The sequence below is a fragment of the Balearica regulorum genome, chromosome 1 (assembly GCF_011004875.1).
Source record: "Balearica regulorum gibbericeps isolate bBalReg1 chromosome 1, bBalReg1.pri, whole genome shotgun sequence".
NCBI classification, from domain to species: Eukaryota; Metazoa; Chordata; class Aves; order Gruiformes; family Gruidae; genus Balearica; species Balearica regulorum.
This window is the reverse complement of record NC_046184.1, coordinates 90,995,620-92,149,052: the sequence shown is the minus strand read 5'-3', so window position 1 is coordinate 92,149,052 and position 1,153,433 is coordinate 90,995,620. Positions and strand designations below refer to the sequence as shown.

At 43.5% G+C, this 1,153,433-nt stretch overlaps 15 protein-coding genes across 61 annotated transcripts; 9 read left to right on the top strand and 6 right to left on the bottom strand.

The window, feature by feature from the left end:
- Positions 1 to 46,542: 46,542 nt before the first annotated feature.
- On the top strand, positions 46,543 to 104,345 carry BOC (BOC cell adhesion associated, oncogene regulated). 6 transcript variants are annotated; one of them, XM_075765926.1, is made up of 19 exons: positions 46,543 to 46,932; positions 79,374 to 79,547; positions 79,936 to 80,214; positions 88,632 to 88,778; positions 89,377 to 89,520; positions 89,931 to 90,224; positions 91,043 to 91,315; positions 92,013 to 92,311; positions 95,083 to 95,242; positions 96,166 to 96,276; positions 97,485 to 97,691; positions 98,518 to 98,699; positions 99,648 to 99,753; positions 99,936 to 100,058; positions 100,700 to 100,921; positions 101,357 to 101,583; positions 102,180 to 102,259; positions 102,886 to 103,079; positions 103,641 to 104,345. In XM_075765926.1, exons 2-19 carry the CDS (start codon positions 79,463 to 79,465, stop codon positions 103,823 to 103,825), a joined length of 3,318 nt encoding a protein of 1,105 aa, XP_075622041.1. In that variant the 5' UTR covers positions 46,543 to 46,932; positions 79,374 to 79,462; the 3' UTR covers positions 103,826 to 104,345. The 6 variants fall into 6 exon arrangements, with proteins under 6 accessions (XP_075622041.1, XP_075622025.1, XP_075622033.1 ...); XM_075765910.1 differs by having other exon boundaries at positions 95,083 to 95,248; XM_075765918.1 differs by having other exon boundaries at positions 95,080 to 95,242.
- A 1,263-nt stretch (positions 104,346 to 105,608) lies between these two features.
- CFAP44 (cilia and flagella associated protein 44) lies at positions 105,609 to 152,397 on the bottom strand. Its single transcript, XM_075755573.1, has 34 exons — positions 152,295 to 152,397; positions 147,071 to 147,151; positions 146,019 to 146,196; positions 144,818 to 144,980; positions 143,683 to 143,785; positions 143,149 to 143,365; positions 141,500 to 141,614; positions 140,847 to 141,011; positions 139,469 to 139,624; positions 138,819 to 138,866; positions 137,660 to 137,759; positions 136,329 to 136,423; positions 133,565 to 133,774; positions 132,531 to 132,641; positions 130,674 to 130,826; positions 127,873 to 128,091; positions 127,244 to 127,389; positions 126,077 to 126,347; positions 124,055 to 124,110; positions 123,456 to 123,618; positions 122,990 to 123,120; positions 121,866 to 122,059; positions 121,290 to 121,455; positions 120,164 to 120,341; positions 116,399 to 116,902; positions 114,783 to 114,986; positions 114,168 to 114,363; positions 113,057 to 113,167; positions 111,420 to 111,550; positions 110,147 to 110,263; positions 109,010 to 109,211; positions 108,143 to 108,303; positions 106,662 to 106,796; positions 105,609 to 106,087 (listed from the first exon to the last, which is right to left on the bottom strand). The coding sequence occupies exons 1-34, from the start codon at positions 152,395 to 152,397 to the stop codon at positions 105,812 to 105,814; spliced, it is 5,559 nt and encodes a 1,852-aa protein (XP_075611688.1). The 3' UTR covers positions 105,609 to 105,811.
- Positions 152,398 to 152,977: 580 nt separating this feature from the next.
- On the top strand, positions 152,978 to 173,100 carry ILDR1 (immunoglobulin like domain containing receptor 1). The gene is made up of 8 exons (XM_075765886.1): positions 152,978 to 153,117; positions 156,102 to 156,272; positions 158,489 to 158,638; positions 159,369 to 159,488; positions 159,641 to 159,787; positions 165,887 to 166,018; positions 167,538 to 168,337; positions 168,849 to 173,100. Exons 1-8 carry the CDS (start codon positions 153,060 to 153,062, stop codon positions 168,888 to 168,890), a joined length of 1,620 nt encoding a protein of 539 aa, XP_075622001.1. The 5' UTR covers positions 152,978 to 153,059; the 3' UTR covers positions 168,891 to 173,100.
- Positions 173,101 to 174,906: 1,806 nt separating this feature from the next.
- Positions 174,907 to 178,206, top strand: LOC104640741 (apovitellenin-1). Of its 2 annotated transcripts, none has more exons than XM_010309202.2 (4): positions 174,907 to 174,976; positions 176,447 to 176,548; positions 176,945 to 177,104; positions 177,783 to 178,206. In XM_010309202.2, exons 2-4 carry the CDS (start codon positions 176,488 to 176,490, stop codon positions 177,880 to 177,882), a joined length of 321 nt encoding a protein of 106 aa, XP_010307504.1. In that variant the 5' UTR covers positions 174,907 to 174,976; positions 176,447 to 176,487; the 3' UTR covers positions 177,883 to 178,206. The 2 variants fall into 2 exon arrangements, with proteins under 2 accessions (XP_010307504.1, XP_010307503.1); XM_010309201.2 differs by having other exon boundaries at positions 174,935 to 174,976; positions 176,450 to 176,548.
- A 17,339-nt stretch (positions 178,207 to 195,545) lies between these two features.
- GPR15 (G protein-coupled receptor 15) lies at positions 195,546 to 197,065 on the bottom strand. Its single transcript, XM_010309347.2, has one exon. The coding sequence runs from the start codon at positions 197,047 to 197,049 to the stop codon at positions 195,943 to 195,945; it is 1,107 nt and encodes a 368-aa protein (XP_010307649.2). The 5' UTR covers positions 197,050 to 197,065; the 3' UTR covers positions 195,546 to 195,942.
- Positions 197,066 to 203,694: 6,629 nt separating this feature from the next.
- On the top strand, positions 203,695 to 212,595 carry CLDND1 (claudin domain containing 1). 4 transcript variants are annotated; one of them, XM_075765867.1, is made up of 6 exons: positions 203,695 to 203,804; positions 204,917 to 205,094; positions 209,018 to 209,319; positions 210,577 to 210,684; positions 211,073 to 211,210; positions 211,320 to 212,595. In XM_075765867.1, exons 3-6 carry the CDS (start codon positions 209,031 to 209,033, stop codon positions 211,538 to 211,540), a joined length of 756 nt encoding a protein of 251 aa, XP_075621982.1. In that variant the 5' UTR covers positions 203,695 to 203,804; positions 204,917 to 205,094; positions 209,018 to 209,030; the 3' UTR covers positions 211,541 to 212,595. The 4 variants fall into 4 exon arrangements, with proteins under 4 accessions (XP_075621982.1, XP_075621973.1, XP_075621989.1 ...); XM_075765858.1 differs by lacking the exon at positions 203,695 to 203,804 and adding an exon at positions 204,292 to 204,364; XM_075765874.1 differs by lacking the exon at positions 203,695 to 203,804 and adding an exon at positions 204,324 to 204,388 and having other exon boundaries at positions 209,021 to 209,319.
- A 20,387-nt stretch (positions 212,596 to 232,982) lies between these two features.
- LOC104642204 (phospholipase A2) lies at positions 232,983 to 244,941 on the top strand. Its single transcript, XM_010311107.2, has 4 exons — positions 232,983 to 233,115; positions 236,315 to 236,480; positions 242,155 to 242,261; positions 244,715 to 244,941. Exons 1-4 carry the CDS (start codon positions 233,073 to 233,075, stop codon positions 244,876 to 244,878), a joined length of 480 nt encoding a protein of 159 aa, XP_010309409.2. The 5' UTR covers positions 232,983 to 233,072; the 3' UTR covers positions 244,879 to 244,941.
- A 1,467-nt stretch (positions 244,942 to 246,408) lies between these two features.
- LOC142600092 (uncharacterized) lies at positions 246,409 to 254,598 on the bottom strand. The gene is made up of 4 exons (XM_075742908.1): positions 254,388 to 254,598; positions 250,193 to 250,636; positions 247,665 to 247,805; positions 246,409 to 246,519 (listed from the first exon to the last, which is right to left on the bottom strand). The coding sequence occupies exons 1-4, from the start codon at positions 254,452 to 254,454 to the stop codon at positions 246,515 to 246,517; spliced, it is 657 nt and encodes a 218-aa protein (XP_075599023.1). The 5' UTR covers positions 254,455 to 254,598; the 3' UTR covers positions 246,409 to 246,514.
- Positions 254,599 to 258,207: 3,609 nt separating this feature from the next.
- On the top strand, positions 258,208 to 312,605 carry GRAMD1C (GRAM domain containing 1C). Of its 7 annotated transcripts, XM_075765822.1 has the most exons (19): positions 258,651 to 258,698; positions 260,261 to 260,389; positions 271,557 to 271,714; positions 277,139 to 277,223; positions 280,930 to 281,033; positions 282,771 to 282,866; positions 284,070 to 284,150; positions 290,620 to 290,738; positions 291,866 to 291,986; positions 295,848 to 296,010; positions 302,696 to 302,842; positions 303,623 to 303,741; positions 304,865 to 305,007; positions 306,708 to 306,811; positions 307,516 to 307,695; positions 309,205 to 309,262; positions 309,770 to 309,880; positions 310,733 to 310,838; positions 312,393 to 312,605. In XM_075765822.1, exons 3-19 carry the CDS (start codon positions 271,709 to 271,711, stop codon positions 312,468 to 312,470), a joined length of 1,821 nt encoding a protein of 606 aa, XP_075621937.1. In that variant the 5' UTR covers positions 258,651 to 258,698; positions 260,261 to 260,389; positions 271,557 to 271,708; the 3' UTR covers positions 312,471 to 312,605. The 7 variants fall into 7 exon arrangements, with proteins under 7 accessions (XP_075621912.1, XP_075621937.1, XP_075621893.1 ...); XM_075765797.1 differs by lacking the exon at positions 271,557 to 271,714 and having other exon boundaries at positions 258,208 to 258,698; XM_075765778.1 differs by lacking the exon at positions 271,557 to 271,714 and having other exon boundaries at positions 258,696 to 258,834.
- Positions 312,606 to 313,786: 1,181 nt separating this feature from the next.
- ZDHHC23 (zDHHC palmitoyltransferase 23) lies at positions 313,787 to 317,036 on the top strand. Its single transcript, XM_075765839.1, has 4 exons — positions 313,787 to 314,041; positions 314,379 to 315,080; positions 315,623 to 315,790; positions 316,625 to 317,036. Exons 1-4 carry the CDS (start codon positions 313,935 to 313,937, stop codon positions 316,890 to 316,892), a joined length of 1,245 nt encoding a protein of 414 aa, XP_075621954.1. The 5' UTR covers positions 313,787 to 313,934; the 3' UTR covers positions 316,893 to 317,036.
- An 8,710-nt stretch (positions 317,037 to 325,746) lies between these two features.
- CCDC191 (coiled-coil domain containing 191) lies at positions 325,747 to 345,777 on the bottom strand. 3 transcript variants are annotated; one of them, XM_075765757.1, is made up of 17 exons: positions 345,596 to 345,777; positions 345,146 to 345,184; positions 344,178 to 344,319; positions 341,760 to 341,891; positions 341,046 to 341,224; positions 340,319 to 340,542; positions 339,366 to 339,522; positions 337,286 to 337,476; positions 336,256 to 336,505; positions 334,421 to 334,890; positions 333,810 to 333,904; positions 332,103 to 332,185; positions 330,636 to 330,725; positions 329,347 to 329,490; positions 327,994 to 328,146; positions 327,461 to 327,615; positions 325,747 to 325,959 (listed from the first exon to the last, which is right to left on the bottom strand). In XM_075765757.1, the coding sequence occupies exons 1-17, from the start codon at positions 345,743 to 345,745 to the stop codon at positions 325,827 to 325,829; spliced, it is 2,787 nt and encodes a 928-aa protein (XP_075621872.1). In that variant the 5' UTR covers positions 345,746 to 345,777; the 3' UTR covers positions 325,747 to 325,826. The 3 variants fall into 3 exon arrangements, with proteins under 3 accessions (XP_075621872.1, XP_075621880.1, XP_075621889.1); XM_075765765.1 differs by having other exon boundaries at positions 344,178 to 344,265; XM_075765774.1 differs by lacking the exon at positions 344,178 to 344,319 and having other exon boundaries at positions 345,596 to 345,691.
- A 37-nt stretch (positions 345,778 to 345,814) lies between these two features.
- QTRT2 (queuine tRNA-ribosyltransferase accessory subunit 2) lies at positions 345,815 to 362,038 on the top strand. 3 transcript variants are annotated; one of them, XM_075765723.1, is made up of 8 exons: positions 345,815 to 346,113; positions 347,425 to 347,480; positions 349,737 to 349,813; positions 352,283 to 352,492; positions 355,046 to 355,245; positions 357,894 to 358,045; positions 359,560 to 359,677; positions 360,721 to 362,038. In XM_075765723.1, exons 1-8 carry the CDS (start codon positions 345,815 to 345,817, stop codon positions 360,980 to 360,982), a joined length of 1,374 nt encoding a protein of 457 aa, XP_075621838.1. In that variant the 3' UTR covers positions 360,983 to 362,038. The 3 variants fall into 3 exon arrangements, with proteins under 3 accessions (XP_075621838.1, XP_075621847.1, XP_075621856.1); XM_075765732.1 differs by having other exon boundaries at positions 345,871 to 345,922; positions 360,721 to 361,089; XM_075765741.1 differs by lacking the exons at positions 345,815 to 346,113; positions 347,425 to 347,480; positions 349,737 to 349,813 and adding an exon at positions 350,583 to 350,762.
- A 10,323-nt stretch (positions 362,039 to 372,361) lies between these two features.
- On the bottom strand, positions 372,362 to 388,813 carry DRD3 (dopamine receptor D3). The gene is made up of 7 exons (XM_075765713.1): positions 388,686 to 388,813; positions 385,930 to 386,221; positions 379,165 to 379,277; positions 377,797 to 377,939; positions 376,487 to 376,683; positions 375,239 to 375,584; positions 372,362 to 374,403 (listed from the first exon to the last, which is right to left on the bottom strand). The coding sequence occupies exons 2-7, from the start codon at positions 386,209 to 386,211 to the stop codon at positions 374,207 to 374,209; spliced, it is 1,278 nt and encodes a 425-aa protein (XP_075621828.1). The 5' UTR covers positions 386,212 to 386,221; positions 388,686 to 388,813; the 3' UTR covers positions 372,362 to 374,206.
- A 20,759-nt stretch (positions 388,814 to 409,572) lies between these two features.
- On the bottom strand, positions 409,573 to 925,878 carry ZBTB20 (zinc finger and BTB domain containing 20). 28 transcript variants are annotated; one of them, XM_075765517.1, is made up of 15 exons: positions 896,539 to 896,853; positions 894,044 to 894,100; positions 890,822 to 890,932; positions 889,144 to 889,300; positions 835,433 to 835,492; positions 797,012 to 797,133; positions 754,156 to 754,231; positions 718,706 to 718,783; positions 670,700 to 670,763; positions 601,096 to 601,196; positions 554,069 to 554,123; positions 471,474 to 471,570; positions 464,041 to 464,228; positions 441,372 to 442,985; positions 409,573 to 436,703 (listed from the first exon to the last, which is right to left on the bottom strand). In XM_075765517.1, the coding sequence occupies exons 14-15, from the start codon at positions 442,963 to 442,965 to the stop codon at positions 436,285 to 436,287; spliced, it is 2,013 nt and encodes a 670-aa protein (XP_075621632.1). In that variant the 5' UTR covers positions 442,966 to 442,985; positions 464,041 to 464,228; positions 471,474 to 471,570; positions 554,069 to 554,123; positions 601,096 to 601,196; positions 670,700 to 670,763; positions 718,706 to 718,783; positions 754,156 to 754,231; positions 797,012 to 797,133; positions 835,433 to 835,492; positions 889,144 to 889,300; positions 890,822 to 890,932; positions 894,044 to 894,100; positions 896,539 to 896,853; the 3' UTR covers positions 409,573 to 436,284. The 28 variants fall into 28 exon arrangements, with proteins under 28 accessions (XP_075621632.1, XP_075621625.1, XP_075621648.1 ...); XM_075765510.1 differs by lacking the exons at positions 889,144 to 889,300; positions 894,044 to 894,100; XM_075765533.1 differs by lacking the exons at positions 889,144 to 889,300; positions 890,822 to 890,932; positions 894,044 to 894,100 and having other exon boundaries at positions 835,433 to 835,489.
- Positions 925,879 to 1,066,566: 140,688 nt separating this feature from the next.
- On the top strand, positions 1,066,567 to 1,122,896 carry GAP43 (growth associated protein 43). The gene is made up of 3 exons (XM_075765484.1): positions 1,066,567 to 1,066,886; positions 1,098,822 to 1,099,449; positions 1,122,125 to 1,122,896. The coding sequence occupies exons 1-3, from the start codon at positions 1,066,857 to 1,066,859 to the stop codon at positions 1,122,211 to 1,122,213; spliced, it is 747 nt and encodes a 248-aa protein (XP_075621599.1). The 5' UTR covers positions 1,066,567 to 1,066,856; the 3' UTR covers positions 1,122,214 to 1,122,896.
- Positions 1,122,897 to 1,153,433: the final 30,537 nt, after the last annotated feature.

Here is a 1,153,433-nt window from a genome sequence, read left to right as displayed (position 1 = left end):
TTGGCTAAGCAATTTGCAAAAGATCACCCAAGGTATCAGTAGCAGGGCAGGACCTGGACCCTGGTCTTTTAACTCTGCCTCCCCATCACTGAACCGTCTCCCAGGTGGAGCCACTCCTCAGGTGCTTCAGATCAGGAAGAGCTGCCTGGGCAGCCTTTCCCACTAAACTGCATTTCTAAACCAAGGGATTTATTTCTCACACTTGTGCTTAAGGTGAGGGCAAAGCAGACCTTTACTCCAAAGCAGACCTCTACTCCCCACCTCCTGAGCCCAGGAAGTAAATCCATAGGGTGTCCCAGGAGGGAGTACCACAACAGTCTAGTCCAATGCAGACCGCAAAACTTTTATCACAAGTTGGATTAAAATTCACCTTTCAGAAAGATTTCATTTCTTTACAGACTCGGTGCAGTCTCCAATTCTGCCTCTACCCAATGCGAACTAAAGTAAATTGTAAAAGTCTCTTTAACCTGCCCAAGCAGGACAAGTGAGGTACTCCATCCCACTGGGATGCCAGCTGGTGGGATATTTCTCCTAGGCCTGTATCTCCATCAGCAAAATAAGGGAGAGCAGTTGGCTCTTCAGATATCAAACCTCTTTCTTCCTGTGTGGTGCTCAGGGCTAATGGGAATGGAAAGGAGAAGAAAGATCATCTTTCTTGCCACAAATTCTCCTACCCCCCCGTCCCAGTCCCAGGGGTCCCGTGTGATATGAGACATGTGTTTTCCTTTCATCCCTGCCTGAGAAACTCGTGTTTCTGCATTAGCATGCAAGATGGAAGAGAGCCAGCAGTTCTGTGGGGCTACTTCAGGAGGATTTCATCCCAGAGATCACTTTTACCTTCTCCTGACTGTTTCCCTCAACGTTGTGTGCAGCAGGAAACCCCCATCAATTTGTTACCTGCTCACTCCTTAAGGTGATGAGCTGGATCTCTTGACCCTGTCAGTAATATGGTGATAAACATCTTTCACCAGAGGTTGTTTGCAGCAGCTCAGGTACGAGATGCCCTGTGGGGCGGGTGGTGAAGGAGGCGTGGAGAGGGGAGGTGGCTTCTTGTCTCACCCGGTGAAGAGGTGTTAATTAAAGTGGCTATTTTGACTTTTTCACGCCCTGACATTCTTTGTCAACTTTTCTACAGCCCGATGAGAACCCACGTGCGTGACCCAACTGGCCTCCCAGCAAGCGCCATGTGAGATCCATTCTCCTCATTGGCCACTCTTTACCATCCCCCCTTCGTCATCATCTCCCGCCCCCCTCCCGCCTCAGTGCTGCTAATGCATTTCCATTATTTATGAGACATCCTTTGGTGTTTCCAGTTCGGCTTTTCTCATTCTCTCTCTTACTGCTTTTTGCTTGGCATGTGGAGGTCCATGGCCCAGAAGTCAATATGGTTCAACACTCACGTACCAAACACAGATCCCTCAAATGTTTCCTTTCCGACAAGGTTTGTTTTCAGAGACATTTAGAAGAACAATACATGATCACTGTACATGGTTGTATGAATAAAACAAAAGTGAGAAGTTCTGGGTTAATGGCCGTGGAAGTCAGTAACTTCTCAGGTTGGCTGTAAAATGTGTAACACACTGGCAGCAGTAACATGGACCAGAATCCTGTCAAAAGAGGGAAGAGAGAGTTCATCTTTCCAGGTGCAGTGCTCTCTTTTTTTTTTTTTTTTATGGTCTACTAATGAGGCAGGCAGCTGGTGCCCATTGTGATAACAGGTTTGCTCTGCATTGCTGTGCACTAGGAAATAATATGAGACATGATCAGCGCATTTTGCATGTCTCATCATCCGACAAATCCTTGACCATCACCAATCCCTTGCTCAGGATCCAGAGCATGCAGGACAAGTAGGTTTGAACTTGTTGCAGTGAGTTCACTCATTGCAGTACTGCTCTGTAGGGAAATGGTGAATATATTACTCCTTTTTATGAGGCCTGCATTTGCTCACTGAGAGAGGAGGCCCAGAGGAATGCTCCCTCACTAGACACCAGCCAGGCCTTAGCTGTATGACCTTACAGTTCACAGACAGCAGTGTTACTAGCACTTCCAAAATAAACCTATCCTTTGTCCAGATGCAGAAACTGCATGGAGGCTGTTTCATTTAGAAGCCATTCCTTGGACAGCTTATTCCTCTGCTGGCCTGGGAAGGCTGTCAGCCTCTCTTGTGAACTATTTACCACATCTGCCCTTTGTAATACTGAGTCTTTTTGCTGCCTTACTCGCTCCCCAACACCCACAGCGTGAAAATAATAGTGCACACCCAATTTAAGCCATGCATGACTCCCCCAACATCCTCTGCCAGCCCTCATGGATGTCCATGGGTTTTTCCACTCCAAGTGAAGGTTTCTCATTCCCAGTGTAATAGGCCAGAGCTTGTTGTCTAAATCTGATTTTGAATTAGGCAGGGGTCCATGATTCCATGTCTATGCCAAGCTGTGGGTGGGAGCGGAGGATTTTTTTTTTCCTAGGGACTTGAAATCTCTTCTTACGCTGTTTCTGAAAGATTTCATCTCTCCAGGAAGCAGAAGTCTCTTGAGATGAGCTGTTTGTGCAAGACTCAGTCGCTGGAGGCTTCAGATGCAGAGAAACCAAAAGACTGCTCTTTTTCTGGGTTGGGTCCAGTCATGATCCAAACTTCAGGGGAAGATTTTGGTCCAAGAAATTGAATGTGAGCTGCTCTTATCTTCAAGTGTTTCAGATGAAAGGATTGTTTGAGTCCAAGAAGGCGTGTGAAATGCAGTCACCCTGACTTAGTTGTGCCTCCAGGCGGGAGACAAAGCCATGGGCCAGGAAGTGAAGCTATTCATGGCTGGGGTGGGCACTTGATGAAGTGACTTGACAAGGGACACACAAACAGCCTATAGCAGAGACAAGGGGAAAAAAAAAAAAAAACAAAACTAAATAAAGTTTTGTTATCCCTCTTTGATCCACAGAGACTAGTTTGGGTGGGCCAAATCCACAGCTGGCGTAAAAGAGCCTCCATACTATCCGAATGTCTAGGAAAGATACAAATATGGGGATCAAGCTAGGAGTGAGTAAGCCCCATGTCTAACTGGCATTAACGACAGGAGCCAAAGCTGGGGTCCACATGAAACACATCCCGTTTCAGATCACCAAAGCCAATGCTCAGGTTGGATTTTCTTCTATACCCAATGTCAGGGCTGAAAGCGTGGGAATGCCTTCTCTTGAAGTATATCTTATTTCCACGGTCTGGCTAAGGAGGTCACTCACTCCCAAACCATTACAGCCTTTGTTTCTTTCCTAAATCTTATAGCACTGACATTTGCCATGAAATCACCGGGTCAGCATCCCCCTCTCAGCTTTGCTCCCCCTGCCCTGCAAGCTTGCCGTGTTACACCCCCAGGTTGCAGGCAGAGAGATGAGCTGCGAACACCCGGCAGCGGCGGCAGCAGATAAAACGCCGCTGTGCAAAATCCACTTGTTGAGGAGTTGTGTTTTAACCTTGCCCCATCCCTCCCCTTCCAAAAAGCCAGCCTGGGTGGGAAAGTCGGGGAGAAATAAGACGTTACACTCATCCTGGGGAGCTGAGAGACAGAGGGATTTGTAACTGGAGACCAGGATGGAGACAGGGGAGAAAGAAACGTGCAGAGATATTGATGACCCCTATCTCGGCAGGTCGGCTCTCCCTGGCGCCCCTTTCGTAGCACGTTTTGCATCTCTCGGTGCCGTGCACCCCTGTACGTGCATGTCCCTGCGTGCATGTGCGGGCGGTGGGCTTGGCGGGGGGTGTGTGGTGTGTGCCCTTAAAAAGCCTCGCTGAGAAAGGTATTTCTTGTGGGGAGAAAGACGTGGGGGGGAAGAAAGAGGGCAGGCCCCCTCGCTCCCCACTGAGCCCATTTCTCCTGCTTTGCCGGAGCTGTCAGCCTTGAATCCCGGTGGCGTCCCGTAACTAATTGACAGCAATGGGGGCCTTTGGGAGCCGAAGAATAAGCGTCCTTGCCGGGCAAGCGCTGGAGCAGGGGCTGCGCGGGCAGCTGTGGGGGGACATAAAGGGCGGCTTTTAAAGCCTTTGTGCCTGCCCGCGAGTGCGTGCGTGCGTGTGTGTGGCGGTTTTGTGGCGGAGGTGAGGGGATGCCGAGCGGGGCGGTGGGGGGCGGAGAGATGGAGGGAGAAGCCGCCGCAGAGAAGTAAGTTTCTTCCAAAGAAAAGAGAGAGGGAAAAAAAAAAAAAAAGAAGAAGAAGCTGTAAACGGCACGAGGAGCGAGGTCTCCATGCGCTTGGAGGCCATCGGCACTGCGAGGAGGGAATTTCGGTGTAAAGCCAGGGCCATTGAGAAACTAGCTCTCTGTTTTTCATCCTGCCCTGGCCCCAGTTGTAAAATACGACCTGCCAGCACCGCCGCTGAGCTGCAGCTTCAAGAAACAAAACCCCCGCTGTGTTTTTTTCTGGGCCTGGGAAATGGGCAAAGAAAGTCTCCCTTCCCAGGTGTAACCTGGGAGCTTTGTCCCTATGGTCACCTCAGTCCTTCCTGAGGATGCTCGGATACTCACTGGAGGAAGGGCTGGATTTTTGTCATTATCCCGAAACCAGTTGCACAAACACGTACCAGCATCACAGACAAAATATTGTCTGGGAGACATTTTTGTGCTTTTGGCTTGACTTATACAAAAATGCCTCATTGTCTGTGACATTTGCAGAGACAATCTGTGATAAAAGTACTCGCACATTTACAGCTGGAAAGAAATAAAAAAACCTCTTGCATTTCTCCAGGGTCTGTCACTGTGGAATTTAATAACAGAAGCAACCGAATGGGGACAAGTGTAGAAAAAACAGCTCCCAAGGCAGCTGGGCAAGGGCACGACTACCAAACATGCCCAGCACAACAGTACTGGCAACACGGGACACATATTTTAGACCCAATCTGCACCCAGCTTTTGAGAGAGAAAATGAGCGTTTCAAAGATAGGGCATCAGTTCATAGGTTTGAAGGCCAAAAGAGATCATTAGACCAGCTAGCCTGATCTTTTGTGTTATAAAGACCCCAGGATGACACTCAATTACCCTTATATTGAGCTAAATGACTTGTATCTGCCCAGTAGCCACTTTTTTTTTTTGTCAGAGTCTTTTGTCTCTGGATTTCAAGTAGACCCTATGGAAAAAAAGGATGGGCTCAGCCAGTCAAGAGGCCCCAGGCATTTGGCAAGATGTATTTTTTATTCTGCATTTGCCTCACTTAAGTAGATGCTGTATTTTTGCCACCTCCTATGTGTAGTGATAAAGGACGGACGTCCAGATCCTCATAGGTTTGCTTGCTGAGCAAGGCTAATCACCCCACGAGGCTAACAGAGGTACCAAGCTATCTCCCAGCTCAAGTCCAGAGGCCCTTGGAAGCACCCCCATCCCCAACGCTGCTCACGCCATGGGTGAAGCAGTGAGTCCTCATCCTTTCTATTGCCTGAGAGCTTTACATCATTACTGCAAAAGGGGAGCTAGCTTTCCCGGAGATGATAAACAGGTTTTTGCTTGGCAACGGGTCGTTGTGGCAATCCGGATGCTGTTAAGGTTTCTCCATGAAGCCAGAGTGGGCATGTGAAATGCAGGGAGCAGGACAAGCCCTGGGTGGCTGGTTGGACTGGCGGGCATAGCTCAGAGCAGCCAGCCCCTCTGGTAGCCGTCCGGTAGCTGACCAGTGCCTCTGCTGGTGTGGGTCAGTGCTGTTAGAAGGCAGCTGATCAGTTTGTGCTGTTAAAAAAGGAGAATTCCTTATCTAGCAGATCCTGCCACTTCAAAAAGCAGTTCCTTGTGTTTTGGGTTTTTTTAAAAAAGAAGTAGAGAAAGACATAAAAAAAGGATACTTGTTTATCAATATTTTTTGAAACATTTGTTTTTAGTTTCATGGATGGTGAGTGTTGCTTTCTCCACACCCTGGACACCCATGGGCTAAAACAGTAGATGACGCTTGGTCCATCTAGCAGCCGCCAGCTTTGGCCTGAGCTCCCAATGAACTCAGCAAAAAGATTGACTCAGCTTAAAAGGGAACATGACCTTAGTCTGTACCCTGAACAATAGTTCAGAAATGCCTGCCTGGCCGTGGGCTGCAGTGACCTGTTACCGCTTGTGATAGTTGCGCTGCAAGCTCCAGGCAGCACCGACCATCTTTGAGCTCTGTGATTGTAGTGCATCCCGTGTGGGATCAATATTAATTTTCGGATGGGCACTCCTACACGTTGCCCCAGCAGATCTTTAATAGCAGAGCCTGTCTGTGTGGGTGCGAGTGGGGATGGCACTACTTTCACCCTATAAGCTCCATAATGTCAGGGAGCTGCATGGGCAGCTGTTTTGTCCATGGAGGGGTCGCTGGTTTGTGTGGGAAGAAAGACAGGCTGTGATTGCTGGTGTAGGCATCACTTCGAGCCTCCTGTTTGCTCTTTCTCAGCTGACAGTAAAAATAATTCAGTTTCAGATAATATGGTGCTATTCTTTCCATGTGGAAAAATTGGAAAAGCATGCAAAACTCTCCCTCTTTTTTGCTGCTAATTGCCTTGATTTCTGCTTCCACACTCCCAGCTGCCTCTCCTCTTCAGGTTGCCCTTTTTGACTCCTTGATTAACTTCTTTGTCCACCCATTTACCAGTGAGGACATGGCGACCTTTGGATGTAAATCCTTGCTGATGTCCCTCCCGCTTGCGTGCTTTTGTCGGGGCTGACATATGCGAGACTCCTTGTGGCGGAGGCGTGAGGGAACCAGGCAGACGGGGGTACCGGGCAGCGCCCTCCACTGCCAGGGCTGCTGCCCCCCTCCACCCTGCACTGCCAGCTCCCCTTCCCAAAGCTCAGTGCCTCAGGCTGGGATGAAAAAAATCACAGATTTTGGTCTCCAGCAACCAGGTGGCATATGAGTGTAGATGTGGCCTACGCTTTCTGGTGTCTGCAGGCTCACGTGCTCCTGAGCTGCCGATGGACTGCCTGCTATCATCTTCTCAAGCCATAGACAGTCTGTATTCGTTAGCTTAATTTGGACAGGCATTCTTGGTGAGAGAGCAGAAGCTTGCATATGAGCCCTTCGTTGAGCGCTGGAGCCACTGCTCTTTGAAATGGGAGGCTTGTTCATCTCAGCAGGAAGGCAGAGGGTTTGGAGGACACCTTCAGAGTCAGGACAATGCATTTTCTCCTAATGTCACCTCAGGGTGAAACAGGTCTTCCTGCACAGCAAACCTCTGACAAGCCTTGCAGCTGGGAGGGGGCCAGAGATCATCGCCAAGCCCAATTGTGCACCTCAGACCAGACCTCACAGGTAGGGTGGCCACAGCATCATTTTGCGGGAGCAGGGCCCTGTGGACTTTTGAAGGAGATAGATACACAGGTCTTTCCTAAACGATGTCCCAGGCATTATTTGCTCAGAAGTGGGCTTTATTCTGCACAGGGTCTGCCTCCTGGGATGTGGAGCTCTGCCTCCTGGGTCACTATGATTTTGGTAGTATCTCCTGAACCCTGCTCTGAAGCCTTCTGAAGCTTCTGAGGCCTCAGCCCAGAGCCTCCACCAGGGCTGCGAGCTGCCAGCTAACATTCAGCTTCCTTGTGCTGTGTAGGGCTTTTGGCTTTAATTACGCAGACGCAGCCTCCCTTCCCCCAGCTTTCCACTTATCCCCAGCACAATGAGTTCGGACACCTGCAAAACTGAACTTTTAGCGAAGTTGTCCCAGTGCAGGACAAAGGCGTGAGGTGGGGGGACGTGAGGGGCAGGCAAGCAGCTGCGGCAGAGGGGGCACAGCTGGTTCCTTGCCTGCCCCTACCTCATCGTTTTAAGGCCTGTTACAGCAAGGAAAGTAGTTTCTTCTTGAACCCCACGGCTGGCACCACCGCTGCCAGGCAAAAGTCCCTGGAGAAGGTGCTTGCTGAAAGCCTCTCTGAACAGTTAAGGGAAGTGGTCTTGTTTGACGCTTATTCATTGAGCCCTTTTGCTCTGCTCAGCATTATCCAAATTGAGCAAGACAGCTTTGTGGAGATTGAAATAAATGAGCTCTCCCCATTGGACCTGTAGGCACTAGGAATGGGCAAGCTAAAAATCCTCACCTTGGTTCACTTAGATCACAGCTTTTCTTGCTTCACTGGAGGTGGCACGCAGATGACATTGCCATCCTGTGTCCAGCTGCTTCAAACATTTGGTTTAAATACTTTTCTGTACTATAGCTTCCTTTAACGTAAAAGGAACCATGAACATTGCAACTGCGCAAAACGATACGAAGTTGGACCTACGTGCTCAAGAGGTCTGTGAGTCTTACAGAGCACTGTAGGCAAATGGGTTTTAATTAAATCATATGTGAGCTGAGCTTCATCCGAGTTTTTGTTTGCCTCTTCCCACGCAAGTGAAAGGAAACAAGAGGACATACTCTTTTCTTTAAAAAAAAAAATTAAAAAAATTAAGGGTTTAGAAAGAATCTGAGAGAAAAGAGAGTGGGACTAGTAAATGACCTATGTTCTGCCCGAGATTGTCCCATGGATTAGCTGCATGGTTTTGTTCAATTCCCACCACTGTTCTGCTCCTCTGTGTTCCCATATGTAAAATGGGAAGAAAACCAATGAGTAGATAAGGAAAATGGGATTGCAGATAGGGATGAGTAGGTGGATAATGAGGGAAAAAAGATTAAAAGGGTCATCAATTCTAATGTTTCAGGATTCAGCTCAATATTTATATATTAAGCGCCAGGAGGAAATCTGGGGAGTTGTATCATTCAACTGCTTCTTGCACTTCCTATTGACATTGTGCAAGCGGGTCTTGCCCAATAGTACCTACTTTCACACAGCACTTCCCCCTAGGTGAGTAGAAAGCATTGCATGAGCATTGTATATGATGCGAAAGCATCTCTTATTAGAGATGACCGGTTGGAAGGGCCAAGTGAAGTCTCCATAAAGGTCTGCATTAGGGCAGTTACAAGGCAGCAAGTTAAGCGTGAGCTTCGGGCAGTGTTGGGTTGAGGACTTCCAGTTTAGGCTCCCTGTCCTTTAGGAAGGGGCTGTTCTGCCCTGGGAGAAAGGGTGTCAGATTTGAGGTCCTCTCGCTGTCACGCTGTGGGAATGTTGCGGAGGGGGTGCTGTACCCTCCCATCATCTCTCCTGAGGTACGACCCACACTGCTGCTGCCTGGGCTGAGAGGTGGTGGTGAGGGGTAGGGATGAAGGTGGGGGGGAAGTTGGTGGAGAGGGGAAAGGAAGCAACTTTTTAAATAAAAAAAAAAAAAATAAGTGATGAATAGATCGGCTAATCCCGGGAAACCTTGAGAATATAGAGCAGCGTCTGTGGGGCCTCCCTTTTTTCTTTTCTTTTTTTAATTTTCTTTTCTTTAATTTCGCTGCAGCACGTATAATCAATTATGGCTTGAATCGGGGATAAGGGGAGGGAAAGTACTTCAATTCATAAATCAATTTTATACGGTCATCAGTCAGGTTGTGAATGCAAATACCTCTGTCGGTTTAGGTTATTCAGAATTAATTGACTCCCACCGGGCTGGGCTGCAGATGGAGAGAAGCTTTCTCACAAAGTCTGCTCGGGCTCAGCATGGGGGCAGGCAGGCGGGCTGGCTTCCTCCTCCTCCTCTTCCTCCTCTTTCCCCTCCTGGAGCATTATACTATTGGCGCTGGGGAGAGTTTTGTGTGTGCGTGCGTGTGTGTGTGTGCGCGCTTGTGTGTGTGTGTGTGTGTGTCCCCGTCTGTGAGAGGGAGAGATGCTTGAAGAAAGAAAGGGATATGCAAAGATTAAAGTCACAAGCCCCCTCTTCAGCCCTGGCCTGCGCAGACACTTTTATGTGATTAGGAATGCTTTGCTTTCAAGGGTTTGCTTTTAAGCCTTGAGCTTCTCTTGAACTTCTCCAATAAGAAAACAAACAGCAGTGTCAAAGCCTCCCCCTGTGCCTGGAATTCGAGCTCGAGTCGTGTCATTAAAAAGCCACTTTGCTACTGGGACTTTGGCATCTGAGTCACTGTTTCAAAGCCAGTCTGGGGCAGGAGAGATCGAAAGTCATCAAACATCTAGTGGTTGTTTTGGTGGCCTATTGAAAAATGAGGTTTGGAGGGTTTCAGGGCCACCAGGACGACGCAGAATAAATGCTGCCACCTGACACCCCCCCACCACCACCCCCTGCACCTTCTCTCTACAGGCTGCATGCCCGAAATATCTGGTGAGGGGGGACTGTTTGCAGAAAGCCTGAGGTATGCATTTGCTGCAAAGGTGAAAAAGGGTGTAACCTGCAGCCCCTCTTTTCCTCCCCCATTAAAACTGCCCATCTTAGCACACGTCCAGGGCTAAATGGCGGGGCAGAGCCGGTGCTGGTCCACAGAGGGGGCTCTCGCAGGCCCCCCCCCCCTTCAATCCCTTTGTGGGGCTGCACCCAGCCTGAAGGCTGTCACCCCACGTGGCACCCCGGGGCTGTCACCCCACTCCTCTCCTGGTCCTGTGACCCTTTCCTTCCTCCATGGCTGTCTCCCTTTGTCTCACTGATTAGCTGATGCTCTGATCCTGGCTGCGAGTGCCCCCACCCGAGGGACAGTTGTCCCGGCTTTCTGCAGGGTCTCACCAACCAGCCAAGGCTTCAGACTGGCTGGTGCATCCCCCACGCCAACCACCCTGTGCTGGAGGTTTGTGTTTGGTGTTGTCCCTTCACAGATGTCATGCTGGTAGCATCTGCAGAAGGCAGCGTGGAGTGGGTGAGGGACACCACTCCACGAAACCCCGTGGGAAAGAGGACTCACAACCCTCCTTTGCTAAGCCACAGAGGACACGAATTGGTATTAACACCCAGGCACACGCCTTTCCCTCTTTGTTTTGGCTTGTCACACTTAGGGCTTTTCAGATCTGGACATCTCAGCTTCGAACTGCAGGAGGTCATCTAGAGAAGGAGGCCATCAGATATGCATCAGGAGATAGCCAACTATGAGATCAGTTGCCAAAAGCAGTCAGAGTATGTAACCCTAATTTATGCCTAGGGAAGCGGAGGCACAGATGAAGATGGGGTTCAATCCAAAGCATCGTTCTTTAAAAAGTGGCATAGCTGGGAATAAAACTAGTTCCTATGATCTCCACTCCATTATTGTACCCACCAGGATCCAGAGAGCGAAAGACCAGAGAGCTGAACACGTGAGGCATGTCCATGCCCACTGCTGTATAATGGGCTGAGCACATCAGGTTTCGGCAGGGCTGGAGGAACTGGCATATCAATGGAGTGCTGGAGCTGACCCGATAGAGCTGATCCCATGGAAACAACAGGTCAGAAATGCTGAAAGCTTGGAAGAGGCTGTGTCGGTGGTAGTAACTGGAGAGGAAGCTTGGCTATGCTTAAAGAACCCCGGGAGGAGAAGGCTGCAAAGGAAGATGAAAGGAGCTGTCTGTAACTGTTTGCAGTTAAGCGGGGAGGTGAGACACGGCTTTGCAGTTCCTCAGCAGGAAGAGTGGGGAGCAGGTCTTGGCAAGGAGGAGTGAAAGAGAGAAGGAGAACAAAGAAGCCATGCAATTTCCACTCAATGCTTTCCACCATTTTGGGCAAATCTGCTATTCGAACGATAACCAAAGAGCCAGGTGCTTTGGACAGCCTTCCACAAGGCTCTGCCAACTTCACAGCATTCCTTATCTACAAAATTCTCCGCTAGTTTTCACAGATGCAGTTTTGTCAAAGCCTCTTCCTGCAGCCCACATTCCCTCTGCCTCCACCGCAGTCCCATGCACCCCTACGTGTGCCGTCCTGCCAGACCAACAATGCAGCGCCCCCCCCCATTTCCCCTCAGTGCTTCCCCTTCACGCTAAACAGTGGCAGCCTGGCACTATGGACAGTAATTGATGAGAAGACGAATGCCCCAAATTCCTCATTCTGTATCTTGCGAAATGAACTTGTGCCATAGCCTAGAGAAGGCAAAGGTGGGTTTTTGGTAGCTCCAGTACCGACTTGGAAACCCCAGAGGATTTACCACCCCTGCCACACGCCAAAGTACAACCCTTTAGGAAGGATGGGCCTGGTATTTGCAAGCCTGTCAAGTCTTTCAGACTGAAAATGAGAATTACACAGACACTTCAGGCTCCCTTCTGCTGGGGTTGTTGTGCTTTGTGGGTTCTCCATGGTCAGCGCAGGGTCTCTGCTGCTCCTGGTCCTTAGAGCAGCCCCAGTGGGATGTCCTGCTCCGGGGTTGGCGGTGGCTGGGAGCGTGGCGTGGGAGCCCGTCGTGCGTTCTGTGCGTGGCGTGGGAGGCTCACGAGGCTTGTGGTGGTACCGAAAAGCTTTTGCCATATGGTTCTTCATGTGGGAGACATGCGTTCTCTCTTCCTGTGCCAAGCACCAGGAAATTTATGCCTTAGATAAAAAAGTATCATTGTGGCCTGTTCTGCTCTTTGTGCATGTCTGAGTCCCATGTACCCACCAGCCTGACAGTAACCAGGTCTGACTCTTGCTAAACACACGTCCCCGGGGCCAAAAGCTGGAATCTGTGCTGTCTCTGCAGAGCGTCGGCAAAACTCCCAGCTGAACGCCCCAGAGAAGGTCTGCTGGGCGTTTGTCAGGTTGGAAACCAGTTTAACACACCCCCCCCCCCCAAACTCCCTTTGGGATCTTCAAGCAGATCTGTAATCTGTGAGAATTAACCTATTTTTAATGCACCGCCTGCTTTCCCCACACTCCCTTGCTGGCCCGAGGCTGGTTCATCTTTCAGAGCCCAACAATGCTTCGTGTGTTTCTGTTTGCTCAACATTTAGAGGGGAGGCCTCCCTCTCCTCGGCGCTTTCTTAGCATTTTTTAATCATGTTTATAAAGTCAAATACCTAAGTGACCAAAAGAGCGGCGAGAACTGCTTCTCTGCTCTGCAGGGTACTGAAATCTCCCCTTGAAGTCAATGGGGAGAGCCATGCTCCGCTGAAATCCTGATCAGAGCCGGGGCTTTGGCAAAGGGGAGGAGTGAGCCCCTTGTTTTACTACATAGCCCCTTTCACAGAGGCCCGGGGAAGGAGGGGAGAGGTGATGGTGGTGGGGGGGAAATCTTTACACCCATGGTGGGACCTCTGAAGAATTTACAGTCATCTTTCCTAGAGACACTAAAGATTTTATAGCCTTGGTACCAGCAGTTACAATGCCCTACGGAGCGCAGAGCTGAGCGTATGCCAGGGACCCCTTCATCTCACCAGAGGCTGGAAGGCGGCCAGGGGCTTCACACGGGGAAGTTTATTTCAGAGAGAGAAGGGAGTGAGGAAGCGGGAGGGAGAGAAGAGGGGAGGGAGAGAAGAGGGGAGAGAGGCCGAGCAGAGGGGGAGAGGGAAGGGAAAACAAAGGCGTGCAAGACGGGGGAGCGAGGGAAAGAGGCAGGATGGAGAGCAAGGGCGGGTGAAAGGAGGGAGGCAGAGAAAGGAGAGGATGCTGGCATGGGAGGAATGAGAGGAGAGACCCAGGGAGGAGGAACAGAGGGGAGAAATGAAAGGGAGGGAGAAGAAACATTTGAAAGTGGCAGAGGGAGGAAACGTGAGAAGAAGGAATAACAGAAAAGGAGCCAGCGAGAGGGAAAGGAAGAAATAGCATATGTGAGGAAAGTTATAAAGCAAAACAGTATCTGTGAGCAGGTACAAGAGAAAGGCTCAGAAACAGCTTGCAGCCCAGTCCCCCAGGACAAACTCAGCACAGAAAATGAGACTTTTCAGCAACTGTCCCCATTCTCCTGCCAAGTCTTTAAACTGACGGAGGAGCCAGGGAGCACTTCTGCACACCTGATTCTGCATAGACCTGCACACCCAGGCTCCTCTCAGGCAGGCACTCACCAAAATGAACATATATCTATATATACACGTGTGCTTGTGCATGTACGTATGCACCCCTACATACACGTGCAAGCGTGTCTTGCCTTGAACCGTGCGACACCCATGCTTTCCCTCTCTTCACACTTCTGTGCACCTGCTGTGCATATGCAGACTCTTCACGTACCTTCACCTGCCTCCACAGCCACCCACACACCCAGCTCGAGCTCCACTCCCTCTTCGGCTGGCTGTAAAACAAGGCTTGCACTTTGTGAAAAATGCTGAGGTTTGGCCATTTGAGTTCATTCCATGCTGGGGAGAAAATGAGCCTTTAAGATGTTTCTTTTTTTCACAGGGGGGAAAAAAATCCAACAGAAAAATGAAGCCAGCAAGTGCTCCACACCAGAAAATGAAACACAGGCACACATTTAAGAAACGGTTTCTATGATCTGGTGGTCTGTGAATGCGGGGCGCAGATTTAATGACAACCATAGTGGTCAATTATGGCCTGGTCATTTATAGCCCTGTGAGGCTATGCATAGGGCCACTACCCTAGGAGTTACAGCACTACCAGGGTATAAAAGACTCATTTTATGTTCTTCCGCCTAAGTCTGGCAAAATCAACGTGGTGGCATTTCTCTGGTTGCAATGGGCTGATTTCTGAGCGCTGCATCAGCTCGGTTTGCAGATGAGGGGAATGTTTGCCGGGGGTTCCCATGCAGTGGTATGCCTCCTGTTCGTGGAGCCACGGCAAACCTGGGGCTCTAGGGCCAGAGCTACTGCCAACATCCACTGCCCATCGCTGTGTTTTTAAAGCACAATATGCCAACTTATTCTCAGGGAGGGTCAGCCACAATCACAAAAATCCCTTAAAGCAAACATTATATTCCACGTGCTTCTCCCTCATTATAATGGAGAGAGCATGGCTTGTAGCAGAACTTTTCTAGACTTTTATAGGTGTTGCCAGAGCCCAGAAAGGGTAGGGAACCAAAGGGCGAGAGACCTGGCAACTGTATATTGGGATGAAGAAGAAACAGTAGTTTAATTTTCTATTAAAATCCCTCCCCACAAGCTGTGCAAACTTTCTCCCGTTGGACAAACACTGTACGAAGGCCCTGGGTAATGCATTGCTAATGGAACTCTCCATACCGACGGCAGCCACAGCTCCGTGCTGGAGGACTCAGCAAGTCGCCAGAGGAAGTAGGCTTGTGCTGCAGGAGCACGTCCCGACATCCAAGTACCGTGGCAGAGTCACGGGGATGCCAGGAGAGCATCCTCTGCATGGCAGTGTTAGTGTCAGGCCTTCTGTGGGACCTCCTGAATGTTTTTGGATGCCTAGGGGCACGCTGTCCCCTGCCATAATTTGGCACCAGTCGAGTCCCTCTGACTTAGACGGATGAGATTTAGAGAGCCAGATCCCCTGTTAAACAGCTGTCGGGGAACAGCTCAAGGGAGGGATGCCATTATTTCAAGACCTGCCCGATACACATTTCCTTTGGCTTGTAATTCAGCCTTTCACCTGTTTGGGAGTGCTCACCTAATGCCACTGCTTTTACAGCCTCACTGCGAAACACCGCTGCTTCAGAAATGCCCCTGTCACCTTTCTTCCCCCATTATTTTTGAATTTTTTTCCTTCCCTATAGAATAACCACGAAATGCATAGGGTACAGTGCACATGTCAAGGAGGAGAACAACATGAATCAGGAGAACAACAGGAGTGAAAGTTGAGCACACCCTCTGGACCCAGCAATGGAAGTTAAATTTATTTTTACTATTCAGGCCCTGTTCTTGTTTGGTCATCAGAGGTGGCTGTAAAGTCATGGCTGTCGGCTTTGGAGACATATGGTCATTTCTGCTAGGAGAGAGCACGAGAGAGCCTACATGTCAGGGCAGGAATAGAAAGGAACTGGCTCTTGTGCCAAGACTTTCTTGGTAATCCAAGAAATTCACCTGCAAAAAATGCTAAATGAGTTCAGACTGTAGTCCAGAGGGGCCCTGGCATCCTCAAGCCGTAAAGAGAGGAGAAATGGATCTGATAAAAAGCCACATTTCTGGTAGGCTTGGAGGAACGCTACGTGCTTAGTATATGGGAGTGGGAACTGGCGTGGCTGGGCACAGGTCTTTACTCTGGGGCCGATGCACTGCAGGCTCATTAAATCTTTTAGTCCTGCTGGTGCATAATTATCCACCTGACCCGATCCACCGCAGGCAGCGGGAATACCCCATTAGTGACTTCTTCCCAAAAAGAGTGGGGCGCTGGTTCCTCGTCGGGTTCTACCTGGCCTTCGGCAATGATGCTCGGGCCAAAGGTTTCAGTGCTGGGTGCTGGCAGGGCGGTCCCTGGGTTCAGGGACCTGTGTGGGTGACCTGGCTCTCGCAGGCAGGGAGAGCACCAGGCTCCCGCTGCCTCCTGAAGGAAAGAGCTCGGCACCTTGGGAGGTGTGGCCCAGGGCCTTCGTTCTGATGTTATTTTGTTCCCTGATTTTGGAAGGAGCAGTGGAAACAATTAGGTCTCTTAATTTCTCCGAGGCAAGATCCAAATACAGAAAAGAATACATCTCCTAGGCAGGCAGAAGCGTGGAATTAACTGCCTTTTTCTGGATGAGATCAGAGAAAGCTGATTTATGAAGCAAAGAGAAAGCAAAGTGCTTTTATGGGTAAAATGTTCCCTGCTTATTTCCTTTCTGTCAGACTACGTTCCTCCCACGCTTCTGGCTGCGAGCTCGCTCCTTGGAAGCCTGTTTAAGCATTTCAGCATGTGCTGATTTAACTGGGCACGGATTCTGACAGATCTTTGCAAATAACATCACAGGAGTTGCTGGAGGTGACTGCCTCATGCTGACCCGGGGCACGTTCAGGAGGACAAGGCTGGCAAAGAGAAACTCAGCCAGCCCCGTGCGCTCGCAGCCTCTCCCAGAGCACCTCTGAGCATCAGTCTCTTGGGAGATACCCCACACCGTCCACTGAGATGGGGTGCGTCTCACGACTTGCTTTTTCTGCTCTTCTCCCTTGAGGAGACAGAGGCGAGGCCGGTCTACCGGAGAGAGGGGTCGAGAGCTGAAGTCTCACGAAGAGCGGGGGCGTTTGGTTACAGCTCAGGCAGAGCGAGGGAAAGCAGAACAGGAGAGAAATTCAAGAGGGTGGGTGGGGAATGAGAAAGTTTCTGCAATTGAATTTCCACACATGGGGCTTTCAGCTCCTGCCAATGTACATATAGGACGGGATGAACTCAGGGGAACTCAGAGAGGCTTATGTCTACTAAGGGAGATTGTAGCAAGCAACTAACGTTGAATTAGGGGGTACCAGAACTACATCTGGGGCATCTTAAATGTTGATGGTCGCGCCATGCTGTCTGCCCTGGCGGTGTGCTTCCGAGTGACAAAGATGTCCAACCATGGTAGGTCCAGGACCTGACAGACCTAGCTGCAAAGATGCATCTGCTGAGTCCGTGCATCCCACCCATGCAAGTAGAGCCCAGTTTTTGCTTAGATAGGTGCAAGCATCAATATCGTCTACACCGCCCAGAGGAACCACATATAGAGCCACATTGGTGATCTGTGGAGCACGAATGTGGAGCAGTTCAACACATGGATGTAGAGTGTTTTGTACACCCGCCAGACCATTCTGCAGGGTGGCTGAAAGGTTTTGGTACGACTGGCTGTCACTTCTGCTCAGGTACCACTCTGTTGGTGTCACCCAGAAAAGACTCCAGAGCACCCACAAGGACATCGTAAGGTTCATGGATGGGAACCATCTAACACTTGACATACCCTCACAGAATAAAACTAGCAAAGGAGGTGAAATGAAGTTATTCCACCATGAAGTCAGGCAAAACAGGAAAATATAGTTTAATAATAATGATGTAGAGAAGCCCCCACGCTCAGACCCCAAACTGCGGTAGGTTTACAGGGAGGAGGGGGGGTGGGAGGTGGGGGTAGGGAAGAGAAAGCTGTACGGATTGACCTCTCTCCCCCCCTGCCCCCTCCTTTTTCTTTAAATCCCCACCTAGTCAGGAGTGCTCATTAAAGATGGCTCTCGTTTCCCTAATTAGGCTGCCCCCTTCTCTTCACAGGGCTCCAGACCTCTGCCATTCAGCAATAACAAGAATAACAAGAAACTCGTTATTTTACAACCTGGGCTGGGGAGGAGGGGTGAGAGGGAGAAGATGGCTTTGTGATGTGCTGCTTGGAGGAAAACAAGCTCAGAAAAACCTGAGTCGAGGGAGGAGTTGCTCCTGTTAGCGAGACCTTGTCTGCTCTTAAACACTGTCTTGCCCCAGTACATGCCTGCACTAGAAGTAACGCTACAAGGAATGGGGATTTGGGTTTTTTCCCTTTTTCTGCAGGCTCATTCTTGAAAGATGTTTTTCTTTGTAGCAATCGTATGTACGTGCACGCATTTTTATGTGAAAAGTAACTTTTAGGCACAAGGGACTCTGACGAGACATGATCCATCCCAGCTCTGAACTTGGGAGGAGGAGGTGGCGGCAGTGGGATGCACGATGTGTTAACGTGGTCTATATTAAGCGTTCATCAGTGCAGGGGAGGCTGTGACGGCTCGCCTCGGGGAGGGCAGCAGCAGTAAGCCTGGTCTCAGCCTGGGTTTCCGGATTCACTTTTCCTCTCGGATGCTGACGCCGTGCACGCTCACCCGGCAGGCGAGCCTGGCGGTGCCCCAAGCGTGCCGGGTGCCCGCCTCCCGGCCGCGCCGCCCTCCCCGCCGCCACGGCGGCAGCCCCCACACAACTTTGCCATCTCCGTTCTGCATCCCGCGTGGCCCTGGCTGGTGATCCTTTCTCTCACGGCATCCCAGCAAACCTCTGCACCAGTAGATGTTCGTTTCACAAAGCTGCTGTGAAAAAGAAAAAAACCCTCATATTCCTATTTCATACCCATCGAGCGAAGGTGGAGGGTGAGTGAAATGAGGGCTCCCTGACGGACTCCTCTGGGTCCTTGTTACAGGATCGAGCAATGATCTTTCCTCTGGCCAGCGCGCTTTCTCTAAATGTCATGTTGTGTAGCATCCCGCCCCAGAAGCAAGCGTGCCAAGTCAGCACGACCAAGCATGTGTTTAAGTGTTGTTCTGGATGAGGGGAAAAAAAATAAATGCTCACCACCTTGCAAAACCAGACCCTCCTTGAGCATTTGGAATGAATTTTGTCAAAACCAGCTTATCATCTCCATAAATTGTCACAGATCCACTCTGTTTTGCAGAGCTAAACATTTCAACATTTTATCCTCATTACCAATTAAACCATCTTTGCTCAATTTGTGCCTCATTTAAATAACTTATTACATCAGATATATTTTTTTATAGTTTGGTTTTAAGTCTCTTTCTCATACTCTCTTTAAGACTTCTCTAAGTCTTTCAAGATGTTCTTTCAAGCCCTCAGACCAAATTAAAACATCATTCACTGGAGCTTCAGCACTTAGCAGTTTCTCACAGATCTGGCAAATACTCTTTGAAATACCTCGGGAGCAGAACAAATGCCAAATAGTGTCTGCCTTAACTTATACATTGACATTTGCAAGCATGAATGTCCAAAGTTATGCCTCAAAAGTAGGTGCAGGCATGTAAGCAAGTGACCCTGATTTTTTCTGAGGTAACAAATGTCCCGCAACAATGTCCTGAAGGATTTATGATATCAATTATTTGGATTTTGCCTCCAAGCCTTTCTTACAAATGATGGGTCATATTGTTTTCTAAATTCATGTTCATGCCTTAACTCAGTTACATCTGCTAACGGGTTCAGATTGTTCTGATTGTAAATAGGCAAACAAATATGTATCTGCTGGGACTGAGCTTCACTGTGCCAAACCCTCTTTAAATCCTCTCTCTTCCTCCCACAAGAAAATCCAAAACTAAAAACACTGAAAAAAACCCAGATTTAGAGCAAGGCAAATTGTTTCAGCTGAAACATAGTTTTCCCATGGTATTTTTTTTTGTGCTAAGCCCCCAAAATTTGGGTCACCTGAAACATTTAGCAAATGCACATCAATTTAGCTGATTTGTTTTAACTGAAAAAAAAAAGAAGCCCTGTCTGCAAGGATGAGAAACACTCAACCTCTTGCTTACACCCTGGCCATTTTTCTGCAAGGCGTCCCAGCAGATCCATCAGCCTTGGGAAAGGTTGTTGTTCAGCTTTTGGTTGTGATCGGCTCTCTCCCACCAAGAAGCACTTAGCGAGGGCGCGGGCTGGAGAGAAGGTGCATTACAGCTTCATGGACAGCTTGAGCTGGCAGTCTCTTCCAGCCCACGGAAACATTCAGCGTGTTCAGGACTTTGCCATTTCCTGCTGGTAAAATACAGCTTTGCTTTTCCAGTTACCCTCGTCCTCCTGCCAAGAGGAGAACTTGGATGTTTTGTCTGCGCTGACCCTCCAGCTGGGGCCGGGAGATGTCTTGGCCCCAGCAGGAAGGAAGAGACTGCCCCGGATCACACATCTGGTTTTACATCTCCTCTCACTTCTCCTGTTTCAAGCAGAAACACATGGCAGGTACCTTTACAAGCACAGTATATCTGCATTATACCAAGTGCATCTGCATTGCACTTGGAGGGGAGAAGTTGCTTTCAAAGTCAGGCTTGCTGTCTATACCAAGAGTGGACACGGGAGTGTGGGAAGGACCTGGTGTGCCCCATGCTGATCTGGAGGCATCGGTGTGGTTGCCCCGGGGCTGGTGGACTAAAACCACAATGTATTTGCATCTACTCTGGGACGCTGCATTGAAGCTGGGCAGCACAGCTAGCAAGACACGTTCCCTCGTGGCCACTGTCGCTCCTGTGCCAGTCACACACTTTTAATTTACTCCTTAGTCCACTCGTTAATTATGTGTTGCAGTCATGTCTGAGTGGGCCCGTTGGGGTCACAGCTGCCGGATACGCGGTCCTGGCCCAGCAGAGCTCACACCTCATGGAGGTGGAGGTAGGGGAGATCTTGGCTTCAGGCAACTGCACCACGATGCCCGCCACCCTCCCTTTCACACGCAGGAGCACAACGGGGAGCAAGGAGCTCCCACCTGGGAAAAGGCAATTTGCAGCTATTCCGAGCCGTACGGGTTGGATCGTGCTTGTGAAAACAAACAGAGAGAGACGTCCCTGGTTGCTATTGACTAGCACTGCTGGGACAACACAGGCGACTTTATTTGTTGAGAGAGGGGAGATGGAGGAAAAAGCCCCAAATTTTCCCCCCGCCCCGCTGCATCCCTGATGCCCCGGGATTTATTATCCGCCTTTGTCCCCGAGAAGCACGCGTGTCCGGTAGCACCGCGGTTATTTTTAGGAGGGCTTGGCCAGCGTCCACGATGGTGGTGGCTTTGGTGAGCCAGGAGAAGCAGACTTTTCTCTCTCTGCTTTTCAATGTTTGGAAACAGTGAGACTGCCAACGCAGCCCGTCTCCGGCTCTGCACTTCCAGCCTCTGGAAAGCGAGAGTGAGCCCTGAAAACCTGGCAGGACAACCGGGAGAGCCTGCCAGGCAGCCAGCAGCGCCCTGCCAACACCAGCGGCCCCTCGCCGCCACCAGCCAGGGAAAACCGGGGCTGAGGCGGTGCGGGAGGATGGAGAAGGGGAAGCAATGGCCGAGAGGCTGGAAAATTGCATGGATCCCCTTGGGGAGAGCCTTTTCATTTCCTGTGCCTCAGTCTCTGCATTCGGTATGGATGCAACTGGGGAGGGGGGCAGCGCCCCACAGCTTCAACAGCACAGTGGCTGGAACAGGAGGAGGTGAGGAAGGGAGAGGTGCAGGTAGCAGCCCATACGGGATTTTTCATACATGGGCTTGAGACCTGTTCGATCTTGCTCAGGGAAGGGAGACTGCTGCCATCGGCCAGGCTCGGGGACCAGAGCAACTTGCAAGTGGCAATGCGGCTGGCCTGGGCTGGGACGCTTGTGGGGTTGTCCTGGCCTCCTGACCCCTGTTTTGGCTGTCTCTGGTGAGAAGGGACCGAGGCGTCCCTCAGTGGGTCAGAAATGAACAGGCAAAGGACTGCAATACCAAAGGGTCCTGCAGGCCGACAGCAAGGAATGTGGGCTGTGGGCAGCCCAGCACCTGGATAACGACAGGAGAGATATTTATCTGCAGTGGAGCAAAGAGCAAGTCTAACACAGCCGGCAGCCCGCTCAGCCAGTTGTCACTGATGTTGCTATTTTTTTACCCAGCCACTTGAATCTCACCTTTGAATGAAAGCAATTCTTTCCTTAAAAAAAAAGGAGCAGGAGCTTTCTACCAAAGCATTGCCGATACCCCATGCCACAGCAGGGAGCACTCGGGCCACCAGCAAGGTAGCTGGGACCGAGGGACAAGTCTTTCTGAATTGTTTGCATCCATTTCACCCCACAGACCACGCCATCGGGCCGGCAGCCTCTCCTCTCCTGGCTGCACACCAGGACGGCCAGTCCAGGGCAGCAGGATGGAGCCCCTTTTTCTTCCAGAGCCCCACCATCCCTGGCTCTGAGCCGTGCTGCTGCCGAAAAGGCGAAGGGCTCCAGTGTACAAAGGGGAGGGAGGAGGAAAAGAGGAGGTGCAAGCATGTGTGTGTGCGCGCGCGTACGTTGGGGGGAGATGGAGACGTCGGGGAAGAACAGAACAGCTTTCAGAGTTTGGCTAACACCCTCTCCAGCCTCTTACTCAGCATACGCGGGGTCCCATGATCTGAGTAGCAGCCCCTCTCATGCCATTGTGTGCCTGACCTGCTTAAATAAACGGTGTTATTTTAAGCAAGGGCAGTCGAGCATTTGCCGAAGGTCCTTATCTTTCTTGCTCCTTTTCTCTCGTCCTCCTTCCCCCCCTTTCCCGCTGCTTCAGTTTCCCCTCCCACCCCACTTTCCTTTACACAGCGGGATTAATCCATCAAACCGAATGGGGGGGAGGAGGAGGGGCAATGAGCCTGCACTCCAGTGAGCACTGAAGAGGCCCCCATTCATGGGTCAACAAAACCAGGGAGGACTCTTGGACTTAATCAGCCAAGGAGCGCTCCAGCCCTGGAGACAATTAACATCAAAGCAATGCAGGAGAAAGAGGAGACGGGACAGCCAGGAAGCCTGGAAACCCACGTACAAATCCCGATTAAAAAGGGAGGGAGGTTAGGAAGGAAGCGACAAGAGGGAGGTTGCTCAGCAGCGTGCAAGAGGAGCTGATCCTTCGGGAGCAGGAAACTGAGGAGCGAGGAAGAGGAAGGACTTGCTCAAGGCCAACGTGTGGGGCAGCGGTGTGGCCTCACTGGGGGCAGAGTCCTGGTCTCCCCACTTCTGACCAAATCCTCTTACTGAGGCTGCCCTCAATCCCGCGTTGTCAATGGCTGGGGCACGTATCCCTTACGCCAGCTGAAGTTTTACGATCGTCAGTGGGACTAGGACTAAAAAGCAGCATGTGGCAAGGTGTTGCTAGCTTCCCACACCTCGTTTTTGAAGGTTGTTTCCAAAAGTCTTGTCATAGTATTGTCACAATCCACATAATTGAAAAACCTTAATAATACTTTATGACTACCTTTGGGCACCACATCAAAGACTGTGTGCACCTAAATATAATACTTATATTTTGCCTTTGTAACAGATGGTCACTTGACTGCTAATGTAAACCGGCAGCAGCCCTGCTCAGTTTTAGGGAGCAGCAGGGGCTCCGTGGCAAAAGCCCAGGGCTCAGGCTGGATTGCTCCAGGGGAGGGACAGCCAAGCTTGGAAACCGTCCTTGCACTGGAGCTTGGGGTTTTTTTGCAGCTTCCTTTGGAAGTAAAAGCAGCAGATGAAGTTATATGTAAAGAGGGAGCAGCTCCTGCCTCTGTGGCTGGGTTGCCCCCCCTGCCCCCCATGAGTGCGCTGAACTGAAAAGAAGGGGGTGACACACTGCTAAGGGGAAGGGTAATGGTGAAGGAGGCTGCAGGGCAATTTTCCAAAACTCTTGCTGCACGCTTCCCCCCTTCGTGGGCCTCACTTTGCAGAGATCTTTCCACACCTCGGGAGCACCACAAGGAAATGTTAGGCTGCTAGTGAGCTGTTTCAGTTGCAATTTACCATCTCCTTGAGTTACCATGGGGATATTGAATGGAAAATGAGATCCATGCCACAGCTTGCCAGTGCATTCCCTCTTCTCGGCCCCAGTCTGTTTAGACGTCTCCTCCCCAGAGCTCTGCGACAGGTAGTGCTGTCGCCAGCCTGCAGCTACAGCTACTGCCATGCTGAGATCTTACTGTCCATGTCGAAGTATCGTCTACGATGAGGTTTGCATTACATCCCCAACCATTGCATTAGCACTGACGAAATAAGCCCTCCTGGAGGGGAGCGGGGTCTGCGGGCAGTGCCCAATTAAACCCTGGCATCCCAGGTCCTCAGTGAGCAGAAGACACGGTATGCACAGAGATGCTGCCTCTCTTCCCAGTGACTCCTCCATCAGCATTTTCCCTGTCTGCACTTGCCTGTTTGAACCAGTAAAATTTCCAGGACTGGGACTTTCTCCTGTGGTGGGAAAGTATAAATCCTCGGACCTCAAAAGTTGGCACCATAATCCCACTTGTTTAAAATATATAGGGTGAGGGGGACATAGTGCATCACGGCTTAACGCCTGATTTGGGTCAATGGGGGATTCTGGCTCATGGCTTTTGAGGAAACCGTTTAGAGGTACAATTCTGTTAAGGACTCTGAACAGAAACCAGGGAAAATGGAGTACAAAGACCAGGAAAAGCTATGCAAAACCACTGCCAATATGAGCTACTTCTTCAACTGAAAGATGAGTTTCATATAAAGAAGAAAGTGAAAAAGAAAAGCTTATTGAATTGCTAGCTAGTGCAATGAAACTCTACATTTCCATACTAGTATTTACCCCAGAGTACGTCACCCAATTCAGAGTAACTTTTGGAGCATTTTGAAAAGCTTATATTATGTTTTTCAATGTAAAAATGGTACCTCCAGCCTTCTGTATGATCAAAGCGCTGATCAGCAGCAGCCTCGCTATTCGGGGGCAGGCAGCTGACAAGCTTTCCTGATGTTGATCCCCAAAGCTTTGAAGCAGGCGTGGACAGGGCTAAGTGCATCCCTCGAAAAGCAGGACCCTGAACGATGGGCTTGGGCCAAGGTCATGGCCCTGGGCCAGATCGAGCACAGGACCAAGCAGCGCACCAGATCCCGCAGGAGCAAGGGCTCCTCCCAGAGGGTTTGGGGCCACAGAGGCAGCAGGGCATCGGTCGGGTCCCGTCGCCTTGTGAACATGTAGGTGGAAGCCTGGGCAGGTCCATGCAGCCATGCAGTTATTACCCACAGGAGAACGGGCGACTTGAAAGCACTCCCCATTTCATGCCACTAAAATTTCCCATCCTGTGGGTTGCTCTGGCAAGATTTGGCAACTCTGGCCCAGTTTGGTAGCCATGCAGCAGCTCTGCACGGGCGGGTTCACGCCTGGGTGGTTGCCACCACCGTGGGCACACCGGTGGCAGGCAGACAGGCGAGGAGGAGGCGAGGGAGCGCCGGCCAGAGGGAGCAGCTCTCGGTGTATCAGTTACATCTTAATTGCAGCTGTCTGGTCGGAAGGAAGAACAGGAAGGGGAGCAAAGGGCCAGCCTTGGCTTTTGTTTCATGCGCTGAACTTTCAGGCTCCTCTTTCCTTTCTTCCACCCACCCCCTTTTTGCTCAGCTAGAGCCACCCACATGCTTGCCCCATGATTTCTCCTGATTGCTTGTTTCGTCCCGTCATGGCTCTTCTCCAAGGGCTTGGAGAGTTTCTTGAAAAAGGAAAAGGGGGAGCTGGGGTTGCACAGAGGTAAAACATCGTGCAATGCATTCCTTTACCTTCTTCCTCCTCCCTCTCCTCCTCCTCCTCTTCCTCCTCCTTTGCGCTGTCTCCTGAGCATCCCTCCCTTTTCCTCAGCAGGTACCTGCGGAAAGTGACCCCATCAACAAAACCCCAGCAGGATCGGCCTTTGGTCTTGCACGAGCAGCTGGTTCCCATTAAATGTTCTCAATCATGGAGAATTCTTTCTCTCTCATCTGAAATATTTTATTATTGCTTTTCCTTTCTTTTAGTTTCCTAAGGAGAAGGGAGGGAGTTTGTGCGTGTGTGTGCGTGCAGTGAACTAAAGAAAGGCAGTTTAGAGCTCGATCTTATCATCGTGCTCATGTGGAAGGCTGTGCGTTAGCCAGCTGTTCTAACATTTATTCCCTCTTAGCATCCACTGAATTATTCCTCATCTTTTCATTCCCCTACTGCCTCAGGTAGAGCCCCTGAGGATGAGAAAAGCTGCTGTTTCTCTGAGCATGAGCCCCATCATCTGCTTAGCTGTAACTAAGCGAGGCCAGGATTTAAAATGGGTTGGGTTACCCACAGTGGGAGGCTGAGAGGACTAAATACGAGCAGCTGAGAACTGTGGCATTCTGGTTTTGGAGGATGAGGAATTTTTTGGCTGGACCATTCGTTGATACCCTCTCTCCTGGACCGACACCATAAGGCCACTGTCTGGTGACACATGGAAGAGCAGTGTCTGGGCTCTGCCCAAATCCAGTGAGGACAGACAGGTCAGTCCATCCAGAAGGAGACTAGTCCCAGCATCACCTCCTCCAGTGACATGAGCTGAACGCGGGGGTCTCACCGAGGGTCGGGCGCTGTGCATAACCCCCCTCAAGTCGTGCTACCCTGCCTCGTGCCTCACGAGCCCTGGCAGAGGCTGCACCAGCTCTGCTGGCCGGCTCTCCTGAGGGACAGGGACTGACTGTCCCTTGCTATGAGACTCTTCTAACACTGAGTTTAACACATACAAGCCAAGGTGGACCAGGTGAGATCATCAAAATTTGCCACAGATTGCCAGCACTCTTTCCATTGGGAGATGATGAAATGAGCAGTGGGCGCTAACAAGGAGGCACATGTTTTTGGCTGGCTAGTAGCCAGGGTGGGAGTTCTTCTCTTTAAGAAGAGAAGGGTGTATATAACTGCATCAAACAACCATTTTGCTAAGACTAGTTCCTGGCCTGAATGGCTTAGGGGATCCTAGGGCTTGTTGCAGAGCTGCCATGATGGAAAGGATTATATAAATTTTCCCTGGCAATTGTTCAACCTATATTGCCTTCGAGAAGACAAAAAAGACATGAAGCCCCCTGCTCTCTAATGAGCAAATGCCTGCACTTGGTTTCCTCGTCTGGAATTTCAACTCTTTGCCTCTGCTATTTGTTTCTGCCCTGCTGCCTAGCTGTGGCCTGGTGCAACGCCTGCAATATTCCTCCTGGGACAAGAGACACGTTTCTCCTCACAGCTCATTAGTAGGAACCATCTTATCATCTTCAGCCATCTGAGAAAGTATCCATCCTCCTCATCTCCTTGCCTGCAACTGGCTTGCCAACAGCTTCCCCGCAGGGCTGGATGGCAAAGGATCCTGCAACTCTCCTGCCTTAACATGGACAAGTGAGAAAGAAATCAATCCCGGGTGCTTCGCAGTAGGGATGTAGCGCTGGAAGGGATCCCCTATTTTACCACGTCTTGTCCTTTGCTATTGTCAGCAATCACATCGTGCAATCTTTCGGACAAATGTGAAGCTCCAAACAATCCTAACAAATTTTAAGATTCTCCCACTACCCCAATTAGTAGGCTCTTCCAGAGCTTGGCAGCTCTGAGGCTTAAACCATTCTTCTTATTTCCAGTCTCAATTTATTCCTGGCTGGAGCATGCCCACTTGTTCTTGCGCCAACATTGTTCCAAGGCTTAAATAGCTCTGCTCCCTCCCTGGTGCTTATCCCTCTGATGTGTTTACCAAGAACAATCATATCCATTCTCAGCCTGCATTTCGCTGGGCAAAATAAATCAACAGTCTCCTGCCCTGCGATAGGCACTCTCTTCCCCTGACCATCCTGCTAGCCTTTGTCTGCATCCTCTCTCTTTTCAATTCTTCTCTTTCCAGTGCAGATGGCAAGAACTGGAGACTGCTCTCCATCACCTGTGCTCCAAGTAGGGTCCTGAGCAGCCCGTGGATTTTTGCTGGTGCCCCAGTGGCCAGAGAAGGCCTGAGCGTGGGGATTTTTATAGGCACAAACTGCTTTTTCCAGGGATTCTGTTTTCAACCCTTAAGAATTGGGTAGAATAGTGCCTTATCTTGGGGCAGTTTCTTGACACCGCTGAGGAGCCAGCATCCCCGCTCTGCTCTGAAGCTATTGTTGCTTGGCTGCTGGTAAAACATGCAAGACTCGCTTGCAGAACCATAGGTATAATGTTACTCTTGAGGTTTTGACTCATTTGGTGGCAGTAGCTGTCAAAGTTGCCTCTCCGATTTCCCAGCGTAGTGAGGCACCCTGAGATGTATCACTGGATAACTTTAGCAGAAGGTTTTGTTTATCTGGTGGTTTTCTTACAGAGCAAGAGATCCACGTACATTTTTCCTGTGATGCTTTCCTGGACACTCTGAATTCCTGTCAACAGGATATTGAGAGGCCCACATAAAATTATATAAGTGTGGGTGTGCTTTTTACATAATTTAGTATGTATCTGACCCTCTACCTTGTCTACAATACTTAATTTTTCTCTTATGAAAGGTGTGCAGTGTGCAGATAACAGATTTTAGGCTACGATACGCTGCAGCAGAAAGAAACAAATAGGTCTACTTTTCAGTTAAGCTAAACTTGGGCTTCAGGAAAAAACAAGCCAGTTTTGGCTCCTCAAAGTGCAGGAATTCAACCATGCTCCTAATTTTTTTTTAACTCTGTGACTCAACCTTTCTGCACAGTATACTCTATTAGTACCATGCCCTTTAGATTTAGGAAAGGCAAGCAGCTGTGGATGTACGGTGCAATATTACTTTAGGAACTGGCATTAGAAGAAGTGACTAGCTGAAAGGGAGAGACACATGGGCTGCAGTCCTTGGGGGCAGAGTCTTCCTCTGGATGCCTCTCACCAGCTCTTGCTTTGCAGACTTGCATTATTCTTCTCACTTTTACAAGGGTGATAGAAAGATAGAAAGAAATCCTTTTTTTTTTTTTTTTCCCCCCTGACATATCTTATTTTGGCCTGCAATGGACCTTTCTGGGTAGATGTCTCCAGGTCTGCAAACTTATGCAGATGTATCACTATGCTGTTGGAGGTTCAGAAATAATAGAGTATGATACTGGGAAAGAGGTGTTGAAAGGCACCCTTCTTTCTGCACCCTTTCTGTCACCTGCAAAGTTAGAGAAATTTTTCCTTACTGATAGCTGTCCATCACTTTCATTCACTTCTGCTTTGTACATCTGTAACATCACTTCTTGTATCTTGGTCAAAATCGTATGTTCTGACTTTGCTGGGTTCCAAGATCTCAGCAAACACCGCGTTGTATAGAAGCAGCGCAGCACAGAGATCTGCCTCTTGATGGATTGACTCCCTGCTTGAGAAAATGGGAGTCTCTGACAGAGCATCTGTGGCCCAAACTGATTTGGGTACTTCCCGGTGCCAGGCACGTGCTGGTGCTGTACCACGGCATGCTTTCTGTCCGCACAGGGATGCTGAGGTATAATAGGAAACAAGACTCAAAAATCTAAATGGCTTCTTTTTTCCCCCTGAAGTCTTTTGTTCCTGAAACCAAAGCACAGTAAATCAAGAGGTTCTGCCTTAAATGAATGTGAAGTGCTCTTTATTATTAAAATAAAAAATAAAAAATTAACAACCCCCAAAACAACCAAATGCCCAAGTCCCCAAAAGGAAGAGGAGGAGGAAAAGATGGGACCTCAGAGAGGATTCATAAATCACACTGCAATGGACCTGGTACAGATGTTCCTGCATTCAGCCCACCAGGCAAAGCGCAGCACCATAACGGGACTGACAGGCCACGTGTGAAAGCAGACAGAACACAGCTGACTTGGAGGAGACGTGCTCTCTCTGGCATACATGCTCGGTCCCTGCCCCGGCCTCCCTCGGTCCCTCCTGCCAAAAAATAAACAAGCCAGATCAAACCTGTCATAGTCTGGAAGTCTTCAGCTATCCCTTTATTTTAACATGGTGCGCATGGTCTGGTCTCCCAGCACTTAACGCTTTGGCATAGCACTGAAAAACTGTTCATTCTCCAGTTCTTGGACTGCGGCTTCCCACCTGGCTGTCCAGGGGGGAATGCCCTGGCTCCAGGAAGCAAGAAACTAGAAGGAGGGGAGGAAAGGGCCAGGTGTTTCTCCACAACCAGATCTTTCCCAGATTTTTTTTGAGGGGACTCCTTACTGAGTTGCCCAGGACGGCCCAGCACTGCAGCACCCGATGTCCAGAAGACCACTGCAGAAGGCTGCTGCTACTCTGCCTGCACACCGACCACAGGCGCACGAGCATGGTTAGTCCCAAAATCCTCAATCCCAACTCATCCTCATTCACATCCAAGCATTTCACAGCTCCTTCCCTAGTTCTCCAAGCAACCAGAAGGTCACAGATGATAGAACAAAACAGCTCACGCATCACCCAGCAGCCATGCCCTCCATCTGGGAACAAGGGAGGTAAGTGGCAGATGAAGTTTAAAGCCAGGTTTTTCTGTGGTTTGCCTCAGAAAATGACTTGTCCTAATGCACTTCAGAAGCCTGAAATGCTGCTGTTGTCAGAAATGGCCTCAGGGTCCTTAGGGTTTCCCTCAGTGTCCTCTGGTGGGTACCCACAGCAACAAGACTGGAAAGAAGCTAAATCTAGGTCTTACCTGTGCTGCAACAAGCTGCATAGAAATTATGCTGTTTTCTGTGCAGCCGGGTATCCCAGTATCCCAGTGCCCTGGTGAGTGCAGAGACTGGCAGCCACCTTGCCTTTGGCCCCTGAGAGGCACAGAAGCAGGCAAGCATCATGTGATTTGGGCATGCCAGTGTGGGATATGTTATTTTTCTTTTCTTTTTTTTTTCCTTTGGTTTGTCCTCATTTCAGGAAGAAGGAATCACTCCCATTAGGACTGTTTTGTCCTTTCTGTAAGGGGAGGAAAAGACACATCAGGAATTCCAACAGGCTTTGGGGTGGACAACACCTGGGTGGTGCATTGTGTTTAAAATGGTCTCCAAAAATAACCAGGACCACAAAAGGGGAAAAATTAATACGGATAATTAACTGTTTTCCATCTCCAAGTGCTTTGGAGACATGAGCTAATCAGTCTGTAGGCATATACAAGCACACACAATGTCTGTAATTAGTTTGCTCTTCTACTTCCTTACCTCTTCCCCCAGCAGATTGCCCACCGAGATCCCTATCAGACAGAACAGGTCTCTTTCTGCCCCTTCTGCAGAGGCCTGAAAGTCTTGCCTCAGCTCAAAGTGAACTCTATCAGTCTGTCTGTCTGTCTACTTCCCTCCCCTGCTGGCCACGATCAGATTTCACTAAATGAATCACAGTCTAGTGGAAACTCCCTCTGATCTTTGCCAAGAACTGCAAAGTTGATGAAAATGGGACTCGCAGCCAAAGGGAGTTTAGCACAGTTCCTTGCTGGTTCCAACCAACTGGGTTCCCATTGCAGTTGGTTGCTTCTGGTTGTCCTGTTTCCGCTTTCAGCCTGGCACCTCTCCTCCACCTGCAGCATCTTTCCCAGGATTATCATGTTGATTACTAGATGCTGCACCACAGCTCCAGGGCCCTCCTGGCAGCCATGGGTTGTTTGATCATTTCCTTCCACCAAGGTGTTCCCTGTTTGCTTTTTTTTTTTTTTTTTTTTTTTTTTGCAATGAAGAGGACCCATTGAGGCCAAGTGTCCATCTATCCAGATGACCAGTGTGGGATTAAACATCTTCTCTGTTCCCATTTGGGAATTTAGAATCATAGAATCATAGAATATCCTGAGTTGGAAGGGACCCATGAGGATCATCGAGTCCAACTCCTGGCTCCACACAGGACCAGCCGAATCAGAGCATATGACTGGGAGCATTATCCAGATGCTTCTTGAACTCAGTCAAACTCGGTCCTGTGACCACTTCCCTGGGGAGCCTGTTCCAGTGCCCGACCACCCTCTCAGTGAAGAACCTTTTCCTGATATCCAACCTAAACCTCCCCCATTGCAGCACAGTCCTGCCCTTGAACCTTATGTCCCTCTCTGACAACTTAATGACTCTGCTGTTTTCAGCACATGGTCTAGCAGAGCAGGTACCCTCTGACTGAGAACCATGAGTCCTCTCCCAGATGGGGCCCAGACTCTTTGTGGAACCCCAGGCAATGCTACTTTTCTTCTCTGAACCTCGTTGTCTCCACCAGTAAAACAAGTATAGCAAACTCTCTTTTGTAAATGCTTTGGGGAAGACACTGCATTTAGTGCTGGAGGAGTATCTCATGACAGAGAGGAACCACTGTGTGGTCTCCTGGGGCCGTCCGCCACACAGAAAGGAGGTTGCTTCATGCCACCTTTGAGCTAACCCCCAAGGAATTAGTAACAATCTTTTCCTTAGCTCCATGCTGAGCAGAAGTCCTGGGGGCTGTAGCACTGGAGGGCTTCAGATTCTCAGTCCAGACCAAGCTGGGGTGGCAGATCATTTTGAAAAGTTACTGAGAGAGAAAAGCCCCGCTGCTGTCAGCCTTAGCATTTCCTCTCTGTGGTCACCAGGAATGTGCTATGGAGTGTCACCATGGCCTTACAGAAGAGGCCAAATCAATCTCCTGGCCGCTTATGCGCTTTGCTCAGGTCTCTTTGCGTTGGTGTTGTCCACAGGTCCAGAAACAGACCTGCGCCTCAAGCAATTCCTGGGATGCCATTTGTTGTGGTTTAACCCCAGCCAGCAACTAAGCACCATGCAGCCACTTGCTCACTCACCCACGGCAGGATGGGGAGAGCATCAGAAGAGTAAAAGTGAGAAAATTCGTGGGTTGAGATAAAGACAGTTTCATGGGTAAAGCAAAAACCTTGCACGCAAGCAAAGCAAAACAAGGAATTCATTCACCACTTCCCATGGGCAGGCAGGTGTTCAGCCGTCTCCAGAAAAGCAGGGCTCCATCACACCTAACCGTTACTTGAGAAGACAAACGCCATCACTCCGAACATTAACCCCTTTCCTTCTTCCCCCAGCTTTTATTGCTGAGTATGATGCCATACAGTACGGAATATCCCTTTGGCCAGTTGGGGTCAGCTGTCCCGGCTGTGTCCCCTCCCAACTCCTTGTGCAGCCCCAGCCTACTCGCCGGTGGGGTGGTGCGAGAAGCAGCAAAGGCCTTAGCTCTGTGTAAGCACTGCTCAGCAGTAACAAAAACATCCCCGTGTTATCAACACTGTTTTCAGCCCAAATCCAAAACCTAGCCCCATACTAGCTAGTATGAAGAAAACTAACTCTGTCCCAGCCAAAACCAACACACCATTGAAGAGGAGCCTGTGGAGGTTTGCATGTTGATAGGAAGCTCTTCATCCGCGTGGCTCTGCAGGGGGGGTCCCAGGGCTCCCCGGCAGGACGGCATGCATAGTCTCCTTGGGGCTCCTGGAGTGTGGGGATGTGGGGAGGCTGCAGTCCTGTCTGGCTGCTAGCGCAGCCCCCCCAGGCAGCACTGTGGCTGTTGCAGGCTGCACAGGAGCAAGACCGACATACCGTACCTCACCTCCTAATTCTCCAGCCTTCACTTCTCCTCCTTGCCTTTCCCCTTCTGACCCTTGCCTTTTCCCTTCGCAGTACCTCCTATTCTCTCTCGTTCATCTCTCTTTCTTTTCTTGTCCTACCTGCTCTCATGTCCCCATGTCCTTCCCTCTTATTTTCTCTCTTCTCCACCTCTGATCCATATCCAATCACCCCAGCTGGCTCCTCTTCTCCTGGAGGCCACCAGGGATATGTGACAGATGCCCTGGAGGAGCAGCAGCTCAGACTCAGGCTCTGGCTCCCAGCTCTGCTCTCCCAGCTCTGCATCAGGAAAGCCCAAGCCTCGGCCGGTCCAGGAGCTGGTAAAGCCCAGGTGTACCACAGCTCTGCTTTGCCATTCCACTGCACGAGCCTCCCCTCCAGGAGCGGGGAGCAGCCCCTGGGGCAGGCATGGGGTCTCCACTGGCAGAAGGCAATGTGCCTCTGCCATCCCACACACACGACCACCTCGCCTTGGGGGACAACCACAAGCCCTTATCAGGATTCAGCCCCTTGCTGTGAGGAGGAGGGATCGTTTCCCTTTCTGGGTCTCCCTGCTCTCCCTCTAACCCTCTGCTCTCTCCTTCCCTCTCATCCATTTCCTTTGACACTGGTCCCAGGCCCACTGCCAAGTCTCAGATCCATTAGCGAGGTGCCTTGCTGACTGAAGCACAAATCAGGACAGATCCGGGTGCAATTAGCAGCTTCTAGCACCTCATCTGGAAGGCATTAGCTTGGCTTTTGGGGGAGGGGGTTATGGGTTGGGAGGAGATGAGAGAAATAAGAGGGAATGGATATAGATGCCAAACAGAATAAATAAGATATTTCTACCACTTAGGAACTACCATCTAGCATCCGACAGCAACATACAAACAGATGTGCAATAGCCATCTGCAGGGGACATAGTTACTGTACCAAGTCGATGTGACCCATAGACCTTCCTTCCTGTGAGGATGCGGTTATCGGGTCCAAGCAGGTACCAAGATGTCATGAAGGTGTGCAGTTAGCCACAGCTTGCAAGTAATGTCCCTCCTGGTTTTCCCTCACAAACCAAGGCTTGTGGTTATGGTGTCTGTAAGTGCACTTTGGTCTAGCTTGCCCTCCTCTTCCTTTGGTGCTCTGCTCCATCTGGCTCCCAGTGCGCTAAAATCCCTAATAACACGATGATGTGGTATCTGTCTTACACTTGAAGAGCCAAGATAGACTAGCACTATTAGTTACGATGGCCCATATGTGTGTTGTAGACACAAGCCCCAGACAATATACTTCTCATAACCCAGGACTCTGCAGAAAATATGTTTTCCTCAGTTTTCCTTGCCCAGCTTTGTAGATATCTTTGAGGAAACCTCTGGTATTACTCTCAGCAGAGACACAAGGCATCCCCTGCTCCCTTGCCAGCTTGATCTAGGGCGCATGGATGCACAAGGAGGCTCCACAGTCCCAAGCTAACAGGACAGAGCAAACATACTTGTAGTGTGGCCTTCGTGTTCCCAGAAAGGTCCTGCTCTTTCATGGGCACAACGGCGCTGTCACAGAGCATGTCTCTGAGGGATTAAGACATTGCTGACCCTTAGAGAAGGTGACTGTCAGAGTGAGTTTGAAAGCATCCTTGTGCTGGCAATCCGTACACTTGTTCCCTCTCATCTCTGCAGAAAAACAGGCTGTGCATTGTCCTTTAATTTGTCCTCCTTTCCCTGCCTTATGAAAGGGGCTGGAGCCAGCCTCTTCATTTCCTCTGCTTTTCCTTTCTGCAAGATCTCAGCTTTGGGGAGAAGGCAGGGTGGGAGTGGGGGAGCCAGGGGCTGTCCTGGGCCCCTCTGTGGTGATGGAGCAGTCTGCTGGGAAGCAGGACCCCGAGGGCTACGGGGGACTGCTGGCAGCAGGTGGCTGGCATGCCTCTGAAATGGCGCGTGTCGAGCTAGGAGCGTTCAGGGAAAAACCAAACACCGATCGCAGTCTGCTTGTGCGGGAGAGCCCACTAGCCGGCAAAGCAAGAGGGGACGGCTTTTATTTATTCATCCCAGTACCCAGATGCCAGATCCCCCTTGCCACAGCGCACACAGGCTGTTCCACTTTCCAGGACCACCTGCTGATGGCCAGGGGCTGGGAAAGCCAAGGCTTCCTCTGAGGCAGTGATCTCATATTATTCCTGTGCAGGCAGCAGCTGGAAGTAGCTGGAAACATCTCTTAAGAGTAATTTTTCCTATACCGGCTGTTGCCAGACGATGGTCTGTGAAGCCCTGCTGGCTAGTGAGCTCATGGAAAGTGACCTGCACCTGGGCTCAGGGGCCAGCCACCTTCTGAAGATTTTCAGCCCTGAAACTGTGGTGACATAGGTGTGGGGGTGCCTGGGAGAAATGCTGAGGGCCGATAATACTTGTTGGTTCAAAGAGTTTGGGATGTGTCATTATATTCTGTGCTCTCTGTTGTTTTCCTCCTGGTAGACACATGTACATCAAGGCAAAGGTGGTGATAGTTTATCCTGCCAAGAGAAACAGGACTGGCAACGGATGATGTTAGGATAGCTTAGTAGGACAGTGAAGGGGCTGGAGGGACTCTGTGCAACTGCCCTCTCTGCTTTTGGTATAAGGAGGCAGAAATGCAAGGCATGAGAGAAAGCCTGCACCTCCTCTCACCCCGTCCATGCCTTTCACTAGCAAGCTGTGGCAGGAGACGTCATAAATTCCCCAAAACCAGAGCCACCGAAACACTTTCTGTGAGGGCAGAAACTGTGACATGCGTCCTTTCAGCATCCTTGTTTATCCGCTCAGTGTGACAAGGAGGTGCTCCTGCAGTACTCCATGTTTCCAAACACGTGAGCAGTTGGGCACTCAGTGCCTGGAGACAAAGGGTGCAAAACAGCATCCAGGAGCCTCCTCCGGGTGAGGAACACCAAGTAGGCGGGAGAGGGGCAGAAAGGGGGGAGCGGGTGTACAATGAAGGGTGCCAGCGCTGTGGCCGGTGGGAAGTGCACCCTGTGCCAAGACGAGGGAGGCTGCATGCCCTGGGGGCCGCAGAGGCGAGCATCTGCCCTCCCTCTGGTTGCGAGTGGCTGTGCCTTGCCTACACGCTCGGAGGCAGAGGAGGACACCCGCGCACGCTCTGCTGGTGGCTGCCTGCACGTACTCCCTTGTTTTCCCGCCTGGGGTGGAGGGAGAAGGCCTGGTTTTGGTTAAGCCCTCGGTCACACGAAGATGCCTTTCCTATTACTCTTTTGTTTTTCCTTCTAAGCGACGTTCCCATTTAACTCTTCCAACTCTCCCCCGTAGTGTAGCTTGCTCTGCCTGAGGGCTGGCCCAGGTCAGAGGGAATTCAGGAGCAAGGGGGAGTTGTTGGATTCCAGGGCTGGAAACCCCCCAGCCCTGCAGAGGGGCTTTGGGAACCTCGGTGCATGGGAAGGGTGACACCGTTGAGAAGAGCTAGGAGGCCAGGATGAAGATACTCCAGTGGTGTAGTGCTGAGCATGGTAGAAATACCTAAAGAGTCAGTCATGGCATTATCATGACTGAATTTGGCTCCAAACTTCAAATCTGCAGAGAAGGAGTGGGGGAGGCGGAAAAGAAAACATGCAAAGGCCTTTTCAAAACCCAAGACCACAAGAAAAAACTTCCTATAAACAAATCAAATGGAAATATTTTTTTAGTTCTATAAACATTCCCCCTTGAAGCGTTCAACCCAAATATTGCATCACTGTGCTAAGACATAAACAAATCTTGCAGTGAAAGAGATGCACACCAACAATAGACTAGCCTGTTTGCCTTGTCCGGGCTGTGAGAAGTGCAAAAAATAAACAAACAGGGCAAAGAGTGACAAGCAGAAGAGAGACGTCTGAGGAGTATTTGTCTGAATATTCAAGGGAATATCACTCCCCCCACCCCCAAATCCCACTTAAGTTCAATCAGGAAATTCAGCTCCTTTGGGGTCCTTAGAAAATCACAGCTCTGGCAGGTCATAGGACACCAGTCAGATTTGTCTTTCGGAAAGCACGGTAGCTTCTGGTCTTTTCCCCAAATATATTATTAAAAAAAACATCTTTGACACGAATATCTCTTGGGTAGGGACGTGTTTATTTTTGTAATGGTGGTAGCAATAACTAAATTGGCCAAGCTGTGCTGTGTTTTATACTGATGCCGTGCTTCCCCTGTGGGTAGCCCAGCCACTCACTCATGGGAAGGTTGTTGTCCTCTGAGCAGCAGTTAGCAGGCGTTCAGCAGGAGGCAGGGGGTTGGGACCTGGCTTTTGGTTGGTGAAAATCTTTAGAGGCGCTCTAGGAAGAAGAATTTGGCACCAGTTTAGAAAATGTGAAGTTCCCCACAAGAAACACACCCCCAAGAAACAGTGGCATAAGGTGATGCTGGGGACCTCAGGGCTGCCGTTCGCTCCATCTTCCTGGGGTATAGGTACCCCTAATCTGGCTCTACTCTCCCATTTTTCACATTTTTGGTATGTGCCATGACCCTGCAGATGGACTACCTCAGTGATGGCACACGAAGAGACCTGCCTCCAGTCCCTCCTCTTGCTCCTGTGGCAGGGAGAGCACTGTCCCTGAGAGGGAAAGGAGAGCTGGACAAGGAGGGGCTGAGGTGGAGGCAGCTGCAAAGGAAGGCGAGCGACGGGGTGATGTGCGCCATAGCATGACTGCACTCGGCAATTTTGGTACCGCTCGGTATCGTGTGTTTAGAGTCACAATACCACGCTAGGACCAGAATTTGGCTCATCCCTCATACAGACACTGTAAGAGCTGCCGGGGATCTCCTGGCTTTGTCTCTCCCACCGAGAGAGATATGAGGAGCTGCACATGTCACTGGTGGGAGGGGAATTCACTCTTGTTCCAGTTCATGTGAAAGGCACTGTAGAAAGGGCCACCAAAGAAAAGCTGCTTAGCAGTTCAGTCTCATGGGAAAGTTCCACTACCAGAAAGCTAGTATAACTTGAAACTTCTTAGGCAGATAAACTGTCTCTGTATTCTGCTGAGATGAAACAGAAATATGATTACGCTTGATCCCTCAGCTGAGCTCACACTGCTCTGTCAACGCAACAAGCAGAAGCAGCTACAATTTCTCCGGTTGCTTAACGTGCTCCCTCCGTGATTCCTCCTGGCGCTGAGCTGTGCTATGCATGGTCCTCATGCTCAGCGACCCTGGCCCAGCTGCCTGCAGCACTGGTAGGGAACAGCAAACCTTCTGAGACCATTTGATCTCCCTAGACTCTAGACAAAAACTTCTCCATGCATGCTTTGGTCTTGAGAAAATGACTTCAGGTGCTGCTGTGGGAGCTGATTTACGAGGGGAGGCTGAAAGAATAAAGGGCCTCACACACTTCTCATGTTACATTGCATCCACGCTGGTGTGAATTCAGCGGCGTTTATGCCCAGCTAACTGAGGAAGAATTGGGCCCAGACCCAGTGTATCTGTCTGACCAACAGAGAGGATCAAAGACCTGTAAATGCTAAGCAGGGGTGGTCCAAAAATATTGGAATCAGAAGTAATGGGATGAACTATGTCAGTGCAAAATTTAAGTTGTAGAGAAAAGATTGCAGCTGACATCCATTCCCTAAGCCATTGTTCTGCCTTCCACAAGAAGCTTCTAGGTATGGCTTACATCAGGCAGGAAAGGGGATTAAATGGGTTTTGGGTTTAGCATGGTCTGACACGCAGCAGGCAGACTAGATCGTGAGTATTTTGAGTGCTGACGGCTTGCAAGACTTCAGAAGGTGGTCTGCAAGTGGATTACAGCATCCTTCTCCAAATTCCCGCCCATACGCTCACGCCTCACTCAATATCTAACACATGCAGTCAAATGAAATGGCGACAAATAAAAGCAGCTGGTAGAAATAAAAATGCAGAATTTCAAAGCTTAGCCTGATTTTTATTTGGCTATAACCACAGGCTGCTGCGTGGTATCAGTGCATGAAAGAATCTCTGAATTTCTATTTTCTTCCCTGAAAGGTTAGGTTTTTTCTTTGGATTAAAAAAGGATCAGAAACACCAGGATACATAACTTATTAAAGTTCATCTAACCCTTGTTCTCAGAGACTGTAAATTCCTGAGCACCATGGCCTTGGTATCAGCTGTGATTCTTTTTTCTAAAAGGACACCTGGTTCCTAAAGTTTCAAAGAAATGACTGGCAGGTGCTTTGCCATCCTGTTTCTTAAAATGCAAGAGAAGCGTACGTGTGCACAGCCTAATGCTATGACAAAACAGGGCATATACGCACAGAGGCACAGAGCTGTAAAAGCAGCTCTTTCTGCCTTTTGCACAGTCTCCAGATTGCAGTAGGGTGAGAGTATTCAGCGGAGACATCATGTAAAAGTAGAGAGAAGAGGATTAAATGGATGCTGCAGACAGGCAATGCATAGCCAGACTGACCCAAAGGAGAGGGACTTAAAACGGTTGAGAAGTCAGTGTCTGCAAGGGTTAACATTGGAGAACTGAGGATATTGCTGGGGATGATATAAAAGGGTCACACAAGGAATAATGAACAAAAAAAGAGAAGCTGCAGGTTGGTAGCATAATGATGTTTTGGGAGGTGTGTGTGTCTAACTGAGTTAGACAGGAGAGCGGCAAGGAGCAGCCCTGTCTCGGGGCAGTGCCTCCTGCAGGCTCCCCCAGTTGCGCTAGCTGCAGGGCCGTAGCTGGAAAAGTTAGATTTAGGGAGGGTGACACCTCTGACATTGCTTGGGAGGTCAGGAACGTCCTCTGGCCAGGTGGGCCCTCTGGGGAGAGGGAGGTTTTCCTGGGGTGCATCCTCAGGAGCTGACGGCTGGCACCAGCCCTCCTTTGCCCCCATGAGCTCTCACCTGCCCTCAGGGCACTGGGAAGCACTGGCTCGTGTCCTGGCCCTGGGGCTTCCCCAGGGGCTGAGCCCAGAGCGGGACCTGCCATCGCCGTGGGGGCTTCCCCGCACTCCCCTCGGTGCCCGGCTGTCTCCAGGCCCCGGCCGCCAGGCTGGGATGTTGGTCAGCAGATTTTTTCCACGCTGTTTCTCTGGGATCCCTGACAGAGCCCATCAGAGCTGCCTTTTATCAGCACTGCACGCCTTAGTGAGCCTGTCATGACTCTCACACAATGTGCTCTGTGCCGGATTAATCCGGATGGCTTTCATGCTCAGGATGTGGGCGATGGGCAGGGTGGGGGGGCATGGGGACAGATGCAGGGCTAGTGGGGGCCCAGGAGGCTGGGGAACCCCAACCTTTTCACTTGCTGAAGTTAAGGACTTGTTTGAGGGCTGTTTCAGGGGATGGGGTAGAACAAGCCATAGGCAATGAAAAAGAAAGAAGGAAAGGCAACAGGTGTGTGGGAAAGTGGTGAAGGAGGAGAGATTATAGGTAAATAATAGGTGAATAAATGGACTACAACAAAGAGAGAATGGGATGTAAAGGGAGATCTGCCTGCCTTAAAACATAAGCTCCCTTGTTGATAGACATGACAGGTAGCTATTTCACATAGGTGTAATTACTCAGGGACTGCACTCCAGCTAAAGGGATCTTTTCAGCCTTCAGCATTAACCTGGAACACCTTTAAGATACCTCCGTATCTTGACTGTTGATGTCTGTAAACCCTCAATAACTTACTTCAGATTAAGGGAAGCAGTGAAAAGTGTGAAATTCTAAACCCAGTGAAGTCTGTACTGACGGGAATAAGAGTCCCATTGACTACTGTAGCACCAGGTTTCCATGCAGAGTCTCCTCAGAGAAAAGAAGTGGTTCATCTAACGTGAGAAGAAGCTAACTACTTTTTCCAATAAACCTCTGCAAGCCTGGAAACAGATAGCAGGGGAACCGGATTGATAAAAGCCACCTAACCCAATACTGCACAAATGTCTCACACTCCTCGCTATGATTCCTAGCTGAAGGTGTGCACGCACCAAAAAAAGTTCCTGATTTACCATGAGCAGGGGATGTTGCAGATGTGTGTGCATACACATAATGTGAGTCTATATCCTAACACTTTATCTGTATTGCATATATACATTTATATATATCTCCTCCGATTTGAGATTTCCAATGTTAATTTGAAATTATCCATCCTATCTATTGCATCTTACCCGTGAAAGCTCTATTTTCAGCACCTACTGCCTAAGTTTCCATCTCCACTTGGAAGGGTGAACTACTTTATAACATCCTATCCTGTCTATCCACTGCACATACATCCTAAAGTTTCCAAATAATTTTCCATTCAAGGACCTGAATAAGCTTGCCTGCTGCTGAAATGTCACCTTCTCTGGAGCAAAACACAACACCTATTTAATAGCACCTAGCAACATTGTCACAGTAAAAGATGACGCGCATGGTCTTGTTTTTATGTCCTATCCATCTCGGGAACATTTCTTATCATTACTTTGACATGGATTTTGGTCATGAGCCCAAAGGCAGGAGGGCATGTTCTACCAGAACTACCTCTTTCTTTACATGGGAGGTTCATGGTGCTCTTGTATCCAGTCTCAGGACTTCCCCCATCCAGCACCGGCAGTGAGGTGTGTGGTCAGGATCACAAATGTGGTTGCATTGGCTTTCACTGCATGAGAAGTTTTAAACTGTAGAAGAGTTGTTGCTAAGTTCTGAGGAAGAAAGCAGGATCCTAGGGGGAAAAAGGCTATTTATTTAGAGCATTTGTCTGAGGTCCTTACTCAAACAAAAGGTTTTTACTCATTGCATTTGATAATTTCCAATGGACAAACCCCTTTCTTAAAGACCCAGCCTTCTGCCCAAAATGTTGTCTGACATTGTAAAGCACTCCCCAAACACAAGGAGATCTCTCTGACTACTGATCCCTGAACATTTTAAGACAAGGAAATACATGGACCCAAACTGGGTCATTTCATAGACCTGTGAGCCCACTGATTGTCCAAATAATTCATTATCGATGAACACACTACAAACAGAATGGTAGTTCTTTACAACATCCCCTATAGATACATAGTATGGACCACAGGCACAGCTGTACCCATATATAACACATTTTATACAAATATACCTATCACTGCGCAAAAGGAGAATGATACCTTTGCAGAGATATGTTTCTTTTATATTATTTTTACCGTGTCTGAAATAGGAATTGTACCAGTAAAACTGTCCTGTTGCCAACTCTTCTCCAACAGAAAGCAGAGCTAGCACCAGTTCACTGAGATTTATTTTATTTCAGAATATATACGTTACCCCTCGTGTGCAAACGCATGTATATATTCTGAAATAAATCTCAGTGAACGTATGACATTTCTGTCTGACATCAGGGTGAGCTCATCACAACTGAGTCTATGTCCCTGGCTTGGACCCTAGTGGTAAAACTAAACTGACATCAAGTTGGTTTAGTTTACACCAGCACAGATTTCCTAATATAGACAGGCCCTATCTCTTGTCCTCCTGTCCCACCCCCCCTCTTTAATTTGGCGCTCTGAGTTTTGATGGCTGAATCACTTCCCCCTTTGTTTCTCTGATTTCTTTCCTAATCTTCTGCTCCTGAAAGATGCTTAGTTCCTGAATCCCTGTACAAATACACTTTTCTTTCTAAGCTTCTCACCAGCCAAACAAGGTTTTATTTGTTTATTTAATTTGACATGCCGAGAGAGAAATGATCCCATTTCCTATGGATTATCAAAGTAACAAATAGCTTTACAAGAGGGTAAACAAAGCAAAACTCATGCTGAAACTCCTTTGAACCAGGGGCTTCCCATTCACGTCCCTTCCTAATGTGAGTCTTTCCCCTCTCCTCTACACTGCACGTGGGATGACTATTTGGTCACTTTGGACCGTGGCTGCTGCCCTCAAACCGCTGCTGGGGCTGAGCTAGTCATGGCCTCTTCATTCTTCCCTTCACCAAGCTCACCATGAAACACCCAAAATATGGCCAGACAGCTCTGAACTCACTCTGTGAAGGAGCTTTTTCTTTATCTTGTCTTTGGCTCCATAGCCCAATTCCCCCCATCAATTTGCCGCTTTTGCAAAGATTCAGAGCTATTAAAACTTGGGGGTGAGCCTGGGAGCCTCCATGGAGGTAGCGATGCCACACTGATTTTTGTTGGGAGTTTTGCCTAACTCAGGCACCAGGCATAGACACCTGAAAGCATCACTCTGCGCACGCACCTCCTGCAGTGTGCATTTCTGGAGAAAAATAAACCGAACAACAAAACCCAAGCCTGAATCTGGGCTAAAATTCAGAAGGACTCGGAACCAGGTGTGCTGATGAACTCCTCCCAGGACGACAGACTCCGGCAGTGTGCAGCTCACATTTTTTTGGGGTTCTTAGGTTTGAGGACTGGGGCCTGGACTGCTCTCCCCCCGCTCCCAACATCCCTTTCTGTTTATTACTTCTGCCGTAATTGGGAGGCATGTGTGGATGAATTAAACATAGCAGGACGGATGAGAAAACTCTCCCTCTTAGCTGGCTGAATGAGCAAATTTAACTGAGCCTGTTACCCACTGAGCATCGTGCCGACATGCCAGGGTCTGGTTTCCTTTGAGCTCGCCCTTTCATGCGGAGTCCCTCCATGCCCCCCGCCTTGCTCCGCACAATATCGAACAGCTGGAGTTTCTCCGGCCCCGAGGAGGAGCCTTTGCATCCGACGGCAGCAGCAGTGGGAATTTCACCCGGGATCGGAGAGGGACAGGGCCAATCTGGACAAGCTGAAGATCAGGGGGCTCTGGCACCTCCTGAGGGGGATGGGTACCCCCCCAGACTGTAGCTTGTGCTTGGTTACTGCCCTGGCTTTCACACTACTTTGAGCTTCAGCCAGGCCAGTGGCACCCAGAAGTCAGTTCTGGTGGGTAGTTGGAAATAAACGGGTGCCAGCCTAGAGCCAGCATCCCTGGCATAGTAACAGGGCAACTACAAGCAGGGCTACCACTGGCTTGTCCGTGGATGGTGAGGGGATGTGGCCGCACGAACCGGCATCCTGCTTTGTTCCCAAGGCATTTCTTCCAGCATTAACAACTGGGGCAGGTGGGAAGAGCAGAGTACCAAGGGCACTGCTGTGCCTCGAGTTTCCTCCTCCCCAGGGATAAAACGGGAATGTAATCCTGCAGGGCTGCAATCTTTTTTCCCTAGTGTTAAACAAGCCCTAGGGCACTTCTTTGCACAAGGTAGCTCTAATTCTGCTCCCTTGCCTCTTTCTTCCCACCTCTGTAAGCCTAAAACTATTCAGGGCTAATTCAATTCCTGTTTTAATTTAGGACAGTTTACGACTGCTCTAAATTAGGAAACCGCTGTTTTTCAGATGAGGCAGGTGCTAGAGGTCTCAGCACTTGTAAAAATTAGGCCACTTAGTGAGGTGCCTACATATGGATTTAGCACCTGAGGACTGCATTACTGAGCAGCGTAAAGAAAAACTCGGAATCTGGGAAACAGTTCTTTAAAAGATAATTAGACAGCAAAGTTAACATTGCAGAGGAAGGAAGTTTGTGTTCAACCTGATAAGCCTCCCCATTCAAATGCAAGTTGAAGAGCCATCAATACATATTCCCTTGGAACTCAAGAAACCCTGTAGAAAAAATTGATTTTGACATTTTCAGTACCCCTGTCATAAACCAAGGAAATAAGAAACCCAAACCCAAATATAAAAAACCTCAAATCCTTCAAATCATCCTTATGCATGAGAAATGGGTAATCCAGGAGCACAGGCCCCCCTACAGTGCCGCTAAGCAGGAATAACTCTGAAACCTAATAATGACATGAGGATAAGCTTTAACTCTTTCACCTTCTTCTCTACCTGAAGGACTTCAGATTTAGAAACTACAGGTAGTGTTTATAATCTATGTTCTGTGCATGGCAAAGATGTGAGAAACCTGTCCTGACCTTTCAGTGACAGCAGATTTGTTCAAGCTAGTCTTTATCAAAGGGCTTTGAAAGATGGATGATTTCCCTGCACCTCCGGGTAAATTTATGTTTTGGGGCATGTATTCATCCTTTTTGGATGTGGGGGGAGGCAGTGAGCAGGAGCTGGTTTGGTTTAATCCCAGGGAGTAGTGTCATTGCTTTTTCTGAAAATTTGTGCCCGAGACGCGTTCCCTGAGAGCAAGTGCCTGCCAGGAGGGACAGTTAGAAGAAAAGATCTTTTCCTTCTTGTCTCGATTTTCTCCACGTCACCTCCAGAGAAGCTGCACACATTATGGGTTGAGAGAAGAAGTCAGTCACCTTTCTTGAAACCAGCTGGCTAAAATCATGCATAGACTGTTTGACCACCATGGGAGGGGACTGTCTTCATTTAGCAAAATGAATTCATTGAATTTAGCAGAATGAATTTCCCCCGGCACTTTGGGGGAAAACTGCAACTTGAAATAAACATTTGGGTGCATCTTATTTAACCTGGATGCATGCAATGTTTTGCATTTACATAGTCATTTCTTCTCCTTCTCTCCTTCCCTGCCTTCACTTTTGCTTCAGGTGTCTTGATGTCCTGATCGAGATGGTCTGTCCTGGGTCCCACGACCGGGCAAACAGGAGGGGAACCCTCTCCTGGAGGGAATGAGGCTGTGGGTGATGCCAGGCAGGGAAAGCACCTCAGATCCCCTCACAAACATCAGTCATGCCTCTGTGGCAGCTAAACAGATGCTTGAACTTGAGCTGCACAACTGGGGAAACCGAGGCATGTACGTGATGAGAGGGCTTGCCTAGAGCTGAGGCAGTGCTTGCATATGGTCGCTCCTAAGTCGTTCCAGCAGGTGCCTGGCGGTGTAGGGACAGGCGTACAGAAAAGGTATTCCCAGGAAAGCGCGACAGGTGGTTGGAGCAGTTTCTATGCAACTCTCTGGCCTTGGTCCCTCCTGGGAAGAGGGGAAGGTCTCCCAACAGGTCTGCCACAAAGCGATACTTAGCAGCAGCCCGTTTCGTTACAACTAATGACTGCCCAAGGCCCCGTCACTGTCTGCTTTCACAGCCAGGACGAGGCGGGATAGCCGCTGGTGCGGGGGCACCCAGGGGACTCCGTGAGCCGCCGGGCCCGCCAGGGACAGCCGCTTCAGTCAGCGAGGCCTGGCGGCTGCCACCCCACCTCCGCCGCGGCCCCACCGACCCCGTACCCCGCCGCCGGCGCGGCGGCCTCCCTCCGCCCGGGACAAACTTTTCGGCCCAACTTTCCCGCTTCCGCCTGCCGGGGGGAGCGTGGCGGGCGGCGGAGAGGGGCCCTGCGGGTGCTGGCGGGCTCCTTTGGGGGTAGGCACCGGCCAGATGATGCCGGTTAGTGTTCGGGGGGGGGGGGGGGTGAGCGGGGGGCACAACACAGGGGACGAGGTACGGCTGCTGCCTGCCTTTTGGGGAAGGGAGTTTATTTTGCGTTTTCTCCCTCCTCTGGCTCCTCCTCTTCTTCCCTCCTCCTCAGGGGAAGGGGAGGAGGGAGGCTCTGAGGCAGGAGTAGCCAGAGCAGGGAATTGTTTGGGAGTTCAGTCATCCAAAAGCCGTCTCCCGTATGGAGGGTCTGGCTTCCCGCATCCCGGCGCCTCTTCCCTCCTCCTCCTCCTCCCGCCGCGCCTGAGCTCTGCGCGGCCCCCCATCCCCAGCGGCAACCCGCAGAAAAAACACAACCACCACCCCCAAACCAAGGGCTCCCCACTTTCCCCTTCCCCCCGAAACCAGGCTCTCCCCCTCTACTTTTCCTTATTTTTTTTTTTTTTCTTCTCTGTGTGTGTGTGTGCTGAATTCCCCGCAGATCCGGCCTGGAAGTTCCCAGCTCCTGGAGTTAAGCTTCTTTGTTGCTTCCCTTCGTTTGGGGCATCTTTTGTGTTTCCCCCGCCTGCTCCACCGGAGACCGCGGTGAGTGAAGCGAAGGGGGCCCGGGCCCGGGCCCGGCGTCGCTGGCGAGGGGGCCGGGAGGACGGCTGTGGCGGGCGGCGGGGCGCAGGGCTTTCCCCCCTTCTTCAGCCGGCGGCGGCGGCCAATCTTTGTGTCAGAGTTTGGGAAGTTGGTGTGGGGATGAGAGGAAGGGGGGACGCGGGAGACGTGACAAGGGAGGAGTGGAGTCCCGCAGGTCCCCACCAGTACGGGGCTTGTTTTCAGTCAGGCAGGTGAGATGCGGAGGGGCTCGGCCGTTTCCCTCCAGCTCTTCCTCCTCGCTCGGGCGGCGTTAATGGAGGGCCCAGTGCACACACCCCGCGGTGCTCCGGCGCTTGCCTGAAACTTCCCCGAAAACTTGGTCCCCGACATCGCCCCTTCCTCGCCGCCGGCTAGTCGAGGAGGGGACGGTGCGCGGTCGGAGAGAGGGAGAGGGAGAAGCTGTGCAAAATAACACCCGGGTTCATCCTCCGTTGCTCCAAGTCTTGTCAAAAGCTGATGGGAGTTTGCAGGCGAGACCCAGGTCCTGCAGATGCGAAGGCATTTTGGTTTGTGCCCTGTGAAGGGGCTGGTGCTGCTGCTGCACAGGAAAGCAGGGGTGGGTAATCTGCGAGTAAAATTTTTGTCCTCTTCTTGTGCGACTGTCGAGTTTTTAACCCTGGTGCGAGGATGAGGAGCGATTTGGGTCGGGGGAAGTAATTTTCTGCTCGGTGGTGGGATGCTGTAGGATTTGTGCGTGCGTGCCTTGCAGCTTGGACTGTAACTTTGGCAGATCCTCTGGATGGTAACTGGAAATAGAAAATGTCTTGGGGAGAAAGTGGGATGCGGAATTTGTACCTGTGTCCAAACGAGACTTTTGAAAGTACTCTAAAGATATTAATAATTCCATTGAAAAATAATAACAAACCTTTCCCAGTACTCCTGACTGACAAAAGGTATTTAATACAAATCCTGTATTTTTGGGCACTTCCCCAACTAATTCTGGTACCCCAAGTGTTATTTCACTGGCATTGTGGGAAAGGCAGTTCAGGTCTATTAAAGGGTTTTTTTTGTCAGCTGTTTGTTTTAAAGAAACTCTCTTGACCTCTCTGTAGCATTATGTGAGTGGGATAACAGGAATACACACACACACACTGTGCGCCCGCGCGTAATTCCTGGCATGTCTTAAATTGCTTGTTTTTCTTGGTGCCCAGTTGTCTTAATTTCTACACCGCTAACGTGGTGTCTTTTTGATACGTTCATTTGCAATCTGCCATTAAAGTTTCTTTTCCCATGGGCTAAAAAAGTTCTGTGGAAAATATTAGAAGAATGTGGGCGTTTTGTAAGTAGGATTTTATCTTAGTTTTCTTTTGAAACTAACTGCCTCAGTGTGCATATGTTTAGAGGAGGGTTCTTAGATATTTACGCATATATACATATATGCACACACTTTTATTTAATGGGTTGGATATTGAGGTTTATGGCTCCAGAAGGGATTTCAGCAGAAACACATCATGGGTTTGCAGTGAAGATTTGTTCTGTTTATTTAAGTGACCTAAAGAAATGAAGGTGAAATAACTTCCTGTGCTAATAGGAGTCATCTTGGGATCTTCTGAAGTAAATAGCACAATTAGGGAGAGCTGTGAGCTTCCTGCTGGGTGCATGATATTCTCTGACAAGAAGTAAATGGAGTTTCGTTCCATGTACTTTTCTTAACCCTCCCCTCTAGACACAATTACAGGGACTCATCCAGCAGGTACAACGCAGATGAGGTCCCAGTAGGTGTTTTGTGCGAGGGCTGAAGTCAGATACAGAGCAGTCCTCCCTTCTGGTGTGGTTCCCGTTGGGGAAAATGAGGCAGGTTCATCTGAAGGGTGCACAAGGGTCCTGTGCAGATTTGAAAGGCAAGTTCAGTTTTCTCCCTCTCTCATACATGCGTACACCCACAGGACCTTTCTTTGAGAGATATCCCAGTACAAATAGCTGAATCCACACGCATCTCTTCTCTGCTTGGCGCAGAGAAGTAGTATTACAGGTGAATGTGTGTGCCCCAAACTGGCATGTAAGTCTTATGGGTGCTCTGTATCCCTACGGTCTGGACAATACAGCGTTTCCGTAGCTTCTACTGACATGATACAGAAGCACAGAATGAGAGTTTCTTAAAGATTGCAGAGTGAAACCCAGTGGCTGGTGTTTGCAGATTTCTTTCCAGCCCTTTGGGTGTGAGACTCCCAGCTTGGAGTTTTGCTCCATTGAAGGACAGGGGAATCATTGCCCAGTGTCCCTCACTCCTTGAAGTTCTGCTCTGTCCTCAAAACTAATAGCAGACAGACCCCTCCAAGCCCTCAGCACCAACTTGCAGCTCCACAGTTTCCAGGCTGCTTGTACAGCTCCTTCCACCTGCCCAGGGCCAGCAGAGTTGGCCATTTGGGAGCTGGCTGGAGCCTCCTGCCAAGCAGGGAGCATTGCAGGTGGGGCCATGAAGCGAGCAGCCTGCTTTGTCCCCATCCTCTCCAGTGATGCAGAGGGGAAGCTTCCTGAGTTAAGAAAACTAATCCATTTAGGGCAGACCTGAATTTTTGTAGTTTCTCATCAGTGTTACTGAATACTTGACTAAAACACTAATAAATCTACCTGCCAGCGCTTCCTGGCCTCTTCCTGAGTTGGATGCCCTCAGGAGCACAGAAACCTCGCAGTCTGGTACCATGCACAGAAAAAAAACCCCAACACTATTACTTCTGCCCAGGCTGTGGGAGGGGAGGTGGGTGACAGGGCAGGAAAGACACTCTTCAGATGGAAGTATGGGTTTGGATGTGGAGTTGTTTGGGCTGGGCCCTCAGCAGATGCAAATGCCCTGTGTGAGCTTAAAGAATTTTCTCCACAGCCTTGGTTTTCCCACACAGAAAATGGAGCTAAACCCTGTGCCAGTGGGGCAGATACTGCCCTCCACGTTGACTCTTGTCAGCCGACCAGCACCTACCCCTCTGTCTCTCAGAGCAGAGCTCAGGCACACCACGGAGGACAGGACCCGTTTTGCTGTGCCAAGCTTCTCTGGGACTGCTGCAGGGCTGGAGAGGCACCTCTATGCCTCCAAAATCACTCCTTTTTCCCAGGCAAAGATGGGCTGTCTCCTCAAAACCCCCCCTTGAGTGCCTTATGAACTGGGGGGGCAGTGGCAGGGAAGCGTGTGTTGGGACAACGTTGGTTGTTTTAGCCCAGGTTGGCCTGCAGGTAGGTTTTTAAAGACCTTGGGCCCAGTTAGTCTCAGCTGAGTTGCTAAGCCCACAAGAAGTTACAGCAGCAGTAGCCCAGTGTAACTCTGAGTTAACAAAAGTTTATTTGGCAGTAAATAATGGTCTATTGGCTGTTTTAATGCCTGATGCTGAGTGCCTCGGAGGTATGAGGCGCAATTCTTTAATGTGCAAAGATGGCTCGATGTATTACTGCTGGCATGTTACAGACCAAGGCTTGCAAATCTCTTGGTTTAAACCGTTACCTCCCAGGCTAGAAACTTTGCAGTGTGAAGTCTATGGTTGGGATGGGATATCCCGCAAGGAAAAAGCTCTCTTGCAAAATCTTCGGAGACTTCCTGTTTCTGGTTAGACTGAAAATATCCTGAGGGAAAAACCTGCTGCTGTGTATTTTGGTGCTCCTGTGGTCAGTCTTGGTTTAAGAAGTTGTTACATATTCCAGTTCCTAGGCCATGAAAACAATTTGATGAGAATAATGAATAAACGAATTGCAGGTCCTTAGGTAGAATGTGGGTGAATATCATCTTCCAGTTTTCTAAATGTACTTTGGGTAATTGTTCAACAAAAGGTATCACAAGCATCTTTTTTTATTTTCTGGTATTTGGTTTAGTTCATCTTGGCCTTGAATCATACAACATTGTTTCTGGTGCATTGTTGGCTGAACATAGTGCTTGAAGCTGGTTTTCTGGAGAGAACGCTTGCAGGGTAGGAAGCTTTCAAAATTTGCTTCGTATGCATATTTGCACATAAGAGTTTTTTAAAATCTACTCTCCACAGCAGCATGTGCTCCAGCTGTATGAGCGTCCATGGGAAGCTAAGCAAGAGGAGTGTGGATGCAGTGGAAGCAAGTCGGCTGAGAGCTCAGAAAGATATTTCTTACAGGGAGAAAAAAACACCACTTGGTGCTTGCATAGTCCAAAGCTGCCACAGGCGGTGCAAGGCTTTCTACATAAACAGGGAACAACAGATCCCTGCCCTGAGGATGTTGCATGCTCCTTTTATTAAAATGTACTCTCTTCTTCCCTGCAAAGGGACAAATGGGATGGGAGGCTCAGCTGTGCTTGATGGGGTTGTTAGCAGAGCACCTGGCACAACACAGGCAGGGTGCCTGAGAGGGGCTCTCGGGGCTGCCGTTGTGTGCTCTAGGAGCCCTTCAGTAAGAGGCAGTGCCAATTTATTTTGTCTCTGGTGGGATCGATGGAGGGAAATGTGCTTCAGGGAGCATGTGGGACGTGCTCGAGCTTCTTCACCCTCCTTGTGGGCAGTGTGCCAGCACAGAGGTGAGGGCCAAACTTTACCCTTGCTTTCTGCTCAGCTGCTCTGGAGAAGCTGCTGCCCAGTGGTCGAAACCCTTCCCTGAGCTCTTCCCTTAGACGTGAGGATGGCGACTGCACCTTGTGCCCATGCAGCGGGTTGGAGGCTTGCTGGGCAGAGTCCAAACCACACCACAGCGTGTTGCCCCTATGAAAACCCACTTTTGTCGAGTTCACAGAGGTTTTGGGCTGTGGTGTCACTATATATGCCTGTGAAAGCCAGATGGTGTTTTGGAAACCGGTCATTTTTCATTAACTTCTGTGCCTGGCGTAGGCAGTAAGTCTTTCACCCTGAGCCCCGTGGCGGTGATGCCATTTTGGCTCTACAAGGTCCACTCTGGCAAAGAGATTAGCTAGCTCTCATGCAGAGCCACAGTCCTGGGGCGATGCCAAATGCAATGACTTGTTCACTAGTTGCAATGTCAGTGAGTCTGAACAAGCTTGTGCATCTAAAACTGTGCATCAGGCCCTTCTGCTGTTCTTTAAATCATAAGAGTGGAGAGGAAAAGGGTGTAAAGATCTCTGTCAGAATGGTGGTGTCAGCTTTCAAATACCGAAATGAACTGGCTTTTTATTTTTCTTCTAACTTACAAAAGGACAGGTTAGGCAAAGCCCTGTGAATTAATGTGTTGAGCTGAGTGTGGTTAAGAAAGCTTGTGGTGATATAAACCTATTGAGGTAGTTTTTGAGAAATAAACCTCAAATGTGAATACAATGGCCTAGAATATAGCATTTATATGCAAAATGCAGCTTCCTCTGATAATGTCAGTGTAATTTATCCTGGCACTTTTATGTACTAAGCCACCTTGCTTAGTGATGCCAGTGTTTTAGGGCACAAGCCTGGGATGTGAGGAGAGCTAGGTTTGGTTCTCCTCTACGTCACAGATTTTCCCCCTAGGTAGGTGCAGGTTGCTTGTTCTTCGCCTCAGCTCTCCACCTGCAAAACCTGTAAGTGGCACTTCCCTGCCTCCTTGTGGTGTTGAGGATAGGTCGGCTGCAGATCGAGGGAGACCATGGGTTTGCTGGCCCTCAAAAAGCCTCTCTGGTAAGGACCACAGTTGGTTTCGGCAGAGAGCCTCCTGCAGCATTGGCAGCCCAATGGGAGGCTCCTGTGGTTGCCTCTGGGGATGTCCGCCCTTGTGTGCTGGGTAGATGTGGGCTCTGTAAGGGCTGCGTGATGCTTTTGGTTTGGAGGGTAGGCTGGGTGTGTGGCTGTAGAGAAGCCCTTCTCTGAGCGTGACCCTTGGGAAGTCTAGCGTAGGTAGTAGCACTGCAGCTGCAGCAAATTTATGGCTCCAGCCAGTGGTGGTACAGAGAGGCCATTGTAATCCTATGTACTGTACAGTGTACATCTCAACAGGCAAAGTGGCTCCTGGGTTGTTTTTTTTTTTCTTTTTTTTTTTTTCCCCTCCTCCTCTCCATCCCTTCACGTCTAGCTTTATGAAGTTCCTCCCCTTAAATTGCAAATTTGGCCTTATCTTCAAAGAAGCCCTTTGGTGCCAAGCTTTTAAAGGTAGGGAGGAGGCGAGAGCAAAAACATCAAATCCATTAACAGCCCAGTTGCCAGAGAAAATGTTTTTTAAAACAAAATCTGAAACCTTAGTGTTTGAGATCCAAAGCTGAGATTGAATACAAGTATGGGCCTTGTCCCTGGAGAGTCGCAGCGCTGGGAATATGCTGGCAGAGACCATGGAGTGAGGATTCTTGTGCATGCACGCACACAAATAGACAATTATTTGGAAGCCAATAGTATTCTGGATGCTGAATAATAATTTACTTCATCTAGTGCCTTCTGTCCTAAGTTGCTCCCTGAGCTGTAGCTGACGTGGAGAGCGTGCTCATCGCTCCAGCCCTCCGCTGGATGGCAGCCCCCTCTGGGGCAGGAAGGTGGTGCCTGCTTGCACGTTCCTTGGCCGTGGGTGGTAAAGAGGACTAGCTGGCCCCGCTTCTTTAGAGCCTGCCGCTGTCAGTGAGAGATTCCTTTGGGCCCCCGAATGGTGATGGGAATGTGATTTTTATGGTTTTTTTCCCCCAAAAGAAAGCTGCTTGTTTAACAAACCCAAGCAGTGTCAGATTGAAGGGGTGGGTTTGAGTCCCAGTGTCAAGAGATGTTTTCAAAAACACAGTGGGTGGGATTTTTCAAAAACACCTGGGGTGACTTTAATGATGTGGTGGAGAGTCAGTGAGACTTGTGCATTGAGAGACCAGACAGTTCTCCTCTTACTTTTAAGTACCAGGTCACACTTGGTGGGTTTGTGGGACGGTCCTACTGTTACCAGTGTAGCAGCTGCCCAAATTAGTCCTGACCACTTACTCCTGCATGGAAGTGGACTCTATTTCAAAAGTGGCTATCAGGCACATCTTGGCTTGCAAGCAGTTGAAGTGCAGCTTCTAAGCCAGAGTCATCTGGGCAGAAGGAGAGCACGATGACCCAATTATCCAGCCGTAATGGGGTCTGAATCCAATGAGGAGCACCCCATCACTGACTCCTTCTGGGGCCTTGCAGCATGGCCAGCCAGACCACGGCAGATGTGGGAGGAGGAGTGCTTGACATCTACTAGCTTTTGAGTCCCTGTGGGGACTTCCCTGCCGCTCAGCTGGCCAAGCAGGGTACCTGGCTTGTAGTTATCAGCCACCTCTGGAGCTGGAGGCTTGTATGGTGAGGCAGGGCTGTGAGAAGCTGGAGCATGGAGGGCTCCTCAGAAAGGCATGCCAGCTGCTCTGGATGTGTCTGTCATCACTGTTTCATCACTGATGTTGCTCTGGGGGTGTCTGGGGCTGGCCTGAAGGGAAAAAGTCTTCGCTTCCCAGCAGGTGAGGAGCAGAGCTCCTGGTTGCATGCCAACTTGTGCCTGAATGCTTCCACAATGTTGTAGAGAAAGAGTCCAAGGCAGCACAAGGACTAGTTGCTTTTGAAGACCTTACTGCTCTGGGTGAATGTTGCAAGAGTAGTTTAGCACATTGGCATCCCAGCTCCAGGCCCTGCCAGAGGTGGCTGCCCAGCCAGCAGAGAGGGAGAAGGTCTTGGGATCGTGGTCAATTATGCTCGGTGACCATGCGGCCCATTAGCTCTGTGACGGATACTGAGAAGGGAGGTCAGTACCAACGTATGGCTGGAGCTGCTGGAGCCTGGGTGTGTGTTTGCTGACCCTACTCCCCTCTTGGCAGGGAGGTGAGTAGCCAGTTTGGAACAGCGTTAGGGAAGAGCAGTATGGTTTATATGGCTGCAGCAGGATAAGCCAGCCCTGTATCTCATAGGACAGGCACCAGTCTACAAGTACTTGCCTGGTACGCAAATATGCAATACAAGCTGTAGGATCCTGCTGATTGCATCATGAAGCCTGTAGACTTTTGTGGCAGCAAGGGTCAACTGTTTACATCATGTAGACAGTTAGGGCAGGGAACATACTTGCTAAATGTACAGTTGTCCGGTTTTCTTCATGACTGCCTGCACTGCAAATTTGGGGAGCAGGGAAAAGGAGCACAAAGAGAACAACATCAAGAGCAAAGTGGCAAGCCATGTTTATTGTTGATGCCTGACCTGCACTCTACCCTGTAATCTGTCTCCCCTGGGATAGCTTCGGACATCCCTAACCTCTGAGCCACTTCAAAGAACCACCTTTTAAAAAATTTCCCAAACTAGTGACCAAGCAAATAAGCAAAAATTTCAGCAGCCACAAAAATGTGAGCATAACCCAGTTTTTGCATAGCTCCAGCATTGAAGATAAGTAGAGGTTTCTTAACATTGACTTTCTGGATGAAGGCCTGCGAAAGGCCTGCCACGCCATCTTCCCCCATCACCGTATTCCAAAACCTAAATTATTATTTGTATTACAGTTGTGTCTACGAGTTTTAACCAAGCCTGGGACCCAGCTATGGTAGATACCATGCTAACTTGTAATGGGAGATGGTTCCTACATCCCCATTCAAAACAGCAAGACAAATGCAGAACAGGAGGTAAAAACAGAGCATGAAAAAGGACACGTGTGCCTTGGAGCGACTCAGCAGGTCAGGACTGGAGCTTAGTACAGACACTGTGTTGCCTGATGCCCAGTCCTGTGCTCCATCCTCCACCTTGCCCTGCTCTTTGGAAGAGGAGGTCAAAGTCAAGCATTGCTAGGGCTTGACTGAGAGTTACCTGCCTTGAAGCTGAGAGTTGTCCATAGCAGAGTCTCATGTTCCTTAGCCCTCAGCTCACATCAGTCAATAAAGAGTGATGTGGCTTCATGTGCTCCAGTAAATGGTTGCCCAAATGGGGCACTTGGTGCTGCAGGTGTTGTTGGTAGCATCTTGCCGCTGTGGCATGCCTTGTATTGGGGCAGGCAGCCGGCCTCGTGGAGCTGAAACTCCTGCCTGTCTTCAGAAGGCAAATGAGCAGGAGGTCTGCTGGGGCGCTGGGGGAGCGGCAGGTGGAAAGCAAGAGCGTGTGGCTGAAGGGGAAGGAAAGGAGCCAGGTATGACTTTAATTCTTTCCTGTCAGCAAGCTTTCAGTTGCGGCATTGTGCTTTGAAAGATAGCTGGGAGAGCAGAGAGCCAGCGTAATAAAAGCGTTTTGCTTGCAGCATGCAATCTCAAGTAAAGCAATCTCATTACGTAAATACTGTGTGCCTTCTTTCTCAGGGGGCCTGGAACAGTGCTCCTCCTGCTCTGGAGGCACTGGCTTTCAGCACACAAGTCAAGGGTAAACTCTAACAGATGCTGCTTGCACTTTGGCACAGGAGCAAGAGGAGACGTTGCGCACCTCTCCATGGTCAGCACAGAGGTACCTTACACTGTAGGGAGGTGCAAGAAGAGGGATGAGGAGGAGCAGGGTTACAGAGCTGCTCTTTCCAGGAGCTGCAGGCCATGTTGAGTGTGTGGTTGGGGACACGCAGGGGTACCCGAATACTAACCCGACCACTGCAGGCACAGGTAGCCCAGGATGGAGCAGCTGTGTGAACACCAGTGGCAGGACAACAGCAAAACCTGGCTTGATGGGGTAACTGGGAACTATCTCTCAAGGGGGATAGGATTGCTTCAGTGAAACCTGGGCAGGTGCCTTCACCCCTTCTTTCTTGTCTGACTTACAGCACTGTTTTGGGGAGCTGGTGGGGATGCATATGCATCCTCTTCTGGCACCTGTTTGTTTGCAAAAAGCTGTGGGCAAACTCCCCTGGAGGGGCTGCTCCTGGCCAGGCCCTGCTGCTGTCTGAATGACAGCCTGAACTGCAGTAGGAGGCTTTTTGCTTAGAGGAATGCATTGAAACATCTTGTTTTTAATGACACAGTGTTGCCAAGGGCTCTTTGTGGCTGGATGAAGAGATGACTCCTTGCTCTGCTCTTCAGGGAGAGGAGCCTGTCTGAAGCAGGACTCTCCTCCATTTTGCAAGTGGGTTTGATCTGCCCTCTGCAAGATAAATAATTTAATTACAGAAGAGATCTTGGATGAGGTGTTGGGGGTCCTTATGGTTTCTCCCTGGCTCTGTCAGTGCCTTGGGAGTGGAGGAGTGGTGGGAGGTGCCAGACAGCTGCACAGTTGTGGCTTTTCCATCTCCATTGGTCCCAGGTCACTCCTTGTGCATGAAAGACTGCAAGGAGGCACCAGTATAGCCTTTGCCTTCAATTCTGTCCAGCTGAATTAGGCAGGGTATGGGATGGAGAAGGTGTCAAAAAATGGGTTTGTGCTGCCCTTCTTGTGCTTAGGGGAAATAATCTCTTCCTCTCTCCTGGCACACGCATCCCTCTCAGTTTTGTCAGGGAGGTTTTTTTACCTCAGATCCCGCAATGGGGAGGGAGAATGGGATTGCAGCTGCGGCTGCTGGTGTGCCCCTGTTCCCTGCATGTCTGCTGCCTCCCAAAGGATGCAGGGGCCACTGCCAGCCCTCACACCCCCTTTCTCCCCATTTTCTGTCTTAAATTTCCTCTCCTCTTGCCTGAGGTCCCTGCCGCCAACAACAGTTGCCAGGGCTGAGAAAGGCTTGTTGGGCCATATCCCAGATGCCCCTGTCCTTACTTGTTTTGGGGAAGGCTGATAAGGAACAACAAGGGGTGCTGCGCCAGCCTGCTGCCGGAGAGATGCTCCCAGCCCTCACTGACCCGGGGCAAGTGCAGGGCGCTGGCGTGTCGGAGCGGGTTCGGGGAGCCCTTGCCTGGGCAGGGTGGCTGCCTGCAGTTGCAGGCAGGGCTGCTGCCTCCCCAGAGGTTATTCTGGAGAAATACCGTCCTTGAAAGGAAAGCCACGTCTCTCCTGCCCTTCTTTCCCACCCCCCCCCCCGGCTGGTGGATTGGGGTTCAGGGATTCAAAGGCAATGTTTTCAAGTCTCCACCAACGTTTCCGATCTCACAGTGTTTTGCAAACTGGGAGGGTTGGGGTTTGTGTTGACCTGTCTCCTTACACGCAGCCAGAGAAGCAGCGCAGCGGGGCCGGCGGACATGGCATGCACAGAGGTGCCGGCATCTGCAAGGGGCATGTGGGCATCAGGCCAGAACGCCTCAGTGAGCTGTTAATGAGCCACAGATCGACAGCTTTATCTGGAAGCCTGCCTCCTTGGGCTTCTAGAGCTTTCTGCTGAAGAAATGTATGAGTAAAAGCTGGTGGTAGATAAGGGTTGGGAAGGAAGACCCTAAAATAAAGATCCTCAGGCACATCGGGGGTGGACGTCAAGAGATTGCTTCCACCAGGGGGTCCTTGTGTGTTTTTTCTGAAGGTCTCCTTAACTACTTGGGGGCTGCAAAAAAAGACTCATTTTCCATGCAACTCTCTTGTAGCCAGTTAGTAAGACCAGCAGAGGTATCTCTGTGGCTTTTACAGCGGAGGCTGCCCAGAGGTTTTGCTGGGGTACAAAGCTCCAGAGGCTGCAATGGATATGTTCCCCTTTTGCACAGGGAAGGACACTCCCGACAGCTGTTTGTTATCGGCAAAGCAAAGCGGAGGAACAGACAAACTTCAGCTGGTGAGAAATACAGGGGGAAATTATTGTTGTTTCCCTGTTGGGCTTGCAGAGGGAATTCTGGAAGCTGCTTTTTGTCCCATTGTTACAGTTTCTGTTTATATAGCTTATCTCTTCCATGAGGGACTATTAAATCCTGCAGCATGTTGTGGATGTGACCATATGAGAACAGCTTGCTTTACCCATCCCAGGGCGGAGTGTGACAGCTGCACAACTGGATTTAAAATCATGGAGCAGCATTTCCTCAAAACTGAGTGCCTTTCATCCTAGAAGAGTGTATGGTATTTTCCAAATAAAGAAATGGTTGATAATTTCCCTATTGGTAATTCTGAGATTGTATTTGCCTTATATAGCTGAGTTTTCGCAGCTGCTGCAGGGAGGGAGGGAAGTTCTTATTCCTTTCCACTTCTAATATTGCATGTGTGGTCTGTAGCAAGTGACAGTATTTAACATAATTTGGAGGGTACATACTGACTGAGCTGGTCTACAGATGACTTTGCACTGAATAGTGAAAGTTTTTTCTAGGGATATTTGGTGCTATGGGACAGTCACAGACTTCCCTTCTCAAAGAAAGTGTTGACAGTCTCTGTAAGCAATTGGAGATAAATGTCCTTGAGGCAGAGGATGTCTTTTTATTGTAGCTCTGTAGAGTACCTAATACTGAGGTCTTAAAGGAGTCTTTGTAAAATAAGAGACTCAAGTACTCCTTATGTTCCTTTACTGGACAGTAATGTAAGGATCTTTGGAAGATCCAAAGAGTTTTAAATTTTTTTCTTTTTTTTTTCCTGGTAGGCAAGTTAGCAAATGTCAGAGGTTTGCTGTGTTCTCCCAGATCACTTCTGGGTGAGTCTTTGGAGAGGATGATCTGATCTTTTCTGTGAAACACCTTTTCTCAAGCAAAGGTGATTTTTTGCATTAAAAAGAGTAGATTCATTTTTGTTCTGCTTCTCATGTTGTCACCCCCCGAGGCCCAGGGGCTGGTGTCGCTGTTTCTTCCTGGTTTCCTTACTGCATACAGTTTTCTCCAAAAATGACTAAACATGTAAAACAAAGATTGGATTTTGGGATTGGTTTTTTGTTTGTTGGTTTTTTTTTTTACCTTCCCCTGTTCTAGGACAGACAGTGACCACAGTCATGTGTTTGTTTCTTTCCCTTACTTCCAACTGCAGTCACATAACAATAGCCTGGAAAAAAAATAAAATACTGGAAGCTATTTGGTCATGAATTTGTTTCCTTTTTTGGCTACAAGGAGTGAGTTAGCATTTGGGTGAGGAGGCTGGGAGCTCCAAGCCATCTCTTCCAAGGTTGAAGAGGGTTTAAATGGGCACACTCCTGGTAAAATGAGTACTGTAGAAAGGCAGCCTTTTGGACCCAAGCACTTCCATTACTCCATGTGCAGAGTGTCATGGTTGGGCCCTTTTTCTCAGCTGGCCCCAAGACATTATTTGCTTTTTTCGTAATAGTGAAGTCTTACACAGATGCTGCTAAACAGGCTTTGTCTGCCACTGGCAGACAGGGATGGGCTAGAATAGAAATGCTGCCTCCCATATCAGGCTTCTTCATAAGTGGGTGACTATTTGCTTTCCTTAACAGGTTGCTAATAGAAGGTGGTGGGTGGTGTTGTCTTTCTTATTTATTTTATGTGGGATGTCATGACAGATGGCAATTTTGAATGTTGTCCACAGCTGTAGAACCTGATATCTTTCTAAACCAAGTTGACTAGGATGGGGGCATTGGAGCTGATGAGACTTGGGATGATCTGCAAAAGAGGAAAACCAATCAGAGTACCAGTTGGCTGTGTTCTGTCATCTCTCTCCCAAGGAGCACAAAAAGAAGTATTTTGCAGACAGGGTTGGGAGATATGTTTTGGTGTATGGATCTTTGGGTCTTGGGAGGTGGTATCACCATTTACAAGGCAAATGAAAGGTCATCAGGTGGGACAAAAATGAATATGTGATTGCTGCACTGGTCAGGAGGGTGGTTGTTAAAATCTCAAACAGTACAGGCAGTGAAATCTTGACATTTTTGTGACAGTTAAGTGGATTTGGTCCTTAACGGGAGAGAAAGCAAAAGCAAGTGGAGCTTATGCATACTGGAGAGAGAATACCATCTGATGAAGGCTAGACCAGTAGGTAAAGTTTTCAAATCGCAGGAAATTTCCTTAAAGTATTTATTTACTTATGGCTTTGCTGAAAAATTTTCGACCAGCTGTGTTTAAAAATATCACAGTAATGAGATACTTAAAAAAGGAGTTAATCTCTCCCTGTCTTTGACATGCTGCAGAGCACCAGCTGTAGCACAGGCGAGCCCTGGGGAATCAAAATGACATTGCCCTGCAGCCTGTGAGCCAAAGTCACACCTTGGGAAGCCAAACCCTAGAGGGAAGCACCGGCCTGCAGCAGGTCACGGAGATGCTGGATGGGCGACCCATTGGCCATCCTCCAGGGGCAGCAAGTTCAGCCTGCCCAGCTCTTCAAGGCTCCCCAAATCTCCCTGGTTCCCACAGCCCCCTAACCATTTGCCCTTGGGGCAGCAAAACCCAATTTTGTCTGCGCTGTTGGGAAGCCTTGAACTGTCTGTGACACCCCCAATGGGGAAATGCTGGAATGAGGAGGAGGGGAAACCAAGGGCTTTTGTACTGAGGGAACAAAAAACATCCTCTGCATGTCCATGGGTTCAGCTATTACAGATTATCCAAACTGGACTAGGGTTTTGGTTTTTTTTTGCTTTTAAATGCTTCTTTAGCCAATGTGATTTTGATTTTTTTTTTTTTGGCTGGAGAGTGTCTCTTTGGGAGACGGAGCCAGTCTGGGGCTCTTCAGTTAGCCCGTCCAGCTTATCTACAGGGCATGCACAAGCCATCTCCTCCAGGCTGCTTTTCCTTTAGGATTCCCTATGGCTTTGCAGTGGCCAAGCTTTCCTGTTTGGTAGTGAAGGTGCAAAGGCCAGCAAAGGCCCACCAGCTGTGCTGTGCCCTCCAGCCCCCTGCCAACGGAGACTCAGTGTGGAGTGGGGCAATATGGAGAGGGCTACAGCTATGAGAGTGGTGAAAAATGTACGTGGTGATTGGCAGTAAACTGTTTTGAGGAAGAAGGTGCCTCTTCTGACAATGGATGTCATGGTGTGGCATGTGGTTGACTGGAAAGGTAAAGCAAGTTAGGTTTGGTGCTAGGTTGAGGATTGTGTGGAGAAGTCTTGTCTCCTGTGGAGCTACTGGTTTCAGCTTCAGGATGATGTATCACAAGAGAAAAATCTCCTCTCCTTAACTGTTTCCTTTTTCCACAACTGGTAGCTAATCAAGATTCAATTTTAATGATTTCCCTCTACTCTCTCTCTGCTTCCTCTCCCCCTGCCCCACACATGTTGGGTTTTTTTTTTATATATATGTATTTTTTAATGCATTTCTTTTTGGCAGGAGTTGAAACACAAGAAGTGTTTGGACCAAGATGAAACCAGTGGAGGAGCATGTTGGGCAGTGCAGTGCTTTGTTCTGAGTTCAGGGGGAGAAGAGGGGGAAGTGAGGAGGGGGTGGGATGTCATTTCCCAGATGGGGACCCTGCCAAAGATGTTCTTGCTTTGGAAAGGAAAGAGCGATTATTTTTGAGGTTATACCAGGTTTAACCCTTTGTTGTCCCATTTCTGTTGTGCAGGGAAACCCTGAAGTCCTGGTGCTAAAACAGGGCTGTGGTATGTTGCATGGCCCAGGTGACCTCAAGCCAAAGTGTGCTGTTGTGACTAAATGCTAAGGACAGTCCAAGGTTCTTGTTGCTGGAAACCATAAAGAGCACATGAGAAACCTGTGTTTATCTGTGAGGGTCCAGAACCAGCATGGTTGCAGTTTGAAAAACAAAATCAGCATTTTTGTCACAGGGGGTTGAGATTGCTGTGCTGTTTCCTGCCCTGCCAGAAGCACCTGGTGGGATTTGGGGTGCTGCTGAACTCTGCTTCAGCTGTTCCCGTCAGGGGGCAAGGAGTACTTTTGCCTCATGATGTGCAAGATGCTTGGGAAACACCTTGTCCTCTGGCCAAAGGAGCCCTGCACTGCTGGGACCAGGGTAGCAGCAAGCTCTGGGCCCAAGTAGCTCGTGATTGTGCTGGGCACTGCTGGGAGGTCGCAGTGCTGGTTCCTCCTCTCTGTTTTGAGCCAGTCTCCTGTGCAAGAAAATTGTGTTGTTGGAGAGTATGGGGAGTGGAAAACTTCCATAGGCATGTGCTGCTATATTTGTGATGGCCTTGGGCCATAAATATTGCATGGTGCATAGGCTGCTGATTTAATTGCCCCAGGGCTGTTGCACAGTATCAAACTGAGCGTGTGAGGATACAGGAGGAAAGCAGTGAAGGGAAAGTTAAAGCAACTCTGTCTCTTCATTAAGGTGTTTTCTAGTTCATAAATACTTGGAGCATTTGTCAGGACTCCAGAGGAGGTCATGTGCCTCCTGATTAAAAAAATGCAAGGATTTTGGTCTGTGGTGCTGGGCTGTTTGTTGGTATGGAGATCTAGCCTCTTCAATCTGGATGCGATTCTCTTGGGAAGACCATTCGCTTCCCTCAGAGCTGGAGGGGACCAATGCTGTATGCATAAAATGCGTAATGTCCCTTTGTGTCAACCCGGGCGGAGTCACTATTTAATCATAGAATCATAGAATGGTTTGGGTTGGAAGGGACCTTAAAGCCCATCTAGTTCCAACCCCCCGGCTGCAGGCAGGGACACCCTCCACTAGACCACGTTGCCCAAAGCCTCATCCAACCTGGTCTTAAACACTTCCAGGGATGGGGCCTCCACAACCTCTCTGGGCAACCTGTTCCAGTGCCTCACCACCCTCACAGTAAAGAATTTCTTTCTAACATCTAATCTAAATCAACCCTCCTTCAGCTTAAACCCATTACCCCTTGTCCTGTCACTACACTCCCTCATAAACAGTCCCTCTCCAGCTTTCCTGTAGGCCCCCCTTCAGGTACTGGTAAGCCGCAATTAGATCTCCCTGGAGCCTTCTTTTCTCCAGGCTGAACAATCCCAACTCTCTCAGCCTGTCCTCACAGGAGAGGTGCTCCATCCCTCCGATCAGCTTCGTGGCCCTCCTCTGGACTCGCTCCAACAGCTCCATGTCTCTCCTGTACTGAGGCCCCCAGAGCTGGACGCAGTACTCCAGGTGGGGTCTCACCAGAGCAGAGTAGAGGGGCAGGATCACCTCCCTCGACCTGCTGGTCACACCTCTTTGGATGCAGCCCAGGACACGGTTGGCTTTCTGGGCTGCAAGCGCACACTGCCGGCTCATGTTGAGCTTGTCTTCAATCAATACCCCCAAGTCCTTCTTCTCCTCAGGGCTGCTTTCAATCCATTCCTTGCCCAGCCTGTAGTCGTGCACTTGGCCTTGTAGAACTTCATGCGGTTCGCACGGGCCCACCTCTCCAGCCTGTCAAGGTCCCTCTGGATGGCATCCCTTCCCTCCAGCGTGTCGACCACACCACACAGCTTGGTGTCATTGGCACAACTAAACCTGCAAATGCCTTCTTCATGAGGACTAGCAGTCTCTCTGCCCCTCTCACAGTCCCTTTTGTCTAGCTAGGCAGATAAGAGCTTTCCTAATTCCTTCATGAACCTCCTGAACATGAACACAATCTTTGACTCCAAAGAAGATGTCAGTAACTTTGGGCTGGAGACCACAAACTTCCTCTTCCCAGCAGCTTTGGTTGCAGTGTGTTAATTTTTGGTCACTTGCACAAAGTGCAGCTGGCCTCAGGCATGCCAAGGGTGGTTATAGCAGCACCACTGTGGGTGCATTGGTGGCCAGTGACTAATAGAGAAGTGATGCATCCAATGCTGGCCCTGAAACATGCTATGTCTCTTTCACAATTCTTTCTAGACAGCCAAGAGAGGCCTGATCTGTACGAAATGAATATAACACCGCTCTGGTGTTGCTTGTCGGGATGAGGTGGGGGAGGATAGAGGTATGCAGATAGAAGATGTGTATGTATCATCACCTGTGATGGGTTTCAGCTTTGTTTTTTGACATGTGCAATCTCGAATACTTTCCCATGGAGGTCAGTAGACCTGGCTGGAAATTTTGTGTGCACAACATACCGCATGGTATGTCTGAACTTGCCTATTTTTTATCCCTTTTCTGGGATCCCTTAAGTCATCCACATACCCTTTTCAGCAGTCTTGTGAACCATGGGTGGGAAGCACAGACCGATGGGTAGGCACTTGGGTGGGAAGCAGAAGACCAATGTTTCCCTCCCTTGCTCTGCTGCTGACTCTGTGTGACTAAAAGAGACTTCCTTTGCCTCTTGGAGGTCCCCTTTCCTCCTGCCCATTGGCTTAGGCAACTTAAATGAAAAGCATGGAGAGTGGCTGTGGCCTTTGTGCAGCCTTGCTCACTGGCACTGAGCACCCCTGGTTTCAGGGCTGGGATCAGCCGACCTGCCCTTAGATCTGTGGTGTGTTTGGCTTGGGTCTCTGGCTCCCCGTAAGCATGGTAACTATCACCACAGGCTTCTAGGTATAGCAGGACTGAAAATAAATGTGTGATACCAATAGATGTTGAATATCACTTGTTATCTTGGAGGACTCCCTTCAGCCAGGAGTTTGCTTCATTTCACTTGTCCGGATGGTTGTGTGTGCTGCAGGAAAGTGTCCATTGAACCCACACAGACTGCTGTACCCACACCTACCTAGGTCTGCAAATCCTGTGCTGGATGAAAATATTTTGAGGGTGTGAATTTCTCCTTGTTCACCTAACCTGGTGAAGGGTCTTCCTGTAGTAGCTCACCCCCTTGGCTTCACTAGTGCCTGCTGATGGGTTGGGCTGTGACAGCCGATTATGGGGCATTTGCAAATGGTGCCACTTTGACTCTGCTGCTTTTCCTTCTCTGTTTACTTAGTTCTTGGCAGCTACATGTTTGAATGTTTGCTTGACAAACACTTTCCCTGGAGTCTGTGATTACAGAAAGTTTAGTCTGTCAAACCCCGCTGAATTATCCTGTTCTCTGTTGTCAGTAATCTCTTGGTTGCTGTCTCTCTTAACCACAATATTTTGTGTGTAGTGCAAATTCATTTTTTTCCACTCTTCTTGTAATCAGCCGGCCCCTCCCCACTTGGTTCAGTTACTGAGGCTGTATCCCAGGATGCTGACAACTGTATTTTACTAATCCAGAAATCGTGGGGCTACCAGGAAGCAGTACAGATAATAAAACTGCATACCTGTCTAGCACCTTTCATCTGAGAATCTGAAATTGTCTGACTCACGTTCATCTGGTTACTGCTTGTACCAGCTGGGGTTTGCTATTCCTGTTTTTGCAACCTGGGAAGCTGAGACACAAGGTAGGGCTGTGTTTTGTCCAATAGATGAAGAACTGATTCCAGAAATGTGACATCATAACCTCCATGACTATGAGTTTCTATCCCTCTTTGTCTTGTACTAACTAATTTGCCCCCAAAAGGAAAGAGATCAGAGTGGTTGGTTGGTTTTGAGCAACACTTTATTTGCAGCGATTCACAGCTGGTTTTTGGTTTGTTTTTTTTTTATTGGCACCCCAGTAAAACCCACTCAAGAGTAAAAAGGCAATTGAAAGGTTTCTCCAAGATAAGTTGCCTTCCTTACTGCGATCAGGTGTCCGTAATGTGCTTCATGGGAAGGGCGGTATCCAAATACTGTCTCTTCTTGTCAGTTTGGTGGTTTGAAGTGATGCTGAGGGACAAGTGTTAACGGCGAGCCTGGAGAGGGGAAAGATCTTGCCGTGTTTCAGCGGTGGTAACGAGACTGGTGAAAACATGTCTGCAGGTGGTTGGGTGGTCAGCCTGGACTGTTAATCTGTCTGGCTGCTGGCCTGTTTTGGATGAGGTCTAAGACCAGGTAGGACACTGCTGCTTTTCTTACTGCCTCCAAACACAGCTGAGGACCTTCCAAGCTAACCTGAGCCGGTTTATGGTTTTGGGTGGAAACCACAAGCAAACCACATCAAATCGCTGGATTCTACCCCAAACCAGGCAAAGCGTACGGGCTTCTGTTTCGTTTCGCTTGAGGATGACTGGGAGAGGAGGGAGATGGAGGAAAACCTGCGTGGATCCAGCATTGATGTGAGGCCATAGGTGATCTGTTCCTAAAGCATGCAAGTGCCATTGCCACAGCTAGACCAGACAGGTGAGGGCAGAATGATACCTGAGCTGACATCCCCTGGGATCTTGGGTGTAAGAGGAGCAGCATTTTGTGTGAAACCCTTCCAGAAAGGGACAGTTGAGGTGTTTGTGTGGGGGGAATAAATAAAATTAAAAAAATGATGAGGAGGATTAGTGTGAATGCATGTCTTCAATGTATGCATTCTCAGCTGAGGTGATGGGCAAGTTGGTCAGTGTTTCCAGTGCTGTGGGGCCCTGGAGCATCACCTGCAAGGGGGATAAGAAACCCTCAGAAAGAGAGAGAGAGAGAATTGCAAGCTCCAGGAGGTAAAAGTGTATTTATTTTTCACGTGTTGCACCATTACACACTAATTTTGCCTGGGAGGGAGGGCAAGCATGTGCAAAAACAGTCTGGCTTGCTAGGAAAGGGGTGAGGGAGTGTGATACCAAATAGCTCGGGAAATGTTGCTGTAGGCCTGTCTTTTCCCTCTGCATCCATGCAGGGCACAAGATCAGCATCCGTACGTACAAACCCTCCTGTGGGCATGTGCCAGGACTTTGTAACGGAGCCGCGCTCTCCCCTTGAGGTCTGAGCATCCCTGGCTCCCCGCCCTACACCCCTTCTCCCCTTCCCCCTTCTCCCATGTGCTTTTATTCCTTTTGCAAACAGCGTATGCCAAATCCGACTTCACAGCTGGCTCTGCTCCACGTGTTTGTTTTCTATGCCTGCGCGGCGCTCGCCAGCTCCGCTTGCGCCTCGGCTCAGAGGTGGAGGCGGCGGGGGGGGGGGGCGCGGGGGAGAGCAAGGGTGGTGGGGAGGGAAACAGGAGCAGGCTGCTGCTTTCCAAGCCCTTATTTGTTTAAAGCTTAAGCCTGTTTGAGAGTGCCTTTTTGGAGTGAGGGGTGAGTGGCAGGGGCGGGGTGCGGGGGAATGGAGAAAGTAAACTGTGCGTCAAGGAAAGCAAACTTTGCAGCTGGAATTGCTGCTGGTGTGAAGAGCCCGGGGAGGTGCCTCTGGCTCTGCGCTCACACTCGCTCTCCCAATGCGGGTGCGTGCGTAAATGTGCAAGGGCGAAGAGCAGGGAGCTGGCGATGGGTCTGTTCTGTGCCCTGTCGGTGGGTGTGTGGGCACTGCTGCCCGGCGAACGTTGGCACCGCGGTTGCATCAAACACCGGTGCAGGTGCTGGCCACAGCTCTCACTGGAGTATCCTAACAGTGGGCCAGGGCGCAGGCAGGTGAGCCTCCCTTTCCAGGCTCCGGGGCAGCAGCGTGGTGCCACTGCAGCACATTTGCCATCCTTTTGTCATGGAGCATCTGGTTGCCGAGAGGGAGAAACCGGATGCCAGCCCTGCCCATCTCCACAGTGATGCGAGGTCTTGCTCCATCTCCTGCCCGTGTTTGGGGGTCTCTTCAACTGGGTCATCATTTTTGGAAAGGCATATTTGTTGCTGGGATGATAAATGGGGCAAATGACATGTAGACACAATGTTTAAAAAAAACCCAAGAGGAGCGACAGTATCCTCTTCATCTGAGGCAGGAGAAGTCCGTCAGCCATCCCAAGACCCTGCTGTGAGTGTGTCCCCCATCGTTTTTCACCCCCAGGTGAGCCCCGTGGGATTTTGGAGCAGCATGGTGGCTGCTTAGGGCCACCTCATTTGGCCCCACAAATGAGGGCCGTGGCTCAACCCATCTGGGTGTTGGCAGTTGGCACTGAGCCCCTTCCCCACCTAGTTGTTTGGCACCGGCCAGAGCGTTTTCTGTGGGCAGTCATTTCTGTCCCTTCGTTTTGCTGACCTCGAGCTTCCTCTTGTGTTTTTTGGAGTAGTGACATGTGTTCCAGGGGAAATTTGTCCCGGCAGAGAATCCTAGAGGCTTTTGATCTGCTCCCATAACCAAAATTATTGTTAGTGAAAAGCATTTAAGTGACAGCTATGGAGAGTAAAAACTCCCATTTATTCCCAGGTTTATAAAAGAGAAAAAATAATAAACCCAACTATTAAATACCATCTTCAAAAGACAAGACAAATGGGCTTGTGCTCTTTTGCATCCCAGCAACAAGTCATAGCTGAAAGGAGTGCAAAGTAGAAGGCAGTTTCTCTCTATGGTGGTGATGGGGATGTCGCTAAAGCCAGCCATCTGGGGATTAAACTTTGTATTGACGTTACTGGCGAGTACTTTGTGCTGTCTCTTTTGTATGCTCTTCTGGATTTGGATGTCAACTGTGTTAAGCTAGCCTTGCGCTTGTTAATGCAGTTTCTGGGCCTGCTCCCATTGAAGTCATGGCAAAGATCAGGCTGATTTTGGAGGCAGCAGAATCAAGTCCTCTGTTACGATCTTCTGGATGTGTTGTTTCAGCAGGTATTTCTGCTGTGCTGCTGACTTACATTTAATACAAGCTTGGTCAGTTTTTTACTGCAACTGCTGTAGGTGACCCTGCTCCTCAAATACACACTGGAAGAAGGCTCAAAAGCTAGGAAAGCTACCCAAGTCTTTGCTCCAACAGGAAAATTTCCCCGTTGTGACTTCCCTCAAGGAAGGCTTAACAGTGTCACTGGCAGTTTCTATGGGCTTTTCTGGTTTGGGTCTTTGTGTATTTGTTTCACTCTATTATTGTTCCTAACTGGACATACACAAGACTTTTCTATTGTTCTAGACAAAGATGATTGGTTTTTTTTTTTTTAATTTAGTACTTAAACATAGGTTCACATTTAAGCACATAAAGAAGTGGGCTGTGCTCAAAAAGCATGTGTAGCCACTGTCTCTCTGACTTGTGATCTGCTCTGAGAGTGAGAACTTCCAAGACCTGATTCGGAGGTGGCCGTGGCTGACAGACACACCAAAATGCTCCCTGCTTCCCGCTCCCCAAGCGCTCCAGTGGCACTTCATGCAGATGCTGACCAGTGGTGTTTGTCTGGTATACTGCTCCTCTGTGCTTTGGTTTGTATTATATGGATGCTGCTTTCAGAGAAGGGAGCGTTTCGTCTGGTGGTTACCAGCATGAATGGATGCTGTGATATTTATTGTCTGTCCTGTTGCAAGCTTGACCCCATCACGTGATGGAGACAATAAAACAGAGATCAGTCTCTTCAGGGCAGCTCACTGTCACACCTTTGCCATGATTTGTGGTCCCCCTTCCCTGGGGCCTGTTCCTGACCGCTGCTCCAGCTGCAGAGAGGCTGTAGGGTGACATCAGGTAGCGTAGGATGTGGGATTTGTAGCATTGCTGCCACATCAATGGCAAAATGCTTGTTTTGGTCAACGTGGTGGCGTCCTGCGGTTGGGAGGGGTGAGGGTTGGCTCTGTGTGTGTGATCCCTGAGAGCTGCTGGGGGAACCAACGTGAAGCAGAGCTGAGCAAAAGCAGCTTTGGAGGAGAGCATCCCGCTGTCCCTGTGGAAAAATGTTGTCTCACTGACACTAGAGCATGCTATGGAAGTGCATCTGTTGATTAACTTTTATCTTGGAGCAGGATGGAGTTTCTAATGAGAACAGGAGTGGTTTTCCTGCTATCGTGAGTAACCCACATTTAAACACAGTGGAATAGTGGCAGCTGGGGAGAGATTTGCTTGAGATGTGGTGGTCTCTGCTCTGAGGAAGGCAGGGCAGGGGCTTGAGCCTGGGCTCACACCTGGCCCGCGAGCTGTGATGTTGCCCATTGCTTGCCTGCCAGCCCCTGGAGCAGTGGGGAGAAAATGGCCAAAATTCCAACTCCCCTATTTCTCCTTCTTTTTGACCTCTTCATCTCAATTTTATCTTCCTGCCACCTTTATTCCCCACTTTCCTTTGGTATCTCGCAGGGCTTTTGCCCAGCATCATTTTCCCTGTGTCTGCTGGGCCTGCCTTCTCTCTGACCTCTCCCTAACCCAAGAGGCAATTAGAGCCTCAACCTCAGACTTCAAGTTTTGGGTTGGTTTTTTTTGTTGTTGTTTGTTTGGAAAGGATGAGAAAGGAAAAACAAAAGCAGTGCCCTGACTAATGTAAACTAGCCACAGGCACATCTGTGCCTGTGTGATGACGGCTCCTGGTGGGAAGTGCCCATCCCTCCCGGCGCTCCCCTCCACTGCAGTTGCTGGCAGGAAGGGGAACAACCTGACACTCGGCTCGCATTGGTGTGGGATTCAGCGCGGTGGAGCCCAGACCAAAGCCAGCAGCATCGCCCAGTGCTCACCACCCCTCCTATGGGTCCCACAGCATCAGCCCCCAGCGGAGCCATCCCCTGGGCCTTCCTCACCCAGGTGCATGCTCTCCCTCATTCCCAGCTCCTTACTACATGCTTTGCCTCTCTGTCCAAATAGGAAAAGGTGTAGATAGATAAATCTCGTTACTGCTTGTGTCAAACATCCTGAAGTGGGTAACCCTTCTAGCCAGTGGTGTGAAGTCTCTCGGACATGGGATGGTTTTCACTCTGTGTTTAGTGTGGCATCTGTCTGCAGCTCTGACTGCATTGACACTGATCTCTGGCTTTAGTTGTGATGTGAATGAAAAAGTGGGTATTGCTTTTATATGGCAAGAGGTAGGATGCTCCAGGCAAGTAGTGCAGTAAATCCCATTTCTGAGACTGAAGGTGTGTTTTCACATCACACTTGTGTCAATGAGTGACCCTTTTCCTGCTGACTCCTCTGCAGTGTTTCTCACCATGAAGATGCAATGTTCTTCCATTGCAAAGCCTCAGATAAGTCAGACTTTCTTGCCGCACTGTGAGCTGTGTTTGTAGTAGGCATAGGGCAAACTGAAAACACTCCAGAGTAGGTAACTGATCTCCACAAGTGTGTGGCTACATTGATGTGGTTTTTCGAGGGGATCCTGAACCTTTCTCCCGACACCAACTTTGGCATGAGAGTAGGTTGAGCTGCAGCCCTGTGTACCTGTCATGTGAGACCTGTCATGGTCTCACAGGACCTCGATAACAGCAATTCTGCTGATTCTCTGATTTGACATTCAACCCTCTGGATGCACGACCTTCACCCCTTGGTAAGGACTGCAGATGTGCACTCCCTTTGGGAGTCCTCAGCTCTTTAAATTAGGACATTAGCTGGGATGCTCCAGAGTCTCCAGGTGGATCAAGGATGAGAAGGGTGAGGAATGCGGAGGAAGAGTTTGTCTAAAGCTATGGCAGCTCTCCCAGGTTGGGACTGAAGTTGGACTGAAAGGTTTTGACTGGAGAGGTATCCTGGCCTGGCCTCATGGGCAGCCCCGGCAACTGCCGCGGGGCCGCTTTCCCCCCTTTTGCACTTGGGATAAGGAGCCAGAGAGCAGCCAGCAGCTCCGAGCTTGTTGCAGCAACAACATCTGTTTCCTAGGTGCACTTTGTTTCTGAAGAGGCTGTGCAGCACGCTCCATCTGCGCCCTTGTCTTTTTTTTTTCTTTTGGTGGTGGTGGGTTGGTGGTTTTTTTTGGTTTTTTTTTGTTGCTTGTGCCACATTCGGCAGACAAGGATGGAGGCACTTAGGGGAGGCGAGCACTTCCCCGGGAGGACCCTGCGCCAGCCTCCGTGCCAGCACTGGCTGCCGGGCTCTTTGCACCCGAAGCAGCATTGTCAGCATCTTGACAGCTGGCCGGCTGCATGCTTATTAGTTGCTACTTTCCTCTTGCCCTCCACCTCTCCTTTGCCTCCATAACCACCTCCACTCTCTCCCTTCCCCCTTCCTGCTCCTGCCCTGCCGGACGGACGGACGGATAGATGGCCCTTCGGGGAGCCCCCAGCCTCTCCAGATTAGAGCTCTCCAGGGACTTGGTCCTTTTGAAAGGAAGAAAGAAAAAAAAAAAGGGAAAAAAAAAAAAAAAAGGAGGGGGGAGAAGGAGGGGAGGAAAAAAATTTATTAAAAAAAAAAAAAGAGAGAGAGAAAAGAAAGAGGGGGAACAGAAGAATGAAAACAGACCCAAGGGGCAATAGTCCCTCGAGCCATTTCACTGCATTACAATGAATATGGACTCTATTAAGCTCCGTTCTGCCTGTTAGTGTTTCCCAGGGCAACACAGCTCCCATATGGCAAGCATGCAGCAGATTAGGGTAGGCCTCCGGGCTTCATTGAGGGCCCGAGGCTTGACTGGCAGTTGAACCCCATCCTTCCCCCCCCTTCTCACACTTGACACTGCCTGTGTTTATCTAAAGCAAAAAGGGCCGGGGTGGGAGAAGGGGGCATTTGGGGGGTTATTGTCCCGGGCAATGGGAGAGGGCAGGGAGGGGTGGGGGGGTGATGAGGGAGGGAGGTGGGATGGAGGAGAAAGGGGGTGGGGGGGCGCAGCCCCTCATACATATTCAGGAGGGGTCTTGAATGGGCAGAGGAGAAATAAAGCAGATGGAATTCATGTTAAAGAACAGCCACAATCGCCCTCCAAAAACAAGGAGAGAAAAGCGGGCAGCCTTAAAGGAGCGTAGGGAGCAGCGTTTATCCAATTAGCAGGGTTGTCAAATTGAATTTACTCAGAATGGAGGGGGAAGCTGGGGGGGAAGGAGGGAAATTAAGTGTCTAGGGCATGGGGGGGAGCACGATATTGAAGAAAGGACGCGGGTTTTCTTTCTTTCGTTCTTACGCTTTAGCCTTGTCTTTTCAAGGGCTGAAGCTGTTTTCAGGGCGCGCCAAAGGGCAGCGAAAGCCGGCATGCATACTCTGTTTTAGCACAGGGCTTCTTTTCTGGTAGCTGCGGAAAAAGGGAGGTATATCCCACGACGCAAGGCCATCGTCTCATCCGTGGCCTGCCTGCAGCAGGACTATCTCAGGCTGGCAGGTCCAGCCACGCTGGGACCACTGTTCTGCAGGCATCGTCCAAGGCAAGCCGCACTCACTACGGTGCCACCACCGCGGTGACACTGGGGAGCCCATGGCTGGCATGAGGGTGGTATTTAGTTCTTCAAGTGTCCTCACGCTCGCTGGCTGACAAAACGCCACTGTGAAGGAGTTTGCTGGTGCTCAGCAAAGTCAGCCTGATCAATGCCCACTGGAAAGTGGTGCTCATTTCAGAGGAACGGTTGGATGGAGAGGTGCCAGCAAACACAGGCGTTGGGTCTTCAGAGGTGCGAGCAAAAGCCAGACGGGCGATGGGAAGGCTTTGCATCCTGTCCTGGTGATACTGCAGACTGTTGTGGAAGGGAGCTGCCCAGGGCACTAGCTTTGTCTTGAGGAAGATGGAAAAAAAGTCACAACGATCACTGCACGTTTTGTTCGGTTCATTGCTGGTTTGGTTTGCATGAGCAGTTCCGTTCAAGGAAAAAGAGCTGGTTTACCTGCAAGTTTAGTTTAGGTTTTTTTTGAGAGAGGTGTCTGTCTCCACTGAATTGCTCAGGACTTGGAGAAAATCTGTAGTTGTTTTTTACGGTCACCCAGTGCCAAAGCACGATTTGTAGTTTGCAGGCAAACTTGCTCATTGGCGTGGTGGTGGTGCCATGCCAGGTTTTGCTCTGGAGATTTTCCTTCTCCCAACTATGACCATGAATTTATCCCAGGCTTTCTCTGTTGTGGCTTCTTGATGGACTCGCTGAGCTCACAAGTAGCCAGTAAGAGAGTCTTTTTTGCCTAATCACTTAAAAAAGGAAGGGGGGGAACTCTTCACACAGTTAATCAAGGGCTATGTTAACAGAGCTAATGCACTCTGAAGTCAGGAGCTTTCAGTGCTACAGAGGGAAGCAGGCAAGCTTTTATCCCTGTTTGCACATACATTGTGCTACCTCCTTGACTTTAAACACGGCAGTGTAATGTTGGATGCTGCCTCTCTCTGCCCCCTCCTGACACCACCCACTTCCCATTCGGGATCCTGCCTCTCCCTACAGCATCTGCATCCCCATCCCCATCGGATGCCCGTGCTGGTACATGGGAGAGGGACTGTCTCTCCTGCTGCAAACCTCTCCTTTTCCAAACCCTTTCAGAGAGAGTGAATATAACGTAATGGTGTAAAATTAATACTTGGAGTAGGGGTGGGTGTTGGTAGAGGTTAGTTTTGCCCTGTGTGTGTTACTGTTTGATGTGTTTGGAGAAGCAGTCTGTTTCGGGAGGGTGACCAGATTACCATCCATGCCCAGGAATCATGCAGGGCCATTGCAGCTGACCTGCTCAGGTGTGTCACCTTGACAGTATTTTTCAGCTAGAGGATTATACAGTTGTGTGATGGATTTTTCAGATGGGATGTCAAAGATTTGGGATCCAAGAACAACTTGCTTGATGGGATGGAGGTCCCAGTCAGAGAGCTTTTGGTTTCCAGCTCTGCCACTGCTTTATTTTATAACCTTGGGCAAGGTTGGCTTCCTCTTCTAGCTCTCAAGTTCCCTCATTTGTAAAGCTAAAGGGTACTATGGCTCTTTTCTCTTTTACATTTGCTTTTTCAATGCTTTAAGCTCTGTGGAACAACAAAAAAAATACCATCTTGTATTAAAAACTAATGATTACAAGTAAAATTGGCATGCTGTACTGTGTAAGACATTGCTTTTTCTGAAGAGCTTAAGTCTCAATGTATAAAACAGAGAACTGGGAGTATCATTGTCCCTACTTGACCCGTCGGAAACGGAGACCAGCTGCAGTGAATTCTCCAGAGTCACCCAGGGTGTCCCCAGCTGGTAGCTGGACCTGAGTTGCTGCAGCCTTTGCCTTAGTGCAGAGCAGCCCCTTCCCCTTCCCACCGTTCCTCCCCCGCACAAAGAGGGGCTTGGGGCCCGGCTGCCTGCCACAACCCCAAACTGCTGTCACGTGCACCGGCACACTTGCTGTCCTGTAGCGTCTTGCCGGTGGGTAACAGCGTGGATGCATCCAACCTGACCCAGTCTGCTTCTGCGTTTCCCCCCTGCCTGTCTGCAGAGCTGGGGTGTGTGGTGCGGCGATGCTGCCCCGGAGCCGGGACAGAGGCTGGTTCCTATTTGGGAGCCTTGTAAATCACAGACAGTGTGGCAGTAACAAGGGCTGCTTGGCCAGCCCTTGTTAAGCAGGAGGGGGCTTGGGGCTGTGAGCAGCATTTCCTCAGTAAAACCTTCAGTTTCTAATCAGCAAACACCTCTCTTGCTGCCTGCGCTTAATTCGGATTCCTTTTTCCTTTCCAGCTTTATCACCACCACCCCCGCCCCACACATGCACCCGCCTTTCGTCTCTTTTATATCTTCACCTCTGGTTTTTCTTTCTTGCTCCTCTCCCTTTGCAGTGCCCTCCATCGCCACGGCACAGCCGAGGCTGTGCGCGGGGGCCTCGGTGGGCTACGGTGTGTGGCGGGAAGCCGAGCCGACAGATTTTACACCCCCACCACCGCTCCGTATCTGATGAAGCTCTCGTTAATTTTGTTCTCCTAATGGCCCCTCCTTTGATTTACTGGGCTGTCTGAAAGGGACTTAGAGCCTCAGCTCCACGACAGGAAATTGTTATTTTAACCTGGCAGGAAAGAATTAAAAATAAATAAACAAATAATTTTTGTTTTCCCTCCCCCCTCGGAGTTCTTTAAGTGACTTTAACTCTTTCTTTTCCCAAATGGCAATTAAGCAGGAGCTGTTGAGGCTGGTGGTTTCAGTGGCTGCAGAAGTCTTGGCAACCAGGGGTATCCCCTAGCATACCTGCCTTTGGGAGAGGAGGCAGCAGAGGAGGATGCTGTCACGCAGCAGCCCTGTGTCTCCTGGTGCAGCCCCCTGCCTGGGACCACTGCCTCTGGGACGGCAACCGGAGCGCCTGGGGCCTCCTCCACTCCCCACCTCTGCTGCCTCTCCCATTGCAGCCCACTCTGGCGATGGCTTGCAGGGACACCAGGCAAATCGAAAGCTGCCCGATTAATAAAGGTCCTTGCTTTGCACTACTGCAGGCTGCTTAAGGGCAGCATTTTCAAAAGAGGTCAGCTCCCATTTAGGCGTCGAAATAAGTTGGTTGCCTATTCAGGAGAGCTCAGCATGTCAAGAACTGAATGCTTTTGAAAATCTGGCTTCAATTGTGGAAGCTGCGAATTTCGAAATCTGGCCCTGGATCCTAATAGTTCTTTTGGAATTGATGTTTTCATTCATTTTCCTCATTATTTTTATGCCGGCCATTTACTTTTTGTACTTCACTCAGCTGTGAAAGAAATGGCCACATGTCCCTATTTAGAGCTCATGTTCTGCCTGGAGATTTGGGGAGGTACACTTGTTGCAGCACACCTTCTCTCCTCAGTCTCTGCTCAATACTGTTCAATCTGCCCAGTGCCGTGGCCAAATTTTTTGATCTCCCCTTTTTTTTCTCCCCACCTATTGCCCTTCATCTTTTTACAGACCTGGGGGCAGCCAGTTTAGTCGTCGGATCGATGTGCCTGGGTGGTCCTAGCTCACGAAGGGTCCATTACACATTTCTGTGCCTTTGGCTTTGCCCTTCTGGCCAGAGGCTCCGCACGACGCAGAGCTGCAGGGAGGTCTGGTTGGGAACGTCTTTGCCTGCCCCCTCCCCCAGCATGGGCTCCAAGGAACAACTCTTTTTCCGTCCAACATTTTTCCATCCTGCTGCCAAACCCATCCAGATAGGGAGAATGAGTCAGCTTTGCTCTGTAGGCTTCCAGCACTGAGGAGCAAGATGTTAAGTCCTACTCCAAAATGTTTCTTCTATATTGGTGGAAGGCTTTCTATCCCCAGCAACCCTGATGGTGCCAGGTACAAACTAAAGCTGGTTTTTAAGCCTAAACTAACTCAAAGTCTTTTCCAGGTGAGCGTAATTAGTGGCACATCAGTGATGTCAGCAGTGCATGTTCTGGTGTGGACGGACCTTGGGCACTTCTACAGCCATGGTCAGTGGTGGTTTGCCCAAGATGGCTGTAGCGTAACAAAGGGTGCTTTGGTGGCTACCTTACATGAGAAGTGAACTTGAGTAACTCAGGTGGTCTCCAAGTCAATAGCTAAAGGATCTCATAGAACTGTATGTGCTGGTTGATGGAGGAAACTCTTAAAAGACAAATTGTTGAGACTCTCTTCCCTCTTTGGGGGAGGAGCGTGATACCGGGAAGGATAGGCACGCAGGAGGGAAGTTGCTGTGTTGTCACTTTGGCACTGGAGCTTATCCACAGAGGATTCCCACGTCTAATGGGGCCGTGGGCTGCAGTAGCTAGAATATGAGTCTAGCTGATCTTTCTAGGTGCCTTCAGGGTATGCCTAGCCTGACGTCCGATGGCCAAGCTCTGTCCGTGCTCCCAGCCACCCAGAAGCCACGTAAGGCTGTGCCAAGCTTGACCTAATTTACCCTACCTATCAGCAGGGTTTGTTATCTTGGGCTCATGGCCAAACTAACCATGGCTGTGTAACAGGTGCTTTTGCACCTTTGCTGTCACCAGAGGCCAAGCAAAGCCATCTGAGAGGAGCTTGGTGAGATTTCCCCAAATGCTGTGGTTTCTTGCTAGCAGTCATCAGCCTCGCCTAGAACGACTTACCAAGCATCTCATGGGGAGTCTGTGGCAGTCCTTAGTTCAGCAGTTAGGAGATTTAATTTTGGAGGTTATGCTTGAAGGGACTTGTCCCCTCTTTTTGGCTGAGTTGAGTTTGGAAAGGACATGCTCAAACAGGTGATGGCTTGAGCAGTGACCGTGGTGGAAGTAGGAAATACTGCTCTGCAGAGTCCAGGTGCTCTTGAGGATGGTGGTTGCGATTAATTGTGAATCTGCAGGGGTTGCAGGCAATATAACTGCTGTTTGGGCTGACTGCTATGGTTGGTTTGGTCTTGAGGTTCTCCCCTTCCAATGTGGACATGCTACAGGAGCAATTCTGAAATGCCTTTGAGACTCATGGGTCATCATCTTCATGCTGCAGCTGGAGGGAGCTCAAAACCCTGTAGCTGCGTTACAATGTCCGTACAGGGAAGTATCTTCTTGACTTCAGCCCTTTGCCCTTGGCTGAAGCTCAATTCAGTCTAACATCTGAGGTGTCTCTTGGTGCAGCCACTTAGATCTTTAATCCCCCTGATTTGTCTGCTTTAGCGTTCGTTCATGACAGTCTCTCTAAAACAGCTGCTGCGGTGTGCAGCCCTTCACAGCATCCTGGGTTGTGACGGGTGGCCGTGGGCTTCAAGTTTTTTGGAGGTTGTTGATGCTTTCGAATATGAACCTGGAGGTTTGTCCAGACGAAGTAGTTCAATTCAAAATAGGCAGTGTGTTTCTGGCAGAACAGTTAATCTGAAATCTTTCCATAGATTGTGTTTCTTAGTTTAGAACAAAGGTGTATTATGCCAAATTAGCGGAATCTGCCCTCAGCTCACTGCACTCAATTTAAACAAATTTAGAACTGGCCATTTCTTTTCTCCTGAAAAAGCGTATCCTCTACTTCCTTGCAGAAATGCTCTGAGAAACTTTTACATCTCCTAAGGAGTCCCATCTGGATTGACATATAGGTCTGCCCAGTGGCAACACAGCCACTGTCTCAGGAAGAGACTCTGAAACTGTGGAATCACCTCTGTTTTCATATAGCTTGGGACTTGTACCTACTCATTGATTTTTGTGTGCAAGCTAGAATATATTCCAGGCAGGGCCAAGAAGTGGCAGCAACACTTGTCAAATATCTCCAATGACACTTTGTTGGGAATGTTTGGGTTTTGCTCCTGAAAATTGCCCAGTGTGCATTGCTGGCACAGTATGGGCATTCACTGCACCAAATCTGAAACAGAGAAGGGGACTGAGCATGTGTCAGTGTGCATATGTGTAGATTTTTACCAAGGGCTGATGATGGGGTGTCTTGGGAGACTCATGACTGTGCTCGGGGAGAGGCTGGAGGACAGAAGTGCTTGCATCAGTGTCTGTAGCCTCCTCAGGCCACCAGCTGTGTGAGTCCCAGGGAGTTTAAGGATGTTGTTAGGGAAGCCAGGGAGGGCTGGAAAGCAGCGGGAAGTCTGAAGGTTTCATCCATTGTGTCTCTTGTCATCCGCAGGAATCTGCTGCCACACCTCCACTGCATCCCCTGAGGCAGCTTATGGGACCCTTCCCTGGGCGCCTCTGCCCCAGGACACACCGCATGGGATGGCAATGACACTTGGAAAGAAGAGACCCATGCCCCCCATCCCTTGCCTCATCCTCGCAGCCGCTAGCTGCTTTGCCAAACTGAGTGAGTTTCTGTTCTTACCCGTTTGTTCTATTTCCTTTATGTTTTGCCTTGAGGTTAGTTAGCATAGCCCTGTCTCAAGCACATAGTGGTTTTCTCTCTCTGCTGCTTCCTTGATAGCCTTGACCAAAGGTCTGGGTTGAAACACTCCTTGGGAGGAGAAGGGGATACAATTGGAGTTGGACATCTCTGTCTAGTGGTGCCAAGAAGAAATGGGGCTAGTGTGCATCTCCAAGTACTAGGGTGGGTGTGTAGCTAACGGGAAGGTGCAGCACAAGCTAAAGCAATGCGGAACGCAAAATGTACCAGCATTACAGGTTTTTTTCCTCTGTCCTTTCTTTTGCTGAGTCTCACAGAACTTTCTTATTCCCATTTCTTTCCCTCTATGCAGGTGAATCTCTGCAGGTCACTGTGCAACCTTCCTCTATTGTCCAAAAGCTTGGGGGCCCAGTTAGCCTGGGGTGTGTAGTGGACCCCCCCAGAGTGAACCTCACCTGGAGACTGAATGGGAAGGAGCTGGCTGGATCGGACGAGGTGCTGGGTATCCACATTGAGCGAGGGAAACTCGTCATCACGGCTCTCAACAACCACACCGTGGGGCGATACCAGTGCATTGCTCGTGTGCCTGAAGGAGTCATTGCCAGTGTCCCCGCAGTGGTCACGTTAGCTAGTGAGTAACTTTAGTCCTCTGCCATCCCCTGCGTTGCTCGGGCCATCACACACACATCCTTGAGAGGCTTATCCACGCTCACTTGTTCACGCAGACATCAAGGGAGGGCTCATTTGGCTTAGGCCACTTTGTAGCATTTTTGATCATGGACTGACTGTCCTGTTGTAGCCCAACCATGACCCAAGCAGTCGCCCTGCATGGTAGGCTGCAGACGTGTCCTGCAGTGACAGTTTTTGCCACAAAGAGCAGGAAATACCTGAGTGATGGGGTTTGTGTGCCTGGTTGGTTCCCTGGCTGTCGTGTTGCCTCATATGGTTGCTGAGTTCTTGATTGAGGTTACCAGAAAGTACCTGCTGGTGCTGATGGCCAAGCCACTGCCTGGGCTGCTGCAGGGCTACTGCCAGCGCTCGGTCAGAGTGTGCTAGGTTTTCCTGCCTTCCCGACCCACAGAAAGCCAAGTCCCTTGCCCTGCTTGTGCTGTGATGGGACCTGCACATTTTTGTGTTGCCCCTGGATTCATCATAGCCACAGTACCATCCCTCACGCTCACAGTAAGGGAAGTTTGGTCGTGGTGAGGAGGCACTCCCGAGCACCTGCATTAAGTGGCTGGTGGCTCTCTGTGTGCTGTTGGGAAGATGCCTTGCCAAAATGCAAGGTGGGAGAGTGGCTCGTTGGGGAACAGTTGCATGGTGATGTTGAAGGCAGAGGCTGCACTGTCCTCATTTGATAAGGTAGGTGTGGAAGTTGGCAGGAGGTGGATACCGGAGAGCGGAGTATCTAAAAGCACTTGTAACGAGATTTATGTCTTTTAAGGGGCAGGAGGCTGTATTCATTACCACTGCTGTTGGTTCAGGGAGGGCGCACTCCCCTTCACCAGAGCTTTGTCCTCTTCCTACAAGGTTGCAGTGGCATGGCGATGAGGACCCCCCTTGTCTCTGAGCCACAGCTCTGAGTGAGGGACTTTGCTCCTATCTCTGAGCTCAGAGTGCTCCTCACCGCTGCCCTCTGGCACTGGCGACAGACCAAGGAGACGTGTGCATGGGAGGGGATGTCTTACAGCAGGGAACTTCTCTTACAGGTGCCTGGTTTTGGTCAGATGTTACACTCAAATATGAGAAAGTGCTGGATTTGGATGCATCTGAGAAAGGGCAGCCCACGCCTGCTTGGAGATGGGGGGGTCTCTGTGGACCTACCTTGTTTAGGCAATGGAGAGTCTGATCTTCTCCGAGACCCATGTAGTTTTTGGTGGAGCAAGTGCGTGCAGAGGAGACCGCCATCCCCTGGCAGTGATGGCCCCCAGGTGTGGAAAGGGCTTCATCTTCCCAGCAAGGGGGACTTTGGGGCTAAGTCTTAAGAAAATGAAGAAGTGAAGATGTTTGTGCAAAGTGGGGGCTGGCTTTGCTTTAAAGCCAAGAGCTATTGGCTTGTCACTGATACATTAATCAGGAGTGAAATGTTTAGGCCAGACTGGGTGGGAGGAGGAGGCGAGGGAAAGCAAGGGGAGAGTTGCTGAGCTCTGAAGCGGTGTGGGAGGGGGTTGTCACGGGGCTGAATCTGTCAGGGGATTTGGCCTGAGCCCTGGGCCGAGATTAAGTTTCGGAGAACACATTCCAGAGCAGAAAGGGGGCTGTGTGCGCTGGTGGCCTGATAGAGGGAAGGAGTGGAGGGGAGAGGTGGATGGGATTACCAAGGGCATGGTTTGCATTTAGGAGAGCAGGGTGTGCACAGCTCCTCAGCCTGATTGGTTTCTTCTTAGGCTGATCCCCTTTTCTTTTTTCCCCTCACCCCAACCCACCACCGCCAGCTCTGTCTCCTGGGACAAAGCATGGCTGTTCCTCCTATCTATCTGCTTTGGTCTAGCATCACTGGTGGACAGGAGACAGGTTCTAGAGCACCAGAAGGTCCCACTGTGTCCCTCAGGACAAATCAAAGCCACAACTGAGTAGTTCCTAAGCCCTCTCCAGGAGCCAGATCACCTTCAGCCAGCAGATTGCAACTGGAGATGGGGTGCAAAAAAGGGGGACTTACCCATTGCGGCAATCCATGCCATGGCAAAGGCACTACTGCCGCGGGGAGGTCAGGAGCACCATTCAGTGGAGCTCACAAAACTGGAGCCAGAGCTTGCTTGAACAAATAACTAAACCATCATGGAGTGCCCCTGTGCTGCGCTGCATGGGTCTCCTGTCCTCAAGGGGAACTGGGTATGGCAGAGGCCATGTCCCACGCACCCCAACAGCCTTCGGTGATGGAGGGCCCCAGGTGGGGAAGACGTGGCAGTCAATGAGTGAAGAGAGAGAGAGAGGGCAGCCCAGGAAAGACGTGGGGCTGAAGGTGTAGAAGGGAAACCTTCTGGAGGGGTTCAAACAACCAGTTTCATGTTCATGAGCTGGATGCTGCTTGCAACAGTGGCTTTGCAGTGGTCTGAAATAACAGGGGGCACCGATCTGTGGTGGGACTGAGTTTGAAAGCTATGGTAGCAGATGTGCTGCGGGCTCTCGCTCCTGCTCCAGACTTCCTCTCTGAGCTGGTTCAGTGGGGACCATGGTCCTGGGGGGTGGAGAGGGAAGCCCCTGGCAGGTCAGCTTTGTAGTTGATACATGTCTTCCAGATCACCTGCTTGGCCGAAAGAAAGCCCTCTGCAAGGCTTAGCCCCATCCAAAAAATTATTTAGGGGAGGCAGGGGGAGGGTGAAACTAGAACGTGAATGAAAGCAGTGGTGGGGGTTGTGTGTGGAAATGTTTTCAAGGTTTAGGTTTAGTTTGGAATAGGACCTGGAGTCATTGGGAAAAGTGTCTTGCTAGGTTTCGAGGGGTGTAGGTAACATCATCTGGCCAACTTTTAGGCTATTTCCACTCCTTTCTCTTCACCTCCTTTGGAGGAGACACCCTTGAATGCCCCAGGCTGTGCATGCCCGGTTCCTTAGGGCATCCTTGTGCTTTGCTGACAGTCAGCAAGTAGATAACTATCGCTGCCGTGCTGGCAGCCACAGCATAGCCTTGGGACCGATACCCCCTTCTCACGTCTGTGTCACAGTGATGCCAAGTCTGTCTCTGCTCTCCCTGTCTCAGAGGGCTGGTTGAAACTAGCATTTAATTCCTCCAGCAGAGATAAAATAGCTATTGTATAGCCGAGGGGTGGAGGGAGGAGGGATTTGCAGAAAGGGGAAGATTTTTTTTTAAAGCAACAAAAGGAGGAGCACTTCAGGCATTACTTGGGCGCTTTTGAGTCCACTTAGAGCTGACCTGGTGCTCTGTGATCCCACGTTCAACCTTGGCGGCCTGTGGCACATCGGTGCAGATAGATACCTGCTGATCACTGCTGGCCTGGCCGGGCTACGCAAGATCAGCCCTGCCTGGCCCCGAGGCAGCCCTTCAGCCCAACAGTGACAGGCTGGAGTCCGGGACGGCTTGAATGGATGAGACAGACGTATTCCTGGTTTTCCAAGCCAGGCCCTAAGTCTTCATGTGACTGAGAGCTGCAAGGAAGAGAAAGGTATTTTCTTTGCCTGCTTCCAGGTGGCAAATTTGCCATCATGCCAAAAGCCCTACTCCAGCCCCTCTCCTGATTGGAGGTGCTATATGAAAGAGGTATGGCTGCAGAGGGCTCTGGTGGGGCCAGATAAATCCACCAGGGACACGAACATGGTGCTGTGGGCGAGTCCTGCAGCAGCAAAAGGCTCGGAAGGTCGAGAGCCCTTGGTGGAGCTCACAGGGCAGCTGAAGTGTGAGGCTGGAGCAAAGCCAGCGGGCAGAGTTGGTGAAAGCTGTGCAACTCCCAGCATTCAGCTGTGTGCCTGGAAAATCAGTGCAGTGAGCACAGCAGCAAGTCTGACCTGGATAGATGTGACATTTAAAAAATAAAACAAAAAAATAAGTGAGGGGTGCAGCAAAGGGGACTCCACCCATTCCAGTGTATCCCCTGTGGCCAAGGATGAGAGGAGTGCGGGATGCCTGTGTTCCGGGGATGCTGTGGGAGACTCGTTGCCCCGTGGCCCTCCGTTGGTGCTGCCGGCAAGGGCAGCCCTCGGCTTTGCGGCAGCATGTGGGAGAAGCCGGGCCTCAGCACGAGGCACTTGCGGGCAGTGACCCTGCGCCGGGTCGGGCTGGGCATCCCCCAGGAATTTGCAGCTGCTTTCTGAAGACAGCCCCATTCATTTTCCTCTGCCTGGGCCTCTCCTCTCATGGCTCCCCGGAGGCAATGGCGGGAGGGAAGGAAGGGGAAGACTGCATGATGGAAAAGCATTTGCTGAGCAGGCACAGGGGGCTCTGGCCCCGGGGGCAGAGGTGGCGTGAGGAGGGGAGAGAAGGAAAACACAGGTGGTGTTGCTTGAGATGGTGGAGCTGTGGCATGAGTGCTGTGCAACAAGCCCAGGGCAATGTGGGGGAGAGGGGCACAGCAGGGGGAATGCACTTGGCCGTGCATGAGCAGGCGGGAGGCTGGGGGGTCTGTGCCTGTGCCCTCGGGGCGGGAGGGGGCTGGTGGGGACAGCACTGGTGCCCAGGCTCTTGTGGCTCTGACCGAATAGGGAGTGAGAGCCATAACCCTGAGCTGCTCTGACAGCTGAGGGGGGATTAGTGGAGGGTGCCTGCCCCTGGGCTGGGGGACCCTCGTCCCTGTCCATTGCCTTTCGGGGTCCCTCTCTTCCCTCCCTCATCCTTCCCTACAGCGGAAGGCTTTCACCTTGAGGGCCGGCATTTTATTTACTACTGCTGCTTCTCTGAAGTTATTTATGGTCTCCCATTCATTTAATCTGGTCTGTCTCGCTTGCCTCATTGCTTGGCCCCCAGCCCTGGGATTCAGCTGGTTTTCCTCCTGGATGACAGCGGCACAACTGGCCGCAGGGCTGACCCTCCCTGTGCCCCGGCTCACCCTGTCGCGCCTCGGAGCGGGGCACAGATGGACACAAGCGCTGGCCTTTGCTTGTGCTCCCTTCTAAACCAAAAAAAAAGGAGGAAAAAGCAAAAAAAAAAAAGGAAAAAAATTAAGCTCTGTTATCCCAGCGCGGCTGGGATTGGCAGTGCTCTGTCTGTCCGCAGCACCTCCTGGCCGGTGGCTGGTGGATGAGGTCTTACTGCTTCCCTGTGATCAAGCGTGTCTTTTAAGGACAAGGACATGGGCTGGCACGTCAGGCGCTGCCATATGAAAAGGAAAACCCAGCCAGTGGAGAGGGGATGTGGTTTATCCCAGCTGCAGCGGGAGTTAGACCCAGGGTGCAAATTGCATGTTAGACGTGGGGCGCAGCTGCTGCTGGCTGGGGAGCTGAAGGGGTGAGCACTGCACACCCCCAGCACTGACCCTCTCCTCCGCCCCTCTCTGCACTGCCTGGTGTGGGGAGGCATGCGTGGCTCCCCACATCTCGGGGGGCTCATTTGAAGCCCCCAGGGCAAAACTGTGTGTCCTAGCCCAGCGTGGCAGCCTTTGGTTTGTCGCATTGGGGCCAAGTGCAAAGGGGTGTGTGAAGCGGGGGCTCGTCCCACGCACAGAGGGTGCCCCCACCACGGGGGCTGGTGGTGCCCCCAACCACCCCTTGCCAGCTCCAGCCGACCCATCAGCGTTAATGGATGGCTGTATGTGCCCGTACCAGCGGGGAGCGGGGTGGTTGAGACTGCCTGTGGCCAAAACCCACTGGCAAATAAAACAGTCTTGTTTGCTGTGGAGGAGCAGGAATTTAGGGGAGTAGTTTGGCAGGAAGCTTTGACACTTGCGTATTGGAAAATAGTTTGTCCCGGTGCCCACCTGATGATTTTCCCCTCTCCCCTGCCCGTTTCGCTCCACTCCTGCGATGGTGCCCAGTTCTTGGTCCCCCAGCCACCCCAGGATCCCCTTCCTCCATCCTTGCCCCCTCTGTCCACAGCTTTGTCCCTTGTCCCCCAAGACTGGGACTGGGAGGGGAAAGCAGGAAGAGCCGGGGGTCCTGCTTCCCCCCATGGGGCTGCAGCACTCGCAGCTGTGACACTGTGGGGCAGAGCTGCCGTCTGGGGGGCTGCACGTGAGGGACCTCCACGTCTGCCCAGCCCAAGGTTGTCCCGGGGGTCTCCCGGCACGGGGACATCATTTTCCATCTCCGAGAGCATGGTGCTCCCCGCTGGGCTCTGCTGTACTGGGGCTGTGGGTCTGCTATTCCTCTGGGCTCCTGGGCCCCTTCTCCTCTTTGGGGTCTGCGTGCGTGCACGCACGTGTGTGTGTGTGCAGATCCCTGCCAGCATTGCTGGAGCCTATGCCTTGGCTCTGAAATCTTAATTTGGCTGTGATGAATCCAGACCACCAAGGCGCACATTAATTTTCCTGATGCTCGTTTATATTTTGTTGATCGGAGAAATATGCGTGATGTGGGCAGGCAGACACTGGGCTCTCGCCTCTTCTCCACCTCTTTCCATTTCTGTGGCTCTCACTGTTTTATTCCTTGATCAAATATAAAAGCAAAGAGGAGAAAATATCCCTCACCCTTCCCCTCCCCAGCAGTAACTTTCGTTGTTGGAGGAGCGCGAGGCGCTGCCAGCTTTTCACAAGTTAAGAGTTAACCTTCATCTGGCTTTAATACCCAGTGGAAACATGGCTCCCCTCCTCAGCTTGTCTTAAAGGATTAATCACATTTCTGAAGTTCACCCGTATTCCTTCTTTTTATTATTATTTTTTTTAATTGAATGATGCCAAGAAATTCCAGAAGTATTAAGCATGTTTGCTGCAAATCATTTTTATGACATTGCAAAACCTCCCCTTTTCAACCTCCTCCCCTTCCCTCAGATCTGGGCCCGGGAACGCTGGCTCCCCCGGCAGCCGCCCGGCAGCCCCTCTGTGCCGCACTTGGGGAGGCTTTCTCGCCGCCTTGCCAAGAGAGCTGGTTTTTATTTAAACTCCATAAAGGATCTTGCTTTAATCAGAAAGTCTGCTTGAGAAATTTCATGTCACTTTTCCATGACTGTGGGTGGGAGAAGCTTGGAGCCAGAGTTGTCTTTTGCTCTTGGAGAGCTGCTGCATTTCCCAGAGAACAAAAACACATTTTTCTGCTGGTCGGGGCTGCCAAGGGAGGCTGCCTGCCGTCCGCCCGCCGCCAGCCCTCCTGCTCCCCCCTCTCCCCAGCTCTCCAAACTGCCCGAGGTCGCGGGTGCCATGTCCCGGGTTGGGTTTTGAGGAGTGAGGGAGCTGCTGACAGTGCGTGGCCGCGCCGTGGCAATGGATGTGACGTGCTGCCGTAGCGTGGGGTTTTGAAAAGGGAGTGCGATCTCGTCCGGATTTAGTGGCGTGCCGCTCGGGAGACGTGCTAGCGCTGGGTCCCAGGGAAGATGGGCCAGCTTGAGCCTTGATGCAACATTGTGACTTTTGACCAACCGTGGGATGTGCAGTTGTCGGTAGTGGTTGCCTGGGCTGGTGCACGGCACTGTAAAAATGCCTGTGCGGAACTTTTTGCCTGGTGCAAAACTCTCTCCCTCCTAGCACAGGCTGACCAAGGCAAGCTTTGGGCTTGCACCGCCCCAGAAAGATTTGCCATCATCCCCAGGGAGGGAGAGGACCAGTATCATCTCTGGGAAGCTTGGCAGGGCTGGACTGGTGTGCTCCTTGCCCTGACAGATCCACGGGGTTTCACTGCAGTCCTCTGCTCCTGCTTTGAAAAACAGGGAAAAGAAAATGAAAGGTCCAGCGTCCCTTTTCCCCTGCCCCTGTGCTGCCAGTCCTGCTGCCTGCATTGGCCCCACCAGGGGAGCGACCCCTGTCACAGCCTGGTAGGGGACATGTGCTGGGACAGGGCGTTTTCATGGCTGCTTTAGGGAGGGGGCAGCTGTGCCGTGTGTATGAGGACCTGGTTGTTCTTGCAAGTCCCTGTGAGGTGTGGGCACTGCTTGGGCACACGTGAAGCATCACAGTTAACCGGCCTTCAACTGTGAGATATTTGATGGGAGCGAGAGTGCCTGGAGCGGAGACGCTAGTTGCTTAGGCGCCGGAGGAGCTCAGGGCAGCTCTGGGAGCGTCCAGCATCCACACACCTTCTTCCACTGTGTCTGTACACCCTTGAAGCAGGCTGGGCTCCCTGAGTTATGACTACAAAGTTAGCTTCTTGGTAGCAGGATGGCAGCCGTGTTTGAAATAGCAGGTGGCAGAGGGACCATTTTTGGCCACCCTTCAGTGCTGCATTAAGTTGGCTCATTTTTTACTCTTAGGCCAGAATTTTTCTCGCCCTGTTTCTCAGCTATGGAGCAGGCGGTTTCTCCAGAAGCTGTGTTTTAAGTTATCCATTTTGTAGGAGGGAGGAGAAAAAAAAATAAAGCTCTGAAGCCAGGCCAGTTGCCCTAGCTGCTGGGGACGGAGCGGTCCACTGCCGCCACCGCAATGAACAGCCCTGGGCTCACAGGGAGAGGATGAGCTGACACCGAGATGCAGAGCCAGCCACTGAGATGCCCCGTTGTTCGCTCTCTCTACAGATCTCAAAGATTTCAAGTTCGATGGCCAGCACGTGATCGAGGTGGATGAAGGGAACACAGCCGTGATTGCCTGCGACCTGCCCGAAAGTCACCCCAAGGCTCAGGTCCGCTATAGCGTGAAGCAGGAGTGGCTAGAGGCCTCCCGAGGTGAGTGCCATGGGGGTCTGTCCGGCTTAGCCCCCTCCCAGGGCCCTCAGTTTTACCCTTCCCTAGCAGCTGTAGCTTCCTCTGCCTGCTGCCTCCTCATTGTCACTTCGCAGCCAGTCCGAGCACAGGTTAGTTTAGGGTCTCTGCCACATCTCCTTGATGTCCCTGCTGCCTGGGACTGGGGAGCCACATGTAACACCAGCTTGCAGTAAGGCAAAAGGAAGCAGAATTAGGTGATGCATGACATCACTCTTCATCAGGCATCTTCATGTGTCTGTGAAGCATTCTTGCAGCCCAGCCTGGATAAAGGCACTTTGAATTTTAGAAATTTCTAAAATTTGGATCTGAGTTTTGCAGTTTCACTCCACCTGCTGCATGTACCTGGGACAAGCTAGCTTCACCTGAGGCTCTGTTCCTTCCATCATTGCTCCCCCTGATATTTGAACCAAAAGAGGTCATTTCAGTGCTGTCGGTATTACTGCATTGTTTTTTCCCTTCCTAGCTATCCACCTTTTCTTTAGGTCACTGTATGTCTTCCAGGAGGGTGGGCGGGAGCATATCTTGTGACCATGTGCCACCTCCTCTTCTCTCTCTACAGACAATTACCTTATCATGCCATCCGGGAACCTTCAGATCGTCAATGCTAGCCAAGAGGATGAGGGGACTTACAAATGCGCTGCCTACAACCCTGTGACGCAGGAGGTGAAAACCTCGGTCTCCAGTGAGAGGCTCCGTGTGAGACGTAAGCCTCTCTCCCTTCACTGCACATCTTCTTCATAGTGTTTCTAGCCCTGGGAGCACGTATTACTGCTATTGCAGCTGGTTTTCTGGGTGTGGAAAAACTACTTTCCAGCAGAAGACCCCAAGGGCTGCTCCTGGGGTATGTGTCTCCAACCCTGGGATTGCCGTACCTCCTCAGGATTTGTTCTTGGTGATGGGCGAGCAAAGGCCCCTAGCCCTTTGGCAAGACTGCTTGCTGTGTGCACGGATCTCTTAAGGAATTTCCCTCTAGGCCTGCCTTGCCATTTATCCCCGCAGTGCAGGGGAGCAGCGCTAGCCCTACCATAACCCCTACCTGCACCCTGCACAGAGTGCTTTTCCACCAGCCACCTTCCTTCTCACCCATGTCCTTCCTCCTCTTCTCCTCGCCAGGCTCCACAGCGGAGGCAGCCCGGATAATCTACCCCCCTGAAGCTCAGACCATCATTGTCACCAAGGGCCAAAGCCTCATCCTGGAGTGTGTGGCCAGCGGGATCCCCCCGCCACGGGTCACCTGGGCCAAAGACGGCTCTAGCGTCTCTGCGTACAACAAGACGCGCTTCCTGCTCAGCAACCTCCTGATTGACCCCACGAGTGAGGAGGACTCAGGCACCTACAGCTGCACGGCTGACAATGGGGTTGGGGAGGCCGGAGCTGCATTCATCTTCTACAATGTGCAGGTGTTTGGTGAGTGCTGCTGTAGCCCTTGTTTCAGGAAGGACTTGGGAGTTTCTCAGCTGCTTTCAGGGGAAAATACTAGTGCTACTGTACTCCCTGGACAAACCATGATGTAAGGCAAACCCCTGCTTGTGGTTCCAGTTTCTAGGAGATGGGATGAATTCTTCCTTGAGGGTGGTAGTTCCTCCTTCCTGGCTCCCACCATGAGCTGGAGATGATGGATCCTCCCTTCCCATGCAGAAGCTCTTCTCTTGCCATTTGTGGCACTGGGTTTGCTCTAACTCTCCACTCTCTAGTGGAGGACTGCCTGCTGCTTAGACATATTTAGCATTGGGATAGGAAAGACAGAGTGACTTGCTGTTTGCTCTGTTCTGTGGGGAAGATCTCTGTGGGGTGGGAAATGTAAGGGATACTACACCTTAGGTATTTCTACCATGCATCCTTCCCCTTCTCACAAGCGTTAGGGAAGCTAAGCCTATGTTTTATTGGATTGCATTTCATCCAGGTGCCAATGTGTTGCTTTGGCACAAGCGTGGTCTTTGCAGAGTAGCCTTTCAGCTCAGAAAAATGGGTCTTGTAGGTGGCTGCTGTTATCTGAGAGGGGCAGGTGGCCTTGGGCCAGCTCTCTCTGCAGTCCCTGTGGATGCTGAAGGGGAGGCGCAATGAAGCAGACCCCTGCAGGCCCCCACAAAGGGAGTGGGACTTGGGGGTGGGGTAAGGATCCATCACTCTGCCCTCGTCCCTGCCAGAGAGGAAGGTGCAAAGCCGTGACCTTGCCATGCTCCCTGCCAAGTGGCACTCAGCAGCCGTGTCTTTTCCTTGCGCAGAGCCCCCAGTGGTCACCATGGAGCTGTCCCAGCAGATCATTCCCTGGGGCCAGAGCGCCAAGTTCACCTGTGAGGTGCGAGGGAACCCCCAGCCCTCCGTCATGTGGCTGCGCAATGCCGTCCCCCTCTCTGCAAGCCACCGGCTCCGGCTCTCCCGCAGGGCGCTGCGGCTGGTCAGCGTGGGGCCCGAGGATGACGGCATATACCAGTGCATGGCAGAGAACGAGGTCGGCAGCGCGCAAGCCATGGTGCAACTGAGGACAGCCCGGCCAGGTGAGTCCCTCTCTCCAAGCTTGTGACCGTTCAATCCCAGAGCCTAACACACAGGGAAAGAGCAGGGGCAGCAGGAGAAGAAAGTTGGTGTGTAACCCTCCCGCTTGTGTTTGAGCAGCCTCGCTCTTCCCTCCCTTTTACCCTGCACTTTGAGTGCTTTTTTGACTCTCTATCTTCCTGTAGGAACAGATGTTAGCGGTTTTGCTTGTAAGTGCAGTGCCGTGTGTGCATACTTGAGCTATCTCTACATGAGAGGCATAGGACATCTGGGTGTAGCGCCTTACCCTGTGGCTTACTCAGCTCTGCCTCCAAGCTTGCGCTGAGCAAAAGCATAAACACGGGTGTGGGTGGATACACCTCGGGTAGGAGAAGTACCACCTGATTCCTTGGACCCTGCTGAACTTATCCATGGTAAGAGGGGCTTCAGAGAGGGAGGAAGCCCCATGTGGCCAAGGCTTGTTCTCAGAGAGGCCCTGGTGAAGTGTGTTAGGTTTATAGCGGGAGAAGGAGAGATTGTTGCCAACACCTTTTTGAGTGGCACAGCAGGCAGCACTGCCTGGGACCTGATACCTCTAAGGTACCTGTGCTGCAATGGGTGCATAGCGCCAGTCTTCTGAGAGGTTGAAGGGGCTCACAGCTCTGCCTTCACTGTAGACTGGGATGGGCATTTACCCTGCCTCAACACCTTGTCTTTCAGGAGCTACACTCAACCCTGGGCGAGATGCCCAGCTGGGCTCGGCTCAGCCTCCAACACCGCCTTCCAGGGACAGTGCCTTAAAGCTGCCCCTGGATAAAGCTGGACTGCCAAAGCCTGGGACGACCCCACTGGCAGCATCTCCACAGTGTGCAGCCAACAGGGAGCTGGTGTCTCCAGCCGAGGCCCCCATCATCCTCAGCTCTCCCCGGACGTCCAAGACAGACAGCTATGATCTGGTGTGGAGACCCCGGCCTGACAGCAGAGCCCCCATCCTCTACTATGTGGTGAAGCATCGCAAGGTATTGCTGTTTCACCCTGCTCCTGTCTTTCCTCTGCCCATTCCACAGGTGGGCTGGTGACCTCAGTGCATGTTTTCACACCTCATGAGCAGGTGTGTTGGGGCAGGGGCACCCACTGATCACTGGTGGCACTGGTTGGTGGGACCTCCTCAGCTGCAGCCTCAGCCTGTTGAGGTGTCACGAGTTACAGGTTGTGAGAGGAGGTTTGTCAGGCTGTCCAAGAAGAGCCCATAGCGGTGCCTGTCTGCCTAAGTACATAGGGGGTGTATGCACACACATGTATTTCCAGTCTGAAGAGCTTCCAGTCCCCAGTCGTGTGCTTACACAAGTAGGAAGTCCTGAGGGCAGATTGCATAGTGACTTGCTCTGCAACGCTTTTGTCTTGGCACAAGCCACGGGGACACATCTGCCTTGAAAGCCTTGGGCTGCGGGACACTCTGCCTGTCTCTGCTGCATGTACCTGCCCTGCTCAGCCGCACTGAAGCACCCGCGCTCAGTGACTGCGAGGAGCCGGCAGAGAGCCAGCATGGCCATGCTAAATCCTCTGGGAAGGCCCTCAGCCACCAGTTTTATTCTGGAAGCTGAAAGGCAATGCACTGTTGAGCGTGTCTCTTGGCTGGTGGCACAGCGTGAGCACAGGGTGCACTGCTGAGCCCTGCTTGAGCCTGAGGGCTCCTGCCCTCTGCGGTGCTTCTCAGCACTGCAGGCAGAGCTGTAGCCCAGCGGTTTGTCTAAACAGCGAAGTGCTGTTGAGGTAAAAATTCTGCTTTTGAGGTGTAGAGCAAATTTTCCCATTTTGCTGGGAATAAGTGGGGAAAGAAGGGCTTGAATTTATCTGTTTGCTGCTTGTATTTCCTTTGGGGAGTCAAGGAGTTGCAGTAGAGAGGCAGGTTTTGCTTTGAGGTTTGAGTACATTCCAGATCTGGCATGTTGTGGATTCCCAGCCACTGCAAGGCACTGTTTTTAATTGTATGTGAGTATATGTATCTATTTTCCTGGAATTGTTTGATTTTTGTGAAAATATGGTATAATAGGAGGCTGTTATAATCCCTACACATCCTTGATTTCTTTCTAAACAAAACCTAAGCTGAGGGTTTCAGCTAAGCATCTCTTTAAAGAGCCCTTTAAAGCAAAGGCAGAAGATGCCAACACAAGAATACAATAGGACAAGCTTAAATAAAACCCAAAGATGCCAAAAGCCTCACCAGATTATTGGCTCTTGTCGTCTGCCAAGAAGAGATTTGTCCCCCAGTGGTGTATCATGTAACTACCAATTCTGCATGCCATCTTAACTTGCAGGCTGGAGTTTGTCCATATTTTATCTGTTTTTCAGCACTTCACCTGGAAAGGGTTGTAGGGCAGTGGGGGGTCACCATGGGTCACCGCAGTTTGCAGTAATATGTTTTCAGTGTAGTCCAAATTCTCAGCTGGAGACTCTTTCTTGGGATGCTTAAGGATTGCGTGGAAAGGAATTAGTCCCAATAACCCTTAAACTTGTTTAGAAAGAGTTTCTTTCTATCAGAGATCCTTAGGATCAAGTTATATAATGATCTGGTTTTGACATCTCTGACTGGAAAAGCATGTGTGTGGAGAGGGAAGGAATCAATTCAGCAACAAAAGAAAAGGCTCTTTGTGTGAAATATGGTTATAAGTAAAACCTACTGACAGGAGGCTTACATTTGTACTGGGCAAGGGTCTCCTGCTCCTCTGGAAAATATCTGCGGATGTCTCTTTTTTTTTTTTTTTTTTTTTTTTTCCCCTTGCTCTTACACTGCCCCTAAAATCTCAGCAGCCTGCAAACAGTCAGATGCCATGCGGCCGGTACCTTTGTTTCTTAAGAATTTCTCTTTTTCTTTCCTGGATATTAGCAGTCTTTAGGGCTCCCCTCCCTGGCCTCACAACTCCGCGGGCTCAGGAATAAAAATAAAACGAGGCAAGCATTAATCAGTCAGTGTCAAACGCTTGGAGAAGATGAATGATACGACGGAGTCTTGGCATTTCCGTTTTGTTGCATTGCCTGCGTTACTAATGCTCCTTTTGGCACCGGGTCACTTCAGTGTCCTGCCTGTTTGCCTGCAAAAATATTATCCTTGCAGCTGAGGACAAGGAAGAAGGTCCCAGCCTTCCCTCCCCCTCCACATGGGGCATCGGGGCATCACCAAAAAATGAACTGTGTTTCCAAGCCTTTCTGGGGGCCACGGCCATACACAGTCTTTTCCCTGCAGAAACCTGTGCTCGAATGTTATGGTTCCTTGTTTCAGCCAGAAAGTGCCAGCAAAGAGGCTGGATAAAACTGGATAAAAATCTGTTAGTGAAATGATTTAGATATAGGTGACCAAAGTGGTATGCAGGTAAGTGGCCAGCATCTAAATGAGTAGCTCAGCAGCTGGGCTGCAGGAGAGATTTGGCTCCTAAAGCAGCTCCAGCCTCTGCTTGATGCTGCCCTTTGTGGGCATGCCTGCTCAGAGCTTTACCTGTGTTGAGGGGTAGCGGTATCAGAGGGGACCAGCGGGCAGACTGGGGCTGAATGAACCTCTGGGGTCAAGAAGACACCCTGGTGCTTGGTGACTTGTCCTGCTGATACCTGAATCCTTCGGCTTTGCAAAATCAGGCTGGTAAGATCTCCCTCCTTTGCAGTCAGGGAATTGGCCTCCGGGCAGGGAAGGTAGCCTGGCTGATACACAACCTGATAGGAAGGTTACTGAGCTCAGTGTAGGTGAGAAGCCCAGCCTGCCCCCAGCTTTGCAATGCCTGCATTGGTCTCTCAGCAGGTCACCAACACCTCGGACAGCTGGGCAGTGAGGGACGTCCCAGCTTCACAGCACCGCCTGACCCTCACCAGGCTGGACCCTGGGAGCCTCTACGAGGTGGAGATGGCCGCTCACAACTGTGCTGGCGAGGGACAGACGGCCATGGTGACTTTCCGGACTGGTAAAGGTCAAACCTTTCCCTGGGTGTTTTGCTCTGAGTCAGGGGAGGGCCCCTCTGAGATGTCCTGCCGCAGCCCTGAGGCACAGGCACCAGCCTTATGAAAAAAAAAAAAAAACCACAAACCCTTAAGGGGCTGTTTCTGGTCTGGAAACCCATCTGCCCTCAGCTTAGATTGACCCTGTCAGAAGGGAAAGTGGAGGGTGGGACCGACACAGGATGGAGAAAATCAGGTTTTCCCCTCTGCCTGGGTTGGAGTAAGTCCCTCCCTTGGTGTCTCAGTTGGACACCTGCAGAACCATAGAAAATAGGTCTGGCAGGGATGTCAAGAGGTCGTTTAATCCATCCTCTGCCTGGAGACAGGATGAGCCTGTGGGGGTTGTTCCAACAGGTGTTTGTCTAATCTGTCCTTAAAAGCTTGTCCTGCACTAAAGGAAACTCCAACCCTTCCCACGCAGTCTGCTTGGTGCCGAGCTGTCTTTGCCATTAAAAGGACATTCCAAATTTCTACGCTAAGTCCCCCCATCCCCTGGCTGCTTTTCATGTCTTCAGCAGGTGTGGGGAATGGCATTCCCTTTGTAGCAACCCTCCCCATGGTGGTGGGCTTGCTCACATCTCCCCTCAGGCCCCTCCTTTGTGCTGATTATTACCTTCTCAGGCAGTAATCTAGCAACATTTTCAAGAAAACCAATTAAAAGTTTTTGAAAATTAAATATGAGGGGGACCTGTTAACATTTTAACAAACCTGCCTCTTTAGCTTTCGTTCCTGCCTGCAGGTTGAGCACTTTGAACCTCTAGGGTCATTTGAGTCCAGGGAGTCCTTACCTCGGCATTGGGGCTGGGAATATTTTCTTTGCTCATCACAGCAAAAATTAACTCCGAGCTGCATCTCTGTGTCACTGATGCCATCTGTCCCATCTGCACAGGCCGGCGCCCAAAACCAGAGATTGTTGCTAGCAAAGAGCAGCAAATCCAGAGGGATGACCCAGGCACGAGCACTCAGAGCAGTAACCAGTCCGACAACAGCCGTCTGTCCCGTAAGACCCTCCCTGAACTGGGCAAGGAGGGAGGGCGAGGGGTGCTGGATCTCTTGTGAGTGGCAGTGGCCAGGCCGTGCTGGGGTTGAAGTCTCTGCTGGGTAAAGCAAGACTGTGCAAAGCTGGATGGGTGGTCTTCAGCTCCTGACGAGGAGAGGTCCTTCTCGGACACCCCTGCGACTGCACTCGGCAGAAAGTCTGTCTTAGGAGAGCAGGCTGATCCCACTGCCAGTCCCCACCATTGGACTTGTTAGAAATGCTCTGTCTCTTGCTGGGTGTCACATGGAGGGTTCAGAAAGCCCTGCCGTGCAGGACCAACAAGCTCCCATGCACCAGTGGGTGCTGGGGGAATCTGAAGGAGAAAGGGGAACCAAGTCCCTGCAGGTACTGCCATCCTCCTCTCTCAGCCAAGCCCTGACAAGGGGCAGTTAGTGCGCTTTCTAGGGGCAGAGACTGCTCCATGTGGGTATTTTGCCACACTGGAGAAACATCAGTTCCTGCCTGGTTAATCCAATTCCTTGTTTCCCACCTTGTGTCTGCCATTATTATTATTCACCAGTGCTGTTACCCTTTCTGTGAAATGCTCTTCTTCAATCCTTACTCTTTCTGTGAAGTCCCCTCCTTCAGTCCCCCACTCTCATTCATGTGTTGCCTTTTCTTCCATCTCTGCAGCTCAGTTAATCTCTTTCCCTCCCATCTTTTGATTGTTTTCCTACCAAATTACGTTTTTACTGTTCAGAACTTTTCTCTCTTTTCTCCTCAGCTGGTTCTCCTCAATCTCTCCAGTTTTCATCTCTTACCCTCCTCTGTCTCCAGTGTCAGTCTCCCTCTGCTCACCACTTCCACATCAGCCAGGCCTTTTGCTCTGTCTCCAGCCCTGCATCCATACTTCTCACTGCTCTCTCTCCCATGATGGGTGTACAATCCTCAAACCTTGGCTTACCCTGCTTAAGTTGGAAATGGAAAAGGAGCAAGATGCAAGCAGGAGTAAAAGATGTTGGCAGGGCGCAAACTGAAAGGAGTGAGGATTTGGGGGGTGTCAACTCCACTGAAGAGACAGAAAGAAGAGAGTGTTCAGGACTTAGAGAGCATGTGGGTGGGTGCAATGCAGGTAGCCCTGCACCCACATACCTCTGAGCTAGAGGATCCTCCAGACAGGGTGAGAGGAATGTGTTTCACGTCCTGTTGTCCTTCTGTGCTCCTTGCAGCTCCAGAAGCACCGGACCGTCCAACCATCTCCATGGCATCAGAGACATCTGTGTACGTGACCTGGATCCCCCGTGGGAACGGCGGGTTCCCCATCCAGTCTTTCCGTGTGGAATATAAGAAACTGAAGAAGTTGGGAGACTGGGTCCTGGCCACCAGTGACATTCCTCCCTCCCGCCTCTCTGTGGAAATCCCAGGCCTGGAGAAAGGTAGGCAGGTGTTCTCCTCCCTGCTCCTGAAGGTGTGTAGGAAAGCTGTGCAGTCCCTGTAGGATGCTTAGCCTTCTGTCACGTCACGCTTAGCCCCGGCATGTGCAAGCAAAACAAAGCCTTCCCAGCTCCAGCCTTAGATGCATGGGGAAAAGCTGCAGATGCTTCTCCAGTTTCTCCAGCCGCAAAGACCCACATAGATTTGACCTCCCTCAGGGAGGCTTGCACATGCTTTTCTGTATTACAGGATATAGTTACAACAGTCATTTGGTTTTGCCATTTACTAGATAGGACAGAACTTTCTTGCCACAGGCAAGACAGGTGGACACACAGTTCCCATTGCACTTCACCTGAGAAAAGATGGCATCACTGAGCTGGACAGTTTAAAAGGGCAACATATGTACCCGAACTTAAAAACCAGAGAAACTACGTTTGGGTAAAAATTATTTAGGCTTTGAGCTTTTAACTGACATTTATGTACCTAATTTCTATGTAGTAGAGGAAGGACACCTTCCCATACCTGCTTTCAGGTCAGGACGTCCTTTCAGGCATCAATGAATCCACCCGCACACCTTCCAGAACTACCACCTGACCTCTAAACTATCCAGACAGGAATTGGGGAAGGCAGAAAAAAAAAGCAGGGTCCATCTCATACATGGCTGAAATCTGGCCGTTCAGTGTTTGTACTTTGATCAAAACATCTGCGTAGGTTCTCTGCCTTCTGGAGAACATGTATTCCCTCTCCACACTCAGGCCTGTGCTGACAGTAGAAGGCTTGGAAGACTCCAATCTCTACAACTATTTTATTTCCCATTTTTTTCCCTAGGCGTGTCCTATAAATTCCGTGTTCGGGCACTGAACATCCTGGGAGAGAGCGAGCCCAGTGCAGCATCTCGGCCGTACGTGGTATCTGGGTACAGCAACCGAGTCTACGAGCGCCCTGTGGCCGGGCCATACATCACCTTCACAGATGCCATCAATGAGACCACCATCATGCTGAAGTGGATGGTAAGGTTTGTAGGGGCGGAGATCTCTGAATGTGCAGGAAGCAGGCGTGTGGGTGCTACTTTGCCCAGCTTACACGTCTTCCAGGTTACTGCACTGGAGCCTGTCACCAGCACAGATGGAGCTCAGCAGATTACCTCAGGGTCTTGACCATTTTGTTCCACAAGCACAGTTCAACAACGCGTGGGGTGGCTGCTTGCTCTTCTGGCCAAATTCTTGGAATCCATTAGCACTTCTGTCTGTCCCAGTAGTTTCCAGCAGAAATGTCCTTCACTCTCACTTGCTGGGTGGCACTCCTAAGTGCTGATAATCATTTACAGCAGTCCACTCCAGAGGATTTTAGGAGGGAGCTAGACTTTTTGGATCACAAGCCCAGATCCGAGTGTTTCCAACAGCTTAGAGCTTATTCAGAGAGATACATCACCCTCTTCTCTCTCTCGGCTGCTTCTATCCAGAAATTGCTGCACGGCAGGATGGGCACTGCAGTTCATTTAAAAACAAACAGTAGCTGATAAAATACTGGGTGAAAGATGGGAAGAACACATGGAGCCGGGACAGTACTGTCCTGGGTGGGGGAGGAACAGAGCTGTCTTCAGAAACACGAGAGTCCTACAGTCACTGGTTCATGGCAAAAACGGAGTCAAGGTTAAGGAGCGCTTGTCCTTGCCCAGCTGAGTCACTGTTGCTGAGGAATTTTTTTCTCTGCAGCATTGGCTGTGGCTGCTGGGAGGGAGCACAGAACAGGATGCTTCAGTTGACAGGACCAGATTCATGGCTTGTCTGGTACCTGAGAGAAGCAAGATGTGAGAGTATAAAATAGCACTGAACTTTTGGAAGGAAGCCCTTAGTGTGCAAACCAGTGGCAGTGCAAGGAAGATCCCCCTGCTCCTCACTTAGTACGACATGAAGCACAGCCATCTCTGCTAATTGCTGCTCTCCTGTTCTCTGCAGTATATCCCAGCGAGCAACAACAATACTCCCATCCACGGTTTTTACATCTACTACCGCCCCACTGACAGCGACAATGACAGCGACTACAAGAAGGATGTGGTGGAAGGTAGGAGATACTGGGAGACTGGTCCCAGCTGCTGGAAAAGTACTTGCCCAGAAGGAGCCCCCTGAGCACAAAAGGCAGCTGCTGCTGCTGCGCAGGCCTGCTTTACCTAGCACTGCTGCAGAGATGAGCCAGCTGCATGTTCCCCGAGGAAGCTAACGGCACTGTGTGTGTTCCCTCCTCAGGGGATCGGTACTGGCACTCCATCAGCCACCTGCAGCCAGAGACTTCGTATGACATTAAGATGCAATGCTTCAACGAGGGTGGTGAAAGCGAGTTCAGCAACGTGATGATCTGTGAAACCAAAGGTAACCAGCTTTGCAGGGCGCAGCCTGCTGCCTTCCCTGCCTGCAGCTGTCGGAGCACAGCAAGGCAGGTACTATACCTGCCTGACGGCGCATCATGCAAGCTCAGGCAAGGAGATGGAGGCAGCACTAGGGAGAAGAGGCGTAGGTTTGTTGATGCTGTTGCTCAGTACGTGTATATACCAGTACTCACAGACCCCTTGTGCAGAGTCCATCACTGTTTCCCTCAGAGTAGTAGTTACCCTTTGTTTTCCTAAGGATCACATAGATGTGACTGGAACCAGAAGGGTTAACATGCCCTTGCTGTTCCGAACTCTGTGTTTGGCCATAAGCAGGTCCCATGCTTTCTTCCAAGCAGCTGCACTATCATGATAGGAACAGCATTAAGTCCAAGTGGGTGCTTTGGAGAAGCCATTTTTCCTTTTTCCTTTGCTTTAGCAGCCCAAGAGCCTGGCAGATCTGTAAGCCAAGCACAGAGGACTGGTCTGTACTGCAATATGCATCAGCCTAGGACATCTTCGGGCATCCAGGAGCACTTCTTTAAACCCACCACTCCACAGCAATGCTGACATCCCTGGAGCATGCTGCTCTTCCATCTGCCATGTCTGTGTCTAACGTGCTCTCTCTCTCTTTTCCCTTCACAGCTCGGAAGTCTCTTGGTCTGCCAGGTCGTCTTCCACCCTCAACAGTGCCCCCCCAGCAGCATCCCCCACTCAGTGGTGGGCACAGTGGCCTGGGGACAGGAGCCATGGTGGCCCGGTCCAGCGACTTGCCATACTTGATTGTAGGCGTTGTGCTGGGCTCTATTGTACTCCTCATCGTGGCCTTCATCCCCTTTTGCCTTTGGAGAGCCTGGTCCAAGCAGAGTAAGGGTTCTTTCTTGAGGGCTGATTTACAAGATCTGCTCTGCCCTGTGGGTTAGGTCTGACCCTGAGTGTAGCTGGGTCAAACACCCAAAATGTGAGGGCTGCACATTCTTGAAAGCAGGGAGAGGGTGGGCAGAGCATAAGTCCTAAATGTCCTGTGGAACCCCACAGAGACAAAGGCCACCATTTGTCCTTTGTCCTGCTTACCTGCTTACCTTGTTGGGAAGGAACCCTGGGACTAGAACAGAAGGAAAGGGGCACTCCCTTTGCCTTTATGTAGGGCCCCTTTCCACCATTTGTCTCCAAGGGTGCTTTGGGTGCCAAAATAGCTGCCTGATAGGATAGCCTACCGCTATCCCTGCTGGCAGCTCACTTCAAGAACCTCAGCTTTGCCTCTACTTTTGGCCTCAGACTTCTTTTTTCTTCCATCTGCAGAGCAAACCATCGACATGGGCTTCCCAGGAGCTGGGCTGCTGGTATCATCCTGCCAGTACACCATGGTGCCTCTGAGGGGCATCTCTGCTCCTCGTGCCAATGGACATGCCTTTGTTAACGGGCAGCCCTATGCCAACGGGGCACATCTGAATGGCATCTGTCCCTCTGCAGGAGTGGGCTATGCAAGCACCAAGCCCCGAGATTACAGTCCAGATGAAGTGCCACAGGTAAGTCTGCTGCAACTAACAGTTGGTTTGACATGAGCTGGAGGCCATGGTTGTGGTGAGAGGACTTCTCCAGACGTGCCTGGCACTGCCCTTTGCAGCATGTAGAAGTGGCAAGACTGGCTCTTTCTTAAAAGAGATTTCCCCTTTGCAGCGGCATCTGAGACATGGGAGGAACAGGAAGGTCTCCAAAACACTGGTGAGGAGGTGGTTTCTTGGGGCAGTGGCTCCATGTATGGAGGAGGCAGTGAGCAAGGGCTACTTTTATGGGAATGGTTCCTCTTTCTCCTGAGCAAAGGTCACAGGGACTGACAATGTTGAGGACTCAGTAAGTAGTAACACAGGCCAAGGCAGTGCCACAGCTGAGACTATAAATGGGTTATCATCCCCCATTGATTCACCAGTAAACATGAAGTGAGTTTTTCAGTGCTCAGTTCTGGACTGTCCTCTGTAGCAAAAGAAACAGTTTCAGCTTTCTCTGCCTTCTGCTGCAAGAGCTTCACCAGTCTGCCCCACAGCTCTGGCTCCCAGGTCAGCACCTGCCTCTGAATGCTGCTCAGTGGCGTTGCTCTGCTGAGATTCCCTCTCTCTCCTTCCAGTCACACGAGGAGACCAATGCCTTGCTGCAGGCGAGAGTGCTGCAGAATGGGAACGCCCAGCAAGACTACCAGCCCTCCAGGTTAGTCCTGGCTTATGGAGGGGAGGGTGGAACAATCCCATGGGGCTCACAAGACTACATGCTCACAAAAGCTCACCCTCAGCACGCTCCCATCTGTCCCAATTCACTTGGGAAACAAATCGGTGCTCCAGCACTAGGCCTTCTTGGTCTAAATTCTCTTTGTACAGCTCATTCCTTTTATGTTTTGAGGGAGGGGTAATTTAATTGTAGAAATGTCCAAGGACTTCCTCCCCTCGCTCCTCAGTGGGAGACTGAAAAGTAGGATGAGAGAAGCTGACATCTATGACTGGATGCTGATAATAAACAGGAGCCCCAGAAGCTAGCCAGGGTCCAATCACAGGTACTTTGTATCTCACTGTTTGGACTTCAAGTCATCATTCCCATGCTTCTTGGGAGGCACTACTCCTCCCAGCTCCTGTGGCATTCACTAGATTTTTGAATCATGGATATCAGGTCCCATCACCTCACTCCCATCCCACAAGTACATCCCAATTTCTGCTCTCCCCCGATTTACGAACATTCTGTGTCATGGCATTGATGCAGTTGGCTGAGATGTTACATAAGTTATGTCTTTCAAGGAGGAAAGATCTGTGAATAGTGCTAAACCTCTTTGTCTGCCTCCCCAGATTGCCCAGCTCAAGAACAGAAGACAGCTCTTTCCTCTACAGTCTCCCAGATGACTCCACTCACCAGCTTCTTCAGCCACAAGATGACTGTCCTCACCTTCAAGAGCACTTTGTTGGCCTCCATCATCCAGTGATGGGCAGCAAAGTGGGAGGTCCAAGCCTGGATGCTCGACGGGATCCCCTGTTCCACCAAGGTCAGTGATCTGGAAAACTTCATTTTAGGCTGATCTTGAAAGGAAATCTCAGTGTAGAGCCTTTCTGATGGCTCTGTTCATGCTTGCTTCTGCGGTGCAAGGACAGTTTTAACACTGCATAGAACAGCAGCAGGGAAAGGCCCTACTAGAAGTTGGGGACTGAGTTGCCTCAGTCAGTTTTAGAGGACAAATTTCTCATTTCCTCAAAAGCTTGAGCTGTGTGCTGCTAGAAGGGCACATACCTACCTCCAGTTGCAGAGACGCTGTCCTTTAGTCCTCCTTAATTTTACATCTCCCAAGCTGCCAGTAAAACAAGGTCCCTGAAAAATTATGTGAATCCATCTCCCTAGGACCTGATCCATTCATCCACTCCTCCCGCAGCATGGATCGAACTCATTGTGTGCAAGCATAGGATCAAACTCCCGTGTAGCCAGGATGTTTAGAATGCAGTTCTTCCTCTTTGGTCAGAGTACCTATTCTCACAAAGTGGACTGTTGACTAGAAAGCTGCCACAGCATCTCTGATTTCTGTTTGTATTCTGTATTTCTCTCTCCCTTTCAGGAAGCCCTTGCTGCCTAGGCCTGGTGCCAGTAGAAGAGGTAGAAAGACTAGATTGCTGCCAGTCCCGAGGAGATATCCATCCCCAGAATCCAGTGATCACGTCTTTGGGTCAGGACCTACCAAGACACCTGAACAGCAGCCCACCGCCACTGAGGCCCTTAGAGACTCATTCTCCCACCAGCTAGGGACCAAGCTGCCTTTTGCAAAAGACTTATTCTAAAGAGAAAAAGAGAATGGGTATTTATTTTTGTATAACACCCCTATTTATATATTTATGCACTTGTATATAGATGTATATGTGCCTTTTATAATGCTATGGAGACAGAAGGCATCCTCAGCAAGGTCAGAGGAGGGTCCAAGAAAGAAGGCAGCAGCTATCTGTGGCACCGGGCTGTTCATCAGAGCACAAGATTGAATCAGCAGCAAGAGAGACGTCGCAGGACGTGGGTCCAAACAGAGCTGCCAGCACCAAGATGTAGCACCCTCTCGCAGTGACGGCTTTGCGAAAGATAATGCTGTCAAAAAGGTCTTTTCCTCTCCCCCACAGGAAGGCATGTTCCAGGAACGCGCTCCTGTGAATGGACTGGAGTTATGCACTCTGCCTAATCAACTTAAACAACCCTTCGCATACACGCCATCTGCAGCTGCATATCTGTAAAGTCAAACCCACGCTTTAACATCTAAAATAAAGGCTTTAGTCTTTTCTGTGGCTGCCTGTATGCTAAATCCACCCAGGGAGTGAACCTACTCTTTTTTCCCTTGCAGACACACAGCAAGCAGGACACCCAGCGAAAGGTTACGTTTTCCTGCAGTTACAGTTTTTCAGATAGCCACTCGTGAATCTTCTAAATACTGAGCTCAGGAGAAGCGGGACAGCCACTACCGGGGCCAGTTAAATGACATAAAACTTCTAGTGAGGAGCACAGCTACAGGAAATTTTCATTTCTCTCCAGGCACAGCTGCATGAGTTTGGTGATGGAGGGGAGGCAGATGGACACCCAAACCTCTGCAAATTTTGTTTTCTTACCCCCCCCACCCCCCATCCTGTGATTTTTCCAGCTTCAGATGCTTTCAGCATCCAGGCCTGTGGGCAAGGGTGGTTTGTTTTCCCTATGGAAACAGGGGATGCTCAGTACCTTCATAGGGACCCACTGAAAAGGTGCAAGTGCCATTCATTCTGTTGTGCTGGGCACAGCAGAGGCAGGTCTTGTGCCTGGCTGGGATCTGGTTGGGTCCTGGCTGAACATACACTGGACAGAGGAGCAAAGACCAGTGGCAAAAGGCACTGGAGTGGGGAGGAAGAGCAAGAGCAGCTGCAGGTTGATCAATCTATTTAAAAATCAGCAACAGCCCCCAAGCCTCCCCCTGCACCCTCAGCTACTTTGCAGTGGAAGAACAGTGCAACACAAGCCCTCCACTTTGGGGCTGAAGGAGGTTTTCACAGTAGGACAGGGTGAGTGCTGTAAATGATCACACACTGCCACCATACCGAATGCCAGAAGCAAAAAAGAGTAAAAGACCTGAAAACAGAGTCTGGCTTGCTCGCTCTCTCTGATCAGACAGGTGCAAGCCAGTGGAATTACAGGATGGCTTTGCATTTGCTATGCCCTCCTCCTGCCAGGTAAATACCACATCCTGCACTGCAGTGCAGTTTTCCCACTTCTACAGAGCAAAGGCAAGTGGAAAAGTCTTTGGTTCCATACCCATCTGAGCACTGTAGGCCCTGAGGAGAAATGTCCCTTTGTTTTCTCTACATAGCACTTCCCTTCTCTTTTTACCATGACTCTAACTAGCTCAGTTAGCAGAGAACGGCCATAGCTTGTTAAAAAAAAACAAAACCAAAACAACACACCCTTCAGGCAGACATCTTTTCCCATTTTTGAGTTATGGGCTAGATTTGCCCATGTGAAACTCCCATATCCAGCCTTCAAAAGCCACTCATTTGAGTGCACACATAGACACAGAGCATCTGCGCAGCACAAATCTCTGCAGTGGGCTGATAACAGCATTTACTGGGTGTATTTGCACTTTTTTATTCCATATCTGTCACTATAATCATGTTTTGATAGGGGAAACAAATATAACCCTTTACAACTAAACCCCTGAATAGCCAAAGCAATTCATTTTGCACTTCCAGTTATTGCTACTGCCACAGTTAACCGTCTCCATTTTTAAGGAAGAGTTGGACTGTTACTTAGCTTTTCTGATCTAAGAACAGGGAATGACTCAGTTGTTGTCTGAGAGTCCTGTGGTGACGAAGGTTGTAGAAAGAGACACCCATCTTTTCTGCTAAGGAAAGCGAGTTCTCTTAAGCACCTGTCTTTTCTGCTTAGAAGATTGATTTCTTCTCTTAGGAGGGCTGTGTCACGAGCTGTGTGCTTGAGCCGCGACTCCAGTTTGGCCTTCTCTTTGATGTCAGTAGTTCGGATGTCCTGAAATTCTGCTCCCTGTAAGGAGAGGGGAAAAAAAAAAAAAAAAAAAAACCAACTCCTATAACACATGGGAGAATGAATGGTGGAAATTTATTTCAAGTGGGAAAGCGAGGCTTTCCAAGAAGCAGGACAGCTTCATGATTTCTCCACTCCTCACTCAGAACTACTTGAAAGTCAGTGAGGGACCATTAACTTAGATTCAGACTGTCACAGATGGCTGCCTTTTTCCCCAGTACAGAGCAAAGAAAACACTTTAATTCATGTGGCTGTTTCCATGTAACAAAGGAATAATTTTGAGCTGCTGCAAGACATTTTCTAATTGGAAATTAGTTCCTTTCAGTATTAGAAAGCAGCTAAGTAAGAAAGAAATTAGTACAGAAGCTAAAGTATGGTCTCCTTGAGGATCAGCTCATTCATCTCCCTTTCTATAAGACCTAGAGCAGCTGTTCAGCCTGTGCCACAAGGCATTATTAGCCTGAACTGCAGAGCAGGATGTGAGGCCAGAGGGCCGGTGAGGAGGGCCAGATGAAGCCTTACCCATATCTGAACAGTCCCAACCCTGCATGCAGCCCAGTGGTTAAAGGCTTACCAGATCATTCTCTAGTGAATCCAGCTTCGTTTCAAGTTGCTGCTTTTCGAGACACAAGCGGTTCAGCTGCTGCAGCTTGCTAGTGTTTTCCTTCGTCAGCTTCATTAGCTGCTGCTGCAGGTCTAAGATTCTTCCCTAGAAAGATGTAAGAGGTTGAGCTGTGATGGGAGAGGACAAAACGTGTGAAGTGGGGAAGAAGTGCTAGGCACAACATAAGTGTCAGAGAAGAGAGGTAAACAACAGGCTGATGCTGCGTACACCACCAGATCCCACAGTACCTTTAGCACAATCTGTCTTCTTTTTTTCTTTCTTGTTTTTTTTTATTATTGCAAATGCCCAAGTATTTAGGTAAAGCAGTTCAGCAAAAGCATGGGAAAGAGAAACCGTTAGGTACATAGTACTGCTGTATGTGTGCTACATATTAAGCTGGCTCCTAGACCAGCCGGAAGCTAGCATAGAAGAGGAACAGAAGGCTGGGGCTATGAGTTTCCACTTTGAGATTTGGCTCTCATATCCAGATCCAGAGAGATGACAGGGGCTCTTTGCCTTGCTACAAACACAGGACAACAAGGAACTGCAAATCTGCTTGGACACTCTACTTTCCTGGAAATGTGTCATGCTGCACAAACATGAGTAGTGGCCAGGACAGTTCATTACAAACCTACTTGTGTCCTTGCTGATGTCAGTTAGAAAAGTCTTGAACCAGATCTAGGTGTGTGCTGTGTTGAAGGATACAAGAATCACTTCCCTAAGGAGCAGTGAATACCCACCAGCAAGCCTAAGCCCAGAACGTGTTGCCAACTGACATGAACAGAAAAAAACTAGAAATCACAAAACATATTAGATATATGTATAAAGGTGCTGCTGTTTTACTGCTTGGGGGAGGGGGGGGGGGGAGAAATCTTAAGTCAGTTTAAAACAAGAGGCATGATACTTGCCTCTTACTAGATTTCTCCCATCTGTTTTCTAATTTTTCTTTTTCCATATTTTTAAAAGGACAGACAATGACAGCATTCTGTAAGGGCAGAATAAGAGCATTGCCTGCTTGCACTTGCCTTAGCCCCCCTCCAGATAGAGACATGCACTTTTCAGACGGCACAGGCTGGCATCCTAGGCATGAGCCAGAGCTGCTGCCCTGTACTCAAATAGTTCATCACCAAATGTCAGCTGAAAACCAAAGGAAAGCACTCTGGAAGAACTTCAGATAGGGACTGAAGGAGAGGGATGTATTTGAGGAAAGTAAAACACAAAGGTTGTCAACTACCTCCATGAGAAAAGAGGATGTGCAGCAGCAATAGGAGCAGAGGTAGGAACGATGATGGGAAGTGGGAGTTGGACATTACGGTCTATTAATGACAGGTGACAAAAACAAATGTGAACATACTCACAGAAGATTTTTGCGTAGCTATTCAGTACCAGGCAAACGAAGCCTTAACAGATCATGGTAACACATGTGCCCTCCTCCTTTTCCTGCTCCTTACCTCCCACTCTTTGAGTTCCTGGGAGTGCACATATTCTTTCTCCATTATTTGCACTTCCAACTCTTCCACGCGTATGTTAACAGAGTGCGCTTGAACTGCTTCAAAATCAACCAACCGGCCAAACTTCTTCACCATCAGCTGATTGCACTTCTCTTCCAGTCCTAACAGAAAGGGCACGGTGCAAATGGCAGAACTGTCTTTCATTGGTTAATAAGGATTTCTGCCTTACCCCCAGCTTTTTGTCTGAGCTCTTTGGTATTTGCTCAGTAATGAATAATTCACACAAAACTACACAGAGGTCACAACTGAATATTGCTGTTTGTCTTTGCCCATGACCACGTCTGTGTTGTCACTAAGCCACAGTCTAAGCCAGTCCTAGTAAGGCACTCCCACATCAAACATTATATAGGGCCTTTGCAGGTTTGGTGGTGCTAGACACATCTTTGGGTTTGGTCCTTGGGAAAGTGTTTCAAATAGGGCTTGTGTCCTCCTCCTTATGTTACACACAGACGGAAATTGCCAAAAAAGGTTATGTGGCTTTGGGTAAAGTACTTTTTTCCTAGCAGATCTGGTTTACAGCCAGAAATAGCAATCGTGTCCTGACTTCCAGTGTCTCATCTCAGTAAACTCTCCTTATACTAAGTTCTCAAATTATTTCACACAGCCTAATGACTACAGTGCTGGAGAACTACCAGTACTTCATCAAAACAGTCCACTCGATCTGCTCTTTCTGTTTTATTTTCTGCAGTAACCAGCTGTGACATCTGGGTGAGTGTAAAGACAGACATCTGGTGAGTTACCCACACCTAGTGAGGAGGACAGAATAAGCACTAGTATGCTGTGTTGCTCAGAGTCTCTGTTACTCACGTCGAATCTTTATCTCCATCTCCTTTTTGTCCTGGACGAGCTGCTCATGTTGCTCCTGGGCCTTCTTATAGATCTCTCTTTGCATTATCTTTTCATTATGTAGGTCCACAATTCTCTTCTGCAGGTACTCTAAGGACTGGTTGGTAAATACCAAAGCCTGCGAGAAGTCACTGGGCATCTCCCCATTAACCAAGTACTCCACCTGTGAGAAACAGCCATAAGCAAGGCTGATCTTACTTATTAAGGGTGCTGGTGATCTCCGGCTAACAAATGCCTGAGCGTTAGAGAACTACTGAGTGAGGTAATAGCATGGACACAACTCTCAGGTTTTGAGCCAGTGAATCACTACCATTCAGCAAAGCTCAAAGACTACTTAAAGCTGTGATGACTCCCTGCACATAAAGCTGTCTACTCTTCTATAGCACCTGGAACAAAGGGGGAGTGAGGGACTCCCTCTCAACTGTCTCTGCTTTTGAATGATCTGGGAGCTGCAGGATTGCATAGTCAAGCCTTAGATTCTTCTGTCTTTATCACCAAGCTTTTAATGCAGGGAGATGATAGAACAAATGGAGAGAGCTGAGCATGCCTCAGAGGTATATAAGCTAGAACAGGCAGAGGCTTATCTTCTCTCTCTGAGCACAAGATGCAGCCCAGAGGAAATAACAGTATCATCTTGAGTTTTCCTCTTCATTTTCTACTTATCATCCCTGTGCTAACAGCTGTGTAGATGAGTGCATTGCATCCAATCAAACATTCTTGAATTGGGCAAAACTCCCATTAGTTTCAATAGTTCGGGGGCTTTTTTGGCTTGGTTTTTTGGGGTGGCGTTTTTTCCATAAGAGTATCAGTAGGTATAGACCTGAAGGAAAATCCCATGCCAAACCTATAAAACACTTCAAGACTATGCAAATTTCAGCAATGGACCAACCTGCTTGTCCTTACCTCTTTTCTGTGAGTATAAAAGTAGAAAAGGAAAAAATATCTAGAGGAAATAGCAGCATGAAGTTCAATTAATGGCACTTCACTCCCAGGAGACTATGGTGAATCAGGAACTAAGGGCCCCAAAGAACAGTAACACCATTGTTTAGATGTACATAGGTCATTCTGCACCTGCAGGTGCACAACAACTTCAATTACCTGATGGAGTTTCAAAGGCACAACTACATATAGTTCATTCAGTCTCTGCTGCTTCTCCCACTGGAAGGTCTCCAGTTCCCTCTCTGTGGTGTCCAGACTCGTTTCCACTACTTTTACCTGCACAAAGACAAATTGTGGACAAACAAAAATCCTGTAACACTCAAATACAGAAGGCAGCAAGGTTTTATATTGGAGTTCCTGATCCAAAGGAAAAGTATAGACAAAATGCTCTTTTTTTTTTAATATACTATGATAGATGAATTTCATAGGCAAACACAAGGGTCATCTACATATTCAAGCAAGGTTCTGCCCTGAATACCTCTGTACATGTGTATGTTCATAAATGTCTCCTTAGCAGAGAAGCCCTGTGTGTATCAAGAGAGACAGCTGCTTTGTTTAGTGTCTAAAACATTTCTAGATCTACAGAGCCTGCAAGATCTTTTTTTTTTTTTTTATTGTGTTATGCCTGGAAATGCTTATTGATTCTGCATGAGAAAGAAACAATTCAAACTCAAATGTCAGACCCCAGGGTGAATATGTGGCAGCTGGCACTTAGGACAGCCTTTAAAAACTAAACAAAAAACGTTGTAAGTTAACCATATTTGATGGAACATTTTTGAGACACAATAAAAGCAAGACTTGCATAATGTTATTTTGGCAGAACTCTCCCTCTATCCTGGATAACCCTTCAAATTAAGATATTTTTGAGTTAATATAAATCAAATGTCTTGATGAATGCAGGAGCTCAAAAAAGCTAAAAGGAAAACTTGCACCAAGTGAGTTTATTCAATGATTACTATGACAAAAAAGCAAAAGAAAATAACGAAAAGCAAAAGAAATAGATGGAAGAACAGCATTTGTACACATTTATTTTAACCTGCGTTTGTGTTAGGATAAGGATTTGTTATTCTCTCCATCCCCATGGATATGCACAGATGATGGGCCAGGCTACACCAGGTGTTTCATCTGAACCACAAAATCCAGTTTCTGCTGCTGTATGATGGTTAGACAGCTGGGAAGGAACGGGACCTAAAACCTGGATCCAGCCCCATAGCAGCTAAGGTCAGACCACCTTGATTTACCTTTTTCAGGAGGACAGGTGACCCGTGCTGAGGTGCCTCCTGCCTCTGTGCTACCAGAGATATCGCTACCCAAACTGAGTCCTCTCAAAGGGTGAGGATTTTGTTTTTAAATCCTAGTAAAAGTCACTAGCACGACATTTTCACTGTAACGGAGCCAGCTGATGGTTGCTGAGAAGAAAACACTACAATACCTTTTTGGCCAAGGCATTATATTTCTTTCTGAGGTTAGCAGCAACTTTCTTCTCCTCTGTTAAAGCTTTCTCAATGTCCAGCCGATTCTGCCGGAGCTGGATGGTGTTTCGGAAGAGTGCCTCATTGCAGTCTGAGAAGAAAAGAGTCAAAGAATAGCTTAGTTTCATTATGACTGTACTGTAGTTACAGGCTTGAGCTAATAGCTTCTCCTAATGTGCAGATTGCCCAGCATTCCTCATAGGACGACCACGGTCTTAGTTCCCTAAAGCTCTCTCAAACATAAACCACATGGGCCATGTTCCTGCATGAATGGGTGAATGTCTTGGATGGATTTTTTCTTCTTTATATTCAATCAAGACAGTTTGTTTCCAGAACACTAAATGCATCAAAGCTAATAACATTAAAGCCAAGTGCTCAAGAGTTAGCTTTTGTAAGTAACGCAGTCTCAGTAATTAATAGATGTTACAGTATAATTTTCAATTACGTGAACATGTAGTTGCTTATCCATAGCACCCTTCACTATAAATGATGAACTTACTGTAGGGATCATTTATAGCTCTATTTGTAAATGAAACTGTGGTTCACTAGGACCTGTTTCATTTGTTTCATGGTAAGGAAGATCTGTGAATTTCTAACACAGTGATTTCAGTCATATTAATCAAATCAGCATTAGTAACCCAAATCAGTGAGCATAAGGAAAAAAAGTCCAATAAAGGCAAAGCAAATTACACATAAAGAGACAAATATGAAGAGGTTAATGCAATGTGTAATTTCCCCATTAAATTAGTAATTTGGTCTTTTTCAATAAAATGTAAAAATCCTCTTCATATCTTCCTAACATTTCGTTGAAAAAGGAGATGAATGAGAAGTTAATAAAAAATTCAATTTGTGAAAATGATGTTAAAATCCAATTTAAAAAAAATGATAAGGTAATTTGTTGGTAAGTTCTAACTGAAAATAAAGCAGTGTTGTTATATGGTCATTGACATATCTCACAAAGATTTTTTTAAAAAAACTCAACACCCTAAACTAGTTAAACTCATACTAAAGGTGGGGGGAAAGGGGGAAAAGTTGTTTGCCTTTGTTGAATGAATGAATGAAGAGGATTTTGCAAAGTAAAGCTCCAGAATTTTCAGATACCCATAAGAGAGCAGCCTAGCAACAGGCAGTTACTGCACAAATCCACGAGGTGGTAAGAAAGAGCTTAATTTCACATCATGGTAGGGTCCCCGCTGAACTCCCTTCAACAGGGATCCAGCTAGGCCAGGCAGCAGGTTTCCAAAGAGCAGCTACAGCCTTGCTCCAGCTCCACGCCTGAAAGGAGCCTTTTCTCTCCAGAAAACAGCCGTGAAATGGTGAATGGTTCTTTATGCAAAATAATTCATTCTTAGTGCCTAGCTAAGTATTATTTTTCCAAACTTTTTAATTAGGGTACCCTATACTACCAACGGTTTCATTATCTTCACTGAGATTTCCAGGGAGAAATGCTGCACTCCAGAGGGGTACACACATTCTGTTCCTTAATGGCATTAATATGCAGTAAATAATGAAAAATTCTGTGTTTTCTTTTTAAACACACAATATTGCCTCTAAAGCTAAGCAAGTAGTCGATTCAAGGAAATGATGGCTTAGGTACTCTTTGGGCAAACAGAGTCATCAAAGACTTCATCTTCAGATCCAGAATTTTCTTCATCAATCTCTAAGCTGGACTCTTCATTATTCTCCTCTTCATTCTCATCTTCTTCATCTGGAAGAAAAGGACAGTACTGCTGGCTTGCAGAACACCCCCAGACCCACTAGCTGTGCATTATGCCAATGTGCTGGTGAACACAATCCCAATAATACATGAAAGATCACCCTGGTAATATGTGGGTACAGGCACCTTGTGCCTATTGCATTGATATGATAATTTCACAGAAAGAAAAAAACAGCACAAAACAAAACACTGAGGGAGAGAGATCACCTGGTAGTGCCAAATGCACAGACACAGGCACATTTTTGGGACTTCCTTCAATAATGTTTCCTTTTTTTTTTTTCCTACGGGCTAGGAATTTAAACCTTGTCGGTTACCATTCTACTACAGAGATTAATCAACCAAGCAAAATATACGGAGGCACAAAAGTGTCACAAAAGCATCACTGTCACCTGCACTTTTTGCTAATCATGTCCATTTGAAATCAAAAGCCAAGTCAGAGAGAGAGCACAAGTGTTTTAGCTCGGTAAGACTGCCTAGCCTTACCAGTTTCAAACTGAGTCACTAAGACAAATGCAATCCTTTCATAATATGTTTAGTCTTGTGACTAATAGGTGATTGCAGATTAGGTCTGTGATCTCTCATTAGTCAATGGACAAACTAAAGGAGAATGTCATGAATGTGGCAGACTAATCACTTATCCATAGCTCCCATCACTACGGCATGGGAAGCCGCTATTTAAAGCTTTGCCCCTTCTTAATACCAATTATTAGTCCTCAGTATTGACTTACAGGAAGTAAATTGCAGGAGCTGTCATCAGACCAAATGTAGTCATGTTAGAAACTGAATTGTACCATTGTTATCATTCAAAATGGCTGCCACAGAACATGGGTCAGTATGTAAACTAATCTGGTTAAGTCTGATCTATGATTTTTTGAACTGAGTTCAGAGCTGCATGTACCCAGGGCTCCAGTTAGACTGAGAGACATTTACTTGACCACATGAAAGTATATGTATTACAAATCCATAAAACAAAAACAACAGTATCTCCAACCTGCTTCTCTTTCGACTTCCTTTTTTTCCACACACTTGATTTTCTTCTTCAGAACCTTGGTCAGAAAATGGGCAAACTCATTGTTTTCTCCAAGGGATGCTTGGAAGTTGGCATAAAGAGCTTTCTCACATTCCTGGAGCTTTACTATCTCACACTTTCTATCCTCCATCTGTGCAAGGTAGCTGTTCAGTTGTGACTAAACAAACAAAAACCTACTTCAGTGAACAGGTACAACCCACATGTATGTGCATACAGGATATATCTGTGAAAATCTGGAAATTCAAAACTTGACTTTCTCCCTTTAAAATCTGTGCTTCAATCAAGCAAAACCTAGAATTATGTTCTTAAATTTAAGTATATGATTTGTCACCAATTCCACATCATTAAGTGCCTATTAAAATACACCTGTTAAGACTATGAAAGGATTAATGATTAGAAGTTAAAAGCAACCATCCTGGGTTGAACATCAAGAGTTTCTTGTTTTCCAAAATTTAGCATTAGATGCTGGATCAGTGCAAAAATGAAACAAGGAGATTCTACCATTTACTTTATGGCTCACTTTTGTTTCAAGCCATGCATTAGGTACTGTTAAATCCAGACACGCGGCCTACTTACTTGCATAGCCTCCTGCTCTCTGGTAAGGGTGTTAACACGTCCCTGGAAAAGGTCTTCATGTTTCTCAAGGTTCTTCAGGATAAGCAACTCTTCATAGCATGTGATGTGGCGCAGGTCAGCAATTTTCATCTGCACATCCAGCTTCAGTTTCTTGTGCCGGAGAAAACGAAGTTCAGCATCAAAGTTGATCACCAGTGCGTTGATCTGAAGCATGTGAGGAACAGGGAAAGTATTATTAGGAGTGGAGCTAAACATGTAAAACTAGAGAAAGGAGCTAAACCAGAGAAGGGAAAAATTCTCTCTGCCAAATCAACAACTTGGCCATGCTATTTTCTATGGATTACTGAAGCACTTAGAAAGACAAAATTAACCCTAAATGTATGTTCATTCTTAGCCCAATAGTAAAAGAATCACCAGGGCTTCACAGGAATGTCTGACTGCACCCCATTCCACCCCAGAAGTATTCTACTCTTCAGAGAATGTTTTACAGTAGCCTGAATAGCTTATGCAACAATCCCAGATGTAGCAATAAATGCAGGTCTTCTGCCTTGACAGACTTCTTTCAGAATACCTGACAGCTCTTCCCTTAGACACTTACAGTTAAATCAACACTAACTAGCAGCTGCCAACATTAGCTTGTACATATGTGATGGTCACAGCAGCATGTGGTTATTCTCTCAAAACCTTCACACAGAAATGCAAGGGTGTCTGTTGGGGGAGATCAAAGAATCAATGGCCAATAGCAGAAGTTAGAGGAAAGATGATAAGAAACGGAGCAAACAAGTGAAAAAGTGGTACACCTCTGGCACACTCCTCTCTGTCCCCTCTAACGTAGGGACATCCTGAACTAACAGTGGTATGTTTGTTCAACAGCTTTGAATGTATTTTTCTTCCAGACTTTATCAAATTGTAGCTTCCTCCACATCCTAATGCCGAATTCCAAAGCTTAATTATTGTTGGATAGGAAGACTACTTCCATTTGCATGTTTCAAGCTTTCTACATGAGCATTTCATTTGATATCTCTCTTTCTTATAAGAGGTGAGTCCCACTCTCCTTTTCTATGCTATTCACAATGTTATCGCCTTTGCTACAAACCTGTTAAGTTGCACCTTTTCCAGGCCAAAGATGCTTTATCCACTTAGATGTGCCTTTTAAAGAAGCTTTTCCACGACAAAACATTTTGGTTACTCTCCTTTGTAACTTTTCTAATTCTAGAAAATCATTTTTGAGACCAAAGTGTCAGGGCTACGGTTATTTAAAAGCTGAGAACATCATGAATCTACAAAGTTGTAGTGATGCTCCTTCTTTTCCTCTTCATCACTTTTCAAGTAATTTCTAACATTTTACTTGTCTTTTTTGGCCACTAAGCTCCTGGTTTCATAGAACAATCAATAAGAAATCTAAGATCTGTTTTTCAAGTGATAGTCAGCACACAGGTCACAGTTAGGGATTTATACCGATTTACACTGTAAATTTGCACCAGATGATAGCATTTTCCTAAATTTTGGAAAGGCAAGAGTAGCTGCAATCCTGAGACAGAAGGAAGGGATTTTGGTTTTATTTCTGAGGCAGTGAGATTGTTCAATCTGAAAAAAAATAACTTTTGATTTCCTACCTGTTTAATCAAGGTCTCCTGCAAGTATAAGTTTTTTATCATCTCCCTCTTAAAAATTTCCAGTTCCATTTCTGTTGGCTCTGACTTCTCGATCTCAAAAACCTTTCGCTGCTCTGTGACCACAGATGATGCTGTTTTCACCAGGCGTGCACCTGCAGCCTGTGCCATGGGGTCAGTCTCTTTAATGGAAGGAGCTCGGAGAAACCTATACCTAAATGCACGAGATGAGAGAGACCCTTCCAATTGTTCCTGGAGCTTTGCCTTGGCCTCCTGCTCCTCTTTGAACTTCAGAAGGATGTCACTGTCATGCTCAAATTTTTTTTCTGGAACCTCATCTGGGTGTAACTGAGGGATCAGGGGAAGAGGGAGACGTTCTGATAAATCCAAGGCTGCCTGTATTGATTTCAATTCTTGCACTAAACACTTGATTTCATCAATAACAGAAACCTTGAGATCCCGCAAAGACATGATCTCTTTGTTCATATTCACTTTCCTCTTATGGATCTGCAAAGGAGAAACAATTTTAGTAGGATTCCCTAGGAACACTGACATAGTACGTAGTCTTCCCCAACAAAAGTAATCATTAAGAGGCTTGTCATACTGACTTTCCTTCTTTTCATATTAGTTTTCTTTTCTGTACCATCTCCACACATTAGCATTTTTAAACAACTGTCTTTAAGTCTGCATGTGGTTTTAAAATCTTTGGAACCACCTTTCTTCCTCTCCTTCACAGCAAATAGCAAAGGTGTAAGAAGGGAAATGAGGATTCCCCATTCTCTCAGTTCCTGACTTGATTGTGAGTTTCTTGACATGAGATGTTGCACCAGTGCAGAAAGGAGACAGAGGCTGTGAAAATAAGCTGTGGCTTTTAGAGGATTAGACATTTGGGCTGTCTCTCATAAATACAGAGAGTATTTCCGCTTTGATATATGGCCCTCTTTTCAGGCATATAAGACAAATAATACACTAACAAAAAGAAAATTAGATCTCTTTCAGTATTTTGTAAAGCAAGTAAGACAAAAGAAAATCACCTGAGAGGACCTTTACTGTACACACTACCAAATGCACAGCTGTGCAGAAATCTAGACTTCTTTGACCTAGTCACTGAAACAAAACTGTTATCTCATATAACCTCAAAGTTACTGAAGCAGTCCTCCACAAATGTAGGTTTTGGAAGGCAGATGAGATCTTATCTTTTATACGTGACAGTGAAGCTGAAATCACAACTACTGCAGGTAGTTAGAAGTGGAACAAAGTTCTGAATTTTCAAAGTATGGTAGATAGCGATATTAAGAGCAAGAAAGTAATATTTTTTCAGATGCTTTTGGATTTCATAAAAGCCACTGGATGTCCAAAACAAATTCTCTCCAGGCCTACCAGCAATCCAGAGTCCCAAAGTCAACTCAGAAAACTTTGGCATCAGCTGAATATTTTTTCTCCAACTCAAGATGAAGATCCACTAACCTGTAAAGTGACACTTATACATCAGCTCCAAGAGGTGGGAATTAAACAGCCAAGTGCAGCAAAACCTATTTGTAACAACTTTACATCTTGCTTGGCCTGTAGGCAGACATCAGTAATAATTCTATATACAGAATTCGGTAATAATAATTCTGTTCAACATCATTAATTATGTGGATGACAGGACAAAGTGTACCCTCAGCAAGTGTGCAGATAATGAAAATTGGGAGGAGTGGCTGATACACCAGTGGGTTGTGCTGCTGTCCAGAGGGGGAGGCTGGAGAGATGGGCAAAGTCCTGCATCTGGGGAGGAATAACCCTATGCACCAGTATGTGCTGGGGGGCTGACCAGCTGGAAAGCAGTTTTGCAGAAAAGAACCTGGGGGTCTCGGTGGACACTGAGTGGCCCATAAGCCAGCGATGTGCCCTGGTGGCAAAGAGGGCTAAGAATATCCTGGGCTGTATTAGGGAATGCCACCACAGGTTGCGGGAGATGATCCCTCCTCAGCACTAGCAAGGTCACAGCTGTAGTGCTGTGTCCAGTTCTGAGCTCTCTAGTACAAGAGAGAAATGGCACTAGTGGAGACATTTCAGCGAAGGGCCACTAAGACGATTAGGGGACTGGAGCATCTCTCATATGAGGAAAGGCTGAGAGAGCTGGGACTGTTCAGTTCTGGAGAAGAGAAGGCTCAGGGGGAGATCTCATCCATGTATACAAATACCTGAAGGAAGGGTGCAAAGAGGATGGACCCAGGCTCTTTTCAGTGGTGCCCAGTGACTGGCAAGAGATGGGCACAAAGTGAACACAGGAGGTTCCCTCTGAACATCAGGAAATGCTTTTTTACTGTGAAGGTGACTGAACACTGGCACAGATTGCCGAGTGAGGTTGCGGGGTCTCCATCCTTGGAGACATTAAAAAGGCATCTGGACATGGTCCTGGACAACCTGCTCTAGATGGCCCTGCTTGAGCAAAGGGTTTGGACTAGATTACCATCAGAAGTGCATTCCAACTTCAATCATTCTGTGATTCTATGACAAGGAGATGCTGTATTAATTTACTCTTTTCATATGAAATAATAATCAAATGTGCTCTAACATTAATATAATTGGCAAAAACTTCTCTGATCTTTATAAAAGAAAACAACCCTATACACCAGCCATCTGAAGAGCCATCTGAAGTAACTGGAATTCATCTGTATAACCTGGAATTTACAACAAGAACTATTCCCTTTGTTTGTATTGGCTTGTCCTACTGAGTTAGGTTAATCACTGGGTATCTAGTAACATCAGCACCACAATGAAGTACTGGAGCCCAAGCATGAGATTAAAATGATCCAGCAAATCCCCTGAGACTGTAGCATTGCTTCTGTAATGCTTAGACCTCGCAAAAAAACAAAGCAACCCAGCCTAGAGGGTGCCTGAGATTAGGCATGAGGATAACACTGGAGAAGATTCAGGGTCACTGAGAATATAAATTACACTTCACCAGACAAAGATAAACCATGCAGTGAAGAGGCTCCTCTGTCAGAAAGCAGGGCAAGAAATAAGTCTCCCTACCAAAAAGCAACTAGAGAGTTCCAAGTTCAATAGATATATTTCCTCATTGTTCTTTCAGCTAAAGAAATTTGTCCCTCTCTTGTACTCCAGCCCAATAAAATGAAAAACAGTTCCTATAAGAAGAAGGATGGGGGGAAAGAAGTCACAAGGAAAGCAACAAAGATACTGCACAACATCTGGCTTCTTGTGTCATTGTAGTTAAAAGACATGTGGTAGCTGTAGGAGTCCTATCACAGAAAGGTGGCTCCAAAAGGCCTGGTTTCTCAGGAAGATTCCAATGCTTAGTACCCAGAAACAGTGATTGCCAAAGTGCAAATATGGAGCAGCCACACTAGAAACACCTGTCCTTGCTCCCATCCCTGTTTTTGTAAAGGTATTTCATGGCAGGGGGTATTAAGCTCATGTTTTAAGGAAAGCATACCAGTTAGTAAATGATAAGACTTTTTTAAGAATTCAAAGAGACAGATGTTCCTGCTGAAGTTCTAGAAAACGTAAATTCTCTTTCTCATTTAAAAAGAGTCAGCTGAGAGTTATCCTGGATTGATTCAGGTTTGAGTTTGGTGAAGCACTAACAGTTCAGAGAAAGGCTGATTTGTAAGTAACGTTGACTCAACAGAGTCTGTCCTTCAAGGCCTCTTCCCACATCCTCTTTAATTTCCTTTCAAAAAATGTCTTCAGTGACTAATACACTATTCTCCTGCCCCCTAAAAGGGAGAAATATATGCATCAATGAATCAGTTTACATACCAACACTTCCAGGGATGTAAGCTGCATCAACTTCTTCTCAGTGTTCATATGCTTGTGTTCAGGGACTCTGTAGTTAGCAGCAGTCTTCAGCTTATAACATCCCATATTTTCCTGTGCTTCTCTGATGTCCTCAACATCCTTGGGATTCTCATAGTCATCACTTGGTTTGCTCTTGTATCTGGTAAGTACAAAACAAAGCTGAACTTTAAGACAGAAAGCATACAGATGAACAAACAAGGTCATTTCATACCTTCTGATTTCTACAGCAAGGCTTGGGAGCAACCTAGGGATCAAGAATCACATGCCTCTTTCAGAAACCAGTGGCTACTTTGAGGAGAATATCCTTCAACATTTGAACAAAAACCTCAGATTATTTTTTGATCCCCAAAAAACTCTTATAACATAGCCATGGGACAGGTTAAAGCTCTACACTTGGACCGAGTTCTGGGTTTAGTGAGTACATGCTGCGCTCAGTCTCAGGGAGCCGTGTGTCAACACTCCACCAGCCTGCAGCACAGAATATGTGATCCAACTCTATATTGTTAAACACTTAATAACCTTAAAATGCCTTGTACTCGGAACTCTACATTGGTCTCATTCCCTGTCACTCATCTCCTAATGAAGAACTTCTGTACTTCCATGAGGATTCAAAGATGTCTTGTCCCCCTTTCTTGACTCTCAAGATAAAGATCAGCATGCAGCATGAAGGCATATCATAAACACTCACATAATGGCCATGATGTTAGCACAACTGACCTAACCCAGCTCTTACAGCATCTGCTCTACATGGTGCTGGCAGGGTTAACTGACAGTTGACTGTAATGGTCTAGGTGTCCCTCAATCATGATCAATTTAGACACCTCTTTACTCCCTACCTGAAAATGCAGCTACCTAGCTGAATTCAAGTTTTCCAATATTTTAGAAGAACCACAGAAACTAACTGAAAGAGTTTAATGCTCTCTTGAGACTCAGAGATACATGAAAACTCATCTATTTTAGTTACAACCATTAGGAATATAAACAACGAGGCAAAGAGATTATAGTGCCATATGACAGCTAAAGAGCATTACTTGACCTCAGACAAGAAGCAGAACTAAAAGGGCACAGAGTCCAATTCAAGACTCACAATTCATCCCACTCTGCCTTCCTCTTCATGATCTTAGCTTTCACCTTGTCATATTTCTCAACAACTCTTCTGATTTGCTCACGTTTGCTTTCTATATAACGTGTGGCTGACTTTCGGACCTCTGATGTCTTCAGCTTTTCAGCCTCAGCCTCGAAAACTGTAGTACCTGGATCAAAAAATAACCATGTGAAGATGTAGATACCGTGCAGCACAGTGCAGTCGTCTCAGCTACTGGAAACACCCTGGGATGGCTCCTGTAGAGCTGGTGTCAATCAGTATAGTTCCACTGCAGTGGATGTTCTGAACATATTCAGGTTCTTTGACTTGAGTCTTAGTAACGTTCTACCCACAGAGTTGACAGACAATTACTGACATCATTGACCTAAACATGGAAAACTCTGTGTGTGTTACTATGTATGTAGGTACTAAAAAAACCATACCATAGTTATATTTCTTTACCTGTACCTAAAGAAATTATAATTTCTTTAGCTTGGACTCAGGAAAACAAACTGAGATGAAAGACAGAAACCATATTACTGATAAGGTTTAAATGGTCATCATTAACCCTGTGCGTACGCCTTGTCTCTTTGACGATCTCCCTTTTTTCTGCTTGTTTCCACGCCTGTTTAAGTACTGTCCTTTTCCATGATGGACGTTCCTTATCTTGGTAGTATTTCTCAGACATTGCTAGAAGTCTGTAGGTGGAAATCTGATGATTGCTTTGAATAGCATGAACAACAACACTGTCAAATTCCAGTGAGTCCCGAAACCTGAAAAGCCAAATTAGACAAAACCATCTGATGTCAGTAGGCACAACCTGTCCTTTTGGTCAAGGAAAAAAGAAAGTTTACTAATTGCACATACAATCATTACATGTAAATTCAGAAGTCAGTAAGTAATGGCATGATGACATCTGACACTCTCTGTTGACTTTTATCCAATCGAGGAGTGGACATGCTCAAGAACAAACATATTAACACCTCTCCCAATAGTGAAACTTCCACCAGGTTCTTCATGAGAATATCTTTCATCTTCCATGAAGGACTGACTAAAAACATGTTCACTCAAGTCTTTTTCCCAGCCACGCACTCTGTGTGCCTAAGGTGCTTTTGTTATTGTGTATTATTTCTATTGTGTATTTATTTTTAGGAATTCATCTTTTGCTATATACTTAGATTTAAGAAAACCAACCCAAAATGCACCTTGTGCTTAAACTTGTCTTCTTGAGAAAGTTAATTTCATAACTAAACTGTATAGGGAACATTGTGTTAGCAATTACACTAAAATACCTGACGGACATGTAACGTGCCTGAAAAACAGGGGTTCATTTCATAGGTTGTTCTTTAAAGTTCCAGTAAGACTTCTTGGTTCTTACTGAACTTACTGGCAAAAACCCAGGCAAACTTAGTCTCAATGCCTCCCCCAGACCAGTGTTCTTCACATAGAAGTGAATCAGAATGAAGCTACTTCCTTGATTTGCATATCTGAATTTGTACCAAAGATTCAAAAGTAAGTGCACCCAATATCAATATATACTCTTGTGTATGTTCCAAGTAAAATAAGAACAGAATCATAACAGAACAGAAGAAATATTGATTATATAAGGGGAAAAAAAGAAATCACATTCTTTTTCCTTGTGGCAGGTACAACTTTGTAAATGATAAGCCCCATGCAAGGTCAGAAGGAGGAGTGGTACTTACTGATTTTGTAGTTTCTGCAGTCCAATCAAGTGTTTCTCATGCTCCCAAGCCAGCTCTTTTTGCACTAACTGGATTCTCTGTGCTGTCTGCCTATCCAGCTCCTCCAAGATCCTATGGTCCATCTCATACTGCTGCAGAAAGACAGAAAACCCAGCATCACATTATCTTGGCCACTAGATTTTGGTAATAAATATTTTTGCCTGGGTGCCAGAGTTCCATGAACATCAACACAATTCTTTATTTCAGGAGCTATTCGGATCTCCACAGAGAACCGCTTTTTTTTCCCCACATGCTTCTTAAATGGCACAAATCATTAGCTGTGATTCAGAAGTCCCGGCAAATTATATATTCATAGAACTACCTTAATCCGAAGGGTTGGACATCTTTGGCCCCAACACATCAGGTAGCAACTTTCTAGAAGAAGGTGCCTCTAAATGTAAATGATCCTTTTGAAAACCAGATGTACCTCTCTGTGCAGCTGCATGTGCTTGGGCAACTCCTGATTCTTTTGAAGAAGAAAAAGAAACTCATGCCTCAATGCAATTAACTCCTCTCTTTTCTTCTGTTTTTTTTCTTCAGCTTCCTTCATTATCCGTTCATACTCCTTTTTCTGCTTGACTTCCTCAATGCTGAAAATACATGAAAAAGGAAATGGTGTTATCTCAATGGAAGAGAGAAAAGATTACAGGTTATGTAACCTTCTAGATTTCCTTGACAGCCTTAAACTCCCAGTGAACTCAATGGCTCTGAAGGTAACTTAGAAAGGAATCAACTTTCTGTATATTTGTAAAGTCCTAACATCACAGGGCTTTGACCTTGACCTTGTATTGTCTCTGTAGTCTGAAGTTAAGTAAATCTCAGAGTACCATATTTGAATTACTACCACAGAAAAGTAGATGAAATGGAGAGAAAGGCTGAAAAAACTTTGTGTGTAACAAGGAAACAACCCAAATCCAGGCTGATCAACTTCTCCCTCCTCTTAGGAGGCAAAAAGAAATACGTGGTCTGAAGAAAGAGCTACTAACACTTGAAAATCTCTTTCATCATTATCCAAGCATGTCTTACTTGTAGGCATTGGGATCCTCAATATCTTCAGTAGCCTTCTCCTTCTCAAGACCACTCTGGAATAAAAATGTTGTCTTGCATTTAAACAAGCAATAATAGTTTCAACAGACAATAAAGCTTTTACAAACACTAAGACAGAGCTCTCACTGCCTCTCACAAAACCAAAAGAAACCTTCGTGATCAATATTGATATACAGGCCTTAAATATCAGGTTTTAATATTTCAAGAACAGAAAGCAATTAAGTTGGTTTACATGTAAAAGAACTAATAAAGCATAGTTCTTAGGGACAGAGAACAGAAATCCTATATCATCCTCACCAACACTAACCGTTACATCATTGCTTGTCCTAACTTCACTCTGTCCCCTAACATCTTTGTTTCTCTACCCCTCAAACCCAATTCTCTTGTCCCTCCCCTCACTGCCAGGTTGACAAGAGACAACATATCCTGAGCTAATTCCAAGTTAGATGTGTAATTCATCTGGTTTGCTTCTTCTGACTGCATAATGGGTTCACAATTATTAGCTGTGAAGAATGACAGATGGATGGACACTGCAGTCACACAAGCCTCATTTCCCTAGGCAGTCGTGCTCTAAAAAAAGAGGGAGGTCTATCACCTTACGGTGAATACAGTCATACTAAATGATCTGTAATTTAACTCAATTAGTTTCAGAGGATTTGTATTTGATTGTCTAAGAATCCCATTAAGTTTAATGAAGATGGAATTTTTAAAATCTTACACATGACTTAAAACTAGAACAGATATTTAATGAAGATATACTTTGATAAGGGAAAAACTCTATTAGGATGGTCATTAAGCAATGATACGAGCCTGAACAATAGAAATTGACCATAAAGATCTTTATATAGACCTACTTAGATATTCAAAATAATAAAATTGTATATATATGCTTTATAATTTTATATTAATCACTACTTGTAATACTGGAGCTAGCAAAGCTCTGATATCACAGGTTCCAATCATTCACTTAGTTTAAGAAAAAAATTTTGAGTCTATTCTTAGTGCTATGTATTCTTGTGATATTAGCAAAAAATTCCAACTAGTTGTGAACTATTTAACTAAATGACCAAACCCACAATTTCCTCTCCATCTCCCTTGCCAAGCATCTTTCAAAAAGTAGTTACAAACTAATATTAAAAAATATTTAAAAGTTGAATATTTTATGTTGACCCTTTTAAGATTTTTAAACTGTACTGAATGTATATCTACTTCAAAATTCATTGTGCTTGATAGCACTTCTTTACTCAACAGGTCTCACTGCTTCTTTCAAGTTATATTTGTTTAATTCAGGCATTCAAGAGATTTTTAAAATATGTATAATTTCGAACAATTCAATGAAGTCTGAACATTTTTAGTGTATTCTGTATTATCAGAACTGTTATCGACTTCCAGTGTCATCTATTCAAACATGTTAAAGGTGATGAGCTCTACAGTGATTACAGAATACCTGGAAAATCATTACTGCTATTGCTGTCCAAGAGTGAAAGAGCAATAGGACCAGCATCATGCTGTGCTATTCTGCAAATTTAAAAAAATCTAACTTGTGAATTGTATATGAATGGTATATAGATGCACTGAGAAACTACACATTTGGTATTATCCAATATTATTTCTAGAATCCTCATCCAGAGCAGAACCATACCTACTGGAATTAAACCCAAGACATGTATTAAGTATGACAGATCCTTGTGGTTCTTTCATTCTAGGAATGTGCATGATTAAACCCTTGAGTGGGAAAAGACTAGTAGAATATTACATATGAACAGCACATACTATGCTTGTTTGGAGAAAAACAAAAAAAAACATTCATAAGGAACAATGCAGTCATAGTGCCTATTTATTAGGGAATATTTCACAAGAGGTCTTCTTCCAAATTGTTTGGGAAGCCTCAGCTGTTGCTATGAAAGATCTATGATGCCAAATAATCGAACTGGATTTTGCCCACTTGCAGTAGCTTCATTATAAATAGACCTAAATCGGTGAAAGAGGGTAGCAACTTACCCTAGGAGAGGGGATTTTGGCTTTTAGCTCTTTGTGAACATCCTCTGGAGACAAGATGTCGAAAGTAAAAATGTTTCCATCTCCACCACAGGTAATCAGAAACCTATCATCATAACTTGAACAGATCCCCTGGATCTGGCCATAATCATTGTCATGTATATTGAAAGACCAGTATTCCTTCAGGGCATTCACTGAGAGGTCTTTATCCTGGAGAGGATAAACACGCAGTGCACCATTCTGCATCCCACAGAACATCAGTAGTCTGCTGGTACTGTCAAATAAGCAATGAGAAACAGTAATAATAGGCAACTTTTAACAAGTAAGGCCACAGCTCAAAATGTGATACTTCTTTAGAAGAGCTAATCTATCTGAATAAATGTAGCCTTCCCAAGTTTGTAGGCTGGGAGCAAAGTATTTGGACCATTTAAAGTATGTGTGATACCACTACAAACTTCCAACTAACTGGCTGCTCAGAAATGTTCCAGCATTTGCTGGGTATTATGGAACTGGTCTCAGCCTGGAATTGTGCAGCGTAGCAGACACCAAGTTCAGAGCTAGAAAAACAGTTTCCCCTCCCTGCTCCCCATCTAGTAGAGATGATGGTGAATGCCGCCAGCTGACAATTAAAGCCTGAACTAAACCTGCTTCCTTAGATGCAGATCATACCTAACCTTACAGGGAATCTAATATTGGAATTATGAAAATATTTTACCCTTTCCATTCATACAGTTCACAGAATGTCCTGAGAAGCCTGTATTCTTTGCACAAGAGGGATGGACTGATCGTTCCGTGTTCTCCTTGAGGGCTAACTGTGTCCCTCTTTTTGCTAACTACCAAAAAGAACTGCTGTTCTGACGATTAGCAGAGACTTCTAATGGGTCTCCTGGAGATCTACAATCTAGGATGTTTGAGCCCTAATCAGTACTTAATTAGAAATCAGATATTTTAATCTTTGAAGGGCTTTTAAAATTATTGTCAGACACAGTGCTCAACTGTGTCCATTAGCAATTTTAATTGAAACTTAGTGTCATGAAAACCATAGAGAGTTCCTTCACACTACAGTTGACCCACAATTAAAAAGGGACAAAGCAATGTACCATCCTCCCTTCCAAGTTCAATTTCATCAAGCTTTATCATAAAGCTAACTGTTACACTACAGTGTTTTACCAGAAGGAGATTTGGTGGATGGGATTGTTGTCAGTGTCCTCAATAGGAATTACTTCAAAGGGTTCATCTTGCCTGTTTTCAGGGTCGTCTTGGTGATCATTTGAGGAGAATTCACAATGATAGAGGAACCCTGAATCATATCCACCCTGAAGAGGAGAAGGACCATAAAGAAATGGTAACTAAAGAACACTGAAGCAGCTGACCAGGTAAATGCAATTTTCAGAATTCTTCCTCTTCTTAAGGATCTACTATAGGTTAGAAAATGTTACTTCCAAACATCTAGAGATTCTATTCACCCACAGAGAAAAATCTATCATGATCACTGGCATTACAAGCTGCCCTATCAGTATGTTAATATTCTACCTTCTGCTTGTGAGGGAACAGCTTAGTCTTTGTGCCCATTCAGGCATCACCAGGAAGTGTACCTATTGGAAATTTACTGAACAATCTGAATTGGAGTGACACTACTGATTTACTTCATAAAGACCACTGAAACTATCAAGTATGAAGGGGATTCCATGTTCTAGAGATAGCAGGTTTCAAATAATCAGTTTTCTAAGGCTCCCAGATGTGAAGGGAAGGTTGCCAAATCTTGCAAATCCATCAACATGAAGTAAAAATTTATTTACCAAGGAAAGCCAAAATTTTCCTGGTGCTGAATAAAACCCACAGAGGATGGGACTGGGCTCCTCTGGTACGTAGAGAGGTGGCAATGGCTCTTCTTTGGGTTCCTCTTCAGGTTCTTCTTCTAACTCCTTTCCCATCTCCTGTTGCTGCTTTATCCATTCAAGCTTTGCTTTCTCCTTCTCTTGCTTTTTTTTCTCTCTCAGTGCAATCTCCTCTTCCAGCTATTACAACAAGCAGAGAAACATGGAGACATGAAACCAAGGCACTCCATTCATTACTGCCTGAAGGAGTCTCATAAATGCAATCCAAGGTGGTGCTTGTGTTTAGATACAGAAGATCTGTATAAAAAGACTGGGTGGAGAATGGATTGAGAGCAGCCCTGAGGAGAAGAAAGACTTGGGGGTGTTGGTGGATGAGAAGCTCAACATAAGCCAGCAACGTGCACTTGTAGTCCAGATAGACAACTGTATACTGAGCTGCATCAAAAGCAGCGTGACCAGCAGGTCAAGGGAGGTGGCTCTGCCCCTCTACTCTGCTCTCCTGAGACCTCACCCGGAACATTGCGTCCAGCTCTGGGGCCCCCAACATAAGAAGAACATGAAGCTGTTGGAGCGAGTCAGAGGAGGGCCACAAAGATGATCAGAGGGCTGGAGCACCTCTCCTATGAAGACAGGCTGAGAGAATTGGGGCTGTTCAGCCTGGAGAAGAGAAGGCTCCAGGGAGACCTTATAGCAGCCTTCCAGTACCTGAAGGGGGCCTACAAGAAAGCTGGAGAGGGACTGTTTACAAGGGCATGTAGTGATAGGACAAGGGGTAATGGCCTTAAGCTGAAGGAGGGTAGATTTACACTAGATATTAGGAAAAAATTCTTTATTATGAGGGTGGTGAGGCACTGGAAGCCCAGAGAAGTTGTGGATACCCCCTCCCTGGAAGCGTTCAAGACCAGGTTGGATGGGGCTTTGGGCAACCTGGTCTAGTGGAGCATGTCCCTGCCTGTAGCACAGGAGTTGGAACTAGAGGATCTTTGAGGTCCCTTCCAACCCAAACCATTTTATGATTCTACTATCTAGAAAAACCTCTTTTCTTTCAACTAAGCAGACATCAACCAGACTTCTATTTCCAGTGGAAATGCCTCCATTTCCCTCCTCCGAAGTATTTTAACTCATGGTCCTTTGAAACAGAAACCATTCTGCATGAGAAGCAGGCTTCAGCATTTCCTCAGAGAGATTATTCCCCATATTAACCACTATTAGCATACTACTTCTGCAGAACTCCTAAGCCCTGTCCACTGCCTGCCCAGGAGAAAGGAAAATACTGGAATGCTGAACTCAGATTCCCGAGTTCTAATGCAACATTGATGTAAGGTAAAAAGAGAAGCTGTAATGGACTTCACTTCTTCTGAACAACGAAGGGAAGATATTTGCGGATTTGTAACACTTTAAAACCCCCTTTCCATTCAAGCCTACTTTAGCATAAACAAATATCAAACATTCTCTAAAACAGGATCTTCCTAAGAAGATATTAGATAGCAAATTATAGAGAAAGGTCTGGAAAGGATCTCAAAAGAGCATTCTTTTGTCTGAAAGCAGAATCAGGTAAACCTTTAATATTATCAGCCAATGTTTGTCTGACCTACCCTTTAAAAAGTCTGCTATGGGGACTCTACAGCCAATGCAAACTATTCCAGTGCTTCACCACCCTTACTGTTAGAAATCTTTCCTTACATCTTATCTAAAATATCCTTGTTGCAACTTATTAATTACTCTGTTTTTTCTCTAGGAATAGATCAATAATTAATATTCTTTCTCTCTGTAGAAACCTTTTTTTATTTTTAAAGATTTATAGTGTCTCCCAATGACATTATTCTCTTTTGACTAAAAAACAAACAAACAAACCCAAAACCAACAAAACTCCACACACATTCTTTCAAACGTTCCTCACAAAGCATGCTAGCTTTGTGATCATTCTTGTGGCTCTTCCTGTGAAAAAAACAACAACAAATCTTTCTCCTGAATACTAACTTCCTCATAGTTTTAACAAGAAATGACGCTTTGCCTGACATTCAGTAATGCACCACTCGGAAGACAAGAGCAGTTAATAGGGAAAGCAGAGAAACCACAGGTTAAGAATAGAATCAGAGAGGCTGCTGTATTGTGGTGGATTGAAAATGGGACTGAGAGCCTGCTCAGTGCCTAACATCAGCTTGCTCTTTTAGTTTCACAAAATTAACTAAAGCTGAGAGCTGGTATAACTCTTTTCCTTTGGCCCCACGTATCTTCCAAAATGCTGGTTCTCATTCAGAAATAAACTCCAAACCTTTAAAGTTATTACAAATTAAAAACAAAATGAAACAAAAAATCCCACAAAAACCCACAAAAAACCCAGAAATATATAACTGCTATTAAAAAAAAAGTTTCATGTTTGCCTCAAAGTGACCGCATGGGTGTTTTATGACTGTTCAAAGAGATTTCCTACAGGGCTAACATCAACCACAAGAAATACATTTTTTCTGAAGATTACTGAAATGAAAATACATGAAGAACTAACGTGCTTTATTGCCTTTCCCTTTCACTAATGCTATCTTTTAATTATAATCAAAATGCACATCATGCTTTCAGTGTGATGTATGTTCTATTTGAATAAACAAACAACAACTTGTCATTTCAAATGCTGTAACTCAGCCACAGAGGGACTCTCCCTGACCTTCCCCTTCAGGAAGCCTAGCAAAAATCCTATGATGCACTATAGGGACAGAAATCTCTGGCACATGAAGGACATGAAATTCCTCCACAGGAGACTTTACCTTCATTCGGGATTTAATACTATAAAAATGGAAGTACTGCGTTGGTAGGGTTTTTATTTGATAGGTGGACACTGTATCCTGTTCACCAGGGAGAGGGGCAGGAACCTGGAGAGCAAAGCCATTCTCACAAAGGATGAGCAGCGTGCTCGTCACCTGTACAAAAAAACAAAAAAAATACAAGTATAGGGCAAATGTATACATGGAATTGAGAGAAATGGGAAAAATTTAGTCAGACAATGCATAGGCACAAAGCCAAGCTCCAGCCAGGAGGCAGTAACTCTAACTGTGCTCTTATTTAACTGGACACTTTTAAATGGACATCAGAAATCAGCGAACTTCTTTTATACTATGTATCCTAGGCAAAGCTAAGAAATTGAAGAAGTCCTTGCCATATATAAACCAGCTATCATTCTGACACTGTCCAGCTTGGAAGCAGCATGATGATCTTTTGGGAGTTTGATTAAATTAAAGGATGGATCTGACTCAAAAGTTAGGAACTGAGGGGTTTTTTTGATAATTCCTTGAAAGTTCATACATTTCTATACTAATAAATCCCTTATAACTTTAAGACTGGGCTCAGAATCTTGCCAAATGCTATCTAGCTTTGAGTTTGTTCTTTGCTGGTACTTGCCAGGTCCTTTAAAATACAGTTAGGAAGAATAGGCGAGCTAACGGTAACAATTGTTTAGTGTTTTGAGATTTTAAAAGGCAAATCTGTATTTAGTTTCATTTTTTAAAGTGACCTAGAGAACAGAGAGAGGCTTATTTTATCTGACCTATCACTAAAAATGTGCAAAGGAGGCATATTAGAGTTGCTATGGAAACTTTAACTAGAAATGATATGGTTCTTATGTCTATAAAATGTCAGCTTACAAATGCATTCATTACATGTATAGTATTTAATCACCAAGATGTTTTTTCTAAAAGAGAAAAAAAGTAGCATAACACTCAGATACTTGTGTTTAGTAAGCATTCATATCTAGTAGTGGAGACCTGATACCAGTAGACAAAATTATTCAGAGGGAACCTAATGTCAAAGACACGATGAGTACTTTTTTAGTAAGTAGGAGTACCTTGTCCTCAAGGAAAGGACTCAAAATGTAACTGTGAGGTCAAGATTTGTCATTTCTGTGGTAAGATAGAGTTCATACCAGCAAGAGTTCTTTTGTCAACACAGTTTTTATCAGTTCCCATGAACAAGCAATAGTAGCTACATTTTGCCACTGTGCACCAGCGTAACATTATCATGCTGGCCACTTTGTCAGCGTCTAAACAGAATGCACAATTTCCCTTCTAAATAAGAATGCTTGGACCAACCAAAATTTCAGATTTTACTGTAATATTTTAAAAGTTTTAAAATATTAACAAGAATCTATTTGACTATGTCACTGACACACTTCAGACACAGAGTACGAATTCCAAGAAGCACCCAAAAGCTTTCTTAATGCGGTCTGAAAGCTTTGCAAAAGCCTGTTTTAATATGGGCAAGAGCACAGGCAATAATGCTCAAATAACTCTTATCAGAGACGACTAAGACCTTCCAAAAGCAAAGGCATAGGCTTGTTTCTTCAAGGCAGGAACTCAAAAAGTTGAGCAAAATTTTGTGCTTTGCATATGTTTCTACTCTTTAGACATATTTTGGACTTTGGATAATAAAGTGACTGAACCAGAGATACAGCTACACAGAACCTGTCATTCTGAAGCAGCATGAAGAACAAAGTAGCAAAACATACTTTGCATTGTGTACAGAGAGCATGGCTAGGGTCATGGATCTTAATTTATTTTCATTGGAAGTTCTTTTCAAAATGACATTTTAATACTGTAGGGAAGGAAAGAAAACAAACATGCATTACTCACATGAGAAGGTGGAGACCACTGTAGTGCCTGAACAGGCCCAGGGACACAGATGAATCCAATTGGCTTGTATTCATCTTCAACAGCAAAAAAGAAAACAGTTTTGTCTTTACTCTGAGGGAAAAAAACCCAAAGATGATGACCAAATCAAAGCTGACCAAAAATTTGAAAGACTGTAAAGCACTTTATGACATAAACACATACTTCAAATGTTTTGTGGCTCAGCAGGGGGACTTACAAGTGCCTTGGAACTTAGAATTGGATTTCCATGATGATTACAGGGAGGAAATAAAAATCCTGCCCTCTTTGCTCCAGGGCCCTGAGTGCACCCATAGCCCTTAATTGCCCTGATGGGCCTCACCTGACATCCCCAGCCATGAGCTTTCTGCCCATTGCACCAGGAGCTCCTTTAAAGCTCAGGCTCAGGCCTGATTTTTCAGATGAGACAGCACAGGCTCCCCGGATAACAAGAAAATCCAGAACTGGTGCACAACAGCTTAATCCTGCATTAAGTGAAATGCATGGCGATTCAGCTCAAGGAACACATAACTGCAAATGCACTGATCATGGCTGAAGGCTAGCTTTTAAAAAAGAGAGACCACATTGACTGGAAATCATGTCAAAGACTAGGAGGCACGCTGACAAACCAACTGGCCAATCCTGTTGTAAAGCCAAGCAGTGCTGGGGAGCAGCTGGTGTGCTGCCAAGGTGGCAGCACAGACTTGCTTTTACTAATTCCAAGACACTACTAAACTAATTCCAAAATGAACCAAATCCATCTTCAAAGGGGATTACAGTATTCACACTAAACAGTCCAGTAATTCACAAAATGAATTGTATGAATTGCACGGTTGCTTTCCTTCAGAAAACAAACGTGAGTGCAAACAGATCCTTCCCTTCCCCAGGCACTGCAGAGAACTACAAGAAGCAATCAACAGCAGTAACAGAAGTAGAACTGTGTTGTCAGCAAACAAGCCTTACATTATCTCTTTAAATAATCTCTGTGTTTGTGGCTCAATAAAAATAACCATACATACCCCTGTGGCAAGCACATCTCCATTTCGTTCATATGCCAAGGCTGTAACTGCAGTAGCATGAGGCTTGAAAGCTTGTTTCAGATTTCTCTCTGCATTCTCTCTATTGGTCTGTCCTGCAAGAACGGGCAGTCCTTTGGGATCATAAACTTCAATTATGCGGACAACACCATCTTCAAACCCCACAGCAATTAGACCTCCTTTAGGATTTACCTTTTGAGTGGAAGAATGAAGAAAAAAAATAAATAACAGTGTATATCTGAGAGCTTAGAATAAGAATCTGCATGGCACATGCTCTGGTGTTAATCTGTAACTCATCTTAACATGGAAGTTTTGCTAAAGCACAAAGAATGTTTCATACACAGGAAATGTTGTTTATTCTAATACACTGCCATAAAGGGAGTGGGAGGACTAGGGGTTATTTTTTGGTTTGGATTGTTTTGGGTTTTTTTACTCATAACATGCCATTGAGATTGGAAATGTTAATGAGGATGTGGTTGTAATGTCTGAAGGAGAGGTAATTCATACTGATATACAAATATATCAGTACCTTCTTAAGGAGAAGAGTTAGAACTCAAAAAAGGAATTATTCTATTACCCTGAATATAATATTGAGCATCAAATGTGAGTATGATTTTTGAAGAGGTGAGGGCACCTACTTGGGTCTGGCTGACTCCATGTAAAGTACAGTTGTCAACAGGGATAGCTACTTGAGATGGAAAGAGGAGGCTGTGGGGTCTTTACCATAGGCCCTGTAGGTAAGCCAATTGCTGACAATGTAGACAGGCTTGAACTGTGAGTGAGAAGAGCTAGCAGAAACAGGCCTGTATTTTAGCTGGATCTAGCTGGGCTTGCAGATTTAGCTGGTATTAGCTGTACATGGTAGTGTCTTGAAGTGATTTACAAGCTGAGCCAGTTCCAGACATGGCACAGATCAATATTAATGCATACCAGAAATGGGACCAGAAGGAGAATTAATGTGTGAAGAGATGAGAGTGAATGGATAAGCTCTGTGAGCAATTGGCAAAAGTATGCTCTTAGGCATGAAAAGGTTTCTTGTTCAGAAGGGAACTGGGAGTAACTGTCTTCCCATTATCTGGGGAGATCAGCCCATGATGTCTTATCTTAAAAAGCCCCTCTATAATAAGTAGGTGTACGAAAGCATTGCTCAGTAAATGACCAAGTGGAGTCACTCATGGACTTCAAATTTACGGCTCTGTGTTTGACTTCCTTCATTAATTCCGTATCTTTCCTCTACTAGGCATCCAGCACTCCAGATATGGCCTCCCCAGTGCTGAGTAAGGAGGAAGGATCACCTCCCTCAACCAGCTGGTAATGCCTGCCCTTCCTAATGCAGCCCAGGATGTTGTTGGACTTCCTTGGGTGCATTGCTGGCTCATGGTCAGCTTGGTGTCCCCTAGGATCCCACAATCCTTCCTCTGCAGAGCTGCTTTCCAGCTGGTAGGACCCCATGCGGTACTGGTGCCTGGAGTTATTCCTACCCAGATGCAGGACTTTTCATTTTCCCTTGTTGAATTTCATGAGATTCTCCTCAGCCCAATTCTCCAGCCTGTCCAAATCCCCCTGAATGGCCACACAACCCTCTAGAGTACCAGCCACTCTTCTGAGTTTTGTATCATCTGTGAATTTGCTGAGGGTGCATCTGTTCCAGTGTCCAGGTAACTCATGAAGAATATTGGCACCCATAGTGACTCCTAGGGTACACAGCTAGAGACTTGCCTCTCACCGGGCTTTGTGCTGCTGATCACTCCCCCTCTGGGGGCCCAGCCATTTAGGCAGTTTTAAATCCCTGTCACTGTTGACTTATCTAAACTGTTGCTAGCTTGCCTATGAGGATATTATGGTATACAGATGCTTCAAAGTATGTTGGATAAAATTTTCTTAGATTAATAGCACAGATTTTCAAATACATTTGAGTACCTGAATCTACGTATAAGTATCTAATGGGATTTTAAATGCAGCTAGATAGACTAAGTACCCTTGATTTTTCAAATTGTGTTTAGTACCAACGTTTGTAAAACTGAACTGAGTCAGTTTTGTAATGCTGTACAATTTATTGTGGCAGTCAGCTTACCTCTTGAATGTACAGGTCATCACCTAACAGCATCCCTGTAAGTCTTCAAGGCCAGAATTATAAGAGCACTGTCCCAGTGTAACCCTTGGCTTGGAAATTCAAGTAAGAACTTTCCGCCATAAATTTGCTTATAATTAACCCACCGGGCTTATTATGTTCCCTCAGAACATAACTAGACACTATTTTAATTAAAATTAGCAAATATGTCTAAAAGTGATAGACTCCACATTCCACAAATGATCAGTTCTGGCAACAGGTTTTTATGATTTATCTCCAAATGTTGTGGATTGTCTGGGCTGTCATTTCAAAATGTGTTAACTAATTCATGTTAATTGATAATTACTCTGCGTGGGTTAAATAGAAGCTGTTAGTCTATAAACTAAGACTACTTCCTGGGACTGCACACTGAGATCTGATTTTAAAATCTCAGGAAGATGCAAAGTAGGATACCCGATAATCCACAGTAAAGTCAAACTGTACGCATCCTATATATACATATATATATACACACACACACTATTCCACAAACTTATATATACATACTACTACAGTAAATTCCACTGGGGCCTAACAGTGACTTCTTTCAGGTCTTGTATGGTGAGCAACTTTCTTGATGCTGGCAGGCTTATAGACCCCTTATGAATTTTTGTTAACACACATGCAATAACTCACAACACGAGGTGCCCATGTCAGTGCTGTTCCTCCTTGTTTAAACTTAATTTCAAGCAGTTGACTGTTGCTGATGAAATCATAGATACGCACTGACCCTGCGTGGAAAGGAAGACAGTAAGAATTTATGTCTTGCAACGTCACTTACATTTTAAGATTTATGGAGAAATGTCTATTTATTTGAATTAAAAGCTGGATAGAATGTTATTAATTTTTCTCTTTGAGTATCAAATGCCCACCTGGAAAAACATGACTGGTGGTTACAGAATACCACAGCTAGCATGGTGCTCATGAACAAAACATAAGCTTTCTTCACTCTAACTTACACGCTCCCAAGACTTGTTGGGGTTGAGGGCTGTAATAAGAAGTCTCCTGCTGACCACCATGTGTAATTTTCAAGTAATCACACAACTGTAGCATATCATAAAGAAAGTCTGCACTGACAACATAGGAAAGATAAGCTACTACTTGGGATTGCCTAGGGTAGAAAATATTTAAATGGATGAAAATTGGAGATTGTCCAAAGAAAAGCCAGTTTCACCAAAGGTGAAATTAACAGATTTGTAGACACACATATTGATCTGCATAAAATTCCATTCCAGCTGGCATATATCCTAAGTGTCATCTGCTCAACTGGTAGAAGTTCGTCTTCAGGCTAGAAGAGCATGTACATTGTATAACACAGACAAATTGCAAGACACTGTTGACAAGAATTGAGTTAAAGACCTTGCAGCATTTTCTGAGAAGTTTCAATGACATTGTTAATGTTCTGGCCAGTGGTTCTTCTTTCAAATCATGATAAGGCTAACTCAGAGGCCTAAACTGCAATATTTATGTAAGTTAAATAAATATGTCTGTAATTACATGTTAGCTGTTGTTGCGAGCATAATAGTTATTGCATTTTCTAAGAAAGCCACAAATATTAATATTCACAATAACTTACACAATGCTAGACATGTATGTGATTCCTTACAAAACAAAAATCCCAACACATATTGATCGAGAGCCTTGAATACAAGCGCTGTTATTCAAACCAAACATCTCATCTTTTCAGCCATTCCTTCAGAACAAACAGAATTTACAAAGTTTCCCATTAAAAACTTCTCTCGTTAAAATCCCAAGCCTTTAAGATGAAGCAGTCTTAATGCATTATTTCAAAACATTAATGATTTGTCTTAACTATTAAAACTGTCCCTGGAATAACAATTGTCTGTAAAATGACTTTTCAAAAGCAAATACACAACTAAGTTCAAAACAGAATAGTTCCAAACCAAGCATAATTGCTCTTCAAAAACAACTACAGTAGTATGAAAAGAAAGGAATAGTGTACTTACGATCAAGAGCAGTGGTGGCCATAAGGTATGTAGTAGGAGAGACACTCATGGCCTCAATCCTTCCAGAGTGAAAGGTAAACAGGCATTCTGGATCATGGGTCTGCAGTGCAAAACAGAAAAACAGAAATTCTGCTACATTCTGGAGCTGCATTTACAAGGTATTACCAGCCATACCTACAGTGAACATGAAAAATCTAGACAGGTGTTTGTGTGAACGAAATTTGGCATGCATGAGGTACCTATATGCGATTCCCGTTCTTTTTATCTAAATATTCATAAGATCATGAGCAAAATTCGTGTAAGAACATTAAGTTCATTTAAAATTCCAACACTCTCTATGTGAAAATAGAGGGGAATGCCTTTCATTAAGTGGTTTCAGGCTTGGAATTAGTATTTTTAACAAAGAGCTGGTGCTCTGAAGGCAAAGAAAATGCTCTTAAGCCTAGGGCTGCTGCCTGGGAAATCATTTGATCATCCAAGGAATTCTCGGGTTTGCTATACATTTTTTAAATTAGTTTTTAAAGTGTGTTTTGTACATCTTTTGTTTACCATAAAATTATTGGAACATAATTTTACCTTCTGCCACAGAACTTTACTCCACTCAAAGGGATTGTTCCCATTTACTTTAATATGTTTGGATGCAAAAATTAAATGCCCTCATTTTAACTGGGTCATCTATTTCTCCATCAAAAACATCTTCAGCAGTAACACTAGTAACCAGCAGAATAAAACCTGTGAAGTGCATTTCATCTTCTCTTTGTTTTTCTTAGTTCTTTATGTCATTTAGAGACAACAGTAAGGATTGTTTCAAACACTTATCAAGATAGGATATATCAATACTCCTTGAACTCATTTCCTGCATCCATACAACTTTTATTACCAGTATATGACAGTAAAATTTCTTTAAGGTAACTTGAACTCAGCAGCCAAAATTTCAGGAATCAAAAATCAAATTATTTTTTATAATCCTGCACAATTATTATAATCAATAACATTATGAAAATAAATTTTTAAGGAAAAAAAAATCTGTTTCAATGCTAAAATTTTCAACTGTGCAGCTTCATAAAACACAAATCTCATTGAGATGAATCCAGTATAGTTAAAGGAATAGTTATTGCAAAGGAAGAAACCAGAAGAAAGAAAAACAAAACAAACCTACCGTATTTGAAAAAGTCAGATCCAGCTTCCAGATTGCTCCATTGGTATCCTGAAGAAGAAAAAAACCAAGTGACTTGAATATGTTTAAACTCAATTTGGAAATAAAACTGCCCACAGTGACTCCTTAAATATTCCTTAATGATTATCATTGTGAAACTGAAATAACTGAATGTGGTGATGTTGGTCCTATCAGTCCTATCCATCAGTTATGGATAACAGAACTTGGACAATACCTTTTGACATTCTCCTATTTCTATGCAGTTCTGGCTCTGAAAGTCAGAGTCTCACATGTTACTATATATGAAAAATATAGAACAGCATGGAATAGAACAGCATAGAATAGAACAGCTGGAAGGTACCTACAACGATCATTTAGTCCGACTGCCCAACCACTTCAGGGCTGACCAAAAGTTAAAGCATGTTAAGGGCATTGTCCAAATGCCTCTTAAACACTGACAGGCTTGGAGCACTGACTAACTCTCTAGGAAGCCTGTTCCAGTGTTTGAAAGAAGATTATATGTATTACCAGAAGATGACTGAATTCTACCAAAGAGAAATGTACTGATTTGTAATGGACTCCTGCTGTTACTTAACATCACCTCCCTCATTTTGTGTTTCTCCAAGAGATGCATGTACTTGAGTGTATCTTACCTGAGCGTACCAAACAGGCTGTCCACAGTCATGAACTTTTGACATGAAACTCAGACTCACATTCCTGCCAACGTGAAGTTCATTCATAGGCTCTACCTCCAGGAACCCTGTGTCATCCACAGAATCAGCAGCATCTATTGTCTCGAAGTTCCACACCTTCATGGCATTGGAAGCATTAAAAAAAAACCCAATAGCTTTTTATAAGGCCAGGTTATGTTTTCATACACATTTAATATGGAAATTCAAAATTATATGAAACCAGTAATGTGTAGATTCTACACGCAGAGTATGAAACCTGTCATATCTGCCTCACTGCTTTGAATGTAACCTAGAACAGTGACAATCAGCAACTACTATGTGATACATTTGGGTACAATGCAAAGTATATGTAAAAGTTCTCCATCCAGTTCCAAAACAATAGTAGCCTAAATTCAGCCCGAACACTAGCAGAGCTATACATGTCAGCCTCAGAACTATATAGAGTAAGTGATATCTGCCTGCTCTCAGCATTGCACATACTGAGGCAACACAAAAGAAAGAACGGGAAATCTAACACATCCATGTTCTACTCTGTGGGATAAGGACCTGACATCAGTTGGCACCCTTATAACCAAGTAAATTTTCCTAATGGGATAATATCAATTTATAAAACACTCCAGGGTGTTCGAAACCCACCACTGTGTATAACAGTCAGCTTCCCATTGATTATCTGCGTCTTTCACACATCAGCAGAAGACACATCATGTGTTCCCTTAAAGAGCAGGCAAACAAGACTGCAAAATCCTTGGTAATTGACAGATGAGATCAGAAACTGGATGAGGAAAACTTTTTGACGTTAATTTATAGAATTACATGTTAACTTCAGGATGCTTTTTCTGTTAATTGTTCCTCTATTTCAACATATGTATCTCTGAGATGCTAGTTAATTTCTATGTCATTTTAACATTAATAATCCAAGCTTTAAAATACTCAGAAAATTAATTTCAAATATTGCTGTAGTTTATCCTTTGAAATAACACCAAATGTATTAATCAGTCTGGAAATTATAAAGACTAACCAAAACTACACAGGAAAAAAAAAAGTTAGAATGCAGGCAACAACAAAGCTGTTAGAGAATCACTGAAAATTATTTTGATTTACTAGAATAAAAGGTGATTTATTTACTACTATTAAATAGAGATGTTGCGTGAACACTATCCAATTCAAACATATACACTGTGGAGATGCTCTTATACTGTTTGTTCTAAAAATCCACTCTCAGGAAGAAAATGCACTGCAAAATTGCCTCCATAAATAAGCCCTGGTAAAAAAAATATGTAACATTTACCTGCTGACCACAAAGTTGCACACCTAAAAGCAGAGCAGAAGAAAAACTCACCCGAATGAAGCCATCTTTTCCAACAGTGACAAGTTCTCCTTCATCCAGAACTAACTGGCTGATGGGGCCACTGTGACATGGCTTGTGTCCAGCTCGACAGAGCTCTACTTTAATGAGGCTCCCTTCCCAAAGCAGCAAGTTGCCCCACTCAGTCCCTGAGATAACCTTCAATGCAAATGAAGATAAGCACATAAGCACTTGCAGTTCACCATGCAGAAATATTGGCATGAATCTGGTTAACATTTGTGGCTTCCTTCCATGAAAGCATTAAATCAATAGCAATGTACAGATATTTGCAAGAGAAGGTGTAAAGGGTGAAAAGATTCAACTTTTTAGCAATGTGACATAATTTATGTGCACTGGAACGGTTAAAGACTAGGGCTAACAGTCTTTGTATTTCTTTACAGGATCCTCAGCTCTAAGCCAACAGAGATCTTTTGTGTGGGAATTACAATACTAACCGCACTTTTCAATTATTCTAAAGCAAGCCAGGTTTTGGGCAAATTAATGTCAATATTAGCTTATCAGAGCAGTGCATTGAGGGTCTAATTCAAATCACTTTGAAGCAAACAGTAACTCTCCAACCTACTCAGTAGACTTTATATCAAAACCAGAGAGGGAACATAAAATCAATTAAACTTTTTCTTACTTACCTTCCCATCAGGCAGCTCCACATAACCTATAATGTCGGTGACTGCTGTTTTTCCAAACCTGCCCAAAGCTCCTTGTAACTTGAGACCAGTGAATGTGAGAGCCATCTTCCAGAACCTGAGTATAGATAAAACATCGCTCTCTGACACACCATTTCCTAAACACACTCTTCAGTGTCTCTCAGCCATTGTCATAATCTTACCAGGGATATCTCTGAGGTAAAGGCTGTTCATTTATTATTCTTCGTCACAGGAGACCTCGGGTTTTTCTTTTTAAAATGAGATAAAGCTTTGTAACTACACAAACATTTCCCTATACTACCCCTATGAAAAAGCTAGGAAAAGGATCTGGAATGGGCAGAAAGAAGATTAAAGTGCTATTTAAAATGCATAGCTACATCTTTCCAGCTACAACCAATACACATAGTTAGGGATACCTATTTTACTCTTCCTGTCTTCAGTGTATGATGCTCAACTTTGTAAATCCAAGGGACTAAGGTCTTTACTGAATTTCACCCAAGTACCCCATGGACTTGAGCTTGACTATAAAATCTCACTGAGCCAAAGGTTTTATCTTAGATCTTCATTCTGATTTGATTATTATATTTTTAACAGTATAAAACATAACTTTAAATTACTGCATTACAGAAAAATTAACATCCACTGCAATTAGGGATGGTTCACTCTGCGTGCAGGAGACATTACATTTAAGACAGGTGTTGGAAATTGGAATTTGAGACCACATTTGGATGAAAGGTCATGTTTATCATGTTATAAAAGCTATGTCAGATTTTATTCATAGTATTTTAGCTCAAAAGAAAGTTTATAAGAGATTTTGTTTAGTCAGATTTCCATAAATAATGTATTCTAAACCATATACATTCTAAGTCTAAGTAGTCATTTGCTTTTTCAGACCCACCTTGCAACCAAACTATAGAGCAAATCTCAGATTTTGATCTGATTCCTCTGTTAAAATGCAAAGAAACTTCAGATGGGTTATAATTTGAAAGGTATAATTTCTATTACAATAGCATACAAGTCATATCTTAAGTCTCTGCTGTATTAACATTGAACACTGGATATATACAGAACACAAAGCTAATCCCTGTCCCAAAGAGCTTAAAGTTATGGTTTATTTTTTATTACAAATGGATCCATGAACTTACCAGAGAAGGGAGTGTATGGAAGCATCTCTTTTGTAAGGCTTCCGTGCAGGCTTTTGGTGGTATCAGAGGGTTTCTGATCCATGACTTGGCAACCAGTTCTAATGGCTGCCCAAACAGCAGATGAGTTTGAGAAATCAAAGATAGAAAGCCCAGGAGGCACAGGAGGCATGCATGCTATGTTACCAGCTAGAAGATATGTATATATAAATATTTTTATTAATTCTCCCCAGTGCTTGTTGAAATTACAAGAATGGAGCCAGTGGTACTGACATTCAACATCAAGCATCATCCTTTTTGCACAAAGATGTTAAAAGACTGGGCTGACTGGCTGAAGGAGTTGAACTTTCTCATTTTTGTAATTGTAATGGCCAAGTAAAATAGCATTCCTCATTGGTCCATGTTTGCTAATGATACATTCCTGTTAGTCATCTTCTACATACTATGACTACAGAGGTGATACGTATTAATCCTAATCAGTAAACCTACTTGATATGTCCTGCTCCAGATGTGGTCAGCTGCTCTTCATTATCAGCAGAAAATGTGACCTTGTAAACATCCTGTGAAAAAGCTTTTGACCTCAACACAATCTTTTCTTGTTTCCAGTCCCAGATAGTCAGCATGTAGTCAGGGCTGCTCCCAACACTGGCTAGCAAAGTGCCAGCATTGTTGAAATCACCAAAAACATAGGCTTCCTCTGTTCCACCTGAGGAGACATACAAGCCCCAACACACACACACAGAGAAGAGAGGAAGAAACAACAGGAAATCTACTTAGGAGCTCAACTTTCACTGCAATTTTTTTTTCACTAGGTAATAGCTCTCAGTTTACTATTTCTACTAAATAAAAATTTCCTCCCATGGAATAATGAAAAAGCTTGAAACTGGTGGGTTTTATTTTGCTTTGAAGGACCAAAAGATTGTGTTTCCTTCTAAACTTCTAAAATGACCCACTACTCCATCTGCTGGAATCTATAAACACTGGTCCATTTGGGTAAAATGAAAGTAGAACTTTTTACACTACCTCGCAGTATTCTGTAGGGCCTCAGTGAAGGATAATCGTAGATTATGAGGTTTGGCTTCTTTCCTTTTTCTCCTACTGCAAAGTACTGCTTAGTAGGGTGTACCTTGAAAAAGCAAAAATCCCATTGCATGCTGTAATGACACCTTTGTCTCTATCCTGCTAGTTACTGACATATCATACTTACTCACTCATTAGTCAAAAGATATTGCCATAAATACTGGGTTGGTTTTTTCTGTGTGTTTATTCTGAACAACTGCCAATCTATTGCTCAATATCAGAATGAAGCTACTATGCACGCAAAATGGTAAAAATCATTACGCACACAAAACAGTATATTGCACATATAATGCAGAACCATCACAAACTGTGAAATAATTTGCTTTATCATGAATTCTTTTACTATTCCTACCTCACTCAACCCAGTAGCTGATCTTCCCATGAGCAGCATTTGTGTCAGCGACCACCATCTACTTCAGCAGCAGAAAAGCCATCCTGAATGACTTTGTTCTGAAGAGCTAAAGATGTACAATGATTCCCCACAAAAGGCTGCTTACAAAGGAGCAGAACAGTCTGAGGCTGGTATTCTGAAATCCTTGCTCATGTGGAGTACAACTGAGAGATGGCAGAGCCTTTGACAGGGTAAGGTGCTGCAAATCCAGAGGAAGCATTTGAGAGTCCAAGCTCTTGGTAGGAGCTTACTAGAGTGAAACCAGATACTTTTTCTCTTCATTTATCTAGGAACTTGATTTTCTAAATTTTAACTGCAAGTAAAACACTATACTAATATCACCTGTGACTAGGAGAGATGAGTGTTCAAAAATAAAAAAGTTGATATAAGTTGATAAGTTGAGCCGAAATAAGAATGTACTAGTTCTAAAAATTAACCTCAGCTGGCACCTGTCAGTCCTTTAAGGTACCTGAGCCTGGGACTTAGGTATGCGGGTATTTGTCCTCTGCCAGTTATGTTGACAGGCTGAGTAGCCCATGCTGCATGGTCCATACATCCCCCTAATCAATACCACACTTTCCTATGTATACGCATGTGCAGCTGTAGAAATCTCCCATAAGGCAACCAAGTGAACATTTCACTTCTAGAAAGTGACTAACATCCTAAAACACGAAACAAAAGCCATACCGTGATAAACCCAATTCCACCACCACTGCTGCTCCGGAGATAACTTTGAGATTTAGTTTTCAGGTCCAGGAGCACCACTTGGTTGCCTGCTATATACATCAGTGTTTGGCTATCCATCAGCAGCAGGTTTACATTTCTGGTGCAGTCATATCCAAAAGAATGTCTGAGAACAGTTCAATAAGGAAAAGATTTGACACTGGTTTCTAGAAAAGATTACTAAGTGGATAGAAACACTTAAATCAAAACTGAAATGAGAATATTGAATCTGGTGACTAAAAGCCTGACGGTAGGATATAGTTTTGTTTGGTATACAGTGAAGGTAAAATATATCAAGCCTCTGTAACTGAGGAGAAGGCACAAGTGAAGATCTTCTAAAATTCATATTCCATCCTTTTGTCTCCACTTCAGGGCAAGATCCACTTGCTGGATCCTGTGGGGCTGCAAGGAATTCATACTCTATCCGTGTTCTCTTTTCAAACAAAATGTAAGAGATGTGCATCAGATTACTAGGAACTGTTCTACAGACAAAAGATCAAACCAAGGAAGTGCTCAAGATCACTTCTTAAATGTTTACAGGCAGATGTAGAGAAGGGAAAATCCAATCTTCAATAGCAGCTTGACTGTGTCTGCAGAGAAAACCACCAGCCCTTGTGAAAGTCACATATCATAGGTGACCATACCTAGCAAAGGACTCTTTGTAGCAATTAATTCATGGGCATCACTTCCTTCATTCTACCAGTTTAGATCTTCTGAGCACCAGGCTACAAATCTACCTGGTTTCTTCCCTGCTTCTCCCTTAGCAGTTGTGTGAGGAAGTATGAGGTACACAGCTGCTCTTCTCCTGCCCTCTCCTCAGCTTCTTGGGGAGCACCAGTGTGGCTACACAGAAAGGGAGAGCTTTTCAGCTGGTATTCTTACGCTAGTCTTCCACCTGGTCACATTAACTTGCCCATGATCTAGTTCTACAAGAATTCTTGTAACAGTAAGAATTATGCCCGATAAGAAATGTTTGTGAGCTTGAGACAACAGTTAAGATTAAATTCACCCAGAACCATAACTGGTCAGGATTCCTATCTGTGTCTCAACCAAAGGTATCCCACTAATGCTACATAGGCTACTCCAAATTAGACAAGTACAATCTTAAGAATATATATTAAATATCCTTAGCTTTAAATTTGCACAGCCTCAACAGAAAGGATACTTAAGAGTAAGAAGGTTAATTGGTATCCCAGAGTCTTCAGTGACAAATGGCCGTGAATATATATCTTCATAGTTATAGAAGAAAGTTTCCGAGATTTTCTTTTCTACCTCTTCAGGCCTTTTTTGTGCCTCCGAGGGTACTTCACTATTATCTTGCTCTTCCAAATCACCTTCTGCATCTCAGAAGTGGGAACATAAAGGAAATTTATATTTACCATAAATTTTAGGCTCCTTGCTGGTATTTGCACCTAATTGCAAAAGGGAAGGATTCACACATTCCTTGCCTCTGTCAACAGAATACTAGACACTCCATAGCTCAAAACAGAGGTGCCATGTGTCAGTAACAACTTGTCCTGGAATAACCTGTAACAAGTGCTCCCTCAGGCTTTAAAAAACTTTGCTGTGAATATTCAAAACTGAAGAATTGAAAGAACAAAAATTTTGAAATAGTTTTAAAAACATTGATTTTAAAACTCAAGACTTACTGAAGTAGTTCAGTTCAGCTTTCCCTGATGTTTAGACCTCAGCTTTAGAAACCAGATAAAGTTTAAAGTGTCTCTTTTCAGTAGCTATTGAATGCATATCATTATACAAAACAATTAGTAAAACCACATACAACAGACCACCATAAGACACCATTGTCCTCAAAAAGGTATTCTGCTAATGCGTTACCCAGTGTAGTTCTTCACTGCACTGTAATGCAGAATACTGTCAACTTCCAACTAGTCACAAGCACTTGTTAAAAGTACTTTTCAGTTTGATATCTCAGATCAAATCCCTATTACCTATTTAAGGAGCTTTTCACCTTGTCTTGATTTTTTCTCTCCAAGGTGTTTATGAAAAACAACCAAAGGGGTCAGGACCAGCCATGGGAAAGAGCAAAATGAAGTACACAAGGTAAGCCAGCTGAAAGGGTGCAGAGAAACTCAATAACTGTAACTTGATGGCACTGGTCTGAGATGCTGTTCATAATAACAGTGGAAAAACGAAAACTAGAAAGTACTGGGATTTTTAGGTCATGCCAACATCTCCTCAGTGGAAACCAGTACTCACCAATGTTCTCAGTGTCCGATTCCACTTGCTCCAGTTCCTCTGCCATTGGTGATTCCTTTGGAAGTCTAGTTTTGCTTTCTTCTGCAAAAGACAATTGGGATTACTCTCTTAGGTATGAATTCCTTTGACTAATTTGCTCATACATGCCATGTTAAATAAATACATAGTTCTGTAGTAGTAAAAAAATCCCTTCTGCCCAACAATGACCTTCCTGCTGTTTAGTGAGAAGTTTGCTTTCAAAAAAACATATCTTAAAACTTAGAGGAAGGAAAGAAACACATCCTATAACAGGAAAAATGTATAATAGGAAGATCAATCCTTCCAAAGTGCCACAGGAGACTCACTAGTGGATTTTGTCATCCATGCTACCTAGATCTAGTGTGTTAGATGACATGCAGAACATCTGAAACAGACACTGGACAGGCATTTCAAGATGAAAATGGTGTTAAAAAGAGAAATACAGGTTTCTAACTGAAAGAGACTGGCAGAGTTAATGAATTGATAGCAGTACTAGCTACAGAAACAGGTCTAAGCAGCAAAAATTTTCAGGGGACTTTGTGGACTGCAGGACAGCGGGAACTGCAGACACAGTGGTCAGCCCAGAATTTCACATCCTTGACTAGAGTCAAAATGAAATTTGGAAACACGAAGAGCAGCAACTGAAGATAAACGCACCCTAGCAAGGAAGGGGTGAGCGGTGGGAGAAACCAGAAGCTACTGTAGGTTCAATATTGAAATCACTATATAACAGTGGGAAATACTCACGGACACTGCTGTGATCTGCCTGTGCACCTTCCACTGGCTTCTCATCGGTTCCCTCCTGTTCTCTTGGAAAAAATGGCACATCCTCTTTACCTGGTGGTAGTGAAGAGGAACTTTTAGTATTTTTGCCTTCATCTGCCTTTTAGACCATTTTCATTTCCTCTTAAATGCTTTGAGATTCCCAAATATAATATTTTTGTTCTGCCTGTACACTACAAATATGGATAGCCCAAAGATATGTCCTAATTTGTACGCTGAATTCATTGGTTCAGGTTTTAGGACTCCAGGCTCTGGGTACATTGCTATAGAAGGACTAAATATTGTGTAACACAGGAAGCTGAAGACGGATTTACATGGTTTGGGTTTCTCTTTAATATACTGGGGGGGGGGAAATTTGTTTTTGAGACAACGAGGCTATTCCTCCACCTTTCTGGTGAACTTCACAAAAATATCGGGAGATAGATATTCTGAGACTATCTAATATCTTGAATGGAGAAACAGGAGAGATTAATCTTTAAGAAAAAAGGACTTTCTTCAAAACATTCTATATTAATGCAAAGTAAATGAATAAAATTAACACAATTTAAAAAAAAACAACCTTTAAACAGCTTAACTAACACCTTCCAGCAATTTTTCAGCTTTCAGACTATCATTTGCAGAGTGCTACAATTTCATGAGTTACCATTGTCCTCTGGAGTGGTAAAGATCCCAATTTTTTCATATAAAAAACATTGATCATTTATATAAATGTCTCTGAAAGAAGCAAAAAAGCACAAGCATTGGTCTTATTCTAAATTGGTTCTGCCTTCTGATTTCAAATATGGTATCTATTTCCAAATAAAACACCTTAAAATGAACATTGGAGCAATTTTGTACAAATTCAGAAGTTGAATGTAAAGAAACCTAACTGTTCAGAATAACAAATATTGGCAGGATGCAAACAAGTCTCTTTTTATGTGTATGCCTGACTGATACCAAGAAAAATCTATAAAATTGCGTTTCCTGTTTCTGGCTTTGGGTCAGAATCCATTTGGGAAAAGATCTTTTGAGGCATCTCAGACTTTTCAGGTATTTCAGGAAAGGCAAAGTGTCCAAACATAATTCCACCCACCAGAAGGACAGTGAGGGCAAAGAAATATTGTAGACATATCATTCTTGTCAACCTGCCCTACTCAATCTTCATCCAAAGGTTCTGAGTCTCTGCCAGAGTTTGACTTTCCTGCATAATTTCATTTAAAAATTAAAATGAGCTTTTACCCCTCAGGAGTGCTGAGAAAAACTTGAAAACAGACATGCAGGAAGTTTTACATTCAGAAAACAAATCAAAAGAAAACAATTGCAATATATCTCAATATATTTAAATGAAATTCATGAGTTTTTAATGGGGTAACAGAACTGATATCACTGAAGTTGAAGAAATAGTTACAGACTAGTTGCATAAATATATAGTAGAGTGTTCAGAGACCTGAATTCTAATTCCAAACCCGGTAATGATGTGTACAATTTGTATCAGCCATATCACCTCTGGCTGTCTCAGTTACCTCTTGTGAAAAATGAGATAATAATACTTTCCCATCTTAGCAAAGTGTTTTGATATCCATAGAGAAAAGTGCTATAAAATTTTAAATTATTATAACTAATTAGCAATCATTTATCTTCTAAAAATTAAGACTATCATAGTTTTCATTATAAATTAATTCCTATCTGGAAAATGCTTTAGGCTGAAAGAGGGTATGAACATTTCCGCCTGCGTTCATATCTGGGTTCTAGTTAAAGAAAGCTATTGCAATGTTCACTGTGCATATTACCGTGATGGTGTTCAAGCACTGTGCCAAAACAAATTTTGAATTTAAAGACTCTGAGGAGGCTTAAGGCAGGGGACATGTCGACTTCAGTTGCAGATTCTGGGTTTCATGGGTTGACTAATGCAGAAAACTTTCATGTAGATTCACTGTGACAAAGATATGCATCTCTCTGTGAATGCTGTTTTTCTTTTCCTGGGTTGGGGGGTTTTGGGGTTTTTTTTTGTTTGGTTTTTTTTTTTTTTTGTTTGGTTGGTTTTGGTTTTTTGAGACAGTTTTCCTAGTTTAACTAGAATTAAGGCTTTTGATACTGAAAACTGAGATAGTGGCAAGTAGAACTGGTGTGAAGCAGGGAAAAAAAAACCCAACAAGTTGGCAACTAGACAGTTTTGCCAACCCTAATAATACACTATGCCTCACCAGGACAGTATTATTCTTACCACCACCACCAGTCCTAGTAATTCAAGATGCTGACTTGAAACACTATACAGATCTACATCAGTTCCACCATCTAGCTTTCTAAGAACTCACTCAGGAGTGAATTCAGGTTTACTTTGTTTCAGTGGCCAGTGCTATAAGCTGTGAAGCTCCATTTTCTTTCAACTTGCCTTTCACTTAGCTACATTCACAAAAGCCACAGCTCACCTCAGAATGGAGAAATGTGTTCATTTGGGTATATTCTTTCAGTTATTTCAAAACTAAGATGTTTCTTGGCTATTTTGCCACCACACAGAATCCTTATATATAGCAGCTTCTCAAAAATTCTCAGTAACTTTTGACATTAAGAGATTTCTCATCTCAGACAATTGTCTCATTTATTCAAGATATGGGATAATTAAATCAAATGGGTGTTTATTTAGTAACACGTAAACAAATTCACTGACACCACTTTCTTTGTATTTTGTCATCCTACATTTTTCCTCTTTCCAGAAAAAAAAAAGGTGTTTAAATGTGTAAACTTCATAAATGCAGTGCTTGCCTTCATAAATCCCATGACTGACACTTCAACTGCATAAAATGCATCAAATTAAATAATGATCAAAATGCAGCCCACAATTGTACTTTAGAAACTGAACATATCTCTGCCCCACCATTAACTGTGTGACTGTGCTTAGAGATGTCACCTAACTCACCTCAGCTTTTACATCTACAGAAGAGTGATAATCAGTTTTGTCCACTAATTCAGGATATGTAGAAATAGGGAACTATTACTGCAGAACATAAGTGCAGTGCTATTAGTATCAGTAATAAGGAAGAGATTAAAAATTCATCTCTGCACTGTGCAAGTAGCAGAGTTTTGCAAAACTTACTTTCATTCAAGAAAGTAAGTATTTTAGTGCCTATATACACAAAGAAAAATATCCAAGTATCAATCAGGCATAGCTATCCAGTGCTGTCTGCATATCATTATCAGTCAACATTACTACAAAACTAGTAATAAAAGTCAGTTTTAGGCAGTCAACCCAAAATCCCAGGGAAGAAATTTTTTGTACTAGAGAATATTGCTGTCTCTCTTACACTAGCTAGAAGACTTGAGAGCAAGGACAATAACAGAAGATATCAATTCTCACAGCAGTTAAGGTTAAGTATATAAAATATTTACTAAGCAGAGAATGAGACAGCAAGGATAAAGCTACAAAGCAGGATCTAGACACATTGTCTTTAGCATAGCCCCATTGTCTCTTTTTCCCCCCATCAGAGGAAGAAAAGAAGTGGACGGGGGAGCCCTACTTAAAACCTCACTATTGCTACATTGTGCACGTTTAAAATATTTTCCTATAAAATCAGGAGAAATAAAACCTAACTGTAATTTCCAACCTTACAACCAAAGTAGTCCTCTCTATGATCCAGATATCCTAGCTCTGTCTCATGCAAGCGAAAGTTTTAAGTCTCTTGAAGTCTGCCTTGTGAATAAAGGTTACCAGGTTTTTATTAAGCAGAAACAGGTGACATCACCAGTTACTTATTAACTTACAGTATGAAGGAAAATCATAAAAGTGAACACAAGAACAGTGCCACAAATACAACAGGTAATAACTGCCTCACAATCGGTAAAGCAAAACCAACAAGTCCCACATTTCAAATGAAGTACGGGACGGTCTATCTCAGCTGCAGAGCATTCATTCCTGTTGCACTTTTCCAAAGCTAAGCATCTACATGAGAATAAAGGCTTTTCGTTTCCAGAAAGAAAAAGGCTTTTCTTTTCCACCTCTGTGTAGGAAGACTGGCCCCAGACTTCACCATGCAGAGGTGATGGCACCAGCCTCACATAGAGGTGCAGGCCCAGCACCGCCTCAGCCCGACAACTCTTCCAAGGCCGCCTTCCACCTGGACACCAGGAAAAGGCCATGGCGAGGCAGAAGCGCCCCGTGACAGGCTGTTTTGCAGGGGATAGCAAAGGGCCAGGCAGGGGACATCTGGAGCTCCTCAGGGAGAGCAGGGGAGGAAGCCTCTGAGGGGCCACGGGGAGGGTGCCATAGAGGGGACCCAGGGGGGTGCAGTGAGGAGATGCCCCGGCAGTGGGCAGCGGCGGGTCCATGAGGAGCGGGGTGACTACCGGGAGCAGGCCCACGGGACGCGGGGACACACGAGGGCCTGCGGGTCCCCCGAGAGGCGATGTGGGGCCGGAGCGAGCCCTGACCTTCCCCACCACCCCGTACCTGCGGCCTCCTCCATCGCGGCGTTACCGGTTTCCAGGCAACCGCTCCCGCGGCGCGCAAAGCGCCCCGGGAGCTGTAGTTCGGCGGGGTGGGGTGTGCGCATGCGCCGACTCCTGGGGCGTGGCGGAGGCGTCCCTCAGGCGGCGGTGGGGGCTGGCACCTGCCGGCGGCCGTTACCGGGTGTGGCGGCCGGGGCTGAGGGAAGCGCGCGGCAGTTCCCATTCCGCCATAAATTAAGAGGGGCTGGTGGGTGTTAGTTTTTTAATTGTGGGGCTTTTTTGTTTTTTTTTAAAGTAACATCTCTTTTGGCCACCGTTGCGGTCTTTTCAAAACTCAGCGGGAAAATGAAATGAATTCCCTAAACTTTCTGCCCGCGAGACGAAGCAAGTGCTTCCGCGCGCCGGTCAGTTACGGCCCGTTGCCCCAAATGGCAGAGCTGGGGCGAAACCGCCTATCTGTGTCCGTATCTTCACATACACCTGTGTGCATATTTTTTTATATACAATTTTTTTTTTCCAAGCAGTTTCCGAAGCTGGCGGCTTGTATTTTGTCTGGCTTTGCGGCGGAGGGTGCAGGTGCGGAGGAGGGAGGAAGTGAGGCGTACCTGCCGCCGGGCGGGCGCCAAGGGGCCGCGGAGGGAGGGGACTGAAGCCGGCGGCAGCGCCCGGCCTCGGGCCAGGTGCCACGGGAAGGGGAGGGCCTGTGGGCGCGGCGGGGTGGCCCGGCGCGACGTCCCCGGGCGGGCGGAGGGGAGGAGGCAGCGCCATGGCCCCGCGCGGGCGCTGCTGGTGGGCGCTGCTGCTGCTGGCCTGGCTGCCGGCCGGTGAGTTGGGCCGCACCGGGGCGGCGGCGGGGTCCCGGCCCCCTCCCGGGACCCCTCCCCGCCCCGGGACACCCGTGTGGCACAGGGGGCCGGGGCCCGGGAGCGCCCTCGGGTTTCGCACCGGGTTAACGTGGTGCGGAGGGGGGAAGGGGTGGCTTGCCCCGGGCGAGCGTTGTTGCCCCCTTGGTGTCCCTCCCCGCCGGGCGGACGAACGGGGCTCTCCCGAGCTAGGTACGAAAGCCATGCGGAGAGGAGTTTCGTTACCCCAAAGGTGCGGCCAGCTGCCCTCCTAGGAGGAAGTGGCCGCCAGCTTCCTGGCAGCCTCCAGTATCGCTCGTTTGGTATCCAGTATCGCCAGCTTGGTTTAGACCTGAGCACAGGGTACAAACACATAGGGGTTCCCCTTTCGCTTGTCACAAGCGCCCATCCCAGCCTTTGCTGCTAGCTCAGGAGCTCCATCCTCTTTAGGGATCTGGTGTAGCTGCAGTGCTTCCATACCTGCTAGACACATGTTTGTATGGACAATAGGAACTCGCCTCCGTGTCCACAGGCGGCCTTCAGCAAGCAGAGTCCTTTCTACAAAGTTTTGCAGGTTGCCTGACAGCTTCTTATCTCCTGTAGGAAATACAGTGATCATTTTGCTTCTTGGATGCCTGGGACTTTGCTGATGATTCAGCTTTAAATACCAAAGTTCAGTTTTTCACAGAGAACTAATAAAGAAGCAACAAAATATGGACATATGCTTGTTGATTGTCTTGCTTGACAGCTGCGTTCCTGCATGATGTTCTAGCTAAAACTTGGCTTCTCTGGCCCTGTGTGTCTTCACAGTGTCTTCAATGCAAAGCCACAGGCCTGAGGTAGCGGTAACTTGCTAGGTTGGTAGTGGCCAGATTTGTTCTTTCCAAGCAGGATAAGAAGGGTAGCAACATGCAGTGGAGCAATGCAGTCCAAGTTTAGGAACCGGCCTTAATTTCACAACTTTACAGTTTTCTTGGAGGAGGTTAGTATGAAACATCAGATGTACAGAGACATCGGACTGTCCTCCAGCAGGAACAGTAGGTTTTTAACCTCTTTAAAAAACTAGGAATTATCTTTCAACTCTTCACTCTTTTGCAGAACAGAGGTAATAAGAAAGGATCCCTTTCATAACAAGCTTTAGTTTCTGTAAGTGAAAAGCATGTAGTGATTTTGAGTATTTTATTCTCGCTTGAGAGATGCTGCTATAGGAAACCCTCGGAAAATCTGTTCTGTTTCTATGAGTCTCAACAGGTCAGAATTCATATGGGAATTCATTTGATCGCCAGTGAGATCAAGGTTTTGGCCAGTCTTGGGAGCTTGGATTTTGGATTGGGTTTGTGTGATTTCCTGCTGTAAGATCCTGTGGGTCAGCTATTTCACAATGAAAGCTGAAACAAGATGTGTTGAACTACAATGTAGTTAAATAAGACCCTTTGTAACTACCTGTCACCTGTTGACGTTGCCTTGCCTACAGTATTGTAAAAATTAGAGATCCTTGGTTTTGCTAGCAGTTTGCACAGCTGCTGGTATTTCTACATTTAAGTGCATGTGTGTATATTTTATTTTTCAGAAAAGCCATGGATTCAGAGTGTGCTCTGGTCCTCTTGTGTTTGTGTGGTATTTTTAAGGCAAATGAGTTTGCTCTGCCTGTATTTTGAGTTAGTTGACCAGGAGCCCATTTCCAAGCAGAAAATAAACAAGTTCTGCACTGACAATATCCTATTGCAGAATTACTTGCTGAGGCAGCGTTGCACCTCTGCAGCGTGTTTTCCACCTGGTGGAAACTGGGTGAGCTTGTATGTGCCTGGCACGTACTGCGGAGGTGCAGCCTAAGAGGACGCTGAAAGAATGGTGTTTGCAGTTGTGATCCAGATGTTACTACATAGTCCCTTGTTCCCTTGCTGTCATCCTGAAAACGTGGAGGAGAGGGAAGGTCTTTGAATATGCAATAAAAATTGAGTGCTGGTTCATGGTGACCCTTTCAGTTGATACCTTCCAAGCCTCCCCCTCTGCTCCCCTCCTTTCCTGCTGTTGTGCTCCCCAGTTAAGAAGCAACTAGCATAGCACTGCAAACCCTGCCCTATTCTCCAGGGTGTATTTCAGACAGGGCATCCCACACTTGCTCTGCACTGTTTGTATTCCCTTATCAAAGGCAACTGGTGATAACTTCGCTATTGTTAATGACAAGCACAACTTACTGTATTATCAAAGTTTAAATAAGATAGAGATGTTTCTGGAGTGTGGCTAAAATAAAGCATAGCTTATGAGAAACATTGTAAAATCTTCCTCAGTGGGGGCAGCTGCTTGGATTGAAAATGCTGTGGGGTTGTTACAGATGAGTTCTAAACATACATAATAATAGCTTCATTAAAAAGGAAAAATAGGGTAATTGATGTGTGCTGTTCTGAAGTAGCGATAACCAGATTAAGTTTAACTATGATGCTATGGCTGAAAAGTTGTATTGTCTTAATCCTGGTCACCGCTAGATAACATTCTGATGACTGTCTTAGCAAGACCTTGATAAAATTCATTTGGTGTTTATATGAGCGGATGGCGCTGCAGAACTTTCTGGGTTAGGATGACAAGCCAAGGCAATCCCATCCTGCATGCTTCTGGGCCCAATGAATTATCTCCCTCAGCTTGGAGGGACAGTTTTCCCCATGCAGGAGGAGAACACAGAGTGATAATGGCTGCTAACAGTTGCTTTGGAGAAAATAATTCAGTCCATAAGGCAGGCCAATGCAGCTGGCTCAAGCTGCCTTCTGTCAGGGAAAGATGGGACTCGCCTTCTAACCAGAATTTGTAACTCTGGATGGTTTCAGCAGAGGGGCTGGTGAGGTCCATAGGTGCAGGTCCTGGATGGGGCTGAGGGAGATATACTTCAGTTGTGGGTCTGGTGCAGAGTGAAAGTTGTGATGTGAGGTCTGTTCCTGCCGGCTGACTGCCTTCTGTGTTCTCATTTGCAGGTTGTCTCTCCCTCCTGGTGACAGTGCAGGATGTTGAGCGTTATACCACCTTATTTGCCACTGTTGTCCTCAAGTGTGACTACAGCACCTCAGCACAGCTGCAAGACGTGGTAGTGACCTGGCGCTTCAAATCCTTCTGCAAGGACCCCATCTTTGACTACTACTCAGTCTGTAAGTCAGGCTTGTCCTCCGAGGAATCCTTCTTCAAATGAAAAGGAAAGGGAGGGTAGACTTACTGGGGAATACAGGCATTTGACCTCTTCCTGCCCACAAACCAGGTTGAGTGGTGGTATTTCCCTGTCCCCCAAGAAAAAGTAGGTCATGTCTGTGATTTCCTTTGCAATATCAAGGCTTTATGATATGATGTTGTTGAAATCCCAGCCAAAGCAACTCATTTGTCCTCCTTGTCATCAGCTCAGAAGGCAGAGAGGCTTAACCATGTTTGACATGTCAATCTTGGCAGCCCCATCTTATGCTTCAGCATGTTTGAAGGCAAGGGCCCTGCAACAAGTGGACTTGATGATTTCAGGGGGGACTGCATGGTTGGAGCTAGATACCTGTGACCCGATGTTACTGATTTTAGGAAGCAGAAGAAACACGTGCATTTTGGAGGGCAGAAAGACTTCTAAGTAATAACATTTAGTACTGGTGGCAGCATTTCATGTGCAGACATTCTGGTGTATGCAGCCTTAATTCAGGAGTGTTTAAGATGGTTCTTGAAATGACATGCAAACTGCATCCTGGGGTGCATCAAACACAATATAACCAGCTGGTCAAAACAGGTGATTATCATGCTGTTTAGCATTGGTGCGGCCTCATCTTGAGTACTGTGTGCAATTCTGGGTCCCACAATTTCAGTAGGATGTGAAGGTCCTTGAATGCATCCAGAGGAGGGCAACAAAGCTGGTGACAGGGCTGGAAGGAATGTCCTATGAAGAACGGCTAAGGACTTTGGGTTTGTCCAGTTTGGAGAAAAGGAGGCAGAGGGGTGACCTCATGGGTCTCTACAGCTTCCTGAGGAGGGCAAGTGGAGAGGGAGGTGCTGAGCTCTTCTCTCTAGGACCCTCTGACGACTCGTGGGAATGATTCAAAGCTGTGCCAGGGGAGGTTCAGACTTGACATTAGGAATCATTTCTTTACTGAGAGGGTAGTCACTCTGGAACAGGCTTCCTAGAGAGGTGGTCGATTCCCCAAGCCTGTCAGTGTTTAATAACATGCCCTTAATAACACGCTTTAACTTTTGGACAGCCCTGAAGTGGTCAGGCAGTTGGACTAGATAATGTTGTAGGTCCCTTCTAACTGAACTATTCCTATTCCTATCCTATTCCTATCCTATTCTATTCTCTATAAACCCTGCAGTATGTTTAAGCTGGACAATCTTAGCTTAACTGCCCTCTTAAGACTGAGCCCAGAGTGGGGAGCCTGGACTTATTTGGTGTCTTGGTGCCCAAACTCTCCTTCATACAGTTTGGATGGGTTGGGTAGGCATGTTACCCAGTGCTCTAGAGCCTAGTCCACAAACAGGTGGGTCACTGGCTCTGCTGATCCCAGCATAATGTGAGTGCTTTGAGCCCAGGCTTAAGCTAATAGCCCCCAACAGGACCAGAAAGCATGAAGGTCACAGTGTTTGCTTAGTTGGATCTGGTCTTCATGATCCATTGCAGATACAGAAATGGAGGAGCCTTTGACAAGCGTTGTCCTTTCCTCTCTTCATTGCAAGCCCTTTACAGACAATGCTGACTCTGTGTGTCCGTTGTCTCCCCAAATCTCAGCTCCCAAATACCTGGAAAGTAGTTTAGATTGTGAGTCTGTCATGAAAGTATTGGACAGAAATTGCCTCTAGCCCTCCATTAATCCTGGTGGGTCTCTCTACACGTAATCCTTAGCTGGAATCAGATGGTGGATTCTTTTGTCTATAGGAGTTCCACAACATCTAATGGGATACAGGAGGGAAAGGGAGACAATCTCTACAGCAGTTCATGTATGTCTGGAGATTTTGTTTGGTAAATAAACACACTTGTTTTAGTTCCAGTGCTCCTGGGAGTTTCATGACTTTTTTCCCTTGCAGATTATCTTCATACTGGGAGCTGCCCTCCAGCCTACTTCTTTAGTTTCTTTCTACTGTTATTCTTTCGGTTGTGAGTACAGGAGGAATCTCCTCTGCAGCTCCTGCATTCTCAAAATCTCTGCCGTTCCTGTGGCTCCACCTGTTTGCTTTTGAGTACTCCAAAGCAACTTGTTCTTGCTGGTTTAAAGCCATGCTTTGTATTACTAAACCAAAGCAAATGCACACATGCATTCAAGAGTGTCTCTGCTGCTCACAAGGGGATAGAAATTGGTCCTTTGAAATAACTTTTGGCATCTTATTTGATGATGTCTGTTTGTAGCATACCAGGCTGGTTTAGCTCTTGGCCAGGACCCATCTGACGACTGCAATGACAGCCAGCGAAAGGTGCGCATTGTCATCCAGAAATACGGGCAGAAGGAGCCTGTGCTGGGGATCGACTACCAGCAACGAAAGATCACCATTCAGAACCGTAAGTGACTTGACCTCCCAGGCAGGGAGTGTCTCAGTAACTGTCCAATATCTGGGCCTCCCAAGTGAAGAGAAACATAAACATGGCTAATGTCATCTGTAGCTTACATATTCTGTGAGGTGACAATGATAAGAGTTGTGAAGGACCCTATGCCCAGCTGACCTGAGGGTGTTGGAGGCACTACAAGCTAGGGCTGAGCTGAGGATGCCTGAGCATTTTGCTGAAGAGTGCAAAAGTAAGCTGAGAACCCCAAGAGGCTAGAAAACAGTTCTTTCTTCTAAGTACTGCATAGTTGTCCAGGTGCATTATAGGCTCCCTGCTGTCCCTGGAGCAATAGTTGCTGCTACTGCCAGAAGAGTTATTGGGATGGCTGACCTAAGGGGACAGTGATCTGTGTTCCAAAACCAGTAGGGTTGGCAGCAGTGGGTATCTGTTAACATACATCACCCAGCAGCATGCTGGTTATTTCACTCCACACAGAACTAGTCCTGCTTCAAAGTAGCATTGCCTTCCAGCAATACAAAGAAAAAAGGGACTGGCAGTTGATGCTGTTTACAGGAGTTCTCAATGGACGCAAATGGGATTGTTTGAAGGTGATGGCTACACTTGGGAAGAGAGGCGATGCAGTACTATATCACCTGCAGGCAGAGGGCCCTCTTAGAGGGGGGCCCCGAAAGTAGTGTCTGTCAGTCCCAAATAGCCCACTGACCTCTCAGTCTCTCTCCCACAGGGGCAGACCTTGTCATTAGTGAGGTCATGTGGTGGGACCATGGCGTGTACTACTGCACTGTGGAAGCACCAGGAGATACCTCAGGTGATGCGGACAAAGAAGTTAAGCTGATTGTTCTCCGTAAGTTTCTGTGGTTTGTTGCTTGGGTGGCAGGTATCTCCTCCTGTTCTCTTCCTCCCCTCCCCAAGATGCCTCCAGCAGTGGAGAGGTGCTCAGTAACTTACTATGCCCAGGTACATCAGGATCCTCTTTCTCTCTCCGTTTTCCCGTAGACTGGCTCACAGTACTTCTCATTGTTCTTGGTGGCCTCCTCCTCCTTCTGCTGATTGGAGTATGCTGGTGCCAGTGCTGTCCCCAGTATTGCTGCTGCCACATACCCTGTGTCTGCTGCCCAACCCGCTGCTGCTGTAATCAGGAAGGTGAGATTCAAGCAAATGTGCATCCATTCATGGCTTCTGTCAAGACAAAAGCTTGACTGGGAGCTTGCTGAGCTCCACTTTCGCCCTCCAGTTCCGCGTCCATATAGACTGAGACATTTCTTTGGTCAGTGTGAACTCCGTGACCAGCTTATTTGAGTTTAGAGGAGGGGAGCTAGTATAGATGGAGCTCATCTTGCTCCTCTGTGTCCTACTTGCAGAAGTTCCTCCTCATTCACACCTTGATACCAACTTCCCTCATGCTATCCAGGGCATGATCAGCTCCCTTGTATGAGGAGCTCAGGACTTTTCTTCCCCGTCTTGTAGTTCATGTGCATGTGAGGAAGGCAAGCAAATGCCTTGGTACTACTCTCCAAACTGGCCTAACTTTCAAGTGTGTTGCTCTGACAGGTAATTATGTAAAAATTTGGAATGTTCTATCTTCTTCTTATTTTCAGAGCTGCTCCTTCCACAAGAAAAAGGTATTGTTTGGTTTTGTTTGAGGAAGGAAGGGAGGAGAAAGAAAAATGGTTTATTTTGGTGGCCAACCCTATAAATGCATTCTGAGGTTTTGAGAGTCAAGAGAATCTTTGTTGTCCATAGTTTTTAGCAGTAATAAAGATTCTGCATCCATACCCTGTTATCTTAATAAGGCCAGTGTTTGATTTTTGGCTACTCAGGTCTTACAACCTCTGTGTTGCTGTAACTGAAACTTAGTAGCAACGCAATGTGGAATAGCCCCCCTGCAGCTTACACAATCTGACAGGAACAAAATGCAACAAATACCTTTATTTATCACTGAAATCACCAGATTCTTCCCCAGATGCTAGAAGGAGAAGATGTATGAATAAGAAGCTATGTTTCTGGTTTCCTTTTACCTGCAAAGGAGCTATTTGGTATACCTTGGGTGTTAGTAAACTGTAAGCATTTTAGAATCATAGAATAGTTTGGGTTGGAAGGGACCTTTAAAGGTAATCTAGTCCAACCCCCCTGCAGTGAGCAGTGACATCTTCAACTAGATCAGGTTACTCAGAGCCCCATCCAACCTGACCTTGAATGTTTCCAGGGATGGGGCATCTACCACATCTCTGGGCAATCTGCTCCAGTGTCTCAACACCCTCATTCTAAAAAATGTCTTCCTTACATCTAGTCTAAATCTACCCTCTTTTAGTTTAAAACCATTACCCCTTGTCCTATCGCAACAGGCCCTGCTAAAAAGTTTGTCCCCATCTTTCTTGTAGGCCCCCTCTAAGTATTGAAAGGCTGCAGTAAGGTCTCCCCTGAGTCTTCTTTTCTCCAGGCTGAACAACCACAACTCTCAGCGTTTCCTCATAGGAGAGGTGCTCCAGCCCTCTGATCATTTTTATGGCCCTCCTCTGGACTTGCTTCAACACGTCCATCTCTTTCTTGTACTGGGGATCCCAGAGCTAGATGCAGTACTACAGGTGGGGTCTCATGAGAGCAAAGTAGAGGGGCAGAATCACCTCCCTCGACCTGCTGGTCACGCTTCTTTCGATGCAGCCCAGGACATGGTTGGCTTTCTGGGCTGCAAGCGTGCATTGCCAGGTCATGTTGAGCTTCTCATCAACCAACACCCTCAAGTCCCTCTCCTCAGGGCTGCTCTCAATCCCTTCATCCCCCAGCCTGTATTGATACTGGGGGGTTGCCCTGACCCATGTGCAGGACCTTGCACTTGGCCTTGTAGAACCTCATGAACTTCACATGGGCACAGTTCTTGAGTTTGTCCAGGTCCCTCTGGATGGCATCCCATCCCTCAGGCATGTCAACTGCACCACCCAGCTTGGTGTCATCTGCAAACTTGCTGAGGGTGCGCTGAATTCCACTATGTCGTTGATGAAGATATTAAACAGTACTGGTCCCAATACAGACCCCTGAGGGATACCACTTGTCACCAGTCTTCATCTGGACACTAAGCTGTAGACCACTACCCTCTGGATGTGACCATCCAACCAATTCCTCATCCACCAAATAGTCCACCCATCAAATCCATATCTCTCCAATTTAAAAAGAAGGAGGATCATGTCAAAGGCCTTACAGAAGTCCAGATAGATGACATCCGTAGCTCTTCCCTCATCCATCACAGAAGGCCACTAGGTTGGTCAGGCAGGACTTGCCCTTGGTGAAGCTATGCTGGCTGTCTCAAATCACCTCCCTGTCCTCCATGTGCCTTAGCATAGCTTCTAGGAGGATCTGTTCCACGATCTTCCCAGGCACAGAGGTAAGGCTGACAGGTCAGTAGTTTCCAGGATTCTCCTTTCTACCCTTTTGTCGTGGTTTAAAAATGGGTGCAATGTTTCTCTTTTTCAGTCACCAGGGACTTCACCTGACTGCCGTGACTTTTCAAATATCATGGAGTGTGGCTTGGCAACTACATCAGCCAATTCCCTCAGGACTCCCTCAGGATGGAGGGATGCATCTCGTTATCAGGTCCCATAGACTTATGTTCAGGTTCCTCAGGTGGTCACAAACTTGATCTTCTCTTACAGTGGGAGGGACTTTGCTCCCCCAGTCCCTGATTTGTAGTCCATCTACATGAGAGGTTGCCAGTGAAGACTGAGGCAAAAAAGTTGTTGAGTACCTCAGACTTCTTATCCGTTGTTACCAGTCTTGCTCATAATAGATTTAAGCTTAATTTGCTTAGCCCTTGCAAAGAGTGAACAGAGCATCTCTCTCACTTGCTAAAAGCAAAACAAAACACAACACTTTCTGGGGGCTTTACAAGCTGTCAAGTAAAATGCATGGTGTTGAGTAGGCTATGGAAATTTGGCAGAAAAATTAGTTCCCATGAAGGGAGAGAGAGGTGATGGAGATGAAAGACTCACACCTCCAGACTTCCTAGTTCTCATCAAAAAAGGGATTCAGAATATGTGTGAGTTCTTTTTTGTTTTTTTCTATGCTGTAGGCGATGATAGCACGTTCCAGACTGCTGCTGTTGTCTTTCCTGCCTTCTGTTGAGGATAGGTAGGAGGGAATCTTGTGGGGTTCCCAAAACCTCTCCTTGCTCACAAGAGAAGATACAGATGAGTCCAGCCTCCTTGACTGGCTGCTGGATTTTGTGGCCGTAATTTCCATTCCAGCTGCCTGTCCTCTTTATCCACTTTGCAAGGGATCCTTGTGCCTGCTCCCCTCTGCTAGTGCACGTTCTCTTCACTTCATCCTGCCTCTGACTTACTTTTTGGACTCCAAGAAATGAACTGGAGGCCGTAAAAACCACAAGAAAATAGATACAGGGGGCATCTTAAAAAACAGTCCTTAGGAGTAACAGTTCCACACAGCTCAAGAGAAGTCAGAAATCCTCCACTAAGTCAGTGCAAGCCGAGCACGGGTGATTTCTTCCCAATTATTGGCCACTAGAGGGTAGCCTAGATTTGCTGAACAGGCACAGACGCCACTGAATCAAGGTAATTCTGGGTGTTTTAAAGTCAGGTCATTAACTAACATGATTTTGAACCTAGTAATAAAAGAAGCGCATTGTTTGAGTAATTCAGAATTGGTGTACAGAAATATTAAACATGCCTCAGGAGCAAGCCAATTACATTCCCCAGGGAAAACTCTGAAAAGCCCACCAGGGTAAATATAGGTATGACCTCCTTCTGTTCCTGTTAGTTCCTTTTCTACTGTGGACATCTTCCACTAATGAATTGGTGCAAAATAGGATATACTTGCACTTGGGTCTGGCTAGGTTGGAAAATATATTTTTTTATAATTGGCCCAGCAGCTGTAAAGTCTGTCAAAGGTGAAGAACAACCTTTCTCAGCAGGGAGTAAGTGGAAGGAACAATATGACATCCTGCCAAAGTTTTATAGCAGATATGAGTTTTGGAACTAGGGTGAATCTGACCTTCCTCAGCTAAATATGTTCACTTTAAAAAGAGATCTGTAACCTTCCTTCCATTTTGCAGATGGGGAACCAGAGTACTGAGTTCAGTGTTCTATATAGATATCCTGTTCAAACTGGAAGGCAAAGTATCTGGGGAAGGAAGAGAGGATGAAGGTAGTGAAGGAAGTCCAAGGGTAGTTCTGCATTAGTTCAGCTGTAGGGAGAGATCAGAGAATTACAGGGACAGGATGACTTTGGTCCTAGCGACTGCCTTCATACCCTGAGAAGGGGAACCCTAAGCAGGTATGCCCACAGCTGCTGGGCCTTTCACTCCTCAGGCAAAGACTGTGGTCAGAACCAAAGGACATGCACTCAGCAGGTTCTAGGACATTCTCAAGGTGATAACTGGAGGAACAGGAGAGGAACATATAAGGCCTTTCCCTTCTTTTTATCCTTTTTCACTTTCTTCTTTTTCTCTTCAAGTTTGAAAGCTGAACTGCAGGAAAATCCCTTGGGAAAAAAAATAGTGAAGTAATCTTGACATAAAATGCTTGAAAGCTGCTACCTTAGGCCACACAGCTTTGAAGAAAAATCAGAGCATTAGGATTAAAATCCCTGAAATTTCGAGCTTTGTAGGTCACTCTGGTTGAAGCCAGGCTGGGGAGGGGGAAGGAGTTTGGAGTGGAGAACAAAGTGGAGCTATATGAACTGCAGGGAAAGTGAAGGATGTGTTGAGGGGCATGGTCAGTCCCTGTTTTGCTGCAAGTGGTGCTCTGGCTAAATTCAGTGAAACAGCTAAAGGAGAACATGTTTAATAACTGGAGTACTACCTGCAATGGAGAGCTTAGTCCCAAAGAGCGTGTAGTGTAAATGCTGCCTGCTGCAGATGAACCCAGGGGACAGAATTAATTGGAGCTTAGCTGTAGCCTGGTTTCTTAAAGGAGCAAGGCTTATGCAGTCAACCTGTCTGTCTATCCCCTCTTTCCCTCCAGTAGCTTTTAATTTCATCAGCCAACTTCAGCCAGATTTATCAGAGGGGTAAAAATCTCAAAAGCAATTACATTCCTGTCTTGGCTCCTGAACTGTATAGCCAGGAACGTTCTGTTCATGCCTGACCAGAGAAGAGGCTGCAGTAAAAGTCTGCCACTTCTGAAACTCCAGAGAAGCCATATAAGAGAAATTTTGCAAAGACTCTGTTGCAGAAAAGCTTCACCCAGGAATGACAGACAAACCATGCAAAGTCAGGCTTTGTAAGGTCTGGGGCTTGCTGAATTTTCTTGCTTGTAAACTTGAGGTTTGATTGTCTGTGGTAGAAGAAGAAAGTTTCTGTAAGAAGTTTTTAGGTGTTCCCAAAGAAGAAGCTGCAGTGAGTGATGGTTTTGAAGATGGGAATGGTGAGGTTGTCTGTGTAGAGAAGGTAAGATGGAAGTGCTGAAAAAAAGTGAAGTGGAACTGCAGCCTGACCTCACGAGTATGGGTCTGGAGTTAGCAGTGGTGGAAAAGCAGCAAGAGAGAGAAATTTCCACTGGGTTTGCTCTTTTGGCATACTCGACATTGCTGTTGAGAACAGGAAATTTAGTTTGTTCACCAGTTTGACCACACTGTCCTAAGGGATTTAATTTTTAGCAGTCATGCTGAGGTAAATTACAGAGAGAGACAACAAGAGTGGTTGAAAGACTAGAAAGGAGGAAGCTGGACAATGCATCTCTGAGTGCCTTATTTGTGGAACAGAGAGGAAATGGTGGAGTATGGTGAGGAAAATATGATCTGGACAGAGCCTACATGAAGATGGCAAAAAAAAAAAAAAAAGGTCTTGTTTAGCTATAATTCAAAGCCAAAAGGGAAAAGGAGCAATGATGAGCTGAAAGAGTTTTAAGAGAGAGAAAACAGTGTGGTATGTCTTGCTGTATGAAACATTATTTCCCATCTTTCTGCAAATGTACTCATAATGACAGGGCAGGTAGAAGTCTTGCATTTGTTTTTGTGCTGTGTACTCAAGCATAGTGTTGTTTGTTCCCAGTTGCTGGAACTGTCCCCTGAATGTCAGGCAGTAATGCTTTTCTTCTGGTTTAGGTATCTTTTTGAGGCTGTACAACTTCATATTGTAATTTCCTGTGCTCTGTTTTACCTTTGTCATAGGGTGGAGAGAGCTTTTCATTCTGTGAATTTCCTATATCTGATCACATCTAAAGGCTACATGGTATGTGGTCTGCAAGCTGTGCTCTCTGGATAGCTGCTGTAAGCTTTCTTCTTCTTTTACAGTACTGGAACGGCATCGGTTCATGAAGCGGGCTCAGGCACTTGCACCTTGGATGTCACCCAACATGTTCTATGGAGGTGGCGACAGGAACTCGCAACTTTCCTCTTACCAGCTGAACCCTCTACTGCAACAAGGTGAGACCACGGGCATCATTTCAGAGGGAAATCAGGATGAGAAACAGGTAGCTTCTCAGGGAGCTTCAGCAAAGGCTGAAGCTTTAGCCTCTCTACTACAAAAGAGAGAAAGATGTTCCTAGCATGACTGCATGTCCTAGCATGACAGCTCTGCTACATCTGCAGCATACTATGGACTTGCCTGGGTGGATAAATACAGCCTATCCATCTTAAATGTCTTGCTAGGCTCAGTACTGGGTGAAGTAGTTTAATGCTAACTAAGGTATGTCTGTGCTACACCCAAGTGACTGCAGGGTAAATATACCCAGCTTATCTCGCTTCATGTGGTAGAGGAGGGTACTGTCTCTTTGTTCTGCTGTGCTGGTCACGGTCAACTCCTTATAGCCAAAATTGACATGACAAGTGAGGTGCAATTTGTTTGAGTTCTTATCAAATCTCTAGTCTTCAAATGATTAAGGGCAAACTGCCTTCTGTGCAATAGATCTAGTCTGCGTGCAGCAAAACATGAAGGACTCTTTAATGAACCAGGAAGAATTTTCCAGTTGTTCTGTCCCAAAATCGCTTGTATTAGTGGTATTTATTTGTAACTTTAATGGAGGAGGGAAGATGGAGTCTCTGAAGTCCTAGAGAAATAAGTAATAAGATAACTTATTACAAGTAATATTATTTAATCACCCAAGGAAAAGAGGGGAATTCAACATAATGACTTCTCAAATAAATACAACATATTTTTCATCTGAAATTAGCTTTTCATCACATCAACAGTCTTAACTGTTGTTTGAAGAAATAGTTTGCAAACATCTTAAATGCTAGATTCAAGATGTTTGAGTATATACTTTTTTAGCCCACTAGTTAATTCTACAGTTACCATTTTTACCTCTTGCTCAAAGCAGGACTGTCACCAACCTCAGTCACATTAGCTGTGGCTTTGTCCAGCTGAGTCTTGGAAACCTGCAAGGATGGAGATTCCATGACTTCTTTAGGTAACTGTTCTAGAGCTAGACCAGTCTCCTAGTGAAGAAACTTCTCCATTTGCTACTCATATCTATATATGCATGTGTGTGTGTATGTGTGCATATATATATAAATTTCTTTTTGTTTTGCAGTATTGGTTCATATTTCTTCCAGTTTGATATAAGGGGAAACACTATGAACTTTCTCTGACTTTATTTTAAAATAAAATTTGTTATCAATACTGTAGGAAAAAAATGTTCCTCTCTCTAAAGACAAAAAGGTTTTGTCTTTTATATTTCCAGGTGTGCTGGATGAGTTTGATTTCTTACCTCTGTGCTGCCCAAAACACAGATCATGCTACAACTTACTAGTTACTATTCTTTGCACATTACCTTGTATGGTTTGGATGTGCTGGTTGTGGTGCTTGAGACTCACGCAGCTTTTGCAGTGAGGAGGAGCAGGAGAAGAGAGGCTCAAAAGGGACTCAGCCAGGATCATTAGTGCAGAAGAGCCCTCTATTTTTTTCCCCTTGACTTGCTGCGTTCTCCTGTGCTTTCATCCTTAGATGTGTCTCTGCAGAACAGTCTTCCTCTGGTGCAGCCACAAGCTCAGCTTTCCCCTAACAAGGGCGTTTTGGACTATCTGGAGTCTGAAATCCAAAACCTTAACATGTCACAGCTCCGGCCACCCTCCCACCAGCGGCAGGCTGTGCAGCCCAGCTTGCTGTCCTCCCTTGGCTCCGAGATCATGCCACCTCCTCTCGCTGATCACATCTCCTCCATCCATGGGAGCAGCAACTCCTCACGGCCACAGAGAGCTGCCCGCACCCCCAGACCCTGGGACTCTGCAGCAGAGGACAGGAGGGAAAACTGGAGGCAGCACTTGCCTTCCAGTGGGGGTTCTCATTCCAGCTACAGTCGGGAGCCCTGGGACAGGCAGCGAGAGGACCATCCTCAGAGGCAGAGGACAGGCGGCTACAGTGACAGGCCTCAGCACTCCAGACGGGATATGTCACCTCCACGGGGCAAGAGCAGCAGCAGCAGCTGCAGTTTCTATCCGGAGGAGGCCAAGGAGCGCTCCAGCCACCATCGTGGCTGGAGACAGGAGCCCAGAGGGAGGCAAGACTACCAGCACCACACCAGGAGGAGCAATAACTCAGGTCAGCGGCGGCACAGCTACTCTCCCCCTTCTCGCCGGGGGTCATGGAGCTCCTCAGAAGAGCAAGTCCGTCTCCCAGCGGCAAACCGCAGGCGGCGGCGGCAGCGGTCTCGGGAATGGCCAGAAGATAAACCCCCTAGTTATCGCTCATTAGAAGTCATCCCAGGTCAGGACAAGAAGCACAAAGACAGTGCAGGGCCACGCTCGGTGAGTCAGCTGCCTTTTCGCTTTCCCATCTAAGGGAAGAGGTGGGGTTTGGGGAGTGAGAGTGAATGTTTGTTACTTTCTGCAGCCTGTTGTCTTTCAAATGGATGGCAAAGAGCACTGGGTGCCCTGCGCAACTTCGTTATGAAGAGACTGCCGAGTTCCCTGCCTTCAGACATGTGTTGCATGGCTATAGTTCAGGGGCAAAGCGAGCAGTCAAATAAAGTAGGTCCCCTATCATGTCCCACATCTGGTGACGTGTTACATCCTCTCACTCCTGTCCCCACCTAGAACCATTTGGGGCTCTACGTGTTGGGGTTAGAATAGCTGTTCTCCTGGCACTGCCTGGGGAGAAAGCACTTCCAGAGTAGGCAGCAGTACTGAGTGCCCTTCTAGTACCAGCTGGGATATGTGTATGTAGGAATGGTTTTGTTATGGTGCTCAGAGCATGTAGGAAGACATATGATTTCCATTCATCCTTCCTTGTTCCTGAATCTTTTCTTTTCTTTTGCAGGACAGAGGAAGTTCCCACAGTGCAAGAAGCATAGTTATTTAATGCCAGTACTGAAAGAACTAAGATTCCCACCAGACTCCTCTTAGCTTTTCTACTATGTAGGTTGGGATGGTTGCTTTTGATTGAACGACAACTGGCAAAAAAACAGATGAAGCAGCTACTCCTTAGACTTACAACTCTGAAGAATCTATGTCTAGTGCCTATGAAAGCAATACATAACCCCTTTTTCTTCTTGCTGTGATTTGGAAACTTAGGTTTGCAATGGGATGTGGTATGTTGAAAACATTCTATTGGAAACAGCAGATTTTTTTTTTTAATAAATGGTGTATATACACCATTTATTAAAGAGAGATACTAGTTGTCTTTGTTAGGTGCCCTGGTACTGCAAGGAGCCCAATCCGTAGAATGCTGGTCTTTGCACACCAGTTACTGGAGAATGGCTCCAATCATCACAGAGTTATAAAGTCACAGGAAAGCAGAATAATTTAGATTGGAAGAGGCCTCTGGAGGTCAAATGATCTGTCCCCCTGGGAGTTTGGTTTAGGGAGGCACAGCATCTCCTTTCTAAGGCCCTCTGTTGTGCTTCAGAATGTGTAAAGTTTGCTGCTTCTGCCTTGTTGCTCACTGTGGTTGGGGCAGTTGCTTCCTTTTGTCCCCAGTAAGCCTCTCCCAAACAGAAGAATCACAGTGTTGGAAGGATGTTTGGCTGCCCTAATAAAGGCTCGCTAGCACATCTGCAAATTCCCAGCTTATCTGCCCTATACTGACTGAAACAACCTGCCCTACTTTAAGTTTAGACCTTAGTGCCTTAAAAGACACTTGTTCTAGCCTTCAACCCAGACTTGAATTTATTTGTAAACTTAAAGGGCTAAATTTACCAAGGTTTGGCCATCCCTACAGGGACTGAGCAAGCTATGACTACTGTCCCTCACACCGTGGACCCAAATTTCTTTCAAACTCTAGGAAGCATGGCTTTGATGGATATATCTTTCCTAAGCCATGTACTCTTTTCCATGCATTTTATATTCTCCCTTTGCTCTCTGTGCCATGTATCATATACATGGGGTGGGACAAAGGGCTCTGAAGAAGTCTTACAGTCACCGTTTTTACTATTGTCCTTGATCTTTACCCTGACACTTTTACCAGCTCTGCATATGTGGTGCATCTGATCTGCAGCTAGATTGCAGGATTTTCTCATCTATCACCTTGCAACTAGAACACAGAATTTCTGTACGCTCTGAGACCAGTTGCAAAGGAGAACAACTTGCCATTTCTCCTTGATACCATTCATTCCCTGTTCTCATTTAAAATGTGCTGGAAAAAGAGAGGTTGGTTCTCTGGGTGCTGGCTGCTTCCACGGGAAACTGGCTTGCCACAGGCACTTCTTGGATTCAAGAGACTCAAAGATTGGCAAGGAGCTTTTGGAGCATCTTCTGAATTATTTTGTAACCCAGAGGCACTAGAGATTGGCCAGTATCAATGACTGTATTGCCTAGCTTATTTCCCAACCAGTGCCACATGGGACACTTGCTACTATTTGTTCTTTAATATCCCAGTTACTGATGTGCTTATGCTTTCCCTTGGAAGACTGACTTGGAGAGGCTTTCACCTTACCCACCTCCTTTTTTTTCTTCTTTTCTTTGAACAATGATGGGGAAGCAACACATTTGGAGCAAATACTCCTAGCTGGATATTCGATGCAGTTGCTGGTCAACCAAAGGCTACTACAGAGAGTGCTCGTTTTCCTACAGTTTCTTGGCTGACAGTGCTTATTTCTAATTCCTGTGTATGGAGATAAAGCAGGGAGGACCCACTCACCTCTCTGGTTGACTTCGTTTCAGGACTGGAGGCCTATTCTTTGAAGACAGAGGGGCTGTTCACCAGCAGTTGATGGTTAGCACAAAAAAGCGCCAAAACACTAACTCCAATGTTTGAATTCAAGAAGGGAAGGCTGTATTAAGTGTAGTCCTTGTCTGCATTAGACCCAAACTGTGAATAATGTGAACTGACCCATGAGTTACCTCTGAAATATAGGGAATTAAGTGTGTTTGCAGAACTTGCAAAGCCAGTATCACTCTTGAATCTGGTTCTCAGCCACTGGCTGTGAATCATTTTTATTCTTCTTTAATGACATGGTGAGGATTTTATGCACCCCCTCTTCCATGATGGGCTAGTATTTTTATTAGTTAAGAGGAGTTTATGGTGACTGCAATGGCAGAAAATAATACAGGGCTCCTTCATCCAAAACTAGCATCCTGTTTTGACTTTAGCATTGCCCCCTGGTAACTTTCAACAGATACCCAGGGCCCTGCAGATTCTACTCTTGGAAGCTGAATTGGTGGTGTAGAATTCAACTGTCTCCTTATGCTTCCAACAGTTCCATGCATCATGCAGGACAACTTCTTCCCATCATCTCAACCCAGCCCAAATGTCCAGGTTTCAGGGAAGCGCTGCCCTTTTCTCCATCAAGAGTAGAGGCTATTGAGACATCAGTTGAGATACCAATATGGTAGCATGGGAAAGAGTTCACTTTCCTTCACATTAAAGTGTGTATAAGCCAACATATGTCCAGAAAGTATTCCCACGAGCAAGAACCTCCTCACACAGCAAGAAATCCCAGATGACTCTGTGTAACAGTAGCAGCTATTGAAGCTTGCTGCTGTAGTATGAGCACACTAACTGTAGAGGTTGTGCTTTTTTTTTAATCTAAATCCTATGAAGGAGCCCTCCATCTTTATTTGTTCCTCTAGACCCCATAATTGAGCTAGGATGACTCATTGTAGATCGTGTGAACACAATTTGTGCTGTGTGAAGTCTGAAGAGTTTTATCTTTATCGTACTTGAGCTCCTCTTCAGTCACTTTGTTCATATTTATAGAAACATTAAACAAAACTCCTCAGGGAAAATTGATTGTATCTCAGTCTTAATTCTGTAACTTCTTAAATCGCAACAGAAGTAGATTAGGTTATCTAGCAGAGAAGCAGAAATGGTACCAGGTTTACTGGTCCATGGACCACTGTGATTCATAAAACACCAGTTGGTGGGCTATGAAATAACGACAAAGGAAATCTTTATATGCATGCAAGAAGACAGAAATGTAGGAAGGAAATAGGCTTTGCTTTGAATGCTTATTTCTATTTTTAATTGGCTATAAATGAAAGCTGTGTGACAGTACTGCACAATACTATGTGGACTCTTTTTTTCTGATAAGATTACGGGGTCTTTGACTTTTAAACAGAGAGAGAGAATTGAGCAGCTCAAATACTACACACTGAAAGAAATAACAGTAGGAAATAGCCTGGTCTCATTCCTTCTATGTTGCAATTTATTCATGCTTAATTTTTCAGCCATTCCAAAGAGCTGATGTTCGTATGTCAGCCCATTTGCGATGAAAAAAGTTGAATATGTTTCACATATGGGAGCTATTGCCATTCTAGACTTTTTGTTCTTGCTGTCATGCAGTTGAAGGAATATACCTTACCCCCAAGAATGAATTTTCTGTGTCAGATAAAGTGCCTTGATAGCCACTGGAGTTATCCTAATTTAAAATAATAATGTAATGAGTAAGTGACCATGCCACATGGGGCAGATAAGGACGTCTGTGCTGCTCCTGTCAGCTGCTTTCCACCTCAGACCAGAGATTCATAAGAGAGATAAAATCATGTAATTTTTCTTTGGTTAAGAAAGGACTTGCAATATCTGGCTTTCTTGCTTGTTTGCAGAGTGCCCTGCCATCCTGAAATGCCATTCCAGGAATGGAGGGCAAGGGCTGCTTCTTGTGCAATCATTGATCTGGTCTTGGCAAGTGCCTGTTTGGCAGTAGAAAGTGCTGAAATGCCCAGTTGCTATCTCTGGGATTGTATTCATGATAGCACTAGCTAAAGTTAGGCTGACTTCGAGGAGGGTGGAAGTTACCACAATGCAAAGCTCTTCAGCGATGCATATTACTACATAGGGTAGCTAACTCACCTCTGTGTTACTACCTCCAGCAGCACATCAGCTTAAAATACCCACTTAATATGGTTACAGCCTTCCATTTGTCAACCTGACATAAGAGACAGATGACACTTGAGGTTATATTAAATTAACCCCACAAGTAATGACTGTTTGTTGCTATTTCTTCTAAGTTTAATGCCTATAATGTGCCTTGTGGTGGTCTTCTGAATATTATTCCAGGTGTAAAAGCAGATGGTAAATGTGTAGATTCTCTTCAATGACTGTCAAATGTATAATTAAAATATAAGAGAACTTTCGACCAGTTGCTCTTGTGTGTTCTTCCTAGACAATAAATTGCTTTTTAGTGTTTGCACCAGAAGTGGAACTGAAAATTCTCTGCTCTTACTTCTGGTATTAACCTTGTTATATGTTAGCAAGAATTTTCTGTTGTTATTTTTTGGACAAAAATGCAAAATGGTTTGCTTTTATGGGGGATTTTATCTTTGTTGTTCTTATTTTGGGAGATTTTTTTCTTTCTTTTTCTAAGAAAGAATATAATTTGAATAAATACTCACCAAGAGAGTGGAAAAATGACTGGGAAACCATTGGCAGCCCTCTAATGATGTGACCCACAGTAGCAATTGCTGACTTGGCTGCCATGTCTGTAAAACGAGAGCACTTACTGTTTGGTTCTAAAGTACTTTGAGCTCCATGAGAAGAAAAATCTTGTAGAAATTTTGTTTAGTTGCTAAATGAAGATACTGGTTGAGGTTTTCACACTTTCCACATGTGACAGTCACCTAATAAATAAGTGGGTGACGTAAGAATGGAGGTCTGTTGCATCCCACACAGTAGGCTTAATTTATGCCTCATGTCCTCCCCATTCCTCTTAGCTAATGCCCTTTGTAGCTCAGCACTGCAGCCTTGCTGTCTCTCCCCCGTACTGCCCAGTGGTTGCATGTGAAAAATACAGATGGTTGGCCTGACTAAAGACCCGACGAGCACTTGGAACTTGAGCTGTGGGAAAACACGCCCTACAGTGGCAATCCTGCCACTTTCTGACTGGGACCAGATCCCCAAGGGAGAAGTTATCATAGAATAGTTTGGGTTGGAAGGGACCTTTAAAGATCATCTCATCCACCCTGCCTCTGCCTTGGGCAGGGACATCTTTCACTAGATCAGGTTGCTCAAAGCTCCATCCAACCTGACCGTGAATGCTTCCAATGATAGGGTGTCTGCAACTTTTATGGGCAATCTGTTCCTGTGCCTCACCACCCTCATAGTAAAGAATTCTTCCTTATATCTAGTCTAAATCTACCCTCTTTCAGTTTAAAACCCTTTCCTCTTGTCCTATCGCTACATGCCTTGGTAAAGTCTTTGTCTTTCTTATAAGCTCCTTTTAAGTACTGGAAGGATGCTATAAGGTCTCCATGGAGCCTTCTCCTCTCCAGGCTGAACAACTCCAATTCTTTCAGCCTTCCTTTCTCCATAGGAGAGGTGCTCCAGCGCTCTGACCATTTTCTGTGGCTGTCTGGACCCACTCTTAACAGGTCCATGTCTTTCTTGGGCTGGGGGTCCCGAAGCTGGATGTTTCCCCTGGGTAAGTTTTGACTGCTGGCTCAGATGTATGCCCATCTTGTCAGCCTGTGCGAAAAGACTTGGGCATGAGGAAAGAAATGTGAGAGGGGTTCGTGCTTACCCCTGTGCAGCATTTGGTTAATGCATTTCTTGGAAATGCAGGGTAAAATACCAATGGGTGTAACAGCCTCAAGTAATTTCCAGCTGTCAGAGCAGTGAGGTTACGGCACAGGCCTTCCCACAGGAACAGCGAGAGCAAAATTCAGCCCAGCTCTAGCTACTGTTAATGTGGAATTTGGTCAACTTATGAAAGGGGCCTCTATGACATGGTTGCCTGTAAAAGTAGGGGACTCAGTGACCCAGGAGTTGCCTTCCACGTCTCTTAAGCTCAGGTCAGACTGACCCTCCATTACCAAATCTCAATAACAGGTCCAGAGTCCTCTACAGCTTCTTGCCTGTCCCACTGAGCTGGATGTGCTTGCAAAAGAGCAAATGGGGAAACAAAGCAGGACCTTTGACCCCTTGCTATCACTATATTAGTTCTGCATAAATGCCGGTGTCTCAGATGAGCATCTACCTCAGCTTCGGCCTGAGAAAGAGAGAAAGCAGGACAGGTAAGAGCTGAACTCTCTGTTCTGGGTGGTATGGACTTTGTGACTGGTATATCTAGGACATCATAGAGGAGTGGAGGTGGTCTTCTATTTTGCCCCATTTCTTACTGCAAGCCCAAGTGTGAGTCCTTCTCATGCTCCATAGCCAGGAATATTTCTGAAATGGAGGAGGGGGGGAGGGCTTTGAGGTGACCTGGATTGAAGCTGAGTGATGGATGCTCCATAAGACTCATAAGAGGGTCAAGCTCGTGGTAGGGATTGCAGACATTCAGTGATGGAAGATACATAACCCTTTCCCAGCTGCCTTCACCAAAGGGACCACAGGCTTTAAAGCAGGTAAGATCCTCTCTTTATGCTTGTGGGAAGCAAATTTATACCTTTTGTCTACAAGAGGGAGAAACTGGCTCTAGGATCAAAAATCAAGGAAGGGTGGTAACGGAGCAACTGCTGCTGGTCAGCAAATGTCTAGTGAAGATGGAGTGGTAGCTTTTGGAGGTAATCTGTGCACAGAAGGAAATAAACATGGATGGAAATTTCCTTTCCTGTGGAATAAGAAGGAGCATTGACCTGGAATACTACCTGGAACACTACCTGGAACAGGATTTAGAAAAGCAGTCACATGTAACAGACTTGCAGCCTTTTTTGCCATTGCAATTCCTAGCACGGCAATGTTTTCTTCATGTTACTCAAAAAGTGATGCAGGCCTCTAATCCAGGGCGTAAATCAAGTTTAACTTCTAAACATCTAAGTGTGACATGTTTGAAAAGCTTGTTTAGATGTAATGTCATCTTTTCAACATACCAAGTACCACTGTTTCAAGAATTCCTCTAATCCTGGCTTTTTCAATAGACAGAACAAAGGAGGTTGGATGAGGTTAAGTTTGCACTTACTCGCTTTTGAGAACTTGTTCTGCCTGGGATACTGTCTGCTTCATTAATCCTAGCGTGGAAAAGACAAGAGAACCTAGTTGGGTCTTTCCTCAACTAGAGCAAGACAAAATACTCAGGTCGCTGGCTCACTGAGATGATCATTGTATGTGATGCACTCACTAGCACAATGTTCTTCAAACCAATTTACAAAAAAAAAAATCAAACAAAAAAAATCCCACATCATTATGTATTTTTCTGTTGTACTCATGTGTGGAGGAAACCTATTCTGACCTCTGCCAGTTTTAGTGGTTCGCTCTTATGCTGAAAAAAGGAATTTTAGCTCTCGTATAAAAGAAGTAACTTTAACTGTCACACATTTCTTGGAGCTCTAAAAGCTATCAAACATTGTGGATATTTGTGAATATACACATAAAAGTACACTTGCATTTTTATACTATTTTTTCTTCACTTTTTCAGAAGAAATGCACCGTGATCTTTCCGTTCTGTTCTTCATGTGTTGGTTAGGTTTGTTGCAAAAATTGGGTGTTTAACTGACATGTTTTATTCCTCTGAAAACAAACAAAACATTGTATGCTGACTCCAGCAGGTGTCTTGGTGTAGAGAGCGGAACCAGTACTGCAAACCATGCTGCAATCCAGGGCATTGGTGATAGCTCTGATTCTGCTCCTTGGCACCACTCTCCCCGGTAAGCCTGAAAAGCTTTTCTGTCTGCCTGAGACAAGGCTCAGCTCTACGGGTTCTCACTTGCCTTAGAGAAGTTCGACCCATCCATAAAGTAGGACTGAAGCTCAATAACACAGTTCAAGACTACGAATATCTGGTGCTTGGCAGCGTGAAACAAGTCAGTAGGGGCCTGGCATGAAAATTGTCCGTACCTGGTGCAAATACTCTGCCATGTAAGGCCTGTGACCTAGATGCCCAAAAATGAGTGAATGAGGTGCTGCTGGATGCTGCTAGAGCAAATTCTGGGTGAGGCTTTGAATCTCAGAATTTCAAGTCTCTTCCCACTGTGCCTGGGGGAAGATATCAGAGACACAAGTGACTGGAGGAGCCTCATGGGTTTTTGCCTCCTTTTTCTCAGAAGTGCACTCAAAGTCCATCTTTGAGAGAGATCGTCGTGACTGGTTGGTCATCCCTGATGCAATTGCAGCTTACATCTATGAAACTGTGAACAAGATGTCCCCTAAAGTTGGTCAGTTCTTGGTGGATGCTGCCCAGACTCCAGTAGTTGTTGTGACCAGGTATGGAAAGATCTTCTGCACTAGCACTGCAATAGCCATGGGTGGAAAGTGAGAGGGAGGAGTGGGAGAAAGAGCTAATTAATCAAGTATCTGTAAGGGGAGACCCAATGGGAAAGGAATCAGCAACCAAAGCCTGATGTGACTACAATGGGAGCGAGGTGCTGGAAGGTGGGGCAGGATGATGTGGTTTCATGTGGAAGTGCAACCTCTTCCCAGGTATGCACATTGAACATGACAATGCTCGTGGGGACAGCAGGTACTGCTCTTTATAAAGTGGGTAGTGAGGGAGGGAGCCACTGGCTGTCCGGGGATCAGCTGCCCTGGAAGGGGCTGGGCAGGCAGTGTGGTGCTGTCTGTGAGGGGCTGAGTGCTGAAGGTGCCAGGAAACACTGCTGTTGCTCAACACAAATCACAGAATTGGCTCTAGCTGTAAATACACACTCCTCAAAGAAGAGGAAAGGGTTTCCTCCCAAAAGGAAAAGCATGATGACCCAAGAGATAGTTTCATGTAATTCATGGCAAACACATACTGCCTATTTCTGTCTTCTGAGGAAAGCCCCTCTAGGGCCTGCTGAAGAGCTTTGCACTCTCAGTGACAGGTAGTGTGATAACTACAGCTGACGGAGAGTACCCTCATGTATTTGTGTCTCTTACAACATACGCTGTCATCTCCTGCAGGAACTTCCTCATCAGAGAAACAACTAAACTCAGTATACTGGCTGAACAGCTGATGGAAAAAATAAAGAACCTGTGGTATACAAAAGTCCTAGGCTACTAGCCAGATGAAGACTAGGCAGTGTTTCCTGATGGGAGTTGGTAGCACCCTACCGTGTCCTCTTTCCCTCTGCCCCTACTACCGACCAAGATCAGTCAATAAGACAGAATCGATGCTCCTCTTAATACCACTAGAGGGAACCCAGCTTCAAAGACCAAAGAATGGAAGGCATCTGCTGAAGTCTCCCCTGAAAAAAACCCCGCTGCTGGGCATGGGGAAGGCAATGAGATTGTAGAGCTCTTCTGTAGCCAAATCCTGAAAATTAATTCCTCCTGAATGGCTTGGCCATTGCCACTCTAATAAAAAAAATGTTGGTTGTTACACTTCCTTAAGTTTCCTGTTTGTATTAACTGTTACAAAATCACATCCACCTTGGCATCCCATTCTGCTGAGAATGTAGCTGTGACTCACAAGAAGTTGTTGCAGGCAACGCTAACAAACCCTGACCATTCAGGCACATTTAACAAAGCTCAGGTTCTTCTCAGGTGGGTGGGGGCACTACCTGAACATCATTCGGGGTAGCCACAACATGGCAACTGTAACCTCACATCAGGAAAGACCATGAAATGTTGACTCCTACTGATTGTGCTCCTTGGTTAGGTAAGGAGCAAGTAGGTGCACCTGTATGTCTGAAGATTTCAGATCATTTCAGAAAATGAGTTCTAGTAAACTGCACAGTCCATCAATCTGAGCAGGACTTTGAAAGTATGTTTCATCAGCCAACCAAAGGCTGTTCAGTAAGAGGAAAATTTCTCACTATCATTAAGATGGAGGGTGATCAGTTTATGAGAGGGGCACCTATGCCCTGGGCTGTCTATGAAGACCTGGCAGGTCCCTGTCAGCCCTCTGTAACTGCGTCATCTCAGATGCCCACATTGGATAAAGAAATCCATCTACTTCATTATTAGCAAGCAGAAACAAGTAGGCAATTTGTCTGAAATCACACTGGGAGATTGCAGCAGAGGCTAAAATAAAACCCTGCTAGCCTGAGACCTAGGAGTCACATGCACATGGGCAGAGCTATGGCTTAAGAGGAAGAGCATTGCTACAACTGGCAAAAGGAGATTTGCCTAGTAACTGCAAAGCAACGCTACTGTCTTTTAAGGCACATCTCCATTTACTTTCCCCTCATTGGGGTCTTAAACCTAAAACTTTGTTCTGCTTCAGCATTCCCCTTGTAACTATCTGTCAGGGCTTGAGAGCACCAACAACAGCCCTCACCCGGGACCCTCATCCACACACCCTACCTTTGGACCCAGGAGCCACATCTAAGCTCAAGCTCCGGGCACTCAGATCTGTGGCTGATCCCTGCTGTTCTGGCTTACTGGTGGGTTTGCTTGCATGGATGCTGGACCTATGTTGTAAGTAGCCTTGTCCTATCCCTAGTTGTGCTTCCTGGATGGACCTTGGAGCTAAGCAGTAGCCTTGCCTCCAGCTCTGCCTCTGGAGTGGGCTGCCTGGTACAGCTTGTTACCTTACCTTGTTGGAGCTGTTGAAGGACACTGTCACAGTTACTACCTCGCCTCTGCTTGGGTACAGTGCGACTGTGCCCTGGCTGTGGGGTGTCACTACCTGTGCTGTGGTCTCTGCTGGCTCCTGGCTTGTCCTCCCTCTTGGAACATCCCAGCTCTTGCTGCTCCCTGACACTATTTCTAGATTATCAGGGAATCAACAATTGAGTAGGGGAAGCAGGAAAAGCAGAGAAGCCCAAGGAAGAATTGGGAGATGTCAGTGTTTGTTCCCATGGAAGTGTGCAAGAGAGCAAGAGGAGAGGTGAGGGGTCACAGGGAGAAGCAGGAAGAAAAAGCAGCAGCAGTGATTGCTCTAAAAGCTGAATGTATTTCCTCCAGGCTATCCCTTCCCACTGCTGGGTTTGACTAATGGAAATTAACTCAAATAGCTGACAAAAGGCTAATTAACAGATGAAAGCTATATTCCATCTCTGTGCCAACCTCCCACTAGCACTGGTGGGAGAACTGCCCTGACTCTGTGTACACAGTTCCAGGCGTTTATTTTAATGTGTTCTCCACATTTTACAAGTATTTGACCATCTCAGGAGACCAGGCTTTGCCATTGTCAAGCTTCAATACTTCTATTGCTTGGGCAGCACTGGGGTGAAGACTGTCCTAAACTAACAGTAAGGCTTGTTCTTCAACCTGAAGTGTTGGATACTGAAAATGTGCATGTTCACTTTCTTTCTGAATGATTAGAGAGACTGCTAGCAGTACCTGATCCACCAAAGCTTCCATTGCCCCAGTCTGAATTTCCTCTCCCAAGACCTTTGCTACTGAGAAGAGTTTGCTTCAGCACAAACTGGAACATGTTGTAGCTGTTGTCCTGTTGGAGCAATTTGGTAGGCTATTGATAGTGGAAGAAACGAGTACCCTATGTTTTGGGGTTGGGTTTTTTTGTTGTTTTCTTTTTGTTACTATCAGTCAGATCAGCTATCCATATAAACTTACACTTAACCATTTGTCTGGAATAAAAAAATAATCTCATTTTGCATTTTCTATGTCTCAGCAGCTGCCCGGTACTATGTGCAAGCAGAATGAAATCGGTGTCCCCATGCAGAGCAGCAAGTTCTTCCCTCTACAGTTGCTTCACCACTTCTGCAGAGTTCTTTTGCAGATTTCTTTATTGCTGCCTGTTTTGCTTAGACTGTCTGCACTTCCCTCGTCACACATGAACATGCGCAGCATATGTGTTATGTAAATGCACCAGTATTTAGAAGAAGGTTTAGAAAAGCACAGTTTGGGCTGATAAGAGCATTTACCACATGAAAAAGACAGAAACTTCAGCTCTTTCTGCTACAGACATGATTTCCTACCTGCTTGTTTTGCATGTGTCCGCTCAGTCTTTCTTTCTTCCCAAATATAACCCTTGTAGGAGAAGCCCTGCAGCTTAAATCCCCTCCTGCCCCAGGGAAGAATTCAGCATTGAGTTTTCTCAGGATAGACCTTGTTCTTTTGGCACTCTAAAAGGATTTCTCTCTGAAAGAGTGAAAGTCATGAGTCATGTGAAAGATCCTGAATGTGTCCTTAAGAGTTTGGTGTCCTGGAAATCATTGCTTTAGCCTTTTCAATCTATTTATATGCGCTGCCAAAAAGGGTAGGAAAAAGTTTGGGAAGTATAGGGGGCTCATGTTTCGTTTCAAGTCTGTTGTGTGACTTCATTAACGCAACGCAGTGGCATTTCTGTATTGCATCACTTCACAGCTGGAGCAGAGCAGTGCCTGGTATGAATTCCACACTAAAACTTAACAAAGTTTTGATACTGTGTTAAATGCACTTAACCCTTTTGTTCTTCTGCAATGTATCTTCCAGAAAATCCAAGCCAGCCACATGCTGATTAGCTGTTTGATATCTGAGCGATTTTAGTATACAGGCAAAACTGAATCAGCCCATAGATCTGTTTGTACTGAATCTCTTGATCATGTAGTTATCTGTGCATTTGTGTACTTAAAAGAAGTAAACTGATAACCTTCCAGATGGTTAATCTGGTGTTCAATCTACAATGTAGTGCAACCTACTAAGAGCAAAGCAGACAACCTCCCACTACCACTTCTGACCCTCACGTTACCAGCATCACCTTTTGGTGAGTTCCTTAAAGGCAGAAACTAGCAGCTGAGACAGCATTCAGTCTGGGATCAGGTAGAGAAAAAAACAAAACAAAAAGCATTTTATCCCAAAAGGGATCCTGGGGCAACTTCATGGGACATGTAATGAGAGGGTCATATGTTTTACCCTCAAAAGTTAAAATATTTCACATCTACTCCCACTTTTGAGTAGGAATAAACAGCTTGATCTGTAATTCCTTTGTAAAATGAGGATGGAAATCACTTCCCAAGTTTTGTCTGTGAAAGGTCACTGAGTGCTTCAAGACTCTTGGAGAGGTTTCATAAGTGAAGCGTTCATTTCAGTGAGATTCATACAACAGAAACTCTCTTTGTGAGTAATCACCATTCACTTAGCAGCTTTGGGAAAGCTTGTGGTGTAACTGGTTCAACTGAGTCCAGTGAAATGAAATCTTAAGAAATGTCAGTTTTCTTGTTTCCAAGATGGATAAATAACAACACCTCATGCATCCCTGATTTCTGCAAAAACACTCTTTCTTGGAAAGTATTTATTATGGTGAATATTTTACACCATTTTCAGTGGTTCCGAGTGTTGATGGCACAGAACTGTTCTGCTTTTACATTTCCTAGTTCCCCTCACCTCTAATACTTGGAAAAATCACGAATTAATGCTAACGAACAAACACCTTGAGCTCTTATGCTGCTGTGAGCAGTGGCGGCTGTCCTTATCGACAAACAGCCTAAGCCCTTCAGTAGCAGAAACCCCAACGTGAGGCGTTTTCTCCTTCCAAGGAGAGACAACGAAGACTGAGAAAAGTCATGTAAAATATTTGAAATTTATGGCTGGTAGTCACACTTGAAGAGCCATGTGGTGATTTCCCTTACACACACACATTTCCATCTAAAGAGACTGTATTTTTTGTCCTCTGATGATGGCAGGGCACGGCTGTGCAGGCAGGGACAGAGAGGTGCCACCGCTTCCGCCGCCACTGTGAGGGAGCGGACAAAGATGGTGGGTGTCCGGCGAGGCGCAGAGATGGCACAGCCTTCTTTCAGATGGTTCTGCACTTTTCCACAGACTTTTGGCGAAGAAGCTTTTTCAAATTTTAAAACTAAACACGGGGGGTGCGTGTATGTAATGTCAGTAACGAAAACCGGCACGCAGAAGAAGCAGGTGGCTCCACGGGAGGCCCCGCGGCGGCCGAAGGAGGAAGGCGGCTGTCAGCCGCGGCCAGCCCCGCGGGAAGCGGCTGCCGCTCTCCAGCAGCGCCGAGGGAAGGGGCTACTCGCCACCGCCCGCGAAGGTGCCCGGTGGGGGCAGCACAAGCGCCTCAGGCGGGGCCGTTGGGAGGCCCCGGGGCGAGGGGATTAAACGGGACCGGCCGGTGGGCAGCGCCGTGCCGGCGAGGCGCGGGCGGTGACAGAAAGCCTTGCGTGCCAGGCGGCCCACCGGCGGGCGGCAGAAATCAGTCAGCGTCTGTCTCCCTTTTGCTCACAGCCCGCAGCCTCCCGCCGCCGCGGCGAGCACTGACTCAGAGCGGCACTCCCGCCGCGACCAGCTTCGCACGCGATGCCGCCAGCCTCCCCCCCCCCCAACTCCCGCCCGCCCCAACACCCCCGCCTCACTCCCGGCCCCGCTCCCGGCCGCGCCGCCGCCGCGCCCGCTGCATTCCCGCCCCGCTCTGGTCCGGGGCAGCGGCCCGGGCGGGAGCGGCCCGGCTGCGCAGGTAGGCTCGGGCAGGGGGAGCGGCGGGGAGAGGCATGCTGCTGCCACGGCGCTTCCTCCCCCGCCCAGACACGCATACACGTATTTACTTCAATATTTGGCGGGTGGGGGGGGGCCTGTTAGTTTTTGGTTAGTTTTTGGGAAGCTGCGCTAGTCCAAATGTCCGTCCCCCTGCCAGGCTCGGGCAGCCGCCGCAGGGCTGGTCCAGCCCCGGAGCCGTACTGCAGGCCTTTTCCCGGCAGCCGGGCGCCACAAGCCTCGCCTGGGAAGGCCGGGGGGATCGCCAGCCCCGACCCGGGGCTGCTCGGGGAGGCGGGAGTCGGGCAGAGGTACCTGGGGCGAGGGAGGAGCAGCTTTATAGCAATAAACCCACTTTTTAGTGCGATTGGGACAGGTTAATCGCTTCCTCCCAGGCGGGTCCACCCATGGAGCCCATGGAAGGGGAAGGGTGTTTTGGCGTGGGCTGAGTTGGGGTTGAGAGGCAGCAGCTGGGACAGTGTTGGGTGGGGAGGGTTTGAATCTTGTTTCCGTAATATGTAGAAAGACTTTTTTTTGCATACGTTTGCCCATTTACCTGCATGCTTACAAGTGAGGTGGGAGTTCCTGTTGCTTGGGTGTGTAACGGCTACGCCATGTTTTGCAGACCCTACATTGTTTGGGGAGAGGAAGGGTGTGCCAGACCAAATTATCCCATATTACAGAATTCCTCTTTACGCTTAGATTTGGGGGTGATATGGGACTAGGTAATTTCTCCAAAAATGCTTTAAGAAACATTTCTGGGTTTGCTATTCAAAACCCTAGAAAATTGCAGCACAAGTGCAAGCTAACCGTCTTGACAGTAGCTGTGATAAAACTGCCTTTATTAAAGTTTTCCAGTGCCATAAATGCAGTGGCATTCGAACATGTGCCACAGCATCACATACCGTCCGTGTCTTGCGGGAGAATGCTCTAACCTGCTCACTGCCGTGCTGGGAGCGTCTCTGGGAATGGTTTATGAGAGAAGTTGCCGTCAACCCCAAGTTGTGCTTGTTAGTAAAGATCTTAACAGAAGAATAAATATTTACAAGTACAGCTGTGATACATGTCAGTGAAGAGTATAGATCTTTTATTTTCGCGGCTTCCTATCTCCAGGTTTACAGTAGCGTCCTTGTTAAACGAGTTCAGATATTGGGTTAGAGCCTGCTTTATTCAGAGTCCACTTAATAGATGAAAGCTGCAGGTGCAAGAGAAAATGTGTAACTCAGTGTTTGAAAACAAGTGGATTAAATTCACTGCTTAGAACAACCACTTAAAGGTTATTTTTTTCCTCCTAATTGTAACATTTTCTCTTCTCTCCAAAGGCTCCTTTGTCTCTTGCCTTTCTCTGGGGTGATGATGTTAAAAGTCCTGCCAGTGGAGGATCGCTCCCTTTGGAGTGGGGTATGTACCGACCCTCCCACGTAACCCTCCCTGCAGAGATGTCTTCAAAATGGTGTGCTAGGGTTGGCTGTGCTGTTTGGAGAGCACAGAACTGTAAAACAGCCGGCACGGCTGCGTGATCTGCAGGACTAATCTGTTTTCAGTTGTGGTCAGAAAAACACAAAGTTTTTTTTTTTTTTTAAAGAAAAAAAACCCACACACAAGTCAAACCTTGTTAATTGTTACAGGCTGTTGTATCCTTAGTTTAATGCTGCCTTTTGTCAGTTAAACTGCCACTGTAGCTGTTAGCTAATTCATCATTTTAGGTTCCCCGTGCTTCTGAGACTCTTTGCTTGGCACGAAAGTGGGAAGTCTTGTATTTCGCCTTTTTAGGTGTCAAAAATTGTTGGAGTTACATACCTATACAGCTACTTTACCAATTTAAGTAACTCATTAAGTCTTTTTTTGCAGGTAAAAGCTTGTGGTGATTTTTAGATTTAAAAGGAGTTTTTAGTATTCTAATAATAAGGTTGACTCGATAGAAGTCATATTTTGTAAAAAATAGCTCTGGTAGATATTGCTGGAGGGAGAGAATGCTAATTTTATTTGGAGTTATCCATTTTCCCAAATAGTAGTTTGATACCTCAGAAAAAATAAAGATCTACTATATAAAATCAATTTGCACATACATAATACTTTAATACTTATTGAGAAGCAATGCTTTATCCAAAACAGCCATTCATCTGAATAACTTCTATATTTGCAAAAACATCCTTTATCCGTATAAACTGTTCTTCTGAGGACTTCTTATTAGCGGTTAGGTTTAAAAGTTTTCCACTTCAATCGTAAGCACCTTTTGCTCCGTCATATATTATTGTGGAGAGTGCACTGGGTGGCTGAAGGAGGGAGGAAAAGAAATATTTCTCTATTGAATTGACTCAGTGTAGGTCAGTAATTGTTGCCAGCTCATGTGCAGTGCTAGAAATACGCTGCAGGCAATTGTCATCTGTCAACCTGGAGAAAAATGCTTGTGGTAAAAGGCAAAGTACAAGAATACTGGGCACTGTTACAAGTCTTTTGGGCAACTCAGTGGCAGCTAGCCATCATAGAGGGCTGGCAGGTAATGCAGAGATGTTATGTCATAACACATAAAATCAGAATAGGGAGCATGAATGCAGAAAGTTCTTCAGTATTCCATAAGCACTTGCTCCACAGCGTACCGGGGTTTATGATTGACTCCCTTGACTGAGTAAATAACAGACTTGACTTACAGAACTAAGTAAATCAAAAACCTGTTTTGGAAGCATCTAAACTGGTATGTGGGAGCATGTCCATTCCCTGAGTGAAGAACTGACAATGTAGTGATGTTAATAGCTGGTTATGTCCTTAAAATCTGTCAGCTTTTTTTTTTTTTTAAATGAAGGTTTGTTTCCCCTCCTCTTTGCAAAGAAAACACGGTTAAAGGGAAAACCTACAAGTTCAAAAGCAATTAAAGGGATCCTCAATATATTTGCATGGTATTTCATGATTTTCAGTGAATTCTGTTAATTCTGAGGATAGATGATGGCCTACGCATATGTTTTTTGGCAGATACACATCAAGGATAATCTATGTGTATTTGCTCTTAGTGAACTAGATGATTGCTTGAGGTCTCCTCCAGCTGTGCTGCACTGGTAATGCCAGTTGTGTTAAAGCATGAGTCAAAATACAAGTTTGCTTTCTTAAAATAAAAAGGAAGAAGGTTGCATGTCACTATTTGTCCTTTCTGTGTACATGAGACAATCTATGTCAAAAACCAGTAGTGTTATACAGCTGTTAGAAGACACCTCAGCCTTTGTATTCTTACTCTACAGTTCATCACCTTCATTCTGTGTGTGTTTCACACGCTGATCAAATCATGCTCATTGTGTGGCGGGAGCCTTTGGTTTTTCTGTCTGATAAAAATGTGGACACTTCCATGCAAAAGCTGAATTCAGCATAAGATGAACTGATAATTTGGTGGTTGTTGTTGTTGTTTTAGTTTAATTATAAGACTGAAAATGTATACTTCGGTCCTTGTTCACTATGTGCAGTGTTTTGGAAATCCTGTTTTTATTGTAATCTTCCTTTTTCACTTCCTCTGGACCTTTTCACAAGACTTGATTTAGGGCACATGCTTTTCGATCTGGTCTTAAGGCAAACACAGATTTTTATTTTTTTTTCCCAATTTTTTTTTTGAGCCACTTAGCCTCACTCTCCACCTCTGACTTTCAAGTATGGCTGAAGCAGGCATTGTCTGGGTATGCGGCCTAGGGGGGCATCCAGGGGTAGAGCAGCACATTATAGCTGTAGCCCTGCTGCCTGTTTTGCCTGTGCCAGAGGTCTGGAGAGCCAGGCTGGTGGCTGATGGCTGTGGGAGGGCTGGGTGTACAGGGATGGAAGTGCTGCTGGGGAAGAATAGCCTTACGGCGAGCGGAGTGGGTAGCTTGCCTCCCTGGGGCTTGCTCCCTCCAGCACCCTCCCAGCTGGGGCCCTTTCCATGGCAGAAACCTTGTCCCATCCTGAACCCAAAGCTTGAGAATGGCAGGCTTGCTTTTTCCTCATCTTTTAGGAATGTTCCCCAGTGATGCTTTCTGTCCAGCTGCTGGGCACTGGAGGAAGGCGCTAGCTTTGCCTGTTACAGAACAGAGAGGGGACTCAGCCTTCAAACGCACAAACCTCTCGTGTTTCACTGTGCGATGCGCTGGCCTGCAGTGCAGCCAGAGCTACGGCAGCCACATGGGTTAGGATACCTGAGCTGCTTTCATTTGACTAGTTCACAGGTTTGGTGTAAATGAAGAAATGCCAGCATGCACTTCAGTGTCAGCTTGCAACCCAAACGTGCAGTTCCAGTCCCCTGGGGCTTGTTCATCCCATCTTGATATTCCCATCACTGCATCTTTGCCGCCCTTGCCTGTGGTCGCTGCATTTGGGTGAGCAGGTTCACAGCTTCCAGCGTTGCAGTTGCTACTATAAGCTGTGGTGCAAATGAAGTCTAAACCACACACAAACTGCAGAGGGACAAACGGTGCTTGCCTGGGGGAGGTCCTGTGCCCGGCATTGCTCCCTGACAGTAGAGTATGCATGCCTTAGCAAAGAACACAGGTGCTTAAATTGGCATGATCTTGCCCTACCCTTTATCCCAGTTGCTTAAAGGCAATTTAAGGAAGGTGCAGCTAATAGTATCAGGAAACCTAGTCCAGCAGCACAACTGGAAGCATCTATTCAGATGGCTCCTCTCTATAAGGATGAGTGAAGCCATATAATTATAGGAGTTTCATGGGTCTTCAGGTCTTTTGGAGATGAATCATTAGCCTGAACTCTGAAAAAGGGCACACTCATCCAGCTGGGTTCACTGCTGGGTGGGTAGTCTGTGGGTTAGCCTTTCAGTCTTCTCATTTAGCCAAACCCCAACTCTCTTGAAGTTAATCGTATAAAACTCCATTTGATCTCAACGAAAACAGCAGTTTCCCCACTGACTTTAATTGGTATTTATTTGGGTGACAGCAGAGGTAAGGACCTGTAAGCATAATTTGTCTAGTTGCACAAGTTATTAAAAAATAGAATAATAGTAGGAGGGTTACATCTTTCATGAATCAGCAGGGATTCCAAACATTTTTAACAGCCTGAGGATGGTTGCAGCCTCTAAAGCGGCTACGCAAATGTGAGTGTGCCACAGCACCATCAATTCATGCTGCCAAAAGGTTAGCCCTAGAAGCTACTGGATTATAAGGGTTGTTCAAGGTTTATTCTCTCCTTTTCTCTAGCTATATCTAGTCTTTTTTCTGTGCAGCAGCTCTGCTCTGAAATGTTCTCTCTTCTCAAGTGCTAGCCTAGCTTCTCATGGTACCTTGTTTTAGCACATCTCTTATCCACCATATACTCTTTGTTCTACTCTTGCTTTAAAAAAAAAAAAAAACCAACAAAAAAAAAAGGAGGGATGCTCTCCAGGCTTCTCCTTGCCTTTATTCTCTTGATTTTTCCCTGAGCCTTTTTCTCTCTCCTGGCGAGATACCCACAAGGTTTTTTTCAATTACTGGAGTGTTCCTAAGTGGTCTGAAGTACCATGTTCTTAGAAAGCAGAATATCTGGCACCTTATCTACAGCTGAGCTGGTATGAGATCTTGGGCATGCCATTGCACTTTTCAGTGCATGTGTCTGCACTCTCTTTGTGGCTTAGCACCCCTCCATCTGTAATGTCCTGGTTGGTTATGAGGAAAGCAGAAGTTTATATGCGAGAAGCAGCTTATATAATACATGTATGTGTTTCTTGCAAGCTGTCAAGCTTCTACTCTTACCTGCAACGTTTCCTTAGGTGGCATGATTGTACCCATGGTGGGTAACTCCCACAGGTTCAAAGCTATGCAAAACCGAATATGCACCTCTCTTTTTTTTTTTAATCTTTTTGTAATGGTTTGAATGTTTTGCTGTGCGTGAGGTAGATGTTTCTGTGGTTCCCAAAGGAGGGAGGGTGAGGAGTGGGTGAGAGGGGAAATGGGTGTTGTGGTCATGCAGGTGTTTAGGCAGTACATAGAGGGAAGTCAAGTGAGTGGTCAAGTCAGGTGCATGGTACTATATAGGGCAAATATTTGCTGTGTATTTATTTATACATGGTGTTCCTCAGTGGAAAAACTGCTCTTTGCATTTTAAGTCTGACATTCTGGTAATTTTTGCGTATCAGTTTTAAAGCTAGACTGAAAATTTGGATTGATTTAAAAACCACTGACCAAGTTTCATTCTCTAACTGAGCAGAGTGCCACACAGTTTCACAGTCTTGTTTTCTTTGTCTCAAATGGAGGGTAAAAGGGCAACCTTTGGGGAACAGCTGTTCTTTTATGTTCACGTTAACTAGTTTTATCAGTTTAAAAAGAAAAAGGGCATCAGATTCTGGGATCTCAGTTGCACAGTGAAAGACAGAGGTGTGTTTTTTTCCAGAACTGACTAGTGACTTTTGTATGTATCCAGTTATTTCCTAATACTATCTATATTTCATTTATTTTTTAAGGACTTGCAGTTTAGAAAGTAAGTACTCAGGCCTTTCTGGAAATCAGTGCTTTGCAAAGGATCTGAAGCTAGGCATTTGCAAATGAAAGCCTCTGAATTTAGTAATCACTTTGTGGGCAGCATTTTCTTTGAACACAGATTCTTACCTTACTTCCCCTGTGCCCTACTCTAGTCTCCAAAGCAGCCAAATGCAGTCCAAATTTCAAGAGAAATATTGGTCTCTTCTTTTCTGAGATCTGTTGTTGAGATACCTTTTGTAAAATCCCATGTGCTCTAGAAAATGTGAAAAGTAAACAGTAGAGGAAGTATGTTCACTGACTAGACTTAGTGGGAGCTTCTGACTAAGAATATGCTCTCTTACTAATAAGGAAACTGTTTTGAAGTTTGAAAATAAGTCTTTTGGTCACAATGCATTATTTAGATGATTGACACTGATAACGTTGCATCCTCTCAAACCATAACACGTGGTCTCTACTTCCAAAGTTGCTGCAATCTATTACGAAAACATAGGAGAGGTGAATTGGGAAAATGAAACCTACAATTCAATTCATATTTAAAAATAAGTATCAACCCAAGCAGCCTGGCCTTTGGCAGGGCTTTTTTACCAAGTCACATGTGGAAGGCTGCCTTTCTTCTTCAAGGCTGTTGTTTCCAATCCACTTGCTTTCTCATCTACCATGTTTTGCATTCTTTTACTTTATTATGAACTGCGGTCTTGGCTGCTTAGATGTTTGGGGCCAAACTCTGTCTGGCTTTTACTGAGAGTGGACTACTCCAAAACCTCCTGTTGCTTGCAGTAAGGCTCCAGCAGGATACTGAACACCCGCATCTGCAAACGGAGCAGGTGCTTGGGTTGTTACTGAAACCTAGAGTGCACTAATTGCAGGCTTTGTGGTATAGTACTAAAATGTTACGAGATAATATGGGCTTTTTCTGGTTTTCTAGGGCTACCCAGCCACCTCTCTGTGTGCCACTCAGAAGCATCATAATTACTTCTGAGTCCATTTAATGCGTCGTCAATGCATGTTTCCATCAGTCATGAATTTAGGTAACTCTTTGTTCCTATTCATGAACTGATCTCCCTTTCTCTGATGATATGCAGAACACTGACATATTTGATAAATAGCCCGAGTGGATGGATTTCCCATTGCAGGATTGTCTTTAGGCCATTTGTGGTCACTGCTTCCTGTTCTTCACTTGCCATGAAATGTGCTCCTTAACTGGGTGAAGCCTTTTAAGCAAGAGAAGAACTGGAACTCTTTTTCAGTTAGAAATTTTGGGACACATAATGATTTGTGCTCACAGCTTGCAAATCTACTCACAAGTCCCTGATGACCTCATGAATATAAATGATCACACAGGGATAACAAATTAGTATTCTGGTAGCATGTAACTGCTAAAAGTGCACCTAAGTGTCCCCACCCACAAGTTAACATCTCTTTGTACTGTATGCCTTACGAGCACCTGAAAAAAACCCCTTCTTTTGTCCGTGACCTTACTGGTCCCGTGCAGCAGTTAGCAAATGTATCATTGCAAGATTTTTTCGAAGTCAGGAAATGTTCTTATTGTAAGTCAGCCTCTTCGAACCCTGAGGCACAGACAACTGTGAGGGGCTTTTCATCCCACCCATCTGACAGAGCCAGGACAAGAAGCTGCAGAGGAAATCTTGATGCACCTTAGTGGAAGTTTTTCTCTTAGCTTCCAAGAGCCAGTCTTTACTGCAGTACTTGTGGAGGGTCAGTCCAGTGTGGTGACTACGCCACTTGTCTTACTTGTCTGAGGGCAGTAAGTTGGCCCTGCTCATTTTGGATCTGAAGCTATTCTCTGTGTGACTTTCTCCTCAGTCCTCTGCAACTCGAAGTACCATTTTGTGGCAGTACCATTGTCAGTGTTAGCACATCTGGTGCTGAAATGAAGGTTGCAAAAATACTTTGCCCATTTAAGTAAGCATCAGGTCTGGATACAATTTTTCTTTGTGTTGAGATCAAATTATTTATGAAAAATGCCGATTCATTGAAGCCAAAATGGAGACCAAGAGATGCATCTAACCAGGTCCTCATATCAAGAAGCAGAGGCATTGCAACCTTGATTGTGCACATCTCAGGAAAGTGCACCAACCTCTAGATTGTTGGGGGTGGTGCTGGTGCTGTAGTTGTTTTCATGAAAAACCTCAAAAGGTCTTGGTTTTGTTCCAAGGCAGTACAAAATCATCTCTGAAATGATTAAAAGGTTTGTGGGATGGGCAGATGACTGTTCCCATCCAGGTCTGCTGACAGATATTCTAGTAATGCTTTGCTACCTTTTCATGACAATGAAATGAGAAGTTAAATTACAAAAAACCAAACCATATATCTTAGCTGCAATCATATCAGATTTATTTTAAAATAAAGTGGGGGAAAAAAACAGTCCAAATTCCTTACCAAGATCTTTGGCAGGTACCATATCAGTATTGCACCATTTCTGTTTCACATGGCAAACCACTTTACAATCATTAAGTTCTTTTAACATGGATAAAATAGGCATCCTGTTACATTACTCAGATAGTCAAAATAGAATAGTTAAAATTCCAGAAGTAAGTTTGCTCAAGCATAGGTTGCCTTTTCTTTGAAAGAAGTAATTGAAAAGAATGTTTACACTGTCATGAAAATGTCAAATAGATCTGCAGTTTACGAGAGTAAAATAGGCACCTTCATAGGGTACAGTCTTTAGGATGAAAACCTAAAAGAATCCAGAGAGTTTTGCTTTGTTGAATTAGTTGCCTTTTTTGGTTTTGGTTTGGTGGTGGTTTTTTTGCTCATGTGGAACATTTGCTGTGGCACTTACATTTTTCTCTTCAAGCCTTGCAATATTTAGCAAATTTATTTGTTTTTTTTCCAGATGACAGTACTAAAGCTTTAGGCAATGGAAGGAGATCTTCGTTGATTTACTTAGTCATTGTTCCAATTTGATTTGATATTTTGAAGTATTTAAAAAATAAAAAGAAATTGGCAGCCCTACCTTAAAATTATTTGAAGTCTTGTAGATTAATGATATTTGAAAGATACTGTTCGGCTTTGGGTGGGGATTGAGGAAATAATGAATGAGTCTGACTTACTAAGATGTGAATTTCTGCTGTAATAAAAATCATAGGTTAGTTGAAATGCAAGTCCAAGGCTGCTTTTTTAAATTAAAAAAATAAGTGCCTTGTTACATACTAGTAAAGGTAGAGGGAGCATAAGAGATTGAGAAGAGAATATTGAGAGGGTCAGTGCAAATAAGACTAAAATTTGAAGTGACACTGTTCTGATTTTCAAACGCTGGAAGGTCTGAAAACACTGTTGATGCTCTTCATGCATTTGCAAGCCTGAAAAAGGAGTTTGGCCGTTAGGTGTGGGGAGAAAAGTCTGTCACGTGGAGGAAGAAAATAAAAAATCTTTTAGAAGAGGTAGTGGGTGAGGAAAAAAAAAGCATGCAATGAAGGCAGGGGAGAGCAAAAAGCTAGTGTGTGTCTCTGTGATGCCTCCTTTGTAGCCCAGGCACATATCCCAGTATCTTTCTGTGTGCCAGAAGAGCACACAGTGTCGCCAGCAATTGCTGAAAGACACTTTTGCCTCCACCTGCTCCAATGAGGGTTTGCTCTGTGAGTCTGTGGGTACAGTATGGAACTGGCTGGGGAGTTGGGCAAGATGTCCATGCCTTGGTTTTTAGGTTTGCACTGCCCTTGGGCGAGGTACGTTTTAGTTTCTCTGCCTACATTAAACAGCACAACCACAAGGTTCAAGAAAAAATGCAAATACCAGGATTTATTTGTAATACTCAAAATAGTCATCCGCATTTATAGATGTTTAGAAAATACAGAGGTGTGAAAAGAAAAGCTATAGTGAATGTACTCCTGCTGCTGTTACGTCAGTTATTCTTCTATCATTCAGTTTACAGGTTTTTTCTGCTGCTGTCCAGACAGTAGTCAGGTCTTCAGGCTTTGACCATTCCTCTCTGTTGTGCACAAACTATGTTAGCTGGTAAAGCTGTCTTCCCTTTGAAGCCTTTTAGCAGGTCTGCATGAGTGTAACCCTTCACCCTAGAAATCACTGTGGCTTCTTCTTAAGGAGACAGTGACTCTGTGTAGTTAGACCACTCCATAATTAGAATAAAAGTAACTTTCCATAGATTTGTAAAATGTCTCATTGTTATTCTAGGAGTAATCTCCTGCATCTGATTGCCTAGAAGACAATTCTTGTCTTCAATGAAATGTAAAAGTGTGTTCTGTGGTGATCAAAGTGATTCAAGGACTACTGCTGCAAGTCTTTTTGTTTATGAGTCTCTCTGGTCAGTTAGAGTATGGATTTGTATGCCAGTTTATTCCTTCCCTGGCAAAGCTGGGGGGAGGGAACACAGAACCAAACTCTTAAAACTTAACTTGAAACACTACTGCCCCATAAAATGATACTGGGTTTGCTGTGTAATAGATTGCATGCAAGTTGTTACCAGCTTATTTTACTTCTTAAAAAGTAGACTGAAAGATAAACATTTGCTGACTCTTTCTTTTGTTGGCAGAGCTGAATTTGCTTTATCTTACAGGGCTGTAAGTGCCATTAAAAATCTTTTACTTATTGCAGTTCAAGATTTGTTTCCACGTATTTTGTTTTACCACTTAGTGCTAAGATGACTTCTGCCCCTAGTCAACACCTTTGTGGGTTTCATGAAAGCTAGTTCAAACGCTTCAAAGGCTAAGAGAGATAAAAATCTTTAAAAATCAGGAAATATAAAAGGAAAATTTGTAACAGTCTTTTGACTTAGTCACACATCCTGGATGCTGTATAATACTGATTTATTATATTTATGACAAGCACTATTATATTAAGCTAAACATTTAACAAGAGAGACAATAGAATATGAGATACTGCAACACAGCCAAGGTATCCCAGAAGATATTGGAAGTTTAATACTTTTTTTAACTGTGCACTTTAAAACATTGTACCCTGGTTTCTTTGTTTTAAGCAAACACCAATCATTGGCATTTAGAAAGATATTAAATATTTAATAAAGTAGATGTAGTCAGCTTTATAAAAGTCCAGGACCAGTTTTCTGATTAGCTGCTTAACTCCTTGCTCCACATTTGTTCAGCTTGTAAATCTAGGAGGTACTACAGCTGTTAATACGGAGCTTTCTCTGTTTCCCCACGCCATTTGCTGTCAGACTCGACACCAGTTGGGCAAGTGATATATTCCCCACAGCATATTAAATGCAAGACCTGTGCATTTCCCAAAGATTGCTGGATAGGAATGAGCTGGTTTATTTACAGAGTCCTTTTGGTCCTTTTGCATTCCTTTTCTATGAGCATCCCTGTACCCAAATTTTCTCAGCATTCTTCATGATTCTCCGTGCTTCTCATGGAGAATCACTCAAATGCTTGTGAAACACAGGCACATTTGCATTTGAGTTTGACTGCAGTGGGAGAAAGCCCTACTGTATATGTCTTTATATAAAACGGTTGCAGCTAAACAAAGCAGACCTGGACTTTGAATGGCACACAATGTCGTACCATTATACGACAACCCAAGCAGTCAGAAACTGTGTCAGATCCTCAAAAAAGTCTTAAAAAGCACGAGTGTTTTTTGTTGTTTTTTTTTTTCCTTTAAGAAAAAGGTTAAAGGCAGGATTTCTTTTGCTTGTCTTCTGATTTCTCTGCCTTCAAGTTATCTTTTTTCTGAAATCACAGGGGCTAGAAACTTACTTTAATTATTGTGATTAAAACTAAGATTTAATGCCATAATAAGAAGCTGAGACTTAAAGAAAAATGCACAAGACTCAAGTTACGAGAACCGGTGACACACAAATTCATTAAAACATTGGATTTCTAAACTCAGAAAACCTCCGAATACCAGAATTGATCAGGTTGGTTTGAGGATGCTGTGCCATCTTTGTGGGTAAACTAGGAACCAAAGAGAAGAAACACTCCTGTGTGTTATTTTTCTTGCTCTGCGCAGAATAAAAACCTATGTACATTTAAGTTCAAAGCTTGCCTCGGAGTGGCTTTGACTGAATCACATGATTCTTTTCTGTTGTTTCTAGCACTTGTACGGGGGTTCCAGTGTAAGCGTCTGTGGATATTTCTCGGTACGATGGTTTCAGACTTCTACCGTGCAGTGACACAGCGATCATTGTGAACCGTAATTCTTTGGTTAAGGTTTCCTATTCTGCATTTAAAGGGAAGAAGTGTGCCTCCCATCTGAAGTGCTGGCTGCATTACACTTGCACCTCTGTCTCTGTTGCTCATTTCTTTTTTTTTCAGTTTCTCTCGCTTTATTCTTTTCCTGCCATCTTTGGAGAGAGAAGTTCCTTCCTCTGCAGTCCCGGCTCCCAGTCAGAGGGACACAGAGCGCTTCCTCTTCCTAGCGGCATACTCCCCCGCAACAAAATTGGATAAGGAGTGGCTCAGACGAGTGTCCAGAGTATCAGAGCTGTTGCCACTGCTGCTGATTTTCACCCATGGGCACAGGCACCGGAGCATGGCTCTGCGGATATAGTTGTCAAAGCAGTAGTAAATGAAAGGGTTGGCACAGCTATTGGCAAAAGCAAAAGGGCTGCTCACCTTCATGCCCAGCTGGGCAACCATGTCAGGAAAACAGTCGGACTGCTTCAGAAGTCCCAAAAGTATGGCCATAAGCTTGAAAAGATTGAAGGGAACCCAGGAGATAACAAAAGCCGCCACTACAATGAAGACGATCTTGATGGATTTTCTCATTTTCTTATCATGTTTCCCAGCTCTCTGATAATGTACACAGAGTCTCCTGGTGATGGAGCAGTAAAAGGTTAAGATACTCAACAGTGGGAAGAAGAAGGCCAGGATTAAAAGCATCAGTGACATGATCTGTTTGGTTTCTGTCACAAGTTTGTCTGTGCAGTAAGTCTTTCCGTATTGCTTCTTCAGTTCTCTGGACAAAAGGGTTGGCATCCCTAAGCAACAGGATAATAACCAGACGCAGATGCAGAGTCCACTGGAATAGGATCTTGTTCTGACCCGTCTAGCGAGAGAGGGATGCATAATAGCAAGGTACCGGTCAGCACTCATACAAGTGAGGAGGAGGATGCTGCAGTACATGTTGACTGAGATGACATAGGAACTAGCTTTACAGAGGAAAGATCCTACCCTCCAGCTCCCGTCTGACACCTCCTTGTCCACCCAGAATGGCAGCGTGATGAGGAAGATGAAGTCAGATGCAGCGAGGTTGATGATAAAGATGTCGATCAGCCTCTGGACCCGTCGCTTGAAGACCAAGGCTACTATCAGGATGGAGTTGCCGACAATGCCCACCAGGAACACGGCAGTGTACAGGATAGGCAGGAAAGTAGACATATGTTGCAGGTGCTCATACTGGCAGTTGTCGTCGTAGTAGTAGTCGTAGTTGAAAGTGACTGTAGTCACAGGTGAAAGCTGGGTGAGTTCCATTTCTGGCCAAGCTATCCTCATCCCCACTCTGAGGAAGGCTCTGAGCTCCCCCTCACCTTCCCCTCGAGGTCGTCTTTAAAAACATGTTAGCGAGTAAGGGAGGAGGAGCAAGGGGAGGGAGGAGGAGAAAACTGGTTTTGGGGAGGTAATTTATATACTTTTAGCCAATCGCACAGGCAACAGACAGGCGACGAAGAGTCTCTGATTAGTCAAAACCCTGTCTTCAGAATAAATACTTGCTTCTTTTTTTAAAATCAGGATTAGTTTTACTGATTTTTATCTTCATTTTGCATTTGCCTGTATAAGCGAACTAGGTTTGGGGGGTTTGCTTTTATTTTTGGGGGAGGGAAGTAGTTTTCAAGATTCTGAACTTCTTATTTTTTAGGACTATTTTGCAGAGGTTTGAGAATCTACCAGCTCAGAAGTCAGAGAATTCAGGGGACCTGTGAATTCAGGTCCCACATTCTTTATTTTTACTCAAAACATTTTGTATAAATTGCTTTTTGGGGCAAGTTCAACTTTTCTGAGGCTTGGAGGTTTTTACTTTCTTTGTCCATTTATGATTGTTGTTTTCTGTTGAGAGTAATTCTCTCATATAAAAGTATTTAGAGAAAAACATTTAAAACTACCATCTCCATTCTGCCCTGTACTTAGTTGTTCTCTATCAGTTCCAGGCTCGCCACTGCTCTGCCAGAGCCCCCCTTCTGCCCTGCAGCCCCTCCGGTTCCCCTGGCCCTGGGCTCCCCACACCCAGATTTATGAATGTATTAGAAACTTAGAGGACAGTTTTCCAGTGTGTTATATATTCTTCCGCAATTTGAAACTTGACTTGATGTTCCCATCCCCACAGGGGCTTCCTTATCAGCCACAGTCCTGCTCTCCGTAGCAGTGGTTTGTTCCTTCTTACGACTGTGCAGCCCGCACGGCTCTTGAGCTGTTGTTATGCACAGTGCTTGCTTCTTTTGAAGATCTCTGATTTCCTTCACCTTTCATTCGCAGCATCAAAATCGCTCCAGCTGTGGCTTACCTTACAGAACGGTATGCCAGCATGGCATAAATCAAATGAAAAATTCTCACTTTTTAAACTACTGAATTCATTACAGCTTTGTCAATGCATACTAATTTGAACTTCTACTACTGGTCTTCATCATCCTTCCTCTCTTCTGTAGATAAATTAATTTTCTCCTTCCCCTCCCTCCCACCTGCGTGTTCACAGACCAGGCGCATCTTCAGGATTCTCAAAGCTTTCAGCAAATTGCTTACCAGAGCGCGCTCGAGCCCCGGGCAGATAGATGACATCTATGTATGTCTCCACAGGCAAAGAGCAACTCCAAATTGTACGGACAGCAAATTAGTCCCTCCAATGCACTCTGGATGTGCTCAGATTCACTCTGCCAGTGCGCAGGTTCTGTGCTCCTGTGCGGAAGGTACCTGGCAGACTTCCAGGCACCTGGAAAAGCAGCCAGCTGTTATTAAACAACTGGCTGCTGCATCAAGGGATAGTTAGGTGGACCCTCTCTCTTGTGTAGATATGCTGATGTCTAATAAGGATCTAGTTATATACAGCTGCCTTCCTATCAGTAGGGTATTAGTGGACTCTAGCTGACTAATTTTCATGGAATGTGTAAGGATTTAATTATCTCAGTGAGTGTAATTCAGCCATCACAAACTGAAAAAAAAATCAGGGTGTATAAAAACGCCCTGGCCTAGATTACTGATTTGTATGCCACAGATGTAAGTGTGAACCTGTAAGGAAGCAGAGGCTAAAAATCTTCTTCTCACCATCTAAAGATTGCAAAAGGTATACCTCCTTTTCAGCTAAGGGTTGTGTAAAAATGCCAAGTATCTTATGGTTTATAGAAATGATTTTTGATGGATTCAGTGCAGAGGTGAGTTTTGTGTCATCTTTGCTTATTTCTGCTTCAAGGAATGTGTTTCATTTTTTTTCTTCCAAGAAGCACTGGGAAATAGAGGCGTTCTCTTTCCATCAGTACTAGAGTAGAAAAGCTGAACCCTATGGTCTGTGGTATAATAGTTCTGCCTTTTTTGCAAAGATGGACCTACATGTTACTTTACTCTGCACTTGGATCCTAACAGCTTACATGCAGTTGCAAGCTTTAGAAATCAGGCACAAACTTCTTTCCCTCCATCTCACACTATTGCATATTCCTCCTTGAAATTCACTCCCTCTCCCCATCCCAGAGCAGACAAAAAAGTGAGTAACTTTTTAAAAAGCTTAATGGAACCATAAAGATAAGCATATGTCTACGTATTCTTGTGTTTGCAGTTCCTCACTTTGTTGTCTCCCTGTAGTTTAATAGCCTTACTTACTAAAATAAAAAATTAGTAAACCTTTTCCAACAGGGATCAACTCTGTTCTCTTGAATTTTCTCCATATTTCTTGAGTGCTCTAAATAGACTTGTGGATGTTGCTGTGTGTTGCCATATTAGAGATGTGACACTTCCTTATCTGGACAGAAGATTTGCAAAGATAATGTGAAGCATTGTCATGAATAATGAAGCGATCTGTAATTATGAGTGAAGGAGGAGCAGGCATATTTGTTGGTAGTCCGTAAGCCTTGTGGGTTTTTTATGTCGTATTGATTCACTTAAGAGCTACATGTAGGGTCTTCCTCTTCCCAGAGCTCATTTACCTGAGGTAGAGCCAAACTCTCAAAAATACTCAGCATAAGGAAATTCCCCTCATAACACTTCTCCATAGATATTCCAGAAAGCTCGGCACATGATGTGTTAAGATGCAAGAGATCATGAGATGTTTTGTCACTAGGAGGACAGCCCTCCACTTTCTCCTCACTCCCATCCTAGATTTCCGCAGCACTTTCCTCCTCCCAGAGCTCGCCAGAAATTTGTAAACCCTTTACCCGAACAAAATTTTCTGCTGAAGCAACAGCTACTGGCTTGGCTTGGGTGTATGTTCTTCCATTCGGGGTACCCAAGTTGTCCAGCCCTTGACACAGCTCTGAAAAGATGCAGCCACTAGGTGCTGAGTAGTTTTAAAGCTCAGAGTGAACCTAAAGCTTTTGTAACCACATGCTCATCGCAGATACCGTAATCATGGCCGTCTGTTTGGCCAGTTCTGCTTTAGATCGTGTGTTTCTCTGATGGTCATGCCTTTCTCAAACGCACTCGTGAAGTTTGTCATGTTGGTGTTTGTACCATTCCTTAAATCTTCCTTGTAGGAAATGCTGAGGTATTTCCAACAGCAGCAGGGGAAAAGATTTCACATCTTTGTTCACAGTTCTGTTATGCTTCTGATACATGTATTATGGTAGCTGCCCAGTTTGATGGCAAAATCAGTAAAAGAGATGCACAGCAGAATTATCTGCACAGGAAGGATGCAGGGTTGTTGATTTAGTTTGTTACACACACACATAAACACACTCCCCTTACAAATTTCTGCAGTTGAAGCATTTCTGGTAGCAAGGTGTGGATTTGGGGTTTTTTTTTGAAATTTTTTACATTCTCTATTTTACTGATAGTTTAAACGTGGTTTTATTCCAGCTTGTACATGTGCTTTTATATAAGACCAAGCATCTAGCTAAAACAAGCTATGTATCTGTAATTTATTAATTATTATAAATTCTGAGAAGGAACAGAGGTTCATTTGGCTGTAAAAGAAAGTGTAGTAGTTTCTAAATGATTGTGCTTCAAAAACCTTCTGTAAGGAATAGAGATTTGCAGACCTAATTAAAAAAACAACCAAACCGCTCCACCAAATTGGCTGAAACAGCCCTACTGTGCTGTAACCTAGGTGAAGGGAGGCTCAGAGGTAACCAGATGAATGCTAACCAACAGAAGTTTCACCCCACAAAGAGGAGAGGGTAGAAGCGATTCAGGTAAAATTGTGGGCACTGAGACAATGCATCGGGGTAGGTTGAAATAGTTTTCATACCAAGAGCAGTGGTCTACAAAGCATGGTGTGGGCAGAAAATACTTTTTGTATACTTAAGAAAATAAATTTCTTTAAAATAGTGTTTATGTCCTATTTATCCCATCCTTTCTTAATTTATATTTTTGCATATGTTTTATAATGTACAGTAGTACAGTAGTACATGTATTTTTTTTTTTTAAAAAAAACCCTATAATAGGGGTACATGCTCAAAAAGTTTTACTGATGGGGTGCATGATAAAAAGGTTCGGAGACCACTGACTTAGTGGGCATGTGGGTATCATTAAAGCAAGCCTGTGCTATTCATCATATTTGGAAGAAGCACATCTAGAAGGTTGTCTCCCTGTGAAAATTACAATTATGGTAGGGTTTTCTTAGCCTACCATGTTCTGTGCCTCAGATAAAAAAATACAGGAGGCAGAAATAAAACCAGTGAGACTGTATAAAGAGATGTGAAGGGAATCCATGGGGTTTTCTGCTGCATTCTGGCTATGTGAAATGCTCATAGATGGTGTCTAAAACACAAAAACTAAAAAAACTAAAGCTGTGCTTTTTATTATTACAGAAATAATATTTGTTGGGAGAGGCAGTATCTTGTAGTAAATTAGTGAGTAGTGTTGGAAGAAACGTGCAGACTTTTGAGCAACTTTTTCAGATATGAATCAGTAACTCATGAAGCTAATGTGGTATATGAAGAAGGTTTTTTTCTCATCCTCTATCAACTTCATTTAATATAGATAGTACCGTCTCCTACATATGTTTACATGTTTCCTACAAATGTTTACATATTTCCTTAGACTGCGAGAGCTAAAATGACACAAATTTTCGATGAAGATTTTCTTTTGCTACATAGGAGGGTTTTGTTTGCTTGGGTTTTTTTGTTTGCAGCGCTGCTGTTGAACTCCTTCACTCCCTGAAAACTTCAGTTAGGGGTACTTGCACATGATCCAGGTCTGCAATCTAGCAAACGTCACTTCCGTAAGTTTCTATAGCAAACTTTTACCTTGAAAACCTTGGCAAAGGATCCTGTTCTGTAGCTAGACTGATTAACCAGCGGTTCTGTTGAGGCGCGCCAAGGAGGTGTGAAGAGAACATGAAAAAAGATAGGTGTTAGCAATGAGTGACTCTCTGCATTCGTTTGTAATGTTTTTATTGCGTTACTCTTATTATATGGAGGGGTATTTTTCCAGGAGAAAAAAATCCAGGTGAAATCTGTTGAGTATTTGAAATTAAATATATAAAATGAAAACATATCTCCTCCCTCTGGCTGTTTTCGAGCAGCTGCACACATCATATTGATCAGGGCAGATTATGAAGAAGACGAGGCCACTGTAGTCTAATTCAATAATGGAAGTAGTAATGGCTGCAAAATTTTCCAGAATTGATTCTTATTTCTATGAGATTAGGTCTTTTAGGAGAAAACACTATAGACTTGCCAGTGTTAGATAATTCACTACGATTTACAGTAAATGGTTCCAATTCTCCTTATCCCATGGCTTAGAATACAGAGGGCTTTTGTTGGGGGTTTTTTTCTTCTAACATTTTCTAGCTTCAACTTCTGATAGTTTTGCCAGGTATACTAAAAAAAAAGTTACCTTTTTTTTTTGTTCCATATTGCCATTACTTGTATTTTATGGTCTTGCAACTCCTTAGCGCTCTCTTCACTAAATTAAATTGACTGACTTTCTGTGATGTATTTCACTGAGAGAGGTTTTCTAATTGCTCGGTGATTTTCATGTCCCTTTTCAGGTGTCTCTGTACTTTATCAACATGTCAAAACCAGACACGGTCTTTCAGCAGCCAGCAGCAACTCCAGATGTGATACAACTTCTTTCCTCCTTGTGACTTCTCTGTTTATACATCTGAGGTTGCAGGAAAGTTGGGGTTTTTTTTTGGCTGCAGCACCATCTGGGCAGTTGGTAATCCACCATGACCCGTTTGACCTTTTCATTTTGTGCTGCCCAGGATAAAGTCTTATGTCAGGTAAGTATAGCCTCCACTCTTTGCTCTTAAATGAATGAGCTCATCAGTGACCTTATTGAAATGCATATTTGCTTGCCCCTGGCTGCCAAATTATCAGGTCACCCTGTACCAGTGCCCTTTCCATGTCATTATTTACCATTCCCTCAGGCCTCGTGTCATCTGTGAAGTTTATTGGTGACACTCTGCTTTCTTCCAGGCCTTTGATAAAGACGTTAAATATTTTAGAGTCTAGCATAAATCCCAGTCAGACCCCAATATATGTCCTTGCAGAGAGTCACATTATGAAGTATTGGTGAGATGGTTCCATGGTCAGGAATGGTGGGGCATATAGGCAGAGGTTTCTTGATTAAAAAATCTTTCTAATTATTTTTTTAAAATAAAAAAAAATATTTTGTTGCACCAAGTCAGAGAAGTTTCTTATATGACTGCCTTCACCTTTGCCATCCTAGCTTGTTACCTCGCTGCAAAAACGCTTCCTGGCTGGTATCGTTCCCCAGAAGTCCTCAGCGATGTGAAAACCTCAGGCTTGATTCTGTTTTTTCTAAGTGTTCACTGGCTTGGAGGTTGGTAAGATCAAAACTGGGTGTGGTGGTCTCTCAGCAGGGGGGTTGTTAACTGCTTTTAAGAGTCCTCTTGTAATGTGCATGGGTACGTGCACCAGGGATGGGGGGAAATGTCCGATTTGGGGGGGTAGAGCCAGTGTTGGTGATTTTTGCAGTTTTTACTAAATCTTTTTCCATACTTGGTGTTTCCCCAGGTCAGTCAATCAGGATATCGAGCCACCATTTTTACAAGCAGTCAAGCAAAAAAGGAAGAAATGCGAGCCTTATGGCCACAGGGGGGGACCACGTAATAGAAATTGCAGAAACGAGAGTTTGTAAAGGTGGGGGTTTTGTGTTCTTGTAGAAACTCACGGCTGTTACAGCAGGCACGGGACCCCAGATCCCCAAGCGCCCGTGTCCTGCAGGCGTGCAAGTTCAGCATTAATCACCCCTGCGCCTCAAGCCTGACGAGGGCAGTGCGAGGCGCGGTGCCGAGGTCTGAGCTGAGCCGGGCCTGTGTCAGCGGCAGGGCCCTGCGAGTGTTGGCGGGGTGACAGGCACCGGGCGCCCTGCGGACCCACCGGTGGCTGAGGGGAGGAGGCGAGGTCGATTGCCCGGCGGCGGGCACTGAGGAAGCCGGTGGGCGTCGAAAAGTGAGGGTCGGCCGCCACGGAGGCGGCGAGAGACTACAACTCCCAGCCGGCATCGCGGCGGTGGCTCAGGGGCGGGGCGATGCGGAGAACTACAGCTCCTATGGTGCCGCGCTGGGCCGGCGCGCCGTGGCGGTTTCGGAAGCCGGCGGGAGGACTACATCCCCCAGGGCGCCCCGCGCGGCCGAGAGGGGCGGGGCGCTGCCCGGGGCACGGCGGGGCGGAAGCGGCGCGGCGGGGCCGGGCAGGGGGTGCGAGGCGGCGATGGGCGGTGGGTGCGGGGCCGGGCCGGGGCGGTTGTAACCGGTGAAGGGGGCGGTTGGTGAGTGTGGGAGGGGGCAGAGGGGCTAAGGCTCTCTCTTCGGGTTTGCTGCCTGCTAATGGCCCCGCTGGCGACGCCCGGTGCTTCGGTGGCCCCGCCGGGCGGTTGCTGCCCCTCGCAGGGCTGTCTCCGGAGAGGCCGGAGCGCGGGGGAGGGCGGTCGGCCTGGACCGTGCCTCGGCCTGGTGGCCGGGGGGTGAAGTGTGTCGGCGCCGGAGCGCGGCCCGGGTTAAACCGGCCGGCTGTGGGGCTCCGCGTTTGCAGGGGGGCGAGGGCTCTTCCTACGGTCACTTACCCCGGCGCTGCCCGTGCCCCTGTGCGGGATTGATGCTGGTGGGGCACGGTGCTGTTGGCCTGGAGGCTTTTGAAGTCCCTTACTTTTTAATATTTTTTTTCTTAATGAGTGACGCTGGGAGATTTCCGTGAAATAATTTCAAAGTGAAATGATGATCTTAACGATTTGCTTTGCTTTCTACTTCTAGATCACTTTTTGTGAGCTGGTGGTGGTGAAGAAACCGAATGAATGGAACAGTTAGGGCAGATAGGAAGTTCGCATTTCATGCTCTCTGCTTACCACAAGACACAAGCAACACTGTGTCTCTGAAGTGACCTGGAATCATTGGAGTTGTGTGTCCGGAGGGGCTCTGAGAACCTCTGAAGGTAAAAAAGTGTTTGGTAGCATTCTTTCCTAACCCTCCGTTGTTGTCCTCAGTATTAAGAGGAGGATCCTGTTCTGTAGTGTTGCCAGCTCTCTCCCCACATTTGTATCTTCTTTTAGGCCTTCTGTCTATTCTGCTTTCCTAAGGAGCAGTCAGATTGCAAGCGTATTTTCTGAGAAAATGCCAGCAAATGCAGTCTTACTCTTTTTTGATGTCGGATAAAAGGAGTTGCTTAAATGTGGCGGCCCGCTGTTGGCTGAAGGGAGTGATTGCTGTAACAGGATAAAAATACGCATATTTTTGTATTCCCCTCTGCCATGGGGAGGAGAAAATGCTTATCCGTTCTCCAGTCTTAAAGTTGATTTTTTTTTTTTCCAGAATGCTTGCTTTTGTGCTGTTCTGTGGTTTTGCTTTTTCAACTCTACTGACTTGCCCTTTCCCCCCTGCCCCTTCCATGAATTGTGTGCATCTAGTCATTCCTTTGAATGTTGCTGCCAGTTTGGCCTTTGCCTTCTCTTTTATGAGCTGGTGCTTTGAAATTTTTACGTGTCTTACTTATTTCAAATGAGTATTATAATATCCTGTGAAGAACTTCTGCTTGAGTGCCTGTTTACTACTGCCTTGTGTTGTCTTATGAACAAACCTTTTGTAAAAACAGTGAAGATTCTTGCTGACAGACTATAAAGGCAAAGTATTTCCATTTATTATTAATCGCTATGTCTTTATAGTTAATGTCATCATTGGTAATAGTAATGTTATTTTTTTTATAAGTAGGCTTATTCTAAGGCACCTTCTACATGTTGTTGTGCATAGAAACTTTTGCAGAGCATGGCATAATCTCATAAACATTCGGTGTTGTTCTTCATGGTCTTCTCTGGTAATTATTTCTTACTGTCTGTGCTTACTACTCCCATTGAGTTGAGCTCTGCCTGGGGCTGGAAGGATGGTTCTCCCTTTAACAGAGCAAAGGACACCTCGTTTAAGTAGGAGTATGTCTACTGTAAATGAAGATGCAGTGGATATACACAGTGAATGGGCAGAGTAGTTAACTACACTGTGGCAGGAAGAAATTCTAGTTCATAATTTGCCTAACGTGTTTTAGAGCTCTTCATCTCTTCTGTAAGTAGTTGAAGTGTTAGGCAGAAGCAATGAGGGGACCTTTGTTATAAGGAATCGTGAGTGTGCTCTTGCCCTGTCACTGTCTTGTCCATATTGAAAATCCACATGTGTTCTTTCTGGGACAAATGGCGCACAAAGCCATCCACTAGATTTTGGGGACTGTAGCCACCTCAGCTGCTTTGTGCCTATCCCTGAAGCTGTGCGTTCCAAGGGTTGAATGTCAGTAGATAGCCATGGCTCTTTTTACCAAGTGGGTGATGAACACTGGACAGTGCTTTAATTTACTGTTTGATTTTTTTTATTTTTTCTTTTTAATCCTTCATTTTGCTTGTGAACTGCTCTTGGTTGCCTGCTGACACCAACTCTGCCAAGTCCACTGTATGCCAGTGCTCAGAAGCTGGCCAGAAGTGTGTGTTTTGTTTTAAAATTCCCAGTACCAGTGTTCTGCACCTGGCAGCAGGGATGGTGTATCTGAAAGTAAGATTTTTTTTTTTTTTTTTGAGCCAGTTGTTTTCTTTCTGTACGTTAGGTACAAAGTTGTTAGGACTTTGTTATTGTAAGCATTTATATTAAAAGGCAGTGGCAGCAAATCAATGGCCCAATAATGTCCTGCTTATGTTCTATTTTGCCAGACACTGCTCTGAGGATGGAGCTTGTAGATTCTTGAAATTTCTCCTTCCAGAGAAAGCACTTTCTAAAGAGAGGAGTCTGTTGCAGAGGGTTCTTCTTGCAGTGAATGTGACTGCAATATAGTGGAAAATCCAGACCAGCCTGCTCAGCAGCCTGTTTTGCTGCTTGCCCTGAGAGTGAGTTCCCAGAGGATCTGCTCAGCCCCGAGCTCAGCTGGGCAGGAGCTGGGCAACGCAGCTTCGGCCTTGGAGGTGCTGCTTGCCCTGTTTGCTTTGTGAGAAGTTTGTGAAGGGGAAGGGATTCCTCAGCAAACTCCATGGGGATGAATAGTGAGGTCAGCCCTATATAGCAACTTACTCTCTCCCTGTTCTGCTCATCCACTGTCCTGTGTACCTTCAACTAGATGCTAGGGTATCAAAGGAGAATATAAGTACATAACCAAGAAGTAAACACTGCACAGAGTATTTGCTTTCAAGTCTGGACTTGATTCTATGTCTTCTAGATAAATAAGCCCAAATAAAATGTCTTTTCCCTCTCAATAGTTGCCCTAGCTTGTGAGAGTTCACAGCTCATGGATTATTATTTAAGTACAGCTGTAGTATGCAAACTTTGCAGTATTTCAAATGGGTGCTGCTTGTCAATTCACCAAAAATCAATTCTATTCTTACTTGTTGCTAAGGATGCAGTTAAATGAGGCGCATTCTCTGTGATATCCTTCCTTGAATATGGAAATTAAGCATAGGGGATGATATGGGTACACATCATCTCCCCCCCCCCCACCCTGTTAGCCAGTTTCGACCAAACAGAGGAGCAGATTGGAGGGAAAAGAAATAAGAATGGCATTGTTAGCAGCAAATACCAGTGCTGTTGAAACTCCCTGCTTTTAGTTTGCACCTTATTTCATAGTTCAGAATTTCTTATTGGCGGTTCTGACTTGAGTGCTCATGTTTTTCCTTGGGAATGTTGTGGTTTAAGGCATTTGCTGTTTCCAGTTGCGGTTCCTTCAGTTGCAAAGAAGCTAGACCAAAATATTTTGATTCAAGTATGTGGGAGAAGGGAGGCAGAACAAGCAATAGACAAGAGCTGATTAGATAGTAGCTCATGTAACCAGACTAGCTCTAGCTGCTGAGTTAACTTCAACTGATTTTTTTTTTTAACTTTTTTGACAAGCGCATTAAGCCTGATTCACCGTAATCCATAAATTGAATCAAGCACAAAAAACGTGTGAGCACGACAGAGTGTTCTGACGTATTGCACTATCTGCAAAACATTCCATGTATTAGCAATCAATTACTCATTAAAGTCACAGTATTGTCATAAGTGTAAGCATGTGTGGTATATGTATTTTCCCATGCCTCCTTTGACCCTGAATTTACATGGTTTGTGAGCACAGCGCTGCAAAGGAGGGCATAAGTGACCCCTAATGCAGGGAGCCAGAGCAAAGTCCTCATGCCAGCACATGAAGGCCTTTCGGTTTTGAGAGCTCCTGTTATCGTCCCATGGAACAGGGCACACTCCCCCTCCCCCCCATTGTTTTAGTTCATCAGAAGCACCCCTGTATGTATTATGGCATTATTGCAGCATTTACCATAATTTCCAAATTTGTCTTTCAGTACTTCCTTTGTGTTCTGTCTCTAGTGCTTCCCTAAAGGCATTCCTGTATCTTGGCATGGCTACCCTTTGTGAACAGTCTGGAGGAGATTTTTTGGCATGCTTATGGTTCTTATCTTTGCTGTAAACACAAGCTGTGAAAGCTGTATGGGATGGCAGGCTAAAAATAACTTCTACTCTTGGTAATCTCTTAAGGAAAGATAAGTCTTCTGCCTGGGTGCTGTGGATGGATTCTCTGCGGTTCCCTACAATCAGGATCACAAATGGCAGTGAGCTGTGCCATCTGCTTTGGGGACAAACTTGCTGTTGCTCTGTCAGTTGCTATCTCAGAGAGAGCAGCTAGGGGCGATATCCATGTCTTGAACTTTGAGATCCAGCGGATGCTGACTAGTACTGTAGACTTGCTCAGTTGTTCCTTTGATTCCAGCATGTTGGAGAAGGAAGACATGCATATCCTGAGGGGGCATTGCGTAAGAGGAATGATGTCATGAGTTTGACACTGCTAGGATAACTTTGCATTTACTGTCAGAGGAGTTACTCACTTGGCCCTCTTCTTCCTTACAGCAGCAAGGGCGCAATGATGGATAACCGTTTTGCTACAGCGCTAGTAATTGCTTGTGTTCTCAGCCTCATTTCCACCATCTATATGGCAGCTTCCATTGGCACCGACTTTTGGTACGAATACCACACCCTGTCCCCAGCTGAGAATGTTAGTGAAGCTGGTAGGAGCATCTGGGAGGAATTTGTCAGCGAAGAGGCAGATGAGAAGACCTACACAGATGCGCTCTTCAGGTGCAACGGCACGGTTGGATTGTGGCGGAGGTGTATCACTGTACCCAAAAACTCTCACTGGTACAGCCCACCAGGTATCTCCAGACCAATTAACGCTTCTCTAGCTTGCCTGGGTGGTATGTGCTAACTTCCTCACAACATAGTCATGCCACTTTTTTCCTCCAGAAGGCTTATTTCTGGCTTATGTGTTGTTGTTGGGGTTTTTTTGGGTTTTTTTTTGTTTGTTTGTTTTTAAGAAAGTCTAAATTTTGAAAGAAGCAAAAGACAAAATGGTCTGTGGCTGTCAGTGCTAAAGACTCTGGATTTGACACACTTGATCTAAATTTATTCTGGCATAACTTGATTTTCTTTTGCATCTGCTGTCCAACTGGGGATACAGTTATAGTTGCTCTGCCCGTTACTGTCTTTTTAGGGGTGTCCTGGGGTCCGCAGTGGAATAAAGATACTACTTTATCAAGGGGGCAATCATTCCTTTTAGCTAGTCATTCATTTTGCTTGCATGTCACAAATGTCCCGCTGCTGCATCAGCACATTTTGGACTCCTTGTACTGTAGTGCTGGATATAGAATGAAATACTTGTATTCTTTTTCACAGTGGTCAGGGGCTAAAAAAAGTGTGGTGAGCAATTATTTTAATTGTTTCAAGGCAGATTTTGGATACATATTGTGTGTGTGAAGCCCTTCATTTTGAACCCTCTTAAAAAAAAGTACTTTCAAACACTTTTTCTGAAGAAAAAAACAGTACATGAAACACTTTTTTTTTTTTTACCCACCCTAATGAAAATACTTATTTTGGAAGACACTTAAACCAGCTCTGCTCAATAGTATTCTCAAAGCAAAATCTGAGCCGTAAAAGGGGAGAAATTTAGTGTAAAGAAGCAAATATTTTCTGTTCTTTAAATAGTCCTTTCTATCCCATTTTTGAATGAAGTGTTTAGTGTGATACTACATTCAGCACATGGAGGTAAGCACAGCTTAGTTAAGGGACTCTGAGTACAAGAATATATAACAACATAGTTGACCATCATATGCCACGTTGTTTCCCGATCTGTCAAGCATGGCACAGTTCTGTGTGGGTATCACAGGTAGGCTTGAAGATTCTGCACGTTTGAATGCTGTCCATCGTTGTAGTTACTACGTTATGCTAACTACATTATGATAAGGCATCCTACTAGATCCTCAAATCTGGTTTGAGAGGTAATTTTTTCTCTAAAATGGAACTCTGAGGAGCTTCCCAGCTTAAATGGTTGGGAAGGGAGGAATTGAAGGGGAGGGGGTGTGGGAGGGAGACACCTAATGGTATTTTTTTCTTTTTTTTTTGTTTTCCCCCAGAACCCGATATGACTACAAACTGCATCAGTTTTTCCCTCTCTGATCAGTTTATGGAAAAGTACATAGAGCCTGGAAATCACAATAGTGGCACGGATTTGAATCGGACTTGTAAGTGTCTTTCAGTTCTGGTAGGTAAACAAGTAGGATTTAAAAAAAATACATTTCTCAAATACAGTCACTAGTGAGGAAAGCATCTGTATCTTGCTCTGCATTTATTGATGTTTTTTATAGTAGCACAGGCAGTAGGTCAAAGTTTAAAAGGAAAACTTCAATGTGTTAGCAAAGGTTTTGCCCATGAATGCAGGGGAGGAATTTGGGAGTTAACAAATGAAGGTCTTCCTACTTCAGTGGAGCCTTTGGCCCTTTTTAGCTATGAATGTAGAACGTCTGATGAAGCGGAAGCAGCGTGGGTAGAAGGGAGTGTAAGATGGTGGGAGAAGATCAATTTCTAGCATATGTTCAACAAGCTTGTCTTGTGTATTTCTTTTGTGTGCAGATCTCTGGCGATTGCAGTTTCTTCTGCCCTTTGTCAGCCTGGGCCTCATGTGCTTTGGGGCTCTGATCGGGCTCTGTGCTTGTGCCTGTCGCAGCCTTTACCCAGCCATTGCCACTGGAGTCCTCCATTTCCTAGCAGGTAGGTCTCCTGCCATCCACCACTTACCCTCCCTCCTCCAGAAGCTGGTAGTGACAGCCAGAGCACTTCAACAGCGAGCTCAGTTGTGCTTTACTGCTCCCTTCCCCAGGGCTTTGTACGCTCGGCCTGGTTGGCTGCTACGTAGCTGGGATTGAGCTGCTCCATAAGAAGCTGCCCCTGCCTGACGACGTGAGGGGCGATTTCGGCTGGTCCTTCTGCCTAGCCTGTGTCTCGGCGCCTTTGCAGTTTATGGCAGCTGCTCTTTTCATCTGGGCGGCTCGCACCAACAGAAAGGAATTCACTCTCTTGAAAGCGTACCGTGTAGCCTAAGTGCTGCTACTGAAGTACTGGGTTTCCGTGTTACAGCCTCTCCTCCTCCCAACCCTTACTACCTTTTTCTTTTAGTCAGAATTTTACCTTATACTGCATGCTTCATGCCAGTTGAGACAATTTAGCCTGCAGGCCCTGAAGACAAAAGACCTGTGGGCTAAATGACCAAACTCTGCCAGAAGTCTGCAGAACTTGAACAGGTTTTTAAATTTTTTTTTAAAGAATTTAATATTACTGGGTTTTAAGCTTCATTTGGTTGTTGAATATCCCCTTGGTTAGGTGTACGTGCCCCTTTGTAATTTTATTACCCTGTCAGCCTGGAGGAAATAGGAATGGTGGTGTGGGATGGAAGAAAGATAGGAAAAGAAAAGATGCAGGTAGGCAAGAATGGGAACCTCAGTGCACAAATAATAAATAATTGGGAGCTGTCTGCTGCGTGACCCAAGCAGACAGTACCTACAGAGAGCGTGCAAGAGACATGGGGCAACTCAGAAACCTCGGTTACAGAAATACTGTAGCTAAATCAGTCCCATAGCTTCGCTTTGGGTCTCTTATTCTTACTAGTTTGCAACTTTTTGTGGCTTCTGCCAGCACTGATACAGACAGAGCAGCTGGCTGTGGGAGTACCTGTACAGCACACCAGCCTGAACACAGACTCTGCGCTCGCCTTTGCTGAGGAGTGGGATAAGTTGGCCCACGTGGAGCTTTGCGCTGCTCTAGCTACGCTGCTTCCAGAACCCAGGCTAGGTTTGGTATCTGCACTATGTCTGATTGTGCACTCTAATCTTAAATTGTGGTGCTTTTTGCTTGCTGTGAAATAAGGCTTTCCTCTCTCTTGCATTGAAAACAACCCTTCGCAAGTTTTTTGGTTTTAATTTGGTTTAGCGTTATGTGTGTATATGTACATATATGTACTTAACTTTTTTTAAAGCTCACCTATTTATCCTATATAGCACACAACAGGGTTTTTTTGAAAGGTGCTGCTCTTTTCCCATCTTGCCCCAAACCTATTGTTTAAATGAAATAATAATAATAATAAAAAAAACTCAGAAATTTTCAGCGTTGCATGAGTCTGATGGGAGGGTGAGAGAATGGTCTGAAGTGAATTTTACTTGGGGAAAGAAAAGCCAATGTCTAGATTGTTCTCTGTTTTCAGGGAAATGTCACCAGAAACAAAGATGTTTGGTTAGATTTTTTTTTTTTAATTAACTTCTTGGGCTCCTGCTAACTTTAAATTTTCCCCTCATCATTGAGGGGGTGCAACACCCCATAATTTCTAATTAGTTCACAACTTCCACACATATTTATTCTAAATCACTGCAGCTCTGCCCAGACTGGGTGGCATGTCTTATCTCAAAAAAAAATGTTCCAAGACTAAATTGTTTAATTCTGAGGCCTTAACTGTCCTCATTTCCTTACTCCATGCTTAATTGTATTGGGTTTGCGTGGCAAGGTTTTGGTAGCGGGGGGGCTACAGGGGTGGCTTCTGTGAGAAGCTGCTAGAAGCTTCCCCCACGTCCAAGAGAGCCAGTGCTAGCTGGCTCCAAGACGGACCTGCCGCTGGCCAAGGCTGAGCCCATCAGCCATGGTGGTAGCGCCTCTGGGATGAGGTATTTAAGGGGGGGGGGGGGGGGGAAGCACCAGGAGGAATTGCAGCCAGAGAGCGGGTTGAGAGTATGTGAGAGGAACAGCCATGCAGACACCAAGGTCAGTGAAGAAGGAGGAGGAGGAGGAGGTGCTTCAGGCGCAGGAGCAGAGATTCCCCTGCGGCCCCTGGAGAACCCCATGGCAGAGCGGGTGGATGCCTAAGGGAGACTGTGATCCTGTGGGAAGCCCGCACTGCAGCAAGCTCCTGCAGGACCTGTGGCCCTGTGGAGAGAGGAGCCCACGCTGGAGCGGGTTTGCTGGCAGGACTTGTGACCCCATGGGGGACCCACGCTGGAGCAGTTTGTGAAGAACTGCAGCCCATGGGAAGGACTCACATTGGAGAAGTTGGTGGAGGACTGTCTCCTGTGGGAGGGACCGCACGCTGGAGCAAAGGAAGAGTGTGAGGACTCCTCCCCCTGAGGAGGAAGCAGTGGCAGAGACACCGTGTGATCAACTGACCGCAACCTCCATTCCCTGTCCCTCTGTGCTGCTGGTGGGGAGAGGGGAGAGAATTCAGGAGTGAAGTTAAGCCCAGGAAGAAGGGAGGGATGGGGGGAAGGGGTTTTTAAGATTAGGGTGTTTTTTCTCATTACCCTATTCTGATTTGGTTGGTAATTAATTAATTTTCCTGAGTTGAGTCTGTTTTGCCCATGGTGTTAATTGGTGAGTGATCTCTCCCTGTCCTTATGTCTACTCACGAGCCTTTTGTTATATTTTCTCTCCCTTTTCTAGCTGAGGAGTGGAGTCATTGAGCAGCTTTGGTGGGTACCTGGTGTCCAGCCAGGGTCAACCCACCACGTTAATATAAGTATGTCTTAGAAGAAATAAATCCTGACAAAATGAGTAAGTCTGTGATGGCAAGGATTCTGTGCGATACTGTTGCTGAGAATGACAGAGAAATAGGTGTTTTTCTCTAATGGCTGTGTTTTGTTTTGTGCCTTTTTTTTTTTTCCCAGTAGGTGCTTCTACCCAGGCTGTATTTGCTGGGTCAGCAAACAGGAACTCCCTGAAAATCAGGGATATCTGCTAGTCTCATTTCTTTATTTTTTTTATCATGTGTGTGATAGGAATCAACCTACTTCTCCTTTTAACATCATCATTGGAATCTTTACAAATGAAACAAGGATGCTGATGAAAAGCAGCGGTGGGCTGTTCAAGATAATCCTCTTCCTGCTGCTGTTGAGTAATTTTTCACCTTTCCTCCTAAACCAGTTTATTTCCCTCTCTACAACGTCTGGACCAACTCTAACCCTGTGAGAGGGGATGTGGTATTTTTGTCCGGTATCAGAGAGTAAATGAAAATCCGTGCTGCTGGTATGTGCTGCTGTGGTGCTTTTTTTCTGCAGTCACTAGTTATCTCTGATTTAGGTAGATAAGGCTTAACTGCTTAGCTTGTCTGGTTCCTCATTTGTCAGAAACACTAGGGCATGGAAGCCTCAGCTTGGGTCAAAAGGACTAGAAGGTGCTGTTCTGCACTTTGAGAGGAAACACTGCTGGTTATTTTATCTAGTACAGTTTGGGTGTTTGGTTTTTTTCTTTTTGCAGGAGCTGGCAGAATAATCGTATCTTGTGATTTTAATCCGAGTATTGGGAGTCCTGTGCGCTTGCTCTCTCTCCTCTTGTATCAGCACCCATTTTTCTGAAGCGTAAATCTCAGTTTTTAAATATTAACATTCTTGCTTTCAGAAGAAGGATTGTTATGGATAGAAAATGGAATTTTGGAGGTGCTGTCAGTACTTTCTTGATCATTTTAATTACCAGCAAAACCAAGATTGCCTGCTTTTGTCTCAGATAAATGCTGCTGGTTTTCTCTGCCCTGAAATGAAGAAAACAGGCTTTAATTGGTCCTTGATTTGCACCATTTAATGAAAATGAGGGTCACCTTTCAGGGTTGTGGGTTTTGGGGTTTTTTTCTTTGCTCTTGTGTAAAGATTTCCCCATCAGTATGGATTTCAGTGCGAGGCAGACTTCCTACAGAAAAAGGGCTAGCCCGCTCCCTTGTCTGGGGTGATGGATCTGCGTATAGCTGTCTTGCTTTCTGTGTGCTTTACTCGAGGTGTAAAGGGAACAAGAAGAGTTCTTGGACTGCTGGCTTCGGCTCACTAAATGCATTGGAGGACAGACGAACAGAATAGATGCCAAGGATGGAATAATTCTGTAAGAGAGTTGATTAAGCGTGCTAACAGATAATGAGACAGGTCTTGACCCAGAGTGTGTGGTACAGGCCCTTCACACGGGCAGTTCCTCGTGCCACGTTCAGAGGTTGGCTGCATTCAGGAGGAGCTTGAGACCTGTGTGTATGCTTATGGTGGCATGTATATGTAAATGCAGACACCCTTGCTCAAAGAAGTGAAGTGTTCCAACTCTGGAAGAAAGTGGTGAGATCAGAGGCTGATTTGTGTTCCTCTGTATTTTGTGGTCTGACCATGGGAGATGTTTCCTGATACTGGTTCAGTGTTGGAGATAGGGATGACGCAGATACACAGTGAGATCAAAAGATAGGGGGGAAAAAAAAGGGATGTCCTTGTGTGTCTGTGCGCATGAGGGAAATGGCACCCATCTCTAACACTTGTACGTGCCAGTGAAAGTGAAGACAAGGCATATCAACGGAAAAGGAGAAACAAAAGAGGAGGAATCCCATCAGACTGAGCTTGACACTGCGTGGGAGCAAGCTCCCAGGACTCCAGCGTGAACTCTCCTCCTGTGCTTACGAGAAGCCCATAAAGGTTCTGTCCCTCCAATCCGAGGTGGTAAAACTGCATTTGTCCTTCGAACCTGTACCTGTGACAAAGTTTCTTCTTCACAGGCTTGGGCTTGTTTTCCTGCCAACACTGTGAAACCACTAGGAACGCAGGACCGGCAGAAAGCTGCACAGAGCAATAAAGTGGTTAGTCTAGGTAGCAGCTGCTTCTTATTTTTTCCTCAAAGTGACATTTTCCCTGTCATCTTTCCCCCCACCCCAAACAACTCTGTGAAGGGGCTGGTCAATGAAGCTGTGAAGACAGGTTTTATTATTGTGGCTGTAAAGATGGCTCCCGTTGGTGTGAGAGGAGAGATCGCTGAAAACAGGAGAATAGTCAATCCCATCTCCTTAATGTAATACAAAAGCAGCATATAGCAGACACACAAAATTGCCTTGTTGTGTAAAGGGGATAGTTCACCACTTAGAAGAGGAATAATATGTTGTGGGTACGAGTGATAGCGGAGTCTTGGATGAGCCAAGAGGCCTTTCTAACCTGTTGTCATGCCAGGAACTGCGTGTGGTAGTCTGGTTTTCCTTCTGGATTGTGTGCTGGCCGGCTGGTCCTTTCCTCATGGAAGGTCTGTTGCAGTCTTTTTGCTCTGGTGATAATGAATGCCTCCTCTCCCCTCATCTAAAATGCTCTGAAGTGTGTTTTGAAAAAGGTGTTTGGGGTTTTTTTGTTTGGTTGGTTTTTGGGGTTGTTTTTTCCTGTTCTTTGCTGCTTAACACTTGGCACCGAGTTACGCACCAGCTCGCAGTCTTGTTTTTTTGCAGTGCTGTCTTAGTTCTGTGGTTCAAGGTGATGACTTCTGGAGAGCTCCTTCCTGCTCACTAGCATTGTGCGTGCTCAGCCAGCACCTGCTATTCAAAGAGAAAATCTGAAATGTCAGCAGCTTATCATCTTCATATCTCGGGCTGATTGTCCACCTCTATCTGTGTGTATTTCCTGCTTGACTAGATTGTGTATCTTAACAGAGAGAGCATAACATCTTCAAGCTGCTTTTTTTTTTTCTGCTTTTTTTTCTGCCCCCCCCCGGCAGAGCTAGAGTTTTGTGCTATAGAGCTTCTTTACACCTGCTTTCTAATAGGAAAGGATCAAAAGTTTGCGTGTTTACTAACTTTTCTGTTACTGTAGAATATTATTCCTGCCCTGTATTTTTAAACTACAACTTTCAAAACTACAGGGTGTAAAGTGAAGCCTTTGTTCAAGTTATGGTTCAGGTATAGGACGGTTGAACAATGGATACTCTGTAACTGGAAGACTGCCTATGTATCTGGATATGGCAATAACAGCCACATGCGAAATTACACTTAAAAAGCACCTCTGTGCCTGCTGATGCCCAACCTTTATACAAACTGATGACCACTGGAAAAAATCTGACAGCAATAATGTATTCTTCCACTCCTCTCTCTCCTCTTCCTTTCTAAAATTACTACTTTTTAAAATAACCATAAGGACAGTTTTATTTATTGATCAGGTTAAAGCAAAGAGTGTCAGATGTCTCTGTGTTCCTTGTTTTCTGTGTACAGACAAAGGATGAAGGAGATGGTAACAGATTTTTGCAGAGGATCCAAGCATCTATATAGCCTTGGGTTTTCTGAGACTGAAGACTTTCAAGAAAACTAGAACCTTTTGTTTAATGAAAATTAATTATTACTTAATCTGAACCCTCCTTAAAAAAAAAAAAAAAGTGATTTTTTTCATGGCCTTCCTTCTTTTTCCAGCTTTCTCAAGTCTTTCATCTGCCTCTTTTAAAGTGTCTCTTATACAGACATGGTTTTAGAATATTATCTTTTTTAGATTGATGTTTACAAAGAAGATAATCTACTGTTGTATTTTATATCACTATCTGAGAAGAGGAAACCCTTACATACGTAACTTCTTAATGGCCCTGCCTATTACATCTGTAATTTGGGCTAGTTCTCAATATCAGACATGCACATTTTTTAAAAATTTGGAGTACCTATTAAAAATAAGGTTGATCAAAACATCTATAATAGCCTTTCAAAAAACGTACATAATGAGGGAGTGTTTCCAGAGTGCTTCGTTAGCAAGGACTCCCTCTGTCCCATGTTATGACCTACCACGTGTCTGGACTTTTACAATCAGTCCTTTTTCCATTCAACTTCCGCAGCTGAATGCATTTTTTGCTGCATATTAACTTGCTTGACCCGTGGGTTGAGGACAGTTCCCCGTTGTAACTTCACCTTTTATCATCCTCATGATGAGGACACCTTTCTCAGTAGCGTCCAACCGTGATGCGCCATGACTATACCCTTGGGCTAAGGTACCGAATCAGTACTGCGCTGAGTGGTGGGCTTTTTCCTTCCTCTGAGGCCAAGTACAGCTTGTACCTTTAGCGAATTCAATGCCTTGGGAGATTACTCTCCAGAGTCTGGTAGCTGACTCTGGTGGCTAAGTGACCATGGCGATATCTTTTTACATGAAATGGTTTCTATGTAAATTCACCGGAAAACATCCCTCGCTATCAGAGGATTTACCTGTGACAAACACACGTAAAGAGCGTCAAAGCTGACCATCCGATATGTTTACACTGATGTTGATTTACTCACTGATTGAATCCACCATTTAATCACCAGACTTAATTTGGAGTGCTGGCTGGATGAGACCAGGAGCGTGCTGGAGTGGCAGTGCAGAGCGGGTGCTCGTTTTCTGTGATGCCTCATCTCTGCCAGAGCCTTCCTGCCTCCTGGAGATACTGATAGCAGACGCTGGAGAACTGGTTCCACAGCCTCTCCAAATCCTTCCTGGGTCTCAGCCCTGCGCTGTACCGTGCTCCCTTAGTGCTGCTGATTCCCTAATTTGAACAAACTACTTGTGTGGGTGATTTTGCGATCCCTTCAAGCCTCGTTAAATTGCTTTGGTTGAGAAAGGGGTGGGGCTTGTCTTCACCAGAAATAAGCTCTGCTTTCTGAGCGCTTTCCGGAGCTGTTGCAGTAGTTTATTTTGCAAACAAATCCCTTTTGTCTTGCACTCAAGCGACCCATTTAACTAGCTAGTTTTGATTTGCATTTTGATGTTTACTTCCACACAAAACAGCAGCAGCAGCAGCGTTACAAAACCGCAGCATCTGCCCAGTGCTAGAGCTTCTTGGGTTCTCTAAAGGTCTTTGAGTTCTGGAAAGTGATTAACCATCCACAAATGATGAGGACATCACGAATGGTGTCAGTAGCGGGATGCTGCTGGCAGACTCGCCCCTGCCTCCCAGTGCTGAACTGGGAGGTGAGGCAGGAGGAACTGGTGAGTGGGAACGGGCTGCGGTGGGAAATGAGCAGTCCCTGAGAGTGGGTCACAGGTTCTGGAGCAGCTTCACTGTTCCGCTTGAGCCACCGCAGACCTGTCCAGGAACAGCACTGAGACAACCGTACCGACCGTGTGAGGGACGGCGTGGGCTGTGGCAGCCAGGGCTGTCCTCTACGGGGAGCACAAGGAAGCGTGTAGCGTTATGGGGAGAGGATGTCAAACCTGTTCTGGAGCAGACGGGTGTGTTTTACCTCCAGCCGCCTTTGTGAGCGGACAGGAGTGTCATCATCCAGACTTGTTATTCTCCTTCTGTGTCTCCTCACTCCCTTCTCCCACCTCCCCTCTTCGTTCTCTCTCTTTCATAGTTTGTTTGTTGTGGTAAAGGAAACTAGCTGCTCACTTCAGAGTTGTGTTGGGCTGTACTCAGGGGACCTTAAGTCTGTCCACATCCCTGTTACACACCCAGCTGGGTGCGCCTGGAAGCCTAAAGCCAGCTAATTGGAAGTGCTAGGCGCTGGAACATTTGTTGGGGCATGCAGCTATGGCCCCGAATGCCTTTAAAGCACTGGCACCCTTTTTAACATGGCCTGGATGCTCTCGGCTCTGCTCTGCCAGGTGCTCAGCTTCTGTTGAAATTCTCTGCATCCGGTGTTTACGGAATGAGAAATCGGACCTTAATTTGCAGTAAAAGATTTATGTAGTGCAGTCTGGGCTAAAGGAGCTCTTGTTCCTGCCAGCTGTCTGCTTCTGTTACGCTCCCTACCCCAGGTCATCTTCACCCCAGGAGATGCCAGCAGGGAGCTGACAGCTTCTTCATATCTGGGCATTGTTCGTGTTCAACAAGCTAGCAAGGAAACAGGGATCGACTGATTGAGCAGTAAAGAAAAACCCTGTGGTGCCATAATGCACAATGCAAAGATTCTGGTCTATAGGTAAAGACAGTTTGTGGGGAATTTTTTTCCCCATTTTTCAGGGGCTGTATCTTATATCCAGCTGAGGTTTTTCCTTTATTGCTAGTAATTTTTAGATTAACTGCTAGGGTTTCTAAACGTTATGGGAGTCACCTTTGTCTTCTCACTGAAAAGGCAGATTTTCACCAAAGATGTCATTGATTTCAAGCTCCCTGACCCGATGGAAAATCCTGAGGGTTATTTGAAGCAGAGAGAAATAAATGGAACAAAGTCAGTCACTGACAATGAAGATTCAAGAAGGTAATGTTTTCTGTTGGTTTCCTATTCTGGGATGTAGCAACCTGCGAGATGCATGAAAGATGCAGGAAATAATTGTTCTTCTTCACTTGTCCATGTTTGGCCTTAGCTGATGTTGTGTATCCTTGTTGAAGTTGTAGATAGTTGGGGATATCCTGAGAGGAGTGAACAGCACCTCTAGCAGGTTTAGAAACTGTAACCTACAAGATAGGGGAGCAATGGAGCCATTCGGTAGAAGGACGGACTCTTTGGGTGGGGCGAGTGATGTTTTTTACAAAAGGAATCGATACAGACATTTGCTAATAGTTCTCCACATCCACTGGTGAGAGGACAAGAGATAACCAGCTTCGTTTGTGGTAAATGAGAACTAAGCCAATGGACAGAAAAAAAAAAAAATCTTGGTCTAGGCATGCTTGATCCCGAGCTAGATGATTATTTGTCCCTTCAGCCCTACACTTATGTTTCTCATCCAAGCCATCTTCAGGAAAAAAAATTCCCCTATCCAAGGGCTCATCTACTGAGTGTTACCATGAGACACCATTTCTGAGGGACTTTTTTGGCTTATTCTGTCTCAGAATTATTTATGAAATACAAATACTAAAAAAAGTAATTGAGCGTGGACCCTTAAATGAGTGTGGTGAAATTTGGTGGAGACCCAGTTATTTATTTTACCTGAGACTCTGGCTCAGGATATGTTCCAAAAAGTCACTTACATGGACTTTCCTAAAATTTTCATCTATGGTATTTTGGAGGTGTATTTAGTTTAGGGCTTATTTAGTCTAGTTTCTCAGTGAGACAAGCCTGAGGAAACTATGATGTCTTTGCATTTATGATTATTGTCCTTCCTTCAGCTTTATAACTTTAGAATCTATTGGTCAGTTCAAGCCAGAGTTGCTGAAATACTGATTCTTACAAGTTTCTGGGCCTCATAGAGGACGGGGACTGTTAGTGCCTCCACTGCAGGAAGCATCGCCATCTGAGTGCTTATGAATAGTCCTTTGTCTAGATTACAGTTCATTATCATATCTTTTTTTTTTATTTAATGATTGGTATTACTGTTATACAATGAATGAGGGGTAATCATGTATCGGGACTTTAGGTGATTTTGCAAGGGATCAATGAAGTGCATCGGGATGTGCTCCTCCTGGTTTCAGAACAAACGAAAGACTGGCCTTGAAATCCTGCAGACGCTTGAGCAATGCCATGCACATCCGGTCTGTAAAATTCAGTCCCTGATATATAACTGGTTTGAACCTTGGTGCAGCATTTGAAGGAAGTCGGCCACTCACTGATTCACTCTTCACAATACATCTCACGTTAGATTCCTGTCCCATTTACGGCGTTTCCTGTAGGGGCGAAATGAGACCACGCGTACCTATTATTCGTAGCTCAGAATTGCTCTCTTTTAGGCATTAATAAATTAATTCGTACGGAGTGATGTTAAAAAAGTGTCATAAATAGGAGAATAAGGGCAGACGTTTGATATGCAGTGAGATTTCTTTTTGATGTTTGTTGTGCTGAGTCAGGCTGAGATGAAAGTGATCAGGGGAAAGCACCAGAAATAAGATGTGACAGAGAACTTGACAAAAGCAAGGTTTGGAAAATGAGTCTGAACAGCAAATAGTAAAGCTGACATTCCTACTGACCTTGCAGGAAATAAATTAGTTTCGTGTTAGTAATAGAATAATATCTGTTCTGAAATAGTGTTCTTCTTGAGCTTGTTCACACAGAAGTACTCGTCAGCTGGTTCCCCAAAAACTTCTTTGAAATTTGCCTCTGAAAATGAGGTTAGTTAAGCCAGATTTCTTCCTTGTTACTGATATCTAAGACAGAATTCATTCTTTTTCAACTGGGAAATACTTGTTTCTCGTCATAGTCTTCTTCTAATAATGGATTCCGCCCTATCTGAATTCATTGTTTCTTATCAGAGGTGCTCTCTTCTTAAGCTCCCCTTTGTTCTCTGTGTCTTTTTTTTAAGTAAAGTTCTTCCTCACCTACGACTGGCTTCTCTCAGGTGAGTTCTTTGAGCTCTTTCCAGCTCACATTATCGAACGCTGCACAAATCTTCTCATAGTGACAAAATTTAACAAACAAGAAGAGAAAGTTAATGAAGAGGTAAGTACATCCAACTCATGAGCAGTTAAACCCAGAGAGAAGAGAGACAACTAGAAATAGAATTTGAAAAGAATTTCTAGCACCTCAATGCAACGGTGGTGGGTGCTTTTATGTACTTTGTGGGTACACGAAGCTGAAGTAGTAGCTCTCATATTCAGAAGTTACAAGGAAATGCTGTGAGTTCAACTCGAGTATGACTGAATCACATATTGACGAGCTTTAAACACAAATTTAAGACTTTAGTGTTAGATGTTAATTTTGTTTCAAAAACAAGTCAGTGGTATAGTGAATTTGTTTTGAAACTGTGTTGCGGTTTTTCAGCTTATGGGGTTTGTTTTTGTTTTGAGTTTTTGTTTGGTTTTGAGGCGAAGAAAATCTTAGTACATGGTTCTAAGTAGGAGAAATGTCTCCCCAGAGATCACCACACAAAAACATTTGATCTCTTAGGATTACGTTGCTTTGTGCGTTGTCATAGTGCATTGAGGTTGACAAACTACCTTGTATGAGGCTTTGTCCTATGAAGGCTTATGAAAGTTATTGGTGAAGGGAAAGCGCCAGCCAGTTGAACGCTTCCAGTCCTTGCTCTTTCGCAGCGCACCCTGCCCTTAGCCCGTGAACATCAGCCTTCCGGTTAACGCTCTGTATGGTGGTACAGAGGTACCTCAGCAAATAGCACAAGGGAGCCCTGAAGGTAGAAGGAAAAATAAACACAGAAGTACAGAACTACAGCGATGCGCAAAACCTCAGACTCGATGCCCTCTCCCCAATCCCACGTGTAGGAATTAAAAAATGCAAATTCAGAAATGTTCTGTTACTAGCCAAGGAGAGTAATTGTAGCCAGAAAAGGTATGCAGAGAAGAAAATGGAAAACCTTTTTTTTAAAAGAAAGTGCTTACTCAGAAAACAAGATTTTGATCATATCTGGCATTAATATAGTGCAGATAAGCAAAAAATTAATTCTGTAGTAGCCTCAGCAAAAATGCTTCCTGTACAAACAGAAAACACGCAGTTTGGCAGTTGTTGAATGTGTGAAAACGTGCTCAGCGCTGTGCAAGAGCGGGTAGCAAACGTGCCAAGCCAAATTTAAACTAGACAGTGGCCCAACTATCACTCCACCAGGGAAAGCCAAACTCCGTTACCAAGGAAAAGTATAAAGGTTAAAATATCAGAAAATACAGAGATTACTGAGAACTATGTTTTGATTGACAGATGTATTTATTTACAGTTGAACTTACTGAACCAGTGACAAATGATCTCAGTTGACCTACAAACAAAACAAGTGCTAGTGGAAGAGCATGCTTGGGATTTTGGCTTTTCTGTAGCAGAGCTATGAAAAAAAAATTAATGTTTTGGAAAGAAAACAAGTAACATCATCTGGATAAGTTAATCCAAGAAGTAGGCTGCTTGTGTCGCTCACTCCAGCAGAGCTTTATGGAGTAGTCATTGAAGAAAAAAAAAATAATAAAAAAAATCTGTATTTCTAAAGTAATGGAAGAAATTAAGCAAATAGACAGAATCCTTGTCTTGAAGTGACCAGCTCTGATAGCCCTAGGAAACTCAGCCAAGATGCATGCTTGCCTAGGCCCAAACAATTTTAAAAAAACTCACTAAAGAGTTGATTGTCAGATGCATGCGATGAAAGAAACATGATCTGATTCAGGGAAAAGCCACAACATTCTTACAATTTGGTGCCAGAAATGGGTATCAGCAATTTGGATAGAATGTGCCCTTGCCATGTTAAGAAAACTAGTGACGGGTCAGAGGGGTTGAGAGTGCCCCTGGGGACCTGATTTAGGGAATATACGAACCCTCAGAGCACAGCAGCTGTTACATTAGAATGTCATCTATGATGAAAAATTGTATGAGTATGAGAACAACCGGTTGAATGATTCTTGTGTCTCCTAGAAGGAGCCAACGAAGCAAAACTAAAATGTTTGAGGAATAAATGCAACATCATACATGGCAGACCTGCTCATCACCGGGGTCTATGACACAAGTCTGGAAAAGTCACCACAAAAAGCCCGCGCGTCTGTAGCTCTTGTCGCATTCTGATATGCTGCCTGCCCAACAGGAGAATTTGAGAACAAAATGAATCTATGTCCTCAGTCCAATAGAAGTAGGAGTAAATATCAACCGAGCCACCTGCGAACCAATTTCCAGGCAGAAGCCAGGAAGAAACTGTGAGTAGGCAAAGAAGTGGCATGAGCTTTACTGGTGTTCACGCTTGGTCTTCTGACTGGAGAAAAGAAAAGCTTCATCTTCTTCTCATGCGTCCCAAAATATCACTGTGGATCGAGTGTCCAATACAGCCTCGCTTACGAAGGCGCTGAAACCTTCAATAAATCTCGTGTCAGAGAGTTCAGGAGCGGATTGCAACACGTATCGGAGCTGTTGGGGGTGAGAAGAGTGTCTCCAGGCAGAGATGGATGCTGCTTACTGTGCAAATACGACTGTGATGATAGAGATCAGGGACTTGATGTCCAGCGGCATATGTGGGGACAAGATGCAGAAAGAGACAATGAAAATACACAATTTCCAAATGTACAATGGAGCAAAGTGGGAAGGGTGAGTGGCTTAACTGTGGGGAAATTGTACTGAAATTGAATGTAGCCATTTTAACTAGGGCTCTACAGAGTTGACCTACTCTTTGCCACCCAGCCTAGAAAGCCAAACAGCCTACATGAAGTTACCCACTTCTTTATCATTGCAGATCTTTTTCCTGCTAACTATACAAGCATTCTTATTGCAGGCAGTTTCTTGCTGTGCTGGGAACTGGGTAAACTCCCAAACTCTCAAGCAATGACTGGCAATCATGAAGCGATAAAGCATTTCAGCAGGCACAGTCTGCTATCTTATTCCACCATGTCACAACCAACAACATTCTAATAATAAATTAGCACTTCAAATTATAATTACACTATCTGTGTCCTTCAGTGTGGTCTTAAATTTACTGTAAGTACTAAGACTGGTATGAGAAACAGGTAGGAGAGCCAGGTAAAGGTTGAAATTTTCCTGTATTTGTAAGCAAAAGACTACATGAAATCATAACCAAAATGCCTCGTCGGGATTATTTTCTCAACATAAAAGAGGCAGTTTCACTGGGAATTGGTGAGATCTCTATGGAGCTGGGAGCTTCCCATGTTGGCAGTTCCTCGCTGGGGCTTGAGGGCTGTTGGTGGCCCGAGGCACCAAGCTCTTCAACCTTCGGAGCACAGCAGCACCCAGCGCTCACCTCACCTGTCCTTGGGCGCAAAGGTGTGCAGGCTTTGAGCAGGTAAATCCTCACCACGTAAGGGAGAGAAGGGCTGGCCCTGGGACCGCAGAGGTGGTCGGTTACCCACGACAAGCACAAAGCCTGAAGACGAGATGTAATGCACACAGCATGCCCTCGGCGGGCGGCTGGCCAGGCAGGAAAGAAGCACAAACCAACTAGATGACCACAATGACCAGCTCGGAGCATTGCCTTCACAGTGGAACAAATTGCAGAGCCGTCCCCTCTCTTCCTCCTGAAAGGTGGAGCTCTTTTCACTGTCCTGATGTTTTTTCCTTTTCTTTTTTTTCTAAACCTTTTTATATACCACGTACAAACCCCAGAAAACTACAATTTCCACAGCAGTGGTGACGTGTCATGAAACAAAAACAAGACAGTGGTGGCAAATATGAGTGTTGGTGCAGGGGCGTGTGCACGCATAGAAAGAAAGAGGTTTTTGAAGGGCCTGTGAAATGATATCAGCTGTGTAAATTATAGTATTTGAACTTGGGCTTGATCATTCAGATTGTGATTGGGGAAATAATAAAGAAGAGTTTCCCAATAGAGTACTTTAAGAAATATAAGCTTAATCGTATGTCTCTGGGGAGGGCTTAACAAAACCCTGGCCTGACTGACAGCAGGGGGATTCCAGGAAAGCTTAAAAACTTGCCATAGGCAGTGCTGGTTGATGTCAAGAAAAGAAAGCAGCTAAACTCCTGTTCTCCAGTGCCTCTCCTAATAAATCTACAGCAGTAACCGTGAGCTCATGGCCAGCCTTCAGCAGGTCTACAGGAAAGCAGATTGTGAATCTTTATAGTAGTACCTTCAGGGAATGCTTGATTTCACATTTGCTGTAGGAGTAGCAACATCACCTAAAATTTAGCCCATTATTTACTTTCTTTTTATATATTCAGGTATCAAACACAGAAGGCACTAGTCTGTACACTGGATGCATCCTAATAAAGCAATCTGGATAATGGAGCAGAGGTAGTGTAACATATATTATCTTTTCTTCAGGAAGTTTTTAATTGCCCATCCTCTTAAAAGTGGAAGAATCAGAGCTCCCAAGTGCTCCATGAACTAAACAGGACCAACTGCTGCTATGAATGGAGGCCTTCAATAAAAGAGCACTTTTCTGTCTCTGTTAGTACCTGAGGCTTGAGACAGTATCAGCGTGAGCCTTCAAGCTATTTACAATATTGTAGGTGAAAATGGTAGGTTGGGACAAAAGGTGGGAGAGGTGTGAGATGGCAAGTTCGGAAGCACAAAAACTGTTAGCAATTGGAAGAAAAGGAAAATGAAGCTTGAACAATGGGGAAATGAGAAGCTACAGCAGACAGCATTTGGAAGAGATGACAGCACACAGCAGACTACGTAGATAGGCAGCACTGGAATATACTGGCAGAGCTGAGCGAGGATGGTGGTCACAAGTTGTCAGGGTTGAAATGTACTTGCGAAAGTGGAATAAGAATTTTACATGCTCCTGACCTCTATTATGCCTTCCCCACCCAGGCCATCCCTTTCTCTGTCTCCCAGGAGGAGCTATGAACACTCCTCTGTTTACATTATCTTTACAACCAGAAAAGAAAAATTTAATTTTGCTCTGTTGAGGACTGCCCATGAATTTAAAAAACAGACTTCAAAACATTGACATGTCAAAACAAGTATTTTATATTTTATAATATAAAATATAAAGAGTCTGGATGGGTACCATGAATCTTGGTGTCATTGGCATGAACTGGTATCTTGGGTCTTCCAGCTTTGTCTCTGACAGGGATTCCTGTTAAATGGACACAGACATTTATGTTAGCCATTCCTTTTCACGGAGCTCATAGGCATTTCAGGAACTTGTCTTGGATATCAGAGTGTATGTTCACCTCTGTGTGTGTGTGTTCCCTGGGCCTCCTATCAGATGAAGCAGCCCAATCTCTTGGTGGATCCCATAAACTCAACAGCCTGAGGTGGTGTCGGTATTTAAATAAGACTCCTTTATTCAGCCTGTTCCTGTTTTAGGTGTACTTTAATTCTGGTAACATATCCTCTCTTTTAAGTGGGAAATGTCACCAGGGCTTTAGAACAAGAGCCAACTGTCTAAGGGTGCTCAGCTGATAAGATACGCCTGTTTTCACCCATCCCTTTGCATTGCTATAGGCAGTCAATCGCTTGCTCAAGGTGGCTCCAAGGAGATGCTCTTCTCCCTGGTTTGTACCGATGGCAATGCCCGCCACGGTGATGGGAGCACGCTCCGCATTGCCAAGGCATACGGCGTTTCTCATGTCCTGGCTACCTGTGGCCAAGGGATATTGCAGTCTTGAAAACCTTTTTGTGGTCATGGCCCCATTGCCCTGACAGGTGCACTAGGTTATGTGATGTCCACCGAAGCCTGATGGTTTCTGGAGGACACAGGAGTCTGTCCTGCAGGCCACAGAACGACTGCTGGCTCTGCAGCAAGAGAGGGCTTACAGGCAGACCAGACTAGGAAATGGATACTTCTGTAGTGCATAATAAATAGTGTCACTAACACCTGGGATAAGACGACTGTTAAAGTCAGAAAAGCCTTGACGTTTCCAGTGACGAGAGAACGAGGCAGCCGGGCCAGTCCCCCCTGCCGTGACTGCACTCCCTCACCACCTCTCTCGACCTAATGAGAGAGCAGGAGGACAATGAGGGGACACCTGCACCCCATCTCCCTTCCACGGGTTGTGTCTCCTCTCCCCGTGCCTTGGGGCAAGGATATGTGAAGGGGTGCAGCTCTGGGTTTCGTGTGTTGTGAACGAAGCTTGAGGGGTACAGATCCTCATGAGGGCCGGAGGCAGCCGTGAGGAGGGAAAGGAGGCTGCTGGGGAGGTGTAGGTCTTCATCTTCCCTAGCACGTGGCCAGCAATATGTTTGCCCGACATCCAGCAATGCTAATAAAGAAGAAGCTACTGCTCCCTTAGCATCTCACATCACCCCCCGGCTTCAACTATCCATCATTTCCTTTGTCCCAAGCACAGGACTCGTGTCAGCTCTGCCTGCCTGCCTCCCTGCAGCATTGTACATGTAGACCATGAGGTCCACTCCTTCATGGGAGGAGTGCAAGCAAGTGTGCAAAAGGGGCACATTTCATGTAGAAATGACTTCTGAGGGGAAGTTCCCCCACAGTCAGCTCAGGAGGACACCACCTTCTGAGACCATGCTGGGAGAAAACTGCCACAGCAAAAGCCTGAGAGAGGTGGCCTCACTTCTTGATCACCTGAGAGATACATACGTGTGTGTGTGTGTGCGCAGGCACTGCAGGCTGGAGCCATCTGGTTTCACTATTCAGAAATGCCACCATCAAGATGAAGCAACACAGCAACAGTGAAGCTCAAGGAGAGACATACTGGACACCCTCAAACCAGGAGCCACTTAAAAACCCTTTTCTTTTGGGGCTGAGTTATAAAATGGAAATAATAATAATCTTGTCTTTCCTCATCAGAGTTTAACAAGGCTGTATCATCACCAAAGCATAGAATCATAGAATCATAGAATCATAGAATCATAGAATCATAGAATCATAGAATGGTTTGGGTTGGAAGGGACCTTAAAGCCCATCTAGTTCCAACCCCCTGGCTGCGGGCAGGGACACCCTCCACTAGACCATGTTGCCCAAAGCCTCATCCAACCCGGTCTTAAACACTTCCAGGGATGGGGCCTCCACAACCTCTCTGGGCAACCTGTTCCAGTGCCTCACCACCCTCACAGTAAAGAATTTCTTTCTAACATCTAATCTAAATCAACCCTCCTTCAGCTTAAACCCATTACCCCTTGTCCTGTCACTACACTCCCTGATAAACAGTCCCTCACCAGCTTTCCTGTAGGCCCCTTCAGGTACTGGGAAGCCACAATTAGATCTCCCCGGAGCTGCCTTTTCTCCAGGCTGAACAACCCTAACTCTCTCAGCCTGTCCTCACGGGAGAGGTGCTCCAGCCCTCCGATCATCTTTATGGCCCTCCTCTGGACTTGCTCCAACAGCTCCATGTCTCTTCTGTACTGGGGACACCAGAGCTGGACACAGTACTCCAGGTGGGGTCTCACCAGAGCGGAGTAGAGGGGCAGGATCACCTCCCTCGACCTGCTGGTCACACCTCTTTTGATACAGCCCAGGACACGGTTGGCTTTCTGGGCTGCAAGCGCACACTGCCGGCTCATGTTGAGCTTCTCATCAATCAATACCCCCAAGTCCTTCTCCTCAGGGCTGCTCTCAATCCATTCCTCACCCAGCCTGTAGTCGTGCTTGGGATTGTGCCGACCCACGTGCAGGACCTTGCACTTGGCCTTGTTGAACTTCATGCAGTTCGCACGGGCCCACCTCTCCAGCCTGTCAAGGTCCCTCTGGATGGCATCCCTTCCCTCCAGCGTGTCGACCACACCACACAGCTTGGTGTCATCAGCAAACTTGCTGAGGGTGCACTTGATCCCAGTCATTAAAAACTGTGTAGATCATATAAATTCTTCTCCCCTTCAGCTGAAGAATTTTCCTTAATAGTGTCTTTCAATAACAAGAAGGCCAAGAGCACAAGGTAGTATCATCCCTGAGGGCCACCTGCTTTGGTGGTGCAAACCAAGGGAACTCAGCAACAGAGCCAGTTCATCAGAAGAAGCAGCCCTCCAACAGTACGGCTTGATTGCCCCATGCAAGTGACCCGAGGCTCGAAGTAAGTTTATTCTGTGTGCGGTTTTGGAGAGGGGGTAGTCTGTCTAGCTCATTTTGCTGAGACGATACCCAGCACCCTCATCTGCTGCCTCTCGCTACTAGTGAGAAGTGGAGCCCAAGCAGGTAACATGCAAAATGCAAGTGAAGGAGTGAGAGTGGGGAATTAATTCTGTTTCCCTAAACAGTAATAAAAATGCCTTCGTGATCCCGGTGCACTTGCTATAACAGGGTAAGACCATGATTAGCACTTAATACTATTTAATAAATGTGCTGATTAACTTAGGCAACAGTAATCAGTAATTGCACAGATAAATAACAAACTTGACCAGTCAGCAGTGTGAACACATCACAAGGAAACAATACGTCGATTCTGCTTTCCATTTTAAGTTTGAATTTAGGAATCCCTCCCTAATACCCTGCAGAAGTCTTCTTCCAACATTGCAGATACATTTGGCTGTCAAAGCCTGTATTTCTTTATTTTGTATTTATTGCTGAACTGGGGACAGAAACCTCACCTATTATTTGGGCTGTAGGGGACTGTGAGAACAGGAGGAATAGAATTAAACTGTGGTCTGACAATTTATAATGCCTTCTTTGGTCAGGTTTGTAATTCAGGAAGGCTTTGAAAGGACAAGATTAAATGTAGGTTTTCAAACCCAAATGAGACTGATAAATCCAAGCTATAGAGCAGACACTCTGGGCACTTGAAGGGACTTCCCTGGGACCCCGGGGATCCCATAAAGCATCTGCAGAGGTTCCTCACAACTCCCCCTTGGTCCCCGCCAGGTATCTCTCAGGGATGGAGCTTGCTCTAACAGGGTGTCTTGTTCAGCCCCAGGTGGTGTCTGAAAGCCTGCCTCCTTCTTTGCACTTCCCATTTTGAGGACTTGCATTCGCAGAGCCTTCAAATACACCCATCCTCTGGCATCCTCCTTCTGCAAACTGATATTCTTATGTCATTTATACTCTTAAGGTTAAATATTAGCCAGCAACAGCTCACATACATAAGATTTGGCATTATTACTTGAGTAAATGTATAATTACTGAAGGGGGTTTCCGAGGGAGGAGGTGTAAGCCGTGCAGCTCCTCCAGGGCCCCTCCGACGTTGCAGAGGAGCCAGGGCACGGAGCGGCTGGTGGGAGCACGTGGGAGCGGTGTGCCCACATCGCCCTCCTCCTCGCACATGGCCCCTCATGGCAGCGGTGGCAGGCAGGGAATTTCGGGCTCGCGGTTGTCATGAGGTTTACCCAATTCTGCCGTCTCGTTTGCCCTGTATCAAAGGCACCCAATACATACTCCATCTTGAAAACTTGCTCAGCGAAGAGTGGCAGCTCCTGCGGCGGGGCTGGTCTCAGCGGAAGGCAGCCCCGTAAATGACTTGCTGCTGACCTTTGATTCAAGTACCAATATTTAGCAAGTAAATATTTAAAACCACACCATTAAGAAGGGAGGCACAGCTTTACCACGGGGAACTCAGGCAAGGGGTGCTGCTGTTAAGGGCCCGGACTGTGCAGGGGAAGGGGCAAGCAGCCTTCATCCCCTCCTCTCCCTCTCCCAGCAGAGCAGCCAGCCCTGCCCATCACGCCCACGCTGGGGAAGGGGCAGATGCTTACACCCCGACAAGGCAGATGGCTGCTGTACCAAGCGAGGCAGGAATTTTAAAACCCCAGAGGGCTGGGTGAAGCTGTTTTCAACCCCAAAGGCAAAACAATCATGGCCGTCCCTCTCGCTCGCGTTGCCTGCTGCCCCGCACAACCGGAGGCTGCGTGACAGGGAGCCCACCCTGCCGATCCGGCTGCCCGGTGTGACCAGAGCACCGCTGGCCCCAGGGCACTGTCCCCAACCTGCTGGTCTGTTGCCATGGCTGGGACCCACATACTGACGAGTCTTCAAGGAATCTATTGGTCTCGGTCAGGTGCAGCACCAGGCCGAGAGGTTTTTTGTGGTTTTTTTTCCCTTCGGGAGTGGCGCAGAATTAGCTCTGTTGGTCAGTTTATAATTAGATACTCGCACCTAACAGTATTCTTTCTGTTGAGTGTTTATAGTTTTGTCTCTTCTTTTTTAAACATGAAAAATAATCAGTCTTAAAATAAAATAATTTAAAAAAAAAAAATTACCCTGGAAAGAGTGATCTATAAAAAGAGAAAATCCTTGCCAGGGGGACACCACAGCAGCGAGCCAAAGCCGCAGAAAGCCCGGTTGCAGGCTTCCCTTTTCCGCAGCTACTCAGAGGTTAACCAGGGTCTGTAAGCAAACAGCTTAAAGAAGGAGCCCGGCTTAGTGCCTGGGTGTCTGGGGCTGTCCCAGGGACCGCCAGCCTAATGCCCTTCGAGCAGCCCCTCCCTCCCAAAGGTGATGCCAGGCAAACAGAGCCAGCCCTTGCCCTCTCCCCGGGGCAGCAAGAAGCCTGCTGTGGGGACGGACTGGACCCGGGCTGGGACTCGGGGACATCGCAGAAAGAGGGTGTTTCACTTCAGACGGGCGCGGAGCCATGTATATATAAAACCAGGAGCAGCGGCCCGGGAGGATTGTTAAGCACACCCACACCTCGGCTCACTTGGCAGCGCGGCGAGGCGCTGCGGGGAGTCCCAGCGGCTGAACCCCGGCGTACGGGAGCGATCTGCCCATGGGCTCCCGCCTGCTGCTGGTGCTGATGCTGCTCCAGCCAGGTGAGTACCACCTCTGCGTCCCTCTCCCTCCCCGTGCCTTCCTCCCCGTCCCAGGACAGCCCTCACCTTTGCCTGCTCCACAGCAGGGACCTCAGTGTCGTTTGGCTAACTGAGAAAAAAAGAAGTGCTGCTTGCCTTTTTTTGACTTTATAGCAAGGGACTGCATAAGTGAGCTGCCTGCCCGCTTCGCTTCCCTGGTTGTTTACGTAGCTGGGGCTGTATAAATATGGGTCATTTTCTTCTTGGATAGTTTTCTGCTACAAAGTTGTTGGCGTCTGTGTTTCTTCGTAGAAAAATCCTCTTTTTCTATCAGTGACCGTGGAGTAAGCGGTTTTCAATTGATCTGAATTTAAAATAATTTCTAAAAAGCCTGTTTAAAAAAGCCATAAATGTCTGCTAACACAAAGCCCGTACACACAGAGGCAACACGACACTAAACTGGCGGGTCTGAGGTTATACCTGCAGTAGTTTTAAAATAAAAAAACAAACCCCTGCCTTAATCTACAGCAAAGGCTGCCTGTTTAAGCAGGAAATAGAAAGTGTAAGTTGTCAGATCCACCTCCTCTCACCTCCCTGCAGGTATTTTCTCTGCTAAGGTGCCTGTTAGTAGTATAACTAATGATTGGATGTGCTCCTAATGGGAGATGTGGCTAAATTCAGGCTGCTGTGGAGACTCGGACTTTTTCAAGGCTGTCCCAGCTGTGTTGGCTTGGCTGCCCAGCATGGAAAAAGCAATTTCAGTTCTTGGTCAAGTTATTAGCCATGCACTTGGATATTGAAACGTACTTTGCTGGGGCTGACCTCTCAGCTGCAGCAACCTGCCGTCAGCTCAAAACCCAGCCAGCTTTCAAAGAACAAAACAGGAACATCAGAGGCTGCCTGGATGCCCACGTTACTTCAAGCTCTTGCAGAGAACGCAGCCCTAAGCACCATCTTTTGGACTCAATTCCCTTTGCGGCTTTCTCTCCACTTTCACGAGCAGCTCTGCACTGCAATTACAGTTCCTTGATCCTCAGAGATATCCCCAAAAGAAAAATGGCCTTTCTTCTTCTGAGTGAGGTGCAGTTACCTTACACCAGCTTTGGCTGTTTTCAGCCAGCAGCCAATAGACCAAGTCCAGTGGACCTGGCTTAAGACGTCAGCAAAAGACAGCTAAAAAAAAAATATGCAAGCTGCTCATCAGGAGGCCTGAATGCCTACAGAGAAGTTTTTGTCTCCATTCGAACATTTTCAGGATCTGCAAACTGCAACAGGTTGAAAAAGCATGGATTTTAACCCAAAATCCAGAGCAGCTCACTGCTTGTGATTTCCCCTGGGGTGTCTGAGAGCTGAGCCGGCTTCTAACTCCGGACCTCCCGCTGTTTAGACAAGGGAAATAGGTCACCTCTTTAGGCTCGAATAACAACCTCGTAGTGTGTTTTTAGCACGCAACCTGAACACTCAAGCAGTGTTTAGGTGAGCGGCGCGGTTATTTTTTCAGGAATGTGCATTTAATCCTCAAGGAATGCCCCGGGAAGCGTAAGGAGGCTGTGCAAAACCCCGCGCTGGGACTGCCCGAGGCGCCGATCGCAGGGGTGAAAATGGTGGAGGGAAGCGCTTGTTCCTGCTCGGGGCTGGGGCTGCAGGGACGGAGCAAAGCCCTGCCCTGTCCTCCATGGGGGTTCGGATGGGGCTGGGAGGGTGAGCCAGCCCAGGAGGTGTGGGGAGAGGCCCAAGCAAAGGGAGTAGAGGCAAGGTTTTAAAAGGAAAGCAACTGTTTTAATAATAGTATTGAGTCCTCGGGTGGTTTAGGGGATTAATTAGTCCACGTTTGCATAGCAGTTTGAAGAGGTCGAGCGTGCTGCAGTAGCCAGGGGCAGGTGGCAAAGCAACTTCGGTGGTGGGTTCCCAGCTCCCAGGCACCACGTCCCCTCTCCACCCGAGCCTGCTGCCGAGTCCCCCTGTTCAGGCAGGTTTTTCTTCTCAGAGCAGCTGTGCACGGGTGGGACAAGCAAACGGGTTAGGCAGTCAGTCTGAGGGGTTTGATGCTACTGGTGAGTAGCTTTGCCACGCGCCACAGAGCTGTGCAAAGCACGCTTGGTCCCTCACAGTAAACCCAGGCCATAAATACTCCCATCAGTTGCTGTCATTAACATGATAAGCATCAAAGGTTGCAGCCGAGCATCACAGTGGTTTGAATATTAGGGGCAGGGTACTCTTGGTTTCTGTAACAGTTACTGCAAGGTAGAGTCTGTGGTTTCTAAAGAACTTGCAAATGAACATGTGCAATCACAACACTGTTTGACAGACTTGCAACTCAAAAAAACTCCAGACCAGTTTGGGTGGCCACCCGCACACTTCAGCTGACACAGAGCTCCTTTTCCTATTTTTCCAAATTAATGCAGCCAACCTGATGTTGTGACTTAAATGGCACATAATAACAGAAGCGGATGTAAGTGTTGCCAGCGCTTCCAAACGCTCAAAAGAAAGCCGATATATGTAGATTTTGGCTGACGTACGTACTCTATCCTTGACAAAGTACACCTTCTGGGCTCGGGCACTTGTAGCTATCCCTGTAAGCAAAGTAATAGTACTGTTAGCTTTTTGCCATCTGAAGAATGGGTTAAAATATCTTGAATAGTAAGGGAAACTTGCATAGTATTAGACATTTTGGGTAACATAGAAACTTCATATTTTTTCCATAGAGCCCAGGTTAGGTCTGGTTGTGTGCTTGTCCTCTGCTGCTTCCCATCCTACCTGGGACCAGAATGTAGCTAGTAAGCTTTCCCAGGTTTGGGAGCTCCAGGGTGCAGTGAAGCCCAGCTGGATCTGCATGGTGCTGGCAGAGGCCCTACAAAGCTTAACAGCTCAGGATCCATGATGTGCAAAACTTTGGGCACGCTGCTCCCAGATGTCATACAGCTGCTGTCCCACACCAGCGCACCAGAGCCGCTAAGTCTTGCTTGAACTGAGCTCCCTCTGCAGAACTACTCTGCTTGGGTATTTCTGCATCCACCTCCTGGATAGCCCAGCCCCCAGGTAAGGCCCCCGCAAAGTCCCCTTTGCAGGGCGAATGTCATGGTTAATTAGATTGTCAAGGCTGCACCTAACGAACCAGTCAAAACAAACAAACAAAAAATAATCCCCCTTTAAGGACTTTAAGAAAAATCACTGTCAGGTGTGTTTAAACCCTGTGTGAAGCCATGTCCTGTCTTTGCAGTTTGGAAAGGTGCTCTGGGAAAATCCCACTCACTGCACACCCGAGGAATCATCGAATTGGCCGGAGCTATATCGTGTGGCACGGGACGGTCTCCCTTGGCGTACATTGGCTATGGATGCTACTGTGGGCTGGGAGGACAAGGCTGGCCTAAAGATAAAACAGACTGGTAAGAAGAACCTCAATAACGTGTCCAGAAGCGGTGCAGATCTTCCCACTCTTCCCTGTTCGTACTCCTGTGACTCCCTGGACTCGTTACTGCCTCGTGGAGGGGGAAATTAGTATCTGTGAACAGCACTGGGGAATTGTGAGTGAGGATCCACGTGTCGACTGAGGTTTGAATGAGGGTTTAACCACCTTCTGGGTGAAAGCAGAGCTCTTGGAACTCTGGTACTCTGTTGGGGTGGAGGGCAAAGGAGGAACCAGGGTATGATTTCATGAAATAGCTGCAGATTTATTCATAGAGAGCAAGACCTACCTGGAAAAAAGGGGGAGTAACCGAGGTATTTGGGGAGTTCTTTCACCCAGGTCCTGAAAATGGCTGTGACGGGAACATCACCATTTATCCTCTGGAAGAAATCCCGATCATTGCAAGGAGTAATCAAACCTGTTGCCTTCGTTGCCTGCTAGTTCACACTGAGTCAAGGAAGAACCACAGGGAAGAGCATGGTGTTATTTCCCCTTTTCTTTGTCAGTAGGGAAGATGCTGTGCTTGTTATTCTTGAGGCTAAAAGCAATTAGTCTAGGAGGGCTTGCAATCAAAGGTTTCTTTCTTGTACTTTGCAATTAGCATACATGTAAATCTTGAGCATGATGGACTCTTGCATGCTCTGAGCCTATTTGAAGACTTGTCTGGTTTTAAACCTCAAAGACAGAGCACACAAGTCTACCTGTTTATCTACAGTCAACAGGCCAGGTGCTACCAATAAGCAAGTTTTAGCAGGAGTGAAGGCAGCGTGCAGCTCACTGGGAGTGAAACAGAGCTTTTCAGAATATCCAGCCATTGGAGACATTTTGCATTGCTACAAAACCAAACTTTTGCTGAATTGGCAGGATAGAAAAAGAGGAAAAAAGGAAGAAAAGATGCCAAGGTTAAAGGCCAACTCCTTTGCGGGCATAAAAGAGCAAGTGTCCCCTAACACTAGTGGAGATGTCTTTATTAATGCAGTGCGATGTTTCACTCTCAAAGCCCCCTCTTCACAACCCTGGTTTGTACCTATGAAACATGTCATCCACGAAACAGTCAATACAAGACTTACAAATAATGAGTAAATGCCTACAAAGTGCCACAGCTTTCAGGTGTAGGGATTTCTTTTAATTTTCAGTAATACCTCTTGACCTGCTAATCACCGCGTACAGCAGTGTCCATAAATGTATTTATTATTTTTGTTAGCCCTTTACCAACTCTCTTAATCAGGTCTTTAAAGTAAAACACTACTTGACTAACTTGGAGTACTTCTTTTCCCGAAGGGCTGAGCAGAGTGACCTAAAAGCTGTTTTCCATAGGCATTGGCTGACCCCCATGTTTAGGTGACTCTGGGAGATGCGAGTGGTGAGCATTCTGCAAAACAGTCAGAGAGAAAGTAAAATATGGCCACGTGTTTGTCAGCCGGTGTTTCTGCTGCTGTTTGATTTCCATGGGATGTGGATTTTCTCCTAACAGCAGAAAATGAGAGACTCTGCAACTGGAAGTGCCTGAAAATACCAGAGAGTTTGTAAAAAGGAAGCTCGATCCTTTAAGTGCATTCATTATTACTCCTTAGCTGCAATGCTTGGCTGAAAAAAACCCAAAACCCAAAACCACACCCAGAAACATTTAGTTAGGTTCTTAGCTAGGAAGAATTGGCAATGCCCCTACTAGATTCAGCCCTAAAATTTTCAATTTTATGTTTCCTAAAGGAATCTTCTGATACCTGTTACTGAGAACTACTGCAAAAATCAGAGGGGTTGAGTACCCCATGCCCATCAAAGTGATCACATTATTTTCCATATTTGCCATTCTTAAAAAGAAAGAAGCAGAGTGGCAGAACTACTGGCCTTGAGTGACAAACGCTGTTTGAAATGACTCACCCCCTCGACACTTCCAGGTTTGTTACTGAGACCCCTACAAAAGCAGTAATTTTCTTGTGAGTAATTCAGCCAATCTGTCTAGACAGGGCTGGAGTGCTTCTAAGCACCTCTCTTTTATGGGAAAAGAGAAAAAAAGCCGTGGAGTGGGTAATCCTTTTATAAGGTTTATTTCACACACTGACTTTGATGTGGCATTGTCAGTAATTACCTTTTCCCTTTTGTTCCACCCTCACAGTCCCCTCACTTCAAGACATAATGGCATCTCTTCCACATAAAGTTAATAGATTTGTTTCTCCCTCCCCTTTCTGTTCCCCCGGATTGCTGCAGCGCCCATTTTGTAAAGCAGGACCTGAAGGTGCTCAGCATCTCCCTGAAAACACCGAATTCTGTGAAAGGCAGGGTGGCATATATGCCTCATCTAAGTCCTGGCAAACTCGTAGCGGGGAGTAAGATTTCCCCTCGCTTGCTGAGTTAAAGCAAAACAAAAGGACACACAGTGGTGGCTGTGCTGTTAAGATGACAAACACAACGTGACAAATTCTTACCTTAATGGCATTTGCTCAGCGGCAGGGGTCTGGCCAGACGATTCCTGTGGGCCAGCCGGAGCTGTCTGTGGCCATTAGGGCTGTGTCGTAGCCCAGACGTGATGAATAGGCTTCTTACTAACTAGATGACATGGTTGTGTTTGTTTTCCATACCTGTTAACCAGTGCTCTGCCATAGCGTTGGCTGACTCTGCGATGGTCTAACCAAGCGTTAACAGATTATTAAAAGCTTAACGCCACGGTCTGACCCAGGTGCAGGAAAAGACATTTCCAGACAGGACATGACCATCAAAGGTGGCAAAGGACAATGGTAGGTTTCCTCACTCTTCATTGCCTGGCAGTTCTTTCAGAGCATCTGGAAAAGATGTTTGTAAAATTAGAGCCAAAGTCTTCTTGCTTTGTGTTGGTGTAAGCTACGTGTCACCCCACTGCAGTTATGGGTTTCATCAGGAGGAGATGGTGTAAGTGGAAGTAGAATTGTGCCTCAAATTCTGTAGTCCTGAAGAATTTCTGCAATCCCTCAGATTTTGCCAAGCCAGTTAAGGAGCAGCAAGTTCTCACAGCTAGCTAACATACCTCTCTATTGTGCTTTTGGTTGTCCTTGCCTAATTCACAGACCATCTATTGCACCTTCCAAGATATTTTCTCACTTTTCACCTACCTCTTTTTCTGTTCGTTCCCTCTGTTTTTCCAAGATCAATTTCATTGCCTTGGCCCACAGGTTCCTAACTCCTCCCTTTGCCCGTCTACCTTTGTGTTGCACCTCCTCCCCACAGTCCTCCATCACTGACGCCAACTTTACTGATTTGACTACTGACTCACTCTTCAGACCTCACAATCCCTGTGATTTCTACAGCTGGCACTCCACCTCAGCTCAGCCTGGTTCCTGGCTCTCCACCGTGGCCCCTTGTGCTCTGTGTCCCATACAGGAGACACCCATGATGTGCCTGCTCTGCCATCTGCCTCCTTGCGGATGGATGAGGCTGTACTGCAGCTTCAGGTATGTTAGCCAGGGTGACCTGGGCTACAGCATCTCCTCCAGATGACACGTGCCCCAGTTGTTGCTCAGTGCCGTAATCCATGCCCATATGGCACATTGCACAGAGACTCATACGTTGGAGAAAGGTAAAACTTTCACACTTTCCACAGAGCTGTGAATTCTTCTCTCCTTTGGCCTTTCACTTCTAACCTCTTCAGGACAAGCCCAGAAGTGAGGTGTTACTGGGCCAGCAAAGATCTGACCCCACAGCCTGTTACTGCCATCGTGTCCAACAGAACAAGTTCCATGAGCTCAATAAGGTCTTCTCAGTTACAGAAATTGCTGTAACTCCTCATGGGAAAAGTTCTAGAAACGTGTATCACATAGGGCTTAGTCCCATTCTGAAGTCCTCTGAGGACCTGGCATGGAGGCAGATACTAGTCTACTACTGCTAACTTACATTTCTAGGTTTTACAATGCAGTGAGAAGTCTGTTTGTAATCATCACACAGGTTTCATCTTTGCAAGCTGAGAGAAAAACCCAACATTTTGTTTGCAGACTCATCTGTGGGATGAAATTGCTACTTTAACTACTAAATCGGGAGCTCAGTCAGTAGGGAAAGCACACTGGACTAAATTCAGCCTGTGTGTAATCACAAGGGTTACTTGAAGGCTGAATTTGGTCTAACTGGTGTGATCCTGTTGCCTCTTTCGCAGGTTTCACCTGATCTAGTTCCAGTCATTTTATTAGAATTTGTGTCAGTGGTGGATCATCTTTGCACTTCAAAAATTGTTGGGTTTTTTCCCTGGTCTTTATGACCTCACACAGCCCACCAGCCCTCATATCCATAAGCCAATTTCTAGAAGGGCAAAATCCTCCTGCAGCAGAGGGTGATGAAGTTTGTGATGTTCCTCAGCTCTCGGGTAAGGTACTGGCAGCTCCCGGCAGGTCTCTGGAGAAGCCCCACTTCCTGTACAAGGGACCTTTATCCTTCTTGCAGGGTTTTTTCCACTTTTCCAGAGGGATTTAATGGTGGTTCTCAGAGTGTGTAGCAGACTTCTATTGGCTTTTCAGGTACAGTGCCCTCAGGTCTTGAAGATAACCATCAAGGTGTTCAACTGGATTTGGGCAGCCAGCACAGCCATGCTCCCTTTTGGCTGCCTCCTCCAAGTCTTGAAGACATTCACATCTAGGACTCAAGAGCTTCTCTAAAAGCTGTCTGCTCTTCATTTACCCCTAAGATCAGCCTGCCTCAATGCTTCCCAATTAGTAGGGTAGTTTTTCTGTAGAGTCCCAGTGATCTTGTAGGGACAGCTTCTGGAAATGCAGGAGCTCACTCCTCTCTGGCTCCAACCTCGCATCCTTGCTTAAACAACCTTCGTTATCTGGCAGAGAACCTCTCTAAGTAAGTGCTGAATCTTTTCTTGTATTTTCAGCCACTAAACTAGCAGAATAAAATTCAAGTGGGGTAAAGTTTTCTATGAATTCTGAAGTAATTGGTAGTGGGAATTATCTCTCCGATTAGTCTGTAGGACAGATATCATCAGCTGAGCTAGTCACCCTCAGCCCCCTCTATGGTCAATGAAAAGCAATTGCACTTTCAAATGCAATGTTTTTCACCTATGGTAGCTCCCTGTGACGTGATAAAATGAACTTTGTCCCAGGCATGCAGAAAGGCAGTATAGATCAATGCCTTAGATGGAGATGTTTACATTTAGGGATCTGAAGTTAACTGATATGAATCCCACCATTGAGGCCGATGAGCTTGTAGCCAGCTCTTAGAAACTGGATGGGCCAAAGAGCGCGTGGCAGGTCCAGGTGAACTGGAGAGAGGAAGCTGCTTGGTGATGCTGAGGAAGGCAAAAAACATCCCAGCTCCAAATTCTGAGATGGGTCTAAACCTAAGCTGGTGAGCCACTGTCACGCACCTCATAGTAACGCTTCAGCTCCGTTTCAGTCAGTGGGATTACCACGTGCTGACCGCACCTGCCTTTCTGAGGGCAAAAGCTCAGAGGAAGAAGCACAGTGGTCATGGGAGCAAATATGGCATTAATGAGCTCCTGAGCCATGTGAGCTTTCAAAGAGATGCCAGGACTCGTGGTTCATCAACAGATGATTTACTGACTGGCTGGGGCAAACATTGCTGTGTAAGCGGTGCATGAGCGGAGCACTCCCGGAGTATGTGCAAACACCCCTGAGCAAAACGTGCAGGACGCCTGAGCCCAAACTCTGTCTTTTATTCTTATCCAGGTGCTGCCACAGGCATGACTGCTGCTATGACAAGGCAGAGAAGGAAGGCTGCAGCCCCAAGGCACAGCGGTACGAGTGGGCATGCGAGCAGAACGCCGTGCGGTGCGGTAAGAAAATGATCACTCACGTTGGGTTCATTTTGCTCCCTCCTCCACAGGTTCATAGGCTGACCTAAGAGCTTTGTAGGCCTCAGGGGTAGGTCTGTATATGCTGAGACGGTTTTAAAGCCACTTTGGGCAACGTCTGTTCTCCTCTGAGCTCTCTTCCCATCCCTTGCCTGGATCACTAGGCTTGCCAAGAGTCCCCAGCCAGAGCTGGGAGGAAGGCTGGAGCCCCAGCACCACCCGTTCCAGGTAACCTGGGTCCTCCCCAGGCTGGAGACTGGGGGTGGGGTCCATGGAGCCCACAAGCCATCTCAGTTTGGCAGGGATGCAGATGCCTCTCTGGAGGCTCTTTGCCCACCTGCATTGCCTGCTCCTCACCGTCACCTTCCCACAGCTGTGCAATGGTCTGCAGGGGAGGTCTTCCCATGGCTGTTGCGGCCATCCCTTCAACGGGACTTTTGACTCCTATACTTACCATTAGGTACCGCTAGAGAAGAGCCATGCTGCTACGCATGGCTGTAAGACAGGTTAAATAGGGTGCCAGCCTGCACCTCTCCCTTGTGTGGGGCTCCAGCGGGGATTTTGAAGCTTGCAGAGCTGAATGTTCTCAAGTGCCGCAGGCATACAGCGAATGTAGGCTGTGCTCAGCTCTACAGCTGGTACCCAGTCAAGAAGGTCTTGAATTGCACAGTCACAGCCCATCAGTGCCTCGCACCAGTTTGTTTTGACATATACCAGATGACTTGAGTCTTAGAATTTGTCACTTCTATTTCTAAGTCTCCAAAAAGTCCCTGATGGTAAAATCCATTGTAGAACACTTTGAAAGTTTGAAAAGAAACATGTGAGAATAAAACTTGTCTCCATACCATCAGAGCTACTTGCTTGAATATTAAAAGACTATTTCTATCTCGTCAGAAGTCCATATTCAACTGGTGCAATCCTCAGCTTCTCTGGCAGCTGAAAATCTGCCAGCAGATACAGGATGTGGCAAAGCACATCTGCAGTTGCTCTTTTCCAAGGGCCAAAAAACCTATTAAATACAGAGTGCTGGCTCTCGCTTACCCACATTTCCCTAGCTGAATGGTATTTTCTGCTAGCTATTTTTATAGGACAAAGAAAAAAATCCTGTTTCTTTATGCTGTGAAGGAACAATCCTAGTTGTGCAAAGTATGTCCCATAAGAGTGTGCTGGGCTGCAGTTGCTCCAACCTAGCTAACAAGTACTAGTTAAACAAAGACCATGAATTCCTTAACTGATGTCCAGGCAAGGCCTGAGAAGCATCCACCAACTGTTCTCCACAAGCCCTCAGCAGGCTTCACTTCCCTTGACATCCCCCATGGGGAGGAACAATAGAAATGTGTTTTGAAGGCAAATTTCCTACCCCAGGCTACAGCACAGCAGGTTTTACTGAGGTGTGAAGGTATAATGTCTGATCCCATTTAAACAAAAGGGGTGAAGAATTAAATTTCCAGGCATGCTTGCTGGGCCTAGGGTAGTGATGTCCTGAAACACTGGAAGCAGAACTGCTCGTGCTGTCCTTTCTATGCAAAAGAGGAAATAAAAGCCTGTTGCCTGACACTGAATCATAAACACAGTTTTTTTCAGGGAAATTAAATAGAAACTAATTTTACCTGGGACTTCTCCTCTTCCCCAACTTTTGCCACCGTCACGCAGTTTTGCTTCTGGAATGAAAAAAATGGGCAAAACCATATTTTTCAGTTCAGATATTCCATTATATGTAGGCAAATTCCATTCAATAAATATCGGCGATATAGAAAAGGCTTCGTTGATCAGCTTCGTTAGCTGCTGACTCATAAAAATTAGGTACATGACTCTGCTGCAGAATTTCTTGGCTCGTCTGCTGTCATCAGAGAGAGGTAAGAGCAATTCATGGAGCACGAGTGAAGGATGCCTGGTGGGTGCTTCTATCCCCTCAGGTTTCCAAATGTCCCTCTGGGAGACTCCTGCTTTCAAAGCAGCGTCTTTTTTTTGTATTTTTTTCTTTTTTTTTTCTTTTTTTTTAATCAGCCTGATTTGCAGAGGGAGGAATTAAAAGGGAAGTTGACTGACTGAGGGAAGATGGAATATTTTTGTCTCAGGCTAAGCTAAAATAATTTTCATTTTTAGCTTTGGCCGCTGAACTAAATCCCCATTGTTCACACAGCTCTAGAAGCAGGGAGCAGTCTGTGCTGGGCAAATTTTTATAAGTATTGTCAATTTACGTTCAGCTGCTACTTTCTGATGCTCTTGGTCACAGTTAAGGTCAGACCTGTTGACAGAGACAGGACAGAGGAGAGTCAGATCCACACACAGCACGACATGTTGGTCCTTCTCTCTTCCTGCTCCCACAGAATTCCCTAAGAATTGCTTTATTAGGGAATTATTCCTCCTGTAACTGTTTCTTGCATTTTTCTGATACAGAATCTCTCATCTTCCGCTCACATTTTCTTTTGCAGATAACCTGACAGACCGATGTGAAAAAATGGTGTGCCTGTGTGACCAAGAAGCAGCCAAGTGTTGGAGAGCAGCCCCGTACAACCCACACTTCATCCTCTGGCCAGACTTTTTATGTGGACACACTCATCCCACCTGCCATTTCAGATATGGAGGGGCAGCATAGTCTTTTTTGGGACCTTTCTTCTAACCCTTTGAATCTGAAGGTGCTGGAATAAAATTTTACCTCTTTTAGCAGAGCTAACAGTGGTGTGAGAGAATTTCTATCAGGCCAGGGTTTATGGGGGGGAGAGATAGGGTAACATATATGCTGAAGTAAGGATAACATCCTGCTCTGATCGTTGCCTTTGCCGAAAGGGTTTGGTCTACAAGTGCAGTGAGAACACATTACCCGTGACCAAATGGCTTTTTTGTCCTTTCACATTGCCTGACCTTCAGCTCTGACACATTTGCACATGACCTGGAAAAAAGGCAAGGACTTCTACTGGACTGGTTTGTAAAAAAAAATAAAATAAAATAAAAATCTACATCTGTAAAAAGATACACTGGCCTTCGAAGACCCAAAGCATGCCAGTCTGCAAGTAGAGTGACCCACTTTATTTTCCTGGATGTGCAGGAGGAGTGGGGACATCAAAGAGGGAGGATGCCTCCTTTTTCCTTATTTGTGCTCAGAGGAGTTCTGCTTCCTACCAAAAGGAAAAGCAAAGTCAGGCCCAGGGGAGGGCTCCATCCTTGCTTGTGGGGTGTGTGTGTACATGTGTGTGTTTCTTAGCTTATATAGCCAGCTCGTAGTCTTATCCCTCATGTTCCTGCCTCACAGCACTGGAGATGCTTCTGAAGTGCATTCAAAGGTAAGCTGAGTTACACCGGGCTATTGCCCCTGCAAGGCCAGCAAGGGTTTCTGACTTTTACTAGTTGGTGCACCTATACTTTGCAAAAGAACATATTGCTTACCTGCCACACATGCTTCAGAGCTGATCTGCTGCTCTCCTACATGGGTATTGGCATAACCCCCTGGTCACTGACCACCTGGGAATTGGGTATTGTCACGTCAAGGAAACTGGGGCTGTGGATAACATTAGTCATGTAAGCAAGCCTTTCATCCTTTTTTTTTTTTTTTTTTTTTTTTAAGGGTGTCAGAGACTTATATTGAAACACTATGTTTTCTTCTGGCAAGAGTAAAACAAAATCCCATTCTTTCAGCCAGAGGTAGCTATGTTCAAGCAGGCTTTCTTTGCCCCTTTGTTACAAGCCTGTAGGCTGGAGTAAGCCAACAGGACAAGAGCCTCTATACGAAGAGGCATGGACAGATGGGAGCCACGGTTGCACCCCCAGAAGCAACACATTTGATTTCCTCAGGTAGGAGTTAGCAGCTGGGGAGCTGGGAGGCCTGGGTAGGTCAGGCTCCTTCCATCTCTTCTTGAAGCACAGCTGACAAACTTGGAGTACTACCTTCAAAATAAGAAGTAATGGCAGGGAAGGACCCAAGTTACCTCATCAGAGTCTAGAGTCAGAGATATCTGGCCAAATTAAGTGGGGGTTTGGCAGATGATAACACAAATTTCTTTAAAAAAGGCTGGTTTGCTCCTCACTGCAGGAGGATGCTGAATATGCCACTGTGGCTGTCACAGCTGCAGAATAAAGAAGCAGACTAAGAAAAATAAAAATGCCAAAGACAACATGTACAGAGGCGAAAGCTTTTATTCCATCTAGAGCTCCACTTTTGGCTTACAGGACATCAGAAGCTGTTCCACCTGTAGGCTTTGCATCTTCCAGTGACTCCTGTAATGCTGCACCTCAAGCTACGCTGAGCAAGAAGGAAAGGAGAGAGAGCAAGTGAGCGATACAGAGTTAGTACAACACGATAAACTCTTCCAAGGCTTTCGGGCAAGTAGAGCAGTTGCGAACTCTGTTCATGAAGGGGATTTGCAAAGGGATGATGCTGCCGGGGCGGCATCAGCCCAGGAGTGCGGGTGGGCTTCTCAGCAAGGGCTGGAAGACCCTCCCTGGTAAGTGGGGCAGAGCTCCTGGCCGTGTCCCTGTCCCCGCCAGGCTGGCCATCAGGTGGCGGCAGCGCTCCAGTGAATGGCAAGAGCAGCTCTTCCTTCATCCCTTCGGGGAGGGGATTTTTTTTTTTTTTTTTCCCAGGAGGCCGAGCAAGATTTTCGAGTGTCGGGAGAAGAGGTGCAAATCACACGGCTCTCCTCTGAAAGCAGTAAGTCAGCTGAGCTCGGTCTGAAACACAGACCACATCTTGGGTTGCACAAAATAGGAACTAAGCTTGGTTCAAAATCCAGCCTTCAGTGTCAGTCTACTCTAGTTAGACCAGCCAACAGAGCTGGAAAAAAACAGGTAAGCTTTTGGATACATCAGCCTCTTCTCAGGTCATTTCTTTGGCTCATGTGTGACAAAACCATCTAGTTTTCCCAATGTGATCAGCTGATCTAATAAAAGATAATACTGGGCTTTACAACCCACACCTCAAACGTACAGTGAGGCCATCATAGGCTTTCTGTACACAAGGATTACAAGAATACGGATGTGAGCATGTAGTCGGTGGGAGGAAGAACCATCCTTCAGCATAAACCTAAAAGAACCAAAGGAGGCCCAGGACTTCGTTAAAAGAAGCGGCAGCATCTCATTGAACAACTCTTTGCCGAAAGCAGCAATTAAAGAAGATCCTATGGTTTTGTTTATAGGCAACTCATTAGGCCCATGCATGAAGCTCTACCCAACATAAACAAAGAACTATTTGAAAAAGAGATGGAGTATAGAGCCAGCCCTCTTAGAGTTTCATCCACACTGCTTATTTCCTGGACCAGATCCTGTGTCTGACCAGAGGTAAGTAAATGGGTAATTCCTCCTTAAGTTAAAAAAAAGGCACCTTTGGAAATAGGCAGTTGGGATCACCTTTCTAGCAAGGGATTACGGGTTTTGGGTTGTGTTCCTTACCTTGGCGAGAGCCTTGTCTCATGCAGAGAATGCACCTTCTCAGCTGCGGGGTTAAAACAATGATGAGAACCAGTACACCTCCAATACCAGCTGCCACTACCCCAATGATCGTACCAATGGATTCTTCTATACCAAACAAGCCTGGGGGAGAAGGGAAGGTAGAGAGAGTAACATGACACGTCATCCAGGCAAGTATATGCAATGCAGCCAGCACATTTTCCTCAGGGGCTGCAGAGGAAGCTACTTACTATGATATTGATTATGCTGATGTCTTGTCTGACATGAAATCATGGGCTTCTACATGGGAGAGAGTGTATTGCACTACGGAGCTATTGATTTTTTTTGTTCCTATGTAGGAAGCTGCTATGCCTTCTGGGGATTTAGAGATAAGACAGCCCTATCTCCCTAGGAATCTCCCTTAATAGCTGGATGCTATGGGATGGCAAAAGATGCTGCTGCCTGAATTAATGTGACTCATGCCTGTATGTTTTATTTTCAAATTGAAAAAAAATACTCTGACAATTTTGAGAAAGTCATCAGTCTCCCTGTCTACCTCCAGAGGAGACAGCACCAGAGGGTGGGCAGAGCCCCACTGAAGTCTATCTTTGATTTGTTGTTCTTTGGGACTGTTGTGTGGCAGAGATGGCATGATCCCCCTTTCTGCAAGATAAGAGCACACCTGCATTCTGGCTTTATTATTTGTTGGGACTGAAGGATGATTCAAGAAGAGCCTTTGGTCAGGTGAGCACAGTAGGATGAGCTGTTACAAGGCTTATGGGATGCAGCATGGAGAGCATCTGCCCTGTGGCTTAGAGTCTGCCAGAGTAGGAAGGTCTCTTTAGCGAGAGGGGAAACTGGCTGGGCAATGGCACACAACTCACCTGATCAGATTTTAAGTGACTGCCTCATGCTCATGGTAGTCATTTTGCCATGTGACTCACCCAGGAAAGGTAATAAAAGAATGATTAAAAGCCTTCAAGTTTTATCTACAGTAGGATCAGGCATTCACTACATCTATCTATGCAGTTCTATTAAGCTTCACTAGAAAATTTGAATGGTTTTTGCTACCATATTCACACACAGATTTCCAAGTGTTGGGCCACCTGTTCACAGGAGCAGCCACTACTCTGTGCTACATAGCCAAATGGACGGACATCCAGTAAACCAGCTGTAGCTCGTCGGTAAAAAACCTGCCCCCTTCTCCTGCATACAGGGAGGTATCCTGTAGTTTAAATCCAGTTGTGGGGCTGCTCATTTCAGCAGGAACATGAGTGCAAGGAAGGTGCTATAGAACCATTACTTATCTTACCTTACCTTCAAAACATGTGTCATTTGCTTCCTGTAATGGACAAGTTAACAGAGTCAGCTAATTTCTCTTTTTAATTTTAGATAAGTTTTTGGACAGTCTGGATTTGTGGCATGTAACTTTTCTTTATGAATTATATTTCTCATATTCTCTTGTCTCTTTAATTCAGGCACAGTGCAGAAATTCATCTGCTCAGGAAAGGCAATTACACTGGGCAGGGTGCAGACATTGCAAGAGTAACCTCCGCTATTGAGAAGTATGAGATCAAGCCAGCGGGAGACCTCATTAGATGCATGACCAAGCCCTTGCAGGAGGGCACGGTTTTCTTGCCTTGTTAGTGCTACAGTTTAAACTGAGTAGTTTTATAAAAATTAGTAACAGAAGAACTCAGGCTCAAAAAGGCAAAGGCTTAGTGAATTTCAGTGAGCCAGAAGCTTTGGTAATGAATAAGGGGGAAATGGCACTTGCATAATTTACTCTTGACACAGAAGGTGCTATTTTTTGTTAATTAGATAAGATAATAAACCTTCTGATGTGTTGATTTGTTGGGAGTGGAATGCGTTTAGCCTACATAAAAAGGAAAGCTGCTTTGACATTTCCAGCTGATAAAGGCAAAGCAAGTTATCTCCTTACTTAATATGCCTAGTGTCTCTTTGTGAGGCTAAGAAAACATAGCATGGCACTTTTAATGCTACTTTGATTTTAATGTGAATGAAGTTAAACAGAAATGATATAATGTGATCCTCATGTTTATTGTGGGATTACTGTTGTCATCCAGAGTTAAGGAATGAATTCACAAGTTAGTGGGTTGGAGAAAAAGAATGTCAAAAAAAAGGAGTTTGGAGCTGTTTCCTGAGATGGTATCTTGACACCTGTCACTCATGGGGGTTTGTGCCAAACAGAGCTGTGAGTACAAGAGAACTTGTCTGACTGTTTCATTCTTGGCACTGACTTTGATTTAATGATAAAATTATTTCCTTTTTTTTTGGTTGTAAATGCCCCTCTGTATAATAATAGTTGTGTGACTGTTTATAAAGGCAAGCCAATCAAAATTAGCTGGCTTAATGAAAACAACAAGAAATGCCACAGAGCAATTACACTCTGTGACACAAGGCCCTACCTGCTAGAGGCCAAACAGGCCAACTTCCCTCTTTCTGCAGGCGTGTAGACTAGCTTTGGAGGAGAAAGAGGGAGAAAAGAAGCAAATAACATCAAATATTACCCAGAGCCCTCCTGATCCTGAGCTTTGTACCATCTCCTGTCACCACCGTCCCATCCGGAAGTGAAACCTCACAGAAGTAAATACCGTGGTCACTGGCTGTCACATTGAGGATCACCAGGGAAGCATCCCCTTGGGATATGTCTCCACTCATGAAAACCCTGGAGTTATTTGGCAAGACGGTCACATTGTTTTCTAGCAGGTCCATCTGCCCCTTCTCATCTTCTTTGTACCACTTCACTATGAGGTCAGTCAGGGAGGGATGTCGTGGACTGTTGAAGTGGCAATTTAAGACCACAGTTTCACCCTCTTTGGCTTTTTCCTTGGCTGGTGTTTGAGTCACCAAAAGGTGCCATGGCTCAGGTGTTGTCAACAACGAAGGCTGTGGTGTTACATGAGTTACAGCTGCATTCTCCTTGCTTGCACTTCCACCACTAACACCAACATCTGTACCAGGAAAGAGTAAGGAGAGGGGGGTTGAGGGTGACAGGATGATAAAACCTGCCAGCTGCTCCTGACCTCTAACCAGCACAAAGAATAGCTCCTGGAATTAGGATTTGAGGGGAGTCACTAGTATGAGGATTGGGATTTTTCTCCTAGTTCCTGCTTAGTTTATGTTCATGTGTACAGACTGGTCTTTTCCCAATCCTCAGTTCCTTTTTACTGCCATACTAGAGGAAGATTAATGTCATCATCCAATTGTTCTGGGTGAAATTTAGAGTCCATTCAGCCACATTTCCACCTGGAACACTAATCACTTTCTTCCCACCCCAAAAAGTCTCGGGGCCTGATGTTCCTGCCTCAACTGCTTCTGAGGCAAAGCAAAAAATGCATGTACACTTAGGCAGAGGCAGCAATGTTCTGACAAGTAAAGTGAATATGTGTGCATCCTGATGCAACTGCCTGCATGCCAAAACATAGTGTGAGTTTCTCAGAAGTTTTGGCATGCAATTCCATTTTCAGGATAGGAAATCTTGAAATTGTGGGAAGAATCTCCACTGCCAGAGACTGAACCCCCAGCAGATCCTATAAGCAACCTGGGGTATTGTTACTTAGGGTGACATCTCTTCTCTGTGAAGGCACCACACTGTCCTGCCACCCTTTGTTAGAAAAATATGGACAATATGCCTGCAGTAGAGATTTAAACCTGCCTTCTCTCACTCAGCTGCTAATCATAGTATCAAACAGCCTCCAGCTAAGAGCAGTGCGAGTGGATTTCATTTCTGGAAACAAGCCTTGGCTCAGAAGATGAGAAGAATAGTTGCTGTCCCAAAAAGAGGGAAAAACAAACTCTTAAAAATAAGCAAACCAACAGCTGTCGCTGTTCAGACAATTTTTTTGAAAAGTTTCTCCTGTTGTTTTATTTTCTTCAAGTGAAATAGTCCCCCTTCATACTAGTCTGGTGCCCTCTCAAGTATTGCAGACATTCCATAGTGAAGGTCTTGATTTTCCATTGTCTTGAGTCTTTCATTGCCATCCAAAGGGCGTGAGATGCTATTGTCTGCGTCTGGTAAAGCTTGACAATGACAACAGCCTCTCTGTGCTCATGGACAAATGTCTCAAGGCAATGGAAAACCAAACCCCTTGATGATAGGCTTGAGAGTTACTTGAACGGCTCCTCCAGGCATGCTTGTGCACAAAATCACAGTTGTATTCATAGTTATTATTAGCACTGACAACTTCTGTCAGACAGCAGGGCCCTGTTGTTCTAGGTGCTTTATAAAAGGATGGGGTATAGAGCTTACAGTTTAAATATCAGACCAGAGATAACTCACGGATGCAAAAATATAGAAAATAAAAGCTAGCTATGAACTAGGCAACAACAAAGCATGTGAAAGAACTTCAGAGCTGTTTGGTGCACAGTGTTTTTACCTCACAGTGAAAATTTTGGCCTCATAACTGGAACACTGATCCATGGGAATTGGATGCCTGAGAATTAGGTACCCAAATATTATTGTAGTTTTGGATCCAGTCCCCTAAAATGAGTAGTCCTTATTAAAGATACTGCATGAGATATTATCCTCATGTTCATACATAATCTTACCAATGAGCCCACTGGATCTTCTTAGGGGAATCTGAGGTCCAGATTTTCTCTTTCCAGTTAGATAACAGTGTATCGATGCAGCAGTCATAAAAGTTGGAGTATCTTGACAAGGTAGTTTGATGAAGGACAAAGTATAGTTGAAACACTTGACAAAGCTGATGGTAGCTCAACATATTACAGTCTTTGTGCATCAAATATTCTGATGTGATATATTTGGTTACTTGTTAGAGTGAATTTGAGCAGTTTCGTCATGAGTACTCGTTTTTAAAATCTCTGTTCATTAACCATTATCTCTACTGGATACCGCTGCTTTAGCTAAAGCAGTATGTGCTACTGCTACCTTGTTTTCAAGGAACGGCCACAGAATTTCCTCTCCACTCTAAGTATTCTAGCCTTACCATACTCACCCCCTGCAACACAATTACAATTCTTATTCCTTTTACTAATGTATCCTTTTTTTTACTAATTTACTATTTAATTTAAATTTTATCATTTATTAATGGTATCATTTTCACACAGCCACTTAGTGGCATAGAGAACATAACTGAGCAGGAACAATGTGCTTTGATGTTGCCTCTGTTCATCACGACTTTTGTTTGCACCTCCTATCATGAAATAACTGGCCTTGTCATCTGTATAATCCCACATCTTTGATTTCATACAAATCATATAACTTAAAGCTAATTAGGAAAATCAAAACACAAGAGGAGTAGGCTGTATTGTTTCGCCACAGCTCTGTTTGGGGGTTTCACTGAGAAGGTCACAGCACAGCCTCTATTTTTCCTTCTTCTGTTCTTTTTCTTTTGTAAGGTTGCAAAGCTGGAACATACTAGTTCACTGGTATTCAAATACACAATGCCCTTATCATATTGGCATCTGGGAGCATACCATGCCAAATGCCTTGTTGACCCTGCTTCAAAGCTCTTTTTAAGTCAATCGTTTTATTAGCAGAGTGATGTGTTGGTCCCCTGTCATGCGGGTTGTAGGGCTCAATCCCTGATGGAGAGAAACGCAAGTATTTTTGGTGAAAGCACTTGAGCTAGACAGAGGACAGAGAAATACAGCATGAACAATCTTGTCTTGACCTGGAAAAATGATTAGATGATCTAATAGGTCATTGTCATATGAAGTCGGTAGTTCACAGCCAGTTTTCAACCATGAGGGGAGAAAGCTCTCTGGGACTCCCTGTAATGCGACAATGTGCTCCACATTTGCCAGTATTAATAGGGCACCTACTAAGTCATCAGCCTCCCTTTTACATAATCTGCAGGTTGATACTTTCCCATGTAAGGCCAGTTGGTTGGATGTGAATGAGAAATACACAAGGCAGGCTAGAGGAGGTGGGGTGACAAAAGGAAGGAATAAAATACACGTGTGCTCTCTTCCGGTCCCGGAGCCTCCGATTTACTCTTTGGTACCTGGAGTAAAACTAAGCAGCCCTGCAAGCTTCTTCTGCCAGCTGCCAACAGCATCAGGGAACCAAAATGGTTAGTGGAGGTCAGTGCAAAATTCGACTTTTCTAGTTGAGCCTCCTCTCCTTTGTTCACGCTCAATAGATGGAGAAGAGGTTGAGGACAAATAGGGCTCGATTTCCAACCTACATAAATATCCTTTCATGCTGGAATGACTCTTTCAGATGGTTTTGTTGGTTTTAGAGCTCAGCTTCACACTCAGCTGGTGCCATGAGGGTGCTATACAAGCTGTATCCAGCTCCTAGTTGTCTATGATTAAGTGATCAATTAGTGTACATTGCTCATCTTAATTTATATGACTTTTGCCCTGGACTGAGGTTGGCTTTCACAAATGGACATGAATAACTACCTTGTGATGATAATTGGTTGCTAATACATCAGAGAACCAAAATAGACATGAAGCTTCTAGCAATGATGATACACAGCCTTTCTTCTTGAAAAAGACAGGCAAACATACTCTTTCTGAACATTTCTATTAGCTAAACAGGAATTTATCCATAAAGAAAAGTATAATGCAGTGCACAACACTAGATATAGTTTTACTGCATCCTGAGGAAGCCCTCAGCGGAAAGTGGCTTTTTGGGGAAAAAAAAAAAAAAAAAAAAAAAAAGAGAACCTCTCAAGCCAAAGTCTAGGAATAAAATGTATTTCTTCTAATTAATGAAGGTGGTTTAGTACTCACCCACCAGCAAGAAGAGGAGGAATGAAGAGACTGCAGATCTACAAAGCTTCCCAATGTGCTGGCTCATAGTTGCTGAAGTATATGGCCTCACTGTCTCTCCCTCCGGTAGTACGGGCAAAAAAATATGTGTGTGTTATTGCAACAGGACCTCACATTCTGCCCAGTGAATGTCACACTTACTAAAGTTACCACAGCTTCGAGCTCACAGTGCTCTGCCGCTGCCTGGATGACAGCCACGTTTGAAGTGACAACAATGACTTCCCGGGGGCTGTTCTGATCTCTCCCAGAGAAGATGCCGAAAATACTCTGCGAGCAGAGGGAAGATAATCTGTTGTTTTTCGTTTTGGCCTTGTATAAACCTGAACTTTGGGCTGAGTACAGAATAGCCAGATATTCAGAAGGAGACCTCTCTTCTGCTGAACCCCTCCCTAGAGGAGGTGAGAAAAGAAAGAGCGTTGGCTTCACTTTCTGAGCAGCTGGACTCCTATCATCCTAACGCACCTTGAAAGGAAGTTATAGGAACTCAGTATTTTTGTGGCTGTATGCACACGGTGTGTATAGGTCAAATGTATTCCCCAAAGTATTTTTTTCAGGTGCAGAAAAAATCCTTTTTCACCGGAAGTTGATTACTTAAACTTCATTTAAGTAAAGCTCGTCTATGCCACCAGGGTGGAGGGGAAACCTGCTAAAGCGGGTGGCTTATCTGCAAAACTAGCAGGTGCGCTCTGGAATGGAGGCCGGTTTTACACAAAGGTACACACACAGCACTGCTTTGTGGGAAGAGCTGCAGCAGCTCCAAACCCCCACCTGTAGCATCCAGCTCTGCCAGCGATGCTACTGCTGTACGTGCCACTCTCACTAGCTGGCTGGCACCTCTTCCCTCAGCTACAGGATTAGGGATTATGGCACACCTTGTCTAACAATTTTGCATATCTCTTAAGACTCTTCAGATAATGGAATTGTACTCGAGTATGCAGTAAAGACTCAATTCCATATCCGTTAAAACACATACAAAGCACAGTTCAGCTGAGAGACGCACGAGTATTTCTGCTTTTCTTTGCATTTGAAAGCAAAAAGGATCCCCAAAAAGCTCCCACCACACCATAAAGAAATATGTCATCATGCTACTGTCATATGGCTTTCTTGAATACGCTTTTTATAAATTCTGTGATCTGCGTCTTTGCATGTGGATGCTCCGCAATAACTGCTTCGAGAAATTCCACATCTGACTTGCAAAACAAGGTTGAGAGTGACCACTTGTTGCTCTAGCTTTGACGTGGTCACACCTGTATCAGTGAAAGCAGGATAGGCTAGAGGGAGTACGGCTAAAGGAACTTAAAAGGCAAATATTTCCTCTCTGAAATGGGCTGGGATAGTGGGAAGACCTGGGATTACCAGGCAAGAATCACTCCAAAGTAAGTGGATATATTAAGAAGGGAACTGGGACCAAGTGCAGAGCAACATAGCACTTCAGTAGAAAGCTGGAAGGCAAACTGTGAGGGTCTTCTGAAGGCAGTGCTGCCAAAGTGTTAGTGAGCAAAACCCAAATAGGAAAGGAAAAAGTTAGAGGAATCAAAAACAATCGAGAGTTTGAGGAGGGTATAAGCTTTAAAGTCAAAGGCACCTGGCAGATCAAGAGGAACAGGGACTGAGTTACTGGCTTAGAGTGCTGGCTGGGACTGTGTGTCGGAGAAGTCAGCGTGGGAAGATGGAGCTGGACCAAAGGCATTCCAACCAGTGTCTGATTTAAATCCAAGTATTTGGCGTGTTTCTAAAAAAACCTTCAAGTGTGTTGTGATGGACATACTACCATTGTTCCTGCAAATGCTGTTTATGTTCATTTCATCCTTCAATAGCAATTCTCTTGTGAATCCTCCATTAAAGAGGATGTGCCTGAGCAAAACTGTCAGGTCAGTCAGCTTTTAACCAAGGAATACAAAGGAGGTTTAGTGTTGCTGGCAGCCATCAGTTGAACATGAAGCTTCTCCCACTTGGATAACCCAATATGATTCAGAGAGAATCTCAACTTTTGGACAAAAAGAAAAGTAGACCAGTCCCCTGAGTGTTGTTGAGAAAAGCCTGAAAAATTTGAGTTTTGGATGTCCAAACCAAGAAAGCAACCAACAAAAATTATATAAAACATGCATTCTTTTTACACTTTCTTGTAAATGTTAGAGATTCACAGTTGGTGGTATTACAGCTATCCTGTCTGGGCTGATGGCTGTGAGGGGACATCAGCCACAGGGACTTCTGGCATCTTTGCTAACATATCATCAGGCAGGTATAACGGCCCAAAGATGTCCCTTCAGGGGAGCCTCAACCCACTTTCTGGGGAAGTGATGAAAAAAAGGGACAGCAGGAAGAAACAGCGCTGCTGCGCCAGGCTGCTCTGCTCCTTGGTCCACTCCTCCTTCCCTTGGCTATCCACCCATCCATCCTTATTCATTGTCTACCCGCCAGCCATCCAGCAAGGTGGTTTCTTTTCATCTGACAGGACTCTTTTTTTCCTGTGAGGTGATCTAAGCACAAATCTGCAAGCACAACTCTGGCTCCAGCTGGGTCCCCTGATTTAAGGGGCACGGTTTGGTGCTAAGTTGGACCACGGCTTTTCAAACCACTGGGTGCTCACAGTGTGCGCTGAAACCACTTAGAGCTGCTCAGCAGCTTTAAAACCGAGAGCCTGGGTTTCCTGAGTCCCCCACTACTTATAGAATCATAGAATCATAGAATGGTTTGGGTTGGAAGGGACCTTAAAGATCATCTAGTTCCAACCCCCCCTGCTGCGGGCAGGGACACCCTCCACTAGACCACGTTGCCCAGAGCCTCATCCAGCCTGGTCTAAAACACTTCCAGGGATGGGGCCTCCACAACCTCTCTGGGCAACCTGTTCCAGTGCCTCACCACCCTCACAGTAAAGAATTTCTTTCTAACATCTAATCTAAATCAACCCTCCTTCAGCTTAAACCCATTACCCCTTGTCCTGTCACTCCACTCCCTGATAAACAGTCCCTCACCAGCTTTCCTGTAGGCCCCTTCAGGTACTGGTAAGCCACAATTAGATCTCCCCAGAGCCGCCTCTTCTCCAGGCTGAACAACCCCACCTCTCTCAGGCTGTCCTCACAGGAGAGGTGCTCCAGCCCTCTGATCAGCTTCGTGGCCCTCCTCTGGACTCGCTGCAACAGCTCCATGTCTCTCTTGTACTGGGGCCCCCAGAGCTGGACGCAGTACTCCAGGTGGGGTCTCACCAGAGCGGAGTAGAGGGGCAGGATCACCTCCCTCGACCTGCTGGTCACACCTCTTTTGATGCAGCCCAGGACACGGTTGGCTTTCTGGGCTGCAAGCGCACACTGCCGGCTCATGTTGAGCTTGTCTTCAATCAATACCCCCAAGTCCTTCTCCTCAGGGCTGCTTTCAATCCATTCCTCACCCAGCCTGTTGCTGTGCTTGGGATTGTGCCGACCCACGTGCAGGACCTTGCACTTGGCCTTGTTGAACTTCATGTGGTTCGCACGGGCCATGGTTTCACTCCATCCTCTGCTCACCCTGCAGCCAGCCCGCACCGCAGCGCGGCAGACTGCTCCCCCGCAAACACCCGCGGGGCAGAGCGGCACAACCCCGTCCATACACGCCGATGGCGACTGGGGACGCAGAGTCTGGCCCTGGCCCGGCCCTTCAGACCGCGCCTTCTCCCAGCAGAGCGTCGCGGCGGCAGCGCTGGCGAGCGGCCGGGCTCGGGGCTCCTGAGGAGCTCACAGTTGAGGGCGGGCTTCCCTTCCCCTCTCTCCCCCTAGGTGTCCCCCTGGAGCGGCCTCTTCGCCGTATTTTGCGTTGAAACCCAAACCCCCCTTCTCAGATTTAGGAACCACTTTTGGTGCCCGGACGCTGTTTAATCAGCTGCCGGGGCTGTGCGCAAGGGGAGGGCGGGGGGCGCAGGGCTTTTCCTCAGGAGGGAGGCAGCTAACGCCGCCCCCTCTGCCCCCGACCGACTCCCCGCAGCCAGGAGCTTTTCCTGCTACAGTTCTCAAACTTTCCACCGGCTCTGAGGCTTCCTAATTAACCCTTCTGGAAGCCGCAGAGGGGGTTTCCTCAACTGGCCGAGGAGGGCATCAGAGGCGCCGCGGCCCTCTCCGCCCCCCTGACGGCTTCTCCTCAGGAGCGGCTACGCCGCTCGCCCCTGGCAACCGCCTCCCGCCTCGGGTCCGCGCCCCGCGGCCCGGCCGGCGCCTGCCCCTTTAAATGGCGGCCGCGGCCCCGCCGTGCGTTCCGCTGAGGCAGTTGGCGGGCGCTGCGCCGCCCTCGCCCCCCTCTATGGTAAGCGCCGCGGCCGCGGTCTGCCCGTTCCCCGCCAGCCCCTCCGGTGGGCTCCATGCCCCCGGCCGTTGCCCCGCTGCGGCCCGCTGCCGCGTCGTCCCCCGGGCTAACCGGCCGCTGGCGGCGGGCTGTGCAGGTAGGTGCGGGGGGCGGGAGTCCCACCCCTTCTCCCGAGGGATGGGATGGAAAGGGACTGGACGGGCGGACCGAGGCCACGGGGCTGCTCCGGAGGCCCGGTGGCGGGGTGGCTCCCGCGGGCAGCGCTAGGAAGCACCGCCCGGGGGTGCGGGGCCGTTACCGTCCGCTCCGCCGCCATCGCCCACCTCCCCGAAAGTTTTCTGGGGCGAGGCGGGCACGGTCTGGGACTGGCGGCGGCCCTCCGGGCCCGCGAAGCGCCTGCGCTGTGGGCCCCCGGTGTGGAGGGGCGGCGAGCGTCCCGCGGGGTTGCTGCGGCCCCCGGAGGAAGCCGAGAGCCGCCTGGGGAGAGTACCCAGCCGCGCTGAGGGGAGGAGACTTTGGGGTTGCTGTGACAGCCGCCTAACTCCAGCGATATGGTGGGTCGGGAGCCTCTCTGCCGCGGCACTAACGGGTCTGTCCGCTGTGCGGGAAACCGGGGTGGTGAGCAACAGCTGGTGGAAGTTGTAGCGAGTCCGTGTGTTTGCGTGGAAAGCCTCCGGAGAACAGCTCTTCTGTCACGCCACGTAGCCTGGGGTGTCTCCTCGGGGCGGTGAGAGCGTCTCCGCTTGCTGCCTCACCCGGGTGTCTTCTCTCGCCGCCGGCCTGGGCCGTGGGCTTGGCTGGAGCCTTGGAGGAGCACTGGTGCGCTGGCAGGCTGTTCGCACCCCTGTCTAGTCAAGGGCAAGTGTCTGTGCCAACATCGGTTCGGTTTTGAGTCGTTCTGGACTCAAAACCCAGCTTCATCTCTCATTGATGGATCTGGTAGTGCAGGTGCTGTTAGTTACTTGTTAGGGCCCTGGATTAGTTTTGTCCCAGTTTGTTAGGTGGCTAGGGACAAGTGTCTTTTTGTGGCTCAGTTTCCTTTCATAAAAACTGACCTCTAAAGTGAAGAACATTGATATCAAGGGAAAGTGCTACAGAAGAGTGCTTATCTTTGTAATAAGTGGTATAACTATTTGCCTCTGAAGTATTGCACTCATATTTATATATGACAAAATATGCAATCTGTTGTGTAACATTAACTATAAATATTTGATGTATTTGTATTATAATAATATATGTCACTCCTCTGGTAAATGCTACTCCTGCGTGACCTTTCTCAAGTTTTGAAAGGTCATACAGATTCTAGGGATGTGCTGCATGTTATGCACTGACTCATGTTGATGTTATTCTAGCTCTAAATGTCTGTGCAGCTTCAATGTGCAAGTTGAGGGGCTGCTAAAATCAATGGAAAGGCTGTTAGTGGGAAGTGTTTCCATGCCACTCACCTTGGTGAAGCTAGCATGTCAAGTTTCATTTAATATATAGTTATTAAATGGATTAGCCATCTTATTTTACCTTTCTCCTCTGTTGTTGAATTACATACCTTGTTTCTTTCTTCACAGGAAGTTCAAGAAGTGGATCATGGTCTTATTAGCCAGCTACTTGCTGATTCAGAGGAGACTCTTAATTCGTGCACAGAGAAAATGCAAGGTCCTGCTCAATATAGCTGGAGTGCTGACTGGAGCTTTTGGGTAATGTAGTTTATCTTTCTTCTAATTTGTGTTTTATTTAAAAGAATATATGTATATTTTAATGTATCTGTGTGTATATATACTAGCTTTATATCCACAGTTCTCAGGTTGCTTTGTAGTCATGAATTAGTAAAGCGTTCTCCACCCATGTAGTGAGGTAGGTAATTTTATCATTATCAGCTTACTAAAGCGTAAGCTGAGACTGAGAGGGGATGAAGTTGCTTACCTGATGTCACCTATCAAGTTATTGACAGGACTTCTGGCTTTTGTGCCTGGTCTTGTCTCCCAGTTCCTTGCATGGTTCATTAATCTATCCAATGTCTCTTTATACCTTTAGAAAGACATTGTTGATGCTTTTTAACAGTAAGGGCTAAATTTTGATTCTCAGTGTTGGGTAGTTCTTCTGATGTGATTTCCTCGTGTCTGTTTTTTGTCAAGTAAACATGTTTGTTTTCCACAAGAGTAAATAAGCTTCACGTGTTCTGTGTAAAGAATGGGATTTGTGAATAAGAAGGGCGGAAAGGAGGGGTTTAATTTTGCTCCTGTCCAGGGAGATGCCTCACTGAAAGTGGAGGGTGTAATAAATGCTGTTTTTCATGCTTTTGATGGATTTCTTTTTTTTTCCTTCAATGCCATGAGAGAAGGTAGACTTATGAGTGTGGACTTAGAGTGTATGTTTTGCTGTCAGTTTGGTGGATGGATTGCTGCTGTTAGGTAGGAAAGGGGAACACTTGTGTTCAGCCACAGGTGGGGTAACACCTGATCTCGTGAGTGACTTAGATTCCCCTCCTCACAGCTCAGACAGTCTGGCTCAGATTCTGCATCAGGTGGCCTAAGTAAATTGGCATGCTTCAATTTGTGCATAGGAACATCATCTGGACTACTGTGTCCTTGTCCTGATGAGGTCATCAGAGTGTTCATTGTGCTCAGCAGGTGAAAAGATTAAGTAACTAGCAAAGGCTGTACAGAATCTGACAGAGCTGCAAGCAAAACCAGGGGATCAGATTTCCCAACTCCTTATTCATAAATCTAGCTTGTATGTCTTTTCATCATTCCTGTTCAAAGTAAGCGGATGTCCTAAAGGTCAGAACATTAATTGTACATCTTGGGCCCTACCATAAACTTCCCCCCAAATGCATGTGTACTTTTAAACTGAGCAACAGTAGTCTGAGGCCAGTGGAAATGGGACAAGCCAAATGAATCCCAGCAGGTCATAGAATTGTGTTGCTAGAGGGTCAGTGCTTGGATTGTTCAGTATTTTCTCCATTGTTCCTACAGCAACGAAGATGATACAAGGCCATTCTCCCTGTGCCCAGCTGTATCTCTGTACTTGAATTGGTAACAAATCATGCTGCACAGCCACTAACTGCCAACTATGCTCCCATTAGATGGCAAATTAGATTGTGTAAACTAACTCTTGATGGTTTCTATACAGCCATTAATGCAGTTGGTAGTTTATGTGAGGAAGAAACCTGTTCAGGTCTTGACATGAGTTTGTTGGACTTGCAGTTAGCAACTCAGTCTTTCCCTGATAAGCTTGGCAATCTAAAGTCAGTAAAGTATAACATGTGAAGGATATAGCTGTGCTAATGGCTTTGCATTTTGAGGTTTGAGACACGTGCCAAAAGTTAGAAGTTTCTTTGAACAGAGTTTTAGGTGTGTATGGTGCACGGTATTGTGTATCCTCACAATGCCACTTTCTGCTTCCCGTAGTAATGCGTGCCTGGAACTTCAGGAGAATGGGATTCTTCAGTGCAGTGACAGCTGCTAAGAGTGTGAGGTGTTCTCAGATATGGTTAAATAGTTGCCTTCTGTCTCTGATTTATACTTCAAGACCTCAGTATTTGTTTGAAGTTAGTGTTTATCTGGTTCTGCAAATATGACCTTGCAGTTAAAACAAAGGGATGTGTAAATACTTGCCTCTTGTAAGATAGTGCTGTGGCTTGTAAAGTACTAGCTGTGCTAATTATGTCACTGAGTAGTTTTAAAAACCTCTATCAGTCTGGTTGTAGGAGGCTGTGGTGCTCATTTTCTCTGGCTGATGGGGACTGAACTTACAAGTAGCAAGAGGCAGAAAGTCACAAATTGAAGGCAAAAATTAAGATCTTATAATTAAAATGTTATGTCATTGGCATCTTTCCCTGCTCTTCTAGACAGAAAATGTTTTAACAACTTCCACAGTTGATGATCAGCTGCTGAGTATATAAACAAATCATTAAAACTCCCTAAATACTGAGTCATAGTAAATGTGTAGGTGATAACACGGAAGGCAGCTTGTTGCAGTGTGCAAAGCATGTGTCATTAACATCTGACAAAGGATGATCTTAGTGTCCTGTGGCAGGTGCGGGTTTGTTATGCTCATTCCTACTTTTACGTCAGTAGAACTAAGGAATTGCTACAACAGCAAAGCTAGCCTGCGGTAGCATCCAGGGATCAGCTTTGGTTGCCTGGGTTATTAGGTTTGAGAGGCTGCATGTTTCTGACAACTTTGACTTGCGCCAAGGACTTATTTCTTCTAAGTATGTACTCTTGCTTCTCTGATGATGGAAACCAAATGTGGATGTTAGAGCCTGACTGGTTTGACTTCAATTTTTCATGGATTTGAGTGGGAGTAGGCAGTTGTGCCCTGCCTCTGGAAGTCAGGCCAGGTATCATGAATGCTCAATAGGTGCTGTGAGCATGTGTAATTAGCAGCAAGCTAGGGCTGGGAGCCTCTGGGATATAATCTCTTTTCTGACTATGGTGAGTGGGGAGAAGAAAGGGTAGCAGGGAAGGAAGAAAAGAAGAAAATCCTATAATGCATAATTTTTCCCCATCTCTTAGAAAAAAGAAAAAAAAAGATACTTTGGATAGCTTTATTGAAAAATTTTGAGAAAGAATTCTTTTTTTCTGTACTACTGTAAGCAGTTCTTAAGCTGGTAGTGCTACTAACTGCTGGTTTTAAGGTGGGCGTGTTTTTGGTTTTAGGGGTTGTTGTGGGGTTTTTTTGAAGACCATTCCCTGGCAGTGGACAAAGCTAGACTTCTGTAACCTCACTGGAGGAAGAAAAAAGCTTGCTTGCAGACATAATCTCTGGGGTTTCCCTCTTTACTGGAACCTGGAAAGCTTGCAACTACTTTGGATTAAATGGTTCTAGTTTTGGCAACTTCAAATAGAAATTATGAAAGTCAAAGATGCCTTGGAAATTAAGTTACATCTGGAAGCCCTATCTCAAGATTCTGAATTCACATTTGATCCTTTTTATGCTCTTCATACTGAAATATAATTTAAATTTAATATCCTTGAAAGAAGAAACCCATGAAAATATTAAGTGTTCTACTGTAATGAAGAAGGTAAAGGTGAATGAGGAAGCTAATGAAAAGAATCCTTGCATCAAAAGTGAGTGTGTTCTGTCTGGAGACTCTAGTTTCTATTAATAAACAGTCAAAAAAGTTTATATATGTCTACAATAAGAAGAATGCCTGTGGAAAGAAAGAACAAAAAAGTAAGTCATTTCCTTGCAATGAAAAGGTAGGTGGAAAGAGTTGATATCAAATGAGCCTCTCTTGGAAAACTGCTTTTATCTGACAGGCTTGTTTAAGAATTTGGAAGTCTGAGGTGCCAAGAAGGTGTTGGAAAGAAAATAATAAGAGGTTTTTAAAAAGCCAGTTTGATTGGAGTGTAATCTTGCTTTAAAGAGTTGGTCATTGTGTGGTCATTGTGAAGGAGTACAACAACAGAAGCAAACAAATGATACAATGAAAAGTGAAAGTAAACCTTTTTATTTTTCATAACACAAGAACAAGTGAGGTTGTACAAGATTTAGAAAAGGATTTTGAATTTTGACAAATGTGGATTTGGTTTCTATGAGAAAGAGCTAGTCTGTGGGAGCGTGTGAGAATACATATGCCAAGAATACAATAAACATATATGACTCAAACCTGCACAGGAGGGATGCAGATATACATTACAATTTGGAAGATAACTTATTGCAGCACAGATACAAGTTGACATACTTTGAGGCACAAGACTAGTAAAGGTTAGATGAAATATTTCTTGTATCTATAGTTGTTTGAATGCTCCTTCTACGTTTCTCTGAAGACCCCTGTTTACTGGGCTGGTTGAATCAGTAACTGTGTTTTGGCAGGCTGGTATTTAAGGCCTTCTGACAGTTGCTTCATCTCTTGTGTTGTATACTTGGTATGTTACTTCTGAAGAAAGCTTTTATCATCTGTGCCTCCAAATGCTTGGGTTGTGGAGGAGAGATGTCACAGCTTGTGACATTGGAGGATGAATTTTAGCTTCCTTTTTATTTGCTGATATGAAACAGTGTGCTAAGGAGGATGAGAATTGGATAAATGCTGTAGGACTCTGAGGAGAATAAAAAATCTTGAGCATGCTTACACTATTTTTTCTGAAATGTTGTAACTTTAGTATGAATTGCTTTTGCTGTACTTGTAGCACTGGTACATTATTTATCTAGAATCTCTAGGTGCTTTTTTTTAAGCCCTGTTATAGCACTGATTATACAGAAGCTGTGTTTTAAAATGCAAGGAAAATATGAGCTTAGTTCTGACTAGTGCTTGAATATGGCTGATTAGGCTTAAGTGTTTTTTCTCACTTATTTTCACCCTGGGAATCTCTTTATTGCTGTTGATGCAGCTCCAAACTGAGCACTGGGGTAGATCTGACTGCCATTGAGTTTCAGCCTGTTCTGAACAGACTGGCAGTTGGTGTCCTGTCTAAATAAGCTTTCCCCAGCTCCAGCAGTGGGAAGTTCTGTATAATATGAATGACTTTTACACACACCTAAAGAATTAGGCCTGAATCTGAAAGTTAAGTTTAATAGATGAGGAAGAAAATACTTCAGATTTGTGTGATTTACTTATTTTGTAATTCACTAGGAGCAAAACCATCAGAAATGCAATATAGTTCAGAAAATTAGCATGAAGCTGGTTGAATATGTGTTTGAGAGGGGAGTTCATAGCTTATGGAATGAAAGCTTTACAAGGTAAATCTAGGAGATGGAAGTTAAGCTCTTTTTTGGTCTTTGGCTTGGTTACAGCTTTGTCCAACAAACAAGCAGTGGTGTAACAGTGTCTTTTTCAAGTCTGCTACAAGTGAGCTACTTGCATCTATTTGGAGGGAAAGAAGACAGGTGAACAAAAATCTACAGGATGTGATTGTTTAATGGTACACTTAACTAAGTCATTAGCAGTAATTAGGAGTAGAAAATTCTCTAGGAGATGTTTGAGAAATCAAAATCTGACGTCCTTTGTTGAGGTTTAGATTATTTGGGACTCATACCTGCCTATCTAAAATCATAAAAGCATTCTAGACAAGACTATATGGCTTTTTTGCTAATGACTACTCTGGAAGTTATATTTTATCTCATCCTATGCAGCAGATGGCTATGCAGTAATTAAGCTATGTCAAGATTCCTTTGTGATACTGGCAGTGTTTTAGAAATTACATGGAGTAAGTGATTTTTTTTTTTTTTTTAGGTAGTGCTTTTTTATTGAAGTGGCTCACAGAGTCAGTGAAGCCTACACTTGGGATATTCATACACAAGCTTTAACTTTGGTATTATGCTCAGATTGTATATTTGTTACTGCAACCCCCTAAAGGCCCTAGGGCAATGATAGATAAAGTCATTCAGGACTTCAGCCTGCTCATATGACCTCTCAGCTTCTTCTGTTTTCTGCTGTTCCTATCCACCAGGACTCAAGGTATTGCCCCTTGTTCAGAATGAACAGAGGTATGTGATCATGAATATGGTGTGTATGTAGCTCTGATCAGTTTGTACTGATACACGTTTCCCAGTAGGTGACTCTTTGCATTCTGTTTTCGTATAAGTTGAAGAAAAATTATGTGTGGTCTGTCTTTGCTGAAAATGGTTCAATCAAATCTGGTGGCAGCTTTTAATACAGAAATGACTAGGAGTAAAATCTGCATTTGGTTTCTAAGGTAGAAAAGGAAGAGATCAAATTAGATGTCTCACAAGAAAAATAGTTTTGGGGCAATTGCTTGGTGAGATCTACTTTCTGTGCAGTTTCAAATGCAGTTGGGCTACTTGCAGACTTAATGAGATGGATAAACTGTGTTGGTATAAATTACACTGGTTATGTAGTTGGCTACAGTCACTACTGTATAACTATGTAACTACTGTTGTAGTTTGTCTGATAGGATCCTACTGGTTTTCATGTAGTCCTGATCCAAAATATTTATGTATCTTCCTAAGAGTTGCTGAAAACTAAATGGCACAGAGCAGTTATTACATCTGAAGTGCCAAGTGAAAGTAGAACAAATCTTTTGAGAAGTCCTATTTTTTTCCAAATTATATCTTGCTATCACTTGTACTACCAAGGGGATTGTTTACTTCATGATCTTTTTTCTAACTGATACTTGGGGACTGTTACTAAACTTAAATACGGATCAGAGATATCCGAGTCCAATGCTGGAAGAGTAAGGAGGGAAAAGTGCAACTGAGGCATGCCACTCTTGCTTCTGTATTTAGCTACTTTTCTATTAAGTAATCTTGGTGGAACTTTGTTGCAGGTAATGAAGATGAGAATTCAGATGTCTTTTAGTTACTTTATTGTATGAGGCAGTATCTGTACCCTCCAATCTGGATTTTCCCCCACCTACTTAAGTGGATCAAATAAGTCTAAAGCAGTTTGAATTTTTTTTATTACTTAGGCAGCCTGCAGTGGGAAAATCAGGTGAAGGAACAGATGTTCATAACAAATAGCATTGGCTAATTGTTTAGCATGCATGCTGTAGGAAGAAATATGAGTCAGATGAAACTGCTGTTCAGAGAAGAATGTATTTTTTTATCCAAAAGGAAATCATCTTGACTGAGCCTTTAATTGCCATTGCATCATGTTAGTTAGTACACTTATGACTTGAAACCTGAACAATGTAGTTACAAGACTTGAAATTAAACTGAAGAGCAGACAAAATTATCTGACGTAAAGGATAAGTTGGTGTTGGGAGGGTGACAAACTCATTTCAATTAAACAATGTTAAAATAGTAACTACAGAGTTTATACAAACACACTCAAGTTTATTTGTATTGTTTATTTTAGAACTTCACATCTCATGGGATTTTCTGGTTTTGTTTTTTTCCTAATCCTTTAAATCCTTAAAAAAATTTTTTTTTAAATCCTTTTAGGAATTTTATCACCAATCCTTGTGATAAAATTTAAAAAAAAAGTGTTTGTTGCATCTTAGAAATCAGGAAAGTAGGTACATATTCACAATTTTCCCATAAAATGAAACGGAGCTAGGCACTTAAGACTCTTGTGATCTTGGCTTGTACTAGTGTCTTGAGGAGGTGGTATGAAACACGGTATCTGGCGGAGGCATTATAGGCATAATTTTACTACCAGTCCAAGGAAGTTATTGCCAGCTACAGATGGTATTGATGAGGATGCTGAGTAAATCTGAGACTGGAGAATCTTTCCTCCTGGAAGAGCTAAAAGCACCTTAGTTTCTGGTTCAGAGTTGGGTAAGATGTTTTTTCTATGGAAGTGTCCAAATCTCTTGAATTTCTTCCTTAACTTTTCTTAAATTTTAATGTGAGTTTCAAAGAAACTGGGGTACTTGGTACCAGTTATATACATAATTGTATTTGAACCTGAACTTAGCCTTATTGCTAATTACAAGCTTCCAGATTCAGATGTTTAATCAGCTGAGGGTGGTGTTATCTTGTAAACAGGAAATGCACTTAAAGCGCTTTATGCTCATGCTACTTCTGAGGTCTTAGTCACACTGGTACCCAGGCTCTGTCAGGGCCTTTCTCAGATCACTTTGAGTCCTCTTAGTGTCTTTCTGATGGAAAGAAATCACCAATGAATATTTTTCTATATAGATTTGCTTCCCAATATCTTGCTGCTCTTTCAGCACACAGAGATTGCCTGTGATGGACCCTAGCTTTGCTTTGGGAAGGCAGAAGAGTTGCCTTGTTTTTCTGGTGAAACCAGTTCCTGCTATTTACTTATGTAGCTGATCTTGACAACAGAACTGTGGGCGATCTGAAGCGCCACCACCCAGCTAGGTGCACAAAGACAACTGCTTAATCCTGGTAAGCAGCAGTGGCTGGCAAAATGACTGTAAATATGGCCCCATTGTGTTCAATTATATTCTCCTTTCACGCGTTCTGATTTAAATCTGATTATACGAGTGATTAAAATGCATTTTACTGTTTCTGCTCTCAGCTTCCTCAGTAGGTCTGTGCTAGGAGAGGGATCACTCTTCCCTGCTGAGTGAGTCGTTAGCTCTATGTTCAGCCAAGTGCCCAAGGGGATCCTGCGTGCAGGAGGCTGAGCCTTCACTGGGTGAGGTGGATGCAGCATAGAGCTACCTGCCTCTTCTCCTGTAGCTCTGAAACCGTATGTGTGTTGTGATAGCTTCTGGGGATGCTGTCTTGCAGCTGGGGATGGGTGGGTGGTGCCACACAGCAAAGAGGGGCTCCGCAGTCCCTCACTGCTGTAGTGGCTTGTGGTCTGTACAGGATGAAGCACCTATGCAAGCCTGCTGTTTCCTCTGTAGTCTTTCTCACTTCCCCTACACAAACAGCAATCAGAACCTGACTTCATGTAGTTACTTGTAGAAATGCAGCAGACAGGTCCTAGGTAAGGCAGATGGAAAGGAACAAACAGCACAAAGAAAGCAGATTAGATGTGTGCCTGCTGTTCCCCTTTCAGAGCAGGCAGAGGGGTCTGATGGGCATGCAAAGCTCTGTAATCCTTGCCTCAAAGCATCTACTCTGTGCCTATGAAGAACTGTGCTCTGGGCAGCTGGCAGGGGGGTGGGTGGCAGCATACCTGTTTTGGGAGCTTGGGTGTGCATGGAGCATGCCCTGATCTCATCCTCTGCTGCTTTGGAGCTCAGACTGAGGAGGTCTATTAGTAAGGGCTTGACTTACAAAGTGGACAATCACTAAGTCTTGTGTGAGAGTAGATCTGAGTCCATGCCGAGTTACCAGGTGTAGATTGTACTCTGTCTTTAAGATTGGTGCATGGGCTGTAGCCTTCGGTGATACAGAGAGGAGCAGCACTGGGCGTTGAGTGCTCCTTTCCAAGCTGGTGTTTCCCTGGTGATAGTACTGTCCTCTGCTGTCCCCTTTGGGACTCTTGTGAACTTGAAATGACCTATGCTGCTCCAGTCTGCCTCCCAAAATCCACTTGGATTATAGTGATTTTTAGATTAGAGCTGGTCAGCTCTATGCCCCCCACCTCTTAAGTTTTCTTTGACCACTTACCGCAACACTTGTGTGCGTGTTCTGCAAAGCTAGCGTGTTTCAGCCTGTTTTCCAAGTTGGCATGCAAGCAGAGGCTGGCAGAATGCTAGCTAGCTCTGCTGGATGGTGTCCAGCACCAGCTCCGAACAAGTGGGTGAGAGTGGGGGGGGAAGCCGAGAGGCTTCATGAGTGTTGGCCAGGGATTTATTTGCATGGGTTGGAACAGGCAGCTAGAGGAGGAGATATGTGTAGGGGGTGTATGTCTTTTGACTTTACATTAGCTTCATGCCTCAGTTAGTTTTATTTCTGAAATGGAACATATGCTTTGCTCCTCACTGTGTGTGTCAAACTTGAGATTTTATATCCAAATCAGAGTTGTTACAAAAGTACATTGGCTTCACTATTTAAAAATGCTTTAGAACGCTTATTTGCAGAAAGTACTGCATAGTACAAAGCAATTGCTTCAGAATAAGTAGGGGATATTCTCAATCCAAACTTTTTTTTTTAAGGGAAAGGTCTATAATACCACTAGTAACAAGAGGCTTTTTTATTGATAAGGTTATCAGCTTGTTTCCAAAGGACCTTGTTGGAATAGCTTCAGCTGAACCCTATTTCATTGAAATGTAATGGCTTGTGAAATTGAGCTAGTTCTGGTAGGATCTTGAAGGAGAAACTTGGGAGAGGTCCTCTCATGTTCTAAACATGTAACTTTGTTACAAAATTCTTCCAGATCTTTTCTACTGTCTTTTTCTAAAGAACATTTAAAAAAAATCTTTAACTGATTGTGCAACTTAAGGTATTTCTTTGGAGAACTTTTACATCTTTCATCTTTTAAACATTAAGTCTGAGGATTTTTTCTGCTTGGGAAGGAAGCCAAATTTAAAAATTCTTCACAAAAATGGAATTTTTGTTCTATTTCTAATTATATAACCTGATGATAGCAGCATAGTTCCCAGTATTTCCTATGATGATAAATTTTCTTGTCTGTCAAGATTGTAATTGTGACAACTTTGTGGATTTTCTAGGCTGTTCTCCAATCTGTGCTCCAACTTGATTTGATATTTGTACTTACACAGTCAAAATTCAAGTATGAGACCTTCTTTCCTGCTTTCAGGACAAGGTGGCTGATGAAGTGCAGGGAATGAGTAGGACTCCAGCCAAGTTCATGTCACACTATGGGGTAAACAGTTGTGATACAGGTCTCCCTGGTCAGTAGTCAACCAGAACTGCTTTTCAGAAAAGCAGACTCTTTTACTTGTTAGGTCAACGATGGCTTGATGAGACTGATGTCCACAGTGGAGCTGGTAAGGGCTGGACTACTGTTGAGGTGCTGTAGGACACAGCCTTTAAAATAAATAGGAGTAGCTTTCCTTTTGGAATTACTGAAGTCAGTCAGTTTCATGACACTGGGTGTCAAATACTTTAAGTGGGCATCCAGTATTTCAGAAGCTCTCCATAATGAAAGAATTCTGAGAGTTTCTCCTACAAGAATTTTAGGAAGCTACTGGTGTTACTGGTAAATAATAGTCTGTCTAAAATTTTCAGTGTGCCTGCCCATGTACCTGTGAGAACTAGTTAGTAGTAACATTCATTTTGGGGGGACTAGGGATTCTGTCTTTAGCCTTGTTTATGTGATCTCATAGGATTTAAAACAAACAAACAAAACCCCAAAACCAAAAAAAACCCAACCTAAAAAAACCAACACAAAACCCCAACCAAACAAAACCCTAGAAAATACAGTAGCTTCAGTATTTGCTCATGACATATATTTTAATATCCCTTCCTTGAAATTTTAAATCTTCTATTTCCAACAGAAGACATAGTTGCACCAGAATTCCTACTGGATCCTGCTTTGCCTGTACACAGATGTCAGTGAAGGAGAACTGCCGTTGGTTTGTTTTCTGCTCAGTTACTAAGAAATGTTAAAATCTGTTTCTCCTTCAGCCTCTGCAAATAAGAGGGGGGCAGGGCCACAGAAGGGGATGTAATGACCCTAGTGCACAGCCCTGTGCCTGCCAGTGGCCCAGTGGAAGAGTGCTCTGTGCTTGAGACTCCCCTCTCCAGAGAAGCTAAGAGTGAATGAAGAAAAGCATATAATGAATGTAAGTAAAATAGTCCTGGCTTCTTAAACTCTTCCCCCTCCCATTGTGGCTATGAGCTAGTTTCCATTTCCTTGAGAGCATGGGAACTTTTGGAAAGCAGGCTCCTAGGGAATACAATGGCTGAGCCAACCCTGGCAACAGTTGCTTGTTTTTCTTTCTTTCATTTTTTTGTTGTTTGACGTGCCTCGTATGACCTATGAATTAAATACAACTATGTGGATAATCAGGTGTGATCAAATAGCTCCTTATTTAAAAAAAAGATACTGTACACATGCAGTCCCAAAGTGCACAATATACTGCACGCAGCACACTAAATCACCGTAAGTAAGGTGGTGTTGCTCTTCAGGTCCTGTGAGTGGTTCTTTCCCTGTGCAAGTTCAGTGTTTTTATGCTCCAAGACAAAGAAAAGAACAGCATGTTACTGCTAGTAAAGCTTGTGAGTACTCAATAATTGAAAGCTATTTCCAACCCACAATTTTTCTGTGATTCTGTCCAGGAATGGTTAGTGAAAATACAACACTAACACAGTAGATCCGGACTGTTTGCTTGCGACAGGATTAAACAGAGAACAAGTCTGACACTTTCAAAATACATCCTTGTGCTTGTTTTCAGAAGAAATGGAAAACTGTGCCCTAGAACTGTGAAAAGATAAGGGAGACTGGTAGTCACATGGATATGAGCTTCCACTGTGATTCTGTGCCTAAAAGCAAACGTGAGTTGCATTTATGTGTGTTTGCAGTGACTCCTGCAATGCTACATCTAGGTCTCAAGAAGCACATTCAAAATTGGAGGGAATTCAGAAGAGCAATGAGAATAAGTCTGAAAAAAATCTTTTTGCTAATAGACTTGCAAAGCTTAATCTCTACCTCAAAAGAAGATATGGGGTAACTTGCTCGCAATCGAAAAATAATTCAAAAATTGAAGATAAGATTAGCCAACAGACCACGAGAAGAACTATCCAGAGCAAGGGTGGATTTTTTTCCATTGGGGTGACTTTTTTTAATTTAAGAAGGTAAAAAATACATTATTTTTTTCTTTCCCAAAGGGAAATTTGGTCATTGCAGCTCTGGTTTTAAAGCAGGAGCTAAATAGCAAGATAGCTGTAGCTTGTGTGTTATAGATTAGATTGACTAGTCATAATGAACTTTTATGGACTGAAGAAATGCCTGGGGTTTTTTTCCTCCTGATGCTAAGCAGGATTTTAGATTAATTTGAAGGGGGCGTAGGTGGAACAATGCATTCTTCAGTAGAAATGCAACAATTTTTGTCAGGATATTTAATGTTTACTTTAATGTGCTAATGTAGGATTAAAAAGTACTTTCATCCTAACTGTACTAATATCTCCAAATTTGTTCTTGACCACATCTAGAAACTTCATAGGCAGGTTCAGGTCAAGCTCTTCTGTCTTTGGGGAATAGCACATCAGGTGGTCTTTAAGTGGGGTGTAGAGATAGTGGGCATGGATTTACTTGCTTTAGACAGAGGAGCAAAGCCATGCATCTCAGTGGCCATGTTTTGATGGTTAAATGAGGCTTCAGAGTGTAAAAGGGGAGTAGGTTGGGCAGCTTGCTTATAGGCTTGTTTGATCGTGGGTCCCCAAGCACTTGGTAACACAGCAAGACTGAAGCTCAGAGGGAGGTATGTGTGCATCTTTTAAAATGAGGTGACATCGGACTTGTATGACTCTGATGGTGAGGTCAACTTACTTGTGTTCACAGCTGTTTGTATTCATAGCTGCATGTCAAAACTATAGAATGCAAATTGTCAGGTAATGTGGTTTTTGTGGTGTCTCAAAACAAGGAGAAAAAACTAACAAAACAAATGCAAAATTATTGCTCTCATTAGCAAATGTTAAGAAATGTGCACACCATTCTGCTGAGGTTGATTTGACTATTTGCATACTTAGTGATATGTGCAATCAAATAATTTCCTAATGATTAGCGTTTTTGCTGTACTCCTGGAGAAGGTGTAGCTTAATTTTCCTCTGCAGTTTGCTAAATGGCTCAATTTCTTTGCAATGTCCACACTTTGAAAATGTAAATGTGAAGGAAAGCTGGGTTTTTTTAACAGGCTTCTATCTCATAAATAACTTGGCTTTGTCCTATTTAAGTTAACATATTTTTACTGGAACATGACTTTATATAGTTGAACTCTGGTCTGTTTCTAAACAAGGTATGAGAATCACTTTGTTATGTGTCTTCAAGTAGTATCTGGTTCTTACATAACTGTCTTCTGTAAAACTTTCTGGATGACACTGAAGAGGTTTTTCTGTTTATGCTATTTTACAGGTTTCTGGTATATTTTGTGGTTTCAGATAAAGAATGCTAATATATTGCTGGCTTGACTTAATAATTTTCTTAGTGATTAAATATAGCATAACCATAAATGGCTAAGATTATCCTCAGGCAAAATGTTTGCCTGATGACTTATAATTATAACTTAGAAAAGTGCATGTGTTAAAAATGAGTTTCTGTCTTCATCTCTTAAATGCATACTACAGCCTAATTTATGCCTTTCTTCTTTTAATATTCAGTGGTAAGTTTTGTAACCCAGAGGTGGCAATCTGCCTCAAATGCTGCCACATCTTGGATATTATAATAGTGATTATGAGAGATGCTGTATTCATAGAAATGGAAGTGTCTTATTTTCTTCACTTTAAGGAAATTGATAATGCCAATAGTGTTAAAATTGTTCCTGTTGTTTCCCAAGTCCATTGAGTAACCTCTTAATTGCTAAGCCACATACTGAGTACATAACAATTACAGGTTTAAGTGAGCTAGTTTTCATACAAAGTAAGGAAAAGATAAGGTTAAAGTTTCAACGTTCTCACTTTTTTTTCTGCTTATAGATAAGAATTCAGAGCAGGCTCTTCATAAATGTCCTAAGAGTTCACTAGAAATCTACAATTAATAAGAGGATTTCTTATAGCCTGTTTGTCACTCCTGATAAAGAGCACTTCTAAATGCCAGCAAGGTTTTCTCAGACAAGCTATAGCAGGTTTTATGTCCTAGAAGAATTCCATTTCTAAGTAAAACTCAAGATATCTTGAGTTTGTATTCTTGGAGCTGTTGAATTGGTTGATTCAGACACTAATATAAACATGTCTGTGATACTGTAATGTTCTTATTCTCCTCTTCCTGATCCTTTTGTCTTATAGCCACAAAAATGCTTAACTTCACTGTAGCTCTTATCTCTCATATACAGTGTGTTTGAGAAACTACTTCTCTCCTTAAAAGCATGGCTTCTTAAATCATGGTTTCATGCATCAGGCTTGAAGTTTGTGAACTTTCTTTTGCTGTCATGGCAGACCAGTTCTCTTTTCCCCTTGTATGTTAGCGTTGTCATCACAAGCTCAGACTTCAGTCCACTGAGGTATGACTATAAACTGTAGGGTCTCTGGAACTATAGGTTGAAACTTTATAGATCTGAGGTAACTTTTCATTTTTCCATGATGTCATTTTCCAGAGTAATTGCAAAGAACTCCATTTCTTCAAAGTGGTGCAGTCATTGGATGCCTGTTTCAGGTGATCAGTTAGAAAAATGTATTTCAGGGCACAATGTGGCTAGGCCAAGAAACTATAGCCTATCTACTTTAGTAGATGACATCTTCTCCAAGTGTATTATTTTGATAATGTCAGAAATAGCTGAAATATAACTGGAAGCATATAGCTTAGAGGACGTCTAACATGTTTCTCTGTTAGTTGCAACTAAAGCTTTCATGCTTACTCCTCTCAGAAGGAGAGGGGTGTACATATTTTCTGTCTCACTTCCTTACTTTTTGTGTTGCAATGCTCAGAATATTAATGGATAGCAAGTATGTTCTTGCCAGAGGTCAAGCATAAAGACTTTCTTTTACTGATGGTAATAAAAGGTAACATTAACATTTTATTTTAAAAGCTGAACTAAGTCAGGGCAACATTGCCCTCTCTTGTGCGTATGACCTTAAACACCTGACCTTGAAGTAGCACTTATGTGCTCTTGTGGACAAAGAGCTCAATTCTCAAGTATAGGTAGATGCCAGACCATCATATGATGTGTGTGTAGGGTAATGTTCAGGGAACTTTTGAACTGTGAGAAGCAGGAATCTCTTCTGTGGAAAACAGCAAAATGTGATAAGGTATGGACACTATTTGCACTAGTTTATTAAAAGACCCTCAAGCTGAAGATAAAGTCTGTCTTTGTTAGAGGATTGTTTTGACAACAAGCACAAATATAATGAAAGGGAGGTGATAAACTAACATGCTGCAGGAGTGTGCTAAAACTGTGTGGTTTCTTAGTAAACATGCTGCAAGGTCATACAGTCAAAAGTAGTTCTTTGCCTCCTTTCTTCTTTCTTCTCACACCCTAAACATAAATAGCCACTGATCTTATGGTAGAGATGGGTTTAATGGTGAATGCCAAGTTTTGGAGTAATACAAGTGCTCAAGGAGAAAATAGCAGCAATATGCTTAAGATCTTTGAAAGGTTTTAAAAAAAAAAAGTGTAAAAGAGGATTTTATAGTATAAATATACCTGGTTTTGGTAACATGTGAGAGTGACTTCTTCCTTAGTTATAATCCAGAAGAGTCATTGCCTTATACAGCATTTACTTAGGCCCCTAAAATAAGTGACCAACATCTGTTAAGAAAAAAATATGTCCTTGTTACTACTATAAAATGAAAAATAGGGCTTTAACAGCAGAATTGTTTCTGGAGAACGTGCTGAAGCTCTTTATTTGAATGGGAGCAGGGGCATTTGTTTATAAGAATAAGGAGTTGAAGTCCATCAATATTAATCTTTGCTGTAAGTTTACTACCTAATTTGAATCTTAAATGAACCATAGTGATATTTTTAAATGTGGGATGAAATGTAGAAGAGGTCATGAAATCAAGATGTGATGGTGGTGCTGCTATTTGTGTTTACTGGAGGAAACTTTTTGGCCTTTATTCCTACAGGTCTAATTATAGCAACTGGAAAAAAATCCACTGCATTGTAGTATTCCCAAAATGGTACTCCAATTAGAAACAAGTGTTCTAGGTTGTGTCCTTGTGTCCAGCTAGTGGCCTGTATGAGGACTTGATTTGCTCTGTTACATCCTGTGTTGTGGTCTTGCTGCCTCTTCACTTAGTCTGTGCTAGAAGACTTAGCCCTGGAAGGGGCTCTTGCATTATGAGTGGAGCAGGTTGCCGTCATACAACTGTAACGCCTTGTAATTGGCATCTGGCCTAATTCAGGGAACAGTTTGGCCTATCCTAAATACTGGAAACACACTTTACATAAGCAAGCATAAACTTACTCTGATGATCATGCTTAGATACCACCTATTCTTTATTGCTCTTTTGAGATTCATTTGTTCTTTGAGATAAAATTACACATCCAGTATGAAGACAGTTGATGGCTGAAAATAAATCTGTTTGCTTAACCTTTTACCATTCTTTGTTGCAGCTCTCAAGTTCCACTTACAAATATAGGAGTGAGGAATTCAAGAGACAGTTTTCTCATCTGCCAGACTCAGAGAGACTCATAGTAGGTAAGACATAATCACACCAAAAGTGCTTGTCTTCTGACTGATAACTCCAAATTGCAATAGTGCCAATGTGGGGGTTTTTATGGCAAATTCTAACTACAGCTGATGCCTTTGTATTCACCTGTCTCCGAACTAGCATCAAATAACTTCAGGGAAAGTCAAGTCCATACTCCCCTCCTGTACTGCCTGCTTTGTGAAAAAAGAGATTCTTTTGAGGGTTGAGAAGTGAGGGAGAGGGTACAGAGTCCTCCAGTTCATCTAGTTATGAGATGGGAGCCTCTTAATGTTTTTTCCTGCTGCTACTTTTTAGTGGGTATTTAGACAAAACCCTTCCTGACAGCAGTGGAAATGTGAGTGTCTGGCAGCTGTTAGCTGACAAGCTGGAAAGAAGGGTCACTGTGCAGGGTCAGGGTGAGCACTGAGCACATAAACTCAACATATGTGCATTGACGGGCTTGTGTGATTCAAGTGTGAGAAGAAGAGGTAAAGTGCTGAGAGCATTCAATTTGCTTTATGTTCTTTCCAGAACAGGCAACAAACTTGGTACCTCTTGTAGTGTCATTACCATTTATCTTCTATCCTGTGAGTGTCTGAGTCCTCTCTCTGAGTCAACTAGTTATGACTGAGTCGGTTGCCATAGATGTTGGGGAGGAGGGAATGATTTCATAGTTGTAATGGTTTGGTGCTTGGATACAAAGGTGAGGGATGTTGCTTCAGTGATTCTGTTAGGTAGGTAGATCATCCTTAGTAGAAGCTTTTCCCTTGCTCCCTGGAACTAAGCCTAGACCCTTGCCTTAGGCTCCTTGATTCGTGTGACTTCTGGGACTGAGTGACACAGTGGGTACTTGTAATTTAAAAGACTCTCTTCAGAGACAAATGCCAGCTATGTGGTATGAGGACATAAAATTCAGTATTTAGGTTTGTAATTCCCATCAGCCATCATAAGAGATTATTGGAAAACACCAACCAACCTTCATTTTATCCTGACTTATGCTGTGCACTTGGATGGATTTGTCAACATGATATATTGAGGATACAAACATTTTATGCTTCGTGCTGGTCTGTGCAGTTGTAGTTACTGCCCGGGCCAGTGCTGAGCATGAGGTACACTATCTGGTGCTGTGCTGTGCAAATCTGTTAGCTCTGGGTTGGTTCAGGCCTTGAGCGGAGGCTTTTCACAGCCCAGTATACCGAGTTAGCTCATCCATAGGCTCATGACACAGGTGCAGGCATAGAAGTACAGCTCAGCTGAAAGAGTGGAGATGGTGGAAGGGGACAGAAGCAGTTGGCAGAAAATATCAGACTATGGTGCATAATTTCTTGGCACTGAAATGTTCCTTTTGAGCTCTGACTCCCTGTTTTGCTCCACTGCAAAACCCAATGAAGGCAAGCATATAACCCTACCCCTTTGCATGCAGTGATGCACCTTATTCCCTCTTTTATCACTTGCCTTGCAGGTAAGTCTGCCTACACTGCCCGAGCATTGTGTAACAAATACACTGTCCAAGAATTGGGTGGTGTTTTAATACAAAAGTGGCATCATGACTGCTTAAAGTTCATCTCGTCTTATGCAACCTTTAAGGAAGTGAATATTGAAAGGATGTCAGTATATGCTTGCAGCATGCTGAGTTCTGTTCAGGTTAATGGAAGAGAAATTAGAGCTTTCACTTGCAAAGAAACAGTTAAATTCCTGCATCCTTTTTCAGCCTCAGGAGGAGGCAGTTATCCTCTGAAATGCCTTCTGCATTTTTAAAATACTTGAGTTCAGTACAGAAGTAAAACAGAAGAAAATGATATTACTTCAAAGTATTGTTTTGATGTTTTTCCTTACACAGGATTGATGTAGAAAGCCATGGAGCAAACTCTGAAGCATTGTTTCAATGAACAGACTGCCTAGGACTTGGAGAAAGATTTAGTAATGGTTTAATCTCAACAACGTAGCACCCACTTCATCAGAAGCGAAGTCATTACTTTGTACAAATGTTTTTACTCCATAAAAACCAGTGCTCCTTTGGAAGGACTTTTTGCATCCTCCAGGCAAATAGCTCTTCCTTTGCGTGATGCAGAGAAACTTATCACAGGCTTTACAGTGCTCAAAGAAGCAATTACTTGCTACTGTTCATCGAAAGAACTGTAACTGCTCCTGTTCTTAACTTAGCTGTTAAAAAAAAAAAGTGACTATTCCACTGTAATGAGCACTGTATGTAAAAATTATATGAAATATAATTATTTTCTTATAATGAAAGAGAAAATACTTAGGCTTTCAAAATGGGAGTTTAAAGGAGTGCCACTAACTTTAATTTGTCTGAAAATGTTGTTTACAACAGCATCTTAAGTTACTGGATCTGAAAACTTAGAAGGAGAAATGCTAATCTCTTCTTCTGTTTTGATATTCTCTTTTGTGTAGGTAGGTCATGGTGTTGCTCATCACTTGCCCAGTGCTCCAATATTTACAGGTCTGAATCCCTTTCCTTCCCCCAAACATAGAAGTCAGATGTGAATTTCTTGGTAATACTTTCCTCAAGTCCTTAACCTCAAACTCCTGCAGCCTGCCTTTGTTGCTCTCCCAGCATTTTGGTATCTGACTTCTCTTTAAACATGCATTTACAACTTATCGGTTTGAATTTCTTCAAGTTTGTGTAATTCTGTTTGCAGTTATACCTCAAAGGGCTTGTATACACACCTCATGCTTGTTGCAAGAACTTTTTCTGCTTGATTATTTGAGGGGAAAACCCAAGAGAAAGCTTCTGTAGATGCAGGCTTACCTTGAAGTTAGGACAGTGAGGGACTTCTGAACCTCTTAGTACTTGAACAAGAACTGTATTCATCTTGTATACAAAATGAAAATTTTGGATTGGACAATACCAGGTACAATGCTTTTCAAAATAACAAAACTCTTTGATACCTCTAAAATTAAAATCATTACCATCCTGCATGAATAGGTGCATCCTGGGTATTTTCTATACATAAGGTAACCTTTAGGTTGGAGCTTCTAAAAGCTGTCTGTCTTAACTTTCTAGCAGTAGTACTTCTGAAAATTCCTCTTGTTTGAATATTCAGGCTCTGAAACAATGAAAGCTCTCTCAAAGAGGTTCTTAAAAAGTGCAACCAAATCTTCTGCTCTTGTTCTTAATTAGCAGGTACCTAACAGTGGGTAATTGCATTCTAGATGAAACCTGTTTCTCAGTAGGGATGTTTCAGCCAGAGGCAGTATCATAATAAAAATGACAGTCAGCTTGAACTGGATAGCTTCAAGCTGCCATTTAGTGTCTCACTGCAGGTAGTTTTAGCTAGTGATAGATCTGTTTGGTGGATAATATATGAACTACTGTTACATAGGAGTTGGCAGTATAATCTGTCATACTATAAACTGTGCATTGTGTTGTTTAGGTACTTTGAAGTTTGACTTATGAATACTTCTCCCATGTACTCCTGATCTTGCCTGATACTACTTCTCTGAAAATACAGGATAATACACAGGGGGTGAATACATGGGGTGCTGTCCTCACACAGATACTCTGTCAACTCTAGCACTGGGGTGTTCCCAGGACACTGGTCTGGATGCAACCCAGTACAAGTCTGTCTTCAGACATGAAATACATAGCTTTTTATTTGTTTTGTAATACCTTTTATCTCATTTTAAGTTAACAGGTTTGGGTCAACTGAGCTGCAATAAGTGAGTAAACTTGCTCTTGCTCTCTATACATAGATTACGCCTGTGCACTCCAGAAGGATATCCTGCTGCAAGGACGTTTGTATCTCTCTGAAAACTGGCTCTGTTTCCACAGCAACATTTTCCGATGGGAGACTACAGTAAGATCTCTTGGCTAACTTGAATCCCACCTTTTCTTTGTCCTGGACTATCAGGATATAAAAGTTCTTCAAACAAATCTTATCCTGTCAATCTTACCCTAGTAACTTTGTGTTGAAAAGAAAAAGCCTGCATCCCTGAGCAGAAATGCAGATCTGTTGCTTCATAAAATGAGTAGTGTTGGAGACATCTGAAGTAAGCTTGCTCAGTCATTTAGCATAGGAAGGAGTTATGCTAAACCTGATCTTTTATATTTCTGGATAATGATTTGCCTCTCCTTACCAAGGAGAGTTGCTCTATAAAGGGATGTAACATGTAATGTTCTCCTGTAAGACCAGGAGTGTGATACAATATGTGGTGTTGCCTTGTTTAAGAACTCTCCAGCATTGAACCTTAACTTGGTTTCATCTTGCATGTAAATATGAGCATCTAAGAATAGCTGAAGAGAACCTATTAATGACCTCTGCAAGCTCTCATATTGTGGTCTCTAGCTTTTGAATAGTATGAGCAAAAGTAGATATTTGTGATGTGCTGGCCCTCTATTTCTGTCAAAATAGATTGAGTTAAAACTTTTCATTCAAAGTGTTACATCTGCTGTAGAAATAGCATGAGGCAGTGAATGAGAAAGGGAAGGTAACCTAGTTAATAGGTGATGGAGATGTAGTAAAATGTTCTGCTGCTGCGAGACTGCTCATACCTTAAGAGATTAACTTAAATTCTATTGTGTGTGCTCTGAAGTACCCAGGACAGACAACAAATAGCTCATGTACTTAAGACAAAGAGGGGGTGTAGAAATGCTTAACTGAAAACCAAGCTTAATTTGACCAGATGGATTTGCTGATTGAATGTTTCTTATTATAGACTTGAGATTTTTTTTTAAATTCTCTTTGAAATTACACCCTTGAATATATATAAACTATTGAAAGACTGATTTTTTTTTTTTTTTCAGCCAAAGCAGCATATATCCTAGTAACCTGTTCCTACCTAGCAAAGTGATATCTTAAATGATATTTTAAGGCAATATGAGCTCATCAGCTACAATGCTAGAGCCAAGCTTTGGGACCTCCTTAGCAGTCTGTGTTGATGCAGAGAAAGTGGAGGACCTTCTGCATGCACAGCAAAAAGCAATATCCAACTGTATGTTCTTCCTTTCTCTAAGCTGAATGGCAGCACAGCCTTATCTTCAAGGGAAGGGGGTAGGCTGAATGGAAATGGCTTGTTGCAGCCAGTCAGACTATGCTTTTCTAAACAGAAACACTTCACGTACTAATACTCAAGGCAAACACACCCAAGCAGGAAGATTTCATTGCAGTGTCTGGACTGCAAATAAACCTTTGAAATTGGACTAGGTTGCAAACTTCTGTGAGATGACATAGACAAGATAGTCTGTTATCTGATCTATGTCCTGCCTTATGTATAGTGTACTGATTGGAATTGGCTTTCAGATCTGTGGTTGGGATTCTGAGTGTAGCTGAAAGAGTGGAAGGAAAGAAGAGAGTTACTTGCTTCCCTAGTCCTAGTATGAAAGAAGAATAAATTACACTGTCATCTTAACTTGCTTCTACTTTGGAATGCTTGCTGTTAAGGTTAGCAAGTGGAGCCAGTAGTTATCTTTGTGATCTCAACTGAATTGCATCCCAGGGTTTGGGGTTAGAGTTCCTCTTCCATGTTCTGTGATTTTGTAAACTTTTAGTCTTAAGAGTGACTCTTAATATGTCATTAAATCTGTTTCTGCTTAGATTTCTATTGCGTTGAAGGATATTACTTTCATGACAAAGGAGAAGACTGCTCGGCTCATTCCAAATGCTATACAAATAGCAACAAAAGGAGAGAAGGTGAAAACCTGTACTTAAATATGTTTGTGGTTTCGTGTTGTTTTTTTAATTATAATGTCCAGCACTGAGCACTTGTAGCTTTAAATGTGCATAAGTAACTTCTCTGTCAAATCTTTAAATGTAGTTAGGATTAGAAGATAGACTTAGTGTTTTGGTCCCTGTGCGTATTGACTTGATAATTCAGCTTTAGTTTGATTGCAGACTAGTGTTGATGCAGTAACCAGAAAGTAGAGAAGTTTTTTTCATCCTGCTGATTCTCAAAGGAAAGCCATTTGAAAACTAAAAGCTTAGGGCATGAATTCAGAATATGCATCCTTGAGTTTGATATTTTTTATGATCTCACTGGATTTAAAGTGCCCCTGGAAGAAAACTGCTGAAAACAAAGGGGCTATGATACAGGTTTCAAGGCATGGAGAAATCTACCCATAGAACAGGGAATCTTATATTCTGGGAAGTGTAGTTTTTGAGTGTATATTTGGAAAAACTGAAAAGCATGATTCAGAATCCTCTTATGTGCAACATGCTTCATGATACTTCTCCTGTCAATGCCTTGAAAATAATAATTCTTGATTGGATACAGAGAATAGTTTTTCAGGGTGAATCTGGAGCTGTTGTCTGTGAATGGACCGTGATTCCTCATATTTGGCTGTTCCCTCTCAATTCACTAAATATTAAATTTCATCATCAAGGAAGATAAACCTCTTTCTCTGCTAAACAAGCTTTCAAATGCGAAAGATTTTAATACTGCAAATGATGGATCTAATTTGATCTATTTTAATTATTTTAATTTCACATCTTCTAATGTAAAAAGATTAATAAAAGGAATATATGGTAAAAGGATGGAAAGGACTGTGGCCTGCAAGAAACAGACACGTGCATCTCTGATTTGTTCCACCTCCTATTGGAAGAATGGGAAAGATTTAACTGTGTAGTTAGTTGAGGGGGAGCTCTTCCTTTATGCCAAAGGTATAAATGCAAATAAATGCCCAGAAGAGCAAGTGTCTCTATATACTATGTGGATGTTGGGGAAATAACTCTTAGTTATTAAAAGTGATAAAAAGTGTGGAGTGTGAGGAATATGAGCCCAGTGTGAGAGGAGCATGCCAGTGCTGAAAACCTTAGCATTTTCAAGATAAAAGGGAGCATTCTGGGTTTCTTGAAAATACCTACAAGTGAGCTTTCTGCACCTTGTTTTTCCTGCAGTTTTTTTTCACGTCATTCAGTGCAAGAGACAGAAGCTATCTCAGTATCTTCCGCTTATGGCAGAATGTGTTGCTGGATAAGGTAAGCTTCTAAGTGCTGATCCCTATGCTTAAGTAACAAAACAATCTTTTTCTAATGCAAGCAGATGTGTCTCTGGAGGGTAAGAAACTTTCCTTAAGAAATTAGCTTTTTCTTTCTAACACAGAAATCTAATCTGATGTTCTCCTTTGATTCCTTGTAATTTAGATCCCAGATAAACTTCCCATCTTTTCCTTCTCATGCTGTCATCTACAACTTTGCTGTTAATGGAGCTTTTTGTCTTTGAAGATAGGTTGCATGCTTCTCTTTGCTACCAGCTCAAGCAGATATTACTAAATTGGCATGCATTTGCTTCACATTTTCTATGGCTAACTTGTGATCAAAAAGGCAAGATGCTTTTTCAGTGAAAGCTTTTTTCCTTTTAAGGCAAAAGCCAAAAGTCACCTTCTCAGATAAGTTAGCTGAACCTTTGCCAAGCAACTCATTACAACTCCCCTGACCTTGAATAAATGCAACAAAGGCAGGCTGTACGATATGATATGGAAGTGTATTTTGGCAACTTCTGCTAGTTAGCTTGATTTATATTGTAATTTGTGAACACTTAAGCTAATCTTACTTCTAAAAATGTACCAACACCTTTGTAGAACATCACTGTAAGTAATGCAATTCTTGTAAACCAATTCCTTCCTGTTTATGGCTCTCGTTGTTTAAATATTTCAACACAGTTGCAATTGAACACTGAAATAGCCGCATATAACTCTGCACTACAATGGTCCCCAAAGGCTTAAAGCTGTTGCACTACTTATATGTAGTGCGCACAAGTTTTTTTGTTAAATGAATTTTAAGGCAGACCAAAGGCACTTGCTGAAAATTAAGTGCCAGTTAAGGCAAAACTAATGTTTCCTGCAAATCTCGTATCCCTCATATCAAATACTAGTTAACTGTAACATCATAACCATTTTGCCATGAATCCAGCAGTAGCACTGCAAAACGCAGAATGTACTATGTCATCTTTTGACTGAAATTAACCTTGTTTTCTTTTGTTAGGCAAAGTTTGTCAGGAATGGTAATTAACTTATTCAGGTGGTTAATTTGTGGTGCTGGAGGGTGAATGTATGGGCATTCAGTTATACAAACCTATCCTTGGGGCTGGAACAGATGCACCACACTTTGTGCTGTTCAGTATCAGCTTTTCCTGTGCATTTCTACTCTTTGCCACTGAAATGAGTGCCACATTAGGAGCATTTTTTCACTTCAGAGCAGTAACTAAAGGATAGATATGAAAGTAGGAGCCATGGATTGCATGTAAGATGAAATTAAGCCAGCAGGTTTTAGGGACCAGTGCGTCTGAGTAGCTTGGGAACTCTCATTCTTTCTGTCTAATCTTGCTATTGGCTTTCTTGCATCGTTGCTGAAGTACGTTGTTAAGTCTGTTATGTGAATTTCTGCTTGGAGTTCTCAGTTGCAAAATGGAGCATTGCTATGAGGTGTATGTAGGTTGGGTCTTTTTACGGTGGTATGTTTGGAGCTGCTTCTTGAAACAGGATTTCTGTCAGGTTGAGCTCCTACTTTTGCAATGTAGTAGAGACGTCTGATTCTCCGCTAGAATGTGTTTTGAGTCACCTATCGGTCTGCTTTATGATTCTTTACTGCTTAACCAAGCTATAGAGGGCTACTGAGGCGGTGGAAAGTAGAAACTGAAGTTGCTAGAGCTGGATCCACTGACTCCACTCCAATGACAGCTGTCCACTGACCTGTTCCTAAAAGAACGCCCTTACTGCATCCAAGCAGTTTTATTGCTTTCTTGCCACCCGTGGCAGGCACAGCATACATCTGAAAGATCTCATATGTCTGAGGCTCTGGCATGGTATGCAGTACCCTGAGTATGTGAAGCCTGGTGTTTCTGGGCTCCAGTGATCAAAGAGATCCCATCAGAATTGGATAGGCTTGTGACAAAACCCCCAAATCTCACTCTGGAATCAGTTCTAAAAGGAGCTGGTTTTAATATTTTTCTCTTGAAATAACTAAATTACCCACAGGCTTTAAAATATTTAGCTATCTGGAGCACATCTGCTAGACCCGGAGATGACATCCAACTGTTAAATTATGAAATAAAGTCCTTCTGGTGTGATCAGAAGTGTAACTCTGAATGCAGCTGTCACAGTGCTGGTTTGCGCCACCTGATGGTGGATAATCCCCAATTTGCACGATTTGGATCCAGAGGAGTAGAATTGCAATTGCTTCAAATCGCGTTTGTAGAGAGGTCACTTTCAGTCACTGGCTCTGCCCTCTTCAGTGTTTCCTGGGCATAGATTTCATGTTACAAGGTCTTACCCCTGAAGAGTGACCTATCTGCTTTACCTGATATACCTGAAGCATTCACCACCTGCAGAACTTCTTGGTAGGGTCAGCATGCCCTTTCCCAGATCTCCATCTTGTGGCCATTCTGCCTTGTACGTCTTAAGTATTGCATGTCCTGGACAGTTGTACAAGTAGTCTTCTGTAAAGTCTGCCTTTCTATTGGAATGACTTGCATTGTGTAAGAAAAACAGTAAATGGTTATATGCTATTCCATGCCTATGCTCACTTTGGCCGTCAAGATGTTCTCCCCAACTTTGTGTCACGGTTCTGACAGGATTCCAGATCCCCTTAGCTGAGTTGTAATTCTCTAACTCATAGCTTCTCCTTCAGATCTTGCTCAGAGTACAATACTGTGCATTTGGTGCACTCCAACTTTGGTTCCTCTGGGAATCAGTGGATACCTTCTTAAGAAGGTAGTTTCTTAAGCTTTTTTTTTTAAATGTCCATGTAAACACTTTTTCCTTTCAAGGAAAATTCCACTTTTTCCCCCCCATTCCTATTGCAAAATGTGCTCAGAGTCTCTTAGGCTTTTACCTTGCCATTGTTTTTTTAAATGTTCTTGGGCAAAGGGGAAGCATCATGGAAAATAAGGAGTCATTAATGTAGGTCTGGAAGAGACATGACACCAGTCTTGATAAAACAGATAGCTGCTTCCACATCCACTGAGGCTTTCAATAATACATCAGTTTATAAAATCAGCCAGAATTCCTGTTTTTCAACAGGCTTTCCAGATTGGTAAAACAAGTTTAATAATGGCTGCTATTGACAGTAAGACCAATGCCATTTATACTTTTGCTTTATTATCTTAAAGCTTATGGGTGTCAAATATCCTTCCAGTTTAAGGGAAAAGGAACAAATTAAAATCTAATTAGGCAGGTCATTCAAATCCCAAACAAACACAGTGCTCCTTATTTCTAATGGAACAAGATCTTAATCAGTCTCAATTCCCATGAGTCCTCTTCCTTAGAGTTGGATTTAATTTCCTATTGTTCTTCTTATACTTTGCTGGGTAGAGATTTGCACCTGTCTCCAGAGACATTGTAGCAGGTAAGTCTAGAGGTGTGAGAATGGAGCAGAATTTCTGATGAGCTGGGCTTCTTGTGGCAAACATCTACCAGGACAGCAGTACTGTCTTCCCCACAGCTTCTCAGGGAAGGGTCAGTTTGCACCCTTGCGTGCCAGAAGAGTTGTTTAAGAGATCAAAGAGAGCTTGGGTTGATTCTGATAGTCATGCTTGGGCAGTTACAGGGGGAGATTGCTGTTTTCCCTTGTGAACAAGCAATCAGACAAAATTCCACATCAGAGTTGCCTGGTGGGAGTGTGGTGTGTGGTGGAGTAAACCAGTATGGAGTGTCTGCATCTGTCCGTAGGGGGTAAAAATCAGCGGCTTCACTTACATCAGTGGTATTCTGTAGTATTGCTTGTGCTGTGCCACCAGTTTGTCTAGCGTGAAACAAAGTAGTGATGTTTCATGCTCCCAGTTAAAAAGACAGAAAGGTGTCCCAGCTGCTTCTTGTAGCCTTTGTTTCTGTATACAAAGAGAACTGAGGAAAAACCCGGCACAGAAGAATGGGCAAAGTAATTCCTGTTCAGATTTGGCTTTTCAAGCTTCAGAGCTTCTCAAACTGTCCTCTCAGAAGCCGAAGTCTGACCCAGAAAATTTGTGCCCTTCTCTGCCTTCAGAACTAATCCTTTCTCATATAATAAAGCGAGTCTGGTTTGATCTTGGGCTGTGACCATTAACAACTTGCTATATCTAGCTGAGCTAAGAATAATTGAACAGAGTGCAAGAATCCTGTTATAGCAGCAGAAGTTGGTAACATTGACTTCATAAAACCTCAGGATCAGCTTTATAGATCCCTATAATGCATAGCTGAAAGTTTCTCTGTTTTCCTCAAACCATTGAGCTCTCTGTACAAGGGCAGTCTCACCTGCCCAAACTGGTGCAGAAGATGCTAGTGAATTTAATTAGCGACATTAGCTATTTCCCAGTTATTTTCTTATGACTGGAAATAAAGGCACTGGCAACATTGGGTAGCTGAAGTGAAAGTGGCTTTGTCTTTTAATTTCTGGTTGAAAGGTGTGCTATCTAAAGATATACCTCAGTCATATTTTGAAACCATGTAATACCTACTCCTGTTTTTAGCCATTTAATTAAAACAGCTGTAGGTAGTTGTTTGTGGTTATGAGTTTACTGCTCCAAAAGACAGCATGCCTGGGGAAAGTAAGGCAGCTGTATGTTGATGCATGTGTTTTTTAGCACTACATTGCTTCGTGGAACAAACCCCCGTGGCAGAGGGAGGCCACATGAGCTGTTGTGACTCTTGCTTTATATGTGTGTGTTTTGTATTTTAATGTTTACTTTGTCCTCGGTAGGATTAAATACCTTGAAACTGATCTCTACCAATAGGATGCTTGTGCCAGCCGCTTTCTGGAAAGCCTGAAACCTTTTTGTGTTGGAAAATACCCGAAGGAAAAACACCTCTTCCAGAGCGGTGGAGAACAGCTATGTGCCGAACTGGGCTGAGTTTGCCCTGACCCTCGCACGCTCTCCCCCCGTTTTGGGGGGCTGGGAGGCACTCTTACGATGCAGTGCTGGGGTCCCGCATCGAGGGTGCAGAGGGACACCCGGGGCCGTCCTGGCGACGGTGACAGGCGCTGCGCGATGCCCGCCATTGCCCCGCTCCCTCCCCGTCGCGCCGGGGAAGGCGCTGCCCCGGCCCCGCTCACGGGAGCCGCCGCCGGGCGGGCGGGGGAGCGGCCCCGGGTTGGGGAGCGGCCCCGGGTTGGGGAGCGGCCCCGGGTTGGGGAGCGGCCCCGGCCGGGCCCCGCCGCCCGGCAGGAAGTGGGAGCGCGGCGGCACCCGGCGAGGCCGGCGGTGTGGCGGGAGCGGCGCTGCCCGGCGGGGCGTCGTGCGGGGGGAAGCGCCAGGTTTGTCGCGGTGCGGGGCGACGGAGTGCGGCCGGGGAGCGGGTGGGTAGGTGGGTGCCGGCAGCACCGGGAGGGAGCGCCGGAGGTGTGTATGGGCGCGTATTTACCTTCCTGCTTGTGGGTCAGCTTTATTATGTCTGTCTAAAATTGCGGGTAGTATAACACTCTACAGGTGGAGCAAGGAGGTGGAGAGGATCATTTAAAAGCCCTTTAAATAATGCATGGGTATTTAATGTGATCATTTCATGCAAATAGTAAGCAGTACTTGTGTTACTGCCTCATTAGCACAGTTCTGTTCCCTTGATCAATATGGATTGTGGCTGAGGCACATTTTCCAGTGTGGTGTTTCTTTTTTAAGATTGCTAGTATTGCTCTCTGAGCTCTGTTGAGTCCCAGAACCTTATTACTTTCTTTCTTTTTTTTTTTTTTTTTTAGCCCTTTACAGCTGAAGTGGACTTTGAAACTAGTTGCTTACACTGCCGATATGAGTTTGTCGTACTACTTCCTGACTTTCCTGATGATCTGACAGAACTTAAATATATCCCACTAGCTGTGAGAAGCAGGGCAAGGAGATTATAGAGAAAGAGAAGATTAGCTAGTGATGAGTCAAGGTAATACTGTTGCTCAGCAAATGCAACTATTTTATGTAAAGGGACTCTGGCGTCATTCCAAAGTGAAGACCTCCTGTCCCACCTTGGCAAAGTGGACTGTTGGCTGACCTAGACAGTGCTATCTGTAGTAACTGAAACGCTAGCTTCTCACCATTTGTAAAGTGCTCTGAGCATCCTGAGGAAACAGGCATGTATCTATTAGGCAGTTTGTTCAAGATCAAAAAGGGAGTCCCTGGCTGTCTACTAGTTAGTGGTATTGTGCTGTATTGAGTGAAATTCAGGAGGGAGCTACCTTGCAGATATTTGTGAAAATGCTGGTGACACGTGAAGAAGCAAGTAGTGGCCACAAGCGTGTGTTTTCTGGAAAAAACAATTTTTCTCATGTCTGATGTTATTGATTGAACAGTGATGGGTTGGGAATATGTAGTAGACAGGAGTACAGTTCCCCAAAATGCTGAAATCCAATCTTGAAATGTAATACCTAAATGCTTTCAGTCCTTGTCAGAATTGAGGTTAAAGGCTGTGGCGTAATTAAAACTTCTTACTGTTTTACCTCCTGTGCTTTACTGTCCCATACCGTGGTTCTTGACTAGCTTGCTTTCTTTCAGCGGCTGACCAAGCAGGAATTCTGGCAGCTGGTGCACCAGAGCTATGGCTCTGAGCTGGGCCTGAACAGTGAGGAGATGGAGAGCTTCCACTCATCGTCTGAGGACAATGGGCAGTCTCGGTAAGGAGAGCCTATAAAGTTTATTGAAATACGCAGGGATAAGTAGTGTCCTCTTTCTTAGAAATTATTTTTCCAAAGTGCTGCTATAGTCTTACCAGAAGGGTTAAGCCTATAGTAAAAGGATACAGAGAACAGAGTGTGCATTAAAAATATAATTGTGTTCATTGCCTAAAACAGGAGGAGCACAGCTGACGCCCCTTAGAGGAGGGAGACAGGAAGACCTTGTTCTCCCAGGATCTCCTTGGGGATATCAACAGGATGGCTTAAATAGCAGCTTTTTCTCATGATGGTATCTAGTCAGGATCTGAATGCCCTTCAACAATATGGAAGGGCTGAATAGAATGGAGCTATATATGATGTTCGCACACTTTTCCTCTCCTCTATGGAGACTGAAATGCTTGCTTTGCTTTGGTATCCTGATGTCTGAGGTCTTAGCTTATTTTTGTTGTGCTCAGTTTGAATTAGGAAGCTGGGATAATCTAACTGTATGTGGATTTTTTCAACAGTTGCCTTGATTTCTTGGAACAAATGTGAACTAACTTATGAGCTGCCAGTGTCAATCTAGTAACAGGGCTTTAATTTTTGTATCTGTATGTAAATAAATATGGCTCTGCAAAACTGAACAATGTGATTTATGTCTCTCTTCAATCCTGTGTTATCCAAGTATGCTTGCCAGAAAAAAGTATCTGAAGTTCACTGCAAGCTTCAAAAGATGTCCCATTAAATACTTCCTGGTTTGGGTTTTTTTCCTGTTAAAAATGCACTACTCTGCAACTCTGAGGTAAAGGATGCAGGAAAAAATTCTTGTCCCAAGCTTTCTTGAAACATTTTCTTTCTAAATCTGTTCTACCTCTGTTTCCTCTTTTCCCACACCACTGACTTTATCTCTGATTCACCATTGCTTGGTTTTACTAACCTTATGGTTAGAAGCTGAATCCTTTTGAAAGGTGGCTGGGTGAGAGAAATGGCCTGAGAGATTAATGAGCTGGACGTAGGGAAAATGAGTTGGTAGTTTTTCATACTAGCTGAACAGCCACAGTTGGAATGCAAAAATCATGTACGAGAAGCTTTCTCAGATTTTTCAGCACTTATATCTCCAAAGATATCTTCCTTTTTAATTTGGACAGATCCAGCATTTGTGATGATTCTGGAGAAAGGGATGAAAAACTACCTAAAATGATTGGTTTAGTTCGGGAACCCACACTTCAAACAGAAGGAGAGTCACTCAACAGACACGCATTGCCAGGAGTAAGTGCTGACACAGCCTTTCTTGTTATTTGTAACTGATAAGCGTATACGCTTCACTTGTATACTCTAAGCATAGGATGCATGGGGATTGTAACTTCTAAGAAGCCTGTGAAAATGCATAATAGTCTAGGAGATTTTCACATGAGAAATTTAATATGAATATCTTCAGGTGTCAAGAATGTTTATTGACTTTGGAAATGAACAAACTTCTGTATAAGAGAATATTCGTGGTGTGAGTTGCAGCAACGTTCTGTCATTAATTCACTGCATAACCTGGTTAGAATGCTGAGGCTTACATCCTGGTCTCTTTTTTGTTTGCTTTGTTTAAAAGCAAAATTAACTGTATTTTATCCACCTTCCTAGGGACCATGTGTGTTTTTATGCAAGTGCTTTATGAAAGTAATGCTTTTGTGCACTTTCAGTGCTTTCTTGCTTGTGCTATTTGTTGTTTAAAAAATATCTCGTCTTATACTTCTGTCTTTCCTATAAATGAGATTTATTAGAGGGTAGTTAATGCTGTGTTATCCTTGCCTTCAAAGGTCAATTAGTCTGTTGTTGTGAATATATGAAACTTTATTTAAGTTTGGGGAAATGTTTCAGAAGGAAGCGGGGGGGAAAGCACCTTTGATGTAATAAAGATGAGTTTTCCCTTAATGCCTTGGATTAATTGAACAAGCATGGGTGCTTCACTCATGATGATGTATGAATTTGTGAATGTATTTGGTTGGGAGGGCAAGCGTGTTATTAGTGGTATCTGAGGTGCATGCACAGTGTCTCACACATTTGCTGGGACTCCTGTGTGTAGTTGTAGTCCTAAAAGGTTACATTTTCTCTTGGCTCATAGATACCCCCAAGGGAAAGACTTTAGAAAAGCAAATAAAGCAGTAAAGCATTTCTTATAAACTTCACTAGGGTTGGGTACTTAATTGCTGTTTCTGCTTTGGAAAATTTGAGGAGGGAAGAAAGGAGATGCTTGTGATAGGTTTTTACTACGATATAAATATTCTGGCTTTTGTCACTTCCTAAAACTGATCAGGAGGTTGAGCAGGCTTAAATGGTTTGCCAAAATCCAAGTTAATGGCTGGAGACTTATACCCAGCAAACAATATTGGTTCGTCAGATGTTAAAAGCTTAGTTAATCAGATGATGGGTATCCCTCATGGAAATACTAGCAGTATAAAACAAGATTTTTGGAGAGCTGTAAGGGAGGCCTGCGGATACTGCTGGAATATGGGCTCTTTAGGATACTACCCAAGTAGCCTTGGACTTGTAAGTCTTATTTGCACAAGAACAAGCCATTTAAAAATAATTGCTCTGCCTGGAAAAGTGTTTTGTTTGCCTACTGGGTGCCATACCCAAAGATGTCTCTTGCAGCTGCTAAATCTAATAGGGCATGTTGGTAAGCAGCACTGCCTAGGGATTTGGTCTATATGGAAGAAAAAATGCTAGGATTCTCCCTTGAATAAACTGCTTTTTAAAAGTCCTTTTAATTATAGTGCAAAAGTGCAATCTTGATAAATGCATAGCTGAATTGTTTAGTTTACTGTTTCAGTGTAACTAAAATACATAAAGATTGTGTTCAGCTATACATGTCACTTGGCACTTCTCAAGAATGTCGACACGCTCTCCACAACCCCAGGATTACAGCATATGTTGTAGAAGCACAGGGGCAATAGGAGGAGACAGTAGCGCTTAAAAGGTATTTATCAAAAACCATGGCACTGATGGCACAAAACACGTTTAACCCCTTCTTTCCTGCCTCTGATAGGCAAAGTAAGTCCCAGAGCTCTTTTCAGAGGGACGTCTGTAGTGATGGAGGTGTTGGCTATGTAGTACTTGGTTTGTCTTGGAAAAAAATATTGACAATAGTTGTCCATAGTTGATTAAAGAAAGTCTGCATGCAACACCATTCATGGCATGCCTGCTTCTCTTAAGTGCCATTCATCACAATGTGGGAACCACCTTATTGCCTGTCTGAATCAACCATCTTTGTCCCTCCAGCACTCATAGGGAGACCTTAGAGCCTTTTAGTCCCAGAGCCTGCTATTCATGGTTAAAAAAAAAAAAAATCTGAAAAGCCTTGGCACAGAGCTCAGGTGATAAATACACTTAAGGAAGAAATTATACATCTTTAATTCCAGCTGACATTACTCTTTAGGGAAAAAGCATTACTCTTGGGGGAGGTTGGCAGGGAGAAACAAGAAAACCATGTTGGAGTTAATCAGTTATTCCAAAAGCTTCAGCATGCATCTCTTCCCTGACATCACAAAAGGCTTTTTTGTAGGAGCTGTTGCTCTAGGCTTCTGACTTGAGCCTGACTTTCCTGCTCTGTGCATGGCATAGTGGGGGCTGCTCTATGTTGCTGGTGGGAACTCCACCTGTTCACCAGATCCCTAATCTTTATCAGAATGCTATAAGAGTTCCTTAAATTTGTGCTGGATCTGTGTCAATTTTTAGACTGTTTAACCACAACAAGCTCCTTTCTGACTTCCATTTGTATTGGTACAGTATTTTGACATGAAAATGTTGGTTCTGTCCTAGTTCCTCACACTCGGTTGTGTGACTGAGTATAAATTCAGGCATAGTAGCTCCTTTCAACAGGAGAATTTAACTGATCTGCTTTTCTGATGCAATGTTCCCTTCTTTGACCTTGACGGAGTATTTTTGCCTGCTTATACTGCAGTCAAATTCATGCCTGTCTCTGTTTTCCAGCCACCCACCTCCTGCTAATAGCCCTCAGTTGCACAAAAAAAGTAGATGGTCTTTATTTTTAAAAAAGCCAAGAAGTACAGGAAGTACACGATGACTATTTAAGGAGCGGATGCTCTTGGTTTTTTTGAATCAATGCTGAATAATCTTTAGGGATGATGGTATTGCAGATGAATCAGAACTACTCAACTGAGGAGCCCTGATCTTATTTATTATGGTCTGTGTTGTACTGCATGTGGGGGGCTGTACTTCCTTTGATCGCAGCTCTTCCACTGGAGGCAATGGGAGCTTTGAGGAGAGGTTTAGAATGAAAGCTACGATTCGTAGCTAGTAGCTAAGCTTTTTTGGTGGTATTTTGAGATGTACAAACCTTATGCATATAGTCTCACTAGAAATTACTTCTTGAAGTGTTCAATGGAATGTAAGCTTAGCAGCCAGTTATTATAGTTTAGGGTTAAGAGCTGCATCATTGATTCAGTGACTGGCATTTTGGGGGATGTCCTGCTTATATATTGGAGATGGCAAATGATAATCCACTGCTTTGTTTCTGAGAAGTAACATTTTGTAGGTAGGATGGCTCTGCGCAGTATTTTGAAACTTAACCTTTTTTTTGTCAAAGGTTAATGGAGCCCTATAAAACAAGAACACCTTTTAAATATATAATTGGGATGATCTAATCTTCCTGAAAAAGGGAGGCTCTGCCTATTTCATTGTGCTTCCCCTCAGGATTGTTGGACCCCTTGCTCAACTGGCAGGAAAAATCTAACATGATCTATAAAAAAAAAAAAAATAAATCTGTGTGAGGGTAACTTATAAATGCTAGTGTTGATGCAGGGAAGGGGACACATGCAGGTGTGTGCAAGGGGCCTGGTTGGAGAGTAAACTGTCCCTTTTGAGGCAGCTCTAGGTATGACAGTACAGATGACTTAGTCTGTCCCTTGTTACCAGGGTAAAGTGAAAGTTTGAAATAGAGGAAGGGAGGTTGGCTGGGGTAGAGGAACAAGGGAGAAACTAGTGCTTCATTGTGTGGTAATTGAGCAGATAGAACTTGTGGCTTCCTTTATGTAGCTTTCTTCCTTGAAAGTAACTTTTGGGTTTTTTTTTCCTTAGTCTGTGATTACTGATGCATTTTTTTTCTCTTGATTGTCTCAGGTGGAGGAGTCCCCAAGTGAGAAGCAAATAAAGAAGAGCCCTCTTCCATCTTCTGAAAGAAAATCTGTTAAGCTAGTCAGGAGCAGGTCTCTAGAAAAGTCCTTGGACCTGAATGAGAATGAAAATCTTCCAGAGAAGAGCAGTGCCTCAGATAGTGAAGAAGGTAAATCTCTTAACAATTGGGATCTGTAAGACAACCTGACTCTGGTGTTTCATCTGTTGTGGAGCAAGTTAAAGAACTTTCTGATCTTGAGCAAACAAAAGTTTCATATTTGTTTCACAGAATTGCAGCAAAACCATCTTTGTATCTTATTTAGTTTCTGGGGAGAAAAAAAGAAAAAGTTGTTGGGGGATGTTTAGAATGAAAACAAATTTGTGGTTTTGCTTTTTCTCCTTTGGTGGGTAAAGAGCTGCTAGCAGTTTAAAAAAAAAAATTCTTCACAGTGTGGTGGTGTTTGTTCGCTTTCCATGTTCTCACAGGTACTTAAAATATTTTTTTCCTTTGTTTTCACTTCTTGGGAACTGAGGGAAAACATTTCAGGCTGTTTTCCAGTTTCTGAAAGATTCCCCTGCCCTCTCCAACCCCCATTCTTTACATTTCTGCTTTCTTAAGGCATATGGGCTTCAATGTTATTGATGGAGTAAACTGAGAAACTCACTGAAAGTCCAGGCAAGACAACTTCCCAGCTTTCAGAATTTTATTGTACGTATTCTGACTCTGAAGATGAAAAAACCTTAACATGTATCTTGGAGCAGCTTATACTTTGTGTGCCAACAGAGTTAGTATCTCAATGGATCCTAATATACTATCTTCATAACTCATATCTCATTACCCAGTATAAGATGAGGAGAAACTTCGATACCACAGTAGTGTAGAAATTGTAACCTGGCTATTAACATGCTTCCTTTCCTCTCCTCACTGTAGGAGAGAGAAGCATAGCTGTATGTCTCATTGTGGTTTTGGTATGAGTGTTTTTGCTATATCCTGGGGAGAGAGTAACGCTGGAGTGTGCCGTCTACCCAGGCTGGATGACAGTGAGACTTGTGCTGAGGTCTGTGGGTGCTTGTTCTGTGGTCCCACAGTAGCGTCTGAACAAGTTCTTGCTCTAACATGAGCTTTCACTTACCATGGGGAACTTCTCTGTGCCAAAGGGCTGTTCAAACAGCTCGCTGAAGTTGTGGTGGATGTTTGTGAAATATCCCAGTCTTGGACTGTGTAAATGTCTTTAAAACAAGGTGTGCACAACCATCGGTTCCAAAGCTGTATAATGGTGTGCAAATGACGGACAGAAAAGCTCAATAGTAGCAGTGTGCTCAGTAGCAGCTGAGTATTTTTCATATGCAAAGTGATAACTTATTTCATCACCTGTTGGCAGGAATAGAACAGTATAGTTAATTGAGGCCAGTTCTTAATCTGGCTGAGAAACTTTGCATCTCATCTTTTCAGAGTTGGCAGCTGAAGCTGCTTGCAGGTGTCACTGTGGTGGGATCACTGAGGTGTCTGGGAAAGCTTTCAAAGTCATGGATTGAATTGGCCACCTGCAAGTTGTGACTGTTGCCTGAGGATATGCTTTATATTCAACTAACTTTCATTTTGCTCACTCACACTGCTGCTGTGTTTGCTTTAGTTCAGATTCAACTTGATGCATGTCAGGTTGTACCATTTTTGTGAACATACCTACTTGAACAGGCTGCTGTTTATACCATACTCCTACACACTTAACAAGCTTCACAAATTGTTTACTCCATCACAGGTGTAACTCTTAAAGCAGCAGAAAGTTTTGGCCCTCAGATGTTTTAGAAACCTGGTGGGTCTTGTATCTTCTGGATTTTTTTATGCCACAGATCTCCAGTGAAACTGGTTGAAAATAGTTCTGTTGTCTTTCATGCTGCTGTTTGCCTAAACAACAGCAGTAAATACTCCCTGTCATCCCAGCATTTCTAATGTTGAGTAAACAGAGCATATTAAACTGGAGATGTCTCTTTAAGAGAACTGACTTCATGCTGCTTTTCTTACTTCTCCCTCCCTCCCCCAAGACTAGTCTCTTTTTTTTTTATTCAGAGCAGGATTTTCTAGTCTCACAACATTAATCTTTTCTGATTCCCTTCTTCATGCTTAGAATTCTTTTCTTCTGTTTTTCTGTCTGTTTTCTATTGCAGTTACCCCACACTCTTACAAGGTGAATTCCTTCATGCAAATGAAACTAGCTTTCCCACATGGCAAAGGTTTACCTATGCAGTTAATCTCTCTTGTGTCCCCTGGGTCATGCTCAGGCTGCCCATGGAGGGGTACTGGCAAATAAGGTGAGGGGCAAGCTCAAGACTGTTGTTCTCCAACTCCAGGTCCACCTGACACCCAAAGCTGGAATGCCAGAGCCTTAGCAACACTAGTTCCCTTGCCCCAAGCAATTCTCACATTGCTTACTGGGGGATGGGGGTATGCTTCTCAATGTGTACCACTGGCCTATTGAGCTGCATCTTGGTGCTTTTGTTCAGTTTCATAAATTGGAGTATAAATCTCGAGCTATGACAAATTTTTGGCTAAGCTAAAAATTAATATCTGCAGTCTTGATTCTGAATTTCAGAAAACAAATTCTAGTTCAAGCACAGAATATATATTTCCAAAATAGAGCCAGGAGATCTGAATTTCCTCGAATGACTCTTTTTGTATGTAGAGTTTCTATGTGCAATGACAATGTTCAGCAGCATAAAATACTTCAAAGAAGGAAGGGGGGAAGCAGGAAATTGGAAAACAGTCTTTTCTGTTAGAAAGCTTTACTGTATATGGGAACATTATAAATTCCTGATCTCCTTGCATAACTTGACACTTACTGTATTGTTTCTATTTGTATTAATAACCACCTTTAAATGTGTGGTCTGCAGGAGAGCATAACTGCTTGTACTGTAGTGCTGTGAGATGAGTACAGGGGTGGCTTGACTTGTCTTGCAGATAGGGATATATGGGGCAGAAAATGTTTGAAATACAGGGTGGCTGAAATTAGTTTAGCCCTGGTTTTTGTTTTGTTTTTTCCACCAAGATATGAAATTGTGGATATACAATGTATATAAGGAGGAGTAGCCCTGTTATGTTGGCATTTTAATCAAAATAACAAAAGCATGTATTCTATTGAATATATTAACTACCAATTATTTGCTTTGGGGTTTGGAGGATATATGTTTGAGTTATCTATAGGCAAAAGGCATAAGTTTGGGGCTTTTTTTTTCTTGTGAACTGGAAAAAGCTAGTCTTGTCACAGTACTTAGTGCTCTTTTAAAGTATAGGAGAGCTCTTTGATAGTGGTTGGTATTACTGATACAGTCTTTAAACAGATGGTGTCTGGAACATGTTCACTCTAGGAATTGTTTTATTGACTTGATTTCAGGTGTATCTGGTTAAAGGCTCCTACCTGTATATTCTTCGTGGAGTGTGCAATTTTTCCCCATCACCAGTGGCACAGAAATCTTCAATAATGCCAAGATTTGCATATATACTTTTTTCCTCCTGATCCTCCCCCCAACTCTGGAGTGGAAGAATCAGCTGTCTTATTTGTTTGATAGCCTCTGCTCTTATTGGTTCACCTTTCTTAACTTGCTTGTGGTGTGCGTAACAGGAATTTTAAGAACACTTTTTTCCTGCCTCCTTTACCCCCCTTCAGTTTTCTGTCTCTTGTCTTGCACTGCAGATGTTTTCAAACCTCTGCAATCACTGGTGCATAATGGTATTCTATTCAAACAATATTTCACAGCTTGCCTTGCAGTGATAAAAATGACCTTATGGAAGTGCAAGGCAATAGTGGGGGAGGGAACAGACTTGCTGCCTTCATGCTGAACCAGGTCACTTTAGGTAATACGTTTGCTTCTGGATTTTAGGGTCCCCAGGGATCCTCACCTGAAGTCAGCATAATCTCATGTTCTCTTATCAGACAGTAGCTCCAATTCATCTATAAATGTATTCAGGCTAAGAGTTAGTGGTTGATAATTGCACATTGTTGAGGAGTTAGAACAGCATTAAAAGTTTAGGAGTTAGATTGATATCTAGATACCTGCACAAAACGTTTTTTCCATAAACAGTATTTCTAAGCCAATCCAAGGTAAAATGCTTGATGTTGCTCTAGTATTGAGATAAATGAAAGGGAGGTAGGTTTACCTGTGTGAGTTAAAATAAACGAAACAGTAGAGAAACATGCATAGTCATATCTAGCAGAGATGAGTGGTTAAAGCTTTCTATTCTGTTCAGATTGCAAGTGTGTAGTTTGCTATGCTACTGTTTCTGCTCGCTGCTTCATCTAGGATTTCTACAGATAAACTTTGAGAAGCCCAGATGGAAGTGACTTGAAGCTTGTCAAGCTCTCAGTGTATGCAGTGACTTGTTTCCACAGAAGTGGAACTCACAGCAGCATTCATACATGCACCTTCCAGACCTATCATCTGAAAGACTTCCAGGCTTTCTGGAAAACAGTTGTTTGAATCCTAGCATCTGAAGTGGCTCATGGGCTTGATGCATCAACCCAGTTTCAGCTTGGATTTTCTGAAAATACTGCTTTATGTGATAACACCATTTTAAAATTTTTTTGTTTATTTATTCCAAGATTTGAGAGGGATTGTAAATAAAAAACATATTTCTCAATAGATACTCTCATGCACTTGGCACTTCATTGATTATTCCTTATTAGACACATGACTAGATAGTGTAGGCAAATCAACTACAAGAAACTTTGTGCAGACCCATGAATGCTCTTGCTTAAGACTCAGTACAAGGAGGACAGGCTTCATGCTTGAAGAGTAAAATCTCAGTAGCAAGGTCTGCACCGTAAGGTAATTATGATATGCTTAAAGCCCGTGCATTGGTTGCTGTGGCTTACCAAATTACCTCACATCAGCAGAAACATAGAAGCTGTCCTCAGGTGTTTCAGGTGAACATAAAGTTGTGTCATTTAGCTAAGCCTCACTGGGGCAAAAGTAACTTGTATTATCTTGTATTTGCAAAGACATATACAAATAGCTATCAAAGCTTATCTGATGCGCGGTGACTTGATCATGTGTCTGCACTTTTTGGGTTTTTTTAAGTGGTAGCAGATTCCTTGGACATATCAAGGTCCAGCTGAGTAAGACTCAACCAGATCAACTAGGTTTGAATTACCTGGTACCTGACTCCGTACGTGATGTGCAGTGGGCAAAGGGGATGTCAGCATCAATATCTGAAGCTTCCTGTTGCTGAGTGAAAGAGAGGAAGTGGGGAGTGCACTCTGAAAGGAGAGGTCTGTAATGTTGAGGTCTTGTTAGCTGAGGCCAAACTTACAGTTCACTCAGACTGCATTTTGCTGGAATTGGATTCAGCTCTGAGAGGAAATACAGTGAACGTAAGCTGAAAACCCAGGCTGAATTTTTGGCTTCCCACAGAACGTTTCAGCACAGCGGAATTTGTATTCTAGCATGTAATGACTGCATATTGGCTGGTTAAATAGACTTCTTAAAATGCATGCTTGCTTTCTGTCCTACCTCGCAATTGTATAGACGTACAATTGCATAAGCAGAACACAATGTAGGAAGGAAGTCCATCTCTTATGCGTCACAAAAATACGGCACTCACTTCATTTTTTGGGTCTTACATTGAAACCTGATTAGGTCAAAGAGAATTTTTTGGGGAGGCAGATGTATAGCAAAGGCTTTTAGCAGGCTAGAAGCAGCACTAGAGCAGAAGTCTGCTCAGTTAGAATTAGATTTCGTTGGGGATTGTTGTGGTGTTTAGTTGCTGCATTTGCATTTATCAACACTGACTGCTACCAAGCAGTAATTTTTTAAGTGCTGTAACCTTAGCCTACAGGCAGCTTGTGAACTATAGCTTGATATTCAAGCTACCTTTGCTTTGGTGGCTGCCACTGACCTTTGCTAGCTCTGAGCATTCATTTGTATCAGTTGAAAGGTTAGGCATCCTGACTTCTGTCTTGCTTCCACAAGATTTGCTTTCAGGCTTTTTGTTTCATTTTAGTGATGTGTGTGGGTGGCTTTTTTGTTTGGGTGGGGGTTTTTTGTAATTACAGCTTATGCTTTAGAAACAACTCCATCCTAAGCAGATTGAGTTGGGGTTGACATAGGAAACTGCTTGCCCTCCAGGATTATAATTCTATCCCTTATCTCTTGCAAGAGTGGCTGAGACAACCACAAAGCTGAGTCATGCTAGCAACCAGCAAGAAGCAGAAATAGCAAAGATCAGTGCTGCAGCCACAGAACACCACTGGTGTTGGTGTTTTTGAGATAGGGAACAGTGATTAAGGATCTTGGTACACTTTTCAGGACTGCAAAATAGAGCAGTGTACATCTTATAAATAGGTATGGAGGGAGGAACAGTTTGAGGAACTGTTTGGGAGACTGTACCTGTCTCAGTCTATGGACACTACCAGCATTACAGATGTTAAAAGCAGAAAACTAGCCACAAGTAAAAAGAAAGCTAGTATGGTTTCAGTGTCCTGCTTGCTATGCATGTGTCCTTTGTACAATAGATGCACATATCAATGAAGATTATGCTAACTTTTTGTCTTGCCCCAATGTTTCCTATAGGATTAGTAGACTACTGAAGGCAAAACTAAAGGGATGAGACCTTGTAATGTTGATTTATCAATTTCTGTTTATACAGGGAAATGGGAGGTGGGGAGCCTAGAAAATCAACTCTGGATTTTGTTCCTGAAGATGAGCTACCTACCAAATCATGTACTGATATCATTACGAGGTTTCTGAGAGTGAGAAACAAATGCTGATGCAAGCTTGGGAAGAATTTGAGCTGTAATAAAGCTTAGAATATTATAAAGTTTCTGCTCTTTTTGTAACCTTATGTCTCTGCCTTTCCTTAGCAGTGAAGGAGACGGTCTCTGAGAATGATCTCTATGGGAGACTTTTTATAAACAGAGTTTTCCACATCACTGCAGACAAGATGTTTGAAATCCTTTTCACCAATTCTCACTTCATGCAGAGGTTTCTCAATTCCAGGAGCATAGTAGGTAATAAACTCTTCTCCCTTCTGTCTGTGTTGCAAACTATCCTGAAAATTTCAACCTCTGAGAAATGTCAAATAAGCCTAAGTTGAATTTTAAGTTTCTCCTTGCTTGAATTTTGAAGCTTTAAAGCTCTGCTATGAGAGAGTATTTAAAGCTAGCCTGTTCTTTCTGTAGATCAGCCACGTTTCAGTGTAAAAACCTCATTTCAGTGTACCACAAAACTGCACCTTAATGCCTGAATTTTGGTTAGGCTGTTTGATGCATTCTGTGTGGTATTTCTGATTACATTGTGTCCCAGAAATAGTGAAATGTGTACGGCTGGCACACAGGCAGAATCACTGCATCCTCCTAAACGATACTCACAGGCTTTAATTTTCTGGATGAGTAAATTTTATTCATTGAGATAATAAGAACAGAAAATTAAGTCAAAAAGGGTAATAATTATTCAGTGTCAGCTTGGAAGGCAAAGTGGCAAAAGCTTTTGATAATGCTAAGTGAATCTATTCAACTTTAAGCATATGGGAAATGACATATTTTCACTTAATTGTGTACTCTCTCTTCTCCCCACCCTCAAGTCTTTCAGTAGACTCAGGTTCAACTTAGTGTCTCATCTTTGTTCATCAGTGAACTACAATCTTCCCTTTTCCTGCAAAAAAACCAACCATTTGGAATCAGCTTTCTGTCTCTCCCCACCACTGTTCTTAAACCATTAAGATATGAAAGGGCAGAGATAATGCCTTTTAGGTAATCTGCATGTGAGATTTTGTGTGATTTCTCATCTAGACGCTGTATCAACCCCTTGGAATAGAGATTCCAGTGGCAATCAGTTGAGGACTTTGACGTACACTGTAACGATTAACAATCCACTTTGTGGGAAGTTCACAACTGCAACTGAAAAGCAGGTACTGTGTGCATGTGTGTCTCATTGGTGCCCTTTAAAGCAAGGGAGAGGTCAACTCTATGGTCTGTCAGAGATCTGACCACAGACTAGAGTTCAGCGAGCTGAATGTGGATCTGCAGTTGAAACGCAGCATCTCTAAGGATAGCTTGCTGCCCCTCTTGCCATTAGTGAGCAAATGATGATGAAATCAGAGAGGCTTTCTACCCTTGCAGGTGGCTGTAAATTTCTCCCACAAAGTCTGTGGGGAAAAGTGTTAACATCTCTTATAAATTGAGGGGTGAAGAGATGTAGTGAAATGCTTTCAGTGTTCACTTCTGGGCTTCCCGGTATAAGAGAGAGATGGAAAGAGTCCAGCAAAGGGCTACTAACATGATTAAGAGACTAGAGCATCTCATATGAGAAACAACTGAGAGCTGACATTGTTCCCCCTGAGCCTTCTCTTCTCAGGCTGGATCTTTCAGTATCTGAAGGGAGGGTACAAAGAAGACCGAGCCGGGCCTTTACCACTAAAGGCCACACCTTTCAGTGGTGCCCAGTGACAGGACCAGAGGTGATGGGCACAAACTGAAATACAGGTGGTTCCCTCTGAACATCAGGAAACATTTTTTTTATTGTGATGGTGATGGAGCACTGGAACAGGTTGTCCATAGAGGTTGCAGCGTCTCCTTCCTTGGAGATACTGGAAAGCCATCTGGACATGGTCCTGGGCAACCAGCTCTGGATGGCCCTCCTTGAGCAGGGTTCTTGGGCAATATGACCACCAGAAGTGCCTTCCAATCTCAACCACTCTGTAATTCTGCTTTGGGAAAGGTCTTACAGGTCAATCTCAAAGAAGAGCTGTGGTCACGAGTCTGTGGCCAGCCTTGCATCTGGTACTTGAAATGGTAGTGGGGAAGTACTGCTGCTGTCTATATTGACTCTAGCAGGAAGCATCTTCTTTCCCCACTCCATCTATGCTTGCCGTTCTTAACTGATTTTTGTTGTGGTTGTTGAGGCTTTCTCCCTACTTGGAGTTTGCTTGGAGTTAGTTGATCTAGCCTAAGGAATTCAGGTCAAAAGAAAAAAAAAAAAAGAAAATGGGTACTATGAATATAACTTCTTATTTCTATTTTCTTTTATGGTAGATCCTGCATAAGCAGAGCCAGAAGGGTCAGTCTTATCAGGTGGATGCTGAGGTATTGACCCATGATGTTCCCTACCATGATTATTTCTACACTGTGAACAGATACTGCATCAGCCGCACATCCAATCACAAGTGTCGATTACGGTGAGCCTGAGTGGTGCACAGTGGGAGGGGAGAAGCCAAGGCATGTATGTTCCAGGTTGATGAAGTGTGCTTATCAAAAGATCTGCCAACAGCATAGAGAAAGGTCAGCTTCTCTTGAAGTTGGGATCTCTTCTGAAAAATAAGCTTGGTTTATCTCTTGTGACATGTGTGCTGTATTTGGATCTCATCAGTTCAGTGAGAAATGAACTCCTACGTTGACTTTGCAAGGTACAGAACTCATCTCTAAAACAGAACTGGGTTCTGACCAGCTTTGCGTTTTTGAGTGCAGCTGTGTGAGTGGGATAAATTTGGAACTACCTGGGATGTTTTATTACCACACCTCCTAGATTTCCTTGCTAAGGGCCTGCAGATGAGGATGGTTTCACAGGAAGGTGCAGGGAAGATGGAACATACCTGTTTTTGTAGGGAGGGTACTCAAGTGAATTGGACTTTGTTATTAAACTCTATCTAGATAGGGGAGTCTTAAAAGGCACTTCCCTTTCCTCTCGCATTTGTTGAAAATGCCTGAAGTGATCAAGTTCCATGTTCAGTGCATTTGTGTGACTTTCTGACTATGTGATCCTTGGTAGTTTAGTAAGACCTCTTATCTTAAACTTCATCAGTACCCAGGAAAGGTAAGCAAGCCTGGATTTTATTCTGGCTTATCTCAGGCTATAAAAGTGCTGAACACTGCCTCTCTAATGGGAGGAGAAGACGACAGGTCCTTGAACATCTGTTCTGGAAAATTGAGTGAGTCATTCTTCCTCTGAGGGCTGTATTTTGTTTTATCTGAGACGCTTGGCAGCTCTAGGGTAAGAGCAAAAACCTAGGTGTCAATATGATGCACAGAGCATGCATGTGTAGAACAGAAGGTACATGGTGGTGTTACAGCTGGCTTTACTATACTGTGTTTAAAATGGCTCAAAAACTCTATTTGAAAGATGCTGTTTTGTTAGATGGGAAATACAGTGGGCTTACGTTGATTTGGATGATGATTTGAAAATGTTGATAAAAGTATGTTCTAGGACAGTCAGTGTTCTTGACTTAAATCAAAATTACAGGCTATCCTTTTGTCCTTTATGAAGAGCTTTGGGATTCATTCAGTGATTAGCAGTAGCCCTCTGAAGGACTCTATTCCATTTCTATTTGGAAGCATTATTGATTAGCTTGACCTGGGGAGTACAAGGCAGGAATGTCACTTCCCCTCTGTCATGCTCACAGAAAGGCATTTTAATTTCTGTCTGCTCAGGGTAGGATCTGAGCACTTGGTGCATGAGTGGTGATAATGAATTTCACCTGCTGCCATTGCAGTCCTCATGTAATACATCATGTGTATGCATACAGAGTAAAAAGTAGGACTTTATGATCTGAAAACCTGAAGCCTATTATAAAGGTATGTTAAAATGAGAACACTTCAGAGGAGAGAAATTCTCTGCTAGTCTGAAGGAAAATACTTTAAAATGTTTCCTGTAATTCAGACATTCAGATTTCCTGAGGTTTTAGCTAGGTATGTTGTATTTTCTTCTGTCTGTCTCTTGCCTTGCATGAGTGTAAGTGCTGCCCAGGTGGAAAGCCAACGCAGTTCCAGTTGGTGTTTCAGATTATGGATGTAAGCTAGAGGCCTGCTTCTGATAAGAGATTTCTGCTATCACTGCACTGCCTAGAAGAGCAGTCTTTCACTATTGCATTCTGTTTGTTAGGGTTTCTGCAGAAGTGAAGTACAAAAAACAGCCTTGGGGCCTTGTCAAGTCTGTAATAGAGAAGAATACCTGGGGAGGAATACAGGAAAACTTCAAACAACTTGGTGAGGCATTTTCTTCTTTATGCTGGCGTAAGGAGGCTACCTTTCCTATGTATCTTCATGTCTGTCAAACTTGATTCCTTAAAGAATGGTTTGAAAAGAAGGCAACACCAAAGGAATCTCGAAGTCAGAAGTTTGTCATCAATATATCTGCCAATTCCAGGGTGTAAAGGAAAGCCTCGTAGCTTAATGCTAACAAGGAGCTCTTGTATACCTTTTCATAATTCCTTTCTGAAGGAAACATGAGGAGCAGCAGAAAAGCTGCTACTCTCAACTGCATGTGCCTGTCTATTTCCTTGATTGTGGGTATGAGGAGAAGCAGTGGCACTTGGCAGGCTCCCTGGCAGTGTCTGTTAACAGCCTGGCTGGCCACAGCTGCAGGCTCGCAGTCTAACGCAATTCCTAGTCTCAGTCTAACAGTGTCTTGGAGTGCTCTTCCAACTGCTGTCTAACATATCATCAAACAATCCTGCATAAGCTGAATGTACACCATATCTGAAAAGTGTATTAAGTGCCCTCTAGCAAATAGGACAGGTAGTACAGGTCAAGGTGTCATTTATGTCAATTACCTGCTTTAAGTTCACTTACTAGAAGGTGCACTTATTCCTTTCACTGCTACCCTCCATATTTCATAATTTAAGTCTTCAGTACTAGGCTTTTCAGCTTTCCCTTTGAAGGTTCAGTAACCTTTATTTTTCCCACTGCAGAATCGGATCTCCTAATGGAGGAATATGCAATTAATCAGTCCATAGAAGACTCTGGAAAATTAGTTGCCCTCAGACGAAGACGACGCACTTTACACCGGAGTCTGGCAGAATCACTTCCCAAACGCTCTTCCCAACACTCCTCTGGTGACATGGGAGTAGACTCCCAGGGCAGCATAATAGGTAGGAATTTTTGTATCAAGTGTTTTCCAAAAGGTGTGTTCAAGAAAGCTTAACTCTTAAAAATAGTGCAAGAGTAACACTTGCATGTGTATTACTCTCATTGTCTTTAATTGGTGTGATAGCAAATGTGATAGTATGTTTAAGCTTGCATAAAACAGATTTGGAGCATGCGTAGTCACTTTTATGATGAGTACCTCATGAAATCAAACCTAATCTCACCCTCTGTTTTTAAAACAAAGAAACCCCAACCAGAATGTAAAATGCTGCACTGTACCTGCATAGGATTGAAAATGAGATGGGATCAGAAACAAATTTAAACCTGACTTCTGCAAAGTTGCTGAAAATTACCTTATTTCTTCAAATAACTGCACACCTAAGTCATGAGTTGATTAAACTTTGTCACTTACCTCTTGGCCCTGTTATCTCAGTTTTGGGATTTTTTTATGTTAAAGAGTCTTGTTTACCATCTGCTTCACTAATTTCTGGGTCACTGAAGCATTTCTTGCAGTTCCAGTGCCCCTAGGCACAGCAGACTTGGCTACTAGCACATACAATATTAGCTATACCTACAGAGATGAGGAACATCTGTGTGCTAATGTGTACCAGAGAATGGTGGATTTTGTGATGCAAGTTGAATTGTAAACACTGAAGTAGGAGCAAGTACCCTTTCCTAAAGGGGGAGAGAACACTGAGTATGGCACTCAAACACTTGCATTGACAGCATGTGTAATGGACTCTTTACCTAACTGAGATTGCTTCCTGATGACGTAGTTTTGCTACTGCTGCTCCACCTATTCAGGTGAGTGTGTGTCTCTGTATACACTACAGCCTTCGTGTATGCTCTTTGTCCAGGGCAGGAAATGTGAATGTAAGGAACTGCTTTAGGTGAACAGATAACTATATTTAAAGATCAGCCTGCCCACAGTGGTAGGTGATTGCTGCTCAGTTTGGAGAGGACATGCACACTTTGTCTCCCTCACTAGTGTCTGGTCCCTGTTGCCTGAGGACTAGCACATGCTCTTTCAAAAGGCTGTCTTCAGGCTAATACATAAACTAAACCAGTAAGGATGGGACAAGTTACAGGAGAACTTGATTTGACACTGGTTGTCAGAAGGACTAATGTGGGCAGGGGAACAAGCAGAAGAGACGCTTTGCAGCCTGTCTCTGCTGAATGAGTGTTAGTAATGGATGGACTGTAGCCTTCTCAGGCTATCTAGGTTTAATGTGAACATGCTCCAGTACTGTATTCTCCCAAGCATACTGGCGTAGGGGGAATCCTGCTCCTGAAGAAAGAGTCTGACTGTCCAGCTGACTTGTCTGGGATATCTGCAAAAGTGCCTTGGTGAATGATGGCGATGATCCTGTGCACCCACATGATATGTTATTTTTTTCCATCAGAAGCTGTTGAGCTATTCTGTGTGAAATGCTGGGCACTGACATGTATCTGCAGGCATCCCTTAGGAATATTCTTCAGTACTTTTTAACCTCCTTCTCTTCCATGCCCTATAGGAAGGAAAAGAGATGCTGTAAGTAGGACCACCACCATCATTGTAGTAATGAGTGTCTTGTAAGTACTCACTTGCATTAAAATGTGGCTTGACTCAAGTTCATCTTGGTCTTTGTCTGTATTTGTCTGTACCTCACTTGCATGTTAGCATTGCATGTAGCATGATAGATCTTAACCTAATTTGAATGGAGCACTCAAGTATAGGAGGGGAATGGATTGACTTAAGTGGCACACCGAATGAAAAGGCTGACTTGCCAAACCAGTCTGCCTTGCAGGTTTGCTTAGATCTGATCCTATAAAAAACCCAAAGCCTGGAACTTACTCATTCCTAGCTTTAAAAGTTCCAAGAGGAGACACTGTTGTCATTCCTATGGGTTGCTATTGCACAGCTTAATGCTAACTGCTAAGAATTGTTTGGATAGATCTTTATTTTCAGTATAGTGCTGCCCCACACCTCTCTTCTCCCAGAAGGATTCTCTCTTTTCATAGCTGTTTTTAGCCTAGATCTTGTCTTTGTAGTATTGCAAGCAAAATTGTTACAGGACTTGATTTTTGCTCTTTCTACAGTTTGCTGCTCTTGGTCTTGCTGAATATAACACTGTTTCTCAAACTGTCAAAGATAGAGCATGCGGCTCAGTCCCTCTATCATGTCCAGCTTCAGGAAGAAAGCTCTTTAAAGTAAGTGGAATTCACAGTCTTTGCTTTCTTTCTTCCTCAGCTTATGTGGGAATCTGATCTAAATAAGTAAATTTTGAACAATGAAACTTGGTGGTAAGTTCTTAAAAGCTGCTGGGGCTTGCTCTTCTGTGGTCTATGCTGGTATCCAGTGACATGTCTGACTGCATCTTGCAGTAATAAATTTCTCTTTTGACAAGCTGTTTTTTGGGGGAGTGTTAACCTTAGCTTGCATTTATCAACCTGCTGTGACTCATCTGCAGTGAATATCATAGTGCCGATCACAGAACCAAAGTGTTCACTTCATCCTGTGTGAACCAGCATGATCTCAAATGTAGTGTTCAAGATCCATTTAGCTTTTTAGCCTCTTTCTGCGAGTCTCCTGCTAAATCTCCTCTCCCCCTCAAACTTCCATGTTAGGTACCTTTTGTATTCAGACATATGGAAGAGGCTCAGATGTTGCTTCCTCTCTTAAATATGGTCTCAGGAAACAAGTTAAAAATCATAACCTGATCTTGAGTATGGAAGCGGTGTGGTGACCTCCCATAGTGATCATCTCAGAACTGATGAGAGTAACTTTCTTCATAAGAAAGATCTTGCCCTCTGAAGTGAGAGAGCTTACGTTGTAGACAAAATGCAAGCACACTTGTATTTTGTGGCTGTTGTCCACAAAGGTCTGAGGCAGTATCTTCAATGCAACAGGGATTGAAATTCAACTGCAGGCGGCTTTTTATGTGGCTTTTGGAAAAGGATGCCTTTAGCAATGGCAGAGCAATGGTGGCAGAGAGCAGTTGCTTTTAGAAAGGCATGGAGATGCTTCTTTCATGTTTCTGATGTAATCTCAATCTCTTTCAGCATATCCCCAGAAATGATATCAAAAGAGGAGATCCCTCAATATGATAAGGAACAGGTTAAACATGTGAAGGGAGTTTTAAGGGACTCAATTGAAATGCTTGAGCAGGTAGGTGTGCCAATCGTTCCTGGTGATATTCTTGTTTCTCAACAACTCAAATTTTCTCCCTTATGCCATCATAGCTTTTGTTAGATGTCTTCTGGTGTTAACTAAAGTTTTTGACTCCTTGACCTGTTTTTTTGTCCTAGGCTTGAATCTGATGTTTTGGTTTGGTTTTGACTAAGATTTGGGTGGGGTTTTTTGACTATGATTAAATATTCATGTCAATTTTCTTAAACCTGTTAAGCACCTGTTTTGATAGTGCTGTTCTGAATCATGACAAAGCAAAGACTGGAGTAATTCAAAACAGATCCTCTTTTCTAAGAAGATGCAAAACATAATGTGAAGTATTTGCCCACCTCATTATGGGGTTTCTTCATTCAGCTTTATCCTGGCTTTTGCTCCCCACTCTAGATACTGGTGAGAGCTTCACTTAGCCTTGGTATCAATGGGCCACCCAATCTCCAGTGAAAAATAAGTTCTGCAGAACTTATGTTTCTGAGAGGCCCCATAGCTGTGGAGTTAATCCTCCTTCTCAGTAACTTACACTTCCAGGCCCTTACAAACTGCAAACACTATCTAAAAAATGTTGTTGAATATTGTTCTGTGTGTCTGATCCTGAAGTCCAGGACTAGTAAACCCCTGGGTTGAAATTTCAACTTATTTTTTTAGTTATAACCTATGAATGCACTGATTTTAAGTTCTTTTTATTAAATCTTAAAATGTGACAGAAGAAATTATTAGATTAGGAAAGATGTGGGGGAGTTCACATGTACCTCTATCCATCACCAGTTTGCTCTGTGTTCTCCCACGCACTAAAGGAGGGTAGAAAAAGAAGCCATTTTTATACTCCTTGTTCAGAGGTTTCTCTGCACACCAAATTGCTATTAATTTATTAACCATTTTGATCACAGCTTGAAAAAGCTTCAGAGTGCTAGAAGTTTCACTGTAGAAATGAATTTCCTGGTTTCCATGCCCTTTTCATTTTCTCTGCTTGCTTCCCAAACAACTCCTAATTCTGAAGTGTTAAACTGCTTTTTGAACAGTGTGAAAAAAAAAAAACTTTTTTTTAAAAAAAAAAGTGAGAATTCAGCCACCTTTTTCATCCCAAATAGCACTTTTGTCTGGAAGTCATGACACTTCTTAGTGCCTGTTACCTTAGTGTTTTCTGAGGATTGTCAATAATCTAAACACACTTTGTGCACCAAAATGCACTGAGAGGGCTAGGTATTAAAAGAAAATTCATGCTTTGCTACCATGTTCCTTAGAGTATTTGCCATGACCATTAACTGTGACTAAAAATGAGTGGGGTGGCTTATCTTCCGCCCTGTTGCCTGGCAAGGTGTTAAGACTTTATCATACTGGAGCGTTAGTAATTATAAACTGTACAGAGTATAGCTGTTAGAGCACAGTAACGCAACTCTTTCTAGAAAGAGGGAGGAGGAAATTGCATGAAATCTTTACAAGAAGAGGAGGAGAGAGACATTGTTTTCCTGATATCACTCACCCATGTAGGAGACTAACTTAAGTAATTGAGGGGGTATGATGGTTGTATGTTCACAGCTAAAGGTCTCCCTTTCCATGCTCCAAAGAAGCTTTGACCACTTGAACAGGACACAGAGCGGCAAGACGGAGAGTTAATACCCACATCAACTTTCTGTTCAAGACATCGGAAGAACAGATGTGTGTGTGAGGACTTGTGGGGTAGGGATTGTAACTGTCACCTTCGGACTCTGCTATTTGGCTCAAAAGCTGCACGGAATAAAGGTTTCTGGAAGAGGTAAATTGGGTTCTGCATTCCCGTAGCCTGGCGATCTGTCTCTCGTCCTGGGGAGTCTTGCTTACCAACAGAGTGGAGCTCTCAGATCCCAGGGTGAGTGAGAAAGGGCAGTTGTACGGCTGGTTAATGGATCTGCAAATTTTGGAAGAGGGAAGAACACCTTGAGGTGGGCTCATCTTTAATGAAATCACAGCTTTTTATGTCAACTTAAAAAATGACTATCAGTGAAGAGCACTTTGGAGAAAACAGGTAGTGGTTTCACAGCCACAGGATCTTTATATGATTTTTTTAGCCATGGGGAACATGTAAAACAAGTTACCATCTTAAAAATATTCATCCTTAAAGATTAATTAACTAAACAGCAAAATGCTTGATACCTCTCTGCTAAATCTCTTGCATTCTGTGAGCTTTGGCAGTCTGCCTTCTGCCATATGTTTCTAGCTCTCCCAGAGAAATTTCAGCCCTCAGTATTTTCCCTTGATCAAGGGCTACTCTTCAGTTCTTTAGCTGATGATGAAACACCTTTTCTTCTGGCTTCAAGCTTTTTCTAAGCAGCTTGAGAGAGAGAAGATGAAAATAAAAATTAAAAGCAAGGGAAACAGCACTGTCCCTATAGGCTCAGACTGGTGCGATGCAGTGGTGCACACGGCTGAGCTCCTTACCCTGCAGCCCAGAGTGGGTTAGGGGGGTGTGTGTGGAGGTGCTTGAGCCCCAAAACTCGGGGTCCTGGGGTGAAACCCTCCGCGGGGGAGCTTTAAACAGGTAGGCGGCTGTGCTGGGTGGGAAACTTTCCCAGCCATGCGTGTGTAACGCTGGGGAGCAGCAAGGCGCCTCAGTCTTGTTCCCCCCGGGGAGGCGGGGCTGGAGTCGAGGGCTCTCCCGGCCGCGGGAGCTGGTGCCGGCGGGACCCCGCGGTGCCGCCGCCCCCCGCCTCCTCCTGCCGCCGCCACCTGTTGCGCTGGCCCTTTAAGCCAGGTGCTACCGCGTCACGGCCAGCCCCGCCCGACCCGGGCAGGCATTGGGCCATTCCCCCGTCAGGTGGATGGGCCCGGGGCGGGAGGGTCCCTCAGTACCCCCCCGCCCCCCCACACCTCCGCGTTCGGGAGACGCTTGGGGCGCGGGCGGCCAATGGCGGCCGGGCTCCGCCGAAGGGGGCGGGGTCGCTGTGGAGGAGGCGGTGGCGGGCGCGAGGCACCTGCGGCTGGGAGGGGGGCGGGGCGGCTGCCGCGGCGGCGCTGCCGTGCGAGCCGCGTCCCCGGCCCGGCGGCGGCGGCGGCGGCTGCTGAGGGAGGGTCGCGGGGAAGGGCGCGGCGGGGCGGGCGGCGATGGAGGAGCCCCTCTGCTGCTGCGAGTACGTGGACCGGAGGGGCGAGAGGAACCACCTGGCGGCGTGCTGCTGCGACTGCGAGGACCTGGACGAGGGCTGCGAGAGGTAACGGCTCCGCGACCCCCGCCTCCCTGGGCGCCGCCCGGCTGCGAGACACCCCCCACCCCCCCCAGCGGGGGCGCTGGGCGCCCCCTCGCCTCGCGGGAAGCCCCGTGGGCAGCCGGTACCCCCGCGAGGCTGGCGCCCTGAGGGGAGGGGAGGGGAAGCTGCGCCCCGCTTCTCGGGAAACTCGACGGGAGAGAGGGCGGGCGGGGGCCGCCCCGGGTTGGCGGGCGGGGTGTGCGCACCTCGGGGCAGGCTGCGGGAGCGGGACGAGGCAGGGGAAGGGCCTCGGGTGCGCGGCTGCCCGTCTGCTAGCCGCTGTCTGTGTTCCCCCCGACAGGTGGCTGACGTGCAGATCCCTGCCCCCGGGAGCTCTGGAAAGAATTGCCGACACCGTGGCGGACCGGCTGCGGGTCCCTTGGTTCGCAGGAGCCGTGAAGATCAACGTCAGCCTCGTGCCGCCTCTGGTTCTGCTGCCCGTCTTCCTCCACGTTGCCGCTCTGCACTTCCTGCTGGGGCTCGTCATCTTGACGTCGCTGCCCGTGGTGGTGCTGTGGTATTACTACCTCACCCACAGGAGGAAGGAACGGACTCTCTTCTTCTTGAGCCTAGGGCTCTTCTCCTTGGGCTACATGTACTATGTGTTTCTCCAGGAGGTGGTTCCCCGAGGCTACGTGGGCTATTCCCAAGTGGTTGCTCTCACATGTGGGTTAATTCTTATGCTTGCAGCTCTGTCTCGAGCCAAGAAAGACCCTGGCTACCTTCCCATCCCAGCAAGCAACGAGAAGTCATTGCACCAGGTTTTGGCCAACAAGAGCGTTAGAGGGAGCTCCAACGGGCTCCATGGCGTCACCGTGTCAGGAGCTGCCAGCGGCCGTGCTGTGAATGGTGAGGCCAAAGGCTATTCCAGGATGTCAGCTGGGGAGCCAGAAGGTGTGAAAAAGGACTGGTGCGCTAAATGCCAGCTGGTCAGACCAGCCCGAGCAGGGCACTGCCGGCTTTGTGGCCGGTGTGTAAGGAGACTGGACCATCACTGTGTCTGGTAGGTTTTGCACTGCTGAGGTTACATATGTGTGCTCTCTCTCTCTCTTCTCCCCCCGCCCCCCTTTTTTAAGTTAGCATCTTTTTTTACCATCCCTGTCAAATGGGGTTGCTGTCACCTGGTGATATTCTTTAAAACAGTAAATTTTTAAAGACAAATTTACTGTTTTAAAGAACTTTTTAAATAATATTATTATAAGCAGGATGACCTGATAGCTCATAACTTCTACAGCATACTTCAGAATTGTCTTTGGTTCTCTACTGGATTTCATCTGGTTTTTGTGTCTCAGCGAAGGATGCTACACTTGCTAGAAGTCTGAGGCCAACGGTCCACCACCATTACCCTACTGGTCTATTGACTTGTGCCTATAACACTTCTATAGAAAGCTATAAAGCTTTTTTGAACACGTTTCAAAATTCTTGGCCTGTGTCATATAAAAGCACCTTGGAAATTAGGTTCTCTGACAGCTGGGGGAGGGAGGAGGCAAGGGAAGCCAGCTTCTTTTCTTCTTAAGCAAAGTAATCTCTTCTTTCCTTTTGGAGGATTAACAGCTGTGTAGGGGAGCAGAACCATCAAGCATTCATCCTTGCACTCTCCTTCTTCATGCTCACCTCTGTGTATGGGATTACGTTGACCCTGCACACCATCTGTAGGGGCCGAACTCCATTCGTGGCGTTGTTCTACTGCCCCGGGGCCTATTCTGACTACAGGTGAGACAACTGTCTGGGAGAGAGCTGGGGTGGGAGCGGGCTTGGTTAGGCATCTTAGCTCCTGTTCCTCGTTCTGTGCTCCAGGCCAGTGCTGTTGGCTGTCAAACCTGACCAAAAAGTGCTCCCTGAAAAGCTCAGCAAAGCAGGGATGCATCGCTGCTTTTGCCGAGGTGGGGAGCCCGAGACTTGGAGAGAGCTCACCATTTATTTGGAAAAAGTTGTTGGAAGAGCTGGGATTTGAAATCTTTATTGTGTCCTATATAGATACACCCTTAAATACATTTGCCCCTAGTTGCAGGTAATGCTCTGACAGTCTGGAATGCATGTGCTCTCTCTCTCATCCCTCACTGTTTATCTAGTGACTCTCCCTCCAAGTTACCTGCTTAGACAGTGTTAACATGCCTTGTCTGGCAGGGAGGGTGGTGAGAAGCATTGGACACGAGTTCAGAGACTGGCGCTACCACCAATGGGCAGAGTACTTTAGCACAAGTGACTCTACCTTCTGTACTCCGTTTCATGATCGATTGAGAGTGAGCATCGTTGTGTCCTTCAATAAGGACTGAGTACCTTTACAACGGTAAGAGTAAAGAGCTAGGTGGTGCGATAGCAACGTGCAAGAGTAGTTCTGCTAGCGCTAAAAGCTCTCATTAAGTAAGCCCTGAAGCTTTAATTTTGAGAAAGCTTTTAAGGATTATCTGATGAAAGCAGCAAAGTGAGATCACTGTGGCAGATGTAGACAGGGATTTGAAAGGATAGTGATTACCAGGGAAAGTCACTCTAAAGCAGCTGCTCCAAAACTAAATGGCTTCCTTCCCATCTTTTTCCTGCTGCCAGCTCTGCTCTGTCGTTCACCTGTGTGTGGTACTGTGCCATTGTAACAGCTGGCATGGGATACATCCTTCTTATCCAGCTGTTGAACATCAGCTACAACGTGACTGAGAGGGAAGCTCGGCTGGCGCTGCGGGACAACACTGGGCGCAGGCTCCTGGGTGGGTTAGTGATAGACACTGGCCAGTATAACAGGGGTTTCCTATGCAACTGGGGCCATTTCTTGAGCCTGGGGTCTTCTCCTCCACAGCGCTCTGCTGAAGATATCGTGTGACAGCCCTCTTTCTGCACATGACCGTGACTGACTTTCTTTAGCAGGGGAATGGCCCCTTCCCGAAACTAGGACTCCCTCCTCCCACACCCTTCCTTTGCGGTCAGTGCATGGGCTGCCTATACCGTCACTGGCAACATCAGAGGCTTTCCCAGGCAGAATGGTTCTTCACGTGCTGCCAGCCAGCAATAAGATGCAGAAAGCAGTAAGCCATATGCACGAACCTGGAGAGAAGGAGCCTGCTGCCTTTTTCCACTGTGGGAAGCTTTGTGCAGCTCAGCTCAGCAGAAAGAAGAACGCAAGGCTTTGAGAACTTGAGTTTTCATTAGCCATGAACCTTGGCATCAAGAGGATGGATCTCTTGGATCCTTGGCATGAACCTTGGCATCAAGAGGATGCATCTGCTGGACTTCAGAGCGTGCACTGGTTCCTGCAAAGGTTAAGGAATCCCTGGCTTGTACCTATGTGCGACATTTCCGAGAAGTCAGGAGGGTGAACTTTTAATTCAGATAACAGATGGACCACAGCAGAAGCCAGGCTCTTTGGCTGAAAGAGACTGTCTAGGCACTCACTGAGCGGCTCCCTCCTCTCTGGTGCATTTTTTTTTTCTATATTCTGTGCCATCCAGCTGTATACGTGCTTGTATTAAGTGCCTTTGTGAGCAACATTCCTGTAGGGCTTTGTAAGATCCCTTCACCTCTTGACCCCTAAAGTTGTTATTCCATCCCTGTCTGTCCAACTAGGTAAGAAGACAGTGTCATTTTTCGATCTCATCGGTCTTTCTGCAAGCTGGGTCTGTTGGTTTGAAGGCTTGGCTTATTTCCCTCAAAGTGTTTCTGCTCTGATTATGGATTGTGACATGAGACAGCAGGTAAACGTACCAAGTAAGAAGATGTTTTGAAGCAACATGTAATAGTGGACTTTGAGGGGAAAACAAGATTGCTGTCCAATGTTATTGTTACTTTGTGGAAACCACCTTCCTCCCTCCCTCTATGGGAGAAGGGAGTCTGTGGGAGAGTAGGCAATTCTGCTAGCTGCATTTTTGGTAGGTAGCATTTTTGGTAGGTAGGTTGGTTGTGTTGCTAATAACATAGTGATCCCATCTCCTCTCAACCCAATCACTGTGGAGCTGCCTATAGGTCTGTTTTCTCAAGCCAGGAAGCTGAGGAACAGTTCAGTCTCTACTGGCTGCTTTTGGGGTAGATGACCTGTGCTGGCAGGTGAATGAACGTGCTAAATGTGTTCTGGAAGAATGCCATGTGTTCCTCAGCAGCTGGCAACTGTATTATTGCCTGGACTTGAGTTTCAGCTGAAATCACAAAGTTTTGGTGTTGATGGTTTCTTTTTTCTTGTGGGTGGGGTTTTTGTTGATTTTTGTTTTAAACCCTTTGTGTATGTTGCTGCCCCTGCAGTAATCACATGAAAGGTCTGGCTGGAAAAGCCTGGGATCATGGCACAAGAGTTACGGGTTGGGCTAAGATGCAGAAGCAGAGGGAAAAGCCATGTCCTAGCTACTGTTTTTAGATGCGTGTGCAGCATGCACAGATCATACCTATCCCTGACTCCAGTTACACGGCAGGCAGCTGGGGGATGTTGGCCGAGTGACGCAAATTCACTGTGGATTATCTCTGAAGAATGGATGGATGGTAGCAGGGTTGGGGGTGTCCCCTGAGATCCACGCCATATTTGGTGTGTATGCTCCTGATTACGTGTCCCAGTTTAAGGTGAAGACCATGTCCTTCTTTGCACTGTTTGGTTTCCTCAAGTGGCACTTTCTATAACCAGCAGATAATTGAGGAGCAGCTGCACTTGGAATGTGTCTGTGCAGAAAGAAGTACTGACTTACCGAGTGTCCCTTATTGCCTCTTACCCCTTTTCATCCAGTGAACAATCCTTTATAAGGAGGTGAAAGGGACACCTCTCTTGCTTCCTGCTTCTGACCACTTCTTTGGCCCTAATGTGAAGAAAAAGGCACTCAGTTGGACTGTGCTAATTGTTCCTCTATGACTTTCTGTTTGGAACTTGGAGCATGACCCTAGCAGTTTAAATTCACACAAAGACCTTGCCTCCACCTGAGTTGTCTGTAAACATTTCTGTGGCACATAGCATTTTGTGGTGCCTGCTGAGATGAACCAGAGCTTGGCAACCTTGGAGATCGGGGGGGGGGGGGGGGGGGGGGGATGATGCTCTGGGCTAGCAGGTTTGTGATCTTCTCAGACCTCATCCTGCTGGCATTTGGGAAGATTGAGGCAGAATGATCTCCTGGGCTAAATGAACCCTTGCAGCGGAGGTAGCCAACCTTGCTGTCCCTGTGAGTTACATGTGTAGAATTCAATCATGTGCGCATGAGCTGAACGATCTCTGGGAGCGTTTACAGATTTGAGAGAAATGGTTTCTCAGAGTCCTGCTACTCCTGGCTGGGAGACAGTAGAGCAGATCACAAATCACTTCCCTGGCAGTGCCTGACCCTGTTGCGTTTGCTTTCTCCCACAAGCAGAGATTGGTTACTGTTCGGCAGCCTGTCTGTCAGCGTAGCCTTATCCCTTGTCTCTTAGTGAGCTCTGGCACGGGAGATTTCATTTGAACTGCTTATATTGAGACTCTCAGTGGTGTTCTCCCAGGCAGTGTGGACTTTGGAGGGCAGATTAGGAACAAAGGACCTTGGACTAATGTAACCATTCCATACCTTGGTCAAGCCCACTCCATTATAGTGGGGGTTAAAGCCCACCCCAATATAGCAGAGGTAAAGTGCTAAAGTAAATCTCACTTTTGCACTTACCCCAGAGGGAACTGGAACCATTCAGGACACTAAAATGGTTGCAAGGCTGGGTTTTTGTGGGAGGAGAATGCAGTGCTGATTCCCCAGTGAACAGGAAGTTCACCTGGCTGTAATCTGCATAGCAATGGTGACTTTTTCTTTAAGGCTTTTGTTTACCATCCTGGCTTCTGGCTTCTTCCTGAGAGGATTTACCTTGTGAATGCTTTGGGAGATGGGAAGCATAAAGTAACAGGATATATTGCTATCTAAAATGGGCGGAAGAGTGTTGAGCTTCAGATGCATACTTTGGAGCTCTCCTTTTAATAGCCCTGAGAATTAGCAAGAAGCCCTTGGAGGATAATGCTCCCTCTTGTACTTACAGCAAGGGCAAACTGTTGTGATCTCTTGTGTACTAAAGGACAATTTCTTTTCTGAGTATTTTCTTGTTGAACTTGTTATTGGCCACACTCGTAGAAAAATATTAAAACCTAGGCATAGTTAGTCCTCAGGCTCACTGTGTTAGCAGCTGCCTAAATCCATGCTGCCTGGGTGTCAGAGCAGGCTGCATTTGACAGGTGATTTGTGTGTTGTGTGTGTGGCCTTGAGGCGAGGAACAGTGTCTCACCTGTAAAACTCTATGCGCGTACCTGGCAGCACAGAAAACAGTACCCTGCTGGGCTCTTGAAAAGTTTTCCCTATGTAAGAAGAGAGGACCCAGAGCTGGTCAGTAGCAGGGAAGGATTTTGGTAATATCTAGCCTTGATGTTTCTCCACCCAGACTTGCCAATGAGTTTATCGTAGTTTAAGTATGACCTTTTAAGAGGCATTTGTTGTTTCACAAGTATTGTGGACTTCTGCAGACCAGGGCAACTCTTAAGGGGCCCGGGTTCTGATGTTGCCGCTGTTGTAGTGTTAAACCCTCTGTGTCCAAACGCCAGCACCCTACTGTTCGGTGACTATACTACGAACTGTGCACCATTAGATACACCCTGTAAATGGTGGCTTGGCACTCTTTAACTGTGTCTTTTTACATTGTGCTTTTCTGTAGGCAAGTCACAGGTCCACACATCGACTGTTTCTCCATTTAACTTGTCCTCAAATGACAAAAGTCACTGGTGAGCCTGAGTTGGTGCCACTTGTGACTCCTAATCACATTTCAGCCTTCATGCTATGATGGTGCTTTTTTTCTTCAAAGTAGGTTGCTTTCAAGTGTCTTAATGAAACCATTTGCTGTAAAATTTCTTCTGAAGATAAAATGGATACTGCCTCACTGCCTAATGTCTTAATAATATGCTTGGTTTTTTCCTTCTATATGAATCTATATTGCCTCATTAGGGCAGGAAGCGTGTGTGTGATTATGGATGTGTTTCCCTGTATTGTTTTCAGTGAAGAACTCTACAGTTTCCTAGGATTTTCTTCCACTGTCAGGATGTTTGTACAGTGAAAATCTTTCTGCAGATAGGTGAGGTAGGCACTTTCTGAAATGCAGGAAGTCAGCCTTCCAAGATCTTGTCTTTATGGAACTCCTCTAATGTGAAGAATGATGGGCTCTGGAAGAACTGTCTACCTTGGAGAGTGGGGTGGTTTGGGTTTTTTTTTTGTTTTCTACCTTAAGCTTTAGGAAGAAACTGCGTGAAACACTTGTGAGCTTTGTTGAAAGGACTGGTTGTGTGTGAGTTTGTCTTCTGCATCATATTCAGTGTTTCCAAATGGATGCGATTATGAATAAAAATAAATGATTAGAAATGATCTGTGGAGTGGCCTGTTGATTTATGCCAACACACTCAGCCAGGTCAAATGACCAAAAGCTGCCATCATCTCATGGCTATTTAGCTGTGAGCTGGACTTGGGAGTAAGGGAACAACAGGCTAAGGAGAAGCAAGGAAACAAGTGTTCTTCCAATTCTGCAAAAGTTGACCTTTGGGTTTGTTGGTGTTGGGATGAAATGGACCTGCTTGGCAGGAAACTTAAGGATATTCCCCTGCAGTGGGGATTTGAACCAGGATCTTGCATCCCATGAGCAATCCATTATCAGATACTGAGTGTTTGTACCTGATCAGGTTCCTCACATTTTGTCCACTGTCTTGCTTTCCTTCATACACCTGCCCACAGAATACATCCAGAACCCCAAAAAAGAACAGTCTCTTCCTTTAAACCCTCTTCTAAGCCATGTTTGGAAATGACATGGATATTCTCCATGCAGATAGTGGGAAGATACGTAGCCTTTGATCCTGTTGGTATCTCAGGACATCTGCTGAAAGGCAAGATGTCTTTTAATGAGTAGAATCACAGGTGCCTTTGTTCCTAGAGCTCTGCTTTGATTTGCCTGGGTGGCACTTCTGTCTGCCGTTCAGCTACTTCTTTGAAGATTATTTTGCACTCACTGACAAGGACCTTGCGCTAGCAGTGAATTATGTTTGTAGTTAGGCGAGAGTGGTGTGTGCAGAAGGGTGTCAGTCTTCTGACACCCCAGCAGCCACCAGTTTCATTAACTCCAGTGCTGATGACGGAGACACATGAGGCTACTGTCTCTTCCCTAGTTTATTTTTTTTCCTCCTTGTGGCTTGCCATATTGCCCCTGTAGAGCAGGAGCATGTCTGGAGTGGCAGCTCACGTGTTGGGGAAGGCCAAGGTGTGCTGCTGTGGCTGATGTCCATGATGTGTAATAGGTCTGCAAAGATGCAAGCTGTGGATCAGACTGCAGTGGTTCATGGACCCTTCCCAGGCTTACTACTGTCCCCAGCTACAGTCTTGTTTTGTTGGGGGGAGCAGAGGAAATTGTTTAATCCTTCAGGCACTGTTTCAAATCCAGTTTGAGCTGGGCCTGTGGGACTTTGAAGAGACTGGTGTACAGATTTACCAAGAAGGTGATACTTCTGTGGTCAAGGTTTTTTGGGGAAAAAACAACTCTGGAGGGCAGGTGTCAGCAGGGGATAGGGTTGGGGAGAAGGGGAGTTTGCAGTCGTTTTAGGGTTCTGCATTTGCTGTTGTACCAAAGTGAAAATCCTGCCCCTCTCCCTGCGCAGGAGAAGGAAAGTCTGGCTGTGCAGCCACCTCCCTCTCTTGCTAAGAAAAGCAAGGAGCTGACAGGCAGGAACGTGCCTGAGCTGTGAGAGCGTGGGCTGATGACCAGCATTAATGCATTGACATCTGCATCTAACCAAGTGCTGGAGCAGGAGGGATGCTCTGGCACAGCTGAAGGCTGAAGCTGTTTCCTCAGTCTAACAAGCTCTCTCGTCACCCTCCTGCTGGGGAATGTTTGCTGGAGCTTTAATTTGCCAAACACTAACATCATGCCAGGGATTTTAGGGGTATCCCGTGCAGTCTCTCAACAGTATCATCAGGCACAGCCTTGCCTCTGCCAAGGAGGTACGAGTTGTTTCAGCCAGGTGTGGAATGAATGGGGAAGTCAAAGGGATTCTTATCTCCTCGTTGATTCAGACCATGTTCAGTATGATTGTGCCTGATCCCTGAACATCATCCCTATCCCTCAGCTGGATCCAGCTGAGGCTTCCGCTCCGAGCTAACACTGAATTAGCAGTACGCAAGGGTAAAAGGGATGTCAAACCACAGCTCCTCCTGGATCTTCTTTTGGCTTCTTGCTGCTGGAACTGTCCAAAGACCATCTTACCTGGAGAATCAGTTTCAAAGCTACTAAGAACAGAAGAAAACCCTAGAAGGTAGGAGTACTGGAGACAAAGACCAGTTTGAAAAGTAAGTTTTGACTGTACTTTAAGTTCTTTGGGGAGAGTAATGCTCCACATAAGCAGCATTATTTTTGTGGATGGTGAGTGGGCACCGAGGTGAGTGGGAGCTGTGGACCTCAAAATATCCAAGTGTGGCCTTGCTGGGGAAGGAATCTGTTGTTGAGTAAACTGGATGCACCCCTGACTAGCCAGTGGTTTGGAGCACCTTTTTAGCTGTGAGAGATGTAGATTCAACGCCTGCTCAGCCTGTTGCTAGGGTCAAGACCAGGCTGCATGTGGGCTCATCCACTCTACTGCTCCATACTCCTGCTACTGCTGTTAACAGCTGCAGTGTGTCCTGTCTCCAGGTGGCTGTAATGCTGCCTTCTCTCTAGCTGAGAAAGCTCTTGTCTTCGCCTTTCATCCTCTGGCTCGCTATCTTCCTTGTGCTGTGAATCCAGATGGAGGGTGGGCTTGGAGACTTTGCCTGTTGCATTCATTGCCAAGCCCTGGTAAGGAGGAAGTCAGTTTGGGAAAAGGCCACCAGGAACATGGAAGCATAAAGGCTGGTTTGGAGGTGTTCCAGGTACTCATTAGGCACTACATGAGAGAGGCTTTCAAGGGGAGAGAGCATACTAAGAGAAAAGGTATTGCTGCTGCTGCTGTGCTGCCACAGCTTGCCGCTATTAACACCAACCGTGGCTGCTGGCTGCACTGGGGCATTAGCCTGTGGTAGCTCAGCCCCCAGCTCTGCTCTTCCCTGCCTCAGTCTTCTGCGAACAAAAGACACTACCCTTCTGCAGTGCCTGTTCTTCCCTGCAAGAGGAGTTATTCAGCCCTCTCTCAGCTTGTCGATTCCTCTCACAATCTGCCTTTTAATGCAGCCAGATGGTCTGTACTCGCCCACACTCCACGCAGGCACCTTCAGCTCCCTGCACTTGGATAATGCGCTTATCTGACCTGCTGGTGGTCAGGTCTGTAATCAGCCTTTGGGAGTTGGTAAATGCTCATGTGTTGTAGGGGATGGCTGTGGGAGGTAACCTAGGGGTGACAGTCATCTTCAGACCCGCACTGAGAGTCTGCTTGACAGCCTGGCTTGTGTGGGCAGGGAGGCGCTCTGACCACGTCCCTGAGAGCTCTCCGCATGGACAAACTCCTGATGCTAATGCTGTGGAGCCTGCTACTGTGCCTGGGCACCTGACCTGTCCTATTCCACTTCATCTACAGTGCTTACTGCTGGCCTAGGTCCTTGACCCTGGACTTGTGTCTAGTGCCATTCAGTTGGCTTCTCATGCATTTGCACCAACAACCCAGTTGTGCTCATTTCAGGTTTGGGTTTATTGGAAACTTTCAACGCAATACAGGATTTAAAAATTATCCAATACAAGGGATAACAGTAAACTGTCGTCTTCCTGGTGTTACCTAAGTGTTCCCTGCACTGCCAAATGCTTTTGGAGAGAACTTTGCCTATCCTGTTGTGAGGGGGAAGCAATTCCAGATCCCTGCCTTATGCTGTTGCTAAGACAAGACATACTGTACCTTAACCTGCAGCATAGTGCAGATAGGGTAATGCTGTTAAACAGTGATAAGAAACTTTAATTATGTCAGCTTTAGCTTATGTAAAAATACAGTCCACCTTTTTCTTGGATTTTTGTTTTTTTGAAGTGCTGGATCAAGTGAAAAGGCCCAGACAGGCTTGCACTATACATCCCTACATACTACAGCTAACCAGCTTGGAAAATGTTTAAATGACGATAGAGACTCATAAACCTGGAATCACCGCTTGCCACCAAAATCAAAGCACTGTGCTTGTGAGCTGGCCAGTGCTGCGAACTAGGCAGTCCCTTCAAAAGGAATCCAGGTTTTAGACTGTCCATATGTGATGCTGTGATCTGGACCATTAGCAAATACCATTTGCATAAATAGCTCTTCCCTCTCCTCCTCCCATCCAAACTTTCCTGGCACAGTTAGCTAGAAACTGTTCTCTGCGTGGCCAAATTTGCAGTAGTGGTTAGGGCTCAGCTGACAGTCAGGTCTGTTTGCTCTGTGATCAAGCTGTGTCACTCTACAGAGTACTGGCAACAGAAAAGCACCAGGTTACTGCTTAAGGAAAAATAGGTGCAGTTCAGTTCTGTGCTTCCTGTGATGGAGGAGGATTCATGTCAGTGCTGCAGCTCTGCGTGTAGAAATGGTCTTGGCCTGAAACGCTCCCTGTGCTAGGCTTTGGTTACCTAGGCCTTGCTGCCACCAGCCAAGACATCCCTACAGAGACTTCACATGAGGAGAACCTTGTGGGGAATAACCCCCCTAAGTGCAAAGTGAAACTGTCAGAGAAATTTCCATATACGCTTAGTTCACAACAGCAGTGGCCCCAGGGAGTTTCCTCTGGCTGTGAGACCCTTTGCATTGGATTTGTTTCAGTCAGTAGGAAGAAAGCGCTGAACAGAATCAGTCTTTTTGTCCCATTTCCCAGTCTCCTTTGCCTCTCTTCTGTCATGTTTGGAAGTCAGGGAGAACTTCAGCTACTCTCCTGCGTAGCTGATTTCTCCTTTCCTCTCTCTCTCTTTCCTTTTTCACCAGTAATGGGTACTGCCTCCATGCCTTGAATGCATTCAGCATGAGTCTCCTTAAAGAAATGGGGGACACAAAGAACAAAGTGACGACACGCAGATGTGTGTGTAACATAACAGGTAATCAAAAGATGACTTCTATATGACGGGAAAACTCCCCTAAAATACCTGTGACATTTGTCCTTTCTGCTCCTAGTCAGGGTTGTGACATGTTAAACATCTACATGCAGACCACACCATTAATATGTCAATCATCCCAGGAGAAAATAACACAGTGCCCTTCTCTATTCCTCTCTCCCAAGAATTTTGCTCCTCCCTTTGACAGGATTCATTAGCTGGTGTTTGCTTAGCGCTCTGAGGATGAAAGATGTTTCTTGAAGAATTAATAGAGTCTCTGAGAGCAGTTTATTCAGGAGAAATGCAGGCTTGTTTGGTCCAGGCCAACCGATTGGAGTGCAGGTAGCTGGGCTCCAATTCTTACCCGATTTTAATCACCCCAGCAGAGGTGCCTTACCCTGGGTTCCTATATGGGCAATAGGGAGCAACAGTCCTATTTAAAGAATAGTTTGCTATGTCAAGGTCTGAACTCCCTTTTGCCAGTCACTGGGGGAAGACGTAAGGTGGAATGACTGGTGATTATCCTCCTAATATGAGATCATACTTAGAATGAATCCATTCTCTTCCTGGGTCTGAATTTTCCCTGGTTCCTCCAGTTTGCTGGCTTGTTAGGTTAAATCATGCACTGTTCTGATCTTACTGACATGGCAGGCTAGAATAGGTTCACTCTACCACATAAAAGGTGAATTTAATTAAATTCCTCCTCCAAGGTGCTGTGTATCCTGTCTGGGCTATGTACAGGCTATTCATGACTGCGTGCAGCTGACATGCTTTCATGGTGAGGCAGGTAAATATGCTTCTGTTTTCAGCTGAACTTTGACAATAGTTTTTTCCTCCTGTTACAATACACAGCTAATGCAGTTATGGGACAATGAGTGAACTGGGCGTGTCTGGCTCCAGTCGTGATTGGTAGAACTGCCTGCTGTAGTTCTCACTGCCAAGTCAGGCTGGCGATGGCATAAACTGAAAGATTTCTTAAGTAGGGTCTCTAGTTGATCAACTTTGGATTTGTGAAATAAATTATCTGCTGTGGACAAAACAATACAGTGTAATTCCTGCACAATCACTGGGCTTGCTATAATCGTACTTAAAGACCTTGCTAAGGCAGCTTTTAGCAGAAGCTGCATGGCCACATCTGCTAATCAGCTTAGAAAGTTTCAGCTACTTATCCGCTTTCGCTGTATTCTCTTTCAGCAGATTAAAAAGTCCTGTGAAGGGTACAACTACATTTCCTTTTCCAGACTGCATGGAAAATTCTTACCATAAACCTCTGCTGATGTTGTCTGTGCGTATCACAGAAGCAAAATACCAGCAGTAAAGAACCTGTTTCACATGTTCCTGAGGAGCAGATAATTGACCTGTCAAAAGTAGTCTCTAAAATAATCTATAGGGTATATTAAACCTAACTAAAAAGAACTGCTGGCAAAGGAGTATGCTTACTTGTTCCTGTGTTCAGTAGCAATCTTCAGCTTCTCCCATAAAGTATTCTTTTCCTCCACAATCAGATCAAACCATGCCCAGAAGTACTTCTCCATGAGGCAGGCTGCATGGAGGGTACTCGCTCTCTCCTCCAGAGTGGAGATATAATCCTTGTACTAGGGAAGGAGGACAGAGAAAGAGGTGAGAATGGATTCTTTCTCCTAACCCTCAGCCCAATAAGCAGAAAGCAAGCAGTGCTGAGACTGTGGCAGTGAAGGGTAATGGGGACAGGAGTGGAGGAAAATCAGCAGGGAGCAGGGTCAGAGAGTGCAAAAGTGGAGGAGCAGTACATAAGAGTGTCCTGGGTGGAGGAGAATGATAGAGTGGAGAGCTGAAAGAAGGTCTCTGAAGAAGGGAATGATGGTGCTGAATGGGGACAGCATTAACCCCACAAAGGTTGGTCTACAGGCGTATGCAATGGCACTGTGGTCAGGGGAAAGCGCAGCAGCAGCTAGCTTGCTTGGTATTGTTTCTCCACTGTGGCACAGGCAAACCTTTAGCCAGTTCCTGAAGCCCCGTCTCAGCAACGTATGGGAATAGAAGTCCTCAGCCCGAGACACCTTCTCCATGAGGCTCCCCTGGGTGTCCTGGAGCCAAGTCATCAGGCATTTCCTCTGCAGGCCCAAGCAGTGGTGCCTTTGTGCCACCTGAGGAAAGATAGCACAGGTGGCAGCTAGTTACCTGGACTCTAGTGACTACATAAACATAAAGCTACAGAAAACTAGGTACACTAGAACATCACCTCAGCTTTCTGGGGCCCCCAAAATGCAGATACCTGACAGCTGGAACACCTTATAGGATAGGTTCCCACAAAAAGGGGTCAGCCTAAGGAACAAGACTAGTCTTATCAGGCTACTGTTGCGTCACTTCTAGAGAATATCCTTTTGAATTAGATGCTCAGTTTAAGCTATGTGAATGGAGCAGAGGCATGGACTGTAAACAGTTTAGTCCAACCCTGTCCGTAATGCTGACCAGCAGGGTGGACTTACAGAGCAGCTGCTATCCCTCTACTTCTTCCCAGCCGGAAGCCTGTGTGCATTTGGTCGAGTACTGTAAGTAGCTGCAGTTCCAGTGATTTAAGTGGAAGCTTGCCAACCTAGCCCTGGGCTCTGGCTAAATCTTCAGGATACGGTTGAGGGTTTATTAGTCCACCCCTGATCAGGCATGCCGATTCAGTCATGTATGGAAATGTGTTGTTAGCAATATTTATGTGTCAAGGTCTCAGAAGCTACCACTTGCTGTTCTGCACTGAAGTATGGCCAGGCTAGAACAGATCACTGGATTATCACCTGTGGTGTCCTACCTCTAGCAGTGACCAACACTGCACCAGCTGCAAATCCAAAGAGAGGGAAAGCCCTAGTGATGGGCTGGGGTTAACTAACTACAGTGGCTTGGCAGTGTTTTACTGATTAGCTTTGCTGTGGAGCAAGAGAACTGACAGGCTCATGTCATATAACTTCAATTTATTTTTTTGGCTGTATCATACTAAACTAACTCCCACTATGTTATTGGCATCAAGTCATGTGGCAGTACTGCAGACAAGTGGAGGCTACAAAAGGTGACTTCTCATTAGATTGAAATTTGTTCCTTTCTCTGTCCTTTTGGTTCCTGTTTAATCAGCTATAAATGAGGATGCCACCCTTGTGGGTTTTTGATGGCCTTTCGTGATTATTGTCAGATGGGCTGATTTAAAGAACTAATATAGGGCAGGGTGTACAGGGAGAATTTTTGCTTTTTCCATTTCAACCTGGCTTAAGAGCCTATTAGAGTTTCTGCTAAGTGCTACATCCATTCTTTTTTCCCTTCCTCCCATGGCATCAGTCCTTTCCTTTCTCCTCAGCACTTACCACCAGGTTTTCCTTGGCTTGCTCCCTCAGCCTTTTCCATGGCACCATTCCCAGCCTTCTGAGCAGGACCTTCTCATAGTGATCTCTGGCCTTTTTCTGGAGCTGCTGCTCTTTCTCCAGCCTCCTCTGCTTCTCCAGCTCTTTCTACAATAAAAACAGCAGTAGTTTTAATTCAGTCTGGATGAAGAGGATGTTAAGCAGTGACAATAGATTGTCATATTGGAGCTGGAGGTCCTGACCTGACAGGAAAGAGGGATCTGCATCATCTTTAGCAGTGCAGACCAGACATGACCCCATGTACTAGAACCTGTGGTAGAAAGCAAACTGTCTTGAAAATTCTCATGGAAGATGATGGTATTTCTGGACATGTCCTTGGGCCACGTATCAGTACATGGCCTTCCCTCAGCACTGCCGTTGGTGTTACTGTAGCAGACATCTAACCCATGGCTACCAGCAGCACTGATGTAGCAGGAACCTCCTTTTGATGGGCCTTTATCGATGTGGGGAGGGATGCTTTGGTGAACTCGAGGAGGGCAGCTTTCTATGTTTATAAAACTAGATTGAAAACATGTCCAAAAATGATTCTGAGTTTATGCATGGACCCTATCACTTAATCTAGCCTAAACAGTAGGGGAGGCATGTGGGTATTATATAACTGCACAATATTACTTTTGACTGGGACTCGGGGATGAAGGTCAAACATCCTAAAACACTCAGTCCAAGTAGAACACTAGTTGTAGGTCAAATCCCTGTGGGATTTCAAATGTGCTATTTGGGTTATTAGGACAGCTCATTTCCAAGTAACAGTAATGAAGTGGGGCTATTCCTAGGCTAGCTCCAAGGAGAGGATGCTTCTATTCTTCAGGTGTAAAGTTGCCTTTGATATAGCTGTCAGGCTTGTTTACGTTTAAATTGTGTGATTGGTATCGCTGTGTATATGCTGAAGGGGGATACAAGTGGAAGGAGCAGTCTGAAAGTAGGCTGAACATGCTGCTACTGTGGGGGCTTATGTGGCTGTACCTCAGCCCTGCCAGCTGGGACCTCTAGTCCTGCTGATGAGACAGAGACAGTATATACTTCATAGTGTGTTTGGTCCACAGCCCTTCCTGTAACGTTGCCAAAAAGGGGGAAGGTGGTTAGTCTAGATAGCACGTGCTGTGGAACTCTGCTCTACTAATGAAGACCTTCAGTTTATGTTACTCTGGCTGCTGAGTGCTAGTGGGCAATGGCTCTTCTTCCCAATCCCTGCTAAAGGTGGGTAAGGGGGAACAGGTGAGGTGCTTTGTCACCAGCTTCTGCTGCCTTCTCTCCTCCTGTCGTTTTTCCTTTTCCTTGGCCTCCTTCTTCTGTCGTTCTTCCTCTTCAGCCTTCAGCTGGGCCTTGAAATGGAGAAAATGGAGGAAGGTAAAATTTAATTTGGTGCATGTCACCTTTTCAGAGAACACAGACCTCTAAGCTTTCCCAGCATTCCTCTACTGACCAGCACCTGAAACTTCAGAAGGAAGCAGACTGTCACACACTAGACATGATCTGTGCTGGACAATGAACTGTGGAAGGGAAAAGAAGGAGGGACTATTCTTTTTACTATCTATCTATTTCTTTGCCCTAAGCTATAGTATTTGCCCACTCTTCCCCTAAAAAAATTAAACCATACACTAAGTTATTTATTGATAACCTGATTACTGAAGTCAGCTGTGAATCCCTGGGCTTTGCTCTGAAGTTTTACTTCTACATGCAAAGCAGTGTCATAGGTACCCAAACACTTCTTTCCCCAAACACTGAAGATCAAAGAACCTGATTTACTTCAGTACTGGTCATAGTTGGCAAAATATCCTTCTCTGAACATTTATCTACTCCCCTTGCAAACGCCACTCCACTTTGATTTGACAAAGCTTTTGCTCTTGATGTGTGCATCAAAGGCCTAAAACCCATACCAATCATAATGCATGATTACTACGACTGTGCTTCCTGATCTCTACAATCATGGCAACTGCAGCTGAGGAAACCTAATCTGATGCTTGTCTGTCCACTCTATGGTTAAAGTGTTCTCTAAGGCTTGTTTCAGCCTCCTGTGTATGTGAATGCATCTCTCTTGCTTGGAGAAGGAAGAAATGCTGATTGTTTTAGGATCCCAGTTCTGAGCTTTCTAATCCTAATGCAACTTATTATCAATGCTTTTAGTAACAGCTTATTGCCCTGAAGCTAAGAAGGCTCCTCTTGTTGGATGTGTATCACAGAATTTGTGTATTAATTATGCAGACATTGTCCATATCTTCTCTCTTCAGCAGAGATTTGCTAGAAAGATGCAGGGTATTTACTAGGTGAGACTGCACGTCCTCAAGCTGCATGTGACCAGACGGGAAAGGCAGGGGAGGGGAAACCCACCATTGCCGGGTCCAATCAAGTGGATCTCTGCACACACTTCCACCTTCCCATCCTCGGCAAGGACAAGTTACCATCATGGGGTAGATGTGAAAGAAGTGTTGTGGGGGTGGGAAGGGAGGCTGCTTCTAGAATTGCAACTGCATCAACATGAGGTGTCTGCCTGTGATATGGCAGGGCTAGTGCTATCACTGCATGTAAATGCAGCAATAACTACTTCTTTTGATGTGTGCCAGACATCTGCTTTCTCACAAGCTATAAAACTGTTTTAGATAAAGGGCTTTTTCTTGGTCCCTGACTCTGGGGTTAAAACAGCATTTCTTGTAACTGGAATGGCGTGAAAGAGACTTTATTTCATTTACCACTTCCCTTACCAATTTTTCCTCTTCTCTTCGTTGTTTGGCTTCTTCTAGTTTCCTCCTCTGTTCTGCACGCTGAGTTGCTCTGTCCTCCATAGCTACAGAAACAGAGGACATAAGGCTTAGTGGAAAGGAGCTATAGGATAATGGCAGAAGTTTGGTGAACAAGGATGACCACCTCACTCTACTGCAGGCCCCCACTGACCTGGCAATGCCAGCACAAAGGGACTTGCTTTCTGCTGCCTGTTATGGCTGGCAGCGTCATGAATAAGGAACCCATAAACATTGGAGATGACTCGGGACTACCCCAGTCACTCTCCTTGGTTGACAGTCACAGCCATGAGGCTCAGTTATGAAAGGAGCTGTGGTCAGACGTTTTATCCCTGTCATCCCTGATTGAGTGCTGAGGCTCAGGGCACCTGATTTAACAGCAATTGCTATGAGGTCTCCAGTAAGCTCCAATTGCTTATTTAGAGTGATTTCACAATGGAAAGCATCCCTGCCACATTGACACACAGGTACTTGGTCCCACTAGTGAGCAACTACTGCTTAATGCTTCTTTAGGGAGATGATAAATTGCAATGCAGTGATCTTGCTAGCTATAAACAAAGATGCTGATGTGCTATCAGTGCTGATGTGACCACACAGAACATGCAGTGGAGGTGAGAACTCATGCTCGCTTCTTCTGAAGTCACAAATGAAGCACAGGCTGAAGCAATTGGGGGGGGCATTTAAGTGTTTTGACCACAACAGGTTTCCTCAGATTCTCTTCTCCTCTCAGCTGTCCCAGGATTCTCTGCCAAGGGGAAATCATCCAGTAATAACTTGTTAACCGATTTTTTGGGGGGATCTTCAAACAAAAGCACTTGAGTGCTCTGAAAATACGCTTACTGTCTCTAAGGTGTAGAGTTCAGGCAAATCAGTGAGCGATAGCTTGGACTAGGTAGTATTGGAGGTGAACACAGTCAGTTAATGAAAGACAACTATTAATGCCCAGCTATTATAGCCAAAAAGCTCTTGTGATCCCAAAACTGTTAAAACATCACAATGATCAGATTGCAAACAACTTTTCATGCAGACTGTGACCACCCCCTAGTTGATATGGAAGAACATGCCCTAGGGATATAACAGAACCTGATCTTAATTTACTTAATTTACTGCATGAAAAGGCTGTGCTGCATGTTTAGCATGTATATGCTGTTCCAGCGTGGCCAGAGAAGGGGAGAGATCTCACAGAAGGCAGGGATCCAGAGCTCCTTCCCCAGCCTAGCTACTGTTGTCTCACAAACCCTTGGGTAGGCACTTAATTCCCTTTGAAATTTCAATACCTCTGTCAAAGTTAGATGAAAATGACTGGTCAGTTTAAGTCTTACTTGGATGCACAATGAAGGGAATAAGACTAACAGCAAAAATTCCTGCAGAACTTCTCTCTCTTGAGTCTTGTCACACCAGAAACAATCTCACAAGTGTCAGGAGTAACTACTGCCGCAGTGTACTAAGCATGGACTTGAGGGGCTTGCAGTGGCCTAGGTTTTACAGATGCCTGACGGGCACGAAAACAGCTCACCCTCTCATGGCACTGGTCAGGCTGGGAAAGAGGGTGCTGAGTTTTACTTGCATACTGTCATCAACCAGCAAGGCTGAGGCAAAGAAAGAGAGAAGTTTCCAGACAAGCTGTTGAGAAAAGTGGTCTGGAATGGTCTTTGCTATCTGGAACAATACCTTTCAGTATAGGATGAGCTGAGGTCAGCCGGTTGGAGGGCCTTCTGCCTTGCATCACTGCCCTTGTGTTTTCTGGCCCATGAGAAACAGGATGACTTTGAAAGGAAAAAGTAAAGAAATTCATCAATGAATGTGAAATGATGTCTCACACCTACCACCTATGGTTGAGAAACACTTTGTAGTTTCTATTCTCTGTTCTGCTGCAATTTTATTCTGATTTCCTGATACACCTTTCTTCTGCTTGAAATGGGATTAATGATGCATCCTTGCAAAGGAGCTGAGTACTCAGGGCTGCTGCATGTTCTGCAGTACTGAGGATGACACACCCTTTTTTCCTAACTAAATAAATCCCAGCTGCTACTATGTGTGACCCTCTAGTATTGCTGTTTCTAAATGGGTACTGTATGGCTCACATCGTGTCAAACCATTGCAAAAAGGGAGAAGGATGGAAAACTGTGGCCAGCCTGATACTAGCCTTGAGGCTAAGTCACAAGTGAAAAGAAGACCACATAGCACTAGCATGACTGAAGTGTGCCTGGCAAATTCTGGCTCAACTTGAGTGGGAATGAGACGTGCTGACTAATTGAGCCTGCTTTTTCGAGAGCATATACCTCAAATGGGTTGTATTCTTGCATCTGTATTGTTTTTCCCTCTTCGTTTTTTCCTCCCTGGTTTGTGAACCAGAGTTGTTAAGTGGCTGGGTTACAGCCATGGCTTGTGCTGCCTCTTCTTTAGCTCTGCTCAGCCTCTGACTTTCTTGCAGTTCAAGGATCACCTCTTGCTGTTTCTGAAGCTGCTGCCTCTGCTCCTCAATCAGATGTTGCTGGAAGGCATGACGGTATTCAAAATGGCTACCATAAGCAGGAGCTGTCTTTGTACCAGATGCCTGAAACTGCTGGGGGAGAGTGGCTATTTGATTCCTGTACACAGCCTGGTCCTGGGCACTTGGGACTGCATGTTTTAGGGTAATCTCTGAGGCAAATTTGGGTTTCCTGTAGGACTGAGATGTGTCAGCAGCATCCCAACAAGAGTGGTGTCTGGTCTGGTCAGGTTCTTTCTTTCTGAGGCAAGTTTCAATTGGCTAGGGAAGAAAAAAAAAAAAGAAATTAGGAAAATTTGGCATTGATTCAAACCAAGCACTCTTCTGTCCTACCTACGTAGGATGTGTTTCTTTAATGCAAATCTAGTGAGATGCCTGAGAAGTAGGGTAATCTCAGCTATGCAATCTTTATCCAGTTCCTAGCCAGGGCAGAGGGGCCCTGTTATGTACAAAATGGGGGGCTGTGGGAAAGAATTGTTAAGAAGCTGTGTGCCATTTCACTGGGAGAAAAAAGTCCTGATCAGGCAAGAGCTCTGGCAGGAATATATCCTGACTATTTTGTTGGGGAGCACAGCTCAGGACAGCTCATTTCTTGAGGGGTTAGCTCATCTCTCAGGGATTAGTGTACTCCCTTTTGGACTGTGGTGTCCCTGCTCAGCACTCAGATGGAGAATAAAGGGAAAACCAGTTGTTGGATGTGATCTACACAGCCAATCTACTGGACAGCCCCTTTTCAGATGGAAGAGAAGTCTACATGGTGCTGCTTCCTCATGCCTCTTCTCCAGCTTTGATAAATATTACTGTGAAACAGATGCACAGTGGGGAATGAGGCTGAGCCTTTTCTCACACATGGTCTTTCTCTGAAGAGGCATCAGATGTAACGTCTGCTTTCTGATTCCTAGGTCAAACCCCAGATTCCATCCCATCCTTTCAACATAAATTTTACCAGTGCATCAGAAGAAAAATACGGGCCTACTGGGATGATATATGCACTGTAGGAAATCAACTTTTGCTGACACTTAAGCAAACAAAAAGCTTGACCTGTAATATGTGTATGTGAGCTGTCATGCTGGGATCGGGATACTGCTGTGATACAGGCTTTATAGACAGAAAGGAACGGCAGGTTCTGACCTGACAAATGACAATTTAAGGAAGCAACCTCTGATTCTCCTCTCCTATCTCCTTGTGATGCTTATTATCCTGAAACAGCCAGTGACAACTTTTTTCCCCCACACTTAAAAGCCAGAGAGCTGCCCTGGCATGACAAAATCTCTTGTCACGCAGTCAAGCGTTATTCTTTTTAAGTCTAAGCAGGCATCAAAGATGTAAGTAATCTCTCAGCAAAAGTGATCTGGGGGTGGGATGCTCATTGCGACTCACCGTACATGAAGGGTTGTTCTCTGGCAGCATTAGAGACTATTTTTAAAACTCATCCATTGTCCCTCACGTTTGCCTCTGATTTTTAAAGACTTCTCTCCTGAACAGTTGCAGGCAGGTATTTGGGGATCACGCTGGGAAAGAAGCCTTCCTCTGGGACAATATATTCTTTATTTCAGATTGCTCAAAAGAAGTACTTTGTGAGAGTACCAAGATACCAATAGACAAAACTACATAGGAAGGATTTACCTTGTCTTGCTGCCAATCCTGATGATGGTTTACTTTTGCTGTCCCAAGCTTGATAACCTCCCGTGGCCTGTCCAGACCATCCTTCCCCAGTGACATTCTCTCCAGCAGCTGTGCCATCTTTCTCTTCGTCTCCTCCCTCTTAATCTGCAGCTCTCGCTTTTCTGTCTCCGCTTGGCTCCAGCGCTGCCATGCCAGAAAGCAGCAGCGCAAAAGCCGTCGCTGGTTATGCTCCACAGACAGTTGTGTTTTCCTGAATGAGAAAGCATTTGTGTTATTATAGGAGTTAGGCTTCTGCCCAAGCCTGCCTGTAACAACTGCATCAAGTACAGCAGTCCAGGCCATGGCATGAGCCCCGTAACTTCCCAAGTCTTTTTGTCGCTTAACTCTGAAGGCCCTCCAAAGCTGTATAGAGTTTCTCCAAGGAGGAGTGGCAGGGCTGAAAAGATGCCCATTAGTTTGAAATAAGTTTCCCTAGTTGATATTTTGCAATTTCCTGTGTCATCCTTGGGCTGTAGGATAGGTGCAAAAGAGGTATCCTGCTCCCTTGTCAGCTGCATGGGGGGAAGTGGCAGTGCCTCACCACACAGCCTGCCAGACACCTGCAAAACCAAAATTTTCTCTGGCTGATAGGGAATACATCCAACAGCCTCCTTAATGAAAGGCACTGGGCAAAATGCTCTCTGCTATACTATTACTGAAATAGGAAATAACTATATTAATCAGGAATAAATACGGTACCTCATATTCTCTGGGGTCCAGAGCAAGCCAGGGTGAGATTTCCAGGAAAGATACATACAGATAGTGTGAGACACAGGCTTGCCTCAAAGTGCTAAAGCTCTTGTTTATCTCTGTCCCCCCTTTTCATCTGTGCCACAACGCCTCTGGCAGACTGCAGGCAATGCAGCAATTTTCTCAAAAAGCTACTGTTTTCCTCCTGCTGGCTAACTGGCAAGCCCCTTTTACAGTCCCTGATCACTGCACTGCTCAGTACTGCGGCAGTAGGAGGAATTCTACAGTGTAGGGTCACTACCTGTTTTGATCTTGGAGATGAACTTCCAATTGTTGTGTCTCCTGCTCTACTTTCTGGGCCCAAGTATAGTTTCTCCAGGCTCGCAGGGCCTTCAGTTGGCATTTCCAATCAGCAAGGACTCTGGCTTTTCCCATTTTAATTCTGTGCTCCAGAATGACTTTCAGCCAAGCAGAGAAATGTCGTTGCATGCACTGCATAGGAGAGTTTCAGAAAACCAATGAGCAAGATAGAGCCCGTCACACAAATGCTGATCCTCTCCACCCTTCCCCTTATCTGACTTTCCTTTTTGAGATTCTTTTTAGAATCCCCACTTTCAACAATTACCTTGAGGGTAATAAGCATAACGCAGAGCATGTGCAGGTCTTCTACAAAAAGCAGAAAGGTACTATAAAGATAACAGTGTAGGGCTCTATGCTTTTGAGTGAAACGCACTTAGTTCACCAAGTGAAACACACTTATTCACCAAGGAAGAAAATGGGTGAGGAACACAGAATTTCTAGAGACAGGGAAGACATTCAAAATCTAGCAAATGTCTAAGATGCTATAAGGTACGAACAGTTCTGTGGAGAATAGTTCACAAACATCTTCATGGACCACTTGTTTGTTTTTTTTTAAATTAGACAAAACCCAATACACTTCCTAGCATGAATTTATGACACAACCTAAGATCACCCTTGTTCCAGTAGGAAGCCAAACCTTTCCCCTATTGTGTAGACTTACTGCATCTGGGAGTGATTTACACTGTACAGAACAGCAATTTGCTATCTAATCTACCCCATAATTCTAGCCCTGTCACTGCAGACACTGTTCATTTTGATCCTCCAAGTGGGTCAACTCACAGGACTCAGCTGTTCCCCTTTTGTCATAATGCCTTGTTTTAATTGCATTCCTCTCACTCACTGAAACCTCCAAATGCAGACTTACAAAAAGGACAAAATGTCAATGCATTAGCTATTTCTTTCTGCTTTAGGAAAATAATCAAAGTGTCACTATTGCTTAGCTCAGCTAAGCCGTGGCTTCTCACATTATCCCAGCCCTAAATTGTTCTGTGGTTTCATTCAGGCTTATCTTCAAAGCTTAGATTGTGCTGGAGAGAAGCTGTGTACTGCTAAATAGTAGCCAAGCTCAAATCCAGCAGATGGGCAGATGAAGTGAGCCACAGGGAGAAAACACCATAAAAGCTAAGGGATTCTTCTATTAAAAAATTCTAGATGTAGATAAGTAGACATTAATGATGATGACTGCTCTATTAATTAAAAACATTACATGATGGATGGCATTCAGACCTGCACTCAGGGAAATTTATTCCCTTTGCTGAGACTGTCCATATAAAATTATTCAGTACAAAAGGATCACTCTTTAATTGCAAGTATTTGTTACAAGCAGGTGTTTAACCCAGAGCTGGCTACGGTATCAGAATAATGAGAGTAAAAGAAATAGGTGCCTACGAGGAATTATTAAAATCTGCATGCTTGTCTCAGAAGAGCTGTTGCAACATCACAGAATATTCACTGCACCCAGTGGGAGTGGATCCTTGAAGGAACCCATTAACTGTGCATGTGCTGGCACACTTTAGCTCTTGGAGACCCAGCTCAAAATTCATCCCAGGCCTCAGCACTTCTCTTTTCTCTCCCTTCTCTTGCACCAGGGTCTGCAAGGCAATCTTTAAAATACCTTCCTATACACACAATAAGGGCTTCTCAGGCCCTTTTGCGCCACTTCCGCTCTTTTACTTCCTTCCTCAAGGTAACACAAATCTTGCTCCACTGCCTCCTCTGTACATCTGCCTATTTCTCAATTGCAGAAGCCTTTATGTTCACAGCTGTCCTGAGAGCCACATCTTTTCCACAATTCTAAGTGAAACTTCCCACTGAGTACACTTGAGATGCAGACACACCGGGGATGGAGGCTCAGGATTTCTTGCTCCCAGTCTTACAAGACATCTACTTTCCTGGTATTGGCAGGAGGGCTTAGAAGAAGTAAAAAATTCTGATAACCACAACTTTTTACTTCAGTTTTGCAAATGGTAGCTGAGGGCAGGTAGCTCGGAGTCTCAGACAAAGAAGGGGGTGATGCTCACTCTCTGCTTATTGGTGTGAATCCTGCACAGCAGCTCCTGAGCCTTTCTCTGTTTCTCCTCTCCTTGCTCTTCTTTCTTCAGGACTGGGGGTGGTGACGCAGTAATAGATACCTCCTGCAATGACAGCTTCTGACTTTTTTCTTGTGTATTCCCCTCCCTGGAAAGTGAACAAATATACAGATCCAATACAATGAGGAAAGTACTCTAGCACAGATTTCACTTTCTTTTTGGCCAATCCTAAGAGAATCACCTCTACAGCTTAGAAAGTTGCTGATTATTTAACTCAGCCTTCTTAGAAAACAGCCTCTGTCATGGTTTGGGGTCCCAGAGATTAAACAGTCTGGAACATTTCCAAAATATAGCAGGCAGAAGAAAACAGTAAGATTTCAGTAAAGCACTTGCATGAGAAGATTTAGGATTTCAGGGCTGCCTAAGTAAATAACTGGCATCCCTACAAGTCACATCTCTCTGACAACCCAAGCTCAGCAGAAGCAAAAATAATGTCACTGCAGAATTCTCAGCCAAGAATGCTTTATTCTCTCATAGCAGAGGAAGTATTGTAAGTGCTATACTTTCAACACAGACTATTCTTTTTTTTTGTGTGTGTGTGGTATACTGGCTTTCATGCTGCATTAGACACTAACGAGGCTGGATGTGGCCACAGAGTTGATGGAGAAAACGCACGGTGGTGCAAACACACTCCTGCTTTGTGATTCAGTGTACGTACTGGTACACTGAGGGGAGGCTAACAGTATCTTCAGCCCATCTTCCCACTAACAATAAACTCTGTCATTAATGTTGGTAACAAAGGAATAAAAGGTTTTGGGAGAGTTCAGGGAGAGAAAAAGCAGATGTTTCATTTGGGACCGTCACTCCTCTTACATTTAGCAAAAGGAGCTGATAAGAGAAATATTCTTCATATGGTTCTTTCCATGCCCCCCTCTGCCTCTTACGTTCTCCGTGCTTCTGCCACGATGGGCCTCTTCTCAGCCATTTCCTTTCGCAGCTTCACCATTGCCCTCTGGATCTCCTCTTCCTCCTTCTTGGCCTTCAGAGCCTTCCTCCTGTCCTCTTCCTGTGCTTGGAGCTTGGCCTCAGACAGAACTGATTTCTTCAGGGCCTTTTCTTGTCTCTGAAGCTCTAATGCTTTCTGACGCCTCATTCGGTTTTCTTTCACCTGTGAAGGAGGAAATGAGCAAAAGTCAAAACAGAAACCAAAGGCCGAAGAATTTGAGGTTTTTTGTACACTGACAGGGTGGGTGACAATCCACCTTTCACATGAAGCAAGCAAACCTGTCCGTAGCTGGCACTGACTGGACTGGTTCTGCTCTCAGACCAGCAAAAAACTCCATTCAGGAGAGTGAGGTTAAACCAGTATTACTCGATGGAACAAACTCAGAACTGACTGCCATGGTGGCTTTTCCTGTCAGTCTTCAGAAAGGAGGAAAACCTGAACAGTAGTGAAAGTTGACTGTGCAAGCTACTGTGAATGGCTGATGTGCACGTGGAAACACAGTAACGTTTCAGCTAAACTGTGGAAGAGCATCCTCGGGTATTTGCCTGCAAGTCAGAGATTACTGCGGGTTGGGAGAGAATACTGGGGAAGTATCACTGAGCATTTACTCTAATCCTATAATTCTCTATCTTATTCCTTTTAACTGTGCTGCCTTGCCTGCTCACCTGTTTGTGTCTGAGCTCCATGATTATTCGTGGATCTGCAAGTTTTTGTTTTTCCTTGATGTCTTCAAGTCTAAGGTCTTCCACTATCCCACAGTTCACAACTTCACTCTGCAAAAGATGCTGCAGGTATTCTTGGACAGAAGAACTTTCCAATTCATGTTCCAGATAGCTGCACAAGTCTGAAATGAGGAATTCAGATTATCTCAGGCTAGTCTGAAATGAATAAACCCCTCTGTCTCAGATCACAAAGCCTAACGTAATTAAAGGGATCGCCTTCCCAGACTGTGAATGCATTTCTGATGAAAGCGGACACACTGACTGCACTCCATTTATCCCCAAAGAGTCTTAATCAGTCTCCCATTGAACACGCTAGAGCAGTAACAACATTTCATCCATTTTTCACTGCCTTGCCTCTGAGCATCTCAAACGGCTGTATAAATTTGACAGGCCTCACAAATACCCATACACAAAAGAAATAAAATTTCTCTTTTACAAAGGGAGACATTGAATGTTTATGAGATGCGTTTGTGCAGCCCTACCTGCTGTAAGAGCTGGGGGAGAAAAAATCATCACCTCGAATCTTGTTTCTACTGAGCCCACTATCCTGGCCTCAAAGCAACTTTTACCTCTCAGTCTGACAAGCCAGGAGACCTCGCTTCCTTCCCCAGCACATCCTCAGAGAGGAAGCCAGGAACTGCTTTGTTGTGCTCTCACCATCAAACCGCTCATACTTCAGAGGGGCTGCAGAAGGCTTTTCCAGGAGGACAGAGGCAACCTCCTCTTCTCCATCTCTGATCAGCTCCTGTTGTAGTTCAGACTTCATCCAGTTACTGAGCAGCTCTTGGGCTATCATGAGGAAAGAGACTGATGACTTCACTTGCTTTAAAAATATATGGGTAAATGTAAACTAGCAAGACTCTGTCTCTGGGATAGTTATATCACATGCTGGGAAGGCAGTCTAAAATGACTGAAAGCTGATCTGCAACAGAAAATGGAATAAGGCTGATATAGTTCTATTCTCATCCTCTTGATCTATAAAAGAACAGGAAGAGAAGGTGGCAAACTTTTTCCATGTCACATATGTCACAAATGAATTCTTCTCCACCTCATTTTTCCTGTAATATTCTCTGGACATTTAGATCACTTGTGTGATTATTATAGCATTTATCAAGGAGATGGAATTCACGTGAGGAAATTCATAACTCAGATAGCTTTCGTATGTTTTACCACTGCGCTTGCACACACCTAGGTATTTTCCACATGTACAGCCAAGATTGTCACATGTTAAATACAAAAAGAACCACTGTTTGGATAAATGTTAGCTTCACGTGTACAGCTTAAGTTTTGCAAGTACCATAGCTCCTGGAGCAACCAGCGAGTCTAGATTACAAATCTGACAGGTGGCAAGCTTCACCAGGGACTACCTGTACTCAGAATTAAGACTGCAAGTACAGGAATGCACCCATCATGGATTTAGTACTCCTCAGTGAGCTCAAATGCATAATGACCAACTGGATACAACGTCCTTCTGTGGACTTTATTTGCATCTCCACTCTTCTGTGGAAAAAGGCAAAAATTCCTTTTTCAGAGTTCCTACTCAAAAGCAAAGATGGCTGAAGTGGCTGTTGCCAAGCTGGCTGCACAAGTGGCCAAGCTGTTAGCAGGGCTGTAAACTGCAAGGCATCAGGGGCAGCCCCATGAGAAGCTGAGCTGTCCTGAGCTATCCGTGAGGTGAGGATGGGCACAGAGCAGAGGTCTCAGCAGTGCAAGTAATCTCCTGTAAAGCGCACAGCCACTAGGCAGGACGAAGCAGCTGCTCCAAATCCCTAGTTCTAACACAAAATGAAGATGCTCCCATTGTGTCCTGGTATTTCTAAGGCAATAAAGCCTTTTTAAAACTTCCTTAAAAAGGGGTGGGTTTTTGAAGAAAACATAAATCTAATGTTTATTGTCCTTCAAATCACTTTTGTTCTCTTTTATAATCTCTCAGGCCAGCTCAGGAACAAGGAAATATATCTCATAACAGAAAGAAGAGAGAAAAACAGCTTATCACTTGGGGAAGGGTTACTTTTTTGACTGGGAATGTGAGGTCCTCATAACTAGAGTAAAAAAAGTCCTTGCACGTCTCTTATCGATACCTTTCTTTGCAAAGTGGCCTATGTGTAGTTAATACCATTAAGTATTCTAATAATGGATTCCAGATAAAAGGTTTTCTGCTGAGCTAGGAACAATCCTGAGGGATTGGTAGCTATAAAAAGGAAAACACAGGCAGAGAAGGGCAAACAAAAATAATAAAGAAACACGAGGAAAGCAAGCAACTTTCCCACCTATTGCAAAGACAGCTCCTTTTGAGCCACTATGCTTATATAATGCATTCAGACAGTGCACTGTAAGCAGATAAGTGTATTCTGTGCTATTAGGTGAACCCTTGATGACTGCAAGTGAAAAAGCTGACTCCCTGCATTGAAGTGGATGATCTTGAGACAAGTCTTCATTCCATTCTTTAAGGCTCACTTCTGAGTCTTAAAAAAATTGGTTGAGTTTTAAAATCCTGTTTCCTATCAGCTTTTTACACTGCAGATGTACATCTAGCACTCATGGGAGACAATTTCCCTCTTTTTTTTTTTAATGTACTGCAGTTTTGTTTTCAAATTTCAGTAAGCACTTGTGGCTACAGGCATTACAGAGGGAATATTTAGTTAACTAATTAGTGAGGAAAATTTTGCATGGGAAAACCACACAATTATTTGTACATGTGAAACTTACACAGAGCAACTCCATTTTCACATCTGGCCTGCTATCAAAAATATATCAAGTAATTTCATCTGGTTTCCTAGAGTCCACTAACTTGTACTTGTCCATACAGTGCATCTTCAAGGGCAGTATTCATCCTTGACCTGAAATCTCCAGGAGACAGAGTTTATCTTTCCCTTAGGTATGCTACTTAAGATCTACCTTGAACTCCAGCAATTGAGTCTTCTTATGCCTTTCTCCATTAGATAAAAGGCATCTTACTATGAACTGTTTCTTTTGCTCTCAAACTTTGTAAGCGCCTGTTCAGATCAGAACCATAATACTGGATGAAGAAGAGTTAATTTTCAGCAGCTTGTGGCAAGCAGTATTTCAGCTCACCTTCCTCACAGGCCTCATCATGATCTTGCAGCTGTTCCATGGTTTCCACACTCATCACAGGACCACAAGGCCCCTGTGAATACCTTGACTTTTGAAGGGAAAAAGCTTCAGAGACAGCATACTCAGAGGTTCGCTCCACTCTCTTTAAATTAAAGAAAGGAAAACATTTCTAAGGATTGCTGGATATAAATTTTTAAACTTCCTATATCCAGGTTTCTCCTCCAGAGAGAGCAAACATCAGTGGGAACGTAACACAAGACAGTATGGGTGTTAGAAGAAACAGACTGCTTTTGAAACACGTTTCTCTGACTGTTCTTGATTGACTGGAGAAATTAGACTTAGAAACGATTAAGTAATAAGCATTCATTTGGCAATTAGTGCCAATCACAGTGATTGGAGAACACGTTGGGAGAATGCAACATGGGGGCTGAATGGAGAGTTGCTGAGTCAGTACCCAGCAACCACCAACTATGAAAGTTAGTATCAGCACTTTGTCATAACTAGGCTGGCCACTGTGTAAATAGTCAGAGTGATTTTTCCATCCCATATTCATCTGAGGTGTAAATGGTCCTGCAGTGTCACATGTAACACCTGTACCCCAGACAGCCTGCATTTCTGCAGAAAATTGTCCCTTTATGCTAGGGCAACCAGAGCAACTTGCTGCCAGAGGCCTAGGGTGCTGCAGGAGGTGGCAGATGCTCACTTCTATCTGCCATAAGCAGTAGGCAGAGCATAGGGCTGCCCAAGGAAGTAAAACAAAGGGAAGCGCACCCTAAAAATCGTTTTCCTTTATCTCAGGTGGCTGTAGATGCAGGAGATGGTGCTTTGGGGTAAATCTCTTGCGTTACTTGTCCATACATACAACCTGCAGCACTGCTCAACAGCAAGCTGTGTGTGCGACCTGTGAGTTTTATGCATAGCAACAAGGTACCTTACTCTTGAGTGAGTTACTGTTCAAGTTACTTCACCTTGATCCAGTGTTCCAAGTTATCAGGGTCAAACCTTGGCTGGAAATAAGATAAAAAAATAATAGCACTGCAACCACCTGCAGAGCAATTCACTTGAGCACAGCGCAGACCTCCCATCCGCTGGCAAATCTAAGCGGCCGTTGCTGCAGCCCTCCCACAGACCTGGGAAATCTCTTTTCTGAGCCTGACCCCGCTCTTAAAACCGGACGGGACCCCAGGGGCGCGTCTCGCGTGCGCACAGCCCACGCAGCCCCCTCCGTTGGGGGCAGCCGACCTCCCCCCGCCCCCACCGCCATTCAAACCCTTGGGGCCGTGGCGGCCGCGCGCGGCCCCTCACCCGAGAGGGAGCGCCCTGATTGGACAGCGCCCTGATTGGACAGCGCCCTGATTGGACGGCGCCCCCTAGCGTTCTCCACGCCGCCTACCCGCCGTCCCGTCAAGCGCCGTTACCTCCGGTCTGGCCCCGGCGGTGAGGCGCCGCCAGCGGTACAGCTGGGGCCTGTGCCCCGGGAAGGCCATGGCCACGCCGGGCACCCCCGCGAGCCGTCCGCCCCTCTCAGCGTGTCGCACGGCGCATCGCGCCGGGAGAGGCCTCGCCATGGCAACGCCGCCTCCCCTCCGTGGGGGCGGAAGGGAGGTGTGTGTCGTGTCCCCACCCGGCGCACGCTGATGATGCGGCGTGAGGTGATTGGGCCGGTAGGGGAAGCAGGGAGGCTCGCGCTCCCTCTTGCCCACTCGGGCCGCGCCGGTAACGTCGCTCCGGGGCCGGCGATGAAGGTGAAGCTGTGCGGAGGGGGTGGCGGGCGGCTGGGGACGCTGGCGGGCCTGGGTAGGAGTGGGGTGGCTGCCCTGGCGCTGCCCGGCTGCCTGCTTTACACGCGGACCGGCTCGGCCCCCCACCTCACCTGCGACACCCTGCAGGCGGTCAGCGGCGTCCCCGCCGTGGCCCAGCTCACCCTGCCCACCGTGTGAGTACTGCGGCTGAGGGGGGGGGGGTGTGTGTGTGTCTGTGGGGCGCAGCGAGCCCCCGCAACGCTGCTGGGGGCAGGCGGGCTTCTCGCTTCATAGTATGTCCTGAGTTGGAAGGGGCCCATGAGGATCATCGAGTCCAACTCCTGGCTCCACATAGGACCAGCCGAATCAGAGCATATGACTGAGAGCATTATCCAGATGCTTCTTGAACTCAGTCAAGCTCAGTGCTGTGACCACTTCCCTGGGGAGCCTCTTCCAGTGAAGAACCTTTTCCTGATATCCAACCTAAACCTCTCCCGTTGCAGCTTCATTCCGTTCCCTTGGGTTCTATCACTGGTCATCAGAGGGAGGAGATCAGTGCCTGCTCCTTCGCTCCCCCTCGTGAGGAAGCTGTGGGCCGTGATGAGGTCTCCCCTCAGTCTCCTCTTCTCTAGGCTGAACAAACCAAGGGACTTCAGCCTCTCCTCATATGTCTTCCCCTCTAAACCCTTCACCATCTTTGTTGCCCTCCTTTGGACACTCTCCAGTAGTTTTATGTCCTTTTTGTACTGTGGCGCCCAAAACTGCACACAGTACTTGAGGTGAGGCCACACCAGCGCAGTGTAGAGTGGGACAATCACTTCCCTAGACCAGCTAGCAATGCTGTCCTTGATGCACCCCAGGATACAGTTGGCTTCCCCGGGTGCAAGTCAAAATGTCAAAGTCAGTTGTCTCTTTGTTGCTTCCCTGTCGAAGGGAGGTGCTGTGACTTAGTAGGAAGCGGGTAAAGGTAAGGGGCTTAGACAGCTGCATGATTTTTGAGCATGTTTTGGCCAAACCCCTCTTAGCAACTTCATAGTCATCTTCCTAGCAGAATAACCAGCTTTAGAAGCAGCCATTCTCAAAACTAGTTTGGTAAATAGCAGCTGAAAGGAAATATTAACATCATGAAGCTTGTTAGAAGCTCTCCCCTCCCTAGCTTGTGTAGTTGTTGAGTGATGCACATTAGTAATGCTACCCAGAAAGTTACAGTGTGACTTCATGCTCTCCAGCAAGTCAGTGGTCATTGCGGGTAAAAGCTCTGTCTTTTGCCACAGAATTATGAGCATCCTGGTTTGTAAGCTGAGATTCTTGAGCTCTGTGTCTCTGGTGTTTAGTTTCATCAGTCCCTGCTTTGCTGCCCAATAGCTGGATGGCAACTATCAGTGCCTAAACCAATCCAAGTTCAGACAATGCATAAGTATGGGAACAGAAGCCTTAGTTATGAAACCGTCGATCTTTCTTGACAGTTGTTTGCTTAGTTAATGTGTTTCTGTATCTGGATGCAGGGCAGAACTTCATGAGGTCCTGGAAGAATATAAAGAAGGAGCTGCAAAATTTATAGGTAAAGTGTGCATGTTTGCTTGTATGTCTGGAGAGATAAAGTGGGTGGATCCCACGGGTGAATTTTTAGGCAGTACAGTAGGCAGAAAGGTGCAGACATAGGCTTTCCACACTTTGGAATTTTTCTTACTCAGAGTGTCACTAAGGAAGACTTCAAATAGTATGCTGCTATTAGTATGGCCAGAAACAGGCTACAAAAATATGTAGTTTTGCTTTATTTCTCTTTTCTGCACCCAGCCTTCTCCTTAGGGGCTTTTGTGCTGACTGGAATGGGCTTAGCCCAAAGGTTGGGACTAGAACAGGGAGAGGTTTTACTGTAGCCCCTGGTCACTGTTGCAAATGAACCTTGCCAGATGCAATTTCTGAATTCTTTTGATGAGGAGAATTAGAAATTCTCATGATAATGGCCTTCCCCATACAGCTGTTCAAATACATTTCCTGAGAGTACCTGTCTGCTCAAGCTGGCTTTATTGATTCTCATAAAACAGTTGGTTTTATCTAAAAATTTCCAACAGAAAGTCTTTATCCAGTATGAAGAATAAACAGGCAAAGCACCCCACATCAAATCAGTCTCAGCTGGTGGATACTTCTGCCTCTGAACTATTCCTGTTCTGAGAAGGTGTTAGGGGAAGGACCCATGTTGGATTTGTGGGAGCTTTGAGGAAGTAAAGCAGCAGGTAGAGAAGCTCATTTTTGCCTTGTTCTTTGTACCCTGTCAGTTTAGCAGTCCGACTGTACTTGCTCCCTGTATTCTTACATTTTTCTATGTTAAAGAGTCGGTTTTAGGCATAAACTCAATTTTACTTACGGGTAGTCAAATGCAAAGCAGTCAACATTGCCGCAGCCCTCACCTATTACACCAAGCCTTTGTGATCTTCGTCAGTCCCTGTACTCCGTTCTTGGAGCAGTTCCTGAATGAAATCTTTATCTTAACACCTTGGTGATAATAATGAGTAAAGCAGCAGTTCCTGCATTTGTGACTATCCTGGTTTTTCCTCTGGCTGTTGTAACAGATCAGTAAATGCCTGACCTCGTGCATTATGCAGCTGAGATCACTGTTTTCAGGCTGATGTGGTGAAGGAACCTGAATGCACAGTGATGCACAGTTAGCATCTTGTGTGAATACCTGTATCATAGCCTGTATTTATATCTGGGGAGGTAGTTCAGAGAACTGAAGCATGATCAGCCAAGTCAACAAGCTTCTCTGGGATGCTTTGTTTATCTGCATATCTCAGGCTACACTGGGTATAGGGTAAATCCTGTCAAAGCAATGGTGTGTCTTTAACTTCTGTAATTTACAGACAGTTCTTTGCATATGGAATCTAAGGGACTTTGCAAGAAAAAAACCTTTTGAGCTTCTAATGCTTGTATCAAAACTGAGGTGTTTTTATGAATGTTTTGTATGTGCCAGTTGCAGATACATTATGAATGTATAAAATAATGTAAATTATTATTTTTTAAAATGTATGAGTATTTGTGCCCTATATACAGGGACCAAGGTGTTGTGTGGTGGTTTTTTTTTTTTTTTTAAAAACACATCGAAATTCATTACATAAGCAAAGTTACAACTTGGATTTCCAAAGGAAATTTGCACCCAACATTCAATAACCTTTGACTGCTTTGGGACAAATTATTCCTTCAAGATAAATTGAAAATCTCTTTATCTGAAACTTCTTGGAGGCTTCACCAACTTCAGAGACTATCTGTGAAGAGAAAACTGTATGTCATTGAGACGTACTGTCTAGCTTTCTGATGTTTGAAACCTCCAGTCTGGCAGGAATGATAAATTTCTCATTTGTGTAGCTGATCGGTTCTCTTGCTATATGTTGTCCTTCCTTAGAAGTTCTAGGCCTGAGGTTGTTGCTTGGTTTAGATTGTGTCAAATGTTTCCAGTGTATCAGTTGAGTGGCCAAGTGAGTGAGCTCTTGGGTCTGGCAAATTTTAGTAGTGGAAGTATTAATCAAGAAGAAACATAAATAAATCTCAAAGGAGCTATGTAGGCTCCAGAACCAAAGGGTATTAATTGATGGTTTGTCCAGATGCTGCACTCTCCTCCCTGCAGCTGGTAAAGGTGTGGGAAAAGTCCTCTTGCTTTGGTGCTGAGAGATCAAATGAACACTATTTTCTTTGTCAGAAGGGATGTACTTGTGTGTGGGAGAATACCCTGTTCCCTTTTGCAAACTTACAAACCACATCTTTGCATTAGCTTTGTTTTGGTTCTTGAAACTCTACTCCGTGTCTGTTGCTCTGTTCCCAGGTATGCCTGATGCGGTGCTGTACTGCTCCCTCCATGACCCAGTCACTCCCTGTCCGTCTGGCTACAATACTAACAAGGTACAGTAACTGTAAAGACTTGAAAGGGTCCACTTAAAGTTCCTAGAAGAAAGCTGCCAGTCCTCCCCTCATCTGTGAGCTTTTTTATGCTTCAAGGAAAAATAAATCTTTGCACAAAGAGAAATGTCATTTATGTCTGCTCACACCTCCAACTAAATAAAGCTGGACATCTTCTTGGCAGTGCATTCCCTGAACAGTTCCTGAACAGTTAAGTGGCAATTCAGATAGAAAAGGCAGCTCTGGACTCCTATGCTGTTGTCCTGAAGTGGCCACTCTTGGCACCTCCTCAGATACGGTCAGTCCCAAGGCCTGTTTGGGTATGGTCACATTTGGTGAAAGGTGACAAGGGATGACTGAATGACAAGGGATAACTATTGCCATCCAGCTATCAGTGTGTGTTCTTTGCTGCTGGGAACCAGGCCGAGTCCTGTCTCTCTGCAGGGAAGGAATTACCTGAAGCTTGTCTCACCGTTGTGTAGCTATGAGGTTATAACAGCAATCTAAGCCTGGGTGTTGCAGGTTTGATTTGGCTTTTTTTTTTTTTAATACTGGTGAAGATTTTTTGTTGCCTTGTTGCTAGGCCGCGTGCAGCTGGATCTGTGCTGACAAATACTTACGAAAGCTTTTTGAAAGCAATGGGACAGAAAGCTCTGGATTCTGTGCCAGAAAGCCTGGCACAGGCTGGATTTAAATAATCATGGGATAATGCTCAGTTCTCTAAGCTGCATGGCTACTTTATTTATTAAAGCAGCTTTTTTCTTCTGGAGAGCAAAATGAAGGTAACTAGACTTGATTACACTCTGCGCCCTTTGGCTCAAACAGTTCTGACTTTCCTCCACCTGCCTTCACCAGCTGTTCCTTGATGCTGTCACATGAGGCAGCAGGTACTAACTGGCCAACATGCTGCTGCAGAACAACATATAGCTGCTGCGTTCCAGTTATTCTGCAGGTACTAATTTGGGATCTCCCTCCTTCGGAGTTAGTTGTTTTGGGGTTTTTTTTAATGGGAAATTTACAAAAATGTTATTACTTTGGAGACTTCTGGCTGTTTCTTTTTTACTCAAATTTAATGAAATTGGCTGATGAGGCCAAAAGTAATTAGGAGAGATGGATGGACGGACAACAGACATGAGGTGTATTTGTGTAATTCTTTTGTTTTTTGTGGAGGCCAGACAAAAAAAAATGTTCTGCTCATATTATTTGCATCAGTTGATCAAATTAAATTTGTGGATTAGTATGCATGAGAACTGCACTGCTTAATCTGTCTGTCTAGCATAGGCTAGGAGAATGTGTTTAAACCCTCAAGCCCCCAAAAGTCCCCATAACACTTTAAGGTATAAGCTATTTCTGATAGCTGAAAACCGTTCCTCATTTAAAAAGCACAAATGGAGTTGCAGATGAAAAGAACGAACTCTAAAGGGCTCGAGCTCAATACTTAACCTACTTGAACACCCCTTTAAAATTTTGGAGCAGCAGTGTCACAAGTCTAACAACAATACAACAAAAGCCACTGCCACACTGCACTCACAGGTTAATTACAGATTCTGCAGAACAGGATGAAACGTGGTAGCATGCATAGCTGCAGTGGCTGCAGTAACATTTTGTGAAGCTGAATGTTTAGTGAATTGAATGGTGACGTCTGCTAGCCCAGAGGTGTTCAGGTAGCATAACCTCTCTGTGCAGGTGCTTTTGTCTTGCTTTAAAATCTTTTGAGGGTAGCATGGAGTAATGATGGAAGATGGGGGCCCATGTGCACACACAGAATGGAAAGCATGTGAAGAGACTGAGAAGACTGTGTGTGAAATCCTGATGAGTACCTACCATTTCTTATGTTGGCTTGGTTTGAAAGCTGTGTGTTTCTTTTGCGCTTGGTATTTCAATACCTTCTTAAGTGGCTGGATTTGGGACCTAAAATAACATTGGTTTCTAAGATTAAATTGCCTAACAACCTTTTATATTCTTCCCAGTGTGTCTGTGTGATTTATATATATAAGTATATTCACATGGGTGGTATGAATTCACTGTCAGAAGAGGAAATAGTTTCTTGGGGTTTGCATTATGTACAGTAAACTAGTGAGCTGTATTTCCCATTGCAGCCTTTGCTGCTTTTCATGAGATGACAATGTAAGTTTGATGGGAATTAAATCTTTTCTATTTAATTTTTTTTTCTAATTCTGCCGCTAATCTGTGTGATGATAGGCCAGCTGCTCTATCTCGGAGACTTCCAAACATGTGGAGAAGTCACTGTGTTTCACCAAAGTGTATCCCAGAAATCCCAATTCAGTCATTTATCTCCTTTCACTCATTGTGCCAAGTACAGTTGATTATCTGAGCCGTGCTCATCGAGAACTTATCTGTGAAGTATAATTCCAGTATCTGGTGTTTCACCAGACCAATTCCTTTTCTCCTTTGACCTTTAAGATCCATTAAACTTTGCAACTAATGTTCATCCCTTTTCTTCCTTGATAGACAGTGTCCCTGTGGGGAAACTCAGGGCGCATGGAAATGACAGCTTCCAAGTTCATGGACATACAGCGGGCCATCCGGCCAGACTGGTTCCAGTGCATCTCTGATGGAGACACCATTTCTGGGGAAGTTGGTAGAAAAAGGGCCAAGAAGTCTGTGGATAGGTCACTTTCCTTCCTGGATGTATGCCTTCAGCTGCTAGAGAAATCACCGGTAAGGTCCCAAAAATATTGGGGCAATAGCACTGCAGCTGCTTTTTGGTCTGTGCTGTGTCCTGGGCCAGTCCCAGGATGTGATTTAGTAGGAAATCTTGTCACACATATAGAATCATAGAATGGTTTGGGTTGGAAGGGACCTTAAAGACTATCTGGTCCCAACCCCCCTGCTGCGAGCAGGGACACCCTCCACTAGACCACGTTGCCCAAAGCCTCATCCAACCTGGTCTTAAACACTTCCAGGGATGGGGCCTCCACAACCTCTCTGGGCAACCTGTTCCAGTGCCTCACCACCCTCACAGTAAAGAATTTCTTTCTAACATCTAATCTAAATCGACCCTTTTTTAGTTTAAACCCATTACCCCTTGTCCTGTCACTACACTCCCTGATAAACAGTCCCTCACCATCTTTCCTGTAGGCCCCTTCAGGTACTGGTAAGCCACAATTAGATCTCCCTGGAGCCGCCTTTTCTCCAGGCTGAACAACCCCAACTCTCTCAGCTTATCCTTATAGGAGAGGTGCTCCAGCCCTCCGATCAGCTTCGTGGCCCTCCTCTGGACTCGCTCCAACAGCTCCATGTCTCTCCTGTACTGGGGCCCCCAGAGCTGGACGCAGTACTCCAGGTGGGGTCTCACCAGAGCGGAGTAGAGGGGCAGGATCACCTCCCTCGACCTGCTGGTCACACCTCTTTGGATGCAGCCCAGGACACGGTTGGCTTTCTGGGCTGCAAGCGCACACTGCTGGCTCATGTTGAGCTTGTCTTCAATCAATACCCCCAAGTCCTTCTCCTCCTCAGGGCTGCTTTCAATCCATTCCTCGCCCAGCCTATAGTCATGCTTGGGATTGTGCCGACCCACGTGCAGGACCTTGCACTTGGCCTTGTTGAACTTCATGTGGTTCGCACAGGCCCACCTCTCCAGCCTGTCAAGGTCCCTCTGGATGGCATCCCTTCCCTCCAGCGTGTCGACCACACCACACAGCTTGGTGTCGTCGGCAAACTTGCTGAGGGTGCACTTGATCCCACTGTCCATGTTGCTGACAAGGATGTTGAACAGTGCTGGTCCCAGTACCGACCCCTGAGGAACACCACTCGTCACTGTTCTCCACTTGGACATTGAGCCGTTGACCACAACTCTTTGAGTGCAACCATCCAGCCAATTCCTTATCCACCAAGTGGTCCATCCATCAAATCCATGTCTCTCCAATTTAGACACAAGGATGTTGTGCAGGACAGTGTCAAATGCCTTGCACAAGTCCATGCTGTTTCCTTCTCTGTTAGTTGGTGGCAAGTCTAATGCTTTTTGGGGGTTCCAAAAGTGGAGACTATACCAACCGAGGAATCCATTTCCTTATTTTTCCATCCAAACACAAACCTTGTTTTCACAGCTGTAAACCAAGGAATTATGATACTATTGTTTCTGAAAGAGGTGCATATGGACAAATCAGAATACAATTATTTAAGAGGTGTGAGCAATTTCAGTTTCACTATTTCATTTTTTCTCTTTTATTTCTGGCAGTGCTCTATAATTGCCCTTCCCTTGTCCACCAATGCTGTAACCCCATCATAAAAGGCCACCAAGTTTGTCAGGCACGATTTGCCCCTAGTGAAGCCGTGTTGGCTGTCACCAGTCACCTCCTTATTTTCCATGTGCCTGAGCATAGTCTCCAGGAGGGTCTGCTCCATAATCTTGCCAGGCATGGAGGTGAGACGTGTATCAGAGAATGTCCAGGTCATAGTCCTGGACGACATATAACCAGTAATGCAGTGGGTTTTCCTTCTGCCACTCTCATTTAATCACTTGCCTCCTGCTCCAGGGTACCGATCTCTGCTAGTTGAGAAGAACCATGTTTTTAATTTTTTTTCTGCTTTTGGACTGTAGTGCATTTCTTTCACTTACCTTCATGCTGTATACATGGGCAAATTAGGATCTTCTCATTCAGATTGAGACAACCCATCTTTTTGCTCTGAAGTCCCCTCAGTTCCAAGTGAGGGAGGACTTGCTAGAATTAGCCAGTGCTATTCTTTATTTCTTCCAGCAAGTTTGAAATTTCCCTCCCTTTTGGTGAAAGGAGACGTATTATCTGAGTCTGTACTACAAAGGAAAGCGAGTGGCAGGAGCTGATACTGCTATACCCTGAAAGGCAATTCATTGTGAGATCTGGTGTCTGAAAGCCAGGATAACGGCCCCTGCTTTGTATTCTGCACCGACACGTGTAGTGCTGAGGGGCCATCTATAAAAAGCCACGTACAAAGATGATCTGTGGTTATTGCCTTCTATAGGGAGGTGGGAAGAATGGCATCAAAATTCTCAGTGAGTTAGTGTCAAGGTAAGGCGCAGAACCATGTCTCTTCTGATCCCATTTCTACTTTACATTTGGACTTCACAGTGTTGTCTGGGGTTTCATCTTATGTGGGATGTAACACTGTGGCTCTGGTAAGTTCCTGGGAATGTGGGGCTTAAGTAGCAGGCATCTGGAGTCTAGGCTGTGAGATGTCTTGTGTGTCTTTGGCAGAGCATGCTCTAACTCTTGTAGTTTTTTCCTGGCCCAGGAACTACAAGGAAGTGTAATGTTTGGGGCAATTGAAGGTGGAGATATCTTGGAAGAGAGGCTCAGATCAGCCAGGGAGACTGCCAAGCGACCTGTGGGTGGCTTTCTGCTAGATGGCTTCCAGGGATGTGCCATGGCCAAGGAGACCAAGTTGAAATTGATAGCTTCTGTCACAGCAGAGCTGCCAGAGGATAAACCAAGGTAAGTTGTGTGGGCAACATCCCAAGAAGTCCATCTGTCTTATTATGAGGAGTGTCTACGGGCTGCTGTGCAATATGAGTGTAGGAAATAATAGCTGTATTGCACAGCTATGTATGTGTGCCAAGCTGCATAAATTCTACCATTGTCAGGCTGCAGTCTTCAAGCTTTGTTTTCATTTTTAGCTGCAACTCGCACCAAGCTGTGCTCACACTGTGGATTTGAGTATTCCCCACATTTGGAGAATAATCAAGATTTTAATTCAAGTTGTCTTTACATTTTTTAGGGAGAATTACAGGTAGGATATATTTGGGCTGCTTGCATTTGGCCTCTGGGGCCGTGGTTTACTTGAGGTTCAGCTCAAACAAGAATGTTATTATCAACCTATTTTACAGGGACCTCTTCTCAGACAAACTGTCATGTTTGCAGTTCTCTGCAGTCTGAACTAGAGGAGACCAGGGAGGGGTGCTGACAGAACCAGCCAGTGCTTACATGATCTTATGGCAGCCAGCTCTGACCTCGTACCTGAGGCACTGAGCCTGGGAACTACCAGAGCTGGGACAGCCTGGCCCAAAACTGTTGATTCTCTGCTTGGACTGGCATAGTGTGGGGATTGTCGTGTTTTCCAAGTTGTTGGCTATGCCCATCTGATCCATGCCAGAGACTGGGCAGGAGTAGCAGCATTCTTACTCTTATAAATGACTAACAGTAACTAAAGACTTCCAGAAAATGTATGCTAATGTCTGTTAGTGGTTCAGAACTGGAGGGGTTCCTTAGCATTGGGTTGAGCTTGCTGGCTTTTGCATGGGTCGCTCTTACAGGAGCAGCTGCAACAGAGGTAGTATGGGTACTTTTTTCATTGTTTCCTGATGAGAGTGACTCAGGCCCCATTACGGGTCTTCCTGTAGCTGTGCTGCCCTCTGCTAGCTGAGCATTGCTCTAACCTAATGGTGTTCAAAAAGAAATTAAATGAGAAAGCATGTGTCTGGTGTTGCAGCTTGTTCATGCTTAGCGGTGCCCGGGGTTTGAATTTTCCTGACAATTAGAAGGCTTGCTGTGTTGTTGCCATCCTGTCTGGTTGAGCTACTTAAAAAGATCCCCTGGGAGCATTAGAGTCCAATCTGCTCAGCTAACCTTAGTGGCTACCAGTGCATCTGCCTCATCTATCAAATAGTTTGCTTGTTTGGTTAAGACAAGTGTTTCTGACCTCTTTGTAGGAAGAAAGCTGGTTAGCCCGAGGGGGTCTTGTAAGTACCTCAAGTGAATTTCAGACAGTCCTGCTTTCCTGACTCACCCTTGCCATTCTGGCTGGAGAAGTTGTTTTGCAGCTGTGTTCTGCCCCAATATGAAATTGTCTAGAAGACAAACACTTTCTGTGCTTCACCCAAGAAGCGACTGCTTTTTGTGTGATGGTGAAATGATCTTACAAATGTACTCTTTCAGAGTCCTTTCGTGTACCTAAAGATGCCAAAATCTCTTGGTAAAATTTATTTTCCTTTTCAATAGCACCAGAACCGTTGCAAGAACAAATCTTTGCCCTTACCTGCGCTAAGATAAGTTTTAGCAAGGGTTTTGATCATATATGCAGAGCTACTTTTTTAACTCTTAAGTATCATTTTCTCCCTGCCATGAGAGTCTGAAACATAAGACACTCATGCTGTAAATTTCTCCCATCCTCATTCCGTGCTCATCAGTTTAATTGCAGTACTTAGAAAAGTGACTAAAAATGGCACCTTGTGACTTCATTTATCAGCCCCTGTGTATTTTCCTAATTATCAGTTTAGATCATTGCCCTACATTAGCTTCTACTGCTGTCAGCCCAGCCATGCACCTGCAGGAGAGCAGGCACTGCTCTATTCTCTTCTGCTTCACCCACCCTCAGGGAAGCTGCCAGCTAAATTTGGCTAACAGCAGGATCTCTATTACCATTGATGGCAATCCAGCTGGGCTCTCCCTGGCTCTTAATGCCATGTCCCAGGAGATGTTACAGCCCAGGTTTTTGGGTAAATTATTTGAGCAGGTAGAGTGTAAAGAGGAGGGCAGATTAAAGCAAGGAACTTTTCTGAAATTTCCAATGCCATTTCTTATTAGTGCATTCTCCTCCAGGCAGTTCTCCCAATGCTATATGATGTGTCTGTCACCTGAAGGACTTGTATCTTTGACCAGCCCTCTGCTGCTGTCTCTGCTGCTCTTGATCAAGTGCTTTTAGACTGTCTCCTAAACAGTTACCAAGCAAAGGGGTCCATGTGTCCGGAAACTGGTAGTTCCATGGAGCACAAATATGACTAAAGAAAATATCTGTTCTATGGCATAGATGTTGTTGAATTTTGAATCTAAGTGTATTTATGTGTGTGTGAAAAAAATCAAATCACTTCAAACATAATGAACAGAATGAGGTTTTTCCGCAGTAAATGAGGGATTATTGCTGCCTTCCAAACAGCAGATAAAGAAAAGCCGGTCATGTACTGGATAGGTTGGAGGGGGGGAAATGGAAGCACACAGGATTCTGAGTGATGACTGTTGTACCCACTTGCCTTCTGGTTAGCAGTTGCAGGGATAAACCACATGTGCTGCATATGTCTTTTCCTTGAGGTACCTGCTTGCTTCTACTCAGAATATTCTAGAATTGTCATCTTGTGTGTCTCTTACAGAATCATCCATGGTGTAGGCAAACCAGATGAGGTGCTTGAATGCATTGAAAGGGGAGTGGACATTTTTGAGAGCTTTTTTCCTTTCCAAGTGACAGAGCGAGGCTGTGCCTTGGTTTTCAGTTATGACTGCCATCTAGATCCTGAAGCAGCAGGTAGGCTTCTTGATGGTCATTATAATTTTTATTTTATCAGCCAGTATTGTGGCAAGCATAATTAATGCTTTGGAGGAATCTGTATTTGAGGGGTTTGTTCCTGAAATAGGTGCAGTAACCACTGGAAGAACTGGGATTCCACTGTCAAGTGTTACTTTTGAAGGTGGGGTATTTTGGTGTGAAACCTGTTGAGGCAAACTTGAGGCCTCAACCTAGGATCTGAATGTCTGATTAGCCAAAATATGCTCAGGTATTTCATAAGCACTTACTGAATAGAGGGGTTTTTGTTCCACACCATTGGCAAATTTTCTGTTACCAATAGCAGTGAAGGCTGGACCTGTTAAGTGGAGATCTAAGATACTTGATCTCTAGAATTAACTGAATATGTGTCTGTTTGAATAATATATTTTTTAAGTTCCTTCTTTCTAGCTCACAAAAGTTAAGGTTCCCATTTCTTTGGGCAGTTTTTCTCTCTGTCCTTGCATTCATCAGTTCATATCAAAACAAAAAGGAAATGTTCATAACTCATTACCTCATTATGCTGTGAGATGGTAGCATGTGTATCACCCATTAAAGCATCTATCAAATGTGTTTCAAGCAGCCATTTTGTTTTGGCTTATTAAATGTTTTTAATACAGAAAAACATTTTTCCTCCTGGGTAGAACCTAGCGACTTTTCATGCCTGGATAATTCAAAACCAGCTGAATAGAACAGAACATCTTGCTTCTTTGTGCTTGCTGCAATTTTTTTTAACCCTTCTCTTTGTTTGTTGTTCTTTACCTTGTCTAACCTTATTCTTAAATCATAAGATTCTGGGTAAGGACAATCTCTTTGTTCTGTGTCTGTTTAACACTAAGTAGACATGGATTATGCAAACAGTAATACTGATGTTTTCAGATATATCTCCTGCTTAAGAACAAACTTGAAAATGCAAACCTACAAAATTATGGGGTGATTTTTATTTTTAAGATAGACTGCTGAAAAGGCAGATGTGGAATCTAAATCTTCTGCATTAGTGCTAAGGGCTTCTTTTGATTCCAGTTGTTTAAAAAAAAAGGCATCTAAATCTCTGAGCCTGATGACAGCATGGAAAGTATCGAATGCAGATGAGTTGCCTGTCTACTCTAACAAAATCTCAATAAAATCAATTTGTTCAGGTGCTTGCGTTCTGTTCAGCATGCAGTTCAGACTGGAAATATTTTTGACATTTCATTAAGAATTAAACTCAGTAGAGCAGCAAAAAGTTACACTGTTGTTTCAGCTCTAACCCTTCATTAGGTTTAGTAGATTAGTTTTCACTTGTCTCTTGCTGTTTTAATCATCTAAAGTTGTATTTGTGTTAACTAACCTACAACAATTAAAGAAAAATAGTTGCTTACTATAGGAGGGAGGTGGAAACTTGTGGCAGGAGTTTTTATCTGGCAAGGGAGTAGCAGAAATACCTCCTGTAAGGTTGCTACCCTTCCTCTGCCCTTGCTGTCTGTTCATAAAAGGCTGTTGTCTTTTTAAAACAGTTTTAAAACAAAATGGGGCCCAGGACCTGGAGAAGAATGGTGCTGAAAAAGACCACGATGAAATCGCCAAAGCTGACCCAGAAATGACACCATTTGAGATATTTCTGAAGGACAAAAGGTACGTGAGTTTGTGAGGAGGGTACCTGCAGCTGTATCACTAAATGTGATACTTTTGTCCTCTATATTTGATTGGATGTGGTCAGTAGCTAGATGGGAGACTTCATAAAACATGAAGGTGTTGAAGACAGTACTTCTGGACATTGAATGGAGAGTGTTGGATGAGTGTTGTAGCTTGTTGTCAGGCAACAGTGTATGGCTGAAAGCGCTGTCTTTTGCCTGACCTAAAGCCAGGGATTTTCTGATCATTTATCCAGCAGACATACTGTGGTCATAACTGTGTTCCAGCTGAAAGACGGTTCACGAAAGTTGTCTGGGGATCATTTTGGTCTTCCGCATTTAACTTGGGTCATCTTGAGATGCTAGATTTTATTTAAACTATGGAGAGCCTCCACTTTCTGACACAGTATGGGCAGCTGCAGAGCAATTCTGCAATTTCTGGATACTTCAAAAAAAAAGAAAAAACCAACCAACCAAAAAAAACTAAGCCCCCCCCCAAAAACCCCACAAACTTTGGCCGTTGTTACCACCTGTCCTTCCTTCTCTTTTCCACAGCTACCGCTAAGCTGCCTGAGTAGACAACTGTGTTGCTTTGCTCAATTCTCTCCACTGTGTGAGAATGGTGCATCTCATAGTAGAGGAGCATACTGTTTTGTGAAAAGTGGAATCAGTAAATCCTTGTTTGTGATAGCTTCCTCCATAGACTGGTGATAGCTAGTGAGGCCTGTCTTGCGCTGCAGCTTTTCTGGCAGGGAAGGCACAGGTAAGGCTTCTCTCTGCTGTTAGCTGCAATGTAGTCAAAGTTATCCTCTGACTTAGATGTGTGGCCTTTTGCCTCTGTAGTGAGTTCTGTCATGATATTTGAAGTCCCTCATGCCAGTAGTGCTGGTCTTAGATGTCAACGCATCTTACAGCAGCTGGGTTCAGGCCCTCAGAACTTAAAGGCTCAGGTCCGTGCAAAAGGCCACCTAGTAACTGGATACTCTTTATTGCTTGAATGGGTCTTCTTACCTTTGATGTAATCCAACATTGCTTCCTCCTTAGATACCAAGATGATTTTGGTCCTTTGCTGGAAGGATGCACCTGTTACTGTTGTCAGAGGCATACTCGCGCCTACGTCCATCACCTCCTTGTGACTAATGAGCTGTTGGCCGGTGTGTTGCTCATGATGCACAACTTCCAGCACTACTTCAGTTTCTTCAGTGCCATACGGGATGCCTTAAGAGACGATAAACTGGATCAGCTGAAAAACCTTGTCTTCAGGCAGGCACTTCAAGGCCCAGGAAATGCGAAGCCAGGCCAGTGAGGTCAGAGAGGATAGAGGAGGTTGCAGGCTACATCCTTATCTGGTAGGACTGTGTAAGGTGGACTGCCAGCAGGGTCACCTGGACCTGTTAGTAAAATGCCTTCCTTCTTGGAGGAAATTGAAGGAGACATTTGAAGAAGATCTCACTTCCTGGTAGGGAAAGAAGATCGTATTCAAACATCCCTTTTGGTTAATTGGCTTGGTGCATTCCTGGTGTATGGAAGAGCCTCAACAGCTCAGAAGACCAGCATGGGTAGCTTTGTTTTCAGTTACTGTTAGTTTTCTGTGTGGAAGGACAGAATTACTGAATTTGTGATTGAAAAATAAGCAGGGCATGTACTTAAAATTAATCTAGCTGCCTGGACGCTCAGCAGCTCTTTGGGACTCTCATTCCATATCGAATGGATATTACAGTTAATTAGTGGTGTGGTTGTCCCATCATGCAGCTCCTTGATGAGAGATCCTGCCTCAATCTAACACAGTGTTCCATGTGGCCTTTGCCAGCATCTTTGTCCCTGAGAAGAACTGACTGGAAGTGCTGCGGTGTTCAGTGGCACAAGGGACTGGATGTCTACTTTTCTCTCAGGCCACCTGCAGTGCAGCATGTTCTCTGGGATGGGACGAGGCCCTCCACCTTGGCCTGGCCTTGAAAACCCTGGTCTCTGTGACATTAGAGCCAGAAAGAAGAGAAAGTGTTTAATCCATGTCCTGCTATAGAGGGGGTTTTGTTTTTTTCTTTTTTTGACTCTGTACCCTTTCACCTGTGTGGACTAAGATTTCCGTTCCGCACTAGCATGTGGATGATAACGAATGTACCGTTCTTTCCAACTGTCCTAGCGCTGGGCAAATACGCCACAAAATGTCAGTGTGACATGGAGCTGTGAAAGAGATGTATTGCAGGAAAAGGCATTTAGAAAAGATTCTTGTGGCTCTGTGTTTTAAAATATGATTTAGTTATGTCACATTCCTCTTATTCAGTATTTTTTTATGGCCCTTACTTTGGAATCCTGGATTTACTCATTTTATGTTACAAAGCAACAATAAAAAAACTATTATTAATTACTCTGGCTCCTCAATGTGTGACAGAGGTGGTGTACCAGAGAGCTTGAGTGCAGTGCTCAAGAAGATGTCTTGTGGAAGTTCGACCTAGCAGCCTGATTGAGATCAGTGACTCAACTAGGAGTAGGTTCCTGTCTCGGAGCAGGGGTCCAAATAATTAATAGACCTAGAAGTGTTAAAGATGCCCACCTGTCCTCCCCATAAGATCTCTACTACCTAAATTAAGCTTAAGAAAATACTACAGTGAAAGTTGCTGGCCTTAAAGCAATTAAGGATTAATCTGCAGTTTGCTGTTTTTCCCCATTTCTTTAATATTTTAAGATTTTAATATCTCACATCAGAATGACTTTACTGTAGAGTATAAGAAGTTTATAACTTCCCTGTCAGCATTGCCTGTGCATCTTGTTTAACCTGGCAGTCGGCTAGAACAACCACACAGCCGTTCACTCACTCCCCTCACACACCCCCCACACACACCCCGCCCCATGGGGGGAAAGGTGAAATTCGTGGGTTGAGATAAAGACAGTTTAATAGGACAAAAAAGGAAGAGAATTATAATAATGATAAAAGAATGTACAAAGCAAGTGATGCACAGCACAACTGCTCACTACCTGCAGACCACTGATGCCCAGCTAGTTCCCAAGCTGCAGTCTAAACCCCTGGGCAGCTTCCCCCCAGTTATATATGGAGCATGATGTCATATGGTATGGAATATCCCTTTGGCCAGTTTGGGTCAGCTGTCCTGGCTGTGTCCGCTCCCAGCTTCTTGTTGCGCCCCCAGCCTCCTCACTGGCAGGGTAATATGAGAAGCTGAAAAGTCCTTGATTTGGTGTAAACATTGTCCAGCAACAAGGAAAACATCAGTGTGTTACCGACATCTAATTCTCATCCTAAATCCAAAAAACAGCGCTGTACCTGCTGCGAGGAAGAAAATGAACTCTGTCCCAGCTTAAACCAGGACAGCATCTCTGTCTCCTTGGGCAGGTCCACAATGGTGTCAGAGTCCTTTCTACCATTCCAGCCTTATACACCACGTTGCACTAACTACATTTCTGTGCTACAAGATCCTAAATAAATGGTGTGAAGACTGCTTTACTGTTGTCTTTAAACAGAGATCATGGGGAATAATTTAGCCACGGAAGCTACATAAAATACAGGACTATCGTCCTCACTCCAAGAAGTACCTTATGATTGTTAATGTTGATGCAGCACTGGGAAGCTTGGAGTTGGTGTCCTGGATATAGAGTGTGAGGTAGAAGGTCTGCCTGTCTTAAAGGTCAGGGAATTGTAATGAAACAAAAATGTTTTATACGTCTTTCCGGAGGAATGCAGGATACGATGGTAGTGTTGGGACCTTGCAGTGCTGCTTTCTGCAGCGTCTGTTTCTACAAGTGCTGTGAGTGTTAGTGCAAAACCTTATGGGAGGGGACAGTGACTAGTTTAAAACTTCTCATTCAGCAACACTTTCATGTCCACATACAATCACCAAAATGCCTGACTCAGCCTGGCACTCGGGCACCGAGATGCTTGTGTCCAAGAGGTCTGTCAGGGATGCTCTGTGGAGACACGGAGGATATGGGATCCTAGCAACGGTGTCCTCCTTGTGTTGCCTGCATTCTTAGGTTGGTAGTGTTACTGCTGGTTTTGGAAGTGCCATTTTGTACCCTTTGGGAGCCGGCTGTGATCAGTCTCCCCATCCTGCTCCGCCTCTGTGAATCATTAGGATTTATTCATTTCTTTTTGTCTCCCAACCTGGGTGTCCTGAGAAGCTGCACGTTGCTGTGCTGGGATCTTAGTGACCTGCTAAGCTAAGTGCCTATAACGTGCCGTTCTCAGCAACCCTTCTGTTCTTCCTTCTGGCTTTCCAGTCTTTCCATGCTGCTGTATTCCTGTTGGTTCTCCAGTCACACCGATCAGGTTTTCCTGTTACGGTTCTCCGCTTAGCTTGTGTGTGTGTGTGTGTGCGCGCACATGTGTATCAGAGCTGCACAAAGTGAACAATGTCCTATGGCTCAAAATTTGAACAGCTACATCTAGTCATTATCTAACAAACACAGTAACGAGCTGCACTAACCCTGAAGCAACCCTAATGTGTTGTATTTACACGAGTCTTCAATCTGTCAGTCTTCCTAGTTCACATTGTAAAAATTAAGCAGTATTTTTCATGCTTACTTAGAAAGTTTTTTCTTTTATTTCCAAGCAGAGATCTAATTTCTTTCAAAAACAGAATTCTTGCCCTAATATGGGGAAAAAAAGTACATGAAGAAAACTAAACTTTTCATGGAGAAGTGAAAACTGAAATGAGTAAGGAGTGGAAAAATTTCTGTGCTAAATTAGCTTTACTTAGCACCGAGGACTGCAAAAACACCCTTGACTGCCATCCATCCCCAGATGGCAGAATGCAAAAGTGCAGAGCAGAATACAAAAGAGATGGTGTGTTACAAAACATTAGACCCTTGAATGTCTTTCCCTTAGCAACTTTTAGTGTAACCTTCCCCTTGATAAAGAAACATCTTTCATGCTCTTCTGTTTCTAATGAGAATAACTGGCAGGGCCACATGTTAAACACTAAGTAAGTCCTGCGCCTTTCTGGCCGCTTCATCAGTATTCTGCTCAGTAACCTCCTCCCTTCAGAGCTATTTTAATATTGCAGACTCTTTAGCAGTTTCAAAGGTATGCTTTAAAGTGTGTTAAGAGGAAATTAAATCAAATTGGTTTATCACAAAAATGTTTTCTCCTTTCCTTCAGGTATGTAATTTCTTCCCCCACACATTCACCCGCCCCATCCATCCTCTGAATTACAAGGACACGGTGTCCATGAGAGGTTGCATCAAGCCTGGTCTGACAGTTTCTAGGGCTGCTCTTCTGTGCCTCTGCAGAACTGTAGGAGCTGCCCAAGACTGGAAGTGTTCCAGCAAGGTGTTCAATTTATTTCTACATCTCTTAGGTCCAGAAGGCTTTCAGATCATGGGGGGTTTATGCATAGAAAAATCAGTTCCAGGTATGTTTCAGAGGTGCTTTTAAGCATCGGGTAGCTATTTTTTTTCTTCCTGAACCCTGTTGATTTTTGATTTATAACCTGAGTTGGCAGGAAAAGGGCCCCAATAAAATGTGTAAACCTTCCTCTCGGTGATTTCAGAGAGGTTTCCTCTGTGATACGGAAGGCATGCACAAAACAGATGATAGTGCAGGCTGGTTTAATGGCCTTATTTGTAGTACTCTGGGCTGATCTACATCATTCACTAGGGACCTCATCTCTTTTCTGGTAATGCAGCACTCACTTCTTCAGACTATTAAAGATGTTCAAGCACATGTTACCATCCTTCCTTAAGCACATTCTGTAGGCATGATAGGACTTTTCAAACAAAAAAGAGAATGAAGTTAAATCCCTTTGAGAAGTCGGGTCTAGACTGACAAAGCTGGTGTTTCCCTGTTGATGTTGCCAGTGTGAATGGTGTCTGTCAGAACGCACAGCCTCCTCCCTGGTAGCATATTGGCCAGGAAAGGCAATACCTTCCCTGCCTCACGGTGAGGTGATGATGAACTGCCTGGTTACTTCTACATCTGTCGTCTGTAGGATTTAATTAGACTGGTCAGGTGAAGGTGCCACACAGTGGGATGCTCTGTCACGCTTCTGATGTATCTTCTCCAGCTCCTGGCCTTGCTCACTCCCCATCGTTTCAAAAACTTCAGAGAAAGCCTGCTCTGTTTGGCAGCTCTTTGCGTGTCTGAACATCTTGCAGAGCTCTTTGGGAAGCAGGTTTGGATGAGAAGGGGTTATCTGGCTAACCAGGGTTGTTTCAAACTTCAGCCTGAAAATTTAAGAAGCTATGTAGTTGGGACATGAAGAAATGATAACTAGAGGCATCTGGATCTGCCAGAGAGCTCAGAATTAGTCAGCTTCCTGTCTTCCCTGTCCCCCTGGTACTGTGTAAAGCATTTTCTGGTCAAGGAGATGGCCAGTGCCCTGGGAAAGGCCTGTGGCTCTACAGGACAAGGTGTATCTCACCTGTCCGTACTTGCAGAGCAGGCTGATTTGCAGTTGGTGGTCAAGCAAAGATCTAAAACCTACGGCCCTTAGATGTAATGGCCCAGCGCAGATTTTCACAAAAGAAAGGAGTGGTTTCAAGGTCCTTGAAGGACCCATCCCAGTGCCGTGTATGTAATACCGTCTGCTCTTGAGTTGACTACCTTTCTGAGGTATTGAACACGTATTACAAAGCATAATGTGAAGGTGGCTTTGTAACAATGCTTTGTGCTCATTGCTCCCTCCTTCCACAGGAGAACGGCTGGTTTGCCTTTTGATGAGGTAATCAGGGGAGGTATTGAAGTGATGTAGCCAACATCTTGCAGAAAATCAGCAGAGACTACAAATCTGTCCTGAACTTTTTATACTGCCCTCCTCAGACCAGAATGGAACCGTCTACAATGTAATGTTAAATTTAATGCTACTGCATGCTGAAAAACAGCTGAGGAAACCAACCCTTAGGAAAGCCGGATGCTTTCCTCAGACGAAGCTGAGTGAACTGGGATGGGAGAGAACACAGAGACTGGCAGGCAGCCGAAGCCTTCAAAGAGATACAGCATCTTCAAGGAAGGGAGCAGGAGATGGAGCATCTGGGAGGAAGGAGCATAGGCAAACAGGATGATTAGGATTTGGCAAGGCCAGTAAAGAAAGGAATGGGAGCTGTGCAGTATGTCCACGTGTAGCATTGCCAACACTGAGCTGCAGAAGACACTGGCATGTGGCTTTTTACATCCCTTGTTTCGCGCGTGTCTTGAGGAGGAAGAAGCATTCTGTTGTCGTTGAGGAAGTTTAGCAATGGCTGCTACACTCCTGCTCACAAAGGCAAAAGGCTACAGGGCAATGCTGGTGGCCTTCAGACCTGAGGCTGAGGAGGGACTGAGTGCTGGAGTCACCCCTGATACCTGGCTCCCCTGCTCCCCGCAGCCAGTGCCATCGCAGATATTCAAGGGAGTCCTACAGCATTAACGATTCGCCCATCTCCCCCTGCGCGTCCCTCGCAGATGGACAGAAACGCTGCTGCCTCTCAGCTGAGGCATAGCGAGGCGAGCAGTCCACCTGCATCGCAGACCTGCCGCCACGGCATGGGGTGGCTGAAAGAAATGTAAGGTCCCATAGTAAGTGTGCTTCTGCCCAGGGAAAAGTAGCCTTTTTTTGTGCTGTTCAGTTTGCCGTGCTCACAGCTGCGGGGTAAAACTTATTAAAACTGACAACAGTCCCCAGGGCAGGGAACCAGGAAGGTCTTTCCCACATGGCCAAACATACAGCAGCCTGGTGCTTGTCTCGCTGAGATGCTCAAATCATTATACTGAAATTAATTTTTAATTATGTTCGTTTTCTTCTTTGGCTCTAGGGGTTTTCTTTTTCTTTGACTCACATTTCCAGAGGCATTCAGGGATGGGATGAGACCAGTGTCTGGCAGGAGGAGTTTCACTGATGTGTGGCCAGAATCACGAAGGAGGCTCAGGAGAATTCCTCGCCTGGGCCTGGGAGAAAGAGCATCCCTGTTGAAGAAAGGTGTGGTTGGCATCAGAGCTGATGGGCTCCCATTCTGGCGCTTGAGGCGGTATGATGCCAAGGACGGGTGGCATGAGTGGTGCCAGGAAAGCAGAACAAGAAAGGTCACCGCTCTGTCTTGAGTTGAGATTGACAGTTCAGAGAGTAACAGAGCACAGCTGGATCAGTGGCATTTGAGATTGAAAGGCAGGATTGGTCTGGGATAAATCTTCTACCTCCTGTTCAATGTCATTCAGCAAGCTGTATGTAGCGGCTGATGCTGACTTTGAAGTACTGTTTTGAATCCCTCGCACCTTGAATTACCTGCAGCCTTGTGAGCCTTCCTTTGCTCCTAAGGCAGCAGGTCAGGTGGTAAGATACCACCAGGAGATGACAACTATGTTAGTGCATTATTACCATTAGATAAGAAAAAGTTTGCTACAATGGTTCACTCAAAGGCTAATTCAGATTTGGGGTACTCGCATTGGTCTGAGAAAGAACCGACGTGTCCATTCTCTTTGGGAGATGAGACACCTCACAGCCAGGAGCGTTTGCAGGTGGAAGGCTGCCAGAGCCTGTCATAACTTGGTGAGCAAACCATCACACATTTGGCTGAAACTAATCAGATTGGTACCAGCGTCCTCTGGGTGTACACAATTCCTATTTGTAGTTTTCTGAGCATCACCATATCAGCAGCCTGCAGCCTGTTGATCCTTCCTCGAAATGCTGGCATTGATTAGATGTTCTTCAAAAACCATCACGTCAGTAATAGTGACTGAGACAGGGCTTTGCTTTGCAACAAGCTTAAGCCAAGCTCCGTCTTGTGTAAGGCTGCCCCTGCCAGAGGAGCTGCTAGCCTGAGCAGGTTGTGCTGACCCCAGCTGTGGACAGAGGACCAGCCTGGCGAAGCAGGTCCCCAGGTCACTCTGATCCCCCTCAGAGAGGCTGCAATACAGCAGAGTCCAGGTATTGCTGGAAAAGTGGATTCGTTACCCAGTGTGCAATAAGCCAATTCTCACACACACAGGAGAGATACTGCTTTTTATTCACGCCTGGGTGCTCGGTGGATTTCCACAAATCAAGCACCCCCAATGCCAGTTTCTGCATTATATTTATACACAAATGTTGCAAGGTAGTACACTCCCAGTTACAATGATTGGCTAGTAATTTACATATAGTTATAATAGCTGCTGTGTCATTATCTTCAATCACTGTGCCTGCATAGAAGAAGGGTCTTCACCTGGGCAAGGGTCTTCTTGACCTGTGGGTGTGCAGTTTAGTATTGTAATGAAGACTGTTCAGTCAAGCACACCTGGACTTTGTTCTTCTCTGCCAAACTGCCTGTGTGTATGGAAACATCTTGATTAGATGTTCGTTCAAGGTCTTAGTGTCCCAGGACAATTAGTTTACAGATGTTCCTTCAAACAATTCCCTTTGATCCTCTCCTTAGCAACCACTTAGCAACTATCTACAACATTCTTGACTATGGAGCCATAAAACTTGATTAACTACAGAGCCATGGTTAACTTTAAGTTCAATGATTGATATCACAGGTGTACTCCCCACCAAAGGGGAGCTGCTCGTGCTTAGCCCCCCAGCAGGGTCCAGCTGAGCTCAGCAGAGTAGCTGACCTGCCCACCCCCCGAAGGGGTCTAGGGAGGATTCCCTGGGGAAGCAAGGTTTTCTGCAAGACTTTGTCCTCGTTGTAGTCTGGCAAATGTGGAGTTTTAATGTCTGGCTGCAGCTGGGATTGTTAAGACAATGTGTCCAACAGCTCTTGCGAGGTGCGCTGGAGCATGTTAGCTGAGCAGTGTCGCTGGCAGAGCAGCGGGCCATCCTGGTAGGTGAAACCCACTTTCTCCATCATTTCCTTGCCTTCCCAGCAGGCAGCTTTCCCTCATGGAAGATTGTTTTACCTTCAGCCCCATGGATCTTTGTGCTCTCCTGCTTAAAGACTCCTGAGTGACCTGTTGCCTGTCGTGCCTGCTGCCGCCTCTGATGGGGGAGAGTGGTTTGTGGTTTCTTCTCTGTTCACATTTTACAATGTAAAACTCAACATAAGAACTGCTGATTTTAGCTCTGGATGGCTTCAGTTTGGTGCCTGGGACCATTTAAGGTTTTAGTAAATTGGGTAACCCGTGTTTTTGCTGCTAGACCTGAAGTTTAAATCGTGGCCCTTGAAAACGCAGCCAAGAGCGATGGGGCACACGTGGGGCTCTGATCTGTGACAGACATCTCCTGTTGCACCTGCACCCAAGTAAGCCACAGAAGTAGTTACAATAACCACCATATAGCAGCCCAAGTAGAAATGTTGGTGCTCCTGGAAGGGGTGGCAGTGAGCTATGGAGATGCTCTCTGCTTGCTTCTGCCTGTCATGCTTGTAGGAGTGAGTGACTGAGAGCTGCTCGGGGTGGGTTGTCTTCCCTTGGCTTGTTTTCAGACCATCCGTACCTGCCTTAAATACCCTCTACCATCATGGCTGTTGCACAGCAGCCTGAGGAGAGGCTGCAGGTTGAGAGGCACCATGGAGAGTAGGTTGCTGCCTGACCAGCTGTCCTTTCCAGCCCAGAGTCAGGCTTTTACCGCTTATTCTGAAAAAACTCTTATTCTGAACTACAGATTCATAATCCATTTTATTTATGTGTTTTATGCTCTAAAAAAAAAGTGCCTCAGAGCCACAGCCATCATCAAGGTCCCCCGTGTCCCTCCAGGGATGACACTGGGAGGTGCACACACTCGCCAGGGTGGGTCGTGCTGTTTAGGAGCACACCCCCCCCCCGCAAAAAGCAGCATCACATGCGGAGGCAGCAAACTTGATGCATGCAACATGCAGCACACCTACCACTGACGTACCCCTGGGGACCCCCAGGTACGTGTGGAGGAGATTAGGGTCTCTGCGGCTTTGTCCGAGCTGGCGTGCGGTGGTACGAGAGAGCTGCGTGTGCCTGCTAACCTGAGCGGGCATAACCCGCTGCAAGCCTGCTGAGCGAGCCGTGGGGGTACGCCAGCCCAGCGGCTCATCGTCTGGTCTCCTGCAGCTCAGTCAGAGCCTGCGGCCCTGGGAGCTGGGACACACGTCTGCCTGGGGAAACAGTAGAGGCAGGGGATAATCGGTGTTTTTCAGTCCATTTCTCAGGCGTGCTGTAATTGCGTCTAGACAGGCAGTACTTGGATGCCTGCCTCGTACCTTGCAGGGGGGGCTGCGGGTCCCACTGGGTTTTGCCAGCTCTCCTTCATCTCCAAAGGGTCTTAACTCTGCTCAGCTGCAGCAGCAATGCTTCCTGGCTATTCTGTCTGCTGGCTCGTTTACAAATGGCATCCAGCGTAGGGGACCTTAGGTATCCCGTTCCTGCTGCCCCATGGAGAAGAGTGAAGGTGAGCACAGACTGCGGGACCCCTTGCTGCGCCTGCACGTCTGCCCAGCCGCGCTGCCAGAACGGCTCTCCTGACACCAGGAATTATTTACAGCCTGCGGCAGTCTCTGAGCTCCCTCTTTCTTTCTGAGGTAGAGGAGCTTTCTGCATTCTCCCAAGGCTCTTCTAATGTGAATATCAGCATGTAAATGAAACCCTGTGCAATGCCTGTGGTTCTTCAACAGAGCGCAGAGTCATGGCTCACCTCTCCTCTTCCAGCCAGCCCTGGAGCCAGGGGGGAAAAAAACCAGCAAAGATGAAAACATTGTAGAAAATTAAGGTTAGGAAGAGGCATTTCAGTTAAAAAATGAGGGAGTGTGGATTATTCTACTGCAAATAATGAGTGTGGGGGTGTGTGAAACACAGGTCCTGGGGGGGTCCTCAGCTGTCCCTCTGGCTTGCTGGAGGGAGAGGGGTCATCAACTGGTTGCACCTTTGATTGTTTCTGTTTCTTGGCTTTTCCTGTGAGGCCACCCGTGTTCATATTGCCACAGTAAAAGTAGGCATGGAGCTCAAGCAGTACTTGAGGGAGGGAGAGTTGAGTTTGGAGTTGAGTTTTTGTAATTGTGGGTGCATTTTGTGGTGCTTTTTTTTTTCTTTTTTCTTTTTTTTTTTTTGTCCATAGCAGGTTATAGTTCAAGAGGGTGCTGTCAGTTCTGTGATCTGATAGTTCAAATCTTAATTATTAAATAAAGGACGACATTTTTAGATATAGAACTTTCCCCACCCCCCATAGCTGTGTGGGTACCAAAATACTGCTTGGTCTTCTGCCACACCTCCTGTTCCTCACCTCCACCATGAATCGCCTTTGGGATCACTGCTTGAAGAACAGGTTCAAATTCAAGTAAGATCAGCCCGAACAGGACACCTGAGAGATGCTAGGCCAGGGCTTGAAATGGACCTAGTCCCCCTTTAAAAGATCTTTTTCTTTGTTTCCACCTTTCTGGCAACTGTGTATATAAAGCAACCGAAACTGGTCTCTGGTGATCTGTGTTACGAAGCATCTTAATGAAAATTACTTGAGCAGCAATCTGTCCACAGGTTGATTCACTCGGTCGATACCCCCAATACCGTTGTGCCGAGTACCTCGCGTGCTGTCCAGCACCTTTGAGCAGATGGAGCAACACCACCGCATGCCTGCCTGGTGTAGGTGGGAAACTAATTGACCATATTTTCAGAATTCATCTGCTGGAAGTGCTTATAGCAGCCGTTGATTTCTTTCCCAGTTGCAAGTAAAATACAAGTGATAATAAAGGCCTCTTGTGGGTGTCCAGGTGGATGATCATTTTGTACAGGGCAAGTGTTAAGAGGGCGACAGGTGAGAAAAGGCTTACGGAGGGGCTACGTTCACCACAAAGGTACCGCAACTTCCAATTACATCTGTGTTTTATTGGATTAATGCAGTTACAACGCAGTATGGAGGGCACATCCCCAGGCAAACAACGCATGCTGTCCACGAGCACCTCCTCCCAAAACCCAGACAAACAAAAGCAGAAGCTAGAGCTCTGCTACGTGCTCCAGAGGTGAAGGACAATGGGTTTGGTTTTATATTAGGAAAGAGAGGAATCCCTTCCCGGACGGAGGAGCTGCGGCAGGGACACAGGCAGAGGTAGCACAGAGTTACGCCCAAGGCTGTCGAGCGAGCGCAGCTAACGGCACAGCTAAGCCTGGGCTTGGGAGCGAGAGCTGGAGCCTCTGAGCCGCTACAGCAAGGGGCAAAACGAGAGAAACGTGTTGAGGCTGTCCCACGTCGAGTTTGTCTATACAAGGAGAAGAGCATTAGAATGCCCTGACGCGAGACCAGCTTACATGGTTCGGCAGGGCTCGTCTGGTGTTTTCATCCAGGAACTGCTGGAGATGGCTTTGTAAAATACTGCTGGGGAAGGAGACCGTGGCAGGGCTGTATTTGGCCTGGAAAGCTGGGATGCGCGGATGCCCCATGTGCTGATGGGTGTATCGTCGAGGGGAGCCAGGGACCGATCCATCCTGGCTCTGATCCTGAGGCACGTGTCCTTTCTCACTGAGAGGGATGTTACTGAAACAGCTCTCCCCCCTCCCAGGCGTGGGCTGTAACAGGAGTTATGGCAGCAGTCAGACGGGACAACCCCTTAATCTAGCAGCGCTCCTGACGAGGAGAGGAGCACAAACAGAGATTGGTTCCAAAGAGACCACGAGCAAGTTTTGAGACAGGGTGCATGCGACCTGCCCCAACTGAAAAAAATCTCGGTTTGGATCTATTGCAGGCGTGACTGGAGCTATCCTAGGCCTTGTGCATTATTTAGTGGCCCCAGGGTGGTGTGACCACACTGGGTGTGTGGCAGTTAAGTAGTGGCCAGTCTCTCTCTGGTCCTTGGGTTAGGAAGAGAGGGGACACTGTGATAGCGTTGCACTACTCATGCAATCTGACCTACCAGAGGGATGGCAGCCACCTCTCTGCCTTGCAATCAGCAATAAAATACCAGCTGATAGCAAAGGGGAAGGTTTCTTTTGCAACTGGGGTAATTTTCTCAAGCACTGAGACTGACCCAGTTTTATGGGCAAACCTTTTGATGGAGGCAACAGGGATATTGTCATTTCTCCATCGGTGCTCCATTTCTAAGTTTCCTTGCCAAATTTTTGCTCTTGGCTCCTGACTGAAGGGATCAGGACCCTCATCAAAGAGGTCACCTTCTGCCCTCTTATTAGGACTACTGCACGTGAGCTGGGTGCCTTCTGCAGGCTGAGGCTCCATCAGTGGGAGGGCACATGCGTTCCCGGCACATAGGTGGGGGAGATGAGAGATGCTCTCCGCTTGGGTCCCGTGTGCTCTGCGAGCCCGGCAGCAACCAGGAGTGTCACGCTGCGGTGGCTCATCTTCCACTGCACACCCGGGTCTGCATCGCAGTGCCGCTGTGCCCAGCGCTGAGGGGCTCACCGGTTTGCCTCTTTGTCTTCTTCCCCTCCCTCCCCAGAGGTGGGAAGCACCTATACTCGCTTACGCAAGAGCCTTGAGGCTGGGTGTGGGAAACGAGCCGTGCAGGTGGGGTGCATTCCAGCTCTTCACTCTGGTGCAGAGGGAGCCTGGCTGTCGGCAATGACCACGTCACGTCGACCACCACCGCTCACCACTGAGGGGAACGCATCACTCCCCACAGCATGTAAAACAGAGGGAGGGCAGGGCCCCGCGCCATGTCCCTAGCCCAGCAGTCTGCTGCGAGCCGCAGCCCGTGCAGTCCGGCGCTGGCCCCGTGGTCAGCAGCAGAGGATCTTGAGGAAGGCTTTGCGGAAGTCGGTGTTGAAGGTTGTGTAGATGATGGGGTTGAGGGCGCTGTTCACGTAGCCAAGCCAAGTGCTGGCGCTGTAAAGCCCTGGGGGCACGTGGCAGGACGGGCAGTGGGCGTTGAGGATGTGAATCAAGAAGAAGGGCAGCCAGCAGACTATGAAAGCCCCTGGGTTTAGAGAGACAGAGAAAACAATCCATGACTTTAGAGAAGGCACTGCTTGGAAAGGAGCCTGCACCTGCGCCCTCTCCCTCCATCCGCTCGCTATTTCCATGCATGTGCCTGCATTTGGTAAGCGCTGGAGGTGACATTTATTCCTGATACAGAGGGACCTGGCAAGAGCTCAGGCTCCTTGGGACCTGTGAATGGATGGATGGGGCTTCAGGTGACAGGCAAAAGCAAGTGGCCACAACTTAGAGGGAAAGACTGCTGGGTTAGCTGCTTTAATCAGTTACAACGAGGGCTGTATTATTTCCCTGCTACTACTGAGTTAATGAGGGGATGCAGTGTGGCTGGTGACCATGGCAGGTAACTGGGGCATCAGTATCTTGGCTTCTCTATCCAGCTCTGTGAGCTGGTTCCTCTGCTGGTCCTTGCCTCAGTTTCCCCTTCTGTAATTGGACCTAAGAGCTGCTGCATGTATGGAAACTTCGGATTGTTCCAGCTTTACAATAATAATAGTAAAATGAAGGAAAGGGAAAGCAAAGGTGTTGGCTGTTGCTCTCTCTAGCAGGGCTTGCTGGCCACTCTTTTAAAACAAAAGGGTAACAAAACATAGCAAATAAAGCACTGACATACTTGGTTGTCAGCATTTGAGAGCATTACCCTAGATCCCTAAATGGCCCACCATTGTCTCTCCTGAGTTTGTGGAGCAGTGACAGCTGAAGTCTGGGCCTGGCTTGCATTTTTTTCAATCTCAATACTGTATTAGGAGATTCCTTGCTCTTGCAAGTCCCAAAGCATCACCCCTTGCACCCCACTAGACGGAGAGGCTCTCACTCACCCAGGACAATAGCTAGCATCTGTGTAGCCTTCCTCTCCCGAAGCTGGATCAGCCGGGGTTGCTGGTGCGCTAGCTTCAAAGAGCTGATGGTTTTGCCATTGCTGAGCCTCCGTACCTCCAGTCCTGGCTTCGTACTCTTTCTCCTCTCTTCCAGCCTGCTGTGTTGTGTGGTCCCTGGTGTCTTGGTGAGGGATGCCTCGTGGCAGAAGCTGCGGTACCGCTGCAGGCTGAAGACAGTCAGCAACTTCCTTTTGGTAGACATCTCCTGGCCTGAGCATTTGAGTGGGAGACAGGGGGACAAGGCGCCTTGGCATCTGTTTGGCAAAGCTTTTGTCTCCATGTGTTCCTGCAAAAGAGGATGCTACAGAGGAACTGGGAACCATCCAAATGGTTCATTGGGTCAAAGGATGATGAAGAAAGTTGTAGGAGTTATCCTTAGCCCCACTTGTTTATTAGGTTTGCACCATATTGTCTGAACCGACCTTGGCTTATCAGAGGGGTGAACCAGCACTGGACAACTCTCTGCCTCCATCCCACCAAGGAGAAGCATGAGAACAAGAAGAGCTGAAACACCTGCTCTGCTAAGCTTTCACTTGTATTTTTGTGTTGGCCCTGCTCCCCTCAACATCCCCACCCTTTTTTAATGTAGCTTCACTGTGAGAAAAATGGGTAAAACAAGTGGATATGCGTGACCAGGCAATCGCTTTCAAACCATTGTGCTGGTTCCCATGGTTGCAGATATTTCATCTAGAAAGGTCAGTGGAACAAATGCTCCATGCACCATTAGCATTTTGACCTCTTAAGTCTGTCAGATGAAGAGGTTTGGTTTGTTGGGTTTTTTTTAAAATAATCTGGGTTAAAGCCTGTGAAGCCCTGAGAATGAAGCTTCATAGAGCAAAAATCAATAAATTAAGACATTAAAATCAATAAATGAAGAAATTAGCCAGAGTTCTGCATGGCTGAGAAAGCCCTGCTCTGTAGAAATATTGAAGTAGGCTGTGCTCTTTTCTAGCTGCCTGGTTCTAGAGAGCAGAGATACACAAGGACACCCTCTTTCTAGAGGGCTGAAAAGGATTTAATTGGAGCTTCTGCATCTCAAATATCATGGTGTGTGAGTGAGGGATGGGATGAAAACATGCCATGTCCCTTCTTTACGCTTTCCGTTCTGTGCTTTGACCCTTTGAGGAGAAGAGATGATGCATGCCCTGTCCTTTTTGACAGCTCCTACTGCATTCATGTGGATCTTACTTTGTGTGCACAACACGGTTTGGTGCTGGCGCTGTGGCTGCCCTGCCGGGTGAGGGTTCGCTTCTTTTGTCTTTGTCTTAGCACGAGGTAAATCCGGACATAGAGCAGCAGGGTCACCATGAAGGGGAGGTAGAAGGACACCAAAGAGGAGTAGATGATGAAAATAGGGTTGGATATGGAACAGACACTGGGATCTCCTGGGGAGGAGAAGAGAGAGAGAGAGGAGCGGCTGAGCTGCTTCGGTTTAGTACAAGGAGGCTCTGGTGTGTCGGCAAAGCAAGTCAAAAGGCGGCCAGGGGACAAAGGCAGTCTAAGGAGTGCACGTATCTCCTACCTCTGTTTTTTGAAAATTATACTGTGGCCCACCAACTCACCTGACTGATGCTTAAAATGGACTCTGCCTAGGGCCATCTAACATGACCCAACAGGCATCTGCCTGCTTTTCTGGCCAACAGCTCTGCCCTCCACTTTCACATGTATTGCCATCCTTTCTCAGAGGATCCTTTCTCCTTTCATCCTTTCTCCTATTCTTCTGACAGCCTCTGAGCTGTCTAGATGCAGAGGTGTGCCTTCATCCCCATCTGTCTGGACCAGGCAGTGGGGGAGGGCAGCACTTCCCTCCCCCTGTCCCCTTCTCGCCTCAAGCACTGCACAGAGGATGAATGGAGAGCAAAGGACCTCTGCCTGTGGCTCTCGGGACAGAAGGATCTCCTGCCCTTCTGCCTCCAGGGAAGGAAGGGGAAGGAGAAAGACCAACCTGCTTCCAAGGAGGAGGCTGAAGTGTTTGCTCTCCTCCAGGGATTAGGTGAGGAAACAGACATCTTGTTGGATGGGAAGGGGGTTTCTCACAAACAGTGGCAATATGCAAGCCTTGCTGTTTAGAAATGTCTTGTTTCAGATTTAAAACTGCGTGTCTGGACCTGTTGATATCGGCAAGCTGCAGTAAGTCTGGTGAGTGTGCTGGAAGTGCTGCTTGTCTGGAGATTTGCTCTGTGTGCACAGAGTGATTGTTTGGGGCCATTTCTAGACCTGGACACTTTGATGGGCATTGATTTGGCAGTAAAGCAGGCAGGTCTGTCCTCCAAGCAATAGTCAGTGTTTGCCTGAGCAAATGGCAAATTTATAGATGGGAGCACATCTGCTCTGCAGCACTGGAGATTTTTCTCACCCTTCATATTGTGCTTTCCAGTTCCCTAAAATTTCCTGTAACGTGGAAAGTATGCAGGACCCACGTTAAATGACCTGGCCATACACAGGGCAGCTCCATTTCCAACCCCTCCCTGCGCACTATTGTTTGGGACGTCACGTACCTGTAGTATTGAAGCCAAAGAGGAGAGGACATGACACTGCGAACGCCAGCATCCAGACTATCACAATCATGAGAGACACCCTCCTGCAGGAGCTCTGCCCAGTGCTGTACTGGTACTGAACTGGTTTCACCACTGCGGTGTATCTGTGGACCAAACCAGCTCCAGAAAGAGGAGAGGTAAGAATGGAAGGAGGAAAAGGACCAGGTTTTAAAAGGAGAAACGAAAGCCATGTAGGGAATGTGTTGGTGAACATGGTGAAGAAATGGAAGAGGAAAGGAGAGAAGATCAGATGATGGGGTCAGCAATTTGTAGAAATGGTAAGCAGGGTGTTGTGGGGAGGAACAGAGGAAATCAGAGTTAGTTGGCAGCACTGCAGAGAAACGCTCTGCAGAACCGCTGGCATTGTGAAGCTACAAGGTTTGGGATACCAGATGGATCTAGAAGCCCCTGTAAACCCCCATCCCTCAAGCCCCTGAGGTTATATGTGCACTGCTGGGCAAGAGCAGTCTCTGGAGCAACCATGGCCTGCTACGGTCCATGCCTCAGCTGCCCACTCTGGTGTCGGCCTCGCTGACAGCCAGAGAATTGCCCATGGGTGGGCGTCCAGGGCCTTTGGCTGCCGGGGTGCCCCAGGGAATGCAGCTCGGCAAGGCTAGGATTTGGAAGGCACAGAAGTCTTGTCCTTAGGATAGCCTTGGGGCTGCTCCTTGCAGACAGAGCCAAAATGAGACGAGGATAAAGATTCCCATGGCAGAACACCGGACTCACCCAGCGTTGAGAGCTGCTTCATACGATTACCCTTGAAACACATATTACAAAGATACAGCATGCAGTGGTTTTTTTTCCTTCCCCTACTCTTGGTCCTAACAGCACCACGTATGCCAAGGTCTTGGCCCTCAGCCCTCAGCGTTGCTTAGAATATGCTCGGTTTTAAGACGCAGAAAATTGGGGCAAGGCTGAAGATTACACAGCAATAATCTTCACCCCTCCCTATGTATATGGTAGGATTTTGTTTATTAAAACTTCATGAGTGAGGTCTCCAGAAGGAGAAACTTTCTTTGAGACTCAATGGGAATCAGATGACCAATTCTGGTTCCTGCCTTCAAAAAGCACGAGTATGTGGTTGACCAGCCACTGGTGATGTTTCATTATTTGTGCCTCTCTGCCCTTAAGTGCAGACGTCTTTTAGCACATGGTGGGCAGAGCCATATTAATAGCAGTAGTGGCAAGGACAGACTTGTGGGGAGATTTGTGTTCCTGAAAACACCGATGCTGCCCATGCAAACCTCACTTCCTTGCCCTGCCACGCTGGGGTACGGGGCTGACCCCCATCTCCAGACTATCCCCCTGGATGCTGTTGGCTCTCACCTGTCAATGCTGATAGCGCAGAGGTTTAAAATGCTGGCTGTGCACATCATTACATCCATGGTGACGAAGATATCACAACAGATGCGGCTGAAAGTCCAGACTCCTCCGGTCACCTGCACCAGCAACCACAAAATTGTCAGCTTTGTTCTGCACTGAGTCCTGGTAAGTATAAGGAGGTGCTTCTCCTCCAGGTATCTCAACAGCTAGGTGAGTTCATGTCCACTGTGATGTGCAGAAGGAAACTGAGGCACCTATGTTGTGTGCAGGATAACACGGCGGTAGGTCATGGGGAAGGAGCCACACCTTGATTTCAATCCTTTGGTTACTCTTACAGAGGGAGGCAAGGTGAAGAAAGAGATAGCAGCTATCCCTTCCCTTGAGGCCTAGCATGATAAATTGATTTAAATTTGCTATCACTGTATATATCCTTTGATTAAGGATTATCTGAGAAAATCTAAAGGCTGAAAGTGTTTCTCAGCTTAGCTGCTGGAGTTGTCTTGCAGGCAGTGAGCTGGAAAAGTGCTGCAAATTTATGCATTTATGTATGAAACAGAGACTCGGGACCGAAGGCTTCTCTAAGCCCTTATTTGGATTCTTATCTCAGTTACAGATTTTGATTATTAGATCTGAGTGAGATCTCACAAGCTATTCAGATAAAGGGTTTTGGTTTGCTACCATGTCGAGCTTTTGTTCTGGTTGTTTTGAATTTTTAATCTGAAGTGTGTAATCGTGAAAGCTTAGCTGTAGCCAATCTTTGTGATGGAGAAATGCATTTCTTGGCCCAGCCATCAAGTTCTTGACATGACCTTTTTGGCTGACAACAATATGCTCCAAGCACCGCGTGGCACCGCTCTCCTCGGGGCTGGGATGATGGCCTGACTCCGAGCGAGGTGGTCTGTCTCGGCACCTGCTCCTTGCAGGAGATGAAAAGGAGGCAGCCTGCCTTCCAACAGATAAGCCCGTTGGATGAGTACAGCAAACAAATCTAATGCTGCGCTGGTTGGAGAAGGGGGAGTAGGACAGAAAGAGGGAGAAAAGTCCTTGCTTGTAGAGAGCCTGGATTTTAGCTCCCAACCCCATAGATCCTGCTGGTTCAGCTAGATCCTGGGAAGCTGTCAGGAACTCGCACTAGTTCTTGGACTCTCTGCTTACATTTAGACCGCATCTGGAATCCTGCATCTGGTTTTGGGGCCCCAGTATGGGAAAAACATTGATAAACGGGAGCGGGTTCAGTGGAAGGCCACCCAGACAGTCCCTGGGGGCTGGAGCAGTTGTCCTGTGAGGAGCAGCTAAGGGAACAGGGCTTGTTCAGCCTGGAGAAGAGGTGGCTTTGGCGGGGGGCTAACAGCAGTCCCCTAGTGCCTAGGGGGAGGTTATTAAGAAAGTTGGAGCCAGGTTACTAAGAAGATGGAGCCAGGTTTTTCACAGCAGTGTGCGGTGGGAGGACGAGAGGCAACAGGCGTGCGTTGAAAGAAGAAGGATGCAAACTGGTTATGAAGGTAAATTTTCTGAGGACAGTCAGGCAGTGGAGCCGGTTGCTTGGTGAGTCTGTGCAGGCTCCATCCTTGGAGGTTTTCAAGACCCACTCAAAAATACCCATCCCAGATCAGGCTGGAGAGGGTGCCACAAGTAAGCTGGGCTTCCAAGGCAGTGGGTGAACCCTGCACCAAGTGTCGATGCCTAGGAAGGATGCGGCTCCTGCAGAGAGAAGCACTTGTATAAATACAGAATTCACTCTGTGTGAGTCATTTTCAGAGTTGTTTAAGAAATAATCCTGAGAAATTGAAATGGTTTGGATCATGCCAGCATTCCGGCACACGGGGACAGAAGCTCGCTGAGGTGAGCTGTGTCTGTAGGGTGTTCTCTGCTGGACCCAGCTGCTACGTGCCAGAAGTCAGGTACTGAACGAGGCAGTCTTCCTTTAGACCCCTTGACTCTGAATGAACGCAGGGGAGAGAAATGGGAATTGGCTTGCAAAATGCACTAGGATGTGTTTTCATCCTCAGTTCTCTGATACTTGTGGGGCTCCTTTCTTTTCTTCTAAAAAAAGCAAGCAAAATAATAAAAAAACCCAAACCAACCACCCAAACCCTTAGAGCTTTTCTGAACAATTAGGAGGGCTACAAGACGTGCAAACTGAAGGCTGTCCCTCTGAAATTAGGGACCGTAGTAGGTCGGGTCAGTCTTCAAAGAAACCCCACACCATTTTTGCTTTAGTTGCAGATTTTGAGATCTGCTTGACCACCTCAAAATATATTAAAAAATTATAAATGCTGGAAGCCTTTGCAGTGAGACCCAGTAAGGGGTGTTTCTGCAGTCTGAGGCAAAATGCAATGCAGTGTCTGTGTGATCTGTGGAGTCTGAAGAATATTTCACTGGGAGCTGGTGCCAGGTGTTCGCATGAAAGCCAGCTGCTGCTAGCCCAGCAGATGTGCAAGCACTTAACTGAGGGAGTTTCTGAGATCCTGAACACATTTGAACACTAAGCCCAAGAATGTGAAGCATTAAAACTGAAGAAGATGGTGGTGGGAATGGCTCTGAAGTGAACCTTCTCAGGATGATGCATTCAGATCACACCACCTGCATACTAAGCTGTAGCTTGTATTAAGAGGATGCTTGCCAGATCAAAACATTTGGGCTTAAAACCCGTCTTCGCTTCCACCGGCCACAACTTCTAAAATGGGGAGTAGCTCTGCGGAAGTCAGTGAAGTAGTTAATATGTACTCATGGGGTATGCAAGCCCAGAATTTATTCCAGAATTTAACAACGAAGAGGAGCCTTTTTATTATAGGCCTCGTTCATAATTTTTTAATTCTATTTCTGTTCTTCCTTTTCTTGCTCTGTTCCGCTCATCTTTGCTACAGCAGCTAGAACTTGCTAGTGTGCATTTCTGGTTTTCATGTGTTGGCAGGGTACCTGTTCTTTATCCCTCTGGTGCCTTTTGTCCAGGAATCTCAAAGCACATCACAGGTATTAATTGAATGAATCCTCACAACTACCTGGGTGAGGTGGATGATCAAATATTATTCTCTTACAGCTGATGAGAGGAAACCACAGAGAGATGAGCTGATACAATCTCTCATTACCACTCAGCGCGTGTGCAGCAGAAGTGGGAATAGAGTCCAGGATGAAATCCTGGGTCTGTTAAAGACAAAGCTCCCTATACGCTATTCAGGTCAGATTCTCACCTCATCTTTCTTGATGACCAGTTTGCTTTATCCACAAAATTGTGGTATTATTATTTTTAACTTTCCAGCCCAATAGGAAGTCCTCCAGTTTAAAAAAAAAAAAAAAAAATCATTGCGCTTTCATAAACTTATGCAAATCCATCACTCTCCTGAATCCTTAAAAACAAACAAAAGAATCTCTGTAAATCAGATATGTATGATGATGCCATATTGAGAAGTACATGGATGGGAAGGTATGAACACGACGTTACATCAGGTGATGACAGGCATGTAAGTAGCGGTGCGTCTAAGCACGCTCACTTAAGCCTTTTGTGTTTAAGAGAGTGTTCTTCTTGGGGGTGCTGTTAGCTCCCTGCAGCTGTGAAATGGCCGCTTACGTTTTTGCGCGGCGGGAGTAACTAAGAGCACGCACGTGGTCAGGCCTGCTGACAAGTGGTAAACTGCTGAGCTGCAGTAACGCAGTTGTCTGTCCTGCCTTTCACGGTAGTCTGGTGAGCTCCTTGAGCTCAAAGAGCAGTTGCAGGTCGCGCTGCTCCAATGTGAGAGCCACAGACAGGAGACAGCGTCATTCTCACACACTCTGAACAGAGCTGCAGGCTGGACCTCAGTGGCAATCATCTTCTGAAGCTTTTTTCCCTTTGGAGGTAGAACTGGATGTTGTGAGAAGACTGAGAAGGATGCTCCAGGCCATGCTGCTACGTATCCTCCTCCATTTATACAATGACTATAAGGCACAATGGTATTTAATGCCACCAGGCTCCAGTGGGCAGGACACCCTAATGTCACTGTCTTAGAAATCTTGGTGAGCTTCAGTAGTCACACCAGCCACAGCATCAGAGGTCACTAATGAACTGGGATAGTATACCGGTATAATAGACCTACCCATTGACCCCAGAAGATTGCTGGACACAGCGCTGAATAGCATTTTTGTGCCAGAAACTTCATTAGGTGGAGATGAGGATTTTGAGGTTATAAAATGTTCGTATTGTTGCTCTGTCACAGCCTTCCCAAAAGACTTCTCAGAAAGAGACAGTTCTAGTCTGTGTGACTGATAAAATGAAAAATTTAATGGAGAAGGTCCAGGCCACAGATGGCCCTAAAAATTGAATGTAAAGTACAAAGTTCACAAGTGACATTTAAATCTGAGGTATTCATCCACCTTTAGCTTCTCCATAAATAACGGCCAGGTCTCAGATATCTGGTTTGGCAAACGTTCAGTAGATGAATAGGTATTGTACACATTTTTGGGGACTGAATGATTTCTTGGCAATTTCCAGGCCCATAGTGTACTGAAGCATGATGCCATTTCCACTTCATTGGTGGCATCGCTGATCCATAAACAGCAGCAAATATCTAAACGACTTTGGGGCTTTTTGGACTGATCTTAAATCTTAGTCTCACTGGAGTCCTACAGCCTAGTTCTCTAGGAGATACTGCGCAATGCTGGGAGTGGTAGATTGGGTTTGGGATGTGCGGGGGTTCTTCTCCCTGTTGTTTGGGTGACTCTTGGATCAGCTACTTTGATTATCCAAGCTCCACAGATGGATATGAACCTTGACTGGGTCTACAAACACAACTAGGGAATGGACCTACTGTTGTGCTCACAAATCATGACCGCAGTACTGCACGGGGGCAGAAGCTGCTTCACAGCTGTGCCTCAGTCCCACCCTGTCCACAGTGAGAGCGAGTGCTAAGTCTTTTCTAATGCAAAGCATATTGTGATTTCATTAAAGACTGGAATATGCTTGAGGTGATTGACTATTCCAGTCTGAAATAAAATTTGACTTTTAATAATATTTTTTAGTTGCAATCAAATTGCAGAGTCTAATTCTATCTTGCTGGGATTGCCTTACCCCCCCCTTATTTCTTGCTTTTTAATCATTCGATGTAACACAACTGAGCTGTACGTATCCTGTAGGCCAGCTCTAGGACCGCTCATACAGATTAGTCTAAATGTTGCTACTGACTTCATTAGGAAGATGATCACCCATGCAGTATCATGGTGCTCTCTTTGTTCTTTCACTCCACCACGATAATATACATAAATAATTAACCATCAATGCCCTTATTAATAATGCTTATATGCAGAGCAAACCCTTAATTTCTCTTAATTGTAGCCTTGCTGAGACTGCAGTGGGCACAGTTTGGGAGAGTGGTTTGGATTAAAACAAGGGAAAAGCCTAGGTGGGGTGCCAAAGCTTAGAGCTGTGTTGCCTATTCAACATACTGCGGTGGCAGAGGAGGGCCGTAGGCCACTGCCGGTCCCCCGCGACTTGATCAAATCTCCTTGTGCCCGCACAGCAGGTCTGACATTTGCTGGTGTTGTCCTGTCTCGTCCTACTTTCTGTTCACGCACTGTGCAGTCCATATGCACGAGTCAAAATCCCTCTCTGCTTCTGCTTCGTTTTGCGGGAAAAGAGGTCAGCCAAAGGTGGGCAGCTGCCAACAGAATATTCACCCTACCCTTCAGCCTGATCCTGGCTCGCCCCTTGCAGAAAGAGCATGAGGCTTCAGTGAGATCATGGCTCAGAGGCTTATTCTGTCTCTGTTAGCATGAGAGCAGGGTACTAGGGCTCAGCTGAAAGCTTACGGCTGATAGATGTTCACGCTAATTTTTTTAGACCTACCAATTTTTGTGAATTAGTGTAAAAATGCTGAAGAGAACAGATAAAAATGTCAGCTGCAACATACCTTCATGTATTTAGTAAAAGTATTTGCCCCAGGAGTGGCTTCAGTGATTCAGGATTTTGCTGCGGTGGTGGTGGTGGGATTTGGTTCCCATCTTTTCTGCCCTGTATCTGATGGTGTTGTCCATACTGTGCACGGTCATGCCAGCACATTTTTACACTGGCCAATGTGCAAAGATCGGGGAAATGGAGAATAAGACCCCGAGGGCCTGATGAGTCCTTTGAAGATACTGTGAATATGCTCACATGACTTAAAGAGATTTTGGAGCACGTTCTTCAGCTTCATCTCTTTGTCAGCCTGCTTGGGGAACGTTGCTTGGGTCTGACCTAACATCATGGATGTTAAGGCTCTTAAACTCCGCAGGAGATGCGGATTTGACTGCCCTCACTTGTTTTCTGGCCAGCAGGAGCAGGGATTGATCTGTGCTCTACAATGAGTTCCTATAAGGTATTTCCACCCTATTGCCTCCCTCGCCATTCCTGAATCATCATGGTGCTTACTGGCAACCCTTCTGGCTGATGGAGTCAGCTTCAAGGATGCTCAGATGAAAGTGGTATTAGCACATCAGGACCCACAATCTCTATCACTAGCTGTAGCCCAGCTGCTGTTCCAGCTCAAAGAGGCCGTGCTCTGCCAGGAAGAGCAAGGCTCAGGGTATCTGCTGACGGCTGGGACTGCGGTGCGTTTGTCCGGCATGTGTCCAGCCTACGAAGACCACCTGTGTGACATTGTGGGCTGCCACCTCACAAGTGCCCCAGAGCTAGCTGGAGGGTTAAAATGTGAATGGACCTCATCTGTACCAGAGCTGGCCTATCCTGAGAGCGTGCACTAATGCTGGCAAACTCATACTGTGGTTAAATTCTGCTAATGTTTCCCAAGGCGTACTCACCTCCAGGTACACCACCCATGGCATCACCAAAGTAGCCACCAGCAAGTCCGCCACCGCCAGGCTCACCACAAGGTAGTTTGTTGTGGTTTGCAAGGTGCGTTCTCTCAGCACGGCTAAGCAGACCAGCACGTTCCCAAAGATGATAGCCAAAATCAAGATGCAGTAGCAGAGGGCGTAGTAGGCATGTGAGTGTGGCAGGTCAGGCTCTGTAGTGTTGCCTGCTCCACAGGGAATGGGGTCGGTGGTGTTAGGATGACTGCTGGTCCTTGTGAAGAGGGCCATGGGGATGCCTCTGCAAACAAAAAGAAAGAGATGACTGAAAATCAGAGTTTTACAGTTATTGTGGAGAACAGTACATTTTGTGGACGGGGTATGATTTTCATACTTCATGAATGCTACTTCAAGCCAATTATAGAGGTCTTTTTTCTGCTCATATGTAGGAAGAGCTTTGCTTAATGTCTGTCTTGGCCTGTTTTGTTTTTCACTGAATCTAGGTCAAGAGAAGAATGGAAGATTTCACCTCCTGTGGGCATCTGAAAGGTGCATCTTACCAATCAACACAGCTGTGAGGAAAGCGGCAGTGCTTTTAAGATGCACCAAAGCCACACCGCAGTACAAGTCAGCCAGGCAAGAGCGCAGTCTGAAAGACAGCAATTTGTAGCGCTGAGGAAGACCAAACACAGTTATCCAAACTAGGGTTTGGCCAGAAGCTTGGACCTGGTATCTTTTCTTCTGGGAAGTACCCTTCCCCTTCCATCATCAAAAAAAATGTCTTCAGTAACTTCACGCACTCGAGTGCTCGGCAGCCTGGCAGAGAGACCATGCCTGCAATGCTCAAGTACCCTCTGGAACCCTGGCTGCCTGGCAGCAAGCACCACCTCCTGAATTACTCTTTTCCTGTAACGTGTTTCTGTCCCAGGCCTTGTATTCGAATAACGCTCCGCGTCAGCCCTGCCTGCCTTGCCAAAGCTTGACTGTCAGGGCTGCCCCCGTTTCATCCGTACTGTGCTCTGTGTTTTCCATGCTTGGCCAGAAGATGTGCTTCCTGTGCTGAAGAGCAAATCGACTTGTCATTTGGGATGAAATAATGGAAGGATGCTTGCAGGGTACTTTTTGCATTTCTTTTTCTTACAATGGATTCGTGATTGTGCTCAGGAACCTACCCTTCCTTGATTTAGAAGGAGGATGATTTTTTTCCAGGAATATGAAGCCTGCTGTCCCAAGGTTGTTCTGTGACATTTAATCACTTGTATCTGATTTTTTTCTTTCTTTGCTAGTGCTACCATCGCTGAACTGATCATCAGCGTGACAGGTACGAAAGGCAAAGACAAAATGTTGCAACGCCAATGGTGTAAATATTATTCCTTGCTCCACCTCACCCCTTGAACAGCAGCATCTGTGATGCACACACTTCTGGAAGAGCAGCTGTGCAATAGGTATAAATTGATCCAGCCCCCTGGCATACATGTATCCTTAAAACTGGTGTCACTTGCTCCTCATGGTTTGTAGTTGGGAGAGGGCAAGGGCTGAACGAGATGGAAACTGAACCTCCCTCTGTACCATCAACTCAGGACGGGGGTGAAACAATTTCTTATGGCCTGTGTTTTGTTGGAAAGTGCCTGTGCTTGTCTCCTTCTCTATCCTTCTTCTGCTTGCCCTTGACTAAGAAGTTAAGCCTTCCACTGGATCTGAAGGATTTCCTGCAGTGTGAGCGCTACTGCCGAGTCCAGGACTCTTCATAAAACAGTTCAGCTGCAGCCACCGAAAGACAGGACTCATTTTGCAGTGTCGCTTGCACTGACACAGCTCCCGCTTTGGGAAACCTGTATTGTCTGGGGCCATGAAAGGCTAGTTCTGTAGCACTGAGAAAAAAACCCTACATTAAGCAGCTGCCTAGCTGATAAGCAAAGTCACGACAGGGAACGAACACAACGACATGTACAATATAACCAAAAGGCTTAAGACACTGCATTACACAGTTTGTCTGCGGGTTTCCCACCCTGTCTCCTGCCCGTTACATCCTAAAGCACTATTTTTGACTCTCACCCAGAGGCCAATCTTCTCTACCAGGATCCCTCCCAGCTTCCCACCCCCAGCCCTGCCAGGCCCCCCGGCCCTGGATTGCCCTACACCCCCTTGGCCCCGCTCACTCTGCCCGCAGCTGGGGTGCTGCCAAACCGGGCGAGTACCAGGGTACTGGGGTACTGATGTGCCTGGGTACCGGCATACCGCATACGGGGGTGGTGGGACACAAGGGTACCGGCCCACCGGGGCACCAGGGTACCAGGATACCCACCACCCGGGCACCTGCGCAGCGAGCTGCGGCAGGGACAAGGGTCGCTGCCGTGGGGACGAGCGGACGGGAGGGAAAGGGAGGGATGGATGCTCCTCCCGGAGGTCTCAGCCTCGGACGGGTCCGCGTTCAGGTCCCAGTCCGGACGGCGGGTCCGGACGCGGGTTCAGGCGTGGGGTGCTGGGTGCAGGGGAGGGGTCCGGGGTCCGAGCGCAGGGTCCAGGCGTGGCGGCGGCTTTGGGTCGGGATGCTCCGCGCCCGCCGCTCCCGGACCCGAGGGGCAACGGCAGCTCCGCGGCTCCCCGCCGTGCCCACGGCCCGGGGCTGCCGGGTGCCCCGGCGATGCCGCGGGGGGCCGAGGGAGGCTGGGGAAAGCTAAGGGGGGCGGGAGGGGGGGCTGCGGGGAAGCGGTCCGCCGGCACCAGGCGGGAGGGGAGCGGGGAGGGCAGCAATCAGGACTTACCCCGGCCCGCCGGGCCGTGGCACCGCCGCCGCCGCGGCTGCCGAGCAGGGCTCGGTCCCGATCCCGGTCCCGCCGCCTCCCGGCCCGACCCGCTCCCTCCTGCCGCCCTCCCGGCGCGGAGCCGCGGGGCGGGGCCGGGCTGGCCACCTCCTCCCGCCCGCCCCCCGCTCCTGCCCCGCCGGCGGCAGCGGGCCGGGACCCCGCGGTGCCCGGGGAGGGGGCAGGCGGGGCAGGGGCTGCGCTCCCCGTCCCGTCCTCAAGTGCCCGAGAGGTTGCCCGTCTCCCAAAGGGACCTGGCGGAGGGGTCTTGGCTGATTTTGGAGCCAGGGGCCGCAGACAGGGTGTGCTTCGCTGAGCGACTGACCTCCTTCTTTCTGCTGGGAGGCGAAGTAGAGAGCTGGGAACCCCAAATCCGGGCCCTGCGCTTGGCCTCGAAGCAGGGGGAGATGCCTCGGCAGGAGCTGCCTGTGCTGCAGTGGAAGGCAAAGAGGCGATCCCCTTCCGGAGACGCTGCGAGTGTGCGGCTTGGGATAGAAACTTCGCACTTTAAAATTGTTAGTTTAAAAAAATGAGCAAAGTAGGGATGATTTTTAAAAGGGAGAGGATTTTAAAAATCTTTAAATAAACTACCTTAAACCTGAGATGAAAGAGTGCTGGATAAGCAGGGAGGAAGCAGGGAAGGAGGGTGATGTTGAGGAAGTGTCATTCACCAGGGACCACCGCCTGCAGGTGCAGCACGCAACATCTGCCACGGCCAGAGCATCACTACAACCACTGTCTGAGATGGGGCTTCCCTTGCGGTATGAGGGGTGTGAGAGTACCGGCTGTGGGCTGGCTGAGGATGGCGGAAGTGCCCATACAGGACTTGATGGGGACTAATCAGCACCAGCGCCTTTAACCAAGGCCGTGACTACCCGAAGGCAGGTCGGTGGATGGTACTGGATGAGCGTGATGAGTCACTGCCTAGTCCCTACAGGTGACACATTCGCAGGTGTCCTTGGTGGAGGATATATCTGCCAGACTAGAGACCAAATGACCCATGAAGGGCTCTACAGACCCCTTGTCCACCTTGGGAGCTCCAAAATGGTGAGGCATGGACTACATTTACCATGCTTATATTACATGTGTACAGTTGAACTTCTGCTGCTGGCCGTCCCATACTGCTCACCTTCAGGGAAATGCTTTTGCTAACTGTGCCTGGAGCAGTCAAGGAAGGGGGGGAAGCCCTCTCACCCATCCGCAGCAGAGGCTTTTTAGCTGTGAGCTTGGAAAGAGTCCAACACACCCACACTCATGTGATTAAAACCGGAGGGAAAAGCACACACCGTGATGCCTGTTTTGTCTAGCGAGGGTTGTGGGAGTTGCGGGCTGGGCGTGAATGGCCGGTGAGCATGGCTGCCTGCAGTGGGGCTAGAGAGCTGCAAAGAGCTGGAGGCATTTTAGCTTCATTTTAGCACTTTTAAAATGCAGCTTGTTTGTAGGTGCTTTCCAAAGGATTGCGGCCAGCAAAGGGCTCACATCGGCTCTAGGATGCTGGGACCACGAGGCGCTACTGCAACACGCTTTACTGATGTCATCTGTTCAGTGCTACAGCTAACCACAGATCAACAAAGAGACACCACCTTGCACCTGCCCCCACCCCCACCCACCCACCCCACCCCAAGATAGGGGGGATTCAACAAGGGGAATCCAGTGCTTTACCCACAAAAGCACCGTTGCTCTGATTCATATCTTTATCTTCCAGTGTTGAAACCTTCCATATTGACTTGCCTTGTGTGTTAGTGGAGCCCCTGGTGCTGCCTCTCCCAGGAGCCTCCTCACCCCTTAATCCGTGTTGCCCCTCACTCCAGAGACCCCCATTGTGAATGCCTCAGCCCTTTACCGTCCTCTGGTCCTGAGAAGTCTGCGGCAACTTGTCCTCCTCAACCTGCTCAGATTAATGATACAGATGGACAGCAGGAGCTTGTGGAACTTGTTTCTTGCTTTAATTATTTTCATTTCTTAATATTACACTGGGCCAAGAAAAAAAAATCCAGTTGTAAATGTTGCTGGTTTATTTAAGCTTGTTCTCACCAGTGCTCCCTCCCCACCTCCTTCCTGGGCTGGCTCCCTTCACTGCCCCTTGTCTGGTTTTCATGAGACTGGAAGCTCTTTTTGGGGTAGGGACTTAATGACTTTCTTGTGTTTGCTCTGCAGCAGAGGTCTTGTGGAGCAAGATAATAATCCATGTGATCGTTTAATTTAGATTAGATTGTACCACACACAGAGATAGGGCTGAATTAAAATTGCACAGGCAATCTTGATTGTGATATTTGCAGTGATTTTTTTTTTTTTAACATTACAACTCCTTTAACATAATGCTTAGTGCAATGCCTCTCTCATAAACTCTTCTTCTTCTTCCCCCAAAATCAAGTATGTAGCATATATTGGCCCGGTTAAACATTGGATAAGTTTCAGCCCTGGGCTGTGACAACGTGGTATCACTGCAGCATGGCGGAGAAACAGGTCAGTAGTGAGTTGTGGGAACCTCAAAATGAGAGGATGTGCCAGCAGGTTTCACAAGTGTATCCTAACAGCAAAGTCTGCTCAAACTCCTGAATCTCCAGCTCCATCACAGGCTTTCTACTCCCGTGTGCAGAAAGTTGAGAGAGGCCATTGTTCCCAAACCTGCTCCATTCCCTCAGGATCCCCTCCAGCCTGTTTCTCTGCCCTCACCTCCAACACCAACTCCCCTAATTCTTCTTTTCAGTCCTATGTGTCCCCAAGCTCTTTGGTAAAGATTTCAAATAACTTGGATAAATCTCAGCGTTCCCTCTTAATTTCCCCCCCTCTCCTTGCCCATCAGTCTCAACATTCCTCTGTGCTAAGTTTGTCCAGTGAGTGTGCACTCCTGCTCCCTTGTGTGTGTGTGTCTCTCTCTCTCCAGTCCATGCTCGTGTTTCTTGCCTCGGTTTCTAGCCACAGTCTCAGCATCCTGTCCAGTTCCCAAACCTCTGGCAGCTTCACACAGCCCATTTGTCCTTCCCCACTACTGCTCCTTCCCAAGCTCCTCGCTCTCCACCTTGCCATCTCTGGCTGGGTTGCTAGTCCCCTGCACTCCTGCGGCTTACAGGATTGTTTGAAAACGGTGTTTGTTGTGCTTTCACACCACGATTGCTATCACTACAGCCAGTGTTTGAGGTAAAGTGTCTAATAAATGCCACTCAGGTGGTAAACCTTCCATCACTCATCCTGCCAGCCAGGATGTGCACCACCCCCACCCCACCCCCCGACAATGAGTGTTGTTAAAATACTCTGCATCCGCAGAGCTTTTCAAGACCTGACTGGGTAAAGCCCTAATTTGACCTAATGGTTGATTCTGTTTGGAGCAGGATGCTGGACTAGACACGTCTGGGGACACCTCCCAACCTCAATTATCCTATGCTGCCATGAAAATAACCTTGCCCGCTGGATGTAAAGTAAACAGAGCTTTCCTGGCTGGCAAAACCTGCAAACTTTTGATGAAACTTAAGTTCATACCCATACCATCTAAGCAGGATATGCCTATTCAGCTTCGGTAGCTTTAATTTTTTTACAAAACTCACTTGTTTTTGCAGTGGTGACCAAAAAGGAACTCAAGCAGCTTTTGGGATAATGTATGCACAGCAGCTTGCAGAACCAGTACAGACTCCTTGGAGAAATGGGAGGAAGCTACCACAGCTCGCGCCAAATAAGATTCACAAGAGATTCAGATCTTGCGGATGCTTGATTCCCTTCTGCTCAGCCTTTACCTTCCCTCTTCCCTCTTCCGGCAGTCTGGAACAACGCGGCGCATCCTGAACCTGCACAGCACACAGTGACGTGAGCTTAGCCCGCAGGAAATGTTTGTCATGTAAATTGCATCCGCAGCGGAATTTATACAGCAAAATAATATTACTACAAGGGTAGGTGGTAGCATAACAACCTTCTCTCATCCAGTGGTTAGGTATTGGGCTGGGACTTTCAAGTCCAAGTACTTCATCTGCTTCACCTAAAAGGCGTAATCTGGGGTAGAGGGGCGCTCTGTGTTAGGCAGAACTGGGACTTCAGGCTTTGCATCCCACAAAGCAAGCTGATCAGATAAAGCCAGCATCCCGCCAAACCCCTCTCTAAAATTACCTTTTTGATCCTGTTTTCCTTTCATTAAATTTTGGTCATGTTAGAACACATGTTTTGCAGCGTGTCCGTGAAAGGACAGATCCTGCTGTGGTTAGTTTTCTTCTGCATCCAGTCTCGGGCAAGAGGTACTGCTTGTGAGGAGAGGAGATGCGGCTTTTAAAAATGAAGAGGGTGACTTCTGCAGGGAACCTGACCCAGGAAGGGCGGTGGAGGGGGTGGGGGGATCATTGCCGTACCTCACCTTGTGGTGTCTCCCCACGAGCTCCATGCTGCACCGTGCGCAGGGAGCCCAAAGGGCTCGGGTGGGTGGAGCAGTTCCAGGAGACATGGAAGAAAAAATGCTGGAGGCCCAGTAAGAGAAAGAGCATCAGTGTTTAAAAGTACTGTTCTGCTCTCCAGGGAAACCTGTTCACATTTTCACGCAAAGAAACTGTGGAGCTGCAGGGCTGTCGTTATTTCTGTCCCTCCTTCCCACCTCGGAAAATGAATCTGTCTGGTCTGTGATGGACTATGCTGCTGGGGCTCTCGCCATGCCCTCTTGTGAGGCACAGCCTTTCTGTAGCTGTGAAGTCATTTACTGAAGCGGCTTGAAATCTCAGGCAGGCTGGTTATTGCTGAGCCCCTGTCATAGCCGTGTCTGGGGGCAGGGAGGGCCCTGTGGGTTTTCCTTGGGCAGTGTGACTGCTCCTTCTGCACCAGATGGCTCTCCATCGCTGGAAGGGAGCAAAGCCCCGCTGGAGACAGGACTGGTTATGGGAACAATTGCTCAATTTGAACTGCAGGAGGGATTCTATGAGCCAAACCCAAATATTAAAGCTACATTTGCTTCTCAAGTCAGTGTCCTTCCTGCTCCCATCCCTCCTCTCAGCCAACAGGATCCTTCCTTAGCAAAGGTCTGCTGCAGCATCAGCTCTTTCTGTGATGCCTGTGCCCCGCTTCTTCCCTCGCACCTCCTCCGTCCGAAAGGGCTTTTGGGGTCTAGGCATTATCAGTAAGAGTACTGATGCTTTCTGTCCTGCACCTGGGATTCCTGCTCAAACCCGGCTGCCGGGCACCCACGGCTGTGGGGTGTTTGTGCTGGTTTTCTGACCTCTTGGCTTCTCTCACCGCTGGGGACAGCGATCCACTTGTCTCACAACTAGCGCCTATTTTCCTGTGTGAGGTAAGAGGCTGTGCGTGCACGCACATGCATGCAGGCAAGTTGAAAGCGGTGTTTGTGGCTCTCTCCTCTCACTGACTCATGTCTGGTCCCAGTGTCCACCTAAAGTTACCTCTCGCTTTGGGGTGGCACAGTGCTGTGGGGCGCAGGGTTTTCAGCGGGCAGCGGCTCTGGCCAGGTCTGCTTTCCAGACTGCGGTGTGACTGACTGGTAGACATGCAGTCACTGGGGAGGATGCCTCCTACATGGACTTGGAGTGTCCTAATAGGGTCTGGCCGAGATGCCCGTGTATCCCACAACACACACCAAAACACTTAAGTCTCACGCAAGAGTGTTGCCTCTGCCAAATTTTGACTTTCTAGCCCTGAGCCAGGGCGACCCATGAGTAGACCGAGGATGCTGCTTTAGTTTCTATTTTAAGAAAGACAACATTTTCACTTTTTTTCCAGAAATGAGTTGTTCCTGGAGCAGTGGGAAGAGTAGAGCCTGCCCTCCCGTGGGTTGGAGACTTCTGCCTGCCTTCCACCGCTATAATCCCAGCTGCTCCTCTTACTCCCCGGCTGAGCAGGAGAATTGTCCCAAGCAAGCACAGCAGCACACCAGGGAGTGCAGGCAGCAGCAGAGCCTGGTCTGCTGCCCTTCTCCTCCCAGTGCTGCTGGTTTGCGTGGGGCTTGGAGCCATGTCATCCGCTTTAGGTTTGCTGCTACTCCTTCTGTCAGGCTTGGGTCACTGGGCTCAAAATCTTTGCTAAGGGCCAAAGAGATGGTATGATTGCACAAGCCATGTTTTCTTAAAAGAGCAATGAAGCTAAAACCATCTGAACCATTTTTTACTTAAAAGCACTGAGAACACTGAGCTGAGGCAAGACCGACAAAATTATAACCCGAACAGTGAGTCAAGAAATTAGACTGCGTTCTGGTACTCTTCATTATAGCTTTCAGAGGTACTTTAGCTGCTATATACAGACACACCATGAAATGAGCTCAAGTGAAAATTGCTGGGGTGGATGCAGCATTTACGCATTTCCCTGTGAACTGAAATCTCCCTCTGCTTCCCGTCTGCCTCAAAGTCAAACCTCCTCGTAGACCTCCCCTTTCCTTGCCCCTGCAAATACCTGCCCTGAGTCCCACTCATCTACCTGCCTCAGTGAACTTTACCTACGGTTTCTTGTGAACTTTTCAATGTAAACCTCTATTCCGGACTGTCTGCTGGGACAGAAAATGGTGAGACCTGCTGCTGCCTCCCTGTTTTTCTGCTCTGTATCCCTGAAGTGCACTAGGAGACAAGGAGTGGTTTAAGGTGTCGTTCAGAGCTACATCTTCCTATCTCACTGCCATTTGCATGCTGCTCAGGTTATAAAACCGTGCACTAAGTGCTTTTTCCTGAAGGAGCAAATAGCATCTTCATCAGAGTCATCTGCGGGGCACTTGCAGTCACACAAGCATTATGGAGCTTCAGGCTAATTTATTTATTATTTCTGTTAAATCAAGCCTCTGAGAGCCAGAAATCAGGAGTTTCAGCATGCACTTCTGTTCGACTTCAGGGCCGTTTTCTCCAGGACTCAGTCGCAAAGCGAGTGCCGTGGGCCCAGGGCTGTGAGCGTGGTGGCAGCAGGGCCACCACAGCTTCATGAAGCCACGGAGTGGTTCATTCTGAGTGGTGGCTGGTGACAAGGAGCAAAGTGGGTTTTTTGTGGGGGGGATGTCTTATTGTGGGAAATGCGTGAAAGCCAAAACCCCATAGCATTTGGCTTCCTAGATCTGATGAACAGCAGATATTCTGTTTAACATCTGAAAGTCTCTAGTACTTTCACTGTAGTCCTGCAGCAGTGCTTACTGAGAACTTTCACCCAACACTACCTGCTGTATGGCTGCCGCCCTCCTTCGTTTCTTTTAACTACCTGTGCCACACATAGCAACTACTCATGCCAGTGGCCTGATGCATGCTGAATATTTTCAAAAGTGTTCAGTGAGAACTAGAACAAAGGAGGAAAAAAATGCCGGTTTGCCTTTGTTGAAACCCTACCTCTTAAAATTGAAATCGCCTGTGGTTTAGAGCTCAGACTCAAAATGTGGCAGGGAATTGCTGCAGGGCTACGGAGGAGCCCTCTCCTGCTCATGCAGGGGTTTGCCTGACGTGCCCCAACCCAGGGCTGAGGTTGCACATACAGGTAACATCTCGTGAACAAGTTTGGGGGCTGAGTGCTCTGACCAGCCTCTCTGCTCTGGGGGTGCGGGGGCTCTGCTGTGCAGTAGCAGGACTGATTACTTTTATTACTGCAGCAATTAGGAGGGAGGTAAAGACCACCCCGAGGTGGGCACTGGCCATACGTGCAGGCAGACAAGACCCGCAGCGCAGGACGGTCGCAACCGGAGCGCCGAGGCTGGACTCCCGCCCGTGGAAGGGCTGTGGGGGGGGGCACACGCGGGTGCCACAGGGCACACGGGGGTGCCAGTGCCAGAGCAGCCATGTGCCCGGGAGCTGTGCCGGCAGCCCACGGGCCCGTCTGTGGGACCCGAGCGGACAAGGTGTTCCTGCCCGGAGGAAGAATGGATGCACAACGGCTCTGGAAATGTATTTTTAAAGCGACTTTTCACGTAGTAGGTGCTCTGTGGTGTTTGATACATCCCCCTGTCTCCATCCCCCCTGCGAGTGACGAGGCTGTCCGTGTCCCGCAGCGGCTGCCCCCCCCCCCCCCCCCCCGCCTTCCCTCCTCCCCCCGGAGCGGCACCTCTGCCCGGTCCCGCTGGGACACCCGGTGGCGGTGAGCAAAACTGCAGCCCGTGGCTCTAAGCCGGGACCCGGAGGGGGACCGGGCACCCCCGGGCTCAGCGAGCGCCGCCCCACGCCCCCACGGACGGGTCCGGCCCCACGCGGGGGCTGCGCTCCCGGGAACAGCCGAAGGCACCAAAGCACCCTGGCAGCAGCCGTTAGCCAAAAATCCAGCCCTTTGGGTGGGAACACGGTGAGCACCCCGCAGGGTCACGCTGGTGGCCCAGCTCGCGGGGGCAAACTTGGAGGAAATGCAGAATTACAGAATAAACCTGTGAACATGAGCAATGCTCTAAGGACAGAGAAGTTTCCCGCGCTGGTTTCCTGGGCTAACACAGCTGCATGAAGTCTCCTGACTCATATAAACACTACTTTGAAAAAAAACAAAAAAACAAAAAACCAAACCTGTCGTTTAACCTCTTGGTAGCAATGATACGGTGTGGCAGTGAGTCACACAGGATAATTATGGTCTTTAAAAAACAATATCTTTGTCAGTGCCGAGTGTTTTCTCTTTTAATTTCACCGACTATCTTCTTATGAGGGAAGATTAATGGCACCTAATGTCCTTGAACAGCAGCTTTCTCAGGAATGGGCTCCGTATGCACATCTCTTAAGAGATCATCACTGGATTACAGAATGTGGGGTCTTCACTGCCATAACACTTATTCCCACATTGGTTTGGTTACTTACAAACTATCACTGTGCTTAGGCCCTGCTGTATGTTACTTTAGCTTTTCTGGTGCCCGCAGAACCAGTCATCTCTGTAACATGAGGTGCCCGGAGAGCACCTCACATGCTGATCGTGCCACAAGCTTGTCCTCCCCACCTTCGCCAGCAGTCTGCAGACCAGCCAGCCCTCCCTGACCACGGGCTTTCTGAAGGGCAGCTCCAAGCTGCCCTTCAGCTTTTAGCTTAGCTCAGTCAGTTCACCTGAATCCTCCGCTTTGCATCGGTAGGAGACCGTCCCCTCAGTGTCCCACGTCCCACGCAAGAAGGTGGCTGCTGCTGGTGGCTGCTGGTTCACTTTACTGAAGCTCTAGCCTTGAGTTTTCCCCCGCGAAAGCTTTTGGTTGTATAGAGATGTCTGAGAAAACAGGCGAGGTCTCTGCACTGTAACTCTGGGTGATCTCCAGTGTGGACCCAGACTCCTGCTGGGCCAGCCCCCCAGAGCCACAGCGCGCTCCCCCGTGGACTCGCCGGCTCTCTGCAGTGCAGCGCGGGCCCTCACCTTGCAGGTGGTGTGGTCTCAGGGGATCCTCTCTCTCCAGGGGCTACCTGCCGCGGGGTTTCCTCTGCCAATGCAATAAGTGTGGCTTTTTTGCTTTGGAACACTGATCTTCACATTAACTGCAATCAGTCTCTAACTGTAGGAAAATTTGAGAGTCCATTCTTTCTCTGGTTTAACATGTGGAGGTAACAGTGCCAACATCAGAAGACAGAAAATCATGTTGCTGCTGTTAGTGTGTCCAGGGCAAACCCCGGGCCATCAGCAACTCAGCTCACCGAGTCACTCCTGCTGCTCGCACGGGATCAGTGCCACCCCCCTTGGCTAGTGCGTGTGTTACTGTTCCAACCAAGACGGGCTTAGCTATAATATATTTGCATTGGGGAACTTCACATTTACAGGTTGTCTGTGTTAGTCAAAGGAAGGAAATTTTCAGGTGTGCAGAAATAAGCTGTTGCGTTCATTAATTGGAAATACCTCCAAAAAACTAAGACAAGACACCAAATGCAGTGAGAGAAGAGAGCTAGTTGTTATTTCCAGCCTTTTCTCTTTCAATGCAGAGCATTAATCTTTTCAGTCGCTCCTGAGAGACGTGTGTGTGTGTGTGAATTTGTTCCAATATACCTTCTGGGAAGGGGTCAGAGCTACGTCACGGTGTCGCGCGTGCTGGCACACGCCGGTGACGCAGCTTTCGCACCAGCGCTCTGCGGCTGTGCTATCGAGGCGCAAGACCTGGGGCGCAGCTGGACTTGAGAGGCTGGGGATGTCTCGCCAGAGCTAAACCGGGGGTCCTTACACTGCGCCTCAGTAAAAGGCTGGCTGTATCCTCAGTGCCTTAGTCCTTGGATGTTGGGGTTTGGTTTTTTTTTTCATTTTTCCCTTTTTTTTCTTTTCACAATGGAAACCGCATGTGAGCAGGACCTTCAGTAAAACAAAAAGCTATGAAACTTCTAAGTGTCCAGAGCTTATTGCAGCACTGTGCAAGACTTGCCCTCATTCTGGGAGGGACTGGAGAGAACTAAACTGCTGTTACTCGACTTGCTCGCTGGTTGCTGTTGTCTCAATGTGTCAGTGCTCGTGAGTGGGGGCCAACCTTGGTACAATATTTGGGTAATTAATTCCTTGCCTCAGCCTTCCTTGGGGTACTAAGTATTTCCATAAAAGTTCTTGCTGTCTATATGCTTCCCTCTGGATTCTGAAAGTATTTCAATGTATTAGACGGAAAGTTAAATTATTTCAAGCACTTGAAACAATAAGGACATTTGCAGTTAAGGAAATAAATGCTTTGGTACGTAGGAGCGAAGGATGATCTCAAGTCATTTGCTGATGTGGGTTTGTAATGGCAGGAAAGGGGAGACATAATAATATTATATTTGATAAAGATATCAAATATAAGAATGATAGATAGTAATCCATTTGTATCCATTGATAAGGAGGCAGGTACTAAACCATTTTAATTACATTATTCTCTTTTGAAAAACCAATACCAGGTAAGGTGTGCTAGCAGTTTGTTCCTTCTAGTTAAGGCTTACGGATTTGCATTTTCTTTCCAGTTCAAAAGCTTCAAAACTGTGAGGCATTTGAGTGGTTTTTAGAAAGAGCATTTTAATGTTACACAAACTACCAGTGCTAAATTCGGGAATGTAAAGGACAAAACCCTCTGCCTTTTCGCCACGGTGTGACCAACGTGTGCCTCAGTGTGACCGTGGGGAATGGTGTCCTTCCTTACCGGTTCAGGAATTCCTTGTAACCGTCCCCCCGGTGACTGCAGGCATTCCCACCCATGCTGCTTTTGCACCAAGTTTCTGTTACAGCGCTGACGCTTCAGTGGTCGTGCAGGCGGCGAGACAGAAAAGGCTCGTCTGGAGTCCTTCCTCAGACTTCGATGGTGTCACCAGACGGAGGGAGGTGACCTCACTCCGGCTGCCTTTCCTTGATGAGATTTCCATCTCCCTGCGAACTGCGAGGTCGAGGTGATGCTGGTTTCAGTCCCGAGCTACTAATGCACTCGAGCAAAAATTTAAGAGTGCCAAGTGTCTCCTTTGGCTGGGATCACTCACGTAGTCAAAGTCAAATGGGTGCACAGGTGTTTTGCTGCTTCGGTCGCTTGCTGCTTCAGCGTGAGCGGCCACGGGCTTTGGCCACGATCTGCTGAGACCCGTGTGGGTCTTCCCACTTGCACAAACACTGCTGGGGATTTTGAAATCCTCCCTGTTGTACTCCTTTTCTGAAATGAAGGCAGGGTGAAGGGCCAGGGTATGATGAGGGAATAGGGGGGGTGAAGGAGGGGAAAGCAGAGGGGAAGGATAAATGAAAATATGGTTTGGATGGTAGGGCAAGAGGAAAAGGTGGGGAAAGATGTAGGTTGTGAGCTTGCCTCTTCAAAGGCACCAATCAAGCAGGACAAGTGGAAAAGCTGGGTAGATGAAGCTGTTGGGGGACAGGCATCCTGAGGTGCTTGTGGTGACTGCTCTTCAGGGGCACAGCAAGGGTTGGGGGGACATGGCCAGAGGAGGGAGCTGGGGAGGACTCTGAGGAGGCAGGGGACCTCCAGCAGGGAAAAGAAGACACAAATGCATGGGGGGAGAGAGAGGCTGAGTGTTGAAAGGAGAGACAATTTGGGGAAGGGAAGAAAGGAGATGTCACAAGAGGTAAATATGGGAGTGAAGGGGCTGTGGAAACATCCATCTGACCTGTCCATCAAATTGCATATTCAAAGGTGGGTCATACCCACTTTTGCAGGCAGCACTTAGAGCCGGGACACCTGGTACATCTGGTGTGCCAAGACACAGTCACCAAGCCTTCTCCTAAAACACACCAGGCTAGCCGGACTGCGTCAGGGTCTGGCTGCAGGAAGGAGAGGGGGACATCTGTTTGCTAGGTTCAGGAGAGGCTCCACACAGCAGCTGCTGAGCTGTTCCCGTTGCAGTTGGGAAGAGGTGCTGGTGCTTTGGTCCCATGCCGGATGGGTCTCGATGTGGGGCTGGACTTGCTACACCAGTCAGCTCAAGGTCGAGGGTGTCCTCTGGGCTGGAGCTCATGGCGCTTCGCTGCTGCCCTGTTTTTTTGCTGGAAGAGAAACGTGCTGGCTCTCACCAGGCCTCCAACCAGCACGTCTATCACCTGGGCAACTGGGGAATCAAATCTCTGGGTTCAATGTGCACATCAAGCAAATATCACTGCTAAAGTTTGGCCAGATAGGTCTAAGGCTGTTTTGGCTAGAGGACACTTCAAGCATAGACACAAAAGGTGAGGTGTTTCCTGGTGGTCTTTCCCAACGTCAGCTCATGAACATGTTCAGATAGTCATATTTTTTTTGGACAAATGCTTTTGGGATCAGGCCCTACAAGGTCCATGGCTTATGATCCCGGTACGTGTGGGACATATGTGTGCTTGCCACTCTCAGGTCCCTGCGGACATCTTAACTCCTGGACACTCAAGAGAGGGAAGGTGCAGAGGGCACTGAGGAGCACAGCTGCTTTGCAGTGCCAGCATCGCTGCTGGGAACTTAGAAAGACATCAGCACCTAAATTTCTTTGGCATTTTTTTCAAATGTCACCCGAGGCTCGTGCAGGACAGTCTGGTAACATTTTTCTGTCTCACATATAATTGCAGGCTAGTGGCCTTGTTAAAATACTTGGGTTTATGATCTGTTTTTCTCCTGAGCAGCTGTTTATACACTTTATTAATGGTGACTAATTAAGTCCCTTGGATAGATTCCTTTGGAGGCTGTCCAAAGACATAAACCCAAATAAGCCTGGGCACAGCGATGAAACACAGTCACTAAAATATCTTCCCAAAAGCCATGTAAGCAGATTGCAAATGGACCAAAGAAGGGTCCGATGAAAAGAGGTGGGTGGGAAGATATATAGAGTCAGGTAAGTGCCATCTAAAACCTAGGGGAAGGAAACAGGATTAAAATGCCTTGATGTTCCTTTTGTGCATGAGGTCTTAAACCCAGCAGTTTGTTTTTATGGTCAGCTCAGGTCGCTAATGCAGTTCTGAGCCAAGGGGCAATTACACGACCCACAGCCCTGAGCCATCACACTGCTGCGCTTGTGGAGGCCACAAAGCATCCTGAAAGCCACAAGCAGCTGTGAAGTCAAGCTATTGACCTCATTGTGCTGGACGGTAAATCCCCTTGGAGGCAGCCTGCTCGACTTTAAAAGGTGTTTGGGCAAGAGAAGAAAAATTAAGAGCAGGTGAAATTTTGGCGCACTGTTTAGCTGTGGGGCTGAGGCGGTGAGCCGGCTGCGAGTGGTGGCAGGGCAAAGGGGACACCCCCCCGCCCCCTGCCCTAGGTCGTGACTGTGCCCGGATGCCCCGAACTGACCCAAGCTCAGCCCTGCCTGTCGTGCATCTTGTGGGGCAGGATGGGGGCAATGCATCAGAGGGGACTTAGGTGGAGAGGTTGAGTGAGGAGGAGATGTGCAGGCTTGGGCAGCAACCTATGGATGCTGCCCATGACCGCTGGCACAGGCAGCACTGTGTTTAGGCTGAGTCTACAACTCTGCAATAACCCCCACTATCTACACAGGTTCTTTGCTGCAGAATTGATCATCTTGGTCTCATGTATTGCTATTCGTGTAAACATCATTTTCGTCTTACTAAAGGGAGCCAGCCACCCATGCTTGTGCATGGTCTAGCGTCCTGCGCCTGCTGTTTGGCTGCAATTCGGATGCAACAGCCTGGCAGGCCAGAGGGTTTGGTGGGATGATACTTGATGCTGCTTCCACTTTCCTGGTGGCTGACCCTGCCCATTTCAGATACAGTCCCAAACCTGGTTTGCTTTAAAAGCTGCTGGCTTTGCTGACTTCTCAGTCACATTCATGTCTTTTACCTGGGACACCTAGCAGTGGGTAACAGCAGTGGGCAGACAGGGCTAGAGAGAGGTTTGGATACAGAGGTTGCTGGAAGGTGTTTGTTGCTTTCCACCGCCTCTGTGGTTGGACTATGTCGTGACTCTCCTCCGAAACTCTTTTCTCTTTTTTCTTTTCCCCTCCCTCCCTTTGAGCTTTCTACAAAGCTACGTTTCTGCTGCCCTGCCTATTTCTCAAACAACCAACCCAAGGCTTTCATGGCTTTTTGGCAACATGGCCCGCCTGCTCCTGCCAAGGCGGCTGTGCTGGTGTGTGACCAGCACCCTCGTGCTTTCTGGTCCAGGTATAGCCCTAGGAGGGTGCTGGGTTATGATGGCTTTCCTGGGGTTCAGGCAGGGAATGAGAAATCATAGAATCACAGGCTCAGAGAATGGTTTGGGTTGGAAGGGACCTCAACGATCCTCTAGTTCCAACCCCCCTGCTGCAGGCAGGGACACCCTCCACTAGACCAGGTTGCCCAAAGCACCATCCAACCTGGTCTTAAACACTTCCAGGGATGGTGCTTGTCTGAAATGCTGGCATTCATCTGCAGTGGGGGCAAGTGGCTTTTATCACTCAGTGCATCCCTCAGTGCCGCAGGCCTCCAAAATCATGCAAGGGAAAAAAAAGGAGGGTTGTGTTGTTGTCTGGGGAAGTTGGGATCCTGTTGTTTGCTTGTTTGTTTGTTTTCTTTCTTTCCTTTGATTGCTTTGTTTTTTGTCTCTTCCAGACAGCTGGCTCTGTCCTATTCATCAGGCTAATTGATGATGGGCAGTGTGGCTTTGTGGAAAACAGAACTTGTCTGAATAGCTGGATCCTTCTTTGCCTGCTTATTTTAATGAGATGAGATGAGATAGGTGGGATCGTGGTCAGTAATACTGTTGGTGCTGTTATCATGCACTTCTTCTGGCTTGGGCAGGAACGTCTGGCATGAAATCCCTGTGGCACACAACCTGCGAATTTAAAACTGGGTAAAGTCTTGGCCATGGTATTGGTGTGAGATTCACCAGTGCTGTGCTATGAGGACAGTCCCTGGGTGAAAGAAGTGCTGAATTGTTGTTGCCTACAATTTGCTGGTGGCACAAGGACTACCACCAAGGGAGACACGTGGGCTGAGATCTTTTCTTCACCCAGCTTTGGGCTGGAAGTCCATCAGTGGGACTAGTGTGGGCAAGGAGACCGTTGTCTGCTGGTTTGTAGGCACAGAGAGCTTTCTCCTGCACAGCTGTTTCCACAGGCACTTTTAATTCCTTGGATTAATGATATCCATGCCTTCCCTCCCTCCAAATAGAATGACTTGGTCTGCAAGATGTATTGCACAGCACCTGTATGACTGTCGCAGAGATGATTACTAAAGGAAGCACCTATGCCAATGCCTTGAAGCACCTTGACCGCACTCTGCACCCCTCCGGAACATGCTGTCATATTCAGTAGCATTTCAGATGCTTTCTCTTGCTAAGTGAGCATGGGAACTAGGGAGCTACAATTCCTGGCTGCTCCTGCTTTGAGATCTTTGCAAACACGAAGCCAGAAATGAAAAAAGGCGAGTGTGAGCGCATGGCAATCCTAATGGTGTAAGTGTGATTTCCAGCAAAAACACCAGACTGCCAGTTTGGGCCAGGGAACTTCAGCCCAGGAACAGGATGAGTTGCGGAAGCAGGTCAGGTGCCTGGTGGCAGCTGACCCCATTTCTCCAGGGCCGTGGGGAGTATCTCTGATACTCAAAAAGATGTGCAATGGGGACACCGATGGCAGTGTTCAGCTGGTCCACCTCCATAGAGCTGTGTAAAGGCATCCTCCTGTGTCTCCTGAAGGAAATAACTTCTTCCCCCCCGCCCCTTAGATGAAATGATATTTCAGTCTGGGTTTCAGTGCACAGACCCACCAGTGAACAGAAGGGCCAAAGAAAATTGCAGAAAGGGAGGTTCTTGACAAGTGAGGCAACATTTCAAAAGCAGCTACATCCTGCTTTCAAAACGGACTGGGGCTCAGCTCTGAGGACCTGCATAGATACTTCCCCTCCTTTGAAATGGAGCCCTGTTAGAGACACAGAACTGCCCCCATGGACCTGGCCTTAAAGCATTTCATAAATCTGTCCAGGCCTCCGAAATCGTTGAGCTACTGTTCACAACTGCCCTGCATCCCATGCGTATCCATTGGGAATATTAGGACTGCAGCCCTTCTGAAAAAAGCAAGCTAATTTTTAATGAAATTTGATTATAATTTAATTTTTAATCAGCACTTAACAAAAGTCACAGTTTGATGAAAATTACTTGAACTTTGCACATGTTCATTGGAAATGGGGATTATTCATCTTGGTTTTGGCACAAGGAGGCATTTCTAGCTCTATGAGAAAGCAGCCTGAAAAAACTTTGAGCTTCCTTGTTTGGTTTTTTTTTTTTTTTCAAATTATGTTCCATTTTCCATACTCTAAAATACACAAATGTGAAGCTTTAAATATGCATTTCTGAAAAATCCTGACCTAGGCGTTGCCCTGTAACCTAAGCATTGGGCCACAAATCTCCAGCTGTGGATCTTGCATTCCTTTGCTAATGTTGTAAACAATTGTGCATTAAGAGTATTTTTTTTCTTTTCCTTGTGGGGCCAGTTTAGCTGTTGACCCTTGCACTGAAGGATATTAAAAAAAAAAAAAAAAAGAAAAAAAAAGACAAAAAAAATAAAAAAAAAAGAAAAAAAAAGAAAAAAAAAAAAAGCTGAGCTTGACAGGGCTGCAGCTGTGTCTGCCAGCCAGCAATGAAGCTTCACCTCCCTGCTGGTGGGCTAGGAAGGGCTGTTGGCTGTTTGTGGCGACTCTGGAGGGTGTTCCCTGCTATTGTGGCTCCTGCCTTACCATATGGTTTGATGTACACTGCTTGCGTAATCAATATGCTTGGCCATATATCCGTTTTGTTGTGCGTCTTGGCACACAGGCCTGGTTGGAGATGCCTGCAGGTGGCTTGTGTGGTCAAGCAATGTCTGGTCCCAGGCAGAAGAGGGGACAGAGGTGTTCAGGACACAGGCTACCGGGTGGCTGAGCTGGTGATGGGCTACAAACAACGTCCGCTGCCCAGTTTCATGGCTGTAAGGAGCCTGAGAACTGGGGAAAGGCCTGCAAGGAGCACTCTTGAACCATGTTCAGCTCAGGAACCCTTTGCCAGCTCCCTTTGCCAGTCCTGCAGTCTGGAGAGGGGGTACATACACCGCTGGTAGATTTAGGCTGCTACTTGATCCCAGCAGGTTAAGGAGAGCCCTGGACATGGCCCAGCTCATCTGTGGTTATTATAATCTTGAAATAACTCAACAAGGCAGGGCTCACTTAGTATTTGCCACCTGCCTCTGACTAGAGCTAGACCCATGAATAGGGGGTGAAGGGACCATGCAGCCACGTGGCTCTCACCGTGCTGGGGGTGTCACTGGTGCTCATCCAGTGCCTCGTGTTGGGTCAAGGTAACCAGCCTGGACCCTGGCTGAACGCACCCGCGTCCTGGCTGCTCTCCCTGCAGTGACACCTCAGCAGCCCAGCTCTTGGCAGGCAGCTGGAGGGTCTCCTTGGCCAGCAGAATTTTGGCTGAGAATTTCAAACCAAAACAAGTATCTCCTGACCAAAAGTTTCCTTCTTTAGCAAATCTGAAGGAGGTTCTTGAACCCACCCTAATTCTGTGCTTTTGTGTTCAGCTGCCTCTTCCGATCCTTTTTAGGGTCTGAGGTCCAACTGCCCAGGAGGGCTGAGCTGGGGCTCCGGGTGAGGAGACCTCTCTGGGCTGTGTGGTGGTAGGAATGAACATCTGCACATGCATGCCCATGTGTGTGCGTGCATGAGATTGCCCCATGTCCTTCCAGGTGCTTACTGAGGACATGCTGTAGCTTTCCCAAAAGCCTATTTCTAGGCAATTTCCCATTTTTCCCACTCCCAGCTACTACAGGTGCAATTTTGAGGAGAGGCTGATGTCAGGATCCTCATTTTAGGCTTTTCTCGTGTGCCTCAGTGTGCCAGAACCTCTGCCGCATAGAGAAGCCACAGGGGACCTTCCCCTCCCTCACAGACCAAAGGTGAGGGCACAGCCCGGGAGGCTTCATTTCCTCCTTGACAGGGGACAGGTTTCCTGCAGGAGCTGCTCCTCTCTCACCGACTGTGTGACACCTCTAAGCAGCACTCCAGCCTGTGGGGTTGGTATAGGGACACATCCCAAATCACCTCTATTCCCTGTCTCCTCCTTACTTCTCCACTGAGCTCCCACCCAAAATCTCCTCATGTGACAGTATGACCCTTGGTTGGGTCATACCAATGCATCACCCAAACTCACTGAAACCCTGGTACCAGTCTTGCCTGCAGCCTGGGAAAACTCAGTGGTTTCAGTGGTCCTGGGGGTGTGCGGGGGGTGTGTGTGGGGGGTGTCTTCTCTGGTGGAACAATTTGGTTTGAGAAGGAATCTAACAACTTGGTTTGCCTTGTAGGAAAAAAACCAAAACATGATCCACATGCTGCCATATATACATACCACGGAGGGTGCTTTTGAGGGACACCAGGGGAACAAGCACTGTGGCAGAGGAAGGGGCAGTGTCAGCCTGGAGTACCAACGTGCACAGAACCCGAGCATTTCAATGTCTTACGCTACAAAAGCCACATCAGCAGTGTGAACATTGCAATAAAAAAATGGGCTGATTTGGTGAAGAGGGAGGAGGGGAAGGCTGAGAGGGGAGAGCGTGTGGACATGAGATCAACCCTGTCGTTCCTGACATTAGTTGTATTTGGGCTCCCCCAGTCCTCCCAGGTCTGTAAAAGCAGGTCCAGAGGTTGGGAGAGCCTTGTGGCAGACGCACGAGAAGGAGCTGTTTGGCAGAAATGAATGAAACAATGCGGGGCTGGCTGAAAGGTAAACCGGTGGAGGCCCCCACTGAAGGGCTACCTTCTCCTTGCAGGGACGGTGAGCAGGCAAGTGACTGTCATGCATTGTGAGTGATGGTGGCAATGAGACCTCTCAGCTAAGAGGTCAGGTATCACCAAGCCCGGGTTCTTACCTTCTCAGCCCACCTAGGGTGGCCACTGCCAGGGACACACAGGTGACATGCCTGGGAAGGCTCTGGCTTGGTCCACCCGTGGCTCAGCAAACCTCAGTGTCCAGAGCTGATCCCTGCATGTTTGTCTTCCTGATTCAGAGGGAGGTGTGAGGTGTTAGACCTGAGACAAATCGGCATTTTTGTTGACGGTGGCTGAGAAATAGGATTTGAGTTCCATTCCCCTTGGAGCTGCTCATGGAGAGGGTCATCCAACATGGTTTCTCCCAGGTGGGAGAAGCTCTTCTGTTCTACTGCTCATGGGTCAAGAGACTATGCGGACAATTGTCCTTCATCTCATTATGGAAAATGAAGGTAATTGTTTTGCACACAGTGCATGCGGCCGAAAAGAACAAAATGGTCCTAATTTTCACATGGAAAAAGTTAAGATAGGGTACTTTGGTCTCACCTTGGGGATCTCAGTCTGCTCTAAGCAGAAAGCTGGTTATCCTAAATTAAACCTAGCTGTTTGTAGTAGGTGACCTGGAAACGAAATTAGGGGCTTTTCTAGATCCAGTCTGGTTTTGGTTAAGTGGGAGCAGTGTTTGGGCAGTGAACAGGAGCTCAGTTTAGGTCTGCATGGCCGATTCTGGTTTGTACAACGATGCGAATTCTCAGCCTTAGCAGCCCGAGCCTGGCCATGTCCATGCCCTGGTTTTTCACCACTTCTGCTGGAACTTGCGGGAACCCTTTCTGTATTTTTATGGTATTGGTTGAAGTGTGACCTGGGAGTGAGTTTGGTGGGCTCAGAGTTTTTAATAAAAGGCATCAAACTTAGGATATTGCCCCTCAGTGGTGAATTGGTACTGGAGGGAAAAGCACAGTGAAGGTATGGAAAGTTAAGAATGACATCCACTATGAAAAGGTCAGGGCTGAAAGGACAAAGCTGAAGGATAGGACTGCTTACAGCTTTAGTAACTTCTAAAATATAGCTAACAAAATTTGGTCAATTTTAAAAGTTTGCTTTTAAAAAAGTTTGCCTAAGCGTAGCACCATGCCTGTTTCATTCAGCAGCTCTCTGGTGCACGCAGTGCCTGGGGGATTGTGACCCTTTCAACTTCGGATCTGCAGGAAAAATTGTCAGTGAACAGCACGAACCCATATGAACCATCAGCTGGTGTTCCTTGCTACTGTTCAACAGAGTCATTAGTAGCTTTTAGGGCTGTCTTTTTAATGTGCTTGTTGTAATGATCGAGGGGAAAAAAAATTAAAACTAGAGGAGTGAGGACCTGTCAAGAAGGGGAAATCCAGGGGAAACGAGACCCTTCAGAGCGAGTGCAGATCCCACTACTCCCACGGAGCACTGCACTTTTTTAGAGCCTGAACCGACAGGCAGAATCTACTTCTGATATTTGGAGAGGGCTGGCAAGGGCCGAGGAAGTGAAGTGTCTTGTTTTCATAGACTTAGTGCGGAGTTGCTTAAAATGGGATGAATGGGAAGCCATTCATTTTATCTCTGAGCGGTATCTCAGACATTAGTATCCCCAACTTCAGGCATCTGGCCCCAATATCAAATAATGTTCATGTTCAGACTTGACAATAATCCCAACACGATACAGTTTTCGGCTGATCTGGACTCGTGCCATGCTACATCAGGGCTAAGAGGGGTCCACAGGACACTCGCCATCCACCTGCCCTGGCCTCCAGAGAAAAAGAAACACACAAAGACACCTGCCACATTCTTTTTTTTTTTTTTTTTAATTATTCCTTCATATTCAAACTTCACAAACAGTGTGAACTTGTACAATACCTCAGAAAGTGAAACTTACAAAAAAAGTGCTGGTAACATTAAAAAAAAAAACAAAAAACAAACATCATTCTTAGCAACATCAATTACTCTTCCACACAAAACAGAAACCTTGTAAAATTTATTTCCGTATTTTTTAAGGCGTAATACTTCCGTATAAAGTATATGCAAGAGATAAAACTTCACAGTATTCCAAAATGTCACAATAATAATAATAATAATAATATAGTATAATGAAGCGCTACAGTTAATTTTCTTTTTTTATTTTTTTTTCCTGTTTTAAATAACAAATACAAGTCACAGGTAAATATACGTGAGAAAAATACGAGGCTAATATTAAATGGCAGGTAAGGATACTCTCACTGTAAGAAAAAACTGGCAGGATGTGTGTATTTATTCTATATTTTAAAGCACTTGATAGAAAAGGCGTATGCAAGGTATTTTTTTTTTAACAATTTTCTATTTGCTTGTTTTTGATAACTGACATACCATTTACAGAGTATAATGAGAGAAAAAAAAGGAACTTAACCCCTCAAAACTTTTGACCTGCTCTTCACGTTGTCACAAACCATGTTTCTCGAGAGATGCCTGTACAGTGGTGGGGGTGTGGGGGTCTGTGTGTGTGTGTGTGTGTGTGTGTGTGTGCAGGCGGCAGCGCACGCGTGGGTGTGCGGATGGGTGAGTGTGTAACGACACAAACGACCACGGCAACACGCATCGGTACGGGTAGAGACCTGTCTCCTGTGGAGGATCTCCGCCACTCTGGGGCCAAATCCTGAAGTCTCTATGCCGGCACGGCGGCCCCCGAGGTCACCGTCGGCGTTTGCCTGCACAAAGACCCCGGGATTTAGGCCTGGGTGCAGTTTCCCGTTCACTCAGCATCAAATGACTGTTGGGAATTTCTTTGTCCCAAGAAGAAAATGTCCCATTTTTATTTATTTGCATTTTTTTTTTTTTTTTTTACATCCGCACACGCGAGTGCGTGCTCTCCCCTCCACCATTTAGCTCCCCCATCCTCCCCCCCCAGGCCACAGAGCAAAGACCGACCAAAAAATTTCCATCTGGGTTCAAGCCAGTGCCGCGAGGACCGGGAATGTGGATGGACGCCCCCCTCCTCCCCCCAAAACCCTCCGCCACGGGGCTGCGCGCTCAGGTGTGCGTGTGTAGCGTTTTGCAGAAAGGCCGGCGTACACGCGCGTGTGGAGCGCAGCAGCACGCGCCCGGCCGTACCCTCGCCCCCCGCGCGCTCGCCTGTCCGTGGCAACAGCCAGCCGCTCGGCCCACGGGTAACAAAAAGACAGCAGATAGCATTAACACATCAGTAAGGTGCTCAAAGAAAAAAAGGCGGCTCCCACTCCTGGAATGGGAAGCCACGTAAGGTGCTTCAAAAAGGTTTTTTTTTTTTCTTTTTTCTTTTTCTTTTTTTCAGTTTCAGACATTTTAAATAAAGGACTGATTGAGCATGTGGTACGTGAGAGCAAGGCCGAGAGTTTTGAGACTTCTGACATCCTCCATAAACAAGAGCTTCCGCAGGGCAGGATGCATTTTTTTTTGTTTGCTTCTTTTTTTTTTTTGATGTTGTGGTGGTGGATCAGTTTAGATGCAAATTTTTTTCATATAAAACAAAAAAAAAGTAACAAACCAACCCAATGTGAGAATTAGAATAAAAGTCAAACTGCGTTATTGGGCTGAGTTTTTGTTTTTGTCTTTTTTTTTTTTTTTTTTTGCCCATTCATTCAGTTAGCACCGTTCCTTTTTATTCTGGTTACAACCCAATTCCTTCTGTAATTATTGAACGTACAGAAAGGACCAAGTAGTTGTTTTTATTTTTTGTGATCTGTTTCAAGAGCCCAACCGTAATTCCTCTGCTGCTGCTGTGTTTGTGTAGCATCTGGTTTCATGAGCTTAAGGAGAAAGGTTAGTCTGCTGATATTTAAGGTTGACGTGTGTGTTTGTATGCATACACATTGTTCTATACATACACACTGCATGGAGTACATTTTAACTGGAGATAGAGTCAACTGGGTTCAAACACATATGCACTATCTTCCCCTATGTATTTGAAACAGTCTGGAGCTTTGATTTGATTTTTTTTTTTTTTAAAGTGCATTTAAAGCAAAATAACTGGCATTCACATACCCCATGGAAAACACGATAGCAGTGGAAAGCTTGACTACGCTAAACTCCCCGGACTTGACAACGCCAAAAGCAAATGGGGCAGTGACAGGCCTCAGTGTAGGCAGCTATTCTTGGGCAGCACCATTGGCAAGGAGGGAAGGCAGGAGGTGGTGGAAGGGAAATTGCTTTAGAGGTTGAATATTTGAACTGTTTTCAATTCCGACATAGCTGTGCATTCCCAATACAGCTTCCTTTACGACGATTAATGACCTCTGTCTTACAGACGTACACATCTGACACTCCCTAGTTCTGTCTTTCATCGTGTGTGTCCCAAGTGCCAGCATCTATTAGGAATAAGGCACTGTTGAAATTACAGTTTTACAAAAGATGCAAAATAATCCAACCCTAACAATCCCGTCTGCCTGCACTGCTCTCCCTCCCCTCCTTCCTCCTTTTTATTTATTTATTTATTTTTTAAATATTGCATGTGATTAGAGTTTATTCTTATCTTCTTTAAGTGTGTCAAAAGTAGGCCTTGGACAAGTATCTTAAGTCCATCAGCACCAAAGATGGGTAGGAATACACCCTTTCTCTTGTACATACGTGTGCACATGCAGACTGTTAACTGGGAGGAGGGAATAACTACACCATTCCCCTGCTGCTCCTCCCCGGCTCTAGAGCCCAACCTAAATTTCCAGTCCATCGTCCACAACATTTTCATTTACTGGATCATTTATGGAAGTGATCAAGGGATTTTTTTCATTCCCATCACCCAGGTGCTACAAGTTTTACAGGTGGATTTCTGAAAGGGTAAGCTCCTGAAAAGCCTGCGTGGAGCTTCCTGCCGCGCAGAGGAACAGCACGGGTGGGTGCCCACCCTTGCGCTTGCCTGCCAGGCGGACACTACTCGGGGGCTGCTTTGCGCCAGTTTTTAAAATCAGAAAAGCCTCTACAGCACAGCTGGCTCCTGCATGGAGTCAGGGACACTGACTGCGCAGCGGGCGAGTCTGCAGAGAAGCCGGGCGGCAGTTGGGTCCCTGTCTTTGCCCATGAGCAGCTGTGGATTGGAAGCCGCTTTTCTGTTGTGCCAATGCGCTCTTTGCTTTCCGTGGTTTTGACCTGGGAACAAGCCATGTGCCAGTAACCGGGTGGGGTTTATTGGCCCTGAAAATACTGCAGTCAGCCCATCATAACATGCATTTGCTGTGGCAGCTGGTATATCCTTCTCCTGCTAAACCACTGAAAACAATCCATCAACTACCTTCCCTGAGCCAGGATCCCACTGGCTCCTCTCACCCCTCACCAAAGGGTAGGGCTGCCTCGTAAAGCAGAGAATATAGTAGAAAGTTAGAAAAGCAAGCAGACAGTAGGGGTTATAGCAAAGAAAACATGAGACCAGAGGGTCTAGCATTTGAGCTCTAGGCTGGTCAGTTTAGCCACCATCGTTAAAATGGACTGAGATTAAAGGAGTCTAAACTGCTAGGGGCTGGGTTTTTAGAAGTGACGCAAACCTTGGGCAGGAAATGAGTTGCCTTTTTGTCTTTTAGTGGTTTAAAAGTCATCTTGATAAGGCCACAAACTGCATTTATCTTGTCAATGTAACTGCTTGCAAATGGCATGAATTGAAATCGAGTGAGTGCTTCACTCAGCTAGGATAGGAATGGGAGAGAAGAGCCACCCCATGCCCACTACGACTGCTCTGCAGGAGAGAGGAGCATCTGAGGAGGTGGTGGTGGAGGGTGTCTCCTCGGGAAGACCTGCTACGTGTGGAAAGGGAAAGGAGCTAATAGCATCTCTCCGCTCCCCTTCCCCTCACCACCACTCTTCTGTTTTGCTGGACACCTCTAGACAAGTAGCACTTCTAAAGAGCCTCCTCCTGCATCTCTCACACGTTTAAGTTGGGGAAGGGGAGAGGGTTGGTATAATTACAAAAGGGGAAAAAGAAGGCACATGATTTTACTCAGTCCTGACTGAACCCACATTTTGAAAGCAAGGGCAGTTTAGGTGGAGGGCAAAAAAAGTGCTCAGTGGAGCAGGTGCTCACTGAGAAGAAATATCAGGGCAAAGGAAGAGGGAGAATAAAAAGGAAAGGCAGGAGAAATGAAGGCCACATTCAGCTTTCTGTCTGCTTGACAGTCTCAAGATTTGGCTGCATTATTGTCCAGGAAGGAAAAGAGTCTGGTTGGTCTCGAATGTAGCCCAGTTACATATCTCCAGTTTTTGTTATGGCTGTTGGTGTCTTCCTCCCTCCCTTTTCTCTGGTCCCATGAGTGCCTGGAGCACTGCTTTAGTCTTTTTAAGCCTGTTCTTCAAAAATCGAGAACGTGGGCACTTCTTTGGTTGCCCTCAGCCTCTAGTTCTCCTCAAATCCAGAACCAGTGACCAAACCGAGTAGTGCTTCCTGCTGGTCACCCCCACTGCTGGGGTGCCAAAAACTTGATTAGCGACTGAAAATGCAAACTATCCTTGTAGTTTCAGTTGGGTTGGCGAGTTGGTCACAAAAGCCACTGGCCAGATGATGGGCAAACAAGGGGAGCTGTTGACTGAGAAACTGGGACGTCATTTACAGAGGTCATTATGAGCATCACGGCTCTCAGTCACTTAACCCCTCGCGCATTGCCACGTCTAGGTACCACGGGTTTTCTTTCTCTGCCAGTGACTGTAAGCCTTTCTCATTCCCGTGGTAGATGGGAGAAGAAGTAGAGCTGACGGCCCGGCTTTGGGATTCCAAAACACTGTTTTGCATTTTCCCCCCGAGTTTCTGCCTCAAAAATGCATTTAGTTTCTCTCTCTCCTCCCCCCTTCCCCCCTCAATTTGCTTAGGAAATCATAAGGCAGAGTAACGAGAAGTAGGATCACCAACAGCTCTATGAAGACACAGGGTGGTAAAATGCTTCCACACAAACTCACAGTCCAGTGTTTGTGACATTTCATAAATAACTTTTTTTTTTTAAAAAAAGAATAACACAAGAACAATCCCTTTACTTACTCATCTGAAACAAAATAAACAGCAGTGGCTACAAACTTCTTGTAACAATTACAAAAAAACTCCCAACAATACAATCCCCCAACTTTTAACACGCGCCTTGAATGGTTTTTTTTTTTATTTTAAACCTCAAAACTGCAGCATATCCTTAAGGGCAAACTTTTCAATTAGTTTTTTCTTTCTTTTCTTTTTTTTTTTTTAAATAATGTGTTCACCAAAAAGAAAAAAAATTCCACAAAACAGTCTTGTACCAAGAAAATGCATTCAAAAATAGAAAATACTACACAACAAAAATATGTACCCTTCCTTTCCAAAAGAGTCTTCACAAAAACATAGAAAAATGCCAACCATTTTTTTCCTTTCCTGAACACTTAACTTTCAACCTAGGGCACAATTATTTATTGACTTATAATGTCTGTTTTTGCATAAAATATGGAAGATACAAACCAACTATCAGGACTGTGAAGTTACAAACAACACCTCATTATTCTCCCCACCCCACATTCCCTCCTTAGAAAACAAAACAGAGAAAGCCAATGTTTCAACAACTGATTGAAAGCCGTCAGGCTAGGAAAAACCATCAGCTGATATGGGGATTCAAAGATTCTGGCATAACAGGAAAATCATCTGCCTTTTAAAATGTACGCTCTTTGCATTTATCTCAACATGAGTCTCTGCCCCGCTGTACTCAAATGACCAGGCACTAGGGAGACAGGATGCTGCCGGGCACAGAAAGATGCAGGAAGAATTTGGGGCGATGAAGCCCAGGGAGCGCACGTGGGTGGGTGCCCGCTTGTGCGCATGTGGTGTTTTACTTGTGAAAGAACTGTTGCCATTTTGAAAGACAGAGAGGATGTTTCCATATGCCTTAAAAGTGCAAGGGCCATTTCTGGATTATAGTAGTTAAATACGCAAAAGTTTTACTATGCTTAATAGTCAAGTCCATTTTACTGGCAAAGGCAGGCTCTTCAACCAGAGTTAGATCGAATCAGTTCACGGCTGGGAGTGGGTAACAACTGAAAGCTGGTAGGCAAAAAGTGTCACACCGAGGTGCATCCAGAACTGATTTATTCAGCGGGAAAGTGTTTTGCCTACCTTGAGCAACGTTCAAGGGGTATTATGCGATTAACACAGCCAAAAGACCAACCATTTCAACAGCAATAAAATCTAGCAGTGGGGACTTAGGTACTATGGGGAAGGCAGCTGTATCTTGGGCGCACGTGGCTAAATCCATCCTTTGTGTACCTCCTTTGACTTAATTTCAATTGCATCTCCTTGCACCAGGGATGAATTTGCCCCATGCGGTTCTGGATTTTATGACTGTTGGCCATTTAGGAGCCCGACCCTGCAAAACACTGCTAAAATATTCCAGATTGCAGAGTCAGGATCAAAGAGGCTTCTCTCTTCTTTTGTTCGAGATTGTTTGTTTACTTCCTTTCTAGCATATGTTTTAGAGGATGCTTCCATAATAAGGAAGAAGAAGGGAGCTTTTTCTTAGCCTTTTCCACTGCGTGGCTGTGTGTTTTCCTTTTTTTCAAATGGCAAAATGTGTTTGTGTTTACTTCCAGTGCATTTTTTTCTCAAAAATTCAAAACAAAAAGGAAACATTACTTTCCCCATCCTTCAAAAGGAAAACAAAAACAAAACAGACTGATAAAGTACAATACAATAAAAATCAGGCATTATAAAATACAACATGATGTGCAACAGCATTACCAAAGAAACAAAAATAAAATATATATATATTAGGATACAAGTACGAATGAGCCAAGAAAGCTATCTAACCCCACTACCGGATGATTGGTAAGCATTGGTTAAGAAATAGGTAAGGCTATTCTGAGATTTCTAACTTAACACAGTTAACCACTGCTTCTCTCACACCTTCGCTTCCTAAATTTTTCACCTTTCACTCACTGGTCTTTTATGTCTTGAAACTGTTTTTTTTTCCTTTTCGTATTTTTTGGTCTACAGTAGAATTACATGTTAATAACAACAGCAAAACAAAACTCAAGCTTGTTGTGAGAGTAAGTTGGTGCCACATCCGTGATGCAGAAGAAAGAAGACAGACAACAGAACAACTGCATTCAGTTTTTCACACACAAAGCATATTCGAGGGCGACAGCATAGATGACCAAAACAAGTTTGGAGGGGCAAGCAGCAGAAGCTGTAGGTTTACAACTACACCAGCAACCACAGCCTGGTCTTTTACCTTTCCCGGTGTCCTTGAGGACAACAGTAGCTCACTTGCCATGTGGCTTTGCCATTCTTGTCACCTGGAGCAACAGCTCACCTGATGTCTAATCACCTCTAATTGCACTCCTGGTTCGATGGAAAACCAAAAGGAAAAGGAAAGGTAAAAGGCTCCGAGTTGGGGCCAAGGCTATCTCCTGGTCACCTCAGCTGATGGGACAAATCACCAGCCAGTGTGACACTAGGATCAATGAGGGAGGGCACCTGGCTGGCAGGCCATTTGGGAGCAGTCTTGAAGCAAATTCAGACTGTCTAAGGTGATGTGACAGATTGTTTAGCCTCCTCCATTACGGAACACTGACAGGTTAGTCTGGGATCATTCCGTTAGTATAAATTCTCTTAGTTCAGCAGGGATGAGAAAGCATACGCTCTGTATTGCTTTTGAATTGCCTTTGTAAATGTCAGCATCACCAGCCACCAGAAATGCGTTCCCTACAAACTTGTCTATAGCACTGTGACTCAAGCTCCATCGTGATTCCTGGCATTTTCTTTTTTGCCATGGAACTTCTGAAACATAACATTTTCCTCAAGGGTAAGCTCTAAAATAACCATAATGTTGAAAATATCACTAGCATCTTATTGAACCATGACTACGCCACATAGTCCCAGCAAAAACTCAAGCTGATCCTCAGTAGTGCTTGTCAATGTCGAGGAAAGGAACGTACAGAAACAACATGATCAAACAGTACAGAGAAGTTCTGTTTTGGATCTAGCCCACTGGCCAAAGTGATTTTCATTCAAGAGAAAAGGTGCAACAATGAAGCAGGATGACAAATGGAGGAGAATTATGGAAGTTAGTGTTTCTCCATCTGGAGAATAAAATAGGGCATTAAGTTATGCGGCATCTCTAGTCAGCAACATATGTTTTGGCTTCTTAAAATAAACCTCAAGTTATCCTTGGTTTCTCAGTCAAGCACTGTCTACATGGGGCTTTAGTACCATGCTGGAAAAAAAAAAAAAAAAAAAAAAAGGAGTTTGTGCTATATTTAAACACAGTTCCAGTTAAACTAGTTTCAAACTGACCACGTAAAAAGGAACAACTTGTTTAAAAGCCATTAAAACTATACAATCACACTTACGCCCAGGAACTGATCTGGTCGAGCACTGTAGCTGAGTGGGAACATAGGCTGGAATGTGGCTTTTAAAAAATGGTTTGGTTCCTGTTCACATGGACTAGACCGGTTTTGTTGAAACTATCTCAGCTGGAATCAGGTTTAAACAGGCTGAATTCAAACCCGGGTCTGGAGCATGGCTCAAAGCCCACTTCTTCAGGTTGCAGTACTTTTTAAAAACTAGTGCAAATGGCATCTTATCACAGCATTGCAAGCATGCAGTGTTCCTCTCCTTGTCCAAATATGGTGGCCATCAGGTCACACCACAAGGGAGGAATATGCAGCAATCAGTCAGCCAGAACAGCTCAAACTACAGAAGTTCTTTATTTTACCACAGCAGGAAAGGCACTCTGGAGACAGCAGGCTCAGTAAACCCTCAGCTTCACTTTTGTTTCTGGAGCAGTCTACTACTCCTCTTTGACAATGCAAATCCACTCTGACAGTAGCAATATATGCAGCTGCCTTAAACAAGAAAACAAAACAAAAACTCACCTAAACAAAAAAGGGGAGTATTGGCTCATAACCTGAATTAACTTCAGCAGACAGACTTCGTTTCCTCCCATACCATGACTCTATAGCTGTCACTACTCTCACGGAAGCAAATGCCACGTTACAAATTAAAGGTGCTCTCCTGCCACTGTATAATGCTGGCTCTCAAATGAACTGTGCTTTTGTTGGGCATCCACTGCCTCATTACTGGAAGATGACCTCCCAGTGGTTTCCATCTTAGCGGATTCCTGCAGATGGCTCAGAAAGAGACTATGTGCTCTACTGTCCTGCCTGCTTTCAAGGGAAGAATCATTCAGTAGTTCATCTAACACTACATCAGGGGATTGCTCCAGTTCTTCTCTTCCAGTCCTTTCGAGCCAGGATGGATGAAATCTAAGAGTGGAAATCTCAGCTTGCCAGAAAATCACATCCTTAACTCCAAAGTCTCTCCTGGTTCCAGACAGACTTGTTCCTTCTCACCCAGGACCTGCTGCTTATATATTATTCCTCCTCTAGTCCTTGATACTTTTCTCAAATGAGGCAACCCAACAGATTAATGAGCAGCAGTCTGCTTTGTGTTGTGCAGATCTGTGTAAGGTCTGTACTACCCATTCCTTGGTACTAATGAAGCCAAACTGCCTTAGCTTCGAGTCTAAGGAGAAATTCAGGGCATGAATAGATTTCTCACCACCCAATTACTCTAGACTTTCCTTAGCAATTGGATGACTACCTCCCCTTTTTTGTCCATGAAACTTCTGTGTACATTAGACAGGTGGTCCCTCCACTACAGGACCAAAACAGATGCAGTCATGTTTTACATTCTTCTCGCAGTTGCTATACAGAGCATTTTTCATGATCCTGCTTTACCTTCTGACTGAAGTCGTAATTACAGTCTTACTGAAGAGAGAGACCACAAAGAGCTACAGCAGAGATGGATCTTGCTGCATATTACTATTGTTTTCTTTTTCTCATGCTATGCTTGTTACAAAGTTAATGACCAAGGCATAGGTCAACATGCATCTTGACTGTAAAAATACTTCCCAACTTAGATTCCATTTGGTTCCAGCCAAAAGCCTTCATAATGCTTGACTATCTGTTTAAGGAGAGAAATCAGCCTGAAGATCTTAAAATGCTAGACATCATCTTTGCCTAAGCAGGAATATGCCTTATGGTACTGAATTCCACATCACCCTTTCTTGTCCAAATGTCCCTCCTGCTCCCTCTGCCCCAAAGGCTTGACTGGAACACCTTTCATTGAGTGTTCAGGATGATTGTTTATTGCACTGTTCCCATAACAGCCTCGGAAAGAAGTGCTTTTCTTCAGTGACCTTCCCCTTTGGTAAGCCTGCTTTGTGGCTTCACTTCTTGAGCTGAGAGATCATGCTTAGACTGAAGGGATGCTAATCACAGTCGAACCTCTCTGAAGAGATCCTATCTGACAATGCAAGTTTTGACATCTGAACTAGGAATAGGTATCGTTTAAGCCTTACGTTGGTTTTCATGCTGAGCAGTTCTCTTAGCTCTCTCACAGCCTCAAAGAACACTCTCTAGGAATAGGGGGAAAAAGATCGGTAGCACCCTGAAACCTCTGATGCCTCTTCAGTTTCTACTATAGTGCTTTTTTTTTTTTTTTAAAAAATACAGAAGCTATCCAACACAGCTATCTCAGTGTCTGACTGGTTGCTTAAAGGTAACCCCCATTCTCTCTCAACCTGGTCAGGTTTACGGTACATCCTGTTTTCTGTGCCTATCCCTTTCTCTTCTCCCTTTCTGCTTAATTGGCCCCTTCCAATCCCACCACATTTCAGTAGTGCAATGCAGTGCAGTGCAGTCATACTTAGTGCAAAAATAAAAAGCCTTATCCAGACCAAAAAAGCACAAACTCCCTCCCCACCCCACCCAGGCCCCAAGAAATCAGCTCTCAGTAAAAGTATACGAATGCCCCAAAACAAGGGGGATTTGCAGTCTCCCAGCCACATTTTCACATGCCTCATTTTCTCTGCTCCCACTCAATGTAGAGATCTCATTAGCAGATAGGACATTTATCAAAAACATAGTAAGTCAAATGGCAGAAATTGGAAAGGAGACAAGCCATTGTTTGGGGGCTGCAGAAAGAAGAGAGAACTAAATGGATACAGCAAAAAGGTCAGTAGTGGTTTTACACAAAGTTGTCAGATGCAAACTTTGCAAGGGCACACCTTGCAAAGGGCACGTGTAAGTGTGGATAAAAAAAAACCTAAAAAGCTTCCCTGTTCCCAATATACATTACTTATTTTAACAGTGCCCAAGCTAAAGTTCTGTAGTGCAATCAACTCTTCAAAGTGGCAGCTCTCTGTGGCCACCCTAAAACAAATGGACAGGTGAACACTAACTTTAGTTTTCTCCCTCTCACGCAGACATGCACGTGCATGGACAAGTCTGTCCCCCATCCTGCAAATACACAAGTATATATATAAAGGATTTTTTTCACAGCCCTTCTAGGGCTATGGTGGGAAAAGCAGGAATTTTAATGACAGGCATATACGCTCTTAAGTACCTCAAAATGAAAACACATAAGAAAAACAAAATAAAGCTTGCTAATAACAAAGGCAAGCAGGTTACTGAATCCCAATCAGCACATACCTCCCTTAGCCTATCTATATCTTTTAACAAAATAAAACATCTGCCAGGGCTTGCCTCATTAAGCTACCACTTGGGAAAACACAACAAAAACTTTGGGGTACTCACTGGTTTGGAGACTAATTTCAGTTTGGACAGCCACAAGAGCCTCCATCTAACCCTCAGAATGACTAGAAAGGAGTGTGGGGAACCACTAAAACAGTGTAAGAGGCCATGACAGGGAAGGAGGAGCACGCAAGCGAAATGTACGGAAAAAGGAACAAATTAGGGCAATACTGCTGCTGCTATACTAATCTCACTGTAGTTGCTCAGTATATAGAGGAATATTGCATGCTGCTTCACTTAGGCACGTTTCTTCACGCCTTCTGCCTCTTCTCCCACTCCCAGTCCCTTGTTGAAGATGGCAGCCCACCCCATAATGGGAACAAAAGCAAATACCAACAAATAAACCAAACGATAACTGAGAAGCAGGTTCCTCCTTCTACCTTCTCTTGCAAAGATGGAAGAACTGTGCCCTTGCCTCCAGGCACGCAGATAACACTCTCTTTCACCCTAGTGCAAAAAAGATTAACAGCGTTCCACATGTACAGAAATAAGGAAAGAACCTAAGAGAAAAAAACCTAAGTAAGGGTGCAGGGATCCTGAATATTCAGCTCCAAAACAGAAAAAAGCCAGGCTGTAAGGACTTTTGCTGTTCATCTTTACCAATGAGCCTATCGTGAAAAATAAAGAGAGCACAATGGAATCACTAGCCATGGCAAGGGGCCAGCGCCTAACCCAGTCTCTCTGGGTATACAGCTACAGTGGCATGTCCCCCACCAGAGTATACATGAGACACAAAACGGATAATGCTAGCTCTTCTGTAATGTCTCTAAACATCAAGTTAGCCAGTATAATGAGCAGCAATTATTTTTCTTGCTTTTCATCTGTGTTTACTTTGAGGGTGTCCTACCTCTTTGCTGAAATGCTTAGTTCATGCTAGACTACGTGGGTTCCCATCCATTCTCCTGTATACCCAATGCAGTAGCACTTTTTTTTTTTAGAAGTCCACGGAAAACCTTGATGTATAGTCTGAATTTGGGGTTATATAATCAGATATTACAAAGAAACAACTTTATTTCATCCACACGAATATGTGATCACTGTTGCAGAAAAGGTATGGCCAGAGCGCTTCTGGGTAAAGCAGTCAGAAACCTACAATCAAGTAACTCCAAATATCCAAATACCCAAATGCTTTTACATTGTTCTGGCAATAGAAAAGTGACACAGCAAGGGTGCAAATCAGGGAAAAGTGATTGCTGTGTATTGTATATCTACACTAGCTGTTGTGGCTCACTACTTAAATAATTAAGATAAACGTGCCATCACCAATCAAACCCAATGAGACTACATACTTGTGGAATGAAAGCCTCAAGGCTATTTATGATTCTCTGGACAAAAAAAGTCCCATGCCTTGTTCAAAGGGAAGCAGTTGTCCTGCCCTGTGTAGTGCTTTTGAATTAAGACTCCCAGCAAGTAGAGACTATCAAATCACAGAGTCCTTAACACAGGCAAAATCTGCCTGGTGGAGTGAAATCAAATCTTGAGTCAGTTTTATGAAGAATAGTAGATTTGGGCAGAAACATGTTAAATTATGGGGAACGGTCCTGTGACTTCTTAAAGGCTATATATGAAACTAGTTTTTAGGACTAGAGCTTTCCGTAGGACTACATAGGCTCTCCCTGTCAGAGAAAATGCACTGAAGTCAACAGAAGAGTACGTGGGTCCCGCCTGCAGAACTTGGCCCGCAGAGTATTGGTCCAATCAATTTTCAGGAGTAAGCATAGACCTCACTGATGCTGACAAGAAAGGTCATGCCGTACATCCTGCCTGAACTGAGCAGCCTATTTCTCTTATGTTTGACAACAAAAGCTCATTATGGGTGGAGTTTATGGGAAACCACCAATTTTCTGCTTCATTTCATTTTAAGAATTTCTTTGAATCTGAACTTTGGAGCAAGGATCTAGGGGACTGAATGCTCAGCACATGTAAAACTGGGAATAAATTCCAGATTTAAGGGATCCCTATGAGTTTCACAGTGGTCCAAGCTACATCCTGGCATTGTGAATGCAGGAAACAGAGCACCCCAAAAGACAATGAAACTTGTTGAAGGTATTTGTGAACAAGTAGTTCTGACTCCAATAAATGAAAGAGTGACATCTCTTCCACCAATAAGGACTATAATTTTTTTAAAAGATTAAATTAATACATTAAAAAAAGGGCAGCAGCAGATACTGGAGATTCAGTCTTTTACTCTAAGTGGCATGGGTGAAGAGCAAGTCCCTTGTATGGAGTTCAAGCATTCCTCTCTCCTGGGAGGCCCCCCAGTCTTTGGTGCAAGCATCCCCAAGGTGGGGAACTCCTCTTATTCAACCTTGCAGCAAAGAGCTTTAAAATCCCTTTCAGTCCCTGCACAGTAGCATAGAGCAACATTCTCTTAGTACAAGGTTCTCCCTCTCGTGGTGACAGTGTTACCTACTTCAACTGTTGTGTTCCTCAAAAGCTGTATAACACAGAAAAGAAGTGCAAAAAGGAGCTGAATATAAATGCTGTCGACCACAGAAATGTGAGACCATGGCCTGCATTAGCCCTGGAGGTCTACTTGGTCAATGAGGAGATGGAAAACAAAAGTAATCATGAAAACCACATACTAGAATAAAGCTAATATTAGGACAGAGTCTTCCCTTGATGTTTATATCATTCAAGGAAAGTCTCCAATGCAAGAATCTGTAAAACTATAAAGCCAGTATCACCTTCTGTTTTCTCTCTCCTTAGCAAAGCAGAAAATACGCACATATGAAATGAGTTTCTTAGAACATCACAATTCTCAAGATTAGTATTTCTTCAGAGAATGAAAAAGAAAGGATACATGTTCAAAAAAAGCAAGATTTCTGGATTCACAAATGACTGACTGTCTTGTATGTAAAAGATATGTTAAAATAGTGTTCACCAGCTGATTATTTTATTAGTTTCACTTTCCCTTAGGCAATTGTATCTGTACACACTGCGTTCTAAAAGTACAACCTCTAGTGTGGATAATCTACCTGTTTGGTACCATCCTGTTTGTAAAACCACTTCTTAGCCTAAAAATATAAACTGTAAACTGTATAAGATGCAAAATGAACTGAGGTGTTTAAAAAAGCATTAGGAAAAATAAAAGGCAACAAAGAAGTTAAATCAAGAAACACATTAAACTAGTAATTATCCTAAATGAATTACTGAACCTTACAGAGGATTAGCTGGGGAAGCACGGAATGGGTATGCAGCCATTTAAATGATCAGGCATTCTCAGTGAAGTAAGAACGCTCTCTATGAAAATATGTATGCTTCAGCATTCAGTCAAAGGAAAAGGCAAAGACCATGATCAGAAAATGTGGACCACTGAATCAGCACTCTGTTGCAGCAGCTAACTGGAACTGATTTGGGAAATGGCACCTGTTTGGCTTAATGGGACAAAGCCCATCCTTTATGTAATAGGGAAATATAGTTTTGTTACCTGCAGAATTAGTATTGAGAGGATAATCTCTTCCTTCCCTTACGAATGGGTATACACGGAATAAAGAAAAGCCAGACTTAGAAGTCACTGCTGGAAGACCATAACTTTTAAACTGCAAGTAAAAAGGAAAAGGATGTGGTAGTGGCCTCCACATAAGTGCAAATGGCAGATGACAGGAGTCTGTAAGGAATGCCAGCACTTGATGATTCCCATGCTTGAAGTTCTCATTTTATTATCGCTAAGATGTGGCACAGGTAACTCTTTCCCTCTCTTCCCACTCCAAAATCACTGTTACGTTTATTGATTTGCAGTGACATAGATTTCCTCACTCTCAGTGAAAGCACAGTTTGTAACTGATGTGACCATCTCATTTCTTCCAGTCTTCACAGTTAGAAGAAATGAGATACCATGAATACCTCCTCCGCAAACCCCATCTGTTTGATTTTGCACATTTTCATTTAGGAGTGATATATGTTATCGATCAAAGGAATGAAGGTCAGCTGAGATGTACCTGAATTAGAAAAGCAAACATAAATTCCCATGCTCTTGTAAGTTTGCACCCTTATGAAGTCTGGATCTAAATTTGCTGCTGGGGCCGCCTGTTGCAAGATGAGAATACAGAAAGGACACCCCAAGCCATAAAGCTTGGGTGTCAATCAGCCTCCTCTGGGCTATTTGGATCTAGATGTTGATGTATCCCTAGTGACATTTTTTTCAGCAGCTCTGTGGTGACAATTAAAACCTAGTGGGGCTGACCCAAAATTTGGAACCAACAGCAATGTGGTGTGAAGATGATAAAGGCAATGCTCACCTTGGAAAACCTTTGAACTGAAACTCAAACTTGCAGAGATTGTTTTCATTTGAAAAAGGGGGGGAGGATCAAGTGGATAAGAGGCAATTGGAATATATTACTAGTGGTGGGTGGAGGTATTTTTTATCCAGTTCCTAGCAAAATCCACTGGCCACATTCAGCATAACTGTACAGAGAATAATACTACTTCTACCCCATGTTAGTGCAGAGGGTAATTTTAGGAAATCTTAAAACTTTAAAGAAATGGAACTTGGAAAGACTGAAAGACCGCTTGCAGCATCTTTCTCCAAGGCTAGGAATGGAAGAGGAAAGTCTGACATACACTTTTATAAATGAAGTAACAGGACATCTCAGAAGAGAGCTAATAGATAACCTTAATTGTCTTAATTGTTGTTCTGATATGAAAGGGTAGCAGGGAACAATCTCTAACTTTTTGTAGAGCCTAATACTGTTTTACCTTTTCTTAAAAAAATTACTTTCCTACATCTTCCTACATAGAGATTTTAAAAAGCCTGAAAAAATACTTGTAAAGACAATAAAGAAGCCAGTAATATGAAAAAGCACACTAGAGCTGTAATAATGATTGTTAAATGCTTCAAATAGCTGCAGCAGTTGATTGGGTTGTGAATGATACATGTGAAAAATAATTTTTCTATGATCATAGGCAGATGCAAAAGTTAAATGATTATACTATGTATATATATTGATATAGAATTGCTATATATATTGTGTACTGTATGTTCTAGATTTCAGAAATACTGTATTGTAGTGTACTGTACTTAACTAAGCAGATCTAAATAGCAACTTGTCATTTTCCACAAAGTCACTAGTACTGTTAACAAAAACCAAAAAGTCTATTTTCTCCAGTAAAAGAAATACATACTGTTACAGTCACAGACATTTTGACTATAGAGAGACAATGTACATTTAACCAAAGAAAAACCCCAAACCAAAACAAAAAACTCACCCTAAAATCAACCAGCCAAAATTGTTGCATTTATCATCTTATTCAAAAGGGGAAGGGAAATGCCACCAATCTAAGAGGAATAACATCTACTCAACTTTGTATGAGTGAAAATGAAAGAAAAAAATCCCCCCAAAGTCTCCAATTACTCTTTCTGGGACAAGGAGAATCCCCCAATCAGGCAAAAGAGTTAAAAGAATAAAATGCTACTTTTAGGGCCAACACGATACCAAAATAGGCAGCTGTAGCTAAACGTACTTATTCATCCCACTAACTAAATGGGTGCAAAATGAGTTCTAGAAATCCTGCAGTTCTCATGAATTACATACTGAATATTCTCACTGACCAATTTCTTCTCCTTCTGACAATCTATTGGTCTTCTGGACACACTAACCATGTTCCTGAAAAGATTTTGGCAATGACCAAGGAAGAGCAAGTTAATGTTAATTGTTAGTGACTGCACATTTGGAATGGATTACTCAGATTACTTGTAAAGATATCGATAGTCAACATGTTTCAGAGTACGTGAGGTGGGGAAAGAGCTGTTTGATACGGTGCTTTGGATACTAAAGACTCCAGACCTGGAGTACTTTAGAGCCTATCAATTCAGTGCATTGCTATATGTTTGAAGACCTGATAATTTTTTACTGTTCTTTATAAGGGGAGCAAACAAGCAAGTCAGATTATTTTGCTTGGATTTTATTCCTTTGTCAGGTGAACATGTTGAAATTCAATGGAAATGAGTGATTGAACTCAACAGGATCATTCCAAAGCTGTCAGCCCCATGGATGCCCATCTCTGCTAGTGAAGCCTGCTGAGCTAGCCTGTTCTATTTATTTTGTGGCTGAAAGACCACACAGGGCTCTGAGAGGCACACTTCAGCCTTCCCTTCAGAATGGGTATTCACAAAAATACACGGGACCAAATCTGGGTGTCACATTTTGAATGAGGGCAAACATCTTATTTGGGCAAATATCTAGTTAAGAGCTTTTGGCCGACAGAATGTGTTTTCTGAATATACGTGTGCACATATACTGCATAAGTAGTATATTTATTTTTCATTAGATTCATATTGATTCATGCCAATGCTCCACAGTTAACGTTGTAACTGTTGTTTCATCTAAACCCTTTCCTGAACCACGCGTATCCACACGCTCAATTGGCAACCAGTCTGTAAAGCCAGAAAGAGATAGATAGCGATCTACCTATGCATGCACACATCCACATGCATACTCACACATACATTTGCATACACACACACACAGAGGCCATGTAATTTGGTTTTATTCAAAGATCCCATAGGTACCAACAGACTATGTGACAAATAAAAGTAAAGGACTTCATGGGAAAAGTGAGAGGAAGAATGTTGTGCTGTATTTCAGGGCAGCTGGGTGAATGTATCCTGCTTCCTGAATGCAATGGTCCTCTCTAGTCAAACAGTATATATTCAACATAGAGGTTGAACTTTTAGGGGGCTTTATAAGGTTCGACAAAGAACATGGCAATATCCAGGTGGCAAAAAGAAAAGGAGCAAAGTGAAATAGAAAAGGTGCCTAATTAAATGTATAGATCTCAGAAAGATACCTGTCCATTTTGTAGGAACAGGACATTGCAGAATTGAACAGTTGAGCACAACAATAAGTATCTAACCAAGGTCTGCACTTTCCTCAAGTGTCACAGGACTATGAACTTGGCAAAAAAATCACCAAGTCAACTGTATGAAGCGTGCACACTGCAGAATTCTGCAGTTCTGCCTGGAAAATACCTAAAGCAAGAAATGCTCTGCTACACTGGTACCAGATTTTTCAGCAGGGTAAGTCCCAGAGGGGACCTTATGAAAGCGCAGGGGCTACTGCAATACCTAAGCCCAATCTGACATAGAGCATTTACAAGGGTTGCTTGGGGTGTGGCTGCATGACTGTGCATGAAATTTTGCAGCACAAAGAGGGCTCAAGTGCTAATAAAGTTTGCATGAAGAGCGGAAACAAGAATGTCCCTACGGGCTGAACTGGATAGAAGTTCTCACACATGATGGGATACTGGCGGTTCTTCTGTGTGTATAATGACATTGCTGCAGCAAAAGGATATTGTTAGCATATGTTTTTTCTTAAAAGAAATCACAGCTAAATCAATCAAAGGGCCTACATTTATCTCCAGTGACATGCATGCAATCCCAAAAGTGCCAGTACAGGTTGCACTGATAGAAATTAAGAAGAGAATCTGTCACTGGGAAGTAGCTTTTCACTGGATTTCTCTCTCATTCCACTGTCATTGGCAAGGCTGGAGTCAGTAGTCAAATCACACAGCCTTACCCCCCAAATTATTCATTTGGTTTAGGAAGAGGATTTACCCTCCAGTGTTTTACAGGGAGCTGATGCCAACCAATCCAATCAAAAGGAGGAGATCACTTTGGAAGAGGACCAAACTTGGACCTGTAACTGAAAGTAAGAAACCGCTGAGAAGCACCATCCAATATGAAGAGACCACTATGCCTCACTGATACTTCTTTACCTCTTCCCCTACCCTCTCAAAAGGAAAACACAACATAACGCATTTCGTATGAAGGGTATGTTTTAGATGACTCTTTGCTACAAATGCAAAACATTAAGTACACTCTATACTGCTCAGACACATTTCTGCATTAAGGCAGCAATTGCATATGAAGCTGTAGTGTATTCAAGGCTGTAGTGTATTTGCTTCCCAAAGAAGTATCTTACTGCTCTTTGCTTTTTGAAAAATAGTTGAGGACAAATGTGCCAATTGAGGCGTTAAAATACAGTTTAAAGACTGTTTGGAAGACCTTCTTGGTCTGCTTACCTCAATGTTACACTCCTCTTCCTAGGGGAAACCTGAAGACTTCTCCCTGGGCATCTGTGGTTGTGCACAAAAATCTCAGTTCACTGACTGCAGGGAAAGGAAGTCAGTGAAGTCAACTTAGTTCTGGTGGTGGAAACCGTGATCACGTATAACATGAAGAACCATGTTATAGTAGCAGAGTTCTGCATATCTTGAGTTGGCTTCTTACTATTTTTAAAGCTTTTAATGAACAATTCTTGGGGAAAATGGCATTTAAAAACCAATCTTCTCCTAATGTTTGCTAGAAATATGTTTAGAATATGTTTGACTCCTTGTATTTTAAAATAAACTCAAAAAACTCTTGAGTTACCAAATGCAACATGAATCATAATTTAAAGCACATTATGGGTCCAGTTTACTTTTTTACCTTATTCACAGTAGGCCAGTCAATTCTGCTTCTCCTACGCTTGGACTCTCTCGTAATGCCTGGGGAGCAAGCACTACTGCAGAGGCTAAAATGCAAAAAGAAGCCAGCACCATTGCTAAATATATCATGAAAAAATATCTATTAATATTTAACTTTGTATTTTTTTTCACCAAAACCATAAATTTTAAACCAAAATCATCTAACAGTATCCTAGTAATTATAAATGTTAATTCAGAGGGGGTATTTGTCCAGATACTGGCAGACATACACAGGGAAACAATTCTTTCGTTCACCAAAATTTTGCATTTGTATAACTCCACTGTTTTCATCTTAGTTACTCCTGATCTGTAGCGGAGGGGGATCAGAAATAAAAAACATTGAATGCATAACATTTTCTCTGTTCCTAGAGGCACTAATCTAGTTGATTAGTTATCAGCACTGGGAATAATTAGATGGATATACACTATTACCTAACACATCTTGTTTCTCATTTACATATTTTCTTAGAAAAACGAAACAAAGATTGCCCCTTGTGCTTCACAACAATAGGTCTAAGAGAGTAAAGCATTCTTATTTTTCAGACAGGTTGTCTCTCTGTCAGTGTCTCCCTTGTGGACCAAATCTCTTCTGTTCTACACTAAAGAAAACATACACACACACACACACACACCCCGCTTTTATTTTTGTCTGAGTTAGTTTGAAGAATATGCACATACCTAAAATTCTCTTCAAATTTCCCAGCTTAGTCATCTGTCAAAATCTGGGGACTTCTTTGCTCCTGCTGAAATGAACTGGATCACTGAGTAGCTCTAAAGGAAGCTTATAATAAGGAGACCTTATTACTTCCAGCAGGACAAAGAAGAAGGTTAACTTGGCTATCCTACTGGACATGCTGCACAAACTTGCTACTTCTAGTATCTGCTCCGCTGCATGGCTTTCCTACCCAATTTTGGTTTCTGTCAGAGAGACACTCAGGCACTAGGAAAGGTTTTCATTGCATTTACAAACTCAAGACTCCAGATTTAATGTATTATCTGTAGTTTCTCTCATAAGCCTTTCCTCAGCAGAGTTGTGATCACTTAGGGGCCAGATCCTACTGAGTGACAAGCCTCCTGGGAGCAGAGGAGGCTCAGAACCCTCAGGGCCAAGTCCTCATCACATTACACCTCTTTCATGAATTTTCACAGCCAGCATAAAAACAAATCAGGGAATGTGAAAAGCAGCTATTTTGCTTTAGGCTGATCAGATGCTGCTTCAGCTAGGCTACCTGCTGATTCATTTCTATCAGGTTTATTTCAATAGCTCAGAGGAGCTCAACGCTGAATTGAAAGGGTTGGATTAGCAAGGTCTGGTTTTCCTTGACAGAACAGCCACTAGGTGCTAATTTGATATTATATTTCTTTTTGAGTGGCAAGACACCTTCAGCAGTGAGATATGGAGGATTTCCCTCACATAAGACTGTGAGAAGGGACACAGATCCACAGTCCTAGGCATACTGAAGGTCTTGTTATGCTAGAAATGGTTTGGGTGCTTCTGATTTTGGATTGGACTCAACGCTCCTGCAAATAGTATGTTTTATACCTTCTCCCTATGGGATTTGTTTTCATTACTAAGAGAGGCAGGACATGCTAGCATAATACTTGCTAAAAGCAAGAGATTTGTTCCTCCACCATGTGAATGATCCGGTATTAATCAAGTAGCTCAAAGTCGACTGAACTCAATCAGTTTGGGGTTGGTAAGAAGTGAGGGCGCTGATGGTATGTGGGTTATTACTCAACTCTCCTTTGGATGAAAAAGAAATCAAAAGAAGAAAAATGGGTACCACTTGGCCTCTTTGATCTTAGAAAGTCAATTAAATGCCACTATTCCCTGTTTACTGTGAATTTGAGCTGGTTTTGAAAGTAACTAACAGGATGGGCCAGAAGTGGGCCCAGTGGAAGCATGACAGCTGCAAGAAAGTGTCCCCAGAGCAGCTCCTGCAAAACATCTACAACTGTTTCCCTTATGAGAGACTATTAACAGGAGTTATGTGAGAGGGGGGACCAGACTGAAATACCATATTACAATTTCTAGACTGGTGTACTCTACTGGTATGTTCCCATTATTTACGACTTGTACTTGCTAGCCCTCTGCAAGAGATCACTGCAGGAGAACCTCACTAATGCACACACCCCAGACATGCACACGCACACACTCAGTAGCTGTTCTCTCCTTACTGACCAGCAGACACTGATGTTGTCGTCCTGCATTCCTTGTGGATTCGGATTTCCCAGGGAGAGGCAGACTTCAGCGGAATGGGCAAAAGAAGTTAATTTGGTTCTCTGATTTATGATTTCATGTAATACAAGAATGAGGGTGTTTCAATGAACAGCAACAAAATTAACCTGAAAAGGAGTAATTTCAACAAGGTGGTAATTAACCTGAGGAACTCACTTCCACAGGATAGCGCTGAGGCCACCTAGCAATTAACAAGCTAGGTCTTTAAAGGATAATGAGAATTATCTGCCACAATATATAATTTTTATACGGGATAAAAAGTTAAGGCCATAAATTATTACATCTTTAGGTTATAAGCAGATACATAACTAATGAGGATTATATTAAATCTTCTCTGTTAGGCTTATTACTTTGTAACTATCCAACATGGGTCTTTCATCTTCATCCAAATCATCTGTAACTGGCCACACGTCAGAGAGAGAATACTGGGTGAAGTGAACCGCAGGGCAGATCTGCTCTGGTCAATCCTACATTTTCAATTGACTTCATCAGCCTCAGCAGCAGTAAGAGAAGGCACTTACCTCTCATTTACTCTAAGGCTTCCTTTGTTGCACTTTTGCCTTGCAGAGAGGCTTTGATTTCTATGCTTGAATTTATGTCCTATTTAATGCCCTTTTCCATTGCCAAAGCAATATAAAGAGAGCTTTAGGGAAAGCGAGAACCAGGCTCAAGGAATGCAGGATATTGCATGCTCCATCAGAGGGATGTGCACTACAGTCTGCTCTTTCTCATCTGTATCATTTTATCAGATGTTTTGAAGGAAGCCTTTCAAGCATACTGAGATGGATGCGCTCAAACGCTGTCAACAGGAGTTTGTAGATGATTGCAAGTTCTTTGATTTAGGAAAAGTTGCAAATTGAAGAATTAAAATTTAGATTTTTTTTTTTTTCTCTCTAAACACCATAGCATTCGGATTTTGGTGGATGTAAACCCTGATTCTTATTTCCTGCGTACCGGCATATCTCTCCTGGTGTCAGAACCATATTCCAGAGTACACTACATCTTGACTATAGTTCACCAGATTTAACAATGGCAAATTAAACAGCTTTTCCCCAGACCTCAGATGACAAATGAGAGGCTACAGACTTTTAAGCTGGGTAAAATTCTTCACTAATTCCTCATGTGGAAGAACACCAAACTCTTCGATATTAAAGATCGCAGAAAAAACTCCTTTCCTCAGAGAAAGACTTTCAATCCTTTCGTATAGGTTCACCTTCCCCATTTTCTTCCAGACCCTTGTCTCTAAAACCTTTATTTTCTGTGCAGATTTAGTGTGTCTTCACATGGCAGATATTAGTTCTGCCTCTCTGTGTCTCAGACTTTGTCTTTTCATTTCTTGGTCTACATGCCAGCATTGCTTTTACCAGTGTAGTTATGAGAACAATATTTGTTAACTAACTTGTGCTCCTTCTCCAGCTCCCTTGAACTACCCAAACAAATTGGTAACAAAAAAAGACGTTACCATAGAAGAGACTCATTTGCTCCGGCACTTGCCTCAAAGTCTCTTTATGCTGCCTACTGCAGCTGAGAATCAGGGCTTCAGTGTTCAGCATCTGCTGAACAACACCTTGCAAGGTACAGAAAGATTCTGAGATTGAACCACTTGTCAGGTTTTTTCCTCAAAACAAATCACTAATATAACAGGTGTAGAACATAGCAATGAGGTTACCTGTGCTGAATCACAGACATCCGATACAGAAGCTGAAAGTGTAAAGAACACGCAAAATTGTATGTGGAGATCTATCGAGTCAATAGTTAGAAAGTTGTCCAGCATAAAAGAATGTCTCATGTGAAATGCTCAGTGTTCACAAGCAAAGTTTTGTAAACTTAAGAAAGCTTAATTTAAATATAGACACGAGTAAAAGCTAAACTAGCAATTTTTCTTTTTTTCTCTTTTTGCATATTTTTGTTAGGTGCTTCTTCTCTGCCTAAAATATAAAGTCCAGAGTGCAGCTGGTGCAAATCCTAGCTATGGATTTCAAGCAAGACAAAGTGTCAGACACTGATCCAACTGAACTAAGGACCCATGTACTTTGGGAGTTGGCTTTGGGGGAAAAATTCTCACACAGATACACAGAAGACGACTAGGGAGAACACCAGCCCAAACACAATAAAACAAAATACAAAACACCAACATATATATATGCAGATCAGGAATCAATCTTTCACACTGATCCTACATTCCTTGCATAGTTTTGCATATGCACAGAATGTGGGATGTGGCCCTTCAGTTAGACGATTTTGCAAATGAAGAAGGGAAGATTATTTGCAATGGTAACATTTTAAGTTATTTTGGCATCAGCACAAATTACAGGGGCAGGATCAGATCCCCGCACAAATATGGAAGCTCTCTAGCGAGCAAGGCGGGGATGACAGAACAATACAGCAGATTAATTCTTGTCCAGTGACCAAAAAGAAGGGAAATCCTAGTTATTACACACTTCCAAAACTTTCATAACTTTTTCAAATAAGAAGAGAGAAAAGATTACAGATTCTATCATCCCCCAAACCAAAGGAAAATTGATAGAAAAAATCTCTTTCTCAAAAGGAACCGCCTCTCAGCAGAAATAAATTCTGAGATGGAACCAAAGAAAAAGAAACAACAGAACCTTGGTAAGAGCCAAAAAGAGAACCACGTAATTCAGAAACAAAGTAGCAGTTCAAATGATACTGCAGGATGCACAAACTCTAGTAGATAATCTCACAGATGACTTCACAGAGCCCCTTATCGACCCAGGTAATTCTTGATTCCATTAGAAAAGAGAGAGAGAATAATACTAGAAAAGAAAATTAAGAAACATCCTTCCTCTTTTTTAAAATAAAAATCAAGATCATCTCCCCTCCCCCCCTCTATCTGGAAGCAGGTTAGCTAACCTTAACAGTCTCAATTTAAAATAAAATATATATTTTTATATATATTCATATATATAATAAAAGAGAAGATATTAGTGGCAGTGTACGCAAAACAAAAAAGAAAACAAAGAAAAATTACTTTTAACAATCTCACTTTTTTTGTTTTTTTTTTTACACAAATACTGTTGTAAATATATTAAAAAAATCAGCATTCTATCTGGTAAACGTCACTTTTGCCCCTCTATAAAATTTTGAATTAAAAAAGTCCCAAGAACGCTTTTTTTTTTTTAATTATTATTCCCCTCCCCACCCACCCTCTATTCCTCTTTCTTCCACAAGAATAAATCCTGATGCAATTTTTTTTTTTTTTTTTGCAAAGATTGTGGGAACTAACCCTTCTCTTGTACCTAGATCCATAGGTTGCAACCTCTGATATCTTTGATTTTCCTCTGTGTTTCTCTTTGCCTTCTGTGAAAGTCCCTCTTGATTGTGCTGAGGCCCTGGGCTCAGCGAAGACACTGAATAAATTACAAAAAAGCCACCGTTGCTCGTTGTCTGAATCTTCTTGGTTTCTGCTGTAAGGTGGTGGTGGTGGTATGGGAAAAGCAGCGGGGAGGGTGCGCCAGAGAGCGTGGGATGGAGCAGAATCCAGGTGAGGAACCTCTGATTCTTTTTCCTCACCCTGCAGGGACTCCACACTATCCAAGCCACACTGCCTCGCACTCCCCTCAGCCCTTTCGTGTGTTTGTGGATGCGTGTGTATGTGAGAAAGCAGACACGTGGTGGAAACCAGCAGGGCCTTGTTTCCTCTGGTTGCTGCTCAACCAGAAGCAAAATATTCCACAGTTCTAACTGGATACTGTGAAGTCCAAAAGCGGTCAGCATTGTGAATTATGTCCATTGAAACACTGCGAGCGGTGTACTTATAACGACAGTAGGCCTTGTAGATTTGTAATATATTTTGTTTTGTTTCTTTTTTTTTGTAGTGCTCTTCACAAGTGAGAAAAAAGAAATTGGTTTTTTTTGTTTTTTATTTTTTCTGTCTGTTTTTTGATTTTTTTTGTGGTTTTTTGTGTTTGTTTTTTGTAGTAAAGAAGGGTTGTATTTAGAGGCCAGTAGCTAGAGTTCCAACCAGTGGAGCTCATGAAGCACTACCTGGCCTTAAGGCCACCATCCGAGGGAGGCTGGGAAAATTATTATTCACCCAGCCTCCGGAAATGTAATGTACCAGCAGGCAAAAAACAGTTCTTCATGTAGTACAAAAACAGCAAAACGAAATGAACCCAAAAAAAGGAGGAAAATAAAGGTAAAAATGAAACAAAAATCATTTCTTAAATTCTAGTGCCATAGCTTTTTTTGTTGTTTCTATTTTTTTGTTCATAACAAAGAGAGAGAGAGAGATTCTACTTATCCGTCTGACACATGCATCCTCATGTGGTCGTTGAAATGCTCGATTTGGTCAAACTTAGCTGGACAGACAGAGCAGACGTACGTGGTCCCCTCCGTGCAGGCCACCACCCCGGCAGGGACAGCCCTCGCGCCGGTGCCGGTGGCGCCAGGCGTGCCGTTGGTGGCACTGTGCAGAGCCACATGCCTCTCCAGCAGGGTCTTGTGGGAGAACTTCTTCTTGCAGATGTAGCACTCGTAGGACTTCTCCCCGCGGTGGAGGCGCATGTGCACATTAAGGGAGCTCTTCTGGGTGAAGCGCTTGTTGCAGATACTGCACTGGTACGCCCTCACGCCAGTGTGCGTCACCATATGTTTGATTAGGTAATCCTTTAAAGAGAAGGAGCGCCAACAGATGCTGCATTGGTGGGGTTTCTCACCTGCCCATTACCAATGAGAAAGAGAGAGAGAGAGAGAGAGAAAGAAAGAAAAACAGACAAAAAAAAAAGATAATAAAATTAAACCAGCTCGGTACGACTCTTTGCAATAAACTAATGGTAAATCTCACACAGGTCTTTGGAGAGGTGCTCTGGCTAAGGAAGAGTAACTCTGTTTTTTGGAACGAGAGGTTTCAAAATGCTTTACAAAGGGGGCTGTAGGTATTCTCAATCTACATACAGTAAAAAAGGAATCACAGAATCTTTAAGGTTGGAAAAGACCTTTAGGATCATCAAGTCCAACCATCAACCCAACACCACCATGTCTACTAGACCATGTCCTGAAGTGCCATGTCTACACGCTTTTTGAACACCTCCAGGCATGATGACTCCACCACCTCTCTGGGGAGCTCAGGTTGTTCCTTCAAGTTCACCTAGCAGGCACTGACAAAGACAGGACAAGAGTTAAAAGGTCCTGGCCTCTACCCCTCGCTTCAATGGCACAGCCTCTCCTGCCTAGGCTCCTGCCTTCGTCCTCACGCTCATTTCTAGACAGGTTTTAGGTCAAGTTACTTTACCTTCCAGTGCCTCCATCTCCCTACCTGTATGCATGGACAAAGCTAGTAATTACTAGATAGCTGGCCTGTGATACATTCATTTTTGTCAAAGCGCTTTAAATTTCTCAGAAGAGAAATGCTAGAGACTGCCAAAGGAATCCAATGCTTTATAAGAGGTTTACAGTCGTTGCCCTTTTTCTGGTCAAATCTCATAGCTGAAGCATGGATAACAGTAACTGAAAAGGGAACCTCAGTACATAGAATTGCCTAGGCCAGCCAGTATCATGCAAAGGGCAACCTAACAGATAACCTTCCAGTGTAACAGACATGAAATTTAAATGATTTGACTGCCAATTAAATAAAACACCTTATCAGGTAAACCAGAGATATAAAATACTTATGTCATCTACCACATTGCCTTGTGTCCCCAGGGCTGCTGTAAAACTGATTCTGGCAACTCGTATACGTGAACTCTGATCATATCCAAACAAATCCGTGACTACAAGGATGAAATGAAAAAAATGCTTAGCTGAGCATGTACAATTGGTTTGTCCAGACTACTCTTAATTCCTCCTCATGCTCAGAGTTCTTCTGGGAGACAATGCCACGGCCTCATGTTTCATGGTATCAGGCAACATTTTCACGATACGTGGCTGTATTGATAATGTAGACAATACCCAACATGCTGCATGCCCCATCAAAAGCTGCTTTTTAATTTGTTTTCTGAATCACTTGTGGTATATATTTCAGGTGTGGTAATTCATCATCTCCAAAGCTGTCAGGGAGAGAGATGGTACCACAGCTCTGTAACAATCAAAATGATGCTCTGTTTCACTCACTGAAAAATGATTTTCCTTTGGTCATTCCGCAATTTCCCCTCTAGCAGAGATCCCTTTTTTTTCCCCCACAGACATCCTGCTTCCTCCTTTTTACAATCTGTCTGGCACTGTTTTAAATCCTGAAGAGCCAATCTTCAGGGACCATCACACTCCTGTGGTAATATATCATTTACTCTTTGTACAGTGAGATTACAATACACTACTCATATTCAATTTTAAGAGGAGATAATTAATATGGATCGGATGGGAAGGACCTACTTTTTTATCTCCCCCGAGTCTCTGTTTCTTTTTATTTCACAGTTTGCACATATGATGGTGACATCTGTGAATGAAATCCACATGCTGCTGTTCCTTGCACCAATGATGAATCTCTCCCTACTTGGTGAAAGACACTTGGTCAAAACACTTTAAGTCCTTACTTTCCTGCTGGCTTTGCCAAACAGAATAGTGCATTGAGTGTAGACAGGCCAATATGCTTGACACGTGTTATGTGGAAAATGATAGTGTGTCAGTTATAATAATGTCTGATTAACTTACAAGAGACTGATTATATTTACAATGCTCATTTTGCCTTAGGCAATATATGTCCCAGAGTCTGTAATAAGTCAGTCTCCTCTGCTCTAGACCCTGTTAAGACTATGCTATAAAAACACCCTAATTTTTGCCTGCACATGTTTCTAAGATACACTGGGTTCTGGCTTTCTAATCTTAGCTGCAAAACCTTCCTGGGATTTCTTCTCTCCCAAGAATCTCAAAACTTTTCAGGTTTTCTTTTTTGTATGCAAATGGATGTGGTTCCTAAGTGAGCACTGTAGATTCTTTATTCCCATGATTCTTCATCTTGAAGTCAGAGAAAACTTTGCTTAGTGAATTAAATGTGCATGTTTCTCTTTTTGGTTCTTTATTTCATATTTGGCTGGTTTTACACAGCAATGTGGGACAGTTACTGAATATTAATCACAGCGTGATACGTAGGAGAAGGCTATGATGGCTTATAAGGTTCACTGTCACTGCATGCATTCTAGCACTGTATTTCCACAACATTGCATGTTTTGGACAACAACATTGTGGGATACATTAAAGCCAGTCTGCAGGGAACATGGAAAAAATATCCTTTTCTGGTATGTTTGTGTCCATGTGAAAGAAGAAAAGGAGGCAGGTTTTCATTGTGTGAAAATCTACATCAGAGTGTAGTTTTCAGAAACATAAAAACATACAGAGATAGGGAGATTGCTGAATTCTGGTTTATGATTAGAATCCTCCATCGCTTCGCTTGTGAGCCCTCCAAACAGCAAGACTAATTCAAACATTTGCATCTCCCAAATCTTTCTCTTTTTCGTGGATCTTTTCCAGAGCCACTTTACCTGGCTTCTTTTAACAGGGCTGAGGAAAGTCACCCTGACAGTGGGAACAGCTGTCTCCTCTCAGTTTTCGTAATGACTCTGTCCAGCACTAGGCAACGTAGCAGACATGCTTTCTCTGAGGCTGTACATATAAAGGTTATTTTCAGAAGGGTTTTCTGAAGCCCTGCCCTCTGTTGGTTAAGGTGCAGTTATTCTCCCAGACACTCCAGGAGCCAGTTTGTTCCTAAATGAACTCTGAAATAATTTATCTACCCAAATCTCTCCTTGCCACTATAGTTCATTGTTTTGGGCATTCTCAGACCCACACAAATAAAATATTAATTCATGATTGGAGATGCCTATCAAATTTTTTGGTTGACGTTATGTGTAGGAGCTAGGAATATTTTAGGTCAGGTCTTCCAATATTATTTTTTATCCAACTCCAAATACCAAAGGCAGTGTAGAGTGGGGGTGGGGGAAATAAAGCACCTAATCTCAGTGCAGTTATTTGTGAAAAAGCCTTTGTAGCTTTTAGAACAAGGATGCAGGCAGGTATATTTGACTGTGTTCTGAAGGGGATATTTTTCTGAAAAACACAACACTACCTACATAGCGCTTTAGCTACTCATCCACAACAGAAAGATGGAGAACATAAACAGACACAAAGGGTAATCTTGGGATTCAGGATTCTTGATCCATTTTGTACCAGTCCTGAGAAGCTGACCTTTTTGTATATGTACATTTCTGCTTAGATGTCTAGAGGAATTTTTCATTTAAGTGATAATTATAGGTAAACAGAAGTTAAAAGTTTACCTACGCATATGGAAATGAATTCTGTTGGATACAATGGGGAGGCATGACTTACGCTCCTCCCATACCTTGGGCAATTTCTCCATGTTCTACTCCATATATCACAAATGCAGCATTTATTTTAAGATATGATGTTAACAAAACCACTGCTTGGTGAGAGAAATATTTACTCTTTCTCTAAACTAGAATTTCTCTCCAATGTAAGAATGAGCTGAGGGCTAAAGCAAGCAAAATTTAGTCCTGAACCCAGGATAGCTTCTCCATGTAAGATACATCTATGTCCTTGCTTTGAAGTCTCATAACTTGACAAAGCTAGAAAAGGCAGCTTTGGCTCAGTAGTAAATATGGTTACTTATATCATCTCAAAAAAACCATATACTAAAGCAGTTGCATTTTTAAACAAAAAGGGTTCTGATGTTGTGTTCTACATATATTAATTTTTTCCCATTAAGCCCTATGTTTCCGTACTCACAGCTACCAAAACATCTGACTTGCCAAGAGACAGGGGATTACAGCAATCAGTTTCAGTGAAGTACAGAAAAACTTCCTGAAAAATCTCAAAATTTACTTTCTTATAGCAATATGTCAGATTTAGAAAATATGTGGCAGTGTGTGTAACGCCCAGGCCCGGACCTACTGCTGAAACTCCACCAGGAATGAACTGGCCCTAAACGCATGCCAATCATCATCACCACTTGAGCTCAAACCCCCATAGCTGTAAAACTTACAGGGGGATGCCCTTTCTTAGTAGATACAGTTTTTCTTTACTGGCTTATTACAATTTCGTCATGCCACTTCTACTTAATATTGCCTGGTCAGCCTGCAGGGGACAACAAATGCTTACCATTTCCTTGGATGGGTGCAAGACACATTCTACTCCAAGCAAAATGACCTTGTTTCTGCACCATGCGCAGTTAGGCTGCTATAAGGGACCTATACATTTCTGCAGGGGCTCAACTTCAATGCAGTGAGCTTGAAAAGTGTTGAGTGATAGCAGCTCCCTGGACAATCTCTCCCTCCTGTTTGTGCTGGGGGTTGGCAGGTTGGGAAACAGAATCTAAGTCCATGTTTGTCCAGGACTTTCTCTGGCTTCATGTATAAGCCAAAAGGACATACTCTTACCTGTGTGTACAAACATGTGCTTGACGTAGTTCTGTTTGGCGGTGAAAGTCTTGTTACAGAGAGTGCACTCGTAAGGCTTTTTTTCGCCTTGCCCACCTGCTGTGCTGTGGCCCGCAGATGCGGCCAAGGGCTGTGGGGCTGGCAGCTGGGCAGTAAAGGTTGACAGGCCAGGCTGGGACACTGTCACAAACTGTGTCTGTTGGCCAGCTAAAGGCTGGGGCAGGCTGAAGAGAAAAGGCTTAGGGCCACTGCCAGCAGACTGTGTGGTAAAAAGGGCAGGCAGGTAGGTGTTGCCAGCTGTGCCAATGACCTGAGTGTTGCTGGTCAGAGTCAGTGGCATCCTCAGATTGCTGGTGAGGGTTTCTGTCTGGCGTAAGTAGATCTGTGTGGTTGGCAATGGTTGGGCAACAGTTGTGTTGACAGAAGGCTGCAAAGCCCCCTTTTCGGTGCTGTTATTGACTGTGAGCACTTTGCTGTCCATTTCAACGTCATTGCTTCTCTCTGGCGAGGAAGAGTTGGCATCTACATGCTGCTGCTGCTGCTGCTGCTGCGGCTGAGTGCCATCAGCAGGGACATCATTTTGATCTGCTTGAGAAGGTTCTTGCTGCCCATCCCGGCCCAGACCAGCCATAAACTGCTGCTCCATGGAATCGGGCTCAGTACCAATGGAGGAACTGACTCCCGAGTCAAAACTCTCCCCTTTGGGCTCACTCTCAGTGCCTTCTGCTTGGTCAGTGTCCTCAGTGCATTCCTCAGACTCATTGCGCTCAAGGATCTGCACCCTCTGTTGGCCATAGTAGTCATAGTCATCCTCCATCTCCTGCTTAATATGGATGTTGCCCATCAGGGTTTGAATTCGGACAGGGCGTGGTTGCTTGCGGCAGTGTGTGGTCTCTGGAGTGGTGGAGAGGTACCGCTCCATCTGTTGCGACCGTTCGTGGATCCGGGTAATCCAGCTGGGGTCTTCCATGTGATGGTCCCTGGGGAGCCCCAGGGCTGTTTCATGGTGGCTGACCACAGCTCCACTGTAAAAGGAGCGCTCCCCACTGCCATTTTGCATGGAACAGGCATAGAGGGCTGAATAGATCCTGTCCACACTGTGCTGCGAATGGCTCTGCAGGTAGCCAGACTCTGTGTCAGTGCTCTGCCCCGAGGTGCCTGATTCGGGTGTTCCCCTGGGTGTCTCCTGGCCAGAATCCTGAATCACCGGGTAGACCTCTCCCACGTTTTGTGAGACAATCCTTGTGCACTCATCAATCACAGTCTTGATCTGCAGGATGCTGGCAGCTGTGAGGATTTGGAGGGCCTCCGACTGCGAGACCCGCAGCACCCCGCTGTACATGAAGTCAATGAGCTTTTGCACAGACTGGACTGACACCACTGAGGGGATCTCAATGTCACTGTAGCCCAGCAGCAGCTTGTCCTGGAAGAAGGGGCTGCCAGCCGCCAGCACACAACGGTGGGCGCGTAGCATGCTCCCGTGGATGCGGACCGTCACGTCACAGAAGTGGCCACGGTTGCGCTGCTCGTTGAGGGTCTCGAGCACAGAATTGCTGAAGTTGTGAAGGTTGATGCTATGAATGCGCTCTGTCATCCCCTTGCAACTGATGTTACCTGTAGCAAAGCAGGTGACAAAAAAAAGAGAACAGATTGAGTCTTGTCCTCCGCAGAGTCACAGTCAGGGCATTGGTGAAGGTGACTGCCCACTGGGTAAACAAAACAGATTATACTGTAAATATCACATACAAAGGCAACGATAAGACGACATCATCTCTGTAAGGCTAGAAGTAAACTTTGCTACTCACTTGCAGAAGCTCAAGTCCTGAATTTTTGGACAAAAGCAGACAAACAGGTGTAGCTGGGCCTAAATTCCAACCACATTCTTGAGCCTTGGACTTCCTATCAGTTTATCTGGCTTTAAAAAGCCTAGAGCCAGCCAATTGTAAACACTGAGCACATGGATTAAAGCTGGATTTTAGACTGTTTGGGTGTGGAATCATGCCAGGAAAGATCAGATTCTTACTTTAATGACCCTTTACACCAAGTTGTTAACACAAAGAGTCTATATGAAAATGTGATTTATATCTGGATTGGTATTTTAAGGAATTTGGATCCTGCGTTTTACAGTACCGTTACTTGTATCAAAAAAACTGGCAGTCACTTTGTAAAATCCAAATCTGGTTCAAGATTTAGGCTGTAAATGTTCCTAAAATCCCACACAGAGTTTTGTCTGGGGTTGTGGTTTAGAACATTTGCTACCCAATAGTGACAAACAGTCCTCTGTAAGAACGCAAAGCAAAAAGTTAACATGAGCTGTCCCCTTCATTTTTAGCATATCCCAAGTTCTGACTGGCACCAGAATGCCATCATATAAAAACAAATGTTCTCCTGCTGTTATTTACTTGACAGAAACTGGAAAATTACAGACATTTACTCTAAGGAAGACTTTGTCTTAGTTTGGCTGAATAATCTAAATAGAGAACAGTTTAGAAAAGCACCTAACCAATTCGGGTACAGAGCCAACATACCCTTCAAAGTTAACTTTTACAAGTGACTAAAAAGTAACTTAAGCTCTCGATCCACTTTTCCCTATCTCCATCTTGCTTGCTCTGTTTTTAATGCTTTTTTCATTTCCTTTCCTGTTCTTTACTCATTTTTTTGTCTATTTGGATTTCAATGGGCAGAAACTATGGTTTCACCTTTTAACTATGAAGAACCAACTGCCCTTTGAGTGGTAAACAAATAAAATATTATTAATAATTTCTTTCTCTTAGCATTTGTAGTATATGCATCATCTTGGTTCCCAGAAAAGTACACAAAATAATGGAAAATTACCACTATTATTACAGGCATTTTGTCTTGAGTATTCCTACCAAAGCTCCAACCCCTCTTGCCACAATTACTTGTTGATGTGTGAGAATCCAAAAGTGAAATTTGGTAGAGAAGCATGAACTAACTTATTGTCACTGTTTGTTTTAACAGAAATACATAGAGCAAATAAATGGCATTGAAAGCGGTTTCATATACATGCCTTTTAGCCCAACAATGTTGCTCTGCACCAGCCTAAAGGGTGCTTTACATCTTGTACAGAGGCAGTAGAACACTACTTACTGCAGTTTGCAAGAAAATGTGGTATCCTCCCTGCTCTGCCTTTTCCTTCTAATTTATTCACTCCTGAGAACTCAAGCACCCTCTATTCTGGCGGTTCAAACAGAAACCACCTTGGACACATGTGGCTATTTTAATTCTCTGACGTAGCTGAATGATAAGAGGGAAGCAAAAAGGTCAGGAACTGGAAATCCTGATGGGGCCAACCTGTCTGAAGAAGTCTGATGTTAACAGATGTAAACCAGCCCGTATCAAAAGGGTGCTGGTTTCCATGTGAGATCAGACCACTTGGGGGGATGCTCACACAGCAGAAACAAGGAGGAAACCACTAACAGTATCATGGAGGTTGTGAATTACATCTGTCTTGTTCAGAAGTTCTGCCAGGAAACCTGAGTTTCCTCCTCTGATGAGACTCATCATAGGACTGGAAAAATATCTTAGAAACTGGGAGACTTTCCTTCAAGGGTACTGCAGTAATGTACAGAAGAGATGTATTCCCTCCTCCTTCCAGGTAGAGTCCTTCTCCAGAGGCCTCCAGGGCAGTTCCAGATGCTTCCCTTACCAACATGTCAGATCGCATGAGGATTCAAAATGTATTTACATAAAAATTCAGAATTCTTGATCTGAAAGGAAGAGAACTTGGTAAAAACTTTGTACTGGTAGAGAAACAGAAGGGTGGAAAATTAATTATAAATAGATGACAACTTTTCAAGACCTACTGTTGGCCATGGCAAGTGATTGCATAGCTACCTATTTATCTGCATCTCCCTTTGAGAGGTTGCCTATCAGCATGCTAGAAATTTTTCCATCCACAAGTATTGATCACTACTTGGTTTGACCCTAGGGCTCCTTTTTCATGCCAACGTGTCTTTTAATACATGCTTCTGGAAAAGGGAATGACCTCTAGTTTATGTTCTGCTTTGCCAAATGAGGAACTTGATATTAAGAAGAAATATGCAGCAGACTAACTCAATAAACCAAAAATCCTGCCTTGGACATGCACAAGGTGGAATATTCCACACATAGCAGAGATGCTATGGACTAGTCTCTTGATGGGAGCAGATGCAAAGAAATCTACTTTGTTCCTATGCACCTTGGCAGATAAAATGAATTTTGTGAGTGGAACTCTGGAAAATGCATCCTCAGGACACCTCCAGAAAGATGTGATACGCACCACGAGACTGGATGACTTCTTAGGAAAGTGAATTCTGCCACGTATCCACATATCAGGTAGAAAAAGGAGGAAGAGCAAGGTTCATCTGAAAGTTTCAGCAGCCTTTCTCAGGTCCTGGCTGTGGGAAGCAAGAGTTGTGCAGCCACAATGTATTTGGTCATTAGCTAACTTGATGAAAACAGCCAGCTGGGGTTAATCAAGGCTAAAAAAGAGGTTTGTATGCATTTATGAGTGTGATGTACACAGCTCTCCTATAGGAACTGATCTAGGTGCTTTGAGGTGTAGGAACTGGTCTGAAAGTCAATTGAGTCACTTCATAGAAGTCATGGAGTATGTTTTGGTTGTTATTGGTACAACAGTTTTCCCTTAAAAAATCCTCTCCTCATTTACTTCTTCAAATGAAATTGGAACATCTACCACTTCAACTGAGAAACAACTGAAATTCACTCCTTAAGGATAAAACAAAAGGGGTAGGTGGAAGAGACACATAACAAATGGTAAATAAGCTAATACAGGTTTTGAGGATGTTCTTCTAGGCCACCTTCCTTGACTTTCAACACTGAAACCCATACCTACCCAAAGTACAGGCAACCAAATAATTTGCAATAGTGTCAAGAGGCGCTACTGCATAAACCACAGCAGTATAAAAGAGCAGCTTTAACAAATTCCAGAGATTGATCTGTAGCAAAACCCACTGTCCCGTGCAGCTACTCTCCCTTTTTGCAGGAAACTGTATCCAGATCCAAGTTTTGTGGTTGTCCCTCACTGTATGCTGTTCTAAACTGAAAGTCCAAAGGTGATGCACCCCATAAAAGGTGGACTTGCCAATGCAGGTTTGATTCTAAAGTAAATGCCACGTTCTGACAAAGCCTACAAGAGCCTTGGACAAGTCCAAAAGTGTGTCAGCTCTTCACAAGACCCAGCTACACACGTGCATACTCACCTACTCGTCACTGCACAGAATGCCTGGCTCAGGAAAAAGACTGCTGTCTCGGGCTCTTCTCAGGCCTGCCACTCTTTTAAACTCGAGACAGTGGGAACATTTCTGTGAAATTCAAGTGGTCTTTGTTAAGTGTCCCCCTGCCTTTTTTTGTCCAGTAAACATGATGTAGAGATCCCAATGGACTTATTCTGAGAAACTCCTGTAAAATGGTTTTGTCCGCTTTCTGTGAAGCAAGTTCTCATTGGAGGGGTATTCACAAACCATATAGGAAAGAATGGGTGTGAAAATGCAAAGGCCATTCTTACCCAGATGGGCAATGAATAGGCGTTTGCCAGTTCAAAAAAAAAAAAAAAAAAGAAGAAAAAAGCAGAAAAAAAGAAAAGAAAAAAAGCCCAGACAACTGCACAGATTATGCACATTTGCAATCCTCCTGGGATGCAATTTGAAGCTGGCATGGCATAAAGGTGAAACATATTACTGTGCAACTTTGAAAAAAGCTCCGTTTGCCCATATGCAAATGTGCCGATTAAACTGTCAGGCTATTCACAGAAACACGCATGGAATTCATCCTCAACTAGTAAGAAGGAGCACAACTTGGATGGGAAAGGAAAAAACTTTTGTTGTGTAATACATGACTGAGTGCTTAGATTAGTGTTTCCCTGAATCTCACCCACCCCTCCCGCTGACTTTTATGCTATGGGCATTCAAAAGTAGATTTTACCATTATAATAACAATCACAACCTCTCCAAGTACAGTACCAAAAGGGAAGGCATTGGCAGAAGGAAACAGCAGGCAGTGGACTCCTGGAAGATGCTATAGAAAATGTGGAAGTGCAGCAGTGAGGTATTTCAAGCATGGCTTGAAGGCAAGTTTCTATTCACCAAAGCTACCCCATACATAGAGCTAGAAAGGTATGGCTTGCAAAGGTGATTTTTTTGTTTGCCAAACCCCTGAAGATTGATCCCAGCAAACACGTGGTGTAGTAGAACTACAAAGGTATATGGAATATGGAAGACTGCAGGCTACACACAAATGGCTACGTGTTACATTTTAAAATTTATTTAGTATGGGTTTTTTTGTATAGCCACTAGATGTCCCTTTCTGCAAAGCCAATGCTTTCAGCTTTAATGCTTATAACTGAAAGATATCACAGAATTTTATTTTCTCTAGTGTCCTTTAAAATCACAGTATCTCAAACCTCATTGCACAGTAATGACTACCATTTCTAGAAACATAGTGATGATGAAACCACCACAGCTACTGTAACTCAGCAGTAGCTCAGTGCATAGTCTTCACCTGAAGCAAAACTGCCTAGGATGCTGGAATCCAAGCTCTTTTCGGAAACTTACTGTGCGGTCTCTCACAGGAATAACTAGCAGAGTGAACCCCAAAGGCTCTGTCTTGCTTTCATATTTATGGGGCAAAGAGAATAATCATCTTGTATCCTTGAGAATTGGTAGGCTTGCTGAGATAGATATAGATTGAGTTTTTGCCTCAATTTGCTGCAGCAGCATTTAGAAAATTGTTTGGCAACCCATCTTACCGATATTTAGAGAAAATTAACTAGAACTAACTTGATATTGTTGCCTAGTTTGTCTTCCTGACAAGCTTCTCAGGCCTTGCATTGACAAGAATACGTGCTTCGAGAGACAGTAGAAAAGTTGGAGGCATTATATCTCGTACAGAATATAGCATCTTTATATTCTTATCATCAAAATGACAAGTGCCTCCCTAGGTGGGAGAACATCCTGGCCCAAGACAAAGATATGGAAGTTAGGATTGGTAGGCTTTCTTCCTGCTTCTGGAGCTGTTTCTCTGTGCAGCCACTCTCTGTAATCCAGCCACTAGTTCCTGGAATCACCACAAACCTAAGTAATGCTGCTGGAGACAAGCATTATCAACTACTCCTTACTCTCTTCCTCTACCATGTGTAGTTTTGGAAATCTTTAATCCTTGGTCTCCACACCAACAGCTGGATGACCACAGCCTCCTGGCCATATCAAAAGGATGTACAAGGTTCTTCAGACAGTCATTTGGTCTACTCCTTTTCCTCATGGTGGGAACAATTTACCTACACCATCTCTTCAAAATTTGTCTAATATGTTTGCAAAAAACAACAAAGTGGGGGATTTCCACTCCCTCCCCAGACAGTCTACTATCTTTATAGCAAGAAAGTTTTCCTACTATTTAACTGTGAAACCAATTACTCATCCTTTCCTCCAGCAGTCAGAAAAATATGGACCACCTTCCTCTTTATAGCACTGTCATATATTGGAAGGTGCCTCACTTTGTGTATTTTTTCCAGAAAATACCAACTCAGGTCTCCCAGTCTTCCTCACTGGTTATATGTACTCTCCTCACTCTTATCTTCTTCTGTCTTCTATCCAGTTTGTCTTTCTTTCATTTAAAATGCAGTGCCCTAAAGTGGATAAAGTACTGTAGCTGAGTGAGGTGAATGGAACAGTTGCCTGAGACACTTCGTATATACTGTTTAAAGACCTTGCAGAATAAAAAAACTCAAACAAAGCCCTGTTATCAAAACAAAACTTGACATATTTTCCTTGAGAATGCCATGCCTTAGTAAAGAATCCTTAATTTGGAATGAAAATCTCAACTCTTGCATAAACATGATAGTTCAGTGGAAATAAAGCATTTCCATTACAACATATGAAAGCTAATATAGCCCTACAATTTTCTCATTCCCATACATTAGTGTCTCCTGTTCCAAACCTAGCACTATAACCATGGGTGCTTTCTTCAGCTTCAATGACCTGACTTATCCCTAGTGACGAAGTTTTATTTTCTGTTGTTCTCAAGTTAGTTACTCTAAAATAAAACTGGATTAACAGAGCAAAAATTCATATTTAGTGTTTCAATACACAAAATTAGTCCTGCATCAGGTTCCAACTCTCTGGGACCAAATTTAGTGGAGCAACATTTTTTCCACTCAAGGAAGTGACTGGAATTCAAATCCTGAAAACCTGGTAGTGGCTGACTTCTCAGTATATCTCAATGATGCTAGAGAGGCCAATTTAGCCAACCCTGCTAGGACTGATTCTCGTGAATATTTGGCCTCATTCTGAGCAGAGGCCTGCAAGAGGAAAAGCTTGTATGGAGTTTCAGGAAAGCAGAACATTTGTATCCTCAGCAGGAGATCTGACCAGGAGCAGCCCTTGCTTTCTGTTGCTTTAAAGGTTTGCTGGAGTTTTCACCCAATCATCTGCTTGAACATCTTGAAAATCAGTATCTCCTTCTATAATATCTATCCAAAACAAACACCAGATGACACTACCATGAATTGCCCTAACCCTACCAGATTGTTGTTAAAATCAAAATATGTAGCAGTCTACATTTAACAGGAAGTACTGTATTTTTACCAGCACAACATCTATTAACGTGTCAGTAATATACTCTATGGAAGAAAGAATCACTGTGTTCTGAAAGCTGTCAAACTTCTCTAAATTTCATAGTCTAATAACTACGTTTATTTGAAAGACAGAAATGAATGCACACACAAACACAACCTTATCCTCCAAGGAACAAACATATCAAGTCGACAACTAATAAGAAAGAGTTTGCTTCAACTTTGTTCAGGAGACAGGCTTTTTCTGCAGACTGGAGAATGTTCAGCAAATTTCCTATGGACAATTTATTCAGTTAATTGCCCTGTCCTTTTTAGCATCTACCTAATGATGAGATACCCATTTTACACAAAACTGAAGACTAAACCATAGGTGTTCTGTACATAAAATTGCTTCTATGTCCAGTGGGTATAAACCCCCAATGTCAAGCATAAAAGCCACTATTTCAGCCTGCATGCTTGGGGAGCAGGCAATGAATCACTTTCCTACGCTTCGCCTGAAAGACTGTGGGAGGAGTCCGTCAGTGCTAATCCTGTTTGCTCTACAATCCGCAGGCAGCAATGTCTGTGCCTCAGTTTGCTTCCCATGTAGAACAAGGAAAGCGTCATGCATCCAATTCTGCAGAAGGACTGCCTGCCTTAATTAATCTTAACAAATTGTTTTGCATTCCTTGGTTAAAGAACACTACAGAAAGATCAAGAATTAACTCCGTAAGTCTCTTCAAATTTTCTTTTCTAGGCTTACAAAAAAGAAGCTTTCCTCTCATGCTACTCTAGTGCCTTGATTCCTTTATAACTCTTTAGGGTGAGCATCCTATTTACAACTGTAAAACACCAGGTAAAAACTAGCTCCAATTCATAACAGTCTGGTGACCAAGGGTTTCAAACTGTTACAGCACATTCAGCTATTTTTAAGTTAAAGAAATATACCATTTTTAGCCAGGGTATTTACTTTTCCCACTTTCAATCCAGTTTGTATTCTTGCTATTTTAGGAATTCCAGAGATGCTTTAGAGTAAAGAGGGCATAGTCAAAAGCCATTTTTATTCACAGACACATAGTTAGGGTCCAGTCCAATATACCTCCACTGTAAACACTGGTACACATATACACACACTCCATTTCTCTCAGCTCCTCTCTCAGCCCTTGTCTGCAGACCCTCTGCTGCTACAGCCATGCCATCATATCCCCCTAGCACAGACATGGACTATATTGATGGGGGATAGGCTATGCTTCTCCTGCAGGTATCTACAACACGTCCAAGCAATACATACTACGTTAACAGAAGAACCACCAAAACTGTCGTCACAAGTGTGTTAATGGGGATTTCAACAGGCTGGCCATATCATTACAACGGTGTTAATTCCTGTGCTGCGGCCAGCTGTAACCTCTAATTTATGTTAGCAAAAGACAGGCTCATCAAATAGCATTTTAATGCCCTTTTTTAAAATGTAAAGGGAGAAAACTGTACAACTGCCCTCTTGTAACAGACAAAACAACGTGGCCACATGATGGCACCATTTCCTAGGAAGAGAAATGAGGCTGTGCTCATCCCTTCTTTGGTAGGGAACATTTTCGCATTCTACATGAAAACTGTTTCAACCACGCTCGCTTGTTCCGGAGGAGCTCCCGCACAATCCTGCCAAGCCCCAGCATGGCCCAACTGTTTTAATTGGCTATAAGTTTAAGGCAGTTTGGCTCTTTAAAAATGTAGGTGCATCTACTGCTAGTTTTCCTTCACAGTGCCAGGTGCCTGTACTCTGAGGGCAGGCTGCAGAAGCAAACCTGGAGCAAGAGAGCCACTGAACAGGGAAGAGGTGAGATGGGCCAGCAATGCTTATGAAGTTAGGGTGTGAACACTCCCCACTCAAAGACTAGGGTGACGCTTCTGGGGAAAAAAAAAAGAATAAACTTTTTGGAAAATGTAGGCAAACAAGGTGATTTATTTTGCTATTCTGTGGTCCGGATTAAAAGCTTACTGTAGTCATTAAGAATACCTTCACCTGCTTTAAGGGCTTTTGTTTAAATCCTCGTAGTCTATTTCAGACTGAATACCCATAGGGAAAGTGAAGAGGGATTGCTTTTGGTCATCTTGCTGTGGTGGACTGTATAAACTTATATCCTCTCTCAGAAGCATTGTTTGGGGAGAAGGGGCTGGGGTTGGAGGTGGAAGCAGAGTCTGGAGGAGGAATGAATTAGAAGGATAATAGGTGCAAATATATTAAAAGATGTCTTGAAAAGAGACAATTGTTATTCCATGAACTCTTTCACGTTTGCCCTGTATTGTTAGGTTTTTTCCCCCCAGGCAGAAAGACAAGGAGGAAAAGCTTATCAGTTTGAGTGTGGTTAAATACAGTAAGCCTGAAAGCCTGCGGGCTTTGGTTAAAAGGAAAATACAGATTAAAACCTCTTAAGATAATTACCTGTTTAGAAGGTTTCTATTCAAGCTAGAATCCTCTACAGGGAGTGTTTGTAGCAGTCTAGGAAAAGGGTGCAGTCAGAAATGGTTGACTCTCATGGGAGAGCCGAGACCTGCGGAAGACCACTACTTATACCCTCCATGCTTCCAGAGAAAGGCCTTTCAATCTAGGAGATTTTGTTCGGGTTGACGGTAGAAACAAGGAATGGACAAAAAACTTAAATGCCAGTCCTCAGGGCTGGGAAAAGGATTCTTTCATCTCTTCCAGTGGCTGTGTCTCAGCCCTGAGTAAAGGAAAGCTATCACATGAAAATGCTAGATTTTATTTGGTTATTTTTTCCATTTATCTTTTTTATCTACTAGTGAAAGGGTAATTGTTAACTAGTACAACTGGGCGCTTTGGTGAATATTTCAATTTAGAAATATCGTGAGACAGATATTCATACTGTTTTGGACTGTGGCTTCTTTATTTTGAGTTTATGGGATGGGTGTTCAGGCCCGCTTATAATTCAGATTTAAATATCAGTGGGAAACAGCACATGCTCACGTCAACGACGCTGAAGGCCACAGGGAAAATATCTGTCCTCAGTGAGACCTCTGCAATCCCTGGGAGCAGACTTATTTCCAAAATCACCTACTTAGTTTTGATAGGAGGAGAAATGGATGGCAGAATGCTTTAAGCTAATAAATGAAGGCAATAAACAACACAGCATTCATGGGTGGCTTGATATGATCAGATGGATCTGTAGCATTAAATGTACATGGTCAGTTCCAATGCCGCCTTTTTTTTTTTCTTTCCCCTCCCAGGGAAAAGGCCCTGGAATTACAGGTACACACAAGCATACAGATACCAACAGGTCATACTGATACAGTGCATGAGAGTTATTTCTCAGGTCTGCCTTCAGGCACATTCTACCCTCTACTCAGCCAAAAACATTAGAGAGCATCTGGGAGTTTTACTTTTGAATACAGGGAATATGCCCTGTTTTGAAACACTGCATAGGATGAAGGCACAAGGTATTTTTTTTAAAGTTGACATGGCTTCACACACAGGCATGAAGCTGTGGGGAGAAGTCCCTTGCTCTGTTTTTATTTCTTCTATCATACCCCTTTTCACACAAAAATTGCTACTTTGTGGTTTTTTCTCTATCTGCGTAACATCAATAAATTACACGTTATCACTCCTATCATCTAGTTATAAAGAGCCTTTCAAGATTTTTAATAGATGCACAATATTGCTACACTTACATTTTCACTGGTTAAGAACTCAAAAATAGCTGTTGTGAGATTACTCTTAATTTATACTACTTCTCTCTTGTGGGCTTTCAAGAAGAAGCATTTCACCGCATGTCACAGATTGATACAGAGTATATATTGCGCATCCCAGCCCGGCAGAGATCCTTTCAGCATTTAACACAACAAAGCAGGGTTCTAGGATTTGTTTATCCTTTTTTTTCGTAGGCACAATTAATTCCTCAAGGAGCTATTTGTGCTGACAGATTAACTAGAGATCTTGAATTCTCTTTGTATTCCAGTTCCTGAGTGGTAGATACATAAGACTAGATCTCATGTTATTTTAGCCTTGTAAATGACTCCACGGACAATGAAAACAGTCACAGAAAACATAAATGAAAAGATGGCACAATGGCATTCCCTCTAGAAACAATGATAATTGGCGTCCTTGGGAACCCAAATGCACAGTGCCAGTGAGAACATATCACTGTGGTCTGCTGTGCACCTGGCTGTGAGGCAAATACCCTGATGCAAATGACGGAGTTTAGTGGCACTCTCACAGCTTACAACTGACTTTCACCTGTAGAGTAGATCAAACACCACACTTCTTGTGGAAATACAGTGATTTTCCCCCCAACATCCCTTAGCACACTTTATAAATATTAGTAGGCAGTATTAAACAGTACCTTGGTTTTCTGTTTCAGGTTTTCTCCCAGTACCATGTTAAGGCTTCTCTTCAAAAATATTTTGAATGAGAGTGCTCTCCTTGTTTAGCCGAGAACAATACAAGAATTGTTTTGGGTTTCTCTCATTCGAATACTGCTCTGGCCCTACCTTGTTCTAAAGTTATTGAGTGGGATCACAGCACAAAGATTACATGGCTACTCTACCATAGGTAAACAACAGAAAAGAGGAGAAAGTGACTATGGAAGCTTAGATAAGAACAGCAAAAAGCTCCAGTGCTAGACAAATCACAGTGGTACAAAAGAACAGAAGGTAACCAAGTTTATTGTTACATCTGTAACTTTGGAGTTGCGCAGTTGCAACAAACAGGCAACTAATGCACCAGTCAATGTTTCTCAAAGCATGGAAGGTGTCTCCCTATAGCAAGCTCACAAAGGACTAACCAAGAGAGATGTAAGCATTGAGTTATGCAGGGTTTTAACAACACACAGTAGGGCAAAAGGAGATGTAGATGCAGCTGCTTTAGTTTCCTTCAAGTAAGTCACCTGTCAAACACTGGAAAATCTTTTATGTTTGACTCTGCTACATGAAGTGTCCCTCTGCAGACCATATTAGGGAAATGTGGGACATTTGGTTTAATCTTCTCACCTGATTAGGACAGAGGAGATGACAGCAGTAGCATGTTAGACAGTTAAGACATGAAATAACAATGATTGGCATGATTATGTCTGACATTCCTCAAGCAGACCATACAAAGTGGCAGTTTTGGTATGTGCAACTTCAGGAGGAACAACTATTGGAAAAAGATGAGGAAGTTAGTCAGAAAGAGTCTGAAAGGAAAAGATAAGGAAGTAAAATCCATAAGATCAGCAGGGAGGTGGCATTAATAATACTTTATTAGAGTCCATATGCACATCCAAGGACAACAACAAAAAAAATAAGGAAGTACAAAACACTACAATGGTTAAATAACAAGGTATAAGAGTTCGTTGAAGCTGAAAATGTGTCCTTCCAAACATGGAAATCATGCCCAAGTGACACTAATAGAACTGAGCATAGACTGTAGCAGGCTAGATGTAAAACAAAGATTAGGTAGGGTGAAGAGGAAATTTAAAGAAAGAAACACTAAAGATATAAAGACAAATACTGTAATAAAACATCATTTAAACACATCAGACAGAGAAAGCTTAAGGGGCAATGACCGGTACCGAAGAAGTGGTGTAGATTATGTGGGTTGATAGATTAAGTAGGCAAATAGTAGACTCAGTGGGTTAGCTAGACAACTCATCCATGAAAGTGGTAAAGGTAATCAAACAGGTTACAGAAACTCTGCAGAGGAATTGACGTTATTGCTTTTATTTTCAGAATGGAGGATGATGGAAGAAGGTAAGCTAGCTCAAGGGGGAGAAGAGGAAAGCACTGTTGCTCAAGGGGAAGAGGAAAGCACTGTTCTGGAGACTATTATTAAAAAAACATATACAAAACCCACCAAACAAATCCCAAACAACAAAAGAGTACTAGAACATCTTTATACATTGAACAGCGATAGACAGTTGTATAGTATTAATCAATCACTCATTTCACGAGTGAAGCAGTTGAAAAACTCATCCCATATATAAAGGAAGGATTTATTAGAATACTCACAACTTAAAGAATGGCAATAAAAATCTAGGGGGGGCAGACTGAAGACAGGTAAACTCAGAAACAAACTGCAAATATCTTACTGGACAGTTACAGTATGTCTCAGTGGCTGCAGTAGGACTTACAAACAGAAATATCACAGTATTATCAACTCAGTCACCTCAAAATCTTAAGAACATAAGCTATGGAATTGTAAAGAGCAAGAAGTCTTTCTATCCTTTTCTCTGGTACTTAGAAAGAATAGATACAGTGAGGACATATGTTCAAGTTCTCCCCTGAAATGATGAAAGCTAGAAACTTGCTCGGCTGTTTTAAACCAAAGCTGAAATTATGCACGTTATCACTGAGAGTTCTCTAAATGGAGAGCAATAAGAAAAGCACTGAATACCACAAGAATTGACAACCTTGCATCAAGCCAGTATTACAGGGTCATCGAATAAGAGAAGCAACATTTAGGATAATTAGACAAATTTCCAAAAGCATCTATGTGTTATAAATCTAAGTGATTTATGCATCAGTGAAACTTAGGCTCCAAAGTCACACAGTTGCTTCTGAAAACATACTCACTGACTTCATAACTGAAGTACCATATGCTATTAGTCATTTCTCATGAGAAGAAAAGCCCGAGAGACCAACCTGACAAAACTCACTTAGTGTACTGATTAGGAATACAGAGACCAGTTCCTATCAGTAGTACAACATTTTACACTGCCAATTCTTCAGTGTATTGTGATGACTTTTTCAACAGAGGCAGGGTGAGCTCAGCTTATAGGTTTAAATACCTGTAACTTGTACTTACTTCTGTCTCTACACAATTCAAGCAACATATATCTACTTCTGTGAAAACACAAGTCATTTGTAGCTGGTATTTCTTTGATAATCTTACAAACAGAAACCTACAGGACAAAGAAACCACTTTCAAATGTACTGCGAGACGAAAGTATAATTAAGTGTCATGACATCGGTATCTAAAAACTATGGATGTCTTTGCTATCAGTTTAGCTTGCTACAGAAAAGGCCTGTATCATTATTATTATATCATTTAAAATAGATATCTAAACATACATAATTTCTTAGGGCACCAAAACCAACCTAAAAATATTCAGCATTAGCTAACACATACCAAACATAGATTAGCAAAAATACAGATGAAATTACTATTGACATATTGCCTGCCTCTGAAAACAGGGAAGCTGGAAGAATTAGGGCCCCTCTCCTCCTCTCAGAGTGGAGATCATTTGAAAGCTCCAGAGCAGTTCCTAGGGACTCACAGCCACAAATTTCCAGAGGCAGAGGGAAGACCATAAGGGCACGTAACCGTTGTCTTCCTGCCACAGAACCTCAAAGAGAAACACAGGAAACCTAAAACGTAAAGGATGAGGCCAAACCATCTTAAGATCCATCTAGCCTCTATATCAGACCCAGGCAAATCAAACTTGTTGATTCATGGGAAGGGAATGGTGGGTCCCTCTAGCTGCTCAAGAAAATGAAAACCCAGAGTTTCCACATCCACTTTCAATGCTCTGTGGAGTTCAGGAACCTTGTGATGTTCCCTTTCTGCCTTTCCTCATTATGCTGGAAGACTATCAAGCTACCAAAATCAGAACTTAGAAGGAGAAAAAGAAAACAGACTGCCTTGGAGTTCCCATCTTGTGAAAATGGCAAGATATTGCTGCCCCGCTAGAGAAGCTGGTTGTAAAAGCACGTCACGTATATGCCCATGTACCCAAGAGTCAGGCTACTGAGGAACATCAAAACAACCAGCAGGGGTATCAGGCTGCTCAGACTGAAGTAGCTCAGGTGGATTTGGACTGGCAACGTAAGGGTGAATTATTTACAGCTCACCAGGCCCTTCAGGCCATCAAGGAAGAGATGCAACATGTTGATGGGCTCATGATCAAGGGGTGGACACTATTGCACAGGTTATCCATGAATGTGAATCATGCGCTGTGATCAAGTAAGCCAAGCAGTTAAAGCCTCTGTGGTACGGAGGACAATGGCTGAAATATCAATATGGGGAGGCCTGGCAGATTGATTACATCACACTCCACCAACCCGCCAAGGCAAGCATCATGTGCTTACAATGGTGGAAGCAACCACCGGATGGCTGGAAACAATCCCATGCCCCATGCCACTGCCCGGAACACTATCCTGGGTCTTGAAAAGCAAGTCTTGTGGTGACAATTTCATTGGGAATAACTGGCACCAGAAACAGCATGCAGAATGTACTACACTATAGAATTCATCCCTAAATTAAGTTGCCAGACAACAGGACTCATTTCCGAAACAACCTCATAGACACCCGGGCCAAAGAGCATGGCACAGAGTGGGTGTATCACATCCCCTGTCATGCACCAGCCTCCAGGAAAATTGAACAATACAATGGACTGCTAAAGACTACACTGAGAGCATGGGGTGGTGACACCCTCAAACACCACCTGGCAAAGGCCACCTGGTTAGTTAACACTAGGAGATCTATCAATCAAGCTGACCCTGCCCAAACAAAACTTCCACGTACTGTAGAAGGGGGTAAAGTCCCCTTAGTGTGCATGAAGCATGTGTTGGGGAAGACAGTCTGGGTTACTCCTGTCTTGGGCAAAGGCAAACCCATCCACGGGATTGCTTTTGCTCAAGGACCTGGGTGCACTTGGTGGATGATGCGGAAGATGGAGAAGTCCAATATGTACCTCAAGGGGATTTGATTGTGGGTGAGAATAGCCAATAAATTAAATTGTATGATTTTAATTGCTATATAATACTGTATATCATAACTTCTATGGTGGCTATATGCCATATCAACGGTATTACATTAAACAAATCACCCAGATTAATGAAGGATGAACTTTAAGGAAAACCTAGTAAATTCAGCAATGGTGGAATCAGAGTTAGCTTTGGCATGCAACAATCCAACATCTCACACCATCTCTCCTGCCCTGAGGGACTGTTGGAGATGGACAGACGGAGCCCAAAGTTACGGACTAAACAAACTCAATGAACATTTTGTAGGGATTACTAAGGGAATGATATCTGTGTGTATATATCAAAAGACAGGAAAGGTGGTGATCATTAACTGGGATGTATTGCAAAGTGTGGGACCTGGGCATGACATAGATTGTATGGAATAAGGGGTGGATAATGTTCTGGTTTCAGCTGGCATAGAGTTAATGTTCTTCCTATTAGCTGGTCTAAAGCTGTGTTTTGAATTTAGGATGAGAATAATGTTGATAACACACTGATGTTTTAGTTATTGCCAAGCAGTCAAGGACTTCTCAGCTTCTCATACTGCCCTGCCAACGAGGAGGTGAGGGGTGCACAAGAAGGTGGGAGGGGACACAGCCAGGACAGCTGACCCAAACTGGCCAAAGGGATATTTCATACCATATGACGTCATGCTCAGTATATAAACTGGGGGAGTTTGCTGGGGTGGGGGGCGCAGCGGCTCGAGAACTAGCTGAGCATCAGTCAGCAGGTGGTGAGCAATTGTGCTGTGCATCACTTGCTTTGTATATCATTATTATTATTATTATTATATTACTACTACTACTATTCTCTTCTTTTTGTGTCCTATTAAGCTGTTTATATCTCAACCCACAAATTTTACTTTTTTTTTGATTGTCTCCCCCATCCCACTGAGGGTGAGGAGTGAGGGAATGGCTGTGTGGTTGTTTCAGCTGCCTGCCAGGTTAAACCACAACACAAAGCTAAAAAATGCTGGAATTGGACCAAGTCAGCCATGACAAAGGGTTCAGATGTGGTCCACTGTCAACAGTGTTTATAAAGTGCATTCTATGTAATGAATAAAAACTCCCCAGTCCCTTGCTAAAACATAACTTCAGAAAGTCCTCCCCCATCTCAATGTCTTGCCAATGACTGTTTCATGGATGTTTCAAAAATCATCCATGCCTCGCTTTCCTTCTCAACTTTCATTCCCTACCAGAATCTCAGGTGTTTGCAAGAATTCTGTATTCTCTAAAATCATAAAAATTGCTTCAGCATTTTTCCAATGATTGTCCAACTTGCCTCTCAGTCCCATGGAAACTCTTTGCAAAGATGTTGCTTTTCCCTTGTCTGGAACAAATTCCTTCACAGATGGACCATCCAATGTCTAAGAATAACTTTTTAAACTATCAACAGAGACAAAGAGATTCAGTTGCACTGTTCTCGTGGGATTCCTTTGAGTTTGGACACATCTGTTAAGATGCATACATCAGAGCCTGAATGAAGTTTTTGTCTGATTGTATCTCTGAGAACTCGTGAAAGTTTCTGCCAAAATGATCTTATCTCTTGGCACTTGCAAAACATATATAGTTATAGATGCTTTCTGAAGGGCTCTTGAAGTGGCCTATACAGACAAAATCAGTTTAAATACAGCCACGTCCTGATGACTTCCTCCCCTCTCAGCAAAATCTTTAGAAGCTTTACCTGAGGCAGTTCAGCCTTCAAATTAGGACTCTATCAACTTTATGCATTCCCTATCCATAAGCAAGAAAGTATGTGGAAAACTGCAAATAGCACCAATCTCATATGCTTTCCTTTGCTCCTCTGTAACCCTTCCTGAATTTGTGCCTTCATGCACATCCTTCTAGCTTTTTGCACAAACACCTTCCTTCTGGGTAAGCAGCTACATGTTTTTGTGACAGCTGAGTAGATAGAGGTATAACTAATTTGGAGTTTTATCAGTTCACTCTATGACTTAATTCCAAATTAATTCAAAGTGGTGCTTTTTATCTGCCAAGCCCTACATGAAAGCAAGTACCTCAGGAAGCACCTCTTCCTCTAACTTACTTCTCCAATCGCATTGCGTGAGCTAGCATTTCCCAAGACTGAAAGAGGTGGGAACTGGACACAATGCATACTAGGCTCTGGATTTTGCTTCAAGGATTCATCTGCACTGGAAATATATCATAATGTTCAAATCCAGAAATCTAGGACCTAGTCCTACAAGGGTCAGAAGTAATGCAATTTCATTGGGAATAACTGGCACCAGAAACAGCATGCAGAATGTACTACACTATAGAATTAATCCCTAAATTAAGTTGTGCATCAAATATGACTCTACTCAGATTTTTTTGCTAAGTACTCGTTTCAGTAAGACTGGCATTCAAACTATTGCTTAGGCTTCTTCACCTCTGCCTTTTAGAGCTGAGGAGCAGATGGCTATCATAGAGTTTTTATTTCCTATGCTTGGAAAAAGTATTTTGATCTGAATCATTCCAAAAGCACCCTGATTTTTTAAAGTAGATTGGCTTCTGAATATTTCTCATAATAAATATGTGGTGGTGTTTTCTGCCAAGCACTAGTGACTGTGCATGCAAAATGGTCAGTGAAGATTTCAAACTGATTTGAATAGGTGGCCCATAAAATCCAAGTCTTTTTTCCAGATACATGAATGAGCGTTTATGGAACCATCTGTACATCAGTGCATTTTTCCAAGAATTGATATACCCTACCATGCTGACTCTTTCTGGGTGTTTCTGATATTTTCATCAAAAATTCCTCTCAAATTTCCTGTCTAATCCTAGTTTTTAAGTATTTTAAAATTATTTACCATCCACTAGAAAACTCCCCACCAGAATGAAGAATGTCCTTTGAAAATGAAATATTATTTGCCCAGCTGTGGGGGTAGAGGCAGTATGGTGGCCTGGGCAAGGGAGGAGAAGCAATGCTGTAGTGTCTAGAAGGTAGAGAGAAGGTCAGGAAGTGCTGCTGGACCAGGGAAGTAAAGTATCACCACAGGTCCAAAAGTTGAGAGGAAAAAAGATGTGGCAATGTAGCTCTGAGAGGAGGGAAAGAGAAGGACAAAGGGAGGGATTCTAGGGTGAGGGGGAAAGGGCAGGGGAGGCAAGAGGTAAGGTGAAGGAGTTATAATGACAGGGAAGCCCATTTTTAAATGTTGGGAGCCACAAATATTAATCTCTTGGGTCAATGAATGTATTCCAGTACTAACGATTGAGGCAATTAAAAAAACCCCACCAAACAACACACATAACATGGGAGATAGCTATAGTAAATATGCAGTAAATATTCATCATGCCTCATTTTTAGTTCATGTGAGAAATTGGCATTGCTATTTTGCAAGGGCATGCCAAACACTAATTACATGCATACCGCCCCAAACAAATACAGCCTGATAAAGGTTACAACCAATCATAAACAACAGGAGTTTTTCCATTGGTTTCAAAGCACATGGAATCAACTAACAGAGATGAACACCACAAGACATCCTACCATTTCTTGAATTTCTGCAGGACTGTAACTGTATTTTGGGAACTAAATTTCAACAGTTCCTGAGGTAGGATAATATTAATGCTGAAAATACTATTAAACTTCTTTTCTGAAAAAAAGAAAACTTCAGTGTGAGAGGAACATCTAACCTGGGTTTGCAGTTTACTCATATTTAATTAGTAGGAATGTGAATTTAGTAGGAATGGAAGGTGATTTGGGAACATTAAAAACTTTGGGGTCTAAAAGACTCTGTCCACAGAACAGGTAGAGCATGAAGAGCTGCAGGCTCCATCTGCCCCCTATTGCCCTCTGCCAATATTCCTCACCCCTGAACTTGGCCACCTCAGAAAGCAAAAGCAGGAATTCATTCTCCAAGTTCCCTACAATCCCTGCTGGCCTCTGTCCTAAGGTTGCTTTCATGGGTTTCCATTTGTACTGTCAAAAAACATCAGTGTGAGGTTTGAAATCCCATTTACTAATGAATTCTTTCATCTTTGTGAATGGGATAAAGAGATTCTTTGTTTGAAAATAAGGATTATTTTTTCTTGTTGTTCTGCTCATTTTTTGCATCTTTTCACAAGCTTTTTGTTTTCAGAAAACATTACAAGACAAAACTGCACCCCAGTTTTAACAAAGAGCCTGACATCTCCAATTCGAAGAGAATTCTTGTATATACCAAATTGCGTGCTGCCTGCTGCTCAATTGTTTCACACCTCTTTCTTCTCCCCAAATCACCAGGTGAGATTTAGGAAGGTCTCCCGAATGTTTTTACCAGCTCTATTAAAATCAAGATCTCTAGAAGCATGAATAAAGTCAGAAGCCAACAGGAATAAATTGCAGCTAAAGTGATTTTGATAGTGATGATCCCTATAACCTGGCTGCTTCCAAGCTTGGCCCTGAGGCAGGATTTTTAAATTAAAAAAAGAAAAGGATATACATACTTTTTAATCTGATTTTTTTATTGTCATGCCCTGATTTTTTTATAGGCCTTTGCAAAGTCTGGTTGGCTTCTGAGCTCTTGAAACCTGGTGTCATCATCTTTCTTTCTCCTTTTTCCTCCCTCGTAAATTTTACAACATCCTAAAACCACTGCAGAAGAGGTAAACTATATATTCTAAAACTAGTGAATGATGACGTTCACATCACCCTGCGCGCTCTTGCCCAAGAGACTTCCAGGCAGAGACCACTGTGAAATGACAACATTTTGAAGAGCTGACAGGGTAAGTTCTAACTTTCCAAAATCCAGTTTTAATCATCCCCTCCTTTACTTTTGTATTTTTTGGCAAAATGGAAAACAGCATTTTTAAAAGGCCAATTAACCCATTCTGAGTAATCTGAAAGTGAATGCTCTCATAACAAGGGCTTTAAACTGGTACAACCACACAGGTCTACAAAGATTTTCCAGAGTCTCACAGACTGATTCTCTCCACAAAATACTCTCCCCTTTCTTGGTTGAAATCCTTTACAATCCTGGGTGTCAGAGCCAGACACTTGTTTTCTCCCACTGCAACACAGCAGAGGCTGAAAATCTCCATCAGTAGATACGCTTGGGTAATGAGAAGCATGTGATTACCTGCAGAGGAATAACTACAGCTCTAGTTGGAAAGAGACACGCTTGAGGGGTCTTCCCTTTTAATTCATCAGAAGCAGCAACCTGACCCAACACCACGCTCTCAGCTTCCTCTGGCTGATTGCATTATCGCGACCTTAACACAAAATGCTCTGTTTCAGTGGTAATTCCCAAAGAAGGGGAAAATAAGCCCTGAGGAAGTCCTGCTTGTGCCATTATGGAAAGAGCATCCAAGTGGAAAACCTGGTCTGCAGTAAGGAGCATGTTTTCAAGAACCCTGGTGCAACCCATCGGTGTGTTGGTGTACTCACAATCAGATGACCCTGTGCGTGCGTGCAGGTTTGTTGGTGAATGTGGTGAGTGGATGAGGGCCGGGCTCAGAGACGGAACAGCTTCAAGGTTCAGGCAGGGAAGGCCCGGCTTGGCGCTGCATGCACCCGTCTGAGTAATCTCATTCTCCTCAGACGCCTTCTGGTTTTCAGCTGTCTTGGGTTTCTTCCTGAAAACAAACAAAGAGACCTTTGAAGGGACTGACTGCATATTTGGGAAAAGGCATTTTTAGAATCTGTTAAAGATAACTTTCTCCCCCCCCCCCCCCCCGCCCTTTTCCCTTACAGGGAGGGAGGCAGAGAAGACTTTCTTCCATGCTTCTTGTTTGGAAACAAGCTGCTCCTTGTTTTGACTCTGATGCAATGGCCCTGGGACTGTGTTACAGCAAACAGGCCAAGCATGAAGCTCCTCATTCTGCCCCTACTGATGACATATAAAATAAAACTCATCCCAGTGGTTTAGACAGTCAGAGCTCCATTTGACAAATATTAACCAAGGCTATAGCATTCTGAATAGACAGAGTTATACAGAAATGTAATAGATTTGTCTGAAAAGCAAACAAATATGGAAGTTTCCAGTTCAAAACAAATCAGTGTAGAGACTCATTTTGTAGGGAAAAGCACTGAAGTAATTTTGAGATGCAGAGATCATCTAAGTAAAGATTTACAGCTTGAAACAACAGGCTACAAGCACAGCGCACACAAGCTCTCAACGCCTCCCTCCATACAGGACCTCCAAGCATTTTGTAAACACAAGGAATTAAGCCTCACAGGAACATTAAGCAGACAGTTAATCACCACCTTCATTTCACAAATGGAGAAACTGAGGCACAAAGAGAACTAGCGGGCTTCGAATTGTGCAGCAAACACCCACATCTCACTGTTTCCCCTCCATTTTACAGGTGAAGGTGCTACCTCCTCTGCTCTTCAAGGCCTCCAACTGGGCACATGGCTGCCCTGACCTAGTATGTGGCCATGGTGGCTGGGTAAACAACTGACAGCTCCCACTGTGCGCTGGGGCAGCCACGGCCACACTTGTGAGCGAGAGAGCAGGGGGAGCCAGGGAGGTGGAAGCCATTCAAATAAAATGCCGTTATCTCCTGCTGGCTCCTGAGGTGGGAGCAGTGGCGGGTCACCCTGGAAGCAGGCACTTGTTGAAGCAGCGCCTCGCACCGCTGTACACCCATGGTTTTGGGGCAGTGTCTGACCTGCACGAGGGCCACCCCAGACATGGGGGTGCTGCTGGAGCCAAGGTGGCTCTGCCCTGCCCTGCATCCGCCCAGGCCCCACGTGTGCGGTTCCAGCTCCCCAGCCACTGGCTAAGGCCCCTCTTGGCAGGGACAGACTCTCCTCCTGAAGGGCCGAGGTGGGAGCCCGTGGCAGCATGGTGGAGCGTCCTCCCTCCACGTGCCCTGCTCCCACGCATCCCACCTAGGACCGCATGAGGCTGACGTGCCAAAACGTTATTTTTGAGGACTGGACTGGCCTCTCAATTTTTAAACAACTCGATCTTACAGCAAGAAAAGCCCCATTCCCGAGGGGTGTGGGGGACAAGGAGGAGGAGGAGACCCCCTGGCCGCGGCCGGTTACATAAAGGCATTATACAAGGGCGGCACGCCCGGCCGGGGGCAGGGCCGGGACCCGACGCCATTTCCCGGCGGCCGCCGTCGGGGGGCAGCAGCCGCCTGGGCCCGGCCACCCACCCCGGGCAGCGGCCCTGCCCGCCCGCCGCGCCCCGGCGACGTGCCTCCTCGGCCGGAACGTGAAAACTACGGGAGAGGAGGGAAGAATAAAATGTAATCAGAATAAAAAAAAAAAGTTAAACGGGCCAAAAAGAAATGAAATAAATCCTCCTCCCCTTCTTAAAGGCCCCCCAGGAGGTGCTGGGTCCGGCTGACCGCCGGCACCTGCCTTGGGCTGCCCAATGCTGAAGGGATGCCCTGGGCTAGCCAAAATGCAGAAAAAGGCACTCGGCCCCAGACAGACAGGGTTTTGGGGTGCTGCAGGTCGCTGAGCTCTGCAGGTGAACCACTGCCAACAGAGAGTCACGCTGATAACCCCGCAGCTGCTGGCAGCTCTGATGTGTTTTGGATTACAGGGGCTAAAAATCCCCACACCACGGGACGGGCAGATGGTACTGCTGCTGTATCCTCCACATATGTAATCAATATGCTCAATATATATTGGGCTAAAGTCTAGTCTGATCTAAATCAATAGGAGATGACTAAATGGACCTTAAAGTTGTAGAGGTATAGCAAAGGGTTGAACTGATTTACTCCATTTTAAATGGAAGGAAAATAGAACCATTTAAAAGCATATTTTTTTCCCAAAGAGTAAACAGAGCATCTCGTCACTCCAAGCTTGGGCATCCTTCCGTCTGTTCCCCGTGCTGTCACCGGGATCCATCTCTTGCTACACAGATGAGGATGGATGAGATGCAGAGCTTGTATGTGAGCAGATATATTTTAAAGTATATGGACTGCATATGTTTTGTTCGTAACAGTCTGCATCGATCCTTGGCGCATGAACTCTGGCACACCTTCACACGCCTCGTTTCCAGATCCCATGACTTTCCCACGTGCAGCTAGCACGTACTGGGAGCTGCGGGGAATCTGTGTATGGAACAGTGGGTTTTTTACGGCACTGCTGCCCGAGAAGCTTTCAGTTAGCATGGCTTTTTGTCCAGGCAGCAAAGGATGTGTGTAGGGTTAGACTCTGGATGCATGGAGTAATGAAGTCCCTTGTGCCTGGAAGCTGAACTGCAGTATTTTAAGGTCTGTTTTCAGCTCAGGGTTAACCCAAGTGACATGCTTGGAATACAGCCTCTGACTCCAGCTCTATCCACACACAAAGCCGCCTCCCCTGGGCAGGATGCTGTTGTTATTTGCAGGGTAGGGGCTCAGTCTGAGCAAGCATGACTTGTTGGCTACTAGCACAGCCACAGTTGTGTTGTTAGACCAAGCACTGACTGTTGCTTCATCGTGTGGCTGATCCTGCCTGTGCCTCCCAGGCCTTCAAAACTAATTAGAGGGACAACAGGTAATGACACGAATGAAGCTATGTGCAGCACCCTCTGCTTCTTCCTTTCCAAATCTGTTTATTTTCTATTTTGCTCTTCAGGCTGACACTATGTTATCAAGATACTGGTGTCATCAATTTTCCACATCAGAGTCCTACAGCTTGGTGACTTGTGCTCACCAGGACGGGAAGAGAAGCAATGGTGCTGACTGGCACTCCAGGCAATACCTCTCCACAGCAGTTTGTTTCTCTTAGACTGTTTAGACATACCCTGCATCTCAGTACCACCTGAAAGGAATGCAGCCTTCCACATGAGGAAGGCCGAGAAAGGGCAAGAGCAAAGTCAGCGAAGGATCTAAAGAAAACTTTTCAGAAAAGAAAAATCCTGGGGACATAGTGATCAAAACTACCTATGAAGAAACCCAAACAAGGCTGTTCTCCAGTCTGCAATGTCTGACTGCTGTTGCCAGCAAAGGACAATGGGCAAAGCCAGAAAAATCCTCCTATTGCTGTAAGTATGTTGCTATCCTTTTGTTCTACGTTATCGCTCATATAGTAAGGTCCTATTGCTATGATCTTCACCTATATATTCTAATTAAATATTCTTATATTCAGTTACACTGTCTACTTCTGTTGCTATCTTATTGCTATAGTCTTCACAGGGAGAGTTGTTAAGCGCTGGATCAGGTTGTGGCATCTCCATCCTTGGAGATTTTCAAAACTTAATTGAACAAGGCCCTGAGTAACCTAATCCAACTTGGAAGTCAGCCCTGCTCTGAGCAGGGAATTGGACTAGAGACCTCCAGAGGACCCTTCCAACCTAATTTTTTTTCTGATTGCACACCTCCTCTATGAGCACTTCCATCAGCTAGCTCTCTAATATATCTCCATGTTTCAGAAGGTAAAATGGCACACTAACTGGGTAAGAGTACGACTTGTCATAGCTATGTCAAAACCCCTGAAAGTACAGGGGTGGGAGTGACAATGAAACAAGTAATAAATATTGTTTGTGGAACCTTCCCAAATTATATCTATTTATGTACCATCTCTGGACTTCATTGATTGGCAGTCCTGTGTGATTATTTCCGTAGTAAGGGTCAGTCTACCTTGCTACTTTAGTTCATGTGATTATGTTCTGTACAGACTAATCCTAGAAACAAGAAGTTTGATATTTACTTGTTAGTAAGGACAAGAAAAGTTGCAACTTATTTGCAAAAGACTTGGGAACGTGCCCTTGGAGCAAGGGGCTCCAGTGTGATCTCCAGTTATGTCTGAGCGCCTTCTCCACACACACGTGTGGTGCGTTACAAGTCCTTCTAAATACTGCACTCATTCTTAAAATTATCAGAGGGCTATCATCATCTTTTCTTCTTGTGAAGGACAGCAGAAGGCCAGTATAGCAAAGAGATGGCACTTCTGTGTATGCACAGACTCCCAGAAGTTGGGGACAGAAAAGATGCTGACCTTTCTAAGCTAATTTGAGTCTTGAGGGTAACTGCAGAATTCATATTTGCTACTAATTTGTAAGAGATTTATCCAGTTCATTTCTAAACACCCTACCTACTCCATCTCTTTAAATTTTCTATCCTATGTCCAGGTACTTTTCTTTTGTTTGTATTCACTTTTGGCATTCCCTTACATTTATTGTTGTATTTTTCATTATGTTCATTTGCACCACTTAAAATGTACTGTTGTTTTTCTTGATTGTATGCTCTCCAGTACCTACTACCAGGCTAACTGCATCCGCTGTCATCCCTGAACTGAACTGTGTGTATCAGCACTTTCCAGCTCATGTGTAAAGCAAGCCACACAATCACTGCCATCTTTTTATTTCTATTTTCTGTCAGTATCTTCATTGCAGTGAGGAATTTCCTCCTTTCCATGTACCTTAACACTACACTATCATACAACGAGGTCTCAAATGGTGGACAACTCGCAATGCTGCAGCGACTGCAATGATCTGGGCAGTAGCTGCGAAACAGAACTGGCTCCTTTCTGTTTAATTTGAAGGCAGAACGGATAATATTTTGGATATCCTAACCTCAAAGCTATATAGAAACTAATTACTACCTCTGAGCTTTGGAATTCCTTTAAAACCCCTGCTACACTTCCCCCTTCTTGCTGCCACTCTTGCACACAGCCTTCTATCCCCCAACCCACCACTTGCTCTCCGCACGACTTGTCTGCATATACCTCCCTTGCAACCATTACTTGAGTTTGGAATGAATTTCCCCTCAATGAGTTAACATCTCACAGCAGGGCCACCAAACCAGGTCTCTGTCAAAAACAGGCAATGTATGTTGTTGTACTTCTCACACAGCAGCTATAACTAACGCTTGAACCTTCCCTTACACAGGGAACAGCTCTCCGTCCTGCAAAGACACCAGGTTAGCAATGAACAAATTAGCGCAGGTATAGGAACCAGCATAGCTGCGCAGAACCCACAGTAGCATCCTGGCTCTCAGGGGAAGCTATGATAATGTGACTGTATGAGAATAATACTACATAATGAACAATAATGAGGCAGTTTTCAGCCTCTGAATACAGGGAGGGCTGGGTCACCAACCAGACCTTTGTTCATCGCATACTAAACAGCACGGAGGGAACACGCCACAGGGTTGCTGATGTTGTTACAAGTGCTGCTGCTGGCTGAGTCTGCCCACCCATGTTCCAGGCATTATTTCTTCTCCTTGCAGATATGGCATCACCTTCTAGTAAGTGCCCTCAGGTCAGAGATGCCTGTAGTGCCCGAGCACTGCGCTCAACTCACTAGTGTATAGTTTGTCTGTAACCTTAGTAATTCACAGAGACTGTATATAATTAAAAAAAAAACCCAAACACTGGCTTTTCAGATCCTAAAAATATAAGAGTGTGAAAATAGTTCATGTTGATTTTAAGTGATATTTTTCCTGAGTGTTCTGCTGCACATTCTTCCTCTGCCTGTGTGCGACTAACACAGCTCCTGATATCAGTGCTTATCACTGCCAGTGTTGTGTCTCTTCCAGACATGACATTGACAATACATATTTAGAAACTGACAAAGCGAAAGAGAGAGAGAGAGGAGTATAATCACTGAATATAAAAAAAAAAGCGCCCAAAAGAACAGGGAAAAGCAGTGAAATCTGCCCAGAGACCTCACCTCAAAATTCAGGGCACACTGAACACCAGAGCTGAGGGTGAAGCTTCCTGAGACAAGCTTGCTTTAAACCACCTGAGCCATCCCAGTTTTCCTGCCAGAAGTGTTGCTTCAGTAGTTAAAAGTCCTGCACAGGCTGACTGCCTGAATATTCACACAGCTTCTCTGATGATTTTGCAGCCACATTGATCCTCATGCTGTTACAGCTACATGACTGGCAGTTTGTTTAAAATCTCTGATTGCAAGTTTGTGTCATACAATGGAAAACACAAACTCCTGAAAACATCGCCATAAAATGTAATACGAAAGAGAAATCCCAGCAGAACACTGCAGAGTAAGAATGGGAGGCACGGAGGAGAACTGACAAGAGAGGCCCAGTGTTATAGTGCAATAAAAGCCTGGAAAATTTAATCAACAAAGAAAAGTAAAATAAACTCGAAAATCCCTTACAGGAGACTGATTAACATAATTAAGTTAAACTAAGATTGAAATTTGCTGGGTCTTTTTCAGACCTGAAGTGGAGCTTATATGCCCCCAAATTTGTTCATTTTTTCCATCTAAACCTCATGAAAGTTAGGCCCTGCCTACAGAACGTGCCTGACTTATAACCTCAGAGCATCTTGGCTACAATACTGGCAAGCACTGAGAATTGATCGTAACATATCAAAACTATGAACTCTACAGGGAAAAAAAATGCAAATAACATAGAATTGATAATTTCAGAGCATAATAAATCCACAACACAAAGTCAAAATTCTCTCAGGCAACTCCACCTATGTAATCCAGCCAAATTTACCAAATTGTAATGGCCTTAAGAAACACCAGCCCAGAGTAGATCTTTAAGGAGTTGCAGTAAATTCAACCTGCATTGCACGAAACACCAATAAGAGGAAAGGTGTCTCATTAAAAAGTAACACGAATAAAAAAGAAGATAAACACTCCAAAGACAAACATGGATGAACCCACTAGAACAGCACGAACTAGAGCAATAAGCAAGGAGAACCTGCCAAACTAAAAGATACAAGTAGATCAAACCAGCCATTGCTGAACTATGCTGTGAGGCTATGACTTAAATATTTAACAGTTTTTTATTGACATATCTTTTGCCCACATATTTCCTTGCAAATTTCAAAAGCAAAACTTAGCTTACCCTCCTCAGAAATGCTCACAGGTGCTGCAGTTTGTTTTTTTGTTTTTTAAATATGTCTTTTTTTTTTTTTCTGAAACAAGAAGTCTTTTATAAGAGATAAAATATACTTACAGTGGTTTCCAAATGGTATCACTCTTCAGGTAAATTACTCCAAGCCTTGGACCTAGTGCAGACGTTCATTGGGGCAGGGAACAGAGAGAGGCTGTGTCTGTACCAGAAAGAACGAAAAGGAAAGGTCAGGGGGAAATAATAATTATTTACTGAGAGCAAGAAAACTTGCTGCAACGCTAACTGGCATTCTTCGCTGTCAGTACAGCTGGCTGCAGCCTGGCAGGGCCGAGTTCTTCCCGCTTCAATCCCTCTGGCCCTGGCTGCAAACGACAACAGAGTCAGTCCCCGGTTACCCCAGTCAGCCCATGCAACCTATTCTGGTGAAGTGAGGAGGAGAGCGAGAATTAGCCAGCAAAGCGCTATCAGTAGGATTCATTCTGAGAAGTTGCTCACTCTAATGGCATGAGCACGGAGCAGTGATGGAGAGCTAGCACAAACTTGGCACTCAAGTGCATCTCATCAGAACAACAAGGCTAGTCCTGTTCAGAGCAGCAACAAACACTTCCTCAGGACTGAAAGGCAGGAAAAGGAAGGTAAAATCCTCCTTTGCTTCTTCTGCTGTCTTTACATCTCAAAAATGATGGCTCATCTCACAAAGCAGAAACCCCACTTACCTCCCATCAGCCACCAGGTCTACTGTGGTGAGACCAGTGAACTAACTTATTGTCGGCCTTTCAGGAAAGATTCAGCTTGGCAGCAGTTTTATGTCAGAAGTCTCCTGAGCTCAAGAGGGACTTGGACTCAATGGACTAATACAGAAAGGGATCCAAAGAAAAAACCTCAGCTCCAGTATTTATTAGAGGGTGATTTCACCACCCAGACCTAAGTTTTTGGGAGTATTTACATTTTTGGGGGACTTGAATCCCTCTCTAGACTAACAGAACTCCTCCTTCGCTAACTTCTTATGATCTTTGGGTGGTTTACTGTGGATGTTGGAAGTATGTCTGAAATTAACATCCAGGGACAGAATTAAATCCTGCTCACTTCACTTATGCAAAGAACTCCTGGGACATCAGCATAATCAGTCCTACCCACAGTGAAGCCAATGGTGCTATTTCCATGAATAAATGATTTTGCCTACTCTGACCAGACAAGAAAAGCAAATATTTGCTTTATCAAAGAAATCAAGAAGGTGAACAAAAAATGATAAGAGATGTAATTGTTATTTCACAGGTAGTTAATGTCACTGTGCAAGTTGGAATTTATGTCTGTAAATGCAACACAGTAAAAAAACCCCACTGTTTGTGCAGTAGACACAATGAAGGATTTTAGATGACACTGTAATAATGTACTTCACAAAATATACATTGCTTTATGTTCAATTTATACATTTTGTAATGATGATGGTTATTGGTGACTGGGATATACGCTACATATTGATTTCAACAGGCTACGTGAAACCTGGCCGCTTCACTTCACAGGGGCTCAAGCAAACATTTTCTTTGATTCCAGTTTTTGTGGGTTCTCTGCTTTTGAAGTCTGCTTTGGATTGCAGATTGAGTAAATTTAAACATGAAAAAATAATCCTCAACTCAGCCTGAACCTCTGAGTTTCACCAGGGCTTGTGAGAAGAACGATATGCTAGCATCAGATCTGCTCAAAAGAATTACATAAAACAGTGACACCTTTGACCACTACCAAGGGTTGAATTTCAAAGGTGCAATAACACCCAAGGATTCTGTAGATTTAAGTCCTTGCTAACACTCAGCATGGCTTACTTTCAAGCTCTCCTTCCCCCTTCCATTTACGCCCCACCTGTTCTGTTAATGCTGACCTTGCTTCTTATATCCACTTTGCACACATCAATCTGTCTTTTATCTGGCTATTGCTCACCTTTTTAAGGCATAAATCCTGTGTGCCTTAAAAAGTGCCCAGTACTTCAGTTAACATGCATTTTTAACTTGTACTAGAAGCAGAAAAATCACAGGATCAGGTCTTTAGTCTTCGACAGAACTCCTGCTCACTTCTCTCCTAATTTCACACAAGAGAAGCCTAAGAACTGCATGTACTAATCCTGCATATTTTGTCACCTCTCTTTTTGTGTCATTATTGCTTTTCCAATCTCTGGGATCCCAATCCAAGTGGCTCTCTAATGTAGCACTGCCTAGCACTCAATCTGGCTTCACATCAAGGGTCAGGCAGACAAGTTGTTAAGAGATGGGCTGTTCAAAGTCTTCTGCAAAATCTGGGCACTAAAATCTCCGTAAAAGGCAACACTTAAAATATCTTCATTTTTCTCCATCATTTTTGCTATAGCCTGGGAAGATACATCTCTTTTCCTCCAGTGTGGCGCGCATAAAGCACTGAGATCATCAGTAGTTGGTAGGTACATTTTAAGTACATAAAATCAACAAAGCTGATGGTGATTCAGAAGACATGGGGAGCACAACAGAGAAGGAAACACTCCCAAATTTGTATAAAAGTCTTAATCTATCTAGGGAAAAAATAGAGGAAAAGGATTTTTGACCATGAGAAGATCAGGCAAAACCAGACACAAGCAGGACAACAGAGGAATGAGATGTGTGTCATTGGGTTAAGTCACTTCTCCCCTCTCTACCTGGGCCCCTCTATCCAGAAAAGAAAGCATTAACATTTCTGCTCCATGAGGTACTGTGATCTTAATTAAGATTTTGGAGGATAAGTTTTCTGCATGAATGCATTCCAAAAATGCAGACTCTTATTACTTAAATATTTCCACTAATGATAGTAACTTGGGCATTTTATGTAAGCTCACTTTTATTCCACCTTGCTCTTTCCAAGCTGTATCTGGTAATTTAGAGGGAATAAGAAACATTAATCGTATTACTGTTTTTATTAAAGAAGGTCTGTTTTATGATAGCAGTGATGTACTACAGATTGTGATTTAAGATGTACATTTTAGGTCAATTCTATACTGGCTTCGGTGGAGTTGCAGTGGGCATAAAGTCAGGAGAAAATGTGGTACTTTACATAATAATGCTGATGATTAATGGGCTCCTGGACCATAACTCCATATTCTAAGGCACTGATCCTCCTTCTCCTCCCTCCTGAAATTTGTGTCTTGACCCTTTCATCTCTTGTTAGCTACCTTTCCAGAGCTGTTCATTAATCAGCACCATTGATCTGATGTGATCTGTCATATCATGCTACTTAAAACACACATAAGCAAGCATTGGCCTGACTCTGCTCTTTACACAACACACCATCACAATATTTCTTTTACAAATGACTTAAATATTATAAACACCAATTTCCTGCTGGTGCTTGGTCCTGAAACTAGCTTTTTCTAGGTTGGTTCCCTGCAGGACATTTCTCTCTCTCCCCCTGGCTGTACTTCTTTCTGCTCAGAAACACCATCAAACACCTGCAGAATTCCCTGTTTGTTAGGGGCACTCATATGTCTGACTGGCAAGAGACAATCAGCAGAATAACTCTTTCTCTTTGCTTGAGACCTGGTACCACAGCCTTCTGTTATTTTCTCTCAGTGAGTCCTGATCAAGGGGACTCCATTTTTTTTGGTAAGTGCTATTTATTTTATCCCCTCAATACTCTTTTCCCTGATATCTTCAGAAGTCTGCTTGCTTCTGTCTTTTGTGTGATCCCTAGTAATGAAAAAATTAAAAGATGAGCTTCTTGTGAGCTTATTTCTGATTATTCTTATTTGCTGTGCTGGCACAGTGCTGTCTATCATGAGGCAATGGAAAATAAGAACTTGCTTGTGCCACAGAAGTTACCATGTCTGATCTTAATCCACATACTGTACAGGTCTCTTGAGTAAGGTGGGGTCAGTTTTAATTGATGCTTTCACAATCATGATATATTTTCAGATTGAGCTGTCTAGGCTAAATGCAATTCTTTTTTGGTCACTTCTTCTCTCCAGGAGTATTTTGGGTGAGATTCTTAAAGCAGCAACAAGAAGGAGAAGATGAGAACAGCAGCGTTAGCCATCAACAAACACGATTCAAGAGTCAACTTGCTCCATGAAGTGGATGATTCCAGATGTATTTTACTGTTTCTTTTTCGGAAGAAGGTACATCCTCTGACTAGGGCAGACCACAGCATTTATGTCACATGAACGAGGTTAGGCTGTTGGCTACCTATAGGTAGATATCCAGTCACAGTGTCTTAAACAGAGATCAAGATAGGCTGTGTTATAAAAAACACCTTTCCAACAGAGGCCAGAAGTTGTGCCATAGAAAACATAACAACTTAGCAGCACAGGACACACTATCAGAAGGCCATAGCATGAATTTTTCACAATAGTCAGGACTACATCTAGGAGAGGAAACTGCTCATTTCTGTATTCTGCTGGGAACACTATATGTCCACTATCAGTAATTGGGCCTGAAATTCAGAAATTAATTTGTTAATGGATTAGACATTTGCACAAAGACTGCTTAAAGACGCTGGACTGCTCTAGCCTAGTAAAGGCCAATTTCCCACAAGGACATCTTTGCAAAAGTACTAGAGAAAAAAATCTCTCCCTTAAGTCCCAAGGGTACTTACTGAAATCTGGAATAGCACTGTAGTTTGTAGTAAAGTCTACATCATGTTCCCACTTTTTGTCTCACAAATGCTCTATTACTTGTCTGTATCTGTTTCTTTTTCCCTTCGTTCACTGCCTTTTATCAGATACTATAGAATTTCACTTCCCTTAAGCCGCAATTATTTTCTTAAGTTTGAATTTGGCACTTGGAATAGGTATTTTCTAGGTCTTACTTTCTTCTGTTCATTCTTCTGATACTTCTTTCTATTTGCAAGCACTGTTCTCAATGCAACAGCTAACCATACCTAAGAGCTACGGTCCAAAAGGATAACTCTTCTCCTACTGATTTTCTTTTCCACTCCCCATGCCAAATGGCCCCTCCTGCCCTGGGCAGTGGTACAGGGCCTCAACCCTGAACTTTTGGAAAAGTTTTCTCTCATTTAAGATACAGAGTGCGGCCTATTTTTCATTAATTAAGATCTCATCGTGCTTAGTGTGTTGGGTGTATAAACCCCACACTTGCAGAGAAACAGGTTAAACGGTGCCCAAGCAGAGCGTAGGCTGCTCTCTTGGCTGCACCTCGCTGCAGGCAGAGCAGGGTAAAGCAATATTAGGCAACGTTAAGGCATCTGTTCAGACTTTAAACACCTGATTGGAAATGGTGAAGTTAACTGGTACTTGGAAGATGCAACTTAGTGCCAGTAGTTGGTAGGCTTAATCAGAGCAGAAGCAGATCACCAAAAGCCCTAATGTAACATTCAGCCAGACATTCAAATGAATACAAAAATCTGTGATGCCAGACTGAACCCTGACAGCATGTCACGCCATCTTTTCACAAGTGGTAAAGAGAAGAAACAGTATTGTACATCTAGATAGATAGATACACACATACCTAGTAACCATATATATATGTATGTATGTGTAGTTATATACACTATCATTTAAAAATTATCTTATTCTGGCAAAATATTGCTGGGTATAACAACACAGGATTCTCTCCATTCCTACTATGGAGCCTTCATAATCGTATCTGAATGTTGAATGAAACCACATACTTTTCAAAGCAATTAATTGAAGTAGGAAATGACTGAGGCAAATACATAAAGTCATGATTTTAATGATGCAGGTGTCAAATACGGGGTAAATCTTCTGTGCTCAGTGGAACTGCACCTACATAAGCTTCCCAGGGAACAGACTGATTTGTGGGTAGTGCTTGTATACTGCTGGCGTTACTGAGTTTTGAGTGCTAGTTTTCTAGAGATACTTAGTATTAATAGAAGCAGTTTGAGAGTATAAACAGCCTCAGGCATTCATGTGCTGATGCTGTAGGTTACAAGGCATCAGCATTATGGTATGAAACTCAAAAGGTTCATGGGAGGGGAACAAAGAAAGAGGTTAAGGTTTTGAAGCCATGAACACTGAAGACGGCCAGCGCAATCAGAGTATTGCCTTGTTACCAAGAAGGCGGCACTTGGACAACATGACACTGCCTTGCTACCTTAAGCAAGGTTCTCAGAATCAAAGGTATAGTTGTGCCGCAATTACTACCAATGTTTCTGCAACTGAAATATGAGTTGCCATCACTGCAATCACCAGAGACGAAGAAAATGTGTAGAAATTAAATTGTTACAGTAATATATCCGCCTAAGCTACTGCTTTGGCTAGATGAGCCAGATTAGCTCATGACAGATGAGCTTCATGAACATTTCATTGCCAAGGAACCCTGTCAAAATATTGGTGATTTCTCCGAATCTGTTCAACATCATGGAGATGTCAAATGAAATCTGAAAGGACATTATTTTTCAGGAAGAACAAAAACAATGAAAGCATACGAAGAGAATGAGCTGAGTTTTTTTCTTCTCCCCTACACATTGCTTCGGTTTCATTGAATGCTGTCCTTGCAGTACTTTGGCATAAACCCTGAAACCCTTAGTCCACAGATGTTAGTGAATTGAAGAAAGTACTGGATGTCCTCAAAGAACAGATCTCCATGTTTCAGCAACCAGGTTTGCAAACTGGTAACATATTTTCATCTAGGTGCAGGGACTGTATAATCTCAACACATAACACAATTTAATGAAGATCTACACTATTGGCACAGGTTCTGCCAGATGTCCCTCCCTCCTGGCCACAATGGTATAGCACTTGATACATCAATGTCTGGCCACCAAATTTGTAGTTCTCATGCTGAAAGCTGATCTCAACAACAAGTCTGAAGTACAGTGTCATGAGCATGGAAGATGATACAAAATGGTAACTAACAACTCACAAAAACCTGGGGCTTTTTGTGGCTTGTTGCTTGCAGAAACTATGAGATACTGTTTACATTCATTTAAAGTATGATTCCATGTAGGACAATGAAATACCACCAGCTATACATTTCAGTGGATTTGATCCATTTGTCACAGAATCACTCTCCTCAAGGTAAACTAGGAAATGAAACCTTCATTCACATATCTGGTTTTCTTGAGCACCAAGAGCCAGGTTATCTAGAAAAACAGAAAAATTGAACACCATCCTCCTCCCCCCAAAAAACACGTTAGCATCTTGATGGAATTCTTCCCTCTCACTGAACTTTTATTATCTGATTTGTTTTAAAAGGAGAGGAAGAAACTTCCACGATTTTTACCTGCCTTTACTAGATAAAGATTTACATTAAAAATCATGTTTGCATGCATTCTGAGGGGCAAGGTCTGAGACAAGGAGTCTTTTCCTTAAGATTTAAGATTCATAGCACCACTGCCCGAAGGTTGAGCTAAACAATGATGTTACTGACAGTCAGGAAAAACACTCAGATGATTTTGAATTTTTTTGTTTTTTGTTTTGGATGACTGTCTCCTGTCTGAAGATTTCCCTTGCAAGTCAATCATTAAAGAGTCAGTAACCCACACAGTGAAAAGACTAGGTAAAAAGCACCATGAACATGTTTTCCCGTACCATTCTTCCCCTGTGCTTGCTGCCTCTGGCCTCAAACTGTACAAATGAAAGCTTGTTTGATTTATGTCAAAAACTATATATAAAATATCACACAGGATCCACAGAGAAACAGAGTCACTCTGGGCTTTGGTTTCATTATCCATTGAGGAATAACTGACTGCAGCCTAGGAGTACGTAGAACTGATCAAAGCGTTTGCTTCCTCACAAGCTAAGAGAAACCCACTGTAGATTTCCTGTTTCATGCTTCAGTGCCAAAACACAATGAAAAAAGTTCTAGATGAGCATGTGAATTATTCTAAAACATTGTTCAATCAAATCTGATGGTTATGCACATTTATGAAACTCATCATTTGAAATGTCAAGTCACTGACAGCAATGTGTCCTGAGATGTGATGTACATTTGTGATAATTATTTGCTTTTTTAAAGTTATGTATCATCTGCATCAAAACAGGCTTTTTCTTAAGTGTGCCTGAAATGTAGAGATGTCAGTGCTGGCTGCATTATTGAGATCTGGGTTTTAAATACCCTGTGCCAGGAAAGCATAGAGTCAGGATATGACTACAATGCCATTTTTAAGGCACTCTAAGTTATTTTTCACTTTTCTCCTGAAACTGTATGCAGTGTGGCTGATGGAGAATGATTACTAACATTAATGGTAGCTGAAGTGATTTCTACTCTGTACAGCATATACAGCATGATGCATTAAGGAAAATAACATAGCAATAATCGTTGTTATTCTTACTCCAGTATTAGCAAATTATAAACTCTTGGGATTTATTGTAATTCAGTATTCAGCTCTCTTCTGTGGCTCATAGAGGCTATTTCTCTGGTCATTTCAAAACTTTCTTGAATGAAACTGAAGGCAGCTGGCTCTGTTGTTGGATAAGTTCTGCTAACGTAGGAGGGCTGTCTCCTGAGTGCGAAAAAGACCATTTCCAAATCTTCAGCATCTTCTTCCTTGACAGCAGAAGTTACTATGCAGAATGGTTTAGATGATGTTGAAATTAAATTTTACAGGAGATCCACATTCTTTCAAGAGGAGATATGGTAGGGAGTGGCAGTGTCTTGAGGCGACCCAATAGCAACTTCCCCACCTTTTATTTCTGGAGAGTGACACTCTGTAAGTAAGCACCCCACTGGTGTTCGCTTTGGTATTCTGAACATAACCCTTTTTCCTATCAGGAAAGAAATTCTGCGAGGAGGAAATTAGATCTTTGACTGTAGACTATCTGGCAGCTACCTAACTCCTGCTATCTCCCGACAGAAATTGCTATGAGAAAATGGCCCAGATGAACAAAATTATGAAGGCGCTTCCAGATATTCTGATCCCTGCCATGACCAGCAAGAAGTACCGTAGGAGATGGATCAGGAATCTTAGCTGTAGGGGAGCTCAGAGCTATTCTAGTTCAATCAGATTTCACAATTTGCTCTAATGAAGAGTGCTGGCAGAAGTTCAAAGCTACTCCAGGTCTCGACTCTCCCTGCACATTACTATAAAAATGACTGCAGAAGTGTTAACTGCAGAGGAGCCAAAAGTTGTTTTGGTTCCAGCCTTTCCCAGCAGGAGTAACTGAGAAAACAGAGTAGGAGTGCTAGTTCTGCTCACAGCTCCCTCAGCCTCCTGCAGAACACCAGAGACATTGCCGGAAACACGGCAAAGTGTGCCCAGTGCTGTCCCCCCTCGCAGCTTCTGCAGCCCCAGCCGCTCCCTGCGAACGTCGCTGATACAGATGCACCGGCTCGCTAACTCCAGAAGTCTTCGGAATTAGCATTAACCTCCACTGCTGATGACACGATGGCTGTTTGAGAGGCAAAAGGTATCAGGAAGGATGGCTATGTTCAGCCAGCATTGATTTCTTCAGCCTTTTGTCTGTGTCTGCTTTCTGTCTCGTTTGGAGGTGGTTACTGTTACTACAAGTAGCATGAATCATGTCTCTGTTAAAAAACAGAGCTTCAATTGTCTTACATAACCCCTGGTAACTGCATGTCTAATAATAGCAAGCCATTTCCAGGTAGGGAATCTGTCTGAGTCCCAGACCCAGACACATGCACGCGCACACACACATATTCATATTACTTTTTACACCTCACTTCTGGGAAGGAGTGAGCTTTTAACATGCAATATGACAGTTCTGAGCTGCAGGACCTGGCAACTATTATTTTAAAATGCCGTTTTTCACTTACTGCCTTGTGAAGCCACTTCGGTGCATGCAATTTGCTTCTCAGCCCAAGCAGCAAGAGGGAGCAAAAAGAAAACCCGACAGCATTGCTTGGTTTTGAGAGAGCATTGAATGGCAAAGGCCATGGGTGGATCTGACCTGAAAGCTTGACTCTAGATGTGAACTCTCCTTCTGTCTCTTAGAGGAGGCCCACATTTCAGTAAAGTTGATACTTCTCATACTTCTGACAAACCCTTATTTTTTCCACCCCTCAGTTTCCCCCTTGGAAAAGCAAAGGACAATATGCAACTCCCTCATTACTGCAAGGCTAATAGATAATGCTGCAAATCAATAACGATGTCTTCAAATGAAACTCCTTTATAAATTGAAAATATTATTTTATTGTAACCTGTGAGTGGTCCACAGAAAGAAGGAGTTTCTGAAGATTACTATGGTGTCACAAAAATTCTGAACTTTCATTCAGTAGGAGGTCAAAGAAGAAATTATCACCCATAATGTCGCTGCTGTTCTGTGAGACATTGAACTGCTTGTCGTCTTGCCGAATGGGACAAAATTTTGCTGTAGAGAAACAGGCTATCGGGTCCATCAATTTTAGTATCCTGATTCTGGCTAAGAATAAACACAAAACTCTTCAAAGGGAGAGAATCATAGAATATCTCAATTTGGAAGGGACCCACAAGGATCATCAAATCCAACTCCCTGGTCCTCACAGGACTACCTAAAACTAAATCATATGACTTAGAGTGTTGTCCAGATGCTCCTTGAACTCCGACAGGCTTGGTGCTGTGACCACTTCCTTGGGGAGCCTGTTCGAAAACAGAGTGGTTCTAGACTGTTTCACAAGGTTTTCCAAAGAAATCAGTTTCTTCTGACCTCTCTTACTATCAATCAGCATACCTGGGCTTCTAAGCTTGGATTATATGGTATTATCAACATAAAAGCCAGACTTCAGCTATTCCAAACTTCTATATTCTCTCATTTTAAGACACAGATTGGAGCCAGGGATTTGGAAAGTCAATTTGACTTCTGAATTTGTTCAGCTTTCAGAGTACAGTTTAGGTTCATCTCTTCACATTGTGGGAATGCAATAAACAGTTAAAAACTTAACTGATGACAATTAATGTTCTCCTTCAGCCTTTATTTCTAAATCTATTATCTTTCTCAGCTCACATAATCTTTCTTGAAAGTTTGTTGGAAGTATTTGAAAACAATAAAGCTGAGTGGATCAGATGTCAGACTCTGGTTCTATGCCTACTCCTGACCAAGGCATACCATATAACCAGGCAGTATCTTTGGAGGAATTGTTACTTGACTGTTTTTCAGGATCTATGGACAATAACTGACAATTTGATATTGTTATTATGGGATCAAGCATCTTACTTATTATGAGTCCCTGGATCCACAAATCACCTTAAAGTCAGAAACGAACTAAACCTAAATTGTGTTTGAACTCACACACTGACTGGTCTGGCCAACAACTACAGACTGGCTTTCATGGATGCCCTCTGACTAAGTTAGTCCATAATACTATCTCAGACAGATTTCTGTGGGTGCAAGAGGGAAAAAACTGGATTGGTACTTTTATTTGTTATCAAATAAAAGCCTATGGTTCAGCAGCAATAAGCCTACTGTGAAAAGTCCAAACGCCCAAGCAAGTGAAAAAAACAAATCAAACAAGAAACCTGCTGAGTTGTAAACTGTAGTTTATCAGTATCATGCAGTCATGATGAGCTGACTGTGTTACCGCCCTTGGGTAAGAAGTTCTTACCTTTTCTGTAGGAAGTCAAATTAATTTGCCTTCACTATCTAGTAATCCCCTTGACAAGCAGTAAGAAATTCAGGTATTGGCCCCTCAGTGTTACAACGTACTATGTAGAAAGTTGAAAGAGAGAAATGAATGGAAACCATAGATCATGCATCAGTTGCTGAACTTGCAACATTCCTGCTAGAAAAACAGTATTAATATTTTAATTGCTGATCATAACACTATGTCCCAGATTCCGGCTAAGCATCTGAGAACACAACAGATCTTCTGCATTCAGGTTATTTTTATTAGGACTGAAACGTCTGCAGGAAACACTTCCACTGGTGGCCTGGTAAAGGGTTAAACAAGAGTTGGACTCAAGTTTACAAAGCCACCTGAACTGGCTTCAAGTAGACATGAAACATCTATGCATCTGGAAAATGGAGCTTGCAATTGACTGTTCTGTACCATCTGCTCTCAAGAACATTTTCTGCTTGGGAGTTGCATAAGCAATGAAAAAAAGCACACAAACAACTTCCTGTACCATGTTTTCGGTCACTTGTAATGACGCATTACAAAGCAAACCAGCTAAATATGCACAACTGTGCTTCACTCCAGATGACAACATGTATTATATAAGAGCAATGCCTGACAGAAAGACACTTATTTTAAGATATCACGACACAAAAAGCACCCAAGTGGAAATATTCACTGCATGTGAGGGTTGGGGGCAAGTGCCAAGGACAGTTTTGCCTCCATCTTGAAAGGCCAAGTACAGTTCAGAAGACAGAAAAATCAGAGAGAGGACTTTTTGGGGTTTACAAAGTGAAATGACAGAACTTGTTCCATCTCCTTCTGTAAAGGGGAGTTTAACTTGTAATGAATGTAAGCTTTTTGTTATTATTTAATGTCCCTTAAACGTGTTTTAGATTCAAAATTATTCTTATCCCGAAAGCTTTCAAAAATATCATTTGTTTAGACTCTGTTTGCCTGTTGGGAAGCCATGGCCTGATTTAATCTCATATTGTGGCATAAATAAAACAATATCCACAGGAATTAGAATAGTTTAACCGTAAGAAAAATATCTACCTCTCCAAATGGGTCCCAAGCCTTTAAAACTGTGTATGTATGTGTACGTGTTGGCCTCTTTCTCCTTCCAGTGACTGCACTAATGGAATTGAATGGAGACATATGGGGAGAGCCCAGTACCCACGCAAAAGCAGGGAACTGCTGAAGGCGAAGGGGGACTGAAGCCTAGAGCGAAGCCGAGTGTGTAGGTAAAGGAAGGTAGTTTGCCTCTACTTTGGTGGATTTTTGATGCTGAAGTTGAGATGATTTTCCCCACTAATGAACAGACTCAGGCTATCAGTCCACAACCGTTACCACGGGATCACTCAGCAGTATAGATCTGACCTGGTTTGGGCATGGGCACATGATCACATTACTATCAAATTAGCAAGAGTTTGTGTCACTCCAAGAGAACAGATGATATATAATCTAGCCTGAAGTCAGAGTGGCGCAGACAGGTGATATCTGATCTGGCATAAAGCCTGCCATATAAAGTTAATCTATTTGTTCTGAAAACATTCAAACCAGTATGTGAATTTATCCTAGATCAACGCTTCATGTTATATAGCTACAGTGTTTTTGATAGGGTATTATGACCCAGATCCACTGTGCCATCAAACCACAGTTTCAGAAACTGTTGGCCCCACAGATTTTGCATGGAAGCAACCAATTCTATCAATTGGTTACAGGGTAAATCTGGGGGTGTAAACAGCTCCAGGGGAGACAAACTCCCACCCACCTGAGAAGCAGATTTGCCTTGTAACAATAAAGGGGTTCATTTCCAAATCAGCATCTATTACTTCCCATAGGCCAAAAGGACTTAGACCACTGAATTTTCTTCTTCAAAATATGGTGGCTTTGTTGTTAATATGGGATTTTCCTAGATAATGGAGCCTGTGGTCTCGAATCTGCAGGACTAGATTATTCTCAGGAGACCAGTCCATCTCGAGGAAAATATCTCAGCCTGTGGCAACAAAGTCTCAGGTTAATGAAAACTGTTTTAAGATTTCATCTGAATTAAGCAGGTGCACAGTTCACACAGGTCACCTCTGCATGGGAAGGAACATCAATATGTTTTCTGTACCTACAATTCATTAATAGCAGAACCCATTTCATATCTGCTTTGCTACAGCATCGTTCCTCTGCCTCTCTTTGCTGCCTGGCCCCCTTCCTGACTCTAATGCCTTACACCTCCAGCCATCAGAAGGACAGTGTATGAAATTTTGTTTGTAATTATACTGGTAAATCTGTTTTTTGTAGAAGTTACATCCTCATAAACGAGAGCAGAATTTGGCCCTCTGTCTTTTCCAAAGGAAGACTAACGATCAAATAATTTTCTCACATCTCTGTTTGCACTTTCACAGTCTGGTTACATTGATTTGTGTCTCATAAGTAGACATTTCCTTTGTTGGTTACAAATCAATGTTATAGACCTAGCCTGCCTGCACATTTTTCCCTTCCCTCTTACTGTGCGAAAAACAAAGCGCAGCTTCAATTCTTCTTGCTTTACAAATGTGAACTTCCTTGATGAAGCATAAGAGAGAAAAGCAGATAAAATTCCAGCTTGCTCTCAAAAACAGGAAATGTCTGTGCTTAAATTTCTAATTACCAAGATGCTTTATGGTATGATAAACACCTTTATCATTCCAGTCCTGCCACAGCTTTGTTAACCTAGTTAGAATCCTCTCCTTCAGATATCGCAAGATTTCCCATAGCAGCCCACTGTGATATCACAAACAGCTATGACTTCATGGCATGAGTAAGGGAAAAAGAGGCAAAGGTTTTAGCCCTGCAGCAGCACTGAGCTGCCACACAAATCTGCTGGAAAGGATGGAAAAGAAAAGGGTTTGCAATTGGTGCCTGAGAGGAAATGAGCTTTTTGACTGGAGTATGAAAATGCAGCAGTGAAGATAGCTGGGTATTTTACTACAAATGGATATGTGTGATAATAGAAAAGGAGTAGTAAGAAACAGAGCTATCAATCAGAATACATCGAGTGAAAGAAGGTACAGGTGTAAATGTGGAACATCTCAGTTTGATTTGCCTTTATTAAAAGAGGAAAAAAAAAGTTAAAAAAAAAAGAGTAAAAGCAGCTTCAACTCAATCTCATCAATTTTAATACTGTGAAGAAGTTTAGTAAGCGACAGTACCACCAATTTGATGGAAAACTCATGGCTGCCAAAATAAAAATAGAAATAGATTAGAGCTGGCATCAATAAAAATAATAATAATAAGGTTTAAAGGATGTGAGATCAAAAAGGAAAAGAAAAGTTTTACAAATATGAAACAAGGCTTGCTATACTGCCATCACCACCATCAAAGAGCATCTTCAGAAGTCAAAAGGGAATTTTATTTATTTTAAAGAACAGCACTAGGAATCAGGAAATCTGGGTCCTACTTACACCTCTTCTGGGGAATCTATGCTTGGCCTTGAGAAAGATATTTCAGTGCTCTGTGCTTCAGCTTCTCTGTAAGGCCAATCGAGATAATAACAGATTGACTTCACAGGCATTTTATAAAGCTTAATTCATGAGTGCTGAGAAAACACTTTCAGATCTTTATGTAGAAAGTATTATATGGAAGGAAAGACAAAAAAGATTTGGGAAACTGTTGAAAAAGAGATTCCACAACTTGACCATCTCCTGGAAATCACAGGAAAAGAACAAATCACTTCCTTTTTTGGATTTTATTTCCAGAGGAAGCTTAAAGCTTCACAGCTAAATGGGCAAAGAAGTTGCCCCCGCAAATAGCTGAAGAATCAGTAAGTGGTAGCGGGGCGCCCTGGCTTTGCTGTGCGCTTGCTCAGCCTCCCACCCTGCTGGACTGCAGTGTTGCAACACCGTATGCACGTGCCCATTCCCCGTGAGATAACATCATGCTGCTGGCCTGGTGGGAAGAGAGATGAGAAGTTAAGCCTACTTGGATGGCTGGCTACTTGCACAGCCTCTTGTCAGCAGCAGTTCAGGCAAGATGCCACAACTGTTGCTAGAAGACTTTGGGGACCAACCATTAGGTTTCTCTGTTCCACCGGCCCACAACCCTAGACATCAGCCTGCTTTGCTTGTGTTTAAAATGGACCTGGCTTTCTGAAACTTTTTGAGTATTGTAGTAATAGATATGGTGGAATAGCCCTTGATAGATTAAATCCATAAACTAGGTTAGGAAGAAAGAAAAAGACACACAAAATGAGAACACTAAAATTAAGATAATTATAAAAACAAAACAAAACAATTCTGATTTGATACAACTTTTCCAAACCATTTTACTTCGATGTAAATGACAAACAGAAGATACCAAGCTGCCATGAGTCAGACCTGCAGAATCAAATCTGTTCATCAGTGTTGTTTTGGTAGCATCCATCATTGTCGCAGCTCTCATCTCTAGTAAGAGTTAATCCTAAAGAAAGAACTCAAGAGATAGAACTGTCCAAACGTGGGTTACCTTACTGATTAAGAATATGATCTACCAAAAAAACCCAAGCAGTGATATGTTACCAATTCAAAAGGACTACCACAACCATGTTCATCTATAGGATGGAGAGAACTCAATATACATTTCAATGCAAATATATTTATAGCAAGCTTGTTTATAGCATATGGCACCTTCCATTGTATTCTGCATATTTTTCTTATCTTGCACTATCAAAGTTAGCAGACAGTGGAAAGGTATGTATCTTTTTCTTAGCCTATCCTGAATGGGCTTCACTAACCAGGACATCAATTCTGTCTTTTCAATACCAAGCTGCAATTAGCACAGAGGTCATGACATTGCAATTAGCACAAAGGTCACAGTAGCACAGCTACCCAGCGGTTTCCACACTAGAGGTAAGCACGAATGCAAAGCATTCTGGGCACATGGAAATGTATAAGCTTTTTTTTATGTCTGCATATATACATGCCAGGGGTAAATATTTAAGGAACAAACAACATGATAACATGAGAATGAGGAAAACAATTATCGTAAGCATAACAGTGATCAAAATATCCAATTGCCAGATGGACAAAATAGGTTTACCTGGTGGAGAGAAATGAAGTCTTGCCTTTTACATTTCATGCATTTTAAGAAGCTCCTCAGATTATTTGTTTACTTTAACCTGATGTCAGTTCTGTTGACAGTAAGTGCTAGAGCAAAATTTGTACTGGAATATAAACACCTTCAAAACTTCCAAGTAATCTCAACATGGCATTTCTTTTTGGTTCTTCTTATATAGTTGGATGGATAAACATCAAAAGGTGAACCATCCGGGTTCAAGTCACCCAAAGACTGGGGAGAAGTGCCCAGACTGAGCATTTTGCTGCAGGTGCATGCTACTTTAAAATCCAGTCTCATGAAGAGTCATTACAGGACAATACAATTCACTTACCCTAACATTTCCAAAGAAGCCTTGGATGGACTTAGATAACTAAAGGTGAGTGCCAGTATTTGCTACTACATTGGAGCAAGTAGCCTCAAAATCTCAGCCCACGGGACTGGTTCCCAAAGCAAGTGGAGCTGAACTGTTAACTGCATTATCCAAAACACATGTACCGTGAGAGGATTATACTGAGTTCTGTGGCAACTACAGTTTAGGAAAAAGAGGGAGCAAAGGGGCTAAAGGAGCCTGAAAGGAAAATGAATAAATTCAGATCAATGGAACAGGCCTGGAGGCTGCTAAAGAGGCTCTTTTAAGAGCCACAGACGATGGCCAGTCTAGACTGAACACACACAGAGCGAAAAGTCAAGACAAATCAGCACCATTAAAAGCTAAGTAATCACATCACATAACAGTGAGATACAGCAATAGTCTCTCTGTCTCTGCTCTGAGGTGAAATCACCTGGAATGTGACATTTGTTTCTGGGCACCTCCTCATCAGAGTGACTGGAGAGAGTTCAGAGAAGAGCCACATAAATGACCAGGGTGGTGGAAAGACTGAGCTATTAAGAAAAGAAATGAAGAGCTACATCTGCACAGCCCAGTTACATGCCAATGACTAGCAGACGAAGGGAAAGGCATGAAAATAAGCTGCGTATAATTGAAAGGTGCAAATGCCAAAAAAAAGAAAAAAAGAAAAAGAAAAAAAAAAGGGAAAGAAGAGAGGGTAGCTAATAATAAAAAGCTGTATGGATGAAATCAAGACCAGTAACATACAGCTGAAATTCCAGGGAGCAAATAGAGTAAGCCTGAAGAGTCGTCTCCTTAGGGAACGAAGTAGAGGTTGACTGTGTATTTAGAACTGCCCTAGACAAAACACTAGACATGTGATGCACACACCATCCTTCAGTGGCCCTGGGGAGATGGGCTGAGCAGGTCTTGATTGTTTTTCCAGTTTGATGACTCCAAGGTACACTGTGTTTTTCTGGCCTAAAAACCATCTGTAAAAATATGGAAACCCATGAAACACACTTTGGCAGGTTAGATGATGATTAACCAGAAGAAGACTGAATTCATGTTCATGGGATAATCCTGTGAATTAGACAGAGTTGTACATGAAGAAGGGAGTAAAACAGCAAGGAGTAAAACCTAGTGGGTTGAGGAAATGGCTCTTTTAGCATCAGATGGTACAATGAGGAACAGCCACACAACAGAGTGGACAATCCATTGCATAAAAAGAGAGTAGCATGCATGGATCAGACAATGAGATGTGACAACGGAGTTGGGGAAATTACTTTAAAGGATAGGTGACCTCCTGAACCATGAGTTGGCCAGCTAGTCTATGGAAAGTTTAAATGCTTGCATCACAAATCCAGAAACCTGATTGTGCAAAAAGGGAGCTAGTCTGTCTCTGTAAAGCATCCAAAGAAAGTCAATGACAGAGTGAGCTTTGCACTCTTCTATACTATTGCACCATGGATATAAGCTTATAGAAGAAAAAAATAATACTCCCCTTACTTGAGTATTAAAACACTGCAAAAAGCTTCACACACAGACAAAAAGTATCACAGAGCCATGCAGGGGGTGGCAGTGGAGGGAGAGCAGACGTCTGGACATGATGAGATGAAACAATACTGTCACTTCCCATCCTTAACCCCCCCAGCAGCAAGGAGTACAGACAGGAAAACCACCAGCTAAACCTGAGACATAAAAGTTATTACATAAAGCAAACCAGATCCTGACTGATTTCAGCCTGCACTGGAAATAATCCTTAGCTTTTTTAACTGGAAAGTAAAGAGCTTATGGGCGAGAAGCAAGGGGAAGGTAGAGACAGAGGAATAAACTTGTTTTTACTGACAGTTCTCAGCAAGAAGGACAAACTCTGTCATTACAGCAGTGGCGTTATCAAAGAGAAAAAACAGGTTAGTGGTATATTCCTTTGAGTGGCATCTGCTATTCCTTTTATATTTTTTGGAACCAAGGGGAAAAAAGACAACCTTCTTTGGACCAGAGACACTACCTGGTTTAACTCCCCTGTGGCCTTACATAGGAGGGGCTACTTCAGATTTGGTGCTGCCATGTAGCTCTGGCAATGCACCACTTCTCTGACAATGCTAGCTCAGCCTGAAGTCTTATGAACACAGCTCTGCTGACTGTGGGATCCTTCCATGATCTGAAGGAGAAACATCTCAGGAGGTTTCTGGTGACATTATACAAAGTTCATCTTTGCTTCTGAGTTATTCTTCTGCTAACCTTCCTCATTGGTCAAGTTTGACATCTAGAAGACTCTTTTACCTTTGCTGTACCTTCAGGAGCACAACTTCAAATTCAGCATTAAAATACATCTTTGGAGAAGTGGAGCTGTTTGTACCTGCAACGGTGCTTCCTGCACAAAATGGTAAACATAAATGCAGTACTGATTACTTTGCAAATCATGCTCCGAGGCTGAAGGTCCAATGAAACAGTGATTTCAGAAGCAGTATCAGATAAGGTAGTCTCATTACTCCCCAGGCCATAGCAAAAAATTACTCCCCGATCCCTGCAAAAATCCATGATTTAAAGAAAGATTGGTTGTCTACATTCACAGCCCAACTCACCAAACAGCTGCGCTGGCACAAGCGAGGGAGTTGTGCAATGTGTTGGCAAATCTGAGCAGCCAAAGAGGGAAATTTGTTCAACTGGTTTGGTCCCTGAAGCCCGCGTGTATCGGCACCGCCTGTGCACCTCATTAGCTTTCTGCAGTTCCCCGCTAACTAATGGTATGTACCTGTCCATCTGCAGAGCCAAATACAGCTTCTTTTAAAAGAACAGAAAGGAATCCCTGCTCAGCCTGACAGAAGACAAGCCCACCATGTGTCTGCCTGGTGCTGTGGAGTCCTGTGACAAAGGTGAGTGGAGGCTGTGTGTTTATTATCCAGCTGATGCACAGTGATAACCTGACTTCTACACTTACAAGATCTGTGTAATATTTCATTGCTTACCTCAGCTTCTACAGGCCTTGTATCCTAAAACCCCATGTATGTCACAGAGGACCTTCCATGGAGCTGACGTACAGAATGTTTCTGATAGCCATGCTGGCTAGGATAATGTTTACATATGAGGAGGAAATACAATGCTGCTCACTCCCCCAAGTGCAAGCTAATTTTAAAGTTAATGCTGTAAGTCCTTATAGATAGGATGTTTTAATTACCTTCAGCCTGTCCAAACCAGCACTCCTAACCCTACGGATACTGCTGATGTGACTGACAGCCAACAGCTTTTCTAAACACCAAGCAGGGCATTGCAGTCACTAGTGACTCAAACTGCCTAAAATGGTGTGATTTTTATCATTTTGACAATACTTATGATGACTCTCTTTAAGCATAAAGGGATTTGGAAAATTTGCTAAGATTTATAAAATGCACCAACCTCAAAGTTTGATGTGTGTATGTAAATTGATGTTTAAAATGACAGACAAAAAAAGCCTGACTTTGCCTCATACCAACATTAAAAAAGGTCTCTCAGCTCACAGAAAGAAGCTTGGCCCTCCTTTCCTCACTTTACATAGCCTCCCACTTGGCTGACTCTCCCATTCTCGCTTTTCCCCAAAGCCTGGGAAAATAGATAGGGCTCACCCTCAAAACAGAACGATCTTTGACTTCCTCTGTGGAAGGATACATGAATGTGGTAACCAGTGAGGCAAGGCTTGCAAGAGAATCAATGGCTGAGCTGATCAAGCTAATTCAGCTGTTAAGAAAGAGACCAAACCCCATAAAGCCCCTTAAAGGTCCAAAAGCATCTCCTTGTTTATGCCTGAGAATGACCTGGAAGTTGTTGTCATCCAGAGAGTGCTAATATATTAAATTCCATGGTGGAAAAAACCCTATGCAAGCAAGAACTTGCTATGTATATGTATACTGCTCCCCCTCTGAGATAATCATAGTAAGATCCACAATGAGAAAGATCTTGTTACAATTCCCCACCAAATACTGATGTAAACACCACCATGCTTCTATATTCAGAAAGCATCTACATCTCTGCTAAGTCTTCTAAGATTTCTGAGACCAGAGCAACAAAAGCCAGTCAAATGCAAGTAGGTCTTAATTTCCAAATACAGGTACCTTAACATCCAAGGGGTGCATTAGGATTTTTTTTTTGTCTCATAAAGCATTAGGTACTAGAATACCTAATCTCTAATTTATGTCTGATTCAGCTCCTGCTAAAGTAAGAGATGCTGGTGGATCCAAATGGGAGGCTGGGATGTTTCAAGAAACTCTTTAGCCATTATCAGGCCTGGCTGGCTATGATACACAAAGATGCTTTTCCAGGCAGAAGCAATGAGCATGGCTCCACCCAACGCAAACTGCGGTCCTGCTAGAACAGTCCCTTTAGTAGAGATCTGCACACCCTCCCCTGTGCATCTGACCTTCTGTATACTGTCGGCAAAGGTGCACCTACTGCTGGTGCAACAGATGTTAAAGCAGGAAAACCTGACTCCCAGAGTGGAGGGATTAATGGGGCATTAACATTAAGGCCCCAGTTGTGGCTATTTAAATGGTAACAGCCTTAGTAAGTTATCCAAAACACAAGCTTGCCTGTGAGCCACTAGAATTTAATTACAGAGCATGTGGGGCCAAAACTTGCCCCAGGATATGCATGAAGTCATCTTGATGATGCTAATGGAAACCCATGTGCTATATATTAGAAAAGCAACTGGTTCATAAAAGGGCTATTTTAAAGCAGAACGTAACAGGTTAGCTTTTACTGAGCAGTCCTTTTACATTTACAAAAATTAATCACATCACAGATGCCCGAACTCATCAGCTGGGCTCCAATTTACTTTCTTCACTAACATTCCCACAAAATCAGTTAAAGAAAAGCTTGGTTTTAAAGCCTAGTATGTTGAATTAATGTTCTGTTAAATCTGGCAGATTTTGTCCACGGTTCTTTATTGACCCTTGTTGTAATTCTCCTTTTGACACTCTTCTGATGCACCTTTTCCCATCCAAAGTGTATTTCATGGTCCAGAGATGGTTTTTTTTGACTGAGCAGAGTGTATTTTCACCTTCTCTTCACCTCCCAGAGCAGTATTTCAGGGCCCATCATGAGGTGAGCCATTAAACCTAAAGCATGCACATGGCTACTCTCGCATTGCAGCTAACAGATCTGTTAGACTTCAAATCTACTGGGCAGCAGCAGGTAAACACAGCTTTTGTTTTAGCAGCTCAGTTACAGTGAAGTGAGCATCCGCCCTGGCTGTACACAATAAACCTTCTATTTCAGAGGAATATAATTGTCATTGCATTTCGTTGTCCTTTGAAACTTGGAGCAAGAGGATTCAGCCTGAGGGTCCACTGCAGTCTTTAGGACATTAAAAAACCCCACATCCTTCACTGCTTACTGCCATATGTAATTATTGATATCTGTGTAAACTTAAAGGGAAATATCTCACTACCTAAAGCCTCAAATGACCCACCTGGCATGGGATTCATACACAAGAGGCAAAGCAGCAGAAATTCAGCATTGTTACATGGTTATGGTACTTGCCATGTGCAATACACTGAGCAAAACTCTGCTGTCACTTTAAAGATTTTCCTATTCCTGTTGGTAGGTTAGGGGGCTCTAGAGAAGCCTCTGATTGGACTCTACTTTTCAGCTCTAATGAACCTTTCTGCAAAGTGGGAGCTGAGCTGGCTCCATTTGCCACTTCTAAGAATTTCACTCGTGGAAGTTATGGGCCTGTTCACTCACATCCAGCCCCCTGCTTCCCCCCAAAAAAGACTTTTGTATCACAGTTTCTTCAGGGAAGGCATTAGTACTTCTGTTTTATGGCTCCATGAATGGCAGAGATGCAACTTTGAAAGCAAATCTGTGGTGAAATTCAAGACAGGAATGCAGCATGTATGTGTTCAGAACAGTTTCCACAGCATGAAGTAATCGGCAACTGATTCAAAAATCTTACAATGGGCAATTTGAGGCAGCTTCATCTATGTAAAGTTATCTATAGCATGTAGGGAACACATACATATACACATACATGCTTTTGAGAACAAATACCCAACTCTTGATACACACTGACATTGTATAGTACATGCATTAGTGTTTAATGAAGTGTTTGGGGCCTATGCTAACTTTGATTTGTAGGGCTTTAAGTCATGCAGCTCATGCTAATGTTACTGTATGCTGCTATGAATACAGAGGAGAATTTTTAAGACCAGCTCAGTGTGTTACACTCACAACTCTCATTTTATTTCAATCTAAATTGTGTGTTTAATCTCTTTTGAAGCTTTCAAAGATCCTATCCACCTCTTTTGGGTAGAGAGTCTCATGAAAGGATGCAGCGTAAATTATACCTACCCCGTTCCATTGTGTTCCTCCCTTTTCCACGCTTTTCTTTCTGCCTGTCCCTTTATCTGCTTGTTTTGGTCTCTCTTTACTCAGTTCTAGTCATTCCCTTAGCCTGCCACTTCTTGTCTGCTTTCAGATACGTATTTTGTAATACCTTCTAATACACATCTTTTACCTGCTGTTCCTACTTACCTCTCCCCGCACTGTCAATGTCCCATGCCACCACAGTACCTGGGCTGTAAGTCGTGTGTTTACCTTTACCTTGCATTTATTATGATAAACTCTCTCTGTCTCACACCCTCACCTTTTGTTAACTCTGATTTCCTATCATCTCCAGTTCCTACCACTCCAGAAAAGGCAGGAGAGGGAATGAAGTGCTTGCGGAGGCAGCGCTGGCTGTCAGAGATTGATTGACAATGAGCATGGTGCCTGCAAGTGCCAAGATGCCACAGTTTGTAGAGTGAAGTGAGACCTCAGTGCCCGGTACACCCTCCTTGATCGAACAGACATTTTGAGTGTGGCTGCCGATCACTGTTAGCCCAGTGACTCTCTGAATTCTCCTCACTTCCTTCTCCCAAGCTGTCAGACTGGTAAGGCTCAGGAGAAATCACAGGTTTCCTAATTGAATTTGTGCCTGCACAGAGAGAAAACTTAAATACAGGCTGGTCAGATCTGTACGGATGATGGAGAATGTCTTGCTCCATTCTGTGCTAGTGTGGGCTCTTTGATTTGTGCCTGGCAGCTTCCTTGTTCCTGCGGACACAAAGATAAACTGTGGCTTTGTATGGATGGGGAAGATGACAAATAGAAAGGATAGAAAAGGAAATTCATTACCTTTGTCTGTGCAAACATTTTCTCAAATGATTCCTGCAATTTCATGTACCTAGTCCCCTCCATGGGCATATCTATCCTGGAAGGCCGTATCTTGGATTTTATAGAAAAAGCTTGTTCCTTTATCTACACAATCAGATTGGAGCCCTTTATTGGTGCTGATCAGTCTGTTCAGACTCTTCCGACTGCTCCTTGCTCAGAGGCAAGGCATCATGCACTGTTCTCAATGGCTATTTAGGCGGTGAGTAGGCTTTGGCAGCTCAGCAATCCAGAGAGAACGCACAGCAGCAGCAGTCTGGACTGTGAGTCCGACTCAAAAGTGGTTAAGTTTTCCTTTGACTGCACAGGACAGACTCATCTTTTAACAGGTCATTTTCTAGTCAAACCAAACACAAAAGTTGACTAAATCAAGATGGCCCAGCGACTCTTGAGAATCCTAGTCCCTTGAATGATCTGAGAGAAAGCAGGAGCCATGGACGGTCCTTCTCCCAGGTTATGGGTGGTTCTATGGGCAGCCTTAGTTTACTTAGCTCAGTGGCTCACAATTACTGAAATAACAACAAGTTGCTTTCTTCTTTTTTATCGCAAAGTCTCACGGGAAGCTTATTTTGCATACAGTGACTCAGAAAGCTGCCTGCTAAGCTGCACGTACTGTATGTCTGTCTGGAACAAGTCAGAGTAATTTGTCCTCTTGTTTACAGCAGCCTCTTTATCATGGTGCAGAGATGCCCCAAGGATACACCAAGTCACCCCTCCAAACACCCAGAAAGGGGCTTTTCACACTCATCACAAAGCCACAAATACTGTGGCTCCCTCAACTCCTCCTTCCAGAGAAGATGATCTCCAAGGGCAACAGGGAGCAGAGTGGGTTAGAGCAGGCTTTGATGAAATACATCAGCAAGATCATTTGTAGTGTCATGATCACAGCAAGAATCCACCTGCCCCAAGATGACAGGAGGTGCAACAGATGAGGACAGGTGTCCTTGAATACCTAAGGATTATAGTATCCACTGTTACTAATTTCCCCAGAAATAAGTTGTTTGCAAACAGTAATGTCCTGAGGGATGCAGACAGGTGATCTGCGTCTTTTGGGATTTTTGTTTAATGGCTTTCAATGCTCAAAACTGCTAGAATGAAATCTATAAAGCCACAACCTTTCTCAGTCAGACAATTCAATCTCTTAATAATATCTGTTTCAGAAAGCACCGTATGTCATGTATGTAGAAGTGACAGGCGTGTAATGAATCATACATGTGCATTCTAAATGAATTTTTCACAGGAGTAATTTCAAGTGTCCTACATTAGTATCTCCTGCTGGCTAATGCTTCCCCCCCAAGAATTAGATGAACAATTCTCCAACCTGTGCACCTTCAAACAACTGCTTCTTCCCAGACAAGGAAACAGGTTTTCCACCTCTATTACAGATATAATATTCCTCCTTAGAACTGCAGAAGCCTAAGGTCTAGTCTTTATCCAAAGTTTTGTCTTTACATTCATGTGCAATTTCTATTTTGCGTTAGAAGAAGGGCAACATCACTGCTCTGGAAAAGAGAGCAGGTTTCTTAATCAGACATGTCATGCTTATTTATGACCCTGTTACTAGACTGAAATTAGTGACTATATGAATACATTTCACATATTTCATGTATAAATATAAACATGTATGTCTGCACAGACACATGCATACCAAACTCCAACAGAGTTATACATATTCATGCATGCATAAGTGTAAACAACTATTTAATTTTATTTTTACATAGATATATATTTACAGGCATGTTTTTATATATACTTACGCATACATACATACACTCACATACATAACTTGTAAGCATTTTACACTTATTAAATGCTTCCTAAGCTTTGTGCTGTCTTTTTTGTGATATCTGAAGTATTTGGCTGAAGATGAAGGGATAAGGTCAATTATTGCTGTACTTACAGAAAAGAGACCAACTATGCCTAATGCTTACCTAAAATATTTTTCTGTTTTTTATATATATATATATCATTAAAGAACACAAAACCTTCTCCTGGCATCATCTTTTATTTGGGCTGAGCAGCACCACTTGGCAATGGAGATTACCAATGTCCCAAGCTCATGTCAATAAAACTATCTGTATCATATCACGAATACACGTCTGCTGTTTCTACCACAGCACTCTCCAAAAGAGGAGCTGCAGCAGATACTCATTCTTCTGCCTTTGCTCACAAGTTTCTCCTCCACAGTGCCTACTATCTCAAGCTTCTTAACACTCACAAAGAAAACAACCTCTTCCCCTGCTCCCTAATTAATTTTTCTTCCTTCTTTCCCTTTTTAGATCTTAACAATAGCATGGATGTTTAGCTTTCCCTAAATGTGGACTATCTGACCATAAAGTGGTCCAAAGTTCTTGAATGGCAATTTTGATTCCTGAGGCAATGACAAATACAAGGTGTGAATTTTGCAATTAATGATGACAAGAAATAAGAGAATTCTGTATCTAAGCAAGACAATTCCTTCCATTTTCAAAGAGGATATGCAGAACAGGGTTAGAGGCGGCTTGTAAGGCCCTGAGAGATCAGCAACACTTTTTATAGCAACACTATTTACAGAAAAGCCATATATGTAATTTTCAAGTTATTCTAAAATATGTTTACAGCTATCTCTAAGGCTGGTGATAAAGGATTGGTAGAGTTGACTGAACAACTGATTCAGAATGGGAAAGTTTACCCCCTTTTTATTTTTGGCACCCAAGTCTTAATTTTTTCAAGTGATGTTGCTATTCAGTTCCATGAGCTGAAGAGCCTGGATAAATGGCACATATTCCTTTGGCAATATATGAAGGATTCATTTTTTTTTACCGTTTGTTATTTATACCATGTGTCTGGTCATCTAAGTCATATGCTTCTTGTTTTTAACTGACTGACAAACTTTTCAAGCAGGAGGACAGATTCCAAATGATGCTTAAGTACTTACTGCCACAAAAGTTTTCACCTGAACATTTCAGAAATGTTCATTAGGAGAGAAATATGGCAGAATAAAACAGAATCTGGACAAATATATGGAAGCACCATTTTGTGGTGTTTTGCCAGGCCTAAGATTAAAGACTCAAGATACAAATAGGTGGAATAAGGAACTCTAACATTTTTGTAAATGGTTTTACTTTACAAAGAATTACATGTCATGAATTAGAGAGTGATCTAGAGTGGGATTAAGGGTTTACGACATTCATGTGGGAAGATTCACGTTACTAACTTATTATAGACTTTTTTACTTTCTAGGAAAGTGATCCTCCCAAATTTTAAAGATGTTATACCAGGTGCCAAACATTCTCTAGCCACATCACAGCAGTGAGGACAGAAACCTTCCTACTAATTACTCAGTTTAGCCTGTGGCTGCATTTTGTTGTTTCCTGGCAATCCCACTTCAGGTCCTTGGGCCTTCTCCATCCAGGAGGAGTGGGAGAGAAGTGGAAGTAATGAACCTGACTATTGGTTGACAGCAACATACAGCTCTCTCTTCCCAGGGAAAAGATTTCTACAGTAGTATATGGTGGTCACAGCAGCAGGGAAGCGCATCTTGGACTGCAGGAAATTCAAATGATTATTCCTTGGCCTTATAAGAAGAAGCCTCAGGGCTCAGTCGTGCTCTAGTCCCTCAGCATTTCAAGAACAGGGCTGGCAAACAGCCGCTTTTCCCCAAAGACCTTTGCCCAAGGAGGAGTGCGACTCAACAGGGGAAGACGGGAAGGCGGCGGCGGCTGGTACTGGCTCCCAGTACCACGGACAGAGCAGTCGGGAAAGGCCCTTGGAGGAACACCACCAGATCCCTCACACGCCTCAACTTGCTTCTTCTTAGTCATATAGAGAGATTGGACTATCTTCTTCCACCCACTAATGTGCTGACCGGCATTCTTGACAGTGGCTATCTTTGCCACTGTGGCTTGGAGGGCAAATAATGGAGAAAAATTTAGAAGATAAACTCCAAACTGTCAACAATCATTTCTTCTGATTATGCGAGGTGCTGAGATCATAACCACTGATACCAACAGAAGTTTGCGTGTAGCTCAATATCCATCAGATTCCAACACTCAGTTGTGTGATTAATGCATTCTGATATGAGTCACAAAACTAACTCCTTTGCACAATCCTTTGAAAATTATACTTAAGACTGGGAGGAGAGCTGGACCTCACCATACATCTTATCATCGTCCTTTTATGAGGGAAGAATATTTGTACAACCAAATCTACACTTCACTGCTCTCAAATTAAGTCTCCATAGATCTGCATTCCCAACATTTCTTTCTTTTCTAGATACTGATGTGAATCATACAGCTGTAGCATCAGCTTACTGCAAGGCCTTCAATATATTTTGTCTCATAAGATCCTTGTAGATTACTGAAGGGCTAGCATTCCTATTTTACAGGGCTAGAAACTAAGGCTTGGAGATGTTAAGTTACTTGCCTAAGGGTCACAGAAGAAAATAGTAAGCAGACATCTGAAAATCAGACTTGAGAATTCCAAGTCATTGATTTAATTACTGGAATAATCATGCTGTCCACTTCAGGATTAAAGACCTTCAAGACCCTTTTCCTCCTGCCCTCCCACATCATTAAATTGGACCTTGAAGTTTCATAATTTGTCATTAGGTTTTGTCCTGTGCTTTTACTGACCAAATATTTTGTTTTGAATACCTTTTTGCCTTCCAGTGACTTCCACTATTCCTGTTCCCCCCGCCCCGCTTTCACATTTCTCTTACCCTCCTCACTTTCTTTCCCAGTTCTTAGTCTCCATCAAGTTCTCAAATTCGACCTTCTCCTTCCTACTTGGTCCTTTTAATCTTTGCTTTCATTTTCCCCTTGTTCTCCTCTAATATCACAGATTCACAGATTAGTAGTGGTTGGAAGGGATCTCTGGAGATTTAGTTCAACCCCCCTGCTAAAGCAGGATCACCTACAGCAGGTTGCATAGGATGGCGTCCAGGTGGGTTTTGAGTATCTCCAGAAAACGAGACTCCACAACCTCTCTGGGCAGCCTGTTCCAAGGCTCTGTCACCCTCAGAGTGAAGAAGTTTTTCCTCATATGCAGATGGAACTTCCTGTGTTCCTCTGCTACAATTCTCAGAAGGATTGATAATGCACAGAGAAGTAATTTTTGATGCTCAGGTGCTCTTCTAGAGGAAAAAAACCCAAGCATACTAACCTCTCAACTTCTGGAAATCCAAAGAAGGGTGAAGAAATTAGAATTTCAGGTAAATTTCTCTTTATAGCCTGTAACATACACATATATTTTGGGGGTGAAATTTATGATACACAGCATATGGCTTTGGAACTGAGCTACCTGAAACTACTTTTCCTTCTGTGTCTACTTGTTGCAACTGAGATCAGCAGAGGCTGCTGTGCTAGAAGACCCAAGAGTCAGGAAAACCCCACGCAGGATTTTTAAACTTTTGACCCTACATTCCCCCTTTGCTTCATTGAATTGCTTAAAATTCCATGCACCATGCAAAGCTTGAGTCTAGTTTCTCTGTGGGCAGCATAGGCTATAATTTGTTATGGCAACATTTTCTGGGGATGTTAAGGAGAGATGCACACTTCTTCCTACTACATTGTGTATATCTGATTTCCATTCCGGATGCTCAGAAAGCATGGGATATTTATTGAGTCTTTCATAAACCTTAACTCCTTGCCTACATCAAGATTCACTTTCACAGATCAGTTAGGAGCAGGGCTGTTCCCCAGTCCTGTATCTCCTTTCCTCTTTTCTCTGCCAGTATGTTCTACTCCTCCAGTCAGTCTGCAAGAGGTCTCAAGGTGGTGTATTTTCCCCTCAACTCTACTGCCTTGTGCTTAGTGGCACACACACACAGTCACATGCAGCTGAGATCACTAAAACCCCGTGAGTGAGCAATCTTGTGTGCCCGCAGCAACAGTAGACTGAGAACATCTCAGTCAGGTGTCATAAAAAGTAAAGTGCGTCAGGCAGCCACAAACTTCATTACATCCCTAGCAAAGGCCTTATACAAAATGATGCTCCCTTGGTGCAAGAACCTTGTCTTTCCATATTTCTTTACGACTTCGAGTACAGTCCTAAAGCCAAATTGATAGCAAGTGAGAAGTAGGCTGAAGGCTTTTTTTCTGATGGAGACAAATAGTGAATGCTAGCTAGTGAATTCCAATACCATGCTCACTGTGCTTTGGCATTTGGAGACATCCTTAAGCATGGATTTCTTGGTTTCTATTGTTTGTATGTTCTGCCCCACTGCTATTTCAGTGTACATTTTAATAAGTGAATTTATTATATAGCTCACTGCACAAAAATTTCAGTTACATTATAAAAAAACTCCCCAGTACTGATTTTCAGATTGGATATTTTCTGCATGTATTTTGAGTCCACTGTTGGTTATTGAGTAGCTTTTCTCCATTTTCCTTTTTGTTTTCGGTCCTGCCTGGGAATAAAGCTTAATGTGGGTTTGCCCTCAGTACTACTACCTTTTTTTTCCTCCCCTGTATCCCAGACTGCAGCGTAGACCTCTCTCAAACCCAGTGAGACAAGATAAGCCTTTTCTGCCTGGCAGCATTTCAGAGACATTAAGTGTAAGAGAGAAGGTAAGTAATTCACCATGCCTCCCCATTTCTGTAATGGGGGAGGACATCTTGATACATTTACAATACTCCTCTGGGGATATTTCATCAGTTATACCTAACTCTAATGGACAATAATTGATTTGAACTTTCTACTTAGCACAGAGCTGTAAACAGCTTCACTCCAGGTTGCAGCAATGAACTGGTGTTTTGTAAAATTGAGAGAAATTTGGAAAACTTCTGCACTGGTCTATTAAGTGAGCTAGCAGCTGAATGATCTGGGGTAAGCTAACTAGTCTTTTCAGTTTTAATAACAGAGAGCACAATTATTAACCTAGATGATACATTTTTTTTCATTCTAACGTCCCTCCTCCATTTTTGTCAGGCGTTGGCATTTCAGCTATTTCATTTACTTTCAGCTGAGATTTGTCAAATCAGGATATAGTTTGGGAAGATATTTTTATCACTCTATTTAATGTCAGATGCTTATTTTTGTAGTTCTCAGAGCAGAAAGTCCAGAGAAGTCTTTGTCCTGCTGTGGTCATTAAACAGTATTTGCTCATGTCTAGAGTCTATCAAAAAACAGCATTCGGAGCTCTTGAGGTATTTCCCCCACCATCAAATTTTCTATTGGTTGGTACCTTAGGCTGTTTTATTCCTGGGCATGAAAGCAAAATTCCATCATTTTTGAAAATTTGGCATATACAGCATTATATCTTTGCCAAGGTTTGCAAAGTGAAAATACGGAGTGCTTCGTAGCTCTGCTAAGGAGTAACTAAGCAGACCCTGTTATCACATGCTGTATTTTTTAATGCCTGTTGCATTAGAGATTATCTAGAAAGGTTGCAGCTGGGGCAAATGATCAAATCAGTAATCCATATTTTAAGATCCCTATTTCCAACATACTGATCATTAGGATGAGCTATGAAAACACTTCTGTAAGGCATTAACAATTCTTTACAGATAATACCAACGCTCACAGAAAACACATAACCAAAGTAGCTATGCTTTACGTTAATGCTAAGGTTAGAAATCAGGCAAGCACAAGCAAGAAAAGCCAAAATTATGACCTTCCCAGTTCGGCCTTTTGTTCCTCTAAATGTCAGAGGTCATTCTGCAAGACTCTGTTTCTGCACTGTTTTGTTGCTCTGAGGACAGAGAGAATTGACCTTTTTTTTTTTTTAAATCATAATCTGGGACTTATTTTTTAACCATAACCTGGTGCTGGAACAAGATCCTGGCCTTGAAAGCTTTGCTACAGGGCCACAAAAGTGCCTCTAACACAGGCAGAGCAGAAGATGTCAGGTTTCAAAATCAAGCAGCTCTAGCTGACACCACCATCTAACAATTTGAACGGGATCCCAATCTCTTTTCAGTTGGTATGAACACCACGAGCCTAATCCTCACAGGACTTTCTTATTTTGGTAGTCTCACTGACATCAGTGACACCATCCCTCTGAGCAGGATCAGGCCTTCTGTTTCTGATTTTTCTAGATGGCAAGAGACGGCTGAAGAAGTACGGAACCAAAATGGCAAAAGGCAAGTTGGCCACCAGACTAATGTAACACTAAGACATGAAAGATGGGGATGAATAATGAAAAACAGCCCATCTGCCTTCAGAAGGTTGAGAGCCACAGTACTGGGTGCACAGCTTCTATAGCTCTGGTATTTTAAAAGAGAAAAGCTGTTCATTTCCTGTTGGTCCCTTGTTTAAGCAGAGGTTTTGGCATTCATCCAGCACCAGTTTAAGGAGTTAGTAGGAAATACTAGGTGCAAGTCTAAATTTTACTCTCTGGACTGTGTACCAGTGCTACAAATACGGCAACAGGGAAACTGCACTACTGCTGTTAACAGGCTGCGTTCTCTTCTGTAGTTTGTAAATAACTGATTAAATTGTGTATTTCCCTGTTACGAGGGTCAGGTGAACCAACGTTGAATGCCAATATGTTTCTGCTTATTACTTTGGTGCTTTTGTTCTCTTATAATTTTTTTTATAGTTCAGTTTAATTTGATTTTATAACAAGAGGCACAGCTGTATTTTAAGTGTTTTCTAATGAGTTACTCTAAGGGACACATTTCTTGACCCAATACCTCAATTTAGCATCTTTCTTGAGACAAATTTGCAATTTGGGAATGGCAGAAGATGAAGACAGAGAGGTGCTGGCACGGAAGATTTCATCTGAACACTTCACATTCCAGCACATTTCAGGGAGAAACTGCTAAAAGGAACTGGCTCTTCTAATACAGTCCTTATCGCGAAACCACAAAGACAGACTGGACTGAATTATTAGCTTCTGCAGTGATAACATTTGCCCCATCTCTTCTATCCCCATGGATATCCTAGGAAATGGATCCTGGATGCAATACACAATGCTAGCTGCCAATTACTGCTTCACAGACCGGCGCCTAGCCAGTAGCGGGAAGCGGGAGAACCTCCTGGCATTCGGTGCTTCAAAAGGTGCCCTTCTGCAGGGACGACACCTGGGAACAGAGGGACGGCCCGTTCAGGACAGGAGGCATTAGGCACTGAAGCACTCAGGCACAGACAGATTCTTCCAAGCAAGTGGAAAGAGCTAATCAGCCTACAAAACATGGTTTATGGTTTTAACTACAGTGGTAAACAATTGACAAACTACTGAAGCAAAGTTTGCTAAATTCATTCAGAAGTTGACCACTTGGTCTTTCAAAGTAATAGAGCAACCTTTGATTCTCCTTGTTTCTCCAGCTAACTTTATAGAACAGATTGCATTGGTTTTGGCTAGGAGCACCAACATCTTCTTAGTTCCCTGAATGCTTTGGGATTCATATGCAACATGATCCTAGATGATATGTCACTACGGTTGGTTTTTTTCCATATACCCTCTGTGAAAGTGGTCTAAAGAGGATCTTACTCAGCTGAAAATCATAAAAGGCTCCTCCAATATATCCAATGATGACAAACGAAAATAAATTCTTTACAACATTGCAGTATTCCTGTCTTTACATGCTTCCTTTCTTCTTTCATAGTGGCCCTATCCATTCCCCCCTCGGACTCTCAAGCTCAAGTACAGAAGATGTGTCTTTCTATGGGTTTGTTCTTTGCTTTTCCAACCACTGCTGCATCCTTTTTTCTGTAATTTTTATTTGATATTTATAAACCTTTCTTATGGCTCTGCTTGGCCTGGACTTGTGCTTAGTGAAAAGTATTTCTTTGGCTTGAACAACCTCTTACACCTTTGCCCATTCAGGCACACTCACCTTCCTGCTTCCCTTCTTGTGCTTTGCAATACCACATCTCTGTGACTTCTCTGGTATGTTTAAGAAGCCTTTGTGAACCTTTCAATTTTGTCACCAGAATTTTACAGTCTTCCTTGAATTATCTTTTTTTTTTCTTTTTCTTTTTCTTTCTTCCCTTTCTTTTCTTCAACCCAAAATAAAATAGGCTACCATTATTTATCTCTTCTGGTATTCAGCAGCATCTGAAGTGTTTCCAAAGCAATTCCTAAAGACTACAGTATGGCCTGGGCCAAAGAGCAGTTCTTTACAGACATGTTTTAAATGAAAATGCTCTCTATAATAAATGCTATTTGCAACACACCAGAACTGCTTGACTTCTTCCTTCTAGCCATTCCCTAATGAAAATATTAATATTTCTAATTTACCAAAATAAATAAATATAGGTTCAACTTCCAGTTTCTGGCAATATTCTCATTCTTACTAAATCATATTAAAGGAATGTACTGAAATGCAGTGTGATGAATTTATTTTCATGAAAACAGGGAGGAAGACAATGGATCTAGTAAGACAAGATGCCAAGATGTTTATACGTGACATCCTTGAAAACCTATCTCTTCCCATTCTATTTAAGAAATAAATTCTTCATTGAACTGGCTTAACCCAAGGTACTGAGAACTTTGGAATTCAGACTAGATTACTGCATTTTGAAATAATTCTTAGATATAAAACATTCTTAAACATGGTTCCTAATCATGGACTCCAATATAGTATTGCTAAAGGAAGGTATAATTTTTATTGCTCACCTCTCCAAAACTTTCCCCAAGTGGCAGCCCATGCATCTGATCCTGTTTTTTTTCACTTGTGATTCTGGATACATGCAACAATTGTCTGGGAAATATTGCAACGTCCCTTTACACAGGGTGAATTGGGTAAAGACTCAAAATAAGTGGTGCCAATCCTTTATCCATCTGGTTTATGACTGTTCCAGATGGAAGGAAGCTATTAGAACACCACTCTTAACTCCCAGCAAAGGCAGAATATAGTCTCCAAATTAATGATTTACCATATGAGCGACCTAAGCTTAGTCAGAAGGCCAAGAAAGTACTTGGCCCACTCGAATATGTTCAGATCCATCTCGAAACGGAAAAGGCCAGATTAACAGTTCCTGAAGTCTTAGTAGCAAAAGGAGCTTGGACAGCTTGACAATGCCTGACAGAAGCAGGACGGAAGTCAGCCCTTCCACTCTTACGCAAGTTAAAAAATACAGGTTGTCTGCCCACAACATATTTTAGGACAACTGTGCTCTCTTGGGGCAGAGTTTCCAATCCAGCAATGCAGGTGCAGACTTTGTCATCCAGCTTTGCTTCAAATGAGAAAAGCTACCAAAACGAATTACTTTCATTTCTTCAAACGCTATTTAAACGCCAAACTGCAACAATGCGCAACTAGTGCGGACATCCGGTGCAATCAAGAAGCGAGGGAGGCAGTAGCCGGGGGGTGACCGGTGGGCCCCCAAGCTGCTGGGGCAGCTGAATGGCAGGGCAGGGCTTGGCACACAAAGGGCTGGATGAACAGGAGGAACCCAAAGCTTCGAGTGACACCTAAAGGCAGCTGGGATAATAGAGACCTTTAAAGAGGTCTTTAAAAGAGGAATGTGGAGCAGGGATAGCAGGGGGACAGGAAAAGCATGGCTGAGGATTTTTCTGTTCGTTAAGGGAAGTAAAATACAGCCCTCGCTCATTATGGAGGCAGGCAGTCTCGCCAAGCTGATACATCTCATCAGCCTATTAATAAAGCTCTGCTCGAATCTAGTTTCACAAGGCAACCCATCGGAGTCTATGCTTCCAACGCATGGTACAGACACAGGGCTATGGAAAATCTCACCCTCCGGAGAGACCTGAGTGAGGCAGTCTTTTTCATTAATACCAAGTCTGCACAATGAATCAACAACAGATTCAATAAGGCCAGGAAGAGCAAAAATAGAGCTTCTGACCAAATAAAAGACATATAATGAGATCAGAGTGAATTTAATGGGAACCTCTATTCCACTGAATAGACAAGGTCCCAGACATCCTCCTTCCTGGGTCTCAGGAGCTAAGCCAATAGACTTCGAGTTGGATCATTAAGTTCAAAATCAGACGAACTGTAATTGAAATAAAAGTCTTATTTTTGGCTTGTTGATCAAAATGGAGCTCAGATGTGCCTGAGGGCATGATTTTCATCAGGACCTCAATGCAATCCTTGATTTTCCAAGCACTGCACCTGCAATGAATCATGGGCTCAACTAGTAGCATATTAATACCCAGGTACCTGGTGTGCAGGTGGAAATAGAAAATGCAATATTTAAACGCTTTAAAAGCACCTGCCATTTATAATGAACACAATTCTTTCCAGGCACAAAATTGCATCTTAACACACCTATACCATTATTGAAAATCATGCCCGATGATTTTGAAATAGTATATTCAATTTGTGCCTACATCCTGATAGCCTTTCATTTCTCCTCCCTCCAATAATTAGCCTAAAAGACCCTCTTCCTCACTAAGGAAGTTAGCAAAGTAGAATCGCCATACTGTGATCATAGCAGATCCATTAACCTTGTGGGAGAGTATCACAAAGCACACATCAACCGAGAGCCAAGCATTGATCCTACACTGTAACTTGTAGGCAAAGATCGCTAGTTAAATCCACTAAAAGCAGCATGTGGTCCCTCCTTTAATATGTAATACAGCAGGTGATGGAGAACTGAGAGAAATGAGAAATCTTGTTCTCATGGGTGAAGGGACAGCCTGTCATCTGTCCAATTTTCCCCACACATGGGTAGGTAATAAATACAAATTAGCATCCATTGTCCTAATGTCTTGAAGCTTGGCCTCTAACTTAGTGTCACACACAGATTCAGCAAATCCTGTGGGATACTCTGGTACCTAGGCAGAAGAGAAGATAATTTGGGGGTTTGGTGATCTGGGGCAGACAAATGAAAGAAATAAACGGCTTCTTCATTTCACTTGTTTCCTGCAGAAGAAAGCATCTGCATCAAAATGAGTTTAAACATAAGGGAATACATTTCCAATGTGTTGCACAGGGATTTAGCCACATGACTCCCATTGATGTTTATGGGAAATGAGTGGCTAAATCCCCATGTAATAGGTTGAAATTTTAGCCCAAGGAGACTGACTGTGGAGGAACTCGTCAAGGTCTTTGCTTACAAAAATTGCGAGCATATCAACCATTCTCAAATGCCATCTCTCTTTTACTGGTATATAATCGAGTGGACCCCTTGAAAGGGACCAGTGAAATTACCTCGATTAAAAGGTTACTGAAAACCTTTAAACTGCTCTACTAGCGAGTGCATGAACATGATCTGTGGGTGAAAGGGCATGTCAGAGGCTGACTTTTGTGTTGATCATGTCACTTTTTACAAGCTGACACTCTCCTGGACGACAAAAATAGGGGGTTATTGAATGATTTAATGCTTCAGACTTCAGCAACAAAAGGTTTCTAGCAGCATGGACATCCTGCTATAAAATGCATCAAGAAGAGCTTCTAACCATAGTTAGTCTCAGTAGGTTGCAAGAAAAGAAGGAAGATGCTAAATCCCTTGGCTTTTCTCCTGCCTTAAGGAGGATGGAGATAAGCGTCAGATTAAAGTGAGAGAATCTCTTCTGTTCTCCAATTACACAGATACAGGCCTACTGCAAGCCAGAAAATTTTCAGTAGCCAAAATTTACGACCAAATCGGCTATATGAATATCAGATTAGAGGTTTAACCAGGAAATACAACTCTAATTCTTTCCTCAACCGCATGACAGTTACATCTCAGGCTAAATTAGCAAAGGACTAGCCTAATTCTGACTAAAACACATAGTCGGGCTAACAGTACTTCCGTGAGACCCACATCCCTTCCGCAGTGATGCCAATGGAATTCTGCAGCCATTTCCCCTCCTTCCTCTCCCATCCTGTCCCCTCTCCCAAAAGGGTGTTACGGAGCTAGTATGGCCAAAAATGAAATTTTTTAATGCAGGAGATCATTAGATTATATTGTATAATCCTAGTGCAGGTTTCAAGGAAGTCTAGTTCAAGTACAGTGATTACAGACAGCAGGTTCTTTACAGAGGTGCAGCCAGCAAAAAGATTGTTGCATTTCTGTAACATTTTGGATATAGCCATTGAAAAAAACCCCTGTAGATGTTAGTATTCATTACAATTATATAGACTTGAGAAACCTCTGAAGGTTTTGATGACAGCAAAAGATTTTTTTTTTTGGACAATTATAAACCATCAGTCAGCGGCATTCCATGAAGTTAGATCAATGCACACCTATTTTTCTTTGGCCATCGCACCACAATTTCAAACAATAAACCGCAGTCCTCTGTGTGTTTCAAATCTGAAGTACCGTATATGTGAAAATTAATCTGGCAGGCTCTTCTGAAATTGCAGGCTTCTGGGATGAGCAAATGGGTACAGTTTTCTTTTAACTGTTTTTTGAACCCCGTGTGTTGAGAGAAAACAACAGAATGGAAATTGCTCATCAAAATGTTAACTTGTGGCACGGCAGAGCCCCAAAGCAGGTGCGTGGCATGCCGTTCCCTTCGCTGACATGCCTACCACATGGCACCCGGTTCTGCCACCTCCATCCCTTCCTTTTGGAATCTCTCCTCCTGCAAACACCGCAATGTGGCTTGGCACATCGAGTCTAGCACAGAAGCGACGTGACCTTTGAGAGAGCAGGCAGTTGGGGAAAAACCTTCATTTAGATAATCCGTCACGGAATAATCCTTTGGATTATCTGTAGTGTCCACGGTTCTTCCAGCCCAAACATAACTGTGTTTCAGCTAATACGTTTGCTATTAGGAGCGTATCTAGTCAGAAAAATAATACGATCTTGCTAATTCAAGCTAACAGCTAGGATGCTGACCTATCACAAATAACTGAATTTTTCAAATTAACAAACATATGAACAGACAATAAAAAAATATAAATAAATAAAGGATAAAGCATCACAGAGCATACTTTGTTCATTTATTTTGACAACTGCTTAGGTTTAATTTGTTAAAATACTTTACAGTGCACGAGTAAATGTGCTGTGATGAACTTTCTAAAAATAATGAAGGCTTCATCATCTTTGAATGAATGTCTATCTCTGCAGCTTGTAGCTGGAACTGAAAGCTACTAATGGAGAAGTTACCCTATAAGGGTGTCTGAGATTTTCAGAGAAAATATGGAAGAAGAAATGTCCTTTTTGACTTGCCCTTTATTCTTCGCAATGTTCTGTGTATTTGAACATTACAGGCTGCAAGAGGCCAAAATATGTTTTATGTCTCCCGGATCCTCTAGCCCTCTGCTAAATCTCTGTGAAGGATCACTGAGATTTTCCCAAAACACCTAATGACAAACACAATATTCTGTCCTGCTCTCCAGTACCCACCCCCATCTGCCTTGTGTAGGGCCTTGCCAAACTTTCAGAGGGGTCTCAATCTGATGTGCCAAATTTCAGGTACCTGCTCACAACCAGGTTTCAGATAAAGAGATGGATTTGAAATAAAGCTGCTCATGGGCCTAGAATAGAATTTCACTTGCTCAAAAATCCCACAATTCTAAAGATACTAACAGGAATTTTAGAAGTAATTTTTGAAATATGAGCTTAAGGGTATAAAATGTTTATCTTCACAACCTTTTCTTCCCCTCTTAAAATGCAAGAAAATGTTCTGTCTTTTCTAAGGCACGAAGACAAATGTTGATCCACAAACTAGCGAGTAATACTCTTCTTCCATCCGCATCTTTGTCTTTTTCTCCCACAAAATACAATGAAAGGATAGGATACCTTATTAACGTTATTTGAAGAGAAGCTAGCAAGCCTGTGCTATGTGGTCATTTTTCTCAGGGCTGAATCTATCACTCCCTTCCCATGCAAAGCACCGAACTAACACTTTACCAGTTTTGTTACTGCATTTGTTCAGCGTGGCCCTGAGGTGACAGAGATCACCCTGCCGCTCTCTTCCGGAAGAGCGCACGAAGTCCTAACACACTCCTCTGTAGGATCCAAGGGCCTTTGCAACCCCACCCAGGGAATGCGTCTTCCCTTTGCTTCTACTTTCATGCAGCCATGTATCCCCATGGATTTACACTTCCTTTTCCCAGCTAGAGAGAGAGTATAATAATCACCTGAAATGGGGAACTTCTGATATTTCAGAACAGAAGGAAGTCTCCCTGTGAAAAGGTAATGGCACAATGGAAGTTTAAGAAAATCTTGATAATGCCAAGTGAGTTGTCAGGCTGCAGGGAAGTCTGTGGGCTATAGCAGCCCTTCTTTGGTGGCGCTAACATGTTTGCTGAATTCAAGTTTTCTCTTAGAAACGGCAGTATGAACAACTGCTCTTTCAGGTGGCAAAGAAGAGCTGCCACGCCACAGCACGCATACGTGGCACTCCTTCCAAATCTTCAAGAGAAAAAAAAAAAAAGATTGGAGCAAAAATCTTCACAGATTCTGTTCTTTACAAAATGTGAACTCTCAACTATTTCGGCCGCTGGATTCCAGCAGCTGCTGTTTATTCCTTTCACCCATAGAGTGAAAGCTGAAGAACAAAAGGCTGAGGACAGAGTATTGCGAGTGAGCTGGCGTTAGTCGAAGAATTACACTGAACGTAAATAACTAGAAATGAAGAGGGAATTTGGTAGTACACGTTATGCTGATGGCACATTTATTTACGACATTACAGGGCTGACTGAACTAGCAACAGTCAGGGGAAGCATCCATTGACTGGACTGGGCTGGAGAAAGGTGGAGGGCTTGACCAGAACGGTTGCACAAAGCATTCCTAGCAAAATATAATGCAGCAGTAACCATCGTTATCATATTTTTTACAGAGTTAGTGTATGTAACTCAGTTAGTGTATGTCACTCAGGTGTGACATAGTATTCAGAGGTGAAAAAGGGACAGCATTGATAGGATTTTCAGGCTTGACTTTTTCCTGTGGCCAGAGAGTTAAATAACTCACAGACATAGTTTGATTTTGGCCATGGGATGGCAAAGGGAGAACCAAGTCACAGCTCCGCAGATACTCAGTTGCTCCACTGGCAGCCTCAGTCTTTCCTGTCTTCTCAGGATGGAATTTATTATCATAGCTCTGAGCTCTGACTTCATTCTTAGTGCTGATATTTGTGTCCAAATGTCTCTTTGCTGGCTGCTTAGACTAGGTGGGGGGTATTGCCCTAGAGGATCATGCTGTTTGAGGACAATAAACAGCTCTAAAAATTCATTATTTTTCTTTAACCCCCATCTCCTCATTATCATTTTGCAGTGGTAAATACAAAGTGCAGATAAGCAGTGAAAATAGAAAACATGAAGTACCCATGATGAAATACAGAAGCATTAAAGCGATGCTTTCTGCCTTCTTTACCTGGAGCTGAAGTTAGCTGACACGCTAGAAATCATAAAACTGAAAAGCAAAAGTATTTTCAGCAAAAAGTGATTTGATCCTTTTTAAAGATTATTCATAGCCTCCATTGCATTGGAGAACCTAAGTCCCCAGGAGTTGTTGGCGTATATGCTGCGTAGCTTTCGAGACGGATACCAACCTCATGCTATCAGCTGAGCTGCATTAGGAGCCGTCTGATGCCCTGCGGTCTAACAGCGTGAGTTCTCAGGGTATACAGTGCAAATCAACCCATCCCTAAGCTTGGTGGGCACCACCTTCCCAGCGCAAAGCTCACTCACACCTCAGCATTATCAAGGCAAAGCTCAAGAATCTTTTCTTCCCTCTGACTGTTTTAACTAAGAGATGTGTCCTTAGAGGAAATGCTGGGGTGAAAATGTCTGAGTATTATTCAGTATTTTCCTGAAATTTTCCAGTGCTGCTCTTATTCAGGATTAAGTTCTACTTTATTTTGTTGTACCAACAAACAAACAACAAATCCAACCCCAAAGCATTTAGTCTAAATCCACTGGAGTTTTATTGCACTACTGCTTAAGTGGGAACAGACCTCAAATGCTACTTCTCCTTTTCTGAAAGCAGAAGACCTTAGCACTTGAGCTCAGAAGCTTGACCATTAATTGTTTGTATTGCAGAGCCTATGACATACTTAAGTAGCTGAGCACAACAATAAACACAATAGCCAGTTCATTAAATCATTCTTTGTTAAGACTTTCCAAAGCTTTGGGCTTAAGCCTCTTAAAATTGAAATCATTATGCTATTTTTTTAAACAAATGAGCAAACATAACTCACACAAAAAGGGGAAAGAACAACAGAGTCTTTGATGTATGCATCATCACCGTGATGCCTCACTGAGATTAAACTATATGTCTAACACCGCTAAGAGGTTTCAGCAGCTCTTTCCAAGGAGAAGCTGAAATCAGGAAGGGCTATAAAGTGCTGCCGTTGCTGTCACCTCTCCTGCAACAGCTTTCCTTGGCCTGTCACATCACGAGAGAGGCTATCAATAAACTTTGTGGAGTGGTGTTTGCGGTCCCTCTTGTGTCTGTAAGATCCTGTCAAAACCTTGACTTGTTGACGTACCCTGCCAGGCTCTGAGGATGACTGGAGATGACAAAAGGTGGAAGTAGGAACACAGGTTTGCTGCCTTGGGTGAGTTGTTCTTTTAATGCAATGTGCTAATATTCCAACATAGAAAAATGGAGCCAAACTATTTGCAGCCTTGCAGGTATTAGGCAGGCATTTCACAAGAGGCTATTTAGATAAGGCTAAAATACCTTAATAAAATGCTACTGTGATGAGCGCACTGAATTATGCTCCCTTTTAAATAAAATCACAATCCTCACCCTTTCTTTTGCCACACAGCTCAGTTCTCCTCTCCGTGCCAACACTGCAGCCACGCTGCAAAAGAACTCTGTTTTGCTTTCTCCCTAAAACAATCCCGCATCTTTTCTCACATCATATGTCACGGGGAGAATCTCTGCCTTCCCCTTCCTGCGAATACCTTTACTATGTGAATTCACACGCTATTAGCATGAGAACACATGTTCAAAGGAAAGCAGAAGAGATACGTAGAGCTGAGCAAAAGCCTTAAAAGAAGAAATTGTCATCTTTTTTTCCCCGCTGTTGCTACGATCTGCTTTTCCCCTTCCCTCAGCTGTGTTGGTTGTGATGTTTGGTGTTACGGTGCTGTCAGAGCAGGAGCCAGCTTCTGGTGGGTGCTGAGTGCTCCCTGTTCCTCATCGGGTTAATGAAAGCTGCCAGCACTTGATTGCCTTTCTAGAGTTGTCCCCTAGACTATAAGCGGTTTAGGGCTGGGGAGTGTTGCTTACGGGCTTGTGAAGTGACATGTTCCTCTTTGGGAATAACAAATACAAACAATAACAAATACAAACAATTCAACATCCTATTCTATGAGATAATTAAATTGCTTTCTTGCAATTTTTGCCATTTCTTACTATTGCTGCCAACATGAATTTTTAAGGCAAAGCTCACGCTGATCCGGAAGTTACAGAATCGTGGCTCGGCAGAGGACTCCTGCGCTGTGGCAGTTCTGCCTGAGAGGAGCAGGGTGAAAATAAAAAGATGGTGGTGGGGGGAGAAGGAGGCAAAGCCTTATCTCCTTTTCCCAACAGCAGGTACCTCAGCCTGAGGACAGGGCCTTCAGACTACCTGCCTAGGACAGTTGTGGCCTCAGATCTAAGACTAGGCTCACCTTTCTGTGCAGACACAAAGCACATACAGCTTTAAAAAAATGCATAAATGAATTGAGAGTTAAAAACTACTAGAGAATACTCCCTGGGATTATCTGTACTATCAAGACAGGAAAACTTTGCAGATGCTACTGTCTCTCTAGAGGAATAAATGCTTGCATTTTAATATTCTCAGCAGCTGGTTCCTGTTGAATGCCATCAGGATGATTCAGCCACCCACCAGGAACACCAGTAGCAAGTGCACACACAGAAATCTGCAAAACTTTCTGCTCTTGATGCCAATGCTGTTACTTTGGCAGAGTCTGGTCTGTATTAGCTATTCTTCATTACAACCCGTAGCAGGTTTAACTTCACGCCGGGATGGTGAAAGAAAACATCTAGTCCCTCTGCTGCCCTAATCAATCCTACCGTCTGCCTCCTATTAGCAGTGCTTCCCACAATCCACATCCTTAGCAGCTTACTCTGTGGTTACCTCATTCACCTTCAGCCTCGCCACAAGTAACATATCACTCCTGTGAGCTCGTCTCTTCAAAGTGATGGTTCAGGCAGTCTAATGTCCTTCCCCCTACAGTGGTCAACATCTGATGAAAGGGACCTCACCTTATAACATACTTGGTTTCTACACGAGACTCAAATGCGATAGATTACTTCCTCACCCTAGCTGATGATCAATTTATGTCTAAAAATACGAGGTCTGCTATCTCTCTCCATTTTTTAAAAAATCAACCTCAGTGACGTTCTGTCTGTGGTCTGTGGACCACTTCCAGGTGTTTTGTGGAGGGGCATCTGTCTAGCAGCAATAATGAAGCATTTACTTTTCCTCAAGCAGCAATACTTCCTGACAGTTGTTGACTGGGTCAAATCACTCAAGGTTTCCTCTAATCCTACTGGGACAAATTTCTGCCTCTCTTTTGTCTGGCATTTCTTGGAAGTAGACTAAACTGTGATGCCAATCTGCAGAACCCTACCTGGAGAGGACGGAAACTGCAGAAGACAGAACTAAGCAGCATAGTCACTCAGAGAGATTGGGGGGAGCCATGACTATAGATCCTGTAGTAGGGAAAGAGTCTTTTGATTCTAATTCATATGACGACTGGCAGCCAGGGAGTGAAAACAAACAGCTCAAATGCAAAATGGTGGGAATCTAACAAAGCAGCTGCACCCATCTGGTCAATAATGCCCACTTAAGTTTTCCTCCTTAATGCTACTGCCGTTTCATTCGGCTCAATACGAAAGGTGCTACAGGTAGACAGCAACGCAGTATCAACATCTACTATAAAATTATGGGGTTTAATTCCATCATCACAGAGCACCCTAATTTCACCATTATTTAATGTTTTGAAAAAAAGGCATGCCTTCAACATGGAGATAAATGTTAGCTCAGACCAAGCCAGCAGCATTGGCCTTTCAACAGGAACAACCCCAAATATGCCATACATATAGGTAACTCCGCAACCCCAAATACATGCACATCTGCCATACATATAGGTAACTCCTCAAGTAATGACAAAAACAAATGAAAGAAATTTAGGTATATTACCTGTGCCAAATTGTCCTAATGTGGAAAACAAGCCAAAACAGAGAAGTCAGAGGTTGTGCATTGAATAAGTGACAGAAACATTATGAACACAAGTGTTCTCATGTCAGATTCCCTGATGTACCCATATAGCTTGTGACACCTACTGCTGACTGCAATGATATTCATCCTGATTAGAAGTGATGCTATCACATTCCTTACTTGCTTTGCAAAGAATATCTTCAAGAAGCTGTGTCATTTCCAGAATCCAGAGTGGTCCCTACCGTGATCTCACCTTAAATCAACAAAGTTACAGAGCTGCCACTTGCTCATTCTAATGAGTGAAACAGTTAAGTGCCATTCAGAGTCAGCCAGGAGCCTGCATGAATATGGAAAAGAGAGGCAGGAGGGCAGCAGAAAGTGAGAGAATAATCTTCTATACTGAATTAAAAATGAAAAAAAAAAATTAATGAAAATTTTAACTGCTTTCACAGTTTTCTGCTATTTTGTCTCATGTAAAAAAGGAGAATTAAAATTCACAGAAATTAAAATAACTGAAAAACAGGGAGTTATTTTTAATTAAACAATAAAACCAGGGGTTTTTTTTCCTTTTTTTCCACCTTGAAAAAAGAATGAGAAGAAGGGAAAAGAGAACATTTTCATTTCTTTTACTTTTCTTTTTTTTTTGCAATCAATAATGAGGTTTTTTTGACCAATTCTTCCAGTAAGCTATCTCACTGGATGCGATGTGGCAACCAGGATCTGTTACCCATTGTGGTTTCAGGACTGAGAATGGATTGGATTGTCTTCTCTGTTATTTTAGCCTCAAAGTATATTTCAAATAGCCTTAAAGAGAATGAAAATTCTTCTCATACCAGCAACAGGCAGAAATGGCTTTAGAAATGACTTTCATGTTTCCAATAGTTTCTGCTTTTTTTCTCCTTCTGAGTAATTTTTTTTTTTCTCTCTTTGCTTGCACAAATGCAAGGGGACAGCCTTGTTTGAAAGATGTTGGAATATGACACTTGGTGATCCATCAATCCACAAGAATACCCAAATATGTGTTTCTAGTAAGCAGTGAGCGTCATGAAGTTTACTTCCATGCACTTCATTCAAATCAGAGACAAGTCAGCCATACAAAGCCAGTTTGAAGGGCTGGCTTTTTGATTTTTTCTTTTTTTTTGATCTTCTTAAAAGCACGTATCTTCCTAAAAGTTAGTCTGATTGGTCCAGGCTTGCACCATTTCCGTGCTTGGCCTTTGATGGCAACTCAGAAATTATCTTTTGTCTCACTCTATTTTCCCAGATTCGTTAGGACTAGGTATGTGTTTTGAAAAGAAAATCTAAGTCCTTTAGAAAAATATTTTTTTTCTTTAGTAGAAACCAACCAGAATTTTACCTCGTCCAAAGGATTTTATCAAGATTTAAGAGGAAAACACTAATACCTTGAAAGTGTGAAGAACTCATTACCCTCACACTCGGTGCTCTTGTAGCATCAATGACAAGCATTATCAGAGTTATTTCACAGGTAAAGGAAGACAGGAGAGAAATGACACAGCATTTGAGGTGAAGATGTGAGAATTCTTCATACTGAACTGCGTGAAACCCAAAGATAAAGGCAACCTTGCCACTTGTGTCTCGTGATTTCATAGTGCTTTACAGGCCACGTTGATCCCATCTTCTCGGCTGCCCCTGAGATAGGAAATCACTGGCCAGAGTGGAAGCAACCAGAGTTGTCTGGGATAATTTGAAGCTGGGGGTTAAGTGACCAGCCCCAGGCTGCACCGTGAGCAGGCAGCGGGTGAGGAACATGTCCAAATCATGATGTTCCAGCCACCAGAGCAGAGAGAGGCTGGAAGAGAAACAACTTGAGAAAACTAACAGTACACTTACCCTAAGAAAGTTTTACCCTCTTCTTTGTTCTTTTGTCAGTAGGGAAAAAAAAATAAATGAAAAAATAGCTATGTGTGTCAGAAGAGTTTTCTCCTGCCTAATTAGGCCTCTCTTTCGTTATGCCCTGAACACTGGAGTTTTAATCCTGAGCACAGAGGGGCCTTGGGCAGAAAATTTGGCCAGTCTTTTTCACAAAGTCTGAATGTGTTCAGACCTTTCAAAACTGTACCAGCCCCTCTCTAACCTGAAGATTAAGTAGTACATTTTCAAAGCCATAATGAGCTAAGCTCGCTGGCCTCCTGTGAGATAGGAAACTACCCACTGCTTGAGAAGCCATAGTCCATACTACCCCAGGTGAATTACTGCTACTCTTTGTGTTACATTCTTAACATAATCTGATACTTCCCCATTTGTCCTGACCTTATGGACCACTGCAGACTACACTTGTTTCTCTTTTCTGTCCTTTAATAGCTTTACGATGCTTCTCTTTTCACACTAATTTCTATGTCTATTCTCAAGACCTTTTCTCTTACATTCCCGTCTCTTTCCCTCTTTATAACTGGATCTTTGCCTTTACCTGCAATTTTTTTTTTTCTTCATTTATGTCTCATCTACTCGGGAAGAAAAAGAAATCTACTGTCTTTGCATACTGCTTCTCTATTAACCCATTTCTTCTGCCACCAGTAATTCCTCACATCTCACTTCAAATTCCACTACTCACCTTCCCATACCTTCGAACTGTACTCTGCGTGTCAAAAATTCACTATCAATCAGCAAAGGTTCTTAATACCAAGCATGGGGAGAAGATTTCTGACAGTAGAGGGCTCCTTAATACATCATACAATGGTATAGCTGATGTTAGACAAATTCAGATTCAAAAGAAGTGAAATGGACTTTAAAACCTTCAGAATAATTGACTTAAATATGTGGTCATTCCCTTACTTAAAGACTTTAAGATTACCTGTCTTTCTGAAAGATATGTTCTAGCTCACCAGAATATAAGAGCTTTAAGAAATTCAGTAGGCTTTGTCACGTGAAGGAAACTAGATGGGACTATGAGAAGGGCCCTTGCTGCTTGACTATCTTCAGAGATGAGAAGGCACCAGTGTCCAATCTGTCTCTGCCTGACAGTCTCATCTCTTGCTCCCAGCTGCTAGTACACGTTGGATAGTTTGGGACAACTCCTTCCCTCTTCAGCTACAAGGATCTCTCTCCCTGTTTGCGGGGGTTACCCTTCCCTAAGCCGGAGCTTCATGGCTGCCTTAAAAATGGTGATTGTGAGGATCCAAACAAATGCATTCCCCTACCACCCATCTGTACACAGAGAGAAAAACAGAGCAATTTTTACTTTTCAAGGGCATTTTCTCATTGTACAACCCCAGTCCCTGCCCCAGCTTCTGCTCAGGGCTTTTCCAGACTGCCTCCAATAAAACTGACCTAGTTCTCCTTGGCTCACTGAGGTCCCCAGAAGCATCACTAAGAGCTCAAGATTAATACATTTTTTTCTACTACCTGTTCGAAGGATGGTAGCAGCCACAGAGCTCCTAGGCCCAAGACACATGAAGTTATCAATGACTCAATTTACTTTAAATTACCATTTTGAAATTTATCTTCTTAATTGTATCTATGAGACTATCCAGTCATGTCTTAACTATGGTACAACTGACAGATATGGAACCAACCAGCATCAAATCTGTGGACTTTTCAAGGTCTGTTTAAATTCATTCTAAACTGTGGGTTTATGGCATTGCAAAAATTTACTGAAAAAACAAGAGTTAATATTTGTCCAGTTCTTTCACATAAGAAGTGCTGTTACTGTTGTCAAAAAGTCTACTGTGGGCTTAAGTAGCTGTGAGAATGCAAAACAGCTTAAAATGTGAATAGCTTTCGTAACTAATAGCAAGTAGGCAATATAACAGATGGTGACTCACATGAAAGATAAACCACATCTTAATAACAATAACTTACATTCAGAGGGGTAGCGTTTCCTAGCGGTTAGAGCATGGGACTGGGATCCAGGATTCCCAGGTTATCCTCCTGGCTCTGCCACTCACTCGCTGTGTGAACTTAGAAAAGTCACTCAAAAACCTCCGTGCCTCAGCTTCCTCATCTGCAAAATGGAGATTGTTCTTACAAATATCACCAGACCGCCGAGGTGAAGAGGCCCAAGGCATTAGTTTTTATAATCAGCATTTTGAGACAAATGAAGGTATGGAAGAGCAGTGTTTGCTGGTGCCATTATTCAGCCATTGATCAAATTGCAAAGCGGTTACTTCGCCCAACACTGGGTGACTACAGCCATCCCTGGAGTGAGAGGTGGCAGCTGCTTCATCACGTTCCAAACTCTTACGGTACGGGTCAGGCCAGGCAGTGAGTATTCCCCTACCCAACTGACACTTCAGAGGGAATTCAAGGAGGCCAAATACAATTACCTTCATTGAAATTTAGCCAGGACATTATGCAATCTTTAACAGGGGTCTGAATCTCTATTTTATATCTCCAACAAAAGGGAGCACCTACAGCTCTCCAGGTTTCTGTCATCATTAGTTGGCACATTACTTCGTTTTGATCAGAAACAAGATTGCTTCTCACTCGCTGACTCTGCTTTGTGCAGCTCTACAGAGTTTCACAAAGGTCCTCCAAAGCAAGCACCAGAACAGTCTTACGCTGTCTGACATGAGCATAATGCAAAATGAATAGGCTGCAAAATAAATGTTCCGCTTTGCTTTCCGCAATATATCAACTTTTTCTTTTTTCTTTTTTCTTTTTTTTTTTTTTTTGTCTGAGTGATGGATTGAATTTTTAACTGTATGAGTAGTAGAGACTCCACTCAGAGAGGGCCCATTTTTGCCATGCTTTCCAGACAGAGATTTCCCTCTGACTTTGGTAAGAATTTCATGAAAATAGAAGTTAGAGAATTGGACCAGGAGGGAAAAAATGGCTGGTTACAGAGAGGAAGATTCCTTGCAGGGTAGACACTGGTGCTTCGGCAATGCACAGGCAATGGCACAAACTAAAGCTCGAAACCAACTTGCTGGCTTGTTTTCACTAGTGTGGAAGGCTGCCTCAGATCAGCTCTGGTTTGGTCTTTCTAGCTCTATAGGGTTACTGTGGCACTGATGATTTTCTGTGGCTTCTGAAGATTGTGGGGATACATTACAACAAGCCAAAAAAAAAAAGAAGTCACAAACTATATATATATATATATATATATATATGTTTTTAAAGAACAGCTGATCTAACTGAAGAAGACTCTGGCATCTTCCCACACAGAGTTTTTACTGGTATTTCCTGATTCTCCAGCCAAAGAAATCATCACTAAGCTCTTTTTTTCTGGGAGGAGTGAACAAAAATTATTTCTCACGCTAGCTCTGTAGGCTTTATGGGATATGTAGTTGAGACTAACAGGTTAAGGAGTTTTAGGAGTCCTAGTCAAAGGACTCCCTAAAGAATATTCTATGTAACTAATTTAACTGCTTTCCAGATGATCAAAATTGAAAAGGCCATCTGAGCAAAAATCAAGTTTTGGAAAATGCCATGAGAAATTTCACCCAGAGGACGTGGATCCTGCTTCTGCTGGCTTCAGTGGAAACGGAATCACTCTGATTTATTAATTATTATTTTTTTAAAAAAATCTTAAGTTCATACAAAGAAATGTCTGGAAATTCTATGTTGTTATTTTCAAAAGAGATGAGCTCAAATCACAAAATCTGGATCTGGATGCCTAACAGTGCCAGAAGTTCAGGAGAGTTTGGACCGACAAGGCTGGCTCAGGCAAGTATTGAGTGTTTTCCCAGGATTTTTTGAAGGCCAATACAAGGGTTTCAAAGAGGAGAGAGGCATGTGCAACATGGCAGTTACAAAAAAACATCGCTTGGAATTTCCTGGGTTTTGTGAGATTAAAATTGTAAGTCTAATTAGTTTAAGGAAATTAGCTCCTTATAATTTTCATTTTGTATTGAAGAAACACGAAAAATTAAAAATAGAATGAGAATGGAAAAATTAATGGGTTTCAGTAATTAGTTAATCAGAAAATGCTCCTGTCTTAGTGTGACTGCCCAACGCACATTAAAAAAGAAAAAAAAAAAAAAAAGAAGAAAGTAACCATGACTTTCCTCATACTTTCCAAAATAATATAAGCTTCACCTCTGAGCTTGGAACAACTCCTTGACATTTCAACTCAGCTCATTTTTTAGCGGTAAGCCACTGAAATCGGTGTTCAGGTTGAAATATCATCTCACCATAACATTAATACAGACATAGAATAAACACACGCATCCTGGCAAAAAACCCCCAGAATTTTCCTCCTACTGGCCACATCGCATCTACATGAGTCGCATGCACTAATGAAATGTTAAATGGAAGGGAAACCTCTTCTGAGAGCAGACCTTTTCACCAAGTGCTGAACGGGGGATCTCTGACATCTGAAAGCAGCAGGACAACTTATTACGCTGTAGGAAAACACATTTCTCTTGACAGTGGTGATCCAGTCTGAGGCCCCACAAGCCACACACTGGTGCACTAAAGAGACATGTGTTAGACAAGCTGTTTTGTCCCTTGGCTATCACCCTCCCGAGCGCTGAATAGATCCGGATTGGGCTGGCTTAGAAAAAAAAGTCAGATGAAAGCAGTGAAATTTAGCCAAGTCAAAACACAACTTTGGTGCAATTCCACTGAGTCCAAGTTATGCTAACAAAACTTCAGCAGCAACGAGCCTGGCCTTCTCTGCCCAGCCCTGAGCCACACTTACAGACATTAGCTGCAGTGGTTGGCTTTCAGCTTGCTGCAGCTCTTCACTATATTTATTTAATGAGGTAGCTAAATATGTATTTTATCATTATTTGAGCTTATAATAACTTTGAAATAGAATAATCTACTCTGCAGAGATGAAGTCAAAGAAGTTTGGGGAGAACGATTTTTTTCTTAAATAAAGATGCTGAGCAACAATCCTCTGAAACGGCCAAAAACTTGAAAGAAGCCTTCTACCTCGCACTTCCATAGCTCTTGAACTTCAGCCTTTGAAGCTGTTTACCCATTCTCAAGTCAACTAAATTCATGGGTGGCTACCAGAACGAGCTTGAAAATAAATACCCGCAGCTAGGGCTGCTCAGAGCACCGAAGCGTGTGTGGAGTAACAGGGAACATCATGTACCGTGCATGAACAGTACGCAATTTTTAAATGTTCGTAACACTTACTTCAAAACCAAATTTCTTCCAACAAAGTCTGTAATTCCTTCCTCAGGACCATGAACGTGCCTAAGCACAAAATGTTAAACCAGAGGTGGTTTCAAGTTGCTGAGGAAGACAGAAAAGGGAAGAAGCCTCAAAATGTTGTCTTTGGTCAAAGAGTCTCTAACTTCTCATTGAGATGACTGGCAAAAACTAAATAGAAAGAAATGGTCTGCTGTTGAGAGCAAAGAAGAGATAGAGGTAATTTTCTCATGGAACTGGAGGCATATACAAATAAAGTTTCAGACTGCAGGAGTCAGCCCAGCTCAGCTCTAGCATCTCCACTACAGCGAGCGCACCCTGCGTGCTACAGAGGGATGCTGTGCTGCGCAAGGACACATCCTGGGGTGTCTGGTTTCCAACACTGACTCAAGGGGATCACCCTAAATCCTGATGTTCTAGCTCTGTTTTTCATGAACCCTTTCTCAGGAAAACCTGCACTGACTTCAGCGGGAAGGTGTCTCAGATAAGAAACACCACCACCTAACAGGGAGACCTCGATGTGGTTCAACACACCTACAGCATGGCCAAAACACAGTTGTTTCTGGATTCATTAAAAAAAAAAAAAAAAATCTCTAATCTGCATTTGCCTTGCTCACAAGAGTGCTTTTGTACGCTGGCCTAAGAATACACCAGAGCAGAAATGCTAAAACTTATAGATCTTCAGCTACGCTAATAGGAATATGAGCACAAAACGTATATAAATCATGTATACAAAGTACGCCTGTACTTTCCCCTTGAGCGTGGCAATCGGCCCACGCACAGCCGGCGGCTGAACGGTGCAAGGTGGTGGTGGACTGGCCGGCCAAAGCATCCACCTCTGACCGAAAGTGTCAGTAACTCCTTTGTGTCTCTACAGTGCAAACAGGATTTTGGCTTTGATGATCTTACCAAATTCATCTGAAAAAAACCCACCGAGTTCCACAAAAATACAGCAGTAATTACAGAGGGAGCAAAGTTGTGTAAAAAGCTCATTTTCTGGTTTGCTTGCCAAAGTATATTACAATTCAGGTTGCACAAAACTAAAGCAAACAAACAAAAAACCCAAACACTCTAAATTCTTCCCAACCAACCTAAATCTCTCCCCTTCAAACCCTCTCGTTTTGGAATGTTTTCAAGGATTTCCCCCCCCACCACCACCTTTCCTTTAGAAATCAATTCTTAACAATTGTCAAAATAAATCCTTAATTCAAAAACAGAAATGAAAACATAGCATAAGAAAGTATCAAAACAAAACATTACCTCTCTCTTGGAAAGACAGACCTTTTTTCTTGCAAGGATTTAATAAATTTGATAGCAATTCGTTTTTTCTGTTGACGTGACTTTGCATTTTTGGGCAAAAAGTTTTGCAGCGGTGTTTATCTAAATAATGTATTGCTAAAGACAGTACAAATAGGGAAGAAAGTCATCTCCCTAAACTAAAATGGGACTCGGTATCAGAAATATTGCTGCCATAAGGCTACTTGGCTATACACCTCCGATTGCTAGCTGCTGTCTGGCTCCCTCCATCCTATTATTAGGCACCAGCATTCTGGTACAGGAAACTTATGGGTGGCAAACACAAAGCACATCTAATTTCTACCTCGCACTTCATCCTCTATTCCTCCGGCACAATATTTCATTTTCTTACAGCCTTAACTTCCCCTGTTTGCTCGCTTAAATGCAGAAAAGCCCAGCAAAGGGATCGCTACCTGACGGCTTTTCAAACTCGGTGCGGAGAAGGTGCCCAATTGAAATAAATAAATAAATAAATAAATAAATAAATAAACGGGAAAGTTTATGGAAGTGAAACGAACGGCGCGGAGTGGCGGGAGCGGCAGCAGGCAGCTCTGTACTCCTCCTCAGACTGACACAGGTGTATCCCAACTTCACCCACGCAGGCAGGAGAGACAGAGGGATGTACATGAGTGTGTACGGACACACCGAGAAGTGCCAGAAAGGGCGAAGGAAGAGGTGAAAGACAGAAATAAAACCGAAAGGTGTTACTTATTTTTACAACTCAACAATGAACTTCAATTTTGGCAGAGGATTAAAAACAGCCCTGGGAAATGATTAAGGTTTTTTTTTTCTTTTTTTCTTTTCTATAAAGCTTCAGCAGAAAAGAGAGATTATAAAAGGGATACGCTCGCACGGGCACACATAAAATAGGGGGGGAACTGGGGAGAAGGAAATGAAAGGAAAAGAAAACAAACAGCCTCCTAACAGGCCCATACTGCTAACGGGAGTCCAAATAAAGAGTCATATGATATCTGATAGTGCAGGACACGTCGCCAGGAGCTGGAGCGGATTGCCTGCAGGAAGAAAGAGCCAGTGTGTTACTGCTCAAAGAGCTTTTCTTTCCCCCTTTTTTATTTTTTTTTGCCCTCTCTCTCTTTTCTCCTGTACTGTGAATGTGCTACTCTCAGGTCAGGTCCACGGAGTCCCCAAAAGACAGCTATCATCTTTCTCCCTACTTCTGGAAGCAGTGACAGCCACTGGAAGATGCCTTCTAGTTGAGATTGAGGGGGGCTAAATCTAGGTTTCAGCTCTGTTATGTCCTCCCTCTTATGTCACCATCTCCACGGTTGCAGATACAAAATGTTCACAAAAGCACATTAAATTTAAAAAAAAAAAAGGGGGGGGGGAGAAAAAAGATTCAGGCAGAAAAAAAATGAGACTGCTTATCCTATGGAAAACTTCAAAGGCCAAGTGCTCTTTTGTTTACTTTTCCTGTGATTTTTTTTTTCCTTTTTGGAGAGTGAGAGAGCAAGAGAGAAAAGTCACAGAAAACATTCAGACCACGAAAAACATCAGGAGTTGGGAAAGCTCTCCACAGGAACGAGGAAAGCGAGGATTTTAAATAAAAGAAAAGCATTTGTAATTTGCCAAAAGTTCCTCTATTTGTTATGTTTGCCAGCAGAACGACCAGCTCTTTTTGGTGGTCCATCCCTCTCCGTCAAGCATATCACGTTAAACTGGGGAGCCCGCAAAGTACTTTCGACACGACACCGCTATTGCTGTCACCCGTGGAAATGCAGAGCACCTGGGTTACATGCAGTGAAGGTACCTGGACTCAGAGCAGGGGACCTGAGGCCACAACGTGTCCCCCTCCCCAACTTCTGCTGGGGAAGCTGTGCGCACCACAGCTTTGGAGAGGGAAGAGCCCTGGCTAACGGAGCTGGAGGGGTGCAAGCCCTCAGCCTAGATATTGGTACGAAAACAAAACTATGTTTTAACTGGCGGTTTCACTTGTCGTGGACGGTTTCCCTTCACTTTTGCAAGGGCCGGGCTGTATCCTGCAGGACGTTTTGCCGCTGCAGGGTAGCGGTGTTCCTAAAGCGGCACAGGCAGAGCCCAAGGATGGCTTTTCCCTCCTTCATCATATGAGGAGATGTAAACGGACTAATTCTCAGTGTGCGCTTACACAATGCATAGATGTTGCTTTAAAAACAGTGCCACAGATACCTATGCGATACCTATGTAGTAGCTGACGACCTCTTCTGAGGGAAGCCTGCAGCATGAATATAAAAATCAAGGTATTGTAGTAATAATGCCCTGCATCCAGAAACAATCGTTGTAACTCTGTAATAATTTGATCTACTTCTATCTGCTGTGCGCTTATGATTTTTAGGGGGGATATAATACACAGCTTCCTCTCTTGTTTTCTGTACCACTGCTATATAATGCAGTTTTTAGATTGGTAATTTGTCAAAGCCAGGAAAATACAAATCGATAAAAGAAGGCAGGCAGAATTTGGCTAAAGAAAACACTTCCTTAAGCTACTGAATTTGCAATGGTATATATTCTCAAACATCCTAACCGTTGTACAGGAGACACTGTACGGAAGATACCCTGCATGTTACACATTATATGCAATAAAATTCCAATCTAAACATCTCCTGAAATGTGATGCGTTATTCCCTTCTATATTACGTGTGCCTTTTCCACATGCAAATAGACAAAGAGTGTATCTGTAAGAAATACGTTCAGAAGAACAAAAAATCTACAGTGCAAGGAGGTCTATCCTGAAATCCTCAATTTGGGGCTCGATTAGAGAACTAAACTCAGAAGGTGAAATGGAGCCATTTGAGCGAGGGTCCCACCGAACAGGAGGAACAAGCAAACAAACAAACAAACAAAAAAATCCCTGAGCTCCGACTAATCATTTGAGCTGCCAATGAGAGGTGACTTTTAGACAGATGGTCAGGGAAAAGCTGGGTCCGTGGACACAGACGTTAGTGCCCCATCTGTATTTTAAGATCCTAGCTTCAACAAGCCATTACCAACTTTTTTTCTAAGTGACAGAAAGTGAAAGATTTCTGTTCCCACTCATTTATTTCTTTTTCACCAAAACCACCCCATTTCCCTCTTTTTTTTTCCCCCAGTAAGAATTTGTTGTTTGATTTTTTAAGTAAACAGAAACTGTTCGCAGTATAACTTCTATGCCAAAAAAAAAAAAAAAAAAGAGAGGCTAGGTAAGTTGGCAAAACAGCATTTGGATTTAAAGAGAGTTAAAAAAAGGGAGAAAAGAACGACATATCAAACTCACTTGCTCTCGTCCCCCTTCCATTCCTGTTCTTATTAATTCCAAATTATAATTTGGAGGTAAAGGAACTGCATTTCCTTTCAATCTATTTTGTTGCTGCCACACATTCTGTGCTTTGCTTCTCTCTCTTTCTTTTTAGGACGGGGGGTGTGTGTGTGTGGGGGGGTAAAAATCCCTAATAAAAATAGAAAAACATATCTCAGGCGTTAAGCTCGCTCTCCCCCTTCCTTTGTAAAGAACTCTTTGTTCTCTAGTGAAAATGCTGAAAAAAAATCCCCGGGCTCCCTGAAACAAGTGCAAAACACTTAGAGGCTTTTGGGCTGGCGAGGAGCCAGAAACCCTCCCGCTGTCTGGTTAGGAAGAGAGGGGAGAGAGAGAGAGAGAGAGAGGGAAAAAAATTGGAGCTTCCTTTAATAGACATAGGAAGCAGGTCTTTTTTTTTTTTCATTTTTTTTTTTTTTTTTTTCCATTTTTTTAAAAACTGGCGGTCAAGCGTTAAGTAACTCCCTGTCTAAATCCACCTGCTGGAAATGAACTTGGGTAACCCCCCCCAGGGGTGCACAAAGAGGAGACACAGTAACACACTCCCGGCTCTTCTCCCAGCCGCCCCCTCCCCGCTGCCCTGCTGCCATTCTCCCTGCTCCCCGCACACCGATGCCCACGGCTCCCGCTCCCCCTGCCACCGCCACCACACGTACCAAAATAAACGCTCGCTCCCTCTCCTTACAGAGCGGGGAAAGGGGGGTGGGGGGATGGGGGGGGGGGGGGGAGGGTTGGGGAAGGAGAAAAAAAAAAAAAGAAAAAAAAAGGGGGGGGAAGCTTTTTTTTTCCATCTCGGTTGCGACAGTGATAAGGGGTAGGGAACATCTCATACCTGGTGTGAATGCTAATCAGCCAGGAGTTCTCCTTTTTTCCCAAGACAGGGAACTGTTTCCTTCCAAATTTATTAGAACCTCCTCCACTGCCTCTTTGAAAAACCTTCTTTGTCACCCTCTTCCCAAGTCCTGATACTTCTTTAAAAAAAAAAAAAAATGGCTTCGGAGCTCCTTCTATTCTTGATATTGATTCTCTCTCTCTCTCTCTCTCTTTCTCCCTCTCTCTTTCTCTCTCCCCCCCACCCCCCCACCCCTCCTCCTTTCTCCTGTCTCTGTCTCTTCTGAGTGGTCTATTGATAAGTCCCTAGAGGCACTGGGTCAGCCTGCCCGTAGGAAACCAGACACAATGCACAAATCTCCGAGTGCCATTCTGCCATCAGCAAGCAGACCACGTTTAGGAGAGAGGAGAAAAAAAAAAAAAAAACCGAAAAAAACACACACACACACACACAGTAGAGCAAAAGACAGAGAGAGAGAGGGAGAGTGTGAGAAAAAGACTGATTGGAACAGGAGGGAGGGAGGGAGGGAGCGAGAGAGCGAGGGAGAGCGAGCGACACTGCCAGTCAGGTTAATCATCCCTACTTTAATTAGCTGTTCGGCTTAGACATAAAACAATTGAATTTGAATGATCTGTCAGTGGGCTCGGCTGAACCAAAGGGGAAATGCGAATATTACAAAAAAGACTGTTGGTGTATTCAGATAAGCTCGCCGGGAAAATCCTCAAAGGATAACTATTAAAACTTACCACCAAACAAAAAGTACAGATTCAAATGGCATTATACAGAGGCCCTCTCCGAAAAGCTGGGAGATCCCTTCCCTCTCTTTTTTTACACACCACCGCAGCTCTTGCCGAAATAAACATCCGCGCCTTCCCGCAGATGCTACCTGTCCTGCGGGGTGGGGAAGGGAGCGCGGGTTTGCCAGCTACTTCGGTTCGGTTAAAGCGAGACCGTGCTGCCCTTCGGTTGAATTTTCCTGATGGATTACTGGAATGTTATGATTCTGGAACTACACAAGCTCCGAGAGCACATCCTTGCCATGGATGTCTGCACAGACACAGACAAACCGAGTACCTGCCTGACACAGACGGAGACGCTGTAAAAAGGCAACGCTGGGTGTTGGGATAGACAAGTCCCAGGCGCTGGGGAAGGGGAGAAGTTACGCCCTAAAATAGGTGGCAAAGCAATCTATTCCTTCTACCCTGGGCTGCAAAACAAAGTGCAGTTCAAATGGATGAGTCCTGGTGATTGCCAGCGCAGCAGCAGGGCTGTGTGGCGGGCAAGGCAGAGATTTATGGCACTTCTGCGAAGTCTGCTTCTAAAAAGGTGTGGGGCAGGCGGCCTCTCCCCCCGGAGAGGGGAGGCGGCAGGTAACACGCTGCTTCGAGAGGGAGCTGCCGGCATATTTAGCACCCAGACAGCATCCCTCCTGCCCCGCCAGAACTCTCCCTTGTCAGACGCTGGGGACCTGCTTTGGGTTTCAGGGCACATGGGCTCCGTTGCGCCCTCCCAAGCGAAAGGCAGCAAAGGGGGTGTGTGAATTTACTGTGCGAGGCAGGTGTATTCTCTGCGTTTCAAACACCTTATCTGTATTTCATATAGGGCTGCAGCTACAGCAGCAAATCCATAATTCCTGATCAGCTCCGTGAACATCTGCTGTATATAAACTTTTAAATGGGCACAGCTAACCTGCAAGCGTCGCTCAAAAGCACGGGAAAAAAGTAGAGAAGGAATTCACAACTCGGCTGACTGCTGGCCTTTCAGAGGGAGCGCTGGGCTTCCCCGCTTGTTTTGCATTTTGGGTACAAATGCTTAAGGAAAGACGAAGTAAAAGACAGCAGTTCTAGCAACTTCTCTATATTAATTTCATCATCTTTTCTACATACATCTCCAGGCAAAGCTAGCACCAGTTTTTATGTGTTTTGCTATTAATGGAGAGGTATCAATATTACTCATTCCTTTCTGCTATGGGAAAAGGTGGGTTCCTGCCCTTTTCCACCTTTTGAAACGCCATGTGCTGGGTGGCTGTGTCCCATCTACCTACCAGCCCGTTGGGGCCCGTTGACTCAGCACAGATTACAGGAAGAACGAACCAGGGTCAATAGGAGAGGGATGCAGTGCAGAAGCAAAAGGGATATTGGCCTTAATAAGGTCTGCTAAATGCTATTTATGAGTCTTCTCCACAGCCTCCCCAAAATACGAATTGCTCCCATTTGAAATATTATGGGATTATGGGAGGTAAGACGCTACCAAAGAACAGAAAAGGAGATTTCAGAGAAATACAGTGCCATCAAAGGCCTCAAGTCTTTTCCAGGTGAGGAGATTTTGTAGAGCACAGCGACACAGACAAGTCGTTTTCTCTTCCCTGGGTCAGTACCAAACTAATAATCCAGCAGAGTGCAGATCACCTCTGGGCTATGTTTCTAATGAAATACGCGGAGGACCTGACCACTTGATGCAAGGGTCCAGCAGAAGAAACAGTGTGCAGTCATGTAATTACAGGCTATGGTAATGGTACAAGGGGCCCTCAGTAAGGTTGCAGAGACAACATTACCTGTGGCATTTCCTAACTTTTAAGTGCTTGACTTAGTAACATTAACATTACAGTAATGCATTTTCAATATAATTGCTCAGGGTTTTCTTTTAAAGCCAACTTAAAAATCGAATGCCGTTCCACGTTGCTGCTGATGCTGAGGCGGGTTAGCACCTGTGGAGCTGTCATACAGAACTTCACCACTTCAGCCGGCAGCGTCAGCAGCAGCACGAGTAAAAGGGTGCATACGAAGCGATCAACAACCACTGGAAGAATGTGAGGATACTTCATTTAGGGGTTTGATGTTGTCTTCCTGACAATGGAAATGCTGACATTCAGGAGCCCTAGGCTGACTTCCAAGGAGCAGAGCAAAGAGCACTGCCATGGGAAGAGACCCTTTGGTCCCTGGACCCCCAAACCTGCGTCTCTTCCATTGCTGTTGGTTTTGCTTCCATTCCCCCTGTTCGGTTGACTCCATGGGCTGCTGTTCCTCCTGTTTTCTAGCTTGCTCTCTCTCATGCTCTTTCTCCCTCCCTACACTACTCGTCACAGTCTGTTCCTCATCCCATTGCCCTAAAATGAGCATCCCCTCAAACGCCTCTACACCTCTGCTCCACCCCAGGCACGGATGGACCCTGAGCACAGAGGAAAGCAAGCCACTTAGCATGGTAAATTAGGCCACATGGCGTTCCAGGCTGCCTTAACTAGACCACTTCTTGCAAGACTGTTTAAAACTAACTCGGGTATCATAATTTGCAATCCACAGTGTAGACATATCAAAATGTCCTTGTTCTCATTTCCAGTGCTTGCTGCCATAGCAACCCCTGGTCAAAAGGAAATTTCCATTGATATCAGAAGGAGCAGCATTTCACCCAGGTGAGTTTTTACTATGTGGCACATATTTTATTAGCATGTGTTCCTGATATGGTGATCCCCAAATCTCCTACAGTGCTTGATGTAGAAAGCGCTACTGTTAAGTCCTGCTCTCAGTGGGTCCCCTTCTACTAGAAGCTACACAAGTTAAAGACTTCCTGATTTCTACCTGAATATCAACCAAGAGCAGACCTGGAGTTTAAATGCAAAAGGCCAAGAGCAACTCCAAAAAATGTACATCATCTTCCCCCCCCCCGAGATTTTATCACGGATTTCAATTTAGATACATGATGTCGATGATCTCTCTCTTTCCATCGCACCCTCTTGCTTGCTTTTCTTTCACATAAATCATTGTGTGTATCGGGGAGGTTTAGCCCAAGAAGCGAGCATGGAAAGCTCAGTCTGATCAGTTGAATAAAGTTTGCTGTTTGCTACGGAAAAGGCAATCAGTGCTGCAGCAAGCTTGCAAGCTCTCATGTATAATACCCACTCCGTAGGAAGAAAGCGCGGCTACAGAATTGGAACAGATCTTTAGGAGAAGTGTACCTGGATTTACCACTGGCAAACAGCAGGACGTACGAAAGGAAAGGCCACCAGAACTGCTCCTCGCTTTCTGACTTCTACACGCATCATGTAACACCAGCCAAAAGCAGGACACAAAACAACAGCAGACTGGGAAGGACCTGGAAATGGCCGAGTACTTGCTCCTTTAATGTATATAAAGCATTCTGCAGCGCGACTTGTAACACTCAGTATGGCTGACATGAGCTGACATTAATGGCAAATTAACAGATCTGAGTGGCACGGAGAGGAATTTGGTTCGTTTGCAATGAAGGAGCTCTGTCTACCTGAAAAAATGGCGTTTAACTATGTAATCTCAGGGTAAGTTGTATAAATATATTCTGCTAGATTTACTGGCTTGTCTTCGTAAACAGCTGTGGAGTCTGTGCTTTTTGTTCAGAGATGTAAACCAGCACAGCATGTTGGAGAGGGTGAATATACGGTTATCATTCAGTACACAAGAAATTAGAGGAAAAGACTGGAAAGTCCACCTATTACAGAAATCTACTCGTTGCTTACCTTTTGGGCATGCAATCATTCCTAACTTGCACCGCTATGCTTGGTAGATACCTTTGTATGCTGAGGTGAGAAAGGTACCATGCCTTGCATCTAACCTAGTTCATTTCTGTCATATATGCAATTTGATTTTCTGGGGCAAAACAAACAAGCTTATTTCCTATTGCACTGATTACCAGAACTAGCCCCCTATATAAAACTACATCAAACGTCCAGGACTAGTTCCTAAAGCACCTTTTACTGACACTGTGCCGTTCCCAAGGCAATTCCTTTCAGAGATTTGCTGACACTAGGGAAATGTAAATGGAAACATCAGAGGGGTTCCATATTTTTTCTCTCTTAGACAACCCAAAGATAATGGCCTATTTTGTGGAAGAGCTTCTCTTTTTTAAAAAAATGAAAATATTGCAAATTGGGCTATGAGAGACATTTTTGTTCTTTTTTTTTTTGCATGTTACCACCAGCAATAAGATGGTGATAAGTGAGCCGTGCCCTCACAGGCACCAGTCCGGTCCCCTTGCCTTCACTGGAAAAGCAACAGTGCAACCTAGGGGAACTCTGTAAAACATCTGGTTGAGAAGACACAAGAAGAGCAAGACTCCTGCCTTTCTTCCCCTTCAGCTGCACCGGGTCGAAAAGTAACACTTCGAAAGTGCGTTTTCACAACGAAATAAGGACATCTGATCACTCGTTAAAAAGCAAATAAATGAGGATGTGACTGTTGCAGGTGATGTGTTTTCTGTAGGTTTATATGGATGCTTATTGCTAAGGCCTCAGAAGACTTTCAAACACTGAAAACATTAACTCTCTACCTCACTCCCTACCCTCTATCACAATCCATACTGTTGTTACCAGATTGCATCTCTGCTCCAAAATTAAAATGACTTAAACCGCATCGTGTGTTATATTCAGCCTATTCTACTCTGTTCTGTTATATTTTATTCTATGATTTTTGAAAGAAGTGTAAGTATCTGAGGGTGTCAGGAGGCTTAATTTTCTCTTACACTTTCATGGGAAGACAATTATAATTTTGATTTGAAGAACTTTAAAGCGGACGCCTGCCCCACTTCTGTTCTAAATGCTGACATGAAACATGCTGTATATCCCTCTTGCTAACTTTGGTCCTGTCACATATTCACAATCTTATTTCCCGCATTTGGAAGTGACAGGTATTGTGCCTCTGCCTCCAGTCTGTCTTATATAAAGATGTCTTGTTTCTGTAGGCTTTTCCATAGGCTCAATGCTGAGTAAAAAATTGTAATTATTTTCATATTCCATATTCAGGACAAAACCTTTGTAAGAACAACAGTATTGCTAGCAGTCTGGGGAGTCGTACAGCCTCAGCATGCCAAAACCATGAGATTCCCACCAAAGTCACGCCACTGAAGACTGCTGGTTTCTCTGTCCAACCACTAGGTTTGTCTCAGGAACAGCTGCAAGGGTCCCTACTCTGCACATACCACTTCCTCTCTTAGACTCGTATATAAAAAGAGTGGGAAGCCAAAGGGCCAGAGGAGGGTGTAGAGTTCTGTCTCTTTTCTGCAGCAGATCTGATTGTCCATCTTGTCCTTGGGCTGGGTGAAGCCGTGAGGAAAGAAGACACAGACAGGGTTGATCTCCACCTCCGCTCTCTCCCCAGACACAGCTGCAGCTTGCGAGGTGACTGGAACAAGACCGGCTCAGGAAATGAAGAGTAGCGCATCACTCATTTTTCCTGCCTGTTTGCTCCTAATTATCTTGCAAAACATTTCGCTGGTAGTTTTATCATACAGAAAGACAGAAGATCCTTCTGTTTTCAGCACATAATGACTACTTTTAAAATGGCTTGCTATTCATTCTTGGGCAAGCCTCAGTCTCTTCCTCCCTCCTTCAAGTTCACTGCCTCTCATTCTGGGTCTGTTGGGGTTCTTTTGGGGGGTAGGGTGTCAATTCTCTGATAACGTATTCTGATAAAAGGAAAAGAAGGGGTGGCAGAGGTGGCTTTCACTTTCTTTTGATGAGACTGTGGCCACACTGAAAGAAGCGTCAAAAATCTCAATAATTTAATTTTGGCCGATACAACACCTCTTACAGGCTTGAACTATGCGACTCCTGCGTAGCCACTAGTACAAATCAAAACAGCCTCTTTTATACTCATCTTCCAATATTTCTCTCCAACCTTAGAGAAACAGAGAATTGCCATAGGGCAATGAACTCTCATTTTGCCCTTGACATTTCTGCAATCCATCTCCCTGAGTTGGGAGATGCTTTCACAGACCTGGAACCTCACCAGCATAAGGAAGAATTAGTATAATTAAAGAATTAGACACATGGTCTCTAAAATGGGAATCGTAACAATGACTAACGTCACAAGAGTGTTTTCAGAATTAATTCATGTAAGTGAAGCACTTAAAAGACAAAAATGTAGGAGCTGCCACATCAGATTAGACCACTGCTCCATCGAGTTGAACATCCTGTGAGCAACAGAGAGCAGCGATACATGCAGGGTAGCAGAATTAGGGTCCCCCCCTCTGTGCAGGAACAGGGTTCAGTCTACGCATAGTCAATGTCAGTCCTCAGTTACAGTATTATTTCAGGAATTAGGGGACATATTTAAGCCCCTGCAACCCACTGTCACTAAACAAAGTGGTCTTGCAATTAAAGGAAAAGAACCAGGCACAGCAAGAATCAGGTACAGTGGCCGTACAGCTGTACATTCATTCCTGTGCAGGACAGCTTCTGATCAAGAGTTTCTGCTTATCAATGACAGAATCTAAAATTGTTCTAAAAATCTCAACTTTCAAAAACACAGTTATTGAAAAAATGTGCAGCAGGATATAAGTACTTATAAAACGGGTACACAGAAGGACACAGATGCACACATGAACAAGCTGGTTAAAAAAGACTCCTGATCCTCACTGGCTCTGCTTTGAGCAGGGATGAGGGCTGGACCCAGAAGACTTAAGGAGGTAATTTCTGATTTTTGTTATTCTAGGATTCTGTGATTCCACAGTTTTCCATTGCAGAGTTCTGTCACTGAACGTGAAACAACTTGTGGTAAACATAATTTTTCATGAAAAGCTGGTTACGGGAGTTTCTTGGGTCCAGGATAGAAACTCTAGTTCAAGTCGGAGAAAGAGGCAGATGCTGGAGCCTGATGATTAGGGTGTGATGAGGGAGACCTGGAAGGGAACAGACTCCCACGCTCCCTCACCCAGTCGAGGAGTCCTAGCCCTTGAGCCATTAGCTCTGCTGAGGTGGGTCTTTTGAAAACTTGTTTCTTTATGAAGAAGTTTCATTAAGTTTCATTCTCATACTCCAAAATTTCCAATGTCTTCACCATGGGGCATTCCTGTTTCCTGGCCAGCTCTCCTACATGACTACGCATTCCGCAAGTACCTGCAGACCTTACATGACTGCTAACATCAGCTGTGACAAAGCTAATGACAATCTTTCTGTGAAATTTCAATATTTCAGATGGTTTGACACCTTTATTTTAATTCTTACAAATTTTTTGCTTTATGAAACAGCCTTATCTGAAAACTAAATGGATGGGTTCAGATTAGTTTGTCTTCATTTAAGAGTGGGGTTTTAAAATTTGTTTTTACTTCTACATTAAACATGCAATGTTTCATAGAGACAATCCATACAGTGCAAAACCCTGCTGAAAGACAGAGCCACAAGATATTTTTGTGTGTGATTTTACTCTATTCTCTACTCTGCTTCAGGACAGAGTAATGAAAAAGAACAAATTAGAAGATAATCTGTGAAAAAACAAATCCCTCATAACTGACCAAACCATAAATGAGTCTTACATCACTGGGACTGGATAAAGTATCATCAGTGCTGGATTATTACATAAGAATATGTTAGTAATGTAGCAGGAGTCTAGTCTTTTAAGATGTGAAAGAGCGTTATCTAACCTCTCTGCAAAGTTCAGGAAGAGGAGCCATATGTCCAAATAATCATTTTCTTGCTGGTGTTTAACATGTCAGTTTTTTCAAGGGGCCTACTTCAAGTTTAAAAAAAAAAGGTGTGAAATGCATTTTGATTTTTTTTTTTTTTTGGCAAAAGCAGCTCATTTTCAAGCTTGCAAGGAAACAAGAAAAACAAAATCAAATGTCAAGTAGATTTGCTCTTTGTTGTAATTAATACGCAAGCATTCGCCTGTAGATGGTCCTGAGCCTGAAAGCAAGTAGCGTCAGTCACGGCGCTATTAAAAACGAGTAGTTCTCTGGGAATCAAAGGGCCAAATGTTCAACCAGTGAAAATCCCTACTCAAATCAGTGGCCCTCGGCCAGTTTACATCAGCTAAGGATCTGACCACAAAGGAAGGATGGCGGGAAGCCCAATGACCGAGGACGCGCCACGTGCTTGCAGCATTGGGCCCCACATGGAATGGGACAGCAAAGAAAGGGCGGGAGGTGGGAAACGATTAACTGAAAACAAGGAAACTGCAAAGCCCTATGCTGCAGACTATATGCATGCTCTGTTTCTGGTCAAGGAGGTTACCGTGAGATTTCTCTTTGAGTCAGAGCAATGTAGTGGATAAAAAGGCCCTGTCTAGCCAGGGGGGTTTCCTGAGGCCATGGCAGACCAGCTCAACACGCTGTTAAGAGGCTCGTTTTCATGAGAGTTTTTGTTGCATTTGTAACGCTGGCTCCAGGTCCCCGTGAGCTTTAAGTGCCACATCAGAGCGCTACAAGCCCAGCACTGAACGCTTGGCACGGGACCAGGCATCTTCCCTTTCTTCTCTCGGCTTCCTCGAGTCAGCAGGTGGGGCTCCAGGGCTCCATCTTGTTTTGATTTGTGGGGGAATTTTTTTTCTCCAAGAAGGTTGAAGAAAAAATTTCCTGTTGAATATTTGCTCTTCTCCTCCTTTCCCCCATGTTGTTCTGTGGAGGCGTTCGGAGAGAGAAAAAAAAAAAAAAGATTATTTTTTTTTGTTCTTCAAAGGGGCTCGCTATTTTTCCTGAAATGGGATGCTGGAAGCACTTCACCTCCGAGGTCTCCTGGCCTGAGATCTGCTCGTATTAACATCAGGGTGAATCGGTAGCAATTCAACTGAGGTCACTGGGAGTGCTCTGGCAGGCAGCTCCCCCCCGGGACGCAGGGTCAGCCCTACCAAGCCAAGTGCTTCAGCCGGACCAGCCACGGCCCAAGCCCCATGCCAGGTTGCAGAATGGGTGTAAACGGATGCAAACCTCTACCAGCTTTCCCTGTGAGATGGTCATAAAAGTGCTGGAACTCAGATGCTGGAGGGAGGAAGTGGGGGGCAAAGCCAGCACAGCAAAAAGCCCTACCAACAAAAGTGCGCAATACTGGCTGGGATAAGAGAGAACCGGGGCAACATATACTATTTTGTTGCTTATTTTCCCGTGCTTGTGTCCGACATGTAATTCTCTCCTATCCTTTAGGTCACTGCTGGATTTAGCCCTATGGGTTTGAACAATTAATTACTTTCAGTGATAGAACTATTTCATTTATGAAACTGGTTTGAACAGTAGATTAGTTCTAGATTAAATAATTTAACTACAGATGAGTAGTAGGTGTTTGCTCTATATTAAGTTGGCAGATCACTGAGCAGGTATTACTTTTTAACATTTTAATATACTTAATAATTTATAATGCTACATTGTAAACTGGATGAATAACCATCACCTTGGAACACTACAGCCAACACCTCCAAATTTAATTTCTTCTCCAAAGAGCCTTGTTCAATCTTTTAAATGATCAACCACAGGGAGAAAGGAAGGAATGCAACCACAAAAGACTATGAAGAGAAAGCTGCTGAACTCTGTGAGCATCAGCTCTCAAGTTGTACGACCTTAAGCAAATACTGTGCCTCAGTTTCCCCATCTCTACGTAACAACGGTACCTAATTAATCAATAAAGTTGAAATAAAGACCACACAGTTCTTTTTAAAATGCTTTTCAACAGACTACTTGAGGCAGGCATTTCAAATGATTTCTCAGAAAAATCTCTTAAAATTACCCTTAAATTGAAAAGAAATTTGTGCTCAGGTGCTCTGTTAAATCAAGAAGTGATTCATCCCGTGCCTCAGTTTCCCCTGCAGCTAAGTGCTGAAAATATCACCTCCCCGGTCACAGAAATCAAGGGAAAGTTGTCATTCACAATTACATAGTAATTGCAGTTCCTCAGGCAGAAAGTCTTGGAGAATGCCGTAACATTAGACATTATGGATAACTGAGGCAGAAGAGGCCCAGAGCTCACTCCGTAAGAAGTTTTGAAGTTCATAATATCGGAACCAAAAGGATCTGAAGTCGCTTTAGTGTAGAGCAGCAGCACCTGGGACCAGGTGAATGAAGGCACGCCATATCTTCAGAGGAGAGAAACCCACCAAACATTCAGAAGTGGCATAACAACTTCACAGAAAAGGAGAATATCGGAGATATGTCAAATAAATGGGCTGCTCAACTGTCATATTTAAGTTAAACCAATTATATTAAGGGTCAGGAATGATCAGTTTGGGTTACAGACCTGTGCAACATACGGCCTTTACCTTCCTGCAGTGCTTAGATGGGGACAGACCAAAATGGAGACACTGGAGGTCACTTCTGATACACAGCAGAGAAACTTGTCCTCCCACGTATTATTATTATTATTAGGTCTGAAATGCCGCAGACGGAGGACTGAGCAGTTGAGAAGATGCAGTGTATATTATGGAAATAAACTGGAAGTATAGCTAAAGGTTAGCAAGTCTTTTTCCCTCCAGCTGCCATTGATATGAATGACGCCCGTTCTTGCACTGGCAAAGGGAAAGAAAAGATGAGTTAACGTCACTTTTCCTTCTCTAAATTCTCAGATTTGATGACTAACAGGCTACAATGTTTCACTAAGAAAAAGGCCTGTTTTCTACTTAAAAGCACAAAAAGTATACAGAGAAAGTAATTTTCAAGGTCAGAGGGTTGTTTTGACATTTAAGAAATACTAAAACAGATTTTGGCTTTGAAATTTGTAAACCCGAATTACTTCCTGCCCTGAGAGACAATCTGCCAAATTTCTAGCTGACCACAGGCTTTTCAGGGTAAGTATCAGATATATCGTGTTGTCTAGGTGCATGCCTCTGTGATTTTAAAATGAAATGTTGATCAACTTTAAACCCTCCCAGTTTCCGAGACCCTTCGTACAAGTACCATGCACCCCTTCTCGCTGTAACTGAAGAGCCAATCCTCTCTTTAGTAACCATTCTAGAACAATATTTTGCTTGCTGCTGGAGAACTTAATAGCTTAAGATTAATATACTAATGAAAAAACGGAGGGAAACAGAAACACTTCAGCACACAGAAGCCAAATAACTCCTTTTATTTTATACCAAGACTTTGATCCTCCCACCAATCCTGTTGCAATACAAACCAATTTCATTTAACGCTACATCTGACAAGCCAGACTTCTCTGAGATTGCTAAACTCTGCTAAATCCCCGGGCAAACTGTAAATGGGCTGAGGGAAAGGTTCACGAATAGCACGTGCATGCAGGTGGGCTGTAAATACATAGGCAGCATAACCTTGCTGTGCAAGCTGAACAAAACTTTGGGCATATATAGTATCAAAGGGTCATATTGTTGTTAAGGTGGAGAATGCATTGCTTCTCTTTGCAGCCTGTTTCTCTCACAAGCCGTCCTGCCTACCTCCACGGCTCTATTTGCGCAAAGTGGGTTGTAAAACAGTTCTGTTGTTTAAAATGAAGAGGCTGTACTTTCTGCCATGCCTCTCGCTCCAAAACAGCCAAACCGATGTTGCCGTTTCAATTAGGCAAGAAAACGAAAATTTTCATTGTTTTATCCCCATACCTTTTTTTCAGTCGCTCCTGACAAAGCCTGAAAACCTTCAGCCAAAACTGGCGACAGCTCAAGATGCAGTCCGGCAAAGGCAGCTATGCTGAAGAACAAAAGCCTGCTGGAGGGCAGTGGGAGCAAAGAGGATGCTGCAAAGTTTCTGTTGCTTCCTAAATGCCTCCCATATGCACTTGGGCTATTTAAATGATGCCAATTCTTGTATGGACTATAATGAGAAATACTTTCTTTCTAAGACTGCTTACTAGGTTTTAGCTTGTTTCTCCTACTTCAGTCAGAGTTGAAATACTATTTCATTTCAAGGTCTGTTGTGGGTTTTTAAAGTTCTGTTCATAATAGTTAGCAGCAAAGTAGAGAATTTGCCAGCCTGCAACTTTGTTATACTCAAACTGCCCTGGGCCTTAGAGGATGTAACTCTTTCTCCAGGGAAGGATTTATCTCCAACAGACTAGCCAACTCGCTGACTTCTGCCTTTGATTGTCCCTTCTCCTCTTTTCTCTATCCAGTCATCTCAACATATCATCCTCTAGTCAACAAATATTTAAAAATCATACAATCTAAAAGATGACTCAGGAAAGCAAGAACTGATGAGCTCTGATAAAAAGATCCACGAACCTGGCATTTCCCAGTGCGTAGGATATATAAGTACAGGGAGGAGAGAGCTGCCTAACAATATGGCTCAGCATTTGAATTGGTTTAGGTATGAGAATCGCTAAAACGCAATAGTGGAGAAGTTTTGGATCAGAAAATTATTTGCGATGCAGAGGAAGAGAAGCTGCGAGCAAAATGCAAAGAGCGTCCTTTCCTTCTATTGCCCAGTTAAAGACTGGTGTAAGCTGTGGTTTTGGGTTCGGGAGGAGTACAAGGACAGCTTCTTGTGAGAACCACTGGCAACACTCAAAGGGGGAAATGAGAAAGGGAAAACAAAACTGGGGCCCTTTGTGAGCAAGATGGTCAATTGTAGGGCACGCAGTCAGAGCTTTTGAAAAGCTGAGAAAAGATCGACGGCACCCTGCTGGGTCGAGGGAATTTGTGGAGTTAGGTGTTCCTAGCTGGCTAAATTCAAGTTTTTTCTTAATGTGAATCCATAGTTTAGGTGCACAGATTAAATCTAGCTAAATCTGGGGCTACTGCAAATGTGCCTGCAAAAACAGCAAGCTGAAGTCTGTCTCATGATTACCATTTCTCAAGGAGCTCAGATCAGCTGTGCTTAGAAAATGAAATGATATTTATGTCCCACTGAAATACCAGCACTGAATTCTTAACCTCGGGTTGCTACTGAAAATCTCCGGCATAATGCAGCGCCAAGTCTTGCTCTCCCTCCCAGAATCGACGGTTCTGCTGAGCTAAAAGGAGTCAAAGCCATAAAAGCCCGTTTAATTGGGAAAGTAAGACAATGGCACTCTGAACGTTGACAAGGAGTGGGCTTGTTAGGCTAGAAAAGCATCTCTACAAAACCTCTGATAATCACTGAACTTCCAGAGGAACGGTATTCTGGTAAGCCAGGTCATGATTACCACTAATATAGAGAGGAAGAAACTGAGGTGCAACGACAGGAGATCAAGTGATTTCCTCAGCATCGGAGGGAGTTTTACGGTTAGGGTTAAAGTGAAAACTCATGTACCGGCCCCTTTAGCAAACCACAAGCTCATATTGCTTTTACTACAAACAGATTTCCCTTCACCATACTGTACTTTTCTTCTTGCTGACTGTTCAGTATGATCATCCAAAAATACTCCTATTTGTGTTATTTTTCACACACACCACCCTGAAACAAAATTCAGTATGAAAGAAGAGCAGTTTCCTCCAATACAGCTCAACATCCAAACCAAGCAGCAGTAAAATCGTATTTATTCACTGACTGAGGTCTCAAACAGTGAAATGATTGTTACCGACTTACAGATTGGACCATTCCCTGAATAAGACCCCAGAATAGGTCTCCAGTGACAGCTCTCTCACGGTGACAGTCCTCGGGAGAAGGAGGAGTGTGCGCACGCTTGTAACTGGGGGCGATACTTCAATGTAGTCAAGCTTCACGATCACAGCATGCAGCGTTTGGCAGACTTTGCCTTTGGAAATGAAGTGGGAGACAGAAAGAAGGGAGCTGGGTACCTGAGCCCAGCGCATGGGTTCGACCTAGGCTCTTCACCTGCCAGCTGGGTGCGCCTGAAACGAGAGTCAGAGAGAGGGGCGACCCGGGAGCTCCCCGATGCCGAGTGTGCCCGTGAGCACAGCCGCCCTGCGCAGGCTGAGTCGTCCCCAAGGCACGGGTGCTAAACGTGGTCATCTTCGCTTTCTGTGTAAACTCTGGCAAGCCCTGTACCTTTCTCTGTGTCTTTGTTTTCCTGTTTGGATATGTGATATTTCAATGAAATATAAATATTAATATTTGATTAACTCACAGCTACAAAGCCTAGTTCCTTAAAGTCTAGCACAGATCTTTGAAATCTTTGAAAAACTATGTAAATATGAATTCTTTTATTTTTATAGCATTACATTAACGGCTGTATAGTGGAAGTTGATGAATTAAATAATCTCTGTCTATAGTTGCTTATACCTTTCTGAAACTGTTACCTTTTCAGCAGATATTTCTCATGCCTTGTCTCAATCCAGAAATGACATTTTTGGTAAAGCTTTGCAAAAACCCATTCAGCTGTTTTTGAGTCATCCAAGTATGTAAAAAACAGTTTCCAGCTGTTAAGTTTTCCATAAGCCTTTTTTTCTTAAACACGCTTGTATAATTATAACACAGCTTTGTTTTAAAACATCAAACTTGACACGTACATAGTCCTGAAAGAGAAGTAGCAGCACTGCCATGTTTGAAACCATTTGGTTTGGAAATAACAAGGTTATTACCATATTAAAATATCTTTATTTTCTGAAAGATTCTCCCAGACACTGAGCTACAGTTTCCTAACTGTAGACACTCAGTTGTGTAAATGACCAGTAAGAAAAAAAAAAAGAAAACCAGACACTCTTCTTGCAATCTGTGACTGAGCTGTAACAGGGAGGACTGGGGGACACTGTTTACACCGGCAGCAGGCTCAGACCCTGCATACAGACATGCACTCTTGAGGAGCACGGCTAAAGGTCTGGCCTGGTGTTTTCACAAGGGCCAGCTCCACCTCGTGCACTTTGGAGAGAATGGCAATGGCTGGACCCACGCGCTGCTCAGTCCTGTCTGTTGGTGGGTGGCTCAAGGCTGCTCTCTCCAAGCCGAGGCTACTTCCCCTGAGTTTTAACAGTTGGTGGGCTAATCTCTGGCAATAAGGTCAGAAAACGTGTAGGTGGCACGATCTGCTTTCAAGATCATGCTTCAGCTACCAGTACAGACCTATGATTATGTACTCTCAAAAAAACTTTGAACTGGTACTTAAGGTGGGACAAGGACAACCATATCCTTCTGCCTTGCCTGCAACACGTGGCGCTCCATTGTGATGGCAATAGCTTTCCATAAAGATTCTGAATTAAATTTGCCATTGCATACTTCTATAGTTTTATTGTGTCATTGCATTTTGGTATCGAATGGCATCAGATCAGACTGGAGATGATTCCTCACTTATATTGTGCCTAGAGAGAAATGCACTGATATGATACCAAGCAGATAAGAATCAGTCATGTGCTCAATGTAAACATTTTGTTTAATCTGGAGTATTTCAGGTTTTAATGTCTTAGTGGAGTAAGTGTCGGGTTTGAGAACATTAGTGGTGGCTGAAACAGGAGCTGCAGTCTGATTGATTATTGGATTACATGGGTTTCGCTCTCAGAACTATTTTTTTATATGATGATATAAAGGCATACGTGGCTTTTATGCCTTGCATGAACCACTGGCCTCAGCAAGAACTCCTCTGCCAGGCTGGAGGAACTCTTTCTAAAGATGCAACAGGTCTGCAAAAGGAAAGTCACTGCATGTGTAGATTTCTGCAAGAGGCTCAACTCTGCTGATTTGTGCAGACAGAAGAGACTCCATAGCTGTTTCTCATTCAAAGTAAACAGCAGTACCTCCTGCTCTTGCCTTTTCTGGGACATATTCTCCTACTATTCAGGTGTGAGTCCACAGAAACTATGTCAGTGACATGACAGTGAGTCTGGCTCATTTAAAAGCAAAAGACACAACTCTAATGGGCTTTCACACAGAGAAATGCATGGGTGCACGCGTGTGTGCATGCATACGCCCTTCCTCACCGTACACTGTCTGTGCTTTTATCAGCCTATAACACCTATAACTCACTTGTATGTCCAATAATTTGAGAGGGTTTCTGAATGTGTTCCAAACCACATCAAACATATAGGTGGTGCTCAACAAACAAAATGTCGCTGGAATATAACTACAGGGGAAAAAACTCCGCAGATCCTACCCATCACACTGTCTTCTCTCTGTACTATCCTGCCTTGGTAAGCACAAGCTAGGGATCATACGGTAAGAGACCCTACTGTAAGAAGGAGGCAGAGGTAAGGTTGCTGTGGGAACCTTAACTCTAAATTTCCTGAGTTTAGGGAGGTTAAAATCTCAGTCTTCACATCCCATTAGCACACTTTTGGTGCATACAGAACATGGCCTAGGTAAGTGCATTGTTTCTCAAGGGAAAGGTATACTTTTGGGTAAATAGGTGTCTGTGCACATTTTGGCAACTCTAAGCTACATAATTCAGTTCTAATCAATGCTACAGGATTTTGAATCCCACCGATATAATAACGAAGTGGAAAAAGCAATAGGAAAATCCTAACAAGCTGTAAGTTTTGCTGTATGCTCTGCTATTCTGAGCATCGGTGTGGAGACAAAAGAAGAGTAAGAGTTTGCCATTTGCTAGTTGTTAATAATCAAGAGAAGATCTGCCAGACACTCTTCAAGGGCTCTGTCTGTCTGGACCAGGTAGATGCTGCAATACACAAAGGACTTCACACACAGAGAAAGAAAGAGTGTTCACGGACAATGATGCAGCGTTCTTAATTAAGATTTTCATTACTGATACATACATTAAGGTTTTGCTAATGCAAGTGCCCAAGCACTCTCATGTGCAGGTAGATGTCTCTGATTCTATCTCTAGAAACCTTTTTGCAAATCATCGCAAACATTCACCAGCCAAGGCTCAAAATCAGCTCACCTGCCCTTTGCTATAATGACAATGAAAAATAATAAACGATATTTTATTTGTCTGTTGGATGAGAACTTAACACTTTGCAGGCATGAGAATGAATACGCTTTTGCAAGGCTGTGCTACAGCGCATTGAAACTGATTCTGATCTCACTTACACCTCTTTGATGTTGACGTAACACCAGGAGCTTCAATAGCACGAGCGCAGCAAACGTTGAAGGCGAAAATAATGAGACACACACGCAGGTAAATGGAAAATGGGATAAAACACAACATGAGTTTGCCAAAGGTAGACTGTAGTAGACTAACCTGATAACTTTCTTTGATAAGACAACTGATTATCCAGACAAAGGAAATGCAGTAAATTTAATCTATCAGTACAGCATTTGATACAGTATCACAAGGGAAATGACGACTTAAGATGAAGATTTGCGAAAGGACTGTAAGGTGAGCAAATGCTTACCTGAAGGGGAGATGGAGAAGTGGAGGAAAAAGAATTGCTGGGCGAGGTGAAGGCTGTATTTCCACAATTTTTTAGTTAAACAAAATAGCATTTTCTAACTAATAAGATTTGGGGGGAGTGGGCAACATTTCTTATTATGAGGCCACTCAAAGGGAGGGGTTGTAGAGTGGCAAAAAGTGGGAGCATGCTTAACAGCCATAAGAGGATCAATCAACTTCAAGAAATTGCTCATTAACAATACTTAGGCCTCATTCACCCGTAATGTTTCCATGTTATTTTTATGGTTCTGTCCTTTAGGTAGTTCAAAGATGCTACAACTCTCTCAGCAGTTTACTTGTACAGTTGAACTAAATATCTAGTTCACTTTTGTGCTTTTAAAATATTCTTATTCCCAGAATAGGATGCCCATTCATCTCCCAATCTGCTTGCTGAATGCCTTAGATCTCATTTGAATGCTGGACCCCGCCTCCCAACAAAATGAGGCTGGAATAAGATACGGAGGAGAAGTACTTGGTGAACAGAAAGACTTACAAAAGCGTCACTTCTCCCTGAACATGTTATGTGCTTTTCTTGATCTATTCAGGCTATGACATTTTGTGAATTTCTTCATAGGACAAACTGGGCTGACCACTAGCAAGGCAACAGTGTTGCGCTGGCACACTGGATATACCAAGATGACGTGCATCAAAACACGGCCATGCCGGGATGGAAGGTGAAGATGGTGCCGCAGAAGTCACAGTAGAAGGTATCGATGCGAGATTAATTTGCAGGCTCCAAAAGAAATGATCTGCCAGCATATTTTCAACAAGTTAAGAAAAAAACCAGGATTTTTGACAATCTTCCCTGAGGCATGCCTGACTCTACAGGTAATTCAATGACTAAAATTGTTGCCTTTCCATTAAAGTTCATTGGAAGAAAAGCTGCATTTTTGTTTTAGTCTTCTGTGGCAGAATTTAATTATTTAGTGTCGTAACTAGACCACGTTAAGCATGCACAGACATTCACGCAAGAAATTTGCAGTAACAATCAAAACTTGAAGGATTTGTTAAGTGCAAAAATTGAAAAACGGTTTCTGAAACACATCATTCTTCAGGGTTGGTTATATGCTGATCACACGTAGTAGGTTTCCTTCACAACCTTCAGTGCATATTGCAGAGCATCCAGAATGTAACACATTAATTTTTGTCTTTTATGTAAGAGTGGATTTACTGCAAAAAGTGAAATTCAATTAATCCCTTTTACAGACATCCAGGATAAGTGAACACAGATGAATATGAAATTTAAACAGACATCCAGATCCAAATGTTGCAACTGATCCTTACTTTGGTGACTGGGTGAAGCATGAATACCTTTAAATTGTATGCTGTTTGAAGCTGGGACTCCAATTTTGCCTCTGAAAAATCAAGCTGTTTAGCGTATGCTTAAGAAGCTAAAACATTAGAAAACAGCATTCAGAAAACTGATACAGCTATTCTATTAAACTTAAAACTCAATATGACAGAATGGGAAAGAGTGAGATCTATTCAAATCCTAAAGCACATGCCTTCAGTGGTGTGCAAAAATCTAATATTTTGGGCATGCAAACATATGAAATGAAAATATTACCTGGGGGGCTGAATTTGTGAACCATATTCAGCATAATATTATCCAAAATGATGGAAAGAAGCAGCAGTGAACAAGAACTTCAGAGGAAGAAAACATTATTTCTTAATACACTGTGAATCTTTTATGTCTAAGAGTTGCCATTCCCACCACGAGGTAAAACAGCCTTCACGAAGCGTGGCCTGAAGACTAACCACCTATGTTTTGACATGTACGCCTGTGTCATGGCACACAGCTAAGCTACACGGCAGATGGCTTTCATTTCTTTTTTGAAGTGGGAGAGGCAGAGAGAAAAAAGGAGATGGAGGAGATACTCTTACAAGCTCATTTTCAATCATGGTGTCCTATACCTAAGAGATTCAGCATGAATACGGAGACATGGTCTGGCGTGTAGACCTCCGTGAGCATTCGTATTTCAAACGTCAGTTTCAATAGTCAAATCTATGATCTTTTGATCAAGTGGTGACTTTTGGGAAACCACCTATTTCTGGATATCCGGTTTTACAGTAACCTCTCCTCCAGCGCTCCTCACTCTTGGTGCCATTTTAACCTTGTATCTGGTGTGTACATTTTGTGGAGACAGGTATACAACATGACGTGAAAGCAGGGTACATCACAGAGGATTTCTGCATAAGGAGAAGGACTGACAATATATTTCAGAAAAGAGAGAGACACATTTGGTGATATAACTGTAGAATAGCAACATGCTTGCCAAAGTTGGAAGATAATTTACCGTAACTGCAAAGGGAATATTCTGAAAACCTCTCCTACGCTCTAGTTGTGCCATTTTGCGCAGTGATTTCAGACCTAACAAACTGGACTGTCTCAATATTTTGATGGTTGGTGTTCAAACTGCTGTAGGAAATGCTGCTACTGATTCAGCAAGGTGGTCTTTTCCATCCAAATACATTAAATTATGCCAGTGTGGGGTAAAAGCACACTGAACAACTGCATTTTCTTTCCGTCCCTTTCTTTTTTCTAGCTAAATCTAAAATGTTATGCTCCTGGAACTGCCTAGTTTAAAGTCCTTTTCTTTTCCCTGCTGTAATCTGTTATATTTCAAAAAAAGGCTACCACTCAATACATTATATAATGCTAATTAGATGAAAAATAACCCAGAACAAAAAGATCTCTAGTAAGCATAATGGCAGAAAGGTGTGACATTTTCAGCTGTCATGCTGGCCAATCTTAAATTCAATCTCATCCAACTTCATGGATATCTTGTAGGTACTGCAATTAGAAAGCAGGTTGCATACATGCCTCTGTCATAATCCACACATAAACTTCACAGCTATGGGCAGCCATTATTATTTGTTAAATATTTTGAACGTTAACACTTAAAACTAATGCTTGAATGAAAAACTAGTATCAAATTTTGCACTTTTTTTTTAACCTGGCTACTTCTCTGTTTTTCTGGATATTGAATCTATTTTTATTAAAGATGTTCTAGAACAAACCCACTACCTTTGTCAGATTTGTTTTAAATAAGTTTTTTTTTTAATGTAAATCTGTTGCTGAAGTCCATCTGATAGTTATGTCTTCAGACAAAGAATAAAGCTTAAAGTTGTGGCACTTGTTCAAGAACATCCATCCCGAGGTGCATTCCCCGTTATACCTGATTTCTATAAACACATCAGAGCAGAACTTCTGCTCCACTGCTATTTCAAGCCTGTTTCACCATTTCTCTCATTTGCAAATGCCAAATAAAGGGCTTCTGACCAGGTTGTCTTTTTTTTGGAACATTCCCTTCCTTCAGGAGACAGATAAAAGCTGGTGGGAAAATACTCCTTTCCTGTCTCAGATTGCCGAGTAGGTGACCATTCCCTTCCAAGAACTCCTTATTTGCAGAAGCAGATCAACTGTTTCTTCTGCATAATTGGCATGTCTATTTATTACATTAATTATGATAATTCTTGAAAAATGCTAACTCTTGAAAGCTGTTGTAAACATAAGGCTTATTACATCTAGACTTTTTTGGCATTTTGCAAATGTTCATTTTTGATTCATGAATAAGCTTGACCTGGAGGTTATTATCCTCCTCTGAAGTAATGGAGAGCTGCTTAAGAAACCTGAGAAGAGAAAAGATGCCTCCTCCCTGTTTCTGATGTAGCAATCGTTGTTGTTCCTCATCTGCAAAACAATATTAAGCACACTAACCAAATAAAGGGATTCAGCCGGTGCTAATTAGTTGCTATTTCACGCCGATGGTTCAGAGTGCTAACAGATGACAGTTTGGTGGTGAACAAGTACCAACAGCAGGGACACATACATAGATATCAAAGCCTATTTGAGCATCATCATGTTTGATAAAGTGAATACTATTCTCAGAAGCTGGCAACTGGCAGGCTGGAATACTGCTGGGTGTCTTTTGACATACAAATCATTGACCATATGATGGATGGTTCTCATAACTATGATGAGATCAGTAAGATGCTGCTCAGCTTCCCTTAGGTCATCGTTACTTGACCGAATACGTCTTCATGAAGCTGAGGAATAAATGGCACTTTTTTTATTTCTTTTTTTTTTTTTTTTTAAACAGGATGTCAAATAACAAGGATTAGAATCAGTGCTGAATCTAATAGGAATGATGCTGGAGTTCAGTACAACCCGGTTACATCAGAAGCCTATTTCAAGGAAATGGACAGATGTTCATGGAATTAGGTTAATATGTCCTGCAACTTCTTTTATCAGGATCACTTTGGTGCATTTCTGATTTGCACTTCCCAAAGCTAACAGTGGATAACTCTTCAATATTATATGGGTTCCATCTGAATGGGTAGTCCTCTGGAAGTAAAAGAAGTGTCCTACTGTAGCTATTTATCCTACTGTAGCTACCGATCTTACTGTAAAGCACCTTAGTATTGTTGATACTGCTACACGCTGTTGCCAATGTGACAGAAAGGCCCAAGACTGGTTAGAAGACTCTTCTTTCACGAAAAGGCTGATTTTTGACAAAGAATCCACCTGCCTCTCTCAAACTCCTGAGGACATTCCAGTGGAGCAGAGATTAATTGTATTCCTCTTAAGCTGGAATATCATTTTGGGGAGAGATCCATGAAACCCATCTACCTCCAAAACTTTGATGCTATACAGTCAGACAGGCACATGTGTAACCTGGGGGAGGAGGAGGAAGACTACTCCGAATCATTGGCAAGTTGTGGGTAGGTATATGAGAAGACAGCCCAGTGCTGGGTACTGAGGCAGAGAGCAGAACAAATCAGTTATTATCTGTAGATCAGAAACATGCTTGACAGGTACCTTTAAAAGATTCTCATGTAAAAATGTCCCAATTCTACTTTTTCTGTTACCTAAAAGAATTCAGATTATCAGTGACCTGAAGGACCTATCTTCCAGAGAGCAAGGAGAGAACCAGTACAAACAACACAAACTTTATGCACATACTCGAAATAAAGTGAGGCTCCTACAGAGCTTGCTAAGTTGGGAACGGAGGAGCACAAAGCAGCCCCTGGCTGTGGAATAACCCTGACTTAAAGAAGCCAGAAAGTGTGTGACTCTAGTTTTACAGGTCAAGAAACAAAGGCAGACAGATGGGAAGCGACTTATGCATGGTCACACAGCAAAGCACTGTCAGAGAGGGATTTCAGCTCTGGATTTCCAGATGCCTACCTACCATGAAGCCAGCTCGTTGCTTCCACCTAAGCTGACTTGCGCTGCAGAGGTAAAACGACAATAAATTGGTGCCTTTGTGCAAATGTTGAAGGCACGCGGTCCCTGCCACAGACATAAATGATTTTGCCGCTGCTGCAGGAAGTGTTAACATAAGCGGTGTGTGCTTCACGTCCCTGAGTATCATTAACACTTTTTATCGATATTATGAAGTTCTGCAACAAAAATAATAGGATTTGTCAGGGGCCGTTATGAACCACCCCTGCTGGATAAATACATAATACATGATGGCAAAGGTCTGATGGGACTTTAATCAATTGCCTTTCCGAGTCAAATAAATGTCACATTAGACGTAAGCCATGTTGCATTCTGTGGGGGCCTCTGCTCCCCTCGTCTCACGGGCCTGACACCGCCACAGGGAGCTATGCGCGCGCATAGACTCCTACTTATTTGTAGCAAATATATCAGAGCAAAACTGGAACACCACGTTGTAAATTACAGATTTGGGACACCTTATAATGAAAGGCAAAGGGGAAAGGAAAGAAATATGGGGACACCACAGGCATGATAGGTCAGCTCAAATACATCTCCTTGGTAGCTGGCATTGTCATACCACCTTCCGCAGTCACTGCAGCATATCTCGCGTTCCTGCCCGCAGGGCAGGGGAGAAGGAGGTGTGCCGTTTCTTTCTGCACCGCACAAGTAGCGAATCAACTTTAAATGTTAAAAGTCAGATATTTTAGGTCTCATATCAGTAAAAGAAACCTCTTTGATTGTTTCAGCATGCACCTGAAAAAATTATGAATGTCCATTTGCACTTTAGCATTCCTTTGAAGAAACTCCAACAATCAAACCGCAACTTGAACATAAATTTAATTCCACTCCCAAATATGAGAGCGCTATTTTTCTTACTATGCTATGCCTTTTTTTGTTGTTTTTTAAATTCCAGGCAGCACTTTAACAGCCATCTACTTTCCTCTCTGAACGGGTAGGAGACATGAATTTAAATTGCAAAATAGAGATCTAAAGTAACACAAAGTCTAGGCATATTTGGACATGGAGTTCTAAATCTAAATTTAAAAGTCCTCATTATTTTTGGCATTCACTAAGTAGCTCCACTTGGACATCCGAAAACAGTGGCTTAAAATGCTGGTGGACATTTGGAAAACTTTGGTCTGTCTTTACTTAAGTATAGTAAATATTATGAAGTGGTAGCACTGTATTTCCCTTTATATTACAACAAGAAGCATCATTGTTTTAAAAACACTAGATTTCACTGCCAATACGTATGAAGGAATCCCAGCAAAATGCAAGCTTTTGTTCCAAATACGCAAAACCATCACGTGTCAGAACCTGGCAACATTAAAAACCAAATGAAAACAAACAAACTCTCCCAAAAGTACCATCCCCTATCCCCCCAAAAAGGAAAAAGCAAAACTTAAACCATGAAAATTTTAATTCTTCCTGTTCTAGGTCTTAAAAACACAATTATCCGGATTAATACAGTATTTTTTTCAATTAAAAAAGTCACTGAATTGACGACTTACATAGCAACAGCCAAACTCAGGTGAATGAGACCAGGCAAGAAAAGAACCCTACATAACATTTTCCAAAGAAACGACTAACAGAGTTTGAATCCCAGTACTGTTAGATGTCAAAGAGAATACTGCATACTCAATCTACCCAGATAAGAAGAGTAGGTCGGTATTAGGTAGGACAGCACACAGGACTGGATGAGGAGGGGTTCCATGCCACAAGGACAGGCTGAAATGCTAGTTGACTGTTTCCTGTACTCGTTTTACGCTTGCACAGCGTGGAATACTACATGCTTTATTCTGAATCAGAGCTCAGAAGCACAATACCCATCACAACACATGTATCTCCAAATAGAACAGAAATCTTCCATATTGTCATCCCGAAATGCACATATAAATTCTGGATCCATCAATCACACAATGTCACTGAACTAAGTCTGAGTCCTGTAAGTCAACACTGAATTAAAATCCTGGACTGCTGCATTAGACTAAGACTCAGTACTGAGTCTTGTAGCCATAGGGAGCAACAGAAAAGTTCACAAGGGCTCTGGGCTTGTGAGAAGAAACTTGAACAAAATGCACAACTCATATCAATGAAAAGTACAAAACATTTGTTACAAATACTTACACAAGAGACAGGAAGCGTTCCTTCAGAGGAAGGCCGCAAACTGATCGTCAGTGATCTGGGAAGAAATGGGAGAAAGAAAAAAGGAAATTAAGTGACAATAAACACACTAAATGATACCAATATAAAACAAGGATCAAGGAAATTCACAGATGCTAGCAGTTCCCACAGGAGAGAGGAAAAAAAAAAGTGTTTTAAATTCACAGACTGCATAAATCTTGGAAGTTTTGAAATTACCTGACCCCAAAACTACGTAGCTGAGAAAACTGGTAATGGCTGAGGAGCCTTTCAGTCCTGGGATAATTCCAAGCCAGCAGAGACTAAATATCCTCCGGTGGCTGTTCAACAGCCTCCGTGAAATAGGCTTGTGGCTCCTATGGACCAATGCTCTTATCACAAAAACACTGCCAGATTTGAATGGCATCCTTCTTAGCAGTCATGCCAGATGATACAGGCCTCTGAAACAGAACTCGTCTTCTTGAACCTGACCTTCACAGAAGAGGGGTTAGGCATATTATTAGGGCTCAGGATGCTTACATTATGGTTGATAGCTGCACAAAAAAAAAAATTGTGTTTTCTTAGTTCCTTCTGTCAACACAGTATCTTTTGGACTTGACAGATCTGTTGCCCTGAGACCCCTGAGAAAAAAATGATGGCCGCATCAAAGTGGAATGGCTGAAGGATTGAAAACTTTTGGTAGACTACAGGTCTAGTTTCCAAAGTCTACTATGGAGTATTTAAGCTTTATCACCAATACCTTTTCCAAAACATATTAACCTGGAATGAAGTTAGTAGACAAAATGAATCAAAGCCTGATGCTCTGAACTGTAACAAGAAGATATGCTTCTGTTGGACACAGAAAAACAAAGTCAGATGCCCCCAAAATGTTCAAACCTGCATATCACTCCTGTCCCTGCTTCCCTTCACCAAGCCGAAAGAAATTCAGGTAGTCAGACCAAACAGCACTCTCCAAAGGATTGCCATCAGGGGACCAGGAGCATGGTGGACAATGACCATGGGAGTCATGGGGGGGTACTCCAGTACTTAAGTCAAGACACCTACTGTTTCCTGTCCAGTTACAAGGAGAGATTAGCTCCATCATTCCTTGAAACCATTAAAAATATTCAGAGAAATACAAACCTAAGTTGACATAGTGAAGGAAAAGTGAGGAGCTGTCACCAGAGAGAAAGAGGGAAGGCAGGTAGAGCGTTCAGAGTTGTAGCTATTATTTGTGGGAATTATGGGCCTGGTACAGGAGAGTGTGAGAGAAAGCATGTGTGCATATCTAGTGATTGGTCATCCGGCAAGGGAGGTAGAAGAAATACAGCAAACAGCAGAGAGAATCATAAAAACTGCAGGGCAGCAAATAAGATGCTTATAGCATCCTTTGGATAGGCCACCCAGAGAGGCCCTGTTTTACAGCAAATTTCTCTTTAAAGAAGCTGACCGCTCACATGTAAGGAAGATTTGCATGAGACAGATGATAGGATGGATTCTGCCCAGACTGAAAAGCTGAAGTGCCGTACGATGAAAGGAAGGGCAAGATCAGGCTGTGGAGCTACTATTTATCTCGCTTTCAAGAATCCATTACTCTGATGAACTTCAACAGGGAAGTTCTCCTGGTGGAAAAAACTCCTTTGCTAAGCATGCATCCCTTATTTTTCTTTTACATTCTTCCTGAAGATTTAACCATGAAGCCCATAGATTCATCTGCGATAGATTATATGTTACAGACTGTTAGCGGCTGGTAGTTAGTAGTGTTTATTTCAGGGTTTTAGGCAAACGGAAGAACCACGGAAGAACCTGAGACAAAGAGGTCTAAACCAAAGAATGTGCCGTGGAGCCCCAGAGTTTAAAAAAAAAAAAATAAAAAAAAAAGCAGGAGACATCCGGCATGGGGAAAAAAAACACAGAATGGAAAATTTTAGGCTGAGTGGTTAGAGTTTGGCTCTGCTATAAGCAACATAAAACAAGTTCTCTTAAGGGAAAGCGTCAAGCAACTTTGACGACAGGGATGCCAAAGAATCCTACAAATTATGGCCCGAGACTCTGGATGTGCTGAGTAATGACTTACACCAACATTACTGTCAAATTTGCTGTAAGAAGTGAACAAGACTGTCGTACCAAATTAAAACCGCAGGGTAATTTTAGATAGGCACAATATAATAGAAGCTGCAAACTAGAATCTGGCAAATCACCAGAACTGAAACACAACATTGTTTAAATGATCGCAACTGGTCTGGACACACTTGATTACCAGTTTTGTTCAAAAGAAAATACATGAAAACAAAACTTTCCATGTAAAGTATTGGAAAAACAAGATGTGTTTGAGGAAACTATGATTCATTCCAGGTTAGATAACTGCAGAACACGTATGCGGGAGAGAAGTGGGCCAAATCCTGTTCTCACTGCCCTGTGCGATCATGCTGACTTAATTGAAACCATGAGCAGAACCTGAACTGTTAAAATGCTGGGGTGAAACTTTTTATCATATGGCGCTGTTTGTCACTAGAGACATACTTAACCTAATTACATTAGATTAACACAGAAGATTCTTCAAGATATGCTCTTATATAATAGCATAATAAAAATGAAGTCTAAGAAAGCTGACCGTTTTCCCCAGGTCTCTGTGTTATAAGCAGACTTATTTATGTCATTTGTTTTCAATCCAGTATGGCTCTGTTTGGTGGGGTGGACAAAGGGAATCCGCTGACCTTTTTCATACTGAATTCCTAGTGTTAATTAATCATTATTACTTGAAAGCTGTTTCAGCCATTGGACAGAATAGCCAGGGGCTAATCTTGAGCCTGCCCTTGCTCCACTGCAGCCAGATTCTGCCCACTTTCTCTATCTTTGTTACCTGAATAAATTCCATTTAAATCACAAAGACTAAGAGACAAGCAAGGCCTAGATGTTAAGGATATTTAGGAATCTATCCCCCCTTGAGTTTAATGAGAATAACGTTCCTAAACACTGAAGAATTTCCATTTATGGGGAGTTCAGCTGGTGAAATTCAGTCATGTGAGTTACAATGTATAAGCAGGTAATCGATTTATGAGGCTAACTAGAATTTTCAAAAGTGACTTAGGCATTCACGTCAAAGTCCATTAGAAGTCAGTGAAATTTTTGCTGTAAACCACCTGGGGAGTTGAGAATATCTTACCTTTGTTAGCTTAAGCACCACTTACTTTCAATGAAATTAACATCTTAGGTGCCAAAGTAATTTTTGCAATTGGCTTTCAGTTGCTTCTTACAATTTATTCACTAAATGGCTTGAGTTAACCTGCTTCAAGCGCCTTTTTCGTAGCAGGAAATTGGGACAGCGATTCTGCTCCATTTTTGCAAAGTGATTTAGGATCTCTCTGATGTAATGCGCTACCAAGGTGAGAAATATTACGCCTTTGGCCCCTAGGCTGGCAAGAGGCAGGCAAATTATGAACTGCTTTAAGCAGGGAGGACTGGGGAATTCCTCCCTTCAGAGGGGGCCAAACGGAGCCAGTGCCATGCTGGGGGAACGCGGTGAAAGAGGAGAGACAGCTGAAATTCAGTGGAGCCCTGTGAACGATCTGAGGGGGCAGAGAGACTGCGCTGCGTCTCTGACACAGCAGAGACAGATTACAGCAAAATTAAATTGAGGATTTTAGTGGATATAATTGTTGTTTTTATATATTAATGAACAACAATAATACGTGATTCTAAACTGAATACCAGGTTTGACATTTAATCTGAGCGCTCATACTATCCATAAATGTTCATAAACGTCACAAGACCCCTACCCTTTGATTGAATTACAATCTAGTATGCAATTTAGGAAACATGGATTAATCTACATAGATTTATATTTCTGCAGGTTACATTGTTATTTGTTGATTTATACCCTTTTCCCCTAAGTGTCCTTTCCATCGAGAATCCAGGAAAATACATGCAAATCTTTAATAGGAGAGCAGCTCAAAATCCAGTGACTAGCAGCAGATGGAAACTTGGTTCACTGAAACCTATACTAATTATCATTTGCTTTTTGAAGTCCCCTCTGCTAATGGCCAGCAAAATCTTAGGTCCTGTGATATCTCCTATCACCTTCACATTAACTCTTACTACAGCCAGCAATCACCTAACATGTTTCTTGGCAATGCTGTGCAATTAAACCACCTTTCAATCAGCTTGCTGAGGAATCCAGAAATGGAAACTGCTTTAATATTAGGAGTTAATTATCAGAATGCAGAAGAAGGCAGTCAAAAATGTGATGTTAGCATACCAGAAATATGACAACGCCTTAGCCACAGATGTCACACACGAGGTAAGGAGCCACATCAGGAAAAGCAACATGGCAATGTATAGAAGAAAATGATCTTCAAGTTCTCCTTTTCCCTTTTTTTTTTTTCCCCCCGTGGTCATACCACTTGAGGTGACCACCTCCTTTAGCAGCCCAAATATCTGGAGTTTCAGTGTCACCTGTATTAACAGGCTTCACTGCACAATGGTGTCTGCTTGGGGACCGATAAGAACTCCTACTCTAATTGTGTCGCAGCACAGAAACGGTCCAAAAGGCCCACCAGACAATAGCGCTTCTGCGGATCCTGACCTCTGCCGAGGCCAAATCCTGCTCCCTTTGAAATTAACCAAGTCTTCTCAAAGGGTTAATGGGGCATGTTCCCCTTCTTCCTCTGCCATCTTTACCTCCATGTGCCTATTGGAAGAGGGACGACTGGTCCCTGTGGATTCATTCGTCCACACAAGACTGAAAAGAAGGGCTGGCTGCTCTGTCTAGTAAGAGAGGAAAGGAACATCAGTCGGTTGAGCTAGTTCTAGGAAAGTGATGAACTGAGGAGACGGTTTTACAACTGGCAGCTTACTGCAGCGAGGGAGAAAGCACAAACGGGAAAGCATACTGCAAATTCAGCTTGAGGGACAGTTATATGGCCATATGATACCGGAGAATCAAAGTAAAATGATCTTTTAAAAAATGACAGGGAGTTTTTGTATGTACATTAGAACTAAGGTATGTCTGTATACATTGGACTGCACTTACACATGTATTTTGGTTATGTATCATTAAAGAATTTGAAAAAAATCTACTCAACTACAGATGCGCATGCTTTTTTTAATGAAATAAACAGCCAAATTGTGGTTCTGTAGAGAATGCAACAATGACTTGAGAACAATTTTGAATCAAAAATTGTTGATAATACTTCCATCCCTCACTTTCCAAAGACAGAATTTGTTTAGAAGCTACAGTCCACAGAAGATAACAGAAAAGGTAACTGATTTTTTTCCTTTCTCAAACTTGAAGACAGAAAACCTTGCAGTTTATCACATAGTGTAAAGGATTTGTGATATAGCTATAGCTTATGTTTTCTTTAATTAGTATGTAAGTAACTATTCAGTACCATTGTTAAATTTGGACCAGAAAGTGTAGTAAAAGGAGCCTTTTTATTTTTTGTAATTAAGAATAGCCAAAATGTTAGCATTGTCTTTTTCAAATTAAGAAATATGTACTGGGAAAAGGAGACTTTTATAAACCGGAAACTTCATGGACACTTAACTGGAAAATACGAAAGAAAAGTCTTGATGGAATAGATTTTTCAGCACACTCTGCTTGCCGGGAAGGCTGGATAAAATTATGTTTTCATAAAACAAAAGAAATCAATCAAAATTTGGACTTTCATGTATATGTAAGCTAATTCAAAAAGACATCAAGTCAAGGAGCTGACTCATTCCACAGGTAACTCAGCTCAAAATAAGTCCTACCAGCTGTTCTCAGTGAAAACAATGAGGTAGATGAAATAAGAACAGGAATCTCTTACATCTGCAAACTGAACTCTAATTAACATCCATCGGAGGTCTCCAGCTCCCTAAGAAGAACTTCAGTCAAGAAAGTCTCAATACAAAGCACCTCTGAGGAAAACATCTTTAAAAGAAGAGCAGGAGAGCTCTCTGGAAGCAACAGCACATTGCAGCTTCAGCAGCAGTTGCTTTAAGGGGCTCACGGTGAGAGCAAAACTAGCAAAAAGTGAAAAAAAAGTTAAAATATATTCTTATTTTATAATCTAAATGTAGCATTTTGAGCACACATCTTGACTTAAAGATGGCCTGAAATGTTACTACTTTATACTTTCAGTAACTCTAACCACTGCCTATGTCTTTGAGGAATTTGTTAAAAATATGTCAAACCAGGACATTTCGTTGGCAGATACTTGGCCACTGCAGCCTCACACAGCTCAGCCTACTGGCAGAAGGAAGCTGCCTACCACCACCATTCCAGTGCCATGGCACTGCCCCCTCCCTGCTGTCCACCACTGCCCCAGAGGGGTGCACGGACAAGGAGGCCAGTGCTTCTCAGGAGTTGGTTGACTAATTCTGGGAAACAGAATGCCTGGGAAGGGGCCGCCACTGCCAAAATAACTCACACCGCCTACTTCTGACTGCCCAAAGGGGCTACGCTGAAGGCCAGGTTCACTGCTCCGGTGGCTGCAGCTCCCTGCTCCTGCCTGTCATCTTTCCAACGTCCCTGGTGCCCTTCCCTCGTTGCATGGCTGTGTGTGCTCCCGTCAAGAGACAGTGAAGGGGCAAAGATAGCCCTGGAAAAGATGGTGGTTGCGATGTGACTGGGTTGTTCCCATCCAGCTTACAGCCTGTTTCCTGTTCACACGTGGAAAGGAGGGAAGAAAGTCAACTGTTGACCAGATGAATTGTCTTTGTGGTCCACAAACAGTTTGGGCATTTCCATTTCATAAAATATTTTGCGTGGCTACTCTTGGAACTCAGCTTTGAAACCTTAAATAGAAGAAAACACAAAATATATCTACCTAACTATACAAGGATATATACCTCAAGGTTCTGGCTGTCTTTCAGGATCATACTCTAAAAATTTGGTTTTAGCTCTGCTTATGACTGTAGGTGAATCTTCTGTTCTGAGGCAGTGTGGTCAAACTGGCAGCTCACAAGTTAGATCTGTTGCCTTACACCATAGCCACATCAAGTCATGCTCTCCTTATTGCAAGCTGGATAAGCAGAGAAGTGTACCTTCTGCTTCCCTGCTTGGAGGTTTGCAGCTCCAGTGCACAGTCCACATTCCCTGCACCCTCTCAAGTAGCTGTCCTGAATCCAGCAGTCCCCAAACCAGACTATGCAGCATGAGAAAGTGCAATCAAATCATACTGAACTATTTAAGCAGACTAAACTTGAGTAACTGAAATGTTAAGCTGAGAAAGTACGGGTAGTAGGAACTAAATGCATCTGTATTAATAATAGCAATTAGTGAAGTTTGTCTACTATTAATAAGGAGATAATTGCTATAAAATCTAGTGATACACACAAACATGTTACTGATGTGAGGAAGTGACCCTGGAAAATGTGTTTAAGTTATTGGTTGGGAGCTTTCTACTGCTAATTATTATTTTCTTTCTGGGTATTAATGTTCCTCCAGAACGATCTGATAAATCTAGTGGTGTGATCACTTCTTTAAATGGTATCTTTGGATCATCTGTGGTCCCAAGAGCCATGACACTCCAGTGTACTTTACGTAATTTATTTCCAAAGTGAGACATGCTGACTCTCCATAATATTTCTTTCATTTTAACATCTGACTAACATTCAATTTGGGACATAAGTACTCCGATATATCATTTTTCCCTGAAGGCACTGCAGATCAGAACTAAAGGGCACTGGCTGAGTTTGCGAGTACCACGAGGCTTGGAGAACAGGATGGGCTGGAGTGGGGGGCGCTGCTAAGCCTGAGGGAGGGCTGCGCAGGGATGTGGGGGTCTGCACCATCCACGGGTGCTGGGGGGCAAGGGGTACAAACAGAGCTCTGGCAAGCCCCAGGCTGGGGTTACACTGGACTTTAAAAAACCACCTTGGTCTCTTTTGTGAGAGGTGCGTGGTTTAGGACTTGACTATGAGGGTGTCTGTTAAATCAGGAGCAAAGTGGCAGCAAGATCACTACGGAAAAGTATAAGTATGTCAAGTCCATAGTCACAATCATTTAAAGAAAATGCCAGAATGTTTTCCTGACTGCCTACCCAGTAAAGAAATCACAACATGACTATATGAAGACCTATAGGAAAATGCTAACCTGACAGATACTGTACACAAGAGCAGCAAATCCTTGAAAGGTAAGATACCATATGGTTTGTGCTCTGTTTTTTACAATTTGTACTGCTTCGAACATGAACCGTGTTCTTATGGCAGTATGCAACACTTGGAACGAGACTAAAAGCATTACAGAAGTATTTCACTTGCCTTTAAACCCCTGCAGACCCCCTGAAGTCACCAGGGTTATGCAGCTGCACCACTGCATGCAGTGTTAAGCCCTCAGCATCTACAAAGACGGGTTAACTATGTGCTTTTTCTGGGTTTTGAAGGAGGAGGACCAACTTTTTTTTTTTTCTAAAAGGCCATAATCAATACTTTGAAATTTATTTTTCACCTGTTTCTTCTCACTCTATGCCTATTAAAATAAATCAAAACTACCTTATAAAGATCTACTAAAATGGCTTCTGGGAACAATACTGTCCATTTTATATTCGGTATGAGAACAGTGCACTCTATAGCATGCTGTTTTAGTATTGTGACACGTGCCCTGAAAACTGAGTTTCAGGAGAGCTAAATTTTTCATTGCTTCGTTAGATGGGGATGGGTGGCTGAAGAGTCAAGACTGCAGTCTCATCACTGACCCTGATCCCTCTTATCACCAAATCTGATGCTGTTTTATAGGATCCTGTCCCTAATTCTCAGTTGTAATGCTAATATATCCAAACCACCTCCCCCCTTCATTCCTTGTTTTATCAGTTTAACTTTGCCACACCTCTCTCCGTGACCCTCACCGCCAACGTGATGCTACAGGGAGTTTGTGTGACAGCAGGGTAGCTTAGATGGCCATTTTTCACCAACTCTTCGATTGTACCTGGAGTATCCATTTCATAATATAGATAGAGGACAACACAGGGTAGTTGAAAATGTACTGAAAAATGTAATTGAAGAGAAAAGGTATATGCCCCAGTCAGACGTGTTATAAAAGAAACCACACTAGAAGTCCCTGGCACCTTTTCTAGTAGGACTCTCCCTCTGACGTGACACTCTCTTCCAGTCCTGAACTCCCTCTCCTGAACAGCCAAACCATCTCAGGCTATGTCAGCCTGGCAATTTTCATTTGCTGGCCCAGTTGCCAAGTGGAAATAACATTGATAAACGAATGGTGGGACGGGCTTCATGACTGTCTGAATTATTTCTTGGGTTTCCAAAATTCCCAGTTTTCCCAAAAACTGTATAGTTCATCCATACCAATACAGCTCATGAAGAAAGAAACTTACATGCTTTGGAGCTCTGGAGTTCATTATGCACAGTCTCAAGAGTTTTATTTATTACAAAAAACCCAACGCAGATGAGCTGAAGGTTACCTTTTGCTTTATAGGGGGAATTGTCATTATTCCCATTTTATGGAATGAAAAAAAGAAAAGAAGAGAAAGCTAAACTGATCTCGAAGCTGATCAATACTAAAGCAGAACTGCAAAATGAACTGACATCTTTTGATGCCCAGTTTAGAGCCCATACCACATCAAATGAGAAGAAAAATCCTTAAAGAAACCTGGAAAGCCACCTGCATGCTCCTTTCAATAAAGAAAAGCTGATCCCTTTGATTGCTGAAGCCAAACCAAACAGCAGACGCAGAGATTTTACAAAGTCTCTTAGTGGTGAGCCATAGTTTGTGCTATTTAACAGCTTTCCTGCAAAGTGTAAGTGTCCATTTCACAAAGACAAAACCAAAAGCAAACAATTCCAAGAACTTATCCAAACCCAGTTTGCATAGTTCACTGCAACCATTTGCTTCAGAAAAGTAAACCCTTCTTTATAGGTTGAATTTTAATATAATCATTATACCATGTTCCCAGCTCATCTAAAAATGCAACAAGTTACGGTGATCAGAAAGAGGTTTATAGGTGAGTCAGCTCAAGAAGCAGCACGATAAACTGGCATTATAGTCTAAGAACATGTCACTTCTATAGATGGACCCTGTCTCGTAAGTGATTGCAGAGTTATATTCAACGTTAGTTTGGGAGACAAGTGGGTGGGGAAGGAAAGACTCAGATCCAAGGGATACTGTACAGCATGACAGCAATGTTAGCTTTATTTTGCAACCCATTATTTTCATAAGAACATGAATCAAAGAGATAAACTATGCCAATTTCTTCATAGCAGACTTGTTACAGGATATTGTTTGAGTCTTCACTAATGACTCCTTGAGGTTGGTTATTACTGTGATTAGGAGTTGGGAGGATAGAGGTCTGAGACCTTTCAAAGGAAACATTTTGTTCAGAACTGTTACAGAAAATAAAGTCAGCATTACAGTAACTTTAACAACCCAACCAGGATAATGGTCTGTGCATGCAGACAGTGCTTTTGCTATTTTAAATGAGGGAGATAAACTCCACATAAGATGGGAAGCTGAGATAACCAGCTATTCAGTCTTGGGAATCAGAAAGCTGTCAGCTTGAGAAATACGAGTATCTGTGGAAATTCTCTGGAAAAGGAAGGATGGTGAAGTTATTAGCAGGTGGCAAAAAAAAAAAAAAAAAAAGCAGCACTTTAAAATTTGCTTTTGGTTTGTGGCACGGATAAATAAATTAAGGAATCTGAGATGCTTCGATACCCTTGGTAGCCTACTGAGATAGATTTTGTTTTTCTTTTTATGCAAAAGCAGGCTGTATGCAATGCTATTCTGCACTGACAGTTATCCCAAAAGGACCAGTGGCCATGCCCAACACTGAGGTCGGCATGGAAAACTCTACTGGCTCCATTAAGAATGAAGCAAAGAGGTAGCTCTGCAACATGCTCATTTGTAGCAATAGCAGAAAAAAGCATTCCTTGAAGACAAAGGCAGGTTTTGTGGGATCTGGTTCCCCCCCGCCCCAGACTCCTATCTGCTTCAGTCACAAAATCTTAGTTTCCACATGCCATAAAACTCAGATTAAAATAACTCACTTCCTCAGAAGGTGTATTGTGAGGGAATGTATTTAAAAATTAAGAATCCTTTTCTTTCATTATCAACTCCATCATTTATCAGCTCTAGCTTTTATCACCAGCATCTAGCACTTGCCAGTACGGCAGGATCTGAGCCGACAGCGCTCGCCCAGACCCCTTTGGTACCTCCGATAGCACAAGGTACCTGGCAAAGGTATCACCATACTGCATTGAACCTTCACTGGAGGATTTTGAGTCAACAAGCATGTATTCGAGAACAACTAGAGGGTTTCCTTATTCCAAGCGCTCAACAATTTCCATTTTGGTGCAGGTGAAATGGTGGAAAAAAAAATGAGGAGAGAAATGCCTTCCATATCCAGAGCTTTTTAATGCACGTGGACATTAACAGACCAACCCACCTGCTTTTATGAGCAAAGCTCGAGTCCTCATCCTATAACAGCCTTGAAGAAAAATAATGGACACGGCTAATAAGCAGACTCTATTTGCTAAGATAGCTATAAAAAAACCACATGCGTTTCCTCAAAATATGTTTTCCTGGGGACAGGGCAGTGGTAAGATATACCATGTAACCTGGCAGGCGATCACTGTTTTCTAGCTTCAAAGATGGGAAACCCACGCAAGCAAACAACCTCCCCCCTCTGCACCATACTAAAGTGATCACTGGGAAGGATTTAATGGAATCAGCTTGTCAAAATGATGAAGCTGAAAAAGCTTTTACAGAATACGTCCATGACAAAAACTTTAGCATAACGTATATAGTGCAGAGTGGTTTTTGTCATGGCAAAAAGGAAGGAATATCATTAATTTAGACACTAAGTGTAAGGTTCTGCTAAAACTCTCCATGGGATAAATTGCAGAAATACAGCCTTGACCAGACAAATGGAGCCAGGGAAGTCCCAGTTCTTGTTAGAAGTTATCGAAAGTGCCATTGAGTTTTTAAAGTCTGTCATCTTCGGTAGATGATAAGAAAAGGGTTGGGCTGTTTTCTTCAGATCTACAAGCATCTGGCTACAGTCTTGCTGAGGCATATACATGATTGGAATCGAAAATGAGCTCTTTTAAAAGTGCTTCTTAAAGGGACCCTATTCATACGCAGTACTTTCTCCCCAAATCTTTTATGGGAAAAAAGCTCATTACGGTCACACAGACAAATGCTGTATAATCTTTCACCCTGTCCACTAGCAACGTGTTCAATCCAATTTACAGCACTTCCCGCTATTCTAGTTCTGGACTCCCCACACAGCTCTCCTAAATGCATACCCATCCTGACCCACTGCTCCCCACCCGCTGCTCTTTCAATTTCAGGCTTCCCTGGAGCACTGACTGCCATTCATGCCTAATAGCAAGGTGGAGCAACTTGATTATACAACTCTGAAAAGTGAAATTTCTGTGCCTTTTGTGCTGAAATGCCATAATTAAGACACATATTATTGTATGTTGGAATGCTCCGAGATAGGGATGAGAGTGGCCTTCGCTTCAGGAAATGACATTTTGTACCCATGACAATTTATATTGATCTAAAAAACAAAAGTTTCTGATTGAAGCTCCTTTAAACTCCTTCCCAGCTTGCTGACAGATCTATCTCTGCTCTTTGCATCCACTTCCACATCAGCACTAAGGGAAGTAGGGGCTGGCAATTAGTCGAGAGAAATTTTCAAGGAATCATTTACTTGGCTAATTCATGTCCTTGTCTGCTTTTGGAAAGTCCACCAGCAGACTGCAATTTTTTTTCAGCGCAGCCTATTTTTTTAATCTGCCTTGGGCAATGCTGTTCACTAAGCATATACAATCTGCTTCAAGTACTTGACATTTGGAGCAGGGGTGCATAGGTGGGATCAAGCAATGCAATAGACCACGTCACACAACAGACGTACAGCATTGTTTTTGCCTCCTGACTGGATTAATGTTAAACCCTTGAGCCCTCAAACCATGTACTCAAGCCTGTGCTTAACTTCAAAGGTGTGAATGCAATGGGACTCAAGCACGTAATTAAAATTTAACCTTTACTTCAGGTTCTATTTAACAGAAATGGACTTGTGCATGTGCTTAAATGCCTTGCTTTGTAGAGACAATTTATTGAACTGAAGTAAGAATTGGGAAGAAGAGATGAAGACATCATTGGGATTTGGATTCGTTCGGGATTAGAGAGGAGAGAAATGTTACTATGGAATTATAAAAGACAGTGACTTCTTTTAGAAGACAGAAAGCATTTTTGATGCAATACTAGATTTACTGATATCCTACAGCTTCCTGGTTAGGCCTGCAGTTGGATTTTTTCTCGCTGCTTTTATGTATATGTAAATGTTGCACACATATGTCCATTGCCATTTGCAGAAGATCGGGCCAGCTCCTGGGCTGACTCCTTCGACTGCCCAAGGGAGGTGAGAAATGTGCACAAAGCCATCCCTCGCAGCACTTACCACTTGCAGGTAAGCCGACAGTTCACTACCTGAAAGCATACGAGCACGTGATTTTTAAAGTGGGCCATTTGCTTTCACTAGGGTAAAGCCTGTCTGCTTGAATGTTTGCGCAAAGCAAATACACGAAGGGTGTGACTGCAGCCGGAGCAAACTCATTTGTAAAAGTAAGCGAATACTCATGGACTTTTTGTGTGTGTGCGCGTTAATGTCCACACGGTTGTTCTTTTATTAGGTATAAATGGCCTTTCGGGTTGACACTGAGAAACAGTGCATTGGTGCTCATCCCAAGGAAATACTCGCATCCGCCAGCCTTCCTCATCTGTCAATATGCCTGCACGCAGGGTAGGGGCAGGGGTGAATCAGAAGGACTGCGCAGGACTGACAACAGAGCTTGCATCAAAGGTAGCACTCCTCTGTCTCTCTGAAATGCAGGCGTTTTACAAGCCTTTCTCCCTGAAGGAATTAGGATTAGACTTCAAAGCTGCAGAACAAAACAGAGTCGTACAGGCACGCAATTATTGGACTAAGTCCATGGACAACGATACCAAGGGGTTTAACGTTCATGAGACCTTTTCAGACTGCTGTAGTATCCTCTCTCAGAGTCCTCTTCCCGGAGAAGCCTCCGACCCCTCTGGCAGCGTCCGCTATACCAGCTGGGATGACAGCGCCATGTGTCCCCTGCCTCACCGGTGCAATCGTATTCCCACTAGAAAGGTTCTGTATACGTCTTTCACGTTTCTTAATAAAGGAAAGGATTACAAGGTCCTAAGAGTATCAGGCACAACCCCAGCAGTCCCTCTTTCACCCCAATTCTCTTCTCCCAAGCTACTCATTACATCAACTCTAAATTAATTTATCTTAGGTAAGCAGCACAGAAATATTATAAACAGAATCAACTCCTCTTCAACTTGCTACACTTTTTTTTTCTTTCACATTCTTTACAAACAGAAGTGGAAAAAAATAATATATGTACATAACAGCAAATGTTCTCTCACTATTTTTCTTTTTTCTGTTTTTTTTAAACTGTTTTTATCTTATATAAACAGTGGTGATGGAATTATAAACACCATTATTCCACCTCCATGTTAATACTCTTATTATCTTGCATAAACAGAAGTGAACGAATATGTACATGACACCAATCAATCCTTACAAAAAAAAAAAGAGAGAGAAGTTTTTATCTTTTATAAACAGCGGAGGAAGAACTTAATGAATTCAAAATGTAGTTTTCCTGTTTATATTATTATGATCCGAAAGTAGAAACCAAATGGATGTATATTCAACATCGCGCAAGCAGTCAGTTATGAAATACCTTCATTCGGCTGACTTCAAGAGTAAATGCAGTATTACTGAAATCTGCTGGTCCGAGAGATCTGAAAACTGGCGGCCGGAGTTTAACCACAGAGCCAGCAGGCCATGGGCTGCGCTATCTTCTCCTAGGATGCTTTTGCCAAGGTTCTTTGGCTCCTTCCTTGAAGGGCCACCCAGGATAAAATAGGATAGCTCAACCTCTGTGGTGAACCGTTAGTACTTGGTCCTTCTGCTGAGATTGCCAGATATAGGGGGCCAATTAATACAGATGGATTTTGTGTTATGTGGACACCTGCCACTAGAAACTGGGCTCAGACCCCTAAGTCATTTCACAGAGGCCACCCAACAGCTGTTTGACAGTAATGACTTTGGGGCATGAGTGACCTAGGTCAGATATAAACGTGTAACTTCAAGCTGATAGGCTCCATATGTCAGTACTAATCCCCATAACCACCCACGCCTTCTTTCTTATTTTTGTGTGTGCTTGTTTCTGGCTGATCTTCTAAAGCCCATCTCCGAGCCTAAAACATTCTTCCCTGTACCTCATATGTCAGCCTTAACCGGGATGAAGTGCAGTTTCAATATTTTTCCCCCTCTACCATACTTGCCTATGGTGGGTCATCTCTTCCTTTACTTTAGTCACGCAGAGTCTACCTCTTTCTCATCCTGAATTAAGTCAGTCATGGCAACTGGGTTTCCCACAAAGGACAAGTAGAAAAGATTATTTTTCCTTCAGGGCCTATCCCTTTTCAAAAAAGGGGTTGCTCTTCGGGTTGGTGATGCTCTTCTCTGCTGTTATCCTTTGCAAAAGCAACACGCATTTTGTTTCAGCTAGTCTGGGTATAAACACAAGCTGGGGTCTCCTACATAGCTGGGCGCACCTGGCAGCCCAGGTGATCAGCCTTGCATTTGTTCTAAAAGCATTTATTCTGAGGTCTTAGCCTGAAGACAGCTGCCTCAAAAGGGGTGTAGGTGCTGACTCATCCTGCTTTTCCACTCCCCACAAAGCTGGGACCTTCGTTTGTGAAAAGAAAATCACTCTAAAAATTAGGACTAATTCCACTGTACACATTTTAACAGGATGCATGGTATTGCTAAAGGGCAAAAATATCTTCTGTGAGTTATTCTATGTGCTACGGAGATCATGAAGGAAAACCTCTGTAAGAAAATTCAGGGGAACAGGGCCAATCAGGGAATGCAAAGTCCCTCTGTTCAGGGACTGGAAGAAAGAGTTTTGCTTGGCAGCAACCTGCTTTGCTGCATCTCAGACTGTGGACAAAAAAAATCCTTAAAATAATTGCTCAGATAATTGGGATGCACTGATCATGAATACAGAAACAGTGTTGTCTCCCCTTATGTCCCTCCTTTGTCCTCCTTGTTTTCCATTTATCTTCTGTATTTGTACATACTCTGAGGCCCAGTCAGTGACCCTTCTGCTTGTTATCAGAGAAGAGCCCTGAGATGCAAACTCCTGGCCAGCAGGATCTATAGCTGAATTTTCCCTCTTCACAAGGATGTTTAAGCCTAAATTTTGCAGCATAAGGCCCCTGTTTCTAAAAAGGCTTCTTAAAGAACCAAATTAAACACACAAGGGAGAAGTAAGCCCTTTCAGAGAAGGGTAGCCAAAAATAGAAGGAAAAAAAACATATTTCACCATTTGTTTTGAAAACACCAAAAATGATTAAAACATATTATAAACGAAACTAAACTAAAAAAAAAAAAATCTTACCATATGAACAAATTCCCTGCCAAGTTCCATTTTTAAATCAAAGCCATTTTAGGCTCATATGTCGAAAAAGAGAGTCTTAAACTAACAAACTTATGTAATGGATTTTAAAAAACTGCACAGACGTGTTTAACTGAAATTGCCAAATCTGTTCGGACTACATGAGGAGAGAGGAGGAGGAAAGGGAAGGACGTACAAAGGTTTGGGATTCATCTGTGCAACTGCCCCCAAGTTGAGACTCCCTTTGAAGTTGGTTCCAACTTTCAAGGAGCCAAGAAAGATGACTCATCCCAATCTAGTCTCCCCCCCCCGCCCTCTTTCAGGAGACCTCAAAATTTGAGACAAATACAACTGGGCTTCCTTACCCATAGTAACAATTATGAACTTACATGTGGATAGCAAAGAGAAAGGAAAGGGAAGGAGGTGGGTGAGTGAGAAGAGAGGTACAAATATATCCGCAAAGACTCTCCAACAAGAAGCAACAAAGGTTAGGGAGCTTTTGGGGTTGGCAGAAAAATATACACTGTAAACTAGGACAACGTTGTTAAGTAGCATGAACAGAAAAAATGTGAAAGACAATTAAATACTTGTATATCTAAGCCAGCTTTTGGATAGTTCTTTTCCACTTAAGAAATGACAGGCTTTGCTTTAGCTAGGAGACTATTGTTACACTCTAAGCAAGTATAAGAAAATAGAAGAGAAAGGATTACCCAGCCAGCTGTGTTGCAACTGAAAAGGCAAAACTGGAGGTCTCAGCCTGTCCAGGCAAGGACTCTCTGCTCCTTTTAAAGCAGGACACGTCTTCTTCCCCTGAAAAGCATCCTGATACTCTAACCCCACACAACCACAGCCCCATGACTTTCTATAACCTTCCCTCTGTGAAGAATCAGGACGTGCAACCTGCCTCGTACCTGTCGCTTTGAAATTCTCCAAAGGCCAAGCGGAACATCCTCTGACCTACTCAGGTGCACCTGCTCCTCTCTTCATGCCAAATTTTGGGTGGTCAGGAAGGCCTGCTCACGCTCTTTTGGATTGCCCAAGTGCTCTTCCAAGTCTTCCTAAGAGTCAGTCGCGTTCCTTCACCTCACATCTGCCAAACTCAACAAACAGGCCTCTTTCTTTCCCCTTCAACAGGTTCTCCAATCAAGTTTTGTTCCTTTAGGATTCTGGTGTTAGCAGTAACAACCAAATTACTTCTGCATCTGGTGACTGCATGGCCTTGCTTCCCTGGCACGTTCCTATGTGCGCTTCCTGGTGCTCAGACCAGATTGTGTCCGGACCCAGGTTATAACAGCCCTTCAAAGCCCATAGCTGGTGGGGTGGTTCAGGGGCAGCATCCTGATTTAAGCCTCTCCCTGTACTAATCTGACAAGAATGCTGTGAAGACCAAAGGGTAAAGAGTTATAATTGCTTAGTATCATAATTATAGGAGGGCAAAGAGGGTTCTGTTGCTTTTTTAAAATTAAAAATGTGTGCAAGTTCAAGAATGCTTCTCTGTCAAATTTACACAGAAAAATAATCTCAGTTCATAATGAAGAACAATGACCTAACTGGAAAAATAAATCACAGCCAGAAGGCAGGTCCCAGGACTATGCAGTCAGTAGAAGATATAAAATCCCTCATGATATAAGAAAAGTTACAATAGGGCCACAATAAACTATCCACGTTTGGTGGCCTAAATCACTCCCTCGTTAACTCCTGTACAACCCAGACATCTGCAGATGCTTCCTGCAGTCACACTTCTGCAACGAAGGGCAGAAGAGGCCTCCAAAACACACCGTCAGTGATCCATGCTCTACCCCACCACCTTCGGTGAAGCAGCACAGGTGTAACCTAGGGAGAATCTGCCCGCCTGTGACAAGGGAGTTGAGAAATCACCTCAAGAATGTCTCATTACAATTGGATTTGCAGACTGTTTTATAAAGGCACATGCAGTGCTATTCTTTATACTCCTCATCTAGATTAAGGTCCCTGCATGCGAGGAGCTGAAGCTCCAGGTTCCAAAGAGCCGTCTCTCCCAACGGCACTGAACCACTGCCTCGCAAAGGGCTCAGTGTTTTCAGCCTCATTTCCCTGAAACCAAAGGTTGGATCAACAGTTTGTTGGAAGACCCCAACTATAAGCGGCCATCGACTCGGACTGAGGAAGGTCCTATCTGAGCTTAACTATTGCTCTGTGCCTGCGGCTTTAATCTCAGAATTACCAAGCGATACGCTATCATTATCCCCAAAGGGAGGAGTTGTACCAGGCCTACAAAAAACCACTACTTGTGCCTGAGCCCGCCCACTGATCCTGACCAAATCTTTAAAACAGATTGAGAATCCCTAGGGAATGCGGCAATGAAACAAAACGCTCACGCTAAATCAATCCCTTCTCAGGGTCTTCCCACAGCAGGAAACACATGCTATGGTAAATTGTTATTTACTTAAGTCATCCATAACCTATAAACACTGTGCATGAGAGTAAGTACTCAAGGGATTTGTTCAACACCAAAAGAGGACTGGGACATTTCAGCTATACTACACAACAATAACATCAGCAAGACAAGAGAGACTGAAATATGCATTCCTTTACATTTCCAATTGTATGAAATCTTAGATGTTGTGTAGCTAGAAGCAGAATTTAGTTTAAAAGATCTTAGATGACTGATTCTAGAAAGTCCTAAGGTTCTTGGTTTCTACCAGCTTCCAAGGAAGTTGTAGTGCTCAGCACCTTATCATCATGATGTGGAAAGAGTCACGCATATTCTAAGCTTCTAGATTTTAAATTTCACAAAGTATCCTTACCAGTAAGGAACAGAATGACATCCACACTTCTGTTTAATAAATAATTTAATAAACCAAAAGTGTAACTTCCCCAGTTTCACTTCACCTCTTTGCATCTGTTGAAGTGTCTTTCTGGGTAGAAAAGCAGGGCTGTGCTGGGAAAATGAGTAATTTCCAGCTGAAGCAATGTACAAAGACAAAATTGTAATTTGATCAAGGGAGTGATATCTCTTCCATTCTCAAATCAGTATTTGCTGCCAGATATAGGAAAGCTGTGACTCAAATCTGTAAATGCTTGTGAAAACATGATGGTTTGCAATAGAATGCGCAAGCACTTTACTTACAACCACCTCTTTAAACACAAGCAGAGAAGGAAGCATGGTCTAGGGGCTACTGAGTCTTTGCAAAATTATCATGAAATTCCACCAGCCCCAAGGTGAATAGTTACTCCAGAGATGTTATCCTGCCATGGCTATCTGGTACCACTGGCCTGATAGTTCAGTGATGAGCAACAGTAAAAAGAGTGAAAATCTTTTAAGCCCTCCATCAACAACTGCCAAACACCAAACTCCCCATATCCCTGCACCCTAGAGAAAACTGAGATTTTGCAAGACTTGTTTAGAACAAACTGCTAAGAAACAAGAACACCTGAGTTCAGCAACTCAGCAATGAAAAAAATGGGACTCACAGTGAACCCCGGGCAAATAAATTCATGTGAACACTTCCAACAGGTTGGTTGCTTGGTTTTCCACAGGGCTAAAAAAGCATGGAAAAGTACAGTAGGAGAGTATTAACATGCATCACCACACTACAGCAATGCTGTGTTCTTTCAATGGGCCCATTCCTTTAACAGATGTTTGAGCAGTGGGCTGCAGCCTACTATAGCTGAAACCCACAGAAAACGGACACGTGCATTGTTCGGGTTTTGGAAAGTACTCTGTGGCCTTTTAGAGCTGCAGTATAAATGTAAGCCGTACCTGATCCCAACTCCCAGAAATAATTAAGAGCCAGTGCCAACATTTATTCCAAGTCTGATTTACAGTTCTTGTCAGTATAAATACAACTGTCCTTTTCTGCCACAGGGAAGGGTGAACTGCCTTGCAAAAAAATGCAAACCAGTCTGATCTTTTACCCAGAATGCTGCTGAGTAACTAATCCTTTAACCATGCCAGTTTGGGGACGAACAACAAAGGCAACAGGCATTTTGTTCTGGGAAGTGTTGCATATTTGGACTCTGAATCTTCTTCGAACTTTAAAAATGCTGATGGAATTATTGAGCTCTTTATTACTAAATAATAACAATGAACTTTTGAAAAAAAACCTTTGTTTAGACATACAATCCATTTTGCTAGGCCTATGACACCAAGTGACAAAATATTCTGTTCAACACAGCCCTTAAGTAACTTGTAGTCCAGTTTTGAAAAAGTAAACATTCAAAGGAGTTCCCACCATTGTGGATACTTAGGTAAACTGATCTTCCTAGTCCTTTAGCTACAAGTACTCAGACAAAAGTCTAAATGGACAGAAAACAGATGAAGAGTCTGGAGCTATCTTCAGAAAAGTTGGTCCCATCAAAGTCAGCTCTGACTGATTTCAAGAAGCCAGCATTAAATCAGGGATTTCATTCCCTGCTTTGATACTCACTTCCTTGTAAGATCTAGTCATTTTCTGCCTCAGTTTCCCCTTGCCATCAGGGAATAAATTCAGATGTAAAATGAACTGTTGTTTTTAAATGATGATATGCCATTGTCAAAAAAACCAAACCAAACCAAACCGAAACAAAACCCTGGATCCCTACAATACAGTTCAAAGAGGGGACAAGACTCTGAAATTCTACCAGCCCTAAGACAGTCAATATCTCAGCAAGATACCAAGAGCATTAGCATAAATGCTGTGGCTGTAGCGAGCTTTCTTATATCTTCTGCTCATTACTTCTGAGAACCAGGAATCCTTTGGAAAAGCAAAACCGGATCAATATAGAAAAGAAGGGCTCTGAAGGGAGTTTAAAGAAATCTTGCTTGCTGCAACTCCCCTGTTGACCATTGAAGCATGAAGTTTAAATGTTTCCAGCCAAGCCTTTAAAAATACTCACACATTATGGATCTCCTCAGAGCTTTTTGTCTTTTTTTAAATCTACTAGTAAGGTAGATAAACTGCATTAGGTACAGAACACCAAATCAGCATTCCTGCTTAGCAGATGGAGCACAGATGGAGGACGCACTTGACCTCAAAGCTAGAGCACAAGGAATTGGTATGACTTAGAATCAGTCCTAGGCATTGGGATGTCAAAAGTTGCTGCCACCCCAGCTCTCTATCTGCCATGGCTGTGATGCTGCCTGAAATGCTCATGAAGCAGATTTTGAAATGCTATGGCTCACAGTTCAAGGCTATAGAGGAAATCAGAAGTGGTGATGGTTTTATTTAAAATGTTTGGTAATAAACTGTCATGGCTCAGGGGATGCTTCAGAAAAAGCTCAGATGTTTGCAGAGTTAGGATAGAGCAGACAGCTTGGGGAGGTAACTTTGTTTGCCACACCAGGGCAAGCTGTTCGCACTCATGAGTCAAAATTCTTGGGTTTTCTGCTCACCTGAAACGAATCTCTCCCCTTCGAGCCCCAGTGCCGCAGCAGAAATTGTACAGCTACAGAAACATGGGCTTCCCTCCCACCACCTCCCCCAGATTCTGGGCTCATTCTCTTTACCTTTTTAGGTACTTGTACAGTCCACACCAAGCACTTCCCCATTTTTGCCGCAATTATCTTTAAAGTATCCTTTATAAATTAGAGACATGCACATACAGGAGGGAAATGGTGGCACAGAAAAACTAAGGCTGAGGTCTAAAATGGTGATTTGATTCCCATTTCCTAGTAAATCAAACCAACTTCATCTGCTAAGAACAGTGGAAGATCAATTACTTGAATATCATACGAAAACACTGATAAGTATTTGGCCAGTCAAAGGTTCTGAAAATGTAGGCATACTTCATTGGAGCAAACAGGCTATAAAGGACACAACTCAATCTGAGATAAATGGAAATTATTCTGCATCCTAAGCCAGAATAAAAATTGCTGAACTGAAAGCTTCGTTATTCTAAAGTGCAAGCACAGGCCTCAGTGTCATTTCCACTATCACTTTCTTGTTTTCTTCTTTTTGTACTAAATATCATATGATGGAACATATCATGAAACTGAGTATCATCTGGGTGAATACAACTAGGACTACTTGAGATTTTTCCAATTGAACATATGGCCATTGGACGATACCGATTCATCAAAAGTGAAACACTGAAAATAAAACAATTTCAATGAAATTTTGTTTAGGAAAAAATTGAATGATCTGCTACAATCAAGTCAATATTGCCTTTCAATATTGCACCTTCTAGAAGGTTTTTATTCAGATGGAGTTGCACCACAGAAATTAAAAATAAAAGTAGAAGTCAGAACAAATGTAGTAAGTTTTTAATGAACTATCAATTAATTTTTTGGAGCAAAACCAGGGGCACTTATGCCAGAAAAGGAAAAAAATACACACACCAACAGCCCTCTCCCCAAATCAACCCACGGAATCCTACAGCTCTCTGAAAGCCTGAAAACCAGTGCTCCCTTAGTTCTGCGCACATCCTATAAGAAATAAAAACCAGTTCAGCTTTGTTATGCAAATGAGAGTGAAATACATGGAGGTAGGTCTGCACTTCCTAAATGCCACCGAAATGCAATGTTTCAGGACCATCTGGGGAGTGGCAAGAAGAGAAAATAACAGGGAAGAAATAGCATGGCTTAGTGAGCTGTGTATACAGACCTCCAGGCTAAATCCTACACATATAGACTTAACAGCATCAGTGGAGGCCACTGGAGTCCTAGGGCTACAGTAATTTCTGCTGCGGCATCAGCACGTCTGTGGGCTGGGACAACAAGGTCCCTTGCTGAAGGGAATAAACGGGCTGAGGTTACATACTCCCTCTGACCTTTTGCCTGATGCTGCAAGACTGGATCTGCAAAAAAGCCTTGGCTGGACTACGCAATCAAAGGACGGGAATGTCCCTCCTGACATTGATTTCAGCGTGGCCCAGGCTCCGAAGTGCTGCTGCGGATCAGGGCCCGATGGGTCTGTGTTTCACAAAGCACCACTGCTGCGCCGATGCCTGTTTATGCAGGGATAGCACAAGGATCGAGAGAAGTATTTCAAAATATGGACGCATGGCAAATCCCATACAGAAATACAACCTGAGGTTAAACTCCCCTAACTAACCCTCAAGTCTCTTTCCTGATAATACGCTAAGCCTCCAGCCCTGCATTTGTCTAAGCAGTATGGCTCTTGAAGAAGAAACATTATGTTTTGCTCTGACTCCATGGAGGGAAGAACCAGCATTCCCATAGCAATCAGAAATGAAAGACATACGAGGACATAGTTCAGGCATGAGAAAACCTTACCCTAATTGCTGATTACTAAAGTACCATAATGTGCTAGAGAAGAAAGAATTCCTGAGAACATCAGGACAGGACATTACCAGATTAATATTAATCTCTAGAGTTCCAGATTCATTTCCTGTCCATGCTAATGTCCTCTTGATTACTGCAGAAAACAATCACACAAAAAAGTTCAATTACAAACAGGAGAAGAGACTTAAAATATTAACGTTTGGAGCTTTCAACCAAATATGTATAATTAAATGAAAAGCTAGGCTAATGCAATGTTAAAGTTGAGATTTTAATTGTGCAAAGGTCATGGAGTTTAGCATCAAGGTTCATCAGTACATTTCATCACACTGGGCCATATTCTGGTGTCAGTTACACTGGCATAAACTTAGAACATCTTTATTTTGTTAAGTAAAATTACTTCAGCGTCACACTACATTGGTGCGCATAAACACTAGAATTTCCTCACAATATATGCAATACGCAAGCTGTACAATACAAAACACTAAAGGTGTACTAAAGAGCACATTGTAGACACGAGGCAAAGCATAGTTGAATTTAATTACATAGTCTACACATAAGTTCAATGCAAAAAAAAAAAAAAAGAAAAAAGCACTGCCTTTTCAATTGCATGAGACTTTATAATTTGTCAAATTATTTCACATTGTCAAGGACTGCGTAATGAGAAATTGTATCCCGTGCCTGCGAGACAGCAGAAGTATATTCATTGTACTTTTGCACAAGTAATATCTGAATCTTCACACCGAGTTAGCATCATTGCACAACTAAGGACCTATATGCACAAGATGGCCTCATTTTGTCTATCTAACCTTGCACTGCATATGCATATGCACTCTGTCAACTATCCACCGCAACCACAAGGGACTGAGCTGTTGTTTTCCTGCAGAGAACAACATTCCGAAACCCAAAAGCTTTTGCACCCATAAACACTCCTGTTTGTGAGCTAAGTGTAGCAAACAAGTGTGCTTGCCTGCACAAAATTGCATGTGAACAAACCTCGCTTGAAGCCCATCTAAAAATCTGGTATAAAATGTCCTCACTCTCTTTTAAAAGACAACATAATTTAAAACAGGAGAAAACAGAATAATAATGTACTTTATTGGAATAAGTAGGTCATCAAAAAATAAATGCGCCTACGTTTATTGGAACGCCTAGTCCTCATAAATGGCTTAATGGATTTTTTTCAAACTTACTGAAACATTATTCACCTCTGAGCTTAGAACAAGCTTCAGAAATTTCAGCCAAAAAGGTAATTGTTTCAGAAAGTTATAAACCACCAAAGATAGGGGGCTTGCAATAAAAGTGCTGTCTCAACCATAACTACAATAAATACAGCTAATGAATAAATGCGGTCTGGCAAGAACAAATAAAATTTGAAAAGTCTGATGTGGCCTGCACAAAATGCAGGAAGGTAATTGAGTGAGTAAATGTCAAATGAAGGATTATCCTGTCTTCTGAAGAATTCATCTCACTGCAAGATTCAGTGAAGGACCTCAGGACCCAAAAGCAGGATAGCTACATTCTGAAGCAGAGGAAAACCTCTCCTTTATTAACAGCAGTTTTATCCAATGCCTGCAAGCAATAATGACGCATCAAAGATTATATATTACTACATTTGCCTGCACTAGTAATCTCTAACTGAAATGCTGACAAGACCTTACCTTTCTCTTCCACAACCTCCCGTGCTCAAACAGTACCAATCTACACCGTCAAAGACCCAGATACTGTTTTTCCAGCGGCAACTCTTTGTGTGGCAACCCTATAACTTAACTCCTATCTTAGTCATCTCGGTATATATTTACGTATCTGCAGTATCATTATATGTACACATCACGTCTTTGTGCTCTAGAACTGTACAGACAACAAAATGTACGTTTGATAACATGGCAAAGAGAAAGACAAGGAAGGTTATAATTACTTGGCTTGGGTAAAAAAGAACACACTTTTTGGAGGGTATACTTTTGCTGTAAGATGCTCAGAAGAACTTCTGGATAATGAAGACTGCCCAGCCATCTCCACTAGACTCAGTCAGGCACTGCTTTCAAATAACATTATCATCTTATGACACAGTCACAAGTCACTGTTGATATGCCTGCAGATGCCGTCTCAAAAATCCTTTACAAAAGGGTAGAATTATTTTAAATTGGATTCAAATTCCCACTGTAAATAACCAGAAGGTGCGTGTTCTCTAGTGCCATCTAGATACCACTAAAATATTCCTCTAACAATCCTTCTTGAAAAATATAGTGTAGAAATCTTGGGGGAAAAAACCTAATCTTACATCACTCTGGTTCAAGATACGTAGACAGAAAATCACAAGAAAAGCTTCAAAATGACCACTGATTCCGCCTTGAAATCCAGCCACATCCATACTTCAGCGTGACCTTTTTGGTTCAGCTGTGGAACGTGATACTTCAATTAAAATGTCATTCTCCACATCCCAAGGCATCGTTTGGGGAGGGTTTGGCAACTGACAGGCACGTTGTTTATTCCTCAACTGCCTGGATGTTATAAACTTCTCCACCAAAATAAACTAACAAAATCAAACAAATTCCCAGTTGTGACAAACTATAACAAGTTGTTTCACTTGTGATATTGTAAGTGAAAAGTAATCAGAACTCCATTTCACAGCTGGTATTTATGCTTTCCAGGTAGTGAAGTCAAGGAAAGATTTGAATGGGGAAAAGATAGGAAGATCCCATCACTGGAGTCCTTGTATTGCCTCAGTCTTTACAACATAGATGCTATTAAGGACACTGGACCACCATTTCTTTATACAAGTTCTGCTATACTTCACACATTGCAAGAAAGGAAAGAAAGCAAATAAGAAAATAATCCACAATCGCCTTAACGAGTGTTGCAATTGCAAACAGCGCCACAGTTATTTAAACATTAAACCAATAAAGCTTTAGTTCAGCCAAGGTCCTCCTCAAATCCTACATCTAAGCAGCTTTTTGCAGGTGTTTTACTGGCTGAAATCCTGTAAATTTCTCCTCTTGTAATTCATTCTACCACACACTTTGCATAGAATGCCACCTTCATCTCTCTCTGAAAAACTTCTATTGGGAGTTGCCAGAGAACTGGACTAACGACCGCTGTCAAACAAAGTCTAGTAAGAAATGTAATTCAATGCTTGTGTTGCCATCACACTTTTTCAATTAAAAGGTTCCCCAAACCTTTTTCTTGCTATTTTTAGGGGTGCTGAATTGCCATTAATCTGACTCAAGGCTCACTGAATTTGGTGGGAATTTCTCCACAACTCCAATGGGGTTTTATGTGGTCTTTCTGGAAAATATCATTAAATAAAAATGATATTTATTAAATCATGATATGTTATTTCAACTTTTAGCTATTTCTTATAGCATGCTATCTAAAGCACTTCCATAACACTTCCCAGGTTATAAAAGTTCCCAAATTCTTACAAAATGTCAAGTGTGTTGAATTCCTCCTTGTGTAACTGCAAGTAGTTCTACTGATATTTGGCACAGTTGCTTTGCTAGAAAATCTCTGTACTTTTTGCTTGATTCACTAGAGTAAGGGTATCTAGGGCTTTGCAGTTTGTAGATTCAGGTTTGTCTCAGGTTTTTCCTCAGATGTTTTACAATTTAAAAACACCAAAGAATGAGATCTGTTACTAGGAGTGACGTTTCCATTTAATTTGGTTTAAAAATCTGTGTTTGAAATTTAGAATATCAAGACCCCCACAGAAATACTGAACAACACATAGCAATAAAGCTCTTACTTAAATGAATTATTGTAAACAAAGGGCTGGATATTTTGCAAGTATAACTTAGCATGTTTCAACTAAGATCTAAATAATCATACCGAGTTTAAAACATCTGAAAACGTGGCCAGACATTCTTTTGGCTAGTCAATGTGCTATTTCAACAGCTTGGTATTTTATCATTTCCTCCTTGCTGTATACTTAGAGCCATCTTTTCTCTATCGGTGTCACTAAATGTACCATTTGGAAGCACGTAATAGTCAAAACATAACATAAAGGCGAGCTTTTCTCTGTGCCTGGACTGGTGACGTAGGTATCTTCTGAGAGGCTGTTTATCAAGCCAAGCTACGCTTACTTTGAATGGCTGAAGTTCACATTGCAGCTGATTTGTCTGTTCAGTATTTCAGTGTGAACGTGAAGCCCACCATGCCTGCCACCCTTCAAAGCCATCTCCCCCCTGCTCAGCAAACACGGCACAACGACAACACGCATTTGTGGTGTTGTGGCTTTCAACGCAATGCTCGTCATACAAGCTTTCTCTATCCTTTACCAAGTCAGTTGAAATTTCCTATTTTCCTAGTTCCCTCTTATTTACGCCCTCTTCTCAATACTTGTGTACTTCTCAATACTTTGAAAGAAGCAGACTGCGGCCGTACCACCCCCTGACATGCTTCATACAGGAGAAGCCTAAAGGGTACTCCCAACTCCTCTGGTGGGTGAGCTGGCAAGCCTTAGAGGTGGCAACAAAGATCTTTAGAGAAATTCTTATAATAAAACGTAACAGCAGGCAGCGATCAGAATTTGAAAAGGCATCCAGTGCCAAAGGAACAACCCTAACCTGCTAATGTGCTCTCAAAAATACCTTCAGGCAATCGGTGACATCTTTAAACACCTAAATGCTTTTGATAATCTGACATCCAACAATTAGATCCCTCCATTGCAGCCTCTGTAAACAGGAAAAGTGACGACAGTGTGCACATGTAGCCAAATGCAACATACAAAAACCTGCTATAAGGCTGACATTCAGCTCTCATTCTGAATATTGAGGTACGATTCGGAGAGGCTACACCGTCTACCATGCAGCAATCCACTATCCGGTTCCAGGTATCTGATCATCCCTGCATGCTGCAGAAGTAACTGCAATCTCTTCCGTTTCCGCATGAAGCGAGGGTGACTGTGAAGCTCCAGACGTTACTTGCCCCAAGCAAAATTTGCATTCACTTCAAGGGTTCAGAGGGTATTGTTCATTTACTTTATTAAAGCATTTGTTCCAGTTTCAAAGTATAGCAAATCTGAGACTTATGAAACATGCCTAGTCAGTCAGATGTCTGGGTATCACCAACAATCGGGATGGCAGGCCATTTTGAAGCCCTGTTTTATGGTAAAAAATCACTGTTCAGAAAATTGTTTCCTTTAGCAAATAATGTTTACAACTCCAAGGATCTAAATAGGTTCTCCACTTCAAAACTAAAAGACAAAGCCTAAAAACAACCATTAGGTCAGATAAGCAAATGGTAAAAACCAGTTAGAGATCAGAGTTGCTCTCCACTTTAATTTGATTTCGCTCTCTAAAGTACTGGCACAAAGCTCTTCTCTTACAGGGAGCTAAATACCAGCGATTCCTGAAGCATTATGAGAGGGAAGTAAGGGGTTCAGGAGAGCCTTCTCCTCTGAACCACTTTATTTATCTAACCGGGATCAGGTAAAACACTGTTATTAGCACTTGCTCGGCTCAAAAGTCCCGGTGCAGCGTGCCCACTGGCATTTCACGACTCCTGAGAGGGATGACTGTCTGTTGAAGAGCAATGCCAGCCTCCTCCTATTCCCCCGTTCCTGCTGGCACCCTGAGGCAAGCATCTGGGAGTGTAGCTGCCCCTCTCTGAAGCAGGTGCAAAGAATGGTAGTCAGTGTGTTCGCTCCCCATGAGCCTGCTGCAGGCAGACAGAAAAGCCTGGAAATCCCTCCAGTAACCCTCCCGGGGGAGAATGAGAATTTAGCCAAGTGCACTTAAGACCAAATTGTTGCAGAAAGGAGACACATACACTTGTTAAAATCCGTCTGCAACATTCCCTCCCATCCTCCCTTTACTGTGGACCGATCTGGATTTCTAAAGAGTATAATTATGTCTTGCACAATGATTATGAGCTTTGGGAGCTCTCAGAGAAAATTTCCACGCTGCACATGTGGCCATTGGCTGACATACCAAACACATATCACTCCGTTTGTTATTTATTTATTTTTTTTAACTCCGCATTTTGCTGGGAGAGAGGCCAAAGAGAAAGGACAGACACCCAAGCTCAGGGCCAGGTTCTGTACTACGCTGGTGTGTCCTCAAGGCCCAAGGGAAGAGCCGTAAGAATGACCTTTGCTAACGCTCCCATTCCTCTGCCTGCCTGCCTTCCTACCCCTAACAGCGGGACACCTCATCTATCTCTACATCACCGACAGCTCCTTTACCAAGAATGCATTGACACAATCTTGATTTACCCCCCTTATTTTATGTTTTCCCTTAAGAGACATACAAAATGGATTTTGTCTTCCCTAAAGCAGATGCTCAGAATTCACTGTACGCCCAGGCAGTGACGTCAAGGTTTACAATCATTGTCAAGCTACCTGGTAGCTTTTAAAAAACCCCCACTGACTGGCAAAATGCTAACAGCAAAAATCACTATAATACACTATCCTCCCTCCTAAATGGATCACTGATGGGCTGGACATCAACTTTGTCAATGGGAGATGCCTTTGTACTGAGTACAATTAATATTTTCATTAAAAAAAAAATCTTTCCTGAATGAGAGGACACATTGTCCACTCATGTGAAAACGGCACTACTGTGCATCACAAATGATACAGCCAGTCGAGAATAAAAGAAATTATTTCACCTGCACGCTGTGAAAATTTCAAGGCACCTGCACTTGGTAAAATAGAAGGCATGTAAGAATAGTGTCAGTCAGCTTGTACGCCTGAGGGTAATGGACATCATCCTTTTTCCCATCCCAGTCACCATCTTTTCCATTTCCAAAGGGCCTCCAAAGATGAAAATGAACTTGACAATCATTCTGCAAGGCAAACCGATCCTGACTTTTCCAGCCACTTTGTAATTCACTGCAGATGGTGAGAGTGAGATGTTTACTGGCTGGCAGGTAATGAGCCTCGTTGTAGATAATAGTGATGGACGGGCAATCTTGCCTGCTGACAAGAAGGCAACTCAACATGGGCACATGGCGCTCATCCATGACTTCATGTTAAAGGATAGCTGTGACAATGTACACAGCTTATAAACTACCCTCTCCTCTGTTAATGTCAGCATGCAGCCATACTTAAGCCTTTCCAGTTCACATTTAAGTAGCGTAGAATTGATCCTGATTGTCCATGAAAGTAGAACAGTCTGATTTGTGACCTAATGTTTACTCTTCTATAAGAAGAAACTTGATCTGTTTAAACATCTAGATATTCCCTCTTCCCAGGTAATGTCATTCATCACAGCTGTCAGTGCTTCTTTAAAAGAGAAATGACCCTCAGGCATAGTATAAAACTCTGTGGAAGAACTATGTACACCTTTGCCAAAAGAAGAAACGGCTCCTCTTTTTCACTGGGACAGAGTACACGTTGTGAAAGGCTGACGCACGCTGAATTATAAGGCAGTATTTCCATTTCCATCCCCACCCCCATATAAAGGAACTCGTATTAAGAGACCTACACACTGTCCTGATTTTATTTGTCTCAAACATAAGGGTAGCGGATTTGGACAAGCGCAGCCATTTGATGAGATATACTTAAGCAGCTGGTTCCGAGGGAAAATCACAGTAATTCAGAAACGCAACAGAAGATAACAGAAAAGCCCTAACTCCATTTCTCCTCTCCTCGTAAGTTTATGAAGCAAAAATAAAAAATCATACACGCAACCAAATACCACCGATGTCTTTTGTTTCACCAGAATATAGTTGTCTTTAAGAAAGGCAGTATGGCTAAAATTCATAAAATATGCATTTTAAAAATGCATTTGTTCATATATATACACATACACATGCAAATAAACATGGATATTGTTATTCCACAGATAGACAATACTTGGTCTTAGTTTTCCTATTCTGAATCAAATATCCTTCCCTCCTTCCCTGGTGAAATGTGATCATTTGTACTGTACCCGGGCTTCAAGACTTGATAAACGATCCCAGTGTTATGAAAGTTTCATCCAAACCCTGTCTCTTCATAGATTCGCTCCAGATATTCTTTCTACTTTAAAGACTCATGTGATCATCTCTTTGATCCTTTCTCCCTCAGCTCTATTAGGGGCACCATCTCTTCAGGGCTTGCAGCTTATAAAAAGACCACCATATTTTGATATGCCTTTGATGTTGTCTTCCAAAGTATCTTTGATTTTTAAGTTCTGTTCAACTCTTTCACCATTAACCTTGATTTCACTTAGGAATTAATAGATCTATAGTTTTCTTGGAAGGCTAATTTAGAAATTCTGCTTTCACTGGCACTGTTTTTGCCCTCTTAGCTGGAAAGGTAGGTGAAACAGTACAAACAATGACCAGTGTTTGGGAAAAAAAAAAAGAAGAAAAAAACTATAGATAAGTTAATACCTTTCTTGAGTTTTGAGTTGTGCTTATTGCACAAGTCTCTATCTGAATCATTAAGGTGCCAGCAAATGAAGTGGTTCTGCAGGATGATAATGAGCCAGACCTTCTACACGGCCACTGGTGACTGAGAGCTGCTACTAATGGATGCCTCCTCAGTAGGACTGTGGTCTCAGTCCTGTGCTTGAAGACTAAGTCTCCCCCACAGAGGACACTTGCATTCCCCCCTTCTTTTGACACTCAGCAAAGAGGCAGAAGCTGAAAAGGCCAAAGGAACTACATTATTTGAAGTAAACTAAACAGAGAGCAGTAAAACACTTACTCAAGAGGAGAAACTGGCACTGTCTTTCAAGTCTCTTTAGTAGGTATTTTCAATTTTTAGCTTATGATATTTGAGATTTATTCCTCCTGTTCAGGCACCACTAAGTGTGACTGAAGATTCATCTTTGCTGGTATAAAGAGACAGATGAAGGCTAAAACCAGGTCAGCCATATACGTGCACACACACCCCACACCCACATTCCCCCCCCCCAGGATTTATTTATACAATCTAACTATGTTCAGGTGACATTCAAGTACATTTCAGGTTCTTGAAAAAAAAATAAAGCTCCATCTAGGCAAGCTGTATCTCAGAGTGTCGTTCCTTTCTTTAAAACTATCCCGCTTTTCCCCCACGACACTGTTTATTTCCTATTCTGCAGAGGAACAACTTAGAAGATCTTATCCCCTCTCCTCACTTAAATGAAACTGCTACTAATGGAGACGAACACGCATAATCCTTGCAGGAACTGGCATGTGCATGCTCATCCTTTTCAGTATCTGCATAGGGCCATCACTGCAGCCTGTTGCCTTTGCTACGGCACCGCCGGCACAGTTTAAGGGTTCCTTCCCAAGAGCACTAGTAACGCTACCACAATTATCATTCTGGGCTAACACTCTAACACCTAACCCTTGGGACACCCGGAGCTTCTGATAAAACACCGCCATGAGAGAATCCAAATTCAGCTCATCAGATACGTGCCCTTTCCAACGATCCTTCCTATCACTCATCGCACTCGCTATCTAAAACATCTTTGGCAGAGAAGCACAGGCTGGGTGCTACGTGACCTGTTCGCAGCACTTCTCACCCTCCACCGCTTAAGTGCACAGTCTGATGCTGTAGCTCGAGAGTCCCAGCCGGGGCTCTCTGCGTAGCCCCATGGCCAGGCACGGTTCCTACTGTATCACGCCTTTCCCAGCATCTTAGCCTCGCTGGAAAGCATTCAGCATTGAGAGGACCCGTCTTTATGCTGATAACACTAAAATATAAAATAATGCCAACAGCTGGTGCTACAAACGGCTTTTAAAAACGATGTTCATTCACTAAAATTCCTCTTGCTACTTTTGACATGAAACACGCAGTCTCTAATTATTCTGATCAAGACGGTGAAATACAAAAACAAACTTTAATTGTGTTTAACAGATATTTAATCAGGACTCACTGAACTACAGATTAAAGCTGAAATTCATAAACCATAATTACCCAATTGTCGCAAGCTTTTTGGTCCACATTCTGCTTCCGTCTGGGCGTCTGGCACTTTGCCCCGAATTTCTTTTAGTGTCTTCTCAGTTTCATTGCTGTTCATGTTTTCCAGCAGAGATTTAGCACAGATTATAAAATATCTGTTCTTGGCAACTTTATTAGTTGTTTTTTCTTACAAAGATTATATCCCACCTATCCCCGTCCTAGGGCTGAATGAACAGGCATACGCCGTGGGTTATTTCTTGCCACAAGCTGCCCTTTCCTCCTGCCAGGGTCCATGCTATTCATCTATCCCACTCAGGTTCTGATTCCCTGACCACTGCTGTGCTACCAGAGCATCATCCGGATGTTGCTTTGAGTATGCCATCCGACATACCTACCATGAATTATTCTTTCCTTTCTCCAGAGATGGAAGCAGGTGCAATATGGTTTCCTGTTTTGGTAAGGGCTTTTTTATGTGCTTGATGCTCTGTATTTATATTTAAGAAGACATGATGAAAGAAATACACATCCCATGGGAAGCAGTGAGTGGTGAGGTATACGCTAACCACCAGTTCCTCAGGGAATTAACTGCACAGGCTCAGACTGCCTCCCAAGAAAATTACAGATTGTCCTTTAGCATGAAAAAACTGATTGTGCCAGAGAAGTATGGTTGTTGACAGCAGTTTTCTGGGGACCTCCATAAATTGTGCGCAGGTTATGTGGGTATCCTGAAGGAAAGGATTTGATTTAACACATATGGGAAAGTGGTATTGACATCCAGTATTTTTACAGTCATCCATGCTCCCAAGTACGCACAATCCAGGGTTCTCCACTAGGCAGAGTTTTCTACGTCCTGAAATTTTCATGCCTAGCCTCACTATATTGTACTCCAGCAGAGAAGGCATGAAACTCAAAGGTAAAAGCGCTGTCCATTAGGATGAGATAGATAATGCAGGAGAGGTTAGAAAATGGTACTCCAAGAGGCTTTGTGAGTCCTTATCTTTTGCTCCACAAAGGTGTCTAAATTACAGAGTAAGTGCCTTTGACACAACTTTCCTTTTTATTTTCACTGTGGACTTCCAGGATTTGGGGAGGAGTAAGCAGAAGAAATGCTATTCAAAAATTTCAGAGAACTGGCAGCCGGAAGATAAAACTAGGAATATAGAAGCTCTGATTTGCTGCCAGAGTCCAGCATTAGAAGTGGGTCCTGCACAAGGACAATGCTGAACTTGCTGGGAACGCACAGGAGTTTAGTTACATCTTTGCCTATTTGCATAAGTGATCTTTCCACAAAAGTGCTCACATTGCCTTGAAAATTCAAGACTCCTCAAACTCCTCCTGTTCAAAGATGATTCCTTGAAAAAACATCCTTCAAAGTCTCCACTGCAGAAGCTCCCTCACCAAGAACCATTCCCAGGACGCTGCAAAGGAAGGTTATGATGTGGCCATTCAGACAAGGGAAAACTGCAGGTCAAGCTGGCGAACAGCAAAGATACTTCACCCTATTGGAACGGTGAAGTAGGCTCCCAAGCTGGCACCAGGCTGAGCCAGCCTGCTCAGCTGTGCGGAAATGCAGACCTCCTCATGACCGGGTCAGCCTTAACCCCTCTTAAATCTAGGGCACAAGACAGGGTGGGGGGAGATATGGAAAAGATAATGCATGGGATCTCAGCCCTCTGTTGAAGATACAAAAAAAGAGTGAGCTCAATTAAAAAATGGGATGGCCTTCCATGTGTACTTGCTATTGCTTTTTCTCTTAAGAGCTGGATTGTTCTTGAAGAACTCTGAGCCTGGGTGAAGACACACGGAACCACATACTAGAGGTTCTGCTAGAAGTATTTGTCCTTCATCGTCATTTGTAAATGTTCAAGCAATTTCCTTTATTATCCTGACAAGAAGTATGAGAATACAAGCTAAACCTTTACCTATTTCCTTGTACCTGTTCTCAGCTAACATGCAGAACATATGTGCGGTTTTATCTGCATCTTTCAGACATTTTTCATCATCAAAACCAGTATTTCAGACATTTATTTCTATCACGGTCATTTTGCCCTATCTCCACTTCTACTTCTTTCAAAGAGCCAGGCAGTTCTATTCCCAGTCAATCAGTCACATACCTTCCTCATCAGCTCCTTTAGAGCAAGTCTTAAACAAGCAGCAGTGTACCACCTTAGCAGTCACTGCTGCAAGTATATCAAACTGCTTTTTTGTTTGTTTGCTTTTGAAAACTTCTCTGAAGCTTTCGTGACTTGACTGACTTGAAGGTCTCTGCATTTCACAGCAGTTAGATACCAGACTGGGAAGATAAGAGAGACAAGGAAAAATTTGCTATTTCTTCTGTTTCCCTGTTTCTTTTCCTACATAAGAGAGATATGATTCTTTTTTGTCAGCCACGCAGTCTGAAGTCCAGTCACTGTTAGGTCTCTGCATCTCACGAAGAAGTCTGACAAGGACACATGCTACAGGATAGCGGATGGCTTGCCATGCAAGGCAAACCTGATTTTTCACAAACAAATTGTTTTCCAGTTTGGCACAGTTGTTTGTCCAAGGGTTTCAAGCTCCGTATTTAAACAGTGATAAAGAAATTGCTATCTGGTGTTAGTGTCATTCTTCATTCAGACTGTTCCTCTGAAAACAGCCTACAGCCTTTGAGACACAAAATGTATCGTTTTAATGTAGTCAAGGTCCCTGCTTGCTACATTGCTAAATCTATTTAGCAGATTCTTCCTGGCATAATCTGTCCCCAGACCTGAGGAAGTTCAGTGATTTTAAGTGTTTTAAGCTAATGATAATGGTTAGTGCTGAGAACAGATGTACCTGGCTGTGGTGTGATCTATTCTATTAGGCTGTTAGGAGCTGTGTATTCATATTGACTTACCATTTTATGTCTATTTTCAAGGTGTGATGGCTGCATGGGGTGTAGTCTGTTTCTTTCCCCTGACATATGATGTATCATCATATCTGTATTTTTTGATACATGGTGACTGCACAGAGAGAGAGATGGAGAACATCTGCATGCTTGTTTTCATGCCTTCCCAAGATTTTGCATGTCTGTTCTTGCCGTCCACTGGTGAGATTACGGGAAGCAGTGACGTATATTCTAGTATTCATACTAGAACCATAACCCAGGAAATGGTTGCACAGATTAGACGTGCATGCAGAGAGTTTGATGACTATGCTAGGTATTGTAGAAGTTTACTTTCCCTGGCGTGAAGGCATTGTGCACGAGTGAATTCCCTGTAATTGGTGGCTGCACTGATAACAGGCTAAGTGGAAGCTGTTTTACTAGTCTTCTCTATCCACAACACAACAGAGTGTAAAACTCTTCAGTCGTATCAATAAATGGTGCTTCACTTCCCTTTAGCACAATGAAGTGAATTTTCCACCGCGAAGTATTTTCCCAATCATACTGCAGGCTTGGTCTTGCCATTCACAAACATCTGCTATTGCCACCCTCTGGGGACGATATGCTATTTGGGCTGTGTGGTAGAGGAGGTCTTGTATGTTAAGGCCTCACCTCAGTCCTCCAACACGTAAGCATGGTCTGTACCACTCTCGTCCTGCCCGTAGGAGTTACAGAATTAAGCTCTTGCAGAACAAATGCAACCCTAACTGGTCCGCGTTATCGCAGTGCAACAGGAGACATGCCTACTGAAAATGAATGCAGCCTTCTTACACAAATCTCATGCATGCAACCTCCTCCCTGTGAGAGTTCAAAAAGCAGACACAAATGAAAAACAACGTGAGGCTCTAGCAGAGACACCATCTCCACCCTGACTAAATGAATGGAACTTATAAAGGGAAGATCCAACAAGGTTGAAATCCAAGATCATTTAAACAACTATAACCATGGACACGCTGAGAGATATGCAAACACAAGTCAAGACGCTAGATCTCAACAGAGACATGTAAATTACTGTCCGGATCTGTAAAGACTAACTGAAGGTGTCACAGTGCAGCTCTGGGCCAGCACACCAGCAGTTCAAGTTCAGAGGCATACTTTGAGCTTGGAACTCAGTTCTTGTGCTACAGGGCAGTGCAGAGATGTGCTGCAATGCTAGAAATGAGGTTAAAAAGTTAAATTCAGGAGCCGCGTTTTCTCTGATGGTTTGGCCAACTTGACTAAAGCAGAGCCCAACTAAATGACAGGCACTATAAGCTTAATTCTACAGCTTCAGGTCTGTTAATCAAAGAATGACACCAGTATCATAAATTTCATTTTCATTTCAATACAAAGAAAATACAACTCAGATGTGACTGATATAAATGATCTCCATTCCCTAAACCATGTTCCGGGCACTTTGTCTCTTTGGAAATGGAAATGCGTTCTTATGAAAACACTACAGGTTAAATACCTAGGACACTGTTCCATAAAGCAGATAATTTTGCTATGAAAGGAAAGTATATATTAAGATAAATTCTAATCTATTTCTGACCCTTGAGGTTCTGCCTATACATGAATTTCTCATTTTTTTCTCCTGTTGCCCCATTTCCTTCCTAAGTGCATCTACCACAGAAGTCAATTTGCCCTCCATAGTCCCTCAGAACACGTGCTATAAACATCCTTACCTTCTCCCAAATCCTTCTTTCCCCTGCCAGGATTTTATACTGATGCATAGGGAAAAAGGCCTAGTATCTGACGTTTAATAAGAATCTCACAGAGAATACCCACAAAGTGCATTGAGATTTTCTCCCTGGTACTCAGAAGGGAGTGAAGGCTGTTTGTCCACTGCTAGGAGATTGGCCTGTATCTGAAGCTGGGATCTCTTTCTGCAGCTGGTACAGCCATGCCTCTCTTACTCTTTACATTCCAGCTAATTAGGTTCATTTTTTAGCCTGGAAAAAAAAACAGCTTTATTGGAAATCGTGTGGGTGGAATCAGGTATTCCTCAATAAAACAAAACAAAACAATGTAAGTGGCAGTCATCTGGGATCTTACACATTGGGATCAGTTTTGTACCAGCTATGCTTGGTTCACATTTTTAAGGCATGTTTCTCAGCTATGATGTTGAGAAATTCCTATGGCTTTGGTTTTAAATGCAAAATGCTGTTGATAGAATTTAAACTAAAGTTAAAGTTCACGAAGCAAAATACAATATGAGAAGTTCTAAAAATGCTTCCTTACCTGACATCACTCTAGTGATCCTACTCATCTCCCGTTCATCATCATTACGTATACACGTCACCTGTATATACTAGACCGTGGGTCTTTGCAAGAGGCAGCCTGGACTCAGCTAATGGTGCTTTTTAAATTTCAAGTAATAATAGTGACAAGAAGTATCACCTGGAAATTGCTAAATGCATGACCATAACCTCTCAGACTACGCAAGGGGAAGAGTGGATTCCAAAATGATTCAGGTATTTACACAGATATTGAGAATATATGAGAAAACCCCCTCAAGTTTCCAACGCAAATGAGCCACTTGGGTCATTCTGGCATTGCTCATTGCTGCACGCTCTTCTCTTTGAAATATGTATCATAAGCCGCTGTGAAGGACAGGGTGTAAGTTTTGGGAAAGGGCACAGAGGTGATTGCCAGCAGCAGCAGTATGACTCAGTGTGAGGACACCACCGCTCTCCTTCACGTGACCACTGAAGCAGTGGTCTTTTTCCAGCCAACACTAGTCTCCTCCACCCCCACCGCTGCCTGCGCCCTGCGGCACCTCCGGCCGCACAGGCATGGCGGGACCACCCCGGGCGAAGGGCGGCACGGGGGCATTTTGGATAGGACAGCAGCTAAGGGGAAATGCGGGGGCAGCGGGAAAGGAGCAGCCAAGGGGGCTGCCAAATGACAAAAGGCCTCAAAGCAAAATCAAACGGCGCGCAGAGGCACCCTGCTACACCTCCCGGCATGGAGCCCCTGCAACGGCAGCGGGGTCAGCGTAGGCGGGCAGAGGACTGAGACGCTTCTCACCCCAACGACCACCGCCCGCAGGGGAGCAGCCACGAGCACGAGGCGCAACAAAGGCGACAGAGCAGGCACGAGACGGGCAGATGTTTTCTACCCCACAGTCTCTAACGTGAGAGAGGGCAAATATTTCTTACGCTTTCTTTAAAGGTCATCGGACGTGAGTTCTCACCAGCAGGCAATGAGGCCGGAATGGCTCTCACACTGGCAGGGGCAAGCCGCAAAGCTGGCATCGCAGCCAGCTGCATCGGGACCTGGTCACGAACGACAAATAAGCACTGTGTGGCACGTAAGGTATACCACGGCTTGCAAGTTACGTGAATGTCTGCCTTTTTTCCCCTTTAGGGAAGTACTCGTGCCAATTACCACACCGATGGCAACCCATGGCCCGGAACTAAACTGAACCGGACAGAGCCCGGGGAGGACGCAGGGGCCTGGGGAAGATGGGCATACACCCGCAGTGCGGGATGGGGAGGGCAACGCCATTCCCTTAAGCAAACAATAATCATTTCTGTAACCAGAAAGGAAACGGGAAGATGGCAAAAACGTATTTTGACATGACACAGAGAGAAAAGCGTTCGTTAATCTCTAGTAACAGTCTTTATTCTTGTAGCAATCTTTATAAACTGACCAGAGCTATCACTTGTAATTTGCTTGTCAACCCTATGCTTCTGAAGAAACTTCTCATGAGGGAGGGGAAAAAGTCAAGTCCCTAATTGTTAAAAACCACCCCGGGCTGTGCCTTCAGGTTTTGGTCTGAATCCAGTACCCGCAACAGAAACCTTTCAAGAGAAGGCAGCAAGGACTTCTCGGGGAAAAGCTACAGGATCAGGCCATGCGTTCCCAGTAAAAACTGGCCTTTTCCCCCCTCCTCTCAATCTCATTATTCCCAAAAGATACAATGAAAACACAAGATTGTTGGGATTTCTATAAGAAGATTTGGCAGGTTTTTCATATTTGTTTAGACTGTAAGATATAATTTGAATTTGGGGCTTGCCTCTCTCTCTCTCTCTCACTAAGAAGAAGAAGGAGTTATTTGTTCTCTGAATAAGTATTTGTTATTAGTGGATCAGACATGGATAAGGTATATTATTACAACCATGTTTGTTAGGTATGATTTACATTGTTTGCTGCATATCATCTTAGGCTGTCTTTAATTTTGTTATACTTTAGGGGTTTTTGTTTGGTTTTATGCATTTAGTCACAGTTGGTTGTGTTTTGAACTTTGAAAAAAATTAATACAAAGGAAATTAAAAAAAGAAAAAGAAAATATTTTCAAAATGATGTGGAAATCAAATCTATCCCTCAGTAATTTGATTTGTAGGAAATGGAGAGCAAAGCATTACAAAGCATTACAAACAGAATGCCTTGAAGTGCATCATAATTACTTACATGTGCAAATACATTGTCTAGGTTTAGGCATTCAGTTAATAATAGTCATATTAATTCTATGCCCTTACACAGGGTCTTTCATCCAAGCTTCTCCAGGTTTGTGTAAGCAATCATTAACTAATGCTTGGGTACCCGTGAGTATTCTGTTGCTCATAAAGATGGATAAATAGGGGCAAAAGCTCTCCAAGGTCAAGGACAATTATGATTTGGTGTCAAGGTAGGAGAGAACTGCAGATGATGTTTTTTCAACTACAGGCGGATCAGAGATGCAGAAGTTTGTAGCTGATCCCACATTTCTACAACTTAATCGCTCTGTAAGAATGCAGGAGTGCAACAAACGTGCATCTTAGACCTCCTGTTCCACAAAGCTTAAAGACTGAAAATTGACCTAAGTCAGATCCATGGCTAATCTTTGGTGGAACTCTGGTATATACCAAAAATAACAATACTTTGTATCAGAACACAAAAACTAACAAATTTGTCTTGTTTGGAACTCTTTACCAGTGTGAATGGCTCTCACCCAAGGCTCCACAAATGGTTTTCGGACCACACATGCTTTGTGGAAATGTGGGCTGAATGTCGAAGGAATCTGGGAAGAAGGTACCCTATAAAGTTCCGTCATTACAGAAAGTCCCAAACGCCAGTTTCATGCTTGTACATTATTCTCACATTGATCTCAAGTTTTAAGTGCCTGAAACTCGTAACAAAACTCTGAGCGTGCCATATTACCCAAAAGCTTTTCCACAATTCCTGCCAGGGAAGAAATGCTGGATTTTATACTCTTCTACTGTTTACTTCCATGCCACTTCCTAACTGCACACCTGCGTTGCTCGGTCTCCCAAGCCAAGAGAGGAACCCATGGTTTCTGCAGTGCAGGCCCTTTGCTCCTTGCTAGCCAAAACTCCATCCTTAATTTACTAGAATGTATGTTTTCATGCTTCACTAGATGACCAAAACCCAAGACCGCCAAATTATTTTTGCTGTTTCATTTAGCCGTGCAATAATGCTAATGCTTTAAACTACTACCTGCTGAAATAGCAATAAGCGCTGCACTGCAGCTACTGACCCACACAGGTATACAACCGCCTGTTTGAAGGATTTGACATTAACACATCCCATTTTTGTTTAGCCTACATTTCTGAGCTCTGTGTAGCTGCGAGAAGAAAGCGTTTCTCTATACATTTCCATTACCTGTTATGCTTTAATAAAAACACTAGATATTATTTATTTGGCTGGCTGACTGACAAAGCCAGGCATCAAAGCATCATTCCGGTGTCACATACTTCAACACTCTAATCTTTCAGAACTTGTAAAGCAATCTCTTACGGCGCTTTGTGGGCTGTGAGATCACCCTGACAAACTGTGATAATGTTGGCAATCTCCGAATGGGTGTTCATTTGCAATCTTACTACAGAGGAATTGCTACGTTTCCAAATTTGAGGGCTTGACATAATCTGTCTCCACAAAGCTATCAGGGTCTGTCATAAGGCTGCCTGTGACCCAGGGATTTTATGGGGTTAATATCTATCCCCAATGCAACTTCACCGTAAGCAGTGGAATTACCTAGAGCATGACTTCCTCTATCTATTTGCTTTCTTGCCCTTTATTTAAAATACTCCTTATTTGTTTTTTTTTTTTTTCTAAGTGTAAACAGCACCTAGTAATAACATCTGAGTCAGGTAAGGGAGATTGCTCCTCCAAATCATGACCAGTTTCTTACAGTTCATGCCAAACCCTCTGCTCCCCTCATCACACTTAGCGACTGGGAAACAATGCAAATGTCAGGTCAAGCTACAAAGCTATTGCCATCATCTCTTCCCTTCCGTATGCTCCCAGTACTGGCAGTCTCTGGGCTGCAGTCCACAGGATATCCACAATTATGGCCCAGATTGAGGGAGGGGTAGAAAAACGATGGTAGTCTGCCAAGTATGTCAGAACCTGAACTTGATCCATTTTAAAATTGAAGCTGGGGACTGTGGGACAGCACCACGTTCTCTATAATCCATCTAAAGGAAGGAAAATAACTCATCATCTCCCCCCCCCCCCCCAAAAAAAAAAAAGTCAGAGTTAGTACAGACCTAACATAAATAACTATTTTATATTTGCCTCTGAACCTTATCTTTAACTAAAGAAATATGCTGTCTTGACGTAGAAGGAAGATTTTTAAAATGCCATAAGACTGTTAAGCACCACAAGAAAAAGTGAGACAGAGAGTCAGGCTTGATCATATTTATGAGAGCCACAAAACTGCTAGTGAAGTCATTTAATTTTGAAATTACTTAGGAGTCCTTTAGAAAAGCAGGGAACACAGGATCGAAATAGAAAACTAAAAAAAGTGCATCCAGTGTTTCAAAATAATTTCCCTGCACAACACCCTTTCCCTGCTATCATCCCCTTAGGCAAATTTACCAGCTCGGCAGCTCCTCGCAGTTAGCAAAAGATCCTCCCCAAATCCTGCTCCGGGTGTGGGTGAGCTGCTGGGACCTGGCCATGGTCCGGTCAAAAACCCCATGCCAGGGCACAGATGCTCCACGTCAGCGCAGCACTGGAGAGCAAGCTTAACTTTAAGGATCAGCTTGGATATTCTGCTGAACTCATGCTGGGATGTTTTGCTACGTTTAGGACGTTTTTACAGAAGAAGTTCCCGTCCTTGGATTATTCCATCTAATCAAAACAAAAATTGTTAAAGATGCACTGTGCTTTGTTTTATCCCCATTTAAGCTATTTTCTGCCTTTCATACTCTATGGAAAAGGAAACTCAGTGTCACTACCCGACCTCAGGACTAAGCATCAAGCTGCAATGCTATTCTAAAATTTTTCAATCCAAATAAATTCTAAACTTGTATTTTGGCCCAAAATTACAGCAAACTTGCTCCTGCTCTCGTTGTTAGTAACACACCCACTGCTTTTACCAGGAGCAGCAATTATCCCTCGTGTCTCTTTAATCCTTCAGAAAAGCGTCTGCAGCCTTGGAAGCCCAAGGTAAAATGTTTCAATGTGTGTATTATCTTACCGAAGTCAGTAGATTGCATGGATATAAAAAAAAGGCTGCATGGAAAGACAGTACAAAGATCCGTGGGCTTCAAAAGGTTAAACAGCTTCACTAATACAAACGTGCAGATGGGACAGTCCTGAACACAGCAATGACAACGGTACGTGCTTTTCCTTCCTACAACTCCCTTCTTGAGGGCTGATGTTTTTATTTTACGGTAAGCTGAGAATTGGTGAGTAGACTTGTATACTAGTTATTATTTGATTCTTTTCTACATAAATGTATTTTTAAAGAAGAAAAAGTCAAAGGAAAGAGCCCTGCCTCTCAGTTAGTGCCACTTCAGAAGCTTTTTGCTAACCACAGCCGAATTATAACGTTTCTGCTTTTTCATTTATATTTTTTAGTATTTGTAATACTGCCAATAAGACACTATGCACCCAAAATTTTCTGAAAAATAAGGAAAACAAACTATCACAAACTAGATCACAATTTATAGAGGGAAAGAATACTGAAACATATTAAATTTACCATAAACAAGGGGTTTCATACCATGACAATAACTTTTAATGTAATTCATTTGTCATATAAATTACGTCCCTGAGGATATCCCATAAAATTAATTAGGTCAGAGAGAGAAGGAAAACAAATAAAAAACTTCTCAAAACTCTGGCAAACAATGGGTTTTAAATACATAGCAGTATCAACTATCTCACTGTAAAGTTCTTCCCTCCTCTTCGTCTATTCCTCTTTCCAGGAGACCGAGATCATCAGATTGAGAACCATCTTGGCCCAGCAAGATCAAAGAAATTAAGGTTCAAGTACACAACATTTCTCAAATTGAAAATTTTGCAAGCAGCTCTGTCTTTCCAAAGTACAAACTCCCTGGAAGAATTCTGAAATACAATTTAGTAAATACATTCATTGTGTCAATGTGGCTTTTAAGCACAAAGCTACAATTGCAAAATCTGGGCATGATACATTCATCACACAAGACAGAAAAGCAAAGGGGAGGAGGGCAGAAGAAAACAATAAGAATTTTAGACACATTCTAATACTGGCCAAACTCATGCTCAAATCAAAACTCTGAAGCTTTGCCTGTTCATTAGCTTCCCTGGAGTTTAGGCAAAAAGGAATTTGCCCATGTGCTTTTCCTGTACCACTCTGACTTCATTTTGTGCAAGAAACAAGACAGCTTTTTTCACTCTTCTCAGCACAGCTCACTGAATTGGAAGCGTTGATACACATGTACACAATCCAACATGTTTTCTCATCCCATTCAGAACACAGATCGAAGCTTGCCCTTCCTGATGCCTGTGCCACCTTCCAGTGTAGAACGGAGTAATAAAGGCAGAACAGGAAGACAGCAAAATGCAGGGGAGTAACTGAGTTGATGGTGCTTGATCATTAACAACATTAACAGACTGCACTAATGGGTAACTCCACAGTACAAATTTCATTTGGATCATGTGAGGGCATGAGATCACATTTCTGCCAGCCCTTATATGCGTTAACGTTAGCAGCGGGGAACAAAAGATATCAGATAAAGCATGGAGCTTGCTGGTAAAAGTCAACACATCAAAATATATTTTAAAAACTGCATCAGAAGAATGAATTTATAACGGATCCGTGCTTTGCGTTTTGAGGTGACAAAGTTCTCGATCTGGTAGAAAGTTCCCAAAGCTCGATTTACTACATTGTCAAAATACAGCCTGAGGGGACAATCTGACTTACAGCATCTTTATGACTGGTGATGAAAGAACCTCGCTTGGCTTTTAGATCCCAAGTTTGGCTCAAGATAGTGCAGTAGAGAACAGAACATCTTTTATTTTATGCTGGGAGTTCACAGTGTTCCTCTTCAGCACAGAATTAGGTTTTACTGTATAGAATTCTCACACACAGCTCGCTGATGGGTTAGAATTCACACCTTCAGATTTTGGGGATATACTTCACACCCTTCATTGTTACTGCTAGTAAAGATACAGATTACAGTGTCCTCATGTCATTGTAGCATCAGTAACAGAAATCTTTAGAAAACTGGGGAAAAAATTGTGTCTTTCACCAGGCCACAGCATGTCTTATTCAGCCTTGGAAAGGCTTCAGAGCGCAGTAACCACATTAATTGGTCATCATATGGACAGCCAAGTATAGCTCAGTTACTGTGCAGCTTTTACTGTTCCTTGTCATGTTGTTTCAAAACACATTTTGTGTTTTAACCAGTCATATATACATATGAAAGCATTGCACAACACTGGACAATGCTACAGATCCACAGGAAATAATTGTTTCACAAACATGAAGCAATCAGCACAAATATAAATAGTGTGGCCCAAATCTGTTCTAAATTATGCTGAAATAAATCCATGGAAGTCAACTAGTACCACTAACAGAATAGAACAGATAAGAGCATGTAAAAATATAAAATATGGCTCTGCTGTACAGCTATCCACGGGCCAAAGCCTGCCAGTCTGCCATCACTTACATTCTCCTACTTTCCCAGCACGGCTTTACAGGAAATAAGGAAGAGTATCTGGGATTTCTAGTTCTCCCATGCACTGGAGGACACATGTCCAAGAACATATGGACTTAAATGTGTCAGCATCCTACATCACTCTTGTTTCAAGAATGTTATTAATTTTTGTGGGTGGAGTCCAAAATTTTCATGCCATATTAGCACACAGTGGCTGTTTCTGTAACGCACATGTCACAGGGAGCATATGTGTAGCAGTCCAAGCATAGCATTTTAACTCGACTTCAAGTGATTTTCTGAATTGTAATACTCTCAAGAGATGACGTATTGATGCTACTAGCAGGGTATTTCACAACTTTTGTCTTCACAGTTTCACCCATCCACCTCAATTTTGACCACCAGAATATTATGCTGTTGCAGATCTGGACTCTCCACACACAGCTGTTTCAACAAATCTCATTTTGCTCTATAAAGCACAGCATGTGACTTCAGGATTGGTATTTTCAATGCTGAACCACGTTATACGAGTGACGTATGCTAGTCTAGGCAAAAAGCAAGACTAAGATCAGAAAATTCTTTGCCCTGCTAACTTCACCTAAATTTCAATCCAAATCTTCTCAAACGAATTAGCCTCTTTACCAAACTCGCAGGTACAGACAGATACTGTGGGTATCAGCCATGCAACCATTCCAACTGGATACAGTGAGACATGTCTTGCCAAGGGCTTTTCGGCTGTGAATCAACAGGCGGTTTGGCACCGAGATTTCTACCTGTTTGTGGTTTTCATCTTTGGTTTCAAGACAGAAAATGAGATGATACCTTTCAATGCTGCATCTCAAGCAGGCTGTATGGAGAGCAAGGTTTCATTCCAACCAAATCTCTCTCTCTCTTGCAAAGTTGAGGAAAACTGCCAACCACTGCTGCTCTTGCCATCAACGCGTGATGTAGATGTCAGGAAAAAGCAAATCAAAGTAAAGGGAGAGAAGAAAAAGGAAAAGAAGAAATGTGAGTTTTACGTAAACAACAAACTGTACATAATGACTACATCTGAGGACAACAAAATAAAAAGTACTGCCTTTAGTATAAGGAAACAAATAAACAAAACCTTGGAACAGCTTAATCTAAGAGGTTTGTATTAGATACAGAGAATTTTTGTTTAAATTTAGTTCCAAGGGGTACAATACTCTGAAAACATGTGATAAACTTGAGGGGACAACATTGAAGAAACAAACCCATCATAGCATCAAAATGAACTACACCATTACTCAGAGAGCAGCCTAAGCCCCTTCAACAAACACCCTGCAAAGCAGCAGAAACACTTACAACATATGTTCTTGCCTGCAAATAGCCCAGGGTGCAAGAGGTGGGTTTCATTTTTTGGTTTTTAAAGCCTTCTGCATGGGCCTAACTCTGCCTTTGTTGAAGGTAGTGTTAACACACATCGAATGCAGTGGGAACCAAATGTGGATAACTGCATACTTTGAAAAATCACACCCAATATGTTCAGCTGATGCCATCATTCTCTGAGGACAAGTGTAAGCTATGGAATACTACAAGTAATAGGGAGCAGTAGTCTAAAGCAAGCTTTTCAGAACCAAGGAAGCCTATTTCGATACTTTTTCACAGATAATTGGGAATGTGTATCTTCAAAATAGTAGTCAAGAACAGGTAAAGACTGTCTAGAGATCCTTACTGTGACAGAACTCTCAATGCCTTTTCATAAAATAAGAGTTCTTCAAAGCAACTCTCAGCAACCATTAAGAGAACAGCCAGCGAAACTACGCTTTTCAGATTAAAGTAAGAAAATGAAAGTCAGTGCCTCTCCACAGACGAAGACGTAATGAGAATGACTTCAATACATCTGCTAGTAATCAAAATGGGTCCACATTCACCAGTGCACAGAAAAGTGGAATTCTAATGATCAGCAAGAAACTTTGTTTTGCCCCAATAACTGTAAAATCGTTCCAGGAAGTCGTATGTACTAATTTACCTACAGAAGACGAGAACTGCATGATTAGATTGTATTAAATCATCTATACTAATAAAGATTGAGCTGAACAGAAAATGGAACTACCTTATTATGATGGTATAATCACTTGGGGGGAAAGGGGCCCCAAAATATTCTATTCCTGAGTTGGAATTAAAAAAAAACCCAGCCAAGTGGGTCTTTTTTCCCCATGAGAAGGTGTTTCCACAAAAATGAGAAAATCAAAATGAGAATTTCCCATCAACTAGCTAGAAAAGGGGGGGGGGGGGGGGGGGGGGGGGGGGGGGAGTAAAGAGCGTTCCAGAACCAGCAGTTGGGAAATATTTGACTTTTCTTGGGTAAAACAGTTATTCCCAAGGAAAAAAATTATTTCAAGAAAAAGAGTTTCCACTGAAAAATCCTTCCAAGGGAAAACGCCTGGCCACGGCTACAAAGGATAGGACCACTGGCCTCAGCCAGGGGAAGGGGAATGCCAAGGTCAGCGGACTGGGTCTGCCACAGCCCTCTTGCACAATCACAGGCAAACTACTTCCATTCTCCACGATGCTGTTTCTCCTCCAGCCTTTCTGCCTGTGTAGACCATCAACTCTTCAGGGCAGGGACTGTCTCCCACTGTATGTTGTATGCAGCCTACCGTAACATGCATGTGTAGACTTTCAGCACTGCAGTAACAACAATATTTTTCCCTTTTACAGCAGCTAGTTCCCAATACCGAGATGAAGAGAAAAACACAACCTATGGCTGCAACACACTGCTAATCAAACACTATTGTATACCATGGGGATGTGTGGGGGGATGCCTTTTCATCATAGAACTAATCAGAGTTTATACACGTGAAATCAGACAAGTCTATAGTCCAGTCTTGTGATCTGTGTTCCAAGCTGCCAGAAATAAGGCAGGAAAGAAGCGGGGGGCGGGGGGGCATCTCCTGTGTTCGTAATGAAAGAAGAGAGATGACTGGACTAAGAGCTGATGAGGTTACAAGGCAACAGCAGTGCCATGAGTTGTTCGGGCTTAAAGCCAGATGTCTTGTATTTCCTTTGATTGTTTCTAAATAATTAATGGTATTAATTTAATCATGTGACACACCCCACCCCCACCCCCCCTTTTAGTATTTGGCTCTGTGTACTAACACTAAATATAAAGGAGAAAAATGGGACTGTCTATAGCATACTGAATATTGACTCTGTGTGTTTGGACTGCAACAACAGCTGATACTCATAAGACTATATATCCACAGCACTCGCGGAGTGTTTGCACGAAGTAGATCAAGTAGTAGCCTTCGTACTCCATCCATAAACCAGCTCAACTATGGCATATGGATACTGCATGTTTGAAGTAGTAAAATAGAGGGTACAGCTCTCTCTCCGCCCACACTTAGACGAACCTGCCACTACTATTTCACGTAACATTTTCTGGCAAGCTCCCAGATTTCAGTCATGCTGGTTTGCTTGAAAGAAACACTCAGAGGAGACTCTGCTTGTCTTGCTGTTCGAACAAACAAAATAATCACGCATCTTGAGCTAATGGTCCAAAGCTTAATAAAGATCATAGAAAAGAGGCTACCCGTGATGTGAGCATTCCCTTCTGACTTACCCACATAAGCCACTGCTGCTGGCAAAAGGAAATGGATTATGAGGATAATAAGTAACCCTGAGCTCTGGTCTAGACGAACCTTTGCTTGGTACAGTACCAGTCAGCACACAAAGAAAACAGTAACCACCAGCAGTAAAAATTTAACTTCTCCAAAATTTGCTATACCAGGGCACTGGTGGCAACAGCAGGAGGAGCTGTGTTCCTGCACCTCTCTTGCTGGGGCTGCCCATCTCAGGGGCACCAAGTCATCTCAGCATTAGGGTTGAGTACTAGGACTGCCGAAATGTAACAGCAGAAATCCTGAACAAATGAAGACTAACGAAGGCAGCTCCGTCTCTACTCCCTACATGCGTGTGTACTCAGTAAAAATGTTTGCCCATCCTCCAACATACTACAGCCTACCTGCAGCTCCCCTAGTCAAGTCTCCAGTCCCACCCATGTTATCTGCTCTTTTTTCTTATCACAATTTCCACTTACCTTGAATCCCATGACACCTACCATCAGATAGTTTTAAAATCGGGTAGCTGTAAGGTGATGGAATGGAGAAAGAAATCTGACAGCTCGGAGGAGACCCTCACTTTGTCCAGCAATGCCCCCGACTTCTGGAGGTAAGGACAAAGTGATACCATCTGAGACCTTGACAGATGTGAAAAGAACTTTCCAAAAACATACATGAAGCTAACCTCATCAAAGAGTACGTGTGGGGAGTCAGAGAGGGCTTGGTCAAGTCTCTCTCACATTTTATTCATGGCTCCCTATTTGGTTGTCATTCTGCGGCTAGACTATGGGACCAAGACTGGCATTAGTGCTTTCTACAGTTACGATCCTTCAGCTAAGGGAAGTGAACACTGAAGAGTTCTCCACTAGAAAGCCTGGTCCTAATCTTTAAGGACTTTGCAGTCAAGGCCTAGCAATCCTACAGGCATCTTTTGCCACCACTACCTCACCAAACCAGTTGGGTTCAATCTGTTTCATTACAGAAAGATCATACAGGACGTACACCCAAGCCTTTCAACTGGGACTGGAGCAGAGCCAAAAACAGCATCGGCCCTGCACACTGCAGAGGACATCACCTGGAGGGAGCACGTAGACTGCCCCACCGCAGGCTGCGGCACTGCAGAGCGAGTGGCAGAGTGCTCTGGGTATCAGAGCTCGGGCTACGGGGCTCTTCTGCAAGAAAGGAGCAGAATGAATATCAGACTGACCATGCTGGGCAGAAAACATCTCACCCTGTCCTCTAAGTCCTTCTCTGGCAAGGTTATAAGGTTGAAAACCATCATGATTTTCTTTCTCATGGATGTACATAAACAAAGAAAACACTAAATACTATCAGTTAAAACAAGAGGAAGATTAACACACAGAGAAGCTTTGAGTGACTCCTTCAGTTCCTACCAGCTACCTACAAAGAGTGGCAACACCTACACATGCAACAAGCACTTCAGGAATACCCGATGCCAGGGTACCCCCCTCTCCCCGCCCTTGGAAGTCCTTCACAGACCAGTGGGCACTGTGGTGGTTTTCAACTGGAATGAGAGGAAACAGCTTCAAGATAGGAATGATCACGTAGAAATGACTAAATTGTTTGTAAGGTAGAAACACTGGAAATGGCCAGCATTAGAGTTGAACAGTGTTCGAGTCTCAGCACTTTACGAACGCCCTCTGTGCTTATTAGCCTGTTTTTCAGCATTTTGGGGGGTGGTGGTGGAGTGAGAAGACGGCATTTTTCCTGTGGCGACAAGGATCTCTGAAAGCGTCTACATGTCAGACTTTGCTAGGAATGTATCTTTTGTTCCTTCTTCTGCTTTATTTCCCTTTAATGATAGCTTTGCATTGAATCCCATTTGTGAGTTGCTCAAATAAATGCAAATTTTTTCTTGTAAGCAATACCCTCCAAAATACTACTACAACTGAAAATAAAAATGTTAAGAGCTAAAAGTCACTGGGTCTTCCCCAGTGCCCTCATCTCCCCAGTGCACTGGACTGCTTGCTATTATTATATATGGAGTACCAGGCAGGGTACTTGGTATTATAAATATGTACTGTATTGAAATATATAGCCCAAGTCCCTAGGGCTCTACATTCTAATTAGAATTACAGTTGTGCAAATAACTGATTTATTTGGCTAGCTGACCAAACTGAGAACATGGAAAAGGAAAAAAAAAACCAACCAAAAACCAGCTAGGTGTTTAACAACATGGGCTAATTTTTTTGTGTCTGTTTGATACATTTCAATTCCAATAGACCTTGTTTCAAAACAAAGACACAAACCTTGTTCAGAAATATGAAAGCAAAACCTATCGAGTTTCCAAAACATTTCTTCTAAATTTTTTTCTCAGTTTATTTTTTTTCCTTAGCTTTGGATAACCTGTATCTGAGGCAGGCAGTTTTCAGCAAATAAAACGTTCAATAGTTTTACCCAGCTCTAAATCTGAAGGCTGAACTGTGAGTTGACCAGCTCTCGCCTTAACGGAAGAGCCGGGAGGCAGGCGATCTGCATTCTCTTCTTGGTTCAGCCCCTGTCTTTGCGACAAGGTGAGTTATTACCTCGTTTCTTTATGGTTGTCTCTCTGTCCACACTTTGTCTCTGCCACCTCTGAGCTCGTCAGAGTTAGATGCACCTCCTACAGCGTGTCTGTACAGTCCCTAACACAATAGATAGCTGATCACAACTGGGGCCTGTGTGATTTACTATAATATAAATAACTGCTCAACTGCAGTCAAATCTCTTTTTAATGCCAATAGTTTCACTTGCATATATTTAGCAGCCCATCATGGGAAAATCAGCTTCTTTTTTAATTAATTACTTATTAATAGGGGTAAAATATGAACGGACGACAAGTCTAGATTTTTCCTGCTTCATCAGTTTCAGCACTCAAAGAAAGCATCTCGTTTACAGCTACCAGGAGCCAACAGGGACATGTGCGGAATGAAGCCTGAAACCCAAGATCCCCTCAGCACTTTTGTACCCCCAGTATTTGGGGACAAATCCTCTCATCCCTCCAGGGAAGGAAAGGTAGCTGGATTGAAAGAGCTGCTCACGGGCAACCCTCAAATTCTCTGTGCGGGGCTTTAGGCACCCAAGGGTCTCAGGTAGGAACGGGAAATGCAAGTCCAGCGTCTGCACAGAGGTGGAAACAGCCTGGGAGGCCGAAAGAAAGTGGTCTGACTGCCTCTGTTTTGGACACCCCTTGCATCTCACGAGGCCAACTTGCTTAATCAAAAGATGACCGTAGGACTCCTTAGAAAACAAACAGTGCAGAAATAGAAATGAAAGCGACGTTACAAACTCTTCAACTTTGAGGCACAGCACTCGGGGCCGGGGGTGGGGAGGTTTTTCAGAGCACACATGGCTGTCACTGACAATAAAGTCAGTCACGTTTTTTAAAACACTGGGGACAGAGCTGCAAATGTGCCCCATTATGCCTTGAGATGCACTCCCTGGGTACAAAAGGTGCGTGGGTTACGGAAAGCTCGTGTGTTCCTTTGCCGAGCCCATAAAAGGCAGCACAAAGTACAGACCAAGGAAGAGCGACTGTAGAGTATATGGGGTGATTATTCCTACTGTATGGGCCCGATCCCGGGTGCTCGGCTATCCTGGAGCCCCACTGTAGCTTTAACCCCATGATATTTTTCTCCATCCTTGGAGCTGCTGCTGAGCTCTAGGGAGACCCCACTGCCCTATCACAGCCCCTGTGGCTGCGAGGGGACTGCCAGAGGCGTACAGACCATGCCCGCCGCTGCCAAGGGCGTCATTTGCAGCCGGCCATTCCCCTCCGCATACGAGTGCCCCCACACCACGCTAAAGGAACAATTATTATAATTAAAAATAAATCTTCCTCCTTGTTGATTGTCTGTACTTATTGGCCATTGCTGCCATCTAGCCAGACGCACCTCCAATATTCACAGAAGCCTTAAGCCTGTTTATTTTCCCTTTGCTGCTTGGCCTGAAGCAGGGATAAATGCATCCCTTGTTACTCGCTGCCTCCGTGGAGACATTTGTAAACTTTCACAGGGTTCTCCTTTTTTTTCCAACAGGTGACAAATACTGTATAACTGCAGGTGTTCTGGGGACACAAACAGGAAAATGGAGATCAGATGCAGCTGTAGTTGGAGTAAGGGGAAAATCAAGATAAAGGCAGCAGATAAGAGAGTGCTAAAAAGAGCAAAGAAATGATTGAGATGGGGTAGTTAGTTATTTTTGTTGCCGACTTACTCTTCTAAGGTAGCTCGAGCAGACTAATTTTGTCTATTTTGTTATCATGCCAAATTTTTGCAGGTGTTACCAGGGGAAGGTTGGAAGTTTACTGAAAAAAAAAATGTTTCTGGATGTTATTGGAAAAGGATTAAGAAGCTGTTGACTCAGACTAGCACTGAAGGATGTTCTGGAGGTCACACCTGAGGGGCACTGGCTGGTGTTACCGGACTTGTGAACTAGGATTGATAAGAAAGTGGTTTCAGAGAGCTTCTGAGTTCAGATTCATTCTTCTAAGAATCTGTCCCCAAAATTCAGTCAGGAAAATGTTCCTAATGGAGGGCTCACTCTGCACCCACCCCTTCATCTCCTTTTGGTGTGTATGGCGTGAAATAGGATGAAAAAAAGAATATTCTAAGGAGACTTAGAAAGGGAAACATTTGGACGGCGTTTCATGGCCTGCTTTCTGCCTACAATTCAGCTCTAAAAAGCCAATCCGAACTTCCCAGCACTGTGGCCATTCACTTCTCTGGACAACCTGGTTTCAGGGCCATAGATCCAGCAACATAAGAAGCAAGAAATGAAGCACAACCAGTAAAGACAACATAAACATGACCGCATGATAAAAGACACTGACTGCTCTCTGGCCATAACATTTCAACCAAATAAAAGGGGTTGGGGGGAAAGGACAGCAATAAATGTCTGTGAATCCAAATTTCTTTTACTGTACTTCCTATTCCATCAGGGGAAAGAAGAAAAAGTCGTATTTTGCTTCGCTGGATTTTTTTTTTCCACTGAAAAGGGAGGTTTCACGGGTAATCTAGAGTAATATTCAGCTGTGAATCCAATTTATGCACTGGGATAGGATTAAAAAAGGAACAGAAGGTCTGGATTCTGAACCTGCTCTAACAGTTTTGATTTGAATACAACCCAAGTCTTGAAATGGCTTGTTTTCCACTTCTGGTTTGGAGCTGGTTGAAATATTGCCACAGTAGCACTTCCTGTAAAATTTTTGTCCAAGATTCTCATTATTTGGAACTAAACTCTAAAGATTTTGGCACCATGAAATCCAAACAAAACTCTGTTCCTGACTCAACTGGCCCAGGAGTCAACCCAAGCTTAATCTGGTTCTGGATCCAAATCCAGCTTCAGCCCATTTCCATTGTTATATAGATTATGCCATAATACCACCTCTAGCCTCAGGATTTATGATGCCTCCTCGCAGGATGCATATTTGTGTGTAAATACATAAATCACATCAGATAAACAAAGAAGACATGCCAGAAAACAGGAGGGGAGGGAAGAGGAGAGATACCTACCAAGCAGTTTGTCTCTAAAGTGTTGCCAGTTGTGAAAGGACTTGACGTGCTAATATCCGCTCATTCAGACTCTTACAGACATGCTAAGAGCGTGACGGCTGGCAGGCAGTGCATTTAAGTGCTGTTACTGAGGCCCCCAAATATTGACAGAGTGCCAGACTCTGAGAAACTATTGATGTATGCAGCCGGCCGCTGCTCCAGACACCTCTCAGACAGAGTCTTTAAATGTCACAGATTAATGAATTTTCATGAAATGGAGAATGAGAGAAAGAATTAAAAAAAAAAAAATCCCACAGCACCAACATGAAAGCATCTTTTATCCCTACACAAAATTCTGCCCTCAAGCCTCAATATTCCTAATAGATTGTAACAAATCATAAGTCAGCAGGAAATACGGGGTGGAGGAGGTTAGACCCTCTTGATCATGCAGAGCATCCTCAAACAAAGCCAATACGTGAGCTATTCATTTTTATCAAAAACAATGAGGGTCAAGGGCCACTCGGGTCTCAATTCCATTTTAACCAAACCCATGAGTTACAAAGCCCTAAGGGGTAGAATTGGTTAAATGGTTTTTATCTGAGGTACAAATGGGGCCAAACTGCAAAGTTCAGCTCTTGACTTTGAACGACCCTAACTTTAGAGCCATTCAGATAGACAGCTGTACTCGGACCCTCTCTTAGTATTTGGTGTTGTGCTTGATCTTATCGAAGAAATTGCCAAAGTTATGATATAACATTTTTATGCCATCAGATAAACCAAGTATGCTGATTATTTCTTTTTTTCATTTATATCAGTGAACTCAAATATGTATGAAAGAACTTCAAATATCATTAAAATGTAATAATGCAAAATGCAGTTGGAGCGTAAATGACAAATCTATGCATAAGACATCACTTAAAGAGGAAGGAAGTGAAAGGATGATGTAGATGATGTATGCAGAGGTAAAAATGGGCCATTTATACCCAACTGCGTTAAAAATACGGCTTCAGCGAGCCCCTATGCACACAGCCACTTGGAAGCGGGGCTCCACGAGCCATTTGCTCCCTTGTTCCCAGAGGCACAGGCACTGATTCCTGCAAGGCTCAACCGCCCCCACCACCCATGGGCTGTCCCACAGGATTTCTCTTCAACGCAATGACACCGAGCGGGGTGAGTGCCAACACGCCCAGCTCCTGGCCAGCTGTCTCCTGCCCCCTCAAAAGCACAGCCGTTTGACAACGCTGATGGAGAAAGGGAAGCTGCCGCCACCATGACGGCCAAGTGTGTCGCAGGAAAATCGGGAGAAGCTGAAAGTATCCTACCATGCAAAGGGAGTGCTGTACAAAAAAACCAAGCAGCAAGACCCTGTCAGTGGCACAGCAAGACCCTGTGGTTCTCCACTTACATTTCCACTGCAGAAAAGTCAACATTCTTCACTAAAAACTGTTCCCCTATCAGTCTCCGGCCACGCAAGGCTTTGCTGACCACAGCAGCTATAAAATCTCACTGTAAGTACAAGGACTAGCACGAGCAGTGTTTGAGAGGAGCTTGCTTTCACATCATCTTGTCAGTCAGGTTATTTGTGATTACCATTGCCAAAGGGGAAAAAAAAAAAAATCCAAAAGACAAAGTTGCCTTCTGACTGTGAAGCCAAGTGGAAACAAGTGCAAGGACTCTGCCAGTAACCTCTACCTCCTGATGACATAGAAGTCTTTGGTTTTTGAAAGTCAACATGCTTCTCTAGGTTGGCACATGTGGCAATCAACTGTATCCTGGACTACAACAGCCAGCCATCTGTGTTACCACTCTTGTCACCACCCAAAGCATGTCTTCCCTACCACTGCACATCCCACGACCACCAGAGTTGCAGCAGGGTCTCCAACACCATTATCCATTACCCATAGCTCTACAAATGATCTGGATGAAGTAGCAAGTAGCCATCCTCTGCCGACAGCCAGAAAGAAGACAGAGCAAACATGCGCGTAAGAGCGGATGACACAAATGACTGATTAAGTACATGAAAAGGCAAAATGTCAAAGCCTTTCTATTCTGAGAACAATCACTATACAAACAAAGAAAAAAAATCAATACAGATTTTCACAGAGGGAACTATTTTACTCATCATTGCAAATCTACTTTAAAACACTCAGTACTTTTTCTTTAGGACTTTTAAAGAGTCTGTCTAAGGTTACCGCCCCTTCTGGCCTGCTATTTCTTCTCACACACCCCTTTTCCTTTCTCCTTTCTTCTTCTCTCTCTAAAAAATAGTAACTGAGGAGCTATCACAAAACACTAACCCCGCGATTTATTCAGTCCAGCAGCACATCTTCAGCAAAGGCCAGCACTGGTTGTACTGAATCCCTTCCTCTTCCCCTTCCACAAAAGCCTTCTCCTATACCTCGGTAGAGATCTGCTTCAGTCTAAAGACTGGGATGATCCCTGAAGCACACAGAGAAGCCCACCTGCCCAAGCTATGAAGTTGTCCTTCACGAGGACTGATGATCTGGACTCTCTGCAATACCGACATGATGATGTCCCTTTGGGTCAGTTCATGTTCTCAGTACACGCTAAGGCACGGCAGGTTTGTCACAGAGCCCACCTGACGCCATCTCTCCCTAGGAGTGTGGCGTGTATCGCCGGGCAATGCAAAAACCATCTCCTCCAAGACCGCCTCACACGGCAACCAGTAAGAAAACTTTCTTGGGAGATTTGACTCTTTTCTGAAGAAAAAGAAAAAGGAAGCTAAAATTTCTAAAAAGTAGTCAAACTTTAAGTGAGCATGTTGGGAAGGGAGCAAGCTGGGCAATTTTCTAACTGACTGCAGGGTTAGAACACTTCTTTTTTTTCAATGAGCCTCTGGCATTTTAACTAAATGAAGGGACTGAGTTAGAAGACAACAAAGTCTTATGACTTGTGCAAAGTTAGGAAATAGCCTTCTCTCCCTGTCTTCTTTTGCAAATACTAGAATCGCTAAGTCTTGTCCCTGTTCTGTTTGCATGCCAACGTTACAACAGTCATTTCAGTTCCATAAATTCTGCACCATCTCTCTGGCATAACAGAGGTGGGCAAAAATTTGAAAGAACTGGAATTATTAATCGTTAGACAAAATTTATCATAGAATAGAACAGGATAGGACAGGACTGGACACACAAAGTAGCAACTGCAAGGAAATGAATAGGAACAAAGGCATTACAGAATTAAAATTATTACGTCTGAAAGGGACCTTGGAAGTTCCTGAGTTCAACCTCCTTCACCTAGTTTAGGACAGTATCAAAGGCCACCTCCTTTGTCTCATCTAGTCTCCTTGATTGTCTCCGTGTACTTTCCATCAATTAATTAATTTCTTGTAGTCATTTCCGATTACTGTTGTCTACCTTCCATCTTTTTCTTTCCTTTCCTCCGTGTGCATACATCACAGATCACAACCGGCTTGCACACCCCCCTGCTTGTTAGAAGTCCCACCTCTTCTGCTGACTTACTGCACTCCTAATCAAAAGGGCAGGAGGGAGCCGCCAGGATTCATTCTTCCCCTTCTCGCCTTCTCTCTCCCTCTCTTTTTTCAAATGGCACAAATGTCAAACTTTCTAAAAGGATGTTTGGCATAGCTGAGTTCAGTCATGTAACGTACAAAGTCGGTATGATCAAAAGGTTGCAGGGCTGCCCACTGCTAAAGAAGAGGGGAAAAAAAAAGGAAACTGGGATCTCTTCTGAAGTGTGAAAGAATGCGTGAGCCAACTGTTGCCACTGGAAACACCATGTCTATTAGCAGCAGCGGTGGGTCTGAAATACGAAAACCTAGGTCCAGATTCTAGTTTCTCCGAAATTCAGGGCTGTTCTGATCCTATTTTCCTCCCATGAAGAAACAGGGATAGACACAGGTATGGAACTGAAGACTTTTATTCTCTGTGCTTTGCATCATTATATGGAAAACGACCTACGTGGAAAAAATAGCAGTCGTCGTTGTAGTCAAAGTTGCTGAAACTAATCAGACAGAACATAGATTCACACATCAAAAATACACGGTCTCTCTGGTGTTTTTATACTGCCACCTCTCACCACAGTATTTTCATTCTTATTGTACCCACCACCAGAAAGCAGGACAGATTATTCCTCCCTTCTACATAACTAAGATTGCTATGATTTTGTGTGGCAACTGGTTTGCAATTGTAGGGTGCTTCACGATTGCTAAACTGCACGTGCGCATCTTCCTCTACAAGATTTCTGATGCAACACTTCTGGTTTTATTCAGCTATCCTATGTGCTCCACCTTGCAGAGCCCTTGTGAAAATGTTCGCTTCTTCTTACCCAACGTCAACATTAGAGAACACCCCAGCTATGTCACTGGCTCCTGCAAAACGCCTACGCTCACAGTGGCCTAATTTTACTGGTGGTCAGAATGCTCAGCGTGAAGAATGTCTCCATGAGCTGAGACGGAGTTTCCCTGCCAGAAGATAACCCAAAAAATGTAGACAGAAAAGCTCATTGTCAATATCCATTTAATAGAAAAATCTTAATTATAGATAGCTTTCAGTCCCAGAACAGTAGACGGGAACTTGAGATTAATTCCCCCTATGACAAAGTATGTGAACAATAACCAGAATTTGTAATCAATACCCAGAGGAGAGAACATCCAAATTGTAACAGGGATTTGGGATTCATTCCCAGAGGGCATAAAATATGATTTGGAACAGGTAGTCTGGGATTAATTTTTGATTATGAAATATTTGAACAGCAATTTTCAACTTTTAATGAAGAGAGGATGTGGACACCAGAATTAATATAATTCCTAAGTCTCTCCATCATATTTCAAGACACAGATGACAGATCACAAACAGCTGTTCAGGTCGTACACAAGTTAATGTGGGAGTGCCACCTAAAGGAAAGTGCACTGGGATGGGACTCTGGAGAGAGGCAGGCAAAGACCAGAGTTGCACTTTCCCCATTTCGAATAAAACTCCCTTCTTGCAAATTCTGCATTAGAAGTAATTATTCTGTGTTTGCTGACTTGACACAGATAATCCTAAGTCAGAAAACACTGGCATGGAAACATGTCTTTTCTCTTAGGGAAAAAAAATTTAAAGGTGTTCAACAGAGAAATAATTCTTGCTCTAAGGGAAAATTTCAACATAGGAGCGTGCAAGGCAAAATATACAGAACTTCACAATGTCCTGAGGGGGGACTACAAGCCAAGTTTCTAAAGTTCCTGAGAATATAATAAAACAGCTAATTATTTGCCTAGGATAAAGATAACAAGTGAGCTGTGAATCCTACCCTTTTCTGTTAGTTTCTACAAAATAATTTTCTTTATGTTTTCCTCACAGGCCAATGAGTAATTTTAATGATTATGAGCTGCATCTGTAGCCATGTAAGACGAGGGAAATTTCCTCTATCTGCATATTTTGCCATTTATGAGTTAATGTACCAAACTGATGTTTCAGGATGCAGGTTGATCATCGCAGGGGTCAGAAAAACTGGCCTCCATGTCTAGCGTCCAGTATTGCTCAGCTGGGTAGATGCAGTATCCAGAAGGAAAACATCTTGCCCTGAAACAACTGCTAGGAAGTGCTTCAGAAGCAAGACTAAAGATGAGATGAACCAAAAGCCTTTCAGCTCAACAAATACTTGATTCCTACTTTATCTTTTCAACCTTGTAAAACATTTGAAAAGGTGCTCTGAATTTCTGAAATGGAAGGTTTACCTCTTCTTCAACTCCACAGAAAAAAGACAAGCCAGATGGGGTTCCCTGTGAGGCCAGCCCTCTCCCCTAAAACCTCAGACCCACATCTACCCATGGATCATTTCCAAAGCCTCCAAAATTATATATAAGTATGCTGTCTCTGCCAGACCCTATTAATCATAAAGTTCTTCTCGTTTCATTTCAGTATTAAACTCATCTTGTTCAAATCTCTAATTTTCCACACTGACAGAGGAGTTCTCTATACATCATTCAGCTCTATTTCCTAGATACGTTCAGAATTACAAAATTCATTCAAGCCCATCTGATCTCTTCTCACTAAACCTTCCGCCTTCCACTGACTGACAGAGAAGAATTAGCCTTCCTCCTGTCAAGTGTACATCTTTTCCCCACAAAAGTATGTGAAAACACATCCAAATAAAGCCAATGTCTCAGTTTGCCCTTGTACTTGTGTCTTTGCTCTACAGAGCAGTCAATTTTATGAAGCAGCAAGTCCCATTGATATAATATCAGACAGACTACTAATATTTCTAAAGTACCAACAGCTGTAGCATTCCCTACACGGCAGGCTACCGCACTCTGAAAGCAGCAATATGGATGAAGCGGTACCGTCGGCACCCCTCATTCTAGTGGAGGCAGGAAGTCTCACAATGAAGTCAAGCTATGGAGCGACACTGCTGAGCCTAATACATCATGGGTCAATTTAAGTCATTAAAAAGTAAAAATTGCCAACCACAATTATCCTCAGTGATCCTATCTACTATTAAACCCAGATGCAGATTTCAGGGTTGGGAAGAAAAGAGCGCGTCAGATATTCTCTGTTCTTTCCCTGCTGCAGCAATGTCACCCATTTCTAACCCAGCGCCACAGCTTCTCTCCAGTTTTACAAAGACACTGGAGCGCGATGCCAGCAAAACAAACGATGGTGCTGCTGCAGGAACAAAAGAGCGCTCAAGCCTCTCCTTGTGCTTTTTGGGTGAGCCAGGCATTTGGCAGAAACGATGACGCCTCCCCGAGAAGATACGTGCCACGAGACGTTTGGTGCTCCGCAGCTGGGAACAGCCCCTTTTCTCACCCCTGGCTCCCAAGCAGCAAGCTTCATCCCCACAACATGGCTCGGGGACCTGCAGAGCCCTCCATTCCCTCATCCACATACAGGCTACGCCGGCTCTAATCCAGCAGCTACGGCAGGGGACTCAGAGTCAGACAGACTCCATCAGGCCATGGTGTTAGATAAGTCACCTCCCCACTTTCTGCCTCAGTATCCCCAAGTGTGAAATAGTTTCTGGTGCCTACAAGTTAAGAGGCCGGTAGCTTTAGAAGCACTGTATGTTAGACAGACAGATCTATATTCCATTCTAAAGAACACTATTCTATTCTGCTATACTTTTACTGATTTGAAAGAAAACAGACTCCATTGCAGTATTTTTTGACTAAAAACCTGTAGAAGAAATTAAGTTACAGTCTTTTACAACCAGAATCTGGAAGGGCGTCCCATTGTAATATTTTCAAAGAGAAGTTGTGCATGCAGTATGTATGTGCATATGGTGTTTATGAATTGTTTTTTAACTTTAGATATTTTATTCATTTTTCCACATGGTACAAGTAGAACACACATCTTTGTTGGACAGACACCAATACAGTAACATAGCTTTAGATTTCAGGCACTCAAGATTCAGTGGGACAAAAGGCTGCCCTATCTTCATGCCAGGACATCACGTCCTGAAATTGGGACGCGTGCCATCAGGCAGTCAATATCTCACTCAAGATACTCAGCCCTCAATACAGTCAGTTATACTAAATGAACGAAACTGTAACCGCTTCCAGTTATTCCATACAGAGATAAGGACCATGAGAACTGCGTCTTGGCATACAACATCCTATTTTGATTTCACTGTATTGTGGGATCTGCTGTTATCCACAGTTTGTGGACTTCCAATTTTTTTTCTCACTTGCAGTATGCACACAGCCAGCAACTTCAGTCATAACAAGGTTCAGGAGTCCATAAAGCAGAGGGAGGGAAGCGGGTAAGGAATGGCACAGAATGACCTGGCTTGAGCTTTTCAGAGCAGAAGCAGAAAGAGCAGAGCCGCCACTGGTATCTGCAACCCTGGCCCCCGCAGTCAGCAACACGGAGTTCGAAATTCACTTCTCCCATTTACGCGGTGTGAACGTGTGCAAGCTGCTCTCACGTATTCATGGAGAATATTGAATGCGTGTTCTCCAGCATAACTGCCTGTCCAGACTCAGAAGTGTAGTTTATTGCTCAAAGCCAGATGAAATGCAAGCGTGAACAGCTTACCTTCAGACCAGAAAAGTCTGCCCTGCTACTGCAGACTGCCGTGTCTAATAACTACATAAACCTTGTTTATTTAATTTCAAAGCTGCTGTTTCACTCAAGCCGTACCACGGTCTCAGGAATCACAGGACGGTGGCATTTAAGAGGGAGAGGCAACGATTTAATTGATTTTCCAGGAAAAAAGCTAGCTCCAACAGCAAAATAAAGTTTTCTTCATAAAGAATAGAAATACTCATAATGTAACTGAGCACTTTTTATAATTTAACATGGTGAACCATCATTCTGTTAAATGAAATGTAAGAAGGGACAAACTGGCTCAGAGAAAATAAATAAATATTAATTCCGTTCCCACTGGTAATTTAACACCTGTCTTGCACCCCAAGGTCTCGGAAACACTGAGTACAAAAAATACTTCTTTCTCACTATCTGGAAAAAAATGAGGATAAGGGAAACAAAGATTAACATTTACATGAACTTGAGATGCTTTGGTTTTCAGATAGTCAAATTAAAATGCCTACGCTGGGTATCTACAGCACACAAACTAATGATTCTTGTCCATTGTCCTACTGAAAGTCTCTTCCTGTGCCTGGCTTAAATTTGCAGTTTCTTGACAAGCTCTCAAGTTAACCTCGCTTTCCTGATAAAAAGCGAATGCTCCCTGACTTCACTCTTTACTTGAAACAAGCCCATATGGATAAAATATATGAACTTCCGTCAATGCGACTGCCGCTCCGTACATTACTTAAGTGTAAAAATAAAAAAAGGGGGGGAATTTTTTTCACTCGGATTTGTCAGGTCCCGCCACGGGGAAGTTCGTCTCCGCTCTCCCTGGGGCAGCGGCGAGCCCTCTCCCCGCACCCGTCCCCTCTCCCAGCCGCGGGGCACTCCGGGGGCCGCGGGGAGCGATTTCAGCAGGGTGAGGGATTAAACAGGACACACACTGTAGCCTTGTGGGTCGCAGGTGGCACGGCGCTTTTATCTTCACGTGTGCCAGGGTGGATATCTACAGCTTACGAGTGGGAAAGGTCAGGTATGTCAGCTATGACGGCAACAATCAGCCTCACCAGCGAGCACGGGCATATTCACCTTTTGCTGCTCGCAGCCGGTGGACGCCTCCCGAGCCGGAGCGGAGCGGCGGCCCCGGAGCACCGGCTATCTCCGGGCACGGTCCCATCTTGGCTCGGGGCTCCCGCTCCTTCCCCTGCCTGTCGCCAGCAGCGGCGAGGGTGGCGGATAACGCCGGTATTCTGGAACTGTTCTCTTCCGAAGCCGCTGAAGAGATTTATTATTTATAGGCAGAGGGATGAAAACATGAAGTATGTACGTGGGGGCCCGTGGGGGGAGGGCCGGTTACTGCCAGGCAGTAATTTCAGTCTGAAGTTCCTATGACTTAAATAGCCACTTGAGCTCTGCTCTTGCAGTTTACGATGTCAATAGAACCCCTAAATGAAATTACAGCCTTCTGATACGCAGCGGGGTAGCTTTTCTTCACCGTGTAATATACGCGGCCGGGAGAAATTGCACTATATGCGGAGTTTCACTAAAGCAGAGTTTATCATAAGAATGTTCCCGCTAAAATATGATTAGGCTTCTTGTTTGCCGGATAACACATCTAATGAATCAGGGTGTGCGTGATAGCCATGTTTTGTGAACGCAGACATATACCCTGAGGTGAACTGGGCACTCCACCGCCTCAAAGCACCAGCTATTTCATTTCCACTGTAATTTGCACCTGCTTTGTTTTGCCAGCAGCACAGACCCATGCTAGCTCTGGAACTCGCCTCGGTTCCAGGAACTCAAAGCATGCACAGAGGAAAAAACAAACAAGGCATCAACGGGGGGATCTACGCGCTGTATTCACAAGCTTTTTTTTTTTTTAAGCATGCCTGAGCCTGGCTAAATCTGACCAAGTTTTCCTTTCCTGTAGCCCTGTGAGGGCAAGCAAAATATTTCCATTTTACAGGTGGGTAAGTGGGACATAGATAGAGGTAAAGATCACACAGCAATGGATCTAGGATGCAGATTCAGGTCTCTTAAAGGCTATTCTGTTCCCCTTCATTCTCATTACGCTATTCAACCATTCCCCTCCCCAGCTCAGGACAGGAAGAAAAACTTTCCTTTTACCATTCATGCACCTTGCTATTTTAAAGAAATAGTCCTTTAGCTGAGGAGGTGACTTAATTGTCCAAATGTTCCATGTTACAACACAGTTCTGGAGCTGACAGTTAGCGATCTGTGGTCAGTGGCTGCTTTACCTCAGTAACTCGCAGATCCCTTTTACTTTCCTAACTTTCCCTGTCATATGTCTTAATTCAAAATCAAGTTTCACTTTCTTTTCTGATTTACAGAAAGGGAAATTAGTGACGTTTCAATGCTGTGACCCTGGAAAACAAGCTGTTCTTCAACTTCCGGAAAAGATAGGCTTAGAATACAAAATTAGAAAAAAAAAATTGCAATACCTTAAAACGAGCATTAATTTCAAAATGAGGCAGTTGCTTTCATGTACTTTTACTGCAAAAGTTGTCTCTGGATATAGCTTAAGTTCTTGTACTTCTGAAGTGTCCCAGTACCTATGAATCTGTGTACCTTTATCATTACATCCTTTTCTGTGCTTTGTTCTTGTCTGATGCAGTTAATAGTCACCGAACAACAAACGTATCACATCAAACAAAATTGTGCAGAGAACAGTGGTTTTGATTCTACTACATAAATATATGTTCACTTCCCAAAAAGTATAAACTGGTGGTTTCAACACGAGCGAAAGACTACCATTTTCTCTTTGCCTGTGTCAGGGAAGCCATGATACCTTTCCCACTTTAGGTAAAATAGGGAGGTTTAATTCGGCAGTGCATGTAAAGCACTTTGAGATTACTAGTTGGAAGGGATGCTGTAACTAAAACGGCTACTGCTAGAAGCAAACAGTGCCTCTATAAAAGAACGACCATATGCATTCATTTCCGGTTTTTAACGCAACTATGGTAAACTATTACACAGTAGACAAAGAAGCTACTACTAATGAGACAAGTTATCATCTTATCATTCCAGAGTGTTTAAACAAGACGGTTAAAATATGATTTGAAATTGCAGATTTTTACTCTAACCATTTTAGACCATAGACAAACCATTATAACCCTGGACTACAGTTGATAAGCAGCTTATACCATAATAAGAAAGACTGCCCATTTTCTCCACATTGCTGTACATCAACACCAGCGAAGACAAGTTCCCTTGCTACCGCAGAGACTTGCAGAACAAATACATTAATTAAATAATTTAAACATTGAGAGGTTTAGAGCAACACAGAGACTCTTAAAAAAAAGAGATTAAACATTGTTGTGCCTTTTTGGTGAAAGTTGCCAGAGTGACAGTCCTTGACTTCAGTATATTCAGAGAACAAGTGTTATACAGGCAGAAGTTTGAAGTTGCAGACATTTAGTACTGTGCTTTGAGAACTTTCCATTTCAGAAGTACTTATGTCTTTCAGACTTACACTGCCTGGAGGGAGAAAGTAAATCAGAGATAAGCTTCAAAGATCAGACCCAAAAGTGTGTGTGGGCGTTCAGTATAGACCATTTAGAGAAAAGAAAAAAATCCATTATGTTTCTATCTGTGATGTGAACCGCCTGAAAGTTGGGGATGTTCTGATCCGTCAGCTGCTTTGAGTACACTGCAGAAAGGTGATGCGACAGCCAAGTCGGGATCTTAACACCAATTTAGTCACTAGCTGGGCCCATTCGGATTGGGGCTTTGATGTATGTAAAGGTTATTTCTATGTGTATGTAAGATTCTTTACTGAGGGGATCAGCAAACTTAATTGCGGGTTTTGTTAAGAGCTGGTGATTTAGTTTAGGTTCAGAGAGAGGTTCCACAGCACCAGGGAATGAAGAGAAAGAGCTAACCCTCACTGCTCAGTGCTGAAAAAGGTCTGCGGTCAGCTTACGGTTTTGTATATGAAAAAAGAGGAGTTCACAGTTCTTTATGGTTCTAACACAAAACCAGATGAAGCTCAGAGGTTTTGTCTATCTTCCACTTGAAGTTTTCAGGCTTAGTCAAACTTCAGCAGGGGAGGGATTGCGAACCCCACATGGATCGCAACCAGCGAAAATATTTGCAAAACTTGCCAAGCAGTAAAACCACCAAATCTTGCATGACTTTACTTATTGGTTACAAGAAATAGCAAGTACTTTAATTTGGGTTGGATGTGATTTGATACTGAGCTCAGTTCTGAAGTCAATGTCAAAGCCTCCGATAACTTCAGCGAGAGACCGTTCAGCGCCAGCCTTTACGTACTGTCCTCACGACTTACACCGGGCATGAAACCAGGGAAAGTGTGACTGTACGTCACAGGTGACCAGCAGCATTTGGAGAGGGGCTGTCTCCCTGGGGGTCAGAGACACATGCTTGTTGATACACCTGCTGAATGAATCCAACTCAAAAGCAAGACATGGGCGAGAAAAATGATTCCTGGTTAATATCCCATGTGAGATACACTGGTGCCATCAAACATCTTGTTCTTCTGCCAGGGACATGTTTCAAAGAATGGGATAATACCTCAAAATACAAATATTTTGACTGCTACCCTGTGTTTCTTATATGCCTACTTTGTTAAGAGTAGAAAATGTTAGTCAAGAAATGATTCATTTCTTCAAGTCAGATAATATGGGAGATGATGAAGGATGATGAATGGAACAGCCCACGCACTGCCCTGGCCTTCTTCAGCACTACAGCAGTAAAAGATTAACAGAAGTGATACATTCAGCAGGGCAGGAGAGGACAAAAAGAGACCCTGAGCAATCTGGGCCTGGAACTAGAGATGCACATCCTACTCCTTTTTCTTTCACTGGCTTTCCCATGCGGCCGTGAGCAAATCACTGCAGTTTCCTATGCCTCGGCTTCCCTATCCAACAGCTGGAAATAACTCTGCTTAAGAACCTTGATGTTGGCTGAGACACCCATTGCTTTAGCATCCAAGATTTTGTATATGAAGTTCTCCAAAGCACATTTATTTTCCTGATTGCCAGTTCCCCATACAGACACAAAGAGAACAGAAGGGAAGCGAGAGAGTTAAAAAAATACAATAAAATAAAAAATATTTAAAAATCCAACCCCTCCCTCCCCCTCAAACGGACCAGCAGCCTATAAACCAACTAGTTCTTCCTATTCCCAGAGGTGGCTTCCACAGAAGCATTTTCTTTTACTATGCATCTACTGTAGAGTTTCTTTTCTGCTTGGCTGGGCAATCAGGTATTCAGAGCATAATGTAAATGCTCAGAACACAGAGGCATGAAAACTTGCCAGACAGAAACTCCAAGCGAAGGATTAACATTAACCGCCCCCCCCCCCCCCCTCCGCCGGCGGCAGCTCGGGCGCGGCTGCCGCGCCTGACCCCCACTGGTGGCGGCGGGGACGCCAGGCCGGGCGCAGCCCCCCCCTGCCCGGCCCGACGCGGAGCTTCCCCTGCCCTCAGCTCGGCAGTCTCTGCTCCAAGCTCCCTATTCCTCTGTGCTTGTTGCTGATTTTGTTTATATATATATTAAAAAAAAAGGCTAAAAAAAAAAAAAAAAGGCAAAACACAACCAAAAAAACCTTTATTTCCTGCTTCGCCGCAGCGGCCCTGAGAATAGAAGCCTTGACACATCAAATTCTGGGAGCTCACCACTCACCAGGGCTGTGGTTCCTGGTCCAAGCGGTGACGAAGGAGAATCACCTCACAGTCTCTGGAGAGTGGCAGGGCTTGGCTGCGAAGCGCGCCCTGCGCCGATGGGCTTTTTGAGTTTGCTCTGTTCCAGAGCGAGCGCAGAGGCAGAGAAATTAGGGAGGGGAGAGGTGGGAAGGAAAATCACTGGAGCCTCTTACGATCAAACTTCCACTAAGCAAGAGGAAATGTCTTATAAATAAACAACAGCAAGAGAAACAAAAAAATCCATCCCGTCCTGCCAGAGGAATGTACATTATTGTCTCTCGACGGAAAACTTTACACCACACCAGAAAGCAAGAAAGCAGCCATGTCTCCTGAAGCTACCCTCCCTTTTGGGGGGGGGGGGGGTGGGGGGGGAGGGAGGGAGGAGGAGGGCAACGCGAACTTTAAAAAAAAAAAAATATATTGGGAAGTTCACGCGATTTCCCAGTAGACAAACAAAAGTGTCCAAATTCAACAGATGTCACTATTCCAAGGTTTCACGCAGTGCTGAATTTCTTTAGATCTGATCATCGCTCCACCATTAGGACACATTCAGGGAGGAAGTTCAAGGCAAGGGGAAGGAGGAGAAGGTCACAGTATATATATATATATGCGTGTGTATAGATCTGTATGCATATATGTGTATATTTATGCACAACATGAACATTTTCTGCATTTTATGATGCATATTTATAAGCATATTTTTTTAATATATATATATATATATTTAAAAACCTAAGGTACATGAACTTCTCTCCTACCTCCCTGTAATTTTTGAGATTTTATGGGCCAGAGTTCCGACGCTGTCGTTCTCATTTCACGAGACTGCAACTGTAGTCTACTTAAAGCTAACATGCTATCGTACTGCAGCTCACAAGTGACATGAGTTTGGTGATTTCAGTACAGCCCCTAGCTTTGCAAAACCCTATTGCATGATTTGGCACAACGCACGGCAAATAGCAGTCTCTTCATGAGGAACTACAGATGGCAATTGAAAGAGTAATTCAAATAATTTATCAAGCACATTTGGAGACCTAGATGGGGGACGGCCCGAGTCTATGAGGAACCAGTATGCTACAAGTCATTATTAGGAAGCTTATTAAACCGCCTCGTGTGTACGGCATTAGAAGATCACAGATTGCTGATGAGAACCAAGGTGCGCTGCTGTGTTTTGGGTCATGACTAAGAAAGCAGAGTACTGCAGGTGAGGACCTAGTTCAGAGAAGTGGGGCAAAAGACTAAAAGATCATGAGATAACTGAAAATGTCTTGGCAGTCTCAATCCGCACTTTGTTTCTCTTCCATTTGAGACACCGCTGCAATGTTGAATGTGTATAGTGCCCATCCCAAAACTCAGCTTCCCCAATCTCAAAAAAATTGCCTAGTCCGTTGGATTCCTCAGGACTACCGTATTTGCAAGACACAAATGAAAACATGTTTTTTTAAACTAATTACTTTTACATCTGTCTGTTCTTGCTGGCAAAGCAATGCTGTCATAGACTCTTGTTAGTAACAATCAGTCTACGAATGCAGGTGGATAAGGCAGAGAGAAGCTTAAGATTGAAGTATGGTTGAAAATAAAAGCCAAGAGTCTTTAATGCAAAATTTATAGTAAATCACAGCTCCTTCAGGCTCAGATCTTTTGGGGAAGCTTTTGTTAAAGCATTTCTAGATCTACGATACCAAGGTGATCTTAATTAAATAAAAGGAAGCATTTTCAAGAGACTTGTTTTCTCAAGACAGAGCAGTAGAAGTGACATCACGGGTACAGCACCGGGAGCTGTGGGGAGAAGGGGAGTCTGATTGATTTCACCAGCCTGATTGGCAAATTGTACATCTGACCATCTAGCTCATACACGCTGATAGCAAAGATGTCCTAAGCCTGGAAAGACTCTGGGCAACCCAGAGAAGCCATCCGCTGGTCTGATCTCACTAAGAATTGCTTTGCTCATTTACGGATCCACTCATCATTCACCTCTTACTACTTGTATGTTTACTAGCATTGCCAGAAATACTTAAGAAAATTGAGACAAATTTGAGCTCTTTCAAGTGAAACCTTATTACCGAGAGGTGTCCGGAGAGCCAAATGCTCAGAGAGCAGAGTGGTGCGCAAAAGATAATGGAATGGAATTTGAGAAACAAAAAAAAAAATTCCTGACCATGCCGAGGAAAACCTTCAAAATTTCTCAGCAGGCAACACAGCAGGCTGATCAAATGACCTCAGGTTCCCAATACCTTAGCTGCCTTTAGGGGATTTACACAGATGGAAGTGAGGGCAGTATGTGGCCCTCTGTGTTTAGTAAATCATTTGCTAAACAGTCCAGAGATCAATAGCAGACATTAAATTAAGCACTCTGGCATTCTTATTATTATCATCGTTAAGCATTAGGGATGGCTGTACTATAAAAACAGGGAGCTGAGAATCAAATGAAATCTTCTATTTAAAAAAAAAAAAAGCCTACAAAGTTTTTGAAAATTAGACTAAACAAAAAAACACATGCAGCGAACAGATCACGCAATCATGATCAAAATCTCAGCAAATTCCAACTGTCTGCCTGTCAGCACAGACTATTTCCATTACAGATTTCAGGAGACTCTGAATTGTGCCCTTCTTGTTTCACTACCGTTAACAGTGGCCGCAGCCTGAGAACTGCAAAATAGTAACAGTCAGGAGGACAATAATTTTCTTCCGATTTTTTATTTTGACATTTCCCATTTGTGCCCTTTTTCAGAATTTTAATTTGGTAAAGGCATTTTTCAGCCTGTCTTTTAACAGGTCACTAATAACTTGGGATGCAAGATCTTGTATTTCATTTTTTGCTGTTGCCACCACTAAATATTTCATTTACCTTGAATACAGCAGACCACTCTGGAAGGGTTTTTTCTTCTTTCTGCAACACCATTTACAGACTAGTTTTTGTGATTCAGTATTTGCATTAGGGCTAGTTCGATCCTACTTGTTAAAGTAAAAGCTATAGACTGCCTACCGAAATATTTTCATTGTTTACGTAGCTTGGTGAGGCAACTGTACTGATGTTCCTTCTTCACTGGAAGTCTCGGAAGTGCTTACATGCTTTCTCTATGTAAGTCTCTGTGTAAGTCTCCTGACTCGGCTGTTAGCCCTTGAATTGGAAGACTGTGTTTGTCTGCAATTCTACATATGCACACACACAAAATACAGAGCCAAACAGAATCCTTTTAAAAACATCAGTACGACCTAAGGGTTTCTCTGCCTGCCTTGTATCAGTCTAGAGAGGACAACCCCCAAAAAGGCTGATGCTCTCCTCCATCTCAGCAAAGAAAGGGAGAAGAAAACCCAGCAGAGGCAGGAGAGCGCGTGGACACCCTGACTTTTCCCTCCTCCCCTCCATGCATCCATCTGCGCAGCCAAGGCTCTGTGCTTAGAGAAAGGCCACGCTGCGACCAGACCTCGGGAGCAGCTGCAGATAGGCACGTGGAGGTTAATTCTGCTTTTTGCTCCATTAACCGCTGCTCCACCTTTGTGTCACCCTCGAGGAGGACAGATAGGCAAGACGGTGGGGGCAGGAGAGGCAGGCACGTGCAGCAGGCCAGGCAGCACTACAAAGGGAGTCATACCACGATAGGGCTACCTCTGGATCCTGGGCGTCTCATGATTTGGTGATGAGTTTCCTTCGCTCCTGCCAGTGCTGCCCTCAGCACTGAACACTTGGAGGATCTCTGCAAGGGAAGCTTCGTGGCACCTCCCAGCAGCTTTCCCCTCTGCTGCACGTTCCTCTCTATAGGAGGAGATACACAGCCTTTGGCAGTGGGAGCAAACAGATGAGATAGGCAGAGATAAGATAAACCTGGTGGAAAAGTCTTCTCCAGATGGAGCGTCTCTGTCTATAAATAGGGATTCTCCTAGCGTTCTCCAGGTGCAAACATAAGAGTTGAGATTTCTGTTGTTTTCTTGTTTAGTACAAAGCAATTAAAATGTAACAACCTCTCAAAATCTTCCTTTATTAAAAAAAATAGGTCACGGACACAGAAGCAGTCAGTCATGGTTTGGAGTGGGCAAGCAAACAATTTTCATTTGATTGTGCCCTTGTTTCCGTAACTAGCTTTTCTGCTGTGACCCGCTATACTTACCCTGTCTGCTGCGCTAACCAGCAACATGCCTTTTTAATCTGCCTTCCTGGGGTCTGCATTTGATTACAGCATTCATGTTCTATTTAGATTCTTTTGAATCATGCCCTGTGGTGCTAGCACGAAAGGTGTTATTTATAAAATGAAATTCTGTTGTATTGCAACTTGGATTCAAAGAGGACAAGTAATATTAAATACTTACTTTATTTAATAATGTCTTGGATTTATTAACTCAATTTCATTACAAGATTAGAGATGGTAACCTGGAGGGGGTTATTAACTAATAAACAGGCTTCAGGCAACTTCGCCCCATAGAAAATAAAATAAATAAAAATACATATATATGCATTTAAATTACTTCTATTTTGAGGGCCCAGATACACACCTCTAGCTCAAAAGAATGGTTTTCTTGATAAATAGCATTGCGGAGAGCTCTTGGCTGGGACCCGCTAAGCTCACGGTGCCTTTAGGACAATGGGCATCCATACACAAGAGCTATCCCAAGTGACCGACCCTATTTAGTCGGCTGCATCCCACGTGGGATGAAGCCCACTGCTTGGCTTTGACAGAACTGATGCAGGCTGCAGTTACTTCAAACCACTGCGGGCAGCACACCAGAAACCATGAAACTCTGCCAACCCGTCTGACTCTCCTTGACTTACCCAGCACCGCAAGGCTCACATTTGTCAGCTATTCCACAGCTCTTACTCTCCCAACATCAGTCCTGCGCATTGCAGGACATACCGCAGGAGACGCACCTCAAGCATCTACGGAGAAGCCTAGGCAACAAGATATTTCTCCCCAAAACAAGTGCCAAAGCTGTCGAAGAGCTGCTCTTTCCAGAAGGAGAGGGCACAGAAAGTTCCTGACCTTGTACATAGTAAGATACGACTCCGTATTCTGATACTTGGCTTCTCATGGTAACTTAGATTACATTTAAAACCAGTGCATATTCTACTCAGCTGGATACTGCACAACTAGCAGTTGAATTTAACTGCAATCTGTTCACGTAGCAAGCTGAAGCACGTTTGCTAGCATCCCAGCCTAGGATTAGGCCCAAGTTAGAAAATTCACAGAAGGTTCAAAGCTCCTGAAGAGTACAAGAATACTGAGATGCAATTTTCTGTCCATTTCCTAAATAAAACTAATAAACGCTAATACACTTAAATCCCTCTTCTCTGAAACACTCCATGACAAGACGTAGCTTATGTGACTTTGAACCTGTCAGGTCCACAATAAAGCCTGAGTCTGACATGGGAAAATAGCGCAGTATCAATGTCACAGATACTACAGGCTGGGAATTCCCACTTGGAGGTGCACGGCTGCTAAAAGCTTTCACCCCACATCTGTTGCACAGTTAGCTGTGAGTCACCTGCAGTCAGCTTCATTAGACCCGAGGTGTCACTCAAGTAAGACAAGCTATTGCTAGAACAAGAGAAATCAGATTTTTAAGCGTTTGATAGATTAAAAGGAAAGTGTCACGATATGTTAAATGGATATTCAAATACTTTAGGTCTCAGTTTTCAGCTACTTACAAATTGTATGTCTTTGCTTAAAGCTGGATGGTAGGCACAGACCAAAAATAAAGGGCGAATGATTTTTTTCACTCATGTGGTGTTGTTCATTGCAATGACTCAGTGAAATATAAAATCCAGTGCATGGAGGTCATGAAAAGACAGAAATACTTAATGAATTAAATCTGTCCAGAAACTGATTTGAATTCAGAGTGATCTCTAAAATTCAGAGGAGAACACCTATAGCGTGGTGGTGCACAGACATTCCCAAGAGAAACTGAGGTTAAGCAACGGAACTGTATGGAGAAGAGGTTAATTTGGGTCAAAAATGAAGGGAGATCGAGAAGCAGATTTATGGTGAAACTTTCAAAGGCAGAAGCAATAATTGCACCCGCAAAAGGCATGTGCATCATTGCTACAAACAAAAACACATGCTTGGACTCTCTACAGGCAATCTGGCATCTGTCTCCCATTCCCTCCCTCCTCCTGACCCTGAGACCTCTCTCTCTGGAATTTTGTTCCATGAATATTCCATAATGCTCTGCTCGGCTCCTATTTTCATGAAAAGTCAGTGAAAACGCATTAGCTAATAAGTGGAAGTTCACAGCATTACTGTCAATCAGTGGTTGGTTTCCATGAGAATGGAAACAGATCTCAACTGAGAAAAATAGTGAGGTTCAGGCACAAGTGATATTCAGTCTACATATGTTATGTATACACACCACTTTGAAACTACTGAACTAACTTGTTCGGCATTTGATTTATTACAAGGCTCTCAAGGGTATCTATAATATAAGCCAAGTTTAAACAACATTCATTTGGGTCATTTCGAAGTGAGGCAGAGACAAAATCTATTATTTGGTACGTTAGGAAGACTGCAAGTTATTCTCATTTTCTCCTTCCTCACTTCTTTCTATATGCTTAAAACCACCATTAAAAAGACTGAAGCTTTTTTTTTTTTTTTTTTTTGTTAAATTTCATCCCCCTAGGTCTCAAAGTCTAACAGTTTCTATCCTAAAATAATTAGTGAGAGAAAATTGTAACCGACACTGTGGATTATAAAGGGAAACTATCTCTGTTATTGATAAGAGCATGCTACTATTCCTGTATTAATGCAATCTATTTACAATGAGCAGGTATGGGGATTATACTCCATGATGCAAGGGCACAGGGTATCTGGGTATCCATGGGGTAGAGCTTTACAAAGGCAACTTTACCTTCTACTATTTTTACTCATTCATCAAAATTTCTTGCACCTTCTGCTCTAGAAATAAACAAAGTAAACAGTGCAAGTAAAAAAAAAAGCCAGTTATTTCCTTTTTTTTTTAAGGAGCTATCAAAACCAGAAATGTTGTAAAATGTAGATCCATTTCTAAATTTCAAATGTCTTTAAAATTTAATACAATTGAGTCAATAGCTTTATAAGGAAGTGCTATGAAAAGAAGGTAGTTTTGTAACTTTAATAGAAAGATGGCTTCAGTTTTAAAATATACCCCAAATTTAAGACTATTCAGATAAAAGCTCTTGGTTTTACTTCTGATCAAATTCATGGAGAATGAGCTCACAGGCAGTGGCAGAGAAGCACCAGCAAACCCAAAACTAGTTGACAGACACAGTTAAAAAGCCTAATTCTGTACAATTGCTTCAGTGCGACTGATCTCAAGAAGAACAAACCAGTTCTGCAGGGACAGGCGGTCTGAACAGTGGATAGAAAAACAGGAATAGACCGTGGGGAGAGAACGTCACTGGGTGAAGCCTGCACGAGCTAGAAATCACTCGGCCTCTCAAAGACCCACCAAGACATAGAGAGGATAAATGAAATGCCATTTGTATGCATTCTTCCATGCCTCCACCTTCTTTCCACTCTCCTCAACTGAGAATCTCTCTGAATGTATCTACCTAATGAAAAATTTATCTTCTTGTCCGCAATGAAAGTTTCTGGGACAGACGCATTTCTAAGGCAAACAAGAATCCCGCTACAGCCACGCAGCGGGAGAATTTTCTCCCTCTTGGATGCTCTCTTTTTGCCCATGTGAGGTCAGCCTTTGAAGCCCACTCACGGAGCTCTACAATATATTGAAAGAGCTCTTTAATTAACCAGTCGCTGATATAAAATTGATACTTGGTTTCCATACTGAGATTCAGGTGCCTGCTGTAGAAAGCCAAAGGACCTGGTTCCAACACAGTTGTAATCCTGTTTCACAGTATCCAGTGAAACCAGAATTAAAAATTTGTATTCTAGTGTGTTTTCATCCAGCACTCTGTGGAAGGACTGAGGCCCGTTACAGCCACGTTACATGGTAGAACAAACCAGTCTGACACCAGGCTTTATCTTCTCTGTATCTCAGTTTCCCCAGATAATCAGGCTGGAAGAGTCATTCTTTTTTCACTTAACAGGGATACCTTGGGAATTACCTACTTAACATCCAGATAAAAAAAGGCTCAGAATGGTAAAGTACTGTGGGGCTGAGTGAGTAGGCTTGCTGCAGTAACATGGCTGTTGACAGTAGGCAGCAGGTAGCACAGATCTCATGAAAGATCACTCATGTCGATTTTAAGTTACGTTCATTTTTGTGCCTGTTCCGTAGGCCCCTAGAGATTAAATACTGCTGAGTGCTATTATACAGTTAGCTCCAGCGAATGAAAAATATACTCTTTTAGCAGTTTTATTCCTTTATCAATTACTACTTTAAGAGACTTGTACTGTATTATTTTATATTGGCCAGTTGTAAAAATAATTTATTCCCTGAAGAGTTTTATTCCTTTAACATTTCAAATTTTTGTTCAATGTTTACCATGTGACCATTTTTGACAGACACTGAAAGGAATACTTTATTAAAGGAGCTAATACAGCTCCTTTTCTTAGGTTCATTTTGGCCACGTTTTAAATAAAAGACCTGGATAGGATTTCTAGTAATGCAGAAAGTCTGGTAAGACTTTCCTGCTTGCACATTTGTTTGCGTTAGTGTATTTTCATCATGGGGGGGGGGGGGGGGGAAAAGATATACCCCATCCAGATTTCTGGTAAAGCACCAGACATATCTATTGAGGACAAAAACCACCTTTCTCCCTTCTGTTAGGTACATCTTCTTTGCTTAAGCTTGTTCCTACCAAAGGCTGTATAGACTAAAAATAAGTTCCTTTCAGACTAGAAACCCAGTACAAGAGCCACTGGGATGAAAATCTGTCAAGCGAGCACAGAGTCACTACGTAGCTAGCTGGAAAGCATGCTCAAACACTACTCAATGACTCTGACACTGTCAGGTAGCTCTGCGACTTAATTCTCTCTGTGAGTAGCTCAAACCACAATGAAAATAGCTGTCGTGATGAGGAAGATTTCTAGTTGGATTGAAAGGACAGACTTATGTTGCATTTGAGAACATGGTTATCGTGGATGCAGGAACCCAGATCATGTTCAGCAGAGGCCTGTGATATCACAGAGCAGGGTGACATCATTATGCATGCCTCAGTTGTGGTCATACACAGTCCAGAATCAATTAAGGATGAGGCCATCTGGGATGAAGTTCATCTAAGGATGAACAGAAGAATGAACAGGGTGTGCAGCAGAGCAGCGCTGGCGTTTGAGCGCTGCCGAAAGAGAACTAAGCTCTTGCGGAGACAGCGTTGCACAGACTCGTAAAACCTTTGCTGCTCAACAGAAGATCTTGATTGCACTGCCAATTCATAATTCAGATCAGATGATGAAGGATTTCCTGAGGTTCACAAACCCTGTTAACGATGGGGGGCCCAGCTCAGACTAACCCTGGAGCTGTTAAAATGAAAACATGCTGTATTCAAGTTTTTGTGCAACTTGAGCACAAACCCTGGAGGCCCTAAAGACTCACCTGGGTTTTGCTTGAGGCTACTAAACTCGAGGAAACCTTGGGAGAAAAGACTGGCAAAGCTCCTAGGCAGCACCTTTCACCCGCATTTCCTATTTTACAAGGGCAAAACTAGTACAACAAGGGGGAATGCCTTGTTCAAGATCATTTCGCATACCAGTGGCAGAGCAGAGACAGAACTCAGGTTACTTGTGGTCTAGGCCACCATAGTTCCCACCAGACACAACAACTGAAGGAAATGGATACTGCGAGTTAGCAGCAAAGTTTTGTACAACTCTCATCATCTGCTGCAGACATACTGGCCTCCCCAAACACCTCCTCCGGCTCAGTCACATAAGTTTATTCACTGGATCTGGATGAAAGGAAGTCCTTTACTGACTGGAATGACTTGTGTCAATCTTAGGTCTTTAAAACACTGACTAATTTTAGACTTTCTGTGGTTAAATACATTTGTAAACTATTAAAACAGTCTCCCGGTACATGGAAAACATATGGTTTCAACAATGTTATTCCTTCATGAAGGACTCTTTCTTCAAAGTTTCCTTTAGTTGTACACTAAGCTTGTTTGTTGTTCAGAATGCTTATTTTTATAACTATTTCTCCTCCTTTCCACAGCTATTTACTTAAATGATATATATGTGCATGTGTGTGTATATATTAAAACAACGTATGTTTATTGACTGAAGATGTAACTATATGGTGCTAGTCAGAAAAGAGTACAAATGCTGCATATCCCCAGGAACGCACACCCTCTCACAGCTGGTGCACTGCAAGTCTGCAGAGAGCAAATGCTGCTCATTGTGCTGTTTTAATTTCTTATAAACTCAGTTAATAAATTAAAAAACTGGGAACAAGAAAGCCTGCCTATTCTGAGACCTATGTATACATTCAGAAAGAATCCTTACATTTTATAGAGCCAACAGTCTAATACTGAAGAATATCCCTTGTTTCCCCACCACTCCCAAAAGATTAAGCTATAGCTGCTCTCAGTTTTCACTGTTTTTCCTGGGACTATTTTCCATGTCAGCCTGCAATCACCATTTTTGGCCAGCTCTACAGCCGCCCTGCATTCGCCTTCCCTCTCCAAAGTGATCCCAGGGATCCTTGCATTAACCCAATCTCAAGTAGTTTGTGAAGTTGAAGGAAACTGTGTTTATCTCGGCTATCTTGCTCGGTGATGCAGACTGCTGTTGGGTAAGCAGTTCATCTTAACCTTGTTTTGCACTGGATGGTTGAAAGGGAGAAGTACAGCAGACAAGACCAGGCTAGCATTAAGTGGGAAACAGTCATCCTTGCCCAACATTTGAAGCAGGGTACAAAACCAGGAACTCCACAAATTCCATCAGCCTTTGAAGAAAAATTAAGCAGGAGGCAATTTTTTCAGCAGTCGTGTGGGCTACAATGAGCATCGCTCGTTCAGTTCTGAAGAACTGAACTGGGTCTGGCCTAACACCTGGCCTGAATACAGAAAAAGCGGACATAGAGAATATTGGTCACACCAGAGCAGAGAGCTTGCTTAAAAGAAATTGAGATCCGCGTCTCTAGGAAACACGCTAGACCTATATTCACTCCATTAGGAAAAAAGCTGAGAGAAGTGAGTAAGCAGGACAGACCAGAAACAGAGTACAGAATTAGAAAAGACATGGTGACTTTGACAAAAATGTGGAGAATAAGTTGGGTACCATATTATATTGCCGGATGAGGAAAAGCAAAAGCCAAACAAGACCGTACATTCGTGTCAGATTTAGCTGCATCGCTTAATGAACTTTTGGGACATGCTCAAATACTATGATTGCAGAATGATAATCTATAAAATAGAATGGAATTTTTTTCTTTGCATTTTACTGTTCTTTTAGGTTGATTTTTTTTTTCCTGTTTGAATTTATGCTACCAGGGTTGGAACTGACTGATGTGTATGCATCCTGTTTGCACAAAGAAATCTAAAATATTGCCTATGCAAAAGTCTGGATGCAACTACAGAGGTCAGAAGGAAACACTTGTCCATGGAATTGAAATTAATAAATTAATAGATTTATGGCTCAAACAGTCTGCCCAAGTAGCACGGTTTTACCTCCTAAGTAATGATGTGAGCCATAGAATTTCACTTGGTTATTTCTGCATTCAATCCATAAGGTGAGAGACTTCTTGAATTGTGAGAACAGAAGGAAAAAAACTAGGTAAGTCAGAGATCAAGGAAATGAGACCTTGACCTGGCATGGGAGAATAACTGTCAGTTAAGGAGATAGAATGAAGGGAGAGAAACACTTGAAGGAATAGTTGTCTGTACACAGAGTGGAGGTACTTGCAAAAGACCTGATAAATCTGTAATGCAAATACAGAGAAGGCAGCACTAGGACAGCAAGGAAATAAGGAAAGATAAAGATAAATTCCCTTTATGCCTAAAAATGACCAAGGACATAGTAACTATAACACATACTCATTAGGTGAGCACATCTGAACTATCGCGCTTGAATTTTGACCTCTTGCTCGATGTAAAATTAAGTTTCAAAAAGAGAGAAAGGAAAAATGAACTTGGCCTCCAGACGGGATTCTGAAAGAAGGGCTGTTTGCTTTATTTCTCCATACAGTTTTTTGACACTCCTGCTGGAACAGTGTGAAGGACAATTACTTCATGTGCAATGAAATGAGTGCCCTAATGTGAACACTTCCAAACACGAGATCCATCACGCCTCGACAAACTGTAACGCCAGAACCCTCCGCCATCAATGCTCTGTTTGGAAACTGCCCTCAAATATTTGAGACATTCCTGGAATTAACAAATAAGTGCTGATTTGGCCTGGCTGGTGCTGCCTGGTATCCCTGGCTGGCACTGCCTTACAAAGGATGGCATTGTTATGCTGCAGCAATTCTTTTGCTTTTCTTCTTAAATTTCCCAGTGCCAGCAAGAGGAAGACTGATTCATTTCAACTAATGTGACTCTTGAATCAAAGATATGACTCATTTTAAGAAGCTTTTGTTGGATGCCTAGTCTATCAAACCATGCATTCTTTAGATTATTTGGCTTCTATAGATGATATAATCAGGCAGACACAACCATTTTGGTTGAACTCAGGTACACATTATTCTTGTACTGAAAAGCTGGACACGAACAAACAGTTATAGTGCAGCCTCATCTAAAGTCTACAACCAAGCCTTTCTGTGCTATCTGGAATATATCTGTGCATAGTACAGTATTTTTAACTTCTTAGAAAATGACAAAAAAGCAAGTAAAAAAATCTTTGTCAGCTCCTAAGTCAGTGAAGCTGCAGTGCTCAGAGTTTGCTTTATGCAATATACATAAATGTCAGGTCACAATACAAAACCTGGAAAAGGAAAATAGAATATTTTTTCCCATTGTGCTTTCGTCCCACGAAGGAGCCCATAACACATCACTTAACTTGGGGCTGCTTGCTGGACTGAACAGACTAATGTATTCCAAACATCTCTTTAATGAATAAAACTAAATGTAATACTACAGATACTGTCCTGGCTTTTTAAAGCTCACAGATACAGAGCTAAGTTTCAGGTAAAGTTCATCAGGATGTCCATGGAAAACACCAGTCCAGGATCATAGTGCTTGCTTTTCTATCCGTTCATTTTCACAACTAGCTTTCATTTGCAAAAATCCTTTCAAGTGTTACTTAGTCAAGGCTCACAATGGCTCTTTGAGATGGGAAAACAGTGGCAAAGGGGTGATGTGATCTACTCAAGGCCACCAAAGGAAAACATTGTCAGAGACAGCACTATTAGAAACCAGGATTAGCAGAACTCTTTCATGTATCAGAAACATGCTTTCATTATCATAGAAATAACTGCTCAGATCACCCACACTTCTTTAAGACAAATACAGTCCTGATCCCATTATTCCAAAGTGTCTGGAAAGAAGAAATTTGCAAGGCGGATATGTAACATGCATGGTCCTTTTACAGAGAAGAAAGGAGGACTGCTACGGATATTCAAATTACCTTCAAGCCTTAACTCCCAGGTCACTCCAAGTGAAGCTGCTAAATGCAGTGCTTCCCTTGGGTGCGTGTAGGTACACTTAGATACTTTTATAAATTTATACATAAACTATACATACATTACATCTACGTATATTTGAGCATGCATGCACAATCTCAAGTGACTAACGTACAATTATTTGGCATGGTAGCAGTACTGCATACTTGCGACTTACTCCATGAGCAGGCTCAACTCTTTCTCTACCGGAGAAAGTTCTTTCAAGTTTACTGTTCCTTGCAAGGAACAACTGGAAAGCATAAAAGTAGCACTCCTGCCAACTGGGCAGGAGGACTAGCAATTACATGCCCTCCTCTCACATTAATGTTCTAACAGTCCCATATAGTGGTAACAGTCCCATACAGTGGTCTAGTGCTATACAGTGGTCAAAGAAACCCATAGAGAGAACTATCCTTTCCCATTTCCTGGCTAGACAGTTCAAGTTGCCTCTATGGTGTATACTGAAGAGTCCGAGCAGGAAGGATGTGCGTGCAGGACCTGAACTAGGACCCAAGAGGCTCTGGGTTCTCAACGCATATGTTCCTGGGACTTGCTACCTACGTCATAGGTCATGTCTGTGTTTCTGCTTATCTATTTATTGGAAAAGGGATGAAAATAATTACTCACAGCATCTGGGAGACTGAAAAGCTTGAGGGGTGTGTGTGTATTTGTGTACGTACATAAAAGTCTCCTGAATAACAAGAGGATATTGGGGGCAGATGCTCCATTTAGCCCAGTCCTCCCTCTCCAGTGAAGGTCAAGAGTATGCATCTAGAAGGAAAGGTATAAACCCAAAGCAAGCCTCTTGTCATACCTTCCCAGAATATTATCCTTCCCTTCAGTGACTGAGTTGATGGGCTTTTTAGTTGATGGGCTTATACAGGCTCATTAAACCCGGAGGTGGGGTTAAATTCAACCAGTAAAGCTAGTAACCAAAACCATAAAAAATACCATGTTACCTAAGCAGTAACAAAACAGTGGTAGCAACTGTAAATATATTGCAATGTCATATTGAAAAACTGCTTTGTGAACTACGAATACCTAACTGAACTGTTTCTTTGAGGCGATGCTAGTTCTCATTTCCACAGCTAGCCCCAAAGTCAATCAGAAAAGGCTTGTATAACTGACCAGCAGAGCACAGCACAACATACACGATCAAACCTAGATCTGAAAAGCAGAACATGGTGCACCCAAACAAAAAAAACACTTTGAAGAGGCAGTGTTTATTAGCTTGGGTAGAGTGCCATGCTGTCATACCTACGCAGCGTCTCCTTTCTCAAGGTGGTTTGTTCTCCGCTAACTTGGGTCCTCTGCACGGTGCTGAACTGTGCAGGTCGTGCCAGTTTTCTAATCTCTCCTGGACTAACCTTCCCAACAGCAAGATCAGATTGGTAACGCAATATCTAATGGCAACATGCATATGCATTACTGCAGCATGGCACCTTTTGCTTAGATGTCTTCTGAGATACCAAGGCTTTTGGGAATAAAGGGTGACAAAAAAAATTAAAGCACTCTGGAAATATGGAGGATTTCCCTACATTCAAAACTCTGCCATCTGTGAGCCCGATCACTGTCTCAGTTAAAGGTCCATTTCAGTCGATGAATGTCAGCTCATGGAAAACCCAACAGCAAATCTCAAATTAGAAATGAAGACCACCTGCTATCATTTTTCTGAACACATCCAAGTGTGGCAATATTGGGTAGAATTCAACTCACTTATTTTAGCTATCTGTAAAATCTGCATTTAGCCAGGTACCCTTGCTAACCCGTGGATAGAGTCAGGAACCTGTAAAGAGAAATTTGTCCCATAATAACAGGTTTATCGAAGAAGGAGAATAAATCACGCTCTGGCATAGCCCATTTCTCTTCAGCTATTTTAGAGAAAAATCTAAAATTCTGACTTTCAGATTTCCAAGGTTAAGCAGGAAGGACTTTTACCCTTAGCTGCGACTTTGACCCTGTCAGCTCACGAAGTAGCAATGGATCAGACCCAAATACGGGATTCCAGCACTTCAGAGCTTGGAGGAATTTTAAAGCCCAGCTCACACCAAACTTTACAGACATCTCCTGTACACACATCCCTATGTTTTGCTGCAGAGGGTGTGTGTGTTGGGGGAATTCCTCTAATACTTTTTTGCTGTAAACTGGTACTCTTTTCTTCCTTCTCATCTGATGGCATTCTCAATATACAGATGGGAAGAATAAAACATTTGGGATCCCTTCCTCTATATCTACAAAAAGGATTTATGCATGTATCCCATTAATATTAGCAGAAATGTTGTTAGGAAATCTACACTAAGAAGAGAACATGACCCTGAGTTTAAAAAAAAAATTCAAAGCTCAGACATCTGGGGACCCCCACCCCGTCACAACAACAAAGAAAGAAGTCAGGAATGTAGCACAGCTTATTTTCCCAACAATAGGACATCTAGCCCGATAAACTCAAGTTGTCCTGATTCGGAAGCAGAAACTATTACAAATTAAACCTTTTCAAGGTGCTTTCACTTTCACTTATCATTTGTTCGGATATTCAAAAACCAAAACCGGAATAACTGACAGATGCTCGTATAGGAGGGAAAGCAATCCAATTCCATTCATTGTTTTAAATACAACAGGAAGTAGTGCTATTCCCACTGGCAGAAATGGATCGTGATGCTACCCTTCAGTCAGTCCAATCTCTGTTGTACTCAGAAGAAAGGTACAGAGAGGATCCCTAAGCACGCTTTCCTGGTTTTCTCACTCCACCTCAAGAAGCAGAAAGAGCCTGTGCACGAGTTACTCCCAGTGCATCCCAAGGCACTGCCTGTGGGGTTCTCCAGCAAATTGTCTGCCTACAGGGAAACCTTAGGAAAAGCTTTTAACAGATTCCTGCAAGAAGAATTAAATAGTTCTTCAGAGAACAGATGGAGGAGAAAAGAACATTTTTCCATACTCTGCACCTGCTCCAGCCTCATATAACTAGATGATTATAGTATTCCTGTCTTAAGTCACTCTCAAAAGGGGACCAAGTTTAAACTTTACAAACCTCAAACCCTGATTTAACCAAATAAAATACCACTCAGCCCTGCTGAATGCTTTATATGAATTCTTAAATAAATGAGGTAAGTTCTTCTCGAGTGAGGTATCATATTTATTTTGACTTTAGACCTAACTCAACTCCTGCAAGTCTTCGTGAATAAGAAAGAAAGAAAAAAAGGTATTTCAAGTGTGCTTGCCAGATTCCAAACTGGGTAAATACAATTTTCTCATTTCAGTCCATTTTGCAGTTTCAACAGTCTAAGTTTTCTCGCTCTCTGCCTTAGGTTAGTGAATAATGTTCTTGTTTCTTATTCCAAAAGTGGTCCTGGTTTTTTGAAGTAGATGATAAGATTCCTGTGCAGTTTCTTTAAAATTTTAAAACTCTGATTATGAAAACATGCACTCATATACTCAGCTTACATCTGGTTAGCTATTCCCCTGAATTTTTAGTCCTACAGGACTAGTCACACACTTAAATAGTAAGTAGTATTCACAAGACCAAGACCTAAGTTTATACCTTAAAAAATTCTAATGGAACTTAAAGAAACCTACCAAAATTCAAAATACTAATACCAGTGTTTATATTACTGTCACTGCTCTGAAAATACAACAAATATATAACATAAAATGCATATGTAATGCAAATATTGCAATATTTACAAATGCAGTTCCCAGTAGAACTGAGACGTCTCAAAATCAGTGACATGCTCAAATTCCAGAAGAAACAAATCTCCTTTCTGAGCCTTTACATGTTGCAAATTGCAGTGTCCATCATATAATTTTTATAATTCTTATGGCTAGCTTTTTTCCTGCTGTCACTACTTTTGACATCAAAAAAGTACTATTGATCAGAGAAATTAATTTGGTTTATATCCTTTAAACAAGAGCATAGACTATCTTCAATAGTACTCAGCTCAGAAGTACCTGCATATACAGCCCAGACCAGGGCATACAGATGTTACTGGAAGCATTCCCATAGAGCTAAATGGCCTTCAGTACAGGCTTATTGGGAAAGTTCCCGGAGCTGTAAGAATAATTGCGCTGAAGCCAATGGAAGTTCTGGGTGTGCCATTAAATGAGAAAGGAATAGGTCCACATGGGCTTGTACAAATTAGAAATATTCTAAACAGACTGCAAATCTCCTGCTGATACCTTAATTTGGATTTCTAAACCAGAAATTCCTTCCTCTGCTTTTCACAGAACGACATCTTCATTTTGTCCTGCCTTTCACTCAGAAATCTGGTCACATATGTGGTCAAGACCAGGGACGTAAAAATCCAGTGTTGAATCCTGAAGCACTATTCACTTCTTTCTTGGGGAAAATTCCCTTGGACATCAATAAAAGAGTATGGGCTAAAAGAGGCAGCTGAGAATTTATCTAACTCAAATAACAGATGACACGTGATGACACGGTCCTGTGACAGTCTGCCCAAACCGGCAGAACTGACACGCAATAGGATTTTTTCCATGACCTGCCAAATGCCCTTTGATCTCTTTTTAGGGATTTCCTTAGGCCTTTTGCTGGAATTCAAAACAGTTGTAAAGTCCATTGCCAAAAATACAGACACCTCACAGCGCTTCACTTTTAAATCTCAGAAAGACACCCGTGTCCCTAAACTGTTCTTCTCACTCTGCCAAATACTTTGTCCTGTAAAATGACAAAAAAGGACTGATTTGTCAGACTAGGCACTGCATTCTACTGCTGAAATTACATATTTCTAAACACCCGTAAGAAACAGTAAGACTAACCCAAAACTGGAGAGCATTACTTATTTCATTTTCTTTAAGAAAAGGTCTACTTCACAGAAATGCTTGTATGTCCCAACAAGCTCTTAAAGTAGGAATTATCCCCAAAGTTTGCACAAGAACAATGCCACAACGTTTTGTTGATGTGTATATATTGCATTTTTCATCGGATGCCACAGAAACAGCCCAGGCTGAAAAACATTTGTGTGGATAGTTTACACCTGTTAACAGACCAGTAAAACCAATTGAACGAGCAACAGAAAATCATGTATACCACAAATAATTCATGGTAGGTATACAGTCAGCTATTACTGGATGAATGGATTAATACAGATACTGAAAAGTTAGATGGCTTGGTCTCCAGCCCATGATGGAGCATGGGTGGTACTAGTACTTACACATAGGAAGTAGAAAAGCACATTTAGATCAGTACAGTTCTACATGAACTTCATAACGTTAAATATAATACAGCCTCCTTGCTAAGGGACAAGAAGAGTTGCCATCAAGGAAAGCTTGTTGAATGGCACTCATCTCCGGTCACCCAAAGTGCAGTTCTGAAGATTAGAGGGATGTCTAATCTGCAAAGGGAAAGGACCTGAAGTAAACAGAAAATTTCTACATAGTGTCTTATTTCTCTATATCAGAATGAAGATCTATTAAGATATGGAAAAGACTTTCTTGGAACAAAGTGTCTCTAAACCGTGAAGCAAATTCTCTAGAATAAGATAACAGGTTTTCCACTTTTTGCCTCTTTGGAGCTTTCCTGTACACAGTTATAAGCAAGTCTACCAGGACCTGGAAGCTATGCTACCTGTAGAAAAACTCCATGCAGCAAAAAAATGATGGAATCATTCAGGTTGGAAAAGACCCTTAAGGTCACTGAGTCCAACAGTTAACCTAATAGTACCAAGTCCACCGCTAAACCATGTCCCTAAGCACCACATCTACACATCTTTTAAATACCTCCAGGGAAGTATTTAACTCAACCACTTCCCTCAGCAGCCTGTTCCAGTGCTTGAAGACAACCCTTTTTGGTGAAGAAATTTTTTCCTAAAATCCAGTCTAACCTCCCGTGGTGCAACTTGAGGCCATTTTCTCTTGTCCTAGCGCTTGTTACTTGGGAGAAGAGACCAACACCCACCTGGCTACAACCTCCTTTCAGGGAGTTGTAGAGAGCAGTAAGGTCTCCCCTCAGCCTCCTTTTCTCCAGACTAAACAACCCCAATTCTCTCAGCTGCTCCTCGCAGGACTTGTGCTCTAGACCCTTTACCAGCTTTGTTGCTCTCCTTTGGACACGCTCCAGCACCTCAAAGTCTTTCTGGTAGTGAGGGGCCCAAAACCAAACACAGTACTCGAGGTGCAGCCTCACTAGTGCCGAGTACAGGGGGACAATCACTTCCCTAGCCCTGCTGGTCACACTATTTCTGATACAAGCCAGGATGCTGTTGGCCGCCTTGGCCACCTGGGCACACAGGTGGCTCATGTTCAGCTGGCTGTCAACCAACACCCCCAGGTCCTTTTCCACCAAGCAGCTTTCCAGCCACTCTTTCCCAAGCCTGTAGTGCTGCATGGGGCTGCTGTGACCCAAGTGCAGGACCTGGCACTTGGCCTTGTTGAACCTCATACAATTGGCCTCAGCCCATCGATCCAGTCTCTCCAGGTCCCTGTGTAGGGCCTTCCTACCCTCAAGCAGATCAACACTCCTGCCCAGCTTGGTGTTGTCTGCAAACTGACTGAAGGTGTACTTGATCCTGTCATCCAGATCATTGATAAAGGTGTTAAAAAGAACTGGCCTCAGCACTGAGCCCTGGGGAACACCACTTGTGACTGACCACCAACTGGATTTAACTCCATTCACCACAACTCTTTGGGCCCGGCCATCCATCTACTTTTTACTCAGCGAACAGTACACCCGTCCAAGCTGTGAGCAGCCAGTTTCTGCAGGAGAATGCTGTGGGAAATGGTGTCAAAGGCTCTACTGAAGTTTAGGAAGACAACATCCTCAGCCTTTCCCTCATCCACTAAGCAGGTCACCTTGTCATAGGAGATCAGGTTAGTCAAGCAGGACCTGCCTTTCATAAAACCCATGCTGACTGGGCCTGATCACCTGGTTGTAGCGCACGTGCCACGTGATGGCACTCAAGATGATCTGCTCCATAACCTTCCCTGGCACTGAGGTCAGCCTGATAGGCCTGCAGTTCCCTGGATCCTCCTTCTGGCCCTTCTTGTAGATGGGTGTCACATTGGCTAACCTCCAGTCAACAGGGACCTCCCCGTTTAGCCAGGACTGCTGATAAATGATGGAAAGTGGCTTGGTGAGCACTCCCACCAGCTCCCTCAGTACCCTTGTGGGAAGCCATCCCACCCCATAGACGTGTGTGTCTCAGTGGTGTAGCAGGTCACTAACGATTTCCCCTTGGATTATGGGGGCTTTATTCTGCTCTCCTTCCCTGTCTTCCAGCTCAGGGGGCTGGGTACCCCAAGAACAACTGGTCTTAACCATTAAAGACTGAGGCAAAGCTCTAACACTGCATCTGGTCAGCCAAACAAGGACTCTTTGCTTCCATGAAAATCAGCATCCTATTCACCATAATCTAGAACCCTGAATCATTGTTTGCAGTCACCTTACATGCATTTATATGTGCAGTTGGCATCTGTTTGCTCAGCAGACAGGGTAATGAGAAGAGACCCAAATAAATCAATACACATAACATAAAACTATTATTCCTGTCCTCAAATCAGTGCCAGGCTCATGAATCTATGTACCATCTTCTGAAAATACAAGCACTCCTGACAGAAATTCCACCTTTCTTTGGAAATCCTAATGTTTCAAAAAATGACCTTACAATAAAAAGCTCACAGCCCTTTTCAAGTCAGTACTATTCTGGCCTCCTCCTTTACACAAGCAGAAATAGTCTTGGAGGGCTGTCACAAGTACCACCTTACTTCAGACCCTAACGAGTAACAAAAAATAAAATACGGACCTTGTGAATGGTCCCCAGCAAATGAAAAGAAGCAGTAGTGACTGAAGCCCAGCTCTCCTGATTCCTAGGACTGTGTTTTCATCCAGTAAAACATTCTAGTTTTCATGCCTAGTCTCAAAATACCATCGTAACTTCTGGATGAATGCAATATCTGTATGATGATGGTGGTGGATGTTGATCTTGGGGAAGTGACTAATACTGACTTTGCAGGTCCTTAACACAATGTTTGGAGCAAAACTGTCGAAAGAGCCTCCTTCAGTACATTTGCCCCTTCGGCATGCAATGCTGGGAGTGTTCATGGTGTCTATCAGCTGCACTCAGGAGCCACAGCGGGGAAAAAAACTCAACCAGTAGTCAGCAGCCCACAGAGCACAAACAAAACCCACGGAGGACAAGCAAAACCCATGCTTTGGAAAGGTAGGCCCACCGAACCTGGAAAGTATTACAGTATCTTGTTTTCCTGAGTAGGAAGCCCTTCACCTCCATTTTAAGCAAGACACAGCAAACAAAACTCTATTCTGTCTCCCAAGACATGGCAGCATGCGACGGTTTAAGTGTTGGCTTGTCTCTCCTCGACGTAGGTGCTGCAGATTAGACATTTCTATAGGGGAGAAGAGTGGCTGGAAGCTTAAGACTTGTTTCAGGGGTGACCCGCAGAAGATTTGAGTCTGGTTATGCACCGTGTCATCCCCCTGGTCTGATGAAAGTCTCCGCACCTCCCCTCCCTCACTTCTCCTTTAATCTCTGCATGCTGCTATGCGGAAGGTGCCAACTTGAGAACAGACAGTTCTGAAAAGAAGGCAATTAAAAAAAAAAAGCACAGTACTTTAGAAATTTAAACAACAAGCCCTGTGATCAAAATAATTCATAAAGGGAAGGATTTTATGAAGTCATTTCACGAGCACACAATGCTTTTTTTTTTTTTTTTTGCTTTGTTTTTTAAATAAATCCGTCAGTACACATGCCAAGGCAACACATCTGAATACAATATCACCAGACACACCCTGAATCCCTGCGCCTGTGCTCTCCCAAGTTACAGCAAAAGCTAAAAACTGGGCTTTTTGCCTACATTTTAACAATTATCAATTTATTTCTTTTCATTTGGGTGCATTAGTTAAAACCTTTTCTTTCCCCTTTCTCCCTCTCTCTTTCTCTGTCCGCCTTTACAAGCACTTCTTTTCTCCTCCCTTCACAAAAAAACATTATCTGAAAAATGGATTTTTCTCTTACTGATGGTAAGTGTATCTGTTTAAAAAAAAAAACAAAACAAAAAACAAAACCAACATAAAGAGATCTAACTTATAATGAATCCCTCTGGCATAAGGAAGCCTGTTCTAATCTCTCTTTATCGGGCTTGAGTGATAGTTTTGCTCAACGAGTATTGACAGGGCCGTCCTGTTTCTCAGGCTTTCATTTTCCCTGAGTTGGAAAAAGGATACAGTGCATTTTCACATTCTCCAAGTCTGCAGTTGTTTTTATATAAGAAGCAATTTGCTTGGGTCACATCAGGTCAAATGGGAAGCCTGCCCAGCTCTTGGTTTTAAAGGAAAAACATACAGAAAGACACAAAAACACAGCAGTTTCCTTCATTAAATTCCACTCTACCTGCCATGGGCTTGCAGCCACAATGGAATTTCCCACCCTGGCTGACCATAGCTAAACTTTTATTTTTAGGGTTTTTTTTTTTTTTTCTTCCCTTTAAATAAAAAGTCTTATTAGTTTTCTCTCAAGTGAACTTTGAGGTAAGGGTTATTAAAGTCAATGCAATTGTCCATTTAAAAAAAAATAAAAATGAATAAAAGCCTACACAGGAATGGGGCCAAATGCCGAAGTCCTTATTGAAGCTCGGATTCTGATCTCTGTTACAATGCTGTAAGTCAAAAGCAACTCTTCTAAAGTTGTTGGAGTTGTGCCTGGGTAAAAGATCAGGATCTTGCCTCGGTTTTTAACTCATTTCTCACTCGGGGAGAACCTCAGCTGACTTCGGTGCGAGTTTGCCTGAGTTAAGACTGCCTGTGAAGCACAGCGTGATGCCTGCCTCTGCAATGTGTTAGGCATTCTGCTGAGCTCTTCCAAACTCGCAGTGGATTCAACGCTTGAAAAGAATGGCACCCAAATAACTGCCTTTCTTATTACTTAGTAATTGCAAAGGTTACCAGCATTAGCAAAGCTTACTCCCAAGGAAAAGGAAAGCGGCCACAATCCTCCCCCCAGCCTCCCAAACAATCACTGAAACCCGAGGTGAAATTCTACCCTGAAATGCAAGAAGAAGATGCTGAGGGAGTGACTCAGCGCGTACATTTTTAAGAACAATAGATCACGAAGATGCTTCATTGATTTCAATATAGCCCTAAGGAAAACCAAACATAGTTGCTTGCTTTGCTTTGACTATGATTTCACTGTACACACAGGCAAGGGGGGGGGGAAGGGGGGGAGGATACATCCTGAACCAGAGGCAAGACTTTCTTTTAAGATGCTATAAAGGTGTTTAATTCGAATTCGGATCCATCTAACAAAGCATTTGTACCTGGCCTCTCTCTGCTGAACACCCAGCTAATCTTACTGCTTTGCTACCAGTTTGTATTTAACTGCAAATGCTATAATTAAATTTGCAGAACAGTTTCCATTCAGACTGCCCATAACTTTCAGCAAAGTTCTCCTTTCAGGCTGAAAGACTGGTCTCGAATGATGCAAAGTATAAGGCAAATTGGGGGCAGGTGGAAAGAGAGTAGTGAAGGATCTACGCAGCCTTGAATTACAAGTGGGTGGCCCCCTCCCTTTCTCACAATTTCCTCCACCCTGAAAAGCCATTCAGCTTTTTTTTTCACAGTAAATAAAAGGGAAAAAAAGGGAAAAAAATAATAAAAGAGCAGTTGGCTCAATGCCCCCGTATCCTCTGTTTTCCAGACGCTCATGTGTGAAACAATGGCAATTTTGCCTGAATCAGGGCTGAGGATTGCTGGACTTGGCCTTTGAACGATTTTTTTGGACTTACTATCGTGACTTTCATCCAGAGATCACAAAGGGCTTTGCACTATTTATCACACTGGGCAGATCTTTGAAACAGTTTGAGCCATATGATAGCAGAGTCACTTCTTCCCTTGCAATCTCCTTTCCCTGGCAGTCTAAGAAACAAATGAGTTTTTAAAAATTTCATATACTCTCTTCAGTTGCAAAGGCTGGCTAGTAGGAAACTGCTAAGTTCTCTTCATTTTATTTTCCTACGGTCAAATGGTTCTTTTCTTTTTCTTTTCTCCCTGCTCTCTCTGGTGTCTGTTTTTCTAGTTGATTCATCTATTATCCCTCTTTATTTAATCAAATTTCTCTACTCAGTGTGTCATTGTGCTCAGGCCGTATTGTGCTCTGTCACCTCCAACTCCTTTCCTTCAGAAACTCCACACCCCAATTCATCTTTAAAGTTGCTTGCTGAAGCATTTGTTCTTTCAGTATCGCCATACGTTTATAAACTGGAGATTAGTTCACTTTGTCTGCCTTCCAAAGCCATTTGCTGCTTGAGACCGTTTCATGAGCTTGTCTATTCATGTGGATAAACAAAAAAACCTCAGCTATAATGTGAATTAGGAAGAGGAAACAGCAGTTGCATGGAACAAATACCAGTAAGGGTGAATTTAGCAACAGTCACAGTTTTTACTGGTGCTGCCCCTGCCTGAACTATTCTACTCTGTCACACCTTTAGACAGTAGGATTTCACAAGTTAAAAGGATGATCTTCTTTTTTAGTAGAACTGAGTGACCTACCGTAACATTTTGCTTGTGATCCCAGCATTTCTATACCGAACAGTCCCTAGACTCACAAACTTCTGTCTAGATGATTAGTCTGAATACTCTGCAGTTCCCCAGAGCGGTCCATTATTGCCCACAAAGCCTTTAAAACTTTCTACTAAACTCAGGATTTTGAAGCGATGTCTGGCTAACACTTGTGCTCATTCTGGAACTTTAAGGTATCTTCCCTTGAAACAAGAGTCCTTTCAATAATTTAAATTCAAGTCAATGGCAAAATTCCTATTGATTTAAAAAGATATGCTCAACTCTTGAAATAGAGAACTTGGCCTGAGTGTCAGACGCTTTGTATGTAACATCAGAATATATAATGGAGTTACAGTCTCTGGGTGTATTAATCAAATTGCATTGATTATTTGCAGCTTAAAAACATGGGGGGAGGCAAAAAAAGGAGTTTTCAAATGGATTACAGGAGAAATGGCAGCTGAAGTTACCTTGAGCAGCAGAATGCCTGCAAGATGGCCTCCTCTACCCTGAGGTCATTCAAGAGGTGCCATTTACAGCAGAATTTCCTCAGCACGCTTCCACTCCTCTGGAAGGCTCTTGCCCAATTTGCAAGACATCGCACACCCCGTTGCTCTGCTTTAAACTCCTTGGACCTGCATTTCCTCTCGCAGAGACATACAGCCCTGAAACCCTCCAGCCTTCAGGGTCTAGATTCACATCTGCAAGACTGAGAGGAAAATCGAGCCCTCTCTATGCAACCGTAAACGGTATGAAGTGGATAGAGGTGACAGCTAGAACTTTTTGCGTATCTGGTGAAAACCTCTATGCAGTAAATGGTTCATCACAGGCTAATGTAATGATCTATCAGAGAAGGAACAGCAAGATCAGGTGTGCTGCTGAATTCTTAAAGAAATATTTGCCCGTAGAGCTTCGATTCTGGTCAGGGAAACTTAGCAGCCTTAAACACCACAACTGACTAAATAAATGTCTTATAATTTTATAAATGACAGCAGGAATGACTGTAATTATGCTTATTAGCAGATAAAATTGTCTCTAAAGGATTTGATTGGGGGGAGCTTATAAAGCAAAACAGGAAACGGGCTCATTGAACACATCTGTGGCGCATGGTTAATCTAAGCCGAAGCCTTGCATACGTTCATTTTCCGTGCCAAGCATGATCATCATAAGACATGATTATATTCTATCAGTTCTAGGGGGTTATAGCTTGAACTACGATAGAAAACTAGCTTAAAATTATAATCATGTTAAGATATTGCATATATTTTCTTAAAGATGTGCTTAGCAATTCTGTCTTTTAAGTGCTTCAACAATATTCCCAGAATCAAGCCTTTAAAATGAACTACTTCATTATTTGTGTTGCTCAGGAGTTTTCTGAAGGCAGAGTAGGAAAAAAGTTTCAAATATTTTACAAGTTCTTCTCTATAACCTGCTTGTGCTGCATACATTTGGATTAAAAATCCAGATAATTTATGATTTTTATAGCCCTCAAGAGAGTGGTAGGCACTGGAGAGAGAAAGTAAGAAACGATAATCAACCCTACCTCAATGATTTGGATATTTGGGATGAAGTCATGGACCCAGAAAGAAAACATTTACCACTGAGTTCAATATACCTGGGATTTCAGCTTTCTTATTTGCTTAAATTGTAGATAATTTAATTACTAAAGTACCTAATTGATAAAATAACTGGGCAGAGGTAAAAGCTCACTAACGATAAGTTAACGACCAACAAAACCAATATTTACCCTTTTAATTCTCTCACGGCAAGAGCAACTAGCCTTCCTGCCTTTAAAGCCACGCACCATACCTAATCCCTATACAGCTGAAAGCCACGAGACGCATTCCACAGACAAAGAAAGATACGAGGTACGGGACCTCCAGAAGCAGTTCACAGGCTGGAGCTCACAGACTCTCTCACGAGCCCTGCTGTTTTACTGCACAACTGGGCTGAGCTGAGCTTGCAGCTGGGATGCTGGGTGAGTTGCTAATGTCGGCCTCCCTGGTCCCCCCAGCGAGGGACGGAAATGATTCAGCAGCGCCCTGTGCCAGCACAGCCCTGCTGCACGTCGTACATACATCATTCCTCCTCAGCCCTGCAAATGGGTTGAACTCAAAGCGCTCGCATGCCTGAGTACAGCCAAAAACCAAAATCTTTTTGCTTCCACTATTAGGAGAGCTGCCGATTAAAGGTCTGCAGGTCTATATTGCTCGCTGTGCTGAAGGGTAGATATACATGTGCCAGCTCAGGGCAAGCAGAAATAAGCCCCATGGGGTCTTTAATAGAGGGGCTCAATTAGCTGCCTAATAGGAATATTTGAAGATCTTACGAAAAACAAAAAATTCAGTGCAAGGCTTACTTTGTAAGGAAGGTGAAGATACCCAGAAGACTCATCTAAATTTCAGTGTTACCACAACTGAAATACTTACATTTTTCTTCACATTCCAGAAGCTGCCAAGATCATCGTTTTAATTAATTTAATATTATTGTCATTATTTTCCCAACATGTGCAATTCCTGCATCAAAAAGAGCTAGCTAGGTACTATGTTTGAAATGCTAAGGCTGTATGAATTCTCTAGAAATATTCACCATTCACTTGCTCAGAATGGCAAGTTTCAATGAGATCTTCCTTGCTTTAATCGGTTTGAGCTAGCTCTTTGGCATTCTCTTATAAATAATAGAAGCTACACACTGCACTTTTATAACATCATTCATCTAAGGATCTCATAACTTAATTAAGAGGGACATTGTCAGGTTAAAAATCATATATTTTTTATTAAGTAATTTCCTTATCTATGTTACTAATAACATTTTAGGCTATTATGCTGAAACAAATTCTTAAAATCTAATTTAACATCTACTACTAGCGTGTATATATTATACATATACACAGCTGGTTTACTTTCTGAGATATTAAAACAGATGTGCTAGCTTTACTTTTGTTGCGAGTTGGTTTCATTTACAGATTTTCATGTGTGAACAATGCTCTTCCTTCAGAGTGGTATAAACACTCCACAAGAACATTTAAATGCAAACAAAAAACTATATTAACATGTAAGAAAATAAAACATATGTTTTTGTTAATATAAGACTTGCAAGGATTCAACAAAAATAAAACTTTAATTTTGGAGAAAACCGTCTAACATTGTACGGTGGTTATTTTCACTTTCTCTAAAGGGAAGGTGACAAGTATTACTTCTGTATTGCTTAATTACGGGAGAGCACAAATCTGTTTGCTGTGAGGGAATGCATCATTAATAAATTCACTCAGCTATATTTGAGCCTTTTCAGATATCCAGAAATGCGCTGTTACTTCACTGAGGCTTAAAGCAGAGGTTTGCTTTTGATGGGAGAAGCTAGCTCTGGGGAAAGTTAGCATAATGAAGTTTCTACCTGTCACAGTTCAGTTAAACTGTAAGTTGTTGAAGTCTACATGGCACGTCTGTAATATGCGGACAGTAGCTAACACACTGCGGGGTCTATTGGAATCTATATAAATAAAGTATAACATCAAAACCCACAGTACATATTTTTCCAACCTTCACTTAATATGGGGGAAAACTAAGACACATGATCAAAGTCACACAGTGAGTTGATGATAAAACCAAAATAAAATCCATAGCCTGCACCACTCACTCCTCACTAAAGTACTTAGCTTCTTCCTGATGCTTCAATGTATTTTATATGAAGAACAAAAACCCTATTTTTCACTTGTACTCTTACTAGCTAACACCGCAAGGAAGATGGGGTTTTGACTTCCAGTAGGCCATGTTGCTTAAAAAGACATTCCTTCTCTTTCCTCCGTTCCTAGGTTCAGTGATCAGCAAAGCGGGTGTTCGCTTGCGGATCCAGAGCTCCCACCGCACAAGCCAAAAGGAGTTCTACCTTTCGTTTTGCTTTTTAACGGTCCATTGCTCAGACATCAGTCCCAGGAGACATACTGCCAACTACTAAACTTTTTAAGCAGGTGGGGGTTGAAACGGGAAGCAGGTCACAGAGTCAACAGCAGTGAGTCAGCTCTGTCTACTGTTTAGAAAGAAAACTGCAATAAGACTGAAAATAATAAATACAAATAAGAACATATACTGCCAAAAGGCCTCTCAGGAGCCGGTGAGGAGCCATGGAAGTGCGCTAAAGCCAACTCTGAAGAATGGTGGTGCAGCCCGATATTCAAAGCCAAACACAACACTGTTGTGCAGAAGAATCCCTTAGATGACAAACACTGGTGTTCTTCAGCATTAAATGAGATTGACTTCAAACTCAGCTGCAAATGCTACATGGTCCAAGTTATTCAGTTTTACAGCACAGAGACAACACGACATCAGGCCAAGGACCACCTTCCACCACAGGAAGAATTAAAGAAACACATTGTTATTGGGCCTGAAAACATGTTTTACCTAATAAATGTGTGAGCTTTCAGAGGTACCCTTTTGCTGGCTGACTGCGGTAGTGGGACTTGAATGTGTATTTGTTTGTTCAATGCCAAACCTCTGATAACCTCCGGTAACCTCCGATTCTCTGATAAAACTTTCATTATTTCACCTTAACATTATCTTGTGTCAGTGTCAAATACACCGGCATGAGAACCATAGTTTTCATAAAGAGCAGGAAAGTGTATCCAGGATGCTACAAAACATGGATCCCTAAGCCAGGATAAAATTTTTCAGTTACAGACTTTTCATGTTGTACCTATTCAGGGTCCAGGACATAACAGCAGAGAACTTTTTTCAACTGTATGTATGCTTCCGCAGCGAATAAATTGTAACAGTGACGGTATTTTTCGAGTAATACAATTTTTAAATGTCACACACATGTAAGTCTGAACATATCTGCCTTCCTCACTGGCCATTCCTAAGACCAGAATACTGAATTTAAAAGGTAGCTTGTCTGATACTGCAAAATCAGTCCTGAGAGTCATGCACAGCTATCGCTCTCCATGCCCACTTTGCCCACTTTAAGGCTACGTTAATGCCTGAAAAGCAAATTTAGTCCTGTATTTCTATGCCTAGGGGGGTTTCTCTTAAAATTTAAAAACAAATCCCTAGTTCATACATTTAAAAATACTGCTGAAGCCAAAGGAAAAAAAATAACTAACACCACATTAAGACTTGATATAACTTGAGAGTACATTTTTACTGTAATTACCGAGGAAAAAATAATAGCAAACCAGCTGTACCTATTTACAAAGGAATTTAAGAAAGACTCTGGGGTCTGATATCCTTATTTCATGGATAGGATGTGCACACAAGGAAGATGCTCACAGTATAGTACTCTTATATTGCTAAAATATTAGCCACAGCAGCCATGAGCCAATGGCCTCATCCCTTGCCACATAAAGGCTAAAAAATTCAAGTTGACTATTATCCTAAAATAATCCTGTTAGCCAACCGCACGGTGATATTTATTATGTGTGTCCAGTTCAAAGGTGTTGTAAAACACACGTAGAGAACTTGGTTTTTCAGAGCTGAGCATTAACAACAAAATGCTCAGTTTCGCAGTGCTGATGACACGGGAAACAAAATGAGTTTCTGTGTTCCGGTAGCTGAAAGCAAATACGATCGTACACCACATCTCTCTCTCCTTTGCCCATTATTTTTTGGGCCCACGCGTGCACTAATTCTATCCCTCAAACACACGTGGTCTCATTTACTTTCTCCTTCACGCTTGCATCCCTCCAGCCCCTCTGTCCATAACCAGCTACCTACCCGTGGTTTTACCAGGCGTTCATGTTCCCCCTTCTCTCTTCAGCCACCACACGAGCCTCCGGCAGGGCTTTCTCCTCCCGGAGCCACGCTCCTGTCGGGTCGTGGAGAGCCCCGGTCAGGCAGAAGCTGCTGCAGGAATTCCCTGCTGACCACGGGCCCCTCTAAGGTTCATGCAAAGGACTAAACCACAGAGTCTTCTGCTCTGTGTTTGACTGAGATCCTCATCACACAGTATAGCCACTAATTATAACTTTGCCTCGTCCCTTACGTCTCCCTGAACCAGTTTCCTCTCTTCCCTACAAAGAGAGCTAGCAGCACTGAAGCACATCCTCCGGGTACGTAAGGAAGGCCTCCTTCATTAAATGCTATGAAGTGTTTTGATATCCTCAGATGCGTGGTGTTATTTAAGTGCTAATCACTCTAGTCTTCAGTATGTCCAAAATGATTTCACTTGTTACCAAAAAGCTCCGTTGTCACACATTACATTGCCATTGCACTGAAAAATAATTAACAGCCTACATTTTGGGGTCCATTATTTGAGCTGTCTGACTGACTAGGGAATTATCCAGAATTCCCAAGTTTTCAACGGCGAAATTAGAAAACATTAAAAAGGTAGGCCAGGGAACAGCTCTATGAAACAACTCGTACAAAGAATGAAAAAAAAGACCATTCCTTCCAAGTACTAAGACAAAGCAGTAGGTAAAAGTCAAAGTAATCTGATGTAACGAGCAATCTATATGGTAATTTAAGAAGGTAATCTTTCAGACGGAGTCCCAAAGATTACCAAACTCAAGTATTCAGTAAACCATTCTTAAACAACTAGAAAGCCGAAAAGTTATGAAGCACGTAGTGCTCAAAACAGAAGGTGTAACATACGGCTATACCATTTTATATTTCAAACAACACATAAAACCTGATGTATACAAGAGAAGCAGTCTCTAGTACTTGGAGCACTAGCAAATGAGGAATTCACTGTCTCTCCTCTTGCTGGTTCAGAACCTCTTCACCTCTTTGCCTCTCTGGATGCAACCAACTCTATCAGCCTGAAGTCTAGCTAATAGAAACACTATTATACATATAATTCAGAGAGTCATATCCTTGGCTGACCCCAAAAAGCCAGGTGGGACTGAAACTCTGCATCTGAACAGACCTCAGACTTCAGTGCCCACCAGTGGATGACCTGCATCACTTCCTTATCCTTCAGAGCTCCCAGATTCAGTTAGCTAACATTGGGCAAGTACTTTGATTACCAAAAATGCCCATCGACACCCCCTCCCCCCCAAAACCCCAAAATACCACAAATCCAAACCCCACCACAACAAATCTGACACAAAAAACCCTAGGTAAAGTACAAGTGGTACAGAAAATGCAATAAATAAACAAACACCCAAGCTTTCAACAGTAAGCTGCAAATTTGCTCAAGACCAAATCCTTAGCTGGAGGTAGAGGAGCAAATGTCTTGTAAAGGCAGTACAGGTATGTTAAGAACCTGAACCCCAAGATCAAACAGTCTCTGAGAAGCAGCAGTCTGAGAAGAGGCATCTTTCAAAGCCTCTTTCCTTACATTCCAAAACTGTTTTTTCTTACAGTCTCAAGGCTGTAGAAAGTCATCTTTCTTTTCTTTCCAGTTTCAGCTCCTGACTTCCAGCGCTGCTGGCCAGGCCGGCACCCAATGCGCTCAGCCTCTAGCCACTGTGGAATTTCTCACCCTGGCACCACATGCCCAGCTGTGCTCATGGAAGTGGAAAATCTGACAGCATTGTCTGAAAGACACCGCTTGGGATAATTGTTCCTCATAGTTCCTCTGTCAGTGAATATCACCATATTCCTCTCACAGGAAGGCTACCTTTCACACCTTTCGTATTCCTCTGCTCCCAGCCACAGAATTCCTCTTTGCCTTTAAAGCAGCATTTAAATATGTTAGGATGTGAGGAAAGGTTTAAAAATCCTGTGCAGATTAAAGCTAAAACCTCCCTAACTGTGCCTGCTTTAGTAAGTTCTTTGTGCAGCATAAACATGGGAAGAGAAGGAAAAGAAAACCAAAAAGGTACCTATGTTTATGTAACACAGATGGATGTCCTTCATGCCTGCAAAATCACTATTACGCTACAAACACTTTGGTGTAAATTTTAAAGGAAACATAGAAAGAACTGTGCAGCAGCTCACAGCTAGGAATGTATCTGATGCACAGGCAACAGATCCCAGTACAAGGAAGTGTTTTCATCACAGATCCACGCTTTCTACCTTCAGCTCAATTAACACCATTCATCACATTGAACATTGGTTCCAACCTCCTTGGAAGGGTACTGTTCCTGGCATGCTTGAGCTGCTCTTGACCTCCAGTGCCTCCACACCCCGGGTTCCCGGGAAGCAGAGAGCGCCGCTTCCCCCGGGTCCTCCGGGAGAGTGGTGGCAAAGCATGGGAAACAGCCCAGGGCTTCTGTGTTTCAGGTGACAACTTCGCCATCCAGTTGTTCTCTCAAATGCATGCCGTGAGGCTTATTTTTAGGGACACAGAACTGAATAAAAGATGCCAAGGAAAATCCCGCTCACTCCAGTGGGACAAGGACTGGCAGCACTTTCTAATGGTCTCTGCTGATTTTCCTCCCCTTCTCCCTGTCCTCTGCCCCAACCAGTGACGTTGTATCTGATTACTTGCAAGTCATCGTCTGATTTTTTTTTTAGCATGCTAGCCAATACTTAGACATTAATTTCACCACAGATTGTCAAACCCAAAGTCATGACTGGAAGGACATTTTCTCTACTGCTTCCTCCCATTTCTTTTGCTACAGGTAAAGGTTCCATTATTATTCTGAGGAGAATAAACAACATTCCTACTTTACCCAGAGAACTTCAATGACAGTTTCTCTGAGCAATCTTCCACCCTCATATTTGTGCATTTGCTGTAATGGCAAGCCTTGTGCTCATCTCATCTTAACACTTTTAGGTGAAAGGTTATGTTAATAGAGCAAATTAAGCTACAGAATTTCACGCCACCTTGGCTAGTTCCAGGCCAGACCTGATCTCCCATCTGAAATGGAGATTAGTCAAAATCATAATCATTTAACTAAAGCCACTCAAGGTTTACACTGGTACTTCAAAGTAACTTTGGTGAGCCAGAAAATGTAAATAAATAGCTGATGCCCAGGTGTGGGAAGCGATCCTGTTGCTAACACATGAAGTGATACTCCTTCTTTCGATGAAGTAGAACAATATCCATGGTCTCCCTCTCTTTCAGTAGTCCCAACAAGTCTCCCCTCCACTAGTTTCCACACAGAAGTAGGTGTAACCTAGCTACTCATGTATCAGTACGTTTCTTCCAAAAATCAGTCATGATGTGAGGTGATTAAGAGATACCTTAAAGACTGTAATTGAGCACTTAATATGGAGGCGCACGAAATCTCTAGGCATTTTATGAAATTTAGGCCAAAACATATATAAAACATGCATAAATAATGCATGTATTTAGTGCAATGGATGCCTTCACTATATATTCTGTATGTTATGAATTGAAAGAAATGAAAAAACATGAAGGAGATACAAATACATGCACACACAGAGAGAAAATTACGTGGCCCTTTCTAGCATGAAAAGGAAATTATTAAAAGTTGGATAAACAACAACGGAGGATATGACAGGGGCAGCTGGAGAACCACACTGGGGGACAGAACTTCTAGGTGAATCCACACAAAAAAATGTCTCCCCTGACAATCCGTTGTTCTTCAAAGAGAATAATGATTCTAGAGATGAGTTTGCATTTGTCTTTGGATGTCACAATAAATGCTAAGAAAGCAGCTGAATGAGAGTTATTATTTCCTCTGAGCAACGAAGGATTTGGGTAGACTGTCAGAACACCAGCACCCGCAATCTGAGGGCAGATACAAAGCAATAGCAAGCTAGCAGGAAGCTCAGAATCTGTCCCGGGCCCTGGGAAAGGAAGATGAAAGAGGCCATGGGGCAAACTGGAGATCTAAGAAAGGTAGATCTAAGAACCGCAACTGCAACGCAGCTGTTAAATCATGAGGGAAGTAGGAGCATTGTTTGAGAAAGCGATCACAGGAGGCATAATGTTTTCCAAGACCAACAGAACATAAACGCACACGAATTGGTGGAGAATGTGCTCTGCAGCGGTCTATGCTACTTAGTTGGAATAACTCAGCCAGTTTGGGGGTACAGGGGCTGCATCCAAGTCTCTACCCTATTCACACACTCACTGCTCTGAGCACAGCAGAAAGGATGAGTAACCCCTCAGTGCTCCAGAATATCAACAGCTACATTATGGGCCATCTAATCCTCCCTCTCTAAATGAGCATGCTGAGCAGAACATAAATCCAGCCCTACCTCTGAGTAACAAGATGCTTTTCCAACTGGCCTGATGGAGTACTTGGCCTGATGACGACTCTCGCAGTCAGATGTGCAATCTACCCTCTGGCTCCCTGTTGGTTTGGACTCATTGCCTATACTCTAATACCTAAGACTGCAAGAGATAAAAGAGAGATTCCTGTTTGACTGTATAAGACAGTATGTTACAGCCAATGGTAAGCCATGTCCTTGCACCTGCTGTTTGCAGAACCGGCCCTTTCCACTGCGCACTCTTCCCTGCAGTGCTCCTATATGGAAGGAGACAACTATAAATGACACTAAAAATAACCTTTAAAGCCACTATATAGCAGCTGGAAAACAAATCACAAACTGACCCAAGACAGTAGGGTGTATCCTGTCCCACTTGGTTGGGCTGCTTTGGAGTGTGTTAAGCGTCACAAAGCTAAGGAACCTGCTTCATGATTTGCTAATTTCTATTGCGCATTTTAGTATCTCTGTTTAATCAGAACTAAGGCTAAAATGGACTATGGTTTGTGTTATGAAAGCATAAAAATATTTTTTAAATCCACAGCCCTGCCCCCCGCCCCCATGCCATTCTATCAAAACATACACAGGAAAATGTTTAGAAGTTATAATCTTCTCAGCTAGGCTTAGTTTCCTGTATATATTTCAAACGCAATGTCTCAAGACCACACATACAAAAATCTAGGAATGCAGGTGGCGTCCACACAGACCTGAGCTCCAAATTTTAGATGTGAACCATGTTATCTTTCTATATGTTTGCTCTGGTCTTTCAGTTTGCCCCATTACAGCGGGAAGAAGATAGGAGATGAAGTTCAGACTGGAGCTGAACGAAGAGGAACCACACTGGCGTGCTGCTTTTTCTGTAGGTGAAGTTGCTCACAATTAAGGGGAACTCAGAATCACAGTTTAATTTGGCATTTTCAGAGCTGAGATTTCTTCATTTCAAAGACTGAGCTAAGTCTGCAAATTTCAAAGTATCTAGCACACTGTAAAAAACAAGAAAATGGAGCAATCACCAGAAGAGAGAGTCAAGTGCTTAAACTAGGACAAAGTAGTAACTGACATGGAACTGGGACCTTCCCCCTGTTTTCACTCTCACAATCCTGTGGTAAACCATTTCACTTTGTCTTTGGTTTAATTTAGGAAAGAATTATTCAAAACTCTCATGCTCGGAATGAGTATATATTAATCTTTTGTTCTGAGTAATAAGGTGCAAAGAAATGTAGTCCTGGCAGGATACTAATTTCTGATGTTGTCAATTAAAAAACTTCTCCTGGTGTTTTGAATGGAAAAAATCTCTCAGTAAGTGTTTTTATCGAAGCACCCAGTTCCAAGTCCTGGATTATTAGGTTAAGCTCCGTCAGCAGAGAGACCAATATAAATGCTTTTCATACCATCTGCCTCGATGCCTTGACAAAAAAATAAAGAGAAGAAGAAAATATGTAGGTCCAAACCCCTCTGATTTTAACCTGCTTCCCTTTAACATAAAGCTGGGAAATTCAGGTCCAAAAAATATAAAATAAGAAACACATGATTGTTTTTTTTTTCTTTTTATCTTTCCTCAAAACCTCACAGAACATCCAGAATCACCCAGTGTTCCCAGGATCTGATTTCTTTTTATATTTTAAAATCAGAAAAGCAGCTTTAAGTCAGTCTAGGCATTGGCAAATTATTTTCTCTGCTCCCTTTCGCTGTTCTGAAAAGAGCTCATTACAGTGCATGCATTTTTACCTAATGTTTATTAGGAGGCTCTATATAATTACCAAGGTTTTGATTTTCCTGTTTAAAAACAAATTAGGGTGGTGTGCAAGGCCTTGCAATATTAGGAGGCAACTCCAACAGCTAATGATGGAGGACAGTGGCTCAGTGAAGGTGTTAGCGATCCATCTGGCCAATTAAAGAGTAACTTCGGCAGAGCCTGATACTATTTCTCAATTATGCTGTCTGTGATATCGAGAGTCGAGATGCAGTGAGACTTGGTGTGAAACAATGAAGTGAATCCACACAAGAGAAAAATCAGGGAAAAGCTGCTCTAACCCCACGGCAGAGAGGAAAGGGAAAACGCTTCCAGCCAGAGATGTACCTTGACTTACCAACCAGAAAGGGGGGGAGATTTTAAAGAAAACAAAACAGCTCAGACATGAATCAAATACCGATAAAAGTCTGTCTTCCTACAGATTTGCGATCAGAGCCTGCGAGAGCTACACAATACGAGTACAATTATCATAGGTCTCCTCTCCCACAACAAAGATAAAATTCTCAGTGAGCAAAAGACAGCATGTGCTGTGGCTCTTCTGGAGCAAAGCCTGTGCTGGCCAGCCAGCTGTCCTCTGCCGAACATGCTTAGCTGATAAGTTCTGCTTGTCTTTCCCTCAGCAGGGGCACTAATTTGAGTTTTTCTCCTCTCCTTAGATACCCATTTTGTAAAAAATGAATTATCTTTTCAGTTCTTTCCGACTTGGCTGAAAGCTATGGGCACGCTCAACGTATGGGTGTGACAGACAATCCCATAAATTTAGATAACTTGGCAGAAGTACTCCAGAAATCTGGGGTGTTCAAAATCTAGAAGTGGATCCAAACTTTAGCTTAAGCCATGCCTGAAGTAGACTGAGACCAAGACCTTGTTCTGTTTCCTGCCTTCCCATTCGGACCTCCGTGAGGTCTGACCGTGTGCTCTTTTCTCTTGTGGCCATGACTGCAGATGCAGGCCAGCCAGATCTGCCTTGGAACAACTTGGACATGGACATCCCATAGGACTTCCTAATGCATTTCATATCATAGACCATTTTAAAAGGGATTTGGGTTTTTTTTTCTTGTCTTGCATCTTCAAAAGCATCTAACTTGAACTCAGAATTCAATAATAGCATTTTTTCCTGTCCTTTCCCACCTGAGAGACTTCTGTCTCCACCTCTAGGAGGTTAGCATGTCCCTTCCCACAGCCAGTCTCCTGTGCTGGCTTCTCCTCCTTTCTCTCATCTTCCACCCGTGACAGAGAAGGAGTTAAAACATCATACTGCTTTCTGGCCAGTACCTTCTCAAGTACGTCACCCCTCCCCACGCATGCATGAGTTGCACTGCCCTCCCTCTGGATGGTTCCACATATCTGTCCTCTGAAGTTACGGAGATGGGAATGATTTTCCTCAACATGAAATGCTGCATAAAGAGTGTGGGTGGGAAATATGCGGTGTAATGGAACTGAAACCCCATAAGGGAAATTAATGCAGGCAGCTGCTGATACACTATTTACGTGGATAAATCATCCATTTTCCTCCTGGGCAAGACGACTTGAGGTATCACCTACCCAGGATGGCAAGTGCAAATATAAATAATAAATAAAACTATCTGAGGAAGAATTCTCACTGTAATGGGTTTTGTAGAGAACTAAGTTTCAGTTAAACTTAATCCTTGCTGTCTTTTGTGTCTCCAGCAGCAGAAACATCTGGTCGGTTTTAGATTCCCCTTGGATTCCCAACTTCAAAGGGAGTTATAAAGAATAACAAATACATGTACTGGCACTGAAAAAAAAAATTAGAGCAGCAGGAGAGAATGGTAAAATTGTCCTTATTTGACTGCTAGTGACAGGCGCCACAGGCAGAACTGTGAGAAAAAATCTTAATGGCTCAGGCAAACAAGCTTTTTTTTTTTTTTTTAATGACTGGCTCTCTCTACTAATGACACAGAAAATCTATGGGATCTGCCCCATAATGGCAAGAAGCACATGTGCCAAGGAATACGCACGCAAGGCTATGCAGAAAACAGATTTCAAATCAGATATGCACTAAATAATAGACAGGAAACCAGGAACTAAGTTTCATTCCCAGCCCTTTCACTGAGAGCGCCCTGTGTATAACCTTGGTTAAATTACAGAGGTCCAAATTTCAGCTCTTTAAAGTCTGTAGGACATTGTAAAGTATGGTCAAAAACAATGACTGTCATAGGCGCTTTTCAAATCCTACTTCAAAACCTCCAGGAACAGGGGTAGGTAAGCAAACACAGTAACAGATGTCTGCAGCTCTCCGTCTTTCCTCCACTCTCTGGTGGCTGGAAAGTGAATGCCATGCTCCCTTTATGAATGCAGCACGGTCAGCAACAACTTCTGACATGTTTCTGCCCTTGTGCATCTAGCTTCATGGTGATCTTCTGAATCAGTGCACTCGTGAAATGATCGCACCCCGTTCCCTACTTCACCCATGTGGCATCAAGACGTCCTTTGTCCTTTTTTTGTTCCTTGTGTTTTACCATTTCAGTCACAGGGTTAATAAAATAAATGTAACGTGAAGGATGTGTGAGGATACATGAACCTGTGTGAAGCCTCCTCTCTGCTAAACATTAACTCTTGTTGCATGAACATTAACTCTTGTTGTATGAACACTAAACTTGTTACTCTCTTTCATCAAAACTAGACTCCTAAATGCCTGGCATCATGTAATGCATGTTTACAAGGTGGATGCCAGAGAGGAAAATTACAGAATAGGCTTTTGCAAATAGTATTAAAACCCCAGCCATACTTGTTTCACCTCCATTTACACAGAGTACATAGAATATAAGTTTTGAAGGTAGTCATCAAATAAGTTCCAGTGATTCCTCAATCAAAGAGACTGATCAACTTGTGGATATTTGACGGGACATGAAAAGCTATAGTTGCCAATAATTCATCCAGCTCTGTTGCTGGAGTTGCAACCATGACTTTTTACATGACCTTATTTTGCCTTATTATGTCACGAGGTAAGCAGCTTCCCATTGTTTCATCTTTGAAGATATTTCAGGATCTCTTAAACACCACACATAACAGCACAATCGTATCAAGATTTTCCCATAAACACAGAAATCTTATATCAGAACTTTCAATCATAAAAATCCTAAGTTCTTGTACAATGTAATGATCAAAGGACTTCTGCAACAGGCTCCTTACTGAAGGACTCCGTTCTCAAATTGATTTCTCACTGAATATTAGAAAACTGTAAGTGAAGATCCTTTACGAGCTGCTATAGAAGTAGGAATTAAAGAATATACTGTGAAATTTGTCATCCCAGAGACAGAAATCAGCAATTTCTGAAGCTCGCAGTACAGCACTATTAAACAGTTGAATCTGAAAAGGGGATCTAAAATTAACCTGAATGCACTGCAGAAACAGGATGAGCCAATTCTATGTCTGGTGTACCACTATGGTTTTGCAGGAGCCATGGCAGGATAAACTCATCCCCTCTCGCCCAGGAACCACCTCTGGAAGCAATGCTACGTGCAGTGGGATCTCTAGTGACATCAGACTCGCTGGGCCTGTGAAAGATAATATTTTTGGAAGCGCTACAATCCACAATGTACTGATGCAAAACTTCTAGTAAAGTCTTTTTGACTTCTTGAGCTGAAGACCTTTGACTCTTGAAAGGGGGCTTGCCTTCATAATAGGGTTCTATTATCCATGTTGCCAATATCCTCCTATTAGGAACCCCTTTGGATTAATGCTTACAATCTCAATTTTCCAGCAAAATGGCCCATTTACCTCTAGAGACAGTAAAGAAAGATAAAAAAAGCAGATCAGGAAATCTCAGGGTTCCCAATACTCATATTCCAAGAGGAGATTTCTTCAAATAACACTTAAGGTAACACCAGAAATTTTCTGATTTCTGTATTTGCAGTCAGAGCAGCCGTACTGCCAGTGTTGATTCTGGGTTGAGGGCAGCACAGGCTGCAATACCTCGAACCGACAGTCAGGGGTTCTGACTGCATCCAGCACTTTGAGTGGAGAATTTCCAATAGGGATTTGATCCCCAGCCTGCTAAAGCCAAGGAGAGAATTTAGATCAGGCTCAATACACATTCCAAGGAAACTTCATCTTTTCTTCTACGAGAAACGCTATATACAGCGAAACACAGTTCATTTGAAAACCACACAGTCGCGCCTCCTGTCTACACCCCTGAATCTTCACTCCTATACCCTGCAGTAATGGCCTTGACTTTCAGAAGACAGACTGGCAAGTGAGTATCAGGGAGAAGCGAAGACTTAGTGAGATGTGTCAGCATTTGACTATTACACATAGTGAGGGAAGTAAAGGGTACTGAATGAGAAGGGGAGGCAGAAGAGATTTCTCTTTACGTTTGCTACAAGTTTTTAGTGATACAAATCTTTCCAGTTAAATCGCATCTCCGAGTTTGATGTGCTATTTATTAAAGGCAGCAGCACAACAAAAGGGACATAAGCTATCAATCCTGGGACGCCAGCTAACAAACACTTCAGCTACATCCCAGGATTTCTCCAAGTACCTTTATAAATGTTTCTTTACATCCTGTTTATAGCACGTCACATTCTCCTGTGACTAGAGCTGGCAGACCAGATCCTGCATGGTCTAATAGTTTCTTGAGTACCTTTCCTGTCCTCTTACGTGTCTGTAGGCATTCAGGCACAATGCAGCAATTGAATGTAATCATTATAAAGACAGTTCAACTCCTGGCCAACCCTCAGCATGCATATATACATTTGCAAAGCATTAATGGCATGGTAAGCTAAAAACAACCATCCCAATAATATTAGCCAGCTAGGCAAGATCTACAGATGCTTTCTGTTTGCCTGGGATATTTTACTGCTTATATTATTATCTCTTTGATCTGTGCTGCTCCACTAGCATGCAGGAAATATTGTGAGCGTGTCCATAACATAAACTATGTTATTTATTTATTTATTTATAGAGCTCTGAAGTGGGAAAGCTTTTTTTTTAATATTTTTTAAGGCCTAAACACATCAATATTCCAGCTCTTCATGTTCAACACCAGTGCAAAATATATTCTTCAGATTAAATCAGCCTTCTTAAGACTAAATTCAATTTATACTGATATAGCAGGTTACATGCTTAGTCACGTAAAAAAAATCTGATGAATACAGGAGACAGCTGTTGAACAAAGCATATCCTCCTGCCTGTCTTGTTACAGGCCTGTAACTGAGAAATACTGAACCAACTACACTATTGTCCAAATACGTATTTATTTAAAAGCAGCTTTTCTGTATCACAAAATACCCCTTTCCAGCTTTGAAAAAAAAGAAACAAAAGGTTAGGTGGTCTAACAAATGGAAATGCTTTTCAATTCGTATTACTTTGTCATCTTATGTTTACCACTGACCAGAGTGAGAACTCTAAAGTTTGCAGAGCCACAGTTTCCCCCGAATGGGTGATCAGACGTTGACTGCTCTATCCCTAACTTACGAAAGTTGCAGTGCTGATATACTTAAAGAATATGACATTGATGTATCTAGCTAAATTTAAGGAAGCCAGATCTGAATAACCAAGGTATCACATGAGCGGGTTAGTATCTCGGTCCTTGTTGAAAAACATAAGGATCATCACACTGCTGAGACAAGGTCAGGTGCTTTACATTTTTCAGCAACACAGCAATCCTTAATTACGTTCTTCATTTTTAATCTTCGCCCTTGCCCTACTTGTCCAAAATACCCCCATTAAATTCATGTTTTTCTTTTGTAGGGTGCTCCCACCGAGACAGATTCAGGCCCATCCTGAAGAATTTAAACTTAACCAAAACCATAGTCTAAAGTAATATGCCTCCAAGGCATATACCATATCGTGGCCCTGGACAAGACTGCTGCCAGAAGAACTTTACTATTTATGTATACGGATCTTACATGAGAACGGAGAGGAAAAAACCTCCAACACAGTAGGAGGAAAAAGAGAGAATGCTTTGGGTGTTATACAGGACAAGGAAAGACACAAAGCAGTAACCAGAAAGCGTCCTACTAAGGGAAGCTCCCTTTTAAGTCAAACCTAAGAAGCAACAAATGAAAGTGACTACACTAATAGTAACTGTATAGGCTTTACACTCACACCGTCATTGCAGTCAACTCTTTGCTGACTTTGTAAGCAATTGCACCAGAATTTGAAAGGTTTGGTCCAGGACCAGCCCACAGAGAAGGAAGCCAGGAGAGCTGAAATGGTATCAAAGGCTTCCCAATTTGCTGAGCAGAAGCACAGAATATATTTCCAGGGGAGATCTACATATAGTTGCAGAAACAGATTCTGATTAACTGTTACAGAGATAGACAAGTCCCATTATAACATCAATACAAGAAGACCTCAGCATAGTCTGAGGCTCTTCACACATTTTTTTTTTAATTTTTAATTTAATAGAAAATGACAGATTTAATAGATTTTTTTAAAAACAGATCTAGTAGAATTCTGATGAAGTACTCCCCTAAGCGCCACCTAGAAGAGCCCAAACCCAACCCAACATTCCTGCTTTACAGGATAGCTACAGACTTTGAAATTTGCTTTTCTTTCACAGTTGAATTCAACACTGCATTGCACAGTTGCCCATGAAACAAAAATAAAAAATCATTTCAATCAATTGAATGTTTTGTTTTGACAAAATAATTTTGTTTTGATTGTTACTTTCAGTTTTGATTTAAATTTTATATTAGAACATAGAATACATTTTTGAAAGAAAACTTTGAAACAAAAGCGTTTCTGTTCCACAAATGCCACAAAGCTTTATCTGAAAATATGAATAATGAAAATAAATAAAAGTCCTGGAAGTATTTTTTTTTTTTAAGTGAACTATTATTTCTACAAGAAGAGAATACCACTAGGTATATTTTTTAGTGCTTCTAGTCCTGACCTTCAGCACCCTTTAGGGAGCCCAAGAAGCTTGTAATACCTCTGCAATGCTACCAATATATCACTGACAATCTAATTATTATTAATAATCCAGCTGGTATGTTGTTCTTGTCCAAGAACCGGTGGAGCTTACCGACATATGAAAGGGTTTTTCAGACAGTCATTTATGTAACAACTAACACACGTCTTGTTGGGTCAAGCACCCTTAATTACTATTGCCATTTGGGGAAGTATCACAACCAGTTCTGAGCAGGGTGAAGCAGCAGACTGAAAGTCACAGAGAGTCCTACAGAAGAATCTGGAGCGAGGAGAAGTGAGGGGAATGCTAGTTGTTTCTGCTCTGTCCCTGTAACCTTAAACTTCACTGGTAGAGAAATGTAGGAGTGGTTGAGATTAATAAGATATTTAACATCTAAGAATTCCTTTTCCTTTAACCATTTGCTCCAAACGCTAAAAAGGCTCTTGATCATGGCTCGTACATTTCCAAATGAATAAAATGCAAAATACCATGAAGCCATGTGAATCTTGGCTGAAGCTGAGAGACAAATCCTGGCCTAGAACGGGAAGAATTCAAGGATTTCACCTAAATCAGGTAGCAGCAAGAGTGCCAACATATGAAAGTATTCACTTAGGAACACCAGAAGGAGAGCCGAAGTACAGCTAGGCCTTTAACCATGACAGCACATCGTTCCCAGCAACTGGCATCCCCTGGCTATTTCAAGCCTTCAGATGCTTATGAGGAGTCGTTCTTCCCCATGCCATTTGGTGAAGGGTTTTTTGTAACACGGACAGAATCTCAGTAAGAACCAAGTGATTTTTGTTTCTTAGAAAGTGAATTTCTGAACGCAGTGCTCAGAGTAGAAGTCTAAGGATTCAAACAACTGGACTACTTAATCTCCACAAAAGCACTTTCTAACTGGAACTTGAACCTACCTACTACAACGCTGGATGCCATGCTTCGCAAATCAGAGACAAGCAAAGTCTTAGGGAGAACTGTTGGGATTACTTCACCTGGGGTTTTTTTAAAGTATTAGATTTGGGGAGGAGTATTTGAGAAGAGATATGGTGGCTAAATTAAAAGGAGTTTGGATTGAATATCTTTGAAATAGGTTATTCCCATATGAGAGAAATACAAAGGCTTGTTCAAAAGCCTGAAGTACAATTCCCTCTAACAGAGCTGTTCCTGCTGCACACCAAGCAGACTGTTGAATTTGTGCTCTGCACACTGGGCCCATGTGCTGACACCTTCCACAACCTGAAAGGACTTGAACACTCCTTCATCTTGCATGTGCCTTCAGCTACGGCTGTCTGTAACCCCTTCCCAGCAGTAAGATCTCAGAGCCTAACTGCCTGAGAAAGATGACTGACTCCCTCACCCTCCACAAACTAAAAATACAGCTTTAGAGGTCAGCAAAACCAGAAAATACCCACATGCACTTCCATGCCTCAGCATCTTCAGCACTAGCAATGAATGATCCTGGCTTAGGTCCACATGAGGAGAAAAGTTTCCCTTTCCTAAACACAGTGCCTCTTTCAAATGAGGGGCTCACAATCCCCTACTACCAGCTTCCCTCTCCCTTAGCTAGTCTGAGTTATTAAAACAAACAAACAAACAAACAAACAAAATTTTCTTCTGCTAAGCATCCTTCCCTCTCCTCTCTCAACTTTCCTTGTGTTTCCTTTCATGCCTTCCAGGGTTTGTTGTTTTTAAGCCCCTGGACTAATACCTGGTTTCTTTGTTCTTTTTTCTGTTCGCTTAAAACTCCAGCCACCAAAAGCAGATTTGGAGAAAACTGGCTTTCTCTAGTTGCCCCATTGTTCTTCTCGGGCAAGATCTATTTCAGATGTTTCTATTTCAAATATTTAATGACAGACCTATTCATACAAAGATATGCCAACACCACTCCCCTGTCTCTTTGGCATGATGCAGAGCACAGAAAAAGATTGTCACAAGATACAAGGATTCAGTTAGTCAATAAAATCATCTTCCAACTTATAAACAGTACGTAGCAGATTCCATACATTGCCACACTTCCCAGAAGCAACAGCCTGACAAAGAGCAGTTTCAAGGCAGACCCCATGGGACAGACACATCCAGTTAGCACTACGCCACAGCGGACCCTGGCTGGTTTCACTTCCAACAGGACCTGACGAGAAGCCAAGGACTGTATTGAGCTCTTGGAGAGTTAACTTACTTTTGGGGTCTTGTCTTCACTGCAATGTTGTTTGGAAGTACAATGCTAATGTTGCCCCCAGCATGACTCCCACCCACAACAGAAGCTCAAACTAAGTGCTATTTTAACTTGACTCCTTGGCCTAAAAAAAGATTCTAAGTGTCAGCCCATGTGTTGTAGTTACTAGTGTCAGCAACACAGTGGGAACTCAGCAGTTCTCTGGTTATGGGTTTAAAGCGTTGATCTAAGGCCCTGTCTCGCAACTGCGCTCTAGACTAAAACCACACAATTCTTATAGCCCGTTATCTACATTAAGCTCATGCGGATAGCAGGTGACAGTCTGACGTTACCAATCTACTTCTCCTCTCCTCAGTCTCTGCAGTACATTGCTGACAAATAAATACTTCAAATTTGCAGCAGAAACTGCATGTGTACAAACAAGTTTAGCACAGAGAACCCTTACCAACTGTAACACTGTTCCGATAAAATTGATTAAATGCATGTAAAACTAGGCTAGTTGTAAGCATTTTTACCCACTATCTCTGCCTACCCAGGCTACCACTGGGAACGAAGGGGGCTTTTTGCAAGTACCTTAGAGTCACTGTCTGTGAAGCACAGCACAATAGCCAATTCTCACACGAACACAGCATGATCAAATTTTAGCTCTGGTGAACTGCAGACCTTATATATATATATGGACAAAAGTATTTTAAGGCATATTGTGGTGTGTGAGAGCAATCTAAGGTGTTCATATAGACAGTGTCTGTGTGGCAAATCCAACCTCTTGCATCTTGACTCTTACCTACCTAAACCCTCTCTTCACTCTAGTAAGCTGGCATGAGTTGAGCAAATCTGAGTACAGGCAACTGATACAAACCACCACAAAAGTGGCCATATTGTTATCTGAACATCTCATGCTCTAGTTTATTTACAGTCTTCAGGGCTGTAATCCCAGCTGGTAGTTTTAATTAGTAGTGAATGTACTTTCACAACAAATTGGACCTTCTCTTTCTTGGGCATCAGAGATCCCTTCCACAGATGACTGTGGAATATGAAGAGACAAATTTGGGGGACGTCGGGCACGCAGTTTTCTCGTATCATGTATCTGCAAAACTACCATCACTCTCTGGCTCACAAGAGGACTTGGCAGCAAGTCAGACTATTTTGACTATCCAGAGGACTCTTCCCCCAGTGCCAGAGTAGTAAGATACAGGCATCATGGAAGCTTGTAATGACGCATGAACTAATGCTCTTTAGAAGTCAATACAAAATTGCTGGCTACAAGTCCAGCTGCAGGGGCTGTCTTCTGCTTATGGGTTTTAAGCCAAAGCATAGGATAACACAGCAAGCATCATCAGAGTACATACATATCTACTCTTTTGCTGTTATTGTACAAGGGTAGCTTTGCCCATTCTGTAGCCATTAGTAAATGCCTTACTATAGAACTGCAAGTGTAGCAGGGTTTTGACAGTCTTTTTCCTGTAGCTGTTCTGGGATTTTTCCTTTCTTGGCTGTAACCAGTTGCAACCAGTTGTGAATAAGTCGTTATCCCTCTGTGCAACTCACAACAACTAAAAGAAACCAGTGTCATTATGCAAGTTTCAAAAAAAAAAAAAAAAAAAAAAAGTTTTGTTTTATGGTTAATTATCCATGGTCTATTTACAAAATAAATCAACCCATTGTGCACCACCAGGATTTGTGGCCTCATTTGAACTTTGCTTTTCATTAATCACTTTAAAAATAAAAGCTAACTAGACTTTTTTTTTTTCCTTTTTGGTTTATTACTTGCATCTGGGTATAAATTGTAAAAATGGTGAGAGAACAAAGTATGGATTATTCACCCTCAGTTTCACGACTTACATGATCTCAGTCTTGTCTTTCTCCACGTGCCTAAACAGATGCACAGTCCAAAAATTCCAACATTCTGTAAGAAATGCAATCACAAGAAGATTGAAATATTTTTTAAACTCAAACTTTGATTTATTAAAAAAAAATAAATTGTAAAACGCAAAGCTTCCCTAAGAAACAAAAAAGGTGGGCAAACATTTACAAACATATTTAAGCTGCTATAAGAGGCCATTAAAATTGCTCATGTATATACCTAAGTAATACACAAATGTTTGTGAGCTCTGACTGCAAGGCTGCTTTGTTTAGACAAAACCTACTTGCAGGCAGGCTAGAGAAGGCAGAAAATGGCTATCTGATATCTTTATAGTGCTTACAATTTATACAAGAAACCAGAAATATTTTTTTTCTGAAAATGTTTTAATTATGTAAGACGTTTAGATCTTGTCCTCGTGTGATGACAGAGAACTACCAAATTTCTGAAAACTAGCCAATGGAGAGGCAGGCGAAGGACATTTTTAGCTGATCTGTTAAAAAACTAACTGTATTAACACTTATTTCACTCTGACAGGGAATAAAATATATATTTGCATAAAACTGAAATTCTCCTCAGCTTCAACTAAGAAAGCTTGAACAATGTATTTTTTTCCACTATGGACTCTAAAAAAATAGGTTGATAAACAACCACAATAAAAGCATATATAACACTAGGATATCAAAATGCTGGTGTGCCCCCCCCCCCCCTTTTTTTTTTCTTCTTCATTTACCAGTCACCCTTAAGCATACTTTGCCTTTACTATGAGGAACAGAAAGTCACAGAGCTCCACGTAACCACTGGTGAAATGCTACGGAAAAAGCTGTGCTGTCAGTAGGTCAAAAAATGTGGTTCTGCTGCACTCAAGGCTACAACTTTTTACTTCAGAGCTCCTGAGCTGGATGCAAGTATAAAGACGACCGAACAGAGCCAACAGGTATCTTTTAGAAACCTGAGATGAAGAGTTGAAGCTAAGACATTAGATCATTAATACTATATATTATTACTAACAGGAGCTCAGGAAGGCAATTTTTGCTTGCCGGTTGGTGCAAAATAGAATCGTAGAGATTATAAAAGTTAAAGAACCCCACTGCCTCCTCCTCCACTTTGCAGATGGCTGAGCTGCTTTAACTTTCATTTCCAAAAGTAAATTAGCTTCTACTTAAATGAAAGTAAAAATTTAAAGCTGCCTCCACCTGACTGCAAAGCACAGCAGCGGGCTGGGAGAGGAATGGATAGGCCTTCAAAGAAAATAAAAGCCTTTTTGAGCGACTCCTAATATGAACGCCTGCCCTTGCAGCAGCGAGCTGTGGCCCTACAGCCGCTTTCCATTATAAATGCTAAATTGGGAAATGTTTAACATTCTTTGTTTAATCTTTGCAGTATAAAGGAAAAACAGCTGATTCTCAGAAACACGACAGCCCGAACGACCATTATGGATCCGCACCTCCCTTCCTCACAGCAGAACGCACTATTTCCAGCCTCAGCGGCGACTGACACTTTTTAATCAGAAATGTATATTTAGATGGATCCCAGAAGACGAGATTGAAACTTTGTCTTTTTTTTTTCCAGTCATGTAAGGGGCTAAGGCAACCAGGATATTTAATAAAAACTGTAAGCAGAAAAATAGTTTAAGAACCATATGTCGTGAAAACTATGGGCAAAGATGGTTTCAGATGTTTTCTGCACTGTTCTCTGTTAATATCTTTCCACAGTCTCTCCATGAAGACCATTATTATTTGTTTTGATTTAAAGCATTATCAACTGAGCCCGTTTTTCTCTTGTTCGCAGCACAGTCCATCTATTCTACTGCAAGCAGTCACAAATAAATCAGCAAAAACTCGGAAGCGAACAATCCTCTCCGCTGCTTACACTGGCGAGCTTTCCTTCTATCTTGTCTCTGCAAGAGCTTCCCTAAAGGGATGAGTTTCATCATGCGCCCTAAAAGCCAAATAAGTCGGAGGTTTCTTCAGTTGAAATTATGAAATAATACCCCAAATCGAGTCCCCACAGAAACCGAACTGTTTACAGTTAGTTTTCTTACAAGATTTTACCCTGAAGCACACTTTCCAGATTATCAAGTCTAGTTTCCTGCTCTCTTTTACTACAGGTGTGAAGGTCACATCCTGAAGAGTTGTTTTTAAGCCTTGGCATCAACAAGGCGAAGAGAGTTTAACTATCCTCCCGCCCTAACCACCAGCATTCAGTAGTCGGCAGCGACGAGACCGGACGTCCAGGAAATAAACCCATGAGCAAAACGAGGATGTGCTCCTTCCCCAAACTGGGTGTGACAGACTGCGTGGTGCATCCTCTCCCGGGGCTCACGCTGGTGGAGGCACTCCATCCAAACAGAGCCACAACGGGAGAACATTAACCACTGTGCAGAAGAGCGAGCAAGGAACATCCAGGTGTCCACCCTGCTCCAAGCACTGCGCCCATCCCGACAACTCCTCTACACCGCTGCACTTCAGCGATCCTTCCCTGCGGGTCTCATGGCCCACCCGCGTACGTCGGATTTAACAGCGAAGTCTAGAACATACAGATTCTTGGACGGGAGAAATGAACCCTCGGCTTCGTTGGCTGTCAATGTGTAAGATAATAATTTCGAAAAGGAGGAGCACAGGGACATTCCGTGCGGCTAGGGCTGATACTTTTGTTACAACTACTCTAAATATATTGCTTCTTGCTTTGTTTCTTACAGGCTTCTGTAAGTCAAAAAGACCTATGAAACTACTGAAGGCACTAGCAACGAATTACTGATAGTGAAGGTCACAAAATTGTCACAAACTTCAACCAAAGCGTCAGAGTTGCAAAAAACACTGTTCTGAGGAAGGGAGGGAGGAAATCTTGCAGAATCACTACTAGATAAAAAAAGACTACTGTAGCTAATTCAGCACATTGCTGGATACAGCAAAATCATATTAGCTAGCTATTTTTCCAATATACCCAACCCCAAGCATGTGTCAAGGAAGAAAAACAATGAAATTTAAAAATAAAAGTTAATGTAGAGGTCTTTTCATTTTTGCTGTTGTTTTTAAAACTTTGGGGATCATACTTAATTTTTTTTGCAAAAATAAAAACCTTGAATTTAAGAAGACTAAGGCACAGATCTTCATAGTGGCAGGACTCAACAGCTTATGGTTAAAAATAAAATACCAGAGCCTTTTTTAAGTTGTGAAATGAAATCTTATTCATTAAAACCGAATATTAACATCTCATTTCAGAAACTGTTCAGACCATCACTTTTGCCTATTTTGCCTATGAATTCAAGAAGACAGAAGTTTCACAGGTTGCACGTCTAGCATCTGGTCAAGTCAAATCACCCTCTCCTCCATAAATTAAAATTCGGTTTCCATTCTGCAGAAAACACAAAATTCCATCACTCTGGTTGCTGTTCAGCTGTGTATATATAAGCAGACTTTTCGCAGCAGGCATTTCCAAGGTTGTTTAATTTGTAAGTACTCAGAAAATAATTAAATGTGTGTCTGACCATTAAGGAAGGTTAGTGCCTTGCAACAACTCCAGGTAAGCATACAAAACAAAGCTGGGGACTGAAGACTCCGGTAGTTAGAGGTAACCTAGTAACACGCAAAGAAACTTCTCAGTAACTGAAAAGCACGCAAATGCCTTTAAAAGGGAAATTTGCTTGTCTGCTGTTAGAAGTTATCAGGTTTTGTACACCTATTCCAAATAAGTCTTCCATTGTAATTAGTGCAGACAAAAAACTTACAGACTAAAACTCTGAGAAGACAGGCAGAAAGTAATTTTCATTCAAAGACATATGACCACTCTTTTGATTAAGTTAAATGCTGGAATCATTATTTATCATGTTCTCTGCAAAGCTACACAGTCTACATCTTCCAAGCATTTTATAAAGTGTTGACAGCTATTAAGGACACCAGGATAAGGGATTTGAAGGAGATTACTCTCCTCCACTGCATGCAACCATGTCATAAACTGCTATCGATATGTTGATTCAGCCCCATCTTACAACTACATAGGTTTCCCAGCCCTATAATTCCCATAGGATAGTCTTCCAGAATTTAATCCGCTGATGACGAGGGTCATCTTCCAGCTAACATTTATATATGGTTGGTGACCACAATTTGGTCTCTGTGGCAACACCGGCCTTAAGTTTCAATGATTTCTTTTAACATCTCCAAATTATTTCAACACATTCTCCCTGTGCATTTAAATCCACTTTATAAACATTAATAAAATAGCTTTAGAATATTTCTGTAGGGCACAATAAACCAAGTGTCTACTACTATAATCCCTAAGAGATTGTGTGCTGAGACAGAAACAGAGGCAGAAGAAGTTTTTGTTGCCCAGAGACAAAGCAAGGGCTGGTTTCAGAATCAGGCAGGGAGTCCAGGTGTTGCGATATGCTTTTGAGTATATATATATGAACTCCTCGGCAATTTGGAGAGATACACTTATAGAGCTTATAACATAGATCTTAAAATATTCCACTTCCTGTTTTCACAAAACTCTATTTCATTTAAAGCTTCTCTCAGGGATCACTGTTGAAAGATGTCAGCTTTAACTATTTTTTTTCTACTATGCCTGAAGTAGGCATAATTCACACTCAGGCTCATTTTATGACTCCTTTCCAATGCCAGAAAACCACTGTAAAATAACTAAGAATCGAGCCCTATAACTTTATAATTAACCTAATAGACTCCTGACATAATATCAACAGAATTAGCAGCATTACACTAGGGAAGAATCTGTCCAAGAATGTGCAGGCAGACAGGAACGGTTTGTAAAGGGCAATAGAAAACAAACCCTGACACAATGCTCGCAACCACAAACAGGTCAGATCCTCAGAGGATACAACTAGGAATAAACTGGTTGCAATAAGTACAGGAATATTTTCTTCCTGTGATCAAAAAATATTAAGTTTTCTTCGTATTGACCCTTTTCTCCCCTTTTTTAAACCCCTCAAATCCCTCATTTTCTATTCTTTTAGCAGGGTTACACATTTTGCACTTGCATTTGACAGAAATCAATTAAAATACCCCGACCAATCCTAATCAAAAGAATCTCTGGAACTCAACGGACATCAATCCCTTAAATGAAAGAAAAATGAATAAAGTTCAGTGCAACCTAAAATTTCACCATGCTTCTGCACTTGCTACTGTTATACGGAGACTGACCTGACACTCGCATTAAGGTCAGGAGAGGAAAGGGGAAAAAAAGCTTTCATTGTATACATCTAAAGTTGGGGGGGGAGAGGCGGGAAGAGAGAGGAGGAGAGAGACAGAAACACTGTGCAGAAGCCAGGGATGTTCCAGAGCGCACTGTGACAGGAAAATACTCAATAAGAATTCCTCCAGCCAAAAAACCAGATCTTAAATAGATCCATTGTCTTCCAGCCTGAAGCCCTTAAAAAGGCTCGAAATTAAAGTCTGTGCTGTGGGCACCCGGTCGTTCCTTCCTTTCATCAGGATTTGCAGGTTTTAATACAATCTGTCGTGAGGAAAAACAGTAGAGCTGTACAGTCCAGAGAGGTAACAAAAGCGAAAGGCAGGCGAGAGTTACATAACTGGCTTTTTACATAAATATTACATTGAGAGATATTTTGCTTTTCAGAAAGGAAAAAAGATTAAAAAAAAGAAGCACAAAACCACGCCAGAGAATTCAATCCAACCTCCCTTACTTCTCGTCCCTCTTTCGCTTTGTAACATGTATCGAGTAGTTAAAGTGAGGTTTTTCTTTTCCTTTTTCCATTAAGACTAAACAAATAACCAATTCAGCCTTAAACACTTCATAATAGTTTTTCTCATATTACCTGAAAAGTGCACCACATCATGGAAGCTGGAAGAAAGTCTTATTTTTAAAGCACAAGCAAGTCTGGCTTGCTTATCTGCAGCACAGGGCAATTAGAAATGACCACGGATGTTAAACTAACTCCCCTCTCTACAGTCTGAGAAAAGGGAAAAAAACTGCAAGTCTCCCCATCTGTTATTTCCTTTTTTTTTGTTTTTTTTTTTTTCTTTTGGCTGTAGAAAAGCAAAATTATGCAAGAGCTTTTGAATGTAAAGCCTGTGTGCTTTTTCCCTTTTTGTCTCTGTGTACACGGTATGTGATATTGCGTAACCGAGTACAGAGTGGGCGGTTAGCATTTACTATTGATTTACACTACTCCATATAATGAATTCAGAGCTCTAAGCGAGAGACACAGATGAAGAAATGCAGAGGGGTGAGATGCGGATTGAAGGTATGCGTGAGGAGGGCGCCATGGAAAGAGGGGAACAAAGAGTTTAGAAACAGAATTATGCCTTTCTGAACCAAACAAGCTTTTGCCAACCTTTTCATTTTGGTGCCCTTGGCTAGAAGAGCGGATGCTTAACAAAACTCACGAACCCCTCCGTCCAAAAGCAAGGTTTCCTTCCCACATCCACTGCCCAAATCCTTTTAGAAACTACAGAAAAAAACATATTCATGCTCCTGTTGCACTTCTTGTCCTAGGTACAAAGATGCATAGGACGATGAGATTCAGCCATGAGGGTCATTAAGGTTACTAAAAGAAATCTTTTTTTAGTAGTACTGTACATCAACTTTTGACTTACTTCTTCAGGACCTACAGGCTTGTAGGAGCACTGAAATCATAGGCGCTTTCCACAGTATGTAATACAAAGCCCTGCATTTTTTGAGATGGAAATATGGGAATTAGAGACTGGAAACAAAGAACACTTGACCTATTTTGCTCACTCATTAGGCCTGCCAAAATATCCCCGTTGTTCTCTCTCGTACACAAGCACGCACCTGGAGTCCTCCATTTGGACACAGGCAGGCCCCTAGCTCTGTAATGGGAATCATTTTGAGTCAGTACGGTGAAACGCTCTCGTTCCCGCAGGTGAATGCCTGTCACATTGCTGAATCCTTTGCTTCCAAGGTGAGACATGGGTGTCCAAATTCTGCCTGCTCCCACTTGACACTATGTCCTACAAAGCAAGGCAACACCACCAGGCTGGCACAACACTGGACTGCTGGGTATCCGCTTATTTCTTCATATCGGGCTGGGGATTTTGCTAACAATGTCAATGTGATTCTCAAGCATGCCAACGTAGTTTCTAAAGCACACTGAAAGACTGAAGGCTAAAAGGAGCTTTATTACAAGCCACAGCAGACACCTAGCCTAGTATCAGAAATGAAACTATGCTGATAACAAACAAAATAAATAATCAACTATTAATGCTCTTAAAGCTTCTTTTGCATCATCTTTACTGGAAGACACGCATTCTCTATGTTGCTTTCTTCAAATTCTGTGTAATGGGCAACATGCTTTTTCTTTAAAGATCTGGCATCAGGTGTTTTTACATGTCCTAAATTAGCAAAGCAAGCAAACAAAACCCCCGAAGTTATAAGAAAGGTAAACCCTATTTTAAGGAAATTCCACAGATATGTAATGTTTCTGACTATTCTGTTGATTTTTTTTCTTTTCCCCAGATCCACATCTAATAACATTAACTACGATACTACCAGCTGGCGTGCAGTCAGGATCTCTGTCAGGATGTTAGAAAAAGAAAAGAGTAATTCACTGTCTTGCATGTGCTTATTCATTCTCTTTGCACAAAACTGGAACTGCATTGAAATTACCCCGGAAAAGTTTTACACAAAAAGTTATGTGAAGCCTAACTAGTCTGATTTGTCTAAAAACAAAATTGATCCTTAAAGGAAAAGATTAAGGTGTTCTTAAAGAGGGACCTAGGCGTGCAATCCGGATTAAGCACTCATTGATACACATGGGGCCAACTCAAAACGTGCTCAGGCATGTTTTCTTTGTTGACCAGGAGAACAGTGGGGGGAAAAAAATGAGGCACAGAAGACACAAACTATGTCACTGTCATGCAGTCACTAGAAACGATGCTTCACAATCGAACTTTTGAGTGATGCCATGCAAGCTGAATGTCTCAGGGAGACTGGACCATAGAACCAGCTTATCGAACAATGAAAACCTGCAGTCTTCTGAACAGACTGCATGTGAAGAGGAACATACTTTTCAGCACCATTTATACACTTAGTCTGGTTGTTTAGTATGTCCTCATCTTATAGGATGCAGTGTAGAAGCTTAAAATGCATTACTCTTACAGGATGTTATATAAAAGACGTACAGAGAGAAACTAGAGAAATACCAGATACGGGAAACCAAGCTCGGATGTCAGTAAAGAGCAGCTCCAACGCTGCTACGCTTGCTTTATCATCGTCCAGAGTACACATATGTTTAAGGACCTGTTTGCATGTTCGAGTATAAGCAACTGGCTGTGGATTGTACATATTACGTTCAGAGATCTGAATACCCTAAAAATATGGGGAGACAGATTAGCGAGTTCAGTTCTAATATATTTTGTACTTGGGGGGGGCTTATCAAGTGATCCTGACAAAAGTTTCCATAATAAACAACTTGCCTTCAATCACTCAAAAATTTTGGAAACTTAACTCTGTAAATTTTCTATTCTTAATGTTTACCTAAGCTGAAATTTCATGAAAACTTGAATAAACAAAAGTTCATCTGTTTTGCACATAGGGAATGTGAATAAAAGAACATCCAGAGATTTAAGAGAAAGGGGAGAAAAGAGAGAGGTTAAACTATCTATAGTAAAAAGCATTAACAACTGAAAATACGAATAGACTCATAGCTTATAAAGACAATACTGGCTAGATTCATGTTTCAAGAAAAAGTTTTCTACTATGATGAAAATACTTAAGTTTTTAAAAGTCCACACAACTATGAAATCCTACCAAATATTTTACAAAGAGCATCTGGGATATATACTTTGGTCAAAAAATACTAAAAGGACCTTTGTGTATGCTAACAAACTGCTCTTTTTGTATGTAGCTGTATATTACAGTCTTTAACTTCTCCAATATACGTTCTCCCTACAAGACAACATACCTGTAAAGTAGCATTATTTTTCATTATGCCAGACATCTGGTTTTGGTTGGTTTTGTGTTTTTTGATTAGTGACACACATTAATAGCAGACGCCATTTGCACGTATCAAAGATTCTATAGCTCTGTATTTGCAGAAAAACAATGTGACTTGTCAGTAAAGACTGTATCATAAGGGAGAGACTAAAGTTATTACCACACGTTATTACTCTAGGATTTCATGATTTTACATGTAAGCTTAATGTTTCTCAATACAGTTTCATTTTAATGACTGTAGGAGGAGACAGGCACAGTGCTAGGTTGCCATGGGCTTTTAATGGCAAAATGAATAATAAAAAATTATTAAAATGATAGAGACAAAAAATAAATACATTAGAGATGCTTGCCAACTCTTCTTGCTAGTTAAAGAATCAATAAACCTTTTGCAGACCTCCTGCAACATGATTTTCCTTGCAGTGAAAGTCACAACAAATATGCTTTTTTTGGCACTTTACGTTTATTTTTCTCCTCTGACTTCTCTTTCACATGAACCTTTTGGACTCCATCATTTTGGAATGACCATGACTCAGCAGAAGTTACTAAACTTTCCCCACCCCTCCACCAACCTATTAAACATGTGTCATGGTGTCATTTCCTAATGGTTCTTACAGACTGACATATTTCTAAGACGGTTTTAGTCAAAATGAATGGCAGCAAAATTGGCAAAGACTCAGAAAGCAAGGTCCAAGGAGACTAGCAAAGAACTCAGAGTCAGAAAAAAAGGTCCCTGGATATTTTTGCCATGTCTGCCAGAACTAAAAGAATTGAGGTTATGTCAGTGTTTCCATAATAAACTTCAGTTTTCAAGACTATAACTCAGCTGCAAAGACCTGATCCAGACTGAAATCAACACATGCAAGGTTTTAGATCAAGAATAATTTTTTGTAAAAAAAAGTATTATCTCTACTGCAAATACAATCTGATGTTATAATTTAATCCAGTTAGGATTTATTAATTTATCAGAATTAGGGAGAGAAAGGAGCAGGGAAACAGAAAACAAAATTTGGAAATCACAGTGAATGCTTTCTGGGATAGTATAACTTCTCTTCCAGCTATTCCCTACGAGACTTTGGAAAGACCATATTTCTGTAGTATTTGGGGACTCAATGCAATCTTTGTCCAACAAACCTTAATATTTGTCTTGGTCCCCAAAAGCAATTTTTTTTTTTTTTTTTAAGCTTGTGTGGTTGTTATAATATGCAGGAGGCTCAGAAGAGACTAGGAGAGATTCAGAAGAATTTACTGGATAGGCCAGTTAATTTTTTAAGTACCATAATTTATCATATTCATTCACCTTCTACCTCTCATATATCACTTTTACACTACGCAGGTTTCATCCCGCGGCAGTCCGAGTAGTTGAAGGGATATTCAGGCAACAGGTAGTCGAGCAAGGTTCTGCCGCGAGGCGTAAGAGAGCTGTTCCCAGAGCTGAGCGCATCCCCCAGCCCAGAGGCGAGAGCGGCTGCTGCTGCCACAGTCACTGCGAGCAGCAGCACCCTAACAAAAGAGGGGATCTCATCAATACTTATACATTTGTACCTAAAGGGCAGATGCCAAGAGGATGGGGCCAGACTCTTCTCAGTGCTGCCCAGCGATAGACCAAGGGGCAAAAGCTGGAACACAGGATGTTCCATGTCAACATGAGGAAAAGGTGACAGAGCCCTGGACCAGGCTGCCCAGAGAGGCTGTGGAGTCTCCTTCTGTGGAGATATTCAAACCCCACCTGGACGTGATCCTGTGCAACCTGCTCTAGGTGATCCTGCTTTAGCAGGGAGGTTGGACTAGATGATCTCCAGAGGTCCCTTCCCACCTCTACCGTTCCGTGATTCTGTGAAAGTCTGCAGGTCCCTGTTTCATAAAACTTTTCCATTATGTCAAGGACAAGCAAAAGTACCCACACCTCCTATAGCAGTTAGAGATTTCCCCACAGCTTTTTATTGTTCATATGCATACGATTTCAGACTCCTCTCTGTGTTTAACTCGGGTATCTCAATAAAAAACAAGCACTTTCACAGGGTACTTCACATGACTCAAAGACCAAATATTTAGAAAGCACCTAGGTGATTTGAAATTGAGGTCTAACCTGAATAACATGTTAAAATATACCTGGAAGAGCTTATTTTCAGGTACCAAAATAAGAAAGCCAAGTGAAAAATGGCTTGTGCCAAACCATGTAACGAGTTCAGGAGCAGAACCCAGATGTTCTGAGCTGCCTTTCGCTTTTTATCTGCAGAGGAAAATTAGCTTAGACCAGATATTTTAAGAAAACTAGTGTTACATGACTTGAATACTACAGCAAGGCTTCCACCACTTGACATGTTAATTTTCTGTCTTTGGTTACGTTTTGTCATACCAAGTACTGTTGGTCTGAGTATGAATATATACATGCTGGTGTTTACCTTTCTTCTGCTTTGCTGTGAGTTCCTCAGAATATAGAAACTTGACAATACTCAGCAGCTAATGGTATATTTTGAAAACAAATAAATTAAATGAATTGTTTGTAACACAATAAAGAACATCAGCCAGAGGATTTTTCTACTGTTATTTCTTTGTTTTTTCTCAGGACTGTCAGAGCACTTTGTAAAAAGAGATACACTCTTACTCAACACCTTGCTCCATGAGTAGCTCCAAGGAAATCATGCAACTTATTTACAAAACGAGATACTATTCAATTACCCAACTCTGTGACATAATTATTACCAATTCTACTCACAAATCGGGAAATAAGTACATAGACTTTAAACGCTTTGTGAAAGATCTCACTCTAAGCATGTGGTCAAGCTGGAAAGAGATTGCCAAACTCTCGGTTGCTAGCCTCTTAATGTAAAAACCTCAATACTACCTGTATTATACGAAGAAAAATAAAACACATTACTGACAATTTTCTGGCATTTTCCAGCAATTTTGATTTATCTGAACATCCTCATCAAAACGTTACAGAATAAGAAAAATTCGACTTTTCAGCCCCCCCCCCCCCCCAAAAAAAAATAGCTGCAATGTTTTCTTTATATCTAGCAAGATTAAGACCTTTTTGACTTTACCTATATTACAGCTATGGATTAGCCAAAGCTACATTGCTACAACAGCGAGAAAGCTGACTGTTAAAACAGGCATCGGAGATTTGCAAACAGAAGGCTAAGATCCCCACAGACACACACACTCACAACGTTAGTTCTGAAAGCTAATTTTGTCATGAACTTAAATGGTTTTCCCAATATTCTGCCACCCAAGTCGATTTGGAGAGACCATAGGAGCTAAAGCAAAGAAGATCCGTTGTACAGCAGAATCAGAAAGTTGACAAACACAGTGCGTGAGGCTTACTGCACAATAGAAACTACAGGTTGCACTTTTTCACTGTGGGTCGGGATTTTTCTTTTATTTACTTATTTTAAGGTAAAATTATAAATGTTAGGCTTTGATTCCATCCTCTGACTTCAACCCCAGAAGAAACTACACAATGACTTGCATTAAGCCAATGATTAGAGATAGTAAATCTTCTGTCATAATTGCTGCTCATATTGGAAAGTTTTCTTACCTTTTTACGACGTTTGCTGAGAGCCAACAGTGTCATCCCCTCAGTCATTTCAGTGTCAGCTACTCTTTTATTATACAGAATGCAAGTAATAATGAAACTCTGCTGATCTGCTTGCTTTCACTCTATATAGTGTCTATATTTATAGGCTTATGCTTCTATTTGAATCTATATTTATCTGCTTTATCTGCCTACAGTGCATCTGTTTCTCATACACACAGACATATATATGTACACACGCGTGCGTGCACACAAATACACAGACATATATAAACACACATACGGGCATACCCAAGAATATGCATACTTACAGTAGGCTTCTGTTCAACAGTAAGATTTGTATAAATATAAACATATGCAGTATACACAATAAAAATGAAGGCACATGCACAAAGAAAATCATAAACAATTACATGAATATGCCTTGCTGGCTTTAGGAAGGATTATTATTCAGCGGGCTGCCTCGTCAAGAGGATTGTGTACATTTAGTTTCCTTTACATTACTCTGCTGCAGTAGCTTTGCAAGCAGTAGCAATTTTCGCTGTTGTTTTGCCTGCGTAAGCTTACTTGGCACAGTTGTGAAATCACTGCCATCCTGCCTGTCGGTACCACTGGCAGTTTCCCTCAGGCTAGTCATTAAAAAGACGGGAGTTAAGCCACCCTGTGCCAGTTCAGGAGACCACCCCCTAGAGGGAAAGAACAAGGTATGACTCCACATCCAGGTCAACCTGGCGATTTTAAGACCAAACATTCCCTAGGCCTTAAGAATAATCAGTACTTGATTCATGCACACCCTACCATCTCAAAGGGGTGTTGGAAGAGGAGGTTCCACAAGCTAAGAGCAAAGCTAAGCAATAAAGTCACCGGGCATTTCTTTCTGTGTCCCTCAGTGCAGAAGCTATAGTTTGGCTTCCCAGTTGCTCATAAGGCAGTGAAAATGAACTGCTGATTCAATACAGGACCTCTGGGCTCTTCCGAAACGAGCAGGAATCCCTAAGCCAAAACCTACTGGATATATAGGCTAAAGAAATAAGATACAAAGAACCTGCTGGGTATCAAGGGCAGCTAAGACAGCCTTACCTATAACCTTTCTGATACCCTGCAAAACTTCAAATATGGCCATACAACTTATCTTGGCATTTTAGAGGAGAAAAAAGCTATACTCAAGTCTAAAAAAAAGGCTACTCTGAAACCCAAGTAATAGATATATTAACTAGTAACTTAATGGACAAACACATGATTAGGGTATATTTAAAAACCCTAAAGAAGTTTGAAAATATCCTGTAACTCAAAATCAGGAAAAACCCCACACACACTTTAAGAACACTTTTTATGTCAAGATTGTGTTGGATAACTAAACCAGAAACACTACTTCCTAAATCAAAAACTTCTGGATAATTCTTTCATCCACTTGATCATACTAAAGAACTGCTCCTGTAGTAATTTTATGCTTATCTGGTATTAGATGGTCCATTTGACAGGGTTTTCAGAAAATCTACAGACAAGAAGGCATATATATACACACACACACACACATATATAAAATGCATATACTTTCCATGTAGAGAGATCTTTTATGTACTTTCATTTAATTTCTTTTTGGTATTAATATTCCCATTTCTTGATCATTATACTGAACTGCAGCTACTGAACAAAACTCCGTTCATACTTTCCTCACTGTTAAAAGTTACCCCTTACCTGACACAACCATTTTAAAAATTTGAAATTATAATTCCATCCTCTTAACTTACTAATTGTTTTCTTAACTGCTCAGCACAACTTACATAGTAATACAGGATCCACACTACTTGAAAAGTTTTGCCATCTAGAAATAAAATACCAGTTTGAAAGAGGGAAGAGAAAGGATTTTTGGATTACTTCTGCATTATGTGAGCACCATCAGTCTGGGAGGCTCTATAATGAAAATACTACCACACTGCTAAAAATGACAGTTTTGTGGTAACTATAGTGGCTCTACATTTATGTTTTCTTTAGCAGTGGCCATTTGGCAACCAGTCCATTCATTTTTTTCTCGGTGGGGTATCTTATAGTTTTAGTGTTTTTAACAGAATTTCTAAATTGAAAAACATTAATTATTCAGGTGGCAACAGATTGACTACAGAATATGGTTTCTCTTTGAGGGTACCCTACAAGGTACCTTTATACGTATAAGAAACTATTTAAACATTTCTTTGATGCACAAATGTACAAACTCCTACCTCATTTGTTCAGCATTCTTTGAAATTCTGTAGGTAGAACATAAAAGGGATCTGTTTAATGCAAACTCTCTCCTTTCTTATGACAAAGAGAGTGAATATTACTGGAGTTCAAGAAATGAATCCTTTTCTCTGTATACAATGCACTGAAAAAATATAGGCTGGGACAAACGTCTAATACATCTTATATTGCTTGAAGGAGAACAGCTATGTTAATACATAAATACCTCTTGGCACATTGTCTGCCAATATATCTTAATATCCGACATACATCTATCCCTCCTTAGGAATCCTTCTATTAGATTTGCTAACTGATATCTATGATCTTAAACATACTATATTATTTCTTGGAGAAGATTTAATGGTATGTTAAAATTCAAATTAGATAAAGTAACCCTCTACTTCCAAATAAATTAAAATATAAAAACTTAAGCTCTATCCTTGCCTCAACAAAAGAGTCATGTCATTTTATGCTGATGCAACTGTATGGGTTCATAACTCAATCTTATATCACTATAACTATATCCATGCATGAAGTCGATCTAGTATAATTACTTCAGTAAAACCATCAATCCTTTCAAATAGAACAATTATATTAGTAGAAAACCTATGCACATACTAGGCCTTATTAGATGTCTGAGACCTCCTACGACACAATGGTAAGGACTAGCTGTCCATTCCAATGGTCACAATTCCTGATTAATCCCAACCAAGCTGAAACGGCCCCAAATGCACCAGACTTAAAGCAAGTAAACCACGTGGACCATGCGCTAACATGCAGAATCAGCATTTCAGAGACCAACAATGAGCATTTAAAGATTAAAAGAAAATATTTGTCCAATTTATCAACAGACAAACAGCAATGATAAATTATAAAAGAGAATTCTTTTGTCGGGTGCAGTGGGACAAATTCAAGGAACGCCATGGACATTGTAAAGCAACCAAGTCTGTTTAGCAGCTCTTCAGCTCTACTGAAATCTCATCAGCAACAACTGATCAATGCAGCTTCCCAACAAACTTAAGCTGTAGATATACAAGTACAACTTGGCACCATCTTCATCTCTCTACATGGTAGAAGCCTTCATATGGCCAACAACACTTAAAATTTGGAAACAGGATAGGCAGTATGCTTTCTGAAATATGCCATTCCAACACTTTGTCAACTATTTTACCCGTAAGAGTAACAGAAGACTAAAAGTGTGACTTAGAAGAGTAACAAACAATAGAGCTCTGCTAAGATTCGAATGCTGCAGGAATGCCTTAGCTTAGCACAATGCATATTCTTTTTCTTTTTTAAAGCACTCGCAACTAGTATAGATGACTTAAGAACAAGACACACTCTTGAAACTGAGATATCAACAGATGAATTTTAAAACATTATAAAGGACCTTCCCAAACAGCAATGCTCCAGGGCTTTAGCACTGAGTTTGATATATCTCTTCAGGAGCTCCTAGTTCTTTATAACCATCAAATATTCTGTGATTCTCTGAACACAGAAAACCCTCTTATTCCTCCTTGGAAACCAGCAGAAAGACATTCTTGGAAAAAAAAAGAGGAAAAAACCTTAAAATAATAGTTTAACTCTGTAGATAATCTTGACCAAAATAATGAATTACCTCAAAAAAAAACCAACCCAAAAAAACCCAAAAAACCCCCACCAACTGCTGGCTAAAACTTAAGGAACTGACTATCTTAATCCTATCACTATTAACTTCAATTGATTGTCACAGCTTTCTTGGAGAACTGTTGCAAATCACTTGTGCTCTTACGCAATGAAAGAAAAGTATCCTCCTCCTTGCAGTAAGCACTGGAAAGATAGTGAGTAAGATTTTTTGTAGATAATTATCTCAGGAAGTTATCTTGAAGGCTCATGGGGAACCTAAACAATGTGTATAAATCCCTGATGGGGGGCAGAAAAGACAACCAAGCCAGGCTCTTCTCTGTTATCCCATGAAAGGACCACACAGAATGGACACAACTGGAAATACAGAAAATTCCATTTAAACGTGAGAAAAAAACATTGATGGTGAGGGTACTCAAACACCAGAACAATTGCTCAGAGAAATTGTGGAGTCTCCATCCTTCGAGATACTCAAAACCTAACTCGACACCTCACTGAGCAATCTGCTGTAGGTGACACTGCTTTGAGCTGGAGGATTAGACTAGACAATCTTTATTGACCCCTTCAACCTGATTCTGTGAAATTTTCTTTTCAGATATGAATTTAGGAGCTACACCAAAATGTATTGAAATTTCCTGTGCATGGCTTTATTTGACTTGGTCCTGCTCAGAAATATAAAGCTTGACTCCAGGCTGCATAAGATTAACAGAAAAGACAGTAGAAGTGTTGGTATGCTTTTGTAACACCTTTGGGAATAGCAAAAGGCACATCTTTTATCATGCACTTTGTTTACGATAGCTGCTGGAGAATGGTAAGAGTCTAAGGTCACCATAATCTATACGCTATCAGATCTCCCTATCTCTGCATGACACCTTGCTTCAGAATTCAAACCTTCATTCTGTAGCGCAACAAAGCCTAATGACTATATTTATATCCATCTGATGTAAATATGTCCAAGAAAGAAGTCACGTTCTTCTGTACACATTCAACCAGATAGATTTTTCTAGGCTAACAGACACCTCTGAAATTCCAACACGTGAACGAACAGATCCCACCCAACTGATGTACGTCATTAATGCTAATCTGCAAGCTCTTACCTACCCTAAATTAAATTTCCAAAAAGTATGATTATTTACAAGCCAAGATAAAATAGTGATATAATTACTAAAAGTCTTAAAAGTCTTTCCATTATTTCTCTTTATTTGGTACAAATAAGAACTAGGAAAAGTCACAGCAAGTGGAACACAGAAAGAGATGAAGCAGTAATCATTCCATTGAGGTTTCAAAGCCAGAACAACACAGGCAGATACTAACCACCCCAACTAGAAAATCTAAATCTAGAGAGCTCCAATTGAATGCATATAGAGATACCTATATTCTTCAGAATTAAAACCTGTCCAACATGCCAAAGCAATGAAGAGAAATACAGCAAAGGCCAGTTTCCACTCTCACTCATGACCTCTGGTCCTCTGATCTCCTCAGAAATACAAGGAAAAGCACTAAATGTAAGTATAATAACAGAGTCAAGATTCTTTGGCTTTTCTACCAATCTAAAAGATGCCAGTTGTAAAAGATCGTGTTCTCAGGCATATTAATCTTTGCAAGCTTTTAGTAGAGCACAGTGCAACTGAATTTTCAGCTGCTGAGAATTAAAATTAATTTACATTCTTGGGATTTCTGTAAGTATCTACAAGTGAGAATCTTTTCAGATGTGATTGGTAAAAGACATCATATGCTCCACCACAACCAATTAGAAGAAATGCTTGGGCAGCAGCGTAGTTTAAAAAGTTTTCATCGTTACTGTCCAATTCCATTTTAAGAAGAATCTGCATTTAGACCGTCCGTCTTCTACTCTCAGCTCAGAACCTTTAAATGTCTTACATAGCCAGGAGTTCATACTTTTATGAAGGCTACTTTTGAAGGTTTAGAAAATGATTAATAAAGGCTTCAATAAACACTTATTAGCTGTTATAAAGGACTCAGTGGAACAAGCCAACTGATGTTTATACTAACCTATAGATAGATCTGTGATGTGCTTTCAAAATGTGTAATAGGTATTATCCATTTCAAAAATGTTCTTAGAACATTGATAAATCATATATAAACTTTTATTAATATTTATAAAGTGTGTCATCAATATAAGCGTAGTTGGATAAACAATGTGGGAAGGAACTTGCAAGGAGGCTATTTACAGCACCTGTAAACACACGTAATACTTCATTGTGCAAAGACTTGAGTAATAGTCTTCTGTTTTCACAAGGATTAATCCTTCTCATCCCTCAGCTGGTAATCCACATCTTATCTCCCCCTCCTGCATAGTACCCGCAGATACCTCAAACATCCAGGAAAACTGAGCAAATTGCACCCACAGTGACATATGGACCATCAACTCCCACAGCATCAGTAGGGAGCCGTATGGCTTCAGATTTTCAAAACCTTGTAGGAAATTCCATCCCTAAGGAACACCAGGGACTATCTATGTAGGGGGAATTTGTGAATCTCCTTAAGGAACTTAACCAATGAATGGATTACTGCTATGAACACATGCAAGTTTTACCTATGTAACAACTGTAATATCAACAGTATTTGTCCCTTTACCCTTGCGTAGTCATAAATTATGCATTCTGCTGTTAAATCAGTAAAAATTACTTTAATGTCAGTCAAATGGCCTCACATTTCATTGAAAGCAGAATCTGGTCCTGAATGTCACATCAGAGAGAACATAACAAAATGGAAATCTCTTGTGAGAAGGCATGGCAGAATTTCATGGCACATTAATGAATCTTTTCTGATTGCAGTAAGGCTTTCACTTCATTGATACACACTAAATAGCACAGACAACTACCAGTCCTTACTGTCTTTTTTTTTCAAAAGAAGTTTCCTGGTGAGAACAAATGCCCATCCAAGAAATTCCATACTGTCAGGAAGTTCACTGGAGGGAAACAAACACACTAGATACTACCTATTGAAAAATATAAAGACTGAGGCTTATACCTCTAACTGTGCAATTTCACCAACATTGACACTAGAGTGTAACTTCAGTGACCCCATTCCTGGTTCACGTTTCTGCATGAACCACAATTAAGCTTTAACAGTAGTATCATTTATTGACTGATATAAGTAGAAAGTATCAAGATTATCATGCTCCAACAAGAAGTCTATGTCTGTAGATCTATGACGAAAACAGGATTGTCCATGTTTTATTATTTAGCCCCTAATTCTATTACTTTAGGCAGCCAAGTAAACTATACTGCCTGAAATTCAAGCACAACTTCCTATCTAGCACCACTGACTGAACCAGTGGGCTGGAGTTCCACAGGTTTTCCCAGAAGCACAACTACAAAGCACGACTCTGCAGTGTGATGGTTATGCACAGGAAAATACGGATAACGTATCCATTTTGGGAAACATTGCCAGGTGAATACATTGCCCCATGTCAGCTCTGACCACGTCAGAGCAGCACATCAGAAACACATTATGGTTCTGATGGGAGAGTAAGTGAATACAGGAACATATTACATTGAGTATAGGAAAAATCTAAAGGCATCGTAGAAAAGCTGGAGAGAGTGATTATATAGGCTCAGGGGGATACCAGCAATTATGAAAAGGACATTGCCAGCCACAACTGAAAAGCAAAGAACAAAGCCAACAATATGGTATTAATCACATGCCCCGTCCACGTATGATGCCAAACTATTCAAAGCACAGAATGTTCTTTAGTCACCTCACTTTATATTGCTGAATGAATATAGCATTTATGAAAATGAGAGATTAAAAACATTGATATTAACCAACCTTTGGGCCAAATCCTACTTATCTTATTGATGCAAGTAGTTCCACTGATTTTAATAGATGTAATTACTAATGACTTCAATAGAGCTGCTCACAGAGTTAGGAGGGCAGGATGTGGCTCATTGCATAACCAAGCTTCCCTTGCCACCATGAATGGTGCCAACTCATCATTTCTGACGCAACCCTCCCTGCTCTTCCGGTAATGGATCCCTTGAGCAGAAACAACTGTATGCACCAAATTCTGTGATACTTTTGATGTGAGCACAGTAATAACTTGAATGAAATGACAGATTTTATTTTTACTCACCTCTTCAGAAGCAACAGACACAACCCTCTGAACTCAGAGAACTTCATAGCATGGTTTTATTGTCCATTCCTCCAGTTCTTTATGAATGAAACATCTGGGTGAGGCTGGAATTAAACTTCTGCAAGGACTGCCCATCCTCTGATGATTACAGTATATTCGAAAAGGATAATACAAACTAAACTCATTTACAGTAAGTCTCTTGGGTACAGGAATAGAATGTGTCCAGCAACAGGTTTCAAGCAGTGGATGGCCCTTCTGAAGGAGATTAGACTCATCCCCTTCTCCTTACTTCCAGATTTAAATGTAGAGTCTCATTTATCACCACACATTTTATTCTGCAGTATCCCTTAGGACCGTGCCAGAATGGAGATTTGAGGGACAGAAAGAGAGAATGCAACAAACAACATGAGGGAGAAAAGAGTAGGGAATCACCTTGGGTTTTGACAGCTTAAGAGTGATGCTAGGGAGGCTGCCTTTTAGGGGCTCAGTCCTTGTTCTTCCGTCATACTGCTTCAATGCCTTGGAGGTAAGTGCTGTTAAATGTGTAAGATGGCATGACACACATGCAAAGCAGAGGAAGGCAGAAGTCTGGAACTTTTTTTTCAGTGACTTATAATTGAAGAGGCAGCAAACCAGTGCTTTATGGCAGTTAAACCCATTGGAATATACTTATAAGCCAAGAACGCCCATCTTCAATTCCAGCCTTCCACAATCCACTTGCTACAGCATATTCTGAATAGCTATTTATGGCGGGGACTCATTCTAATCTGTTTCTTATTTCATTATAAAATGTAAGTTATCTCCATCAATCTCAAATTCCTTTGTGGGCAGTTGAGATTAAGAACCAGTCTGAAGATGTTCTGCAGCACGGGTTCTTACTCCTCTCGGTGAGAGGTTATTCACTGCCCTCTGAAATTCCTCACTGACTCCTGAATACAGTTATAGATTCAAAGCTGACACAGATCTATATATTTAAGGACACAGATTTCAGACACTTTAAAAAAAAAAAAAGTGATCTTTTCTTGCAGAGCAAATCTTTGCATGTAGGACATTATGAAATTCTTCCTTGTTTTGTAGAAATAATACAACTAGGCTTAGATCCTGTTATGTGCACATTTTTTAAACGATTATTGTCTCAAGCACATGGAATAATGGTTAATATTTCAGATTTTAAAATACAGTGGAGCCTCAATTATCCAAATTCAGTGAACCCAGACAAGGTTTTGCCCCTTGTCATTTATTAATTAAATGGTAAATTGCTTCTATTACTAATTATTTCCACAGATCCACGGGCATGCAGGGCATTTTGGTTACTGGTAAACGCGATTATCAAGCTCTATTCAGTGTTCTTCCCATGTTCTTCAGATAATTGAGATTCTGATGTACTCTGAAAACCATTTAAAGCATTTTTTACAATGTATTACTGGGAGAGCTTCCAGGTCTTGTAGGTCCTCTGGGGTAGAGGCATCCCCAAGATTGTAGGAGGTGGCACTCTTGACAAGCCAAGAGACAGGAAAGTGTGTCAGCCAATATGTAAAACAAAAGCAAAACTACTTCTTGAGCACAATCTGACAATTTCTAATCCCACCAGTATATTAGTTTGAATGAGTGACTGATTGTCTGAATAGGATGCTAGCAAGTCAGACATTATGTTAAATTTGCTCTTTTTTGTGGCTGGTCTCTATTCAAGGGAAGAGAAGTTTACCTGAAGAATCCTTTAGATGCAAGGGATCCTACAAAGGAGAGATGGTTCCAACTAGAGCAAAATGGACCAGACTTAAAAAGAGTATCAGAAAGATTTTAAGGCTAGAGGTACAGAACTGTACGCAGGCCAGAGTGATGCATCATCTGTGGGTGAAACCATGAGAACTCTGTGTCTTTGTAAAAAAGAATAGGACTTAAGCTGATAAAATTCAGGTACCGAATTCAGCAAAGAGCTGCCTCAACAGACAAAGTCTGTCGTCATTTTGAGCAGAGCATTTAAACAGATAGCCAGGTCAAATGTGTAAGCACTTCAATACAAAACCTGAAGTCTAAGGACTAAGAGAAGTGCAACGCTATTTTTCAGAGAAAAGACTTATATAAGACACAACTTCAGCAGCTGGAGAAGATGTTGTATGTTGCAATACTAGGGTGCGTTTCATAATAATCACAGAGTAGAATGCACAGGTGATGGACTGCTTCTGTGAATTAAAGCATGTATAAATAAAATGAATAAATGAAAATTTGAAAGTACCATAAAATCACCACGTTTTTTAATTCCAGGCCTCAAAAGAAAGAGAATGGCGTTAGAATCATACTATGCAACATCCTACCAAAATGCTGACAATAACTATGAAATGCAAAATGGAAGACTTGAGAGGCAGCAGCTAGCCAGAAAACCTACGGCAGAAGGAGCAACTTTGCCTTAGTGCTAAGATCACTAAACCTACTTTAATATGTGCGTATTAAAGAACCACCTTGTAATAATGAACATAATGCATGTAAATTCAGTTCTGTATAAGACTGAAAAAATAACAACAAAATCCACTACAGCCATATGTAATTTCAGAAAAAAAAGGAAAAGGAAATTAAAAAGAAGCAGCTAAGGGTAAAATGCTTTAAGATGCTACTGTTAGAAGATACGTTATCAGAGATTCACGTCTTTACAAGTTACAGGAAAGCCTTACCTTAGAATAGCTGTAATAATCCTGACCCCCAGTTGTCTGCCTCAATCATTTTGAGGAACATCTCAGCAGTTTGTCTGGCAGACACAGCAAATTACAGCCTGAGGTACTAAAGAAATCCCTAAACAGTTCTGATTTACCTAAATATGCTAGGTTGTAAACTGTCATAATTTGGTTGCCACTTTAGATGAAAACCCTTTGCAAGAGGGCAAAAAACTCCAGGAGAAAAGCATGATATGGTTCCTTTAGATGCAGGAACCTTTAAAGTTGTCCTACAGTAATTCATTTCTACTCATTACTCAGAACTCACAAACAAATGTATAACCACATATGAAAAAAGAAAATAATAGGATTTTTAAAAAGTGAGCCAAGTAAAGGTATTTACTAGAAATAAAAAGACACCATCCAAAAAGAGGAAGTAATCCCTAACTGCAGAAAGCAGAAAAAGGTGTATATTTTGATGATTTTTTTTTTTTTTAATGAAAGTTACTGTAGAATAAGGCAGGTCCATGAAAATGTTGAGGAACAAATTTTTAAAGCCATAAATAACCTTTTTAAACATCTTATACAGAATCTCTTTCTGCCAACAGATGAGGTATAAAAAGAGTGTTCAAAGAACAAAATGCCCAAATTAATTCTTTCTACTTGTGTTCACTATGGAGAAGTTTAAAAAGGTTTGCCAGTGAAACACATTCTCTGGAAGGTCAAGTCTAAGAAAACGCGTAACAGAAAGAATAAATGGTTCCCATCTAACAAAGAAACTCAGACATGAAAGAGCTTAACTAATAACTCTTGCACATAATCAGGGTGGGCAACAAAATAATGGAAAGTGATTTAATAACAATAGTAAAAAAGGGGCTTTAGGAAGACCCACATAGATCAGTTGGTCTATATTCTACGCCATAGAAACTGGTAGGAAATACAATAAATAACAACAGACACTTGGGTAGATAAAACAGGGAAGATTCAAGATGAGTTTCTTGCAGAGGGAAATTTTGATTCACAAATCTACCAGTTTTCTGAAGGAGTCAATGGGCCTACGTTTGAGAGATTCCAGTAGTACTAGGTGCGAGGAAAAAAAAAAGAAAAGATGCTTACCAGAGACTCTAAAAGAACATTATCATGGCATAAGAGAAAAGGGACTAAATATTCATACAACACAATATGATCTAATTTAGCTATTACTACACAGGAAAGACAGTGTGGAATCCTTGTGGATATACTTATGAAAGCAGCAGCTCAATACTCAGCATTGATCATATGGGGGCGAAAAAGTTGGGAATTATTAAGAAATAACTAGAAAATGAAACTAAAAACATAATTATATCCTTCTAATAAATCCATAGTACACTCACAGACTGAATATTATATGTAGGTTTGAACTCTCCATGCAAAAGAGGATATAAGCAGCCTAAAAAGATGCAGAAAAGGGCGCAAAGATGTTCAAAGCATGGAACAACTTCTGTGCAAGGAGAGATTAAAAAGAGTCGGGTTCTTTGCCCTGGCAAATAAATGATTGAGAAAAATACAAAGGAGTTTTATAAAAATCATAACAAACAAGGACAAGGTGAACTGCTAATAATTGCTCCCTATTTCTCATTACATATTTCTAGGAAGCATCCAAAGAAGTTATCAAGCACTAGGTTTAAAGCAAACAAAAGGAAGTACATTTTCACACAATGTGTAATTAAATTGTGGAATTCACTTGCACAGGATGTTTTCGATGCCCAAAGCAAAAATGGTTTCAAAAAGCAATCGGACAAAATCAGAAAAGAAAGCTTGGGCTTTAATAGCCCCTTCTACCAGGGCTATTAAACACAATGGTGCAAAAACCAGAAAACATTATCCCACAGCAAGACGCGGGAAGGCTCATCTGCACATTTCTGAAGAGCAGAATGAACCAATCTGACATGTGTATCAGACAGCAGCTAAGCTTCGACATAGCTAACACATAGATCACAGAGATTCTGGCTTTAAAATGAATTTATGGAGCACATGGATTATGGCTGCAACTGATAATTTACTATTGCACTGTCAACCTACTGGATGTTGATTAATATCCTTCCCCAGGTACAACCATAGTTAAAGTGTACGTTAAGGACAAAGAGTTAAGAGTGAAACAGAGAAATGTTTGGAGAACAAAGTATTCTTTCAGGAGACTTGTGATACATAGATACACCAGGTTTTCTTAACTGGCTGAGATTCCAATAGGTGATACTCATTCCTGAGATGAAAACTATCTACCTTATGTAGGTACCAGTGATGATATCCCCTTTGGTTCTAATAGGTGTTCAACATTCACACTACAGAGTGATTTCTGTGAGAGCTGCAGTAGTCTATTGTGTGTGTTACACTCAAAAATTCCTTTTAAAAACTAAGTAAAAACATTAAGGTCACAAAGCGAAGCACGCTAAAGTATGAAAATATCAAAATGAAGTCTGTCACAACAGCTGTAGTGTTACAATACAATCTTCCATGTTATGATTGTATATTTTGTGTTCTGTATAATGGATAGCATCCAGGGAATGAGACTAATTCAAATACTCTTTTTTTATCCTCTCTGTTCAGTGTGTGGCCCCAAGCCTTGTTTACTGAGTGGCATCCAAGTCTTGCATGAAATAAGATGGGTTTTTGTTTCTGGCTTTTCTGTGGTACTCATCACTATAGCATCTGAATATCTCAACAATCTTCATGAATTAATCCTCACAATGTACCCTCAGATGTCTGGAATGATTTTAATTCCTCATTGAAGAAAACTACAAGAGAAATGATGTGACTTTTTCATGGCCACACAGGAAGTCTGTATCAAAGACAGGAAGACAATTTAGAGCTGTTCATTCTAAGGGGTGCCAAAGCATCTCTTGAACTCATCCTACAGAAGGAGCACTCTGAGGATTTGTGCTCTTCCAACAGACTCGCAGTTCATCTGCAGCACAAACTTCTCCAGCAGGGGCGGGATACCATGGACAGGGACCTCATTCCCACCACACTGTACATCTAATCCCGTCAATTGGGAAAAGTGGCTCTAGGGATTTATCGATGCAAGACTTGCAAAGCCCTTGGAGATCCTCAGGTCATCAGTACGATGAAGGGCAAAGTTATGACATTTTGTTGTTCCAATCTTTTGCAGAAATTTCTCCGCCTGATTTGCATTGTCTTGGATTCTTGCCAACATGAGCTATTTTATTTTATATTTTTCCTAAAAAAGCCTCAAGCAGGGGCAGTGGTATGGGTGTAAGCAATCAACAACTGACATGTGGACTGCTTCTGTAATGTTAAAGATTGCAATCTATAGTTGTGGTGTAGTTCATAACTATAAATTACAGCTTTATGAAACACTCTATACACTGCACTTGTGCTCTAAGTGCGTAAAAACGCACAAAAAATTACCCTGATGTACTGCTGTCTTAAGGGTCTGTCTCAAACCTACCAAATCCAAGAAACTGAGAGTAAAGCTCTTTCTCTGTTCTTCTCTTGTGTTTCCTATTGTGCCTACGTATTGCAGCATTTGTGGTCTGTAAGATCACCCGCTGTAGGAACAACTTTCAGTTCTCTGTGACAATAGGGTGAGCTGAGGACAGACTGGCTCATTTGGAGATGAATTTCCTGCCCTTTGTGGGTTTCAGTTAGACTCTTAGCATTATTTGAACTCTTGTGGTTTAATTTTCTTTGTTGTTTTAATTCTAATGGCAGAAAACAGGAGAAGAAACAACATCCCTCTGAAGGCAGTGAATCTCAGGATCTGAAGAGTAAACGGCCATGTTTTCCCTTTCTGGCATTTTAAAATACATCAGCAAAGAGAGAAAGGACATAGTAGTTACATAGAACTGCAAAGGGATGTAGAGCTTCTTATTTCCTGGTAAAGATACCAAAAGCCTTAGAATCTGTTGATGTTTTATGGCCTTCTGAACTAATTTCTTCCCATTAGCATTCAATCACGACTACAGGCTCCGACACTGCTTACTACCATCCTCTTACTAAGGCCTGAAAAAGAAATAGGGTAGAAGAAAGGCTATCGCATGAAGGCTATGCTGCAGTAGCAATATTAGCTGCACAAAACATTTAGGAAAGAAAGCATCTGCCAGCCTGAGACCCAAATATTTGTTTCACTCAACTATTACGGTTTATAGATGTGCACGTGTTATTCCAAGAACAGGAGCTCTTAATTACTCAGGGAGCGATTGAAGTCCTTGGAAAAGGCAGCCGAAAAAGCCCTGTCCCACGTTCTTAATTTATAGAATTTATAGAATTTATAGAATGTATAGAATTTATAGAATGTATAGAATTATGGTAGACTGCACTTGTCTCTCCCCACTTCCAATATCTGCAGGCCAAATTCACTACCTTTGGGATGAAAAATGTAATGAAAAATATGTTTTCTCTGGCAATGTGCAAGCCGAGCTGGGCAAGGATATTTTTCCACAATCACTGGTAGCTTGAATCAAGTGACCCTTTCAAACAGCGGTCAACTTCAGATGCAAAGATGAGATCAAGAACTATTCTTTAGTAACTACAGTTATTAAATTCTTAATAAGGGTCAGATCTGTTTGTTTATGTTCTCTCACAGATGCAAAGGACATTATGCAATAATATTCCTTATGTATATGCATGGATTTTCCCTTTATATATTTGAAAAAGAATCATAAAATAACCCCACTGTAAAAATAAATAAGCCACTAAAAGAAATAACAAATTACTTCTCCAAGGCAGAAAAGTGCCAGCTATGGGCTAACTGTCACAAACTACTGCCATGAGTTTTCTCAAATTCCAGGGATCATCAGCATGAGATAGTTTTAGTCAAGTCCATCTTGACTAGCATATGCAGAAGGGAACATTTCTGTTTCTTCATTCCCTCATTCTCTTGGGTGTCACAGCTTCCTATCTTTTGCTTCTGTTTATAGTCGTCTCTCACCATGTATTTCAGGAAAAGAAAAATCTAAATAAAGATCACAGCTTGTTCCATTATGTGCCCTTCCTCTTCTTCTTCTCCTCCTTTCTTGCATTTGTGCAGTGTTGTGGCACCTATTAACTACCCATGTTTTCAGAATGACATTATACAAGGTGCAGGATGTACCACTGTGCCCTAAAAATATCAACAACTGCATTAGTCTCACAATAATTAATGGCAGGCATTATGCAAATGACAACTTTTTCACTGCAAAATAATGACATTTCTTCATTTTGAGCAGAGTTATGCAAAACAATGAATTGGGGATGATAAATCACACAGGAGAATTAAGAAAGCCATAACGTTCCTGCCCAGGCAGGCAGAAAGACAGACAGACCAACAATTTAGAACACATTGTTTGTTCTCAAACCGCTATTAAGAAATAAATAAAAGCATAGCCAGTCGGTCATTAGAACGTATGTGTAATTTAGTTTCTCCCCTTTAGGCAACTATGCATAAGGGGACGTTAAATTCTAGCAATTGGATTATTACAAGTCACAAGCAAATTTTTTTTATTAACCTTAATAAGTCATTCACTCAGAGACTACAGTCATCAGGCAAATAAAATGTATCACATGTCATTCTCCTACACATTAACTAATTTCTTATGCAAACATCACAATGTATAGCAATTACCGCTGCTCAAAAAAACCCCAAAGTCAGTTTCAATTTATTTTATTGCTTTTGTGCATGGCCACTTCCTGTAGCGCTTTATTCTCTATCCCCACATTTTAGGTGCAAAAGAAAAGGAATGCAAGAAACAAGAAGCTACTTCTCTGTAACGTTCCCACACCTTTTTCTCCTTCTTGTGAATGCAGTTGGAAAAAGAGGTAGGTGAGATCCTCTTGTAAGCCTGAAGAAGCTTCTCAAAGGTAAAAAGCCAACACTGACCAGCTGCAAGCACCCTGCCTTCCCCATCCCTTTTTGTACTACTTGCTTCCCACCTCCTGAAAGAGCAATTCCTGCCCGGTCTTCCCAGTGCCTCCTGCCGAGAGCCTGGCGCAGGACAGTCTGTGAGTTCCCCAGAGCTGCCGTTCCTGTGCTGCTCCCTGAAGAGCAGGCTTCCCAGCCAGAGTGGGACTGGAGGGTAGCTTTGAACTCCCCTACGTACAAAACTCCTCCGCTGTTCCTTACAGTGTCTCCTGCTGGAACGGAAGTCTCTATAAGCTTTTTAATAGACAGCGCTCCTGGATCTTTCTTTCTAGTGATTCCTGCTGGGAGAGTCTGATGTATCAAAGAATTACAGTGATTAGACCTGGAAAGACCTATGGTATTTAATCATTTACTCCATCCTCCCACCTGAGCTGCGGTATTCCTTACACTATTTTTTTCTGATGTTCTACCTAGTCTAACTTTAAAGAGTACCAAGAAACTGGGCTCTCACCTCTTCCCTGGGGAGGTTATTCCACAGTGGTATGTCATGAGACTGGGAATTTCCCAAGGTATTCAGTGTAATCCTACTTCTTTATGTTTAGTTTTATTAAGCAGGCATTTGTTTTCCGACTCCCAATACTGCCAGAAGATTTCTTTTCTCTGTTAATAGAGACTGGAACTGCACCAGTCTTCCTCACATCCATAGTTCAGCATGATATTTAACAAGATTGTCCATTGAAAAAAGCAGGATTTGCAGCACCTAAAAATTATCCAATGACTGCTTTTATTCTTCAGAGTGACTTCTGATGAGAACTGGTATGAACAGGGAACCAGGACAGGACCTTTACAAGCAATGCAGTATTACCTCCCTTCTAGCCACAGCAGCTGCTCCCCTTAGGAAGCGCTGGTGGCCATTCCAAACGCACATAAAGCAGAGGACCACATATTCCCCATGACGCCTGGAGATTAAATTGCATAGCTCCTGTTAAGCATGGTGAGGTGGACTGGAAAACTAACAATTTGTGCATCACAGTGAAGAGTCAACTCCAGCTTTCTCTGAATCAATAGGAAGATCAACCACCACATTTTCTTCTCCTCAAACGTAAACCACCCTCGCCTTCACCCAAAGACAACTGAGGACATCATTGACACAGTCGTACAGAGAGACCAGGAGAGAAATAACTGGAAATAACTGGTGTTTTTGGAAACAAAGTGCAGCTGACCCCCACTCTCTCCCCAGGTCCCCCCTCTTACTATCTATTTCAGGACTTTTAAGATTCAGTGCAATTCACCCCCCTTGGAACACTGCAAAAAATTCTTCACCTCCAGCCTCTCATCCGGAAGTTAATAACATTTTGCAGCTCTCCTTAAATAAAATCCAGCCCATCCTGGATCAATAAGACTGATGCCTATTTCCCTAATGGCAGCCGATTGCCATTTGCTATTCAAATCAGACTAGATAAATTACAGTACATGCCAAGGAACAGGCCAGTGAATTAAGACAGGCCTCCTGAGGACCAGCGATATTATTAATCTTTTAAGACACTATCATATTTCTTCTTGACAGTGTGCGTAGACTCTCAGACATGCTGCACCCAGATTGAAATATCAGCTGCTGCAAAAAATCAATAGCGTTAGAAACACAATAATTTTCTGTCTGCAGGGCCCCCAATAAGCAACACTTGTGTTTCTCCTCCTTTCCACATCTCTGCTCCAAATGCATTTGTTTTAAAACCCAGGCCTCAAATCTGAATAATAATTGCGGTGGGCAAAGTTGCTTTTGTTGTCATCCTTTGCCACAGAAGCCACAACTGTGATTCTTGATAAGGCTGCGGTTCTTGGAGACAGCGTAAGGTACTCAAGGGCCAGATACTCCCCTAGTATATTTTACCCTTCTCCCCACACCCTCCCGCTCAGTCTCTTTGCTCTCTCACTGCAGGCTTTATAATGACAGATATTGCTAGAGCTCCTGCTATCCCTAAGAAAAATGAAAACAGGGACCTTGGACCTGAACTGACAAAGGGAGACCGTACATGACAAGAAAGCAAAAAGCTTAAGGGATTTCTCTTCACAGTGGCAACAGAAAGGGTCAATTCAAACAATTTTGATCTCTTCAGACCTGTGGATGAATTCAATAGAGGCTCCGACAGTCAAGTAAGCTGCCCCCCTCCACCCCGTTTCTCAACTACTCTTTATGCTAAAGGGGAGAAAGATTCTACAACTGATAACTCGTCCAAAAAGGATATTTCATGATTTACGAGAGCAGCAGGCTTAGGGAAAAATGTGTAGCTTAGGGGATTGGCAACAAGGTGTTAAAATGAGGTTTCTCCTCACCCTTGACATGATATAGTTTAACTGTGTGAAAAAAACAATTACAAACCACAACAAAATAAGAAGTCTCTACAGAATTCCAAGCACGAGAATATTCTACATATAACTGGGTAAGAAAAGCATCTAGAGAAACGGACCAGAGTGGATAAATCAACTCCAGGTTGGCTAAGTCACTATTCAAGATTGCCAGATTGCTGGCATCCCAGGTCAACAGTGACCAGAAAGAGCTGATGAATGCCCCATTCGGGTGAGAGGACTAAGGCGATGAAATCATTCAAGTTACATCACAATTAGCAGTTGCCTTCTGCCCTCAGAACATTGTTAGCAGCATCGGGAGGACCAGAGACCAAAAACATTAACTCTCTTCTGGCTCTTGGCTCTTGCAGAATCTTGGGGGCTTCAATTTCACCTCTATTTAAAAAGTGGGGTATGCGTGGCCACAAGCAATCCAAACGTAGCCGTGCCTTCTGGTGAATGCCAGGGTGACCTGGCTGATGGCCACGGCACATCGGCAGGGCGCTCGTTAGTGAATGGATGAGTCAGCCCATGCGGTTGCGGGGCATGCTCTACCTTCTCTACGTTGAGCAGAGGGCTTGGCTCCTCTTCTCCTTCCTCGGGATTCTCAGCACAGCACCTCTCCCTGGTGCACAAAGTGACATGATCAGACGAAAACATAAGTGAACTGCCATCAGGGTAGTTGCTAGGGAGGGGGTAATTTTAATTAGAGCTGGCCAGTGGATGAGGATTTTGCTTCCTTCATTGGGACAGAAATAACAGGTTTTGAACATTCAAAAAAACAATATGCTGGCCAAATGCCTTCAGACCGAAAAACCTGAAGTTTTCAATCTGTCACCAGAAGTGACCAGAAAGTTCTCTTCATCAAAGTCTTTGTGCTATAAAGAGTAAAGGGAATATTATGATGAAATGACATCTTGTCAATGGTGATCTGACCAAGTCTAAAATTAACAGCACCATAATGTAATTTTCAATTAGAAAAGGTGTTACTTCCCAGGAACTTGCACATCTGAGGAACAGACTTGAGATTCAGCTCTTGCTCCTGATTCTCCATGAGTTGGATTTGATTCGTGCATCTGAGCGGAACTGCTCTTGATGTATACAAGTATCACTCTACTTCTGATAGATTTTGCTTATGCTTGTGGGGCCTAGGAATATGTTGATGACACTTTGTATTATTTAATTTTATTGCTGCTTTTTTTTTTTCCTTCTGAGTTTGTCACCCTCCTAAGTTAAATTCTGCTTTCATTAATCCAGCAAAAACCTACCCCTGAATTAGTAAAAGATGTCTCAGTAACTGGACTTTAATTTGGGAAGCAAAACCAATGTATTTGTAAACACGACCTTATGCATGCCATGTGTATGTGGAGTTCAGTCTAAACTGCAGGGCTTATTTGAGCATGGGTACAAGACTATGAGTGAGCAAGCAGCATGGGGGCTAAGGAATAAATACTGAAGGACCAGCACAGACAACATCATGGGCTATGAAGGATGGGATTTGAGCCTACCACTTTTCCTCTCCTATCCTCAAATCACTCCTCTGCTTGCCTTTCCTCTTTCTCCTATAGTCTCCTCCTATCCGTGCTACTTCTTCTAACTACAGATCATTGCTGCTTTGATTTTGCACAGCAAAAAATCATGAGCTCAGACAGTACTAGAGCTAGTAGCAGCATGGTTTCTTAGATGTCATGGCATCTATTCTAAGACAATGGGGACCTACAAATATCACTGAGAGAGAGAGAGAAGAGAAACTCATTTCTCCAGAGCAGGTAAACAATGCATACAGTCACGAACACTTTGAGTCAGGTCGCCTGACAAGTTCATACGGCAGTCCCAATAATGTGGTAGTAGTCTTAAGCTACCCCCAGATCCTATGCCACGTCTATGCAGAAAGCCTCAAAGTTGTAACTGGGCTGCAGTATAGCATCGTGGACACAAAACTTCACACATCAAAGTACGTGACAGACTTTACATGAAGAATGTCCTGTCTTGATGTTTGTAAGCATACTGAACACCAGAATATGAACTGAGGTCTTTAGAAAGGTAGGAACTTCATGTCACTGGACATTGTAACAAGGTTTTCTCACACTAAACCTGTACTCCACCTGCAATGTATCCTTTTCCTGTTGCAAAGGAACACAATGTATTCCAATCAATATACACTAATTTCTTCCTTTAAGTGCTATTATACACTACCCTATGCCCTCCACTATCCTCACATTTGGAAAAGAAATCATTTCTGTAGTAACTGGCCATACAACTATTGTTCAGGTTCCCCTGATATTTTTCCCCTGGGAAGCAAGATCATCAGTGCAGCGGACTGGTATTAGCAAGGCCATGTAACTAGATGGACTCCTTCAGGCTGAAAAATACTCTCTTGGGATTTAAAAGAAGCTGTGCACATCTTCCTTCTGACATTTCTGTTTCTAAGGCAAAGGATTAGACTGAGGGCAAAAGTACTGTACAAATAAAGCCTCAGAGCCATTGCTGCTGGTCAAAGCTGGTTCGGAGGAGATTCTCTAGACAGCCTCCTCTGGATAGATCCTGCTGGAACTGAGTCTGCAGACTGTAATGTTTAAATACCATTCAGAAGTTAAAACACTAGTGACAAACCCAGTTAGGTTTAAAGCCAGATTTCCATTGCAAAACACCCTGCATGCCATCCCGACTGACAGGCAATGCTAGGCACCGCTGTCAGCTACAGGGTACAAAAGGAAGAGGAAGAAAGTAAATGTATTGCAAGTTTAAGGCACAGACACATACTGCTCACAACTGCTGTCTGATATTCTTCCTCATCCCCAGTCTCTGCCTCAAGACATTGTTCTGATTTTGCAACGCAGAGGAGAACTGGTCTTTGCACAGCCATCTACCCACAGGCTATAACTCCAGGATACCTAGAGAGTATTCATCTCGCCCTGTGCTTGGCCTCTTCAGTCACACGTGCTGAACAAGCCCATCCTTTGAGGAGGAAGGAGCACAGCGATCATCATCAAACTGTGGCTGTGATTCACTATGATCGTCTACAAGCTCATTTCTATAAAAAACAGATGGATAGAGATGGAGATTGCAAGTGCTTTTAGGGGAGTGGAGCTGGGAGAAGAGTGATGGTACAAGATCTCCACGCTAGAAGGGCGGAATAGAGAAGGATCAAAAGTGAGAATCAGATGATACGGGTTGTACAGAACACATCATGTGAGAAGAAGAAAAAGGAATATCTGACTGGCAACAGTCAAAAGACATAAAGGATGCAAAGGGAAAAGCATAGAACATAGAATGATGAGAAAGTAAGATGAGAGAAATCAGGATTTTGAGGGTGGTTGGGGGAAGAAAGCCTAAGCATTCAAAAGATACCAGGAAATTCAACCACACTTCAGCTAACCAGCAGAGGCTGGAGTGCTCCCCCTAAAAGCTGCAGGTAGATAAAAAACTGTGTTTCCTTTTCTGGTCATTAGCATCTACGTCTAGCAATAACTTGAGAGCAAACTGTTTTTGAGGGCTGTCAGCTATTCTTTCCGTATCTCCCTGGCGCAGCCAGAAAAATACCCAAACAAATCAAGCATTAGAAACTTTGGATCTTCACACCTCTTGTTAATGATCCAGTTCAGCCAAGGTCAGAGGTGACAGGAAGTCACTGGTATACAGTGAGCTCTGTGAAACAAGCCTGGAAAAAGTAACGAATTTCTCCAGAAAAAAACCTCTCCATGGTACGTTGAAAAGAAATTGCTGCCGACGCTCTCTGGTTGCACTTTTAATAAAGGAGGTCAGGGAGAAAGAAGGCCTGACACTGAGAGATCAGGAGTATCCTAAATCCTCCCTTTGCTTTCAGCGGGACTCACTGCAATGAGTTCCCACACAGCTGCAGGACCTGAGCCATACACCGGTGCAAGACACGTTAAATAACACGTATCAGTAAGCCATGGCCTCTTCCTTTGTCTGAAGAAATACTCCCTCCAAATCGTGGCTAACACCTCCTAAGGGGGGTGGGAGGAACATCCCACACAGCGGCAGCCCTGCTGCCTCTCTCACATGGGTAGAAATATGATTTCTCACACTCCCATGACTCTATCCCCGCACTGGAACCTCTGGTGGAGACACTCCCAGATCAGTTACAGGTTTTAATTATGAGATGACAGTACTGATGGCTGGCTTTGCTTGAACCGGCATGTGTCACTGAAGCCGATGGGAAATATGTAAGAAAGAGACCCAGTTTAATTAGCCTGAATATTTTACAATGATGATTTTCTACATTTTTCTATTTCCTCCCACATCTTATTTGTCACCTCTCAGGTTGCTGTTCTTCTCCACCATGATCTCTCCTTGCCTCTTCATGTCATAAAAAAAAACAGTGGTGAAAATGACAGACAGATGCAAACAAGATTTTGGTAATTACAGCACTGTGGCCGGTGGTTGTTTGAACATCGTTTTATTTCTTCCAATCAAACAAGTCCTTGGACTTCACAGCCCTAGAGCTTCAGACAGGGGTGAAGCTGATTATATTATGACATTACAGTGCAGACTGGCAGATCAGACAAAGTGGATTTCACTCAGTAATTAAACTGCAGTATCTTTCGTCTAAAGTCCAGGGCAGGATTAATCGAAAGGTAGCTCTTTATCATTGCGATTAGTGCTGGGATTTGAAGAGTGAGTCCCCAGATTTCTGATTTGATAGCTCGTCCTGGGTACCAGCTTATCGGTGGCTGCACATCTGTCTGACTTGCAAAAATAGCATGAGGTCAAAATGTATTTGCCAAGTTGCACCATTTCCTTTATTTTATTTTTAGCTGGAGGAAACTCAGATTGATTTAAATATTGCAGTGTCCTTTGTCTTTCTATGGCAATACAAAGATTTCTGTTTAAGACCTGTTAACATAGAACTCTGCCCCCATCCTAAACTGCATTGTATCTATAGGACAGACTCCCAATTTTCTCTGTAGCTTTACCTTTATTCTTCAGGTTCCAAAAAAATCCACCTGATCTTGGGAAACAGAACAATACAAATTTAAAAGACAATAGCCTTATAGCTGCTCTAAAGTGGTCTAGCAAATCAAGTTTTAAGCTTTCAAGGAGCTCCTAAGATTTACCGGATGAAAATAGAATCTTAAGATTTTGGGTTTGTGTCAGCCTTGTATAAAATCCCTAACACCAAATGCCAGCTGATGCTTTTTTTTTTTTTTTTTTCTTTTTTTAAGTTTCCAGAAAGCTTTCAATGCTCCTGCCTCTCCTCAAAACTTTAATAAACAAAGAGCTGAGAAAACTTGCTCTGTACAGCCAGTTTCCTTATGCTGCTGGCTGGGGAAGCAGCACTCCTGGCACCTGCCCTGATTTACTCACTAGAGGAGATTATCTACAAGTGGATGCAAGGGAGGGAAATGCAATGGATATGTCTTTTTACTTTCTTCTGCAAGTAGTCATTATGTTTAGGAAACAGAAAAATCAAGGCAAGAGAAAGAAAAATGCCACTTCTCCCTCCCATCAGCAAAACAGAGTTAGGATCTGACTTCAAATTCTGGAGATACTCTCTACCTAAAATCTGTTGCAGACAATGCTGTTTCCGGTTAGACCCTAGGGGGAATACCCCAGTAAGAATCCCAACAGCTTCCAAAAGTCTGTGGAGGGTGGCTTGGCATTTCCCTTAGGAAGTCATATATATTTTTAGGTTCCTTTAAACAGGTTTTCAAGCCATGCCAGTCACAAAAAAGTGAGCCATGGGCCACTATTACTAGGTTCCAACTTTTCCACAACAAAGGCTGATAAAAAAAGAAATGTATTTGTGAAAACATCAACAAAAATTTTATCTGCAGGTAAACAGGGTTTTTGCAAGACAAGTGCTTTTACTGAAAATGTTAAGAATTTTTGTGGAAAACTCTCAGCTGAAAAGTATTCTTTCTGGAAGTCAGTTTTCAACAGAGTTTATTTAAAATTTTATTTAAAATTTTTAGCCTAAAAAAAAAAAAAGACACAATTTACACTGTTTTGTTTCATCCACAACAGTCCTGTAGTCCTGTGCCTACTGCATTCTGCACGATTCAGATGTGATTTAGAATAGCTTGGCCCATCTCTACAACAGGATAATCTCAAAAATGTCATCTGACGTTTTGCCTACAGCAATGTCTCCTCTCATTTGTATGAAAGGCTGATGTAGATTACAAAGATCTAAAGCAGGGGCAATCTCTTAATTTCTACTCAAACATTTACTAGAAACAGACCTTAATTCTGTTTGGGATTGGGTAGTACTACAATCCAAACAACAAACTAAACAATTCCCTAGACAAACAAACTATTTACTTGCAGTTTTATTGTTATTTTTGTAATGGAATTTACAGAGAAAAACCCCAAATTATTCATAACCATTCATTTTAAGTCTTGAAAGCTGTTTCACAGCTCTCAAAGCCATAGAAGACCCTCAGTATCCTGCAGTCTGATTCCCATAAAATAAAGAACTTGCAATTCCACCTAGTAATTCCCATAGCAATTCTAATGACCAGTGTCTGAGTGGGCACATACCTTTTACTAACACATATGGTCTTAATTTAAGGAGTTAAACCAGCAGAATATCACAAAATACCTTGGAAATTTGTTTTACTAAGTACTTTCACTGCCCAAACACTTACAAGTAGGGAGAGAAGAGGAAATCTAGCCAAGCAAACAGGCAGAGGCACAGAAATGTCATACAGATCAATGATGAATAGTGCATTTCTTAGTCAGTTAATACAGACACAGATAAGTAATACCAGAAAGAACAGTTTCAGTAATCTTTGTTTAAATGACTAGCAAAATACGTAATAAAATCTCACTGCTATACTTGTTCTTTGTAGAGGTGTGAAGGTGAGAATTTTATTCCTACTCTTGCTGCTGATACTGTAGATACAGATTCAACTGGCATAGGGATTTCAAAGCTAGTATTCAGACCACTAAACTATTCCTCAGACCAAACTGAAAATAAAATGCAAATGAACTACTGCTGATCCTGATCTCATGCTGTTTCCCTCCTGCCTTTCACCATTTTCCCTATTTTTTCTCTGAAATTTCAAACATGTTTTTAAAATATTATTAACCAATCTAATAAGTACCAGCCTTTATATTTGTATTTTTCCTCATTTCTGAGTCTTTGTATTATGCTTTGATCATAAATTCAGTGTCTTCCCTCCAATCACAAGGACTAGAAACTTATTTTACAAACAAAAAACAAAGATCTTGACATTATCTGTTTACTTCAAGAGTAGAATCTTTAAGAAAAACATCAGATATTATGACACTTTCAGTAAAACTGCAACCACTGCCAGCAAAGTAAAACATTAATCTAGGTGTGCACATCCCTCTGGTTTTCACATCATGCATAAACACTGAAATTCCACAAAAAGAGCCTTGTAGTTGTGAGTTGCTCTAGAGGAAAGCTGGATATCGTAACACATCCATGATTTCACAAAGCAGTCAGTCAACGAGTGCTTCCTACTATATAGAACGAACCCCAAAATGCCAAATCCTGGCTTTAGGGATACAGTGGTAAATTTCACATTAAGATAAACTGAGGCAAGATCTCTCCCAATGTAAATACAACCAGAATGAATGTTATGTTTTACAGAGTTCCTAAAGAACTACAAATTTCTTCCACTAACTCCTGGAAAGGTGGAAGATAGATGTCTCGCAGCATGATGTTGCTTTTTGCAATTAAATCACAGCTGAAAGCTTGGATAAGGCCAGCTAAGAGAGAAAGAAATTCCCAGCCATCAATACCAAAAGTGACTGCATATGCTCCCCAAACTCAGAAGATGCTGTCAGCATCCAGTTCCTAGGCCATATGTTAGTCAGATGAACTAAATCGAGCCATAAACCTAACCAGGAAGTTATCATGAGGGCTGAAACTGTGATGTACTGATTAAGAATCTGTTTTTCTCAATTAAAGACATAACCATAATTACCTTCGGTTGAGTCGCTCACACTCTTGTAACGTACCCGTCCTCAAATGATATTTAATACTGTATACTAAGTATGTCAAGCATTCATTCCATTAATAATACTTGCACTTCTATCCTGCTTTTTATCCCAGGAACCCAAAGCACTTTGTGATCATGAATTAATCAATGCTACCACCACCACTGGAAATAGTTGGCTGGAGTTCACTCAGTGACCCTGGATGATAGCTGGAGATGTGATCCTCACTCTTCTTATCTCCTATCCCAAGTCTTAACCAGAAGACAAAACATCAAGTAATAAAACGGAGTGACAGTGGCTTCCCCAAATTCACCAAGTACTGAGCACAATCCAAAGAAATTTGTCAGAGTATGCAGAGATCGTAAATGTTTCCTTTACCAAGGTAGAGCATATGAAAAACAGAAATACGAAAAATGAACAAAAGAAAAAGCACAACTTACAATTTCCTAAATTAACACCGAGTTTGCCAGGGTAACAGTATCTTATTCCACTGCACGATCATTAGGCAGGTTTACAGTCTCTCTCTCTGGTGCTATGCTTATAGGCAGCAAATGAGACTGTCCAGTGTGGAAGATTAACAAAATGGAGAATACAACAAACAAACCAATCTTGATACTTTCTATTCTCCAAGTGTGATTGTAGGTGAAGTTTTACGAAACTAAATCCTTCAGTGCTGATCATCAACAAAATACACGTTTCTGCTCAAACTACCTATAGATTGCTTTCTGGAAAAGGTTTAAACAGGACTGGCAATATTCAAAAGCTCCTCAGATTTCACCACCAAAGAAATCTATCCTTTCGAGTCCCTCTAAATAGAGCACAAAATTCTGAAATACTTTGCTAACTTTTGATTTGGTTTCTACTTAGGTAAAATACTTACTGAAGTCAATGGGAACTTTGCTGGAAGAAGGGCTGAGAAGAGAGTTTGTAAAAGACATTATTCTTATTTTCATGCTAGAAAATAGCTGCAGAAGAAAATCAGTGCATGAAATGGAAGAAAAAGGTTCAGACTTCACAGTGTGGCTTCTAATAAGGATTATGTCTTCAAAAAAAAGGACTCAGCGGACCAGACTGATCATGTCCGATTAGTTGATACCTGACATGATATATAACCTTATGTTACCAGCTTAAAAGAAGTTGTGTCATTAATGATACCTGTAAAATAGGACAAGATCAACGCATGCTATACACTATATCATCCAACTGTTTAAAATATACGGTATACACCTTGAGAACTTCAGATGATACACCTTTTTCCTTTGCATTCCGGAATTTAACAAACGGCAGATATTCAATACTTCCTTTTCTTATCCTGCACAGACTTCAGTAACATGGAAATAAATTCTGGTTTTTTCACTTTTGTTTGATATGCATTGCAATTAATACAGAAGTGAAATACAACAATTCAACTTTTAGTAATTTTTTCTACGATTAGTAGGCATGAATACATGGCAGCCTGGGAACTCAAGTCATATTCACACCACTCAGCACATGTGCTGAGGGGGCTTTTATATTGCGTCAAGTATATGAACACTTAAACTGTATGCTAATTACTCTTAACAGCCCATCACACCCCCAGAATATGGTACTGTTAGAATGAGCATTTATAGGTAACAATCTTGACCTATGGGCTCATCCAAATTGCCAGAAGATCGCTGATGTAATCAAATCAGCATTAATGAAATAACTGGTCTAGGTCTGACCTCCCTTCTTTATATGATACACCATTTTAACGAAGTCAGAAATTACCTCTAATAACTGCTATAAAAGGTTTTCTCCTAAAGTACTATATGGTAGGATTAACATCAACAAATCATATGCTAGATGTGGTTACAAGTATGTAAAGTTTGGTTTTTAGGGCTCAAGGCATTTGCTTAAACATAGCTTTCAAGTGCCATCAGAAAAGCCCTAGGGCTTGAGCACATGTGGACGTGGCTAGCAGATACGACTTACCACTTCTGAGATACCTGTCTTTTGGGAGAAGCAGCTGAAGGCCAGGAGGTGTATCCTACAGCATCTCACACAGTAACAAATACCTGTGTTTGAGCTCTTACTGTACAGACAGTGCATGTGTACCTTTACATCTACTCGTTGCTTTCAGACCTTCTCATCCTCAGCACAAACATAAGAAAATCAAATTCTTTCTGTTTCTGGGCAAACACAAAAGAAGATATTAATGAAAAACTCTGCTCACAAAACTCCACTTTATGCCCTCCATGTCCTGGCTGAGGAAATTCATCCTCTATCTCTGCAAATTAAACTGGCTGTAACACACAAAATTTCCTTCGACTGAGGGAAAATTTGGAATTCTAAGAAAGAACATCACTCTTACGTTCTATAAATACACTGATCTCCATTCTGATAGGAATTCACAAAGTCCTCACTGAACAAACCATGTTGGACTGCATTTCCCCTGACTCTTGAATTTTCTTTTCAAGATTATGAGATTGGATTTTCCAGACTAGATCCAGAGTCTATACTAGTCTCTTATACCAGTTAACACACTTAACCCACTGATTTAAAATGTTTGCCCAGATGCTGCAGGACGGTATTATTGGCTGTCGTTCTCACCTTCCTTCTTCACACACTGCGAAAGCTACTGGGAAGACAAGCTGACGTGAAGAGACTTCTCAAAAACCAGAAATACCTCCCTGTAAAGCTTACCCAGTGCATTGTCAAATTTCAAAATATGAATTCAAAAATGTAGAGACTTATCCATATTTATTCAAGATCTCATAGAGATGATAAATACAATTAGACAGGGGTTTTAAGATAAATAGTATCATCTGCTGTCTCATCTTCACTACTCTAAAAAAAGAAGCCCAACACTGGTAGAAGCATTCAAACTGCAGCCTATATCCTTATGATTCTACAGTTTCTTTTTATTTCACCCATACTTGCTTTTTTCACTGGCAGCAGCGGTACTTTTCAATGGCTGTATTTTCCCCAGTATGTCCATTAAGAACAAGACTTTTGGTTTAGAGCACTGAAAGATTTGGTAGTGCAATGTGCACCCACAAAGGAGACATGGGTTTGGATTGAAAGCAACCTCAGGGACCTCGGTCAGTGGAGCACAGACATATTATAACCACACATTTATTGAAATGGGAGACTCTTCATGCAGAGAGCTACCGTTGAATTCTTGAGTGTTTTTCTTTCAGAGGCAGTATACTGTCTCTGAATTCAGCAAGAAATCAAATTAGGACTCCTGGGTTCCATTTCTAGCCTGCCACTTACCCATGATAAGATATTGGGCAAATCATTTAACATAAATATGCTTCAGTTTACAGAGCTGAAATACTGCACATGGGTGCAGTAAGACTGATGAAAAGTACTATAACGGTATTATTAAAGTGCTTTCTCCCAGATTTTTAAAATTCCTTATCAAAGGTTGTCTTAACCCTCCGTGCTGAATTTTAAAGCCTACACACTTTCTTAAGAATCTCTCTTTCAAAGGAAAAATTCTTCAAATGTCTAAGATTCCCTTGCAGACATTTGTACCAGATTTTAGAATAAGGTTACATACGATGCCAGTAGACTAAAACTATTTATTAAATGATTGCCTTCAAGTCGCAAAAGAAAGCGGCATATGCTAAGATCTTTTTACATGTCTTTATCTGACTTTAGCTTATAGTTCTGGGTATGTGTGAGAAAGGGCAGCTGTCTCCCTCTCCCATCATCTCAGTCCTGCCCCAGAAGCCATTCCATTTCACTCGGTCTGTGCTTGGGCTCTGTCAAGGAACTATTGGTTTGTGTAACTTTTTCAAACCAATGAAACTATCTTAAATTCAGTCTTTTAATGCACAAATTAATGTTCACCAAACCCCTAAGGATCAGATATAGCAGATTAGAAGTACTAAGGGGAGTCAGGCTACATCAATTAATATTTAAGAGAGACCAATAATTTCATATACAGCCAAATTTAGCAATAGTGTAAGGTACCTATGCTGAGACTAACAAGACATATCCACTCAGTGCTAATCTTTACTCATAGTACATATGAAACTAAAAAGAGGTCATAAAATGTAAATGCAAAGCATTTAGGAGCTAATAAGAAGTCTCATCATTATAATTATTCACCAAGTAAGAGAAGTCCATCTACTCATAACCTGCAAAGCAGCAGAGTGCTTCCATTTTACACACAGAAACAGAAGAGCAAAGACTAACATTTCTAGGATAACTCTCTAATTTCAATTTTTCAGCTTGAGGCACCATACATAGAAGAACCTCACACAACTTTTAGTGTCTTCATCCAGACCTCCTTTATAGTCTATGAACAGACATGAGCCCTTACATGAGGGTCTATTTCAGATGCCTCTCCTTGTGACAGGCTGAATCACATCTCTAAGTGCCTAATATTCTCCAACTGACTGCAAAGGGAGTCCAAATGAGGATGGAGGTACCTGCACCATATGCAACTAAACACCAGCGAGAAGGTCCTTTGACCCCTGTTTTCAGAAGCTCTGAGCATTTCTGGCACTTGAAATCCACAAAAGCTACAAGTGCTTAGCCCTTACTTGAACCAAAGATGCATAAAAAGGAGCTTTCCAGAATTAAAGCACAATAATTGGGAGATCATGTTGTGAATTCATTAACAGTTTGTTAATTCAAAACATTAACATCATAAGCACAGGGTAGGAGCCTTATTGCTCCTGCAGTCTTTTTTTTTTTAAAATGACATCATCTTTCCAGCTACAATTAATAGAATGTTCAGGCTGGCCATGAGGAAGTCTAATATAGGATGGTCCACTAGAGACGCCATCATTTTAACTACCATCAGACCTTTGGTGCTACCCTACCAGGAAAACTTTCTCATTAGCTCTTTTGTTGCGATATCGCACACCGTACCTGCTTTGAGCAAGAGCATTCCTCAGCAAGCAAGACAGTCACTGAGGGGGTTTCTATAGCTTTTGGGGAAGCTGTGCATTTGTCTCTTGCTCTTCGCAAGTATTCTTTTTCCTCCTTTCCTCTTCAGTGAAAAAAGAAATCCGATCTTCACAGATGGAAAATTAAGTATTGCTAGGATGGTCAATATACCCAACAGCCATTCAAACTGGTCTGATAAATGAAAGCATTTAAATAGTTGCAATCAAAATAAGCGACAGAAGGTGGGAAAAGAAAAGCATAATTATGCCAGCTACTAGGGTACTGTTTAGGTTTTATCAACTGGAGCATCACAAAGTACACAGAACACTACTACTAGCATTTTTGCATGCCTTAATATCTGCATCCTAAATCACAGGTACATGTGGTATATGAAATTCAGAAAGAGTACAAATCAGCTTAATTTCTCCAAGTGATGTGTCAGCATTGTCAATTGATCATTCAAACCACACTGCCAGGAAGATGGCTCAAAAATATAAAATGGCCAATCCCAATCATCATGTAATGGGATTGCTTTAAATTGACTCCATTCCCTACATGATGTCTCCATGTTTGCAGGTGGCGCAATACGAGAGATGAGGTAAACAAGATAAATAAGGTAAATATAAATTAACAGACTCACCCTTCTCTTTCAGGTGGTCACCTCAACCTTCAAGGGCCAAAGTAGTGAAGAAAAGGCCACAAAGTAGTAATGGAGGGAAGGTCTTAATGGCTGTCCTTTCTTTCCCCTTCACTAAGTGACTTTTCAGGGACTTTCCTGCATGTTAAGCATCTTTTTTGCATTGCTTAATATTGTTATTAATAATTCATATTTTTGTCTTTCTCCTCTCACTCTGACAACTTTTATTTTTAATCAATGGGCATGTGTCAAATTGCTTTGTTATTTATTTATAATGTAAGCTGACAAAAGAATGGGATATGTGGTATAAAGCTGAGAGAGCGTTTCTTTCCTACAGCTGATATCCTCGGTAATAACTATGTGTCTTGTTCTAATCAGTAAGGACCAAAAAACTAATTTTGCCACAAATAATGGAGGACCTATTTAGTAGATTTGTACAACTGGATGTCTCTTCTGTGTCCTCAAGTTCATGCACTGAAATAAAAGTTGAAACTATAGATGTATTTATATGCATGTATATTGTCTTTGAGAAAGAAAAGGAGTGCATAAAGGTGTTAATAACAATGTACCAAAGACTGATACGCTTATTCAGACAAATGCATTACTCAAATCAATGTGCTTGGTCTCCTAATATATCAACAATTTGCACAAGCCATTTATGGCAGAAGCCCATAGCATTCTTTTCAGCTAACAAAACCCAAACAGAATCACTAACTTGCCCGAGACTAGAGAGGAAGTCAGTAGCACAACACCAGCTTCAACCAGCAGCCCACCTTGCCTCATAATGCATGGGAAAAATGCATGATGAGGCACCTTGCCTCATAAAGGTGGGAAAACATTTAATTGTTTCCTCACTGAACACATGAAAAATAAGCTGTTGATTACAATTGGCTTCCACATCACATCCTTGGGATTTCCCTCTTACATCCCTTTTACACATACATAGTTTACCTTGACTGCTACTTGAGAACTCATTTAGTTACTCACTGGATTTATTTTTTTTCAAATAATAAAAGCATCTCATAGTTCCAGCTGAACGAAATTCAATGTTGTGACTGTCTTGGTGTGTCCCGTGGCAGGAGGCAGCCCTGTCTGGACTGTGGGAATGGTTTGGTGGAGCTTAGGTCTGTATTCAGCAGCAATGTTTATGTGCTGGACAGAATGTTGTCATACAGAGTGTAGTCATTGTAAAATAAAATAAAGCACGAAGCTATGAAAAAAATTAAAATTATTAGACGCTTTTTTTGGATAACAACGATCCTGTGCCATGCAACTGCCAATTCAAAGGAAGGCATAGACTGAGGTTGTCTACTTAGACTCTTTCTGCCTGAAAAGCTCCTACTTCCCATTTTCCTACAGTCATTGCCACTATCCACATTGAGCGCTCAGTGGGGACCCTGTCTGAACTTTTTATTCCAAAGCCTGGAGAGAAGGTTGGTGCAATAAAGTAATATCCCTTCACATCCTGCGCCAAGCACAACGTAATATTAGCAGATATTAGGTCCAGCAGAGTTAACCTGTTGTAGTTCTGAAAGCCCAACCAACTGACACAGCACATCAAAAATCTCAAAGCAACCATGAGCTCGCCAGGGAATTTGAGAAGCTATGTTGAAGAAAGCAAGGTAGAAGATTATGTCATTAGAGCATTACGTCATTAGAACTGTGGTTTGAGGAAGGGAAGAATTTACTTTGATTTTCAGAATAAACTGTCATAGTCTACATACACACATTTGCTTTTATTTTCAAGTTAGCTGGTGTTCTGTTATGTTTTAATTAATCCACCATGGAAGGGAGAATAAAAATGGAAGTATTTTCTTTGATGTTATCCTAGCCTTCATGCTTTCTTTCAATGCTGTCTTCACCACACACATCATGCTGAGAATAAGTATGGCATTCAGAATGAGGATTGTCCCTCCTGAGTTACAATTCAGGGATACAAAGAATGCAAATGTCTATTTCTTATGAGTAAAGACCAGTTGGTAGCCAGAGAGCCTCCATCTTAAACCTGCTTTTGATACAGTTATTAGAGAGTCCAGGCTCCGATATGGCCATAACAGAAGTGGACAGTTCACATACTTCTATCATGAACACCACCAGTAAGTGAATTTCATCTTGTCTACAAAATAAGGGACCATTGAGATTTTGAGTGCCAGAGGAAACTCCGGCCATTTAACATACTTTGAACAACAGAAATACAGTAAAAGCAGGATAGCTTTTCGGTATCATAACTAACCCCACCGCATAATCAGGGATCAGGCGTATGTGGCATTTAAATAACTTCAGAATTGGAGAGCATTGCCCTTGCCCAGGGAGAGGAACCAAACAGTCCAAAACTTGTGACACTGCTGGGGAATCAGACTGGGATTTCTGACCTCAGAAGGCTAGAGAGTGCTCTCCTCACCTACCTTCATTTCCCAGAAGAACCTCACAGGATTAGCTTTTTATTTGTATTTCTGTTACCAGTTTGGAATGGCAGAAGCAAGTAGAAAAAGGTTCTTGTCTGGTATACTCAATAACTATGAATTTAAAAAGGCCAGAGGAAAGCCCTCTGGATGCACAGATAAGCTGGGCTGCAAGACAATTAAAAAACTAGGCAATTTTGAAATAAGGCTGGTGTGCTGGAAAGCACCAACTTTCCCTGGATATGAAATAATGCCCATTTCTGTTCATTGTTTTCCCTTATCTGATTCAGGAACACAAAAGCAAAGATGGATATGAGTTATTCAGTTGGTGGTGGTTTTGGTTTTGTTGGGGTTTTTTTGTTTGTTTGTTGAGGGTTTTTTTATATATAAACCCAGTTTTATTTAGGAGTGAGATTTTCACAATATGCAGTATGGTCTACATCTCAAGTGTATGGTAAACCCCACATTGACTTCTGTGGACATAAAATAAAATCTTTGCTGACTTTTGAGAAGCCTCCCCTAAAAACACCTCCAGAAATCTAAAATAATCATTTAGTGTCACTATATATCTGATGCTTACAGGTGGTCCTGTCTTTTCTCAACGCAAATTTTTCATTTCCTACCAGCTGAAGCTTCTCTTTTTTTCTTCTTTTATAATATTTTTGACTAACAGATGTAGTTACATATTGAACTGATATAAAGGTACAGAAGTCTAATGGGGGAAAGCGATTGCCACAGATATTACAGTTACCTATTCAATGCATACTGGTACATACATATCCATATAATTACAATCTGCCAGTAACATGATGTAAATACACTTCAAAATATTATCTGGTTATGTGTACAGTTTAAAATCTACTAGAGATTTTTAAAAAAGGGAGGCTTGCCCTAGTGGAGAGGTGACATTACCTGGGATTACTGATTTGATGATTTGGGTCTTGGGATGAGAGGGTCACAACAATGGGATCATCTGAGGTAACACACAGCCTGCAAGAACAAAAATCAGCTTGAACTGTAAGGATATGTGCGTGCTTCCAAGGACTATGGATCTTCGGATTTAAACAGTGAGGAAAAGGTCAGGGCATCTGTGTTTTCTTTCTCAATTGCCACTTTATTTGCTGTGTGGCCTACTTCATTTCTCTGTGTCTCCATTTCCAAATCCTTAAATAGGAAATGCTAATTGTACAGAACACCAACACCCTGAGATGGTATGGTGTATTTTGATTGAGTTCTTTTGCCATCGCCTGAAGAGGCGTGCTATCTGGGGATTAGGTATTGTTTACCAAAAAAAAAATAAAAATGAGGTTTTCATGTAAAAAGTAATGGTACTATTGCTGATGTGAAACCAGAGGAAGTTTATCTTTTTATGCAGTCACTTTCCAAAGTATTTACTTCTACTCTACACGCCTGCCTTATGCAGTATGTGCATTTTGAAATTAAGTATACTAAGAGGCAATTCTTCTGATTGTATTTACACCATGGGTCAAATTTAAACCTGCCTTATACACTAGGTAGACACTTTGACCTTCAAGAAGCACCAATCAAGATGGAATTCATCTCAGTACCTTTCTCTGCCAAAGTTTTCCACAATCTTGCTCATGTGTTTTACAGTAATACTTTCTTTTTCCCTGTTCATTAGCTATTAAAATAAAATATTCACATGACAGATTTTTGCCTCAGTTTTCCCACAGCAATCATATTTCCTCACCCAAGAGGATGTCAGGAAGCTTCATTAATTGTTTCTGAAACATTTACAACTTTTCATGGAAAAGGTAAAGCATCTGTCTCCTAAAGGAGAAAAATAATTTCCAAATGGATGGAGTATCTGAGCTCCCCTCTGAAGCACACATGGATTTTTATTCTTCTCTCAGAGATAAAGAATTCGAGTCAGACGTTACAATCGGTTTGTCAAGTTCACGTGTATTATCTAAGACCAGAACTTGTGTCTTTTTCCTTTCAGTTCCAGTCTTTCATCTCAAACCGATGCTTCTTTGCTAAAATACCTCTGGATATGGTGACAGACAAGAGGGTATCTGAGTTAAGCAAGTCATTGCACAAGTGACAGCACTGGTGAGGCTCGGCTTCCTTTGGATTTGGGTTCTCCCGCTCTATGACATCCCAGCCACGATATCCCCAGCCTTCCCAGCTGCGATTGCCTTCTCCCACTCTACCACTTCTTCCTTGCGTGCTCTTTTGCTCTTCCCTCTGGCCAAGGCTCACAGCACCTCCAGCTCCCTCCTCCACACCGAGTGGCCGGGCACCCAGACGTGCTCAGGAGCAAGAAGCGCGGGTGCTGAGCACCAGGCCGGCCTGGGAGAGCTGACTAGCCCAGCTGGGCAGGACAACCCTCATGTGCATCTCTGGAGTGCACACTGCAGGCTCCCTCGCAGGACAGGAGTAATTTTTGCCCCATCTCATTTCTGGTTTTCAAAAACCCTGTAGGAATTCAGTCTCCTTGCAGCCCCTAACCTTCTGCCAAGCTTGCTTAAAACCAGATGGTTTAAAGCTAATGGGAGAGGAGAGTGGTCTCCTAGAAATGAGGCAATTTCTCATATCAGTAACTTACCAGTGTGAACACCCCTGGCACCTTTACTTGTATTTTTCTGGATTCGTGGACCATTATTCCAAGTCAAGCAGTCCACAATGGTTTGCCCATGTGAAATACAAGGCCCAATTACAGTATAAAGAAATTACCAGCTGGCAGCAGCTCACTTATGCTAATCTTACATGAGAGTTGCTTTCTTATTTTCTATTTTTATTTTTTTAGAATTTATTTTAAAAGCTGAATTGGAGGAATAGAAATTTCAAAAAAGCCCTTCAAGATTCTAAACAAAAATATCTAAGGTAAAAGCATCAGCAGGTGATGCAAATAGAGAAGCATGCTAAAAACAGAAAACCAAAAAGAATACAAGGCCTTGAACTTCAAAACGTATCACCAGGGTTACCACCAGGGATGGCCACTCCTAATTTAAAAACTGTATTGTCCCTTTCCAGAAGGGGCATTTGTTTTCTTTCTTTCTACGTATCAGGACTGTAGCAGTATTTTAACACTAGGTTAAACTAGTAATATCAAAATGATAGCTTAGGAATGAGCTCCACAGGTATGGACTGAAGAAGTTCTCTGCTGAAAACTGGAGATTGATGCTCAGAAGAGATTAGGGGTATCTCAGGAGCAGGGAAAGAAAAAGCACATCAGAAAACTATGTCTTCAGGATAGGAAGCCACAGGGAGTTTGGGGAGGATACTGAGCCACTGTTCACCGAGAATTTGAATTAACGTACTAAGGCTCCGTAACGATCAACCCCAACGAACACATCCAAACTGAGATCCTCTGAAGGAATGATTAGCACCGAGCTACAGACCTGAAAGCAAGAAGGCATCATACGAATACGATTCTGCCTTCATGCATAATACAGGCCCTAAAGTCCTGCCTCCTACATGCAAAGCAGATGAGCCCCATGCAAAATAAAGCTCTGCTGGGTTTCACTTGTTCAGGCTGAGATTCCCTCATCTGATTCCAGCCCTGCAGTCACCCACCGCAGCATGGGACCATCTGCCTGGGGGAGTGCTTTAGCTTGTCCCCCATCCTGTGGTCCCTTGTGCCAGGCATGGCTTGACAGCTTGTTCCCCGGTGCGCTAAGCACACTGCACCCATTGCCCAGGGCTGGGGAGGAGCTGTGGTCCGGGACTGCAATACGACTGCGCTGCCCCCATGTCCCCACATTCGAAGTCCTTGCAGAAGTAACACACGCTGTATCAGCCTAACACTGTGGGCTCCTCTGCCGCCGTGGGGCTGGTCACACGCGGACTCCTTGGCTATCCTGGCTCATGATCTAAACAATGTATGTTCTCCTAACCCCTCTGCAATGTGACCTCAACGCACAGCTCTCACGCACTGGGCCTGAAAGCAAACAGTACATTTGGGGAGCCTTGGATTTATTTCAAAATAGATGAAGTCCTTTTCCAAAAGAAACAGGAACATAAAAGCCTTTGTAATGGAAACAGTGAAACATGGGTTTCAGACTGATCAAGCTGAAGCAGTCTTCAAGGCAATCTTTTGTCACAAACGAGCAATATTTTCACTCCCTGCCCCACAGCAGACCCCTGTGATATATTTTATTTCCTTTGCAACTGGCATCAACTCATTTTCCAAAGTCAAATACATCTACCTTCCTTGCTTCTCTCTCGGGACTCTTTGAAAGAGAAGGAAAACATCAAGACTAGACTGTGTTGTGGGATTAAACACGTCAGGAGAGAAACAACAGAGAACACAATTATAGGCATGATACATAATACAAAATAAATTGGGAAAAGGGTGAAAAAAAGAAAAGGCATAGCCAAATCATCTGAGCAATAGCTGCAGAGAGCATAAATCCCCCCTATAATTTGCCCAATCACAATCACTTGGTTAAGGATTCTGCTGTACTCTGTTTCACCGCTGTCTATCACTCACACACATAAAACCAGTGCAGCTTTGAGCTATACTGCTTGATCATAAAAAGTTTTCCTTCCCTCAAACCTGTCCTCCTGCCAGCACAAAAATCCCAGGTAACTCTGCCGCACAGTACCCCCTCCTCCTCACAGCACTTAGAGCTTCTGTTCCCAAGTACCTTTTACCCATCTCACTTCAAGCACCATTTTCGGAAGACTGACTCACATCACCATGTCCTCTACTTCTAAGAGGACTGGATAATTTAGCTTTTGTAGAAACATCCATTTTGCCTGATTTCCACTACTCTTGGAATTTCATGAAGTCGCATCAATTCCGTGTCACAAGAGAGTATGTGAACTGGTGTGAGGGGGAAAACCATCATGGAAAGAATAAATGTCTTCATAAAAGGACACTACCACTGCCTTATGTCTATTTACATTTCAGATGTCATCACATAAGGTTGCTGGATGGTAGCTCTCATTCTGTCACTGACATCTCCCTATGAGGATGTGTTTGTGGCATTTCTCTGTGTTTCTTGTATCATTTATACAATATTCTGAGTACAATACTAAATGTATCCCTTCTTTTGCTCCTCTTCAAAGCCCCCACCCTGGCATACTGAAATGCCGAACACTAACCACCTTTCACATCCAAGGTTAAAGCAGCTCCCTGGAACTTCTGTTCATTTAAATTTTCTACTGCTTCACCATGAAGGGATCGTATAGTAACCTAAGTGATGCTTTAAATATGCAGGAAAGCAGTAGCAGCTTCATAATGAAACAGTGAGCCTTCTAGTGAGAGACATCACATTCCAGTAGCAATGTGCAAAGAAATGCTAAAGCCTCATTACTACTCACAGCTATAGGGAGATCTCCTTCAGGTCAGTTGATAATTTTGCAGACCACTAAGTCAATTTGCCTGAAAATAGGGACAGGAGAACAATCTTTCCTCTAATGATATCATGTATTCACAGTTGGCTACAGTATTCTTCCTGCTTAACTCTCCATCAAGACTCGATCTTTTAAACAAAAGCAGAATTTCCCCGTTACTTTCTTTTCTCCCAACTGCTCAAGAAGTTTTCCATTCTATTAATCTTTTTCATTTTAACTTTTCAAAATGTTTTATAGCTCTTATGACTTGTTTTCCAATTTTTATAAACTTTTTTCCAACCTGATGACTAATGGAAAAATGTTTTTATGGAAAAACTGAGAGACTAGGATGTACCAGATTCCATCGCTCCTAGAAAAACTTTTGCATAACATTATTGATTTCTATTACCATCTTATTCCTGTACTCATCGATTTTAAAATGTGATTATGGTTATTATCAATTTGTTTCCTAATAGGAATAAACACACTGAAACACTTTCCTTGCAATCTAGAATTTAAAGACTTTAATATTTAATGCTAGGGCAGTAAGAGCCATGCTCATCATTTGCCCTTTCCTAATTTCTCGCTACTAGCTAAAATTCTGATTAGTTATCCTCTTGGTTTCCTTTACCTTTATTTTGCCCTGAAATAGAAGGTCCTGTTCTCCAGTACTCAAACTAGAAGGCTAGAATTTAGGGTCTCTGTTTTTTTTCCTCCAGCAATGCAAGAAAATAGTTTTGTTGCCTTGTATAAATTACTTCCTTCTGCAAAGATAAGTCTTCTGATCTCTAGAGAAAGCTTACACCACTTCATAGCTCTCTGATATGCAAAGACCAAATGTGCTTAAGAGCACCTACGATAATGAAGTGCTCCCAGCCCCGCGCTGTGGCCCTGATTCAGTAAGCACATGCCAGGGATTTCAGTTGGACGGCTCAAGCTTAAGACCACAAAATTAGGGCTTAATGACTTTATTAATAATGAAGCATTTATATTCTTCAACCATTTTCATTCTGAATTGGGATTTATGGTAGTGTGAACAAAACCCTGAATAAATTGCATCTGAAGTTATCAATAACTCACAGAAGCCAAGCTCTATCAAATCATGAAGAACTGAAAAAATGCAGACATAGCTCCTTAACCACCAAGGCTGGCTACATACTATGACTACTCCATATTAAACCTGTAAGATAGGACAGACACGACTAGAAAGAGGTAACGGTATGATTTTTCTTTCTTTGCTAATGACCTACATGTATATGTGTTGTTTTGCTTGAGGTATTCAACAATTTACTCTGCACATTTCAGAAACATGTTTTGAGATACCTCAGTATCTAGTGTTTCAACAGGAACACCCTTCTCCTTCCTTAGCTTTTCCCATACAGGGTTCACAATGATCTGTACGATACATTAGTCATTCCTTCGCTACTGTCCTGCTTTTGTGTGGGAAATAGACATAAAACAAGTTTTGCAAATTACTCGGCTAGTCAATGGCCATAACAGAATTCAGTGCAGGTCTCTACCTTCCCGCCCTCTGCTTTAGCCATGAAGCTTGCCTTGTTCTTACCAATGGATGGCTGCTTGCAGCGTACAAACGCTGTCCCTGCATTACCTACCATAAATACAATTTTTTTTAAAAAAAAATATATATATTTGGACTCTTAAAGTCCATCTTTTCACTGTTTCTTTTTTTTTTTCTTTTTTCTGGTTTGTCTGAGAAACAGGATTTCTTTGCATTGCAGAATCTGAATAGGGAGCTGCACCTGTTAGCTCTGCAATACCTCAGGGCTCTCTAGTCAGCCATCTGCTTTGCAAAATCTATTTGTTATCTCTTGGGCAACTGAGAAGGCATGAAGTATGTTTTATCACCTTAATGCTGAAGGTGATCACTTACACTGTAGTAAAATATACCAGTCCAGGCAGAATTTTTACTAAGGAAGAAAACTCCTGGTGGAAGGTGGGGAAGGGCAAGATGAGGAGGCAAAAGAAGGGAGAAGGGCGGTGAAGCAATAGGAAAGGAATGGGAATAAACTCACTTGCTTCCAGCAAAAATCAACTCGATATGCTCTACTTGGACCCAGGGACTTCGTATTACATATTTCTATAACATGCCTCTATATGTCTGCAGAAATAAAAAGATAAAATTTGACAATCTAAACTGAAAAAAAGCTTGTTCCAGACATTTTAATGTGACTTCTGGTCTTGAATTAGTGCCTGAAACACACATCTTTCAAAAGAATGAAGTATCGTAGTGCCACCCAAGGAACAGTCCAGGGCTTTGCCTGTTTTTTCCAGTAAGAGTAGACCAACGACTGATTCATACTTCCATTATATCACAATTGTGCTTTTGTTTGGCACCCTCTCATCTCTTGCAAGTCACTTGCAGATGGTCTAGAAGCCACAGAACAAGCTGTACTTCCTTTCCATGTCAGCCATCCCCATCTCATGGAACCCTTCCAGTCTGCTGCACACAAGGTACAGGGATCCTTCTCCACAGATCTCTCTCTTGACTTTAAAAAAACTTCCCATAGGATTCTGTAATTAGGCTTTCCTATTACCAGAAATAAAGAAATAATTTGCACTGTTTCCATCTCTCAATGCACGGTAAGTTCACAGCACCCAACTCAGGAAAAGCAAACTGAGGGATTTGGTGGGGTCGCTCAGAGCCTCGCGCGGACAGGGGGGTCCAAAGGAAATACATTCGAGAATACGATAATGTGGTTACATTAAGTTGGTGTTATGCCATCACTTCGGATTTTGCAGTCAACCCTGATCGCCCTGTCTCAAACAGGATAGAGAAGAAAAAAAAAGGGTTCAGAGAGTAGAAAGACTCATTAAAGCCCTCGAGAGCTTTCCATATGCGAAAAGTTTAGAAAGCTTCAAAGTGACAGAGAAAATGAAAAAAGACTGAACATAGTGGAAGTGATATAAATGTAACTGCACAGAGAAAATAAAATAAATCTGACCTCCCAAGAAAAGAGGGGACAGTCATTAAAACTAAAAGGCAGAATATTAAAACCAATAAAAGGATTATTATTTTTCATCCACATGCTATATAATTAACTTGCAGTACTCTGTACCCAAGACATCAGAAGGGCCAAGATTTTGTGTGTTTAAAAAGGACTAATTATTGCCATAATAATAATAACAATAATAAAAAACCATTATAATAATGATAAATATATTACAATTATAGAAATAATTAGCATAGTACTGAATAAACAGAATATCCACAATTATGGTACAATAAAGTATGAGGACTGAAAACTGCCCATGTTTAAAGACTTCAATTTGATACCTATTAAGGAGAAACTACCCCTATGGGAAAGGCTAAATCACCGTAACTCTTTACCAGGAACTTAGCATTTTTTCTGAAGGACCTTGATACTGGGTTCTGTGTGGCTTTCTAGAGGGGTGTCTGCAATGCGTAACTGCCCATCAATCGAGTATTCAGCTTGGATACCCCACTAGACAGGGTCTGTACAACCAAAAGCAAATCCCTATAAAATCAAAAGAACATTTTCGCTTTTCACAGGTTTGGACTATTTTCAATTACTTGTGAAAAGTGAGATTATTTTGGCCATTCCTTTTAATGAACATCATGAAATGGGGAGCAGAAATGAAGAACGTTTTATAGGTTTGATAGAAAACGGTAATGTTACTGTTTTGTTATTTGATGATTGAGATGTGAATAAGAGTCATATTTTAAGGCAGAGTATTCTTAACCACCTATACATCTCCATGCCCTAACAGACTTTTTTACCATTAGAAAATGAAGTTTGCACATGGAATAAACAAAAATAAAATTCTCCATGAATTTGAGCCAGCTCAGGGAGATATAAAAGAGCCTCCTTTCTTATGGATTGCTGTCCACGTTTGGTCTCTGATGTGTAATTTTGAGTATAATTGTGAGGCAGCCTCCCCCTAAGCTTTTTCCCTTTAAGCAACTGTCTACTTCCAAAAAAACACATGGAAGCTTAGGTATCTTGGAGACTTTCACCCATCAAATTTGGCTGAAAGTGACCAAATTCAAAAAGGAAAAGGAACAGGAGACAGGTACGCAAACTGTACACGGGAGCAAACAGAGTGGGTTCCCAGACATTTCATTTCCCTGGGGAGCCACCCCTAGGGAAGCCCTAGGGATACAGGCAGAGCTGCTTAGAAAAGCTGCTAAGAGTTGCTTAGAAGGAGTTCCTTCCCTGCAGCATCTCACAAGCACTCCTCCAGTGAAACTGGACTGCCTAGCAATGCAGGCACATAGGGGCAATATGTTCTTGCCCCACATTAAGCTGATGTGCAGCTTTTTAACTAGAGGCACCTCTATAAAAGCTGGAACCCATTTAAACTAAATAAAACTGGGCTGTATACTTTCTCCCACAAGCTTGGTTTGTTTTCTTGTACATGGATACCTCTGCACTGATAGAAAAGCATACACTACAGCCTAGAAGACTATGTCCATTTCCCCAACTTTCAGACAAAGCATAACTGTGAAACCAAAACATCATTTCTCTCAGAAACAGAAAAAATAGCAGCCCTGTAAATGACGGACAATCTAAAGCTTCGGAAGAAATATATGCAGTAATACACACATTCTTACCTGCGCAAGTCTGTACCATCAGCCTTTGAGAGTTTTTTTTACATCTACTCTGTAACGATGCATTTTTTGAAAATGGTTCTAGTGCTCAGGAATGCCAAGAATTTAGGAAGAGAGCCACAGCTTAAGAGAGCAATTATTTGCCAGTAAATACTCAATTTGCTTGTCCTGTGATTTTTCTTCTCCTAACTCGCCCTCTCCATAATCCGTCTCTTGCTGCGTCATAAGCACAAGAAGTCTTTTCTTCATAACATAACACTTCAGTTCGCTATTTTGTTAGCATTAATTAAGAATTCCCTCTACTGGTCATTTTCTATACTCTTATAAATAGCACCTTGAGCCTCGGACATTAGAAGGCAGTGAGTCAGTGTGTGGGATTCAGCCACCGTTTATAAACACCTTCAACCACATTCACCCAGTTTACAATATTCAGGACATCTCGGCTGAATTACTGCTTTGTGTCCAGTTTGTATTCAGATGGGGGCCATATGTTCCTTCATGTATTAGAGCAGAGCTCATTAGCACTGCTGCAGTCAAGCCACAGCAAACATTTTTGCTATCTTGCCTCCATTTTAACCTGATTAAAAACACTTTCTCCAGGGTAGATTTCTGGAAGAGAACTGCTCAAATCAAAAGTACTGTTAAAATGGCTATGTGTAAATTTAAAATTACTTTTAAAATTAGTAGCTGTTCTTGCTGCAAAAGAACTCAGTTGTTACTTAGGATTAAACTACTTACTGAAAGCACCTTCTAAAAAACGTGGAAAAACCTTCACAAAAACTCTGTTGGAGTAACCACAAGGGCTAAACACTCAGTGAGCACACAGACCTAGAAAAACTCAGTATTCCAGTTCTCTCGTAAGGATTTAGGCACATAACCTATTCTAAAAGAGGGCATGTATGCATGCATCTGTGCAGGCAGCATCATACAACTAGATTAACACCTTGCAATAATGGGGAGAGTGGGTGTAGTTAGAAATCTGGATGTGCAAATTGTATTTCCTAAGAAATTTTGTGTAGGCAAGTTCCATTCTGCTCAATCAACAGTAGGCAGAGAAATACTATATTTGGCAAAAATTAATAAAATACAGAAGGAGTGACTTGAATCACCCACATTAATTGCTAAATGAAAATCTAGGTTCTGAAATACAAAACAGGAACACCCTTATAGAGAGCAGAAGAAAAAAAACCTACCCACCTGGGACTGAATGGTACAATAAAGAATCCATTTTAATCCATTTTAGGACAGAAATGGATCATCTGTCAAAGTCAGTTTGGGTCTGGCTTGTGGACTCAAAACTGAATATTAGCATCAATCACATCACGGCCACTTTCCTGCATTTAGAAGTACTGTCTGCATTTCATATGGTACAGTGATAGTGCAGAAAACCATGGAACTTCCACAAATTCAAACTGCGTGGTGGTAACACGTGAGAGTAATTCCTCACATACAAACACGCATTGTAAAAGACCTTGTTCTGAGCACAAACAGCATCAGAGGCATCAAACATCCCTAATAAAATGCGTTTGTTTTGTTCATACTGTTTTATTTTTCCCTGCTAAGCCTTAACAGCAGAACGTATACCTTTTAGATCAGCTGCTAAAAAGCAGACAAGTAAAAAACATGCTTAAACAACCCAGATATCTTTGGGATTCTTGTACGCATGTATCTTACCACAAGCCCAAATTGACTCTTAGTTCAAGTTAGAAATTATTTAACTTTCCTCCCAAAACCCACCTGTCAAACAGCACCATAACAGAAGGAGATCTGTGAACTTTGTCAGGGTACCGACCGTCTCCTCCACGCAAGACAGCACTCTTCAAAAGTGAAATAGGACAGGGAAACAACAAAGAGGATGCAAAAGGTGAAACCCCCATTTTGAGTTCATTGCTCCCTTCTTCCTAGAACTGATTTTCCTGTGCGAGTTCTAAGAACAGGGCACAAAAAAACCCCCCAAAAAACACCTGATGGCTAATACACCTAGCTATACCAGTGCCTTCAAAACAGAAGAACTTCCAATTGCCCCATTAGGGCCCATCCTGTATGCTTTGATGTAAACCCCACAGTTTTCATTGGTTTCAAGAAGAGAGCAGTGGACCTGCTCTCCAATGGCCATTTCTGAGGGAAAGTCTTTGGAAATACAGCCAACTTTGGTTGAACAGAGTCACATACTAGTTGTATATAAGATAAACTAATTGTTTTCCCTTAGACATTGACTTCAACTGACACAAACACAGCAATTCAGAATTAAATCTGACTATTGTCTAGTACATGTTATATATAATTTAAGAAGAGGGCAGAGGAGAGTAGATCAGTCTTAGGAGGTACTTTCAGGTCAAATTTTCAATATTTAGATGAGAATCTGAAAATGAAACTTTAAATCAACTTTAAACAAAATTAAAGTACATTAAAGAACATGAAAGTGACAGGTCTAATTCTGCTGTTAAGGCTTAGCAGGGAAAAATAAAACAGTATGAACAAAACAAATTTAATTTTTATAAACGGCTGTAAGCAAGCAGAGGTTGTTGTAATATTCTGCAATAAATAATTCTTTCTGAAAAAACAGATAAGGTCTTCCTAATTTTTGTTGTCTTAAATTACATATTTTCACATTAATATACTAATTTGTCTTTGCACAGCAGAGCTTTTGAAAGAAAAGCTGACACACTTAATAGGGACAACTGGGTTAAATGGGAATTTACTGGATAAAGTCAGAACATAACAAATTCTTACTTATCCAGTGTAATTAATGTAAAATTATACTCTTCTCAACAGGGACTGCATGGTAAAAGGGATATCTGGTTTGCTTAGGAGGTGCCCCCATTAACTGGATTTTTTTAAAATGCTCTAAGCAATCAGCTAGTAGAGCCAGACACTGTCCTCAGGTAACCTCATGCAGCTGCCTTCAGTGCAAAACGCTGTCACTTCTCAGACTTCATACGCTGTGATCCGCTTCCTTCCTTCACGTTCGTCCCCCGAGGGGCGACAGGCAAGCGCAGCAGTCCCTCCTCTCTGCGCGGCCCGGGGAGCGAGCGCTCACGCGGCGTGATGTTTCACAGCAGGGCTGAACGGGGCCCTGCGTCTTAATGTGCGCATTTCGGTAAGAGCCCCTTCCAAATCCAATAGACAGGAAAACGGGTACGCGGTCGCTAACTTTTTAACCTCACGTTTGGGGTGGGGTTTTTTGGTTGTTGTTTTCTCACTGCTTGTAGCTCCTGTTTGCTTTCACTTTCAAAGGTATTTGTATTTTCCCAAGCTGGACAGACATCCTGCGGTGGTTTTTCCAGCGAGAAGAATTTCTCTCACAACAACTCAGCGTTTTTCTTCTGTGTCGCAAAGGCTCCCAGTACTAACATGTCCATCCCACCACCGCAGTGAATCAACTCCCAGGGCATTACCTATGTAATGTCTACCACCACTACACGCTAGCTACAGCTGAGCACCTTTAGCTACTTACAAATGAAGAAAGTAGAATTCCAAACAATAAGCTTAAAGAAAATGTTAATTTTGAGGGAAAGGGAAAAAAATCCAGAAAATTAAGCCCACATTTAAGTACACTAACCAGGTAACATAAAGGATTCAACTGGTCCAGAACAGGTAAAATTCAGCTGCTCAACGTTATGTCTTTATCCCTACTGCCATCAACAGACCAGCTTCTCGTCAGTAACACTGATACAAACCTGAGCTACTCAAATCACTACAGCTAACACAGAACTTAGAATGGTGTGACTGTGCCCCAAGCCTGACCCAAGGCAGCGATGCCTTAAGGAAGACAGACTACGTGGTTAGTAAGAAATAGCCTGCTATGAAAAGCTCTCCATCGGAAAGCTGTCTGCGGGCAGGGACCAAGGTCCACTGCAGCTGAGCACTTCCGCAGATAGGGCTCTTGGAGGAGGATAAACACTAGTGCTGCTTCCCATTAGCAGTGTTAGGAAGATACGGAGGTACATAGTGACACCTCTCAGCCTGAGCGTGGCACGTGAACTTAATTTTTATTTTGCTCTCTACACCAAAATGGTTTTTTCACTAAATAAATATTATAATTCATTTTCTGTACACATTCAACAATAGATTATTCCACAGCATGACAAATATGATATAACTTAGGTCAGGCGTGGAGGCGCAGTTTGCACAGGCTGTTACTAAGTGACAAAGGAACTTGAGGCATCAGTGAAGAGGTTGCATTCGTTAATTGTTCATTTCCAAACAGTGGTGGCTACAACGGTGGGGGGGGGGGGTTCCTGCCTACCTCTGCTGAAAGTTGCTGGAGAAGAGCTGGCCAGGTATTTTGGTGAAAGAATCATTCAGAAGAGATTTAATAAACAGTTCAGGTGCTAAGCACACATCGCTGATGTACAGTTCCAGCCTCTGATATTTCTCAAGTTTGGTGCGTTTGTTTTTTTTTTTGTTTTATATACCTCGACTTACAGTTCACGCAGCGCACTTATTTCCAGCTCAGATTGAAAAACCCACCAGGAAAAAAACATAATACCTTATCCTATCAGACTAATAATGCACAGCTTACATGCTATTTAAATCAGAACTGCTTTCCCCCAGTGAATGGTGGATAAAAATTGTTCTAGACTGCAGCAGATGGAACTGGAAACTTTGTCTTCCTGTTTGTATCTGGGGCACATATGATCAGCCTATGCGAATAAGGCTTCAACAAAACATTTGAAAAAGAAGCGTATCAGCAACAGTAGCATTTGCAGATAATAAATCACAGAAGAATCACTACGTTGCAGCTCTAAACCAACCACTTTCACTCTGTAAAGGGGATCAAAACCTCCAAAGTACTGAGCCAGGCTGGGCAAGTTCACTCACTGCATCGTGCAAGGGTCAGAGGAGCACACGGAAATCTCCTCTATGTCAACCTGCTTGCCGAGGAGGGAAACTTGGAGGTTTCCCGAAGCAGCTGCTGACAAGGTGTGCTTGGGAAGGAGCAGAGAGGCCCACTGCGACTGCCTTGAAGCATGCAAGATTTTCTGGTGGATCTCCAGGACCATGTGCTAGGAAAAAACCACCCGGCTCCGGGAGCAGGCTGGGAACCCGACCCACGCGTGCATTTTCCGGAGCTCACTATCAATTTCAGAGAGAGCGGGTTTATCTTCAAAGGACCTGTGCAGCAGGGAAATAGCATCCCCTTCCTTTTACAGCTGGGGTACATAGGCACAAATATATTATTGACTTTTCCAAGGTTACCAAGCCAGAGAGGAGCAGCAAAGCCAGATCTCTCTCGGTCTGCTGATCAGAGCCTTAAAACCACCAAGCAATCCTCCCTCCAGCTTCAAGGCCACAAAGTTTGCGGTTTAGTATTTTCTGGGCATAACTGAGGATGTGCAAAACAGAAAAAAATCCAAAACCCTCTTGTTTGATCTTCACAGGAAACCTTAGCCCTGAAGTAACCTTGAGGTAACAAGAATAATGAAAAACATGATTTTTACTTGTGAGTTTAACACACGAGGTTTGAAGGTCATCAAAGTGTTTTTGTCTCTGAAGTGAGAACTGGTGTTTTTACACTATACTTTCAGCACAGTGATTTTAAAATATCTCTGTAAAGATCGATACAAGTAGTTTGTTTACCAGGTTAGGAATTAAGGAAAAAAACCTACAAAAAAACAACAAACAACCCCCCCCCAGATTTAAAACTCTCCCTGGCTTAATTACTGTTAACATTTTATTCACTTAATCAGAGGAAACAAAAAAAAAAATCAGCTTGACTTTTTTGACAGCAAAGTCAAACCAACTGGAAAATTCACCTCCTACAAGAAATGTTGAAAGGAAAAATTCCAGATAGCAACATGTTAGTGAAATGCTTTCAGCTGCATACGCAACTGTTTTGTAATGAAACTTTATATCGTCTTTGACCTGCTACTTCTCCTTCCCTCCAAAAGACAGGGAAAACACTTGGGTTTGAGTATTGGTTTTGATCAACTCCTTTCCCACAGGAAGAGGCACTGCATGGGATAGAGCCATATAAAATCACACAGCTGTGAATTTACTTTGCGGACTACCTGCACGCATAAGAACAGGAAAGAAGTTACGCAAAGGTTACAACTATTTCTTCAACGTTATTTTTTTCCTTATTTAATGCATGTTGTTAAGTAAGATAAGCACTCTTAAATTCATTGCAGCAATAGGAATTACTGGTGATCACTAACAGTTTTTTTCCAATGAGACAAGAAGTCAGCAGTAATGCTGGGAATGGACTGGAGCTGCGAGGTCCTCATCCCCCATCTGCCTGGCTCTTCTCTGGGGGCCCAGTGATCTTCTGTAGCCACTGGGAAACAGTGATTTTTATTTCTAGAGATCAAAGGGGCAGAATCTGTTCTCTCAGGACATGAAGTCCTAATACAAGCTAAAACTAAATGCTCCTGAGTTGTTCACTGTAGGGAACTTGGAAAAGAGACTTTGTTTTGCACCATTTATAGTGCTCTGCAACCGGATGATTTTAGAAAGACATATGCGTAAGTTTAGGTTTGAGAGAACTGTTCCGGACCTCATCCTAACATGATATTTTATAGAAAAATAATAAAATGGACATAGATGATCTTTCATAACAAGCTTCCAGTTTTATTTGGTTCTATTTAATCACGTATTGTGCTGTGGCCAACTGCATTCTCTCTGGTCTCTCAGACAGTGGGTTTCATGCATTCTTGCATATACTTGAACTTTTGATCATTTTCCAAAAATTCACTCTTAGTATCCTAGGCAGCCATCACTGGGTAGTGATATGGGTCATTCTAGTTCAGAATAAAAAGGAGATGAGTGTGACTGATCCTTTTTCTCAAGGCCAAATCTCATAACAAATTATCTGGAGAACTGCCAATGACTTCAATGAGACCAGAAATTGTCCCTACTGTTATCTAAAAAACTTCATCTGCCTTATGAGAAAATCAGGGTGCAAATTCTCTAGCCAGACTAGATTCAGTCTCCTACAGACTAGGAGTAGGAGAATCAGACAAAAGAGCAAAGGGAGGGACAGCAGTCTGTACTGATGCCTGTCTATTATTGCTGATTAAATTCCAAAATAGATGGAGGGAAGCAGAGAAATGAGAGTAGTGTTGCATCGGTTCTTTTTGAGCAGAAGTTGACATAATTTTTTTTTTGTACAATTTAGAACAGGTTTTATTGTATAAATACTGTATATAACACATATATATAAATAAGAGAATATAGAGATACAATACAGTGCTGGTTTTAGTCTTAATCCTTTAGACTTTGCTCTCAGCAAAGAGTGAATGGAAGAAAATAAAGCTGGGATATAAACTACTTATTAAGTTCCTTTTTGTCAGAAAATGAAAGGACATGTGAAAAAAACACATGCTTTTATTCCTTCTTTTGAATTTCACGCTTTGGAAAAATGTCAGTATGTCTATATGAGTATGCATGTGCACGTATGTATGTTGGATTTACTCGAATGGCAAGGAAGAAAATGAGTCTATCTCAAAAGAAGCCAAGAATCTGGGACTTGAATTCTCTGACTTCAATAGCGTTGCAAGGACTTGGAATGTGACAGATACTGGCATATTGTGTCTTGCTGTGAATGAGAGCTCGACTCTGAAGCTTTACAGCATCTCTGTTCCTAAACAGCAAAACGCACTGCTCACGAGGCACATCTGACAACTTGGGATGTAACTAGCTACTCTTGACCTCTCCCTTTCCAGTGTGCAGTGCTTACCCTGTGAAAAGCCTAGCCCGTTACTGACCTTTAAATTCATAATAGGCTCATGTTGACAAATCACTTCAAAATGAGATCAAGACAGATATTTAGCTCATGCTATGATACAGACAGAAAGGAGTTTTCAAAAGCTGGTAAGCGCAGGAGATAAGCAGTAGTAGCATACATAAGGGGAGCTACATGTGCAAGTGTTTGCATGTTGGGCTATCACCTTGAAGTACTTCATCATATTACTGAAGTGTCTTTTCCCTCCCCCCAAAAAAAGCCTATAAAATTGGTTTTTTGTTTGGTTTTAGGGGGTTTGGGTTTTGTGTTTGGTTGTTGTTGGTTTTTGTGGGGTTTTTTGTTTTTAACTAGTCCTATACTTTCACTCGGTTCTATTAGGCAGCTAACTCTAAGGCAAAAGAGAAAGGTAGGTATACAAGTAGGATGCAATACTGAGCCCACCAGGGAGGTGGTGGGATTTGGGATTATTTCAACCACCACCGGACCTTCCAAATCACCACAAGACCTCTTATAGGAACAAAAAGAGCATACAGGAACTCAATTTCACGTGAATGATATGATCAGCAATTTAAGTTTCAGAGATACAAAAGACAGGAGGTGGAAGGAGTTTGGAAGGAGTACCCAGTACTAAAGAATTTCAGTCTTGAGCCTCAGACCCCATAAGCAGCCCTTTTGGCAAAGCTACCTTGTCTCATTGCTCTTTATGTAAAGGGGTAAATACTTAAAGTGATAATTTAACCACAGAATGTTTGTATTAAACAGAGGCCTCCTGCTCTCTAGTTTCTATAATTTACAACAAAGAGTTTATTAAACACATCTCTTTCTATCTGACATTCAAATCCATCTCTGCAACACACTCTCCTCTGGATTTGCGCCACCGCATGAAATGCTTTGGAAAAACAAAATAAACCAAAACCCTGCTGTGGAAACAGGACAAATCTAGTTTCACATCCCCTGCAGAGAGAGAAACAAGACGGAAGTAAAAAGCACCAAATGGAGCTCATAAAGCTTCACTCTGATCTCAGCCTCCACATTCTGGCAGAAAGCACTACCTAAGAGATGTGCTCTGCTTCAAGTGAGAACGGCCTCCGATTGCACCGCGAGCACAAAAATATATTGTCTGTGAACAATTATCCCGAACAAACTCTGAATAAGGGAAATCTGACTACAGAATAAGGGGAAATGTGGTGGGAGGCGGGCTAATCACCCCCCTCCCTCGCCCAGGCCTTATCTCGCACACCAGCCATCTGTAGTAGCTGTGCCTGCGACTACGGTTTGTGGGCTCCACTGAACCTCCTTTCCACAGACTGCCTGCATCGTACACCGCCATGAGGTGGCAATCGTCCTGCCCATCAGAAACTGTCCACCACGGAAGGGAAGTCATTTCTGTCCTGTAACAAAGCCAGTTTCTCGCTTTAGGTCCATTTTATCACAGGTAGTTGCTCGTATTCCTTATGACATCCCATATAGCAGCACATAAGGGGAAGGAAACCCATCCTAACCCACAGGTGCCAAGGGGAGTTAATGGGGCTAGTGTTAAAATTCACTAGCTCTTTCTCTTTCAGTATATCTACAAATAAAAAATAACATATTTGTTTGGAAGTCACTGCCCAACATACGAGCAGATTCTGAATATTTTGAACCTAACACAACGTACCTAGAAAGAGAAAGATGCATACCCGAGTACCGTCGTTCTCCATTCCTGGATCCTGGGCATCTCCTCTTTTGTTACATCTTTGAGAATGATCAGCAACTTAGAGAGAAAATGTGTGTGTGTTGGGGCAGGAGTCCATTTTGGGGTTTTTGTTCAGTTTTTCACTTTTACACAGCATCCTCATACAGTTTGGTACATGTATATGCAGACAGTAAAGGAAAGAAAAAGCACACAACTAGATACAGGGAGGCCACCTTGTGATAAACCAACCTCTCATCTTGCTAGTAAAACTACTCTTAAATTCAGGTAGAAAACAGCTTTTTCTACAAGAGAGCACAGCAGAACTCTTTGCCCAAATGCAGGAGATTCTGTAACACAATACATTGCTGACAGCTTTCTTGTGACCTCAGATGATCACATTCACTTCGGGAACTTTGAGTTTGGTTTATTAGTCTACTGGGCACTCTGTATATATTCCTCACTGGGCTTTTACAGCAAGAACATCTTCCAATCCCATGTCATAGGATGGTCTCCGTTTCAGACTTTAGTCCTTTATTCCATCAGAAAGACAACATTCTGCCGTGATTTCTTTTGTTGTTAATTAATTCATTTGAGACTATTCCTTAAATTTTCATTTTAATGCATTTTTGTGTGTGGGTATATTAGTCACCTCTAAAGTTGCATACAACTGTCACTGATTTCAAGTCTTTGCTAACGTACATATACAAACCTGTTTGTATTATATATGCACATGTACGTATGTGCATATGCATGTATATATTAAACAAACAAACAAACCAAAAAAACCTTTCCCACTGTATCTTCCTCCCTCCTCCCTTCTCCATTCTGAGCAGGTTCCTGCTATCAACTGCTGGAGTGTGCTCACTCTACACCTAGAGCTATAATTATTTTGCTTTAATTTTACAAAACCTTTTGTTCCATTCCCACGAGCCCACCTGATCCTTATATTACACTTGCTCTATTAAAACACTCATGCAGAACAAAGCACAGTTGTACTGATTCATAAGTAACTCACCCCCCCACCCCCTTCTCTTTTTCTTTCCACTAGGCTCATGCATCTTACTGCAGCTTCATGACACTGTCCCTGATGCCAGTCCATGGTCCCTTTTTTGCGCGCTTTTTTTCCCCTCTCTTTCTGTTAAAGCATTAATTTTATGTGCTTAGGGTCCAATTACACTATTGTGTGCTGTTATTTTGAATTGTTGTTGTTCTCAGTCATTCTATGTTATGCTCTTTGGCACAACAACAGATATAGTGCAGAGGGTGTTACGGAATTTATTTGTTGTAATCAGACTCTCAGATTGTTTTTTTTTTATTATTATTATTCATAGAGTACACGCACCAAGGCTAGCCCTACATTCTTCTGAGGCAAGCAGAAGACCATTTGTAGCCCAGCCTCTGACACCAGCATACCCTATGTGCAGTAAAAGGGCCCAGCAGCAGCTTAGGTCAAGGTGATTACTATTACATGGGCACAGCCTGCATGAACCACTAGGCTTCACAGAAAACCAAACACACTGACAACGCTTGCAATAGCATCTTCACAGAGGCACTGGGCATTTCAGGTTTAGGGGAAAAAAAACAAAAGAAAACTCCACCTCTCAAATTATTGCTGAAAAATGGAAGAACAGAGTAGGGCTCCTCAGTGAAGATGGGAACAATAGAAGGGCTGTTTCATCCGTTTGTCCTGTACAACAACTTCCTTGAGCTGAGACAGCCTTCATTTTCTGGCTTATAAAGTACCAAGCATGTTGTTAGGACTAAGTAACAGATAAATAATAATCAGCCAGAACACTGAGGAGCGGGTGCATATGGAGAAAGTGCTAGCAAAGAGCAAATACAACTGAGCTCTCGGTAGCCATCCTTTCAAGACAGAGGGGGCCGGATGCTTTGCAGTCCTTTACCGAACACCACAGGTGGTAGGTGAGCACCAGAGAACAGACCGGGCGAAGGTGTGAGAGAGAAGGCGAGGAGGGGAACGAAAATGGGGGGGGGTGTGTGTATGTTTTTCTGGGTGACACGTGTAACAATGGTGAATACTAATGATTTCTAGCAATGAAAGAGAATAACGGGGAGAAAGGGGGAATGCGGCAAGGCACAGAACAAACACGGCTGTAAGGGGTTCAAACAAAAGTTGCAATTTGCCAAAGAATAACCGTTCTGCACATTTTATGTAGCATGTCAAATCTATCAGATTTTCTCTTATTAAATCATCATTCTACAGCAACAATCATTCTCTCAATCAATCCCCCGTGTTGTTAACTCTTGGTAATGACTAACTTGGCAAGAACTGATGTTTACATATATTTTAAAGTCCTGAGCACTGTTCTGTATTTTTTGGATGTTAAATTTCCTTTACATTTTGTCTCTTATTTTTTAACCTGTTTTTAAAGGATGGATGCATTCACTTGGAAAATAAAGTTTTGTAACACGCACACTCAGATTATGTTAGCTTAGGAAATTGGCAGTGGGATAAGAACAAAACCATTCACCTCCTGATTGCTGATTCAAATCTAGCCCAAGTGAGATAGATAGTCACAGAAGCTATAAGCCTCCCATGGTGGCTTTGTGATTTGAGATTATTTTTTATGAATCTCAATCCACTTCAGGCCAAGAACCAGAATCACAAATCCACTGCCTCAATGAGCATTAACTGGCATCACTGCACACAGTAACAGAGGAGATGCCAAAAACCAAACTGGTCCTGGAGACAGACTTCCCACCTTATCCTGGGAACTGATTGTTAAAAAACAGGGTTGGTTCACGCAAATGTGGAGCACAGGGAAACACAGACATATCTATCTACCAAACAGAAAACAAACCAACCCACCTGTAGTCACATCGGCTAAGTGCTGCAACATTTACCCAAAATGTGAACTGCTCCTCCAAGACCTCTGCAGTCCTAACCTTCCCCAAAGCCAGAAGGTGTCTTACAGTGTGTCCCTGTATCACTTCAGAGTTGAGAGACAGGGAGGGCAGGAGGAGAGGAGAATAAAGCAAATGTTTTCCATCATAACTCCTGGGGAAGAAGCAGCAAGGCTGTGCACTCCTTACCCCTTAAAATCAAAAGGGCCACAGAGCAACTGGAAGCTTTGGTCATTCTTTGGTCCATTTTTCCTGCCTAGATAAGAGGAACAAACGAGGCATTTAATTTTGCAGAAGACCAAACCTGAGGAGGGCTGTGTTGCACTTTTTATTTGGGACACAACTGATTAACAAAGCTATTAGCAAAGCTATTTCACTAAACAAACATCCTATAGCATCCAACAAAATAGCGATGCTCAGGCATATTTCCCATGGTGGCTCCTTTTAGGGAGCATGAATCATTAAGATCACTTGGGAATTAGCTACTCCAGCTTCCTCCCTTAGATACATTTGCTAACCTGAGGGGGGTAAAGGTCTCAGGCCCCGAGTGTAGGCTTAAGTTTTTCCACCATCTGTGCTGAAGCGCAGCCAATGCAAATTCCACCTTCAGATCTGCACTCCGGTGCCTCCCTGTTATGTTTCTTTTCACACTTGTGATCTTTATTCCTTAGGAACAGGAAAAAATGCACAGCTGATGAGCCGCGTTTGCATGCAACTTGAAATTGTCCCTTCAGCGGCTGTTGCTTGGGCGTGCATTTGAGTATTCAAAGGGTAGTGAGATGAGAAATAGAGCTGCATTTTAAATGGCCAAGTATTCCTAATTTTACACAGGGATTTTTGGAAGCAAGTAGTTCTCTTCAAAGCTTTCAGAGACATCAACTGAAAACATACATGTATACAACAAGAAAAAGTTGGCAGAAAGGTCAGACATTTTCCCCTTCCTCTGGTCTTCATTAATTTCTTCTTCTTTTCCCTTTTTGCCAACAAGAAGAAAAGAGAAGACACTAATAAATGAAAAATGAACAAGTATGGGTTTTGATGGTCTTTGTCCAACATAAAAATTTTACGAAGGGGTAGCCTTACAAGTTGTAAAGGATACCTGTAAATACATACACACATAAATGCTTCTATCACAGCCAGTTCCAGTAAAATGTATAAAAAATTCTAAATGTAGCTAAGTAGATAGAATAAGTAGTCAAATTCAGCCAATAAACTGGAAGAAGCAGACAAACAATAGCCAGTAAGCTATTAAGAATTTGGAAAAAACCACATCTTTTATATGAATTTAAACTGAGGATCCAACACAGAGAATGATGATTTAATTTAGGAGTCCCACTGGCAGAGACTTCAAATACACGTTGCGTCTTTCTAAACTTTCGAAATTAAATGCGTTTTAGGGAGGCTCCAGAATGAGCCAACTTGCCAAGGGAACCTGTAGCTCTGTGGAAGCCAGTGTTCAGCACATGACTCAAAATCATAAATTACAAGATAGTTTAGTCCAGCAGAGCAAGGAACCACTACTTCAGTGAAACAGGTATGGCTCCTCTGAAAATAAAAACAAATCCTTTTTAGAATGCCCAGTAGACAATTTCAGCTCTCATTTAACGTGAATTTTTATGGACATTGACTACACTTCCAAAAAAATCACTTGAGAACTCAGTGTTTTTGAGAGAGCTGGTAACACCAGGGATCAGAGAGGACTCAAAACCTACGTATGCTTCAATCTGCCTTGCCTACCGCGAGGAAAAAGGTAGCACTAGCCAAGCTCAGATGCAGGAGCTGCAGACAGGCCTGCACTGATGTGCTGAGCACTGGCGAGCTTTTCACATTGATGCGATGCGATTTTTACAGCTTGATCAGTGAATCTGGACTCTTATGATTCTTGGTCTCTGTGGAAGCTTAGATCTTTACTCAGAGCTGGTTTAACTTACTTGATAACTGACATGTTGGGGTTACAAGCACTGGCATTTAAACATCTTCTTCAGTGACTACACGTACGCTGGAATCTGATCATCATTTTGTGTACCGAGTGACCCACAGGCTGAGTGTCTTTACCAAGAGTCAGAGAATGCAGATGTTTACTGTGGATAGTAACACTGCAATGAAAAAAACCCTGTTCAGATATTTCCTACAGGAGAAAGTCTCAGATGAAGAAAGATTAGCCAAAGTGAAGATGCCATCACACACACATGCCAGATTTGGCCTTGACATGGTATCTGAACCTCGAGCAGGATTTAAATTTTACAATTAGCTTCACATGTCCCAGTTAGTTTCTCAAAGCTGCAAAGAAAGCAAAGGAAGTTCACTTTTGGCACATAAAAGGAGACAACAGTAAACTTTTGAAGACACACGATGGGGAATAATTGTGCTCTGGAGGATTTATTTACTTACTAATGCAAACAGTACACACTGAGATAACATCTGGCAATGGTTATTACAATGAAACCCAATCAATACTTCTGTCTACTACAATATCTGTCCACAAAATAGTCACTCCTCCTGGCACCCACAAGAAATACTCAACTATCCATTACAGTAGCCTTCGTCAGCAAAAAGGGAGGTTGTCACCTTCACTCTTCTATTCGAGATCCAAGAGAAGACAAAGAATTAGATGTACCTAGACACAAGAATGATGGTGGAAAATTAGAGAGGAAGTTCAAGAGAGAGAGATGCAGCTGGTAGCATTGCAAAGAGCACACAATTCATCCCTATAAAATTTCAAAAAGCAAGAGATCCCAGATCTTTCTGCTTGTGCCTCAAGGGGTTTAAACTTAGGGCAACCCATTACTTTTGCTAGTGAGCTACCAAGCCTTTTGTGGCATTCTAGAGCTAAAGTAAAGGCAGAAGTTTTGACTTCTCATTTCCTTTCGAAGTCAGAATTCAAGAAGAAGTGATATTGAACCTTCCTACATAATTAAAAAGCCAAAAATAAATTTGTCTAGAAAGTTTTGTGTGTTAGAATTTCCAAGTAAGCACCTCCATTCTTTTGTATTTCTATATTTGCATGATTGCATGTGACTAGAAAAACTAGCAGTTTTGTGCAATGAAAAAAGTCACTAAGCATTAGCTTAGTACTTACTGAACCTTCACCTTTCCTAAACCTAAGTGTCTCTTGCAGTCTAACAAACAGATTGACGTGCAGTAAGACATGTATTACTACTTACATATCGCAAAACTAAGCAAAAACCCCCAAAACCACACTAAATGAGTATTGTTTTTTTCCTCCTTACATTTTTAATTGCTATAATTTTGCTTTTGTGGAAGCAGCCATTTCCAAAGAAAAATTATATGTCTGATTAATGTGATGATACATAAAATAAATGTACATTTGCCCCTATTTAATTTCACAATTTGCTGGCTCACTGTTCAAGGCATTTCCATTTGTACAGGGCCTAGAGGTAAAATAAGACTTTCTGTGCTACATCAGGTCCTGAGGCATGACCTGTGTTCAGAAGTTATTGTGGTGATATGTTACCTCTCTTCCATAAAAACTTCTCTTTGACAAGATAATTCAGATTGTAGTTACGAAGTGGGGAAAGCAGGGCGGCAAAGGGACACGATTTGTTTTCATCTCTACTGACTTACATCTACTGGGCAGAGGAAAGCACATTTTACTTTGGACTAGTAAACTGAGCAGCCAAAGTAAGCACAGCAGACGTCGAGGATGCCTTTATATGCGACATCAATTCCTGTCATTTGTGTTAGGTAAGATTCGCATTAGAATTTTTTGCTTTTCTTCTTACCATTTCTTACCCTCCACACCATCAAAATCTTACTATAACCTAAAGGCCCTAATGACGGGGACATTAGGAACGAACTGGGGAAGAATTTTAACCATAGTGCTACATTAGCAAAATGGTGAAAGACACAAAAACTGATGTTCCAAGCATTGAAACTGGTGAAAATACCACTGAAGTAAATGGAAGCCCTACTTAAAGGGCAACAGTACTATCCATCTTTAATTTTCATCCATTACTGTCAATTTAGCCACATGAATTAGTGCTAGACTTGCAAATACACAGAATATTTGAGCTAGCTGTAAGTGAGAGGACTGGAATTTCAAGTGTGCAGAACAAGCTCTGTTATTTTTTTTTAAATTTAAGCAAATAGAGGCCAAATACAGACTTGGTTTGAAAGCTCTCAATACTGAAAAAGATCAGTGCAGGAGTTTCCATTTGCAGATGAGTGCTGCAAAGGAGTAGAAAAACCAAACTGAGACACACTGGGAATTTTACACCTGGTTTCAGCGCAAGCAAGAGCCCAACCCCAGCCTAGCAGAGGACCAATTTGTCTGAACCACATACAAAATTTGCCAGTCCCTCATCAGCTTCACAGAAGAAAGAACTGTTTTGTAAGCTAGTATTAAAACTGGGCTAGATAAAATGGAAGAGGGAAATGATTTCTAACCAATATAGTCTTATAAACTTTCACAAAAGAACCCCAAACCACCTAAAATTAGGAGATTAAAAACAAAATAAACATTCATTCAACCACTACATAGGATTTTATATCACTTTGATATTAAAACAGAGTAAATCTAGTTGTTTTTTTTTTTTAAAAAAAAACCTCTCCAAAGAAAACATGATATATTTTTCTCCCTGTAAATTCTTTTCCCCTACATCAGCTAAGGAAAGTCCTGCGTCTCCTCCTGTACCTCGAGGCTGATGGGGAACAGACCAAGCAGTCGGTGTCTGCCCCTCACTAGGGACAGCACTGCTGGAGAGGTGGGGACAGATGTATACGTGTAAATGCATCAGGCATACCATAACCCAGCCTATGCAAAGGGGCAGCTCAAGCACACATATTTGCAACACATTCTGCCTCCACTGAAAGGAATGCAAAAGAATCCCACTGACTTTATTTGGGCCAGGTTTTCACTCTTTATCTGTAAAAGAAGTAATCAGAAAATGGCTGCACTCAGTACAGAAATGGTATGTAGAGTTCTGGCAGGGATTGCAGGTGATATTACATTTGTACAACCTCTCCGGGCGCTACAAAGAAAATTTGCTTTGCCACACTGCTTACCTGCAATCCTGAATTTCACTGAGTTCAGTAGCCCTGAGTTGCCAGCTCTAGGAAGCAGTAGGGAGAGTTACAGGCAAAGTCCTATCCCATTCAGACAGTGGGATGAAGTACTGGCAGCAGTAGAAGTGAGATTCAGTATGTCACAATATGGATAATTGGCCTTCCTACCACCTCAACAGAGAAAAAGCAGGACGAAAAGTCTATTACCCTTTCTAGACTTCCACCAGCACAACCATGATTAATCACAATGCAGCTTTAAGAATTAGTTCAGCATTAAATAAGGAACATCTATTTTGCTGTATGGTATATTTCTTTTACAAGGTTTTCTAGGTATAAGGAGGCTTAAAGAATAACTGCTGTATGGTATAGATACATTCTAAACATTATGACAGAGACAGTATGAGAGATTTTTAGGAATTAAATGCTTTTAAATGTAATTAAATCATAATAAAGATAATCCCATAGAAAGCTGTGCCCCTGACAGTTTGACAATGCAGGGACATCAGAAATGTTTTCCACCATCATAAGGCATGGGAAATCTATGCCTATCTCATGATGCTGAAATGCAAATGCTATAGGGGCATAGAAAATGTATTTTAACAGCTGATAATTTCATAAAAAGTAAAATTTACCTGGCACATTTGCATTGTCTGGGAGACTAATGGCTGCACTAAGAAAAGACTCTTTCTGTGTTTCTTACTGGTAAAAAAATCCTGTCCATGGAAGAATCACCAGGCCTTTAGCCTGCAGAGCTTCTCTTTGGCTGCCTCTAGGTTGCACTCCACCCAACAGGATTCTTCCCTTTGCCCTTAATACATCCCAAGTACTGGGTAAAGACTTTAATTCTGAGGTTTGAATTCCACTCGGCATCAAGCACCTAAATGTTACTGCATCTAGCTTTAAAGCCCCTAAAATAGATTTGGACCTGGTAGTGAAGTGGCCTTTCATCATCAATTTCTTTACCTCTGCAACAGTCTAAGACTTCACAGAGGAGAAAAGAATTGAGTTTTGAGAACTCCAGAAGTTCGGGGACTACCTGAATGCAAAGTTTTGGTTCAGTACCACTCCAAAAGCATACATATTAATGTAAAAAATGTTATATTTGTTATAGATAATCATACATACTAGTTGTGATTACCTTCCTGCATTAAGAATTCTCCTGAACTCTTGTCGAAGGACAGTTCCCTGGACACGGCAGGTAAATGAGGTAACCATGACCAGTGACCTAAGGAAACTAAATATTTGCTAGATAGCTAGGATTGTGCTAATATCTGAACATTTTCTTCAGTGCAGTTCTAGAGCCACGTGTGTCAGCACATAGGTGTGAGAAGACCACAGCATAACGAAGACTGGTAAAGAGAACGGGAGCTTGTCATGGCTAACAAATGTCTTCTTGAATGGCAAGTGTGATCAGAATAAGGGCAGATGTACCTGTAAAGAACAGCATTTTCTAAACCACACACACACAAAGAAGCTGAGAAGTAGTAATATGTCAAATTGTGACACAGGAACAAACAGCAAATAGTATCATTTTGGAGATGATTTTCACATGGCCGAGAGGCACCAGAACAAATTCAATAGCACCAAAGCCCTGGCAGAAATAAAAAGCATAATCCTTTCCTTCCTGCAGGATTGAAACAATTATGAGGAATCAAATCTCTAACATTCAGGTGCCATCCATGAGCATCAGTACCTATAGCAACATTGCAAACTGACTCAGGGATTTTTCACTGCTAATCATGCTAGATTTCCCGTCAGTTTGACACAGTAATGTAATTCTATACCCTCTTGGTCACTGGTCCCTCAACACCCTCTCTCTGCATTTCTCAAGCTTCTGCAATGCCCTGACCGCTGGAATTTCCCTCTAGTAGTTAACTGCATCCAGGCAAAAGCTGTACTTTACACACTAAGCCTGCCCCAAAGGGTGATCATTTTATAGTTGTTTGCTTCAGGAATCCAGCATCACTTGTTCTGGAGAAGTGACAGCCGCTCAGACATAAGAAGGTTAGCTGTGTATTAAAACAGGGCAAGAGACATGACAAAACAGATTACCCTCCTCATTCGAAACCCTAATGAATGGAAAAAGAAACTGGGAAGAGATGAGAATTCATCTGCCTCTGGCTCAGTCTCTGATGTTCGGCAGATTTTCCCACTGATGGTCTGATCTTGCAAACTATATACATAGGAACTGCGCCACTGTACCCAACCTAAATGAAGTGGGACTGCAGGACCATGACCTTAACCGGTTCATATTCAGAAAGGACATGCAGTGATCTGGCGCACAACTGGTATCATTGCTGCTGGGAATTATGTACCTAATTCCATGAAAAGGCTCTGCTGCTAAGGATTCTTGATTACTTATTGCCAGTCTTGAAAGAGATGAGATAATGCTCTTCCATTTTACAAAAGATTTTCATTTTCTAAAATTTCCAGGAGAAAATTACGTGAACTAAAATGAAAATTCTATGAAAACATTATGAGGACAACTAAAAAAAAAAAAAAAAAGATATCTGCAAGGGAAAGCAATGGGTTCAAAAAATGTGGTAATTCAGGTTCTGACTCAGAGGTGCTTTCAGTTATTACTGACATCAAAACATCTTCCAAAGCCAAATACTTTTCCAACAGCCTTTAACAGCACAGACCAATCTGCCAAGTGCTCCCTATCTCCAATCCGGCTATCTTGCTGCCAGCTCCTGCAGGCTCCTAAAGGAGAGAGGTATAAGAGAAGAAAGCAAGGAGCAAGAACTAGGTCCTGTTAAACCAAAATGCTATAGGATGGTGATGCACTCACAGAATAAAAGATGCTGGAAGAATTCTTTTGTCATGAGGAAATACAGTACCGTTAAAAATACGTATTTGAAGGACAGCACTCCCTGTCAGACTTCTGAAAGCCTTGCAGAGTGTGTACTGGCACCAAAGCTATGGACATGTCAGTAGTGGAGCTCTGAAGATGATTTATTTTTAAAAAATAAATAAATAAAACAAATATTCTGATCTTTCTCATGCCAGTGGAAACTGCAGAAAACAACAGACTGATTTTGACACAACTGAGATTAAAATCTCTTCTAATCTATTATCTAGATGTTGGGGCAATGATGGGAAAGAGGGCAATAAGAACCACCAGATCCTCTATAGTAAAATTCAGAGCTAGACCACTTACACTAATGAAGAAAACAGACCAGCAAGTTTGGGTAACTTACATTCATCAGACTGCCCTACACCAGACTCTGGAATTTGAAATGATTCAGTGAGAGTGTCCTCAGGGACACTGATGTAAATATAGAATAACCACAATGCCTTTCTGTGGAGTCCCTCCCATAATACACTGGTTTAGCTGAAGAATTTCATTTTGGATAGGACAAAATAAGAGCACCAAGGCTTGGAAAAGGCCGGGTCTGTGTTGCCGTTTTTCCTTTTGTAGCTTATCTGATGACATCTCTGGTCTAAGATAACTTTTCCTTGCTCAATAATACTTAGTATTTCTTTTATCTTGAAGTAGACCAGCAAATGCTTTCATAAATGGAGTGAAAGATTTTTCACTTCCACCATAACATCTTTGGGTGCTGAAATGCTGAAGTGTTTCACAACTTACTGAAGTAGTGCTACTCAGGGAATCAATGCTAATATTCCCATGCCTTTTTAATACGAGTGAATCACAACCCATACTCCCGTATATACCAAAGCAACCGCACACTGGAGAGCCATTTTCCTACCTTCATCTACTGTGGCCGCTATTCTGCAAAAACAAGAGCTGCTGCCTGTAAAAGTCAGGATTCTATCCATTTGTACGCTACAACTAATGTCCTTAACATACAGACCTATAACAACAAACAAAGCCCCACGCAACTCCTCCACCTCCCCAAAACCCCAGACCTTAAACGTTTGCAAGAAAAGAAAAAAAAGCACAAGGGACTTAATCAACAATCATTCCCAACTCTTTTTTTTTTTTTTTTTTCCCCTGCTAAGTTGTGAATGGGACTGATTAAAACCAACCTGAGAACTAACAAAAATTTCAGGCTGGTGAACTGTATTTTGAGATTTGCAGTTTCAAATAAGTGAAAATATCTTTCAAGGATGTTTACATGAAAATTCAGAAAACAGAGACAATCACAAAGCTCCCAATCTCTTGAGACATTTACCTTTTTGTAGCAGGCTTTACTCCAGCCCCATTACATATTTGCTCTGATCATCAATCCTATTTGCACCTTTCAACTGTCTCCATGATGTGTGTCAGAGGCCTTCGTATCAGGCAATACCTGGAGTGTCTCCATTCATCCAAATTTTAAAAACGGGTAACTGAAACAAATCAGCATTTGTGCACTGACTAGAAAGAAACCATGCAGACTCTCAGCCACTGCAAAATCTGTCCTTTGGTGTCTATATGACTCCCTCCCTTGTCCTCCTCTAAAAAAAGAAGGGTCAAAGCAAAATGCTGGCAGCCCAATGAAATCTTTGAAGAGACAGTATGGTTTCAGTTATGAGAGGATGGAAAAATAAGAACCCTGGGGATCTTTCGGGAACATTAAGCTTTATTAATCAGGAATGTATTAGCCACATACCAACATTCCCAAACGGTACGCTGAATCAGAGAAACGCCAGGGAGCAAAAGAACCCATCCAAGCTGGTCTTCTGCCTTATGGTGAGTTCTAGCATGCCCCGAGAGATTGTTTTCCAACCCATTCCTTAAAAAAGGAACCTCCCCTGCTTCCACACTGCCTAGAGGTTGTGTATCCCTGCTCTTTACATCTGATACAGTCAGAACATGGTTCTTAATATGTAACTTGGTAATTTTTACTGCTCGTTGAACTGATTTCTTTAGGTCTTTCTCCCAGTGGATATGAAGAACAATTAATCACTGTGCTCCTGATTATAACTTTTCACTCACAAGAATATTTTTTTCACATTCTCCTTAACATATAACAAAAGCAACACTTTCAGAAGCACATAATGCCATGTAGGGCTCCTACATATCCTCTTGCCCCTGGGCCAGATAACAATCAACCAGTTTCTGCTCTCTCACAATTTTAACACTAGGACAATTTCTGCCTTGACAAACATTCATGACCTCTCCACATTTCCACCGGGGTTCCACAGGTGGAAATCAGGGCAGAATTTATCCCCGTGAGTTTCTGGATTAATGCCTTGGTATAGGAAGGGGAAAAGGCAAAATTAATTCTCTTTGTTAGTGCTAACTCAATTCCTCAGTGACAGTCAGTCCCAAGACATTGATCTTTGTTCAAAGGAAGCACACTTCCATACTCATTTCACATTTGTACACGTCTTCTCCAGTATAGCTTCTACAAGCCAGTACCTCTGCATCAAAAAAAAGGCTTAAAAAACAGTGAGGGTTTACATTTTGTCAGAGGAATAGGAACTGGGAATTTGCAGGGCTCAAAGCCCATCTTAGACATGAAATTCCAGTTAAAACAGCACGTTACAGGAGGGAAGGACAGATCCCCTATCCATCAGGAACCGTGAGGATTTTTGCGCTGGAAAGAACATGGTAGGGTAGCTTGTTTGTTGCTTCAAAACTCTTCCTTCGTTTAAAAGCACCTCTGTGATGGACGAAGCCCTTCTCAGCCCTGACATCCTGACGCTACACATGCAGCATGCACTTTGGGATGCCAGCTTACTGTGTCACATTGGCTTGGGTTCTGCCTGTTCCTTTCCTTATGCATGCAAGCTCAATTGAACTTATGAAAATTCAAACTGTCTTCTGTCTGTTTCATACATCATCTGCAAACAATCACTAGACAAAATGAATTTGTTCTCCGTAATTTGGAGGCTACACAAATGTCTCTGCTGTATAATACAAAAAAGGTGAATAAAGTTTGGTACGCAAGGTTAATTCAGCATGGAGGAAAGTAGCAGAGAAACAGACGGAGAGAGAACGCGAACAATAAAATACTCAACAGCGGGGAGAGTGACATGAGAAATACTTCTGTAAATTGGAGTTGGCCTTGATACCTTTGAGCGATGGAATTAAACAAAGGCACAAGTGAGTCGTGAAAGATCACACCCATGAGTGGCTGTATCTCCATCCCTCGTGATTTGTCTACACAATATACTTATTAATAATAACAATGGTTACTATTTCTCCTCTAAGAGCTTTGCAAACACAAACTCAATAATGTTCACAGAGCTGCATCAGTTTGAACCAGATTGAAAAAGTGATCTGCACAGTGAGGTTAAATGACTTGTGCAATGCCACTCAATGAGCCAACAACTGTCAAGATTAGAGCACTGGATCTTTTGGTCAGTAATCAGTTCACAAAGCTGCCTAAGGCTGAAGTCTTGACAAATCTCTCTTTTTAACAAAAATAATGTGTCATATACCCCTTAGTGGCCTTAGCCGATGGCAACGTAACTAAAACCATTGCTTTGAAAGCACATCCAGCGCGCTTCTTGTGCAGGTTTTCAGGTTGCATGTACAGAATCTTTTTCTTTCACATGCAATGCACTGTCACTGTCTCTTCCTAAAATCAAATAGATGCTGAATGCGAGCAGAGGTAGCTCTTCATACTAGACTTAAGCCTATTTGGAGTTAGTTGCAAACAGCGAAGTACTTAACCACATCCTTAAAGTATTTGAGTATCCTCATGGACCTCAATACTTGCCTATCAATCTACGTAACTTTAGTACATAACAAAACATGGCCAGAGCACCCAACATGGAAAGAATCCAGCCATGACCTTCCCCATTAAGAGCATGCCTGCGCTGCATTTAGAAGGCTGTGGTTTTATGCAACTGCCTGCCAGATGCTCACATGTTGTGAGTCTATCTTTTCTTCTAATGCCATGTATCAAGTCAAGCATATTTTCATATCAGTTGAAAATTTGGACCATCTTACATTAATCAGTTGCTTTAGGGACATCCCTACCCTAAAGCAAGTTTTCCACCCTTCCGTTAAAGAAATCCAATTAAAAAAAAAAATCCCAGAAAACTACCAGAGCATGGCTTGCCTTTTCTTCTTGCTGTTTTCGGGTTAATACTGGAAAGTCATACTGGGAAGTTCACTTTAATAAAGATCTTGTAATTAGAGATAGCTGATTACATTGAACACACATAGGAAACAAAGGAAATCCTTAAAGCATACTTTCCTCTATAAAGAAGGTGCCCCCACTTTTATTGTGCCAAGTTAGTAGTTACATGAACACAAGTTATAGCAAGAATCACATCCTCCGGCATTCATGTGCACACGTAGAAGTTCCCTCGCCTTGTGCTTCTGTATTCCAGAGACAAGCTGTACGTGTATGCCAAGTCTACAGAATAGTTAGGAGCAGCTAGAAGTTTACAGGCAGGGTATTTTTTTTTTGGGTAAAGCAAATGACACAAGAAACTCAAAGATTAGAGTCTTGGACCTTTACTTCAAGGAATGGAAAGAAGAACTGGGCAGAATAGAATGGACTTGGGAGTCGTGATCCCACACTCCATTCCCAGTTTGACTACTGATTTCCTCTGACCTTAAGCAAACCGCTCAACATCTCTGCCTTGATATGCTTGCCACCCTTGATAAAAAAAAAAATTAAAAAAAAATTCATATACACACATTTTACACCTGTGTATTTATTTCCCCTCCAAAGCCTAGAGTCTCATATAACTAAAAAAGTCCATTCCAGCCAGCACCAATCATCAGGGCCACATATTGCTACCTGGTATTGTGCCTTAGGGCTGTCCATGCATGACCATCTGGATCCTAAGGATTCAAAGAAATTGCCTTAATTTACTCCTCACTCTGCTGCTGCATTTTGGAAAGAGAATTACTTCTACTTTCCAACAAAAATTCTTCTGGTTGTTCACACAAAATTGCAAGACAACTTTGAAATTCTGTACTCACAGATTCAGAAACGTTCCCCCACGTTCCCACCTCCCTTTAAATTGCTGCTGGACCCAGCAAATCCACGAGTGTTTTCAACTCGCCTCACCAGTGTAATTGCAAGGTTAACCTCTGGTGGCCAGGGAAGCTGCTCATATTCAAGAATGATGAGCAGAAAACGTTAAATACCATTCACTGGCCACAGCCTGCAGTTAATACACAATATTTAAACAACACAATGGCATGGCCCTTGCCAGTAATGTAAAAACACAATGGAGTAGAGCCAGAATGGCACAATCTGCCTGCCTGAGTCATGCTTGGCGCTCCACGCTGGAAGGGGCATGCATTAACTGCCCACAATGTACTGTACCCTTCAGCTAGTTTAAAATAAATCATTAAAATACAATTTAAAAAAAAAGGGGGCGGGGGGGAGAAAGGAAGAAAAAATCCCATGTAATAGTTAAAATATTTTAACACTGAAGAACGAAAGTACCACTTTGGAAGAAGGCTCTGGATTTCATTAAAGGCTGTGCACATTTTGATCTTAAACAAGGAAACATACTGACTTTGCTTTACAATATTCCACAGCTTTGTACTGTCCAACTGAAATAATTTTTTTCCTACTATCTACAAGCTCCTGGATTTTTATTCATATATTATTTCATTAAATTCAGAGTATCTGAGTCTACTGTATTTTCCAATCCATTTTTGCGTGCCTGTTGTTCAGCCACTGAAGTTCCAAATCTTAATTATTGTCCCAAATACATTTAATAAACAGATTCTAAATAAGGCTAGATCAGACTGATGTACAATCTGACTTGCATTTATGGAATAACTATGCTCTAGAAAGACGCTCCTTTCTTTCTGAGAGACGCAAGACATTATTTTGACTGTTTTGTTGTGTCACAGCACAGATGAATTAGGCATTTCTGCCTTCGTCTACACCCTAAAGCAGCTGAAGACCCCTGTGATGTCATCAGAAAGTCATCCGTTTTTTTCTTGTATGAAGGAGAAAAATTTGTTATGACATCACGAAAAGAGAATAAACTGTATTTTATGCTATAAGGAATCTTCTGCTACTTTCTGTTATCTCTGCACCCAAGTGCAGAAATCCTCACTGACAAAGCGACAGGAACTGTAAGTCAACAGACACAGAGATGCACACTATTCCTAAGAATATTCAAAACAAAGCAGAAAAGAATGATCTATTCAGGGGTCTGAAATTAAAGATCTGCAAGATGTAAGTTCAGTTTTAATTTTTAAATAAAACATCCTTTGAACTTCTAAATCCCATTCAAGGGGACTCTGACCTTTATCCAAGACCAGCTACTGTGCTAACACTTTGGATGCATAGAGAGAAAAAATACGGACAAAAGGTACCGGAAAAGCTTTTACTTACAAGAATGCAGTGCAGCTTAATCTTTTTGTTTTTAAGGTGCAGTGATTTCAGCATCTACAATGTAACTTCAGGCAGTCTGAAAAGAAACAGGTTAAAATCTCTTTCAGTTATAATTGGTATTTCAGATTTAATTAAAAATTAAACTTTCATAATGTTTCACCATCCAAAGCAATGCATTATCAGTCAAGCGTAGCCTTTTTTTTTTTTTTTGTTAAAAGAAGCTCTTCCCAGAGTAGTTTGCAATGAAAGAAGAAGGGGAAAAAGGCAATTGAGAGTAACAAAATATATTTCTTCAGCAAAAGATCTCTGAATAACTTGGAAAGAAGCCTTCTGCCACTTAATTTTAACAATCAACCTTATACTAATTAAAAAAAAAAAAAAAAGCATCACAATTAAAGAAGACAGAAAAACACCATCACATACCAATGACTGTGTGGGGAAAAATGTTAATTTCAGCAAAACAAGGACATTGCTAGGACCAGAACATACGCACCAAAAGGGAAAATATGGTTTTACATAATGCCAGCCAACAACATTTTTTTTTAAATTAGTTCTACAGCATGTAGCACTTTCAGACTGTTGCATGGAGAAGCAGAAACAGACGAGTTCAAAAAGAGGAAAGCTGGTTTTAAAGTGTACAAGGCAAAAGGTCCCTTGTACCCTTTTGTTAAGGGACATGAAATAGCTACTCTATAAAACCGCAAGGTTTCTTATTGTGCAAAATAAGTGTCGTTTTACTGTGCAAACCAGATGATTAAGAAGTGGTAGCTGTAGACATAGCATTTGAACAGATGCAAAAAACAATTTTTATTTTTTTTTTCAAAATGCAGTTGGAATGACAATAAAACTCCAGGGGTTGCACCATAAATATGAGTTTAAATGTTAGACTGGAGTTTAAAACCTGTGGTTTTAATTATATCTAATTATAAAGGCTCCAAAACCAGGAGAAATGAGAAAAACAAAAAATATTAATAATAAATTAAAACAATTTTGCAATAAGTTGTCAGGATTTGGCCTCATAATAACAAACCATACAGCAATATACACAGACACATATAATGTACCAATGACTCATTAAAGGAACAAATCAAAACTTGATTAAATTTTATTTTTAAAAGGTGACAGCAGAACTTGCCTAATTTACCCCACTCAAAGTCAAAGCTATTCTCTTCACCAGCAGCACACTGACAGAGATCTGCAAATAAATCCTAGATGTGAATCTAATAGTCATTTTGAATGTCCCACAGGCTGGGGGCAATTCATAAGTGAAATTTTGTCTTTGTTCTCCCGTGAGTAAAAACCCAGTTCTTCAGACTTCAGTGTTATATGAGCCTTCCCAATCCGTGCCCACAGACATTTAAAAAGAAATGCACTGTATCAGATGATATACTGTCACACAAACATGTTCATACATACATGTATACCACAAACGGGAATGAGCTCAAGAACTTATTTTTAGGTTTAACTTTTCCGCTCTGTCAAGATCAGACGTATTAAAAAGCAGGAGGCAAAGCAGAGAGCACAGAAGGGGACAGCACAGCAAGAATTATCAAATCTTACGCAGAACCAATTCTTGAGCATTGAAATGAAGGAACAAGAGCCCCCAGACAGAGGCTGGACGATGCTGCCACAGGATAACCTTTATAGGCTTGGATGAAATTTTTCTTGAAGGAATCATTTCAGAAATACATTCCTCACCCTTTAGACAATTTTTACATCAAATAACTATCCTTCTCTCTCCTGGTTGGCATCTAGTAAGATAGAGGAATGGCAGAGAAATCCAGGCAAAAAATCTTAAGTCCATCAGAAGCAGGCAACAGCACAACTGTCAGATAAGTGATAATAGCTTCAGCCTGTGAACTTCCATTTCTTTCCCTTCCTTCCCCTCCCAAATTTACCCCTTTTCTAGCATCTTCAGGACCGTAATGCCGGCTTGTTGGCAGGGAAGGAGAGGGGCAGTGGTATTTGCAATCCAAAGCTATTTTAATGAATGCAATGAAAAACTGACCTCAACTGAGAAAACAAAGAGCATTCACTGAGGGTGAAATGTATCCCTGTATAGAGCGCCAGCATACAGACTGCACCACTGAAGCCCTATTCTGATGACCTAAATAGGAATAAATCGGTGCATGGACTTCATCACAGTGAGTTTTGTCCAAAACCCCCATTTTCTTGTAGAGAGCAAGGAAGCATTTAGCCCTCTCCTATCAAAGCAGAGGTACAAGCACCCCCTTCCCATGCTGGGCACCATCCTGACAACTGCTCTGCAGTGTATTTTCCTAGTAGTTCTAACCTGAAGTCCTCCTTACTTTGTGCACATTCTTCCAATTGGAAAGGAAAAGGAGGAAGTGCAACATCTAGCCTTACTCTGCAAGTTAAGCAGTGGGGCATAGCGCCTGCAGATAAAGCGGCCCCTCTGCTCAGGGCATCTGTAACCGGAACATGCTACGAGCTGCCCATTAAAAGAAATAGAGCCTTGGAAAGAGCTCGCCATGCTCACCACCATCTTGAAAAACTTCAGTTAAATAACCATAGCTAACAGAACACCTGACGTACAACGTGCACAGCCAGAGCATCTTAAAGAGGTATTTTAGTCACGGGTTGGAGTTAAACCCAGAGCAAAACCTCATGAAACACAGAATACCGATCATCGCCACTTTAATAAGCTCATTCATTTTACAAACTGAGAAACCAGTGACCCGGAGATGAAGTGATTTCAACAGGTATGTACAAGCAAGAGGTAGAAAATGGAGACAGCTTCTCAAGCAGGAGGCCCGCGCTCCTGTTGGGGGTGAGCATGCTTCACACCACGGGGCAGGAGAGCGTTGTCTGAAAGGAGTTCAGATTCCCTAATCCCCCTGTGGAAAGCAAGGGACGCAGCTCAAGAACAGCCGGTGAATGTCTGCTTGAGAGAGGCCCAAGAGCTGGAATTGCAAGAATGAGGAGCATGGCAGGTCAGGAAAGAGGTACATTAGTAGAGCGTTAGCTCTCCGCAAAGGCTTTAAAAACAAATATCATAAGGTAAATATGTTTCACTTTGCTTTCTCATCATTCTTGCTTGCCATAAACTTTATGCCGAGCCTGAAAACTGTGAGAGCAAAGCTACTGACTGTGCAATGACCAAAGTTCATCAGCAATATTCCACAACTTGCACGGCACCTGACTCTACTGTGCCTGACTCATGTTTGTGGTCCAGTCCCCCACTTTCATAAGAACCACATTCATTCCATCTAAAAATTAAAAAGAAAAAAAAAAGTATCATTTGTTATCAGAAAACATTTCAGAAGACGTCAGGCTTCTGCAACCTCTTAATAATAAGGAAGTTCCATATTCATAAGGGTTTGATTTTCCTTGAATATCTGAAATCAGCTGGAGTAGGTTAATGAGAATCACATACACCTCATTAGTTATAGGGAGAGGGAAGGTTAGGAGAGAACATAGCACAACAGTTATTGGTATCTTTTGAATTTTCTACACAGAATATAAAACATCAGTCAATTGATCTCTTTCAAAGTGCTTGTTCATATCATTGCTCTCACTTCTGGAACTGCAAATCAATTATGAAGCCACTGCCACCAATAACTATTAACAGAAAGTAAAATACTGATGCCCTTACTGAGGAAAAAAACTCATTGATGGTATTAAGAAAGCCCTCTTCAACAACCAGGGAAAGGGGAACCCCCCCCCCCCCCCAAACCCCTAAACAACCCACCAACAAAAAAAAAATCAAGCCCATTACTTTCAAGAGAGTTTTCAAATAAGCTCAGGGGCTGGCCAAGAAACCTCATTCCAACTTCAAAATCCAAATAATGACTTAGGATATGGCCCAGATTACTTTCTGGCATTTTAGGCTTGAAAACATAAGCAGGGCCATGGACTAACTGTGTCACAGAAATCGGAGAGGGAGGTCGATGCTGCACAGGCTCCTCATCTAGCAAAAAATAAGCAAACTTTGAAATTGGAACCAGTATAGGCACGTCAGCACAGTGCTCTGTCTAGGCTCATCAGTAATGCAAAAGAACAAATCTTATTAACATAGATATAGCATAACACTATTACTGCTTTTTTAAGGTGAATGTATTTTAGTGGGTCCTAGTTCTCCATAAACAGGTTTATTTTGTGCACCATTCTCTTGAGGTGATAGAACAAAAAAAAAAAAAAAAAAAGAAAAGAAAAAAGAAAAAAGTAATGCCTGTGCTTAAAGAATCCTCCCCAAAAGGAATGTTTTCCTGAATGGGAGTCCTTTGTACACTTTCAAAAGTATACAGGAGTTTTGGTCATTTCCAGTTCTACCTTTGATCTCACAATCATTTGTATGGTAGAACAGCACTGAACAGGGCTTCTTCCTAACCCTAGGACTGTGGCTCAACCCTGGGTTTGATTTCACAGGATCATAGGATGTCCTGAGTTGGAAAGGACCCATAAGGATCATCGAGTCCAACTCCTGGCTCCACACAGGGCTAGCCGAATCAGAGCACGTGACTGAGAGCGTTATCCGGACACTTCTTGAACTCAGTTAAGCTCGGTGCTGGGACCACTTCCCTGGGGAAGAACAGGAGCAGAGAACAACCTACAGCATTGTGCTGGGATTCAGGGCTCCTGCCACTGCAGTAATGGACAACCGGAGACTGAAGGTTTCTTTGTCAAAATGGCAAATCTCCATCTGTTATTAGTTCACAGCAAAGCTGGGTGCCCATAGAGATTTTGTCTTCCTTATGGCATTCATCTTTTGAGTTTACTTTCCAAGCGAAGACTGTATCCATTACAAATTTTAATTTCCAAACCATGGCTGTTTCATCTAGAAAAGCATTTTAATCAGGAAAAAGGTGTATTTTTGGCTACTTTTCACACACCCCCATAACCTCCCAGTAGTGTTTGAACTATTTTCGTTCAAGTATGAAAAATACTGCCTTTGGGCAAAGACTAACACTCCTTGAAATACAGGTTTCAGAAAGTTAGACACACTCAACTGAGTAAAAGCTGCAACGTAATATCCACCCTAAAGGTCAGTCCAGAACAGGTACTGGATGCAATTTCACCACGAGGGCCCTCATACCTGTTAAACGTGTTGGATCCCTTAATAGCACAGTCCACCCTGCTCATCTATTCCTACTGCTAACAGAGTAAGCAACAAGAACGTGAGAAGCCCAGCTGTGAAAGCACATTAGAAGCTGAACTTCTCAACCCGCTGAAGAGTTAGTATCTTTATAACTGCACTTCAGACCTGACCTGGACTCCTAAAGTGCAGTTGAACTGGTAGCTCTGCTATAGCCAGGTGGGACCCAGCATCCTTCTAAATACCTCTTGAAGCTTTCCTCCTACGCAGGGGCGATGATGGTAATCAAGTTGGCTGCTGAAAACCATGATATTCCCTATTCCAACTGTTTTCTTGCACAAGCTGTCCCTAGATCCTGTTTATGTTCCCAAGGAACAGGAACAGTGACAGCATGCAGCTTTCACGAGGCCTTGCCCAAACAATTCTTTCTCTAAAGATACAGTTTTTTTGTGAAGCAGCTCTGAAGCTGATATTCTCTGAGCATCTCTTGGAATACAGCTTGAGGACTTTGCTTATGTCCCTTACAAGTTATTGCAGCATACAAGCTTCTCCCACTTCTTTTCAAGGTTCATAATGCTTTGATCTTCACAGCCTCTCCGCTCCTGTTGAATAGTATCATCTCCCATGGCTCAAATTATCTTCAGTGCATAAAATGATAATACCTGTTAAGAAGCAGGCTCTATCATATAATCACAGCAGAACCTTCACATTTATTCTGGTTTAACACAGAAACTTACATCAATAAATGTTTCATTGTGATGGGTATCTCAGTGCGGTGACAAACTGGGCGGATAAAGGCAATGTGGCAGATATAATTTGTTTGGATTTTAGCAAGGCCTTTGACATAGTACCACACAGGAAGCTCATAGAGAGACTAGAGAATTATGGTCTGGATAATAATACAATAAGGTGGATAAAAACTGTCTGACAGATAGGAAGCAATGAGTTATTAATCAATGGTATTAGATAAGAACAGAAAGAAGAATCTACTCCGATGCTGAGCAATAGGTGCTAGGATTATTATCATTAAACAGATTCACTAAGGATGAGAAGAAGAATGTAAATGTTGACAGTGTCCAAAACTGATGATTCAGAAATAAGAAACATCAAATGCAAAATGAATCAAAATTCTGAGATCCAAATAGTGGAGATGTGCATGAGCCAGAACAATGTGGTATTTAATATATCTTAAAAGGTGAAAAATATTATTGAATACTGATACAGCATTAAGTTTTGAATTCAGAAATACAAGGTTTTCACTGTGTGAACATATGACTTCATCATGTTAATCTGCAACGGTATTGTCTAGTTGTGAAACTTGCTCCCTTACAAAGCAAAATAAAATCATTATTGCAGCCACTGTGGTCATGAAGATCAACTGGCTTTTTTTTCTTTAAGGATGTTAGTTCTAATGATTAAAATTTTAAAGTAATCATATATAGCATCCTTAAATTCTTCTTGGGAAACAGGGTCCTCTTTCAGCTGCAGTCCTGAATTTCCACCCCCCTGCACAGCTAAAGGCTTTTCGTTGCTAGTTTCTGGTACAGGAGATGACATTTAGTTGTCCCCACAGAGACACTGTGCGCACATAATACTGGCTGTTTAATGGCTACTCCCTCTCCCCTTCTGCTCTTCCTTCACAGACCTGCCCTGAAGAAGTTCAATCTGACCCTTATCTATGAAAGGGCAAGATCTTGGATGAAAGGCAATATACTGAGGTGAAATGAAAAACCGCATGGCAATGCACATACATTTCACAGGACATATGGCAGAGAAGATCAAAGTGATAAATCTTTATTTTGAATACTAAATACCACTAAGTGTTGAGCAGTTAAACATGGCAGTTGAATATTTTCAGGATAAACTCAGCAATATCAGCAAAAAAATGAAGTTCACTACATCCTGCCCCTTTCTCTAACACAGGGACTTTCCCCTTCCTTGTAGGGAGAACACCCCCTCCAGCATCACAGCCCCAGCTTACTTGTGCTGCTCTAGGAATAAGGACAAACTAGTTTTTATTGTCCTCATTCTTGAGCCAGCAAAAGCAAACTGAGCAAAGGCTGCAGGTCTTCAACAGTAAGAAACGCTGGAATGCGGTCACAACTCTTACTCTTGCCCTCTCGTTAATGGTGCATTGTCTCACAATCTGACTTCAGGAGACTGTACCTAGCAATCTAGCTCCTTTTTGAGTTCTATCACCTATGTTTTAGGGGCCTTTGATCTTCTCCCAGGATGTACAACATTCCCTCTACCCTCACGCAGCAGCAGCTCCATCTCCCTGACAAGCACCTCCTTCCCTTCCTGCCTGCACCGTGAGAATTTGCCTTCCCTCGTTCACACACGGAGCTTCCTTTGCTGCAGAGAGGGAAGGAATTAGGATGAAGGTGTGACACTCCTCTCACAGGAGGAAAAAAAAAAAACAAGGAGGGAAGTGGTATCAGCACAGAAGCCCGAATTTGTAGTTCTAGTTGATACCAGGGGAGTGGAAAGAACGAGGGATGGCAATAGTGCCTGCAGCTCTCCAGAGCAGCAACAGCAAGTATGGCTTCTGGGGCCGTGAAGCACATTAGATGGACAGGAGGTGCACCACAGTTTTGCTACGCTAAGCAGCTGCCTACTTTGTCCACGTAAAGTAGTTTTTAAAAGGGCCTTCTGCCGCTTCCTTTGGAACTTACCTCTACAGGCCTACCAAGGACCTTGGGAGGAACTTGGGATTTTGACACGTAAGAAGGGACTTGCTACCTTTTAATAGAAAGTACAGTTAATAGAAAGTAAAGTTAGGACTACAGGCTAAGTTTGGACTTCATATAAGCAGGTGCACCTCAGGTGGTATCAGGACTCTTCCAGATTGATGATGCACAGACTGAGTTTATCCCACCATATGCAGAAGCATAAATCAACACACACTTTTACTTAGGCACATTATTTATTCTTTTGCCAGTAGGCCATTAACCTGAAGTCCAAAACCAGCTTCATCTTGCACAGTCATGCACAAACCATGCCCAGAAGTTTCACATTATTTCAGTTTATGTAACTACCATATTAAGCTCAAGGCCCAAGGAGGATACTGAACAATATCTCATTGTACAGGCTATTGAGATTCAATATTACAGGGACAATGCTACCAACCCCCCCGATTTCATTCATCTCAGAAATCTTTGGAAATTTAATACCAGAGGACTTGGAGACCTTTGGACTGTATTGTAAATCTGCTGCTTAAACTTTTAATGTAACACCAACGTAAGCTCTCAAATAGTTCCCAGTAAAGTCCATATATATAATTCTTGTTTAATTAGACATCATCCTACAAGAAGTGAAATTCAGACGAAGCTGGAACTATACAAAAGTTCAGGGAAGTTCAGTTCCTGCATTATGACTTGGCAAAGCTCTAGTGTATTTTTTTTTTCCCCGGAAGCAATACAGAAAAGGAAAATATATCAGCAATGACAAACTGATCACTGTGTCGGAACAGGAAATAATATTTGGAAAAAAAGGAGAAAAAATCTTCCATTTATTTTCAATATTAGTAAAAACAACAAAAAGGTTTTTATACTGCCAACCACATCCTGCAAAATCTAGCTAATAAAGCAACAGCATAATTACTAGATAAGTTTAAAATGGATTTTTAAAAAGAATGGCTACTTCTGCTGGAGGCAAAGTATATCTAAATATGTTGCAGGACTGGATTCAGAGACCTCAGCATCCTGCCGGCCTTGTCCAATACAAATTATGTTTGTAGTTATTCCAGGGACCTTGAGCTATAGTGTGTACACACTTAAATCTATGCAATATTTATTTCCACTTCAAATACGTAAGATGAAGAGTACACGCTAGGTATGAGCTCAGGCTAGTAGGGCTTCTGCAACGACTGAATTGTGCCAAGATTAAAATTCCCTCTGGCTCCATTTGCACTACAAAAACCAAAACACCCCTAAAAAGGCAATAAAATTTTATTATTAGAAAAGTAGGGTTGGGTATTCGACCTATTCCTTAACCTATGTTTAAACAAAACAGATGAGATCAAATGCACCCCCCTGGTGGTCAAACAAACAACAGAATTGAAACTATTAGATAAATTTTTTTTCAGTAAAAAAAAAAATTCTAACAAAAAACTGCGTATAGCAAAATACAAAATTAAGTTCCATCATGTTAACACTAATACTGAGGAAAGGACTACAAGCCCATATGCTAATGGTAAAGAAAAAAAGTTCAGATATGCAATCGGTAACTAGATTTCTAATAAAATAACAACTTCAATCTTTTTCAAGTCTTTTCCAAAATACCAGAAGTGATTAGAACACATTATGGACCAGTCACTTGCCAAGTTTCATGTTTGAAATCAAAGCTGTTTTAAAATTTCCTGAACAACAAAAAAGCATTTTAAAACTGGTAACATTCAGTCATGGTGATATAAGCAAATACCAGCCAATCTGAATCTTGGAACGTTCTTGATCTAATGCCTTTGTGTTGCCACAAAGCCCAGAAAAAATATTTCAGGTCCAATTGCTAAGACAGTGAAAATAATAGTCACAAATTTAAAAAAAAAAAAAAAAAAGGATCATTTACATATTATACAACTAAAACTTCTTCAAGACATTTTGTCATCACAATGGAGATGCATCTACATTTACCAAAGATGAACCCACCTGTAATTTGCAGGGAAGATCTAAAATCCTTCTCCTTCCCTCCTCTGCACCTCCCCCATGAAGAGCTCAGCACTCTTGAAGTATGTTCTCTACAAATACTAGACCCACTTCCTTTGTATATCATAGAGGAGCTACTTAGTTTCTTTTCATATGTTGAGGAACTCTTCTCGGGATAATGCAAGTCAGCACCACGACACTCTTCCCCCCCCCCCCCCCCCCAATACTAAACAATGCATAAGGAACAAAATTTGAACCTGTAATCTTCCACAGTAAAGGTACTTGCAAATAAATTAAGCTTGCCAGGAAACAAAACACCAACTGCTATTCCACTCTATAGCTACCTTTCCTAAGACTGTTGCCTGTTTACTCTAATGTATGCAAGCACAAAAAAGAAATATGATAAGAAGCCAAACTTTAGGTCAATAGTTTACAAGAAGTAGTACAAGATTCTGGGAGTTACATAAATTTTTATTATGCACCTGTGTGGGTACTAACAGAAACTATTACATAAAATACTGTATTATTTAATATAATTTGAATGGAGGTTTCCTTTCAATTACATGTAGTAAAGTGTCCCTATAATCAGTTCATACAGTAACTGGGCAGAAATTCCCAAGAATATTCAGCCTTTCCTCCTTGAGTGTCAAAATTATTTAGAAACACACTTTCTTTTCCATGAAGAGATACAGTGATGCCAACTACAGCTACATTATTCCCCCAGCAGATCTGGAGATGCTGGAGCAGAACTCTGTAGTCTAGCCACCACATCCTCTGCTGTAACCATCTGACACAAGACTCTCCCCTCATGCATTTCTCTCTTTTAGCTTGAGTATTTACTCTTTAACAATGCCCTGTGACATTAATGGCTTTATATTTCCTAACTGTGAGTGAACTTCCTACTTGGGCAAAAGAGGAACTTTCCATCTCCTGAGCAATAACTCAAACCAGCCCAGAATTTTATGTAGTCGGCGATCTCCTTTCTGTCCTCATTAACTGGAAGTCTGCATTAATAAAAAATAACCAGTACAGCAGGGTCCTGATGTTCAGAGACACAAATAAAGATCTCTCTAATGTATTTAAAAATGCTTCTTCCACTAGTGAATTACAGCAGAAAAATTGTTTTTCTTTGTTTTAAGCCACATTAAGTCCAAAAGGAAGAAGTCCTACACAGTAAATGCATACAGAACTATTTCCTACCTCTGCAGGCTGAAGAAAATCCCACTGTGTTAAGTGAGATGGTACCAAGGCCACTTAGACATATTAGCCTATCAAATCTGAATTCCCTTTTTGTTCTTAAATTGCTTATGAAACATTCCAGGCCTGTGTTTATTTGTAGGACTTCTGAAGAGTCATGCGCTACCACCACTTCCCCGAAAGCAGCGTGATGGTCCACCTACCACTGGCGAGGCTTTTCCTGATGGCTTCAGAAAACTCATTAGTCAAATTGCTCTGGACAGCTAAAAATACATTCAACATTTAACTTTACAGTGGAAGCAACCACAATTAGTTCTCAAATAGAAAACTACACAATTCCAACCTGGAGGGGAGGGAAGCCTCACAGCTATGAATAAGAGGAGGATTGTCTCAGATTTCCTAAGATGCCTCCCACATTAAGATGTGGCCATATCAGGAAAAAATTAAGAACCCTATCTTTAAGTTCCCACAATTACAATTCCAATTAGGAAGGGTTCTTACCTTTGAGCTATCACTGTGCTAAAAATAGAGATGTTCAGGAAACACATTACTCTCAAAAGTGATTTCACATACAATCTGTAAACACGTTGCCCTTTTAGGTAAAATGGCAATTGTTTGAAAGCCAGAAATATTAAAGAGGAAGGGATCTTTAAAGATAGTTTGTAACCCTAAGAATTGAAATCTGTGCCTCTTTTAGTTTTCTGCAAAAAAGAGTCTGAGAGGACTAAGAACAGTAGTGATGGGGGAGGAAGGAGAGTGAAAAGAAACTTCTGCACTTTTGCTTTGAAAGGTTTTTGTTTATACATGCATAGATATACACATATATAAAAGAAATGCAGGTGTTCTTTTCTTTTCATAACCTTGTATGCATCTCTGAGGGACATGATTGTACCAATCCCTAATTTTGTCACGTTTTATGCAAATTTCATGTTTTCATTTTATCAGATATGGCTTATAAAAGACAACTTAAAATTCACACACTTCAGGTTGTGACTACAATGCTGTCATAGTTTCCTTTACTAAAAACTTTTCTTTTCTTAAGGATTCTTTATTTTTCTTTTCTGTTGTACCTTCCCTTTGCACTTTGAATGGTACAATGCTATTCTCTTGAAAGGTATGGTGGACAACTTCTGGGTTGGCAAGTGCAGAACATTGGACGATTACATTTAAAGTTGGAGGCATTAAGCAAGAAAATTATTTTTTTTCTTCCAGGTGTTCAAAATACTGTTTGTTAAGTTTCTTAATGCAAGTTCTTAAGCAATACTTGGAAAAATGCACTCTCTTGCTAAAAGAACCAAGAGAACTTTCAATATAGAATCGAAACTGTGAGTCATCTCATCTAAGGATTTCAAGAAGTCCTCTAGTAAAGAAGAATAATTTCTGTCATTATCATTACTTGAAGGAAAGAGACAGAAGAGCCGGACTGGACAAGAATTTTGAGGAGAACAATAATCTGTTCTTTCTTTTCTGATCATACTGAACTCTCTGAAAAGGAGATTAAAGTGCAAAGATCCAAAACTGAGCTTGTATCTATCCAAGAAGCATTAAACAAGTGCTACTGCCAGGGAAACTCCTACCAGTAATGCTGTCAGCATCACCCACCTTAGAACATCAATGCCATTAGTGGAAAATTAAAAGCCAAAACTGTGTGGTTAGAGTCAAGGGTGAAGGAAAGCAATAAAATTATGTGAATCTTATGTGAATCACCATTGCAGATCCCTCCTTTCAACAAAGTAGCATGGTTCTTCATAATGTCTACGCCATGCCATGCCAACTGGGTTGTACATTGAGAACCAAAACAGCAGTCCTTTCTGCTTGGCCTAAACAAAATATGCATGGACACCAGAGAAGGTCTAGTATTGTCCCTTCCAAACTAGAACATCTGTAGTTTTTAACCACCTCTTCATAGTCAGTACTTCAATTTGTATTTGAGAAAGGTGTCATGCTACACTGACACCGTGTAAACAATGCCACAGGAACCACACAGTGATGGAACTCCTCTGTTGCATCACCACCATGCCCAGCCCTGTCTACAGAGATGCCCAGAAGCAGCCTTCTGTTTTTCTCCACTATAGATACATGCTACATAGCTCAAAACTTCACACCTCATTTGTACAGGCATCCTAACATGGTCTTTGTCACACACAGTTTTCCATCATCTTTTTGACAACTGGGACAAGTTAGCCCTCTGTTAATAAACTGTTGGTAAAAATAAAGCAAGGTCCTGAGCTGAAAAAAATGCATTAAATATAAATTTTGCATGGTCAAATGTAAATTCTGACTGATGACCCCTGAGATTTCTTGCATTATGCCTGCTGACAGATACTGACTAAAGACTCCCCGCAGAAACAGAAGAAAAGACTCGGAGATCAGAGAGTACAGAAAACCATATGTGACAGCAGTAACTATGGAAAATTTGGTAGCGTCACAAACCCCTGTAGAGGGAATAGCTTCATCTCAACTTTCCATACCACAGAACAAAAAACAAAATCAAAAAAACAAAACCCAACACAAAACAGCTTCTCCCTTTTATGAAGTGCTACAACAAATTCTGAAAACACCAACCATTTCATTACACAATCAAGAAATGTGAAATTTATGACATCAAATAGCCTCATGCCTGACAGACAGCTCAAACTCTGTGCACACAAAGTAATCAAAGTTCAAGGACCACAGGGATAAACTCTGTTAATCAGAACCATTTTGGGCTCTTGGAGGTCACACAACAGCCAATTAAAGGCCAGGAACAATAAATCATCTTCTACGCAGAGCTGTACCTGTTATTCTCACTATCCTGCCAGCCTAAGGAGCATTGTAGAAGATTTCCATACTAGCATAGAGAAATCAAACAAATTCTGTGAAAGAGCTTGACCCAAGCAGAAAGTTCCTTCTTTTGGAAAACTCATGGCGTAGCCAAAGCAGTGGCTGTTGCACACCTAAAGCAGAAGTATGCTAGGCCGGATATAATTTATATTTGCTTGCCTTGAACCCAAAACATAAGTACTCTGCAATCAGTCACTGACATGAGCATGCTTGACTTTTCACCCATTTGCCAGTGTATGACCAAAATCAACCCAAGCAAGTAAATTTATGTAGTCTGTTTCTCTTATGGCAAATTTCAATTAGCAATAAATCATAGATAGTACATGAATAGTTAAACAAATCTCTCCTAATTTCTGGGAGATCTTTTTATTAATGATAAGCTACATCCAGGTAAGCTTCTCAAACCCAGAAATGCTCTTAGGTCTCCTTTCTTCAGGCTGCACAGTTCATACCCAAACAGTCCTCAATTCCAAGGAACATTTTCACCTGCATTATTCAATCAGCAGAACCTGCTCAAACTTTTCAGTATGAATCATTATCAAGACATATGTCAGCATATCTTAAGAAAACACTGACAGTCTGTTTACCATTACCTTCTACCTTCTCAGTATTTGGCAATACAGAACCCTGAGATCCTCAATCAGGATTCTGAAAACGGCCCTCATCCCACATGGAGATCAATTCAATCAATCAATATTTTTTTACTACATAAAGAGACAAGTGGTTTGCCAAAGGTCATAGAGCAAATCATTCATTAAACCTGGAATAACTAAGGATATTCTATCTCCAGATACCATTTTTTTCTCCTGGTCTCCTTAAGGTTAAAATTTTGTTGTCTGGACACATCCTCTCCCTAATACTCTTTTAATTTACCAATTTCAACCAAATTTGCTACAGGCGTATAACTCTGAATAAAAAAAAAAACCTGATTCCTACAAGCTTCATTAAAAAGGCAAGGGTAGAGACACTATTAATTCCCCCTAGGCTGGACCAACAGTGTAAGTTCATACCTTAAGCAACACAGAATTACATTTATAAACATCTCAAAAAACAGAAAATACTTCAGAGAGAGATCACACCTTCTTAGGCAGCAAGTCAATCAATCATAACACTAATCCACAGAAAATCTAGATTCATGAATTCCACCACTCACTGAATTAGTTGTTTATTGAAAATTACTGCAAGTATGTGCTTCTCCTTTACTACCTTCAGTAGTCCCGATAAAAATGAACCTTAGGACAAGAAATATTCTCTTTAACTTCTTGAGGTGAGAGAAAGACTACATATCACCAAGATTCACCACTTTGACCAAAAAAAAAAAAAACAAAAAAACAAAAAAAACAACTCTGCTTTTAACTGACAGTTAAAGAAGCCTGACGACTAGACTGGCATTCCAGATCTATTGAGCACTTAATATCCAAATTTGGCTAAGATGAACAATTTGTATGCCCTACAGAGATATGAGGTTTAACAAACATTGCTAAAGAAAAAGATGATCTCAAACAAAACTCTGAAATATGTTATTAGAAGAATCTACTAATATTTTGGATATCTGGTATCTTTATCTGTGAATGTCTTAATGTGTCCAGAACATTCTCCTGAATTCAGAGTAAGGGGAAAAGTTGATTTCTACTTTATTTCAAGATGCAAGTTTCTGCATCTTCAAACCAGTCAGCTTCTGACTTCAGAAAACAATTAACTGTGTTAACAGTGCAAAGCACATTTAGACACGACCACCACATATGGTTATGCAAGGTTACATAAAAGACTTTAAGACTGCATAAGCAATCTGAAGTTGCTAAACATTCATTAGTATCCTTCAATTGCTTGAGGTGGGAGAAAGATGTGGCATAATATGAAAGCATTAATGAATTGGTTAGCAATGGGCTGGATATGGACAAGCGAATATTTCCATCAGCTCATCATTTTTCCCAAGAAGAAGGCAGCATAGAAGAGAGGTTCTCCTACAACCACCACAGACGGTCACAAAAACCTAGGCTACGTCTCCTGCAGCAAAAAGTTATTGCTGCTGAGAGGTGGAGGACAGATAATGCAACCTCTGTAAGAGAGCAGAAAGGTTACAACACCACATGGCCTGCAACATAGGAGGTGGCCCCAGGATTGAAATGCAGCCTTAGTAGCTGCCATGCTCGGGGTGGGGGTCTAGAAGAGCAGTTTGAGAGCGAATCTGCAGCGTCCTTCCCACATTTTATGACATTTTTGCTTCTTCCTGTTTGAAAAAACAGGCTATGTGAAGTAACAGTTTGACTTCTATGTTGTCCCTTTTAGGCATCATCAACCATTTCAGGGTGTTGTTATAAAAGACAAGTCTAAAAATAATTTTTTCTTCTCTGACAAGTAGTACGACTGCTCCATTAGCCAATACCATCACTTTTCCAGAAGCTGTCAGTGAAATGGCAACTGATACCTACACAGGAAATAACTGCAATACCTCAGGTCACACAGTGTGACAGCAATGTGTAAATGCTGACTACTGTCTACACTGAACTTAATTTTCCACTTCCATCTTTCTTTTTTTCCCCTTCCCAATCATGTGATTCCAAGGATTTTAATGTAGCAACCCCCAACTTGACCCTCATTTATACCTTAATCTAACCTACAGCATGTGCTGCAAACTGCTTAAAGAGCTGGAAAATAAAAAGAAATAATAATTTTCAGGGTTTCTGCCTTTTCCACTTATACTCTGGAAGAGTACTGTGCAGACACCCCTTATGTTTGAAGTACCTGCAGGCAGTTTTCCTCTCTGCTTACGTCATTATTGTGGCCAAAATTCTGGCACACAATCACATAGTTCCTGTTGACAGCTAATACTGCTACGAGAGCTTAAGCACTACATCAAAGCACAAACTGGTGGCCTTCCCATGCATCCTTCAGGCGTGGAAGTGGTGCACAGGCTCTGAAAAGAGCAAGTGAAGAAAAAGCAACACAGAGAACATGCAACGTTCTTGAGAAGGCTCTTGATTACCTGGACAGTTTCTTTCTGCCTTTTCTGAGTTAGAATATGAAACCTTTGGATTAACTCTTGACAACATCTTCTTTCTCTGGGAGGTAGTGTTTCTGGAAAGCATCTTGCTGTGCCAGAAATCATCATACAGGTGGCTTACTGTCATTTTTGTTTCCTGCAATTATGCTCCAGAATAATAATTTGGGTGGCACCGGTAAGGGAATGAAGAAGAAAAATAATATACTACCTCCTGCACTGGCAGGATAACATAATTTAATCCTCAGGCCAAATGAAAAAACTCTGCATCTGAATACCTCCACCTAGTACACAAGTTTGGAATTTTATCTGAGCGTGAAGTTGGTGGCCCAGGTCCCTCTGTTTTCATTTTCTCCTGTGTTCTACTTTATATCCCAACTATGACTGTATTCAGCAGCACACATTAGCGATTTCCAAATCATCAGCTCATATTTAGTCCCTATTTTCAACTGCACACTAGAGACCTGCACCTATTCCACAAATAGAAAGAATTCAAATGCTTTCCCCTAGGCTCCTGCTTAGGATTTCATTATTAATTATATTTGAAGGTTATACAGTTAAAATACTAACTTTTTTATTTGAACATTTATATTAAGCTGCTGAGATTTCTAGCAGCTTAGCAGCATTATTTCTGTGTAAGAGAATAAGCCTCTTAAATTCTGCACGCAGGCCTCTCGTCTAAAATGAAAGATTTTAGAAAGGCCCTGAAAGGTAACACTGAGTTAATGATGCTTTTTAAACTGAGACCTCAAAGACTGATCACACAGAACTCTATCAGTTATGCACTCCCTTGACCTCAAGCCCTTTCACCTGCTCTGCCACCAGTGTCTGAATTTGAATAAAGTTTAGCAAAAAGTTAGTTCTAGAAGATGCGCTCAGCCTCATTGCTAGTTACAACTGTTTACATGAATTTACTATTTCCAATGCAATAGGACGTTTAAACATTTGGTAGCAAATCCCAGACGACTGTATTTAACTATTTTCTCCAGAGATAATCAAGGTTAGGTATGAGAGTCATCCATCAAGAGAGGCAGGTATTAAAATAATGAAATTTTTTGCAGGCATGGATGTTGGCAGACACACTAGATGACCTCAGCAAAAAGAGGTCTATGCCAACAACTGGTACCCCACAACACAAACTGAAACTCCCAGATTTTAGATAGCTGGCCAAATTTTGATTTTTAGATATATGCTAGTGTAAATCCAGAACACTGACACCTGTACAAAAATCCAGGGTTATTTCTGATTTATGACTGCATAAGAAAAGATAATTTGTTTCACCCAGCCAATTTAATTTCTAGCAGTGTTCTTTAATCAACGGATATAAGCCAAGAATTAGATCCTTAATGGGTCAAGTGCAGAAAAAAAACCTAAACAAAATTATATGTGAAGAGTATGGACACATTTTTTTAAATACATATTTTATATTTATTAATGACAAGAAGACAAGCACCATCTTTCCATATATGTCATAGGCTGATTTTTAACCCACTGATTTTTTTATTTTTTTTTTACCCTTTGCCTCTTGATGCACCACAAAGAGACCTTCTTTCTTGCAATTTTTTGACCGTGCTTTTGACTCTGATGTACAGAAAAGTTCATTTTTCCAGGTCAACTTCAGATTTCACAGCTGGACCTATCTACTTATAAATCTGTATAATCACATGAAGAGTTACCACTATTCACTTCCTTTAAAGGATTCTTGCCAGTCTGCAGCACCAAAGGTACTCCCTGATCACCACGACCAGGCACAAAATCAAAAGTAACCTGATGGCATTATTTTCAGATGACAATCCCATAAAAGCATCCAACTGGTTTGAAAAATGAATGCACCTTCAAAAAAAGTGTTGATCCTCATACCTTGATGAACTAGAGAGTACAAATACACCAAACCATGCTCTTTTCACATTATTATAGCATGTCTTGTACCAGATGACATTGGGTCAGAGCAAAGGTTGCATCATTATAACTACCCAGCAGTTCCAACTGCATTATGGCCTCAAAATCCATCTCTTGCAAAATATTACTGGAAGTATTAAATAACAATATACTTCACACACTTAGAGCATATTATATTGCCCAAATTCTATACAAACTTTAACTAATTAATTGCAGCTACTTAAATGGAAATGTTAAATGGTGTTTAAACCTTAAAGCATAGCAAAACAACAGTGCATATGATTCTCATTTAAATAAACGCATACGAGGGGCTTGATGGGTTTTTCTCCACGTAAAACTAACAAGGAAGGGTACAGATAAGTTACGTAAAATTTGAATAAAAGTCTTTCCAAATTTAAGACATGTGCAAGAATACCGAGAGGCATCGGGGTGCTCCGTCTGAGCAAGCCAGAATCCAACCGCAGCGTCATTTTTAATGAAAGGCACAAAATGCTGGGCCCTTGTCCTTACTCTCTCTTATCTTTTGAAAGGAGCCATACACACACCTCGTGTCTTTTAACACTGTCAGGAAGCTGCCTGAGGACAGCCTAAGTTTCAGCATAACTTGCAGAGATTTCATCAAGTGTGCCAAGTTTCAGCCTGGAGTGAATTTTTAACAGTTGAGTTATAAAGCCATGAAAATAGGGGCTTACAGTTGAACTGCTGACAAACCCTTAACTATAGCAGTGCACACGGCACCAATAATAGACAAAACTGCCCCATTTTATAGCACACAGGAAGGCTGGAATTCAGCTGTTATCAGGGATAATAATAAACTTCTGCTGGTGACTCAGGCTCTTAGCCTCAGATTTACATTCCCTCTGTCACTAAGAGTTTTTAAGTTAAACAATTTCACATGAAAATGCAATACACAACATTTGTATTACCAATGGCATTTGATCCGACTGCTCTTGCACTAAAATACTGCACAGCGTTCCTCCCGCTCTCCATCTCCTCCACCCTGCCCCGCGCTGCCGGAACCCAGTACCGACCCACTCTCCCTTAGGTTCTCGGGCAGCCAGGACGAAGCCCAGGACAGCCCGCGGCACCCGGCCCGGCCCCACGCCAGCTGCCAGATTGCACCGAGGGGAGAAGCTGGCACACCAAGCGATGCCTGTCTCCATTACCCCTGCGCTGCAGGGCAGCTCTCAGTCCTCTTCTGCAGAACGCAAAGGAAAAGCGGCGCACAGTGCTGTTAACGGACTTACTTTATTTTTATATTCCCCCCAGCCCTCCAGAATGCCTCTTGCAGCACTCATCAAGCCACCTAAAGAAAAAAGAGGGGGGAAAAAAAAGCTACAGCTTAATATTGCATCCTAGCTCTTCAGTGTTTCCTCCTACCAAAGAGACAAGGTCAGATATGGAAAAACTAGACAAAAAAGGAGGCTTGCTTCTCAGGCAACAGACACTTGAGGGGAAAAAAACCATCTGGTCTAGAGGATGTAAGAGGTCTCGCAGAGTTGTCACCCAAGTTGTCCCCAGTCACTGGCACACAGCGACCAGCTACTCGGAGAACTTCTCATGCACAACTTACCACTCCTCTAAAGTTTCCTTTTCTCCAGAAAACTATCCTTCACTCCCCCTAAGGAGTAGAATTACATCAGTGACCACCAAGTTTAAATTTATCTGCCCAACGTCTATACTTTATTTTTTAATCCATCTCTCAGGAACAGCTTTTAACACATTTGGATTTTTTTTTTCTGTCATAAAATATTCTATTTATTTCCCAGCAGCTGGTGTCAAAAAAGTTGTTGTTTTCTTTAAATATTACTCTTAAATAAATAAAATCTGTTTTCATATCATGTAAAATTAGTTTTGCCTGCTGTGAGTTTGTGGCATTATGAAATGATCATTTTTCCCATGAATTATTCAAAACAAGGATAAAAAAAGGAAAAGAAAAAGATAACGGACAATAGTATGCCATTCAATTTGTATAAATACAGCAGACGCACTAATAGTTCACTATGTGCAGCACGGATGAAACACTTCTTCTTTGTCAAATGTAGCCACTAACCTTAATTTAGTATTTCAGAGAGAGGTACTGAAAGAGATTTATTTCATTCCTCTGTGTCCCCCTGTGACTTATCTAGTGGGGCAGATAATAGATGTGTTTTTTGGGGGTTTTTTTGGCTAGCAAGATATCAATATTTTAGACAACAAGTTTTTAGTTGCTCATCCTCAGTACTATGGTGCAACTGGCCCTTGATGGCCTTTAAGTCTCTCTTTATTGTTTTAACCTATTCTTTGTTTAAACCTCTGGTTTGACAGTGTCTCTCTGTCTTTTATGAAAAACTATTAGAATTGTTAACATTTCCTCTGGAGTCTTCATATTACCCTGTCTTTCAGAACTGCTGTAACTGCACAGCTGTAATTATTCTCACTTTGAATTCTGACTGTCGTATTTGGAAGGGGATGAAGGGTGGGGATTTTAATAAATTGTTCAGGCTCCCCAAGGCACATGGTATCTCACCAAATCTACGATGAACTTTTAAGGTGGAGGGGCTTATGGACTGAATACATAGATAAACTGCTAAGACATAAAATGCTATTTTCATCAAGAAGAATGAGAAGATGATAAATTTGTGGGTGAAAAAACCTACAGGAATTTTAAAAAATGCTATTTCAAATGGTTTATCACTAATAACTTCCTTGTAAAGGAATCTTCTCTTGAAAACAGAATGCTTTCGTTAAGTTTCAGAATATGGCTACTAAGTAACAGTCTAGTGCTAAAAGAGTGGGTTTGAGACTCATGAATTCTACCTGGCATTACAACACTGAAATCACTTAAATTCTGTTTCAACTTCTCCAACCCATACCTTATGGTAATTAAAACATTTGTATCACAGTAATGCCCAAAGACCTGAATCAGAAACAACAATCCTGTGCACCGTGTAGAAAGAAAGAGTTCCTATCCCAAATATTTTGAACAGGGATAGTATTAGACTGCCACACACCGTTCATCGCAAACACTAGCCCTCCCTGTATCATCCTTTGACCAGGAAGAAGTTTAAGCATTTCAAAAAGAAATAGGGATTTTTGATGGAGAAAGAGACTGGGTGGAGGTTGGTTGTTTGTTTTTCAATTATGAGAGTGAATTTCCCTCAGAACACAGTGCAGATGGATTCCAATGAAAATCCTGGACCTACACATTGGAATCCTGGACTATTTACTCTGAACAGTATCATAAAAAGGATGATTATTTCATGCAGCAAAGGTATGTTGATCACAAAGTCCTTCTGTAATAAAGCACAAACACGTCTGTTGTCAATTAAAAGCAAGATTAGGATGAAGTGTAGTCACCAGTGTCCCAAATTCCATTATCCCATAGCTACAAGCCATTACTGTTTTTTCCAATTTAATTTTTTTAAGTAGGTCATTCTTGTGTACTCTAATTCTTTTTTTCTTTTTTTCACCATCCGTGCCAGCCCAGTTTTGGCCAAGTCTCCATGCCCTAGAGACAAAATAAAACCCACACATTTTATACACGATTAAAATATTTCTATACACACAACTCACATCCACATCTTGCAAACTTCTATGTACTAGACAGAGTCAAATGGGGTAGTAGTCCATGATTCTCACTTGCAGAGACCTTTGGCAATTTTCATTTGGAGACTAACGCAAATGGAAGATATTTCAGGCTTACTAGACAAAATAGGGTGTTTAAAATGCAAAGCATCGCAAGACCTGATAGGAAAGAAAAATCACGACTCCAGCTATCTGAAAGGAACACCGAGATGTTACAGGAGTCATCAACCTCCTGCCTCCATCACAGCACAGCTGCTTCACAGCCATCTCATCAGCACCTACAACTCTGCCATACTTTGAGGATTTCCCCTCTAGATTCCCACTGTGAACTTTAGAAAATGAAGAAGAGACCAGCTGAGGAAAAACAAGCTTTACTTTGAGCTTTAGTACAAACAGAAGATTGTGGGAGTACTGTGCTGATGCCCACAGAGCATATACATACGCTTTATGTAAGATAAAAGAATTCACGTGCAACATTAACTTTTGTAATGAATCCCACAAGCATTTTGATGGATTAAAATTCCAGGTAGAGACCTTCCTCGTTGTCCGCTCTGCCTATGGTCACTGCGACTTAACAGTGCATTCCATCCACAGCCACACAGAGAAGTTACAGACCAACTCTCTAAATATTACTCTTGCTCACGTTGCTGTACCCTTACCCTTGATTTTTTGTTTAATCCTGTATTATTATTTTTTTTAGTAATACATTCTCATTAAAAACACTAAGTGACGAAAATGTACAAATCTACCGACATCGGTAAAGTTGCACCCATATATGCTAAGACTGAATTTATCAATAAGAACTAAAGGGTGACACAAAGACTGATGAAAGATCAGGAGAACAAGGTATCAACAGATGGGGAGAATCAGGCATTTGCACAAGCTTCTGTTCTTTCAAATAAAACTTTTAGTATGACATACCTTTAAGAAAAAGGAACATATGTCGTACCTACAGGATTGGGCACAGGGGCATGTGGGGTGTGCTACACCCCGGAAAACAACAATTCTGAAAAGGATTCTGAACAAATAAACAACTGAACACGAACACCCAATGCAATGTTGCAAAGATGGCTAACACAATCCCTGGAGGCATAAACAGGAGGTAGCGGGTAGGCTCGGGAAGGCGTTTTTATTTTTCTTTATTGTGCTGTTTTCTAAGGGATCTTCAACTGGGTGAAGAAAGGCATAACAAGAACCAAAGTCTGGAACATGAAGCCAAGAAAGAAAAAGCCAAATCAAACCAGAAACAAATCCCACATTTTTAAACAGGAAGGGAATGAACCATTGGAAAAAATCTGTCAATGGAAGGGAGAAAATTTAACCTCCTGATGGTTTCAGGATTGGGAGTAGCTGTGCATATCTGGGTTCAAAACAGGGATGACTGGACAAACGTAATAGCTGGTGACACACAGGTTAAACAAGATGATCTAACAGTTCTTTCTGATCTCAAACCATACAAAACGAAATGCTTGATGTTGCATTTTACGTAACCTGCAGAATTAAATAGAACATTCTTCCTTCCGAGTGGCTGTAACAAGCAGTCCTCCCACAAAAGATGCACGTATGCCCAGCACAGCCAACAGGTTTCACTGCTTTTCAAGATTTCTGAGAAGAATTCTGAAGTCTGGAGACAGCTTGGAAAGACACTGCTCACGTCCTCCGAAAAAATGCGTTGCTTTGTTTGTTAGTTAAGTGATTGTATTGCACCAGAGCTTAGCTCAGCGGAGGGCTCACATTCAAGCAACTCCCAGTGCTGGAATGTTTGCAGTCCTCTCTGGGTCTGCTTCTGGATTCAACTTCACCTTGTGCTGGAAGCCAAGTCTGGTGCTACCTGGAGGAGTGCTATCCACACAGCAAGGAAAAATCTGCCTGTTTCTTGCTACAGGGTTGGTTTTTTTTCCCTAGTTACAGCTCCTGGAATTCACATGTTCCAAAATTTGCTTCAAGCTTTGGGTTCAAGTAGATATAAGAGGACTCTGAAACCATTATGTTTTATCCTCTACTATATTTCCCGCTCCCATGTTCCCAAATGTTCAAATATGTACCTAAGAATACTGCTACAGCTGACAAAAAGCATGACAAGAAAATCTAGCTATTTGTTGCCATAAAAAAATCAAGTCCTACCTGAAAGCTAGAGCTGTAGAAGTAAAATACCCCCCTAAATATCCTGCTGGGCACAGCATCAGAGCTGGCTTCAAGGGAACAGCACCACCTACTGAGTCGCTCCCACAGCTTCCTCCAGTTCTTCCCGATGATTCTCTTGACCAAGTCCTGACCAGACAACTCTTAGCTAAATAAATCACACCCCAAGATGGCATAGCTGCAGGCACTGAAAGAGAGAAGAGATGCTTTCCATTGCTAACTCGAGCTTTGAATTTTCCTTCTACCTGCTGTAAATGGTGCAGCTTATAAATGCAATAATTTTTGATGTCACTAAAACTATGTTTTAGTTACAGTTACAAGCAAATGTCACTCATCTACACACTCTACCTACTGCCTGAAAACAATATGATTTAAGGAGTATGTCAGCAGTAAGAAAAGACTCTTCCCACTGGATTAAAAATGTGCATTTTAAGAAAGGAAACACTTTTAGAAAGAAGGAGAGGGAGTCTTCTGTTTCTGTAGTTTATTTTTCTGCTTAATGAAACAAGGTTTCCAGCTTCTACAATAGCAGCTGCAAAGGCACTTCATTAATCTCCTGAGTGCACTGCCTCTCCCTGCATACCTGTAGCTGCCCTGTTCTAGCCTCCTGAAAATTATCTGTTGGCATCGCTTCAACATTCTTACGAAATTAAAAAAAAAAAAAGACGTACTCAACTATGTAAATTCTACACCTTTCAGAAAGAACATATGAACCAAAAAGTTTGTTGTCTGACACTTCTCCCATATTTTGAAGACCTTCAGAAGCACTGAACTCCAACTGGTTCCCATTGAGAATAAATCAAAAGACCATCCATAGAGATCTACTCAAGCAAAGGACAAACAGGGGAGGAAGTCATTGCTGCAGTCTCAACACAGACTGCGTCAAATGCCAGATGCTTGTTCAGGCCAAAGCCTTCAGGGATGATTAAAAAAACAACACACAAGAATTTTCAGAAGTGCTCAAGTATGCTAGGAAAACAAATGCCATGGGAAGCAAAGAGTGCTGGTCTCCTAACATCATCTAGATACTTTGAAAATCCCGTATGATGAGATCTGGCCCGAGGATTGAGACAAACTCAAATTTTCCCACCTTATTCTGGAGTATTTAACTTGACTCACTTATTGAAAATAGATATACATATATTACAGCATCTATTTTAAGAGGAAACACAGTACTGGTCAGCCTCAGACCTCACCATTTTGTGTTTCATAGCTTTAACACTAAACACTAATTACGCGAGGGCTTTAAAGGGTTCTCAGACCTGTAATGGCAAAGCTGCATAGAGGAAATGAAAAGCTTGTGACAGGGCAGTGTTCCCAGGTCTGATTACTAATTTAATTTGCTTCCTTATATTTGCATTTGCCATAATTATGATAAAGGGTGGAGTTTCAAGTAGAGTCGATAGGCAATTTTATGATAGAATTCCCCCGAGAACATTGGAAAACACCGCACTTTTTATAGTGCAATATTGTTGAAAACATGAAGATTGTTCTTAGCATCCATGCCACGGTTAACCTACAGCTCAGGAAATTCCCTCACAGATGAACAAAAATGGTCTATACTGTGCAAAGTTTAGTTGACCCCAAATACAGGACTTTTTATTTGTATGGAATGGAAAAAACAATTTTGTTTAAAATTTATTTCATATATGGGTTTTAAAAAAAATAAAAATCATTATCCCACCAAGTGAAAATTCTGGCTCGTGTTCCACTCAAGTTTTTAGAGAACGAAAGGGAAATTAGTATGTACACTCCAGTCTATTCAGGCAGTTACATTTTAACTCTGCAGTATAATCTCTTCTTCTTCACAATATCACAATATTTTTCCTACCTTATCTCCAAGCTCTTGAACTTCACTTCTGCATAAAACAGGACATACTGTTTTCCACATGTTTACAGTGTACACAGCAATAAGGAAATCAAACAAAAACTACGGAAGTGGCCAAAACGGAGATAAGAATGGGGGCTTATTTGCTGCAATATTTTTTCCCCACTGGTGGAGTGACTTCCATAATGGAGTCCCTTCATTCACTAAAAAAAAAATGAAAATAAAAAAAATATAAAATTGCTTTTCATTCCAATGCCCATTCTAACCACAGTCTACAGGAAAAAGGCTTGGTAATACTTCTTAATGCAATAAATCAATAAATACCATTCTGCCACCAGGAGAACAAGCCAGTTAAACATGCTACTTTATTTTTTAATTCACAAGAAAAAAAACAGAGCTGATTAAGGAGGAACTAGTACCTTCCAGCAGCTACCCCATCTCTCAAAAAAAAAAAAGGGGGGGGGGAAGGGGAAGGAAAAAAGGAAAAGAAGACCTTAAAGAACAGGCAGATGAACAGAACAAAAAAATCCCATGCATTAGGCAAAAGTCTGTAGTACTATCTAGAATGACAGCACAGCCATTGTTAGTGCTGCCAAAGTACTGCACGTTTGCTATATCACCCCAGGTCCTTGGAGAATAATAAACTAAGCAGATTAGACAGAGACTGATGTCTCTCTGCTGCTTCCACCTCCACCAAACATGGGCGCTGGTCTGTGCTTTAGAGCACAAGCGGGCAGGTAAACCCAGAAAATGGGTACTCCGTGTTGGCGGAGGGGGAAGGGAGCCGCTGCCAACAACCAGGGCCTGTTTATTATTTAACAGTTGGTATGGCTAGGGGCCTGGCACTGCAATAGACAATCTCTGTTTCAGCGCGAGTAAGCCTGATTACGAGAGCACAGGAGCCAAATCATGTTTACCATCGTCGGCGAGAACCTCAGTGGTCCCAACAGGCATGGAAATCCTTCCCGCAGCTTCTGTCCGTCCACAGGCTGCCTCCCTGGGGCAGGGCTAAAGATGGGATGGCGATCCCCATGCGGGACAGAGAAGGAAGGTTTTGGACAGGATGATCCTCAAAGCTGTAGGGTACCACCTGTACCAGCCAGTCCATGTCCTCCTCTCCATTTTTATGAGCCAATACACCAGCCTCAATTCACCACCTCAAGTACCTGATGTCACCCAGGGCTGAAATAAATTCCCAGTTCTGGGGAGGGTGGGGGCAGGCAGCAGCAATGCTCTTGTGCATATAGTAGTCCTTCTTCCCCTGTAAGGACAGCGTGCCATAAAGAAAGCACATCCCCAATGTAACCCCTATGATTCGCAGAAAGATATCACTGAAAGAACCTGGCATTAAAAGTTTTCTTAGCTTCTGCTGGAAGTCATGCCTGTACACAAAAAAACCATCTGGAATACCTCCTTACACACACACAAACTTCAACTAATCCAATTTTTAAAATATATTTACAGGAATGCTCGCAAAGATTCAGTCACACTCTAAAATAGAATTTGTGAAGCATGGAATCTATTGAGTAAATGCAATTATCAAGTGCCATGAATAAACCACAATGGGTCAGCCCTCGATAATCTATTGCTATAAAAATCATAATAAAGGAAGATCAGACCATCCTGGTGATGTGAAGCTTTGAGTTTTAGTTTGTTGGTTAAACGCTAGCTCATTTTGGTAGCCACAAGAAGCTAATCACATCTGATAGCTGCTTCTCAGTCTGCATAAAACAAGCTCAATGATCACCACCTACTTCCCGATGATTAGGAGTCATCGTCTGTTGGCACTTCTCCAATTCTGGTGAGGTTCAGTGCAAGGGTGGGCTGTTGGAAGACATGTAGTCTACTTTAATCTCCACCACTGGCTTGCTACATGACTCAGAGCTGGAGGAAAGTGACTTTTCCCACATCCTCCTTCTTAAAAAGAGGATAATGAAAAGCAACGCATGTAAAAACTAACAACTGATTCTTTAATATTGATGAAGAACTTAGCAGTACTGACATGGTACATGCGTTGAGAAACACAAAGTTTCATTATATTCTGCATCACTACAACAGACCCTGACTGGTCTCATCAGCAGAGGGACAGCAAATGGAAAAGCCTGTGGAAACTAAAGTTTAATTGTAAGTTGAAGTCACTCCCAAGTTAGGGCAGCCAGGAGAGCAGTAAAGCAAGATCCCTGAATCCCCTGTTTATGGTATCACCACGGGGAGGGCCCTGAGCATCACGAGGGATGCCATACCCAGGGAAAACTGGAGCCTGCCATAGCTTCTGGGCAGCGAAGGAAAGCATTACTCAGACAGGTGGTTAGAAGCACAAACCACCACCTGCTCCTGGATCTCCTCTCACTGTTTTCCCCAGCTGACTCTGGCCCTAACTGCTTTCAGCTGGCCAACGGCAGCTGCCCTGTACCGCTGCGAGCGAGATGGCTGCAGGCTGCTAGCAGGCAGAGGGGGGGAGCAGCAGCTGCGCACCCCTTCCCTGCCACCTACCGCACACAGTCCTCTCCTCTACTGGCCGCTCATCCTCTAAGAGGGGGACCTGACCCGGGCTTCTATTTAAATTCCCTAGTTGAGTCAAAAAAATCCCTTGGCTGCGACACAGATGACCCATGGGAGGACAGGAGAGCACAACAATCAGCGGCCTCACCTGCAACTAGCAAAAATAAGAGTACATAGTAGATCCTTCAACGCTAGCAGGAGCGACGGCTGTGCACAACTCCCGGGGTGCAGTGGAGGGTGGGCAGAGCATAGTCAGCCGTGGTACCTACGCTATGGATACATACAGCAGACTTCAGTCCCCAGAGCTGCCAGTTTGGCACCAACGTGTAATTTGTACTAAATAACGTTTCAGGAATTCAACACAAATAATGTAATAATAGCAATTAGACCATTTACCAAGCATAGCTGTATCAGACATGCAGTCCAGTCATTTCGCAGAAGGTAGAAAGCACTTGACGAAGGAATCCACACCTTCACAGGCATTAGAGGTGTGCAGGTATATGTAATAATTGCATTCCTTGTGTATTAATGTTTGCATATAAAAATCCATGCTGAGCTAGCATAACACCTCCTTCCTAAAATAATAACTAAGTTTCATACTGTGCCTGAAGTGCTCTTTATATAGTACACAGAAATGGGTTATGTAAAGATTAGAGCTGTGAGTTGTTCACAACATAACTGAAAATCTAGTAACGAAATCCAATGCTAGCCTAGGTTTCCCCAACGCAAAACTCAGGCCAACTTTACAGAAAGGTCTGTGAATTTTGATGCTTTTGACACTGAAATCATACCAATCTTGTACTCAGAAAGGGAAAAGAGAATGGAAGGAGAATAAGAAAAGAATAAAATGGCATAGGAAGAGGCTGGAAAAGATAAAAAGCAGTAGCAGTTAAGATTTCCTCCCTTCCTCCTGTGCTACTGCCTTTCTTTCCCATGATGGAAAGGGGGGAAACAGCCCCCAGCTTGCAGGGAATGCATCCTGTTATACTGGAGCCATGATGCGATGTGTGCAGTTAGGGGTGCTCACATGCTTTTGTATGTATGTGCATCGTTACCAGGAGATGACTAGATTTGGTACCAGGATAATATTCCACCATTGTGTGGTGTGTTCCCATCTGATGTTGCCTTTTCCCTGGTTTAAAAAAAAAAACCTAATAAAAAAGAAAATTAAAAAAGATACAATAATTGTTACTGCACACTCTAATGAATTATTGTGTTCAAGGTTCCTACAAAAAAGTAATATTATACTCGGCTTATGTTTTAATTGATTTATTAATATTTTATCACAGGAATGTAATTTAAGCTCCTCATGATTTAGATCTCATAAACCTTTAGCATTTTGCAAATTCAAATTCCAATTTAAAGCCAGGGCGAGCAATTAACTTTTCTATCATCTTGTCAGGGGAGAAGGTTCGTGTTTAATTTGAGACAAAGTGACAGAAATATATATACACTGTATGTATTACTCCAATTTAATTTATGAGTCAGCACCATCCACCTTCCAAATGTAGATTTAATAGAAGGGGAGGAGGGAGTGGGGGGAAGACCCCACTATTGTGGCACTTGCTGCGATATCTGCCCCAAATTCACTATGAAAAAATGTCCCTGGTTTATTGAGATACTGGGCTAGATTGATTACAGCTCTATTTTCAACCCTTTTGTTTTAATTTCCATTCACTCATCACTTTCTCATATAAAGCACGTTCTCTCAAATGTCAACTAGCAGTTCCCAGCCGACGATGGAGAGTTGATGCCACGGCAGGTTCTCCCTTGGCCTGTCCCAACCACTCCACTTCCCGCCCCCGTTGGTCCCCCTAAAAGGCAGATAAGCCAGCAAAGAAAGCTCCCCGTAGGACCGATGTGAGTTAATACCTGTGGGGCCAAGTCTTGTAGTCCTCACTGATGCAGTGGTCTCGCTGAAGCCTGTGTGATGGTCATTTCATCAAGGAGAAAACACAATAAAGATGGTGCTACTAAATTACCCTTATTATTATTTCCCACTCAAAAGGACATTCCAACCTCTATGTGTAACAAAGGAAACCTGCAGCCTAAATTTGCATGGGCAAAAATTTGCATGAACAAAATAAACAGTTAGTTAGCATTTGCATGTGCTGTTTTAAGAAAGGAAGGGAAGGGCTGGTTTATGGCTACCTGCCAGAGATTTTCGAGATCTGCTTTCCCCACAACACAGCTAGAGCATTGCACAGAAGTTAGCTCATGAACTTAAGAAGGTCACTGAGAAGCTGCCTCACATATTACATACTACTCTTTACTGTGTCCCTAAATACTTACATACAACAAGCTGTACTTCAGCTTTATAGACGAGAGGTTTTTTGACATGCGAGAACTTTACCATTACTGCTGATACTTCTAGTAATCCTATCATATCAGAGGGTATTGTTTCATAAAGGGATTAGAGGCTCAATTCCAACACTTCTATACACAACCAAGCTGAACCTCAAGACTCCCAAAATCTTGATGTTCCAGACTTTGGCCCAGACCTTCCAAGATACTGGAATGATCAGTTCTTGTTCTGATTTAGAGAGCTGTGATATACACTGCAAAGGCAGATCCAGCTCTACATCAAAACCTAGCTAAGCAATTATATTGTAACTTGCAGTGTTCAACAAGTGTGTCGGATGGAGCTGAGTCAGAGACATTCTTCCTCCTCATGAACTCAAAGTTTTGGCCTTCATCTTCAAAACATTTGAAATCAAAGCATTTTAAAATAAACTAAAAAAACCCTTCACCAGTTTAAATTAAATGAAATATTTTGTTTCAGTAATTTCAGATCATTTCAACACTTGATTGGAATTCTTAGGCATCTTTAGTATAATTTTCTTTCCTTAGAAATAAAAAAAGAATGATCTTGTATAGAAAAATCATTATTCCTTTAAACAAACCAACGAAAAAATAATTGTGTGTGTGTATATATATATATATATGGACACAGATGAAAAGTTCATCCAAAGCTTTTCTCTAACACTCCCTATGCAGCCTTATATCAGCTTACAGTTAAAATATATGTAGCAGAAACTAGATCCAAGGTACAGTAATGATACAAAATCCAAGATGCAGATCTCCAATATTCAGCCATATTTCACACTCAATACACACTGGACTTAGAACCAAACTTGAAAATCTGGTTTCATTTATGAAGCTTCACTAATTCAGAGCCTTATCTCTTTCTAAACTCAGGTAAAAAAGCTTTGCTGTCATGCATATTTTTAGACAAATTATAGCAGTGTCTTGCAATTTCCATTACTTTGTGGTGTCTGCACTGCTGATAGACACCAGCCCACATTGGCATCGCTGCCGAGGTGTCCTAATACTTGTCTGAAAAATACTATTAACTGCACATCACAGGCATTTGAAGTGCATAAGAAAACCATAAACTTAATTACACTGGAAGACTAGTGTGATCTCACATGAAATTTGAGCTACTGTTATTAAAAATAGAGAGATCGCATTTACTTAATGCTTCTTACAGTAAACCAGTCAATTTTAAACTTTCAAGGTTGTATAATCAGACAAAACAATATTGGGGGGAGAAGAAGCTGTCTGTGGAATTTACTACTACAAGCATTTCACATGTCAAGCAGCAAAAATTTGTTTATTCTGCTAAAAAGAATATTCCTTGAATTACTATTGTACATGAAATAGGGTAGCTGTTCAGACTACACAGCATAAAGACTTAGACTAAAATAATTTGCAGAAAAGATTGGTTGCCATACAGCATTCTTCCCTACACCAACCCATTCTGGATTTCAACCACCTTTTAAATTCTCAGATCTGTTCTTAGTGCTGTGTAGCCATTACATCTACTCATCATACCAGGAACATTGCCACCCTCTTCCATGCACTACCCACTGCTAGAGGGGGAAAAACTTTTGTTTTCTTCACTTTTCCTCTCTTATCTGAGATTTACCTGTCTGAGCCTATGGACTTTAATGGGGGGGAAGGGGATGCGCGAGAAGAGAAGTGAGGAATCCTTCCACCTCCAAAGCCACAGCCAGGAGAAGGAAAAAAAAAAAAAAAAAAAAAGATTGCACTTAAAGTAGCAACGTGAATCCATGGCACTTAGCAATTTTAGATACCAAGCTCAAGAGATGCCCCTTGGAACGAGTAACATTCAGAAACGCTCCCTTCCCTATGATTACCCTTGAAGTTGCCAGGTCTCCATTAAAAGGGAGAGGTGTTGTATAGTAATGGCAGGGAGGGGGGATAAAAAAAATTACCCAATCTTTGCCTTGCCCTCAGAATGGCAGAAGAGCTATATTACACAGTGCCATTAAACCACTCTTTTGCTTGGAGAAAAGCAAAACCATCTCCTCCTCATTTCTCTTCCCATGCCCACCAACCCTACCCTGGTATCTTCAGCCTTAGGGACTTTGATAAGGGAACGAGTGTGCAAAGCAAACTGCTTACCAGGTAAACAGTTACAAAATCTATCTCACAAAAATCCAGAACTTTTCCAAGGGAAGAGTCTTAACTCTCATGACACAAACCTGCCTTGGGATCACACCAGCTGGTCTGAAGTCAGGATGTTGGATCTCCTGAACATTACAATTCTCTTATTTAGATTAGAAAAAAGTTTAATCTTTACATGTTTTATCATCAAAGATATCTCCCAACAGTAGTGGCTCCTACAGGAGCCTCAAATCTTATAAACTACATTGTCAGAGATTTTATGCAGCAATATTTGCTGTTCATGCTGCATTATTTCAGACCTCCATGACTGTTTTTGACTTAGGAAAAAAAACAAAACAATCCTATCTGCCCCATTTTTGGGGAATTATCCATGGCTAAGGTAGCATAGTAACTCGCAAAAAACATCTTTTCAGATTAAACTGACACCTGATTTTAACTACAGTTCCTCCTTTCAGCAAGCGATGTGCAGCCACTCCAGTTGGATAAAAGCACTACAGTTTGTAACACACAACATAAAATTATCTACTGATGAGTGCATTGCTGTAGTAGGACCAAATTCCCCTAAGTTCTGTCCTAGCCTGCATTATGCTCATTTGAAAAGGTGAGATGAATCTTTGGGGTGGGGAAGAAATAATCTGTTTCCAATCTTCTTGAAAGTCTGCATACAAAAATGATGTTGCCACACAATCCTGCAAAACATATGCCTGAATCAGTATGGTTTCAACTCAAAATTAAACAAAAAACTAAAAAACACAAGCCCACTGAACACTAACACCACCAAAAAAACCCCCCAAAAATCCCCCACAACAGCACCTTTCCCAAATTGGTAACTTAAGTGGACAGTAAGAGCGATTAAAACCAGAAGCAGCAGAATAACCCTAGAGGTAGGGACACTCTTTCTGAAGGGGCATTCTTCAAAAAGTAGCTTCAGAAGCACACCTACACAATTCATACACCACTTTATTTAACGTTCCTTTTCAGGTTTGCCTAGGTTCACGCCAAGGGTACAGCAACCCTAGGTGTTTCCACAGTAAACTTTCATGTCCGCTGCAATTTGTCCTTTCAAATTCAATACAGTAAAATGAAATGAAGCAAAATGAAACAATCTTTATATACCAGTTCAGCTAGCATTCCCTAGCCCTCATTGTGCTGCATCTCTCATCAGCCCTCATTTACTCAGACAAGACAGAAAAGATTTGCAGATCCTATTACATTTTCCCACCCTATTTCCCATTCTGTGTGTAATTTTTTCCTTCAAATAATACTGATTGTGTCAACTGGAGGGAAAAAAAAAGAGAGAGAGAGAGAGAAAGAAAGAAACAAGCACTCTTTGTGTTCTCTTCGTAGTAATAAAATATGAAAAGAAGAATTCACGAGAAAACAGCTGAATTCCCAGCGCTTAAGAAAATGGACCTGGCTACAGACAGACACATTCTACTTAGAGCAGCATCTCCAACTAAACTGTCAAAGTGTCAGGAAGAGTTGTGTGCACTTTTGTCAGTGAATAATGCGGAACATAGTACACTTCCTACCAACTGAAAGTCAAAATCCTGGAAATTGCGTTTTATTGGGTGGGGAGGGAAAAAAAAAAAAAAAAAGTCTTTTGTATACCAGCAAAGTGATGAAAAAGAAGGCAAGACCAGAGTAGGTTGTCATTACTGGTATTGACTTTACTTTTTTTCTTTAAAGGAAAATGAACAGAATGTTTTAAAAGGTAGAAGTAGTGAAGGGTTAAAAGGAGTAAGTGAACTGGTAAGAGAAAGCAGAAATACTAGCATTCTTTGTAACCCACCTAAAGATGTCTGATTTTACAAGCAACTCAATTCAAGCACATTTTTTCGCTTTAAGCACATGCACGCTCTCACCGTAATCTTGAGAATAAGAGCACCCTTTCTTTTTCCCCGCTATCTCCTGCCTCATATATTAAACATTTTCCTGTGTTTGCAGTGAGGCAATTGATCTTAAAAAAACCCAGCCTCTTACTAAGGAACTTCTATTCAAACTCAGACCAGGTCCATTAGGTGTACTATAACACTGGTTCCCACAGAAAACAGCATGTGATCACATAATTAAAAACTGGAAAAGCACAGGGAAGTTGAATTAAGGCTGCTCTGTCAACTTTAATTCTAGTATTCACAGATTTGACTTTAGATAAGTGACATATTCTTTCATCTTTTTTAGTGTATTTAATTCCCCGGATTTTCAAATAGCCAAGTGAAAAGAAGAATCTGCTATACACCAAGATATCAGTGCTTTGTGATCATCAACAGTATGGGAACCTTCAGGCCCACAAGACAGACCTCTGCCATTTGAGTTAAATAAGCAGCTGATAACAGTAGTAGGTTCTCCTTATTTTCATGGAACAGCTATTGTCAGGGCGGTGAGACACACAAGTGTCAAGAAGAAAAGGGAAAAAAAAAAAGACCTCCCTGCCACAAAGATCATTCAGTTGATTTTTTTTTCAAAGCATCATTCCAAACCATGAAGGGACAAGAATTCTTAGAAGATGCTATCAGAATATTTTAGCATGGGCAAAACCAAATATTTTCCTCTAGCATCAGATTTGTAAACAGCACACCCACAGCAGAAGCAGCTCTCGTCAAAAATTGTGTTTAAATAAAAACTACAAATGGTTAAAACTCAGTAAAACTTATAAGCAAATGAGAGAGGTTGTTGTAGTGGTAACTGCAAGACAGCGAAACCTGCATCTAATAAATGTAGCTAATGTGCACGAGACAGAGCAAAAAGAAAAACACCAGGCAGACTTGAAACAATTCAGAACATCAGAAACATGTAATTTTAACTTGCACAAACGTGACAGAAGCACAGGTTCAAGGAAAATTTCACCTAATAGGAGAAACGGTGACTGATTAAGCTGAACTCTTCCTACAAGTCGTATTACGTTCAGGAAGCTACACCTATTCAGTTTGGTGGACAAAGTGCCTGCATCAGTTCCCAAAATCTTCTACATGCTCCCACTGTCCCAGGGATCAAGATGCTAGCAACAACAGTAAGTGAAAATGTGAGGATTTTGTTCAAAGATAAGGGAGACAACTGTGAAACAGGAACAGAGGGACAAGGAGGGGTCTCTGCCACCAGGAATTTTGTCATCTGTAACAGCTTCAGTCACTTCCTCCCGAGAGAAAACATGCATCATCCTCATCATCACCAAACAAATTGAGAGCCCAACAGACCTGCTTCTTAATTAGATAAAAAGCTAAACTTGATTCCTACCAGACAAGTCCTACGTGGCTTTCCTCACACACCTACCTGCGTTCATCTGAGCACAGAAGGTCCTGCTTAACTACAGCTCCTGCTACCACCGCAGCCCTCTCTTTCACTAGGAGCACAAAGACTAATTCACTACTTTGGAAGGAGGGAGAAAAAAAACAAACCAAAACCCCACCCACTATTCATCTGGTTGTGTTCATAAAAAGCACTACCCTGACCATACTCCCAAAACTGCACTGCTCCTGTAAATGTATACATTACAAACATACAGGTCTGGAATTTACAGTCAACAAACAGCAATACAAACAACCACCAGAGAATGTATAAACACTCATAGGAGCACAAATACTCAGTCTGGCTGCACCACACACAGTGTTTATTTATCTCCCTTGCAGAAGATCAATGGGAGAAGACATTCAAAACAACTTTTTAAACAAAGTGTCACTTTGTGTTAGTTTATGTCAGTGGGACTTCTTCCAAGTATTTGTGTCACAGTAAGATATGGATGTGTTTAGATAGTTTTCTTGTTCCTTTACTCTAGTCATGGCAGCTGGGCACGAGCAAACAGAGGGGAGAAGGGCTGCTAGTCTGATCGAGTTACTGATTTAACATTTAGAGTCTTTGCAGCTCAAGAGAAAATTGCTGCGTATTTGTAACCTGAATGCAGGTCAGTAACTTTAAAAGGTCAGGCTGAACATTTAAAATCTTTTTGTTATTAATGCCCCACCAGCTCCCAGTTCTGTGAATGCCAATGAGCAGGCTCAGCTTCTGCAGAGCTGAGTAGCAGTTAGAGTGCACCTCTGAAGACCAGGTCCTCAAGATGATGCAAAAGGAGCTTTACAGCAATCACTTTCTTCCATACAAGCAAATAAATTCTCAGTTCACTTAAGACCTGTTGCTTAAAGTGCAGGAGGCAGTTTTCTTTATTGGGGTTTCTTCATCTGCTGCTAACCCATCACCCTACAGCCAAGGCAACCGAGTTTTCTCCATCCACTTATTTCACTTTTTAGGAATACACCAGCTATTTCGGTGCTGTCTTGTGCCAATTTACACAAGATCATAAGATTTGTTGATGTTCCTTAATATCACACATCACTCCCCATAATACACTGCACTTCTATAACCCCTTTAATCCAGAGGTATCAAAGCACTTTGCAAACGATACATTGGCCTTACACCCCTTCCTCTCCTCCCCGCCGCATGAGGTCTGTATCATTATCCATACTTCACTGTCAAAAAAACTAAGCAGAGCAAGATAATGCAGTTTAGCAGGGCTACAAGGAAAGCAGAAGAAACAGAAGCAAAATGTAAGTTTTCCGACTTCCTAGCTCCCTGATTGATCAGAAGGCCAGCCATCTGGTGAAATGGTGAAATTCAACAGAGGTTATGATTATGCTTATGCTTCAGGTAGATTTACATTTGTAACATGCAAATACTGTGCTGTGTGGTTTATGCTATTGGCCCTTCAAAGGTCTACACAATAGCTTTTACACTGGCAGGGGATAGGGGACTAGGGGAAATACTCATACTAACACAAAGACTTTGGAGTTTTCTTTCCAAGGGATGAAAGTCCAGTTTGAAAAGATTTCAACGACAGCAAAGAATATACCTAAAGCATCACAGTAACTTTAAAACTAATTCCCTTCTGATATAATATGTCCAGTCTCCAAAAGATAGAGAAATAATCCAGAAGATGTGTGACTGCTCCTTTTCTGTCAGTACAGCAATCTAAGCAAGTATCTGCTTCCTGTAAGGTTGAGTGATGCCAAGGGATCACATGAAAAAGTTAGGGTTTTCCCCCTGTTTTGGTAGATCATACACACTCTCCTACTGTGTGTCATCAAAGAGTTGATGACAGAAGAGTGGAGCGCACTGAAAGAGCAAACAGGCACTGGAGCCACTGACAATAAATGAAAGCAAAATAGTAAATCTATGGAAATAATCTGCTTGTGGAATGGACTACTTCCAAGTCAAATTCAGATCTGAGGCAAACACACAGAGTTCTGGAGCAGCATCTAGAGGCAGTGGTGACCTGACTCACCATCAGTCTATGGGAAGCTGCGCATTAACTTCAGAGGATTCTGATCGGACAGGAAAGCATCTCAAGTCTCAGCACCCTGGTGTATCTCCCTCTCACTTAAAGAATTTGCATCACGTGCTCCCCTTCTCCAGTTCTAAGGCATCAGACTTGATGCCAGACCACTGGTACATCTAGGTTTCTAATACCAGAATGAATTTATGAGAACAGATGAGTATTTGTGATTACACATCTAGTAGTAAACTTGTTTTGAGGGTCAGCATCTTGTAGTAGTCACAAAGCCAAGAAGGCAACACTATTTAAGCCATAAATTACACATGCTTTGCTTCACTTTCTACCTTAAATATACTTGAAAGTTTGTCACAACTGCACATAAGTAACCACCTTCAATGATTAACTCTTCAAGGAAAATTTCTCTTGCATTGTTGGTGCAGTAACCTTCTAGCACTGATGGCCTTATACAGGAGCAGTCTTTTGTTTTAATGACTTCAAAAAATCTCTTAAGATTCTCTACCCAAGAATTTTACGAGCAAGTAGCTCTCTGCTCTGGGAATGTCACCTCCATTACTGACAGGAAAAAAAAATAATAAATGCTTATGTATCCCACACCAACACTGAAACATAATCAAATAAGGAATACTGGTTAGATAGTAGACACTAAGCATACTAAGAGAGACACACTCAATCTTCAGTAATTGTCAGAAGAACATAGCTTACTGAAAACAGATCCCATTTCACAGGAACACAAAATTCTAGTTTATAATTTAGCACTGAAGAGGAAGAGAAAACGCAGCCTAACGTACCTTCCACTGATAAGGCACCCTACATTCTTACAGCTTGTAAAGGCATTACACTGAACGAAACACATTTTGTATGCTCATGCAGTACCTTCATCCATACAAACATACGATCAACTGCCATTCACGTTACATTATCAGTATCCTACTTACCAGTGCCTAAAAGGTGACTGTACGTGAGATTGAACAAACTATCTTAATTTGTGATCTTCTAGTTATGCATCCTGACTTACCAAGTGGGGACAACTTGTACCCCACCCATTACAAGACTCCCCTGCAATATATTTGTCCAAGTCAGTGCACTCAAACTCCTACAGAAATTATCCAACAGCATGAGCTGGTTTGGAAAAAAAGTCTGCCTTGCTGTGAAAGAAGGCATTACCCCACCAGAACTATCACCCTCATGGCTTTCTTCTTTTTTTATTTACTTTTTAATGGAAGCAAAAACCCCTGTCATCTCACCTACTCTTCTTTTAATAAGGAATGACTGCCGTGACTACCCCCATCTAGAACCACCATTCACTGCCAGCACCTCTGCTCTCCTCGTGTGCTTAGAGAACAACTGATTAGCACTTTGCATAATTAACCTGATTAGCACTGTGCATAATCAAACTGATTAGCACTTTGCATAATTAAAAAGAAATAATAATAATAACAATAATAAGCAGTAGGTAATAGCAAAAGCTGCTAGTCCCACTGCCTGTTCGTTAGCTTTAGGATTAGTTTAGTGCAGCATATTTTATTTCTTAAAACTTTTTAAAGATGCACAAGCTCCTGAGAAATACAAGTTAAAAATTCTCGTTTACTTTCAGGTTCCCTAGTGAAAATATTGGTTGTTCCACTATTACAACTTTGGATTTGTTGTGCCTCCCTCTGCTGCAACTGAAGACATTTAACAGGACAATGCCTGACCAGATGAACCACTGGTCTGATTCCCACATCTGTCTACAGTGCTGCTTTTGGATTCATTATCACAGGGTACAGAAGCCTCACACTCTTCAATGCATATATCCTTGCAATGTACTTCCAGGGTACAAAAGCTGTGTTACTGTTATTGTCAAGATGGGCAAGGTAGTAAGATGCATATCCTTAAAAGTACATAGGCACTGAATTCTCTCCTACCCTGAACAAATTACTCCAGATCACAGGAAGTCTGGAGAGGAACATGGAATTAATCACATTTCTGCCCCCAAGCCTGCATCACTCTTCCCTCACTTGAGCGTCATTCTTGTCTGTATGCATGTTTTGCATCATGCTCAAGAATGGGAGAGTCAGAAGGTACTTTCTTTGACTGCTAGCCTGTCCCACCTCCAGTCTAAATCTCCCAATTAGGGTTTCAGGATTAACAACCACCTCCCAAAATCTGAAGAACCTGTGTAGCTACACCTAGCTAGATTGCAAACTGTGAAAACATCAACATTACATGTTTGCATCACTAGCAACTCAGTTCTCCCCGGACATTCAATGCCAGACAGCCTAGAAGAGCAGCACCCCAAGTGAATGGGTAAACCACCAAAATTTTCTGTTTACTAATGTGGCCTCCTAGTCCACTATACCCTGTGTTTCTCCTCACTTTATTAACCTCAGCACTCTCTAGCATCCTCATGTTATAGTTCAGATTTTCCTTGCATTCCCCACAGAGTAATCTTCACCTTACATCTTCTATTATACCTGTCCTAGAACAACGACAAAAATATTCCCACTGTGCAAGAGTTTCTCTCATAAATGCTCTCCCATAAAGTAATCCAATGAGAAACTGTGGGGGGAAAGAGCGACAAAAGAGAATCTTATCATAATTAACTGGAAACATATTACTCATGCACAGAGGCCTCTCCATCACCTCAAGGTAAACAACCCATATGAGAAGCAAAGGGTGCAGAGCTAGTCACTCATTTCACAAGTTATTTAGTTTCAGAAGAAAAGTGTTGCTGTAGAGATTTTTCAAGTCCAAATGTTCCTGGGGAAGGTAGTTCCAGTAATTCTGGGAAAGAAGCCAATCCCTTAGCTTTATATGTAAATATTTAAACAACATGATTTTTATATACATATATTTTATACACATATACATATATGTCTTTAGACTTCCAGACTTGCAAAACTGCAACAGAAAAAATATGCCAGTCGATGTACAGCTATTGGCTCACCTGCCTGAACTATGATAACTGACCGTCAGAAACAAAATACAACAATAACTCCAAAATAATTGAGCCATGCCATCTATGTATGCTAATCCACCCAAACAGAAGAGCTGAAAGAGCAGGACTACAGATTCTAAAGTAGAGAGATTAAAGTCTTAAACTTTATCTCCTTAGAAGTGGCAAGAACACAAGGTTCATCAATTTTAAATCTTTCAGAGCCTAGATGGATGCTGAGTGCTCCATCCACAGGTGTGGAATCTCCAGCTTTGGATGACACAAAGCTTCACATTGCTAGCATCTTAGCGCTCTGACATCTGACAGTAAAGCTCTGACTTCATAGTGTTCAGAAAGGTCACTGCTGTTTTAGGCTCGAATCAGGTCCATACCTCAAAAGGGATTACTTGGTAAAAATGCAAGTGAAAGAATGGAAATGTATCTGGCACTGAGATTTAGTGAATAAATAAAATGAGAAGGAAAAAAAAGCTTTAAAATTGTTGAGGAGAGGGTTGATAAAATGGAGGAAGATGATTTAGTGAGCAGAAGGTACCCAGTCAGAGCACATGATGAATAAATCAATCCATGAAAATAAAATTTACCACATGGATCCCACCTGTATATACTCAGTAAGCAAAAAATACAGCCTAATTGAGGTACATATGTGTAAATTCATAGCTATATGATTTAAAGAAATCAAATATTTATGAATACAATGTTTACATGTCTGTTCGAGTATATATATACAGCACAGCCAGTGTGAGTTTTAAGATCACAGAAGTGTACATACATACACATAAAAAATGTGCAGAAAAAAGGACCAAGAGTAGGGCAAGTCTTTTAGAAAATATTTTAATGGCTTTATAAAAAGCCCTCACCCAAAGTTTGAGGGGTTTTTGCAATCTTACATTTTTCTATTGCAAAATACACCTGCTTTCTTTTCTTTCTTTTTTTTCCCCCCTAAACTAAATATTTCTTCCATCTAATGACTCTCTTTATTAGACAGCATCTAATTTGCATACATTTACATACAATTTAACTGCTAGCTTGTGAGAACAAAGAAATGGCTCTGTATTGTACTGAAGGACAATACTCAGAAAAGGAAGGTATAAAAACCAGCTAGCTCGGTGGCTGTGTATTCTCTTTGTTTCAGAAATACCAGGATTTTTAAACACACCACTTAAAGGGTGAAAAAGATTATTTCATCAAACAATGAAAAAAGATACAGTGCAGCTCCCTTTTAACACATTCTCTCTCTGGCCTGGTTAATGGGATTTAAGGGTCCAAGATTTCTTTGCTTTCTTCTGTTTCCTTTATTAGAACTGATGGATTTAATTCTGTCACATATTTTACTTTATATTTTATTCCTATAACAATCTACACTGAAGTTCAGCTCCAATGCTAATTCAATACTATCTTCCTTTCCTTGCAGTCAGCCTGGAATACAACTGAATGATCTTTGATGGGCATGAAGTACTCTGCCCTCAATGCCCAGTGCTAATGGATTTTAGAGAGAGTCTGCCAGAATTTTACCTTGTGGCAACAAGTCTAGAGATAATGAAAACTTACCATGTAGCTGACTGGGAATCAACAGGAAGGGAAGCAGGGCTGAGCTCCACTTGTGAGAACAGGGAGGGACTGTGGTCAGAGTAAATGCAGGATGTAAAGGATGTGTCAAGCCCTCTAGTTCCCTAAAAGAAGAGAAGAAAAGGATCTTTAAGATCTCACATGAAGCAAAAACCTTTAGAAACAGTTGGCAGGAACTCCAACATAGGCCCTACTGAAAGCATGATACATCAGCAAAGGGTTTTTCTCCAAAGGCTTTGCAGTGGCAGTACCAATTGCAGAGGACGCCTGCAAATCTAATCCATGTGGACTTGACAAAAATCTTGCAGGGAAAAAAAAAAAGCACGCACACGATTTCAGGCTGCATGCTGCACCTCTCCATGTCTCCTCAAATGTGCAAAACCCAGCAAAACAGAACAGTCTGCTGTTTGTTACTGCCTGCATAGCAGAGCTTCTAGCTTCACTTCCAAACTCGCCCCTTCCCAGCATCACACTCAATGACTTGTGCTCAGTGGGGCAGACCAAGTAATGCCTATTTGTGAAAAAGTACCGTACCAACATTCAGTGGCACAGGGACAGGGGAAAAGACCCACACACTCTGGCGGCATGTTATAAGGGCCTGTCCTACAGAAACATAACAAATGAAACCTTTTCTAGCGTAAGCAGACCTATTGCAACCTAATGGAACAAGACTATACATGGTAAAAAATCATTAGGCCAAGTTAGCTTGTGTATAAAGCAGGTGTAGTACTTAGGATCCAGCAGTCATCTGCTCCATTCAGTTTGCCCCAGCCAGCCACATGATATGTGGTATGCTGGCTTCGTATGATCAGCAGCAGGCCAAGGGTTAATTTGATGGACATTCTCACACCAGCAGGTGTGGCACTGGGACAGAAGATGCAGGAGCCACATCACAAGCTGTATATGGAAGGAGATTGTGCTGATACTGCCCTGATATGCCTCATTGGCGCTCAAAATACATTATAGATTATTTTCAGACACAAATTTTAATCTAAAGCTGGCTGAAATGTTAATGAAGTGTTAGCTCTTTTTCAAAGGGGAAAATTCCCTACTGCTTACAAAAATGTTTTGGGTTTTTTTTTCCCCTGCCTGATTTGCTTCTAATGACATATAGCAACCAAACCTCATAAAAGAAATTAATCAAGTCTTCATATCATGTTCCCTTTTCAAGGATGGAAAGGTTGAGGTGTGTGATCTTCAGAGTTTCTGATGCATACCAAAACACAGGTTTTAGCAAACAGCAGAGAAAGTAAATTCCAAAGCCAAAGTTCCTTTAACTATCATATCCTATGCTCATAGCTCTATCTCGCTGAAACCACTGGGTTATTATTTCCAGAACCTTAAAAGTGTGGCTGCACTATGATGTAAGCCAATTTTACTTGGAGCTGCCACAATCTCACCCTTCCCTCACCTCTTTTCTCTCCTGCCCACACATCCCTGAGCCGATCCTTGAGCCAGGACTGGGTAACTGTCTGGTTCAGGGAGCTATCAACTGAACGAAAATTTATTTTACAATGTTTTCAGCCAAATCAACCTCCAGTCACAGCTCAATATCCAGACACAAAACTCAGGGGTTAGAGCTAAGGAGGCAGCAGAAGTGTGTAAGTGGAGGAACAGCAACAGAGCAGCCTCAATGCCAATCAGTTTAAGCTGCTTTGGACTTATATCTTGAAACGTCTAGGGTTGCTTTGGTGTATGACATGGAAGAAAGGCTCCTATCACAGTGCTGGAAACCAAACCAATCATAGTTTGACAGGTAAAAAAGCCACCACCTCACATGCTAACCTAAAATAAACTGGCGGGCTATGCAGATCATACCGAACAGATGCAGTCTGCTTCTGATGAAAAATAGCTTGAGATAATGGTGCACTGCTACAATCTGCACCAGGGGCAATTTCCAAGTGGCAGGTTGAATTAGCCTCAAGTGACATGCATTAAAGTAATGTTTCCCTGAGGCAATAAGGCAAGGTCCCACATTCAAAAGGAAAGAATTGAGCTTTCTTGCCAAAGGCGAACGATAAAGCACATGATTAAGAACCACTGTTACCAGGACCTCCAGAAGCTCCTGGAAAATCTTTCAAGGACTTCAGAAAATACATTTGGAAATAAAGAGCAGGAATTTTCTTTTACAACTCTACAGTTACAGTACTAAGCATTCCTTTTGCTACTTTTCTGGAGTACAAGCATTAATTCCATCCTGACTGGAAACTCAGCTTTTTAACCAGCAGCATTTCTAAAGTCACTCTGCCCAAACAGTTGGGCAGGAGGTTGTGGGATGTGTATCTGGATTTCAGCTGAATATGGAAGACACTGCATTCCAAATCTCTTCCTTTAGCTTGCCTTGTCTAGGGATAAGAAAAATTGGAACATTTTAAACCCTATGTGAAAGAGACCCTATGGCAGTAAGGAATCACCCAACACCATTATCTAGAATTTCTTCAGGAGAAGGAATCACCAAGGAATAGCTTCACTAGCCAATTAGCATCCACAGATAATTCGTCATCTTTGGAAATTACAGTAACTGAGAAAACTGAAAGAATTGGTGTGGACACCTGATTTCATCCACTTTCATCAGCTCAACAACCAATATCTACCTTTTCAGTACTACAGGCAGAACTTTTATATCTGAGTTAACAACCAGGCCTCAAGGCCAGAATACCAGATCAGACGTAACAACTGCTGGCTTTTTTCCTTCAACAATAAAAAAAATAATGCCTTCATATATAGCATTACATACTAGCATACAAGAATCTGAAGCAATAACATTCAATCAGCTAATTGTCTTCATTCCAGTTTTACATACACTCTAATGATGGCTACAGTTATTCTATCAATCATGGGCAGCTGCACAGGTTGTCACACAAATTTATGTGACCCCTATATAACAGCTCCGCTGGTTTCCCCAACAGAAGACTCCTGTTTTCCTTCAACTGCCTTTAAGATAGATCTTCCCGAAAACAGTACAACCCACTCATGCATATATTATTGCTGTAGCATCACCGAATACTCTTCTCTATAAAATAAGGGTCCATTGGAAAGCGTGCATACATATGCCTCTATGCATTAACATATGTATATACATATAAAATACTGTGACAAATACCTATTATTAATAAGCTAATTAGGATAGCATCATTGGCTCATATCACAATAGTGTGATTAATTTTATTCTTTCCAAATTACAACAGGTGCCTACATCAGTTTTGATGGTCTTTAAAACAATAAGGAGAATCTAAGAATTTTAAATTATGCCAATATTTGAATACTTTCTATTTAAGTGTTCTTGATTTGTTTAAAAGTGTATTACCACAACACCAGCCTCAAGTGTTATCTTCGTTTAAACAATTCTTGGAGCTCATAGTAGGGAAAAGTCTAATGAACAATTTGCTCAACCTTTTTTTTTTTTTTTTTTGCTTTTATATACTCCATTGAACCTGAGATATGAAGTTAGAATCATAGAATCATTTAAGCTGGAAAAGACCTTTAAGATCATGAAGTCCAACTGTTAACCTAGCACTGCCAAGTCCACCGCTAAACCATGTCCCTAAGCACCACATCTACACATCTTTTAAATACCTCTACTTTGGCGACTCAGCCACTTCCCTGGGCAGCCTGTTCCAATGATTGACTACCTTTTTGGTGAAGAATTTTTTCCTAATATCCAATCTAAACCTCCCGTGGTGCTACTTGAGGTTGTTTCCTCTTGTCCTCTCGCTCATTACTTGGGAGAAGAGACCAACACCCACCTGGCTACAATCTCCTTTCAGGTAGTTGTAGAGAGCAATAAGGTCTCCCCTCAGCCTCCTTTTCTCCAGGCTAAACAACCCCAGTTCCCTCAGCTGCTCCTCACAGGACTTGCACTCTAGACCCTTCACCAGCTTTGTTGCTCTTCTTTAGACATGCTCCAGCACCTCAATGTCTTTCTTGTACTGAGGGGCCCAAAACCAAACACAGTATTCGAGGTGAGGCCTCACCAGAGCTGAGTACAGGCGGACAATCACTTCCCTGCTGTGGCCCTGCTGGCCACACTCTTTCTGATACAAGCCAGGATACTGTTGGCCTGTAGCGCTGCATGGGGTTGCTGTGACCCAAGTGCAGGATCCAGCACTTGGCCTTGTTGAACCTCATACAACTGGCCTCAGCCCATCGATCCAGCCTGTCCAGGCCCCTCTGCAGAGCCTCCCTACTCTCAGGCAGATCAACACTCCCGTACAACTTGGTGCCAGCTGAGAACTTACCAAGGGTGTACTTGATCCCCTTGTCCAGATCATTGATAAAGATATTGTAAGATGTAAAAGTTGGTGTAAGCAGAATAATAATTCAGTGGAAAGTTGCTCCTCTGGCACCTAATTAAATTTTGGCATTTATGAAGTGTCACTTTTAGTACATAGCTGTCTGATTACATTTTGTATTAGACATTATGGGTGGGATTATCCAAAGGAACAAGGGTGTGATTCTCTATCCGCTCAAATCACGGTGAAATAGTTCAAGTTGAATCCACCAGCAGCGTATTCCGGCCAGCTTTGAGTGCTTTTGAAAATCCTCTCCCTTCTCAACCTGCCCAGAAAGCGGGCAGAAACAAATAAAATTCCACCACCTTGTGTCTGGGAAGCAACATCTACAAGTTGCAGCTTGTGCAGCCCTGTCAAGTTAAAGACGCTGAGAATTCCCTTTTAAATACAAACAATATTTCTGAAGCTAGTAAATTCTTTCAAACATTCACTTTGATTTGATAAATTACATTAAATACAATTTGCCTCAGCAGCATTTTAAAGCATAACAGCTAGAGCATGAGCAGGTCATTTTTACACACAAAAGTAAAATCTATCCAGTTGTGTATACAGCCTAGATTATGTATGCAGCCCCACGCTCCCCGAGATAACAAAATTACCCGACTTGCACTCCAAGCCAGTCAGAAACTGTGTAGTTGCAGATAGCAAAGTCAAGCCCGAGCCAATCAGTCCTGCTAAGCAGCTGCTATCTCAGTTGCTTATTAGTTCACCAGTACACAAGCCACGACCAAAGGCTTCAGATGGGCTTACAGTACGCACAGAACAAAATTGTCTCTGCTTTCAAAATACCGTGCAGAAATGCGACCGTGAATGAATACTATCAAAGGGTGGAGGTAGAAGTCTATTTTACATTTTTTCAAAACATTATTTTTTTAACACTGAAGAGAAAATCCTTACTCCTGAAATACTGTATAACAACAGAATCATGCTGTTTGTTGGCAGAATGCTAAGTTTCATTTTCAGCAGAAAAAAATTTGTATAATAATTTTTCCTGATTTAGATGGGTTTTAGGTCAACCTTAGCTACATACAAATGAGTGTTTTGTTCAAATTACAGGGTAATTTTAATTAGGACACCCTGATAGACATCCTGTTGTTCTATTTAATGGACTTTCTCAATTACGAGAAGAAACACCTCCCCACCCACCCGCGACTTAAAAGTTAAAGTAAAAATTATGCTGAATAAATACACAAAGATAAAAATTATTTATTCTGCATTAGATCTTTTTATTTCTGTTAATCTTTATTTGGCAACTTCTGTATCAAAAGGGCAGAGTTCAGAATTCCACACCCATTAAACACCTGTTTAAAAACCACTTGAAGCACTGGAACCAGCCAAATACGTCCCAATTAAGCAGAAACGCTGGCACTGCTGTCCCGAGTAAGGAACACCCATTGCCATTTGCTCTCATTAGGTTAAACAGGTTTCTTGGGACATAGCTGAATTCCTGATTATGTGCATTGCAAATGGATGGAGAACACCAGAACAATAAAATTTAATTCAGCGCAGCCTTCTGTCCAGTTGTCGAGCATGGAATTTTGGGAAAAGAGAAAACTGATGCTTCAGAAAGCGGCTGGGAGTTATGTGCACCACATGAGACAAGTTACACTCCTTTCACGAAATTGCCTAGCTGACCTGATGGAAAGAACTGGGCTGGGATTTCTTCTTGAAAATACTCTGGGATTACAAGTCGACTACCTTTTTTTCTTAGCATCTCCTCCTCTGTACTTTGTAGTAGTTTGGTTCCTTACAGAGTTTTATTTGTTAGTTATAAGCACAATATGGTATCCTTTATATTCACTTTAGTGTTAAATTGGTCACTGATTTCTTGATTTTGTACATTTAGGAATTCAGTGATGGAATGAAAAGCCCAGTAAATACATGCTTTGCTCCTAGATCAGACAAAGTACTGCAAGTTTTCCAAATACTTTTGTCAACTTATTTAAAGGCTCTTCTAAAGAGACCAACTGCATGGCAAACAGAAGAATCACATCTCTAGCATTTAACCTTTTGGCCTCTGTCAAGGACATGGACATGCTTGCCAATAAGCGACAAGTCAAGTGGTCTTTTTCCAAATACCCAACAATACATTTCAGGGTGGTGCCACTAGAAAGCCACTAGACAGCGTAAGAGCAGAGTGGTAGTGATTAAAAAGTATATCTGAAATGGTTCTAATATCCATGCTCAATCCTCTATAATCCCACTTCATTATCAATTTATTAACTTCCTTTGTTGTCCTTTCTGTCACCCTCCTGTACTAGTCACTAATATATCTTAGTTTGGAAAGTGCTCTACTCGATGTGCACAAAAAACTACCGTACTTCACATAAAATTGATCAGTTAACTATATCCACGCAAAAGATGTACAGAGTCTCTAAACTGATGCCTTAAAATTAAATGTATAAAAAGGATGGTTCAGCACTATAAACACTACTTAATTCACAACTCAGATAGCCAGGATGTTATCAGACTGAAAAGAACATCCATATATTTTTCTCTCCACTTATGCCACATAGACTTCTTAAGAACATAAATCTTGTTGGTTTTCTACTACCTCTTGTACTTAGTGTAGAATTCACAATTATTTAGCTCCTACGTTTCTAAAGTAAACTTTAGCACAAGAAAAAAGCATTCTAGGAATAAAAGATGTCAGCTAGCAGTTGCTGCTGACCTAAAACTATATTTATTTTCAAGACAACCGTAAGAGTGGCAGATGCTTTCTTGTTCTGGCTGGCTACAAATGGCACCAAGAAATCCTAAGATAGACACTTGCATACTTACTCTTTGCTTGCTCCCCCCCAATAACAAGCATTTTTGCATACAAACAACACTTTCTGATTTGCTCTTGCTCTTTATTTAGATATCTATGGGTGCTGTATTCACTGTGGTCTCAAGAACAGTTTCCCTTCCATATTCCTACTGATCTCAACAAGAATGCAGGGTACTCAAAACTTCTGAAAAACAAATATTCCATATTTATCCTCCATTATTTGAGAACAAGCGCTGCTTATAGCAAAAACCCTTTACAACAATATCTCTAAAACTTGAGAGCCACAATCCTCAGCCATTTCTTAATTTAAGCCTTGCTCACTTCCCCTCTTAGAATTGGTAGCTAACATTTTATTCAGTAGATGGTATCTGTAGCTGCAGCACTTCCAGATTACAAAGAGCTGCGAACACTATCATTACGAATGGATGTTTTTATTGGTCGACATTTTGAGACACCAACCAGAAAGGAGTAGGAAAGCAGGAGCATGGATGGAAAGAAAACAGAACAAGCCCACAAACAAACAAAACACTACAAATCACAACAGGACAAGAGAAAAATTAAGTGGTGACATCACCTCACTGGATTAGTAAAAACAATTCTGGCTTGATTGGAATTCCAAATTTCATCTTCCTTTGTACTTCCCACTAGACAACTACAAAAATGTTTAGCTGCATCACTTTTACAGACATCCTGATAAACTACCTTGTATTACTTGTATCTGAGCGCACTTAATGCGACTTAAAGGTAAAAATAGTAGTCTTCCATACCATAAAAACAAATAAAGGGAAGCATCTGCTCTACACTGAGCTCTTTGAAAAAGCAGAAACAATTCATTCTATACATTTCAACTGGCATTTCGCTTCCACTGAATCCAAGGCGTATTTCGGACCCTAGAGAAGTTGCCTTCAACAACACCCTTCAAATGCCTGAGCTCCACAAAATGCAGAGAGCTGCAGACTGGCACGTTGGCTCGCGAAGTGATGGAATATTCCACAGAAGGAAAGACTTTGCTTACATCATAAATATCTACAGGCAAATCACATAATCTTTTTATATGCAATATAAATAAGAGATATAGGTTAAAAGGAGAGAAAGAAACAGCTTCAGAATTGCCTGGAACATTTTGTGGAACTGACTTTTAATTGCCTACAACAGCAGTTTTATTTGCTTACTGCAAAAGCTTTAAAGTCCCTGTACATCAGCTAAGGACAAGGCCCTCTCGGCCCTAGGAACATGCGGTAACACCCAACAAATGAGGGGAAAGAGGAAAAAAAAAGGAAAATAGACACTGGAATATGCCAATACAAGAATTTCCTAAATACAGAAGCCTACCCAAAAATTCAAAGGAAAAAAAATAAGAGATTGTAATTACTCTGGTGTCAGGAAATACACTCTTCCTCCCTATCAGGATCCCACAGTGGAGTGGCATATTTCAAGGCAAAGTTGAAAACTGTTGTCCGTGAAACAGAAAGTAAAGTAGCAAAAGAAGAGAGCAATGGTGAGGTGTGGGGCGAACACTGAAGATGAGAACAGCTGGAATTAAAAATCTAGATACAACCTTTGCCTCAGGCAGGGAGGGAGAAAAAAGGGAGGGCACAAACTTTATCCACAGAGTAAGGAGAAGTCAGCAGAGGGATATATTAAAAAAAAAAAAAAAGGAGTTTCAATATGCCATCTTGTAACATCACACTGAAAAAACCACACCACTGTGTGCTGTTACTGTATTTGGCCAAGTGCACTGTTGTGTTTAATTTGAACTTTGATTACGATAAATCACACAATACAGGCAGGCAACCAAGTAACTCGTAGTCCCTCCTGAAATCTTACCCTACTAAAATGTGGACTGCAGGAGCAATACAGTAACCAAAGCCTAGGTACATGACACCAGAGGAAAGGATCAGAAGTATTGAACAGAACATCCCAGGATTGCTTGGTCATTTGTCAGACGCAAACAGTAACTTTGCCGTGCCAGCAGTTGGACTGTTAGAGCAGTAGATAAATTTGGTGCATGCATCAGATACAGCAAACCACGGGCTGCCCAATTTTCTAAGGAGGGCACAGACGCTCCGCACACCTGAGCACAATTAAGTCTTGCTGCTTATGAAGAAGAGAGTCAGTATTGGCAGTGCACTGGCTTGAAGGGGAGGGAGGCAGTTGGAGGAGAAGCATAAACCTGTTTCTGCTCACTACCAGCAACGTTATTGCAGGCACCAGTAATGAGGTGGCTTAGGCTAGAAGGGGAAAGGGATAGAGGATCTGGAGTGCTTTATCAGCTCCAAGACCAATGGTGGTTTTGGCACTATTTTCACTCTAGTGAGTTACAAACAAAAAAAAAATCCAATGAAGCAGGTGCTAGCAATCTGAGAGACCACATGCCAGCTACAGCTGCTTCAAACTGATTCAATTACATCTGCCTGAAGAGTCCCAGGACATGGAATCCACTGAAGGGAATCACAGGTCGAAAGGAGATCCAGTACTTTGGGATTTTAACACTCCATTAAATTAAGGTGGAAATCCCCCAACTGAAATTGGGGGAGGATATTCAGACAGAGCCTGAAACATGTGACCACATTCAGCCTCAGATAAGATGGAAGCTGGGAGACAGCCTAGGCATGACACCGGGATACACAGTAAAAGCCCTTTGGAACTAACGCCTCAAAAATTTCCTGAAGCAGCATGACAGCACCGCCTTGTTTCCCAAAACACTGGGTGCAGTAAATTTGCTTGAACATGCTCTTGGGATTGGGACTTCGCTCCAAACCTTGTTTGTACAAAAAGGGGCCAAGCAGCTGGGAAATTCTGGAGTGTAGTGTGTCCTCATTAGCTCCCATCTGCCATCAGAACTCAGCTCATGGCAAGTTTGGCTAAGTCCTGGTGTTCTCAGGTCCAAATCTGGGTCAGTTTTAATTACACTATACAGAATTCAGTGTGCAGTTTTTAAATCCTTATTATACAGCGCAGAAGAACGGGCAGCTCTCCAACTAATCAATTTTTTAAAAGTACATATATAAAAATTTTAAACCAGGCTAGACAGACAGTGGGTGGAAGAGGGAAAAAAAAAGTATAAGCGAGTACAGGGGTTAGTTAAGAGAACTGTTAGCAAAAGTGGGTCACCAGCAAGTTCGGCTTTAAAACTTCAAAGGAAGGGGAAAAAGAAAAAAACCTCTTCATTTTTTAAGACAGTGAAACTGATGTGCAAGATGTATACAATTCATACTGCTTTTAGCATCAGCATGGTTTACACAACAATATAGGAGCCAGATCACTATGAAGGGAAAGATATATTGTCTTGTGGCTACAAGACCATTGCAGGCACTGCCTGACCTATTCCCATATCTTTTAACAGTCTTATTGCCTGGCTCAGAAAAGTCCTTTTCCCTACAGACAAAAATGAAGATTGTAGCCTTTACCCCACAGGTATAGAAAAGGTATGATGGTTAGAAGTACAGTTCAATGTGATTCTTGAAGGTGATAGTGAACTGCAGGATGTTAGTCTAAATCCTTACCCAATTAATGTTTTTTGGACTACTGTAACTGCTATTTATTTCCTCTTTTTCTATGCCATCAAATAGCCACCAGCCAGGTCAGGACTTGAAAAGACTTTTACTTGCCAGGTTGCTGGCAAACAAAACGGTAGGAGGCACAGAGACCTACATGTTTTTCACTGAAACGACACTTGGGATAGGATAGCATGCCAAATCTTATCTCTGTAAATTGGGCTAAAATCTCCTCTCAAAGTCAACAACCAGAATCTGTCCTGTTTAGAATCTTTGTCAGATGCAAGGGAGCAAGTGAAAGTCTTCAGTGACAGCTACCAACATAAAGGTAGCTGAGAAATGGAGAAGGATGATCAAGGAGCAAAGTAAATAGTAAATGAAATGATAGATGCTTGTTAGAAGAGCATAACATTCTGCCATCCCTTACACAAAAACTACACCTTCAAAGATTTCCAAGCTTGCTTTAACCATTTCCATGAAAAATTCCCCTTGAAAAAAGATTTCCCTTCACACACCTTATTAGTATTTTCATAGCTTTCATTTCAGAGCTAGAGCATAGCAGAAACACAACACAATCCTGCACTCTCCCTTGTAAATACTTCTTCACTTGGTGGCTAATCCATACATCTCCAGCTGCTAGGTGAATCCGGTACATCCTGGCACAGTAAGAAACACACTACTGACTATTTCAGGATCAACAAAAGCTACAAGGTTGGAGCAATCACAAAATGATTTTTCTTTAATATAACCCCCACCACCACCTCTAACACATGAAAAACCCTACATCAAACATACATTACACAACAATCCAAGCAGAAATTAAAGAAAGAAAACCCACCACAAGAGCATTACAATCTCCAGTACTACCACCTTCTCCATTATGGTACTAATTCTCAACTGTTGGAGAGCTTTTCACCTGTATCACCTGACTGGTCTCAAGCTCTAACTAGCCCCACCTGGGCCCACTTGTATAAACTAGGGCAATTAGCCTAACCCTCTCTGGGATAATTGTCAATTTAGTTGACACCAAAATTAATTTGGATTAAAAGAGCAAGCTGAAGCCACAAGCAGACTGGGCAAGGTAATCTCCAATTATTGAAGAAGAAAATTACCCCATGCAAATCTGCTTCTAAGGGTCCAGTTTCTCAGCAAAACTTCTCACTGTGAAGTTTCTGTGCAGATCAATAACAGAACAATAATGTGCAGGAGAACAATAACACAGCAAACGCCAGTAAATTTAGCCCAGATGTTATCATTGCTCATTCTTTAACAGAAATTTCAGTGTCCAAATGTGTCTTTGGACTATGGTCTCTTTTAAAGCACTGGTAGTGCAGTTAGGCATGTTTGATGGACATTTGAAGGATGACCCACCAAACAACTGGGCAGAATAGACAACCTATACCTTATACACAATGAAGAGTGAAGTAATGATGCTATCTAGTGCTACACATGCTATGGAACGCTGACAAGGAAGTTCAGTGGTGAAACAGGGTGGGTACTTGGGAAGCCTGGGAAGGGAGGACTGTGCAGTTCAGAAGGAAAGTTCAGCTTCTAGTTGATTTTTTACTTTTATATCATCTATCAATGTAGCTTTATTAGATAGTTTTACATACCTTTTTCTTTGACCTCTCTGCTTTTCCTCTTCCTCCATTTGACATAACAAACCATTCCGAAAGGTAAAAGTCAAAGAGATGGCTAGCATTGTATCCAAGTGCTAAGGTGGACTTTTACTAGGGTCTGACTAATCTTAAGGATGCAAGTATGACAACAGGTGTCACACACTATCTGCTGCAATGGTGGAACTATAGAGTAGAAGGAACACTAACCTCTGAAGTGTCTTTACATTCCACTGTCTAGACATGTGGAAGCAAAAAAAAAGACAAGATGGGACGCTACAGGGTGAAAGGACAGGCTCTGCCCATGCTCATGTCCCTAGAGATAGATTTCTTCTTTTTCTTTCCTTTCCTCCCTCCAAAATGGTCTTTGAACGTGGCTAATCTTCAAGCATCACCTCCTCCAAGCTCAGGAGCGATGCATCCCAAGAAAGAGGAAGTTAAGCAAATCCACCAAGAGGCCCCCATGGATGAACAAGGTGCTTCTGGGCAAAGTCAAACAAAAAAAGAAAGCCTACAGAGGGTGGAAGCAAGGGCAGGTAACCTGGGAAGAATACAGAGAAACTGTCCGAGCAGCCAGGGATCAGGTTAGGAAAAGACAAAGCCCTGATAGAAATCAGTCTGGCCAGGGATGTCAAGGACAAGAAGAAAAGCTTCTATAGGTATGTATGTCAGTGCAAGAGGACGAGGGAAAATGTGGGTCCCCTCCGGAATGAAACAGGTGACCTGGTTACCCAGGATATGGAGAAGGCTGAGGTACTCAACGACTTCTTTGCCTCAGTCTTCACTGGCAAATGCTTGAGCCACACTGCCCAGGTCACAGAAGGCAGGGACTGGGAGAATGCAGATCCGCCCAGTGTAGGAGAAGATCAGGTTCGAGAATATCCAAGGAACCTGAAGGTGCACAAGTCCATGGGACCTGATGAGTTACATCCGCGGGTCTTGAGAGAACTGGCGGATGAAGTGGCCAGGCGACTCGCCATCATATTTGAGAAGTCCTGGCAGTCTGGCGAAGTTACCACCGACTGGAAGAGGGGGAATCTAACCCCCATTTTTAAGAAGGGGAAAAAGGAAGACCCAGGGAACTACAGGCTGGTCAGTCTCACCTCCATGCCTGGCAAGATCACGGAGCAAACCCTCCTGGAGACTATGCTCAGGCACATGGACAATAAGGAGGTGACTGGTGACAGCCAACACGGCTTCACTAGGGGCAAATTGTGCCTGACAAACTTCGTGACCTTCTATGATGGGGTTACAGCGTCCATGGATAAGGGAAGGGCAACTGACGTCATCTACCTGGACTTGTGCAAGGCATTTGACACTGTCCCACACGACATCCTTGTCTCTAAATTGGAGAGACATGGATTTGATGGATGGACCACACGATGGATCAGGAATTGGCTGGATGGTCGCACTCAAAGAGTTGTGGTCAATGGCTCAATGTCCAAGTGGAGAACGGTGACAAGTGGTGTTCCTCAGGGGTCGGTACTGGGACCGGCACTGTTCAACATCCTTGTCAGCGACATGGACAGTGGGATTGAGTGCACCCTCAGCAAGTTTGCCGACGACACCAAGCTGTGTGGTGTGGTCGACACGCTGGAGGGAAGGGATGCCATCCAGAGGGACCTTGACAGGCTGGAGAGGTGGGCCTGTGCGAACCGCATGAAGTTCAACAAGGCCAAATGCAAGGTCCTGCATGTGGGTTGGTGCAGTCCCAAGCACAAATACAGGCTGGGTGAGGAATGGATTGAAAGCAGCCCTGAGGAGAAGAAGGACTTGGGGGTGTTGGTTGATGAGAAGCTCAACATGAGCCGGCAGTGTGCGCTTGCAGCCCAGAAAGCCAACCGTGTCCTGGGCTGCATCAAAAGAGGTGTGACCAGCAGGTCAAGGGAGGTGATCCTGCCCCTCTACTCCGCTCTGGTGAGACCCCACCTGGAGTACTGCGTCCAGCTCTGGGGGCCCCAGTACAGGAGAGACATGGAGCTGTTGGAGCGAGTCCAGAGGAGGGCCACGAAGCTGATCGGAGGGATGGAGCACCTCTCCTATGAGGACAGGCTGAGAGAGTTGGGGTTGTTCAGCCTGGAGAAGAGGCGGCTCTGGGGAGATCTAATTGCGGCTTACCAGTACCTGAAGGGGCCTACAGGAAAGCTGGAGAGGGACTGTTTATCAGGGAGTGTAGTGACAGGACAAGGGGTAATGGGTTTAAGCTGAAGGAGGGTCGATTTAGATTAGATGTTAGAAAGAAATTCTTTACTGTGAGGGTGGTGAGGCACTGGCGCAGGTTGCCCAGAGAGGTTGTGGAGGCCCCATCCCTGGAAGTGTTTAAGACCAGGTTGGATGAGGCTTTGGGCAATGAGGTCTAGTGGAGGGTGTCCCTGCCCGCAGCAGGGTGGTTGGAACTAGATGATCTTCTGAGGTCCCTTCCAACCCTAACCATTCTATGATTCTATGATTAATGTGACCCAAGTTAAAGTCACTAAAATTCTTCAGGTTCTTCAGCTGATAATGCAGCCACTTCAGAGTTGTCTATTGTCACACTAACTTGCTCAAAGTGTATCTGGTGGCCCTGAATTCTGATCAGGGAGCCTATGGGAAAGGAGACTGGCTGGTATTTCTGAATAATCCATGCTGTTCTTGCATAACAAGGCTCCCACAGAAGCACATCTTCCTTCTGCAATTCTATTCATGGGGAAATGGTGAAAGATCTGGCTCGGCATATGAATGCAGGTATACTCTACAGTAACAAAGCAAGTGTGCCATTCTGAGATAGGAGACATTTTATTTCGCAGACTGTCAGCACCTGGAGATGTTAAAGACGTGAAAGTAATTTACAGAATGAATTAAACCATGGGGGTCCCAAGTTAGAAATTAAAGAGAGACTCTTGTCAAACATATCTCCACTAAAATTTGATGCTACTGTATTCAGCTTAGTGTACCTACATGTAGCAACTCACGTAATCCTCTTAGTGGGGTCTGTCCTTTCCACTACATGAGCTAGAATACCTGAGACAACGGTATGATTTATAAACAGAATGAGTCTCTCAACTTTATTGTCCTTAGTTGCAAGAGTTTTAAGTCATACTCTTAACATTTGAATGCCGTTTTTGTATTGCACTTTATTTGTGAGTGGGTGTTTTTGGTGTTATACACGCTACATAAAATGAATCAGTACCAAAGAAAATGCAACACCTATTTTCATGTGTTTCGTAAACATCCAGCCTGTGGCTTGTGTCTGCTGTGCAGCACAGTTGTTACTACCAGCTAACAACATGTTCTAAACTAACAGAGTAAGTCCTACAGATCTCATTTTTGTGAATTTTAAAAACACTGGAACAGGATTAAGAGGAATTTGCCAAATTTCTGTGTTCCCTGTACCTTCTGAGGACAAGGAAACCTGAAATTCTCTCACGGCAGTGAGGAGATGGTATCAAGAACAGTGCTAAACAAGGCCAAAGTGATCACAAGTACTTTCCTAAAGAATAATACTCTATGTATATTGTTCTCAAATAAAAACTGAGAGTCCTAACTAAAGTGATGATTACTTGCAAGTTGTGTGATTCACTTTCCAGCCTGCATGACAAAAGAGTAAAAAAGCACCCAGACCTACATACCTATCTCAGTTTATTCCTTTCTATTATTTGATAGCCAAATTAACGTCAGACAATGAATTCAGAATGCCCTCCATGGTGTGACAGAGTATAACGCAAGCTTAAGACAGAAAAGTAAGCGACAACAGATAAACGCAGGACGACCATGAAAACAAAGTTTACAATATACTGCTTTTATATAGCAATATAAGATACAAACACCAATTATCCCCATTTTCTAGATGAGGAAACAAAAAGCTCTGCTCTAGACCACAAAACAAATCAAGGGACTCATGCTGAATACACATAATTATGTCATACTCAGGTTTCTATTCATTTTATCACATTTATCCTCAGTACCTGACACCTAGCACTTTCTCTTATTAGCTAAAGAAGTCAACAACAACAGGTAAGCACCATAGCATGTATCTGGAGCACGGTTCAACTAAAAATCTACCATGTCTACATCACATCCCACTGCAGACCATACAGACAGGTTCAAGAGCATGCCCCTGATGCTAGCCAGGGCAGTTACTTACTGAATCTGTGAGCAGGACAGATCAGAAGTCTTGTTGCCCTCCATTAAATCTTTGCAGTTGCTGGCAAACCACTGGCTAGGGATTTTCTGAACAAGTGGTTATATTCAGATCTTTGTGCTAAACAGCCCTTGATGGACTTTCCTTTTATGAGTGTATCTAATTTGCTTAGTAGGCAGATTTCCTTCTGCTTTTTTTCTTCATCTTGGGTTAATGACTTCTACTGTCAGTATCTGTACCGTGTGTCTAAAGAAGATTTTCTGGAGCTGCAGAAAAGAGATCTCTGATACAAATATAAGGAAGAGACTGGTCTATAGATCACTCCTCCTGGGCTACACCAGCGTAGATGGTAAACAGATCTCAAGACAATGGCAGATTTGTTCCTGGCTCATGATGATGATTTCAACAGATCATAACAATGCTGTTGCTTTGCGGTTTGTTTAAATAGATTTATAACACACTAACTCCCTTTTACAAGAGCAAAGAGATGCTTATTCTGATCCCAGAGGCACAAACTGAGTAGATATGAGGTGAAATGGTCTGAATTTGCCAGTCAGACTTGCAGCGTGACTGCATCTGCTGCTTGGATGCTGCCTAAATAGGCCAAGATCAAGGTTGCAAAGATTGATTTGATTCTGATCCCTCAAAGTAAACAAGACCCAGAAATCAAAGCTCATAATAAAATTTCAAATTATCCCATGAAGTCATCTCGTATTTCTGCACTGCAATGCACATATAATGCATGCATGAGCACATACACACACATTCACACTCAAACCCGTGTTATCCCCTGCATTTGTATGTTGCACCATTGCAAACAGACTCCGAAAGAATACAATTGCTAGAGGAAAACAGCACCCATTGGTGCAGGCAACCTATGCTGCTGTTCCCCTTTTCTAACCAGAAAACACTGACTCTCACCTACTTGCCTCACCTCCCTGCCCCTTTTGCCAATGAGGAACTCACCTTACATCTCTACAATGCTTTCCTCGGCCAAGTCTGCAACCCCAGGCAACCCAGCCTCGATTGCAGGCAGCAGAGGCAGAGAGCTCAGCTCAGAGTTTGCCATGCTCAGTGCATGTCACATAACACAAGCAACCTGCTAACGAGCTGCTATGTGCTCTCTCAAAGTCACAGCTGCCAGCAACAATTGAGCAAGTGCAGCCTAGCTTTTCACGATTCCTGCCTGTTGCCCAGGAACCACACAAAGCACTGGAGATTTTAAACAGGTGCAAACAGTGCTTTTCTCCCAGGCCTTGTCCTCCAGCACGTCAGACTGCACAGCCCCTGCAATGGAAATGCAAGAGGAACCGGAAAGCAGCAAATGAAGTTTTAAAATGCAATCAGAGTTCCTACTGATAAAGCGACACTTTTATGACATGAGAAAAACAGCTTGTACATAGCACTATAAGCAAATGCAGGAAGGCTTGGTCAGGCTTGCCTTTGTGAAGACCTGCTCTTTTCAGAAATGTGCAACTGTATTATAATTCTGGGTTACAGACTTTTCTAAATTTGTCAGTATTTCTCACCTGCAAAATATTTTGTTAATGGAAGAAGTAACGTTTCAGAACACGCAATGATTCAGAACGTGTAATGAGCACCAAAAAGAAATGAAAAGGGTGCATTTTAAAGCTTACTTTTAAAATAATTCTGTAGCTGTATAGGAATTTTTAATGCTCAAATACATCTGTCAAATAAGTGTCTTTGCAAGCATAACATAAATCACACAATTATTTAATTTTGTGTATGTCCAGAAATTATGCATGTACCATCTGTTTACAGCCCATTGCTTAACATTTTAATCTTGTACGTACACAGCCCAGTGCATAGGTGGTACCGTAGGTAGACAGAAGAAGTTATTTCCTGAACTGAAAAGCTGTGAGACAATTTTTAACAGGCTTGTTAGAAAAGACTGCACTAACTCCAGAATGGTTTGTTTTGTCAATATTGCCTACACTGTGTTAAGGTCATCAGTATGAGTTTGCTATTAGCTACATTCCCATGTTGGTAATCAGGCAAATTCCTGTTAATTTCAGGCAGAATCTTGCCTGAATTGGAAGGGAGCAGGAGCTGGTTAAGGCCATTAACCAGATGGCTATTTAGATCTGGCGCTCTGATGTTATGATCAACTACTAGTCTGGTGTCTACCTGCTACTTACCAGCCTACTCACAAGAGCAGGCATAGGTCAAACCTTGAGGAAGGCTTTTCTGCTATTCGTTCAGAAATGTTACATTGTTGACATGCATGCTAAGGGCTTCTGTCTGAAATGAAACTGCTCAGATAGGTTTTACCTTCCTTTTTGGATTCAGCTTTCCATTTGGATGGAAGGTTGAAAAGGCTAAAGGGTTCTCTTGTACAGACGCCAACAAAAACAAAGGTAAACTTAGAATTTTCATTAACTGTAAATTACAAGAGCAAACAGAAATAAGGATTGATGTGAGCAACAGGGAATGCTAAAGCTTCACCAAATGTAATGTGTAATGCCTCAACCCAAACATATTTTGGGATGACTGCCAAGAAGATGGGTATAAATGTGGGAGGCTTAGTAGAGTACAGTTTGAGCTAAAATGTGTAAAGTTTTCACTTGTGCTAAGGAAACATTCGTAGCTAGGTAAAAACAAGGCCTTATGAAAAATCCAATTTTGCATCTAATCTAAATTTCCCTGGGCAAAGCAACTTCTCTCTTCCTAAACTAATCCTCGAGATAGCTGGTGGTGGCGTGTAATTATTGTGGATAGTATTGCCATGGCTTAGGCACTAGTTGACTATTGTAAAGTCTAGAGCTATCTTACCCAGCATAAAATGGTTTGATGTTCTCATCTAAATCTGAGTTGGAATTAGTCATTAGAATGTTTTTGTCATTTGGTGGTCCAGTGACACCTGCCTCTACGAGGCAGAAACATCAGCTCTAACAAACTTTCATGTGCTATCTTAGCTTACACTGTTACCCATTAGATCTTTTGACCCAGAATCTCCTAGTAGTGAAGGATGCAGCATCCCAAACCACCAGAGCTTCTCCAGCAAGTAATTACAGTATCTTGCATGTTGTCAGGGCCGAAGTAGAAAAGGCATTAAATAACCCAGATAATCCCTCTTTGCTGCTAAAAATCCCCCAGCTGAAAAAGGCCAAAGTGGTTGAGTATTGGTTTATCTACTGTCAGAGCTGTGCCTCAACAGTAAGAGTATGAGGTGCTCGACTAGAAGACCAGTTCATGAACTAGGACTTGAGGTTATTTTTCATCAGATAAACAATGGACAATTCTAGTAAAGGCAAGAGGCTGGAGAGTAAAAGGCTACAAATTCTATAGAAATGTTCAACACAGGCTCATTTTTCAGCTTTTTTTAAGATGCTTTCTTCTTGAGCTGATAGACTGATTCTTTCAGCAAAAAATGTCAACAGCAGTAAAGCTTCTTACCTTCATTTTCTGCATAGACTTCAGAAAGCAGACACAGTAATGAAGCTCCAAGAAGCCATTTTACTGGCTCCCACTTCACAGTTTTATTCGTGCAACTGGTTCCAAGATTTGGAGACAGTAACACAAGTTTCTCTATGTTAAGTGCAGGGTACATCCTTTCCTCTCTGTGCCTGAGATGATATAGCATCTGCAGCTGACAGACAGGGACAAGCTTTTGATTCCCCTTAATGCACCTCCAGTTCTACACATGTGGAAGTATGAAGTGCGTACTGACAACACAGTACAGGAATCACACTGGCAATACCCAATGCATCCCATCACTTGGCAGATAAACATGACCCTCCAGTAAAGAGATGGTGACAACAGAAACTTATCCCATCTGAAAGACAATTAAAATCTCAAAAGACACTGCCTATTCATTTCATTGCTCACCACATAGATCTGTTCAGCCAAAAGGACCAAAGGTGACAAGTAACCCCAGCAATATATACACATAATGCTACTTGTCACCAGAAGTAATAATACGGCCTCCATTGGTAGGAGAGACTGTGTCTTTCCTCTCTCTGGAGAATGTCTCCTTTAAGGCTAACATTGGCATAAGAATGGTGGGAACACTTAGGAAGGACTCTGAGGTAAACGCAACTCAGATTTGTCTCCACAGTTGCCAGCAACTAAGAGGCAGGCAAAGACATTTCTTAGGTTGCCCAAGAACAGAAAGTACACCACGTGCGATGGAGTTTAATGACAACAGTGATTCAAAAGAGTCTCTTTAAACTCTAAGGGTCCTAGACATTGTGGAACAGGCTAGGACCCACTATTTTGGCAACAATCTGAGGATGAAGTTATCCTCTCTGTAAATTGAAACTTTCCTTCAAATTCCGTCAAGCGTGTGCACCTCAGCAAAGCTTAGAGGAGCCTGAAAGAAGAATGTATCCTTTTCTGCAGTGGCTTCTATAAAATAAGAAACTGGATTAACCATAGTCATCACTGGTGCCAGCCAGACCACAAAGTGTACCATCAACACCCTGCTGTAAGGTAAAAGCTATTGTAATTTTAAAAGAATATCAATTATACATCCTGCCCCAGAAGTGCTATAACCTGACTTCAGATTTCTTATAAACTATGTCTTATCGCACTTCTAAATAATAACAGAATAAGAAATATCAGGTTACTTTCTAGGAGCTATTTACAAAACCCTGGGATATTCTAAGCAAATATTATTATTCTGAATAGCACTACAAGCTGCCCTCCATCCACAGCACCATGCAGGCTGTCATTTTTGTAGTTAGGATGCATTTTGCAGCAAGACGTAACTGTTCTTTCAAGTGCACTGTACTGCTAGTTGTTGTCACAATTATTTATAACTAGGGACATCCATCTCCTACTAACCTTCTGTTCTGGTCCAATATACAGGAAACAGTATTTCGAGGGTTGAAGTACATTTATAAGAATTTCAACTCAGTATTTCTTAGCTAGATTCTGCCCTCTGTTTTTGACTGTCATCCTAGACAAGTCAAAGATGGTATTCAGTCTTCCTCTCTATGGCATGGTATGAGTGTATAAAAACTTAATTTTGATAAAAGATCAAGATAGCAAATGAAGATGTTCAGCTAAAGAAGGGCTTTTTCAAGAGACATGTAAACATGAGACCAGTAGTTGGGTTTCTTCTTTAAACTGTATCATAAAGGTACTGTAGCATTCTTTAACAGAGAGCAGCAGTGGAATAGCGCATGAAGCGTTCAATGCCAAGAAATAATTGATCCCTAGCTTAGCAGTGAATTATCCTTGAGAAAGTTACTTAACTGTTCTATGTTTCAGCTTCCCCATCTATCAAATGGGGATAATGATACTTTGTAAATCCACTCTAAGGTTCTTTAACAAATGTATTATCATTTGGAAACTTGTAAAGTGCACTGGAATTTCTAAAAAAAACCATTGAGAATATAGGAGTAAGTATTGCTTTAAATGTTTGTTGCAATATTTTAATACAAGGCATACCTTTCTTATAAGTACTTTACAATATTCTCAAGTGTTTATATGTACTGTTTAAGCGAATCAACTACAATTATCATACCTCTAGCATACCGGATTTGAAGATACTACATGCTTTAAGTTAAAACTTGCAACTGTTGGTTTAAACATGAATCTTTTCATGGACCTCAGAGACAGAGTGGGTCCTGTATTTTTTGCAAAGACATACAACAGTCCTCCAGCTGAGGTAGCACTGCATTCTTTGAAACATACAATAATTAGGAAACTAAAAGAGAAAGAGATGAACATTGTGTCCTGCCTCCCCAACATTCTTTTCAGCACCTACATGATACAGATGCCACAGAAGACTCACTCTTACTTTGAAGTGCAAGAAAATATATCATGGTAAGAGACTGAGTGTCATTCAAAGCATCCTTTGAAACTTCTTAAAAACTGCAGCTGAGCTTTGCATGTGGAGATGTTTTAATGATTAGTTTATTTTTCTGTACTTTTAGAGCACAGAAGAGCAAATTCATTACATGTTGAAAACTCAACATACTTTGCAGGCTTTAGATATTCAAATACTTCTACTTTGGAAAGTTTATCCTGCTTAAATATCTACTTTCAGGGTGTAATCCAAAAGTGGCTGGACATACATATTGTAGGTCAAATTCCAAGTCATCAATCAGTTAGTTATGTTTTTTAAGGCAGGTATTTTAGTGCAGAAGAGAGCTGTTTCCTCAACTTCATATTAAAAGAATGGACCACAGAGTTTCTCAAATAATCAACATTACATATGGGACCAAGCGTGGAAACTTGCAGGCCCAAAAGATTATTTTCTCTGGACGTTATTAACAATCAAACCAAGATATCAGAACTGGGGATGGCTTGCAAGTTTGTAGACAGCACTCAGTATAAACCAAATGCTACAATAGTTATATTACTGAAGGAGAAAAAAGTTGGGGAGATTCTACAGCCATTTCCTCTTTAATAAGTATTTCATTCACTAACTTTGTAATACAGTGAAGAGAATTTCTATCCATCAAGTTATTCAATCATATTTATAACAGATAAAAATTTACAAGCCCTAAGTTAGCTACGGTGACCTTATCTCCAAGTAAAAAATTATGTACATATTTGAATACAAAGGCAGCAAACTGGATTTTCTTATTCTTATCAAGATTAATATAATACTTGAATGCAAACAGGACAGCTAGATAAGAGTTACAACAGCAATGTATGAAATTTCCCCCTCCCCCCATTTTTAGGTATGATTAAGAAAGCAACAGCAGAAATATAAGCAAAAGGGGAAAAAAAATAAGGTTCATCCAAATTAAAACTATGTTAAAAAAACCCAGTATGGCCCTGAATCTGTGGTAGACCTGTAAGGAGAAATCACCAACTGGAAGGGGAGTGAGGTGGGATGCCCTCAGAGTGTAGAAGAGAGTGCAAGAGCAGGAATGTGCCCCTGCAGGTCGTGTTAGAGCTTCAAATGTCTCCAGCTCAAGTGACTAATGTGAATGTGCAGAGAGACAACCACTTTGAGCAGAACTTTTTAACTGATTAAGTCACTACCATAAATCTCAATATGTTCCCTGCCATATTGGCAGCCTGTCCCTTTTTTCCTTTTAACTGTGGGCCAGATCCTCAGCTGGTATAAGTTGGCATCGCATTTTGTTGCCTTCAGTGGAGCTAAGCCAATTGATGCCATCTGAGCATCTGATATTATATTTCTGTAGCAGTTAAAAAATGATACAGTGGCATTAATTACTACATAGCCATGTCTCATAACCTCATGGCAGGGGTGGAAAGACTCCTCATTTATAGTCACCAGTCAACATACAAAGTGGAAGGGTCAATTGGCATTCCAAGCTCTGTTTGATGGCTGTAAAGCTACTAGTCATTCCAAACACAGGGATCTCATTTTCCGATGTGATTTAAATACTTAAAATTTGTTAACTCAAAGGCATGTAGTAGCTACGCTATGTCCTGAAAGCACCACAAGCTATTGCATCAAAAATGCAATGGATCTGACATGCAGAAGAACAGGCAAACTGGGGCAGACAAAAATTTGTTTAACTGGGAAGCCCGAGTCCCTCTGCCAGCTAAGGGTACACCTTCATCTGTAAGCATTCTGCTGCAGACTAACAGAACATCAGAGAGGCAAACTGAAAAATCCTGCAGGTTATAGCTGCAAGTCAAAATATATCCGTACTTTTATTCTTAACTGTTAGGAAGAGCTTTACAGTGCTAACCACGTAGCATCATTCTCCACTGCAGGATGCACAGGAATCAGAAAATGGAAGGCAGTTATCTTTCCAAGGTCCAGAGAGACAGTGGTCACAGAACTCTGAATGTTATCTTAGTTCTCCTGTATTCATGTTTTTGCTTTCTGCCTGGGTTTTGTTGTTGTGAGGGATGTTTTTCCTGATAGGCCACCCTGCCCTGTACAGCTAACTAGCTATATTTCTATAGCCAGTTGGAATAGGGTCTTTGGATTTCTGACACCACGCTGAGAACCTTTACTCAAAGACATTCTCCAATTTCTGATTTTCTGATAGAGAAGGTGGTCATTTTTTGGTTCAGCAAAGGGAGAAACGGAGCATAGGATTCATTATGGACAACTGCTCATTGGTTTGGACTCTCACAACGACCTGACACTCATAGTTTATATATACTCTTTGTGTAAAAAGCCCCTAAGTTCCATTTCACTGCAGAAGGAAATAACCTTAACAGGAAAATCTTAACATCCAAGTAAAACCTTTCTTCTCCAATGAAATAACATTTCCTACTTTCTACCCAACACAAAAAAGTGCAGGATGGGACCCCAAAGAACAAGGGTGGGCTCAGACACTCATCCAATGTACCCAAGTAACGATCACTTGCATCAACATTTTAGATGCAGCAAAATGTTCATTAAGTCAGGTAGGTTATTGAGGGTTATTGTCTGTGTGTTTGAGGGAGGGCTAAATGGGGAGTTATTCTATGGCACTGAATCTATCCTGGCCTGCTTTCATTTGCATTCCCTGCCCTTCCCAGTATTTCCTCTCATATATAATTACATCCTCAGCTCCTAAGTTATTTTATTTTAAGCACTTCATACCCCCTGGACACTCAACACTAAGATCTTACTGAACATTAAACAAGCAGATTCCCATCTTTGTCTTTAAATGGGAAAAATAAAAGTACTAACCTATCAGAAAAAACACACTTATTCTCCACCTACTCAATAGAATTTGCATGTTATAGCAGCATGCACGCTCCTAACAAGCTTCCAAATGGGGGATTGGAAGTAAGCAGACTCATTCTACAAGTAAATGTAAAATAAATGGCCTTATGTTGGATGAAGTATATGTCCCAAAATGCAGATAGTTTGCTATGGCTATAATGTAACTACCTGGTAACAAGCAAAGGCCAAAACATGGGAAGACAAACCCTGGCTTCAACAGGGTTTTGCTTGCATAAGGACAGACCATGAAATTCAGGGCTTTAGCCACAAAAGAGCAGAGCATTGAGAAACAGGAAACAAAGAAAGAATCAAAACAGAGAGAAAAGGAAACATTGCAGAAGATGACATACAGGGGAAGGATAAGAGTAAACAGGAAAATGTAAGGGGATGAATAGGAAACAGGAGAAGCAATGGACACATTGATCTGATAAAGCTTTTATGGGATTGACTGCAAGTTTCTCTGCTCAATACACAGTAGTATTTAACATGCCAAAAGACAAGCAACCGAATCTACTAATATTAACCAGGAAAAGCCGTCCTGTTTTGGGAGTGTTTAAGTGCCTCTTTTCATCCATACCAAAATGGCAGCCTCCAACTTTCTCCCACACTCTTCCTCCACCTGTATTCATCGCTTGACCCCCCCCTCTAGCTCTCATCAGCAAACTTGTTTGCTGACGAGGAGGAACCATTTTTTCCCCTTGCTACTAATGGAAAAAGCAGCAACAGCCTGCCTCTCTCTCAGGCCACAGCTCAGCAAGGAATTTATATCAGAAGATTGCTGAATTGACCCACTGATGAGCAAAATTTGCGACCAAGAAGTAAGGAGTCACGTTAAAGCCAAATTTCCTTGACGCTGTCTGTTTATATACCAGGAAGATGCCAGGGTGCCAGTGAAGTGTCCTCAGATTCTTTTCAAAAAATTGCGCTGGGATGAAATGTCTTCACAGCCTTGCACATTTGCTATTATGTTCCAATACTACAAATGGAGGAAAATTATGGAAGCTCTACTACTGTCATTCTAGAGAGCACTCCACTAGGAAAAACTTTGGATGAAGAAAAGAAATTACAGACTTCCTCTCAGAGCTGAGTGCATCTGAATGTGACAGATAAGATCCACACTGCAAAAAGGTTTGAAACCTATTACATATCTGGCAGAAAATGTAAGAGAGTTTTAAACAGACACATTCTGCCTAGCTCAAATAAAATTAAACCAGTTGATTAAGAATATGTCTTAAATTCACATGAAGAGTACCATCCATCTTTAAAAGCTTGGCCTCCCATTTTTATATATTATACTTGGCAGAAATATGTCCACATTCAGTCATTTTGTCTTAAGTCAGTCTTAGGATCCAGCTGCTCCGATATTGATGAAAATGAAAATTTTAATCTTCAAATACTTCATTTAACTATTATTTAAGAAATATTATTGCTTAAATGAAATACTCCCTTCAGAAAAAAACGCTCATAAAAATATCTGCCTTCCTTTTTTATTTAAGAAGGGATTTACTGCGTCCAAAGTTTATAACAATCCATAAATGTGTTTAGTCATCCTTACCACAGGGGAAGAAAGTAAGTCAGGAATTTCTGCCTGACAGAAATCCTGCAATTGACAAAGCTTCTAATTTTGACTTCAGTGGAAATTTTACCTCAGCATGGATTCACAGGATTTGGTCCATGCTTTGCAGAGATGATTGGGATTCAAGTATTACTTAGACAATTGTTTTGCTGAATCTCAAGTGCACTCTTAGAAGAAATGGAGGGAATGAGTTTGACAAGAGATCAAAGAGATCAATTATCATGGTGTCCAGTGGACATAAAGTGTCCAGTGGACACCAGCTGGATGGGCTGAAGATGGGCATTAATCCAGTTTAGTTTTAGGATGCTAACATACAAAGTAGAATAATCCCTTTCCTCCCCAAAAGCATGGCTGGCATTTATATTCCCATTTCTTATGTAATGGAGCTTTCCTAATATTTATTATTTATCAAAAATACTTCTTTTCAATGTTTCCCTAGGGAGCTGATATACCCAATTTCAATTTATAATTAGAAAAAGCATGCAGCTGTTACTAATAGGCCAAATGCTGAAAAGCTTGCCCGGGATTTAGACTGCCCACTGTTACAAATGCAATGTGACTAAGACTCCCCATGACATCCAGCTGATAGGTCTGGGGAAATCTGGCCAGGCACCTTGATAATAAACAGAAATATACAGGCTATGCAGCCTCATAACTTCCATGTCTCGAATCTGTTTCTCAGTTTCCTCTCCATCGACATTTCTTTCCTCCCTTTGAAAAGATGTGGAAGGCAACCAGGAAAAAAGCAACAAGCCCATAACGAAGTTGTTCTAAATCTCTCTGAAGCAGCAGACAGAACAAATGGCTCCTCAAAAGCAAATCCCAGGTGAAAGTTCCTTGCTGCAGTTCTGTGGTCTGAAACAAGAGAAGGGATGCAGATATTCTTTATGCTAGAACAACCTAGCCTCTAAGTTTGTATTTACTCCAGTAAATTATTCTTCCTTTAACCTGTGATTTTGCTAGCTAGTAATAATTTTGGACTGTTGCTCAGAGGACATCTCTTTGCTTTGTTAACTAGCTGTTATGATGTGGATGTCACTGTTGAATTTGGCCATGTAAATCTTGAAAGTAATTTGCAGCTCTGAAACAGTTCTGGTATATTTCTTCAAATCCTATGCTGTCAAAACTCAGGGAAACTGCGAAGAGGATATGAAGATAGCATCTATAAACACTGCAGCCGGGTACACAAAAAGCTGCAGAGAAAGAATAAGGGTTACCAGAGCAGGAAAATACTGTTAATTACTTAGCATTGTTTCTTGAAGCATAATACCTGTACCTGGAAACTACACATTCCTACCTGTACCTCACATCGATATTACAGGGGTCAATCCCTCTAGAAGAAAAGAGAAACCAAAAAGAGAAATGAAACAAACAAACAAAAAAAGGTACTTACTAGGTAGTATCTGCAGATGTTCAACTAGCAACTTCACTTTTCCCACTCCTCCTTTCAGCAAAATGCTACACTATAAGCATTACAAATATTGGATTTCTTCTCTGGTGTGCCCAGTGATGGAAGTTCATAAAAAGTTAAGGGATAATACTCAGTAGAAGCCAATAATAATTTTGTGTTAAAATATCCACATAATAAGAACACCACCGTGATCGCAAATTTCCACCTTGGGTGTTAAATACAAGCCTACTAAAGCTTCTCCTCTTCCCGGGGCTTAAGCAATGCTCTGCTCAGGAAGCTCAGGATAAGTCTGTCCTCCCATTATTCTGGTGTGAGCCAGCTCAGCAGAAGAGACTTTTATTCTGGTATGACTCAACCAAAAAGTATTCCGGACAGATATACAAGGAAAACAGAAAATGCTCCACAAACAGCAATCCTATCATTATTAAGTATTCAAATGTAAAGTGTTTACAGGATTAAGCAGTAACAGCACTGACACGGTAACACATAGTATGGCCTCATCCTGCAAGCCTCTCTCATCTGAATAATCCTAAGAGTGTGCAGTCCCTTGCAGGGATTGTAAAGTGCAGAAAACTGGGAAATTTGTGAGGAAACAGATAAAAAAGCTGAAGCACACAGCAGCAATGTGACTCACTTAAAATTCTACAGAAAACAAATAGAAATTGATAAATAAAACTGTTTCTGACTTTTGATCTTGTCTGCGGGACACAAGATGTCTCCCACAAGAATAAAAGTACCACGGCAAAAGCAACCCCTCCCTTGACATTTTACTATATTTCTATAATTGTCTCAATATACCAGATCAATTGCATTTGAAAATACAGCTATTAAACCATAACTAGACCATCTTTGGAGCCTTTGTTTGTCAATTGCATCAAACAACAATTCTTCTGCTGACAAGAAATCAGACTGTATTTTTACAATAATTGCAAGTCATTTCTAGGAGAAAGAGGTAGCAACAATACCCAAGGAAATAAAATAACACACTTTTGTGCTTTCCCATCAAACCCGATAGTGGTATGAGTTTAAATCAGTCAGAGGCAGCTACGCATGAGAGATTGCACTCTGCAGGCTCTATCAGTCAGAAGTCAAGGATACACGTCCATGATTTATCATACTTTTCATGGTAATTAGCTAGAGTGCCATTTTGCTTCCAGTAGCATCACTCAACTTTCTTTTTTTAATTTGGTCTTTTTTTCTGCAAATGAATTTACATATTTCTCAGTCTCTCATCCCCTACTATGTTTTATTTATGAATATAGGCCTTCCTGATGGTAACTTTAATGTGAAGAAGGTAGTAATTAGTGTACCTATCTGCTAAGTTAATCCCTTTCCCACAATGTCTGCAGAGAAGTTTCAGGTAAGTAACAGTTTACAGTCAATATTAGGTTTAATTATGCTTAATGAGGGTAACTGTCTCTGTTTACTAACTGCACCTAGGTGTGTAGCTCCTATATGAGTTTTTCTCCCAGCCTCATTCCACACTGTTAATAGTGCCACTGTGCAGGGTACGTGTGGTGCTTTAATCCGTAAAACTGCTCCAGGAGAGCCAAGCAAGTGAGGCACCTGTTTCAACACAGGTTCAGACGGAGCAGAATGGCCTTAAAACAATGACAGCTTTGTGTAAGGAGAAAGTTTTAGTGTCTGGTAGTTTCATGTATGCAGTGCATTAGAGAAAAGAGGAAAAAAAATTAAAAAATAACAGACATTCCCCAAGCCCCTCCTCTTAAAAAATATTAAAAATAAAATAAAGCAGTTGTTCCCAGTTTGCAAGGATCATCCCCAAGAATGTGTCCTGCAGGAGTTACTATGTTCTTTTAGTTCATCGAAAGCTGTGTTAACAATTAATACCCTGAAGTTAAGTTAAACAAAAAAATGAAGACTTCTTGTCTTACTCATATTTCATGAGTAGGTATCTTCCACAACTAAAAAGATTCTTGAGGCAACTGAAGACAACACCAAGTTGTCTTCTAACTCTATACTAGTAAAAAGTCAAAAGCAAAACCTCAGATCCAAAACTAGTTCCACTTCAACTGCTCTTTAGCCTCTGTGCAATGTTGTTCCTTCAGTCTGCATTCTCCTAAAAGGAAGATCTAGATTTGAGTCTACTTCATTACTTTTTGCCATAACATTTTCCTTTGTGATTTCATGTATTATCCCCTTAGGAAATTCATGCGACAGGAAATTTTTCATACATATTTATAACTACCTATGAAAAATGTACCTTCCTAAATCTTTGATTCCCTAGGATGCATGTATTTAGGAGGATCTGCGTGTGTGCACGAGGGACTAAGTTTGCAGGAGAAGTGCCAAAAAACAAAGCTGTTTGATTTCCACCAAGAAATGGAAGTGGAACACACAGAGAAATTGTTCTGTAAATGGAGAGGTTAGTTCATTTGATTTTTCCAAAGCAGTAAGAAGCGAGTATTGCATTTCGTTCATATCAGAGAAATGTGACGTTTGCTCAGACATAGCTCAGGGGGTTTAGTTTTTTTACTTTCTTTTTTGCCCTAGTGAGCACTCAGCATGAGTCCACATGTTCCCTCCTTATTTTTGCCATTGGCAAGACTTCAAGAAAAAACCTCTGGTTAGAAAATTGTTCAAAAAAGGGGGAAAACCTTCAGCTAAATCATGCTTTTTGTTTTTTAAAAACACCCAATTATTTGATTGTCAAAGTAGCAGTTACTAAAGTAAGGTTTTATTTGAAGGCTAAACTCTGTAATTCTGGAAGCTATATCCAGATCGACATGCTCTGACTGTACAGGTTTCAAAATCTAAACTCAAGTCTCTCTGTTAAAGCTTCTATGTATTATTCCTACATGTGCCGAACTAACCCTAACACCCATATTGCTGGATGTTAGGGAAAAGGCTTCTAAAAGAGAAGTGAGATTTTGTAACTGATGTCTTTCCCTCTCAACACTATGTTCCCAAAAATGGATCTAAACATGTAAATACAAGTTTAACCACTATGTAAAACTAATAGCTGCGCAACAAGAAAGAAAACTGCTTTCAAAGTGGCAGTATATTCTTTCCTTTGCCATTTAAGACATCAATATTCAGATAAACATGGACTCTGTTATGAGATGAAAATTATTTACATGCACATGTATTCTTCAGAAAATTGGCGAGGTTTTGTATCCAAGAAGGGAGCAGAAGTAGGAGGGGTCACTTCTTGAATACAAAATCCAGCAGCTAGCTTAATTTAATGACTTAAAATACTACAGAATGACTCTGAGGATCTGGAAAATTTAAACAACTCATGATTTCAGGGACACATTATGGAAAACCTAACTGGGGAATGAAAACAGCACTTAATACAACTGGCCAACACCAGGAGAGGGCACATTCAAGTTATTTCTCAACTGCTGCTGCCTTTCAGTTAGTGCCATGAACAAAGCTTAGGTAACTGAACATCAACCTATTTTACTAAAGCACAGCCCTAGAGTTAGACAACAGGATTACCTGCAGGCCACTGATGTTCAGTGTACATACATGCGTAACTGTCTCCTCAAAAATCCACAGGCAGATCTCTAAGCCACAGGACGCAGATCTCCATGGAGAGAAAGATGGATTTGGGCTATACTATGAAAATCTTTGCAGCTCTCTTCCCCAGACACCTGGTTGGAAAAAAACCTCCACACTTTTCTCAAGAGCCTGGGAGGAAGGTGAGCTTGCTTCCTTGGGTCACTCTGAATAAAAACTAGGTTCTTCCCATTACAGCGTTGCCTCCACACACCTCTCTGCTCAGATTCACCAGTTATAACTAATAACCTTGGGAGGATAAAGATTTTTAAAACTAATTGCAAAATAACCAAAGAAAAGCTATTTCTCAAGTGTCCAGAGTTTAATTCAGTAAAAATCAGGATTTTTCCAAGATCTAGGGAAGTTCAGTCATCCTAAACGAATTGCATCTCTGCGGCATCTCAGCGAAGAGAAAGACACTCTCCCTTGATGACCTCTGAAGTAAACAGGAGAGAGTCTCCAGTCTTGGTAGAGGAAATTACCTGAGAGACATACAGTCTGGTGGCCTCCAGAATCTCAAGAAGGCTTGAAGCTTATATTGAAATGGCTCATTTCACATTTATAGCCCAGCCAAGCAGGTGGGACTGGAACATTGTGTTTCAGTCACATACCAATCAAACTGTTAGAACACAATTTACGAGAAAACTCTTAGACACGGATACCGAGATCTTGGGGTAATCTCATCTCATAAAGAACATCTAAATGTGCCTATAAACATTATTGTAAAGATATCACGGGAAGAAAGAAGTTTCTAATCAAAGTTCTGCAAATGACCATAATTCAGATTATTAAAAAATTAAAGAAAAATTCCTTATGTAATTAAAATGCTCTATGAGTGACTGAGTAGCTATGTTACTTGCTTCTTTATTGTTTTCTTCAATATTGATTTCTTGCCAGAAAAAATACAAGTTTTCAGCTGCTTGCCTCTCAGAAGAGCCTCTTCCTACTTTTGTGAATTCTCTCTGCCATCCTTGAGATATGTCTTGTGAAGGCAAAAAGACTTGCAAAATCCCCAAAGTCCTATTAATATCAGTAAGAATGATACAGGTTTGATTCAAAACAACCAAAGGGAAAGGCTAAAATGGCCTCCAAGCTGTTTTTCAGAGTCAGAATGGTCTACCTCATCTACCTGGCACTAAAATGTGCTGCTGCCATATAAATGGTCCAGCTCACACTGCTGCTGACTTCTTGCTGTCTCTCATTTTGTTGTCTTTTTTTTCCTTTTTTTTTCTCTGGTACAGGAGGAAGAGGGGGTTGGTCTTTTAATGACCCACACTGCTGATAACGTTGCGTTATGCAGTAACGCTACTCTGCTAATCACACTATTGCATAACTTAAGGTTGGTTTTGACTGGAAGGTTTACAAAATGAACAAGCTACATGGAAGGTGTTCAGCAGCATCACCACAATGTTGCCATACAAATGTCTGCTTCAGCTCTAATACGAAAACAGATGTCCATTTATAGAAAGAGGGGACAGGGAGAGAGGAAGAAGGAGAGAAATAAAGGGATGGAAAGAAGGAAGGAGAGGGAGAGAGGGAGAGAGAGAAGGGGGAAAAGATTTGAGTACGACTCAGTGACAGATATAGCTATTGAACTTTGTGGGATGCAATAATGTTTTGAAGTTAAAATCATGTACCACCAGATGGAGGATTTAACCCTCCCTTTAACAATTAGTCCCTTGTCAACCCATGTTCTACTTCTATGGAAAACCATGGAAGCCAAGTGCCTATTGGCTCTAAAAAACTCAACAGAAAAGAAATCTGACCAGGAGGTGGAACAAAAAAAATTCACTGCCCTGAGCTATCCATTGAAGAAAATTAACTTTCCCAAAACAAACACCAGAGATATTAAAGATGAGTAATTTAATCTGTCTGGCCACCTGAATATTGACATCTGGACAGCAAAGTTGCTATTTATTCTTTCCAATGAAGGTAAGCTGACTCACTGGCACAGAAGAAAGAATTTAATACCAAGTTTTGTTCCATGTGGCAAAAATGCCAAGTGCCACCTGTGCCACATCCTCCACATATTACAACATGATCTGCACTTAAGATGAAGAAGAAAATCAGAACCACAGTGGTTAAATACCTTCTTCTGAATCTCAAAAGACTTACTGACATCTATTCCTTGCTCATACCTTTTCACTCCCAGTGGACAGAGACACTGTCTTTTTCAGAGGAGCTGTCAGATCATGGCCCCGGCAAATCAAATCACTGGCCACGTTCAAACATGTGCTCTAAGAAACAGAAGTTTAGCATCCTGAAACTCCACTCAAAGCACTGAATGAGGAAACCTGTTGTGCCAGTGCATTGATTAAAGAAGCAAATGCTTTCATATTCATTTTCAAAACTGGTAAAGGAGAGAGGGTAAAATATTACCTCTCCCACTTTTACCTTTTGTATAGAAAAACAGGCATGCATTATTAGTTGTACCAGAATACCTGCTGAACAACTCAACACATATGCATGCAGGTAAACATAAACAGGCACACACAATACTGAACTTTGTGTTGGCAGCCAGACTGTGGTAACCCATGTCCCCTGGGCAGCAATCAGCTATGAAGGAACAGGAAAAAGTTAGTGTAATGATTAACTAGCCCGGTGGGCTATTATTCATGACAAATAGAGCAGCAGCAGCGCAGGCTGTGATGCTGGTTGCCTCTCCCTCTGGAATGCTGCTAGATGCCTGGAATCAAACTCAGCACAGAAAAACCAGCAAATATCAGCATAAGAAAGAAGCTGCATTTCCCCTCTTGGAGTCTGTACGTAAGGAAGACACATGCAGAAGCAGTGATTTTCCGATAAGCTTGAAGTTGAAAGAATATGACAGATTCCAATATCACCATTTATCAAATACGTATGCATAGGTTTTAGTAAGATTAATAATGTTATTGGTATCACCTATAGGCAATTATTCCCTATACAGCAGCAAGCAAACAACTCTAATGGCAACTGGCAAGTCTCTATGCTCTATGCTAATAGCTGCAGCCATGGTGTTAGTACTGGAGCAGGTGGTTGAAGAGCATCCATTTAGGTGAAAGACTAAACCATGAGTATCCCTATAGCCAATCAGGGAAAAATCAAAGTTATTGTGGCTGTTCCCCCTTCTTGGGTGCTTTTACCCTGCAGTTCTCAGCAAGCTGCAGAAATTCTTTCAACATTCCTTCAAATCTTTCAAATTCTTTTAAAATAGTGCGTTAAAGGTGAACATACTGCAACACCCACTGTATTTCTCTTGGTGCTACTGCGGTCAGCATTTTGCAGAGAGGCAATACGCTATGGTCTGGACTTCACCTTGAAAAAACAAATACCATCTGATTTTTTTCTAGCTTTCAATGATTTAACTTCATCAACCATGCCTGAAATGACAATCAAAGATTCAGTTTTACTTTTTATTTTCCAACAAAAGCATTTGCTGCTTATTTAAGAAGACCTTGAAAGAAACTATTTAGCAAAAAAACCAAATTCTTTCTTTCAATAAACTCACCTTCCCTCTGAAAGGCGTTGCTCTGTGTGGATTATTCATTTATTTTAATTATTTTGAAGTGCCTCCATTTGAGTGGGTAAGAGTTAAGTATCCACAACAGCAAAATAGATCCTAGAATTAGTTGTTATAAACAAAATGTTCTGCAGTGGCCTAAATCTGCACAAGTAGTAAGCCTTGAGTAGTTTGGAAGTCCTTTTCCACAGAGAGTACTTCTGGGAACCCTGAAAGCTATGGAACCCAGGTCCGTGAGCATGTATTATGGGACTTGCATTGTATGGACAGGTCATATCTTTCTAATCATGAACATATATAAATGTTTTTTTCTTATTTTGTAGCAAAACACAAATGTTGCTCTTATTTAAATGTGGAAAGCAAAATCCAACCTGGAAGAGGCTCATACCAACTAAAGCAACTGACCAGAAATTTTAATCTGTCATCCATGAGGATTTATTAGGACACAATGACCAAGTGATACAAGAGAATGCAGAGCGCCAGAACAACATACACAACTAGGCATGTAATCAAAACCAAATAGCAATCTTTCATTATCTCTCTAATCACAACTCTCTCTCTCTCCCTCTCTCTCTCTCTCACACACACACACACACACACACACACACGTATACTCATGCACAGATACATGACTAGTTAAGTTGTTACCCTTTGTTAAGTGTTTTCAGCCCAGATATCTTTCTGGTTAATAGGTACACACACTAAAAACAACAACAGGAAAAAACAAGCCCAAAAAGCCCTAGGAAAACTTTGGATGGAAGAGTTTGGACATGGTGATGTGCACACATTCACAGAAAGAGGAGGAGGAACCAAATCTGGGGAAAATACACAGGATTATCACTTCATAGGCAGCAGGGAATGACTTGAACAAGATTGCAAAAAAATAAACACATATAACATTTAAATCCCAACCTGTATTTTCAGTGACACCCTTTCTCCCAGGACTGTATGTACACTAAAAAACAAAACCCCAGCAGCTACAAATCCACAGCCTTGAGGAATTTCAGCTCTCAATCTCAAGAAAAAACTACCATCCAAACCTCCTGCTGTATCTACAGGCTTCTACTACCACACTCTGATTTAAGGACACGAATGCAATAAAACTAAAACCAAAGAGAGAGAAACCAGTTGAAATGAAGAGTTTACACTACCCATTCCTTCACAGACATGGAAGGTCTGATGTAGGCATCTGGAAATGCAGAATGGTAAATCTCATTTCATAAGTCTCCCCACTTTCAATTTGCATTCCTGTGTGTTGTGCGTACTTCCTATAAATTTATAGCTCCTCTGCACTGTTGCCCATAGTTACACCCAGTACTTACAGGTAAGCCTGCAACCCTGTTCTTCCAAGGAGGTAAATGAGAAAGGAAGGAAAATACTATGAAGGAAAGTAGGAAGACAATTCTGCACTTACTCATCCGTAGTTGGTGGTTATATCATAGGAACAGTTGCTTTAAAATGCAAGTTGTTGTTGAGGTTTGATTTAAAAATCTCTGTCAGTTTTGACATTCAGGTGAAAGTATTGCTGCTGGCTCCAGAGCAATTTGCATATCTTATCACTAAATAAAATGTCTGAGGTGTGCACCAATCTGATGAAATTATAAACAAGAGTCCACACAAGCACACATGCCTTCCTGTTTGATTTCTGTCCTGTTCACTCCTCTATAATAAATTATATGATCATCTCATTCTAGCTGGAGGTTTAACTGTGCATGTAAAAAGGAAAATGATAGCAGCCTATTCTCTTTTGCACTTTACAGCTGAGAACTTGACAAAAGTGTGGATTTTGGGAACCAGCAGAAAAGCTCATTTTGTTACTATCTATCTTCCTCCTCTTTAATTGCCACAAAATTGGTGGAAAATCCCATGTATTACTGTATGTTTAAAAATATTTTCCCAACCTGAAAATAAATAAATGAAACTACACCTCTTTTACTACAAAGACTAATATACATGCTTAACTTTATGTCCTGCAATTAATCTCATCTACTTCAACAGGATTACTCATAATGCTGTAGGTGAAATACATGTGTAAATCCTTGTGGAGTCATGGCCTGAATTGCCAACAACGTTATATGGCACAATTAAATGCCTAGGCCTAGAATGGCTCTGCAGAAAGATTAGGAAAAAAAAACTTTAGGCATAATAAGTAATAAAATCTACTCTAGGGAGTGTCTACGGGAGAAACATTATTGAGGGAGTCGCCTTCCCTTGGGAAACTCACCTGTCACCAAACCCTTCCGGCAATTCACCTTCTTCCTCTTACCAGTTATCACCTTCACTTACCACTCCTTTCTCACTCATCAAATACCGTTCTCCCTCTCCACACATCCTGCTGCTATGTGACAAAGGAGACAGGAGATGCATCTTACTCCTTCTTATTCTTTTGTGCAGTGAAGTAGGATGAGAGCACAGCCTGGCCCTTGTATTGACAAGCATAGTAATGAACAGCTCACGTGCTAATTAACAGCTGAGTACGCAACTAAACAATTTCACCAGCTTTGCTTCTTCACCTGTTGCTGAACTGTTCACATGCTAGCATCTTGCTGAAAATTATTTCCCCAGTAAACTCTATGGACAATCCTTAACCTACTACTGGAGTTCGTTACGAGAAGCTGCTGACCAAAACATATACAAACTGGATACCTAAATTGCCTAGCTCTGTCTTCTGATGAGTAGCTTACCATCTGGTTTCATCTGCAAATACTCATGAATGCTGTATCAAAATTTACTCTCTGTACATTATCCAGTTTTTGACTAAAATCCATGGCTTCCACAAACACTTTCACTTGTAAATTAACTCAGTCAGAAATATTAAATAAAATGCCAGGAAAAGAGAGTCAATCCCTTAAAGTTCAAATGACTATTTGTCACAAACATTTCACCTCTACTAATGAACTGCAAAAATGAATGATAGAAAATGCAAAACTGTATTATGTTTAGCAGTTAACATTTTAATAAGGAGGAGATTAGCAATTTTTAATACCTCCAGTGCTTTGTTATATACAGTAGCACAATAACTGAATATTTTAATTGCTAATTATTTAGACCTCATTCAGTTCTCACTCAGGCAAAACTCCCATTGAGGGACTCTTGCCTCAGAAAAGAGCTACAGGATTTGTCTTACTGTAATTTGAAAAAAACTTTATATATCATAAAAACTATCAAGTTATAGTGAGACAAAAATCATTAAATCCTTAGCAATATTAAACCCCACTGAAAGTCCCACTGACTCTTAACGCCAATGTTTTCATATTAAGTAAAATAGATAATTGCAGTTTACCAGTTGTAACTTACCTGTATAATTTATGCCCAGATATGCTGGTGCTCTTAAAGAGGTCTAATAATGTTTTGAGCTTTCTTACCATAACCTTGCTTTTCTCCTGTGGGAAATCTCCATTCAAATGTGATAGGGAAATAGCATTTCCAAACAATTAAGATATCGACACCTTCAGAAACCCAAAAACTAGCATTTGGTTTTACCTTTTGTCTTCGGACTCCAAAAGGGCTAAGAGCAGCTCTCAACACTTCTTTCTTATGCTCCTGTAAAAAAAAAGAAATGCTTATGTTTAGGGATTTGTGCACACACCACCTTGAGTTTTCATAACAGTCAAATAGCTAGGTGTTCAGTGGGGGAAGTGGGTGGAATGCTGTATATATATAAACATATAGCTATCTGAAGGGAGACAAAACAAAGTCCTACACATTCACATTTAGTACACAGGTGCCGAACAAATAAGCTAAAAGTACTAGTATCCAAAATGTCACGTTATACACATCCTTCAGAGAGAAAAGTTACACAACTGAACACCAGATTAATAGGGAGCGATTTCTAAGACTCCATGCTTGGAAAAAAAAAAAAAATCTCAGTTTTTCCATTAAGCATGGCTTCATTCCTGTTAAAGATAAAAATAAATGGGTGTCACAAGCAAAGTTTTGTCACTTATGTTTGCCATTCAAATGCATTTGTGGAAAAAGTTGCAGGTAAGTACTCTAACAGGTCAAGAGTTTGAAGAGGTTCTTTCTTTTATTTTTTTTGAATGAAAAATTGTGTATAGTCTTCACACCTTTCAACTATAAATGGCTTTAATGACTAAAATGTTCAGAAAACCTCTCTATAGGCTGCATGTTGAAAGAAGAACTGAAAGCAGACTTAGTACCATATACCACTAATTACCAAAATATTCAGAACTGGCTGCCAAATGGCTGAGGAAAATGTAAGTATTTTGAAGTGTGAAAATAAGACTTGGGCAGTCTCCTTCCACCAATTCACAATATGGTTTAGGGACCTGATTGGCATAATTTCCAATTCCTGTTACAAGAGATTCGCTTAGATTATGCCCAAATCCACTCCAGCCAGGCTTCTTGCTTCCTCGCAGGAGCAGTAAGATCCCTTCATTTCCCTCAAGAACTGACCGCCCTTCCACCTAAGAACCTGTGTCCAAAGCTAATACCAGCTCAAATACGGCAGGACTGGGCTAACTAAGCCTACTGGTATTCTTTAGTCTTTCGCTGGTGAGGAGTTTTCAAAGCTAGCTACAAAGACATTTTAATCACTGAGATTTTGACCCCTTTATCATGCTGCAGAACCGATTCAATCGCACTTATTTGCTACAGTCCTGCCTCCTCAAAGCTCAGATGAACTTTTCATCTATTAACGGACCTGTGATCTGTTACCTCTTAAAAGTAATCTGTTAAGACAAAATAACTGCTCAGTGGAACACCCTTGCTGACTTATTAAAAAAGGACACAAAGTGTTGCTTTCTCAAATAAAGATGTGGGCTTTCTGGCTCAGCGTTTCCAAGCCTGACTTCCCACCAGTTCCTGGCTACTACAGGGATGTTTCTGTTGCCTTCTCAGAGACATGCTCGCAATTTCTTTTCACATCTGCAGCCTTCCTCTTGTTTCCCAGGTGCTTTCTACCTCTGATCATCACAATCCAACGATGCCTCAGGTTCAGCATTTGTGGAAATTTCCCTATGGCAATCCCCTCAGCCTACGTGGGTCAGTCCTGACCATACACAGCGTCGTCTGTTCGATGGCGGCTTCCACTTTCATGAGGTCTGCAGCTGCCTGAATAGACACGCCGGATGGCAGCTGTTAGCACTTCCCAGCGTTACACAACCATGGTCTGCAATAGTCTGCCAGTTCTGCACAGACAATGAATAAAGCAAAACAGAAGGCCTAAAATATTGAGTAATAAGGATAGGATTTTGACCTTTAAATGCTGTTAGACGTATTGCACGAGGATATGATTTAAGTGATACTATTAGGTATGAAACTGTGCTGTTTGCCTAATGTCTAACTGATCTAACAACTGAACCACTCCGTACTTGCCAGCACACCACTATGTGCTGCAGCCAGAGATGGCTCTGCTGAGTGAGGGTGGTGGTGGGGAACGTGGAAGAGACGAAAAGCATGAAAAACCATGGGGGAAAAAAGTGATCACAAGGCGAAAGAAAATATTTTCTATTTTAAACCCACGGATCAGTCAGACCCATGGTGGTACTTCGACATTACCTCCTCAAGCTCTGCAAAGGATTAAATCCAAGTCAAAAGTCTCAGTTTCCCTTCTCTGCTCTACTGGCATTTGAAAAATTTTGTACAACTATTCATGATGTACACAGCTATCCTTACGTCTGTTGTGATTCTTGCCAGAAAGTGCTACACAAAAGTCTGTGAACTGTTATGGTTACTTTTCTTTATTTTCACAATTGTTAATCGATCCTTTCCAAACGTGTGAATGGCTGAGTTTAATTAGTGGCAACATTTCTGCCACGTAGTTTTTTAAAAATATTTTTCTATGTGATTTAAATTAACCAAGTCTTTTACTTCAGATGATCGTTTGTTGGACCAAGACAGCTACTACACGGTGCCATATCCAAAATACATTTTGTTTTCAACTCCAACCTCCATGTTTACATTTAGTTGTTTCACTTGGATCAAGAGCTTATTGGTAATTCCTATTATATAGTGTCAAGTAATACCCTGAAAGTCTGATGCATCCATATGACATCTATGAAGTGAAAAACTATACATGTAGCTCAGGAAAATGCTTTTGGTCCACTTGAAAGTTAAATCCCATGCACTAAGCAAAAGCAATTACTTTACTGCATAGGCTGACAACAGGCTTACTGACCTCAAAGTCACAAAATATATCACAATGCTCAGAGAGACTTGAGGTAGATCACGGTAATTTCCTAGAAAAATTTTCTTTCAAGGATGAAGTAAATTAGGTACACATATTAATTCTGCTTTTTAAAATATCTATCCAGAACAAGATCTACCACAAAAACAAGAAATACAGAAAGGGAAAACTTAAACAGTTCTAAGTTAAAAATGCCTCTTCTGCTATGCCAGTTGCTTGTACAGTAACAACAGCATACTGTACTGCTGTTCAAATGCAAACAAGAAAGAACTATACATACTTGTTCATTTCCTTATGTTAATGCCTTATAAGCTGCATGGCCTTTTGACATTTGCTACTAATGAGAAAAATCCTATTCAGTGAACTATCATCAGATTAAGTGAATCCGAGATAAATACATTCCATTTAAGAAAACGTAAAGAATGTGTCAATTTTATTTACATTTTCTCTCAAGGTTACAGAGCTTTTGCAGAGGGGGAAGAAAATATTATAGAATGATAACTGTATCTTCTCTTTTTAAGACTCTATATTCAAAGAATAAAATGCAAAGAATAAGATAAATTATATCAGCATCACTCCAGTTCAATTCCTTCCAAACACAGTCATCACACATGCAAACTAAACTCTGGTAGCAAGTGGATGAAAGGAATCACTGTTGATTAACGCTAAGAATATAGGAGCCAAAAGGGTTTCAGACAATGATTTGCTGTGAGGCTACCAGTAAATCTCTTGGTCTCTTTTGAGATTCGGTCAACCTGGCACAAACATGGGGTAAAGTATGTCCTTAGCAAAATGGACAATGCATCACAGCAATGCTCTTATCTTAAAATAAAAAGACTTGCATGTGAACTTAATGCTTATGGAAAAGTCTAATCTGGCAGGCTTAAAAACTGAAATCCTCTCATTTCCAGGATAGTACTTCTAGCAACAGAGCAGGTTGCCTCACACAGGCTCACCACTACCCCTCAGCCTTGAACTGAGGGACCATGTTGTCAGGTTTTGTGGCTGGTTCAACCTCCCTCATTGGACTTAACAACAGACCAATTACTATTGACTGCAGTAATGGTTTTGGTGATATGGACTTCTGTCCACTGAGAACTAGAGTCGGGATCTCTTTATCTTGTTTCAAAAGACAAGCTTGTCTGTCTGGTGGGGAAAAAAAAAAAAAAAAAAAAAAAAAAGAAGAATAAATCAAATGACTAGCATCAAATTCCATGATAAAGACAGATTATGGAGAATTTGTGAAGACAACTGCCCAAAGCAAACCACTGACCTGGCCTGCAAGTATAAGATAATGCACTGGATATGAATTGGGTTTTTTGCAGGAAAGGAAGCTTTGTACATGTACAGAAAAATTTTAAAGAAACAACAGTGTTACAGTACCATTCTTAACACATGAAAAAGTCTTTCAGAAAACAATTTAAGTTCCCTGTGCATTTCTAAATTCTATTTCAGAAGGACTATCTGCCCATATTTATCTCCATGGAAGACTTGGAATAACTGTCTAGGCCCAGGACGAAATGACCTCTGAAGGCAACAGTCACACGATAGAGAACACTATCTACCAGGTTAACTTCCTCTTAACTTTATGCACCATAACTTTACTTAAACAGAAATCATCACCTGGAACATAAGAAGCAAATGGCATTTTTAATATTAGAGGTACTAGCAACTAGCCTGTGTATTTCTTCAGAAGGAAATACCAATGCAGACAGTGAATTAAAACATGCCATGGTAACAGATGAAGACTTCAACTGTCAACAAAATCAGGCTATTAATTCTCACATAAACAGTCTTTTTAAATCTTTGATTTTTAATATACAGTCCAAAGATCACTCTCACATTTCAGCAGCTTTTGTCTTTTAATGCCAATCATTTCAACTGACTTTTCTCACTACCCTGTGCTTTCTCTCCCCTTTGGAAAAGGTGAGTGAAAATATCAAATGATATCTTACTCTGCCAAGACCGAAGGAACAGTTCAAATGTTCAAAAAAATTAGGCAATGACTTTGCTTAAGGCAGGGAGGGAATGTGCTTAGCAGTGGGGTGGATCGCTGCCTGGCAAGGGAGGGGAAAAAACAAACCTGAACCGAAATCTCTTCTCATTCTCTGTTTCAATCTATGCTCAGGTCTAGACTATGCAAACAGCAATTGAAAATTACTGGATGGAAAGCACAGAATTATTTTGCTGCTCATCACATTCTTTTCTCAAGTGACAGATACTGATATTCAAGGGGAACCTGGGAAACTATTGGCCTGTTCATTACCACTGAAAGCAAAGATGCCCTGACTGATCCACTTGGACTAAACCATCACCTGCCGCAAGATGCCATCTCGCAATGGACAGATATAAGTGTGTCTGGGAGAGCAGCTCATGCTGCTGTGGTCTCTCAATACCTCCTCAAATGACAAAGAAGATTTCAGACTTTACAGCCATCACCTTACAACCATTCACCAGACTGTAACTCATTCACACAAGAAAACAGATATACTATGTGTCTGTTACCTGATTTTTTTTCCTTCAAATTTCTGTTCTATTTCTGAAACAGAACAAGGCTGAAACTTCCCTTTGATTGAGATGAATCAAATGTCACCTCCTAACAAAGACAGACTCCTCTATCCCTGGTCACTGGCATCACAAAGTAGGAATCAAAGGTGCTGCTTTTGTCCGAATAAAAACATTATCACCTTTAAAATTTAATTCCGGCAAAGCACTAGAGACTGGTCTGGGGGAGAAGGGAAGCATGAGATGACAATTCTCCATTCTCTCCAGAGACTGTGCGTCCCTACAGATTTTGCTTCTTGTGCAATGCTTAACTCCTTGATGCCTTTTCTCTCATGAATCTCTTCCTTGGCAGAAACTTCTTCAAATTTAAAAATCAGAACATGAGACAAGTAAATATAAATAAATAAATAAAGCTCAATGTCTATAAAAAGTACAGAGACTAACCTGCTTAATTATTAACAGGTAAACACAACAAATTCTGAATTATTTACTTAATCTTTTTCAGCTACAAACCTCAGACTTTTAGAGCATGAAATACATGCTTTATTTTAGGACACAAAACAGATATATTATAAGGCTGTGGACTTTTTTCTTTTGGAGGTGGGGTTCTTTTGAAGAATACACATTTCTTATTAACCCCAAAATACCTCCTTCTCACTGAACCCTGGTGGAATTTTAAATACAGAAATAAAAGTTTTAGTATAAAGATCATGTATTCACATGTCCGCTACTGAATGAGCCGGCTGTTTCTGACTTGCAACGGAGCGAAAACAAGATTCCTGTGGGATATATGTACCCTCTCCTGTTTCTGTACATCTGCTAGGAAGACACTAGATTCAGAGGGAGAACCTGATGAAGGCTCCAGACAGAAATTCTACAATGAAGTATAAAATACTCCCAGGTACAATCCCATTTTCTTTATTGAATAAAACTACCATGCTGAAGTAGACCTTGTCTCTGCCACAAATATTAACAAAACGTCAACGCCACCGGTCCCTAATGATCGAGGAGATGCTGTTCTAGGTCTGACCTCCAGCTGAGCCCACCTTTATGTTCTCCCTCCTTCTGACACACAGTTCTTCCTAACCCAGTGCTGATCTGACACAGCCTTGCCCGGCGATAAGACGAGGGAAGTTCCAAGTTCCTTGCTGGACACAACAGCGACATTTCTATACCTGCTGAAGTTAGCACATACCCTTTGAAGACTCCATCATTCAGTAGTGTAAAGCAATGCCATCTCCTCCTCAGTAACCTCAGGCCATCATGCATTCATTACCATCCAGAAAAAAAAGTTACATCATCATCACCAAAGAAACATGGTTGTGAAACTCAGACAATTTTTAACTAGCTTTTCTTTGGAAATGATTCTATGATATTGGTTTTGAAGCCCTGGATTAATAAAGACATATGCATATATGCTGAAGCTGCACATATGAGACATGCCACTAAAAAACTGTTCTAAAGTTTCGCATGCAAGCAGAAGTCTTCACAAGATAGTTATGATAATATTTAACAAGGTATTCACATACTACTTATTCCCTCATCATTGCTACAAGCATGTACAAATGGGACATCTAATAACATATTTATTAATCTACTCTTAACTGCTATAATGGTCCAACATAATTTGAGGTTTTTTCCTGGTTTTACATCTTAGCAATTTTGTCAATATTTATGTACAATACTTTTTTTGCCTACTGAAGCCTTCCAAAGGTGCAATTCAGGAGGTGAGACAGTTAATCACAGAGCTGGCTTAGCCTCTAATTTAGGTGGCCTACTTATGTTAGCAACATTTTATTAGCACGTTATGCTGTATATTTAATATTTAGTACACTGTGTGAAAATGGTTTACTGTGTACTGCTCACATAAATGACTTACAAATTCTGTTTGACACATAGAGAACAGTGTATAAGTAATATATGTATTTCTAAGTATGCCTAACGCTGCAGAAAATAAGGATAAACAGAAGATATGTAGAGAAAACACTAAAATGTATCTGATGATGGAGTTAAAGGCTAGCTTATAAACACCTTGGAAGACCAAAGACACAGAATTAGGGATATATGCGCAATGCCCGTCCCTTCTTTAACTTTTGACTCCAAATCCTCCTCTGGAAGCCTCACCTGAGGTCCAGCTGAAGTAAAAGGCAACTTAATTGCTGAAGTCTCACAGCGCAGACAACTGCAACAAAGCATACAGCAAATCCCCCCAAACCCTTTTGTATTTTACCAGACCCAAAAGACAAAGTAGGACCTTTCTTTGAGTTTAGGAGTGCTTTCAGGACATTTTTCACAAGGCAGGGAAGTTAGCTACGTCCTCATGAATTATGCAGCCTTTCCAGTGTGTACTTACACAATGCTAGCTGGAAGCCACCAGGGAAGGATGCCCAGTGCATATGAGCAGCAGGTGGTACCAAAGGAGGATCGCTCAGCCAAATCAGATCCAAGTTTTCCTGGAAGAGCTGGAGAGCAGCTCTGAGCAGGGATTCCAATTATATAGCCACAGCTATAGCCATTTTGCTTGTGCTGATGTTCAGAAATTACCACTGGAAAGGAGATTTTAACTTTAGCCCTTAGTTATGAGGAAAAGTATACTGGTTTTCATGCTCCTCCTCTTTATAGACTGAATCAAAGCTACTCCAGAAGGCATTTGTAAGTGCCAGATAAGGCAGAATCCTTCAGTCTCACCTGAATTAGGACTACATGAAAAGACCCATAAGCAGTCCTAGAGCAAGTCTTACTACCTTAGAAGGGGAAGAAGAAGGAATTTAGCTTATTTGCTTCAGCCAGATCCTTCTTAACTTCCAAATTATTTCAGCCACTTTAGATACAGGTGGCTCTTTTTACCACATACCCTTGAAACAAATAGGTACAGTAACATTTCCTGGGGGGCAAAAAAAGGCTTATTATACCTTAACCCTAACTCTAGCTCTTGATCTCTAGCAAGTGAATCATTCACATTTATCAGAAACACGTTCTTCTGGGATCATCCGACAGGTGAATATATCAGCGTGAAGGAAGGATGATAACCTCCCGGCACAAATTGTCTCCAGTTGCCTCTGAAGCTCACAATACTCCAGTTAAGAACGAAAACTCCATCAAAAGGCAAGAAATCTTCTTTGTAATCAATATGTTTTAGCTTTTTATATTCCTTCTGCTGTGTAATTTGTCAATATATCTATAAATCCTTTCATAATGAGGTAGCTAAGGCAGGTGACAAGATTTTAGTAAATACCAAACTTCTTTTCTGCAAAAAAAATATATGATCACGGCAAAAGCGGGTTTTTTTCTGCTGGTGAAGTATTTTCAGTATCATTACAAAGGACCCTTACTGTTTGTTATAATCCTTGACAAAATATCAGTTCCAAAGCTTTTCTCAGTATCTTCAGTTGATGTTTGTCAAGTGACATTCAAAAATACTTTTATTTTTAAAAACAAAAATAAAACAAAATTGAGCCTATTTCACATTCTTTTTATTCTTGTACTTTACTGAATTTTTCAAGATTATTTCAATACATGTACAACGCTTACATGGCATACCCTAAAATGCCTCACAATAGAGAAATTCAGTTCACATTTCCTCTAGGAAAAAACCCATAAACCAAAACAATCTACAAAACCTCTTAGAAAATGTATCTTTCCCCAGTTATATTCAGTGGGGAATATTAAAAATTCAGTATTTGCCACTTTGCAATGACTTCTGGACACAAAACAGTTCCTTCATGCTACAATAGGTTCCTCTAGTCTAAATATAAGGGGAACAAGAAGAAAAGTACACACTTGAAACAGTACTAAATATGACACCCACAATACAGCTCCGATCCTGACATCACTTTTCTCCTTATTTTTTTCTATAATTTCTATCATTCATTACAGATACTGTATTTATTTTTTATAATGATTAAAATGTAAAAATCAGTACATAGAAACCAAGTAACAAGAATGGGTCTAATTAAAAATTAATATTATTACAAAAATAACTATTATATTAATCAATATGAAGACTGAGATATTCAGATCAGTAGGACATTTTTAGTTCTAACATTCATTCTGCTTTAGGGACATGAGGACAGTTGATATAGTAAAAACCTTAGCTGAGAGACATCGATATATAGTATTTGGATTAAAACCATGTTGGGAGCTATACTGCAAGCTAGCAGATATCTCCATTTCAAGAATGCCTCATATTTTATTGAAAAAATACAAAGTTTGTACAGATTAAGATCTGAAGGAAACAATCCAAAAGGGACTCTACATTTTCAGCTGAAAATTCACCAGCAAAAGTGAAGGGATGTGGATCAAACTAACCTTTGCTGTAGTCTTACCAAAATCAATTAGATTCAAGGATGAATTTAACTCACTGCTTATTATACAGTAGAGTTTTTAAATTAGGAACGCTTTAGTGAAAATACTTTGCATAGTAAAATCCATTTCTTGAGGTGATACCCCTCAAAAAAAATGTGATCCACTTGATATTACTCTAATTTCACGTACATAACTTTTTCTATATTTTTTTTCAAACTTGCCCAAAGTTACCTCCACTTTTCTTCCATTTAATACAGGTCAATGAAGTATCCAGGTTTTTGCTTTCTTTTGTTAAATGAGACTAAACAAAGTTTCTGAAATATATTGTATAATACAAAACTATATTTTCAGGTAATAAATTATTTATATTGCAGTAGAATTTAGAGATTGCAGAGAGATCAATATATTAGGTACTGCTGTGACACAGACTGGGAGACGGCCGTCACTAGAAAAAGCTTTTCAGACATGCCAGCCAAAGAGTGAAAGAGCAGGAACTACTTTTTCAGATGAGTTGGGACACACAGATTGGAGTTACTCAAGAAATCTGCGATAGAGTACAGCGCTGAACTGTTATCTCAGGTTACACTCCACTGCTTTAACAACAAAGCCTTCCTTCCTCTGTATTAATTAATATAAAGCCCACTCCAAAAGCCCCAGTATTACATCTGCCCCATTAACTTAGCAATTCCAAACATCATGCTACTTTGCATTTGCGTAACTAGCATCAAGAATTTCAAAACACTGTCAAGCAAAACCAAATAGAACTAGATTATCCTCACTTTGCAAGTAGTAAAACAAAAACATAGAGGCATTAAGGGTAATGTCATCTCACCTAACTTTGGCCATCTAAAAGACACTGTTGCCTCGGCTGCTCCTTTCAGCACTGGAATGAGGTGAGCATCTGGAGAGGGTGATTCCTTCTCTTTTCAGATGCCAGGCTAAGACAATCACTAGAGAAGGCTCTCCCTTTCTTCTGCCTATTCCTTCCACCTAGCCTAAATGCCTCAAGTTTAGATGAGTAAGCTATATATCCCTATCCTATCACAAAGTAGATCTCTCTTCAGTGTTCCCTTAGTATCTTTTCTAAGAGGCAAAGAGGCAATTGGCCAAGGTCTGCATGTGCTGACTAGTCAGCACACACAGGCGGAAAGTTAGGTGCACACTGCTAGACCTATTAGTGTACTGGCACATGGGATAAACACAACTCATTGCTTCTTAGTGTCCGGGTAGTCTAACAGTTGACCATCACTTCCTGGGCTACTGGCAGGCCAACTGAATGGCCCTAAGTTGCTAGGTCTAGCTGAGATTTGTGCTCCTTTTAGCTCAGAGTGGAAACCCAGCAGGAATACTCAAGGTGCTGTCATAATATAAATAATGGTTATACATAAAACTCACATCAAAATGAGATTTTTTTTCCAAGAAAGGTGATAAAAGCCTGCTATCAGACTTTGATCGCAAGTCCTACTATTCAAAAAAGGAAATACCTCTGAATCCCAGTGAAAATGAATCTGCCTGTGGCTGAAATAACTTTTAAAAACCAGAAGTGTTTATATATATATATATACACACACACACACACACACACACAGAGTTTGTCAACCCAGAGATCAGATCTGGGGGGCCAAAAATGCTTGACCTCTCTATACAGATTTGCACACATCAGAAAAATCTGGCACTATCCTACATGATAGGATCTTGAAGCTCTGAAGTAACTATGAAGTGGTATTTCAAATAGTTCTTCCAAAATGAAAACTGCTTAACACAAAATTAAAGTGATGTCAACATTAAAACAGACAAGGGGAATGAAATATGCGTTGTCTTGTCTGTCCCACAAAAGAATGACTTTGACTAACGGTTTCCATTCTATGCATAGAAAGTTAACTAATGTTAAGAAAGTTAAGTGGGTTTGCCCAATAAAACCTGGGAAGGAGTTCTCTAAAGAAATCACAGGATACCAATGGAGTCCCATGAAAAACTACCAGCACTCTCACTCAATCACTTTCCAAGTCCTTAAGGGAATGAGAAAGCTGCAGTACCTCAAGAATCAGATTTCGCCAATTCAAGGTTCTCTTCTTTCTTCAGTTACTGGCAAAAAGCACCCCTTAGGTACATGTGAAAGCACTAAAGTCTTGCTTTAAAATGAAGCACTGCTGTGTAACGAACAAGCCTGAATCGTGCATGCTTATCACAAGCCCAGCATGCCAACAGGCAACAGCTAGAAACACCGCTACTGCGCTCGTGCTTCTTAATGTTTTAGCAAGTTGCTCTGTGTAAAATGAAAGTAATATGCTAACAGTTCCCCAACCAGTATTTGTATCGCTATTATAAATGGTTATCTGTTATCAGCAGAGAAGAATCAATACTTAAGGCAGTTGCTAAAGACCAGCTCTCACGGCTTCACGGCTGAGGGGAGAGAAGGGAGAGGGACGCTAAGGAGCAGGACCCTGGCCGCAGATCCTGCCACCAGGAAGCACATCAGCAGCGAGCAGCCTACCAGCTCATTTATCAAAGAGCAGAAGGATCTTCCCGGGCAATAGCAGTGGAATGGCCTTTCCTAGGAATAAATTCGCATTGCAGATCTTGCCACCTTCTTCCATAGATGCACAATTTATTTATTTGACCTGCCCATTCGAAAAAGAGCTATGCCCAGCAAAGAAGATCTATCAAAAAAACCACAGTAGCCTCGACCCTTTCTCCAGATAAGAGGATGAGAAAACAACTGGAAAAGCATCTCAGTGATGAGTATATCTATATGCTAATAATGCTAACACTAATTCCTACTGCAGGTACTAACCTGTCAATAATGCTTTTGGATAATTTTTTTAAGGGCATGAAAGTAATCTTAATACTTTGCCAGAGTAGTATCTTCGTATCCACCTGCTACCATTAAGTTAACTTTCCAAACCAGAGCAACCAACATTATGCATAGGAATTGGACTGATTTGTTAATGTTTATTTTTATGGAGAGGAAAAAGAATATCTTAACTCTGAACTTTCCACTTTTGTTAATGATTAAAAAGTTATTTAAATATTAACTTTATTAAATTAATAATTTATATGACACTCCTAAAATTTACTTGCAATACATACTAGCCAAATGTGTTTGTTGTTTTGGGGGCTGGTGGATGGAGTGGGTGAAGTATTCAGACAAAACAAAACGGTTTCCAATAGAAGGATATAGTCCATGTTCTATTTATCTGAGAATAACATCTATTATTTAGTGCGGAGCAAATATGTTCAGAGGCTAAATGATCTCTTTCAAATGACAGAGGGATTTTTTTTCCCCTCTTTTTGTTTAGTACAACATGCCCCTGATATACCCAAATAGCTCTATTTAAAAGGCAATCTTTATTAGGTAATTTTTAAAACAGGAATTACGATATGTACTAGCAAGAATTGCTTGGCTGTTTACTTACTGATTCTTTACAGAGGCCAATTATTTTACCAAAGGACAAGATGAAATCTGTTACAAAAAATGAGACATATTTTAAATCCCATTTATAGCAGAGAGTTATTTTGTTTCTAGCTCTGGTCACCTAAAAAAAGGGGACGATAAATTGAAGACTGTATCATACTTCAACAATAATAACTGGTGCCCCAAACACTTGCCATCACAGCTCTCACTGGCATGATTCCTACTTTACAAGCGAGAAAAACCTATCAGAAAAACAAGTCAGGATGAGATGAAGTACAGAAGAAAATAAAAGGCTTCCTAATTTCCAGTCTTGTGCTTAGATGATTACGTTACTGCTTCTGACCCAGTGACATTACATCTTCTCATCTTGTAAAGAAAAAAGTCCTGCATTTTTAACATCTCTCTTGCACATCCACCTGTGCATCCATATTTGTGTGATCCACTATCATGGCTAAAATAATTATTAAATTGGTATCATGGTCATTCAAATCTGAAAGTGAGTGTAAAATTTTTCAGTCCTTACAATATTGAGCTTATCTGTGTAAGCCCCTTAAAACATTGCGTATTTGTGTTCAGCAAAGTCCCTCCAATGCATACACTTACGTAACCCTCCCTGTGATACCACAGGCAGCGCTTTCCAGTTATGTAGAGCCCTGCCAATTAAAAAAAGTCAAGAGTTAACAGCAGGATGCTGTCGAGAAAAAAGCTTAACTTACGAACATGTTCAGATTGCCATTGCCCAAAAATCTGAGTAATGTTCCAGATATGTTATGTTAATCTGTTACACAAGATTGTCTCTAATGTGAATATTTTTTAAGGAGTACTGAGGGTGGTGTTGGGGGTTGGATGAAGGCAGGTGGCCAAAGTTATTACTGAATTGAAGAGGATTATTTTAATTATTATTGGACTATTAACCCTCTGCATGGTCCTATTTAGCCAGTTTCATTGTGTTTACAAGTAATATGATTTATAACCATTGTACTTGAAATTACTGTTGATCACCGAGCATTTGGGAATAAAAATAGATATGATTAGATGTGCAAAGCTCATTTGAATGCATTTTTATGCATAGACTGGGTTTCTATCCACTAAAAAATAGCCCTTAATAATAAGATATCAAGGAAAATGCAGTGAGAAATGATATTTTATGTGTAATATGTGATCTGTGTATTCTAGATACACCTCATAATGAACGTGACCAAATACTGAACACGAACTGAAGAACAAACCTTTTGTGTTGATGCAAAATTTGAGTGGCAGGAAAAAAACATAACAGAAGATAAGGGTTTTCATTCACAATGCATTGTAAATTAAAAAACCATGGATACAAAAGAGTAGAAACAAGAAAGGTAATATAACAAACTTACATTTCACCCTCCATCATTACAAGGATCAAAACAGGGGCATACATCTTCATTCTACTCAGATGGCCACTATAATAATAAATTGTAGTAGCTCATACAAGAAATAAAAATATCAAGGACTCGGTTGTGTTTTAAATTGAAACAAAGCAAACCATAACAAAAAAGAAACAAAACAAACCATAAAGTCAGTTGGTTGGTTTTCATTTTTTTTTTCAAACTAGGGGCAAAATATACATGGAAGTAAGGTATATTGCTATTTACGTGAATACTTTGCCTTTAACTTCTCTGGGAACAGTACGAAGCTGAGAGACTTCCCTTACCAAGCCTATTTTCACTCTAAATAGGTCTTGATGCTGCTGTAGCTGCAGAGCCAAAAAAAAATGAGGCCAAATTTTATGTGGTCATGCTAGTGTGGTGGAAAAGCTTTTGTGAGGATTTGATGTTATAACTGCATTTGTACATCTGGCCCCCCACAGACCGTCAAATACTTAGACATCCATAGATACTTACATGGATTATTAAATGGCCTGTTAGTAGAAGAGGTGGATTCAGGACACCACCACATTTGAATTCAGTATCTGCAACTGGACTCTGACATTTCATTTGGATACTTAAAGCATTAATGTTATTGTATCCTGTAGACCTATATTAACAAGTTTGATGTAACAGATGGGAGCTTTTTCAAAAAAATGTAAACAGCTGAACTGAGAGCCAGCACTTTCTATAGACAGACCTTACCATGAAATATAGCACTCTGCTGTTTATTCCAAACACATCATGGCACTGTAAGTAGACCATTTTATACAGTGAAGAAATACAGTAAATGTAAAAGGAACACACTTCAAGAATTTCTCTTCCCACTTTCACTAATTTTAAATAGAATATTCTCCCTCAAATTCTCTGCTTCTCACCTCTCTATGCAAAAAATAAAATAAAAAAAAAAAAAAATTGCCCTCTATAAGCCAGGGCAGATAATTGAACCAACTCTCACCGAGTCTTCTTGCAGGGCTTTTTATTGTGCATTCTCAACATTACCACATTTCTGAATTTTGCTAATTTAAATACTATGCTCCTTTTAATATTATCTATTACACTAGACCTTGCTGATTGTTATGCGAATAGTTTCCTAAACACATACTTATAAACCTGCTCTTTAATAAAAATAAATAAACTACTTTATAAGTAAGAGAAGTACAAGAAAGCAGTGGGGTTGGTTTTTTTTTTAAATGGGGTTTTAACTATTCTTGTTGGATTACCCTCTTTGGTCTTGAGTTGCCTGCTTGTTCTTGCACATATATTTTAACGGTATGTTAATAATATAAATGGTTACAAATACAGGACCATCTAGTTTCTGCATTTTTCACATAGTATATTTGCTTTATCACAACTCAAATTAATAACAATAGCTGCATCTGACTGCAGTTGGTTCGTGTATGATTTCTGCAAAGCAGTAATAAAAGACACTGGAAGTTCAGTGCTCCGGAACGATAACTAATTATTGTAAGGTTTACTACAGGAAATTACTATTGGACAACCCTGCCCAGAACCCTTAGCAGGAAATGGGACAGATTTCTGTTTGTGGAGAGAAACAACCAGCCTAGTGCATCCTTAGCACCAGCGCTTCAAAACTGTTACATAGGATGAAAGATGGAAAACTCCAGCTCCTATATGAATGCAATATGCCAGAGATTCCCAGAACTGTATCTGAACACGGGTTGGGTTTTTTTCCTCTCATAAAATAAGAAAATCAACCTGTTTAAGGCAGCGCTCCCAAGTAGGTGAGATAGTACTATCTTAATAACTTTGTTAAATAAGTAAACAAGAAAAAAAATTCCCTGCTCACAACAGGCAGTGGAAACAGAGCAGAGTCGCAGAATCTCTGTGGTCAGAATCCAACTTGCATACTTTTATTCAGATGCTCTTCTACTTCTATGAGTCCATAGCATGCTTTTATAACATGGCTAGTATGCATCAGAGAAGAAATATCCACATTTATTAGGCTTATGACAGTGTAAATGCCATTAGAAGTGGTTCTGGTATGAAAACCCTTATTTTGCACTTCTCTGTTTCTAACTTCCTTCGTCAATTCTCACTCTCATCCACTTAGCACTTCCATTTATTGTCTCAGGGCCAGATTTTCAGTACTTTCTGTTCATGTCCAGCTCTCTCTGCAGCTTTGTATGACAACCAAACTGACTCCCCTGCTGTCATTTGGGATACTTTTAACATTAACTGGGCAAAGTCCACATTCTGTTACTTCAAATACCTCTCAAGTATCTATTCTCTGTGCTTTAGAGATTTCCGGAGTTTAGTTTACATTCTTTAAGATTTGATTTTTGCCCCAAGTCCAGTATTTTTGCAATATAACCTTTATATAAAACAAATGTTTCAGTACATGCACAAGATTAAAGGAATGAAGGAGGTACTCAGCTGTCCTTTAATTTTACACGTGTTTAATGTTATCTTGGAGAAATGTGCCCATTTTCATTTTGAATCTAATCTACAAGCTATGTTGGATGATTGTACAAAAAGCCAGCATGCTTGCTGTTTAAAGAAACAAAATGGAGCCAGGAACCAGCACGGGATGTTCAGTGGCACAGCCCACTGGATAATGGATATGTTTGCTTTCTCTCCAATACTCCATGCCTTTGACTCTATCATATCCAGAGGATTAAAATCCAGAAGCAATCAGGCTGGTGGTTTTTGTTTGGCTTCTTACACACAGAAAGCAGCTAGACATTTCCGATCTGGGTTCTGCTACCAAACTCTTCTTCTAGTTGTGGGAGTGGAGATGAAAGCAGGCTGTTTCAATTAGGCTGGCTATAGAGACGATCTGGAGCTGTGAATTAATTGATTTGAAGACCAAGAAGGACAGCTCCTGCATAATAGAGGCCATGGAATCTCACTCTGTAATTACAGTGAAGTTCAGCTCCAAATCCAATAGAAATCAAAGGTGACCATATCAGGCCCATCTCTAATGAAAAGTGGCTCTTTCCCTCACCACTAAGTGCAAAATATTCATGCTTCTTTCTGTTTCAAAAAGCCATTTGGGTCTAAAATGAACTTGCATGAAAGATCTTTATTCCTGCATGGACAGGAACAAATTTTCCACTGCTGCATGAAAAGACTAGAACAATGAAAGTATTGGGAAGGGAAGTGGCAGGAGGGAGGAAAGCTCTGCCTTTTTGGCAGTACTCGCAGAACATTAGTTAGGGTAGGTGGAGTCCTGCTGGGTCTAACCAACTGCTCAGATCCCCTGTAACATTTTACTGGCCCCCAGCTTTACACTGTACATCTCAGAACACGGCAAAAAAGCTCATATATACATATATTTTAAAAGACACAAAACTCTTGAGCGCATATCCAAAGCAGATCAATTGCCTTTGCAATATTCTCAGAACAAAATGTTCCACCAGCAGATCTGATAAGAAGAGCCAAAAAATGGAAAACACTTGCTACCAATTTATTGCAGTCACCCATAAACTATTACTAGAACATTATGTATTGGGGTTCAAGCCAGAAAGCTATTAAAGCGGACTGCACTAGAGTCTTTCCACTATGCTACTGAAGCATTAATAAGTCCTTAGAGAACTGTGTTTATGTTGAAAGAATCATCTTATAATCAAATTTTCACACACAAAAAATGTGGCTCTTTTTAGAATTACAGCGCGCCTTTGCTCTCTCCCCCACGTTGGCTAGTGTCTCCACAAATACCATCATTTTCTATGTTTCTGTCTGGCCCAAACCCTGACGTACATACTTTGTGTTTCGAGCTGGACAAATTTCAAGATAAATGGTGCTAATTGACAGTGTTAATGGGTGCAGGATGTACCACATCCTTTCCCCTGTTGTCTCTGCTTAAGTGTCTTTCTCACTCCTTACAGTCATTCTTTCTGCAAGAAGAAAAAGAGTTAATAGATAATGCTAAAAGGGCATCACTACTATTTTTGACTTAGACACATAAATAATAAACGTCCGGTGGTATTCTATAGGACCATGTTTCCAGTCCCTGTTACAGGAAAACCTCTAATAAATCAAAAATCTCCTTTCCCATTTAACAGACAACACAGATACCCATCAAGATGATGACAAACCCAATGATTTAATGCTTTTACCTCAACAATTGTTGTTTTCCTTTGAAAAGCTGTATGCTTTCTTTTCAGTCACTTTCCTCTGATAGCACACAGGTGTAAACCACATAACAGAGCAGGCCAAGTGGAATGATGGCAGTTCCTCTATCCCTGGAAGCTCTTTAAAACACTAAGTCTTAAGAGTTTAAATTAACTAGGCCATCACTCCAGAAAGACTTCAGATTCTACTTGAATTAAGTGCAAAAAGACTGAAAACTCCAAAAAGGGAAACCAAGTCCCTTGTACGTATTTATTTGTATTGTACTAAGCAACTAGTTTAGTTAAGACTTGAAATTTTTTATATGTATAATTATTACGATATATATTATTATCATCATCATCACATAACCACTTCACCTATACCCCCACTCAGAGTCCTAGAGAGTGTAGGCCAGGGCAACAGTAGGGAATTCTGGAAAGGACAAGCTTATCTCATCACAAGGCCTTTCCTGATTGGCCTTTTCAATCCCTGGAACATCCTTACGGTTTAAGAGATGATGGGGAAAGCTGTCCTGGCTGCCGACTGACCTGTAGGCTGTTCTCACTGGGTTGGAAAAGTTAAACTTCCTTGCAAACAAGGAGAATCTTCAGCAATAAAATACCATTGTAGTGGCTGTAACTACCAATTTTGCTGATATCTTCAAATAGTCTCATCTGAAAAAATGTCAAGAACTTGCAGCTCACTCTGATGTCAATGGAAATTGCAGAACCTTAGTATCTCTCCTTGACTGAGGCCTTTAGTATACCCAAAGAAACAAGGATAGCGGGTCAAATGTATCCCTTAAGTAACATCACTCGATCCCACCGTATTTTTTATCTCTTGATTAACGACTGTGGATTCTATTGCTTGCTTGGGCAGCACATTTATGTGTAGAGCTTTTCTACTCGCTTGTGTGATTAGTTACATTCCAATCAAACTTACAGCTAAAATGATAAGCAATCATTTCTACCTGCACTAGTGCACAGGACGTCAGAGAGTGATTTTGCAGTAGATAAACAGACCACATCTACAACTAAATCTCTCTCTACAGTTTGCCTCTTCACAGCAGTTTTCAGGCTCTGCTGTCATCATGAGAGTCAACAAAATCTTCAACTCGAGAGGTCCTTTTTAATCCTTCAAAGAATACAGAGACACGTGCTGGCATAACAACGTGTCAGTGAGCAGTTTTAAGTGAAACCCTTAGTATAATGCTGAAAAATTCTCACTATGCCAGGAAGAGGAAAGAAAATACTTAAGCACAAAAATCAACACCCTAGTGCTTGGAAGCGCTCAAGTCTCTGGAGAAGACTTCATCTAGAACTGAGTTATTGCACCTTCTGCTCCAGCTCCATTAGTCCATACATGTGCAAAAAAAAGTTGTCCACTGCTTCACTGAGAGGTTTACATTAAGACAGAAGTCTGGTGCCCAGGAGAAATGTCCTAGATGTTTTCTATGCTTAAAAGGCAAGATGTGCCTAACATGATTTTTCTGTAAAGGGCAACTGAAATATAGCATTAATAAAAAATAAACGATGCTAACTTATGTTAAATCTTTCTCTCTTGTCCAGAAATACACAACTGAAAAAAACCCTACCCCATCAGCACTAATGCACAAGCAAGTCCTCTCCATCTGCCAAATATGTAGGTCATTTCAATGAGTGACAGAGACAAAGAGGCCTGAGTTTAATTCATGAAATATTCCTGCTAATAGCAAAGTTATTGAGACATCTGTTAAAAGCCTGACCTGTTATAATGGAGGGATATCTAAAATGACTGAAATTTCTATTTAAATTAATACTACACTATTTTATTGGGCATTTTAAAGAGGTACTGCCATTAACAAAAACATTATATAAATTAGAAACAGGCCTGCAATAATCCTCCGGATAAAATCTGGTGCTGTCTTCTAATGCTACGGTATGAGCTTTTATTTGCATGTACGCTATGTGTATATATTACAATATAGCAGATATGTAAAAAACATATAATAAAAAAAAATCTTATAGTCATAGCAGCCCAGTTCAAAGTTTGGCAGGGAACATTTGGCAGACATAAAAAAGTAAAAAAAAAAAAAAGAAAAAAAAAGTAGTAAATATGTTTCATGGCCGGTATATAATTGAACATTCTTCAAATTCCTGTAATGGAAATGTCAATACCATGGAAATCCTTGAAACGTGGACAGATAAACGTGACTGAAGCCAAACACCTCCACCCAGAATGAATAACAAGCCTTCAGACAAAAAAAAAAAAAAAAAATTCTACATAGTAATAAAGTACCCAACTCAATAATACTAACAAAATAAAGTTTTTGCTTTTGGGGTAGTGTTGAGGTGAGCAGAATGAGGTGGAAGATAAGTGATGAAAGCTGTCAGGAGGACTGTACTGCAAAGGCAAGGTATGGACGGGATCTCCCCGCATCAGCACTCAGGGAAAGGGAACTGAGCGCCAGAAAGGACCCTTTGATGCTGTGCTCAGGGCTGGGCCCTGGGTTGTAACAAACACAAAAGCTATTCTGTTATTGACTTTGACAGAATGGGACCAGTGACTAGCGTTCTTCTCTTAATGTTAGATGATGTACTAGAAGATGCGTCGCAAAGGTGGCGAGTAACTCATTCTCGGAGGCTGGACGCTGCTTCAGGAGCTCGTCGCTGAATGCTCTTCCCGCTGGCTCACTCTCAAAAGCCAGTGTTAGAAAGGGGAGGCCAGGATGTCCCAGGCCACAGGGATATGAGCTAGAACGAGGGGCACAGGTCCCAGGTCTTCATTACAATTCCTAACAAAATGCTCGGCACAGCGCGTCAATTTCAAACCAAAGTGACCACGCACCAGCCTTTCTTTTCTGTCACCCCCATGTCCTGGTTTCCTGACAAGATGCTCCATGCCCACACAGGTGGACGCTGTAGGGCTTTCTGCCCCTGCCACAGATGCCTGGTGGACTGTTGAGATACTGAAGTGTATGGCAGAAAGTACATAAATAACCAGGTATAACTGAGTAACAGCTCCTCAAAAAGTGGCCCAAAAGCCTTTGAATCATGTTACAGGATAAAACACAGCTCTGAAAGTTTACCAGTAGACTACTTACATATATTTTACATTTAATTCAAGGTTTCCTTTTTCTGAATCTAAAAAATGCTGGGTAGGAGATCAATATATTTTCATAAAAAACGCCACTTTGTTTCCAGGGGAGAAAACTCAGACACAGACATCGTTTTTTAAAAAGTGTGGGTCAGCCAAGACAAACTCAATAGCTATGACAAAAAATATTAGCACATGCAGAAAATATAAGGTCTAATATGGTCTCCTCCACCATTACAACATATCGTGCATCCTCCCCTCCAACATCCACTATACCAGCCACTTGATGTACCACCCATGTGAAATTTAGTCCTCTTTTACAAAATTAGTTAGGCAAAGATCTGGGTTTTACTGTTTCTCCTGAGATGCTCTATGAATGTTCAGAGTTTTACAACCATGTCTTTATTTTTTCCCTCCACAATCTATATTTTACCACTTTTCTTATTACTTTTTCCTTTCTCTATTGCTGTGTGAGACATCTACGTACAATGTAAAATACATATAACAGGGAGGCAAACTGCTTCCACTAAAGGTCTACCAAATGTACACAACATATAGATTTTTTTCTTCAGCATTCAGCTATAAAAGCACTACACACAGCTAACAACAATAAGAGAGAAAAGTGATGATTTTAAGCTGCCAGTCTCCCCTTGGCAATAAAATGTTAAGTCTTGACTTCTCCACTCCCTAAATTCTAAATACAACACTGTGCAATTCTAATAATTTCATAATTGTAATTTTTAATGGATTATAAGCACACCTTAACAAAGCAAAATACCAGCAAAAACCACCTAGATGGGTTATATACTACTTTGCTAAGATCAAGGTATATTTTTGTATTATTTTATTCCTCTTTCCAAATTCATGTTCTTCTGGTGCAGATAGTGGTTTCAGGAAAATTCTTAAATTCCCTGCTTAACTTGGATCAAATAAATGTCACTGAAGAAGCATAACTGCCTTTGCTTGCAGACATTACAAAATGGGCATTAGGAAAAGAAAACGGAATAAGAGTCAGAAGAGTCTGAAGTATGTAAATGTCTCATCATTATTCAGTAATACTTTCTTCCCTTTCCACCTCACTCAGGATCTCACTCGACAGACCTTCATAGACCACCACTGCAAACAAACAAAAAGCACAATCCTATCACATACTTCAGGGAAGGAAGGAAGGACAGTGGTCCTAAACTATGGAAACCAAACTTGTGGGTAAAATTCCCTATCGGAGAACTGCACTGCCACCTTCTCAGACCAAGGAATGCTAGCAAGCAGAATGATACTTAAGAAGTAGATTATTAACATCAATGAAAACCTCTTATAAAGAAATGTCGTCCACTTGAAAAAGAAAATTGCATTTGTCTGCAGTTTTTTTGCACTTAATATGGTTAAAAGTAACAGAATTGAAAGATATTAGTGGGAGAAACCTTTATCCAATTTTCAGTGCACGTTGACTTCACAGCTTGTGCAATAAAAAGATTCACTGCGTGCCCATGAAGTCAGATCCTGATCCTGTGAGCAGGCCTGTCTCCTCACACCTTGCGTTCACACACAACTCAACTGAAATCTTTGCAGTTCTCTACAGAGATTTCCCTCAAGAAACTTCTGTAAGCTTGAGGGCTTAGTTATTTTCTCTCTCGTTTAGCACATCCTACTAACTTAGTATTGGAGGAAACAAAAGTCCTTAATTACTACAATTTAGCTTTTTAAAGAACTTTGACTATCCTCCTCATAAGCATTATAGTAGAAGCTAGGATTCTCTTTCTTGTTTTAAAATACAGTCATTTTATGAAACATTTTTTGCTTTATTACTGAAAGCATTGTTTCAGCATCTCCTAGACCAGAGCAGAATTCTCCCCCTGTTCCGAGAGAGTTTACAGTATCACTTTTTCCCATTCTGGATCAGAAGAGAACCACGTTTTCTTGAGTCTTTCATGAAAAGAATACAAAAGATAAAAAAGTCTTCATCTGAGACATGTGAGGGTCAGGGACAAGACCTTGCTGTCTTATTCAAAAAAGAGGACTTGAACATGGTTGTTCCCCATCTCAGGTAAAGTGACTCGACTGTAAGGCAACTGACCATTCTACACAGATTCTCAAATTTTCTGTTATTTTGAGCAGGGGTTTTTTTGAGGAATGCTATAAAGCCCAGGTAATCATTAATAAGATCTGGTAAACCCCTTTAAAAACACTGAAACCAAATGCAATCTCCACTAATGTCAACATTACCATATATAATGATTAAATATCAGTTTCTCTGAGGCAATCACTTTCTCTGCAAGTGTATTTGCACACACTCATTTGCAAGTCCTTTTTCTGGCTACAAAGCTTCACTGTAAAGTTGAGGAAATTTTAAGGCAAGTATATTTATTTTTAAAACAGGCAAGGATCTCTAAAGGGAGGAGAGAGGTCCAAACAGACCTTCAGGTGGCCCAGGAGCCTCCCAGCTTGGCCCAGCTTTCTCTGGCACCTCTGTAAACACATTGAGATTTAAGCAGAGAGGACATGACAGGAGAGGTGGGGGGACCAGCTTCTATAATGAATCACCACAAGAACTTTTAGGCATCTCAGAAGTATCAAAGAGGTTTATGTTGGGCCCAATGATATTGAACGTAATTCAGAAGTTCTCACTTCTGCGGTGACAGCTGGGACAAGGCCACAGTACCAAACTCAGCAGTTGCAAAGCCAATCCTTCACTGACTTACAACACTGTGCAGGTAGGCTTCCACCAGATCCAATTTTACCCACAGATACTCATTTCAGAGGGATATAGTTGAGCAAATCAGAGATCAAGTCCTCTGATTTAGCTTCGAATGATACAGTGACAGCCTCAATTCCTTTTCGGTGTCTTGGAAATGAAAGCCTGGGGATGCAAAGGGAAGGTGTAGAAAATCGAGAGCTTACGCTTTACATTCCCATTTTGTCTCACACCTTGGTGGGCACCTGGGTAATGAGTATGAGGACACTAGGGGCCTCCAGTAATCTGCATCATGCCATGACTTTTGCAATCAGAGTTGGTGATGTCTTTCTGATTTCCAGTATTTTTGTTTCATAAAAGACAATAAGAAGGTAAGTTTCAGTTTCCCATTTCCCCTCTTCTTTCACAGGCAAAAGGTGCTTCCAAGAACAGTGCCTGACCATATCCCTAAATTGCCCTCCAGGTGTCACTTGGGCAGGGAATTACTGTTCCCAATCTCAGTCTGTTCCCTTTTACAGTAAGTTCATGGTGTATTTTTACTCAAGAATGTGTATAGTTGAAAGGGATTCTATAAAGGCACCAAAAAGACCTCTGAAGTTCGAATCTTTATAGAGATTAGATCTTTTCTGAAGTTCCACTATACAAACAGGTTGTGTTTTAATGTATAAACACAGAAACTTCACTTCAGTGCAGACACGACTTAAGATGTTGTTCTTTCTTCCCTAGGAGTGAGAGAACAGTATCAAAGATTTTCTAAGTGGCTGTGATAGATCTCTCCACAATAGCTTGGCACATGTTGTATGTGCTAATAGTCTGTCATAAAAGAAGAATGATCAATACTCCAGGGCACCAGCCATAGACTGTGGAGCATCAGGTTCACCCAGAGGCTGTGCAAATATGCTGTTACTTTTGGCAAGTGGCAATCTCACCATGCTCTAGTTCCTCACCTAAGAAATGAAAATCATAGCTCTGCCTCTCCATCAGCATTGCACAACTAACCATGTTAAAGTTCTGCTGGTAAATATGAGGGTAAGAGGGCTATCATTCCCTGTTACTGAAGACTGAACAATTATTTTTTAAGTCTAACTGGTAGGGCTTTCCGTGCTGAAAGCCAAGGGTGGTTTTGGATGAAACTTATGGCATATTGGACAAAAGCTACAAGATACATGCATAGAAGCTATTTTTCTCATCTGTGCCTCTCTCCCAGACTTTTAAGAAACTGCAGTGAAGGGCATACCATTAGTTTCAGTGCCCCAAAAGTTGTGAGAACTTTGAATATTATGCTAGTCATAAAATAAGCATTTAAACAGTTTCTGAAAGTAGAAAAGGCTTTTGGGGAATGGAATGCAAAGAGCAAACACAGGATGCTGGAAGGCAGCATGGAGAAAAACAGATTGAAAATATTTAACCCGAAATATTTTTAAATTTATTTTCTTACTTGCATTTTTGAGCCCTAATAGTCAACATAAACCTTCCAGAAGTTTCAAATAGTACTTTAAGATCTCTGGAATACAGTCTGCCAGCCTGAATTCAAAGCTTTTGTCCTTTTCACTTGTTTTCCAACACCACTACTATCCCATATATAATACCTTTAAAAAACCCCCACCTAATCCATCAAGTTGGGTTTAATTTACACAGAAAAAAAAAAAAATATATCTTTCTCTGTGCACCAGACAGTCCTATTTCCAAACTGTTGACCAAAAATACGAAGTTAGACCTTAATGTGGGCTTAATGTAGACTTAAAACTGGCTGGTTTTGGTTAAAAGCAACTACAATGAAATTTAAGAAATAAGAAAAAGTTACATCAGAGAAACCACTAGGGGTTGGACTGTGTTGAATTTTTATTCATGTTTATTAAACATTTCCCAAGAAAGAAAACATTTTTACCACTGAATGCCTTCCACAGGAACCCACTAAAGAATGTTCAACCTAGTCTAAGAAATACAAATAGGTCGAGGAGAAAAGAAAGCAACTATGTTCACAGGATCAACCAAATTCTCTTTTCCCTTTCACAGGCAAGACAAAGAGTTGCCCAAATGCTTATAAACAGAAGAGATGTGTATGGGCCAGCATAGAAACCTCACATTTTGATTCAGCCTTACCAGGCAGATTCTCAGCAAACATAAATCATCACACACAATGGAGGCAGGCTGACAACAAACATCTGATTATCTGGCCATCTACTTTGTCCTGACTAATGTTGGAAGCAGAGAGTTCACAGAGGGAAGCGGAAAGCTTCCATTTGCCCACAGACTCACTAGCACAGTATGCCCTTTATAGCAATCAGAGAAGTCCTCAAGTCTTCATTTAACTTCATCTGAGAATCCCCAAATGGTAGCAGAGTGCCTCAATAACATCAAAGTGAATGTGGTCACAGGCATCTTTCAAGTCAACGAGATTTGCTGCTGTTCTGCCTTCTTGATGAAAGAACACACCTACAAACAGTGCGCGACAGAGCAAATTCTCAATTCACATGTGGCACAGAAAAGAACCTCTCTTTCATTTCAACAGGATCTTTAGTGTCATCAACCCAGTCTACCCTATTCTTAACTGAAACTACTGAAGACACTGGGACTGTCTCCCTCTTTTGCCTCAGGCAATTGTCTCCTGGTCACACAATGTGTCTACAGCAACATAAAACAGTTTTAAACCGGACAGCAATCTAAACTCCATAGTCCTAAGACTATGTGGTAGAGACTAGCTTATATCCACACTGCTCAGTCTCTACAGCGGACTTCTCTTGAACAGAATTACTTGAGAAAGTACAAAGTGGAGCAACAGAGAGAGCTAACATATGAACTGCATAGATGATCAGGAGTCAGGTGCTCAAACTCACCTCCTGGTCCTCTTCCATTTAGGAAAACAAATCAGCCACAGTATATACAATTTCCAAACTTTGACTAAAATTACTTTGGCATCCACAACTCATTTTCAAAAGTGACTTTGGGTATTTCTGATCCTAAGACAAATTAAGGCTCAAAACAATGCAGAGGGCATTATCTCCTAACTGGATGATCCACTACTGAAAATGGATTCTAAGTACTTCAGGAATGATTAGATCTATTATTGAAATACTGACCTGACATTTGAAAAAGATAAAATAAATGTGTACCAATGGAGAACAATTCTAGAGCCAAGCTTTTCTGAGAGAAAATTTAAGGAGGTCCAAGGTGCTTTTCATATAGGATAGGCAAATATAAGTGACTAAGAACCAACTGAGAAAACCCTTTCAAATGCAACCATATACTACCTGGCATATAAGTTTGTTCTTCTGGGACTACTGAAAAAATTACTGAAAGTTATAACAATACTGAGCTTTCCGTCTCAACCACCCAATGTCATGCCATCCTTAATTTATCTGTCACATAGAAACCAGTTTCCAGTAAAGATCACCAAGAACTTCTACAAAAATAGTCTATTCAGTGCTGTGGTTGTAAAATTCTGAGGGTGCCAGCAAACTCAGATTGACAAAGCTGTGTCCCCACTGATCATCGCTGGCAAAGTAAGTTGGAAGAAAAAGTTCAGCTGTTGTCCCAAATAAAACTCCACAGGAAAAAAAGTATTCATTAACCACAAGGAGAGGTTTCAAGAGTCTTTTGACCTGGAGTCATCATTCTGTATTCAATTCTGATTTATGTAATGCCTTCTTCCCTCCACACCCCAATTTTTATTTATTTTTTTTAATCTCTGGAAAATGGAGTGTAAGTATAGTTATCTATCATTCTTGCTGATCAATACCATCTGTGGCAAAAGACTAGGGAGTTACACTGGACAGATTAGACACTGAAAAGCTTTTAAAATCACCAAGAAATCAAGTGCAACGTATAGTCCTGTTGACTGGTCTGGATTAACTCCCAAAATTGGCTGATAGAAAGATGTGAGAATCTTTCCAAGAAGTTAAAACCTGTAGCTAATAAAAGTAGCTGCAATATGAAAAATTAGGCTCTTCTCCCTTTAAATCACAGCCCATAGAGGCACTGAAGTAAATCCCTTAATCTCTTTTTAAGTAGCTATTTTATCCCAACTTCCTCTGTGGTTTATACCCTCAAAGCATCTACACCACAACTCAAGAACAGCCTAGGCAAAGGAGCTTCAAGTTCCTTTTCTTCAAAAAGCATCCATAATAAAAAAAAAAAAAAAAAGAAGAAGAAGAAAGAAGAAGAAAAATTTAAAACTACAACAAAAAACCCCACCAAACCAAGACAACCACTAACCTGAATTTGGCCTTCCTGGGATTTTGATCCTTTATCCAAGACCATGCATCAAAAAGAAACATTCACCACTCTTAAAACCACAGTCATATATTCACTGAGGCATGCCAACAATTAAAACATTGTACCTTTTCATCTTTTACAAGTACATATCAGATCATGAATCTGTTTTCATCCTTGTAACAAATTTACAGATGAGAAAAGCAGAACAGCAGTTCTGCTCAAGTCTGTATCCATGGACAAGAGCATTGGGCAGATCCAAGGGGATCTGTCAAGATTCAGTGTACGGCAGCCAAATTAACTTGCTCCAGGATTTCTAGCAAGTCAAGGGTGGATTGAGATGCAGATCCAGAAATCTAAATCTCTTAATCATTTGCTGAAACTGAGCAGCCAAAGAAAAACCTTAGAAAAAACTTTCAGAAGAAAGATTTGGTAAAAAGCTTTAAATGATGATGCTGTTTCTCAGGGAAAACCAGAAAAGTGTATTTAAGATGTTGGACCATGCCTTCCTCAAACAAGGACAATTCCACAATATCATAAATCTATGCCCGACTCACTGAACAATAGCATAAAAGGTGCTGGATTATGAAGGTGAAAGTGTTCGCTTAGACAGCCTTCAATTAATGGTGACACATAATTTTATAGAGATATATATTTTTTATTTTTTTTTACAACACTTTGTATTTTCACAGAACTTTGCAAACATTAACTAACTGTCATAATCTTCACCAAAGAGACAAGTATCTACACATTACAGATGGGAAATTCCAGGCAGAACAGTTGGGTAACACATCTAAGACCACAGAGGAAGTCCTATCAGTGCCAAGAGGAGTAGATCCTTGCCCCCAGACTCACATTCACATCATGCCTCTCAAATTGCATACTAGACTGGTCTACATTTGATAATAAAGGTCAGTCCTATCTTTTAGTTTTTATGAAAAATGAAACTGTAGATGTTGACAGCATTTACAGACGATTCCACTAGCTCAGCAGAGGAAACACCAGTGTAACAGTGAAGGTTACAGATTGAAGTGTAAGATCACTAGACTTTAAGGAACATGCCAGAGAGGCAGATGGTTATATAGTAATGAAAGGAGAGCATTATAAACTAAAACCACATTCTACAATCTCCTTCCTTGTTTAGACATATGCACTCTGACTATTTACTAAACCCATCTCACATCTTTACATTTCATCATCTGCATCAGCTCTGAAATTTTTTGTGTTTGTTTTTGCTTAAACAAAAATAAACAGAAATCTTCACACCTGGTGCTCACATTTAAAGTCACAACACAGATAAAGAACCACTCATGAACTGGGAAAGAGACACTCAATAGCTGAATTATGGGTTCCTATAACATTTCATTCCTTTGGTTAATGCATTTCTTTGAACTCCTCTGTCCTAAGTGCACAGGATATATGAGCATATCAACACTTTCATGACAGCCCAAATCACCCACTTTCCATAGCAGTAGATTGACATGTCATGGAGAGTGTGATTAGGAGGTCATCAGAGTACACAAAGCACCAGATTAAAGCTCAAAACCAAGACATATTTGTTCCTTTGGTTATTAAAAAAAGATCAGCAGAGGAAAAAAAGCCCTATTGTAATTGAAAAATATGAGGCTTAACATATTGTTGAAAACGTTTCCATGCAAGGCTATTTGGGATTTTTTTTAAGCCAACAGTATGTTATCTTTTGATAGCAAAAATATGCCATTATTATAATGTGACCTCTAGTTCGGTTGGTATCAGGTTGACAGGCCAGCACCATTGTTGCTGCATCAAACTCTTAAAACAGGAAGTAAGGGGGGCGGGGGGGGGGGAGATAAGCAGAAGGATGAATACATGTTCCTAACTTTGAGATCTTTTTGATTCTGTCTGTAGATGACATTGCTGACTATGTTACAAAAAAGTTGGTAATTCTTTGGATCTCTGTATTTCTCTCAACTCTAGCCCACTATGATCCACCTCCTGCTTTTTTAATACAGGAATCTGAGTCTGCCAGTTTGCTATCCTTTCTGAGAAAACCCATCAGAAAGAAGGGAAGCAGGCAAGCTATCATCATATCCCACTGATGTCCAGGAAATGCCAGCCTAGCAGCTGTCACAACAAAGTAACTTCAAAGTCACAGCAAAAAACCTAACAATTGCCCTTACTAATACTGTATCATTAATGAAAAACTTATGAGAAGCAGAATCAGCTTAAGAAGGAGAAGGAAGAATTAAAAAAAAAAAAAAAAAAAGAAGAAAAAGAAAGAGTAGGCAGGGAGGTATTTGCTTAATTTTTTTTCCCTTTTTTGAAGGAGAGATCCAAACGCCCACATTCTCCAAAATGTCCTTGATGATTAAAATCTTCAAGAAAGTTATCATTCATGCCACCTCTAACCTTAAGTCTTCTTGCTGAAAATTTTCAAGGAAAAATGCTTCCATCATGTCCTTGGTGCAAGTACTCAAGGATGTGCCTTTCTCATGAGCTCTGAAAATCTTTAAACCCCTTGTCTCCTTGAAGGAAATAAACGGATGTCTGCTAAACACTTAGGTTTACATAACATTTCTTCCCCCTTATTTATTGAAGAAAAAAATTCTTTTTAGAAAGCTCTTCATATTTTGAGAACACTGAATGCTTTCTTTCCTTTTTTTTAGTATTTTTGGCAAAGTATGTTTTTGATTATTTAAAGATAATCTCTATTCTAAATTGCATCTGACTCACATAACCTCCATACTTTAGAAACCACAATAAAAGTGCCATATATTAGCTATAAATGAATAGGGAGTGAGTCAGTGAATAGTTAAGGACATTCGACGGAAATGCATGAGCTGCATACTAAGTTTTTAGGAAAATATTCTATTTCATTTTTAGAATTAACAGTATAGGTTACTTGGAACAAAGAAAATACTCTTTTTTTAATTCCCAGATGCAATGTGTTTTGTTTTCTTTATGTGTCTTTGTCTACTGTACAAAGAGACCTTTAGTGAAGTGACAGAAACACTGGTGTTTTCAGAGAAAGAATAGTCACAACTTGTACATACTAAAGGATTTCTGTAACGAAGATATTTTTTTTAACTCTTTCACTGGGAATACCTCATTCTTTGGCCTTTGAAAGGCCAAAGAGACAAGCTGTATCTTACAATATCAGCTTACAGAAATTCCTTTAGGAAAATCGCATGTTTTTCTCTAGCTACTGAGTTCAAGTGTACTTAAGTTCAGTGCTTTAAGTATGTAGCAGAAAAAAAAAAAAAGTTGATATTTCTACTTGCCAAGGCTCATATCCTCAGCAATGTCCTCATATTGAATATATGAAGAAGTTCATTAAATACTAACTGAAGTTTTCCATGCACCATCGTGTGTTCAGATCCACACTGGCAAGTCATGCCCCTTACCACATGCATCCCAGATCCAGGAAGTATGGTATAAATAACTACATAGAAATCCTAAGTAGGGGACATGAGACAAACAGAATTCTTACAGCACAGGATTACGGCTATAAAAAGAGTAATAATAACTCCCATTCTATCAAACCCATAGCTACTGTCTGAAAAACAACTTTTTTCAAGATCAAAATCTGACAGGGATAAAACATTCACTACAGATGAACCTAAAAGAAAGGTTCTCCATTCCAACTTAAAAGCCAGAAAAGCTGACTGGATCATAATCTGAGCATAAACTTCAACATGATGTGGAAACATATCTGGGATAGGGCCTTAGCAATCCTGGCAGCCATAATTTGCTTCCAGAAAAACCATTAACCACATAGGTGCTGAGCATACTAGAGGACCCCAGCACAAAGCTAGGAAAAAAAGAACAAAACCCAACAACAAAAAAATCCCATGATAAGGAATTGCTCAGTGGACTTAGGTGTACTAAAACCAAAGGTGTGCAGTATTCTTTCCCACTGCTTTTCCTGACTTGGGCTGCACTAAGTGTTTGGATGGAGAATGCAGGCCAAGTTCCAACACAACCACCCAGCCACATCTTAGCTATCCCCTGGAAAAGACAGATGGGCAGTCAAGGACTCCTAAAAATAACAGAAGATAACAGTATTGATTAGTTATTAATCTCACATTGAACCATGGGGATTGAAGAGGACAGGCTCTTGTAGCCAGTATTCTGCAACCATAAATCAAGGTCACGCAGAGCTCTGGCGACAGACCAGTGTTGACCCCAAAGCCTGGCTTGGCAGAATCTTGCCTTTTTTCCACCTCTACTCATCTGTCACTACCACGCAGGGAAAGTTCAGGGTTTAAAAGAGAGTCCACCCACCTATACTTTTGGCTCACAGCAATATTAAGCAATCTTCTCTGTTAAATGACAGCTTGGGACAGCAGCTCTTTGAGCTAGGTACCTAAATAAAGAACCCCTGGACAGGATACTAGTAACAAATATTAAATCAGCAGCCATTTTCTATGCATGATAAAATAATGATTTCCTCAAATGAGACAGGTGTGGGAGATCCTCAACTCCTTTCCACTTAATTCCCATAGCAAAACCCCCCACCCCCACCCCCCCAAAAAAAAGCATCCACCCAGCCAGCCATTGCAAATCTTTTCACCTCTTCTCCCCTGATATCTCTGCCAGTAAAACCAGAAGGAGGAGCGAAACTTAATGAGATATAAAAATATAACTGGATTCCTTTTTGTATCATTTGCTGGTTTTATTTTTGGACTGTTTACCCACTGAGGTGACATGATCTGTAGCAACACAGCACAACCCTAAAACCCAGCATCTCTCTCCGTGACACTTGCTCTGGTGCGTCCAGACTGAAGCTAAACAACGGTTGATGGTGCAGAAGTGGATCATCCACGCTCAGAAAATGAAACGCAACAGACAGAGGGATAAAAGAATTCTTATTCTTCAGGATTTAGCTTGTACCTGGCCACATGTGCCAGAGAGGCAAGGATGGGAAAGGCTTTTCCCCAGTATAACTGGGACAGACAGCCCTGCATTTTTAGTTGGGAAGACAACAGTTCTAGTGAGTCTAAGGAAGACTGTGGCTGCTTTCTATCATTCGACTTTCAGAGGATGCTTTTCAAGAGCACAAAGACTAATTAGGTCATGGTGAAACTTCACGTGCCGTCAGCAAAGACTGTAGTGGCTTTGCTGAAGTCATCTCTTCTATAATCAAAAATGGCGCAGCTCTTCAGCCTTCCCCGGACAGCCTTCCTCTGTGGCCTCTGTCTGACCAAATGGTCTCTTGCTTTGCCCAGCCAGAACAAGGTACTTTTATCAAATCAAAAGCCGCAGCCTAGCAAACTAAATCACATTTCAAAACATATCTGGCTCACCTGGTGCAATTTCCCCCTCCACTTCCAGCGGTTTACAGATAATGTAGGATTACCAAAGTTGGGTGTGCTCCCAGCTTTGTATTTGGAGTACTATAAAGAATGGCATTTGGTTTGCTTTCTCCTATGCATACCAGTGAAGTAGGACCTTCTTAAAGTGAGCCACTCCAGAACTGAAATATTCCAGCAACCTAATATCACAGATGCTTAAAGGCCTATCCCCAGATGTGTGCTCAGAGTTGTCCAGTGAATTCAAAGCCACAAAAACCTTCTATACATGGAAAACCTTTTAATACAGCTACTGCTTCCCAGTGAGCTACAGCATACATGCAATACTGGGTACTGCTCTGAAGTTGGAAGCAAGCACTATTTATACCGCAACAGAGAGCAAGTTTGGTCTTAACAGGAGGGATGCCAGCTTCCCAAGCTGGCACGCATGATGGTTTTGCACACAAGAAAATAAAAATGAGGAACAGAGGGCAGAGGAGGAAGCAAGAACTGTAGTCTGCACTCCTTCTGTCTGTATGTATTACGAGTGCAAAATCAGCTGTAAACAGTAAAGACGTCCCTAATAAGGTAAAACACTGTCCCGATTAAACAGTGGTCATGAAAGTTAAATATTTTTAGACTTAAATTAGACCACTACAATTCACTAGAATGATAAAGGACCTCCTAACTAAACTAAACCTACAGTGTAAATCTGTGGCCTTTATCAGAATTAACAAATAGGTGTTGAAGACTCTTAAGTTGTGGGGGAAAAGTCTACTGAAAAACAGTTTCTAATGTGATTGCACCAACTTACAGAGATGAAAGAAGAGGGTTAGAGGAAAAAGAAAACACCTAAGTCATATCAGTGCTTTGCCAGGATATTGTAAAATTCTTCATTACATTTCCTTGAGTCTTCTGCCTATATTCTGCTGGTGACAGCTTGATTCTGCCTACGCTTATCAAATGGATGGGTGCACGTACAGCCATATGATGGAAAAGGGCTTCTCCATAAAAACAGCAGCTGAAGGCCGTTTGCTGCCACCAGAACAAACCCCCGTGCTGCAGTTCATTCTGCAGGAGCCCTCAGGAAAGCCTGATTTGAGAGGCAGGCCAGCCTGGCTGTCCAGCTGGGCTGCACAGAGCCCAACGGCCTCTGCTGAAGCATCCATTCGTCTAGGCAGCTGCTCAGAAATGGATGGTGCGAGACCGGTGTGCTTTTGTGTGTGTGCATGTGTGTGATCTCTGGGCTATGTGAAACTCTAGGCTTATTACCACTGCCTTGCAGAATCCACTTCATGACTCCAGCACATGCAATTCACAGGAAGTTTTTGTGATTCACACTGAAATTTTTCCTTGCTTTTACCCCTTTGAACATCTTAAAATAATTCTTTTTTTGTCTTAATATTTTACACCCTTCAAATACTTGTAGATTGTTATCATATGTCTTAGTCATCATTTAGTCCAAACTGTACATATTAAAATCTTGTAATCTTTGCTCATATTTCAATCTCTTCAGCCTCTTAACTTCTGTTGCTCTTCTCTGAATTCTCCATTAATTTCTTGACAACTTTTTGGCAACAGAGTGGCCAGAATAATAGTGTCATGGACACCTTAAGGCTGTACAGAGATAAAGAGGGAAACTTGTGCAACACCAAAATGACATAAGCTCTTCCCTAAAAAACAACAAATATGTCTAATCTGTTGTCCAGGATCACTTATTTTTAGTGGCTGCATCATGAAATGCTCTGAAATACAAGAATAAACATTCACCTAAAAATAACAACTTAAGAGTGTAATATACTCAAAACTGTGTTTAATTAATCTTCATGGCACCTGTGAGGAAGGTAACATGGAACAGTATTTACCCGCAATGCTGGAGAGCAAATGGCTGAAGGGAAGCCTCAGAAGACAGGACCCATCAAAAACAGGCCACACCAAAACAAAGAATCCAAACAGTTTCTTCACCACAAACCAAATTGAGGAACACGTTAAATCAAAAAGGTATGGAGTCAAAACAAGATTTTAAAAGGGAAATTATTTTTTAAAAATAAATAGAACTCTTCTAAACTCTGGAAAATTCTGACATAAAATATCTCTACAAAATAAGACAAAGCACAGTAGCTTTCTGTGTTGTATATTTGGACAGTAGAAATATTATTCAGATAAATCTGACCAAACATGGGACTAAGATGAGTATAATCTAACTATTATCCTCCTAGAAGTTAGGTATCTAACCGAAGCCACCATAATCATCTCCAGAGTGCCATTAATCCCATCCTAAAACTGTAATATATTTAGGATGAATAGCTCTCTAGAGGTACTTCTCCTCCTCTCCACTGGTAACAGAGGGGACTAAATAGCTGTCTTAACTTTAGTCATCCTAAAGGAAAATACAGGCAAGTAACCTGAATCCAAACATCGTTTTTAAATGCTGGTCTCTAGAGGAATTAATGTAAGCAATTAGATTGTGCAGGCACTTTAAATATTATCTTCTCTAGGATTTTCCAATTATTTGGTATTAAAACCAAAAAGAAAACAAATAAAAGGAAAAAACCTACAGATTCATATTCAGATGTCCTCCCATCTTTTCTAGTAGTAAACCAAAACTGAATATCTGCTTGAGTGGAAGATTTCCTTCCAAACAAGTCTGCAAACATTGGTGGCAACATGACAGGTTCAGTATGACAGAAATCTGTCATTGCCTTAAGATGTAGGGTTCCAATGCTCTGAAATGGCTATTAACTAAGGTTCAGGGAAGAGCATTCAACCTTCATCTGGTCCACAATAGGCTGAAACAGCAAATGAGCATGAACAAAGTTAGTCAATAGAGAAGACTTACACAAAGCTGGGACAGAAATCGGTCAAAAACTTTCATTTTAGAGGACAATTATGGGGAACCATATGGTTGCAATGGCACTGATCTGCAAAACTTCCAAAAATGCTACCAAGAAAAGAAAACTATGCATGAGGAGAACTGAGAGAAGAACAGCAAGTCTGTTAAGATATAGCTGACATGAGAGAACACAAATCCTGGCCACAAGGAACTTGCAAGCTAAGAGGAAGAAATAATTGTAAAAATGAAGAAAGGGGGGGGGGGGGGCCACACTGAAAAAAGAAAACCAGAAGTATAGGAAAAGAAATACAGTGTGTTGACACTATAAACCAAATTTTAAGTCAGTAAATTCAGATTACAATGGAATTAAGTGGCCTTTAAATGAGGCCAGGATAGTCGCTTGGACATTCCAGTTCCAAAAATGCTAGAGATAACTGCATCACACATGGATACAGATGGCATGACTAAGGAGATTTTACTTCTTTGACCATGGGAAATGCTATTAAGGACAAGAGGACATTCTCCTCATACGAAATGAGGAAGATGTCCAAGCACCAACTTGCTAACCTACTGGAAGGTCTTTTAACAAGGACAAAAATAGACAGCTAAGTATAAACAACAGCCACTTCGTCGGGACCTCCAAACAGGAGGTGAGCAAGACAGAAAATAGGTTGCTAGAAGGAGGAAATAAAAAAAGGAGGATAAAATGTCTATTGGATAAGAATAACACAAGTAGTTTGGTGAATAGAAAAATAAACTGGAAATCTGAACACATCATCACATTGTGACTTAATTAGCATGACAAATCTGATAGGCTAACTCACATGACTGCAACAGAAATGTAAAAGGCTATATATAACCCTGTAACAAGGATATGGAAGAGGAAAAAAGGAAAGGAGTGTTGCCTTGCAAAGCAGACTATACAAGCATGCTCTGAGGTCCAGAATGTTATCAAGCGTCAAACCTACCGAACAACTACAGGTAGGGATTAAAGGAGAAAGAAACCAGCTCCACCATAATAGGGAAAAACCCACATTTAGTGAAGTAAGCCAAAGAGTTTGCATGAAAGAGTTGGTAAAGACGGGGATTAATTACACATATTCTGTTGAGAAAAGAATACAGCAGGTCACAGATTTCCAGCATCTTCATGGAATGCACCTGAGACTTTTTTTTGTTTTAAATTCAGAAGGTAAAGACCAAAGGGACATTTCTGCTAGACTGGGCTCTAGCCTGTATAGATGAACAGACTGAGTGGGTGAGAATGCAAGACAGACAGTTCACAATTCTGTGGAAAAGAAAGAGGGAGAATAGCAAAATAAAATCAATGGACTTCTAGAACGTAGATCTCAATGATCTTGGAGAATTAGAAGGTAAAAAGCCCTGGGAGAATCTACATGAAAAAAGAAGTTACAGAGGCATAACCGTTCTTTCAAGAAATTATAATAATATCATTAGCACAATCCCAATAAGGAAGAAAGAATCATAGAAGCATAGAATGGTTTGGGTTGGAAGGGACCTTAAAGGTAATCTAATTCCAACCTCTTCACTGCTACCAAGATAGGAAAAAAAGCCTGAAGAAAGCAGAAGGATATCAGAATACTGGAGAATAAGTATAAAAATTGCACAAACATGTAGGGACAAAATCTTAATGGTCAAAGCACAACGTTAACAAGGTATATCAAGAGTAACAAGAAATCATTCTATTAGTATGTTTAGGTATATGAGGGCAAATGTGGATCTGTTAAATAATGGAGACGAAGATCAACTGACATGATGCGAGTAGGCTGAAATGCTTAACACCTTTTTTTGTACCACCTTTCATTCAAAACTTCAAGTGGAGAGACATGGATAATTCACTTACTACTCATGAAGAGGGAGCGGTATGGTCTTACTCCAGAAGAAGGAGCAAACTGATTAGAGAGTACTTAGCTAAATTAGATATTTTTCAAGTCATTTCATCCTGGTACCCTCAAAGAGCTGTCTGATACAGGCTTTGAATCTTTGTAGAAGACAAGAAAAGATGGGAAGAATAAATCTAGTACCTACCATGAAAAGACAGAAAAAAGAAAAAAGAAATAAGAATAAGGGAATTCTAGACCAATTTAGACTTAGTTCCCAGAAAAACTCTTGAACAATGAATCAAACTAGCTTATAAGCACCTAAATATAAAAGATGAGTAGCAATCAACATTGATTTAAATCATGCCAAAACAACCTAATTCCCTTCTACAACAGGATAAGAAAGCAAATATCATGTACCTTTACTTTATTTTGGCCTTTGACAATCTTACATAATATTCTTATAAGCAAGCTAGGAACAAAACAAGCATAGTCATGGAATCACACAGATGCAAAACTATTGGGGTAAGGGAATCCACACAGTAATTATCAAACTACAAGACTACATCAACTGGGTTTCTGCCCTGAGTTTTGTTCTGTTTGACTTTTTCATTAATAATAATGGAATAGAAAACCTGTTTATTGAACTTGCGGACAACATGAACCTTGGAGGGCACTGAATGACTGAACAAAATTCAAAATGACCTTGGCGAATAAAAGAAATTGTCTAGAGGCACTGGATAAGATTCAACAGGAATATGGGCAAAGTAATGTACCTAGGCAGAAATAATTAACCACACAAATATAAGATGGGGATAACTGAGCAGGTAGCGGTTTTTCAGAAAAGGACCTAGCATTATCAGGAATTATAAGCTTGATATAAGGTAGCAATACCTTGGTGAAGCAAGGAGTCAATCATCATTTTGGGGTTTGTAAAAACAGACATGCAGTCCCAAGGACGCTGAAAGTAATCTTTCAGCTCTATGTAATTTGTGGAAGTTTCAAGATGTAAACTGTCAAATTATGGGTGGTGCTTTCCAAGAAGATGTGATGCAGCTGAAGAATATCCAGAAAAAAGCATGAATGATCATAAATGCAGATAACATAAAAAGTGTGGAAAAACTGCCAAAAATTACTGCATTATCCAGATCTCCAGTACGTAAAAGGCTATTGCAAAGGGAATGGGATTAATTGCCAAAGTAGTAATGGAAGTGAACTGCAGCAATAAAGATTCAGGTTAGGCAAAGGGAAAAATATTTTTAATGGCAAGATTAATGAGGTGCTAGAATGGATCTCTTGAAGTGGGACTCACAATTACTTGTCAGGAATAACAAAAAATACAGTTTTCCCCTTTTGGACAGGTAAGAAGACTACCCAAGTTCCTTAGGCCTTTTTCGATTTTGAAGGTTCTCGGATAGTTAAAATCACTGACAAGCATCAAAGGAAAATCCCACAAAAGAAAAAAAGACAGTTATGAAGCACCACAAAATGATAATGTATTTTAGGAATATAAAATTTCAGCCCAGAAAGGGACCATCTTTGTGCAAGATATGTGTTTATACAAATAATCTAGGCCAGAAGTAAGTGAGAGTGTCTCTAACAATCCTTCAAGATAGCCTGATTGCACCAGGACTGTCAATCCTTTAGGTTTCAGTATGCATTAGATGCTTACAAGTAAATCCATCAAGACCAGAGACTAACAGAGAGTCTTTAAAATGGAAGCCAGTACCTGCTAGGCCTTTCAACTGGTCTGATAGCAGCAACAAGTCACAGCATAGTGGCAGCACCAAATTTAACAATTTTTTTGTCATCTGCTCACTATCAGGGAAAGAAAAAGGAATAAATGGTAAGCAACAACTTGAAAGAAGCAGCAAAGGTAGAGTGCTGGAAATCAATTGCACCCAGGGCACAGTATTTAAGCGTGATTTTGTTAAAAACACATTTATCAAGACTGGACTGCTGTATTAAGAGAGAAGAAAATCTAACGAGGAATTGGCCTCAACTATATTTATTTTTAACGTTTACAAGCTTTTCCAAAAGCAAAGAAGTTTCTTATGGTACCAGCACATTGGCAATGACATCTCCCAGTTCTGTGATGAACTCCAGACGTGCACTGGTGGAGGCACGTCTGCGCTGCTTCTTCTTTCCTTCCAACACAGATCCTGACCTTCCCATCCTTCTAACACAGATTCTACTTAAACCACCTATTTACACAATTCACCATCCACGCCCCTGGCGCCGGTCTCTGTTTCATTCCCTCCCTGCTTTCCTCACCTCCACAAAACCAGGGTCCAGCTCCATCCTCTCACCCCTCTATCCTACTGCCCACTAACCTTCCCCGTGATCCCTGCCCCATGCTGCCTTGGGCCTCCTCCCCAGCGCGCGGTTCTTCAGCAGCAGCTGCTGGGAGGGGAGCAGGCTGGGTTAGCAGCGCTGACAGAAACAAGTTACCACCTGCCACATGACTTGCCTTTTGCCTTAAGCGCTGTTCAGATGATCGGAGCAATTGTCTGAGGAAGGATGTTTATCATGTGGTCAGATAGGAATCTCCACATAGGCAGGACTGGGAGCTTGGAGTTATTCGAGAGGCTCAAGTACCTCAATGGATTACTCCGGTCTGTAGCAAGTGTAGCAAAAAAGGACTGCAGAGGAATTATTTCCCAAATCAGATGTCATAGCTTTTTGGCTCCCTAGAAGACAGATACCTCAGCTGGCCCAATACATAAGACTTCACACAGCGGTTCACATTACTTGGGCTGTAACTCCAGGTAAAATGCCTGCTGGCAGATCTCCTTGAGCTCAGGACCTCACTTGGAGGCATAAAGTGCTGCAGATACTGCTATGCACCATGATCTCTGTCTGATTCCCAGGACCACGTGCAGAAGACGCAGCTGGCCAGCAGGGTGGTCTGATGCATCTGGAAAAGAGATGCTCAGCAGAGCACAGAGGAGATGCCACCATGCTACATTTGCCACCATGCGAATGGCAAACAGCATGGCTGAAAAGTGTAATGCAGAGACCGAATGAATGAGCCAATCCCAAAGACAATATACAGTGATTAGCAGATCTGAAAGGCCTTCACATAAAAGGCCATAAAAGAATGCGAACGCTCTTCCCATCAATTAAATTCTACCTGTTTGACAGGTAGAAAATATCGATCCTATCTAAAGATAGGTAAATTGAGGCAACAGATAATTGGCATAATACCTTGCTTCAGGAAACACAGAAGTTTGCAATTTTTCTTGCATCACTAAAGCAGGCCTACTGCTATTAATGCCAGTGGCAGAACTCTTTGGGGAATGAGAAGAAGAGTAAGCTTTAACATTTTCTGAAAAAAATGAACCATTACCCAAACTCATTATTCAAACACTTCTTATACATTCCAAATGCACTACTTGTAAACACAGGCATAAGTGTAGGAGTTAGCACATACATAAACTAGTTTGTATACTTCCATGATGACTGCAGCTAACCCTGAAGCCACTGGAATTCTGCTAATGACAGGATACATATGTCCACCAGATAACAAAACTTGAGATACCAGGAAACAAATTCATGCCATAGTGATTCATGTTTCCGACTCTGTCTACTTGCTCAGTGTTGTGTGCTTTTACATTACTTGAAGCCTCAAATACCCAAACGTTTTTCCCAATATCCACACACAAAACTTCAGAAAAATTGAGCCGTTTCCTTTCATGTGTCAATCAACCTGTAGACTGCATGATATCTGCTGCAAAGTAACACAGTCCGAGAGCTTATTTAAAAAAAAAAACAAAAACAAAACAAACTTTCACATGACTAGTATGAATATCCATTACTACATCAAACAGAACTGTAACTGAGTAGAAAACCTACACCTACGCTGTTCAAAGACTTGGCCAATTATCCCATGACAGAGTAAGGCAAGAACTTCCTTCATGGTTAGGTTTTTCCATACTTGTTCATGAGAAGGCTTTCCTTACCTACCTCCAAGTTTTTGACACTTTCAGAAGCAGAGATGACTGAACTATGTGAACTTACTTGATTTCTTCAACAGTTTCTGTCTTCCTACATATCCATATTTTTTACTTTTACGTAAATACCATACACTGCAATTATACAACTTTTTAAAACCACATTTTTGCCAGAAATGTCACACCAGTTACCTGGAATTTCTAAGCTCATTTAGACCCAAGAGCCTTCTGGCCAACATTTTCAAAAATAGTATCTAAAACTGCTCTTCTAATCCATATGCTACTAGAAGTTCTCTGCATCCGGCAGCTTCAGCAAGTGTTTCTGGGCATTAAGGACTTTGGAAAAAGTAGCTACTTATTTAGAAACATAAATATGGAATTGGGCAAGTAAGAGGAGGTAATCAGTTATTTTAAAGCTTAAGTTTTCATAGTTTTAGGATGTATGTTTTCTGTCTTCAGGTCATACAAAAACCCCTGAGATCAGTTAGCATACTTGAACAAACATCCCCTCTTTAAGGCTAGCAGGGGACTATCTCCAATGAAGCTTTCAAGTTGATCACTTACTTTCTCTGCTGGCCCAATAGAGCTAGAACCTACAGATATTTTTAAAATCCATCCTTATGCAGAGAGTTTTCACTGTGGAAATCCAGTATTGTTTAGCACAGAGATTTTATCAACTAACTCACAATCAGTCTGTCAATTATGAACTTTATGAATTAATAGCATTTTAACCTTATACGTGTACTTAGGAACAAAGTCAAATTAAACAAGTGTAATATGAGTAAGGCTGGCAAACATACTGTAAAACATTCTTCAGGGCACAATCTGAACATACAATTACGAGCTCCTACTTTCACACTGTGCATAGGCTTAAGAGAAAATTAGTTTCTCCCAAGGTAGCTTGTCATTACTACGCTCCCAACCATATTCTGTTCTGCCATCACAACCAAAAAATGACCACCCCAGAATCCTATTTGTCATCTTTGAACTAATCCTACACCAGAGTAGCCAAATGTAAGTAAAGCAGCTAGTTGCCAAGCAGAAACAGAACTCATGAATACACTTGCTTTTCTTGTAATAATTCTAGAAGTCCCTGCCAATGCATGGTATCTCTACCTCTGGTGTGTTTTATTCCTAAATATTGGACCTTATGTATGTACAAACTGACTGTAACAGAAAGCCATCTTGAGTATCTGCGGACCCTCCAACAACTGCACAGGAAAACAATGGTGTCCAAGGAGAGGCAGGGCAACCAGAACTCTGTCAAGAACAGTGCAATAGTTGGTGTTATGATATGTTGCTCAGAGCAAAGCAGCTACAGAAATTGGTTTTGTTCTGGATCCCCAGCACAGAATGAATTGCTTGGGACAGTTTATCTATCTCATAAGCCAAGTCTGCATGGAGATGTTGAGAAAGTTAAGGCAAATCAACTAAAGGTCTGACACCAATATGGACACATTTAATTCTCTTGAAGCTGTGAGTAGATGCTCTAATTCAACAGCAAAGCTCCCTGTAGCTCCTTATTCAGTTAAGCTACATTGGTCTAAGACTAATTTACTGCTGAATTAAAGCAGTCCCCCAAGGATTCAGCACAACTCATTTTTGCATACTGACTTCATGCATTTAGCCAATTTGCCTCAGCTCTTCCTGAGTTCCCCAAGCCTCAAGGAATTTTCAGTCTAAAGCTGAAGGGAGCTTTGCTACTTCATCTCTGATGTTGTGAACATCAAACTAAGTGTTTTCTTCAATGCTTTCTATCATCTAGAACACCGAGAAAGTAAAGAGCAAGTCCTCACATTGCTTAGCTGCTTCCTGCTCCAAGGTGAAAATTCAGTGGTTTTGGAGTTTACCATTACTTTGCTCCTACTCTCACCCTTCCAGTCTTCGAAACTGACATGTTAACATACAGGAAACAAGCAGAAACAGACAATGAAAAAAAAAATGCAAGAGGATACTAACGCCAAAGTGGCATTTGAACTGTCACATCATCTTCTTTAGAGACTTCAAATCATGTCAAAACTGTATCTACTGACACTGGTTTTGTTCATGATGATTTGGAAATGGCAATCGTATCACCATGCTTTACCATTTCTCATCACAACCACTGTTGTGGTACCTCAGCACTTTCTGGAAATGAATCACATTCCATGAATTCAATACTAATTCAATTCAATACTGATCCTTAAACTGGCATTGGTGTTTCTCAAAAGATTCTAATAAAATTATCTATAGAAAGGATCAATGATTTTTAAAACAAATTAGTTGCTTCCTTACAGCGAGAGCTCAGACTACCATTTTATCAAGGTCAAAAGCACTTCTCAAACTATCAGCACTTAGGAGAGGCAAAGGTGTCCTTGTTCCATCCAGGGTCAGTAAAACTGACCTGGATACTGGCAGCAGTTGGACAATACTTTGTTTTGGCCTTACTGCATGGATGTTCAGGTTTCAATGATGCACTCACACAAACACACTTACGCACACACACATGCAGACGATATCCCTAGGTACCTCAGAAAATTAAAATTCCTGTATTAAGTTCATTGATTGAGCTGAACTCTGAATGACAGAGTTAGAGGCCGTACTGTATAGCAGCTGGCTGAAAGGGGTGTTTAGAGGAATATACAAATATACATAATGCCTGATGTTTCCTTTCCCCAAAATAAATTCATTCATTATAAACCAAGTGTCACATCATCATCTTTAGAGACTTCGAATCACGTCAAAGCTGTTATCTACTGACACTGGTTTTTGCTCAGCACGGTTTGGAAATTGCAATCTTATCACCATGTTCTATTGCTTCTCATTGCAACCGCTGTTGTGGTACCTCAGCACTTTCTGGGAAAGAACCATATTCCATGAATCCATACGTAGATCTAACACTTTAAAACACTATTCAAGCCAGGTGCCACCAAAATAAATAAGTGGGTAGTATGCAACATGGGATGCACTGGAGCATGGACTTTTTAAACTTGCATTTTTAATTCTAGATGTTTTTAAAACAGAATATTTAACCTCTCAGTGTCAATAAAAAAAAAAAAATTATTCCAATCCCAAAGTGATTTGCATAGCACTATCAAGCAAGAACTTTTTAATATTTAGATATATTTTATTACTCAAAATAATAACAATAATAAATATGCAAATGAAAGTAAAGCCCTCTGGACAATATTTTCATTGACATGCTGGAGAGAAGGACCCCTAGTGTCCAGCTGGATTTTAACCAGCCTGGGGTCTGGTGACTACACAGAATCCAGGATGAAAAAACATCTTAGCTTGTAAAATATTCCCTGCAAACACTTTCCCATCTCTCTTATTTGGAAACCGACTGATTAAAAGAAAAAAAAATACATGTATACAGTTCTGCTTTCTTAAACTAATTATTTCAAAATATTATCAAGGTATCATGTGATCATCTGGACTCTGAGGATTCATCATTACTGATGAACAGGAATGTGCCTTGGCACGATAGTTTCAGTGGTTGATTATGCATTGCAGACACCTATAGATAAACATCTCTATTTGTAAAAAATGAGCACTGTCTCCGAGAGCAGTTTCTGATGAGGCTTTAAAAGCAGCATCAAAAAAAATGTAATGCTAGAAGGATGAGGCTGCCCAGCCCTGTCATGTAGTAGCATTGCTTTCTAAGAGGAAAAAAAATAATAATCTGCACCATTCCTTATGATCAGGGTTTTACCCATTTATTTGGCTAATCATTCAAATGGCTAAACAGACCTCTAATTTGAAAATAAAAACCGATTGATGCAATCACAAATAAGTTCTGAAATTGTGATTTATAAAAAAGAGGGGAAATCTTGTTCTAAGCCAAAACACACACACAGTTACCTTTTTCTAATCAGAGCATTCATTTCTCCTCATTATGATCTCACAAGCACATTAAAATCTTATTAACATTAATTACTTCTGAGCGTCTATGCATGAGCAGCGACAGGCTTGCGTGCGCGCGCGTGTGTGTGTGTATGTGTGTGTGTCTCTGGATCATATCTACATTTATATACCTTGCTGCACTTTGCTTATAAAACATGTGAAAATATTGCTGCTAACACCAATTAGCTAATTTCACACACACAGATAGTAAGCTGCTGTCTCGCTGCACAGCTTATTATAGACCAGCAGACAGATGGACAGACAAACAGACGCAAAAAGCATCACGGCTCCTCCTAAATGCAAGATCTGAAATGCCTGGCACCCCCAGGAGTGCGAGTTTTATCCTCGTAAGTCTGAGGGAACAAAATGACACAAATAATAAAAAAAAAAAAAATTAAATAAAAATACAAGACAGCCAAATATCCCATTTTCTACACAGATGGGTTCAATGATGAAGTGATAGAGACAAAGAAAAAACTGGCAGGCAGACAAGCAGCAGGCGCACAGAGAGATAGACGGAGACAGATAAACAAAGCAACAGAGAAAGGATGAAAGCGTATTCATATATGTGAATTTGGGCTAAGCAATATCAACTTTATCCCACCAATAAGGGAAGGAAAGAAATGGCAGAGCCAAGAGTCACAATAGGTCCGACTTCACAAGCAACATAAAATCTTGACTCTCTACAAAACTGTTTATGGTTTCTATTTACACTGAGCACACTACACACAGCACTGCTGCTGGTGAGACTCAGCTCCACCACAAACTCCAGAACAAACACAGGCATCTAGACAGTTACTGCTGTCGAACTGCACCTTCCTCTTCTTCTTCACCCTTTGTTTCTACCTAATTTAGATTCACCTCTATCCTACTTCTAAATCCCATCCTCCTGAACACTTCTCTGTGCCAGGGTTTAAGATAAAAGCAACACATCAGCATCCCTCATCATGCCAAAGCCACGTTTCTCCATTGCTGGGGGTTAGCTTCCCAACTGGAAGTCTTTCAGTCCTTTGCAGAACCCAGGTGGACGCTTGCTGGTTGCTTTCCTCTCTACCCAAATACCCACCTCTGCTCATCCTCTGCAACTAACTGCAACCCTCAACTGGAATTAAATCTTCTACTGACATCAGCAGGATACAAGGTTTAGAAGCATCAAAATTTGCCTTTTAGAACTACTACCCTTTGTTTCGCTTCTGTATTTTTCTACTGATGACGTGATCAGGCAAAACACTATAAGGAAGGAAGGGATTAAATCTTCAGAATACAGTTTTCTGGAGAAATTTCCAGGTGGCATGAAAGGCAACTGTATTGGGAAAATTTTTTAAATGATCACATCTTCATTTCTCATGGTAACACAAGTGTTTGCATTTTCTACTCGCTCCTCTCAGATCAAGAGAGAGTAAACATGGCAATAATCACTATTTTATCCCCAGCTTTTTTCACCTAAAGATTTCTGAGCACTTCACAAAACATTCATTAAGCTTCAAGGCATGCAGAAGTTACTCTCATTATTCCATTTTACTGCTAGGGAACAGAATAGCAGAGAGGAGAAGCTGAAGAACCTGGATCAGTAAGAAGGTCTGCAACAGACCCAAAAAAGTCCTCTTATTTACGTTTCTCACATATTCTCTTCTTACACATGCCCTATCTAATGCCATTAAAACAATACCTGAATTACAAAAGAATAAAATTCAGTGTTTGAAGACAGTACTTAGGATGCTTGACTTTTGTTTATCTCACTCATGACCTTCTCCTGATGATGCTTATCCAGAAGAACCTACTCCTACACAAGCTCAGCACAGCTGCTGAGAGAACTACCATGAACGCAGTCAAGCAACTTTGGGACGTCGGACATACTTCAAACATCCAAATTAGTTATGGCACGTTCACAGTAAATTCAGTGATTCCAGGAAGCTTTGGAGCTCCTGGGCATAGACATTATTACAGCTGTATCACACACAAGAGGTAAGCTTGGTGCACCTTGACTGAATTCTGCCCAGCTCGGTTTTACTGTGCACATACAGAGAATGAACCATGGTGTATGGCCCCTTCTGCCACAAGGAGTGGGTACGTGACCTGCTCAGGCAAAAAGTAAAGCAAGCAAATTGAACACCACTCCACCTGCTCAGTTCACTATGCTTTTGTTAAGGTTAAATATACAGGTGTTGAGAATAAAGATAGAGAAAAGTAATAGCTTTATAAAATAAGCAATGAGCAATAAAAATTTGAAGCTTTACAGTTTTATGCATATGACAAAGTAGGCTCTTGCCTGCATATTTCCTAAAAAATAGAGCATAGACCTTTCAAGTCTCTCTTGAATCATGCAGAATTACTTCCTGCCTGGCCTTTCCTCAAAGAAGTGCTCTGAAAGGAAGCAAGATTCTCTCTGACAAGGCAAGGAGCCTCACCAATGCTGGTTAACAGCAGTTCACCCAGAAATTCAGCTCATTTACCCAGGCTTCCCAGAAAGCTCAGAGAAATCCCTGACCAGTCATTCTTCCAGATTCCAAACTCTCCGCTGTGCTTCCACCTCACTGATCTCTAGGCACATTTGACACTCAGAAAAACAGGAAGGCCAAGAAGAATTTCCCCTTAAATACATTGGTGATCCCCATCAAAACCAAAGGAAAGGCCACAAAGATAAAACGGTTCCATAAAACGGTTAAGAATATAAAGCATTCCTTTGGAGTTCTGAAGACTCCACGTGTCCTAATTATAGATAACAAAGTTGTACCTCAGTAAATTAAAAAATAAACCCAGAAGCTCATTTAAGTAAAAGCATAACAGCGGAGATGCTTAATGACAGAAAAAAAAGTTGCCAGTTTTTATTACCACAACGGCATGTAGAGGCAACTATGTAATAGAGAACCTCTGTAGAACTTCCCTATGCCGGAGTTTAGCAAAGTAAGAGGACTCAAATACAATTGACTTGATAATCTCTCATAGGACCAATGCTTATCAGCAGAGATGGAGACCATTCAATCTGTGGAACAGGTCATTATGTATCTGTGAAAGAGGAACAGGGGAAAAATCTCTAGTTAGAAGGTGTGTGGGGGGGAAGACATTTATTGGCTTTCTTGTACAAACTTGACTTGCCTTTTTCAGGTAGGAATTCTCCCAGTAAACTTGGTCTCTTCATCTACTGTATTAATCTATTTCATGAACCTTATTGTATTGTGTCTACCAAAAGTTACAGCAGGCTGAGACAGTATGAGAGTACTTAAGAGGTGCACTTGGCATCCAGACCAGCCTTGCGATCCAAACTCCTTTGTATCCTTTTGGAGGTTAATAAGATGGGGTTTTACTGACTCCATCCTGGCTTTTATAAGCTTCTCAGGGATTACCGAAATTGGAGATTGCATATGAAAAAGCTGCTTCATCCACTTCCTAGAAGGGACATTCATCCAGTTTGCCCTTCAATCTTGAAATGTGAGACATGCCTGAGGAGTGTTCTTTGTTACAGAGTCTCACAAATATATCCAGTGATGGTGAGTCCATATGTCTCTGATAAAGGGAAAACCTTATTGTGCATTCCAGCCTTTTCTTTTGTAAACATACTACGCTAGATGAATTTGGCTCTCCAAGAAGAAAGTATTAATTGTGCTGGCTAATAAAACTTTCTGTTGCTATCCTTCCAATCTGGTCTTCTAAGCATCAACAGACATTAAAACTGGCTCTCGGGAAGTGAAAAGATATTAGAAAGCAGTACAAACCCAAAACTTGTTTGCAAGTTTTCAAGAACTGAGATCTGAATCTCATTCTCAAGTAACGAAAAGTTAAATGTAGGTATTCATTGTACAGTTTTCAGGTTGAATGTACAAACAATTCAGTTTCTCCTACTGTTCATTCTCTGACAGATGCCTCAGCAGCAACACATCTGCGCTCTGCCCAAATCCAGTACTTGCAAGCTCCCATTATTACTTGCATGTGCTTTGTCTCCACTGACAGCTTAAACAGACGAGTAACAATCCTCTTTAAATGCTTGTGTCCAAAGAACCCTTAGGGGCTATTTTCTCCTTTACATATTGCAGATCCCATAGAAGTTAACAGTAGTTGCACATACATGCAATTATATGTACAAGAAGTCTAGCACAACGTAACTATTTGAAGGTACTTTTGTCTTTATTTGTGATAGGGAGCTTCAGTCTTCCTTTGATGCCTATTTTGTGGAGCAAGCAACACCACTATTTATTTCAGCCAGGTATAATCCTTCCCTCTGATTATTGTTGTACAATAAGAGGTGACAGACTGGTCCAGTTTTCGAACATCTGCTTCTTGGACAAAGCTAACACTGGAGCTCATTGGGACATATTCAGTTGTGGGAACATCAATTGGGGAAAAAAATAAATTTGTTCCTTACCAGTCTTAGAAGTTATATTAACTGAGTTAAAAAAGTAATTACAAATAAGCAAACAAAATATCAAAAATAATCTTTTTTTTTTTAAAACTCGGCTATTAAAAATAAGACTTTGTTGACATGTTGGTATGTTAAATGTGTTTGGCCTCAATTTTCCATTACTACAGGGTCTTTTTATTTCTACTTTCAGAATGAGGTACGACTTTAATGGCAAAGAAGTTGAATATGTGTTACAACACCACAATGGTCTTTAATGGTCTTTAATATGGCCAAGAATCATCTCAGCTTCCGTTATCCATGGCATACGGTCTGTACTTTTCCAAGTCCCATGTACATCTGCATGTACAATACACTGAGGAAGGAAGAAAGGCACCATTTCCTCTTTCTCTCTGTGCCTCGATTGCTCCTGATTAAAAAATGGAAATAATAATGTTGATTCAGCTACTGCAGTTAAGCAAAACTAAATTAACTACTTTCATTAAGTGCCGTAAGGTATTTGAATAAGTTTCTTCAGAAATTCAAAGTGCTATTTATTCATATCAGCACCTATCTCTGGCTAAACTGTCCTGGAACCTTTTGTGAGCATTCCCTTCTCCGGCTGAACTCAGCTGATAAATGCTCTCTGTTGTGAAGTACGTGTGTCACTCCTTTAGATAAAAAAGCCTAGGAAAGACTTAGAACTGGCACTGGCTCTTAGACAGCACTGGCTCTTTTTCTGGGGGTAATGAGAACAAAGCAAAGCAAAACAAAATGAAAAAAACGATACAAGGTCTCAGGATTAAACCTTTGCAGATGAGCAACAACAACAAAAAAGGTATCTTTTTGGATGTTAAATTCTTTGCAGGCTTTGCCTGGGCATTATGAGAATAATCGCCAACACCTCCTAAAAGCAAGCCTTTTCATCAACTTTCAAGGAGAGATCTGGTAAGAATCTTATTAATACATCGATGTATGCTGCCACAAGGCAGACAGTATCTAACACAGCAAAAATGAGGTCAAATTCAGCAGCACTGTCCTAAAGAAAACTGTCTCCTGGTCACAAATCACTTCTGGAGTACCATGCATCATCTTTACAGCTTCAGATGTATGCCAGCTGCAGCCAGTAGGCTAGAAATACAAAGCTAAATTCAGCTCTTGGTTCAATGTTGATTCTTTTAAATTTCATGGAATTGGTCCACTTTTATACAAACGTAACTTGGACAAAATATGACCCATAAACATTTTAGCAGAGACACAGACATTCACAAATTTCACGTGGAACTTCTTATCCCAAGAGCACAGTCCTCTGAAGATGATTACTGTATGATGATTATTCCAGCTCACTGCTCATGAGGGAAAAGGAAAGGGCTGTGGCCTCGTCCCACCCCACTCTGGTCCTACTCATACAGAACCCTGCTGCTAAAATTTTCTCCCTCTCCTGTCAGCAGGACCAAGTTAGCCCCTCTTTTTGCATGAAGTTCAGACTTTTTTGTCCTCATTTTCTTTGAACAGCTCTGCCCCCTGCCTGCGTCTCAGCTTTTATTTCTTCTAGCTGCTCACATTCTTCCCAAATCTCCCTCCTAAATGCTCCATTTGTATCCTTCTACCACATTGAAGCCAATGTTCCATAGTAACATTACTCAAGCAGATTTTAATAACTCTCTAAAACAGCTTACAGTCAACTAAACTGTGTTCCTGCACAACCAGTCTTAACCAGGAAACTCCAGAAAAGTTCATTTTAGCTCGCTTCCTTTTTGTTTTCCACTTTTTTCACCTGAAAAAGATGTGGAATGAAAATTAAGTTAATTTTGGTAGCAGATTAAGTTCTCACAGGGCTGGATAGGGATGTGATCTAGACAAGAGAGCTCTCACCCCACCATAGAGACAGCTTTAACTGAGCTAGCTCAGTTATTAATAGCAGTTCAGGCAAGACAGCCTAGGGCTGAAAGCAGTGAAAATACGTGGCTCAAAACATATGCAAAATTCACCTGAGATCCAACATAATACAGCCTGCATGATCAGGGCCAAACAGTTACTGCCATCTGAACTACCTAGCTAAATCCTAGCTCTTAATCTCCCTGAGATAAAAACTTCCTCAAAAAGGAAAAAAAAAAACCAAAACCAAACCCAAGACCTCAGGTGTCAGTTATATTCTGACATGCCAGAAAAAGACCACAAGTATTCAAAAACTTCATTGGTAGGCTAAAGCAAACCCATTAGAGTAAAGAAAGAGTTTGCAGTGCACTTTTAGGGTGATAACGAGGCACAAATTTCAGAGGGAAAGATGCTAACAACAATAAAATTAGCTAATATAGCTATAACAAACACTCTCCCAACTGCCCTCAGAAACTGATAAACATCATTATGCCTATCTTGAAGATGAGTAACTGAGACACTGAGAAATGAAGTGACTTGTTGAAAGTTACACAGAAAACTAGAAACAAACTACGAATCCTGCTTCCCTAATCAATGGGTTATCCTCACGGGTACCTATGCAGTTGCATACATCACAGCAGTGACTGCACTGCAATCAGATGACAACTTCTGACACTGCACCACAGCTTTGTGCTGACAAAAATATTTAAGATCTCTGTACACAGATTAACAAAAAAAAAAAAAGTTCTCTAAAAAAAGTATTAAGAAAGGCTTTGAATGGGATCCAGTCCCCTGTAAAAAGGGACTCAGAGATTAGCAGAAAGTTAATTCCAGAATCCAGAAATGCCCAGCACCAGGGAAAAATACTGAGCTTTCTCTTGTCCGGCACAAAGTACAACATAGCCAAATGTACTGCAAAAGCACAACTGGCTTTTAACCTCATTCAGGAGCAGCTGCTTTCACAGCAGTGAAATGTTTCAGGCTGAGCCTGACTGACTTAGTGGATAAATGATTTGAAGTTGGTATAGCGCAGAAGGAACCAGCTCATTTGGGAAATGTCACTATCTTAAAAACACACTTTTTCTATCCAATTGGAGCAAGTTTTGAAGCTTTAAAAACTTGGCCATGACTTGGAGAGGAGAAAAATAGCAGTATTTTTGTGAAATGCTGGAAATTACAAAACACGGCTTGGACTTCAAACGGTCTGCCCATGAGCCAGGACAGGCTGGGCCTTCGCCGGGAACTCGTGTCGCTTCTAATCACTTGTATTAGTTTAGCACTAGCAAAAGGTGCCAGATTGGTAGCCCCAGGTGCTGAATTCTCTGTTTATCCCCACAGTAGGTACAGCAGGAGAGCAAGCTAGCCTAGAGATACCAACCCCTGCTATGATTCCTCACATCCAGGGACCTGGAGACAGGGGGGTGATGTGGTTTCAGTGCTATACTGGTTTTCTGATGGCTCTGCCGTGACTGCCCACACGGGGGGCCAGTTTCGCGCGCTATGTTTCAGGAGGATGGATTCCTAAACTGCAGGGCCTATGAAAGGCAAATAATGGAGAATCATCCCACAAACATCCTTCGAGACACTTTGAGAAATAACCAGGGATTATTTTCTTTGCATTATATTCAAGCCGTCTCAAAATGAACGAATACTAGAGTGAGAGACGAGGCCAGAGAGAGTCAATGTACTGAGTACAAATGAGATTTATACGTGGCTTGAGTCACTCCAGCCAATTAGCTACCCACCAGGCTGTTTGGTTTATTGTCCCTACTGGATAAAGATTTAATAAGCAGTCACCTAGATAGGAAGCATGAGACTTGCAGAAAGGAAACTTTTCACTACTCTACGTGGAAAACTTGAGCCCAGTCCTACAACAGCTCTGCACAGCTGATTCCCACTGATGTGTCAACGACTGCAAACCGAGGCTCTTTATCATGACAGTCCATGTAGGTGGAAAATAGGGGAAATACAGGACAATCTTTCATTATATAATTACCATGTCAGAAATCTTCCACACATTCCAAATATTCTACGGGAATTAATAAAGCTTTCTTCATTTTTTTCTCCAATACTCAGTCTTAACCAGGACTTAGACATTTTTCATAGCATGAAAATACGAAATGCTGGATTTTAAAAACTTATCTACTGGGGAAATGTGCTGTGTAGGGAGCATATTAAACAATTCAGTCTATGTTTGGAAAAGAAATACAGATTCATCACAACAAGGAAGGATGTTCAAGAGTATCCTGAAAAAACAGCCGGTATTCAAGCCAAAGGACAGGATGAAGTGGGCACAACAGTATAAAGCTGACAAGCAGATTTAACTGACAGTGACAGAAAGAATTGGAAGCTGCCAAAGCCTAAGCTACAGTAGGGCTTCTTCAGATACTATATGCGCTAAAATTGAAACTAAAAGCACCAATGAGAACATTTTTTAAAACTCCTTCAGATGGGAAAAATCCTAGAAGCAGCAACAAAATAGAAAATACAAACTTTGGGAAATGATAGAAAAAGAGAGGCCTAGCAAATATAAGTCAGACTGGAAACAAAGCAAAAAAGGCTGAATTACAGGATTGGACGTTTCATGACCTTTCTCAGCAGTCATGCTCAGTATATAAGGCTTTAACATACTTCGTCAGAAGACTTCTTTTCCTGTTAATACCGCTCATTGCAAGAGAGCTCAAAGCCATTCATTTAAACACAATTTTTGCAAGGCAGTGTCCCCGAGGGTGTGGCCCGGTCTCCTGGGAATAGCATTTGTTAGTTTCAGAGAACCAGCAGAGGGAGCACATTAGCAATTAAACATGGTTTTCTTGTGTTTGTGCCTAAACAATGAGATTTTTTGGTTGGGTTTTTTGTTGCTATTTTGTTTTTATTCTCAGCATTCCTCTCTGTCACTGATGTCTGTGACTCACTTAGCTATCAAATTGCTAGGAGTTTAGGAACCAAAGCCATGGAGAATAACAGGCTCCACGTCCACCCCACATAAAACGATAGTGGACATAGGCTTTTACCTAGTTGTCTTTCATTCCTCCCCATATCAACCTCCATCTTACCCGTTCCTGACATCCTGCCCATGAAATCTTGTGTTGCCACACGACGATTGCTCTCAAATTCCTGCACTGTGACCACTAACTTTCTAGCCAGAAAGAAAGGCATATGGATCTCTAGGGAGGAAAGAGAAATCAATAATTAACTTTCAGTCGGCTGAAAGGACAACTCTTAAGTCCATAAGGCAACTTTCCCAGTCCTACTTTTGTATCCTCAAGGGACTGATCGCACTTCCAGCTATTGATGATTTTAGAAGCAAGATATTAGAAAGCTTGTCTTTTAGTTGGAAAAAAAAAACCCCACACCATCAGTAGAGTAATTTCCATGCTGTATTTACCTCGAAATCAAAGAGCACACTATACTTGCCTGCATTTTTAGCTCTACCACAATCCCAAGACAAATTTACTACGGAAGCGTAACATTAAGAGGTCACCTACAGGTGTAACTTGCAGAATGGCACCGCTTCTGTCCTGTAAAGGATTTCCCATAGGTGCTCTGCAGAGGGTTGGAAGCAATGCCCGTTCAGGTTTTCCTTCCTCTTCACTGCAGTTACCAACTGTTTTTAATACAGACTTGTATAACCACCAATTTGATACTAGTGCAAACATTCAGGAAGACCATATGGGTTTTGGTTCACCATTGGTACTGTCATTTACACTTGTGCAAACTGGACATAAAAATCTTATCATGGGGTCTGTGTCCACCCACTTCAGAAAAGCATAAGGAAAGGCATACGACACAAGGCATTGAAGAATAAACTCCTAAAGACACTGCCAGTGTTTGAATGGCGTAGGATTGGTTTCTCTTAGAATACCTATCCTTCATGAAAGACGTTGAGGAGCAGTACCTGAAAACAACAAGTACAGCACAGGCTACAAATCTGCCCTCCACGAGGCTGGCAGGACAGGCTGTCGCTGATGGGAAGAGACCACTTCTTGGCATGAAAGGATTTCAGCCTTTGTGCTCACATAGTCCATGACCTTTCTTCCCATAGTGCCACCTAGTGCCACCTGGGTCAGCAGCTCGTTTTTCTGCAAGGTGAACAACTGCCCCATCGGAAACAAACAGGCTGGGACCCTCTACACTCATTTCATCAAACGCCAGCTGTCAGAGGAACAATTTATTTATTTCTTTTAAAGACAGCTTTAGCCCATTAGCCCGATTTCCCATTGCTATATTTTAACTACTTCAAGATATACAGTCTTCACTGTACATGATAAAAGCTGAACTTTTTTTCTTCTTGCGAATCTCTGGGATGTGTAACAACCTGCCCCGCAGCACCACAGCTCTGGCTGCCCCAGTGGCTATGGAAGGAGGAGGTGGTGCACGTCCCTATGCCTCCGGTGACCGTTTTACAAGACCTGTCTGCAAATAGAACTACTGCCAGCGCCAGGCGGTCAAAATGCTGTCACAGTACACGATTAAGTACAAAAACGTACAAAAATGTGAAAGACATAGGCAGTAATCATTCTGAAATGCCAGTTTCCTATTAGAGGACAACCAGATCAGTGCCGTTAGAACTAAATATTAACTTTTAAGATAAATTATAACCAGGAATATGGGTAACATTGTCAAAGCAAAAACCACCCTGGAAAAAAGCCTCTTCGTTTATTCATTCCTCACTGCAAGTTTGATAAATCTGTGAAAATCTGCTCAAGTTAAAGCTGTACAGATATTACAAAAGTATCGTAAGATGTGGGACATGGTTAAACACTACTCTTTACCAAGAGAAACCTGGATTATTGGCATAGATAATTAAAAATCCAATTTCTTTTTCACAGCTGATAGTTTGTTTACTTTCTGAATTTTCTTGGGACAAGCTAACAAAATCAGTGAAGTTCACTTCACTTGGATTTGCCACGATTTTCTGTTTGCAGCACAGTTTGAACTGAAGACCCTACAGAGGGAACAAGTTATTCTTTAAAACCAACTATTTCTGGTGCATTGTTCCATTAAAAAAAAAAAACAACAACAAACAATATTTATAAAGGATTTGCTAAAAGTTTTGCTTAAAAAAATAATTAAGTAACTTGAAGTTAAATTTCAGCATTTAATTTTCCATTAACATTTATGTATTTCTTTCAGTAGAAGCTCTTCACCATACAGATCACAGTGTAAAAAAGTCCTATAAAAAGAGACAGGAGTGAAACCAACTGAAATCTATAAGGCCACAGTATGCCATCAATTTCTAAACAGAACTCCTATTCAAATCATTCTGCTTAAAACCTCATATGGTCTGCAAAAATGAACAGGGTTTTCTTGAAATGATTTAAATAACAATTTATCTAAGACTGTAATCTCCCTTGTATGGGATTTGTAAGCCATCCCACAGAATTCTCTAGCAGGGGACACTGTTGCCTATTTACATCAAAGTTTTATATAAATAATATTACATTTTTTTAATTTTCTGCAGCTGTTTTCCCTTATGAATAAGCTGGGCCTATGAAGAAAACGTGAAAATAGGAAAACTGTGAGTAATATTTATAATAATGGTATATCCAACTCAGGAAATTGCTACAACTGTCTTTATCAAAATAAACAAGATTGATATTTTTTCCTCCTTTAAGAAAAAAGCAAAATCCTCTACTACTAAAATTAATTTGACTTGGTATTTGTTTGGTATTTGGATTTGATTGTCTTACATCCCGTTTTTGGTCCCGTTGGGGAAAAAAAAAAAAAAAAAAAAAAAAAAAGCATGAAAACACACACACAAAAAACCCAACAGCGTTGCTTTTCGTCTCACAAGAGTGAAAGAGGCATATACACATGCCATTCAGCCCAAAATTACTCCAGCTACAGGGCATGGCAAAGCATGAAATAACTGCTCCAGAGCACTTCCTCGAGTGGGTGTGTTAGATAACTGTCTGCTCCAACGCTAAAATAAAGCGCACAGTGACCCAGTCAACACCATGAGTTCTGCTCCGCACAGCTGCCCAGGCTGCAAGCATGGGAACCCAGAGCACCCCACACTGCCCTGCCAAACTTGGTCCTAGCCCCCTGGCCAAAAGGCTTGACACTCCCTGACTTCCAGCTACGGCATCATATGCCGGATTTAAGTTTACTTAGGCATACTTTACCCTCTGCTGTATTATCCAGACTGCAAATGGGCTTTGTGCTATCAGAAGGGCTAAGATTTTTTTATTTTTCCTAGAATATACTTGGGGTTCAAAGAAAATGAAATCCTCCTAGTGAAAAAGTTTTTAAGATTAAAAAAAAAGAGATCTTACTGGGTAATGAAAAAGGTTTCTCCTATACCAATTCTCCTCTGCTCGAATTCTTCTTGCCTGGGGTTTTCATAAAATCAAGAGGTATCCTGTAGTCATTTATAAAGTTTTTCAAAAATGTTAAGAGGAGGCTGAGCTTCTGCTAAACGTACGCGTAAGAATCCTGAGGACAGGTCCACGTACCTTCCTACAAAAAAAACCCGGGCTGTTGAGGAACGTACACCTGCAGTGGTTCAGGAGAAAATGACAGGTGCCTGAATGCCCACCCACCCCATGAGCGGGATGGCTGTGAATGCTCCGGCTCCATCGCTCCAGGCTGACCACCACCCAAAGGCATCAGCTACTCCACCTTTAGGACCCCTACATTTTTGGCATAACTTCAGCATCTCCTCTACGCCCGAATCTGAGTTTCAAAGCTTGAGATTCAAACTTTAAGATGGGAGGAAATACCTTGTTACAGTTAACAGGTCGTTTGAAGCAACAAACGCATTTACAATCTATCAACAAAATATTAATTTAGAAGCTTGAATAAAAAGGCGGGGGGGAGGAAGCAGTGAATGTCATTCCCCAGCTAACAGATCAGCCACCGATTCTTGGCACGCTGATATGTAAAACCTTGAAAAGTTTCGCTCAGGTTCTGGAAATAAAGCTGCTAATAAAATGGAGCAAGTAGTTTCTGTAGTTGAAGTGCCAGTGAATAGATCTGCTGCTATGGATTTCAATTAACTTAGTTTGTTCAGCGAGGAGGCACTTCTGTTGAAACTGGGGAGTCGTAAGTTAAAGGACAGCTAAAAAAAAGCCCCAAACAACAGCAAAAAAACCTGTTGGCAGCAAAAGTTCTCTTTGGCTGTAAAATAATGGATTTTTAAGAAACATTTCAAAGGATTTGAAGGTTTTGGAGAATCTCCTAGGCAGTCCCAGGTGGGTTGGGAATATTGCATTATGGACTTCTTTGTGCTAAGAGGAAGGCCTAATGCATGTTTTTAAGAAGTCCGCCTCTTGCTATTAAATAAATAATTTTCTATTAAAAAAGGTGATTGTTATTGTTGAGAGATCTCCACTGATCAGCGTCCATTTTATATAATTACTTAGGATTCTCCAGAACATTTTATGTAACTCACTTCCACTATCTCTTTTATTTTCTTTTTCTTTCTTTTTTTTTTTTTTTTGTTACCAGCAGAGTAGCAGTTTTACCCTCCAACAGAAATGACAGAAGCTCAGATAAAAAGACCATTTTAAATGGATCAATTTAAGCAGTCTTTAGAACCCATGATAAATCTGGGCTCCAAAAACTCGACAATGCTAAATGGGCTATGAAATGCATCACAAATCCCTCCCCAGAAAAAAAGAAGGAAAAAAAAAGGAAAAAAAAAAAAGAAAAAAAAAGATTAATATAGAGAAAAGCTTCAATGTTTGAAATTACAAATAAGCAGCATATTTGTGGAATGAAAAATGGTAAATAAATAGTTACTATTTCTGGACAAAATGGCTCGATAGATTTCATAATTTGCCACCACTGTAAAAAATATCTATTCCCTTCCCCCCTCCCTTCCCCGGCAGTACACACGGAAACACAAGCATAACCATGCATAAAGTGGGAGGGTGGGGGGCAGCCAAGGATACAAACTCCCTCTTAGAAAGTTTGAATTCTTATTAACCCAGTGATGCCTCCATAACGTTACATTAGATCAGCAACATAAAAGTTGGAATATACGTCTCCTTTCTTCCTAGTAAAGGAAACTGGAAAAATACTAATAATGAAAAATAGACATTAAAAATATCCAGGAGGAAAAAGTATATGTACAATAACAAAAATTAACCCCCTCCGCCCCCCCCAGATCAAAACAGACAGACAGCAAAATCTCTGAATAGAAATCCTGTCAGGAGGAACAGAACCTGCTTTCTCTTTTTTTTTTCGCTTTTATTTACTGTATGCCAAGCATGGACTTTAAACTTACAGTGTGCATATATATATATAGAAAACAAAGAACGAGAGTCACCGTTAACCCTGGTCACCGGCATTACAGTTAAAAGTCATTGGCAAATACTAATAAAACCCCATTTAGCAGTAAATAAGGAGAACATGATATATGGACGGACAGATGGAACTGCATAAACAGAAAAGAAAAAGCAGAGAGACCCACAAACATACGGAGAGGGCTGTTTTAAAAGAGTGAAAGATATTGATTTACTTGGAACTAGTGTTGGAAAACAAACGTATTTGTTTCCTTCGTGATTAAAAAAAAAAAGTAATTAAAGTGAATCATAAGGGGGCACACCCTTAAATAAGTAGAAGGGGGGAAAACATTTGTAGAGGGTAAGGCCTTCTATAGATGTTCCGAATTTTAAGCTAGCAAATAGGTCTGGCAAACTTACATCTCCAAATTAAAAATCGGGGGCGGGGGGGGGGGGAGGAGGAGGAGAATAAAGAAGTGCTGGTGGTTTAAGGAGAGCAGAGGCTTTATTCTTTTATTTTTTATAAAAGTTGACTGGCCTACCTTGTTCCCCAGTCCTCAGTTTGTCTCCTCATAGTCGCTGTCTCCCTGGAAGTACAGTGTGAGTGGTAATGACTGCCTGCCTCCCTAATGAGTCCATTTTCCTGCTCTTGATGTTGTGTATATACACACACTGCAACCTACCTTACAAACCACAGAGACGGGAAAGGGAGAACGAGCGAGAGAGAGAGAGCGAGAGCGAGCGAGAGTGCGAGAGACAGGGAGAGGGAGAGAGAGGGAGAGAGAGAGAGAGAAAGGCGCACACAGACAAAGCCCTCCTACCAGACAGCAGACAACCCTCCTTCCCCTATCTAGCAAAATACAACTCGGCTAATGCAGCAACAGGTTCAATACTGCCAGGCTGAGGCAGCGTAGAAAAAGGTATACGGGGCTGAGCAGGATCGCTGGCAAATAAACTGTTTAGCGCCGGCTGGCTCCACCTTTCTTATTTATGTTACAGGATGTTGGAATGCATTGTTTCAGACAGTCCATAGAATTATCATAAATACATTTTTTTGTGCATATTAGCGTGAAGCGCTGAAACGTATCAGCCATTCTGCTCCGTAACCTTATAGCTTTAACACATGCGGGGAAGGTGTAAACATATCTCTTTTGACAGGCAGACTACACAAAGCCCACTGATGATTTTAAAGTCATGAGATCTTTCAAGAAAGACGCTCCTGAAGATAGGTTTCCCCAGACAATAGGGGAGCGGGGAAAATTGATCTTGATGAGGAAGAAGTCTTCGTAAGAGACTGCTCAGTAAACAATTGAAAAGAGAGGGCTATTCTCCTCAGCATTCCCTCCCTTCAAAAATATATATTGGGAAGCTTCTACCCCTACAGCTATAATAATGTGCTGTGCTTATGTCTGAACAGGTGCAATGCATATAGTACATGGTGTTACAAGGACAGAAATAAATCTCTCAAGTAAAAAAAACCCAACATTTTCCCAGTTGCAAACAGGCCAAGGTTATTTAAAATATAGGTCTAATTTGAAGAATGTTCTCCCCACTCCCTATATTTTTTTGCTGGGGGAGGCGGGGTGGGGGGCTAAAGTAAACACAGGAAAATCAATACACATAACTAGCTACTAGATTTTGGGTTTTACAATGTTCTGTCATATCTGCTGTTTCTAAAATAATTTTCATTCAGCCCTGCCTCTCATCACATGTAAACTTACGCTGTCACAAAAATTCTGTTGATTTTAATGACAACTACAGGAGCGTGAAAGTAGCATGAGCAGGAAAACGAGATTTTGCACCTGTATTTCATCTTTGGACAAAGGTTCTCCACGAACTTTATCCACAGGGTATTTTTTAGATGGAGAAGCTGGGTCCGGGGCAAAGCAGGGGGTCGGGGTGGGGTGTTAAGTGATACTCCCAAGGTTATGCTGTAAATCAGTGGAAAAACAGATGAGAACCCAAATCTCCTTACGCTTAACACAGAATTTGCCTGGAGTAACTCACACCCACTTACAAGTGTCCTATCTAAGCCAGCTGTGTAGGCTCCCTCTATTGTCAGTGGGGAGACAGGCACCTCCCAAAAGCGATTCATCCCATCCTTGGCTTGCTCTCTCCACTGAGAGGGGAGCCTACACAACTAGATTAGGCTAGGCAGCTAGCTTCTAGTTGGCTAAAATTAAGTAAAATGAATCTCACTTTTGATCTAAAGCTCTATTACAACATCCCACTTCCCAAAATACATTTTTATTATCGCATTTATTATTAGGCAATATGTGCCTAAATTGTAGTGATCGAAAAGGGATAGCCTGCTGACTAAAACAGACAGGTAAACTCCCTAGATTCATGGATTTGTACCCTCAGGCTGGCTGGATATTCATGATTCACACAGTCTTTATAATATTAACCAGGCTGGTGACTGGTGAATTTGATTAGTTTTGTTCACTGGTAGCTGCTACACATTTTTGTATTTCGCTTATAAACATTCTGTTTTCATCCAGATGTACAGTAAATACAGAAGGATTAAGTAATTTTTTTTCAAAAGGTTAATTTTCATCAGTGTTTTCATCAAAACACAGTCCTTCTTACCTTAGGGTAAAATATAAAGAGTAAAAAGCTTTATTAGGTGACTTAGTTCAACTCCTCCTGTAATATTTAGCTACATACACACCTGGCATATGTAGAGGCAGCTCTACAAGTTAGTCCAAATATATATTGCAAAAATTTAGCCCTGTTATATATTTGTTTCTCTGGACTTTATGACCATATCACCTGAAAGGTATGTAAGGTCAGGAAAGCAGAAGGAGCATTTGGAGACTTTACTTCTAACTCTAGTAACTCGATCTGTCTGTGTATGTACCAACTGACTACTCACTGCCTCAGTTTTTCCATCTGTAATATGGACTCACTGTAGTTCCATGAACAGATGGTACCATACATATATGAAGTGCTTCATCTTCCTATCTCAGCCTGGCATCCCTCAGAGTTTTATGATGGAGAATGTTATGGGAAAAATATAAATACTTTATCCAGGGGACCTGTATCAAAGCCAGCTGATGGAAATCATAAGATTTTATATACTTCAGTTCAAATGATATGAATAGTCTCTGAATTTAAAATTAAATAAAAAATTAAAAAAATCAATCTACACCAAAATGAGAATATCAGATGTAAGAAGTTCTTAGTATGCTGGAACATTTGACCCGAAACTGACATTCATTCCTCAATCCTATCTATCTTATACATAGAAATATGTGTAAGAGAGAGATCCAAAAATGTATGAAGTTTGGATAAAATACAGATTTGAACCCTTCAAATTTAACAGATATTCAGGTTGAAATCTGAGTACTAAGTCAGAAACACTTAAGTTCAAACTATGTTCAGATTTGCCTTTGATCCAGATCCAAAAACTGTAAGTTGGAAGGTGTCTAGATACTTATTTTCTGTAACTTTTTAAAAATGTCATGTATGTATCTGAACATGGATTACAGGTCAAATTTCCTCATATTTTGAGGAAGCCTGAATCTCAGTAAGAACGCTAGAACTGAGCCCAATTCCATCCAGTTATGGCAACACTTAGACCAGACCTAAACTGGAACCCAAACCCAAAGTTGCAATGTGGTTTGGGTACATGAAGAACTGTAGAACTAAAACCACACACTTTCAAACCTTGAGATTGTTTGAAAGCAGATTCCAACTTAAGCTAGTTTTGACCCTCAATCAGAAACGCATCCAATTACCCGTAATCTTTATAAAATCCAACCTGACTGATAAACCCCACAAGATGTGATCTGTACAACTGGTTCCTTGCCTGTGAGTCTTTCTAAATGGACCCAAACTATCAATGGCCTCATTCTCTGTTGTCTTATAAATCATTCAGTCTACCTAAACCATACAAAAAGAGTGTAAAAAGTCCTGAGTGGTGCAATTGAATGGAGAGTCCTGATTTAATAATGTTTTGCTAATACAAAAATGTTTGCCTATTTGCTTAATTCAGAATGCCCAATGAGAGCCTGCTCACCATCACACCATGTTCCTGTGAGCCTGCAATTCCTCCTCTCCATTACAGGAGCAGGTTGATGCCTATGTACTGGGTTCACTTGCAGAACAGGAAAGAGGATGTGTAACTGCTGACGGCTTTCAGCTCTGTCACAGCACTGGACACACCTGCCATGTGATGGTGAAGGCCTCTAGCAACTGTCATTAGGGAGGCAAAGGAGCCCCAACCCTTCTAGCAAAAGAATGAGAAAATGACTAGCGCCATAAGGCAGGTGGAAAAATCTGGTGCTTGGCATAGCAGAGGCCCCATCTACAGTTCTCCCAGGGAGCTGCAGAGTCCTAAGAACACCCTGATCTTTAGTAGCACAGGGGAGAGAGGAGGAAAAAAAAAATCAAACTGCCCACCAGAACTATGAAAGTCTTTGTTGCAAACGACAAGATTCTAGATGACAGACTGAGAAGGAAGGAAGGCGCTTCGGTGCCAAATAACATATTCTATACTGCTCTGGCCTCTCTTTTTATGTTGCCAGGTGTACCAACATCCTGAGCTTAGGTATATCTTGTATGCAACCACAACTAGAAAAAGAGTCACAGCATCATATAACCATGTCTGAGGCTACGAGGTACTTTCTTTGGGGGGAAAAAAAAAACAAAACGGCCTCTTAGCAGTTATCTAAGGGCTGATTTTCAAATTCTAAGGAAATGTACATGGGACTGACTCCATGAACTGGTTGGGTATCCTGCCCATCCTTGTGGCGGGTTAGCACATTGGTTTTGATGTACTTCACATACCTGTACTATGACAGTTCCACCGATGCCTTCAGGGAGTTCTGCTTTACTAGAATCCCAGGAATTGTTCTTAGAAACCAGGCTGGTTTAACACTATACTGGTGTTAAAATTCCCAGGCAAGTTTCTGCTGCAATTCTCTTTCAGATGGTATAGACAGGACCTAGAAACACTCACAGCAACACGTCTGAACGTGATTGATTCCACTTATTCCCCTTCACCACATACACAGATCTCTTAGACTCCCCTGGTATCACACCATCATGTTGCCAGCCCAAAAGGATTGGCGATTCAGATGTCTCTACTGGTGTCCTGCAGTGTCTCTGCAACTTCGTTCAAACGTAATGAGAAAGATGCCAATTAAAAAAGCACAAGAGTCCTGCAGCGTGGCAGGCTGATTCAAATTAGATACCTGTATGAAGTGATTAAAAATAGGTTTTCTAAACCTGAAGAGAACAGGAGGGCAGTATGTTTGATTTACATCAGCAGGGGTCAACAAAAACGTAGAAGAATCACACAAAAGCTCTTTATCCCTGCAGATTTACTGGTGAAGATGCTGAGGACAGAAGGAGAGAAATACAGTGCACTTCTGGTGTCTTTCAATATGCAAAGAATCTCAATTGTTCTCCCATCTCAGCAGTCATTACTTACTGCCAGACCTCCAAACAAGTAATACTTTCCTTTAATTTAGCAACTTTGATCCATCATTCTGTAGTTCAGTTGCACATACATATTAACAAATCAAATCTCACAACTTCCTTTGGCAAAATGCTACTGTCATTCCCATTTTACAGATAGTAAAAACTGAACAGAAAGAGTTAATCACTGTGTTTAGAATAGAAGTGAGATTGGGATGTCAGGCTTTCCTGAGCAGAAGTTCAGGCTATGCTGTCCCTATGGACCAGACAGCCCAATTGACTGGCAAGACTGGGGTGCACTTGCTGAACCAGAACTGGTTTTTCTAATGTTGTTTGGTTTTGTTTTTTTAATCCCAGAATGTCCTGAATAATAGATCAGATGCAAAGCTGATACATCTCCAACAGTTTCAATGGATTTGTGAAAATCTGTCTGCAAATAATACGTACCAAGTACCATAAATGCCCACTTTGTTTTACGATGACACTACCAGTACTTCGGTAAAGGAACACTTTGCACGATGACTGTTCCCTTAAAGCCCTTAGGCCACTTTGCACAAAGGCTGCAAAATGATGTTTCTACTGCATAATAATCCCATGTCAGATAAAAGAGTACTGCATTGCTCTAGTACTGTGTTGGGTAAATATTGCTGCCACATCAGTAAATTGTGACAGTGAGATCTAGGCAATATAAGAAATTTTGTCCCAACAAAGCCAATCCTTTGCTTTTATACCCATCAACACTGGTGTGTATCAATCTACCTACAGGAACTAAGACCCCTCATAAAACAAACTCCAGAAGACCAGTATCATACTAACATACCATTTTCCAATTCAAACAACCAAAACCACACAAAAAATCCTCAGGCTCCCACATGCTTTATCCCCATCTCCCCATTACATGTACATGCACACATACTTGGGATGTTCAGGTGTTAGCCTTCTGTCTTCAATGTGTAGATTGTGTTGTAATTATTTAACACCTAACAACCTGCAGTTACATACGCGGCCTTGGCTATGTATGTGTTCATCCTCTCCACTTACAGAGTGCTGGGATATTACCTTTATTTGCATCGGCAGGCCATTTGTGACCAATTTAGCTGTTGAGCTAACGTGCAAGGCCCTCATCCCAGCTGTGGAGTTACAATAGAATCGGATCTTGTTACACAGCCTAGTGCATCATATGGTACACCTTCTATTATATAACTATATGGTTCTCAAAGGTTACCTATAATTTGATTATAAAAAGTCATGTTGCAGTTCAGTCAACATTTAAGGACTGGAAACTTGATGATTTACTTATGGAAATCCATACTGAATCCATCCCAAACTAAGCAACAAATTGTAAAAAGTAGTTTTACATCTGAAAGGAGCTACAGTAACAAACGAGTCAGGATGTACGTTCTTCTACCAGATAACTAGGATGACTATCAAAGATTTCTATTTTTGCCCCAGAAAGTTAGGGAGCACACAGGAGGATTTGATTACTGTCATAATAATTGCAGACGGTTATGGCATGAGCCACAGTGAAAATGCTGAAGCTCTAGGTGGCCATCACTTTTACCCTCTTTAAATAGTAGAGGAGGAAAAAAACCTAAACCCAGCCAACAAACCAAAACAAACTTCTGCACCTCTAGTGATTCCATATCAGTTGAGATGCACTAAGCTTATCATAAATGAAGATCTGCTCTAGATGGGAAAAAAGCGAGAGGCATCACTAGCAATATTTTGGAAGCTGTTATTTGACCCTCTGGGTGCTACTGCATATTTTCACAGCCTTATGAGCATGAATCAGTTCTACCTGGAAAATGTTTATGTCAGCAATTTCAAAGATGCTACTCTTACAAGAGGTAATTATCTTCTAGTTTAGAATATCACATCTGAGAGTACTGCCCCCCAAATGAATAGCCACATCTGGAAAAATAGAAACAAAAATGTGATTTATGTGTATCAGGTGTACGAAGACAGAAATTCCATACTTCAACATTTGATTGACTACACATGAAGTGGGGGAAAAAAAAACCAAACCTGTACAGAAAAGGGACAAACCGTATTGAAACTTCAAACATCCAAAAAATCTTGAGTAGGCTCTAAAAGTTATGTGATTGTCTTAAAAGCCAGAGAATTATTTTTTTTTAAATGTCTCTTATGCTCCCAAGTACTTTTTAAGCTTTTCTATACAATTATAAAAACTAAAGAATTCGTTATTTTTTAAAGCTAAGGCTATATGACAAAAAAAAAAAAAAAAAAATCACAGCACACATAATAATGTTGTAATATTTGAAAGGAGCAACACTAAGTGCCATTATTCATGTAATACTTCACCACGAAATCCCTTCGGCTGATGTAGGATTCTTTTCCTCAAATATAGGCGCTGTGTGAAAGTTCCTATATAAGATTTTTCTCCGTGTATTCTAGGCAAGGGGAAACCAATGTATTTAGCAGGCAGACTGGAGATGTATGTTAATGAAAAGACTGGACTTTTTCTCAGGGCTGTGTGGCTTGTATCACACTTTGAAATAGCTCAGCACAAGATTTCACCCTAGGACCCAGATTCAGATGGCCAAAATTCCTGCTAAGTCCCCACACTTAGTGTTCTGGATATACACCCCTAAAAATCCCACAGCTAGCTAACAGAAAATGTTAGGCACAGGGACTTGGGGTGTTTAGGCCAACTGGTCTCTGACCTGTGAGTATATACAAGTGCCTGATTCTGTTTTGGGGCAAACTAAATATTACAGAGACCATGGCATAAAGAAATGGAAATCAGTAAAACATCAAAGGTTTATCTTTGTTAGTTTGAGAAGCTCACTCCAAGGAAAAACTTAACTGCTGACCTCTGTATCAAATGCACAGGCAACACTAGTAAGGATGCACCATTTTACTAGCACTATCAAAATTAAGTATAAAAGTTTCACTTTCACAGACCTTGATTATCTGAGCACCACCTCAGGGGGGTTACTTTTGTATGTAGGTGGGCAGGATTCACCATCTTTGAAACTCTTAGTCAAAGATGTTTTTGAAGAATAAAAAAACTAGATGAACTAGATGTAATAACGGAATGTCCTGGTCTGAATATTTTTTTTTTTACTTTATATAAGGTAAGTTCTCTTAGAAAAACTAAGCAAGACTGGTTCCAATTAGTCCTTTAGTTTTAGCCTAAAGGAGAATATTTTTGGATAATCTGAATACAGTTTGCTCAGCTGTTTTAAAGTACACATTTAGAGGTGCATTTCTTTTCCTGAAATATTAATTGAAATTCATTTTGTAAGGAAAAGATGAAAGACTTTATTACTTAAAGCCAAAGAAATTAAAAGCAAAAAGTTGTATTAACTGAAAATTAAGCCTTAGGTCTTATTTTACGTAAGAACAGAGATAAGAGCCTTTCTTTCAATCAGACCTATCAAAAATTGGAAGATCTGGTGAGGTTAGTGGCGGTGTAAGCCTGACAGAAATGAGCTTGGGTATCCTATAGACAAAAAAACTTTTATTTTGCCTGTATTTGAACAAAAGGGTCTTTCATTTCAGAACCTGAACATACAGAACAAGGTGACATAGTATTTTCAAATGATACAATGGAAACGAAGTGTACCAACTTCAATGCAACTCTTCAGTCAGGTTTTGTAATGAGCCCAAGTTAGATATTATTTTATGGTCAAAGGACTCCTTTTCTATAACTTTATTTGCAGTTATTAGCTAGGACTCTAATATTTAGTATTGCTACCAAGATGGTCTATGATTATGTAATGAGAGATTCCCTTTGTAATATCTGTGCAATTAGGCATAATTAAGTTTGTCAGGGGAACTTTAATTTCCTGATTTTTTAGTAAATAAAGAATCAGTGTTAATATTGCACTAATCAGTTCTAACTAACATCTAATTTGTTTTGTTTCAAAATCAGAGGTCACATTGTGAAACCAAAAACCAACAAAATAAACAGAAGTTAGAATAAAGATAACTTTATATTAACTGGTACTTTGCTGTCTCTCTGTTCCATTTGTTGAGCTGTCCTGAAGCCAACAAAATATCAGTAAGAATCAGGATACAAATATGACTTTAAGTACTCTCTGTTGTGGTCTTGGAATGAATCGACATTTGTTTTTACCACACTGTGATAACATCACAGATGTTAGAATCATAAATGCCAGTATACCTTAAAGCTACTACTTCAGAAACAAAGGTACTATCACTACAGCTAAATGAAAGTCTCAGCTAGCTTCAGTAGACCATTTGTGGGCCAGGCAGCAAGCAAGAGACTAAAACCATATCTGATAGAAATCCCACATAAATATCAAGCTATACATCATCCAACTGAATAAGTAAAACTGAGTTTCAATCTGGAATTCCTAGGGATTAATATAGTAAAGCTATAACATGCTATAAAAGTTCACTGGGGATTATCAGATATGGGCTTATGGGGGGTAAATGGGAGTGCCCTGTTAATGGCTACCTGGTACAACACATCTATTCTCAGTCAGGAGAGCTGGGACTGTTCAGGTACCACATCGAGCTCATGCATGCATCTAGTGCTGATAATCATTCACAGTTTAAAAATAGGTATAAGAAAGGTAGTCACAGGGTTATAATGAAAGAGAATTTATGGGGCATTACTCTCCCAAACCGCTGTTTCAATCTAAACACTACTCTGGGCTCAAGGTATCAAAATGTGACAACAATGCTCAAGGTCTCCATAACAGGATTATCTCTTTTCTTTTCCTGCCTAATTTCTTGAACAACAACAACAAAAAAACCACAACAGTAAAACAGTAAATAAGTAAAACAGTAAAACAGTTTTAACATTTAAAAGAATGACAATAGTTTTCAGAGTCAACACTGCTTCAAACATCCGAGACTTCTTATATTAGGAGGCTGACTGCAAATAATCAAGTGTCAGCCACATCTAGTGCAATATTTAATTAGAACCTCACAGTCAAGCAGGCTACAAGCTTTGTACCTCCTAAATTAAAGCTGTAATTTTGGAGCACAAGAAGCCAATTACCAGGGAAAAAAAAGTACCAGTTTACCATACTGCTAAAAGTCAGCTCAGTCAGATCCCCATCTCAAAATATGAAGTACGTAAATTATATAATTTTCTGGAGAAACCACAATATAACCATTTCTATGAGGTTTTGGTGTTAGGTACTTAATGATGTTGGAAGTTCTTTGGGATTACTTTACAGGCTACTCCTCTGAGAAAAGTTATGTACAAGGCAAATGAAACCAAAAAGTTGACTTACAGGCTCTCAGCACTATCCACGAGTCTCAAAGCTTAAGATTATCCATCCCTATCTATAGCAAGAGCTCCCTTTCAGAGGAACAAGAATATTTGCTTCACAATAGCTCAAAGGTGTTCAAATCCCTGCAAGATACTAACACTACATTCCATTCATTTTAATGGAAAATACATGTCCAAATTCCCAAAGACAGCCCTTTTACCATTGGGCCCAAAGAAACAGATTACATGAAAATATCTTTTTATCACAAGAGAAGACAGGAAAAAAAATTCCAATTAAAATTGATGGAATTGATCAAAGAATGAAAACCATCAAGGAACAGACAGGCAAAACAGGGAATAAAAAAAAGGGAAAAGTGCATAAAGTTATCTCATTCCCCTCAAGGAATATTAAAAAAATCTCCCTACAAGAGTAAAAGAAGGTATTTCCAATTTGTTTTCTAACAGCTAGAAGAGCAGATTAAAGACTAGGAAGCATGTTAAAAATTGTGGCAAAGACAGACCACAAAGTTGCAAATAAAGCACTGAAACTTGAATTACTCCATTGTCACAATTAAATGGACAGAAAGCACTCCCGTGTTTTAGTAGTCATAAGCACCCCCAAATTCATGGATTTGAGTTTGAACTGAAGTCCTTTCAGCTCCAAAAATATTCCTAGCCAATACTGCTTGGGCTAAAAAGAATTTCCTGTAGCTGAAGTCTTTAAACTTATCACAGACACCTGCATATGTCTGGTGTGTTGGGTTTGCGTGGCAAGGTTTTGGTAGCGGGGAGGTTACAGGGGTGGCTTCTGTGAGAAGCTGCTAGAAGCTTCCCCTGTGTCTGACAGAGCCAATGCCAGCCGGCTCCAAGACGGACCCGCCGCTGGCCAAGGCCAAGCCAATCAGCACCTCTGTGATAACATATTTAAGAAAAACAGTTAGAGAGAGCTTTTGCAGCCAGAGAGAGGAGTGAGAAGATGTAAGAACATCTGCAGACACCAAGGTCAGTGAAGAAGGAGGGGGAGGAGGTGCTCCAGGCACCGGAGCAAGATTCCCCTGCAGCCCGTGGTGAAGACCATGGTGAAGCAGGCTGTCCCCCTGCAGCCCATGGAGGAAGGATGAGGGGGTGTAGAGATTCCACCTGCAGCCCGTGGGGGACCCCACGCCGGAGCAGGTGGAGGCACCTGAAGGAGGCTGTGGCCCATGGGAAGCCCGCGCTGGGGCAAGCTCCTGGCAGGACCTGTGGCCCCGTGGAGAGAGGAGCCCACGCCAGAGCAGGTTTGCTGACAGGACTTGTGACCCCGTGGGGGACCCATGCTGGAGCAGTTTGCTCCTGAAGGTCTGCACCCCGTGGAGGAGACTCACGTTGGAGAAGGTCGTGAAGGACTGTCTCCCGTGAGAGGGACTCCATGCTGGAGCAGGGGAACGATGAGAGGAGTCCTCCCCCTGAGGATGAAGAAGCGGCAGAAACACCGCGTGAGGAACTGACCGTAACCCCCACTCCCCATCCCCCTGTGCCGCTTTGGGGGGCAGATGTTGAAGCCGGGAGTGAAGTTGAGCCCGGGAAGATGGGAGGGGTGGGGGGAGGTGTTTTAGGATTTGATTTTATTTCTCATTCCTCTACTCTGTTTTGCTTAGTAATAAATTAGATGAATTCCCTCTCTAAGTTCGGTCTGTTTTGCTCATGACAATAATTAGTGAGTGATCTCTCCCTGTCCTTATCTCGACCCACAAGCTTTTTGTTGCACCTTTCCTCCCCTGTTTAGTGAACGAGGGGAGTGATAGAGCGGCTCTGGTGGGCACCTGGCCCTCAGCCAGGGTCAACCCACCACAGTCTGGGAAGAGTTGTTGATTCTGGCATGTAATAAAAAAAAACTACAGTAAAAAAACATGGTTGCTTTGCAGCCTTAACCCCACTCCTCTTCGTGTACCTTCATACTCCAACTCCCTCCTGCTAACTTAGCCTTTCAGTGCTCGGTTGTCTCAAGAGCACTCAAGACTAGATCAAGCCCTGGGAATTTCTGAGTGGAGCTCTGGACCTAAGACCATCCCTGTAGGGACAAGGAAGTACTTGGTGGATGAAGAGCAAACCATCCCACGCAGTTACCATCCCACACATTCTCCTGCTGTGGCTAGGCTCTCAACCCACAGAAAGCTTCTTGGGACTTCCCACAGTACCTGGTTAAGTCCTTCTCACTCTTAAAGCAGTATGTATACCCCCATCTTTGAGAAAATGTTAATAAACAATTTAAATGAAGTGTTTCTGGTGAAACCGGTAGCTAGATTTTCACTTAACAGAACTACATCTAAGACCACACAGAAAGTGGCACATAGACACATACTACTTTGCAGCCATGAGAGTGTTTGGGGGAAAAAAAGAGGAAAAAAAAGGGCAGGAAAAAAAAAAGCATTAAGCTGTAGAGAACCACTAAATATGCCAATGAGAAATAGGAACAAAAGCAGCACAAATTGTATGGTACTGGTAAGTTAGCATATTTCTCTTTTTTCAGCAACTGAAAGCATCTGAGGAACACGGGTTTTTAGAGTGGTGCTCCTCATGCCCTCCCCTTCAAACACCAAACCAAAACTCACCCAGATGTGATTGACGAGATAGAGCCCCAACAGATAAATCTATAGGTGGCTTGAAAAGCAGAAATACATTTGACCTAAGACATCAGGCCTGCATCTACTGTAACAGAAGTTACAGTAGGACTCTTCTCAGCCCCTCACAATGGTCCCAGGGGAGATATTACTACATTCTGCTGCTGTTGCTTATATCGAGTTTGGCCAAGAGTCCATGAGTCATGATACCTATATTTACAATGTCAGATGCAGAAACAATCCAGTGGCATTTTTCTGTTAGTGCTGACTATTCAGGATCTGCCACTTAGAAATGTTTACATGAAAATAACAAAGAATAGGAACATGTGATGCTTGAAAAATTAGGCTCTAATTTCAATCTGAAAATGAAAAATTTAAACATTCTAAAACTTAATAGAGAAGTAACATGAGTATAATTAATTCTATCCCTTGTAAAAGACAGCAAAAAATGTACACTTTTGCCTACCTACTTACATGAGGAATAAGCAATGCTTTCAGGGCCTGGTGAGAGAGATGCTGCTAGTTGATGGAATCATTTGTCATCAGATGCTAAAAAGAAAGTAATAAATGAAACGAATTTTGAACATGAGCTTACAATATTTTATAGGATCTAAAAACTGCCATTAAGTAGTCTGAGTATTCTATAACAAGGGTCTAACAAAAGCTAGCTATTTCACTCAGCTGAGGTAACAGTATAGTGCAGGCACTGTCAAAAATTGTTCAAGAAGTTAGGATGAACTCACATCCATCTCAAAAAGTGCAGACAATTCATTTCTGCAGACCCTTCAAGATGAGTTCTTTTAAGTGAAACTACTGAAGCAGAACCCTGATGAGTTTGATGATCCTGAAAGTGAGATGTTTTTAGTGCTATCATTATCATTATTAAAAGTAGCTGCAATGACAATTTAAATCTGTGTTCCAAACCTCCTAGATACTCTTCAACATTAGACACCTTTGTGTCTTGAAGACCCAGAAATAAGCTTACTGGTTGATTATGCGATAAAAAAAAGCTCTGCTTAACGAGACAGATGCAACCTTATTTTATCTTAATGATATTGTCTTCAATGGAACACAAAAGGAGCAATTGATAGCAATGATTGAAACATTTCTGTTAGAGACTTGTAAATTCAGCTGTCCACTACAAGAATCTCCAAGTAAAGAAATGGGGAAAAATAAAAGAAAAAGTAACAGCATTGAACAGTGACATTAGTGCAGGCTGGCTAGCTGAACATGACAAATGACCTCCTAATGGCCACAAGCATACATACAATGAAATGTATGTCCTTGCATGCTGCTGTTAATTCTGTACCAAAATGAAAACCACAAATATTGGTGCAGTGTTACCAAAGATACCATCCAAGAACAAAGAGAAAAACATGAGAGAGATGTGTTTACTATTTGGTTAGACAACAAAACCAAAATTGAAACAAGAATGCTTAAAACAATTTCTTCTACTTCTGATATACGACTGCTCAGTGCTGTATTTCAACCACACTTAGTGAAAAAGTAGCAAGCAAACTTTCCCAAAACTGTACTCCAGAGCCTAAAGACAAAAATGACTCCACTATCACCAGTAGCCTGGCTAACTCAAGTGAAAGAGGAAGACTAACGTCCCTGGTTCCCAGAGACACATAGTGTTGCTCTGAGGAACACGTGCCTCTACGTTTCCATCAACAAGTGTCTTGAAATTTGCACTAAGAACAAGGACTTTGATCAAAAAATAGCACACATTTTAGTCTGCAAGGAACTTTACAGAGGGGTACTAAATTTACAAAAGCAGTCGAAGGAGGTTTCAGAGGGACTCGACAGATTACAGGCTGATGACACTACCGTTACAGCCTCAGTGGAAATGTGGTTTGATCTAATTAACAACAAAGAACTAGAACCACTGAAGAACAAAATTAAAAAATTATTCAAAGACACTTGGAAGTTTTCCATTTCATAGCCACCAGGACTGATATCAAACACAGACGGATGGGATTAAACCCAGGATAGGATCTCGAGTTTGGGAGAGGCACAGAACATATTCCAGATATCTCAAATCTTCTAAGATTAAAAACTGAAGATACATATTTTTGCCCTAAATTTGTAATTACAAAATGGATTTGATTCAACACAATTAATTTCATCATGCAGGTGGAAAATACAGATGTTAAATTAGGGCAGGCAAGGCAGCTGAACTTAGAAATGCTGGATTTTAGAACAGATGCATTGCTGTCCAGCTAGCTCAGCATCACTTTTTACACATTTTTAGTTTATTCATATCATTTTGATTGGAACTGTGTAACAGCATAAGTGCTAAAATCAAAGAATCTGATGAAGTGCACTGATACGCAGAGTTAGATGTAAATCCTCATAGACCTAACTTTTTTTCACAGACTATGGAGACCATGAGGATGTTCTTATGTTTTTATTATAGAATCACACGCTTCACATTTTAGATAATGGGTCTTTTTGTGTTTAAGGAATATATATGCTTGTAAAATAAACTGCATCACATACGTGCACTGTTTCAGTGGATACGATACTACATTTGAATGTTTTGTCTGAGAGGCTTTTGCAGGAATAACCAAAAAAGTCATGCTGGGGAGAAAAATTCAACCCTGATATGCTGGCTGCTGTTTCCACATACAAATTTTCTCTCCACACCCAATAGAGAACACATACCTCAGCTGAACAATTGTGAGCATATGTTAGCTATGCCAATATCCTGTGGAAAGTAACAAAAGGCTTTAACTTATTTTTAACTGAGAGAAGTGCATAACTAAGAAAGTTTGTGCTTTAGAATCTCAAGTCAGATTTGGGATTACTGTATTTCCCTCTTTGGGAAGTTGTATGATTACTAATCTTATAATTAAAAAAGTAAAAGTTAATGAGGAAACATGTTAACATCAGATGATTTACGTGCCTATTAATATTACAAGTGTATTGGGAAAAAAAAAAAGGGGGAAAAGGAAAAACCCATTGTGTAATCCAGTTCTGATGAAATGCCGGACAATTTTGAGACTGATAAAGTGAGTCACTGCCAACTGACTCAGCATGACAACAGGAGTTCATTGTTGCCTTCAGACCGAAAGAAGCAAGCAGCCAGTTGGTTCAAACTGGATTTGTTCTTTCGCTAAAATGTGATATTTCCACCATCTTCTTGTTCTCCTTTTGCGTCTGCCATCAGACCCTCTAGTGTCTCCAGTACATACTGCATTTATTAAGCCCTGCACTATTCAGCTAGCATCGGATACAACACACATTAAGCCCTCAGATGCAGCATGTTACAAAATTAACTTAAAAGGCTGGAATACAGCTCCATTTTTAAGTCCCAGTATATTTATATTTCACATATGGTTTTCGCTAGGCTATTCACAGGGGGGACTATAAAGCATCTCAACATGTGAGGTACTCTTGTAAACTCCACTATGTCCTCAGTTGCACTTACTGTCCTTAGGCATGGGGGATGTTGTACTGCAAGTATTAATACGGATATACGTGCTGCCTGTTACATCCACATCTCCCCCTCCCTGCTTGTAGGTTTGGCAACAGCAGGATGGCTGGATTCAGCTCAAAAACTGGAATTCCTGTTTGTCTCCAAGGCTTTCTAAAGATTGCCTTCTGCCAGTCACTGCAACTTCCCCCGGCACCCTCTGAAGTTAACAAAACAAGGAGAGCTCAGCAGCTCCCACAGGACTCAGGACCCTTCAGAGTCTGGGCAAGGGAACTAAACAAAATATACTGCCTCCATCCTCGAGATCTCTCAGGACTCGAGCTATATGAGGAGGTTGTTTGGTTTTTTTTAATATTGTAATAAGGTGGATTTATATTGTTAATACACAGGACGGACCGAGAGGAATGTTCACCTGTTGAATAACATTGTATATAGCATATAGCATGTTACAAAATCTGGTCTGTGGCTCTTTTCCTTCAATACGCTCAAATCTCAGTCTCATCATTCATTATTTTCTGCTTTTCTCACTAAAGCTGCTTCTCCTGAAGCCTGTCAGAAATGTCAAAATCCCTTTTTTTTCCAAAAGAGATTATTAGAGTCTTAAAAGTTTACTGATTTAACTGCAGCTTATGAAAGAATCCTGGAAATAAATTATTTTTGAGAAGAAACAAGCAACAAGAAAGTTCATACTTGTTCAAGCAGCTGAAGTATCCCCGGCCATTATAATTTTTTAAAAAGCGTATTTTGCCAAAAGGAACTATGCCACATCAAAAATTATCATGCCAGAAGAAACTCCTCACAACTGAAGGAGAAGATTGATAATCAACAAATTTGGGCTATATTTATGATAACTTGGCAAGTGACTTTCACTAAGTCAGTCAACATCTCTAAATCTGAGTTTATCCACCAGTGCAAGAGGCTACTAATGCCTTCCTATTTCAGGAGGGTGTTTTAAAGCTTAATTAATTGATGTTCATAAAGAACTCAGATTCTCAGATGAGAGGCATCAGAGAACACCAAAGTATTATTAATCACAGGTGCCAAAAAATTATCCCTGCTCTTGCATGAAACAGCTCTGAAATATTTGTAATTTCTATGGTAGCAATATCCCCAGTTCAGTTCGCAAATGATGAGAGTTATCCAAATAAAATAAATGTCTGGTCATCAGAGTAAACAAAGACATCATTTTACGAGTCCAATCTAAATTGTAGAGATAATCAATATGAGAATAGCAGTGCCCACAATGAAACCTGTATTAATTATGAAGAGAGTTTATGAAAGAAATTAATCATTATTATGGAGTTCGCTGCAGGAATTTAATAGCACGAGCCAATTCTACATGACTCTTATGATGCTTGAGGTCAAATATGCTGAGTTTGAAATAAACTTTAATCTACTCTGAACTAACTTTGTATAAAAAAAGAAAGCTTCTCATAAGTTCCACAGTACTGCCCAAAATAACAAATCTACTCTACCCCATAAGTGTGTGTGGTCTGATATGCCATCCTGAAAATAGATTCCAATGTCTCTCTTCTCTCTCATTTTTTATTTAAATTGGTGCTATAGGAAAATTATATACACTGATTACAAGAGAATATTAGATATGGGAGATAGCCAATATATTTTTAAGCTTACTTTGTTTTTGTTTTTTTCTTAAGTAACCACCCTTCCAAAATAAACATAGCAATGTTTATGGAAATAAAGAAACAAAATTATAACAATTTTAGGTAGCATACCGCAGTCAAATAAATACCATTTTCTAATAAAACAAAGTGGGAGAAACCCTAATAGAACTTAACCCATAGTAACCAAAACAAAAACTCAAGAGACTTTTCTGTTCCAAAATCAGAGCTGTTCTTGAGAGCTAAAGATTAATATCCATTGGTCAACTTCAGTGTTAATCAATTAATCCTTTTTGTAAGATTATAAATTCTCAGGGGAGAAGCTATGACTGGAAGTGCTGAAAATGCTCAGTGTTGGCTTAATTCCATCTCCAGTCAAGTCAAGTCCCAGTTGTCTTCAAAGGCAGAAGAGCTAGACTGATGCTGAGAGCTTTTGAAAAGCCTATCCTTTGTATTTATTTGCTTTTGTGAAGTACTTCTTAAAACAAATAAAAGCAGGAAGATGTAAGTTATGAGCCCATCATACCTCTGAGGTCCACACATAGCAAGAACTCCATGGGTCAGCAGTGGATAGAGAATTCTTGCGGGGGGGGGGGGGGGGGTGTGTTCTTGTTTGGGGTACTTCTGAGCATGTGCATGTTTGTGAGGGGAAGGAAGGTAAGCCATTGGGATGCAGCCAAGTCAAAAAGGCTGGCGACCCCTACAAGTACAGAGAGAGGTGCAGCAGAAATAGTATCTTCTTGCTTTTGCAAAATATGGGATTAGCCATTTTGGAGACTACTACTAATGTATGTGAAGCTTACAATACTGTCAGTAACAATTAGGTGTGGAAAAGGAAGAATGAACCCTTAAAATTTTACAAGAACAGTCAGTCTCCAATTAAAATAGTCCAAAAGAGCTCAGTGTGAATATTTCTCTGAGCTTCCTTTGTTGATGCCGTAGGATTTCTTTGTAGTTGTACAATTCTGCAAGCTAAAATTCTCTTGGCAACTACAGACTTCCTTACTTCTGATCTCATCACACACAGATGGCTCAGGCTTGTAAAATATTATTAGGGGACATGCTGGAGTGGCCTGAACATGGGTCACTCCAGCAGCGTAATCTGACTCTAACAATTTCTCTGGACTTGTATAACCTTGAGTTCTGCCATTGTTTCCCAAACTGCAAAATGGGAAAAGAGTCTACCTCCTCACGAAGCGATGAGAACGTGTGAGTTAATACACGTACAACTCTATAAAAAAAAGGAAAAGTGTTACTGCTATTTGGGGAGAGTAAGATAGGGTCATGTGGGCTTCAGTTTTATTCTCTTCTCTGAAACAAGCACCGACACAGATATAAATAGTGCCTGCAGAAAAGCAAGGGGTGAACTTCTGCTCATTTTTTTAAGCAATTTGTAGTTTTTGCATGTAAAGTCTGTTTAGAAGAGATTTGAATAGTTTAATAATTAAACCAAAAATCTTTAGTTCTAAAAGTATTAACATTTACCAGAGTAGATTTTTTTTCAGTGGAGTCAAACTCACAGTATTTACCCACCAGTTCTGGTTTTCATAACAAGACTGTGGTTTTTATTTTGATCACTGGTTAATTTATTGCTGTAGCACATCATTTTGCTTTTCTTTTGGAGGTTCTGAGGAAAAGTAATTCTTTACAGACACTGTTCAGATGGTATTTTTCAATTAAAAACACTTAAAGCAGAAAGGAACGGTTGTCTGGTGGAGCACTGAAGATCAGAGTTCAATGCTTGGCTCTACAATAGACTCCCTGGGGAAATTTTCAAAGGCACAAATGGCAGGTTGGCACATCATTCCCATGCTTGCTTTAGTGGGAGTTAGTTGCCTCTGAAAACCTCTCTTTCCTTGCCCTGGATTATCCCGATCAAGTCACTAAATCTTTCTGTGTCTTGGTCTGCAACCCCCACAGTGGTAATTCTAGTATTTTGTTTCCTCACCTTTTGCCTGACTTGCCTATTTAACTATAAGCTTCCTGAGACAGCGCCTCTGTTTTACAGTATGTAAAATACCCCACCACCAGTGGATGGGGCATTGATCTCATCGGGGACTCCTAGTATCTGTTAGAATACATATATGCAAATAACATTAATACTAATTGGGAATCTGGAGAGTATTAATTTAAACCATTTTCCCAAAGTTCAGGTTATCGTGCTTTCCAGGAGCAGTACTGCATTGGTAAAAAGTGCCAGATTACTAGCCCAAGAGAATGGCATCCACAGAACAGGTGCAGGACAGCAGGATGGGGTAAATGTCTCCCACGTGGCACCAAGAAGATGACCCATTCATTGAAAAGGGGGATTACTAACCCTCTTCATCTCAACCTCTGATTTCTGGTAATTTCACTTTAGGCCAACCTTGTAACTAAAATAGTTCTGTCTTAATCTTGCAAGTCAGGACAAGGGAAGACATTTTTCATTTTCAAACCATAGATGTAGAACTCTCAAAAACGTGACATGTGGAACTACTTACAGGGCTAGAATGACAATATAGTGAATAAATGTGCATGAGAAGTAAATTCAAGGAAATATTGATCTATATTTGTTTATTCAAAAAGTGGAGTGCCCCACAGAATTATTCAAATAAAACTGGTAATTATTTTTTCTACTCAACTGAACTTAAATGCGGTGTGACCACACGTAAAGATAAAAACCAATTCATATTCCACACGCACTCATCAATTACCTACTACCCTACCAGGAATTACCAAGTTTGCCAAATGAGATGAGGATAAGGCTTATTATATTCCACAACACCACCACAAAATGATGACGTCTTTCAGATACCCACTAGTAGTTAAACTAGACTTTTTACTTTTGTCCTATTGCATAAATTATTCTCTAAGCCATTCATCTTTCTCAACGATCTCTTTATGGCTATAACCAAGATCCTAAGTTTTGTGGGCGAAATTTTTTCCTCAAGTTAACTCAGCTAAAGCCAGCAGCATTACAGTAGGAATTATTTTTGATATAATATATTAATAAGACTAACGCATATCTTTATGTGCTAGGCATATCCTCTGTTTCTTTCTGCATCATCCAGTTTGTATCATCTATGCAATCAGCCCAGTATGCAATAGAAGAAAGAATTCCTACAGCAGATGTAAATAATTCAAGAAAGTTTGTAACTCCTCAGGGAGATTTACTCACAGATCACCTGTTCACAGAGTTTAGAGATGTCAGAGGAGCTCCAGGATTATTATAGACCAACAATGGGAAAGGTTATAAAAAAATATCAGTATTATTACAGGATAGAACTGAAACTGGCTTTGATTTTGGATAAACTAACAAACTTCAAAGGGATTGGTCTAAATCTGCCAGTGGAGGAATGTTGTTTGATTGCATCATGTACTGGGATGCTGCTGCAGTTGGATCCAGAAAGAATGACGCATCACAGTCTGACATGGCTCTGATAATAGATAAGTAAACTGTAGGACTGCCAAACGAAGAGGTAAAAAAAAAAAAAAATCCCAACAAAACCAAAAAAAGCTGATAAAGCAAATTACACCAACAGAATTTGCAGTGCAACACAAACAAAAGAAACCCAAACAAACAACATTCCTATTACTGATGGGATGCCCCTGTGTCCCACATGGCATCGTTGCAAAGGGATTCTACAGAGGGTGAGAAAGACACAAGCACGGACTTCTGTAGGAACAGCAGCCCAGGCAGACAACCACCATTTTCCAATGGAGAAACCTTGTCCTACTGGCCATCTGCCTCCATTTCCATTCTACTGATCCACTAAATCAGTCACAACTTAAGGTAGGTTCACAACCATGGGTGACAAAAACCCAACCTTTTCTGTTTGCAACAATCCTTGTATTTTCCTCCCAAAGGCAAAGTATGCTAAGGACATTCTTTACATGTCCGGAGTCCAACAGACTGTCACTTTCTTTACACAGTGTACCACATATATCTAGGACATAGAAAGGATTATTTAAAACTCTAAAGGAGACATTTATACCCAGTACATTTCCAAAATAAGGATGGCAAGTTGCTGAAATAACTTATTTAAAACTTTTTCTCAAGTACAGAGTGATAGAAATAGAGTAAAATCATCTAGAAGGGGTTGGAAACACTTTCTCATGAAGTCTTAAACATCACTTCTAGTGACATTAACTTGAGCTACATGTCCCATCGGAGAGCAAGTGTCAGCAAGTAAATGCATTAGTTAAAGCTTAACAGTAGTTTGGTGTTCAATATCCTGAAATATTTAATATGTTTTTTCCCAAAGTAAACTGTTATTCAGTTTTAATGAAGACATTAACCTGCTTGATTTGTAAGCTCCTGTGGGAAGTCAGTCTAAAACACTGTCACAAGAGGTAGGCAGAAGTAACAAGAGCTGTGACAGGAAATCAAGCACATTTTAAATGTTAAAAAAGCAGCCAGAAAATGAGTCTCAATATGCTCTTGTTTTCTTTTAGTTTTGTTTATTTTTTGGTAATATGATTTCTGCCCTTTAAAAGATGCCAATTAAGGCTGGTTATAACGTAGTCTGCACGTAACTCTGGGTATTGAAATCTATGTGAGTTTTCACCAACTATTTTGTAAACAAGAAGTGGTAGAATACAGAGTAAAAAAAAAAAAAAGTTTGGGTTGGATTCTGAACTTCAAGACACTTTTCAGTTTCCAGCATTGTAGGACGACAGCTTTAAACTGGAATCCACTGTTACACTTTTAGTCACAGTTTGAATTTTCCAGACTGACTTTGGATACAGTCTACATTTCATGGGAACAGACGGTCTTGTGCGTTTTCAGCTCGAAATGATAGTGATACAACAAGATGAGCAAAAATGGTGAGACCCCAAGCAATTAAGGTGGGTGTGTACTCTTCCTGTAATGCATATTGGTGGTTTGACAAGGGAGACAGGCTGGCTGCTTTGTTTCACAGTAGCTGCGTTTAGTTCATGCTGTCAAGCACGGATTCTGACACTTAACAGTATTAATATTGCTATTTCTATTGATATAATTAGCACTTCTATAAATAATAGCTAAAGCTGCCATAGCTAAGTATATTACTGCAATCAGCACCATCAGGCCCTTCTTCGTTACATGCCCTCCTGGAAATACAAACTGATCGATCTCAACAAGAAGACAGCCACTGAGCAACACTGTTGATTCTAGCAGCCCAGCTAAGAGCAGTTACCACCATGTAGAAGACTCTCCTAAACGACTAGTTTGTATGTGTTAGACTAAAGTTTCTCACCAGTCTTGCACCTGCCAATGTCTGAATGCTATAAATAGGGACTCTTCTTTTCAGCCACATGATAAAAAAAAAAAACCCTCGCATTGAGTTCAGTGGGTGTTATTCATACGCTACAATGGGGGAGAAGGCCTACGCATGTTTTGGAGAGAAACTGGACCCAACCTTTAAATTCCAACTAAATAGCACAAAGATTTTATTTACTTTACAGCTATGAAACAGGAAATTGCTTAACAAAACAGATATTGCTGCTTCTAGAGAAGAATAGCAGCACCTGCTATTTCAATCCCTAATTTTACTCTGTTACGCATAAAAATACTGATGAACAGCAACTTTTCTATTGGCCCAAACACCAAACTTCAGGCACTCCCAATCCGTTTCAAAGAACTTTGCCCGTTTCACTATGCTGAAAAGCTGTAACTTCTACATGAGTTTTGAGGGTGTTCAGCATCTAACTTGAGGTATTATGCTTAATGACTGCAACTTACAACTAGCATCAGCGCGAGAGGGAAATGTACAGAACTAGTAGTGCTGGTGGTGGAAATAAAGCCTCAGGGTCTCAAAAGATGCATGCAAAAATATGAGCAGTTAAAAGTTATCACCAGTTTTTGAAATAGCGGGTATTTTCTGCTTTCTTCATATTCCATAAAGTGATGTGAGTAAACATCACACAAAGATTTTCTGTTTACAGTGTCTGGAAATACAAAGTGTTACATATAAGAAGGAGAGCAGCCTAGATTTCCGACCATAGTTTGTCACAAAAATGCTTTAAAAGTTCTAAGCTCTTAAGCTTTAGTCAAATGGATGTGCTAAAGGTCATATGGGGAACTAAGTCATTTGTGTGTATAATTAGTATTGGGTGTGAGACATGCACATTTTTGAATCCTGTAAGTTCTTCCAGAAACACTACTTGCTAGCCGCAGTACTTGAAAACTTAACAGTAAAGAAGATACCACAATTCCAAAGAAGCTTTGAACTGCTGTACTAATACAGCTCACTTTGTATGAGGCCAAAGGACTCACAGCACTGTGTCTTTCAGTAGTATCAATGCCAAAATCATTCCTGTATAATTCCACTGATGTCACTTCAGTTATTTGAGAGGAAATTCATGTCTAAGCCACGTTCTGTTTCCTGATGAAAACCCAGAGTAACTACACCAAAGTTTATAAAGCTACTGACATTGGCATTTATTGTCAAACCAAATAGCCAATGGAATAACTGGCACCTACCATTTGAAATTATTACTTGAGATATTATACGTAACCATAACAGCAGCATTTCGGAATTCTCCTTGTACAAATATTTGTGATGACAGCACATGATATTATTCCCGTTATACAGATAGGAAACAAAGACTGAGCAATTTTCCTTAAAGACAAATATGCTATTCGTGGCAGAGCAGAGAGCTTCATGAGTCCCAAGTCTTAAGCCCGGAACCAAAACCAGTAAACAAGTATTCAGTTGTCAGTATGCTTTCATGAAAATATAAGAAGCAGTAACTGGGTTGGACCCCCATATTTGATGAAAAAAATAAGATGAAGGAATAATTATTTCTTTGAATAAGTAGTAAAAGAATCAGACTCAGAACTTTGCTGGTATTATGAGAAAATTTGATTACAAAGTGTTGTATCTCGGTACTCCTGAAGGCACCTTTCATGAATACCTGGGAAAATCAGTAGAATCTGATATTGACTGGTATTGGTAAGTGCAAAATAATCTACATCCTCAAGTCTTTTTTTGTTCTGCACACCCTGCTCAGGCCACAAAGTATGGGACTTCACAAAGCAATACAGACCTTCCCAAATCACCTCAGGTTGTGAAAACTTGTCAGTAGCAATTATTTTCTTTTGCTTCAGAAACGCCCAGCAATTCATCTCAATATATACTGCTCATGAAAATTGAAGAACTGAATTTTGTGATCTGAACTGTGGCTCTGATACACAAGATCAAGGGTCAGCATGACTACGGAAGGGTAAACAAAGTTTACTAAAAGCTGCCAATTTGAGATGCTATATTGTTTTTGTTTTGCTTTTCAATACCGTAATGCAATAGCTAGCCTCTTCAGAGAGCTTAAACTGCTGCTAAGATTTCTTGGGCTACTATGTATGCAATTACAGATGAATTCTGCTTACTTAACATTAATTTGGTACTTGGAACAAATTAAAAATAATTCTTTTTCCCCATATCATCTTCTACATTAATATCTGCAGTCACTCTGGAATCTTAATGAGCTAAACTTTGTAAGTTCTGTCCACACTTGGCTACAGGACAGCCTTTTCCTTCATGATACACATGCAATCATTTGGGAACAGTTTGCAAATCTAAAATCCCACCTCGCCTGAAGGGATTTACAGCCTCACATGACAAACTACACTGAACAATACTGAGGGCCTGTGAAAAATAAACAAAAAGAACACATTTCTTTTCTAATACCAAGATGGAAATAGTAAGACTTGAGGGCCACCTGGAATTTGACCAAGGTTACCCAGCAAGGATCAAATCCTATTTGTCTTAGGCAGGCAGTCCTGCTGAAATCAAATAAGCCTACAGCACAGATCAGTATACCAGGGCTGTGGTTTAACCTCTGAGGCATGCTATAAATCCTGTGCCATAAAATAGGTGATATGGATTAATTTCTAATCCCAAATTATAACTCCTCATTGAAGAGCTGAAAACCCAATTCCCCTCACAGATTTAAATAACAAGGATAGAACCATGCTGAGATCTTTTAAGACTTTACTTTTAAAATATCGAACAAAATATTTTCCAGGATGCTCAGTTAGTGCAGTGATAATTAAACCACAGTTTGAGGTAAGAGAACAACTCATACACTATGACATAGCATCTTTTTTTTTTTAAATCTGCCTGCATATCTAGTCACTAATTTACCCAATAAATTAATTCCACAAGTGGCTCTCCAAGTCATCAGCTTGAATTATCAAGTTTCTGCTGTATTTCCAAAACAATGCCAGGCATGCATGTGCGTAGGAGGGATGGGACAATGAAGCCAATAGGTGCAGCTGTGGCCGGGGAGACAGAAGGTCTGTTCAAACTCTGTTACTGACTGCTCTTTGACATTGGGAAGTCATTTCAGTGCTGTTTAATTCAGGGTCTTTCTAGCGTATAACAGTTTAGCAATGAAGTAGCTCCCCAAACGTTTGGAAGGCAAAGACAAGCCTTCATGAACTTTATGAAATCTTCTTTTCCCCTCAAAATCAGAAACACGGGGGTGGGGGGGGGGGGGGTGCGCGCCCGTGCGCACCGGTCTGTTTGCATTTGTTGCCTTTGTGTAACCTTCACAAAGCATCTTTTTGCAAGTACAGGTGAAAGACAACCTCTGTAAATTCAGACTATTGAATGAGCTAGCTGGTATCATGTACATCTGGCATCGCTGCTGCACAGGATCTCAACTGCTCCCCTCTTTAGTCTGAATGCTAGCAACCCTGATTTTAAAGCAGGGGGCTTAGGATTCCATTCCTAACATTACAATGTAGTAACAGCAACCATGAAATCCTTGGCCAGAAGGATTTTCTTTTTTGTGTGCTAACACAACAAACAAGCTATGTTTTAAGACTTATAAATGATTTCACTTTGGAAGATGCAAGGCATCCATATCTTCAACCAACTAGTCACAGATTCTACATGCTATCAGAAAGTTTTCTTGTGCTAGAAATGAGGATTTTTTTTTTTAAACACCTACAGATTAAATGATGAGATTTAAAATAATGCTAAAATCTTCTGTAATGTTCTTCCTGCATTACAAATGGACTATTAAATCAGTGAAGTGCCAATCAAATGCTTTTGTACTTTGAAAGAAAGGTTTAAATAACAAAAGCAGTTTTTCAGGCCTCTCTCTCCCTCAGTAGTCAGTGTCACCTATGCGCTAATTACAACATATTTACTCTCTTTTCTAGTAAGATCACAATTGAATAGATTTTTCAGAACATGATTTTTAAGAAAAGTTGCAATCAGAGCCTCATGGATTCTGGCTCTTATTAATCCAGTTTGTCTAAGAAAAATACAATGTTGTGCAGTAAACTTCAAGATATATGACAGGATTGAATAATAGCAGCTCTGGATTTGGTCCCCAGCTTTAAAAATCAACTCACTGCATGACCTCGGGTGAACCATTAATTAACTAGGGCCAAATCCTCTGTGGACTAAACACAATGGAACTAGCCAGTTTGTACAAGCCAAAGATCTGGCCCCAAGTTTCCAGAAGTTTTGATTTGGGCTGGCCAAATACTGGAATTTTTGTCCTATGAAAAAATGTTCAGTTATGTTTCAGGGTAAGAAATAAAGGGCTCTCATCCTTTGTGGAATAAAAAATCCAAGCAATTCCTTTAAAGGGGGAAAAGAAAAAAAAAAAAACCCCAAGGTAAAAAGTGGAGGTCTCTCAGGGGAAGGTTTTGTTAACTGTGCTTGCTCCCCATAAGCAGAAAGTGGAATTGACAGCAGTCTTCAAGGCAGGTAGCCATGAACCATCACTTTAATTTTCTGGTCAGAAAAATCTAATTTTTTTCCAGTAAAACTGGAACTTTCCTGCAGAAAACTGCAACTTCACAAATACCACATTTTCCACTGGGGTGGGAAGAATCCTCCCAGTCAGCTCTAATATTGTGTACTCATAGCATCTACTGAAGACAGCCTAGCTCCTAGAAGATTTCTTGCCTCTGAGGATTTATTCATGTAAGAGAAGGATGACACTACATTCCTACCATAGATTTATTTTTGTCTTGAGTTACTCTTTCTTGCAAAGCACCCTAAGATTCACAATGCTATATGATACTGCATTTCTATAACATGAGCCCCATAATTTCAAAGACATCATTTCTGCATAAGAGTACATTCCAGGCATTCAGAAAGACCCAAAAAGATGTTCAGATTTCAGGACTGTTATACAGTTGTAAATAATCACAGATTTTATGGAGATACTTTTTCCTCCTAAATAATTACTTTGATGCAAGAACCTAGCTAGCTTCAGGCTTTGTATATTAATTAATTTTACTAGACCGTGACTCTTACTTTCTTACAATTTCTCATCTGCTGTTCAGCAAAGAGAACTACAAAACTGACAAGAGGGCATTTAACCTGAAAAATACTTACTCGGCTACAAAAGGAAGCCAAGTCTGGATAACATGACTGCCAGTGAGGCAGCCCGTTTTCTAGTTCTCTTGCTGCAACGACCAGCAAATTCATTTTACCTCTGTACTGCGACTTACAAATTTGAGAACGCTCCCTATTGACACGACTAAAGAAACCTGGGTATGAGACCCTGCCATCTTGGCATAAACAGATGTCTGGCACTGGAAGGGCAAGCGACTGATTGCTTTTAAAGCCGCTGTTGGATCCGTGATACAAAGTATCCGAATGGCTCGCTCAGGTAGAAACGCGCTGCCAACCTCAAGCGAGGATCAACGCGCATATTTTCTCCATGAGCCCGAAAGGACGGCATAAAAAAGCAGCTGAGCTCATCGGTGTCGGAGATCAACTCCTCCCAAGGCCGGCTCTCCCCCGCCACCCAACCGCCCGCCGGCCCCCTCATCCCGCCGCCGGACGACGCGGTACCCGCCGCCCCGCAGCAGCCAGCGCCGCGGCCGCGCCAAGCACCTTGCGCAGCCCCCAACCCCCCCGCCTCCCTCCCGGGGGCTGCCACCGAGCTGCCCCCTGTCCCGGCAGATGCGGCCCTCGCCTTGCCGTCGCGCCGTTCGCAAAAGGGCGCTGGCAACTTTTCCCAGCGCCCCGGCCAGCGGCCCTTCCGCGGGGGGGGGGGGGGGGGAGAAGGAGGAGCGGGGGGGAGGGGGAGGGAAGTTGATGCCAACTCTTCCTCCTGCCGCACGCACCCTCAAGCGAGCGGCGCTGCGGAGTGGCCCGGCCAGCTCGGAAACTTTTTTTCGGAACGGGAAAAAGCTCCGCGGAGGGGCGGGAGGTGTGCGTGCGGGGAGGCGCTGGGTACGGGCTCTCCCTCCCGACTCCGGCAGGACGCGTGAGGACCGAGGCGCGGCAGCCCCCTGGCGCGCGCCCAGCACCTCAGGACAACGGTTGTGACCCAAGGACTCGCGCGCGCGCGCGCGCGCGCGCCGGGCAAACCGCTGCGCCCGGTCCCGTGCCACCCCGGGCGCCCCGGCGCCCCGAGAAAGCCGCCTCGCGCAGCCCCCCGCCGCCAGCCCGCCCGCCTCACGGTACGGACCCGCCGGCCCACCCCCTGGTAGGCGGTGCCCCCCGGCGGCCCCGCCCCTAACCCCCCGCTGACCCCGGAAACGCGGTACCTCTCTCATCTTCTCCCTTCCCTTCGCGCAGCAGCTCGACACTTTCACAGGCAGCCGCCGCCGCCTCGCCGGCCCCCTCATTGGCCCCCGGCCCCCCCGCCCCGCTGCCTTGCCGCCATTGGCTCACAGCGCCGCCACTCCCGGGCGAGCCTCGCCCCCCCCGCCGCTGCCTAGGCCCGCCCCCTTCTTGGCGACTCATTGCTAATTTTCTATTGGTAAAGCCGCGCTCCCCGGCCCGCTACGCGCCCCTCCTATTGGAAGGCGCGAGTATTGGTCAAACGGATGACGCCTGTCATTGGCCTGCATTTAGAACGATAACGGCCGCCTTCGCCAGTCTAGAGCTCTGACTGGTTCTACAGAGGTGTCACTCTCTCCGGTAGGTAGGCATCGATTGGCCGCCGCAAGCGCCTCCGCCCCCAAGCAGCAGGTTAGGTTGCGCGCCCTCCTCCCCCCCCGCCTTCTACGCATTTCTATTTCCCCCTTTATTTATTTATTTTCACCATAAACTTAAATGACCCCGGAGGGGCGGGGGCAAGGCGGGGCCTGGTGGGCCCAGGCAACCAATGGGAAAGACGGAGCGGGGCGGAGCTATCAAACGCCCGGGCCAACGGGAGCGCAGCAGACAGGCCGCGCTTGGCTTGCCGCCGGCCAATCGAGCGGTCCCCTCCGCCCCCGCCCGGTGCCGGTGCCGGATCCTTGCCCGGGCGCGGGGCCGGGCCAACGGCCGCGGGGGGTGGCGGTGCCCCGGCGGGGTGGCTGGGAACGGCCGGCCGGGGGCGGGGAGGGCAGCCAGGGCGCTGCTCGCTCGCCTCACGCAGCGGCGGCGCCGGCCGGCCCGGCCCCAACCCCGGCCCGGGTGTGGGAGGAAGGGACACATAATCGTTTCCTTCCTCACGACGAGGCGAGCGGCACGCAGGGGCCGGGGGAGGTGAGCTCATCCCACTCGTACCACGCTTTCTGTGGCGTTTCTTCGGCCTCGTGCGCCCGAGGGAAGCTTTCCAGCGGCCGCCGCGGAGTTTGTGGGCTTGCCCTGGCTCCGTAACACCAGCAGCCCTGGTTGCCCAGCCGCGCTGAGGCGGCGGCTCTCGGCTTTTCAGCCCGGGAAGCGGGGTGAAGTCATTTTCCCAAGAGCATCCTAATCTTTGCCCTGGACTAGGGACTCCTCGCCTCAGTGCTGGGCTCTAGGGAACCCTCTGTCTTTAGGGTGGGTGCACAGACCACCCCCCCCCCCCCCCCCCCAGAAGAAGGTTATTTTCACAGTGAAAGGAATCATTTGTACATGTTGGGTTTGCAGCCAGGTCCAAAGCGAGCTGACCGTGAGGATTCTCTTTTTGAGACACCTTTGTCACAAGATTTAGTTTGTTCTCCAGAAGGGACGTGAGGGCAGTTGGCTGTATCAGTCTCCATCCCTCCTCCTCAAAATGAAAGCCAAGACCTTCCTAAGTTTCCTTACCATGAATACATTTACAAAGTTTTTACCATCCTTAACACCTCTTCTGCTTTTTTTCTTTTGTCGGTGTTTATAATCCTGCATGCTTGCACTCTTTCAGAACTCTGTTGATCTGACCTACCTTCCTCTTCTGCTTCACTCCTTTTTGTTTCAGGTCAAATAAAACTGATGCTTTACCCAAATTTGTCTCTTACTATACTTGCTTTTCCTTCCTGTACAGTAAGTTAGCTTAGATTTGGTGGTTGTCATTCCTTTCAAGAGCCCTGAGCTTCCTACCTCCTTTTTCTCTGATGGACTACTCCTATGTGATCCAACATAACAATTCTCCAGTTCCCTCATTCTAGCAGTCATGTTTGCCATTCTCTGTCCTTCCTTTCGCATGGATCACCAATCTAAAGTTATGATCCTAGCCAAACATTTTCTCCCACATTCATATCACAAGTAGTTTATATCTGTCTGTTGGAGCCACATCAGGAAGAGCTCCCATTCCAATTGGTTCTTCCATCTTCCATGTCAGTTTGTCACCAGTGTTTTCCAGGAAATGCCCCTTGTTGGGGCTCTTCCTGTACAACTGAGTCATAGAACCATAGAATGGTTTGGGTTAGAAACGACCTTAAAGACTACCTAGTTCCCACCCCCCTGCCATGGGCAAGGACACCCTCCACTAGACCAGGTTGCCCAAAGCCCCATCCAACCTGGCCTTGAACACTTCCACAGAGGGGGCATCCACAAGCTGCTCTGGGCAACCTGTTGTAGTGCCTCACCACCCTCACAGTAAAGAATTTTTTCCTAATATCTAGTCTAAATCTACCCTCCTTCAGCTTAAGGCCATTACCCCTTGTCCTATCACTACATGCCCTTGTAAACAGTCCCTTTCCAGCTTTCCTATAGTACCTTCAGGTACTGGTAAGCCGCAATTAGATCTCCCTGGAGCCGCCTTTTCTCCAGGCTGAACAACCCCAACTCTCTCAGCCTGGCCTCATAAGAGAGGTGCTCCAGCCCTCCGATCAGCTTCGTGGCCCTCCTCTGGACTCGCTCCAACAGCTCCATGTCTCTCCTGTACTGGGGCCCCCAGAGCTGGACGCAGTACTCCAGGTGGGGTCTCACAAGAGCTGAGTAGAGGGGCAGGATCACCTCCCTCAACCTGCTGGTCACACTTCTTTTGATGTGGCCCTCGATATGGTTGGTTTTCTGGGCTTCAACCACACATTGTCATCAGTCTCCCATTGCCATCAGGTTGGGCAATTCTGCTAGCTGCCTACAGAAGACTCCTCTGTCTTGTGAGTTGGGTTTTGTAGCAGACCCTTACTGGGAGAGCGCCCAGCTTCTTTCCTCCTTTCATCATTCCCAGGGGCTTCCAGCAGCTCTCCCTCCCTTAGCACCTTTGATTTCAGAAATAGTGTATAATGAACAAGGCCATCTCTCTTCTGTTCCTTATTATCCTCCCTGAATAAGGGATTACCTTTTATATTTGTATTCCAGTCACGTGAGTTACCCCAAATTAGAACATAGCCCTTTTTTGTTTTGCAAAGATTTTTGGGTTTGTTTTTTAATGTGATAGGAGTAACTAGTAAGCACATTACAACCGGTAGTAAGAGAAGGTAAGGACCCCCATCAGACTCAGCTCAGCATTGTAGCAAAGCACTTGGATTTTAAGCAGTGGCGTAATCTGACTGCAGAGCTGCTTAAACGTAAGCATATGCTGAGGTTCTCTGCTGAATCAAAGCTTTAATTTTCTTTTCATTTTCTTGTGGCCTGTTCTGCTTTTTTAAGCAGAGACAGAGTGTGAAGTAAAACACTCAGAAAAATAATTTCTCTAGGGCATATTCTGTTTGATAATGTCATACCTGGAACTTCATCTGGGCTGTCAAAACAATGGCGCATGACAGTAAAACTGAGCACACTTCATATACATAAATCTTTCACAGTCTGTAACTAAGTATCAAGAATGAACTGAAGGCTCCTCTAGCTGAGTTATTTTACTGAATGAGAAATTATGTGACCATTAGAGAGCAGAAACATCCCAGCTAGGAACTCTAGGTAACAACAGGTAGAGGTGGCAAGGAATAGGTGCCAATGAATGATTAAAAGGCATACTGCAGAAGGACAGGGGATTTTAGAGATGCAAAGGAAGAGATTCCTCTGCTTGAACAGCATTTTGTTGTCCACCTCAGAACATGAGGCTGCGTTTCTGGTGAGAATGACAGCTGTACCAGAGATGTCCAGCAACTTATTGGTGATTTGCTGGCACAACAAGGAAAAGTATTTCTAGTGATGATATGGGTCTGCTTCTATTTAATCTCATCATTAATAGATGTGGGATAGAGAGCACGCTTTTAAAATTTATGGTTAGAAATCATGCTCAAAAATGTTACAAACCTCTCAGCATGATGAGAACATGAACCAATTGTGTTAAACTGAGAAAGCAATCCAACCAACAATCTGGTATTTAATAAAATTGTTAAGCATGTTATAGAAATCAACTGTAGAAGGAGTTAAAGTTATTCCTCTTTGAGGAGGAAATTCCAAGGAGGCTGAAAGACTACAGAGGAGGATCAGGCTAGATCACAAGTGAAATACAAAGCAAAGTTGAAGAGGGCAAATCTCATTCTAGGGTGTACAAACAGGAGAGTCATACTTAAAGTAAGTTCAGGAAGAAACAGTTCTTCTGTACCCAGTGCTAAGGAGGCCTCAGCTGGTATACTGTGGTTTTGGACACTGCATTTAGAAGACGTTCTGAAGATCAGAGACTAAAAGGTTTGAAGTAGCAATGGTAAGAGTCTTAGAAAACACGGCCTACAAAAAGAGGGCAAGGGAACAAGATTTGTTTAGTCTAGAAAAGGGAAGAAAAAAGGGAACAGTAAAAAGTTCTTGCATTAAGTAGAATTACTGTGGAGGAAGATAAATAAATTGTTCTCCAAATCCACCGGGTCAAGACAAAAGGTAACGGCAGTGTTTTAGTTCAGGCATCGGGAAAACCTTTTGTAGGTTCAGCACACTAATAGAGTCCTTGGAGGCCATAGGATCCCCAGTACTGAATGCTTTTCAAATTACAACAGACTGGGCCCAACCACCCTCTGGACAGTTGTCCCAGGCAGCAAAGCAGGAAGGTCTTGAGTGGCAGACTGCCTTGCTGGGACAGGCTGGGAACTGCAACACTGGGAGCAAACCATCTGTGAGAACAACCCAAAACTCCCCAGTTTTTTTCAGCAACAGCTCTCGCTTTTTCTGAAGACACCGTACCACCAGTCAGCTCAATGGTAGCATATCGCCTCTCTAAGCGGCAGCAGTTTCCAGCTTCTGCTTAGTTTTGTTGTCAGGCTTAATATCAAACTGGAGATTGCAAATATAGTCAGGATGCCAGTGCTTGGGGGCTACCAGATGCAGGGTGTCAGATACTGTCAAGTGTTGTCTACACTTGTCCCTGCAAGATCTTTCAGCATTCAGTCTGTTCTAGCATTACATCTTTATGAGCAGGGGTTTGACTAGAGGAGTGGAGCTCCACTTTGTAGCTCCACATTTCTGTGCTGCTTGAGCTAAAACTTTATGGAGTACAATTCCTTTCAAGCCAATAGAGTTGCAAGCAAATGCCTCTAATTTGTGGAGTCACTTCAAAAACAGATCTTAAAAATAAGGTGTCTGGTCATGCAACTAGAAGGACTGGTAAGCTTGGAATCTTGTAAATGGCAACATTGAAATACGTTGCATTTTTGTAGTAACTTTATGCATGTGAATATCAAATTCCATATAGTTGCTTACTGAATTCAAGTTTTTGGGCCTGAATTTCCTACCTTAATTGGCAGGAATGAAGAAGTAATCCCTCATCAGGCAGAGCTCATAGTAAAAGCATAAAAAAAGTCTAATTTATTGCATTCTTTCAATATGACTTAATTTTTGAGCATTTTGTGACAATCTGACCTAATATTGCACTGATTCAGACAATAGAGCTGTTCTATTGTACTTTAATGACTGGAAATGTAATTTGCTTCCTGTTTAATATTTAAGCCAGCAATAATACCAAAAAGGCTTATTGCTCCTAAGAAAAGATGAAAGGGGCATAACTCTTAAGGTTTTTTATGTTCAAAATTTGACCTACTTTAAAAATACTAGAAGCTCATGGGAATGGTCCTCAGAATTAAAAATACCAATATAAGATTGTTGCCTGGGAATTTTAAGATACATCACTTCCAGCTCATTGAAAAGCAGAATTTCCCTCCCAAGGGAAATCCAGATAATTCAAAATTAATTTTTGTCCCAAAATACTGAATTAGTAGAGTTTTTCACAAGAAGGGAAGTTTTAAAAGAAAAAATATTCTGAACTTCAGAAATATTGAATTTGGGCTTGATGACTGTCTTGAATTTTCTCAGTCTAGCTCAGTTGAAGATCAATCTGTGCCTACCCTAGCTGCCTGTACTGATCCTTACATCACCAGTGCTCTGCGGGCTTGCTCCGTCATTCTCCTTGGAGGGACCAACTCCATGGCTCGCCCATGTTGCCTATAAAGCTCTCCCATGGCGAGCAAGAAAGACATTTTGGTGTAACATGTGGGGAAGACAATTGGCAAAGACTGATCTGAAGAGGATAATAGGAACATGCGTTATCTGAACTGCTGCAACTGTGAGGTATGTGGTGGCTCAGATAGGGACGCAGAGCTGTAGAAATAAAGCAACTTGAACAGAGACCACCACAACTAAAACAATCTTCACATGAGGTGCAGCTCTGGGCCTGCCCTGCTGCTTTCCCCATAAAGGCCCACTGCCTTTTCATTTGGTATTACTGCACATCTCATTATACTGTTGGATGATACTGCACACATAGCTCTGCTAAGTGTCTCCTCCTGCATTAGACCCTTCAGGGACCACATTGGTCCTTAGGAAACTGTCCCTATTGCAGAACTCAGTGAGGTGAGTCCCACACTTACATGGAGAGAAAACCTGAGATCCAAGGCTCCATGAAATCCCTCAGGGACAGAGCCATTTCTAATACTTTACACATAACAAGCAGCTAAGTGTACACTGTTAAGCCACTGTCATACTTCTACCTGACAGTTGGATATGCTGGTCTTTCTGTAAAGATTTTTTTTTTTTAAACTATCCACTTGGGATGAACATTGGTAAATATATGTAGAAAACCCCAAACTATCACAAGTAATTCCACACAAATACATGTATTTTGTCAGACCCAACTGAAGCACTACTAAAACTTGCTCCTCTAGAAGCACACATAAAAATGCCAGGTAGGACTGGAAGGAAGACAGAGAGGAGACAAATACTTTTGAATGTTTTGTTTTAACTTGGTTTTATACAACCAAGAGGGTGGCATCTCTTTTTAAACCATGACATTTTGACAAACAATGATGCTTTGTGAGAAGAAATATGAACAGAATAGTTTTGGGCAATCTGAAAAGCAGCTTGGGAAGGAAGACTGCTGTGTACTATTCCCAGATCATTTACTTGCTCCATATATTTGGATAAGATACTCCGTCCTTATCTATATGCCAAGGTTGTACTGCTTTAACTGTACCAGTTCAGTAAAGCTGTACAAACTCTCTAGTATTAATACAACTATATTGGTATTTAAGTACTTTTATCAGAATAATACGTTCATGTTGGGCAAAGAGAATAATCTTACCACTATAACGTACCTTTGTACCATTACAACTGCTGGCACAGCGGGGAGTGTACAGTTATTACAAAAAGCTAAAGAGATCTCAGCTCTCACCAAAATACTTATACCTAGTACTAAATTGTGTGTAGACCACCTTTGGTGCCTCACTTTCCCCCCATCTATAAAAGCCTTTTAGTTCTTACCTTGCAGGGCTGTGGAGCCTTAATTCCTATCTGTAACAGGGCTTCACAAAGTCTGCATGAAAGGTGCCAAGGCTTATTTTTAGCCAGTCACAGAGCTTTTTTGAGTCTCTAAAAAGTGTATGCAAGAGGCAGCTGTGCCCCAAAACAAGCCATAGCGGAGGAGTTCGGCTGGGCTTGCTTCCTTTTTGGGTGAACATTTTGCATTACATTTGACTCAGACTTTTTCTGACAACTATTTCATGACATATTGACTGAACTCATCCCTGTTATTTCATGTATTAATATGAAATCCACTCCTCTGTTTCTCTGGTCTTTGGGGATTGGCTTCTCCCCCCCCACCCCCCCCACCCCCCCATTAATCTGACAAGCGAACATTAAATCAAGAAGGACAAAAATCTTCCTTGTTCAAGGCAGTAATACAATAAGGGTGTTTTCCCTGCTGCCTTTTACCTAAAATCCTAGAGGGAAAAAAGAAGTCAAGAGGCTGCCATCTGTTGGGACAAACGAGGGAGGACACCACAGCCTCAAATCCTGGCAGCACCTGACGAGAGTTGAGCAATGTTGGGCTAATTGTTAGTGTAAATGACATCAGCATTTGGCCTATGATCAGTAGCTTCTCTCCGAATAATTTAGTAAGTACAAATATTAAAAATACTTGAAGTTAGACATTAACCAGATGAAATGTTTAGACAGCAATAGTAAAATGCATTTGATCAAACTTTATGGACTGAAACTCAAACAGAGTTTTATTTAGTAATAATAATAATAGGGATGCTGATGCAATTCCTAGTTAATCTAAAAGGAAAATTCAGAAGGAACAATCTTTTGAAATTAAAGAAATATCATTTCAAGAGCAACTTTGAATTTGTTCATATAAGATTTCCTAATGCACAAATCCATTCTGATGGCTCTTTTCCCACAGGCATTCACTCTGAGCACCAAAGCCACTGATTTTGTAGCCATGGAGCAGGACACTTTGCAGCAGGCTTTCTTCTGTATCCTGCAAGCCACGCAGGAGTTCCTGCTGCTCAGCCCTTCATTGACTCGGTTGTGTGCTACACAGAATATGAGACTCAGTTCCAACATTAGCAGGAAAAGTTTGATTTTACAGAGGTCCCAAAAGATGCCTACACAGAATAGGATGGATGCATAGGAATAGGATCCTCTAGACTGTCAGGCTCTATAGGTTTACATACCTTCGTTTCCCAGACATCTGAGTAGAACATATCCTCACCCACATCATGGGCATAAAACTCCCCTCACCTGCTTTCTTACAAGAAGTACAGTGTTTAAGCAAAGTTCAAGCACATTAGAACAGCCACTCTCCCTGTTGGATGGTAGCCCAAGTCCAGGAATCCTGTTAAGCTCAAGGAAAGGTGAGACCTTAGAGAGCCCCACTGGATTTTAAGTGTTGGAGTCTTCCCATCAGGCCTGCTTTCCAAGTCACCTCCAACAGCATGGAACTCCAGCCTGAAGCTGCTTGCTGGTGTCTAGGGAGTGGGTCACATCTGGCTTGAATTTAGCATTTGCTATTTGTTAGCACTCTAAAGACTGTTTAATTTATGCACAGCCTGCGTGTATGTGCATGTGTGTATGTATGTATTAAGTAAGAGACAGCTGGTCCTATGCAGGCAAGGTTGACTGTTACCCCTGAGGCAAGGGGCCCATGGAAAGCAGGGTGGCCAGTGTTGCATTATTGCCCTTTACTATTCTTTAACCTCCACTTGATATATTTTTCCATATCCCTAGGCAGTGAGCTCTCTGTGGGTGGGAACTATCTGTGTGTTACTGTCTGTTAAATGAGAACCTCATTGTGGAATACAGCTTCTGAACATCACTACCAGACAAATAATACCAACAGGCAAGGTGGCCAGCATCTGTCTTAACTGGTCCACCACCACAGGCAAGGCAGATATTGCCTGATCCAGGGGAAGCCTATAACAGAAGTAAAGAGCTGTTCCCTTAGAAGTGTGCGAACACTGGCAAAACATGAAAGCCACAATTGCTAAAAGCATGAATAATACACACACATCACAAGAAGCAATAACTAGGATAGCAGCACACAAAGGTGACCTGTGAACATTCCGAGAAGGACAGTGCGGAAACAACAGCAAGTACAGTGTAAAGTAACGACGTGAGAAAATGCTGCTTTAAGGCTATTTTGCCTTGCCCACCGTATCCGATATGTGACACCGCTCTCAGGATATTTATACCCAGGTGCTACTGTTGTTCAAAAGGGCAACAGTTAGAGTGGTTGCAGTGTGCACCATTAAGCACAAATGAAACTTCATTCTGGTACAGCTTTGAGTTGAGAGAGGCCCTTAGCTCAAAGTAAATATGACATGAGGGGCCCAGGGTACTCCCTGGGAATAGCATTCATCTTTTGCCATGAAACTGTGCTTCAGAATGCAAGTCCTGTGGGTTACTAAGGAAGCAGTGAAAGCATTAGCTGAACATACCTGATGCAGTACTGCCTGACTGCTTCTGTGGCCTCTGAGGCTTTAGCTTGGGGGGAATTACAAATGTTCCATTCTTCTCCAGGGGACATTAACTCTGGAACATAATGCTAGGCATGAAGTTACAAAGCATATAATCATTTCACTGCTAATCAACTCATGCTCATACTAGAATCCTTCCTTATTCCTCACACCTTCCCAGATCCTATAAGCTCCTCTTGCCTTCTACTCAACTGTCCAGTTTGGATTGACAGTACATGAACCCTGTCTGAGTGGTGTCAGGACAAAGACGTTTGACATTCTGAAAACTGAAAGTAAAAAAGATTAAACAAACCTCAATGTAAAAATATCATACATGACCTAGTGTGCTCAAGGTTGTATTTATTTTCACATTTAATTTCAGTAAAAGTGTACCTTTAAGATTAGAGTCAACACAATCAATGTCTAGTCTGCTGCACTGTCAAGATGAAAATCCAAGAGGTCTTCTAAAGGGACTGTGTCTAGCTTCCTGTAAAGTTCATGGTGATGAAGGGCCCTGGCAATGCAGAATATTGTTCAAGAGGCTGGGAATCTGGACATGCATGTACTGCTAGTTTGTGCTATACGCTTGGGCAGCTTATTCTTTGTGTCTTTTTCTTCAGAGAGAAAGTAGTAATAGCAATATTCTTAACTTCTGTCTACAAAATTAAAAGCATAGAGCAAGGGGAATAGAGTTATTACTCATGCTATCTGCCATAACTCTGGGATAATGAATGAGAAGTGCAGTTAGGGGCATAGTGGACATTACTGTACTAGCAATAATGGAGTAAGATTGTACTGAGTATTAAGGTTAGAGATCTAGAAAAATGTTAACTTTCTTACTTCTTCCAAAAATAAGCTTGTCTTGCCTTTCTCTGGGCAGCTAACAGCACTTGCTGCATTTAGTGATAATGCAGAAGTGACAGCTCTCAGCCTCTGCTTGCTCCCTCATTTCTGTTCACATCAGGATATGACCTGCAGGGTTGCAGGGGCACCATGTTGCCTGATTGCTGGATGATGTCAGCCCCAATCATGTATATATCATGTCTCTGGGGCACCGAATCATTTCCTTTTTTGTGCCCTTTCTGATGAAGAGGAACTGGAACTAAGCCCTTTTGCCTTTCATAGCCCCTGGCTAGTAGTATCTGGCATGGGAACCAGTCATATTGAGCAGGCTGTGCTGGAACTTCACATTTTAACCATAAGTGCTTAGAAATTATGGTGCTGCCATCCCATCTAGTGGAGGGATCAGATTAATTCATCAGCTGCTTGTTGCTAAGTAAGCACATACTTCTGCTGTGACTGTAGGAGCAGAGCTGTCAGCCTTGTAAGGATGCAAGCAGTCGGCACAACCTGCTCACATGTTGTTGATTCTGCACAGTGCAGAATGAGTTGGGTGCATTTCTTAACATAAAAAAATCTGAAAGTTTACACTGATGTCAGACAGCAGTAGTTATATCAGAAGACCATCTAATGGCCAATTTGGGAGAGCTCACCAATGGAGAAAACCAGCTCTGCAGCAGTACTTCACTAACCAAGAGGAACAGCGAGCTAAGCAATCTATGATGTGACCCATGTCTTCTTAGGTTCTCCCCTTGCCCCTCCACAAATGCAGCTGTTTTGACCTTATGTCTTTCTGTCAGCCCACTAAACTGGTCACCCTCCTTTTCCATGGCTGTGTAACCACTGGCTGAAGTCATATGCATTAGGCAGGAACAACCGCTACCTTTAACTGCGGGCAACAGCTTTGCTGCTCCAGGGCACAGACATGAGAACCAGCTGTAATTTCTGGGTTGCTGCCAACAATTAAAACTAATTAACCATTCTGGGGCTAACACACACTTTGCAATTCCCTCTGAATCCTCCTACAACCCCCTAAGGGTCACGATCCACTTTGGAAGAACTTTCATCTACTTCACAGGCAGGATGGAGAGGGAGATACCCCTTCTTCCTACATGGAAGGGGCTGCAGAGCCAAAAACTGTTAGGTTATCATTCCCTGAAAGAAGGAACCGTTCACAGTCAGATGAGCAGGGCACATGACAAAAACCCCTAGCACCAGTAGAATTAAACATTACATCCGTACAGATCATTTTGACTTGCACTGATAAAATGGGGGGAGATTTCTAATAGGTCTGAAAATGGACTTGAGTGACTCCTGGTTGAGCACCATTTATTCTGCCAGCCCTAAGCATCATTCTCCGTCACTGACCCCCAGCAGCTGCACAGTGCAGAGCTCTGTCTGCTGCCACTGGGCAGACAGCTGCTATATAGTGCCACATGCAGGCATTTCCCACCCTGCGCCTCAGCATGTAGGAAGCTCTGTGCTAGGACAAAAGAAAGTTAGTCCTGAACAGGGAGAGGGCTACAGACACTTTCTGCTCTGTTATTGGCTTGAATAGAGCCCATCAGGTCATGTCTCTAAAAAAACTAGTATGTAATCCATCTCAGTTTCCAAGACAGGAGTTTTCCTTACAACCATCAGTCTTGCTGGCACGCAGAGAGTGTCTGCAGGCATGGAACAGTCCAGGTGCGAGTGGGCACACAAGATAGGTGAGTGTGCCCCCATCCTGACAGGTTATCCACTGCTGGTAAGGAATCAGACATCGCTAAGGCAATGTGTAAGACAAGCTTGCATCCAGAGAGCTTGCGGAAACCCATTTTGGAGATCAAATGCCAATTCCAGCTAACAGGATTTCCTATGCATACTGGGAGTGTTAGAAGGGGTTTGATCATTCCTCCCCCTACTTAAGCATCACCTGCAAGTTAAAACACTGTTTCTTTACACAACATAAGAATACAATGCCTTCTCCCATCTGGCTGTGCCTTCAGCCTTTGCACACACAGCCCCAGATCACACAATTTTCAAAGTAGTATGAAAATGCTCTGTTGGAAATGCACTAGATGGCAGTGTTCCTTTTGAATCTTTGCTGAGCCACTGCTCCACCATGATCACCACAGTCAGAAAGCAAGGCCCTAACAAGCATTGACATTGTCATTCCCAGGGTATTCTTCCAAATTTTGGGTTTCCAACCTTTGTGTCTTTGAGGGGGGAAAACTGCATCCTGCTTCCTTGAGTCCTTTCTGCCATCACCTCTGGGAAAGCCCTCCTCATGTTCAGTTGCCCACTATTGCTTCTTGCTGTCGAGCCCTCAGAGCTAGTGCCAAATCCAAAGATTAGTTGTGTTTCTGCAGCACAGGGCCTACAGCTCATTCATACTGAGCTTAACAGGAAGTTTTACAATTTCCCCAGTACAAGCTTTTACCTGTTGTCTGTATCGCTCTTTGGGATTCTTTGGAAAAGAAGGTGCTTCCTTGATGCATTAATATGAATTCGGAGCTTTAAAGTAACAGATATGGCTTTCCATTATGAAACCAAGGACATTTTTACTCTGAGGTGCAGGGAATGCTCAGAATCAGCACACTTTACTGAGGCAAAACTTTATCAAACTGCAAGTTGGGAAAGAGGGGGGAAGTAATTTTGATAGCCTTGTCTCATATTTGAGCTTGCTCTATCCATTCACAGGGAGTTCCTGATAGATTCATTAGCATTGCTCAAATCTAGTAGAGAAATTTAACATTAGGCAGCTCTCTCAACTGTGCAGGTCTACCCCCTTTTGTCCCCAAAGTAAGGCTTCAACTCATTTAGCAACTGTGCTTTCAGGAGAGGAAGCAACTCTAAAGGGAACTGCACTCTTCATCTGATGTTGAAGGATGATGAGGGTTGAGAGCAGCTCAGAGGAAGAAGAGATGGAAAGAGCAAAGCAGTGCTCAAACTGTCTTGATTGACTTCTTGTAAGGCAGGAAAGTTGCAGAAGGCAATCATTTAGGAGGGAAAACTGATGGTAGTATTAAACAGATCCCAAATGGCCAAATGACAGAAGTCCTGTCACCACAGACTCTGCTGAAAAGCAGAAGGTAGAACTGCTTCCCTGGTAATAAATCCCTGAGAAGTCCCTACACTGCACTTGCACACATGACCGAGCAACATCTGCTCTTCAGTGTAGTGCCTGCACTCAGCCCATTCTTGCAGACACTGTGGGAACACATAGGAAATAACCCCAGCCCTCACACTATACAGTCAGTCTATAAAGCCAACGCAAGCATTTCCAGTAGACCTGAGCCAAGTCCCAGCCCCAGTACCCACCTGTAGGAAGAAAACTGAGCTGGTATAGCCTTTACCCTGGCTCTGGGCTCAGATTTCAGCCCAGGCATTTCTGTATAAGTGGAGGATATAGAGACTCCCCCCTCCAAAAAAAAAAACCCACAACAAAAAGCCCCAACCAACAACCCAAATTATAGTGTTTCCTGTTTAAATGCATCTACACTGATAACTTTGGATCCAAACACACCAAGGCTTGTTGGGTACCATACCCTGCCAGCAGCCCCACACAACATGCAGGGTGACCTGCCTAGACCACAACACTCAATCACTACATCCTGATGCTACACCTCAGGCATCCTGCAAATCGCCATCCCCTTTGGCTGGATGCTACCATGTCCTTTTGAGGGCCAGAAATACTAGCCCCCGTGGGGTAGTTTCTGGTGGCCAACCTCGCTTGGCTCCATAGCCAAGAGAGGGCAGCATTCTCCCTCAGCTGGGAAGGCAGAGGAGGAGGGAGCTGCCCGGCCACACATCTCTTTCTAGGAAAAGGCATGCTTTATGAGATGGCATTTTAGAACAGACATTCATTTTAAGACTTTGTGTGTCTGTTTATAGAGGTGTCAACTGATTTACACCTTGGAGTTGCTGGGGAAAATTTATCACACACCTATAAATAAAATCCAAGCCTTTTTTTGGTGTGCCATGCCCAGCTGCCCATGCATGCCATTATCCCAGCAAGAAGGCGTGGCAGACTCCTGGTAACCAGCATCCCTCTCCAGGTGGTGGCACAGTGGGAAAGGCACCTGCATCCCTATTTCAGAGTATATAGCTTTACACTACAACATGGTGGAGGGGAGGTAGAAGAGAAGAACAAGTGGGCAGGTGCTCTACATTTTTGCTATTGTTTTATATTCATGCATAAGCAATACCAAAACTGGACTTCAGAAAGAGCAGCCAATAAATGGAAATAGAAGACTCCAGCAGTTAGCAGTGGCTTGCATACCAAATGAGGGCATCTGTTTCCTAGAGCTGCATCTCTTCCAAACAGCTATCTGCGTAATCCACTGAGGTGGATGCCCATGGAAGCCCATGCTGGTGCTCATAGTGTCTGTGTATCTGGCAGCCTTCAGGCCCTGAGCTCCTCATGAGCTCAATGGAGGTGTGGTGCAGCTGGAAAAAAAGTCCAGCCTGTGCCACAGCAAGGGAGAAAATACACAAAAACCTTTTCCTGCCCAGGTTCCTCCTGCAATGGTGAGAAGGCAAGAGGAAATGCACATAGCTACTGCTGCACCACTCCCCATAGCAAAGAAAGGGGCTGATCACTGAAGGGTTCCCCATCCAGGGAACTTGCACTCCCTTGTAGACTTGGGGAAAAAGAACAAGCCTGTACTGGCAGAGATGTGCCACCAGCATTTCATTTCAGAGCTCCTGTGGTATGTTTCTTATTGGCCTAATTAACAAGCTTGAAAGACTAGGAGTCACAAGGTTCATATGTAAAACAGATGGTAGACAGGACATCAATAAAGCTCTTTTAGATTATGCTGGAAAAAAGCAGAAGCTTTCACTTGAAATAATTTCAAGCAAACGGCACTTGATTTACAGCCCTAATACAGCACATTATTTATACTGTTGCAAACCTTTAAAAATGCAAGTTTCTCACTGAAGATGAGTTTAACTACAGCTGTAGATGAGGGTGGGTTGGATCGAGTGCTTAGAACATTACATCACTGTGCAAGAAAAGAAGGTCTTACTGACCCGACACATACCACTTCATCCCTGCCCTTCTGCCAGCTTTATTTAAAAATAGGAATACCTCCTTTATATAATGCTTTGAGATCCTTTTGAGCTACATATGATTAATTATTCTGGCAGACAGAAGAAATTTGAGGATTGTTAGGGGTTCATATCCTTCATTTTATAAGTACTGCTATATTTAAGTCTGCAAGTGCTTTCACCATTTTTGAACAATTTCAAAGTCAAGCTGAGCCACTGTGCACCGATATACTCAAAAACTGCACAGTTCACCAAGTCATCTCTCTGACTCAGTCCAATCCTTCCATAAGCCACAGGGAAGGACTTAGACCCTGAAAATACACAGGTGAGAGCCAACAAAATTGGCATTTATCAGACTATTTGGGACGCTGTCTAGCTGATAAATTTAAGATTAGCAGAACTTATACCACCATTCCCATGGCAGTAAAATCTAGACAGCTAGAGGGGTCCAAAGAGCAGTGAAAATATATTATGAACAGAAATGTCCTAGCCACTAGACTGCATACCCAAAGGCCAAGCACTGGTGTGTACTCCATCTGCTAGCTCATACTGTCACGTCTCCACCACAACCAGACACTCACACTCCCAACAGTAAGCAAGTACTAGGATGGGAGCATGTGCTATCCTTCCACTTTTATTTAACATAACAGACTTGGCTCTCAGCATCGCTGTGACATTGGATGCTGGTTTCAAGCACTCAGAGCTTGATCTTATGAGAAACCGAGTATGAACAGAACAGCACTGCTTCTGCAGCCTGTACCTGCTGGAGTCTCAGAGGATGCTGTGTGCACCCCCTGTTCCTGGGGAAGGAAAGACCCCACACTCAGCTAGCTGTCTTTCCCTAAAGCCCTGATCCTGACCAATTTTAGCAGAAAAACAGCTGAGGCACACCACACCCAATAATTAACTTTCGAACTGATTGTGGCAATAGTCAGAGCAGAGGTCATCTGATAGCTTGTCTCCTGTGAAGCATTGAGAGAAATGTGAAGATTTGCAGCTCTCAGACTTATTTCAGTGGGAAGCAAAGACATTTGGTGTGCTGAAAGCAAATGGGATCAGTGGTTTTCCTGTATTTCTTAAAAGCGCTAAAGGGACCTGGTTCATTCAAGCCACAGGAAGGCACATCAATATCCGATAAGCTTTTGGCAGAACACAGAACAGCAGTAAAAACACTTGCCAGAAGGATTGAAATGCAGAGACTTGGGACTAGGCAGATCCAGTAATAGGCTGGAGCACCTATAGTGGCAATTAGGCAGAAGTGTATAGGTCTAAAAATGCAATTCAATACCCCTAATCTCCTTTCCCATCACACTCCCACCCCCCCACCCCAGACACTGAGAATGTAGACCTCTCCACTTCCCTCTAGAAGTGCATAGGTGTCTTTAGCCCAGTTTCCCAAAACTGGGATATTCACAGTGCTGCTTGTACCAAGCTGTAGGCAAAATGAACTCCAGAGACAAGTCCATCCCACAGAGGGGCTGAGGAACGAGAGCACCACAGAACCACATCCCTGTAGAGGTGACACTTGAACCTGCACATCCCAGATTTCCAAGCTTAGCTTTGCTTCTCTGTGTGCCTGATGGGAGCACCTCTGCACTGAGCTCCTGCCTCGCCCTGCCCAGAGCTGAAGCAGTAGGTTTTCTTCTTCATACATATCCTTCAAGCCTGGATTTCCCCCATGTCATACATGACTAGTGTAACCACAGGGCTAATTCTTCTAGAGAAAATCCCCTTCGGATGCATTAAAGGAGAAGAATGATTACTTGCTTACTCCATCAACAGACACAGCAGCACACACCTGTGATCAGCAGAGGATCTGACAGCAATACACATGTAAGATGGATCCTGCCCTCTGTCACAACTTATGTGTCCCTCAGTAATAATAGAGGGACTATCTTCTGTGGGGCCATGGGGGAAATTGTTTGCATTTCTTTTAAAGTATCTCCCTCCCAGGATGTCTTTTTGTTTCTTGAGATAAACCAGCCCAGCCCTTAAGCCAACACACCTGCAGAAGCTGCATGCTCAGTATAGAGGCAGCAACAAGCTGCCCAAGGAAGGGCCTCCACAACACAGTATCCCTGCTGTCATCCCCACATACTCAAATCCCATTGTTGGAGCACTGAATCCTCATTAAGCAGATGGGCCTCACTATGTGTCATGACTGTGCAGACAGGGGTGAAGACTCGCTCACCCCAGAGGTTCCCAATTGCTTAGGTTTTGGCCGTTGCCTGCTGACCCTGGGCTGTGCCCCTGTTTAATGAGCTGGTTTCTGTGGATCTTTTTCTGTGCTGTTTATCTCCCCCCGGTCACTGCACAGAGAACCTAAGCCAAGTGCCTGGGCTCTACTCTACAGGCCATGACAGCTTAGCACTGCAGCACCCTGTCGTGGTTTAACCCGTCCAGCAGTTAAAACAACCATACAGCCATTTGCTTGCTCCCCTGTCCCTCCCTCAGTGGGGTAGAGGAGAGAATTGGGGGAAAAAAGGTAGAACTTGTGGGTTGAGATAAAGACAGTTTAATATGACAGAAAATGAAGATAATAATAATAATGATAATAGAATATACAGACCAAATGATGTACAGCAGAATTACTCACCACCCACAGACCACTGATGCCCAGCTAGTTCCCAAGCTGCAGTCTAAACCCCTGGCCAGCTTCCCCCCAGTTATATATGGAGCATGATGTCATATGGTATGGAATATCCCTTTGGCCAGTTTGGGTCAGCTGTCCTGGCTGTGTCCGCTCCCAGCTTCTTGTTGCACCCCCAGCCTCCTCACTGGCAGGGTAATATGAGAAGCTGAAAAGTCCTTGATTTGGTGTAAACATTGTCCAGTAACAACCAAAACATCAGTGTGTTATCGACATTACTCTCATGCTAAATCCAAAACACAGTGCTGTACCCGCTGCTAGGAAGAAAGTGAACTCTGTCCCAGCTTAAACCAGGACATACCCACCATTCTTACAGGATCTCACTCTGCACAGCAGTGAGCCACGTGGTCTGGTGACTAAAGCACAGACTCGGGCATTGGTTTCCACTGCCAATTCCAATATTGACATCTTGTGTTATTATCTAATACTTGCAGACAAAAAGGACATCGATGGCTTATTGCTTAAGCACACTTAGCACTTGAGAAGGCTATTCTCTCAATCAGTGCTCCCAGCATCTAACATCGGCCCAATGTAGTCTCCTATTTAGTAACATTTCCGTACATACTGTTTTCACTTCAAATCACCTTTCATTATAATTACACAAGTTTACATAAAAATAGGATCTCTGTTTTTATGGAGGTTCATCAGTTGCAAGCAGCAATGCCCTTTCTATTCTTCAGGAGATATTTGTAGTGAATAATTGTTGTTTATGCAGTGCCATCTTCCCACTCCCTAAAATGCTGCATGAAGTTCTATAGGAAGCCATGTTGCTCACCTTACAGCACAGATACTTCCAAACCAGAACACATTTAATTAACCGTGCTTAAGACTATAAGACCTCAGATAAAAGCTGACATATAACTTCATATCCGGTTGAAGTGAAAGGGAAAGCATAGCTAGACATCAGATTTTGTAGTGCTTTATAAGAGTGCTACAGGAATCACAATGACTATAAATGGTCAGAAACTCCATTTTAGGTTTCATGCAAGAGGTGGCACTGTTAGCACCAGCAATTAATTTAGAACCTGGAGGAGGTGTATGTGGGAGGGCACGGATGTATTTTTAAAGGTAGATTACAAACATTAATATTAGAAGAAGTATTTTTATTTCTGTTTTTATTAACAGAAGGCTAATAATTTTTCACTGAAGAAAGACTCATACATTCCATTGCAAGCAGATTGATATTTCACTAGGACACAGGAAACAGAAAATATAGTCAGCTAGGAAAGGAAACCCAGAAATCCAATGCCAACCAAGCTAGATATGTTTCTTATTTAATCAAGAATTGATTTTTTTCCCCAGCTGAAAAAACCCTATGCTTACATGTGTGCCATGACCAGCATTATAAGCAGGATATGAATCTCTACTTGCTAGATATTACAGAGAGTAGCCAAACATCTCCAGTTTTAAAATCCCAGAATTAAAAAAAAAAAATCTTAGCAGAGCAAACGATATTCACAAAGTGGACTTTCTATACCTAAGCTTACTACTCAAGGCAGTAATGTACACTAATACATATATAAAAAAAATTACCACAGATGTTTCTTGCTAACCTTCCACATACCTTAGTTGCTCAGGCTACTAGTAGAGCACCAAACATCTCCTGCTCAGTATAGAAACTCAAACATGTTGAACTGCTCAATGCCTCTTTTAAACCTTGGCCCTTGACTGGGATTGCAGATGATTAAGGGGAAGAGCTGCCCCCTTGGTGGGTCCTGACCTGGCAGGTGTGTCTAAACCACACAGAGCTAACACAGCACAGCTGAAGAAGGTGGTGCTGTTGCTCTGATAGGCAAATGTACCTGTTAATTAGGATATTCACTAAGGTGCAAGGGAGTTATATTCCTCTCTCAGGCAGGGAAGGGAGCAGAGGCCACTCTGAGAGGTGCTTTTAAGCATTTAATAAAAGTTGTTCCCCCCCCCTTTTTTTTTCTCCTCCTTCAGCTTTGGTGCTAAAGCCCAGTAAAAGGCCTTTAATCACAGCATTTCCTATTAGTTCCTTTGGGTGGTTTCCCACAGCATTTCCTATTAGTTCCTTTGGGTGGTTTCTCATCAGGCTGTGGTTTCCTAATTGGTAAAGCTGACCAAAGCGGAGGCTGGAAGCCCTCCCTCCGCTCCACCCTGGCAGCGTGTTCCCCTGCCCTACGCCAGTGTGAGCATCCCTGCAGCACTGCACTCAGCTTTTGTGTTCGGTTGGGTTGATTTTCAACTGGGTCAGCCCTGTGATCCAGCTTCCTTGTGCACCGTGAACGTTTGTTACAGAACAAGGGATGGAACTGGGGAAAAATGGCTAAGGGTGCCCCTTTTTGTCAGCAGCCTGCTTTTGGAGCAGCTAAACCCAATTACTGCACTACGGCATTGCTACGTTGCTTTTTCTGAAGGGCGTCTGGTGCAGGGTCTGAATGCACCTTCTCGCAGAGAGTCTGAACGCTCTCAGCATCTAGCTCAGTTCTTTATAACAAATTGGTCTTGAAGTCTCAGCATAAATGAGTCCTAAACAGTGAATGCATTTATTGTGCAAGGAGGAGAATAATTCATAAGTGAGAGAAATACAAGCTGATCTTGTTGACCAATTACGCAACTGGAAGGTGGCAGTTTCAACAGTTTGATGATGCTTCAGTGTTAGGAAGCCAGAAAAGCATGATAAGGATTGTGGTATGTGATGTACATCTGAGCGGCTTATTTTTTAATAAAGGAAAGAGAGTTTGAATTTTCCTACCAGCAGTTACATCTAACTGCTGAAATCCAGACCCACCCAGCTCTGCTGTAAAGCAGCTTTGCTTTGGATGTTAGGTAATTTCCCGGAGTAAGAAATCCTGTAACTACAGTATCACAGGAGGGCATGAAATACACTGTGAGGCCCTTTTACTGTCTTTCAGGAAAAAAAAATCCTAAAACTGGCATAAACCACATCTCAGCAGGTTGGTGTTGTGCTGTTTTGCTTTTTCAGCCAGAGGGTAACAGGAGAGGGAAAACACACGATGCTCAGAGTTTTCCCCCAGTGCCACCCACAGACTTTGAGGGGAGATGAGTGGGACCATCCCACTGCCTGCACACCAGGGTCGCCTTCTTCCCTGGCCTTCCGCTGAATCTCTGGGGAGAGAGGGAACATTGCACACGATTTAGAAAAAAGCAAAATCAGAAGTTAGGGGAAATCCAGTACCCCTCTTTTCTGTTTTGGCTTTGATCAGGGCAAGATAGTTTTTGTTCGCCCTTCCCCGGGAATGGCCGACTCACCTGCTCCAGAGTGACTGATGGATGGAAACAAGGGCGGGCCAGGCACAAGCATTAGGGTAGGAATTTTTACTTCTTCTCACCGCAGGGACTCTGAGGTGGAAACGCTAAAGAGGACAAGCCCCAAACATAATTCTTGGGAACTGCGTTTAACTCATGTTTAACGACAGGACAGTAAGAGGACACGTGGTGGGACAAGAGGATTAGCCACACAGAGGTGGTTTTGGAAGTTTTTATGCACAGAGAATGTCCTTCTCTGGGAATAGTGGCACTGATGGGGCACCGGCCAACTTGCATATATGGCCTGAGGGCCTGTGTTTGTCCAGAGATGTCATTTGGGAGTGATAAGGCAAGCTTGTCCCCACAAAATACAGAATAGCTGAGCTGGAAGGACTCATCTTTCTGAGTGTAAGGTAATGGAGAATCTGTTCAGGTATTGAAGGGTAGGGGTCTGTGCTCAACTTGTGGACAGAGGGGAGCTAAACTCTTCTGATGTGGCTGAAAAAAAAGTCGTGGGAAGATTGTGCTGCATCCCCACTAATAAAAAAGCTAATAAAAAAAAGTTACATAAGAATCTGTTGGCTCGGTGGGCCAATGAAGTTAAGATGAGCCAGTTTCTGCAGCCAGCAACACCAAGGGAGAGATGTGTCTAGCATTACACCTGGTTGCTTTTAAAAATGCAGTCTGAATTATGAGGTACTTATTTACTATTGGGCACATGGGGGTGGCACTACTCTGGAGAAAGCCTCAAACACTGGCATCAGGAGCATGAAACTTAAAGTGACAGTCATCACGCCTCAAGGGGCTCAGTGTTCATCGCAGGCGGAGGTTGAGCGAAGAAGCTGCCAGCTGTTTGATAGCTTGTCCTGCCCCTCAGCTTAATGGAGTTTGTTGAAGAGATCTGTAGGGATGCCCTAGCATCCTGTCATATCATCTCTTCTCAAGGTTCCTGGAGTTATGAAGTCATTGGGATTTAGGTAGAAGGCTTTGCATTGGTCTTCCAGACAAGCCAAGGGAGATCTGTGGATTGAGATGCTGGATCTCAAGCGTTTACCCCGATATAAAATCTTAACTCGCTGAAGAATAGAGATAGGGTCTTTCCACTTCCATATGATCAAGTCAGGTGTGGATGAGAACACTGCCCTTTCCATGTTAAGACAATGTTTTTGGCAGTATACTTTGCTTTGTCACCAGAGCATTTCCCAAAGGACTGGAGAAGAATTAGAAAGTAATCAGAGCTTGATGCTGTGGCATGTTTTTTTTTTAAAAAAAAAGGTTGGCTGGAGAGCCAAATGTTTCTCTCCGAAAAGCACCATCATTTTCGGCTTCCCCAGCACAGGACCCAGATGGGACTAAGACAACAATCTTCCTGCATTGCTTCTGGCACATGTCATTAATTTAACACAAGGGATGTTGTTGATAGACACCAGTTTCTCAGTCTTCCAGTGTCATTAGCGATATGGAATCTGCTGCCGAGTCTGGTACAATGCCTTGTTTGCAGTAGCTTTGCTGCATGAAAAGAGAAAGTCCTGCTACCACAGTTACAGGCACATACAAAACATTGGTTCTTTAGCATGACTCCTAATGCAGAGCTTGTGTTCACATGTGCCTAAGCTTTCACAGTAAAGATATATTACGAAGCAACGTTGGTTCAGCATAGTGGATTTTGTACAGCAGAGAAACTTACATTCTTCCATAGTCCCTGCTTTGCTGGTGATACCTCCTGCTTTTGAGGAGCCAGGACATCAACACATTTTAATAACAGAAGTCAGCTGCCATCAGAGTGGTAAAAGAAAAAATCTGGGACCTTCTTCCTGTGGGGCTGGTTTGAGACGGTGAGTGAAAAATGAAAAGACCGCATCACTTCCTCTCTGGCTTTGGATGTAGAAGCAGATGACAAACCTGGCATGGTTTGTTTCACCAACGGATAGCGGATGTCCCCAGTTTCCAGGGCTGAAACTGCAGTACGTATACCTGCTCCTGACATGCCGGCAGTCACACGCCCCGCCTCGTAGGCAGCAGCCTGACACTCCGCACCATGCACAGGCTTTCGGCAGCAGCCTTACCGGGTCCATATGTCAGGCTCCACTGCTGCCTGCCTCCTGTTTGCCTCCCAAAGCTGGATAAATGGATTGCTATCATTCGGTGTGGATGCCCACTCTGCTAATGTTTGCTTCATGCATGCTAATGAGGAGACCGGTAAGAACAGATTTATGTTTGGCTCAGCCCAGAGGTAACATGCATGAAAACGCTGACACAAATGCTGAATAAAAGGGATTTGAAAATCAACATCCCCTACTGCTACCAGCTACAGTGTAATCCTTTTCCAGGCCTGTTGGGAAATGTCCTCGGAGAAGCTCTGACATCAGTGCAGCTGCTTCTCTCCTCAGCAGTTCAAGCTTGCTTTCACATTTTTCACCGAGGCAAAAAGAAATGGCAGGGAGCACGCAAGTGAGAGAGAGAGAGATTATCTTCATTTCTTAAACTTAGTTTTGGAGATAACATTGTTTATATTTCTGAGAATTAAATGGGCAACCGAAGAGGGTAATGGATGGAAGTAGCTAACTCCTAGGCACTGCTTTTGCCTTCTTGCACGCTGAATGCCTGACAGCCAAACCTTTTGTCAAATCCAGTACGGTTGTTCCTACGGTCACAACTCTGCTCTCTTGCAGTCAAGTCTCTCAGTCTTTCAGGCCACGTGCAGAAATGCCACTGGGAAGATGTGAAGATGTGCATGACCATAACTTCTTTTTCCCACCACATCAGTTTTGAATTCCCTAAGCTATCTGTTTACCGCACCTAGCACAAGATATGGCTCCCACCTTCCCCCTTGAGCAAAGGAGGCATAGCTGGGAATGTCAACGCTGGCCTTCGGCTGAGGAAAGCAGCGCAGCTCCCTGGGAGTCTGAGTGACTTCGCATTTGTGCTCCCTTGGAGACCAAATGTCAGTCCACAGGATTGGATGAGTACTGACAGAATGCATTTAAAAATGTGAAGAAGACTGGAAGAATGTGCAAAAGCCCAAGTCCAGGGCTGCAGCCCTTCGTCTCGCTCAGTGCATCTTGCACATTGACCAGGGCAGAGCAGGGAGGCCTGGGAGCTTCCATGTCTGTGGATAAATGCCATCCTAGTAACCTATCCCTACCGCGTAGATTTTTCGAAGCCCTGTGTACTGTAGTCCTTTTGCATTTGTCTTTGCCAAGAATATCACTTAGACTGGACTATAAATAGGCAAATCTTTCCTAAAAAGCTGAGGGTAAAATGAATGAGCTGTCTAGGATTCCCCTACAATCAACATAAAGAGATGGGAGAGCCCACCAGCGTAATTCACCCCATTTCTCCTAGGATGGAGTGAATTACTCACAAAAGATGCTTTATTCATCTCTGTTGACCATAGCGGGGACCTATAATAGCTCATATCTGTCTTGCTTTCAGATTGTATCCCCTGCAGATGGGAGGGGTGTGAGTGCTGTAAGAAACACCGTACCTCCATTAGAGAGATGGCCAGCGGGAGCCTTGATGCTTGGAAGACCTCAGCCCACCAAGAAGGCAGATTCATTCCTTTGCCTCACTGAAAATCTCAGTAACTGTGTACATGCAGCAAGTATGTTTTGGACACTGAAAAGCAAGTGTTAGGTAATAACTCTTAGCAGATTACTCAAAATTTATAAGTGGTTATAAATAATGAATGGGTACACTTCAGCTTTTAAAGCTAGCTATGTACTCTGAAATTTAAAGCTTCCATTCAGCAAGAGTGTTTATTTAGTCTCAGAAAAATGCACTCTTTTTTTTTTTTTTAGATTAACAGATAACCTATTAAAAATTAAATTAATATTTTAGGAGCTGTAACAGCTCTACAGCAAATAGAAACCTGACTCTATAATATTGCACCCAATTTTATTTTTTTTTGATTGTCTATCACTGTGTGTGACATTGCTGATCGATCCTGCCTCTCTTGCCAATGTGAGGGTAAGGAGGCATTTGTGTCCATAGAGATAGCCTCTCCTGTCCTTCCAATCACATATGATTCAGATGACCTTGGAAAAGTCACCTGAAAAAACAAATAAATTACTCATTGCATGTCAGAGTGGCTCTAGAGCCCCAATCTATAAGGCACCTCTGGAGATGCTGACTACTAGCATTTTAATGAGAATCGAGGGTACTCAAAATTAGTTAAAACTTTATAGAATTGACCTTGTGGGTCTTGACTGAAAGCCCATTAAAGTCAATGGAAAGACTGACCATCTTTAGTGGGCTCTTGATCAGTTTGCTAGAAAAGAACCCATAGATACATGACAAAGAAACCATGCCGAAAAAGAAGACCTCAGCACAGCCGCTGACACTGTCAACATCCTGTACGGTTATTTCATGGCACGCCAGTGTGAAAAAAGACCTGAAAAGGAACATGGTTCTTGCTCATGTGGTCTTTAGGTCTTGCGTGTCTTTAGGTCTTGCACTTCATACTGGAATTCACCTGTACCTAATGGTTCTGCACCAGTCACCAATGCACGGGGATTTGCTCTGCTTCAGGACTGACTTGTGGTGCAAGCTGAGCCTGCATTATCTCTTTCTGGGATCAACAGGAGTTAAGTACTACCCAGGTTGTGCCTAGTGAGCCATAGCTGGAGATCAACACCCACACAGGCTGAGAAAGAATGAGGGTGTGTTTATATATATTGTCAGCATGTTTTGAGGTAAATATTGATTCACTCCACTTAGTTGATAATTAGGGATTAGTTTCTTTTCTGGTGCAGCTTTTTTTCCTGTCTTTTTTTTTTTTTTAAAGGAAATTTTCAGTGATTTCTAATTTGCAAAAGAGTTACTGAAGTAAAAATGAATTAATGAAGGTATTCCTAACTAGCTGTAATTTTCACTCCCCGTCTGGCTTACTTTGCACAATAAAGGACATGCAGAAGTTGCGAAGGATTTTGTCAGACCTGTAAATAATGCTGTTACATAATTGTCTCCTTCTCTCCATCTCCATCTGTGTCCTTAAAAAGAGGGATCGGCACCACTTACATAACCTGCTCCCATTTTCCTCCTGTTTTCCCCTCCCTTCTGACTGGAGTCTCAGGACAGAGCCTGCTCCCTCTACCCGCAGTGCCTGGAGCGAGCTTCCTTCTTGCTTCTCCATCCCTGGCAACGTCCCAGCAGCAGCTAACCCTCCCCTTGGGACCTGCTGCTGGCTACAGCCCAGTGGTACCCAGTCTTTTGGGATGTGTTTGTGAGTGGCGAGGGATGCTGAGAGCCCAAGACATCATGCGCTGGACACTTTTTCCACAAAGCGACACCACGCGCCTCCATTTTCTTCCAGATCTTTTTTTGACGTTAAGCTGCTTCTCCCCGCTCTGCTAAGGAAGAGAGCCAGGGGAGGAGACGCCTCAGTTTGGAGGGTTTTGCGCTAACAGCTTGGGTGAACCCTGTTGTGTGTCTTAACTCCAGGCACAGGGGCCCGTGAGTGTTGGGTGGGCTCTGCAGCATCCCTGATCCGTCCCCAAGGAGCCAGGCGGGATGCACAAAGCTCCCGCTGCCCCGCTCCGTCCTGGCTCAGGGGAGGGTCCGCACAGGCTCCTCCAGGCTCCGCTCCTCTCGTCTCGCTGCTTCACAAGGGAAGGCAGACGTCTGGAGGGAATACGTCCACAGGATATTACAAACCACTCACAGAAGCAGAGTATTGTAGTAAAATGATCCTTTACGGTCTCAAAGGTATTTAAAAAAAAATCTACCGGGGAGAGTATTTTGACAAATACCTCATTAAAAACCCCAGAACCTCACACTGCATCAGTTTATGTAAATCCCAAGGACAAAGGAATATTTAACTTTTCACGTACCATAAATAAACCTGTTAAACTAATATATCTCCAAGGAATAATAAAATAGGCAAATACAGTAAATACATTAGTTCTGCTCCACTTTTATGTGAGAGGTGCTTTCCTTTGTCTGCCAGACAGGCACTTTTTTCTGGAGGGGAGAAAAAGAGAAGTTGTTATTGATGAAAGGTGGCAGCCTCTTTGAACCTTGGGAAGCAAAGCCACAGCCTTCAATTGAAGGAGTGGCCAGAAAAGGCAGAATACACAGGAGATAATGGAAAAATCAAAGGGAAAGGAGGGAAGTCTAGTGGCTGTAAAGGAGCATGAGGTAGATGCCAAGTACAGTCCTGGGAATGGCATTTTTGGCTGTTTAGAAGAAATTACAAAGTTAGCGTACACTGCCTGTCTTCTCAGCAAAAAAGGGAGAGGTCTTGGGCTTACAGTTTTAAGAAGACCTCTCTTTTCTCCGTTTCTGGTTATAATCACGTTAGTCAACATAAAAGACTTGAGTCACAAATGAGAAGATGTGGGAACGCAGAGCATTTTATACTGACGCGCTGCTCATAAACAAGAGCGGAAGGGTGTCGGGTGGCCTTCACTGCTGACAGCAGATGGTGAGAGCTGTGATGCTCGTACCCTGGGCACGCACTACAGAGTCTGCCCACTCCAGCCAAATTTAGGTCAGGATGTCTCCAGTTCTAGTTATGTCAAGTCGGGGCCAACCTCCAACACGCAGGCAGGACTTCTGTAGACACTGAGGATGTGAGGGGTTTGTGAGGCAAAAGCTGGAAGGAAAGACCTTTATCTTTGATAGCACTTAGCTTCAAAGATTAATTTATCCATTCTCAATTTTGCAAGTAAATACAAAAGAGTTCTGAGTTATGCTAAGACCTTTGGAAGAGATGGAGGGGTGTGGGTGCCTGGTAGTTTCCACGTTGGACAACAAGCACAATAAAGGAAATGAGTGTGAAATCTGTGATCAGTCTGGATGCAACCCAAAACCTTTCTGTCCTGTTCTGAAGGGCAAGCTTGGGACACCCACAAAAACCTAATCTTTCCCCTGCCAGCATAATTCCACAAGTCCTGAAAACATAGCTACTGCAGCATACAGCAAGCTTCTCCATTGTATGCCATCACTGTGCCTCCACAGTGACACAAAGAGGCTGTCTCTGGATGTGAGAAGGATGTCTGTGCTCCCACCAACACACCTAGGAAAGGACCACCATGCCTTAGAGGTCTAGTTCAAGAGGTTTTACAGAACAACATCTCTGCTCACAACGATAATATAAATTCCTATATCCTCACTACAAACTTGCAACCTTTTGTGAGACCAAAAGCTTACTAAAATGTTCCATGGAAGACGACAGGAAGACAGGTCACCACCACGAATATGCTAGGTCACTGATATAGTAGGATATTTGTTTTAGATAAACCAAACAACCAATAAACCAAAACAAAAACACTAGAAGAAAGCTTAGGGGGGAAAACCAAATCCCTCCACACCAAGTGGATCTAAGCAGTCTGACCAGTGGAAGACATCCCCTGTTCCTGAATCCAGAGCTCAGTTTAACCTTGAGTGCATGTGTGGAAAACACACCAGCCAGGTAGCAGAAAATTCAGTGCCAGTAGCAATGCCAGCATGCCCTGCCTGCATTGAGTTACAGGTAGCATTAATTCTTCTCTCATCCTACAGACAACTAAGGTATCAAACGTGTGTGTGGGATTCCTATATTTGGCCCAGACAGGCCACCAGAGGAAGACAGATGCATGAAATTAATACAATGCAAATATGATGCAAGCGCTATTGATCCAGTCTCTTTCAGCCCCTTGGAAGTACCAAAACTTGGGACACCCAAGGGTTTTATCACAGGCTGACTTTCCTAACTGCAGGGATTCTTCTATCGAGCTGTCGATTTCTTTCCATATGTTTCCAGGTCTTGGTTTCTCCCATGGAGCTGTAACTAAAGTTGCTCCAACTAAAAGCATGTGCTTTTCTGTGATATGGATGCTTATCCTCTTCCTTTCAGCAAAAACAAGCTTTTTTTTTTTTTTTTTTTTTTTAAAAAAGGTTTATGGAGGTGGAATGTGATCTCTGCAAAGGATTGCTCTGCGCTGCTCAGTTTTGTTTCTTCCTGTATACGTGCCATATCTTAAACCATACCTTTGGTTTCCTCACGCTACCTTGCATTGTATCATGTAGCCATTCCCTTCCATTCTTGTTTCTGTGAAAGCAAATGTGAGGTGTGCTCCTAATTGTCTTCTCTTTGAACTGCTCTTCTGAAAATGGTGCTCTTAGCTCTGTCAGGTTCTTTCTCACATGTTGCCTGATGCAGTGAAAGGCGATGGGGGGAGAGTGGCAGCTGCTGGTCTCCATTTAGTAGGCCCATACCCTACATAAGAATATAAGAGCAACAGCACTGGGTTAGAGCAATGTTTTAACTGCCCCAGTAAGCAGTCTCTGTTGTTGGCCAAAAGTGGATGCCTAGAGAAGTGTGTCAGAATACAGAAAATATATATATTGCTTCCTCCAAGTATACTGCCATCTCTGTTTCCAACTCAGTGATATCCTGAACGAGGACTCATTCCTGTGCATCTGAATTTTTTTATCCATCAGCTTGTCCAACCGCCCTCTGAATGTACCTAAGCTCATAGCACGCCTTGTGGCGAGTTCCCCAGTTCAACTGTGTGTTGGGAGAGAAACTACCTCCTTTGTTTTTAACCTACTAGCTACATTTGGTGCTCGAGGTTCTTAAGAAAAGACAGGTAACAGCCAGTGTGTGTCCAACATTTTTATGGCACTTGCTACTTTACAGTCCTATCAGACATCTCATTTCTAGGCTGAAGAATCCTAGATGACATAGTAATCCCTTGTAGGTAAGCTTTTCCATACATCCTCATCTTTCTCTGAACCTCTTCCCAGCTCTGCTGTGTCCCCTCCTGAGATGAGAAGGCCAGAGCTGCCTCTATAAACTGTGGGTTTATACAATAGCCTGCAGATAGTCTGCATTTTCTGCTTGGTTCATCTCCTAGGAAGTCCTAACATTTTCAATCACTTCAGGCTGCCAGTCTCTGGAGTCAAACTTCCAGAAGAAACATACTAATGAATCCATTTTGAAAGATAAGGGCCAAGTGTACACATTTGATGCAATGTGTTTGTTCACTTACTTTTGTCACATGAATCCTTCTGGAAGGATCCCTTGAGCGCAGCTGCTAGCTGACTTGAGTAGCAACCTGCAAAGGGAGATAAAGTGGTGATTTAGAAAGGTTAACAGGTACAAAAGAAGATACCAAAAATTTGTGGATTTGATAGGGGAAACCTCCTGGCAGCAGTGGCCAGAAAGCACTGGGTCTTTAGACAACGCCAACACATCCCATGAACTAGGCATCAGAGCTCCCCTTCCTATGTTAGCCCCATACCACCAAAGCAAGATAATTACTCAGTAGAAAGCCCTAAACTTGCCACTTACATAGATTTTTTTCCTACCACCATTAGAACTCTTCTTTTTCAGCCGTCCTGAAATATGTCATCCATCCTGACAAAGCTAGGAGCATTCAACTTTTCTCTCTATGCTCTCTGAACAAGCTCGCTCTTTCCTGGTTCCTCGAAGAGGGAGCAGGTGCAGTCCCGCTATCCACCTGAGCCACAGGGACGCTATCCAAAGGTGTTAATCCAAAGTAGACATGGTACGGCATCAGAAATCACTTGTCAGAAGCCAGGCTCCATCTTCAGCGAGCTGGAGCTTTAGGTTTCTTGGAAACATTGATCAGTGTAAGTGCAGGTCAATAGAGGGTTTTGTGTTGGCATTTAAATGTCAATCGATCACATTTTATTAGAAGTTTAGATGGAGTGTGTGTCAGTGTGTGTGTGTAGCAGGTGGGTAGTTAAATCTGGCAACGTCAGATCAAGCAGCAATGTCTTGCTGCTGCACAGTGGACCTTCAGGCCTACAGGAAAGCAAAATGGTGCTCTCTAGACTTAAGCAAAACAGAGGCAACAGAGCCCTATGGGACACAGCCAAGAAGCAGTGTCTAGCCGTGCATTCGAGCTCTGTGGTTGTGTGCTGAGTACCTCCACACTGCTTACCGGAAAGGTGCCTTGGACTGGCTGTACTTGGCTGGTGGCAGGAGGGTCAGTGTTAGGGTGGGGGGACATGCAGGTGGTGCCCTGTGCCTTGAAGAACATGCCAGCACACAGTGAGTTGGCTGCAGTCATCCAAACTTGCAGTGGTAGCCTCCATCTATCCCAGGGGCCTTAGATGACATTAAGTGACTGACATTAAAGTAGAGAAAGATTGGATGCTCCCCAGCAGGTCCCCCTTATCATGGACTGCAAGGGCAGACGCAAGGGCAGCTCAAGCCCGTGCTGCTTATCAGCAAAGTGTGAACAAGAGGTGCCAGGCTGTGTGGGAGGGCTTTTGAGAGCCCCTCAGGGTTTCACAGGGTCAGCTAAGTATAGATTTGGCCAGTGCCTTTCCATCCCAACACTGGGCGGGTAGTGTTGGGATGGAACTGAAGCCATAAACTGAACTGAAATGGTCCTTTATGGCTTTGCCTTTCTCTTCACTGAGATACGGCCTGTAGAGCCCAGGAGTGTGATAAAACCTGATCCAGATCTAAAGTGTCTGGAAGAGGGTTGGAAACCAGGACTACAAAGGGTTATTTTCCTGGCTGCCATATTCCCTACTACTCACCGAGAGGTGGTGCCTGACCACTTCTCCACAGTGTTTTGAGGCAGCTGGGTGAACAGGGCTGTAAGACTGACTGGTGAGTGTGATCAGGATCAAACTGGAGGAACTGGGCAGATTTTGTAGTTCCCAAATGCCTCAGCTGACTGATGCCAGAGTGAAAGCTGAAGCAGAAACAGATGAATCAAAGCAACATTGCAGGGGGCAGAAAGCTGTGGAAATAGGTACATGATAGCTTGAATGAAGTGATAGGAAGAAGACAGATATCCAGGAGAGGCAAACAGGAAGGCAGAGCATAAATCCAGGGGTTCAGTGAGGGACTGGTGAATTGCAGAAAAGCTCTGGAGTATATATAAAGTAGGCCTTTTATCGGGACTTCCAGTGACATCTGGAACAATGAATGGCTGAACCAAGCAGAGGTAAAAATCTCTAGAAAGAGGAGTATGCCTCCTTCTCTCTGTATAAATGTAAAAGCCCTCTTGGAAACCCGTGCTGATCTCTTTTTGTTGTTCTATCCCTCCTATAATAGAACAAGGAAATTATCACTGGGAAAAGGCCAAGGCACTATTTCAGTATCCCATTTCCCAAAGAAAATGAGAGTGAAATATAACTGTGGATGTAATTTTACTGCCTTATGCAAGCAGTCAGACATATGCTCGTCATTATTTTAATTGTAAAAGAATGACTTGCTCTCTCGTGTTAAGGAGAAAGGAAATTCCTTTTTCTCCCGATTGTTTGCAAGTCTGGGTTCATGTCAGTAAAGGTTCACGGCACTTTCAAAAATTAGGTCATACGTGCTGTGATGGGCAGCTAGCTTGCTCACCACTAAGAGCTGGAGTGACAGCTGTGGCTGAAGAGGGCACTCATGTTCCCAGGAAGCTTCTTCCAGCGGCTTTAGCTGCCACCACGAAAGGCTCACATCTTAGATCCAGCTTCTGCTGGAGATCAACTTTAAGCTTGCAACTGTCAGAGCACGGTACGGGGATCAAGTGTGAAGGAAAACATCTTCCTAGTTAGGGAAAGCCGTCACGCCTTCATTTGTCATATTCTTCAGATAATTCTAGCTGTCTGCTGGAGAGGTATGCGCTGGATAAGTACAGTATCTATGCACATAGAGAGCTTGCTTCTGACAGCTCACAGTCAAACCATCTTTCCTGTCTTTGATAATATCTGCAAGGAGCTCTGGGTACTGCAGTGATGGGTATTTTAGGTGTACCCATCAAAGACGACAAATGACAGGATAGTAAGGGTGAACAATACCTACTTAGTGACATTCAGAGTAACATGCAGCATGTCCTGTGTGATATTTCAGTGGGCATCAGGACCCAGAAACCTCTGAGATTTTCTGAGCTTTTGTTCAGTCCGTAGCCTTGCTTTAGGCCAATAAGGCGCTCAAATTCAGTTATTATCATTGAATGTCCCTGAAGTATAAGGCTCACTTGAACCTGAAACCCACAGAGAAATTCGGAGATGTGAAACTTTGCAGAATTAATGGATGTAAAACGCCTGCATACCCTTTTGACTGAATTAAAGAGTGGTGTTGGCTCTCAAATACAGTGCTGGAAGTCATGTTGCCCCATTCTTTTCCAATTTTCTGTCTCTATCTTTTTATATAGCCTTGGGGAAGATGCTGATTATCTCTATGCCTTTAGTTTCCTAAAATGTAAATTAAAATAATGGCTACCCACATGGTCATGGGGTCCTGACTCTTCGTCCGTTAATGTTTTAAATGTACTTTGGGATCCTACGTGGAAAACGTTAGAGAATACCCCTGTGATTGTTTATGCGCAGGTGAGAAAGTATGTTTTAGCTAAGGTGGGAGGTGTAGGTGGAATAAGGTCAGATACAGATGAAGTGACTCAGACCTTTACAATTGAAAAGTCATTAGTTTATCTATCTGAGGACCTGATGTTTTGCCTGGGGTTCTCATAAAGATGGTCTCTCCGACAAAGAGAAGATTCAATGACCTGCTCTCAAACGGTGTTCCCAGTAGGCTGAAGCACTCAGAAGCTCATGATGCTATCAAGGCACCACTGTGTCACGGGCAGGTGGATGGATTTCATGAGTCTGTGCTTAGTTACGGGCACGCTCTCCAGCACAGCATTTGAATCCTGCACACCGAAGAGCAGATGTAAGCAATGCAGGGATCTAACACAGAACAGCTTGGGTGACATCAGAGTGACTGTGTGCTTCTGATGGGAAATGGTAGTATCAGGGCAGAGCAGGTGTGAGTCATCTCCCAGGAGAGATAGGCAGAAAAAAGGAGATGGGGAGGGGAGGAGGAAAGCAAGAAACAGATTATCTCATACAGATATATTCCCCTTGCCTGGCTTCCCCTCCCTTTGTGCATCCCCTTCTCCCTCCACAACACGCATACATAAGCATGGAGATTTGACTGTTACGGCTTGATTCCAAAGCCCTGTCAGACAGATCATTTGCTGCTTCGTTTTCTTCCCTTACCCATCTCTGCCCCAAATTCAAGATCATTTAATATGTGGCTAGACAAAACTTGAGCAGTTCTTCAATACGCATTTACTTTCTGCTGTGCATTAGTCCAGTTCAATACCCCCCGTGGCAGGGACTCAAATAAAAGTGGGATGGGGATCTAGACAGAGTTGGCTGCAGAACGATTACTGTATTTCTTGTACGATCAGCTTTCACCACATCCCCAGTGTGTTCCAAGTGCCTCGCTGTAATGACTTAAATATAGAAGGTCATGATCAGGGCGGGAGGTGCTCTGAGTTTGTTAGCTGGGTAAGACAGATGAGCAGTATACGAGGTGAATGGGTGGGAGGGAGAATCTATGTGTTATCAACACAGGGGAAAGGACACTCCGGTGCAAAACAATTCGTGTTGCAAACGTTCCTCACCACCGTTAAGCCCACAGAGAGGTAGATGTGCTCTCTCTAACAGGCAATGAAACACAGCTTCCAAATGAAAGCACAGTCCCGCTCGCCAGCCCCACAAACCATTCTGAGGCGGTAGCACCAGTATTTAGGACAATGGAGCGAATAATCTCTCCAGAAAAGGAATGGTACTCAAAATATTTGTTAGATTAAAAGCTAAAACAACAGAAGAGTTCCTGGGAGGAACAGATTAATAACAAACAAGACAGTCACAGATCCCCACAGGGTCCCTGCTCTACCAAATGACCTCACCCCTGTGTAGTGCGCCAGATTCTGCCAGACTGTTACCAAACACAGAATCAGTGATCTTCAACTGCATTTAGAGGTGATGACAGTGCACCTAGAGTAGTAACGGGGAAAAGACATAGGGTGGCACTTTCTCATTCAGGTCCCAAAAGGCCAGGGAAGGGAGATGAATATTTCTTTTGATGATGAGGAGAGACACAAGACGTTCTGTCAAAGACAATAATGGAACAGTGCCTAAGAGGGAAGAAGGGGCACTACAGGGTAACCAGTAGCAGAGAGTATTAATGAATATATAGAAGAGGTCAAACTCTAAACACATTGGAAAGCATTAGTCAGGGCAGATGCTTGCGCTATTGTATATACCTATCACAAAGCCCAAAGGTTTTTCTTCTGCTGTATCTTGACAACATTTTTCTCATCCATAATGCTAGTAGAAGATTTTATATTTAAGTGTGAGTTTGTGTGTACGTATGGCAGGGAATAAGAATTAGTAAGTCAAATGAGAATGCCTGTGGAAATTTGGCCATTCTCCCTGGTCCTGAGAGATCCCCCCGCCCCCTTTTTTTTTTTTCCTGCAAGCATTGAATGCATTCCTTTCACACCATCTGAAATGATGAGGTGAAGTAATTAAGACAAAAATAAAGAGAATCAAACCACCGAGAAAGTCTCGTAATGCCAAAGGTTTAGTGCTCAGTAACAGACCGGGATGACTCATATCTGTAAGCACTCTGAAATCCTCCTGCATGTTGACACAACCCCATTGTCCTGCTGTTCAGTGTCTGTGTTCCAGTTGTCACAAGAAAATGAAAGGACAATAGCTATTGTTATGTTGCAGCTGTATATTGTGACTGATTCATAGTTTCCCTTTTGGGGAGGAACACGAGCTGGTCTTGCATGTTCTCAGGAATTTGCAACATACATATGTAATTCTCACGTATCTGAAGATGGTGAATATTACACCCCACTTGCTGCTAATAAACCATCATTAGCGAATAGCTGATATAAGCTGTTTTAGAAGTGGTATGAAGCTTCCAAGGTGTATGTAAGGCAAGGTTTTTAGGCTGGAAAATCTCTTCTATTAGATGAACTGACACATTTGGAGGGAAAAAACCCACAACAGAAAAGCCTTTGGGAATCCAAGACCTTCTGCAGGCTGAACGCTTTCCAGCAGAACCTGAAAAAAACAACTTTGTCACCAAATGGAAATTCTGTTTTTATAACAAGTTTGCATTTGTTGTAAAAAAAAAAAAAAAAAGCGCCTTTGTGATTTTTTTGTTTAATTGAAGCCCCAGTATTTCAAAACAAACATGACATCTGTCTGTCTGTCTTTCAAATGATATTTTTTGAGGAGAAAACAATCCTTTCTAAATGAACTCCAGTCTGGCATAACATTGGAGAACATGCTCACTCTCTCATTTACATAAATACATCTTTTATTAACTGTCATTACAGGAACAATTCATCATGTAAGACATAAACAGCTGATAAGTAAACAAGTTGGATCCTTTACTGGCATAAGCCAGCAGACCCATGTGAGTTCAGTGGGTCTCCATCAGTTTACATCATCTTGAGGTCTAACCCAGAGACATGGGTGGAAGCGCAGGCCAAATCCTGACTGATTCTCCATTTTGTTTTCCCCAGCCATTAATAAACATGGATACAAATGATTTGGGGTGAAAGGCATATGGCCGTAGACCCTGCTCCTCTGACTTCCTCTTATTGTTTGTCTCTGTTTGCTCGGGCGGCAGCCACATGGTTGCCTTTCAATAATTCAGGATGCAGTTTGCACGCATGGCCAGTCCTGCTTGTCCCATTTTCTCACCTGATCACAAGTTCGTCTCTCTGTAAGTGAAGCAAGGTTTGTAAGGAGTTGCAATAACTTTTATTAGACTGGCTGATATACCAGGGAGGGGAGAGCGGGGAGGACAAGAAGAAGAGCTCGTGTGCCTGAAAGCTTTATCATTTTTTCTAACCACATCAACTGGTCTAACAAAAGATATTACTTCTCCCAACAGCTTGTCTTGCTGATTTCCTTAGACTGTCATGTCTATCTCTTCCATTGTTGCAATGACTCTGTGTTAAGCTTGTGTGGACCAAGAGCTGCATTCCTACTAAGTGCCCACCTTCGTTGACACCTATGTGCCACACCAGTTCCACCACAGTTCATAAGGTTATGGGAATAAACAAGATTTGTTAATGTTTGAGTAAAGATGATTTAAATATTGGCTTGACACTTCAGGATTAGAACTACTGATTTGACCTTTTATACACGAAGGTTCAAAGGTACACATCAGTAACAAAAATGAACTCAGCAATAATATAACTCAGTCTGAGTCTCAAGCACATTTTCCTGGTGTAATATGGAATACACCACTAATGGACCTGTTCTCTGCAGTCTGAAGTAGGCGAGTTTACAATAGAAAGCTCAATAGCTGCATCACTTTTAATCCATTCCAAGACATTTTTGCTTAAAAAATATCATCCTTTGCTCCTTCGTATGGTCCTCTGTGAATGAAAGTTTCAAAGATTTCACCGTCAGCAAAGTCAAGGTATTATTTTTGCAAATGTTGCTGCAGAGCTCGTGTGATATTGAATATAATGTGTATAGAAACTTCTGAAGAGTGATATGAAGTGCAAATATCATCCTTTGCTCCTTCATATGGTCCTCTGTGAATGAAAGTTTCAAAGATTTCACCGTCAGCAAAGTCAAGGTATTATTTTTGCAAATGTTGCTGTAGAACTCGTGTGATATTGAATATAATGTGTATAGAAACTTCTGAAGAGTGATACGAAGTGCAATGTCACACACACATATAGGTACAAGCTATTACAGATCTCTTGGGGGGTATGATCTCAATTAGGAGTTGTAGGATGCTGTGTAGAAGGGACAAGAAAATACAGAAAAGAGCCAGAACAAAGATTAAGGATGTTGCAAATACCACAGAGTCACCCTTGTTTAACATGGCAGATGTCTCTTTCTTATGTCTGTCACCTCCATCTTATCTTCTCCTTTTCTCCTTCTCACCCGGTCTAGGTGGCGTGCAGAAAGAAGCCTTCCTTTCCCCTCCTCTAAGCATCTCTTTCTCAGTCCTAAGCAATCACAAAACAGGAGACTGTCCCCACAGAGATCAGTCCTGAGAGTTTAAGCCAATCATGTATTTTGAAATGAGAAGATTTGAGTTCGTTTCACTTGCCTTTAGGGTGCAATTGCTTCGTGTTTCCAAATTTCTATGTACAACCATGAAGGACAGATACTTTTTTTTTTTTTTTTTAAGGAATGCCAAGAATATCCTTTAATCTCTCAGTAGTTTAAGTAGTGTAAGGCAGCACAGACAACTCCGATTTCTGGGGTCTTGACTCCCACTCCTAGCTTTACTCACTGTGCTGATGTTCAGCAGAATTTAAGATGCCAATAACAATTTACATGTCTGTCCCATTAGCAACTCTGAGAAATCTCTTAGATTATCCTTTAGGTTTATTCTTTTGTTCCAATCCCGTCTTTTATTGTGTACAAACATTTACACATATATTTAATCTGTTTTGCTCTCCTGTCTTGCCTTGGGTTATATTTCTGACTTGGCGCTTTCCATTTTGATTGAGGTGGTGACTAGATGGGCCTCATCTTCCTCTTGGTTCAAAGAACAATTCATTATTTGCTCGTGTCTGGGGAATGCATGCCTCTGTATGATATGTTGGGAGACAGGGATAAACATCCCTCCTGGCTGATTGATAGTCTTATTACAGATTGCAGTAGGTGAAATAATCCCCCGTAGCTTCATAAGGGTAAGATCCCTTTCTCTCTTCCCCTCAGATTGGCTTTAGGGCATGCTTGGGACTTGGCTTATGCTCTGTCCAATCTTACAGCATTACTTAATTAGCCTTTATTGAAAGGCATTAGCATTGATCAACGGCAGGACACATTTTTACTGGGGGAGATGACCAAAGCGTTTATCCACCAAAAATTGCAAATTCAGTCAGTCCAAAGCTGACTGAAAATTTTCAAATGCAAGGTGAATCTGGCAATTCGTTGCTCTTCTTGCTATTCTTGCTATTATTTTATAGTAGGTTTAACTGATAGGCAAAGATTTTGAGCCCTTAGTTGTCACCTGCAATATGCACAAGGAGGAAGAAACAGCGGTGATAGCTTGATTTCCCAGCTATACATTCTTTCTTTGGGTTTTACATTTTCCTTCCATATTGATCTTCTTGCCCTCCTCTTAAGGGGCTGCTTTGCACATTTTCCCACCCTGTGGTCCATCACCAGTTGTGTCCTTGACACTGTCAGTGCATTCAGCCTTGTCCTCCTCCTCCTACTACCCTCTTACCTTCTCCCACTGTAGCCTGTCTGCAGGAGACAACCTTCTGGACTCTGCCCCTCTCGTTCCATAAGTCCCTTCTCGTTCATTTTTTCCAGGCAGCTCTCAGGGACATTAATCATCCAGTCCCCTCCCTGACTGAACGTCCTTTCTAAATTAATAATTAGAGAGCAAACAAAATGTGTACACAGCCAACAATGTGTTCAGCTATTGTGGCTTACTGATCCAAAGCATGTGAAAATCAGTGTGGACCCCTCCCTTTTTGATCAGGGTTTGCTGCTACATTCCTGATCCTTCCTATAAAATGAACTTTTTGAAATTTTTTATTTTCTTGTAATGTGCTGCTGCAATCCACACAATAAATTAGATTATAATCCCCTCATGGGCAAGGACCTGTCTTTTTGATATGCCTGTGCATTGTTGATCTCGTAGTACATACGCGTGTTTGCACATTCTCACCTCCTGCTTCCAGCGCACCAGGATATAAGAATGAAATGAGAACAGAAGTGGACAATATTTTTCTAATTATTAGCATGCAGATAAGCCCCTTTAATTAAAGAAATTATATACCCTATAAAAAAGAAAGCTGCTCCGTCAGACTGCAGTCCTGTAATGGCTTTGTGTTTGTGCAATTAGGACCAAATCTTGAAGCCACCGAAGCCAACGGTGGCCCTTAATGGGATTAATTCTTCATTTGTGGGGTGATGGGCTAGATGATCTAAGAGGCCTTTTGCATCTTGCGCTTCTCCAATCTCTCTCAGGGTAAATGACACATAATGGAAAAGACAGCTGTTTTTGAATAAACTGCATTAAGCGTCCACATATAATTCCTAATGCAGGTTAAAAAAACCCCACCCCTGTCTCTCTGCTGGCGTGCGTGCCCCTCTTACAGAGCAGGTCTCTCCTGTGCTGCAGACACTGTATGAACTCATCAATACCCTGCAGGTTTCTGGGGGGTATGTATCTCTCTGTTTCCCGAGATCCTCTGGGAAAACTCTGCAGCTAGGGCTAATCAAATTGAACCGCTGTCAAGACTTCCTGCGAAGCTTCGAGGAAACATTTCTGAATATTAGAGGTACAGGAGAGGAGACTAAAGGTTGGGGGAGGAAGGCAGGACAGTTTTAGGGCTTAAGTGGATTACATAGCTCCATAACCCAGTTATGGGTCCGCGGACTCGAGTGAGCTGTTTTTTCCCCTCCTCTGGCTGTCTGCCTGTCAGATAGTTCCCCTGACAGGCAGGCTTTATTAGCCTCCCCCAGCTGGCTCTCTCAGCATTTCTTATTTTCCAGTGCTCGCATCCCCTAGCAGCTTGTCTCAGCCCTTCTCGTATCTCTAAGCTCCCTGGGGTCCTTCCCTCAGCTGCACCAGCTGTCTGCACCCGTTGAAGTCTCCGCACCAGCCAGGTCTACCAGCATGTACCAAGCCCGGTGGCAGGTCTCTGATCTCTGCCCGTGCAAGTCTCAGGTAGCCAGGAAAGGGTTCATGGTTTAGCCCGGATCAGGGGACCTAGGTTTGAAAGGTAACCTGCTCTCTGACTCTCTTCTGTTTTAAAGAGCTAAGAGGGCTAGCTTAAAAATATATGAGCACCTGAGCACCAGTGTTGGGTGGTACAAAGGAGCACCGAGTGCCTAGCGCATCTGGATGCACTAATATTTCCACACTTTGCAGAAAAGTTGGGTGAGCGTGAGTTAACCATGAGTCTTGGTTGTTCAGTCTGAGCCCTGAAATTTCCCCTCAAGACTGAGGAGTGAGCCTGACATCTGCTGGGGACTGCACCACTGCTACAGCAAACCCAGGCCACCCTTCCTCAGAGATTCCCTGCCAAGAAGGGTGGTGGCAGGGAGGCTGCTGCCCAGGGGACTCTGCACAGGACGCAACCAGCCTGCGAGGAGGCAAGGTGGCCAAAGGACAGGGTGACCCGACTACAGACCAGTGGGAAGTAAGGGCTGAAATCCCAATTTACGCTGGAGGGCTCCAGTCCCTCAGGAGCGGGCCAGATGCAAGTGAGCAGCCAGTCGCCACGTGGATCGAGGGTTTACAATGTCTGCAGGGGTGTCCGTGGCCACATGAGAGACAGACCTCCATGTCTGCACTGGAGCATGTCTGGCAGCAAGCTGAGGTCTGCTTTCCCTCTTTCATTTTGAGGTATCTGCCACTGCTACCACCAGGTTTTTGCTTTGCTGACGTAGCTGGTCACTTTAGGCTTGCCCGAGTCTTATTCAACCCTCTGGGCTTTACAGCCAGAAATGCTGCAGGCAGACTCACCTGCACAAGGAGAAAACTGTCACTGCTTGGTGTCCACCATCCGTGTGGCTCTGTGCCTCCTTTCTGTTCTCATCCACAGCCTCCTTCCTTCCCCCTCCCCTCCCTGCTGCTATGGTGTATCTGGATGTGACTTCTGTTGAGCCTTACAGGAAAGGATGGTTTCCAGGGCTGACCGAGTAAGAAAATCATGCATGAGTGGCTCAAGGACATAAGGAGTGATGGAGAGTAGAAACAAGTGCCCCTTGGTCTGATTAAATATTGACCTGATGCCTTAAAAACGGTGCTAGAGGGTGCTGTGCTGCTGTATCAGCTCCAGCTAGGAGTGCCGTAAAGGAGGGTGCTGGGCAGCATCCCTGGGCATGGCTTTGTCAGTGAAGGCACTGGGTCTCCTGCTCTTCTGACCAGATGCAGGCAGCCGGCTGCCGTCCTGGGTCCTCGCCTCTTCCCACCCCCAGGCAGTTTGCTGCTTCACCTCTCGACAGGGATCGCTGCCCTTTGGTAGGGATCTGGGAGCAGCAGATCCTGCGCAGGCTGCCGATGGCGCTCGACAGATCCCTGAGGTTGCTGTGGCTGGCCAGCCCTTGCCCAAAAGCAACATTATTCTCGTTAATCATCCTTTGAATACGACACAGCGCAGCCTCCACCCTGCAATGCCGAGTGTTTGCACAGCGTGATACGGCCAAGGGCGAGCAATCCCCAAGCTGGTGCCGGGACACCGGTGGGTCCACCGGGCAAAACACAGCCGCCCCGCAGGCACATCGGTGCAGGTCCCTAAAATGTGAGGGATGTAGTGATGAGGGGCTGTGCTGCTGCTGGAGACAACTCATCCAGTATCGGTTCAGGGACCTCTGGATCACGATCTACTGGTTCTATTAAAAAGAGGGATCCTAAGCAGCGTGCAGGCAATATGGCAGCTTGGAAGTTTGCTGATAGCAGGGTTATCGGCAGCATCTCTGGGCTCTCTGCCAACGCCTAAATAACTGGAAGTGTTACTTTCTCCTAAAAGCAAACCTGGCCTTTGTGCTGCTTATTCACTGATTTGTATTTGTTGCTGGCAGAAATGAGCAGATAAAACATATATTTGAAACGCTTGAGGAGAAGAAAGAAGTTGGCAGTTCTTATGGTTTTAGCAGGGATCTTCTGACAGTGTGTGTTGCGTTTTTTTCATGAAGATTCATATTCTAGAGGAATGTGACTAGTCGGATCTCAAGGGTTTTATTAATATTTTTAGAGTGAGTTTTTAGAGCTTTTGGCATGGAGGAACACTAAGAACTTGATGCCAGTTTAACCTAATGATTCAGAAACCATAAAGCAAATAATAATAAGCTAACACATCTATTTTTAAACTCATGATTTAAGCCACTGTCATGATTTTGATGGGGCCTGACGTGATTTTCCAGCACTGGGACTGGTAATAAAGCTTTTGTGTACTGATTTGAATGGAAAATCCTTTTAAAATCCTCCAGCTTGCTTGCCTTAGTCAATACTTAACAAGGATTCAGCCACAGCAGCAAAAAATATCCACCAGTCAGGGCATTTTCCTTGCCGCTCTCTTCCTCTTCCCACATAGAAAAAAAACCTGACACACAAGGGTCATGATTCATCACTGTCCCAGGGCCCAGTTAGCTAAACTGGTGCACGGGAATCCCTGTACATGGGCACGCTGGAGCTGCTGACAGGCCTCCTAGGAGTCCGAACACGGGACAGGAGCATCCCTCGGTCGAAGGAGTTTTCCATGGGGCTGAGCAGGGACTGAAGAGAGAAGAGGACGGACCTGGGTCGGGCCTACGCGGCCAGCTTGGGCTCACGCAGTTATTCTGTGTCCCTATAAAGTTGTCCTGGGACTGAGCAGGGGTCGAAGGTGAGATGAGTTTCAGAGATGAGGAGAGGGCCGAGCCGTGGCACGGAGCCCCCCGTGCAGTCTCTGTCAGTCCCTGCATGGGCACGTGAAATTGCTTGTCTGGTGGCTGTGTCCGTGGAGGAGTGGGAGAATGCCAGCTGGTCCCTGTGGTATTTCAGTTTCTTGTCAGGAGATGAGCAAGGCAAACATTTATGGGAAGAAACAGCTGAAAGCAGGAAAGATAAAGTGCTGTTCCTACTGCCCCCAGCCCACCATGCCCTGGCCGTCTGGATCCAGATACCTATCTTGGTGCGAGACAAACTCTTTTTTACTCCTAGCCATGAGCCAATGTTTTCCAGCTTGTCAAAAGGGTCTGGGATCAACTGAAGGAGCAGCAGGCTCTGAGCAAGCCAAATCCATCTCAGTGCTATTTTGAGGCACTTTTAGCTTTCTGGCCAGTGGGTATGCTGTTATTCCTCTAATACAAGAAAATAAACACGTGAGGAATATATATGAAAAAAAAAAACCCAGGTGACTCATAAGTGAGAATAGCCTCATTCTGTCATTAGTGGAGGGTAATTTTCCACATTTTTGTACTGGTATTACACACGTCTGCACAAAGCTTCACTGCCCCGTCACACGCTTTGGGCTGGGCGCGCAGCCGCAGCTCCCTGCAGCGGGGGAGCAGGAGAGGGTCCGCAGCCAGCCGCTGCTTGGCCCCGATTTCTCCTTTCTCTCTGAAAAGTGGAAGAGGGTGAATCCTGCTGCTTGGCCTTAAACCTGTCAAGAAGTGATTTGAGACTTTGAGTAGAGCTTGGCCTTTTCTTCCTTCTATTAAAAAGAAAGAAGATGGTGTTTTATAGGTGTGTTACAGCCGCGTGTATGCGCTGATCTTTAAAGAATGATGTGAACAGCCTCTTGAGCTACTGCTGGACACAGCACTGTCAGCAGAAAGACTACCTGAAATGAAATGTCAGAGAAAGAGTGGCTTGTGAATGGCCTTGAATCAACTTAATAGGTGCGTTCACTCTGAGAACTACTGATAACACACCTAACTGTTTAACGGGGGAAAAAATCTTCCTTATCTAGAAAGTGTCTCCCACCTCTGCCCTGCTGAAGGAAAGGTGGTTTGTGAAGAAGCATTTTTTTCCAAAGTAACTCAGAAGCCTCAGATCCATTTTTAAAATCTGCTTACCCATTTACTTAGAAAAATCTCATCATAAGGCTTTTTTTCTTGGCTTTTTGAGGCAGAGATTTTGGTGTGGGCCAGTTTAAATCAGAACTAAAACCAGGTATCTGCACATATCTGGAAAGCACCAGCTCTACTGCCAGTGGTGTGTATACCATCTATTAATGAGAAAATGAATGAATTAATGTGAAGAAGCAGGACAGGGAAGGACTGCAAACTCCTATACCAAGCCTAAGGCAAGCCCTGCCAGCATGACTACAGAAATAAAAAGGACGGCAGAGTTCCCTGCTCACTTTCTGGCAGCAGGATGGCACTGCTGCTAGGGGCAAGAAGAGGACATTATCTTTTCATCAGGAGTCTTTTCTACCTCTTCCTTTTCCATAAGAGAAAAAGAAACATCATTGTCACACAAAAAAAGTTCATGGAAAATCAGAAAATACCAAAAGCCAGGCGCTGATTTTCTTTTTGGAGTCAGGAGAGCAGGGCTAGCTTTACCTTGGCAATTTTTTTCAGAAATATCCCATTATTTCAGACAAAAGCAGTTGGCAATTTCCACCCAGCTTGGCTCAGCCCATGGCACTGAGGAAACGGGGAGAAATTATGTGGAAGACAGAAATCCCCTGGTGCCCTGGCTGCTGCTACCCCCACCTTGCTTCTTCCTAAAGCTTGTCTTGAGGAAAGCAGGCTGCCGTCTTTTAACGACCTTAAAGACCTGCTTCATATCCATTTTAGGTACCAACTGCGAGTGCAACTGCTCCTTGCTCATCCATTTTCAAAGTCCCAAGTGGAAGGGGAATCTTCCTGCTTGCAGATGAGTGTTTGCTACTGGTCTTTCCAACCAGCACTCTGATCCACAACAGCTATGGCTTTGTCACTGCCCGGTTAATTTAGTTACTGCAGTATAAAAATATCTCAAAAGACTAGCTCACTCAAATTGCAATAGCTCCAGGCAAGAGGGCTGCCAGCAGGGAGCCACGTTACAACTCAGCTTGAAAGAGCTTAAAGGTAAAGGCAGGTTCAGTAGTGACAAACTGGGAGCAACAAGCACCTCACTCTGCCTCATGTTTCCTGAAACCTAATGTTTTCACCCCCCACCCCCCAAAAAAAAAGAACCTTTCCAGTGGAGCAGGTTTGTTTGGGTCTCTTAGGGGTCAACATGTGCCAGGATGTGCCACCTGGCAGGGTGGTGAACTGAAACCCAGGGAGGTAGGATGGTGTGAGGAGGAGGAAGGGGGACAGTATCGCTGCTCTTTTCTGGTAACAGAAGAGAAAGATCATTGAATCTGCCAGATTTATGTGAGTCATGGGGAAAAAAAATGACACCAGAGGTGCCAGGATCACAGAACCTGGTCCTGTAAAAAGCAGCATCGCTCCTGCCAGGCGGCACATCCTGGGCTGTGCTTGTCCCCCTGGCTCAGGATGGGGTGAGAGATGACCTGGTGCAGTCCCAGTTGTCAAAAGGACCCACGAACACATCTCGTTCTGACACATCCAGAGCAGATGGTTTCCCCTTTCCAGGGAGGTGGCAGTGGCTGAAGGACGCCGGTTGTTCTTCAGCAGGCTTTGCCAATAGGCGCCTGTCCTGAACAAGGGCTGGAGGGCTGCGGGAACACTCAGACACTCCTACCTGATGAGCTGGCAGGATACCCCATGCAGCCCCTGTCCTGCAAAACTATGCCTCCTCTGCTCTGTAAGTGATCTATTCCAGTATCAGCACACTTTCCACCAAGCACTCCCTGGTGTAAAGCTGTCATGTGAGTAGTTTGTGTGGAGAATAGGACAGAAAGTGAGTGCTGAGAAAGAAAGGCAGGTGAGGCAAAGTCCCAGTGCCTAGAGGTGCTTAATGCCTTGCATGGGCTAAGAAACTTGAGGTTCCCACATGTTTTCTGTCGGACTTGTGTTGCCAGCATCTCAGATGGTCCCTACAGCAGGAAAGTGGTGAGAGTCACTTTGGATGTGGTAAGGAAGAGAACTGCAACGTGAACATCTCGGGGATGCTTTCTTTCCTCCCCTGCAGGCCAGAGTCTGTGCTCCCCACACCTAACTTCCCACAGGGAAATATGGTGGTGCTAAAAGCTCTGTGTGCATTTCCAGAGTACGCCTGTATGCTGCCTGCACGAGCCTGAACCGCCAGTCTGTGCATCAGTGACACCCACCTCACTGTGCAAAATGCAGAGCCATTCCCTGCACGTACACATGTGTCTGACTCCATGGCATGGCATGGATGGAGGAGGTCGGTCTGCCGCGCCGTCAACCTGCTACGCGTGGTCTCGGCGGTCCTTCTAAGTGCAGGACCCGGGGCACCTGCCTTCAGACGGCACTGACATCATGACCACAAAGACAGCGCCTGGTCCCTCTCCGCAGAGAGAGAGAAAGGAGCAATTTCAAACTCTGCAGTGAGTGTACGTCTAGTGCACATATTGGTAATAGCACCGTGCCGGGGTCTCGGTGTGATCTTCCTGTTGCTCATTTGCTGGCAAGTGTGAAATGCAAATCCCTCCGGGCTTCTGTCTCCGCTCAATATTCACAGGAGCATGAAGGCTCCTGCGCGGAAGGGGAGGGTGAGAGCCGGCAGACAGCAGGGAGCTTTGTCTCCTCCTTTGTCTGGAGTTTATGGGTTAAAAAATCTGCTTATTTGAGAGGCTCTACAGCAAGAGTCAGCTCACCACAGCCGCCCTGAACCCTGGCTCAGCCTCATCCAGGGGACTGGCGTGGGGTATGACACCCGGCGTGTTGGCGTCGGAGTGCAGAGGTCGTTGCACCAGCGCTGTGGCTCCATCGAACCTGGCAGGTTCTGGGGCGGGGGACACGAGGTCTGGGAGGGGGTAGCCCGAAGTGCCCCCAGAGTTTGGCCTGGAGGGCTCAGGCAGTTGCCCGCATACGGGGCCCCGCGGGTGATGGTTCCCACCCTGCCCCTTTCCTGAGGTGTGATGGTTCCAGTCCAAACCCTGTCAGCTCTCTGGAAATGGCAAGTGAGACACTTGTTGCCATGGTGATCCTTAATAGTTCTGACTCAGATGTAGCATTGCTATGGCAACCGCATCCGCAGCCCTTGGGAGGCAGTGCCGGCACGATTTTTCTCTCGTAGCGGAAAAGGGCTCCAAAGCCCCATTTTGCTCACTCCTTGCTGCAGTGCAGTGATGAAGCTTTTGGGCCGTTTTATTATTCTCCTAATGAACGACGGTCCTGATCCTTCACCAAAGGACGTGTTACTCTGCAGGGTAAAAGCGCTCTCACCATGGGCACATTGCACCGTAAGGCGATCCCTGCCTCTGCCTGTCAGTGGCTCATCAGAAAAGAAAAAAACAAACATTTTTTTTCAAAAGGAGCAGTAACATTTCTTCGTAGGTAGGAACAAGCTCCTTTCATCTCGGGAGCCTGAGGCCAGATCCAGCTGTGGTGGTGGTGTGTGTTGGGGGGGTAGTTTTAAGATGAAGAGTGTCTGTGGCTGTGAAAGGAGAGACAAAGGGAGAGCGCGTGTGAGGGAGTGGGTGTGCCCGTGTGAAAAAGAGCGGATCTGTGTGCAGAGAGTGTGTCCGTGGGCATGGCTACGAATGTGAATGGGAGAGGAGCTGCCAGGAGAGGAGACGCAAAGCAGAGCGTGGGTGTGCCTGGTGTAAAATGAGAGAGGGCACACTTACCGGCGGGCGCAGGCGCTTTTGTGTGCAAGAGCGTGCGTGCACAGGCACAGGGAGAACAGGTTCACGTCATGCAGATCTGCGTGAATGCACTCTCACATTCAGTCCGCTCTCCTGTCATCTTTGGCTCGTAGAAAGACAGCCACCGATACACGTAATGCCTGAAAGGCACTTGAGTCCCTATGAGGCGGAAAAGCTTAGGGTGTGTGTTAAGTTTGCTGTTGCAAACCCAGCAGCAAAGACTTCCGCAGCACTAAAGAATCCAGCCAAAATCATTTCATGACATCCTTCTCAGGCAGAGGCAGGTGGCAATGAGGGGGCATGTGAATTCTCCACGTGGGCACCCTTGGATCTACATCTTAGCCAAACCCCGTGTCCTGAGAGACCTGGGCATGGTCCCCAAGGGAATTAGTCAGTGCTTTTCCCGAGTCAAATGTCTAACCGCTCAGCCAGGCAGGAGGAGTCACCGGAGAGATGCTTAAAGCTGCCCAGACTTCCCAGGGGTTTCATAAACTTTCTCTATGGTTTTTCCAGCTTGGCAGAGAATCACACCAGCCTCTTTCCAGCCTGACATCCTGGTTCTTCTAGCCACTGTCTTGCACTGGTAGGGCACAGTGGGATGTCCTGGAGCAGACCTTCAGACAAACTGGGATGACTAGAAGGATGGAAAAAATAACAAAGTCACCATCAAGGTGGGAGATAATTTTACCGCTTGTAACACCTTGGTGGGGCTGGGAAGGATGTAAAAGTGGTAGATGTAAAGAATAAAGGATGGTGCTACAGAAATCAGCCACATTCTCCAATGGGAGAGGGTCCAGGGTGACTCCTGTGTGTTTGGCTCAGATGATGTGAAGACTTATTAGCAAGGGTAAATAACACAAGTAGTGGAGAAGATTTTGGCATGGAGCCTGATGAATATAAGCCAACCTTAAAGAAGTGTTGGGGCACAAAGACATGAGGATGAAGATTGTGGAGAGGTCCAGGATGGAGAAAGATCTTTCAGAGTCCCTGAAGGGAGGTTGTGTGTTCACATGAAGGTCCCCTGCAAATTAAGTTAAAAGGGGAAAAAAGGGCAGAATTAAGGTATGAGCTGTGAGGGCTCCAGCAGAGAGAGGCTTTCAGGAAGGGAATGAACCTGCAGTAGCAGTACGATTTCACGGAGGGGAAGCTCGGGACTCTGGAAGGAGCCAGTGCAGGGTTTCTGGATGAGCAGTTCATGAGGCTGGAAGGTGATGACAGCAGATGGAGGGACTCCAGGAGTGAGTCTAAGGCTCTTCAGAGGTTAATACGACCTATCCAAGGAGTTTAGTGAGGTGGGGAGGTGGAAAGGTAATTGAAGAGGCTCAGTCAAAGGAAACTTTTAAACGTGTACACTGACTTCCTTGGTAAGCAGAGACAAACTCATCCCTAGTGTAAGCCTAATGAAATCAGTAGCTTTGGCTTTAGCTCCGTCTGTTAATTCCACGTGACAGAGGCAGAATGAGGGGAACTGTTTGTTTTTCGTAAAGCGATGGTGTCAAGAGTCTCCGAAATCTCTTTCGCCCATCAAGAATTATAACCCAAAATATTAAAATTATATCTTTTTCTCTTCCTTCCCCTGGCCCTTCTGCCTGCCTCCTTAGAGGAAACATCTCTCTGCCCATCATTGGGCTGGTGCTTGTGACAGGCTACGGCTGTGGCTGCACTGGACCCGTGCCATCACGTGTGGGCCTTTGTCACGTACGATGGGCAGAGTGGTACCTGTGCCCTGTCACTGCACGGGTACCTGCTACAGAGATGGGACCCTGCGTGGTAGCTTGCCTTCATCTCGCAACCATCCCCAAGCAACAAACCGTGTCTGGATTTGGGTTCTTCACCCCGCTGTGAAATCACAGCTTGTTCCTTCCCTGTGTGACCTGTGCTGGTTCCTAAATGATCATGGTCTGTGTGGGATATTTTGACTATGACACCCGTTGGCATCAAAGTGAGAGGAGGAGCATACCAGGGGCAGCAAAGGCTATTGGAAGAGTCCCTTGGATCTAAGACTAAATGAAGCCTAGGACTAAATATTGTAACATTTTCATATCTATTTTGGCATGATCAGTTACAATTTGCTGGATGTGATTTCTTGCCTGAGACCTGTGATAAAACATAAAATTAGAGCTGAATTATTGGGGGGTTTTACAGAAAACAAGGGGAACTGGAGAGGGCAACCCAATTAATTTATTGTTTATTTATCCAGACAGGATCTAACCTGCTACCCTCTGCTCTCTTTGCTCACACCAAAACAAAATAAGGAAGCCTCTGTAAGGACATTGATGGCAATAAATACTTTCCTTCCTTGTTTGTCTTTGGGACAGCTCTGTCTCTCGCACAGAGCAGCAATTTTATTAAACAAGAATTAGTGTAAAGCATGAAAAAAAGAGATAATTATTGTTGAACTATTACACTCAGGAATTCTAGCAATTACCAGGTGCATCAAGATTATTTCAAAGAGAAAATCATGCCTGTGCAGGGAGTGGGTTTGGGAGCTGACTGGGAAAGAGGGAATAGGCTGAAATACTGCAGCTGTCTTCCTTGTTTCTTACCCATAAAGGAAATAAGTTGTTGTATGGCTGTGCAGGTTCAGCCTGACGTGAGCTGCAGACCTTCTAGTAGGGTTCGAAATCATCAGCTAGGAAAAATGGCCCGTGATGGCTGGGACATGGGGGTGAGGGGGCACATGTGTGCTGGGTCAGTGGAAGGCAAGAGGGGGGTTGTGGGGCAAGGAGGAATGGAGTGAGGGGTCCAAAGAAGAGGATGGTGTTGTGGCTTGGATGCTAAATAGGGTCTTGGGACGATATCCGCTTGCTCTTGTTGATAAAGATTTTGTGTAAAAGAACCCCTTTATTCACAATAAATCTCCCCTAGAGCAAGTGGAAAAAAAGCACAAGCAGGCAGTCAGAAAACTTGCTATCTCCTGTTCCACATACGTTTGGGCTTCCTCACTTTGAGGAGTCACACTGTAGTGAGAGGTCAAAGCACAGGAGCCATGAAGGTTTTGTTATTTTTTTCTTCCTGTGCTTCTTAAGCAGGGATGCCCATGAGATTAGTGTTTACCTTGATTTAATGTCTCATCAGAAGCATGACATCCCCAGCAGCCCTGCTGCGGTGCTACTAAATGAAGCATGCCCTGTTTCCTCAGCTGGGACTTAAACCTCTGCCCTTAGAGACCTGAGGGGTGGGGAAGAAGGATGGGGAGAGAGTGATAGATATTGACTCACCTAGCATGTACGCTAAATTAAATAACCAGGCTTTATATTTTAACCTATTTAAAACAGTTACCGTTCTCTGCACAATTGATGTTTGCGTTTCCGGAGGTTACTGAGGTGGCAGCTGCCGCAGTGTGAGCCTCCTCTGCTCTGTACCTTTCCCCTGACTCACATTCTGTGGGTGACCTTCATGCGTAAGGACAGTCACTGTCTTAAGGAAAGAGGAGGGAGAGAGAGAGAGCGTGAGAGCGAGCATTTTCTCTGCCAGTTAATTGAATCCAGGCCTTCCCATCGAGTTGTGCTAGAAAAGCCTTATTTTCCTCTCGCGGTGAGGAAACAGTTGCTCACGGGGGAGCTGAGCAGATGAAACCCTCCAAAGTCCCTTTGCTAAAAATGTCAAACTAAATTTGAATCGCAGCTGCTCTTAAACCAGAACTGACCATGGTCTATGGGAAAGCGCCACTGATTTTAGTGCTGCTTTACAGTAAGCAGCAATATGGCTCAGTGGCTAACTAGCTTGATGACCAATTTTTCAGTGTACGCTACGTTTTCCTTTTTCCTGTTCTCCTCAGCATATATGCCCCATACTGAGTCCCTAAGAAATATCACTCATTATAAAAACCTTCCTTTGAGGGCCTGTTGTGACAACCCTTTGAACTCCTATGCTGGGAGAGCACAATGCACAGGACACGGAATTACAGGCAGTTAAATTGCCTCATTAAGGGAATATTATTAGGTCCTATTTGGTCTTTTCCTATCAAGCACTTTTGAATACTTTATCTAAGCCAGTTTTATGTCACAGAATCCCCCCTTGTTTTCCCTGAGAGATTTTCCTTTACTCTCTCCTCTTTGTGCCTGTGTCCGCACGAAGGCTGGATCCAGCTGTGTCATGGAGAGGATGCAGCATCATACCCTCACAGGATACCTTGCCACAGGATACCCAAGAAGGGCTATTTGGAGAGGACACTCTTCTTTCTGCACCAGAACAGAAGAGTGTTTTCTAGTATCTACACATCCTAGAAAAAATGTTTGCCCTTACAGCTGAAATTGCCTTTTTTTTAGTTTTTTTTTTAATCCCACAAAGATGTGTGCCCCCCTTACCCCAAGGTGTTTGGTTTGGTTTAGCACTGCACCTCCAGCTAGGAACCGTAGGATCTCCATAATTCCACGTCTTTGTCCTTTGCTACAGGGATTTACCCCACTGAGATCTTTCAGGCTGTACATTTCCCATCCTGACAATCGCACGTTTCTGTTTTACAGTCACAGCTACGTGGACTTCCTAGGCACAGTGTGCTAACACTTTACTCATATTCTGACAGCTTCTCTAGCTTCCTAATCATCTTTGGTTACAGTTCAGAATTGCCCCTGTAGTTTCAAGAGCCTTTGCCATTATATGCCTGTTATTTTCTGACTCTGGCCTCTTCCTCAGCCCTTACTCACGGCTCTCTGCAGCTGGCAGTGCCGTACACGCACCTGCTGCTTCATCCGTCACTGTGCCCTTTGCCATCTCCTGCATGATGCTTTGCCTTTTCACGTCAACCTTAACCTGTAGGAGACCAGCTTACCCCAGACCAGGAACCTGTGTGTGCTTGTGTGCTTCTGACTGCTTTCTAATTAGGAAGACCTTAATTTACAACCTCCCATGTTCCCTGCAGTGTGCCCTGCAGTACCGTTTATCATCTCTCTGCTGCGGCCAGGATCTGTGCAAACTTGCCCTCACCGAGGGAACTGCCAGCTGTGCTGGTAGGAAAGGTGCCTCAGCTGCTGGTGTTGGGGTGGGAGGCGGGGGGTGTTTGACACATGAGGTAACACGGGGTTTTCATTGCCCCCCCCGGCGCTGTGTTTCTCACAGCACATTGAAATTGTACTGCCTGGATTCTGCTCTGCTGCTTCCCTGCAGCCAAAGAGCCATGTTCGACCCCTGACCAGCTCGAAAAATCACGCTTTTGTGCTGTATGCTGAAACACATGTGGCAACTGATGGCCAGGATAAAAATCAGATCCTCAGCCAGGGTAAATTGCTTCGGCTTCAGTGAAGTCAGTAAAGCTAATCCATTTTCTTCCAGCTGAGATTCGGGGAGCATGGATTAACTGTCTGGATTCAGCCTTGATTACAAATCCAGGCATAACGAAGGATGTGGCTCCACTGACCTCCTCGTTCCGCAACGTCTCGGGCTTCCCCTCCGCGTGGCGGGGCTCGGTGGCTCCTGTCCCCTGCCTTCCTGCAGCATGTAGAAGAACAACCCAGCTGCTCATTCACGACGGGGACGAGCGATGCGAGGGGAAAGGACTTTCTGCTCCCACGCTGAGACACACGGCAAGGCAGCCTGGGTCCACAGAGACTCTCTGATTGATGTGACAGGCAGGGAGTGACAAGCCTGCTGATGTGCTAACAGCATTTTACTCCAGCAGTTCTTGCCAAAAAAATAAAACATCTGTGACAAAAACTAAACTAGCTCACTCACTCAGGGCATAAATGTCCAGGACCTAAGAGTCGCCACCTGATGTGAGTTATGAAGTCCTGCCTTTCTCAGGGAAGATGAGTGTGATATCTCTTGACAGGTCAGGCTCAGGGTGCTCTGCGCTCTGGTTTAATGCAGCGTTGGCTTGGCCTGTCTCTGAAGGGTTGGCACCCTGTGATGTGTAATTCAGTCTTAACTGCAGGTCAGGAGATGAATGGTATGCATGTGAGCCTGCATATATATATATATAAATGCAGCATGAAGTAGCGGGGATTGGGGTTTTCCTCAGGAAATCTAAATTTTCCTTGTCAGTCTTATGACAAGGAAATTACTTGGACTGGTGGGTCACACTGGATTTTGGTGGCAGGCTGTGAAAGCTGGAGGAAAGCTGGACCATTTAACCAGCTGCAGGAGGAGTATAAAGTGTTTGATACCTAATTCCTTGTGATGTACAGCACGCTCCTCCAGCACCATCCTGCACCATCAGGGCTCGTGGTGTAAGGGGACGAGGTCTTCTCCTTCCAGACCTAGCTGCTGGACCATATGGTTTTCTGTCATCACCTTTTCCAGGTTCCTCTGACTTTTCCTTATCATCCCCACAGTTAAACATCTTTTCCTGAGTGGTGAGATAGCAATACCTCTTCCCCCATCTTTGGTAGAGCCTTACCTTTATCTTCTGGCATCTTTTTTACTGCTTGTGACAGCATAGGTCTTTGGGCAGCTCCATTATGAAGCACATCAAAGAATCTACGGGGCTGTAAAAGCACAGCTTGTATTTCGCCAGACTATTTTTAAGCCAAGGCACTATTCCCCGCTCTGGTTCACAACGTGACAATGTAAGGGCAAGAGCAAGCTGTGGGAAAGCAAGAACACGTAATGTTCTCGTTGCTGCCGATGACTTTGTCACATGAGGGCCAAGTGACAAAAATGTTTATTTTTCTTCTTTACCACGTGTCAGTGCAAAGTGGAACAGCCGCAGCCGGAAAGGCCGGCAGTAGCCTGCTTCAGAGTATCTCGATCCAGCGACTCAGCCCTTCTCTTTGGGAGTGGAAACAGCGCGGGTTCACACTCCTCCTGCGCTGATGCTACGTCTGTGCCAAGAGGATGCTGTCAGTGCCGGGGAAGGAGGGTGGCTGGCTGCTCCTGCCGTGACACTTTGGTGCATCCAGGCTTTCCTTCCTGTCCTGTTTATGACACGAGCGTGCAAATAAAAACTGGAAGTAGAGGGACCACTCGTCTCTCTACTGACGCAGTCTCTTTCCCTGCCTTAGTCTCATTTCCTGTGAAATTATTTGACAAATTCAGCTTGAATTTGCTGATTCTTTTGGCATCCCGGAAAGTGAGGTTCACAGGAAATGAATGATTCAGCAAAAACAGAGAAAAAAAATTCACCTGCCTCACTGCTGTCACATGTGCTTTACTCAGCTCCTGATGTATCAGTAGCAAATTCTTCTTGTCTGTGACAAGCTTAGACATAACACAAAAGCTGCCATCTGCCTTAGGAGTCCTGAGGTAATTTTCTTCAGGTTTTCCCTAATTCCACCAAAGTCAGAAGAGGGATTCTTGCTCATCTCATTAGGCTACAGATTAGTCTCCTTGCCTATCAAGATGCCCTCAAAATCTCTCACATGAACCTTCCATCAGTTGGGCTGAAGACATAGTAGAGGGGTCTTTCTGTTGATATATACATAATCTGTACATTTTTCTTCTTTGAAAATAGGAATGGTAGGCCCTAGAGAAAATGTTCCAGCCCTAATTGCTCCAGTGACCTTTCCCTTGATGTCCACTGACTATTTCTTGTGTCCAGTCCGGCTTCAAACGCTGCAAGCAGTGGGGCTTCCAACACTTTTTTGTGGACATTATTCCACTGCCTAATAAATCCCATTCTCTCACAGGTTACGCTGAAATGGTATTTTCATTAATTTCATGTCAACGTATTTGCTTATGACCATCTGCTTGCTGTCCTTTAATACTCTAAACCATTGCATTGTTCGTGTTTCCATCTTTGAGAATTGTTTAAGCCTATAATCCTCTCCTGAAATTATCACTTGATTAAATTACAGAGAATGTCTTTTTTTAAAAAAATTTTTCTCTCTCTTACTTCTTAATCATTTTTGTTGTCCTTCGATGAATTTCTCTTTAATGCTGTCAATCTCTCCCTGGCTTTCAGCATCCAAAATACAATGCAGTGTTCAAAATACAATACGGTGTTCTAGCTGGGCCAGAAAATTGTACAAGGAAATTATTATTTCCCTAGATCAAGACATAAGCCCGCAAGCTCTGCCTTTTGTCCTACTTGGTCTCTGTACTTTGTCACTGCTTCCTCTTGAAATATTTGTACCACCTAGTAAGACTTGAAGATCCTTATGCATATTCTGTAAATGCCACACTGCCACAAAAAAAAGAGCAGACATCAGATATCGTATCAGGCTATAAAAAAAGAGGTAAGTAGCACAGGAGGCCGTGGTCTGCCCTGTGGTGGTAGAGCCTTGCTGAAGCACTGCAGCCAGCATTGCATGCCGAATGCAAAGAAAGATGCGGGCTGTTTGGTGGGGACAGCAGAGAAGAGGAATAAAAATGAGGTCTAGAAAACACAACCTGTGAGGGAAGGCTGAAAGATTTGTGCTTGTTTGGGCTAAAGAAGAAAAGACTGGGTCTAGAGGGAAACAGTAGGAAAATGTAAGTCTTCAAATATACAGGAAATTGCTACCAAGAGAAAGGGAATAAAATACTCACCTTTTCCACTGAGGGTATGAAAAGGAATATGGAGCTTAAATTGCAGTAAAGGAGACTTAGGCTAAGCACTAGGAGAAGTTTTTAGGCTAAAGAAATTGTACATGAGGTCAGGAATAGATTGCTTAGGGAGACTGCGGGAATTGCCAGCACCAGGTTTTTCAGAGCAGGTAGGATGATTGTCTGTTAGGGAAAGTTTATACCAGCACTGATCCTGCTCCAGGGCAGGGGATGGACTCAACCAACTGTATTTTCTATGGTCCTGAGGGCAGAAAATGAGTACAGCTTGCTGACCTTTCCACAGTGCTCTCTCCTTTTAAGTAGGTGCTCTGTGTGTGTGTGTGTCTGTGAGTGCGTGTGGATGCTCCTGCTGTTTGTGTGAGTGTGAGAGAAGCTGACAGACAACACCCAGAGAATGCTGGGGTTTTTTTCCCTTTTCCAACAAACAATTACCTTATGCTGACTTTATTTTAACGTTAGGTTAGCGAGACAGAAGTGATATAAGGGAGAATAAGCTGAGGTCCACAGGCTAAGGTTTGTATCACTTGTTCAGCACATCTGATCTAACTCCTTCCTGCACCGCACTTGAAATTAGGCTTAAGATTATTCCAGAACAGTACTGGATCTGTTGGGCTGATCTGTGAACGGAGATGGAGAGATGCTCACTGCTCAGCCTCAGCTCAGCTTACTCAGCCCGGGAGCTGACCGAAGCATTTGCACCACCCTTCTCGTTATTTACTGGTGTGGGATGTGTCCCGCTCGCCCGCTGTTTTCCAGCCCAGTGACACGGCTCCCTGGTACATCCTCCCTCCTTGGCTCTGAGTGAGCATCCTTTAGCGCAAACGAAGAGCGTGCTGGAGCTGAAAGGAGACGCAGGACAAAGGCAAATATCTTTTGGGCCTTTGCCTTTGAGGCATACAATGGAGTCAAAGGTGCTTTTCATTTGTAACCTTAAGCACTCCACAGAGAGTGGCTGGCACATGGATCCCTCATGGTAATGGCCACGTGCTTGGGCCCCAGGACCCTGTGTCCCTGCAGGAGTTAGGTAGGGTGCCAAAGGGGGTTAAAGAAGCAAGTGTCAATCCACAAGGATGGTCAAGAATTGCAATGAGCTAGACCAGCAATGAGGACACAGATATCCTGATTCTACCCTTTCATAATGTCCACACCTCTTGGGCCTGGATTTGATTCAAAGCTTAAGTGAGCTCCTGTTTTTGGGATGAGTGTGGGTGGTTTAGGGGCCTTCTGTGCCTACTGGGAGAGCTGTGCCCAGGGGTGAGCCAGGGCCCTTTCTGTTTTCTCACTAATAGCATGGAGAATGGTTGCTGGCTGGTGGGAGAAGCCAGCAGCACTGAATTAAACTAGCAGCTGAAACAGAGCCATTAAAAGGACATGGTCGAACATATGGTTCACGTGTGGAGATCTATGTTGCAGATGTTGTAGATGTTATATGCTTGCTTACATGGGCTTCAGAGAGGTCTGGACTAGTTTAGGGAAGGAGAACCTACTGAGGGTTATAAAGATGTCATCAGTGGCTCAGGAAATCCCAGCTGCAGTCTGCTGGAGGGTATTGTCAAGGTTTTGTGGGTGTTCCAGATATGTGTTTGACATTTGGTCTCTTAAGAACAAGCAATCTTCAAGTAGTTTATTCCAGTCACTGCTGGACAAAGGCTCCTGGCTAGATAGATCTTTGATGTAACCCAGAATAGCTGACCTTAAGTTCTTATGTCAACTTGATCTGTAATTATTACATCAGAAATGCTGGCACGATCTGATGCTTAGCATAAAAGTTGACACTAGATGAAAGCTTCAACTGCGATTTCTAAACAGGGACTGTAAAAGTCTACTCCCAATATAAACCCACACACGGAAAATGAATCAAAAATCTGAGCCAGAACTCAGCTTGTCTTTGGTGATTTTCATTGTTTCAGCTATTACAAGGAAGCAGTTTATAAAAGGGGTGTTCGCATGACATCGTAAATCCCATAGTAAGCTACTGCAAGAGTAGGGAAAAAAGATGCTAATCCATAGTAGTAAATTCAGGATCACACAACAAGCACATGCTTCCTTCTTGAGGCTGCCAGTTGTACATGTAGCTGCAAGTGACTCACTGTGAGCCATTTTACACTGTGCATTGTTTCCTCCCTCGGCTGATAGTGTCGTGAAAGACCTTTGCACTTGCTAGTGACAGTCAGGTGTGAACAGAACTGACAGAAGACTTGGGTTGTGCCTGACCCTCTTCTGAAGTGTGATCAGACAAAATCCAGCCAAAATATATCATTGTTCATATCTATAGGGCAGTTTAATCTGCTCTTGAATTCTAAAAAGTGCCTTAAAGCACTATATAAAAATCTCTAGCTCTCTTAAAATTTGAGCCTGACACTTGAAAACTGACTCTTTGTTAACACATAAGGCAAATACTCTGTAAATCCTGATGCTCCACATAAAGTTATGTGGCTGTAGAAAATGGGCAGGACTTGTCTTCACAGGAGGAGTCTCTTCAGATTGGGCTTCACCCTCTTTGGGAAGGGGGTTTTCATATACAGGTTTGTTATCTCAGGTAAATAGCTGTTGCCATGCTGTTTGTCAGAACCAATCTGTCCCCTTCCTGATCTCCTCAGCTATCCCTCTTCAAGTCAAGGCTGGCAAAGGAGGTGAGCTAAACTGCTCCCACATAGCAGTTTTGCATCAGTTGGGTCTGTACTGTGCAATAATGCTGCAGATTGAGGATTTTCTTTCTCTATTACTCATAGAATTTTCATTATTTAATTTGGTTTGTTGTGGTTTAACCTGGCAGGCAGCTAAAACAACCACACAGCTGTTCGCTCACTTCCCCCCCCCCCCCCTCCTGTGGGATGGAAGAGAGAATCAAAAAGATAAAAAAGATAAAACTTGTGGGTTGAGATAAAGACAGTTTAATAGGATAGAAAAGGAAGAGGATGAGGATGATGATGACGATAATAATAATCATAATATACAAAACAAGTGATGCACAGCACAATTGCTCACCACCTGGAGCCAATGCTCAGCTAGTTCCCAAGCCAAACTGTCTCTCGGCCAACTTCCCCATTCATATACTGAGCATGACGTCACATGTTATGGAATACCCCTTTGGCCAGTTTGGGTCAGCTGTCCTGGCTGTGTCCCCTCCCACCTTCTTGTGCACCCCTCACCTCCTCGTTGGCAGGGCAGTATGAGAAGCTGAAAAGTCCTTGACTGCTCGGCAGCAACTAAAAACATCAGTGTGTTATCAACATTATTCTCATCCTAAATCCAAAACACAGCACTACACTAGCTGCTAGGAAGAAAATTAACTCTATCCCTGCCAAAACCAGGACATGTTTCTATTTGCTATTGTTTTTCTTTGTATTTGATCTCCTGTACTTTATAAATACACATAGTCAAAGTTAGGTTAGTGCACAGATTTGTGATGTGTGATCCTGAGGCACGCTCCTGTAGGCAAAGCCATTTTGCTGTTAGTCTTGCATACAGCACTTCTGGGATCTGAAGGAGTATGCGTGTGCTTCTTAGCTGATCTGATTGTTTGCTGTTCTGCAGGAACAGTGGATAGCTGTAATAACCTTCTTATTGTGCTAGAAGATCAAGGATCTCTCAGGGTGATGGAGGTTTCTGGAGTGATTTTCTGTAGTGGCCAATGTCACAATATGGCTAAGGACATCTGATTACCAAATATAGTTCCCATGTTTGTGGTGTGATACTAGCTACCTTTAGGGTTTTTTTGGTAAGGAATGCATTAAATTCTCTGTGACGTAATTGAGATGGCTGACTGCAAAGGGCATCTGTGTGTGCCTGTATGTATTGTAGTCCAAAACCTTGTTCTCCCTGAACCCTAAAGACAACACAGGTTCCCAAAATAGTTCTCAAATTCACAAATCAATGACTTTAAAAATCAAAGGTATGTGTACCAAGTTCAAGATCAAATTGAAATCCAGACGTATCAATAGATCCATTCTCTTCATCTTCTCAGTATTTCTACCCTTCTGAAACAGTAAGACTTAGATAAAAAATTATTTTGTCCATTTGTAACAATTTCTGCAGAAGATCTCAATGGGTTTTCAAATAGGAATGAAATCTTCCAGGTTTCCTGTGACTTGTCATGTACATTTCATGGATGGGGGCACTGAGACACGCTTTGCTGTACAGGCCACAGCAGCTCTATGGGCAAGGCAATGTATAGCAATGCTGCATATCACTCTTCCACCTCTACAGCTATACATAACCTTTAGACAATGTTTTGGAACATCTCTATTTTTGCTCACTTTTCCTCAACACTAAGTATGATCTTCCTGGAGGAAAGACTCCATTTCCAAGGGGATTTCTCAGAGCTGCACGTGCCCCTATCAAACTTAGATAGGCTTCTGAATGGACCAAATCTAAGCTGCTCTAAACCAGGCCTGGACCTGGGGTCTGGTTTTCTGCTGCTTTTTCTTTTAAAGAGCTTGAAAATAAACCCTGGAAAAAAGATAAGCAGGAACCTATGATTCACAGCTTCTTTGCAGAATACACAGCTATTCAATTCTGTTCTTGTGCTTTCTTGTAACATCCCAGGAACCAGGCTACTTTCGTAAGCACTTCCTTATATCCCACCAGCACTCATGTCTCATCAGGTAAAGAGCGAGTTTGATCTTCTGGACTGATGAGGAATGAAAGCTACTAGCAAAGGTCAGGAAGAAGCCTCCTTCAAATCATAATCTGAGCCACTACCTCTTAACAGTATTTAGAAATCTTGTTTTGTCCTTGATTTCCTGGAATATCCTGCTGCAGTTTCCTGCACCCTACTGATCAAGACTTTTTATGGCACCATTTGCTGTGGGACAGAAAAGGAGGCAGTGGTGCAACTGGTAAGTGATCTGAGTTTTCAGCCAAGGAAGAAAGGAGCTGGACTGATGCTTCCAGTGGAAACGAAGGGAACAATAGCGAAGGATATAGTTTGAAAATTAGAAAGTGTTCCCACAGGTGAGATCCCAGGAAAACAACCTTCCCAGGAAAGGGGTAGCAGGACAAGCCCTTGGGTTTGTGTTTCACATCAGGTGAGCACTTAAGACACTAGAAGGACCTGTACCCAGTGGAAAGTGGGGAAGGAAGTAGGCACTGCTGTATGGTTTTTGCAAACTTTCCTTGCATAGCTCTATTTCCAGGAACTCCAAACTGCAGAGGATAAGCAGTGACAGTGGCAAAATAAATTGACACCTCTGCTGGTACCTGCCTATGCAAAAATGGCATCTATTAAGCAATTGTGCCAGTCTAGGAAAAATGCTGCTAAATCCTATTATGTGTTGTGGGCACAACTGCTACTATCTGTTATTGAGATGCCTCCCAGAGTACAAATTTAATGAGGGAGACCTCATACCTCTGAATGCCTTTGGATACAGATGCAGAACAAGGTATCCCAGATAAAAGGTATCCCAGGTTAACGTGTGATCTTTACAGCGTGATAGCACAGTACCTGCCCATAGACATAATTTTACCCCGCAGCCAAGTGAGGTAGTTTATTTGACAAAGTAGATTAGACAAGTGACTCCACATGCAACATGGAGAAAGAATGTACACATGAGGCCATTACGCCAGAGTTGCTGGTGCTCTCCTCGGGGTCACACCATGGCTTGTTCTGGGCTAACTTCTCTGTGTGCTGGTATTCGCACATACCTGAAGTAGGACTGTTCAGTGTGGGTGATTAGAAGCCTATAGAAAAGCTACAGAAATGGAGAAAAAAATAGTGCCCTTACAAGCCATGAAGCTGTCTCTGAAGAGAGAGGACCAGGGAGTTATATGGGGACAGCACTGAGTGAAACCACTGTTGTCTTGGAAACTCAAAGAGAAAAAATTAGCATACAGAAGGATTTTATTTTTCAGAGGCAATCTATGCACAAGTGCATGTGCACATTCTCTAGAGACATAGATGGATAGACAGACAGACAGTCATGCTCCTCTTCCTCTTTCTCACCCCAAACTAGTCAATATAAGAATTCATTGTGTCTGATTTTAAAAGTGAGAACAGGAACGAACCCTTACACTTTCTCTTCAGTATAATGAGACCTGATCTTGTGTTAGCAATTCAGAGAAACAGCTGTTACATATATGGATGAATTAAGAACATATATGGATGAATTAAAGACAGAGATAACAGCTTAGCTTTCTGATCCTCCCCAGAGAAGAAAAGGAAGGAGACCTATCTTGGATTATGAAGGAGAGCTGTGGGCATAGCTTAAAGGCTCCTTCACACTGAAGTCTGACACAGCCAGGAAGACCCACTTCCCTCAGGCAGCTGCGATCACAGGGACAATGGACATCAGTGATGGAGAGCGCCTGTGACCAGATCTATCCCTACAGAGTGCTTCCTGGCCAACGAAGCAGTTTTCCATGTGCTGGAGGTGGAATGGCAAGAGGGACCTGCAGAAGGCTCTGGAGTCATCTTTCAGCACTTTGGGAGTACAGCCCTTGCCAGTGGTGACAAACTTGTTGTTGCCTGAGGCCGGGGGTGGTGACCGCGTCTGTGTACCCGGGCACGCACAAAGTGAGAGACACCACTCGGCTTCTTTGGCCGAAGGCAGCTCAAACTCAGATACCTCCTGTCCTCCTCTTGCACAGCTGAAATGAGGTGCTATCAAGAAGAAGCAGTGGAGGATTTGGTCCCTCAGCTCAGGTTTATGAGTCTCTTAAACCATCCTGCCGGAGACAGGCACTGGCAGTGCGAGGAGGAAGCGATATTGTCCAGGGGAGAAGACTGCTATCTTTTCTAGTTCTGTGGCTTATTGAATAGGTAAAAAAACCATGCTGGACTCTCCCCTCTGATGAAAAATAGGCACCCATTTTGTCTCCCCTTGCCAGAATCTCAGGGAAATAGATTTGTCATTTCCCACTTACCTTGTTGTGCACTGGTTTGGGAAGGCAGCCAGCAGCACAGATCCAGGCTCTGGCATACGCATGCACTCTAGCATGGGCAATGAACTCCTTTCAGATAGATTTATTTCACTGCTTCCCATGCCACCTCTCTTTGCCCACGGCAATACATTATCACAGCACCCATAACAACTAGCTCCTTTAATCACTAGCCTGTACTTACTAGCCCTGTTCCTAATGGCCTGGAGTTTACTCCTCCACCCTTAATTTTGCCACTTCTCTTGATATCAGCAAGGAGCCACATTGTGGCTTTAAGTTTGTATTAAGTCTTTCGGTACCCTGCACTGCCCTCCGTGGGAGTCTGTACCTGCCTTGGTCTATACCACACTGGTCTGTTACGACCTGGAAACTCATGGTCTACAGTGATGGTCCACTGCAGCTCCAGTGCTTGGCGTGCCACTCAGCTGTGATCTCCTGTGTGGATCCACACAGGATCCTCTTCTTGTCTTTTTTAGAGATGCAGCTATTCTCAAACTGCTGTCCTTTCATGGCTAGCTGGTTGAAACAACTTCCAGCATTACATTCCCTCCTACTCTCCATGCTCCAGGTTGTGGTTTGTTTTCCCGGGTGTTCTGGGCCTGGGAGATGACAGACACGGGCAGTGTGAGATCAGGTAGTCTGTTATTGGAAGGGAATATGCAGCCCATTTGGAGTCTAATCTACCCTCAGAAAACAACTTGGTGGAGGTGATATGGTTGATAATAAGGAGCACATACACTGGTGTCATGAGTACTACAGTCCTAGTGGCTAAGCCTTCCCTAGCACCTCACACCAGGAGATGTGAACAGAGACTGTCCTGCTATTAATTTAGAACAGCAGCATCCAGCTCCCCTTAAACCACTGCTGGTATCTTTCTGACAGTCTCCTTATCTTGGGAGAAAGGTGCTGATAAAAGTCACATTAAAGCAGTCTGTCATCAAACAGAACTATCTTGCCACTGTAAGTCAAAGCCACTGATTTACTTGCAATGGTTTATGAAGGAGCGTCAGCTGCCACAGGCATGACCTCAATAAGGAGTGCCTGTAATAATACTGGGCATGGTTAGTCCCTTTCAGGAAAGGATGACTGAATACCCGTTCTGTGCCTCGTGTGGGGGAAGCCCAGGTGGTGTTGCCCGAAGGCATCCCATCAGTTAGGTAGCAGGGTTGACTCTCCAAACCACTGTTCCTTCGCTCTAGCTGCTGCCTCTTGAACAGCTTCGGGAGCAGCTCTTCAGCACTCACTGCAGTGTCGAGTATGTGTAAATTAAGCCACAAATTTAGCACACCTAATGCCACACTTGGGCCACACTCTCTTCCTGTGTAAAACTGGGACAGAGCCATTGGCCCCGTGGTACTAAGCTGGGTTATGCTGCCAAGTGTCTGGCCTGTGCCTTCTGCCTGATTCACGTTAGCAAGCGGATCTTGCAACCTCTACCCTGGGAAGAGGGAGCTGCAGGGCAAGGGCAGAGGAAAAACCCCAAGAGAAACCCAGAAGAAAACACATCTGGGGGTTGACACATGACTTCTGCTGTGTGATGGGTTTACTGAGTTTCCCATTTTGTCCTCCCTCAGGGTTGCTGGGTACTACTTCTGGTAAGGTGAGTCAGAGTATTATTTCATACTCCATGCTTTACCATGGATCGACAAAGTGCTCAGCCCAGGCGTTCCTGTGTAAGACAGTTTGCTTGTCTGAGAATCATTTCTTACATGACCTCTCTTCTGGGTGGACTAGGGGAAGGAGGAGGTCCTCCTTCAACTAAAACAAGTTCCAACTCTACTCATCTTCACAGAGCACCCCTGGGGACTGCAGCTGGTCAGGGTTTCTGGAAACCTGCTTTGCATCCCTCTTTGCACGTGATGGTTAGAGCCTATGTTCCAGAGGTGACCTTTGTGTAGGTGACAAAAGAAGGTCTCCTTTGTAAATCTAATGGCATCCATTATCCAGCCTGCATATTTCCAGAGTTCAGAGATGGATCTTTGTGCATCAAGAAAGAAAGAGCTATGCTTTCTTCCTGTAGAGGTTTTTTTTATTTTTTTGTACCTTTTTCTCCCCAACTATTTTATATCAAGGGCTATTCATCATAAAGACTACAAAATGAATCCTCACAGGAGATGGGGAAATGTCTTGGCATCAACAGTTTAGTAATGGGTTAGACAGCCTTTTCACGTGGAGTTTGCCAATATGAATCCAGCCCACACCAGCAGGGACTACAAATTTCTATCATGTGCTGACTGGCTGTCAGCCGATAGGAAATGAACTTAGTCCCAGTCCAGTTCCTGCTCCATCAGTGAACGTCAGAAATACCAAGACTGCTGGAAAGACTCTCCCTCTTTCACTGGCGAGCCTGGCAGACAGGCTAGAAAGTGAAGAAGCTGCAAGCTACTCTCTTATCTCTGGGGATAACATTTGAGACGTATTAGCATCAGGAGCTGTAAGAAAAAAGCTTACTCAAGCATTGATAGTATTCAACGTGCTCTGTGTTGAGGCTTGTTGCTGTTAATTTGAAACTTTTCACCAGCCTCATATTTAACACAGGCATAAAGAGTTTCTCAGGAAGAGAAAAATTGCAGGTGGTGTTTCGGCTGGAAAGGTGCTAAATGAGTGGTCTAGGCAGAGTTTTAACAGGTGAATGCGCTTTCACACAAGAGCTTGAAGATGTCCCAAATGCAACAGTTTTGCATTCTGAAGCTGTGCCAGGGAGAGGCAGAACTGCTCAGATGTCACAGCCAGGCCTGCCTCAGAATTTTTCAGCTGCACTGGCTTTATCAAACAAATGCCGGCTTGCCAAAACCCAAAATTTCTCAGTAGTTCTGATTGAACTTTGGTTAGGAAGGATTTTTCCAGATTGATGATTGAATTCCTACCCAATGTGATTTTCTGTCTTGCCATAAATGGAGGCCACTAGCCAAATGCCTTCTGGTGCTAGACACAACTTCACGTCAAAGAAATGCACACAAGAAGCTGCAGTGGAAAAGGAGAGAAGAGCCAGATGAGAGTGGCGACGGCAGTTTGCTTCTCTCTGCACACCTGCACTGTTGCAACGGCCCTAAGAAACACAAGCTCATCTTTCAGCTGCATTCTCTCACCACATCCCAGCCTACAGGAATGGGTATGGAAGATCCCTCCAAAGTTTCTTTCCACATTGTTTTAACTTTTGGGTTGGGAACTCTTCAAAACAAGACGGAACAAAACTTGTCTCCATGTAAGCACAGAACATGTGTGCAAGTGTGTGCACGTGCCTGCATGACTGTGCAAAAGTACACGTGCACCACATGCCACTGAGGTTCTGCTCTGAATACTAAGAGCAGAGGATGCTTTCACCTGTGGTCCTGTGGTTTTGGTACCTGCTCAGGACTTTTGGGGTGCTTTTTTTTTTTTTTTTTTTCCCCTCCAAAGAATTTCTCCTTGGATTCATTGCTTTGACAACTGGAAATGACAGGAAAGGTGATATTTGGAGTCGTTTGCCACCAGTCTGAGATTGCATTTGCATAGCATAATGCTTCAGAGCACTGGGAAGCATTGCTGCGTCTATCCTGTGGCTGGGGGAGCTGAGGCACAAAGTCTTGTTCACAGCCATCAGAGATAGTAGCAGAACCAGGACCAGGACTCAGATCTCCTGATGCCTCATTCCCGACGCTAACTGCTCAAATGCTGCTTACTCTCTGCGCTTGCAGCCACGTATCCTGCTTTCATTGCTGCTTTCACATTCTTGTTGATCAGAGCTCTCCCTTTAGCTATGCCTTTCAAGTTGTAGAAGCTGTAATGAATATGTATCAACATTTCAAAGCCATAGATCCTGTGGTGGAGAAACAGAAAGGGAATGGGAGAGACAGACACACATACAATCTAATTCATTTTTAAATGTCTGTAATTCATCCAAGAGCATTATCAATAATTACTAGAAGAAAGCAATAACCCACATCACGAAAAATCAGTGCTTTGGCAAAAAGCTGGCAGCAGGCCTTTACAGATATCTTGCACATGCAAAACCTTTCTTGAGCATGCTAATCAGCTGGGAGGCTGTGGGGGAAGGAGACCTTGCTGTCTGTTCACAGCTCCAGTGGCCTCGCCAGGGAACCCTGCTGCTCTGTCAGCGCAGTGCCTGCATCAGGCATTCTGTAGCCTCCTGCAGACAAACTCGGTGGGTGCGTGCTAGATCTCATCCCTGGCAGGAGGTATGGGTTTTCAGAGGAGCTTTATGGATGCATTATTTTCTTAAGCCTCCCTTGAAAGACCAAGCCTAGATGCTTGGTCTCTTGGGGTTTCACCACTTGTATCCTCTTGTATCCTCTTGAGGTTTCACCACTGCCTCCCCTCAGCTGTGGTCACAGCTGTCCTATGCTCATGGCAGGGCAATAGGCATCTCCAATAATCTCTGCTACACCAAGTTTAAGATCATTTCTCCTAAAGCTGTGTCTAGAAGTGGTGGCCTGGGAAATAGCAGTGGAAATGGGTCCAGAACTGCATCCAGTTTGCAGTCCCCAGCAGCTACCTCCTGCCTGCAGACCAGAACACCCACTATAGACAAAACCAAGGCAGGTGAGACAGATGTGGGAAAGGGAGAGGGGCAGTCAGAGAAGAGAGGCTGCTTCTGTTAAAACTTGAATATTTTTTTCACCCAGAGCCACTCCTAGCTGCTCCGTTTCTGGACATGAAGCTACCAGGGCTGTGGCATTTAGATCCATCCCATTTTCATGGACTGCCAAAACCTGCTTTCAATGTATGGCCCTTGCAGGGCTGGGGATGAGGTGTGGGGATGATGTGCCATTTTGCAGACCATTGCGTTAGTCTGTGGAGGATGAATGATCCTCCTCCTTCCCCCCAGGATACCATAACCCATGTGATGCACCCCTGGACTTTGGGAGAGCGGCAGCTGGGGACGGTGACCTCTGCTGCTGCCACACACTGCCAGTCAGGCTGCTTTCCTGACCGCTTTTCCCTGCGCTAACCAGCACCACGGGAGCAGAGACGCTGGCACAAGTGCCGCGGGGCATCCCCGCTGTCATGTCAGACCTCAGGCAGAAACACAGCTGGGGGCCGCGACGTCCTGAACCCAATGGTTAGATCTGCTGAGGCTCATCAGTCTGAGACTTGGGCCTCCTGCACAGCTAAGGCTTCCCAAAATCTTGTCGCAGCACAGACAGTCACAGCATTTGAGTCACCCCCAGTACAGTCCTCTGTGCTGGGCTACAAGTGAGGAACGTTTGGCAGTTTCAGGTAATATAACGGCAGCTGCTGACTCTGTGGTGTGTGTCTCATGGAACTGCCAAACACCTGTACCCTCCAGTTGGCATCTAGTTAATTAACGGATAAAATTCAAGAGATTAGCTTTCTGCACAAAGACCTATATGCTTTAAATCCTGCAGGTGCACCCAGCACTTTTAATAGTATGGTGAAGATTTAGAGAAGACCCTGTGGTCTGGAGCCACCTGTCCCAGTGGCCTGAGAGGACACGGACAGCCCATGGTCCATCGATGGACAAACAGATTTCAAAGGATGCTTAGAGAATTTGGGATTCTTTTTCTCTGGATGCTGCCGTTGAAGTCTTTATTTGAATCCTGCCAGTGTTTTAAAAGACAGACTTCTTATACACTTGGCATGATTTTATATTTTTATATGCTCCTCAATGGCTTGATAGACACATTTTATTTAATCTCATAAATCAAATGTTTGTAGCGGCCCTTGCTGTTTCCTATGTAATGTCTGATGCTCTGTGTCATAAATGGGCCATGTTGCACTGGTCTGTAACTCAGAAGTCCACATACTAGAGAGTCAACCTTTGACTTAAGGTTTAGGGCATCAAAACAGGGGCATTTCCTCATTGACAAAGTGACCTTAGAGTAAATATACTCGTATAGTTCGGATAAAAACCTTCCTGAGTCAGAAGATGGGAATTTACCAGAGGGAGGATTTTCAGCAGCAAAAGACTTCATTTTCTCTCAAAAAAAAGCAGAAAAGGCTGGGTCAACTCCACCTCACTCCACCCCCAAACTTCCATTTAATCAGCTTTGTTCTACATGTCCCCCTGCACAGGAGCAGTATCTCATAGCAAACACAAATGCCTGTTGTCTTCTTGTTCCTTTCTCCCCCCTGTCATCTGCACACTGTGTGCTGTGCTCTCTTTGCATGTTAGGAGGTGAAATCATCTGCTGAAATATCCATGTTTCCTATGAGCACAGAATCGGGGTGTATTCAGGATCTGGTAGGGTTTTGTTTCTTTTTTTTTTCCCTTTAAATCAGGTCTAGTTTAGCTCTTCAGCACTTGGTCAGCTTGTGCCACAGTGTGATGTTTGTTGGCGAGAGCACCTAGCCCTGTGATGTCATCGCTGTGCTGGGTAACAGCATGTAACATCACACTGGGGGCAAGTCTGTCCCCTAGGACAGGGAACTAAAAGCTTTGCAGATGTGCAGCTGCTTGGACAGACTGGATGTGACAGACTGTGTGCTCTACCCAGATGCACTGGACAGGAAAATGGAAATCGAGGGTTTGTTATTCCAGTCCTCCCTAAAGTTGTGGCTCCAATACCACAATAAAGCCATTGAAATGCTGCATGGAAATTGGTTAGATTTAGCACTCTCTAACTTTGTTGTTACAGCACAGTCAGAAAGCCAGGCCAGAGCTGTGCTTTGTAAGCCTAGTGAGTAATGATCCGAGCTATAGATTAGCCAGTAGATGAATACTCAATACTGTCATTCCTGAATCCATTCCACCCAGTAGTATATGTAAAGTTATAATACTGTCTGCATAATCAGTGGGTGGTGTTGCTATTTTTTCCCTTAAGCATATGATGGACAAACAGTTTCTCCACTGTACATTTAAACCACTTCCATCATTTCTATTCATCTGTCCAGGATAAATTATATAGGAAAAGATGTGTAGGTGATGAAATTGCCCTCCATTTTTATCTGTTTGGTTTTTTTGGGGTTTTTTTGGCTTTTTTAACTGACAAAGGAGAGACAACAGACGAGGTGTGTGTTGACACAGAGGTGGGTGGAAAACATAACTTGCGTCTCCAGAAACAAACCCTAAAAACCAGCTTGACATTTGGGGTGTAGAGCTAAGGGCAGCCCGTGCAATAAGATGTTGGCGTTCTTGCCTTCTTAAAGCTGTCTATCTAGCTTTGCAATCTCTCAGCTATTTTTTGGGGGTTTCTTAAAAAACAAAAACAAACTAAGATCCCATTTCACAGGGATTAGAGTTTCCATGGAGAGCTGTAGCCCTTGGCGCCTGTGGTAGGTTGTGGCGTGGCTGTAATGACAGCCCTCGCCCGGTCCCACCAGTCCTGAGACGTTAGTGCACGCACAAATGTGCACACAGAGGAACACACGCACTTCGTCTTTAATGGGGTCTTAATTTTGGCATGCGGGAAGTGCCAGATAACGACCCTGGAAGCAGAAGTTGATTGATCACAGATCTGGTATGGCATTTGGGTGGCACCAGCAAGGCGCTTGGTGCCCCTGCCAGTCTGCCTGTGACGTCCCAGTCTCCACAACTCAGTTTGTCATCGGCCTCTTCAGGAAAATGACCTCTGAGGACCAGCAGCGCCAGTGGTTTTTCTGATGTGGATGTTGACCACTGAAACTAGAAAACCACCCTCTTCATACTTCCTGGTGTTTCTTTCTCTGGCCCTTCTGTGTCTTACTCTCCAAGGCTTCTGGCCAAAATCAGCCTGCAGCCAAAGGGTCAGCAGCTAAACAAAATTACAAGGCTTTTAGAGAGCACAACTGGCTGGGCAAAGCGCCTGGCTCAAAGGAGGAGTGGAGCAAATGGGGTGGAGACCAAGGGGCAGGGACCTCGCGGGGAGCTGGGAGCTGGGCAGGGGAGAGGAGGGAAGAGGAGGCCGCGATGACATCAGCAGGAAGGAGGCAGAGATGGAGACCCAGGGATGGGGGTGGAGAGGGGCTAATGCAGGAGCTGGGCCTGGGGGCTGAGGCGTCAGAAGGATGCCGCAGGAGGGGGGTCTGTCCCTTGCTCTTCTAAAACCTTGGTTTGTCACGTGCGCGAATCAGAAGGGCGCAAAGGGTTCGGAGAGAAGCGCCTCCGAGTTCAATGTTACCCGGGCAACCTTCACTAGGCTTTGTAGCACATACATGCTAAAAGACCACGTTCGATGACATGCTCACCTATGATTTTAGGCACAAGGTGGGCTCCGCCTTGCAGCAGCCCAGGCGCACCTTGCTGCCTGTGCTCCAGGCAGCTGCCTTCTCTCAGAAAAGCCTTCGAGCATCACCAGCGGCGAGCGCTCAGCGTGGGTCAGCGGCTGGCTTCTGCTGCAGCAACGGTCCCTGCTCGCATGAGAAAGGCGCTCGAGTGAGAGGAAGGCTTCCCGGTGTTACTATGCCAGCTTTATAGCTCTAGAGCGTTTTAAGGCTAAGAGAAATACTCAAACTTTGGACATCGATTTCTGGGGTTTTTTTCACACATGCTGACTGCACTCTTTGGAGGGAGCCTGCGTGAGCAGCCGGGGGCTCAGGAGCTCTGCTGGGTGGGCTGGAGCAGCTGGGGACAGGGGGGTTAAAGGGAGAGGGGTACAGCCTCCATCATATCAAGGCAGGGTGTCCAAAAACAGAACATGGAAACATGCTTGGGGGATAGAAGAAAAACATGATTTTACCAAGCCTAAGCTGAATTGGGTATTTGTGGGACCAAGTGACTGAACCCATAAATAACAAACTAGTGACCAAAATAGATAGATTGGGCTATGCTACGCTATGCTTGCTATGCTGTTCATTCCTTCTTTTCTCTGCATAGGATTTTCACAGCTGGTCCATTACTTAATCATTTTAGAAGATACACATTATCCGCATAACACCTGTAGTCCACTGTTCTACTGCTTGTTGACTCCCTGCATGCAGGCATGCCTAGCTCCTGGTAAGAGGCAGTGCGGACATTGATGGAAGGGACTAAAGCCAGCTCGAGGTTTATTTTGATGCACTTGATGCGTATCAGTGGGCATCATTTGCAGCACAACGGTAGTACGTAACTCTTGCAATGTAGGTAGGCACATGTGCTTGGCAGCTGGAACAGCAGGAAAATGTAAACTCGATCTTTTTCCGTTTAAGGCAAACGGGGTTTTAGTCACTGACTTCAGATAGAGCGGGATTGGGACCCGAGAGCAGAGTCAGTCCGGCAGCTTGTTGTTTGCCTACTGATCTCCCACCATTATTGTCTGTGCTGGTGCAGGGGAGCGCAGAAGCCTGGTCAGAGGCAGGGGGGGAATAATTAGCAGCGCTTATTAAAAGCTATGGCGATTATTCATTACAGCTGCTGCTGGCCACCCTGCTTCAACAGCATGAGCTCTGGAGTCGGAGGCAGGGGGAGGGGGGAGAAGAAGTAAATGGGGGCCTCCTTCGCTCTGGTGTTCCAGTGGCCGTCTCTTTTCCAGAAGACGGATGTTGCGCTCTAAGTACCTCTCCAGAGAGCTAATGGCCGACATGGCATTATTACCAGCCTGTGATGAGCTCCATTTTTTTTTTTATGATAGTAATTTGTTACACTGGTTTGCCACATGCCCGCTGCTTCCTTGTTAATCCAATAATCTATATGAGAAAAGCAATTTGACATTCCTCCTTCCCATCTGCCACCCATCACCCAATCTATATCTTAACTATCAGTGATTTATTAATGGTGTCTGCATTAAGCACATCTCCGCTTCATTGGCGCCCTCGATTCCCTCCCTCCTAGAGACACTCTGGGTACATTTAGAGAGCAGAGTCAGCATGGAGATGAAAAGCAACAATAAAAGCAACCAAGTCAGGGGATTTTGGGTGCTTTGGTCAAATAAGCCATGTGCTTCCAGGTGAGGGAGTCCAACAGCCCGAAGCCCACTCAGCTGAGACTCAAGTGCACGCTCAGCCCCCCCGCTCCTTGCAGGACACAGCACGCTAGGCAATGCAGGGCTCTGTCAAGTTTATGCCTATAATCCCTTTGCCAGAATCAGTTTTGGTCGTTGTTGAGCGGCTGTTAGAAGGAGCCTTTGATAGAGCTTGTTCCAGTGGTGGTTTGGCAATGCTTCAACAAGGTAAAACAACCAGATCCGTGATCTGCGGAAATAATGAAGGACAGCATCCAGTATCCTGGATTCCTTAAAGTCTGGAAAGAGTGGGTTTGTTAGCCTTTCTGTCAGTGGCAGAATGAACAGCGCAGCCTTTATTCGATCGCCTCTTGTCACGACACTTGTAAGAATACTGTACCTTCAATACCTTCAGCAAAGTTGGTTTGAAATCTGCCAGTGAGCTCAAAAGCTATTGGAGGTGAAGGGCATCCGAGAGGCTAACGTGCACACACACGGACACACGCGCTCCTGTGCGCTTACAAAGGCCTTGTTTCCTTAGAAACCAAGCTAAAAATCTACTGGCAATATTTCAGCCTGCTTGCCAGTATCAGTAAGGAGCTCGGGGACTACTTGAGTCCTGCAAAATGAAATTCTCTTTTCCTTTCTAAGGAATTCTCTGCTTGAAATTAGATTTGGGAAGCACTGATTCTTGCACAGCTTGAAGCTCGTGCTGCTCCACCTGTGTGGGTCACAGAACTGGCATTCCCAGTCATTCACCTTTCATTCTCAAAATTCAGCCGGTGTCCTTGCATATGCTGGCTGGGCACTGCAAACAGGCTTCATCGATTCAATTACTCCCCATACAGCAGTTGCGTACGCACTTAGATACAGTTTAGCATCTTGCTGTATATCCGTGTATGCAAAACCCATGCTTAATGACTTTCAATTTAACTTGTATGGGAAAACAAACAAAAAAAAAAGAATGTTCAAGTTTACATCACAGTTCATCATGCGCATCTTTCCTGTCGTACTCCTGAAGCTCTAAAGCTGCAGAGTGCAGAAACCAGATCTTGAGAATTACATAATTTAACGTGCCCAGATTTGGTCACATTAAACCCTCTTATACAGAAAGTTCATGCTGCAGATCGGATGCAACACACTTGGAAAGCATGGGGTGTGGGCAACATGGCAGATGATACCTTTATTTCATTTTTGCCAACAGTTCTTTTTAAAGGGGCTTCATTTATTCACAATAGCCTAGCAGACCCTTTTCTGTAATTATTACTATTTTTAAGATCCAGAAAAAAGTCATTAAAGAACAAAGTGCCATGAGGAGAGCCAGATTCCCAGGGAACAGTGACAATGTAGAAATGAAACAGTTATAAGCAAAACTGAAATGGATTTCATTGCTTTTTGAAGCCTAATGCAAAGAATGGGCAAACAGCATCCACCTGCTCTAGGTGTGCAGGGGCAGAGGAAGATCTGTGCTGGGCGGGGGTGATGTACTGCTGGTGCTGCCAAGTTGCCTTTGATATAGCTGGCACTACCAGACGGCTCCCATCCAACTTATTTCCTGGCGCAGGAAGGGTAAATGCAGAAAGTTTAGATTCAACACGGTCTGTGGTGACTGGCTTGGAGGTCCCACAAAGCAGTTCCCAGCAGTCTTCCTACACTGAGCAGTGTTTACTTTACTTTTTCTGAATTTTTGCCTCTTGGTGCTGGTGAGCTGTGGTTGAGATACTGCTCTTCCCACTGCTCGGTCCCCAGCCATTTTCAGTGCCTCAGGATACCAGTCTTAATATTGTTGAAGGCTCCCAAGGTGATTTTCTTTTCTTTTTTTTTTTTTTTTCCTGTTCCCTTTCCCCAAGGCTGAGATTTTAACTGGAGTTTTAGAACATGAGTTAACCCACATTTATCAAATGTCAGTATCATTTGGACTAATAACTCTTTTAGACATAATGAAAAATCTTGGGAGAAACAGATGGGGAAGAACTCAGGTATAGACTCATCGTTAGGAACTGGGTGATCTGGTTTGAGGTTTTTTCTTTTATTTTTTAAAAACTTTTCCACTGTTCAGTGTGTCAATGCAGTGTCAAGAGGCCCTGATGAACTTTAGGGTTTTAGTGTAGCACTGTGCAGTGACTGCACTGGATCTCAAAATTGCCATCACCGCTGATTCAGAGAACTTAGCATGTAATGCAGAATGAGGCTAAACCAAATGTTTTTGGTAAATAAACTATTTCTTGATAATCATGAAGTCAGCCATGGCCATGCAATAATTACAACTAAATCTGCTGAATAGCCAAAAAGGAGGTTGGTTTTGGTTTTGGTTTGGTTTGTATTTTTTTTAAAGGAGAAGGGAGCTAAATTCCTCAACTGGAGGATGACGAGGAAGGGCCCACATTAACCCAGTTGTCAGCTCCAGGCATTCACTCACACTAACGCAGACACAGACTCTATCCCTGCCTCTGCCTCATCGGCTTGAAATTATATTTCTGCCCCAGATTTTCTGGGGTAAACCTCTTTTATTCCCTTCTGCTGGAGCTGTTCCACTTCCTATAACATATTGAAATCCTTTTTGTATGGGGTTTATAAAGAGGTCAGCTGCATGCGTTGCATGTGTAGTATGAAGCCGGGCAATGTGAAGATTGACCTTAACTTACATAGGAACCTCCTATAGCAGAGGAGGTAGATCTAAAATAGGGAAACCTGAATATTTCGCAGCCTGTCAGATGGAGAAAGCTGCCCCTCTGTGCTTTGTGTGTTTTAACGCTGCACTGCTGAATAAAGCAATGTCTGCCTCTAGTCTTTTATTCCCATCGTTTGTTTCTGTTAAACTTACTGAAAATGGAAAGGGAACATTTCCTTTTGAATTGAATTAGATGGGTTTTTTGAGCCAAAATAAGGAAAAAAATAGAGTTTGTTTGTTTGTTTGTTCATTGATTTGGCAAGGAAAGTCCCCTAAGCATTTGAATTTTGGCTCAGATCAGAACTACTACAATGTTTTGTCTTTTTCATGTTCATCTGCCAAACAGCAACAATAGTTCTCTACGCAGGCCTGCTGGAAATGAGAGGCACCGGCTCAGGGTACCAAATGACCGGATAAGGGAGGGTGTGATTGCACAATAGGACAGTTTTGGCTATGCAGACCCCGCGTGTGCATGGCACAGCGATGCTACTTCAGCTGAAGAGAGTAAGGCTGAGGTGTGTGGAAACAAAGCGTACGAACGAATCCACTCTTCCTCCTCCTCCCCGGAGTCATTGCTTGCAGTCCCTGCCGCACTCCCTTCTGGAAACACAAATATTTTGAGAACCGCATGACGCCGTCTTCTCCCGCGGACTTCCTCTGCACAAGAAGAACAAACCCACAGAAAAAAACACAGGCATAATCCTGGCAACCATTTTCATAAAGGGTCCTATAGGCAAAGATGGGAAGCACATCTTTGGTGTATGATCCTGCAAAACTATGAAGAACCTGTATATTTGCTCTGGGCATTCCCTTAGGCTGCTGTGTCTTAATGGCGCAATCTTAAAGCAAGTTAATGCTAGAAGAGCAGAAAATAGGGAGTGCAGGCAGGAAACTCCGGCTGAAGCTAGATCCTGATTTCATCTATCCCCTCCCACTCCAGATAACACCAGTTTGCTGGAGCAGTAACCATTACAAGTTGGGGCTTTGGATAAACCAGTGTTTTGGGACCTGGGGTTTCCCAAGATTTTCCCTCTCACAGAATAGCTCTTTAGCAAATATTCCACAGGATTTTTTTCCATCTTTATATCTTTATCTATATCTACAGCCTTATGTTAGGAAAAATTAAAAAGTCAGCATTTTATATTGTAAGACTGTCTGATGCTGAGTATTTTATGAGTTGCAGAGGGGCCAGGTGATGGATTATTTGTCCTTGCTGCCGTGTATAGAAAGGCTCATTTGGCAGTACCGTAGGAAGAAAGATTTCATTAATGGCTGCAGAAAACACAAGTGAAAGCTGAGAATTAGTTGGGGTGGGGGAAAAGCATGGAAGGAAGGAGGTTAATCTCATATTTGTAGCTTTGTAGATCTCTTCGATTACCTTTTTAGATATGAAGTTATTTCCCCTTAATAATCTGCTTGTGGTGTGGGTTTTTGTTTGGTTTTTTTTGTTTGTTTGTTTGTTTTTTTTTCCCCAAGGAATATTAAGCATGTGTAAAATTCTTACAATCAAATGTGAAATAGCAGTGCTGGAAAGATAATGGTTTGACAACAGCCAAGCTGCCCCAGGCTGCCATTGCCTTGCATATTACTCTATAAGGTGTCTGAACTTTTTTCAGTTGAAGATTCAGTGGGAGATGTAATTATAATTATATAATTAATCTTTTCCTTTGTACTTTCTTAAGAAAAAAGAAAAGAAATAGAAAAAAATCTTGAAAAGGTATTTTTCCTATTTGTACTGAAATCGTTTTTGTGTTTGATGAAAGCTCTTTTTTTTTTTTACAGTGAGTCTTTAGGGAAAAAAAAGCAAAACCCTAGCAATTCATATTTTCTAAAAATGTTTCCAGAGGAAAAAATAATAGTTTCTGACTAGCTTTAGTTATTATGTATTTTTTTATTAAAATCTCCATCTCTTTGCATTCCTGCTGCTTATTTGACAGTCTCTGCTTGTCTTTCCTGTACTCACTCGTCATCATTTCACAATCTCTCTTTGTACTCTACACTTCCTATTTTTAATTGGAATTTTCTTCTTTCCAATTCCTTCACCTTTTCTGTATCACAACTCTTAGGTGGTAGATGATCCTAATAATATCTGAGTTGGAGCTGAACTTTAGAACTATGATATATCTACCTGAGTTGTTTTGAGCTGGCTAAAAATTATGAGAAAGAAAAAAAGGTAGACATGAAAGACTGTTGAATATTTTTACCTAATTTGTATAAGCGGAAAGGAGATGCAACAGCTTCAGCTAAAACAGAGTTCACATTTCTCTAATAAGGATTAGAGTTTGTTATATGGGAGAATATATCTATTTTTAATCTATTTATATGTTTATAATGAGCACTTTGCATTCCACTTCTTTTCTTGCCTGGAAATGTGTCGGTGAAACAACTTGAAAGTTGACAGGGTTGGAGAATAAAGGAGGTGGGAAAGGACCTCTGGAGGTCTCTAGTCCCACCTCCTGCTCAAAGCAGGGCCAGTCAGACTGGGTTGCTCAGGACCCCATCCAGGCAAGCTGTGAGCATCTCTGTGGGCAGAGATTACACCGCCTCTCCTCGTGCACCTGCAGCAATCTGCTGGGACAAAGCAGAAGGCAGCTTGGTTTGCAAATGCCGTCTGGACAGGAGGACTGAAGCTGCATTGGGCTAAGCCTTGGCATCTCATTTTGTTGTGTCGTGCTGATGCCCTCTCCATCCCTCAGCTTGAAGCAAATCAGAGAAGCAGTTTCTTTTCACTGCGTGTCAGTTGGGTTTAAATTAAATAGATGTAGCTCACATGATCCTGTGCAACAGTCTTCAGAAAGAAAGGAGAAGAAATACTCTCTTTGAACCTGTCAGATGGGCTGTAACGGGCTCTGAGCCTTCACACCCTGCCCTTGTACTAGAAAGTGGCATAAGGTGAGGGAGAAACAGCGAGGGAAACGAGCTTTGGGCCTTTTCCTGCTTTTTGTGGTCCAGGAAGAACAGCAGCACCCAGGAAGGGTGGATGGTTGGGATGCTGCTGGCATCAGACATCCATGGACCTCTCACCTCATGAGTGCAAGCCCTTGGGCTGTTTTCCGTTTGGGTGGGCACACGAAAATAAGGTCAGACTCTCGTTATCACGCATTGAGACAGAGCTCTGTAGCTGTGCAGGTTCTCAGGGGATGGATGTGCTGCTGCCCAAAAAGCATTGTGTTCTGCTGCATGGTGCAGAAGACAGCGAGGCCAGAGGTCTCACCCCGTGGGTGAGCCCAGCACCTGTGGGCATCTACAGCAATCTCCATCAAGCTATGGGCCCTCCATCTGGGGCAGCCTTCAGGATCAAGGCCCAGCTGAGACAGGTTTATTGTACGGACATCTGTGACTTCTACTTTACATCCAACTGAAATAACGTCAGCACACTATGGAAAAAAATGGCCTTGTCAAAGTTCAGTAACGGAGGAGAGATTTAACAACCTGGCCACCTTCTCTTCTGATACAATTTATATCTACTCCTTAAATCAGGAGTAACGACCAAATTGTATATGTTGAAAACGGTGAGGTCTAGAAGTGCATGAAAAATGTGAAATGAAACCTGAAATGGAGTGAAATTTGACTGGTTTCAGCTGTCGGTACAAGCTTAAAACTCAGGTAGGGCTCATTAGGAAGTTCATCTGACCTTTCTGACTGAACCCAAGGCTGATTTTATGTCTGATCCATAGAGAACATCTTTTTTCTTCCCCCCCCGTTTTTTTTCGCCTAGATGAGATCTCACTGATTATGACTGGAAGCTACTAAGTTTGTTCAAACCCAAAGTTCAAAGCAAGTTCAAAGTACAGGAAGCATGTAGCCACAAAAATGGAAATAGTTGAGTTTTGAATCTATGAGATCAGAGCAGCTGAAATTTGCACTTTGCTGAAGCTGCCTGAGCCAGAATGCTCTGAAAAGATGAGAGTTAAATCCTGATGAATACAGAAGAATGGAGGAGGCCCAGGCTTTGGCCTTGATCTTTGGCAAAGATGGTTGACTTTCTTGAATGGTTTTGCAATACAGATGAATCCTACCCACTAAATATTTGGGTAGAGACTGCCATGAAATACACTAGAAATGGGTAAAGCAGTGCATAGGAGAAGAGAAATAATGTCTTGCCTGCTTGGCCTTTAAGTAGAAGTATGGTAGGGCTAGGAGAGGTCTAGCTCCATGGAATGACTAGTTTACGCAGGGCTTGTCAGCTCAGTAAAAGTCTAAGCAGCGCTGTTTGCAATCTGCTATATGAATCTTCCAGGCTCACACTATGGAGTGGTGAAGAAATCAATTGCCTTGCTAAGCTCTGCAGATAAAGGCAGAAAATGTACACCATTCTTGCCAGTGGGAGTGGGTAAACCAGGAATGTGTTTGGGGACAAGTCTGCTCCCTTTTGGGGGAATTATAAAAACAAGCAGCTGGAGAAGGACAAGTCTTATGTTTCCTTTCCTCCTTTTCTGAAAATGTTCTGTGTTTATACCAGCTCTAACACAAAATATTTACCACAGAAGCTTTGTTATTGCATTCTGCAGCTCCCTCTCTTATGCTGAAGTTCGGGGTGAAGCTCCCCCTTTAAATCCTATGTATTCTCCTGGAATGGGCTGGTTCTGGAAGATGGGAGCTGGGGTGCAATAGCATTGATAGGTCTGCTTCATGTTATAATCAGTTTGTCCTGAGAAAGATTCGTGGGAAAGAGATGAATGCAATGCTGGCTGAAGGCACACAGCATGAAGATACTGGGCATTAGCAAGTCCTGTCTGGAAAAAAGAAAAAAAAAAAAAAAAAAAAAAAAAAAGTGAGAAAGAAATGGACCTGTGGAAGATTGAATTCTGAAGGCTGGAAAGATCCATCTGTATCATCTTGCCTGACGTCATTGCAGCAGGCATGGAACCACATCCAGCAACCCCCCTGCCTGATCCAGAGATACATAGTTGAACAAAAGCGTATAATTTTAAAAGTCCTCAGCATGTAGTTTAACACAGGCTTGGTGCTGACAACCTGTAGCTTTGGCTCTGTCATCACGGCTATGGGGCAGGACTGTACTGCAAGCTAATGTAACACACTGTATTAGGTAACTGTGACTTCTTGTGACTAGCATCATCTGAACTTCAGCAAGAAAGACAAATTGAAACTTTAATGAAGACAGCTTGCTTACGAATAATTTTGTACATTTTGGTGGTTAAATCAGGGTGTTTCCTCCACAAGCTTTTCAGGTTTTCTTCTGTCTGACCAGATTGTTCTCGTCATCAGAGTGGTGCAATTCATGCTAGCCACTCAGCAATCAGGCAGTGCTGCCTGCAGCAATACCTCATCCTCTCGAGGAATTAGAGGCAAAGGGGTAAGTCATGGTCATCTTCTAGCGCACTTCAGTATGTATTTCTCTCTGCAGTCTCTGCAGGTCTATGCAACTCATACAAAAACTCAACTCTCATGATTTGGTACAACATGCTGGCTGTAACATGGAAAGCTGCGGGTGCTTTGAAGATAGTAGAACAGAGATGTAGACATAAGTGAAGAAAAGTTCAGCACCCCAGGCAAAGGTTTTCTGACTGTAAGCTACTGCTCCCCCTGTTTTGAGTCCCATGTATGTGTGCTAAATGGTACGGGTGTCAGCCATCCAGTGCTTGCTTATTCTTCTGGTCCTGCTGGTAATTCACTCAGAGAAGTGCTCTTTCTCCTGCCCCAGGAGCAGAGTGTTCACTCTGGAATGAAGAATAATAACGTTGGCTCTTCTGCTTGCACCCTGCCTCCATTTCCCTCCTGCTGCTTCTGAACCCTCTGACCCTTTCAAAGGCAGCTCAGCAGCCTGCTCCATCTTTTATTGAATTGAATTGCAAATCTGGGGAGGCGACAGTGGGAGCAAGCCATCCGTTTAAATTCTGTATCCCTGTTGTCCCTCCCATGGGACCAGGGCAGACCCTGAGGAAATGCAGCCAGCATTTGTTGATTGAGCCCTATGATGAGATTAACTTCTTGTTTAGTAAGAAGTCAGTCATATGGTCCCAGCTGTGTTTGGTCCAGCCAAGGCTCAGTCATACGACAGAACAAAATTTCTGGAGCTCTGCACACCCTAAGCGAAAGTGACTCATGAACAGTGTCCCATCCTTTCAGCAGTGTTACTGGAGAAGCAAACTTGAAAGGCTTGACTTGACATCTCTGCTGCCCATTAGGAAAAATGAGGCAATAGCAGGCAGCCAATTTAGGACAACCTACCTACCGTATGACAAGAATACTTCTGACATGAGCACCCTTCAGCAAATTGCCTTTCTGCTGAGGAACCATGGAAGATGGATGACCAAGGAGAGGAGCACCATGACCTGCAGCACATGCTGCAGGGAATTACAGTGCCCTGATCCTTAGGAAACCAGCATGGACCACAGCCCCAGGGTCTGTGTCCTTACTTAGAGTGACTAATTCTCCACCCGACTGCCAGAGGTGAGGGGTCAGAGGGAGAGGTCAGAATGGGTCACAGATCAGTGGAGAGAATACAAATCAAAAAGAAACCCTTGGCCTTTCAGCTTGGTTTGTATTAGCAATTGGATCTATCTTTTTTTAGCTCCAGCCTTGCTCACCCTTTGGAGCAAACTGCATTCCTCTGAGCACCTGCAGAAGAGCAGTTCAGAAGATGGCAACCACGCTCACAAAGTTTATGCTTGACATCCCTCCGTGGTGACCCTGTGACAACAGGATTTCACTGCTGTGTCTCCCTGGAGCTGCTCCCACTCCTGTTGAGTGCAGTGACAAACCTCTTAGCCTTTTTAAGCCATGCAAGACTTGCAATAAATTGCAACATGTCATTACAGTGGGTAGCTCAGACAAAGCCCTCCTCTGTGGTGTGCTGGGTGGCACGTCAGCCCTTGTGTGGTCTGCTCGGCACCCTACATTCATCATATACGAGCCACCAATGCCCCCTTCAGCGCACTGTGGTTATAGTGTTACTTGAGACCATGCCCTTTCACCGTCACTGCAGTCCCAGGGGTGCTTGCTACTGACTCTCAGGGACTAGGTGTGGAGAATACAGAGAAAAGGGCTTACTTCCTCACTCTGTGCCTCAGGCTTGGTGTGGATACGTGTGTCTATGTTTGTCTTTCTTTCAGTAGTGATAGCACATGAACTTGTGATCCTGCTTCAAAGTTAGGAGTTGGTTGGTTTGTGGGCATTTTTTATGTCTGGAACGTTTTTCTCTCTCTAAGGCAGAATACTTTCAATGTTGAGTGAAAATATGTGCCATGCCTGCAGCCCTAATTGTGGTTGTCTTGAAAGCAATAGTTAAATTTTGCAGCAGATTTGGAATCTTTAAAATTAGGTTTGATTCCGAAACAGAGAATCTAACGGAGCCTTCTGGCTATTTCTTGGGAGAGACTGCTTTTGTCTCCAGCTGACCGGTAGCTCAGTGGGACTGGCATGTCCTGATGGTGTGGGAGCTCCAGGTAATGCAGTTTGACCCTGAGCCCACTCCTCCATGTGGGTGGCTGCTCCCTTGTCAGGGCACTCATGGCATGTTTTGGCCAGAAGCTGCAAGGAAAGAACATGCTGTCTTGCTTTGCTTTTCTTGTTAGTGTTTCTTTCTGAGGAGATGGTAGCTCTTTCTCCCCTTCCCTCCTTTCAGGTGTGTTTGATTTGGTGGATTTCATAGGTGCTGTTTGGGGTTTTGCCAGTCCCTTGGGGAAAGATGTCTGGCCCTGGGGGACAAAATTGTCAAAATGCTGCAAATTCAAAGACTTTGATGGGGACCAGGAGTTGCAGGTTTTGTCTTAGCAGGGGAACATGTTCTAGCTGTGGAGAAGATAATTGGTTGTAAAAAACATATGGCACGTCTCTGTGTGAGCAAGGCAGTTGTTGACAAACTCAGCCTTGCTGACAAAATGGCTATGGAGCATATTACTGTATAGGGCATTCCTTATCCTGTTGTACATTTCCTTCTACCTACTATTTGAAGTTATCATCTTTAATATCCCTCTTGTCTCAGACCTGGTGAGAAATAGTAAGGTCAATAGTCCTACAAAGCATCAACGTCTCAGCAAGCCTACTCTTTTTTTGTCTTGACAACGGCCAACAAATCTCAGAAGGCTTCTTTGAAATACAGGAGAGAGGAATCTGCTTGTAGTCTATATGTTGCTACTTAGAGTATTGCTGTTTTTGTTGTGGGAATAATCACTTTTAGTTGAGGTGGAAAAAACCCCCAGACTGTCCCAGGAAAAGGTGGCCTTGTGCCCAGGAATGTGGTGATTTCCATAGTGATAGATTAAGATGGGCTGTCTAGGGCCAAATCAGATCCCAGCAAGCTCCGAAGGTATCTGGGGCATTGCTGCCCACTACAGTCTGTGAGCATAGCACCATGGTTTCTGAGTGCCTTTGCTTAGCTATGAAATATAAGTTGACTCTGCAGCTTGTTAGGGCTTTAAATTCAAAAGATCCTGCAGCACTGACTGACTCAGTCAATATTGTTGGAAAAACCAGTGGTGAATTTAGTAGTGAGGGCTGTTCTTTCATAAGGAGAGCAGGGTAGATCTAGTCCTCGAGTAGTGGCAGCTCCTCTCTGTCCTCTCTTTATAGGCTCGTCATGACTCTCAGCGTGGGAATGTGGGAAAAGGAGTTTTGGGATTATTTGGTCCCAAATGCTTTGATATAGGGATTGGAAATGTAATCCTCTTGCTGCTTGTAGGTTTTTGTATGAGACTAAACGGAAACTTGAGACAGAGGCCTCGGGTTGGGAATGTCAGTCTGTTTGCATTAGACATGTCTCTGCTTTGGACATCTGCAAATCAAAGTAGCTCCAATAATGGGCAGCCAGCAACAAATCATCTGTGTGTTTTTTTGAGGAGCAGTAACAGTAGGAGTTGCTTATTTGGAGATATTTTGGCATGTCTGATGTAATCCATCTTTTCTGATTGTAGGTTGTTGAGATGAGTGATTCTCTGCATAGGAAGAAAACTATTTTTTGAGAAGAAATCTGGTTCTAGTTTGACTACTTATTCAATATTTAAGTAGATATTTCTTTTCTGCACAGCTTCACACAGAAGACGTTAACAAGACTGCTGCAGTCTTTGGCATAAGTCTTTCTTACTCATGACTTTAATGAAAGTATGAGTTTTACAATCCTTTCCTAGACAGGCTGCTTTGGTTATTGTCCAGAAAGTAACTCCAAACTATGTATTAGCAGCTTGGGCTATTTATGAACAACAACATCTTTTTTATATTAATAATTTATGAGCCTAAAAATTTCCCTGTCATTCTTCCCCTCAGAATTTGCTTTCTTTTATTAGCTCCCTGTTGAGCAGATTATGTTTTGATTTTGGGAGAGATTATAGTTATTCCTTGATGAGAGTTGAGACAGGAATTATTTGGAACATCACTGCATTTCTTTCCAGCAGTTGGATGCATTTGGCTGAGCTGATGCTGGATGACATTTTCACTCTAGTGTAAGACACTGGACACATGTGGTTGAGTGCTGGTGTCCAGCTGTGTGGTAGGACATAACCTAAAAACTCACACCTTGTTACGGGTAGTAAGACTGCCTTGTTCATTTTTATGTTTTCAGCATGGCCAGTTGTAAATACTGAGGGAAAAGTACAAGGAAGAGAGCAGGTGGTGAGCAATCTTTTCTAAGCACACCTTCCCAACTCCCCACCATTAGCACATAAAGATATTCAGAAGTCACAGACAGACCATGATGTTGCATTGTCACCAGTGGTGAAACTGTCTATTCCCTTTCTGAATCTTTTTCTACTCCTGACCTGAACAAGTTCTTATAACAAAAAGATACAGATTTATTTAAATACCGTCTGAAAGAACTACTTCTATCAAACCCCGTCAGTTCCAATGATTCTTTATCGAGTGAAACAACAACTAATTGTTCCTTAAATACCCCTGGCTTGTAAGGTTTGTTGATAGTCATGTTGATTTATCTTCAATGACTTCAACCATAAGCTATTGTTTACGCTTTTGGTTAGCACTATGCTACTTTCATAGACTTGTTGATGGTCCCAGTTTAGTGGGGTCAGTATTTGGATGCAAACTCACTCCTCAGTGGAACAGTGTGTAAGCATCCAGCTCGAAAGATCTTAAGTGGAAGGATCTTCACATGCCTGCTGCTATCGATGTATCTCTGCACCTGTCTTTTCCATTTTGTGAGGAAGCAGGAGGCTGTCTCATTTCCCTTGCGAGCCAAGCACCCCTGCCAGACATCATTGCTCCTGATGGCTGCAGCACACAGCTGCTGCAATGGTGATGGAATCTCTCTGATTGACACCAGCGCGTCTCGTGGGACAGGCAGTCCACCTGAAGACCCCAGGAGGTAATGTGAAATAGGAGCACGAGACATTTCATACTGTCGTTCCCATAAGACACCATAATGGCACTTCAAACTCAAAATTTTTATTTTATTGTCAACCAGGCTGTTTTGGTTCTGGGATAAAATAGTTTGCTTTGCAATAATCGATAAGGAAAACTCAACTTGTTTAATTTAAAATTGTGATTAAATTATTTTTCCATTTTTCTCTTTTCATTGAGATTTTCTATTAAAACACCTGACAGCAAATTTCTGATGTTGCTAGGCTGAATCTCTAAGCAGGTATCTCTACCTTCCTATAGCAATTTATTGTATATTGAAGCAAAACTTTTGGGCAAATTCAGCTATATTGGTTTTCCTCGCTCCCTTGCCCCGCTGTCTCCTTGTCTGTCACAGCTGAAAGAAAAATACAGGCTAACAATTTCCAAAGCAGCCAAGTCCCCCGAGCCTAAGCTTTATTCAAGGCCAGTGTGATTAGTGCCAGCTTTAAGCACAGCTAAAGCAGGCAGTTGCCTAGGGCAGCAGACTGCTGGTGGCAGCAAAACAGTCACCGTTCCTCTGCCTACTTTTCTGTGTCAGAGCCATGGAGACTGAGCTGCCTGCTATTGCCAAGCCTGTGGGCCAAGGTGCGTGAGCCAGTGGCTATGCCCGGGTGTGCATTGTCTCCCTGGGAGCAGTAATTGCTGCCCGTCCTCCTCCCACTGCCCTGGCATCATCGAGCACCCCTGAGGATGGCAGATCTCCCAGCTCCAGCTCTGCCCTCTGCTTGCCATCCCCAGGTGGTGAGCGCCCATCCTTGTTGCTTCTCCATGACGTAGCAAAATTGAACTTCATTTACACCAACAAAGGATTTTCAGCTTGCTCTGCAGGAGGTTCAGCCATGTAAGGTTTGCCTTATTTTTACAAATGAGACTTAGGTTCTTCAGTAACTCATATTCTTTGGAAAACTTTACTACGGAGAGAGTAGTCCTACCGCTGGATTTTCTGTAACTACACATAAGTCATTTGAATGGTTGTGAGGCATGACCTTGCTACCTTCAGAGAACTTTTATTTGTACCTGCACTTTTTTCCCACTTGGATCCATGTGTACATTTGTGTGTATGTGGCCGATGCGAGGAATATACGTTTCATACTTGCATTTGTGCATGAGCATGATTTTGACCAAGTCTATGCTTATTTAATCATGTCTGATGAAGGTTTACGTAGAAGGCTAAAAACAGATATGCTGGGTATATATATGCATCACACACCAGGTGAAGAGGGGCCCACTATGGTTAAACTCTGGCGCATTGCCTGCGCTGGACCTAATAACAGTGATGTTGGTATATGAGGCAGCTACAGAGTCCTCTCCAGATGAATATGAGTCCCCTTCTTCCAGGAGACACTTGAAGCGGATATTTCTAGCTGGAGTATTATTACTCATGCCACCTGCATGGTGGGCAGTGGCCGCAGTAGGGATGTGTGCAGTTACACAACACGGGCCCTGTTTGGTGCAGTGCTTATGCATGACAAATGATGTGGCAGTTCAGCGGCAGTGTTTTCAGTGCTGCACAAAAGATGCCCTTGCACTTCTGCGCTGCACTGGTGGGTGGCCACCGGCGTGCACACGGTGGGCAGAGTGTGCACGGGAAGAGGTATGGGCCAGCTTTTTATTAGTGCTGCTTTGTGGGGTGGGCCATACGTTGTGTGCGTGCTGACAGTGTGAGCGTGGACATGGCGCCTGCAAGGCACTAATCTGGGCAGTAAGAGGATTACATGCTCGGTGTCAACTGGGTGGCAGGCATTGTGCAGTATGTTGGGTCTCAGCAAAGGACAATAGCAAGTCAAATGGAAATGCTGTATCTTTGCTTCAGTCCTTCGCGCTTCCCCCATGGCTCTTTCCCTTTCTTTTTTTTTTCAGGGCAGACAGGTCTTCACTTCATTTGCCGAGTGACCTCCCCATCCACTGCCTGTAGCACTGGAGAGAGATTAGCACAGATGAGAAAACACAGAAGAAACCTGCTGGAGCCAATACGGGAAAGTCTGTGACAGGAGGAGTGAGCAGCAAGGTGTCTGAGCATGGCCGGGTTGTCTCGAGGGGACACAGACACAGGATGGTTTCAGGCCCTGGCGCCACTGCTCCAGTGGGGAATTGCAACCGCTTTAATTAGGAGCTAGCTTTAGCATTTTCCCAGAGCAGCGGGAGAGGGTGAGACATGAAGCCCCTGGAGAGGAGGGGGAAGCTGGATACAAGGAGCAAAGAACACAAACTGGAATAGGTTTTCTAAAGGAGGTATCCCTGTTACATCCAAGGATACCCTGCACCTGGAGATCTTCTGGAAGGGCATAGAGAAAAAAACATGAGCGGTTGCAATTAATGCAAAGAAAAGCTGGTGGGGAAAGATTTTCTTGTTCCAAATATCAAGAGTTCCCAAGTCTGTGGATCATTGTGTGCTTAAAGCATGGTTGTCTTTAGGCTATGAGGTCTGCTGTGGGCTATGTACCGATTACCTCACTTGGCATCTTCATTTGCAGTACAGTGCCTGAGAAATTGCTTGAGGGCCACCCTGAGCCAGCATCAGGCTGAGGTGGAAAATAGGGCTGGGGAGTGGGGAAGTTGTCATATGAGAGACTGGCGGTGAGGTTTAGGACTACAATTTCTCGGGACAGAACTGGTTCTAGGCTTGCAGGATACAACCATAGGTGTGGACAGGAGAAACTGGACCATGCTGGGTGCGCAGGCAAAGAGGGATCTCTGGCAGAATGGGCAGGATATGACTAGCCTTCTCCCTGCAGCCAAATCTCGTCTTTCTATCACTGGACATAACTTGCATAGAAATGGCTATTCCCTGGGCCCTAGCCAATAGATTAAGGGTTAATGCATTGTGTAGTGGCAATAAATTTTACTTGTATGACAGAGGAGTGGGCCGGAAATGTTTGCTGAGGAGAAGCTGCTGTCAGCATCATGCCTTTTATTAGTCTGTACGTTCCTTCTTTCCCTCTAATGAAATGCCCTTTGACATTTATGGCCTTGTCACCTGGTGAGAAAGCCATCATCACCTCCACACTGCCACTTCTCCCATCAAAGCAGGTCCCATTCTAGCACCTGAAAGTCATTGTCATCTTCTTTTTAAATGGACAAACCTCTTCTGGATGGACTTTCTTGCCCTTTGAGCTGGCAAAGATTACCTTGAGACAGCAGCAAAGTGGACCTCTGTATGGTGTTGTTTTTTGTGAACTGCATCTGCACTCCTCTAGGGACACTTGAGGACTTTGTTTTTATGGGCAGTGGCCATTTTGTTCCCTTACATCCTTTACGGTTGTAAAGGATCCAAACACTCCCTGCTCTCTAGTGACTTACTTTTACTGTCTCTTACCACTGTCTTTCACGTGCTTTTTCTTCCAGACAGCTCTTGATCCCATTGGCTGTTTTTGTGGGGAGTGCAGGTCTCAAACACAAGCTTTGTATGCTGACCAGGCAGATGAGAAAGACCATCTCAATGTCTCAACAAGGAAAGAACAGCAACGTGAGCTCAACCCTTATTAGCCATCAGAAACTCTACACTAAAGAGAGCCCTTGAGGGCATCCCAGATGCAGGAAAAGCTTCTCAGTTTCGATGCAGTTACAGGATTCAGATGGGTAGCAAACTGTGCTTCGAAAATAGTGATGTTTATGGAGCTACTTGCTTTATTCCAAATAGTTATTTTGCACTGAAAGTATGTAGCTGCTCTGCATGTATTGACAAACAGCTACACATTCATTTGTAATGTGTCTTGGTCAGACATGCACTCATGGGTTTTTTCAAGATAAAATCAACCCATACCACCTATCACTGAAGAGGTAAATAATTAGTCTTCACTCAGTTGTCTTTGATGTCTTTAATTTTCCTTTTTGTTTTGTTTTGGGTTTTAGGGTTTTTTTGAGGGGGGGAGAGGGGAAGATTTTTGACTTTTTCTTTCAGGATTTCTTCAACATTGTTAAACCCCTCAGCATAACTGGGCGCCTACTTCCACAGCTGGGAGGGTGAGATCACAGAAATCTTCCATGGTCTCTCAGAGGAACTCCCAGGTTGCTGGTAGGAGTCTATGAGCAAAGGAGAAGGCTTGATGCCAGTACCATCCCCTGCTGCGTGTGCAGCTCTAACCGTCAAATTTTTCACAACCATGGGGGAAGGTGTTTGATTCTTAGTCCAAGCGCGCTGCCCAGGCAGCTGCTTCCCACCTCCTCAGAGGAGACATGGTGCGCTGGAAGGAAGGCTTGTTCTGGTCTTCAGGTTGCCAGCTGGACTTCTCTGTTATTGTGTTTACATCTGGTTAAGTACAACTCCTGTATGTTCTCTTCTGATGGTTTATTTCTGAGTATGAAAGCGAACAGGAAGAAAAACTCCTAAGTCTGGAGGTGCACAGGTCTCCCTACTTCACATGGGATCTGAAATAATAAAAAAAAATCTTTACTCCTTCATATCACTCCTTGCACTGAAGGTGAGAAGTTTCCTATGAATTTAAATGCATGATATGCAAGAGAGTTGCTTCATCTTGTTTCAGTTAATAACATGCATATACTACACTTACAAAAAACATAGCCTTTTATTGATTTAATCTTCTGGCAGATCAGTATTTATGTTGTGGCTAAAACTGTCTGCCAGAAAGGACTGTTCCTCATCTCTATCCTGAATCTGGCTTCAACAGTAACATATTCACTTACATCTTCCTTAGGCCAGTAAAAAGCAGAATCATTTAATCATTTTCTTTCCAGTAACTCAGGCCTTTCCCCCTGTCTGAACCTTTGTCTTATAATAGCTGAACCATGGGTCATCATTATTTTTCTTTCAGCCTTTTCTAGGTATAACACTGGCTCTATACCTTTTGACACCACCTTCTTTTCCTCTTCTTTCTCTCTTTTGTTATTCCATAACTAACTTTCTGGTCTAGACATAAAATCCTAGGAGCTATGTATTGCGGTTTATTTACTCTAAAGATTTTTTTCTTCCAGCTCTTTTGATAAATCCCATACAAGTAAATCATAATTAATCTTGAAAATAGTGGTCTAAAAGTAACGTAGTCAGAGTTTTCTGCAGGGTCAACAGCATCAGAAACTTCTAAGATAGTACACTTAAACCAGGTTACCGTAAGACTATCCTTGAATGTTTGTTCCAGGGCTCTTTGAAGGACTTGAACAAAACTTACCGCTAGTCCATGTGCCATGAGGTAACCAGCAGGCAGTGCACTGCTGAATTTCTTTGAAGAATATTTGGAAGTTTCTCAGAAGGTAATGGACACTTGCTGGCAGAGGCAATATTTTAAACCTCATCCTTACTGAAGCTCCAGGCATAATTTCCATTGGCCAGAATTTTACCCAGGGTATACAGGCAAGCCTTAGGCAACAAAACATACTCCCTACAACATCACTTCATAGAAGGGTTGTTTGGGTTTGGGTTGGTTTTTTTAATAAGGTATTTATAGTTAAAAAATAAAGACAGTGTTTTACATCTACAGGAGTAAGCAATTTCTTTGCTCACAAACTTACAGTTTTAAGGACAGAAGGGACTAATACACTATCATCTAATCTGACACATGCCAGAGACATTTATCCAGCTGTTTCAGTAATGAGTTCAATAACTTGGGTGTAGTTAAAATAATGTATCATCCAGTAAGGCATCTGATCTTGATTTGAGGATTTTAAAAGCACGCCAAAGCCAGCATATTTTTGTACTTTGTTCTTATATTTGTTAAAAAAACAGGTCTCCTTTCTTGTTTGAATTTGTCTGGTCTAGCTTATGAGTTGCTGGCCTGTTTTTGTCTGCCGTTCTAAAGACCCCTTAAGCACTGGGCACTTCTCTTAAGGTATTTACAAATAGTAAATTAGACACCTCTTGGTCTCCTCTTTGATTTGGTGAAGAGGCTGAGCTATTGACACCACTGTCTCCCTGACTTTGAGATGTGTGAGCTGCCTCATGTCATGTTCTCTTCTCAGTCCATTTTTCACCCCATGGCTGTGCACAGAAGAGCTGGGCAGCACTGAGTCCCTGTGCTTTGCTGATGCCATCTTTGGTATCCCCAGCAGGGACCGGGCCTCCCATCCTACCCCTAAGATGTGCTCTCTAGAATTTTTAATTTTGGCTTGTATTCACAGCTTTTTGGGGGGAATTCCTTCATATAACTGAGCCCAGCAGTCTCTGTACGTTCACATTTCCTTATGTGAACAATCTGCAACTTTTTCAAAGAGAAGGATTCTACATAGCAGCAGGTTCTGGAAAGCTTTTTCACCCAGCTATAAATCAGAAGAGATTTTATCTTTCTCTGGAAAAAAACCTTTGAAAACAGCTGTTGTCTCTATTTGAAAGAAAAGAGCATAGATAAGCCATCTATGAAACTGCCTAAGTGTGGAAAGTTGAAATAATGTTTCCAGGCATTAAGAAACAAATCAGACATTTGGATTGTGCTTGGTCTGAAGTTCCATGAGAACATTGTTGCTTTGTTCAGACCTACTAATCAGCCCAGCACCACTGCCATCGACTTATCCAGTGTAAGAGCACATTCCCGCAGTAGCCTTCCTCTGTATTGCAACTGAGGACTACTTGAGTCTGATCTTGGATTCTGGTCCATTTAGAGGACCTTTACCTACCTTCATCTGTCCAAACTTTGAAACACCCTCCAAGGCATGTCCTCTTTGCAAGTCCTATTGTCCTTCTTCACTCTGTGAGTCTCTTCATAGTAATTCCTGAACAAGTTTGTCTTCATTTTTACCAGTAACAGATGCTCTTTGTGATCCCCTGTGGAGCTCAGGGTAAGTACCTGCTAGACAAATACAGGCATCCCTGGAGGAACGGACATTGGGAAGGCCAGGCAACTCAGATGTGATGCATTTGTTACTATGGGGCCTTAGGAAAAGCCCTCTTGCCTTTACCCATCCCAATTTTCTTTTTCATTAGCCTCCTGACGCTAACCTCTGAATAACTTCTAAAGTAAACAGCCCATAAATATTGCACGAGCCTCCAATACTAAAAGCTGATAAAGTTTATAGCACTTATAAAATAAATAGAAGGAAATGCTTTTCAGTTTCCTATTTATAGGTCTCAAGAGGGATCTCAGGTATGATTTATCACTTCAATTTTAACTGTATTAGTCTCCCCCTATCACATACACACAACTCTTTTTCCTTGGTCATTCTTTTTTTCTCAAACACAGCTGCTTCCTCTTTTCCCTGTAGACGTGCTCACACCCACACAGCCATTTGCCCTCCACATCTTTTGCTAACAGGCAGGAGACTGCGTGCTCTTTTAGAGAGTGTTGAGTGCCATCAGTTTTCACCAGAGTCAGCAGGCATTGAGGGTTCTCAGCATTTAGCAGGGTGCTCTCAACCACACGTAATGCAATGGAAAAACTACTTTTTTTCAAGTCAACGTGGCACAAGGCCAAAGAAGGATTAAAAAAGAGGGAGGCAACATTTTGGTTGTGGGTGGATCATTAAAGCACAGAGAGTATAGTTAACATAGGGTATGTTTCTTTTTAGGGCATTCCTATATGCTTTCCAAGTGTTAATGTTTCTAAATATGCAGTATCCATCCTCAATTGCTTCTGCATTGCACTTGAGCAGATAAATGGACTGTGGCTAATAATACCCTTTTTCTTGGAGCAAATGAACATCATTTCTTCTATTTCGTAAAAGGGGAGGCACACTTAGGGCCACGTATCATGTCTAAATTACCATTTTATATTGGCACAAAGGTGCACTTCTGAAGTAAATCTTATGGTTGTCCCTATTTATTTTACTCTCCTATTTAAATGGGAAAGCATGTTTCAGAAATATACCTGCTAACAGGCATTCAGCCCATGAAGTCAGATTTCGTCCAGACCAACTTAAATCTCCCAAAACACGTAAATATGGACATCAGATCCTCAGTACCAGCTGTTTTGCTTTAGAGCTCCATTCCTATTACACTGCAACATTTGCTAATGTGGCAAGCCACAGCACCACCACAGCTTTTGACACCACTGCATCATAACTGCATTTTCCTGTACTTATTCTGTATTAAAAAAACCAAACAAACAAAAATGCCTTTCACAATTATGATTGAAATAAATATGTTTGAAATTCCCACAGACTGTAATTCCAGGGTTTTCCTCCCCAAGAGCTTCAATTGATACTAGAACATGAAGACTGCCAAAAACAGGAGCCCACAGAGCTGGAGTCTAACTTGCTCCAAGGAAATAAGGGAATTAAAACTGCTGCTTCGGATACTGCTTATGTTAAGCTGCCTTAACCTCATCAGAGGAGGGAAACTGCAGTTTAGATGACATGAAACTGCTTGCTAGAAGGGTGTGGTGGGTTGACCCTGGCTGAGGGCCAGGTGCCCACCAGAGCCGCTCTATCACTCCCCTCTTTCATTAGACAGGGGAGAAAAGGTACAACGAAAAAAAAACTTACGGGTCGAGATAAGGACAGGGAGAGATCATTCTCTAATTATCATCACGAGCAAAACAGACCGAACTTAGAGAGGGAATTCATCTTATTTATTACTAAGCAAAACAGAGTAGAGGAATGAGAAATAAAGCCAAGTCTTAAAAACACCTCCCCCCACCCCTCCCATCTTCCCGGGCTCAACTTCACTCCCGGCTTCAACCTCCGCCCCCCCCAGCGGCACAGGGGGACGGGGAGTGGGGGTTACGGTCAGTTCCTCACGCGGTGTTTCTGCCACTTCTTCGTCCTCAGGGGGAGGACTCCTCTCATCGTTCCCCTGCTCCAGCGTGGGGTCCCTCTCACGGGAGACAGTCCTTCACGGCCTTCTCCAACGTGAGTCTCCTCCACGGGGTGCAAACCTTCAGGAGCAGACTGCTCCAGCGTGGGTCCCCCACGGGGTCACAAGTCCTGTCAGCAAACCTGCTCTGGCGTGGGCTCCTCTCTCCACGGATCCACAGGTCCTGCCAGGAGCTTGCTCCAGCGCGGGCTTCCCACGGGGCCACAGCCTCCTTCAGGTGTCTCCACCTGCTCCGGCGTGGGGTCCTCCACGGGCTGCAGGTGGAATCGCTATACCCCCTCATCCTCCCTCCATGGGCTGCAGGGGGACAGCCTGCTTCACCATGGTCTTCACCACGGGCTGCAGGGGAATCTTGCTCCGGCGCCTGGAGCACCTCCTCCCCCTCCTTCTTCACTGACCTTGGTGTCTGCAGAGTTTCTTACATCTTCTCCCTCCTCTCTCTGGCTGCAAAAGCACTCTCTAACTGTTTTTCTCTTTCTTAAATATGTTATCACAGAGGCGCTGATTGGCTTGGCCTTGGCCAGCGGCGGGTCCGTCTTGGAGCTGGCTGGCATTGGCTCTATCAGACACAGGGGAAGCTTCTAGCAGCTTCTCACAGAAGCCACCCCTGTAGCCCCCCCGCTACCAAAACCTTGCCACGCAAAACCAACACAAAGGGACCATGTTGGATGGGGTAGGTGAGGGGGAACAGATAATAGAAGAAAGGCTCAACAAAATAGGAAAAGTAAATGACAGCTGCAAACATCTGGGTGTGGGGAAAGGGGAATTCTTCAAAAGACACAGAAAAAAACTGGTGTAGTGTGAAGAGGACTCTGCAGACACACAGAGTTTCTCTTCCCCATGTGTCAAAAAGGGGCGTTCCTGTTTGGAATTTCTAAGGCCCTTCTTACAACTTCTTCATATACCTAGTTCTTCATATGATATCCACTCTGCACATGAAAGGCAACTAAGACAACTTTACTCTCAGTGAATCATACTCAATTGTTTTGACTTCAATGCTGAGGCTCTGCCTCACTGATCCTCCCTGTTACAAAATATTGCCTTGTCAGCACTGCCATTCTCCAAGGCCTGTTCCCTTCCTTCTCCAGTCCCCTTTGCTCTGGCTATGTCTATGCTGTTCTCAGTGCATCAGCTCTCCCCTCAACCACATCAAACTGTCACCCTTTTGTTGTTCAGCCTACTATTAAACCTTTCGTCATCTACTGCTTTATACCCCACTGACCATGCTATTGCCTCCTATCGACAGTAACTACAGCTGCACTTTTCTATCTGCTCAGGCCAAAGGCAATTAGTCAATTAATATCAACTCAATTCATTTCCAGTTCAAAGCTTACTCAAACTCTGTGGTCCCAGGGAACCATTTCTGGACACAAAAAGTCATGCTCTGGTTTAATTTGTCTTTCATCTCATTTGACAAATTTGACCTGCTGGATAATATTGAGATATATTCATTACCTTCAGGAAATACTGAAGCTGTAAGAATCATAGAATCATAGAATCATAGAATCATAGAATCATAGAATCATAGAATGGTTTGGGTTGGAAGAGACCTTAAAGATCATCTAGTTCCAACTCCCCTGCTGGGGGCAGGGACACCCTCTTCTAGACCACATTGCCCAAAGCCTCATCCAACCTGGTCTTAAACACTTCCAGGGACGGGGCATCCACAACCTCTTTCGGCAACCTGTTCCAGTAGCTTACCACCCTCACAGTAAAGAATTTCTTTCTAACATCTAATCTAAATCGACCCTCTTTTAGTTTAAACCCATTACCCCTTGTCCTGTCACTACACTCCCTGATAAACAGTCCCTCACCATCTTTCCTGTAGGCCCCTTCAGGTACTGGGAAGACACAATTAGATCTCCCCGGAGCCGCCTCTTCTCCAGGCTGAACAACCCCAACTCTCTCAGCCTGTCCTCACAGGAGAGGTGCTCCAGCCCTCCCATCAGCTTCGTGGCCCTCCTCTGGACTCGCTCCAACAGCTCCATGTCTCTCCTGTACTGGGGCCCCCAGAGCTGGACGCAGTACTCCAGGTGGGGTCTCACCAGAGTGAAGTAGAGGGGTGACGGTAACTTCAGCTTACCTACTTATGCTTCCACCAGTTAAATCACCCTGTTGTCATCTTCAGACTGTTAAGCATGGGGCTTGTTTCAGCTGGGTTTAGCCATCTAAAAACTGGGTAAATAAGCATGGATCCAGGCTCTCTATAATCAGCGGGGAGACAGAAGTGGTTACAAATGATGTTGTTTCCATCTGTTAGAGACACCTCTCAGGATGAGATGAATGCTGCCTAGGTTAGGAAGCTCATCTGTCCATGTGGCCTATATCATTAATGAAACAGGAGGGGTCCTTCAGAGGGGTGATTCAAAGCTGTATTTTGCTGCTTTGGGTTGCAGGAAGAGGATGGAGAATGCGCCAAGAAAGCCGGTCTGTAGTCGCAGGTCTGGCATGCAGCTTAGCTTTCTGTACAAATGCTTCTCTTACTAAAAGATCCTATTGAGCATCAGAAGGGTAGTGTCTTTTGGTTATAGTCTGGCATCTGCTGCATGAGTTATTGAGGATTTCCACAGCAATAAGGGAATTCCTGAGCTTCTTTTACACAGTAGTTGCTGCATGATTCTTCCTTCCCAATCTTGCCGACCATGCCTCACCCTCTGTCTTTGCAAGGCTTTTTGACAGTGCATTTCTCCTACAGAAGCAAAGACGTTAATGAAAAAGCCACCTCATACAGTCTGTCTAGGAGAACAACAAATTCAGATGTTGAACTGCCTGGCAGATACTGCAAGGCCAAGCGCAAATGAATATAGGAGCAAAGCAGAAGATGTGCGTGCTCACTGAAGGAAACAAACAGGGCCTGGAGATGGTTGGGGGAAGCAGCTTGACAGACAGCCATCAAAAGCCAGGTGGATTTATTAGCCTGCCAAGAAGCGACAGAAGCAGGGCAATGTGGTGAAAGCAGTATGTAAAACGTAAATGTCAGTAAGAAACATGAGCTATGGAGCTCTGTGAATAGCCTCTGAAGACCAAGCCTGATGCGCCAAAGAGCCTTTATTTCCAGAGGTCAGTCCTCTTGCCTGTCACTGAGTAGGGAGGATGGAGTGAGCTTTCCAAGTCCAGAAAATGACATGGTTCCTATCCAGCCATTTTATTCTTTGCATCCTTAGGGTGACTCATGCCTCTTGATGACCATATCCCTGGCCACAGAGAACTGCAAGCATTACAGAAGAGCCCAGTCAAGATAACAACTCCTTTGGTCCTGCAGAGGAGATTGCTGAAGATCACAACAAACAGAATTTCCCTTCCCAAAGCCTGACAATTTGGGAACTAGAGACCAAGCACTAACGTAGGGCTTAAATACTCCCTGGTTTCCCTCCTGGAAAAATGGGCTTTTGTAAGCTCAGTAATCTTCCTTTATCCCCCTTGGTCCAAAAGCTGAAAGATACTTTCTTGCTCTGGCCTCAGAATAGATAGGAACAGCAGGCCCCTGAGCCCTGTACCTTCCTTACTGTGCCTCAGCACAGGACTGGTGGAGCTTCTCTGCAGGAAGAAATATCAGTATGGAGATTGCTCCACATTCCATTCAGCCGTGAGCCTCTCCACTGAGATTGCCAATGAGAGCGAGTGCAACTAGCTCCAAAAGAGCTGTGGTTTTAGTGGTATGGGCACCTGTCCACTAGGAAGTGCACTGAAACCTCCGACGCATTTCATAGGTTCCGCCAGAGACCCATCAAACACTCATAACATTCAATCACTGCTAACCAAGGCTGATTTTGGACCAGATGCTTGGAAGTGAAATACTACCTATCCCACCACCCGTCCCTGCCATAAATCAATTATACATTGTAGTATTTGAAACCAATAAAACAGAGCTTTTTATTATATGCCATGGCTTTCTTTGGAAGGTATTGCAACCACAGTTGAGTTTGGAAACTTCACACATAGCTTATTTTATTTTCTTTAATGACTTTATAAATATATATCTTGTTACCAACCCTTTTATCCTCATGATGTTATTATTTTTTTAAATTGCAAAGAATATTTTGTTTCCTTCTATTTCTGCTCAGCAATGGACTATATAATCTTATTCTTTATTTAGATGCATTTGTTCACTATTCAGACAGCATTAGTACTGCCCACAATTAGAATTCACTCTAATTCAAACGCCATCACTTACCACACTCCAACCCACACAATAGACAGTTTGGTGGCAGAGACATTGAAGCATCTTTTGAGAGAACCTAACGTCAGAGTTTGAACCGTAGTTTGGACCCGTGCAAAGAACTGTAGTAACTCTAATGGTGTCTAGTCACTTTGGTGGGCAGGCAAATGCCACCAGATGTAAACGTAAGCCACATTTCTTACATACGATCTATGGGCTAATAGTGTTTTGTATTGATTTGGCCTAATGCAAAGTTAGTTTCATGTGAGGACAACTTCCTGCTGGGTTAAGCTGGCTTTGAGAAAGGCCCTTAGGTGAACAAAGCAGATCATGACGGGAGCTTAGGTAGCACTGTCTGGTGAGTAGCTGTATAACCATGCTGTTTCCCAGAGGGAGATCACCTGTCAGCACCCTATTAACTCCAGGAAGAAGGAAAATTTTGAGCAAAAAGACCAAAAGTCTGTTGTTTGAGTTTCATTTGAATTCATAAAACGACGTGCATCCACATTTCAGAAAAGAGTAGCACTCCCTAAGAGTGAAGGAAGTTGTATTTTTTATTACAAGAGGAACGGGATGGAGGGAGGGGTGGTAATTAAATTAAGTCAAAGTATAATGTCACAGCACACTAAAAGGAGTGAGATCCTACCTGCCCCCTCAACCACGTTAAAAAAAAAAAAAATCACAGGAAGCTGTTTAGCAATTTTAAGAAAACGACGTCCTGAAAGGGACAGGGAATTGTTGCTCTGTAGCAAGATGGGAAACAATTCCCATGCCACACTCCTTGGTCCTTCCTTTCTCCTGACCCTCTCGCCTCCCTTCCCCCTTCTCCTTCCCACCCCGCAGCCTCTGGCCTGCCATCCTTCAGCTGCTGCTCTCCTCTCATCCTTTGCTGTCTTTTTGACTTTAAGCAGTTCCCTAGCAACAGCTGTTTTCAGCTGAGAGGAAGAGCCGTGGACATTTTGCAGGCACAGCGGTGGGCAGGGCTCGGCCTTGGCTCACGGGTGATGGCTGACCCCAGGACTGAGCAGGACACAGTGCAGCTCCAGCGCAATTTCTGCACCGATCTCTGGTTATGACCTGAGATGGGGGGGGGGGGGCTGCACCTAACTTTTATGCTTCCTCTGTTCTTCTTGTTGGTTAACAAAAGGCTACTCGTTCCGCTTCATTGGAAACACTTATTTCCCCTGACCAAATGCTGGGCTTTGCCCAACAGAAAAGCTCCTCAGACACCATCAGAGTGACAATCCTATGGGAGAGACATAGGTATTCAGACATGGCACAAGGGTCCCCATTCCTCTGCTTAAAAATAAGAGTTCTGATTTTTATGAGTCGAATGCTGTCCTGACCTCCTTGCTGTCCAGCCCACCTTGCTGCTGCAGGCCGTTATCTCTGGAGCAAAACTGGGAATCGTGTGCTCACAGCACAACTGCTGCACGCGTTAGCCGGAGCCATCATGGGCTGCATGCAGGGACAGCCAAGGACCTGGGCACGCGTCTCCTTCCACCTGCTCTGCTCCTGTGACCGCGACGCTTTGGCAGAGGGGAGGATGGGCAGCTGAGGGCAGCAGCACCACTGCAGTAGAGTTACCGGAGCTTAGCTAAAAGAATGCTAACCTATCATTATTACTGATGTTGTTGTTACTATTATTATTGTTTTCGTTATTATATTCCCCTTTTAATTTGCCCCAAAGAAACCAAACCTGTGTTACTTTATATAGCAGCCATTCCCACACCACCCACAAACGTCTCCTGTCGTAAGTGCTGAAGTTACCCTGGAAAATACGAAGCAAGTTTTTAAGCCATTTGGTAGAGTTTTTGAAAATTGGACCCCAAGTCATTACACTGCAATAATTTAGTTACTCTAGAACAGACTAGTACACTAGCTAAATTTGTAAAGTGGGCACATACTTACATAAACCTGTAATGCCAAGTGATCAAAGCACCTGACAAGACCCCACAATATAGTTATTCCAGTTTAAAACAGAAGAAGAAAAAAGACACGGTTTTCTCCGTTATCCAACAAAACAAGTGGCTAATGTTTTTTATCGGGCAGCCACTGATGTTTGAATTCTGTGATAGTGCCTTGATCATAGGTTTTTTCCTCCTGTTTATTTCCAAGCTTCTTAACTATCATGTTGAATAAAGGTACAGAACTGTCTTGCGTGGTGGAAATTATATGTCTGGATGTGTTGTGAATCTGACCTCATTCTCAGTCTTATCTCTTTCCAGAATGCTGTTTTGTCTGTGCTTTGCTCATCCCTGCACGGACAGGGGCTTGGCAGCCCAGCCAGCTGGTGTACCTTAAGCATGAGACACATCAGTTACCCACTGTTTCACCCCACCTCCTGCCACCTGCCACCGCGTCTGCATCTCCTACCTTGCCGGTTCAGCACTCCTAGCAGTGTCCCTCTCTGGCACCTTGCGTGTCTGCCAGCCAGCTGTGTCCAGGGTCAGGGGTCCCGCAGCGGGAGAGGGGCTGCAGCCCTGCCCAGCTGCTACAGAGTATGTGTCTTCTAAGGGGATCCCGCACTCACACGTGCCCCATGGATGCACGTTTTCTGTAGGAGTAGACCTTCCGCTGCCAATTCCCATGTAACTTGACATGCTACAGTGATTTCAAAATGCCGTACTTACTCTGCGTAAGTAGAGTAGTATTAGGGTGAAGCCTCACAAAGGATAACTAGGTGCCTTGATTCCCCTAGCCCAATCTGTACCCTGCCTTTGCTGTCCTCTACATCAACAGCAATCATCATTTGCACTTCTATCCCCTTCTCCTTCCACTACCATTTCCACCTTGCTAGCTCTGCCCAGTGCCTCCATCTCTATGTTGTGCACAGCTGGATGGGATGAGGACTGATGAGAGATCGAGGAAGTACGTGTGGGCAGAAGGCTGCTCAGGTAGAGAGAAGGGATTGTGGGGTTTAGGGAAGGGGGCAAGTTGGAAATGGAGCCTGTGTACTCCAGGGAGTATGGAAGGAAAAAAGGGCATCGGGGGGGAGAACTCGTGAGAAAAAGTGACAGACCCCATTGCCTATCTGTGGTCTTTTATAAATCTGAAAATCCCACCACCATCTTCTCTTGCCCACACTCCTCCTGAAATCTACTACCCTTTCCATCACACTGATGCCACCCAAAGTATCACTGATCCTTCTCCTGCTCCCCCTCTTTTCAGCCTTTGGAACCACATTCCTTGCCCTTTTGCACTGTTGCAGAACTCACTTTTCTTACCCCAAACGTGCTGCTGGTGGCAGGAAAATTCTCTGAAGCTGAAAACTCTTGAGCTGCCAGGGCTGTGACCTGATGCCCCCCGGGAATTTACCTCTGGGGCAGCCTCACAGGAGCTGAGCTGTGCCTGCTCTCACACCTCTATGAGCTGCAAATAGCATCTCCTTCTTCAGTCCTGCCCCCACCCCCAACTGAAAGGCCTCTCTACTGGGGTGAAAACATGCCCACTTCCTACAGCCACACATTTTTGTCTTTTGTGTCCTTTCGAAACTTCTGTTTTTTTCTGGTCCTTGCTCTTTTGTATGTCTCTGCTTCTTCCACTCTTTACGCATTTCCTTCTTTTTGGTGACACTCAGTTTATGCCTTATCTCTGGTCCTAAGCTTGTCTCTTGGTCAATCACTGGGGCTTAGCAGCAAACTAGTTAATTCTGACTAAGTGCCCTCGTTCGTTAGACTTAAAATGAGATTAATGGTAGAGTACAGGAGTTTGCACTTCTCAGGCACTGCTTTAAGCTATCCATTGTCTCAGGCACAGACCACCGCTTTAGTTATACCAGCTCCTATTTGATAGGTTCTCTCCCAGATCAGAGGCAAGACTTCTTTTGTTTTCAGAGGAATTCTTATACACTTAGAACTTGAATATGCCATTTGGGCCACATAAACGTATGTTGGCCAGATGTTTAATACTCCTGTTTCAGTGTGTTTTGCTGACAATAAAAGAATAATGAATGTTCCTGCAGGACAGTTTAATGTAGATTAGGCTACAACAAATGCATTTTGACATTCGAGTCTGTAAGAACAGCAGAGACAACAAAAAATGAATGAAATGTAAATTCTGTTCTTATTTTTCCTCTGTGAACTTGATATTTTATCCAGAGGTCTGAGTGTAACATACATACATTATAAGTTGACCAGCAATACACTGTAAAAATGAATGCCACCCCAATGAATGCCACATAAATCACCCCATATAATGGGTCTATGGAATCTGCCCCTCCTGGCTATACTCAGTGGGTATCATCAGTTGCATTCCAGAAAGATTGAATTTAGTCAAGTAAGTACCAATCTGGAGGGTTTATGTGTTACATCTATTGAAATGATGAGCGTTAAAAAATACTGACACTACAAGGGATCAAATTCTACTGTAATTTATATATCTTAAAATCCTACAGGAGTTACAGGGTGTGTGTTGGTGTAACTGAAAGCAGCATTAGGAGTACGATTTATGGAAGCAGTTTAGTAGAGCGATAAGCCTATCAGAGATTAACAGACACACACACAGTTTCTGCATTTTGTAAACCACCATCAATCCCCAGTACTGCCACAATAAAATATACTCTTTCTAAATTTGGTACCAGAAATGTTTATTCCTTGCACAGCTCAACCATATGAATAAAGAACTCAGAATGACTAGATCAATTCCAACACGAATCTGTTGGTATGCAGCGTATTTTATGTCATACGGAGTACTTCAAGTTACATGCTCAAATATGACACCAGCCAACATATTGGGAAATTGGGGTATGGAAGCCTGATTCTACTAAAATCATGGCCTAGTTGTGCCACTGCTTCCAAGAGGGTTTGTCTCAGGCATATCAGTGCTGGAACCCCTACCTTTCGCAGGGTATGGACTACAGTTGAAACTCATGGGTGGACACTGGTGTGTTTGAAATGTGTAGTGCAGCTAGCACTGGTCCCTAATGGTGTATTATCTTCTAACTAGTTAGTTCCTTTGGTCTCTAATGGCATTGCAAAAGGGAAGAAGATGGACACAATGATACAGAGCTATAACCACTACCAAAAGCTGAGCTGTTGTCCATTAATGGAGAGTGGCACTTTTCACTAGAGGAAAGGGCACTCAGCCATGAAATCAGGAAGCACTACAGCAAATAGCAAAAAATGGCGTTCGGAGGTCAGACTTAAAATGAGCCTGGGACCGGACCAGGTGGCATGGCATATCAGGTTTGTGGGGCTTCATTTGGGAGTTATGAGACATGAATTTCTCCCCAGCTTGTGTTCCTTCTCTGTTCTGCTGGGTCTTTTCTTCTATTTATCTTCTTTTTTTGGGCATATAGTTCTTCTGAGGAACAACTCCTCTCTCTTCTTATAGGCTACTGCAGTGCACATTATAATAAAGGCCTGATCTCTGTTACGACACGAAGATCATAAGGCAAATGAAATAAAGGGTAAATGGGCGAAGATGGAAGTGGCATCTCTGCAATGAGATATACAGACCCAGTGTCTCTAAAAGTTGATGTCACTAAAAGTCTCTTTAGAAAAAGCCTGTTGCCCAAAGGTGGGATTTCCCTACCAAGTGTGTAAATCCAGAAGACTCTAGTCTCAGCCTGTTATGTAAGAACATATAAAAACAGCTATAGCAGATGAAACCATTCTGTGTAGTCTAGAGTCCTGCCTCTGACAGTGGCCAACAGTGGTGCTCTGGTAAGAGTATGGAGCAGGGCCAGCACATAGCAACCCTTGCCTTGTATACTCTGCCAGCCTCCAGCAAGTTTTGGCTTAAGATTTTCCTGTATAATACAGCAGTAGAGCTGCATCAGGTAGCTTCTGATGTTTGTTTCTTCCAGGACTGTATCTGATTACTTTTGAAACTCATATGAACTGCCAGCATCCATAAAATCCCAAGAAAAGGTATTCCAGATCTTAACCATGCATTATATAAAGGAGCTGTTTCTTTGCTCCAATTTGAACCTGCCACCTGCCTGCCTTGAACATGTGCTGTGCTGTGATTCCAACACAGTATTTCTGGCCTCTCCTCCAAGCTGAGGTGTAGGAAATCATGTTTGCAGACTCAGCAGTGTTATGTAGCACACAGCAGCAGCAGAGAGACACATAGGGGATGGTGTTACTTTCATGCCACTCCTCATGAGCTTTCAAGAACCGAAAGACTCCTGGTCTTCTACCTTATTGACTGGATCTGGTTTTCTGTTTCTAATGGATGGATGGACACAATGGCATAAGGAGTGGCTTGACTATCAAAAAGGAATTTGAAGAGAGTTTGCTATGATTTTCTTACTTCCTCTGATTCACAGTCACATTTCACTTCACCAGCTAAAAGCCCTGAAGTGACACAGGGGGTTATTCAGGGCCATTCTGTGGCACTGTAGCTGAGTAAAAAGTATGGTTTCCAACCTTACTAGCAGCTGAGCATGCTAAATACACAACTATCTTGCCAGCATGAAGTCATGTGGCTCCCCCAGCTTTTTCACTGTAAAGAGGATGGAATAGATATTCCAAGCTGTGCATGAAACTGTGCAATACAGCTTCCTTCCTCCCTCTGCCTCGCTCTGCGATGGGTGTAAAGTAACACATTAAACATGTTTATAGCCATGTTAAGGCCCTTCAGATTTTCTGATAAAGGCTCTTGAGATATATATAAAAGCCCTTTACATGCTTTTTCAGACCTGAGTCACTGAGAATCAGTACTGTTTATTGCACAAGTGCAAATACAAGCTGAGGTCTGCCGACACTGCTGCAAGGCTTAACGAGAGGAGGTTGTGCCCTCCCATGCCCGCTCATGCTGCCCAACTACAGGCAAGGCTCTGCAGTGACCGCGACAAAACATCCGGTAGCAGAAATTCTAGGAACAACAGCACATCCATTTAGTGCTACACTCTAAATTGTTTGCCCTCTCCCCAAAACCTCTCTGTTCCTCTCTGAGAGAATAATGCCTCTTCCCTTCTTCCTCCTGAACACACTGCTCCACGCAGTGGAGTTGTTCCTATTGCTTCTCCCTCTGCCCTCTGCCTCTTGGAGTGCCACCATCCTACAGTAGGAAGGGCTGTTCCTTACACCTAACTCATTGTGTCTCTGGTCCTCCTCTTTCCTTGTGGGAATGGGCTTTTTCTTCTTCTCTCCCTCGAGTGCCTCCCTAACACATCCACTGCCTGCAAATCACTGAAGCGGCACAAGGGCAGCACTACCTGCGCTTAATGTCTGCTGCATTGCCTGCTGCTAGCAAAAGCTGGATGTAGCAGGTGAAAGGCTTGTCTCTGGCTTATGGGTGAGGTTACAAAAAGAGTATGACAATATGTGAGCTGTTTCTTCCCTAAACGCACTGTCCGTGCCACATGAAAGACTGTCTCAAGCTCCTTCAGCAAACTTGGGTGAAAACCAGCTCTTGTACTCATTGGGCATGGGGCAATTTCTACATCTTCCCCTGTGTTAGGCTAGACTGAGTATTAAAACAAGTCCTTCTTAACAGAAGCACAGTCATGAGTATATCTGCATCTTTCCCGCACCTCATGTGCACAGCTGCTGGTGCGCAAAGGTAAAAGATTCTTTTTCCAGGAGTTTTGGTCAGTGGCTTTTCCTCTGATTCAGGAGGCAGCTGGATCTAGCCACTGGCTTTCAGGGACCCGGAGCCAGTCATCTCTACACAGCAATGTAAGAAAGGGAGAGTCACCAAAGGGGGGAAGGATGTGTAGAGGGGAAAAAGCATTGTTAAGGGACACTTGAGGTTTTCTCTGTTCTGGAATATTTGGGAAAATATGTGAATATAGAACCAATAAGGATGTTCTACAGGTTTCAAATCTAACACACAGGATTGCTGCACAGAGAGTGAGCAAGAGAGGGTTGTATATTTGATGGCTGAAATACTGCCAGTCTCTCTCCCCCGCCTCGAAATATGTTCATGACGCCTAGACATAAAGTTCAGTGTTTCATTCCATCTCAATAGGGATTTTATGACTAAAGTGCCGAGGATAAGAAAAGACCAATTTGTAGTTTTATTGATCAGGCTAAAGGTCAGGGGCAGGCGTGTAGGTCATGGTGCTTCCTCTGAACAAACACGGGACCAAGCACCTACCTTCTGAAAGCTGAAGAACGAGGCAGGGGAGGGGGAACTTACACAGATGAAAGATGACAGCTGAGATGTCAATCATGACCAAATTGGACAGGCTCAGAAATGGGAGGCCTCGAAACAACCACAATTTTGCCCCCATGCCTGAATGCTCTGGCAGAGGGGCTTGTACTATGTTTTTGCTCAGGCTGTGATGTGGTGTATGGGCAAACGCCAGGACACGACTCAATATAATAAAAACATAACTCATGCTGACGAAGTTTATGAGATCAAGTTTCCCAGTCCTAGCTGAACTGCATAAAGCATATACTGTCACTACGGGCATTTTGGCTGAAACAGTAGGGGCTTCTGCTGCATGGAGATAGCCTGGAAGGTATTCGTCATCATGGCCCACTCTGGGCTGGCTGCAATAGTAGAATAACACAAAACTACATTGATTCATTGTCAGGAATTTACAGTTTAGACTTAAAATGTCATGAAGTGAAATGGTTTCCACAGCAATGTCAGTTTTTCTCCCCTACATATATTAATTTTGTCCTCATTTGCCCCTGTGAATCACCACTGAAAGTGAGACTTGGTCTCTGTAGTATATTCTGTTCCTGGTCTCTCTGTGTTATGTTTGCAGTGTAAAGCTGTTTATGGCTGAGACTGTGCTTGCTGGAAAAGAGAGAAGATTCAGCACAGCTTTAATTAAAGACAGTTTAAGCTAACTTTTGCTCCTGCTGATTCTGAACTATGCCAAGAAGTAATCTTCATGCTTCTGGAAGACCTCAGTCCTGTTCTCCCTGCTTACCCCACCAAGCATAGCAATGGAAGAAGCCTTCATACTTTCCTCCATGCAGGATGCCTGTGGGCCAGGTAAACATTATTGTAGGTAGCTTAATTCAGGTATTGCTTTTCCGGACCTTACTTCTTCAGATTTAGTCTGTACAAAGCAAAAACAGGGTTTTGTTTTATGGTAAATTTAATCTTCAGGTACAAAGGAAGGACTCCTAACTCGTAAGTGACAGGGCTAACACAGCTAAGCTCTTTCAAGGGGATCCAGAGAGCTAAAACCTTCCCTTTAAGTTCCCTTCCCCACATTAAGTTGAAGGCAAACTAAGCCTGGAAACATGCAAGGCTCCAAGTCCCTGAGGAAAGGACATGTTTTGTACATCATTACATGTACAAAACATCTCCTAAGTTTTTGTCCCATTACCCAGACTGGCAGATTTCTTGATTAATATCCCCCTATTTCACTAAATTTGTAGTGATGGAAACAACACCGGTTATCAGTATGTCCATTTCTTGGAATCTGATCCTGGCTTGTGGTGGGGAAGGCAAACAACATTGAGCCCTGTTTTCTCTGAATTTGCACTTAATAGAGAGCCAGCTGAAGGCCCGGGGAAGTACAAGTTTAGAAATGGTGTATGTTACACATCAGGTCTATCAGGAACTGAGATGGTCTAGCATACACACTTGCAAAAACTGCACGCTGAAATGGAGAACAGACCTTCATTCATTTACACTTTCTTATTCTAGATCTAACATCGGTTGAATTTTTCTCTGCCTGTACCGTCCTCATCATGATGGTTTCTGAGCTGCAACCAAAATCTTAATTTATCACACACACACCCCAGTAATCTAATTCCTCATTTTTCTTTTCATGTTGTATTTCTTTCTTCTACTTGTTGATCAGCTGAGTAATGAAGTTTGATGGCAGGTTCTGGCGATAGTGAAAACTGAGGTCTAATGTCTTGAAGCAGTGAGTTACACAGCTAGCTGCTACACAGCTTGGTGGCTTCTAGATGCCTGCTGCACCAATTGGAGCTGCTTCTGGCCACAGCAATTTCATGACTGTGGTCAGCTGCAAGAGTTGTAAAAGCACAGATGCCTTGTCTAAGGGCTCATTCTAAAGAAAAAGGTGCAGTCATGTGATTAAGCAAAATCGAATAATAGTTATCTGTACCTCAGTAGCAATCTTTATGCCCAGCAGACTTGAGAAGTCCAGTGTAAGTCTTAGCACTCACCTCCCTCTGATCTATACCTTTTCTCTGGATCACGGAGCTAGTGAACTGGCCCAATGTCGCGTTACAAGGATTTAATAGCCTAGGCTCTGTGTGTATTTAAATTACTGCCTCAATGCTCCATTACTGTACATTTCTATTGCCTTCACTACATATATATTTGAATGGTAAATAGGTTGTTCTAGTAAGGAAGAAGGAAGGGTCTTATTTACTCAGTGTAATAAGAAAATATGAGAGGAGCAGAAAATAGAGAACTGGCAGCAATGATACCTAGCGTTTTGCAGCTGAGGGGCTTTGCGTCTAACAACCATGCCTATTAGACCACATCAGATCTTATAATTAACTAACAGCAGCAGGGGAGAGACAGTCCCTGGGTGAAGCCAAACAGCAGCTGCAGTGTCTGTGCTGTATCATATTGGGGAGTGACCCCTCAGCGTGAGGGTTTGGGAGGATGATATCAAGGAAGGAAATCCTGTGCTGCAAATCGTTCAGTTTATGGAGGAGATGGGTGAGAGGCAGACATCGTTAGAGGGAAAGCTGGAGGCCAACAGGCATCAGTTTGCTTTAGAAGAGCAGAGACAATAGGGTAGCCTCATATACACAGGCAAAATCTTAGTCTCAGAAGCAGCTTATGGGTATAAAGAAATGCTCCTTTTGATCTCTGATGTATAATTACCGGTTAGGGGCACAGTGAAATATCACAGAGAAATTGGGCACAAAGATTTTAGCAGCCATATAATCAGGGACGTGAGAACAGGGTAAGATCTGGGAGAGTTTAAGATGAGGACAGAATACAGGTTAGGGGCTAGAACAAATTAGAATTATGGTCAAGGCCAAAATTGGGGCCCTGCTTTGACCTTACAGGCAGGATAGGTGTAATGAGTCTCTCAGAGCTGAAACTGGAGATGGTGGTTTGCTAGCCAGGAAGGTGCATGCGAGATAAGGGTGGTAAAAAAGCCATGATTCACTATGGATAGTAAGACAGCAAAGCTGAGTTTCCTGTTTTGTCTCAACCTACTTTCAGGACATCCTTTGGCATATGTTTCTACCACCAGGCTAATTCTCCAGGGTGGCACGCAGATGAAAGCAAAGCCTGACCTGTTCCCACAAGATCTGCTGTCACCTGTGCATTTTGTGAGGGCTTCTGGAGCCATTTCCCACTTGTGCTGCACGGCACAACTCCTCCCCAGGGAGCTGTGAGCAAATTTCACTTGTGCGAGCACACAAGGAAACTGTGCGCTGGGCTCTGAAGGGGCTTGCGTGGCCTAGTGCCAACTTTGGCTATAAAGAGGGTGTGTGACAACCCCAAGTGAAAGCAACTGCCATGTTTTGGTCTGTATCTCAGGTTAGGTCAACCTGATGGTACAGGTTGGCACCATCTACATGATGGTAGAAAAAAAAAAGAATGTGTGTGAGAGGGTTTTTTCTTCCTGTGGATGGACAGTTGCCACACCTGAGGAAAATCCTGGTTTATCTCCCCAGGGGAAGGGAAGCCCTCACCAGAACATAAACCTCTGTAAGGAAGCCACAGGGGTTGGCGACTACTGCCATGTGTTTGCTGGAGGGGCTACTGGTGGCAACGTGTAATGTTTCTGGGGAGCTTTTTCATCTAAAAGTCTCACTCTTGGAGGTGAAGAGAGAGAAGGAAGCCTTGAGCTCCGCTCCCCATCCCACCTGAGGGGCAGCAGACGTACAGCCTGCTTCAGGTGCACTCACCCACCTAAACCTCTATTTTTGGCACTTGCACCGGGACAACTGCACAAGGGTGGAAAATGCAGAGAGGTGAGCAGCCCTCCCTCCCAGCCCTGCCAAGGCGACTCCACTGCTTGCTTCTGAGCAGGAACAGGGAGGCTGGGCCCGTTTAGCTGCAGGTAAGGGTGGGCCCAACCACCCTGCTTGCCCCAGCCACCACTCCCCACTACAGCGGCGGGACGCAATGGCCTGCCCCCTCTTTCCCGAGGGGAGACCGGGCCACCCGGCGCCCGCAGCTACGCAGCATCCCCGGGCGGGGAAGAAAATGGCCTCCCGAGGGCAGGTCACGCCGCCGTTGCGGGAGTAGCTGCCTGCCACCGCCTTCCCCGGCGACGCCGCGGCGGCCGGGGCGCAGCCGGCAGCTGCTCGGGGCTGGTTTCCATGGTGATCCCGGCGGTGGGAGGGGGAGGCCCAGGCGGAGGGGAGATGTCTGCAGGGACGCGAGGGGGGAGTGGGGGCGGGGAGAGATGGCGGCAGGGAGCGGGAGGGGAAGGCGGCGCAGGGGCGGTGGCGTTAACCCTTCGCTTGGGAGGAAGAGACCTCCCGCAGACCCACGGGGGCGGCGGGAAGGAGCCCGGACTCGCTGGGGTGGCTCCGGGTCCTCTGCTCCCCTTGGGTGGCGCGGCTGCCGCCCCGAGGCGAGGCGCCTGCCCTGAGGTGAGCCTGGGGCTCACCCCGCTGCTGCGGCTGCCCTGGCCCGCAGTCCTCGCCCAGCCTCCCTCGGACTGGCACAGCTGGGGGGGGCAGAAAAGTTGGTCCACGCCCACAATGCAGGACAGTGACAGGGTGTGCAGGTGAGGAAGAGGAGGGTGAAAAGTGCGTGGGGGTGCCACTGTGGCAGGCTATTGCGGCGCTGGTTTTTATGGAGGTCTAGCCCGGTGACTGCTCAATACAGCTCTGCGGCTGCATTCTCCGAGGAGCAATCTTGCAGCAGGCTCTGGAAAGGCACTGGCCATTCTCCCCGTAAAATATTTAGCAGGTCAGCACAGCCACATCCTCTGGTGGGAGCCCCGATGGTGCCTGTGGTCATCTCAGAAACACTCCAGTGCTGGGTTACAGGGTGCGGGAAGGTGCTTGGTGAAGAGCGGAGGTTGGGGTATTCGGCAAAGCCACAGCTGGGCTGCACAGGCAAAACAAACTGCGTGTATAAATACACAGACTTGGTCTTCACACAGGAGTGAGTTGCAGAGTTCAGTATGGTGGTTATCGTATAGAAAAGTGCTTGTCACCATGGTGACCGAGCAATGCTGCATCTTCCTGGGAGTGGAAAGCGCCAGTCCCGGGGATCTGCGGCATGAGACCAGTGGGTTAAATGCAGCTGTCTTTGCCTTTTGAAGCCAGGGATCACAATCTGTGTTGGAATTGTATGTATGCCCGTGAAGTGAATTGATTGGAATCAGCCTGGTGCCCACCCGATGGCTATACATATACAGGAAGGGCACCACGAGTGCACAGTAGTGTCCATTGCAGGCAGTGTCTTCTAAAAAGAGCCTTGCAAAACCAAAGGCAGCAGCAGGGAGTGAAGCAGGGCAGGAGGGGCATCTCTCCATCATCACGTGTACGAAAAGCTTTCCTGCTATTTTGGTGGGTTTTTTGGTTTGGTTTGGTTTTTACCAGCAGCATCCCTTAATCTGTTAAAAGTTACTACTGTTCTACACAACCTTTGGTCCTCTTCAGGATGTCTTAAGTATTCACCCCAGAACCCTGGAAAAAAACTGTAAAAACCCTAATCATAGGTGGCTTCCAAGAAGGGTGACAACAAACTTCCCTGATCCACTGGCAAATTCCTCTATTACTGCATGTCTAGCTAAGAAGAGGGTAGCTCTAAACATGGTCTAAGAGACTCATCCTTCACTAGTTCTTATACCTGGGGACTCAAAGGCTCTGAACCAAGGGGAAGAAAAACAAAAGAAAGAAACTCAGTGGATTCTTCCTTATCCAGGTCTCCTTAGAGTCACTATGAATGAAGCTGGGCTGATGGAAGTAATGGGAGATCCCTGAAGCATTTTGAGAGGATTTTCAAGATGAGAAGGACTTTGAGACCGAGAACTGCTTGCACCGCAAAGGACAATGCCTACAAGGGACATGAAAAGAACACTCATCGATGAGCTACCCAAAGTGTGTTGAGATGGGCAGGGCAGTGCTGTACTGTGAGTACTTGAACATGCACCAGATGCTTATCCATGCAGAGACATGAGCCCTGGAAGGAAATTAGCCATATTAGCATAGCATAACATTGAGGTTAATCTCCCCTATTTCTGAGCAGAATTCATTGGGTCTGGAAGCACATGTGGCTATATTGTTTCCAGCTCCAGAGTTATTTGGGGCAGAACTACCCAAGACCAATTCCAGGCAAAGTAGGAAGTAGCTACAAGGGGTGCTGAAATACCTCTAACCCTGCTGTCAGCTCTGCCAAAGCTAGGCTGGCAATATCGCTCAGAGAAAGGCTGAGTTGTGTAAAACAACAGTTATGGCTGAGGGTACTGGCATCCTTGTTGCCTCTGTTCTCTTCCTCCTGGAGTCTTGAAGGGATCCCCGTTCCAGTTCCTTTCTGCCTTCTTTCCCAATCTTTTTTCTTTCTCTCCTCTTCTTGCACAGGCATAGTCCAGCTGAAATTCCCACATCAAAACTGAATTTTACGTACACTCCTGAGAGTCCACCAGCCACCTCTGGCACTGCATTGGGGGATTTCTGCTTGGTGTGGCCACATACTTTGAGACCCCCCAGCTCAGATATGTTCACATTAGCTAAACCTGGCAGAAAGCCCCCCTCCCTGTCACCCCTCCTCCCTTCCTAGGACACTGTGGGAATGGCAGCAGCGGCAGAATTACCTGGCTGCTTTTCAGAAGAGTGTATCCCAGAGCAAAGTAAGGCAGTGACCTCAACCACTCAGTGTAATTAAACACAAGCATCATTTTTGTGTAGCCTGTGCTGTGGCAACTGCAGCAGCCATTCTCATTCAGCTGGAAGGTTTAGAAGGCAGAGCCGTGGTATTTCACAAAAGATCCTCCTTGCAGGCAGTGCCTTAAACCATTTCATTGAATGAAATACACTCGTGGAGCGAAGAGTGCCGGGGTGGGGGTGGGGGGAGAGGGTGTGGGAGAAAACCACACTGGATAGAACCACACCATTTCTGGCCATGGTTCAATAACAGCTCTTGGGGCAGCATCTGATATACTATTAGGGTGAAAAAGGCTGTTTATACATAGTGCTTTGGCACCCTGATAGCATCTCTGTTTTTTCTCTTTCTCTCAAGTTCCCCAGAGAGGCAGTATATTGTCCTCCCTCTAGTTAAAGGGAGAGGGGGCTATTTGCATAGACAGGTCACTGTTTCTGTTGAAGGTGAAATGAAAGGGCTAGCTAATTCATGCATACAGACAAGAGGATACAGCACTATACTGTCAGCCATTACAGGAACCAACAGTAAGACAAGGGGAGGCAGTTCGGCACAGTGCGTGCAGCACTTGCTGGAGCAAACCTTTGGGTCAGGGTAGCAGAAAGAGTGATGCTGGTAAAGAAAAGCCAGTCAGAAAGGAAAGGAAAAGCAGAATAAAAGACAAGGGAACAGATTTTTTGGCTACTATATTTCTGGCTCCATGGTGGGGAGAGAAAGGGTGTGGCCACTTTACTTTTGCGTCCCAGCTATTCTGGACTCTAATACACTCAACGTGCAGCCAGGTGACATTGCCAAGGGCAGCGTAGCAAGCACAATCTGGGATATGCCAAAGGGACTGTGAGATCCCTTGCCACCTAGGATGGGGTCTGTCTATTATGCTGGAGATTGTGAGACAGACAGACAGAACCTGGGTCATGATCTGCTGAAGGGACCAACAGGATTGGAGAGCCTAGAGCTGGAGTTCCTGCAATTCAGGCTTGGACTTCTTTAGAGCTTAAGGGTTGGATACTGCTGCCAATGAATGCAAAGAAGATTTGGCAATCACCCACAGCCAGTGCAGGAGAATATCAGCTGAGTCTTACATACTGCTTTTCACCAAGAGATCTCATGTCTGTGTCATTACTGCTAGTTTTTTGTATCTTAGGAAACAGAGATGTAGAGAACGCAAGCGGAGTTGTGCAAAATTGCCCAGTAAACTGGTGGTAAAACGAACAGGAAACCTGCTGCCTCACACTGCCAAACTGAGTTCACTTGTCATGCATAAGGGAATAAAACATAAGGCTGCTGTCTTCTTCTCAGTCCTTCTGAGATAAAGCAAAAAGCTCTCTCTGAGGTTGTGGATACTGAGGTCTCCTGTGCCAGGACAGCAGATGCCTGCACTGTGTGGGTCCCGTGCCCTATGAGGATTGCTGTCCAGACAGCATGTCTCACTCTGCAACTGGTCTGAAGTATTCGTTCCTCACTTGGGATGGCAAATGGTGGGGAGGTAACTAGATTGATCTCCTTTGTAGGTCTTTGCCTGGGACTTGGTACACGAGTTCCAGATGGTACAAAGCCCCTGCTGTTCGGATCTGCACAAAAAACTGCTTCTTCCTCAACCTATTTCACAACATACTTGGCTCAATCTCAGTTGGTTGCTATTTGTACGAATTACCCTGAGCTGCCAGGAACGTTTGCAAACAGTGAAAAGCAAAGTGAGATGCACAAAGCAAGTCAAAATAGGTCTCAAATCTGACAAAATGCCTGCAGGTGCTTCTAACGTTTGACTTACTCTAGCCCATATATTACACACCCACACACTCATTCATCCAGCTTTCTCTTGCCCTCACGCCCACACATGCTCACCCTTCACAGGTTCATTCACCTCCTCTTCTCCCTCCCTGCTTTCTCTTCCAAACACAGTCATTCCTTCACACAAATCTACCTCAGACACACTCTTTGTTCGCCATGTACAAACACACACACATTCATGAGTGCCGGAGTGCAGTGTCTGCAGGTGGTATATATACATTCATACAGCAGACGATGCTGTAATCTTATACCTATACTGTGAAAAAGCCTTTGGGATTAGTTGGCTGAGAGCTCTGATTGCTCTCACTTTCACGTAAAACACCACTGATCCAGTTTATGGGGCTGGCTGCTTCCGTCCTTCCCTGCCTCAGCCTGAACTCTGCCATTGTTTTCCGCAGAACCTTCCTTTCTGCTCATCTTCCCCTTGCTCCCCTTGACTCTTTCTCCCTGTGCTTTTCCTTTCCCACATTGCTGCCCAAGACCACAGCATTTCAGAGAGTTCAGCCATCCCTGTCTCTCTCCATGACCTAATGCTGGCCCTGATTATCTCACCGGGAGAGTAAGCAGGGATGAGCAATGAGCCTGCCATGCAGTGGCGGGCATGGGGCAGGAAATCCTGCAAGGTGTGGTGAGTTCAGAGGCAGAGATGGTAAGAGGTGGGGCAGACTGTGCTGCCATCCGAGCAGCGCTGAGTCCGCCTGGCATCAAGCCTGCCTCTAATGGAATGTGACCCACCGCTGGGAATGAGCTCATATGTAATCCACTTAATTGAGTTTTATGAGCAGGGCTCTCACATCGGGGAGCCAGCCTGCCTTCTTCCTAGCACTCACTCTCCTTTCCTTGCTGCCTGGGGAAGAGGAGTGGGGGATGCATGGACTGCTCCACTGTGCTGTTTATCGTCTGATTTTCTGCCTGCCCTGGAGAATGTGCAGGGAGCTGGTCAGAGCTCTTCAAGAGACCCACTGCCTCATGGTCTGACATTGTTTGCTTTTACTGCAGGTAGTGATGCTCAAATTTCCATGTGAATATTGGTGATGCTGTCAGGACTGCAGAGCCTTAAGTTCCCCCAGTTTTTTGGTCTCTGTGCCAGTGCTGGGCACTCAGAGGAAAGGCTTTGATGTGCCATACAGACCTCACATACATGTGAACCATCTTACCTGGGAGTCCAAGTGGGGTGGGGACAGAGACATTTTGATCTCACTCTTGCTTTCAGTGTACAGTGATCTAAGTGGTGGAGCTGTCAGCATCCCATAAGAGCCTTTGTTTACACTGTAATATCTTGCCATCTTTAGCATCTGCATCATCATTTGTTTGTACTATGTGAATTGGTCACATAAGGGCCAGCAAACAGAGAAATCTGTCTGCCAAGGGATTTGCAGGCTTGACTCTGCTTGGTGAAAGATGCAGCCTTTTCTCTTGGTGAAGCAAAATGGGGAGAAAAAGAAAGTGAGAGAGGGATCCTTCCCCCCAAGGGAGTGTTACTCTCCTTGGAAAGGGCTAGTAGAGACCCTCTGGTGTAATTTGGGATGTGTAATTTGGGATGTATTCCTTCCAGTTCTGGCATAAATGCCTATATTTGAAATAAATGCTGGGTGCGACTTCTGCTGCATTTCTATTGCTTCTGGTCTACCTTGTAGGAGGAAATTTTTACATGGTTTCCGATCTAATGTTGCATACACATCGCAGAGCAGTAGCTCAGCAGTTCCAGAAATCTATAGCTTTAAGGAAAGGTCATGGCATATGGAAGGGAAAGTGTCCTGATGCATTAACACAAAGACCATAGCAGACCTCTACTGGGAACAGCAGTGCCACCACTGTGCATTGAGTGATACTTCAGGTGTTTCTTAAAATCCCCAGACACTGGACTCCTAAAAATACGTGATAATAAAAGATTTCATTTTTGCAAATATGTGCTTTTAGTCTTCACAGTTGCAGACAATACTAAAAAATTAGACCAGATGAAATCTGAAGACTAAAAACCCAGAGAGGAAATAAAAAGAACCCATACTATATGGTTTGGTTTTTCTGAATGGCATGATTTTTAAGCCACTTTCACATGGAGGTGCAATGACTTGCCACTCACATCCCAGTGCTGAAACACTATAATGACTTTTCAAGATGGTTCATTGCAGCTGTGCTACAGCTGAAGTGCCCGTTTTCTTCCCTTCTGCTTTCTGAAGTTCAGGGCTCCTTAAATCAGCTTTTGAAGATGAAACTTTTAGTCTCATAGGCAGCTAGAACATGAATCCAGATGGGTCAGCAATTCTCCTGGTTTGTTGGTTTTGGGGTTTTTTTTCCCAGATTCTTGCAAAATGAGCATTGCAGGACTGCCAGGTTCTTCCAGTAGCCCGCACCTCACCTTCACCTCTCCCCTCTGTCCCAGCTCCCACGTACACGTATGTTTGAGGAAGGGCTTTAGAGCAATGACTACTCTACTACTCTACTACTAGCAATGTAACAGACAAATCTGTTGGAAATCGATGCTGAAAGACTGGTATTCAGTTGGACAAACTTAGAGACTGCCTTGGAATGAACAAAGATACTTTTTTTCCCCCCTTTTTTTCCTTTACTCTAAAATCTGAAAACAGTCATCCTAGCACTATGTGAAGTCCCCAAATGGCCATGCAATCTGGATAGAGGTAACACTCTTCCAGTGAATCCAATGCTGGAAATATCTTCTCTCAACTTAAATACATTCTTCTGCCGTGTCCTTTCACTGCAAAACTCCTGACATCATGTTTGATACTATTTTATCCCTTGAGTAGTAGTTAGCTTCAAAAATGGCAGGAGACCCTCGCTATTGCCTCCGGCTCTCTCTGTTTACAGGATCTGCACACAACATATGGTACATGGAGAAAGGAAGAGCTGTTAAAAGGATGAAAGCTGTTCCAGTAAATGTGGTGGTTAGAAGCCAGTGGAATATCTGTCATTGATGAGAGCAAAATATTTTAGGGTATTTGTACTTTATGGTACAAATGTTTTTTAGAGAAGTTTTGTAAAACTGATATTTTTGAAAAGTAAACTGTCCAGGAAATTGCTTCTGTCATATCTCAGAGCACTGAAAATGCCAACTTTTCTGCAAAGATCTGCACAGTGTTTCACTCCACTGCTGCTTCCAGCCAAAAGAGAAGCTTGTGTGCATCTTTTCCTCCCCATCCATTGCAGCTGGCCTAATAAAAGATACTGAGCCTCTCTACAACATTTGCCTCGTGTTTGGAAGTTCAGACAGTAGCGGAGGCTATCTTGTTTATCCAGGACGGACAATCTTAAAGTAGCCAAGGCCACAATAATTACTGCTCTTTCTTCTTCCTTCTCCCACTAAATCTCTTCCTTCCATGGCAATTGCCAAGATTTGCTGGTGGGGCTGAGCTAAAAGCAGGAGACAGAGTGCTGACAGGGGCTGTGCTATGCTGCGGAGGTCCATACCACATCAGCTATGGAAGGTCATGCATCTCTCTGCTCTCAGTAATAAATACACAGCTTGGCTCTTCAGCCTAACCCTCCGTTACTGAGCTCTTCACATACATCTATAAAACACCCACTCACATGTATGCCTATAAACAAGAAAACAAATCACGCCACCTAAAAAACTAATTGAACAATTCCTCCTACAGCCTGGGAAGGAAAAGAAGAAAGGAGGATGTTGGTTGTTTCTATTTTTGAAATATTGAAGAGCTACTTAACTACTATTGTGACAGAAAGATAGATAACTAGGTTGATTAGACAGTAAGAAAAGATGAGGGAAAGTGTGGAAGAGAGAGAGAAAGAAGCTTTGTCACATGGCTCTGTCAGCTTGATTAGTGGCTTTCTCCTGAATCCTCAATGGAGTGGCCTCCGTGGGTCAATCTCATTAGAGATAAAAATGGAAGAGCTGCAGGAGTCCACACTGAGCTCTACCTAGAAAGTTTGACAGCAGGGCCTCTGCTAAGGCTTGGAGGAACAACAGCAAGGTCACGAGGCAACTGAGATGGAGATGGCAGTGACAGCGGTACCAGCTGACCAAGCAACCTGTGGAAAACCATTTGTTCAGCAGGGCACAAAAAACTCAGGTTTGTTTCTAGTGACAAACCAGTGGCCAAGACACCATAACAAGTAGATGCTGAGCAGACAATTTTCCAAATGAGCTGACTAACCCACAGGTGACATTTCCCTACAGGTCCTTGGAGACTTGCTGAAGTGCGTCAAAGGTGATTCTAAGATATAAATCTGTCCCACGACTAGCAAGTAGGGTTTTAAGATCAGCGGCCCACATGGGGCAGGGCAGCGTGAGGCCTACCAAATCTTCTCAAGCAGGAATGACATCTAAATAGTATTCAAAATGACCAGCATCCCTAATGTCAGGGTATTTGCTGTCAAGGAGAAGGAAAAAAGTCTGGAGCTGCTGAGGGCAGCTGAACTAGTCTCCCAGTCTGTTTTCTAGAGAATATTTTCCATGCAGCAGATGACCAGGTGGCTATCAGCAGGAGAACCTCAGGAAAGGGGTCAGGAAGTCCATGTGCTATGTTAAGCTTGCAGTTGCTACACACAACTGCACTGGGTTTCTCACTGTAGAAAGGGGCTTAGTGATGCTTTCCTACCTCAGAGGTAGAGTGAGATTGGGTCCTGCTTGTGAAACGCTCTCTTATGCTCTAATGCAACACAGCGTGCAAGTGCTGTGAATGGCCTTACAGATAGGATTGTGGACACTTGGCATCTGTTCCAGGGGGCAAGAGGGGAAGAGGCACATGAGGGTATGTGGTGTGTGTGGGAAGTTTGCAGTACATCTGCTCCCGCTCTATCAATTCTGTGGATAGAAAGAGGCTGACATTAACACTCACCGTATGGATTTTGCAAGGTCTGTGGTGATATGTGCTTCCTGCAGTAGATTAGAGTCAATTTTTGTCTTGTCAAAAGTGGTTAGAAGTAGTCTAGTTTTGTAATGTGCTTGGCTTTAGGTATTTTTCCGGTAGCTGAAGGCTGTGCTGGCAGTGTCAGGAAACCACTGCTTCAGATTTCCGATGGGATTGTAGCCTAACAAGGGCCAGAATACTGCTGGGCATGGGAGTTTCCCATGACCTTCAGTGCTGCTGACAATGCACCTGTGCTATCTACAGGTGTCATAGCCAGGGGTACCACACTTCCACCCTCATACCCTCTGACAGCAGTTCTTCAAGCTCCAGGCGTTTGCACTCCTAAGATGGGATGCAGTGTGTCCTATCTTTGCCTTCATCCCTCCACCCCAGTTGCCTGTGATCCCAGCTGATCCTGGCTCAGCAGTCTTTCAGTTGGGACCTGTGTGGCCCTGCGCTGATACAGGTAACCATACAGTGTTCTCAAAGCAAGATATCGTTAATCAGAACAGTATCATAGGCTGTAAAAGGAAAACTTTTCCTTTAGTCCCTTCTGGCAGTAGGACAGCAGCTTTTGCTTTTCCAGTCCTTCAGTGGATTAATTTTTTTTGTGAGTTTGAGCTCCACAAGGGTATTCCCTTTCCCATGTCCCCAAGGAGGTGCTCTTAAAGCCATATTGATGCTTTGGCCCAGATTCATAGGCAAAATCCCCCTTATGACCTAAAGGTAGCCTTTTCCCAGGGATTGTACAAATTACTGCCTGTTAGTGAAAGGCTGCTTATTTAGAGCTAAGACAATACCTTTGAAGCTGGTTTACTGAGATTTTTTAAAAATAACTTTTTCTTGTGCAGTTTTTCTTTAAAGCCTGCTCTATGGAGGTAGTAAAAATCCTTGTAGCCTGAGGTGGCCCTGCAAAAAATTCCCCTTTAGCTACTCTGTAACATCACTGATCAACTCCAGGTCCTTCACTGCATTTTTATTTTACGATTTGTTTCCATTACAAGGTAATTTGGAGACTGGAAATCAGAGTGAGGATGTGAAACTCACTTTTGCAGAGGTTGCCCCAAAACTGCCAGCTAAATACCCTGGCTCCAAATCAGTGATGTAGAAGAGAAATGCTCTGTGTTGTATCCTCTAATTATTACTGTTACTGCTCTCCATTGTGTAAAAAAGCTCACAGAGGCAGATTCATCTAATATTCCCATTAGAACAATCCTGCTAATATAAGTGATTTAAGTGTAGACTTTTGTTGTAGAAATAATAGCTTAAGTGGAGGTGGAACCACCTCTATACATCTTTCTTTTTTTCTTTTGAAATCTCAGGGCCTACAGCATATTATATGTCACAAGAAATATCAGTGTAACTGCATATTGTAATTTGCTTGCAGCACGTGTCATGGAACGTATCAATGAAGTGTTTGACAATGGCAGCAATACAGAAATAATTTGGTTTTATGATCTAGAAGACATTTTTTATCCAACTGTTTAAGTCTCTTACTATTTGTTGGTGGTGTAATATCATAACAAGAAGCACTGTGTAACTAATACTGCATCTAAAGTGAAAACATTGCTTATAATGCCTTCTCCCTTGTAAAACAAAGTCTTGCCAGAAAAGGCCTCTTTACCTGCGCACACAGGCGTTTGCGTGATCAAGGACTTCCCTCTACATCCTTACATCTCTGCATTTGTGTAGTTGTGAGTGATGGAGTCTACAAATGAAAATGTCAGGCAGAAAGTGTTTATGCAATTTTGAAAATAATGTAGATACTGTAGTTGAATCTGTGAGAGATAAGATTACACTGTATGTGTCTGTCTGTGTGTCTGAAAGAAAGTGAGCGAGAGAGAGATTACATTGTGTTAGAAGAAGGAATGACAGTATGTATTAGAGAGAGATAAAATTGTGTTTTCAGGGCCTCTGTGTTAGAAAGATTTCATTGTGCAGGTGTGTTTGTAGCTGTGCTTATGCTAAAGAGATGATTTGTTTGTGTTTAGAGGGTGAGATTATGGTGCATATGCATTTTAGGGAGGCAGTGTGTTATAGTATGTATGCATATGAACGAGAGAGCCTACCCTGTGTATGTTAAAGAGAAGAAGGTCATACTGTGTGTCCTCAGAGAAAGAAAAAGTCACAATGTCTGTCTGTTTCACAAAATGAAAATGTAAGTATAACACAGCATGTATGTTTATATTTATGCATGTGCCTGTATGTATTTTAGATAATTTGTAAACTCTGTTTCAATTTTATGTACAAAAGAAAGCACTATCAATGTTTTAGAAACATTTTTCCAAAATTCTGGAATTTCCTAGAGCTTTTTATACTTTTTCACTCAAAGCACTTAGGCTTTTAAAAATTGCTATTAAAATATTTGTTGAAGAGGCAAAACTATATCTAGGGAAATATTATGTATAAAATTTCCCCCTGAAAAAAAGAGTCAACTGGAATAAGTGTTCATTTCATTGATGAACAGCACTTGGAGCAAACAGAAAAATAAAAAATTATCAGAACTTGTACTTTGCCCACAGCAAATTTTAGTGACATTTGTTGGGTATTTCATGATAAATTCATTCAAAACGGTAACTTATCAAAAAAACATCTTTCCCTCCAGGAAATATGAATGCGTACTGGTGATTCAGAAGCTGGAAGTTGTGATATAAACATGCATTTTTAAAAAGAATACATTATATCCTTTTTCATGAGTAATTTGTGAATCTAAACTGCCTGCTAAAAGCAGTCCTTTTTTATTCAGAAAGTAGTCACCTGAATGGTGTTTTTATCTGTGTTGAGAAAAGGTAACATTTTGGATATGCTAGAGAAAAAATATGACTGAGCCATATGATGGAGAATGAAGATACTCCTTTTTATCTGCTGAAGAGCGAAAAAAGACTTCTGCTGTCTTCTCCCTGACTCAGACCTCCCCTGCGTCTTGACAGCAATGCCTCTGTTTCCCTATGGCTTACCCATATTTAGGTCTCAGCACCAGGCATCCCCTGTCTTTACAGCTCTACTGGGCTGAGATGGCCCCTGCAGATGTGCCCACACTGCGTTCTGCTTCCGTGGACAAGGGCTGAGTCCGCAAGGCAGCCTAGCACTGGGACACACAAAGCAGAGGCCACTTTCCGTGGCCTTCAGTTTAGTCACTCTAGCTATTGTCACCTTACTCAGGAACAAAATTGAAGTGGACCACTGACAGCTGCTTAAAATGTTTTAGTCTGACCTTGGCTTCATCATTTAGATGATTTAGGCTACTTGGTGTTCCTGTGGTTTCATATTGCTGCATATGTGTGAGAGGTGTCTCCCCGTCCTCTCCTGCTTACAGTCCCTGAGGTGACCGGATATTCCAGATTACTTCATGCAGTAAGCAGTGGAGGACTGGATGGTCAGGACTTGCTTCTGCTAATCTGAACGCAGCATCTGCATGTAGGCTGGTGTTCTCCACAACTGTGATTCATATGCCCATCATTTCCATGTCATGGCAACCTTAGGAAAAGCTGTCGGACTGCCAGGACTGTCACCACACTGGTTTAGAGAGAAGCACTTGGCATCCTCCTTCACACCTGCTTCTAGCAAGGGGAAGAAAATCTGCCTCAAAGTGGGTAGAGACTTCTCAGTCCTGCACAGGCATCTGCAAGGGGCAGGGAGAAGGTGGTAGAGGGCACAAAGGGACACTCATGTTTGGCCCAGCACTGGTTCTTCTTTACCTGGGATGGAGTCCAAACCTTACTGCTGGCAGCCTTTTACTATCAGCAACCATAAATCATTAATAATGTGGGTATTCAGCCTGGATGAACTCCTTTGGTATTAATCAGGATGCCTCAGTGTCATTCTATAAGGCCCTCATTGCAATTCAGCAACAGTTAGCTTCTGTCTATAAGTTTGCCTTTTTGGCCTTAAGCCATCTCACCTCTGGCTGCAAGCTTGATGACAGGTTCAAGGTGTGAAGAGGGGTGAGACTCTGTGAATACTGAAGAGAAGAAAGTGAAGACAGCTCTTTCATCTCTTTCAGCACTAACCCAAATGCAAGCCACACCGCTAGCCGTGCAGGATAGCCATTGAACATCTGCGCCACTTCGTGCTATCATATGATGAAACTTTCCCTGTCTCCCATGCTCAAGTAAGATGATATGCAGACATTTACTGTTAATCTTCTCTGTGCTCATTCCCCGAAATATCTAGTTTGTCTAATTCTGGACCATGCTGGTTTCAGTGCTGGTGGAATCTGGCTCTGCTATGCTTTGACAACACCTGTACAGCTTGTCTTGGTGGCCATATCTTTCTGCACAGAAACACCCAACAAATCCTCCCCTTTGTACTCACGCACTTTGTAGCAGGTGCATCTGCTGGTTCTCTTGTGTGCTCTCGCGTTTATGTGCATTGCTGGGCTTGCCAACTCTCAGCACATTCTTGTGATTCTCCTTATATTTGCTACTTTTCTGCAAAGCCACAGCTCCTAGCGTCAGGTGGTTGCATGAAAATGCTGGCTGTCATTTAAAAAGGGATGCAAATTTGTAGCTTTTCTGGTTGTGGAGAAAGCTTATAAATGTAGTGCTCTAATGGATCAAAAGAAACACAATGAAAAGACAAACTTTTTCTTGTTTAATTGCTTGATTTCTAAGTCAATTTAACGATTTTTTTGGGTGGTCACAACTCAGGTTTTTGACTATCCAATGTAGATTTAGATATACCTTTGTATACACATGTGCCTTCTCAGCTGCATATATAAAAATACACAAGCATTTGGGTGTAGATATGCATGTGTACACCCACACCTGCCAACTGCACATATCCCTTTCTCACAGAAACCTTCACTCCCACTCTGCCTTTCTTCCACATGTTTTCCTTTCTGCAACTTCTGTCCACCACCTTTCTCTGAGTTATGGAATCTCCACTGTTGCTTGTATCGAGTAACCTTTTCCCCCGCTCTCCCTCCCTCCCTCCTCTCCTTCACTCCAGGAAAGCTCTTTCTGATTCTTTTTTCACTGATGTCTGGCATTCGTACCTCTGTAGACAGAGAATGGCAGGAAGACAGTGACGTGAGCAGACAGAATAATCGGGGAATAAAAAGGAGTTGGTTGAGAATCTGTAATTAGAAGCCAAATTTCCATTTCCTTCTCAGGCACTTTTAAAATCCCTTTCAGGGGTTTCTTGACTGTCTCAAAATTGAATGTCATTGAGATTTTTTTCTTCTTTTTTTTTTTTGCATCCTCTTGTTTCCTTGGCAACAAGTTGGTGATGCAGGAGCTAGAAATGTGCTGTGTCTCCGTGGAGATGTTGGCGTGGGTGTGCCATGGTGACATCCACGATGGACGCACAGCTCTACCAATCCTACCCCACCCCTTGCAATAAGCACAATAGGCCCAACCTCGGAGGTGACACTTTTATTTTTAGCTTCATAGGTGTTAATCTTCTCTCTTTTCATTGCACATACAGCATGACGATGAGTCGTAAGATCCAGACGCCTCATTAGTTACATCAGCACAAATTGACTGACTTGAGGAGGGCTTTTAGGGCCAAATCTTCACGTTTGTATTAAGGAACTTCTTAACTTAGAAGAAAGTACACTCCTATCTTGGAGAGGCACCCATTGCAATGACTTAAGTCTTTCCCCTTCTCTTAGAGAAGAAAGAGTTCCCAGTCATTAATGAATAGGACTGTGAATCAGAGCTCCTACGTTTCATTTTATTCTAAACAAAGTAATTTCTCTCTTTCATACCTCAAGGGATGCTCATTTGGAACGCAAAGAAGCTGCTATTGCTCTTGGCCTGGGGCATGGGAGATTAAATTTTATTGGGATGTTTAGCTGGGATGTTCCAAGGCAACTTAATTGTATACTCCCATAAGACAAAACTGTCTCCTCCAAAGAGTCTGTTGCTCAGATTGCTTAACCCTTGTTTGGGTCTGCCCAGGAGCACACAGGTAGCCCATAGAACTGTTCACAAAGCAATAGTAAGTTGGGAAGCCACCTGACCTCCCCAAACACCTCAGCATAATGCTCTCTCTTCCTCTTGTCCTGCACACTCAGTATCGTTACAATATTTGATTTTGTTGTGCATACAGCCTGTTCAGCCTTGTTATTCTGTATTTTGCATTCATTATTGTGCTGGCTGCAAGCCAAGACCCAAACTTTGACGTAGTTCTTGATACATACAATAGCGGAGTAAGGGCTAGCCACAGTCTCATCAAATATCCAGAGGTCCTACTGCTTTTTTTTCTTCCTAGGAGGCTTTATGACATCACACAGAAACTGTGATGTCAACAAGGAACCTTCTGGGTAGGCTTTTGAGAGGTTGCTAAGGATCTTCTTACTGCCAAATAACTGTAACTTCATCCCAATGGGATTTGCAATAGGGCTCATCCATGCAGCAACAAAGCCAAGATGAATTCTTGTTGCCAGAAAGACCAATTAAAGGATTAAATGTGAAAAGCTGAAACCCATAACATCCATGGTGACAGGGTTTTCTTTTCTTTTTTAGACTGTAATCATCTTTGCAGCATATTGTTCTGGGATCAGCACCCTTGGGGATACATTAGTACGGCGATTGACGGAAAGAAGCTGGAGAGGGAAACCAAAGTGAACCCAGCCAAGGCAAGAAAGATAAGCTTCTCTTCCAGCCATGCTGGCAGATTTCTTTTGCCTTCTTTCCTACACTTCTTCAGCAATTCAGGCACAGACTGAGTTCATTCAGCTTCCAAGATGGCAAGGTGCTTGTTCAAAAGGTGTTTTATTGTGTGAAGCCAGAGGAAACATGAGGAACAATCAGGCATCAGAGGCACATTAAGAAGATGTGTCATTGACACATTATGTCAATGAGAAGGAGTGAATCCAGGTTCTGTTTTTAGGGACATTATGTTCCAAGGCAGGCACATAAATCTGACTCAAATGCCTTGCTTGTTCAGTCTGAATCCAGAGTTTATTCCCAACTGCCACTGAAATCCAGGTCAGATTTTTCTTTTTATTTGCACTTGTATTTAACAGATGAAAGAAGCTGACACATCTGTCTAGCTCCAGCAGTATACTCAGTGTTGTATCTAATGTTGTCTAAAGGAGGTCTCCTGCCTCAAGGAACTAGCAGCCCACAGGTGTGATTTGATAAGATGCAAAACACTGTTCAAGAGACACTTCTACTAACTTTGATGGGGAAAAAGCCTGCATGTTTACTGGGAGTGGAAGTGACACAGCAGTGCCCCCTATTATGCAATGAATTACCTGGAATCAACAGTAAAGGTAGGGGAAGCTGTTGTTGGTAGACTCAGTAGAGGAAATGTGTCTAAAATTGTGACTAAAACTAAATAGAGAGGAAGATGAGCTCAAAAACTTAGGCAAAACTATTCTATGGGATTTTTTTTCCCCTGTATGCACTAACAGAAAGTATCTGCCCTCTGCAGAAAATTTTAATTAAAACATTGTAGTGTTTTTGTCTCCAGCCCAAGAATTGTTACTGATTTTGCAGGAAGAGTCAAAATTTTCCCTAAAGAAAAAAACCTTCTTCTTCCTCCTCTTCCTCCCCGTCTCCTGTCTCTGGAGCTGTGGGACTGAACCCTACACTTATCAGGATTGCTGCAAGGAAGATCCTGCCACCTCAGATTCTCCTCCATTTTGGGTAGTCACAGGGAAATTCCAGAGCAGGTCTCCTCATACCCAACAGCAATAGCTTTCCCCATGTCATTTGAAAAGCAGGTACAACATGAAATAAAGTTCAGTCCAGATTCTTCTGGCACCTTCTTCTGCTGTCTACTTCTTGCATTTGTTAGCACCCCTTTGTGCTAGGTACTGTATGCACAGAATACATGAGAGACCTCACCCTATCTCTTGCCCCCAGGAGATTAGACAAGCATGCACTGAGTATGTGATTGCTTTTGATTTCTCTTCCTTTCCCCTCCTTCCCCTGACTGAGATTCAGCAGCTTCTGCAATATGACAAGTTCCTGTCAGCTGTCAGGGCACTAAAATAAACCTTTATCTCTTCTCCACAGCCCTGAATAACAGGGCTGGCAATAGGTGCACTGCAGCCAGGCAGCCATTTCTGCCATATGCTCTTTCAACCTCACTGCATGCTAACACAGCAATCTGTAGCCTGGCAGATTTGCTGTTTTTCCTTGCAAGACCTACAAAAGGAGGCAACCCTGGATCCTATCTCTTCCTATTGCAGTATCTTATTATGCTGGGTTATAACATTATTCCTTTTGCCTTCTTCCTCCAGCGTTGGGTAAGAGTCAGAGCCAGAATACCAGTCCAATGCTAGAGAATGAAAATCCTGCTAATTCTCTTAAATTAGAATTGGCTGCAAAAATGGCCTTGGGGCACACAACATAAATTGAGTCGAAACCATGCACCATGCAGTTGGAGGGAAAAAACCCCAACCCTATCTTCCTTTAGGGAGAGAAGGCATTACATATTCACACTTCAAGCATACACACTGTTGCCAACTAATCCTTCTTATTCCACAAGGCTAATTTCAAAATAGCATTTATATGGCATGGTTTGCAGGGGAGGGCAGTGATGAATCAGTTAGCTGCCCTTTATAATAAGCCTTGCACAACTGCTTCCTAGGCTGCTCTTTTCTACTGCCTTGTCTTCCAGTCATCTCTGTGCCACATGCTCCTTATTCAAAGGGCACCTGTTGAATAACCATGCAGCAAAGTTATTGAGCAGGGGCAATAAATAAGGTAAAGCACAAATACACAGTACAGTTCAAGCCACTACTTTTCTATGGTCTTGCTGTAGGGACATGGGGATTCTGCTGAATGACTGTGCTGATGCTTGAATGAAGAATGATAAGCCTGTAATTTACTTGCATGGCTGTGTGACTGCTTCCTGCTGAGTAGGAAAGCCTAGGAGAGTGTTGTTAGCCCTAACACTGCTGCAGCTCAAAGCAGTTCTTTGGCACCACAGGCACCACACACGTCATTGGCTAAATGAGCTCTGCACCACAGCATTTGGTTAAATATTGCTGCCCAACAACATTTGGGAAGTCCAGAAATTGCAGAAGAAATATGTTTGCAGCCAGCTGCCATAGGAGTAGCTTCTGACGGGTCTGAAATGCTGTATTCATTGATTTCGAAACCTACTTGTGGAGCAAGTTATATGAAAAATGCACTATATTAGCAAAGAAACCTACCCAGTATGTTGGTGGTTTCACTGGCTCAGAATGTCGGTCTGTCCCTGTCATGAGGACACTTCAGCTCACTATCTCCTCCCACCCATGTTTGACAAAGAGACAGAAGCTACAAAGATAGTTCAATTTCTAGAAGTTTCATGAATATCGCCTCTGGGTAGAGGACAGAGAAGGATTCAAATTAGTGAAGGATAGGCAGGGAAACTCAGGCATTTGTCAGATTGTTTGGTAGCCTGAGAATGACCACCCTTGGGTAGATCATCTAGTCCACGGTCTTTATTCAGGAGCCACAACCAGGGACAGAGAGCAGCAATAATAGAAAGAGTAAAGGTGCTTCCCCCAGCCACTCTTCCAACCTCTAACAGTTTGCTGCTCTGATATTTTCTGACATAGAGAGTGTCTGACTAATAAATAGACATTTAGCTCTGAAAGAGCCATGGGAAGTTCTGATTCTTCCTTTATGACTAGGTCAGAAAAAGTTATTAGGGGATACAGGAGTCAAATGAGGAGATCATGTAGGTTCAAGGAGATGGCTGTGTCAGGGACAGTTTACAGAAAGTATAGTAGAGAGGAAATTTTGAGAACATGGGGTGGATTTGGGGATACTGTGTGCCAAGGTATTTCAGAATGAGAAATAGTTTTGCCTCATGTGACTTCAAAAGGATCAGATTTAAGACATTTCAAAAAGTGTCATCACATATAGTGATGTTAATTACCTTAACCATGGATATGTTCAGCAGTGACTAATAATAAACATGAACTAGGATGTATTTCAAAGGGACTTAAAGACAGGTGAGGATTTTTATTCTTTTTTAGGAATGTGGTAATTGGGAAACTGAAGTAAATTTATCAAGGTCCCAAAACATGTTAGGAACAGTAAGTATCACACTGCAGTGAAAAACAGATATGGAAATATTTGAAATTACAAAAGGAAGGAGCGAGTGCTTTCTAAACACTGTAGCAAATGTATATAGCTTTTAAATAATATGAACTCTAGGGTGAGCTTTAGGAAAATAGATAATACTGTTGCCAGCGCATAAAAGTATACACATTGCGAAAGAGTTCTTTGTTCCTCAGCTTTATACATCTCCCTGTTAAATAATGGTTTCCTAAAGCCTATGAAAATGTCTGTTTGTTTCAGGAGGTGGTGTTGCTTTACTTTAAGCTTTACTTAAGAGCAATGGAACACTGGGCCCAGATCAAAGCAGCAAATCCTGTTAGGTCCCTGACTGGGTGAAGAAGGAGAGAAAGAAATGTGCTCAAAGTCAAGCCTAGTATAAGTGGATTGGGTTCCATAGGATGTTGCAAAGAAATCTGAAGAACTGAGAGGAATCGTAGTAGAATCATAGAATGGTTTGGGTTGGAAGGGACGTTAAAGACCATCTAGTTCCAACCCCCCTGCCATGGGCAGGGACACCCTCTACTAGACCAGGTTGCCCAAAGCCCCATCCAACCTGGCCTTCAACACTTCCAGGGATGGGGCCTCCACAACCTCCCTGGGCAACCTGTTCCAGTGTCTCACCACTCTCATAGAGAAGCGGTTCTGCATCCAAATGTGAAAAAGATTTGTAAACTAATGTTTATCAGGGCATCTTTTTGGCAGTCTGAGGAATCCTATCTTTGATCCGTCTATAGATTTAAGCTCTAGGAAGAAGAAATAAGGATCTTAGAAAGCCAGAATTCACAGCAGATCCAATAATTTACCAGTAAAACAAAACAAAACAAAACAAAACAAAACAAAGATATGAGATTATTATTAGGATGCTTGGATAGATTTTACAAAAAGGCAAGATTGCACTGGATGTAATGAAATAATTTTAAATTCTCAGTAAAGTTATTAAGCTAGGGCAATTTTGCTTTTGTGGTTCAAAAAGCTGAGTGTGACTACAGAGTAGAATTTCTGTTCCACTTAATAACATTGCAGGAGAGGGCAAAAAGATTTACCATCTCTTATGCCTTTTAATAATGTCTTTGTAAAAACTGTTGTGAAATTCTCAGGATTAGGTGAAATGACATGCCTAGCACAAACAACTTTGATATGTAAGTGCTACAAGACAGACGAAAAGGCTTGTACAATAGAAAGTTGGAGGAAGTGACAGGAAAGATAGGATTTAAGATCACTTTTAAGATCAATGAAGGTAAAACATATGCTTCCTAAATTTTTTGTGTGCAGAGGAATAGAGCTCTACTCTAATGCTGAGCATGACTTAATTTTTCAAAGTACGAAACCATCCTCTAATTTTCCTGGGATGTGAGACCAGTGTACTTACATAGAAAGGACTCATAGATGTCCTGGGAAATAATGAGACAAATTTTGGGCCAGTGAGGTTGGACTGCATGTGAAGAAGGCCTAATAAGAGGCTGCAGGAGTTTGACAAGATGGTAAAAAGGCAGATGCTGCAAAGTCCTATTTTCAGTGGGCACAGTATGATCAAAATTAAGTCAAACACAGTAGCTCAGTATCCCTTGGGAGACCATTTTGACTTCTTGGATGACTAAACATACAAAGGAGGCAGTATTTACCAAAGATCTAAGAATTAATAACCTTCACTGGCTTCCAAGCAACAATACTAAATGAGCAACGTGTTTCAGTAACTTTCCTCTCCCTGTTGGGCTCAGTTTTAGCCTATTAATTCCCAGTGGTTGCAGGAAATGCTGGAAAACCTTGAGGGCATCACAGTGCCTCAAGCCATGGCTTGGTAACCATTGAGCTTAATGCAAGAATGAAAATGACCGCACCGCTCTCTATTCAATGTTCGTGGCTAACAGCTAAGCAGTCTGGCATGTATTGTGTGTAATATGGAGATTACCTGACACTGTAGGGTTCTTACCTCTTTCTGCTTGGTGTGGCCCGAGGACTCAGTGTTTTGTTTTCTCAGATCTTTTAAATTTTTTTAGCTTTTATCCTTAAGAAGGAATGACATTTAAAGTTTTAGGCAAAACTCAGGACTGTTCTTGAAAAGAAGGGCCAAGCCCATCTTATCTTTGTACTATGACTAACTTTGAGAAAGCTGGACATATATAGTTTGCTGTTCTAACATTACAAAGACCTATTTCCATTTCAGAAAGTACCCAAGGAAATAGCATACAAAAAGCTATGCTGAGAAAACACAGATGCCTGACTTGAAAAGAACTCTAAGATGAGGAAGCTCAGAATTACAGTTCCTGAAGCAGCTGAAATTGTATTCTGTTGTATCTATTCTTAACAATAGAACCTTTCAATATATGATCATACAATACAGATAAGATTGTCAAACTCTCCATCATTTGCTATGGAACATTGTTCATACTTCAGCTTAGCTTTCACAACAGAGAATGAACTTCTTTTTCCTCCTCTCTGGCTGAATAGATTAGGGTAACAAGGAAGAATTACCCTTCACATTTTATAGATACAATATCAAAATAAATTTTAACTTGATGCCATGGAGATGAACATATATGAGAAGACCACCAAGATCAGCATACTTGTCTTCTGTGACGTAGGCAGTAAACAAATGCCTTTTTCCTCCTTTCTCCCTCGAGCTGAAGGAGACCTTTCCACCTGCGCTGAGCACTCCATCTCCTGTGCCAGTACCTGAGCAGGCATAAAGTTCCCTGTGCGCTTGGCTGCGGGTCTTTGTAACCTCCCTTGCTGCTTCCCACCGCCTTCTTCAGGCCATGAAACTCTCTCTGGCCTCTGCTTGTGTCATGTTGCACCTCATCTACTGGATAGAGGGGACTGGCAGCTGCGGTTGGCAACTACACCAGGAGGATGGGACAAGACGGGTGAATTGTGTGTGCAGGTTGTAGGGCAAAGAAAGGCGTGAAACAGGACTGGCTTCTCTAGCATGCTGCAGTGCCAGGCATGCATGGTGTACGCCACTTGTGTTGTATAATACAGTTCTGGCGGGTAGTGAGGGGGGCTGTGTAACAGCCTGGAGAGATTAGGCTGCCCCTCTCCAGAAAGCTTCTCTTTCTCCTTGCCACTGGAATCACTTGGGGAAGGAGATAATCCCCTAGATTTACACAGTAAGAAAATTCACCGTTATGCTTGGAGCGGCTTCTAAACCTCCAGAAGAACAGGCTCCAGAAACACAGCTCTGTATCCTGTGGAGCTGAGCTAAAACAGGGCCTTTCGCTACTATGCAATTGCCACGCACGGGGCAGCAGGTTTGGATTCCCGCCTGCACAGTCCTGGACTCTTAATAAAATTCCATCTGTGTTTCCTGTCCTCCGGGGTGAATTCCTTTGGCTAACAGTGGGGTCTTGGAAAAGAAATAATAATTGCTGTACCAGGGCACTATTAGGAAGGCTGGGCATGGTGTGGCTCTGCCAATGTAGGAGATCTTTTCTAATGCACACAACCCACCAAAGCACAGCTCTGTTGCTGCTGGAGTGAGGTGATGATAATCAGAGCTATGGGAGTCTTAACTATGAATTTTCACTCTCCAGTATTGATGATTTTATGGACCAAATAGAGAACTTCTTAGCTTGTAAGAAAGTTTCAGTCCCTGCCTGCAATTCATATATATGCTTGATACTGCATTGCATCAAAATCGCTATGGGTCCATCTCCCACTTCTAGCAGGATTCTCCTTAAAGGGAACTGTAAGACTGAACTACAGACCTGTTGTCTGCCCAAGCCCTGTGCTATGCATTTTGGATTGGGAAGCTCTTCCACTTCAATTGGATGCAGTGAGTTTTGTCTTGAGGATCCCACTGCAAGGGAACAGCCCTCTCCATATGCCATGCCTGACAGACTGAGGGATATGGGCTTTCCTCTCAATGTGTATCTTGTGGCTAATCTAAATGAAGCCAAGGCAAGGAGAGATGCTTTTTGGAGCCTTAAGGCAGGTGGATGTTTACAGTTTTCCTGCTCATTTAATTCCTGGTAGATCTTTGCTGTTCTATCTCCCCCATTCACTGGATAAGTGAAAGGGTCCCATCAGCTCACTCCACCACCTCACACTTCTCCAATACAAATACTCCTCCTGCATCCTTTAACTGTCTCTGTGGTTTGTGGAGTCTGCTGCTGTGATCCTGATCAATGCATGGCCTGGTCACCATATGCCTGTGAGTGAAGCACAGCCACAGTTAGAAATTCTTAATGCCCTTTCCTGAAGGGCTGAGGTCTAGGGCAGATCTGATCTGTTGGGTGCTCTTCATCCCTGGAAACTTCACCCCATAGCTGACACTGCAGTGCCAAGTGAGGGCGTAGGAAGGTCTTCTTCAGCTTTTCTTTCCTCTCATCCATTTCCTGGGTCCAGGATATTGCATGCACCTTTCCACATGCAGACTGGTTCTGCTCAACTCAGCTGTTTTGCTGGAGAGAAGGGAGACTCCAATCAGCTGAGGGGACAGGAAGGAAGGAGGAGGAACCTGTCACTCCCCACCCACCTTCCCAGTGCTGGAGCAGCCAGATCATCATCCCTACTCTGGCTTGAATGAGGGGCATTGGGGGCAGGTGTGGAGCAGGGCCAGGTGGTCCAAAGAAGGCTCAGGAAATTGTGACTCACACCATAATACTGTCATGTCATCGTACTGGTACCACTGGGCAGCTGCCACATTCAGCACTCCAGTGTTAGGGGAATGACAGTATATCACTGAAGAAGCAATGAGGAGAGTGAAACAGCACTGAGATGGACTCACACCTTAGCATTTGTCTCTGTCCCAGTCCCATCGCACCTGCAGCATGGAGCAGCGTAGACATCCCAAACGTGGTACTGTAAGGTGTAAGAACTCAGAGTAAATGATGGAGCCAGCCTGAGAAGCAAGGTAAATTGACCCCTGCTGAGCTCCTGGTTACCAGTGATTCTCGGTCAAAGCTTGCTTTGCTGATTGTGTGCTACAGCAGAAGGAACTGCTGTGTATACCCAATGGCACATATTGAAGGGTCCCTGGAGAAGCAGGAAGGGACTTCCTGGGTCATCCTGTCATATTTTACAAACCTCCTTGGTTTGGTTTCTAAAGTATCACATTCCCCCATGGCAGACTATAACTACACTGAGAATAATAGCTGATAGGCTGACTGCTTTCTGTGATGACATTTTTCTTTTTGACAGACAAGCAGATGAGATTTCATTATATTGAAGAGTTACGGTCTTCAGCACTAAGCTGTGCTGGGATTTAAGTGTTGTGTTTGCATTTTTGATGATTCGGAAGCTCAATAATAATTATCATTGACCTGGGGGTTGTACAGACCATTCTTTGTGCATGTTAAAAATCTTTCTACCCTTGCTTTCACCCAGATATTCCAGTTTGTATACACCACACAATTTACAGAAAACGCATTTTTTCTAAGAATGCTGAAAACAAGGAAATTATTGAGGCCATTTCTTGTTATGTTTCCTATTGTAAAGTCAGGTGTCTTCAGTGCTGTGAGCCCAGCTGTGCAGGCATGGGAAGAAAAATGGAAATCACAGGGAATAAATGCAGAGCCCCCTGCATATCTCTTTGACTAGCACGATGGCAACAGGTGCTAAAGTCATGTGTGTTCAGTGTTGTGGAGGCTGAGCAACCGAGCAGTCATTAAAGGCACTGAATGAATTAGAGCATTCCCGGACTGGCATTTTCTGAAGCCTTTTCTGCAAGAGTAAGTGGCATTGTGGCTTTTGAAAATCATGGCTTTAAAGCCACTTATTTCAGCCTGTGGCATATGGACAATCTTAGGTCAAAATAAACTAGGCTCTCCTTTTTTATTATTAATAATTCAGGATTAACTGAAATCCAAGGTAAATTGACATAAGTGATCCTTATACTGAAAAATGGGTACTCCTCCAAAGAGATTCAGGACTATGTCTAAATCATTTAGAAAAGGAATTTGGTCGTCGTGTTGCACTGCACTGTTTTGTGTCATTACACCATAGATGACTGAAAGAGAGGCCAAATGAGACCAGAGCTGCAAATCTACTGAAGAGAATAAAAATGCAAGTGGGCCAACAGTGGGATTTTCAGGAATGCCTATTCAAATGAGAATCCTAAAAAATCTTTATAAAATTGGCTTTTTTCCCTTCAGCATGAGAGTTGGCTAACAAAAGGCGAGGCTACCACTATATGTGGAACATATGAATAAAGAGAAAACCCAGTCTATCTCCCAATGAAAGCAAGTCGCTCACTTCAGTGCTGTTTTTACTGAAGCTTTAAATATCCCTAGTAACGGGACTTTCACAGTACTTCTCTTGAAGAGACGCCTCTTCAGTTTAGCATGCTTACCACTGGGACAGCTCTTATAGGCAAACCATCTTCCTTCTTCTTGTTTTTATTTAACTTTGTCTGGCCAGGGAATCAGCCTGATTACAGTCCCAGAAGCAGGCTGAAACTAGGTGGTTCTTCAAACCGAAACTGAATCTAAGCTGTTACTATTGAACCTAAATTAGCAGCTAAACTGAAGATGCTTTTTCCTTGAACCACTATGGACCTTGAGATGCTGGGGTAACTGCAGGTACTGCTAAACCTTGCAGCAGAACTGAACAGGGAAAAAGCACTGCTTTGTGTCTCTCAGTCCACCCACCCTGTGTTGCAACAACCACTAATAGCTCTCGTTACTTTGAAATTATGTGGACCCTTTTAAATCAAAGACATGGTTTTGAATTAAAGGAGTCATCTTAATAATTACTTCATATGAACCACACCCTCCTTCACACTGAAGCAACATGCAGCGTACACCAAACAGTGGGTTATGTATCACTCCAAATGATTCCTTTCCCTTCCTGAGGCTTATGACTTTTGAAAATACCACACTTCTCCACCTCCTTAGCTGTCATTTAGTCAAGTCTCACAGATGAAGCTTTTAAAAATCTATGGTCATTGTTCACCCCCTCCTTCCAGCCCCCTTCTGTAGCCCCCATTCATGTTATTCTTTGGAGCTGCTCTTCCTTTTATTTGTGTAGATTCAAAAGCCAAGGTCAAAGGGGCCTTTCGGAGCATGTCTACCCTGCACGATCCAGTGTTATGCAGAAACTCTGAAGGAGTGCTGAATGAGCCAGAGTTGGCAGTGCAGTGGAGAGACAGAAGTGTCATTTGGATGAAAGCATCCCATCTTGACTTGGTGACATCAAGAAATGGAGATTCACCTCCTCTTTTTCCCTTGGGTTTTGCTTCTGGTGTTCAATAATACCCTGGCTGAAGTTTGTGCCTTTAATTCCCTCTCATTCCCTTCGGCCTATTCATTGCTGTGGACTTGTCCTTTTTTCCTTCTGTGTTACCACATAATTTACCTTACAGGTTGAAGTGATGACATAGCCAAAATGACAGGGCTAGTGATGTTGGGATATGATGTTCAGAACCATATAATTGGCTAAAGAATTTAAAGTCCAAGTTTTAAATATACTTAAAGGGTCCTGATTTGAAAGAAAGGGTGTTAGGAACTGACATGCCCTGAAAATTTGGGTCTCAGCTTATGGCTCTTCTGCATAAGAAGATTAATTCAGAGGAAACTCAGATGTGACTTGCAGTGGAATGGCCACTCAACACTAACTCTACACTCATGGGGAACCTGTTAAGAGGTTTGTGTCTGTGTGGCAAAAGTGGTTTGCAATAAGCTAAAGCGTAGAGTGTCCATGGGGGTGGGCATGAAGAGAGGCAGCTCTGCCTTTGGCTCTGACTTAGGGTGGTGAGCAACTGCCCCGGGTGTGCACAGGAAGGTGGCTTGACACTGGCTGCACCAATGCAGCCCTTTTGCTGCCAGCCTGCTCCCCCTCCGGGTGGGTGGCTGGGAAAGATGGGGGCTGGGAAGGCTTTCCTCGGCAGGGCTCCCTGCAGCAGGGAGGTTCCCTAAAAAGGCCTTGGCAGTGGGAAGAAAACAAGCTTCTCAAACACTTCTGAAGCGTGATTTGTCTGACCTAGTTTAGGCTCCTGCTTTAGGATGATCTGAATCACACCCTCGAAGTTCCCATTTCTCTTCATTGTCACCAGAGAGACTCCAGGGTGGCACTCTCAGATGGGGACATGCATGCTTGACCAGAGGAGTCCCATCTCCCAAGGACATCAGGAGCAGTCGTGTGGGTTAGCAAGTGCCCACAAGCTCATGACACACTACTTTCATCATGGAGATGAACCCCCAGCAATCCCTGGGGCCAGGGTAGAGGCTCCTAAGTCCCGTGGGCATATTCCAAAATGGCATTGCACTGCTCCTCAGTGCCTTGGCGTGGTGTTGCCAGCAGTGGTGTACGTTACAGACACCCCTTCCTCAAACCTGATGCCCGTTGCTTTCTGCTTCTCCACGTCTTACCTGTCTTCTTTTATGATTGCATAGTTTGCCTTCTTTTTCTCTGCATGCATTTTCTGAAGCTGAATCTGATTTTCATTATTTAATCCTTTGGTCTACTTCTGTGTCAGCTGGTGTTTGCAATTCTTCCCAGTTTAGTATCTTCTCTGAATGTCATTATCATATCATAATTTCCCTTTTTTAGACTGTAAAACCAAGACTAACACTGATACCTACTTGACCCTAAAAGGCACTTCCCTTAAATTACATACAGATGTAGATTGCGAGCTAGATTCTCTTTGAAATGCTGTTTACTTGCCTTAAAAAAATATGAGGTACTGGGAACTGCAATGATGTCATAGCAACTGAATATGATTATGTAGGAGTCTGCGCTGAGGGATATTCCAGAAACTGTATCTATATATGTATGCGTTTATTTGTATAAGCATGCATGTATGTGTGAATATTTGTGTTAATAATGTATTTAGATATATTTAAAGAACAAAGGCCTTAATAATAACAAAAGACTTTTTTTTTCTCTTTTGCAGGCAGTTTTCCATTAAAAATAAATTAGAAGTAACTCCATGGTGTGGCAGAGAAGTTGATGTAGTGACATTAGTGCTAAAAAAGAGAACTGCATCTGACTCTGCCTTCCAGACACTGCAAATAAAATAAGCTAAATTTGAATTTTGGTAGATGAAATCCTAAAAATCAACCAGTCTTTTTTATATTTTTAACATGCTCAACATTGTCACGCTTTGGTTTAACTGTTGTCTGGAATATTTTTTCCACAATGACAGATATAGCTATCCTGCTCAAATACATTCTGAGAAAACACAGTGGTGTAACTTTCAAGACATGTGCTTGAGGTTGTGTGCGCGCATTAATGTTCGCTCAGGCTCACGCATCGCCATGATCTTCTATGCATGCAAACCCATACATTTTTGTTCCCACACGTGCACGGGGGTGGCTGTGTGTGTGAACATGCACATCTTCCTCATCATAGTTTACAGCAATTTGCAGGCAGAGACAAATAAACGTAGAAATTACTTAGGCGCTGAAATTAATTGAGATCTATACAAAAGGGAAAGGGAGGATTTCTGTAGGTTTTGAAGCTATTTGGAAAAAAAAAAAATCTTTTGCAGGAGTGTCATTTTCTGTGCCTATGGAAGGTCTGTAGGATGGGCTGAGGGAACAGGGGAGAAAGTTGGTCCCGTTCAGTGCTGCAGGACGTCACCAGGCAGGGTTTGTGCCTGCACATATGAAGAAGGCAGCATACATATATGTTTGCGAGTGTGCTGCTGAGGGGGAGGGGGATTTTTAACAGCCATTTTAACATATTTTCCGATTCCCATTTAGCTCGCAGCTCCCACCTACAGTACGTCACCTGTGCATGGCATATACCGCCTGCCACGGCAATACCCCCGCTCCCTCTTCTCCCCTCCGTGCCCACCCCACCCCGCGCTTTCTTCACACGTAAATCCCACTCCTGGCCGTGGCCGGGTGCTGGGGGCTTTGGCCGCACCGGTGGGAGCGGGGCTGGGGGCTCCCCACCCGCCCGGGCCCCCTCCTCGCCCGGTGCCTCCCAGACACACCCCACCCCTCCCACCCCCTCCGCAGTCTGCAGTGTCCCCTCTCCCCTGTCGCCTCTGTACAGTGGGAAACTCGTTGGGTAATTGGGTCCAGATTGGAGATTTTAATTATTCATGAGGCTGGCAAAGGGATTTGGGGGGGGGGTGGGGGGGGGGCTGCCGGGTGGGGGTGGGGTGGGGAGGTGACGAGTCAGGGAGAGCTGGTGAACAATTCTGGGAAGGGTAGGGAGGGAGGCAGGCAGGGAGAGGCAGCGTGTGCATGTGTGATGAGCAATAGCTGTGGACCTTACAGTGGCTGCTAACTAACTGCCCTGGTGTGTCTGTGTGTGTCTGTGTGTGTGTGCGCGCGCGCGCGTGTGTGTGCGCGCGTGTGTGTGTGTGTGTGTGCGTGTGTGAGAGAGCGAGAGGGAGAGAGGGAGGGAGGGAGGGAGGGAGTGGAGAGGGTGGGGGGGAGAGATAAGAGAGAGAAGAGGAAAAGGAGAGAGGAGAAGGAAGGAAGAAGAAGGAAGGAAGGGGACAATACGATCATGCTGTGCTGTATGAGAAGAACAAAACAGGTAGAGCTGAAGATTTTTGTATTTCTTTCCATTAAGAAATCTCCCAGGCTGCTGGGTGTCCGTGGGGTGTGTGTCTGCCTGAGTGTGTGAGGGGCTGGGGCCGGGGCTGGGGTAGGGGGGAGGAAATTTCAGCTGCTTTCAGCAGACGTCTCTTTTGCAATTCTTTAGCATCTTGTGACTGAAGGATCTTTTCACACCCTTCAACATGACTGTTTTGCCTTTCTGGGGCTGGTGATGTGGGGAAGGGAGGTGGCCTACGTCCACATTTGGGGAGCTACCAGAATCTCCCCTCTATTCTTCTTATTTTTTATTAGTGGGCAGATGTATGCCTAGGATTTTCTGTCTGTGGTTCTGAGGGTGTGGATGGGTGGGGGGGGGGGGGGCGGTGCGGCTGGCAGAAACGTGATGAGATCTGGCTCTACCTTGGAGATAAAGGCAGCAATTCTTCATCTTATGCCAAAAAAGAAAGGATGCCCAGTGAGCCTTGATCCCTGGTCAGAATGCTCTCTATTGCTCCTGGCTCCAATGAATGGGAGATGTTTTATGTGCATGTGCTGTGAGGCGGCTCAGAGGACAGGTGCATTCATTTTTTTGTGTTACAACAATCTGAGCAAGAATTAACCTGAAGCTTTTTTTTTTTTTCCCAACCTATGCTGTAGTGAAAAATGCAATTAATTAATAACAAAAGCATTAGCCAGGGAAGGGGGAGAGTCACCCTCTTTGCAATACCCTTCATAGTACAACCAGTTAGACAACTGTGCACCAGCTGGTAAAGAGACAGAGGACCACGCCTCTGTTAGCTCCGAACTCGGGTGGGATAAGAGAAGCTCACAGTGTGAACCTGTTGGAAACCAGTTCATTCTCCTTACTGGTACGACCTGGATTTTTCTGTCAGGGAACTGGGATGATAAGAAGGTTTGGGTGGTGGCTAGTTTTCAGTGCCAAATTTTTTATGTACAAAATGATAACGAAATTGAAACAAAACCTACTTTGGCCATTCCGCCCCCCCCCCCCCCCCCTTTTTATTTCATGTGAAAGCCCAAACCTGCTCCTGATTAAGGGAGCCTATTTTGACTGAACCTCTTGGACTTCCTTGGGAGGATGCTGGATTTATGCCGTTGGAACTTTGAGGCAGGAACTGGCCCCAGATATCTTTGTAAGGCATTTTGGAAACTTCCCTGAATTACGGATTTGTAGGTAGCGACAAAGAGCTTTGGTCCTTGTTCTGAGCGCAAAACTCAACTCAGTCTTAGGTACAGCACCATACTGGTTACTTTCTTTATATATGTGTACATTTATATATCTCTTACAATGTAGCACTGCAGTATTATGGAGCAATAGCCTAACACACTGATGTGAGTAACTCCCGTTACTGTAGAACAGCACAGTGTTGAAAGAAAATCCAGGTTAAGGTGTGTTTCTGAATGGAGACGTGTGTGTTATCAAACGAAGGAGCAATTTTGTAGAATAATGGGGAGAGGCAGGTGAACGGGATAGAAAGAGACCCTGCGTCATCCTGTGTTTTTCCCCATGCAGGTTTTTCAAACGCTTTCAATTAATGATACGTTCACTAAAATCTGGAGGGAGGTGGTGATGGCTGGGGGGGGGGGAACACGTTGCAGCCAGACAGCAGAGCACGTTCAGCTGGCAAATACGGGATGAAAAGAGCAGAGGATGAGAAGGAAGGCAGACAGGGAGGCAGAGTGACAGAGTGGTGGGCGGAGGTGCACAGCAAATTTTAAAATGAAGTAGGTAGCTCTGGGATTCTTTGGAGTCAGAAGAGAGCTATTGGGGGAGGGGGATAATTTTACCCATACCACCACAGGTTGGGCATTAAAGCTCCTGAATAATATTGCGATGTATCTGTTCTTTACAACTCTATGGATTTACTCCCATCATTTTGTATTCTGACATATTTAGAAATGCATGGCATGCAGGTATCTTGATTGCACATAGTCGTCTCTTCCCACTCTGTACATTAATCCACCGCATGGTACACACCCCTTTGCGCGTGCATGTGCAGCACACATCTCCACTCTCCGGTCGCTCGCATCAGTACTACACATATATGCACAAGCACACACTCACTCATTTGCACATGCTTTGCGATCCTTATGCAGCCGTACAACCTGAATATGCCTGCCTGTGCGTATTTGGTGGATTTTCCTGGGCTCAGAGCCCAACCCCTGCTCCTATACCTGAATACACACCACAGTTGCCACACTGGTAATATAGCAGTTTGCTCAGCAAAGCTGGTGATGCACCAGAGGAAGCTTTAATTTGTAGAAGAAAAAGACCTTGGTTTTCAGCTTGTGCTCTCCCTCTATCCCCACCCAGATCTTTCACAGTGAGAAAAAGGTGGAATGGGTTCTTCAGCACAGGCAGGAGTTTCTTTCCCAAAATAAAGACAGCTCTTCTCAAATTATTTTTCAGGGGATGCCCCTGGTGTCCCGCCTTTCTGGCAGCTAAAGAGCAAAATGTTGAAATTACAGGCTTGGGCGTGGAAGAAATCTCTTCACATTTGTGTCTAGGTGTGCCTGTATGTGTCTGTCCTCCCACCCCTCAAAGACAAATATGTTCACACAGTTGTACCTTGCAGATTATTCTTTCTTGTGGGTGCGATGCCAATGTGAAGAGTGAAGTATCTGACGGACTGTGCCCGCCCATGAGAGATGTAGATAGCTTGGTGGTGTCATTTCTGCCTACAGTTGATTGCAGCTCTGAATCTGTGCCCACAAAATATTCAGCTAAAAGGTGGCATAACCAAAAGGCTGGGTCAAGCAATTTCTGCAAAATTCAACTTAACCTTTACTGCCAGCAAGAGATGCAGTCAGTAATACGCAGAGCTGGATAGTTAGATAGGTGGCTAGAAATGCAAGTGTTGCATGCGCCGCATACTAGAACAGATGGACGTTATGGGGGTATGTGCTCGGTATTGGATTGCATGAGTGATTAAACAATAACCCGCGAGCAGGTTTCCCACTTGTGGGTGAGATGAGTCTCATTCATCACCAGCCATATCCGATGGCTTCCCTCCCATTCTGTCCTCTCCTCCTCACCCCAGTGCTGGGGAGCCAGCGGCTGCAAAGGTTTAAACCTGCCACACCCATCAAATCAAAGGAGGGAGGGGGGAAGAGGCAGTCTGCATTTCTTTCCCCTTCCACACGAGCAGCATGAATAAACAGGGCTGTACCTCTAAAGATGCAGTTTAATGCAATTGGAGAAGGAGAAAGCATTAGGGAACTGTTCTAGCAATTACAGCCAGTCGGTGAGGTGTCTTGTCATTCCAGGAACTGCAGAGGTGTGCAGGAAGGAGGAAATGGAGAAAAAGAGAGGAAGATGCACACAGAGTTAAGGTTTTCTTGCCTCAGGATATTAAAATGTCTCGGACCTCATCTAGAATAACTTAATTATGCCGCACAATCCAGTTGCTTCAAAACTTGCAAGGCAGCCTCTTACCTTTAAACGCCTATGTGGAGAGAGGAAAAGGGGTATTTTAAAGGAAAAGTGTCCATCCACTCCCCTCCTCCCTCCACTTGCCAGCATGGTGTAAATCACCACAGAGCATTGACTTCAGGGCAGAGGCACTTCATCTGCACCTGGGGAGAGTCTAGCCACTGCCTCTGCCTTTCTGAGAGACATGGGGCGGTTTCTGTGCTTCTTCCAGTAAACAATTGCTGCATGGAAGTTTAATTACTCCAGGTCTTTACTATTTCTCTTCCTGCGGTGATACCCCTGGGATTTCTCCTGAGAAGGGTGTCTCCAGAGAAACACCCCTCCCATCACCCTGTCCTCCTCTGCTGCCTTTGCTGACTATTAGAGACATTGATTTCTCCTAGATCGCGTAATGTAACTGTTCTTAATGGCACAGACAGCCCCCTCGTAGGGAACTAATTGCAGGCAGAGTTTCCAGGGGGAGAAGGACAGTGGTAATGCTTAGCGGGAAAGAAACCAGTCTGTTGATCCAAATTGCCTATTGCCACTTGCTCCTGAATGAGAGTCCCAGCAAAAAAATGGTCAGGCAGTACCCACCAGTACGTAGAGACATCCCTGCTGAGAGGGCTGCATTGAACCTTGTATCTGCCTGTGCCAGGCTGGGTACACGTGTGCAGCCCGAGGAACCGGCATGTATTGTCTGAGGGCTTGTCCTAGCCCAATGCTGAGTGTGTCTGAATGATCTCAGAGCTGCTCCTGCCTCAGGATAAGAAAATGGGCTGTAGCTCCAGACTCTGCCCACACCATGCTGAGAGGGCGGGCATCACTTGGGGATGAAGGGTGAGAGGGTCCCCTCCTCCAGTCATGTGGCTTTGAGAAAGTGCAAAGAGGTTTCACCTCAAGTCCAGTCTCATTTCAGGCCAGCTGTCATGGATTCTGTGATGCCATCCCAGGATCTAGTAGCCACCCTGCACAGACATTACAGTTCCCTCTCCCCATTTCCCAGAGAACAGGAATTAATTCCCCACTGCTGGCAGCTGCCAAGTTGCAAGGCCTTCTTGTGCAAGTGGAAAGGTGAACCGGGCCCATTGCCAATTGCAAGATGAAAGTTGGCTGATATCTTGCATGATGTAAATCAAGGATGTGTATACCTGCTTGGGTTCGCTGGCCTCATGCTGTGTGAGGCATGTGCTCTCCTCAATGACTCTCATCTGCTTCACGTGCAGAGGACATGGGGCATCAGTGGGCTCTGTCTAGTCTGTACCAAGCAGGCATGTATATGCTGAGGAATCAATGTGTTAACAGGTAAACCAGCAGGCACAGCCTGAGGATTGCCACTGCTTTTGGCTGAGATAGTATGAAGCAAAAGCACCAAGTACATATAACCTGAGACCTGTGCATGCTCCCAGTAGGCTGGTGGTACATTACTGACTACTGTTTGCTCAGTCCATGCGTTGCTGGCTCATGCGTCCTTCCCTCTGTACAACTCTCCTGTTGTCTCCTCTTCCTGCACATAAATAACTTGCATCTCTTCTGTTGCTTTGGCCTTCCTCCCAAAGGGAGGGCTTTATTTGGATTGCGAATGAATTGTAGCTCTGATGACAGTTCCAGGCTAAAGACACCTGAGGATGGGAAACCTTTTGATGGCAGCTCTCTGTGTTGATGCCCTTTGGAAGTCACTATGCAACTCCCTTGTTTGCTGTGAGTCTGACGAGTCTCAGGGATAGATTTGGCAGCAGTTCATACCTGGCTGCATCTGAGTTTTGAAGGTCTGGTGTACAGCTGTAAGGCAAAAAACATAGTCCAGTAGTTCTACACAGGGGAATGCTGGGCTGGTAAGAGGAGGTCGGTCATTCAGAAAGGCCCGGTGGAAGGTGGGTATGCCTTGCTGGTGGAAATGACAGAATACCTTGCTGTGGGAAGTCCAAAGTCAAAGTCTAGAATCCATCCACATTCATTTCATCTATAATTCCAAGATCCTCCTGAGCAGGCCAGGAGGTGACATGTAACCTCAGAGCTCTGATGGCCTCATGTGGAGAAGGTGTTTATATTTCCTTAGGGCTCGCTCTATCACCTGCTGAGTGTGTGTGTAAAACTCCATGGCTTTTCATGGTTGCAAGCACCACAGGCCAGTAGTTAGTATATAGGAATTGGTTTCAGGAGAGCTGGTTTCTTTTCCTAGCAGTGCTATTAACCTGCTTTCTGACTTGATCTAAGCACAGTTTCTCTGCCTGTCATGGCCATCTCTGCAAGATGCTTCCTTAATTTGGAAACTAAATAATTAGTGTGTGAAAAAAAAAGAAAAAAGAAGGATTCAGATGCCCTCAGGTGAGAGGTGCTTTAGACAGACAAAGCATTGCTTTATCCATCCTCAGTCACTCCTGCAGTGCTGGGATATTTATTAGCCACTTGAGTTCCTTTAACACAAACCATTGGTTTTCTTCCCAGACCCAGGCTTTATTACTATGGGCCAGAGCCTGAGAATAGGGCTACAACTTAGTTTTCTCCCTGCTATTCACCAGTGTAGCAACCTACAATATGTGTATGGGGTGGAGGAACAGTGTCATGAAAATAGTTACTTGTTTTTAATATAACAAAAGGAATTTGTGCTTTTGGAGTTACACTGATCCTGCTGTCTCTGCCTGTTATTCATTTTGTCTCCTTTCCCCATCTGTTCTGCTCCTTGCCTTCCTCCTGCTCCCTTGACCATGCAGTCCTCCTGCTGCTGCTTCTCTCCTCCAGCTGGGTACCAGCCCTCCATTAGGCTGTGCTTCTTGGGAACTCCTGCTGGCAGCATCAGCCACTACCACCAGGGTCTTCTTCCCTTCACCCTTCCTGGCACTGGTATCAGCAGGGAAGCTGGTCAGAGGGAAGACGACATGGGTTCCTCCTTTGTGCTTCCAGCTGCTTTTGCACCTTCCCCAGTTCTCCCCCACTTGGGCAGCTGTCGCAGCTACTGCAAATGAGCACCTGTAGACAGAGCCAGGAAAGTGGTGCATCTTCACTTATCGCATTGCTGTTAGCAGAGCTAAAAGGTTGCCCACCCCCAGCAGGTGGCTGGGGAGGGGTATGGCTGCCATAGGGGCAAAGCATGCAGTACAAACCAGTATCACCATTCCTGCTTTCTTGAGGGTTCATACTTCTTCTGGGCTTGTCCCTTGGCTACTAAAGCCACTGGTGGGTGGCAGGCTGAGCTCCAGCCGCCGCCTTGGCCCAAAAGAGGATGTCCTGAGCCTGCCTTCCTCCCACCAGGGTTGGTTGGCTTTGATGCTTTGAAAGGAAAGCCAGGATGTACTTATATTCTTTTAAATTATAACCAATAAATGTCAGTCCCATTCATTACTCATCTTCTGAAGTTTCTTGAATTAATTCCAGCTATAATCACAGTATTTGTCTATTTATAGAAAGCTGGAACATCTCACAATATTTAAACATTCTCTCTCTACAAGACACCTTTCTGTAAGGGCTGGTAATTAGTAAAGCTAGTTGGCTCTAAAAGAATCCTACTCACTTGGTTTGAATGCCCCTAAAATTTGGGGGTGCAGGGGAGCGTGTTTGGATCTGAACCTAGCTCTGAAGCCACTTTTATTCCACTCTTCTCATAATTGCGTAGGAGTGAAGCTGTTGTCTCAAGAACTTCAGTTTTTTTATGAATTGGGATGATTTCTAGTAATTGGTGATGTCCAGAATAATTTACAGTTTCGATTGCTCTTATAATTGTTAAGACTATTATCAATTGGCATCCAGTTCATCAGACTATTGAATGGAGTCTAGTCCATTTATTTTATTAATAGTATGCAATGACCTTATAAATCTGCAGTGTTAAGTACTCAAGAGTACGCAGGTTGGGGCAGCATGGTACCATGCTTTGCTCTTTTGCAGAAGATGCGAGTCATTTATATTCATTCAAATTGAAACCAGCAGGATGTAAACCACAATGGTTTTGAACTGACCATTGTTCTCCTTGTATCATTCCTTCTTCTGTCTGCCCACAGCTTTAGGAGTAAGTTATTCAGTGATGGCTTTATAAATAATTTAACAAAAAATCATCTAGGTTTGGAAGGCTAGACATAAAGAAACAAGTATCACTTGCTGATTTGCTGACAATTTGTAGCCATTTTGTTTCATGTAAGAGTGAAGTCCACTGCTGGAAATCACCTGCTAAGAAAATGGGAGGAGGGCATCACTTGCTCAGCTGTGCCTGAGAAGTGTGGTGCAGCTGGGAGGTGGTACTGGAAAAATGGGGAGCTGGAACGATGGGGAACTGAGGCAAAGGGGCTTTTAGAAGCTGGACCAAAAGTTTATCCTCAGCAGGGACACTTCATCATAGATTGGAGAGCTGCACGGAAATGGCACTTGTGTTCTTCAGAACCAGGGGCACCTTTCTTAGAGTCAAGATTTTAATTCTTAGCTTGTTATATTGGACTAATCAGGCTGGCAGCTTGCAGAGACCTGGATTGCACAGGCTGAGTTGGGATCTGTCAGAATGGAGATTTTCCCTGATCGAAGATGAAAAACAGTGGTTTTAACTCTTCCTACTGTTCGCATTTCCAGTGGAAGATCCAGAATTTCAAGGACAGACACTTGCAACAGAAAATTGGTGTTTAACATTGACTGCTAAAATTGCAGTCAAAAGCATGATAAGGATGCAACCAGTCTGACATAAAGTGTAGGAGCTGGCAAAAGCCCTTTCCCTTGTATCCTAAATTCCAGTCAGAATGCCAGCTAGAAGAGATTAAATCCTAAGGAAAGGAGAAATAGAGCAAGGAAAAAAGATCTCCCCCCAAAATAACTGAAGAACTGAAGCTAACTGAAACCTCCATGAAGTAAACAGAAGTTGGATAGCTTCCAGAGGATAGTTAGCAAAGTTAATATGTGAATCAATACCTGAATCTCCGTCTTATATGGTAAAACTAGATATGCAGTAAAAAGAACCCTCCATTCTGATGCCAGTGTATAAGACTCTGTGGAAGACAAAATAATTGACAAATTAGTGCAAAATGAGCCCTAATGGCTTATAGGAACTTTTAGCAAATCTTCCTTTAAAGTTCAGTTAGTTCTTCCCTATGTTCTTTATTTTCTTCTTTTGAGTGGTATGATTCCACAATTCAGGAAGAGATACCGTAAGACAATGCCTTATCTTGTAGAATTTCATTACTTTTTAATTAGGGTGTGGCTGACAAGAGGAGTCTGAAATGTATCACAATATTTCACTATTGTTCTGAACTGAGAAATAAGGCATGGTTGTAAGTTGAACTGCCTTCTTAGAAGTGTCTGTCATAGGCTGTAGAATTTTAGAGCTTTTTCCTTTCTAACTGTGCAGGTGCCTGAAGTCCTAAGATAATTACACTTACACCTGTAAAGTCCCCTAAACATTTAAAGGCTGCTTACTGGCATGCCTAGATGATCCTTGGTTTTATAAGCAATAATCAGCTCAATAGCTACTTAACAGCTAAGCAACCCTGGGATCTACAAACCAGGTGTTCTTCCAGTTGCTTTCCCTGCACAGCCAAAATGGGTAAGTTTGTCAGAGCACACAGGTCAAGTGTCCACACAGAATGCATCCAAGAGGAAGAGTGTGCACTACCTTCCTTTTATCCAGAAACACTTGGATTAAATTACTTACTCAGAGATGTGGTGAATATACCATCTCTGCCTGAGTAGATCTGTACCCCCATCTCCCAGAAGAATGTGCTATTAGGCTATAGAATATACTGAGACTAGTGTTTCCTGGAGAAGCTGATCTATTTTGCACAGACAAATAAAATATTAATTGAGCCAGAGCAAGACAGTGAAAGAATGTCATCCTGACTCTCTACTTTAGTGTTTATGATACTCATGGAGATGAGGGAAGAGCTTTGCTTAATGCCTTACATCATACATTGTCAATTTTGTATGTATGTCTCTAGTAGCACGGTCAACTGCAAGTTGATGGCTAAAACAATTAATAGCAGCCACAAAGGAGGAAGGTCGGGATCTAGGAAAAGGGCAGAATAAGTCAGGATGTACTATTGTAAGACTGTTGTTTCAAATTGTCCTAGCTTATTTACAAAGCTGACGGAACCAATCTCTGAACCATGAGCTTTGAATGCTTTGAAGACTCATGAGGGCCAGATGAGGTGTCAGAAGGCTGAAAAAGAACAGGGAGAAGATATACAGACTACTCAGTTTAACTTCATTCCTGGGGAAAAAAAAATGGTGGAAATAATCAAATAAAGGAGATGATTAGGAGCCAGCACAGATCTGTCAAGAATAGATCATATCAAACTAATTTAGCTTTCTTCTATAACAAGCCTTGTGGATACAGGGGAAGTAGTTGTCATACCTTGTCATCTGTAAGGATTTTGACATCATCTCACAGGCTTTTATCATAAGTGAAGCAAAGAAATATGGTCCAAAGGAAAACATTACAGCAGGGATGCAGAACTGGTGTCGATAATCCTACTCAATGAGCAATTCTCATGGATTTCCTGTCAAAACAGAAGACTCTGATGAGCATGTTGCCACAAGCTTGAGCTGTGGCCTGTTAGTGCTTCATGTTTTCATTAAATACATTGTATGTTATATTTTAATTACAATCTGGATGACTGTCTAGAGGAAGTGGGTTTTGAAATTTGCAGATGGCATGAACCAGGTATCGGCTGGTGGAAATTACTGGAATTCAAGACAAACTTGTCAAACCAAAGACCTGATCTGAACAGGTAAAGTGCTCTCCATGGGAATGATTAATAAATTGCAACCAGCTGTCCGTGGGAGCCACAGGCCAGCTAGCTGTCCTTTAGGAGGGGAGACAGGGTCTCTAGAGGACCACAAGTTCAGTGTTAGTCTAGAACATCATTCTATAGTCAAAAAGGAAAGCATCATTTTACCAGATTGTGCAAAGTGGAGTATAGGCTGTGAGATACATCTAGTAAGCCTTCAGCTCTGATAGGCACATTAAGTCTCACTGAAATGTCATGCCTTAGTCTTGTACTGCACTCTAAGAAAGTGTGGTCCAGTGAGAGGGAGTGCAGAGTGGGATAGTGAGAATTGCTGGAGGTCAAGGGAAATATAATCTGTGAGGAAAGACTGAAATAATTAGGGTTGTTTAAGCTAAAAGGAGTAAGGCTGAGAGGGGTCAGGATGCTAGTCTGGCAAGTGCAAGAAAATGGGAATAATCTGTTCTTCCTGACCAGGGTGGATAAAACAAGGAGTGATGGTCTTTAATGGGCTGTCAGAGTGATTCAGACTAGACTTTAGGAAGAGTCCAAAAGGATTGTGATGCACTGGAATAGATTGTCTGAGAAAACTATGGCAGCTCCATAGTGAAGGGCTGTAGGAGGTACTTCTGGTCCAGAGGATGGACTAAATGGTCTCTTGTGCTCTCTCAACACTATTTTGTATGATTAGTATCAAATATTCAATGAAGCAGGAACTGGACCCAATCTGTCCCCTTGCAGAAGAGTGCTTAACCAGTAGGCTATAAATCTATATTTACTTCTGTGCTCTTTCTGTCTCTGGCTTCATGCTTATTTAATTCTTCCATGAAAAAAGCCTAAGAGCTTAAGCAGGAACAGCTAGGAGCATCTGACTCTAAAGAGTCTTCTGTAGGAGGAAGGTAAGACTTGAGATCTTTTCAGGTACAGTAGAGAGTTGAACCAACATCTCCCATAATTTAGGGAAGCTAGTCTCTCCATTGAGACACTAGATAAATACCGATCTACTGCATGCTGTCAGAGATGACTAGAGGTGTTGTCTCTTTCTGGGCAGGGGTTCAGGGCTTGGAATCCAAAACAGAAGATAGCCAAAGATGCCTAAACCCAGACAGTTTAGATGTCACTCTATCTTCAGCATTTGCTATAGGCAGGTTCAAAAGGGACATTTGGTGGATTGTGATACTGAGGTGCCTAGTTCTCCCCATATTTTCTAGTGGACTTAAGACTATGGTTTCTGCAAGGTATCTCACCTTCTTCCTAGACTTAGCTCCAATATCTGTCTTCTGAACATGGACATCTTCTGGTTCCCTTTTCATCTTCCTCAGGGGAGAATTATTACAACGGATTTATCAGTTGGTGGCTTCTTCTACCTGCCTGACATGAATTGTCTCAAAGCATTTATATGGCAGTCACTCAGAAATTCCCAACTGGAGTGCTGTACCCCCACTAGCACACACCTTCAGTGCTTAATCCCCTCTGCTCCCATTATGATGTGTCCCAGCGGTTGCTGGGAATACTGAATAAAACATGCAGAGATATAATATTCACCTTCACTGGATATATTCTCATGCAGCAGAAGAGCTACTGCTGCTTGAGAATATAGAAGAACTAAAGGTGACCTGTTGTATCTTCCATTATCACGTGCTGAGTCCATACAACCCTCAGGAAGATATCCTTTCTTCGGTTATTCCAAAGCCTTTACACAGCACAAGGGGAGGAACAAGACACCCTGCCTATAGTCAGGATTACCCAACTTTTGGGGGATGAGATAAGTTGTAACAGTCTAAGACAATCTTTTCAAGTACATCAAATTTTGCTGAGCTTTCCCTGTTTGGATAAGAATTTTCTCGGCAGGGGTTTTCTTCAAATAGATGCTGTGTTTTTTTAATTTGTTACTTGACTGTATCTGTTGAGATTAGAGGAATAAAGCTTTGAAACTGTAAACTATTTTGCAACCATTTAATAAGCAACGGTTGCGCCTTTATAATATAAGGAAAGAGGATGCCATTATGATTTCAAATGATGAAATTTCCTATTTTCTTCCTTTTTAGTTTGCATTTTTAAAATAAGAGATTAAACCCTTTTGTTAAGCATACATTGAGTTTTCAAAGTCAAACACTTAGAATATAGAGAATTAATTAAAAGGGTCGTCTCTCCATCTTTAATTTGTCTTCTCTCACGTATAGGCATAATGATGTGGTCAATAGGATCCCTGTCTCATTCAGTGCACAGAATTGAATATACTTAGGGACTGAATGAGTTTTGCCATAAACGAAGGTGTTTTCTATAGGTCTCCTGTTTCATTTACTGCCAGTGATGAAGGTTATGTATTGAATTTGGCAGGGGGCTGTTCAAAAGCAGAAGAATGGTCTCATGTTTTGGCAATTGAATAGTGCCCTGAAGAATTAGGCTTTTTCCTGCCTCTTGCCACGAGTTCCAATGTGATATGAAAAAGCCATATAAATGAGGTTTTCCATGGGTGGCCACTAATTGGTGTGTTCTCATTTTCCAGTTTCTCAGTCTGAGACACCTGGGGTCTGACTTGCAGAAGTGCGGAGCCGGTATTGTATGGAGTTCTGCTCTCAACACGCACAGAGCTGGGGAAATGCTAGTCCAAGGTGTTGGAAATTAGGAACCCAAAATTAGTGGGTGCTCTGGCCATTTTGACCTTAGCCTTTTTGTGTCTGATTTCACTTTCTGTAAAATAGAGGTAGCATCCCCACCTACCTCCCTGGGAGAATATCCATTAAGGCTCATGAAGCACTGAGATATTATGGTGAAATAGCACCATAGAAAAAGACCATGAAGAAATTAGTATTTTGCATTCAGTGATGGGTTTGAATGATATGTGGCAAATAAGGCACTTTGCCATGCCTGAAATTTGGATAACAGGAAAATACTGAATCACTACCCACTCAGTGAGCTCTATCTATCCTTTGTAGTAGCTGGGGTGAGGGAGACTTGCAAGAAAAAAAACGGTATGATAAAGACGATTATAAGGCATATGCACAAGAGAGTCAAAGCGAAGTTTCAGAGGTAGTCTCCATTTTACATTTTCTGCTTCAGCCTTTACCATGTGCCCAGAAAGATGCCTGTAAGACAGGCTTTTTATGTAATGTATGAGTCACTCTACTTTGTACTTGTGCCTGTGAATGATGGGTTGCAAAATAATTGGGCAAAAATGGGCCAAATGTGCTATCACTGGAACTAGTACTACACTTTTCACTAGTGTCCATGACATTTTTTTCTGTGTCTATGAATTATCTCCCAAGAAAGTTTACTTCTCCCAGGGGGCACAAAGCAGCCTAACATGCTCAAGGGAGAGTTTTTCTTAGCAGAGATCGAAATGGAAATGCAGAAATCCCAGCACAGAAATTCAGAAGTCTTGGAAAAAAGCAATTCATTGGCACTTTGTAAGCATGGAAGAAGAGTTGCACCTGTGTCTGTTGTCCTCAGACATACCAGCATGGCATGATGCTGTAAACCTGTCAAATCTAATCACTGGCTATGGCTTGAAGCCTATGCCTTATGAGGATACCCTGTCTCCTATTTTGAGGACCTTCTGCTGAGATTGCCCTTCATGGCAACTTAAGAGACCCTCCTCCTGCTCCTCTGGAGTTAAACCTCTGGCTGTCAGGACTGATGCAGAGTTGATGGTCGAGGCTCAGTGGTCCAGAGAGACACTTCATAGAGGCAGTGTAGGTGGCCAAAAGAGAAGGTCTGGAGGTCTGGAGGAAGGACACTGTCCCTCTCCCAGTTAAGAATGGCAGTGGAGAGGCTGTCAGTGTAGGGAAGACAGAGACCTTGTTGCAAAGTGAACGTGTGGTTGTCTCTCTGGGCCAAACCTGATGCATGTTTGCTAAGAAGGTGGTGGAAATGTAGGTCTCGTGTTAGCATTTGTGAGGTGGTGGTGATTTTGTAGTCCCTACTGCTCCCAAATCAGATGAGGTTTCAGCCTACCCCTGGGGCAACCCCTGCTTTTGGCATTGCCACAGAAGCATACACTGCTCCAGCACAGAAATGAAGGCAGAGGCAGAAAAGGCACTGGACTAGATCAGGAGATAATTTTGTTGGAAGCATATACAATCTTATGTCTCCACTGGCTTCTTCTCCCCACAGAAGGAGAATTGCTGACCACAGCAGAAAATACTGCAACTTGTAAGCACTCACTCCAGAACCAAAAGGGGCTTACCAAGCTGAGGTCAGGCTTCCCATCTCACAAAGTGCAGTAAGTGGCCCCAGTGGTAGGGCTTGCTTTCTCCTCTTTCCCTTCTGTGGCTCTGACCTGTCCCGGCAGAGAGCAAAATATGCTTCTTGTTCTGCCTCCAATGTCCAGCCCCATTCAGCTCCATCTTTCACAGATGATTTGTTGCATCTCAGCTTCATACAGTATGGTATCATCGATGCTGATATCTCCAACCTGTAATTTTTCAACTTCTCTCTTGGGTACTTGCCTCTAAGCTTTTCCTGCTGTCAGGCACAGCAGACAACAGAGTATGCTGAGTACCTCTGAGAGGGTACCATACAGAGCGATTCAGCCGTTTGGAAATTTGTGAAAACTCTGAGCAGCGCAGAAATGCCTGGAGAAGCTAATTGGAATTGGAGATGTACTGTGGTGTAAACAGGAGGTCAGTTTCCTGCCAGTGGCAGTGAAATAGCGCTCAGTTATACAGAGCGCAGGAAAATGCTGAACTGGATTTCTGTCATTCCTTTGCTCCACTTTTATCAACACCCTGTGCTTCTGCCCTGCAGCACCCCTGCTATTCCAGCTCTGATGTTGCAGGGTAGCCATCGAGTTGCTGAAAACTAGGCAATGATATAACTGATCCTTTGAACAAAGTAATTCTCTGTTCAGTAGCTTTTTGTACATATTAAGTGATTAAATCTTTAGGGGCCTTTTCCCTGATGCAGTAATTGTGCACTCATTAAATTGCCAGATAAGACTTACTTTCTATTAATATATTTTTTGCTAAGAAAAACTGATTATCTTGCCTCACCTAATTCAAGGATGGCCAACCTGTAGCTTTTAAGCCACAGGCAGATACTGAGCGATTGAAGTATGACTCCCACAATGGAGATACATCATATTACTGACAGCACACTGCTGATGTTAGGACTACTTCTTTATCAGTATCTCCATGTGGGAGGAGCTTCTGAGGCCAACAGCTCCCTGCCAGTTCTGGGACTCAGTTGGGCACCCAGCTTCATCCCATCCACACCTGGGTGCTGGGACCCCCAGGGAGCCACTGCTGTTTTCTGCCTGGGAGCTACTTGTTGAAAACCCCCTCACCGCACCTAAGGTACTGAGTAGGGGGTTGACACCTCTTGGACACTGGAAGGTTGTGGGGTTTTTTTAAGATGCTCATGAGGCCAAGAGGTTTGAGCTCCCATGATTTAGTTAATTGCATTTTAGAAAGTAACATCAGGGTAAAAGTTGGATTATCGTGCATTACTAGGAGTGGAAACAGATTTAGGCTTCAGCTGCAACACGAGCTCGTGTATGTGTGAAAAAGACCACAGAGAAACTATGTTAGAAGAAAGTTATTAAAGCTGCTAATTCAAGTATTGAAAAATTAGCCAATATTGGAAATGCAGTTGCCTGTGCAACCTCAGCATGGTCTCCTCTTGTGAATGTGTTTCAGTACACTTCTAATAACAGGAATACATCTTATTTTTCTTTCCAGGGATTCCTACCTCATTTGGGTCACAGAATGGACAATGCTCACTTAATGAGCAGTTATTCAATATTTTGTTCTCTCATAATAAGTCAGCGTGTGACCTCACAGCTTTGCTCAATAAACACTACTCAAACTCTGCTCTGAAATCAGAAATACTAATTTTCTCCTGGGCTGTCTTGTGATTCTGAGCATATCCCTAATATTACTTAGTAAATCTTTGCAACACCCATGTGGGATAACTGAGTATTTTTACTCCATTTTTGCAAATGGGCATCTGAGGCACAAAGAGAGAGTTTGATCAGCAGGGCTCCCTAATTTTCTGTGCTGAATTTGAGAAACAGAGGACTTGACTTCTATTAGTAGTTCTTATCTTCAATTGCACATATCTGAAAACACCTCCCATTACTGTCAGCTGCAGCTCTGAGTGCTCAGCTCTGCTCCAAATCAGACTCAAGATGTGTGAAACCAGCTACTCAGAGATGCAGAACATGCCACTAGGAATCACCCCATGAAAAGTATGGGCCAGGGTGACAGAGGAATTCAGCAGCAAAGGTAGGGCAGTGCTGTGGGACAGCCGTCTGTTTGCTGCCCTAACCCTGAGATCCTCTGTTCTCCTTTGCCGTGCCTCTGCCTTCTGCATTTTAACTTTCCAACTTCTAACTGCAAAAAATAGGACCAAGATTTTAGTGTAATCCTTTTATACCCTTGAGTTTCCTAAGCTTCAAATATCCAGATTTCCTACTAACGCTTTAAGTCTTCTTTAAGCTTCTTTGTTTTACTTTGCAATCTTTCAGCAGATATTTACAAGCCTAGTTCCAAACAGTGGCAGGATGGTATCAGGTAATTTACAGAACTGTCCTAGCAAATAAGATTTATATAGGCAGGAGCCTAGCAGGATTTTCAAAGAGCCTTAGTGCCTAATTCGCACTGGGTTCAATAGGATTAAGGCAAGTAGGCATTTGTCAAGATCCCACCATTCATTCCTTAAAACCTGGCCCTTTAATTCTTCTTTCAATCAAGTTTATGTTGGCCCACTAGAACTAAAGCATAGGAATTTATACTAAAATTTCATAATTCATGAATGTTTGTAAAGTGCTGTGAGAGTACAATCTGGAAAGCAGGCATCTTGGGGGGATGTGTTACATTTTCTACAGGCTTCAATATAATTCCTTCTGCAACCAAAGCGAAATACAGGTGGAAACTTTTTCCCTCTGCTTTGCACTGAGATCAGAATTTAGTTACCTGAAAGTCCTAATAGGTGATCCAGTTCTACACTGAGTACTCTCAGATACTACTAAGCATTAGGAAGATCCCAAAACCTGGGGTTAGTGACTGGTTTGAAAGAGTACAGAAAGTGTCTGTGCATTTGTAACTCATTCTTTCTGGAAGGGATCAAATGACTGTTGTTGAATTTAATCTGCTTGAAACTATTCTATATCTAGGCTTCATTTCTGATTTAATTTCAGCAGGATTTAGTGAATTGGTTATGCAAACTGACTTCAGGCAGTGGATTTCTTGCAAATTACTCACTCCACTATGTTTATATATATGTGTGTGAGTGTTTGTGACGTGCAGTTTGTGATAGTTATAAAATATGATTTCCTCTCTCTGACTGGGAAGGAGGAAAAGGAACGAGGTACTAGGAAAAAAGGGGGGAAAAAGCCACACAGCTGGGCTAAAATTTTAGATAGATAATCATTCACTATAATGGAATTTGCATGATTTCTGTCTATTTTCATGGCTGAGGGACCAGTTCATCTGAAAAGTAGAGTACAACTAATGATATAACCTGACAACATAGCATAGCCATTTGCATACCATAATCTTTGCTTCATTTGAGCAGACCTACAATTTGCTTAACTCCAGTGCTGTGTCTTATGAAGGACTTAGTATTGTTATCGTTAATGGGTCAATAAATTGGATGAGCAAGAACCAGCCTGGTCCTGTGACTTCCTGAAAAAGCAGGAATTATGTCTTTCTACCAATAAATGTTTCTATATTTTAGATGGTGCTAGGAGAAAACAAGCTGGTTCCTATAGTATCTGAATTGTTTTTCCTCTGTAAACCAGTGTGCTGCCTGTGCCCTTTCTTGTGTTCAGCACACTCACATCGTCTTGGCTCCTGTTGCTTGTTTCATTGCTTCCTTTCCTGGCACCACAAGTGAGACATATCCCAAGGATATAGAAATAGTAATTGTTGTCATCATTGTAGATCCTCATGCATTTGGCTCTTCTCACAGTGGGCACCTCTTCCTTCATCTGGAAGCTCACCATTAGGACAATAGGAGCCCAGATGGAAACTCTTGGAGAACCTCTGAAAAGTGTTTGACACCCTTCCACTCCATCTTACTTGTTCCAGCCTGCTCCAGCTACCCAACTTCCTGACATCCTCAGAAAACTCCTAAGTATGCTGAATAGCATTTGGGAGAGGCTGACAGGAAATGGAGCAGTCAGACTCAGGACTGTGTTTAACAATCTGCGGGGATTGCTATCTATCTATGGGACACTCGGCCATTCATAAGTTCCCCTAAGCTTTTTTTTTTTTAATTTTATTTTTCTTTTCCCTAAGTGCTTAGCTATTTTCAGCACCATCTATGTTCATGGCTGCAGCTTTTCCTACTGCTTTTGGGAGTCTGATCCACACATTGATTTATTTTTAGCTATATTGCTAATTATTATTTTTGCGAGTATAGTGTTTCATTATTCATTAATGCTGGGAAGACATTTTAGTCATTTCTCAGTGGAACAAATGTAAATTCAGTAACCAAAGTAAGATCTCTGAGGAGGGCTTAATAAGGCTAGGAAGAGTGATCTGGCAAAGAAGGATGGTTTGACAGGTGAGAGCTATTGATATATGAAGGAGCATTACTAAGAAGGCAGAAACAAACTATTCTTAACATGGACAAGACACAGGGGGCTGGCTGAAACTCTGGGAGGAACTCTTTAGTTCACCAAAGGAATAAACTGCCAGAGAAACCCAGAGAATCATCTTTGGGGGAAATGTGCAAAGACTGGTAAAAAGCACTGCTCTTGCAGGGTGGGTTAAAGATGAAGAAAATCAGCCCCGCTGCACTGCACAGGGAGGGCATAGAGGACCCTGTAGATTTCTAATTATTTGCTCTTCAGTGTGTGACAAAGCTGTGCCGTGTGAACTGGCCCTTACCAACAGAAGAGCAAACACTGCGCATTTTCTGGTGCCACATCATCTGTGCATACTTCCCAGTGCTTTCTGCCTGTCGTTGCACAGGATCCTGAGGGAGGAAGGTTCCTATCCCAGAAACTCACAAGTCCTTCTGAGGATGAAAACTCTTCTTTCCATATCACATCTGCAGCAGAGCAGAAAGAAGTGGAAGGAGCTTTGTGCACCCTACCTGCCCAGCCATCCCCTCGTCCTTGCTAGGGCTCCCTTTTCCTTTGACTTCTCTGCTATGGGGGCCACTGAGTAAAGCCCTCCACAGGGAGGGCTCCAGTGGTGCCTGGGTCTACAGTATAGTTGTGCTACAGATCCACCAGATACAGAGTGATCTAAACGGTGTGCCTGGTGAAAACACATTCCAATGCACAGTGCTTTGAGGCTACTGCCATGCTTCCTGACTGAAGAGTGGAAAAAAGCCAGAAGACTTTAAGACCAAGATGTTTAAATCTTATTGAAGCCCTTTTTAAATAATAACTTAAAGATGGGAAGCCCAGGGAGTGAAAAAATGGAAAGAAAGAACAGCTCTCCTACAGCAGGAAGCTTAGGAGAAGCTCTGGGTGACTAACTTAAATGTGGCTGTGATATTCTAGCCCTTATAAGTGGCAAATCCAAACACTTGTGGCTTTTTTCCCTGGCACATCTATTCAACATGTTCCTTTTGGCTGGAGGTCTTTATAGGACTAACTTAATGGTGTCCACAAAGGGTCTATCGCAGCATGCACTGCAGGCTTGCCTCCCCCCTCCCCCTTTTACAATAGGGCTGTATACAGTAGAGGAGCAAAGTGGGAAACAAAATGGCTCGAAGCCACATGTGCATTTCCCATAGCTCAGTGCCAGTGTCTAGAATAAGTGATTAAGCCCTGAGGCTACTGGGTCTCGCGTTCAGCTGCCTGTGGCCCCAAAGGATCTTTCCAATCAAAGCCATGTCTGTGCTCTGGTGACAACCCTACCTGAAAGATGGGAGAGGGGTATGGCACAACATCACGCCTTCGGCGCTGTGCCACTCAGGAGTGACAGCTGCAATCACAGGCCCGATTCATCAGTTTTATGGACCTTGGAACGCAACTGACGTTACACAAAACTGGGCATGGTCTCAGGCAGTCAAGCCAGGTTCTTGGGTGAAAGAAGCTGTGTCATACAGGTCCCCTCTGGAGACCTTTTCAGGGTCTGACAGACACATGCCTCCTTTCAGGATGTTCTCATCCTTCACTGACAGAAGGGAATACATAAGAGCACAGCTTAAATATTACACAGTACTTTACCCTGCTACCACCACCACACATTTGAGGGCTCTTGCAGCACTACAATACAATTCAAAAATGCAGGGTCAGGCGATCCTGTGGAGCAAGAAGCAGAGCCAGCAGAGCCAGTCCCAGCTGGTAAGGAGACGCCGTGCCACTGAGACTCGTTGAACACATCAGAACCAGAAGCTGAGAAAAAGCCAGCTGCCCCAGTGAGGAGATGGAGTCTATACCAATAGATAGAAGCCTTTGCTATGGATTTCTGCTCTTTGGGGATACAAGATCCGGTACACACAGAGTTCAGGTCTGCAGGAGGGATGTGGGATTGGTCTATCTGGAACAAAAGCTGAAGAGGTTATGAGAGAGGGTATCTTAGGCGGAGCTGGTTTAGAGCCAGTTTATCAAATTACGTAGACCTGCAGCTCTGGTTACTTGGGTTTTGCTGGGGACAGCTCTGGTGATTTGAAAGATTGTACTCTGCTCCCTGGGGAGTGCGAAAGCTGTTGGCTAAAGGAGGTGCTGTGGGTTAGACTCTCTTGCAGGAGATTAGAAAAACAAAAGACAAAGGTCTGACCAGGAGGATAATGAACAGCAAGAAAGGCAGTACTGACTTTACTGTCCTTGCCAGATCCTGATCAAGAATCCTTGTTGCTACCTTCTTCAGGTCACCCTGTCATTTCAGGTGGGATACAGACCCCTGACCCCCCTCAAGTTCAACTGCTGTGGGTGGCTGTGGGCAGAGGTAGCAGCTATGGGGTTTCACCCCAGCAGTAGCTGCAGTTCAGGAGGAGGGAGGCCTGTTCTTCTTTGTGCAGGTGCTAGGTGTGAAGCAGTGGAGAGTGAAAGGTCCTGTATAAACATCACTGTCCAGATGCTCTGTGGAGCAGAAGTTCATTGTAGAGCAGTGTGGGAAGACAGAGAAGCCTGGTGCACAGCCAAGCATTTTCCTCATTGAAGCCTTAGCTGACATAAGCATGGCTGATGGGACAGTCTGTGGTAATTGAATAGGATATTCATGAAAGCACCTTGCCTCCCCTGCAGCACCACAGCAAAACTTCAGGTTTCAAGGGCAGAGTAAGCATCGCCCTTTACATTTTACAATTAGGGTGACACAGAGCTAGAAGCGACGGATTGAACAACCTTCCATTCCCCACCTGCATTTCCTCTCTTGTATCTTCCTGCTGCCTTGGAGAAGCTGCTCCATCTTGCTTCCCTCCTCCACTGTCCAGGGAAGGAGCAGGAAAGACTCAGCCCAGAGCTGTCACACATTAACTCACCCACATCCAAATCAGCCTGCTTACTGACAGGGCCAGCTCCCCAGCAGGGCACTGCAGAGAGGCTGATGCAGGGTCCCCAGGACCACTGCTAGCCCAGTGCTCATGGAAATGACAGCCAGGGTTGTGCAGAGAGGTGGCATGGGCCAGAGAGAGCACTGCCAGCACCTCTTTCAGCTCTGGCATAGTCAGTCATGCAGATCTATTCCAGGAGACTCTGCTCGGCTATTTAGCTGCCTGTTTTTTCTTGATATTTCCCACTTCACTCCCTTCAGATGTGGATCAGTGATTTTCTTCTCTCTCCCTTGCACTCTCCCTTCCTCTGTGTCATTGTCATTGTGCCTCTTATTTATTTGCCAGTCTTCCATTCAGTGCCTTGGCTTTAGACAGGTTTTACCTCTCTCCCCGCCTTTACTCTTCTCCTCTCCATTTTGTTCCTTTGTTCTTTCCTCTCCTCTACTCTCATTCCTTTCCTTCTCTTTCTTGAGCTTGGTCTTCTCCCTTTCCTAGCCTTCCACCTTACCAGAGCAGGTCATAGAATCATCATAGAATCATAGAATGGTTTGGGTTGGGAGACCTCAAAGATCATCAAGTTCCAACCCCCCCCACTACAGGCAGGGACACCCTCCGCTAGACCACGTTGCCCAAAGCCCCATCCAACCTGGCCTTGAATGCTTCCAGGGAGGGGGCATCCACAGCTGCTCTGGGCAACCTGTTCCAGTGCCTCACCACCCTCACAGGGAAGAATTTCTTCCTAACATCTAATCTAAATCGACCCTCCTTCAGCTTAAACCCATTACCCCTTGTCCTGTCACTACACTCCCTCATAAACAGTCCCTCTCCAGCTTTCCTGTAGGCCCCTTCAGGTACTGGGAAGACACAATTAGATCTCCCTGGAGCCGCCTTTTCTCCAGGTTGAACAATCCCAACTCTCTCAGCCTGTCCTCATAGAAAGAGGTGCTCCATCCCTCCGATCAGCTTCGTGGCCTCCTCTGGACTCGCTCCAACAGCTCCATGTCTCTCCTGTACTGGGGCCCCAGAGCTGGACGCAGTACTCCAGGTGGGGTCTCACCAGAGCAGAGTAGAGGGGCAGGATCACCTCCCTTGACCTGCTGGTCACACCTCTTTTGATGCAGTCCAGGACACGGTTGCTTTCTGGGCTGCAAGCGCACACTGCTGGCTCATGTTGAGCCTTCTCATCAATCAATACCCCAAGTCCTTTTCCTCGGGGCTGCTTTCATCCATTCCTCGCTCAGCCTATAGTCATGCTTGGGATTGCGCCGACCCACGTGCAGGACCTTGCACTTGGCCTTGTTGAACTTCATGCAGTTTGCATGGGCCCACCTCTCCAGCCTGCCGTCCTGGATGGCATCCCTTCCCTCCAGCGTGTCGAGACACACCACACAGCTTGGTGTCGTCGGCAAACTTGCTGAGGGTGCACTCAATCCCACTGTCCATGTCGCCGACAAAGATGTTGAACGTGCCGTCCCAGTACCGACCCCTGAGGAACACCACTCGTCACCGTTCTCCACTTGGGACAATTGAGCTGTTAATCACAACTCTTTGAGTGCGACCATCCAGCCAATTCCTGATCTCACCGTGTGGTCCATCCATCGAATCCATGTCTCTCCAATTTAGAGACAAGGATGTCACGCAGGACAGTGTCAAATGCCTTGCACAAGTTCAGGCAGATGACGTCAGTTGCCCTTCCCTTATCCACGGACGCTGTAACCCCCAATCATAGAAGGCCACCAAGTTTGTCAAGCACGATTTGCCCCTAGGTGAAGCTGTGTTGGCTGTCACCGATCACCTCCTATTGTCCATGTGCCTGAGCATAGTCTCCAGCAGGGTCTGCTCCATATCTTGCCCAGGCATGGAGGTGAGACTGACCAGCCTGTGTATTCCCTGGGTCTTCCTTTTTACCCTTCTTAAAAATGGGGGTTATGTTCCCCCTCTTCCAGTCGGTGGTAACTTCACCAGACTGCCAGGACTTCTCAAATATGATGGCGAGTGGCTTGGCCACTTCATCGGCCAGTTCTCTCAAGACCCACAGATGCAACTCATCAGGTCCCATGGACTTGTGCACCTTCAGGTTCCTCGGATATTCTCGAACCTGATCTTCTCCTACAGTGGGTGGTTCTGCATTCCTCCCAGTCCCTGCCTTCTGCGATCTGGGCAGTGTGGCTGAAGGATTTACCAGTGAAGACTGAGGCAAAGAAGTCCTTGAGTACCTCAGCCTTCTCCATATCCTGGGTAACCAGGTCACCCATTTCATTCCGGAGGGGACCCACATTTTCCCTCATCCTCTCAGTGCCCCTGCTACCCAGCCTGAGTTTCAGCCCTAACACCTCCCCTTCCCTGCCCATCCCTGCAAGTGGCAAAGCCTGGGGCTGTGCGGGGCAGGGGGAAACAGAGCCCACCCTCTAACAGCTTCCCAAGCCACTGGGAATTAGTCTATGCCTTGCTTTCCCTAATTGCTGGGGATGTTTGACTTCTTTATAAACTTGCAAATGCTTTCTCAGAAGATAATTGCTCCCATTTCAGTGACATAAACTAAAATAGTAATAATAATAATAATAATAATAATAATAATAATAGAAGAACAAATACAGCCCTGAGCTTACCTTCAAGCAGGGAGGGAACTACTTAGCTCTCCTCTTAACACTAGGTTGAGAGATTTCGTGGTGTGGCAGTCACTGCCTGAAAGGAGGTATCAGAGGAGATTCAAGGTTAACAGGCAGGTTAAAAAGAAAGTTCAGAGACTGGATGGACTTTGGAGTTGAGCCTTTCATTGTTATTCTACTGGCTGCAAAAACCCTGGGCAAACCAGCAATGAGCAGAAGCAGGTCTTGAGCTAGTGACAGGGCCTCAAGTCTAGTTCGCCATGGAAAACTGATGGTCCCAGCATGAAATTCCTCATAATTTCTAAGTGCAACCAGGAAAGGTCAAGGTAACCTCAGAAACCAGCAGTGGAAGGGCTTGTAGTATCCCTGCCTGCAGTTTACTCAGGTTGGGGAGAAGCAGGGATACTTCCCATCACCAGAAACTGGGTGCAGCCTTGTGGTCCCATGGAGGGAATGGGGTAGGAGTTGCAGGACACAAGCTGCTGCTTCTTGTGGAAATGGCTCTGGAGACCTTGCTTGACCCTGGACTCTGGCGAGGCTCAGCAGCTGCCTGCACCAGATCTCAGGGAAGCAAGTCTGAACTGTAAATTAGCCTCTGGCCATTGTCTGCCAGCTGGAGCAGAAGCAAATGTGTCCAGCCCTCGTGGGGGCAGGACTCTGAGCCACCAGAGGTTAATAACAATTCCCTGAAAATTTTTGTGGAGTCTAAAACTAAGCAAGTGAGAAAAAAAAAAGTGAGAGAGAAAAGGTGGGGAGGGAAGAGAGATCAATAATTCAGGGTTTTATTACCTGCTCATGGTCAGCAGACCATGGGATTCAGAGTCTGAAGGTGTTACTTTAAAATAATTCCCTTAGCAGCAACCATCCTGGCCTGAACTGCCCCAGACAGGACCACACAAACCACATAGTTTGAGCTGGATAAAATTTCGCTAGTCTGGTGACATCCAAGCTTGCATTTCTGTCTAAGCACATCTGCAGCAGAAATCACATATTCTTTGAATGGACTTTTCTAATTAGAGCATAGTTTAAGGGAAATTTTTCACCTGGTCCTTTTGCTGAATTTCTTCAGCATGGTCTATTTTGGGAGTGGATTTACACTGTCAGCTTGGATACCTTCCTGCTTCATTTCCAGGCTTTGGTCCCTTGATCTGAACACCTGCTGGCTGGCTCCTTCTGGAGCAGCACAAGTATTTCCCTCCAAAAAGGAGACTAGGCACAACTGACAGCACAGTACGTGCCAGGATCCAATCTGAAGCAAGAGCATAGATGTCGATCATGCCAAACACCCAAGGCCTTCAACAGAGTCCACACAGACCTTGTGTCATCAAGTGCCCTCACAACACTTAGGTCATACCCAGGATATATATGTGCCCTTGACATTAACTATAAAAGCACTGCCTTGGCAAGCTGCAACCCAGTCCTGCCTCTGAGACTTTGGGTGCTTGGAACTGAAAGATTAGTGAATGCACCTTGTGCCCTACAGCCACTGAAGTGCTCCACAGAGCCCAGACCAGACCCAAGGCAAGTGCTTTTCCCCAATGACATCCACGAGCCACTCTGCTCCAGAAAGCATGAGTCCTGGACATGAGCCACTTTGCATCAGATTCAGGGGCAAGGCTTTTCTGTCTTTCATCTAGCCTGCAAAGGCAGCATAGGCAGTACTGAATGCCTTTCTGTATTTAAACCACTGGAGCTATAGGAAGCTTCAAGGTGGTAGATGACACCATGGTTGACCACTAGCTTAACAGAAACAGGATGACAAGCAGAAGGGAGAGTCACAAAACAGGTGAGGAGAGTATAATGGATTTATTGAGAAGGCACACTGAAAATATCTAAATTGGTCTAGCTTAGATTATTTTCTACCTCTCTTCTCAGTCACTGTACGCAAGTGCATAACATCCATCCATCTGCCTGACCATCATTAGCTTATTTTATTTCAGGCATCATAAAATAGAGGGGAAATTTCCTATGTGTGAGAGGATCTTGTAAAGGAAACGACGGAAACTCCATTGTTAGAGGATTTGAAACTGGAGAGCTGAAGCCCTGCTAGTTATACCCTGGGGAACCATCCTGCATAAGCCTTCAGAGAGATGAATTAACCTTTTCTCTCTCAAGGGTGTTTTATTCCACCATCACCATAGTTCATCCTGAGAAAAAAAGGAACTCTGTTTGTTTCCTTGCCTTGCAGACAGGTTGTGCTGAGAGGTGCCATCCTCTAGCCAGGTGTCTTCACACCATTTAACTGGGTTAAAAAAAGCTGTTCTCTGTGCTAATTGCTTCTTCACTTCCACAAGGCGTGAAAGCCTTTTCTCTCTCTCATGTGTCCATGCCTTCACTCCTTCTGGGGAGGACAGCTGGTCTTTTTTTTTTAATGCATTCTGCTCCTTAATGCCATCTCTGAGACAAATCAGGTCATGTAGAGCCAGGGCCCACAAAGCGTGGAGGTGACTCAATCCTGTGAAATCAATGGGAGTCAGGTGCCTAAATTTCTTTTGAGTCTGGGCCCAAGTAACCTTGAATAACATCAGTAGGAACATACATTGTGCTCTAGTCAAGATTAGAGCATGGGCTGAGATGCACCTTAACCCCCCCGAGTACCACAGGCAATTAGTTGATTCAGCACTACTTCACCTAGTTAAATGAAGAAAAGATTTCCACAAATACCTTAGCACAGGTGTCATGAGAAAGAAATGACTTGGAGTCCCTATATCTTTGCCTGGAGAGCACGGGTTGTCTTTTTTTCTTTTTTTTTCTTAATAATCGGGTATTATATTTCCCTTGGGTTGTGAAGCAAGTTATTGATAACTGTCACTGGTCCTACGGATGTCCAGGCTCTGGCCAGTATTGATGCCTTCTCTGGTGAAAGTTGTGTAAGTCCTAAGTCTGGACTCGTGTCACACAAATTTCAGAATACCAGGAGATGGCAATGTGAATCGAAAGGCTCTGGAGTTTGGTGTCATCTTAAAGAGGAGCTCCTATCTAAGGACAGAAAGGAGCGGGATACCAGGGAGATGACTGAGTGTATGACAGCCTGATCCTAGGATGAACATTAAGGAGGCTGACACATGCTGTATTTTGGTGGACAAACACCAGGAAAGGGAGAGCTATAGAGAAGGACAGAGGGGACCATGTAATATTGAAAGACCTTTTAGTGGAACAGTAAGCTCTTTCTTGATCTCTCCATCCCAGCATCCAAAATACAAAACTATGTGATTATTTTTCCAAGGCCAGGCAATGAGGTACACTGTGAGAGACAAGTGGACAAACGACAAGCAAGGGACCAAAGCACTCAGTCCTTCCTTTCTTGTTCATTGCCTATGTGTGGCTGCAAACACGTGGAACATCTGGAAAACATCCAGTTTCTCCATTTCTCCTTTCCTGACATACCAGCATGTGGGACATTTAGAAGGACCTGGAGGTTATAGTAACACTTTCTTTATTCTTTGCCATATTTTGACCCCTCTGTAAGCTGTGGGTTTGGAGGTGGAAGGTAGAAAGGTGGCCAGAGATTAGAAACCTTGGGGTCATGGCTCCATGCGATTTCCACATTCCCTACCTTGTCTTAAACATTAATTTCTTATCTCCTACTCTCTCAGCTATGTGACAGCAAGGAAAGTCTCACTTACAGGAACAGTCTGCCTGGGAAGGGATGTCCTAGAAACCTGGAGGTGTGGCAGACAAGCAGATGGAGATGGTGAGAGGATCATCCCTCTAGGACTGGAAAGATGCTGTGGGCTGTGTAGATAGAGACATAAAAGCTTAACAGTGTGTTTCATAAAGGCAAAGCTTTGCACACAGGCTTTCAGCGGGTAACATGGGGATGGTCCAAATAAGAAAATGAACACATTGATTATGTATGTCCTTTTATACATCCCTATAGCTATGTGTCCACCAGCCTCAGTGATTTCAAGTCCTTCTGCCATTTGAAGGATCTACGATTTGTTTCACACTAAATGAAACAGAGGACATTTCCTCTGTGTAAAATGACAGTACATTGCATGCACACTTACAATGTCATGAATATGTCACTATTAAGTACTATTATGAGGTTACATTACACATTAATGTGTAAATGAAGGGAGTGCGTGATGGAATACTAATATATGAAACCTATCCTTACCAGACCTGATTCCTGGCTGGGAGCTCTAGATTCTGTGCAAACACTAGTAATAATAGTCACTTTATTCCAGCTGCAATACTACAAACAAGATGTCATACATGCATGGCAGATAGATAAGACAGACAGATTTCTTGTTTTCCACTGAGATGTTTTTCAATACATCCTGGCAGGGCTGACTCACCCCTTTAGCTTTCCAAGGAAGATAAATTGCTTTCCAGGAGCTTCACTGTATACAGGTTATTTTTAAGCAGCTTCCTTAATTAAGGTTTATCTGCTGTGTGTGTAATCCACAGATGAACAGCCCTTGTCTTTTTTTGTGTGAACAGAAGTTTCCCTCTGAACAATCTGTTTCTCACCCAACCCATTGTTATACAAAATGACACGCATACTATATGGATACCATGTCCTACCCCAGAAGTAGCTGTAGGCCAGTAGCCTGAAAATAAGTAATTTCAAATGCCTGGGATGCTTCAGTGGGGAAGGAGTGAGTAGAAATGGGATTCCTGAGGGCCACAGTTGGCACAGACAAACTATTAGTACATTTCTTTCATCTATGACCTTAAATTCCACCTCTGCCCCAGCCTCCTGTTTCTTATCTTTTATATCTGAAATTATGCTGAAAGCACCCTGTTGGAAATACATCTTGCAGTTGCAAACCTTGTGATCTGGCAAGGACTCAAACTGATGCCATCCCAACTGGGATAAGAAGACAATGATGTCATCGGAATAGCAGAGGAACCATTTAGCTCTGTAATGCAGTAGGTGCAGGTGAGGGGTTTCAGTCTGACCTCCCTGGGGAGATAAGTGCTCTCCCATGTATTGCAAGGGAAAGGGCTGGCTGGCAGTCACAGCTCTCCATGGGTTCACCTGTCAGAACAGCAGGAGAGCCAGCCCTGCGGCACGCTGCGCCCTGGTCTCCTGCTAGCAGTGGGAAGGAGATAAGCCTTCACAGGGCTGCACAGCTGAGGTAACAGGGTAACTGCTCTGGAGTCGGGGAGGCATGCGTGCAGCAGCCCACACTTCATAATAGCTGTCCTGGTTGGCACGGGAGGTACGTGGGAGGTGAAAGAAGCAAGGTCAGTGGCAAGAGAGATCTCCCTTCAGTCAATAGTTTTCATCTTTGTCCAGGGATTAACAATTTTTTTCACATTCATGAGTGGTTTTGCAGGAATCAGGCATACGGGACGGGACCTTCAGGATCTTGTAGTTACGGCTAAATGTTTTTCCAGTCTCCTAGTCCTGCTGCTGTTTGAAATTGGCCACAGTCCTTAGGGAGAGAAGAGTCAAAGCTAGGGCATCTGAGTGTTACACAGTGCTACCAAGGAGTACCTGGTCTATCTCCATGTTGCTGTGGCTACACTGTAATGTGGGCATACTCAAGCTCTCCTTAACCCAGCTAGTCCAGGTATTAGTAGTTATGTTGCCACAGCAACACAGGACTTACTGCAAGCTGCAAAAGCTTGCCCAAGGAGCAGGATGGATGAGCCTGTGCAGAGCTCTGCACTACCCTGGCTAGATCACAGCTGTTCTGTGAACATGCTGTTTAAAGGTACTTTGGATTTTGTTTCCATCCCCTTGCGCTGAAATAGGCTGAAAAGGTTACCCAGATGCTGAGTAACACAATGCAGAGTTAGCTATGCAAGCAAAAGACATGCATGGATGGTTACAGCATGCTAACGTCTGCATTGTCTTCACACATAACCATCACGTGCTCTCTGACAAGCTGAGAGGAACATGAAGCCCACTTTCTGTACCACGTCACTTATGCACTTGGGGAAGTGTAGATGTAAGTGCTCAGCTGCGCCCCTGTGATAGGTACAACAACCATCTTGTCCCTGGGCATGGTCAGGAGCATGAAAACTCCTTGTGCTGAATTCTGTGTATTAATATCAGTTGCATCATTCATTCACATGCTTTTCACTCACCCCCTACATAAGCATCCTGAGGCCTAGTCTCACTCCCAGACTTGCCGCTGTATACAGACCCATCCTCAACCCTTGCACAGCTGTGTGGAGTGGCTTCTTTTCCTTGATGATTTGGGGCTGCTCGTTCCTTGGCCACCATACCCCCTCAAGCTCACCATACCCCCTCAAGCTTACCCCTGTTTACCTGGGGAACAATCCCAAGTGGGCACCAGGTGCTAGGGTGGGGGATCCAGCGCTCACTGGGGACCCAGCGGGAGATAGTGGGTATCAACCTCTGCATGCCAGTGGCCAAGCGCTTGGTTCACTGGCACAGCTTTACTCACACGTGTGCGCTTGACGCTGTCTCACCCTGTGGAAATAATCACTTCCAGTCAGTTTCCCAGTGATCGCTGCCAGTGTGGCCAGTCCTGTCTCCCTCTCTTCACAGGCATGGTGTTTCCAGTGCCACATGTGCATGCACCAGTAGCTTCTTCTCCCTTATTCCTGTTGCACTCTTTCTGAATGTATTTTTAGGCTGTCCCCTCCCTCTACTCTTCTGGTCCTGGGCCTTTCCCAGATGGCACCTCTCGGTTGTGATGGCCTAAGGAGTGGTCTCCCTCCTCCACCCAGGAATAAATGCTCGCTATCTTTCTCAGCCAGCTCGTTTTCTTTCTTTTGTGACCTGAGCCAGTGTGGGAAACCAGGTGCAGACAGCAAAGAGGCCAGTGGCTCTGCTTCCGAGTAGCTCCTTTGAATGCTTCCCAATGGGAATATTAATAGAACAGTGTCCTTTCATCAGTACACAGCTGAACTGTTACTTGCCCAAGGGCTGCTAAATTATTGGGGTGAAGCATGGTATGTCCTGTAGATTCAGTGGGGGTTTACCAGCTGAGCATTATCAGTCTGCAGCAGGCCAGCATGAGGCACGGGCTCTGTTTTGGTCCCATTTAAGACTCTAATGCGTGGCTTAAGTCTAAAAAACATGGGGAATGCCTGTTCTTTGTTGCAAGCCTGAATTATCCCCTCTCAGTAGCCAGAGAAATAATAATCTGCTGAAATTGGAAGGACTGATATCTATCTGTCTATCATTCCTTCATTAAAACCGTGAGTGGGGAGCAAAGGCAAAGTACTTGGAGTGCTTGCAGGCAGGGCATTTGTGAGAAGTATATCCTGTGAATATCCGTGTATGTCTGACAGTATGCATCTGCGGTGGGGCGGGCAGCAATACTATTCCCTGTTGGCAATCCTGAGCCAAAAAGCTATAAAGGACAAAACACTTGGTGTCATTAGAGTCACACACCTGTGAAACAAGGTGTCATTAAAAAGAAACAAAGACTCGAAGGCAAAGGTGGATTTGGAAGGACTGTGAAAATCTCCCTCGGGAGAGTGTTTTGAAAATGAGTAGGGGAAAAAATTGGTGCATTTCAAAATGGATGGGAAAATAAATCATGGGAATAGAGACAACCCAGCTGGTGCAAGCCTTTCCACACAGCCAAGGTGCTCTCAGCATTGCTGAAGGAGATGATGAGGTGCTTTAAATTCCTTTTACAACCCCCGCCCCCTGTGTCTGTCCAGCCCTAGGATGAAATTAGAGCCACCTGGCTTCAAACCTGTACCAAATGAAAAGGCTGCTTTGAAACTTGTCACTGGTTAGCAGGAGGGGAAGGTGGGACATTCCCAATCAAACCAGAGCCTGGCCTGCACCTGGAGAAATCTTAACTTATCTCCCTGTTTTCTCCTCTGCCCTCCTCCCCTGTTCTTCTTCAAAGGTTGAAAAAAATGAGGACGGGGACCAAAAGATTGAGCAAGATGGCATCAAACCAGAAGATAAAGCTCATAAGGCAGCCACCAAAATCCAGGCCAGCTTCCGTGGACACATAACAAGGAAAAAGCTCAAGGGGGAGAAGAAGGGAGATGCCCCGGCATCTGAGGCTGATGCTGCCGACAAGAAGGAGGAAGGCCCTGCTGGCGGAGCGGCCGAGAACAAGGAGAGCGAGGCTCCCACTGCCACAGAAGCGGCCACTGCTGACAGTGCCCAGCTGGAGGAGGGCAGCAAGGACAGCAGCGCGCCAGCGGAGGAGAAAAAAGGCGATGGAGCCGCTGACACAGGCTCAGAGCAGCCAGCCCCACAGGCTGCCACTCCTGCCGCCTCCTCGGAGGAAAAGTCCGCTGCTGCTGCTGCCGCCGAAACGGAAAGTGCCACTAAAGCTTCCACTGATAACTCGCCGTCCTTGAAGGCTGACGAAGCCCAAGACAAAGAGGAGCCTAAACAAGCCGACGTGCCTGCTGCTGACACCACTGCCACCACCACCCCTGCCGCAGAGGATGCTACTGCCAAGGCAACAGCGCAACCCCAAATGGAGACAGTGGAGAGCAGCCAAACCGAAGAGAAGACAGGTGAGTGAATGACTTGCTAGGGAATGGGTCTCTCCAGGAATGGATTCCTCCCTTGGTCTCTTGGGGATGCATCTGAGGTTGGCCACCAACAGGGTGCAGGCTCAGACTGAGAGTTAAGAAGGGAATCCCCTTGTTGGGTTTTAGGGGTGGTGGCACTTGCATGTTCTTGCTTAACAGCCTCTTCCCTGCTTCCCAGCAGCTTTTGGAAATACTTCCAAAATACTCCCACTTCCTCTTGAGGCTCCTGTTCTTCGTGCCATCCAGCCCTTTCTTCCACGGTGGTGGGAGCGTCAGCCAGCTAGGAGGCTTGACGGAGCCTGGGAGAGCTCCCCAAGCTCTGCATATGCTAGCGGGGGAGATGAACATTCCCGGTCACACTAGCACAGGCAGCTCCAGTGGGGTAAATAAACAGCCTGAGCTGATACCAGCTTACTGGAGGCTGCCAAGTTGAGCTGAAAATCTCACAAGGCAAAAGCCCTCTCATACTGCAGGAGGCTATTTAGCCTTGCTGGTGAGATGGTCAAGAAGGAGCCAAAAGGGTCTTTTTTCCATCTGCTTGTAAATGGATGAGATTCTTGGTACAACCACATCCTAGTCAGGAACATCTTATCAGCATTGCTTACAGTTTCATTCACATCAATACTTCCAGCCTCTGTATTTGGGGTAGCCCATGACAGCCATACTTGCATGAAGCTTTTAGATGTGTCAGCTGGGTCAGACCCACATGGTAAGAGGATCAGGTAGGGAAAGGGAAGATTAAAGGCCCTGACAGCTCAGTGAGTGAGGACAGAAGAGAGGGTTGAATGCAGACAGTCGCTCTGGGAGGTGTTTTCAATTCTTTGCTCTTGACTGAGTGCAACTCTGCCTAACTAGTTCCCCTGGGAAGAGGTGAAGAATTTTGAGAGGCAAAAGTAGCATTTTTGACAGAGGTGTAGTGTTTCCAAGCCATAAAGAAGAGCCGTTTTTGAACTGTGATCCTGAGCTGGGTAGAAAATGCATCAAAGACCTGACGATACTTTTGCTCTTGTTCTTTACCTTCCTTATGTTATCAAAGAAAGAGAACATAAATAAAAAAAAAGGCAACATCAGAGGAAGGCATGACATGAAACTCAATCAAGAGACAGCGCCAAGCATAACTGGCCTCCACATTAATGAGACATTCAGTTGTACAGGGCATTTTGCCTTCATTAGCTTGTTGGGGCAAAAATGTGGCATATCACCTTGATATTTATAAAGAGCCTGATGTAAATGTTACGGAGCCTCAGCATCCAATCTTGAACTTACTGATGTTTCTCCATCATTTCATTTGGTCCACTACTTCTGTTCCACACATGACAATTCCCACCCTCTAATTAGACTTCCAAGCTTCATAGCTAACTCAGGGCTTCAGAAAACTCTGTTCCTGCTCAACACAGTGGATAGATAGGAAAGAACAGGTATCCAAAAGGACAGATAAGCACTGGGAGACATGCTCATGCAGAACATTTATGATTTAAGATATGGACAAGGGGAGCAGCCTTCAAGAGCATGAGCGTAAACTGAATGTACACAACAACAAAGAGTTGCTGGTTTTACCTCCTTTCATTTAAACATTCCTAGAGATAAGCCTTGAAATTGCATTGTCCAAGTTGGCTTTTTGTTGATCAGGTCTCTAGCCCTTTGTTCTTACTTTGTGTGATGAGTTGACTGGCAAAATAAATGCCATGTGATTTCCAAAATCTAATTTGGTATGTTGCATGCTGTATTTGTGTTGGTTTTATACTTGGGCAAAGGTATAATGGCAAAAATAGGACTGAGTGAATCAGTGTTTTGGGATCCTCTGTACACAGGATAATGAGTGCTAATTAACTCTTCTTTAAGACTTGGGGTGCCTTATTCCTAAACGGGATAATGATTCTGCTTTGAATTAACATTCCATTTTTATTCAGATTAATCTGCTGTAATGGATAGAAGTAGGAAATTCATAGTAGCAGGCTATTTAATTTACTTAATTTTACCTGTTTTGAGTCACCAGTCATCAAAGAATGGTTTATTTCTATGCAGTATTTTAAATTATTTGGAGATATCTTCCCCTTGTTCCTGTTGACTTTAACATCATTTGAAGTGGCCATTTAAATGCATTATTTAATATGCATTTGCACATGATACTGTAACTTATGTAAATATCTACCCAGAAGAGTAAGTTGGAAAATCTACAATCAAGTTTATATTTAAAAATGAGTTTTCAGTGATTGTTTGAGTGTCCAAGGCCAGTGTGTGCATCTATTTATACTTATTCAATATGCATGCAGTAATACTCAAGCTTTCCGATGTTTGCAGAAAGCAAACATGGAAGGTGTGTGGCCACAGTCAAACTGATAGTCTCTTTAAAATGTTAATGAATATAGATTTTTTTCTAAATTCCTATTCCAGTATTATATCCACCTTCCAGTCACAAACTCGAACAGCTGGGTAAGTGCCCCCAGAGCCATCCAAGAAAGAAATGCAAAAAAGATTAAATAGGCCTTCTTGTCCAGCTCTCTGAGGATGCTGGGTTGTGTTCTGCAATACGCTCTATACACAATGTCCAGAATACTAAGAAGCTTAAAGAATATTCCACAAAAGAGTATCATCAGAGTGTAAAAGTTCCCACTGACAGGAGATATTTCCTGACAGAAAGCCAATGTTTTCTTTTTCCTATCTTCATCCTATGACCCCCTCTCATCTCTTTAAACCTCTCTGTTTCTCTCTTGGTACTTGCTCTTTCCATAGACTTAAAGACATTTGCCATGTCTCGACCTTTCTCCCAGTCATCCCCCAGCAAACACAGCACTGGTGGTTGTTGGCACGGCTGCGATGGTTTGGTCATTCATGAAAGAGGGAGGGCCACCAAACATCTGCCACTCCAGTACTCCTCCAGCCTGGGGACAGATCCTCTTTCAGCTTCATCAGTCCTCTTCTCCCAGAAGTCATCCCCTTGGCTTTCAAAGGTCATCTCTTATCGTTTCTGTGATCGAAGACTGGCACTGTAGTATGTGGTGTCAGGCTGCCAAAAATAAATCGAATTGGCTCCTAGCCAGTGTCATCGGTTGGCTGGTTGCCATGGCGTGCTTGGCTGCTACTACCGTGAGGCGTGCCGACCGTGCTACTTTTGTGTGGTGGTGTTCATCTGCCTTGAATTTTACTACAACGGCTGTATCATGTTATCTGTGGATATCTTCCCCGGTGCAAACACAAGCAAAAGGCAAGGACACCTTCATCTAAGGGCAGGACAAAAAAGACAGGAAGAGGGGAAAGGAATAACTAACCAGATAAAGAGAAAGGCACAATATTTATTGCTTAATATTTAGTATTTCTGAAGTGGGGGAGAGGCAGGGTGATTATTCATACTAGTTGCTAATTCCCCTGACAGCCCTCAGCTCTCCTTGTTATTCAGTTCCACATACTCTGTCTATTGGTAATGGCTCAGGAAACGACTTCAAACAACTGTCCTGTATCCAGTATTAGTTGATCTGGTACCCCACACGTTTCCAATTGTACAGTAGGGCCATTTCTAAGCAATCCTCAGTGTACAAGAAAGCATATGGAAAAAGTAGATGGATTCCACCCTGGGTAAACCATGAAAGGAGACGGTGGGCTTTGTGCAGTGGCAATGGGGGGTTGGTGTAAGAAGGACAATCTCTTAGTTGTCTTTATGCCTTTTGGCGGGTGACTTTTACAAGCCAAGAAGGTGTTCTCTTATCTGAGCATCCTTGCCAAGACCTACGTTTATAGGCTTTCTTGTTATGATCCAGCTTTTGCCTGTTTGGTGTTGGCATTGTGTTTAGAGAGGCTGCCTTAGATGCCAACCTATTCAACAGGACAAAATTCAAAAGTGATAGGAGGGAATTTATACATTACATATGGATGAGGAAGTGAGACTTCTTCTAATCTAGGTTGCATTGGCTTAAATCCAGAGAGTCTCCATCAAAGTCACTAGAAAGAGTCTACATTAGTGCAGCTTTGAAGCAAGACCAGCACCCAGCACAGCAGACTATGGAAGAAGATGGGCTACTGTGTGCCTTACAAGGAGGAGAGGAAGTGAATGTCACACAACGTTAGATTCTCTTTGTACTTTCCCAGGTTTTCGAGTCTCACCTCCAAATTTGGCTAGTGCTCACATCAAAAGCACTCTCAGATTGTCAGGTAAGAATACAACAAAGCCCAGGAATGTGAAAGGGTAAATTGTGCCTAAGGAAACAAATGGATCTTCTTTTGTTGGGGAATGAAGAATGCTTTCTCTGGCTTGATGAAATAGCTTTACAATGGAGCAGTTTCACAGCTGAAATGAAAAATCAGCCAGATGACAATTGCCTCATATGTAAGCGGGCCAGCAGTTCCCCCAGGGCCCTGTATCCTGCAAGCAAGGAGCACTGGGAGGCACCATCTTCTCTTCACTTCCTCAGAGGGAACAAGTCCCTGCAGATCCTTTTTCATGGTTTAGAGTCGAATCAGTTCTTTGTTGTCAGTTCAGTCAGCATATTGATGCAAGGACAATACTTGCTGCACCTAGGGAGCACTGGCTATATAAAGATTTGGAAAGAGGGACTGTCTATTGTCATGTATCAGCTAGAAGGTACAGCCTGCACTACGCAAGGGGATAGCAGTTGTATAACTGGAAGTTTAGTCTTGGCCCATGGGTAGCTGGCATGAGGCAGAACACCCTCACTGCCATTCCTGTTTCACGGGAGCTTATCTCTGCTGTTACACCTGGCAGCTGAGGAAAGTGATGCAAATACAGTAGTCTTCCCATGACTGCCCCAGAGGGAACAACTCTAAGCAAGCATGCCAGCATTTTCTTGTCTATAGTACTACTCCAGCAACAAAGAAAGAATATAAATGCAATTTCAGTTACCTGCAACATGCTGAAAGGTGTCAAAGTATGTGCTTAGTCCTCTGTTGCTCTGAATTTTTTTATTCTTTGCATTGTGTCTACATAGGTATAAGCATTGCATATGTATTTCACAGCCTGCTTAGCCTTGGTGCAAGTAGCTATGTGAGGGGCAGGATGAGGAAAGTGGAATATCACAATTTTCCATAGAACAGGAAACCTACACACTACCTGCTACAGGTGCAGGATTTCCTCCAGTGTTGCAGTGAAATATTGTCTCTGGTCCCATGTGTGCCTCATGTCTGCTGTTTTCTAATGAGATGCAGCTTACCCCCTGTAGGTGGGAACTGAGCTAGTGAGCTAGTGGTGAAGCAGGACCTGATCTCTTTTAATGAAATCTTAGGTGGCACTAAGCATATTTACTGATGACAAGGTGTGGGCTGACTCTGGAAAGGGAGAGCAGGTTAACCACTCTTTTGTACCAAGGAGGTACCAGTTCTTTTGGGACCTCAATAAGAAAGGCATGGACACTCAAGGCTGGTTAACTGATTTATTTTGTGAAGGATGGAAATTACAGGAAAGGTGACAGCAATCTTTCATCCTTTCTGATGTTGGGAACCACAGCTGTTGCAGTATTGGCTGAGCCCCTCCTCGTTGATCATGACACTCTGCACAGAGTTCCTGTTCATGGGGAAGTTGGCGAGCCTCACACTTCTTCACACCTTTATAGTATTCTTCCAACTGAACAAAGCTATCAGTCTTGAACCCGTGCAATACTGAACTTTCTACATGACATACCAAGGTTTGCTGAGAGCATTACACTCTTAAAAGCCACCATAGGAAGGGGGTCTTACAAGCAGTACATACAGGTGGTATTATTTAAGGCAGTGCATACTAATGTCATGGTATGGGCTCATGTTGTATAGAGGCTGCTCACGCTAACACACGGCTCTCTACAGACAAGGCCAATGGTTAAACTCCACATAGATTTTGCTTAAAATCACTATCTCCTTGTTAGAATGTTTTCCACAGTGGTCCACTACAAGCGCACTCAGACCAACTTTAGAAAATGCTGTGAAATCCCCACATGGGAGGAAGGCTTTCTGCCATAAATGATAACCACATTTTCTTCTGAGAAGGGTTCCAGTAGCAGACCAGTGGACAGAATAGACAGAAGGAGGATGAAATTTAAGTGGCAGCTGTTTGCTGTAGCTGCCAGCAGTACTCTGCACCACACTAGTGTCTTTACACTAGGATCAAGTAGGCTGAACTTTTCATATGGATTTAAGCTTGTAGAGTATCAGCTGGGATTTACAGCTCCAAGGAGCAGCACTTTAAAGGTGGCAGTACTGATTCAGTGGCACAGATGACTGCCACGTGCAGAGGAGAGGGATTGGGAAAGTTCACCAGGTCAGCATGATCAGATTAGTTAGACATTCCTTGAGTGCTGTATAATAGGTGCATTAATACTGGATTATCAGTGGCACTTCAGTGATCACTTCCAATCTCTGCGACAGCCCCTTGGACTCTGGCAAGGTGAAGTTGTGCTCCTGATGGTCCATGCAAATAACCGTAGAGGAACATAGGAATTCCTAAGCCAGGTCAGACCTAACATCAATTTACTGTACTTCTGTAGCAGTGGCTAGCACCAAATATTGCCATGGGCAGATTTGGGATTAACTACTTCTCTACAGCTAGGACTCATCCCTGTCCTCTGCTGCCTAGGATTTGGTTTCACAGTTAAAATGTGATGTGTTATCTCTTTTGATACCAATTATAACTGTGGTTTTATATGGCATATATATAAAAGTGCAATATCTGATTGACTAAGTGTCAACAGCTTCCCCAACTCCAACCAACTGTACAACGGCTGGAAAGTTCACCAATGAATTGTCACCATTGCCTTAAATATCCTTCTGTACTTGTGCTATGTCACAGAACACCCAAAAGCTTCTCATAGCCCTCCTTTATGCCATTGCTTATTATATATAGCATAATACAGCATGTGCATATGCACAGAGAGCATAGGATCTTGTTGTTCACCTCTTTCCGGAAGAAACCACAAATAATGCTTTCAATTGCTTTTTATATGAAATTATTCCCATGCATCTTTGTTGCTTTCCTCTGCACTCCCTTTAAACCTGCAAATGTCCTTTATGAGATGGGGTGACAAACACTGTACACATTAGTCCAGAAAAGGCTGTACGTGTATACATGTATTTCCAGAAAGGCAACATTTCTTGTTTTGCTCCTCATCCTAGTCCTTATGCACACCAACATCTTTGCTTTCTGAAGACATTTGCCCAATAAGCACTGTTGACTGCAATGACATCCAGGTCCATTGTGGAGTTGGGAGTTCTCCTCTTTGTAAAGGCACTGCACAAATATTTTATTCACCCAGATAATTGTGAGATTGGGCAGTGGCCAAGAGAACCAAAGAAAATGTAGGCAGTGACAGGAGGCTTACAAGTCAAGCCACTGGCATCAGCTCTGTGGGACAGGTTCCACCTCCAGTTCTGGACCTGCAATAGACCTGTGAAAGACCAACTTGCACAAGCTCAATTTGAACAGGTCTTTAGCCACAATACATTTCTCAAAACTACATTCATGCTGCAAGCTTGACTTAAAGGAGGACTTCCTCATTCCCTAGCTTTCCTCTCTGTTGATGCTGAATGCCTTTCAGGCAGAAAATAGAGACACTTAATGACAATGTGTGGGGGAGAACTGAATGATGGAGAGTGCTGCTATTGTGTGCTTAGCTGTTCTCTGCAGGGGAGCCTGGTCTGGTTTTGCAGGTTACTAGAACTGTGACTTTCTTCCTAGTTCTGTATTCCCTGCATATCCTTTAGCTCTAATGGCCTGTACCATATAAAGAGCCTTGGCTTTATCAACTCCAAATGTGAATGTGATCTGTGGAAATGTTTCTTTTTTTCTTTCTGTATCCTTAGCTACATTGCTGTCAGCATGGGACACTGGAACAGAGCTGAAAATCTCAGCTGAGGTCCTGGCAGCCAGGACCCCATGTTGGACACCTGCCCTTTGCAGGGCTGCAGAGTAGTCAAGAAAAGGACAATGGGAACCTGGACAGGGCCCAGAGATGTAAAGGAAAATGCTCTTCTCCTAATGACAGGAAAAGTGAGACTCAAGGCTTCATGTAAATAAGTCTTAGATAAAGGTCATAAGGTCCCAATTATCCAGTATTCAAAGGCCCACACACTTTCCAGCTGTACCTTGAAGCAATAGCAAATGAGTCCTCTTTTCATTGTGAAAGAAGGCAGAAGGTGGAAGACACTATTCAACCTCTCCATCTTTCTTCAGCAAGACACAGTAATTGGGAATGCTAGTAATGATAACTGGACATTACCTGTAACCTACAGGGCTTAATGAAGAAGAAAATCTCTCTGACATTTAGAACAGCATCCAAATCCCAATGCTGAAGTGGTGCAGTGCTGCAGAACCATAGCTGACAATGCATTGCACGTATAGGGAAAGGGATGGGAGGGCAGGAGCGAGAGCTGTGACCAGTCTGCAGGAGCATTCCCCAGTGGTGCTGACTTTGGCAGAACTGTCTTAGCAGCTGTGAAAAATGTTTCAAAGACCTTACTAAATAACCATTTGAAGAGATGAAAGATGGAATAAAGTAAAAGTAATTTAAAGTTGGAGTGGTGGAAAGTACTTTTAAAAAACCCCTTTGCTGTTCTTAAAGGCTTTGGGCACCCATTGATTTGGAAATGACACAAGCCTCTAGGAGGGAGGTGTGGGTGCAAGCTCGTGTGGACTAAGTCCATAACTGCCTAGTTTTCAGATGAGTATAGGACTCCATTCCCTCACTGGGTGTGGGCTTAGAAATGAAAGAGTATGTATTCCAGTTTAGACACCCTGTGTTACCTATTCCAAAATTTCTCTTCCAAACTCTCCTTCTTCCTCCATCCTTCCTCCCACCTTTTACAACCTATTTGGAGGCAATGCTCACCAGCTGTAGCTGCAGCTACAGGGCTGAAATCTAAGCCTCACTAACTTATGTAAGGGTAGGATTTCACCCGTGATTTCAACATCCATGTCATAAGCAATTCAGAGTAATCTTCAGTCATCAGTGCTGAAACAAGGGATATGCCACAGGAGACCAAGCCCTGAGCTGGAGCGTGCCCCGCTGCATGCGGGGAAAGATGTCTAAATTGAAGGAGTCTGTGGTCTTAATCTTAGATCTGCTCACAAATGGTCTGTATGTTTCTTCCCTTGGGAGGGGCTCAGTGCAATATTGTAATATTGGTCTTCTGCTTTCCCTTGTGGTCAGAAGGGATGGATATCCCCCGCATTCACAGGGTCTGATCAGAGGGCTGCTTTGAGGTTATCTTCAGTAGGGCTGCTGCAATTTATACAAGCACCAATTCTGTCTGACCCTTTGTCTGCATTCACAGTCTGTTATTCAACTAGCACACCAGGGCTCCAGTTGGTGAAAGCACAGTGAAAGGAAGTAACTTCTTTATTGCCAATGAGCAGGCATGACTGTCACCTAGATCTCCTAACCCTGTACCACACCTGCCCAGTCCTGCACCCATCCTACGGTACAGTTCCTAGTGTTCGGCATGGGCATTCAGGGTGCTGCAGGTTTGCAAGTCAGTGGGACTGGTGGGTGTTTGAAAGATCCTTCAGCACTGTAAACAGTTTTGGTACGTGCCTTTAAGCTTGTCTTTGGGGATGAAGGTACTCTTTGCACAAACCTGTCCCAGCACTACTCCCAAGCCTTCGTTGGGAGACTTATCAGTGTGGCCAAACATGGTGCCAGGCACAGGGGATGAACTTGACCTCTTGTCCATGATACAACCTCTCCCAAATACACATGAGGCCCAGCAGGAAGGCAGGGAGAAGAAATGCACAGAACTGCTGCTGAGCAGCACCACTGGATGAACAGCAGGCTTCGGTCTCAAGAGATACTAACCCAGCACTGTTCACTGCACTCAATAAAGAGACACAAAATGAGAAAGAAAACGTTTCTTTGTGCCTCAAGCTAGAAACCTTCTTCATGGCTGAAGCCAAATGACTGTGAGAAAGACGGATGGAGTCACTGATTTTTACATCAGGGAACAAGGAGAAAATTCCAGCCATTCCTAACTGATGTAGCATGCAACTACTTCTTGTCCTTGTTTCTGGCAAAACACATACATGTGTTTCTACCAAACAGAGGAATCAAGTCTAGTTGCAGTTTTGACCACCTCCATGCAGGGCTTCTGAGTCCTGCTAGGCTGGAATTTTTCTGTGATACTCTTTTTTTCATTAAAGACCCCTTAATTTGTCAAAACCAAACATAACGTACCAGTACCAGGAATTATGGGATTTGTAGATTAAAGTACTAAGAGAAACCTTTGCTGGCTTTTAGAGTAGCTAGCACATAAGGGTCAGGTACTTCCTGAATGGGACAGAAGACAAGACGGGCCCATGCCTTATCCTAGGAAGCTGCAATCCAGTGAGCTATTGGACAAAGTTTCCCCTGATCCCTCTTGTTAAAGCTGTTCCACTTTGTATAAATTATTTATTTGCTGGAGCCGGGACGTGGAGTTTGGTCTCTCCCATTCCAGATGAGTGCCCTCACCACCAGTCTAGAGAGTCAATGTTTTACTGTGGCCCAATGAATATTTAATGATTTATGGAAGTGGAACAGCTCCAGCAGGAGAGGAAGAGTAGGAGAGACGTGTTCATTCACGTGGATATCTCATGACATTACTCTGCAACCAGCAGGCAAGACCCAAGCCAAGGACCTTTACAGCAAATAAAATCAGCTGGAGGACCAGGGGAGACAACATGAGCATGAAACGGTGGGGTGCCACTTCCTATGCCTCAGTGAAATTTCAGAGCAATTTCAGAGCAGCTCAGGCCTGGTGGGTTCACGCCTCAGATAAGGACCTCTTCTGTGACAGCTGTTATCAAAATGATGGTGCCCAAGCCAAAAGTATGGGCTGTCCCACCTTAGCCAAAAACTTAGAAACTGCAAGTGGGACCTGTGGCAACTCAGTCTTTGTGGACCTGTGCAGAGCTGGGCTTTGCAGCAGGCCTTGGCTATGCATGAAATAGTGGAGGAGCGGCTACTGCTTGTCTCCACAGCCGAGGCAGGGCCACCTAGGGCTGGCAGTGTTAGGAAGGGGACGGCCACTGCAGTGCTGAAATGTCCTTTGATGAAGGAGAGAAGCCTTCTCATTGTAGGCTAGCTCAGCAAAGGGCTGTCTTAGCACCCCATAAGGGTACTTTTTTCCACCACAGTGGACAGTACTGAGGAACTTTGACTTTACCATTGACAACCTGGACATACCTGCAGCTCCGGGGTGTTAGGTGATACAACCTGGCCTTGTGCTGCCATGGCATGGCCAGCTGTGCACAAGGCTTGGGGCTGCCTCGCTGTGCCCCTGTGAGGTCTTCCCAGCATTTGCTGCTGCCCTGCCGGGTGCCCTCATGTCAAGGCCAAACTCATTACCCATCTGATTGAACTGTTACTGTGAAAAGCCAATTAAACTGAGATGGCAACTGTGGGACAGCAACACTGGTTCACTTGGCCCAGCGCTCAGACAGGTTAGAGGCTGGAAAGTCCCTCCTGAACTGGGAGAAGGACGGGTGGTTTTGTTTTTTTAAACAAACAAACAAACAAACAAACAAACAAAAATCAAACAAAAAAAAACACACAAAAAAAAACCAGGAAAAAAAATCCCAGATTTGAATTAAAATCAGAATTACTAGCTGCTAGTTGCTAGCTGCTAGCTACTGCCATCTTCACAGGCAAGACTGCCTCTGGCAATGAGAGCACTCATGAAAGGTTTTCCAGGCAGCTCCCTCCTTTCTTCTTTCCCACTGTGCAGCTCAGCTCTCTGTAAACAGCCAGCGCCAGGCACAGGGCTACCCTACACCCTCCTTTCCCCTAGGGCTCAGCACTTACGAGGCAAGCATCACCACACCTCTGGTCACAGAGATTTCTTGGGGTGCAAGAAGCGACTATGCAGTCACCAACCTCCCACCTTAAGGCAAGCTGTGGCTTTTCTCCTCCCAGCCCTTAGGCTTTTTCACAGGCACCCAAGGGACAGACTGAGGAGGATCTGGCCTTTGCAGTATGAGCTGGGGAAAGTGTCCAGCTGCCCACTCAGTTTTGCAGGATGGATGTTGTGAATCCTGATATTTCCATCCCTGGAGGGCTGTGATTAAGCAGTTCCAGACAGAGGATTTGGGGCAGAGTGGAGGATTGTTCTGCACCAGCAGTGCCACTCCGTGTTGTCTCAAAGTGGGGATTTTCCCACAAGTGCTCATAGTTCAAAAAGCCTCTTCCTATGTCCAGGCTGTCATAAGATATGTGATGACGTCCTCCTGTTGAAATGAAAAGCAAATGCTCCCAGGAGCTTCATTGGGTCCAACATTAATCCTAAACTGCCTCCTAGAGAGCTGCGGCTGTGTTTCAGCGCCCATGCTCCGCAAAGCACATTGGGATCCTACAGGTGTGCACACCAGCTGTGCATATGGGAAATATTAGTAATATTTTTGATGCAAAGAGCTAGTGTTGTTGATGTTGCAACTGCTGGGGACAGTTACCAACAAGATGGCTGTGGAAGGCCTGACAACAGGCACTTAATTCATTTTAGCATCCAATTTGCAGAGCCTTGGAGGTGATGATGGACAGAAACAAACTAATGATCTGTAAATGAAATTTTTCCTTCATTTAAACACCAAATGGGAGGATGGAAAAGGGAAGAAAAAGAGACATTTTATATCCTCTCCTTGATTGTAATTCCCTGCCTTCAGCTAGATCAATATCATTTCTGCTGGAGATGGAGGCTGCCTCTGGTTTCCATGGCAATCTGGTTGTTGGAGGCTTGCAGGCTCCATGAATCCCCAATTTATCAGCCTTCTAGGCTTTAATAATGGAGACCAGCAGTCAGGCAGCTTATGAATGGCACATGTCTTTTGGGCTGGGGGAAGGGAAGCGGGAGCATGGTTTGTAGTAAGGGCTGCAGCAATTTGTTTTCCTGCCACTGACAGCTGAAGGGGGAGGAGTATGAGGGAGGAGCAGTGCATTAATTCTGGATGCACTGAAGGAATTTCTAGACCTTTTTGCTGCAATTATGGAAAATTTCCTCCTCTGCCCTATATTCCCTGGCCAATTTTGCCAGGGGCAGGGGGAGGAGAGCAGCCTTGCAGCTGGTCCTGTGTGATGAGGCGGGAGCTGTAGATGGAGAACCCAAAGGTCTAGCACTCTGCACGTTTCGTTCCTCTCCTTAACCCTCTTTATTTCAGGATCAGCAGTGCATGAATGCCAGCAGTCTGCCGTGGTTTTGGGTTTATTTTTATCACCCTACTGATCCTACCACAATTGCCAGGCTGATCAGCAGAGCTGTAAGATGGGCAGACCTCTGATCTGTCTATCAAACTTCTGTCACTTGCTGTGCTATTCTCTGTGCATCTGCCAGACCTCTCCAAACCCAAACCTCCATCCCCAAAGTGCTGTAAGCTTCACTCCCTGAATTAATTACTTTGCTAAAATGTCCTGCTGTACAGGAATCAGTCACTTCAGGAAGGCTGAATTTTGCTCATTTGGCCATGATCTACTCAGGTATTTCCGTTTCTTCTTATCTCTCCTCTGATTTCTCCCTTTATGATCTCACAGGGCAATCACCCTAGAGAGGCTAAAAAATAAATGGGTATGTCCTATCAAGACCTTGTTTTTCTTCCCCTCACATACCCTCTGTTCTAAACCATGCTCCAGAACTTAGCCCAGCAAGGGGGGAAAAGATGGGTGACACAAAAGAAACTGTTGTATGAGATGGGGACATCCTGTTTTCCCACAACATGTGCCAAGACCAGCTGCCAACTGTTACATTCCACAGCTGGAAGCAAGTAAAAACCTCTATATTCAAGCTGTTCAAATCACAAGGTATTTAAGGAATTAAAAAGGGTAGCCATTCTGGTCTGCAGTACCTACATGAAGCCAACAGGGGCAGAGGAGGAGAAGAGTAAAGAACAACTTGTGGGTTATTTCTTCTTAGGTTTTTGTCAGGTGAAATAATGAATGCCTTCATGTGATGGTTGTCAGGGGGGAGGGTATTGCTGAGATTACTGCACCTCCAGTGTTCACTTGAAATTAGGACTTTGTGGAATTTCAGAAATCACAGAACGAAGGCATCACACCTATGGAAGTGCTGCTGTGTGCAGAGGAACTGGTTGAGATGCTGGAATGAAGAGCCAAGGCAACTCAGCCTCTTGGGTACACCACAGGCTTTTGTGTGACCACAGCCCAGTTCTTCATACTTTGCTCACTCTAAAATGCAGATAAAAGCCTTTGCTTTCTTCACTGGAATGCCACAAGGATAAAATACCTCCATGATTGTGAATTAGGCCATTGTGGTGATGAAGACCAGATAAATACTTACATTGCTGGCCATCTGTAGCAATTTGGTACAGTCACAAGGGAGACAGCTCTTCATGTTCACGAAGGTCTGAGTTCATCATAAATGTATGATCTGGATATTATATTCTGTTTTATCTCATATATCTGGTACAATCTGGATATTGTATGTAAAAAGACCAGTACACTACCTTGCCGGAAAGTCAAGCAGTGGATAATGAAGAACTGTGGTCTGAGTGTCTGCAGAGGCATCTTTGACTGAGTCACCCTTTTTGGGGAGAAGGAGAAGCTGGTAGCTTGGAACTTCTCCTGAAGGCAGCCTTTCTTCTCCAGCAGGGCAGCTGAGCAACTGATTGGGAATCAGATCAGCTCTGACCCAATCTGATGGCTGGGGAGACCCTGCGCAAGGCACTTCCATTTCTCCACTTTAGGTTCCCTGGCTGTAAAGACCGTGGAGCCTTGGTAGGAGTCTGTCGAGGTCAGAACCTTTGACACTATTTGGCAGGAGGCCACTCAATACCAGTGCGAAACATCTGCCTCCAAGGCACCCTCATCCCACAAGGGCTTTTTTATCTCCCCTTCAGCCACTGTACTACACAGCCTCCCACCTGCCCATCACTTTCTGGTGCAACAAAGCATCCCCACAGAAGCACTGTGACAGATCACACTGCTGTCAGGTGGGAGCACCCTGTCCTCCCTGGAGCTGCATCCATTTGTAGCAATGACAGTGGCCAAGAGAGAGGCATTATTAAAGGAGATCTCACTGTCTGAAAACCTAACCACTCTAGTAGGCTTCTTCCAACCCTAGCTGGATTGCAATTTCCCAGTTACAGGTACTGTACATAGGAAGTTTGGGCCAAAAGTGCTGGTAATAGGCAGGAATAAACGACTAGCCAGCAGTAGGCATGTCATTTGTCTCAGCCTTCAGGCCTGGCTGTATCCTTTAGTAAGGGAAGGAAATGGCAGTGGAAGAAAGGAGAGGTGCTTCTTTCCCATTCTCCAGGAAGCAAAAATATTTGCAAATGTAACTGTAACAGGGTTAACACCTCACATTCACAAGGAACATCCTCCCTTTTCTCTCCCCACCCTCATCCTCCACCACTCCCATTTCTCTGGAGACCTTACTGCTCCCTCCCGTCAGCCAAAGTTGGGGAGTTTCCATGGCAACCCGGCAGCTGGTGTCTAGACACTGTGAAAGATGCTTTGCAATGGAGCCGTGAGCCTGATTCCCCTCGGCACCCCCTCCCCAACGCTGCATACCCTGAGCATCTCCCACCACTCCCTCCCTTTCCATCTACTGCATGCACAGATGCCGATGCAGGGTGGGATTTGCATGGTGGTGCTGGGGGAAGAAGATGCAGGGTGGGAGAAGAGGGAGAGGAAATCCCTAAGCCACTGGCTTTTCAGCCTGACAAAGCGCAAAGGCAGCTGGGGCGACAGAACTGGGGCTGCCTGTCCTCTGAGGATTTAGCAGGATCAGAAAAGGAGGCAGCCATCCAAGCTTGGACCAAAGTCATCAGCCATGGGACCGGCAGAAATTGTTTTTTTCGCTCTGCTAAAGCAACTGAGGTTGGCATACATGGCGCTGAAACAAAGATGAGGCAGTCCAGAAATAGGAGGCCCAAACTACCATGTATTGTGGCCGTATTCACCTTTTTGTTTTAACCTTAACAGGCTTCTTTGCCTGCTTCTTTCTGGTAGTTACTGAACAACTTCCTTGGACCTCCTGTCTGCTGATTGCAGTGGGGACATGCTGCCCTACCACCTTGTTGCACGGTTTGCCAAGGGTATGCAGATCTCCCAGGTGCCATGTGCCCACCAGGACCCCCAGGGCTCACAGGAACCAGGTGGTACCCTGGGTCTGTCTGTAGCAGGTGGGGGATTCACCAGGGGTTTGGGAGAAATCATGCAAGTCAGTCCCCTGGACCAGACACAACCACTCACCTGAAATACCCAATTCCTTAATTTCTCAGTGTTTTGCTGGGCCAGCATAAGTCTGCCAGTTTTCAGAAGCAGCGAGTGGGGAGGACGTAGGATTTTAGCACTGCATATGACGCATCGTAGGGCTGACTGCAATGGGCTAACTTGGATCAGCAAGAGAACTGTATAAGCAACAGCTCTGAACCTGAAGTGCATTTTGTTTCAGCAGTCTAAGATCTACCCTCGTTTGGCTGGAATAGGCTTCTGGCTGGCTAGAAGGACAGATGGATCGGGACAGATGAATCAAGCTGTGAAGCCTGGATCCAAATCTGGATCCAAATGTCATTAAAACTAAGAGAGACACAGGTCAGGGATTTTAAATGGAGCCTTCCAGTGCTCTTTACCCTCCAAAAAATGTCTCTAAACAGAGTCATCTCTGGGCAGACAAGGTCCTGCTTATAACAGGACAGGAAAACCCAGATTAATATTTGGGAGCAAAGAGGAGACCAGACGAGGCACAGGTTTTCAGTTCCATCTCTGACCAAGCTGTAGTTGGCAGAGGACAGAGGGAGAAAGGAGTAAGCATGACAAATGCTAGAGAAAGAGCAGCGACTGAGTAGATCTGGGCAATACTTTAGCATGAAGGCATGGGAGAGTTCTAGCTGCACAATCAATATCAGCAATAATTATACAAACAGTGGGAAAGCAGCAAAAGCAAAATCCCTGCATCTGTAGTAGAATCCCAGAGTGTTTGTGCAATTTCTTTTCTCTTGGCATCGGCTGTGGTAATTTAAAGATCTGCAGTGGAACAGAGACAAAAAGGAAAACAAAACCCTAGCCACCAGCCACAAAAGAAATGATCAGCAGAGAGGTTGCTGCTACTATGGTCATAAGCTGATATCTGCTCTGATTTAATTAATCTTGGCAAGTCAGACGGGAGCTGGGTAGGTCCCAAGAGACAGTGTTTTACCCGGAAATCCACTCAACCTAATTTCACTAATGTAGGGCAGTGGAGAGACTTGGAGAGGAGCCTGCACACTCAGCCATTAGAGCACAGTGTAGGCAAAGGCAGCTGGAAGTACCACCATCCAGCAAAACTGCTGCTTGCGTGCCTGCTTCAGCGTTACAGCAACCAGAGCTGCATATGTTCAAGGCGTTTGCTCCCCAGCAGGTCTCACAGACATGACTCTCGCCCTTTCCAGGAAATAAATGGAGTGCCGAGGGGCAGGAGCTCTCTAAGACCCTATTTCAGCAAGAATCTGTAGTTTACTTCCATATTGTTTCTCTTCCATGGGCAAGGCGGTTCCCTAGAGGTACCAGTTGGAGCTGTAGGTATGAAGCATGTCTCTGCCATAGGCCCTTCAGCTGGGAAGCAAACGTACTTCAGCCTCTCTCACCGCACAGCTTTATCACTTAGGCAATTCTGCAGTCGCAGCTTAAGGTTTGTCTGAGGCTGCCCAAAAGATTTCTCAACTTTGCTGCCCCGTCCAGGGTGCTAGATTGAAGTGAGGTTAGTGGTAGCTCAGCTCACAGATGCTTGTCTCTGCGGCAAAATTATCCCATGCTATAGGATGATTTGGACTGCAGCATAGGTTTTGAAAGACTGAAACAAAAGGCAAAGCTGCAAAACAAACTAAAATTTCAAAGCTGTGTCTGGGGGAGACCACGGTGCTGGAATAACTAGAAACAGTGCAAGTGATGACTGATGTGCATTAAAACAACTGTGAGGGTGATGATTGCAAGCACAAACTAGGTGGCTTTTGTTCTTGGTCTTGTTTTGTTGTTGGGTTTTTTTGACCTAGCCATTCTTACTTTATCCTTCAGGAAAGACTTTATTTTTGGTGCCTCCTCAAGCTTCTTTTGCTTCATATCACAGCTCAGCCTGCCCTCCTGTTCTGTTTCCTCCATGCATGCACACATTGTGTTCTCATTTTGTTAGTTTGGGCCCTTCTTTTTGCTCTGTGGCTATAATGCTCTAGAACAAATGTGGATGTCTCCACCTTGTCTTGATAAAGATGTAGGTGTTCCTAGGCTGCAAGTCCTAAAGTAGGCGTCTAAATAGGTCATGTTAATAGAGTCCTAGAAATGTCGTTTATTTCCACTAATTAAAAAGGGAGCAGAGGGTGAGAAGATCAGCTGGAGATGCCTCTGTAGATGCCTGGAGTTAGGTGAGATGTCCATCCTCTCCCACTTCTACTTTCCCATTTTGTAATCGCTTCACGTGCACCTTGGTGCTGCCCAAGTCCAGGTCCATCTTAATAAATAACTCACTACCTCCTGCTTATTCTCTTGCTTGCAAGTGCACACAGGGGACTCTCTTCTTGCAGCAGCAGATCTCACAGTGCTGGTACATTCAGAAGGGGTGCAGCTTTAGACAGGTGAAAATTTGGCCACCCAGGATGATGTGCTTTTGTTCTTCAAGCAGGGGACAGAACATTTTGTCTCAATGCCCTGAATTCTCACCTGCTTTTTTGTCACCTTTTGCACCTATTCCAACAAAGTGCAAAGCGAATGTAAAATGCCAAGACTGTATAGTTCTGTCTATATAACTGTATCTGTCCACTACAAACCAACAGGTGTGACAGCCCAGGGTTCAAGGAAGTGGGAAATCAAGCCTAGTATTGAGTAAAAAACAATGTAAGAAATATCGTTGCTGATGAAATTCCCAGGATAGCTACCTAATAGTCTCCACAGTGATACCTTGCACTCCTTTGCTGGGACGTTGAAAAACAGGTTGGAGAAAACCCAGGAGAACATACTGCAGAAATAGCCTGCATCAAACAAACTGGTGAAAGGTCAGTCAGATAAACTGTCTCACCTCTCCTCGTGAATGAGAAACTGCTGTTAACTGGCCCTGATGTCAGTAGGGTTGTGCTGTGCTGCTCCCATTGCACAGACAGAATCCTCTTCTTTTCACTGCTGTGATTTAGCAGTGCCACAGCTTGAACTTTATTTTTTATGCTGAATTGTTTATCCTTTGTGATGTTACCTCTTGCTGAACTTCATTACTGTATAATAACACCAGGTTGCTTCTTTTCCCTCATCCCAAAGATCAATGAAATGCTGCTAAAGCTGCTAGAAAATAAGATATAGCTTAGCAGGGTGCAGCAGTGTGTAGGGTATTTACCCTTATTGCTTCAACACCACGCAAGAAAAAAGAGGGAGAGTGGCTGGCTGAATTTTCTGTGACAATTCTCATTCAGAAAGGTTGACCTCTTCTTTATACTCGGGACATCCACAGTCGTGAAAATTTGCACTAGTTTGCCCTGTGTCCGGCATTTGGTTTGTATGATTCCTCTCTGTTGACTTGAATATGTGGTGAAGTGACTTTAAATCCTTTCTGCTGCTCCATGACCTCAGAGTCAGTCCAGACTATTTCAGCCATGGCAGAAATCAGTGGTCCCTGGGCTGCTTCATCAGAGTCACCTCCCTACCACTAACAGCTCCCCAGAGAAGAGCAACGGGGACAGTGAGGTACCCCTGTGCAATTCCTCTGCCAGCCAGGGATCTCTGGGCGCCACAGGCACTCACTGGAAATTAGATTTGCCACTGTGGTGAGCCAACTGGCAACAAAACATTGCAGAAAATTGTGTTTCAACCTGCCTACTTATCATAAGAGCAAGGATGGTGTGGGAAACATTGTAACCTACCCCACATCACTGAGGTTGCCAGCTCCCCCACTTTGAGTGCAACCAGATTTCCTGCGCATCTTGCTAGGACAATTGTGAAGTGCCTACCACTGTAGGAGCTGGACCCCACTTTCAGCTGCTGATGTAACAGGGGCATCTGTGCGACTTAGCGTTTTCTATGTCTTGGCCAAGGCACTTACTATCACAGCAGGTATGTGGGACCTCCCAGTGTCTATCCCTGTGCTTGCTGCATTACGGGCCCTTCTGTTGTGCTGCCCTGAGGAGGCTGTGGGGTCTCCTGGCTAAAATCTGTGCTAAAATCTTCAGTAGGAACACAGAAGTTTTAAACATAATGAAATATAGTCTCTGGGGCTTTTGTTCCTGAAGCTGCATTGCGTATCCTTTGTTACTCTTTCATTCATCTTGCACTTATAGGCAGAAAAAACCAGAAATTCTGTCTTACTAGGATCTATCAGAGCCTTATAGCAAAGCATGTTTTGCTGCTGCTTAATGATAGTCTTTTGGCTTGAATTTAGGGGTAGATGGTTGTGCACTGGGGTTCTACTCTCAGCTCCGTAATTCAACATATCTCCTGTTATGAATGCCTTGGAGAAGAGCAGGATTAAAAGAACTCCCCTCCCTCCCCAGTGGAGTGTGATCAAGTCATTCAGGAAAATTAACAAAACTATGGCAAGTTGGCCTGGTTTGCATTCCAGTGATACTTACATCCTATTTTAATCAGTAGCCTATTTTGTCTTTGGTTCATGGTTGTAGCTGTACCATATATAGAAGGAATCCTTGAGTAGCACTCTGTTTAGCTGTTCAGCATCAAGGGAAAGAAAGTCCACAGATGCTTTTGCTGACGGGGGTTTGCAGGTGCAGGGGCATGTGGTACTGGGCCATGGGGATGTTCCCACAGACTTTTTCCTTTTGGAAAACCAACAGTCAGAGTTTACTAAGACAAAAAGTATTTGAAGGTCCAGAAGGAGAGCCTTTAATAAAGATGATTCAGGATAGGAAGTTACACACATCTTAAAGGTGATCCATATGGAAGTGGTGCCTAGGAACATATTTAAAAGCTAAAGAGCTGAGGGGGAGAGGGAAGCAGGAATGCAGCACCTACTGCCAGTGCTGGAAGCAAATACAAGTCTGCCATCTGATGGCATCAAATGGACCAGGCCAAAATGCATAAACGGTGTCAGTAAGGAAAGTTTCACATCCCAATTAGCATTCTCACTAATGCTAAACATGGGTGTGAGGCTGCTACCCTCACAAACTAAACATTGGCATGTGAACTTCAGTATCGTTAAGCTGACACCGTGGGCCACGGTGTGATTTTTGAATAGGCCGACTAGCTTTGCCCCAGACAGCTCCCAGACACAGCCACCGTATTCTGGAGAGTAAGAGAGTGTAGCCATATGGACATGACCTGTGTGTTGCCAGCTGGCCTCAGGGCCAGAGAGCAGCCCCTGGCCCATTTTATTTGCTGGTATAACATAATCTGATAGCACATCAGAGAAGCCAGGAACTGTCCAGGGACCCCCCAGTCCTCTCTGAATAACCACTGGAGATACTGTGATGCTTTGGAGGTAAGTTGAGTGTCAGCGCTGAGGTATGTGACATACCAATCTTGTGATCTGTCACACACCACCCAGCCCTTCAGCACTTGTTTCTTTTCCCTGTTCTTTATCCTAAATCTGGAGTGATGCTGCTTGCTTGGTCTCTCCATTGTCTGTGTGTATGTGTGGGAGGGGGAGTCAGTGAGGAACGGGGAGAGATGGGGATGGAGCCGACCATCCGCTACAGTGCACTAAGACCCTTGTGCATTATTCTACTTTACAGCCCTGCAGCCCTGGGTGAACTGTCACCTTCACGTGTAAAAAGCAATCCACATGGTGCATAGACCTTAGTGGAGCTTCTGAAAGAGGTCCAGGAACATGTTAGTGTACCCTGATCTAAAAATGATGAGAGCTGGTCAGCAGGAACTCAGAGACAATTAAATCCATCCTGCTGCAGTAAGAGGGGCCTGGTGTCTTGGGCTGAATGAACCCAACAGCAAGATCACTTCAGCTTGAGGGGCACTCCTTTAATTTACCTTGTCCCTCCCAGCTGCCTCTGCCCTACTCTCGGTTCAGATCTCCTGTCTAGTTCATTGTTGTGGGATTGCTCCTAGTGTTCATTTTAACTTCTCATGTGAACGGTGTACCAAGGACAAGGTGTCTGATTGACAGGCAGACCCAGCCTCTAGTTACAGTCATTACTTCCCATGGGGCAGCTCTGCCTTCAAAAGGAGACCCCAGAAAACTGGAGAGATGTGACAACCTCCCAGATGAAGGCTCCTGTTCGTGAAGTCTTAGAGATATTTCTCTAGATCTCTGTTCAGCGTTAAGAGAAGTCTGAGTTACAGGTTATTAAACTTTTCATTCTAGGTCTTGCAAGCTTCAAGTGCATGTAGAGTTTTCTCTTCATGATCTCTAAGTCTTGACTGGGAGGATCCGCATTGGTAATTAGGGGGCAACAATTCAACAGTGGTTCGCACAGTCAGTGTGTTCAGTAAAAGGGTAATGCAGGTGTCTGATACAGCTGGTAAGCCAATGAGTGTGCCTGATGAAATGAATGGCAGTTGCCTGCCACATCAGGAGCAAGCTAGAGGGCTCCTTCCAGTTGCATATGCTTTCTGATCGAGCTGGAGGTGTTTCATGAGAGCTACGCACTTGCCTGCTGGGCTGAACCCCAGCACGTTCTTTCTATGCTGCAGAAGTGCCAGGGAATTTGAGAGCTTGGTCACTTTGGGGAGAGAGAAGTCTGGAGCCATGCAGTCCAACACATGATGGCTGTGTGCACATGCAGAATGCTCTAGATCATGGCTGACTAACCCTGGACCATCTCTTTCCCCACTAGATGCTGTAGAAGAAACCAAACCTACTGAAAGTGCCCAGCAGGAAGAGGTGAAAGAAGAAGAGAGCAAGGCGGACCAAGAAAATGCCTGAACATTAAGAAATGACTCCCCATTGCCCCTCCCTCCCTCCCCCTATCCTCTATCCTTCCTTCCCACCCCAATCTCGATCTCCCCCCTTCCTGCTCACATCTGTGAGCCTGTCCATCCCTCTCCCATTCCCACTTAAACCCTTTTTCTCTCTGTGTGGCAAACATTTAAAGAAAAAAAAAAAAAAGCAGGAAAAATCCCAGTCAAACAGTGTGGCTTAAACATTTCTTTGTTTCTTGGTGTTGTTATGGCGAGTTTTTTGGTAATGATGATCCAATCATTTTGGGAAAATTCTTGCACTGTATCAGAGTTCTTTGACCTGGCGCGTGCGTGTGTCTGTCTGCCCACCGCGAGCGCGCTCTCTCTCTCTCTCTCTCTCCTCTCTCTCTTCTCCAAGTGTGTGTGTGTGCAATGTTACGTTCATCTGAGGAGTCCAGACTTACCGAGTGAGTTAAAACTAAAGAGGAAAAAAAAAAAAATCCTTTTCTTCCTTTTTCAATGTGATGGAATGAACGAAAGAAAAAAAAAGACCAAACACAACAAACGAATGAAAATTCATATTAAACCCCAGTTTGTTTTCAGAACTAAAAGAACAAAAAACAATGTGCCAATTAGCGTAATGCTTGGCTCCAGGCTCCTTTTTCAAACTGAACAATAATTATAATAAATGAAAATAATGATCATTAATACCACCGTGTCGCATTTCTATGCTGCCGTACATCCTGCTGGCCTGCGGTCTTTGGTGGGCCACTTCTTGTGTGGCCCCGCTGTGCTCCTCAACCACCGGTCAGTGACCGACCACACTCCCTGGCAATGCTGAGGGGATTTTTAAGGGAAGCAGGCTTGGATTTTGAGTGAGGCATTAGCACCTGCTAACATAAATAATGAAAATATCAAAGTCAGTTTTAGGAAAGAACAAAATAAGTGGCCCTCTAGGCCCTGATTTGAAGAAGCATGGTGACATTGGAGGGATGATCCTGGGCAACCCTGTGGGTCCCAGCGGAAGGACCAGCTTTGGTCCATGCTGAAGGTCCGACGCCTGCCAAGGACCATACCGAGGGCCGTGAGGGGACAGAGCCCCGGGGCCTGAGCTCACCCCGGCAGCAGGGTGATGCTCACCCCACGGGGATGGGGTTGGAGAAGTTGTTGAGTAACATGGTGTGGCCCACAAAAAATGTTCTGTTTGGCAAAATAAATTGGGCCTTTGCATTGAGTAAATAGGCACATGGGCAGGACAAGGCCTGGTAGCGTAAGAGCCAGTTGAGAGCACTTTGAGAAATACCTCATTCCTACTCCCTGGCGAAACCCAGGTTGGTTCACCCAACTCTAGCAAGGGCCAAAGCTTTTAGCTGTTGTTTATGGCCTTTCCCCCACAGCCAGCTAAAAGCGTGGCGCAGGCTTGGCGCTGCGGGCAGAGCACCACCTCAGCAATATCTACTACCGCGTTCCTCGGGGCGCAGGGTGTTCCCTGGTGTGCACCAACCGCATGCCTGCTAGACCCGGCCTGTCCCAGTAGAGGGCTGACAGACGCCTGGCCCTGAGGCTGAGCTGCTCTGTTTATGAGCTGTGAGAGTGAACAGTTAAAATGTACTCAGCGATAACTGGGCTTTTGTAAAAGCCCAGTTATTGCTCTTTCACTGCCCTGATTGTTATCATGTGCTTTCCCACCAGCTTCTGCGTGGTTTCCTGGATGCATTGGCAATGACAGCCAGCATACGCTGCAGGATACCGCAGGGCCACGATTAAATTGACCTCACAGCAGTAACACCAAAAAGATGGGTCTGCTGACAGTCCCAACATCCCTTGGTGGCTGATGCTTGGAGTGGCAGCCCTGCAGCCTTCAGAGGGCTGGCTGGCCCTCCCTGCCCTACTCCTTTGTTCTCCTCCATCTCTTTGTTGGAAATAGGGAGAAAAGATGAACAGTGTCTCCTCAGAGATGATCAGTTTGAACGTAGACCACTCACTGGAAGTGCCATCAAAATGTGTCAGGATTCATTTCCATGTGCTTCCCGGCACTGTGTAGAAATAAGAGAGAGAGAGTGGGAGGATTTTAAAAAAAAAAAAAAAAAGAGAGGGAAAGAGAGAGTGGGAGAGAGATTGGACAGAGATTTTTAAAAACAGGGATTAGAGAGATGAGGGGGGGAAAGATTTTCGAGTGGATAGATGGATGATAGGGAGAGAGAGGGGACTATAGCTAGAGTAAGAAAGATTAGAGTGAAAAAGATGAGAGAGAGACAGGAAGAAATTAGATAATATGGAGCAATAGATGATTGATAGAGATAGTGAAACGTAGCTAGCTAAAGTAGATTAGACAGACTAAATAGGTAGAAAGATGGGCTGACTGACAGATAGGTATTGTGTCATACTTCATAAACGATATATATGCTAATATTCCCATGTCATGATGGGTGGTAAACCCTGAGACACCTTCCAGCCTGACCTCAATTCAGCAAATGTAGCGCGGACGTCAGGCATTGCTTGGACTGTATGTCAGGTCTCACTACCCCTCCCGTTTCTGCCATGGAAGTGGCAGGGGGCTGGATGGTGTTTGGGGAGGGAGAGTGCTCTGATGGACACGGGCGACCGAGGCGTAGAGAGGAGAGGTATAGAGTATGTTTGCTGTTCGTAGCACATGAGGAGCCCAGTCCAGCTTGGACGTTGCAGACTCCCCGTGTCTCTAGCACCGAGTCAAGAGAACTGAGGTTCAGCTCTCAGGATTTGTGGGAGAGGTGTTTGGGAGGAGGCAGGAAGGAGAGAGCACGGTTTTTGTTTAGCCTCATCTCCTGTCATGACCATTTAAAAGAGCTTTCTTAAGGACTGTCTTACTTGTTTCTGCAAAGTGGTGTCCCTGCTCTTCTGACTTCAGACCCCAAACTTTTCATCTTGCCTCCACTTTATACAATTTTTAACTTTATAAGGAAAAAGAAAACTGCCTCTCATGTCTTCCTGGACATAGGCCTTCCTCCCTCCTCAAAAAACAGAAACATTTTTCTCTCCCCGGGGATGTTTTATCTTTGCATTTCGCATGTTGCCTCCCCCTTGGCTGATGGTTGGGGCATTGTGCGTGTTTTGACGTTTCTAAGAGCATACTTTGCCATGTTGCTTAGAGAACAAAGGGTTGGGTTTTGTGTTTTGGTTTTTTCCCCCACAAAGAGAATGGGGTATGTGGTTACCAACTGCAAACCTAAATAATTTAAATACTAATTCCTCTCCCTTGGTTCCAGTTTAAAATTACTAGCTGTAACCAAGCACCCCCCTATCTTTCTTATTCTACTGTGTCCTGATCCTGCCAGAGAGTCAGGGCAAAGAGAGCGTGAGAGAGAGCACACAGACAAACCCTGTCTTGAGCAGGCAGTGGTTTAATGTGTAATACACAAGATTTGTATAGGAAGCTGGGCTGTCTTCGGGGTACAGGAAGAGAGCAGAGAAAAGCATTTGGATTTCCTTGAGTTGCCTCTTCAGCCAAATTTTAAAAGGCTGAAAGGAAACAGTATAAAGGATGTAGCATGGGACAGAAACTGGAAGGAGAACAGGGGTATTTGAGGAATGATTTTTCTAGCAGGATATCAAATGAGCTGAGAGCAGCACAAGAGGCAGGAGGTCCCAGAAGTAAAGAATGGAGCAAAGAGTACCCAGCAGAGTAGTTGGAGCTTTTCCACTACTCCTGATGCAACCACCAACACGAATTCCCCAGGGAGTATATAGAGGATATATACTCTAAAGTATATATCTCCCTGAAGAGGATATAGCTTTGCCTGGATGTTGTTACTTTATGTATGGAGAAGGAAGGCCATGTCAGAAGGACTCACACTGGGAATATGGTGCCTGACCTCACATACAGTGCTGTGGAAATTCAGAGTCCAAGAGGGGCTTTTTCCATGCCTCTGTAGTAAGACATGCTAGTGATCCACATCTATACTGAATGCTCGTACCAGCTGTAGGCCAGCTCTTTACATTTCACCTCATCTAGACTAAGCCTTGGAAAAGTATAAAAGATCCCAACCTAACATCCCCTGTCAATGCAGTAGATCATTCACGTGAATTTGGTCTGCTTTGCAACACTTGTGGCATCCACAGACTGTCTGCATTGACAGCGTATAAAACCCCACAACCCTTGCAATAATTGCATCAGCCAAGCAGCTTCACCGTGAGCCACATTCCAAAGGGAGAGAAAGGGCATCCTGCTGAGATCCTTTTAGACATGATGTTTTCCAACCTCAAACCCTAATGCAGCCCCGTGAGAGGCCTTAGGTAGAAGGAACTCACCTATGGTGACATCATAAACACCATCACTTGGGGAACGTGTCACTCTAAATGAAAGAAATGGCCATGACCGGAGGAGAGGGGTTTAGAAAGAAAGGAAAGAAGAAAAAAGAAAGAGGGAGTTCATACCAAACTCCCCACAGGAGATGTTTCTTTTTTCCTGCACTCTCTGAATGGCAAACTAGCACGTGAGGCTTTTTGTGCTGAAGGTCTGGTGTTTGTCATAGGTGTCTTAGGAAGGAGAGAGAGCGGCTGTGGTTTGTGGAGGGAAGGATCTGAATGAATGTTTTTGTGGCCCCTCTTGGCTAAGAAGTCCGTTGGGTGGTCACCTGCAGCTCAGCGACGCAGGGGGTGGTGGTGGGTGTCCTCTTCCAGGCCTGTGCTCAGATTCCCTGCTTTTCCCCATTGCCACATTAGCACTTTCACTGGATATTTAGAGCACCTCAGGACTGGTTCTCCTCTCGCTCACACCGGGGTAACTCAGGAGTCGCTCCACTGGAACCAGTGGTGTTAATCTGGTGTGAAAATAATGCGAGAGGAGGATTCAACTCCTCGGGGGGGGATTTTCCAGGTCCCCGAGGGGGAAACAAAAATCAATGGGAGTTACATGTCTAACTGCCACTTGTGCCTGTGAAAGTCTGCCCCTTATCTACCCACATGTATATAGGGTACAGTTTTCAGAATAACCTAAGTGACGTGGGCACTTGAGAGCATGAGTCTCACTGGCTTGCAAAGAGATGTAAGCTCCTAAGGCCCAGATGCTGAAGGATGTCCAAAGTCCTCTCTGCAGTGAATTTGGGGGCTCAGGCCTAAAATTCTTCAGTCATTTTCCAAAACAGAATTTAAGATCATGAGTCATTTAGGTGGTCCTGAAAGCACTACCCTCTATCCATTTTTCAGGGTGTTGATCTCAGGTCATGTGCGAGCCTGCATTCTTATCTACAATGCTTTATTACTACATTCCTCTGTTGAGCAATACTTGGAAGAAGAGGTGAAGGCCGAGATTTGCAGAACAGGCTAGTGACCCCAGTGGCTCACGTCTGGAGTGCCCAACCTGAGAGACACCTCGCTGGGGCCCAATCCACAGGTCCCATGTATACTCTGAACATCAGGATTCATGTATTACACACCCAGAACCACTGGTCACTTCCAAAAAAAAAAAAAACCCAAAAAAACCCAAAAACCAACAAATCCCAGCCTGAGACCTAGACTACTCTCACAAAAGAAAATCCTAGGTGAACCGTTCATCCAATAGCTTGGTTTTTCTGCTCATGCCTGTTCCCAATGAACGAAACACATCCCTATGCATCACCTAAGCCCTATTTTGAGGAGTTACACTGGCATACAGCTGAAGTAACACAGTAGTAAATTGGGGCCTGAAGAAGGAGGCTACAGCCTAGAGAGTATCAAGAACTGTGACGTGTCTGGAAGCTAATAAGAGCAGAACTTGACGATTAGAGCGGCCCATTTCCGATGCTCTTGTGTGAGGATCTGGAAAGAGTCTCTCACTCATTGTACTTGTGCATTATGAATGTGTCCATCTGCAGAGATCTAATGTACACATATGTCCTGAATATTGTCCTAAGGTTGCAAGCTTCAAAAATGAGCAGAAAACATTCCCGAGAAGTGAGAATAATACAGATGTCTGTATTTGAAAAATTGGTTCAAATAAAGTCTCTCACTTATAGATACGTGTAGTTGTGTGCAATTATTTGCTCCTGGAATAGAAGTTTCTCCCTTGTGTGGGATTTCAATGCTTTTACGAAAAATCTCATTCCATTCTCCCTTGACCTTCTCAGTCAAGCCCTGTTGCTCTGGAAAGAAATACTTCCTACTTATTCTTTCTGGGTAAAAAGCTATGTTAAAATGAAAGGGTGAAGTAAAAGCCCTAGTATGTTTTTACTGTTGTTAAATATCTATTGAGGTAGAAGATAGAGGCCTCATGCAAGATGCGGTCTCTCCATGCAAAAGTACTAGGTATTTATATAATAAGAAACAGACATTGCCACAGACGCTCTCGACCCAGGAAGGGCTAGCGTGTGGCTGTCTAGACACTGCCTGAAACCAGGCTGAGACGGGGGAAGCTGTGCTTCGGCATCACGGATCTGCAAAATGTCCATGGCAAAATGATGGGCTTGGAATGTTCCAAGTAAGGGAATCTGCTTGGGTATAGATTGGTGATGTGGGTCACCATTCAGGAAAGCACTCAGTGTATTTAAGGAAAAGAGTACAAAATGGAATAAATTTTTTTAGACAAGTAGGCAACTTTGTGCAAGTGTGTCTAAAGGTATCAAATTCCTTGTTGGATTTAAAGCTTCCATAGTTCACTGGGAAACTCTGGAAGTTTTTGAGATAGGAATATATATTTCAGCACCTAAGAAGTCCCACCAAGTTCTTTGCCTCAGTATCAACTTTGTGCCAAGTGCAATGAAATATGAGCAGAGCAGCAATTGCTGCCCAAGCTGTGCTAGGCTGCTGACTTAATGCTGTGCTGTATCTGTCAGCAGCTCAAGAGCAGAGCTGAAATCAAGCATTTTTATCACATCTATTCATCCCAGGAAGCTTTGCAACCACTATTTAGAAATCACTTGCAACTCATCTCTGAAATACAGCAGCTGGCTTAGCAAGGGCCGAGGAAAATTCCTGATGAGGCTCCAAGGAGTTGCCTGGGAAATACAGCAGACCTCGGCACCTCACATGGGTTCTGGACAAAGTGCCAATTTATAAATGAAAATGACACAATTAAATGTCTGTATTCTTGCATGTAATCATCAGTTGCCCCGTGGCTTCTCCAAAAAAGGCGTGGACTCCAGCTTGTGTGCAAACAAATATTTAGCATTCAAAATCAAGTGGTTTCAATTAGCCACATCGCTAGATTGCAGGGCTCAACCCTGGCAGATTGGCTTTGCTTCAGTGGGGCAAAACATCTATAAAGGGACAGCCAGGGACTTCCCTCTGAGTGACTGGTTGTCTTGGGGTAGCAAGGCTGCCTTGCACTCTTTTATCTTCTGCATAGCAGAGGGGGGGGGCAGGAGGATGAATGGCTGTCCCATGGCACGTGTGTCAGCTGAAACACTCAGCCTAACATAAACCTCTGCCAGAAACTTTCTAACCAGGCACACAAAGCTCCTTGTGCATGATTTCCAGTGTCGTGCTCTTGCCGCTGTGAGCTGGAAATAAACTTTTTGCCTGAATCATACAAAATGACCGGTGACTTGCCTTGGGTGTTCGCCCCCCCATTGCCTCCCTGCCCAGGTGAACTGCCTCCAGATTGCTGCTTGCACACACGGACTGCACCAACAGCCTTTCCCTTGCTTCTCTGAGACGAGAGTGAGTGGGTATATTTCCAATTCCCATGGTAGTCCCCTCACTTAGCCCACACTGGGCAGGAGGACACCTCCTCTCCTCGGGGAAAGCTTCAGAAGGTGTATCAGGGATGCAGCCCTGGCAAAAGACAGATCATGCTCCCAGTAGCACAATATTCCCTAACACCATGTCTTACTCTTTGTAAACACTGCCCCTCTCCCTGCTCGCAGCCCTCTAAGTTTCTGCTGGCTACTACCTCATGAGAGAAAATGGTGATGTATGACCCTCATTTAACTGGGGAAAGCCTTTGTATGCCCAGCATCAGGTTCCCGAGTCCTAATTGCCTGGAAAATCATGTGGCCAAGAGCATTCCATCCCTTAGTAGCCTCCACAGCACTGCCTTGCAACACACTTCAGTCAGTAATTTCCTGGGTTTTGACAATACCAGCAGCTTCACGGCAGACTTGCCACCTTCATTGCTCTACTGAGCTCACCGGCAAAAGACCAGTCTTTCTTATACTATTGCTCAAATTTCTAAGTCTGCTGTCCTTTACCCAGCAGGCAGCATGAAGCACCCTGTAGACATTTACAGTCTCCAAATCTGTTACGCTTTGCCCTGTTTTACCATTGTATGTGGGGCTGGCATCCAGACTGACAGGGGCTGCTGCACTCTGAAGATGAGCAGAAAAAGACAGACAAAGGAAATTACGCACTTCTGTACCTAAGATCACTTTTGTTTATCCAAAATGAAATTATTTTTTCTCCATTTACGGCCAGTTTTGTTTATTAAAGAGGAAATAATTTTCATTTAGCTTGGCATGGAATGGTGAACATGAACAATAAGAGAGGCCACGAAGTTAAAGGCCAGTTCTCTCAGAGGAGCACTGCTGACTCTGTAGCTGAGAGGCAGGGTTTGCAGAGAGGTGGTAGCTTGTATGAGATGGACTGCCATAGCTGCAGAAACAGGCAGGCTTGGGGTGTGTCGGTCTCTGTAAATGCACCAGCCTACAACCTAAACTACAAGCTGGGTACAGTTAGAAAGGCACTGTTTCGTGCTTAATTTAATTATGGTAGTTGATTAAGAAAGTTATGAGTAAAATGTAATTAGCACTTCAGGAGCAATGGGTGGATGCTAAGCCAAGAGAGAGCTAAGACTCATTATCTGCGGTGGGAGAGAGGAAGGGTGGTACAGGTCATCACTGGCTGGATAACAAGGATGGGTTAATTGGGGTGAACTGAAAACTGCTGGGGAGGTCTCTACTGAGCCCATGAGTATGTTGTGGGGTTTTTTTTTTTGTCTTGAGACAGTTGTCTTCTGAAGGGTTTTGTGGCCATCCCCAGGACCCTGACCCAGAGAGGGAAACAGTTTCTCTCATTGGAGAAGAGGTCTAATGGAGAAGGCTCAATTTTCCCCCTCTACACTGGGTGTGCCCATACTTGGCCATTTATCTACGCACAGTCAGTCTGTGGTTTAAGTTTTGATGAGCCTCATTCAACTCTTTTCAGCAGCTCATGTTTAAGTGCAGGGATGATTTCACTGTGGGTACTGTGGGGCAGAGTCTTCTTCCTTGTGTTTGCCCTGGGTCTGAGGCTTTCCTTCTCAGGTCGCTTTCATTTTGAGGCAGACCTGAGTGATTTAGGAACAATACAGCCAAAGCTAAGAAACTGCCAGATTTAATGGTGGCCTAAGGGGGTGCTGGTGTCTAACGGGGGAGACACTGGTGGCTTTGCATGTGGAGGACGAATGGTCCTGGAAGCCATGGAGAAGAAATCCAGGAGCAGCCCTGTGAGTGATGACAGGTCACCTTCTCTAGAAGCCACTTAATGACCAAAAGACACCTCCTGGTTCAATGCTGGCACCCAGCAAAGGGGAGGAAACCTACAGCCATGGGTTGCCGCCCTAGGCTCCTCTCCACTCATGAAAGGCAAGCTTGGTGCCCGGTGCCCTGTGGGGCACCTTTGGGACATGGGGCTGGAAGAGCAGAGTGCATTGCAGGGTGCATAGACTTAGAAGACCTCGCATGTTGACTGGTCCCTAGGAAAAAGCCAAAGACTCTGGGGGCAGGTTTCATGTCTGAGGGGAAGGTGAGGCAGGCTCGCTCACTGCCATGGAGCACCAGTGCGCAGGCTGCAGCGGGATGCTGGTGTCTGGGGAGGGCTGGTTCCACCTCGCCGCAGTGGGACAGCCGCACCGCCGGGCTGTTGGCACTCTCTGCCTCCCAGCCCCTCACCGGCGGAGAGCCCATTAATAAGGCTTTCCAGCCTGTCACTTCCACGCTGAATCCTTTGAAAGCTGCGCTCCTCTGGGCCCATTAGAGAGAGGAACTGTCTCTGCTGAAACATATGGGGTTGTCAGGCTCTGTCTGGCTGTTGCTCTGAAAGCTGCCATGGCTCTAGCTGTTTGCTGACGGGGGTTGGGTAAAAGCCATCTCAAGGAGGCTGTGATGAGGACAGGGTCTTGGTAAGGGGCTGGGGGAAGATGGCAGATGAGCTGGGAGGGTGGCTGGTAAACAGTGTACTGGTAGGTGATGGGCTGCATATGGGAGAACATTGGGTTAGGAGCTAGCCAAAGGGCTGCTGGGCAGCTCAGGGGGAGTCCGGCATGCTGAGTGTGATGGTGGGAAGAGGTACCTCTGGGGACAACTGGGGTAAGCTGGGTGGTGAATATTGGGTAGGTATGTAGGGGCAGGCTGCGGCAGCAGAAGACACAGCTGATGGCAGAGTTGTTTGGGCTTGCCCGGGGAAGGAGAGGATGGCAGCAGTGCTTGGTGGCTTTATGGGGACGGTGCAAAAGGGAGGCTTTGGAAAGCATCATGCAGTCACACAGGCCTGGAAGCTGCTAGGTGCATTCCTGACATTGCCTGAATGCCGCTGGAGTTTCTCATTAACCAGCGCACCCGCCCCCCAGCTCCATTTGCAGAGACTGAAGAGGATTTAATGGAGTCCCTTGACTTTTTCCTCTGAAATATTCATAGGTTTTAGCAGTCCATTTCATGCTCACCTCCTCCTCCATTAAAGAGCATCAAAGAGGGACTGGGTGGAAAGTAAACTGCCACGGAGCCAGGAGGCAGATAAAGGGACCTGTGGCTCGGACCAGAGAATGCTGGGAGGTGATCCACTCCTGGGCTGCTCCCTGTCCCTCTCACCAAGCACACAAAATGGCTTGAAATGAGCCCTGGGAAGCATGCACAGGGAGGTGATTAAAACAGCGGGAAAGGAAGGAAACCAAGTAAGCAGAGAGCACTATCTGGAGTTGCTGCCCCCCACTGCTGTTACATGCATACACCCCATGTCTGTACCCCCGCCCAACTTCATAATCTGCAAGGCCAGGAGCTCTGTAAGAATCGCATAGGCTGACAAAAATTGCCTGGAGGCAATTAGTTTCCTCCTTGCCTCAGCAGTAATGCTGTGCTAGGATACAGGGAAAGTCCAGAGCTTCAGTGAGACAGTGCAGAAACGTGTCGGATTTTGGATGCCCTGTCTGCAGTACCTGTCACAGCAAGGAGCCTGCTGTAAAGTGTGGAGAAAGGGTGTAATAAATAGTGCCATTGCACTCTGCTGTAAGAAATGTCCCAAAAGATCAGGGCCAAACCTGTTAGGTACTAAACCATGGCTCTAATAGTCTAACTGATATGTCCCCGTCAAAGTCCCAGAACTAAATATCTCTGAAATTTTGGGAGTGGGGAGAGGTGCAACTCTCTGCTCCAGATTCAAACCTCATTTACAGCAGCCACACTCTTAAATCTTGCAGCTTAAGGTCCTAAGTAAGTTTTTATCAGGGACTCCATGGACTACAGTAGGACCTGGATAGTGTCCTAAGAAAACAGGTTGTTCCTGCACCAGTGCTTTCACAGCGAAAAGTACAAGAGGGGCTCAGCAAGGGGCTCCCGAGTCCACTTGGCTGCTCTCTACATTAGTACTTGGATGAATCAAAAGAGCAAAATCTTCATGTTAATGAGTTGTTCACTCTGGCTGACAGCGACAGAAAGCGGGATTATAAATGTACAAATTCCCGTGGTTCCTCCCTGCTGGATTAAAAACCAGAAAAAATCACAGATGCGACAGCACCTATTTATTCTTACTCTCAAAACACTTGCCAGGCTGCTTCCCCTTTCCTCTCATACACGCACGCACGCGCGCATGTGCCCAGGGAGTCAGATGTTTATGTAAGTATTTGCAGGATGTTCCACATCTCCCTGAAATGATAATCAACGTGCCCAGAATCAGCTTAATTACTAAGCATTCATCATACACCCACAGGCTCTTCCATGGCAGCTCCACACAGCATCTCTATGAATGAGTCTGCATGTTTTTCCTCCGCTGCCAAACATCACTCATGATCAAGAACTCCAGCCGTTACATCTGAGCTGTTGGGTTGCCTGGTTATTTATTTATTTCCAGGCATTTTTTGTAAAGCAGCAGCAGTGAGCAGACGTGGAGAGCATCTCAGGGTGAGACTTGGCTATCTATACCTTTTTGCCGCACTCTCTCCATGCAGGACAGAGACATGAATGATCCCAGTTTTAAACAAGCCATATCAGAGGTTTAAACATCCCAGGTCCATAGCCTGGCAATTAACTCTCTCTGTATAAAAGGCACAAACCAAGAATCTAAGTACCAAGAATTATGAAACTATGAAGTTTTGCTTTCCATGGGTTGCACCCTGACACATACAGGTGCTCAACAGATAGGCACTTGCAAAAGAACTGAAGAATTGCTTGGTTTAGCTGAGGCAGTCAGAAAACACACTGCTGAGGTAAGAAAAGAAAGCAGTCTCTGAGGTAGCAAAGTGCATCTCCTGTAAGAAAGAGCACCAGCTCATCAGAACTTTTCTGAAGGATCTTCTGGACTGAGGCTGTGGGCATCTGCAAAGATCATGGTCATCACGCCTTCACTTTCAATGAGTGCACTTCCTATCAGCCCCGCAGCAACCAATCCCTCATATAACTTCTCAGGTGATTTCACAGAGGTACTAAGCATGGGTGGAAGAAAGATTCAGGCTCCCCCTCATCGCTCTGTAGTTACCATCTGCCTCTGTTAGCCTGACAAGGTTTGGACTCTTCACACAACTGTAGCTGTCTTCATTACCTTCCCTGTGGCATTGCACTAGCAAAACCCACATGATGATCCTGTCACAATATTACACAGACTGGAAGCATTTAAGTCCATTAAGGTCACACTTCTCTACTACTTTCTTATGGAGCTTGGGGACCACACAGCCCAGAACAAGGGAACCCCTTTCTGGCTCTACTGTGCTTGCCATCACATGGCAAGAAGTCTCCCTGCATTTAAAATGCAAGTCCTGGTGTCAGATGTGCCCTGAAACAGAGAGATGGTCAAACCAGCATTTTGATCTGAAGCAAGGGAGAAGCTCACCAACACCAGTTCACTTCTCTACTCAGGCACATTTATACACAGGAGGTGTGACTTTTCCTCTCTGTTCATAGAGGAAAATTCTAAAATGGCCAGAAATCATTTTGCCAAATCTTCCACATCCCAATTTATTAGCTATTCAATACTTCATATGAACAGGCCATTGCTCGCACAGGCACTTGGCTGTTGGTTGCCATCACAAGCAAATAAGATACTCCAGCAGCGTCTGGGTGCCTAAATGGCCGGCCAGCTCTAACCGTTCAAATTTGGTGTTAGCAATGCCAAGACTAAAAGGACTGTCTCACATCACTGGTGATGCCTCCAGACCTCAGAAATCTGTCAGCCTTAGCATCACAGTATTTCTATCATGCCATACCCAGGAGCTGTCAGTACTCTAACAACGTTATCCTCGCAACCCCTGGAGCGCCATGCGAAGGATGATTATTACAACACAGGGTTGTGAAGTCTTAGACCCTCAAGACATTTTGCGATACCTACCTCCCAGTTGTGCAGCAGGGCTCTGCTGCTTGCCCAGGGGCGTGGGGAGAGGCTGTGGCAGAGCACACAACTGAGCTCATCTCTCAAGGTTTCGTGCAGATCAGATCAATAACTGCTCTGCTCCAAAGTATTTATTCTGCAAGGAAGAGGATGGGAATAAAACATACCTTTAAGCCTTGTTAAAAATACATGCCATGAAGACAGCTGTCTTCTAAGGGTACAGGCGTCTCCAGGGATGATCTCTGGGGAATGTCTCCGTAAGCAAAACACCCAGCAGGGAAAAGGCTTCTCGGGACTGTCTCTGTAGGTGAATGCTCTGCTAAGTGAAATGCCTCAGGAGAGCACGTACCCACACAGTGCGCTGCCTACCTCTGCCTTTCCCCAAATAGTGCTTCCCGTCCTTGCAGCTCTGAATAAGCCTGCTGTACTCACGGAAAAGCCTGCACATGTACGCTAAGGCTTTCTTTTAGTTCATCTTGATTAAGCTCCTAAGATCAAATTTTAAACTGGAAACACCTTTTTAGCTTACTCGGCTGCTCATCAGTAACCTTTCTGCGCCAGCCGAGCCGTGCACAGAGCCTTGGCACTGCACGTGGGCACTGGCCTCCGCTTGCAAACAAGCACAGTCAGCCACCCCCTTACGCTTTTGTTAGTATCCAGGTTCAAATGCCACTGTCATTCAACCGGCAGGACATCGACAGCCACCTGAACTGGGCAGCCTTTGCCATGTGGTGACGTGGTAGCTGGTGTGATAGCGAAAGAGAATGAGGGTTTTAGGAGGCCTTGCCACAAGGAAGGCAAAGCAGTGACTGGTGGTGCACCCCTTGCACTGTGCCGGGGAAGAGGGAAGTCGGGGCAGCAGGACCCCAGTAGCACCACACGGTTTAGAGATGGGGCAGCCTGCATGGTAGCCACAGCAAAGCATCCCTGTGCTGCTCAGAACAGATCAGCCATGCTTTCTGCTGCTATTGAGACTGCTGGAGGGGAAAATTAGATTTGCCTTTTGTTCAGCAAGCCTCATAGAAAGTCTCAGCTCAGCGGCTGGTTGAAAAGCAGAAGCTGTTCATGGTGCATGCACTTGGGTATTGACTGAGTTGAAAGGGACCCTGAGAGTTGCACCTTCTCCTCTCTCAGCTGGCTCTCATAGCTCATGCTGGAGTAGATGCGCTGCATCCCCATCACTGAGACATCAGCCTCCCTCGGCAGCTATCCCTGCTGCCCTGCTTGTGGTGGAGAAAGCCATACTTGTCAATGATGACGGAGATTCTTGGGATCTGTCGCTTGCTAAACCAGGCTCAAGATTCCTGGTGCATGCGTGTACTTCCTTGGCTGATTGCGGATGCCTGCCAGACACACCCTGCCCTTGTCCCGTTTTCATCTCGCCAGAGGATGTCATGGCACATCCTAACAACATGCAGACAAAGAAGTGGGCTGACTGCCCTCCTCCTTTCCTCACATTAACCTTACTGTATTCAGGCTGGTCACCTCAAAGGCAACTCCTGTAACATTTTCTGTCAGAAAGGCACTGATTCTGGAGAAGCATTTAAATTTATGTTCCCACAAAATATTTTTTCCATAAAACATTTTTTTCATAAGCCGCAGGACAGATTGGAATCTGACAGGTTCAGCTGTTGCTAGATGAAGGGAAGAGCAGAAGTGAGAAGAAATTTTTAGGAGAACTATATTAAAGTCTGTGTAGGATTCCAATTTAGTAATAACAGCAAAGTGAAATTCGAGCTGATATTCCATTATCCTGTTTGCAGTATACCCTAATAGCATCTCCATTCATAAAACTGTTCAGCTCCTGTCCTTTAGTGTTGATCTATTTGTTTTGCTCTAGAGCAGTTTTCAACATGCAACGGGTTTGCCTTCCTGCATACTTGCGTGTATAGGAAAGGGACAACACCTTTCCAGGCTGCCAGCCTTGTATTTGTGTGTTGGATCCTGAGCATGTGTCCTCTCAACAGTGTGTTATTTCATTTGGGTGTCCCTTTGAAAACCTCTTTGTGAACACTTGGTCAGCTGTGTTTCTCTTCCCATCTTCTGGACTAGTAGAGGACAATGTGAGCAGATAGGCAACAAAAAGAGAGAAAATACAAAAGGCTGGGCTGGGAAAGGGCGGGGGCTGGGGAAAGAAACTAATTTTCTGTTTCCACCTGACTAGGTCCCAGTGACCCATTACAAGTGCGTGACTTGCCTGGTTTTGCAGAAATCACGGTACGCAGTCTCACCGGAGGGTTGCAACGCCTCTCCCACTAAGCCTGGCTTGAACCACAAACCCTTTGTTCTCTTCGGCTCTGCCTTCAGTCGCAGAGTCAGGCTGTACAGCCGGCACCCTGGCAACTGCGGAGCATCTGCCTGCGCACGGTGAGGGATGAGCTTCCAGCCCATCACAGCCAGAGGTGCAATGTTCTCGTGGCACTCATTCCTGAAAATTTCGTCTGTTCTTGTTGGAAATTATAATAATGGGCCTCAGTCTTTACTGATATTTTCTTAGCGTTTCTGCAAGGTGAATGCAAAGCGCTATCAAATCCCAAGGGTATCATTTTACCCCTGCTTTCTGGTGGCATAACAGATAAATCACCCTTTACAGTGAGTTCAGCCTGATTTGTCTCCTTTCTCTACTCCCTTCCTATCAGATACTGCAGCACCTCAACCTCCTTCCCTGTCTCCCTGCGCCTGCAAGACGTGCAACTACTTCTAGACAGCCTCTTTCTACACCACTGTTAAGTTACTAAGCAGCTGAGATAAAAGGTTCCCACCTTCATAAATAATCAATGTGGGCCAAATGGCTCGTGCTCGCTCAACAAAATCATGCACTAGAAACAGAAATGGAAGAGACAAACACTCACCCTGCAAGGAAATTAACAACCTAACACCAATAAAGCTGGAAAGGAGATTCAAATAATGGAGAAGCAAGAGAAAAAGAGTATAAAACAAGGGAGCTGAGCACTCATCAAACACTTCCATATGTAGCCACACTTCTTTTATCTGTTCATAAAGTGTCTGGAGACTGGCTTCCATTTTAGCTAATTTGCTCATTACAAGGAAATCATTAGAGCAGGCTGGTACCTGCAGCATGCTCCAGCCCCTGGGTGAGACTCAGCCCCTGCCGTTCTGCCCCGCTGGGCAAGGTCCCACTGCCCGTGCCTCTGACGGGTTTGCCCACGGTCATTTGCTGGCACTGGAGGGATGTAGATGTGCAACCGGCATCAGAGGGACCAGTGATCCCAGCGTCAGGGGTCCTGTTGCAGGCAGAGGGTGTGCACAGAGCAATCACAGCCCAGACAGCCCTTCTCAAGGGCTGCGCCTCCTGTGCAAAGGGCTGCTCAGCTAAACAGGCTGTCCAGTGAATTGAATTGCTAAGGCAAGATTGCCATTATGGGACAGCAATACTTCAAGACTCCAGAGCAGATGCCACACGTTATACCTGTCCTTTGCCTCTGTGGACCTGCCAAGCACAGGGTCCCATCACTATATGACATGGGTGAATCCCTCCTGTTTGATAGGTTCCATGTATAGTAACTCGGATGTAGGAGAGGAGCTCACTAGCCAGCACGGCAGACTCATTGGTGTCAGTATATCAGTGCTGATTTTCACCACGTGGGTATCTGACCCTTAAAGGAGGTGTCTGTGCCTAGAACCAAAATTGCACAGTAATCGCAGTAATCTCGTCAGGCGGCAGAGCCTCTGGGTGAGCACAAACAGTGCCATCGTGCTGTTTCTCTTGGGTTTATCCACAGGCATTTGTAATGAGCATATGTAGAAAAAAACCAAAATCCACTCATGCCTGATTGCTACCGAGTAACCCCTCACACCAAGCTGGTGCCATCCTTTTGAAGCGAGGCTAAAGCCAGTGCAATGAGCCAGGTCTGGCACCATTAGCTCAGGGGGGTGTCAATAAAGACTTTAGGCGGGTACTAGTCTACCTCTGGTATGAATCCCTACTGTTTGTAGGCATTGAACGGAAACTGCTACCACAGCAACAGTCCCAGCAGAGTCCCATGCTGTAGGATTCCCACTCCCTAAATTACTGCATTACTTTGACTGGCTGAACACACAGACCCAGGCCTGGCTGTCCAGCCTGGTTCCTCTGTCACGGGTGACCCTGGCGTGGACACCAGGTGCAGAAGGATGCACAGAGCGGTGTGCAGGCTCCCTCCCCATGACACGCGCCTCTCCCCACCCTTGACAAGCTTACGTCTCTTAGGGCAAGAGGGTACAAGGCTAAAAAACAACCACATGTCACAGAGACAAAGCAAGAGAATGCAATGGCATTGACAGTGTTTCAGAGATGGACAGGGACAGAGTTCAGCAATTCATTAAGTGAAATTGCCCAACCGGGAAGGGAACTATTCCCTCTGGTATACAAGCAAAAACCATCTTACACAGCCGCTGTCCTTGTGCCCAGAGCCAAAACCTCCCTGACCCTAACCATGATCAGGCCATCCCAGTTTCTCAGACTGTCACGTGAAGCTGAGCACATCAGCTTTTGGGCACCGGAGTAGTGATGACTTCCTATTCCTGTTCACCTTTGCTGCAGACAGAAACTGTTTGTTGCAGATAGATACAAATTCAAAAAGGTGAGAGGGAGGATAGCATCAAAGGAAATTCACCCTCCTGCTCTGAATAAATGTTTTCTCAGCTCTAATATTTATGTAAGAGCAAGGGGAATCACTAAAGGGCAGGGAGGGAGAGCTCCGAGGGTACAGACTGCGAGCAAGGGAGTGTGCAGGAGCACTGGATTCCTTGGGGGATAAAGTTTCATCGCTACCGAGTTACTCTCCTGAGCTTCTCATTGCAATTTTGTCTCATTCAGTGCCTCTTGAAATGAATTTCCATTTGTCTGTCTGGTACTAATTTTCCCTCATTTGCTGCATCGCAGCCATCATTAGAGGCACAAAATGCCTCCATTGTCTTTTTTTTCCCTTTCTTCAGTCAGTCCCCTTAGTGCCGCTTAGTTTGTTACCTCTGCTATGACTCGGTTGCAATGGGCTCCTGTTGGTCTGATCCGGCTGCCTCAGGATGCCACATCCCTCCACTGCCCGAGGACACATGGCTGCCTGGGGTAGATGCCTGGGGCAGCGGGCCAGGGAGGTGCTTTAGAGTACCTGCAAACGTTTATTTGCAAGTGTTACAGCCCCTTCCCAGAGATATTTGGTCTCTTTCCTTATTTCCATTTCAATTAGCCAATGGGGGTAACAAGAGCAGAGCAGGAAGGCTTTGGATAGCATTGCACATGCCCTCTGAGCTTGTGGTCCTTGCCCTCATGCTGATTCAAGGTTTGCTTGGAGCCAGGAGCTGCCTCTTAGCTGCCAGATCCTTAGAAAGAGGTGCTCAGTTGTGCCCCTCTGGAAGTAAACCCTTCTCTGCAGCCAGCAGCACAAATCCCAGTGTCTTCTCCACAGCCCTTGGGTCCGCAGGCACACCAAAAGGTGCAGCTCCCTAGAAAGATGCCCCCCTACATCATCCTCAAGGAGACAGCAGCCCAAGGCCCCTTGCTGCCAGAACACTTGGTAGTAAAAGGCCCAACTGGGCTCAGGCATATGATGACATTTCTGTCCCACTAACAGAGCACGCAGTACAGCTTAAGCTGATGGGTACGAGGGCCGTGTCAGCTGGAACCCCATCCTGCAGCGTGGGAGGCTTGCCCTGATGCCTGTCAGCGGCTCTACTGTGCCAACCACCGGCCCGGAAAAACCTTGCAGAAGAGCAATGCACCACTACCAGCAAGAGAAACTTGCTTCAAGAGCACGGCACTGTGTCCATCCCCACTGTGTGCTGTGGATGGAAACAGCAGCACTGCTCCCTGCTCTGCCTCAGCTGCAGTGAGAGAGGCCGCACGCCGTGTTGGGGTACCAGAGGTACAGCTGGGGCTGTCACTAGCAGCTGCCTTCAGCAATGAACCTCTGGACATCTTAGTTTCTGTGTCATGGAGAAGAGCTTTGATCAGTGGCAGGAGGCCGTGCTGAAGGTGTACCAGGCTCTGTGGTGGAAGGAAGACCTCAGGCCAGGTGAAGTAACATTCATGGAAAGATGTGGTGAGCACACCCCTTCCTTCACAAGACAGACAACCAACACACAAGCACTGGTGCTGGTCTTGGCTCTCCTAAGCAAACCAGTAAAGTCAGCAGCCAGTGAGATGACCTGGGAGAGGTTCTCCATGGCTGGAGACATTCTCAGGCCACTCTGCAAACGGGTGATGGACCCACAGGCAGGCACAGCAGCCTGTGTTTCCCAAAACACATTGCAAAGAGGATGCGTAGTCTTATCCCAAGCTTGCCGCCAGCTCACGGGTGCTCTTGCCTGCAGTGGGGATTAGACCATTATTCCCTGTTGCTGTGGTTTAACCCAGCAGGCAGCTAAAACAACCACACAGCTGTTTGCTCGCTCCTCTCTTCTCAGTGGGATGGGGAAAGAGAATTGAAAAGAAGTAAAAATCATGGGTTGAGATAAAAACAGTTTAATAGGACAGAATAGGAAGAGGATAGTAATAGTAGTAATAATAATAATATCAGAATATAGAAAACACATGATGTACGCACAATTGCTCACCACCTGCTGACCGATGTCCAGCTAGTTCCCAAGCCACGGCCCTCCCTGGCCAGCTCGCCCACCCTCCAGTTTATATACTGAGGATGACATCATACGGTATGGAATATCCCTTTGGCCGGTTTGGGTCAGCTGTCCTGGCCATGTGCCCCCTCCCAGCTTCTTGTGCACCTCCTGCAGAAGGCTCATGCCTCCTCACTGGCAGGGGCTGGGAAGCTGAAAAGTCCCTGACTTGTAAACACTGCTTAGCATCAACTGAAACATCAGTGTGTTATCAACATTATTCTAACACTAAATTGAAAACGCAGCACTATACCAGCTACTAGGAAGGAAATTAACTCCACTCCAGCCAAAACCAGAACAACCCATGAAAATCTTGATGCTAGACAAAGCGCATGGCTTCAGTGCTGAGAGGGGAACCTGACAGAACAACGGGCAAAACCAAAACCTGACTCCATTCAGGTATCTACAGGAAACAAGCCTCCATGACTGTTAGAGCTACGTGTGATCATGTAGGGCTGAATGCGGGGCCAGGACTGGAAGCCAGGTGCGCTGTGAGGGACTGAAGCTCTGCTGGATTCCTGCACTCCCGTCAAGTGCCGTGCGCATCCCCTCTGGCCCTCTTGGCAGCATCCTTGAGGGGATCAGGCCCTGGAGTGTTTTCTCCAGCTGGGAGGACCATGTTGCAAAATGAGTTTCAAGCCAAAGGAACAGTCCTGGAGGCTGGGCTCCAAGAGTTGGAAAACCCAGATCCATGTGTTGAGTTGGCAGAAGAAGGTAGGACCGTCCACTTCTACCGATGACTTCCACAAACTCTCCCACTGCTAGTACTGCAGCCTCTCACCACATGCATCACGGGATTGCAACCTTCAAGTCCCAGGCACAGAGCAGGATGAAAAAATCAGTGCCCAAGGAAGGGGCAACAGCAGACCAATGCAGAGGTGTGATTTCCAAACCAAGCCTAAATGCTGCCTTGCTGCCCTTCAGCCCTGTAACAATTTTGGAGCAGCTCTTACCTGGCAGAGTAGCATTGTTCCTGCTCAGTGTTTTGCATTTTAGTTGTAATATTTTATTATAAGACCTAAAATCAGATTTATCACCAAGGTTATTGGAATTAGTGTGACCACTCTGTTCTGTATTTCAATTAGCACCTTCCTCTCTGTGAAAAATGGTTCAAACATTCATTCCTCTAGCTTCCTAGTCATTGCACCATTTTTAAGCTAAACTGGAAAGGCAGCACTTTTGAGGAAGAAATAGTAAATATTCTACAAACTATATACTATGAAATTATTAATCATCAGAAAGCATTGTGTAAAGCTCATACTCTCCCGCATGTTCCCAAGTTTTGCAGACACCACATCTGCCATGTGTGGACAGTTTGTAACCCAGGTGACAGACCAGATGTTATGCACAGGTATCTCTCTGGAAGCAAGTCACTGCAATTTCCAGCTCTCATAGGTATCCCATGTCACAGCCACTCAAAGATGCCTCCAGGCTTCTGGGATGCTTGGATCTGGATTTTGTGATAAGTTGTGACATTTGCATCCTGATTTATAGCCCAGTCCGAAGTGTCACATTTTGAGAAATCTTATGAAAAAACCCCCAACCAATCCCTATTTCACATCCCAAGCATCAAAATATGGTGTCTCTAAGACAAATACGTTGCCTTGGGATTCCAGCTGCTGATGGGCACAAGTGACGAATCTTGTCAATATTAATAGTGCCAACCAGTGCACAGTTGTGGCAAATCTGATCGGGTGTTTTACCCATCACAAGTTATCTCTCTAAACCCAGCTCTTTGCCTGTTCTGTCAATGCCTGCTTTGGATAGCAAAAGCCATTCTTGGCTGAATTGCAAGATATTTTTATGGACACAAATTTTCCTGTGGCCTTTGAGCACCATAACCCTTAAACTTATTTTTAATTGCAATTTAGCCGTTTTTGAACATACTTCTCCAGTTAGAAAAGATGAAGAACACAGTCCCCAGAACATCTCATCAGTTTTCTTACTCTTCTGAAAGTTTTGAGCTATGCTAAGTGCCAAGAATTTAGATCCTCATTTACCAGTAGGTCTCCATCACTGCTAATAATTTCCTGTGTACCTTTTCCAGTGAGGATGGGGTACATCTAATAACTGCTGTTACAGATACAGAAAGCTCTTTGTGGCAGTAAACACAGCAATTAATGCTAATGAGTCTGCTGTTAGCAAGTAATACTATTGGTGTTATGCTCACGCCTCACCAAATGCAAAGCTTCAGTTTGTTAAGCAGATGCCGGTGTTAACAGCCAAATTCTCTTCCCATGGATAAGTTAGTGTTAGTTAAATGTACCATTAAAAATAACCATTTAAAATGTTAATGAAAAGAGAGGTTGTGCTTGCCAGGGTTTTTCTTGTCTTCTTTTTAGTCTCAGCTTTGAGGTGGTGGAGGTGAAAAGGCACAGAGAAGTTTTCCAGGTGTGTTCAGAGCTGACATTGAGGTGGGGCCCTGGTAGCACTGGTGACATCCGTGTATGGCACCAGAAGCGTGGCTTGTTTCCACCCCAGCGACGGGCCAGTAAAGCTCAGTACCGACCTCCACACCCGTACAGCACACCGACACCCCAGCCCGGGGCTCCCCCCACCAGTTCTGCCTGTGCCCCCCCTGCCCCACAACCCCCCGGCTCTCCCAGCACCATGGAAGAGAATGACAGCGATGGAGGAGGGTTGATAATCTGTCGCTACTTCTCGGTCTCGAATAGCAAAAGTGTGGTAAACGCCAGCCACATTCATGTTCACAGCACACCTAGTGCTTACTGACGCACCTCTGCTTAGCACGCTGTTTGTGCTGAGCTTCCGATGGGAAGTTTTATTTAATTTCATGCAATTTAAGAAACAAGTCTGTACTCCACTGAAAACCAGGTTTTCATTGTCCTATGTATTATGTTCCAGAAAAAACATTAGATAAAACCTTTTCATAGAATATACCTGTTTTGTATGTAGGTCTGCGATCTGTAAATAGGCAGTAGAGGAGAAGGTGGAAGGTGAAATAGAGGCAGTGGAGGCACCACACAGATGCTGGGCAGAGCAGAGTCAGAAATAATAAACCCTGGCTTTTCACTCTCCAGCAGTGTGTGAGGATGAGACTGCCTTGCTCTCAGAGCTGCAGCCAGGCCCTCCCACGGTGTGAGCTGAGCCGGGCCATGTGCAGCCTCGAGCTGCTGCTCCAGCGTTGAGGTTGTTTTTCCCCAGGAGCAGGCGCACGCTGCTCCATTCCCCCTGGGCTGCAGTCCTGGCTGCCCTAGCCGCTGCCTTGTGCAGCAGCTAATTCAGTTGTGTCCCCAGGCCCGCCAGGAAATATGGGCTCTCCCACCAGGACAAGGAAGGTGTCACAGGGCTGTGACATCCAGGTGACACTTACCTGCTGGACGGATCCTGCCATTGGAGTGATTTGGCTGTAGATGTCCTGGGGTCTCCATCCCTCATACTTACCACGCTGAGATATCTCAGGTGTTGGTTTCTCCTTTCACCAGACTCCCTTCGCCCCTTTGGTTGTGTTTTCTTGTAAATTTGCCCTGGCTACTCTACTGCTGCCCTCCCTGCTGCTCTCTTTCTTCTAACCTATTATTTTCATGCCTCCTTGTGCCCATAGTACAAGACTCCTGCCCCTCTCCCCCTTGTCCTGGCTACCCTCACTCCAAGCCCCAGGCCCTCTCCATTCCCCTGTCTCCCATCTCCCTCCTCGACATAAAACCTGGCCTCTCTACTGCTGTGTCCTGCTCTGTTTTCTCGGCCAGCATTTCCTGCCTCCCTCCCCACTGGCCTCCTCCTCCATCTCCACCATCATGCTCTGCCTTTTGGTGCTCCCCTCCTGTGCTCGCCTGTGTGCTCAGCCTCAGCCCATCCCTTCCACCTGCTTCTTTGCTCTTCTCTTCCCGGGACTGCAACCCTGATACCAACCTGTACCTGCACACAAACACAATTATGCTATTTAATTTAAAAAAAAAAAAAAAGCTTTTTTTTTTGCAAGAGCCGAAGGCAAGCGCTGGCTTCATGGCTGGGCACTGCAGTTTCTCCCACACCACTCAGATGCAGACAGCCTCCGCACTCGTCCCCTCCTCGTGACAGCCCCAATTCATGTCTATTTGCAGCCATCCTGCTCCTTTCACCCTCAGGCACTGCATCCCAGGGGTGCTAGGGGTGGCCTGGCACCCTCAGCCCCAAGCCACTTGCCCCTGCCCTGCTTGCAGCCCTGCACCACCGTGCCCCACCAAGGAAGGCGAGGGAAGGAGCAGCCTGGCCCGTGTCCCCTGCATGGGCTGGGAAGTCATCACTAGACATGATCAGAGAGGAGACAAGCCGAGGCGTGCGAAGAAGGGAGGGGAAATGAAGAAACATTACCTCCTTTTCACGTTTATTTAATTTTTGTATTTTTTTGTATTTTTTTTAAGATCACAGAAGAGCAGAGCATTCATACATGTAAAGAAACAGAAACGAGATAACAGAAGTTAAATACATTGAGAAAAGAAAAAATAAAAAGCTTCTTTTTTATTTTCCATCACTGGGTTTTGTTCATTCATTTGTTGGGTTGTTTTGTTTTTTTGATCGGTTCTTTTACACTCACACTTGCGCTTTTAAAATCTTCCTTCACAGAGCTAGTTCCAAAAACAAACCAATGGCAAAAAATAAAACGGCCGTTTTCTCGTTTCGTTAAAGAGAAGTTCAGCTCATGTCTACAGTGCTGGGGAAAAATATATATAAAGATATAGATATATATATATATTTATATGTATATAACACTGTTAATGAGGAGAGTTCTAACCACCCCACCGTGTAGCAAGAAGAAGGAACTGGCCTTCATTCTCAAGATCTAGAGGATGAATCTTGGCTCCAGCTGGGAAAGTTGAAAGATTTTGGGAGGTGACGGTGGCACCGTGGAGGCAGGTTCCTGCTCTTTGCCTGCTCCTCCCTTTCCTGGCACACACGTGTGCTCCCGCATGCACAGGCGCAGGCACACGCGCGCTTTCTCCTGGTTTCCTTGGGAGGTCACCACGTCGCTGCGTGGGCAGAGAGACACTGCCAGGAGCAAGCGGAGGAGCGCATGTCTGGCTGCGTGTGCGATGGAGGGCGTGGGAAAGGAGAGCGCCTGTATGGTAGCCATGAGGACTACTGGAGCACGTATGCAATAGAGGTCACAGGGGTGTGCGTGTGTGCCTATGTGTGGCCAAAATAGGGATGAAACATCACAATTTTGGAGAAGGCCAGCCCCACTTGGGAGGTGCTCTCCTCACTGGCTGGCTCTTAGGTGGTCTTACTCCTTATCTCCATCCATGGCCCATTCACACACCTGTTCCCAGGGCACGGCCAGAGCCACCGTGGTCTCACGCTGCATGTCTCTCCGAGGCCCGTCGCAGTGTGGTGTGCACACCCCCAGGGGCCAGGAGGCCAGCACCTGATGCACAGGCGGGGAAGGAAGGTCCTGCCCTACCTGGGAACAGCCCTTCTGGATTTCATCTCTGCCCCTTCCCCAGCTGTGCTGCCCAAGGAGCCCTGCTGTGCACGCAGCCCCGCCATCCATGCTGCAGTCGTGTCCTCCTGACTTGCTCTGCCCCTTCCTCCCCCGTTGCCTGGGCACTTCCACATGGCTTGCAGGGCAGGCTGAGTTGCTGTGGCACCAGCTAACCTGAGCCTGCAACAAGTGAGGGACCCTTTGCTTGTCACCTGTGTGGGCTAATTAGGAGAGCTGCTCCTCTTTCCCAAGCCCTGCCTTGGCTGGTCTTGCTTCACACACATCACCCCAAGCCACAGAGATACAGAGGACCATACCAACACATTCTCACCAAGGTGACTTCTGTTTTCCTGTCATGGTGAGTGAATCAACAAGCAAACACCACATATTGCCCTAATGGGAGCCAACCATCAAGCAAAATTTGGGGGGGGGGGGGGGGGGGTTGTAGGAGCTGCCTGAACATTGTTCTAGCAAGTTACAAGAAGGAAAAGAGAAAGAGGTTTTAATGGTGTGACACAGCTCTTAGTCAGCAGGAATCATGCAGTTAAAAAAAAAATCTTCTGGGCATCCCACTGGAAATGAAGCCGCTCTGAGAACAGCATTGAGAGGCCACAGTCTTGTCACTGGTGAAACTGGGAGTTCTGCGCACGGATGATGGACAGCAGTCATCCCTATCCTTTTCCACCGGCATCACATCTTGGAAATTACCATCCAGGTTCTTGAACACTTGCCTGCCTGAGGTTCTGCTCTTTCCATGGGACAGTTTGCTCCTGGCATCCCTAACTCAACAAGTTTTTTGTACTTGAGTCAGAGAAGCAGTAAGATTGTGCACCATCAGAAGAAAGAGAGAGAGAGAGAGAGAGAGAACCGCTCACCCCTCCTAGCATCTCCTCTGTAGGACTGTGTTGGTTAGCCATCCTCGGTGTCAGTTGCTACATCACATGAAGCACCATGATGATTTGGGCTGCGGGTCAGTGTGCTTGGAAGAGAGGAAGCAGAGGTGTGAGAGGGGTTGGCAGGAGAAGAGCTGTTTCCCTGTGCCCATAGATTCCCTCATCAAGGAGGGGCGAAGTGGTAAAGCACTGCACAAAGACTGAGCTGAAACATCACCTGGTGGCAGGGCTGTGAAAGACTCTAAAGTAGCTCCTCTGACTTCCCAGATCCTCTTCCTCAAATGCTCTTGAATCATCAGGACTCGCTGTTGCTCCCCCAAATTCCTTCCAGATGTGCAGCTTCCACTCAGCCTGGAGACCACGTTGCTATTGACGGCGACTTTGTCCATGCTGTGAGCTTGGACTTTCAAAATGGGGTTGCTCAGATGGGTGGCTTGGGGGCATGGTCTGAATGCACCTGGAGCTAAGAAGAGCTAGTGGGGCTTGGATATACTTTGACCAAAAATGGGGCAAGCAGCAGTACACGAGAGATCTTCCCAAGCGGTGAACAGTCAGTGGCGTGAGAAAAGTGTGCAGACAAAGACTAACTCTCGACACAATGCATGTCACCAATGAAATCTTCATGAATGGCACGTAAACATGCACTTGGTGCTAGCATGGGGTGACACAATTTCACTGGTGAGGAAAGTGGGAAGGGGGGAGGAGGGGAGTGCATCACTGAGCAACATACCCGCAAGCTGCGGGGCTGCAAACAAAAATGAACACAACTGCCAAGATACAGGTGTCGGCTGGAGCGTCCCATGTCGCCCTTCCCAGCCGTTTAGAGACAGGCATCTGCTTGGTTTTCCATCTGACCAGAAACACGCTCCAAGCAACATGCTGCAGTCATGCATGGAGTTCATGTGGCTCAGGGTGGCTGCATTTCCCCTGTCCAGTTCCTTTCAGAAAGACTTGCCTTCATCCCTCCTCTCGGTCATCTGAAAAGGGTTAGAAATCTGCTAGCAAATATGGGGCCATATATTAAATCTAAGTCTTTGTTCCTCTGCTTGGACATTACCAGACATCCCATGTAACTCTTGTAATATTTACAAACCAGTAGAAGAAATACAATTTTTCTTTTTTTTTTTTTTTCCATTTTGTTCACTTCTTTTTATAACACTAAATGTTAAATCTCCATCAATCAAACACAATTACACTGACAAGCTCAAGGAACTGGTGTCCCATTCCAAACTCCCATCTCCTCCAGTCCCCAACCAGCTGAGAGGCAGCAGGAAGCAAGAGCATAGCTTTTTGGGAGGGGATGGGGCAGATAGATAGCAACATGAATGAGGAGTAGAGGCAAGGAGGAGAAACAGATTCAAAGAAAAGGGCCTGAGACATGAGAAAACCCTTTGCAACATCTCTGTCAAAGGGCAGAGGGGAGAAAGAGAATGAGGAAAAGCATTTGACCTTGCCTGTGTTTCCTATGTTCATTTGGGCTCTCCTTTCGACAGATGCTTTGAGTGATCCCTGCTTGAGTTCAGGAGAAACGGGAGGGGGGGTGGGATGGGGATGTTCACAGCAGCCCATGACGCACGTGGCAGCTCGCAGGATTAACGTCTTGTAGTAAATCAAGCTCCAGCCTACCCACGGCTCCCCCAGCCCTGCTAGGAACAGACATTGCCAGGAGCGGGGCTCCCAGCACTGCTGCAGATAATGGGCACACTGGGTATTTGTGCCTTCTCTCAGACAGGGCTGCAAATAACTGGCTTTAACCCTGTTTCACAGCCACGTGTCGGAGGCACAGATCTGCCCAGGTCCTGCAGGCAAGACCAGATCCCAGCACTGGGATTGTGGCTGTTTCCTCTAGCTAACAGACGGATGGCTTCAAAAAACAAGTGTCCTGGGTTTAGTAATATATTTCCCTTTAACCATAAACCTCTGTGCCCTGACATCTAAAAAAATACCATCTCAAAACCCTTTCAAACCAAAAGAGATGTGAGGCATGAGGTGCTGGGACTTGTGACCACCACCACACCATGGGTCTCTGATGTGTGTGAACCCAGTGCTAGGAGTGATCCCACAGCGACAAAAACACATGCAGAGAACACCACGCGGGATGGACCTTACAATAGCAACCAGGTTGACATCAAAGTGAAGCCTCAACCTAAAGAAAACGGTGGGCTTGACCCAGCCCTTAGGAACAGCCTGTGATAGCCAGTCACTGCAGGCTGCCCACCTTCTTGCAACAAGCTTGCGACAATAAATCCAACCGTAGGTACAGCCCTGAGAATGAGAAATGTGGTGTTATCCCTCCTGCCAGTGTTGCTGGAGAGGGTGCAGCTCCCAGCCCTGGCTTCTGGGACCAGCACCAGCTCGTGGCTGTACCTGGGGGATGAGAAGCCCTGTTGCAGCAGGAAATGTGAAATTGTTACTAACACATCGAATGACACGACCCTCCCGAAAGGTAGGCACAAGGACTGGGGTGTCTGAATCTCTGAAGGATACAGGGCATTTTTTTCCTGGGCTGCAGCATGCCAGTCTCCAAAGATGCACAAGTGCCATCAATGTCTGCCCTATCTTGTAAGTGAGGAGCCGTCCCTGGATGCCTTGGGCAGATTTCAAGCACCAGTTGCCTAGCTCTTCCCTCTTGCACCAAGGCACACACCCCCCCAGGTATGGCTTTGGGGCTTGAAGGAGTGGGGGGGGGGAGCATCATTTACCACCATCCAAATCCACAGCAGATCTACAGCAAGTCTACCATCACACAAACTTCAGCCTCTCATGTCTCGAATATTTCCTCACTCATTCTGGCTGCCTGCGAGGAGCTCTTGACTGCCTGCTTAATTGCCTGCCTGCTGCTGCCCCAAACAGCTGAGCTCAGCAGAGAGGAGTCAGGCGCCGGCTGTGCCGCAGTGCAAGGTGAAATTGCTGCTCTGAGTGGCAGGGAGAGGCCTTGGCAGAGCGTGCCCCAGCCGTGCAAAGGTGGGAATGGGCTCACAGACAGCAATTCCCGCTTTCCTTCCTGGCAGGGGACTGCCCGGTGGGTATCCCCTCCCGCACGCCGCAGGGCTGCAAGCCCAAGCTGTTTCCCCCTTGCCTTCAAGAACGTGCGAGCATGGCTGCCAAGCATGCTCCTACTGCGCCGAAGCGTGCTCCAACTGGGCGAAGACAGAAAAACAGGCTTGCTGGTGCTTGAAAGCTCAGTGGTGCCAAGCACCTGCAAAACACTGTACTGTTGTGGGATGGTCACTCGACTGGTGTGGGCAGCCATCGCAGCGTACAGCTACTGGCTTCCCCTCTCCCACTGCTCGCTCTGGCTCCAGCAGCAGCCCTGTTGCTGGTGTGGCAATTTCCAGCCACAACCCAGCATCTTCTTAAACCTGTTTCTCACAGCCTGCTCTCTCCCTCTCCTTCTCCTTGCTCAGGAGCCACTGGAGCATCTCCTGTTGGCATTTCTGCAAGTGATTCTGCCATGGGAAGGGCGATGGCAAGCGCTAGCCCTCTCCAGCAAGACCAGCACTCTTCAGATGAGAAAAGAGAAGAGCAAAGGACAACTGTGCTGCTTATTTCTTTGCTGCACCACTTTAAGCTCCTTTTTTATAAGCCCAGCATTTTGGACCTGACATTTGTTTTTCTTCTTACATTCACAGGTCCTGGATATTTTCTGACCCAATTTGCTTCAAATGTGGAATTTACAAAGTAAGCTTTGTAGTAGCAGTGGCATACAATAGCCACGTGTGCACCCACATACACACACACACGCGCCCTCACCCTTACATAGCATATGTTTCCTTTCATAACAGGGAGGGCAGTAAGAACCACAACAAAAAAGGGTATTGGCTCTATTTCTGCATGACTACCAAAATGGTTAGGAATGACCAGACTGATGTTTTCACATTGAGGCATCATTCCTACGCACACACTATACCTACAGGTATGGCCGCTCGGTGATGTCCAAGGTCTTATGACTCACATCGTACCGTCCCAGCCTCCCCTCCCCAGGAAGAGTGGGCAGCCACGCTCTGCACTCCGTAGTTCTGCAGGCCAGTCCTGGTCTCTTCTGCTTATTTGGACAAACGCACATGTGTGCACACCCCCATGTGCGTGTGCAAGCACTCATGCACAGCAGGGGCTGCTACGCTGGTACCTGAAGGCTGAGAGCCAGGCAGGTTGCAGATGAGAGAGAAAAAAAAGGCTAAATGGGTGCAGACTGACTCTTGCAAGCAAGGTGGCCAGGAGTCAAAAAGCCAGTGAGGACACCAAAGAGGGGACACCATGGCAACCTGTGTTGCAGTTGCCCCTCTCTCCTCACCCCTCTTCTCTGCCTGAGTGATCCCTCAGCATCTTGTCTCACACTTACGAGGCGGGACATTATCTACAGCAGGATGAGCATATGTACACATGGACTGTTCCTTTTACATGCTTAGAGAGAGCAAGAGAAAGAGAGAAAGAGAGAGAAGACGGAGTGAGAGCCACACATACACGCATGCATGCACGCACACAGGCATACACAGGAGAAAGACACTTGGTCAAATTGAGGGGGGAGAGGAAGAGGATTTAAACACACAAAAAAAATGTTTTCAGTAGAGTTGACACAGCTTTAGTTCAGGCCAGCGAGCGTGATGTTGCATGGAGGAGGGGACAGGAAAGAAGGTATTTAGCAAGGGCTGGGTGTGCAGGATCGCAGGGCAAAGTGAAGAGGGGAAGGGGTTCTTCACAGGACACCAGTGTGCAGAGAGCTTCAGGTGAGTTGCTCTGGTTTGTGGCTTTTTTTTTGCTTTTTTCTTTTGTTTGTTTTCAAAAGTATCAACTGGCTGAGCATCGGCTCACAAAAATGACCCAGGGCATCCAAAAAGTTAAGTGGCTATAGAC

Bases quoted from the DNA above. Each gene is read 5' to 3' on its own strand.
- BOC (XM_075765901.1), top strand. From the start codon at position 79,463: ATGGCAATGACACTTGGAAAGAAGAGACCCATGCCCCCCATCCCTTGC. The intron at 88,779-89,376 runs GTGAGTGCCATG...CTCTCTCTACAG, and splicing joins GTGGCTAGAGGCCTCCCGAG to ACAATTACCTTATCATGCCA. The intron at 98,700-99,647 runs GTAAGGTTTGTA...TGTTCTCTGCAG, and splicing joins CCATCATGCTGAAGTGGATG to TATATCCCAGCGAGCAACAA.
- CFAP44 (XM_075755573.1), bottom strand. From the start codon at position 152,397: ATGCGCACACCCCACCCCGCCGAACTACAGCTCCCGGGGCGCTTTGCG. The intron at 146,197-147,070 runs GTGAGTACTGGT...CCCACTTCTGAG, and splicing joins ATCGGACACTGAGAACATTG to ATGCAGAAGGTGATTTGGAA. The intron at 127,390-127,872 runs GTAAATAAATTT...TCTCCTCTTCAG, and splicing joins GAAAATTTTGGCTTTCCTTG to GGTGGATATGATTCAGGGTT.
- ILDR1 (XM_075765886.1), top strand. From the start codon at position 153,060: ATGGCCCCGCGCGGGCGCTGCTGGTGGGCGCTGCTGCTGCTGGCCTGG. The intron at 158,639-159,368 runs GTAAGTGACTTG...TCTCTCCCACAG, and splicing joins AAAGATCACCATTCAGAACC to GGGCAGACCTTGTCATTAGT. The intron at 168,338-168,848 runs GTGAGTCAGCTG...TTTCTTTTGCAG, and splicing joins ACAGTGCAGGGCCACGCTCG to GACAGAGGAAGTTCCCACAG.
- LOC104640741 (XM_010309202.2), top strand. From the start codon at position 176,488: ATGCTGCAATCCAGGGCATTGGTGATAGCTCTGATTCTGCTCCTTGGC. The intron at 176,549-176,944 runs GTAAGCCTGAAA...CCTTTTTCTCAG, and splicing joins CCTTGGCACCACTCTCCCCG to AAGTGCACTCAAAGTCCATC. The intron at 177,105-177,782 runs GTATGGAAAGAT...CATCTCCTGCAG, and splicing joins CCAGTAGTTGTTGTGACCAG to GAACTTCCTCATCAGAGAAA.
- GPR15 (XM_010309347.2), bottom strand. From the start codon at position 197,049: ATGAGGATAGCTTGGCCAGAAATGGAACTCACCCAGCTTTCACCTGTG.
- CLDND1 (XM_075765867.1), top strand. From the start codon at position 209,031: ATGATGGATAACCGTTTTGCTACAGCGCTAGTAATTGCTTGTGTTCTC. The intron at 210,685-211,072 runs GTAAGTGTCTTT...TTTTGTGTGCAG, and splicing joins CACGGATTTGAATCGGACTT to ATCTCTGGCGATTGCAGTTT. The intron at 211,211-211,319 runs GTAGGTCTCCTG...TCCCTTCCCCAG, and splicing joins AGTCCTCCATTTCCTAGCAG to GGCTTTGTACGCTCGGCCTG.
- LOC104642204 (XM_010311107.2), top strand. From the start codon at position 233,073: ATGGGCTCCCGCCTGCTGCTGGTGCTGATGCTGCTCCAGCCAG. The intron at 233,116-236,314 runs GTGAGTACCACC...CTGTCTTTGCAG, and splicing joins GCTGATGCTGCTCCAGCCAG to TTTGGAAAGGTGCTCTGGGA. The intron at 236,481-242,154 runs GTAAGAAGAACC...ATTCTTATCCAG, and splicing joins CCTAAAGATAAAACAGACTG to GTGCTGCCACAGGCATGACT.
- LOC142600092 (XM_075742908.1), bottom strand. From the start codon at position 254,454: ATGAGCCAGCACATTGGGAAGCTTTGTAGATCTGCAGTCTCTTCATTC. The intron at 250,637-254,387 runs GTGAGTACTAAA...TTCCTGGTACAG, and splicing joins CCTCCTCTTCTTGCTGGTGG to ATGTTGGTGTTAGTGGTGGA. The intron at 247,806-250,192 runs GTAATATTTGAT...CTTCTCCCCCAG, and splicing joins CAGGATCAGGAGGGCTCTGG to GCTTGTTTGGTATAGAAGAA.
- GRAMD1C (XM_075765778.1), top strand. From the start codon at position 258,754: ATGCCCCCGGCCGTTGCCCCGCTGCGGCCCGCTGCCGCGTCGTCCCCC. The intron at 260,390-277,138 runs GTAATGTAGTTT...TCTTTGTTGCAG, and splicing joins GTGCTGACTGGAGCTTTTGG to CTCTCAAGTTCCACTTACAA. The intron at 282,867-284,069 runs GTGAAAACCTGT...TTTTTCCTGCAG, and splicing joins TAGCAACAAAAGGAGAGAAG to TTTTTTTTCACGTCATTCAG.
- ZDHHC23 (XM_075765839.1), top strand. From the start codon at position 313,935: ATGGAGGAGCCCCTCTGCTGCTGCGAGTACGTGGACCGGAGGGGCGAG. The intron at 315,081-315,622 runs GTAGGTTTTGCA...TTCCTTTTGGAG, and splicing joins CTGGACCATCACTGTGTCTG to GATTAACAGCTGTGTAGGGG. The intron at 315,791-316,624 runs GTGAGACAACTG...TCCTGCTGCCAG, and splicing joins GGGGCCTATTCTGACTACAG to CTCTGCTCTGTCGTTCACCT.
- CCDC191 (XM_075765757.1), bottom strand. From the start codon at position 345,745: ATGGCGAGGCCTCTCCCGGCGCGATGCGCCGTGCGACACGCTGAGAGG. The intron at 345,185-345,595 runs GTAACGGCGCTT...TCTTATTTCCAG, and splicing joins CCGCCGGGGCCAGACCGGAG to CCAAGGTTTGACCCTGATAA. The intron at 341,892-344,177 runs GTGAGCTGAAAT...TCCTCATGATAG, and splicing joins TGATGAGGCCTGTGAGGAAG to CCCAAGAGCTGCTCAGTAAC.
- QTRT2 (XM_075765723.1), top strand. From the start codon at position 345,815: ATGATGCGGCGTGAGGTGATTGGGCCGGTAGGGGAAGCAGGGAGGCTC. The intron at 355,246-357,893 runs GTAAGTTGTGTG...TGTCTCTTACAG, and splicing joins CTGCCAGAGGATAAACCAAG to AATCATCCATGGTGTAGGCA. The intron at 358,046-359,559 runs GTAGGCTTCTTG...TTTTTAAAACAG, and splicing joins TCTAGATCCTGAAGCAGCAG to TTTTAAAACAAAATGGGGCC.
- DRD3 (XM_075765713.1), bottom strand. From the start codon at position 386,211: ATGGCCCTCTTCACAAGGACCAGCAGTCATCCTAACACCACCGACCCC. The intron at 377,940-379,164 runs GTGAGAGCCAAC...TTTGGTCCACAG, and splicing joins TGCGCTATCAGCATTGACAG to ATACACCGCAGTGGTGAAAC. The intron at 376,684-377,796 runs GTACGTGACGTC...TCTCCTCCCCAG, and splicing joins CTTTGGCTTCAATACTACAG to GAGATCCCAGTGTCTGTTCC.
- ZBTB20 (XM_075765562.1), bottom strand. From the start codon at position 442,965: ATGACAGAGCGCATTCATAGCATCAACCTTCACAACTTCAGCAATTCT. The intron at 436,704-441,371 runs GTAAGAGTATGT...GGTAATGGGCAG, and splicing joins GCACATGTTTGTACACACAG to GTGAGAAACCCCACCAATGC.
- GAP43 (XM_075765484.1), top strand. From the start codon at position 1,066,857: ATGCTGTGCTGTATGAGAAGAACAAAACAG. The intron at 1,066,887-1,098,821 runs GTAGAGCTGAAG...TCTTCTTCAAAG, and splicing joins GTATGAGAAGAACAAAACAG to GTTGAAAAAAATGAGGACGG. The intron at 1,099,450-1,122,124 runs GTGAGTGAATGA...TTTCCCCACTAG, and splicing joins CCAAACCGAAGAGAAGACAG to ATGCTGTAGAAGAAACCAAA.